The sequence below is a fragment of the Leopardus geoffroyi genome, chromosome B1 (assembly GCF_018350155.1).
Source record: "Leopardus geoffroyi isolate Oge1 chromosome B1, O.geoffroyi_Oge1_pat1.0, whole genome shotgun sequence".
Lineage (NCBI taxonomy): Eukaryota > Metazoa > Chordata > Mammalia > Carnivora > Felidae > Leopardus > Leopardus geoffroyi.
In genome coordinates, this window is record NC_059327.1 from 185,746,882 (window position 1) to 186,900,314 (window position 1,153,433).

General features: G+C 42.5%; 2 protein-coding genes and 3 long non-coding RNA genes across 9 annotated transcripts; 3 read left to right on the forward strand and 2 right to left on the reverse strand.

The window, feature by feature from the left end:
• Window positions 1-28,125: 28,125 nt before the first annotated feature.
• Window positions 28,126-28,957, reverse strand: LOC123583580. Its single transcript, XR_006704965.1, has 3 exons — window positions 28,745-28,957; window positions 28,506-28,623; window positions 28,126-28,391 (listed from the first exon to the last, which is right to left on the reverse strand). It is a non-coding gene; the product is annotated as an uncharacterized LOC123583580 (long non-coding RNA).
• A 16,738-nt stretch (window positions 28,958-45,695) lies between these two features.
• LOC123596114 lies at window positions 45,696-51,353 on the reverse strand. The gene is made up of 2 exons (XR_006711542.1): window positions 51,016-51,353; window positions 45,696-46,003 (listed from the first exon to the last, which is right to left on the reverse strand). It is a non-coding gene; the product is annotated as an uncharacterized LOC123596114 (long non-coding RNA).
• Window positions 51,354-155,162: 103,809 nt separating this feature from the next.
• DHX15 (DEAH-box helicase 15) lies at window positions 155,163-216,966 on the forward strand. Its single transcript, XM_045474378.1, has 14 exons — window positions 155,163-155,442; window positions 162,197-162,632; window positions 168,097-168,290; window positions 186,224-186,383; window positions 188,421-188,639; window positions 193,637-193,804; window positions 201,092-201,178; window positions 202,394-202,543; window positions 202,945-203,053; window positions 203,817-204,008; window positions 206,900-207,022; window positions 212,316-212,506; window positions 214,752-214,921; window positions 216,395-216,966. The coding sequence occupies exons 1-14, from the start codon at window positions 155,372-155,374 to the stop codon at window positions 216,510-216,512; spliced, it is 2,388 nt and encodes a 795-aa protein (XP_045330334.1). The 5' UTR covers window positions 155,163-155,371; the 3' UTR covers window positions 216,513-216,966.
• A 40,159-nt stretch (window positions 216,967-257,125) lies between these two features.
• PPARGC1A (PPARG coactivator 1 alpha) lies at window positions 257,126-912,921 on the forward strand. Of its 5 annotated transcripts, XM_045474383.1 has the most exons (14): window positions 257,126-257,235; window positions 448,384-448,448; window positions 817,183-817,362; window positions 869,074-869,268; window positions 871,322-871,444; window positions 872,305-872,509; window positions 876,793-876,838; window positions 876,948-877,021; window positions 891,006-891,921; window positions 892,513-892,617; window positions 892,776-892,896; window positions 902,148-902,269; window positions 902,603-902,754; window positions 908,844-912,921. In XM_045474383.1, the coding sequence occupies exons 2-14, from the start codon at window positions 448,431-448,433 to the stop codon at window positions 908,945-908,947; spliced, it is 2,361 nt and encodes a 786-aa protein (XP_045330339.1). In that variant the 5' UTR covers window positions 257,126-257,235; window positions 448,384-448,430; the 3' UTR covers window positions 908,948-912,921. The 5 variants fall into 5 exon arrangements, with proteins under 5 accessions (XP_045330339.1, XP_045330336.1, XP_045330338.1 ...); XM_045474380.1 differs by lacking the exons at window positions 257,126-257,235; window positions 448,384-448,448 and adding an exon at window positions 607,357-607,482; XM_045474382.1 differs by lacking the exons at window positions 257,126-257,235; window positions 448,384-448,448 and adding an exon at window positions 811,990-812,152.
• Window positions 912,922-978,246: 65,325 nt separating this feature from the next.
• Window positions 978,247-979,416, forward strand: LOC123583585. Its single transcript, XR_006704967.1, has 2 exons — window positions 978,247-979,266; window positions 979,371-979,416. It is a non-coding gene; the product is annotated as an uncharacterized LOC123583585 (long non-coding RNA).
• Window positions 979,417-1,153,433: the final 174,017 nt, after the last annotated feature.

Consider the following 1,153,433-nt stretch of genomic DNA (forward strand, 5'->3'; position numbering starts at 1 on the left):
TGATTTGTAGCAAAAGGATCCATTCAGCTGGTTAAGAATAGGATAGTTGAAGACTTTAGCCCAGTTCTTACTTAGATTTTTTGACCAACGGACATAGAAAAATGTTTTTCAACCATGATTGCACTTTTGAATCATCGGGGAGGCTTTTAAAACCTTGATGCCCAGGCTACAGCCCTTGCCAATCAAATCAGGCTCTGTGGTCGGGGGACACGGGCATCTGAGTCTCTCAAAGCTCCCTTGGTGATTCCACTGTTCAGCCACGACCGTGAAAAGACTAGAAGAAGGGAATCAAATTAGGGAAAGAGGAAAACACATTGGTATTAGTTAGGATTCCCCAGACAAGAACCAATGGGATATGTATACACATAGAAGGAAATTTATTTTAAGTAATTGGCTCATGTGATTACAGAGGTGACAAAATTTGTGGGATGGGACTGCAGGCTGGAGACCAGGGAAGAGCCAATGCTGTGGTCCAAGTCTAAATACCACCTGCTGATGAAGTCCCTCTTGCTTGGAGGGGTGTCTTTGGTGGATGAGGCCCACCTACTTTAGGGAAGGCGACCTGCTTTACTCAAGGTCCACTGGTTTCAATGTTAGTCCCATCCACAAACACTGTCCCAGAAACATCCAGAATAATGTTGGGACCACGTATTTGGCCAAGCTGACCCATATAATTAACCATCACAGTTTCACAGTTGTTTGGGGTTACTCAAAAACGTCATCTTGAGGATGAAGAGACAGGAGTTTAGTGTGCCTTTGAAGGTGTGTTTCTCTCGTATGGTTACAGAGTGTCACCGAAATTCCTTGGCTGCTGCCTCCAAGAGGAACTAACCATTTACTTGTCATTTGTAAGTCTTCCTCCCAGAGCCCGCAGATTTTATTAAAATTAAGAATTATGAGAAGATAAAGTATTTTGTTCCATCATCTTGCCATTGGATGTTTTTATTAGAAGATTATCAACCCTTTTTGTCAGCAGGAATGAGTGTCGTTAATTGTGCAAGGAGATTCACTAGAGTGGATGTAAAAAGGTTGATCTTAAGCCAGGAATATATTCCTTTAAGAAGATCTGATTCTTTCTGCTCTCTCAAAAGAACTCCAGCATCAAACCCCAGAATTAAAAGAGATCAGTGTTGAGAATTCTATCAGTCACCGCAGTAAGGAATCCGTGGTTTATTGGGAAAATCATGGACAACCTAATTATCCCTTCTCCCCTTTATGTAAAGCACGTTAGGGCCCTTCCACATCACCAGCAATAGAGTTTATGTTCTTCCAGAGTGACTGGGGATTTCATCTAGAATCCAGTTTTTCTAAATAGCTGACCATTAGGTTGCATGAAAATCCCAAGGTATTTGATTTCGCGTAACGGATGAGGAGTTGGGAGGCCTTTGGCTCAGCAGCAATCTCAGCCCTGTGCTTCCAGCTGGCCTGGCCCTTGCCACTCTTGTTCAAGCTCTCATTCCAGAGAGCACCCTGGAAATGCTCAACCTAGCAAGGAGGTCTAGGCCATGAGGACAGTGCAGGCAGTCCAAGGACTCCTTCTGAGTCTCTCGTAGTGGCCCTGTGTGATGTTCTGATTCCCAGGGACCTTGTGTTCTGCCTCGTGCCACTTGTAACCTGTGGAACCAGCTGACTGATAGGGCCAGGGCTGCTGTGAGTCAGCAGGAAACTGAGTCAGCCTTATTGATTGGGAGCAGGAGGGTGTGGGTTGGATTTGTCGGGACCTTGAGTGGGTTTCTCTGGTCATGGAAATAGTTTCATTTTGCCAGCTACGAATCAACTCGCATTCATGCAGGCCCAGAAGCAGAAGAGCTAAAGTTAAAAATAAGTCAACCTTTTATTTTTAGGCAAGGCAGAGTACAGCCCTAAAATGGGAATTGGGGCATGTGGACCTGCTTCTCTTTGGAAACTCAAGGGGAAGGGGCAGTAGCCCAGGGTCTCGCTCATGTAGCTTCCCTGCCTGTGGAGCAAGGTATGTCCCTCCCATGTCCGAGGATGGGAAGCGGCCTAAATTGAAGCATGGTTGCTCACCTATCCCATCCCCAGCTAAAGTCGGGGGGGGGGGGCAGAGCCTCAGCTTGCTATCTAAATGCTGTCACGAAATGACATCAGGGTGGGGACACGTCCGTTGTATATGGATTTCGTGTGTGTAAGACTGGTGTCATCAGTACCTAGCTGCCCTGGTTTTCAAAACTTTGGAGTATTTTCATGCTACTTGGTAAATAGACATTGACCTAAGTCCTCTGTTTTCCTCTTATTACCGGCAGCTACCCATTCCCTCCTCTGGGGCTTCACCGACTACCCTGGTGCCCTGCAACTAGAGGGTTAATTCCTGACACAGCAGGACATCCAGAAAATCTGATTCCCTCTTTCTCTAGAAAGACTGGCAGTATCAAAATTCAGAATTCAGAAGCATTGGTGTTGAAAATTCTACTGGCCTCAGGAATGAATCTGTGGTTTGTTGGGAAAATCATGGACAACCCAATTGCCCCCTTGTCTCTTTTGTAAAAGTGTTCTATAGCCTTTCCAAGTCACCGGCGACTTTCATCTACAGTTGGAAGCTTCAGCACCAGGGCCAGCTACATCCTTTTGAACTGGTCCTTGTCAATACAGTAGCACAGTGGTTAAATACAGTGACCATCACCACTGACTGGGTAGAGGTATGTGTGTATTCTATCAAAGGAAGGTGTTGGGCTGGTGACCCAAGGGACTATTTCCATGACCCCGCCTACTTAGTTGCAGAAAATACTCCTCCATTTCATCACAGCATTTTCCGCCTATTTCAGTCCTTGGGCTGCCTTCTCCCATGTGCTTGGGCACAGACTCTCGGATTTTACCATTCAGACCTCTTCATCATGCCACCATTCAGTGCCTTTACCCCCCCCCCCCCGTGACCCTCTGCTGGTGACACCACTGCCGCTGCCAGCTGACCTTAAGGAAGCGAGGGGTCCCCTTCTTGTGTCCACCAAATCCCCAAAGTAGGCAGCCACTTCCATTCGGTTTCCACAGGGGATCAGAAATCGGGATGTCACTTTTAATGAGGCCTAGTGTAGGTGAGGCAATAACGACAGGAAAGCAAAGTACAAACAAAAGTTTATAGCTCTGATGGGTCCCAGACCCATCTTGGAGTCCCAGCAGGTCAGTTTCCCGGACATGTACTCTTTTGGCTGCTTTGTGGCTTGGATGAGCTTCACTCAGCTGCCATTAGAAAGGCCCCAGATGTTACCACGTGTTAGAGTTTAGGCAAGGCTGACTCTGCCTAGCTCCACTACAAGGAAGAAAGGGTTTTCTCACCCAGCTCTAGGGCCTGCCAGAAGACTAATAGCTCAGTCAAGGTGAAACTTCACTGGATTCAGTCAGTCTCTCTGGAAGGGCCTGAGCATCCTGCAAAGGAATCTGACCCGGAGTCAGCCAGGTACAGACCCCACTTACCATGAGTGTGTTTGTTATACTGTCATTCCCATTTTACAGAAAAGAAACTGAGGTCCAGAAAAGTTTAGTAACTCAATGAAGCTCACATAGCCTGTAAAGCTTCTAAGGCCTTGTACGGGGACGATCACTCTAAAACCTGAGCTTTAGCCACTACACAAACACATTTCCTATGTGGATCTAAGAGTTCTTAAAAATTTCAATTATCAATAAGTTACAAAGGTGCAAAAGGCATATGGCACTCATGACTTAAACAGGACATTGAGCATGAAGACCTCTGGTGGGTTTCATATGGAATAAGTCAACAATGAGAAGCTTAGAAGAGGACACACTAGCAGAATCCTTGTGAAATTGTCCAGGTAATTTCTTCACTATCTTATGCTAATGTCAAGACAGCAGCTTCAGCCACGCATTCGTGGCTTAAGTTCTTGCCACGTGGCTTCAGGCATTCGTGTTCTTGAGTTCTTCAGTTGCCACGCTCCTGCGAACACTATAAGGTCAGCAAACATAGGTGGGATGATCACAAAAGCCAAGTGGTTTCACAAGACCTTGATCTGTCCTATTCTGTAGTTTCTTTTGTACCAGCCTTCTTTCAGCTGTGATGAATAAAGCTCCATGTGGGGTGATCTTTTCCGATCCGATTTCTCACTGCCGTGTCTTTCTGCTTTCTATCTTTTAAATCTGTGCATCACTTGGATTACTAAATGAGTCATCTGGTTTACTTGCCAATACCAGAATAATGTCCTTGTATATACTAGGTGATGTCTCTGGTTGCACATGGAGATGAGAATCTATCCCTAGATTATAAGTTCCTTGAGGACAGGAACTGTGTCTCAAGCATTTTCGTCTTCCCCTCAGCTCCCAGATCTCTGCCTTTTGTGGCAGACGCATTGGAACTGCTGGGAATTGGTTTATGTGTTCTAAGTTTTCCCTCAAAGGATAGTTTTCAGTTCATGCCTGGCTTGTTCCAATTGTGTAAGCCCTCCATTTCTCCTTACTACCCACCCAAGTCCATCCTGGACCATTTCCACTTACCTATCCTGTGCAGAGGGGCTAAGAACTGCACCACCCTTATCCTTGAAAGAGCTCCTCATTTTCTTCAGTTTCGGCTAAGTTCATTTTCAGTATTTCTCGCATCAGGAAAAATTACAAATGTGTGTGCTTCAAAATTGGTTCTTCGTTCTCCTGGAAAACAATTGTATATGGTGGCATACATATTGGGCTTATTGTCTTCAAGGTAAGATATTCATGGTTTGGAGAGTTAAGATATGGACACCTTTGGGATGGGTGGCATTATTCTGCCTCCCACAGGCACGGAGGACATTAGATGACCTAAAACATCACGTTGTACCAGAAAGTACTCAATTAATGATGGGGACATATCAAAAGGACTCCAGAAGCCAACTTGAAGGGCCTAGTATTCGTCTGCTCTGGCCGCCATAACAAAGCACTACAGACTGGGTGATCTAAACAACAGATATTTTATTGTCACATGGTTCTGGGGGCTGGAAAGTCCCAAGATCAAGGGGAAGGTTGGATTACTCCTGAGGCCCCTCTTCCTGGCTTGCAAATGGCCACCTTCCCTCTGTGTCTTCAAACGGCCTTCCCTCTGTGTGTGCGCTGAAAGAGTGAGCTGTCTTGTGTCTTCCCTTCTTATAAGGACATCAGTCCTGTGGGACTAGGGCCCCACCCTGATGACCTCATCGAACCTTAATTATTTCATTATAGGCCCTGTCTCTGAATACTGTCACACTGGGAGTTATGGCTTCAACATACAAATTTTTGGAGTACACAGTTCAGTTCACAATAGTTCTTCCACCTATACTGTGGTTTAGGCCCTGCTGTGTGAGCAAAAACAGATCAAGAAAGCTCTCTGGGGGCGCCTGGGTGGCGCAGTCGGTTAAGCGTCCGACTTCAGCCAGGTCACGATCTCGCGGTCCGTGAGTTCGAGCCCCGCGTCGGGCTCTGGGCTGATGGCTCAGAGCCTGGAGCCTGTTTCCGATTCTGTGTCTCCCTCTCTCTCTGACCCTCCCCCCTTCATGCTCTGTCTCTCTCTGTCTCAAAAATAAATAAACGTAAAAAAAAAAAAAAAAAAGAAAAAAAAGAAAGCTCTCTGGATATCAGAATGTGGGGAGCAAGATGTGCTGTGGTGTATAACATACAGGTGGCCTTTGTCTCTGCACTGGTTGGGTGACTGAAGGCAGGCACAGGTTTGTACCATTTTTCAGTTTCATTATTTGATTTATTTCTCCTGTTAGTTATTTCGTGAGGGAGACAGAATTTCATTGTAATGGAATGTATCAACCTACCTTGGGAGCTCTTGAGCCTGTATCCGAGAAGATAACAGCTGTGGGCGCACTCCTTCCTGGCCCTAAATTAGTCCTGGAAGTGTCATATAAAGGCAAGTCAACCACTGCTCAGTCAGTTCCCACCACAGTCAGTGCTGCCTCCCTGTCCAACCAGTCCCCCTGTCAGTGCCCCCTCTCACCCTCACTGTTCACGGTTACCCCAAGTGTAAACTATGAGAAAAATGGGAGAGGCTGGAAAGCAAAAATATAAACTCACTTAGAAATAGGTCGCATATGTTGTTTTCTTGTCTTTCCTTCTTACTATAAAATAAATGGAGAAAATCATCCTTGACAACAGAATAATTGGAATAATTTTTGCACCTATTTCCAGTGTTTTCCACGTGCCTATTCCTTGTGTCTCACTTCAATCGCAGTATCCACACAATCCTAGATTCTGCCTTTTGTATTTGATCTTAGAGAATTTAATGTGTTGTGTGACAGGTTTTGAAACATACCTGCAAATTCTTTGTCATTCCTCTGTTGAGAGGTGGCACTGTGTTTCCTCCCCTCGTATCTGGGGTAACTTAGCGACCTCCTTGTAGCCATGAAAGGGCAGCAGGAGTGATGCTGTAACATCCAGAACTGGCTCAGATGGGGCCATGGTTCTTTGGGGGAGGAGGGGGGTGCGGTCAGCTGTTGCCTGGTTCTTTGGGGATGTTGGTTCTAGGGGAAACTAGCACCACGTAAGAAGGCCAAGTATCCTGAGACAGCCATGCTGGAGAGGCCATGTGTACAAACTGGTTGATGACCCTGATGTGCTCGCAGCTGACACGAGTGTCAACTCCTCACCGTATGAATGAGCCATCTTGGACGTCCAGCCGAATCATCAGATGTTTGCAGCCCCAGCTGACCTCTTACTGCAACTGCATGAGTAACTCCAAGCAAGAACTGTTCAAATGTGCCCTTTTCAAGTTTCTGATGCACAAATTTTTGAGGAAAAGTTAAATGGTTCATTTAAACTGGTAAGTTTGGAGGCAATTTCCCATGCAGCCATATTAACCAAAATTAATTTTGGTACCTGGAGATGAGGGGTTGCTGTAACAAAAACCTAAAACGTGTGGTGCTGACTTTGACACTGGGCAAGAGGTAAGGGCTGGAAGGACCTTGAGAAGTACGTCAGTGAGAGCTTAAAGGAAAGTGAGGAAAATGTTACAAGAAGCTGAAGACCAGTGTTGTGTAATGGTGGAAGGTTCAGCAAAACTATCACCTGCAATAATTAGAAAATGCATTCAGTAAACTCTGCAGTTGAGCTAAGAAAACTTCCAGGCAGAATGCTTAAGATCCCACCCGCCTTTGTTGGACTGCTTATAATAAAATGAGAGCAAAGAGATGTAAACAGATAAGCTGAAGAACCAACCATTCAGTTTTCAGGGAGAATTTAGAAGAAATACAAAGGGCCCAAGAGAATATTTTGAGCCAGCAAAGGGTTCTTAAAGTAAGAAAGAGCCTTGGAAAAAGATTTTTAAGAAAATGTGATCATAGGGTAAAAATGACGTCAGAGGGGTCACTTTAAAACATGTTTGTAAAGACTTCAGAAGGATTTAAGGCGGCATCTCCTAGACATTGTCAACCAGAAAAAAAGTGTCTGAGGATCTTCAAGTCCTGCTTTGTAGATCATACCTCTTAAATAATAGAGCTTCTGGGCTTTTTGGGATATTACCCTTAGCAGCCTTACAGGCAGTCTAAGATAGAGAAGGGTCAGTCTCAAAGACCTTTTGTGGGTTTTGTCTAATGAAGAGAACTCTAATAAGATTCATAAAAACCAGACATTTTTCAAACGAATTTTATTGACCAGAGCAATGCCATCTTGACCGAAAGAGTCAGAAGCAGCACAAAATGAAAAAAAGGCCTCTGAATCTCCAACCTTCTGTAGGAAGGAAGCAGAATGAGAAAGGTACCCAGCTGCAAACACAGGCTGTTTATTACAGAAAAGAATGGACTATCCAAAGCCATCTACAAATTCAGTGCAATCCTTTTCAAAATTCCAATGGCATTTTTCACATAATACAAAAAAACCATCTTATAATTTGTGTGGAACCACAGAAGACTCCTAATAGCCATGAAGTCCTGAAAAAGAGGAGCAAAGCTGGAGGGATCACATATCCTGATCTTAAATTGTGCCACAAAGTTATATAATGATCAAAACATTATGGTACTGGCATAAAAATACACACATAGACCGATGGAACAGAATCACAAGCCCAGAAACTATCTGCAAAGATTGGGTCAACTAATATTTGACAAGGGAGCCAAGAATACTCAATGGGGAAAGGATGGTCTCTTCAAGAAATTGTGGTGGGAAAGCCAGATAACCTCATGCAGAAGAATGAAATTGGACCCCTAACACTACTCACAAAAATTAGCTCAAAAATGGATTAAAGATGTAAATATAAGACCCAAAAGCATAAAGCTCCTGGGTGAAAATACAGGGATAAAGCTCCTTGATACTGGTCTTGGCAATAGGTTTTTGGATATGATATCAAAAACACAAGCAACAAAAGCAAAAACTAACAAGTGGGACTGAATCTGACTAAAAAGAAAAGTGCACCGTTGGTGGGAATACAAATTGGTGCAGCCACTGTGGAAAACAGTATGGAGGTTCCTCAAAAAATTAAAAATAGAATTACGCTGTGATCCAACAATCCACTTCTGGGTATATATCCAAAGGAAGTGAAAACAGGATCTCAAAAAGATACCAGCATTCCCATGTTTATTGCAGCATTGTTCACAATAGCCCAAACACCTAAATGTTCATCAGTGGATGAATAGACAAAGAATGGATATAGAAAGTGGCATATATATGCAATGGAATATTATTCAGCTATGAAAAAGAAGGAGATCGTGCCATTTGCGATACTATGGATGGACTTGAAGGTATTACCCCAAGAGAAGTCAGAGAGAAAAACACTACATGATATCATTTATATGACCTAAAGATCTAAAAACAGCAAACTTACAGAAACAGAGAGTAAAATGGCAGTTACCAGGGTATGGGGGTTTGGGGGAGTTGGGGAGTTGTTGGTCAAAGGGTAGAAATTTGCAGTCAGAAAATAAATACATTCTGGAAATCTAAAGTACAGCAGTGTGATTATAGTTAACAATACTATAGTTACATACTGTATTATGTAATTGACAGTTACTAGAAGATTAGATCTTAAATGTTCTCATCACAAAAAGGAAATAACAATTATGTCACATGATGATGGTGTTAGCTAATGCTACTGTGGTAGTCATACTAAAATATACGTTTCAGATCGATACATTGTGTATCTTAAACTTACACAATGTTAGATGTCAGTTGCATCAATAAAAAAAAAAAGTTACTATAGCTGCTTCCTCTTTGTTTTCTCAAATATAGATAAAAATCGCTTTCCTCATTTTCCTTCTTTTGGATAATTTTTTAGAACACATTTTCAAGTGAAAGAGTATGAAAGTGAAGGAGCATGAGCATTTTTGTAACTTCTAATTCACACTGCCAAATTACTTTCCTAAAAGATAATACCAATTTGCCACCGAAAACTTATGGGTGCAGCAGCTTTATTGCAGCTTCTCCAGCTTTGGGTGTTGTAATTTTAGGCATATTTAAAAGCATCAGAAATTTAAAAGCTGTTCTTGCGTATGTACTGCAGAATTCCGCTAACCCTACTCCTAGAAAGGAAGGCTACTCAGTTGTAGCCACGGAGCTCTCTCCCATTCAGTCTAACTCAGTCCTTTATTATCTGGTTGGTATGTTTCTTTTTATCCCAACGAAATTACTCTATTGTATCCCCAGTCTCCTTCTGGAAAGTTGGCCAAGGAGAACCTTAGCAGCCTAGGCTATATCTAGCCCTCCACATTGCTTGCCTGTCTTTTAAAAATATCCCTGAACTATATTGGCTTTCTGGTCTACCTCTAGCCTGCTATTGTTACTATTGATGGAGACTTTACTATCTTTGCTGTGAGACCTACATATGTTATTTCATTCTTTCGCTCAACCACCTTATAAAGTAGACTTTGTTCCCCCTTTTCAGATAAGGATTAAGATCAGAGACCTTAAGTAACTTACCTAGGTCACATGATGCATAAGTGATGAGACAGGATTTGAACCCATGTTTTTGGCTACCACACTACCTCAGACTACCAATCTGCTGGGTGTTTCCTTCCTGTTCACCCAGACTTTGGGGGAGGAAGGTAGAAGGTGATGGAAAATTCTCATGTGCACCCTCCAAACGTTGTCCTGATCCATACCTTTGAACTATACCAATTGAAAAGTCAACGTCCAGGTTTTAACTATGTCTGTACCTCTACGCGACAGTAGCGTTAAGATGCATTTTCTTAGAAATTATTTGGAGAAAGCAAAAGTGAGTATGCATACATAAATATATGAACATCTTTTCTGAAAAAATTTATTCACAAGCCTGAGAAATTTTATACTTCTTAAATAAAATGGGAAGAAAAAAAGTATTTTAAGTTATTCTACTTTTCTGCAGTCCTTTATATTTCTTCTCCTTTCTCAGGATAAGCTGTGATATGAAATATTGAAGCCAGAAGAAGAATCCTCTGAGTTTTGGGGAATGAGCTGTAAATGTGACTTTGCTTCTCTGGAATGTGAACTCCATGAAAGCAAGCATTTTGGTCGTTCAATGCTGTGTTCCCAGCACCTTTCACAGAACCTGGTGCTCATCTCTTTGGAATGAATGAATGACCTGGCTCCCTGCCTGACACTCCTCTAGTCTCTACAGCTGAGATCATTTGTCACATGACTTCAGGCTCAGCATCTGCCTTGGAACCAGTCTGAGTCCCTTCCTACTCAAATCCTGGTCCCCGGGCCAGCACCTGGAAACTTGTCCAGGGAATACAGATTCTGAGGCCCCAATCCAGACCCACTGAATTGGATTCTGCATTTTAACAAGGTCTCCAAGTGATTTGTTCCCACATTAAAATTTGCAAATGACTGTCTAGGGCAATCTCAGAGTATGATCCCTGGATCAGCATCATCAGCATGACCTGGGAACTTGTTAGATCAAAAACTCTGGGGGTGTGGGGTCCGCAGTATGTGCTTGAAACCTCCAGGAGGCTCTGATGCACCCTCACATTTGAAAATCCCTGGCACAGCCCCACTGGCTTTGTCCTAATTCTACTCAGACTTGAGATCTTGGTTGTAGTAACTAGACTGCTTTCTTATTTCCGATGACCAAACTTTTGCTTGATCCCCTCTAATTGTGGGGAATCCACTTTCTTTTAAATCTTTACCTTTCAAGTTTGGATAGCTGTGAAAGTTCATCCTTACCAGTTGTATGTAATGTAACATACTCCATTCCATTCCAAACACAATGAATAACCTCATTCTTCTAACACAGCCCTTGAAGAGTTCAGATACAGAGCTCTGTATATGGGTTTCAGAGTATAGGTACAGATCATGTCAGGACTCTCCAGGTCTGTGGAATCAGCTATTCCTGCATGGAGAAGCTCAGTGGAAGGGGGATGAGAAGGGTAAAGTCTAGCCCACGTTCCACTCTATGAGTGATTCGCCTACAGAGCTGTATCTACCCAGCAGGAGAACTTTTTCTAATTCACCCAAAGGTGTTGGATGAGCTAGCTGTGGACCTGAGTCTTACTCCTGTGACTATGGATGATCATTTCGATTATTGTTACAGTAGGGTACCCCTGTCCAAGATCAGTGCACATGGCTGTAACATTTTCTAAGCTGTGTGCATCTGCCTTGATTACAGCTGACAGATTATTCTCTGCTCCTTCTGACAGTTGTCAGGCTGTTTCCTCTTCTGTTAATTCCTACACTTTTCCTCCAGGTTCACTGTTAGCCTTTCACTGTCAGCTATCTGATCTCTCCTCTCCTTTAAGGCTTTATTGATGTATCTTCTTCCATTTCTCAAAGCTCTTATACACGGTTCTGCAAATTGTTTTAAACTCTTAAACACCCTTAAGCAAATAAATGCTCAAAACACACATCGTTCTTGGGGCGCCTGGGTGGTGCAGTCGGTTAAGCGTCCGACTTCAGTCAGGTCACGATCTCGCGGTCCGTGAGTTTGAGCCCCGCGTCAGGCTCTGGGCTGATGGCTCAGAGCCTGGAGCCTGTTTCGGATTCTGTGTCTCCCTCTCTCTCTGCCCCTCCCCCGTTCATGCTCTGTCTCTCTCTGTCCCCAAAATAAATAAACGTTGAAAAAAAAAAATTAAAAAAAAAAACAACACACATCATTCTTTTATAGTGTTTGTACACTGTATTAATTTTAAAACAGGAAACAAACATTTGCTATTATAGGTTATAATGTGTAGTATAGTTGCTAAGCTAAATTTTTAAAAGACTAAGTAAATAACCTTACATATGTATGTGTACACACACACACACACACAATTCATATAGCCATAGCCTACCTGCCATGTATTATTGTCAGCTTTTATAAACTAATAGCTTTGGTTTCCATAGTAATACATTATTTGACTGGAATTATAAAGTGAAAACCCATTTTCAGGTGACATTTGGGAAAATATATTTAAGTATTTCACATAGAGGGGATATGGAATTAAAATGTGTCTATCTGTAGCTTCTGCCCATTGATCCTAGATCTGTCACTGGAGGCAGAGAGAACAAATTTTATCCTTCTTTCACCTGTCAGACCTGCAGGTTTTTAAAAATAGCTATCATACCTCCCATTCTCTATATCTACCCCCTTATTTTCTCCTCTATGAACTAAATGCTTTCTGTTCCTTCCATTGTTCATCACATGGTAATTTAAGTCAATTTGCCGTCTTGATTGTTCTCTTCTAGATGTGTTCTTATGAGTCTGTAGCACGCTAAATATATGATGGCAAAATGAAGACATAACTTTGAGTGCTCTGAGAAACTTGAAATAGAGAAGGACTATCATCTCCCTTGTTTAAGGTAATCTATCTCTATTAATGCTACTTAACATTACAGATTACTGAGGTGCCTGGGTGGCTCAGCTGGTTAAGCATCCAACTCTTGATTTGGGCTCAGGTCATGATCTCACAGTTCATGGGTTCAAGCCCCGCATCAGGCTCTGCGCTGAGCATGGGGTCTCCTTGCGATTCTGTCTCTCGTTCTCTCTGCCTCTGCCCCACTTGTACTTGCTCTCTCTCTCTCTCTCTCAAAATACCTAAAGAAGCTCTAAAAGAAATCACAGATTACTTAGCACCCACATCCTGATGCTGGCCCACACCAAACAAACCCTAAATATGCATACATGATGTTAGTAAGCAATCCGTGTCCATCCAATACTCCAGGCATAGTTTTTAGTATGACTTCTTTCTACCATAGCCTTCTGGGGTTTTCCTCCTAACCTCCTGCCCCTCCAGAAAAGACTACCAGCAGCCAAGTCCTTCTATGCCATGGTCCTAGACCCAGTCCCGATCCAGTCTCTCGACAGCCCAGGACAGCCTTTAAAACGATTGCTGGCTGCTTATTCACCGGCAGACTCGAAAACTTGATTTTTAACAAGAGCAACAAAAAAGAAGTGTTATCTATGAGGAAATCTGGTGACAATGATTTGTTATTATTACTGCTATTCCCAGCCCAGATGGTTCTCCAGATGAAATGGATAAAAATTGGATCCTCTTTGTGGATGGTGACAGGTGCAGATTTGGCCCCTCCAGTGGGATCTCATCAGACACACAGCACACTGCCGGCTCAGGAGCTTCCCACAGGCATGTGTGTGTTGCAGCAGTCCTGAAAACTGTCAAGCGAATAATTGGCCTCTTATCTGGAGTCTTTAGAAGATTCCCTTTTGCACATCCTTTGAAAAGCTGTATCAGTCAGGTTCTTTGTTTGCACGCAACAGAAACAGACTCTGGCTAACTTGAGCGGGAAGGGTATTTTTTGGATGGACATAGAGGTTCTTCCACAATTGATAAAAGGCCGGAGAACGAGGCTTTGTACGTGGTGGGAACCGGGGAGCTCTGGAAACGTAGGTAGCAGGAGATCATTGGGAATCTTGTCAGGGTGGGGCTAAAATGAATGGAGTATAACCTTTTTCTGTTTTTGCATCTCTCCTGTCAAAATTTAATATTTGAATCAGGGGAGTTTGATGGCTTAGCTGTGTCTTAGAGGTACCCCCTGGCAAGAAAAGGGCAGGGCCTCTAGTCAGCAGTCTCAGCAAAGCAGCGCACAATAGAAAGATAATGACCCAAAATTATACTGAGGAGGTGGGATTTCCAGATGGGCAGAGAGAAGCTCTGCAAATTCTTTCTCCCGCCAGACAACTGTAAAGCTGGACAAAATTGTCAAAAACAACTTTGAGACACTGGAGACTGACCAAAGACATGCAAAAAAATGAGAAGTGTTTATTCAAGTAAACCTACTGAAACTTGGCTAAGGATGGCTGGACCCTAGGGTGTTTTAGCCTGGGCCTGTTCCCATTATCCCCTCACTTCCATCAGTATAGTAGGCCTACCAGGGCAGGGCAAGCTGTGAAAAACAACAGATTTTTCTTCCAGAGGAGGCAGGCCTGATTTGGAATGGAGCATGGAAAAAAAATCCTACACCCTCAGAAATCATGGGAAACGGTAGGGATTGCATTATCAAACATCTGGGGAAGGCCAGTATCACAGGTATTCTGAGGCTGTGATATTGGTTGGGACAAACAATAGACTGGCAGCCCAGGCAGAAATTTGACAGGGACACATAGGGAACAAAACAGGCATAGTGGGCCTAGGAAAGCTCCAAGCTATTCCTAGAGGTCTGAGAGGCTGTAATCACGCTCAAGGCTGAGTACAAGCTCAATAGAGAGTGGAGAAGCCCCCAGCTAAGTACACATCCCCAGATGAATGTGACACTTTGTGGACATGCAGAGAAGGCACAAACAGGCTCAGTAGAGAGTAAAGACAGGAGCAGATTTATAAAAGGCCTGGCCTTTAAATATCTTCCCCAATCCATGAAGAGATCCATTAGCAGAGGGCAGAAGGCTTGGTGGCTCAATGTGTTGGTGCCCAACTTCAGACCAGTTAGTGAGCTGTGCTGAACTGAGGGTGAATGGTAGGAAGCCAAACTTCGAAATAAAAACAAGAACAAAAAAGATATCAGCTATCAATACTGAAGTAAGGAGATACTCTACAGAATAAGTCCAGGCAAGTCAATAAACAAAACAAAACAAAACAAAACAAAACAAAACAAAATAGCAATAACAGCAACTCCCAAGAGAGTGAGTGAGACTCCAGAGCTACTATAATGTATTATCTAAAAATGTCTAGCTTCCAAAAAAAAATTACAGAACATCCAAAGAAACAGGAAAATGGGAAAAGCAACCAATAGAAACTGTCTCTGAGAGGTCCTCTAAGACAGTGGAAACAATTTCAAAGCGACTGGTCAAAATATATTCAACACCTAAAAGAAATTGCACTTTAAAAATTAAGGTAAGGGGGCGCCTGGGTGGCGCAGTCGGTTAAGCGTCCGACTTCAGCCAGGTCACGATCTCGCGGTCCGTGAGTTCGAGCCCCGCGTCGGGCTCTGGGCTGATGGCTCGGAGCCTGGAGCCTGTTTCCGATTCTGTGTCTTCCTCTCTCTCTGCCCCTCCCCCGTTCATGCTCTGTCTCTCTCTGTCCCAAAAATAAAAATAAACGTTGAAAAAAAAAAATTAAGGTAAGGGGTGCCTGGATGGCTCAGTTGGTTAAGCGTCTGACCCTTGGTTTCAGCTTAGGTCATGATCTCACAGTTTGTGAGTTCAAGTCCTGCGTTGGACTCTGCACTGGGATTCTCTCTCTCTCTCTCTCTCTCTCTGCCCCTTCCACTTTCTCTCTCTTGCACATGTTCTCTCTCTCTCAAAATAAATAAATAAACTTAAAAAAAAATTAGGGCAAAATATGCCCAATGACTTATCAAATACAGAATATAGACATCCAGATAGAAATTATATTTTAAGGGGCACCTGGGTGGCACAGTCGGTTAAGTATCTGACTCTCGGTTTCAGCTCAGGTCATGATCTCACAGTTCATGAGTTTGAGTTCCACATCAGCCTCTGTGCTGATAGTGCAGAGTCTGCTTGGTATTCTCTCCCTCTCTCTCTCTCTCTCTCTCTGCCCCTCCCCTGCTCGCTCTCTCTCTTTCTCTCAAAATAAATAAACTTAAAAAAAATTAAGAAATTATATTTTAGAAGAACCAAATGGGAAACCTAGAATTGAAAAGTAAAGTAAGTGAAATGGATTTTTCACTAGAGGGGCTCAATGTCTTATTTGAGATAGCATAATAAAGAGTCCCTGACCTTGGATATAAATCAATAGAAATTATCCACTCTGAAGAACAGAGGAAGGAGAAGGAGGAGGGGGCAGAGAAACTTTAAAGAGCTCCATCAGGACTCCATCAGGCATACCAAAATACATGTATGTAATTGTAACCTCAGAGGGAGAGAAGTGAGAGAATGAACATAAAAATATTTGAAAAATAATGGCCAGAAAATCCCCAAATTTGATGAGAAAACATTAATCTACAGATTCTAGAAGATCTAAGAACTCTAAATAAAATTAATATAAATAGATCTACATCTAAATACAAATCCACACCTAAATCATATACAAACTGGTGAAAGTTAAAGACAAACTTGAATGTACCAAAGAGAGAAATGACTCATTACACATAAAGAGAATTAAGAATTAACTCTTTATTAAAACCAATGGAACTGAGAACAAACTGAGGGTTGATGGGGGGTGGGAGGGAGGGGAGGGTGGGTGATGGGTATTGAGGAGGGCACCTTTTGGGATGAGCACTGGGTGTTGTATGGAAACCAATTTGACAATAAACTTCATATATTGAAAAAATAAAAATAAAATAAATAAAAATATTAAAACCAATGGAGGCCAGAGGGCAGTGGAAGGACATATTGAAGGCGTTAGGGGGTAAAAAGTCCAATCACAAGGAAATAAATCAGAAATCAGCAATAGAAATAAAATTGAGAAATCCACAAATATTTGGAAATTAAATAACACACTACAAAATAGCCAATGAGTCAAAGAAAAAATTCACAAGCAAAGTTGGAAAATATTTTTAAATGAATGAAAATTAAAACGTATCAACAATTTGTGGGATGCAGCTAAAGCAGTGCTAACAGGAAAAAGTATAGCTTTAAATGCTTGTATTAAAAAAGAAGAAAGATATCAAATCAAAAATTTTCATTTCCATCTTAAGAAACAAGAAAAAGGAAACAAACTAACCCTAAATCAAACAGAAAAACGAAGAAAAATTATACTTGGACATCAACAAAACAAAAAATAAAGTAACACTGAAAAATCAATGAAACCAAAACTAGATTCTTTGGAAAGATAAACAAAATTGACAAAGGTTTAGTTAGATTGACCAAGAAAAAAAAGAAGACACAAATGGCAAAAATCCTTGGTGTGAAAGAGAGGCTATCACTACCTACCCTACAGAAATTAAAATAATTATAACAGATTAGTATAACAACATTATGGCAACAAATTAGACAACATAAGTGCAATTGACAAATTCCTGGAAGAACACAAATTATCAAAATGGACTCAGGAAGAAATTTTAAAATATGAATAGACCTATAACAAAAATAACAAAAAAGAAATTAAATTGCTAATTAAAAATTCTCTCCCCTCACACACAAAAACCTCCAGATCCAGATGCCTTCATTAGTGAATTTTATCAAATATTTAAATAATAAGTAATACCAATAATTCTGAAACCCACACAGAAAATACAGGGAATGGAAACACTTCCCAAATCATTGTGTGAAGGCACCATTACCCTGAAGCCAAAGTGAAAGATATCACAAGAAAATAAAGCTACAGAATAATGTCTTCATGAATATAGATGCAAAAATCTTCAACAAAATATTAAGAAAATGAATCTAGAAACATATAAAAAGAATTATACACCATGACCATGTAGGATTTCTCTCAGTAATTCAAGATTGGTTTAACATCTAAACATTAATTAATGTAAAGCACCACATTAATGGAATAAAGCACAAAAGCCACATGATTAACCCAGTAGATGCAGAAGAAGTATTTAGCAAATTCTAACACCCATTCTAGTAAAATATTGTCAAACAAACTAGGAATAGAAGGAAACTTCTTCAACCTGGTAAAGAGCATCTCTGAAAACCTTACAGCTAAATTTCATAGTTATTGGTGAAAAACTTAATGCACTTCCCTCAAGATCAGGAACAAAGCAAGGATGTCCTCTCTTGCCACTTCTTACTTAACATTAGGCTAGAGCTTTTAGCTAGTGTAGTAAGGCAAAAGTGTTTAATTAAAACCATTCAGATTAAAAGGAAGAAGTAAAAGGGTCTTTATTTACAGATTACATGATCTCATATGGAGAAAATCCTAAGGAATCCATATAATTTCATTTTTACTGTAATTAATATAGGAGTACAGCAAAGTCACCGAATATAGAATCAATACATAACCTACAACTATGTGGTCAACCAATCTTTGACAAAGCAGGAAAAAATATCCAATGGAAAAAAGACAGTCTCTTCCACAAATGACGTTGGGAAAACTGGACAGCGATGCAGAAGAATGAAACTGGACCACTTTACACAAAAATAAATTCAAAATGGATGAAAGATCTAAATGCGAGTCAGGAAGCCATCAAAGTCCTAGAGGAGAACACAGGCAGCAACCTCTCTGACATCGGCTGGAGCAACTTCTTATTAGACACATCACTAAAGGCAAGGGAGACAAAAGCAAACACGGACTATAGGGATTTCATGAAGATGAGAAGCTTCTGCACAGTGAAGGAAACAATCCACTAAACTAAAAGGCAGCCTACAGAATGGGAGAAGATATTTGCAAATGACATATTTGATAAAGGCTTAGTACCCAAATTTTATAAAGAACTTATCAAACTCAACACCCAAAAAACAAATAATCCAATTAAGAAATGAGCAGACGACATGAATAGATACTTTTCCAAAGAAGATATCCATGTGGCTAATAGGCACCTGAAAAGATGCTCAACATCACTATCAGGGAAATACAAATCAAAACCATGATAATATACCATCTCATACCAGTCAGAATGGCTAAAATTTACAACACAAGAAACGACAGGTGTTGGCAACGATGCGGAGAAACGGGAACCCTCTTGCACCATTAGTGGGAATGCAAACTAATGCAGCCACTCTGGAGAACAGTATGGAGGTTCCTCAAAAAACTGAAAATAGAACTACCCTATGATCCAGCAACTGCACTATTAGCTATTTACCCTAAGGGTGCAAAAATACAGATTCAAACGGGTACACGCACCCCAATGTTTATAGCAGCATTATCAACAATAACCAAACTATGGAGAGAGTGCAAATGTCCAATGACTGATGAATGGATAAAGATGTGATACACACACACACACACACACACACACACACACACACACACAGTGGAATATTACTCAGTCATCAAAAAGAATGAAACCTTGCCATTTGCAATGACGTGGATGGTGCTAGAAAATATTATGCTAAGCGAGATAAGCAGAGGAAGACAGTGTCAGACAGATGATTTAACTCATATGTGGAATTTAAGAAACAAAACAGATGAACATATGAGAAGAGGGGGAGAGGAGAGAGAAACAAAGCACAAGAGACTCTTAATGATACAGAACAAACTGAGGGTTGATGGAGGGAGGGAGGTGGGTGATGGGCTAGATGGGTGATGGATATCAAGAAGGGCACTTGTTGTGATGAGCACTGGGTATTGTATGTAGGTGATGAATCACTGAATTCTGTTCCTAAAACCAATATTGTACTGTATGTTGGCTAACTAAAATTTAAATTTAAAAAACTCAGTATGCAAAAATCAATTACTACATAGTAATTACCAATAATCCACCAAATGAAATGAAGAAAGCAATATCATTCATAATAGTATCAAAAAGGATAAAATATTTACGAATGGGACCAATACAGTGTAAGACTTGCGGACATGTGTACTGAAAATTATAAACCGTTATGGAGAGAAGTTAAAGAAAATCTGAATATATGAGAAACATTACACATTAGTGGATTGGAAAAAATTTTTAATCAGTTATCCCCGTAATTAATCTTTATTTTTTTCCTAGTTGCATGGTCTCAATTTATTAATTAGATTTTTTTTCTTCTTGGCGCAAAACGCTGTGGTTTTAACTTTGTTTATGCCACATTATCATTATTTGCCCATGCGGTGCATTTAATTATTAACAATGTTCTATGTAGCCCATATTAATCTTTAGCTTCAACATACTCTCTATTAAAATTCCAGAACTTGGGGCGCCTGGGCGACTCAGACACTTCAGCATCTGACTCTTGATTGTAGCTCAGGCCATGATCTCACAAGCTGTCAGCACAGAGCCTGCTTGGGATTCTCTCTCCCCCTTTCTCTGCCCCTCAATGGCTCGTGCTCTCTCTCTCTCTCTCTCTCTCTCTCTCTCTCTCTCTGTCTCAAAAGAAATAAATAAAATTTAAAATAAAATAAAATTCCAGAAAGTGACAAGACTGATCTTAAAAAGGCAAAAAGTCCCAGAATAGCCAAACCAATTTTGAAAAAGAATAAAAACTTTCACTTCAAAATTTACTATAAAGCTATAGTAATCAAGACAGTTTGACTTGACACTGGCATAAGGAGCTCAAATAAAAATAGTTACGGTCAATAGATTTTCAACAACGATTCCAAGACAGTCAATGGGGGAAGAATAATCTTTTCAACAAATGGTACTGGGACAATGTGCAGAAAGATGAATTTAGACCCTTACTTCACACCATACACATAAAATGAATTCAAAATGGATCATAGACATAGATTTAAAACTAAAATTATAAAACTTCTAGAAATTAAAAATTGGAATAAATCCCTGTGATGTGACCATGGATTAGACCAAGAGTTCTTTATATGCAACACCAAAAACATGATCGACAAAAGAAAACATTGAGAAATCAGGTTTCATCAAAATTAACAATTTTGTGCTTCAAAAGATATCATTAAGAAAATGAAACGAGGCATAAACCAGGAGAAAATATTTTCAAATTATATATCTGATAAAAGGCTTGTGTCCAGAATGAATAACAGAATAAATAAAGAAGACAACAGCTCAGTTTAAAAATGGGCAAAAGATTTGAATAGATGTGTCACCAAAGAAGATATATGAATCACTGATAAGCACATAAAAAATGTTCAACATCATTAGTTGTCAGGGAAATGCAAATTCAAACCACAATGAGACACTACTTTGCACGAACTAGAATGGCTATAATCAATAAGACAAGACAATAACAAATGTTGGCAAGAATGTGGGGAACCTAGAGCCCTCATACATGGCTGGCAATAATGTAAAATGTTTACAGCTGCCTTAGAAAAAGTTTGTTTCTTTTAAAGGTAAATATAAACTTTTTATATGACCTAGCTATGCCACTCCCAGGAATCACCCTAGAGAAATGAAAACATATCTCAAAAAAAAAAAAAAAAAAAAAAGACTTGTTTGTGAATGGTCATAACACCATTATTTATAATAGCAAATACTGGAAACATCTACATGGTCATCAACTGATGAATGGATAAACAAAATGTGGTGAATCATATAAGGGAATACTATTCCACAGAAAGAGAGAGAGAGAGAAAGAGAAAGAAAGAAAAGAAAGAAAGAAAGAAAGAAAGAAAGAAAGGGAAGGGAAAGGAAGGAGGGAGGGAGGAAGGAAGGAAGGAAGGAAAGAAGGAGGGAGGGAGGGTGGGAGGGAGGGAAGGAAGGAAGGAAGGAAGGAATTATATTCAATAGTTGATATTTGCTTGTTATGTAAATGAGCCAAATAAGGTCTCGGTGTATTGAGCTCTAAGTTGGTTATTCCTGCAGGCTGAGACCCATTAGCAAAAAAGCCTGATGAAACCAAAACTCTTATACATCCAATTATTCTAAAAATAGTCCAAACAAGCAGATTTTTAACCATTTAGAGCTTGCATGCTTTGCATTTCCCACTAAACGTCATCCTATTTCTGCTAGCAGTAGATAAGATACATCCTGGGTCAAAGAGACCCCAAGCTACTCCTGCGCTTCTCTCAGACCCAGAGACCACTGCTGCACTGATAAGTGACATCACTGAGACACAAAAGCCCCTTTCTGACCCAGCTTTCTGTCGGGAGTTCCTCGTTCTCTTCCCTTTCTGGATGGTGGTCCCAGAACCATAAGCCTCTGGATGGTCTCATCCCGAAAGGGATTTACCCTCTCATGCAATCCTGAGCACCGTATATATTGATTTTGACCACCCCCAAACCCTTTGAACCCTCTACAAAGCTGCCACATGGATAAACCTCAAAAACACGTGAAGTGAAAGAGGCCAAACACAAAAGACCGCATATTGCAAGCTTTCATTTGGGTGATGTGTTCAGAAAAGGTCAGTATGTGGAGACAGACTAATATTTGCTTGAGGTTGGGTGTGGGGGTGGGGAGTGACTTCAAATAGGCACCAGGTGATGGAAACGCTGAATTGGGGTGATGGTGGCACAACCCTGTGAATCTAAAAATCATTGAAATTTGTCACTGGTAAAATTTGTGGGACGTAAATTCGATCTCATTAGGTTGTTGAAAAACTATGTTCGAGCACCAGTTCCAAAGGGAGGAATTAATGGTGGGTCTCAAAGCACGACGAACACTCAGAGCTCCTTTCCTCAAACTGGCATTGACACGTGCTGTCTTTGTTTGGAGTTAGGTGTGTGGGGTCAGGCCGGACCACTGAGACCCCCCCCGGGGCTGATCACTTTTTGTTGCTCATCAATGTAACTTTCAGTCCTCTGCCTTCAGAGCACCTGGTGTGAGGGCACTTTCTGGGCCCCTGCAGTTGATAGAACCATAGAACTGGTTCTGGCCAATCAACGGTGAGTGGAAGTTATGTGGGTCATTTCTGGGCTGTTTGCCAGTGGAAGCAGCTCTAGACTATTCCTCTGTAGTCTCATGGTAAACAGCATTTCTAATGCTCCATAGGACTGAAACTCCAACAGCCCCCAGCCAACCTGTGACGACAAGAGTCCATTGCTATGTTATGCCCCCTGAAATTTAGGGGATATTTGTCACCACAGCATAAGTTAGGCGATCCTGACTGATCCATGGCAGCCACATTTGAACCCAGTTAATTTTTGGTCTGGATCTGATCAATATCAGTTACCACTAATGATCGCAGTACCATTTTTTTTTTAAGTTTATTTATTGGCGGGGAGGAGCAGAGAGAGGGGGAGAGAATCCCAAGAAGTCTCTGCGCCATCAGCATAGAGCCCAACATGGGCCTCGAACCCACGAACCATGAGATCATGACCTGAGCTGAAACCAAGAGTCGGACACTTAACTGACTGAGCCACCAGGGCGCCCTGATTATAGTACCATTTTATTAACCAACTACTTTGTGCCATATGCACTGCAAGGTACTTGACATATTGCTAATTCTCAAAGCATCATTTCCAAGTAGAAATTACTTTTCTCACTTTCCCTATGAGAGAACTGAACCTCAGCAAGTTGCAGTAACCTGAAGCCGGTGGTATAAATCCTATCAGTTGCTAATATGAAACTCATTTACTCACCTGTTCACTCAATATTTGCTGTTGCTGATTGCCTGCTGACCATATGCATTAGGCACCAGGAATATGATGGTGAGCAAGGCAATCACAGCCCCTCCTCGCTCAGGGTTTAGATGCTTGAGAATCACCCAGATGCTTCAGCCCTACCCCTGGAGATGGTCCAGTTGTCCGAGGAAGTGTTTTTGACATCAGTGTTTCTTAAAAGCTCCCAGGTGATTCTGTTGAGCATACGAGCTGTGAGCCACTGGTTCAGAGTCTGAAAGACACAGGCCTTCTGGACTCCAGACCCCTACTACCCGGTCCCAGCACACAGCCTCTCCCACGGCCTGGACTGGGTTTCACCGGGCCAGAGCAATCGGGGAGGTTGACGTTCTCCTCACCTCCTCTCATAGACATTGCCATGCTCGCCTCCTGTTTCCTCAACCTCTCCTCCTCTCCATCTGCTTCTGTTACAAAGGAAGCCGAACGAGACCTTAGTTAGAAAGATTCGTGCTTCTCGGGGCACCTGAGTGGCTCAGCTGGTTAAGCATCCAACTCTTGATTTCAACTCCGGTCACGATTTCATGGTTTGTGAGTCGGAGCCCCACAGCAGTTCCATGCTGACAGTGTGGAGCCTGCTTGGGATTCTCTCTCCTTTCCTGTCCTCCTCCCCCCACACACATGCACACACACTCTCGCAAAATAAATAAACTTTAAAAAACAAGAAACGAAAAACGAAAGATTTGTGGCTTTCTAACATGTTTAGGCTCTTAATGACTTTCTTTGTTTTTGAAGAAATTCTTATGAAACACAGTATATGATACAGAAGGTAGTAAGACTTGAATGGGATCTAGGAGTTGTTTTGCCCTTCTTTGGCCCCTTGTCTGGGCCATCCCTCTGGAACCCCCAGGTTCTGAAGGACATAGTTTGAAAATTACTGACATAGCCCTACTCCCTCACTTGATGATGCCAGGAACTTTCCCAAGGTCCCACAACCTCCTCAGTGGCAGACACGCAAGAACCTAGGTCTCCTCGCTCCCTATCAGCTGTGAGCCACTGGTTCAGAGTCACAGGTGCTTTTGCCACCACAACCCAGGGCCCTCTAGGCCATGTGAAGGATAAGGGTGGAATCCGTGTTGTTCTAGAATCTGAAAATATCCAACCAAAGCATGGCAGAGTATCAGAAAAGGCCTTTTCTGAGTGGCTTCTGAGTGGCTGAGCTGAAGCCTGAAGAATGAGTTAACACTGGGCAGGCCAAGAGAGGTGGGTAGCATTTCATCTTGAGGGAGCTGCATATGCAAAGGTCCTGAGGCAAGAGAGAGACAATGAAAATTTCAGCAGTTCGAAGTCTGACCAGAGGACAGGTAATAAGAGATGAGGCTGAAATAGCAACCGGAAGTCAAATCACGAATGACAACGAACACCAGGCTAAGAAGTTTGGCCTTGAACTTTGCTCTAAAGACAATGAGAATGACCTGAAAAAAGTACATATTACAGAACATCACTCTGTCTCAGTGAAGAGAATGGTTTAGGTCCATCATGATTTGACACAGAGAGTCCAGTTAAGCTACTATGATAACACAGAGGAGGGAGGATAGTACCAAGGAAGTGATGGCTGGCCAGACTGAAAGCCAGTAAGGAGGTCATTGTTAAAGCGTAATGAGTGAATAAGTTAGAGGGATGAGGGAAGAAGCAGGCACCAAGGATGACAACCGGGTTCCTCCTTTGGGCATCTGGTGATGGGTGATGATGGACAGATGGTGATGCCATCGACAAAAACAAGGAACTCGGAAGGGGGCTCTGTCTGAGCAGGGAAGATGTGAGATCAGTCCATTAGTCAGATGCACTTGTCTGCAAGTATCAGAAAGTTCAATCCCAAATGGTTGAAACAATAAGGATACGTACTATCCTTATTACAAAGAAATTTAGATGTGGGGCAGTTTCTGAGCTGGTTAATTCAGAGGCTCAACAAATTTATCAAAGACCCATGTTTTTCTGACTCTGCACCATAATCTTCAGTGTGTCTGTAAGCAGCCCCAGGCATGACATCATCATACACGTTTGTTCCTGAGGGCTATTGTAGAAAAGTGCCACAAACTGGTGGCTTAAGAGAAAACTTACTGTCCCATAGTTGTGGACACCAGAGTCAGAAAACAGGTGTGGGCACGGCTGGTTCCTTCTGAGAGCTTCAATGAGGGATCTCTTCCATGCCTTTCTCTTACCTTCTGGTATTGCAAAATCCTTGGCATTTCTTGGCTTGCAGCTGTATAACTCCAGTCTCTGCCTTTGTCATTACCTGGCCTTCTCTCCGTAGCTGTGTCCAAATTTCCCTCTTTTTATAAGGACACTAGTCATGTCGGAATAGGGCCCACCCTATTCCAATTTGACCTCATCTTAACTAATTACACCTGCAAGAACCCCGTTCCCAAATAAGTTCAGCTTCTAAAGTGCCAAGGGTTAGAACTTCAACATATCTTTTTGAGAGACACACTCAACTAATGATATATACCAAATCAGAAAGGGAATGTGATGGCCAGTTTTATGTGTCATTATGACAGGTTGCCCAGATATCTTATCAAACATTCTTCTGGGTATTTCTGTGAAGGTATATTTGGATGAGATTTAAATGAATATACTAAGTAAAGCAGATTGCCTTCCCTAATGTGGGTGAGCCACATCTAATCAGTTGAAGACCTGAATAGAACACAGAGACTGACCCTCCCTGCCAGGTAAGACAGAATTCTTCTGCCTGACTGCCTTCACATTGGGACATCAGTCTTTTTCCAGCCTTTAGATTCCAACTGAAACATTAGCTTTTATTAGATCTTGGGCCTGCTGGTCTTCAGATTAGAACTCCACCACTGGATCCTGGTTCTCTGAACTTCAGACTCAGACTGGAACTAAACCATAGGCTCTCCTAGGTTTCCAACTTACCAACTCACCACGCAGATCTGGGAACTTACCAGTCTCCATAATCATGTAAGCCAATTCCTTGTGGTAAATATGTATCTACATGTACACACACACACACACACACACACAGATCCTATTGGTTCTCTGGAGAATCCTAATAATATAAGGAACCAGTTCTTTGTGGTATCCCTTTATCCCTTTTTTTAAAGTTTGTTTATTTATTTTGATGGGGGGGGAGGGGCAGAGACTGAGATTCTGAAGCAGGCTCCATGCTGTCAGCACAGAGCCCATTGTGGGGCTCAATCCCACGAACACTGAAATCATGACCTGAGCTGAGATAAAGAGCTAGATGCTAAACTGACTGAGTCACCCAGGTGTCCCCCTTTCATCCCTTTTTTTAGAGTTAAGAAATCTTATTCAGGAGTTCAATTCTCACTGGCTACATTTGGGGAATAGAACTACCGTTGATTGGCTTAACCCAGTCTGAATTCCTCTAAATAACTTGGGAAGATATGCAGACTGGAAAAAGTAAGACTTGCCCAACATGGAAGGAGGGGAAAGACTTGCCAGTGTCACCTACAGGGTGTTCAAGGGCCGCAAGCCTTAGGTCGGGACCCAGACAGTCAGGTGCCAGCATCCAAGAGGCCATGAGGTACCAGAGACCCTGAGTTGAAGCTCTAGCCCAGCAAGCCATTTTCTCCTTTTGCGACTAGAACCTACCCTATCTTATGAGCCCGCTGGTGGCCCTCATAAGTGAGACTGGAAGAAGAATGTCTTTGTCTGGAAATGAGGAGGTGCTGAAGGCAAATCCTATGATCCAATCTTAACGGGAATCTGTTTCCTCAGCCATGGAAATGGAGAGATTTTCAGATACTGCCCACGTGTGTCGTTCCCAGAACTCATTCTTGCCCTTCAAATAAACCCAAAGATTCTTCTGCTCTCAGTGAGTCCTCTGAGAGGCAGTCACATTATCTGTCTTGAACAGATAGGCTGTGAGCATCTATTGCCACAGAAAATACCACGAAAAAAATCTCCATGTGCTGAATGCTATGAAGGATCAGAAGGTCACCCAGTCCAAGGAGCTAACGATCTATTCTGGACCCCAAAGTTTAGGCTGTAATTAATATTGCTCCTATTTGTAAGGAGTACTACTTCCTAAATTCCAGGCACTTAACAGAGGACTCAACATGCATCCAATCCTATACTTGCCGCGACAACATAATGAGATATATGCCGTTATTCCCATGTTACAGAAAAGGAAATGGGAGCTCAGAAACATCCGTGAACTTGTTCAAATTGAGATGAGTGGCCGAGTTGGAACTCACACCCAGCTCAGTTGCCCACCAAAGCCTGTGTTCCTGCCCCTAATACATGGGACAAATGATACCTCTTGGATTCTGAGAAAGAGAGAGATTTTTCTGGGTGGGATAGAGGTATAGAGCAAAGATCTCCGGAAAGGAGAGTAGTTTAAGGAAACTCACCTTGAACAATGAATAGAATTTATTATAAGCTTTCTTTTCTTGCTTGCCTTTTTTTTTTTTTTTTTTTTTTTTCCCAGAGTGAGACAGCGAGACACAGCAAGGGAAAATGAATCTTCCAAGGTCATGCCACAAGTCACCAGCCAAGCCTGGCCTGTCACTCAATGTTCTGAATTCCCAGCTCACTGAGTTCAGCAGTTGAAGCATGTGTGGTGGGACTATGTCAAATTAGCCTGGAAAGAAACACGTATCTGCAATGTTTCCCCTTCTCCTTTCTCCACAATGTCCCTTGCCCCCTCCACAAACAACCCTCTTATCATCCCCACCACCAATCCATAAACTGTCCCAGGAAATGCCAGGATCTGAATACCACATTGGCCATGAGGGACTCGGTCAACTTCTTTGCCTTCTGGCTGTTCTAAACAAACAAAGGGCAGTGCACAAGTTATTAGTAAATACCAAGGCTTAGTTTATTGTATAAAACTTCAATCCAACAAATAAATGAGCCATCAACTTTGAATTTATGTAGCATTCAGAACACATTAAAGCCATTTGACCATGACAAAGGCCTTTCCTGCTTTGAATGATGAAGCCAGCATTGCAAATACCCTTCGGATGAGGCATTTAAGCGAGGTCCTTTCAGTTTGTCTCTGGGGACTGTCAAGGTGGAAGGTAAAAGTTCTGGCACTTTTTCTAAAGAATTCTTTTGGGAAAATCCCATCTTGGCGAACATCTCCTTCCTCTAAAAAAAAAAAAAAAAAAAAAAAAAAAGGGTTTGTGAGCCCATAACGGTCAGAACAATTACAGTCAGTCAGCTAGGGGTCATCCAGCTGACTGCCACAAGGTCCTTACTTACCTTGAGATGCTCCCAGAGAGATATCAAGGAACACACGAGTTCTCATTAAAGGATACTGGCAGCTGATCACAGAAGGTTCCAGATGCTGTCGTGGCCTGTCGCAGAGCAGTTTCTCCATCTGCAAATTGGAAGACAAATGAACGAGATGATACAATAAAGAGCATTTTATCAATTCCCAAGCCCTGTTCAAACAATGATGTTATTGTTGATAATATGTAAGAGAAATAGTTTAGCCCCACCTTCACACTCCCGTCTCGTGTTTCTTGCTTTCACTGCAGTCAGTGGGAAGTTTCTCATATCAGCTGGTATTTCTGCTTTTGCAGGGAGCTCCTGGGGCCCACAGCTGTTATTGATGATTGGGGTTCCCTCGCTGGACGAGAGCTCCATCTGGCCAAGGACTGAGCCTCTCCATAAGCAGGCAGTTTTCAGGCAGGCATTGCCTAGACATGTAGAGACCCTAGGAGAAATTATATTTGTATGGTCTTCTTGTTGCACCCCCCAATTCCCACCCAGGTGAAGATCAAAGACAACCTTAAAAGTAGACCCTCCAAAAAGCACCCTAACAAGGTAAAGGTCCAATAATATGGGTGAGAGGGGTTGGAACGGAAGTATTGATTCAACAAATTGGTTGGACACCCACTGCGTGCGGGCACTGGATTGGCTGGTGACTTACAAAGATGGGTAAGATACTGGGCCTGCTTTCTGAGGGAGTCAGATATAAACAGACATGCCCAGTATTAGATAGGCTCTGGCTGGTGGTAGTGACCAACCAGCCAGCTGTGCCTTGCAAAGCCCAGTTGCACTCACTTAGTATCAGGACCTTTAAGGTTAGGACTGATTGGTATGTATAAGACTTCCAGATCATGTTAGCACCTCTTTCTTTCATTTCCACAAGGAAATGACTGGGTCATTGACTTCTTCAGTCTCCCTCTGGGGTCGTTGATCTCAGTGGAGGCCCCAGAAGGTACATCCCATCCAAATTCTCTACTACAAAGTTGGAAGGGGGGGGGGGGCACATCTGGGTGGCTCAGTCGGTTAAGCATCTGACTCTTGATCTCAGCTCAGGTCTCATCTCAGGATCGTGAGAACAAGCCCCATGTTGGACTCCACACTGAGCGTGAAGCCTACTTACATAGATAAATAAAAATAAAATAAAAAGACAAATTCTCTACCAGAAGGTGTACTGGGTGGGCAGGAGAGAGCAGAAAGCAAGCAAGGGTTCAAAGAGGATAAAGAAGACAAAGTGACTGAAGAGAATAAACACAGTCCTTGGTCTCTAGATGTCTGAACTGTTGTGGAAGGGCTAGAAATAATTACAGATATTTACTAAATTCCCATGCTGTGCTCTCAATCTTACTTAACTGTCACCACAACCACAGGAAACAATTATTCAGTAAAAATCCATGTCAATCCATAGCAAGCGAAGTCACGATTTGAACTCATGTCTAGTTGACTTCACTAGTCTGGACTCTGAGCTGTGGCCTGCACTACCCCTGCCTGCACCTTTTCCCTTTGACTCCCCTGTCAAGGCCCGATCTTTTGAAAAAATACACCTTGCAGATTCAAGTTCAGACGAGATGCTGGGTGTAAAGCACCCTGTGTAAAACCTGGAACCTACTAAGCATTGAATATATGACAGCTACTTTTCCTCTGTGTGTTCAGGGCAGGACCCAGGTCCGAAAGGAAAAGACAGAACCGGGTGAGTTCCTGAGGCTGCCTATGGAAAAGGAAGGTGGATCTTTGTGCTAAGCAACAAGCCTTGGAGCAGATGCGTCGATCTGTCCAACCATCCATCCACCCAACAGAATTTTTCTAAGCACGCCTCATGTGCCTGGCACTGAGTGGAAAAGAACGAACAAAACAGACAGCTCTGATCCCATGGAGCTCATAGGTGGGGGGGGGGGGGGGGGAGGAGATGGGAAGAGTAAACACGGAAATCAACCTGCCGTCGCAAATTGAGAAAAGCAACACAAATGGGATGTACAGGGTGCTATGCTCGAGGACAGCTCAGGAGAAAACCTGAGAATACCCAGGAAGACCTGTCTGAAGAGGTGAGGTGACATAAAACAGACTTGAAGGGTAAGGGGCCAGCCAGGAGAAGGAGGGATGAGCAGACTGAACAGAGACCTGCCCCTGCTCAGAGCTGCCCAGCAGGCCACCCGATAGCAAACCTTGTTGGCCCTCAACCCATGAGAGAGTGAAAGCTGGTGAAGGACTCTCCCTGAGACACCGGTTTGGAGACTGGAGGCCAGAGGGAACAGGGATGTCAAAAGCAAGGACACCCACCAGTAGGGACCGATGAGTTGCAGTCCCGATTCTCCCTGAAATTCCTCATGAGACATTTTGAATGGAGGGGTTGGGAGTGGGTCTGGAGAACCCGATGGGGACGGCCGCCCAGTGGACTCTAATCAGTCTGTTTTCCAAAGCCCCGGAAAGAACACGAGTGCTATTTACATTTCAATGTAAATCAAGCCGCCTTCAACAAGCCAGGCTGTGTAAACTTGTGTTTAATGTCAGGTTTATATTAATATTTGCATTAACAAGATTGATCGTTTACATAACAATGCATACGTAAAGTCTGGGCGAGGTTTGGGTTTACACACATTTGCATAATGTTTATAGATCGATTGATTAGACAAACTGCATAAATCCAAGTAAACTACTAGTTGTTTGTTTATTTTTTCTATCGGGGCTTGATAGCCTATATCTTAATAAGTGGGCTAAACTGAACCTGAGTCCTCTACTGTAACCTTCATACAAGACTTTATCGTTTTGAAAAGTAATGTGCACTCAACAGGCGTGAGATGACATCACTGGGGCTCTTTTGTCCTTTAATCTCCTGCCCTGAGTTGTCAGGAGGACCCCGGCTTTAAACTGTGCTCCAACAGAGAGAAAACCAGGCCATAGGCAGAAAAATCTGGATTCAAGACTCCTCCTGCCTTTGCTGAGGTAGGAGAGCTTCTTAGAGACGGTCAGGTTTGGCAGGCTACCCACGTGTCAGGAGACGCCAGGGAAGAGTGCAGCTTCCTTTTATACCTTGAGCACCTTCATCTGGCTGAAGAATAATCTGGATACTTGCCCCCAAGCCCAAGCAGAGCAAAGCCTGGAAGCAGGCAGTAGAAGAAATTTCAGAAAAGGAAGGTACCATGCAGAGAGAAATTTAAACCAACATTTTTAAAATGTCTTTGTTTTGGGGCACCTGGGTGGCTCAGTCAGTTGAGCATCCAACTCTTGATTTCGGCTCAGATCATTGATCTCATGGTTGTGGGATCGAGCCCCACGTTGGAGCTCAGTGTGGAGCCTGCTTAAGATTCTCTCTCTCTCTCTCTCTCTCTCTCTCTGCGTCTCTCCTCCCCAATAAATCAATAGTTTTTTAAAAGGAAGCTTTAAATAAATAAATTAAATAAATAAATAAATAAATAAATAAATAAAATGTCTTTGTTTATTTTTCACGGCCCTCTGAAAGTTCTGTCCATCCCTTCCTCACATTTGTGGCATGCAGTCTACAGGGGTCCATGCACAGCCCTGATCTCCATTCCAAGTCATTCCCACTGCACAAAGGGTACCACTCAAATGTGCCCGGCAGATCTTTGGAAATCACAGAGATAAACAAAGACCAACCAAATGAGAATAAGCAAAGGCTATGCATTCCGAGCTTGTTATTGGCAAAGGAGTCAGCCACGGTCACATGCATGTTGGCTGAGACTCAAAGGCAGGCGGAGGAGTGGGAAAGTTTCACAGGGAGAAGGGGGAGACTCCGTGTATGCCCTGATTAGAGGCTGTGGGCCGAAGCTGGAGGTGGCTAACCAGAAGCAAAGCATCCTGTGTGGCAAGTTTGGCTTTCTCCGATTGGCATCTTAAGTTGGAAGTGGGGACAAATATTAGGGAAGCTGTCGGTTATTAATCAAGTTCTGGCCATTTTGGATCAGAAGTTCTTGTTTAGCTTCTGGATTGTCTAGCAGTCTGATTCCTACAAGAATGACACAGCAAGCTGGCTTCTTGGGCTGATTAGCATAGATAAGGGTTTGGTCTCCTGGGGAGGTTGCTGCATATCCTGGGTCAGAGTTCTATCCAGCCATTGTCTGTTTGTATATTCAATCTCAAGATACAGGTACCTTACAAAATCAGTAGCGGGTTTTTTCCTGTGCGCATGCGTTTTTAATTTACTAAAGAGCATGTGCATAAATCTTTTGATGTTCGTACTCTTTCTTTTTTCACTCAACACTATCAGCCAAGGGTGTATCTGGGCTGTTGGATGTATATAGCACATTGTACCTGTGGCCATATATGTTCCATTGTATACATCCATTAGTATGCACCTCCCACTTTTACATCAAATTGCCTCGAGCATCCACCAGCGCTAACACTGAGATCAAGATCCTGATGTGTGTTCACTTAGGAAACAGCATGCCAGAATCCCCCGTTCATATACTCAGTGTAGGAGAGCTGAGTCATAGGACATGCACTCCTTAGTTTCAGTATCATTCTGATTGTTCTCAGAGTGGTTATAAAAGTTTATATCCTATCACCAGTGCATGAGGGTTCTCATTTTCCCACATCCTTGCCAACACTTGGTAGTTACAGGCTTTTTATTTATGGAAAATGGGAGGGTGCAAAGTAGTACCTATTGCACTGATGTTTTAATCTTCTGATTATTTATTACAAGTGAGGTTGAGCATCTCATTATGCACTAATTACACATTCAGGATTTTCCCTTCTGTGAACTGTCTGTTCTTGTGCTTCACCCACCTTCTGCTGTCTTTTCCTGTCTTTTTCTTATTGATTTGCAGAAGCTACTTGTATGTTCTAGATATTAATCCCTTCTTGGTTTTGGAGGTGGCAGTTTTCTCTGCCCGTGCCCTTCTTAAAGTCTAGTGAGCTTTATTGAACAAAACTGTTGAATTTTAATGCAGATAAATTCATCAATTTCTTGTGTGTTTGGGGGCCACTATAAGAAGTTCTTCCCTTACCGGAGTGCTGACGGATAGGGGCACATGTACCCCAATGCTTGTAGCTTTCAACAATAGCCAAATTATGGAAAGAGCCCAAATGTTGATCAACTGACGAATGGATAAAGAAGAGGTGGTTTATACATACAACGGAATACCACTTGGCGATGAGAAAGAATGAAGTCTGGCCATTTGTAGCAACGTGGATGGAACTGGAGGGTCTTATGCTGCGTGAAATAAGCCAGTCAGAGAAAGACAGATACCATATGTTTTCACTCATATGTGGATCTCGAGAAACTTAACAGAAGACCATGAGGGAGGGGAAGGGGAAAAAAACAGAGAGGGAGGGAGGCAAACCATAAGAGACTCTTAAATACAGAGAACAAACTGAGGGTTGATAGGGTGTGAGGGAGAGGGGAAAATGGGTGATGGGCATTGAGGAGGGCACTTGTTGGGATGAGCACTGGGTGTTGTATGGAAACCAATTTGACAATAAATTATATTAAAAAAAAAAAAAGAAGTTCTTCCCTAGCCTAACGAACATAATAATGTCCTCCACTTCTATCAGCTGTATGAAAGGGGGTCTTAACCTGGAGGGCATTAACCTAGAATCCTAGGTGTCAGTGAACTTGGAACAAACTAAGTATATCTTCACCTTCTATTACGGTTGTTATGGATATCTCAAAATTTTCTTCATGTTCATCACTCTTTCAAAATTGCATAGTCATTGGATTTACTACTAGAGCTTTACTTAATGCTTTCATAAAGAAGCATGTATTTTACCTCAGAATTTTTAAAATATCTGCATTTCTACTTAATTGGTTTCCCTGGTAACCCTATCTAGTTCATTTTAGATGTTTAAAAACATTATTCTGAAAAAGAGCCCATAGGTCTCCTCAGATTAACAAAAGGTTCTATGTTAAGAACCCTACTTTATAGTTTTACCTTTCACATTCAGGTCACAATTTGGATCAGATCCTTACCTCACACCATATGCCAACACAATATGCAGAGCAATCCTTTTCCTCCAAACTGATTTTTGGTGCCATCTTTATGAACATAAAGTTTCCATGCATACCTAGGTCTGCCCCCAGGTTTCTGTTCTATCAGCTTGGCTTGATCCATGCTAAAATTCTAAAATATACAGTGAGGGGCACCTGGGTGGCTCAGTCAGTTAAGCATCCAACCTTGGCTCAGATCATGATCTCACGGTCCTTCTGTGGGTTCAAGCCCCGCATCGGGCTCTGTGCTGATGGCTTGGAGCCTGGAGCCCGTTTTGGATTCTGTGTCTCCCTCTCTCTCTCTCTGCCCCTCCCCTGCTCACGCTCTGTCTCTCTCTCTCAAAAATAAATAAACGTTAGGAAAAAAAACTTTAAATGTTTATGGAAATCTTTCACAGTGTATGCAAATGTTTATGCTATAATGCAAACTTGAAAATAGGACAAAAATAACACATATAAGCTATAAACTATGTTTAAAGATGCATAGAGAAAAAACCTAAAAGAAAAAGTGTTAGTGACAGCATTGGAAGCATGAAATTACCAGTGATTTTTATTTTCTTCTGAGTATTGTCTGAGTTTTCCATAAGTTCTGTAGTGAAGCTGTATTATATTTAACACAAAAAAATCCATTTTCTAAGAAATTTTAATGGGTGGTATCCAAAAAACAGTCTGGAAAAATTCCCTTAATGTCAAAGAACACTGAGCAGATAGACAATGGAAAACCCTTTTTAGGAACAGCTCCATAATTCAGAATGTATCAATTCATGGTTTTTTGGTTTTTTTAATTTATTTTTGAGAGAGAGACTGAGCATGAGCAGGGGAGGGGCAGAGAGAGAGGGAGACACAGAATCCAAAGCAGGCTCCAGGCTCTGAGCTGTCAGCACAGAGCCTGATGCGGGGCTTGAACCCACAGAGTGTGAGATCATGACCTGAGCTGAAGTCGGCCACTCAACTGACTGAGCCACCCAGGCACCCCCAGAATGTATCAATTCAAACCAAAGCCAATTGTTACTTCTCCTTTGTGTTGAAAAAGCAAGCAATTAATAATGGACAAATATCTCAGAAAATATTGAACGTATTAATCTTGTGGGCTCTCATCAGAGCCACACTGGTTCGTTAAGAGTTTTCCAGGGATTGTCTCAACCTTTCCAACAGCCCTCCAAGGTAGGTTTTACTGCCATCGTTATCTTCCTGATCGTCTTTATTCCCATTTTAGACCTGAAGATACTGAGGCTTACCCCACTGAAATATTTTATCCAGGCTCTGAGTATCTAGCCAATAGGGGAGGTGGGATACGAATCCAGGGAGATCTAATGCCCAACCAAGCACTGGAGAAATCAAACTCTTTCCCAGCTCTTCAGAAATAACTATCAGGGGGCGCCTGGGTGGCGCAGTCGGTTAAGCGTCCGACTTCAGCCAGGTCACAATCTCGCGGTCCGTGAGTTCGAGCCCCGCGTCGGGCTCTGGGCTGATGGCTCAGAGCCTGGAGCCTGCTTCCAATTCTGTGTCTCCCTCTCTCTCTGCCCCTCCCCCGTTCATGCTCTGTCTCTCTCTGTCTCAAAAATGAATAAAATATTAAAAAGAAAAAAAAAAGAAATAACTATCAGAAGCTTGGCATTTCCATCAGTTGGGGGGCTGGTTTCAAGCAATTCTCAATTATTCACCAAAGCAATTTTCAGCAGGACCTCGATTTGCCCAAACTTGGTCCGGCTCTCTTTCTATTCTGATCTCTGGAAGGGCTTCATTTCTTTAAAAATACTCACCAGTCACACCTTTCACTGGTCCCGGCAGGAAAGCCTCCCCACTTCCTTCTGGCTCTCCCCTTTGTGACCCTTTGTGATGCAGAATCACAGAGCCTGTGCCTTCCCGTGATGTACTGCAGGGGATGCAATGGCAGGGCTTTGGCTTTGGACGGCTTCCTGGGGAAGGTACCTGCTGGTCCTTAAGCACTGTGCTCCCTCTCGCTTGTGTTTCCCCCACATTGATTTCTCTGGCTTTGCTCCAATAGCCCAGCTTGCTCCCTCCTAGGGTTATCTGCACGGAATGTTCCCTCAGCCCGGGATAGCTGTCCCCCAAATCTTCCAGGGGCTGGCCCCTCACCCTCAGGTGTCAGCATTAACATCATCACTCCAGGGGAGCATCCATGATACCCACATCTAATATATCCCCCTCTTTGCCCGGGACGAGCCATGCCATCTCACTCCTGTGGCTTAATTCTTTTCCTCAGAGCACTTTGCACTGTCGATAACCATCTCCTTAATTTTTATTTATTTTTTATTTTTTTAAAAAAAATTTTTTTTTCTCAACGTTTTTATTTATTTTTGGGACAGAGAGAGACAGAGCATGAACGGGGGAGGGGCAGAGAGAGAGGGAGACACAGAATCGGAAACAGGCTCCAGGCTCTGAGCCATCAGCCCAGAGCCCGATGTGGGGCTCGAACCCACGGACCGCGAGATCGTGACCTGGCTGAAGTCAGACGCTTAACCGACTGCGCCACCCAGGCGCCCCAATCTCCTTAATTTTTAAACGCGTGTTGTTCATGTCCTCCATCGGAGTCTGAGTTCTATGCGGACAGAAACCCTGGTTGGCTTCTGCATTGCTATGCTCCTTGTTCCTGGCACCTAGGAGATGCTCAGCAAAGATGTGTTGAGTAGATTATCTCACCTATTCTTCCCAGCAGCCCATAAGGCATGCCCTACACTACAGTTGAGGGAACTCAGGCTCAGAGTAGCTAAAGCAATTTGCCCACGCCACCCAGCTACACACTGGGGTAGCAGGGCCACAGAGGGGTTGTCCACTAGGGGACAGAGTGGACCACGGGGCCCGCGAGAGGCAGGCTCTGTAGTATCGAAAGGATGGTGTGTCCCCTGGTTCCAGTGGGAAGATATGATTGGCTTGTTTCAATAATTCTGTAGGCCAGCAAATAACTGAAAGCTGCTACTCAGGGATACACCTGGTCCTTTTGATAAGGAAGCTTGTTTGTCTCCGGGACCTCATCCGCAGGAGCAGAATGGGAAGGGGAGCTGGGGTCAGGCCATTCCAGGCCCTCCCGATTTCATCAGATGTCAAGGCAGCACGTGACACTGGAGCTTAATTTTAGACTTTTGATTACACCCATATTAAAAACTGTGTTGGGGGCGCCTGGGTGGCTCAGTCGGTTAAGCGTCCGACTTCAGCTCAGGTCACGATCTCGAGGTTCGTGAGTTCGAGCCCCGCATCGGGCTCTGTACTGACAGCTCGGAGCCTGGAGCCTGCTTCGGATTCTGTGTCTCCCTCTCTCTCTGCCCCTCCCCTGCTCATGCTTTGTTTCTCTCTGTCTCAAAAATAAATAAAACATTAAAAAATTAAAAAATAAAAACTGTGTTGGGGCGCCTGGGTGGCTCAGTCAGTTGAACATCAACTCTTGCTTGCGGCTCAGATCGTGATCTCGCAGTTCATGAGTTCGATCCCCACACCCAGCTCTGCGCTGAAAGCATGGAGCGTGCTTGGGATTCTCTCTCTTTTTCTCTGCCCCTCCTCCACACACGTTTTCTCTCTTTCAAATAAACAAATAAATAAACATTTTTTACAAATAAATAAAAACTGTGTTGATGGCCAGAGAGAAGAGGGGTTGACGGCAAGGAGGTGGAGCAGAAGTCACCACTGACTAAGCCCCAATTTAAAGACCATCAGCCGACATCCCCTCAGTGTGGTGCACGGTTGTCTCCAAAATGCTCTGCAGTCTCCAGAAGATTCTTTCTTATCTCAAGATATACTGAAACACCGGCAGGGCTGGTCTTTCTGGAAAGCACCTCAAGGGCAATATTTTAGGGCATTGGAGCTCATGAAGATGATGGACATTGGCAGACTCGTGTCCTGGAGCCCGTTCAACACCTACGTGTGATTTTAAACACCCATAAAAATCAAGCTTTATTGATGGGGAAAACATAATATCTTTTTGGAAGTGGGCCCTGTTTTGTGCGAAGACAGCATACACAATGTTCCGGCTATAGATAACCGACCCAGGAGTCCTTTGGGGCCATCACGGCCTCGAACATAAACTCGTTAAAGACAGCGTGATTGGCATCTAAGTCACGCCTCTCCTGCAGCACTTCAGATGCTCGGATGGGTCAAACGTCAAATACTTCTCAGTGTGTGGGCTGAAGAGGTATTTGCAGCTCTTTTTCCTTTTGCTTGTGCGCATGGGTATGTGTTGCTGTTGGTTGTTCCTTTTTCTCTTCCGTGTCTTTGGATTGAATTCTTTCCGCACCTTGACATCCCCACACAGGAAAGAGGAGGTAAGCATTGAGGTTGACAGTTCCCTGACTTGCTGGGCAAATACGTAACCTCCTCGAGTGCGTCACTTGAAGAAGTGCCTCGTGTACGCCCTTCCCTCCTACCCAACATGCATGTGAGTGCACACACAAACACACACGCTGACAGATGTGCATATATGCACGCACATGCACACGCATGCAAAGTTGTATACTCATGCCACAGACACCCTGGGTCTAGCCTACCTTTTGCCACTTGCCACCTTGCCCTTTCACTCCTGCCAGAGAGAATATTACCTCCCGACAGCCCTTTCTTTTGGAACACTGTCCCTGCCTCTTCTCCTCTCTTCGATGCCTCCCGCCCCCACCCTCTTTCCACCAGCCGACCCATGGCTCCCTTCGGATCTCACTTCCTCAGAGAGGTACATGGTTTTTTTTTTTAACATTTATTTATTTTTGAGAGGAGGGGGGTTAGGGGCAGAGAGAGAGAGACAGAGGTGCCCCATGCTGTGAGCGCAGAGCCCAATGCAGAGCTCGAACACACGGACCGCGAGATCATGACCCGAGCCGAAATCAAGAGTCAGCTGCTCGGCCGACTGAGCCACCCAGGTGCCCCAAGAGGTACATACTTTAATTAGAAGCCTGTATTTCCCCTTTTGTAATCCTCTGTGTCTGGGGTCTGCCCTGGGGGGGGTTCAGATGGCAGCCTCTTCAGCTGCAGCATGTGACCTGATCAGACTCAGCAGGGTCAAGACCACAGGAGCAGCCGGGGGGGATTGGGCCTGTCAAGTCCTCCCCCTGCGCTGCTCTCCCTCTTCAGGCCTGTCTCCTCCACCTTGGTTCAGACCAGCATTGACATCCCACGAACTATAATAGTAGCGCCTTAACTGGCCTGGCCTCCAGGCTCACCCCCGCCCAGTCTGGTCCAGCGACATGACTCCCTGCCCTCGGGCTCTCTTCTACACAGGGTCCAGCTCTGGCTCTCCTTTTTTTCTTTTTTTAAACGTTTATTTATTTTTGAGACAGAGAGACAGAGCACGAACAGGAGAGGGGCAGAGAGAGAGGGAGACACAGAATCGGAAACAGGCTCCAGGCTCTGAGCTGTCAGCACAGAGCCCGACGCGGGGCTCGAACTCACGGACCGTGAGATCATGACCTGAGCCGAAGTCGGACGCTTAACTGGCCAAGCCACCCAGGCGCCCCTGGCTCTCCTTTTGCTTCAGCCCTCCCCACACACAAAGGGTCTGCAGGCCAAAGGGATGTTCCCACTAAAGCCTGTGGCCCCTACGCCCTCCCATACCCTCCCCCCCCATCCCGCCCACCAACACAAATTCTAGACTTCCCTCCTCATATCCATTCTCCTGCACAGAGCCATGAGCTCTGCACACACCACCAGGCCTGAGGTATGGCCAAGGAGCGGCTTGTTGCCTGGGAGTAGGGTTTGCATGGACTAGTACACAGGCTGAGGAAAGCATATGTCTGCCAAGTGGGACAGACACTGGGGTGAAGAAAGGTGGGGAGTGGGTTGGGGGCCCTGTAAGTGTGAGGGGCAGGCTGAGGGCCTCCCTGTTTTGAGCCCTTGGGGACTCGTTCCTGCCCTCAGGAACATTCCAACACCTGAGAGTGTGATATAAGGCCCAGAAGGATCTTTCCCTGCTGTGCTTCTCCAGCTCTGGCCACTTTCCCAGCTTCCCTGTCAAATTTGCATTCCAGACCTACTAAACAATTTGGATACCCTGAGCAGACAATGTACCCTGTTTTATCATTATTTCTTTACTTTCTTTTTTTTTTTTTTTTAATTTTTTTTTTTTTAACGTTTATTTACTTTTTGAGACAGAGAGAGACAGAGCATGAACGGGGGAAGGTCAGAGAGAGAGAGGGAGACACAGAATCTGAAACAGGCTCCAGGCTCCGAGCTGTCAGCACAGAGCCCGATGCGGGGCTTGATCTCACGAGCCGTGAGATCATGACCTGAGCCGAAGTCGGACGCTTAACCGACTGAGCCACCCAGGCGCCCCTATTTCTTTACTTTCTAATGCTCTTCCTCCCCACTGTGCCTTAAGGATCAGCACAAAGACTTGTTGACCCCTGGCGTCTCCCCAGCTTCCAGGACTGGGCTGCACACACGGGAGGCTCTTGGGCAACATGTAGGGAAGGGAAGGAAGAAGGAAGAGGTCACCAGAGCCAGATTCTCTGCCTGCGGTGTCGACGGCCCCTCGTCTCTGAGCAGCCCCAGTCCATAGACTCCAGGAACCTCGGCTATGCTCCTGTAGGTTGGAGGTGGGAGTGGGGAAAAGAGGAATAAGTGGGATAAAGAGCATATAATAAGTAGCAAGAAATGTTTACATGGAGATAATGGAGATAATGGAGATAATGAGGAGACAAGCCCTCGTTAGAAGTTCCTCCAGAATGAGAAACTCCAGACCCCACACTGTCTCTGTCCTGAGCTTACGGGGTGGGCTAAACCAAGCCTAAACTTCTTCTCAGCTCTAGCTTGGCAACACAAAAGTGGCCACAGACAATGCACAGCTGAATGGACATGATCGCGTTCCAATAAAACTTTATTGACAAAAACAGACAGTGGGCCAAATTTGGTCCACTGGCCATAGTGTGCCAATGCCTGATCTCAGTGATCTCAAGCACTATCAAAACCTTATCTCCAAAGAAAAGAAAAGAAAAGAAAAAAGTTGGGGATATAATATCCACTTCATAACAGCTGAAGAGATGTTATATGAAATTATCTCGAAAACTGTTAGGAACTAAGACACGAGAGAAGTATACATCAGTCGCAGTAGCAGCAGTGACGTTGATACGTTAATATGTCCCATGAACAAAGCACATTTATTAAGCACCCACTCTGTACTAGATGCGTAGCGTTCGTTCTTTCCCTCAGTCCTCACAAAGATCTTGCAAAGAAAGAAACCGTTACCAGTTTGCTGATGGGGAGGCTGAGGCCCAAAAACTAGCTTAAACATCACAGAGTGTTGGAAGAGGGGCTGAATTCGAGTGAATGGCAGTTTCCAGATCCAAAACGGCGGTCTCAGAAAAAGAAATGGAAGTGTGTGAGCGATGTAAATCATAGACAAGTAGATGAATAAGTGACTGCAAACGGACTGTTGTGTTTAGACGGGAGGGCAGGACCAGGTAATGTGCCCCTGGCTCCCAAACAATCACCCTGTGCCTGCCCTGGCATCTGGGGCTGGACGCTCTTCCCTGGAGGAGAGAAGCTTTTCCTGGGCAGGGTCCCAGATTTAAATCCTGAACAAGGCAAGCTACGCACGGTGGACCCTGCCAGTGGCGGAGGGCTGGCCTTCTCTGCGAGGGATTTCCTGAGTCACAAGGCAGCCCTCCAGAACTTTCTGGGCCTGCCCAAAGCCAGGCCTGCCTCAGCCCTGAGGGGAGGTGCGAGCAGCCGGTGCCACTTGAACACCGAGTCCCCTGCACGGAGGAGGCCAGATTTAGCAATCTGTCACACACAGCCCGCCTCATCGTGACACGGGGCGCAGAGAGGCAGGCAGCACAGGCAGGCAGAAAAGCATCTGTCGGCATGCCACGCGGACAGGGATTAGAGAGGACGGGGGAGGATAATTATGGCATTTGCTTGCCTATAAAGTGCGCGTCAGGAGGAAAGGATTAAGCTAATTGAAGAAATCTCCAGCACTTACGTCAAAGGTGGCTGCAACGCGATTGCTTTATCTTGCGTCTCACCTGCTTCTGAGAGCCAGCTCGAGGAGGCCTACCCACATCCCCACTCGGTCCCCGGCAACTCTTTGCAGAAATAGTTTGAGTTGGCGTTAGCCATTCTGCAAAAGAGAGAGGAGCTAAAAATAAGCGCGCATGAAGGAGGATCTCTGCCTGTTGTTTTTTTTGTTTTGTTTTGTTTTGCTTTTTAACTTCCAAAGCTCCCATCGAGTTTCCCAGAGAAAGATGGAGAGCCAATTTTCCTGAGGTTTTGGATATTTGTGCACGTGTGACAGGTGAAATAAATGGCAGGGAGTGTGCGCACTAGGCAGAGACGGTGGCAGCCTCTCTCAAACTCGGTCTCCTTTCCGTCTCTCTGGAACATTAGCTCGCGCTCCCGAGGGCCACGTTGCCTGCAGAGAAAACGCAGCCTCCACCATCACTTATCATCGCTCTCCACTGGGTCCCACGCGCCACCTCGGGTCCCAAACCTCCAAACCCCGAACCCACTGGAAAGCGACAGGCTTTTGTCTTCTGTCACACAGACGGAACTTGGTCTTTGGAGGTGCCAGGTGACAGATTTCGGAGTCCTCTCCCCAGTGAATTTGGAAAAGCAGTAAATAGTCAGAAAGGTTTCCTCTTTCTTTTAGCTCAACGTATTATACTCTGTCGACCCGAGTAATCGTTGACAAATGGACTGCTATTTCCCGATGGGTAAAATATCACATCTGAAAAACACAGACAGTTGCCTGGTTTTCGCCATGATGCATTCTTAGACTGCCTTAAAAAAAAAAAAATGGATCGCCAGATGAATCCAGAAACATTTGTTTGAGTGCCTCGCACGGGAACCTGGCTCCGTTCTCGGTCACTGTCTAGCTCTCTGACCTTGGGTGAGATATTTCAAGTCACTTTGGCTTCTTCATTTGTAAAATGGGGGAGTAACGACTCACCGCACTGAGTCGTTGTGAAGGCTATAGGAGATGGCTCAAGGGGACAGGAGGCCCAAGGGGATGGGAGCTGTCCCCATTGTCATACCTGCCAACGAGGCATAACCGAAGTGTTGTGTTGGGTTCTCCAGAGAAACCAGACAATAAGATGTAAATAGGCATATACATAGTGTATGTAAACGTAAGTACGTAAGTGTGTGTGTATATGGGCGAGTAGAGAGAGGGTGGGGAGTGGACTTGAAGAAATTGGCTCATGCACACAGGGCACCTGGGGGGTTTAGTCGGTTAAACGTCCAACTCTTCATTTTGGCTCAGGTCATGACCTTGCGGTTCATGAGTTCGAGCCCCGTGTCAGCACTGTGATACTCTGACGGTGAAGAGCCTGCTTGGGACTTTCTCCCTCCCTCTCTCTGCCGCTTCTCCACTCACACGCTTTCTTTCTCTCTCTCTCAAAATAAATAAATAAACTTAAAAAACAAAAGAAAGAAAGAAATTGGCTCATGCAATTGTGGGGGCTGGCAAGCCCAAAATTTGCAGGGCTGACTGTCAGCCAGGAAGTTCCAGCAGAAATAAAAGTTCCTTGGGGCGCCTGGGTGGCGCAGTCGGTTAAGCGTCCGACTTCAGCCAGGTCACGATCTCGCGGTCCGGGAGTTCGAGCCCCGCGTCGGGCTCTGGGCTGATGGCTCAGAGCCTGGAGCCTGTTTCCGATTCTGTGTCTCCCTCTCTCTCTGCCCCTCCCCCGTTCATGCTCTGTCTCTCTCTGTCCCAAAAATAAATAAACGTTGAAAAAAAATATTAAAAAAAAAAAAAAAAAAAAGAAATAAAAGTTCCTTGAGTCTCAAAGGAGTTGGGAGGCAGAATTCCTTCAGCTTCAGGGACCTCGGCTGTTTCTCTCAAGGCCTTGAACTGATTGGCTGAGGTCCACCCAGGTCGTGGAGGGTAATCTGCTTTATGCAAAGTCTACCAATTTGAATGTTAATCCCATTATTTAAAAAAAAAAAAAAAAATGCTTTCACAGCAGCATGTGGATTGGCATTTGACCCAACAACTAGGTGCCACAGTCCAGCCAGGTCGACACGCAAACTAAACATCACAGGTAAGTCATCAGGGAAAACTGTACCTGACCAAGCAGTGAGAAAGGCATCAACCTCACATTAAAAATACACCATTAGGGGCACCTGGGTGGCTAAGTCGCCTGACTCTTGGTTTCAGCTCAGGTCCTGATCCCAGGGTGGTGGGATTGAGCCCCGAGTCGGGGCTCCGCACTGAGTGTAGAGCCTACTTAAGCTTCTCTCTCTTCCCCTCCCTCTGCCCCCCCTTCTCTAAATAAATAAATAAATAAATAAATAAATAATAAAAAGAAAGTTTTTAAAAAACAACACACCATTGGGGCGCCTGGGTGGCTCAGTCGGTTGAGCGGCCGACTTCGGCTCAGGTCGTGATCTCGCGGTCTGTGAGTTCGAGCCCCGCGTCGGGCTCTGGGCTGACGGCTCGGAGCCTGGAGCCTGTTTCCGATTCTGTGTCTCCCTCTCTCTCTGCCCCTCCCCCGTTCATGCTCTGTCTCTCCCTGTCTCAAAAGTAAATAAATGTTAAAAAAAAAACTTTTTTAATTTAAAAAACGACACACCATTGAAAAGCACGACAGCCACACGAAAGGTACAACAGCTGATGGCTGCGTGGTCCCCTCAAGCCTATCCAAGTCGCAAAGAAGGAAGATGCCCCGGTCTGATGGAAAGCGCTGCATGCCAGCGCCGGCATCCCGGGTTCCAGCTCCCTCTGCCCTGTGGTGAGTGGGTGGTTTTTAGGCAGGTCACTAGATGTCTAAGCCTCCTCCGCTCCCACGCATAATAAACACGTCTGCCAGGCCTGCTCTAGTGGACTGTCGTGAGAACAAAATGAGGCAACCATTGGCAAGGCTTTGCAAGGAAATTGCGAAGCATCCTCGTAGAAGCCATTATCCTACAAGGAACACGATGCTCTGGACAGATTGAGTCCAGCTATCTGTACTAAAGCAAATAAAAGGAAACTCTCCAGGGTCACAAGGGTGACCTTGCTCTAATATTTTAGCTGACATAATCATGAACGTTTCCAATTAAAACGCTCACCTTCTTGGGATTTCGAATGGCTTTTTGGATATGATTTCGATGACCAAGTTGTCTGAACACTAATCTTTTTTTCCCCCCTCTCAGTAAATTTTCACAGCATTTGAGCAGCGCTCAAAGCAGCAGGTCCGACAAATGTTTGCTATGGATAATTCATCCATTACAGAGATATTTCTGGAGCCCTCACCATGTGCCGGGCACTGCCCTGGGCCCTGGTCGGAGAGGACGGTGACTTTAAGTCAAGAGCCCAGCCTTGGCACAGGGTAAGTGCTTGATCAATGGCAGCTATTTACTATTTGTTCATATGTTATTATGCGACCATTTTTTAAAAAGAAGGACAGGATTAATGCTTTAAACTGAAGACAAGGTTGAGCCAACATGCCTCCCAACCTCTACAGTTTCTTCAAAGATGCCAGACCTAGAGCTCCGCGTCCGTTCAATATCACTCCGAAGTCAGAGCAGCAAAAGCCCAGAAAGAGTGAAGCAATCACTCTTTGGAAAACTTCGCCATCAGAGGAAATTGTCCTGTGTTGTCTCTTAGAACACTTCACACTTCATTGGGAAGCTATAAAAACAATTACCAGGTCATTAGCAAAGGTTATTTTTTTTTTTTTTTTAAGATCTAAAAGCCTCTCTCTCTCCCAAAATGACCTTAGCCAGTGGCATTTCAGTGAGAGACAGTTGCTGTAGTGGAAAGAGGGAGAGGTTTGGAGTGGAAACCGGGGGGACCCTGCACTGGGTGCTTAACCTTCTTGGAGCTTCAGTTTCCTCAATTCTGCGCTGAAGCTGGGAGTCCCTGACCAGCTCGTTAGGCTGAAGGACAGAAAGGGACACTAGCTCCATCAGGATAGGCTAGACCATCTGAAAACCTCAGCAGCTGAGGACCACCAAGTTCATTTCTCACTCGCACCTCATGCCCGTCATGGGTTGACAAAGGAGCCCTACTCATTGTGACCACTCAGAAACCTGACAGGTCCCTGACAGAAGCTCTGTCTGATTCCACGATTGCAAGATCACAGAGCGGGAAGCAAAGGGAGCAGGACGAATCATAGGCTGACTCTGAAAGTTTCTGCCTGGAGGTGATGCATATTAATTCCACTCACGTTTCATTGACTAAAGCAAGTCATGTGGCCACTCCTGAAATCAACAGGGTGGGATGGATTAAGCTACCGCAGCATAGGGCCTATAGAGGCATAGGAACAGACCAACATACAGGAACGTGGACCTAGCAAATGTCCATCTGTAATAAAAATTAGGTAGAAATCTAGCAAAAGTTGAGGCTTTGAATATAACCTCTTGTCCATAATCAACTCAAATTCTTTTTTACTTATTTAATTTTGAGACAGAGACACTGCGAGTGGGGGGAGGGACAGGGAGAGAGGGAGAGCATCCCAAGCAGGCTCCACGCGGTCAGCACAGAGCCCGATATGCGAGGCTCAGTCCTCAAACTGTGAGATCACAACCTGAGCCGAAATCAAAAATCAGACCCTTAACCCCTGAGCCACCCAGGCATTCCATGTTCAAAGTTTTGTTTGTTTGTTTTTTAAATCATGTTTCTTACTTTAATTTGATTATTCAAAAATGAAGGATGATTTCCAAGAAGAAAAAGTTCAGTGGCACAAAACTCAATCCTAAATCTGCTCGCAAGTACATTTCAATTAAAAAAACCCTAATGGTAGGAAACTAGAGCATAATAAAGAAGGAGCCGAGCGGCCCGCATGCGGTTGGAGTAGAAGAGGCAAGTGTCAAATCGTGAAGGGTCTTTGGGAAACTGACACTAAAACCAGAGCAGGTTTAGGTAGAAGAATGACAAAATCTAATTTGAATTTTTAAGGAATCACTGTAGCTGCAATGGCTAAAGTCGATTACATACAGTAGCACAAAACTTAGTCAACAGTAATAATTAGGAGGCTGCTACTATGGCCCAGGTGAAACAAGATGATAGCTGGTACCAAAGGTAAGTGTAGGGATGGGTGGGGAGGAGCCAGTGGATTTGAACTGTGTTGTGAAGCTAAACCCTGTGGACCTCCCCATGGAATGATATAAGGGTTGAGGGACAAGGAAACATATTGGATATGTACTGTGATTTCTGACCTGCACAATCATGCCGGTGGTACATGCATTGAGAATGACCTGGAGATGGGCATATTTAGGGGAAGTCGAAAGTTCTATTTGGGACATGTTAATTCTGAGATGTCTAGTATATATATGGGTAAAAATGTTGAGTAGGCAAGTGGACAAGTCAAAGTTGGAGACACAAATTTAAAGTCATCAGCGCATGTATTTAAAGCCGCGGGGTTGGGGCGCCTGGGTGGCGCAGTCGGTTGAGCGTCCGACTTCAGCCAGGTCACGATCTCACGGTCCGTGAGTTCGAGGCCCGCGTCAGGCTCTGGGCTGATGGCTCGGAGCCTGGAGCCTGTTTCCGATTCTGTGTCTCCCTCTCTCTCTGACCCTCCCCCGTTCATGCTCTGTCTCTCTCTGTCCCAAAAATAAATAAACGTTGAAAAAAAAAAAATTTAAAGCCGCAGGGTTGGAGAACATCTAGGGTCTAAGCTCTAGTCTGAGTCCTAAGGCGCTCACTCCAGCACTGGGTTCCTGCAGGGAGGTCTGGAAAGGTCAAAATGATTATGATTATAATACTAAGATGGGATTTTTCTTTTTCAATTCCATTCTTCTATGAGTACACAGTAGGCTTTTCCAAAGGCTGTATGAGCTGTGATAACATCATGGCTCCAATAGTTACTAGAATATGTTCCTATGCATCTGTATGTTTTCCAGAATTTTCTAAAGTAGTAGGTTTAAGTGACAAATTTTGTGTTTTCAGGGATTAATTCTTTCCTTGGGATTTATAGTCTGTTCTTACCAACTGTCAACAGTTACACCTGCTATGATCTCCGCAGTCTCATTGTCATTCAACATTTATTTTGAAATGCTAGCGTGTCCTTGAGCCCATGTGGAAACATAACTAGAACTAAGTCTACTTTGTTTCCTTGTTTCACAATACTGCTTTTTAAAGTTTTGAAATATTTTCTAAATTTTTAAATTTAACCTCAGGCTGTTATTACTTAGAATGATATTTCATTTTAAAATAAAATTTGTTTATTTTAAAAAATAAAATAAAATAAATAAAATAACATAAAATAAAATAAAATAAAATAAAATAAAATAAAATAAAATAATGGTGTTTGCCATTCAACTTTCAAATAAAAGTTGAAACTGTAATATACAGTTTGACATGGTCCGTGAGTGTTACCTTTGATATCTAATCAGTTTGACTTTACCTTTGGAAAATATTCAGTGCTAAGTCACAAAAGAATCAGTACCCCTGAAGCTTTTTGCCAAGGAGAAAAGACTTGTGCCAAGATGCAACAGCATTCTCAAGACAGGCTTAAATCACAGATCCTTTATGGAAGGCAAGTAACAAAATACCTAACTAAGGAGGTTTAAATCCCAAGAATGTGTTTTTGCCCAAGGAATCTAAAGATAGGGAGATCCAGTGTTAATTTAGCAATTCAACAATGGCACAATTCTGGGTCAGCTTCTCTGCAATTCTCTTGGCCTCCCCCTCGTGGTCACAAAACGGCTGCAGTGGCTCCAAACAACAAATCCTCATAGGACATCACATTAAGAGAAATGTCAACAATTCCAGAGCAGCGTTGCCATTTGACAGAGGTATTACTTCAATTTTCTTCATCTGCTCCAGGTCTCGAATAAACTAGATCAACTCCATGGAATAAGGACTTACCCAGATCACTCTAACTATATATGGCTTTCTTTACTTGAAGGGTGAATAAACAATTGTGTGCGATATTTAACAAAAGGATTTCGTGTCAAGACAGCAGAAGTTTAAAAGCCTTTTAAAAGCAAGCCTTCTCATGTAAAATGTTTGCATTGTCCAATGTATCATGAGGATAGACTGACATAATTTGGCCACATAAGAAACACGGGGGCTTTTGGGGGGAGGGGAGGGGGAAGGTCCTTTTCATGTGCATTGGTAAATGTCAAAGCACAAGGTATATATACATGTGTACATCATTTCTTCTCCTTGCATGTTGCAACCTAAGCTAGGACTAATGTAAACAAGGCAGGTGTGCACATTCACAACGATAGAGTACCGTCATCCACCCCCATCCACGGGAAGCTCCTCTTTTCAAAAGGAAGTCGGGGTAATCACTAGTGTGTCTATCACTAACCATGTACAACAACATCTTTGCCGTCCTACGTTTGTTTGCAGTAAAACCCCACACGGAAAATATTTTTACATTTAGAAGGAACATATTATTCCACAAAGATAATTTACAAAGTGACGCACACTGAGGAAAAATAAAAAAAAAAAAAAGCCTGAGAGAAGATACTTATCTTCCCAGCAGGAGATCATTCACGGAGCGCAGGTTAAGAAGCCCCGCTTGTAAACAATTCTCTTCTCTTCCCGGTAGGACAGAATGGTACTTTCCCGTGTGATCTGAGAGTTCTGCCGCTATGAGCACCACCTACGTGAGACGTGCTAAGAGACTGGGATGTCACTGGCTTTCAACCCTTCGCTTATCACAGATAAAACCGGTTAGAAAGAAAGGAGAGAGACGGGATCGTTTTGGATGCGCCTGGTAGAGACGGCGGGGGGGGGGGGGGGGGGGTCCGGGTTTAAATCCTAGCTTTCTCACTTTCTACCCGTGAGACTTTTATTGGGCCAGGGATTCCCTCCAAACTTCAATTTCCTTCCCTTAGCTGAAAACATGAGAGTAATCATTCCCCTCCGTGGGGCTGAGCATTTTTAAATTACTAAAAGTGATTCTGTGCTTTTGACTGGAAGTGACCGGAGGATGTTTTATTGTCTAAGCGTGGCCGGTGAATGAATTGGAGCAGCCTGAACGTGTACGTGCAGGCAGGGCAAGGGCCCTCCTCTTCCCCAGGGAGCATACTGAACGGGCGGGTGGGAGAGTGACACAGCTGGTGTCTATAATTCTGTCCCCCCTGCTTGTTCACGAGATTGGCTTCGAATCCATGGCAATCCACAGGAGACGGAAGTTGGGCCCACGCTGCCCTCAGAGCTACCCTTTCCCTCGTTAACGGCAGCAGGGCGAGGGGAGAGCAGTCAAAGCTCGCGTCAACCTCGCAAACCCACCGGGACGAGACGCTCTGCCAGCCTTTAGTCCACAGACCCTTGGACACGGCTGCGACAACAGATAACGTGGGCAAGGCGCCGTGGGAGGCAGTGACACGTGGCTCCTTTAGCTTTGATCAGGCCCGAGGGAGAAGCAACAGCCACGTGCAAGGCCCAGCTCGCCACCCCCTGTCTTGAGCAAGTGGCTCAACTTGCTCTCGTCTTCTCCCACCTTTTCCGCGCACTTTATCTGCATGTGGTTTTGCTTCCTATCACGTGGTTAGCATGAGGCGAGGGGTCCTCTGCCCAGGGTAACCAGGAGAGAAGCTGGCACCATCCATACTTAGCTGAGACCACTATCCTACGCAGCCAGGCCTCCGGCCGCCCCCCTCTCCGCCCCCGCCAGACTCACTTCCTTTGGGGGCTTGCCAGATTACGGTCCATCGTATTCTCACTGTATCTCTTGTAAGTCTTACCAGCCAAACACACTCCTCTAAGTCCACGTGTTGAATCTCCTCACTTCTACGCACATAAATGCACAGCTCTTCGTGTACAGGCGAGTACACGTAGTGTGGATGCCGTTGTCTATACGCCAAAGACGTTTTGGGTACTTGTTATTCAACCCAGTAACTGCCTTTCCTCCTGCGCCACAGATTAAGGTCTCGAACACTAGCCATCTGCATCCCTTGCAGCAAGGATTCCGATAAACGTTTACCGCCATTTAGAAGAAACCTATTTCTGGGATGTCTGGGCGGCTCAGTCGGTTAAGCAACCGACTTCAGCTCAGGTCGTGATCTCGCGGTTTGTGAATTCCAGCCCCGCCTCGGGTTCTGCGAGGAAAGTTCGGGACCTGCCGGCTTGGGATTCTCTCCCTCTCCCTCTCCCTCTCCCTCTGTCCCTCCCCCACTTGCTCTCTCTAAACAAACAAGCAAACACACTTTTAAACAACTTAAAAACATTTTATTTCTTTTTTTTTTAATTTCTTTTAATGTTTATTTATTTTTGAGACAGAGAGAGACAGAGCATGAACGGGGGAGGGGCAGAGAGAGAGGGAGACACAGAATCGGAAGCAGGCTCCAGGCTCTGAGCTGTCAACACAGAGCCCGACGCGGGGCTCGAAATCACGGACAGTGAGATCATGACCTGAGCCGAAGTCGGACGCTTAACCGACTGAGCCACCCAGGCGCCCCAACTTAAAAACATTTTAAAGCACCCCGATGGGTGGAATCTTCTGGTGGAGGGATATGGTTCCCAGACAGGAGTCAGAACCCAGCTTCACAGGCTTCTGCCTCCTTGACAGCCTCCTCCCCCTTCCTCCCCTCTCTGGCCTCCCTACCTCTTTCCTCCAGAATTGCCTCAGCTACTTTGAATTCTTCTTCTGTTACACAGCTTCTAGCAAGCTCCTTCTCTCAAACATGCACGCCCAGATCCGCAATGATGGCATTGCACGCAGATGGACAAACGTCGCAGAAGCCACTCTCCTTTAGACAATTTTAGAAGTTTGGGGCACCCGGGTGGCTCAATTGGTTAAGTGTCTGACTTCAGCTCGGGTCATGATCTCGTGGTTCAGGAGTTCCAGCCCTGCATCTGGCTCTGTGCAGACAGCTGGGAGCCTGAAGCCTGTTTCAGATTCTGTGTCTCCCTCTCTCTCTGCCCGTCCTCAGCTCACTCTCTGTCTCTCTGTCTCTGTCTCTCTCTTTCAAAAATAAATAAACATTAAAAAAAAAATTTTAAGTTCACCTTTGGTTAAATTCTCTCATTTCTCAGGTTTCTGAAAAGATGCCTCAGAGCTCAGTTTTACTAGAGTGTTATCCTCAGGGCACTGGCAAAGGCAAAAAAAAAAAAAAAAAAAAAAAAAAGAATACCCAGAATTATAAAGAGGAAGCATTTACGGTCACCCTTAAGAGTTGCCATGGAGAAAGGCTCCCGCCTGATTTTTCTATGCTACACAGTTTCCCTTCCCCTCGCTCTTCTCCTCAGCAGAATGGAGACGTTGGTTACTTCCCAGATATAATTGCTTATCGCTGCCTCCCTGAGAAGCCGAGGCAGAGAGATTTTCCAAAACTCTGGCCACTTTGATATCAACAGTGACTCGGGCCCAGCGGAGAATGTTCTTCTTATTGCCAGATTGCAAAAAACGCCCTCTTGAGTTTTCCCCAAATACCTCCTTGCTGGCAAGTTCTCTGCCTCTGAGAGGCAGGGCGATGGGTCAAATCAGCTAGCGAGTAGAAGGCAGCCGGCGTTAGTCACACGGGGGAGACGTTGCAGATAAATTTTAAGAGCCACTGCAAACTCAGGACCATATGGTGTCCGGAGGCATTTCTGTTTTAACAGATATATCTTGGGATCTTTGAAGGAATGGTTGCACTGCCAGCTCGTCAATTAATCAACCCTCCCAAGGTCGCCAGGGACGCCGTGGATTGGGCCCGGGCAACAGGGGCCTGGAGGAACCAGCTTTAATTAAAGGATTTGTGCAGTAATGGAATCCTCAAATCCTTTGAGCAACGTTGCATGAAGTGGGCCTTTCAATCCCTGTGTGCATTTCCATGGCTGCAAAGAAGCGACAAATATCCTGACCAAGCACTTCCGGGAGGGTGTGGTTAACCCACTGAGAAACCCCTCTGAAGGACACGCGGCTGGAAATCAGGCCCAAGCAAACGACAAGAAAGAAAACAGTTGCACTCCGCAGCAGTGGGAAGGATATCCAGCCTCCAAACTCTTGGGAGAAAGTCCTGATGAGGTCATTAGGTTGCAGGATTTTTTTTTTTTTTTTTTTTTTTTTTTACCTCCATACCTGGGATTCGTCATCTCGCCACTTCGAAGAAGAGGATGCAAAATAAAATAAGCAGCAGGCAAAAGTTTAGTAGAATATAAGATCGGAAGAGGAAACACAGGGGCGCCTGGGTGGCTCAGTCGGTTGGGCGTCTGACTTCGGCTCAGGTCATGATCTCGCGGTTTGTGAGTTCGAGCCCCGCGTGGGGCTCTGTGCGGACAGCTCGGAGCCTGGAGCCGGCTTCGGATTCTGTGCCTCCCTCTCTCTCTGCCCCTCCCCCACTTGGGCTCTGTCTCTTAAAAATGTAAAAAAGAAAAAAAAATTTTTTAAAGTAAGAATAGTAGGAAAGTTCTCTTTACAGAGGGGGGACATTCGAAAGGGAATGTCCGTGCACCACAGGCAAGGGTCCTTGTTTTATAAGGTTCTGGTCTACCCTCCCTCATCCCTTCCTCTTGGTTCCTCCTCAGGTTCTACCCTCATTGGCTGGATACCTCTAGACACCACACAGCTCAATCAGCTATCCTGATTGGCTCGTTTCCATAGTATGAGGGGGGGCCTCCGGCCATACTCAGGTCTTTTGTCAAATTCTTGAAGGAAACCTGAGGGTGAGCAGCTGGGATCTGTTACATTCTTAAGAGGAACCTGATGCCTGAGGGGGCTTCCTGTGGTCAGGCACTCCCAGCATCTTCCAAAATAGGTGTTCTTCCCCACCCAGGGACCCCAGGCCCTAATCTTTCCTTCTCTGCCTACAGAATCTTATCTTTTCCTATCATAGTTATTATTTTTTAATAAAGTATTGTTTTAAGGGTTTTTTTTTTTTTTTAATTTTATTTGACAGAGACAGAGACAATGAGATGGGAGGGTGCAGAGAGAGTGAGAGACAGAATCTCAAGCAGGTGCCACACAGCCAGGGGGGAGCCCGGTGCGGGGCTTGAACTCACAAAACCGTGAGATGGTAACCTGAGCCTAAACCAAGAGTCAGAGGCTTAACCGACAGAGCCCCCCCCCCCCCCCCCGCCCAAGGCGCCCCTAGGGTTGTCACTATTTTAAGGAAGAATTGCTTCGTGGACGTGTTTTGACATCAGCTGCATTTAGATGCTCACCAACGGTCTCCGTTTGAATTGCTGGCTATGATTTGAATGGGATCACTGATAAACGAGGGAAGCAGTCTTGAGGCTTGTGAGGCCCACGAGCTGGGAGTCCTCTGGATTACTTCTGCCCTTAGATCCTTTGTGGCAGCAGAATATTCTTGCAGGGAATCTATTGGCTTCTGAAAACATCGCTACCCTCTTCTGACCAAGTGTGGACCCACTGGGCTCATTCCACACACCTGTCCGGCTCTTGAAGGGTTTTCTCCTTCTGTGACCTTGATCAGACATTTGTCTGAATCTGTGTTCATCCTTTCTCTGTCGTTTGGCACGTGTGGACTCCTCTCACATACACACAGCATACTCTCACGAGAGTGTTCCAACTTGTGGGCTCCTGCACAGAAAATATGGACCAGAAATAATCCCACTCTTTTTTTTTTTAATTTTTTTTTCAACGTTTATTTATTTTTGAGACAGAGAGAGACAAAGCATGAACAGGGGAGGGTCAGAGAGAGGGAGACACAGAATCCGAAACAGGCTCCAGGCTCTGAGCTGTCACCCCAGAGCCCGACGCGGGGCTCGAACTCACGGACCGCGAGATCATGACCTGAGCTGAAGTCGGACGCTTAACCGACGGAGCCCCCCAGGCGCCCCAATAATGCCACTTTCTGGACGCTGATGGACACCACCTCACTGCTAACTGTGACACCAAGTCCCCCCACCGGGAAGCTCAGCGTCTGTATAATGTGACGGGGTCCCCACATCTCTTCAAAGAACCCTAATTTAACTTCCAAGCATCGGCTGTTTGTCAGGAACCATTTTAAGGTCATCTTTATGTGTTCTGACAAACTGCTACCAAATTTTCGCACATTGTTCAACGTGTCTTATCTGAGTGAGGGTGACTCTCGGAGCTCAGAACTGAGAGAGCAGTTTGCTTTCTTTCTTGATAACCAGACATGTGGAGCACACGTATCCGAGCTCGGGCCGCCATAGCAAAGCCCCGGAGGCTGGGTGGCATAAACAATTTATTTCTCACAGTCCTGGAGGCTGGAAGTGCGACATCATCAGGGTGCCTGCAGGGCTGAGTTCTGGCGAGGCCCCCTTCCTGCCGTGCAGCCTCTGTCTTCTCCCCGCGTCCTCACAGTGGCAGAGAGAGTGAGCTCTCTGGTGTGTGTTTTTTTTTTTTTTTATATAAGGAAACCAACCCAGTCAGTTCAGGGCCCTATGGTATGGCTTCATTTACCCTTAATCACTTTCTGGAAAGGTCCTATCCTCCAAATACAGTCACGTTGAGAGTTAAGGCTTCAACATGAATCTGGGGAGGGAGACCGAATTTAGTCCATAGCAACACAGGTACACAATCCGTTCAGAGAGAGAGGGAGACAGAGAATCCCAAGGCTCCACACGGTCAGCACAGAGCCTGACACGGGGCTTGATCCCATGAACCGTGAGATCGTGACCTGAACCAAAGCCAAGAGTCAGACGCTTAACTGACTGAGCACCCAGGCTCCCCTCCACTGCCATTTTTAATCTAGGTTTCCATTTACAATGTTTCCATAGCCGCCCTGCCCTCATTGCTCAGTATTTATTCTTTCGTCCTTGTAACGACGTGGAATTTTATCTTGTTATGTTGTTGTTTACTCCACGTATGTAGATATGTTTTCATGATAAATCTTCCAAATAAATTTTGAAAACTGATGGGACATGATAATGATAAACACAAGAAAAGATTTGTGTTGTGATGCCATGAGGCAAGATACCCTTCAGAGGCGTGTGTCTACTCATTTGTTTGGTCTTGGAGATCTGATGAGCTTGTTTCTGAAGGTCTTAGCTTGCAGCACCCATAAGACTAAAGCTGGGCTGTGGAAAGGCCCAGCAACAGTGGTGGGTAATGCTGAAAAAATAGATGAACTCTATTTTCTATACTTTTCTCCAGGAAAGTTACTCCCAACAACAGAGTATTAAGAATTGGTAATTGGATTCTTTATCAGCCACTCACACAATAACAGTCATCTTTTACTCTAAAAGCAAAGATATTTGATCAGTAACGAGATTCTTCCTTCTTATTCATGCTTTATACCCAATCTGCTATGAGCTTCAATGGATTCTACGTCCTTGCTATCTCTCGAATACATTCAAATACATTTTCTCCCTCCATCTCTTCTCCCCCCCCCCCTCCTCAGTTTGGGTCCTCACCTGCTTTTTCACGTACACTGCTGAAATAAACTCTGTAGTGGACGGTCATGTTTTGGGCCAACCGGAACCCTTTCTATATGTGGGAAATGTCCTCACCTCCATAACGGAGAAGTCCAGAACTGGTTTTCCCAGCATCCCTTGCCGCCAAGATGCAGACGTTGACTTGGCCTCTGATCGAACATTCCCACACAAGGCTTTGAGTCAGAAGAAGTGAGGGATGAAACAGGCACCATACTGAACTCACCCTGGCAGAGGTGATGGCAGAATCTTTCAGCTTCCAGAGCAACGGCTCCAGAAACATCAAGGCACGCAGACCAAAAGTTCCCAGAGAAGCCTGCTATCTTCACCAAAATGATCAGGACAGGAGACGCCAAGCAGGACAGAAATTTTTAGACAATAGGCACCTTACTCCAGCCAACACCACAGGAAAATGCTGCGACCCCAACCCAGCACCTGACAACAAAGGCCAAACCCCCACTCTTGGCAGGCTCTAGCAAGGTGCTCAGAACTCCCTTCTGGGTGGTGTTAGGAAAGGCCAAGTAGGGAGCCAGGACTTCATCCCCAAAGGCAGCGACAATATAAGGGAGGGAGGGAGGAAGCCACTGATTGTCCCCCGGCCCATCCCCTGCAAGATTTAGCTACACTCTTGCCCCTTGGGTTCTTTCCTATTCCCCCTTTTCACAAATCTCCCTGTTACTTTAAGCAATTTAAATAGGTATCAGAGTCTCACATCCAAATGTACTCTGGCTCAGACAGACAAAATTCAAGAGAACGTACCTACTAATTGTTCAAAAGATGCTGTTGGTGGAGAAGATTCCTCTTTTTTTTTTTTTTTAAATTATTACGTTTATTTATTTTGAGAAAGAGAGAGAGACAGAGTGTGAGCTGGGGAGGGGCAGAGAGAGAGAGACACTGAATCCGAAGCAGGCTCCAGGCTCCGAGCTGTCAACACAGATCCCGACGTAGGGCTGGAACTCACGAGCCGCGAGATCACGACCTGAGCTGAAGTTGGTCGCTCAGCCGACTGAGCCACCCAGGCGCCCCAAAGAAGATGCCTCTTAACATACATCCTAATCCCCTCCCCCAGCCTTCCTTTCTCAAATTAAACATCAGTTGCTCAGAGACGTTTAAACTTCTGCTCCTAGTTCTGGCTCTCCAGGAGTCTCAGGGTCCCCTGGGCAGTCCTAAACACATGTGTAATTGTACCTTCACCAGTGATGGTCTTCCACACCAGGCAAGCCTCCCTGCAAAGAGGAAGTGTGTTACTGTTAACTTTGCACACCCAGCAAGACACAAAGCACAGGCACACAGTAGGTGCTCAGTAAATAAGCGAGCCTCTGACACAGCCCCTATACTCATTCCCCTGTCTCATGATGACAGGGGAGGTGATGCAGGGCAAGGTGCTCAAATGTGGGAGGTCCACCTCTTAAAAATAATGTGTCCCCAACTTCCCACCTCCCTAAGCCTGCTCCCCCGACGGGGCAAACTTCCAAGAAGGAGGCACGGACTGTGACGTCCCCTCCATACTTAATCCATCCTGGGCAGAGAGGAGGGAGAGAAGGAAGAAGGCGGGGAGGCGGCAGCACAGACCCCTTTTCCCCAGAGAAGGGACCTGGCTGGCCTCTGGGGCTGCACCGGGAGGAGCCGGCAGCCCCTCGGATCCTGCCAGAACTCTAGAGAATGAACTCTCGATGACCTGAGCCACGAACTTCATGCCGATGTCGAAACAACCCCCTCCGTCTTCCGGAATTCAAAATATCAGTGTTTTTTGTCGACCTTCATCATTTTAAATTGGTCACACGAGGCGTGCGTTGCAGTGGCTGTTGTTTTCCAGTGGGTGGAAGATGCTTTTGTGCTGAGACCTCTCCTTGGCCTGTTGCTCCCCGGAACAAATGTTGCGATCAAATTACCATCCCCTGGAAATAGCAGTCTAAATGGGAGATGCTGACCACTTCTAACCTGAGCCGTGCAAATGGCCCCGATAGAATATCTAAAATAAATGAATACAGCAAAAAAAGGCAAAAGAAAACAGGAAAAAGAAAGAAAGAAAGAAAAAGCCTGAGGTATGGGTTTCCTTAACACAGCAGAACCATGTGGCTCTGAGCCTTCTGTGACTAGGACGGCCAGAGATGCCCCAGATCGATGGGAAATCCTTTGCTGACCTTTGCATAGTATTGTGTTCTGCCAGCATCGGTCTAAGTGGCGAAACTGGCTCTGTGATGAGGTCTGGTAATCAGGAGATGCCGGGGAGCGATCCAGCCCCCAGCTTTTCCCAGCCACAGCCATAGGACTGTGCCTCTCAGATCACAAGGCAGCGCGTGCGATCTTACATGCATGAGGTCTTGCATTCACGGAACTTTTCATCTTGTTCAGCGTTCTCTTTGAAAGAGGCACAACAGGCATTTAACACTCCATCTTCCCGGTAAGGAAGTCAGCGACAAGGACACAACTCCTCCAAGTCTAGAGCTCAGACTTTCCCCCTAAGCCAGGGTACATTCCACCAAAAACATGTTTGCAAATGTAAATAATAATAATGATCATAACCGTGACGATGGCTACCATTCTGTGAGCGCTTATCACGTGACAGGTACCGCAGTATTTCAGCGATCACCCGGTTTCTGCGAGCGAGGACTGTCATTATCTCCATTTTATGGGTGAAGAAACTAAAGCCCAGAGAGGTTAAGTAACTTCTCAAAGGTCACACAGCTAGCAAGAGGCGAAGCTCAGAGCCAAAATACTCAACCCCTAGACAGGAGGCCTTGCCACATTCAACCTCAAGACAAAGAGTTACACTGTTTCACTTAGGTACCTTCTTTTGTTTGTTCATTTTCTAGTTTTAAAAGCCGTTTACTTAGGTGGTTTAGAAACTTCCATGTTCAGTCCAAAGACTCTTCCAGCAAAATTTGGAAGATTAGTTAACAGCAAAGGAAAACATATCTGATAAACATTTACCTATAAAAGCAGGATACAAAATTATAAGCATACAAGAATTGCAACTATGGAAAATAAGCTTGGGAAAATAAAAACCTGTAAGGAAACACACCAAGATATTATCAGCAGTTGTGTTGCAGTGGTATGATTGTGTGAAATTTTCTTAATGTTCTCTCTTTCTAAATTTTCTGTGTTTTGTTTTGTTTTTTTTTTTTTAATTTAAGGAAATGTGAAACACATCCTCAAAACATAGCTTGACTTATTGCTTTGAATCTTTGGCATTTGGGGAACCGCAAAGGAAAAAAAAATGGTGTCATAAATAGCAAGAAAGTTGAGGGCAGCTTGCGTTTTTCATTTTTATTGTATCAAAACTTCAAGGAATTTGTCTCGATTATACTAGTAAAAATTTGTCCCTACTGCTTCCCCGAAGAAAGAAGGAGATGGAGAGGGGGAGAGAAGAAAGAAAAAGAGAAAGAAGGAAGGAAGGGAGGGAAGGAGGGAGGGGAAGAAAAGGGGGTGAGTTTTGTCGCACAGCAGACACATTAAATTTCATTGCTTTGTTTGGGAACTGCTTAACAAGACCACAAACACTAATCTGGCTGGGTAATTAAAACAGTGTAAATGTCACTATTCCAATCTTTGACATTTGGTTTGGGTCCTGACAGGGCAGCATGAATTATAGAGAAGGAATCTCCCTGTTGCGAGCACATGTGTTAATAATCCTGGCACAAGGCTTTAATATTCCTCCAGATATTTGGAAAACTCTGCGTAGCTAGATATATGCCATTCCTTCAACACTTCATCACACGCTGCCTCACGGCCCCTCTTCCATTGCTGCTTTGTATTGTGCTGTGGCTGTCTTGAATCATTTAAACTTCCACGTGCATTGAGTCTGGGTTTGCCATAGACATGGCATCTTTCCTGAGGGCACCGAGCGTGGGCTGCTTCTTAGTAACACAATGTCATGTACACCAGAGAAGGTCAACCACATTGGAATAATAAGAATAGCTCATCGCTTATTATGCACTGGGCTTCCTGCTTCCCACTTTCTGTCTCTCTTTTTTAATGTTGTTTTTTTTTTTTCTTTTATTGGAAGAAGGGGAGGGTCAGAGAGCGAGGGAGACAGAGGGGCCAAAGCACTGAGCCCGATGGGGGGCTCGAACCCACAAACCGCGAGATCATGACATGAGCCAAAGTCAGATGCTTTCATTGACTTGGCCACCCAGGCGCCCCTAAACCCTTTCTCTGTTAATGAGAGGCAGCAAGTGCAGTGGTTAGAGCAGCCAGCCAGCCAGCCTGAGTCCCACCTCTGTGACCTCTGACAAATGTTTCAGCCTCACCGTTCCTCGGGTTCAGCCTCTCCAAATTTTTATTTTTTAACATTCATCTATTATTGAGAGACAAAGAGAGACGGAACCCGAGCCTGGCAGGGGCAGAGAGAGGAGGAGACAGACAAAGAATCCAGAGCAGGCTCCAGGCTCTGAGCTGTCAGCACAGAGCCCAACGCGGGGGCTCGAACTCACAAACCACGAGACCATGACCTGACCCCGTGGGTTCAGCCTCTCTAAAACAAGGAAACGATGGTACCTTCCTACTTGAGGTTGTTGCAAAATTAAATGAGTTGGTATACGTGGAATGCTTGCGCATGGCAGGAAATCAGTAAGTATCAGCCTGCGTTGTATCCGTTTCATCACTATTATTGTTCATTCTTAGACCTCTCCCCCCTGGATTCTTCTCCAGACTCCGCGGTCTCAGTAGGTGGGCATCAGCTCCCTCCTCACTGCCCGTGTCCGCAACCCAGGCACCATCCCTGGTTCTCTCCTCGCCTCCTTCAAACCCAGCAAGTCCTGTCGGCTTCACTTCGAGGATATCCTGAGTCCTCCCACTGGATCCCCTCCAGGAAAACGGCATTCTGTGGTGGCCCTGCCTGGGTCAGGAGCCTGCTTCTTCCCCTTACTACGTATGGGAGGATGGAACTCTCACTGGGAAAGCAGTAGAACGTCCATCGTAGGGTTGTCGCGAGGACAGAATCAGACCATCCAAGTAAGGCACCTGACACCAGGCCTGAGCACAGAAACCACATAGGCAGTGTTATGGTTGCTGTTATACCCGCCACTTCTGAGCTGATCCAGGTTGCCATAAGCTCTCTCTTGGACCGAGGCTGCAGCTGCCTACAACCTCTTCAGTTCTTACCCTTCTAACCTTTTGCCACACAGCAGCCAACAGGATTTTGTGAATATGTACATAAAGCCGTATCTCACCGCTGCTAAGAATCTTCCAATGGCTCCCCATTGCCTGGATAAAAATCCAAACCCTTGGCTCTGGCCTACATGTCCCTGTTTAAGGTGACCCTGTCTACTCGGACTCGCTTTGGACGGTTATCCTTGCTTCGCGATAATCCAGGAGCACCAGCCTTTTTTTTTAGTTCCTTGAATGTGCCATGCTTCAGCCTGCCGCAGGGCCTTTGCACCTGCCGTTACTTCTGTCCCCAGAACATTCATTCTGGCCCCTTTCTATATTTGCAGCGCTCCAAGGCTCACATGTTTTTCTCTTCTGCCAGGATCTCCTTATCCTGTCTGGGGGTGCCACTCCCCATTCCCTGGCCACGGCACCCTGTCATCAGTTCCTTGTAGCCATGCTTGACAATATCTTGTTTATTTGTTCACTGGTGTATCTTCTGCCTGCCCAACTAACATATAGCTTATTCCAGTTACGAGGGTGGCATAAAAAAATCACCCCAAAATTTGTAGCATAAAAGAACCATTTATGCTCACAGATGATGAAGTTAAGAAAGTCTGACAAGGTGCAGCTGACCTTTTAGGACCTCAGATGGAAGAATCAAAGGCTGGAGGCAGGAACAACTGGGCCTCCTTTGGTGTATTTTTCTGTCTCTGTGTGGTTTCTCCATGTGAGCCCTTCAGCACAGCAGCAACAATGTAACTGGATTTCTTCTGTGTCAACTCTGGGATCATTAGGCTGTCTGGAGAGAGGGCCCAGAGAATGCTGTCTCACCTTCTGTGACCCAGCTTGAAGTGGGTCATGACCCACTGTGGGTGACCACAGCTATGCAGTGTCACCTCTACCCATCACAGGCCTGTCCCACCCAAGGCGAGGGAACATAGACCCCATCTCTTTATGGAGGATTGCCAGTGTCCTAATGTAAGAAGGGAACGGGAAATGTAGAATATACATACAATGAATATTATTCAACCCTAAAAAAGAAAAAAATCCTGCCATTGGGGACACCAGGGATAGATCTGGAGAATACTGTGCTCAGTGAGATAAGAAGGTGAACACAGAAAGACAAGTATTGTATGATCTCACTTACATGCGGAATCTCAGAAAGGCAAGCGCAGAAGCAGAGGGTAGAACGCTGGTTGCCAGGACTGAGGGGAGGAGGAAATAGGGAGTTATTGGTCGAAGGGTACATTTCTGTTACGCAGGATGAATAAATTCTGACGATCTGCCATACAATAGTGTCTATAGCTAATAACACCGTATTGTGTACTTAAAAATTTGCTAAGGTCTTATGTTAAATATTCTTCAAAAATTTTTTTCAGTTTATTTATTTATTTTGAGAGAGACAGAGACAGTGCAAGTGGCGGAGGGGCAGACAGAGAGGGAGACAGAGAATCCCAAGCAGGCTCCACACCGTCAGCACGGAGGAGCCCAACGTGGGGCTCGAACCCACAAAACTGTGAGATGATGACCTGAGCCAAAACCAAGAGTCAGATGTTTAACTGACTGAGCCACCCAGGCGCCCCTTATGTTAAATATTCTTACACACACACACACACACACACACACACACACACACACTTTGGAAAGAAAGAACAGGGGCCCCTGGGTGGCTCAGTCCATTAAGCGTCTGACTCTTGGTTTCAGCTCAGGTCATGATCTCATGGTTGGTGAGTTCAAGCCCTGCATCGGGCTCTAGGCTGACAGCGTGAAGCCTGCTTGGGATTCTCTCTCTCTCTCTCTCTCTCTCTCTCTCTCTCTCTCTGCCACTCCCCTGCTCACACACACTCTCTCTCAAAATAAATAAATACACTTAAAAAAATAGAATGACGACGATGATGATGATGATAAAGGGGGCAGGAAGAAACTTTGGGAGGTGATGGATATATTGATGGCCTTGATGGTGGTGATGGTTTCATGGGCACTTACTTACTCTCAAGTTCATGGAGTTGCAGACATTAACTATGGATAGCTGTTTACATGTCAATCATACCTCAAAAAAGCGGTTTAAAAAATAGACATTTATTCATGGCTTGTTTTCATTGTTTTTAAGGGTGTTTACCCTTAAAATTAACTTCAACAAATAAAGTTAAGTTAAAAAAAGAGAAGATGAAGACGAAGAGAACGTGGGATGGAATACGCTTGGCATAGCCATCCTTGAAAATACAACTGCCACAAATGACACAAACAGACACTTCTCCCAAGAAGACACACAGATGGCCAACAGACACAGGAAACGATGCTCAACACCACTCATCACCAGGGAAATGCCAATCAGAAGTACCATGAGATGTCACCTCACACCTGCCAGAATGGCTACAAGCAACAACACAAGAAATACCAAGTGTTGGTGAGGATGTGGACAAAAAAAGAACCCTTGTGCGCTGCTGGTGGGAACGCAAGCTGGGGCAGCCACCGCAGAAAACGGTTTTGAGATTCCTCAAGAAATTTAAAATAGGGTTACCTTGCGACCCAGTCATCCCACTACTTGTTACTTACCCAAAGGAAATGAAAACGCTAATTCAAAAAGATATATGCACCCCTATGTTTATTGCAGCATTGTTTACAATAGCCAAGGAATATTACTCAGCCACGAAAAGGAATGAAATCTTGCCATTTGCAAAAACGTGAGATGGATCTGGAAGGCGTGAGGCTAAGTAAAATGAGTCAGTCAGAGAAAGACAAACATCTGATGTCACTCGTCTGTGGATTGAAGCTACAAAACAACCCAAGAGAAAAGACACAAATGAAACAACAGACTCTTAACCTCTTAACTATAGAGAACAAACTGGTGGCTGCCAGAGGGGAGGTGGGTGGGGGGGAAATGAGCGCTAACACACAAAACTGTCGAATCATTACATAACTGAAACTAATATAACACCGTATATGAATTACACTTGAATTTAAAAAATGTCAATAAAAGGGACCAAGTTTAAATAAATAAATAAATAAATAAACTAAAAACAAACAACCCCCCCCCCAAAAAAAAAGAAAAGAAAATACAGCCTGCTGGAAAGCTCCATGAGCACAGGGACCTTGCCTTGTTCACACTCTACTCACAGCTCTGGAACACTGCCTGGCACATAACAGGTGCTCAGTAAATATTTATTGAGCCAAGAAATGAAATGTTCTCTGATGTAAATATATTATTTTCATTTTACAGATGAAAAAAAACTGAGACTCAGTGGATGGTTCGGGTAGAAACCCAAGTTTGCCTGACTCCAACAGCAGTTTCTTAACAAATTATACACTCCGTTCCCTCCCCCACGTTGAACACTGAATAAACGAATAAAAAAATAAAGAATTGAATTATTCTATTTTTTCCCCAGTGAAATTATTCCAGTATCACTGATTAACACTCAGATTCTATCAAGGCTTCCAATTTCCTTGCCAGATTTTTCTTTCCCGAATGTTTGAGTACTGATCCTTAACACTGATATGTACCAGGCATCTTTTTTCAATAGGGCTCATGTAACGTCTGGTCTTGGAAGACTTAAGACTACCCCTTCCATGGGCGCCTGGGTGGCTCAGTCCCTTAAGCATGGGACTCTTGATTTCCTCTCAAGTCATGACCTTACCGTTCATGAGTTCGAGCCCCGCATCCGCCCGGCGCTGACGGTGCGAAGCCTCCTTGGGATTCTCTCTTTCCCTCTCTCTCTGCCCTTCCCCCCGCCCCCCAATAAATAAATAAACTTAAAAAAAAATAATAAAAATAAAAAGACTACTGCTTCCAGGTAAAAGCCCCTGGGAATGGTTAAACACAGCTCTCGGTGGATCCCAGCCAAGGGACGTCTAAGCAAACTTCAAACTGAGAGCTTCCAACCTCCTCCTCCTCCGCCCCCGCCCCCCCTTTTATTGTCACTTTCAGAAGGCCCGGCCTTTCTGCACTCTAGTTTCTGGTCCTAGCTGGTGGTGGGCTGGCGCATCTGGGTCATGGTTCAGAGGAAGAGCGCCACCTACTGATTACCTGCTCCACCTTCAACACCACTGCCGTGGAGATGAGACCTTCTGTAGACGGGCCAACTGTGTGAACGGGCCTTCTGAGCAGAACAGTGGCATCTTGGTCTTGACTTCCAACGCTAGTGTTTGAAGTAACGGTGAGACCAACAGAATCATAGCACCTTGAATCTAAGGTCAATGTGGTTCTGTGAGCCAGGATAATAACTCAAGCGGGAAAATGTGCTTCCCAAAATACCCTTTGCAAGCCTCTCCAACTGAATGGTAATTTATTCAGGGGAATAATGCTACAGCATACTGAGTACCGTTCTAGCAAAGCATTAATTGCGTTATTATTTTCAGTAGTGGGGTGGTGTCTTCACTTCCATTTTCATATGTTTCTGAGAAATTCCGATGCATAACACAAGGCAAGAAAGATCAACCTCACATAGTTCTGGGTGCAGCTAGGAGATTGTCCCTACAAGTAACAGACGACCATGGAAACTTTACTAATGGTTCATACGGTATGCTTCCATTTATGTGAGGTTCTAGAATAGGCAAAACAAATATACAGTGACAGAAATTAGAACAGTGTCTGGGACAAGGGATGGGGAGAAGTCAACTGCAAAAAAGGACACAAAGGAAGTTCATGGTAATAATGAAAATGCCTGTATCTTGACGTGATCGGGGTTGCTCAGATGCACATATTAGTCAAAACTCACCGGATGGTATAAATAAGATTCGTGCACGTCACGTACATACATTTTTCCCGGAAAAGAAAAAAAAGATGTAAATAAATATTGAACTCTCGTTAACGACTTGCATGCTCCAGTGTTTAGGAATGAAGTTTACTGATGTCTGCAACTTACTTTGAAGTCTGCCTAACACTCAGATGAGCGGGACAGATGCACAGACAGATGGACTGATATGTGATCAAACAAATAGGGCAAAAGGTCGATCACTGTAGGATTCAGGTGTTACGGACACGGGCGCGGGGCATACAATTCCTTTGACTTTTTCTGAATGTTTGCACATTTCCAGAATGAGTAAAAAGAAAAATGAAAAAAAATAGAGAACAAGCCTAATGGAAAAAAACACACGTACCAATTTCAGGTTGAAATGACTTAAGAAAATACCACCTTTGGGTTTCTCTGGGCTGGAATTATCACAACTCACTTATCTTACTCAGAACAGATTGGGGAGTTTGGAGATCACCAATTACCTTTTCCAAATAAGAACGTTGTTTTTATTTTTTTTTTTTTACATTTATTATTTTTGAGAGTGTGCACTCACGAGTGTGTGCGCACAAGCTGGGGAGGGGCAGAGAAAGAGAGGGAGACACAGAATCTGACACAGGTTCCGGGCTCTGAGCGGTCCGCACAGAGCCCCACGCGGGGCTGGAACTCACGAACCGCGAGATCATGGCCTGAGCCGAAGTCGGATGCTTAACCGACTGCGCCACCCAGGCGCTCCTTAAATGAGAATTTTTTTTAATTTGAGATACTTCGGATCTTCTGGGCATATTCCTGTAGTAATGGTGAACTCCCAAATTAAGCTAATGAGGCCAAGGAAGAGGAGACTGCTTTACCAATTATGTGTATCTGTCTCTAACCTTTTGGCTAGCAAAATTGTTTTTAAAGAATGGCTGGGAGACTGCCCTTACCCATAGCCATCACATTCTTAGCTTTGTACTTAATTTTTTCAGCGAGAATCCCCCCCACCCTCCTCAGCATCCCACCTCTGGAAAGAAACTGCACACACACAAAAAAATCCCAATTTAAGAGAGCCAGAGAAGTATTTTAAGCCATCAAAGGAGTTAAGCGAAGATGAACCAGAAGTATATGAATTAAATTTCCCCTGAAGTCCTATAGAAATCCAATAAATAAATTAAATGCATGTGGATTTAAAAATTAAAGGCCGCGAAGGCTTGAGGCAAAGTGCATGTGACATTTGAAATAATAGAAATTTGAGAGGAGGCATGTAGCAAGATGTGCACGTACCTGGTGTAATAGGGGCCCTTGGTCACCGTTCTGCCTGCCTCTGTGTTTACCGAGCATAATGGCATTGCACGGAAATTCAATAAAACTCTCCGTTGCCAGGAGTGACTTGAGGGCCATCGTTCAGAAGACAGCAGGGGTGGACTCCAGCTCAGCCCTCCACCCAGAAAGGCTGTGACTGTCGCAGTTTGTAGTTTCTTCCGTTACCTTTCCTTTGGGAAGGGGGAGCATAGAGCTCCACAGCACGCTTGCAAAAGGGTCTGGCAGTGTTGCAAGGACCTAAAAGATGTTCTGTCGTGATGGCCCAGTAGTTCCACTCTGAGAAATTTTCTTTTTTTCTTTTCTTTTCTTTTCTTTTTTTTCTTTTCTTTCTTCTTTTCTTCTTTTCGTTTTTCTTTTGTTTTCGTTTTTCTTTTCTTTTCTTTTCTTTTCTTTTCTTTTCTTTTCTTTTCTTTTCTTAAGTTTATTTATTTTGAGAGAGACAGGGAGAGAGGGAGGGAGAGAGAGAAGGAGAATCCCCAAGCAGGAACCACGAGATCACGACCTGAGCTGATATCAAGAGTCAGACGGTTCACGAACTGAGCCACCCGAACGTCCCCCTGAGCAAGGAATTCTAAGACGTGACCACAGCTGTGTGTACAAGGATATTCATCGCTGTGTTATTCAACATAGTGAAAATGTTATAGTAATCGATATCCAACCATAGAAATCGGATAGATAACTGTTGCGGGTAGCTGTTTAATACAGTCGTTAGGGCAATAGGTGAGAGTTTGAGACCTGGCTTAGCCACTCACCAGCCTTGGCACTTTGGGCCAGTTCTATACGTGACCCGGCTGAACCTCTGCCTCTTCATCTAAAAAATGGGGATGATAGCACTACTTAATGGGCCAATTAGAAGGATAAAATAGGACAATGCGAATAAAGCCCCGTGTGGGGCTTGATCGCTGTAAGTGCTTAACTTACTGACATTATAATTTTGATAATATATATTTATAGTATGTACATGTATATACTGTTTTATATAGCTATTACAAATTATATTATTTCAAGAATATTTAATAGCATGGAAAATGCGTAGAGTATCTTATTAAATAAAAGAAACAGTACAAAACTGAACATAAAATATAACTCAATTTTATTATAATAGATGTAACTAAAAAAAGACTGGAGGAAAACATCAAAAAATGTTACTAATGACCATCGTATCTGGTAGGGTGAGTTTGGATGATTTAAATTCTGTTCTTAATGCTTTCCTCCATTTTCATAATTATTAACCTGAATCATATATTACTTTGTGTAAATGCCTTTCAAATAACATTAGATTACTTTATTTTTAAAAAAAATTTTTTTTCAACGTTTATTTATTTTTGGGACAGAGAGAGACAGAGCATGAACGGGGGAGGGGCAGAGACAGAGGGAGACACAGAATCGGAAACAGGCTCCAGGCTCTGAGCCATCAGCCCAGAGCCCGATGCGGGGCTCGAACTCACAGACCGCGAGATCGTGACCTGGCTGAAGTCGGACGCCCAACCGACTGCGCCACCCAGGCGCCCCGTAACATTAGATTACTTTAATAGAGATGAAGATAAAGAAAAAAGCAAGAAGAGACCTGTCATCTTATCACCCAGAAGAATCGGTTGGCTTTTTTTTTTTTAAAACAACGTATAGGGACACCTGGGTGGCTTAGTCAGTTAAGCGTTCCACTCCTGGTTTCAGCTCAGGTCATGATCTCACTGTTCGTGGGATCGAGCCTCGAGTCGGGCTCTGCATTGGCAGCACAGAGCGGAGCCTGCTTGGGATTCTGTCTCACCCTCTGTCTCTGCTCCTGTCCCACTCGCGTGTGCGTTCTCTCCCCCTTTTTCTCTCAAAATAAGCAAATAAACATTTAAAAAAAATAACATATACACATGGTTAGAAAGCTGAGAGCATGGAAGACAAACCTAAGAGAACTTCCCATCTGCTTACGCCCTCTGTCCATCTCCCGCAAAGGTAAGTCGTCAATAGCCTTCTTCACGGAGGAAAAAAAGAGAGAGAAACCAGTATCTATCGGTGTGAACAGAGCCATCTCATTCTTTTAATTTTTATCAAATCGTGTTTGCATTCTGTTCCTGGAAAACTGGTGCCTTTAAAGCCTCTTACCACCACCCCAGTCTGCACCACCACCCCTGTCTCCCCTTCCCATCGGCCACCGTGAGCGGTTCTGTTGGCGAGACTTTCCCATCACTTCCCATGCGTTTACTTACCCAAGAACGTCTTCATACACAACACATGGCATTGCTGTGGGGCAATGGGGAAATGGTATCATGCTGTACATGTAAGTTGAACCACGGCACAGTTTTCTACAACAGGGATATACCATAGGAACTTTGCATTTTCCCTGGGAGTGGGTATTTAATTTCCATTATTATTTTTATTAGCAGAATAAAATCATAATTATTTTATTTTATTTTTTTATTGTGTATTCATTTTTTGAGAGAGACAGACAGACAGACAGAGTGTGAGTGGGGAGGGGCAGAGAGACAAGGAGCCACAGAAAATATAAAGCAGGCTCCAGGCTCCAAGCTGTCAGCGCAGAGCCCAACGCAGGGCTCGAACTCATGAACCATGAGATCGTGACCTGAGCCAAAGTAGGACGCTCAAGCGACTGAGCCACCCAGGCACTCCAAATCGTAATTATGTTTAAGTGCCCTTTTCACTAACTATAAAATATATACACAAATTTTAAATGGGATGTTGGAAGCAGAGAGCTCAAAGTTCATACGGCTTACTCGAGTGGTTGCACGGTTTTTGTCCCAGGCTGGACCCTTTGGATGAACGTGGCCTGTGCAATCTCACTGCCACGGGACTTCAGAAATCAGCATTGCATCCCGAGAGCTGCTCCAGACTCTCTCCGGATATATTTCCACCACCTTGAGGTTTCTCTTCCCTGCACACATGCCTGCCTCTCGGACCTCCGTTGAACCCTAGGACCCCATTCTAGCCAGGAGGGAGCAAACCCAGCTCTGGACTTGCTATCCCAGCTCGTCACTGATAGTCAGGAAGAAAAGGCGGTCAGGAAAAATGACTTTTCGCCTGTCTTTACCCCTTCACAATAGAAAAAGTAACACCTTGGCGTGGGGTGCTATGATTACATACACCTAAAGCATGTGGCTCATTTAGTGGCTTGCTTTTCAAGCCATCACAGATTCTCTGTCACTATATGAGACTTTCCGATCTCCAATATCACCTTCTTTGCTTTCCACTGTCCAATTAGTGGTGAGTGACAAGTGCCAAGAAAATATTTTAGAAGCTATAAAGGTGAAAACCATGTTATGTAGTAGCAAAACATTTGGAAGCAAAGGAATGCATCAAGGGAAAACATTTTTGTTTATGAAAGAACTCCAGCCATGGTTACTGCTCATGGAAATGGCTGGAAGCATGCAGATCGGAAGCCTACTCCGATTTTGAGGGGCCGATATTGCCAAAGAAACGGTAAGCTGGGACTCTCTTCAAACCTTAAAACACTAGTTCTCAACTGGGGATGATTTTGCACCCCCATGGGACATTTGGCAATGCCTGGAGACAGTTATTGGTTGTCACAGCTGGGACAGAGATGCCTCTACTCACGGGCATCTAAGGGATAGAGGCCATGAATGTTGGTCAACATTCTACACTACACAGGCTAGCCAGCCCTCCACCCCCCCCACCCAACACACACACACAACAAAGAATTACCTGGTCCAAAATGTCAATAGATTAACAGACCACAGAGAACCATAGATGAAGGGGTTTTTCCCAAGGAATTTAATCTTGGTCTAATCAAGAAAGTTCCCCTGCTGCCCGACAGAGACTCCTGCTTGACAGGATTGTATAATCACACAATCTACGGACTACAACCCAGCGACTTCCCCGTGACTCCCATCCTGTGCTTTTCTGAATGAGAATGCTTATTGCCTTGTCTTGCCTCTGCTCCATCATGGCATATGGCATTTGTGGAGGGTGGTGGCAGTTAACCTGTCTTTTCAGTTTACAGGTCAATGAACATGAAATAGTGCATCTCGATTTTGAGGAGATCTAACATATTACTTGGATGCTCAGAACATCGAGCTAGACCCCACTTGATTAGGCTGTGGGTTGTCTTCCTTAAGGAGGGGGTCGGTGTATTCTATGCATGGGAAGAGGGGTGTGAAGGTTATCTGGTGATCAGAAGGGCATATTGCAGCAGAGATCCCTGATCCCCAAGCTGGGTGACATTTCTCATTCTCCCTTGTGGTTTGGTGTGGCTCTGGACCAACTGCTCACCCTAGGTCATACTCACCACTTCCTGGCCCGGCCCATAAAAACCTCCTACCAAACCCTCTCTCCCACTCCACCCTCCCTCCAGGGTGATGCAGAGGAGCACAGGGACCTTAGAAACCAAAGGTTGAAGGCACCAGAGCCACAGTACAGAAGGAACCCAGGTCCCAGAAACATCGGTTGGTAGAGAGCTGACCGCTACTCAGAAATGCCTGCTTACGGCTTTATCTGAGCAAGAAATAAACCTCTCTTCTGTTAGTCACGGATAATTTAGGTTTACCTGGGGCAGTGGCTAGCATTACCCTAACGAATATACCTATGAAAGAGAATCTAGTCCAACTGAAGCCTGGGACACAGCTCCGTTTTCCTAGTATAGCCAATCTCATTTTATTCCGCAAGTATCGTGGAATCAGCACTCGGGATAGCCTCAGTACACTTTTTTTTTTTTTTTAATTTTTTTTTCAACGTTTATTTATTTTTTTTTTGGGACAGAGAGAGACAGAGCATGAACGGGGGAGGGGCAGAGAGAGAGGGAGACACAGAATCGGAAACAGGCTCCAGGCTCCGAGCCATCAGCCCAGAGCCCGACGCGGGGCTTGAACTCACGGACCGCGAGATCGTGACCTGGCTGAAGTCGAACGCTTAACCGACTGCGCCACCCAGGCGCCCCTAACATTTATTCATTTTTGATAGAGAGAGACAGAGTGTGAGTGGGTGAGGGGCAGAGATGGAGGGAGACACAGAATCTGAAGCAGGCTCCAGGCTCTGAGCCATCAGCCCAGAGCCCGACGCGGGGCTCGAACTCCCGGACCGCGAGATCGTGACCTGCCTGAAGTCGGACGCTTAACCGACTGCGCCACCCAGGCGCCCCAAGCTTCAGTACACTTATAATTGCCTGTTCAATGTCTCCCTCCCCCAGTACCAAAAACTCCATCAGGAAATGTGTCTCTATTCAGTGTTGTATTCCTCATACCTAACAGAGCCCCTGGGACACTGCAGCCAGTCAATAAATGTATTTTGACTGACTGAATAAAGCATCTTCATATTCTTTTAAACACTGCCTGAGGAAGATTTTAAACCACTCATAACAATAGGTGGCATTAATTATATGCTTATGGAATTATGGATTATTTCACTTTGTTCAATATCCAACAAATGTTTGCTGAGTGCCCTTTAGTGTTGCAGGCTCTGGGGACTCACTGGGATACAGACAGGTGAAAATTCCTGTCCTCAAGGAGCTTACAATCTGGAGGCTTTCAAGACAGCTCTTGGGCGCCTGGGTGCCTCAGTCAGTTAAGCATCTGACTACAGCTCAGGTCATGATCTCGCGGTTTGTGGGTTCGAGCCCCGTGTCGGGCTCTGGGCTGACAGCTCAGAGCCTGGAGCCTGCTTCCGATTCTGTGTCTCCCTCTCTCACTGCTCCTCCCTTGCTCATGCTCTGTCTGTTGCTCTCTCAAAAATAAACACTTAAAAAATTTAAAAATAAATAAATAAATATTCACAGCTCTTCCTTTTTATACACGAAAAGCTATGTATCTTGTCTGAGGACTCACAGTGGAGAAATGGGCGAGGCATGTAACTCCACGGCCAAAGTATGAATAGGGAGAAGGGCCAGGAGGCAACACCGATGCCTTTTCTGGGGAGATTTGTAACAAGAAAACACGGGTGCCGTCTGGCTATTTCTGTGGCAATGAATCTTATGTCCTCACTTGAGCTTCTTCTGGGGACTATCAATCAACAGACCTCAAACTGCAAAAGATAATTCTAAAGAGGAGGGAGGTAGGGAGGTCTTTGCAGAAGCAATGAAAATACTGGGTGCTTTGCTCAGCTTGTGTGTGAAACTGCTCTTCAGGACCCACTCACCGACTCAAACCCAAAAATGAATTGCGAAGGCTCGCTATCCAACACACCTGGCCGTAAGGGAGGGTGCTGTGGACCGAGTGCTTGTGTCCCCCTGAAGTTGATATGTTGAAATCTTAACCCCCAAAGTGTCAGTACTAGGAGATGGGGACTTATGTAGCTGCTTAGGTCATGAGAGTAGAGTCTTCACGAATGGGGTTAGCGGTCTTCTAGAAGAGACCCCAAAAAGTTCTCTATCCCCTCTGCCATGAGAGGGCATTGTGAGAAGAACCAGGAAGAGCGCTATCAGCCGGCACCCGATCTGTCGGCACCTTGGCCTTGGACTTCTGGACTCCAGAACCATAAGAAATAAATATCTGCTATTTTTAAGACATTCCATCTGTGATCATTGGTTATAGCAGCTCAAGCAGACTGACAGAAGGGCAACTCCGAACTGGCTTCGTTGCACATATTTCCGGTGGGCAATCAATGCAGCCTCAGTCGTCAGAGGGTAACTCCAGAGTATGGACTCTAAGAAAAACATGGGGCTGCCTTGAAACGTCCCAGCCTGCTCCAGGGCACTCGGCTTTCATTCCTCCAGCTCAACACTCTCATGGCCAGTGACTTCACCACCGGTGCTTATCATTGCCTGACTTCTCAGGTACTTCTAGCTCTGGATGACTGATACTCCATGACAACCTGCTCCCCATGCGCACATTCACACTCACAGACGCACACACACGTCCCAACACTCACCTCCTACTCCTGCGTCCGCCTCTGAACGCTGTCACTCTATATTTGCCTCTAGGTAGACGTCAGAGAAAGCACAACCCAGAGCCCTCAGTGAGAGCTGCATCTTAACTCTCACAACCCCACCCCCTCGTTCCCACAGCCAAGAGTGTTCACAGGTCAGTTCTGTCAAACAAATGAGGCTGATGCCACCAGGACTGAATTTTACCTCTTTCGAATGGAAATGCATCACAGGCCAGCAGGTTGATTTGAATCCCAGAATGTTCGCTCAAGTTATCTCTGAACTAGGAGATGTCCCTGGAGATCATGTCTGCTTAGGGCCGGGAGGGAGTTGATCTGAGAGGCTTAGGGCTCCTTTGAGAAAGGAATAGAAATCTTCTTCAGGTCGGGGTGCTTCAGAAGGTCTGGAGAGTGAGGCTGAATCATTGAGACCTCCAACCCACGCGTGACCTGACCCACCTCAGACCTGGATGGACGACTCCAGGTGTCAGTCCCATTGGTCTGGGGTTCACTGACTTGACCCTGGCCCAGGCTGGGGAAAGATGGCGAGAGGAGGTGGCTGGCCTAATGACAAGATTATGTGATCTCCAGGGCGCCAGGGCGTGGCCAGGGCTGAGAGAATCCCCTCCTGTCCTCATAGAACATCCGATTTGGAAGAAAAACCATAGAGTACATCTAAGCCAACCTCACTGCAACTGTCTCTGTGATAGACAGATCTATAGATAGATAGATAGATAGATAGATAGATAGATAGATAGATAGATATAGATCTATATAGATCTATAGATAGATAGATCTATAGATAGATAGATAGATAGATAGATAGATAGATAGATAAATATAGATAGATCTATATAGATCTATAGATAGATAGATAGATAGATCTATAGATAGATAGATAGATAGATAGATAGATAGATATAGATATATCAGCAAAATTACTCTGTGCTTTTCCACAATTGTGAGTTCTTTGAGTATAGGGAGATACTTCTATCTCCCTAGGGAGATAATTCTACCCACTTCTGTATCCTCTAGGGACCAGCCACCTGCCTGTACACAGTCAGTGCTCAACATACCTGTTGAATTGATTCTGATTGTCCTAAGAAGAGGCTTAGCAGGATGGAGGTTTGGGAAGTAGGTGGCATGTAATAAGCAGATTTCTCGTTGTAAAGATCCCTCCCTCCGCTGCACGAAGAATGTGTTTCCAAATATGATAATAATGCGCCTCTTTTTTTTTTTTTTCCAATAAACTTCTCTATCTTTACTGCTTTTTTCTCGGTATGGCTGGAGCTTTGGACTTTGAAGACTTGCATCCTGCTCTTACCGTCTTGGGCGAGACACATACGCCTCCTGGGCCACACTTCCAACACTCATAAAAGGAGACAATAAAGATGCCCCATTTGGTTGCCTTACTGATACGTTGTCAGGTAACATTTGTTATCTAACAAATTGTTAGATATTGTTCCTAACGCTAATTGAGCATCATTTTGTGACAAAGGCTATCGCTCAGCACCTCACATTTGTCCTTCAGCTTGATGGAAAGCTCAGGTCACCTCCATTTCACAAGTAAGGAAAGCCAGGCATAGACGGGCTCAAGGACCCAGCAAGGACACCACAGCTAGGAAATGACAAAAACGCAAGGGTTGACATTAAAGCCTATTTGGTCCCAAAGCTGATGTTCTACCTTCTCATCCCTGCTTTTCTCCTTCCCCTTCTTTTCCTCTATTCTCCTTCTCCTTCTATTCCTTCCCCTTCCCAATCCTGAGGTAGCGTGGGGGGTGGGGAGAGAGACACAGCGGTCTTACTAACAGCCGTGTCCCCTGCTTCTCTTCCCTGAGCTGAGCACCCTGGTTTTGCTCAAGCATGGGGGTTCCCACAAGGCCTCTCTGGAGCTCCAGGGTGAATCTGGATTGTTCTAAACCAATCATGATCATTTCATTCTTTTGCTAATGAAATTAAGCATGAGCATGCTACTCACTTCTGGCCAACGTGACTTAAGAGGAAAATTTTTGTGGTTCATTAGGAAATAAAAGGTACACACACACAGGAGGAACATCGGAATCCAAAGACACCATGCCCAGAACCATGGCAGCCATTTTGTTACAATGAGAATTGACCCGAGGAGAACTCTCCATTTTATAGTGGAGAAATCAAGGGGACATGGGTCTATAACGACCTGAATAAGCGGATGAATAACTCTGGGCTTCTTTTCATATTAGTTAAAGCATCCCCTTATTGTTTAAGCCGGTTTGAGCCGCTTTTCTGTTATTTGTGAACAAAAGTTTAACTCACGTATCCTTCCCTCTTTTTTTCCTCCTTTTTGCACTGTTGGCTTTTCAAAGGTTGAAAAGTGCTGATCAGGGAACCTGATTACATGACTTTGACACTCTTCCCACTGTTGAAACTGTGCCAGAAGCAGAGAAAAAGGCAAGGGGGCCTCCGTTCCAGGCTTACGTGAGACCCAGAGACACCTCACGGTCCACCTTAGGTTCGCACCACACCTTACACCAGACTTCCCTTCCAGCTGCTCAGGGTGGTGTCCGGAGAGAGCAGAGGTTGTTTATACACCTAGATTTGAGGGTGAGAGGTTGCTGTCCATCGTCTGAAGCAGAAATAATGTTAAAAGAGAAAACAAGAATGATCACCATTACCTGCTTCCTAGGATAAATCCTGATTATTGTTAGTGCTGGAGGGGACCTAAGACACCCAAGTTCATTCTCATTGTTTTACAGATAAGGACGTGAGGCTCAGAGAGGGGAAACGATTGTCCAAGCTCCCACAGTTAATACCAAAGGAGGGAGGGTCTGCATCCCCAGCATTTAGGTTCCTAACTGAGGGCTTCTGCATGACTCAAATCTATCACAATCAGTTGAGATATCTGGTCCCAGATCGTTAAGCATTTCCCACATTCCTTCTGAATGAGTAAAGAAAATCTTTTTCATTTGGATAAAGTTCAGATTGAGAGGGAGGAAACGAAATTAGAGGTGGGGGAGGGGCCAGGAGTGTGTGTGTGTGTGTGTGTGTGTGTGTGTGTGTGTACCGTGCAGAGAGGAAGAGGTGCGTGTTCAGGAGAGCCACTGCTACCTGACTTGCCTCTTAGGCTCCTACCACTGGGCTTACCGGTCACACCAGCTGCACTCCCCAAAGCTCATCCCTTGCTGGACGGCCATCGACAAATTGCATTGATTTACAAAACAGACAGCTCTGCAATTGCCTGAGTACATTTAATCTTTTCAAATTAAGCCAACTTCACATTCGGCATACCATATGGAATTCTTCAGGGTGTTTATAAACACAGTTACACTTAAGCCCTCGTCCACTCTGCTTAAACTGTTGCAGAAATAGTACAGAGAGCCAAAAACATGCAGATTGAAGGGACAATCTACCACGAGGCCAAATCCTTTTAGCGATGGAAAAGACTTTAGACATCCTCTGGTCCAGAGGCTATACCCTCGAGGCCCAACGGCTGAATTCGGCACACAGATGTGTTGAGTTTGGCTCACTTTGTGTTTCTGAAAATGTTTGTGCCAACAGTTAAGAATTGGAAGATTTCACATGAAAATCCAGACTTCCTACATCTTTTTGAGAAAACTGGAAATGTGGCCATGCTGAGTCCTCACTCTCACACAACAATCAGCTGACGACGAATTAGCTTCTTTCTCTGCCAGGGGCACCCTGTCCCGTTGGCCGTAATTGTCATCACTCTTCGTTGTCTTACGTGAAATATCTGCGTCACTCATTCTCGATACTTGGCTCACCCTTGTAGGCATGTTCCATTTTTATCCAAATTGAGACGTTCATTTATAGAGAAGGGGACTGAGTCTCAAAAGCCAAACACGACCTGCCTAAAGTCACGTAACTGACAAGTGATCGAGTCGGGATCTGGTTCATGGCACACAGTGAAAATAGCTGGGCCAAGATGATGAGAGCACAAGGCTGTGCCTGAACCCAAGAATTCCCAGACATTCCAGGGAGAGCTTCAGACTTCCTCTGCCGGTGGGGTTGGGTGTGGGGAGGATGGAAGGAGACAAGCCAATTTCACCTGTATGTTGAGAGCCTGTGAGACCACAAGTGACTTCCGGTTAGATGAGGAGATGAGATATTCGATGGCCTTTGTTCACTGCAGATATTCATGCATTCACCCATGCAACAGGTGTTTTATTGCCTCTCCTGAACTACTTGGAGCTCTGGAGAGACAGAAATACTAAATCTTGACTCTGATCCTCAAGGAGCTTATCATCGAATAGAGAAATAGACAGGGAAGGAATCCCATGAATGGCCAACAGCCCACACTCCCCTCTTCTTTTTTTTTTTTAACGTTTTATTTATTTTTGAGACAGACAGAGACAGAGCATGAATGGGGGAGGGGCAGAGAGAGAGGGAGACACAGAATCCGAAGCAGGCTCCAGGCTCTGAGCCGTCAGCCCAGAGCCGGATGCGGGGCTCGAACTCACGGACCGCGAGATCGTGACCCGAGCTGAAGTCGGACGCTTAACCGACTGAGCCACCCAGGCGCCCCCACACTCCCCTCTTCTAGTCAGATCTGTAGGTGGTGGTGTGGTGCTTAAATGCGAGTTGATAGAATATATACCTCGGTCTCTACCCCCGGCTCCTGACACAGAGTTTTGAAGCTCTTGTGATTTCTAAATGATAAGAGCAGTAGGAGCATCTTTTGTTCTAACATTTGGTCTTCGATGGCGGTTCTGGATACAGAACTCCTGCAACCTCTGTAATTTCTTGGGTCATAGGAGTGCCCTTGTGATGATGAGGCGACTCTCGGGTGGGGGGGCGGGGCGGGCTGCTAGCTGGGAGCTGCTCATGGGAATGCCAAACCATGATTAGAAGCTTGGCATTTTTAGCCCACCTCTCATTCTCCTGAGAAGAAAGAAAAGATGAAAATAGAGTTAGTGATCTATCGTGCCTATGTGATGAAACCTCCATAAAACTCCAGTAGTCTGGGGCTCGGAGAGCATCTAGGTTGGTGAGTAGGTGGAAAAAGTGTGCCCGGGGAAGACACGGAAACTCCATCCCTCTTCCCAATGCCTCCCCCTCCATCTGCACGTTGTTTGTTTTAATGCATGAAGGTAACAGGCTGACTTGAAAACTCGGATTCAAATGTCCATCCTGTCCTTTCTTCGCTTGGACAAAATGCTTCCCAACAAAACCTCAGTGTTCACATCTGTGTGAAGTAATTCAACGCCTATGCATAGAGTTCTTGCGGGGAAACATTTGAAAAGTTCCTTGCATACAGTAAGCATTCGGTATGCTTCAAGAATTCTTTCTTCTAGAATTCTTCTAGAATTCTTTCAATTCTTCTGGAATTCTTTCATCCCTCCTCTGTTCCTCATTCTTCTTTTCTTCCCCCCTCCCTTCATTATTCCCGTTCTCTCTACTTTGTTCCAGAAATTCCTTTTTTAAAATTTTCAGATGTCCAAATACATTCCGGAATCACAAGTCACCAGGCGATGGGCAGGCCTTACAATGAAAAGTGCCAGCATGTATTAAAATACACCCACGTGGCCTTGACTCTCACAAGCAATGCATCGTTTGTGTTACTCCTTTGAAGGACAGAAAATTACTAAGGAGTGTATCCTTAATTATTTGGCCTGTTATTTGCATGGAGTATCTTGGGTGATGGTCCTGCTCAGGGGTTCTCACACAAAAAAATTCTTCCGGGCCTTGAGCATGCCAGATTCAAAAGTGAAACAAAGGACCAACAGCCAGAGCATCTTAGATTTTACTCCCAGGACAGATGCCGGTTCCCTCGCTGGCTATGGGCAAATTACCTCCCCCCATCGCTTTCCCCACCAGCAATGCAGAAATCAATTATTTCCTGGCCTCACTTGAGAGCTGAGAGACTTAATTAAGCCTTTGGAAGATGGTCGTTAGTTAACCTAATTCTCTCCGTGAGCTAACAATCCTCTGCTTGCCTAATCACACCTCCCAAACTTTTCATAAATTAGTCCTCTTTTCCTAAAGTCAGAATGTAGGATGACTCTTCTTTTACTCATTTGCTTCTATAAATGGTTTTTAATGATATCAGTATCACTTCCCCGTAAACAGGCCCAGGGTAGGAAAATTCTGATGGAGAGCAACCACCTCGGGGATGGCCACATCCACAGAGGCGCCGGGGAGAGTCCTACCCTCTCCCAAAGCAAAGAGTTATCTCTGTCCTTGAAAACAGAGAAAGGTCTTCGTTCCTCCGGTCCTCGCGGGCACTCTAACAACCCATGTGGATTAGATTAAACTTAACTTGTTTTGCAGTGACATGACCGGAGTCCCTCCTCGCATGAGCAGGGGTCCTTCACACATAGGTTCGAATCCTGGGTCCACCACCTCCTGGCTGAGTGACCTCGAGCACTTGCTAAACTTCTCAACCCCTTTACCTGTACAACGGCAAGAATAAAGTCTGCTTCACAGGCCCGTCATAAGGATGAAATGAAGCCATATGAGTCACCCTCTTCGTATTCCCTTTTAGAGCTACGTACATCTGTCCAATTTCCACAACTAGATTGTGATAAACCCCTTGACAACAGGGTTTGCTCAGGTATGTCCAGCCTTTCTCAACAGGGGTTCCGCAACAGAATTGGACTCCACGGAAAATTACGTGCGGCTCTTCTCTCAATTCTCCCAGGGATGATCTATAACCGGTACCATTTTCAGTGCAAAAGAGAGAAGTTAATTCATTACCTCCACTGGCTGCCTTGGGGTATTAGGGCTCAACTCTTTCCTGAGACCTGGTGAACAAGCACTGGTAACTCTAATCATCCTAACAGACAAACGCCAAACTTTCAGTGGTTTTATACAACAGAAGTTTAGGTCTAAAGGATGTTCCAAATTGGCAAGAATAAAACAATTCAGAGAGTCCAAGCTCTCCCTGCTCATCTGCATTCAAGGGAAAGGGCCGGGAGAAGAGAGTTTCCCATTGACATTTCCATCAGCCTGAGAGCAGGCCATTGGCCACTCCCAACCACAAGGGTATCTGGGAAGGGTAGTCTGACTGTAGAGCCAGGAAAAAGAAGAACATGCCAGCAGGTCTCTGCCATATACAGGTATAATCTCCCTGGTGTTTAGGCTACCATATAGTATCGTACAGTAAGTGACAGTGTTCAGTAAATGTTTGGGGGCACCTGGGTGGCTCAGTCGATTAAGCATCCGACTTTGGCTCAGGTCACGATCTCCCGGTTCACGGGTTCGAGCTCCGCGTCAGGCTCTGTGCTGACAGCTACAGCCTGGAACCTGCTTCGGATTCTGTGTCTCCCTCTCTCTCTCTGCCCCTCCCCTGCTTGTGCCCTGTCTGTCTCTCTCTCTCTCTCTCAAAAATAAATACACATTAACAGATTTTTTAAATAAATGTTCAATTTATGAATGAAAAGAATGATTAATTGAGTGATTAGTTAGGTACTCATTCATTCATGTAATCAATCCTCACAACCTGACTTCCTCCACTTACCCTATGTCCTACTTCCCCTGAAATCTTTCTTCCGGCCAGCCACCCCAGTAAGGCCCCGATAAATTGACCCATAGTGTTAAAGAGAGTGTTTAGAAGGAACTCTTGGCCTCAACTTCCAAAGCATTGAATCTGAGTCTCTGCTGGATTAATTACCGGCTGGGTGACTTAAGGACAGCCACTTTTTCCCTATCATTAAGGACAGGTGTTACATGTTCCTTTGTCTATAGTGGAAACAATGGTTTGTGGCCTATCTCATGGACTTGGGGAAGACCACGGGCTTAATATGAGTCAGGGTCCTTTGGGAAGTGCCATACAAACGTAAATGCTATTGATATCAATTTGTCAAGGCATTTTTCCTCAAAGAGTATCTATATTATAAGAGAAAACTCTGAACAGACGTCTAGTGGCGAGATATCGGTGCTGTCCTGCAAAGCCATGCTTTCAATGTGCCGATGTCCTGCTAACTATTAGCATGATAATAGTTTCCATAAAGGCTATCACAGGAGGGTCAGAGTACAGGGCTATTATTTCAACCTGTAGCCACCGTGGGCTCTAGGACAGGGAACAATATGCAACCTGAGCTGGTTATGTCAATGAGACTCAAAGCAATCTGGGGACAGGGGAGGAAGGAAAAGAAAGAAGGAAGGAAGGGGCAAACATGGCGTACCACCATTTTGTGTTGTCTCTGGCAACACAAGTGAGTATCAATGGACCCAACTGGATTATTTTCTCCAAAAGGAAGAGTTATAGAGAATCAGGGGGAAAGACGATGGCTGAAGGGGGCAATTCAAGGTTTGTAGATTCTTCCAGTGGGGCCAAAGAAAAAAAAGAGTTGTCATTTGCATGGGAAACAGTCTAGGTGAATTCGAAATTAAACTATTCATTCTTTGTGGAACAAGTGTGAGGGGCAGCAACCTAGTGTTACAACCTCACCCCATAGGACGAGAGAAGATGGGAGGCTGTAGAAAAGACACAGGTTATAGAGCCAAAGAGAACTGAGTTCAGATCTTTACTCTGCGTGATTTATTTCTAGCGCGATTTTGGGAAAACCTCTCTGAGTTTTGGGAGATGATAATTCCTGTGGCAAAGGCTTGTTGTAAAGCCTGGATACGGCAATATGCCTGTTAGCTCCCTGGCACATGGTAGACATTCAGTGCAAGTCATTGTCATGAAGATAGACCAAAGCATCCACCTGCTGTAACGATGTAGTGATCGACATACCCGTTTCTGGACAACAAACTTTGCAAAGATCAGATGGGCTTTAGATATCACTGCATCTGGTGGGAGGAGTTTGGGTGGTAACAAAGAGGTCTTTCCTGACCATCCTATGATGAGTAAACTCTCCTGGGGTTCACTTAATCATCGGGCATGTATTTGTATACTTGGGTTTCGTCTGTCTTTCCAACCAAAACGTAAGCTTCAAGAGGGCAGAGAGCCTGTCTGTCTTGTTCACGGCGGCTCAGCATGTGACACAGCCCGGAACACCAAGTGTTCGGTAAATGGCTGTTGGAGGCAAGAAGAGGGAAGGGAGCAGAGCTGCTGGAATGATCAGTAAACATTTTTTTTTTTTTTTCAACGTTTTTATTTATTTTTTTGGGACAGAGAGAGACAGAGCATGAACGGCGGAGGGGCAAAGAGAGAGGGAGACACAGAATCGGAAACAGGCTCCAGGCTCTGAGCCATCAGTCCAGAGCCTGACGCGGGGCTCGAACTCACAGACCGTGAGATCGTGACCTGGCTGAAGTCGGACGCTCAACCGACTGCGCCACCCAGGCGCCCCTGATCAGTAAACATTTTAACACTGACAACCTCGAATCCCACGGCGAGAGCTGCATCCTGAAACGCAGGTGCCCCTGGGAGAGGCAGCAGTTGACTGAAATGCGTTCTGACGCGTAAAAGCCTCCCAGGAGACTCCTGCCCAGGGAAAGAGTCCCCAGAGAAGGTGGGCTGGGCCAGGGGGCCAGGGAAGGAGCGAGTCTGCCTGTCACCTGGGCACGGGAATCCAGGTGTGCGTGGAGGTTGGCACGCACCTCCCCGGCCCTCCCCGGGGAGAAGCCCTCCCCGGCCCAACTTGCCCAACAGAATCCAATTTGCATGCATCACCCACGCCCTCGGCCTGGCATTCGTCTTCCTTTTCAGAGCTGGTTGTGGGGCAAGGGAGGAAAATACCTTTCAAGACCAGACATGAATCTTGCCGTAAACAAGCTTCACTCTGCCCTGTTGTGTGGGCTTTAACCTTTCATAATACCCAAAGGGCAGAATGAAATGCTGAAGTAATGCACAGTAAAGCTTCCATGCGAGGCTGGGGAAACTCTAGCCGCGAAAAACAAACAAATAAAAAAGGCAAGAAAAGCTGCCATGAGTCATGTAGACACAATTCTTGGTTTGCCAGACCTCCTTCTCTGTTCCCTTAACCCCCCTTTTCTCCTGTCCTCTCTGCCTCTCTACCCACGGAGGAGACTAGGTTTCACAGTAGGTGGGGACTGAGGAAGGACCGACATGTATAAAGCACCTACTGCGTGCCAGGCAGCGTGCATGTGTATTATCGTATTGTTTGATCGAACCATCCGAACAAGCCACATAGCGGGTCATTTTGCTCTCCACCATTCACCGAGTGTAACACTCAGCAGTCAGCTCATCTGACTGAGATCACAGAGCTAACTGATCAGATACCTGTCAGACGTCACCATCCAGACTCCCTAATTATTTTGAATTTCGGGACGCCTGGGTGGCTCAGTTGGTTAAGCGTCCGACTTCCGGCTCAGGTCACGATCCTGCGGTTTGTGAGTTCAGGTCATGATCTTGGGGTTTGGGAGTTCAGGTCATGATCTTGCGGTTTGGGAGTTCGAGCCCCGCGTCGGGCTCCACACTGACAGCCCAGAGCCTGGAGCCTGCCTCGGATTCTGTGTCTCCCTCTCTCTCTCTCTGCCCCTCCCGTGCTCATGCTCTGTCTCTGTCTCTCAAAAATAAAAAAAAATATTTAAAACAAATTTTTTTAATAAAAATCAAATAAAAAAGAAATTAAAAAAATGAATTTCAGTCACACTGAGGAATACTTTCTGATAAATGGCTATGCCATGCTCTTTCATCCAGTAGCAGAATTTCCTGGGGAAACAATGAAACACGTACACGAAGACAGAACGAGTCTGTTGATTACAGCTTTGGTTTTGATGGCAAAAAAAAAAAAAAGCAATTTAAATATCCACCAGGAGAGGTTGGTCAAATGAATTATGGAATAGTCATGTAGTGGGATACCTCACAGATACTGACGGTGATTGTTTCTCTAGCCCCGGAAACATGTCACTGATTTATTATTAAGGGGGAGGGGGGCAACCGTTTTCAAACAACATGTAAAACACCATTTTGGCAAAGAAAGACACGGGCAAATAGATGCGTATAAAAATTCAAGAAGAAACGTACAAAAATGAACAGATTATCTTTGAATCGTAGGATTATAGGTAATTTTTATCTTCTGTCGCTTCTCTGTACTTTTAACTGTTTTTCTACAAGAAGTTTGCATGTCTTGAGCAGTTTGTTTTAGTTTTCTCTTTTCAGGAGTAATTTTTAGAATGATTAGGAAGCTGCTTTCGAAAACATTTTGCTTGAGGGCCCAGAATTTGGAAACATCTCTATTCCTTTTTAGCCAATAGTGAAAGGAGAAATAAAAATCCTAGCCAAATACTGACATTTAGCCAATATTGTTCCCTTTTATAATTACATTGTCAATCGCTGATTAAAATGTAAGCGCCCGAAAACAGAAAACATGTCCTTTTTCCCTCTTTAATCCTTGTCCCTTTGTGGTGTTCCCAATGAATATTCATGGTTGTTTGATTTCTTCCTTTTACTGCTTTGGTTTTGGGTTTGCGGTCCTTTGTGTTTTTGTTTCTGTTTCCTATTTTACACCAGAAGCTTATTCATTTGGACCCTTTTAAATGCAGGTTTATGAAAATTAGGAAAATGTAGACAAGACTGAAATTTACTTTTTTTTCTTTGAATAAAATTAGTTTTTGTTGAGTGAAGTGTCCTTGTAAGCAAATGAGGTGGGAGGGGTGTATTTAACCTACTTGGGAAAATACTTTTGAACTCTTTACAACATCCCTTAGGGCCCAGTTAATTAATGGACTGATTACAAATGATTATAATTCATTGAGTTGATTTGGCAGAATTTCCTTCGGGCAGCAGTCTGTTTCCTGTTAGTTTGTGTTATGTGTCAGTGTGGAAAGTAACACATCTACTCTGCCTTACAAATAGCACAGATTTTCACTAATTCAGAACCTGTTCAATAATCAGAGTGGCTATTTCAATATTCTTTTTTTTTTAAGTACAACCTGAGATCAAGACCTGAGCTGAGATCAAGAGTTGGGACGCTTAACTGACTGAGCCAGCCAGGTGCCCCTCATATTTTTCTAATCTTCGATTTTATTATGTTTTGGAGCCTGGTATATCCCTCTTTCAAACAAAACCAGGCTTGGGGCACCTGGGTGGCTCAGTCGGTTGAGCGTCCGACTTCGGCTCAGGTCATGATCTCACAGTCTGTGAGTTCGAGCCCTGCATCGGGCTCTGTGCTGATGGCTCAGAGCCTGGAGCCTGCTTCCGATTCTGTGTCTCCCTCTCTCTCTGCCCCTTCCCTGCTCATGCTCTGTCTCTCTCTGTCTCAAAAATAAATAAAAACATTAAGAAAAAAAATTTTTACAAAAAAAAACAAAACCAGGCTGGGACACCTGGGTGGCTCGGTCGGTTAAGCGTACAACTTTGGCTCAGGTCATGAACTCACAGTCCGTGAGTTCGAGCCCCACGCCGGGCTCTGTGCTGACAGCTCGGAGCCTGGAGCCTGCTTCAGATCCTGTGTCTCCCTCTCTCTCTCTGCCCCTCCCCTGCTCACGCTGTGTCTCTCTCTCTCTGTCAAAACTAAATAAACATTAAAAAAGTTTTTTTAATAAAATAAAATAAAGCCAGGTTATTCACAATATAAAAGTTTTTCCTTCACGAAACTGTATAGCTATAGAATATAGGTATGAATGGAAATATTAATCATGCTCACTGAATAAAAAAATTCACATAAACAATACTGCAATGTGGAAAACTGTGTCTCTTTTCTCTGTGCACAGGCGCGGAGGAGTCCTGCCCCTGCCCCCCTTGTTTTGGTGGAGAACCACAGTCCGCTTCTGCTTTCGAAGGACAGTGTTCCAAGGGTCACACCCGCAGGCCAGGGGCTAGGATCCTTCCTCGTGCCGTGAATGGCACCCGAATGCTATTTTGACCCTCTAATAAGACAGCCTCAGAGCCATCGTGGCCACTTGGTAACCAAAATGCCAAATTTACAGAGCTGTCTGCCTTCCAGTTTTACGTCGTGTCTGTTTTTTGTTTGGCTGGTCATTTGATTTTGTTTGCCAAAAGCAAACTCTTTACTAGTCTTCCAAATGACAACATGCCTATCTGGTAATTATTTCCTTCACTAAGTGAAACAGGTATGGAATGAAGGTAAGAACTGATGTGACGAGCGCATGGGGTCTGAACCCGGCCCTCGAGAGGTGTACTGTTCCAGAAAGTAGCCAGTAACACGTATAAGTATTTCAATGTAAATAACTAAAAATAAACAAAATTTAAAGTCCAGTTCCTCGGTTGCACTAGCCGCATTTCCAGTACCACGTGACCACATATATGTAGCGGCTGCCATTTTGGAACACACAGATGGAGAATATGTCCATCGTTGTAGAAAGTTCTACTGGACAGAACTACTCTAGAGTCTAATAAGAGACAAGGAAAACAATACCATTAGTGAAACACCTCCCTCACAATACAGATAGATGTTTGGTCTGGGGCCTCACATATCTTCCACTTTGGGCAATAGCTATAGTTCAGAAAATCCAGCATAACTGGAAGAAGGACAAGAATGTATCCCAGGCACCTTCTATTTCTGGAGACTCTTGTGAACCAAGTCACCCCAGGACGTCGAGCCTTAAAGAAACAACAATCACTTCATTATCTCTCCCAGTTCTGGGACTGGAGCTCAGTGAGGCGGTGCTTGGGTCTGTGCAAGTGGCAGTCGGGGCTGGAATCGGCCTCTTCTTCCAGTGGCTGGGACCTCAGTGGGGGCCTGGGAAATGGCACCCGAGTCTTACGCAGAAGTCCTCGCCCTCCGCCATTCAAGAGGAGGGAACACGGTCGGCTACTCTACCAGGAGGGGGGTCATTGTCAGGTGTGGAGGGTGTGGACTGAGCGAGCTTGGGAACTACCGTCTGCCACACCTGCTCATGACAGGCCAAGTGTCCCTGTTCACGTCACTGCCCCCCTGGTCGCTGGCCCTGACTGCAGACAGGAGCCCCGCCTGGGGATCGAACACTCTAAAGGAAAACTAACTGCATAATTGCTTCAGTACTGTTTCCTGCCAAAGCGCAAATTCAGTATCTTTATCGTGCCATGGGTTTCTTTGGTGATATGGTAAGCCCTCAGAAAAATGTTTCCAAGTGCATAAAATGTGGTGTCCCCAGGTCGGATGAGGGGCCACCAAATGGGGGGCGGACCTATCCAGTGGAATACAAGCAGGTTGTACTGGAGGCGAAAGAATTCACCCCAGGGAGAATGAAGGAAAGAGTTTATTGACCACACAGCAAGGGAGCCGACGTGGGCGGGCAGGAGGCAAGGCAGAGACCGGTTGCCCTCAGCCCTGGGCAGTGGTGGAGGCTGTAGCTAAAGGGGGAAGGTGAGGAAGTATGAGAATGTATGGAATTTTCCGTTTTGGGTAACTGTGCCCTGGTGTAAGTAACCCATGAGTCAGCTAGGGCTTACAGATGTTGTGAGGTGGTCCCTTAATGAGCCTCTCTGTACCCAGCCAGGGGGTTACTGTGGTTTCTACCTTACTCAGGTTTCTGTGGTTCAAATTGGTTGCCTAAGAGCCGCCCCTACGTAGGGGCACCTGGGTGGCTCAGTCTGCTGAGTGTCAGACTTTGGCACAGGTCGACTTGGGCTTAGCTTAGGAGTTCAAGCCCTGCATGGGGTTCTGTGCTGACAGCTCAGAACCTGGATGGAACCTGCTTGGGATTCTGTGTCTCCCTCTCTCTTTGCCCCTCCCCCGCTCGTGCTTTGTCTCTGTCTCTGTCTCTCTCTCAAAAATAAATAAACATTGAAAAAAATTAAAAAGAAAAAAGAACCGCCTCTACATAAAATAAAAACATAAGAGTTCAAAAGAAACCAGTTATTTGGAAACACAGTTACCAGAATAGTTAAATAATAATATACTAAAATATCTAGCGAGCTTTAGCAGCAGACTTAATAAGTGTTGTCCTTTCCAAGTTCTGATGAACCTGATACTTCATGATATCTGTAACAATCGGATGTGATACGGAAATATTTGTGATTTCTATCGATGACAAATTCACAAATTCTGCAAAAGTTATTGTGGCTGTTGCCTGCATTCATATTTAGAGAAATGCAACATTTTTAGTTAAAGGGCTAGTGAAACTAAAGGTGTGATTTTTTTTTTTTTCCTCACCCAGGTTTGCCGAATCACTGAAAACTGTCTTGCTGAGGAATCCCTCAGCTGTGGAGGGTGCAGGTGGGGCAGGAGTTCTTAGTGCAACAGAGTAACAGGAAAGGCCTTGGGACCCACCCAGGCTGGGTGCCCCACAGGCAGTGGGTGCGGCAGCTGGATAAGCAAGCTGCTCAGAGCTAGAAAGTAAGAGGAATCCAGATGGGGAAAGGGAGAGTTCTGGAAGGACAGAAAGCTGGAGAGGATGGGCCAAGGTGGAGGTCTAAAGAAAAAAATTCCGTGTGAGGACATTCCCTCCGGCTAGGATGGCCACAGACACGTTTAGGCTCCCCATTGGGCCTTTGCCTTCCCACCCTCAGCCAATGACCTGAAATTACTTGTGGTGGTCACATCATGAACCACTTCCCTTTTTCTGCCAGTCTAGACTTGCTTCCAGCACAAAGAGAGTTTTTGCCACAGCGTCTTCCCTGAGCCAGTTGGTCTAGTCCCTTCTGTGGGGTGCAAGGCAACTAATTAATTGCACCGCTCTCCTCTGCGCCCACACGCTAAATCCAGGGAGAGCCAGCAATGAGGAGACAGACGTCAAAACATCGGCTTTCTTGCTACTAAGATCTGGATTAGAGGGTACAGCTTAAATGTGGGCTTCCTACTCCTGGTCTCGGCCACCACCCACACCCCTTCAAAAGCTGGGGACCTTCAGGGGAAAGGTTGAGTCCGTAGAAGGCACACTTATCCAGGATTGCGGCCTGGCCCTGGTCTGGGGAAGGATGGTTGACGGGGGAAGAGGAAGAGAAAGGCAAATACATACACACATTCACACATCGACACACGTACACGCCTTCAGTATTCTTGATGGACGCGTTCCTCCCCATCTAGAACCGTGGACCAATGGCTGTCACTCACCAACCAGGTGACTCACTCCATCTCTAAGAGGAGGAGTTTGGGGTGTGGCAAGCGGCCGGGAGCGCTGAGGGAAAACTCCTTGACCGGACTCTCAGAGACAGAGAAGCTCCCCCCTCCAGCATCCACGTTTGAAAGTATCCTACCCAGATATAAATAAACTTATTGTAAGTTCATTCTTACTATTTTTCATGAAAACAAGAGGAGAATCAAGGTGGCTCCCTACCTAGTGCTAGGTAAAACTTCAACGCGTGATCTCATTTAAACCCCACAACGACCCTCCGTTGTAGATGGCTGAACCGTCTAACATCTGAAATTGTTGAGTTTTACATCGCTCCTCATCAGGGAAATACAAATCAAAACCACTCTCAGATATCACCTCACGCCAGTCAGAGTGGCCAAAATGAACAAATCAGGAGACTATAGATGCTGGAGAGGATGTGGAGAAAGGGGAACCCTCTTGCACTGCTGGTGGGAATGCAAACTGGTGCAGCCGCTCTGGAAAACAGTGTGGAGGTTCCTCAAAAAATTAAAAATAGACCTACCCTATGACCCAGCAAGAGCACTGCTAGGAATTTACCCAAGGGATACAGGAGTGCTGATGCATAGGGGCACTTGTACCCCAATGTTTATAGCAACACTCTCAACAATAGCCAAATTGTGGAAAGAGCCTAAATGTCCATCAACTGATGAATGGATAAAGAAATTGTGGTTTATATACACAAGGAAATACTACGTGGCAATGAGAAAGAATGAAATATGGCCCTTTGTAGCAACGTGGATGGAACTGGAGAGTGTGATGCTAAGTGAAATAAGCCATACAGAGAAAGACAGATACCATATGTGTTCACTCTTATATGGATCCTGAGAAACTTAACAGAAACCCATGGGGGAGGGGAAGGAAGAAAAAAAGAGGTTAGAGTGGGAGAGAGCCAAAGCATAAGAGACTCTTAAAACCTGAGAACAAACTGAGGGTTGATGGGGGGTGGGAGGGAGGGGACGGTGGGTGGTGGGTATTGAGGAGGGCACCTTTTGGGATGAGCACTGGGTGTTGTATGGAAACCAATTTGACAATAAACTTCATATATTGAAAAAAAATGAAATGGTTGAGTTTTAACTTAAAAAAAAAAAACCAGGAAGTTTGTGTCCTTCATCCTAATGGTGCCCCGTTTTACAGGCGAGGTCACCGAGATTTCCAGAAATTAAGTGACTTGCCAAGGACCACGTGGCTAGAACGCGAGCCTAGGAATGAAGAGGTAGATTATATACAGGTTCTGCCTCAAATGGTGCCTTGCATAGAGTAGTTGCTCAATAAAGACATTTTTAAATTTTTTTTTTTTCAACGTTTATTTACTTTTGGGACAGAGAGAGACAGAGCATGAACGGGGGAGGGGCAGAGAGAGAGAGAGGGAGACACAGAATCGGAAACAGGCTCCAGGCTCTGAGCCATCAGCCCAGAGCCCGACGCGGGGCTCGAACCCACGGACCGCGAGATCGTGACCTGGCTGAAGTCGGTCGCTTAACCAACTGCGCCACCCAGGCGCCCCAATAAAGACATTTTTAACAGGCTAGTTACCGAGGTTTACCTTCTTATACACGGTGAGTGAGAATGGCCTGCTTGGCTTGGGAGAAGCCTAGGCCTTCCACCATCCAGCCGTTTCCTGTCGGCAGAGCTCCTTCGCACACGCACGCGTCCTTGGAGCTGGCGTGCTTCTTTGTTAAGCACCTGATTAAGGGCTGAAACGGATGACCTAGGCCGCTTCCGGAGAATCTCCCCTGCTCGGAATTAAGCGGGCTTACAGTAGAAATCAAGGCTGGAAGCAGCCTCGGGCCAATTCAGAGAAATGAATGCCAGTGATTCAGATGCAGGGCAATTTCAGATTCCTTTTCGCAATTTTTTTCCGAGTGTGAATCCACACTGGAGATCTCATTCTCCTTTCAAATCACTCTTGGGAAATAGGTCCTCAGGTACAATCTACGCACGAATCTTCAGCTTCATGCGGACTCTGGTGGCAGTAGGGCCCTGGGGCAGGGAGACTGCACCCCAGTCTGGGGAGGCAGTGTTAGTCACCTACCAGCCCCTCACGCCCAAGTCCCCAGTACTAGGGTTGGGCCGGGGACCACACTCTGCCCCCTGAACAACTTGGGGGCGTATCCACCCCTGCTGCTGTCTTGAGGCCAGATGGCAATAATCTCTTCCTTAGATTGTCGATTTGTTAAAAACAGAAATCCCACTGGGTCATCACATCACTTCAGAACCTTCCAAATGATTCCCCGCTTACCCTACAGCAACCTCCAGGCTGACTCACGCGGCACCCCCCTAACTCCATATTCCGTCTCCCTCCATCCCATCCCCTGCTCACACTTGGGGCTCCAGCCAGCTGGACTTCTTTTACTCCACAGGTATGTCATTCTTTTCTTTCCTTTTCTTTTTTTATTGTTTACTTATTTTTTTGAGAAAGAGAGACAGAGTGTGAGCGGGCAAGGGGCAGAGAGAGAGGGAGACACAGAATCCGAAGCAGGCTCCAGGCACTGAGCTGTCAGCTCACAGCCCACTTCAGGTTCTCTGTCCCCTTCTCTCTCTGCCCCTCCCCCGCCCCCTCCTCTACTCCCGCGTGTATGCTCTCTCTTAAAAATAAATAAACATTAAAAACGAATTCCAACATCCAGATTCTTTGGCACGAGCAACAGTTGCTTCTTGTCCCCTGGTCTCTACAGCGTGGGCGGCTCTGATCTCTGTGGTTTAGAGGTGACTGTGGCCTCTGCCCTTAGGGGATAGCAGTAATGATGTTGTTAAAGCAAAACTGACTTTGAAAAAGGCTGCTTTCCATCAGTGTTCATTCGGGCGGCCAGGAAATTGAGGTTTCTGTCCATTTCAAGTCTGGGAAAAACTTGGCTTTCATCACGTTTGAGACCAAGAACAAAAGCGAATCAGGGAGTCATAAGACATTTTTTGATGGGACTAAGCCAGATGAATGGATTAAATGTATTGAATGGATTAAAACTGTAGGATAAGGAGTGAGTCTTAGTTGACAACCACTGCCATATACGGGGCTTTGGGGGATCCACCCCTGACATACGGTGACCTCGTGGGTGCTGAGGCTTCCGTGAGGTCTTAGATCTGCCCTGATATCTGTGAGGCCTGCGTGCCTCTCTCCCAGACCAGAACCGCGGTTCTCTCAGATCCCTCACTGGCTACGTATTCTAAAGACTTTTCAATCCACTGCAGCACGGATTTTTAATTCATCATCTTTTATTTTCTCATTCATTCATTTATTCATTCAACAGGTATTTACTGAAGCTCTACCACGAGTCAGGCCCATCTAGGGAGAGACCAAGAACTGACGAAGAAAGTACAATGGAGGATGGTAAGTGTCAGGGTGACATTGGAGCCCAAAGCAGCCTCAGGGAAAGTATCAGAGAAGAGAACAGCTACAATGAGTGGAGAGGGGGAGAACGTTCCAGGCAGAGGAACCGTGTGCATGCAAGTCTAGCAAAAGACTCTCTCAAGAATGACATATTGGGGCGCCTGGGTGGCTCAGTCAGTTAAGTGGGCTTGAACCCACGAACCGTGAGATCATGACCTGAGCTGTAATCGGACACTTAACCAACTGAGTTACCCGGGCCCCGCTGGATGTTGGAATTTTAAAATCACTAAGCTATGGCTGAAAATATTTATTTGTACCTTAAGGACAGCAGTGCTTTTTAAAGCCTATATTTAATATGTAAACTAAATCCAGGAAATAAAGCTGCATGGCACAGAGGTTCATTCTCCTAAGGAAGACCTTTTCTACAGCCTGAAGATGCAATGTCTATAGCTTCGTTAAGCCAAAAGAGAGCATTTCGAAGGTGAAGACATCCCATTGAAGACCCCAGAATAATCCCGCTGATCTCATCCACTAGCCTTCGTGTCACAGAATGAGAGCCAACAAGACCGGGTCCCTAACCACTGAGTGTTGTGAGAAAATAATAAACATACGGTATGCACGTATTCATACTTGGCCTTGTTCCGCAAAGCGTAGCTACTGGAAACACACGAATTACAATAGTAAGACATAAATAAATGCTGAAACACAAGAATCAGAGAAACTACACAATAGAACGGGGTGTTCGGTTTAGGGGTGGGGGAAATAGAGCGCAGTTTTTAAAGCCAGAACGTTCCACGCATTATTATAGATAAGCTGCAAATTTAAATGTTTTAAAACATGTATTTATTTTTGAGAGACAAAGTGAGAGTGGGGGAGGGGCAGAGAGAGAGGGAGACACAGAATCCGAAGCAGGCTCCAGGCTCTGAGCTGTCAGCACAGAGCCCGATGTGGGGCTCGACCCATGAGATTGTGACCTGAGCCGAAGTCGAACGCTTAACCTACTGAGCTACCCGGAGGGCCCCGATTTGCTGCAAATTTAGCTCTGAGCTTTTTGGTACCCCAGATGAGAAGGGACTATAACTAGCATCTTACAACCGCATATCTTCGGGGTTGCCCTTGTACAGGAATGCCTCCATTCCTGGGAACATTGAGAAATTCCAGACGCTAGTGTGACAGGTATAATGGAGCTTCATTTTTACCTTGGTGAACTGATCTCTTCCCATGCCCCTAAATCATATCATAAAGGTGACAACACATTCTGTCCCTCTCACATCTATCCCCAGGCTCTGAATGGGTTCATCCATTCAGCATTTACTGATGGCTCACTCTGTGCCGGGCACTATGCTGGGCGCGATGGACAGTGATGTCCTGCCCAAGGTCCCTGCAGGCCGGAAGGACTCCCCTCTGTCTCTGAGTGTGCTGCAGGCATCCAGCCCCAGCTGTCAGCTCACCTCCAGAACCGCATGAGCGGAAGGCAGCCACCTCACCTGGGGTGGCTGACATCTAAGGTCTAATTAGTTGGGAGCAGGAAGATATGAAGGCCCACCCCCGTTCTCTCAGCTTGGGACAATTCTGGAGGGACACACCCCAGAGAGTTGTCTGGGGGCTCAATGGAGACTGAAGTCCTTCCTAGTAAACCTCAGAAACACCACCTGCCTCTCAGAGCAAACTTGAAGGAGGGGAAGAAGAGAAGTTATACCTGGTGAGTGGTTACATTCCTGCTTCCTCTCTAAGAAGCCACAGCAGGAGTCAGGAAGGAGGGGGGACCCTAGCGGTGGTCCCCAATTGCCACCATCCCTCACCCCTGTCCCCGTCTCCCTCGCTGCTGGGGGTCCGGGGTCCCAGGCTCCCTCCCTCCTTTCTCTCTCATTATCAGAAATCAATCTCGGGCTAAGTTTTCCTACACTTAAAACGAGGGAAATGGACTAAATGGCTTGTAAGCTCTATAATTATGACTCTTGGAACATTTTAAAACACGGTCGTGTTCTTTCAAATCTCAACCATTTATTTCAGAGAGTGGCAATTTATGCAAACGCCAACCAAAGGACATCACAATACGCGATTTATTTTTTCAATACGCTGTAGTTTAGTAAATACATTTACGTCACCATCATTGAAGAACATTCAATGGGCACCCGCCAGATGCATCGTATAGCGCTTGAAGAATCAGCAATTGTCGAGACGTTGACATGTTTAAATTCAGCTCGTATTACATGAAGCAAACGAGAGCGCATAACTGAGCTGGGGAGTGACATTCATGCTACATGGCTGTTGTTTCTTCTTCCTCTTCTTTTTCCTCTTCTTTCAGGCTGCCAGATGGTGTGGATCCAATTATTCTAGAATGCAGGGAGTCTGGATTTCTGCAGATGAGCATAACGGCAGCGCAGACTTTTGCTTCGGTCACTGCGACTCTCGGTGGTGTAATCTGCTCCCGCCAGGATGCCCTAGCCTTCCATGCTGCTCGGGCGTCGGGCCGGTTCCAGCAGCATTTTTAAGTGCCCTTTGAGAATTTCTGGAAGAAAACTTCTGTGTCATCTCTTGTACTTATTTTCTTAAAATCTTAGAAACACAAGTTTTACCTTTAGCTTAAAAAAATGAACGTATCACTAGACTGCATTAAAACACAGTGGTTAAAATTCCAGCTTGGAGACTCAGCCAGACGATAATGATATCCAAATTTTATTGAGAGTTTCCTATCAACTTATCTGATCCTCACAACAGTGTCTCCAAACTGAGGCACAGAGAGGAAGGGCAACTTGCCTAAGGTCACCTGCTAAAAAGAGAGAGAGCCAGGATTTTCACCCAGGCAGTTTGGGTTATAGAGACCCTGTTTGAACTGCCTGCCTCTGCTGATAGCTCCGTGACTCGGTATCCCCATTAAAATATAGGGATAAGGACACGGGGGACTTGGGTGGCTCAACCTGTTGAGCGTCTGACTTCGTCTTGGGTCACGATCTCACAGTTCCTGAGTTCGAGCCCCACATCGGGCTTACGACTGCCAGCCTGAGCTCACTTCAGATCCTTTGTCCCCTCTCTCTGCCCCTCCCCTGCTTGCACTCTCCCCCCCCCCATATATTTTAAATATATATATAGGGATAAGAACATCATCTTCAATATAGGATTGTGCAGTGGTAAGGGGACCCAAGGAAAGCATTTGGCTCTCTGCCAGGCATAGTAAGCTCTAGAATGCACTTGCCATTGTGAGAGTTCAAGGGGGCTCTGTCAAGGGGAAGGCACGCATCCCCTAATGTTTCACTATTACCTGTATGGATATGGATGCATTACATCACATACGTATGTGGTACGTTACAAATGTGTATTATGTATCTGTACATACAACCTTTGTATCTGTCTTAATTGGATGTTTCTGCAGAGTCAAACTGTGAGGAAAGGATACAAATGTGTGTCGCCATTTTCTATCCCAGGAAACTCCAGTAGGAGAGCGGAGAAGCAGGGCGAGGCAAGGCAAGATAGGTAAGGAAGGAAATGTAGTCAGCTAAGGGCAATTACCAAGAAAGTTGCCACTGACGACAGCCAGAGAGCAATGCTGCTGGGCAAGTCTGGAAAACAGCGTAGCTCTCACCCCGGAGTGATCTCACCCAAGGGGCCGGGAAGCTGAGGCATTTACCCACCAAAGGTCCATCTGCCTTTGGTTGTGGGCTCCTCCCAGGAGCAATCACTCCGGAGTCACTCCTGCTTGCTGCAAATGCTCCCAGGGCCAGAACCAAAGGCCCCAGGTGGGAAGACTCAGGGTGCACAGGTGTGCCAAGGTGAGGGGAGAGAGGACATCAGGAGGGGCACTAACAGACTCTGCTCAAATACATAGAGAGGCTGTCTGGAGATAGATACATAAGGAACTGGTTTCAATAGTGGGAAAAAGAGAGGGGAACTGGAAGGTTGGAGGGGATGGGTATTTTCACCAGGAACCCTACTATGCTTTCTGAATTTTGTGATGTGCAAATATCACCCATTCTCAAGGCGAACAAAATGGTATCTCAAAATGAAATTGATCCCTGCAGAGATGCATGGGAGGCCAACAAGTATGTCTCTAGAGCACCCGGGTACTGTTGACACTTGGAGCTGGATAATCCTGCCCTGTGCACTGCAGGATGTATGGCTCATCCCTGGGCTCTACTCATTAGACGCCAGTGGCAACCCCGTCCTCAAGCTGGGGTCATCAAAAATGTCTCCAGACATGGCCAGATGTCCCCAGGGGCCAAATCACCACCCTGGCCTCATTGAGAACCACTGTTCTGACGAACCTGGTCAGTCTGCATTCTCTTGCAGCTCTCTGGTGAGCCCAAGCGGTCTGAGGTGGCACATCCATAGGTCTGCGTGAAGCCTGACTGTGGGGAGGGACCCCAGACACCCAGTCTACACTATAAAAGGAATGAGTGGAGAGCCTTCTGCTTCTCCTTCCTGCCCTTCCCTCCGGCCGGCCTGTCCTCATTTCCCACCCTCCGCAATGGTCTCATTCACTTCATGTGTCTGTCTGTTATCTGTCAGCCCCTGCGAGAAGTAGGCTGTGCGGGAATGGGTATGATTCTGGTCCTCCCCTCACAGACAGTGCTTGGTACAAAAGACGTGGTCAGTGAGTGCCTGTTGCTTGAAGAATTGAATGACTGGATGACTGGATGTTCCAGAGCGTTGGAGAAGGGGGAAAGAAAACAGGAACGATGATGAGGGGGAAAGAGACAAGGCAGGAACCAGGGTGGGAGATGTCATGGAAGGCGGCAGGCACGGGTTCTGCTGCTCAGAACCGGGATGAAAGCTCCTCCCCGACAAAGGAGCTGGGATGCCTTCCCACCGGCTCCTCCCCGCCTCCTGTAGTTGCCTCCCAGAAGCTGGACCTGGGCCACAGTTGGCAGGGGGTAACATTGTCAGAGGGCGGTGACATCGCTGAAGTGAACTGATTTTAGATGCGTTTGGATCGCTTTGTGTCCCGTTTACCAGATCCAGGCGGCATCCGCCACTTTTGCAAACAGGCAATGGGGGAAGAAAGGAGGCTCTGTTTCCTCAAAATGAAGGCCAGCTTGTCCGGAGACTGTGCTGCAAGGTTGGCATTGTTTGGGTGACTGCCGGGCAAGATGCATTCTCCCTCCCCCGTGGGCCAAGTGCACGTCCCTGCTCCATAGATGTTGGGCTTGACTTCGTAACCTCTCTTGGTCAATGGACTGCCAGTCACAACACTCTGAGGCCTTAAGGGCACTCGCCCATATGGCTTAGTTCTTAACTCCGGTGTCCCCTGAAAGGAGCACGTAAGTGCGTGGCCGTTGCCCTTTCCCGTGGGCCCCAGAGTGAACACCCCTGGAGCTGACCTGAATCCGACTCCTAGCCCATCCCACAGAACCCACAGCCGGAAGCCCAGTCACCCACTGAGACCAGCGCAGCTCTCCCAAGCCACAGTCCCACCCACAGACCTCCAAGGCGGAGAATAAAGGCTGACTGTAAGCCACTGAGTCTGGGGTGGTTTGTTCAGCAGCATTATTGTGGTGATAGATGATTGACTCAATAGTAATCAGCAACGCCTGCCCCAAAGTCAGGCATGAGCCTTCCTAATGACTCTTCCCCTACTAGCTCGATAGCACTGGGCAAGTTAACCTTTCGGCCTCAGTTTCCTCATTTATAAAACGGAAGTAATAATAGCATTACTCTCAGCACCATTGGGAGGATTACATGAGATGATCGAAACAGAGCGCTTAACGTCGCACCTGTAAACATCGCCCGGAGTAAACGTTCTAGAACTCAGAGGTCACAAATTGGAAGCGTGTTCTCAGATAACTCAACGAATTGTCTCTATTGGGATCAATCCTCAACTGCCAGCTGGGAAATTTCATGTGGAAAAAGCAATCCAGACTTGCAGCTTCTCTGGGAAAGTCAGATCTGGCCAACACTGGGCCAGCCTTTCTACGTGGCAACAATGGATAGAGCTAGGGGGCAGTATATTACCATGTGAGTAACAGCAAATGTGACCTCTAGGGTTTAAACAATTGAGGGGTTCGGTTTTCGCAGGCAGCATGACATCCAGGAGTCAGAAGCCCAGGGCTGGCACCAAGGCCGAACGATGCCATCGGGAAGCTGGGCGCCTCTGTCTTGAAACCCTGCCATCTTTAGCACGTGGTGTTTGGGCCTCATAATCTCAAGATAGCTGCTGCACATCCAGCCGCGGTATCTATGTCTCAGGCCAAAAAAGAAAAAAAAAAAAAAGAGGATGGAGGAGGTAAAGGGGCAACGGACAACATCTCTCCTCGCAAGGCTTTGTCCTTTTATACTGGAAAGGGAGACTTTCCAGGAAGTTCCACTTACGTCTCAAAGGTCAGAAGTGAGTCGCCGTAGCCACACCTTGCTGCAAGTGTGCTGGGAAACGGAGCAAGCACTCTGTGATTGTCTCTGTAGCTGCGAAAGAAGGGAACTGGAAAGAACAGCTCTAGTCGCCCTGCTCAGTTTAGCACAGAACCTTCCTAGGCAGGGTATCATCTGCTTTGTTTGCAAACATATATGCATCTGTTTTGTTTGCGATTCCTGCCCTAGGTGGTGCCTGTCTGTGTGATCCTTGGCCACGTAAGGGCATCGATGGGGAGCGTGCTCTTGAGTTTCTCACCGCTGGCCAAGGTCTTTCTAAGATCACGGCAGAACTGAACTTCCAGCCCCCCCCCCCCCCCCCAGCTACTTTGCCCCATTCTTCGTCTTCATAAAGCTTCTCGTCTGGGGCAGAAGCCAACGTACAAGATGCTCAGCAAACAGTGGAAAGTTTCTCTTACAAGGAGCTCTGACCATACCAGCCACATTCTTGCCGCAGTCTTGGCTAACGCTGAGAAAATACTCTTTCCCTCCACTCTGCTTGTCTTCTTTTTTCTTTTGATGGACTGTGATAGTTTCATACCATTTTTCAAGGCAGGCTATTGACGTACCAGGAGGTGACCTCTATTTACTACAATAAAATTAGTGATTTATAGAAAGACGGAATTCCACAATCCCCTAAACTCTCCTTTTATCCCGAACTACTGTGTCAACAAAGCGCCCAGCATCCAGTGTGGTTCAAAGGTCTGAATTGTATAGCAAAACAAATCATTTTTAAAATCCCAACAGTAATGTATGGTGGGAGCATTCTTAACTTGAATTGAGTAAGGGGGAAGAGAACCGATGCAGCCAACCTTAGCTATAGTATATTACTCAAGTTGATGTGGGGCAGAGAAGATTGGATATTTAATGTCAATGATACCATGAGAGGGGGATGAAAAATTCCAAGTTCCACCAGAAAATAAGAAGGAAAAATTTAGGTCCCACAAGCCCTGGCCTATTTTTCCTTTCCTTCTCCTCTCCCACCCTCTGTTTTCTTACCTTCCTCCCTTCTCTCTCCCTTCCTGCCTGCTGAGGGTCTATTTCTGTGGCCACTGCAGAAAGCCCAACACATTTTTCAGTAGGGCCCTAGTTTAGGTTCAGGGTGGACATTCTAATATATGCAGGACCCTGGCCCCAGACTCGCTTGTTCAAACGCACTCGATGCCGTGCCTTACGTCACAATGTTCAAGCCTAAATCTCTGGAGTATGCGTGCGGACCTGCCTGGAGTCCGTGGAGAAACTGTTTCATTTGGGTCAGTTCAAGCAGGTGTCCACTCCAGGAGGCTCAGGAATCATGGAAAGAAAAGGTCTGACTGGTAGGTCATGGGACGGGCTGAGTGGGTCTGACCGATCAGTGACAGCAACTCACTTGAGTGCAACCAGTTTATCTTGAGCTCCGAGAGTCAGACGCAGTGCTAGGTCTGGGGATGCAAATACCCATACCATATACTCCTGCCTTCCAGAAGCCCACTACCTAGAGGAGGTGGCTCCAAATGAATTAGTTACCCCTCCAAGAAAACTCTAAATCCCCCCCTAGTATAGTGCTTCTCACACTTCAACACGCACACAGATCCCAAGATTCTTATGAAAAATATCAATTGGGACTCAGTAGCTCTGGAAGAGGCCTGAGATTCTGCCCATCCAACCAGGCCCCAGGTGCCGGCCACGCGGCTGGTCTGTGGCTGCACTTTGAGTAGCTGGGTCCCAGGGTTGAGTGACAGCTGTGAAGGTGCACAGAGGGCTGCTGGGTGAGGAACGCCCCAGGGAGCAACTAGAGGCTGCTTCTTCCTCGCTCCAGAAGCATGTGGCTCCACTCGGGATGTATAAACAGGCTTTGCCCGGCCCGCTAAGGTCACCTGTCATGGTGTTGCTCCAAGTCAAAGGAGCATCTTTCAGCAGGGGGCTGAGTGGTGGGGCAGTTTCAGGAGGCAAGTCTTTGAAAAAGGAAGCAGCAAACCATTGTTTAGGGTTGAAAGTGTTGGGAGAAAGTGCACTCTTGTTCTTCTTGGACAGACTTCATTTCTCTCTTTTAGATCTTCCTGGGGAAAAGGGGCATTTTTTGGTTCGCCGAAGATTCTGTAGCATTCCACGGAGACCTTTTTCTCCCACACCCCCTTCTCCACGTAAAGGTTACTGTACTTGTCAGAATTCTTATGGCACTGCATACACAGCAGGTGCTCAATAAATGCTTTAACAATCTTGAGAAGAAAACTCACGGGGATTATATTCCGCGTTTTGCTTTTTAAAGTCTGAAAGCAGACCCTAGGACCGATTCTGTACTTCTCAATTCCTACTTAGAAAACGTTTCTTTCTCCGTTCTTGTAAAAGATCGTGTCAGAGATGCACTATGTGCAAAACCATTAGGAGATCAATGAGTTTCTAGTCCGTGAGACTCCAAATGTGTGCTATTGTATTAGCCATCTACGGCCACGGCTAACGCTGTGTAACAAACAAGAAGCCCTCATAAGCAATATACTTATTGTTCATGCATCTGTTGGTTGGCGAGGAGGCTCTGCTCATCTGGGGTGGGCTCATTCACGTATCTGGTGGTCATCCAGTTGTGTTGACTGGACATTTGGGGTAACTGGCCTTTGTCCATGTGTTCTGTCTTCCAACAGGCTCCCCCAGGCATGTTTTTATGGCGACTGTGGAGGGTGCAAAAATGCAAGCAGAGACATTTTTTTCCCCCAAGCTTATGCCTGCATTATGTCTGCCAAAATTCTGTCTGCCAGAGAAAGTCACATGGCTGGGCTAGGGTCAGAGCAGGAGGGCACTGCAAGGTTACGTGGCCAAAAACACAGGGCTTTAATGCAGCCCATGAACACAGCCTGTACGTGTAACAAAGTAACTTCACAGTTCATAGTTAAGCTGATACAAGCAACATCTTTGCAAAGAGCAAACATCTAGCCTTCTCCCTGCTCCAAAAGACAGAACAGCTGCAGAAAAGTCCAGGGAAAACAAAGCCATCTGAGAGGAGGGAGAGCAAGTATTTACTGACAATGCTCAATTTGTAATCCACGTTTATTTCAAACTCAAAAGGACGTATTTACAATATGCCAGGTTTTCATGTCCCCACCCTTCAGTGGCATCTCTGCAGCAATAGAAATATCAAGCTTTCTGCCTCTTTCAAAAGCAAGGGCCTGTGTTTGCAAGGTAAACAAAGGGTAATGAAACAGCAAATGGCAGAGTGTCAAGTTTGTTGGAAGGTGTCTTCCCCGGGATGCCACCGGGACGCGGTTTCATTCTGGTCTCATTTAACATCTTCATTAATGATCTGGAAGAGGGAGTAAACAGCACATTAATTATAATCACAAGTGTTGCTAAATCGGGATTTGGTGCCTGCACCAAAGAAAGGGACTCTGAAAGGACCAGGCAGGAGGTGGATCCGGCTTGGAAAAGCTGAACGGCACCTAGGAAGAAAATCACAGCACATGGCAGGGGAGGAAACAAGGCACTTGGAAGCAGTGAGGCCAAAAGGCAAGGAAGCTGCCTGAAATTCCTTCTGGAACAACCTAAGGTATTCACAAATAAACCCAAGAGCGAAGTGTTTATGGCAAGGACGTAGCATCCAGGATTGAGATGTAAGCAAGCAGGAGCGGGAGATGGGGAGACAGCCCTGAACACACCAGGGACCAGGGGCACTTGAAACTTTTTCCCCTATAGCCTCCTTCTCCCTCCGGGATATTAGCTTCTGAGAACAGGGGTTTGTGTTGATTTGTTTTCTGCTATATCCCCAGCACCTGGAATAATGCTTGGGACACAAAAGTCACTCAATAAATACTTGTGAAACGCATACCTGAATGAATGGATGAGGGAGGGACGCTGGGTGGCTTCCGAAGGAGAGAGGCTTTCTCTCCAAGAGGTAGGAGCCAGCCAGAGATTGATTAAAAACTGAAACAAACAAAGCAACAAAGTAAAAATTGGGGAAGGGGAGGAAATGAACAAAGTGAAAATCAGGAAAACTCCTCAGAGAGCAGAGAGCCTGTTGGTGTTATTATACAAATAAACAATAGTGTAAAAGACTTAAGGGTAGTGCTTATGGGTGTCTGTCACTGTCTAGGTGGCTTTGTACACATTATCTCATGTAATCATCACAAGAAAACTACCGGGTGTGTTCTATCATTGCCCTTGTTTTAGGTCCGAGGCACAGAAAGATTAAGGAGCTTTCCAAGGTCACATCCAAGGTCCTCTCAGTGGTGAGATTCATTTCATTTATTCATTTTAAGTAGGATTCACACCCAGCAAGGGGCTGCACCCAGGACTTGAACTGATGACCCTGAGATCAAGACCTGAGCGGAGAGCAGAGGTCAGACGCTTAATTGACTGAGCCACCCGGGATTGAAACCTGTGTAACCCTATTTCCTGTTCTCCACCACCATTTTACATGGCCTGCCATATTGGTCTAAAGAGAAGGTTGGCAGTGGAAGAGACAGAGAGGGAGAGAAGGCTGAGGCGAGATGAGGAGAAGAAGAAGGCAGGGGAGGTGGGGGGGGGGGGGGGAGAAAACAGAAAGGAGAAGTAAACAAACACAGAATAGGGCAAGTGACTTTTCTCCACCTCCCACTCAGGGAACCACTCGCCAGCCAGCATGAGCGGGAGGTTCAACACAACACGGCTCTTCTCCCTGGAGGCGGCTCATGGTCTCTGCCCTAAATATCACGCTAGTATTTAAAGCCAGATGCTTTTTTGGTACAAAATGCCCCTTAATTCTAACCTGCATACTTTAGCCGGTGTTCAACTGAAGAAACCATCGGTAGTCTTTCTGCATTTTCTTCTTTATTCTTCTATTTCTTTTGTGCCTTTTATGTAAGAAATCTGGAATTTTGTATTTTGTGTTTTGCCTGTACGTTATTCATTATTTCCTGCACATTATTGCAGGCCTCTGTCATTTGTATATATCGAGCGTTCAGGACATAAAACCACATAGACTGTACTTTATAGGTGATTTAAGGACTTTCAAGGGTGATTTTTTACAGGAATTGTTTTTTGTCCCTCTCTTTGGCTTTAAAATAAAACCCCCACCATTCTGGGCTTCTCCTCCTTTGAAACCACTCTGTGCTGCTTAACATTTTTGCTCATGGCTCTAATTTTAAAACAATCGTCTTTGTTTTGTCTAGTATTTATTATGTGAATACTTGAAGGTCATGAATTTGACTTCTGTCACCAGCAACTAGAGGCAGCATGGTCTGTGGTGGGGCGTGTTGAAGCTAAGGCAGAAACAAGCTGTGATTGATGAGAGAATCCTGGAAACATCAAGAAACAGGGTCCAGCCCCCAAGGTACCCAACAGTGCTCTGGTTGCTGAAATTTGTCCTCTACTTACAAAAGTTTCTTCCTGAAATTACTTTTTTTCTTTTTCCTTGCCTGCTCAAATTGAGTTTCCGTCTCTTACAACCAAACAATTCCTTCACCATGCAATGAGCTCACAATCTGTCCAATTTTAAACAGTCCGTGCTTTGATTCTGGCATTCGAATGCTAACACTGATGGGGGGAAAGGGATCAAGTTAGCAGTGTTCTGGGGGATGATGGGAAACCATTGCTCTGAGTCTTTCTCATCCTGGGCTCATCTGGAAATCACTGTGAATCAACTCTAAGCTCCGTGCCTCAGTTGTGAAAATATGCCCCCAGAGGAGACTTCCTAAGACCGATTTAAGGTGGTATTAAAAAGCTGCTCCCCACAAATAAAGATGACAATAAAAAAAGCATTTCCCAAAGTGTGTTCCTGCTAGAATAGGGCAATCATATCATCTGCCCTCCATACTGGTACACTTTGGGGCGTGAAAGGGAATGCCTTTCACAATCGTGCAAGGACAGTGGGCATAACACAGGGTAATCACACCCTATGTACAATGTGCCTCAGCAAACAGAGTTCCTTGGCCCAAAAAGTTTGCTCACTTGAGTTCCCTTCTTGAGGGTCACAGTACCCGTTCTGTTAAAAGCTCTGAGTCCTTGGGGCACCTGGGTGGCTCAGTCGGTTGAGCTTCCGACTTTGGCTCAGGTCACGATCTCACTGTCCGTGAGTTCGAGGCCCGCGTCAGGCTCTGTGCTGACAGCTCAGAGCCTGGAGCCTGCTTCGGATTCTGTGCCTCCCTCTCTCTCTGACCCTCCCCCGCTCATGCTCTGTCTCTCTCTCTCTCAAAAATAAATAAACATTAAAAAAAAAACCAAAAAAGCTCTGAGTCCTATAATAAAGAAGTCCACTAAATTTTATCTAAGCCCAGTATTTCCCAATTTATCAGTTTATGAAGTCTTTCTTTTCTTCTCTTTTTTCCTTCCTCGCCCTTCTCCTCCTCCTTCATGAAATCTTCATTCTCAGTAACAGTACGACCCCCAAGGACTCAGTGTTCTGTAGAATATCCTTCAGAAACTGCTGACCTTGAGCATATCTTATTCAGATACAGAGTCACCTGCCACCTAAAGGAACAACCCAAAATCTAAGGCCTCCGAAACAAAAATATCTTCCCACCAAGATCCCATTTGCCTGAAATTTCTACCATTATTTTCTCCTTTAAGGACCTTTTAAAGGATATGCACGTTGTAATGGGGTTAGGCATTATGTCATCTGGAAGGAATAACTCATTAGCTAGCTAAACATTAGCAATAATTAGTTTATCTGAATAGCCACTTACCACCCATAGATTTGAGCGGGGAACGGGTCCCCCAGGACTTCTCTTCATGGGAGGAATGGGGAAAAGGGTCTGGCCGGTGCAGTACTTTAGTGGAGGGTAATATTAATACGGTTCCCAAACTTTACTCCACCGAAGATCACTTCTCTTCACTTACTCTCTCCTATCTCGTTTTAAAAGATGCTGTCTCTCAAATAAACTGAACTTACTCAATAGTAACATTTGTTTAACTTTGTATTATATTTTCTTCACCTGCTTTTCACCTTTTTTCTTCTGAGAATGCTTCTTCCCAATGTCAACGTTGAGGTTCTAAAAAGGGTATTCATGGGGCACCTGGGTGGCTCAGTCGGTTAAGCATCCAGCTTTGGCTCAGGTCATGATCTTCCGGTCTATGAGTTCGAGCCCCGCTTTGGGCTCTGTGTTGACAGCTCGGAGCCTGGAGCCAGCTTCAGATTCTGTGTCTCTCTCTCTGCACCTCCCCCGCTCACACACACTCTCTCTCTCTCTCTCTCTCTCTCTCTCAAAATAAATAAACATTAAAAAAATAAATAAAAATAAAACATAAATAAATAGGATATTCATGATCTAAACTCTTACCTTTCTGGACTTCTGGACTAGTCTAAGGGTGAAACCCCAGACCAAGCTGAGTCCGTCAGAGAACTTCCCTGGGATTTATTATTATTATCAATATTATTAATTATTATTTAAATATAGTTGACATAAAATATCCTATTAGTTGTAGTCACACATCATAGTGATTTGACATTTTCATCCATTACAAAATCATCCCCACGACAAGTCTAGTTACTACCTGCTACTATACAAAGCTATTACAGTATTATTGACTATATTCCCAATGCCGCACATGACATCCCCATGACTTACTTATTTTGTAACTGGAAGTTTGTACTTCTTAATCCCCCTCGCCTATTTTGCCCATCCCCCTACCCGGTCCCCACTCTGGTAGCCAACAGCTTGTTTCCTGTACCTGTGAGTCTGTTCACGTTTTGTTTGGTTTGTTCATTTGTTTTGTTTTTTAGATTCCACGTAAAGGTGAAATCATAAGGTTTCTCTTTTTTTTTCATTGATTTTTGACATTTGGATCAGAATGAGCAAGTCTCAGTCCCCCTGGGATCTTGGAGCAGGTTTCTCAACTCTTATGGACATTTGGGGTCAGATAACTTTTTGTTTTGGGGGCTGTTCCGTGCACCGTAGTATGTTTAGCAGCATCTGCGACCTCCACCCACTGGATGCCACCCTCCCCCCAGCTATCTCCAAGTGCGCCCTGCGGGGTAAAATCCCTCTCCATCCCTGGCAGAGAACCACTGGTCTCGAGAATGAAGCCCACACTCAGAGGACAACACAGGTAATAGAGCTAGAGAATGAGAGAATGTCCTGGTGACATTTGAGGCCCCCGTTCCAGCTGTCCCCAAGGCTCAGCATACCCGAGTTCTTCCTGTGGATTGATTTCATGAGCCAATAATTCCATTTTTCTCCCCCTAAGCCGGCTCAAGTCGGATTTCCCTAGTTGCACACAAGAGTATTGCGTTCATCTATAATTTCCATTTGGATTTTTGACAAACTGAAAATAGCTCACTTCCCGGCTCTCCTCCTTCTGTCTCCCCACCCCCACCGAGCCGGCCCACGATTACTTGTAAAGACCCTTATGAATCAGAGTTCCCTACGCCTGTACCAGACGGACAGGTCTGAGGCACGAATGAGGACGGAGGTAGGAAAAGTGAGCCAGATCTAAGGTGCACACAACAGAAGCAGTTCCTCTCCTTTCTCCAGCAAGCAGCAGAGGTGGGCTTGCCTAGAGATTTTTTTTTTTTTCCTTGAAAAGGGGGCTAGGGGTTGTGGAGAGGGGGGAAGGGAGTGTCCCCTCAATGGTGGAAATAAGCTAAGGAAAAGCTAGAAAGCACAGAGAGCGAATACCTCGATGGCAGAGGAGGCCTTTCTCCGGGACTGCTACAGGCTGCAGGGAGTTCCCAGGGTGCCGAAACCGGTGCCCATGCCTCCCGCAGCGAGCAGAGGCTGTGGCCTGACCTGCCAGACGTTCCCTTCTTGAGCCGCAAGGTCCCGAGCCTCTTGTGTAAAACCCCCAGCTCTGCTCTAGGACTGAGCTCCCTGGCCCACCCACCCCCAAGGGCATAGGCCCGCTGACAGCTGAAGTCTCTTAGGCTCACTTTCAGCACATCTTCCGAGCTTAGAGCAGGGTGCTTGGAGCGGGGCAGGGCACGCCGGGACAGCCAGAGGTTGTTAAAATATTGGAATGCTTCCACACTGGTGGATAATGCTATTCTGAGCCAACTGGGCATGCCTTGGCCCCCGTGGAACCCGACCCCCGGGAACGAAAGAGTTAATGGGGCACAACAGGTGGCTCCGGGGACCCTGCCTCCGAGCAAGGCTGTTTGCACCTTGCTGGTTGTAACTTATTTTGAATAGCCAATCTGAAAGGGAAAACGGAATTCTGGAGGAAAGGGGCGGGAAGGTGGCAAAGACCTCACGTTATCTTCCACTTCTGCTTCGGAATGGTCCCGCGATGTCACCTGTTCGTGGCGCTCAACGCCATTTTGCGCCTACACTCGGACATGAAGGAGACTTGGCTCCGGCTGCAGACGCTCCCCGGTGTGGCGGGCGCGGTGGAGAGCACAGGTGACGAAGAAGATGCTGCCCGGGGACTCAGCTGATGGACGGATGCCTGCATTCCCTCTAGAGGTCCCGCTGGGTTTCTGCGGTTTGCCCAGGGGTTGGGACCCACTGGCAGTGTGCACTTGCGCTCTCTTTTGGTGCTCCCTAATGGGCTCACCTGGGCAAGTCCACCTCATAGGAATTCAGCTTCCCTCCCACCGCAGGGGAAGCACACTCATCATCCTGGCCATGTCTGGGCTTTGCTGCGGTCCGCTGAGCCACGCGGGCCACCTGTGGCCCACGGGAAGGGTGCTATGAAATGGAGCTAAAATTAGACTGGAGGGGGATGCATTGTGGTAATTTCCTTGGATTACTTTTACCCTTTCTAATTTAGGCGTGGGGAAGCAGAGACACTCCAGCATCTCTCCTCAATTCAATTTGTGCTCAGGTCAAGGAGAAACAAAGCAACCATTTTCAAACTACTTGTCTCCCGAAGGCAAAGAGAGGGTTCTGGATAATGGGGAGCAGAGTTCCCTCTGGTCAAAATATAAGAAAGAGCCAAATAACCGCCCCTTCAATAAATACTCTGTCTCCTTCCTGAATCTGTGTGTCCCCCCCCCCCATCCCGCTGCCGATCTGACCCCATTAAAGCAGGATCCTATGCTCCTGCAACAGTCAACTATTAACTAATAAGGCTTAACAACTCCCAGTAGGTATTTGCATTTTAATAGAGAATTATTGAAGACCAAAAAGCTTTCAGGGTCTAAAAGAACAAAGCACAGAATCAGAGGCTATGAGGTGGATGTTTGGGGGAGCAGAAGATTGTCCAGGTTATTCTCAATTTTCATCGTGTTTACTTTGTCCTCTTCACAAGGGACACCCATCGTCTAACCCTCCCGTGGCGTTCTCCCCTCCCACCCCACTCCCGCCCCGTCCTGTACACACGTTGGCGGTCAGTGGCTAGTTTGGGGGCTGTCTGCTAAAATGGGGGACGTAAGGAGAGATGACAAAAAGGCAAGAAGGTAGAATATGGGGATAGATCATGATTTTATTTTTTTATTTTTTAAAGTTTATTTATTTTTGACAGAGATAGATAGAGTGTGAGCACGAGCAGGGGAGGGGCGGAGACAGAGGGAGACACAGAATCCGAAGAGGGAGACACAGCTCCAGGCTCCGAGCTGTCAGCACAGAACCCGACGCGGGGCTCGAACCCACGAACCGCGAGATCATGACCTGGGCCGAAGTCGGACGCCCAACCGACTGAGCCACCCAGGTGCCCCTAGATCATGGTTTTATACGGAAGACCAGCCAGTAAGAAGCTCATGGCCAACGGCCATCGAGAATAGGGATTTTAATGTTTAATTTTAAGTTGGGGTGTGTATGCATGTGTGTGCCTGTGCCGTACTGAGTTAAAAGCAACCCCCATACAATCAAAATATCGCCAGAAGCTTCCTATGCCTTGTGTCAAGAAGGACTTCGAGGGGAGTGTGTGTGTTTGAGTAAACAGTACTAGCTGTGGAAGCAGGGAAGCCTGAAACAGATCAACCTTAATCGATACATGCTTATCTCTCACTCTGGTCACAATCCAATGAGGATTGGGAAGCCACTTCGTGGCTATGCATTTGGAACACAATGGCCTCCCAGGTCAAAGACCGGTGCGATGTTAAGAACGAAAGCAATCAGGCGATGTGGAAAAGGAAAAGCATGCCCCCCTTTACCAAAGGATGTAGAATGGAGGTGGGGAATTATATGAAAGCAAGAAACTGAAACCAGAGGTGGCCAGGAGGAAATTAAAGCCACAGAGAAAAGTGTAAAAGATTTTGGGAAGGATGTTGATCTGGGACAAAAGTGAGATGGGAAAATTTGAGTGAACCTTCTTGAAATCTTAAAGGGCATCATGACCGCGGGCTGGGAGAACTGGGGGCTTCTAGATAGCTGACATTTAGTCACTGTGAGATAGAGTGTTTACCTGTCCTCCCACCATGCTCCTTCCAATATGTCCCTGTTTCAAATATTCCGGTCGTCTGTAGTGTGGATGTGGAAAGAATGAATGCCTTTTCCAGGGAAAATGGGAGCCCAGCTCCCATCATTTCCACTCCTGGATACAAGACCACAAAAGAGTACAGGCTAAAAAAAACCACTGGGCATGACATGACTGTGGCAGAGTGGTGACAGCGGGGTTGTCTTCAATCATGGGACACAGGACGTGCATGATGGGGATCTCCACGTTCAGACCAGGCCAGGTCCCAGATGAAGAGACTCTTTCCACCAAAGGGGGTTAAAACACCGCTCACATAGTTACAGATGGCATTTGGGAAATTATAACTGGACCAGAGAGACAGAGAGTGAGAGGTGCATGATTAACACGCCCAAAGACGCAGCCACAGTAGAAACTCTAAGGTGAACACTAGACAAGACTTCTGAGACAGCTCTGCCCCACCACAGAAGCCACAGCTGGTGGAGGTCAGCCTCCAGGCATAGCAGCCAACAGGGGGAGGACTTAGTGTAGGGAGACAGAGTCACGGACCCGAGAAATTAGACCAAAAATGTACCTTACGAGATATGCGAGAAGCCACGCCTCCCTAAAGATAACATGTTAAGGGGATTTTGAACATTGTGTATACAAAGCCAGGGACTATCTGCAAATCACAATAAAGAGAGGGGAGTGGGTGTCCTAAGATCCATTTCTCCACCTTTCCTCTCCTCTGGTCTGTATCCTGCAAAGTATGTGTGTTAAGAGGGTGAGAGATAGGGGCGCCCCGGGCGGGGGGGCGGGGTTCGGTGGGTTAAAGTGTCTGACTCTTGATCTGGGCTCAGGTCATGATCTGCCCCTCCCCTGCTCGATGTCTTTCTCTCCCTCTGTCTCAAAAATAAATAAACTTAAAAAAAAAAAAAAGAACTCTTAAAAAAAAAGAAAAAAAAGAGGGTGAGAGATAGGTTCACCCTGACCAGCTGCTTTTCCCAGGTTGCCCTGTTAGCTGGCTCGCCTTGGGTGCAGCCACTAGGAGGCAGTAGTGAGAGACCGGAACCCAAGGAAGGGAGAAACAGGGATTTCCCTCTGCCTCTGAACCGCCCCTCCTCCTCCAGCAGCAGCATTACCGCCTGGCGCAGACAGACAGACTTGCGGTGGTCCTTGCACCTGCCAGGTGAGCCCCGCCCAGCCCCTGGGCTCCAGCAGCACTGCCGTCTCCCTCTGTCCTTCCAAAGGGGTGGCAGTGACTTTCTGCCTCTGCAAATCTCTGGGCCACTTCACTCTCCCCTTTGTCTTCTCAACTTTTCCGTCACCCGACCAACCGATGCCGGCATTAAGCTCCCTGTTTAAAACAAAGTTTGTTTATTTATTTTGAGAGAGCGAGCGAGCAGGGGAGGGGCAGAGAGAGAGAGAGAGAGAGAGAGAGAGAATCCCTAGCATCTCTGCACTGTCAGCGAGGAGCCTGACACAAGGCTTGAACTCCCTAACCGTGAGATCATGACCTGAGCTGAAATCAAGAGCCAGATGCTTAACCGACTGAGCCAGCCGGGTGCCCCTCCCTGTTGTAAATACTCAGAAGGTTCCCACCGTCCTGGCTGGGGCCTGACGGTCAAAGCCCTGAAATTGAGAAGTACTACCACGTAGAACAGTGGAGGGAAGAGAGGTGGACAGACACACGAAGAAGTAAGGTGCCGACGGAGAACCTCCACCCCTTTGGTTGAGGATCCCCATCCTAGCCTAGAGAGGGTACTAGAAGGTGATACTAGAAGTGATTATGCTTAAGTACGTGTTTAGAAAAACGTTCAAGCAGCTTCCATTGCAGCATGGGGGTTCAGTTATTGTCCACTCCTTTTGTAATCCTAATGCATGCCAGCTCAATGAGGTCAGAGGTTGTTTGCGTAACTTTTTACTTGGAGATAATTTCAAACACGGAAAAGTGGCCAACATAAAGATAGTACAAAGAACAGCCTTTTCCCAGATTCACCCTTATAATATACTCCTTCCCTCTTATATAACCATGTTATTACTTCTAGTTACTTCCGTGTATATTTTCCAAGAACTGGGATATTCTCCTAAATAACCACAGTACAGGTATCAACTTTAGTACATTTAACTCTGCTAAAACACTTTAATCTACTTGCTATATCCCAATTGACAATTGACCCAATAATGTCAATCGGCCCAAAATGTCAATTGACCCAATTCTGTACTTTATAGCATTTCTCCCTCCCAGCCTTCCTTTGTATTTTATGACATCGACACTTTTGAAGACTAGGGGGCTTCTCTGTCTCTGTCTCTCTCTCAATAGAAGTTTCCTCATTTGGAGTTCATGTGCTGTGTCCTCATAGTTAGCTTCAGGATCTACATTCCCTGCCAGAATCTGCCATAGGCGATGTGTATCCTTCTCAATAAAGGACATCTGGAGCTATACAGCATGCACCTGCCCCTCCTGGGTGATGTCAGTTTTAATCATCTGGTCAAGGTGATGTCTGACTTCGGCACTATAATAATCACTGATGACCAATCTCTAGAGAGACACTTAAGCCCATACAAATCTCCTGGTGCTTATGAAAATTACCTCCTAGGTTTAGAACCATTGGCGATCCTTGCCTGAGCCTACCTTCGTTGTGGTGCTGGTAAGAGGTGATCTCTAACGTTAGCGCTCCGTGCACACTTCCCAGGGGGACTTGCCCTTTTACTAGAAGCAAGAGCCCTCCCTTCTCCCTTATCTGCCCATTGTTAAAACAGATTCATCTATTTCTATTTTTTAATGATTTATAATTCACTATTGTCTCTAATTATTTGGCACTTAAATGTCCCAGATTTTGCTGGCGGGAACCCTTTTGAGTGGGCTCTGTGTCCTTGAGGCATGCATTCAACCTTTTGGGGGTGCTTCCTTACTCTCTGAACATTAGCAGCTGTTCAAGGTTCATCTTGTAGTTACCCAGGTCAGGGATTTGTCTGTTTAGTTCATTGCTGTGTCTTCAGTACCTAGAATCATGCCTGAACATAATAGGTGCTCAATAAATCTATTTTGATTATACGAAAGACGTTCCTCTTCAGGTACTGAGGTGGATATCTATGCTGAGCAAAACCTAAATGTTAAAGTTAAGATGTTGGTGGCCAGAAGCTTGTGAATCCTGTAACCTACTAGTTCTATCTAGGAATCAATCTGAAAAGGAATGATCTGAGATTAATATATAATCTGTGATTGAACAAAGATGTAAATGCGGCCATGTTTGCACAAAGAAAACTTAGACTCAGTGTCCAGAAGTGGGGGAAATGAGTAAGTAAAACTATGTGATATTCACATAATATAAAACAGTCATGAGAAGTCCTATTTCTAAAGGTTCGTTAGTAGTGGAAAATGCTTTTGCTCTGATAGTAAGGGAAAAATGAGAAGACAGAATTGAATATGTAACGTCTATGAAATATACTAAAATATGCCTACCAGAAAAAACCAAAAGAAAATACAGAAGAAAACTTAGTAGAAATGGCCTGTGTGGGAGGAGTATGTGTTTTTCCTCTCTTTTTACTTAACTTTTGCACACCCAATTTTTCTACAGTCCACCTGAATTTCTTTTTTAACTAGTGAAGTTAATGTTTTAAAAAGGAAGGAGAGGGGCGCCTGGGTGGCTCAGTCGGTTGAGCGTCTGACTCCGGCTCAGGTCATGATCTCACAGCTCGTGAGTTCAAGCCCCGCATCGGGCTCTGTGCTGGCAGCTCGGAGCCTGGAGCCTGCTTCGGATTCTGTGCCTCCCTCTCTCTCTGCCCCTAACCCACTCGCATTCTGTCTCTGTCTCTCTCAAAAATAAATAAACATTAAAAAAAATTTAAAAAAAATAAAAAGGAAAGAGAAAATATAAACATGCATAATGAGTAACTAGGTAAGGGGTACCCGTCGTGTTTGCTAACACGTGTGCTGCTGTTACAGAATCAATCCTATGTTCTGGGGAGCACTTGTATATGCACAGAATAGACCAGCTTAGAGCAGCTTCAAGACCTTATTCAAGCAAGACCCTGTGCTTACACCCCTGCACCAGCCTCCCTCCATCTGTCAATATCGTACCCATCGAGGCGACTTGGTTTGATTTCTGACACAAGCAGAAACAAGGGCTGGGGTGTAGGTGGCTTCTTTGAAAGAGGAAGGCAAAAAGGTGTGTGCTAGTGAGCAGGTTACAATTTTCTGTGTGAGCTCAGGTACTTCTAAATGGCTCAGTCCCCTCATCTGTAAAAGGGGGATAATAGTCCCTGGGTAGGTTGCAAAGCTGGCTACAATTCTTCACCCCTCTGGTAGCCACACTCTTTACATGTAACTGTGCCGTGCCTCTCATCAAGAGGTGGAACCTGTTGCCCACTCCCTGAATCTGGGCAATGTACCCTTGTAGATTTGCTTTGGCCAAGTGCAAATGTAGCAGAATCGACCATCTGCCAGCTTCAAGTCTCGGCCTCCAGAGGTTTCTATGCTCCTTGGAATCCCAACACTGTCATGAGAATGCTGGAGGAGCAGAGACTGAGTAAAACAGAGGCAAAACATTTCATCTGAGACCTTCCCAAACGGGCCGGTCCCTGGCTGCCCAGAGGCAGGAGAGAACCCAGCCGAGGTGTCTCAGCCAACAGCCGGCTGCCCCAGAAGCGGAAGCTCCCAGCTGATACACAGACTTGTGAGCAAAAAGAAACGTTGTTGCGTGCCGCTGAGGTTTTATGGTCGTTACACAGCATTATTATGGCCATAGCTGACTGATACAGTGCCGATTTTACTAAGGATTAAAGAAGCATATAAACATGTGCAGGATTTAGCATAGTGCCGGGACCATGATACCCTTTCCTTAAATGTTTATTATTGTTAAAATAATATTGCACTATCACAGTGTGCCATATTTTCAGATCATGTGTGTGTGTGTGTGTGTGTGTGTGTGTGTGTGAGTTTCTCCTGCTAAACTAGGGGCTCCTGGATGATAGAAAACCAGAACCAATTCATCCTTGAGGACATATTTTCCTACACTCAGGAGCCCATAATTCAGAAGAGAGACAGATGTATACATAAAGTCTGTTGTGGGAACCGGAGATAGCAAGCATCCAAAAGTGCTGAACACAGAGCTTGGCACAAAGAAGATGCCCAATAACGATAAAATAAATAATAAAAAGCAAGCTTCCCCCACGTCAGAGCATTTCTGTGGAACGTGTGATTGATAAGGGCCAGGCTGGCCATCACCCTCCCCCTCTCAGAAGCTCAGCCAAGGGAATGATGGGCTTATTTGGTGGTTTTATACCCGTAGCTGCTGCTCAAACTTTCAAGCTCTCTCTTCCTCCAGAGACCAGCATCACATGATGAAAAAACTAATTAGAGCAAGCATGGTGCTCAGAATAAGCGGCCTATTAAAGAAATTTGAGTCGAATGCGGCAGGACTTATATTATAAATATATCCTTAACAAGTATTTATTTTGGGTTTTTTTTTTCTCCCCAACCTCCCTAGGGGAGTTCATTGTTCGAGAAAGGGCCAGGTAAAAATCAGAATATTTTTACAATAGGCTGCCTGCTCCCCATAGAGATGCTCCCCGGGGCCAGTAGGCTGAGAGGAACAAGCTCCTAGCAGGCAGCACGTGCTGAGCCTAGACAGCAGGTTAACAGAGAATCAGACAAATTCATCTTCATTTCATGTCTTCGACAGCCTCTCAACTTAGGTCAAGTCCAAGGTAAACCAGGTAATTTTATTAGAGGCAGGGAAGGGTGGTAGAGAGCACGAAGATTGGCTTGGATTATGTTCCCCGCTCCATGACCCGCCAGTCAGGAGACCTTGCCCTAGTTATTTAATTTCTCTGAGTCTCAATTCTCTCATCTGAAAAATAGGGATCATGAGAAGTCACCTTGCTGGGCCAGGATGAAGACCAAAGAGAGCCAAGTGCCTGGCTCATGATGGCAGGCCGATAGGGACAGGATAGCCCAGTGGCTAAGCCACTGGGCTCTCGAGCCAGATGGCCCGTGTTTGTAAGCGGCTTGTCCAGTTCCTACCTGTCCTTAACCTCTCTGGGCCTCGGATTCTGCAAAATCTGTAAAGGAGGGAAAGTTATTTCTGGCCCTTAAGGTTGTAATGATTAAGGGAATTCGTATATGTGAAGTCCCGAGGACAGCTTCTGCTACACGCAAGTGCTCAGTAAGTGTTAGCTATTATTGTTCTTCAAATAGGATTATTAATAAAAATCTCTGATGACCAGAGACCTCCTAATCATTTCACTTGGGTCCAGATATCAGCTGCAATGCATTAGCTCATACGCACAAATGGCAAGAGTGGATTTAAGCACATCATAATTCAGTGAGTCACGATTCCAGTTTATAAGCAGAGAAGCACAATTCAATTTTATAGGCAGCTGGGCTGCTAATTAAGAAGAAGCCCTTAATTACAGCACCTGACATAGGAGACTTGTCTCATGCTCACTCGCCTTATTCGTCCTCATTTCTCCTTCCTCCGTCTATTTCTCTGCTTATTATTTATTTTCCTGTCTCCATCGAGGGTATGTCAGTGGTCTGGAGACCTAAATACTGAAACTTCTCCCTGACTTTGGAACCCACTCGTCTCCGCTTGAAGCGGACACAGTACTCAACTCTCCAGGCACGGATTAAGGCAACAGATACAGGGGAACCATAGGAGTTGTGGGAAGCCAAGGAAATGGTCCATGGGTTTACCCAAGGGACATAAAGACCTATGTTCATATAAAAGTCTGTATGAAGGTATGTATAGTGGCTTGATTCATAATCACCCAAACCTGGAAACGACCCACATGTCCTTCAACTTGGTGAATGGATAAACACGCGGTGGTATGTACACACAGTGGAACACTGTTCGGCAATAACAAAGAACAAGCCACCGGTAAGTGCACCGTGGTGCATCTCAAATGCATTAGCTGGGTAAAAGAAGCCAGAGTTAAAAGGCGACATACTGGGGCGCCTGGGTGGCGCAGTCGGTTAAGGGTCCGACTTCAGCCAGGTCACGATCTCGCGGTCCGGGAGTTCGAGCCCCACGTCGGGCTCTGGGCTGATGGCTCAGAGCCTGGAGCCTGTTTCCGATTCTGTGTCTCCCTCTCTCTCTGCCCGTCCCCCATTCATGCTCTGTCTCTCTCTGTCCCAAAAATAAATAAACGTTGAAAAAAAAAAAAGAAAAAAAAAAAAGGCGACATACTGTATGATTCCATTAACATAACTTTCTGGAAAAGGTAAAACTGTGGGAACTGAAAACAGATGAGCGATTGCCTGGGCTTGAGATGGGAGAAGGGGGCCAGCTACCAGGGGCCTTAGGGAATTTGGGGGAGGAATGGAAATGTTCTATACCCGTACACATGTGTCAAAGGTCGTAGAACTGGACACTAAAATGGGTCAATTTTACCCCTTGTAAATTATGCTTCATTAACCTGACTTTAAAATGAAATTGACCATAGGATCCATGGAGCAGCAAAAAAAGGACCTTGGCATTTCCAAAAGTCTGACTGCTAACCTCTGTTTTTTCCTTTTATTTTGATTTTATATGTTTCTTGACATCCTTGTTAGCTATTAAAATATGCATTAAAGGGGCGCCTGGGTGGCTCAGTCGGTTAAGCGTCAGACTTCAGCTCAGGTCACGATCTCGCAGTCCGTGGGTTCGAGCCCCGCGTCGGGCTCTGGGCTGATGGCTCAGAGCCTGGAGCCTGCTTCCGATTCTGTGTCTCCCTGTCTCTCTGCCCCTCCCCCGTTCATGCTCTGTCTCTCTCTGTCTCAAAAATAAATAAACGTTAAAAAAAAATTAAAAAAATACGCATGAAACTTTTTTTAATGTTTACTTATTTTTGAGAGAAAGAAAGAAACAGAGCACGAGCAGGGGAGGGGCAGAGAGAGAGGAAGACACAGAATCCAAAGCAGCATCCAGGCTCCGAGCCGTCAGCACAGAGCCTGACACGGGGCTGGAACCCACGAACCGGGAGATCGTGACCTGAGCCTAAGTTGGATGCTTAACCGACTGAGCCACCCAGGCGCCCCTAAAATATGCATTTTTAAAAGTAGGGGGTGATTAATCTCATCAATATAGTAACACTAGCATAAGAAAATATTTCTTTTCCCAAGTAAAACTAGTCTTTTAGGAAGAATCAGATAGGAATTCCATTGGGCGAAAGCCGTTGTAAACATCAGATGATGCATAGAATAGGATGCGTGAGTTTCAGAGTCTGGGGTAGAGGGGAGAAGGGCTATTAACATATTCTGCCCAACTGACTCCTATCAGATCTCAATGCACAATGACCTCAACACACTGGGAAGTTGGTCCTGCAAAATTAGGACAAGGTCAAATGTAGACGCATGCTATGTAGGTACTCCCAGCAGAATAATAGCTTTGTCCAAGTCAAAGAATACCAGCATGGGTAACAATCCAAGAATTCGTATTCAGAATGCCTACACACTGCCCAGGGTCTAGCATTGCAGAAAGAGAACCAGTTTTGACAGTTCGCCACGGTATAAACGGGTGTGGATGGATGGCTGTGAGCTTTCTCCACCATTAAAATGATTTTTCTCAACTAGGAACACACGTCACTGATGAATCACTAGTGCCAGCTTTTCACACAACTCCAAAAAGTATCCGTGAATAAATGAATAACCCACGGCTGGGCGGGGCGGGGAACGGCAGGGGGCTGTGAGCCAATAAGCACGGAGTTATTTGCTGAGTACTGATCTGCACGGCCAGGTCTCACGCCACCACCGCCTACAAGAAAGATGGGGTTGTCACCACTTTACAGACAGGAGATGAGGGCTTAGAGAAGCAAAACCACTTGCCCTTAACCCTTTTATAACACCCCCCCCCTTTTTTTTTTTTAACGTTTTCAAGTACTCATGTTCTGCGACCCCACGGCAAGTGAGAATGGTGATTGCCGAGTTAAATTCAGACAGAGCTGGGGGGAGGCAAAGGGAGAGAGAATGAAATCATAACGAGGTGGGCAACGGTGTGCTGGTAAGTGTTTAACAACCTGTTCTGGGGCAGAGAGGGCTGGTTTATGGCGGCAGCACCATAGCCAAGTTGAGGCTATCCATGGGAAGCTAACGAGCTTGCAGATTTCCTGACAGTTCAGCAAGCAGCTATCCTGAGAATTGCTGCTGGGGAAATTTGGGGTGAAAAAGTTGGGTTTCGGGAAAGCCTCAAGAGAACCCTGGGGGAACTAGAAATCTAGGAACGGGAAAGTGATCGGAAGAGGAAAGAGACCAAAGATGGGGGAGGAAATAACAAAGGAAGACAGGATCCAGAAGACAGAGCTGAGACCCCCTGATGAAAATGGAGGAACTGTCGGCAGTTTAATGAAGCCAGGGAAGCCCTGAGTCTGTCCATGCCCCCCACTGTCCCAAAGCCCCCAGAGTTTAAGCAACGCGTGGACCAGGAAACTGAGCAGAAGCCTCTACCCTGGGTACCTGGGTGGCTCAATCAGTTAAGCAGCCGACTCTTGATTTAGGCTCAGGGCACGATATCACGGTTTGTGAGATCAAGCCCCAAGTCGGGCTCTGTGCTGATAGTGCAGAGCCTGCCTGGGATTCTTTCCTCTCTCTCTCTCTGCCCCTCTTCTGCTTGCTCACTATCTCTCTCAAAAATAAATAAACTTAAAAGAAGAAGAAGAAGAAGAAGAAGAAGAAGAAGAAGAAGAAGAAGCAGCCTGTACCCGAGGAAAGACCAGGAACACAGGGATCGCTGGTCAGGGTTTGGAGAAGGGATCTGTAGAACAGGAAAAGACTGAGTTGTTGAGAAGAGGAAATAGTGGTTTCCAGTGACCGCATTATCAGATTGACCTCGTTTTCATCTTTCCGCTTTGCAGCCTCATCACGCCCTGCGGGTTTGAAGGACACATAGTCTTCCCCCCCTATACATCTGGCTTCCTGTTGGATTCTCCCCACCTCCATGCTGTTTTGAAACAAACCTGCCAATCCTTTGATGCTCATTCCTTTGATGCGTGTCCCTTCCTTTCGAGTCCGGGCAGGCTTGGACCAATAGATCGTGACGGAGGTGCCTCGACACGCTTCTGAGATTGGCTCATAAACGATCGTGCAGTCCTGGGCTGCCAAGTAAGAACACAAATTACCCTGAGGCCACCATGACAGAGAAGCCACACGTAGGCACGCCAGTGGCCAGTCCCAGCTGAACTCCGTGTTTCGTCCAACTTGCCGAGCCACCAGACGTGTGAGTTAAGGCCAACTTGAGCTCCTCCGGCCAGCCTAGCCTTCAGTTGGGTACTGCTGAGTGATTTTAGGTGATGCCGCATGGAATACTTCTGCTGACCCCTGCCTAAATGTCTCAGGCCCTAAATTGTGAGATCTCCCAAAATGGTTGTTGGCTTAAGCCAATAAGCTCGGGATAGTTTGTCCCATAGCAATGGCTAACTAGAACACTGCACTCTCAGGCTTTTCATGCCTCCCTCTTTAAAGAGCCTCTGGGAAGACAGGAGAATAGCACCATGAAATACTGCTTTATTTAATTCTATCAGATCAGCCAATAACGACTTTACTAGCCTGTGTTCCGCACGTGTATGGATATGCAATAGAGAATCACAGCCTTCAGCACACCTTTCCTTGAAAAATCAATCTCTGGACATAAGAGCTATCAGATATTTCTAAAACGCCCTGTTACTATTTGTTTGCTATTTGTTTATTCACTTGCTTGTAAGCTGATCGCTATTAGAGAAATAGAAGCACATTTCAAAGATTAATAAACAGTTTAAGTGAGAAAGTTCTTTTTTTTTAATTTTTTAAATGTCTATTTATTTTTGAGGGAGGGAGAAAGAGAGAGAGCACGAGCAGGGAAGGTGAAGAGAGAGAGAGAGAGAGACAGAATCCCAAGCAGCCTCCAGGCTCTGAACGGTCACCACAGAACCCAACACAGGGCTTGAGCTCACGACCCGCGAGATCATGACCCGAGCCGAAGACGGACACTTAACCGACTGAGCCACCCAGGCGCCCCATTAAGTGAGAAAGTTCTATCCATTTATGTGAGCTTTTTACTCCTGAATTTGAGAAGAACTTCTTCAAATTGAGAAATAAAACATCGCCATCACAATCCACAGAACGAGGAAGAATAAATCAAGAACGACTCTTTCAAACCTATGTCAGTCCAACTAAATAACTGATAGATGAACATGTGCCGATAGTTACCTGACTAGCTTCTAGTTTGCATTTACCCACTTATTTCTACAGTATTTATTGAGCATGTAATACATACCAAGCACCCTACTGGACTTTAGCAACACAGAGATGAAATTGAAGAAATAGCAGAACTAAGGGGCATATAGTTTTGCAAAGGAAACAAAGGCATTGGCAACCATCTTAATTTTGTGATTATAAATGCAAAAGTGTTCATGTTCCATATTTCTGGAATTGGAGTGTGTCTTACAATTTACAATCAACGTCAATTCTCACTTTCCTACCAACTGCCAGGCAAAAGAGTCAGTTGTCACCATCTGGGATAATACAAGCGGGAAGGCCCAAGCATGGAACTATTTAGTGCCCTACAGTGAATCTATTTATCCTTTTCTCGGCTCTGCAAGTTATTTCCATTGGTGACAAAACTATAACTGAACTTTGGATTTTTAATTGTTGCTTCAAATGTCTTTCAGAAGATTATGTTGTGATGAAGCATTAAAACAAAATAATATCAGGGCGCCTGGCTGGCTCAGTGGGTACGGCATGCGACTCTTGATGTTGAGGTTGTAAGTTCAAGCCCCACATTGGATGTGGAGATTACTTAAAATAAAATCTTTTTAAAAATTAAAAAAAAAAACATTAATATTGGACACAAAGAAAAGAGCCTGTCTTCAACAGACAATGCGATCACAGGCAGTACAAACAGCCGAGTCTCTCAGGAATAGCTGATAGAACTTCCCAAACCTGGGAGAGATGGGTGTGACCAATTCACACACCATGAAGAATTGTCACTCAGGTTCTAGAAGTTTCTTTTTTCGAATCTTCCTGTCACTTAGAGAGAAGCCATTTAACTTTCAGTAATGGAGCAATCAAGACTCTGAATTTAACAAAATAAGAAACAAAGACAAAACTCTGATAATGTTTAATATACTTCAGTACTTAATGGTCTTACCTAAAGGTCCTAAAGAGGTCACCATCATCAGTTCAGATTACAGCCTGATCATGAACTAAACCACAATGGTAGGCAAACTGCAGGTGTTGAGATGTGATTCAGAAGGACCCTTAGATTTTCAGTATGTTGAAGACTTACACTCAAACTTTGTAATACTAAACAAAAAAGTAGAACGTGATGATCTGGAGAAGTTTGGTAGTTTAAAAAATTTGATGTAGTTTAACGGTTCTTTTAAAAAATCATTAGTAAATAAACGTGCCATCTTAAAACCAATAGTGTCTTCAAATCAAGGAACTATGGTAATTATATTTTACTGCCTAATGTGCTTATGGAGCGGATGACAGAGCATTTTAATATACTGTAATTATAATATATTGTCAGATGTGCTATGGAGTCTTGACTTAAAATATTTTATCCATTTTCCTCATTAGTATTATACTTATCAGAAAATATGGTATGCTTGTTGATCAGGAAGATCAATAAGGTCACGGATGATAGAGTAAAAGGACCATGGGACACAAAAAAAAGGAGTGATTCATTTTCCTTAAAATAGAAGAGTCAAGAAAGAAATTGGATGTCTGAAGTGGCGATTTCTTTTTCATTTTGTCTTTAAAGATAGATAAATTTTTGTCGCAGGAGTTAAATTAGGGGAAAATGGGGCAGCTGGGTGGCTCAGTCGGTTAAGCGTCTGACTCTTGATTTTGGCTCAGGTCATGATCTCATAGTTCGAGGGTTCGAGTCCCACCTTGGGCCCTGCAATGACAGTGCAGAGCCTGCTTGGGATTCTTTCTCCCTCTCTCTCTGCCCTTCCCCTATCCGTGCTCACTCATGCACTCTCTCCCTCAAAATAAATCAATAAACTTAAAAAAAAAAAAAAGAAAAAAGAAAAGAAAATTAAAGGAAAATAACATGAATGAAGCCAAAATATTTGGTTTATTCAGGAACCTCTGAGTAGTTCAGTGGCTAGATTTTAGGGCCTAGTTTAGGACAGTGACAGAAAAAGTACAATGGCTGAAGTGGCAGGACCATATATGAAGGGGCTTGTGTTTCATTTCATCCTCTGCACACAAAGAATTCACAAAAAGGTTTAAATAGGCAAGTCTCGTGATTAAATGTATGCGTTAAAAACAAAAAAAGCAATTGTGACAGATAGCTACAGAGAAAATGAAGGGGAAGAGAACAAGGCTGGAAGCAAGCAAGGAGGCCAGTGGAGGCTGTTAGAATACTCCAGGGAGAGATAATAAAAGCCAAGTAAGTGGCTATGCAAATGGGTGAAGGAGGCGACGCCTCTGGGTTTCATTCTATTGTATTCCCATATTCTTCACCATATTCTTTTTTTTTAATTTTTTTTTTCAACGTTTATTTATTTTTGGGACAGAGAGAGACAGAGCATGAACGGGGGAGGGGCAGAGAGAGAGGGAGACACAGAATCGGAAACAGGCTCCAGGCTCTGAGCCATCAGCCCAGAGCCCGACGCGGGGCTCGAACTCACGGACCGCGAGATCGTGACCTGGCTGAAGTCGGACGCTTAACCGACTGCGCCACCCAGGCGCCCCTTCACCATATTCTTAAATTCTGTGTGTGGGACCAGAGCACAGACAAAGGAAATGTATATTATTGGAGATAAAGAAGATAAAATACGAAAAGTATATGAATCCAGGGCTTTCAACGGTGGACAGAAAATTCCCTTTTTAAATTCGTTCTTATTTCTTATGAAAGCAATATTCATAAATCGATCAGTGTGATCCACCATACTAACTGGCTAAGGGAGAAAAATCACATGATCATTCCGCCTGAGGCAGAAGCAACATTCAGCATAATTTAGCACCCCTTGATAATAAAAAGTCTCAGAAAATTAGAACTATAGGAGAACTTCCACAATTTCATAAAGAACATCTACAAAACTACAGCTAACACCGAACTTCATTTGAAAGACTGAATGCTTTCCCCCTAAGATCAGGAAAACAATGTTGTCCACTCTTACCATTGCTATCAACATAGTACTGGATGTTCTGGCCAGAGTAATAAGGGAAGAAACGGAAATTTTTTTTTAAAGGATACAATTGGAAAGGAAGAAATAAAACAACCTGCTTGTAGAGGACATACGGATCTACCTTAGAAAATTACAAGAACTTTGTTAAAAAAAACAAAACTCCTAGAATGCTAAGCAACTTTAGCAAGGTTGCAGGATATAAGATCAACATACAAAATCAATTGTATATTGGTACACATATCAGTAATTGTATACATACTAGCAATGAATATGTGGAAGGCAAAATTAAAAATACAATACCACTTATATATATTGAAAGACTCAGCATATTAAAGATGTCAATTCTCAGAGGGCCTGGGGGGCTCAGTCAGTTAAGCATCCGACTCCGGCTCAGGTCATGATCTCGCAGTTCGTGAGTTCAAGCCCCATGTTGGGCTCTGTGCTGACAGCTCAGAGCCTGGAGCCTGCTTCGGATTCTGTGTGTGTGTGTGTGTGTGTGTGTGTGTGTGTGTGTGTGCGCGCGCGCGCGTGTGTCTGCCCCTCCCCCATTCGCACTCTGTCTCTGTCTCTCTCTCTCAAAAATAAATAAACATTAATAAAATAGCAATATTTTACATAAAGGCAGTATCCAAAGGGACCAGGATTCTAGTGAGGTAAGGCCACTCATGCAATTGTAAGGACTTCATTTAAATTTTTGACATTCCGTTCCCCGATAGATTTTTTTGCATTAACTTTGATCTTTTTTAAATGTTGCATTAGAATATCTCTTACCTCGGCTACTGAGTTTTTTTGCTATCCCCTTAAATTTTGCGCCCAAGACCAGTGCGTCCTTTGCCATATCCCAGTCCCAGCTCTGTGGCTCACCATGTGTTGCCAGACCGTTTGTCAGAGGGTTTTGCCGCTAATGACTGCTATGTAAAACCCGAGCATTATTTTGCAGTGTTTTTAAATTCGACTGCAAAAATACTGCATGCTCATAAAAAATAAGAGTGTAAAGTAAAATGTAAAAGTCTCTCATATCTTTCTCCTCTCAGTCCTGTCTCCAGAAGTAGGCATTGTTAATAAATTATGTATCCTCCCAGATAGCTTTGATATAAATGCATGCAAAGTATACGTGCTATCCATGAACTTTAAGAAACAAATGGGATAGTATTCTACCACTCTTCTGAATTTGCTTTTCTTTTCAATTAATGATATAACAGACACATTTCTGTATCCTCCTATTCTAGCACATTCTATCTGAGATGCATGGAAATCCGTGGCATAGCTAGGTCAGAATTTGGTTAATCAATTACTTATTGATAGACATTCAGGTTGTATCTGGCAGTATTGTTTCAAACAATGCTACGACAACAAAAATCCCTAAATATATTTTTGCCTGTTTTTTTTTAAGTTTATTTATTTACTTAAATAAAGAGAGAGAGAGAGAGAGAGAGAGAGAGAGAGCTGGGGAGGGGCAGAGAGAAGGGGGACAGAGGATCCAAAGCAGGCTCTGTGCTGACTGCAGAGAGCCTGATGTGGGGCTCGAACTCACGAACCATGAAATCGTGACCTGAGCCAAAATCTAGAGTCAGACACTTAACCGACTGAGCCACCCATGCACTCCAATGTTTGCTTGTTTGTTCTTATTTAAGTTTTATTATTAATATTGCCAAATTGCCCTTGCAAGTATATCGTGTATTTTTTCGTCCTTCGCGGATATTTTGGGAGCATCTATTTCCCCTCTCTGTTACCAACACTGTATGCCATCAATTTAAAAACATTTTTTTGCTAATCTGATAGGTAAGAAATGTAACATCATTGCTTTATTCTGATACTCCTTTTATTATCTTTTTATAGGTTTATTGGCCATTTACTTCTTTCCTGTGAATTTTATGTTCTTATCCTTTGCCCATCTTTCTATTGGATCATTAATTTTCTCCATACGGATTAGTATGAACTCTTTGCATATTAAAGAGGTTGGTCATTCATGTGTCATGTAGGATTCTTTATCTTTCTTGTTTGTTTCTTTATTTTATCTTTGGAAGGTTTTTTGTTGTTGACTTGTTTTTGTGGGCTTTTTCTTGCTGCGTGGAAATTTCAGGATTAAAAAAGTATTCAAATAATCAATCTTATCATTAATCGTTTCTTAATGTGTCACGCCTAGCATGGCCTTCCCCATCCACACTTATTTTTTTTAACTTACTCATGTTTTCTTCTAGGGTTTTTGTTGTTGTGGCATTTCGTTGAGAGTTTAAACGAATTTCCTTGTGAAAGAGATGATGTAGAGATCCAGATGACTTTTGTCAAAAGGCTTTCCACTTCTTGCAACATACTTTATTGGATAGGCCATCTTTCACCACTATTTTTGAGAGGCTAACTTTACCATGTAATAATGTTTATACATACTTCCAATCGTTTCTGAATGTCCAATTATTTCTGAATTTCCGATTCTGTTTACTTAATACAATCTTTTCCATATCAGTTGCATATCATGGAAACTGATATGTTTCCACATCAGTTCATAGCATGTTAATTACTGCAATTTAATGAAACATGTAAATATTTGATAGAGCTATTTCTTTTCTTTATTTCTTTTGATTTGCAGATTTTTTTTCTGGCTTTTCTCTTGTTTGTTTTTCTAGATGAACATCAGAATAATTGCATTATGTTTTTAAAAACTCTTGCGTTTTGACTGGCATCACACTAAATTTATAAATCCACTTCAGGATCTTACCTTTTAATGTCTTTTTACTAATCTTCATATCTTTTTAATTCCTAGGCAAAAAGAACACATGTCCATCAATGTATTAAAGTCTTCTTGGGCACCTGGGTGGCTCAGCTGGTTGAGCGTATACCGTCAGCTCAGGTCATGATCTAGTGGTTTGTGAGTTTGAGCCCCACATTGGGCTCACTACTGTCAGCGCAGAGGGATCCTCTGTCCCTCTGTCTGTGCTCCTCTACAGCTTGTATTCTCAAAAATAAATAAATAATGGGGCGCCTAGGTAGCTTGGTTGGTTAGGATTCCAACTTCACCTCAGGTCATGGTCTCACAGTTAGTGGGTTCAAGCCGCTCATCGAACTCTGTGCTGACAGCTCAGAGCCTAGAACCTGATTCAGACTCTGTCTCCCTCTCTCTCTGCACCTCTCCTGCTCGTGCTCTGTTCTGTCTCTCAAAAATAAATAAACTTGATAGATAGATAGATAGATAGATAGATAGATAGATAGATAGATAGATATTAGGGGTGCCCGAGTGGCTCAGTAGGTTAAGCATCTGACTTTGGCTCAGGTTATGATCTTACTGGTTGTGAGTTTGAGCCCCATGTCGGGCTCTTTGCTGACAGCTCAGAGGGGGAAGCTGTTTCAGATCTTGTGTCTCCCTCTCTCTCTGCCCCTTCCCCATTCAAGCTTTGTCTCTCTCTCTGTCTCTCAAAAATGAATACAAACATTTAAAAAATTAAAAATAAATAAATATTTTAAAAAATAAAGTCTTCTTGAACAAAATAATATCGAAGGGGCACCTAGGTGGCTCAGTAGGTGAAGCATCAGACTCTTGACTTCAGCTCAGGTCATGATGTCATCATTTGTGAGTTCGAGCCCCACTCAGCATAGTGACAGCATGGAGTCAGCTTGGGATTCTCTCTCTCCCTCTCTCTCTCTCTCTCTCTGCCCCTCCCCTGCTCATGCTCACACTCTCTGTCTCTCTCTCTCTCTCTCTCAAAATAAACAAACTTAAAAAATATTTTTGGGGGGTCCTGGTTGGCTCAGTTGGTTGGGCACCCGACTTTAGCTCAGGTCATGATCTCACAGATCGTGAGTTCAAGCCCCGCGTCGGGCTCTGTGCTGACAGCTCAGAGCCTGGAGCCTGCTTCGGATTCTGTGTCACCCTCTTTCTCTGCTCTTCCCATGCTTGTGCTCTGTCTCTCTCTCTCTGTCTCAAAAATGAATAAACATTTAAAAAAAATCTCAAAAAAAATATTTTTTAATATACATACATTTTTAAAAATAATGAAAATAGTGCATTATGTTGCATCTCTTTGATTAAGAGCTTGGGGAGGGAGATACTTTCTATAATTCTATAATTACTGCTTACATTTGTTTTAACAGGAACCTAATTCATTCAATAAACAATTATGAAGCACCTACTGCATGTACCACACACCGTGTTACATAATGAAAAGATAATGAGGCAGAGACACGGTCCCTGCCCTGACGACTTATCAGGTGGTCATTTCTAACACTGTTAATTATATGAGTAATTGCAGATTAATGCAGTGGTTGCTATAACAAGGGCAGTACAATGTGCTATAGAATATAGGATCGCAGAGTTTGAAGAGAAGCTTACTTTCTGTGGGAGTTTTTGGGGAGTTCCAAGACATGACATGTCAACTAGATACTGAGGAAAAGTGAGCATTGGCCAATGCCGTATTGTCCATTCGTGTATCTACTAGAGTCTTGGTGTTACTCAAAAAGACTGTTTTAGTTAAAAAGAACAAAATAAATGAGTAGAACTCATTAAAATCCAGTTCATTAAAAATTGGATCTTATATAGGAGCAGAATTTCATAAACATGAGTGAATTCTTTAGATCGTAGAGATGTGAATTTTTAACCATTCTGTGTGATGCAAATACTTTCCCCACCAGCTTTAATATTTTTTCATGGTAAGAAATCCAAAAATTGAAGACAGTTAAATCGGTCATTTCCTGTCTCATTTTTCCTATTGTTTCAGTCTTTCAAAAGCTACCATTTCTGCAGAGATCTTGTAAATGGGGTCCCATTGTGGCCACCACATTTTAATAATCACATGGAATTGCTGAATAGCATCCAAAAATGATGAGAAATGAAAAGTAGTTTTCTGTTTTTTCCCAAGTAAAAATTTAAATAGACCAAAAAGAGAACTTGTGCATTGTCTCCAAGAATAATACAGAGGATGTGAGCAATGATTTTCCATGTCCAATAATTTTGATTGAGAGAAAATGAGTTTACAGTGAAGTAGATACATTTTGGATGAACACAAGGCAAACTTTACCTACTAGAACAATGGAACAAAATCCCAAACAAGATGAGGACCTCCATTCTCATAGGTTTTCCCAAGAAAATGGAAATCATTTATACCAATGATTTACAAACAGGAGTTCTTATTCGGAGAATCTTGGGGAAAGTAAGGGAAAGGTGGGGGTTTAGCAGAAGGCCAAGGGCATGTGCCTATCAGTTTGTACATAAAGATCTGGAAAAACTGGTTTATCTAGTTGATAGATGGGATGTTGACAGGTGGGGTACTGACTCAGCTGACAGCTCAAAGTCTCTTCTCAGTATTGGCTGGTATTAGTAATTAAAGATCAAGTCACATTCTTAAAAAATAGTAATTTTGGTCACAGCTTTGTGATTTTGTGATCTGTATTAATTCATGTTTGGCTTTGGACAAATAGGCTCACAGTCCCCTCAAATCCAACATAGTCATGAAATTACATAAAAGCAAAGAATCACAAGCATTGAGAATATAATTTTTTTTTTTAGTGAAGGACCAAAAAGTATGTTTTTCTGTGGTTTAGAAATGCTATGCTGGTGGGAAAGTTAGATAAAAATAGTTTAGCACATTCCCAAACTCTCAAATTAACCAAAGTTCTTTTCGTAGGGCAGGCATATTCAGCACATAAATCAATGGCCAAAATCTGGTCTTTAGTGATTTTGAAAACAGACATAAAAATGCATATTTTACATTTTGAAAAGTCTTTAATTGACTCGTAGAGTCATGGCAAAAGGAGATTAGAAAGTTCTTCAGCTGCATAAGATTTTCAATGAGTTCCCTAAGGATGTGGGTGGGTATCTTTGATTTTAAGATTGAGCTGATTAGTAGGAAGGAAATGTGGTGTCAGGCATTAGAACCTCATTTTTATTATCTAGCATTTATGCAATTCATTTCCTCTCTGAATTAAAAAAAAAAAAAACACAAAAAACCAAAAAACCTTATAAGATGCGGTTAACGAGAACAGTGTTACATTTCAAGGGCCGGAGCAGCTGGTGGCCAAGCCGGGCGTCACAAGGCTACATTGTGTTGCCAGGGTCACCAGTAACTCCAGTCTATCACATTTACTCAGACTGGGAGAGAATGACTCACACTAACAAACTACCAATTCTCTGAGGTCAAGGATGGGGGAGGGAGCACACACATCTGCCTTTCCTTCCTCACCAAATTCTATGAAATCACTGTGGAGGCGCTTTTAAGAAGAATAAATCTATAACCATGTGGGGGAAATAACAGGAAGCTTCATTAATGAGCCAGACATTTGGAATTATTTCTAAAAGGAAAAAAGCAAAAGGAGTTATATTTTTAAAAAATTTTTTAAGAGTTGATTTATTTATTTTTGAGAGAGAGAGAGAGAGAGACAGTGCAAGTGGGGAAGGGGTGGGGGGGGGGAGGAGGGGAGAGAGAGAGAACCCCAAGCATGCTCTGTACCACCAGCACAGAGCCCGATGGGAGGCTCGAACCCACGAACCGCGAGATCATGACCTAAGCCAAAGTCAGATGCTTAACCACTGAGCCACCCAGGTGCCCCAAAAGGGGTTACATTTAACAGAGAAAAAAAAAAAAATCCCGCAGAACATCACAGTTCAAAACACATGCAAGATAGGAACTGCAGCATTAAGAGGACTGGTTTTGGGGAGTTTTATGCTCAGACCTAATGCAATTCACTAATTCATTCTTCTATTCACCAATTACAAGCTAAGCATCTGTCATGTGCCAAGCACTATTCTAGGCATTTGAGCCCATCAGTAAAAGAAAACAAGATGCCTGCCCTCTTGGAGCGTAGGTTCTAGTGAGATGACACAGACAATAAAAGATAAACCTAACAAACGTTTCAGCATGCCGGGAAAGGATGAGCGCCATGGAAACAAAAAGTAGATGGGGGCAAAGATATTGAATAAAGTGGTCACGGTAGGCCTCTTTGAGAAGCAGCAGAGAGTTAGCTAAGCAGCTACCTAGGGGAAGGGCATTCAAAGCAAAGGGAACAGTGAGTGTGAAGGACCCAGGATGGGAGTGGTGCACCTGTCAAGGTCTAAGGACTTCAAGGAAGCCTAATGGCTAGGGAGAGTAAGCGAGGAGGAGAGTAGAAGATCGAGTTGAGAGATCACAGGCAGCTGGGTTGTGCAGCCTTTGTACGGACCTTGGGTTTTAATCTCAATGAAATGGGAGCAGTGGCAGGGAGAACAGTGTAGGGGAGAGAGGGAATTCTGAATACACTTTTTTTTTTTTTTAAGTTTATTCATTTTGAGAGAGAGAGAGAGAGAGAGCGCTCAAGCACTGGAGTATGGAAGAGAAGTCTGGGCTGGAGCGATCTATGTGGGGGTTGTTGGCATGTGTACAGTGTTTAAAGCCAAGAGACTGAAAAAGATCACTACATGGGACAGTATAGATATGGAAGAGAAAAATGACATTAATTGATTGAAGGAGAAAAAACCTGATGATCTTCTCAACAGATGCCAAAAAAGATTTCATAAACTTTAAACCCTCGTTCCTGATTAAGAAAACAATGGTAACAACAAAAATGTCAGCGGGCTAAAAATATAAAGAAACTTTATTTAAGGGGAAAAAGAAGAGCTCAATATATATGGTGATGAATGAATGGTATAGTATTCTCTAGATGGAGGCCCCTATATATATATATATATATATATATATATATATATATATGTATATTATATATGTATATACATATATATATATATACACGTATATATGGCTGCTCTTTTTTTTTCTCTGCTTGATATTTCTCAAGTTACATACAAAGCAAGACAGCCAATTGTAACAAGTAAAATAGTACCGTGATATATAAAGAATAAGTGAATCACCGTTTCATCCCCATCTCAATCCCCTTTGAGGTAACAAATGTTAACAACCTGGCATTTATCCCTTTACATCTTTTTCATGGCTCATTCAGTATTACAAGCGTTTGTGCAGCCCACAGTTTTAAAGGTTTGCCTGCGAGCGCTTTGTTTTGACAAAACAGAACGGTACCACACACATTGCAAGCTTTTTAAAATTTAACATTTATGGACACCCTGCAAATATGTAGATATAGGTCCAACTTTAGTTTTTTCCCTTAATATATGTCGTATACACACACATACACACTATATATATGTGCGTATATATAACATATATTAATGTTATTAATATATTAATAATGTATATTAACGTATATTAATATATGTATATCAACATATATTAATGTTTGTGTATATATATCTAGATCTAGATATAATGCTAGTTATATCTAACCTGCTTGGGATTCTCTCTCCCCTCTCTGTCTGCCCCCGCCCCAGCCCTCGTGCGTGTGCCTATGCAAGCGTGTGTGCATGCACGCTCACTCTCTCTCTCTCTCTCTCTCAAAAATAAAAAAACAAACTTAAAAAAAAATTTAGATCAGCTTTTTTTTTCTTTTATCCTTCTTACATCTACCCAAATGTCATTCCCCTACCCTCAACCTGGCATAACCCCTGTTAACAACCCTATGTAGAACATTCCACATTTTCCCCTAGGCTCACAAAATCATCAACAGAGGAGTTTGTGTACAAATATACACATTTTACACACACACACACATTTATACATATATACTAGTCGTCACAGGGAGCCATACTGTACACAATTCTCAGCCTTTCTCAACATCTTTTAGAAATCCTTCTAATTCATAGGGAGTAGTTCTAATGCCTTCTTAGTAACTACATAGTATTTTGTGATGCAGATACACAGTTTATTCAACCATTTCCTTATGGGTGCGTATTCCCTTTGTTTTTAGGTTTTTGCCACTATAATTCTGCAGTGCACAACTTTACATATACCCTTCTGTACTGGTTCTTTTATTTCTACTGGCTACATTCACAGGAGTGCAATCCTTGGATCAAAAGGTATGTGGATTCTTTATTTTTATAGGTGCCGTGAGACAGTCTTTTTTCTCAAAAGGCAGTAACAATTCGCATTTTCACAAGCAATGCATGAGATTGCAGTAGATAATATCACTCTTTTTAACTTTTTGCCAGTCTGGTGGGTGTAGAGTGATGTCTCATTATTATTTTAATTGTCAGTTCCCGACTGCTGGTGAGTTTGGCTGTCTTTTCATATGTTTATTAGCCATTTGGATTTGCCATTCTGTAAATTGCCTGTTTATACCTTTTGCCCTTTTTAAAAATTGGAAGGGTTTATCTTTCTCTTATCACTTTGTAAGAATTTGTTGCATTTAACAAATATTAACCCTTTATCTGTTACCTGCATTGCACATATTGTTCTAAATACATATTTTGACTCTTAACTTTGTTTATGGTATCTTACACCATATAAGAGTGTTTTTAACTTCTATATAATTAAATGTTTCTCTTTCATACTTTCCATGTTTCTGAGTTTAGTTAAAAGGTGTTCTCTGTCCCCTAGATTTGCATGCAGTCACCTAAATGTTCTTGTAAGATTTATTGTTTACACTTAAGTTGTTAATCCACTTGAAATTTATTTTTGGACTTGTGAAATTGGGATACAAGTTCATTTTGTTCTAGATGAACAGCCAGTTACGCCAGCACTGTTTATTAAATAAACCATTCTTTCCCATAGAATTGAAATACTACCTTTGTCACATATTAAATTAAGATATATATTGAGATCTATTTTTGGATCCGCTCTTGTGTTCCGCTGATTTGTCTACTCTTATGCCAATACCGGGCTGGTTGTATTACAGTGATTTTTATTATAGCGGCTTTCAGTTGAAGACAATTCTCTCATTATTTATCTTCTTCATAGTTGTCTTTGCTATTCAGGCCTTTATATTTCCCTATGGGTTTTGATATAATCTTATCCAACTCCCTCCACCCCTCAAAAAGATATTGAGATAATAAATGGAATTGTGTTATGTCTATTGAGGGGGAGAATTGATACATTTATTTTTTTTAATTTTTTAAATGATTTTATTTATTTTTGAGAGAGAGAGAGAGAGAGAGAGAGCAAGCAGGGGAGGAGCAGAGAGAGAGGGAGACACAAAATCCGAAGCTGGCTCCAGGCTCTGAGCTGTCAGCACAGAACCTGACGCGGGGCTCGAACCCACAAACAGCAAGATCATGACCTGAGTGGAAGTTAGATGCTTAACCGACTGAGCCACCCAGGCACCCCGAGAATTGATATTTTTAAAATCTGTAACAGTTAAAGTATTTCTTTAAAAAAAAATAACAGGGCGCCTGGGTGGCTCAGTCAGATAAGCGTCTGACTTCGGCTCAGGTCATGATCCCACAGTTTGTGGGTTTGGGCCTCGCATCAGGCTCTGTGCTGACAGCTCAGAGCCTGGAGTCTGGTTTGGATTCTGTGTCTCCCTCTCTCTCTCTGCCCCTACCCCACTCATATTCTGTCTCTCTCTCTTTCTCTCAAAATACATAAATAATGATAAAGAAAGAAAGAAAGAAAATTACCACATTTTAAAAATTAAAAATTTCTCAATAGAGTTAAATGTCTAGTCACTGTTTAAATTTCTTCAATTATCTCATGATTATTCAGTTTGCTTGTTAGACCCAGGAGCACAATAAAGCCATAAATTGCAGTTGGGGGGTGATTGGCTTTTAATTTTTTTAAATCTGTGGACTCTCCCCCTGTCATATTTGTTCTTGCAATTTATTGAAGAAAATAGATTGTTTAGCAGCGTTTTCCTAGGCTGAATTTTGATAATTGCACCTCCTTGGTGTCATTTAACGTATTCCTCTGTCTCCTGTAGTTTCTGTGTATTGGTGGTTAGATTTTAGAAGTCTGATCAGACTCAGGTTCAATTTTCTGGCAAATCCTCTGCAGAGAGGGTGGCACAGGATATCTGATTGTCTCTCTTTGCTGCTCAGCACTTTTCTATCCATTGAGTTGTTAGGGGTCCCATAAGGGGATATTTTAATTCCATCATTCCTTCTTTATCATTAACTGGAGCAGCTTTAGAAGTTTCTTCTACAAAGATGCCGTGTCCTTTACAACCACCTGGGTACCTGGAGTACAGGTTATGCAGGAAAACAAGATAAAGGATTGATTCCAGAAGAGCTGGTTTCCTGGAATCCTCCAAGGGTGACCCCTGAGTTTTGTTCAGTGTGTTTGTTTTGTTAACAACTAATGGGCCTAAAATATTGATGTGTTTCAATTATAGTTATTAATTTTGTTTCAGCAGCCTCTGGGAGCCTCTTCAGGTTGCCTGGCGAGTTCTTTGCACACAGCCCTGGGAATCTTTGCGGTCATATCAGAGGAAAAGATGCTCAGGTGCTCAGAGCAGGGGGTCTAGACCTGTCCTGGCTGTAGTCCCAGGGACACTGCTGCCTTCTAGAGAAAATGGAATGAGACCACCATCTGGGCATTTGACGTTACCGGGCTTAGTCACTGTTTCTGGACTTTTTCAGTGGACAGAGTAGAAAATGGTGTTTATTTATCAGATTACACGTATCATGAGTTTATATTAATAGCTTTTGTTTTTTGAGAGAGAGAGGGCGCAAGTGGGCAAAGGCAGAGAGAGAGAGAGAGAGAGAGGGAAAGAGAAAGAGAATTCCACGAAGGGCAGAAAGAGAGGGAGGGAGGGGACACCTGGGAGGCTCAGTCAGTTAAGCGTCCAACTTGGTCTCAGGTCATGATCTCATAAGTTGTGGTTCAAGCCCTGTGTCAGGCTCTGTGCTGACAGCTAGCCTGAAACCTACTTTGGATTATGTCTCCTTCTCTGCCCCTGCCCAACTTGCTCTCTGTGTCTCTCTCTTTCTATCTCAAAAATAAATAAACATTAAACAATATTTGAGGGGGGCGGTGCCTGGGTGGCTCAGTTGGTTAAGCGTAGGCCTTCGGCTCAGGTCATGATCTCATGGTTTGTGAGTTCGAGCCCTGCATCAGGCTCTGTGCTAACAACTCAGAGCCTGGAGCCTGCTTTGGATTCTGTGCCTCCCTCTCTCTCTCTGCCCCTCCCCCCCTTGTGCTCTATCTCTGTCTCTCAAAAATAAATAAATGTTAAAAAAGTTAAAAAAAAATTTTTTTTTTAAAGATTGAGAGAGAGAAGCAGGGCTCACCCAAAGTGGGGCTCGAACTCACAAACCCTGAGATCATGACCTGAGCCGAAGTCAGATGCTTAACCGACTGAGCCACCCAGCCACCCTATTAACAGTTTCAATTCAAATTAAAGACTACAAGATTTTTACTTAACTAATTGATCTCCTTTTTTCCATACTGAAAAAATTTGGTTGTTAACAATCCCAGAAGATTGTTTATTTGAGGCCACTCTGCATACACTACAGTCTCAAAATAACCATCTCCATGCTACCTCTGAATTTTTTTTAATGTTTATTTATTTTTGAGGGACAGAGAGAGACAGAGCACAAGTTGGGGAGGGGCAGAGAGAGAAAGGGAGACACAGAATCTGAAGCAGGCTCCAGGCTCCGAACTGTCCGCACAGAGCCCGACCTGGGACTCGAACCCACGAACTGTGAGATCATGACCTGAGCCGAAGTCAGACGCTCAACAGACTGAGCCACCCGGGCGCCCCCACACTACCTCTAAAACACAAGATTTCTGAAAGCAGCTAAAGATAGTTTTTGCAATTCTTTTCTTGCCCTTAGGGCATATCTCACTAGGGACAGGCTATCAAATTACTGTGCTTTAAAAATCACTTTATGTAGGTTCTCTCTGTATAGTTGTGCCACCAGCCTGATTCCAGGTGGGTTGGGTTCATTTGGTTACTTTCAGTTTTCAGAGGTTGCTTGTTAAAAATCTAAATTGGATGTGTAACTATGTAAAAGATACATGGTTTTAAAGTCACATCTAAAAGCAAGACATATTCAGAAAAGTCCAGCTTCTGTGCCTGCTTATTCACTCTTTCCCCTAACAGGAAGTCATTTAAAACTGCTAAGACGGCTAATTAACTTTCCAATTTTAAATGTAAGTAGATTTATGCACCTGAGTACATATACTAGTATGTGTATATGTGTGTTGTGTCTCTCCCCTTTCTTCAGTGGTAGAGAATTGTATATACTGCTCTCTACCTTGTTTCATTTAACAAACTGTGTAGGGAGAGATCACGCTTTCTCCCTGATGTTGAGAATTTTAATATTTTCATCCAGTGGAGTTCCTATTCTTTCTAGCTTATCAGTCTTGAATTGGCCAGCATGCCCTCGATTGGGTTTTCAAATGCACCCTCCAGTCATATCATACATCCTCCCTTTCTAATCCATCGACAGCATCCAGCAGGTAAGATGTGTTATTTTGTGATATTACCTTTTCCCATCCAAGGGCAAAGTATATGTAAGTGTAAGGGTATCAGTTATGTCTCATATTAATATAGAAATTTAATTTTGGGAATGCAAGCTGGTGCAGCCACTCTGGAAAACAGTGTGGAGGTTCCTCAATAAAGCTAAAAATAGAACTACCCTACGACCCAGCAATTGCACTACTAGGCATTTATCCAAGGGATGCAGGTGTGCTGTTTCGAAGGGACACATGCACCCCCTTGTTTATAGCAGCACTATCAACAATAGCCAAAGTATGGAAAGAGCCCAAATGCCCATCAATGGATGAATGGATAAAGAAGATGTGGTATATATATTCAATGGAGTATTACTCGGCAATCAAAAAGAATGAAATCCTGCCATTTACAACTACATGGATGGAACTGGAGGGTATTATGCTAAGTGAAATTAGTTAGAGAAAGACAAAAATCATATGACTTCACTCATATGAGGACTTGAAGAGACAAAACAGATGAACATAAGGGAAGGGAAACAAAAATAATATAAAAATAGGGAGGGGGACAAAATAGAAGAGACTCATAAATATGGAGAACAAACTGAGGGTTGCTGGAGGAGTTATGGGAGGGCGGATGGGCTAAATGGGTAAGGGGCACTAAGGAATCTACTCCTGAAATCATTGTTGCACTATATGCTAACTAATTTGGATGTAGATTTTAAAAAATAAAAAATAAAATTAAAAAATATATATATAGGGGCGCCTGGGTGGCTCAGTCGGTTAAGCGTCCGACTTCAGCCAGGTCACGATCTCATGGTCCGTGAGTTCGAGCCCCGCGTCAGGCTATGGGCTGATGGCTCAGAGCCTGGAGCCTGTTTCCGATTCTGTGTCTCCCTCTCTCTCTGCCCCTCCCCCGTTCATGCTCTGTCTCTCTCTGTCCCAAAAATAAATAAACGTTGAAAAAAAAATTAAAAAAAAAAAAAAATATATATAAATTTAATTCAATCCCAATTCAAATCTTAACGTGACTTTTTTTTTCACTTTACATTTTTATTTTGGGGGGTGGGGCGAGTGAGCACAAGTGGGGGAGAGGCAGAGATAGAGGGCAAGAGAGAATCCCAAGCAGGCCTCATGCCCAGTGCAGAGCCCGATTCAGGGCTTGATCTCATGAGTAGTGAGATCATGACCTGAGATGAAATCAAGAGTTGGATGCTCAACTGACTGAGCCACCCAGGTGCCCCCCTAACAGGACTTTTTAAGGGAACTTAGTAAGCTAGTTATACAATTCATAGGAAAGACGAAGGGACCCAAATGGCCAAGAATTTTTTGAAAAGAAGAAAAATGAGAGAAGACTTTCCCTGCCAGATATTGGAGCATATGCTGAGAGGCTACAGTGCGGACATGGTCCACTAACATCTGCCCCTGGCCATAATGAAAAAACCAGCATCCAGATTTAACTTCCTCCCAACACAACGAAATTACTAGACAAAACATACAAAAGAACGGTTTCAGCCATTGGTCAACAGGCAGCACGGAGAAGGAAAACAAACAAGGTGAACCCTAAGATTGCCCAAGCCTACTGCCCACAGAGAATTTCTCAGCTGCAGTTTAGGGAGGAGCGTCCAACCAGAGTGACCTCTGACCTGAGCACAGAGTCAGTGTCTGAAGAGGTCAAGGCAGCTAGAATGTGTGGGGGCACACCAAAGAGGAAAGAGTCACATGGAGAGAGCTCTGAAGACCTACAGAGGGTTCCCTTTGAGTGTTTCAGCCTGGCACTCCTCAGCGCATGTGTATCTTACTGAAATCCAGCTGCTGTGACAAAATACCATAGGCTGGGTGGCTTAAACAATGAACATTTATTCTGCATAGTTCTGAAGGCTGGAAGTCCAACATCAGAGTACCTGGTCAAGTTCTTGGTGAGGGGGCCCTCTTCTTGGTCATACCCTTAGGTGGTCTTGCTTGGTGCTGCTTGTAGATAGGAAAACATCCTGTGTTTCCTCCTCTTTTTAGAAGGGTGTCAATCCCATCATGTGAGTCTCACCCTCATGACCTCATCTAGCCCTAATTACCTCCCAAAGACCTCACCTTCAAATGCCATCTTGTTGGGGTTAGGGTTTCCATGTATGGATTTGGCGGATTCAAACATTCAGGCCACAGCAATGTATATGAGAAGACCACATGTAAGTGAGAGACCACCAGAAAGGATCACGCAGAACAATCCCACAACTAGCTTTATCAGGGTAAAGACCCTTCAGGACCTAACTATCAAAGCATAATAAAAGCAAGCTTTGAAAGGATCAGATTCCTTCGCAATATCTTAACTGTGTCCTAAGACAAAGCCCGAAAATATTTAAAGGGACAAAAAAATACCCCGTGTTGAACAAGATAAAATTCATACTATTTGCATCTAATGAAAGTTTACCAGACGTGCAAAGAAGCAGAATAATATAACTCATGATGATGAGAAAAAGAATCAATAAAACAGACCCAGAAATAATACACATGATAAAACTAGTAGGCAATGGCATTAGAAGAATAATCCCGTTTAAGAAGGCGGAGAAAGGCATGAATGTGTTAAGAAGGAGCACAGAAGATATAGGAAAGACCCACATGAAATTTCTAGTGACTGAGGTTTTGAAGACTGAGCCATTCAGTGAATTGGCCTTTGGTGAATTTTGGCTTTTAGAAAATTGGCTTTTGGGGAACTGACCACTAACTGTAGCTCAGACCTGTGACTGACAGCGGGTTAATCTCTTCACTCTTGGAATGGAAGTAGCACAGCTGGGTAACTGTAGGCATTCCTCCTCTTGGTGGAGAAATGGGGGCAAGAGCAGTGTGGGTGTTCTTCTTGGCCATATACAGGAGGAGTAGAGGAAGGGAACAGACTCCACTGGTGGGCAGGCAGATCCAAGAGAACAAGAACCAAAATTCTGGGTCACACAGAGACTCATGAACCCCACCCAACTGAGAAACATGAACTAATGGAGATAAGGCTCTCGGTTGAGTGGGTGGAAATGGTGAAATCTTCCTCCTTGGTACTTCTCTATGAGGAAGATTGCCTAAAAAGTGTGGAAAGCTGGGAGTGGAAGAGAAACTGTCCCCATCACTAAGTTCTAAGCACCACCAGCTTGTGGTGATGTGGCTGCTGTTCTCGTTTCTCAGTCTGGTGGGCCTGATTCCTTATTGTCTTCTCCTTCCTGTTTTCTTTCTAGGCTTCCATTCATCTTACTTGCCTCTCAAATAATCCCGTACCTGTATGGGGCTGGTAACAAGGTGCTACCCTGAGCTTTCTGCTGCTGTGTTTATAAAGTTGACATGAGAGGGGGAGACTCTGGTACAAAATACTAGAGCCTAGAGCACGGTCTCCCTTAGACTCAGGGAACCAGGGCTCAAGCCCTGAATGGCCCAGATCTTATGATCGTTCTTATGACCCCCTGAGTCCTGGGCCACTCAGGGATCCACCGGGGGTCTTTTCGAGCCAGTATTCACCCACTTGGTCAGTTGTCTAGAGGGCCAAGGGAATGTGGCCATTTGGAGTCCCTATCCCTGGGAACCTGGACAGGAGGCATAACAGTGGGGCTGGGATGTCCATGAAAGGAAGGGAGAGAAGGGGTGCATACCACAGGCCAGGAACATTCATTTGTATCCTTGATCCAGATCCCTTAAATGTTGGCAGTAGGCCTGTTTGCCAGTCCTGACGTGGTCTGAGTTCTTGCTGGTGGAACTCAATATTATTTTTTACCAGCTTGAACACTTTCTCTGGGGTCTGGATGTTGTATCAAAACTCATGGCTTCACCTATCCCTCTGTGTCATATATTTTCATCTCTCATTCACTCAACCCCTTTGTCCGGGCTTTTATCGCCACCATTTTTCAGAAACAGCTCATATACAGGTCATCAATGGGCTCCATCGTTCCAAAGCCAGTGGTCAGATATCTGTGCCATCTTATTTCAATGTTCATTTTCTACTGTCACTGTAACACATTATTACACACTTAGCAGCTTAAAGCCACAGAATTTATCTTATAGTTCTATGTGACAGAAGTTTGACAGAGGACTCACCAGGCTAGAATAAAGGTGTCAGCAGGACTGCATTCCTTCCTGGAGGCCCTAGGGAAGAATCTGTTCCTCTGTTTATTCAGAATATTTGCAGAGTTCAGTTTCTTGTGGTCATAGAACTGTTTGGTTTGCAGGCTATCAGCTAAGGGTTGTTCTCAGTTTGTGGAGGTCACATTCATTCCTTTGCTCATTGCCCCCTTCCTCCATCTCCAAAGCCAGCAACAGAGGGTTGGCTCCCTCCCATGCTTTGAATCTCATCACATTCTTTCATCACATCAATCTGACTGACTGTTCTGCCTTCCTCTTCCATTTTTAAAGCCTTTTTGATTACCTTGGGATTGCCAGCATAATCCAGGATAATCTCCCTATCTTAAAGTCTGTGAGCTTAATTTCATCTGCAAAGTATCTTTTGCCACATGATGTAATAGATATAGGCGAAACATCCAGAGAATGAAAATCATAGAGCCAAAGTCCTGCCTAACTTACTGGGCTTCCTAGGAACATGGAATGTTTTCTTCTCGAGATGTTTACTATCCTTATTTTAAGGGGCCTGTTTTTGATGGCTGGGTCTCCTCCGTTGCCTTCTCTGGCAGATGAAAGGACACCAGGAGGATTCCAGGGCCTGGTTCTTACTCATGGAGGAATGATCTCACCTAGTTCCATGTTTTCAAATAACATCTCTATGCTGATGACGCCTAGGTTTATATCCCCAGCCCTAAGGTTTAGTTGTAGGCTTAGCTGCCTCCTTGATATCTCCACTTGGAAGTCTGATAAGCATCTCAAACTCAGCACAACCAAAATAGAACACTTTAAAAGTTTGTTAATGTTTATTTACTTATTTTTGAGAGGGAGAAGGAGTGTGAGTGGGCAAGGCAAAGAGAGAAGGGGACAGAGAATCCCAAGCAGGCTCCATGCTGTCAGCGCAGAGCCCAGCATGGGGCTTGAACCCATGAACAAAGAGATCATGACTTGCGCCGAAATCAAGAGCCAGACGCTCAACTGACTGAGCTACCCAGGTGCCCCTCAAAATAGAGCTCTTAATTCATTCCCTCCGACTCCCCATCACAATCCTACCCACCTTAATAAACAGTTCCAGCATAAACCCAGTTGATCAGATGTCCCATATTCTTCTTTCTTTCTCCTTTCTCAACCTTCTGTTGAGACAACCCATTAGCATGTCCTGTTGGCTCTGCCTCAAGAAGAGAACCCAAATCCAACTATATCTTGCCTGCTTTTGCCATCATCTGGGTCTAGTCACCATCACTTGTCACCTGGGCTACTTCAGCAGCTTTGGTACGAGTCTCCCTGCTCCCATTTTTGCCTTTTTCTCCATAGTTGATTCTCCAATGGTAAATGGTAGCTAAAGTGACTTATTAAAAAGTAGAACAGAAATAGGCTGGAATACATCCAAACTCCTCACCATGACCCATGGGCCCTACACAATCTGGCCCCTGCTTATCTCAGTGAGCTCATCTCAGCCCAGTCTCTCTTGTTCACCACCTCCATCGCACACTTCCTTCCTTACACTTCTTTGTCTGGAATATTCTTTTCAAGTTCCTAAAAAGGCTGAGTCCCTCTTGCTTTGGCAAGTGCAACTTCTAAGAGGAGTCTTTCCTAGCTACCTTCTCAATATACTCCCTTGTAGCATTTTCAGTCATTCTGTATCGTACTATCCTGTATTATTTTCCTCAAAATACTCATCAATGTCTGAAATTATCCTATCAATTTATTGCTTATTGTTTATTGTTCTCCACTGGAATATAAGTGTCTCAAAGGCAGGAATCTTTTCTATTTTGTTTATCACCATAGCCTTAGCATCTAGAACAGTTCTTGACATATAGTTGTCACTGAGGAAATGTATGTTGAATGAATGAAAGAATGAATGAAGGAATATATGAAACTTTCAAACTTTCTGACAAGTCATCTAGAATGTGTTTGGAGGTTGTTCATATTGAAAATAAGGAAACCAACTCTAATATCTTAAATTGGGTTTCCTGGGAAGCAGATACTGACATTGAGATGAGCACATAGGAAATGTATAAGAGAGTGCTCCAGGGATCAAAACAAATGGAAGGGAAGGGAAGAGAGTAGGATTGGACAGAGAGAAAAGTGTGGCTGTGAGAGTCCCCCAAAAGGCTGACGTCAATCCCAGTGGGAACTCCAAAGCTAGGACAGCTCTTCCAATTGGGTCCAGTTTACAGAGACTGACATTCCCATAATAGTAGGTCATTAGACATAGGCTACCCTGGTGAGGAGGGGTGCAGACACCAGCACTGCAATAGGTCTCAATGCTGCAACGAATCCTCATTGCCTCCTTCCTCTACTGCCCATCTACTTTACCCTCACTCTCAGGCAGCATCTTGGGTGCTCCTGATGGCTTACCTGGTAATAAAACCCAGGCCTTCAAATCTTAAGGGTCTGAGTCCCTGGTCATTATGCCATTCTCAGGCTATAGCTACTACATTTGTATATTTATTATCAAATTTTAGAAAACAGAGTATCTAGAGGCGCTCAAATGAATCACCTGAGTGGAAAACATATTCTTTTTTATGTAGCAGCAGCCTTATCTCCTTCTGGTGACCAAAGCCAATTACTTCTGCCAGGATGGTGATTCCTCTTCCTGCCTTCTGGTCCCTTGGCATGAAGAGCTTAGAGAGCCCAGTTGACGGTCATGGTAGGAGTATTCCTTTTTAGGAACCAGGACCCTTAATTATTCAGAATCCAGACTTTCAGGAATGGAAAGTACAAATTCTCAAAATGAATCATTAGAAGTGAAGGAAAGTGGGGATACTCTTTCTCCCAACTTCTGATTTCCAGATCTATGTATTCTACCTATTGGGGAAACAGCACCATATAAAAGTCATTTATTTAGTGCGGTTTTTGTTTGTTTGTTAGAGAGAGAGACAGAGACAGAACACAGAAAGACAGAGAGAGAGAGAAAGAGAGAGAGAGAGAGAGAGAGAGAGAGAGAGAGAATCCCAACCAGGCTCCACACTCAGCACTGAGCCAAAATTAAGAGTAGGATGTCCACGGGCTCCTGGGTGGCTCAGTTAAGCGTCTAACTTCGGCCCAGGTCATGTTCTCATGGGTTCTTGAGTTCAAGCCCTGCATCAGGCTCTGTGCTGACAGCTCAGAGCCTGGAGCCTGCTTCTGATTCTGTGTCTCCCTCTCCCTCTGCCCCTCCCCTACTCTCGTTCTCTCTCTCTGTCAAAAATAAATAAAATTAAGTTAAATTAAAAAAAAAAAAAAGAGTAGGATGCCCAACTGGCTGAGCCACGCAGACGCCCCCAAAGTCATTTATTTAGGATGTGCATCGCATTATGGTGGATGGCATTCCATCTTCATAAGATGTTGTCTCTGAGCCAGTTATCCCATCATACTCGTCACTTCTGGGTATTGCACCATGTGATAGGAACAGTGTACCTCCTGGTTATGTGTCTGTTCCAGCATTTCCTTTAATGTTAAGTAGATCCCTTTGTCTGACACAATAGTATGGGGAATCGCATACTGGGGGATTAAATATTCCATATGCTCATGGATAATGGTACTGGCTGAGGATCTGTGGATAGAGAAAGCAAACCCATACCTATTCTTGTCAAAATGTGTTTATTCTTCGCAAAAGGAATGGCTACCCCTTCCAGGGTATCCAAAGTAGTCAACCCGTTATCAAGCGGCTGCTCGGTCTCTTGGAGAAGTTGTATCATGCTGGGCATTCAGTGCTGGTTTCTGTTATGAAAAGGTTGGACATTCAGTCGTTGCAACAGTTAGATCAGCCTTGTTACGTGGGACCCAGGCTGTGGCATCCACATATAGCCCCCATCCCTGCTACCATGACAATTTCATTCATTTGCCCATCAAGCAAGCAGTGGAGTGGCTGATGACGGAGGGCCTGTCTATCACCGGATGATATGTGGTTTATCAGTGCCTCTTCTATGATGGATGTTCTCTGATATGCATTAGCGTATGAAATAAAGGTCTTCGCACTCTGTGCCCACTTCAACTGCGTGGGTTTACCCTAATCCTCACTGTCTACCATTGTCCCCCCAGTCTTCCAAGCTCTCTGCTTCCAGACCCCTGACCAGATGGTCAAGCTCTCCAGCATTGCCCACGAATCCCTGTGTTCTCATTTCTTCGCAGGCAAAGTGGCTGACTGAGTGCGGCGACATCTCCTTACCGCTAATCTTTCAGGACCATGCTGAGTGAGGCGGCAGTGCAGCCTCTGTTCATTTCCAGCTTTCACCAACAAACCCAATCGAGCCATCTGTGAATCCGTCTCAGGCTTTTCCCTCTTGCATCACCTGATCATTGAGAGGGGAGATGAGCGGCGGTGTCCCGGTAAATATGTAACAACCAGCTTACTGAAAAAAAGGAAAAAAAAAAAAATACGTGATTTGCAGCATCGGCTCACTTTCGTGGGAGAAATACTTCTACTGTGGTCGGTTTCCAACTATCCACGGGATGTCAGCGGGATGGCAACATTCCTGAAAATTTAACAATGAGCTCGCGGGAGCTGGTGCGAACTGGCTCCAGCATACCACTACAGCTGAGGGAGGGGTGGTTCAACTCTCTGTCGTAGTTGATCGGGTTTTGATCCAGAATCCTATGGATCCACATTGTGATTCTCCAATTGTAGTTATGTAAAATCCATGTGACATCTCTTTCCGTCAGTGATATCCCTAACGCCATAGGATCTGCTGAGTGGTGTGGCCCAGAAGGCTAGCTGTCTGCCCTCCAGCCTGGACCCGTGGCAGAGTCCTTTCCAGCTGTGTCACCCAGTGAGTTGGAGCAGTACTTCTGGGAACATATTGCTTCTTAAAAAAACTTTTTTTTAATGTTTATTTATTTTTGAGAGAGAAAGAGACAAAGCATGAGCTGGGGAGGGGCAGAGACACAGAATCTGACACAGGCTCCAGGCTCTGAGCTCTCAGCACAGAGCCCAACACGGGGCTTGAACTCGTAAACCACGAGATCATGACCCGAGCTAAAGTTGGATGCTTAACCGACTGAGCCACCCAGGTGCCCCGGAGTATATTGCTTTTAGAACTTGAAGAGACCAACCTGGCAGGCATTGTGCACGATGGCGAGGAGGGGGTGTCCCCGCATCGCGAAGATCACTAGACTCTAAAAAATTACTTATGGGGCAGGCTCCTGAATCTTTCAAGGTTTGCCTCCCTCAAGAGTGCATGTGAATTACCAAGGCCTCCAGACTCCCAGCCACTCATTTATTTGGTCTCGCTAGTATGATGTCACCAATTTCCCAGACCAGTGTGATATTCTGTGGGAGGTCCAGCTGGTCTCTGTTATAACAGAGGACGGCAGAGTGAACACAGCACTGGGGCAAGTCTATAAATGGAAACTGTTGCATACTCCAAAGGAATGTGAATTCTGATTCTTGTTTTGATAGGGATAGAAAAAGGGTGGATTTGCCAGATCACTGCCACATGTCACATACCTGAGTCCATGCTAATCTGCTCTGGCAGAAGTAACACACCTGACACAGCAGCTGCCATTGGGGACGCTATTAATTAGGTTTGCGATAGTCAATTGCCATTTCCCAGAATCTGGCTGGATTTTGCAGCGTCCAGACCAGTAAATTAAATGGAGGTATGATGCAGACTCCCACCCACCCATCTTTCAGATCTTTAAGGGAAGCAACAATTTTTACCTTCTTTCTCTCATTTCTTTTTAATGTGGCAAAATATATACAACATGATGGTTGCCATTTTAACCATTAAGTATATGGTTCGGTGGTATTGTGTTCACATTGTTGTGCGTATACTCATCTCTAGAAAGGTTTCGTGTTTCAAATGGAAACTCTGTACTCATTAAACAAGAAATCCCCATTTCTACCTCTCCCCAGCCCCTGACAATCACCATTTTACTTTCTGTCTCTATGAATTTGACCACTCTAGGCACCTCACATGAGTGGAATCATATAATACATGTCGTTTGGAGCAGGGAGGGGCAGGGGGAGAGGGAGAGAGAGAATCTTAAGCAGGCTCTATGCCTAGCACGGCGGGGGCCTGATGCGGGGCTTGACGCGGGGCTCCATCTCCCAGCCATGAGATCACGACCTGAGCTGAAATCAAGAGTCATTAACCAACTGAGCTACTCCATTTTACATTCTCAACAGCAGTGCACAAGGTTTCCAATTTCTTCACATCCTTGTCAATATTTGTTTTATTTGTTATAGTAGCCATCCTAATGGGTGTAAAAGTGGCTTCCCATTGTGTGTTTTTTTTTTCTTTTAACATTTTATTTATTTATTTTGAGAGAGACAGAGGCAGCATGAATAGGGGAGGGGCAGAGAGAGAGAGAGAGGGAGAGAGAGAACCCCAAGCAGGTTCCTAGCTGCCAGCACAGAGCCCAACGTGGGCCTTGAATTCACGAAACCACAAGATCATGACCTGAGCTGAAACCAAGAGTCGGACACTTGGTGTCCCTCCCAGGTGACCCTCCCATTGTGGTATGAATTTACATTGCCCTAATGACTAGTGATGTTGAGCATCTTTACATGTACTTATCGGTCATCTGTGTATCTACTTTGGAGAAATGTCTATTAAAATCCTTTCCCCATTTTCAAAAAAATGTTTATTTTTGAGAAAGGGAGGGGGAGGGGCAGAGGCTATGAAGTAGATTCCCTGCTAACAGGAATGAGCCCACCTCGGGGCTCAAACTCTCAAACTGTGACATCACGACTCAAGCCGAAGTCGGAAGCTCAACTGACTGAGTCACCCAGGTTCTCCTGAATCCTTTATTTATTTTTAAAGTAAGCTCAACGGACTGAGTCACCCAGGTTCTTCTGAATCCTTTACTTATTTTTAAAGTAAGTTGTTTTTCTTGTTTCCCTAGGTTGATTTTGTAACTGTTTTCTATTCCTTATAGTTTTTTTCTTTATTTCTTTTTTCACCTGTTCTTTTGCTTGCCTTCCGTGGTTTAAATTGAGCATTTTATATAATTCTATCATATCTCCTCTCTTTATTTAAAAAATTTAAAAAATGTTTATTATTTATTATTGAGAGACAGAGTGAGAGCGGGGGAGGGGAAGAGAGAGGGAGGGAGACACAGAATCTGAAGCAGGCTCCAGGCTGTCAGCCCAGAGCCCAATGCGGGGCTCAAACCCAGGAACCGTGAGATCATGACCCGGGCTGAAGTCGGACGCTTAGCCTACTGAGCCACCCAGGTGCCCCTATTGTATCTCCTGTCTTAACGTGTTCCTTACACTTAAATTTAGTTGTTGCCATGCACACCCTCTTGACTCCTGCAGGTACCTGTTAGCTAGGTCTTACAGCCTTTGTGGGACAGGGTCACTTTCCAATACTATCAACCCTAAGATGTCCCTGGAATATCATATGTTGTGACTTCGCTTTATTGCCTAGTAGTCAGCAGGGGAAGTGGGGGTATATCCTGAGAGAAGTGCATTATTATCCCGCAGACAGGAGGCCTGTCACTAATTCACAAGCAAGGACCACTAGCTTTTAATAGGGAGGAGTGGGGCATTTGGGCAGTCTCAGCAGGTTGAAGGGAATTTAGAAATTCAACATTGTTCGGGTGTATCAACCTAAGTGCCCCCATCCCATGTGTGACGGTTCCACTCTTTCCCTACCAGGGCCCTGCCTTTGACATGTCACGTCTGCCTAAGTTGAGAGTTTAATCTTTGCAAGTCTCCACTTGGCTTTCTGTACTGTCAGGTTTAAGTCCTGGGACTGGTCCTCAGTGTTCTCTGCCTTCCCACTGCAGGAGATGAGAACTTCTTTATATGCTCCCAGAAGGTCTTCTGGTGTTCACACTTCACTTTGAATTGCAGATCTACCACTCTAATCATTGATTATCTCTCCAAAGCATCAACTCCATTTAGCAGTAGCCATCACATCCTATATGTTTACAGTTACTATTTCCCTCATATTTTGATAGCAATGCATGTTCTTTCACTATGTACCACAGGCTCTTTCCTAGTACACCATGGGCAAAACTTTTAACAATTGCCCTGTTTTCTCGTGGTAGCTATGTTCTACCCATCAACACTGATTCATTGTGGGCCGGCGACCAGTGGCCAACTTCAAAATGCAACCACGGCGTCTGCTTTCTTGGACCGTTCCTGGCACCAAATCTTTTCGAGTGGGTTCCATGAAAAGTAAACTCTGGCGCCTGGGTGGCTCAGTCAGTTAAGCCTCCGACTTCAGCTGGGGTTGTGATCTCATGGTTTGTGGATTCGGGCCCCCCGTGAGGCTCTGTGCTGACAGCTCGGAGACTGGGGCCTGCTTTGGATTCTGTGACTCCCTCTCTCTCTGCCCTTCTCTCTCTCTAAAATAAATAAACATTAAATTTTTTTTTTTTTAAAAAGTAAACTCTGAAGCAAAGATCAATGTTAAGGAAGTTTATTAAGGAGTACACTTAGGACCAATACCGGTGGAAGGGAAGAGAGGACAGCAGGATCAGACAGTGAAAAAGATGGGCTGTGATGCTTTTGCATAATGCAGGATTCGACTGGCCTTTGTCCCTGGTTCCTGAGAGGTAACTTCTAAACCCTTGGAATTTCCCAAGTGATAGGACTGTTTTTGCCATTTATGGTGGGTCTTTGGACCACACTTGAGTTTGCTAATAAGATGGTTCAGGGTGAGGGCTGGTCATGCCAGAAAGACAAACCCTGCGATTAAAAGGTTGAGGTTTTGAGGGGCGCCTGGGTGGTTCAGTCGGTTATGTGGCCGACTTGGGCTCAGGTCGTGATCTCACCCGTTTGTGGGTTCGAGCCCTGCATCCAGTTCTTTGCTGCCAGCTTGGAGCCTGGAGCCTGCTTCAGATTTTGTGTCTCCCTCTCTCTCTGCCCTTCCCCTCCCTCCCCCCCCCCCCCCCCACTCTGTCTCTTTTAAAAATAAACATTAAAAAGAATTAAAAAAAAAAAAGTTTGAGGCTTTGAGCCTCTTGACATCAGCCCAACCTCCTGACCTTTAGGGAGGAGAAAAGAGGCTGGAGATTGAGTTCAATCATGGGGCTAATGATTCAATCAATTATGGCTACAAAATGAAACCCCAGTAAAAACTCTGGATACTGAAACTTGGTGGAGCTTCCTGGTTTGTGAATACATTCACGTGCTGGGAGTGTGAGGTGTCCTAATTCCACAGGCAGAGGGTACAGAAGCTCTGGGTTCAGGACCCTCCCAGACCTCATGCTATTTCTTCATCTGACTGGTCCTAATTCGTATCCTTCATAATAAACTTGTACTCATAATGATAGTGCTTTCCTGAGTTCTGTGAGTCATTGTAGCAAACTAGTGAACCTGAGGGAGTTGTGGGGGAACCTGAATTTGCAGCCAGTTAGTCAGAAGTGCAGGTGGCCTGGGCCCCCCGAACTTGTGGATGGCATCTGGAGCAAGGCCAGTCTTGTTGAGGACTATACACCTAACTGTGGGGTCTGAGCTAACTCTCTGGGTGGTTACCGACCGAACCGTATTGCGGTACAGAAGATGCCATTATAACAACAGCCCCAGGTGACCTCGCAGGGAGCTCTGAGACTCTGGAGCTCACAGTTGTCCCAAGTTAGGAAGAAGGACGAGGCGCATATACTTCCACACTGTATTCAAAATGCCATCGGGGACCTTCCCTTAGCCAATGAGCTTCCTGAAAGGAGCTGACAGCTAAAGGAGGTCTTCAGGTAGTCTTCTTGGGAACTGAGGGATGTCATTCACTCTTGGCAGGATTTCCATGGCCAATCGTAGTGCCGACTACACTCTGTAACCATTTCTATCCATTAAGTGGTGGAGAGAGGACAGGGTGATTAAAGGCAGTACTGAAGATTCTTGCAAATTAGTAGGCATTTTGCTGCTAAAGAGAATCCAAAGCGGGGGATTTGTGGCAACTGATCCTGGCAATTGCTCAAGGGTGATCATACTGTCTTCGCACTTAAAACTTTGTGATGCCCTCCTGTTGCTCTTGGGAAGGATAAAGGCTCCACGTCCTTAGCAAAACCCCTCAGGCTCTGCATGATGTGGTCCCTTCTTGGATCTGCGGGATCATGTCTTCCTCATCTCGTTGCAGTCGTTTGTTCGGTCTATGGATTGCATCTGACCTTTGAAAGTTTTGGGGCCTTTGCACAGGCTGTTTTCTGTTTGGAATGCTTCCCTCTTTTTGCCTGACCAATTTGTACCCGTTTTTTAGGTCTTTGTTTACATGTCTTTTTCTCAGGTCTCCCCTAACACTCATTCTGGTCAGAACCACTTGTTATATGTGTGCAGAGCACCTGTCCCCTTTAGATGGCCCTTTTGGCGCTTATCAGAGCTTTAACAAATGACAGGTATTTTCGTACATAGCTGTTTAATGCCTCTCTTCCTTTGATAAGTGTTACGAAGGCAGGAGCTGTGACTGTTTTGTTCTGTCTAGTCTCCCCAGGACTAAACTCAGTGCCTGACATGGGGGTTTAATAAACACTCATTGAGTAAGTGCATGAAGTAATTAAGATAGACCATAGTGATGCAGTGTAGTGGTTAATAGTGTGGCTCTGTAGTCAGGCTGGGTTCAAATCTTCCAAATCCTAACTTGTCTACCCAGAGCCCTGTAAATGAGTCCTCCCCTCGTACAATGTCGAAAATTCAGTTTATCAGTCCACATTGAGTTTGTCAGATTCGTGGAACTTGTCCTTAATAACCAAACTCTAGGAGAACAATGTGGGATAAGAATACCTACTTAGCAGCAGCACAGCATAGCACTTAAACACAGTCTGGGAATCCCAGAACTGTGATCTTGCCCACAGTGCTTAACCCTGTCTGTGCATGTTTCTTCATCTGTAAAGGAGTCTAGCTCATAGCACCTAGCTGAAAGTTGTCGTAAGGGCCAGATAGGTTAAAATATACAAGAAACGGGGGCGCCTGGGTGGCTCAGTCGGTTAAGCATCTGACTCTTGATTTCCATTCAGGTCATGATTTCCCAGTGGTGGGATCGAGCGCTGCATCAGGCTCCACGCTATCAGCCCAGAGCCTGCTTGAGAATTTCTCTCTCCCTTTCTCTGCCCCTCCCCGGCTCGCTCTCTCTCAAATAAATAAATGAACTTAAGAAAATATTTATATACGTGAAACAGTGTCTGGTACCCATTAAGTTCTTTATATGCATTTGCTATTTTCATTATCGTTAATTTAGGTTGGAAGACATCTCTGACTGGACATTTGGAGCTGGTTAGTTGCCTAAGACGTTCCCTCCAGGTGAATAAATTCATGCCACAGACAAATAATAGATCAAAGGTTTGTCTAGTAGATAAAGAGTTGGTGTAAAGGAAATATTTCCTGGCATTTCCAGGAAGCTCTAGGGACCTGGTGGGTGGCTCTTCTCTCTTCTAGGGCCAGTTGTATCTAAAAATCTAAGGTTGAACATCTAGGCACAGGACTCTGCCCCTCCTTCCAAGCAGTGTGAACGTTCTGGCAGATTTTGGCTTTTTGTTCCCCTTATTATAGATTCCAGAAAGGCCACTATCTTTTGGTAGGTATGGCTTTTCTTCATTCAGATTACAACACAATTGATTAGGGTATCCTTTTCTTTCAGTACAACCTAGGACCAAGGCAGAAGCATCACTGTCTCGATTTCACATCCTCCTTCACCAGGTCTCCTTGCACATTTAAGACAGGCTGATTCTCTTAGGGTGGATAGAATTCCAACTTTTCCATCATTATTTCTCCCAAATTTTAAAGTACTTAATGGTAGCCTTCAAACTGGGAAACACATATGCTCTGGGTGCAGAGACCCACAAAAGTCATAAAAGTCATTTCACCCCAACAATTTTCTATGGCTTTCGGATAGCTATTATGACCGTATGACTTATCTTCCCCAGGCTCAGTGTTCACATCTATTAACACCTACCTTGCAGTGTCACTGTAAAAATGAGGACAGAAGTAGGGTTAACACTGTGGAATCCCATAATAGGCACACAGGGGGTAAAAAAAGCAAATTACGCCTTTACTGCCAGTTTCCTCTATTCTGGGAAAAAACATACATACAAACAAAATATAGATTGAATACAGGCCGCCCGTGCTAGTTTAAAAAAAAAAAGGGGGGGGGGGCCAAAATGGATCACGGAGAGTTTTGACATTTTCTCACCTCAGTTTCCCTGACATAATTGAAAGGGGTCTGGTCAGTGGCTGCAAGTTCTTTTAGATTGGGAGTTATAAAATACTGGGTTCCAAATTTGGCTCTGCCCTGTTTTTGCTGTCATGATCTCGATTAGTTTCTTAACCTCTCATGGTGTCAGACTCCCCTAAAGCCAGGATAATGGAGACGGATAAAATTTCCTAAGCAGGACTAGACTGTCTCCTCTCTGAATTTCCCAAATCAGAAGGGCAGGAAGGCCACAGTACATACACCTCTGAGCAGCCGCACCGTTGGCGGACAGAGCTCTCAGGAGGGAGGAAGCCGCCGAGGCGGAAGGAGGGCGGGCCTGGGATTCCCGCCTACGATGCGTGCGCGCGCACCACGCACGCATGCACGCATAGCACGCACAGCACGCTGCGGAAGCGCGCGCGCAGGCCCAGCCCTCGCCGCCGCCGCCATTTTAGCTCCTGGTTCCGGCCGCACGGTGTAGGCTGTTGTAGCGGGAGGGGTGGGGGTCCTCCAGAGTTAAGTAGCTGCCCTCGACTGTACCAATACAGCCGCCAGCTTCTTTTTCTTCTTCCTTCAAATCCGCGCGCTTGCAGAGTCCGAAGATGTCCAAGCGGCACCGGTTGGACCTGGGGGAGGATTACCCCTCCGGCAAGAAGCGTGCGGGGACCGATGGGTAAGCCAGGCCGGGGGCGCGAGGCAGCGGCTCGGGCTTTGTTGGGGTCCCCGCGGAGAGCGGGCCAGGGCCGGCCTAGCCACGTCGGCCCTGGAGCCCGACCCTTTGTTTCCCTCTGGGCTTGGCTCACTAGCGGCGGGTCGGGGAAAGCGGCGCCACTCCCGGTGTTCGGCTGGGCAAGGGCGCGGGGAGATGTGTGGTGCGGCCGCCGCCCGGCCCAATCGGGAGGGTGGAGAGGCCTGCGTGGCCACGAGGGCGCCTCCTCCCCGGGCCGAGCCAAGCAAGAGTCACTTCGAGGGGAGCAGCCGGGAGGAACCGCGGACCTCGTGGCCTGGGTTCCCGGGTAAGGCCTGGAGAGGGTGGGGGAGGGCGCGGCGGGAGTATTCCCTTCCAAGGGCACCAGGTATTTCTCAGGCCGAGCGACCGCGGAGAGGACCTTGCTGGGGGCGGGGGGGCGGCTGGGTGCCCCGCAAGGAGAAACGCGGAGGCCAGAAAGTGAGGGAAGCGCGTGGATTCTTGTGTAGGTTGGGATGGGGGTGGCGGGAGTTGAGTGAGGCGTGCGGACGAGTTCTCGGGGGAAGGGAGAGTAGAGGGCCTGCGGGGGAAAGGAAAATGTGGAGTATACCTGATGGGCACGAGGGCTGGGGGTTTGGAGCCACTGCATTTGTAGTTTGGCGGGAGAGCTTGTGTCTCGGTCCATTCAAACACTTCAAAGTAGATACTAGGCAAACTTCCGCTCTCTGCGTACGCTCCCGCCATCTCCTTTATTTCCTGCTTTGGCTAAAACTGGTTGTTGGGCATCCCTGGGATGGGAATTAGAAGGCTTCCCCCCCCCCCCCCCCCCAAGAAGTTCTCGTTTTCTGCCCCTCTGCTAGTAGCTTTCGAAACAGGCAGACACCTTTCAAAACGTTTTTAGTATTTATGGCAAAATGTCGCCCGTGGGGAGGTTGTTGGGGAGTTGAAATAGACTCGTGATGTTTCCGATTGCTTTCCCTTCGCATTTTCTGAAAGCTACAGAGGAATTTAACAGTTGACTTTAGCAATTTCATCAAAATCGTTTCTTGTCCAGTGTGTGTTTTCATTCCTGAAGTTCAGAGATTTATTTGGATAATTCAGGCTAGAACACAAAAGTATCCAAACACTTTTCACAGTTTTATCCTTGCGTATGTGGAGAGAGCGTAAAGAATCACTGTGTCAAGCCATCTATATAACTTCTGTGAATTTTTGTCCTCCCAAAGTTCTTCATTTGGATTGGTTTCCAGGTGTCTGTTAAGTGTCTGGAGTATAAGCCAGGGTAGGGTGTACTTTTTGATACCTTCCCGTGTTGAATGTGGAAAGCAGAAGTATGTAACATTTTAATCTTGTGATTTTTTTAGTTTTACAATGTTAGACATTCGTTTTCTCTATTTTTAGGCTGTTTTCTTTTTAGGATCTCTCCTCCCCTGCCCCCAGCAAAACTTTAGCACATTTAGGTTATAGTGTTACAGACTCCTTAGAGCTGGAAGTGACTTTGAAGAGTATAATCAGCTCCACTCAAGGGATGAGAGATGGAGACTCCGTGAAGGTGGCTTGGGCTCTTAGTGTGTAGCTGGATCTGGAACCTTGATCTTTTCATTCTCACTCTTGGCCATTTTCTTTACAGCACAGACCATGGCTGTAGTTAAGTCAATGCAGCCTATCTTAATGACATTTGTAACGGGTTGTAAAGTAGGGAGCACTTGGTTCTTGGTTCCTGTGAAGTAAAAATAAATTGCATCATCTGGCTAAGATGCACCTGATGTCTCTCACACAAGTTCACGTTGGAACAAAATACACTGGGATGCAGTGAATTCATTTATTCATATTTGTGTGTATGTGCACCATTTAAATGCTTTTCTTGAGATGAGTGGTTCCATGGTACATATAGAGCTGCTCCCTTTCTCTTGCAAAACAGATATGCTCCGTAAAAATGTGGACATTTTCAGGTCTGCGATGGTGACCCTATGATTCTCTTGGATATCACATGACATCTACCTGTTGGTGAAGGAGAGTTCTTTGGAATAAAGCCCAAGTTCTGAGATATTCTGGAGAGAAGTTTCTGTACGCATTTCTGTATCACTTCTCACAGAACTAATTTTCTTTAACAGTGGGTTACAATGTTTGATAGTGCTTGGGTTCCCCCCACCGCCCCCAATTGGATAATTTTAAAAGTTAACTTGTGTTGACTGCCGTGCAGTCTTGAAGGGTTTTTTGTTTTTGGTCCTAATAGTTATTAGCAAGTGGTTTTATCTAAGGGAATAATAGGCTTGTCAGTCTTATGAACTCCACTGCTGAAAATGGCTGGCCCATTTCCCCAGAGAAGGAAGGTAATTTGGTGGAAGATTTCATTTAGATTCAAGTTCCCAAGCTGTATCTGGCATTATTTAGTCCTGCTGTATTTTATTTGGAAATCAAGTACAAAAGTTGAAGGTTTCTGTTACATAGTGACCTTATTACTGCTTTTTTCATCCCACGTTTTCTATAATAATATAAAATTATTACCAAAAAAGACAGCTGAAGTATGGAGAAAACTTCATGAACATAGGGACATTATCCATTTTGATGTTTGTTTCAGAGATTACTTCCTTAAAAAAACATTTTTTTTTAACGTTTATTTTGTGTGAGATGGCATGAGTGGAGGAGGGTCAGAGAGAGAGGGAGACAGAATCCCAAGCAGGCTCTGCACTGTCAGTGCAGAGCCGGATGTGGGGCATGAACTCACGAATTGTGAGATGATGACCAGAGCTGAAGTCAAGAGTCCGATGCTTAACCGACTGAGCCACCCAGGCACCCCAGAAATTACTTCCTAATTGTGGACAAGTGAAACAAATAAAACATGGGTAGAATACATGACTGTGCTCCCCAAAGGATTCTGGGTGCTTTGTATGTATAACCACATTTTCACTGCAGTCCTTTGATGAAAGTGAGGTTTTAAGTCACTTGTCCCAGGGAACCGAAGAAATGTCTGTACTTAAAGATACAAAGAAAAGGCAGAAACTTCTCTGAAATCTTCATCCTCCTGGTTAACCCCTTGATGAGCATTGTATTTAGTCTTTGCATGGTTATTCACAAATATAAGTTGTAATATTTATTACCAGTGGGATGTTTCAATATTGGTTGTTTTTGTGTTTTGGTTTTTATTTACTAAGAAATGTGTCAAACAATAGAATAGATATACATTATCCTTTTCACTGGCTCTGTAATATTCTATTTGTAAAGGGGTATCATGACTTGTCTGCCCTGTTTCCTGTTTGTTGGCGTTTAGGTAGTTTCCCAGTCTTTATTATTTTACAAGTGAAAAGATTATTGATGTGTATACATACATGTTTGTGCACTTCTATCCTTAGGAGAACTTCCAGAAGTGAGATTGCCAGATAAAAAACTTGCTTATTTAAAATATTGTGATTTTAATAATCCGTTGACATCTTATAAGCAGTTCTTGTTATTTCATGTGGAATTTTCACATGGTATTGTAAATTAAAAAACAAACTTTAATGATAAGCATATTTATTGGGCATTTACTGTGTTCAGGCACAATTTTAAGCACACTACGTATATTAACTTATTTAATTTTTGCAATACTGCACAAGACATATGAGTAACCACATTTTACAAAGAAGTAACTGTGGTCATACTGTTAGCTTAAGTGCTGAGCCAGGGCAGTGGCTCGGACATGTAAGAAACAAGTGCTTCACGACTGTGTCATACTGTGTCTACCTGCCAGTACCGTGGCTGTGTGATCAATAAGCACTGTTTTTTACTCAGGTTTTTAAACATTACTCTTATCTCAATGAGTAAATCTTTGTGACAACAAAACTCCTGTATAATAGAAGTGCTTGTTTAAAAAAAGAAGACATGCATGTACCTGGTAGTCTACACATTATTTATGAAGCAGTGGGTTTGAGAATCCTCCCTAGCTGACTTAATTTTTATCCTCCCTCCGCCATTGAAAGTAGGTAGTTCGAATCATAGGCAGCATTTCAAGATGATTGAATTTACCCTCTGCATCCTTCCTGTTGCTTTCTTTCTTTTTTAAATTACGTATAAACACACACACATGTATATATGTATATATATATTTAATTTAATTTGAGAGAGACAGAGAGCACGGTAGGGGAGGAGCAGAGAGAAGGAGAGACAGAATCCCAAACAGGCTCTGTCTGCTCTGTCAGCACAGAGCCTGATGCGGGGCTTGAACTCACAAACCTTGAGATCAGGACCTGAGCTGATATCAAGAGTTGGACGCTTAACCGACTGAGCGGCCCAGGCGCCCCTCTTTTTAAAATTTTTTAATGTTTGTTTATTTTTGAGAGAGGGACTGAGCACGAGTGGGGGAGGGGCAGAGAGAGAGGGGGAGACACAGAATCTGAAGCAGGCTGCAGGCTGTGAGCTGTCAGCACAGAGCCCAATGCGGGGCTCGAACCCACGGAGTGCGAGATCACTGCCTGAGCCCAAGTTGGCCACCCAACCGACAGCCATCCAGGTGTCCCACTTCCTGTTGCTTTCTTATTTTATTATTATTAATACTTCTCATTTTGCAGGTTAGTAAACTGAGGCTTATACCTTGCCAGTGGTGTCTTTACTTCCATTTCTTAGCAGTTAAATCTTGTGTCCTTAGAATGTATTTTATGCTTCCTATGCTATATTTATTTTTGGTAATGAAGTTTCTGATGAAATAGGCCCTCGAAAAACATTTTTGTATCGCTGTTAACAAGGTGATATGATTTGTCAATCACTTTCCATACCCCGTATTTTATAACTCTTGAAAGATTAGGTCCATATGTTAAGTGCCTGGTACTGTGCTAGGAGTATAGTGGAGTTCGATAAACTTCTATTTTTGTCCTGTGTCTCTTGTTGGTCAGGTAATGGTCTTCTGTCGCACCCTGCCCCCCACCTCTAGAGTACTAGAAACATGAATCCTTTGCATTTAGACCAGATTGTTCTTTAAAGGTTCTTTTATGTTCTGTGACCTTTTAAGATACCTGGTCTTTGAACCATTCATGGCTACGGTGCTTCTCATTTTGCTGGGCATATTACTGTGTCAAAGTTACAAACTTTCCCATTTACATTCGGGGCAATATGCTTATTTAATTAATGAGCACCTGAGACCAGAGGCAGAATGTGGAAAGCAAAGAAAGGATGGTTGATGGCATATTTCAAAGATAGGGTAGGGAGCTGAATTCTGAGACTTAATTTTGTATGTTTACTAGGTTATCCTTGGGGTTCTTTTTCCCTTTGATTTTCTTTTTCTTTGTGCCAAATGGGATGAAAGGCTTCAATCCTAGCTTGTTACCTCCTGTGATTCTGGAGGTGAACACTGGGATGGGAGAAGGGAGAATCGCTTTTCATATATATATTTTGTATGTATATGAAAAGTATAAATGGGTATATGAAAGTGTATATACACATGAAATGTGTGTATGTATGTTTGCACATAATAAAACTTTTCTGTCTATGTAAATTACTGTGCAATTCAATTATATTTTAGGGAGGACAACATAAAATATAATTGGTCTCCTTTCTGTAGTTGGGAAACCATCCTAACTCTTGCTGGGTCTAGCATTTTAGCTGTATACTACCAAGGGATTTCTCTTGTCCTGCTGATGTGCTAGAGAATGAATGGTCCTTCCTGCTTGGCTACTGATAATTGGGGTATGGGAAATTTGTATGTCTTTTGTATCTTATGGATAAGGGATAGTGATGTGTAAGTGGCTTGTCTTCTAGCTCTGTGTTGCTTCACTATTTCAAGTCTGGATCCAAACACCTTGTGGCCCGTTTGCTATAGGATTTGTTCTGAAGTAAACAGGATTAGTAGAATAAAGAAGCAGAGATTATTTAAAAAGTATTGTATTAGGAATCATGTCTAGTAAATAGAAGTAGATACTAGAATTGAGTGCTTAAAATTGACGTAGGTTTAATACAGTGGCCATCTGCAGAATTTTAACATTTTAAAAAAATTTACTGTTGTTCATTGGAGCTTGTTTTTATTGGCTATATTTCACTTGATGGGTGAAATATACATAGGCTTACAAAGTAATTTCAGTGTTTTGCAGTTGTTATAAAGGAGATCGTGTAGGAGTAAACAATGAAAACAAAATAATGAAAGTGTATTGATTTTAGTATTTCTTATAGAGCAAATATATGCTTATTAAACAATGTTGAGAACGTGCTAGAAAGTGTAACTTGGAAACAAACTCACCTACAGTCCTTTAATTTATATCCTGTTACATGAAAAGGAATTGTCTTTGAGTACAGAAATAGTTTTGAATTTTGAACATACTAGTCAATGCAGAAAATACCATTTCATGTAACATGAGGGAGAATCTGGGGAAGATTGTGGTATCACCCTCTTTTTGCTTTATTTACCTCTACCTTTTCCCCACCTTGCCCTCAGTTTTTAACTTCTCCTGTCCTATTTAAGAAGGGATTTTACCTTACTCGAGTCTGAGTTCTTGTGTTATCTCAGCTGGTGACTAAAAGGTTGTAGAAAGAGGCCGTCCCTTAACAAAATTTGAGGCCTCATCATGGAGGGAAAGATGTTTATGGGTGAGGCATGGAGAATTCTTGATTATAAGGACTTTTTATTACCATTATTTCTGATACTTAAGTAATTCATCGAGTTTTTTACATTGGTTTTATACATTTGGTTGGACATTTACTTTCTTTGTGACTGTAACATTGCCAAAAACATTTTACGTAAAATTTCAGAATCTGAATTCTAAATTTTTGTTTTTAGGAAGGATCGAGATCGTGACCGGGATCGTGAAGATCGGTCTAAAGATCGAGACCGAGAACGTGATAGAGGAGATAGAGAGCGGGAGAGGGAAAAAGAAAAGGAGAAGGAATTGCGAGCTTCGACTAATGCTATGCTTATCAGTGCTGGATTACCACCTTTAAAAGCTTCCCATTCAGCTCACTCAACCCACTCTGCTCATTCAACACATTCGACACATTCTGCTCATTCAACACACACCGGACATGCAGGACACACATCACTTCCACAGTGCATTAATCCATTTACCAACTTACCCCATACTCCTCGATACTATGATATTTTAAAGAAACGGCTTCAGCTCCCTGTTTGGGAATACAAGGATAGGTTTACAGATATTCTGGTTAGACATCAGTCCTTTGTACTGGTTGGTGAGACTGGGTCTGGTAAAACAACACAGGTGAGTTATCGTATACCATGGTATATACTGTATTGATGTTTACCTTTACTAAATGTTACTTATTTGATTCTGGTCGTCCTTCCCATTGTCTGTCTGGTAGAACATCCTGAAGAATAATAGCTGCTTTGATGGTTAGCACTTTTCAGTGACAGAGAGTGGGAATCCGATAGGGAACGCCTGTTTTCCTGAGTCTAGAGGAAAATAGCAGTGCTGTTTTGTTAATATTAAGTATGGCAGAATGATGCTTTCCCACCACTTTGATTCTGGGGTAGTGCAAATTTGGAGGTACAAGTTTTGTCCATTGCTTGAGTGTAGAGATTTGAACCATTGGGGCGGTTTTGTTTTTGCTATTCTCATTTGTTTCTTTGTTTTGTTTTGTAATTGTTTTGAACCATGTGAGGATTATCTATGCTTAAAAAAAAATGGAATGGCTAAATTAAAGTCTGTTTCCCCGTGCATGACCTCCATCCATCTAGTTACATCCTCCCCCCGTGTACATAGAAGTAAACACTAGTATCTTGTTAGTAATATGCCGAGGATATGTTTCAAAAATGGATGAGCCATTGTTTACTGGACCCACGTTATAGACCCCTGTGCTGCTTCTAATGGTTTTCATGAGCAAGTAGATCCATATCCAAATAGAGTATACTACTGAATGTGAAATTTTACAAATGTGATCGGTAAAAAATGGCATTTCAGTGTAATTTTTAAAAATAATTTAAAGTTTATTTTGAGAGACTGAGAGATGGTGAGCAGGGGAGGGGCAGAGAAAGAGAGAGAGAGAGAGAGAGAGAGAGAGAATCCCAAACAGGCTCTGCAGGGTCAGTGCAGAGCCTGATAACGGGGCTTAAACTCTTGAAACTGTGAGATCATGATCTGAGCCAAAATCAAGACTTGGATGCATAACCCACTGAGCCACCCAGGCACCCCTGAGTGTAATTTTTCATTTGCATTTTCTTGCTGTGAGTGAAGTGTTAATCATATTTTCATATGCTTGACTTAAAAGTTTTTAAGATACTACAAAAGTAGTAGTCCCTGGCCATTGTAGAAAATGTGGAAAATCCAGGGAGTACTGAAATGAATTTAATAAATTCATAAATTATTATGTTGTGTTTCCTGGTGGCTTGTTTTCCACATTTATATACCTGTGATACATGTATAGAATTGAACATACTGCATATGCGATTACCATTTATTTTTATTTTATTTCTATTTTTTTTAAGTTTACTTATTTTGAGAGAGACAGTGCGAGTGGGGAGGGGCAGAGAGAGAGAGGGAGAGGGAGAATCCCAAGCAGGCTCCACGCTGCCAGCACAGAGCCCAATGCAGGACTCAAACCCATGAAACTGAGAGATCATGACCTGAGCCGAAATCAAGAGTCCGGATGCTTAACTGACAAAGCCACCCAGGTGCACCTCCCCACCTCCCGCCCCGTTTTTTTATTCTACTTTTTTAAAGTTATATATGCTACAAACCTATCAATTTGGGTATATCATGGAGACATTTTGAAGGCTACAGTGGCAACCAGAATAGAAAGCTTTTAAAGACTGAGCCTTTAAGGGGCACCTGGGTGGCTCAGTTGGTTGGGGATCCGACTTCAGCTCAGGTCATGATCTCACAGCTTGTGGGTTCGAGCCCCATGTCGGGCTCTGCGCTGACAGCGCAGAGCCCAGAGCCTGCTTCGGATTCTGTGTCTCCCGCTCTCTCTGGCCTTCCCTGTTCATGCTCTCTGTGTCTCAAAAATAAGTAAACATTAAAAAAAAAAAAAAAAAGTTACGTACGCAACAAACCTATCGATTTGGGTATATCATGGAAACATTTTGAAGGCTACAATGGCAACTGGAATAGGAAGCTTTTAAAGACTGAGCCTCTAAAATGATTTTTCTTAATAAGTGAAAGAAAACTTCTTGTGTTGATATTAGGAATTGAAACTGATTTCAGTTTCACTATTACCTTGTGAAAATTTGAATAATGTGTGAAAAGATACAATAACTCTAAACTTCTTAGTATAGTATTTTGAAGAATTACTTCAACTGGTTTATCTAGTTTGCATAGTGTTAATTTATCTGTTTAGTTAACAGTTGGATAAAGCTAGGCACTGTGTCCTATGTATGTATTACCTCACTTAAGTGTTTCAACAACCCTACAAGGAAGTTAATCACCATTTTACAGATGAGCAAAATGAGCCTTAGACTCATAACAATCTTAGAGATATAGTGGGTTGCCCTAGGTTACGTAATAGATATTTAGGTGGGCTCAGTATTTAAAACTATTCCTTTGTTATAGCCAAAGTTATATTTATTTCATTCTGCTATTCTGTGGTCTTACGTGGTTAACCTTAATTCAGAGATGAGTTTATTTAGGAGCAATTAATGTAGAAGAACATCAGTTTGAAACAAAAGGTTTGTGATTATTTGGATTAATATTTATGGGTTTTTTTGTTTTTGTGTACTTACAATGGCAGGGCATTTGGGGGATTCAAAGGGAAGCTGAAAGCTTGAATAATGAGTTGCATCCAAATGCTTTTTTCACATAATCCTATTAAAAACTTTGACTCGAAACCACTAAGAGTAGTCAGCCATTTTTGGTTATCTTTTTGTGCCTGTCAGAAGATGCAATCCTCAAAGCAAAATCTAAACTATCGACTCTTGACTAAGACTCCTAATAAAGTCATTTTGCATTGCAACTTGCTATGTTCCTACTATATCCATATATAAGAGACTAAAGCTAGTTCTTTCAGTCCACGGGACCGCATGAACAAGGTCACAAGTTCAGAGAGGAGAAAGCTCTGTATACCCTGGCCAGCACATAGGGTGTGTGTGAAGAGGCAGGTGAGATGAACAGCAGGCTGAGAGCCTTAATGTATCATACTGTAGATGGGGGAGCCATCAGAGCATTTCACTGGAGGAGAATGATAAGAATTTTTACAACAATGTTCTGTCTTTGAGAATGTTGATGACAGATTCTGTAGGAGGTAATCACAAAAATTTGACTGGGTAAGGTGGTAGAACGGAGAATGACAGGTGGATTGGAGTTAGGATGTTAATACTGCTGAGGGGACATGGAAGGAATTAATAAGTATTTGGAGGAAGGGGAGAAATGGTTTTGGTTTTGAACTTATTGAATTTGTGATATCAATGGACTGCTTCTCAGGTGGAAATGACCACAAGGTTAGGTATGGGAACTGTCATTAGGATTGTTATTTGGTGTATTCTAGGTAATGTTAGAAGTCCGAGGAGAATGAGACCAATCAGGATAATGTGTAAAATAAGACTAGAGGGTTGAGGATCGGTTTTTAGGAAGGTAGCCTCAAATGGAAGGGCAGAAGCTGAAAAGAAGGGTTGGAGCCAGTTTGAATCCTGGTTTGAAGAAGCCTGTACCCTGCATATTTCCGTTCCTGCTTCCCTTCTTAATGCTGTTCTTAGAACTATGAATAGATGGCATTGACTGCGCCGTTTTCCAAATACTGTCTGGGAACCCTTGAAGGTCCTTGAAACTCTTTCTAAGGTCCTGGGAATTTCTGAGTTTACTTCCAGTGAAACAAAAATAATGGCAACACATCCAGAATTGAAGCCCATTAGAGAATAAAACTCTTCTAGTAAGCCAGACATTAGACATCTGCAAAAATGCAGGAACAATGTACTCTTGCTAATTTTTTCTTTTTTCTTTGGAAGATGTAATTATTTTTCATCGAAAATGTTTGTGTTAGTATAGAGTGGGCTTTTATTGTTAGGAATTAATAGTCTAACAATTTTTCAGTTTTAATTTCCTAATATAGTAAATCTATTAGTTTGGTATCCTTGGTTTTTTTAAGAGTATAAAGAGGTTCTGAGATCAGAAGTTCAGAAATTGCTATATTAGTCAAAACTTTATATTTTGTTTTTAAAGTGGGAGTAAGTTATCCATTTCACTGGAGTAAATTTAAAAATCTTTTGAACATTCTTGCCTTCAGAATTCAGAATTAGTTTTAAATAGCTTTAACTGAATGGCAAATGTTCCTTTGAATTTCATTTTGTTTGGTCTTATAAAGTACATGTTTTTGCCTATGTAAGAAGCTTGATGAAATGAGATAAATCTATAAAACTTTGCTAGAAAGCCACTTAAACTTTGGTTTGTGGGTTTACAGACGTAGAGAGGAGACCCTTCTGTTTTAGGGTAGTATTTATTTCTGTTCATTTCAAATCCTTTAAAGATACATATTGTTAAAAAATTCTTAGAGAGGTTGCAAAGTCACCCTTCCCCTGTCAGATATTTGTCGGTGAAAACGGTTATCCCCAAATTGCAGAAGTAATGTAACTAAAATACAGTAATGGTACAGCAACCTATATACAGGTGTCCTTGTACAGATCCTGTACCAAAAAAACCCGCACGTGGGTTTTCTCTAGCATCAGAGTTTGTTAGGCTTTTGGATGCTTTTATGGACACCCATCATGAACTTACAGCAGTAGATTCCCATTTCTCGTAGTGATCATTTAGATTTTTTCCATGGTTTTTACGCAGGTAAGTGAATGAAGAGCCATGAAATTCGAGGTTCTATTAGGTTCTATTGATAATGGAACAAGGAGGAAATGCACTGTCACCATGGCAGCCATCCAGCTTGCGCTTGATGTTTTTGGTGATTTTTCTGGCTTCTCCAGGTGCTGTTGAATTCGAGATTGACAATTACTGTAATTGACTTTTAAGATGGCACCTAAGGTGTTGGTATTGTGCCTCCTCTCCTGCAGGCAGAAGGATAGGAGTTAGATTCTGCTGGCTTACAAACCAAATTTGAATGGAGTTACAAGGCACATAGCTCTATAACTACAAGAGGATGTGATTTCTATTTTTACCTGCATTTTGTAATTCATTAAGAATTTAATTAATAGTTTCTTAGAATAATTTTGGAAACTCACATTTGTTACAAAGTAGAATTTTTCTGTATTTTTTTATTAAAAAAAATTTTTTTAATGTTATTTATTTTTGAGAGAGAGACAGAGTGCAAGCAGGGGAGGGGCAGAGAGAGAGAGAGGGAGACACAGAATCCAAAGCAGTCTCCAGGCTACAGAGCCCGACGTGGGGCTCGAACTCACGAACCGTGAGATCACGACCTGAGCTGAAGTCACACTCAACTGACTGAGCCACCCAGGCGCCCCTAAAGTAGAATGTTTCATGGGTTGAGTTTCTTTCCAGTGTATAGAGAAATGCTTAATGATGGAACAGTTGATGTTAGAGAGCGTACTCGCACAGCCTCGGGGGACCTAGCCCGTTCAGGAGTACAGTTATGTCATATCAGTGTTACGTAGGACTCCTCCTTGGCCTAGAGAGCTCACAAGAGCTCATGTTGTAAGTTTGAGTCTTAATAATTTGTGGTGTGCCTGACTGAATTTTGTTTTACGTGATCGGAATGCAATAAAATACGACATGTTAAGTATACCTAATATGCAGGCAGAGTAGAATTTAATTTAAATGTGAAATTATTTGATAGATTCCACAGTGGTGTGTGGAGTACATGCGATCATTACCAGGACCCAAGAGAGGAGTTGCCTGTACCCAACCCAGGAGAGTGGCTGCAATGAGTGTGGCTCAGAGAGTTGCTGATGAAATGGATGTGATGTTGGGCCAGGAAGTTGGTTACTCCATTCGATTTGAAGACTGCAGTAGTGCAAAAACCATTCTTAAGTAAGTACTATCTTTAAAAATGGCTACTTTGTTTCTCTCCTTTCAGTTTTCTGCCACTAGACAGGGGACTTGCTAGTGGAGTCTCAAGTCATCCAAGTTTAGACTAGTGCAGAGTAGACCTTCCTAGATTTACTAGGTGACTTTTTGATATGGATTCTCTTTCTTGCTGGTAATATATATAGCTCAGTAGACAATGAACTTCAAAGGTCAGATTTTAGTTATTTTGTGCTGTATCGTAGGTGAAATGTTCTATCACTTAAATGATAGAAAAGTTAAGTGATGCATCTTAGTAAAGGATAGTTACTTTAGAAAGAAAGATGTGTGGGATGAGATAGAAATTATTTGGGGAAAAGGGCTTTTAATGTTAATTATACAGCTATTACCATACATATATTATGAGCTAAAGAGAGGAATCTTTTGTTTTGTAATATACTCTGGGAGTCTCCTCAAATTCCTTTTCCTTTTCCTTTATAGCTGTGGTGCATTATTGACTACCGTATGGAGCTTTTTTCTAAAATTTTCTTTAACTCCTAATTTTTTTTTCGTCTTACACTTGTACTCTGCATAAGTCGTAATACATGTTGCCTGATGGTAATTCTTTTGAAAATCTTCCCCTTTTGTTGCTTCTGTTTTTTCTGTGTATATGTGACATTTAAATCATTTTTTAAAAGTGATTTGTCACAATGTAATCTCTTCCCTGAGGTTTTTAAAAGACATTTTTGGAACAGAATGTTACATGGGCAGTGAAATGAGTCATTGATGGCAGAAATATATGCGGTGTTGTAGGGTAAATTATGTATTATGGAAATTGTCAAATGTATGCAGAAGTTACAGTAGTATAACGAACTCCCATGTATTCGGCATCTTCAGCTGTGACAGTCTTGTTTCATCCAGATCCCAACCTTTTCCCTGTCCCATATAATTTGGAACGAATCTTAGACGTTACATATTTTCATCTCTAAATATTGCAGTGTATATAGCTCAAAGATAAAGTTTCTTAAAATACAGCTATGATATTCACAACTTAAAATTTTTCCCTAATCAAAACATCCAATCACTCTTTAAGTTTCATGTCAATTTTTTCTAGCTTCTTTGATAATATTTTATTGGAACTCCAGGTTAAAGAATTCAATATTGTTTTTTTTTAACGTTTATTTATTCTGAGAGAGTAAGCGAGCAGGGGAGGGGCAGAGAGAGGGAGAGAATCCCAAGCACACAGGGCTCTAACTCACCCTGTGAGTTCATGAGATCATGACCTGAGCTGAAATCAAGAGTTGGATGCTTAGCCTATTGAGCCTCCTAAGTGCCCCTCAGTATTGTTTTGTTTTTTTAATTTTTTTAATGTTTATTTATTTTTGAGAGAGAGAGAGAGAGAGAGAGCGCGCGCGCGCGCGCACACACACGCATGAGCGGGGGAGGGGCAGAGGGAGAGGGAGACGCAGAATCCAAAGCAGGCTCCAGGCTCTGAGCTGTCAGCACAGAGCCTGATGTGGGGCTTGAACCCATGAACTGAAGATCATGACCTGAGCTGAAGTCGGACGCTCAGCTGTCTGAGCCACCCAGGCGCCCCTCAATATTGTTTTTAATATAGTAGCTGGACAAGTATTTACTTAAGTTAGTTTGCCTTTTGACTTTAAGGCATTGTTTTGGTTTGTATCTTAAACTTCATTGGATATTGTTTACTTGTAATTATATAATTGATGAAAACTACATAAAATCATAAGATTTTATACTAATTTAAAACGTAGATAATGTCAAGGACTGGAGGAAAATAAAGGTAGATTCTACTCATTTTTAGAAGAAATAATATTATTTTGACATTCACTGTATTGAATGTTTCTTCTTTGGTAAGCTACAGTTGAGCAAGGAAAATGGGATTTGGAAACTGGGCGAGAAGAAAGTTATATGCAACACTGGGTCAGAGAGAGAGAGAGAGAGTGTGTGTGTGTGTGTGTGTGTGTGTGTGTGTGTGTGTGTGTGAGAGAGAGAGAGAGGAAGTGGCAGGCTTTCAAAAGATGTATGCTTGTGGTTCACTTAATAGGGAATGACAAGTAATGTAAATTGATTTGATAGATCAAAATGAATGTATTTTTGGCATTGTGATGTTTTCTTATGGAATGGTTCTCAGAGGCTATTACTAAACTTAAAAAAAAAAAAAAAAAAACCCAAAACTTAATTTTGGACAGGGTAAGCTTACTGAGATTTCTTCTAGAACTTGAAGAGCTAGAAACTAACCCAAGATTGTCTATAAGTGATAGTAAATCCCATTTAATAGTAAGGAGTTAGTGATAGTTTTGATGATAGGAATGCTTCATCATAAATCTCTAGATATATTTTGTATAGTCATCTATCAACTCATTTCTTGAATACCCCAGATCCCAGATGTTAAAAACAGCTAGAACCTTTTTTTTTTTTTTTTTAAATGTTGACTTACTACTTTTGAGAGAGACTGAAAGAGTGTGAGCCAGGGAAGGGGCGGAGTGAGAGTGGGAGAAAGAGAATCCCAAGCAGGCTTGATCCCATTAACTGTGAGATCGTGACTTGAGCCGAAACCAAGAGTTGGATGCTTAACCTACCAAGCCACCCAGGTGCCCCGAAAATAGCTAGCACCTTAACTTAAGGAAGATCAGTTATAGGTAATTGGGCAGGAAGAGTGAATACCTCAGGCAGCTCTCAGTGTCCTCTGTTAGCTTTTCTCATACACAGATGAACTTTGAGCCACATAGGGAGTAGGAGCAGCAGCCCCCCCCAAGTCAAATCTGTATATAACTTTTTTTTTTTTTTTTTTTTTTAAATTTTTTTTTCAACGTTTATTCATTTGTGGGACAGAGAGAGACAGAACATGAACGGGGGAGGGGCAGAGAGAGAGGGAGACACAGAATCGGAAACAGGCTCCATGCTCTGAACCATCAGCCCAGAGCCTGATGCGGGGCTCGAACTCACGGACCGCGAGATCGTGACCTGGCTGAAGTCGGACGCCTAACCGACTGCGCCACCCAGGCGCCCCTATATAACTTTTTTTTAATGTTTATTTTATTTTGAGAGAGAGAAAGTATGAGTGGGGGAGGGGCAGAGAGAGAGGAAGAGAGAATCCTAAGCAGGCTCCACACTATTAGCGCAGAGCCCGACTTGAGGCTCGATCCCACCCCTGTGAAATCATGACCTGTGAAATCATGACCTGAGCCAAAATCAAGAGTCAGACCCTCACCTGACTGAGCCAGCCAGGCACCCCTGCATATAACTGTATAACTTTTGACTTCCCCCAAACTTAACTTACCAGTAGCCTACTATTGGCTTCATCAGTAACCGTCAACACATATTTTGTATGTTATGTGTGTACTATCTACTGTATTCTTACAACAAAGTAAGCGAAAATACATTTACAGTACTGTACTGCATCTGTTGAAAAAAATCTGTGTTTAAGTGGACTTCTGCAGTTCAAACATGTGTTGCTCAGGGGTCAACTGTGGATATAAATGCCTGTATGTCCATTATTTAGCCAGGAAAAAAAAAAAAAACTTCTAATTTTGACCATAGAAGGATGGTTAAAGAGGACTAACTACTGAAAAATCTACCTGGGGGACTCAGACTGCAACCATACTCTTCCTGATTTCGTTGTTGAAACTAAACAAATACTTTTTTGCTAATTAAATAATTTTGTTTTTAGAGTACTTAAATTAGTGTATATTTAAGTCATCTCTAGGCACATTAAGGGTTTAAAAGTACTTTTTCCGGTGTTTCAGACATAGATACTTAAATTCTGGATTCTAGGTCTAATCCTGTGCTATTTTCAGAAGATTGAATCTAGTGTAAATTCGTATACTCTGTTAGACTAGCCTTAAAAAGCTGTCCTGTCCCAGCAGACAGATTAGTTTTCAAGCCGCCACAGCTAAATGGTTTTTATATTATGTTTGTTGTGATTTTTGCCTGCTCCCATCTCTTTTCTGAATTATTCCTTTTGCAATATGTTTATGTTCCATTTACCATTTTGGGATGGAAATTACGAAAAAAACCCTCGTGAGATAGCTAAAGAACAGCACCAGTCAGTGGACGATGTTGCCAGGTTTGTGACTCGTCAGTGAAAATTATTTTAATTCACAAAAATTGTGAGGAAGAAGAGGTGATATACTTCTGCAGTGGATTTTAAGAAGCACCTTGGAGTTGTGATAAATTGTAAGAAATAGGTTATTTTATTTTGAGAGAGCAGATGATTTTTTAGGGAATAAAACAAGTTGATAGTCTTGAACCTTCAGGCAAACATATTTGCAGTTGGTAATTTGGTAGCTAATTTAGTTATTTCCTTTTTGTTTTCTCCCCCAAAGCTGCAAAATTCTGAGATATTTTGCTATTGAGAGAACCTAGTCATTTATGTAAGTCAGTTAATTGAGTGCCTTCTGTGTGTTGGACAGTGCTAGATGGATAGTGCGAGATGTGCTAAAATGTAGATCTGGTTCTTGTCCCCATAAAGTAAATACTACAAATGGTGATTAGGTTTCTGAAAGAGAGTACTGGGGGTTATATGAGAGCATGATTTGAAAATTCAGCTTAGACTGGAAAAGAGAAGGTGGGATTTAAGTCAAGGCCTAAGTTGAAAGTAATAGTTCTCTAAGTGTAGGGATTGGGGTACAGGGAGCAGAGCATTCTTGGCAGATGGAACAGCATTTTTAAAAACTTTCTGAAAGGAAGAAAAAAGCACTTGAGAAGACATTGCAGTCTGTATATTCTTTAAGTGTCCAAATGATTTGTGTATGTCAGCATTTCCATGCCAAATCACTTTTGAGATGTTACAGGACTGGTTTATGGAAAGTATGGATAATTAAAGATTGGTTTCTTTCTTTTGCCTAGTTGGAGCATAAACTCTTTAGGAACAAACAGAGTTTGTGTCTATGTCTGTATACTTGTCTTATGCATGGAACTTAAAAAAAAATTCTGAGTTGGAAAAGGCAACAGAAGAGTGAAACTTGTCAATACAATGTAGACTGTGGGTGAATCTTAGACATAATTGTGAGACATGGGTAGCTTTTTCATGAAAAGACATTTTCCCCTATTTCTTGGTAGGATGTAGTGATAGTGTAATTTGGTGTATACAGTTTATAATTTGCCTCTTATTCTGAATCTTTTGCTTTTGGGTATCAGATTCCAAAATTGAAAGGAATCTGTCCCAGGCTAAGGAATTGATCTGGGGTAGTGTTAATGAAACAGAAAGTGTTATGGTTCTTTATTCAAGGACACGTGTTTGTTCTTTAAGACTGCACCATCCTGAGTTGTTATTTGTGTATATGTAGCTTCAGGACAAGCTGCTGGAGAAATCGAGAAAAGTTAAGGACAGATCATAGTTTAAATCTATAATTGTGAGTGATAAGGAGAAATGAACAGTCTTGGGTCTTAAGGTGTGGTAAACTCCTAGAGAGCTTGAGGGAGAAAAATTTTGAACAAATCAGCCAAAGAAGTGCTATTCTACACAGTATGGGTCGGAAATTTTTAGCATTGTTTAATCTCCAAAAGGCAATCTGGACAAGAAGATGAAAGAAAATCTAAAAATACTTATTAAATATGAGATTCCAGGACAAACATTGCTACAGTGTGGACCTGGCTGGTGCAGGACCTTTAAGGTTGACACTGGGGAAGGTTTACCAGGCATTGCCATAGCAGATCCCCATAGCAAATTGTTTGGGGCCTGTGGAAACAACAGTTTGAGGGGCCAGCTGCATAAAGACTACTTAAGCGATTCAGAGCGGGTTTTCAACAAGGCAACCTCGTTATTAAACTGATGAGAAGAGAATCAAGAGCAAATACATCCTAAACCACATCCTAAGATTATAGGGCCAGAATTGTGTCCTAGCTTTGCCACCTATTAGCTCTGATCTTGGCAATGTTAATTAACCTCCCTGTGCTTACTGCTTTTTCAGAAGATAGAGCTAATCATAACAACTACCTCATACGGTTGTTCTGAGATAAAATACATTAATTTGTGTACAGTCCTTAGAGTAATTCCTATCGCCCAGCAAGTGCTAAGTCAACATTTTTACTTTTGCTGCTGCCGATAGCAGGGGTAGATTTCCAGTTGGAGAAATTATTGGATCTTATTAACCGGTTAACCCAGTTAATTAAAAAGAAACATAAAAACAACTTAATGAAGTTCCTTTTAACACAGCAGTTGAATTACAATATAGGGGTTTTAACTTGAATTAAAACTTGACATTACTTATCATTATGAAATGGATGAATCCAAATCTTTTAGGGCTGGAGGTAAGCTGTGGAAACAGACCATTAATTACATAAACACATATAATGTTTATTATTTTTTTTTTTTTTTCAGTTTTTTTTTTTTTTTTTTTTTATTTTTGGGACAGAGAGAGACAGAGCATGAACGGGGGAGGGGCAGAGAGAGAGGGAGACACAGAATCGGAAACAGGCTCCAGGCTCTGAGCCATCAGCCCAGAGCCCGACGCGGGGCTCGAACTCACAGACCGCGAGATCGTGACCTGGCTGAAGTCGGACGCTTAACCGACTGCGCCACCCAGGCGCCCCAAATGTTTATTATTTATGTAATACATAGTTACATATGTTTATATAAACATAAAATATAAATTATTTTAATTATATAAACATCAATTATAAATTAATTTCTCAAACATCTATTTTAGTAGGCTTTGTTCTAATTCAAGTATAGCACTGGGATTAGATAAAGGTAATTTTGACTAAATCTTTAGAAAGGGGTGGTAATAAAGAGTAAGTGCAGTTATTTACCATTTACTTATTTCCTGTCAGACAAAAAACTCGTTATTGTCACCTAGAGTTAGAATTCTTGGGCTTTTGTTAATTCATGGAAAGCTAACATGATTTCCTAAAGGTATGCATGTATTATTACACTTGACCTTTGTGTTTGACTTAGGTAATTACAAGGGTTTAGTTACAGTAGGCTCTTTGTTTACCTTGCTAACATCTTACAAAATATTACATAGAACGTATGCATTTATACTAGCCCTCTGTGAATTGTGTTGTGAGGATGATAGAGCATTTCTTTCAAAATTTTTGAAAACTTGAGGAATGGGCAGTGTATTTCGAAACAGTGATTTAGTTGCCTTCTATTGTTGTTAATTTCTTAGGCATTTCTTTTGCTTGATTACATACGTAGCTGACTGAAACACACCAGTTGTATTTCAGCTGTTTGCCCAAATAAAACTATGTTTTGGATGCCGATGTTAAGCATTTCAGCTGAGAACTAGGAGGCTGTCTATACATGTGACAAGTGGGGTTTGACATTTTCTGTTTGCTTTCTTTTTGTCCATTTTTTGGCATTAGAAATATATTAAAACATTGTAGATTCCACATTCAAAATATTGTGTGGTACCTTTCCATGTGACTATTTACATCTAGTAGTTGTCATTGTACTCAATATCCTGCTATATATAGGCTGTTGTGATTGTAGTAAGAGGACTGTTGTTTCGATGTATCAAATTGAACTTGATCCTATATAAATGTTGACTTATCCCATTACAGATGAAGGCAACATTAAGTACATAAAGGAACTGTGCTAGTGTCACTGGTTTTTCTCTGACTTGGTTGGGGGGCTTAAGCTGTGAGGCAATTAAGAAGATAGTTTGACTCAGTCGCATGAATTGTGTAGATGATTTCACAGAGACCAGGTATTTCATCTCGTTGGAACTGAGAAGGGTGGGAAGGTTTAGGTAGGCAGATTAACTAGGTAGATGAGCTAGGTTTTAAGTAGAGTAGAAGTTCCCACGCTACCTTGGTTCACAGCATCAGTGCTTAATAATGTCTCACTAATTTTTCATGGTAGCCTAGGCCTGAAGAAATAACTAAGAAGTCCGTTTATTTAGTAGTTCGGTCCTAAAAACTTACTAATAATATTTATGTCCTAACAACTTAGTAGCCATTTAAACAAACACCACACATACGTCGGGAAAATACTTTTATTTCATTCTTAACTACTGTTGTCTATTAGTGTGATGTCTGCGCCAGTCGAACACTGCAGTTTCTTAAACTTTGGGGTCACATTGGATACGGCCACCTTTATTTATTATTCCACACTGATATTTGCCTTGTATTTGCTTTTTATTATAGCAACGATCAGAAATTGAGCTTTTCAAAGGTAATATCAAAAGGAATATAGCATAATGAACTACTTCTGCTAGTAGTTCCTGTGGCATCACATTTTGAGTGTATGGAAAACAATAATTAATATAAATTGTTTGGAATCATTAAGGTGAGAACATAGTCTTCTCTCTGGACGTAGGATATCATGGAGCAAATTGAATCAGTTTACTAATAGCAAGTTAAGTGACCTGTCTATACTCAAAGAAGGAAGTAGTTTTCTCCTGACTGGATGTATAAATAGATGTTAAAGTTACACAGTAATCTAAATTTGGACTGTGCTAGGGGATTATACATAAGCTGTCCTTCAGGAGATCTTAATATTGAACACCAGTGTATTTGATTTTTTTTTTTTTTTTTTTTTTTTTTTAATGCTTATTTTTGAGAGACTGAGAGAGCACAAACAGGGGAGGGGCAGAGAGAGAGGGAGACACAGAATCTGGAGCAGGCTCCAGGCTCTGAGCTGCCAGAACAGAGCCCGATGTGGGGCTCAAACCCATAAACCATGAGATCGTGACCTGAGCCAAAGTCGGATGCTTAACCGACTGAGCCACCCAGGTGCCCCTATTTTGATTTTTTAAAGTGCTGCGTTCACATGTATCAGGTTTGTAAAGTGTTGTTTTTTAACATCATAAAACTATATAAATTGAGAAATACAGTGCTAGCATTTTGGACACATACAGAAGACTTTAAGTTAGTGATGAATCCAGAAATAGCCAGATCACCTTAAAGAGGTGAGTAATTTCCTATTAAACTGATTTATATGTACTTAGAATAGATGGTCAGTTCTTTTATTTTTGTACCCACGACATATAGAAGTAAATGATATTGGAAGAAATTGTTGGAGGAAGGTAATTTGATGACTTTCAGTAGCTGCTGAATAAGTACAATAGCATTCACTGTGAACATGTTTAAAAATTGGTAGTTGACCATTTCATTATGTTGGTATTGTGAAAGATGGGTAGCGTGTGAGTGTTAGACTCACCATATTTATAGTAGTGAAAAGAACTGTATTTTATAAAGTCACTATACTATATATGCTTCTTTCTTCTAATATAGTTCCTGGCAAGCGCATGCTGTTTTTAGCTTTGTCATTTCTTCTGTTTCCTTTACTGCTGTTAGTTAAAACGTATTTTACTTATAGGGGCTTTAAACAAAAATAGGTTAGATGATATGAGGGGGAAAGAGAATAAATATTTTTTTTGGGTTATAGTCTTAGAAGTCTTGATTCATTATAAAGAATATTGCACACAAAGCTGTTTGTGTAGCCATTTTAATGTGGGTAGTTTTTATCTTGTTTGTTTATTTATTTTGAGAGAGGCCCGCATGCATACACCCAAACGAGGGAGGGGCAGAGAGAAGCCCAAGCAGGCTCCACACTCGGTGTGGAGCCCCATGCAGGGCTTGATCCCATGAACCTTGAGATACTACCTGAGCTGAAACCAAGAGTCAGATGCTTGACTGACTGAGCCACCCGGGCACCCCTAGTTTTTCTTTTTCTTTTTCTGTCCTTTTTTTTTTTTTTTTTTTAACATTTATTTATTTGAGAGACAGAGCAAGACAGAGCATGAGTGGGAAAGGGGCAAAGAGAGAGGGGGACACGGAATCCGAAGCAGGCTCCGGGCTCTGAGCTGTCAGCATGGAGCCTGATGCTGGGCTCGAACCCACAGACTGTGAGATCATGACCTGAGCTGAAGTCAGATGCTTAACCAATTGAGCCACCCAAGTGCCCCCTATTTTTTCTTTTAATAGAGCCACTCATATGACTAGATTGGATTGTAGTGGGTTAATCTAAAGATTTTAGTAAACAGTAGTAAAAATTTATACAAACCTTAAACAGGTTCTGAATTATAACTTAAAACTTGTACATTCACTCATCAGTCTGTTAATGTAGGACTGACACCTTTTCCTTGAATACGGACCCTTTGTTTGGAGTTGAATTATGTAGTAAAATGTCTAGATCTTACCGTGGTATTTATAAACTTCACACACTTACAAAATACACAAGCGTTATCTTTCTGGAAATCAAGAGAATTCACCCTTTGAAATTCTAGAATTCCAGACTGCTTTTGCTCTTATAGTTATGTCAAGCATTTGATAGTTGTGTGTGTGTGTGTGTGTGTGTGTGTGTAACAACTTTTTCAAGCTTTTCTGAGCACATAGGACATGCATATAAAACTCTTTTCTGTGCTAAGAGTTTACCATTTCATGTCAAGTATAATTATGTTGACCCAACTGGTAGGAACAGAGATGTGGCTATACCACTGTATGTTTTAAAGAGGGTATGATTATCTCGAGGATTTATTCATTAGATAAGAGGTAATTAAGAGTGTAGTGTGGACTTCTATATTGAGTATTTAACAGGTGTCAGACAATTGGTATACTAGGTTCTTTTAAATACATTGTTTTGTTTAATTTAAACAAAACGACCGTATTCTCATTTTACAAATAGAGCATGAGAGAAGTTGATCTTGTTCAAAGTCAGCTGCCAATAAGAAAGCAGGGACTTGAACCTAAGTTTGTCTTGCATCAAGGATATATTCTTAACCACTGTTACTCCTCAACCATCCTCATTCCTCATCTCCATGTAATTCTTTTATATGTAAGTATTTGGAAAGTGGTAATTGTAATTAGATTAAACAGTACCAGTCATTTATAATAGATAAACTTCAAAGTAGGTACCAAGAATTTCTTTGGGTCATGCTGTGTCAAGTTTTGGATTCTTAAGAAATGCAGTTTTATATTATCTGCATATTTAATTATGCCAGAATAAAGTCTATACTTTGAAAGGTAACCGAATCCTAACAGTATTGTAATGGCACTACATAACTAGGATTTTCAGAACTAAAGATTAACTTCTTCAGTGTTTATAGCAGGGCTGGTGTAAGACATGGCTGCTGATTTCACTTATATTGTTCTAGAACAGTAAAAATAAAGTTGCCCTATTTCTTTTAATGACTGTTTATAGTTTGTCAGATTCTATGGATGGATACTCAGATTTGTGGTCTTTGCTATTAAAAACACTTGCTGCCTTTAGTACCCTCTTAGAACCTTGTACACGCATTTTTTCACACATGCATAAATATATGTCTGAAATGAATTCCCTACAAATGAAATTGGTTGGGGCACAGGGTGTCTTTGAATTTTATTAGATTGCCAGATTGTCCTTCATGGATGTATCTACCCCAACCAGTAAATAATGAGCATGCAAGTGTCTATTCCTGTATTCCTTGCTGACACTGTGTTGTGGAACTTTTTTTTTTTTTAATTTTTTTTTTTTTATTTTATTTAAAAAAAAATTTTTTTTTCAACGTTTATTTATTTTTTGGGGGACAGAGAGAGACAGAGCATGAACGGGGGAGGGGCAGAGAGAGAGGGAGACACAGAATCGGAAACAGGCTCCAGGCTCCGAGCCATCAGCCCAGAGCCTGACGCGGGGCTCGAACTCACGGACCGCGAGATCGTGACCTGGCTGAAGTCGGACGCCTAACCGACTGCGCCACCTAGGCGCCCCTTTTTTTAATTTTTTATTAATGTTTATTTATTTTTGAGAGAGACAGAGACAGAAGGTGAGTGGGTTGGGGCAGAGAGAAAGGGAGACAACAGAATCTGAAGCAGGCTCCACGCTCCGAGCTGTCAGCCCAGAACCTGACCCGAGGCTCGAACTCACAAGCTGTGAGATCATGACCTGAGCTGAAGTCGGACGCTCAACTGACTGAGCCACCCAGGCACCCGTGGAACTTTTTATATTTGTCAGTATAATAAGTGAAAAATGAAATGTTATTGTGGTTTTAGTTTGCGATTCTTTTGTATGAAATTGAAATCTTTACATGTATTTATAGCCATTTGTGTTTCTTTTTGGATCTAAGACCAGTGCTTGTCTCAGCTTTCCAAAAGTATTGCTACCTGCTTGACTGACAGTCATTTGTAAGGTGGTATTTTAAAATGCATCCCAATCACAGAGAAGGTAAATTTGAAAAAAAAGTGTAGAGTACTATAGGATTAATAAAACTTGGTGTCTGTTCATATTCTTTGCCCATCTTTTTATGGTTAGCTGGCCTTTTTCTTTAAAAAAAATTTGTTTTAATGTTTATTTTTGCGAGAGAGAGAGAGCGAGCACGCGCAAGCGAGCAGGGGAGGGGCAGAGAGGGAGGGAGACACAGAATCTGAAGCAGGCTCCAGGCTCTGAGATGTCAGCACAGAACCTGATGTGGGGCTTGAACCCATGGACCAGACTGCGAAATCATGACCTGAGCTGAAGTCTAATGCTTAACCGACTGAGCCACCGGGGTGACCTGAGCTGGCCTTTTTCGTATGGATCGTAGGTGCTTTTAACAGAATAGCTTACTCGATAGAAGTTGCAATTTTCTTAACAAAATTGGCATTCTGTATTTAAGTTCTAATTTTTGCTCCTGTTTTTTTGCTTTGTTTATCACACTTCATACCATGTAGAAACTTGAATTTTATACAAGTGCTTTTAATGAATTGAATTATTTGCATCCATGTGTTCCACTATTTACTGTTTTAGTTTGTTTTATACATCTTTGAACAATCTGGATATATATATAATATATAAAATACATATATATTATATATATATATTTTAGTTTATTTTGAGTGAGAGAGAGGAGAAAGAATCTTATGCAGGCTCTGCACTGTCAGCACAGAGACCTACTTGGGGCTCGAACTCATGAACTGTGAGTTCATTACCTGAGCAGAAATCAAGAGTTGGATGCTTAGCTGACTGAGCCACCGAGGCACCTCAATCTGGAATTTTTTTTAGATGGATGTAAGGTTTGAGGTAGGGATTCAGGAAGGCGCACAGTCTCTATCTCAATATATTCCCTCATCAGAAAACATAACACTGAGTTATTAGGGGTTATTTTCCCATATTGACACATTTTCATTACTCATAATTTGAGCATTAGTCATTGAGATTCATTAAAGTTATAAATAATTTGATAGAGTTCATTACAAATTTAAAACTTTCTGGTGTACATTTTGGGAAACATTTTAACCTTTCTGTGGGATCTTTTTTATGATTCGTTCTTTGAACCAGACCACTTGAGAGATATTTCAAAAAACTCTTATGTATATGTAAACACAAAAGTAAACAAATAATGCCTTTGCAGTATCTCATGTTTTGCCATACTTGGTTCACGTCAGAATTGGTGATACTGGCTGGTGTGAGGTTTGGCACTAGTTGTTGTACTATGCCATTTGCGTGTGCCCGTTACAAAAAAGTACTCAAGTTAAGTTGATACTACTCAGCACGCTGAGGTTTTTTTTGGTTTATTTTCTTAATTAAACAGGGTTGGAAATATGAACTGCTTTTGACTTGCTTTCCAAGCATGTTTTTGCTGCTTTAGGCATCTATTTAACATGCCTCTTATTTGCCTTGACTTAGAGTACTGTTTCTCATACTTTAGCGAGCATCAGAGTCACATGAAAGCTGGTTAGAATAGATTGCTAAGCCTCATCCCCAAATTTGTGATTAAGTGTATCAGGGGGCAAGACCCAAGTTTTGTATTTCTAACCAGTTCTCAGGTAATACAGATGACTTTTTAAGCGAGTCTTTGTTTCAAGACCAGAAAACACTGGATAACAGGGTATCCAGTCAAATGTAGAATTTGACTCTCTTGTGCAATTTTCAAGTATTAGTCTGTCATTGAAACTTCAAAATTAGGTAATCACAGTTTTAATAGCGTGACACCCTATTTTTGTGACTGATGCCTTAGTCTGCATAAATACTCCATGATTATTATGAAAGGTGGTAAAACTTAAAAGGAAAATGGTTATAGTTTATAGGATCACTAGTACCTGGTTCTGCCTTTTTCTGTGCTCTGTGTTAGGTTATTTATTTATTTATACATACGTGGAGGGCCTCATCTATTTAGTAGTACAGCAGATCATCGGGTAGCTTTTCTTTTTTTCTCAAGGTTAATAAACGCCTTAATTTCTCTCTCTCTCTCTCTCTCTCTCTCTCTGTCACACACACACACACACACACACACCCCTCTGTGCATAATTTAACAAGGAAAGAAAAACAAGAATCCATAAATGATACGAGGGAGCAGTTCTGTTAAAACACAGATAAAGTGCTGTTCCATACAAAACAGCATAAAGAATAAGAATCAAGTCACTCTGAACACGAAGAAAATCATCTCCATAAATCATGTAGCCAAAGTTGCCAGTAAATCTGGTATTGGCTCAGTTAGGCAAACTGCTGGATCCTTCCGTCTTTTTTCCTCTCTGTAGCATAAGTAAACGACACTGACAGCAGGGCAGAGGGGTCTAGATGGAAGGAGGAGTACAGAGAGGGAGGAAACCTGAGGATGATGGGTCTGTGGTCTTGCTCCCTGCCTCCCCTCTGGTTTTGAAATAGGCCAGGTCAGTTGGTTGTGGTCTTCATTATTTCTGACATTTTTGACCTGTTGAACTTGGGTCTTGATCTAGACCCTCATCCCCTCTAGTTTGCCAGTGAATATGCCTATACTTTGAACCTCTTACTGTACTTTGAAAAGTCCGCAATGTTTGCAGAGTCAATGGCTTAAATTCATACTAGTATACTTTTTATTTAAAATTTCAAAACCTCAGACATATAGCACACATAGAAGAATTTACTGCGTATAAATATAATACAATGGTAACGACTGCCTCAAGCCTAGTAGTCAAAGCATGCCGTAAAGGAGTCTGTGATTGTGGTGACACACAACAGAAGGATTGTCACAAAACTCTCAAGGCCTAACACACCGGTTTTCCAATAAAATATACTTAAGTTTTTCAGATGTTAATAAGATTACTCCAGTAGAGACAGAATTAGAATTTTGAAGTGATACATGAGAAGGATGTTAGTTAGATCTAAGGCAGAAATCTGTCCAGTTTTGGCATACACTTAAAGAGGGCATTGCTCGGTTTTCAAGTCACATGGGGAGGGGGAAAAGGACATAGCTGTTTTTGGAGGACACTTTTATGTGACTTGCATCTGGTGCTGGGTTATTGATAGATCTAGTTCTGTTTCCCTGATTTAAAACAAAAGACCACCTAAGGGTTGGGATCAATTAAATCAGGGCCAAAAAAAAAAAAAAAAAAAAAAGTGTGGGTGACTAACAGCATCCACTGTAGACGAAGGACAGAGAAGAGTGATACTTTTGTTTGTTTTAATATAATCTCTGTTCAGTAGATCACAAACTTTTTTTCCCTATGTTTCCAACTCCCACCCCCACACTAGCTAACTTTTTGCTATTGTATTTATACGTACATTTTCTTGGGACTTTGAGGAGAGTGTGTTAATGTAGGAGAGGCCCAGGATTGGGAATCAGTACAGTGATAACTAGTCTTAATAAACTGCTTAATTGGCTTCAAGACCCTGGAAAGATTAACTACTAATATTGAATTTTGTTCATTGGAAAAGCAGCAGTATTGACTGTATTTTTAAGAGACCTTTCAACTTTAAAAATGTAGTTTTTGAAGTTCTCTATAGCACAAACAGTAAGTTTCTTATATTCCTGTGATAACAGGATAGCAGTAGATAACAGTAGCATCTCGTGGAATTGGATCATTGGGTGATGATCGAATATTGAGGTACTAGAGTAGTGTTGACAGTCTGTCTCTGGAGTCTGGAAGTCTGAGGGTTTGGTTGACCATTTAACTGAGTACATACGCTATGCCTAGTTTCTAATAAAACATGGCAAATAGTTCCGTTAATGTACAGTATTGGTGTTCTGCCATTTACACCAATTTGTTCTCAGCATTTGTTCTCAGAAAAATATAAGAGAATGAGTATTTGGGTTAACTGTGCTTTTGAATGCCTTTACTTTACGCTGTTGAAGCTTGAGGAGTCTGAGCAGAAAAAAGATCGAAATAAAGAGAGTGGCTTTTTATCTTAATGTGTTTCAAGGAGTTTTCAAGTTCAAGTCTGATCTGTTATCAGTTCTGTGACTTTCTCATATTTTTAGTATGTGAGATTGAAGGTACATTTTTACAGTCTGAGGGTCTTACAGACTGGTAGCTGTTTGGTGGGTATTGCCTGTGAATGCTTGAACTTGATCTAACTGTACCTATTTCACTTCACTTCAAGTAAGTAATGTGCTACTATTGGAACTATGTATTGAGGTAACTTGCTAATTAAAATGTCTTCAAAAAGATGACACTAGGATTCTATTTTGAAATGAGTAAACTTGGAAACTGAGCAGTATGGTGGTGTAAATTTGATAGTATTTAGACAAATATTTATTGTTTGACAAGTGACCAATTTGGTTTTTGGTTTTTTTTTTCTTGCCTTGCAAGGCAGCAGACAAGCGCTTTGTTGAGTCTGAGGAAGTTACTCGCAAAGTAGATGAAAACTGTATTACGTTTTGCTACTGAGATAATGTGGAAAAGGATTGCCTGTCTTATGTCAGTAATCACATCTGAAGGCAGGAGAAGGTCTAAATATCCTCAAATAGATCAAAGCTATTTCAAAGCAACTACAGGCTCTAGTGTAGCTGATTCATGCTCTGTGCTGCACTGTCATTAAGGCATTGAGTCATAGTTTAATTGGCACTGGTTTTTTTTTTCATGGTCTTAATATAAAATAATCTTGCAGGTAGTGCTGTGTCAACTCCAGAAACGTAGTTTGCTTTAAAAAATATGGCCAAAGAAGAAAGAAGCCTAAAATATATTGAGTAGGATGGGTTTGTTTGCCAAAAGTCTTATTAAATTTAGAATTAAGTTCAGGTGAATTAAAGAGAAGGATTCACTTCTGTTGTACATTGTCAATTTGGTGAATTTAAGTGCTCCAACAGATGGCATTAGCTAAAAATACCAAGTTGGTCCGTGAAAGATTAGGTTAGGCTATTTTGTGAAAAGTAGAGACCCAAAATAGCAAAGTCATAAATGATGACTTCAGATTTTTATACTGTTTTTCAATTTGTAAATAAACACATTAATTGAACTGTGACTTCAGCATTTGCAGGTGGACTTTATTTTGTCCACATGCCAAACAAAATATGGTTGTTTTGTGCTAGTGACGGTAGCAGGTGGAGTAGAAGGGATGGGAGATGGCTGCCCATACCGGTATTTGCAAACCACACTTCATCTGAGTGCTACATTAGCCAATTTGTCTTGAACCTTCTCTAAGCCTGGTTTCCCTCTCTAGTTCATTGATTTAGCAGATGTCCTTTGCCTTTCTCTTTCATACATATTTATCAACATTTCTGTAGCACTAGTGCTGCCCCTTATTATCCCATGAATGTATTCCTTTTTGTGCTTCTTTGCCGTCATTTCATTGAATTGGGTGGGGCTTGGGAAAAGAGATGGTAGACTTATACATGCTGTTTTAGCTCTTTTGAACCGAGTAGCCTGTTGTTAGCGTAAGTGGGGAATTACTGAGGCTTTAAACAAATGTAAATTTGCATGTGGTAACATTTTAGTGATGTTACAAAACCAGTGTCTTAGTTTTGTTTTGCAGGTTGAATATTTGTGTTTTAAATTTTGTACTTTAGACACTCATTTAAGTGATGACTTTTGCGTTGGTATTTGTGTGAAACCACGTGATCATTATATTCCATAATCAGATTTAAATTTGTTAACACGTTTTCACCATTACAGTCTCACTTGACAAGATTTTGTAGTGTATGACTTGTTTCATATATACTCTTTAGAAATTTTTCTTGATGGTTAATTTTGCAATTGATTATGAAACAATAGCACATTTGTTTTGGGAGAAGGTTTAATTTTGATTCACCTGATGTCTTTGCTTTATTTTTATGTCATGAAGTTCAGTTTTAAATGCCCTAAATGAACCTTGACCAACTTTTTTTTTGTGAATATAGGTATATGACTGATGGGATGTTACTTCGTGAAGCTATGAATGATCCCCTCCTGGAGCGTTATGGTGTAATAATTCTTGATGAGGCTCATGAAAGGACATTGGCTACAGATATTCTCATGGGTGTTCTGAAGGAAGTTGTAAGACAGAGATCAGATTTAAAGGTGAAGTAATTTTTTTACTCATTTATTTCATAAAAAAAAAAGGTACATATAAAAAACAAAACACATGCTGATTACTCTAATCAACTGTAAAAGAAGGAACCAGTAAGTACCTGCGTTGGCATTTTTCTTTGTTTCTAATATCCTTAGCTGTGTCTTCATTTTAGACTTTAGTATGATTCCACTTTTTAGTCGTGTATTTTGAAGCCAAATCTTTTCCATTTCTTTTTTTTTACTAAATTTTTTTTTAATAAACGTTTATTCATTTTTGAGAGACACAGACACAGTGTGAGTAGGGGAGGGGCAGAGAGAGGGAGGCACAGAATCTGAAGCAGGCTCCAGGCTCTGAGCTGTCAGCACAGAGCCTGACGCAGGGCTCGAACCCACGAACCATGAGATCATGACCTGAGCCAAAGTTGGATGCTTAACCGACTTAGCCACCCAGGCACCCCCACCCAACCCTTTATTAAATATAGAAACTTCTTCCTATTAAGGATCAAATCTTTGTTTTGTCCCAACATAAACACATCCGTTATAACTTGTCACGTTGGGAAGTAGGAACAACTGTACTCAGAACAAGCTGTTCCTCAGAAATGTGTTTACTTAACCTACTTGTCTCCACCAAGGCAGAAGGATTCTGGGTCTTAAAAATTGTTATTCTAGTTTGATTTTGCTTCTAGAAATTTACATTTTTAAAGATTGAAGTACTATGAGTAGTCATTGATTAAAACTTAGGAGCCGTTGAAGTTTGTGTTTTGTTTTAATTGAAGTATAGTTGACACACTGTGTTAGTTTCAGATGTGCAGCGTAGTGATTGGCAGTGACAGTTCTGGGTGCTGTGCTCAACTCGAGTGTAGCTACCAGCTGTCACCACAGTGCCATTACAGTACCATTGACTGTATTCCCTGTGCTGTACTGCTCATCCCTGTGACCTATTCATTTCCATAACAAGAAGCTTGTACCTCGCACTCCCCTGCACCTATTTTGCCCATCGCTCCGCTTCCCTCTTCTCTGGCAACCACCGGTTTGTTCTTTGTATTTATGGGCCTGTTTCTGCTTTTTGCTTTTAGATACCACATATAAGTGAAATCGTGTGAACTATTGAAGGTTTTAGGAAGGAAAGTCAAAAAGTAGAAATTAACACTCTAGTAGAATAGTTAATGGGAAAGCTTTTATTCAAGTAAATTTTCAATGGCTTCTATAATGTGTGATTTACATGGAGGGAGGGTGACTGCATAGTTTTATATCCTTGCACCTGAAGAGCCTTTTGTGCTGTGGCTTTTTTTTACAACAGTGTAGAAAATCCCTGTTTAATTTTAGGAATTTTTCTAAAGAAGTCATGCTTATTAAAGATGATTTAGAAGAGAGTAAATTTATATCTGCCACAGATTTTTTTTATTTTTGCATCCTATGTTTTCTGTGTACAAGGTTGTCATGTCCTGTTTTAATAAACATAGCAGTAGTCGTACTATTTATTAATGTTGCTTTTACCAATCCCTTTTATACATTGTTAACCTTACGTAAACATAAATATGTTATGTATTTAATAAACTTGGGTTTTTTTTTTTTAATGTTTATTTATTTATTTTGAGAGCAAGAGAGAGAGCATAAACGGGAGAGGGCAGAGGGAGGGAGGGAGACAATCCCAAGCAGCCTTCGTGCTGTCAGCGCTGTGCCCAGCGCAGGGCTCGATCTCATGACTGTGAGATCATGACCTGAGCTGACATCAAGAGTTGGGTGCTTAACCAACTGAGACACCCAGGTGTCCCTAAACTTTGGACTTTAAGGTATTGTTTCATGAAAATATAGTTTATTTATCGGATATCGGGTTTATTTCTTACTTTTTAAAATGTAAGTCTTTTACTGTAGCTCAGTGTTTCTGTATTTGATTTTTTAATTGGTTTATTTGTAGGAAGGCTTTTGTAGGCTTTTTTATAATTGATGTATATAGAACAGTAAACATAAACTTGTCTTTTTTTCCTGAAGACCATGTGAGAATCCTTGAAGACAACTTTAAATAATTGACTGTTTTCTTTGCAGGTTATAGTTATGAGCGCTACCCTGGATGCAGGGAAATTCCAGATTTACTTTGATAACTGTCCTCTCTTAACTATTCCTGGGCGTACACATCCTGTTGAAATCTTTTATACTCCTGAACCAGAGAGAGATTATCTTGAAGCAGCCATTCGAACAGTGATCCAAATTCATATGTGTGAAGAGGAGGAGGGAGATCTTTTACTTTTCTTAACTGGTCAAGAGGTATCGTCATTGTTTGCTTCATTATGTAGCCTTTAAACATATTAAATTATGCAACTTTTTAAGCCCAAGAACTTGGCATATATTAACCACATATTTCTTATCCCATGGTATAAAGTTTCTCTTCAGCCTGATTGCATTTATATATGAAATACATAACCCCTTTGTATACTCTGTGGATACCTCTGTGTCATTAGTGTTAATTACCCTGAGAATAAATTGTTTTAGAATTTCACGATTTAGCAGCTGTAGTCTCGACTTTGGAGAGACCTGGGTGCGGTAAGTAGTGGTGGGTGGTAATTTGCAGTTTTGCTGAGGTATGAATTTGATCCACACAACCCCTATGAAGTCGGGTTGTTAGCTTGTGAATGAACTTGAGTAACTTGGATGCCCATCCAACGTCAGAATGAATGTTTGTGTTTTGGTTTGGTCATCTGTATGTGCGCTGAGGATTGTAAGGAATCATTGAAATTTTTTAGTTAGAATTTACCCGTTTTAAGATACACGTTTTATTCTCAGGTGCTGCATGTTTTAAACTTCTTTCCCACGGTAGCTTTATAGGTGTGCTGTGACATTCTGGAGCTGAAGTTGAGGAAAAAGCTGTCTGGATAAATCCGTTTCAGAGAGCCTTTTGGTGGAGGCTGTTCTTAGAACTTGTCTTCTTTTTCAGTAGGCTTTAGGGGTTTTCTAGAATGTGCTTCTCAAACTGACATACGTGCAGATCACATAGAAAATTTGCAGATTCTGATTCAGTAGGTCGGGTGGAATCTGAGACTGTTGCTGACAAGCTTCCAGGTAATGCTGAAGCTCCCCAGGTTTGAGTCGCACAGGTTCTAGAGCGGCGTTGTTCTGTTAGACCTTTTTTCAGTGCCACACGTGTTCTATAACTGTGCTGTTCAGTGTAGTAGTCAGCGGCAGCGTATGGCTTGTGAGTGTTTGAATGTGGCTAGTGAGAGGAAGGACTAAATTTTAATTTTACAGCATTTGAATGAAGAGCTACCTGTGACCACCCTTTTCCTGTTTCAGTTTTTGTATGGCCCATTAGTTAAGATTTTTTTTTTCCATTTTAAGTTTATTTATTTATTTTGAGAGAGGAGAGAGTAAGAGTGCGGGGGAGGGGCAGGAGAGAGAATCCCAAGCAAGCTCCTAGTCGCCAGCATGGAGCCCACACACTGTGAGAGCGTGACCTGAGCTGAAACGAGAGTCGAACACTTAACCGACTGAGCCACCCAGGTGGCCCTGTTTTCACATTTCTGAAATGTTGTAAATAAGACCAAACAATGTGCAACAGACAGGCTGTGTGGATGCAAAGCCTGATGGTTTTGGCCCTTATGGTAAAAGCTCTGACCTCTGCCCCAGAACATTTCTCAAGTGTGGCCAGTGGACTGCCTGCCTGGGGAAGGAGAGTTTGTTAAAGCAAGTTCTTGGTCCTGTTCCAGACTTGCAGAAATAGGTGAAACCTGAGGCCACATATAGGAATCTGCATCTTTGATGAGGTCTACAGGCCACTTTTATATTTCCTTAGGTTTAAAGGTCACTGTCCCAGAGGGATGTTTAAGCCTGTATAATTCCTGTAGTACGTTAATGACACAACTCTGGACAGGGTTGTGGGGAATTGCCCTAGTTCTCCCAGATACCAAAATCCGAGGTCTTCTGTGTGATTGCCTGCCTCTATTGGAATGTGAATTATTTGATTTGTATTCAGTTTCTACGGGAATGCTTGGTATACATAATATTTGAGCAAATGCTATTGCTTTAAGAGCTAGAAATGTTGAGTAATTGTTTATCCCTGAATTTCTTCAGTATTCATGTAATTTACGATTTGTGCCCCATTGGCCGTGGTTCCTTTTCTATAGAGCAAGGGTTTTCAACCTCAGCGCTGTTTACCTAGTATTTCCATCAGTATTTTTGTTGTGGGGCGCCCTGTGCATTGTGGCATCTTTGGCCTTATCCGTTAGATGCAGTAACATTCCCTCCTCTGGTTGTAGCAACCAAAAATGTCTGCAGACATTGCCAGATGTCCCCTGGGTGGAAAATCATTCCCAGTGCAGTCATACTTTTTCTTTTGGGATATAAAACGTGTTGCAAATTCAGTTTTATGGTTACACCTCTGTTGGTACTAGTCTTCCTTTCTATGTGTTTTGAGTGGAAGAATTTTTATATATTTTGTAAACAAGAGTACCAAATGCTTTTTTGATGGCATATAAACAGTATTTATTCTCTAATGCAGTGTTTAGGTTGTCGAGGTCTTTTTGTCCTTTTGTATCTGGTCTCTAGTTTCTTCATCTAGAGTGCAGAGTGTATTTTCTTAAACGACTTCTTAAAATAGCCATTATATTCAGATAACTAAGCAAATTAGAATTTTATCAAATATCAGATGGTCTCATGAAAGGCTTTTCTATGATTTAACTACACATACTTGATATTTTGGCAGCCATCCCATATTTGGGAAAAGGGAGTAAGCCCCATGGTTTTCAAATGTGTGCTGGAGTGTGTGTTTTCCAGTGAAGTTATTAACTGTAATTGTGAACTAGTTTTGCATGTGCCCTGTTATATTTTTAAATACCCTTTAGGTGACTAGGCTTGAATTTTGAAGATCTTTAGGGAGAAAGTAGCAGAGTACCTAATGTATTTTGTTTCACTGATTGTGTTTAGTAGAGCTGACTCAAAGACATATAAAATACTATTTTTCCATGGCTGTGAATCTGTATTACTTTTACATGGTCAGTTAAATGGTAGATTCCTAGAATTCTCAGGACTCTTGTCTTCATAAATTTGAATAGCACCCATAAAATTTAGTTTTCTCATGAAATTTTAAAATGATTTTTTACGAGCATTTTACCATCTTGACCACTTAAACAGTAATGCTTGTGTGCTAATCTGAGTAAATTTGGGTAAAGGAGATCAATCTTAATTGGTGAAAGGTTGGGAAGAATTTGAATTTTAGAATTTTTTTGTGTTATTTTATGTTAATGCATAAAATCTGGACTTATGATTAAAATTAAAAGTCCTTAGGGAAGCTATACTTCTGAATTAGATAAGAGTGATTGTAACTGAAATATCAATTGTTTGTGATACGAAGATGTTGAAACCATTCTTAAAGCAGCACGTTCTTTTACCGTGAATTTTGATGAATAAAATGTCTTTTCCATATGCAGTGAGTTCAGCCTCCTCAAATTACTAGTCCAAATTTATTTATTAACCTATATTAATACTTTTGGAGCTGAAAGTTGTAAAAACTCCTGAGCTTCTGTCTCAACACTCAATCTTGCTCAAAACTAACAGATGGTTGCTTTATGCTGATGAATGTCAATGAGTTTTGTTCTTTTCTGAGCTTCCCATGTTGACTGTGGGAATTTGGTAAACTTAAGGAAAAATTTTGTTGCAGTTTTAAAAGTGTTTAGAACTTTGCTTATATAAAAAACATAAGTGGTGTTGGAATTTTTTCCTCTCAACTTTAGAGATATCTTTATATCCCATGCAGAAGTGCTTTTGTTTTAACTCTGTACACATTTGACAGATTGGATAGCCTAGTCCAAGTAAAACTGGAGTTACCTTGTTAAAATTCTGGAATCTGCAAATGTACGATTTTGGGTACTTGGTTTTCTGATATATGACATCTGGATGTTTGCTGGCGTTGGACCTTTTATTGTCTGGTCAAATACATGTTTAATTAAGTAAATTAAAAACATTCTGGATATTGGAATCAGTTTTTTCCTGTTTTCTTTTTCTTAATTTTAGAAAAAAACTAACTTGGGGCTTATATCCAAATCTTTTTGATTTGGAAGAGATATAATTTTGTATTTGCATACCAGCAGGGGGCATTCTAATCTAGATACAGCATTTAAAAGCTTTTTTTTTTCCCTAAAAATATTTGTTTTATTTGTTGTAGTTTTTCTTTCAATCAGTAGCAGTCTTTGATTTTCTTTTAAAACTTCAGATTTCAAAGGGAACTATTAACACCAAGTCCTTAATAGTTATTTTCTGTGTGATAATTTTCTAAGACCCTTATCTTTTTTTTAAGGAAATTACTGTATTTGAACAAGAGGGGAAAGTTTTTGTTCTTAAGTGCCCAGAAACTTTGTATTCTTTAGCATGGAAACAGAATTGCATTTTGATTTAAAATCATTTCAAGGAAAATCATTTTAGTTTGATGTAATAAAAATACAGACTACATTTACCCGACACATTTTCCCCCTTTTTGGTTTAATCATTCTGATTTTTAAATAAGAGATACTTTGTTGATAAAGATAGCTTCTGATTGGGTCGTCCATTGGATAGGCTTCCACATTATTTAACATACTTCTGAGTATAACCAAATTAAGGTTTCAGTAAAATTTAAATTTCTGGGTCCCCCCCCCCATTTTTAAGTCCCCTTGCCACTCCCTTAGAGCCTTCACCTACCTCTCATTTTCTGTCTCCCACACTCTGAGTAATCATTGTGTGTCTTCTCTTTAAAACCTGGATTTGAATGAAAATGCGTTGCGATTATATTCTGTGATGGGGAAGTTTTTGAAGATGCTATTTGGGTTAGCCTACTTCTTAAATATCTGTGTTGATACTGTAAAGGTGTTTGTTCTCATTAGGCACAATGAAGCAAATCTTCCATATAATTACATTAGCGATACGTGACACTAAAGCCTAATTGGCTTATTTAAAATATCTAGCACATCAATTTCTTTTAGATTGTGAAAATTGAAAAGGTTATGAGTGCAGTTAAATATTCCTGGGTGAGAAATTTCAATTTTAGTACAATTTGTTGAGAATTAATTAGGACATTTGACTAGAAGAAAAAGAGTGTGGAATGCCAATAAGATAGTTATCTATTTATTTGATTATAGAAATGAAAATTTCTTCAGTAGTTTTGGAAACCCAGTGAGGTTTACCTAGTTTGGATTTACCAAATTCGAAATAAGCTGTACAGAATTAAGATAATGGTAAATACTTAACATGTTTCAGTGTGTATTTGTTGTTTTTACACTCAGACTTTTATTTTGTAGGAAATTGATGAAGCCTGTAAGAGAATAAAGCGTGAGGTTGATGATTTGGGCCCTGAAGTTGGTGACATTAAAATCATTCCATTATACTCTACACTTCCACCTCAGCAGCAACAACGCATTTTTGAGCCTCCGCCTCCAAAAAAGCAGAATGGAGCGATTGGAAGAAAGGTTAGCATAGACATGTTCTCTGTAAACATTTCATTAATACAGAAAGTGTATTGAAGTATGAAAGTATGAAATATGAAAGTATATTGAATTATTAAGGACTAAGTGATGGGTGATAGTGATCTGGATTGCACACTACAAAATCTGTATTTCAAATGCAAATATTAAACCGTATATTTAGGTGGAATTTTGCGTAACTTTTGACTGTAAAGTAAGAGCAGGTACTGTTTCCCATTCCCTCCTTATTAAATGGGAGTTTGATTAGGATGGCCAAAGAAAAGAGGGAGATGGCCTAGTGTTGTCTTTCTCTCCATTAGTAAGTGGATTTCTTTAGGGCTGGAATGTAGATTCTCTTAGTATAGATGTCTGCCTGGCATAGGAAGGGAGCAAGGGTTTTCCAAACCTGTTTCTGGGCTCTTTGTTGGGATGGGAAGGGTATCTGAGTTCCAGTTTGAAACAGAACAGCTATCCTTAATTTTTTTTAAGAGCTGGGTGTTCTAGTAGATTCTTTGAAAATAAAATTACATTGCTTGAAAAGGTTTGAAAAACACTAGTGTAGTGGAGTCAGTCATTAGGTTAAATAGTAGCTGTATATGAAATTTGTGAAGATTCTTGATCTCTGGATTTAAAGTTTTCATTTTTTAAAAACAATTTTTTTTTTAACATTTATTTATTTTTGAGGCGGGGGGAGAGAGCGCATAGTAGTGGGGGAGGGGCAGAGAGAAAGGGAGACAGAATCTGAAGCAGACTCCAGGCTGTGAGCTGTCCGCACAGAGTCTGACACGGGGCTCAAACCCATGAACTGCAACGCAAGATCATGACCTGAGCCGAAGTCGGATACTTAAGCAACTGAGCCACCCAAGCGTCCCTTAAAGTTTTCCTTGTTTAAAGTAGGTATAATTTACCTTCATCACCTTGGGAGATTATTATCAAGGATTAAGCTTTGTGTATACAGGGTACTACTATATCTAGAAGAAACTAGTCCTTCATGGTAGCTGCCATAAATTCCTTGAATATATTCACATAGAAAAAAGTCTCAGTTGAAGTATTACTTATGATTTACTTATCAGTCAGATTTGGAATTTATTGCTCAGTTATTTCTATATTCAGGACTTAACAGAGTCTCACAACTTTTTCTGCTTTTTTTCAATCTTTTGCTAATGTTTATCATGATTATTGAAAAATTACACATTATCAAGGTACTTAAATATATCAGGGCTAATTATTTCTTTACATGGTTGTGTAAAGTTAAATGAACCAGATACATTTTTCAAATTAAAGGAACTTACTGAGAGGATATACAACACCAGCTTAGTGGAGTGTAAATTAACAAGAGATTGATAAGGAAGAAATCAGCCTTCTGAGTTTTTCAGATCAGCAAGAGTAGTTAATATGACTTAAAAAACTGTCTGATCAGAGCTTCATTATGTTGAACTTTTCCAGTTATTTTAGTCGTAGTGCTGTTTCTAGAACATGTTAAAATATTTTTCCCTGTTACTTTATGTGCATTCTGAACTTTGGGGAAAACTTGAAGTTTAAGTGATAGTTTTAGTATATAATTCTGAAGTTGATCTGTTGACTGAAAAGTACTTGTGGAATTCTGTATCAGTGGTTGTATATAAAGTAGCTGTTTTCTTATATATTTCAATAGTAAAGAGGAGTAGCCTGCAGGCAGATGATTAAATTTTTCTTGAAATCATGTACACTTTGCATATCTGCCATTTGTTTTAATTTGATGGGTTTTTTTTAACCACTGAGTAAAATTACGTATATAGCAAGATTTGCCAAATTTGTGTCTTTTCGTGTAGTTCTTTTTATTCCATTTTTAGGTTACTGTGAGAACTTAAAAGGGCCTGAGCTTACTGAAATATATTTCACATCTGAGCTCTTTTGCTCTGTTAATTATCAGTGTATTGGAAAGTTAAGTTCAGTCTGCTGCCAGTCCAGTAGATGATATGTTTTCTAGGATCTTCAGCTTAAGCTCGTGGAGTATAATTGAACTCTTGCTTTTTGTGTTCTTTTAAATCATAAGGATATTGAGGAGAGTTTTGTCTTCCTGAAAAGAATAACTCAGCAATAGTTGGATGTATGTGTGATGAAGGCCATAGATGATGAGGGGGCCACTGGAGTCCCCAGGGCTTGGGGAGTCCCATCCTGGGCTTTTAATTCAGAGTCAAACCAAGGGCCATAGTGCTGCTTCATCATCCATTGATGGTGTTTCATTCAGCTAAGGCTACAGGACCTCTTGCTGGGAAATCATGTTCTCTTCTTGGCATGAGTCAGCTTCATCTTCCAGCCTGAGAAGAGCATTATCACAGCCCTCCTGGATGGACCCAGGAGAGGGGGGGGAGGACTTCATTAGCGCTTGGTGTGTCATTGTCATGCGAAAAAAAGAGCTTTGAAGCCTGTCATGTTTAAGGAGAAGTAAACGTCTTTATGGAAGCCTAGTTACAGAGAAAGATTCACTCCTCCAGTCCTGTTTTTGGTGCCAGGTGGAGAAGTTGCCTGGAGGAAGGTAGGAGTGCCAGCTGAGACCCAGAGATAGCAGAAAAACACCCCGGCCAAGTGCCGTGACTGCACGTAAGACGAGCCGATGACCTAGCAGGTCGCAGGCGACCGTGACCCTTAGAGAGGTCAAAGGGATTAGTGGGACTTTGGGGGAAGGCAGAAGGGTATGACGGAAGATGCAGAGGTTCTGTGAAGGCAAGTGGCTGGGTACTGGAACAGGAAGAACTGGCATTCTGTTGCTGTTTTCCTGTTGCGCTATTTTAAACAAAAATGCCACAAGTTTGATAATGTCCTGTTTATATTATAAAATATAGGGCTAGAGGCCAAGGCTTGCTGCTTCTGTCATGAATTCATTATACTGCCAGTTACTAGAATGGAGCTTTCATTCATGAGTGTTAAACTGTCACTGATTGATATTCACAATTGATTTAAAAGTACAAAGGAACGTTTAGGGATTTATGTTCTGCTTCCAATTGTGTAAAACAAAATACAATTTGATTCTGTTTTTCGTTAAATTTGTTCTAATATAAGGATACTAGCTAGCATAAAGTAGAATGTAATAAGTTAGAACGTTTGGAACAAAGAGAATATTTAATACAGTTTTTAAAATTCCACCAAAATATTTAAGTATAATTCTATATTTATATTGGGGCACCTTTTGTAAGTAGGGCCTTGTTATCTTACTGAATGTATTAACTTATGCAAAATAGAGTTTATAATATGATTGCAGTAAAAGAAGCAAAACAGCTTTTTACTATTAAAGTTTTAAAATGTAGGCTCTCTTAAAGGTAAAGTTTTATGGGCATTGGGGACTTTAACTAGCATTCCTTTTGCAAATAGTTACTGAGTTTTTTTACATGGACTTCTAACACAGCACTACTGGTAAACAGCTTCAAAGTTTTAGTGATCAAGAAAGTTGAGAATGCATGTATTTATGTGAGGGTAGATCATGTTACCTGTTTTTGTTTATTTGTTTAATGTTTATTTTTGAGAGAGGGGGGAGTATGTGCAGGGGAGGGGCAGAGAGGGAAGGAGAGCGAGAATCCCAAGGAGGCTCTGCCAGCACAGAGCCATACATGGTGCTCAGACCCATGAACCTTGAGATCATGACCTGGGCCTAAATCAGGAGTCGGACGCTCAACCAACTGAGCCACCCAGGCACCCCCATTTTACCTGTTTTGATCATGCTTGACATTTATTCACGTATTTGACTTTCAGCTCAAGCTACAGTAGTTTTATAGAAGCATTAAAGTTTGCTCATCAATAAATTACTTGTATGCATCTTTTGACTAAGACTTACAATTGCTGTTTTATAGATTTGATGTTATTAAAATCCAGCAACTATTCTTTAATTTCACTTAGTTTTCATTAATTTTGTCCATACAAATAGCTGATTTTTCTGTAGCTTATCCTACAGTTTACTAATTAACATGGCTCAAAGCATACACTGCTCAATAAAAAAGAGAAATGGCCCTTGTGGAGATGGTTCTGTAGTTTTAAAGAGAGGCTTAATGATCCACTATCTGAAGATAACTTAGTGTGGTGCTGCTGGGACGTGTACAAATAAAGAAGTTAATGTCCTTACTGAAGTGGCGACCCCCGCAGAGTTCCCTGGGGACTAAAAATCCAGACTAGTTGAACCTAAGTGCATTATTGTGTCCAAGTAGAATTCAAGTAGAGCAACTCAACGAACTCTGAGTTCTACTTTCAAGTGGAATTATTGAAATAAGTCAAAGTGGATTTCTTTGGAAGGCGTGTTATTGAGGGGGAAGAGGATACATCTAGATGAAAGTTTAATCTTAACACTTCACATAAAAACATAAAATTGGCAGTGACATCAAACTTGTTTCCACAGAGTTTATTCTATATTTAGGGGTTATTTACCTGGAATAATTGCTTGGCCAATGAGGTTTGAACACTTTTTAAGGTTCTTTGAGTGCATATTGTCATGTTACAGTCTAGAAAGCTTATCCCATTTATATATATTCCCATTGTTCATATGTAGGTCCCTTGATAAATTCAGGATCATTTTGTGTTCTGGCCAGTTCCTAATTAGATCATATGCCACTTAACATCTAGAACATACTTAGGCTTGCATTAGTCCACCGCTAAGGTTTCAAGGGAGCTGGGTAACTTTTATCATCTCCTTTATTTGTTCTTAGGCGTTATGTATGTAGGTTTTCTTCCGGCTTAGCTAGTATTGCCTCTCCATCTCTAGTAGTAGAGTTATTATTAGAAGAAGCACCCTGAAAGTTGTACAGTTTGTTATGTGAGTTTTTTCCTCATTTTGTCCCCAAACCTACCTCCCATGGTTTCAGAACCCTGCCTTTTTTCTCATAGACACCTTAATAATTATTAAATCAGTGTGGTAGGCAAGTCCTGCTCAGATGTTTTTTAACCAATTTTTCTTTGGGGGGAAAAAACTTGAAAGTCCTATTTCTCTGTGTGGTCTTTTTTAACATTACTTTGACTTTTGGGTAGCAGTAAACTATTGATAATGACATGGGGTTTGCCAGGATGGCCTAATCCTGTGATTCTTAAGCACTTGGGGAATCACAAATCCACACCTCCTTGTAAGTATGCTATGGTTTGTAACATACACACCAAAAGGAGATGCATGCACATGAAATGAAATGATTTTATGGAGGAAAATTATTTTTAAGTAACTCTAAAGAATTGATGTCATCAAGAAATTTTTATCACACTAACTGTATTCTGTTGTAGAAGAAACCTGTGAAATGTAATTTTTTCATTTCCTCCATTGTTCTAAATATATATCCAGAACCATAGTAATTTCACCCCGGAATTCCAGAAAACTCTAAGAAATCACAAGCATGTATCTGGTTCTGTAACAAGTTTATAAGGAATTTTTACATTTTTTATGCAATTTTATTTGTTACAACTTTGTCTTATCTAGATTAATATGCAGGAGTAAAAAAAAAAAAAGATAATTGAAGTTTGGGAGTGTTAAAAACCTTTCCACTAGAACTCATCTTTGCGGGTTTGCTCCCCAGCTCTGCCACCCGACTCCTAAATTCATTGCCCCTTCCACCACAGGACGCTGACTTTGTAGAAGAATATTAAACTCAGGATAGTTATTCAAATTCACCTGTCAACCTTACATGCTTTGCTTATGTTTGCTTCAGTTCTAGCGATTGAGCCGTGTGCAGATCATCTAAATGTCTTGAAAATATTTCAGTAACCTCAAACCTCCATGTTTCTTCTCCGTTTGCTAGTTAGCAGTCTTTGCAGCTGCCCAGTGAAAAGAAGGATTTTGGTTTTAGATACGTGAATGATTCTAAAATATTACCCTGTTAGTGGCTCCCTAGTAAGTTTTAAGACCTCCATGAGGGCCTGGCGGTACGAGTCCTTTAATTTTTTAGTTGTGCTTATGGACATTTCTGCCCATGTGCTCTAGTTTGAGCTGAGTCTTCTACTACTAGTGTTCTTCCCGGCTCTCTTGCGGCAGATCCCACCCTAGCCTCGAGAACTCTCCTAAGTGCCATTTTCTCAGTAAGCTTCCTTTGTCTTCGCTGTGGAATTAAACCCTTTTTAAGTCCCGCAGGGAATCTTTGGCGTCATTTACACTTTCTGTCCATGTCTAATCTTCCTTCACAAAATGTAAAAGCTGTAAGAGCAGGCTCTATATCTGATTCATCTTCTGTGTCAACTGCTTGCATATATAGGCATCTTCCCTTAATGGCAGTTTTCTGTTCCTGAAAATCAAATGTTCTGGGAAAAAATACTAATGAGAATCCCATTTACTTACTGTTTAAGAAGAAAAATTGCGTGACATGTTACTCTCAAAGCCCAACCAGTTTCCTAAAATATATCTAGAATCCATCGTATATTTACATAAAAAAAACCTAGCTACCATATTAGTATGTAAATGATTTAAACATTATTCCCTGGCAATAAAAGGTTCAAATGATTCTTGACGGTTGGTATGCAGTGATGTTTTGTTTGAGACTGTACTCTTTTTAAAAAAATATCTACAGTTGATTCTTAAGATTTGCCAGATCTTGGAGTATAACTTGAGATTTGACCCCCCCCACCCGCCCCCTAGCCTTCATGTGCCATTTTGTTTAAAATGTTGAGTTTTGGTGATACAAAGTTTCCTTATAAATATTGTCAGAAAATATTGAAATATTGAAAGAAAATACTGAAATATTGTAGAGTTTGGATAATAACCAAATAGTGTTCTGTAAGGGAGGCATTTCTGTAAGGTAAGCTTGAGTTATTTCGTTATTTTTCTTTTGATGCTATCCTTAGGTTTAAGAAATCAAAACATAATGTGATTGAATGATAACCTGAAGTAATAGCTTTTGTTGAGAAAGAAATTTGCTGTAATGGACTAAATGAAATTTTGAATTGAGATCTTAAATGTTAATTTGTCTTGATATTGCATTGGCTGTTAAGGGTGAAACCTTATTTTTAGTTTATTTACTGGATTGAAATTCATTGTTCAGTAGAAGTTCGTGGCTATTTTTTTTAAGTTTATTTATTTATCTTGAGAGAGAGAGAGAGAGAGTGAGAGTGAGCGAGCACATGTGAGTGCAGGGGAGGGGCAGAGAGAGAATACCAAACAGGCTCTGCACTGTCAGCAAGGAGCCTCATGCAGGGCTGGAACTCAGGAACCATGAGATCATGATCTGAGCTGAAATCAAGCGTCAGACGCTTAATTGGCTGAGCCACCCAGGCACCCTGTCATAGCTATTTTTACTGTCATTTGAATTTTACCTGATTTGTAATACAATTTATGTACTATTTATTTCTTAACAGGTAGTTGTGTCAACTAACATCGCAGAAACATCTTTGACAATAGATGGTGTGGTATTTGTGATCGATCCTGGATTTGCAAAACAGAAGGTACATATGTTGGTACTTTAGTTGTATACTTTATTAAATTAGTGTTAGCTTCACAGTACTTACTATCTACTCATGTAATGACTGGAATTTACTTTTTAGAATTTTCTGTTGTGTTTTGTTTTCAAACGTCAGTGGTGATGAGCTCTTTCTGTTCTAGCTGGCTCTCATTTAGTAAGCCCAGGCATGATGTTTAGTCCTAGGCTGCTTTTCTTTTTCCTGTAAGATTGCTTTGGCCTTTTTGTTTTGTGTAGTAATAAGGGAACAGGATTGTCATCCCTGTAGATCAGTCACTTCCCCTTTGAAATTAGGGTTTCTGTTATTGCCAGGCATAGTATCTGAAAAGGTGTTAATTTCTAGTTTACGGTACTGAATACCAAGCACTTTGGCCAAATGGAGTGACTACTCAGTAAATAGTGTGTATGTTCTATTATTCACAGATCTTTGATTATATTTGATTACATTTTGTAGGTATAATTGGGAGAATTTGTTACACGTAGTGTTTGTGTCTCTGATGGAAATTTTTCTCTTTAAATTGGCAGTATGTAACTGATTTCTTGTGGATGAGGTTCAAAATATATTTCTTGAATGTTCACTGTGAACATCAGGTGAAATTGACAGGTTCTTTTCAGGCAAAAGCTTTCAACGCTGTTTGTCCACTATATTAAAGCAAGATAAAACTGGTAGAACTGAAATTATTTTATTTATTAATTTTTTTTAACTTATTTTTGAGAGGCAGAGACAGAGCATGAGTGGGGGAGGGGCAGAGAGAGAGAGAGAGAGAGAGAGAGAGACAGACATAGAATATGAAGCAGGCTCCAGCCTCTCAGCTGTCAGCACAGACCCTGACGTGGGGCTTGAACTCACGAACTGTGAGATCATGACCTGAGCTGAAGTCGGATGCTTAACTGACTGAGCTACCCAGGTGCCTGAACTGAAATTACTTTAAATTCGGAAGAAAAAGATGATGTAATCTCTGTGTATAAGAGCCTTTTCATCTTAGCTTGAGTCTTCAGAATGATAGAGTCAGAATATCTGAAAGAAAGTTAAGGCACAGGATGACTCATTCTCAGTTTCCATTTCAGTGTGATTTACAGCCTTCATTAATACTACTTTGTTTATTGTGGGTTTAGCTGTGGACTTTGTATACTTTATGTTAGATTACAGTTTTGTGTTTAACTGAAGAAAAAATTCTGAACGTTATTTCCATTCCAATAGGTGTACAATCCTCGTATCAGAGTTGAGTCCCTTTTGGTGACAGCCATTAGTAAAGCTTCAGCTCAACAGAGGGCTGGTCGAGCTGGGCGTACCAGACCTGGGAAATGCTTCAGACTTTATACCGAGAAAGCTTACAAAACAGAAATGCAGGTAAGGGGGTTTGCTGTATACTTACTATGTGTTTGGAAAGTTAAGTTGAACTTGTTACTAGAAGAAAATTGTTTTATTTACTTCATCCTGCCTTTTGGCACCCTTACCTCCTTACTTTTTCCCTGAGAGAGATTTATGGTGTAATCTACCAGTATAGCTCTCTGTTAACAGTTCTAAGTTGAAGTGAACAGCAGCAGAAACACTTTGAACCTTATAAAGCTAGTTTCACAGAATCTGATCCCTTTCGGGTATGTTCCACATGTATTTTTCTCCTGTGATCAGTGGTTTAGAAGTAATGCCAAAGTAAATAGCCAAAGAGGCAGAGAACAGATATGTTTTGTTTTCTGGAGCAAGAGGATTAAGGCATGTTTAACAGAATAAACATTTTTGTTTTTTGCTAGGATAACACCTATCCTGAGATTTTGCGTTCTAATTTAGGATCAGTAGTGTTACAGTTGAAGAAGCTTGGTATTGATGATTTGGTGCATTTTGACTTTATGGATCCGCCAGGTATGAATCCTCAAAGCGTATTTTAGCAAATGTTGTAACCAGAATTCACTAGTTCTGCATTGTATTCTTTACCCACATGCACACACGCACATAACACCCCCTTTTTTTCTTCTGTGTGCATCCAGAGAAGCCTTGTATATTAGGATTAAAACTAAGGAAGTGATAATTATATGAGAAAATTTTTCTTAATTTTTTTCTTTCCTTGGAATAACTAAATTATTCTTGGAATTATTGATTGCATAGGAAAATGAGAACTTTCCTTATTTTTTTTATTTGAGAGGAAGAGCAAGCATGCATGTGTGTGTGTGTGGCATGGGTCAGGGAGAGGGGCAGAGTGAGAGAGAGAGAGAGAGAGAGAGAGAGAGAGAGAGAGAAAGAGAAAGAATCCCAAGTAGGCTTTTCGCTCAGCACGGGGGCTGATGCAGGGCTTGATCCCACAACCCTGCGATCACGGCCTGAGCCGAATCAAGAGTCGGATGCTGAGCTGATTGAGCCACCCAGGCACCTCTGTTTCTGATTTTATTTTTGTGAACAATTATTTAATTTACTTAGGAAGATGACAGTTTTATCTCCTGTGCAGGGAAATTTTGCAAGTTTATATGATTCATAGTTTGCTAGATCTCTGTAACTGAATTTGATGACAGGTTGAGTTTTGAGCTTGGTCCACTGTAGAATGAAAAATGAGATTGCTTGTAATAGTTTGTACTTTATCACATTTTTGCTTATTAAGGCAGTTTGTTTAATAGATTGCCTTTTCCCCCAGCTCCTGAAACTCTGATGAGAGCCCTAGAACTTTTGAATTACCTGGCTGCTTTAAATGATGATGGAGATCTGACCGAATTGGGATCCATGATGGCAGAGTTTCCTCTAGACCCACAGCTCGCTAAAATGGTTATTGCAAGTTGTGACTACAACTGTTCTAATGAGGTCCTATCTATTACTGCTATGTTGTCAGGTAATAGAGGGAAAGGAACTAAACAAAGCCCAGCTCTTCACAGTTTGGGTGGACTTCACATTTGGTTTTGTTTTTTAATATTTAGCATGATAGCGGATTTTATAGATGGTTTTGAGGAACTCCTTTTGTTTCCTAAATATCTTGTAAATAGCTTTATAAAGACATAATATTTACAGAAGTAAATAATTCGTTGTGCACAAAATATAGTAAAAACATTGGCTCTCTTGAGTGCAGTAAAATTGCAGTAAGGGAAGAGTACGTCTGAACACAGTTGTAACTGACTTCTTTGATAGGTCCATCAGTTCTGCGGTTTATTACTGAAAGTACAAGAAGAACCTGTTCTAGTACTTGGCACTGTTAAGTGAGCCTGAGACAAACCCAGACAACTGTCCTTAAATTGAGCTTTTCTAGCGGCAGTCAAACAAAACATGAATTTTAAACTTAGTATCAAGTAAATAGAAGTAGTAATGTATAATTTTAGGCTTAGAATCTAATCTGATAATTCTTTTACAGTGGCAGAAAGCACTTGATAAAAGAAATATACCTAAAAGATAAAATGGCTAATTTTGGAAATTAGAGCATTAAGCTGAACAAATCATGCTGTTTTTAGTAGCAGTAAAACATAATCCACGAATGAACTACAACTTGGAAATTAGATTTTCCAAAAAGAAGAAATACGGCTCATTACTGTTCACTGATTCTCACAGCTAAAAATAGAAGACATCTTAACGTTTTTACTGATGGTCAAAGTATTCTATACTACTAGTTCCAGTACTGGGGAGAATGACTTCCAGTTTCAGAGTGGTTTATTAGTCTTAATTACAAACTTAATGCCTCAAATGATTCAAAATCTTACATGGAATTAAAGGATAAGTTTAAAAGATTTCTAAATATAGCAATTTTGGCTTAGTTTAGATGTATGGTATGTTTTAATGGTGTGACTTTTTTTATTTAAGAACTAGCTAAAATGTTTTTTTGCAGAGTTATGACTGATCAGACTCAGAGCAGATGGGCAGGGCAGTATCGAATCATTTTAATAAAATTGTAGTCTCACTTGCGGAGGTGGTGGTAGGTTGTTGTCTGCCTTTCTTACATGTTTTTGTTAGATGCTCCCAGTTGTACTTCCACAGGATTTTAGTTTGTAGAGAAAGTGTGGGGCAAGAGTTAACAGACTGTTTGTGTATTTATTTGTTATCTGCTCGGTTTTTATTCTTCCAGTTTCTCTATCAGGCATTCTATATAATTACCATCGAGTGAGTCTAGATTATTAGGCTTTTAAAAAAACTGGTCATTGTGACACAGTTGAAATCTTCCAACTGTATCTTTTACTTGTAATAAGGAGCTCTGCAAAACGTAGGGGTTTATTAGCATATCAAGAAAATGGACATTTATGTGTAGCAGTTATTAAGCATGACGCTTTTGGGGGGACAATGTTAAAGGGTGAGGAAGAAGTCATGGAACAAAAACAGTTTGCCCAGCTTATAATGCTTTGATTTTCATTTAAATAGTTTTTGAAGTTTTCAGGTCCTGATGTAAATAATGCAAATCAAGGGCCTTATAGGGTGCTACTTATTCCCACTGTTAACTCTGGGAGCTAGTTCTCATTAACTTTCACATCTTTGAGAGGTTTCTGTACTTTTACGCATTACCTTGCTTCAGTTACATTAAGCAAGACATTTAATTATTACTTATTGTGATCATGTGTCATTGTCTCTCTTGGCTTCTTTGGTATCTTTTTAAAGGGGAAACTGTATGGGAAAGTAAATTGATACTGTATTTGATCTTGTTGTTGGTTATTCCCATTATCTTCTATCTGAACTGATCATTTATACTTTTTTATATTGACAAGGTTTTAAGAGCTTCAAAAAAATGTGTTGACAAAAGTCCCAAGCTGTTAAGTATTTTTATTTTCATATTGCTTTTATGACTATGGAATTGCTAAAGTGAATTAAGGAAAGTTGTATTTTAAAAATGTAGTGCACGCTTTGTAACAACTTAAAAATTTATGTGAAATAACATCAAGGCTCTAAACAAATACTGTAGTTACATATTTTGATGACCCTTGAAATAATGACTGTTTCAGACTAATTGTCAACTTTTTAAATACTGGATTTTGCTTTTTATATTGAGGTTTTGATTCAAATAACAGTTTTTTTTTTTTTTTTAAACTTGGGACGTCATTCTCTAATCTTTTTATTAAAGTGCTGGAAAACTAGGCTGAATCTCCCCAGCCTTTTTGAATTTTCTTAATTCAAAGGCGGTTTAACCTTCCACCACTACTGCTATCCTCAAAACCCAAGATTTTCATGATACTTTTTATGTTTACACATGCTTCTGCTCACCGGTGCTAATAGTGATACCCACCAGTTGGTAACAGCCACAGCACTAGGGAAAAAATTACAGTAGAAACGTGCCAATAGATCGGTTAGAAAGTTGTTTTTAGCCCTGCAGTGGGCAAATAGAGCTTCGTAACTTCCCTAGCCACTCAGTGGATTCGACGGATGGCCTTTTGAAAAATTACATTTAGCTTAAAGGCTATTGACACCATAATTCTGGTTATTGGTAGAGCTATCGGCACTGGTTTTTGAACTAAGTTGAGCTTTCTATCTCTAGTATCTTGATGGCCTTCAGAATAGCTGTTTTGATGCCTACTTTTAGATCTAGTTAAAATAATCAGGTACTCTGTAGCTTTGAAACCCTCTTGTCTTACAGATGTGGTTAGGTGTTGATGTACCAAATCAAGGTAGTAAACAGTCCAAGATGCAGTTGGAGGCCATCCTGCCCTGCCCTATGCTCTGTGAACTGACCTAGCTAGGCCTTGTTCCTCTATCTGTGAATGCGTGACTCATCGATATGGGCGTTTGTGTTGGGCCCATACCAACCTTGTTTAGTCCCACAGTGTTTTGTTCGCCCCACGGAGGCCAAGAAAGCCGCAGATGAAGCCAAGATGAGATTTGCCCACATAGATGGAGATCATCTGACACTGCTGAACGTCTACCATGCTTTTAAACAAAGTAAGTGTAAATTGGATTGAAGGCACTCTTTTGTCTAAATGTCACTTGCAGCGCATAAGATGTTTCTTCATCTCACTTTCATTTATTATCCGTGACAACTTTACATTAGAAACCCAGAGGTACTTTAGGAAAAACTCCTGACTAGCATTTAAAATAGAAATTGTCTATCTTTTTCAAAGTTGTTTGCACTTGTAATCAGGGGAAAAGCACCGATTATAGAAAGCTGGAAAATACAGGACAGTAAAAACAAAATATCAGTATAAAATTTACTACTAACACAGACATTTTATATACTTCCTTTTACTGTTTATTTTCATACCGTTTGTATTTTTGTAATTTTGTATTATTTATAGAATCTTTACTGCTTAATAATTTTACTAATAAATAGCTCTTAAGTAAATATAAAACTGACAAAACAGAAGACTGGGCTGCAGATGTGAATGATCATTCTCAGTCAGGTACAAGTGGTCTATAAGCGGGAGGAAAAGTCAACTTTACTTGCAGTTCAAGAAGAGCCATTATTATTGAGAGGTACCATTTTCTCACCTATAAAATTGGTTACAGAAAGGAGGTTATAGAAAAATAGCTCTCAGGTGTGTAGGAGTGGGTTTAGTGGAACAGTCCTTCACTGGAGGTGGGAATAGAAGTTGATGTTGTCTTTATGAAAAGCAGATTTTATCTTATCAAGAACCTTAACAAGTTCATACCGTTTGACCCAGAAATAATCTATGCAATTACCTTTCAGTATCCTGTGGACACAGATATAGTTAATGACTTCACCTCAGAATTATTTATGATAGTAAAAAAAAAGGGGGGGGGACTACCTAAATTGCCCACGAGTAGAAAGATAGTTCAGTGATTTATGCTATAGCCACACGGTAAAGTGTTGTTCTAACTTTAAATCATGTTTTCAGATATTTAGTGACGTGAAAAACATTTTCCAGTTGTTTGAAAACAAGGAAATGCGGTAATCAAGTTACTGCCTGATACTGTTGTTGGAATCGACCATTTATAAAAATTAGAAAGTTAAAGAAAAAAAATGCAGAAAAAATTGAAACAGGTTGTGAAAATGTTTGACATTTATGTATCAGTTTACCTGTTGGGTGACATGCAATCAAAGAATGGTAGCTTTACATCATCACCCTTTACCAAAACTGGGGTTCACAATCACTGTTAAGTCTGTGTTTTCTGCTGTTAAGAAAATGGTTCCCTAATTTATAGCCTTGATAAATTTTTCACCTCTGGTTTTCCTTGCAACTCATTGTTATCTCATAAAAATCTCTGTATACGCCTAAAATAGTGTGTTGATTTTGGCACATCTCCTTTGGGGTGGGGGTGAATTTATTTATGTCAGAGTCTAAAAGTGCTGGAGAGCCTGTGAGTGGAGCAAAGAGCAGAGCTGCCAAAGTCCTGCACGTCTGTGCAGGTAGGAGTTGACTAGAATTGATAAATAATCTGTTTAAAAAAGGAAAAAAAAAGATGAAGGCCAGTATACAGTTTACTTCAGAACATTCATCCCTCTCATGTGCAAAGTATTGATAATGCATCATGTTTAAAGATTTTATTCCGGGGGTAGGTCAGTCCAAGAAATACTCTGTATTCCTTTGTGTGTCGAAGTGTACCGTGGTGGTTGACGCTGAGCGACCACCAGACACACAACCTGTGGACGGACGATGAGAAGAGGTGGAGGGGGGAGGGCCTTGGAAAGGAAGGCTCCTGTCCCGTCAGAAGGAGCAGATTCATATCCATCTTGCCTCTCAAAATCCTTTGGTATCATTAAGATACTGTTTTAAGTGGGATTTAAAAGATGTCTAAAGGAGCAGCACGGGTTTTTACCGTATGGTCTCACAAGACATTTGAATGTTCTTTGAAATTAGGAGATTGTGTTATTTTGTTCTTTAAGTTTTGATAATTGGCACAGCAGTCAGCGTATTTGGATTTCATAATTTGCTCTGAAAATAAAGTTTAGGGCGCCTGGGTGGCTCAGTTGGTTAAGCGTCCGACTTCAGCTCAGGTCATGATCTCGTGGTTCGTGAGTTCGAGTCCCACATCAGGGCTCTGTGCTGACAGCTCAGAGCCTGGAACCTCCTTTGGATTCTGTCACTCTCTCCCTCTGTCTCTGACCCTTCCCTTCCCTTCCCTTCTCTTCTCTCTCTCTCTCTCTCTCTCTCTAAAAAATAAACATTAAAAAAAATTAAAGTTTGGATTGATAATAGAACTATGCATTTGGATTTTAAATATGAATGTAATAATTTAGAAGTTTAATACTTCAAATGATAAAGTTACTAAATAATGCTTATCTTTACATGTTGGCAGTTGGGGGCTTTCTATGAAAATATTGTACAGTAGGTATCTATAAAAGTTTTATCCTTTTTTTTTTTTTTTTTTTTTAATTTTCCATTTCGAGAGAGAGTGAGCACTTGTGGGGGAGGGGCAGAGAGAGAGAATCCCAAGCAGGCTCTGGAGGGTCAACACAGAGCCCAACATGTGGGTGGAACTCAAGAACCATGACATCATGACCTGAGTAGAAATCAAGAGTGGAACCCTTAACTGACTGAGCCACTCAGGCTACCTGCCCCCCGCCCTCCCCCTCAGTACGATTAGTGGAGGGAGTATCGTGAGTGAGACTGGTAGCATCCACTTAACTACACACTTGATGCTTGTCTACTACGTGCTTCTCACTGCCATAGGGATGGTAAGCTGTTGGGTGGTTTTAGACCTTTTGTGGTATATGCTGGTCTTAATAAATAAGGTCAAAGGCAACAGAATGACTGAACACTTGGTAAGTGTCTCCAAAGGATTCAGCCTTTAATTACTGACCTATTTTCAAATAAGGAGAGCCATTAAAAAAATAGTGTCAGACTTTGAGATCTCCTTATAATACTTGGATATTTCATATCCATTTGTTGAGTTTGGAATATTTTCACTAATTTTTAAGTGATGCTATGTTTTAATTAAAACAAGTATGTTTGAAAAATAGCAACTGTGTTTCAGGTATTAGTCAAGAGGAACCCTTTCATTACAGACAACGGTTGATTATACAGTGCAGCTAAAATTCATCTTAATACTGTTGAAATAGAAACAAGGGGATTTAAGTTAATTTGCAACACCTTGATTTCTGTATGTGTATGTATGATTTCACTCTGAAATGATTGGATTTTAGATCTTAAAAGTAGCTTACTGGATTGGTAAGAAATTTGTAACTAGCATTATTTTAAGAATATGTTTCCATTTGTAGGTTTTATTTATCAAATTATTTCTCACAAATTTAGAAAATACAGATAGTATTTGTTTATTGACAACTTGAATTGCCATTTTGTTACCCTTTAGGGTATGAATTCTGAAATTTAGAACTCCAGAAAGCTATACTCGTGGTCAGAGTCTGCACATCAACTTCCCTTTTCAAAAGGCCCCCTTTTTTATTGTCTCAGTTTGGACATTACCATTGCTTTTCAGCTCAGTACATTACAGCAGCATAAGCAAGAATACCTCTAAAGCATACTTTCTTTGTCTTCTCTCTGGAAGATATTTGGTGCTTTGTTTAAATATCAGTAAGTTCAGATGGATACTGCTTCTCATTCTAGATGGGTGAATTAATGGTCTTGAACACATCAGTTCTTCAATTGAAAGATCGTTTACTACCCCACCTACCCACCCACCCTTTCTGAATTGTGGCTGCATTTTGTAATGGGCAAACATTTATTAATATATTGGTTGTTTTTTGAAAAGCAATTAAGAAAATATTGTATGTTATAATTGGTAGAATCCTAGAACTAAGGAGAAAAGAAAGTGCCAAAGATTAATGTACATTACAGAAATGGTAGGAAGGATCAACAGTTTTGATTTTTAAGGACCCCCCCCCCCCCCATTTCACAGTAACCCTCTTAGGTTTATTTATCAAAAGGCCTCTGAAGTAAATAATGAAGTTTTCCATTGTGACTCTCTGGGACATAAAAATGTCACTGTATAATATTTTCTATTATGCTGCAGTTTGAGCTCTTTGATTAGATGAGAAGACAGTGGATTGGTTGGAAGCTTGTCAAGGAGTCATCAGTGGAGAGATATCCCTTTGATAATAAATAAATACATGGATTGAAATTATTTGAAGTGTTCAGCTTTGTTTATTAATACTAATTAATAAGCCTTGTTTAGTAAACATGAGTGGAGATTCCAGACGTCCTTATAAACTATATCACTTGTATTTTAATTTTTTTTTACTTCTATAGTACAGCTCTTTATTTGATTGTAAGTTTTTATTTTAATTCCAGTTAGTTGACGTTGTTACATTAGTTCAGGTGTATAATGTAGTGAATAATTCCAACACACCCGTACATCATCCTGTGCTCATCACTATTCATAGGGATACACGCACCCCTATGTTTATAGCAACGTTACTTGACAGTAGCCAATATACAGAAGCAGCCCAAGTGTCTGTCAGTTGATAAATGGATGAAGAAGAGGTGGTATATATACACAGTGGAATATTATTCAACCTGAAAAATGAATGAAATCTTGTCGTCTGCAACAACATGGACAGAGCTAGAGAGTGTAATGCTAAGGGAAAGAAGTTGTAGAAAGACAAAATCGTTAATGCTTTCTTTCACTCATGCAATTGAAGAAACAAAACAAATAAGCAAAGGAGAAAAAATAAGGGAGGGGCAGATCAAGAAACAGACTCAGTTAATTGAACAAATTGATGATTACCAGAGGGGAGGTGAGGGGGAATGAGTTAACAAGTAGGTGGTGGGGATTAAGGAGTGCGTTTATCACTCGAACTTTAGGTCTTGTTTGGCCAACACCAAGAGGCACATGGGTTGCAGTGAAACTTCGAAACACTTCAGGTTTCACAGTAGTCACTTGAGTTCACTTTTATAACTTCTAAATTGTTTTTGGTAATCTTAATCTAAGGCTGTCTTTTCTTGGAAAATGAGAAAGACATGGATGGCATTTTATCAAATTCCCTCAACTCAGTCTGTTAGACTGTATTAGAAACAACCAGGTGGATGTTCGTGGATAAAATAACTTCATTAAAAATAGTGTATTCAAAATCCGTTTATTCAAAGTCACAAAATCCGCTAGCCAGAAACCTTAGTGCTGTTTCTGATTTTGCACTTCACTACAGATTTTTGGGAAAGTTGATAAAATTTTGATTTGTTTTTACCGCTGATGTGGGTAATTTTCCTTTTTGGATTACTTAGTTTACACTTAATAATGACTTGCCTTTTTAATTAGATAATATACCTATTTGGATGATTCATGTCCGCTTTCTTTCCCCCTCCCTCCAACTTTGTAGATCATGAATCGGTTCAGTGGTGTTATGACAACTTCATTAACTACAGGTCCCTGATGTCAGCAGATAATGTACGCCAGCAGCTGTCGAGAATTATGGACAGATTTAATTTGCCTCGTCGAAGTACTGACTTTACAAGCAGGGACTATTATATCAATATACGAAAAGCTTTGGTTACTGGGTATTTTATGCAGGTATGTGGATAATGCACGCATACATAATTAAATGTTTACATAATATTGTTTGCTTTAACAGCCCTTTGAATCTCCTTAAACACAAGGTAAAGAATGCCTCTGATTATTGATTTTAAATGTTATGTCCAGATTCTTGAATCAACTGATAATGCTAAGAAATTTTATGTGTCTAATGAGTAACATTAATTTGCTAAACAGCAAAGTCAGTAATCCAGTTACATAGAAATCAATTTGGAGTTAACTTTTTAATTACCCGTCTTTTTTTTTTTTTTTTTTTTTTTTTTAATACCAAGTGAGGTGCTAGCCATTTTCAGGTGGGATTAACGATTTCTTCAATGTAAATTTCAATTCTTGGCTTTTGATAAACATTTTGAAAAGGTTCTGTGACTAGATCTTAACTGGGGATGTATAAACAATGCTGAAGTGAGGCATTTGTCTGTGTGGATCCAGAAGTACAGTTCACTTTCCTCTCTGTAGAAACTAAAGACTCTAAAAGTCAAATACTCAGACAGCTGTATTTGATTCACAATGCTGTGGAATGATTATTGGTATTTACAACTTGGGTGCTGGGAAAAGACAAATATGTTATTTTAAGGGATAAGATGAAAAGTAATTTAAAACGTTTCATTTAGTGTGAAGTGTAATATATATAGTGGGGACTCTACTAACTGAAGTACAGCTTGTCAGGTAAACATAGCGGACGTTTATTTTAAGGGATTTAAAACAAATTATGTTTAAAAAAAACTATGGTTGTAAAATTGAAAACAAATCAATCCATTACTTGGGATTGGATTGATTTTAATTATGTCTTCTATCTCCTGGTTGTTTTCTCATTCTCTATTTTGGCTATGTCTACTAAGCAAGATGTGGCCTGCCTTAAGGCCAGATGAGCTGAATAAATAGAACGGACCCAAGTGCGCAAAATCAAAATAAGAATTGATTGGTGCATAGTCTGTAGTTGAAATCATAGTGACAGTAAGAACTTTTATTGTGACATCTCCCAAGATTGCGTGCTTATTAGAGTTAGGAAAATAATAGAGCTAGGTATGAAAATTCATTCTTCAGACTCTTTATTCTTCGTATTTAATAGGTACTAGTATACAGTGGCTTCTTTTTGACATATTCTTAGATTTGCTTCTAATTCAGAAAAGATTGGCAAAGCCATATTCAAGCATAATGGGTTTCTAATTCTCTCAGGATTAAACTTTGTTAGAAACAGGGCATGCAATATAGTACCTGACACCTAGCAGGTGCTTAGTAAATATTTAGTGAAGGAAATGGAGTTCATTTTCTGTTATTTATTCAAAGTTATTCACGTCAATTATTCACACACATTCTTCATATTACTGTAGGTCTAGAATTTTAAAGGGTGTATCGTCTTCTGTTTCAGTGTTTGTTAATTAGTTATTACATAAGTGCCACCAATCGATATGTTTGATTATAGAGAGAAGTACAGGAAGGAATTACGTGCACCTTCCCCCCTCCATTCTTTTTCTTTTCTTTCTCTTCTCTTCTCTTCTCTTCTCTTCTCTTCTCTTCTCTTCTCCTCCCCTCCCCTCCCCTCCCCTCCCCTCCCCTCCCCTCCCCTCCCCTCCCCTCCCCTCCCCTGTTTGTAGACTACCTTTTGCTTTTCACTCCTTTTTGCTTTCTTTGTCTCTTAATTGTGAATCTTCTAGTAATTGTTCATCTAATACATAGTTGTTACCTGGCACTAAAGAACCCTTTCTAGTCCTTCTAAAGCAGGGAGGACCAGGTAGTGTATATATGAGGCTCTGTGGGCCCGTGAGGTCACTGTTCACCTGCTCAGCTGTCTGCCCTTGCAGTGCAAAAGCAGCCATGGGCAAATGAGTGTCCTTGGGTTCCAACCAGACTGTACTTATGGACCCTGAAATTCAAATTACATAATTTTTACTTGTAATACAAGTACATAATTTACATAATGCAAATTACATAATTTTTACTTTTTAATTTTACATATCTCCTTACCCCACCCCCAATTATTTAAAGATGTATGAACCGTTTTTGGCCAATAGGCCTTACAGATGCAGGCGGTGAGTTGGATTTGGCCTGCGGTAGTTTGCTGTTCCCTGCTTTTATCAGGCAGTGATAAAATAAGTGTAGCCATTGAATTAAAAGCAAAAGATGAGGCCTGCTTGTTCTTAATCCTATAGGTAGCTTTTCACATGTTTGTTTTGTAACTGGCACATCAGAAACATTGTATTAACTTACTGGGTTTTGGTTTCAGGTGGCACATTTAGAACGAACAGGGCATTACTTAACTGTGAAGGATAACCAGGTGGTTCAGTTGCATCCCTCTACTGTTCTTGACCACAAGCCTGAATGGGTGCTTTACAATGAGTTTGTTCTTACAACAAAGAATTACATCCGGACGTGTACGGATATCAAGCCAGAATGGTAAGCGACACCCTTTGTCCTAACAGAGTTTGTTAGTATTTTGCTCAGAATGCAGTCTGACTTCGTTGGCAGCAGTCTTGTCCTTCCTTTGATTCCGAGGAACTTGATGGTCTCATCAGCTCAGGATGTGTGCTCCATGTTGAGGTATGGGGCTTTCACCGAATGGTATGGTTGATCTCTCTCTTGTGATTTTGCTTTCCTAAGATGACAGAGGGATTGTTGGTATGGGTGTGGGTGGGATTTGCATCCAAATACAAAATTACAGCTGACTAGCATCAAGGGTCTTTGGAGTCCTTCTCTTGCTGTTGTGATCGACTCAAGTCTCCTGGTACTGTCCTAGATATCAGTCAGTCTTTGTATTTTGTCTGTTCCATTATCATTAGCTCTGAATTATTGATGATTTATATGTTGATACTTTGGAAGGAGTTAAGCAAGCCTAAAAACCACACATCTCGTTGTATCTTAGCATATTTGATTTGCAATTTGTTATTGGAACTGATGGCCATCATTTTTTAAAGGTTTTTTTTTTTAATGTTTATTTATTTTTGAGAGACAGAGACGGACAGAGTGCAAGCAGGGGAGGAGCAGAGAGAGGGGGAGACACAGAATCCAAAGCAGGCTCCAGGCTCTGAGCTGTGAGCACGGAGCCCGATGCGGGGCTCGAACTCACAAACCGCGAAATCATGACCTGAGCCGAAGTTGGACACTTAACCGACTGAGCCACCCAGGCGCCCCTGATTGTCGTCATTTTAAGCAAAATTACCACCCTTCCCCTTTTGTGTGTTTGGCTTTTTGTTTTGGTTAGTTGGTTGGTCGGTTTGCCAGAATCCATTCTATAACTTAAGATAGGAGACGTCAGCTGGGAATGGTGGGACTAAAAACACTTCTTTTAGTTGATGACACTTGCTGTGAGCCTGCTTTCTTTCCTACACAGATTTATTATGACTTCTGACACTTGTGTAGGACATTACCATTTTATCTTAAAGGCTTTGTTGAGAAAAAATTGTGTGGCCAAACATTAAAAAAGATTCAGTCAAGGGAATTCTTTGGGGTATAGAGCTATATTTATAGTTATTAAACTTTGAGAAGATCCAATCATTTGAATACCAAGATATTTCTCCTACAGAGCCTGTGTTACTCTAACCTTGGAGAGGTTGGTCAAAACGGTGTTCTAAAGTGAAGAGATTAGTGGCCTAATTTTCATATCTTTGTATTAATGTAAAGAAAGGTTTTTAAAAGATTTTATCTCCAGGTTTTTTTTTTTTTTTTTTTAAGTCTATGGAAAGTCCAACATGCTAACTAAAATAAGGCATTTCTAAAAGTGGTGTTAGGCATTTGTAATTTTAATGTTGATTTGGGTTTGTAGATTTGCCTTTGTTCATCATTATATTAATGAGTAATTCCTATCCTCCTAGCAACTCCAGTACTTTAATTAAATGTTAATTTGGTAATTTTTCCCCCCCTTCCGGACAGGTTGGTGAAAATTGCCCCTCAATATTATGACATGAGCAATTTCCCACAGTGTGAAGCAAAGAGACAGTTGGACCGCATCATTGCCAAACTTCAATCCAAGGAATATTCACAGTACTGAATTCAGTGCTTAGAACTGAAGTTATTCAGAGGACAGCTTTAAAAGATGAATGAACTCAAAAGTTCAAGTTGTGCTCTTCACGTTGGTTCAATAATGGCCTTTATTTGAAAGCTTTTTAATTTTTCTTTACAGTAAATATTCCATTCTGATTTCATAAATTAAACATTTATGCCTCCCTTTTGTGTTGACACTGTAGCTCATACTGGAAAAGTCGATCAATGTTTTGCAGTTTATTGAAAGTAGTTCTATATATAACAATGTTATAAGCATTTCTTTAGAAATGGTTGAAAATGCTTCTAAAATGTGATTATCGACCATGGTATGCATGATCGTTGTAATTGTTGACATTCCTTTTAGAAGTTGTGAAATGTTACAACTTGTGCTTATGTAGACACAATCTTCTGTCTCAGTACAGAGGCACTGACTTCAATAAAGTCTATTTATACTAATTTCAGCCAAAGCACTTTGATATCTTTGTTCTAGTCTCTTTATGGCTTCTTCTCAAGCATGGGGCTATTTTTTTAAGTTGTAAGTATACCATGATTACATACTTAGCATCGTTCCACAACCTTTCGTACTTCCATAGATAAAGTAGTCATTAAAGCAGTATTTTCAAGAACATAGTGTGGCACTTTGTTAGGTTCATCAGGGTGTGATCTAATGGGATAAAAGTATATGGTTTTCATTCACAAGGCAGAGTAATGAATAGCTTTCTCTGGTCTTAAAGTTTATTTCATAAGGCTGATTTTGCACCACATTTTTAGTAGATCTTTTCTATACAAGAGAAACACCCTAGCTTCTGAAACCAACATGTATTTGTATTAAGTAGATAGTAGGGAGTGATGTTATATTACAGATCTTAGTCCATTTTACTAGAATCTCAGCGTTGGATAGTTTATGCAGTCTACAAAGTAATTAGTGTGTTAAAATGTGAATTTGACTTTCCATTTCCTGTGACAGGCAGTAGACAAGTTAAAAACACCTTTTTAACAGCAAATGAGGTGTTTGGTGTGACCCATCAAAGGGCCTGTAATAAATCACTTCCTTTCACTTAAAGATTAAATACTGTACTCATTAATGTCTGGACTCCCGTCTTCTCTTCCTCCCTCTCTTTTACAAATATTTAAATGTTAAAGGGAATTTATAGGTGTGTGTAGTTGGAATTTAAATGTACTTTGAAGCATACATCTTAACGCAGTTTAAGGGAGTTAATTGGGCAGATTAGAATTTTTCAGGCTGTATACTTTTTAGTGTATAGGTAGCTGTTCTTAAACGATGCTGGTGGCTTAGAAGAGTTCAGATGCTTCTGGAAATGCCTCATGTTCTTTTCATGGAATAACTTACATGCTGAGATGATATTTTAGGTTACCCTAAACAATTTATTCTGCTTTAAGTATTGGCAACATTATCTGCTAGAATTTATTTTTATTTTTATTTGTATTTTTTTTTTTTAGATTATGTTAAGAAAATCTAGGCACTTAGATTTGTTTCCCCTAAACCGGCACCTTTTGCCAAAGTATTATGTTGCATTTTTTTTCAGTTGCATCTTCTGATAATGTGACCATCTATCTAGTTTTAAATAGATGTCAGTGTCGCGTATGTATTGTTTAATCTTGTGCTTTTTAAAATCCTAAATGAGACCATTAAGTTTTCTTAACGAGAAACTTAAGTTGCCATGCTGATGTAAAGAATGCAGGTTGGCATTTGGCAGAGTTTCTAGGAACAGCCAGTGCTCTTTACATCTTGGTAAGTGATGAGTGTGCACTGGGAGTGGCTATGTGGAAACGGTAGCGAGAGCTGAGCTCTTTTTTATTCTGCCCTCATGCCGACCCCACTGTTCAGTTTTGCAAGCCCGGCCACATCTGACCAAAGCTGTGAGTCTTAAGCACTGATGTTACTCACAAAGGTGTGGCTCTTAAAATTGGTGTCCTTTAACCCATTTATTGTAGGCTTGCCAATTGGATACAGACATGGTTACAATTTCCCTTGTTTACCTAGGTGGTTACAACTATCAAATGAATCCCCTCAGTGGTGTGGAACAAGAAAATTAAATGTAAAACGTTGTCCCTAATACTCCGAAAATCTTTCTTGATGATCTTGTTTCCTTGAAGAAATCTTGCCTCAAAATAGTGGAGCTGCTTTTTGTTGTGAATGTAGCATAAGAAAGGAAGGCCATCAGCAAGTAGAAATTGGGCAACAAGTTGAGGAAATGAACTCAACGTGGGGGAATAGGACAAAATACACCCTTCCAGTCACACTACTTAGCCAGAACCCCACAAAACAGAAAGCATATGACTTAGTCCTAGGATTTGAGGCTTGTAGGGTAACACAAACACCTTCAGATTCTCTTGTGCATAATTTTGATGGCTATCTCCTGTGTTCAGATACTTTAAAGAAAACCATTACTTTGGAAGACATCTTAATAGTTTGCTAGAAATGCTGAGTTAAAATTTCTTTCTCTGTGACTAATTGTTTCTATTTCTTGCTTTTAGAGCAAAGTTAGTTAAATAAGGATGTTTGTTTTACTGCATGATGCTATTTAGATACTTAACTTTGTCTTCTTTCTTTACTCTGATTTAGGCTGAAGAGCCTGTTTTCCCCTCTTCGGTATGGTTGCTAGATAATCCTGAATATTCCTGATTCTGCTAGGTATTCTTTGGATTGTAGTCAGTACTGTGGTCTCGACTGGAACTTGTATTTCTCAGGGGACCAGACATGACATCATTTCTGTTAATGCAGCTGAGGATCACATTAACCGTTCAAACATCCGCAGCATACTTTTGGTTCCTATTAATCTTACTGTAAATTTAAGGTCTCTAATTTAAAAAAAAAAAATTTTTTTTTTCAACGTTTATTTATTTTTGGGACAGAGAGAGACAGAGCATGAACGGGGGAGGGGCAGAGAGAGAGGGAGACACAGAATCGGAAACAGGCTCCAGGCTCTGAGCCATCAGCCCAGAGCCCGACACGGGGCTCGAACTCACGGACCGCGAGATCGTGACCTGGCTGAAGTCGGACGCTTAACCGACTGCGCCACCCAGGCGCCCCAAGGTGTCTAATTTTTATGTGATAGTTTGGCATGTGGCTCAGGGCCAAGAAAAGACCCTCATAGACCGTGGGCATTGATAATCTTCAGAGACCTCACCATCTAGTGAACTTAGAAATAAAGTTGACAGATTTGGTATGTACCTATTTAAGCAATGATTTGAATTTTAAAACTTCTTTTTATCCTAGAGAAAGCGGGGCGGGGGGGTTGTGTTCTTAGGTATTTATAGTGATGCGCCAGCCCTGTACCAATGGGTAAGATGGCCCCGTAGAGAACCATTGTGCGGGTGGTCAAGTAGTTTATCTTGCATTGAGAACATGCTGCTGCAGTGACTTCTGATTCCTTGTCTTGGAGCACACTGGCTAGATTATGGACACTGGTTTGCCTGACCGAATTCTCTAGCTTGGACGGCGATTGCTCATTTCTAGAGTATTTGAACCAAAGTTAGCAAAAGCAGTTCTCTGTCACCCCCTCTGTTACCAGTTGCGTGCTAAATGTAGCCCAACCTGGGAGTTCTTAGGTTTGGCCAGTTTTCTTACATTTTTGATTTATATGTGGGCTTATTTTTATTCTCTCTTAAAAGATGCTGTTTTTTTGTAGGGCCTTCATTTGTAATTATAGTAGGTTGTAGTAAATGGAACGTGATGGAGAACTCAAGTCATAAACTTGGCAAAGCCACATTTAAATAACTTGGGGTGTTTTTGTTCTTATTTTTGTTCTTTCACATTCTCCCTGATATCAGCGATTTCATTTCATTAGTAGTATTCCTTCATAGGATTTCTCTAGAAATTACTTAGTGGTACTGATGGTTGTTCATTTTATTAAGCACCAGCTCTTAAAGGCATTGTGTGGGATTATAAAGAGTAGATTCATAATTCAGAGATCATCTCAAATTATGGTCTAGTTAAAAAATGTGCAAAGGTCTGAATATAAAGCATGGTATAATGACTGTGATAAGACGGATCAAAGAGCTATAGGTATCAGGAAGGATGGGTTATAATTAAGCAAGTGTTGTCACAAAATCCCTGATGGTATTTCAAACAAAACTGGAAATAACAAAATGATGGGTGAAATCTTCCTTTTAGAAATCTGTAAAATTTTTTTCTTAACACTTAAAGCTGGATTCTGGGCAGCCACTTGCAACTTCTGGGTTAAGGAATCGGGAAATTTTGTGGAGGAGTTTTAGTTGGACCTCACATATTATTAGGCTTTCAATCAGCACGGAGGATTTCTTAGATGATTAACAGGATTTCAGGCCAAGAGTCATAGTTCAGACCGCTTTACGGTCTAATTGACCGTAAATTGACGCTTTACGCTTTAATTGATGCATAGTTTACTCAAATGATCCCCCCCTTTTTAGGTCTTCAGTGTTAAGTGTGAACAGTTTATGCAGTTGTGTGATCATCACCACAGTCTACACAGCATTTTCATCAACCGAGAGGGCTTCCTTTCCCCTGTTCTTTGTAGCAGATCCTCTTGCCCCACTCCCCAGTGCTCTGCAACCACTTAACTTTGTCCTTCTGTTTTTGCCTTTTCCAGAATGTCAGAAATGGGATGGTACTTCCTGTATGCGGTTTTGTATCTGGTTTCTTTCATTACTTTTAAGATTCATCCATACTGCACATATCAGTGCATTCCTGTTGATTGCTGGATAATGGTCCATTATGTATGTACCATATTTGTTCATGCATTTATTAGTTGCTAGGAAGTTGGGTTATTTCCAGCTTTTGGCTGTTGTGAGTAAAACTGTTTGCATGCAGACCTTTGTATGGATATGGGTTTTTATTTCTCTTGGGTTGTAGGATACGTGCATGTTGGATTTTAGGAGAAGGTGCCAACTAAAAAAGTACTGTACCTTTTTGCTGTCCCACCAGCAATGTACAGGTGTTTTAGTTGCCCTGCAGCTCACCAGAATCTGGTGGTTACCCATTTTTATTTTCTGTTTGCCATTGTAGTAGGTATATCTTAGTTCTTCATTGTGGTTTCAGTTTACATTTCGCGAATGACTAATACTTAGCGGTGTCAAGCATCTTTTCTTGTGCCCGTTTGCCATTCATATCTCCACTTTGGTGAAGTGACTGGTCGCATCCTTCACTCTTTTTAAAATGAGTTTTATCGTGGAGTTTAAGAGTCCTGTGTATTCTGGATCTAAGTTCTTACTGAGATACACGTTTTGCAAATGTCCCCGTCTGCTGGCTTTCATTTTCTTAAGAGTCTTTGTAAAAACAGAACTTTTGAATACTGTGTAAGTCCAATTTATCCTTCCTTAATTCCTTTAATGGTTTGTACCTTTGGTGTTCAGGGCCAGTTTTGATGGTCTCTTAAAGGGACAGCAAGGAGCGTAGTTTGGCTGGAGCATGTTCTCTAAACTGTTAGAGAAACGGTTAAAGAAGACTATTTAGGTGATACAGAAAAACACTTCATAAGGTAGACCATCTCCTTTTAGAGAGCTGCAAAACAGGGCAGAAGGCAAGAAGCTTTTACAGGATAAAGAATAAAGAACAAGGGAAGACAAGTAGAAAATGTCTGATTGTCAGCCACGTAGACAACCTTGTTTGAGGTGAGAAGGCCCAGAGTTGCCTTGATGTTTGGCATTTCTGGTCAAACCAAAATTAACCTGACTTGGTTTGCTGATGTGGCACTCCGGCCAGGAGTGGCTCCGTTTGGGTCCTAAAATTTATTTCAACGATACAGAGTAAGGACAGATGAGGTTGTGAAGGTAGGTTGGGGTTGAGTCACGGAGGGCTTTGGATGCCAGGTTGGGAGTGGATCTGAGTTCAGCAGAGAGGATAGAGTGTAGGAGGTGGGCATTGGCCGCCTCTCGAAAAAATACTATAATCTAAGTAGTGAGATTAAACTGAACAGAAGAGTAAGAGTGAAAGAGCAAGAGATAAAGTAGTGATACAAAGAAAAAATAGTGATTAAAGATAGCTGGTTTAGCGTGTGAGTGAACGAATGAGTGGCGTGCCAGTTGTGAATCCAGACTTGAGAGCGTTATATGGAGATCCTAGCTGCCGCTAGAAGAAAAATGGCAGAAATTTACAGACAGAATCCTTCGTAAGGGAATGGGCGAGATGAAGGAGAGACCAAGAGAGAGAACAATTCTTGCAGCTTCGTGTTGCAGGAAGGTGGGATGGATGAGGGCTGTGCATGTTGAAGAAGGCCACCGGCTTTGGCAGTTTGGTCTTCAGCCACCTTACATAGGGATTAAGGTGGAGGCTGCAAGCAGGTAGCCAGGAGAGCTGGAGGCAGCCTGCCCATCTGTCTCACGTAGCCCTGATGGGGCATTTCAACCCAAAATATCCGTAGGTCTGGCCAGGACAGGCCTTCCTGATGTTTAAGCGTGGCATTTGAGGTAATCTGCTACTCTGGGGTTATGGCTGCCTCCTGTAGGTAGGTGCCTGTTCTGGTTTGCCAGACCCCCTTGCCTTCATTCACTCTGCCACCCCCCTGGCCTCTGTAGGTGATGTTGAGTGAGAGAGGGTTTTGAAGTGGAAAAAACTTGCAAAGGCTACTTTTTACAAGAAGTCGTATGGTTAGGATTGAGATCAAGAGGAGGGATCCTGTTTTAGGGGCGCCTGGGTGGCTCAGTTTATTGAGCATCTGACTGATTTCGCTTCACATCATGATCTTTGGGTTTGTGGGTTTGAGCCCCGCTTCAGGCTCCATGCTTCAGTGCATTGCCTGCTTGAGATTCTCTGTCCCTCTCTCTGCCTCTGCCCTGTTCATCCACCTTAACATGTTTTGGGGGGAAATTTCAAATTAATGTCTCAGGGGAGAGTGGGGTTGATGCCAAGCTTGGTTGCGTTCACCTTAGAAATGAGAAAATTTCCTTAGAAAGATTAGGATAAAGAAGGGACAGTTAAGGGACCTCAACTCAAATGGCCTCTTAGGGGGAGAGTGCAGGGAGCAAGTTCAGGCTTGAGGGAGGGGAGTAATGTGTGAAGTTGACAATGGATTTCTTCTTTGGTTCCTCTTCTGTGGTCTTAGCCTGGGAATGGAAAAATCGGGAGAAGGCTGCCCAGCTTGATAGGGGTGCCTAGGCGTGAAGAAATGTGGTAAAATCTTTAAGATCTTGCCATTAAAAAGAATCATTGATGGTAGCTGTCCCCATAAACTCATCTAGTATCTGTGAATTTTCCTCCTGCCTTGTGCTTCTGTGATGTTTGGTCAGTAGCATTGGTGAATACATTCAGTACACAGTAATGGTTGTGATGTCTTTGCTGAGAAGCCTCTTCATTTCAGCTCATAGATTCATTTTTTATATGAATCGTTGGGCAATTGAAATTTTGTCATAGCCAGATCTGAGGCCTGATGAGTGAAATGAGGCATGCTCTCAATTTTAGGGAGTGACTTACTTAACAACCCTTAATGAATGGAAATTTATTTTGATGCTTACAGAGGTGTGTGTTGTTTTACTTTAGATGTAGAATTGCTAAGGCTAGATTGTGGGGAATATTTCAGCCTTATTGCACTAGGTCTGTTTAGTGTCTTATCAAAGAACCTTGTATTTGATTCATAGGATTTACCTATCAGTGCTAACGTTGTTCTTTAAAAGGGAAACATTTTAATTTTTGAGGAATGATAAACTCGTCAGTAAATTGTAACAGAAATGATGAGAAATTTCATCTCTGAATGGTGATCGTGTATGTATGACATTACTTGAGTATATTTGCCCTTAATTGTACAATCTCAGTTCTCCTTAGTGTAAAAACATACAGTGCTATTTTGTAAAATACTTAAACATTGTTAAAGCTTTGTATTTGGTGGTTTTGTGTAATCATTACTTCCCCAGATTGATTAATGAAAGAAATTTCTTCGATTTAAGATCGTTAATGTTTTATTATTTACCTTTTTACATTTAAGAGGGGCTGTATTGATGATGTTGAAGATAGTTTTTAAGCTTTGAATGTCTGTCTGCACTTGCCCTCTGGAGACATTTAATCACCTTCAAGAAATACAGGACTTTGTACAGAAACTAATGACTGATTGCTTTAGAGTTGTCCCTTTAAAATAATGTAACGATTAGGATCTGCTCATGTCAACTCTGGTACAAGATATCTTGTTTGCAGGGTGAAACACATTTCCCCATTTTTGCTTTATTAGTGGAGAAGTATAATAATGGGTACCTTTTTTGTAGAGGACTGACACGAGTCGATTGCTTTTGCAGGTTGTGGTCATGTTTTCACTAAGAAATAGTAAGATAGACTGAAGGCAATGGAAATGATCAGGCATGGTGGAGGAAAAGAGAAAGCAATCAATAGCGACTTTTAAAATAGTTCATAGGAACTCTTCAGAGTCCTTTATGAGAACCAAACCTTATAACTCTGGGGTATATTACATTATTTCCATTTTTCTGGAGGGGGGGGTAATGAGTTCCAAGGTCCTGCGGCCACTTAACAGCACAACTGGCTATTCCTTACTCTGCCTAAGGGCCCCTGTACTACATGACTTTCCCCTGAGCTGTCTACCAGGGAGCTTGGATATATAAAGCCAGTTTGGAGTTTTTGATCTGCTGCGTGGTCCTAAGATTGTGATGCCCATAAGTTTAGAGCACTATCTGAATTGTGTATTAGGCATCTCTACGACCACAGTTTTCCATTCTGGTTTAATATTCACCAGAAAATGGAAAGGGGACTTTATTGTATCCCTGGTCCTCTTCTTAAGTGGGGCTGTAAGGGTCTGATAAGGATACCTTTTTTTAACTGGTAATTTGTTTATTATAGTGTGGGTTTTTTAGTGCAACCTTCTCCTGATTGTGTTTTCAGAATGGATCAGTGAACATAATCTGAAGGGAAGTCTGAGGCGAACATAATCCAAAAGTCATTTGTTCAGTTTTGGGATTAGAAATACTTCCAACCGGGGTGTCTGGGTGGCTCAGTCAGTTGAGTTGTACAATCCTTGATTTTGGCTCAGATCGTGATCTCATCATTCATGAGATCGAGCCCCCGCATCAGGCTCTGTGCTGAGCACACGGAGCCTGTTCGGGATTCTGTCTCTCTCTCTCTCTTCCTCCCACACTTGCATGTACTCTCTCTCACTTTGAAAATAAATAAACTTAAGAAATATACGAGTGAGAAATGTTTGCAAACCAAAGTGAAGCGTGTTTATTTCCTCCTGCTCATTCACACTAAACTGCTTTTCCCCATGACTTGGAGCCATCGTGATGATAGATTGTCTCTCTCATTTCTCTACTTTCAGTACAGAGTATTTGAGGCTGTTTTTCTCCACTAGGCTGGGCGTCCTAGAGCTGTGTTGCTTGTCTCTGTCCGTGGTACCTAACCCTAGGTCTGGTATGCAGTAACTCTTCAGCAGATATTTTACAAATACAACTTCTGTGGCTTTCTTGGGTTTGGTTTTTTATATCACTGTTCCCTTATTACTGGCAGTGATAGAACTTAAGACTTCCTACTCTTTTCACCCATTAGACTAAAAACCAGATTGTTCAAGGGTATGTAATGGAATGGGGCAAGAATATGATGTAATGCACTTTGGTAAACAGACCGGATTTTATGTTTTCCTTTTCCAATCAGGGTTTAAACCCCATCTCTGCCCTTACCCAGCAGTAAGATTGTGGATTTGACTTACCCTAACCTGATACCTCATTTGTATAAGGGGAGGCTTGATTATAGTACTTTACCCAAAGTGTTTGGTTCACTAAATGAAATAGCCCAGAACTTCTGGTCCAATGGATGCCCATAATTGACAGCTTTTCCTATTCCACTGTTAAAAATATGAATTAAGTAGGTATTTCGTGGGGGCCTTAATAAAGCTCCATTCTTTTTTTTTTTTTTTTTAATGTATTTGTTTTGAGAGAGGGGCAGGGGAGGAGTGAGAGAATCCCAAGCAGGCTCCCCACGGGCAGCACTAGCAGTGTGGAGCCTGACGTGGGGTTTGAACTCCTGTACCGTGAGATTGTGACCTGAGCTGAAACCAGGAGAATCAGCCACTTTATCAACTGAGCTATCCCGGCGACCCAAACCTCTGTTCTTTATATGGAACTTGAAACAATTATTGTGACCTCTTTCCAGAGATCGGTCTTGCTTTTTCCCTCTTTGGATTCTCGTGAAGTCCCTTGGAAAGAGATTCCCCTGTGTAAACATCGATACTGCTTGTGACCAAGACAAGCAGATCTGCGTCACCTGAATGCTTTCCCTTCTTGATTTCATGGTAGGGGATGCTTTCAGGGAAGTATCCGGAATGTATTGGATGTATTGAAAGGAATCACAAGCTTTTCACGGGTAATCCAGATTGTATTTATGAATTGACAGAGTGTAGTGTCTGTGACTGTACCTGTTGATACATCTTGTGCTCCAATCTGCTGAAGTCATCATCTGATTCAAAAATAAATGACCAAAGTATTGATGTACTGGGTGAACTCAGCATCATGCCCTCTTTAAACATCTAGTTTAAGTTTCCAGGGGAAGGTCTTACTTGTTTTTCTTTTTCTTTCTTTTTTTTACATTTATTTATTTTGATAGAGCATGTCACACGAGCGGGGGAGGGGCAGAGGGTGAGGGAGAGGATTCCAGACAGGTTCCGCACTGTCGGTGCAGAGCTCCACGTGGAGTTTTATCCCACAGACTGTTGAGCTCATGACCTGAGCCGAAATCGGAGTCGGACGCATAACCAACTGATCCACCCAGGTGCCCCAGGCCTTGCTTGTTTTGACCTTCCTTTTTAGTCTCACGACAAGGGTTTTGGCACAGTGAGGCAGGCAGGAGCAGGTGTTCAGACTTACAGAAGGGTTTTGGAACTGTTTGGCATAAATTATTATTTTTTCTCTGTAGCATTTCTTTTCGGGCTCAAAAGGGAAGGAAGAAAAAAAATAAAACTTAAACGGCATGAGCTTGTTATATTTCATATTAAAAAGTAATACCGAGAGCTTTTATTACTGATAGCTATTGTATGGGTATATCTAGAGAAGTACTTTTTCAAAATTCACTGACGTTACGAAAGGGAGTATCAGGTGTTACTTGCCCAACTTCTTCCGTTAGCAAATATATAAACACCATTGATCATATATTCATATTTATTAAATCATATCTGAAAAATACAAAGACTGATAGTGACCTAAGAGTTTTCCGTGGCCATTGGCTTTCCCACAGAATTCCTAGGCCTGCTTAGGTTTAATCTTTGTAAGTTAGTGTTCAAAGTTTTGCTCTTTATTAAAAAAAAATAGAAAGCTTAGAAAGAAAGTGGCAGTTCATCACTTCCCAGGGCCCATCCCTCTTTTTATTTCCAAGTCATTATCTAGGTTCTGAATACAGCGTTGCCACCCTGATTTTTTTTTTTTTTTTTTCTTCACTGTTCTGCACTAAAATATTTGAGATAAGTCCTTAGTGTTGAGGAAATCCTGAATCCTAGAGCCGGGGGGTTAAAAGAAATACAGTGACAGGCTATGAAATAGTGTTGTCATAACTTATCAGTGGCTTGTAAATAGGGTAGTTGCCTTGTGACACCATTTTGAGTGAAGGCAGTTTAATTGCGTTGGCTCTGTTTAGATAAGCATTTGGGATCCACAGTCAAATGTGTGAATGCTGTGGTTTAAAGTACTCCCTTATATAAGATTTGATTTCTTAAGTGATTTTTCTTTCTAAGTTCTATTTTATATCAAAAGTTATTTTGGACAATGTCTTTCACTATGTACCTGGAGAAAGAAACCTCACCTACAAATGTATGTAAATCCAGTGACTGTAAAAATTGGAAATTTGCAACATGAATGACAGTTGGTGATTTCCCCCCATGTGTCACCCCTCACCCCCCAGTCCTGTGGAAACAATTAAACAATTCTAAGAATTTGTAATTTTTTACTTGTGTTCTTTTTCCTTGAAGAAGACTTCTTCTCTGTTGAGTGAAGGTTCTAGAGTCTGGGCATATCACATTCACGCTTCCGGCCTCATTGCTTCCTGCAGCATAAACAATCAACACTTAAACCACTAAGCATTTGCCAGGATACTCGTAGAGGAAGGCTGCAGCTATTTGAGCTAATTTTTGCATGCTTTGTCAATTCAAATTTTCTACTAGGTTGAAAATCCACTTTGGTTTGCAGTGGTGATGGGTTTTATCCTCTGATGATTCAACCTTTTCGATTTTTGAAAGAGAGAAGCTTTAACCTTAGCAGTCATGTAGCACTTTAAAATTCAAAACAAGAATTTGACTCTTTGACTCTTAAAATGATACCGTGTGTTTTGTTTCTGTGGAATGGGAGGGCCAAATGGATAGTTAGTTTCTGTTGCAATTGCAACGGCTGTCATAAAATCAAAGAAAGTGCTGGAAGGGACCTCAGAAGTCCTTGATTTCAGACCCTCATTTTCAGAGAAAACCAAGGCCTTGAGATAACCAAATCCTCTTCAAGGTCATTCAGTTTATTTTGTCTCCTCATTCCGAGTCAGGGCTTTCCCCCCATATCCAGTTACATACATGGTGGCTTTTAGTTCCACCTAATTTTCTGCTTTCCCCAAATAAACAAAAATGGCTTTTGAACTGTACCGGTGGCATTAAAAGACCGTGGATGATAGTTACCAAAACTTGTATGTGTGCATTATTTCAGTTATTTCACCATGAAGGAAGTTTTAAACCTTTGCTAATTTTCTAATCACGTGATTAGGATGTGATATGGCTGTAAACTATTGACCCTTTAAAACTAATGATCTAGTTTATTTTTTTTTTTTTCAGGAAATTTTTGGATAATGCATACCATTTCCTGACTTTCTTAAGAAGGAAAAATCTGTTGAACTCTGGAAGAAAAGCACATTTCAAACACATCTTGATTTGCCCTACCATTTTTTGAACACTACTTTTATGTTACAGGTCTTGTGCTGATTAAGCACTTAACATGCACTGAATTTAATCCATTTTTCACAAAGGCCCAGCTAAGGAAAACTAGGCCCTGTGAGGTTATGTAACCTGCCAAAGGTCTAGGACTGGTGAGAGCTGCGTTTTAAACTTTGGTAGTGCAGGTGGAGGGTAGGGAGAGCAGACCCCAAAGCCCCATTAACTTCTCCCTCCAGCCATGTTCTCCCCAGTCCAAACCAGTGCGAAGCCGGCCTTCGTTGTCCTATCTCTGTGCCTCTTGGGACATGGTCTCTTGAAGGCCCAGGCTTTATGGAGAAATCAAAGTTTCACTCCACCCTTAATTTGCATCCCTCCTGCCTCGGTCTTGCCAAGTTTGGCAAATGTCAAAGTATATGCCCAGCTAGTCACATCATCATTTGAATTCTCAGGCCGTTCCTACCATTCCCATCCCAGGGATTTCCCGTTTCTTGGCATTCCCGGCTGTGCATTTTCAGAGATCTTGTTAGATTTTTTTTTCTTCTGCATTTCCAGGTGTTGTACGAAGCTCTCAGGTTATCTGGGTCTAGAATTGTTGGATGTAGAGGTTAATCACTCCTCCATCTTTAATTAGAAGAAACGAATGAGGCCCCATCACTGTGCTGCCTAATGAATTATTTGTACAGATGTCGAAAAGATAAATAGTAGTTGATGCAATCAGCTGGGTGAAAGTTTAGTAAACTCTCCCTGACATATTGACATACTTGGGCCAGCCGATTAGTCCTGTCCTTTTAGCAGATCTCACGAGTTCTATTGGCGCCGTTAAGTGGGGTTGATAAACCATGTCTATTTATTTTCTTTTTGCCCGAAGCCCGACACCCCGTGGTCAGGCTTTGAAACCAAAGCATTTCTTTGGGGGGTTAACTAGGAAAAATAGAGTTCGGTTCTTGGCCTCCTGCCTCCTGCTTTTAGCTCCACCGCGGAGGAAGTAGCTGAAATACTGAGCCAGGGGCCAGACCAGGAGAGCCACACGATTCTTGAGACTCCTCTACGTTATCCCTTCACAGGGACTTGCCTTGAGGAGATGGGGATTCTGAATCGCTTCTTTGCCCATTGTCCTTGTTACTCGAGAGCTGAGCCTCTGTTCCTTCCCTGATCTTTCAGAGAGGCATCAAGTGGGGTCTCATCATTCACTTGGATGGGGAGGGGGGGAGGGGGGTTAGACTCTAAAGTCATTTCTTAAGGCTAAAATCATTATATAGTTCAAATTAAATCTCCCCGTAGAGGGGAGATGTTAGAGATGCATGCTGGACTATTTCAAGAGGGGAAATGTGGCCATTTCCCCCTTCAATATTGGAAGACTACAATTTTTAAGCTAAGAATTGGTATAGTTGACCTTCATTCAGAGTCCATTTACAAGAGCCCCACTCTTTATGAAGACGCGCTTTAAGAGGCAGGCAAGCCTTGAGCTAAGCGGGTGGCAGATTCACACCTCCTCTTTTTCATAAGACTCAAGGCCGTCTCTCACTTGTATTTCCTCTTTGTTTTGGTCTTTGGTGGACAGCTTATAATTGAATTAATCGCATTTAACTAATTCATCGCTGTCTTGGGTTTTGTGAGAATTCAGTTGGGTAGTAGTCATGGTGACAAACGCTTTGGTGAACCGTAAGACCCCTCTGGTAGTCGTGAATGCAGTCCTCCAGATATTTTTGGTTCCAGGAGTACGGTGGGTTTTCGCATGCCCCCTGTGATTTGCTTGAGCCGATGGGACGGAGCAGAAGTGACAGGGGCACATCTGAGTGGAGGCTCTAAGAGCACAGGGTGCCCTTCCCAGGCTCCCTCTCCCTCGGCCCCGGCAACTTGCCAGTGGAGGGGACACAGCAGAGTTCCCAGATGACCTCAGGTGGAGATGAGCAAGAAATAAACTTGGGCTACAGAAGCCACTGACGTTTGAGGACTGTTTGTTCTTAAAATATAACCCTACCCTGCCTCATGTGCACAGAATGTACACGGGTCTTACTTGGTATTGTGCTGTCTTGACCTATAGGCCTAACCAATCAATTAAGCCTTAAGGTAAAGGCACAGCTGTGAGTTGTATCTACAGTGAAATCTTTTAGGGACACCTGGCTGGCTCGGTTGGTAGAGCATGGGACCCTTGATCTTGGGGTCGTGAGTTCAAGCCCCACATCGGGCATGGAACCTGTTTTTAAAAAAAAAAAAAGAGTCTAGGGCATCCTGGGTGGGTCAAGTCAGTTAAGCGTCTGACTCTTGATTTTGGCTCAGGGCATGATCTCATGGTGTGTGAGTTCAAGTCCTGGGTCTCACGGAGCCCTCTTGGGATTCTCTCTCTCTCTCTCTCTCTCTCTCTCTCTCTGTACCCCTCCCCCACAGTGTGAACACACGGTCTCTCAAAAGAAATAGCATCTTAAAAAAGAAGAGGCTAAAATGAAATCTTAAATCTTAAAACTCATCATAGATCCAAGATCCTCCGAGGGTATGTTTCTTTCATTCCTGATTTCCACTAACCTAACCCCATGGGCCCTTGTTGATAAGCCAGACTTGCCTTCCAGTCCTGGGTCCACTGAGGAAGTGACTTAACCTTGCCGTTTTGTCATCTAAAATGGGGAAAGTTATTGGGGTGCCCGGGTGGCTCAGTCGGTTGAGTGTCCGACTTCGGCTCAGGTCATGATCTCACAGCTCGTGGGTTTTAGCCCTGTGTCAGGCTCTGTGCTGACAGCTCGGAGCCTGGAGCCTGCTTCGGATTCTTTGCCTCCCTCCCTCTCTGCCCCTAACCCACTCGCATTCTGTCTCCGTCTCTCTCAAAAATAAATCAACATTTAAAACAATAAATAAAATGGGGAAAGTATTGGCATCTACTTCATACATATGTATTAGTATATATTAAGCATAAAAATGTGTAACATATTTAAAGAACGTAGTTCCTAGCCATGGAACAAGTACCCAATAGATTATTATTGTGGCTTATTTGTAAATGACTAGGAACTATGTATCAGGTGGAGCAGGAAAGAAAGTCCCCTTTGCAGTGAAGCCAACCCAACCTCTACAAAGTTTGAGAAGCAACTAGCCCAAGTTCTCACGTGTAGGCCTAGGATCCATTTTCCTCCTCCAGATCTAATTTTCTTCTCATTCCGTGCTGTCTCCTCTTTAAATTTCAGTTTTGTTACACCAGGTGTCATTCCCTTAAATTAGCCAACAGGAGTGAGTTGGGGGCCTTTGTGAGGCTAAGGTAAGCACTTGGGGAATGAAAACACGAGGCTACCCAGTCCCGCCCAACCCCCCTCCCCAGTTACGCCTCTGGAACTGCCTCCAGCTGTACCCAATCTGCTTCTCCCTTCTTAGAATTATTCTGTTGAGTGACATGGCTCAGGGCTTGGGGACGTTAAGGGTGGGACGTTTGGAGTGGTTCTTAAGGCCCTGGCTCCCAGCACTTGCACAGCTGTGGGACTTCACATCTGTGTGGTGCAACAGGTGCTTCTAGAAGCTCTAAGGGGAGGCAGGGAAACAGGTTCTCCTCTAGAGCTTACAGAAGAAATGCACATCTGTTGACAGCATGATTTCTAGCCTGTAAGACCCATCTTGAAACTCTGACCACCAAATTCCTGTTTTATGCCGCTAGATTTATGATACTTTGTTACAGCAGCAAGCGAAGCGAATATAACCTGTATCGCGTTTCCTGCAAAAGCTCTAAGCCAGTATGGTAATGCCTTCTGGTTCCCTCTTCCTAAAATCTCCCCCACAAACCCACATGGCTTCCTTCCTCACCTCCTTTACCTTCTTAAGTCCCTCTCTACTCGTGTGCCCCTTACTCACAGGGACCTATTTCAGATAACACACTTCCCTATCGCTATTTCCACTGCTTTCTTTCTTTTTCATAGCACTGATTACAGCCTGACTGTAAATGTATATAAATGTATGTTTTTATTCGTATATGAGAGTAGAGGCTTGGCTTTTTCTCACTTCTCTGGCAGAAAGTAGGGGCTCCATGAAGTATTTGCTGAAATGAGTGAAGGAAGGAGAGATCTTGTTTGTGATACGAACCCTCTAAGTTAAAGGCTTCCTAAATGACATTCCTGCTTCACCTGTATTCTTAGTGTAGTTTGTACATTTCATCCTCAGATCTTTCAGGAAAATGAGGGCACTCTGCTTAAATGACAGAATGCTTCAAACACACAGCACGTTGCCAGCAAGAAATCGGCATTAATTCTACATGGCAAATGGAGAAATGAGAAAAACAAAAGTGCCTGCTCCAAGACCAGGGGCTTTTTTAAACCAGAATTGTGGGGGTTTGGGCTGCTGTGCTGGGCAGAGGACAAAGGTGAGCCCAGTGGCTCGCAGGACTTCCCAGGAAGAGCAGATTTGTTTCCTCCTAATCGTTCTCAGAGATCAGCAGAGCTGGAGGGGAGCTGGGGAGATCATCTAGATTCACTCCCTGCCTTTGCTGTGTGGCTTTTGAAACATTGCCTGGGCTCTGGAGTTTCAGAAAATAGTACCCCTCTTCAGAACATTCCTTCTCCCAGGTTCCAACATCTGGCCCCAAACTTCCCAGCCTTCAGCGAGCCACTTGATAGGTTTTATGATACCGCTGGGGATAGAGAAATCCTGGCCGACCTGGCTCCATGCAAAGTCAGTCAGGCGGATTGGCGACTGTCGCAGGCCCCTGGGACTAAGCTCTTGTGCCTGGCTCCCCGAGGTGGTGGGACTAAGCTCTTGTGCCTGGCTCCCCGAGCTGCCAGCTGCGGGCAGGCTTGAAGAGGTAGTGGCCCCAGGAGCAGCCTTGAGCCAGACTGCGGTGGGGAAGGTTGTATATGAACACCTCTTCTCCCCTTCATTGGATGATTCTCAAGCACGTTCTGCACCGTCTCCCACGACCGAGCTCCAGATGCCCTGGCAATATGAACCTTGACCACGGCCCTTCTATTAGCTTCCTCCCCTGCCCCGTTTTCCTACCAGGACTTTGAGGGATCACATTCCCGCTTGCAAAATAGACACACTGCATTTCCGTCTCAGGGTCTGCTTTTGGGGAAACTCAGCCTGGAAATCATCCCTTAGGGCCACCTTCGCCAGCTGGCTCACCCCGTGGGTTCTTCCGTGCTCACATCTATCTGGGCGGCCGCTCAGGGCATTCATTCCCCATCTCGTCCCATCCTTACCTTCTCATTCCGCCCTAGCCCATTCCGTCCTCAGCCTGATAGCCCTCTTCGTACTTGGCGGATGTTCACTGCCTTGTGACGGCTCTGGTATTCAACTTTTGGTGGAGTCAGGGTGGACAGAGTGGGCGTATCACTCCCCGTGTGACCGCAAGTTCCTGGTGGGGAGGGACTGTCTTGTTAGACGTGTTCATCTTAGAAACCTTAGAGACTATAGTTTCTGCACGGGTGGTGCAGCCCGACATCACTCCTGTGGCCTCCGCGAGTAGAGGAGAAGAGGTTCTCGCTCTCTCAGACCCTGATCCAGACAGTAGGACTTTAGGCAGCTGAGCTCACAGTGCCTGTTTCCTTGTCTTTGAAAACGGGAATAATAATAGTATCCAGCAGAAAGCAGCGTTGTGAGAATTAATAGAGTTGCTACTTTTAGAGCATCGCCAGATCCATGGAAAGCACTCGGCAGATGCTCACTATTGTGTGAGCAAGCTAAATAAACATTTTTGATTCTGTGGAAGCACTCCTTTCCAGTAAGGTTGGAACCGATTGGCTGGTGCGTAAAAAGATGGCTCCTTAAAAATGTTGTATCCCTGGGGCACCTACTGTCACCAAGCGGTACATTAGATCCTGAGAACTCCTTGGAACTGAAAATCTGTGGCCTTTGACCAGTGGCGCATTTCCACTTCGCCTCATCCCCCACAACCACCCTTCTGCTCTCTGTTTCTATCTAATACGATTTTTTTTTTTTTTTAAGATTCCACATATAAGTGATATCACACAATACTTACCTTCATCTCTTTCTGGCTTATTTCACTTAGCATAATAGACTCATCCGTGTTGTGGGAAATGGCAGGAGTTCCTTTTTCATGGCTGAATAGTCTTCTTTTGTATCTCTGTCCCTGCCTCTTTTTCTTTACGCGGTCATTCGTGGAACGACACTTGGGTTATTGCCATCTCTTGGCTGTCGTGACTAAAACTGCTGTGCCCAGGGATGTGCAGATACTGCTCTGAGATCCTGATTTCATTTCCTTCTGATATATACCCGGGAGTGGGATTGCTGGATCATATGACAGTTCAATTTTTAATGTTTTGGGGAACCACCATTCTGTTTTCCATAATGGCTGCACCCTTTTACATCCCCTCCCAACAGTGTATAAGGGTGTGCTTTTCTTTGCTTCCTTGCCAACATTTGTGATCTCTTGTCTTTTTGACTATAGCCGTCCTAACAGGTGTGAGGTGATACTGGGGCTTTGATTTGCATTTCCCTGATGATTAGTGATATTAAGCACTTTTTTTTATGCACCTGTTGGCCATTTGTAGGTCTTTGGAATATATCTCAGATACATGGTTCGTGAACGTTTTCTCCCGTATCAGTGGAACAGAATAGAGACCAGACATAAACCCAGACAAATACAGTCAACTAATTTTTGAGAAGGGTGCCAAGAACACAATGGGGAAAGGATAGTCTCTCTTCAGTAGATGGCATTGGGAAAACTGGATATCCACATGAGAAAGAATGAAACTGGACCCTTATCTTACACCACTCACAAAAAGTAACTTGAAATGCATCAAAGACTTACATGTAAATCCTGACACCATAGAAGTAAAAACAAGAACGAAGACAAAACAGGCAAAAAACTCAAAACAGGGAGAATTGAAGAATGTTTAAAAGTTATAGTGGTAGTTTCCCCAAATACATTACAACAAGATTCTTTTCATGTGCTTCATCAGTGTTACTTCCACAGTGACGATTGGTAGATAATTGGTCCACCCAATGAGTAAAGACAGTTTCTAGACTCACTGGTCAGCCTAGAAGTCATGGGGATGAGGTGGCCTAGCACTTTGGTATAGACGCACATGGAAATAGAGGCATGTGGTAAAGCTCACAGGGACTGCAGCCATTGACCGACCAAACAGCTGATTGTATTTGTAGCCAATATAAACTGTGTAGTACCTTCTAGAAGAGTGGGAGACTATGATGGAATACCATGTGTTGCACTGTTCATGTTCTACAAAGTGGTACGAGTCGCTGGGTCAGGCTGTAGCCAAAATCAACCTTGTAGAACTTTCTAGAAGAGTGGGAGACTGTGATGGAATTCTGTCCCTTGAACCAACATTATCCTCACCAGACCAGGTCTAGCCTCTCAAAGGAGTTGGTCCTGGTAGTTTCCTTTCTGCCACCTCCCGTAGAGGGGCCCTCCCCACGCAGTCCTGTGGCGTTGTAGCACAAGCCCATGTTTTATTACCTTAGTGGAATTTTATTGAAGTTCTTCCCATCAGAGTACCCTCTTTATTTCTTCGTGACCAATCACCTAAGGATCTGTAGGCCTATTCCTTACATGGACCTGTTGAGCTTAATTTCCCTTCTTCAGGCCAAACCCCTTTTCTTGACTCTTCCTCAGAGAGGTTAAAAACAAAGCCAACCGACACCAAAACCATCTGTATGGAACTGTATGTAGGAAAAATTCAGAAGAGGCTGGGCAACCTGGAAACATGACAGATAAGTCCGCATTGCCCTGTTTCCAGTGGAGGGGCTGCTTCTCAGGGGCAGTGGTTGTGGGGGACGGGGTGATGGAACAGTCTGGCTCAGCCTTAATTCGGACACGAATGTTTCTGCTGAGCCCATATCCACGTCTCTAGAACTTCTACTCTCTGCTCATTTAGAACAGCCCACGAGATGGGTTTGGCTCAGCGTTACGGCCTCCTGTTTTGCAGTTGCACAAATCAGAAATCAAGGCCCGGCTCTCTTGTGAGACATGTTCCCCTGGGCGACTTGCTCTCTCAGTTCTGCTTTCTCATCTGTAAAATGGGGATAATACTGTGGTGGGCACCAGATGAGTTTGAGGCGGACACTGAATGGAATCACGCAGGTTGTAACCTAGCACAGGACTTGGCTCATTAATAGTGCCGTTACCATGGTACTGACCCTCGAGACCCTTCCTCGCAGGATGGCCTTTAGAAAACTGGCGGACTGCTGCCTGGGCGCCCCCTCGTGTCCGTCAGGAGGACTGCCCCTTCCCTCTCAACTCTCTTTCAGCCTTCCATGAGCTCCACTCGGGCACGGGGCTGTGGCCCAAGCACGCTGTCCCCAGAGTACCATCTCACTTCATGTCTGTCCTTGTTCAGTACCGGTCTCCTCCCTCCCCCCTGCCTTCCCCCTTCCCTCCTCCTCCAGCCCCCACCCTGCCCTCGCGATCAAATCCTGCCCACCCTCTCTCGCTCTAGAAACCTCCCCTTGCATCCCTGCCTGCTGCTGTCCGCACCAACACCTTAACACCCGATGTTGCTGGTGGCTTTGTTGTCTTTTCTCGTTTCTCCCTAAACAGGCTTTGGGCACCTTGAGGACCAGATAAATATTTTAAGTGCCTCTTTTTTCTTCTTTGGTGCCTGTGCTGGTGACTTGTCCTGTGCTGTCTGCTCCATTCTCACCTACCAGCTCTTCGCCCTCTGCACTGTCCTCCCCACCCTCCTCCTCCTAGCTTCTGCTCCGGAGAGCTACCAGTGGGTCAGCGTCCACGAGAAACGGGCATTAGCTCATTTAACGCCCAGTACCCATGGAAGCAAGTAAGAGTCTCCACCCAGAACGGTTAAGGGCCTGGCCCACAGTCACGTAGTCGGGAATGTCGCAAGGACCGGCTGATCCCAGGAGCCTTAACCACTCAACCACTTAACCTTACGTACAGCCCATCCAGCCGTCCGTCCGTCCGTCTGTCCTTCCCACCGGTGCCGCCTGCTGCTTCTGCCCCGAGCGCCGCACTCGGGCTGCTGGTGTGCGAGAGAGGCTTAGAGACCCGGGAGGGAGAGCTGTGCAGACCATTACCGTAAAAACTGTTAAATAAGAAAGCAAAGGGGATTAAGCAGACCGACGGGGAAGAGGCGGCAAGGAAGGGCCGCGTTTCTCAATCACGCAGGTAGCGCCTGATAAATATTAATTATTCGTCGATTGATTTGGCTCCGTTTGTTCCCTGGGAAAAGCATCTGCTCTCATGGCGAAATGAGCATGTGGGGAAATGCAGTCGGTAAACTCTGAAGCACTTACAGATGTAAGCACGCGTGCCTGTGGTTACCTGCCCGGTGAAACCCTGACACGTAGTAGGTGCTAAACCCACCGCGTCAGTCTTCTCTAAGGATGAGTGTCCAGAGTGCTTTCTTTGCTAATTTAAAGGCAAAAAACTTTTTTTTTTTAATGGCTCATTTATTTTTGAGAGGGAGACACACACACAGAGTTACGAGCGGGGCAGGGGCAGAGAGAGAGAGAGAGAGAGAGAGAGAGAGAGAGAGAGAGAGAGACAGAGTCCGAAGCAGGCTCCAGGCCCTGAGCTGTCGGCACAGAGCCCGACGCGGGGCTCGAACCCACGAGCCGTGAGATCATGACCTGAGCCGAAGTCGGACGCCCAACCGACTGGGCCACCCAGGCGCCCCCCCAAAACCCTTTAACATTGTGAAGCTCTTCCCTCCCTACTTTTTCGCGGTCAGCCCCGTAGCACATTTTGATGACAATTCTCCGTAGCCTACAACTTTTATTCTATTTTGGGCAGTGTCCGAGGTGCCTTCTCTTGCACCCACATAAACTCACCATTCACTTTACTTTTGCCCCACCTCTTTGACCCCTCGCATCTTGGGTGGGTTCTTCCCCTTAAGGGTTGCCTAGTCATTGAAGGTACTGGAGGCAGGTGAAATCGAGTTCTTGTGTTCCTTGGGGTGAGTTCCTTAATTTTCCCAGGGCCAAAGCCTTAATGCTCACGTTTTGCGGAGGCTTCCGTGAAGACGCCAGGAGGTGGCATTCCCCCTACCTCGGTGCCTGTCATAAAGTGGCTCAGTGAAATTGTGTTCCGGCTCTTGAACAAATGGCCTCGAATTCAGCGGCCCTGAATTTAGACGACAGGCGTCCTCTTACATTCCATGAGTGTAGGGTCAGGTTTTCCAGGATGGGCTTGGCGGGTCCACTTCCGAGATGGTTCGCTCCCACGGCTGGCAGGGTGGTGCTGGCCGTCGCCTGGAGCTCGGAGCTCACTCAGCCAGAGCGCCTTGCGGCCTCGTCGCCGGGCCGCGTGGCGGAGCCCAGCCGCTCCTCAAGCGTGTCCCGAGAGACCGCGACGCAAGCTGCAATGCTTCTCGTGATCCAGCCTCACGAGTCCCCGGATGTTACTGCGGCTGGATTTGCTTGAGCAAGTGACTCCCTAGGACCCGCTCAGATGCAAGGGGAGGGGAATCAGACCACACCTAGTAAAAGGAATTATCCAAGGATTTGCGCCCATAACGTAACTCTCGCCAGGAGCAGGGACCGTTGTTATTTGTCATCCCGAGGCATGAGGTCAGCGGCAGCTTCTGGGCGCCTGCGCTATAACCGAGGGTCTCCTCGGGGTCAGCCCTACAGCTGCTCCAGCTGTGCATGTAGCAGCTGGTTCCCTCCTTGCCTCCGCTGGCCTCTCTCTGAACCGGGAATGCAGGTTCCAGAGCTCCCATGTGTCTAACCATCTGTCCCCGTGGACTCCACTTTTTTCTCCTCTGTGTTGACAGCCTTCCTTCCTTCCTTCCTTCCTTCCTTCCTTCCTTCCTCTTTCTTTCTCTTTCTTGAATTTATTTTCCTGAGTAATCCTTTAAGTACTGTTTAAATTCTTTTTCTCCCCCCAGTTTTATTGAGATACAACTGACAAACAGCACTGTGTAAGTTTAAGGTATACAGCGTCATGATTTGACCTACGCATATTATGACATGATCATCACACGTGAAGGTGTTAACACCCACGACCTCGTATACTTACAAAACATTTCCCCTTCCTTGCGATGAGAACTTTCAGGATCTACTCTCTTAGCAATTTTCAACTATGCCATGTAGTAGCGTTAACCACAGTCCTTAGGTAGTCCATGAAGCCCCAGGTTTTACTTCTAGATGGGAGTTTATGCTCGTTGACCCCCGTCATCCAGTTCTGCCTGTCCCCACCTCCCGCCTGTGCTGACCACAGGTCTGATCTCTTTTTCTGTGTGTGTGTGTTTTGTTGTTGTTGTTTGTTTGTTTGATTGTTTGCTTTTAATTCCACATATAGATGAGATCGTACATATTTGTCTTTCTCTGACATATTTCACTTAGCATAAGGCCTTCAGGGTCCATCCATGTTGTCACAAATGGTAGGAATTTCTTCTTTTTAGGGGGCTGAATAGTATTCCATTGCATATATGTGTATACCGCATTTTCTTTATCCATTCATCTGTCTAGGGACACGTAAGGATGTTTCCCGAGTCTTGGCTGTTGTGGACTGTACTTTTCTAAGTCATTCAAATGTCGAGCCACAGGAAAACCTTGGGTCACGTTGCTGAACATAGCAGCCTCACAAATACACTCCCATTCTGGGGGTGCTGGGGTAGCTCAGTCAAGCGTCTACCTCTTGATTTCAGCTCAGGTCATGATCTCATACTTCGTGAGATCGAGTCCTGCATCAGGCTCTGCGCTGACAGTGCAGAGCCTGCTTGGGATTCCCTGTCTGCTTCTCTCTCTCTGTCTCTCTCTCGGAATAAATAAACTTAAAAAAACAAACAAACAAAAAACAACAACTCTCATTCTGTGCTTAAGGTCTTAGCTCTGAGCATGAACTCAACAAAATACAGATTCTGTACTCCGTGACGTGAAAGAACTTGGTTGTCTTTGATTCTGTCTTCTGGATTATATTTGGGAGTCATCCTGAGTGCCGAAGTGGTTTTTCATATCATGAGGACTTTAGGTTTCTTTGTGGTTCTGATTCTGTTTTTTCATAACTCAAACTTTCCGTTAAATATCTTGCTTGGGCACATTTTCCCCTGTCCTGGGACATCTGTGGCAACTCATTATTGAAGTGTGTAAGGTCTTATTTTTTTACTTTCATTATGTTCTTTATTTACCACAACCAGCGTTTCTCAAAGTGAACCCTGATAGAGATTATATGGACATAAAGGCCCGGATGTCAAATAGGTTGGGGAAATGCTGACTGGCTTAAACAAAGTCAAGCAAACAGGTTTCTTTACGGCAGGACTTCTCAGAACCTTTAATGTGCACTTTGTATTTCAGAGAGAATAGCGAAGGCCACATTTCGTGGACTTATGTGATTCTAGACTCTTTTTATTTTATTTTATTTATTTATTTATTTTTTTAATTTATTTTTTTTCAACGTTTATTTATTTTTGGGACAGAGAGAGACAGAGCATGAACGGGGGGAGGGGCAGAGAGAGAGGGAGACACAGAATCGGAAACAGGCTCCAGGCTCTGAGCCATCGGCCCAGAGCCCGACGCGGGGCTCGAACTCACGGACCGCGAGATCGTGACCTGGCTGAAGTCGGACGCTTAACCGACTGCGCCACCCAGGCGCCCCTCTAGACTCTTTTTAAAGGGCACTTCCCAGGACATACGTTCCGTGGGACACACTTCGGGAAAGGTAGGCCCAAACCTGTGCTCCTTTTTGGGGGAAGAAGCACACTGCCCACCATTTTGTCAGTGTCTGCATACCTTCCCTTCCTCCAGGCAAAGTTTAGTGCTGCCCTCTCCTGGGGTCCTGCGGGCAGCCTGGTAGAGGAGAGAAAACCGGGTTCCTTCAGTTTCTCCTCTTTGCTCGGTGATCCTGAGCAGGTTAGCCCCATCGGTCTCAGGTCTAATGTGGAGTTAATCCAGTTCCCCGAGCTGGGGCAGTGGAAGGATTATGAGTAGTAGTGCACACGGAGATGGGGCTGGAGCAGGTGCCCCGCCTAGGCTGCCTTTCTCTTCCCCGGTTTGGGGACTGATCCACCACCGGGAACAATGAATGAGCGCACTCGCCCCCTAGTGGGCATTTCTGACTCTGCCACGTGAGTTGACCATCCTCGGAGAAGACCAGACGGCTTCCGTTGGCTTGTCAGCAACTGTTCTGGTGTGTGGGCAATTCGTTTTAGACTAATGGGTCAAGACATTATTTAAATGAAGACGATAGATTTTAGAGCAGAGACGGTGGGTTCTTTTCTCGGTGAGAGATGAAGTACTATCCCCATTATACGGATGCTGTCCTTGAGGTCGCCCAGAAGGTGATCGGGTGGGGGCGCCTGGGTGGCTCAGTCGGTGAAACCGCCGCCTCTTGATGTCGGCTCAAGTCATGATCTCATGGTTGTTGAGTTCCAGCCCCATGTCGGGCTCTGTGCCGTCAGCACAGAGCCTCCTTGGGATTCTCTCTCTGCCCCTAACCTGCTTGTGCTTTCTCTCTCTCTCTCTCTCTCTCTCTCAACATAAATAAACATAAAAAAAAAAAAAGAAAAAAGGATGTGACCAGGTGACAGTGGGACTCCCAATGGGTCATTTTCACACAGCTGAATGTCTGCGTAGACAAACAAGATCTTATTACCTTTATCACGTGTGGTTCTTGATTTTGAGGGGAGGACGGGGTGGGGGGGGGATGATTCACCCGATTCTGTCTTTTTTTTTTTTTTTTTTCAACGTTTATTTATTTTTGGGACAGAGAGAGACAGAGCATGAACGGGGGAGGGGCAGAGAGAGAGGGAGACACAGAATCGGAAACAGGCTCCAGGCTCTGAGCCATCAGCCCAGAGCCCGACGCGGGGCTCGAACTCACGGACCGCGAGATCGTGACCTGGCTGAAGTCGGACGCTTAACCGACTGCGCCACCCAGGCGCCCCACCGATTCTGTCTTTGATTGAAGGTAATGTCGGTATCTCCAAGTCTTGCAAATAGGAGGCAGTCCATGACAACAAAAGTTATTGTTCATTGACAGCTTGGTCTGTCAGGAAGCGTCCTAAGTGTTTTACTTATTTAATGCTTGCAAGAAGCCTTGGAACGTGGCATATAATGGCTGTCCTTCCCATCTGAGAGTGGAGCAAGCGGACGCACCGAGCATCTGAGTCACCTGCCTCAGGTGGCACGGCTGACGTGGGTTGAATCCGGCATTCGCCACCCACGCGGTCTGACCTCCCACCTGTGTGCCTAACCAGCACGCCTCCCTGCCTCTCCCAACGGCCGGCTGCCCACCTTGGTGGCCACAAGTATGTATGGTGTCCCTGTTGTGTGCCCACCCCGGTGCCAGGAGCTGGGAAGGATACAGAAGATTCATGAGACTATTTGGTATCTATGATTGCTCCAAAATTGGTTTTGACTTCTTAATAAAGGGTAAAATCCCCGAGGAAAAAACTGAATGATGAAATTTAAAAGAGCAAGTTTTTCAAAGTAGGAAGAAGCTGGTTAATAGCAGGCTGAAGGGCAAACATGTTTAAAAAAAGAACCAACGCCGGGAAAACCAACACTGTATTAGTGACACATATGATTTGTATGCCTGTGAGCAGGAAAATGCAAAAGGGGGAGAGAGCTGTCTTCTCGAGTAAATGAAGCATGGAAGTTCATTAGGACTATAAAGAAGTGTTAAAAGAGGAAACCCTGCCTTCAGAGCATCAATGGATGGTAATATAAACCATGTCAGGTAGGTGCAAATTGGGAACTGGAGATGCAAAGGCCCGATCTGAGGAACACATTTACAAAAATATCAGCTAAATAATAAATTATTAAATATGTTAAAAGCTAAAAGGATCTTTGTGTCTGCAAGGCTCTGAAATTCAAGAGAAAACAGTGCTGGGTTGGTCTGGTCCGAGAGGGCGAGGGGAGGGGAATGGAGACAGTCTGGCTAGAATAGTCCTTCCTCCGAAGACGCACAGGAAAACACCCTGGGTAGAGCTTCCACAGGAAATCATTAGGCCCAGGCCACATGCAAGTCCCCAGGGGAAATAAAGGAACAAGTTAAAAACACCCGGGCATTGGAAAGATGGGAGGTCCCCCGCCCTCATTCCGCGCCCAGGAGCCTGAGGCCTGGCGGGAGATCCCTCTGCCCGGTGCAGGGAGGTCTGGCCACCAAGGCCCTTCTCTCCCCCTCCGAGTAGTGCCCTTCGACCCCCCCCACCCCCACCATCTTTGTTTCTGGCTGCTCAGGACCGCGGGGTGCGGTGACTCTGCAGGCCCAGTGCGCCTGCCTGGCGTCCAATGTTTCCTCTGCCCTCCGTGCCCCCTCTCCCACCGGGCCGTGGGTGTTGACCCCACGGATGGGAAGGAAAGACCCCACGGCCGGCGGAATGGCCAAGTGAGTATGAGCACAGGATTCGGGCCAGACCGAGCTCGGCCCCTTGACCTGCTGGGTGACCTTGAGCAAGCTCGTCAGCTGCCCGATTGTGAGAGGGCGGTGGTGATCCCGATCGTGCTGCACTGAGTTCTCCAGGCACCCGTGGTGCACCTCTTTGATGCTCTGCTGGACACGGTCCCGGCCTGGGCAGGGCTCAGCGGAAGGGGAGTCAGCCCTCGGGCCCCTCCCTGCAGGCTCGTGCCGTTGTCGCACCATCCCGTTGGGTCATTATCAGCAGGTCCGTCGTGTGACCGACACGGGAACCGGTGGAGCGAGGCTGGTGAACTTGCCGGAAGGCACTCGGCTGGAAAGAGGTGGCGCTCGCTCCAATCCCACGGACCCGATGCCTGAGCTGTGCCCTTAGCGCCTGCTTTTACACAGAAAGCCAATAATCGCGTGACAACTGTGCCGTTGGAGCGGTGACGGGCCGCACGAAAGAGAACACAGAGCATCTGGGCATTTCACTGAAGAAATGACATCACTGGAATCCGAAGACTAGGTCGGAGCGAACCAGGAGAAAACAAGGGGGGCGGGGGGTTGGTCCTCAAGGCAGAAAAGGATGGGGCGTAGGGATGTGGAGAGGGCAGGGCACAGAGCTAGCTGCCTGACTCCTGCGTGGCCTTGGCCAAGGTCCTGAACCTTGAGGGACTTCAGTGCCCTCATCTGTATAATGGAGAGAATGGGAGGTAGTCCTACCAGCACGCAGCAGGAGCCATCGTCAGTGTGACTTATGGTCACGGACAAAGATGTGTTCTTTGTTGTCATTGTCCCCCTAGGGGCCCCCCGCCCCAAGGTCTCTACCTCAACTCTGACACCACGTGAGAGTTGAGAGAAGTCAAGGGTGGTCAGGGGGGGCCCAGGAGGCTTCTCCCTCCGTCTACCAGAGTAAACGGAGTAGATGAGAAGCCGAAGTCACTAAGAATTTTCTCGGCTGCCCTGGCGCCGAGACTTACCAAATCGTGTGCAGAGTATTATCTGAAACTTTTTATTATAGTTTATTTATTTATTTTGAGAGACAGAAAGCACGAGCTGGGAAGGGGCAGAGAGAGAGAGGGAGAGAGAATCCCACGCGGGTTCCCCGGCAGCACAGAGCCCGATGCGGGGCTCGATCTCACAACTGTGGGATCGTGACCTGAGCGGAAATCAAGAGTCAGATGCTTAACTGGCTGAGCCTTCCAGGTGCCCCTCGTATTATCTGGATCTTGATCCCGATATGGGTGCAGGGCCCCACAGGCTCCCGAGCCCATGTGGTTTGTGAAGTCTCAGGAGTCCTGTTGCCCCACGGATTAATACAGATGTCACAGTAGCCTGGATTTGATCTTCAGCAGCCAGGCCAACTAAACACTTCACTGTCAACGCCACCAATAGCTCCGGCACTCAGTGTCCCCCCACAGGCAGGTCCCTTAGACCATTTCATGGTCCCAGCAGCCCTGCCCCACGCGAAGGGTCACAAGCCCAATTTGCAGACCAGGTGACTGAGCTGCATCTCAGGCCGCTCGGAGAACAGAGCCAGGATCAGCCCCTCCAGCCCCTGGCCCCGGAGCCTCGCCCTTCTGCCTCCCTGCCCTCTCACACCTGTTCTTCAAAAGAACTTCCTAAAGGTACCGCAGGGTATCATCCCTCGGGTTTCGTCTCGTTTTGTGTGAAGAGACTTGGAGAAACCGGCCTCGACTGCCGTGAGATTACCTCCTTGTCGCGGGAGTATCGCCTCCAATCCTACCTCTTCAAACGGCCTAAATTCTCACCGCCGCTTCCGTTCTTTAAACCAGAGGCTGGAACGGTTTTCCTGGCACCCCTCAAAGCCTCAAATCGTCTCGCTCACACGTCTGCGTACTTTTACTGCGCGGCTCAGCCTGCTGGACGGCGGGTCCCGGGGCAGTGGGAATCGTGTTGGTCTCCGTTGTCCCCTGGGACCGGCAGATACCTGCGTGAGGCAGGCGCTCCGTGTCGGTTTCTGAGGGCGCTTCGTGAACTCTCTGGGTCGTAATGCTTTTTCTTATTTCATTTGGTTCTTCCCTTCCTTCCTCTCGACCTCCCTTCCTCTCTGTCTTTAGGCAGACGTGTATCGTTTTGTGTAGTGAGACAACAGCACCGAGAAAAGTCATTTAATATTAAAAATCGGGAGATCATAAAATGGGCAAGGTACCCTTGCCAAGGAAGGGGGCGGGGGGACGGGCTCTGGTTTCCCTTCTGTCACTCTCATACCCTGTCCTCCAGGAGGCCTCCGAGCCAGCTAACAAGAAGTAACACTTAACCAAATGCTTTTCTGACTCCCCAGGCCTCACACCTAAACCCCCTTCATGAATTGCACAATTTAATCCTCTCGCCAGACCTCCCTGATAGGTGTTATCATTGCTGTTACACAGATAAGGAGTCCAAGGCCCAGAGAGGCCAAGCGACGTGTCCCAAGAGTGCCCAGCTTCCGAGGAGGCAGTCCTTCAGCCGGGCCTATCTAACTCGGAGCCTGAGACCTAAAGCCTCATCACTCGAATTGCGGGCCCCAGGCCAGCAGCATCAGTCTCACCCAGGGGCTTGCTAGAAAATGCAGAATCTCAGGCCCCAGCCCAGCTTCGCCAAGCGGGGAGCCGCGCTGTGACGAGATCCCCAGGTGGTCTGTGTGCATGGTCAAGCTTGGGAGGCCCTGGTCGAGCCGCTGTGCCGGGTGGCGTCTCCCCGACGTTCCCCACCGCCTGCCTCCCTCTCGCCTGGCCTGACGTGCCTTCCCACCGCTCGCTGGGATCTCACTGACTAGAAATCAGCAAGAGAAAATAGTAGCAGCCACCTCCCGACTACTCTTGTGGCGACTACTCAGCAGCTCTGAGATAAAGGTTTGAAGACAGAAGGTGTTTGAAACCACAGACCTGTCGTAGGGATAATCCACAGCCTGCCCATATCCATGTTACCCCTTTCCAAACAGTGGGCTGGGAATAGGATATTTTTGTTCTTTGAGGAAAAATAAAGACTGCAGGCTTCATAACCAGAGGCCTTTCTAATATGCTTAAAAGCAGTCCAGAAGGCCCTGACTGAAGGATCTCGTGATAGAACAGCAAAGGTAAATCATCCCGGCCTGTGGGTGTTTGTACATGATGATGGAATGCAAACAAGCATCGTTTGGCTCAGGACGCACGCGCATGCACCAACACAGGCTCTTTAGGGTGAGAAAACCAAACGATCAAAAGAGAGTCATCCGGTGTTTAATTCTGCCTGGGTAACAGATCGGAGCTGGGCATTTCTCCTGTCTGTGCGCGTATGTGGGTTGTACAACCTGATAAAGTCAAGGTGCTGGCCCATAGCTTCAGGTTTTGCCAGTTTCTTATGAAATATCAGGGCTTTTCCACTAGTGTGAGAGCCAAGGCAGAGAACTAGAAAGATAAATGATTTAATTCAGGCTGTCAGGTTCTGTTTGCTTGGAAGCAAGGATTCGCGAGGAGAAAGCACATTAATTGAAGTCTCAAGGTAGTAGTGGAACACATTTTCTTTATTACTGCTTTCTGTGCAGGGGATTGCTTTTTTTTTTTTTTTTTAAAGTTTATTCTGTCTTGTTCAGTCAACGTTTATCGAATAGGTCCTGCGCGAGGTGGGGAAAATCAAAGTAAGACCGGCTTGTGGGAAATGGGCCGTGGGAGTGGCTAGAAACAGGGAGAAGAGAGACACAGAGGTTCCTCGGGGGCTGGTACAAAGGGCTTTCTCCAAACAAGTGACTTCCGAGCTAGAGTTGGAGAAGGTCTTTGCCAGGCAGAAAGGATAGAAAGGGCATTCCAGGCACCTAGAACGAGAGGGGCAAAGTTAGACTCCTGTGGAAGGATCGAATGTCTGTGGGACTTCAGCGTGTGGGCCGAGAGACCCGTGACAAGGAGCAGAGAAAGTTACTTGAGATGAGAGTGGAGAGGGCAGGTGGTAGGAACTGCTCGTGAGGGGTCCTGTGGCCTTTTAGGCCACACGGGCTCATAGGGAAATACGTGCCTTTGGGTCAGGTGTGGGTGCCTAGAGTGGAGGCATGGGAGGGATTGTTTTAAGGGCTTTGATCCAGAGAACAATGGAAGCCGCTGAAGGGAAGCCATGATGAGATCTGTGCTTTGGAAAGATGATCCTGGGGCCCCTGGGTGGCACGGTCAGCATCCGACTCTTGATCTCGGCTCGCGTCATGATCTCAAAGGTCGTGAGATCGAGCCTCAAGTGTGGCCCGGCACGGACAGGGCGGAGCCTGCTTGGGATTCTTTCTCTCTCTCTGCCCCTCCCCCACGCACACTCACACACGTGCTCTCTCTCTCACGAGAGTAACCTTAAAAAAAAGTTTAAAAAATGTGGAAAAAATGGAAAGACCATCCCACTGGCAGGGTGAAGGAGGGCTGGTCGAGGGTAAGAATGGATGTAAAAAAGACCTGTCGGGAATCTACCGTAAGGTCCTGGCAAGAGAGGAAAGTGGCCTGGCCTAGGGTGGCAGAGCAGAAACGGAGAGACGTGGAAGTTTTTAAGGGGAGGAAATACCGCCTGCGGGTGTCGAAGGGAAGGGAGGGGCCAAAATTACTCTTCACGCAACATGGTCCCGACTTCCTCCTGATTGGCTCTTACGGACAAACACCACGTGCCGTCGGATCTTCAAAGGGACCTCCAGGAATGGTGGCCCCAGGTGGTCTGAGCGTCCGAGCTTCTGTAGACGTCTCACCCCCTGGCTATCTAGAGCCTCTCATTTTTCAGCAGGTGTAGCAGCCAAGTCAGATAAACCAGCGTGACAGGTGAGTCGATCTCAAGTCCAGCCTTTGGCTTCTCTCCCACTGAACTCCCGTCCTCCGCTCAATGGCTGATACTGTAAAGTCACTCACTCAGTATCCATTGCCACGCCTCCTACTTAACCCTTTGGTACTTAGAGGCCAGAAAGCTGAAAACTACATTTCCCAGATTTCTTTGCGGGAAAGGCCATGCATGTGACCAAGGTGCCCCCAAACAAGGTGCCTGCTCTAGACGGATAGGCAGCAGGGCGCAACGTATGGTGGCTGCTCGGGGCGGGAGATCAGTCTGGCAGAGTCTTGTTTTTCCAGGGCAGCGGGTAGTAGAGTGGCTGGTGTCCACGCCCTACGGGCATGCGGCTTCTTTATCTGGCTGTTTTGTTCCCATTTGTAGCATCTAAACCCGATTCGCTGGCCCATCCCGGTAATTACATAAGTTCCCTCAGACTTAGCTGCTTAAAGTATCGAAGTGGACGCTGTTGCTCTGCGAATAAGAATCTGCAATTCATTATTATCATATATTTTCTTTGTTGCTCTACGTCTAATGTCACTTTTCCCTGAACAAAGTATGAACTCTTTAGAGACGAGGAAGAGGTCAGGGGTCCTCTGTAATGTCAATCGGTTTGCCTGCCTGACAGCCGAATCATTGTTCTTCCAGAAATAGGAGGCTACCAGATTATGCCCTCGTTTTCCTCTGGGAAACCACATCTTCTCCACTCTCACAGTTTACGTGCTTTGGTAGCGTGGATTCCACCAACAGAGCCACGGATGGCCATGTGACTCAAGTCTGGTCGGTCAAGAGTATTGCTTCCCACTCGCTAGTGTAAAGATGCCTGGACCCAATCAGAGCCAGTGACTTGTAGTCTCAGGGTTTTGTCCGGGACTGTGGAGAGAGAGGGGCATCTGTCTACTCTCTTTCTGTTAGAACCACCGGTAAAAAGGAGGCGATGAGCCAGGTGCTTTACCGGAGGCTCTGTGAGAGACTGGGCATGAGGTCAACCCCAAGGCGAGCAACACCAAGAAACTGTTCATGCTGTTCGAGCCCTGTGTAGATCCAGCATTGCCTGAAGACAGCCCTATCCTTGGTCTCTTCAGTTAGATAAGCTAACAAAACACACACACTCTCTCTCTCTCTCTCTCTTTTGCTTTAGCCAGGGAAGTGGAGTTTTCATCACTTGTAACCATGAGTCTTGACTAAAGCAGGAGTTGTCCCTAAATATCTCCTGATTGGCTCATCCAAACAAAAAAGCACAAAACAAAACAAAACAAAACACCAACCACCAACAAAAACCTGAAGGCCTCGACTCCTTATTTCTTTTCTTTTCAAATTTTCTTTCACGTCTACTCCAGACTTTCTTCAAGGGACCAACATGCTGACATGGCTGCACTTTTAACGATTTGGTGGGACGATTCAAATAAAACCGAGAGGCACCCTGATCCCTTATCCTCTTCAACAAACTGGCAGCTGCTTCTGGAAGGAGAGAGGCTCCGAGTGAAGGCCAAGCAATGAGAAGGATGACGTGGCTCTGAGCTCTGTCCCGTGGTGGATGCTAAATTGCCTTTGTGGCGCATGATGGTTGAGGACATGTGCCATAGCGCCGTATGCAGTTAGGGTTACTTGGGTTTGAATATTACTTCCGCATTCATTAGATGTGTGATCTTGGCCAAGCTGCTTAACTTCTATGAATTCAACTCAAACTGGCTTATAATTAAAGAGGAGTTTATTGGCTTGTGAATTTGGAGAACCCAGGGAAGTGTCTAGCTGCAGGTTGGGCTGGGTCCAGTTGTTCAAAAGATGTATGTCAGGAACCCGGGGTGCTTCCTGTCAGGGCTGGATCTTCAGGCTGGCTTTCCTCTGGGCTGGCTTCATTCTCAAGCCCAGTTGGGTTCATTCTCGTGGGAGTAACACGGTCTGGAACAGCTCCAGGCTTACATCTTCCTGGCTTTGCTCTCCCAGCAGAAAGAGCATACCTCTTGCCCTCCAGCTCCTGTGAAAATCTGAGGGAGAGCTCTTACCAGGACGGCTTGGGTCACAGGCACATAATCTGGAGTGAGGCAGTTAGGTCAGATCACCGAGACGGGGGAGGGAATGTTTCTCAAAGGGAAAGCAGGGGGCTGTTACTGGAAGAGGGAACTGATGGTAACTGGGTAAAAACAACAGATGCCACTTCTTAACTCTCCTAGGCTGTGTTCTCTGGGGGAAAGTGGAAATGTAATAGTTCCCACTTCACAAGGTTTTTGTAACATGAAATGAGTTAATGTTTGGGTAGCAGATGCTCTTGGAGCCCCACCCATATCCCCACAGCCCCTACAATTTCCACGTACGTGGCCGCAGATTCTAACAGCCTGTGCATCCCTCTGCCTGAGGACTTTCTCTGGCGGCCAGACCCCACCTTATCCGTGCTTGCCCCAGGTCGTACGTACCGGGGAGTTAGCAACACCTGGGAGCAGCCTTTAGCTGAGGAGTTGGAGGGTCAGTACCCAGGTCCTGTCCCCCTCACCCCTACGATGGGTGAGTCTGATATGTGCACGCTCCACTACCTGCAAGGTTTTCTCAAGTAGTACTGGGTTCCAGTTGCCCAAGGTAGCAACCATCATGCGTCCTTCACTTCCTGTTCTCACTTCTTTTACTTCCCTACTGTGTTTCCTAGGGTCTCCTCCCAAATAAACAACCGGCACTAAAACTCTTGCCTCACAGTAAGAAAGACTGCCCTGCACTTAACATCACGCCTAACATACCGTAAGCATTCGGTACGTGTTTGTACTTATTATGGCCGTAGTTATTTTCTGCCGCAGTTTGTTGTTGCCTTAACTGCTGCATCCTTCCTTATGTCCTTGCCTTTCTGTGCTTTTCACTGTTATGCCGTTCCTCTGCCCTCCGCACTTTGCCTTGTCTCGCCACTTCCTCCTTTTCACCTTTCCCCAGGGTAGCTGCACTTTTGATGAGAGGCTGGAAATTTTTAAACAATTACAGAGAAAAATTGGCAACTACGATAATTGTTAGATCAAACAACATTTGTCAGGGACTATAAACTTCTTGAAGGCAGGAAAGATGCTGGTTTTCACTTTGCCTAGAAGTAACACATGAGTTTGTATTCCGAGGGCTTTTAAAAATAAGGCAAATTAGCAGACTTTGTTTTAATAAAGGAAGGAGACTAAATGGATTCTACTTCTTTTGTGCGTCACATCTGCTTCCCCTCTGCAGTTGTAGCCCAAACGATCATTTTTTATCCACATCCACGACAATCTGGCCTCTCCCATCTGCAGAGCAGAGCCACCATTCACTAAATGATACTCTAGTGGTAGAGACTGTAAATGCACCTCCTTTATAAAAAGGAAAACACCCCAGCATCATCGGGACTATTAACCAATTTCCACTATGAGATTCATGCAAAACTTACGTCTTGGGGGGGGAAAGTGTTTGTGAATAAAGATGGGTTTTCTCATTAATGGGATGATACCAGTTGGACAAATCACACATTTTTGCTGTGACAAATCATGACTTGGCAAGATGACAGGAATGTATGCAGAAGAAAGTTTGGTTTGTCTTGAGAAAACCAACTACAGCGGATTTAGAAATCAAAAGCTTTCTGTCTCGGGTTTCTATCTTCAGATCTCTGACTACTGTACAGCAAGAAGTTGGCAAGGTGGCCGGGGTGATCTTTCCTCAATGAGCTTGCTCTCTTCTCTCTGCTTCCCGAGGGGTTGTTGCATCTGTTCTGGGCCCCCGTGGGGGTAGGGAGGGAGGGGGTGGCTTGTTTTTATGTTGTTGGGAACTGGCAAACAAACCTCCATGTTACTGTGCTCATGCCAGGTGAGCAAATCTGCTGAGGAAGAATTCTTTCAGGGTGACAGGGCTGCCCTGGGAGGGTGGCAGGCTGGGCAGAGAGGGAGGCGTTCTGTCAGAAGTCTGTCCAGGTGGCCCTCCTCGGGCCTCCTCTGCTTAAAGAGAAAGAGGCAGAGATTTGAAGGGAGCCAAACATTGGTGGCTGGAGGCCAGACTTCATTTGTACAAATGTTTTCCTGCGTGTCACTCCGAGAAGATTCTTTCCACCTGTCCCTGCCTTTTGCCCCTGCAGGTCTCTGCAGTCCCGGGCCTTGCTCAGTGGACCCACGCACCTATTTTTCCTGTGTGTTTGGGGTCGGGCAAGACTAATATTCAGGGAAAGAGAAGTCACGAACCAGAAGTCTTTGGTTCAAGACCCAGCTCTGCCTTTTAACTAGCAGTGGGTTGGAGGGGGAATTGGGAGTCTGAGTCCGATTCCTCATCTATAAAACAAGAATAGTGAGAGCTTCCTAACAGGGTCTTCACGAAGAGTGGATGAGCTAGTGAATGCGCGATCATCGTTTAAGTGAACACGTCTCACAAATGTACATTTCGGCAGTTAGAGGGGGGAACCACTCTCTCTATTCCTGGGGGGGGGGTGCGGTATGTGAACGGGTCATAGGGCAGTACTATGATGGGCTCAGTTAGAGCTGGATGGGAGAGGTAGGCGGGTCTCAAAGTTTGGGTTCAGTTCCTACTGGGCAGCGGGGTGAACTTAGGCAGAGTTCTTTAGCATCTCTGAGCCTATTTCCCATCTGTGGAATGGAGATGAAGAGTCTGATTCTTCCAGGATCGTTGTGAGGAATAAATCCACTCATTCAACCAATACAAAAAGGGGATCACAGAGACAGAAGTAACTTCCTCTACTGGGGTGGGGGAAACCTTAGGGAAGCAATAAGTGGCTGCAGGCACAGAATGTAAATTTGAGCTAAACTATACAGTTGACCCTTTAACAGTATGGGTTTGAACCGCACGGGTCCGGGTATACATGGTTTTTTAAAATAAATACAGTACCGTACCGTGAATGTATTTTCTCTTCCTTATTTTTTTCTTGATCACATATTCTTTTCTCTAGCTTACTTTAAAAATTTTTTTAATGTTTATTTATTTTTTAGAGAGAGAGAGAGAGAGAGTGAGAGCCAGGGAGGGACAGAGAGAGAGGGGGAGACACAGAATCCGAAACAGGCTCCAGGCTCCGAGCTGTCAGCACAGAGCTCGATGCAGGGCTCGAACTCACGAGCTGTGAGATCATGACCTGAGCCAAAGTTGGACGCTTAACCGACTGAGCCACCCAGGAGCCCCTCTAGGTTACTTTGTTGTAAGAATATAGTATATGATACATATACAAAACATATGTCTATCAGCTATTTATGTTGTTGGTAAGGCTTCCAATCAACAGTAAGCTATTAGTAATTAAGTTTGGGGGGAGTCAAAGTCAGACCCAGATTTCGACTGTGTGGAGGTCTGCCCCAACCGCTGCATTGTTCAAAGGTCACCTGTAAATGAAAGCACTCTACAGACTAGGTTTCTATAGAAGCAATATTCTATATTTCCATAGTAGAAATATTATCTAAAGAATTTTATTTAGAGAGGAGAGCTAAGAAACCCCAGACATTGGTCCTAATCTTATATTTTCCAGTCCTTTTACATTTAGTATTTATAGGCTTACGACTGCAGGAGGATTAAAACAGCATGAAGAATGCTTCCATCTTTCCCCAGGAAACAATGGAAGGAATGACGGAGGTGAAGCCCCTCTATTCAATAATGGTGAGATCAGCACTAATTTTGATAACTGAATAGAATTTTGTGGGTCTAATACTTCTTAAAAACTATTGTGTTTTTGAAGCGAAGTCAGCATTATTTGGGTCTGAAGTTAGTACCTTAAATTTCATCTCTCCATGTTCTTCCTTTTCTTTCTTTCTTTCGGAAAAAAAATCCCTTTCCCCTTCATTAAAATCTGTAGTGGCCAGTGTGGTTAGGGACCACTGATTTGAAACGCCATTGTTCACAAACCCAGAAGAGGAAGGTGACCTATTTTTTTTTTTTTTAAGATCATTTGATGTAGCTTTGAAAAATAAGTCAGTCTCAGGAAGAAACAAACAACTCTCCCCCCAAAAACCCCAAAATACAAGTATTTATCCAGAAATCTAATATATTTTCTGAATCTCTACTTGCGAGCAATGCTATTTGCAAGAAACAGAAACTCTTTCTACAGAGATCCGTTCTCCTGCTTTATTTCCCCTCTGAAATCATGAGCCGATGTTTGTGACATCACTGGGTTGCTGTGGAAATGTTTATTTCACAGAGGATTTCGACCTCAAGTGGGTAATTTGTAGGAGGAAGTGTGAAGTCTTGGAAAAACACAATCGGTCTGAATAAAAATGGGCAGCATTTGAAAAAAGAATTCAGAAAGAAAACAATGTAAATTGTCTATAACAGGTTGTTTCAAGTTTTCCTGTGAGGATTCCAGTACTGGTAAGAGCATCTTACACTGATAGGCCCATTTTTATTTGAATTTTACTCACTGGAGAGATCTGTATAAAGTGTTGGGGGGAGCAGGTAAGGAATGGGTTTTTGCATTAGAAAAAACTTTTGGCTACTCAATTATTAAAACTGAAAAGGAGGTTTGGTCCTAAATACCATCTTGAGGTGTGTGTGTGTGTGGGGGGGGGGGATTATATCTGTTTATATTTTTAGAACATACAACAGACTTAAGAGAATTGCTCCATTTAAAGAATTGTGACTCAAGAGGCCTGAGTTTTAGTTGCAGAAGCTACAAAATCCCTTTTCGTCTTAAACTGTTAAATCAACAGAATGCCAAACTAGAGCCTTTCTTCCTGCTGGGGCAGTATTGTCCCCTAAATCCACTTTCCAGTTTTCTCAGCCTAGCCTAGTTTGATGTAGCATTGACTTAGCTTAACTACAGCAACCGGCAAAAGGAAGTGGCTTTGCATTTGGGATGGGAGGAGGCGGCCACGGGTGTGTGTGCGTGTGTGTGTGTGTGTGTGTGTGTGCCTGCGTGTGCGCACGCGGGGGACGAGGGGCCCGGGGAAAGAAAGAAAATCGAGACATAGCAACTGTGTGAAAATAATTTCCCGTGGCTGGAAGAGGGGTCTCTGCACGGGAAAGCAATTTTAGGAATTAAAAAAAAAAAAAAATCTTCAAAAGAGGGCGGGAGGAAGGCTCGCTAGGAGGGTGCGGGGCGTAGCGAGGGACATGTGCGTCTCCGCGGGCATCTTCCTCTCCCCCTCCCCGCGCGCCCACCTGCCCGCGGCCGCACCCGCGCCCCCTGCCGTCCCGGAGCGCGCGCGGCCGGCCGTGCGGGGAGCCGGGTGGAGGTGGGGGGGGGGGGGGCTGCAAAGGTCTGGCGGCGCGGGCTGATTTAGTGGCCGGGGCTGTAGTACAGGCTGTCCCCGGCAGCCGGCGGAGTCAGCGCGCCCACGTGACGGCCCCGGCTCTCCGGTGAGCTCCCCAAACAGACGCACACCCAGCCACACGCGCGCACACACACACGCACGCACCCCCGCGCGCACACGCCCGCCCGCCCGCTCTGCCTCTGCGCCCTCCATCCCGGCTCGCTCATTCTCTCGCCCTCTCGCTTCCCCTGCGGTCTCTCGCTCTGCGCGCACACACCACACACACGCACACGCACACACACGCGCGCACACACGCAGCCGGCACAGGCGGCGGCGGCGGCGGCGGCGGCGGCGGCGGCGGCTGCCCAAGTCAGGACGAACCTCTGTAGGTACCGTCTTGAGAAGGCGGCGGCGGCGGCGGCAGCCCGAGCATCCCTCCTCACCCGGAGAGCGAGCACCGCCGAGAGTTTGCGTTCCCTTTGCCGTTCCCTTCCCCCTCCTTTTCTTTATTTTCAAGAGAATTTGTTCTTCGCTTATTGGTTTAATTTGATTTTGAAAATTTTGGGTTGCTTTTGTGTGTGTGCTTTTTTTTTTTTTTTTTTCTTTCCTCATTTTATTTGCATCCAGAGCATGGCGGGCTGCGGGCTGTCGGAAGACACCTTCTTCTCTTCCTTCTTTTACAACTACGGCTCCTCCTGGGAAACCCCTTCCAACCAGGTAAGGGGTGACTCGGGGCCCGGCGGCGTCGCGCCCTGTGCCCCCTGCCGCGCGCTCACTTGGCACTCGGCGGGGAGGCAGAGGCTTGGGAGGGGGGTGGGGAGGCTGGGGGGCCAAGTGGGTCGCACTGTCTGGGTCAGTGCCAAGCGGCGAGAGGAGGTGCCCCTCTTCCCCAGCGCCAGCTCTTCAGTCTCCAGGGGCGGTCGCGTCCCTCCCATGCCCAATCTGCCTCCCTACCCCCCCCACCTCCCAGCCCAGCGGGAACCCGAGAAAGAGGCAGGAGCCGGCACGTTACCCCGAACAACTCCTGGCAAAACCGGGGAACTCGAGCGCAACCTTCCCCAAGTCGCCGCGGGCGCCGCGCCCCTGTGCGCCCGGCGCCTGCCCGCCCTCCAGTTGCGCCGAGGGGCTGCGGAGCTGTGAGTCCCCCGCGACGTGCTGTTCCCCTTCCACTCCCCCCCGGGCCCGGAGCTATCTCTTTCCCTAAAATGGCTGCAATCTCAAGTGGAGGCGTCCCCTGACCCCGCGGAGTCGGGGGTGGGGGGGCAGAGTGGATGCTCCGGCGCCCATGACCCCGCGCTTCCCATGGCGCGCACAGGCACCCCACAAACACACACACTTAACTTTGATGACTGTGCAATGCAGTCCGGCTGCATCGTGCCCTCGACGCTCCCCGCCGCCGGCCTCTAGGTGTGCATGTCGGTGTGACTCCGAGGTGGAGGGGCTGGGGAAGCTGGAGGTGGACGCCGGAAGGGGGGGGGGGGCGTGGAAGGAGATGGGTGTTAGCCGGCCACGGATAACCTGGAGAGACAGGACTGTGCTCAGGGTCTAGGGGTGCAAAAGCTATTCTGAGAGCCAGAGCGAGCAAGAGAGAGAGGAAAAATGCCTTTTAATTAAATAACTGTTGTAGTCTGCTGCCCCCACCGCTTGTTTGGTGAAAGTCTACAGGCATCTGTCATCTCCAAACTACACGGGGAAGTGGAGCTGGAGTCGAGGGAGGGGAGGTGTGTGTGTGTGTGTGTGTGTGTGTGTGTGTGAGTGTGCACGCGCGCGCGCGTGTGTGTGTGCGCGCGCGCGCGTACACGCGCATGTCCTGGCTGGGGAAAGTTGGGGCCGGAGGAGAGGTGAAGGAGCAATGGTGAAAGGCAGCAGCAACTCGGTGGGCGGTCGGGGCTCCGGGCGCTGGGGATTCCCGAGCCCGGCGGAGTGCGCGCCGCGGGGGGAGCCGGGCGGCGGGGTTGGGGGTGTCGAGGAAAAGAGCTCGGTTCGGCCCGGCTCACGGGGCCGCCGCGGCGTCTCTTCTCCCCAGCCTGCCCGCCAGCCTCGGCCGCTCGCGGGGCTGCCCGCCGCACTCGCCGGCTCTGGCGCGCTCCCTCCCGGGCCCGGGGCGCAGCGCGCTCCTGTGAGCTCCAGGCTGAAAAGCCAAACCCCCGAAGCAAAACAACCGAAAAATGCGCTCCGCCGCCCCCGCATCACCCCCAGTTTCGAAGAAACGGAAATCTCCAAACTAGTAGTTGCCGGGTGAAGCCCTGGCGTCTCCGGCGAGGGCTCCCCAGAACGCGCCGCGGCCATCCGAGTGAATAATACATAAGGGCGGTCCGGGAGCCTTGGAGAGGCTCCTGCCTCCGCGGCAGCAGCAGTGGGAGGCGGCGGCGAGCTCCGGCCAGACCGCCGGGCCGCCGCCGCGGGTGGGGGCGTCTGGGCGGCCCCCGGGAAGCGCGCCCGGCGCGGAGCTGCGGATGGGGCGAGAGGGCTGCCCAGGCGCGTGGAGTGGGGGTTCGGGGCGAGGCAGCCGGGAAAGGGGAGGCCCCGCTGTGAGTAGAAACTTGAAGAAACTGCCAGGGTGGTCGGGCTGGCGCTGGAGTTGGAGGACTCGAGGGGTGCCGTGGCTGCCCACGGCCGGTGCAGGAGGGGCTTTCTTCAGACCACCCCCCGGGTCCTGCGGGACCCCGTGCTCTGCGTGCTAACCCGCACCGGCTCCGGGTAGTCGAGGGCCAACGACCCAACTCCAGATCTCCAAGAGCGGGCATCCGCGCTCGTGTGTGTGTGTGTGTGTGTGTGTGTGTGTGTGTGATTGTCGATGAGTCAGAAACCAACCCCTGCTCGCCTTTAAGGACCGAGACGAGTAGGAATGGCTTGAAGCGCACAGCCCGCACGAGCCCGGCGGGGATTCGGGACTCGGGATTCCTCGGCAGCGCCGCGCCCCCCAATCCCGGAGTCAGATGCGTTAGGATAAGTTTCCAGGCGCGTACCTCCGACCTGTATCTCGAGGCCGCGAAACTCGGGCACTGCGTTCGCCTCTGAAAAGAGAGAAAAAGGATGGAAGGAAACTCGCAGTGAGACAGCTTTACAGCGATGCGAGCTTTGGCAACATCTTTAAGGAGATAGGGAACAAGTCGTTTGTGAGCGTTTAAAGAGCGTAGGGCCGTGGCCCGAATTTGCAAGACTGGCAGTCACGTGCAAACTCCTTGGAAACCGTAGGAGGTGGGCGAGAGGGAGGGGAGAGGGGGCAGGATCGGAGTAAAGGAAAGAGGGAGCCAGAGAAGCGGGGGGGTGGGGGGGGGGCGCGGCATTTATAAAGAGGAAACCTATCGGTTTCCTCGGGTAAAGTTAGTTTAACTTGATTTGGAAAAGCATTTTCCCAAAAGGCAAGATCTTTCTTCTAGAAAGGGAGACTCGTGTTGCTAAGAAAATCGGAAAGAATTTCTGATAAAGCAGCTGGCGCTGCTCTGTGGAGGATGATTAGCTCGCAGGCTGGATTGTATGGTGGGGAGAGGGAGATTATTTGCAATATTGATCTCTCTTCCAGTGGTGCGGTGTGAACTTGACGATAAAGTACAGAAACAAACGAGAGATGTACCTCATTAGAGAAGGGTGCCCTCAAGTGCTACCGAAGCCTTCATCTCTGGTGGTGAACGCGGCCAGGCAGTGCGTCTTGCCGGGGTTTGCGGTTTCCAGCGCGGCCGGATCACCATTTTCCAGGGATGCAGCTGTGTGCCTAAGAACCTAGGTCCTTAGCGCTCTCCAGTTCACATTTGCAGCGGTGGGGCATGGGCACATGACCGAGAAGCCTGCCCCTAACTGTTCTTCGTCGAAAAAGGAAAAACGAACAAACAAAACCAAAGGCAACACTAAATCTCATCTTGGACTCAGGCAGGGCTGCTATGGGGAGGCCTGGGCCAAATTTGAGAGAGTGAGACTTATTCATGATTTTTACCTGAATTCCTGCCAAAAAAGCTTACAAACCCTCCACTCCCTAAAAATAGCTTTGCTCTTCAAATATAATTTGTTTACTCTACCTCAATTAAAAATAAAACCATCTTCCTGGTGTTACAAAGTGCTCATGAACGTAAGGGTTGACTGTACTAAAAAAAAAAAAATCAAGCTTTTTATTTCTAGATCAATATGATGTGCTCTCGACATCTAATACCATGTAAAAGGAGCCTTTTTACAACATCAATAGCAGGCAGGCATGTCTCCCTAAGAAGCTCTTTTCCTGGAATCACAAGGCATTTTGATTACGTTCATTTTCACAAGAAACATGATTATGACACCTCTAGTTATAAACAAGCAAGTGAAAAAAAATAATGAGGATGGGGGCTCTTTATATAGAAATCTAGAAATTTGGAAACAACTGGGGCATTTATTCACTACCGAACCCCAGAACAAAAACAGAAACCCAACCACGAATGATTGTTGACTCGAAGGTGTTCAGGCTTCTCTGTGACATTTTAGCACTCAGGCTGGGGGAGGGGGGATCAGGGTGATATTTTGGGAGAGAGCCCAATGTGTATCAGAGCCGAAACTGCATCTGTTACCATTTAAAAACTGGGAAATTCCATCTTATATCTGAATAGACCATGTTGCAGATCGTTTGCACCCACTTGCCAATGTGCAAAACGTACCATAGTGCGAGTGTGTGTGTGTGTGTGTGTGTGTGTGTGTGGGAAGCATCTGCTTAGGTGGAATTTATTTCTTCGATTCAGATGAAAACCCCAATTAAAGTGTGTATGTGAAATGTCTCTGAGTTGGCTCAGTGCAGCAGACAGCAGACCATTCTTTAATTTACAGTTTCACGCCTAGGGATGGCAGTAGTGTGAGCTTTCCAAAACCCAGCATTATCTTTTTCTGTTGTGCTTTTCAACCTGCAAGGCTCTCCTGTGGTGGTTTGAGTCTCCATCATGATGCGGAAGGTAGAGTGGTCATTACTGCTTGCAGCGTGGGCCTAGGTCACCTTTATTTGGTTGTCACTGTGTGAGCCCAAATCAAGGCAGGCCGGGTCTGTATGATATTGAATCAATCAGTGGGAAGTGAAAAATGGAGCCAATCCACGAGGCCAGACATCTGACGTTACTCACCTGATTGCCCCGTTCTTCGGTTACTGGATAGCCTAACCTGAGTTTGTGAAGAGGCCTGCTACCACCAGACTCGACTCTGCTTCTTGGCTTTTCTTGCCCCCCCCCCGCCCCCCTCCCCCAGCCTCTGCCTCTCCCTCAGATTTTCCAGACTCGAAATATAAAATGGCATCCTTATATGGACACACACTAGCTTTCCAGAGTAGGCAGTGACTGTTTTGAATTTGGCCCTGGAGTTTTGTTAGCTAGCATCTGCAATTCTTTCTACTCTATCTTTTCAGGCAGGATAGAAGTTTCAATGCAGAATCATTAATGGATGTGGGTAAGTTGTTGAAAGCTTGTGCTGACTGCCTATTTTTTTTTTTTTTTTTTTTTTTTTTTTTTTTTTTTTTGGCTCGGCAGAACTTCCATGAATATGGATAGCCAAGCAGAAAGCAGCCCACTGAGGAACACTTCTTTCCAATCCAATCCAAGTACTATAAAGAATTCAATACTCTTTTCTTCTTTCCTGGTTATTTCATAATTCTCAAAGTAGTAACAATGTTTGGATCCACGGAGATGAGCCAAGACTTGGGAATGTCCTGCATGTACAAGGTTGTTGGAAAACCAGTATCTTAAAGTTCCAAAGATACAAACTGGGTTTCTAAAAAATTTTTTTTTTACATTTATTTATTTTTGATAGAGAGAGAGAGAGAGAGAGACGGAGCACAAGTGGGGGAGGGGCAGAGAGAAGGAGACACAGAATCCGAAGCAGGCTCCAGGCTGTGAGCTGTCGGCACAGAGCCCCACGCGGGGCTCGAACTCACAAACTGCGAGATCCTGACGTGAGCCGAAATCGGACGCTTAACCAGCTGAACCACCCAGGTGCCCCTAAACTGGGTTTCTATGCACTTTAAACATTTTTATTTTCCTGAAGATGTGCGGATGAACTGCAAAGTCATTTTTAGGTGTATTTCTATATATTGACTTTAAATACATTTTAGAAGTACATTTTCTAAATCTGGCTCACATGACCCCCGTTTGCCCAACGTTGGGTTTCTCCTCGGTGGATAGAAGAGCAAAAAAGACTTTTGTAATACTTTGGGTTTCTTGGGGGTCTTCCTGTATGGCTGGCTTCCTTAAGGCACCAGCTTGGAAATACTGTTTGCTTTTCCTTGTAAAATTCTGGTAACCTGAAACTTAGGAACCAAGCAGCAGTGATGAGAGCTGCTGTTTTTTAATGCTGTTCCAAACACTCTGCGAGTATTTGAATCCTTTAATCTCCAAGACAACATACGAATTAGGTACTTTTGTTATCGTTCCCATTTGATAGATGCAGAAAATAAGGCACAGAGTTAAATCCTTTGTCTCTCAGTGCTGGGTAGGGGCGAACCTGGGGTCTCCTCTAGCCAGTCTGGTTTCAGAGCTCAGAGTACCAACGAATTCTTTCTCTCCACACTACGTGCTCTGCAGTACAATGTAAGACATCACGTGGCTGCAGGTACATGTCTAGCAAGTTTGTGATGGTGTCCTTCATTGCCCAGCTTCATGAAATAGTGAAGATCGCCTGTGTTTGCCCAAGTGTGTCCATTTTTTGTCTGGTCATTTACATAACCGGGTAAGATTCTCTTTGGTAAATGAGATGAAGTCTTCTGTTTCAGCAAAATCAACCGTAACCACCTGATGCTTTTCTTTTTTCTTGGTGATGGACTAAATGTTTTCAGTTTGCCCCCCCCCCCTTTTTTTTTTTGGTTTGAATGGTTGATTCAGTTTGAGAGATAGGGTCTTTAGATTGCCAGCTCCCAACCTCAGATAATTATGACTTAGTGGAGGACCCATTACAAATATATGTGAGTATCAGTATAACACTCTACAGAACAAATATAATTTTAACATTCATGAATAGAATAGTTTTATAAATAATCACTCAGATGCATCGTGAAAATCCTATCATGTGTGTGTATTTGTGTGAGTTTATGTAGGATCTATGTGTCATGTATTATATGTACGCATATATATATATGTGTATATATATACATATATATATATATATATAGGCATAAACTTACTCTCATTATGTAAGCAAACCCATATCATGTTGAGTTGCCCTGTATACGGTTATATTTTCAATTTAGTCCCAAACTTATCTTTTTCAGCATGGTCATGTTATAACAGGTGTCTTTTGCATTGAATCATGCATCTAACGTTTCTGTCCATCGTGAACCTCAGGGCTTTTCGTGGTTCATCCCTTATATTGTGATTTTCCAAAATACAGTCGTGGGAAGGGGAGGGAAAACATTAAATGTCAGTAGTTACAGCAAGACAGTCTCTAGGAAGAGGGCAGTTTCTCGGTATTTTCACATTCCTGTGGCCCTAGCGGAAATGTAAAAGTGCACGGTTTGCATTGGAATGAGAATGGGGTCACCTACCCTTTGTAGTCATCATCAAGGAAGCAGAACTTCCTTCCAGAGAGACCATAGGAAATCAATGATCACACTTTGCCAGTGAAGAGGTAAATGTGGACAGCAGCCGACATTAAATAAAAGGGCAGCAGAAAAGTGATTTACTCTAGAAGGCAGTGTGACTTTTTGGTCCGTTCGAAGAATTCACGTTTTTGATATAATAATTACATTTAAATAGTTTTCTCTTGGAGAATGTTTGTGGAAAAAAGGAAAGGAGAAATGCCATTAGGTGATGCTACCCGCGTTTCCCTTGAACATAGCTATTTAAGGAAGGCAGAGTGTCTGGAATATGGTCACAGATACGCCCTCCCCTGATTTTTGTCTCAGTAAGAATTGACCTGATTCGTTAAAGTTACTGGATTTCCGTTTGATTGTTTTTAGATTTCGCATAGTCCCTGATGCAGAGGGGAAGCTCGCCGCGGGGGAAGGCTCCCCTCGACAGCAAAGTGTTGCAGAAGAATCGTCCTAGAGGAGAGGCATGGGGTGGGGGGTGGGGGCAGGAGAAAATGGGGAGAGTGATCGCTGACGTCAAGGGAAATGTAAGTTTGGAAGCTTAATGAGATGTGGAAGAGCAGGTGTGCGGTTCTGATATGCGTCCCCTCTTTGGCGTGCACCTCTGATTGCTTTGTGAGCATTACCTTCTTCCGGCAGATTTGAAATCTAGAACTTCAGGTGATATAGCCAAGAGGCAAAAGGGAGCCTTTGGCTCCTATCCGGGAGAATACAGAACATCCGTGTCATCTCTTGCCTGAAAGCGTATCAGAAAAAGTGTGTTGGTTGTGTAACGACAAAGCAAAACAAGAGGAGGCACAAAGAAAAAGAAAGAAAAGTCTCACCAGCAACCCCTACCACAGTTTGCTCCAATTTATTATTTCCAGTAGAAGTTTAGTCCCTAATGTTAACAATGAGTGATTATGATTCTGTAGTTTCGTTTACAGCATAAATTAGCATTTTGTTTTCTGTTACGGCTTTTGGATGAGGAATTATAATGTATAATTTGCTGAAAATAGATGTTATCATCTCTTAGGAGGAGAACAACCACATAAACTTGAACAAATGATAAAAATGGAATCAATTACATTTCAAATGGAAGCAGTTTACAAACCTCCAAATACAAAGTGGCAATAGTAGCTGGTTATTGTAACAAATAATTAGTTTTTTTAAACAACATTTATTGAATTCCATTGACAATTCGGTAATTGTTCACAGTCGACTGTAGCCCTCCCTCTTCCAAAATGAAATGTGGTGTGGAATGACTGCGTTTTATAAACTGCACTTTTCCTCATTATTTAGTGCTGCCCCCAGAATGCGTGTGTATTTGCATAGGCAACCCCTTCTCACTAATAGGAAAATGTTGACTTGAATAAAACGGTGTCACCAGACCTAGTTGACGGCTTAAGATAAACACCCAAGGGCTGATGATTGACAGTGTTTTCAGGTTCCAAAGAAAGAAAAGAAGCAAATAGTTTAAAAGGGTGTGTGCGTGTGTGAGTCTTTGTTGAAGGGGGAAACATTCAAAATGATTTATCAAATAGACGAATCGTATTTTTGCTTCAGCAGGAATTAATTTCTCTTTGCACTGCTTCTGCTCCTTCTCCTACCTTTTCTGTAGTGTCTTGTCTTGTCCTGGTTTATGTGCCGGCTCACCTCCCACACTACCTAGGAGCCTCCCTGGGGGAAGGCACCTCACCTGCCTTGGTTCTAGATCCTTCCTCGTGTCTAGCCTGGAGTAGACACACAGAACAGATGTGTTGGATAAGTGGCTGAAATTTCAGAAAAATATATGTGCCATTACATTACATACAATACTGTATGCCATTACACGTGTCACCTTATTTATTGTTCTTTGTTCCATCTCAGGATGATGAGGGCAATTCTGCAATGTCATTTTTGAAAACGGGAATTTGACTCGGAGAATAAATGAATCCTACCTTCATTTAAGCGTCTCCAGGGAAGAGCGTGATTGGTTTACCATAAGCTCACCAGACCTCTTAATTTTTAAAATGAGAAATTATGAAGTATATACTTAAATTAATAAATTCAGAAAGGATAAAGGGGGAAAAGTGGGAATCGGAGAGCTTTTAATTTTAATTTTAATTTTTTTTTGGTAACTGCTACAAGCTGAGTGGATCATTCATTTTTGATTATTCCTAAGATTAATCTATTTCTTTAAAGTTAATATGCAAAGAAATGTGTTCAACATCACTTTATTTTTAGATCCCACGATTGAGTCTGAAACAAATCAGTGGTGCATTATAAACACACAAGAATGTATCTAATGACAGGAGTCAGGCTGAACAGATGCTAAAATAGATGCTTCGTGTGAAGTCGAGGGAGCTGCAGGAGGGGATGGAAAAAAAAAAAAAAAAAACCCGAAACCTCTAAAAGTTGGAGGGCTTGTGAGGCGAACCCTATGGAGACTTTTTACCTGTGAGATAGGTGCTTGTGCAGTTCAGGGCAGAAGAGACTCCATTTGCTCCTGCGTCAAAGTAGGAATAACGATACCCATCTCCGAGAATACTTGTAAAGATGAAAAGATGCTATGGACTGAGTCAATGCTAGGTCTTCTCAGTCCGTCCTCAAATATTTATAGAGCCCCTGCGATGCGGCAGCCTAGTGGAGTGCCTGCCACGTGGTGGATTCTTAATAAATTATATTGAGTCAATAATAATAGAATCCATGTGTTGAACACTTACTACAACATTCCAGAAACCTCATAAAGTGCCTTATGTGGATTAACTCATTTAGGCATCAGAATAACCCTATGAGGTGGGCACTATTATTGGTATGACATATTACCTGTCACCAGTGAGGCAACTGAGGCACAGAGATCCCACAGCTCGTAAGTGGTACAGCTGGGATTTTTGCCTGTTGTGTCTGGCTTCCCAGCACCCGTTTTTTTTTTTTTTTTTTTTTTTTTTTAATTTTTTTTTTCAACGTTTATTTATTTTTGGGACAGAGAGAGACAGAGCATGAACGGGGGAGGGGCAGAGAGAGAGGGAGACACAGAATCGGAAACAGGCTCCAGGCTCTGAGCCGTCAGCCCAGAGCCCGACGTGGGGCTCGAACTCACGGACCGCGAGATCGTGACCTGGCTGAAGTCGGCCGCTTGACCGACTGCGCCACCCAGGCGCCCCATTCCCAGCACCCGTTTGAACCACCATGCTAGGCTGCCTTCAGGTGGATGAACCAGTGGATGACAGGAGAATCAAAGAGGGATCCAACATGTTTCCTTCGGCATGGTTCTGGAACACAAGCCGGGCATCACCTCTGTGCCGCAGAGAAGCTTAGAAAATGCTTGAAGGAAGGAGCAGAGAATAGTGCTATCTATGGTCATTAGGATGAGGGAGAGTTTACTCTTGCCTGGCAGAATCACAGAAGGTTTTAAGAAGGTAGTGACATTTCATTTGGACTTGGGAAAACGGAGAGAATTTGGGCAGCTGAGTATAATAAGGACGGGAGTGGGGCAGAGGGAGTATTTCTGGCAGAAAGAAAACATGGGAGGAATTTGTCAAGGAGTAGTTGTGAAGGGTTTTTTTTGGCGATTTGTTTTCATTGAAGATTTATTTTGTGCCTACAATGTGGTGTCCCTGCCCTCAAGGAGCTTTAATTTTTTTTTTCATGTTCATTTATTTTTGACAGAGAGAGAGAGAGAGAGAGAGAGAGAAAGCAAGCAGGGGATGGGCAGAGAGAGAGGGAGACACAGAATTGGAAGCAGGTCCAGGCTCTGAGCTGTCAGCACAGAGCCCCACAGGGGGCTTGAACCCATGAACCACGGGATCATGACCCGAGCAGAAGTCGGATGCGTCACTGACTGAGCCACCCAGGTGCCCCTCAAGGAGCTTTAATTTAGTAGGCAAGACGTCGATCATGTGACATATATGGTATGTGTGTAATTTATATCATAGAAGTCTTTTCGTATCTATATCCATACATACACACATGTCATGAATCTGTCATCTACCATTCGTTTATTTATCCATCCATCCATCCATCCTCATCCTACTTATTGATTTATTCATTTATTTTTGAGAGAGAGCACGTGCGAGCATGTGCACGAGCGGGGGAGGGGCAGAGAGAGGTGGGGACAGAGGATCCCAAGCAGGCTCTGCACCTGACAGCAGAGAGCCCGATGTGGAGCTTGAACTCAGGAACCGTGAGATCATGAACCTGAGCCCAAGGCGGTCACTCAACCGACCGAGCCACCCAGGTGCTCCTTTCCTCACTCCCTTTAAACTGCGAGGTGTCAAGAAAGAAAAAGAATGTCTACAGTAAGACCAGGTGAAGGGGGCGAGGTCTGTCCTGAAACTCATGTGTAACTTTGGAAATTTACAAGCGGGGCCTTCCCAGGGTGAATCTCCCTCCAGCGGCTCCCCTCCCTCTCTCTTACTCAGCAAAGGGAAGGAGCTGGCAGAGCTGGATCCTGTGAGTAATCCAGATCCAAGACTTGCTTTCCACCCTGTTCTGTCACAAGCAAGCTAGCTTTGAAACTTCGCTGGAAAGGGAGGGTCTATGCATCATTCAAAATCCACTCTGTTGACAACGTCAAGAGAACAGTTTAACTAGTAAGTCAAACGTAAGATTTTATTTTGGATCTTCTTGAACTTTTAATAGATTCCTAACCTTTTTCTGGGTTAAAATGAGTCACCCGACCTAGAGAGTAAGATAGCATCTGAAGTTGGGGCCACACTCTGGGCCTGTGCAGCTGTGCTAATGCAATCTTCTTTCTTTGTGTGATGTCAGACCGAAAGGCTTACATAGCTTTGTGAAAAGAGCCAAAGAATTGTAAAAGGGGATGGAATCATCTTTACAATGTTTACCAAAGGCTTGTTATTTTCAGGAAGTAGGACTCCATTGCTAGTGGATTTTTTGATCTGCTACACAATTGCATGAGAAATAATTGAAAAATTATTTCCCCCAATTAAACTAGTCCTAACGACCACGTTGCTAGAGAAGAGTGGGCTGATTCCTTGGGTACATGCGCGAAAGTGAACATGCTCGTTCATTCTTCCGAGATTTGGGCCGTATCCATTCTTTTACTGTACTAGGATAATCAAGTGTGATGATGTTTTTGGGGAGTGTTTGTAAACTGTAAAGTTCTTAGTCATTATCATTATGGTGGAAGGAGGGTATGCTTTCCGAAAAGGGAAACCATTTTTGTATTATAGTAGCACGGAAAACAGACCCAGAAATAAAGTAAATGTTAAATAAATAGACATTATTCTCACTTAAGTAGTTATTTTTAAAATGCTTGCTTACAACGATATTAAACGTTTGCTTTGTGGGGCCTCACTCCAGGAGCAAGGACTAAATCTGTACTAAATCTCTTTGCCTCCGCCGTAATGGATTCCATCAAGTGACCTCTCAAAGCATCCCAAACAAGCATTGACTGAGGTCATTTCAGGCTAATGAGTCTTCCCCAAGCATTCCTTAGTTGTTTAAATAAAGTAATTAGAGAATGTCCTATAATATGAGAGCCTTCGGAAATACTCGAATAGCCCTCCTTTCTGGAGAATTTTGGGAAAATGCCTCACAGATTTGGGCATATATAGTAAGTAAGCCTTTATTTTAATGTTTAGTTTTGAGAGAGAAAGAGTGGGGAGGGGCTGTGAGAGAGGGGAAGGGGCGGAGAGAGAGGGGGACAGAGGATCTGAAGCGGGCTTCGTGCTTGACTGCAAAGAGCCTGATGTGGGGCTCGAATTCACGAACAGTGAGATCACACCCTGAGCCGAGCCGACTGAGCCACCCAGGCTCCCCAGTGAAGAAGTCTTTCTAAACAGTAAGCACTGCTCAAATGCTAGTTGTTACTAGTGCTTTTATGCCTGCATTGTATGTAAATAGCTAGCTTTTTTCTTAGTTGATTTATAAGTGCTGTGTGTTTTTCTTTTTTTTATAACATTGTTTGCACCCCCCACAACATTAAACACACTGTTGAACATGAAATAGGTGCTAACTAAAATCTTTATCAATCATTTCAACAGAGAAATAAACCTGGGCTCGTTATGGGAATTTCAAGATATCAGCCCCTAATTCAAAAATGGTCAGACCATGGAGGGGCAGGAATGTTCTCCTTTAAGCACCAACCCCAAAGGCCCTTTCCTTCAAAATTAGGACTAATACCTCTGTTGTCCTGCATTTTCTTTTTTTTTATTTTTTATTTTTTATTTTTTTTCAACGTTTATTTATTTTTGGGACAGAGAGAGACAGAGCATGAACGGGGGAGGGGCAGAGAGAGAGGGAGACACAGAATCGGAAACAGGCTCCAGGCTCTGAGCCATCAGCCCAGAGCCTGACGCGGGGCTCGAACTCACGGACCGCGAGATCGTGACCTGGCTGAAGTCGGACGCTTAACCGACTGCGCCACCCAGGCGCCCCTGTCCTGCATTTTCAAGTGCAGGGAATACTTTCCTCTTTTATATTTTGCTACCTAATTAAAAAAATATGTGTGTAAACTTGTTTTCTAGGGCACTGTTTTTGAATATCATCTGCCAGGAAACTGATAAAAACATATCATTCATTTTTCTTATCGATAACATTTTTGTTTTGGAAAATTTTCCTAAGAAAGTAAAGAAAAGAGAGGAAAATCAAAACCGTACATAATGCAAATACCTAAAGATAGTCACAGGTGATATTTTAACATATACGCTTCTCTACTGTGTTCTTAGCCTTCAGATTTCATTTTTGAATTGGTATCCTATGTATTTTTGTAACCTGATTTTAGCCCAATAAATCATACCCAACTGCCGTGCAGTATTTCATATGCCTTTGTGTCCCTTTTAATGGCTCTGTAGTATTCCATTGTGCGATTATAGGACAATTTATTTTATTTTTTTATTAAAAAAAATTTTTTTTTAACATTTTATTTATTTTTGAGACAGAGAGAGACAGAGCATGAACGGGGGAGGGGCAGAGAGAGAGGGAGACACAGAATCGGAAGCAGGCTCCAGGCTCTGAGGCATCAGCACAGAGCCTGATGCGGGGCTCGAACTCACGGACCGCGAGATCGTGACCTGAGCTGAAGTCGGACGCTTAACCGACTGAGCCACCCAGGCGCCCCTAGGACAATGTATTTAACCATCCTCCTATATATTGGGTATTTAGCTTGTTGCCAATTATGACTGAACCTGGGGGCATATCTATGATTATTTCTTTAGGGTAATACTGAGTGGTAGGACTGCCAGGTCCAAGGGCATAAACATTTTAAGACTTTTGTGTTACTTGCTTCTCAGAAAAGAAGCACCAACTTAACACTCTGAGTAGCCATTTGTTAAGTTCCCAGGTGGAGGCTATTATATAACGAATCCTCATAGTACAGTATTTTCTTTGCCTGTTTGGAAACTTCAAAATAAACCTTTTTTTAATGACTATATCAGTCAAGAGGTTATACTCTTTTTTTTTTTTTTTTTCCTTTTTGAGAGAGAGAGGGAGCACGCATACTTGTGCACATGCATGAGTTGGGGAGGGGCAGAGGGAGAGGGAGACAGAATCCTAAGCAGGCGCCACGCCCAGCGAGGAGCCCAATGCAAGGTTCCATCTCATGACCCTGAGATCATGAAGAGTCAGGCGCTCAACCGACTGAGCCACCCAGATACCCCAAGACGTCATACTCACAACAATGATGACCTTTTGTCTTCAGCTTTTGCAAATCCTCTGGGCTACGAGAACAAAATGTGGGTTAGGTGACCCAAGCAAATAGTTTATGTCAAGAATTTAAGTCTGGTTATCAGATGAGCACATTTTTCTCTTTTTCCAGGGCCTATCTCTGCAAATATCTACCGCCTTATGTTCTGTTGAGATCTAAAGAGAGAAAAATCTTTCTTGTTCCTCTCACTGAATTACTTAAACTTCAGCACAAGGAATAAGCCTGGACTGTAAGCAGTATGTCTTGTCATTCCAGAGATAATTCCAAGGGAAGAGGGATGTTGACTACAATGCACTCATGCGTCGTTGTTGTTGGTCTGGTCTGGACGCCGACAAAACAAATCTTAGAGATATTCATGACAATAAAAACTCTTGTACAAAAGTCAGCACGATTAAGTTCTGTAATGAAGGCCATTCTCATTTCTCTCTGGCTTTCCCCACTTCCTTTCTCAGATGACCTCCTTGCGACTTTTCTCAGTAGGACTTTTTTAGGACGCTTGGTCCATCGGCAGTATAAACACCCTTTCCCCAAATCTTGCCTTGACTGAAATTTCATTCCTTTCTAAGAAGGTGCATTTTGGGGAGGGGGCAGCAGTCGTTCATTTGTTTACATCCCTTAGGCCCAGGGAGGCTGTGGCCATTGTTGCTTCCAGAACATTATACTATCTCACAAGACTGTATGATCCCTGCATAGCCTCCAGTGAAATTCCCATCAGACCTTTCATCCCGGCCATCTTATCATGTTCATGTCACTTCCCTGTGTCCTTCAGGGCCCAGGACCTGGCTCATGTCTCCTCTCTACCCCGAATGCCACCACCCAATGATCTTCAGCATCTGTGCATGGGGAATGTACCCAGTGGCTTAGCTTCCAAGTGGCAGCCCAGTCACGTCGCCCACACCCTGGCCTCGTCCTTTGGAATGGCTCTGCTTCTAGAAACTTAAACTCCAGTGTAATCATCTATGACTATAGCCTCGTAGCCTTCCTGCTCCCTCACCCATTTATCTGCAACATGTCTGTCCCTGTACTACTCTCCCTTTTCCCCAGGTCATCAACCATACTTTCCCCCCACTCCTTTAGCCAGCCCAGATCCTAGGATATGTCACTTTAACCATTCTCTTGAGAAAACCTCAAAGCCCTTCATCTCTTGCCCTTCTGCATCTGTCCGTTAAATCTCAGTCTTGGATCCGTCCAACCAACGGCCTTGGTTTGCTTCCACAGGCAAGCTTTTGACTTGCTATTGGAAAAACCCAGTCATGTTAAAGAATGCTGCTATAATTTTATTGTCCCCCACCTCAGTGCCATTCAAGAAGCCTTGTTTGGATCATCGGGCTCACTCACTGTCCATATCTGCAACTGCAGACACTTGCCCACCGTCAACAACTCCCCTGCCCACCCTGGCTCTCTTCCCAGGTGAAGATTTGCGATTACCCAATATAAGTTCCGTCAGCTTTTGGTCTCCTATCTGGAAATCTCCACCTTTCCAGCCCCAGTTTTCCTTGAACCTGTGGATATCATTCCCTCCCATTCTCTCCGGGATGTTGAGCCATTAGTTATGCCTTTGTGACTCCACTTAGGAATAAATGTACCAAGATCTCTCCCAGCTTGAAAAATTTCTCCATCAACATTTCACTTCCCTTTAGACGTTGTCTGTCACCTTTTGTTGAGTGGCATGAAAGACCCAGCTGTTGTTGGGGGCCATCCATTTTAATGACGTAAATCCACAGCTTCTTGGAGCACAGGGGCAGTTAGTGTTCCAGGGCAGGGAACCTGTTGCCAAGCTCAGCAAGAGACTTGTAGACACTCACTGTTTCCAAATCCTCCCCTCCCTTTCACTTTTTAGTGCCCTTTAATAATGGTTTGAGCCTCCACTACTTTGCTGAAGCTCTTCTGGCAATGACTTTATAATTCCCCATTGCTGGGGACTCATATTAGTTTACATATACGTTCTTTAGACATTTGTGTGACTTTGAGTCTGTTGAGAAATTCCTTTGGCTTCTGTGGCATCTTCCTGTCTTTCATCATGTTTCCTCCTCTCCCTCATTGACTCTCTTGCTTTGCCTGACCTTTGTCGTTCCTGGGGTCCCACCTGGACCTCATTTCACTCTGTGCTTGCTCTCCTGTGGCAATCTACCCACCCATGAAAATCAGTGACATGCATGCCTTTGTCTTTCAGATTTGTGTTTCCAGGCAAGATCTCTCTCCTGGGCTCCAGAACTGTTGAACCAACTGGATATTTGACAGTCCTATTGATATTTCAAGCACAACATGTCAAATATGTCCTCATCCAGATTATGTTGCTCTTGAATTCCTTATCTGGGTAAAAGGCAATAATACTCATTGTACCTCTCAGTTAACTCTTGCAGTATACCAAGCCACCCAAAACTTGGGGGGTTAAAACAACCATTTGTAAGTGCATAATTATACGGGTCAGGAATGTGGGCTGAGATCAGTTGGGTGGTTCTTCTACTGGATTTGGCTAGGTTCAATGATGCCTGTGGTCAGCTGGCAGTTGATGGTCTGACTCCTATCTGTCAGAGGGCTGGCTGTTGGCTGGGCCATGGGGGTGACTGAGCCATGTTTTCATGTATCCATCATCCGGCAGGCTAGCCCATGCTCATTCACATAGCAGTGATCACAAGGTTCTCAAGAAAAGTGAGAGAGAGGAAGACCAGAGGTTTCTTGAAGCCCCTTGCTTTCATTATAAAACATTACTTCTGTCTTATTCCGTTGGTCAGAGAAAGTCACAAGGCCATCCCAGATTCAGGGAGTGGAGGAACAGATTCTACTACTGGAAGGGAGGGGCTACATGGTCACGAGGACCACATATGTGTTTGGTGGCTGTGGGAGTGGGTGGGTGGGAAGGAATTAGATTGGCTTAAAGTGGTTCATGCAATGGTAGAGGCCTGGCAAATCCAAAATCGGCAGAGTAGATTGGCAGTCTGAAGACTCAGGGAAGAGTTGCTATTTGATTCTGAAGCCCATCTGCTGGCAGAATTCTTGCTGAAGAGAAGTCAGTCTTTCTTCTGATGGGGACTTCAACTGGATCGGATAAGCCCCACCCACATTATGGAGGGTAACCTGCTTTACTCAAAGTCACCAATTTAAGTATTAATCTCATCCAGGGAACATCTTTACGGAAACATCCAGAAGAATGTCTGGATGCAGGTAGCCTATGCAGGTACCACGGCCCAGCCAAGTTGACACATCAGATTAATCCTTGCATGGTCCAACTGTCTTGGTCCCTGAGGCACTTCGTGGTATAGAGCAAAACGACTGGAATTTAGGCAGAAGGAATAAACTAAAACAAATAGTCACTGACCTACAGACATACGTAGAGCAGAGTCTTGTTGAAAATGCTGTTGAGGTCTTGCCTAATTAAGATGTTAGCCAGCCTTTCCGAGAGATGTTCTGTAGTCTGAAAAGGAATTATCATGTGATTTTCTATAGCTAGAACAGAAAATAGGATAAGCCCGAGTGTTTAAGGAAAATTTGAAATCACTGTTCGATGGTGAACTTAATTCCAGTCGATAAGATACAACACAAATGCAGATACTTGTTCATTTTTATGCAAACACGAAATCAAAGTTTATGATATGTACTGGGAAGGGGTATTATAGATTAAACAAAATCATGAAAATCAAAGAATTGTTTGATTAGGAACCCAAGCCGAAGTGCTGATTATCGTAGCTCAGTTATCATCCTTTACTGTTACTCTTAGATCTGTTTGTGATTCTAATCAAATTCCCTGTCGTTTCTTGTCTTTGAGCAGACTCGGAAAAGTTATGACAAGAAATAATTCTTTCCTCAGAGAGTTTTTGGAACCCGAAAAAGTCTTTCATAACAGAAGAGATCTTTGTTAGGTGGTCATTTGAAGGGGTAGCAACAGGCACGGAGCCACATCTCCATTAAGCCTTAAAAACATTTTTAAGGGTGAGGAATTTGGAGCCAGCAAATTTTTTGTTTTTTTCTTCAAATGGCCAAATATTCAGATGATGACGTACTGTTTTCAAAGATGTCTGTAGGCATCCGGTCCAGACTTAATATGCAGGCTTTATGAAATCAAGGGAAGAGAGAAAGGTTACTTGTAATGATGAATTTAACACAGTGGTTATTAATACTGTCATTGTTTTTACTAGTGAGTATAATTCAGGCTTTCGATTCCTCTATTTGTGCTGGGAAGAAAAGAATCTCTGAAACACTGATGTCTTCTTCCCGGGAAGGTTTGCATAAGAAATCTGCCTTGCTTTCAAATTTTGACCTCTGCAAATTGAAAGCTATTCAAATAGAGGTTCTGAAAGGAAATTCGAGAATAGCGTCATGGTGAAAGGTACGGTATTTTACAACCAGCTCTGCAAGGTACTAACCTTCAGTTTTTTGATCTACAAGATGACACACGTGAAATGCTTAGGGCGATGTGTGGCATGTGGGAAGCGCACAGAAGCCACAGGAATGATGTTAGTCTAAAATTGGGCAAAGGGACACCAACGTGGTACCTGCGAACTGATGCTAACCAGATTTACAGGAGGCAGTTGTGGGGAAACCATGGTATCCATTTGACCTCATGTTTCTCTGTCCCTTTCTTGATTTGTTCCCACAGACCATGTTGGTGATGAGGTAAGTTTCAAGAAGATATTTTCTAGGAACAGACACGTTTATTCCTTTGTTGAGAAGCCCCACGGCCGGCTGCACACCAGTCAGGTCATTTCTAGAAGGTCTGTTGTCCGCTTCAGATTTTAATATTTCTTTTCCCCGATTTGCAAACAAAGTGGAAAAAATTGCCTATATACTTGCAGGGAATAAAAACATGTAATACCAAAGAAAATTAGAAGGCAAAACTCTCGAATAACATGATTCTTCAGAAAATACAATCCAATTATAGGAGACAGGTAATATCCAGTTTTTTTTGGGTTGACCTATAATAAATGCAGATTGCTTAGTTATTTAACATAGAGTGGTATTTCAACACCAAATGGTGACTATTATTTCCATTATCAGTGGGAAAAGTAATGTTAAGGTAGAAATGAGTACTTTGGGCTTATAAATGGGAAAAGGAATCTTTTGAGCAAAACTAGCTGAAATATTGTAACTCTTTGGATCTCAAGTTAGAGGAGTGTTCTTTCAACGAGTACTTCGGGAAGCTTTATCCTGTTCCAGGCACTGTTTTAGAACCTGGGTGGAGTGCAGTGAGTAAAGAAAGAAAGGTCCTGGCTTTGGTGGAATTTATAACCTGTCGGGGAGAGGCAGAATGAAAACACAAGTACATGCAGGCACCAGATAATCTGTGAAACGATCAGTGCTGAGAAGATTATGGAAAAGGACCCTGTGATGTGTCGACAGTGAGCCGGCTGGTGTGTGTACCGTGGGGGGGTGTTCAGGTTGGGGGCTGCTCAAGGGGAGTCCCTCACGGAAGCCTTGGTGGGGCTCGGGGAGGTGGCTGTTCCCGGCTGGCTGGCGTGGAAAGTGCTTCCCATGTGGCTGCAGCAGGGCAAGTGAGGGGATGTGGCTGAGATAAGGAGGGAGGTAGCAGACCAGATCCCAGGAGACTGCAGGAGTCACGAGAGGAGTTTAGAATTCATTGTCAGTGCTACGGGAATCCCCTGGAGATTTTGAAGCAAGAGAGGGACATGGCCTGCTTTGTGTTCTCAGAAGATCCCCCTGGCTGCTTTGAGGAGGCTGGGCGAGAACGAATAAGGGGAAGAGTGAACCATTGGGGCTCTTGCGTGATATGGATGAGAGAGGTGGGAGATGCAGGGACTCAAGGGGGAGAGTCGTTTCCCCAAAGAATATGGGCAGCTGCCTCCATTTCCCATCGTGGAGAAAGGCCACCTGAGTGTCTGGTGGGAAGATGCCAAGACAAAGCTGAAGGTGGAGCCTCAGACGCTGAGCAGCGGATGGACCGTTCGGGGCCAAGGCACGGCCCGCTCTTTCGTGAAGTGAGTGTTGGAAAGTGTGGAGCAACGGTATATCCATCCAGTTATATGGGAACATATCGTGGTGCGGGTCATGGAAAGAGTCAAGAAAATTTGGCATGTCCCAAGTTAAGTAGCGCGTTCAGAGCCGATGTCCGTGGTCTTTGGTAGCGAGTTGGCTTCTAGTGGAGGATGACAGGTGTCACTGTCGTCGACACGCTCTGCGGACCCTTGTAAGTCCTCTGGTGGGTTTTAAATGTCTAAATGAGCAGTGCCCGGCTGGCTCAGTCCGTAGAGCATGAAACTCTTGATCTCGGAGTTGTAAGTTCGAGCCCCACGTTGGGTGTAGAAATTACTTAAAAATCAAATCTTAAGAAAAATAACTAAGTGAGCAGACCGCTCTTGTGTCCGTTGCTGTAAAGAACAGTCGCCCCTGTTGGAAGAAGGGCTTGGTGCTGAAGTCTTCAGAAGGTCATTGCCTCGGTTGTTGTGTGGGAAAGGATGTCTTCTGGGGCTGTTTCGTGCCAATGTTTCCTCCTTTTGTTTGCAGGGAAGAAAACCCACTACACACACCCCCACGCCCCCACGCGCCGCCCGCACCCCCACCCCCCCCAGGGGTTGGGTGGCTAGCAGGTGTAGGTGAGGATTCAGACTCATTATGGGAATCTAAGGTCAGGAAGTGAAGCCACATGTCATGCGAAGTGGGACGGAGCGCTGTGCAGTCGAGGCAGAGGCTGCTCGCCCCTGCTGTCTTCGGAGCCCCTTTCTCCCTGACTCGTGTGGCTTAAAAGTCATCCCAAATGGTTGCCAGTCCAGATTCTATATCATCGCCTCTCAACTCCAGTGCCCCATCCCAACCGATGCTCCTTTCCCGCCTTTCTTTGCTCGCTTGCCCAGAGGACGATTGTGTTTGGTTCAGCTCCTGAAGTTACCCGCCCGGTCCTGCTTTGTGGTGATGGTCTGGAGCCCGTCAGCGTGGCCCCTCATGCATCCACTCAGTAGCGCCGGACAGAACAATGACAGATGGGTCTAGCGTCGCTGTTTCGTGGAGAAGCACCGTCTTTGGCTTCTGCACAGCCTTGGGACCACTTGGCAATGGAGGGAGGAGAGTGTTTCTGGTCATGTCATGGAGATGAGTGGGGGGGGGGGCATCGTTGTTGCAGGGCTGGGTGGCCTGCCCGAGAGCATTCGGGATGTGTCTAGGAGGGACAGGGGAAGGTTGCGGTGGCGTAGCAGCGAGTAGAGAAGAGACGCTCCGGGGTTGAAGTGACCAGCTCTGGAAGGGGGTGTTCCATATGTGGCGGATGAATTTTCACTTGTAAAATCAGGCAAAGACGTGAGACTGTTGTCTAGTAAATTCAGCGTTTCCCCCTGTCTTAGTGAGTTTGGGCTGCTGTAAAAAGGCACCGCACACTCAATGGCTTATAAACAACGTGTATTTGTCACAACTCTGGAAGTCCAAGGTCAGGGTGCCTGCGTGGTTGGATTCTGGTGAGGCCCTGTTTTGGGTTGTAGACAGCCAGCGTCTCATCGTATTCTCACAAGCCCGGAAGAGAGAGACCTTGGTCTTTTCCTTTGGTTGTGAGAACACTAATCTCAAGCATGGGGGCTGCTCCTTCGTGACCTGGCCTCCTCCCAATGACCCCACTTCCTAATGCCATCACCCTGGGGATTGGATTTCAGCATATGATTGGGGCGGGGCACACACATTCAGTCCATCACACCCCACAGGACTCTGAGAGAGTTCCATCTTTCATTCTGGCCTCTCCTTAGCACCCTTCTGTGTTGTTACTGTGTTAACGGTGTCTTTGTCTCCGCTCCCCCCTTGAGGAATTGAATATTGAGTTGCAAAGAAGTCCCGCAACTCAATAGCAAAAAACCAATAACTGAATTCTTGAAAAACGGGCTCAAGATTTGAATAGACAGTTGTCCAAAGAAGACATACAAATGGTCAACAGATTTATGAAAAGATGTACAACATCACCGATCTTCAGGGAAATGCAAGTCAGAACCGCAGTTAGATATCGCCTCACACCTGTCAGGATGGCTATTATCAGAAAACACAAGATGACATGTGTTGGTGTGGATGTGGAGGAATTCAACTGTCCCTTTCCTTCTCCTGGCTTTGGTGTACGCCAGGTGGCAGAACAAGACGTGCTGAGGAGACACTGCTTCCCCGCTGTCTTAGCCCGTTCGGGCTGCTGTAACAAAAACACCGCAGACTGGCCGACTCAAACAACAAACATTTTTTTCTCACAGTTCTGGAGGCTGGACGTCCAAGATCAAGGTGTGGGCAGATCAGTGTCTGGTGAGGGTCCGCTTCCGGCTTCCCAGATGGCACTTTTCTAGCTGTGGACTCATGTGGCAAAAAAAAAAAAAAAAAAAAAAAAAAACAGAAAAAAAAAAAAACCAAGAGAGTTCTCCGGGGTCTCTATTCTAAGGGCACTAATCCCATTCAAGGCAGCTCCCTCCCCATGACCTCATCACCTCCCACAGACCCCGCCTCATACCATCACGTGGGGAGTTAGCATCTCAGCATAGGAATTTGGGTGGGGACACAAGCATTCAGACCATAAACAATATGGACTGGATCATTTCAATGATACTGAGTGAATATCTTATTTTTAAGTTTATTTATTTATTTTGGGCGGAGGCGGGGGGACTATGAGCAGGGGAAGGGCAGAGAACGAGGGAGAGAGAGAGAATCCCAAGCAGTTCTACGCAGTCAGCCCGGAGCCTGATGCAGGCCTCAGTCTCACGAACCATGAGATCGTGAACTGAGCCGAAATCAAGAGCCAGACGCTTAACTGACTAGAACCACCCAGGTGCCCTGAGTGAGCATCTTTTAACCAGTAATGTTCTCTGGATTCTCAGAATGTATTTATTAGAGGTGGGCAGTCCCTGCCTGCTGAATTAACTCAGAAATGCATAATGGGTGAGATTTTTCGGATAGTTTTCATGTCTCCCTGCCCCCCCCTCCCCTCCCCCCCACCCCCCTTGAGGACTTCACAAGAGCCATGGATATACTTCTAACTTCTGCACTACTTTAAGTCGAGAGCGTAACACATACCAACAGGTTTCTTGAGAGGTTTGGAAGAACTGAATCCTCTGCGTGCCAATTATTACTATTTCATAATAATAAAACTCACCGCTGGTACGCTGCACAGGGTTTCTGTAAAACACGCTAATCCAAAACTGGCAATCTGGTTGCGTCATCAGAGACAAAAAGGAATTGTGGAGACATTGATTTTATATCAACCCGGGCCTACGGAGGCATGATTTAGGACACATTTAAATAAAAGAGCAGTCAGAGAAAGGGGATTATATGAATCTTCAAGACAGAGAGACCATCCGTCTTGAGGTCGTATTTCATGTTCACACGTGTGAATGCCACCGACTGCCTAGGGTGTGGTCCTAGGTGGTTAGGGTGAGTATCTTAACATTTGGGGGTGTTTTGTGTAGAGCTGGTCTTTGGTCGCGGGGGGGTTTCCGGGGGGGCGTCATCAGTGGAAGCCTGGCTGAGCCGACTGCTCCGTTTGAAGCGCTGCTCCATGCGGCCACCAAGAAGGTGTCCTTGTTTTCTGCCAAATTAACAGCCTCCGTTGCTCAGCAAACACTCACCTAGGCCACTGTCCCCTCAAGCACTGCTTCCCGGTTTGCCTGCTTTTCTCTGACTTTCCCGTGTTCACTGGTCTCCCTTTCCCCGGTGCCCGCGCAGTTAGCAGTTGATTCCGAACGACCTCGTGCTGTTGTCTGTTCTGTCGCCTTTGGATCACCTTCCAATCTAGACGGTAGCCTCCTTGGGGTAGAAACAACTCTCAAAATGGACCCATCATCTTGGCTACAACTCGAATTCACACATTCATCATTTCTGGTCTGGAGGGCAGTAGAGGTTTTTGTTGTTGTTTTATTTTATTTTTTTTTGAGAGAGAGAGAGAGAGAGAGAGAGAGACAGAGACAGAGCATGAGCAGGGGAGGGGCAGAGAGAGAGGGCGACACAGAATCTGAAACAGGCTCCAGGCTCTGAGCCGTCAGCACAGAGCCCTGTGTGGGGCTCGAACTCAGGAATGGCGAGATCATGACGTAGGCCGAAGTCGCTCGCTTAGCCAACTGAGCCACCCAGGCGCCCCTGCAGGGCAGTGGATTCTTAACTGAACCACCCGTAAACAAAGTTTCTACAGTGCAAGGCTGGCTGTGGTCATCCTCACTTAAAAACCCCTTAGGGGGTCCCCTGGCCTGGGCCTGCTTTCACCCTGGGTAGCAAGGTGCAGCTCTTCGTGACCTGGCTGGCTTGTCCCTACTTTGAGTCTCGCCTCCTACCGCTTACTGCCGTCCCTTCCCTCTGCCAGGGCTATTGCTTGGTGTTCAGGTGTGACGGGATCTCGAATCCCTCTGAGCGCCTGCCAGCCCCTTGCCCGGACCTTCCTTTCCAACTCATACGGTTCTGTAATTTTTAGCATGTTATAAAAAACACCGTACATTCTTTGGACTAAAATAGTGACATGAAAAGCGAAGGAAGAGAGGTACAGAATGTATGTAATAATGAACATGATTTGACCAACCAGACAAATATATAATTTGTGCAGGTTAAAAAAGCATATTAATAACTTCATGAGGTTAACCAATTTAGGACTCAATTAGAAATGTGATCCCAGGAACTACATACAAATTATTATAATTATGGTGACAGGAAATGGCACTCCTAGGAAATGGTAGGAGGCAGAAATTTAAAAGGGGAATATATTATTTAAAAGTCAGGCAGCTTGTCTTTGCGGCCCCTAAGAGTTGAATTGGGAAAATTAAAGATCTCAGATCATAAAACTACCAGCAGAATGAAGTACTAAGCTAATCCACTCAGCAGAAAGCAGTTCACCACCATAATTGGAAATACAGGCTTGTGGTTACTTAATAGAAGTGAGCATTTCATCATGTCAGGGCCACCGTGTGCCATAGATTTAACATACCATCTCTAACATATTTTGCAACTTGGACAATTAATTCCACACCTGTACTGTCCCACATCCAGCTTTATAAAACACGTCCTCCCCATAAAAATAAATGTATGTGGCAAATAGCCCTCTCTCTTGTTTGCCAAAAAACAGATTACTATCAGGAAGGCCGAATTATCACCTGCTGTCAACAAACAGATTACCCAAGTTAAGGTCATTACCATTGCTGTCATTATCTTACCTACTAAAGCAGTTATGGACGCATGTAGGAATGCAAGGGACGGCCTTGAATTTATCCGGGGGCTTCTCTGAGACCTTTTTGAACTTGATTTTGCATGCTTGTAAGATTATGAATTAAAACTATCCATGCAGCCCTACATTTTTTTTTTTTTTAAAGAGAAACTGCCTCTTTAAGCGAAGAATTTTTTCCCTTGCTGCTAAAGGTTTTAGATTAACTCAGCATCCCATGAACCTTTTCATGTTGTCATCTCCTGACATTTTTCTTTCTGGATTTTTAGAAATATAATACAAGATAAAAATACACTTGGAGGTGAAACAGCGAGAGGTGGAGAGAACAAGAATATTTATTTAGTTTACTCTTGCTTGTGGTTTTCCCTTATTATTGATGTGATGGATGTTTCTACTCTTTTTTTTTAACCTCCAAAGTCTGTCTCAGTTAACTTTGATTTCCGTGATTCGATTTTATTTAATTAGACTATTTGAAGACTTTTCCCCACCCCATGTAAATGAAACCTGACCGAGGAGAGAATGAATATAAACATCTTTGCATAACTGATAACGTTGAAAAATGCATGACCGCTTAAATGTCACAACGCGGTGAAGCATTTCTTTTTCATCCTAGTGCCGCTGGATCTTAAGGACAAGCTGAATTCTGCGTTGTGCAGCTTTGCTAAAATCAGGTAGCACCATACTCTTGAGCTAAGAACTACCTCCGTGATGAGTGTGTGGCTGAGATCTCAAAGAATTTCTCCCTCCGCTCTCCTCCTCTCCCTCCTTCCCTCCCTCCCCCTTCCTTCTTGCCTTTCTTCTTTTCTCTGGCCAAGAGCCAGGGCTGTGGGCATGACAGATGTAAGGCCAGCCTTGGGCTGAGCCTGGGAAGTCCACATTCAGGCCAGCTGTCCCACCTCCCACATCCTGGACCTCCAGGGCCTGTGAGTGAGCGTGGCTCGGGTTCCGCCAGGTCCAGCAAGCCTTGGGAATTAATTTTGTTCTGGGTGGTGTAGCTCTTCCTGACCAGACTGCTCATTTACTTGCTCTTCAGCAGGCAGGCTGCGGTAGCTGAGACTCCAAGAATGAGGTAAGGTCTGATTCAGATGTCCTACCAGCAGGATCCCACGGGCCGGAAGGGGCAGGGGAATACAAATCGGAAAGGGAAATAAAAGGACACAGAAACAATTAGGTTATTACGAGACGAAGTAGATCAGAGCACAAAGGCAGGGGAATTGGGTCGGTAACGACCATGTCCTGAGCACCTCCGAGGGCAAGACACGCGAGGACAGGAACCAGCGGGGGACGGACGGATGGACAGACAGACGGGGCGGTGACTGGGGTGTGACCTTGTCACCGTGTCACAGTCTCCATCATTCCAAAGTGTCTTTCTGGCCAACAAGTGCCGACTGTTTTTAATGAGCAGGGATTTTTATGTCGTGAACCAGAAAATCTATGCTTCTCGGGAGAAAAGCTACCCTTACCTCTCAGCTCCCGTCCATTGTCACCGAGGAATGTGTGCAGAGTGATGAGGTCCGAGTGTTCCACGGAAGCGAGCGTTCCAGGTTTGTGTGCGGGGTTTGCGTGGGGAATCTCCGGATCTGTCAATGTGGGCAACAGAACAAAAAAAAACTTCAGAAATTAATTAACACTCTCTTCGAGAGGAGGGTGTGGAGCTGGTGGCTTAGGACCTGCGTCCTGAGCTGTCTGTGGACTGGCCGGCTCACTCCTCGGCCCAGCCCCGCAAGGGGTGGGTATGCTCTCCCCTTTCTCAGGAATCAAAGGAATCAAAGACATGACGGCGTGCTTGGAAGAAAAACGGATTCAGCAGATAACGCCTGGGCACCTGCTATGTGCCAGATGCCATGTAGTTCCCTGGGGGAAGATGTGAGCACCTGCCCTGCAGACGCATCTGGTCTACCTCGCGATGCGGGAAAGATGCGTGAAAGCGAAGGCATCACCACACTCTTTAAATAACAGTTCTGGGGGCCCCTGGGTGGCTCAGTCGGTTGAGCGTCCGGCTTCGGCTCAGGTCACGATCTCACCGTCCGTGAGTTCGAGCCCCGCGTCGGGCTCTGGGCTGATGATGGCCCAGAGCCTGGAGCCTGCTTCCGATTCTGTGTCTCCCTCTCTCTCTGCCCCTCCCCCGTTCATGCTCTGTCTCTCTCTGTCTCAAAAATAAATAAACGTTAAAAAAAAAATTAAAAAAAAAATAACAGTTCTGAACCACACCAATACAAGGCCTTCCATCCTTGCTATGGGAGCTCCCAGGAGGGAGGGAGAGCTCTCTGTGGGCTTGGTGGAGGACAAGGAATTGGAACAGAGGTGAAAAGATTTGGCATATTCTCTCCGCAACAGGATGGATGAGAAGAGAAAAGAGTGAGAGACGGAGGCTTCTTTTTCTTCTTCTTCTTCTTCTTCTTCTTCTTCTTCTTCTTCTTTTTTAGAAGAAAGCCTTCTAGGGAAAAAAAAAATCTCGGAGGCGTGGGATTTGACCCAGGGGGTTGGGTCACTTGTGCTTGACTGGACAGGACATTCGTGGCAAATCCAGGCCCAGTACTTCGGGGGCTGTTTGCACGAATGGGTCATTTTGTTGGACTGTATCTTGGATCTTTAACAGGCAAAGGTCAGAACGGTTATAACTTACAGTGTGACCGCAGAGTGCTTGTGCCTGCTGGTGAGAAGCTATCTAATGCTGTTTTAACTTTTTCCTATTTTCTTCTGGAAATCTTTTTTTTTTTTTATTCGAAGCAACAGCAGTTCTGGTAGGACGGGGATGGCGGCCATATTGTTCCCAGGTAGGAGAGTCGGCCCAGTAGCAGTTGAACATTTATGCCTCATCCCTGGGAACTGCTTTAAAGGCTTCTAGCCTTGAACCTGGAAGAACTTAAGGAGGCAACAGGACAGATTACGGCAAGTGCAGAGAGAACATGGAAGGGAGCATACAGACCACTTCTGACTGGCCTGCATGAGGAGTCCTCGCTGCTCTGGAGAGTAGTGATTTTTTCCAACTTGATATTATTAACTACAAAGCCCTTTGCTCAACTGGCCTTCTCACACAAAAATCCCCAAATTTAAAACAGATGAAAATGGTCCTCCCAAGTCCTCCATCCAACCCTAAGCCTTCCCTTAGGGTGCTGTGTTTAGTCCTAGGGGTTGGAATCCATTATTGAGTCAGTTTTCTCAGAGCATGAGAAGGATGGACAAGAACCAGAGGTGGGGAAGGGCAAGTGGTCTAGGCCAGTTCTTTCCAAGCTACAGGCCATTGACCCAGAAGGTGTGCAAGGGCAACGGGGAGAGGGAAGAAGATCTTAGAACTTCTGTGTCTTTTTCTTTTGTATCTCATCCTTTTCAAGTTCTTCTTGGTTTATATGTTATCATGCATGGAATATATTAGTGCAGCAGGAGTTAAGTTACGATGAAGTCCTATCACATTATATTATAAATTAAAAAACAATTCTGGGGGCGCCTGCGTGGCTCAGTCGGTTAAGCGTCCAACTTCAGCTCAGGTCACGATCTCGCGGTCCGTGAGTTCGAGCCCCGCGTCGGGCTCTGGGCTGATGGCTCAGAGCCTGGAGCCTGCTTCCGATTCTGTGTCTCCCTCTCTCTCTGCCCCTTCCCCGTTCATGCTCTGTCTCTCTCTGTCTCAAAAATAAATAAACGTTAGAAAAATTAAAAAAAAATTCTAAAAAAAACCCAACAACACATTCTGGGGCTATGTGCTCAATTTTATTTTATTTATTTAATGCATTTTTTGAAATAAATGTTTTTATTTATTTTCGAGAGAGAGAGTGGGAGTTGGGGAGGGGCAGAGAGAGAGCGGGGACAGGGGATCTGAAGCGGGCTCTGTGCTGACAGCGGCGAGCCTGATACGGGGCTCGAACCCACGAACTGTGAGCTCATGACCTGAGCCCAAGTTGGACGTTCACCTGACTGAGCCACCCAGGCACCCCATGCTCAACTTTGTTTTTAATTATACTTGTGAGATGAGAATTGAAAATGTGAGGAGGCCACTGTTCTGGACTGTGACTTCCAACCTTTATATCGGAGTTCACTTCTCCAAAAGGACCCGGATCCCACCACGAGAGAAACAAGAAGTCCAGCTTGTCCAAGGAGAGAGTTTGCTCGCAGGCATTCTGTAATTTGTCACTAATGGCAAGTTTTAGGGACGTCAGCACTGCAGTGGTGTTTTTGAGAGGAAATTTTTATCACTGTAGCTCCAAAACACATCACAAACAGAAACAATAATTTCGTTAGTAGCTGAAAATTGTAATAATGTTGTTGAATATAAATTTCACTGCTGTGGTAATTCTGAAGCACAAGGATGATGAGTAAAAAATTGCAGCAGTATTATTGGGAAAAAGCTTTATTGCCACGAGCAAGACCCAGTGGGAGGATTGATTGAGACTAAAATTTGGGGTGATGGTTTTCAGCCAGTGGTATGGGTATTATCAGTAGGAATGTATTTTTTTTTTCTCCTCCACTCTCATACCCTCACCTCTGGTCAACTGTCCTTACTCCACAGGGCACGGAATAACTCTCACATCTGTTTCTTACTCAGTCTTTTATTACCGTAGTAATTCTATCCTGTTGCTTAAACCAAAACCCTAGGATTGTCCTCTCTTTTCTTGTTCCTCCACATCAAACCCGACCCCGGGTGCTATCGGTTCTGCCTGTGAGTAAGTGTGTTCCTCTCCATCGTCTCTGCCACCTCCCGGTCTGATCCTGGATGACACGGTACCTCCTACTGGATCTCCCTCCCTCCCTCCAAATAGCTTGTCACTCAGGACCAGAGTGAGCACAGCCATCCGGCCACTGGATCAGCTCCCTTCCAGCTAACGCTCTCCCGTGGCTCTTTCCCTGATGTACAGATTTAACCCACACACCTTGCTGTGGTCTTCCAAGCCCTGCAGGATGGCCAGCCTTACCCGCAGTTCTCTCCCTGGGTCTCCACCTGTAGCTGGATTGAATTGTGCCCCCTGAGGATTCACATCACCCCCAGGGCGATGGTATTTGGAGGTGGGGCCTTTGGGAGATAATTAGGTGTAGACGAGGTCATGAGGGTGGCGTCCTCATGGTGGAATTTGTGCCCTTGTAAGAAGAGACACCAGAGAGCTTGCTTATTTCCCTCTTTGTGAGAACACAGTAAGAAGACCGCCTTCTGAACACCAGGAAGAGGGCTCTCACCAGGAAACAAATCGAATCAGCCAGCACCTTGAGTTTGGACTTCTTAGCCTCCAGAGCTATGAGAAATAAATGCCTGTTATTCAAGTCACCATTCTGATGTTTTGGGATGGCAGCTTGTGCTTGCCAGCCCTGGGACACTCCTGTTCCCTTGTCTCTGAGCTGGCTCGTTTCCATCCTTCGGGGGCTATATGCCCCTCTCTTGGAAAGCTCCTCTCTGCCCACTGCCAGCTAAGACAGCTGTGCCGGGCCCCTGACCCTGTCCATCACAACAGAACTGCGGCCTCCACGCCTCCAGGGGGCACTGTTCACACAGATCGGAGGGGGGCCAGGTGGCCCCTGTAGCCATGCAATGCCTTGGTCCTTCCTCAACCTCTGTTTTTTTTTTTTTTTTTTTTTTTTTTTTACCTCCACGGACATTATCCCAATCTGACATTACCGTGCATGTTGGTTTATCACCTATTGCTCTGATAAACAAAAGCCTGGTCTTGAAAGAAAAGGAGGTCTGGCGACTTTCAGGTTTGTAGTGTGACCGGCGATGGCGAAGACAGACGCCAGGTACCTATTGGCAAACGAAACACCCACGTCTGCCATCTCTGCTCACCTGTGAGAATTGCATGGAGCAGTGTCTTGCCAAGCCACGGGGGGAGCGTGAGGCGGAGAGAACTCAGTACTCCCGTCCTGCCTTTACTTAAAACGTTGACATTTTGTTCCTCAGTGTCTTTCTGTCAGTTTTTTTGAACACATTGCATTAAAATGTTCTACTGATGGCTGAGATTTTGGTGTCTCTGCAATCGCCTCCCCTTACTGCCCTCGTCCTGGCCCTGGCTGGGAACCTCACCTCGATTGGAATGTATAAGGAGTACACAAGAAATCAAGGGACTTATTTTGGCTCAGTGGGGGGATTGATTAGGAATGTGGGCTGTGGGGAAATTTTGCACAGTTATCTTTGCTAGCCCCGCACTGATGGGAGGCTAGGAGCATAAGAAAATGGTGGGTAGCGCAGAGCTTGGGAGTCGTGTGGCCTTGGGTTCAAATCTTGCTTTTTAAAAAAAGTTTATTTATTCATTTGGAGAGAGAGAGAGAGAGCGCTCTTGAGCGGGGTAGAGGCGAAGAGAGGGGAGACCGAATCCCAAGCAGGCTCCACGCTGTCAGCGCAGAGCCCGATGGGGGGCTCCAACCCACCGACCGCGAGATCATGACCTGAGCCGAAACCAAGAGTCCGATGCTTAACCGACTCAGCCCCCTGGGCGCCCCTCGAATCGTGCCTTTGCCAACTTGTTAGCTGTGTGGTTTTGCGTGAGTGATTTGTCTTCCTGGAGCCTCAGCGTCCTTGCTAGCAAAATGGAGTTGCAGAAATGCCAGCTCTTTCGTTGAGTTGTTGTGAGCAGTAAATGAGGTGATTCATTTGTTCCGTCCGTGTCCCCCTAGGGCCTGCAGTGTGCTAGCTCTGTGCTCGGCGCGGGATTCAGAGGTGACCGACAGAGAGGAGGATGTTGTCTTGCCCCTCTCGGCGTTTGCTGGCTGGAGGGCGTGGACATTAATCCGAATCTCGTGTGTCAAGTGCCCATATCGGGACGGGGTGGTTGCCCTCATCAGAGACTGGGGAGGGGCACTGATGTCGGTAGAGTCGCAGGAAACACGGGAGTTTGGGAGGCAAAGCAGGTGGAGGTGGCTTCCAACTGGGAAGAACAGCTTGCCCAGAGAGCCAGTGTAGGGGCATGGCATGGCCTGTGTGCGGAGAGGTAGAAACGCCAGTGCATGGCATCAATTTATGTAATTTATGTTGCTGGTTTTCCCATCATCAGCCACTCTGCTGGGCCCTGGGAGATATGGAGAGAGTGGGATCCAGAAGCTTCATTGGCCTGCCTGTTCATGCCACCTGCAGGCAGGACAGTTCTGCCTTCCAAGGCAGGGAGCGAGTCTAGATACGAGGCTGTATTCCTAGAGAAGGTTCCAGTAAGAGGCAGGAGAAGCCCGACAGGATGAAGAAAGAGGGAAAAGAGTTAAAGCAGGAAGAGCCAGCCTTAGAATGGACAGTGAATAAACAAGAAGGGACATTTCTGTGTCACCTGCCATATTTCCTTGGAAATAAAAATTATTTTTCCAGAAATAACTTAAGTATTCAGCAAGAAAAGGTCCTGAAGGGTACAGCGGCTGGGCGGAGAAAATTCCCTGGTGTGTTAACATTTCCGAGCCAAATGTGCAGGCAGCTCTCGTGGGCCCCTGCCCATTTTCCCTACAAGGTAGTCGAGTTCTGGGAGACTCTTCAACATTGCAGCTGCTCACATGTTTCCACGGGCCTGTCCCCGGTGGACAAAAAAAATTAGGTGAGAGAGAGCCAAGCTTGAACTTTAATAAAAGTAATTTCAAAAACGCGTCGAGGGGAAATTTGCATTTATAAACGTTTCGATGTTGGCAAAGTGCATTTCCCCCCGGAGGTCACAGGACAGGTGGAAAAGAGCCACTAATTCTGTCGCTCAGTCTCATGCTGTCCGGAGCCCAGCGTGACCTCAGAGAGCGTGAGTTTCCAAGCTCTTCCTTGAGACCGCGTACAGTGAGTGCTTGTCATGAGAGCACCACTCGCGGCAGCTGATGTCGCCTGGACGCTTTCCCAGGGCCCAGCAGAAGAGCGCGCTTTTTATGGCCTTTTGCATTTGAACTAGTGACCCAGAGGTGAGAAACTCTATACTCCATTACTGGCTCCCTCAGCAATCCTGGGCGCCATGAGATGCAAGTCATGTGTGGCATGCCCGTCGGGTCACGGTGAAAAGCTACACTGGCCTGAAAGCGAATCCTCCACGCAAATCCCACGATGCCGGCGGGGGCGATTAACAGCTCTGGCTGTCCTGAGGGGGGCTGCCTGGAGCTCTGTCACTGCCAAAGTCTTCAAAATCCCAGAAGAGGGGTGCAATCTGTTGCATACGCCTCTTCTTAGGTCAGGTGCTTTCTTTCCTTTTTGGGGCAGGTGGAGGGCGGGGGGGGGGTGGGGGACAGTCCTCATCAGTGCCCCGCGACGGGTCAGCAGGACGCCGGTGAAGATTCAGGGCCCCTCAGATGTCGCGGCATGTTTTGACAGTGATGACAGGAATAGCAATCAACAGGTTGTCCTCCCCATCTAGGGTCTTCCGTGGGTGGGAAAAAGCAGTCATTACGGAGGCCAGTGCGGCTTGGTGTCATTTTGTTAATAAAGGCTTTATAAGAGCCAGGAGAACGCCATCTGGTCCTGGGGTTCTGCCAGGTTGAGGAGACTTTAATAGCTTCTTGAGTTTCAGCAGTAAAAATTGGGCTATCCGGGGAACAGAACATGTGCTCGGGAATGGTGAGGAGTGGAGCTTATTTAAAAAGCGAGGGGGGCCTAAGATAACCCTTTTCATTGGCACGGGAGAGAGATGGGCTGGGTGGACAGAGCAGCTGCTCCAGTGATGCAAGAAGGAAGAGTTTATGGCCGCAGCTCACCCTCCCAGGTGACCCCATTGTCTGGGATCTGTGCACCAACAAGATGGAGAGGCTTGTTATGTAAAAGGCTGGCCAGTAACCCTTTGGGCAGGAGACCTCATTCATAAACTCCGTGTCCAAAGAAAAGGAGCACTTGAGGTGAGGGTTCACACGTCCCTTCGGCAGATGATGGTAATTTGCCCTGGTCGAAGGAGATGTGGATTTTTCTAGTTTATGAAACGTGTAGGCCAAACTAAAACCCAGTGACCTGTTTCATGAAGTAAACTGTCGAAGAGTTGACAGTCACTCTCCAGAGAATCTCTTGTCCCCCTCAGAGCAAAGGAAGATGATATTTATTCATGGTATTAAAAAATTTAAATTAAGTCATCTGGTAGCAGTCTCCTGAGAAAGAAACAAAAACGTACAGGGACACTGGTTAGAAATGTTGCTATAGATTAAGACTATGGAGGCAATTAATATTGAGAAAAAGTCAATCTAGCAAGGTAAGAAACTGAAATATTTATATAAAAAGTTAAAAAAAATCCCATTAGCTATTACCCAGGTGGACATATCTCCATGTAATTATGGAGTCCGCTCACAAAAGCAAATTTCTTTCTCCTTGGTTCCATCTCTAAGGCATTAGGGTTGGCTGAAGTTCTTTTCACGAGGAAGTAATTTAAATAGATACTGAATGAGTTAAGGGTCTCCTCTGTAAATTGCTCTGACTCTGTGGGTCAAAAATGTGGCTCCCGTGGGGCAAAGAGCAGAGCTGGAGAGAAGGAAGCTACCTACCTAGTAGGTGTGCAATATGTCCTTGTTGAACCATATTATGAAAGATGGCAGAAGGCTGGTTTCGGGGGAATAGCAAGGCGCGAGGTCTGAACGGTACTCAGGAGTTTGCAAAATCACTCCAATAAGTTGTTCTGTTTGAGCCCCACCCACTCCAACGAGGTTAGAGTGATATTTTTTCTCTGTTTGTGCCCTGGGCTCTAAGCATTGCTCCATGGAATATTCCATGACTGTGTTGATAGATACCACCATGAAGTTATAGTTGGCCGTTTTGCTAGATTTTCAATGCTTCTCGAAATCTCTTTGCTTTCCCCTACTTGGCCACCTTTCCCATCCAAAATGAGCTATTCCTCACTGTATGCAGATTATGTAGACAATCTTTCCTCATCTTTCATAGAGAAAAAAAAAGAGTCTATCACTTGAGGATTCCCTCATTTTCCTTGCATATACCTGAATATTTACCCATGGCAATCCACATCTCCTCTCCTTTTCTGTAACAGAGAAAGCTTTCAAAGTCGACTTCCGCTACGTCTGAATATTGGCGTCCTTTCCAAAATCTCACCTTGAAGTCCTATCCCCTAATATGATGGTATTAGGAGGTGGGGCCTATGGGAAGCGATGAGGTCATGAGTGTGGAAACCTCCTGAGTGGGATGAATGCCTGTAGAGACGGTTTCAGAAGGCTTCCTTGTTCCTTTCACTAGAAGACATGGTTAGAAAATGCCACCCGTGAACCAGAGAGCGGACCCTCACCAGACACTGAACCTTCTAGAGCTTTGATCTTAAACTTCCCAGATTTCAGAGCTGTGAGCTATTTCTTTTGCCATTAGCCCGTGGTATTTTATCATGGCAACCTGAACGGATAGGACAACCCCTTCGCCTGTATGCTAGATGCCCCAACTTCATCCGTCTTCCCTTCTGCCTTATCCCATTGCCTCTCCCCCTTTTTTTAATCTTTGGTTTCTTTCTCCTGGTTTTTTTCATGTGAGTCCATACATGATAGCAGATGGCTTCCCTCCCTCCTCTCCAGAATGACCCTTCTTTTGACATTGCCTTCTGTCCCCTTGCTACTGGTGCCCTCACCCCCCTTCTCTTTGGGGCCATTACAGTTTAGTTCTTATCTCAACACTTTATTGAAATGACTCTTTCTAAGGGCACCAACCAGCCTAGTCTTTAAAACAAAGACCTGTTTTCAGTCTTCTTTCTTGAGTCTTTTAAGCAGTTAGTTGTCTATGTTGACAACCCCCAGAATTTGAGTACTTTCCTTCCTTGGATCGCATTCCTTTCTTTATTCAGTCACTCACTTAACAAGTATTTATTGAGTTATGGGGCGCCCGCGTGGCTCAGTCGGTTTAAGCGTCTGACTTCGGCTCAGGTCATGATCTCACGGTTCGTGGGTTCGAGCCCTGCATCGGGCTCTGCACTGACAGCTCAGAGCCTGGACCCTGCTTTGGATTCTCTCTGTCTCTGCTCCTCCCCCCACTTACGCTCTGTCTCTCTCAAAAATAAATAAACGTTAAAAAAACCCACAAATATTTATCGCGTTCTGCTATGTGCTAGGAGCACTATTGTAGGTGCTAGAGGTCCAGAAGTGTATCATATTCTAGTGGAAAAGACGAGAAAGAAATATGGAAATGAATATAAAGTATCATGCTGAATAATGATGAGGCCATGATGATGGCCAGCCTTCCAGAGAGGAGCCCACTGATCTCTCTTCCAGTGCCTTTGACACTCTCTCTAGTTCTTCTGTCTGGTTCTTCAATTTGGTCTTCCCAGGGCGACATGTCTATTCTCCTGTCAGTTTTTTCTATAGGGCTTTCCAGAAGATCTCATCGACCCCAAGACTTTAATGATCGTGTCCCTGCTAATTACATTGACATTCATGTTTCCATCTTCAGACATATCTTCTGTAATTTGGAAGCACCTATCCAGCTATTTGCTGGACATTTCCATAGTCACCTCATATTAACCAAGGCCAGCCTGCCAGCCTTCTGCCACTCAACCTGTTCTCTCTCTGTGTTCTGTCCCAGGTCGTGTTGCATTATCCCACCCATCTTTCAATCTACAAGCTTTCTCCTCGTTTCTGCTATAATAAGTCACCCAGAGTAGTTAATTCTGTGACTTAAAGGCTCCAGAACTTTGCCCTACTTTCCATCTTTGGGGTCATTGCCTTAGTTCAGACTCATATCTTGTTTTTAACAGACTCTTGCAGGCTTCCCTGATGCCGAGGTTCTCACCTCCAGTCTGCCTCTCACCTTGATGTCAAAGTTATTATGCAAATATACCTGGCTTTTTCAGTTCCCAACTAAAAACAAAAAACAGAACAAAACAAAACAAAACAAAACACAACTCTTTCCTCCCTGTGACCATTTGCAGGGCTAAAGAACTGTAGGATACAACTGATGGGCGACTCATGAAATCATCTGATGGGTTTGCAGCAGACATTCAAAAGTACAAAATAGAAAACATCAGAATGAATTTTGTGCAGAAAGGGTGAGTGTTGTTTCGGAAAACGTGTGTTTCCATCGCAAATACGTGCGCGTATGCGTGAGGTTGTGATGTAAAATGTCTGTCTTATGGGGCGGCACCTGAAAAATTAAAGTGCTGCCTTCTACAGTCTAATCTAAATTCCTTTGCTTGGCTGGTAAGGCCCTTCCCAGGCCTGCCTCAGTGTTCTCAGCAGGTGCTTCTGTGGTGCAAGAAAAGTCTCCTCTGGTCACGGCTAAGACGAACATGTCTCACTAGCGCTCAGCAGGTCTGGCTCGCTGTGAGTGCCGGGCCTTTGCCCATACAGCTTCGTGCACTCCTCCTCCTTCCCTCAGGAAAGCTGTCCCTTGTTGTCCCCATCTCTGCTTGAGCGTCGCCCTCCCCGGCCCTCCTCAGGCAGAACTATTGATTCTCTTCCGCCGCCGGGTGGTCCCCTAGCTTCCTGATCTTTCAGTGTGGCACTGGTCTCTTTGGAATGGGATTTACCTGTTGATGTGTCTCATTTCCCTTATGAGCCACGCGGGGGACGAACGTGAGGCCAATTCATCTTCGTATGTTTGGTACCCAGCACGGGGCTTGGTGCGGAAAAGAACTCAAGAAATACAGGAAAACGTGTGCGTGCACAGGATTAGATTTGTGGCAGTTCTAAATACGTGTACGGGTGTGCATGCAGGGCTTACTTTTGAGTTATTTGACTCCCTCGTATGTTGGCTCCCTTGGCTCAGTACTCCTGAGGCCAGACACTGATCACAGGGTGTGATCTGCCACTGTTCCTGGCTACGGCGGGGTCATCTGCAGTGAAATTATATGTGCATCTTGTCACATGCCACCAGTCATGTGACACTAGTCTCTGCCCTTGTGTTGGGACTCTCACCACTTACTGAGGTCAGCGTCTTATGGTACTGGGTCCAGTGTCAATTATGCTCTGTCCTCATAAAGGCTGAGATTACCCTGTGGCCCGAGGCTCGTGGGATAAGCCATGTGTGTAGCTAATGATGAGAGGGGTACAATTGCATTTTTCAGCCTCTGGATGGATTGGGCTTACGGTCACCTCGGGAAAGAGGGGAGATGCTGGCCTGAAGTGAAGTTTATTTCTTGTTATATTATTTTTACTCCTCAAATGCTGACGAATGTTTTTGAATTCGTTGTTGAGCAAGGTCAGTCACCCCCTTGCAGCGTGACCAAGTAACGTCCCAGGGAGTCCTTACTGGGAGAGAATAATTGGCCCTAGAGCTGGACACACATCGGTTTCACCTGTACAATTTAGTAACTTAGGTGACCTTTGGCAGATTGTTTATATTTTTGTGAGCTTCAGTTTCGCCCTGGGTAGAGTCGAGACATAATGCTTCCTTCGTAGGGTTGTTTTGAAGATAATGTCGGTTCCTAGGTTAACTATGAAGCACTCTCCAAATGTAGCCTTTGAAGGGCAAAGAGAAAGAATAGAGAGGGAGGGAGGGGAGGGAGGAAAGAGAGACATGGTAGAGAGGAACAGAAGAAAATGGAAGAAAATGGGGCATCGAGTGGAAATCGAGGAAAAGACTGGTCTCATCTCTTGACTCTCTGGCCATAGATTGCCTTTGGTGATTCCCCACCAGCTCTGATGGAAGGCCTTCTGCATGCTAGTCACCAGCATGGTGCTTGGGACTCATGTGTGATTCAGGGAGATTCTAAGCGAGGAATCTAGACCAGGGTTTCTCAGCCACTATGTATATTTGGGGCTCAATAATTCTTTGTTGTGGAGGAGCTTTCCTGTGCCTTTCCTGGCTTTACCCACTAGATGATAGTAATTGTCATGCCCTCCTCCCGCTCAGATTATAACAACCCCAAATGTCTCTAGACATGGACCAGTATCCCCCAGCAGGGCAGAAATCACCCCTTGTTGGGAATCATTGACCTAGACACATACTTGCCCACTTCCCTATGGCCCATCCAGTTGGGAGGCAGCTGATGCTGTTGGGGACGTCACCAATGGCATCGTAGACCCTGAGCTCTGCTCCTGGAAAAGCAAAGCGAATGAAGCTTTGAAGGAAAGTAACTTCCCGCTTCTTCAGTAAAGACCTTACCAAAAATCAGTGACATGAATTTTTTTTTTTTTTTTTTTTTTTTGCCTTCTAGGTAGGCTAGGAGAGAAGGAGAAAGCTAGTAGGAAGAGATCTAGAACAAAAAGGGCCCTATGTTTATTCAGTGAGCTGTTTCTCAGCTTTAGGCCATGAACTTGGATCGAGGGGTGAGCCCCTGGAGATAAATGTGACCCAAAGGAACTCAGGCCGACGTCCGCTCTGGACCCCCAGCTCCTCAGAGTGATCAAAGAAAAGGTGGATAGAGCTGGTGGCAAATGCTTTCCTCCTTTTGTGTTTCACACAACTGGAAAGAAAAATTCTTGCTGTAGCTGGTTTCATTTCATCTGTTTTCTAGGAAGCGTCCAACTTGTTGTACTTTCCCTGCTAGTGCTTGTTCAAGAAATAAGCAGTGAGCTGCTTTGGAGAGCTGGTGGTTTTCGAGAAAGCGGACGGACCCATTCCTCGGTTGTGGAATGGGATGTTTGAGAAGACCTTAGATCTGGGGTTGCTTCCAGAATGTGCTGTTGCCCTCAGCTTGGCCAGAGACGCATTTGCAAAGATTAGGTTGTGTCAAAAATTTTGCGGAGCAGAAAAATTCCAAAAGAGAAGGTCGATGCAACATTCCCTGTACATTGGAAGAAAAAATGAAAAAAAAAAAAAAAATGTGCAAAATCCCCCCAGTTAACAGGAGGCAAGAGCGAAATACAAACGATTTGCGATGAAGGCTTTGGAAAATTGTGAAAAATTGGCTTGAACGTAGGAGCCCGGGCCCACCCGACAAAGCAGCTGGTGCTCATTCTCAGTATCGTTCCCTTGCTTCCTCCCACCAGCCCATTTGGCTCACTTGCGCCTCACCGTTCTGACCTGCAAAATGGGAATACCGATATTACACCATTTCAGAGGGGTGACGAATATATTAACTACCATCCTTGAGGCTTTCCTGACAGCTGAGGCTTAAAAGGGTCAAAATGTTACTACCCACCCCCGAGCCTCTGTGTTCTAACAACATTCCTTCCCCTGCATCTCGGGAACCAGCTTTCGGTGTGTGTTTTTGATGACAGTGGCCTGGATATTTATCTTTGCAGTATAGCCCTATTACCCTCAGGTACGTGTTTTTCAGATCATTAGAAGATTCCTGGTGTGATAATGCCGGGGAGGGAAAAATCCCCGCACGCAGGCCAGCCTTGGAACGGTTTGAACATTTACGGCAAGACTGTTGCTGATTCCTCAGCTACACATCTGCGGCGAGCACCAGACCATACTTACACCATAATGTATGGTTTTAAGGTCACTGCCGGCTATTATCTGACCGGTAATGACCACAGAAGTATGCATTATTGCTATTAAGGAGCCATTTTTGTACTATTTTCAGTTTTCCTTTTTATTGAGTAGCCATTGACACCCCCAGAGTTTCAGATTTGGATGACATTAACCGAAACTCCCCGTCATCTTGCTAGGTTTTATTTGAGGGTGAAGCTGGTATATAACTGCTGTTTTTGTTTGTGTGTCGTCAAGGGGCTTGAAGTTTATTTGGAACATTCCTTTGATTTTGAAATGGCACTTGGGGCCTCCTGCCCCACCAAGCCGTATTTTCTCCTCCCTTAAAGTAGGGATTAAGGTTTGAGGAGGAGTTGGATTTGTTTATTTTCTTACTCTTCCTGAATAATTAGTTATTACGTCTCAGAAATAATCACAATGTCAATATTGTATATTCTGGGATCATAGAGCATTATATATGAGGGGCTTTACCTCTCAGAAGAAATAAGAATAGAGTCTAAAGTTAACTGATTGTGTTTCCCCAGAGTCGTAATTTTGAATCATATTTATGATTGCGTTGCTGATCTTACTGAGAAAATAGTAGGGCTGGAATTTGAACTAGTGAGATCTTTATTTTTCCAGCGCGTAAGCATTTCTTTCTGAAATATTTACTGTTAGGGAAAACACCACAGAGTGGTTTTTCTGCATGTAAAAGCTTGTTGTTTTGCGGTTAGCTTCAGTTAGCTTTCATTTTCTGTGGAGCTTCCAATAATTATTCAGAAAGTAATACAAGGGGAAGGAATTAGGAGTGCGGCACTGTGACAATTTGATCCCAGATGTGAATTCTGTCCCTGAAAGTGCACAAGCGATATGAGAGATTTTATTCAGCTGAACAGTTGGACATAAAGGTCTTAATAATGCAACCTCCTTTTGACAGCTTTTACTGTTGGACACCCGGCTTCGTTATATTTGCCACGTTGATTTATTATTTTTAACGTCTTTTACATATGTATGCACGCTACGTAGCAATTTCTTCGGTATCTTTTCCTTCCCATTGCTATGTGGCCTCGTGAAGGGATATATTAACATTTTTAATGGGGAGTTTTATGTAGGGACAAGAAACAACAAACTAACATTAATTATTATACTTGTCTAAAGTAGAGAAGAATCTCTACCATATATCTTTGTCTATTTATGTGACTGTCTAATGGCGGATAAATTATATCCTAGTTGCCGCAGTAAATTAAAAAAAAATAATAATCCAAACTAGAGAAGCAGTTTTGTAAATCTATGGTTCTACAGAAATATTTCAGGAGATGATGAAGCTTTCTCAAGACTTTGTTATTATGTCACGCACAAACCTTTGCTAATGGGTGTCATTGTGGTCCAGTTATTGAGACAATAATTATGGTCTGTGATATTTTAAGGTATCTTTATAATCTTACCAGCATAGTTTTTTTTTTTTTTTTCCGTAAGAGAAATCAGATGAGTGGAAAGTTTTGCTCCCTATGATTCTTTGCTGAACTAGAGCATTTTTGAGTGGATGATGACAGACGATCTCTTTTATACTCTTAAAGACATAATCCCAAGAAGGTTTAAATCAATGTGTTAATTGGTAAGTGATACTGTAATTATATGCATAATCAGGGAAAATTTGAATCCAGATTATTTACTCGCTCTTAGGAAATTAATCTGCAGAGGTCATATATTAGATTGCTTGTTTATTAAGTGGAACCCCTGTAGTTACAAAGTGCCGCCTGGCTCTGCCCTCCACAAAGCTTTCTTCTAGATGCTCCCAGCAGGTGTCAACGGCACAGAGCCTCGAGTGCTTATTGATCCAGATTCAAACAGTTCATTAATCTAAGCACACATTATATAGATTTTTCAATGTAATTTTGAAAGGGTTGAAAAACTATATTGAATGATGAGAGATAATACTCAAATTATGCTTTTTATAGCACATCCCCCTTGGGATTGTGGCATTCTAACTGGGATGGATCCTGGAGCGCAGGGTATGGTTTCCTCTGGATTTAATTTGTCTTCCTCTCCCCTATTCCTAGGTGGTTACTCAAACTGTTTGCCCGGCATTGTTCTTGCATATTCCCTCCCCCCCTTTCCTATTTGGCATAATCAGTGAGGCTCCCCCTCAAAATGCCGAAATAAAAAAGCCAACTCCAGAGATGTGAAAGCTGCAGGAAACAAACAAACAAATCACATTTTGGGGGATGCTTTTGTCTTTCTTATGAATATAGTCAAATTGTCCTTGAAATTTTCAATTATTCTCAGGATCTTTACTTTCATACATATACCAGCTAGTTTCAAATAATATATTATGTCCTAAAATAAACAGAGTGACTCTAAGATCTAGAAAGGATGCTATAAATAGTCATTGCACATATTTTAATCCCCACCATTCCTGCTGCCATCTTGTACATCTCTAGTTGAGCCAAAGTCACATTCCATCCAAACAGGTTTGACTTGTGGGCAGAGTTGGGTAATGTTTGACTTTTCCTTGGCCTGTTGCACATGTTGCCCGTTCCTTCGATTCGGGATAATGCCTTTACGGCCTCTCTTTGGATGGAGGCTGAGAGAGATAAGTAATCATCTTATTCATACGAACGTGGAAATGACTGATACTGGCTTCTTTCCTAAAAGAAAAAGGAGCAGTAATAGGCAGATAATAAGAATTTGACAGGAAGAGAAAGCATACAAAAAGGGAAATGCTAGAGGTCACTGAACTGCCCTTCCTTCCACGCGACTCTGTGTATCTTGACCCGATAGTCCTAACTTCTCAACTGAACTGGATTATGAACAGAATGTTTCTCCGATTGGTGCAGAAATGGTTACCCAGTTTTGTTCTATTCTGCTAGCTTAGGAGAAAACTGTGGTCATATTCTGCTTGGATCTCATTTAGCACAACTTGGGGGTTTCCTCCCTTCTTTTAATCAAGACCTATTGAGCCCTGTTGTATGTTAGGTGCTAGAGAAAGAGAGCCAGACATAGGTGTTGATTTAGAGGCGACTAGGTCGCAGACTTATCACCAGGTACACGATTCTGGCAAGTTCGTGAGTTCTGGGCTTTCAAGAACAACCACAGTGTATGGATGTTCAGGGAAGGGCAAAACATTTTATCTGGACCCGCATGGAAAGGTTTACCAATGGTGTTTCCAAGGCTGCGAAACTTTCTAGAAACGTTCGATGTCTGTTACGGCACAATAGGGACGGTATTTTAATTTTAGTTTAAGCCCAAGGTGTCTGTGTCTTCCCATCTTAGTGAATTGGGCTTGAGATGCTCCAATACTGCTGACCTGTTGGATTAAAATGCTATCATGCTTAAGGAGGCTTAACCAGTGGGTACAATTATGCTTACTCAGACATTTGCACTTGATTAAAGCTTTATTTCCAGAGCTTCTCCATTGTTTCAGAAGTAATTTGTGCATGATCATGGAAGTTACTGTTACCTATTTATGCTAACTTAAACAAATTCCATACTAAAATATTGAGTTGTTGAGTTATTAAAAAGGGTTTGCCTTATATGGCCATAGTTCTCGATAAGAAGAGATGCCGCTCCCCCCCTCCCCCTTTTTTTTTCATTTTTAAGGAGAGTGCAATAAAAGGCATGTTGGTGTATTTCACTTACCATAACCTAGTGCAGGGTGTAGGAGGGTCTGAGTTAATATGGGAAAGCTCACCGCAAGACACAGATATTATTCCAAACTGTAAGTATGAGAATGAAGGAGGGAAAGCTTCAGCAGATCCGGGCATGGGGAAGAGGTTAATAAAAAGAAATCTGAAATGGGGAATGGAAGACTGTGTCGGCTTTAGGCTTTATTGTGTCACGTAGTCACTCTCCCCAAACATATCTGCCATGGAGACTCTCAAAGTTCTGTCGTTTCCTTTGACTATTTTGTATGAGTGATACTTTAGGTAAAGAGTCTCCTTCTCCTTCTATAAGGGCCAGAGTAAATATTATAGGCCTCATAAGCCATATGGTCTCTTTTGCAAGTACTTAACCCTGCTGTTGTTGCACAAAACCAGCCGCTGGCAATACGTAAATGAGTAGTTGTGGCTGTCCCACAATAAAACTTTATCTACCGAAGCAGGTAGTGGGCCATGTGTGGCCCGTGGGCCAAAGTTTGCTAACCCCTGCTTTATGTCATTGTTTCCAAACTTCAGTCTTGATATCGCTTAATCTGAGTAGATTTGAGTAGCAAATTAGTTTTCTCCCTTGTATTGATTTAACTTTTCTTTAAAAAAATAACACGTTTATTTAAAAAAAATTTTTTTTAATGTTTTATATTTATTTTTGAGACAAAGAGAGACAGAGCATGAGCGGGGGAGGGGCAGAGAAAGGCCACACAGGATCCGAAGCAGGCTCCAGGCTCTGAGCTGTCAGCACGGAGCCCGACGCGGGGCTCGAACTCGTCAACTGAGAGCTCATGACCTGGGCCGAAGTCAGACATTCGACCGGATGAGCCGTCCAGGCGCCCCAAGAGCACGCTTATTTTATAAATTTTTTTTTTCAACCTTTATTTATTTTTGGGACAGAGAGAGACAGAGCATGAACGGGGGAGGGGCAGAGAGAGAGGGAGACACAGAATCGGAAACAGGCTCCAGGCTCTGAGCCATCAGCCCAGAGCCTGACGCGGGGCTCGAACTCACGGACCGCGAGATCGTGACCTGGCTGAAGTCGGACGCTTAACCGACCGCGCCACCCAGGCGCCCCAGAGCACGCTTATTTTAAAGGAACTTTATATAATTACCAGATATGGAAAAACAATATTATGTGTTATTAATAAGCCATCACCAAAAAATAAATACGACAGAAACAAAATGATAGCAAAACGATAGAGTCATGTGTGCATACCATGTTTTGGGAACCACTGACTGAGGCTATTGTCAGTCATAAACAAGACAGCTTAACATTAGTCTCTCCGATTTGATGACTTCTTGCTTAGATGTTTTACAAGAATGTTAATAGGTAGGTACCCTCACGGAGGCAGTGGCTGAAGAGCCAGTGGGAGCAGGGGCTGTGATAGAAGTCCAGGTCATTATGTGACATACCAAGAGGGCCCCTGGGCTGGGGCTGTCAGACCAAACACAGGATACCCATTGAACTTGAACTTTAATAAACAACAAATAATTTCTTGCTATAAGTATGCCTCATGCAATATTTAGGACACATTTATACTAAGACTTTATTTGTTGTTTATCTACAATTTAAATTTAACGGCCTACCTTGCCCCTCCCCCGCCCCTCTGCGCTGCCCCCCCCCCCCCGCCCCCGCCGGCTTTTTTTGGTGACTTTTGGCAACCTTACCTGGCCCAACAGCAAAGAGTCGATGCAAGGATATTCAACTGGGAAGAGGGGCAGGAAAGCCGCAACTTAGGCTACTGAAAATGTAGTCAATAGTAGGTTTCGGTAGGGGACAGTGAGTTGGCTTGATTGGGAGGTATGGGTCGGAGATTAAGTCAGCTTCTTGTGACTTAGAGTCCAAGGCAGGAGTTTGTACACAATCCATTTCTGCCCCAGAAAACCACTGGAGGCTTATAAAGAAGGGCATGTGTGATAGGGCAGAAAATAATCTTTCAAAGAACTTTACTGTTAGCCTATTTATGTAGCTGTATCATGCCTTCAATGCTCTGGAAAAATAATCAAAGGAGAATTTAGAGCTGTTCTCAGATTGTCAGTTTTTCATCTAAAAATGTTAATGAACATTAAACTTAATTATAAAAAGCATATCCCATCACAAACTATTTTTAATATGGAATATTTAGCAGTGGTGCACACATTCTGTTCTGAGCTCCACCAGGCTATTAACCAGAATAATCTGGATTTAAAAATGAACCGAATCAGTTTGTATACCCCTAGGTTAAGTCCCAAACAAATTACATTATTTAAACTGCCATCCTTAAAATGCAAAGGCATGTTTTTAGTTGCTCAGTGCAGGAAAAGTTGCAATTCGGTTGTGAGTTTTGGACTGCATCAGAAATGTCAGCCGTGGGGCGCCTGGGTGGCTCAGTCGGTTAAGCATTGGACTCTGGATACTGGTCATGATCTCAGTTTGTGGGATGGAGCCCCGCATCGGGCTCTGTGCTGACAGCACGGAGCCTGCTTCGGATTCTCTCGCTCCCTCTCTCTCTGGCCTCTCTCTCTCTCAAAATAAGTAAGTACACATTAAAAAAAAAAAAAAAAAAAAAAGAAATGTCAGCTGTCGACAGAGCTATTTGTGGAAAAGAGAAAAGAGGAATCTCGTGATAGGTCTTTAGATCCATTTTTCCTCTTTGCTTTTTGTTTTAAAATGATTTTGTGTCCATAATTGCAGGCCTTGAAGACTTGATGGGCCACGGAGTTGCCTCGATTTAAACTAAATATTTGTGCAAGTTTGCGAGTTTGTATGAGGATGCATTTGGACATGAAAACCTAATGCTGGCAGGAATCTTCTGTTCCCTTGTCCCTTCTTGGTGATGTGGATAGGATTATAATCAGGAAATCGTTTTAATGTGACAGAACTCTGGTGATTCCTAATTCTAGCCATCCTGTGCTGCAGCCGCTTCCGTTTCTCTTGGGAAAGGGCTGAAAGAGCTGGGCTGTTTCAGACGGAGAGGGAGCGCGTGCCTAGCTCACCTGGCCACTAGGTGGCGCTGCAGCCATAAGGAAGGGTGGTCGCAGTTACACAGTTTGGCTGTGGTTTAAGGGGGTTCTCCAAGGCTGGAATTGGGAGAGGCCAGCTTGCGTATGTCTGGCTGTCCGGGACTGTAGAGCGCTTTGGAGTCTATTGCCCGCTCTGTGTAGCTGAGATGCTGCTGGAAGGGGAGAGGATTATCTGACTGCGATGCGGTATTTTCTGCGTTTGTGTTATAACACATAGAGACGGACACCACACAAAGATTTGCTAGACATTGGTGTCGGCTGTGGCGTGGGAAGTGAAGGGAAATATCACATTTCCATAGTTTCTAAGCAGGATGGGCTGTTCCACTGGGCACCAGATAGTGTTCTGACCTATGGATCCTGAGTGAGAAGGAGTCCCCTTGGCTTTGGTGTTTGTGTGGTAGGGAGGCCGTGGGAAGTGTACTCTTAGTACAAACAACTGTCTGCATGATCGTAGGCCTCAGAGCATCTCTCTCGGAGGCTAGCCTCTTCTTTTAGCTGTTTTCTCTCTGTTTTTAACCACTGAGAAAAAAAACATCATCATCCAAAAGAACTTTTTTTTTCTTTTTTTTTTTGATTTGAACACAAGCCAAGTGTTTGAAACCTAAAACATCCCACTATTGTCCCAAAGAAGAAAAGAAACCAAGGAGGACTCTGTCAGCGTGAAGACGGGATAACAACAACCCAAGTTGCTCCCTAAATATAAGAGTTCCAGCAAAGAATGAGAAAACACTGTTTCCTAAATAGTGACAGATGTGGTATTGGACGGAACGTGAAGCGAGATTTGCTACCAATCACTTAAAGAAAAATGTGCCGAGGGTATGTTGGCAATTAAATCAGCAAACAATGGGATTCGTAATGAAGCCATCGCAGCTATGTTTACTGAGGTCCTTCTATGTGCCAGGTCCTCTGCCAGATGCTTTGATATAATCGCCTAATCTTTAGAATAGTATTTTTGAAATGGGTATGATCGTCCCCTTTGGAATACAAAGAAATGATAGTAGAGACAGGTCAAGTACTTGGGTTGAGTCCTAACACCTTGAAGAGCTCTACTTAGAATTAGGCTTGTTAGGGTCCGACACTGCGTCGTGGCATTTGGGGAGGGACTTGATAATGGAACGTAAGGTAGAGATAACATCTACGTCCCTTCTCATTGCGTATCCAGGACCCGCCTCAGTACCCAGCTCACACCAGGACGTCGGTATTCCTTTATTTGACTCATAGACAAATGCCAGAGGACTGAAAATATTCCATGGCGTTTCGTTAGACACCCCGGGTGAAATCTGAGCCTGGCTGCACACGTGGAGGGCAAGGAGAGCCTCAAGGGAGAGGCAGACCACCCCAGATCGGTAGATGGTAGGTTCAGCGAGCCGGGGAACTTACATGCAAGGCTTGTGTGGGGCCGTTGCAAGATGAGTAGACCTCTGCACCCACCCACCAGAATCTGGAGTGTTTATATAGAGGCCTTCACTCTCACATGCATGGTTCAGGTGGTCTCAACAACACCTTACTCTGTCAAGGCTACATCTTGGAGACAGCTCCTAGTGTGGGAACGGTGGATGGAATGTATATTTCAAGGGCAGGGGAGGGAGCGAGGAGCCCCTATTGCCCTGGGGCAGCTTGTGGGTCAAAGGGCAGTCACATCCTCTCGAGGCACTCCTCCAACAGACTGGCACATACTTCACTTCGTTCAACCAACCTCAGATCCTGAGTCCACTGGGGTGGAATGTATCATCGACTTTTACAAAATGGAGAAGCTGGAGCTCGGGGTTAAGGAACGTCCCCTAAATTCTCTAGTCTTTCTGACCACAGACTGGAGGATTTTTGCTGTAGCCTCACAACTTCATGGATGGCTACATACTTTTTTAAATAAATAAATATGATGCATAATGAATAACATCCTATTCTTTTTTATTATGGATATTTGATAAGCATTCCTGCAGTAAAGCCAAAATAGGTAGTCTGAGGGAGGGGGTAGGATTATCGCCATACAGAGGCCTTTTTTTTTTTTTTTAAACTTTTACCTATAATATATGTTTACTCTAGAAAACTGAGACACTATAGATAAGCAAAATGAAATATGATGAAAACCAGCCATTATTTCTCTACTTGAGAGATAGAGACATTTAAATCATCTATATACTTTTGTTTTTATCATTTATGCTTTTTTGTGCCCATATGTTTTTAACAAAGAGATCATGTTCTTATAATTTGCTTTTGAAATTCAATACATTATACACATCTTTATGTGTTAATCAATTATTTCTGTGTCCTAACTTGTAGTGGCTACAAAGTGATCTGCGATTCAAACATAGCATAACTTATTTAACCAATCCCTTCTTGTTGGAGCGTTGTTTTCAGATTTTTCCTACAATAAAGCAATGCTACAGTGAACATCCTTGCATATACCTTTGTGCATTTAATCTTGACCCATCGTTTTCTAGCTGAATCTTCACCCAGAGGGGTTATGAAATCTATCCGAGCGGCAGAACTTGAACCAGACTTGAGGGCTGTTAGCTTCCTGACTAGCTGTTTTCCTGTTACATCAGTGGAGACCACTGAACTTGTCTGGTGGCCATGCCTGCGCCCTCCTGTGGAAAGGGAGCGATTCATGGCCTGTGCAGGGAGTCATTTAGCAACAGAGCTAAGCCGGCCGTGGAAAAGAAAAGTCAAATGAAAAAAACACAAATACATCTTGTTTTGTTTTGTTTGTTTATTTTGCTTTAACGCTGTTAGTACAACTTCTTCTTTAAAGCCTTTCTTTCCTTTTTTCTGTAACATTATATTCCCTTGGTTTCCTTCCTGGGTCTCTGATATGTACTTACTTTTTCTCCTTTTCCTTCCTTCCTTCCTTCCTTCCTTCCTTCCTTCCATTTTCCTTCCTTCTTACCTTCCTTCTTTTGTTCTCCCTTCCCTTCCTCGTTCCTATTTTCTTCCTTCTTTCCTTCCTTTCTTCCCACTTTCCTCCCTTCCTTGCTTTTATCCTTCCTTCTTTCCTCCCTCCCTCCCTCCTCCCCTTTCTCCCTCCCTCCCTTCTTTGTCAATAGTACTTGAGTTTCTATCTTCAAATTTCTTCTCTCTCTACTCTTTCCCTACTTTATTATTTATTTATTTATGTTTATTTATTTCTGAGACAGAGAGAGACAGAGCATGAGTGGGGGAGGGGCAGAGAGAGAGGGAGACACAGAATCGGAAGCAGGCTCCAGGCTCTGAGCTGTCAGCACAGAGCCCGACGCGGGGCTCGAACTCACAGACCTCGAGATCATGACCTGAGCCGAAGTCGGTCGCTCAACCGACTGAGCTACCCAGGCGCCCCTCTTTCCCTACTTTAGTGGCTTCGCCTACCACTTCCAGACGAATGACTTCCACATCTGAAACTCCACTCTTGATCTCTCTCCCGTGGGCCGGTCTGTACTTCCTATTGGCTGTTAGAACTTTGCGTTCCTGGAACCAGCACGTGTAATGGAAGCCACTCATTCCCTCCGACAAGAACGCTGAGCTGTCCGGTCGCTCTCCTGCATCCACGGAACCTCCCACATCTTGCCAAGTCTAGTTAGTTCTGTTTCTGGCACTTAGCCTTTCTCTGCATTCCCACTACCGCTGCCCTAATTCTGACGTGCATTACCTTTTGCCTGGGCCGTTCCAGTGGCCTCTCACATGGTTTCACAGCCTCCCTTCTCTCTCTGGCCAATTCATCTTGCCTGGGCTTGGCAAATTAATCTTCTGAATAGAGTCCAAATCTGTTAGCCTGGCATGCCAGTTTCTTTGTAGTTTGACCCTAAACCACCTTCCTGGCTTCATCTACCCTCTTTTTCTAGTATAGACATTGAGCCACAGTCAGACTGAATTCCTTGATGCTCCTTTAACATACCCAGCTCTAACTGGCTGTGGGTCTTGATCAGGCCAGTTCCTAGGCCTGAAGTGCCTGGCCTTTTGCAATCTTGAAACATGAATGACATCCCTTTCGTGAAGCCTTCCTTGGTTCCTTAAAGCAAAGGTGATCTTGTGCTTTTCTGGTTAATCACAACTCTTTGTTGGTAGTACTAAGCACCCACTGGTGGTAGTACTAAGCACCCACTGTAGCTATGTGCGTGTGCGTGTTATGTCCCACTCAGATTTTAAACTCCTTGTGAGTAGGAACATGCATCTTTCCCAAACCCCTGCAACCCTGCTCCTCTCCCCTTAATAGAAGAGTCTCCCCCATCCTAGGTTCTCAGAAAGTATTTTTGAGGAAATAAATGAAAAGAATTCGGGATTTATAAAACTTTAGCTCAATTTATCAGAAATATAGCCACAGTAGAAAGCAAATTTGAAGGGCTTGCTGTTCCCAAAGCAAAACAAACTTTACATGTATTCGTAAAGCTATTACTTGTCCAATTGCCTTGCTCTGCGTTCTGGCAACGCGTGCGAATGAATGGGACTCAAAAACAGTTGGCCGGAAGGTCAGTAGAGTTGTCTGAAAAGATCTCTTTAAGTGAGAGCCCTTTCCTCTGTCCTGAAAATATACTCTGCCCCATTACCTCCAGTAGAAAGGTCGTAGGACTGGAGTCAGAACATTTGGCTTCTGAGACTTACACACCCTGCAACCTTGGGCAACTTGTGTCATTTGTAACACGGTGATGCCCACTGTATGCTTAGGTAAGAGTTGCATTCGGCTCTTGGCAATAGACATTTGATACGGTGGCTTAAAAAAAGAAAGACTTATTTTTCTTCCTCGTAAATCCATTCTATAGCTAGTTCACGGCCCCACGGCCATTGTGGCCCCAGCTCCTGCGCCCCGTTTCCCCTCTCGGCATATGGTTTTCATCTTCAGGCTGGCCTCGCCAAACAAGGTGGCTGCTTGGGCTCAGCCTCCATATCAACAGTCCCAGCAAAAACATTCCCAAGGCTACCTCCTGCCAGCTGAGTGAGCTTCCTTTAAGCACTGTAAAAGATTTTTATTTTTTTTCCTGTAAGTTCTAACCGTTTTGGCTTAGATATGGTGCAGTGCTTCTCAGGCCCGGCTGTCTATTTGAAACACGTGAAGGCTTAAAAAAGTACCTGGGCTTGGGCCACACAACACGTGGGTTAAATCAGAATCTCTACGGTTGGGGTTAGGACTCCGTATTTTTTTTTAAGTTTGCTTATTTATTTTGAGGGGCGGGGAAGGTGCAGAGAGAGAGGGAGAGAGAGAGAATCCCAAGCGGGCTCCGTGCTGTCAGCACAGAGCCTGATGTAAGGGCTTGATCTCATGAACTGTGAGCAGAAATCAAGAGTCAGATGCTTAACTGACTGAGGCACTCAGGTGCCCCAGGACTCTATTTTTTTTTTTTTTAATTTTTTTTTCAACGTTTATTTATTTTTGGGACAGAGAGAGACAGAGCATGAACGGGGGAGGGGCAGAGAGAGAGGGAGACACAGAATCGGAAACAGGCTCTAGGCTCTGAGCCATCAGCCCAGAGCCTGACGCAGGGCTCGAACTCACGGACCGCAAGATTGTGACCTGGCTGAAGTTGGACACTTAACCGACTGCGCCACCCAGGCGCCCCTAGGACTCTATTTTTAAATGACTCCAAGAGGAGTGCCTGGGTGGCTCAGTTGGTTAAGTGCCCAACTTCGGCTCAGGTTATGATCTCAACAGTTCGTGAGTCTGAGCCCCTGTGTTGGGCTCTGTGCTGACAGCTCAGAGCCTGGAACCTGCTTCGGATTCTGTGTCTCCCTCTCTCTCTGCCCCTCCCCAACTCAGGATCTCCCCCCCACCCCCCTCTTGAAAATTAATACAGGTTAAATGACTCCAAGAGATCCAGTTGCATAGCTGAGGTGGAGGGCCACTGAGCTAGGGTGACCATATACTTGGTCACCCACATGGGGATTCAAGAGTGAAAGAGCGACAGCACGCTTAAATGGGGCCTGTCTCTGGCAGAGCCAGAGGTACAGGGCCCCAGTGTGGTTCGTGCTTGGCCAGTACCTGTCAGGTGGCCAAGCGCATCGTTTTCTACTGCTCCGGAAGAAGGAAGAAGGGGAGAAAAGATACTGGTTAGGCGCTCAGGGTTCCCTTCCATTCCTTACGCAAGCTTCTGGGCAAGATTAAATGAGGTAAAGGTACATGAAACCAGTCTGTAAGCAGCAGTGTTTCAAAGATACGTTTAAAAATAAGATTATCGCAAGTTAGTACAGATAAGAGCCCTTGTTGGCCTGAAGGAGCCCCGTTTGGATTCAGTTAGTTAGCATCTGTTGGGTTACTTTAGGTCTTACGGTCATTTTCTTCACAATGCTCACTGGGAGATGGTGGTTCATGGTGCTTTCGGAGTGTAGACTTAGGAGGTTAATAAAGCCTCCGTGCGTTTGAATCCCCCTTGTCATTTGACTTCTGTGAGTCACTTCAAAGTCTCCTCGATATGACTTAGCTCAAAGGGTTGTTACCAAGGCGAAACAAGTTAATATGTGGAAAACATTCCATTTAGGGCCTGGCTTACGGTAAATGTTTAAAAATTGGCCACTCAAGGGGCGCCTGGTGGCTCCTTCAGTTAAGCGTCCGACTCATGATTTCAGCTCAGGTCATGGACTCACGGGTCATGGGTTCGAGCCCTGCATTGGGCTCAATGCCGACAGTGAGAAGCCTGCTTGGGATTCCCTCTCTGTCTGTCTGTCTGTCTCTCTGTTCCTCCCCTGCACGTGCGCTCTCTCTTTCAAAATAAATAAATAAACTTAAAAAAAAAATTGGCCACTCTTTATTATTCATAAGATTACTTTGGGGGCTACAGAAAAAGGACATATTTGGGGGGTGCTTGGGTGGCCCAGTTGGTTAAGCGTCTGACTTTTGATCTCAGCTCAGGTCTTGACCTCAGAGTTAGGAGTTCAAGCCCCCCTTTGGGTTCCATGCTGGGTGTGAAGCCTGCTAAAAAAACCAAAACCAAAACCAAAAACAAAAGGTCTTTTTTTCTGCCTCTCAAGAGTCTAACGTGTCAGGGGTGTTTTAAACTGACACTGGGAGCCCTTTCTCCCTGCCTTCTGATCTGAAGTGAGCAGTGGAAAAAGGAATTTCAGATTCCAAACGTCTTCCCATTCCCCGTGGCTCCCTGTCCTCACTGAGCCCCCAGCAAGGGTCTGGGTTGAAACACCAGTGGGGATCCCAGGTGGCTAAGGAAACTAATAGGTAGAATTAAATTCATTATTTCAGTGACTTGATCCACAAGTCGGGAGATCTGTGCTTTGAAATAACCTTTGCCTGTGGCGATTTTGTCTCCCATGATTCTTGCTTCTGGCCACAGTGTTCTGGTGTAATCTCCCTTTCCATCCCCTCGGTTGCTAACTTGTAAACTTTCTTCCCTGGGGCTTGCTTCTCTAATCTTGCCTTCTCGCGTTTTGCTGGAGTCTTGTCTTCCTTTATTCATTCTGCATTGCTTTTATCTCGTTACCTTTCCTCCCGCTGAGTGTAAACAGACCTTAAGGCAAAAAAAAAAAAAAAAAAAAAAAAAAAAAAAAGGAGAAGAAGAAGAAGAAGAAGCAGCCAGGATGCTGCCTAGCTCCCCGGAAGAGGAAAACAATCTAAATCTTAGAGAGGGGGCACTTTATGGTTGGCAATCAAAATTCACTACTTCCTACGTGTAGCGTCACTGACTATACAATGTGCGGATGTGTGGAAAAAGTAAGAAAGGGAGTTGTATGCAGGGAGAGCCACCTCAGGAAACTGGTTTTGAACTATTTTTTGAGTTTGTTGATAAAACAAAACAAAAACAAAAACAAAAACAAAAACATTACAAAGTCTAGAACTGTCTTCATAGAGATACTTCTGGTTAGGGTTGATCCTTTGGTGCGGAGGGTGACAGCCTTTTTCGGAAAAGGCCCAATACTAAATATTGCAGGCTTCCAGGCCATCCTTTTTCTCTGGCTACTCTGCCCGCACGGCACGAAAGCAGCCACGGCCAATGGCAATGGGTGAACGATGAACATGGCCGTGTGCCAATAAAACTTTATTTACAGACAGTGGGCTGTGAATTCCACAGAATTCACAGGTCATATTTATTCCTCTTTTGATCCCCGTTTGATCCCCGCCCCCCCCCCCCCAACCGCTTACCTATGTGCAAAGCTTGTAGAACAAGAGATGGTGGGCAGGACGCGGCCCCTGGTTTTCAGACTCCTGGTGTAGTGGACCAGAAAAAGCACGCTGATTCATTACAGTTAGAAGACCTTGGGGCGCCTGGGTGGCGCAGTCGGTTAAGCGTCCGACTTCAGCCAGGTCACGATCTCGCGGTCCGTGAGTTTGAGCCCCGCGTCAGGCTCTGGGCTGATGGCTCAGAGCCTGGAGACTGCTTCCGATTCTGTGTCTCCCTCTTTCCCTGCCCTTCCCCCGTTCATGCTCTGTCTCTCTCTGTCCCAAAAATAAATAAACGTTGAAAAAAAAAATTAAAAAAAAAAAGAAGACCTTGGTTCCAGCCACTTCATTTGAAGTCTAGACTCAATTTCCTCATCTGCAAGATGAGCTTAAATGATAACACTACAGGCTGGCCGGGATGTGGGCCACAGGCATTCTCGTTCATCGCTGGTGGCAATGCAAAATGGTGCAGCCAGTTAGGAGAACAGTTTGGCAGTTTCTTATAAAATTAAACCACATAGTTTAATATGGTTCTGCAAATCATGCTTCTTGGTTTTTTTCTCAGATGAGCTGAAAACTTAGGTTTATGCAAAAGCATTGATGTTCATAGCAGCTTCATTCGTGATTGCCCAAACTTGGAAGCAATCAAGATATCCTTCAGTAGGTAAGTGGATAAGGACACTGTGGTCCATCCAGACGATGGAATACTATTCAGCATGAAAAAGAAACGTGGCTACCAAGCCATGGAAAGACCTGGAGGAAACTTAAAAGCATATCACTATGTGAGAGAAGCCAATATGAAAAGGCTACATTGTGTATTAGGAATTATGTATAATTCCAACGATATGACATTTGAGGGGGAAAAAAAAAACTATGAGGACAGTATAAATATTGGTGGCTTCCAGGGAATAGAGAGGAGGGAGGACGAACAGGTGAACAGAGGATTTTTAAGGCAGAGAAATGGATACTGTAATGGTGGATACATGCCATTATACGTTTATCAAAACCCATAGAATGTATAACACCAAGAGGGAACGCTAAAGGAAACTGTGGGCCTTGGGTGATAATGGTATGTTGGTGTAGATTCATCAAATATAACCAAGTCAACACTCTGTTGTTGGGGGTTGTGTGGCGGGGGTGGGGGGGGGGGATTGTGCACATGTGTAAAGACAGGACTATAGTTTTGCTCAATTTTGCTATGAACCTAAAACTGTTCTAAAAAATAGTCTATTAAAAAATAAGGTTAGGGGCGCCTGGGTGGCTCAGTCAGTTGAATGTCCCAACTTCAGCCCAGGTTATGATCTCACGGTTTGTGAGTTCGAGCCCCGCGTTGGGCTCGCTACGGTCAACCCAGAGTCCGCTTGGGATCCTCTGTCCCCTTCTCTCTCTGTCCCTCCCCTGCTCACGCTCTCTCTTTCAAAAATGGATAAACATTTATTACAAAGAAGAAAGTAGGGGCACCTGGGTGGCTCAGTCTGTTAAGCATCGGGCTTCGGCTCAGGCCATGATATCATGGTGTGTAGGTTTGGGCCCCGTGTCAGGTTCCGCACTGATAGTGTGGAACCTGTTGGGGATTCTCTCTCTCTCGCCCTCTCTCTGCCCCTCCTCTACTTGTACTTTCTCTCTCTCTCTCTCTCAAAAATAAATATTAAAAATATTAAAATATTTTAAATATCAAAAAATGTAAAATATTAAAAATATTAAAATATTTTAAATATTTAAAAATTTTAAAATATTAAAAATATTAAAAAAAACGTTAAAAAATAAGCTTGGGGCACCTGGGTGGCTCAGTTAAGCATCCAACTCTTGTTTGTGTCTCAGGTCATGATCTCGCGGTTCATGGGATCAAGCCCCACATTGGGCGCTGTGCCAACAGCACACAGCCTGCTTGGGATTCTCTCTCTCTCTCTCTCTGTGTCCCTCAAAATAAATAAGTAAAACAAAATAATGGTGTTTGCTCGATCTAACTCATGGCGGTCCAGCAGATCTGATGAGTTAGTTGTAAAGGACTGAGTAAACAAGGAGTTGCTGCCCACATGTTAGTTACTGAGCAGAAGTCAGCTCTCCTTCCCTCTAAGATGTTCCAAGTAACGAGAGTCTGGAGAGATGTCTTCTGAACAGAAGCATTTCTGGATACCTCTTGGAGATTAGCAACGTGGGCATTAAATTCTGAGAAGGCTCGTAATTCAAAGCCACCACCACCAAGGGCAAGAACCTGGCGAAAGATTAGCCAAGCATTTCCCAAACACATGCCTGGCTTGAAAGACCATTAACAAATGCAACACCATTCAAAGTTGGCAGAGTGGGGTTCTGCTGATGCTCTTTGGGAAATGCTAGTCTCAGGCATTTCGGTTAATGCCATAGAAAAGATAACCATACCAGAAACTTACCTTCAAGAAGCTGCAAATCGAGTAGAGAGAAAAAGACAGGGGTCTGTCTTACACTGAAATTTGCCTTATTTGCTATTTGATGTTACCTAACATGTTACATTTTATTAGAAAATTACGAGCCATTGGCAAATGTATGGGTTTCAACTGCCTGTTGAAGTTACATTATTTCATTGATTTTTTTTCACAATTTATTTTAATAGTAACAGATCATTGAAATGGAGAGACAAGTTAATGGAGGACCTGCTTCCATTACAGACACTTGGTTTGCTCTGCACTCGCTGTGTAAAGAGAGATGTACGTAGAATTCTAGTTCTCCATATAGAAGCACACAGATTAGCGGATTAATTTAATTTATTAGCGAAGTTAATGGGTTGTTAGTCTCGTTGGTGTTGTTTGGGAGGAAAATCAACCAGCCTAAAATAGATGCATCTCTGAGTTGCTCACCCTGCAGGAGCCAGCTCGAGAGTTGCCCACGGCAGGAAGCAGTTTGGTTATGCTCTCCTTTGTAGCACACGTGGTTTTCTTGTCCCAACATAGCACCCTGCTCCTGATGCCCTGGTGATGAGCGCTGTCTCTTCAAGATGCACCCCACCCCCAAGATGAATCGTGCGTGCCCTGCATAGCTCTTCCTTTAACCAGGCCATCCCAAATGCATCCCCCAGCATAAATAAAGAGCTGTCGAGCTCTTGAATGTGATGTGATAAAAGAACAGAAATTTAATGTTATTTACACTGGTAGGCAGATGATGTGCAGGGATATAACATTGTCAGGGATATGAGAGTAGATGATTTCTTTTCCATTACAGCTTGCAACAATTGTATCCATACTTTTGTAGCACGTTATAGTGTATGCTGCCCCTTTAACTGTTTCAGAATTGGGCAGCCTCATCCGGAAAAAGTCCTTTGCACAGGAAGCAGTGAAGCCCAGAGCGGTTGAAGAACGTGCCCGAGGCTCCCAGCTAGAAGGAGCTGGAGCTGGGATTCGAATTCACTCTTGGCTCCAGCTTCCTTCCACTCTATTTGCTGCTTTCTCAGAGATGGATGTCCTGTGGTTGGATGGGTCATAGCGGGCTTATCAGTACTGCATATTTAGATGACATCTGTGATATCCACCTCATAGAATCACCTCATAGCTAATGATATTCTTTCCCCTGTAGTCCTGAAACTTTGTCTTGGTAAATTCAAAGCTCTTACAAAAGCTTTCATTAGAAAACGTTTCAAAAATATTCAAGAGTAGAGAGAAGAGTATAATGACTCTCTATGATCCAATTTCCTAGTTTTAACAAGTAGCAGCACATGGGCAGGCTTGTTTGTTTCAACTCTACCCCTCCCGGCCCAATTAGATTAATTTGAAAATCCCAGATATATAATTTCTTCTGTAAATACGTAAGGATCTGTCTCTAACAGAGGAAGCTTTATGTTTTTTTTTTTTTCTTCTTTCTTTCCTGTGTAACAAAGCACCTCCAAACTTAGGGGCTTAAAACAGTAGTTTACTGTGATCTCTCATGGTTCTGTGGGCTGAAGGGCTCAGCTGAGCAGTTTTCATTTGGGGTCTTTACTGTGATTTTCATCAGATTCCAGTCGGGGCTGTAATCGTCTGAAGATATGACTGGGCTGGATACGAAAGGTGGCTCGTTCATGTGACCGTCAGTGGGGGACTCACATGGGGCTGGTGACTCTGCATGTGGCTTGGGCTTCTCCCATGGACGCTGGGTTCCAAGAAGGAATGTCCCATGAACAAGAGTTCTAAGCCACTTGAGTAGAAGCTGCAAGGCTTCTTATGACCTAGACTCAGAGTTTATGACCATCCCTACCATCCCCTTCCACTGGAGAAGTGAGTCACTGTAGGAGTTCTACTCTATTTCCCAATGAGAGCAGCTAAAACATTAAATTTAATTAAAGTATTTAATTTTAAAGGGGCACCTGAGTGGCTCAGTCAGTTGAGCATCTAACTTTGGCTCAGGTCATGATCTCACTCACGGCTTGTGAGTTCAAGCCCCGAGTCCAGCTCTGTGCTGACAGCTCAGAGCCTGGAGCCTGCTTCAGATTCTGTCTCTGTCTCTGTCCCTCCCCCACTCATGCACTATTTCTCTCTCTCTCTCTCTCTCAAATATAAATAAACATTAAAAAATTAAAATGTAATTCGAAATTTTAATTTAGGGGCACCTGGGTGGCTCAGTTGATGAAGCATCGGCTCAGGTCATGATCTCGCGGTCCGTGAGTTCAAGCCCGCGTTGGGCCCTGTACTGACAGCTCAGAACCTGGAGCCTGCTTTGGATTCTGTGTCTCCCTCTCTGCCCTTCCCCCACTCACACTCTGTCTCTCTCTCTCTCTCTCACTCAAAAATAAACATTAACAAAAGTTAACTTTTTAATTTAGTTTAATTTAAAAATTAAATTCCTTAATATCACAATTATCCAGTCCGTGTTCCAATGGCCTCATTTGAACTCTCAGTGTCTTACATTTGGTTTGTTCAAAGCAGGCTCAAACTGAGGTCCACACATTCCACTGGGTGGGTATGACTTTCATGTTTCCTTTAATCTAAGATATCCTCCTCTTTGTTTATTCTTTGCTTAAAACTTATTGTGGAAGCCACAGATGATTTGTCCTGTTGAGTTTCCTACAAGGTGGATTTTGCTGCCTGTGTCCCTGGTGTTCCTCAATCCCTTTTATTTTTCTCCTGTAGACTCTTAGATCGTTGGTCGAGTTCAGGCCCACGATTTTGGTAAAAACATGTCACAGGTAATGATGTATCCTTCTTACCCCATCACACCAGGCGGTGCGAGATCTGTTCATCTCTCTTTGGTGATGTTAAAATCGACTTGTGGGTTCAGGTGTGGGAGCCAGAATTCCTTACTCCAACTGAGCCTTTTTGGAAAAAGCTTCTAAATAGTTGCTCCTCTTTCGCAGGCTCAGGAAATGGAATGAGTCTATATTTATATATCTGTGTCTGCATTTACTGTGTGCTAACCATGTGCCAGACATCACATCAGATACTCAGATGACTCAACCGATTTATTTTTCATAACAAACCGAATAAAAGAGGAATTAGGATCATCCTCATTTTACAGAGGAGGGAACTGAGGCACGCGTGGCCCGTGCCCGACATCCAGAGAGCGGATGCCTTCTCATTAGTTCTCACTGACAAAAGGCATTCATGTTCATTTTCAAAATTCCTGGGGGAAACCAACTTAGGCCCACGAGAAAGGGAACAAGGTCCATGGGAAGGCAAACCAAGGGAGCCACACACATTTAATTGCTTCCTCTTAAAATCCAGAGTCACTACCCTGCATCCAGAAGCTCGTGAGGCCCCTTCTGCCCCAGCTTCCCGGTGTAGGAGAATGATTTATTTAACAATAACATTTCCCTTCTCTGCAGTGTGTATTAGGGTCAGGAGGCGTGGCCTGCCGCCTCCGCAAAGGATGTGAGGGGGGCGCCCGGCGTTAACATGTGTGTTACTTTCTGTCCCCAGACCAGGGGCTCAGAACGACAATTTCATTTTAAAGAAAATATTTTCAAATGCAATTTGCAGTTTATACATGAAACGTAATGAGCAAAATGGATGCAGCTGTCTTTTAAATTAACCTGGCAGTGCCACCCGGGTTTGCTTTCCGGCCGAAGGGATAATGTGGGCGGCTTTTGTGCCTTTCTTCCAAACTTTGGAGCCTCTGAGCTTCAGAGGGAGTGGAGTGGGGCTGACAGGTGGGCAGGTGCCCGGGGTGCCTGGTATCGGGGGCCGCCGTAGCCGAAAAAGAGAAGACAGGAGAGGACCGAGCCCAGGAATGAGCAGCGAAGGCCGGGCTGGTGGAACCCTGAGGGCGCTGTCTGGCAGCAGGGACGCTCTCCTTGATCCGGGGAACATTTTTGCAGGACGTCACAGCATTTCTTGCATCTCTGCAAGAGCCGTTTGGAGCCGTCTCAGCGCTGGGGGTCCGGTCTCAGGGGGTCTAAAACGGAGTCTGTGCCCCGTCGGTTCCACGAGGTTGTTCTCTGACCTTCTTGTGCAAGCACGTCTGCAATGTTTGGGGCCTAATGGAGCCAGCTGGATCCCTCCCTGGAGGGCTCAGCGTTCTGGAGGCCCTGACCTTCCTCTGTGGCCTGGTGTGCACTCAGCTGTGGGCTCACGGGCACTGCACGTTGGCAAAGCCAATTTCTTAATAGCACTTGAAGGGGGGAAACGACTTCCAGTTGACAGCCCTAGCATTTGCTCTCAGTGGTTCTAAAGGACACTGAGTGGCTAACGTCAGGGTGAGTCCACACCTTGTTACAAGCACAGAGACATGCACACGCATGCACACACCCACACAGTTAACTGCTTGACATTAGGATATTCACCGACCCCCCTCTCTCCCCCCTCCCCCCGCCGGGCCAAGCAGGCCCAGTGATTGGTGCGTATGACTCAGGGAAAGAAGGAAGATGCCTCAGATATAGCACAGGGATACACATTCCCAAGAAGTTTCCACGGGCCAGTGAAGGAAATAGAATCCACTTGGAAGCGCATCACGGCTTTATTCGTCTGCTGTTTCCTTTCCTTTTGCGGGGTGAGGGCTGCCGCGTGGAGTCTCCAAGCTAACTTGACCGTGTTAGCCACTCACGGCCGGGACCTCTTTAATGACTGTGAAGGGCCACAGTGGTTGCTTATTTCGTAAAATACTTTTTCTGTGGCACGTCCCTTTCCCATGGACGAAGAGCCCTTGAGTAGCATTTGCTCGTCTGCTGTCTTGTGACTTAAAAATTGAGCCTTGTACTCTGTATGAGAACCGTGGGGAGGAAAGGCAAGGGAGGGAGGAAGGTAGAAAAGAAGAATGAATGAATGAATAAATGCAGGAAGGAAGGAAGAGGGGAGGGAAGGAAGGAAGGAAGGAAGAAAGGAAGGAAGAAGGGAGGGAAGGAGGAAGGAAGGAAGGGGAAAAAAAAAACAAAACCCCACCATGCTGAGGCTATATATTAACCCTAAGAGTGGGCAGTTCATTAAAGCTGAGTTGAATAAATCATTGTTGAAGATTTGTTTTTTTCCCTAAGCCAAGGGAATTGGCCACACTGGCTGGTTGGAGGCCGCCATTGGGTTGTCTCCATCTCAGGGCGGTGGTACAAAGTCTTAGGTGGGGCAGAATCCCCAGCCGTGATGTAATGAGAGTTTCTACCTCATGCTTGTATGTCATTCACACAAGTGGAGCATCATGGGAGCTGGACCAGATTGATGTCCCCTCCAAGAATAGCACTGATTATAGAACAGATTTTCCCATATACAGAGCCATTTTTAATTCTCTGCCTACCACAGCTGCCAGCCTGCGGAGATAATTCCTTCTAGCAGAATAGCTCTAGATTATTATAGGGAAATCAAATTTGCATAAAAGCACTCTCTCTTCCCTCTCTCTCCCTTTCTCTCTAAGTTACTAAACAGATACTGTCAATTTCTTTTGTTGGAAGAGCTTTTTTTTGGGGGGGGGAGGGAAAATACATTGTTTTTTGGAAAATCGCCGCATGAAAACTTTCTGCACAACTTTAAAAGATTCTGAGGACTAGCACTTACTGTGACACTTCACATTTGATGGAAGTTTCACTATTTTCAAAGCGTTTTTTCAGCTCAACAAACTTTTTAACGTGTATTTTGTTTTCTTGTGGAGGGGGCCCAGACCCTGGGGACGTGCAAAAATGAAGAGCCCTGGTTTTTGAAAAGCTTATTTTATTTGATTCATGGAAACTATACATGAAGTAAATAAGGCAGGCATCACTAGGCCCATTTTGAAGATGAGGAAACTGAGGCCCAGAGAAGTGTCAGTGACCTTTTGAAAGTGTGCATCACTGGTAAGTGAAGGAGTGAGAACTCGGGTTTTTGGAGTCTTGTTTGAGCTTATTGTGGGTACCTGACATCACTGAGGAAGGGGATGATTGCAGCTGCAAATTGGCAGCTTGTAGTTGCTTGGCCAAACCTTTTATTTATTTACTTAATTTTTTTTTTTAATTTTACTTATTTTTGAGAGAGAGAGAGAGAGACAGAGGCAGAGAAAGAATCCCAAGGACGCTCTGCACGGCCAGTGCAGAGCATGACGCAGGGCTCGAACTCATGAATCATGAGATCATGACCTGAGCCGAAACCAAGAGTCAGATGCTTAACCAACTGAGCCACCCAGGTGCCCTTGGCCAAACCTTTTAACTTGACTTAGAACACAAGAAGCTTTGACTTCAGTCCCAGTCCCACGCCCCCACACCCCCCACCCAAAAGAAAGGACTTCTGGGATTCTTTACAAAATGTTGTAAAATCTGTCAACACCAAGTCTGTATTCTACCAAGGAAGGACTGTTCCATCACACTGGGCACAGCCAGGGGCCACTACTCTCCATGTCCCTATCTTCACATCACTAAGTTAGCAGCTTTGGGCCCAGAAGGCTTGGAGGTGTCCCCTCTGCTGAATCTGGGAGAGCATAGTGATGTGGGTATCTTGTCCTGGGAGCAGCATTCTTGCAATGTTTCAAAAATAATCTTCGAGTTTTCCATTGCCTCGGTTTTTTAGCTTTTAAAAAAAGTTGGCAATTTTCAGCTGTTTTGTAAGAAAAAGATGGCCCCCCTGTGGGTTCCCAATCCTGATGATTCAGGACTTGGAGACTCATGAGAGGTTTTTACTTTACTAGACACTTGTAGGCTGATATTCTATTTGTGTTCTTAAAAAGGCTTTTGTGGCTATTATTTAATTGCATTCTATTTTCTAATCTGGTTTAAGCCATCTTCTGGGGGATGAAGGGTGTGAAGGTAGAAGTCTGTTTAGTTCTCACTTTTGCATTTGGGCTTCCATTTTCTGATTTTATTGGGCAGATTTCTATGCTGAGTGTAGGTTCTTAAGAAAATGAGGATTAGGTGACTGTAAGAAAGAAAGAGAGAGATGGTCATGGTGAAAACTCCTTAGATAGAAGGTGTTACTAAGTTCTAATTTACTGTGAAAGCTTAATTAAATCACTTGATTGAACCATGGAAGTTACAGGTTAGACAGATCACCCAGGAATCTAAAAACAGCACCAGAGCATAAGAAACCTTCTGAGAAAGGACTGTCTGAGCTGGCTGTATGTATGCAGTGGGTTCTGAACCCTCTCCCCCTTCTTGGTGTTACCCTGTCACTTCTTTGTTCCATCAGAGCTGAGGTGACAGTTCATTGAGGGTCCCGCTTTGGGGGGAAAGTTGTGTTCTGTGCTTTTTGCTTAACCTTGCAACCCTCCCTGCATTTCCAAATCTGGGGATTCCGTTCTCCCCCTCCCTCCTGAGAAAGTGGCTGTGAGCACACAGGATGATTTGATTTCATACTTAGCGACAGCCCTCTTGTCCCCATATATTCCCAGTTCTTCTTGGTGATTAAAATTCCACTTCATTTATGCTGTTTTGGCTTTAGGCTTTGATTCTGTATTAAAAATCAGTTATCAACCTTTCCAAGTGCAGAGTTTGTAAAACACATTCATACACCTTGTCTCATTTGATCTTCCCCATAGCTCTGGGAGGTAGAGAGTGGCACTGTGTGATTGGGGAACTAGAGATGCTAGGTTTGAGTACCAGCTGAAACTCATTAACTGTGTGACATTAAACAAGGGATACGACCTCTCTGAACTGAGTTTCTTTCCTATATAGAGATGATTAAAGCTTTACAGAGTGATTGTAAGAATTCGAGTATTTTTATTCATTCATCTGTCTGTCCATCCATCTATCCATCCATCCATTCATCTGTCTGTTCATCTATCCATCTGTCCTTCCGTCTGTCCATCCATCTGTCCTTCCATCCATCCATCCATCATCCATCATCTGTCCATCTGTCCATCCATCCATCCGTCCGTCCATCCATCCATCCGTCTGTCCATCCGTCCATCCATGCATCCATTATTATATTTCCCCAGTCCTCTGGGGAAAGGGAGCTCCTTGTTGTTGCAACCTGAGTCCTTTCACTGTGCTCATTCTGTCTGGTGAGCACAGTTGTAGGAGAGTGTCTTAGTCTGTATGGGCTGCGATAATGGAATATCATAGGCTGGGTGGTTTAAACAACAGACATTTATTTCTTATAATTCTAGAGGCTGGGAAGTCCAAGGTCAAGACACCAGCAGGTTGGGTGTTTGGTAACAGCCTGCTTCCTAGTCCGTAGACAGCTCTCCCGATTGTGTCCTCACAAGGCAGCTGGGGGGAGGGAGCTCTCTGGGATTTCTGTTATAATCTCATTCACAAGAGCTCCATGCTCATGACCTCCCAAACGCCTTACCCCTAATGCCATCAAGTTTCAGCACATGAATTCTGGGGGGACACAGATGTGAGTCCGTAGCACAGAGCGTACTTAGATGGGTTAGGACTTAGCTCCGGGCTGAGCCTGGCCCTGCTCTTTAATGACGTGCCCGTGGGCAGTTTACTCGTTCTCGCTAATCCTCAAGTTCCTCTTCTGAGGAGAGGGCACAGTGACAGCAGGTTGTCATGGGGATCAGATACAGCCTCAGCAGATACAGCCTCAGCAGGTTGTCGTGGGGATCAGATACAGATGTTCCTGTATAGCGCCCAGCACAGAGCCTGGCACGTGGCAGAGTGTTTGAAAGCGGTGGCCTTGTTGTTGGCTGGGCTCTCGCACAGCGTGAATGTCGGTGGGAAAGACGTATCAGAGCCCGCTTCTCACCAGCCGCCTTCTCTGTGGCCGGACAGACAGCACAGCAGCAGGGTCTGAGTCTGAGAGGCTGCGGCTTATCTCTCGTCACCTCTCAGCTGTTGGTCCACATCTTCCCTTTTGCAGGGATGCTGGGCCAAGGCAGGTCATGCGGTGGGGCGGGCCAGGAGGACACGCCTTGCCATGGCGTGTTCTGGGTCCCTCTCAACCAGACGGAGCTCCCGTTGGCAGTCCTGCCCTCGAACTTCTCCTCTGTGTCAGGCGTCTGAAGTCAGGCTGCCTGGGGTCGCGTCCGAGCTCTGCCTCTTACAAACCAAGGAGTCTGACTTCTTTCAATTCCAGTTGCTTCAGCTGAAAACGACGGGGTGGTAATAGCTGAGGCTTGTAGAGCAGTTACTGTGCTCTGGGCCCTTCCCTCGGACCAATTCATTCGTCCTCACGTTAGCTCTGGGCGTTGGTGAGTACTGTTGTGTCTGTTCATGGATTGTGAGATTGAGGCACAGACAGGTTGTCGAGCTCACTCGGGGTAAGTGACGATGCCGGGATTCAGGCCCAGGCGGACAGATTCCAGGGATCTGAGGTCTCCACCCCTCTTCATCGTCTTCCCTGATAGGCTGGGATAATACGCCTCACGCTTGGCACCTAGTATGTGCTTAGGAAACGTGTGTTTTTTTTCTCAAGTGAAAAATTTTCGTTTTGTTAATCAAGGATTTACTTCTTGCTTTATGATTTCTTCTTACCATCTATGTTGCAAACTCTTTTGGATTTCAACTGTATGCGCTCATTCTTTTCGGACTCTCTTCACCACGTGAGTTTTACATGTAATTACTTTAGTCACAAAAAGCACATGCTTTGGGGCCCCTGGGCGGCTCAGTCGGTTAAGCGTCCGACTTCAGCCCAGGTCACGATCTCACGGGTCATGGGTTCAAACCCGTGACGGGCTCTGTGCTGGCAGCTCGGAGCTTGCGGCCGGCTTTGGATTCTTGTCTCCCTCTCTCTCTCTGCTCCTCCCCTGCTTGCACTCTGTCTCTCTCTCTCTCTCGCTCTCAAAAATAAATAAACGTTGAAAAACAAAACAAAACAAAAGCATGTGCTTTTAAAATATTATTTGTTACTTTATTGTGGGAAGAACATTTAACACAAGATCTACCTTTAAAAAATTTTTAAATTTTTTTTTTCAACGTTTATTTATTTTTGGGACAGAGAGAGACAGAGCATGAACGGGGGAGGGGCAGAGAGAGAGGGAGACACAGAATCGGAAGCAGGCTCCAGGTTCTGAGCCGTCAGCCCAGAGCCTGACGCGGGGCTCGAACTCACGGGCCGCGAGATCGTGACCTGGCTGAAGTCGGACGCTTAACCGACTGCGCCACCCAGGCGCCCCTACCTTTAAAAAATTTTTAAAAATGTTTATTTATACTAGAGAGAGAGAGAGAGAGAGAGAGAGAGAGAATGAGTGGGGGAGACGCAGAGAGAGACAGGGAGACACAGAATCCGAAGCAGGCTCTAAGCTGTCAGCACGGAACTCAGTGCAGGGCTCGAACTCACTAACCATGAGATCATGACCTGAGCCGATGTCGGACGTTTAACCGACTGAGCCCCCCAGGTGCCCCATGCAAGATCTGCCTTTCAAACAAACTTTAAAGTGTAGAACATGTTGACAATAGGTATATAGTAGATGGACACCACATCTCCAGAGCTTATTCTTCTTACTGGACTAAAACTTTATTCCTGTTTAGTAACTCCCCAATGCCCCCTTCTTCAGCCTTTGGTAACAGTACATGCTCAGTAAATAACTGTCATTCTCAGGGGCGCCCGGGTGGCTCAGTCGGTTAAGCGGCCGACTTCGGCTCAGGTCATGATCTCACAGTCCGTGAGTTCGGGCCCCGCGTCGGGCTCTGTGCTGACAGCTCGGAGCCTGGAGCCTGCTTCGGGTTCTGTGTCTCCCTCTCTCTCAGCCGCTCCCTGCTCACGCTCTGACTCTCTCTGTCTCAAAAGTAAAAACATTAAAAAAAATTTTTAAATGAAAAAAAATAACTGTCATTCTCAGTCCTGATGAGTGGAGCTTTCTTTCTGGAGCCATAAGCAAGCAATAGGGCCTTAGAACACCAGTTGCGGGGTATGCCTTAGAGATCTCAGCCTCAGGGGTACACGTATCCCTCTTGACCTCATGCTGGAAGTTTGAAACCTAATGCTCATGATACCCTTGTGGCAATACTAATAGCTACTGTAAATATAAAACATTTATTAAGTACCTACGTAGATCTGGTGCATTTTCAGATGTTTCAGATACAAGTAAATAACCCTGAATCATGCCCCTCTGGACTTTCAAGTTCAAAACAAAGAATGCTCCGTTTGTCCTGCACTGGTTTTAGTTTTCATGGCCATAGTTTACATATGGCACATGTACCTCACATTTTACACAGATGCTTTTAAAAATCATCACCCTCACCCCCATCATCATTATCATCACCCTTCCCACCATCATCATAACAAGCTCTTACTATGTGCTAAGCGCTATCTGCTTTGCCTGAACCATCTCATTTAATCTTCACATCAGAGCATAAAATGAAGATTTCTGCCAATTAGTCACCTACAAATTAAAGCAAATGTTGTGTAAATATCATTGCCAGCAATAGTTACAACAGGGGGAAGGGGAGAGAAATGTATCTTAGCTCTTTGAATATTTAAGAATTGCTCCGTAGACTACTTGAAGAGATTCCTTTGGTGTAAATGCCCATATGCTTAGAATAATAAGATTTGATGAACAGAATATCAAAATATTGGCAAAACTTGGGGCGCCTGGGTGGCGCAGTCGGTTAAGCGTCCGACTTCAGCCAGGTCACGATCTCGCGGTCCGTGAGTTCGAGCCCCGCGTCGGGCTCTGGGTTGACGGCTCAGAGCCTGGAGCCTGTTTCCGATTCTGTGTCTCCCTCTCTCTCTGCCCCTCCCCCGTTCATGCTCTGTCTCTGTCCCAAAAATAAATAAACGTTGAAAAAAAAAATAAAAAAAAAAAATATTGGCAAAACTCAGGGCACCTGGATGTCTCAGTCGGTTGAGCATCTGACCCTTGATTTCGGCTCAGGGCACGATCTCACGGTTTGTGAGTTCAAGTCCTGCATGCAGGTCTGGGCTGATAGTGTGGAGCCTGCTTGGGATTCTCTCTCTCCCTCTCTCTCTGCTCCTCCCTTGCTCGTGCTCACACACACACACACACTCTCTCTCTCTCAAAATAAATAAATAAACTTAAAAAAAGTATTGAAAAAACTCAGCCAGTACTCATTTCCAAAATACTGCCTGGTGGACATGGGTATTTAAATGTTGATATAAACATTTAATGAGCCCCTACTATGTTCTGGCACTTTGCTCTTCTCCCACACCCCACTTTCTCACCTATGGAAGTTCTTGACTTTATATATCATGTCCTTTCACTCTGGTAATGAATTAACAGTTAATTTTAGTCTCAGTGAAATGCAGGGATTTTCCTGGAGCTGCCTCCAAGGTTGAATAATTTTTAGTGATGGAAAAAGCAACGTTTCAGGGAATTTTTGATAGGTGAACCTCTCCCCATATTGTAGGGATAGGTTCTTTTGTACTTAGAATTCTTCTGATTATAAAAGGAACATCAGCGCAAACTTCCAATTCTAGCCAAATGGTTGGAAACCACATACTCTCATGTATCTTCCTGCTCAAATAACCTAAGAACACTGGATAAAGTATAGCTAACATTTTTACGATACCTGCAAAAAAAGCATGTGCGGTTTCCATGGTCTAAAAATAAATAAGGCGATGGAAAATGGATATGAAATATAAGCTTGAGGTTCTGCCCTGAGGGTGTTTGCTGAGAGCAGAAACTTAGATTCTTACATTTTGACTACTGTGCTAGGAACCTGAAACCAGGATTTGGGCCCTTGCAGTGTGGGAGGTTGAAACTGAGACCTTAATCTAAAGCTAGAGCCCTTAGGGGGCTACGCCCTCAATGGAAAAGTGAGTTAGAAAAAAAAATCCCCCTGTTGGCCAAGAGATGTATCTTAGCCTCTGCTTTCATTTGGGAAAAATGCCTCTTTCCCTGAAATTTAACAACAGCCCTGCCCTCATTTGGCTTTGACGTTGAATTTATACTGTGTGAGTGATCTGGATCAGGTATTAACTTCAGAGGTCCTGGACTGATGCTATGCAGAGTGCTTAGAAGATGGAAATGCAAATACTGTCTGGAGAAGTGCACCTTTATCCCAGACTTGGTGGCACTCTGTAGTTTCAGATAAATCTCATGAGATCTTAAAATCCAGAATTATAAACCCGCAAAGAATTTAGCTGTTATGCAGTTAAGAGTCAAGGGAAACAACAAATAGCAGAATGAGACCCTCAAATACCTTGTATATTGGAGTTATGATGATACAGAAAAGGATACAGAAATAAGCTAAAAATGTTCGGTGAAGTAATAGAACTGAAACTTGACCAAATGAATAAACTAATCCCAAGTAATATGTGTATCAAAAGTCTATCAAAAAGCCTAGAGGGATTTGAAAAAGGCCCTGGTAGAACATCCAGAAACAAATGTAAAATTATTGAAATTAAAAGTAAAACATGCTCTTTGTAAGAAATTTGAAAAGAATAAGTTACCCATTTATTCTATCACTAAGGGGAAAGCAGTATGAATCATTTTAAATAAACCTTCAAGTCTTTTTTCTATGCGTTTTATGCATATAAGTTTTATGTTATCATTTTCTTTCTATACGAAAGGCATTTTTCATATCATTGTGCTGTATAATATATGTTAATGAAGACAGATCATAATGTAAATGTTTACCTATGAGGGGACTTACTTATTTATTTACTTTTTTATTAACTATGTGTTTATTTATTTGCAAATAACGTCTCAGCATCCCCCCCCCTTCCCTCACCTCTTGTTTAATTGCAGTACAGTTGATACATGGGTTCTCTTAATGCTTAGGCTAGGAACTGGCACAGTGTTGTTCTCCCTACATTCTACTGGTTTAGGTGAATCATATGGCAAACTCAGATTCAATGTGGGAAGAGACTGTGTGACAGTATGAATAATAAAAGGCATGGTTCATTACGGACCCAGCTATCACATACGTACTGTTTTGTTTTCCTTTTTTGTGCGATGGTGGCATATTATACACTGTTCTGCATCTTACTTTTTCAATAAAATATTTTTCAATATATTCAGTATTAACACTGAATACTGAATATTTTCTGGGATTAGGATGGGCTGCGAGTAAAACTACAAATTATAGTGACTTAAACAAAATAGAAGTTTGTCTTTTTTTTTTTTAAGATTTTTTTTTTTTTTTTTACGTAATCTCTACACTCCACATGGGGCTTGAACTCATAACCCTGAGATCAAGAGTCGCATGCTCTTCTGGCTTAGCCGGCCAGGTGCCCCAGAAATTTGTCTTCTGAATTTAAGAAGTCTGGAGTTGCTGGGTGGCTCAGTCAGTTGAGTGTCTGACTCTTGATTTTGGCTCAGGTCATGACCTCACGGTTGTGAGATCAAGCCCCACGTCAGACTCTGTGCTGGGCGGGGAGCCTGTTTGAGATTCTCTCTCTCTCTCTCTCTCTCTCTCTCTGTCTCCTTCTGCCCCTCCCCCATTTGCACTCATTCTCTCTCAAAAGCAAAACAAAACAAAACAAAACAAAACAAACCAGTTTGGAAGTGGTTGGTCCAACTCTTTCTATTTTGTTGCACCACTGTGTGTGACTTCTGTCCTCAAACCACCTCAGTACGTAAGATGGCTGCTGGAGTTCTAGCCATCCAGTTGCATTCCAGCCAGTAGCAAAGAAGGAGAAAGTGGGAGAAGAAAGTACATTTTTAAGCCTATTATCTGGAATTTGCACGGATCTTTCCCATTTACATGCCTTAGGCTAGAACATATTTTCAGGACCCTACCTGCCTGCAAAGGATGCTAGAGAATATAATCTTTACAAGGGACATGTGCTCAGCTAAAAAAAACCTGGGGATTCTTTTCCTAATGAGGAAGAGGAGAATGGCTATTGGAGGACCATGGTACGTTAAGAATTTCCTCATGCTTTGTACATGAGTTCGAACTATGACTTTAGATATATTCGTTATATTGCTTTCAGGAGGATTGTACCGGTGACAGCATACTGAAATGCCTGTCTTATGCCATCCGCGTTAGCATTGGATGTAATGAATTTCATAAACTTGGCAGTTAAGATTATGTCATGTTTTGATTTATTCTTCCTTGATTACTAGTGCGGATTGACATTTTATTCTATCGTTTATTAGCCATTTCTCTTTTATTTTGTGTGAACTTTTTGCTCATGTCCCATGTCCATGGAGTAATTGGGCCCATTTGTTTTTTTTTTAACTGTTTACTAATTGCTTTATTTCAAGGTTATTGACTTTTTATCATGCTAATTATAAAGCAGAAATACTGTTTCTTGCAATAGGGAATTTATGCGAGTTCCATTTTGTAACTGTGGTGAGTGGTGAAGAGCTCTCTTCATCATGCTATACGCGGATTAAGATTTGTACAGATTTGAGTTAATAGGCTTCCTCTGTAGTGTTTTAATTGAAGAAATTAGAGAATCTTTATATGAACGAGTCAGAAGACCCAGAAAGGGTGTGGAGAAAGGGGTAGCATGGAGAGAGTTACAAACATTGTGTTTGAAGCATGAGCTGTGGGGACCAATGAAGTGCTCTTTGGCCTCTAACGTGATTTCCAGGACATCATGAATTCTGCTTTGTCAAGCCCGAGAAGAAGAAAAAAATGAGACTCATGCCATGATACGAACTCTCTTGTGACTGAAAGGCAGAAGAGGTTGTAATGATACCACCTATCCAACAGAGGGCGCTCCACGGACAGCCATCTCTGTTAGTTAAGAGCTGTCTCATTTAATCTGCTCAGGCACTCCCCGCACAGCAAGAATGCTATCACAGCTCTTTAGCGCTAGACTATAAAGGGCATGAGTCAAGTCTTAAAGAGAGGACTAGTTAAATCCCTCGCCTAACAGGGGAAGCAACTCGCCTAACATTCCCCAGCTTGTTAGCTGCGGACGCAAATCTAGAACCTCTGCTTCGCACTCTTATATTAAACTACCACATTCTCCATGCCTAGCTGCATCCGGATCTTCACCATCGCCCTGCCCCTGCCCAGAGGGTCTGGACTGCACACTTGCTCTGGAGAAGCCCACCTTGCAGCACCTCCCAGAAATTCTAGGCACATCTGCATACTGTCAGCCTTCCCCCTTGTGGCTCTGGCTGAGAACAGCACTGTCCTGCATCCTTTTGACCAGGGTGTCAGGGTCTGCTCTCCCTCAGCCCCAGAAAGCGAGTCTCCCGGAAACTCAGAAAGAAACTTGTTGCACCTCAAGAACCCTGACAAGAAGTGGCAGAGAGCTTGAGGGCTAGTGTGAAAACTTGGAGAACCGATGAAGAACAAGTCGTGAACTGAAAATGTGGATAAAGAGCAAATTGGTATATTTAGGTTTTTTTTTTTTAATCTTTCTTTTTCTTTTTCTTTTTTTTTGTTAACGTTTTTATGTTATAAGTAGGGAGCGGGTGGGATGGGCATCACTTTTGGAGCCAGATTTGGTCTTCCTTCCAGGTTCCTTCCATTACATACAGTCGTGTGACCTTGGGCAAGTACGATGGTGACATCTTTGAATTGCATTTCTTCTTCCATAAGTTGGAACGACACCCGTCCTAACACCCAGGCTTGGTGTGTGTGCAGGTTGTGTTCCAGCTTGAAAGCACCTGGTACAGTAATGCACGCATGAAAAAGACGTTGCCTCATTCATAGGAGGGACAGCTTCTTATTCCCGGGAGGTGTATTGGGTAGACCATGCCACGTGTTATCCTCAGGACAATGCACACTTATAGACTTATTAATGTCCAGGAGGAGCCATGGAATAGAAAATCATAAGGAATTGGAATCTGGGGTTGTGAGTTGCACAACCCAAATGAACCCATCTGTATGGAACCCAACTCTGTGACTGACCAGTTGTCATGTACTAACCTATTTTAGTAACCATCAATAAAGCATGTGATGATCATCTAAAGCCAGTTGGCACCATGGTTCTTGGGTCTGATGAGTTAAAAAAGGGAAAAAAATTACTACCTATATTACCATAAATGATGATTAGCTTTCACTAAAAGTCATTTCTGACAAACCTGGGCAGAAAAATGCTCAGTGTTCTTATTTTAAGTTTTCCAGTGGGGGTTTGTGTTTAAATATTGAAAAGTACAAAGAACATTTTACAGATGAACCAATGGAAACTTCCAGAGTTTGTTACTCATCTCATGTGCCCCATCTAGTAAGAAACAGAAGGAGGATTTGAACCCAGGGTCTTTTCGTCTCTGCTTAAAATCACTGTTCTGTATTGTTTTCTCTAGAAAGGGTGACAGTTTACTGTTCTAGTTACATCAAGCAGGACATTGTGCCAGATACGCTTTTCATTGTTTTCTGAAAACCAATTAACTTCCAAGTTCTATATTATTTGTTTTTAAGCAATAGTGATTAATAATGTGTCTCATTGATTCTAAGACGAGCAATTTTTTTTTCTCCCACATGGTAACATCGTTGAAATTAGATGCCTCTTATAGGTGATGGTGTCTCATCATTTAATCGGTAGCATTTTTCTTTCTTAGTGGCATATAAAATAATGGTGCATCTCACAAGTGATAGTATCTTAAACTACATGCAGTGCAGCAGTAATGACTTGGTTCATATAAAGGATAGAGTAGCGTGGAGACACATACAGATAATCACAGGGTGTTTTAGGGCAGGGTACCATTGGGGAACAACATTACCTATTTCCATCCCTTCTCTAGTTAGGACCCCTAGCTCTCAAGTGACCTAATATCTCAGCGTTTCATCTCTTTTCTGCTTAGTTATCTATTGTACCACAATCAGAGTCTTCTTCTTAAGGAGCTACCTACCTGTAATGTTTTCCCAGCAACTCGTATGAAGGTCAAACGCTTGGCATGAACTTCAGGGTCCATGTGAGGCCCCAATCTACTTTCTGCCTTATCTCTCATTACTTTCTTCTCTCAGCCAGCCCCTGAGAGTGTTTGATCTATTCCAGTGTTTCCCAGAGTGTAGGACAATGATTCAAAATGACTGTGGGTGGTACACTAACGTGACATTGAATAACCTTGAAATACCTCGTTTAGAATTCTCTCTCAACCCCTGAGAGAACCTTGAGGAGAAAGTCTTCATTTGATGTGGGGAAGTCTTCAACATTTTGCTACATTAGCTTTCCTCTGTAACAAAGAGAGGGCAGGCTCAGACCATAGTATTTAGCTAGAATTTCACTGTCTTGTTTTCATTTATTGACTTTTATATTTGGGGCAAGAGACACTGGCTTTCTATTTGTAGTAGTGACATAAGATTTCCTTTTAAAAATAAATTTATTTTCGTAAACATGGAGTCAATTCAAAAAGGATAGGAAGCAAACATGAGTATAGATGATACGTAGATATGGCAAGAATTGCGAACGTGGTAGTCCCATGACAAAAATATGGGCAGTGCTTTATTTCTCTGTGCTGTTCCTTAATGCCAGATGCTCTTTTCCCTACTCCCTAAGAATGGAATTCCTTTCCTTCCACCTCCTTGAAGCTTCCCTGGTTTCTCCAGTCAGAATTAGTTGTGCATGATCATAGAACACTGCTTAAGTTTTGATTTAGTATTTTTGCTATCCTGACCTTATCATAGTTAGATATTCATATGCCCCTATCTGTTGGGATTGTAAGCCTTTTACTGGCAGGGACTACTTCTCAATTCATCTTCATGGCTTCATCGATGCCTTGTATGTGACCATCAGAAAGAAGGGACGGATGGATTTGTAGTTCACGTTAGCAACTGTTTTCTGCAATTTCCCCCCATTCTGCAGAGAACCCAGTCAGATTTTAGACAGCTCATTTGCTTGGCTTACATTTCAGTTTCAGTGTTAAGTTCCTGAGACATTTGTGGAACTGCATTGTTCTTCAGCATAAATATTTTGCAAAGAAGACCATAGAATCATCGGAAACACTCATAAGGAAGTTAACCCTAGGGTAAAGCCAAGGAAAGGCCAGAAGAAGGTGTAACTGTGTGTGTGTGTGTGTGTGTGTGTGTGTGTGTGTGTGTGTTGACAGAGCAGTAATCAATTGGGTTTAGAGCTGTACTTCTGGTTGACTTTGCTCTCCATTTGAAACCCAAAAGACAAAATTCAGTGACCAAAGATAATGGTAATCTAAGCAGAAAGAAAAAAGAGATAAATAAACTACTTGTAGTTTTTATACTTGAGCAGGCCTGTTATCCTTTACAGAGTCTTAGATAAGGAGCTTTGCTCAGCCTGCATGGGCTAAGGCAGTGGGAAGGTGTGCAGAATTACAAAGATAGGTGCTGTTTCTGGAAAGAAGTCCGATTCTGCTACCAATGTTGTCTTCTGGAAAAAGAAAGCAGAAAAAGGGGGTAGCACTGTATCATCAATTAAGTTGAATCGATGGTGTTCTAAGCAGCTCCTAATAAAGCCCGCTGTTAACGAAACTTATCTCTGCTAAAGAGGGCCGATGCCAGGGTGCACCGGAGGGCGGGGAGGTGATGAAAAATGGGAGTCAGATGGATGGGAACACAATCTTTTATCTCCTCATAAGACTTTCAAAGCTCACCCTGAGCACTGCTCAGTTCACAGTGTATTTGTAAAGAGTATGTTGGGAGAGGCAAGTGGCCTGGGGCCTCCTGTTAAGCCACCTGGTTTTTCTTTTCCTCCTTTTAGGATTCAACCGCATCGAGGTACCATCAACATGATAGTTTAATTGCACCCCAAGGATGCTGTAGTACAATCAAGACTGACACATGATGATCTATGGAGTGAGAATCTTTATTAGAAAAAAATCTCCGCCTGGTTGTCAGTCATTTACAAAAGAGAGTCCAGTTTTAATGATTGATGGCGATTGGACACATCTAACTGTCCTTCCCATGCTGACTTTTTCTTGGATTCTAGTTGGCAGCTTTGGAGAAAGGGATGACAATAAAAAAAAAAACCCTTACACTCTCAGGTTTTCCTAGGGCGTCCCTAGTACTTTGGCCAACTCAGTTGGGATTATAATTCATTCGACCAGTTTTACATTAAAAACTAACTTTTGCTTGTATCTTTTGCATCCTTTGTCAGGATGCAACCCTGTGGTCTGCTGATCTTTAAAAGAATATATAGTATATCTACTTCAGAGTCCATTGAAAGCAATTTACTGTATACATATTAAATATATGGGACAGTTGGTCTTGCTACAGCAATACGATTATTCTGGAAAAGAATTTTCAATGATGAAAATGAAAAAAAGTTAAAATAGTCATAATTTACTGCTTCAGAGTGCCAGGCAGCTGTTTTCTGCCCCGATCTGTATTCTAATAAGTCTTTTAAATGAAGAGATTTATGAGATTATTTTAATTTTGATGTCTTTTTAATGCTTCATGCATTTTAAATACAACCTTTTAATAGTTTTTGAGATTGAAGAATTTAATTTTGTTTTATACTGCAGAAATAAATGAATTCTCAGGAGACCACACCATTATTGTAGTTCGTTCTTTCTTTTTTAAAATCAGCATAGCTACTACATGCGGTTCAATTGCCGACCGGAACCGACAAAGTCTTTCTTTAGCTGGGGACCCAGCAAATTAGAAGGAAAGTGTTCATCACTGCATGACAATGTAGCTGGTGCTAATAGAATTTTTGTGGGTTTAGATGTGTATTTACCCCCAGTGGGGAAACGATTTCCTGATGAAAATGACTCAACTTTGTTTGGACGAGTAGGCAGAGAGATATATGCGAATTCAACGTATAACTGTGTTGTACGATGTGCATAACACATTGCTTGTGGATGAGGTATGGCCAAAGCAAACTCAAATCTCAGAGAGAGATTATTGGTGTGTTTGTAACTGTAAATTGGTTTCAAAAATTAACATGATGGACAATATTTGTCCAGAAACATATTTTAGAAAAGTGATAACAGTCTGGCGCCCATTAATTTTTTAAAGTCTTGGAGAAGTCATGGAGGTGGGTTGCGAATTAGTTCCTGCCTATAAAAGCCTTCCAGTCACAACAGCTATGGCCGTGTGATGTTCAGAATAAAATTTTACTTTTACTGTTATTTTTTGAGGCAGGGAATATTATAAAGCTAAGGAAAGCTGTTGTAGCCAGAAGACTTGGAGACTTGGACTCCAAAGACTTGGAGCCAGAAGTCTTGGAGTCCAAGTCAGGCTAAAGTCTGACTTGTAGCCAGAAGACTTGGAGAACTCAAAACAGGTCATTAAATGCAAATACAAGGGATTACCCCTGACTAGAAGCTTTTCTCTGATATTTTAAGGCAAAAATTAATTATGTTCCTAAATAGCTTAAACAACTTCACATGTGTTAATTGGAGTTATTAGGGGGTCATGACACCTAGGTTTCCATACATGTAAGAGAGGTTTGAAATGTAGACAATTCTTGAATATATGCACTATTTTAAAAAGATGAGATATCCAACTTAAAAAGTCCCTAAAAAATACCCTCCCAAACAATGTTCAATAACACAGGAAATGCGGGGTACCTGGGTGGCTCAGTTGGTTAAGCGTCCAACTTTGGCTCAGGTCATGATTTCATGTTTCGTGAGTTCGAGCCCGGCGTCGGGCTCTATGCTGACAGCTCGGGGCCTGGAGGCTGCTTCGGATTCTGTGTCTCCTTCTCTCTGCCCCTTCCCCACTCATGCTCTGTCTCTCTCTCTCTCTTTCAAAAATAAATAGAAACATTAAAAAACATAACATAGGAAATGCTTTTGATATAAACTGCTACATAGTCTCCCAGTGAAGAGGGAGAACAGTTTTTGCATGACATAAAAAAGTTTTAATATCAGCTGCAACAAATTAGCAAGTAAAATGTAAATGAATAGATGTATACCTATGCGTGTCAAGCGTATACAAGACATCACGCCATTAATAGTATTTATTTTAAAGTTGCGGAACTTAGCATGATTTTTCTTTCACTTTCTTTTTCACAATTTTCCACAATAAACCTATGGTTTTATATAGTACGAAAAACTAATAAAAATACATTTTATTTGGGTAAGGGGAACCAGAATTTATCATATAAATTGCTAAAAATCTAACCTTCCTGTTGTAAGCATAGGTGTTTTCAAACAGCAATCTTCTCTTAATTTGTATTTGAGGAACAAATTCACTACCTTCCTGACTTGTGACTCTGATCTCATTTTGAAGCTGGAAAGGTGGACTTGCCTGAAGAATAATCATATTCCATGAACTTTTAGGATATTGCTGCTAAAATACAGTCTTTACAGTGCTGGTTTTTTGCAGCCCTCTCTTTCAGTCATTTTTCTGAAAAAAAAAAATATAAGTTACTTACCATTCCTGCTCTGATTAATGATGACTCAAGTTTTACTGTAGCATTTAAAACCGCAAAGCCATCTAAATTGCTTCGTCAACAAAAGGCAGGCTATAAAACCTTAACTAGTGCCCTCCCGCCCCTTGGAAGGGTTGACACTTGTGTATACCCTCTCCTCTAACCTGCGGATTCAGAATACAACCTACCTCAGCTCTTAGAGAACGTGGTTATTTGTGGGCAGTCCTGTCAGATTGCATTCTTACCCTGGACCTCCGTTTCTTGAGCTGTATCATGGGCCCAAGACCTATCTTCATAAAGAAATAAAGAAAGAGTTAATGCACGGAAATGATGGCATGCGTGCAAAGGTCCGCTACCACTACCATTGTCGTTCTTTCTAGCACCGTGATTAATAGTAATAAAGGCAGGCTCCTTTCAGGCCAGAGCTCTGAGGTTTCTGTGTATCCTTCCAACATGTAATAATAATAACAATTAACATTATCTGTGTGCTCGTTGTGTTCCAGGCACATCACTGAGTACTCTACATACATTAATCTCAACATTCAGAAGACCTCATGAGCTATATTGTACAATCATCCTCATTTTGCAAATGAGGACACTGGGAGCAGGGAACGTGCCTGTAACTCACTGAGGATCTCCAGTTCAAAGCCTTCGGACTCTGGAGCCACTCTTCTATTATTATAGGCCTTTGAAATTGTAAGCCAAATACAGAATTCTTACAAGAAGCATGCTTATAGATGGTAAGAAGTTCAGTTCTCATGGAAATGTTGGGAAATAGCCTTTGTATTAACAAATCACCCAAAATTGAACAAGGCTTGTTAGCAACAGGCCGACCCAACTCTATCTTAGTGTTGTATCTGAACATACTCAAAATTGTACAGAAAATTTAAAAGAAAAAAATAAAATTAAGTTTATTGTAAAGAGTATTCAACTAGAATGCAAGGCGACTTGGTAACTTTAGCACTTCAGTCATCTTAGGCTGGAGCCATCTGCCTAAGATGGCTTTATTTCTTTGTTTTCAGTGCAGTGGGTCAAAATATGTATTTTTTTTAATATATATACACACTGTAGAGATAACAGAGTATCTGTCAGTGTCATTTAAATGAGTCATACTTGGAACTGGATGACTCCATTTAACTTTGTATCCGTGCTAGGCAGGGCTTTGGAGTCTATAAATGAGTCTTACAAATAGTTCACAAACATTTCAAGATAGATTTTAGAATGCTTTTTCCCCCTAACTTAGGACTCTCTTCTTGCCACTGGTGTTGATTTTCAGTTACTTTTCCCTCTTCTTCCATCCCTCCTTTTCTCCTTCTCTCCTTCTCTTTTATTTATTTTTTATTATTTTATTTTATTATCCTTATTAAATTTTTTTTTATTTTTAAGTTTTTAAGTTTATTTAAATCCAAGTTGGTTGACATATAATGTAATAATGATTTCAGGAGTAGAAGTCAGTGATTCATCACTTACATTAATACCCAGGGTTCATCCCAAGTGCCTTTCTTAATGCCCATCACCCATTGAGCCCATCCCCCCACCCAACACCCCTCCAGAACCCTCAGTTTGTTCTCTGTGTTTAAGAGTCTCTTATGGTTTGCCTCCCTCTATCTTTTTATCTTATTTTTTTTTCTCCTTCCCTTTTAAATTCTGAAAGTTCTTATAGGAATGTTCCAGGGAAATATGAAAAAAGAAACAAAAATCTTTCTTACTCTTACAACATGGCTTTAAAAATTTTTTTTGAGCTCGTGTGATTACATTACCTTTAAGGATTATTGGTTGGCACACATAATTTCTTTCCTTAAAAAAAGTTTATGTATGTATGTAGGTATATTTACATATTTTGAGAGAGAGAGAGAAGGAGAGAGAGAGGGAGAGAGAGAGCATGTGTACACACGAGTGAGTGAAGGAGGGACAGAGAGAGAGGGAGGGAGAGAGTCCCAGACAAACTCTACCCTGTCAGCACAGAGCCTGACTCAGGGCTTGAGACTGTGAGATCATGACCTGAGGCCAAATCAAGCGTTGGCCCCTTAACCGACTAAGCCACGCAGGCATCCCCTGCACACAGAATTTCTAATATATGATTGCTGTCAAAGTAAACAAATAATTTTATTCAGCTATGTTTCACACAATTAATGACTATATATTATTCCATTAAGCAGCTTTCCATGATTTATATAGTTTCCTCCCTGTTGTTAAATTTTTAGGTTGTTTTCATATTTTAGTTTTCCTAGATACTATTCTAGTGAACACAGAAAATCTGTGCGTATAACATTTTTCTTCTATCATATCATATGATAAATTCCTAAGAGCAAATTATTGAGTGAGAAATAATGAGTCTTTTTGTGGATCTTACCCACAGAATGAATTTGATATCTCTAGGTGAATCGAAGGAACGAATGGTACAGACTTTCACTTCATTATGGGTTTAAGTCCCTATTACTAAATTAAATGACCCAATGAAAACCTCAACAAAAAAAAAGTTTCTTAAATTTCTATTGAAACTTGTTCAAGTAGTTTATGTTACGCAAATGGACTTTTATCTAATCAACCTCAAATCTACTTAATGTTGAAAGAGTTATTCAGTTAATTTAGAACATCTTGGCCACTCAGTAGATAATTTAGCCAAAAATTAATTCATCCTGGGTTGCAAATAATTTATAAGTATCAATTGTATTCATTATATTAGCCAATTCTTTCAATTATCTGAGTAACGTAATCATTTAAGACTTTGGAAACGGGATCTCATCTCATGATTTTTTTCACACTGACAAAATATCTTGCAAACGTGAATTTTGGCTGAATAACGTTGCCATTTTAAGGGCAAACATTTGGACATGTGTTGTCTTATCTTTGCTTTGTGGCTGCATGGTTATAGTTTTATTAGGTGAAAAAAGGTGACTTCACTTCCCTGAGAATCATTACGGTGATTGTAGCTAATCGGTATTAATAAACCATCAGTACACTTCTCCCTTAGTCCTGTTGATCTCTAATTTGGGCACTCCCTTTCTTCTTCAGTGAATAGTGAAGTTTGTGGAAGGAGCTGCTAACATTTATTCTTTCCTTAAACTGAATTATTCTTTGATCTGTTGTCTGCTTCAGTCCATAGCAGCCACTGAAACTGCTCCAGCAATGGTCAAATGAGGATTTATTTTATTTTATTTTATTTTAATGTTTATTTATTTTGACAGAGAGACAGAAAGAGAGACAGAGCATGAGTGGGAGAGGGGCAGAGAGAGAGGGAGACACAGAATCTGAAACAGGATCCAGGCTCCGAGCTGTTAGCACGGAGCCTGATGCGGGGCTCGAACTCATGAGCTGCAAGATCATGACCTGAGCTGAAGTTGGACGCTTAACCGACTGGTCCACTCATGCGCCCCCAAGTGAGGATTTTTATTAGCAAACTTAAATGATGCATTTTGGCCTTTTCTTATTGACCTCCATAGCCTTCCCAATTTTGATCATTCCATTCTTGAAAATCTCTGCTCATTGGTTTCTATGACCTGATCTCTCTGACCGTGCCATATTGGTTGCTTTCGCTGGTTCTGCATGCCTGCCCCCGATATTGATGTTTACCCTATTTCCAGGGTCTTCACCTTGCCCAGCATTCTAGGGTGGTATTCCTAATTTTATAAGCATAGAGTTATTTGCTAAGTGCTCTCAAGTGTCATCCTTGATCCTTCATCTATGACTTGTGTACTAATCCATGAAGCCTACTGTGTGTTTTTGTTTTGTTTTTTAAATTAAAAAAAAATTTTTAAATTTATTTATTTATTTTTGAGAGAGAGAGAGACAGAGAGAATGAGCAAGGGAGGGGCAGAGAGAAAGGGAGAGAGAGAACCCCAAGCAGACTGTGCACTGCCAGCTCAGAGCCTGATGTGGGTCTCGAACTCATGAACTGCAAAATCATGACTGGAGCCGAAACCAAGAGTTGGATGCTCAACCAATTAAGCCATCCAGACACCCCCTCCCTTTTTTTTATTTATTTTTTTTATTTTTTTTTATTTTTAAATTTTTTTTTCAACATTTTTATTTATTTTTGGGACAGAGAGAGACAGAGCATGAACGGGGAGGGGCAGAGAGAGAGGGAGACACAGAATCGGAAACAGGCTCCAGGCTCTGAGCCATCAGCCCAGAGCCCGACGCGGGGCTCGAACTCACGGACCGCGAGATCGTGACCTGGCCGAAGTCCGACGCTTAACCGACTGCGCCACCCAGGCGCCCCCCCCCCCCCTTTTTTTTAAGTTGAAGTAGAGTTACCCTCCTATTTCTTCTTATCTGGATATCCAGAGTCACTTTTTTTTTTTTAAAGTTTTAAAAAATGTTTATTTATTTTTGACAGAGAGAGACAGAGCATGAGTGCGGGAGGGGCAGAGAGAGAGGGAGACACAGAATCTGAAACAGGATCCAGGCTCCGAGCTGTCAGCACAGAGCCTGATGTAGGGCTCGAACTCACGGACCGCGAGATCGTGACCTGAGTCGAAGTCAGATGCTTAACCAACTGGTTAAGTCAGATGCTTAACTTGTTGTTGTTGTTTTGTTTGTTTGTTTGTCTGTATCCACTTTGTTTAGGTGATAGTACCTCTGTCCACCGCTTATTTCATCTAGAAACCTGGGAATTACCTTAGACACTTTTTCTCATTCACCCACATTTAACCGGCCACTAAGCTATGTCTGTCTTTTTTCCTAACTACCTCTGGAACTCTTTCTTTTCTGCTTGTCTCCTTCCAAAGGTAAACTTATCAGACTCAGTTCCCTGGTGTCCCTGAGTCTTGTCTTGCCTTTCTCCAACCCTTTGCTTGCTGTACTAGTAATCTAAATAACTCATCTCTTACTATTTTCTTGGTCTAATACTTCTCAACGTCCCCCTCCCCAGCAGGTTCTACCCATCGTGTATAAGGACTGACGTTGGATCATTTTCCACAATTCTCAAGGTCTGTGAGCTGGTATGTGCCGTTCTCATCACCATCTTCCATGCATCCTGGCCATACACTTTGCCCCACTGAAGCTCATCATTTTTCCTGTTGTTTCCGTACATCTAGTTCTGTGCCTTTGCATAAGCTCTGTTTGGACTGCCCTCTTCATTATTACTAAATACCTGCTTACCTTGCAAGGTCTAATTCCAGGCTCTCTTCCTTCCATTCTGAGCTTGGGTTACTCCAGTGCTACTCTTGGGTTACTCCAAGTGCTACTCTTGAGTTCTCTATGCTGAAAGAGATTATCACGCTGACTGCTGTTTTCTGTCTCTGCAACAGAGTATGAGTTTTTAAAGTAAGGGTTATGGTTTTGTTTTCTTTTAGATAACATTGGTGTCCCATGATTAAAAAAAATATATGTTTTATTGCCAAGACTTTAAATAATAAAGAAAATCTAAGGGAAAAAAAATCACCATACTCCTATCACTCATATTTATTTCATCCACTTTGCTTATGTGCTTATATATAATTATTTCTTTTATAAAATTGACTTGATGGGATGTAGACAATCTCGTGACCTTTAAAAAACCAAATATCATAATGCAAAACTTCCCATGTTTTAAAATATTCTTTAAAAGCATATTTCTTCAGGCTACCTTATATTGGATAATATTCTATAGACATACCTTAGCTTACTTAACTATTCCTTATGATGCATGTTTAATGTTTTCCAATTTTATTATGATAAAGCTTTGTTCAACATCCGTTCTTATTGACATTTAAGAGACTTCCTGAAATAGAAGAAGGGGACAAAGTAGATGGGTCATAACACAAGTCTGATTTCCTCAAACTTTACAGGTTCAGTGAAAGGGAGATTTTTATGAATAGTAACACCTTCCTGGTACAATAAAAGCTCTGTTTACCCTTGGACAGTTTCATTAACAGTATTGATAATTAAGCATGTTTTCAAAAAACATACAACCTTTGTTGAAGATTAACCACTGCGAAGAGTGACTGTAGCTAAGAGACCCTCGGCTTTCCCATTTTCTGATTTTGCAGTAATATAGCTTTTTATGTAACTAGTTCATATTTGTGAAGCACTTTGAAGATGAAAGCTATTATGTAAGGGCAAAAATCACTTCATAAAAATGTTACATATAAAATACGAAAATCCATAGACAGACCTTAAGATTTTCAAAGTAACATCAACTCTTTCGTGTAATCACTTATAACCACCAGTGTTCGACTAGTAATCCAGGATTCATTTATTGATTATTCTTGGAGTGTTTTAGTGTTATCCATTATGGTGAAATTGTTTTTATAGTCAAAGGCAGTGGTTAGGAATGACGTTATTCTTTTTAACCATGGCTGTTGAAGCTGTAACACAATTTATAAATAGGTAAGGATAAATAAAAATGGGCCATAAATATAAATCATTCTTTCTGCCATCCAACGTTGCAACCACACAGATTGGTATTTTAAAAGAAATAGATTTCATTGTGTGTTGTTTAGGCTTTAAAGTTGTAGCAATCGTAAATTACAGACCATCTGATTTCTGTAGCATAAAGAGTATATAGACCGTGTGAGTAATGGACTTGGGGAGTTAGCCAGGTGTTAAAATAAGAATTTTCCCTGCGTGTGTCTCTAGACAGTATTCCATATGAACAATGTGTCATGCCTAAACTATAGGTGTCTTGATGTTAGCAGGTGACCCTTTTATTCATACAGGATTTTTATTTAAAAATATTTCCTTTAGGGGCGCCTGGATGGCTCAGTCGGTTAAGCGGCCGACTTCAGCTCAGGTCATGATCTCGCGGTCCGTGAGTTCGAGCCCCGCGTCGGGCTCTGTGCTGACAGCTCAGAGCCTGGAGCCTGTTTCAGATTCTGTGTCTCCCTCTCTCTGACTCTCCCCTGTTCATGCTGTGTCTCTCCCTGTCTCAAAAATAAATAAAACGTTAAAAAAAATTAAAAAAAAAAAAATATTTCCTTTAGGGGCATCTGGTGGCTCAGTCAGTTGAGAGTCCAACTCTTGAGTTTGGCTCAGGTCATGATCCCAGGGTTGTGGGATTGAGCCCCACATTGGGCTCCACACTAGTGTGGAGCCTGCTTAAGATTCTCTGTCTTTCTCTCTCTCAGCCTCTCTGTTTCTTTCTCTCTCTCAAAAAAAAATTCCTTTAAAATTTCTCTGGTTCTCCTCCACCCCTTCCTACATACATATTAAACAAAATATTCCTCTGTGTCCTGAGACAGAAGCTACATCCTTTCAATGATCGCTTCTTTTTTATTTATTTATTTATTTATTTATTTTTATTTTTATTTTTTTTTAATTTTTTTTTTCAACGTTTATTTATTTTTGGGACAGAGAGAGACAGAGCATGAACGGGGGAGGGGCAGAGAGAGAGGGAGACACAGAATCGGAAACAGGCTCCAGGCTCTGAGCCATCAGCCCAGAGCCCGACGCGGGGCTCGAACTCCCGGACCGCGAGATCGTGACCTGGCTGAAGTCGGACGCTTAACCGACTGCGCCACCCAGGTGCCCCTCAATGATCGCTTCTAATGATGGTAACAGCCTGCACACAGACACATCTACACCGACTCCAAGGGTCCACAAGACCATCTCGTGATACGTGATCTCTTTGTCCGGAAGTGAAATCCAAGTATGATGAAGTTAAGAACTGTTATCAGTGCAAGGAACCAAGAATCAAGCTAACTCTGAGTACAACTGGCATATAACATAGTTCAAGTCCAGTCATTGTGGTTTTGCTTTTACACCTTTTGACAGGTATTGATGCATATTTATGCAATACGACTTCAACTTTGGAAATTGAAAAGGAAGGAAATATTTTCTTTCTTTTTTTTTTTTATTCTTAGTTCTGCTTTTGTCTTATTCCAGGCTCCTCCTTGCCACCTTCCCCTGCATCCTCAACCCTGCCCCCGCGTGGGCCTGCTTGGTTTCTAGGGGTATTTAAGCCCAGACATACATGAAGTGTGAGAAAATTAATGTTGTTCTAGAAATCTTTTTTTTTTTTTTTTTTTTTTTTGGTTTCTGACCTTTTTGTGCACTTGAAATTGCATTTAATATTTCATTACTACAGGTCTTTCCATTTAATTTCCTGGATTTTTTTCTACTTGAAAAAAAATCTACAAATTTGGTTTTGCGGTACAGAATGATGGGGTCTAATAATTCTCCAGCCCATGACAGTTCAGTAACTGGTGCCCTCCAGCATTTTTATTGCACACAATTTTATTGCTAAAAGGTTAGGCCATTTGGCCATTTTTTTTTAAGACTTATCCATCAAACATTGTTCAGAGAGAACTAAAATCATGCACGATTTAAAATGTAACCAACATTTAGCCATTTCTTTGAAATGGGGGGTCCTTAGATTCATTATGAGAAGAATCCCCAGCATAGAAATACCACGGATGGGTTCATGAACATGGAAAGATGGGTAAGGGTGTAGCGTAGGTATGTCTAATACTTCATGCAACTAACCACGCAATTGTGAAGGCAATGAAAAAGTATTCCTCTAATAGTCTTCCCCTTTTAGTCACCCATAAATATTTCTAGGACAGTGACCTTTAGTCTGATGGTGAATTCTTTCATCTTGAGATGACAAGGAAAGATCAGCGAGCTAGTTAGGAAAACTCTGGCAATCCATTTTATTTTCCAAATGGCTTAAAAATGATCAAGAGAACTCTAAGCTTGGAATTGCCTAAAATTGACAACTTTTCTGGCCATTGGGAAACAGAAGCATGCCTTGTACCATCAGGCACATCCTACTGTCTCCCTGAGGATTGACCTCTACCCACAGAGCTGATTGGGTCCATCCTGAACGTGCAAGCTTTCATGGAGGACCGACTGCTTCTGCAATCCTTCCTCTTCACACCTCCCACCCACCCCAAGCGCTGAAATGCCCAAGTGCCATTTGCTTTATAGGACAGGCAGTAAATACCTGATTGCTTTTGGAGCAAACCGGTCTGATGGAAGGCTCTTTTACTGTCTATAATGGGAAGTTTATATGCTTCTGAGTGCCAAATGTATTAAACTATGTATCACACTTAACATTCCTTAGTGAGGTTGATGATAATATTTAATAATGATAATTTGCCGAAGGAAAGTAATATGTGTGAGCTGTCAGGTATTAGCTAAGGCGTGCCTGGAAAGCCCTTAAAAAGAAGAAAGGCAACACGTACGGTTTCCTTTTGGGCGTAACATCTCCTGTTTTGCAGGATTTACATAAATAATTTCTGACAGTGTACTCTTTTTTTTTTTTTTAAGTTTATTTATTTATTGGGGGGAGGGGTGCGGGGCAGAGAGAATCCCAAGCAGGCTCTGTGCTGTCAGTGCAGAGTGCGATGTGGGGCTCATTCTCATAGATCATGACCTGAGCCCAAATCAAGAGTTGGATGCTTAACCAACTGAGCCACCCAGACGCCCCTGGCAGTGTTATTCTTTTTTTTTTTTTTTTTCCAACGTTTATTTATTTTTGGGACAGAGAGAGACAGAGCATGAACGGGGGAGGGGCAGAGAGAGAGGGAGACACAGAATCCGAAACAGGCTCCAGGCTCTGAGCCATCAGCCCAGAGCCTGACGTGGGGCTCGAACTCACAGACCGCGAGATCGTGACCTGGCTGAAGTCGGACGCTTAACTGACTGCGCCACCCAGGTGCCCCTGGCAGTGTTATTCTTAATATCGCCAGTGACCACTTGGCTTTGCAAGTTGTGGTGGGCCTGCTCTACATTTCCTCCTCCCCTCTGGGCCCCTTATCTGTCCACGGCCATGACAGATCCCACCTAGGACCTCGGAGTTTGCTCCTTGTTTTGCATGGGACGTTTTTCCTTTGCTCTTGGTAGGACTGTTTCCAACCCATTCTTCCATCTCAACCTAAGTACCTCCCTTCAGAAAAGCTTTCCCCGCAACCCTGTGTAAAGTAAGCTTTCTCTATTTTTCTCTTTCTCAACACCCTTCTTAGTCCGTCATGGCTTTAATCTCTGTTTTTAATGATTTTATGTCATTATGGCCCCAACCCCCTGTCATCATACAAACCCTCCAAGGGCAAAGACTTTGCCTTGTGATGTGCGTATTTCTACTTTTCCTGCACCACCTGGCATAGGGTAGGTGCTGAATAAAATATTTGTTGAGTGAATGAATAAATACAGGGATGACCAACTTAAGCACAATTCCTGCTTTCACTAGCTGATATGACATTTTCTTCTTTAACTGTCTTTTCAGTCTATTCTACGTGCAACTCCCAAAGAAGCTGACCGATTCTGATAAAACTTGGTACGCTGCTCAGTGTACGTCCCATCTTGAATTGGATTTATAGCTCAGTCTGTCATCTTGAATCCAAATGGTGGCAGATAAAACTTGACAAATGGGACTTGGAGCGGATTTTAGTACAGTTTGGTACATGAGTCGATGTACCACTTAATTGAAATGCGTGGAGTCTGAATTTCGTGAACTCTTAATCCGAACCTTAACCTAGCCCAACTTTATTTTCCTTTTTAATGATACTGCTTTCTTCAAAACCTAACATATGTGGCTAGATTAAAAGTGTCTTGGGAGGTGAAAATCTGCAAGGAATTTTAATGGTGGATATTTCGTTGTTTTTTCTAAAAGCCCCGCATCCTCTAACCTGACAGGGTTGATGATGGACACAGGGTTCTTCATGACTTCTGACAGCCAGGCCATGTGCAAAGGCCTCTAAAGATAGAGTGACAGACGGGGTGGGGTTGTTGTCTGATTTTCTCTATACCAGCAGGCCAGGCATAGACACAGAGAGAAGGAAAGCAATTCTGTCTTTGGGTTTCCCACATGGAAACTCTGGCCCTCCCCAGGGGGGTGAAACATCAAGAGTTTTGCTACAGGAAACATTTTGAATGTTGTAGGAAAATTTTAACTCTGAGATCTGGGATCATCTTTTAGAAATCCGTGATACTCTGTATGAGTTTGCATGTATTTTTAGATTGGAAAATACCGACAAGTGGTGTTTTACAACATAGAAGCCCCTCCTTGGCTTTGTTTTGGTTTCTGTATGCCTGCGCTCAATGCTGGGTTCCTTTGCTCCAGAATTTGCCTTAGCGCGTTCCTCAGTGACTTATCTGTGTTTGCCATCCCATAGCGGTTCCCAGCTTCCAAAACACTCGAAAAACCAGTGTCAACACTGCAAGCAAAAAAGGTTACAATATGGACTGCAGACTTATTTGCTATTTGCAGTGGCAAATTCTGACCCAGTCTCCTAGAAAACATGGTCTCATGGATGGTTAACCCACCAGATTTTCACTTGGTCTCTTCTTAAAAACACGGCTCCTTTTTTTTTTTTTTTTTTTTTGATGTCTTAATCTTTGCATCCTCGCCCCCACCCCCACCACATGCCTCTTCACTTCATGTCCCTCTCCTTCATTTATACACTTGTGGGACATGCTTCATTTATTCCTTTCACTTTTTTTCCGTGATACTAAAAGACATTCGTATTCATTATAGATTTGTAATCTACAGACATGTGTGTTGAAGAGACTAGAAATGCGCCACAAGTCTACGACCTAGAGGCAAACCGTATTAACATTTTAGCATGCTTCCTGCTGGTGTTTTTCCTGTGTCTATGTAGGCGTGGATAGGGGACAGCTAATTTTTAAGAGCAACCTTACTTACAGCAGTGCTGAACGTTTCACTGGCTGCTTATTCTCAGTGGTCTGAGACATTCATTTCATGGCCCTGCCAAAGCTGGAAAGGGCAAATATCTTTTATTTTTCTCATCCTTTCCCTCTTCCATCTGTTGTAGACGGCTCTTTGCCTGAGTATCACTAGACTCCACTGTTTCCTCATTAGGTTCCTTTGACCGTTTGCCTGTCTCTTCCTGTGCTTTTGGCTGCAGGAGTCCAGGACTGGCCTACTTATCTCGTGGCCTGCAGTTCTGTTAGCTCCCACTTGTAGCTTCTGCCTTCCAGGGCACAGGACTGGATTGTATCTGTGCTTCTCTGCAGCCGATGGGCAGGGAGGTCGCTGCTGCTCATGGCGGGGAGGCAGAGCTTTGAAGCTCTGAGTGTCTCTCTGGCTGGCGTTGATGGGCTCAGCCCAAGACTGCTCTTGGGGTTCTCGAAATTCAGACTGGCCTTCCTCCAGCTCTTTCTTCTGTGAGCACAGAACCCCCTGGTAGCCTCCACATTGTAGAAAGGGAGTGGTAATTAACATGTATTCAGCATTTGCATACGGCCGCGTTCTTTACATATATTCACTCCTTTCACAGTGATCCGTGAAATAGGCGTTATCCCCATTTTGGACTTGGGAGGGCTGGGGCTTACAGGGTGAGTGGAATGAGCCTGGAGTTTGTATTAAAACTTGTATTAAACCTTGATCAAATCGGGGGCCCCTGGGTGGCATAGTCGGTTAAGCATTCAACTCTTGATTTCAGCTCAGGTCACTCTATCACAGTTCATGGGTTCAAGCCCCGCGCCAGGCTCTCTGCTGGCAATCTGGGGCCTGCCTAGGATCCTCTGTCTCTTCCCCTCCCCGCCTTCTCAAAAATAAATAACTAGACATTGCCAAAAAAAAAAAAAAAAAAAAAACAAAAAACAAAACTTGATCAAATCTGAAATGCACATCCTTCTCCCAAATTCCAAAGGCCAAGAGAGAGCTGTATCTATGTTAAGTGTCTGTTCCACAAGCAGCACCGGCCAGTTTCCGAAGAGAGGCAACCTTACAATAAAATGAACCCGCTTTCCCGACCTCCCATTGAGACCAGTTCTCTCCCCACCCCTGTCTTTTCCTTCTCCTCACAGGCTTTTAGAATTCCTTTTCCAGAGGTGTTCTGTCAGCTCTCCTTTGGAGCAGGCAGGGTGGAGGGTTAGGGATAGAACAGTCACCCCTCTAATCTGTCAGCAACTTGACTCTTCTGGAGAAAGTGTGCTAGAGACAGGAAGGGGTGTCAGTTTTGGAGGCAGGATGAAGTTGTTTCTGACAGATTCAAGGTGGTTTGTATAAAGGTGTCATATGTGGTCTAGCATAATTTACATAAGGGAGGTGAGAAAAGGCGAGAGGAAGGGGATGAGAGGGAGTGGAGTGGGGGTCCTGTGGTCTTGTTTTTGCGTAGTGAACTGGGGCCCGTGCTTCTCCCTGGTGACTGGCCCTGGGCCACAGTGAGGCCCACTCTGAACGAAGCCAGGATGCCCTTGACCGGATCAAGAGTCAGCTGATCAAAGAGGAAGGGTATCACTATTGAAGAATGAGTTTCCAGCTTGATACTACGACTGTCCTAATAACAAGGCTTCTCCGATGAAAGTCGCTCATCTACTATCATTTTGGGGGCATCATATCTAAATACGTCTCTATATAAACTGTATCAATGTGTTTTGTCATATCTATATACTATCGCTGTTGTTTACTACCCATCTATCATGCATCTATCCATCAGGCCAGATCACGAACATGGGAATTTCGGACTATTTTTGATCTAAGAAAAAATACCACCTGTGGTTTCATACAGTTCCATGTAATATATTTATCTCCCCCCCCCCCTTTTTTTAACATCCAGAGATTTATTCAGAGAAGACATTTTGTTATTTTAGGCATATCACTTGCTATAAATAGAAGGATATCTAAACAAAGTTAAAAGAAGTCCAAAAAGTTACTAGACGTGGCTAGAAACTGTTGCTGGCTTGAGGCTGTGAGCCTGAAACCTGTTTTTCTCTTGTTAAAGGAGCATTAACTAGTCCTGGTGGGCTAAGGGAGGTGGTAAAGGTTTATTATCTCCAAGCCATGGCTTTCTCGTTGATGGAATCACAGTGATGGAAAACAGGATTGGAGAGGAGGTATCCTGTTATTTAATGCTGAGTTTGCCTACCTAACATCATCCACTTTCTGCCGGGGGAGTCATCAGACACAATGAGTGACACGGAGCCAAAGGACGTGACGGGGTGCTTCGCTAAGTCCCTGCGGATTTTGTGGGGGAGTGGGCGGGGGAAGTTTTGGCCGCCTTTCTTCATTGTGATTGAGTTGAATGTGTTGACGGGGCACTTGTGCCTTCTTGAATAATTATGCAACAGCAAATATGCCAAAATTCTTCTGGCTGCATTTATAGCTACAGCTTTGCAGGGTGTTAAAAAAGCATGGCGCGCTACCAGTCAGGACGCTTTTAAAAAGTGAATGAGTTTGATGTGTCTTCTTTCTTCCTCTGTGTGACCCTGAGCCACTTTTCTGTCCCCTCGGAGCTTCTCAGGTGTGATTTGGGGATTGTACCTCTTCTCTTTCCCAACTTCATGGGATTATAGTAAGGACAAATGAGCTAGTGACGGGAAAGTGCGTTCGGGATGTAAGGTATTGCTGTTATTCTAATTCAAATTAATTTCTTTGTAGCTTCCGCGTCACTGAGAATATTCCTCCCCTTTCCCCACCCTTTTCAGTGAAAATGAACTGTGAGACGGAAAACGTTCCCTTCATCCCTGATCTCAGAGTTTGAACATGAGGCGGAAAGCTAGTAGGTTTTGGCTCAATTTTTAAAAAATAATTCCGATGGCTTTTTGGTCGGAGGGTAAAAATGATATGCATATTCAGTTACAACATTTACAAAACAGAAATATGCAAATAGAAGGAAATTGTGATCACCCGTGTTCTCACCGCATCCTTCCGGCCTTCTTTCTCTGTCAATGTTGGTTTCGCCTTACATAGATCTTTCAATTCAGTGGCTTTGGAAAGATGGAATCGGCTTGCCCAGACTCCAGGCCTCTTCTGAAATGGCGCTTGTCAGAGCCAGCTGGGGTGCCAGCGGGAGGCTGAGGATCCTGCAGGGGGAGGACCAGGGATAAAGCCTTGTCTCCATTCCCTTGTCAGGAGAGCTTGAGTGTCTTCTCATTTCAAAGGAGAGGATAAAACTGTTCCAGAGAAACCCTTCACAGGGGTAAGAACATGGACATCTTCTGACTGATCCCTCTCTATTTCCTGTGCATCTCCTGGCGGATATGCCCCCTTCGCCTTCATTTTCCAGGGCAAGTTCTGCCTTTCGAATTGTAGATTTCACCTACCTCCCTTTGGCGTAAATCTTGAGGAATTAATTAAAATACTGATCAGTTTCTTGTACAGCGTGTTGGGAACGGAACACTTAAAGGCCCTTTTTCACGTTTCGTGTGGTGTGAATTGTAGGATACAAATGTATAGAGTAACAGGGGCACCTGGGTGGCTCACTCGGCTAAGCGTCCGGCTTCGGCTTAGGTCATGATCTCACGGGTCCCGGTTCCGGAGTTCGAGCCCCGTGACGGGCTCTGTGCTGACAGCTCAGAGCCTGGAGCCTGTTTCGGATTCTGTGTCTCCCTCTCTCTCTGCTCCTCCTCCGCTCATGCTCTGTCTCTCTCTCTCTCTCTCTCAAAAATAAATAAACATTAAAAAATTTACAAATGCATAGACTACCATATTGGTATCTTAAAGCCCTTGATCAGAAGATTTGCCTTAAAATTACTAAGTTCCGTCTTGAAGAGAGAAAACCCCCAAATTAGGCTCCATTGTTGTTGGAATCTTAGTTACTCAGCTTTAGATAAGAATATTGAAAAAAGAAAACTAGAAGTTGGTACCAGGAGAAAGGGGAGAGAATTTTTTTTTTTTTTTTTTTTTTTAGTGTTCTAAATTTGCATGCAGGTTACCATGACTACAACATATCTTTATCACTTATTGATAGTATCTGTTAACCTTCTGCGGCTGTCCCGTCCGTGGCTGTATTTCAGGATTGCTACCCTAACATTGCACAGCACTTTAAAATTGCCCCTTTAACAGATGGCAGAGTCTGAGTTGGAGTCTTCCAATTTTTATGCAAATTCAGCTGAGAACTCCCTTCTTACTGCAGCCCTAGCTCACATTTGACCCAGCTGGTTAAGAGGATTCACATCTGACATCTTAACATACAGCAACGCGCTTCGGTTTCTGTGACTTGGGAATGAATTAGAAATATCTCAGTCATTTTGGCAAGTTGTGCAAAGGTATTTTTAGAAAACCTTCCTTATAGGATTTTGATGTCTTTTGCTTTCTCTCTTCTCCAGGGAGAGACCATAGGTGAGTGTTCGGAAGTGAGGCATTTTGGAGAGCAAAGATATTTGTGTCCCTTGAATAAAAGGGTTGAAATTCCTAGCCACACTCTTGGAAGGACTGGAATATGATTGCAGTGATTGTCCCTGGTTATTGGAGCGTTTTAGAGTTTCTGGTCATGCTGGGTTGTTCCAAAGCACCACCTACCTCTTCAAGCACAAAAGGAGCCTGAAAGTGGCTAGATTTGCTTTTTTTTTTTTTTTCTTCTTTTCCTATGGCAGCAAAGAAACGGCAATACCCTTATCAAGGCAGTATAGATGTTAATACATGTCTACTCAATAGGGATGTTTATAGAGATTAACTTCTATTTTGAAGCAAGCAAGAGAGGAGAAGACTTTTTTAGACATTTTAAGATGCCCCTGAAATCTCTCCACTGTGTGCTCTAAATTGCTTATTATTGCTTTAATCTGCAATTACTCTTTTCTTTCATAATCGAAACCCCTGGAGTTGTTTGGAGTTAGGCGTGGCTTCGCTGACCGGATTCCTGACATATTTGCCCACTGCAAGGCCCATTTCATTTAGAATTTCCTAGTATGTGAACCTGTTCTACTTAAGGTTTTCAATAAGTGCTTTTTTAGATAATTTTGAAAATGTTTTTATTTGAGAGAGAGAGAGAGAGAGAGAGAGAGAGAGAGAGACAGGGCATGAGTGGGGGAGGGGCAGAGAGAGGGAGAGGGAGAGGGAGCCACAGAATCTGAAGGAGGCTCCAGGCCCTGAGCTGTCAGCGCAGAGCCCGATGTGGGGCTCAAACTCGTGAACCGCAAGATCGTGACCTGAGCTGAAGTCTGATGCTTAACCGACTGAGCCACCCAGGCGCCCCTTCAATGAGTGCTTTTTAAGTTAAGATGGATGTTGAGGATCAAAACCTTTCTTTCTGTGTCTGTTCTTTCAACCTGATTCTGCACTAAACCATTTGATTCTTGTGACTAATTTGGCCCAGTTATGGCCAGTTGGTTTATGTTTCCCTGATGATGGAAATTTGGGGTTATCCTCTGTCCTGGTGATTTCCCTGAGGACCCCCCCCCCAGTTCTTCCTTGGGTACCCACTTTTCCTTCTACAAAGTGGTTATTGACCCTTGGGCTCCTACCATCGATTACCAACCATTAACCCAAATGCTTCTTCTTGACAGCCAATGCTTTCCAAGGGACTAAAGGCACATTTCGACCATTTTATCCATTATGACCTATTTTGAACATATACACCAGAAGAGAACAGGAGGCTGAAAACATACAGCCTTGTGGTTTCTCCAGAAGTGTGCACATCAAATAACGATCCCTCAGGCACTTATTTCTTCCCTCCTAAAATGTTCCTGGATGGGATCCCAGCCCAGTTGTCATCTTGTGAGCATGATCGGAGTTGGAAGGTAGCAGAACAGGAAGAAAATACTTATTTTTATTTCAGAGAACAAAACGTCCTACCCATGCCTGGTATCAGTGGAATTCTCCCACGAAGGCCCTCGAAGAGGGTGTACTAAGTTAGGTTTTGTTGGCTCTTAATTCATCACAATGGGGTGTTGACTGAAAATAGCGTTAGAATTTAGGTCTTGGGGAGGGCAGAGTAGACTGCCTTGGACCAGGGTCAGGTCTTCTGAGTAGCAGCTGTTTAGGTAGGCATGGCCTTTGCACTTCCAAAGCATTAAATGCTGCCGGTTTAATTGTTACGAGTTTCGTGTCACCCAGTTCTGAAACAGGAGGAAAATATTTGTTGCTGGTCGTGGTGTGAGGAGACTTAAAAATAGAAGATAAAGGCAAGAAAAACGCCAAACAAGCTCCCTGTTTCAGCTAGATCACCGGTAGTTGAGTCAGATATAGTTGAAAGTCATCAATCAATCCTTTCCAGAATGGAAAGGCTTCAGGTAAATATCAGCTCTCACATAAATTGTACAGAGTCAATAAAAATTGGCCTAATCGTTTCAATAAACATGACATGATTTCTTTTCTCATTAAAAATTTAAGGAGTAATGCTACATAAACGATAACTCTCTTCAATGAATGAAACTGAATAAAAGACGTGCAAAGACTATTTTGGCTGGCTCGAGGAAGGAGAGGCTGGTGTTTTGGTTTAAATACCAAAGAATCCTGTTTTCGACTTACTATTTTGATGGTGTGCATTTCAGTGCTTTGTTAGGTGATTTCTGACTGATGACTCTTTCAGGCTGGTTCAAGCCCAGAGGTTTTCATGAGGGAGATCAGAGAGTAAGGAAATGTTCAGATCCTTTCTCTCCCTATTTGCCTCTCCCTCCCAAGTTGATGATTATGAGAGAAGCCAAAATTGGAAAAGTGTAGCATACTGAGTGATCTGGCTGTTCTGAAATTTTCACTGTATATTCTCTAATTTTGAACCTGTCAAGTATTATCTGTCAATCATCTGTGTATAGCTTGTTAAGATTACAGAGTCGTGAATGTGCATAGGAGTCTGACTAAATCCTGTGATTAGCAACAAAATTTATAAGAAGAAATGTTGAAGCATACATTAAAAAAAATAAAAAAAAAACCCTATTGCTAATAAAATCCTCGATGTTTACTTATGAAAAATAGTAAGTGGTTGGGGGGAGGAAGGTATTTTGGAGCACGAAACACAACTGGCATTTATCTGATGTACATTTAATAATATAATAACAATGCTGGTGTACCCACGATTCCTAAGAACAAGAGGGATTATTAGATTTGTGCATGGAAGGCAAAATTACTGCAAAGAATTGCTTTGGGGAATATACAACATACAGGAAATGAAATGAAATAAAATAAATAGAAGGCAGATGACTGGTTTCTCTGCATTTCTGGGTATATTTAATTAATTGCTAATATAGCACTGAGCCATGAATTACTCAGTCATTGCCACTGTTTCAGTTTTGGAATTTTCCTCTGAAATACAGATTCATTAGGAGAGAAGAAAATGTCACTGGGCAGGGAATAAGTTTATGATTCTGAATGTTAACTTTTCATAGTCAGCCGTTGAATATGGAGAAATCTTATGAAGATACTTTTAAATAATTTGGAAGGTTTCCCCCCCTTTATTTTGGTGCGAGGCTTTATTGTCTTTACAAGTCCCATTGAAATCTGAAATAAATCAATGAACTCTTCAATTATTCAATGCCCTCTCTGCATTAGCCTGTTATTGTAGGTTTTTGAGAATCAGCAGGATGTGATGAAAAAGGCCAGGGTTTTCCACTCAAACAGATCTGGTTCAAATCCTAGATTTAGCGTTTGTTAGAAGTGTGACCCTGGAAAAGCTACATAATTTTTCTGGGCCTTAGTCTTCTGTTATGTACAGGCATATTTTGAGGATTCGTAATAATTCATTTACCTGCTGTTGTTGAATGCTGATGATATCACAAGCGCTGTGCCAAATGCTCTAGATGTAACCCAATGATCATAATTGTACCTAACATTGACTGAGAGCTTATTAGATATCAGATATTGCTGTAATCATTTCATGTACATTATGTAAGTCAGTCCTCATAGCAAACCTATCATGTATTTATAATGCATAGAAATCATGTAATACATATGTGACACATATATACATTGATAATACATATACCCTTTATTTACACACACACACACACACACACACACACACACACACAATTACATAATAGGAGTGGAATATTTTGCTTTCCAGAAAGACCAGTTTCCTTATCGGAAGCAAGTTTAAAATTCATCTTTGTTTTTTTTCTTTTTGTGTGATTCTTAGAAGAAAGTCTCAAACGTTACTAACCTGAACAATTAGAGAAAAACACGAATGTAAGAACATGGTGTCATGAGAGTGGAGGAGAAGCCCAAGATCTTTCCCTCTTGCAGAGTTGGGGGTTGGGAGGCTTGAGGCAACCTCCCTGGAAGGAACATGACCGGAATATATGGTTTAAGGGCTTGCAACTTTACACGTAGCACTTTGTGTCTGGACATCACTTCTGCTGAGGGTTCTGCCATTTGAAATGTCACGCAAACCAAAGTTTGCCATGTATTAATTCGTAGAGAAAAGGGACGGTGTAATTGCCCACAGGAAATCCCTCCATGAGTTTGAATGTCTCTGTTATAAATAAGCCTCAAGCACCTTAACTGGAAACACTTTACATTCATCGGAACGGCCTCCTTCTCTTTCTGTTCCTGAAAGCTAGGAATGATGGATCATACACTGTTGATATTTGCGAGCCGTTTATTTTGCAGCTGACACGGTTTCTTAAAAGAGGGGGACTTGTTCCGGCGATCTTGGGCCTCGAAAGCTTAATCTCCTAAGAAAATCTTTAGCCAAGTCAGGTTTTTAATCGCTGTGTTAGTCATCCTACTGATTACATAAGGAACACTGTAGGAGCATTTCAAATGCCATCAGCTCTTGGCAGAGGAATGACAATGAGGATGAAGTATTAAAAACGAGGTACCCATCAAGACAGACGTGGAGAGAGGGCCTCCAAGTCCCCGCTCCTGAATATGCCTCCACATTAATTCTGCTCCTTTATAAGAGAACTCACTGGAAGAAAAGCATAATTTGAATTAATTATTTGCACATATGGTGTGCTCCTGATGTCAGCAAATGCTACATTAAGGACAGACATGCTGGGCACCCATTAAATAATCAAGTAAATATTTGTATTGTTTATGATAAACTGATTCCTTCTGTGGGTATTTTCTGTGCCTTCGTAAACATTCGTTTAGGAGGCCGGCTCTGTTTGTCGGGGCTTCCTACCAGGCTTAAATCTGACAAAGAGCGTTGTTTAAATTCCAAATCCGACCAAGAAACCTCACACCCACTGTGTTTTTTGGAGCTAAGTGAATATTTAGTAACACTGTAATATAATAGCCGGATCATTATTTTATATTACTGAACTGAATGCCATGTTAATAACATTAATCACATGGACTCCTTCTTGTCCTAGCCTGAATGTTGTAAGTACTTCTATACGATTTCCACTAGAATTCAATGGTAATTAGTGATACAATTACTTCAAGCTGGCCCCAAATGTTTATATTGAACCAACATGAATGTTGGGTCTCAACATATACGCGAGCCCAGCCTCTGAATAAAAGGCTGGGGCCGAGGTAAGTCAACCCAGTTTTTCTTTGGCCCACTATGTTACATAACGGCAGCATAGCCAGGGTTTATAAATGCTCGGAGTACGCGAAGGAGACTGACTTTTCTCATTGTTCGCCGAAGGTCACAATGTCACAGGGAAACATGTAAAGGGACCCTCTCTGGGTACATTTTCCCGCAAAGAATCCGGTGTTTGAGAAACCTGGAAGGCGTCAGGTTGGAGAGGCACCTTGGGACCTGGACTTGGCAGTCGTCTGACTATAGATTCCTGATGCTTGTTGGGACCTTTCGGAGTAAGGTTCTTACAATGGTTCTTTTTCAGTGAACTCCTGGACATCTTGATTTTGTTTGTTTGTTTTTGCAGGCTTGATAATGCAAAGGGGCCTCTGTATGCGCTCTCAGATGCCTCTTTTTGTCTCATAAAAAGAGGGTCATTATACACGTGGCATCGTTCTACTTAAATCCAAGTGTGGAAGCCAGGGGCAGTGCTTTACCAGGTTCTGGGATCCCATGGTGCCTGACCACGTCAGCTCCTAGAGACTGGTGTACCTGGGTGAACAGACCTGCAAAAAAAAAAAAAAAACAAAAAAAAAAAAAACAAAAAACCCTCTAGACATTTCTTGGAAAGTTAGAAGGAGGGATCTCATCCCTTTTGCAAAAGTGAGGAGAACGGGCCCATATGTACTTTTATTTCCTTTAGGGCAATGTGGCTTATAATTGACTACTTCTTAGCTGTGGCCTTAAATTTGTGGAGGGAAAACCTAATCGTTTTGTCTCCCCCTGCACTCTGCTCTAAAAAACAAACCCTTTGAGTTAAGTTACTTCTATAATTTCACGGGCGGATCTCTGATGTCTCAAATAAATCTATTCATTCATTCATTCACTCATTCATTCACTTGTTCAACAGACTTTTACTGATCGCCCTCCAGGTCTGGGAATTGTACTTCATGCTGGAATCGGCACAGGAATCAGGAACCTCACTTTTGGGGGCACTGAAATGAGAGAGTGCGAGATATATACTCAAAAAGAAGAAGACGGTCACATGTCGTATCCGCAGTGGGTGAGCTTCGGAAAAGGCAGGCACTAGGGAGCGGGGACCCATGCCTGGAGTCGCTTCAGAATAGGACACCAGGGACAGGAAGGTGAAGCAGATCCTGGATAAATTGCAACACTGAAGGATTATAGGTTTTGCACAGGACTTGGTGTTGCTTTTCTTAAAGCTCTGTTATTTGTTATGACAGAACAACTCCCTCAGAATGTCAGGGTTGGGCTGAAGTCCAGTTTCTCTCTCTGTCTTTATTCCCCACATGGGAAGCCTTTCTGGACGGTGCATTTGTGTTTGAGGGGACTGCGTGGCCTCAGGAAAGGAACATGCTTTATGCTCTTCGTGCGGGAAGCCTGCCCCTTTCCCCTTGCTGCCTTCTGGACTTTCTAGATGCCAGAAAGCGATTTCTTTAGCTGATCTTGCAGTCTTCGCTTGCTCACCAGCAGGATGTGGACATTGTCGTGTTGTTCCTTTCTTTGTGCTGGGGTCCTGAGTATACATTTCTCTAGCCTTCACCCGGGTGCCTTGCTTTTAACAAATAACTCTAGATTTATCTCCTTGATATTTGTAAGCCAAAAAGCTAAAATAGAGGCATGCCAACAGTAGGTGTTCAAACTCAGGTTATTGCATATACAGCCTATCTATAGAAAAAGATATTGAGAGGGGGAGAGAGACAGAGACAGAAACAGACACACACACACACACACACACACACACACACAGAGAATGAATTAATCTCTTTTGGGGAAAGCTTGTGAAATTTTTGCTCCTACTGATTGTGAAAGGAAAAAAGTCTCCATTTCAGGCTGTACTGGCTATATTATTGCTGTAGGAACTTAGCATTTCAGCTCTCAGACGTGAACCAGGGAGTTTTAGGTTCTCAGTGAATTCCTGATGTATTGCACGTGTGCTCCGTTCCCGTTTGCCATTTAGATCAGATCCTATCTTTCCACCTCCTGGAAAGCCTTTTGGGATCTGACCTCTGCTATGTCTCTTGTCTGTCTTCGGCTGCCCCCTGACTCCTCTTCCTTGCCACTCTGCAGCTACCACATTTGTTTGTGTTCCAGCCACACCGACCACTGGCAAATGGTTGCCTGCGTGCCTCTCGTAAGTGCCCGCCTCATCCCCTGCTCCCATCTGCCTGTGGTTCCCGTTCTCCTCATCTGCCAAGAGCTAGTTCAAGGGACACCTCCTTTGTGAAGGCTTCGCATTTTTTTTCTGAATTCCTCTCGTGCATGAGACACTGCATACTAGACGCTCCTTGTCTGTATTTAAGCTCGATGTGGTGTATATGTATATATTCATCACTGACTTAAACTACATTATAGCCTCTGCTAGATATAAGCATTGCATTGTCCCAGGGGATAGATGCTATTATTATTCCCCTTTTAGAGATGAAAAGAAAAACTGAGCTGTAAGATAGAATTAGGGAGTGCCCCTGCAACACCACAGCTGCTCTGTCTATGCTCTCTCCAGCACCTCCGTGCTTCAACAGAGGTACCCAAGGTCTTTGACGACCTGGGTCCTGTTCTAGGACAGTTTGCCTTGCAAAGAGTGGTGCCGAAACGCCGTACCCTTGTTCTCGGGAAGCTCCTATTCTAGGGAGGGAGACAGACAATCTGTAAGCACATATATAATATGCTGGGTGGTGGTGGCAGTGAACTGCTAAGAGGACAGATAAACAAGATGAGGGACAGAGGTTGAGGGAGGGGGGTGCTGTTCGGACAGATGGATCAGATGGGAGGTCAGCATGGCTGGAGCAGAGTGAGGGGTGGACGGAGGTCAGGGATGAGTTCAGAGAAGAGGGTGGTCAGAGCCACACGGGAAGGGCTTCCGAGCTATGGCGCGGAGTTTGGATTTTATTCTGGCTCATAGGCTGGTTGCGTGAAGAGTGCAGTAATCCGATCTGTGTTTTGGAAAAGACATTCCAGCAGTTGTGTGGAGCATGGTCTGTGGCTGGCTAAGAGTGGCAGCGGGGAGACCGGTGAGGAGGGGTCTTGCTTCAATCCGGGGGAGAGTTGATGGTGGCTTTTGAAGGAAGGGTAGCTGCACAGGTGGCGAGAAGTTGTCACATTCAGGGTGTGTTTGAACGTGGAGCTGGTGACATTTCCTGATGGGTTAGATGTGAGCTGTATGAGTGAAAGAGTGCGGAATTGGTCCCATCAATGGGGAGCATAGAGTTGCCTTCCATTCAGATGGGAGGTGTGGGTTTTTTAGGGGTTGCGATCATTTCTTAGGGCTACGGTAACAAATGGCCACAAACTGAGGCGCCTAAAACAGCAGGAATGTATTGGTTCGTAGTTCTAGAGGCTTAAGGTTTAAAATTCAGGGGCGCCTGGGTGGCGCAGTCGGTTAAGCGTCCGACTTCAGCCAGGTCACGATCCGCGGTCTGTGAGTTCGAGCCCCGCGTCAGGCTCTGGGCTGATGGCTCAGAGCCTGGAGCCTGTTTCTGATTCTGTGTCTCCCTCTCTCCCTCTGCCCCTCCCCCGTTCATGCTCTGTCTCTCTCTGTCCCCCCCAAAAAAATAAACGTTGAAAAAAAAAATTAAAAAAAAAATAAAATTCAGGTGTCAGCAAAGCTATCGTTCTCTGAAGACTCTAGGGAGGGATCGCTCCTAGCTTCTTCGGCCTTCCAGTGGTTGCAATTCTTGGCTTAGAGACCTATCACTGCAGTCTCTGCTTTCTAGTCGTATGGCACTCTGTGTCTAATTTCCTCGTTCTTGTAAGGATGGAAGTCATTAGATGAGGGCCACCCTGATGGTCATGTGCACAGGGACTGGGAATTAGGACTTTAACCCATCATTTTGGAGGGCAAAATCCAACCCCTAACAGTGGATCAGGACTTTGGTTTTAGGTTAAATTTAAGATGCTATTTGATATCCAGGGAGAGATGGTATGTGAGCCGTCGGACGGGGGGCGGGCATTGAGTCAGGGCATATCTGGGCCGGAGGTGCAAAGTGGGGTGGCGTCTGTATAGACGTAGTAGTTCAAGCTGGGGGACCAGAAGGGCTCTCTGCAGAATGGTGGATGTTCCGAATAGATAAAGTACAGGCCTGAGTCTGGAACGCTCCAGTGTTTCGAGGTCAGGAGATGGTGAGGGTGGGGAGGATCTGGATTGTAGCTTGTTCGGTTGTGCCTGTCCTGCTTACAAGCTCGGCGCTCCCGGAGAGCGGCAACCATTGTTTCATTCCCAGCCCCCAGCACTGCCCTGACGCAGAGAGGCTCTCCATAAATGTTTGCTAAATAAATGGACGGTGACATTTCTGTTTGTTTTGTACTCTCCATACCCAACACGGAGCTCGACTCATGACCCCAAGATTAAGAGTCGCCTGCTCTCCCGACTGAGCCAGCCAGGTGCCCCAACACGTCTCTGTTTTGAAGCCACAAATAACCACCCAACATCGGTGGGAAGACAATACCAAGAGAAACGAGAGTGTTGGCCCCAGCATGTTTGCAGCTGTCCCTGCTCTTCTGTGCGGTCTGCCTGGTGTGGAAGAAGGACATATGTGTGAAAATGGGGGTGGTGGAACTGAGGACAGCATCTCCTCTTTGCTGAGCCTCTCCGTGGGACCCAGCTGCTAAAAAAGGCCCAGCCCTCAGGCGTCGCTAATCCAAGCCCTGCACTGGGGCGTGGGAAGCCAACTCCATATTGTGAGGGGCAGGGGTCCCACCACACCTGGAGGACCTCAGCTCTGAGAAGGACTCTCCCCTGGGGCGGAGAGTTTCCACAGGGCCTGGATGATTTGGCAAAGGATTTCCAAGAAAAGCGTTGTTAGAGAAGGGAGGCCACGGGAGAAAAGACAGGATCGCCGTCTTTGAACATTTCTAGTTTTATTAAGGGAAGGGAGAGGAGACTAGTTTTGCATTCTGGACGGCAAAACTGAGGACAATGGGCAGAAGTGACAGTGAGGACATTTAAATGGACCCTAAGAGTTTGTGTCAATACAGAGTATCATGCTTAAGAGGGTTAGCAACAAGCAGTGTTTGAAAACTAGAAGCCAGAGTGCCTGGGTTTGGATCTGGCCTCGGCCATTAACCGTGTGGCCTTGGCGAGTTACTTCACCTCTCTGTGCCTCAATGATCACATCTATAAATGAGGATAGCAACGGTACCTATTTTATAGGGTCATTTTAAAGATTAAGTGAATTAGTGTTGTAAGATTTTGGAACAGTACCTGGCACGTACATGTAAGCACTATTTGCTGCATGAAAAGAGCTTGGGTTCTGGGGTTAGAGAGTTGTACATTTTCATTCTGACTCTGCAGCATATTAATTGCATGACATTGAGGAGGTTGCTAGCCTCAGTTTACTCCTCTGTGAAATGGAGTTATTAACACCCGCTAAGGGATATTGTGAGGATTCCTGAGATGATACGTTTGCTACCCCTGGAACATTGCCTGGCATACCATTAATACTCACAAATGTCAGCTCTCTACTCACAGGAAGGACTCAACCATCTCTAGAGATAGCTCAAATGATAGGCAGGATGGCAGTATGTCAGAGATGAAGCAATGAAGTGGTTGCTTCATTGGAAGCAAGGAAGGTCAGAGTTCATGCCTTTTGTAGCCTCTAACCAGAGTATTTAAGCCAGTAGAGTTGTTGGAAGCAACATGGGCAGGAAAACATATAACAAAAGTGTGGAAAAGTCTAATTCTAATTCATTACTCGAACGCATTGATTAAACATGGCGCCAGATATGGGAAGGTGCATTTTTGGTAAAGACGTCAGGCGGCCATGGAAGGAAAGCAGTATAATCTAGGGGGTAAGAGTATGGACCATCAGCCAGCCTGGGTTTGCTCTCAGCTGTGCCATTTGTTGGTGATGCAGTCTGAGGCAAATGTCGTAGGTTGGCCTCTCCAGAAGCTGACTCCGAGTCTTAGACTTGAGCTGAAGTTATTTATGTGGGTGCAGATTTATTTGGATGCTCCTGGTAATCTTGAGGTAGAGGGTGAGGAAGTCAGTATAAGATGTGTTAGTAAGCAGGTGACTGCTGTGGGCAACTGGAACCCAGGTCTGCCGAGTCCTCCGGATGACCATGTAGACCTGCATTAGCCTCGTCCTCCTCAAGGGGAGAGGAAGCTCGAGTATTATCCATAATCACATCTGCCATTATTTGAGGGATGCTCCTGGGACAGGGGACCTCAGCATCTTGGCACTTCCATACTGCCCTCCTCAGTGGACCCAGGGGCATGGCGAGCAGAGAAAGCCCTCAGGCAAAGGGTCTGGGCTTGTATAAAGAATCTAAGTATGCTTATCAGTGGTCACAGAGGGTCTCTTAGCTTGGGCTGCTATACCAAAAGTATCATAGGCTAGTGGCTTATGAACAACAGATACTTTCTTCTCACAGTTCTGGAAGCTGGAAGTCTGTGATCGGGGGCCAGGACGGTCAGGCTCTGGTGAGGGTCGTCTTCCGGTTTCAAACTTCTCATATCCTGTCATGGCCGAAAGAGGCAGAGAGAGCTCTCTGGGGTCCCTTTTATAAAGATACTAATCCCGTTCATGTCGGCTCCAACCTCATGACCTAATCACCTCCAAAAGACCCCACCTGCTAATATCATCACCTTGGAGGTTAGGATTTCAACATATGCATTTTGGGGGAGATACAAATGTTCAGTTCATTGTCGAGGGGATATACTCATATATGGTCATTAACAGTACTTTCTAAACTTCGTTTCTTCCTCTATCAGATGGGCATAAAAGTAACATATACCTCCCAGGTCTTTTTGGGGAATAAGGTAGATAAGGACCATACAATGTTTAGCTTAGACTGCTTGGCCTATGGAAAGCCAGCAAGGGTAGCTATTACAACAGAGAAATGTAAGAACAAGGAGACTGTGCCTTTCAAAGAGTAATGCCCACAGACTCTACTGAGGAAATAAATTATTAGAGGGAGTTTGTGTCCATTTAATTTGCTTGGAGAAGTGCCCATAATAGAATCTTGTACACTTGGTCACTTTAAAGAATTATGTGTGGCTGACACATTGAAGTCACATTTATCCACTAGGACAGAAGGTTCATCTTGAGTATAGAGCCTGTAATTTACTTACAGGTGTATATGGTGGGATAACTCAGGTTAATGTCCGTGAACAGAGACCAACAATTAGCAAGTTAATTAGGGTCCTGATTTTAGTAGTGAAGGATAATCATTTATTAGCTTAGGTCACACCCTGGGCCTTCCCGTGAAGTGACTTTCTATGAAAATATTGACTGAGAGGGACTCCCTGTCGCTTCCTTAGTACAATTCACACAGGCTTGGGAAACTCATTATCTTACAGAGATAGTAGTGAGGATTACAATAAGTTTAGGAGGCCTGGCTTCAGCTGGCCTATTTTAAGTTGATGGCTGAAATATAAATAGGATTCTAACATAACAATAGGAGTGTCCCTCCTTCCCCACCCCACTTGAGCTCTTTGAATGGTCCTCTGCTAGTTTGTGACTGCTGTGCCCTGGCACTTCGCTTTCTTCCAGCCACTAAGCTCAGATAAATTAACATTATCATTTCATTTGAGGCTTTTGCTAAAAAAAAAAAAAATATATATATATATATATATATATATATACACACACATATATATATATACATACATATATATGTGTATATATATGTATACATATATATGTGTATATATATATGTATACATATATATACATACATATATATATATATATATATATATATATATATATATATATGGAAAGGGTACTATTGTGCCTTGGGGCTAAAAGGCATTAGAAAGTGGTAAGCTTTTCTTTTTTTCTTCTTTTTCACAGTGACAGCCATTGACCTGTACCTGGGATTCTGTATAAGGGGCTGGAGATTATAAATCCAATTTAGAGAAGGAGAGAGGGCACAGATTGAGGGGGCATCTTGCCATAGGTGAAGATACGAGTGGCAGGCACACCGCTTCTCTTTTTGGCAGTAGGAGGCAGGGGGTCCATTGTGCTGGATTTTTCTTCTCACTTGACTCTTCTTGCCTTGGGGCCTATTTAGCTTGGTTAGAGAGTTACTTAGAATGTTACTCGCCTAATAAGGCAGAGGCTTGGCCATGCCTCAGAAGCTATAGAAAGGATGATGGACAAGTCTTCTAAAATCTGTTTGGCTCCTGTTTCCTATGCCATCAGTCATGACTTGTAAGAGTGAGTTGTTTCTGTTTGTAAAATACGAGCAGAGAAGAGGTCGTGACAAGTGTAGCTTTGGTAAGTCGCTTCAGCTTTCTGATGGAAGCTGACTCTGGGAGATGAAAACATTCCCTGGCTTCTCTTTGCTGGGGACAGATTTCTCAACACTTTTTTCCCATCTTGGTTGAAATAGCCGAATTCAAGTCCAAGCCAACAACAGAGGGACAGTTTCAAATGATATGTCACCGTGGTTTTGTTTTCACACTACCTGGGTAAAAACTTCATTTTGGTTAATAAAAGATAACTAAATGGTGGAAGTCAACCCACGACTAATTTTCCATTGCCCAGGTCCCAGCGTCCTGGGTGTAAAATGGCGCCCATTTTAATGAATGGTTATTGTTCAACAAGTACTCTTGTGTGGTAGACAACATAATGCTTTCGTCGCCCCAGAATGTCTGCGTTCTGATCCCCCAGGGGCCATGATTGTTCCCTGACGTGGCGAAAGGAACTTTTCGGGTATGATTACAGTTACAGGTCTTGAGATGGAGAGAGTCTCTGGGATTATCCGAGTGTACTGATGTAATCACGAGTCTTGAAAATCAGAGGGCTTTTCCTGGCCATGGCATGAGAGAAATGGCAGCTTGAGGGGGAGTTGGTGCCCTGTTGCCGACTCTGGTTCCAGGGGCCGTGTGCAAGGAACTATGTGCCAACCGCCTTAAGGACTGGGGAAACGGTCCTCCTCTAGAGCCCCCAGAAAGCAAGTGAGCCCTGCCAGGGCCTTGATTTGGCCCTGTGAGACCCGTGTCAGAGTCCTGACTGACAGAACTGTGAGATATTAAATTGGCATTGCCTTCAACCACGGAGTCTGAGGAAATTTGTTGCATTAGCAAGAGGTAACAGATACATCTCAGCTTCTCCTGTCTAGAGTTTTTCTGATGACAAAGTGGTTTTTGAACCCAGCGTGCACCCTGCAATCAGGTAGGGCTGAATCGCTTCCCATCAAAATGGCTCCAGTGTTTCTAAGAATTCAATCTATGGTCCCGCAGTGTTAGAATGTCAGATGACTTGAGTGGGTCCTGAGGAAGCATCCCCACGTTCCAGGGATATTCATGATCTTACTTAACACTGTAACAACCTCAGGGGTAGATATCATCGTACCTCACACATGGGACACTGGTCCTGAGAGGCTCAGTGACTTTGCGGAGTTCACAGAAGTAGTAAGTGAACTTAGTAAGGCTCTGGACCTCTAAAGAATTTGTTCTTTCTATCTTCTGCCCCACTCTTGAAAATCCTTAGCAAGCCTTGGGAGTTAAGAAATCAAAAGGCCAAGCCTTCTGCCACAGAAAACAAGAACGTGGAATCACTTGCCATCTCTCCGTAATGTTTCTTCAGTTGATAAAATATTGATGAAAATGGAAGATACTGTCCCTGACTTTTTTTTTCCAAAACCCACGTTGGGGGCGGTGGGTAGGGGGAAGGACAGACGAATTGGCTCATCTCTCAGTCTGTGCTCAACTTCCCTTCTGTGTACTCGACTTCCCTGATTACTAATCAGCAGTGCTTTGTGGCTTGCGGAATAAGCACCTAGTTTGTTAGCAAAGGAATCAGGTTGGTATTTAAGACGAAGGAGGGTTTGAGGAAAATGATTGATTATTTTAAAGGGTCACTTGGGGCTGGCTTTGCAGATCTTACTGCATTAAACCAGATTTTGGTTCGATTGCTGGCAATGCCAGTTGGATTAGATGTGTGCTGCGTGCCGCTGAAATCCCGAATTCCTCTCCCAGCCCTTGAACAGTCCCACATGTTCTCCGGAGACACTGACTATCAGCTAAGGAACCCCAGCCTGCCTGGCAAGATGGGCTTCTTTAAATTCAGTGGTAATGCTGACCAAGGCCTCCAGACAGGATTTGTTTAATGGGTGGTTTTAAAGCACTCACTCCAGAGCATTAAGTTCCATGAGAGTGGGAAAGACGCATAAAAAGTGCTACCTGCTTCTGAGAAGCATCTGGTCTGGAGGGAGAGAGAAGGCTGCTTAAAAAGACAAACGGGTTTTTGTAAACAAATAATCCTGTGCTTCCCAGGTGGGGAAGAAACTCAGAGGTCCCCTGGGTACATGTCAAGGTTTGGGGCGGGCAGTCGGATGTTGGCTTGTCTGCTCTTGCCTTGGTCAGTCTAAAGCAGCCCCAGCACGTTCGGTGACTTGAGAATTAAGTCCTCAGACCTTGGTCAGGCCTTGATGCTGGATCTAGGTAGGTTGCTCAAGAGCTCTGGGTCTGGCGTGACCCCACCTCTGAGATCTTGAGGAGGGGGTGAACGGGGCTCCTTCTGAATACCCTCACCCACAGAATAGTGAATGCTAGCTAGGTCCATTAGTCCTTTCAAATTCCCTTCCCTAGAGCTGGACTGAGCTTCATGCTTCTAGAACCTTCTCTTCTGTCAACTGCTAGGGTACTGCCTACCTGTGTTGCCCATTTGTGGCCTAGCTGCCCCCTCACCTAGCTTCTGGCAGGGGCCAGTGCCTGATATCACTGTGTGTGCTGTTGGATTGATGTCTTTGTGCTGTCTACCTCAGCTTGCAACTTGCTTTTCAGATTCATCCCTGCCTCTGGGTCAGCTTCTATCTCCCATGTTCCTAATATCCCAGGCTTCTCCTGGCCTCTCGCCTCCCACTCTCTGGTGGCTCTGTATTGGTAATGTCCGGGCGTGCTGCATTTGGGAGTTGGAATAGCAACAGAATGGACCCAAAATTCAACCCTCTCGGGCCTCCTTGATTTACACCCATCAGGTTTATCACTCCCTTTCGAGTCTTTAGCTGCAACCCTAGGGCCCAACCAACATAGTACCCAGCTCTGCAACTTTTCATAGAAACTGCTGCACAGGATAGAATAAAATTCATGCTGAAATAAAAAAAAAAAAAAAGTGAAAACCTCTCTCTTCTTTGTTGACTACAGGAGGCCTTTTTTAAGAAGACCATATTTTTAAAAAAAACCTGTGATTTTTGGGTTAGAAAATAGTCTCACAGTACACTATGTCCCAAATCCAGATGCTGTATATTTTCTGTACCATGAAAGGTTTTCCCCCTTCAGCTGAACTTGTAAAATAAAATAATTTCAAATACTTAGGAGTAAATACTTCTTACGCTGGGTCGTGTCTTTTTGGAAAGGGTTTTGGGTTATACCTGGGTTTAATTTTGTGAACTATTTTTTAAAATATATTGAGTTCTTTAATGTCCACTGTCATTTTTATTTTTATTTAAAAAAAATTTTTTTTTTCAATGTTTATTTATTTTGGGGACAGAGAGAGACAGAGCATGAACGGGGGAGGGGCAGAGAGAGAGGGAGACACAGAATCGGAAACAGGCTCCGGGCTCTGAGCCATCAGCCCAGAGCCTGACGCGGGGCTCGAACTCACGGACCGCGAGATCGTGACCTGGCCGAAGTCAGACGCTTAACCGACTGCGCCACCCAGGCGCCCCTCCACTGTCATTTTAAAAAAAAATTTTTAATGTTTATTTATTTTTGAGAGACAGGGTACAAATGGGGGAGGGGCAGAGAGAGAGGGAGACAGAATCTGAAGCAGGCTCCAGGCCCTGAGCTGTCAGTGCAGAGCCTGATGTGGGGCTTGAGATCATGACCTGAGCCGAAGTCGGATGCTTAACCTATTGAGACACCCAGGCGCCCCCTAAAGGTTTTTTTTTGTTTTTTGTTTTTTGTTTTTTTTGTTTTTTAATAAATACCCCACATCAAGCAAAGCATCCATACCCAGAGTAATCTGCCTTAAACACTGCTTTCAATATATCACAACTGTTGTTTCCTAATCTCTTTTCCCCTAACCTAAATTTCAGCATCTGACTTTCCGGGTCTGTCAGCACCTGATCCCACCTGACCTTTTCTTTCCCTACATTAGTTTTTGTTGTCCTTTCTCCACATTCTGCTCGTAATGAATGCAAAGCCGTGTTCTAGTTAGTGACAAAGACCCTGAAGTTATGTATATTAGCTGTGTGACTTCGGCAAATTGCCTAACTTCCTTGCTTCGGTTTCCTCATCTGTAAAATGGGATAGTAATGTGACTTGTGTTGTAGGGTTGATATGAAGGTTAAATATGTTTTCTAGCATGCAGTAAATGTTCTATAGGTGTGGGCTATTGTTTTATATCCTCTCATGAAGGGATTGGTGATTTGGATAAGGGGGGGGGGTATTATGTCCCCTTTCCTCACTTCTTCTTTACACCTTGAGTGTAAGTATCCTTGCACTTGGTTTAACCTGACGTTGGTGTAACATTTGGCTCATTTAATTGTTTTTCTTTCTTGCTTTGTTTTTCAAATACAGGGCAGCTTTTCTCGCTCAAAATATATTAACTAAAGAATCTTCCTAAAAGTAACACACATACCAAATCCCTACACTCAGCCCTAACTATTAGGACAGGCCTATAAGGTATTACCTTGAGTCCATAAAGTAAATGGATTTCAGATTTGGATCACTTTTTTTTTTTTTTTTGTATTTACTGCCATATCATTGAGACTAGCTTGGGAAGTATGCATACAGGGTAATGCATCTGTAAGGGTTTGGCTTGAACCAAGAGAGTGTAGAAGCAGAATGCTTTAGTGGTGGTTTTTGCTATTTTGAAACGTTCTATTCTGGGTCTCCAGTCCCCTCCCTCCAAATAAATCCCACAAGACGACTGACCTTCAGAGCTAAGTTTGAAGCTCATTGAGCTCATCAGAAAATGAGAATGTCACAGTGGGTCGGATTTCTACTTTCGAGACCAGTTTCTGTCACCAATATGGGAGGGCTTGTTGGTTTTAGGAAAACGTCACAGATGTACCACAAAATTATCTTCAGGATGTCAGAGGCTTACCCTAGCACCAAAGCAGAGCATTCCAGTGGACCACACTGGCTTTGGATGCCCATGATGGAATCTGAAGACATCAAAGGCTCAAAGTCAGACTCAGTAAAGTTTTTGTATTTTCCCCAAGTGTAGTTTAATTAAAAGAAAGTAGTTTTGTTTTTGATTACTTTATCCATCTTCTTTAAAGCACAACACTCTTTAATTTTACTATACCCTAACGAAAGAGAACACATTTTCCAACATGAATTTAAGTCTTGGTAGGTATAATAGAGGAACGACTTACTTATATATCATATGGTAGCCATTATATGTATTTTTGTCTAAAAGAGGAATCAGTGGGGTTCTTACCTTTATAGTTTAGTCGAAAGAGGCAGCGTACTATAATAAAAGAATAGATACTAGGGGCAAAAGATTTGGTAATTGTTAGCAACAGGATCTTGGGCAGGTTCTCTGATCTCCATTAAGCCTTCATTTTCTCGTGTGTAACTGGAAATAAAAATCATGAAAATTGTGCTTTCTTTCTCTCACACACATGCGCACGCTCCCACGCACACACACATACACACCTACATTTATTGCAGATTTTTTTTTTTTTTTGAAACTTGAGTGAATCAATGCATACCAAGTGCTTAGAACACTACCTGGCCCATACTAAGGACTCGATAAATGGAAGTTCAGTCAATAAGTACTCAAGTGCCTTTTTATTCCTTGCATGTGAAAGGCACAGGGCCATAAAAATGAGAAAGAAATGGCCTCTGCCTTTGAGAATCTTACAACAAAGATACAAAGCATAGGAAGCCTGTGGGTTTAGTCAGTAAAAGAGGAAACAAGTTGGTGGTGGGTGTGTTGGGTGTTGTGGTGAGATACTAGAACCATCTTCAACATGGTGGCAGGGCCCTCCATGATATGACTTCTGCCTGTGTGAACAGATTCATTTTAGGCTGCTTTTCTTCTTCTTCTTCTTCACTAAACTCCAGCTACACCGGCCACATCTACTCACTCAACAATTTAACGCGTATTTAGTGAACGCCCTCTGTGAGCAAGACATTTCTGTGAGCAAGACACTATGAACAGGTGGTAAATGAAGCAGATCGGAACCCTGCTTGCTTGGAATGTACATACTGCCAGTGTCTCAACTGTGCTCAGCTCCTTCTCACCTCAGGGCCTTTAATTGTGTGTCCCCTCTGCTCAGAATGTGCTTTCTTTGACGCTTCTGCAGATTAACTTCCACACATCCCTCGTATCTTCAATTTTGTCTTCTCGGACAGCCCTTGCTGATCTTCTGTCCTAAATCCAATCTAAGATTTTTTTTTTTTTTTTTAACGTTTATTTATTTTGAGACAGAGAGAGACAGAGCATGAACGGGGGAGGGGCAGAGAGAGAGGGAGACACAGAATCCCAAGCAGGCTCCAGGCTCCGAGGCATCGGCACGGAGCCCGACGCGGGGCTCGAACTCACGGACCGGACCGCGAGATCGTGACCTGAGCCGAAGTCAGACGCTTAACCGACTGAGCCACCCAGGCGCCCCTGTCCTGAATCCAATCTAAATTTAATTCTGCGGTTAGCTTTCCTCAACATATCCTTAACTTTTCTTTCAAGACAATGATCACCGTTGATTTGTATTGTTGTTTGTTTATTGCCTCCTCCACTAGACTGTAAACTTCATGAAGTCACAGACTGTGTTGATTTTATTGTTTTCTCTACCACATCTAGGACTTAGCTAGTTCGCTATAGGTTCCTGTTTTGTTTTGTTTTGTTTTTAATTACGATTCCAGTATAGTTAACATATAGAGTCCTATGAGTTTCAGGTGTAGAACACGCAACAGGTACTTAAAATATATTTGCTGATCTAATAAAAGAATGGACTTAGTATTAAAAGATATTTTCATTTTACAAGCACTGATGGAAAATTTGTGCAGATTTTTAGTGATGATAATGCATTTAGATTGGTAGGTTTATTTTGGTTCTGCTAGCTGACTCTATGTGTATATGTATATATAATTTTTTTAATTGCTAAATTATAATCCCGGGGAGCTTTTCTTTATATTTGAAAAGCTTTCAAATAGTTTTCTTTTCCTCCCCACATGATTAGCTTTTAGAATGAATTTTTCCTGGGATTCTGTCATGTTCTTTCATCTTTATAATAGCATGGGTCACTCAGTATGAAAGTCCTTGGGTGTTTCGGAGGGTCATTCTTCAGATGGAAAATGTAAATCTGCTGCCTTGATCGTCTGTTCTGTCAGTATAAACTCAAATCTCTGGAGATAACGTTCAGAAGAAAATGAAGAAATGGATAATGTGCTTACCTCAAGAGGAGGTAGTGAGGGTGGTCATTGGGTTTAAGTGTCTACAGCTGGTGTTAGCTTGAAACATTGGTCAAACAGAAACTTCTAGCAAAGTGGACTCAGCCAGCCCCCTGTGTTCCCATTTTTTTTTGAAAAGTAGTAGTTCAAGTTTCAGTGCCGCTGTGAAAAAAAAAAAAAAAAAAAAAAAAAAAAAGAGAGAGAGAAATCTGCCATCATGGCAAATGGTGCTGTTGGATGTGGACAGAAATCCCATAAAATTGTATGGGTGATATTAATTTAGTCACCTAGGGCTTAATAGTCATTTTATGAACATTAAAGAAAAGTTTTGTAGCCATAATGTTTTATCTGTCTTTATGGTCTCTTATGCTGTGTTTAATCAGTGTAATTATGGGAGAAGATAATTAAATATAGTACTATACAGTTCTTAAGATTTTAATGCTGTTATTACTAATTTAACTACAAAAAAGATACATAAAATCCAAGCCATTGCAAATCTTAAAGAGAAATATCCAGTCAGAATTTTTAGTGAGCAGTTTAATTAATAGAGGTGTAGTTGTGTCTTTCTTTCTTTCTTTTTTTTTTTTTTTTGCCAGTGTGTTTATGCCACTTAATATACTTTTTATTTATAACTGAGACGGAAAATCAAGAGAATATGTGCCCTGCTCTTTGGACTAAAGTGATGTTTATCTTTAGTTCAGATGGTTCCATTAGAAATAGTCCACTGCCCCAAAACTATTCATTTTAAACTGAGATCACACACGCAATATACTTTATTGTATATGTGTACTCAGGACATATTAGCCATATTATTTTTTTCCCTGGGCAGAGATAAAAAAAAATGTTTCTATTTTTAAATTTTAATGAAAACAGGAATTGTCAAAGAATTGACACATGCGTTCTGAACTGTCTTGCTTTAGGGAAGACAGGACTTGAGTTTCCATTTGTTGGTATGGAAGCACACACTTTACAGGTGGTCTGACTGTAATTGAATGGTGTCCTGAACATAGAGGGTGCTTAAGGGATCTCTCTCTTTTTTTAAATGTTTACTTATTTATTTTGAGAGAGAGAGAAAGAGAGCATGAGTAGGAGAGGGGCAGAGAGAGAGGGAGAGAGAGAATCCCAAGCAGGCTCTGCACTGTCAGCACAGAGCCCAGTGGGGGGAGGGCTCCATCTCACGAACTCTGAGATCGTGACCTGAGCCAAAATCAAGGGTTGGACGCTTAACCTACTGAGCCACCTGGGTGCCCCAAGGGATCTCTTTTGATCTGTGCTCCCATGGATCTCTGTGGTAGAGTAGGCATGGAGTGGAGCTAAGAGAACAAGTAGGATTTAGGTGAGAGGAAGCAGGGTGGAGGGTGTGCTGGGTGGGATCAGGAACCGGCATGAGCAAAAGTGGAAAGGTTTGAAAATTCCTGGGGAATAGACAAGGAACTCCTGAATCATCTCTGCCCTGGGACCGGCAGAACTATGTAATACAAAATAAGTTAGGGAAAGAAAAATAGAAATCAGGCAAGGATTTGGAGGGTTAAAATGTCACGCAAAGAAGTACTGGCCTGAATACGAAGGAATATTATTTAGCCTTGAAAAGGAATGAAATTCTGATACCTGCATGACAGGGGTGAAACTTGAAGACATTAAGCTAAGTGAAAGAAGCCAGGCACAGAAGGACAAAGGTGGAATGGCTCCACTTACGGGAGGGACCTAGAATAATCAAATTCATAGACACAGGAAGTAGAATGGAAATTCCCAGGAGCTGGAGGGAGCCGGAGTGAGGAGTTACTTTTCAGTGAGTACAGTATACAGGTATATATAGACTATATACCAATATGAATGTACTAAATGCCACTGAACCGCACACGTCAGAGTGGTTAAATGGTAAATTTTATGTCGTATATGTGTGTATTTTACTACAATAAGGAAAACATGAAAAGTATTGGGCTGAATTCTGTGAACAATGAAAAGCATTGGAGATTCTTGTGGAGGGGCGGAAACGATCCAAGTGGTGTCTTTGGAGTTAAGCTGTTGACTTTTTTTTCGGCTAATAGCTTCGTCCTTTTGTTGACAGGCTGTGTTTGAAACCATCTTTGTGGCGACCACTTAGGAAGATGAGTTCTCAGTACCTGTAAGTTTCATGAGAAAACTAACAGGGTTGATGGATGGACGTTTCTAATGGAAAATGTATAGCTGAGAGTAGAACTGGGGCAGCAAAATATGACTTGAAACCGGAGTTGGTGTCCCACATTTGAAAGACTTCTTGGCAAAGCCAAAGACATTTTGATTTGCTTGTGTGCTTCTAGGAAGCGGGAGTTGGATGAAGCACCTAATGTTGAAAGTTGTCAGCCTGGAATTAATGAAAAATGTGAGACCAGACCCTTAGGTGTTAGAGTGGTTTTCCGCACTAAATTGATGTTGTGTTCTTTTTCATTTTCCAGCAAATATATTCTCGTCATGTGCTCTGAGGAAATGATTAAAAAACATCATTAAAATACTTCTTGGCCTTTCTTCTCCATCGAAAAAGGCCACGAGTGTCTGCTTTTTCAATTGGACACAAACCCTTGGTTTGCCATTCAGATGGCAGTGCTAAATGCGGATGGTTCAGTGGCTCGTGGGTGGGATTTTATGCCACGAGCCTTGCAAAGGGGCTTACTTACTGTCCTTTCTGATCTCCTTGCTTTGGAGACAGAGAGGCTGGGACACTGAGAGTCGTCACTGGCCCTTGTCTAATTCCATCAGTTTTCTGGCAATTTGGACCAATTTATACCTGAATGCCAAGGCTCTGGGAATGTCAAGTGCACCAAGCTCAAGAGAAAGGGAAGGCACGGGCTGGGTGACAAAGGAGCTCAGGGGTGAAGCCACCGCTTGAAGGTCAAAGCAAGGGAGGTTGCCTGGGAGGAGGTGGGTTCGAGGGGAAGGCACCCCTCTGTCCTCACAGCTAGAACTGGGGAGTCAGAGCTCAAGCCTTGGGGAGCCTGATTTGGGCTGATGGGTCCTCGTCGTGGGCCTGGGAGAAGCTTGATGTAGAGCTTTGAAGGTAGATCTGGCTTACATTTGGCTTTACCCTTTATTAGCTCTGTGATCCTGGACAAGTCATTTCTTTCTCTAAACCTCAGGTTTCTCACTTACGAAAGAGTAGTAGTATCTCCTGAATGGAGGTGTTCTGAGGATAAATAAAGCAGTGCTGGTAAGTGCAGAGCAAGTACTCAAAGGACTAACTATTTATTTAATTTTTATTTTTTAATTTTTTAAAGTCTATCTCTTTATTTTGAGAGAAAGAGAGAACACGAGCGGGGGAAGGACAGAGAGAGGGAGGGAGATAATCCCAAGCGCTGACAGCGTGGGGCCCGACGCAGGGCTTGAACTCATGAACTGGGAGATCACGACCCAAGTCGAAATGGAGAGTTGGACTCTTACCTGAGTGAGCCAGCCAGGTGCTCCAGAAAGAGTGACTATTATTATTTATTATTTGATCCTCAGGGGAAGGGTCAAGTATCATCCCCCCTGGGCGGTCTTTCTGGCTCCCCCTCTTTTCCCATCCTCTACAGATTCTCTTCTAGGAGCACCCGGAACGTGTGGAACACCAGCACTCCCTCCGTAGAGCTCTTGTCTCCTGGTGCTGTCATGTACTTACTTGCCTGCCCACAAAACCATTGTTCCTATTGGTTAGAGACAGTGTCCTGCTCAACTTTATATCCTCAGCACCCGACATACGGCCTGGCAAATAATTTCTCAGCAACTGTTCAACTGTGGGTTGGATGAATGAATAAGAAAATGGTGTTAGTGGACTTGTCTTGCAAAAAAGGGGCATAAAATCCAAGAGGGCATAAGCTCTTGACCCTCTGTGGGCGGCGTGGGGAGACAGGGTGGTGAGGATCAAAGAAGGACCTCGATTTTTCTGGCCTTTTCACAAATGACAAATCAGGAGGTGATTGTTTGCTTTGTAAAACTTTTTTTTTTTTTTTTTAATTTTTTTTTCAACGTTTATTTATTTTTGGGACAGAGAGAGACAGAGCACGAACGGGGGAGGGGCAGAGAGAGAGGGAGACACAGAATCGGAAACAGGCTCCAGGCTCTGAGCCATCAGCCCAGAGCCCGACGCGGGGCTCGAACTCACAGACAGCGAGATCGTGACCTGGCTGAAGTCGGACGCTTAACCGACTGAGCCACCCAGGCGCCCCTATAAAACTTTTTAATAAAACTTAAAAAAAAGTTCTTTGCTTGGTAAGGGATTTGGAGAGAGCACACGCTTTTTGGAATGCAATTTAGCAACATAAAGAACCTTAAAGTGCTTATAACCTTGATCCAACAGTTCTATTTTTGGAATAATTTTCTAAGGCAATTAGTTGAAAATTACAGAATGAACTTTTTGCACAAAGTTGTTCATGGTAGCATTATTTATAACGGCAAAAAATTGAAAAAGAAAAGCCAACTATTTACCAAAGGAGTATGATTCAGTGTATTTGGGTATAATCACACATTGGAATAAGATTCGGCCGTTAAACGTGATGTTGACGAGAACTGTAATAATATGGACAATGTGTGTACGTATGTAAAATTAGTGATATATACAAATTTATGATATACGTTAAAATATAGGCATACAACACATGTGGATTTAACAGCAATCACTTCCGCACTGCAAAATAATGGGTGATTACTTTCTTCTTTTATATTTTCCTATATCTTCCCTAAATATTTCCTAGTCTTGTGATCAGGAAAAAAAAAAAAAAAACCAGAAAAAAATCCCTTTTCCATAATCCATTTAAAAAGAGACACTGGGCACAATGTTTAGTAGGGATTTCTGGAGGAAATTACCGCCGCCTCCTCCCCCCACCCCCTCCTACCGAGGTCCACGGGTACTGGCATCATCTCTGTCTCCTCCCAGGAGCAGGGGACACTGATAGATCAGCGCCTCCGGAGTGACTCAGTGACACCAAGCTCTTGCCCACAAGGAGGTACGAGTTCTACCACTGTGGTGTCTCCTCTTGGAAGCAGACAGAAGATAATCAGGGAGGAGTTGCTCAGGAGATGAAGGACAAAAGAGTCCTTGAAGAGAGGGCCGAAAAGAGACGTCGAAAGGAAGGATGCGTAAAACAGAAAAAAATTAGGAGGAAAGAAGTGTGGAGACGTAGGAATGGGGGAAAAATAAGCAGTGGAAGAGAAAGACAACTGGTGTTTTGGGGGATGTAACGAAAGCCCTCAATTAGTTCCCTTTATTGCTCTGGGCCTCCGGTATATTCTGAAGAAATAATAAATCAAGATGCTTCACGTTTACTTATTCACTTATTTTTCTGTAGCAGTGGTATCATTAGGCGATAAACAAATGGGCATATCCACCTGACTTGTCTCCAGGAAGCATTTGTAATTCAAATGGGAAGCAAGACCATTTTTGCCTCCCATGTATCTCTGTCGTCTTGAGCAGCTGGTTCATACTGTGCTGGGAATCTCAGCCCTGGGTGATGGACTGTCCTGTGACTGTTGTCTACACACAAACACTTTGTTTTCCTACATAAAAGATCCTTTGAAATGTACCCTGGTGCTCACAGCTGAGGACTGAGGGATAGGAGTCAGAAACGCACTCCATATTTTATTCTGAGACCTTTCAGAGGTGGCTCTGGAGGATCACTCTTTCCTACCATGAACTGACCCATAAAATGGGAATACCTTGTCGACGTCTGTCCTCGGCTGGCATGTAAATGACTTCTGATATCTGTGAAAGGAACGTGATAGAGGAGGGGGAGGCAAACAGGAAAGAAGGAACGAAGCAAGGAAGGAAACAGCCGAGCGTAGTGAAAGAAAATTGCTTTTGGCATCAAGCACCTGTGGGCTGGCATCTTGACTCACCTACTTACTTAATGATCTGGTAAACATCACGGAACTTTTATGAGTGTCGGTTTCCTCATCCATAAATGAGGAGAGTCACACCTCATTCAGGGGTTATTATGAATGAAGACTAAATGGCATAATGTGTGCAAACACCTAACACTTACTAGGTGGTCATTTACCTGACTCCCCGGCCCATTTATTGACTGCCTACCTTATGCCAAGAATTATGCTGAGTGATTTCCAGGGCCCCTGCCTAGTAATTTAGACAGACAACTCCCATTATTTCCTCCGAATGCAATAAAGTTGTTTTGAGTATATCCTGATAAGTAATTGCTTCCCTTAATGATACTCTAGCGGAATACAATATGGAAACCTCTGAAGGTTCTTATTCTTGAAACTAATTTTTAAGTACAAGTGCTTACAATTAGTCTTGCCTCGGCGTGATTTGTAGCATACCAAAAAGCCCTGCGTTTCTAAATATAGAAATCAAAATGCCTTGAATCTTCCGGAAGCCAAATCAGAAAAGCTTGCACCAAAGGAGGATGCTCTTACGCTATTATCCCACATAACTATGTATAACAACACAGGGAACACTGTCTCTTCAGTTAATAAGTGTTTTAGAAAAGGGCGTGTTCAATTTGTTAATAACTAACCGCCTATGGGTAACTGCCCTCCCCACACCCATTGCGGCACATAAGAGAATTTCTTGGAAAAACAAACTCAGTAATTAAAAAACAAAACAAAACAAACAAACAAACAAACAACCCAAACAAGCAATAACAACCAAAACTTGTGGTTAGTCATGCTTGGATGGTAGAGTACTTTGCGAAGATAGCGGTTAGAAATTTTCCACGCAGGTAGAAAACTGACAGAAATAAGGGCATGTGCTGAGTGTGAATCCTGGAATTCTCCCTTAGTTTTTCTCCAGCGTGTTGAGTCCTGTGGTAGATAAGCTTTCAGGGGCTGCTTTTGTCTTTGCTAGGCATCTCTCAGACATTGCGTTCTTTGAATCCTCACTAGCTGTCTCACGATATTTTTTCGCTAATTGAAAACAATGGCCACAGGGGCGCCTGGGTGGCGCAGTCGGTTAAGCGGCCGACTTCGGCCAGGTCACGATCTCGCGGTCCGTGAGTTCGAGCCCCGCGTCGGGCTCTGGGCTGATGGCTCAGAGCCTGGAGCCTGTTTCTGATTCTGTGTCTCCCTCTCTCTCTGCCCCTCCCCCGTTCATGCTTTGTCTCTCTCTGTCCCAAAAAAAATAAAAATAAAACGTTAAAAAAAAAAAAATTTTAAAAAAATAAAAAAAAAAGAAAACAATGGCCACAGAGGGGTTAATTGACCTTCTGAAGGCTACAGGGATTTGGTTCATCAGCAAGCTAGAATTAGAGCAAGCTTATACTTTGGGTCTCAGTTTCCCAATATATAAAATGGGTATAATAATATTTGCTTTCACAGAGTTCTTGGTGTGGGGGCTGGAGAGTCCGAAGAATTCATACGTGAGAAGGTGGAGCTCTTGGCTCTCAGTGTGTGGTCCTTAGACCAGCAACATGAGTGTTACCTGGGCACCTGTTAGTAACGCAGAATCCTAGGCCGCGTCGCAGATCTCCTGAATCAGAAACTCTGCGGGTGAGGTGCGGCAGGCAGTCTGTGTTTTTTGAGCCTTCCAGGTGATTCTGATGCCTCCTTCCCCCACAAATTTGACGACCATTAGGCCAGTTTCTTTTGCGCTAACTTCTCTCCGGGTGACTATTTTGTGGGCCTGGTGGCTCTATAATATCCACAGATTACAGGCTCAAGAGTTTTGATCCTGGTTTTTCTCTTCTGACTCATCCTCTGCTTCTGGTAGGATTGAGAAGCTCTCCATACCATGGGATCCTTGGCTAAAAAATGGGGAGAACAGAAGCAAAATATTAGTGAAGAATTATAAAATGACTAGGAAAAATTTTGCAGGTGGAACATTTGGGACAAACGTGTAACAGCCATTTGAGACTTAAAGATTGTAAAAAATAGATCTAATTGATTTTTAAAATTTCAAATGTATTTTAGGTCTTTGGAAATGTCAAAAGGATGGGAGGATAGCAAATGCCCATTAGCTCATATTCCTGCCACACCTTTAAGCCTTTATAGTGTTTGTTCATCTATTAATTTATTTTAGACTCATTATGAGTATTTCTGGTTGGTAGATAGGCAAGAGATTGTCTTCAGTGTACAGATGAGGAAATTGAGGTTCAGTGAAACTGAGACAATTTCTGAAGTTTGCACTTGAGAAAATCAATTGATGTCACATCCACTAGCCTCCTCAGCCTACGGACTTCCCTTTATAGACTTCAGTGCTTGCACATTATGTATTTCGGGGAGCATAGATGTTCTTTTACATTTCAGTTTTGCCTTGTGCCGATTAGCATGAATGATTTTACAACTCTTTAGCCGCTATTTTTGGTAAGTTTCACATTCACAAAATGAGAGATGTGCTCTGGGTTCTTGTCCATATCGAAATAATAAGGGGCTAAGTGATAAGACAGGAGGTAGGTAAAGATGTTTCACTCATTCATTCCACAAATGTTTGCGGAGGGTTCTAGATACTGAGTTGAACCTCTGTGTTTACAGTAGTGAGCGAAACTGACCTCCACTGGATTTAATACTGTCATCTCATCACGTATAGCTACGTGGCCTTTATTAATGCATGAAGTGCCGTGAAGTAGGTCTGCTCAGCCTCCCTCTCTCCTTGGAATCATCCTAGAAACAGCTCAGAGAATCAGCTTTAAAGGCACCGACCTCCAGAGAAACGCAGTCATAAAGGAGGGTGATAAGCAGTGGTTTGGACCACAAACCAACATGTGAGCTACTGTCCAACAGCATTGACACGTGGCTAAATATGGAGTTTACCTGAAAACTCCGTGTAGGTGCTTTTCCACGAGAAATGGAAGGTTGTGTATTGTAGAGATGCAACTGACACGTTAGGGGAAAATGCTTTACATATACATTAAGAAGCCTGCTCCCTGGTGGAGCTTTATGAAATGAAGATTCAATAAACAAAGGATCCATTCATTTATTCAGTAGGTACTTTTCAAAAAGCTACTGTAGGCCAGAAGCTGCCTAGGGACTGGGATGACCAATGAGCAAGATGGGTAAGTTCACTATCCTTGTTGAACTGGCTTCCCGGATAAGGAAGTGAAGAGACAAGTCACTACATGACACAACGGAGGGCACAGAGATGGTGAATGGCTGTCTAGGAGTGCGGAGGGGTGGCTCTTTTAGACAGGGGAGGCCACTTGGAGGAGGGGAGAGATGAGCTGAGATTGGGATGCTGTGTGTGAAGGAGCAGCTCAGGCTGACAGCTAAGCAGGAACATTCCAGAGAGAGGGAACTGTGAATGCGGAGGCTCCAGGAAGGGAATGGGCTTGGCCAGTGTGGCCGAAGAAGGCGTTTACTGAAAGCACAGCCTTGTGCTGGGTGAGGTTCTGTTGAAAGGTAGACAAAAACAAAATAAAAGATTTGGTTTCAGCCTTCAACAAGAGAGTATGTGGCATGAGGAGTAATACCAGAATAATTAAAGGCAAGACTATATGCCTACCTTTAAATGCACTGAGGCATTTGGAGGAAGGGGGCGTCAGTGGAGAATTCAGAGAGGAGCTGACCGAGGTAAGGAATTAGATTGCGGTGGGGCAGATAGACAGGGAGAGGATCCCAAGCAGGCTCCGCGTCAGCCTGATGTGGCGCTCAAAGCCAGGAAACCGTGAGATCATGACCTGAGCGGAAACCAAGAGTCGGACGCTTGACTGACTGAGCCACCCAGGTGCCCCCCTGGTTTGTACACATTTGAAATGAAGATTCTGTTCCGTTGGTTTTGCTTTTCTAGGTTCTCTCCTAGACAGTCAATATCTCTTGTGTACCTACTTCATTCATTCATCCGACCTTGGCAGGCATTCCCATCTCAGGCACTCAGTACTTGGCATTGTACTGAGTGCTAGGTGAATAGAACACAGTCCCTGCCAGAGGGGGAGCAAAATTTTAAAGCAATAGTCACCAACAGTTAATTATTTGTGATTGTGTTAAGGACTGGGAAGAATGAATACTTAGGGCCCCAGGAGATCATAACGGGGGGCCTAGCCAAGTCTCTGCAGATGACATTCCACCTGGACCAAGAAAGATAAGGAGGGCTCACCAGCCAAAGTGCCCCAGGAGGAGGGCCCGACACAAGAAAAGGCTGCAGGTAGAGAGGAGCTCCGGGTACTCAGACTCTGAGTGGTGGCCCTTGTGGGTGAGAGTGGCAGATTGTGGCAGCAGCTGGGGCTGGTGAGGCAGGTGGGACCCCATCACCCAGGGCCTTGAAGGCTAGTTAAAGATTGCAGATTTTATCCCAAGGGTAATGGGGTTCACTGGAATGGTGGTATTTGAAGAGTTCCCAAAATGGCTAAGTCTTTTTGCTTGAAGAAGAAGAAGGAGAAAAAAAAAAAAAAAATTCTTAAAGAGATGGGAGATGGTGTTGAGGGATGAACTTGGCTGGTTTCACTTGAACAAATAAATCACCGGTTGCCATTTATCCCCAATCAGCAATAATCCTAGCATTCTCACCCTGGGTCAGTCTGGACAAAAGCTGCCCACTCCGCTCCTTTCCACATTTGTCAGCCTGTAATAGCATCCTTATCTTAGGAAATCTCTAGATTGCTCCCCAACGTAAACTGTTTGCTGGGCAGCCAGGGTCAGGCGTGTCTGCTAAGCTTGCAGACTGACCCAGGTGCCCTGTTTGAACTGCAGAGGGTTCAACGGAATTGGAGCGGCCAGTCCGAGATGGTGGTGTTTAGTGATACAGGTTTGGGTCTGGAACTGTAATTTCCTGGCGCCCCTGCAAACCACCTGCAGTAACCAGTTCACGGGCTGAATGGCCAAGCGATACATGTAGCCCAAGAGAACATTGCTTCCCCTACCCACCCCCCACCCTCCCGCCACCGCCGCCGTCCCCACACCGTCCTCAAAGAATCAGACCAGTTTGCAAACAAGGTCCATTCATGCGAGGAGCAGGATTTCTCGTAGATTTGGGGATGGGTGGCGCGTGGAAGAAACTCCCTCAAATTGCACAACACAACAAAACAAAACATGCACATGGCCGTCACTTTATTTGTGCCAACGACGAAACGAAAATAGCCTCCCAGAGGAGGAGGAGAGGTGAGTTCCGTGGGTAAACTGTGACTATCCGCCAGGTGGGGTTTAAATGCTCTAGATATTTCGGATGAGAAATGTGGGCTGAGAAAGGCCTCCTTGCCCAAAGGGGTTAAAAGTGTGAAACGTGTGTCCTGGTGTCTCTTTTCTTTTGTTAATGGGAACTGACATTCCCTACAATCAAATAGGACTGAGCCTAATCATATTCTCCATGACAGAAGAAATTAAGGTCTGCGGTAGAAGACATTATAATCCTGACAGAATTTTCATGCTCTCCCAAAGCCCAAATTACTCTGTTTACTAAAATCTCATGCTGGCAGATCTTTGTTTTAATGCTCTGATTGGGGGGCCTGCTAATTTCCATTTTGTGGGGAGGGGGTGGCCTTCAGTGTTGTCAGCAGCCTGCCATCATTTATCCTTAAGATGTGCTCGAGCAGATAAGTGGCTCCCTTCTACCATATCCTCTGGCTGAACAATCTCCCCCCATGCAGGATGACTTCAGGGTTTGGGCTGGCCAAAGGCAGCAGTGAGAACTGACTCATTTTGTTTTTCTCTGAGGCCCAGCATGGTTTCTTCCTTCCCAAATGATCTGTTCCGGGATCTACCAGCACTGGGGCTGTAGAATTTATTCAGCAGAGTACCTGAGATCCAACCACATGCTCAGACAAAAAAAAGAAAAAAAAAAAAAAATATATATTTGTGATGATGGATGGATGATAGATGGTACAATAGTATGTACTATCCAAAGATAAAGTACACCTTGCAACTACATTATTTGGATACATGTGTTTGAAGGTGATATTCAAGATGTTGCACGTGACCAGTCAAAGTGGACACTGCAGCCAATCAGGATGGATGTTTGTAAACAGCCGGTATAGCAGTAGCCAGTGGTAGATTGGTACATGTTTAACTCTCCCCCCCGCCCCCCCAAAAAAAGAAAATCGTAAGCCCTGGCTCATAGTGCGTGCTGATTTATGTGATGTAAATACTCCCGGCACGCTTAATTTCCAGCCACCAATGTGATGTCAATTGGCTTGCAAAATTCTTGCAAATTTAATAATCCACTCTTGCGAAGCCAGCGTAAGCCATTTTTGGCACACTCCTGTCTGTAGCAGGTACATACCCCTTTAATATTATTCTTGCACATACACACGCAGGCAGAGACACATGCATCCGAGACATACACTTCTCCCTGCAAAAAAAATGTGACGTTAAAAATGACATATAGGAACAACTCAGCTGGGAATAAAGTGTCTGAAGTGTTACCAGATGAGCCATCAGGGTTGTCAAGAGGACAGCTACAGTTTGATTATTTTCTGCTTCTCCATTGTAGCAAAGCTACGACTCAAGCTTCATTTTCCAAATGCATCTCTCACCAAATATATATATATATATATATATATATATATATATATATATTTTAAATATACTTCATCCGAGGGGAGGGAATAATTTTGTACCCTGGCCACCAGTGAAGCTCGCTCCAAAGTCACCAATTTAAAGCACCATTTTCAGATTTGGTGTGTGGACGAAATGAGCAGAGGCTATAATCGGGAAATTCTGCATGAGACCAGATGGATGTGAGCTGATTTTAAGTCGGTGGGTAATGAATTCTACAGCATTATAGTCGGAGTAACTCTTTTCAAGTCTTGTTGGGGCAGCTATGTTCTAAAAATGGTTGATTCTTCTATTAGGTCAGTGTTCTCCACTAATCCATGATCTATTTTAGAAGGAAAACAATCCCCAACAGCCGGTGAGGTTTCTGATTTGAGCACCTTGGTCAGAGGCCGATTATTTCTCTCTTACGGACAAGTCCAGAGTTGCTCCTTACAAGGGCAGTCCTTACAAAGAATTCTAATAGGCTTCCTGCTGGGTGTTGTCTGTTCTTAAGTCTCTTTTCATTTGAATTGGAGAGAAATAGCGGCCAGTTGAAATACTGGACTCTTTGGCAGCGGCCTTTGCAAAGCTGAACAATACGCACCAATGTCCGCGATCATGCATTATGGCTAAATCATTTCAGTCAGGTTGTGTAGCAGATAGATGGTGATTTTTGCATTGTGCGGCTTCTGACAAATATTGTCCTCTCCATCCATACACACCCCTATTGGTGCCTCTCTGGGTTCTGGAAAGGTGGTTCCAACAGGGTATTGCTGCGAAGAAATTAAAGTCAGAGAAGTACTCGCATCGTCCTTTTTGCCTTGATTTCTTTACATATTAAGATTAGTTTCTCATTTCCACTTGGGAGAAAATAATACAGTAGCTCCTAGTGGAAAACTTGTCTTCAGTTATATTTAGCAGGGAAATGAGTCAATCTATTGAGGGACTGCCAGCTTCATCATTATAGGATTATGCATTTTAATGGGACACAAGTTCAAAGGCCTTTGGACTTGATAGTTTTTTGTCATACACATTTTATTTTTCCAGGCATTCTGAGGCCTGGAATCTACCTAGTTTTTTAAAAGCCAGGTGTTGGGTGACCTCTGTTTCTTTTTGCTTCATTTTGATCACTTGATCCTCCTTACATGGTATCGTTTAGGATGAGGGAATCAACACCAGCGAATGTAATTTGAAGGGCACCTCTATTTTGGAAGCTTTACATGATGACTTAGCAGAGAAATGAATTTCCTCTTCTCTGAGCTTGCTTAGGTAATTCAGGCTTGCACAAAAGAGTCAGGCCCTACATTTGGCAACTCTTGGTTAATACAGCTGGGACTAGGTGAAAAAAATGAGGGCCTGGGTGTCTTCATGGCCTTGGGAGGCTGATTTCTGGCAACTACTGGAATAGTGTAATTTCAGAGGATATTAAGGCCGGCTTTGGGGGTCATTTTCTGGCTACCGATCTTGTTTGCACAAGTGCAGTTTTTGTCAAAATAACAAACCGGCGTGCTGAAGTTTATTACCTAGCTTCTGGGGTTGTCTATGTGTGTTTCTCTTGGCTGGAATCTGTAAATCTGGATGATCTCCATGATACGCTGAGAGGCTGTTCTTATGTAAAGCCTTTACACAGATTCTCAGGAGCTTCCCTGAGCTTTTTGCTAAGGAGACACCTGTTTACCGGTTTGGGCATCAAAGTGTTATCTCTCTGTTTTAATGCACGAGTGCCCGTGGCTTTCAAAGGACGTTCATTACCTGGCAAAATATTTTCAAGTTCCTAACGCTTAAGTGTATTTGGAAAATGTCAAAAAGAGTGAAAACCAAGTTTTCATTTTAAATGCATTGCTGTATGGCAAAAAACAGGGGAGGAAGGAATGTGTATATATCGTGAGTGATATTGAATGCTAAGTTTGTTCGCTTTCCTTTGGACTTGACTAAGTAAATGAAATCTAGCAGGATGGCATCTATGAGGCATATTACTAATGGTGCTGTATTTATTTTCTGTGAAGAAACGATATTATTTATCCTAGAGTAAAAAAAAAAAAAAAAAGATGCATCGTCTTCTTTCTGCCTTCCTTTTTATGATGCAGAAGATACAGGATAGAGGATAATTTTAGAAAACATCGCTTAAACCCGCAGGAAGCAAAGTGCCTCAAGAAGGTTTAAGAGAGATTGTGGCAGTAAAAGTTTTCTAAGGAAACCCACTGGTTAGAAATTTAAGTTTACCAAATGAAGGAAAAGAAATCCTCACTTGTGTTCCTCTGAATTGTGTCTCGGCGTTAGTCATCCTGTTGTCTTAATGTTGGTATTTTCTGGGCGTCTTGCTTTATATAACGTTAGACACACCCGTGCCCAGAATGGCTCTTACCGAGTAATTGTCTCGTTTTTTTGATGGGCCGGTTTTTGGACAACAGACATGAGGAAGTGACAACGACAACAAAATTACTATGCAATCAGAGATGTTTCTGTGGCTAGTACTTTAAGGAAAAGTAGCCTATCTTCTTTTGTGCATTCAACTCATGCTGGAACAATTTAACGGGAGGGAAAATATTCTTCTCCACCCCAAATGTCTGGCTTGAGTTATGAGTATCAATAACGTTAGCCATAACTGCGGATAGAACCGTTACTTGTATGAACATATAATTCTATTAAAATAAAGCTCACTAAGCTACTTGGGAAAATAGTATCTACGGCAGTGAATCCCAAAAGCTAATTGTGTTATGTTAAAAGCCCTTCCTCCACCCATTTATTTCTTCTCTCTCTTTAATTTCATGGAGTGTTTCCTCGGTCTTGCATTGTGGCACAAGGTAACTAAGAGTATCCATCTGGCAGATTCATGAATCCTCATTTATTAATTACTTCATTTGTACTTTTTACCTTTCTGGACACTACTCTCTTTTCACAATGAAGAAACTCTCATCTCGGGACAAACCAGGCCTGTTTGTAAACGAATGACTTCATTTCTGACCCCCCTTTTTTTTTCCACTTCTCTGCGCCCAATTGATTTTTTTTTTTTTTTTTTTTTTTTTTTTTTTTTTTTTTTGCATGTGGAATGATCTCCCGATTTCTCTCCATCCACAGAAATAGTATTTTTCTTGAATGCGATGCTTACATCCTATCTTGTCTGGGAAGTTCTGCAAGTGCCATTGGCCGGGTTATCAATGTGGCACAGCCAGTGATACTGAGTTCTCTCTCTTCTGTGTTTGTAAATTCACCAGTCAGATTGCAGAGTCTCCGGAGAAAGGATTCAGGGGCTCCCCAGGTGACACACCCTTGGCTTACTCAGTCTTTGTTGTCTGACTTAATAAAGGCCATTCGGATGATAGCAGAGACAAAGACATGAGGCTGGTTTAGGCCACAGCCTAATAATACTTGACTGTGTGTTTTTCAGTGCTTTTCAGAAAAGGCTGCCGACGGTTTATGGGCACTTTTGATGACGCCAGACTAAGAGTAGGGGTTCTCGTGACGCTGGCCATGGGGATGCCAATAGCTTGCTCCGAAGAAGTCATCGCTTGTTTGGAACCAATCAAGACTCACAAAAATAGCAGGGCAAAAATGTTTCCTTTGCCTTTTCTGGTGTTCTTCATTCTGGATGGTTGCATTTTACTCATTCTTTTTCTGCCTTCTGGTTCTAACGTCACTTCGAGTCAAGGCCCACTCTCCCAGAAGGTCTGAGACCCTTAGACTGTCTGGGGGACGGCCTCATCGTGTCGCAGCTAAAGAAAGGCAGGCACTGAGGAAGGTTCTCGCACGTTCAGGCCAGGCCAGGCTCCCTAAATCCCCACCAGCCCCGCGCTTTGTCTCCTCTACCACGCAGTCTCCTGTCATTAGCTACCTGCATTTTTCTATTTACTGTTCTTCATTTGACAAATCATCAAAAATAGATAGCACAACACTGGCCTCGGGACTAATCTTTGAGCGGCCCATTATTTTTAGCTTCCCATGTGGAGAATTGGCTCTTTATTCCCGTGCTTTGTTTCCTCTCAGTTAAGAAGCCTTTAATCACGACACAACTTTACCTTTCACCCTGTCGTTACCGACTTGTCTGCCTGGCCTTAATAGCCTCCTGTGAGAGAGACCTTCTCAACAGCCTTTAGAAAGTCTAAATAAATTATGCCCACAGATTCCTTTTTATCTGCTGTTTTTAGCACACAATTTTCCCAAACAAAAAACCAGGCCAGAGTGCATGTTCGTCTTGGTAGGTGCTCTGAAATGCCTTTCTGTGGAATTTATTCTTTTTTTGTGCTCGGTAAAGGCGGATGCTTGTCGGTGTCCAGAGCATGCCAGCCGGCTCTGAAGTGAAAAGTCCAAACAACCGGTTTCTCCAGGTTTGTGAGAGGCCGCGCGGCCAGTCCGACTGGGTAGGTTTGAGGGACAGTCGCTTGCTTCCCTTTTGGTGTTGGTTGTCTCCTCTTTTGCTTGCGTCCTCCTAAAACTGGACTCCTCCAAGTCACCTCTGCTATGAAGCCCTTTTGGGTCTCTGTCCTTTCATCCCTGTCCCTCTGTCAGTCCCCAAAGCCAGTAGGACCTCACCTACCTTGGGCTGCCCAGGTTTCCCCTCCAAACTTCTATCACAGAGCCACAGCATGTTGATTTTCCTTTAGTCACCTGTTGCATTCGGACCGCCGGCCTGGCCATCATGGCAGCTGAAGGCCAGTGCCTAGGGCGGCGTGACAAATAGCGCTCAGTCAGTGCCTGCTGGATGAACGACTACCGTATCCCCAGTGCCTAGCGTGGAGTTTGACTCTAGCTGGAATTCAGTAAATGTTTCTTAGTGAATGAATGAGTTGAACGAATGACTGAGTAGCCAAGGGGAAGGTGGACGCTCCCCAACCAGTTGAGTAACGATGGGTGTGCTACTTAGCTAACTTTTTTCTTTTTGCCCAGTTAGATGAAAGTGTAGTATTCAAAAGAATTGTGCAGACCTAAGGGATAAGAAGCAGATGAAAAGAATGCAGGCTCCTTTAGAGTCAGATGGAAAAATACACAGTTATATGCCTTATGGGTCAAATAAATGCAGAGTCAGGGAGGGCCCTGGCTGGGGGTGAATGGACCGGACTCTGCTTTAGAAAGTAGCACATGCCTATCGAAGGGAGTGATGTCCTCAGCAGCCTCCGTCTTTTTAAGAATTGAAAGAAAACTTTTTTGAGGCGTAGGTGACGCACAATGACTTCCTCACGTTCGCGACGTTAGCTCCAGGCGTACGACACGATGATAGGGACTCTGTAGGTTCTACGATGCTGCCCACAACGGTAGCTGCCGTCTGTCACCACATAGGGCTGCTACAGTACCATTTACTATATTTCCCCTGCTGTGCCTTCCACCCCCATGACTCATTTTACCTACCCTTTTGAGGCCTCATTTTCCTCATCTGTATAATGGGGAATATAAGACGGCCCGTGACCTAGGATGGCAGCTAGCATAAAGCCATAGGTGCTTGGCACCCTGACCAGTGGATGTCTTTATTTTTATTTGTTGTTTCTGAACCAAAACGGAGCAGTTTTCTTCTCCCTCCCACATGTTGCACACAGCGGAAATGAACGTGGGCTTTGCTGAAGGGTTGTGGGAACAGTAGGGATGTCTGCAGTCATAACTGTAGTTAATTAGCTCGAGACACGGTGGCTTAATGAATGCCTGCCCTTGCAGATGACTGTTAAAAATGAACTGCCGCTTTTGGAGTTCTTACAATGGGCCAGGTACGTTACGTCTGTGATCTCATTTACGTCTCAAGACCAGCCCATTAAGGGCAGGCGTTGTTATTTCCATTTCGCAGAGGATGGGGTGGAAGCGGAGGGAGGTCCAAGGCAGGACCTTGCGTGACTGCAATGACACAGCCCGGCGTGGACCGAGGGTCCTGCCGCTTCCCTGTGGGACTTACAGCCAGATCTGTCTGATGGGAAGACGCGGCCACAAAACAGACACACGGAGGGTTTAGAAAACACTTTCCGGGTCGCGTTTGAGGAACAAGTTCCCTTGCAGCTAAAACCCCTCATGAGTATAATCATGCCTTTTTAAAATTTGTGCTTCAAGAGGCCGATAGGACTTCAGGTTATGGAATTGCAGCCCATTAAATAAGCACTGAAAGGAAAACGTTTGGATTCGGTGCTAACTGGTTTAGAATCTTGAGGTGGCCCCTATGCTGACTCAGCAGCTAAAGAGATGTGGTCGCTTCATTTGACCTGGGGACCGGTCTCTCCTTAGCCCTGGTAGATCTGCCCATCCAAGATAGAATGTGCTGTGGCAGACACACTTTGGTTTTCACAGATGCAGCGTTACTTTGGCTGGCCCCTTAACACCGAGAGAAATTGTGATCTTCCTGCTAGACCAAGATAGATGAAAGCATTAATGACACAGAAACTCATTCTGGAAGCCAAGAGAAGAGACAAATTGAGCAGAGCTTCCAGACACAAAGTCAGAATGAGAAGTGCTGGGCTCAGAAGCTGCCCTCTTGGCCTGGCCTCTGTGGGCGCATGTCAGCCCGGGGCTCGTCATTTAGGCCGGAGCCCTTGGATGTGAAGTGTCCTTTCTGAAGAGTAGGTCTAGAACGGAACCTTGAGATCTGTCTCATGGGCTCCAAGTCTGACCTTCAATACCCAAGAAAGCCCTGGAAGCCTAACCTACAGGGAAGAGTTGCCCAGCTGTGGCACTATGGACATTTGGGGCTGGATAATTCCTTTGGGGGCTGTCCCGTGCATTGCATTATAAGATATGTATCAGAATCCCTGGCCTCTACCCACTGGATGCCAGGAGTATCTCCCTAGTTGTGACACCTGAAATGACCCCAGGCATTGCTCAATGTCCCATGGGAATGCAGCAAAACTGGTCCTGGTGGAGAACCAATGTTGCAGGGTCATTGGCATGCGAAGTCTTGGCCTGGGCAGAGCTAGTCAGTTGAGGACATGATTCATTGACGTATCTTATATTCCAGGTGTGCGTTTGAATGTTTAACAGCTAAGGCTGTCTGGTCCTCTTGGGTGGAATTCTTTAGATGTTTGGAGCTTAATACCATCAAACGCCAAGATTTGCAGTTTTTGCATATCAAAGAAGGTCATTTTCTTTAAGTGGTTAAACCTGGGGTCCAGCCCCACCCCACCCCAACCCCACCCCCACACTCCTGTGCTCCGACGTGCAAATCCCTCCCGACCCTCGTTCCTACCAACTTTAGCGGCTCCAGCTTCCTTTCAACTTAGGCTCCAGGAATCTATCACTGTTTAGGATTAGTAAGCAAGTTGTAACCCGTTTTGTCACCTCTGGGCTAGACCCTATGAAATCAATTAAAAGAGAACTGCCAGATATTTTTTTTTTTTTAAATTTTTTTTTTTCAACGTTTTTTTTATTTATTTTTTTGGGACAGAGAGAGACAGAGCATGAACGGGGGAGGGGCAGAGAGAGAGGGAGACACAGAATCAGAAACAGGCTCCAGGCTCTGAGCCATCAGCCCAGAGCCTGACTCGGGGCTTGAACTCACGGACCGCGAGATCATGACCTGGCTGAAGTCGGACGCTTAACCAACTGCGCCACCCAGGCGCCCCAGAACTGCCAAATATTAAGATAGCACCAGGAAGAGGGTCTGCTTGAAATAAGAGGGTCTGGACCTTTGATCTCAAATTTATCTTGATTTCTTTTCTTTTTTTTTTTTTAATTTTTTTTTTTTTTCAACGTTTATTTATTTTTGGGACAGAGAGAGACAGAGCATGAACGGGGGAGGGGCAGAGAGAGAGAGGGAGACACAGAATCGGAAACAGGCTCCAGGCTCTGAGCCATCAGCCCAGAGCCCGACGCGGGGCTCGAACTCACGGACCGCGAGATCGTGACCTGGCTGAAGTCGGACGCTTAACCGACTGCGCCACCCAGGCGCCCCTTGATTTCTTAACATCCAAGGTCTCAGTTGTTTGTTCTGTAAAATAGAATCAAACTTTTCTGGCTGAATGCCAGGAGAGCTATTCTTTTTTTTTCTTTTTTTTTTTTTTTTAAGTAGGCTCCACGCCCAACATGTGGCTTGAACTCAGGACCCTGAGGTCAAGAGTTGCATGCTCTACTGACTGAGCCAGCTGGGTGCCCCAGAGCTGTTATTCTTCGTGGATTCTTGGATGATGGAAAGCAGGCAGGCTTAGGGACTGAGGTCACGCTGTCTCTGGCATCATGATCTAAGCAGAAGACCCTATTTCTGCCACCGCTCTGGATTTCCAAGGCAAATTTTGAGTTTGGGTTAATAATAGCTCTCAGTACATTCAAGATAGTAATCGGTTTAATGAAGTTAAGCTTTGTCTCCAGGTGATGGAAAGAACATTTTTCTTTTTAAAACAAAAAACAAATAGGAAAATGACAGAAACTCTGTCACCACCACCCAGAATGGATAATTGCTACTATTTTGTCATATTTACCTCGAATCATTTTTTTTTTTTTAATTTTTTTTTTCAACGTTTATTTATTTTGGGGACAGAGAGAGACAGAGCATGAACGGGGGAGGGGCAGAGAGAGAGGGAGACACAGAATTGGAAACAGGCTCCAGGCTCTGAGCCATCAGCCCAGAGCCTGACTCGGGGCTCGAACTCACGGACCGTGAGATCGTGACCTGGCTGAAGTCAGACGCTCAACCGACTGCGCCACCCAGGCGCCCCAATCATTTTTTTTTTTTAATTGGAGAAATAGATCTTCACGGAAAAAGTGAAATATTTAATCCACCTCTAGTTCCAGCCCCCTCTCAGTCCTTCTGGAGGCATCCCCGTATTACGAATTTGTCTTACATCTTACTAGGATATTTTTTACTCGTTTATTTACCTACACGTGAATCTGTAAAACAAAAAAATGTATTCTGTGATTTTAGTTGTTTATTTAAAAAAAAAAATTTTTTTTTCACGTTTATTCATTTTTTTGAGACAGAGAGAGACAGAGCATGAATGGGGGAAGGTCAGAGAGAGAGGGAGACACAGAATCTGAAGCGGGTTCCAGGCTCTGAGCTGTCAGCACAAAGCTGGACACAGGGTTGGAACCTATGGAACATGAGATCATGACCTGAGCCAAAGTTGGATGCTCAGGCCCGACGCGGGGCTCGAACTCACGGACCGCGAGATCATGACCTGAGCCGAAGTCGGACGCCCAACCGACTGAGCCACCCAGGTGCCCCGATTTTAGTTGTTTAAAAAGTTGTACATAAGTTTTGTCATGTTGTTTGTATCTTTCTGTCGACTTGCTTTTTTTCACTCCATGTTATGATTTTGAAGCCTGTCGAAGTTGACACAGCTAGATCTACTTAATTAGGAGTAAAAAAGCTAGCCAGGTTTGTGGGGTACCTGGCTGGCTCAGTCCAAAGAGCGTGCAACTCTTAGCCTTCGGGTTGTAAATTTGAGCCCCACGTTGGGTGTAGAGATTTCTTAAAAATAAAGTCTTGAACAAAAAAAACTTTTTGTATTTCCTTGCGTGAACATATTTGGTATATCCATCCCTCTATTTGTGGACGTTTACGTCGTCACTGATTTTTCACCTCTTGCAGTGGACAATTTTGTACTTTCTCTTAGAGTTTCTTTCGTATACGTACATAGCAGGGAAACTGGTGGGTTCATTTGGCATACACGGTTTGTGCTTTACTAGGTACTACAAGCATTCTCTAGAGCTGGTGGTCCCAGTTTATTTTCCCACTAACAGTACATGAGAATTTCCATTTTCATACATTGCCAGATGGGCTGTGTCAAAGCTTCCTTCTCGGTGTTTGACTGTTGGTCAACCAGCCAGTTGGGTTATAATACACCGGCTGGGTATTTTGCAGTATGGAGATCATTCTAGCATAGAAACCCAGCACACTTTTCAACCATGGGGGAACGTAACTTGCTTTCCAGTTTACCACAGTAGGGAGCCTTTTAAATGGCAAATGATAAAGCTATGGGGAATCAGAGATTAGAGGCATCCTGAGCTTCTGGATTTTCTGGTGAATGCCTCCTGCTTTGGCTGAAACCTGGCGATCCTTCTTTTACTGTTTCATTGACTCATGGTTCCCTTTGATGTCTCAATCTGCGCGGGGCCTCTCTTGCACATAATAAGGTTTTCCCTCCCTTTTCTCCATTGCTTTATTCTCCAGTGTGAAAACTGATGCAAATACATTATGTAGTTTCCCTGCAATCTCCTTATCCTTTTGAATATCTCCTTTGTGGATTGCTTGTCTAGCCGATTCACTGATCCCTCTGCAGCGGTCTTATTTCTGATGTACTTAAAGAATTTAATATTATTTGTTGTTATCATTGGCTGTTTGTTTTCAAACACCATTTTTAATCCTCTCTAATCTGTGCTTTACATCTCACCTGCTAAAGTTTGTTCTTCCGTAAGCCTCACACTGGAATGGATTTCAATTTTTTGAAAGATCCTTTTTCTTTGGTCTCAATAAGCTTCTGAACCTTGCTGGTTTTCTGGGTGTTTTGTTTTGTTTTGTTTTTTTTGTTGTTGTTTGTTTGGCTTTGTTGCCACTGGTCTAATTTTTTTGTTCTGATTTTTTTTCCTTCTGATTATGGATTAAAATTTGGAATCTCTCTTTTTCAGGGGACTTCTCATAATAGAATTCCTGGAAAAATGTTATACATAGTTTCATCTTGGGATGAAGCTGTAAACAAAACAAAAAACTTCTAGGAGGGTGAATCACTTCTAGGAAGTGAGTTTAACAAACCCCTGCACCTCAGTACTGCTGGTTAGTTCCTAGTAACAGAGAAAAAAACAGAGGTGTTTGCTAATACCCACTGTTGTGGGTCAGTAAGCTGCAACTTTATTTTTTGTAGGAGACGAAAGTTCTGCACCTTCCCCCACCCCACCTTTTTTGCTGCCTGGATTTGCAGAAATTAGACAAAGAGAAAAACAAAACATCAGAGTTGATTTTCTGATGAAGAAAATTAAATGATTTCTTCTCCATCTTCTTTGTTGATTCTTCCTTCAATGGCCCTCTCTGAATATTGCAGTGCCCGGGGACACAGTCCTCCACCCCTCCTCTTCTCTGTCCACCGAGGTGATCTTATCTGACATTTCTAATTATATATAGGCTAGACTTTTTGATATTGTCCCACAGGTCACTGAAGCTCTGAACATTTTTTTTTCTCAATCTTTGTTCTGTGTTCATCAGATAGCGTAGTATCTATTGATCTATATTCAAACTCATGGAATCTTGCCTCTGTTATCTCTACTCTGCTGTTAAGCCCATCCAAAGATTACTGTTTTAAAAAGAATTTCAGATATTTTATTTTTCAGTTCTAGGAATTTCATTGGGTTCTTTTTTCTGGGGGGAGGTGGTATTTAATTTTCTTTGGGAAATATCCTGTCTTCTAATTCATTACAAGCATGTTTTCTTTTACTGCGCTGGTAAATTTTTAATAGCTGCTCTAAGATCATAGTCTGTTAATTCCAACATCTGGGTCATCTTGTAGTTGGCCTCCTTGTAGTTGTCTTTCTTTTAATACTGGGGCTTACTTGCCCAGATATTGTGTGTTGAGTAATCTTATATTGTATGCCAGACGTTGCAAATTTTATATCATGGAACTTTTGGATTCTGTGACAGTCCTCAAAGAGTGTTGAGATATAAATATATATTTCAGGAGGGGTCAAGGACTAGGTCAAGAAGAGGAGGGGTCAAGGACTATGTCCCCGGGCACTGCAATATTCAGAGAGATCCATTGAAGGAAATATCAACAAAGATGGAGAAGAAATCATTTTAGTTTCTTTACACACACACACACACACACACACACACATTTGTTTTAGTAGGCAGTTGGTTAATCTTAGGCAGAAAATTCTATTTCTTGGGTGTTAGCAGCTGAAGTCTCAGTTCAGGTATTTTATATTTCCCTAGGCTGCTTGCAGTTGGCCCTATGCAGTCGTGGTTCATGGCCACGGAGATTTGTTCTCCTCTAATTCTTCAGGTCAGAAAGACAGATTTTGTTCCTAAATAAGCTAAAAGCCATAAAAATGGGAAACTCGCCTATGACAATCTTTTTCCAGGTATCAGTCCCTCTCCAGAATCTTCTTGCTTTTATTTACTTTTCAGAGCCTTCATGGAGTTGGCTTTGGTATTTTGTCCAGAGTTTATAGTTGTCATCTGTGGCATGGTCCATCTGATAGAGCGTTTTCAGCCATACTGGAAGTGAAACTTCCCAGGTTCATGGTTTCAAATACCATCTCCGTGTTACAAATGGCACATTCTCCACTCTAGCCCTGAACACTCTTGAGCTCCAAGTGTGCATAATCAGTGGCTTACTCAGCATCTCCATTTGGATATCTAATAGCCATCCCAAACACAATATACCTAGAGTGATTTTTTTTTTGGTTTCTGTATGCAAAATATCCCTACCCCATTCTCAATAAATGGAATCCCATCCTCCTTGATGTTTAACTAGGAGTTATTCTTGACACACTTCCCCTCACTACTCTTCCCTGGTCATTTATCAGCAAATCCTATTGGCTTTACATGCAATATATCCTTTGGAATAGTCCACTTTTCTCCATCCCTGATATCATCACCTTTATCACCATTATCTTTTTCCTTGACTAATACAAAAGCCTGTCCATATTGGTCTTTATTGCATCTAACCTTATTCCTTACAAATTAGGCATCACATGCCAGCCAGAGTATGGTATTCCTCAAATATAAATCAGATCATGTGACTCTCTGGCTAAAAACATTCAGTGATTTAGATTCTTTGCTCTTAGAATAAAACCCAAGTTTCTTGCCATGGTCCGCATGGCCATGTGTGATCTGGTTCTTGTCCATAGTTCAACCTCATCTTGGCCACACTCTCTACCAGGTTCCAGCCATACGGTACTCTTTTTTTTTTTTTTTGTTTCTTGAATCGATCTCAATTTCTCTTGCTTCTGCGATGTTGTCCTCTGAGTTCTTTATATCCGTAATGCTCTGGCTATCCTTTTTGCATGACTGTCTCCTTCTCTTCCTTTTGCTTAAATTCAAAGACTACCGCTTTTAAGTGACCTTTCCCATCTGTAGAGTTATTTCCTATCTCATTACCTTGTTTATTTCCTTCATGGTGTGTATTACATGATCACATCTGTAATTGTTTTGCTTGTTCATTGGCTTGTGATTTTTTTTTTCTTCCACGTTGGAGTCTGAGCTGAGAGCAAAATCCTTTTCTATCATAATTGGTGTTCTTCCTCAGTGCTTGGCATAGCATCTGGTGTACAGACAGTACCTAATAATATTTGTTGAGTGGATGAATGAAACCATGAGTTCTGAGATTTTTCAAAGGCTGAAAAAAAAAAAAGCCACTGATATGACTGTGAGTTTTCTCTATTAGTATCAGTTTTCTTTGAGATTTCACCTTCATTCCATCACCAACTAACTGAATGATCTTGGGTAAGTCTTCTGTCTCCTTGGGGCCCAGGGTTTTCCATCTGAGAAAGGAGAAAGTAAAGTGAGAATCCGTGGTTTACAGGTTTTTCAAGCAGCAGAAAACCTACCCCTCTTTGATTTCCGGTGAAATCTCATGCAGAACCTCAAATAGCTCCACTCGAAGTGAGATGGGGGGGGGGGGAGCTACGGTTTCCTTTTATTCTTACACTTGACCCTGACGTGCCTCTGTAGAGCCTGAGGTCTTCAGAATGCAGCCTGGAAACCACTGTCCGTTGAGCTCAAGCAGCCTCCGACTCTATAACATGATCAATTTTTCTGAGATGAACTGTAGGTCAATAAATCCCTTACTGTCCACTGTGGTAAAGAGTATAATTAACCCCTCTGTACTACACACACCAAAAACAACATTTGCACTTGTTAAAAAATTAAGGCAAGAAAATCTGACCCCAAATCCAGCAAACTAAATGAAAGTTAACCTGATTTAAACGTACCTCAGAGAAGATAGGCTTTCGAAGATGCTGGTTTTTTTGTTTTTTGTTTTTGCACCCCCCCCCCCCCCCCCCCCCCCCGTCCTCCTGAGGGAATTAATACTTCCTGTTATTTGGGAAAGGCAGGGAATTTGTGCATCAGAGAGCTCTGGAGCAGGGGCTTGTGTCCCTGCCCCTTCTCTAAAGGATGAGGTGGAGAATATTGTTTGTTACAGTACTATCTTGGGTATTCATTAAAAAGGGTAGGGCAGGCCAGTGGAAAGAGCCAGGACCGACATGTGGGCATGTGGGTAGGCTTATGAGTCAGCTGGGACTCCAGTTACTGTTAATTACTGGTTCAAACAACTTGGTTTTCTGAACCAGCCCCTCTGCTGGGGCTATATTATATATATAGCATAAAAATATACTTATATATAATATATAATATATATATTTATCTCAGAGAGTTGCTGTTAGCAACTCACACTACCTTTTTTGTGTTTTACGTTGACTCCTCGCAGTGACTCTTAGTTTTCCTGATTCTTTTGAACCATGTCCAGTAACAGAACGCAATTGCCTCCCCTCGTTTGGGGACAAAGTATAAGCTTCTTGAGGCCAAAGAAGGCATTAGAACTCCCTCAAATTTACAAGAATGCGTAGCATAACACCAGGCATATAGCACATGCCTCTGATACTGTTCAGTTCAAACACGTGTAGAAAAGCGTATTTTTCTCCTTAGAAAAGCAATGTATATTTAATGTAGAGAATTTAATATAGGCAGAAAGAGAGAAGTGTATCCAAGTGTCAGCTGGGGAGAGCTGCTTCCAGTGTCTTCATAGGTTAGATGAAGCCCCAACATACAACTTGTGGGAACCTGACATTCTTTTTGTGATGCCTCTCCCCCCAGGCCATGAACATGGCCTCATGGGTGTATTCCTATTCTGGACTTCATTGACCTGGAAGTGAACCTCTTGTTCCTTGACTCAATTTTCTCTACCCTTTTCTTTCTTCCCTTTTTTTAATTAAAAAATTTGTTTGACATTTATTTATTTTGAAGGAGAGAGAGCATGAGCAGGGAGGGACAGAGAGAGAGGGAGACAGAGGATCCAAAGCAGGCTCCAGGGTCTGAGCTGTGAGCACAGAGCCTGACGCGGGGCTCGAACTCACAAGCTGTGAGATCATGACCTGAGCCGAAGTCGGATGCTCAACCGACTGAGCCACGCAGGTGCCCCTTCTCTACCCTCTTCAACAAACAAACAAACAAACAAACCCAGCTCCATGTATGTAAGACATTTGTATTTACAGCAAACTTTACTGAAGGTTTGGGAGATGGAAGAAATTGAAGTTAGAGCAAAACCACCTCAAACTGAATATTAGACATACCTATTCTTCAGAGCCATTGGACAGCCTTGAGATATTGCTTGGCTATTTTCTTTTTTCTTCTCTACCCAACCTCCCCGCCTAATCTCCACCTTTTCTTTCCTCCCCATGCCCAAATTCCTGTTTTTGCTTTTGTTTCTCAATACAGGGCATATTTAATGCAGGGGAGGGCATGACAGAGTAGAAAGTTTTCTTGAAACTTTTGCTTCAGGTGTGTGTGTGTGTGTGTGTGTGTGTGTGTGTGTGTGTGCATGTGTGTGCTTGTATATGTACTAGGTCACTGTACCTGTACCAGTCATGGTCCCAAGATGAAACAGAGGATGCACTTAAGTTAGAGTCAAATAGAGAGACTGTTTACAAAGGTGGGAAATAGGGAAACCACTGGTGTAGGTCCCAGGCTGGCAGGAGCAGAGCTATTATTAACCAGTTCTTTCGATTTTTTTGGGGTCTTGCTGGTACATCCTCTCTGTCTCCTCTCTGCCCTTAGACACTTATCTAGGAATAGTCCCAAATGAAAACAGCACCCTTTCTAAAGGGAATCTTGAAAATATTTTTTTCTACCTTGCTACAAAAGAAAATAAAAACCACACAGCATATCACCACTAGGATAACTGTTGTTAACATTTTGGCGTAAGCCTTTTTTGTTCTTCTACACTCCTTTTTTTTTTTTTTAAAGAAAAAACAACAAAAAAAACCCATTCAGTGTAAGTCACTGAAGTCTTTGTTTCACAGTACGGACAGGTGAGTAAGGCAGTGCTTGAAAGCAGCTTTGATGTGCATAACCGGGTAGAAATAATGACAGCATAAACCTGACAATCATTCAGTAGCTATTAGTTTCCTATTGCTGCCACACAAATTACCATAAACTCGATGGCTTAGAGCAACTCGAATTTATTGTCTCACAGTTGTGGAGGCCAGAGGTCTGAGAGGGGTCTCCCGGGGCTAAAATCAAGGTGTTGGCAGAACTGCTTTCCTTCTGGGGGCTCTGGCAAAGAATCTGTTCCCTCGCCTTTTCGAGCTCCTAGAAATTGTCTGCATTCCTTGGCTCGTGGCCTCTTTCATCTTCAAATCCAGCAACATGGAGCTGAGTCCTCATGCTGCCATTTTTTTGGTTCTCTCTTCCGACTCCTCCTTCCGCTATGATTCTTGAGTAAGCACACCCGGATGATCCAGGCTAATGTCCCTATTTTAAGGTTAGCTGATTAGCATCCTAATTCCATCTGTAACTCGATTTCTCTTTGCCAAGTAGCCTAACATATTCACAGGTTCTGGGGATTAGGAGGTAGGCCGCTTTGGGGGCCCATTTTTTCAGCCACCACAGCCACAGTCAGAGGTTTTGAACAAGACTCTAAGGGCTACCTCTTGGATGCTACAACAACCAGAAGGTACCATGTGCTATGACCAGTAAGCATCGGTTGGGGGAGGGGGTGGTTCTTAAAAGCAATAGAATTTGAACTCTGGGCCGACATCTTGATTTGCATGGGCATAACGATGAAAGAATAGACTTACTGCTTGGGGCAGGTAGTGTGCATAGAGGAAGCCAATCCTCGCTTCTATTTATCGTTGCCATCAAAGGCGATGGCCTTCAAATTGAAACTGGTTTATCAATGATGGCGAACTTGGGGTAGGCGGTGGATGTGACCCAGCCACTGAGCCACCCCACAATCCTGCAGGGACATGGCTACACGTTGCAAGACCACTGTGGGTGGTTCCAGGTGTATCCCATGGAAAGGGAGGCAGGCCAGAGGCCTGGACATGTATAGACGACTTAATTTTTTGAAAAGAAAAATCAAGTGGATTTTGGAAATCCTACAAAGCAGTGACTATCCCATCAATCTTCAGAAAACTCCTAGGAAAATTCTGGAGAATTAAGTAGTTGGTTATTGAACATCGAAAAAAAAGATCGCTGAAGTCAATGAAAAGGAAGCCACGCTAACCTCATCTCTTTTCTGGTGGACGGTTAGACTGATAAATCAGGACATGCTGTAGATAGTGTGAATATTGATTTCATCAGTGTGCTTGACCAAGACTCTTAAGGTTATTTTTCTTTCGGTTGGGAGGGAGTAGCTAAGGTGACGAACTGGAGGGCAATACCGAGAAGAATTTATTGCTGATCTACGGCTGTGTTACAGGTTTTGATGTGTCAGACCTAACTTAGCCCACTGGTTGTTATCTGCCACTCCTCAAGCCTCCTCTGGTTGATGTCGTCATTGTCCTTCTAGGTGCTAACACTTAGAATCACAGCAGCGTCATGAGGGTAAAGTCCCTTCCTATTGTCTATATTAAATCCTGTCAATTCTAATCCTGAAATGTTTGGACTCTGTAGTCTGTACTCACTGCCACTATCCTGGGTTAGGCTCCTGTTCCTTTTTACCTAGATTAGTGGTCTCCTTGTCTCCTGGGAGGCTTGCTTACCTCCTGTATTTTACCTGTGAGTATTCTCTCCTTAATACTGATCTGATCAGCTAAACACCCTTTCTTGAAAACATTTGCTAGTTTCCCACTCCCTATAGTCTGGCTCACATTCACCTTTCCATTCATTCAATGAGTTTTACTGAGCACTGGGTTAGGTGTTGGAGAGATAATGATGCCAGTAAGACATAGTTGTAGTTTTCAGACATGCTGCAGCCAGATATTAAGTTTATTGTCTTTGACTGCTTTTGTGCTATAATGACAGAGCTGAGTAGCTGCAACAGAGACTGTGTAGCTTGCAAAGACTAGGCTATTAACTATTAAGCCCTTTTCAGAAGAAGTTTGCCGTCATCTGGCCTGGATCATCACTCAGAATTTGCAGACAAGAGAGCTAACATCTGGATGTTCACTATGTTGATCATGGTCTTGGGGTAAATCTGCGACCCCGCCAAGAACCCAATGAGCATGGTGGCCTTGTTTCCTTCTTAGTCATCTGTTCCTGTGGACTCTTCCTCACCTTCTCTGTGTTTGGTGTCATTCAGATTTCTTCCATAGGATGAAGAGATAGCCCTGGTATCACCGTGCTTATCTCCTTCAGGTCACCTTTAAATGTTGTACAAATTCAGCCAGCTAACTATCCTTTAACTTTTATACACCTGTTGGGTTGTGAATCAACCCAGGGCATGAGGACCCAGACATCCCAATAATGATAACGGCCACCATGTTAAGCAATGACAAATGTTGTGCTAGCCATGTAGCGTATGTTATGTAGCTTTCTCACTATCACTTTGCAATGAAGATATTCACATTTTATAGGTGGAGAAGTGGAGACTCAGAGTGCTTAATTAATGTGCCAAAGTCACACAAATATTAGAATCACGGTCTATTTCACTCCCAGATTTGTATACTTTCCATCAAAATGCCCTTCTTCTTAGTGACAGTATGATGTCTATGTATTCCACTTTCGAGTGCTCTCAAACAACCATTCTTATGTATATTATCTCATTTAATTGGTTTTGAGCCTCACAACAACCTACTCGAATGAAATCTTCAGGAGGGCAAGGGCATGGTCTGACTTATTCTGAGCCATCATTTTAGCACCTGGCACAGTATTTGACATACAGCAGGTGTTGAATAATACTTTCTTGACTGAGTGGGTCTGCTCGCTATCCCTCTCTACCCTTTTTTAAAAGCCAATAACGCGTGACTTTTACTTAGGTTTTCCTTTCTCATTCAAACATTATAACATGTACATCTTTACAATTAAGGGGACCGTGTTTTCCTATTTGCCAAAGACAGTTCCAGTTTGCTTCTGATTTTCGGCACAGTTATGAACAGGATCCCCTCTCACTCTCAAAAGTATTCTGATTTAGTCAATGAATCAAATGGTCACCTACACATAACACTTAGCACTGCTGAGCCCAGGAGGGTTGAATTTGGAAGCCTGGTGGAGAACGGATTGTAAGGACGGACTCTAAAGCCAGGCCGCCCGGGTTTGAATACCAGCTCAACTATGTACTTGCTGTGCATGTTGAGGAAGTAACATAACTTCTCTGTGCCTCCATTCCCTTATGGAGATAAGACTAAGACCCGCCTCACGGGGTTGCTGGTAAGGATTAAAGAAAAACAATTGCACGGTGCTTACAGTAGTGCCTGGGTCATAGTTATTAGGAGTACTAAGTCCGGGAACAAGTTATAATAAGTTTGGGGGCTCATTGTTGGGAGTCTGTATCCTTCAGCATTGGCCAAAAGTCAAACGAGAGGTATAAGCTGTCTTCCAAAAGGCTGCCCCGTTGCTACAAGCGGGTCACCAGCAAGTATTTATTAGATCAAAATGCCTTGTACTGTGTGAGCAATTTACTTCAAGCTCTCCCAGTCATCATGGATTTGTCAGCTTGTTCTCTGGTTGACCGGATCTTCTAGAATGGAAACTTGTCTTTCCAGATTCTCCTTCCATTTCAAGGGAGTTAGGGTGGGAACTTGTGGAAGGGTGTTCCCCTTTCAAGGTCTACCACTAAATTGGATTCGTATTCCTATACACATTTCTTATTGGGACGAACTCCATGGCAGGAAGGATTCCCCTTGTGTATTTTCCCCCCTTTCTGGCATTAGCTTTTCAAAGTGAAAGCATCTGAGCACTGCAGAGTTCAGTTAAGTCGGACATGAAGAGTATCCAGTTTAAAAGGCACCAGCAATGAACAGCACCCAATTTTTGCTTTTCCCCCCTTTTTCTGTACAACACTGTTTATTAGACCAGATGATGTACTCGACTCCAAAACATTCATAAGGAAAAAAAAAAAAATTGAAGAATTGTGATTAAAATTGATTTTTTCCCTTTGGGAAGTTGGAATCAAAAATGGTTACCTGCTCATTTATGAAACAGATTTATTCTGTTGACATGAAGGCTTGTTTGAAATGTAATTGAATTTCTGTTACCTAATGGAAAGTGACAGTTAACAGTATTTATTTTCCATTTGTGTCTCAGCAGATAACATAACACAATTTTGATTTGTAGTTAGCTTCGGAATCTGAGATTGTTCTATCTCTGTAATTGAAAAGATGAGAGTGTGATGGCCCCAATACAATCCTTTTTTGTTTTTATACAACCAATAAAGGTAGCTTTAATACGGTAAACAGCCTCTCTTCCATGCTGCTAATGGTTATATTCAGAGGTAGTGCGTGCAGCATGACTTTCTTATTAGGCTTTAACACATCTTTCTATGTTGATAATCTTTCCATTTAGAGTCATATTTTTTTTTCTCTCTGCAACTAATTTCTGTAAATAACCTCTCCTCTGTCTTCTCCCCCTCCCTGTTGGGCAAAAATAACTTCTATCTTAGAAATAAAGTGAATATTCTCCACGCAGATTTCAACTGTTCCCGTCTAGCTGACATTTCTGGGTGACTTGTGTACGGGAGATGGATGTCGTGGGGAAGGGTGACTTTTGAATGTGGCAGTTGTTCAACACAGGGGGCCGGGGCTTTCGTGTCGGCGAAAGGAATGCTTCCTTTGACCTGATGTTACATTTCTTCCTTATCTGAGTCTAGACTGAGAGGCACAAGAATACAATGACTTTTAAAATAGACTGAAAATGGGAAAGAATGTTCATTAAGATGGTTTTCTTCTTCATTTAGAGAAGTTGGAATCAAATCTCGAGGCTGCCTCCTCAACAGAGATTCATTTGTCTTCCCATAACTGTATTCCTCAGACCCCTGCTTTCCCAGAAACCTCTTTGGATGGATAATTCCTGACTGCCATTTGAGAAACACTGAATGTGCATGACAAATGGCAGAAAAGGAGGTTTCACGGCCATTGGACTTGATTATGGAATGCCCTGCCTGGCCCTTGACTCGCTAAGTGACCATGGGAAGTTCACTTCATCCACCTGCTGTAAACGAGGGCCTCGAAGGCCTTCAACGGTGGTCGGATGAAAGGTCTTCAGCAGAGCTATAGCATTTTGATTCAATAAAACCAGCCTTTTGCCTCAGGGCCACCTCCATCAAACACCCTGTCAAAGTGCCCAAGTTTAAGACAAGTAGCCAAGATGGCCTGGAGGGCAGGGGCAAAGAAGAGATGACCAGATGCTGACCATTCATAACAACAGCCTGCAAGGGGAGAACAGACATTTTGGCTTTTGCTAATTTAAAAGTTGCCCATCAGTCTCCGCGGGCAGTGCAGCTCTCTTCTGGAAATAGAGTATTCTAGCAAGGACATTCATTACTCAGGACATTTTTTTTTTTTTTTTTATGTGGTGTTTTGTAAACAGTTATGCAGCCATGAAATCAAACCTTTTATACAACATCAGATATCGTAACCATCAATTATTATTCTATCATCAAACCATTTCCTTGTTCATGCTGAAAAATGAATCAGGCGGGAAGATGGATTTTCAGAGGTGGCTTGAATCTAGAGTGGCAAAAGTCTCATGAGCATGCGAAGCGTCTGCCTCGAGAGGGACAACTTTGGGGGCATAATAGAGAGAATGGGAATCAGCTGCTCCCAGTGCGGGAATAATCGTGTTGCTTCAAAGCGAATGTTGAGTTTCGGCAGCAGCGTGGCCCACACGATGGTTCTAGAAAATGGCTCTTCATTTAGCAAACACGTGCCCCATGCTGTGCTGGATTAATGGGCGAACGGCAAAAACAAACTTCGGACAGGATCTTTGCATTTGAGGGGCTCACTGGTTCTAAGAACCAAGAAGCCTAGGCTGCTTGCTTCAAAACACGTGCACCCCCCCCCTTTTTTTTTGATGATGATGGGGGTGAGGAGGGTGCGTCGTAAACTTTCCATTAAACGCTGACCCTTAAAGAATCCTCGTTGATGGCCTTAGAAACTCACAGCAATCTCCACTGATGTTGTTATTCACTAAATAGACCCCAGGCTATTTAATGACTTGATGACTCAGTTTCTCTGTCGATAAAATTATGTCAGTAATTTTGTCCACCCCACGGGGCTATTTGCGATTTGCTACAAATTTTAGAGATGGAAGGCTCTAAATCACTACTGGTGTTATTATTTACTTAACAGCTAGGGTTCACTTCTCATCAACACGAACCTCATTAACCCCGGACTTGGATGGTTTTGCCAGATAAGGGTCTGAAAGATACTGTGCTTCTTGTTATGATAAATATAGAAGGCAAATAAACTTTTGTTAACACAAAATCAGACTTGTATTCATTGCTTCGCTATTAGTGAGCTCATCAATGATTATTTTGACTTTTAATGCTGTGTCCTTTATGCATACTAAATTAGGTAGTGGATAAGCAAATTAGGGGTTGTTTTTTCTCTAAGACAGGCCCCCTCAAAATGGGTATGGTATGCCCAAAATGGTATGGTAGCCGTTCCCCCCCCCCCCAACTTTATTAGGGACCCAAGTCTTTTCTGTCTTTCTGTTCTTTCATTTGTAGTGAATGGGCTTTCATCTCCAAGATGAAAGACAGTCCGTGAATCTCCAGCCATTATTTCCATGTTTCAGACAGGAAGAAGAGGGGCACGGGGCAAGCAGAGGTGAGTTCCAGTCCTCCATCACTGTTTCAGGGGTTCTCGGACATCCTCCAGTCAATGGCCTCTGCTTTCATGTCAGTGGCCAGAGCTCACTGACCTCTCCTCACATAGCTGCAAGGGAAGCTATGGCATATAGAATCAACTAGGCACATTGGTACTTCCAATGAAATTGGGGCTTTATAATTAAGGAGGAGAGGAGAATGAGTATTCAATAGGCAGCCTACCAAATAGACGTGAGGCGGACATTCGTGGTGGTATCCACGTTCCAGGTTATAAGCCGATGGGTCAATTTAATAACAAGTTTATTGCAATGTCAGCTTACTGCCAGATGCCAAAGGCAAATAAATTTATCTAGCTGGAAACTACATTATGCATTTGTAGGAGCGTGTGTGTGTGTGCGTGCGTGTGCGTGTGTGTATACATACTTATTTTTACACAGCCATGTATTTCGCTATGTGCTTTTGCAGCACTTTACCACACAAGTTGGATATGACATATGCCAAGATGACTATATTATGTTTGTTTTTAATACTACAGTTTGGGAAGATACTGTTGCTTAAAGGAAAAAAAAAAAAGCCCGTAGTAAAGTGGTTTTGCCCGATTTCTAGATAGTGAGGTCCTATATATCAAAATGTGGCAAATCGAACGATGTTACCAAAAGATGAGGAAGATACAAATAATGGAGGCAAACTGCTCCGTAAAGGAAGCTGAGGGTAGAGACTGAAGTCAGGAAAGCCAGAATCCTCGTATTTATTTCACGCTGCTCCCACCTAATCAGACCTGACCTTTAGAAGGCCTCGATGCGAGGGACCCTCATCAGGTGGGAAATGATGAATTAAGTAAAAGCTTAAATTGCAAATATGGAAATGTTTAATTTGCACATCACAAATAAAAAGCCACATGATTTTTGATGCAGACTATAATTGCAACAGACGCTGCTTTTATAGATGAGGTTGACTAATACACAATTAACATACAAAAATTTTATATTTCTTAAAAAGGTGCTTTCTTGCCTAAAATTTCCGGTTTGGATCTTGACTCTAGTGACGCTATTCATAATTCAGTGCAAGGTGGGCCTTCCTACAGGATCCAAACAGCCTAATTAAATGTTCTTCTTGTGACAGTCCCTAAGGCGGAAGTTATGTTTCTTAGTTAGTTGGGATGCCCTTAGTTTGTCATGTTCTGTGCCGTCGAGATTGGACTGGATACCGATCCCTGTCTACATGGTCCTTTAAACAAGAGACATGTTTTGGCTTACTCGGAGAAGAGCTAACTTGAAATAGCCCATGTATTCCCGACTCCAAACAGGAAGCTAGGTCTTCAACCCCACCAGATCTGAGCAAGGTGACTAAACATTTCAGCCCCCAGAAGAGGCCTGATTTTGTACATTACTGCTAAAGAGCACTCTGCAACCTTAAAAGGCCTGTATACTCACTTGTGTGTGCAATCGTACGCCCCAGAGGAAACTCAGTCCCTATGTCACAACTGCTTAGGCAACAATGCTGATGCACAAGACGTAGACCTTTCACGTTGCAATGCCAATATATTTTTTATTGCACTGGAAACTAGGGCTTTCGTGAATAATTTTTAATAGCAAAAGTCCCATTCATCAGCTAGGATCCACGGTCGGCTGTGGCGATCCAGGCTGACAAATGAGGAAATCAGTGACTGAATTTAAAACCGCGTCCTTAGAGGAGTTGTGTAATAAAGAGCATAAAATTTTCACCGCAGCTGTGTTCTTTGTGTTCAATCTGTGTATTTGGCTGTGACTTTTGGCAGCATTTGTGCGTTGGTTTTGGTATAGAATATTTTATCCCCTTCTTGGTAATGAGACCTATGGATTTAGTTGACTCTATCCTGTACTTCTCTTTACTGCTCCGTCCACCAGTGGCCTATTAGCTGTTATATGACTGTAGTGAGAGGAGTTGTTTAGATTCTTATCATTAAACATTTAGGAAGCACATTTATTAAACACATATGTAGTATAAATGCTGTTTCACAGAGGGGAGGCGTAGGTGCTTCTAGATGTTTATATTTTGACAAGAGTAAATTCGTACGACAGACAACCAGTAAACCCCAAGAACTTTATAGGGACGATGCCTCTTGGACGTCTGTTTCTAGGTTTTGTCTTTGGTGTGGCACTGAGCATCGTAAAAGCCATGTTTTATAGAGACACTATAAATTTTCTACCACATTTTAAGCCCAGGCAATGCCTTTTTTCTATGACTGTTCAATGCCTAACTCAGAATCGGGTACCTGTAGGTGATTCTTGATGTGTTGGTTGAAATGAACTAAACCGCTTTGAAGGTCAAATACCATATCCGTCAGGATAGGGGAAGTTATGCTGCATTAACAAACAATCCGCACATCATGGTGGAAAAGGGAGATCGTATGTAGCAGTAAGAATGACGACCAACATTTCTTGAGTACAGTTACAACGTCGTAGACACTATCGTAGATAGTTCACATGGATTCATTCTTTTAATCCTCACAACTGATCTGTGTGCTACTATTATTTCTGTTTTGCAAACGAGGATGCAGAGGTACAGAGTAGTTAAGATGACTTATCCAAGGTTACACACTGAATCTCAGAGCCAGTATCTTACCCTTGGAAATCTGGTTTCAGAATCTAAGCCTGTAACCACCCTGTGATATTTTTGTAACCATTTAATGCTTTTGTCTGCTGCAACATCTATCCTCCAACTACCCCCTGCTCTCTCTTCTCTCTCTCTCTCTCTCTCTCTCTGTCTCTCTCTCTCTCTCTTCAGTGGTAGAGCCTGAATTTTGCTGGCTTTGTAACTGAGATTAGACCAATCAGAATTTCTCTCCCAGGAATTGGAATAATGACCTATAATTGGAGCTAAAATATGTCTCCATGGAGGTGGCTGGTAAAAAGGTCTATTAATTCCTGTTATCTAGATCCTCTGTTATTGAAGTCCCTGTTCTTTGTGAAGCCTGGCTGTACAGTCTTTCTCTGGTACTACAGGTTAGCACATGTCTGCCCATTTTCTCTTTGTAAAAATTATTTGGCCTCATAGTAGCCAAAGACCGTTTTTGTTGCTTACAACCAAAGAACCCTGATTGACCCAGAGCATAGCTGACAGGAGAGGTGTTGCATCTTAGTGACCCGTTTCTCTTTGGTCTCCTTTCTGGGCATGGAATAGTAGAGGGTTTGGACAGAGGCAAACTGGCCTGTTACAGCTACTTTGGTCTGTGTACAAATGGGATGCTCATTCGATGGTGATTGAATTGACTCAGAATGTGAGGGGGGATCTCACTTCCACTTTCCTCAAAGCTCATGATGAGCTCCAAGTGTTAGTTATTTTCTCACTCCGGGGATGGAAACAAATAGGTGAGGTTGTTTTTTTTTGACCTTATGGTAATGAATCCTTTCTCTTTTTCTTTTTTTTTTTTTTTTTTTTTTTTTTTTTGCAGCGACCCTTTTTGTCTAGATATAAAGATTACACATGGATGAATGAAATCCGTTCTTAGGCTTTGTTGGAGTATTATACACCCCCTTGGTGGCCCAAGCAGGCAAATTTTGCATTTGTATTTTGAGGTGAATTGAAGGCTGCGAGAAGTTCATGGGCATAAAGGGGATGCTTTTAAAAGTACATTTCTGAGAAGAACAGATATCCAAGCATCACAACCTATTGGTTTAGAGTGTGGGATTTGGGGAAGAGGGATCATGGGGATGTGGGCTCAATTCTCCGAGCTCTATCACTTGGCGTCTCTGGGAAAGCGAGTTAGCCTCTGTGTCATTACCCCATTGTACTAGGAAGGTTGTCATGCTTACTGTGTGCCTGGTATATAGTAGGTGTTTATTAAATGATGCTCGATATTAATGACATTGATTCGATGTCCAGAACCCTTTCTAGTTTCAAGTGAGAGTAACTTTGACACTTCTTTGCTATCTTTTATTTATTTATTTCAATGCATTTGTCTTGTCTCCTCAACAAGACACGAATCCCTTGTCTTTTGTCTTTTTCCACCATCAACCTGGATCCGTCCTCAGTATCCAGCAACCCTTTCGCACATCAGACGTTTATGATTGGAAAGAAAAATGCTGTGTTGATTTGAATGGTGAGATTGGAGGACATATGCTTGAGGGCAGGACGGACATTGATATGTATCCTGGCACCTCCATCTACCAATTGTGTGACCCTGGACAGGTTTCGGCAACTTGTCAAGTGGTAGGTAATACCAGCTTCACACAGAGACCCAAGGGTTAAGTGGGCCAGAGTTAGAAGAGCCTGGCACCGAGGCTGGGTGCAAAAATAGAGACCTTCTCGATGATAAGATTATTTTCCGTTTAAAATGTGATGGTTCACCACTGTAAAGGATATACTACAGGTATACACAGCCAGAATTGCTGAAATAGTAAGATTTACAAAGGTGATGGCCACTGACCCTGTTGTCGTGAAGGCTATGTCCTGAACTTGTGTATGATTCAAGCAAACTCTCTGCCAGCCTAATTGATTTAGATGAAGAGGCTGACCTTTGAGTGAGCTCACCAACAGGACTTAACTCCTTGTCTTCTTAGGATCAACTTAAATTCTTTGGGGATGGGGCTACTAGGTAAACTACAGGGCAACCAGTTAATTTAAGTTCCAGATAAACAATGAGTAATTTTTAGTGTATGACTTACTTACGCTACATAATATTTGGGACATACTGATACTAAGAAATTGTTATTTATTTGTCATTGAAATTCAACGGGACATCCCATATTTGTATTTTCTAAATCTGGCAACCTTGTGCGGGGGCCATATGGCAACTACTTCTCTTATCTTGGCACTGAAGTCAAGAATAGGCCTTTTGGGATAAAACTAGGTTTCTCTGTCTACTGTCTGCTGCCCTGGGTCCTAGCACAAGGCTTACTCTGATGCTTTTCCCACAAACTCCAGGAGAACCCTGTTTTACCTCAATTTTGTGTTCATCTATTTTAATTCATTTCATCATATGAATAGCATTAACTCATCCTATTTATATATAATCTATTTGTAAGCACTGCACAAGAGAGGGTGTATTTGGCAGGAAAAATAACTCCGATTTAGCAATTGGCAAACGTCAAGAGAGGTTTGGCTTCGATAAACATCTCCAAAAGTTGTGATGGAGGGAAGGAGATTATTACCATCCTCTTCCTTTTTGGGTAAACCTAAAAAATGAAAACAAACACATGAAAACATCTCGTGATAAGGAATGGAAAAAGCTTTTGCTTTTATCCTTACAGAATATTCTTTGAGGCAGCTTCTCGGTCCCAACTCTCAAGGCGCTAACTAAACAGCTTTGCATTAATTGGAGAGGCAGCTGGGTTGAGAGCTACGCCTGACGCCTCTGATTGACCACCGCGTGGCTAGTCGCCCATGAAACTGCTTCTCACAAGCCTTCCCATGGGCTTGCTGGCTCAGGGGGCGCCGGGGGACGGCGCAGGGAGGGCAAGGGGCCCAGGGTTGTGCTGTGTCCCTGGGCCGATATTGTCCTAAGAGCCGCCACCCCCAAAAAGCCTAATGGGCATCATCCTAGAGTTACTGGTATGATCGGTGCCAAAGAACTGGGAGCTCCTTCTTGTCTCGTCCTTGCATTTTCAGACGATCATAGTGAAAAAAAAAAAAAAAAAAAAGTAAGAGGAAAGCCTTTGCCCGGTTTCTTACCTTTCAAAGGGAGAGATTAAAACGTGACTGCGCAGTGATCTGGTATCCACGGATGAGGAGATCCACATGAACGCCAACTCTTGTGGGAAGTCTCCAGAGGCCAGAGAGTGTCCCCTCCCAGAACGTTTGTTCTGGGGGAGGGGTGGGGTTTAGAGCTTACTAGGCTTTTTTTGGTGGCAACTCAGCTGGGTTATGCTCAGTTTCACTTTTTTTTTTTAATGCGTGACCTAACTATACTTCTGAATTGCTTCCTATTTATTTTAGAAGAGAGAGAATTTATAGCAATAGATACAGACTGTTTATTCCCAGGGACTTTAGATATGAAAGCTCATAAAAATCAAGACTTCTGGAGAAGCTATAATATGCATTTTAGGGGCATTACCTACGTATTAAGGGGCATTGAAGCCGCATTCAAGTCCTGTTTTCTGAGCATCAGCTATGACCCAGGCAAGGCAACAACCGGCACGTATATAGTTTGCCTACCTGCCCGATTTGAGTCTAAAAAATTGTCTGCATTTATATATCTATCTGCGTTTATAGATTTATAGATAAAAGTTTTCTGCATCTACGTCTACTCACTCACACCATGAAAATAGCCTCCCTCAGCTTTGGCCCAGGCCTGCTCTAAGAAAATGTAGTAGAGGAGAAAGAGAACAAGTATAACGTCTATATGCAAAGGCCTGGATTTAAGTTCGAAAGAGAAGGGAAGGCATCTGTGCCTGCAACAATGAAAAAGCAACTGAGTGTGACTCGTCATCCCGGCGTTCCTGGCAAGGAGAAGGGAGTTGTGGAATCAGATCATCTGAGAAGGCACTGAGGAACACTGTAATCTTCAGAGTCAGGCCTTGAAGGAAGGTGGGGGTCTGATGGGAGAGCAAGGATAGGAGGACATAGCACATGGGGGTGGCGGGTGGAAGGGTGTGCCCTGGGAAGGAAGCAAGACAGGCGTGATGGGGTGACACTTCTGAAGCTTCTCTGGGCGAGGGTGTATCTAGCAGTTGGTACATCGGGTCTCGCCACTTATTTGTAACTGACATTTTCCATAGAATAGTGGGCAGCTCTCCTGATCTCTCATCTCTCTGCAGTCCTTCCTTCCTTTCTTTTTTTAATGTTTATTATTATTATTTTTATTTTGAGAGAGAGAGAGAGAGCACACATGAGAGCACCAGCAGGGGAGGGGCAGGGAGAAGAGAGAGACAGAGAGAGAGAGAGAGAGAGGGAGACAGAGAATCCCAGGCAGGCTCCACGCTGTCAGCACAGAGCCCCACAAGGGATTCACGAACTGTGAAATCATGACCTGAGTTGAAATCAGGAGTTGGCTGCTTAACCGACTGAGCCACCCGCGTAGTCCTTCCTTTCTTGAAGGCAGCCAGCATCAACATCATTAGGCCACTCAACGCAACTCCTAACAGTCCCCTCGTCCGGCGCGGGAAGTGTTTGTGGAGCGGCTGTTTTGTGCCTGGAGCCTTATGTGTTCTCCGGGGGATCCTCTGTATGCAGGGGTGAGATTAGGGGCTCAGTCCGTAGGACGGTCCTCATGCAGGAGGGAAGTCTTAGAGAAGGCCACGTGCTGACGTGTCTGCCTCATCACCCCAGCCCCGTGTCCTCCTTTTGGCCTGTCTCTGTCTGCCTTCCTCCTCCTCTTCTTCCCCCACTTCTGTCTCTGAGGAAACACAGCCCCTCTCATCAGATTTCTGCATGCTACTGCTGCGGGACCTCCCGAGTGATAACCCTTTTTGTTCTGCTTCCCCAGGAGACCTGGCTGTTTTCTTCGAGCCGCTGTAGCCATTTGCTGCTCAGACTCACTTCTGTCTTCATTTCTCATATTCTCCAATGAATTCTCTCTCCAGCTTCTTCACTCCTCGCTGATTTCCTACCAGATGTTTCTCTCTGACTTACTGCTTTCTTCCTGTTCCTTTTCTCTTTTAGTTAATTTATTTATTCCTCATGTCTGCTGGTCTCCACCCCAGGCACTCTGGCCCCTGAGCTCAGCAGAAACATTCAGTCTGGTCAAATGCACAGGCTTTGGGATCAGCTGGTCTTGGGATAGAAGCCAGTCCTACTGCTTCAGTGGCTGTGTGTTTGGGGATGAGTTGTTTTGCCCTCTGAGCCTCAGGATTCTCATACTTGGGGACAAAACTCCCTAGCTTTTGGGAAGGGGGGGTGTTGTGAGGATTAAATGTGATGCTGCGGGATTTCATCATCATGCCTGGCAGAAAGCAAGAGCCCAAAGAATGGCAGTCACAGCTGTTATTTATCATTTAATGCCATCCCAGCTCGAGTTCAAGGAATGCTTTTTAACAGTTATCTTGTACATGCATTGACATAGAATGGCTGCATATGACCTCTTGTTGACTACAAAACCAGGACGGGGCAGATGATGGGAAGGAGTTAATTTACTATGTCACTTAGAGGGATTGAGAGAGAGAGAGAGAGAATTTGAAATAGGCAGTTTTGTCAGGCTTAGAGGTTTGGACTTGTTATAAAAAGCAAAGGGAACAAACTTCTTAAACAAGGGAGTGATGCTGGGCACCCATTTCCAGGGGATTCATTTGGCAATTGGGTGGAATGCTTTAGGGAGATGGGAGACAGAGAAACCACAGTGATGATTTGAGAGGCAGAAAATGGGATAAAGACCCAGAAGTAAGTGACAGCTAGAGGGAGGATGAATGGGGTACACGAGAGAGTAAGAGAGAGTAAAATGCCAACCAGGATTTTGTCCATAAGATACTGTAAAAATGATTGTTTCAAATTAATAAAAATGAGAACTTTGCAAAGAGGAATCAGTAGGGAAAGAAACACTGAATTCAGTTTCAGGCGGACTGTAGCTCTAATGTCATTTCAAACGGATGTCAACATCAGAATCAAATCGAGTCTGAAATAAGGGGACTTTGATTTTGGAATCACTCATGGAACCATTAATTGAAATGTTTTTTTTTGATGTCATTAGTTCAACACACAGTTAAGTTCAACATTAAGTACCTAGTAGGTGCAAGCATGATTCTATGAGCTGGAAATATAAGGGGGAACAAAACACAGTCCCGGCCCTCCTGCCACTTACGTTCCAGTGTTGGGACTGAAGAGGACGCTCAAGGAAGTCATCATAAATCACATGAACTTGCAGATGACACCATGCTTAGCCCTTTACTTGGACTATTTATGTTATTTATTTCTCAAGACAATGAGATAGATACTCCTGTGATCTTACTTTATAGATGAGGAAATAGAGGTGAAGGGAGGCTAATGCAGGAGGGAAAGCAGAAGGTTCAAGACCATGCTTTGTAGGCTGTTGACCAATGAAGCTCAGAGGGAAGAAGGAGAAGTGAGGAAGAAGATAAAGAAAGGGTGAGAAAAATGGGAGAGAAACCAGAAGTGGCCGGTAGCGGTGACCCACGTCAAGTGCCCTGGTAAGTTAAGCGGATGAAGAGATGAGAACAGATCTCAGGATTTAGCTGGAAAGATACTACCGACTCCCCAGGGGCCACTTTCCCCAGGCAGTACAAACAGAGCCGGATATCAGATTTCTTCCCAGACTGAGGAATGTCTCGTGAGAAGGTGAGCATAGACCACTCATCCCAGGAGTTAGAGAAAAAAGCAACATAAGATAGCAGTTAACAGCCGCGACCACAGCAAGTAATTTTCTACACGGAGACAGCTTCCTCAGAGGGTAGGTGCGGAAGAGTGAATAAGATATTGGTGAAGTAAAGAAAAAAAAGTGGCCCCAGGTGGCTGGAGGAGATGGAATTGAGAGAGATGGTGGACGAGCCAGCCTTTGATGTGAGGGCTCAGCTCTTGAAGAGCGCAGGAAGGATAAGAGAGGCATGGGTTTATGGCAATGGAGCCGTGTAAGGATAGGTGGGACTCTTGCTTCCAACTTTTTCTTCCAACAGAAGATTCCATGTTATTAGGCACAAGTCTTGGTCAGCAGAAAGGACCGGGGACTAAAACGAGGGAGGAATATTTTTAGCAGTCCCTCGGGGAAACTCATCAAATGGGACTAACTATTCAAGCTGGTTGTATTGTTTTTAATTTTTTTTTTTCAACGTTTATTTATTTTTGGGACAGAGAGAGACAGAGCATGAACGGGGGAGGGGCAGAGAGAGAGGGAGACACAGAATCGGAAACGGGCTCCAGGCTCTGAGCCATCAGCCCAGAGCCCGACGCGGGGCTCGAACTCACGGACCGCGAGATCGTGACCTGGCTGAAGTCGGACGCTTAACCGACTGCGCCACCCAGGCGCCCCAAAGCTGGTTGTATTGTTGATGTCTACTGCTGTTTTATTATTTATTTTGGATTTTTAAAATAGCTGTTCCTCTTATCCTGTTGGCGCATGTCTTGTTCTTGTAGAAAAATACTGGCGATATTAAAAGGAAATTTGTATTTGCACTTTCGCTAGTCTTTCACATCCTCTTCCTGTCAACTTTATTAGTGTGAAATGCCATTAATCATTACAGTGTCATAAAACACATTTTACAATAATGTTATTTCCCCCCAAGGTTTATGTCTACCATTCTAAGAGATATTTGTGTTGGAAATAGCTTTCGTTTTGAGCCTTTCATCTTGAACTCCATAGTTATTCCTGGGACTACTGGCCCTTAGTTGATAATTGGTTTTGGATGCCTGTTACAGACTTTGTAATCTCCCAAGGGGACTCTGTAAAGGGATGGGTTAGTCCAGTAAAAGACCCCTTAGTTTTTAAACAAAAATCACCGTATGGTCTTTTCCTGGGATCATGTGTTCAAAACCTGGGAGGTTGAGAAGCCCAGCCAGGGTCATCATAAAGTAGAAAGGAGCTTTTGGGCCCTGGGACACTGAAGAGTGGCCAGATCCTGAAGGATCTGAAGAGGGAAAAACAGAGTTGTTGGTAAGGGGAATGGGTTCATATAGTTCAAATTTGCGTAGAGCAGTAAGGTTAGCCAGAGAAGTGGAATGAGTTGAATTTCTAGGTCCTTAAAGATATTTCCGTTGGAGGCCACCCAGAAACTGTGGGTGTATGTGTGTGGTGAATGGACACAAATGTGAGAAAAGGCGTGACAGGATCCCCTGATTGGCATTCTCCTTTGCTATTCACTCAACTCCTCAGTCTTCCCCATTTCAACTTCAAGTCCAGGTAGACCGGGAACAGTCTTTCCCTGAGCATGTGGCATTTCCTAAGGGCTTAGAGAATCCCAGTTGGTATAATACGGTCACTCCTTTTTGGAAGTGGTAACATTTTATTTGTATTGCTAGCTTTTACATTCTGACTTTTGTATCTCTCCATCCAGTGAAAATGCACAAGAAGGGGGCAGTTGATGTCTTTCCTTTAGAAAGTTGTGTGTGCATGTGTGTGTGTGTGTGTGTGTGTGTGTGTGTGGTGGTGGTAGTGGTGTTTTATTGCTCTGAAATGGACGATACTGGTTCTTTCCCAGGACACTAGTGTTGAATCATTTCACCGGGAAGTATATGCTTTGCTTGACTTTTTACTTAACACTCTCAAAAGATGGGAAAAATAACAGTTGTATTAATGAGTGAATTAAGTGGCTAGTCTTTTTGTATTACTTGGGGAGATCTTGGCTTCAAATAACCAAAGGACAACTTTAAATGACTTAGTCTTAAAGAAGTTGGTTATCTTATAAAGCAAGATCAGGTAGGCAGGCTCAAAGATGAGTCCCGATGATACTGCTTCTTGGCATTCATGCCTTGGTATAATCCTCCCCCTTGGTGTGGGCTAGTTTTGTGACTTACTATAAATCAGTGGTTCTCAACTGGGAGCAATTGTTACCCAGAGGACACTTGACAATGTCTGGTGACTTCTTCCTTTGTTACAACTGGGAGTGTTGGTGGTAATGTTGGCATCTAGTGGGCAGAGGCCAGGAATGCTACTAAACATTCTATAATACACAGAACAGCCCTCACAGCGAGGAATTATCCAACCCCCAAATGTCAATGGTGTCAAGGCTGAGACCCTCTGCATTAAAAGAATGCAATATAAGGGAGTAATAGGATGTCGTTTCCAGTATTAGGTTATGGAAAAGACTGTGGCTTCCTTGATGTGTACTCTCCCTCACACTCCCTCGATTACTTATTATGGAAGAAGCCAGCTGCCATGTTGTAAGGCAGCCTAGGGGAATAGCCTCTATGAGTGAGCTTGGAAGTCGATCTTCTGAGGCCTGCCAACTGCCACGTGAGTGAGTTTGGAAGCAGATCCTTCCCTGGTTGAGTCCTGAGGTGGCTGAAACCCTGACCGGCACCCTGAGTGTAACCTTCTGGAAGAACCCCCAAGACACAATCTCTTACTGGCACCACTCTTAGATTCCTCATCCACTGAGGTTGTGAGATAATGTTTGCTATTTTAAGCCACTAAACTTTGGGGGGTAATTTGTTACCCAGCAATAGGTAACTGATACACAAGAGGTCTGGAGGCAAAGTGTTTCTGGGATTGGATCAGAGATTCAGTGACATCATTCAGACGCAGCTTCTCTCTGTGCCTGCATTCAGCCATCTTCTCTGTATTGGCTGCTCCTTGGGCTTTTCCTTTAGCTTTGTAAGATGGTGTTCTAGGCACCACACACGTTCAAATCCAAAGGCAAGAAGGAAAGTCACTTCTAGGGCTTCTCTTTTTATTAAGGATGAAGGCTTTTCTCAGGAGCCACCTGTAGGATTTTCCCCTCAGATCCCTGCGGTTATGATTAAGATGTATACTGATGTCCTAGTTGTAAGGCAGGCTGGGAAAATACGTATTCAGCATTTGCAGCTTCGAAGATGGGAAGTGGTCTGTATCAGCAACAAAAAAAAAGAAGAGCGAGCCTGCGGAAGAGACGATTCCATACCTTTCCCTCTGGGAGTAGAAGCCTGTAGCTTTAGGCCACTTGCCTGTGGTGGCGATAGCCATATCGTCAGTCCAGGACTCTATTTAGGGCTCTGGGCACTGACTACTTAGGCAATTATATGTCCCATTCATCCCTTCCCTTTTTGTAGTCGATCTCTTCCCACTGAGATATGCTTGCATGCAGGGAATTGGTAAGGAGGGAGAGAAGGCATGGATTGGCTCAGGTATTTTACTCTTGGCGCTGGTTGAATCTCAGGGGACCGCTGCTGTAATAGGAAGCATTGTTTCCTTTCAAAGTTCGGGCAGAGTTATTGAAGAGGGATGGACTGTGGTTTAATAGTTTTGCTTTTCCTTAAGCTTTAGTGCCACCCCTGCTGCTTTTGACTATGACCATAGCCTCCTAGAAGAGAAATTATGGAGAGAAACAAAATCACATATTTTATCCTCATGACTGCATTGGAAGCGGTGGGGAGAGGAAGAATACAGATGAGGGGGAAAAGTTTGTAAACATGAGGCCCTGCTGGGGAGGGGGTGAGCACGAATTCTGGTTTAGAAGCAGACTCACGGCCCCATCTGAGTTGCAAGAGCAGGGAGTGTAATACAGAGAGGCAGAGGGTATGGGGGTGACAGGTTTGGAGGCACACATATTCACATCTCAGTTCTGCCCGTTGTGTGATCTCGGACAAGTCGCTTAACCTCTCTGAGGCTCAGTGCCAGAATCTGTAGTACATGAAAGCGTCCGAAATTGTACACACCATACTTCTCTTGTTTTGTTTCCTCTCCCAGCCTCTCATTCAGAGCCCCTTCCTCATCCCTCCCTGAGGACATCGATGTGCTTATGGTGTCTCACCATGTGGCCAATGGCCCCAGGGGATACTAGCACCTTTGGGGGCAAGAACCGAATTTTTTTTTACCCATTGTAGGCATATTTGCTGGATGCCTATGGGCTGGATGAATATGGGCTACGTGTGAGAACTCATATGGATGCCAGAGCATCAGTGGGTAAACATTTTGGGGGGAGGCTGTGTCTTTCTATGGCATCTTCAATGCCCCCATTTAGGCGACAGCCTCCCCCCACCCAAGACTGACATTACAAGTGCGAGGTTCCCGATGGAAGAAGAGGGCTGCCCCCAACACTGGATCACCCCCAATTCGCTTCAATGGGTGATTTGTGTCTCCTTCTTTTCTTTCTAAGAGGGTTTGACGATTCCATCCCATCCTGCTTCAAGGCAGGAAGACTTGGAGAGTTTGTTCATTCTTTGTAAAGGGTCAGAGGAGACGGAGCAGAGCGTCGCTGTTTCGGGAGCACTTCGGGGCAACACCGTGTCTGCTGGCTGTTTGAGACACCAGGAATCACACCCCCCATTCTTGTCATGGCTTTGGGCGGCCCTTGTGGGGTCATTCCCCCTTCAAAATGCTCATCTTTGGTTCACAAGGCTAAGAAAGGCTATGGGACCGGAAACTCACCGCTGAGAACTGATGCCAGGAAGAAGCTAATCGAGTGGTTAAGGACTTGGGCTTTGAAATTAGACTCCCTGGTTCAAATCCCCACACGTCCAATCTGTAGTCATCACCTTGAGCATGTCATTTATTATTTTTTTAATGTTTTATTTATTTTTAAGAGAGAGAGAGAGAGAGACAGAGTATGAGCGGGGGAGGGGCAGAAAGAGAGGAAGACACAGAATCCCAAGCAGGCTCCAGACTCTGAGCCGGCAGCACAGAGCCCGACGTGGGGCTCGAACTCTGACCTGAGCTGAAGGTGGATGCTTAACTGACTGAGCCACCCAGGCACCCCAAGCATGTCATTTAATAAACCTCCTTAAGCCTCATTTTCCTTCTCTATGGAACTGGATTAATATAATAATAATATACGGTGCTTCCCGGAGCATGTTTCCTGTGCCCAGACCTATTCCAGCACTATGCATTGTCTCATTTAATCCTTACAGCAATCTTAAAAGCTGAGCGTCATTATCCCCCATTCTGTGTGTATGGAGCTGAGCCAAGTAAGCTTAAATGACTTGCCCAAGGTCACACAGCCAGTCAGTGAAGAAATGAGTAGTATGGGTCCAGAGCCCCTGCTCCTGGCCACCGCACTGCCTTGATTTCATAGGAAACCTTTGAGGACTCATTGAGATGATGTAGGCAAAGTGGTACAATGGCTTCTAGGTTGTTGTTGCTGTTGTTGTCATTTTCTGTTTACTGGGTTACTTTGCAGAGAAAATCTAAAGTGTGGATGATACACTCTAGTTCCATTGCATATATATATATACCACATCTTCTTTATCCATTAGTCAGCCGATGGACGTGTAGGCTCTTCCCATAATTTGGCTACTGTCGACAGTGCTGCTATAAACATTGGGGCGCACGTGCCCTTTTGAATCAGCATTTTTGTATCCTTTGGATAAATACCTAGTAGTGCAATCGCTGGGTCAAAGAGTCGGTCCATTTTTAATTTTTTGAGGAACCTCCGTACTGTTTTCCAGAGTGGCCGCACCAGTTTGCATTCCCACCAGCAGTGCAAAAGGATTCCTCTTTCTCCGCCTCCTCACCAATGTCTGTCGTCGCCTGAGTTGTTAATGTGAGCCATTCTGACAGGTGTGAGGTGGGATCTCATTGTGCTTTCGATTTGTATTTCCCTGATGGTGAGTGATGTTGAGCGTCTTTTCATGTGTCTGTTCGCCATCTGGATGTCTTCTCTGGAAAAGATTCTATTCATGTCTTCTGCCCATTTCTTCACTGGATTGTTTTGGTATTTTGGGGTGTTGAGTTTGAAAAGTTCTTTATAGATTTTGGATACTAACCCTTTATCTGAGCTGTCATTTGCAAATATCTTCTCTCATTCTGTCTGTTGCCTTTTTACTTTGGTTGATTGTTTCCTTTGCTGTGTAGAAGCTTTTTATCTTGATGGGGTCCCAATGGTTCATCTTTGCTTTTATTTCCCTCGCCTCTAGAGACATGTCCAGTAAGAAGTTGCTGTGGCCCAGATCAAAGAGGTTGCTGCCTGTTTTCTCCTGTAGGATTTTGATGGTTTCCTGTCTCACATTTAGGTCTTTCATCCATTTTGAATTTATTTTTGTGTTGGTGTAAGAAAGTGGTCTAGTTTCATTCTTCTGCGTGTTGCTGTCCAGTTCTCCCAGTACCATTTGCTGAAGAGACTGTCTTTTTTTCCATTAGATACTCTTTCCTGCTTTGTCAAAGATTAGTTGGAATGGGTTAAGTGGGTGATAGGCATTAAGGAGGGCACTTGGGATGAGCACCGGGTGATATGTAAGTGACGAATCACCAGGTTCTACTCCTGAAACCAGTATTATACTGTATGTTAATTAACTTGAATTTAAACAAATAAATGAATAAGTAAAATAAAGTGTGGGTGGATGAGATTAAAGAATTATCTATTATTATTATTATTTAAAATGTTTTCTTGATTTTTTGAGAGAGAGAGAGAGTGGGGAGGGGCAGAGGGAGAAGAGGGCAGAGAATCTGAAGTGGGCAGTGTGCTGACAGACAACAGTGAGCCCAACGCGGGGCCTGAACTCATGAACGACTATGAGGTCATGAGCTGAGCCGAAGTCAGATGCTAAGCCCACTGAGCCACCCAGGTGCCCCAAGAACGATCTATTATTGATCCTTAGAAATTGCCAGAAAAAAGACTTAACGAAGTCCTTTTTCTTCTTTTGTTTCCTCTTTCAAGTTCCAATCCTACCAGTTAAAAGGAGAACTTTAATGTTTTAAATATCAGAAAGGTTGGCAGGTAGGTAGGCTTTATGACCTCCATTTTGAACACGAGAAAAGAGGAAGCAGTGACAGATCGCATGACAAGTTAGTGGTGCAGCGAGGACTGCCATCCAGGTAGCCTCTGGCTGGGCCCCGGTGGGGGGCTGACTGGGATCTGGTGGGAAAGTAACCAACAGGGAACCTCAGTGGTTGAGAACAGTCATGTCTGATGTCAGATCACGATCGTTTTGGATCCAATACCTGCACCGTGACTTTGTCACTGCGTAACGTGTCACAAAAGGGTGGCTCGCGGTGGAGTCGGCCATATGTCTTGGCCTTAAAACTGTTGCAAAGGAGAAGTGAAGGCCGATGACCAAGTTGGTTTGTTAGGACCATGGGAAGTAGCGGCCGTATTATTGAGGCTGACCTTCTGCTTAAACCTGTAGCCATTTCATCAATCACCCACTGGTTGGGTCTCCTGAAGGTCAGTCAAATGGTTCTGTTAATCACCCGCTCATTCTCAGGTTCTCGCTTCAGGAGTAATACATTTTTAAAACTTTTTAAAAAATGGAAAGTTGGGTGACAGGTGTGCATGGAAGAAAAATAATCGGATTCAAGAGTAGCCATTTAGGAGCAAGCGGTCAGAGCAGATGCTGGAAAAAGGTAAAAGTTTTCCCCAGCTGGGAAAGACCTCGCTGACTCCCCCAACCGTGCCTGGAGGGAAGAGAGATCCTTGGTTTAGCCAAAGAGTGTCACCAGTTGCCAGTGCGCTGCGTATTGCTTGGTATTGAGTGTTTCCGTCAGAGGCCAGGGTGGGGACTGGTCCTTGTCAAATTCCCCACACAGAGAAGGTCCTCGCCAGTGGCAAGCTCCGAGGCGCAGGCTCACTTGAAATCAAAGAGCTTCCTGGTCCCCCGCTCACTTGTCGTCTGAAACATCAGCCTTTCTTTTGTGATGCGGTTTCCCGGGGAAAACAAACAAAGAACACACAGACCCAGGAAGAGAACAATCTGCTTTGTTGTCAACAAGTTTCTTTGTGTGCAAAAAAGATGCGATCGGAAACAAATGGGGAAAACGGAACCTGTGACTGGAAGCACTGAGCAGGGGAGTTGCTTGGCCATGTGGTTTAAAATACTCCCGGTGTTTCAAGATCACGGGCCTCCATGTCGAGAAGACCTGAGTAGAGGCCTCGTCCTGTACAATTAGCTGTGTGACTTTAGGCAGGTTACTTACCCCGTCTGAGTCTCAATTTCCTCCTTTGCAGGCAAGGGTAGTCATCTTTATCCCCTGAAGTTCCCTTAATGCTTATATGAGCCCTTCATTCCAAAAATGTTGATTGATGCAATAAACAGCCTGCAATAGCGTAGATCCTGGAAGGAGCACACCTGTGTTTGAATTCTGGTTTCACCACTTCCTTGGACAAACGACTTACAGCCTCCGAGACTCAGTTTTTGCATCTATACAAAATGGGGATAACGAGATCCTTTGATTAGAGTATCTGCCTCATAGAGTTATTGTGAGGACTTGGTGGTGGATTTTGATACACGCTCCTCGTAGAGCTGTGTCTGGTGGTTAGTGCTGTGTCAGTGTCAGTCATTATGCGGTGGGGACAGTGGTGAAGAAAAAGGAAAACGGAAGAAAAAAAACGACGGAGGTAAGTGAGACCTCTGCCCTTCGTGGGGTATCCTTTGAGATTGGCAAGGAAATGGGGGTGGCCGCCTGATAGCCCGCTCATAAAATGTGTTTTTACCCGTGATGAGAAATGGTGGGCTTCTCCATCTTTCGTTGGTTGATGCAGTTGTGCATTACCTGCGCTGGAGAGAACACAGATTGCAACATGCCAGAGTATCTTGAGTGATTAACTCCATAATCCTTCAGCAAGGAGTTGCTGTTGAGAAACATGACCCATGAGGCCAAAGGACCAGGAGCAATAAAAAGGCCCGACCAGCGATGTCTTCATAGAGGCAATGGATACATGCCTGCGAAGTGGAGGGTCAGGTGCAGTGAAACCTGTTTTTCTCATGAATTCGTTGCATGATTGGAGATTCAGTCCATTGAAAAAAACAGACTCCAAAATCTCTAATTTCCATAGAAATGTGTGCTATAAGAAATAACAAGGCTGGGTATTGTCTTCCTAGCCAACGTTTTCTGTTCATTAATTGGGGGACAAATAATAGGAAAGGCTTTTCTGTTTCCCTGTCCCTCTCCCATTCATTTCTTTTTTCCTTCCTCTCTCCCTCCCTCCCTCCCTCCCTCCCTTCTTCCTTCCTTCCTTCCTTCCTTCCTTCCCTCTCTTCCTCCCTACCCCCTTTCCTTCCTTCCCTCCTTCCTTCCTCCTCCCCCACCAGAGGTAAAAGAGCATTCAAGACACAAGAGAACAGAGAGACACCTAAGCCGCCAGGATGCGATGCTGAAGCAGGTCACAGCATATTTCTGAGAACGAAAACTGTGATCTCCTGCCCTTTCTGCTTCCTGGGAAGTTGGGTTCTTTATTTGGCATTTGTTTAGCATTTATTTACAAAGTTTAGGCAGCAGCTGTGACTTCAGCAGGTACACAGAGAGACGAGTTAGCAGGTTGCCAAACTCCACGAGGACAAATCAAATGTACTGCCACGTTCTGTGAGTTCTTGGTATTATGTGAAATTAAACTTGGGACTCTCAAGTTGCTGTGTGAGAAGGGACGCTTCCACTGATCTCTGCAAGCCAGTGGTCAGCATTAAAGATGAGATGTGCGTCTGGCTGGGATGCATCAGGGCAGTCCTGCTTGAAAGGGGGCGGGATGTGTGGGGCATTGTTGCAGGGGGAGAGCCGATGGGCTAGATATTGGCTTTCTGGCTGAATTGGGCTGGGTCTCTCTAATAATAGCTCTCGGAGGGAAAGGCCAATTTGCTCTCCTGCTGTTTTCTAGAATGCTTAAATTCCTTTTTCTCAGTGGCCCAGTTATGTACCTTAAGCATATGGGGACTCCAGCAACTATCTGCCCCAAATCACACATCCGGAGCACATTTCTAACAGTGTGCCGTTTTGATGGCGGGGGGAGAGAAGGGGAAGGGGAGACAGAGACCCCCCCTCCGCCCCCCCCCCCGTGGCAGCTGAGAGCAGGAGCAGCCGGCCACCCTCGCAGAGGGACGGCGGGGGACGTTTCAGGGCCTCAGGGCGCTGCGTGTGGCAGTGGAGCTTTGCCACCATCTGTGGCAGGAGTGAGGAGTGAGGAGACCATGTGTGAATCAAGGCGGGAGAGTCTGCCCGGTTCTGGCTGGTGAATTCTTTGTTTGTTTGATTTTACTTTTTTTTGATTTGAAGAGCTAGACACAACGATAACAAATGCTTGGACTGACTAAACAGGATGGAGCATGTTTTTCCTCTCCCCTCTCGCCGTCCCTCCATTACCTTCTCCGCCATCTTGAACACGTCCTCTTTCTCACCTGCAAACTTACCCCCCCCGCCCCCGACCCCGTGACCCAAGAATGGGATTACAAGGACCACTCAGTAGCGTCATACCTGTGTTTCTCGAGATGCCTGTGAAATCACTAAACCTTACTTTTGCTCTTTGCACAATATTTGGTCAACTTCAGGCTTCTTGGTCCTCTACACCATGTATTTATAGGGAGAAAAGCAAACCCAACAGACTATTGGCTCAGTCAAGCCAAAGCCCATTTTATTGTTGCAGCATATTGGAAGGGAGCAGAATGTGGTCTTTTGCCACATGGTCAGATCATGGAAGTGGAGGGTTGGAAGGCGGAAAGGATCGGATGGGGAAAAGCCATGGCAAATTTTGCCGGCCGGTTGAAGTCAGAATGCTAACGCCAACATTTTTCTCAGCCCTGTAAGGTTTCTCCTTGTTCTAGGAACAAACAGTTTCTTTTGTCTTGGTTGCTGTGGGAAAGATGTATCTGGAGCTCAGCTGCTTAAGCTCAAGAACTGACTTTCTGATCATCAGGAGCGGCCTCGGGGAGGATGTTTGGTCACCAGGAGTGGCCTAGGGGAGGTGAGGCTTTCTGTTCTGGAAGCGGAGGCTCAGAGGTATGGTTTGACTGCTACATGCAGAACTTTTCTGATGAGGGAAGGAAGTAAAAACAAAACAAAACAAAACAAACAAGACCCCAAACACTAACAGGACTTTGTCGCTTTCCTGATAAAGCTCACAGTGTAGGGATTTGTTACCTTGTTAAATCAAGATTGCAACACAGTGTGGAAAATTAGAGACTGCCCCTCAGTGGGGAGCTAAGAGAACCCAGGGGAGGAGCTGGCCGGAAGTCTCTGAAGGCTTTGGAGGGGATGGACACACTTCTTCAAGATTTGTTAATGGCATAGAGGACTGGGCCCTTACGCAGTGTTGGGATTTTTGCAAAAAAAAAAAAAAAAAAAAAAAAAAGATTTTTCCCATTACCTGTTTTTTTCTTGTGTATCATCTTAAATATTGGTATTACACCCTTTTAAAAAAAAATTTTTTTTTTCAACGTTTATTTATTTTTGGGACAGAGAGAGACAGAGCATGAACGGGGGAGGGGCAGAGAGAGAGGGAGACACAGAATCGGAAACAGGCTCCAGGCTCTGAGCCATCAGCCCAGAGCCTGATGCGGGGCTCGAACTCACGGACCACGAGATCGTGACCTGGCGGAAGTCGGACGCTTAACCGACTGCGCCACCGAGGTGCCCCAAGTATTACACCCTTTTAAAGTTAGAGGTCGAGTCTGGACGATTCCCAGAACCAAGGACAAAGCCCAACACATGGTTGGTGCTCAACTGAATGAAGGAAGAGATCTTAACGGGCTCTCTCTTGGACTGGTGGGGAGCAAGGATAGCCTTGGGTGGGAGGGGTGGCTAATTCTTTTGTTTCCCTTTTTGTATGAAAAAGAATTTTAAATGAAGACAGGGGTTGCGTGCAATAGCTACCATTTCGAACTCCTAACGCATGCGTGGTACCTTCTCGTTCATCCAATTTGTTGTCATAGCTCCTGTGCAAGGGATTTCCTTATACGTATTTTAGAGATGACAAAACTGAGGCTCAGAGGGGATACGTCGCTTGCTGGTGACACATAACAAGGGAGTGTTGCCGGGAGCGTTTGCTGTCCTGGCTGTCTGACCCCTGACCTGTGCTCTGTCCCTGTTGCTTCTGTCATCTCATGTTAAAGTTCATAACTGATTGGAAAGTCAGTCTTTAAACGAGGGAATAAATGAAATGGGGGAATTTTATTTCCCATCAGATTTCATCTCTCTTAGAGAGATTTACGTCCCTGGATTGTATTTCATGGAACCTTTTTACGTGTCGCTAGATTTATAGGTAATAATCAATAGAGTGCTGAGCTGGGTTTCTGTTGCATATGTATACCTTCCACAAAGAGCAGGTAAAATGGCTCAGGGAGGGGAGAGCCTTCCCACTTCCCAGGCATCCGAACGGAGCGGACACTAGTGGAGTGAGGGAGGGAGACTGAATCGACACGAGGAGGGACGCTGGGGAAGTAATGGGGCTCCAGCTCTACATCCGGAGAAGGCTGACCCTCAGAGGAAGCCCCTCTGTCAGGAGAGGGCACACCCTCACGCCAAAGGCTTCATGTGTATGCTTCTGCAAGTGGATACCGTGAAGTAATGCCCGTTGGGAGCTGAATACATCCTGGAATACATGAGGATCTGAGTGTGAACTCCTTTGGAGGTCAGGCTGTGCTCAGCAGAACTGGACGAAGCCGGGATGCCGACCCCTGTTACCCGTGCGTTTCTCGGAGGTGACATGTGATCACATAACCCCAGTGTGTTTGTTTATATGTACAGGAGCGAGTCTATTCCCGTGTCTTCGATCCCTTCCTTTTATGGGTCACATTCTTGCCCTTTTGGGGAAGCTTTGTTTAATTCCTGCAGGGCTTTAGTATCTAACCTGTCATCAGCCAGTAAGAGGACTTCAGCTGTTTCTTCTCGTAGGTGTATTTGAGTTCAATTTCAGTACCCTGGGAGACCAGGAAACCTTTAAAAGGCAAAAGAATGAATCACTAATTATGAGATTCCTGGATACTGAGAGAGCAGCGTTACAATAATTTCCGGGGCAAAAGGCTCTTCCCTGATGTCTTCCAAAAAGGATCACAGAGGCCACTGGTTCCTAAACGTTGACGTGCCTCAGAATAACCTGGGCACCTTATTGAACATACAGGAGGCCTAGAGTAAGGCTCGTAATGCAGACATGCGGGTTTGGAATAGGACTCGAGGCCTTCAGTATTTGAGACTCTGCAGTGTAGACGGCTGGCTGCTTCTTCTGCTTTTTTTGGTGAGGATTGGAAGTCACCCCTGTGAGGGTGGCCACGCGTGTGTTTGTGTGGGCGTGCGCCCGGGGTGCACGTGTCCTTGAAGGCCGAGGCCAGGGGGACTCTGAGCTGCTACCTAAGCTCTACACGTGGCTTCTATCTCAGGAAAAAGCAAGCAGCAGGCGTTTCTCTTACTTACTGCACAGATGCAGGTGCTGCTGCCCTTTTTCTGAGTCTTGAGAACTTTCCTGGATATGCACGGTTGAGCCTCACTAAACTTTGTCAAGCCATCCCCTGGTTTCTGGATGGCCAGGAGCGTCCAGGGGTAGGATGCAGTTATGGCCTGGCGGTATTTTTATATTTATGCTTTCTACAGTTTTGCTTCTTCAGATGTTGTAGCATCTTCATTCGCTCCTTTCCTTCTAGCCTTCTTCCCTCTCTTCTCTTTCTTCCTCCCTCCCTCCTTCTCTCCCTCCCTTCTTTCTGTCCTCACCTCTCCTTTCTTTCCCTCCCTTCCTTCCTCCCTTCCTTCCTTCCTTCCTTCCTTCCATCCTTCCTTCCTTCCATTTTAAGATCGGGAAATCAGCATGAGACTTAGTATTCTGAGAAGCATCTCCATAGTTCTTTCCATTAGCCTGTGTGTATTATATACATGCCCATCACTTGTGCATTTGTATTGGCAGTGCGTGCTTATAAATGCTGTCATAAACTCCGTTCTTCCATCCAGGATGGGAATGGAGTTGTTAAAGACAGTTGATGAGGTGGCATCTGTTGGCCAACGGTTTTATGCTGCAGTAGCTCTGAGCAGATAACATTAATAGGAATCACATTTTAAAGTTGTAAATTTGATGTAAAATACTAAATTTGACAATAATTGCATTATAAAGCAAAAATTCTATTTCTTAAAGGGCTCCCATCTCTCCTTCGTGTGAAGGGCTCTGAAATTGTTGCTCATACCTGCCCCTAGCAATTATCATGCCTTCTCTAAAATTCTGTTTTATTTTTCCATTTTCCTAACAACTACATTATGATGTGACATATTTTTTTCCAGATATTTTGCTTGAATAAATAAATAGGATATTAAATTCAACTGGGGTATTAGATTATAAATTAGTTCTGTAATAGGCGTCATAATGTTATTTAGATTTTCAGTTTACACAGACCTTGTAGCAACTCCCCAGAGCTATGCTACAGAATTAGAAGTAGATAGAAGTTGATGTGAGAAAATTGGTTTTTGTAATATGCTGATGCCAGTGGAGTTGTGTTGTGTGGAAAGGTATTTACATGGAGAGTTCCTCCTTCCTTCCTCGTACAGACAAAAGATTGATAACGATTCCCGTGACTGCTTTGTTGGTGCTGATATTGACCCCACGTGAAACTAAAAGATTTCTTTCCAAAATTAAAGCACTATTTACACACAAAGGCTAAAAATCCATTAGCAGACCTCATATCAACTGTCCCAGGGACAGATGTTTCTTCATCCGATGGGTGTAATAATGACATCATCTCACAACTGCTTCTTGGTGGCCAATTAGTACGTTCAGTTATATTTCACATCAAGGAAGATACCACACCCAGGAACATCATATGATTATTGAAGTTTCCAACCTTATTGAACTAACCTGTTTTTGCACACCAATGGAAAAGCATGCACGTTTAATAGAAAAATGTGGATTCTCCAGGTGAGTGCCAATAGCGAGTTAGAAAGAGAGCAGCTGAGTAGGAAAAAGGGTTTGTCTCTGTAGTGAGCCATACCCCTAAACCAAGGGTTGGCAAATCAAGGCAGGAGTGAGACTGATCTGGCCCATTGCCTGCTCTCATGAGCTGAGAGCAGTTTTTGCATTTTTAAATAGTTGAATAAAGGGGCGCTTCGGTGGCTTAGTCAGTCAAGCATCCGACTCTTGATTTTGGCTCAGGTCGTGATCTCATGGTTCGTGGGCTCGAGCCCTGCGTCCGGCTTTGCGCTGACAGCGCGGAGCCTGCTTGGGATTCTCTCTCTGTCCCTCTCCCTCTGCCCCTCCCTGGCTCATGCTCTCTCTCTCTCTTTCTCTCTTTCAAAATAAGTAAATAAACATTAAAAAAAAAATAAATGGTTGAATAAAAATCAAAAGAAGAATAATGCTTCACGACACATGAACGCTATATGAAATTCAGTTTCAACGTAGATAAATAAAGTTTTGTCAGAATGTGGCCATACTCATTTGTCTATATTATGTTCATGGCTGTTTTTGCGATACAGTGGTAGAATTGAGTAGTTCAGAGACCACATGGCCTGCAAAGCCTAAAATAGTCAGTATCCAGCCCTTTACAGAAAAAGCATGCTGACTCCTGCCTTAAACGAAAACCAGGGTAGACTGCTGGGTTGTCATCACCTCAGAAAGCCCCAAATTTGGGTGGGGGGCAGGGGAACGGAGTAGAATGTGGCTGTCTTCTGCTTGGGACCTCCGATGACAAGTGAACATTGGTGCTTTACTTAAAAGGGAGAAAATGAGTTAACAAATGAGAAGGAATGTGCTCTTGGGTCCTGGCTCAAAAAAAAAAAAAAAAAAAACAAAAAACCAAATGTAAAATCAATCCAACTAACTTCTGTGGCATGACTAAAAATACCCTACTGGGACGAGCCCACTTACAAGTTTTATGGAACTTTTACCTGAATACCAGTAGGTTGGTGCCTCAGGGGACTTACGAAAGTGCCCCCACAGGACAAAGTCTATTTTAGAGCCTTGTCAACGGGACGGCACCGGTTGACAACCGGGACGTGGTTGTCTCTGCCCTCACCAGCCAAGACACTCTGGGAAAATGTTCTCCCTCAGACCTCAGTCTCCTCCTCTGTGAGCTGAAGTGGCTGGTCGCCATGACGGCTAAAGCCCCATTTGGTTCTGAGGTGACACAGCGGTGTCTCTGACGATGAGAACAGTCACTGTCACAGGAAGGCCTCAGTCCCAGGAAAGGAGCCTCTTCTCTCTGGCATCTTTTTAGCTTCCTCTTGCCTCTAAAATGCTGCATTTCATTAAGGGTTCACAAGTCTTGACATGTTTGTAAAGAAAGACACGGCAGGAATTCATATGCCGTGCCTTATAACAAACATGTTGTGAATAACCTATATTTGGAATACAATTTGTCATAGGGATGCAGGCAGGGTTTTAAATTTGAGCAGCTTCTGAGACACATGTTTTATTCTTCTCAAGCAGGTCCCTGTGGTCTTCCACTATATACCTTGAAGGGAGCCTTTATTGGAGAAGCTGGTCTCCGTTTCCGAAGAATGGGAACATCCGCATTAAACAATGCAAGAGACGCCATTGTAATTTCATGAGAATTACCCTTTCCAATGAATGTTAGATTAAGAACCAAGTGGAATCCCTTGAAAGTGGCTGGAAGATAAATTAGAGCTGAGCCGCAGTTAGGTAGAACTAAATTTGATTCCTTCCCTTTAAAATGGTTTTTAATTGGTTTGGCATACTTTTTAAGTTAATAATGAATACTGTACCTGGGCCTGCATGATCACTCCTGTGAATTAGATCTATTGCGCTTGAAACAGCTTTCCCTTACAGAGGACAGTGATTTTAATGAAGAGTCTTTTCTTATTGCACCGATGGAAATGTGGTTCATGGCGGTTTCAGACAGTTCTCTAATTAGCAGTCCGGTCTGTTCCCCTGAATGTTTTACCTGAAACAGTATGGAAACGGGGACAGTGAAGGTGCTTTATCATAGTGCCCGGAGTTCTTCCCCACCTTGCCGGAGACCGTGTAATGCACGGAGATCTTGGAGCCGGGAGAGTCCTGCAAAGATGTTGCAAGGCTCAGAGGTCTTTGAAAGGATGGGCATAGGCAACTCTGGTTGAACAAATGTTTTTTTTTTATGTCAGAATAATGAATTTTACTTTTTTTGGTGGAGGGGCACAGAGGAGGGGGAGGAGGAACATTAAATTCCTAAATTAGGGGCTGGCGATCAGATTTCAGGTATGTCAGGGAGTCACGTGAGTGGAGTTGCAACAAGTTCATGGCTCTTACATGCCGTTGTCGGGGAGTGGAGTTTCTTGGTGTCTCTCTTTTCATTCACAGAGCATAGGGTATATGCTGGAGCCATGTATAGGGGCCGTGGTTAAAGCCAACGCAGAGATAGGGGCCAAGAAAGAATGAGCCAAAGTCAGAGCTCCCCGAGGGGTGAGATTATAAAGGACAGGGTCTTCCCAGTGACTCACAACATGGAGTGAGTGAAAGAGGGAAGAGAAGTGGAAAAAACATGGAAGGAAAGAAGCAAGGAGAATGATAAAATTCTGAAGCATAGAGTGTCAGGAGGGATAGATCCAGCACATTTCTACTTTATTTTTTATTTTTTAAAAAATCATTTTGTTTTTTTAAATTTATACCCAAATTAGTTAGCATCTAGTGCAACAATGATTTCAGGAGTAGATTCCTTAATGCCCCTCCCCCCTCCCACAACCCCTCCAGCCACCCTCTATTTGTTCTCCATATTTAAGTCTCTTCTGTTTTGTCTTCCTCCCTGTTTTTATATTATTTTTGCTTCCCTTCCCTTATGTTCACCTGTTTTGTCTCTTCAAGTCCTCATATGAGTGAAGTCATAGGATATTTGTCTTTCTCTGACTAATTTCACTTAGCATAATATCCTCCAGTTCCATACACGTAGCTGCAAATGGCAAGATTTCGTTCTTTTTGATTGCCGAATAATACTCCATTGTACATATATACCACATCTTCTTTATCCATTCATCCATCGATGGACATTTGGGCTCTTTCCATATTTTGGCTATTGTTGATAGTGCTGCTATAAACATGAGGGTGCATGTGTCCCTTCGAAACAGCATCCCTGTATCCCTTGCATAAATAACTAGTAGTGAAATTACTGGGCCATAGAGTAGTTCTATTTTTAATTTTTTGAGGAACCTCCATACTGGTTTCCAGAGTGGCTGCATCAGCTGGCATTCCCACCAGCAATGCAAAAGAGATCCTCTTTCTCTGCATCCTCGCCAACATCTGTTGTGGCCTGAGCTGTTAATGTTAGCCCATTCTGACAGGTGTGAGGTGGTATCTCATTGTGGTTTTGATTTGTATTTCCCAGATGATGAGTGATGTTGAGCATTTTTTCACGTGTCGGTTGGCCGTCTTTGGAGAAGATATCTTCTTTGGAGAAGTGTCTGTTCATGTCTTTTGCCCATTTCTTCACTGGATTGTTTGGTTTTTGGGTGTTGAGTTTGATAAGTTCTTTCTAGATTTTGGATACTATTCCTTTATCTGATATGTCATTTGCAAATATCTTCTCCCATTCTGTTGGCTGCCTTTTAGTTTTGCTGATTGTTTCCTTCACTGTGCCAAAGGTTTTTATTTTGATGAGGTCCCAGGAGTTCACTTTTGCTTTTGTTTCCCTTGCCTCCGGAGACGTGCCGAGTAAGAAGTTGCTGCGGGCAAGATCAAAAAGGTTTTTGCCTGCTTTCTCCTCGAGGATTTTGATGGCTTCCTATTTTACATTGAGGTCTTTCATCCATTTTGAGTTTATTTTTGTGTCTGGTGTAAGAAAGTGGTCCAGGTTCATTCTTCTGCATGTCGGTGTCCAGTTTTCCCAGCACCACTTGCTGAAGAGACTGTCTTTATTCCATTGGATGTTCTTTCCTGCTTTGTCAAAGATTCGCTGGCCATATGTTTGTGGGTCCATTTCTGGGTTCTCTATTCTGTTCCATTGATCTGAGTGTCTGTTTTTGTGCCAATATTTCTACTTTAAATAAGACATTTGGTCATTCCTATTGAGACCATGGTCTGAAAGATTTAGGAGAATGATTGACCTGATTATTAATATTAAATGCTAATTACAAACAGTAGTATGTACGAAGACTGACTATCTTCGAGGTGCTAGATTGAGCACTACAGACAAAATAATCTAGTTTAGCTGCTATTATCACTCTTTGAGGTAGTACTCCTATGTTTTCCATTGTATGTATATATATGTGTGTATGTATGTTTATTTATTGATTTATTTACTTACTATTTATTTATTTATTTAAAGTAATGTCTACACTTAACGTGGGGCTGAAACTCACAACCCCAGACCAAGAGTCACACACTCTTCTGACGGAGCCAGTCAGGTGCCCCTGTTTTCCATTTTAAAGATGAAAAACCTGAGGCACTGAGAAGTTACCCTTAGCCAAGTTCGTATGGCCAGAGAGTGATAGGATTAGGATCTCAACCCTGGAAGAAGGACTCCAAACCTCATGCTAATGCTGCCTCTGCAGAGGGAACTGAGCTCCCTGTTTAAAGGTGGAGAAGGAAATGTGCATTTTCTGAACTCCAGCCACAGGAGTCAGATTTAGGGCTGAACTGAAAAGCTGCCGGCCCCTGTGGTGCTCTTAGAGCTGTGGTCTGCCGCGTGCCGTCTTGTTACCCAACTGTAATTAAAATTATCATACAGTATAATGATTTCTAATACATTTCAGAACAAATCACCATCTTATATCTGACATGTTGTTAATGTTTACTACCATAATTACTAATTTGAAATATAAGGCGGCAATTTTTATTAGTGTTTGGTTATGTATAATTATGTCAAATACAAGACTACAATTTAGGTTGAACTGTATTAGCAGTGATCATACAAAATGACTATACTGTATATTTGACACCCTGCATTTTTATGTTTCTATAGATTTGTTTTTCTTCCAAACCATAAAGAGTTATTTAAAGACCATCCAAAGGTTATTTATGATGCTTTGTGTTTGAAGAGTTTTAGAGTGTGGGAATATGCACACTGAAAATGGAATATAGTGAATCATTGTTTAACAGAGAGGAATGGAAACCACCGTATGCCTGATGTGCCAGACCCTTTCCTGGGCGCGTTGCACGTCTAATTTCCAATCCTCACAATGACTACGCTATTTTCCTCACCGAAAGCAGAGCCCAGAAAATTTAAGATGTTATCTATCTAGTGGATCGTGGAGCTGGAATTCAAGTTCATGGTCTTCCTGGGAGTTTTTATCCTGGGTGGGTACAGAAGAGATCTTTTTCTGGTAGGCTATGGTCAGAATCTGTATTTAATGAGGTGATGTATGTGTCGGTCCTTCCTTATATATCGTCTCATTAAATAAGTTCGATTAGGTCCACTTTAGAGAAAACTGAAAATCAGAAATTTAAATGTTCTATCCGAGTTTATACAAGTTAGCACAAGACAAGCTAGGACTTTAAAGGAGGGTTTCTGAATTAAACACTAGTGTTTTCTCAGGAGAGATTGTGACCAGCTTTCTTTGTGGTTACTGCCAGGATACTCTAAAGCTGCTTTTCATTACAACAGACCTTGAAGTTCTTTTTGTGATGATGATGATGATGGTGGAATGTGATGAGGAAGGCAGCTGACAGTAACGCAGGATTACATGCAAGCTATTCACGTTTATTACATTCATTTAATTATTGCTATGTGGCTAGTTCCCTTTATGGATAACAAAAGATGTGGAGAGGTTCTCAATACACGGTGATAGAGCCAGGACTTGAATATAGAACCTGACCAATTCCAGAGTTCCCCTTTTGCATGTTTAGCTCCCCACAGAGATAATAATCATATCACTTTTGCGGGTGAATGACCTTCATTGTTATCCTCTCACAAGAAGACCCATTTGCTACCCCTGAATATATTTTTTGTTGTGTTTCTATGAATACTCTCCATTTTATTAACATATTGCAAAAATTTGATGATCAAAATTTCTTCGAATGTCAACATTTCAAGGATCAACAAACAAACAACAAATACAAAAGCCAAAATCTACTGGCTCAATCAGTTGATCATCTAACTCTTGATTTTGGCTCAGGTCATGATCTCAGGGTCATGGGATGGAGCCCTGCATCAGGCTCCATGATGAGTGTGGAGACTGCTTAAGGATTCTCTCTCTCTGTCTCCCTCTGCCTCTCCTCTGCTGTCTCTCTCTGTCTCTCTCAAAACAAAACAAAACAAAGCAAAAAAAAAAAAAAAAAAAAAGAGAGCCAAAATCCAGAAAGATCATTTTCTGGTTTATAATATATTATCAAATTATTTCAAGCCAATAAATGTCTTAGATTTTAAAAAACAATAAAGCTATATTAGAGAGAGAGGAAAATGGAATAGTTATATATCTTAGTTCATCACTAATATGGTTTGGTGATTTTCCACCCACCTGCTCATTCACACACATACTTTTTTTTTTTTTTTTTTTTTTTTTTTTTTTTTTAGAGACTATAAGCTCCATGAAGGCAGGGACTAAATCTGTTTTGTTCACCATGCCTGATACATATAGTACTTAATATGGCACTCAAACTGAACTAAACAAACTAAAGAGCCAATCCATGAAGTATAAATATTCGTTTGTTTTCTGTTTTTTTTTTTTTTGTTGGTTAGTACATCATATACATTTTAATCATAATATTTTTAAATCTCGCTTAAAATTAAATTTACAAAGTAATTGACTATGAGTGGACAAATTTGCATCCTGGAGCGAGATTTTTGTCTTTGACTCTCTTGACTGCATCTTGCTTCTTTGGATTGACACAAAGCTGAAGTAATATAACTTGTAAAACCAACGACTGTTCTCTCTAGGGTTCTATTTGGTATTCTTAGAAACTCTTTAAACAAATCTCTCCCTGCATGTTTTGTCACTCATCAGTGAAGTCTGCACCCAACAGAAGGGCATCTATTATGAGTTTTTTTCCACCAGTGGTGAGAATATTGCTGGCTGAGTCCTACTGGCAGGATTAACCATCACTGGGCCAGAGACTTTGCACTTGCAAAGCTGCATTAAAAACTGGACAGGGCAGGGTTTGACCACGTGTCCTGAATGAGTGAGCGGACTGGATCCTGATTAAACTCCTAGCAGTGACCTTGGCTAATCCGGGGTTCTGTCTGACCCATAGGGCATCAAATCAGATCACTCTGAAAATTAACCTACCCTTTCAGCCAAAATGGAATAAAGTATTTTGTCTATGATCGTTTTACTGGACTTGACAGTAAGAGACTCATCTTGCTTGATTAAACAATGTACATGTCCAGACCTGGGACCTTACGTTTCAATAAATAAAAATTACGTTTTGTTGTTGTTTTTGGTTTCACGTGTTTCCAACATCACAGAGATGTATGAATAAGTTCATCGTAAAAGGTTCACCCTGGAAAAGAGACCTATAAATCCTTTAACCCAATTCCGAAATTGATCCCCTAAGAAAAGTTAAATATCACCGTTGTTTGTAGATTGCTAGATCACCACAAAGATAATTCTTTTATAAATACAGATGGTGCCCTTCTGGAAATTTCATGACAGTAAGTAGATGCCAATAGAAAAAAAATGACACATTGATTAGCTAATAAAATGGTGTTCAGTGAAATTACGCTTCTTTGTCTAATTTATGGCTTATTTGAACTTGTGACGCCCTGTTTTCATTTTGGCTTTTAATAAGTGTTCCATTAAAAACTTTTAAAATGTAAAGTGATATGAATTTGATTGTCTTGAGCATAAGATGTTAATCATCGATTAGTAGGGCATCATGGCTATAAAGCTCCCACCTCCTCCCCCTTTCTCACCCCAAGCCATTCATCAATTGCCAGCAGGCTGAAAACACAGCACTAGAGTGACAGTTATAAAAAATGAGCCAATGAATAGGTTATTGGCAAATTATTGATATAAGAATCAATACTCAGGGTTTGGGCAGGCAAGGGGGAGGGGCCGGGGAAAGGCACCTACATTTACTGAGTGCCTAGACCGCCGAAACCATCTCATCTTTACCCCCTCCCGGCACTTTCTCCTTTCATTGTTTCTGAGCTGCATGGTCCCCACGCCTCTCCTCTAACATCAGTTAGAAAAGAGAGCAGAGGAATTTTATGGCGGAATTGGGACGCGGAGGGCATTTGAATATTAGCATGACGTTCGCCACTTTCGCTGCTCTGTTTGTTGGTGGGTGCGGTGTTGAGAAACGTTGCCCAACCTCTTGGAACCGGCACGTGAACAGTCCCGTAATCAGTGTAATGTATTCTGTTAAGGGAGTAATCAAGCCATTCAGCTTTGAAGTAAGATCCAATTTTTAAAAAGTGGCTGATGAATGCAGTTTCAGGTATCTAGAAGAGGCTGATGGACCCGGACTACTTGGGTCTTCTGGTTGAACTGGGGAAAAAAAATACCTGAGGAAACTGAAGTGGACCGTTCTAAAAATATCTAGGTTGCAGGATGTATTTTTCCTAGCGGGCATAGTATGCAATTTAAGGTTTTGAAATTAACCATGTCTGTGTGCTTTTGAATTTAGTGTGGCTGAAAGCTGAGTTGGTTGGAGGTGAGGCCCGATGACGGCTCAAGCTAGGTCTGAGGGGACTAGCTGCTCCCTTCTTTTACACTGTTCTCGCCTCTGATCTTGCAGGATGGGAGTCCTCCTTGCTATTTAAGCCTCAGCTTAAACTTTCCTTCTTCAGAGATGCCTTCCCTGAGCACATGTTCCCTCGCCGCCCCCTGCCCACAATCCCCCTCTCTCCCTCTTTTCTTTTCGCTTTTCTTCCCAGCTCTTAACAACCAACCAAAATTCTTACTTAATTGCTGGCTTCCCCTCCTTGGGAAGAATGCAAGCTCCTTGAGAGCAGGGGCTTGGTGTTATTCATCGCAGTGGCTCTAAGACCTGGGCCAGTTCCGGACACTTTGGAGGCACTAATGAAGGATCAATGGACAGAATGAATGCTTGATTCTACAACGGTGGCTCCAAGATTCCTTGGTTCAGAGGGTCTCCCTCCATCCACACCGTTTGCATTACTAAGTGATTCAACAGCACGGCTCCTTCTCCCTGCTCCAGTGGCCCCGGCTCTTCAGGGGGCACGCTCAAGGGTTAAAGCCACCTGCTGGGTTCTGTCCTGGGTGGGAGGCTGCTGCTCATTGGGCAGCTGCAGTTTGTTGCCAGCCAGGTTCCCAGCCAGGCCTCAAGCTGGCACCAGCCATGCAAAGTGCTGTGAGTGTCCCTGCTAGTTAAGCTTCCTATTACTTAAGACATCCATTTCAGAAAGAACTCCGGCATCTCTGGTTATGTTCTGTACTTGGTTCGCGGGGCTTTAGCAGTCCAAATCCCATTAATGCCAGAGCCCTTGCACAAAGCCTTTTGTATTGACTTGGGTCAACTTAATCTCTGGGCTTGTGTTCCCCTCCCCCACCTTACGCTTCTCAACAATTCTCTTGCTTACCCACTCTTTTGCTTTCTCTCTCTTATTCGTTCTCTTTCCCCTCTTCCTTCCTTCCTCCCTTCCTCCCTTCCTCCCTCCCTTCCTCCCTTCCTTCCTCCTTGCCTCCTCCTTCCTTTCCTTCCTTCCTCCTTTCCTTCCTTCCTGCCTCCTCCTTCCCTTCCTTCCTCCCACCTCCCTCCATTCCTTCCTCCCTTCTCCCTCCCTTCCTTCCTTTTTTCTTTCTTTCTTTCTTTCTTTCTTTCTTTCTTTCTTTCTTTTCTCCCTTTTTCTTATCTCTCGCCCCTCCCTCCTTCTCCCTCCCTTCCTTCCCTATAACATTCTCTCTCTTTCTCTCTTCTTTTGCCTCAGAGAAGGCGGGTGAATCCCATGGCTTCTCTCTTTCTGCTGTTGAATTGGAAGCCGGTGAGGAATAACCTTGGCCCTACTGGCCTCTTTGTCTCCTTGCACTTCAGATTTATCTGGTGTTCTGACGTTAAGTGAGATCTTCATGAAAAGCCTCATCTATAAAAATCTTCATGTACAAGTAGGCGATTTTTGGACTAAGCATGGTGTCTCAACACATCCCTATAGAATATCTTCCTTCCCCTCCCCACCCCCCCACCATTGATTTTCTGTTTATGAAAGTGATGCACGCTCACAGTGAGGCACTCAGATGACATAGAAAACCCAGGGTGACTGTAAGCAGTGGGTTTCCCCAGTGTAGCCGGAAGAGGTTTTGGCTTTGAAGAGAATAATTAACAAAAGTCGTTTTAAGAGCCCATTTATTGCGGAAAATAGGGGAATTACCTGTCCAAGGGAATGAGAAGTGTTCAGATGTTGCCTCCTGTGCACCGTGGCCCCAGAATAATGGCTTCTTTTATAGGAAGGGAGAAGTTGCTGCGGTCCAATGGCTAGGAAATGCTGCTGCCAGGCTCTTGGTTTGTGGAAAATCCGCCCAAGTCTGCCTCTTCGAAGACAGCCAGCGGACCACACCGAAACCAAATACAGTCTATATTCCTTATCTTTGGATTCATTTGTTCTTATCACGAAGCCACGTTTCCCGAAGTCTGTTCCGTGGAACAACTGTCACGTGCGATTTACCGCGTCCAAGGGTTCCGTCGTCCGATAAGGTGGGAAACACACATCCCATGGTTCCTGTTTCCTGGAGAGAAGTGATGCACATCAGCGTATTCTTTAGAATAGGAGGGTAGGGAGTATAAAGAGACCTGTGTTGGTTCATTTGATTTGTTGTTGTGTCTGAAACTTATTTGATTGAGACCTTTTTTTTTTTTTTTTTTTTTTAAGTAACATCTGCTTATATTCCCCAGAACCCTTGGGCCACAAAAACAGAAAAGAACTAAGCAGAAGCGGTTATTGTATCCTTACTCTAGACACATAGTCTGTTCGGAGCTGTTGCCTTTGTGATGTCCTTTTTCCTTCTGGATGAGACGAGTGAAGCAATTAATTCAGCTGTCCGATTAGTGTCAGACACTGTGCTGGGCACTTTCCTTACATTACTGCCTTTGCACCCCACGGTAGCCTGTGGGCCTCATTTTGCAAGGGTAAAGAGGGGATGTAACTTGCCTCTGGCCACTCGGCGAGGTGAGCACTGGAGCTGAGCCAGGCCCGTGGTTGGCCAAGCCAGGCCGCGATGCTTCCTGCTTCCAACATTCCTGCCGTTCAACAAATCAGACGCGGATTCCACCACACCCTGCCCATTTTGGGGGCCCCTTAGGGCATTCGTTAGTGGCCCTTTCAAAGAAACTGCTGTTGGCAGTGTGGCACCGCACGCAGACCCCCTCCCCCCACCCCTTGGTGAAAATTTCACAGCCTTCAGGTGCAAATGACTGGAACCCAGTGTGTGGTATTGGTGCATCAACATCCGCACCCATCTCTCTCTATCCATCTAGATGCCCGTGTCTCCAGAATCCATTCCAGGGCCTGAAGCGCCGCAGAAGCTTGGTGACAAATGTTTATTGACATGACATGGGGCAATAAATGCCGCGTGCAGTGTGGGTTCGTGTCTCTACCCTCCCTGGCCTCCCGTGCTCTATTTTTCTCCATAGCATTTATCACCGCTGGACATATATATTTACTTGTTTATTTGCTTACAGGGTGTCTCCCCGCGTTTGGATGTGAACTCCACGGGGGCGGGGAGGGAGAGGGAATGTTCTTGAGGTCATTGATTTACTACTGTAAACCTCCATAGGTGCCCAGTAAATATTTGGTGAAGAGCAAATGGTCAGATACAAATTTTCCCCATTGCTTCCGCTCTCCCCAAACTCTTGCGATTGCTTTCTTTATTCATCTCCTTCTCTCTCAGGAGTAGTTAAAACCTACTTAGGGCTGTAAATAAAGGAAGTCTGCATTCTTAACTATTCCAGTGCAGCAGACATTGAAGGCGTCCGGGTTAATGGGCGCGGGGCTGTTTACAAGACAGAAACGGCCCCAGAGTCTAGTGTCCAGGAAGGCGTAGAGTCACAGGGACGGGATGAGAAGACGCCGCTCTGTGCCCCTTGCTGTCGCAGCACAAAGCTCTTTGGTGATAAGGGTAGCGGAGGCCCGGCCAGGATGGAGAGCGCCACTGGGGGGCGTTGTGCCAAAAAGTTTTCCTAGGGACCAAAGGTAGAGATCGCAGCTGGTTGGACGACCACAGCCCAGAAGCACTTTAATCTCCACGGCTGCCCCTTGTGGTGGGGAGGGAGCCCCGGGGCCAGGGACGCAATGATTAAGATGTGTGTGTGCAGGAGAGGCTCTTGGGGGCTCGTGTCTCCCAGCTTCGGGGCTAGTGCTGGAAATGCAGAGATGAAGTTAGGGATTCTGAAGTATGGGTCTGTTGATAGCTTCCCTTTAATGTGGATTCTGTTGCATAAAATCTTTGTCAAACAGGCATTTGACACACACAGCCGGGTGGTGGCAGGTTGGGCATCAGTGGCCCGTTGTACTCGGGGAATAAACCAAAGCTTTAAATAGGGCCATGCTTTCATGATGGATATGTGCTGAGGGCGGGGGGAAAAAGAAACCCAACCTGGATTGGTAAGGAAAAAGGGACCCTTTAATAGCCCAAAATGGCAGAGTGGAAGGAGAAAGGGACAGAATAGAGCATGAATGAAATAGAATAGCCAGAAAAATAGTATCAATATGAATGGTGTTTATCCAATTAAATGCACGTAACTAACGTTAAAGTACTTGAAAAAAGACTTGCCTTGGAACAAATTTATTTTCTTAAGCCCCACAGAATAAAGCAAATTATAGTAAGCTGTGATTAATTATATCCTAAGGGAAAAAAAAAAAAAAGAAGAAGGGAATAAACCAGGTGTTCTGTCTGTGTGGGTCCCAGTGTCCACAGGTAAGGGAAGGTGTCCTGAGAGAGACCACATGACCCAGGAGAAGGACTGGGAGGGGACAGGGAGGGGAGGATCCAGAGGAGTGCATAGATCTGAGGAGGTCAAGGCTCTGAAGGTGGAGTCATCTGCATTTGAGGCTGAGGGAGAAGGAGAGCCAGGGCCAGGAAGTAGGAACGTGGTCCAAGGGGAGGTAAAGATAGATTCGCTTAGCATTGGCATTTTAGACGCATTTGGTGACCAGAGATGAAGGCAGGAAAACGGAAGGCAGGAAGAGTAACAGTGGAAATATTCTCTATTACTCGGAGACTTCCTCAGTGGGGCGGAAAAGAAAAGGGGAGGGGTGCTGATTTCTGGGGTGATATCAGAAACGTTGGAAAAACGGACAAGGAGGTAAGCCTAGAGCTCGTCGGGGTGGGAATGTCCGTATCTTTCCGTGTACAAGGGATGTATGAACCTGTGTGCGCCCAAGGAAGGGCAAAAGTTATTGGGGAGGCGTCAAGGTGGAAATTCATAGCTCTTATTTTTGTGGCCTCTAGCTACAAGAGCTAACAGGTGAAGATAGTCTGGAGACCCAAAGTGGGAAAAAATGACATTTTAACATTTTTGTCAGGTAGGCAATTTAAAAATAAACTTGAATTCAATATATACCATTAATGCTAGGGGTTGTGTCATAACGATGCAAAAATGCCTTCTTTTCGATAGCGGTTAAAAGAAAAAAAGTGTGTTGTTGGGTGCTAGGAACCATATATAGAAGAGGCATACGTGGCTGTGCCAGCAACCTCACAAAGCTACTGAACACGTACCATGAGTCTGCCCTCCAGAATTAACACCATAACCTGTGTCAGGGACTCACTATTATCCTAATATCTGCTTTTGGATTCTGTCCAGTCCCATTAGCGGTTCCCATGTTGATTGCTCTGTTACTCGTGAATGTTAATTGCTTCTAAATCTCTTTGGATGTTCAGATGCTTGGGGAAAAAAAAATTCTGACTGGCGAAGGGGCGAGTTTTATTAATGTGCGAGTAAACAAGAAATCTGTTTAGAGACCTCAGTGAAGTGTCTGTGACTCAAGATGTCATAAACAGCTGAGGTGGCATCTTTGTTTGCATGTCTGTCATATATTGGTGGTGTGATAGTGGGGGAGGGAGGCGGGGAAACAGGTTTTCAGTGATATCTGTGGTGTTTGTCCCAAATCAGCATGCTCATAGATACAGTTAGATAATAACATCCTTCCCTCCGGGATTCCTGCTTACTTAGTATGAAATGGCCTTGCTACCTTTCAGATAAGCTTATACGTAGAAAGTGCTAGTAAATCGGAAGATGTAAAAACGTGAATATGATTTGGTCTATCACCTATGTGTTGATCTCCATCGTTTCTGAACCAGAAGGAAGCTTGGAAATGAGCTTCCGAAGCTTCCTTATTTTACTGCTGGGCAAGCAAGGCCCAGGGGGATGAAGAGGTCAGGGCCCCAGAGCAGCTCACAGGGGCACTGGCCAGAGAGCGAGGTTACCCGACCCTTGGCCCGGTGCTTGAGCAATCAAGAGAAGGGAAAATGATAAAAACTGGTGGTTATTATATTTCTCAGAAACATCTCACTGAATGTTGGCGGAGTTTTGCTTTGTTTTGTTTTTTTTTTCCTTTGGGTGAAAAAAAAAAAATCTATTATGATCCAGTATCGAAATTCATCGATCAGTAATTATTTCAGTATCTCAGTGAAAGAAGATACAAGAGAAGGGCACAGCCCACGGCTGAGCCTTGCCAGTCACTTGTTCCACCAATATTTACGGAGTGCCTTGACCCTGGAATTTAGTAGTGAACAAAACAGCCCTGCTGTTATGGAGTTTCTATGCTGGTTGGGGTTGGGGTGGGGCCTCGAAAGACAAATAAAGAGATGAAACATTTACTGTAAGGTGGTGACAAGCCTCACCAAGAAAGAGAGAATGGTAAGGGGTTGGAGTTACACGAGTTGCAGGTATGTTAGACAGGTGCAGGAGCAGAGATCATGGATGTATCTGCCGCAGGATGGTCCCAGGTGAAGAGAATAATTGTCAGGGCAGAGGTCCTGTGGTGGGGACATGCTTGGGTATTTGAGGACGAACGAAGAGGTCAGCGTGGCTGAAGGGGTGAAGATCGTGAGACATCATGACCCTCAAATCATGGGCTTTGGGAAGATTCTGGGTCAAACATTTGAAGATACATCTTTTAGCATTTCTGTCATCCCAAATAGTAGGGCTCATAAAAAGAACCCAGACTCATCTTTTTTGAGAATATTCCCCGAAGGAGCCATCCTTCTGGGATTGGTGTCTATGACTCACCAAGAGTGTCCAGAAACCGTCAGATCTTTCTGGAGACTTTTAGAACAGAGGGATTGTCACTGTACTAACATCATTACACCACAAAATTGTAAGTTTCTTGATGGTAGGACCTATGTCGTACACATTTTTGTGTCCTCCAAGAAACCACATGCAGTGCTAAACTTGTACATAGTAAGAACGCTGTAAATATTGATTATTTGTTCAGTGGAATAAATGGCCGGAGAGTGGTAGAAAGGATGGGCTGTCCTAGAAAGGGTTGTTAAAAATACACCCTTCTAAAAATGCCGTTAGCAAGATTACTTCTGAAGCATTCTGACTTCCTTGGAATCATTTTTAAAGACAAGTCCATATGCTGACATGTGAACATAAGTATATAACAAACTGAACAGTAGTAACATTATTTTCAGGCCAAATTTTAGTTGGATGCTTGTATTTTGTCAATCTAAAATTTTAAACTCTGTTTTAAACGATGGGAAGTTTTTCTAACCTTTTCTGTGGTATTAAAGGGATCTTGGTGTCTGGGCTCATAAGACCAAGGGGTTACATTCAGCACTGTTTTCTGTGGGCAAAATGCGTTTAATACATTGATATTATGGTGGAAATTATGTGGGAAAGACCAGTCCCCAAGGGAAAGATGGGCGGTAAAGTTGCACTGGGATGGGGAAGGAGAAAATCATAATTCTTGCCCGGTGTTACTGAATTCTGTCATTATAATGGACCAATAATTTATTCGCCTATTGCATTTCAATATCCCCATCTTCATAGTGGGGGGTAACACAAACTTACCCTCTGCCTTTCAGGTTTTTTGCGAAAATCAGTGAACTAATATTGGTAAAATTGGAGCCCCATGGATGAAGGGTACTTTGTAAGTATAACACATTATTGTCATGTTATGTTCTATTACTCCAAAGTGCAAATACCAGATGTCTGCTCTTGCCGTATTAGGAAATTAGCAACACCAAGTTTCACAACCCAAAGATTGATAATCTGACTTCCTTTGAGGAACTTAATGTTTCTGAACTCTCTAATGTTTTGTCAATATGTTGGATATAGAAAAGCCTGACTCGCCTCCCCAAACTATGGGGAGAATATTCCAGACACTTTGGAAGAATACATGTCTGCAAACGATGTGAACATGTTGATATAAACCCTGGATATGAATGCAAGGTGTCTTTGTTTCTCTTTCCCTACCTCTCTCCTTTTTTTCTCTTCTCTTCTCTTCTCTTCTCTTCTCTTCTCTTCTCTTCTCTTCTCTTCTCTTCTTTCTCTTCTCTTCTTTTTTCTTTTCTTTTCTCTTCTCTTTCTTCTTCTTCTTCTTAATTTTTTTGATTTGTATTTAACTCTGAGTTTTGAGCAGTGTGTGTATCAAAGAAATGATTGGTTTCGGGGAAAGATCGAATGTTTCAATGGGGTGAGCAATGTTTTGTTAATGATGAAACTTAAGTTAGACATCCCTTAGGCACGTTGCTAAGTATTGTGTTTCCAGAATTGAGATAAAGGAAGGAGGTCAACTAGCAAGGTGAGTTAAGTGTGAATCACCTCTTCTGGACCACGTTACAGCCCAGGTGACTTGGGAGTGGCCTCCTATCGTGGAATGGCCGAGGGTTGCAAGCTACAAAGCCAAAGAGCAGGCAGAAAGGGTACTAGACGGAAGCAACTGCTTCATCTGATTTTCCCCACTGAATGGTACATCTTATTTTGCTAGGTCAGTCAATGCCCTGGTGTTGTGTGAGTGAGTAGACTGGTCAGTGACACGCCCAGTGCTTAACCCATGGTGTGTGTGTGTGTGTGTGTGTGTGTGTGTGTGTATATATATATATATATATATATATATATATATATATATAGGGAATAGCTGTCACCCCTTAAAAACTCCTAGCATAAAAAGTTTAAAAAGGGTTGTGACTGCTTATCGAAGCCTGTTTTATTGAGATTCATGGGGTCGTAAGATCTTATGTCTGGATGGGTCCCTACACATCTCATCTAGTGCCTTTTCCTGGCCAGGTCTAAGGATTCCATCTGGTGGGTGCCCCAGAACCTCTAGGGACAGATTTACTACCTCAAGAGGCAACTCTTTTCAGTTACGGGATTCTTTCTTGAGTTGAACTCAAACCTACCTTCATGTATCTTCCACCCTTGGGTCCTAATTTTACTATGACTATCCACAAAGAATGACTTTCTCCTCCAAAGTGATACCCTTTCAAGTATTTAGTGGCACTCTCGGGTCCCCCTGAACGTGGCCTCTTTGTCAGTTGCCGTTCCCTCAACAACTGGACCTTCTGTGTTATAACTTCCAAATCTTCTACCCCTCTGGAAAGACTCTCATTTGTCTATATGTTTCTTAACAAGCAGCACTGAGAATCTACCTTCTTCAGGCCCCATTCTGCATCCCAGAGTCAAGAGATCTAATCAAAGGTCCAGAAGAGAATGACCTCGAGGAAATCGTCTGGAATCACGTGCGCCCATGGATTGGTTTGAGTAATGAGACAGCCAAGCCCACATCCCTCTGTGAGGTGCAGATGATTGACAGGGAGAAAGTTGCTTTGGTTAATAATACAATCTACTTGCCTCCTGGAGACACAGCAATAGCCTACTAATTCGTTGGAAGTGAATTAAGGTTGTTTACCGATGTTTTAAAGTAACTGTCAGAGTGAAAAAAAAAAGTTCGTACTAGATGAGCCCACTCACCTACTTCAGAGTTGCTGTTTATTTTAAGCTGAGTGCATAAATAATATATTGAGATACGAAGGGTGATTTCAAGCATTAGAACAGGAAGCATCCTGTTTACTAACTGTCATTGGGCTGAAGAGAATTTAAACAGCTCTGAACCTTTTTGTCTGTGAATGCAAGGCATGAAATTAACTTACATTTCGTAGTTAGCACAAATCGTGATTAAGGCAGTCTTGTTGATGTGTCTTCTGCCGATCTGGGTCTTTTTTTGTGTGCAAAATAAGCCTTGGCAACAGAATGCTTCCCGTATCTTGTTTGAGAGAATACCCCCTTCCCTGTGCACATCCCCCCTCCCCTGAAATAAGTCTGGGTCACTGAATCAGTTTGTTCTGGATATAAAGACAAATAGTGGGAGAATACTAGACTGGGTCCCAGGGGTTCTAGTCCTGACCTCCAGCAGCCCTGTCTGAATCTCGCTTTCTTCACCGTAGAATGGGGATAGTAACATCTGCTCCCACTACTTCATAGGAAGACGGAGACCTTAATGAGGTCATTGTTGTCAAATGGCTTTGAAAGGGATCAGGTGTATGTGGGTGAGACAAAACGATAGTAGTTACTGCTTTTGGTGACTTCCATGTATTAACTCATTTCATCCCCTCAATAACCCTATGGGGTAGGTCCTATTATTATCCCAGTTTTACCGCTACAAAGACTGACGCCCCGGGAAATGAAGGGATTCCCTCCATCATCTCACAGCTGAAAAGTAGCAAATTGGGATTCCAACACCAGGCTAGAATCTATGGGTCTAGAGTTCGTGTTCTAAACTATCACTTATTTGGAGAATAGGTTTTCCTACCTATGACTGTGCCTCGTGGTCGTGCTCAAGTAAATGAAACATCATTCCTAACAGCCTGGACCACATTTAGCCTGAGCAAATGCAGGTATGATGCTTTCAGAAACAAGAAATTTGATTCACTTTTTGCTCCTATAAACTTGAAAGTGTGATAGCCTATTCTGGAGTATAGGGAGGGTGTTAGAAAATGAATAGAAAATGTATGGAATGTTTAATTTTTGCATGATTACATTTCACATTTGCCGAGGTGACTGTGGCAGAGAGAAGTGCGCGAGAATCTCACAGCATACCTATTTTAGATGTTTGGATGAAAATCCTCTGACTTTTGCAGTCTGATACATGAATCCTTTGGGACAAGTCCCTATTAAGCAGATGAACAAGGCTGTATTTGTGCTCGTATGTGTGATTTGTATAAGTGCTTTTTTATTTGTATTTACATTATATTTATTTGAATTTCAAAAGAGGAAAGCACCTGAAGTGACTAATGAGAACAAAAGGGGATGTGAATCTGTAGACATTTTCCCCCGAAATATGCTCGGTCGGTAGTGGGGTCCTGCTTCAAAGTTGGAATGGCAAAGGTGGGGTGTGATTTGCGTTGGGTTTCTGAACGAAGCGGTTCAGAAATAGGACCATTTCCATAATCCCAGAAAAAATGGACAGACTCATGAGAAGTAATCAGCCAGGGGGAAGAATAAATTCTGCACTTTTCAGCTGCAGAAATCTCGGCAACTGCTGCTATGCCCTAGCACTTGTTACTACAATAAGATAATTGCATAATTAAATACACTATGGAATTTCAATAATTGGAAACTTTGTTTTCTCATCAATGTGCAAGTTGCTGATGTTGGAAAGCATCGCAGTGTTTTAGGGAGGCCGAGATCATTCTTTCCCATCACGTCCCCTGCAGCCTTCTGCTGCTTCTCCGCGGTTCTGAGACACTTCCCTTTTGGGTTATTTTTAGTTGGTTATATTTAGACAAGGTGAAATTAAGCAGGAAGTCCCCCAAAGTCTGACTTGCCTGCCCAGGTGGTGGGAGTCGAGGCTCATTTCGCTGAAAGTGTCCCTGGTGTCCTCTAGATCTTTCTAGGTAATAATGGGTGAAGAGCAGTCTGAGTGCCCTTTGGAGCTGGGGAGCAGCTCTTTGGGTCATAATTTCTAGATAGCTTAGTGGAATTGCTGAGAGGGGAGACTCCAGAGCTGGGCTCCTGGATCAGACCCTGGCATGGCCTCTTGCAAGCTGTGTGACCCCAGGAAAGATACTTAATCTCTCCCGTTTGCTTATCTGCAAAAGGAGAATCAGCCTTGGTGCAGGGCTTTACTGAGCTAGCATCTAGGGGAGCCTAGAAAATGGCAGGTTGTAAGCAGCCAGTGAATGGTAGCTGGCTGAGAAAACAAAGCTGGATTAATACCCATTCCCCGTCCTAGAAAAGTAGGGGAATAGACAGGTCAATGCCGCAGCTGCTGCTGATAAAAATAATAGTATTAAGGCCATGTCTGGCAGACAGTAAGATAGTTTAGCAGGGACTGGTCTGGCATCAGAGAGTCCGTGGCACCTAACGCGCACAGATGAATACATGAATGACACAAATTTGGTTGAAGACGATTTCGTGAGAGTCAGAAGGGTTGCTGGCCGCAGTGTGGGTTCCCAGCTGAGTCGTCCCTTAGCATCCGGCTGGGACTCAGTACGTGTTTGGAGGAAAAATGAGCGAATGCAGGCGTGGATAAAATTGACTGTAACTTTTGCACTGTAGGACTGCTACCATCAGTTTGAGAAAGCAGGTGAAAATATTGGACACCCACACAGGGTGAAACAAGGAAGACACGGAGGGTGTGGAATTTAAGGAGCCGCTTGCTCTCAGAGTGATGCCAGAGCCGAGGGGGGGGCTCACTCTCGGGGTACTTCCTTTAGCCTTGCACCTCAGAGGCCCTACTGTCCTTACTCTAGTCCAGGCCTATTGAATGTGTTGGTTTTTTGTGTATGACTGTGCTTTATTTGTGCGGGCTTTTTTTTTTTTTTTTTTCATTTTTGTTGTGTATTTATTTACTTATTAAATAGAATTTATTGTCAAATTGGTTTCCATACAATACTCCGTGCTCATCCCAGCAGGTGCCCTCCTCAATGCCCATCACCCATTTCCGCCCTCCCCCCGCCATCAATCCTCAGTTTTTTCTCAGGATTTAAGAGTCTCTTATAGTTTGCCTCCCTCCCTCTCTGTAACTTTTCCCCCCTCCCCTTATTTGTGCATGCTTTTGAACATTCTCCCTCAATTTTATTTTGAAAACTTCTCAGAGCTGCAAAATTGTGACGAGATTACTATAAGGAATACTCTGCACACTTTTTTTTTTTTAGTTATCATTAATTAATTAATTATCATGTGTTCAGTCACATTGATTATCTTTCTCTATAGACATGACTTTGAACTTTGTCCTAAGTTACCAGAGAAATCACATGCCCTCTCTCCCACCTCTAGTGCACATTATGTTAAATTTACTTCCTAAATTCTGCATCTCGAAATTACAAGTATCGGAGGAAAAAGCCAAACAGAGCAGCAAGAGGACTTGGCTTAAGTTTTCTTTTTCAGGTTTAAAAACTAGTGCTTGAAATTTATTTTTAGACTATTAATATACCAACATATTTGGAACATGGCCAAAAGAAGATACCTAAAATTTTAAAGGTTAGAAAGTTTTTCTGGATGCTCTGACATTCTCTTTCACAGGAGAGATCTTTTTTGAAAAAGGAAAATTCCCTCGACCATTATTTTTCCGAGAGCCTTCCAAAAGTAGATGGTAGTCCGATGACTAATACAACGAGGCCATCCTTTTCCATGTTAAGCATATTCACTCTAAAGGATGACTTCGCAAATATAATATAGGAATCATTTATAAATCCGGTGATATCCTCTCAAATAAAACGGAATACACACTTGGCTTTGGACAACACTGACAGATTCTCATGAAAAAAAAAAATGCTTGTCTGAAAATCTTGAATATTTATAAGAGATAAGGTATCTGTCTCTGAAATTGTGGCTAGGTCTACCAGAAGGTTGCCTGATGTCAGTGGTTTTGGAAATGCTTTCTGTGAAGCCTAGGGAATCTGGAGAGGGGCCTTAGGGCCACCATTGGTGGTGGTGATGATGGGTGGTGGTGAGAAGGGAGAACTGGGTCTGGAATCCAGGCCACTCGCTCATGTTCCATTGGGATAGCTCTGAGAGTATGTACTGTTTATCGGCATCTGCCTAAACATCAGTTTTCAGGAAAGCGTTCTGAAGCTGAAAAGAAACCATATGGCTTGGAAACCATACGATGGGTGGCTAAAAGATAAAACGGGCAAAATTCATGCAGTAATGTTGGTTGACAGTGATAAATGATAGCTGTCAACGTGCAGGGTGGGAGAGGTCAGGAAAACCGTGAAATGCAGACACAAGAACTTAAAACACAGTCAGTGTCTAGAAGTTTTAAGCAGGGTCAAATGCCCAACCGTTGCCTAAGGCGGTCATTCTGAAACTTGAGTGAGTCCTGGTCCTTAACCCAGAGAATCTGATGCAGTAGCTCCAGAGAGGGGCTCAGGCGTCTGATTTGTTAACAGTCATCCCATACCACGCAGAGAAAAATTGCCCTAAAGTTACGTTTATGTCAAAGAATGTTATAATATTCGGCGTTGATAAAGTTGACTGGAATTGCAGAGAAAATGTTAAACTCGGCTCGGTGTAACGTAACCCTTTTTCAAATTTAGGGAAGTTTTAGAATGACTTCCTCCCCCAATGCTTAAAATAGAAAAGATAACTCTGAATCATAGAGGAGGAAAGACAAAACGGGTAAGTCATTATATTATAAAGTGGTTACTAAGTCCAGTGGGGGAGGTCCCTCAGTGGGAGAGGAAAGAAAGCCCGTGTCCGGCTGGATGCTGAGACGGGCGCCTGGGAGAGTGACTGTGGTGGCGGGGCCCCGTGGCTCAGGGGGATACGCACAGGCTGGGATTCTACCTACTGGTTGTAGGATCTCAGGAGAATTACCTAATCTCTCCAAGTCTGGGTCTTCCTCAGAGAGCAGGTATACAAGGTTAAATTAGACAATTGTACTCAGAGTATTGAGCACAGGGCCTGCAGAATAATAGATACTAAAGAAGTGCTTGTAATTGCTAGTATATCCATTTAAGGTGGACCTTCAGACAGGTCGGCTTTCGCGAGGGCAGGAATGTCTATTGGTTTTGATTGCGGTTGTAGGATGGGGCCAGGAGGGGAGAAATAGAGCCTTCCAGAGAAGGGGAACCGTATAAACCCACCTTGAGGTAACAGAGGGTGTATGCTTTCGTGCCTTCAGTGTTCCCCAGAGAGTTGTTTGTGTAGAAGGTTCTAGATGGCACAGATATTTTCCCAGTAGTAACTAATTTAATCGTCACGTTGACTCTATGAAGCAGGTGCTGTCGTTTAACAGGCCATGAACCTGGCGCACAGAGAGGTTCAGTAACTTGTCCAAGAACATACAGCTGTCAGTGGCAGAGCCTGGGTTTAAACACAGGCAGCATGATGATTTACGTTCGTGTGTATTAGGAAGGTACAAGTAGCACCATAAAAGCCATGCTGTTATAGATATTTTTGCCTGGAACAATAGTAAACTTTTGAACAAAAGTACCTTGATTTGGAGGAGTCACATAGAAGGCATAATAGTAGGGTCAGCATCGAACATGATGACAGTCCTGTAGGTGGTCTCCGGGTGATTTTGGCCTGGGAAATTCTGGGGCAAGGAGAGATGGAGCCACCGTGGGGGACTCTTGTGTCCCCATCATTGCTATGTAAAACCCTTAAGCTCTAGGGAAGAAACAGGTAGGCTTTCCTCAGGGTGGGGAGCCACGGGAAGGGAAGGCTTTGTAGCCTGCCAAGTTCACTCCCATCTCCTGCAGTTCCTTTGGGGAGGGGAAAACGGCAACCACCACCCTCCCCACCCCCGCCCTTGCTGCTGAATGTCTAGGGAGGGGCCAGACTGAGCTCTTGGCTAATTTGGAATCTTTCAGTTTCTCTTCCCTTCCCCTGTCTTCTGTCCTTCCTCTGCCTTCTTTTCTTCTTCTCTCCTCTGCCACCTCTTCCCCTTCTCCTTCCTCTTCTTTTTTTTTTTTTTTTTTAATGTTTATTTATTTTTGAGACAGAGAGAGACAGAGCATGAACGGGGGAGGGTCAGAGAGAGGGAGACACAGAATCTGAAGCAGGCTCCAGGCTCCGAGCTGTCAGCCCAGAGCCTGACGCGGGGCTCGAACTCAAGGAATGTGAGATCATGACCTGAGCCGAGGTCGGATGCTCAACCCACTGAGCCACCCAGGCGCCCTGCCCTTCTCCTTCTTTTTATGGTGAATGAAGACAGATTCCAAAGAGGCCATGCCCCAAGGATGCAAATGCCCAATGCAATTCAATAGGAGAGAGTTTAATACTCTACCTGGCCTTTTAATTTATCTTCAGCTTTCCAGAATGGCAGTTATATCTGCCCCTGTATCTCTCCTTTGGATGTGGTTGGAAAAATCTAAAAGCCCAGATAATCCTAAACCAATCCATGCTTAGGCTTTTATGTGTGCAGCAGATTTACCTTTCTAACAACCTGTTTGAGGCTCATATTAAAGTGAGTTTGCATTCCCTGGGCAAGCAAAGAGTTAGTCTGTAAGTTGCAGGAAGCCAGATTGTAACCAGCCACCTCTGGGCAAGAAATTTCGGATAATTCCACAGTCCCCCAACCCTAGGTGTGGATGCCTGCCCCTCGGACCCCAGATCTGGGTCTCCTGTCTAGAATGACTGGTTTCCTAATCCATTACTGTGCGTTTCCTCTTATTCTGAGGACAAGTGTCATGACCTCTCTATTCCCACCATTTAGCGCTTGGCCGATGGTGTGCATTCATAACTACACTTTGCCCGTTGGTTAATGAGTGATATCAGTAATTCAGCATGTCTTGTTTGAGATTATGTTTCAGTAAATATTTATTGAGCACTTGCTATGTCATAGGTGTCGTGCCAGGGGCTTTCATGCTATTGGTTCCCACAAAAGCCAGCTTCACCTGCTGACAGTGGGGAAATCAAGGCTCAGGGAGGTGAAGTGATTTATCTAAGACTGCACACTCTTTGCTCTGCCTGACTCGGGTCCAGATACCCCAGTGTTCAAGCTCAGGTTTCTCTCTTCTTTATGCTTCTCTCCTGGGCCTTGCAAGCATTGGGTGGGTTTCCCCACCTCCCGTCAAACTAGAATTTCGTCTTAGTGGGTTCCCTAGGATCTCAGCTGTAAGTGGAAGGAAGGTTTCTCTGTCTCTGACTGTAGATAAAGAACCTGTCTTCATGCCACGAGACCCCGAGTGTCATCAAATGCCACTGTCCACAGTGAGTCCAGGAACAGAAGCCGCTGTCAGAGTTTCCAGCAGGGGCTGCCCGTGAGAGCGCCATGGGATTAGGCCTGTAAACGTGCCCCAGACGCTGTTTCACAGATGAAAATAGTTGTCACAGTGACTAGAAAATTGAATTGGTTAAACCTTCTGGCTTTAGATTGTTTTTTGGAGAGTGAGTAACTCTATGATTTTTACTTGTCACAGGCTAAAAGGAAAAAAAAAAAGTAAGAGTGGAACTTCATAGCTATTTTTCTTCCCTGTATGTTCATAGTGGTTATTTATATCTGGGAAGTTTCCATTGGGATTTAGTTCAGGATATAGACTTGGCAGGGTGGCTTCAGCACTCTGTGGTGACATTTGACAGACTGCAGGCAAAGCAGGATGGATTTCTAATATCTGGATGGATGGATTTGGGGGTGAAGTGTTGGGATTGTGCTGTATTATGAGATGGATTTATTGATCTGAATCTAAAAGTGGCTCGTTGCCTGTCAATATCAGGTCTGTATCAATATGTGTGATAAATTAGGGTTCCCGACCCTTTGCTTTGTTCGCTTTATTAACTCCTCTTGGCAATAACAATAAAAGACTCCAGGTCTATAATTCTCTCCATCAGAAATGGCTTTTTGCACTTGTCATGTGTGCTACTGACCTTCAGGCCCACTTTTGCAATACTGCATATGTCGTAACCACCCAGAAGCGCATTGCTGTGCCTGACTTCCTCCCCTGGAGTAGACATTTCCCCCCACAATGTTGCATTTCAACACCGGCCTCGTGCATTAATCTTGAAACACTGTGCCCATGCTGTAGGTAGCATCGTCATTTTCCAGATGAAGAGATCAAGACACTGCGAGGTTGAATACGTTGCCTGAGGCCACACGGTAAATCTCTAATACGGCTGGGTCCCAGGCAGAAGTGTCATGGTTCCTGGGTGACGATGGGACACTTCCCTTGTTTGTAGTTACAAAGTAAAGGGATCTGAGTTTGCAAAGAGTTTGCTGATAATTCACTTTCTCTCCAGGGATGATGAGGCTGCCACCTTATTTCTCAGTTTTTTTGGACAAGAAATTCATGTGGTTGTGTAGGAAGCAGAGGGTTCAAAATGTGTGTGTGTGTGTGTGTGTGTGTGTGTGTGTGTGTGTTTGTCTTTGTAGTCATAGACCAAGGCTGGGTCTGACCCTCATGATGGTTCTTGTCATGCCACGTGTATTTTTCAGGGGGCAGCTATATCCCCAACCAGATGCTAGGTAAAACGGGGGGACGTAGAAATAGGAGCCACTGTTTGCCCTCCTTAAGTGCTTACATTTTAGTTGGCGGGGGTGGTTGAATCCTTGCCTGTATCTCCAGATCCCTTCCTCTGTGGGCTGGTAGAAATCTTTGGTAGGTTAAACAGACCCCGTGATTCCATTCACACGACCGTAGCCGCAAACATAGTAGTAATGAATGAGAGCACTGTGCTAACACGTTGCATACACCTACCCAGCCAATCCTGGCAACTACGCGGAATTAAGGTTAACAGAGGGGTTTGGAATTGGTAGTCCCTGTGGGCGCCACGTGGGGTTCGGGTATAATTCTGAATGGATAGCTGATCTCTTTGGTGTAAATGATGTCACCATTTTACTTTTGAGCCTTATCTGGAACTTTGAATTAAAGTCCCTTTACTCTGTCATCACAGTGATGATGAGCAGGAATAGAAAACCAAAGAGATAATGAATTCTTTGGCAAAACCATTAAGAACCAGAATATTCGGTAGGTAAGTGGAGTTTTAGCTGGGAAAACTTTTTTTTTTAAACCTTTTTGGTTGAAAATTCATTCTGAAGTATATGGCAGAAACATGCTTCTGTCTCTGTTTTCATGCCTTAGTATACATGATATCACTACATTTTTCTTTTTGTAGAGCTTCAGGGTAGTCATTGTGAGGACAAGAATTTATTTTGTAGGTTGAGAGGATATAGGGCATTAGCCAACTAATGATCTGTGGCGTGAAATTTTTGACGTTGGTTTACTTCAAACGCAGTGAGTTAACGAGCACATTTTCTATAATTTCATTTGCATCTCTTGTCCCAGGAAATATTGTTTTGATAGTATGCCTTTGCTTTCTCTCTTCTACCCTCCCAATCCATATTCCTTAAGTTTCAGAAAACCACTTCTCACCTGAAGGTATTGTTTGATGTGCAGCTTCCTCCCAAGATTCAGATCTAATCGGTTTGGAATAGCAGCTAGGAATCTCCATTTCCAACCAGCACCTTGACAAGCTTATTAGGATCCTTATTTCTAACAAGCAAGTGTTCTGAGGCCCACACTTTGAGAAACAGGGTAGAGGCAGAGGAATGGGCTTCTGAGGGGTCACAGGTGGAACAGGAGAGAAGATACGTATTCTAGGAAAGTGTCCCTTATTCCAGACGATGGTTTCATGGGTGATTTGGTTGTGGCTTTTAATCAATGACCAACTAGTTACACAGTCCTGTAGGAAATTCAGACCATGTGTCTTATCCCAAATTCGAGTTGACAAACATTTATTGAAGACATTCCTTTGGGATCCCAGGATCCGGATGAGAAACAGTAAAATACCGATCACTGGACAATATATTTATTAGGGGAGCTGTTTTTTGTTTTGTGTTGTTTTGTAGTAAGGAGAATTTATTTCATGCAAAGAATATATTATTTGATTGATATGATCAGATTATAGGAAGTCTGTGCGAAAAGGAACAATAACACCAGCAAATTATCACATTAGAGTTATTCATCCAGCCATTTGTATACCATATAAGTGCTCTTCGAAATCTTTCATTATTCTGTCAAACAAATTATTCACAGAAACCATTTTCATGACTTTCAAAGCAACAACACTAGTATGACTGAGCCTCAGTGTGTGTGTGTGTGTGTGTGTGTGTGTGTGCATGCATGCGCTCACATGCCTTGTTGAATGGATATCAGCAAACAAACCATGAACTAATAATAACAAATTAGCAACAATTTAATGAAGCATGATTTATGTTAAAGTACCTGAATAGGGATATGATTACATAACGAGACGGTAAACTTCGAGGGAAAGAATAGACATTTTTACGTCTTGCATTCAACTTCATATTCCGACGTGGTCCAGCAGCTGTTTTTTGAGCTGCGAAACGGGGTCACAACTTGGGCCCGACTTCCTCCGAGGGAAGGGTCTATGCGGGCTGGCGGGCTGTCAGGCTGTGTGTGGTCCTTGTACCAGCAAATGAGTAGACTGGAGTTATAATGTGCCTCAAATTAACTTCTGCACAGTAGAGAATGCGCTTGGCATGATTTAAAGTCCAGCTCACTGACAGCCTTCTCTCGCAGCGGCTGAATCAAGGAGATGATGGAAAATTAAGGCACGGTGGGCCAGGGAGCTTCCACAAGGCGTGAGCTCAGTGTCCTGCTCTCCAAATGTCACATTCCAAGAGGTCCTGGAATTAGCAGGCTCCGTGTCAGCGCGCTGTGGGCTAGTTCACATGACGCAAGCCTTTGCTTATCTGACCAGGACTAAAATAAGACGCTCCGATGCTTTATTTATGAGCTCTGGGCCACCCAGGCCCGGGATGTAAGTAACCTTGGGGTACACAGCATTTGATCACTTCAATTCTCATTAACTACCTGTTTCTAAATGGGGAAAAGCATTTACCCAGCACATTGCGTTATTCATGAAGACACAAAGGCAGCCTGTTGTGCTGTCACTGGGGCTGATTTCCATGTAACGTGATCCAGCTGTTGAATGCCGCGGTGGAGGTTTCTAACGTTAGTTTTCTCCTTCTCTTTCCTCGTTTTCGTTTTTTTTCCCTTTTGCCCTCCTCCTCCTTTCCTTTTCACTCATAAAAAGGATTGGCCGATTTCAGACGTTAGTACGCATTTAACCGTACATCAGGAAGTTACAAGCTGTTCCCCCCCCCTTTTTTTTTTTTAAATTTTTTTTTTAAAGTTTATTTATTTTGGGGACAGAGAGAGACAGAGCATGAACGGGGGAGGGGCAGAGAGAGAGGGAGACACAGAATCGGAAACAGGCTCCAGGCTCTGAGCCATCCGCCCAGAGCCCGACGCGGGGCTCGAACTCCCGGACCGCGAGATCGTGACCTGGCTGAAGTCGGATGCTCAACCGACTGCGCCACCCAGGCGCCCCTGTTCCCCCTTTTTAAGACAGAAGGCAGGGGGGCACATTGTATGTAACACGTGGTGGCAGAGAGCCCATTGTACCTAATAATGGGGGCATCTAGTCAGAGTTTCTCGCCTTTGACACTATTAACATTCCAGACATGATCATTTTTTTGCTGTTGGGGCTGTCCTGTGATTATAGGAGGTTTGGACCATCCCTGGCCTCTATTCACTAGATGCCGGTAGCACCGACCCATTGTGACAACCCGAGACGTCACCAGACGTTCCCAAATGTCCCCTTAGGAGCAAAATTGTGCCTGGTTGATCTAGTGTGACAGCTTGCTGGGTCTTTGTTGATGAACAATCTCAGTGACTCTGCGGTTGTGTAGATGCATTTGTCAGCTCTGGATATGGAGGCAGGAAGGCTGGGTTGGAATGTCGGCTCCAGCCTGAACTGGTGCTAATTGGTGTACTTTGGGCAAGGTATTTAGCTTCTCTAAGTTTTAAGTTCCTTACCTATTAGGTAAGGATACGAATACTTAACTTATAAGGCGATGGAAAATCAGGGAAACTAGCATGTGTAAAGAATATGGCATATGATACATGCTTGGAAATTGATGATCGGACTATGTAAACAGATCAGTGGAAATATTATGGTGGTCGACTTAGACGTGCACTGAAATAAAAGGCCGTCCCGGGAACCCCCTTTTGCCGTGTGTCGCTCGGTTCTGGGTTTGCCCTCTTCCTCTCTCCTTCCACCCCCTAGCTGCTCTTATATTCCAGAAAGTGACTAATTATGGATGAAGATGTGAAACCGGGAGAACGGAGAGACGTGTCGCGGGGGTGGACGAGAACAGTTTCCCGGTGGGATCATTCTATTAGGAAACCCCATGAAGAGGCGTGGGCAACTCATTTAGCCTCTTGAATGTGAAAAAACAGAAAGACTGTAAAAACGAAGAAGCCCTCAATGTGCCATTAATCCGAACCCCACTCTGCACTCAACGAATGCCAAACCCTCCTTGTGGTTTTCGCTTGAGGAGAGAGTGAAATCGCCTTCCTTATTCAGGAACGGGGGTGACATGTGTTAAATCTGTTTTCTTGGGGAACAGCTGAGAAAACAGTCAATGCTTCCACGTGACTAGCACAGTTTTCTGCCTGGGTCTTCAAAGTCGGAGTCCCTTTTGAGTTGTATCTGAATTGATAAAGAAGGGCCAGGCTAAGAAGGAAGAAGACGTCAGAGAGGGAGTTAAGACTGTAACCTTTGACATCTCTCCTCCAGCCATCACGCACATTTTTATTGTCTGCTACCTGCCAGCAATTTTGGAAGACTTGGCAAGAACCTCCTTTTCCCGTTTGTCCTGAAATTCTCCTTTCTGGGTTGGGGGTGGGGGTGGTGGGGAAATGTTACAGTTCCACCTGTGTTTCGAAACTCTCTCTCTCTAGTCCTTTCTAGTTGCACCATAGAGCATGAGGGTGGGAAAGGATGTGCGAGCTCATCAAGTCCATTGGTTGAATTGCTTCTAGACCGTTCCTGACAGGTTCCATCTGTGCTCTCCTTGAATGATTCCAGAGACGGGGAGCTCGCTGTTAGGAGGTTGCTGAAATGCCGAACCACTCTTGTTAGAGGCACAAAAATCTGCATCTGGAGGATTCCCTGTGTGCCAGGACCCAAATATGAATAAAACCTAGCTTCTGCCACTAAGGACCAAGTTGTGGTCATAGTGATACGTTGCATGGATATAAATCATTCATTGATTTAGTCAGCAAACATTTATGGGCAGTTGCGATGAACCGAGTACCTTGCTAGGAGCTGGAGGTACACTGGGGCAAGAACACCATCCCTGCTATCAATGGAGCTTGCAGTCTAGTAGAAGAGAAAGACATAAATCAAAAGTCCACGTTAGTCAATATACAGTAAGGTCGCACTAACTTAAGTGCAGTGAGGGAAGAGGGCTTGGTTCTATGCGTGTGACCACGAAAGCTACTCAAATTGGGTGGAAAGAAGGGATTGGGGAATGTTTCTCTACCAAGCAAACTGTTTTGTTTGGGCTGTGAAGGAGGAGTGTGCATTGGCAAGGTCTTGAGGTTGGAAGGGGAGGAGAGGGATTAGGACCCCGATCAGGGGTCTCACAAGGGCCGCAACGTGAGGCAAGCATGGCGACCCAGGGGGTGATGGAAGCTGGCAGGCCTGGAGTCCAGACAGCAGAGTTGGATAGAGTCAGTAGGGCTTTGGGGCCTAGAGATTTTGGCCTTTTTCCTTAAGATCAAGGCTATTGAGGGGATTATGAGAGCTATTTAGCGGGTAAAATGGACATATTTGGTTTGAGTTGGATATGGGCCAGATGAGATCCACGGACGGAGAGGACACACTGAGATAAAGGCCATTAAGAGCACTGAAGATAGAGCCACTGAACCTGCTGGGGGGCCCCTAAGTAGGCTTCACGGAGACGGTGACATCTGAGTTCTCGTGAGGTAAGAGTGGGCATCTTCCAAGCTGATGTCCCAGATAGGGAGAGTGCAACTACACAGACAGGTGGGAATGTGCCAGAACACAGCACGTTATCGTTCCTAGGCTGGAGCCCAGGGCTAGCATGAAGAGGGAGCATTAGGCCATGAGGTAAGTTGGGTGTGGCCAGCTGGCCAAGAGCCCCGGAGACTCGGTCATGACGCTGGGCGTCGCTCTGAAGACGAGGCAGTGGAACAACTTTGAGAGGGAGGTCGAGATTCTCAGCTGGCGGTTGAGGAGGGTCACGGGGCTGCTACGTGCAGGTGTAGAGCTGAAGCCGGAACTTCTCATACAAAGGCTGTGTAGCGGTCAGGATGAGGAATAAAGAAATCTTTCACCAGGGCATCAGGGGTGGGCTGGAGCTGTTAAGGAGAGAGAATCAAGAAAACTCGGTGTCAGGGGTCTACCATGCCACAGAGGGCCTGACTATTGCTTCCCTAGTAGCTGAAGAAATGCTGGTGAATGTCAAAGTTAGTCTGTACCAACGTGGCTTGGATAAAACTTTCCAGCGGAGCAAAGTGACAGGAATGAAATATTCCCACACGTACAGAAGCACCAGTGAGTATTTCCCATTTTCTCTGCTCTTTTGGATTCTTCACGCACCTGTTCATTTTCTTTGTCAAAGGCACAGCATTATTTATAAAATGTAGTCCCGCCCCCCCCCCCCCCCCGCCGCCCGCCAAACATCTGGATGTTGGGAGTCGCATAGATAAAACATCTGTATTTAGGCCTGAAGTTTTGCCTCTTCTTCCAGATGTTTGGTGCCCCATTGACAAAGCCCGTGAGTCTTTGTGAAGAGCCATCTCATAAAACTAGGTGCTAAACAAGGCTTGAGCCTGTAGATGAATTTTAAGGGGTGTAAAGAATGAATAAACTCCACGTAAAGGGGCAATAAAAAGAACCAAACTAACTACGGGTCCAAGGCCATCGAGAATTTTTCTGGTTAACCAAAAGGCATATCAAATAGTGTATTTAAGCTTTGTAGGAATATAGTTTCAGGTGGTTATTTGCTTTGAGCAGTTGGGAGTGGGGAGGCCGGGGGAGGTTAAAATGCTGTGCATATGGAGGGGTTCTCCAGCTGAATTAAAGTCTGTCATTTCACTTGGCTGGCAGACAAAGGGCCAAAAGGACTGGAAGTTTGAGTTCATTCTTTCCTAAATAGCACTTTTTGTGACAGAAGTATTTTCTAGGCTTTTTGGTTAACCCCTTGGGTTCTTTTTTAAAACAATTTTTTAAAGTTTATTTATTTTTGAGAGGGGAGGGAGGGGCAGAGAGAGAGGGAGACACAGAATCCAAAGCAGGCTCCAGGCTCTGAGCTGTCAGCACAGAACCCGATGTAGGGCTCGAACTCACGGACCGTGAGATCATGACCTGAGCTGAAGTCGGATGCTTAACCGATTGAGCCAGCCACCCAGGATACGCCCCCCCCACCCCACCCCCGCCCCTTGTGATCCATGAAGGGTTTGGGTAATTAAATATAGGAATTATACACAGACTTTAGAAAAGTGCATCTTCACCATAACATCAGGGGCAGAATCATCGAGCGAGAGGATATGCAAACATGTTCATCCATTGGGAGGAAACTGTCTTAGCCATTCCAGGAACAGGGGGCAAGTTAGTTCATTTTGTACACCATCCCCCCTCCCCTCTGCATCCTGGTTTCTCTTGTGTCTTCAGATGTTTGTGTGTTTGGATGGGCAGGGGATGTGGTGTGACGGGTCATGCCAAGGCCGGGTTGAGAGTTCGAGGAGGCGGCTCCTGAGGGCTAGGACAGGCCCCTTTCTCTTTCACCTGCCTCCTGGGAGAAGGGTGGGAAACTGGTGCTGGGAAACCACTTACCCTTTCCAGATAGAGGGGAACTGCCTTAGAGCCGAGGGTGTATCTGACTAGCTACATTCCTCGGCTAGAACCGCCTCCGTTTGAACTACTGTCAAGGTAAAATTGCTTTATTTTCTAATTTTGATGATATTAGCAAATACATGTAATGGGAAATAAAATTAATCAGTTTGTGCTTGTGAAATTGCCTCCTGTTTACCTCAGCCTTGTAGCGATTTTCCCCCTCCTACAGGGGTTATTTTAATTAACAGCGTGAATTTTTGGTAGTTTAATTTATTTTATGATTGTGTAAAAATACTCCTTTGTAAGGGTTTATATATAACTAGCCAGCTAATTAGCAGTAATATTTTAACAACAGCTGTAGAAGCAGGGAGTCCCATGAAACATGGCTTCTCCCTTCAGACCGCCAAGATATTTATTGGTGTCTTTCCTTATCAGCTCTAGCTGAAGGCAACAAAGGAGGGTAGTGTGAGCATCAGATAATTAAAAGAGAAGTAAGCATTCAAATCCTCTCACCTGACACACAGAACTTCCTAAGGATTTCTGTGTCTCCGAGCCTCTGATTTAAGACTCCGTCCCCTTGGCTTCTAGTTCTCCCTAAGTCTATTATATATTCCCGTGGGCTTCAGCATAAGACATACCTTTCTGGAAAATTATGGGGAGTCTTTTAATGGCCTTAACTTGAACTGCTATTAACAGTCACTGGCACTTGTACTACTCTTCCCATTGATGAGAAGCATTTTAACACAGAGTGAGTTCCAACTTCCGTTCATTTAGCTTATTGTAATTCAAGTGTTGGGAGAGGGTGGGGCTGTGGGGGTGGGAGGGGGGAGGTGGGGCAGGTGATGGGGAGACATGCAGATAGGGAGAGTCAGAGGGAGAGAAAGCAAGACAGAGACCGCCTCTCCCTCCACAGCTATGGCAGACCCCACAGTCTGCTCCCTTCCCCTCCTCTGTTGCCACCAGGCACCTGTTTTGCTGCTTTGGGTTTGGGTTCGAGGACAGGCTCAGGCTCTGTGAGAACGGTAGGCAACTCTTTCCCCTTACGTGTGCAGATTTTAGATTCTGACTCCTGCAGAAGTGTTTGGTCCTCATAACCGTGTGAGGGTGCGTCTCCTTAGCGTTATTTTCTATCCCGAACCCTACTTTAAAGATGGGACCGTAGGGGCTAGAAGAGTCACGTGATGTGCCCAAGCTCACACAGGAAGTTGGTGGTACACAGGCAGCTGGAACGAAGCAAGCTCTTACCTGTCTGGGGGCTGTTTTCTGAAAGAACACTGGGAGAATCTCACCCTGTTTTCTAAGAGGGAGCACACTACCTCTTCTCTGGGTCCCCACAGCCCTTCACCTGGTCTTCCCATGATGGCCCATTGGCACCTTTGTTCCCCTCACCGGACTACGAGCTCTGTGGGAGCACGGTCTCTTTGTGCCCAGCAAGGTGCCTGGTCCATGGTGGTGCTCGAGAAATAATTATCAGGCGGGTGAAAAAATCATGGTGAGTTGAATCTGGCTTTCCAATGCAAACTTCTTTAGAGTAAGGAGTCTAAGCTTCTGATTAAGTACTTGATATTCAACTCCTTTTACTAATAGCTGTGTCTAAAAATACTGTATGTATCATGGTGGTACAGTGCCTGGAACATGGTGAGAGCTCAAGGGTTAATTCTCATTATTTTCTCAACTTTAGTGAATTAGAAAGTCTTTACAGAAAGTACAGTGTAAAAATTTCCGAAGCGTCTAAGTCAATAGAATATGAAGAATCAATGATCATGTACACACAGACACCAACCCCCCACCCACACACACACACACCTTGGCTTGATCAGATTCACTTAAGAGATCTTTGGACTGGGAAAATGCCCAGTGGAGGGATAGGTAAAAGACTCCTAAGAAAGGGAAACCTTCTTCTACTATATAATCACTCCGATGACCAATATAATGACTGCTATTTTGTCTCTTTATATTTTACCTACAAGCAGAAAAACAGACATGGGGAGGCAGAAAAAGCAAGACAGACAGAGACAACCTCTCCCTCCATGGGCGATGCCTACCCATAGTCTGCTCCGGTCCCCTCCTCCTATTTTGCTGCTTTGGGTTTGGGTTCAAGGGTAGGGCTCAGGCACAGTGATGTGGCATAGCCAGTACTTTAACAGCGCCTGACACATAGTAGGAGCTCAGTGTATATTTGATGAAAGGCTGAATGAACTTATTTGGCTTTCATTATAACCTTTTTGAGGTGGGTATTGTTTTCTCTCTCTCTTCGGCCAATGAAGTAGTCTCAGAGAGTTTAACAATCGTGTTGAAAGCTCCCTAGCTAATTGGTGAAGGAACCAAGAGGCAAACCCATGCCTCTTCACTCCAAAGTCTATATTTTATGTATTGTAAACTAGCACTACTAATGACGTTTGCATTCATGGGGATATGTAATAACTCTGTATAAAGGTACCTCATGGTGGTCTTGCAAAGGTAGTTCTGTGTAGTGTTTAGGTAAGGCTCTGGAATCATACAAGCAGGTTGAGTCTCCATTCTGCCACTTAGTATCTGTGTGTCTTTGGGCAAGTTGTGTAACCTCCCCAGGCATCGGTGTCTCCATCTCTAAAATGGAAGAAGGAATCGTACCTACCTCGTGTCTCGAGGATTGTGGGAGATGTTGCCACTGGCTCGGTATCAGGCACAGAGTCCGGGCTTACTGGTAGCTGCTTGAGAAGTAGCTGACAGGTCCTGACTTCGGTCCCTATCTGGAAAATGACAGGCTGGCTGACATGATCTATGAGGCCCCTTCCAACTCTAAAATCAGGGATCGGAGCCTACTTTTGTGGGGTCTCCCATCTAACGTGATTCCCCTCAGTATTTCGAAAACGTTTTTCATTCTCTGGTCAAGAGAGAAAATAATAACTTGGAGGGGAAAGAGAGAGGAGAAAAGAGGAATTGCTGGTAAGGGATGGGTGAAGGAGTGGGTATCATATGGCAAGTAGCGAAATTGACCATTACGGGTATTGAACTCCATTTGGTGTGTAATAGTAGGTGAGCACTTGGCCGCATGAAACTCGTATCTATAGATCAACTTTCTCCAAACACCATCTCAATTAATGAGCACTGAAGGAGGAATGGCGATTTGCCTGGGCAGAGATAAGGGTAGGAAATATGAGAAATATAAGGATGATACTGTAATTAAAGGAAAACTGATGTGACTTATGGCCCCATCTCAATTCCTTTTTCTTTTCCTTTTAGCAGCATAAAGTAGGAGCTGTTATGGAAAATAGAGGAAGCGACATTTCTTTAAAAATCTAAAAAAAAAAAAAAAAAAAGAAAAGAAAAAAAAAATCCAAACTTGGGATTTCTTTTGATGGGGGAACAATAAAGTGTTAGGTAATTCTGAAGTTCTCACTGCAAGAAAACAATAATTGTATTTTGTATTTTATTATAATAATAGGTTCCCGGATAAATGCACAAATCTAATAAAACCATAATACCAAGCTACAATGGGCTTCATGAATTGGAAATGGAGCGAATTTAAATGTTTTTGGCATCTGCCACCTAGTTCCCCAATAATAAAATCTATAATTTCCTGATAAGGGCGGGCACAACTCTTGTGAATTCAGCTCCATAGAAGGGCCAAAGGCTGTTTTCAATGTTCATGTTAATTTCTTATTGGCCTTGCCAGACCCACTCCTCCATGGCTAACCCCTTTGCCATTCAAAAGCACTGAGAGTACTGAGGTAGGTCTTGTGACTTTTGAAGGGATTTCTGAGCATATAATTAGCTGTACGGGACCAGAAAATGATGAGTCATCTTGGGCTTATTTAAGAGTGTTTCAAAAGCACTGGGTGTCACTTATACGTGTTTAAAGAATGCTGTGTGTGTGCACAAATGGAGCAGGAAATGTTAATATGCGTTGGTAAGGCTCAGGGCATAGTGGATGAAAGTTGTGCGTCTTTGATCTGAGCATCTGCTGTGAAAGTTCAGTGCAGTTTTCCCTAGTGCAGGTTGCAGACATAACCACAGGTTGGGTGGGCATGGGGAGATTTCATTTTTTTGATGAGGCTCTTGGTACCTGATGAGGCCTCTAGGCTAAAAGCAGATGCTGAGTGGGCTCTCCCAGCATTTCTATGTTCAACTCAGGGTACCGCACAGAAATCCTTGGAAATCCCTTTTTTTTCTAATAAAGGGGTGTCATCGTTGGTGGGGCAGACTTCAAGTTGGATCCCATTTTATGACTACCCTAATGTCAAGTCCGGAAGACATACATGAAGAAGCCACGGGGAGTATGTTTTGCCTTTAGAGAAGTCTTGCCCACCCCTTCCAGACTCACAGGACATCAAACACTGATGGTATGAACCGAGCTGGGAAGCGTAGTCTCTTTATAAAGTCTCCAGGTGCGTGGCCAAAGTTTAAAAAATGTTGGCTCATCACTAGATACCGGTGGGAGGGATACCTCACCAGATCCCTTTTCCTTCTGCATTTAGCTGCAATGCCATCCCACAGTCAGGGTTTTGTTCCTTTGGGCTCAGGCTGAACCTTTGGATGTTCGTGGCGACTTGATCGTTAGTGGTGAGAATTGCAGATATTTGATGCATACAGTCCCAGGATGAAGGAAAACTTACCTCTGAAAAACCTGAGGCTTCCCCCTGTGCCCTCCCCCTCTCCCTGTGATACTCTTTGCTCTCCCTTCCAGCTTGGAAAATGCAGTTCAGTTGAGCTGAGTCACCTGCCTCTGATCACTTCCTTATCGGCTGCGGATGAGTCTACCTTGACTTTGCCCCCAGTCTCATTTAATTAGATATAAGCCTACCTCAAAGTCAATTCATTCTGTTTCTTAACATTGACCGCAGTTTCTCTTTTGGCTAACTCCTTGCCTTTCCCTGTGATTGAAGCAGTGGAGGTTGATAATTCATTTTGCTCCGCCATTATTGATTTGGTGGCTCTGGTCCAAAATTTGAAAATTTCTCTCCAGGTTGTTCTTGCCCTTGGTTTTTACAAAGACACTGCATAAAATGAAGGGTGTAGGTCAGAAATAGAAGCATCAGTGGCTACTTTAGGGTATGAGGGTCCACTTTCAATTGTGAAAGAGGCTTATTGTTAATTACAGAGATTTCCAAGGGCATCACACACTTCTCATGCGGTGGCTGGGAAAAAATCCTCCTTACAAATGCTTTCTGAACTGAGAATGGATTTGAAAGACCATTGTCTGCCCTAGCTCAGAAATTATTCCCTCATAAAGGACTTGTGTAAAGGTTTTCAAGATACCTTTATGTGAAAGATAAACTATATTAAGGGCCCAAGAGTTTCTGCTCACCACATTTTTACTGAAGGTTTCCTTCCTTGATTCTTATAAATGTCAGTTTCACCGAAGAGTTTCTTAAAGTCACCGCCTCCCTTGGATCGAGGATTCTGAACCCGAAAGTGGATGCTTTTCTGACATCCTTTCTTTTGATTCTTGGCACCTTGGTGGGTGTCAAGTGGCCAGTGGAATCTTTCTTCGTGGATCGTAATGAGATTATTGGTAGGCTCTTATATTGCCTTAAAAGATCTTCTCTAAATGAGCATTGCAGAAACCCTGGGAACCAGGAATCTGTGTTGTGGGGTTCTTCTTGCTGAGGTTTACATTTGTCCATTATTCATCTAGCATGTGATGTTTTATTTTTATATTGCAAACAGTTCAAATAAAGGCCAATCCTCAAGAAAAAAGAAAAGAAAGGGGGAAAACCCCCATCTTTCTTTGTTTCATTGTTTCCAATTAGTATGGCAAGCCGAGTCAGTGACCCCTGACTGTGTGTGTTGCATTGTATGAAAGAGCAGTGGAAATGAACAAAATGCACTGTTTTCCTCGGGTGACTTCACTTCCATATGAAGATGGGTCCTTTGAAGTAGCTCACAACCTCAGGAGTTTGTAAATGTCGTCTTTCCTCCTCTGGTTTTTCTAAAGGCAAAGACAGAACTCATGACATTGTCTTACATCTTTAGAAAACTGGTGGTAGATGGCTGCTCGAGACACTTCTTCTAAATAAAGCTCAATTCTTGCCTCTCCGTCTTGCCATCTAATTTTATATCATGGGTCTCTATAAATAAAACATGCCTGTAATGCCAGCTTATCATTGGCTTAGAGATCATGCCTATAATGAACTCAGCCTTGACCTCATGCCTATAATGAACTCCGTTTCCTATGATCTGATAGTGAAATCACAACCAAAAAATGGGTTTTCCTGAAACGAGATAGAAAGCCCAAAGCTGGAACCACCATCTAAGGACTTTTCAGATGTTCCCCTTCTGTCAGTCACGACCGTTATAAATCAGGTAGTGCAAATAAGCCTCGCCGGCTGTCAGCTACCGACGTACCCAGCCAAAATTGGGGGGAAACTCTCACTGCGTTAAGTATTCTGGCTCCGTGCAGCCAAATCCAAATCTGCCCGTGTGCTTTCATTTCAATAGGCCCTCTAGATTCTTAATTACCACATGGGCTAATTATGCAGTCAAAGTTCTGAACGGCACTGGCTTCGCACTGCACGTCTTTCCTTCTCTCCTCTCTCTGGCATTATTGTATTGGTTTTCCCGACCCTGTCAGACTGAGATTTAAATCCTGAACCTGACATTCATTGTGTTCTGTGTATCAGCCTTTCCTGCCTTTCTGAATTACGTGCCCAATAAAGTTCTCATTTCTGTCATAGGTCAGGACTTGGTCTTTTACAAATTCTTAGGCTGGGACCATTTAAATTCTGTTTTTGATTTTATCCTGCCTCTTCAAATTATTTGCCTTGTAAGCGCTTTAGCTTTTTGGTCTTTAGCCCCAGCTTCTTAGGCTATTAATTTTTTTTTTTTTTTTTTTAACCTGTGTGACCATCGAAGCAAATTTATAGAAAATCTCATTGACAATGAGGTAGCTTCATTCTGGAAAGAAAAGAGAAATGTTTGGAAGGTCTTCAAATGGGAGTATTTGCCAAACCTGGTGTGTGTGTGTGTGTGTGTGTGTGTGTGTGTGTGTGTCGTCAGTGTAGGTCACCCCTGGAATCTCCAGCTATTAGAGCCTCTCGAGTTTGGCACGGATGGGATATTCTCCATCCTTGCGTTTCCTCCAGCCACTCCTTTGGGTGTGTGCCTGCAGTCTCATTGGGACAATGTCTTCGTTTCCTCTGAATCCAACTGAGAGAAAGATAGAGGGAGAGGGGGAGGGGCCAGGGGCCAGGGGGACCGACACCGAGAGACTGCTCTTTAGTGTAAAGTGTGTGGTGAAAGGCTTTTGATGCATATACAGGCCAATACATCATATTGCAATTGCTTTTTTATTGGGTGACTTCTCAGAATATTTTTGTTTCTTTGTTTTGAGTTGGGGAGGAAACTCTCCAGTCTCATTTTATTTGCATTTGCCTCCAAGTGAGACTTTTTGCGCTGTGCTTACAAATTCCAATGATACGTTGGAGACACATTGTTTCCAGGCTTTCCTCAAGAAGAGAGTGGACCCAGGGCAATATGACACATTGTTTCCAGGCTTTCCTCAAGAAGAAAGTGGACCCAGGGCAATATGAAAACCGGGTAATGCCGTGTCTCTCGGCCCCAGGGCCCTGATACAGCCTTGGGGCACCTTTGGTGGGTATTCTAGCTACCACTGGACATTCTTGGTCAACTTCTGCCTGCCTTGGATTCCCCCTCTGTTTATCTTCTCATCACACTTACCTGTTTCTGACCCCTGTCCTTGGGGACTTTTTCTTTCTGCCAGCTAAATCAATAAACATATCCATGCAAATATGTTAGAAACTACTAATTCCTCAGTATGTTATCACTTCTAGATGAAATATTTGCATTTTAACAGTATCCTTCTAGAGACAATGCCTTAAGTTCAAAAGATGGTACTTGTGGAAGGAATTTCATTTGATCCTGTGAGTATTCCCCAGTCAGGCCAGGCTGAAAGCCAGCTTCTCTGTATTAGAACGAAAAGGAAACCAATTCTTAGCAGTAGCAAATTTTTGTGAATTTTTTAAAAAAGCATATTAATGTATTATATATGTATTATGTGTGTATGTATATATATATATATATATCTATCCACACACATGCATATATATATGTATGTGTATATATATGTATATATGTGTGTGTGTGTGTGTGTGTGTATATACACACACACACACACACACACACACACACACACATATATATATCATTTTTCATGGGTGGACAGTTTATTGATCCCAGGAGCTACACATATATATATGTATATACACACACACACACACACACACACACACACACACACACATATATATATCATTTTTCATGGGTGGACAGTTTATTGATCCCAGGAGCTGTTGAATTTTTATATGCCATTTATGATTGTTCCTGCGACATAGTGAAATATTCAAGGCAGATTTGATCTGTGTTTCTTAAAAAGGTCAAGTACTTCTATATAACTTTAGTCTGGAGACATTCCAACATGTCCCTTGCCAGTCCAAAGGGAGTTGGACGGGTATCTGTAACTAATGGAGTCCCAAATTGGAGACTGGCAAAGCGGTGACACAGGAGTTTAAGCAAACGTGGTTCCACATCAATAGTTCTACTGACCTGAAATCTCTCCGAGAAGGGGACTGTGCGAGTCCGCTGGGTTGCTTCACTTGTACGAATAATCAGGTGTGGTTCTGTGCCGGGATTTTCGCAGTGATTTTTTTCCCCCTTCCCTTTCAGGAAGTAAAGGATAGAGGATGATAATGATAGCAGTTGGTTAGCTAAACCAAATTCTGTCATGTCACATGCTGAACTGTCTGGTAATTTCACTGTCACACTGAAAGGCAGATGGAGGCATATTTCAGTAAAGTGTTTCATGGTGACCTGAAAGGTTATGTATTTGAAGATGGCCACAGAAAAGCAGACAGTGTCTACCATTTTGTGTGAATTTGAAAAGTTTTTCTCTTAAATTGAGGGGGAAGTGGGTGGGGCGGGGGGAGGGTTGGGGTATGGCCAAATGCAGGGCTATTTCCTTTGCTAGAATAGTTGTTACTTTTTTCCTCTGGAAAATAAATAGGTTACTCTCTAGGCCTTTGTGTTTCTCTTCCTCAACTGGACTGGATTTTGAGTCGGCAGAAATAAAAAATATAAAAACACAGGCCCCAAATCCCCAAATGATGTTTAGTGGCACCCTCATTCTTTGTGTTCCTTTATGGAAGTATAATTTTTTTCCTGAGTGGAAGTTTCTGGAAATAGGTATTTGACTTCCCTTCCAGACTGCTGCTTGACGGCTGATTTGGAGTGTGTGTGTGGGACGGTGGACTACTGTACCCTTTCCAGAGGTTTCTGTAGCCTGGCTATTGCCCCCCAATGCAAACTCCATCTCCTAAGATTTAAGGTATTGAGAGCCCTTTGGGATGGACCACTGTAGGGATGACGGCAGACCCTTTGTACTGGGAACCCTGAGGAGAAAGACCAGATCAGACTGGAGAATGCCTTACATCTGTTTGACATGTTGCATACCAGGGCTCTCTGAACGGTCTGGCACTTTTAGTGGAACTCCTAGGTCAAGATCTGGGCAGATCTGACGTGCAGGGCGGGGAAGTAGACACCCTGGTGTCACAAAATGGATGAATGGTAGAACCAGGTTTTTCACCTCTGTGGCTTTTGCGGCCAACCACCCAATCCTTCTGCTTCATTTTAGCCATACAGTCTGTAAGTGTGGAGAGGCTTGGGGTTGTGGAGGGTCTGAAGAGGAAACTAAGGAGATAGGCAGGGGCTGTGTCATAAAAAGACTTGGGTTTTAGGCTGTGGTCCTTGGACTTCCTTTGGAAAGCACGCAGAGCCCCTGTGCCCAGTAACTGCTTACCTACATCTTGCTTTGGATCATTTGCTATCTGTTTGTTCTGCTTTCGTATCTGATGAGAGTTTTCTGATTATAAAGTTCAGGTGACATCATCGCTTATAAACAGTAAAACCTTCCCTTCTTTTCTATACATTTGATGGTCTGTATGGTTCCATAGCCCTTCCTATGCCTCTCACTTGATCCGTACTCCTCCCCCAAATTTCTAGATCATATTTTGAAATTCATATCAAGCCAATTTATTTGACATGTGCACTTGGCAGTTATCTCTGTCAAGCCTAACCACATTTGTCTCAAGATAACAAGATGCAAATAGCCTTCTTTGTTTCCTTCCACTTTTAGATCTTTTCCCAGATTCTACCTCCAGTGTCCTTTTTCTGCTCACACTGCCCAACATCATCCTACTCTGGAATACAGTCTGTGGGTCCCAGACCTCCTTCCTTCTCTTGAGGTACTCATCGTTCAAGGTGGAGACCAAATCTTGTGACAAAAGAAGGCACAGTATAGCATGGATCCAGATGGGGATTAAGAGTGTGGCCTGCTCACTGCTCTGCCGGTAACCAGTTGGTGATGTTAGGCAAATTAATTTATATCTCTAGCCTTCGCACCTCATCTGTAAAATGGAGCAGTCCCTATGAAATGGGAACCGATTTCTATTAAACCGGGTCTCACAGCCTTGTCTTACCCATGCCCTCTCCCCAGAAGGAAAATCTAGACGACCAAAAGATTTCTTGGAGGGATTGGATTTAACTGTTGTCGACTCATTTCACAGGCAAGTTAGACATCTGACGATGATCCTTCTCACCCCCAACATGTGTGTTAAACACCAGGGCTTGTTTCTACACACGTAGTCGTGCAAGAAGGAATACGGATGATGACATTGGAGTGTGTTGTTAACAGCAGCACTGCAGTCAACAGGCTTGGAATGGTAGCAACATCAACAGTCTAGTTCAAGGCATGCAAATTGTACTCCCTTTGAAAGTGAGTTCAAGCCACAGTGGAAGACGGTGGGAAGGGGAGCTGGGCTGCCTTAGGGTAATGAGCTTTGGTGCTGGTCTACTGACTTTGGGGATTCTAGTCTGCATTTTCAAAAAATGCCTTCAGCTACCATGTTGTCCCCTGCAGAGACAGTGAACAGAAAGCTTTTCCTGCCATCAACAACAAGTGCTGAAAGGTCATCCTTGTGGGTCTTGCCCAGGCAGCACGTTAGAATCACCTAGAGCGCTTTTAAAGGCCCACGTAGTCAGGCTTCATCTCTAACCAATGGAATCCGAATTTCTGGGAGTGGGGAAGCAGGAATCAGTATTTTCAAAAAGCTTTTCAGGGCATTCCAATGTGCAGCCAAGGTTGAGAACCACTAGCTATAGACCTTGCTTCCCAAAGTATGGGAATTCATTGAGGTACTTATAAAAGACCCAGTTACTGACTCAGAATCCCATGGGCTGGAGCTAGGACATCTGCATTTTCAACCAATTCTCCAGGTGACCCTGACCACCACAAGAATTGGGAGATAAATCCACTGGTAAACAAAGAGATGAACTTTGGTGATACGTATCTACTTTTTTTCTTAAGTTTATTTATTTTGAGAGAGAGGGAGAGAGGGAGTGGGGTGGGGGAGGCAGAGAGAGAAGGAGAGAGAGAATACCAAGCAGGCTCCACATTGTCAGCACAGAGCCTGATGTGGGATTTGAACTCATAAACTGCGAGATCAGGACCTGGGCCAAAATCAAGAGTCAGACGCTTAGTTGATTGAGCCACCCAGGTGCCCCAAGACATATCTAATAGTCTTCATTGTTTAGTGGTAATTCTTTTTTTTAATTAATTTTTTAATGTTTATTTATTTTTGAGAGAGAGAGAGAGAGACAGAGACAGAGCGTGAGTGTGGGAGGGGCAGAGAGAGAAGGAGACACAGAATCTGAAGTAGGTTCCAGGCTCTGAGCTGTCATGGGGCTCGAACCTATGAACCGCGAGATCATGACCCGAGCTGAAATTGGATGCTCAACCGACTGAGCCACCCAGGCACCCCCTCCCACCCATATTTTGTTCTCCCAAGTCCAGAGGATCCTGGAGTGCTATAATCAGGCTGGGGTTTGGTCGTCTGGAGCCTGAGCTGAGCCTGGGGCTGAGAGAAGCTGGATGCTCTTTTCATCACTGGAATAACAAACCCTCTGTATTAAATCTCCAGCATTTAAGTAGCTGGAGAGAGATCTCTGTTTTTGTGAGTGGACCATGACTGATAGAGTGAATATTTTCCATTTATCATCTTATCTAGTCTGCCCAGCCACCCAGATATCTTTGTCTTATTCTCTGTCCATTTTACAGATGAGTCTGTGGAGACATAAACAGGTTAAATGATTGGCTCAATTATTTCTAGAAGCGTTGGAACCCGGAATTCAAACCCAGTTCTGGCTGAATGCGAAGTGTGTGGTTTTCCTGATGTTCCACTACTCTGCACAGAATAGGGAGCCAAGATAGGGGTTTTCTCTTTTTGTTAAAGATCTCCTAAGAAGTTCCTCTCTGAGAAGGTGCAGGAGGTGACCGCGCACATCTGTTCCCTGCACACATCTCTAAACTCCTGCCCTTGTACATTTCACTGTCTATAAACATCACACAGTCATAGACCTTAGATCTGGGAGGGTCTGAGCCAGATCATCTGGCCTGGCATGCTGCCTTCTGGCAGGCGACCGCTAATTATCTTTATTTTTCCAAATGAGACTGCTGAGCGCTGAGAAGTTGTGTGACTCACCCAAGAGGACACAGCGAGTAAGCGATAGTTCAGGCTCGGGCCCTGGGACTTCGACTTCAGCAATCTCCAAAAAAAAACAAAAAACAAAAAACAAAAGCCAAAGAAGTCACCAAAAGAAAAGGCTGTGAGATAGTGGTTCTGGGATCATTCCAGAGGAATTAATTCACTTCTCTTTCGTCAGCTTTCCCACCTCACTCCGGAGGCAAGTGCGGGGAGAGCTGCTGACTGGGGGGGTTTCAGCCTCGTCCACCCTCCTTCTGCCCATGTCTTCCTAGTTCTCTGTAGTATTGGTGAACAGCCTTTCCCAACCTGCCAAAGCCGGGAGTGCGGGGGGAAGGACCTCGGAACAATTCCTGTTCCACAGCAAACAGGTATTAAGGAGACAGACCCAAGCTGAGTTGACAGGCCGTGATGCAGAAGGCTGGGTGCCCGTGCCCCGCACCAGCTTTCCAATTTCCAACCATCCCGCAGCCCGGCCGGGAGGAGCACATTTTAGACCAACGTGTGGAAAATCATCTTGTCACTGGTATTTGCGGTGTCAGACGGGGGCAGATTCAGACACATGCTCTTAGTTTAGCAGGAGAGGTAGAAGTGGGGTGGGGAGGAAGTTCAGACCACCCCTGACGGCCGGGGGTGGGGGGTGGGTTACAGACCCCCGGGCACACGGGCGCCAGCCTTCAGCTGTCCTCACCCTTTCTCTTCCCTGTTTTCTAGGCTGTTTCCTCCTCTTCGACTCCCTCTCTTGTATTTTATCGTTAGTATGATGTTATTGAACCTTTCTCTCTCCTTTCTTTTTGTCCTATTCTCAGTTTTCGTTTTTTTTTTTATTTTTCTGTTCTTTGACCATTTGTTTAGCTATTGGCTGAACCTAAACTCCAGTCCCCTGGACGACTGTGCTGGAATGCCTAGTAGTTTCACAAACTTACTGTGTCCCCAAAGTTGACTCTTGTTGTGCTCTATCCGAACCTACCTCTCCTGTGGCCTTTCGTGTCTCAGCACACGGAAGCCCTGGTTTTCATTTGTTCAGACCAAAAAGCCGGGGGTCACCCTTGACCTCTCCCTTTCTATCACATAGCATGTCCAATCCACTTGCAAATTCCGGGGGATCCATTTTCAAAACATCCCCAGAATCCAATCCCTTTTCAATACATTTCAATGATTGCCTTGGCCCAAGTCTCTCAGCTGGATTATTAAAACAGGCTTCAAACTGGCTTCCCTGCTTCTCTCCTTTCCCCTGTGGACTGTTCTCATCGCAGCAGCAGACCCTGCTAAAATTGGTCAGATCATGAAACCCTTCTCGAGACCCTGCTGGCTCCCCATTTCAACTCATAAGAAAAGCTTTGGTCTTAACGATGGTCTCTGAGTCCCCAGCCTCTCCACTCTGTCTCTGAGATCGTCGCTCTGGTCCATCCACACTGGCCTCCCGGCTCATCTTTCAACATGCACTGGATACTTCCACCCCGGGACCTTTGCACATGCTATTTCCGCTTCCTTCCTCCGATATATACATGGATCACTCTTGTGGTCTTTTAAGTCTCTTCTCAGACGTCACCTTCTCAGTGAAGTCTTCCCTGAGCACTCCATTTATGTTTATTTATTTATTTACTTACTTATTGTTTCAATGTTTATTTAGTTTTGAGAGTGAGAGAGAGACAGAGTGTGAGAGGCGGAGGGGCAGAGAGAGAGGGAGACACAGAGCCCGAAGCAGGCTCCAGCCTCCGAGCTGTCAGCACAGAGCCCGACGCGGGGCTCGACCTCACGAACCGTGAGATCGTGACCTGAGCCGAAGCCGGACGCTCAACCGACTGAGCCCCCCGGGCGCCCCCCTGAGCCCTCCATTTAAAGTGGCAAATCTCTTTCTCATTCTCCATCACTCGCATCCCCTGGGCTCTTACATTTCCTCCACCACACACACCACAGTGCAAGGTTCTGTATGCTTTACTTACTCGTTCATTATAGTCCCTCATCTCTACCACTCTTCCTGCGTGCCCTATCCCCACCACCATATAAGCTCCGTGAGGGCATGGATTTTCGTCTGTTTTGTTCAATACTTCATCTCCCTTGTTTAGACAATTGCCTGCCATATAACAGACGCTTAGCACCTAGTAGTCGGACGAATGAATGCACGTGCGATGGAACGCGTTATTGAGCATCTACTCCGAGCGAGGCATGGTGTTAGCATTCAGGCAGAGCTCAGTCCTTTCTTACTTGTTCCCTTAACAGATATTCACGGAAGACCTGTAAGATGTGTCTTTGACAGTGTTCCAGCACATACCCTCTTCTCGTGAACTTACTTCTTCTTCCACGGCTCTGTTTTTTTCCCACCTCCACATCACCCTCCTGATATCTTCCGCATTTTCAAATACCTGCCCCTCCTACTGCATTATCTTCATTCTCCTCTTTCTGTGGAGCGTGACTCTTTGGTGGGATGTGGGAGTAGCTACACAGTCTGAGCAGGTCCTATAATCCACCGTAGGGGTTGGCTTTGGTTCTCGGTATTCTCCCAACCCACTGCTTTCAGGGGTAGATGCACTCAGTGATCACACCGCTGTTGTCCCCGCATCTCTGTCCTCCCAACACAACCCCTGCTGGAATGTAAGGAGAAGATGAGGATCCAAAACTCTTAAGTTTCTGGTTCTATAGCGAACAGGGGCATTTAGGTGGCTTTCATTCCTGTATTGTTTATGTTTCTGCCCAGGATGGCATGGGAAATGAATCTCAGAGAAGACATTTCTTTGTAAAAAAAAAAAAAAAAAAAAAAAAAAAAAATGTTAACACATGCAAAATATCATAGGAACCTTAATGGATCTCTAAGCGAAAGGAAGAAAATATTACTTGTAAATCAAACCGCATTTGTCTACATTTTCTACATTTCCATTTGTATGCTCTAGCCCCCGATCATACAAAATTTAGTGTGGTGGTATTCTCTATTCTCATGTTTTTATATAACCTCTATAGTTACTATTTTTAATGACTGCATACTACTGCATTTTCTTGATCATAAGATGCTACTGATTTTAAAATGCACCATTGCTCTCATAACAGCTTTTCCAAGAAGACAGTAAATGCTACATTCAATGCAAGATGCAGTCTAATTCCAGAAATGTGGAAAATTTGCCAAAAAAAGTGATCTTAAAATTGAGAAAGATAAAATAGTTCATAGTATTTATATTTATTTTACATTTGCATTTACTTTACATTTATATTTTCATAATTCACGTACAAATAACCCTGCTGTGAAAGTCTTTGCGCCTGTAGCGTTTATCTTTGAATTATTTCCTTAGTATAAATTTATGGGGATGCAAACAAACATTTTTAATGGTGTTGAAGCTTATGGCCATGATGTTTTTCAAAAGGGTTAAAACATTTCAGCCAGTTACCCCAAATGTATGCCCGAGTGTCTACGCTTAATTGCAACTCTGCCAGCATTAGGTTTTATCACTTTTTTTGTTTGGTTTAATTTTGTGCTAATTTCATATACAGATGATTTATCCATGCATTGTTTTGATTATTTGGGAGATGGTATAAATACATTAATAGCAAATTTAGTGCTGTGTCTACACTGCTAGTAAAATGTGTTGTTATTGACAAAGTGGTGTAAGATGATCTTATTTAGGTGATAGACACTCGAATTTGTTCTTCAAAGTCCTGGCCTTTGGCTGGGGTGGAGGAGAAGATTCAATTAATAGAATTGTTGAAAAAAAGAAAATCAATTTTTGTTTCTGAGAACAAATCTAATTAGACTCTCACCATTTCCCAAGGACCTTTAAAGGCAGGTACGACTGTCTAACCTTGGAATTTTCAAAAATTTCTGTTGTGAACTTTGATGCTGCTTTTTTCTGTTAGAGAATAGTTAAGGAGGGATTTAGTTTAATCGCTTTGAACACATGATAATAACAGCAATAAACATTTCCATAAAGCATTTACCATTTGCCGGACAAAGTTCCAATCACTATCTATAGTCGTCGAATTCTCACAATGGCCCCGTGAGACAGATATTATTATTATTTCCATTGATGAATGAGGAAATTCAGACACAGAGAAGTTGATGTATATAGTAAGGCAAAACACTGGGAAGCAAAGCCAAGCGGTCTGGCTTTGAGCCTATTTTGTTAACCACCTCAAGATACTGCCTTCTATGGGCATAACACACGGTACGATAGACAGGAGGCTGGAGGGGTTGATAGACGTGCTAAATCCTCCAGAGCTAACAAGTCACTTTCCATGTCTGGGGTGGGAGGATGAGATTTATTCTCTTGCCAACCAAAAGCATATTTTCCTTTTTTTTTTTTTTTTAATTTTTTTTATGTTTATTCATTTTTGAAAGACAGAGAGAGACAGAGGACAAGCAGGGGTGGGGTGGAGAGAGAGGGGGACACAGAATCGGAAGCAGGCTCCAGGCTCCGAGCCGTCAGCACAGAGCCCCGCGTGGGGCTCGAACCCACGAACCGTGAGATCATGACCTGAGCCGAAGTCGGACGCTCAACCGACTGAGCCACCCGGGCGCCCCCAAAAGTATATTTTCTAAATGCCTCTGCTTTTTGACTTCAGTCCAGAGCCAAACACCCTGATGGTCCCTGCATTATACCCTTCTCTGATACCCCTTACCTTCCCTCCTGTGTTATCAATGGGTGTCTTTCAATGAGGCAGATATTCGAAACATGGGGACTTGCTAAAATTAATGCAAACATTCCGAATGCTGCAGCAGCCGGGATGTTTCTAGAACATTTTATTCCTCTACTGGACAGAATGGTGAACTTTGAGCAAGGAAAGGTCTTTTGTTATTGGAACAAATAAATAATTTCAACTTGGTAATTTAATTACAACTATTCCATTTTTTCCCCAAAGCTTATCATTTTATGCATTTCCTCTGTGCTTTGATATCGTATGCAAATATCTCCTCTGTGCTTGGTTGTCAAGAATTAGTAATACGTCTTATTGATATGAAATTTTATTCTTTTTTTTTTTTCAATTTTTTTTTTCAACGTTTATTTATTTTGGGACAGAGAGAGACAGAGCATGAACGGGGGAGGGGCAGAGAGAGAGGGAGACACAGAATCGGAAACAGGCTCCAGGCTCCGAGCCATCAGCCCAGAGCCCGACGCGGGGCTCGAACTCACGGACCGCGAGATCGTGACCTGGCTGAAGTCGGACGCTTAACCGACTGCGCCACCCAGGCGCCCCTGAAATTTTATTCTCGTTTGGAAAATCATTTAGCCCAATGATTAAGAGCACAAGTTTCAGAGTCAGAAAGACCGGGATAAAAATCCCAGCTCTGCCCTCTCTCATTCTGTGATCTTAGACAAGTTGTCCGATTTCCTCAAGGGGGAAACCAGGACAATACCACCCTACCTCGTAGATGTGCTGTAAAGGTTAACTAAAATTAATGAGCCAATGCTTATAGAATGCATGGGTACCTACCATGTTCAATAAGTTAACTATAATAATGTATATGTAATAACCTTCTAATAAAATGCAATAAACATTTAGGTAGAGTCCAAAGTCAAACACTCCTTTGGGAAGTGTTTCATTATTTTCCTGTTTCTCTTTCTCTCAATGAATAACTCCCAGCCTCTTTTATTGTCTAATTGTGTGACCTCTCCCCCTCTAAAAATTTTCTCTAGAAAATAAGATAAGATTTATTTTATTTTATTTGTATTTTGAATAATGCCACAGGTTTTGTGTGTGTGTGTGTGTGTGAGCATTAGAGATGTCCTCATTTACCAGCACGCCCCCCCCCCCCCCACTCTGGAGGTAGGATATGCTATTTCCTCTAATGGCCTTATTTCCAAGAAGTGAAATTTTCAAACAGGAGAAGTGGGTAGTGGAGATGTGAGCCCCAGAGTGTGGCAATGGCCTTTGTGTGGGTTATGTTAATGGCCTCCACTACTGGGTCCCAGGCACCACTTACAGAGCCTCAAACACCCAAACATCATCCCTACCCTCGCATCTTTCTTTAACCAGTCTCAAGGGCATCCATATTTGGGGGAAGGGAGATGAGCCTCTGGAGACCAGCCAATGGCTCCAGGTGCGTAGTGAAAATAGATAAGTTAAGGGAATAATGGAAGCAACTTCATCGACTGTTAACTAAGCGGGACCCTTCCTTTGAGGCTTTATCTCGATGGCGATTCTCCTGGGGTAGAGGCAGTCGTGCAGGTGGCGACAGAAAAATGACTCCATCGCTGAACAACTCAGGGGAAGCCCAGTACGATGGAACAGATAGCCTGGTTGCAGTTGTTGATGAGATTCTGCCTGGGATCCCAGCCTGCAGGCATTGGTCTGGCAGCTGCCGTCAGGGTTAGTGAGAGATTCTGGACGGCCTCTGCCAGATAACGAGAGTTCAGAGCACGCTGGCCCAGGTGTGACTGCCCCTGTGGTGTGCTGGCATTTGCAGAAAAGCATCGTGCTTTCCCTGGCTCCATTTCCAGGGGTCGTGGGGCTGTGAAACATCTCCAGGTCATTTGGCCTGGTACCACTCACCCTGCGTGCTCACTTTGCTGCCATCCCTACTTCTGAATCAGCTGAAAAGTTGAGCTCCAAAGGAAAACAAGTTAGCCCTCTCCTACTCCACCTAAACAACAGTACGGTTGTTTTAACTGGAAGAGGATCGTGTGTTCCCCATCTTGGACTTGGTGATTGTGCCAGAAAAGGACGGACCTTATGCGTACGCATCTCAGACAAAGTGGGGTCGGGGGTGGGCAGCAGGGCGGGTCACTGGGGCACCAGCCTTGAAGGGACATGAGAATAGCACTGAGAGGGAAAGGAGGACAGTGTCGCATTTATCAGAACCCCACCCAGGGTGGAGACAGAACTGTAACGGAGGGAACGCCATGATCGTGCTGCACGGTGGGGGCGGCTGTCGTCTCAGGAGGCATGCTGAGCAGTGATGGATACGTCCCGAGCTGCCTTCTAAGGAGGACAGAAGCTGCTGACCGGCTTACTGGGTAGGGTGAGGACGTTTGGGCCAGGCCCAGGTTGCTGGGGACCCCACAGAAAAGATGGAATACTGCTACATGAACATTGAACCGACATGTTAATGCCTTTTGGAAAAGATGGCAAATTGTAAGTCTGCTTGAGGCACCCGCATGACTTGGTCCAGACTTTAACCTGGCTGTTGTAGGTGACAGGAAACACCCCCTTTCCTTCCTGGCTGCCTCCTTGAGTCACTGCTCATCACCTGCCAGCTTCTGGCCCCTCTGAAGTCTGAAAAACTTGTGTGCATGGTTTTACCCAGGATTTTCCAAACTCTATGGAATCTTTTTCTCCTGTGACAACCGGTACTCTTTAGCCTTTCGTGTACCAGGCTTTTTTTTTTTTATTTTTAGGTTTATTTTTATTTCGAGAGAGCGGGCACATAAGCAGGAGAGGGACGAGGGTGGGGATGGGGTGGGAAGAGACAATGGCCCGGTATTGGAGGCCACTAACATAAGGAACACAAAGGCCATTGCCACGCTCTGGGGCTCACATCTCCACTACCCATTTCTCCTGTTGAAAGGCCCCTTGGAGGGGCTCTTCCTGATGATAACGCCCAAACAAGCTCCATCCTGCCCGACATGGGGCTGGAACTCACAAACCGTGAGATCATGACCTGAGCCGAAAGCAAGAGTTGGACGCTTAACCAACTGAGCCACCCAGGTGCCCCCTGTGTACCAGGCTTTGTAAAGAGTCTGGTCTAGCTGTCCTATCTGGCGTCCCTTCGTTCTCAGAGCCGACGGTCTCTACCATTATTTTCTTATCCTGACAAGCATTTATTGAACACTTGCTATATGTCAGTTGCTGCCGAATGCCTTACCAACATTTCAGATTCCACAGGACTCTGGATACATCCATCACCGCTCTCTAACCCGTCCTCTGGAAAACTTGCTTTTCTTGATTTTCTACGTTTGTGTGAATGGCACAACCAGCATTCCGTCCCGGGCACCCAAGATTGAGGCCTTCGCACTAATGCCTTCCTTTCTTTTCTTTTTTTTTTTTTAAAATTTTTTTTTTTCAACGTTTATTTATTTTTGGGACAGGGAGAGACAGAGCATGAACGGGGGAGGGGCAGAGAGAGAGGGAGACACAGAATCGGAAACAGGCTCCAGGCTCTGAGCCATCAGCCCAGAGCCTGATGCGGGGCTCGAACTCACGGACCGCAAGATCGTGACCTGGCTGAAGTCGGACGCTTAACCGACTGCGCCATCCAGGCGCCCCTAATGCCTTCCTTTCTTGACGAGGTCACTTCACCGTCTTGAAAATGAGCGTGAGGGGGGGAGGGGTAGAGGGAGACACCGAATCCGAAAAACTTTTGTTATTTTTATAGTCATGTTGTACATGTGTTATAGGAATATTAGAACGCACGTTAGCTAAAAGTGGAAACAAAATTACTTGCCATTTCCAAACAGCAGCCTTTCTATAGTCTCTTGTATCAGGTGTCTTCTCTTACCTCCACGGCCACCGTCCAGCACCCCTCCACGTGCATCACTTTTCACACCTGAATGATGGCAAACGTCTAACCAGATGCCTCCGGCTTTCCACATTCTAGTGTTCGCGGGACCCGTTTCTGTGCAGGTGTGGCACGGTTCCTGGAAGACCCTATGGTCAGGAATAAAAGTTACCTTCTTTCGTCTCCTTAACAGACTCTTAACACCTCCTTTGGACGGCTGGTAGTTGAAGCCAGGTTACGGCTCTTTAATCGGTTTAAGGAGCCACTGTTTCTCAGGGATGCGAATGTGCTCCAAACCACTTGGGAGTTTTGCGGAGATCTCTGGGAGAAAACACCCACGGGACGGAAATCTCTTCATTCCCGTGGGCCTGTAATTGACGTTGCCCCCTGCTTCACCAGGTTGCACGCACGGATGCACGCGTTGCCTCCATTTCACACTCATGGGTCTCACTAGGCATCGGCCGCTTTGTATATGTTTTCCCTTCTGTGGTCCTCACAGTACTAGTGGTTGTGTGTTTTATTCGTTCTGTTTTAAGATAAGGAATATACAACGAGCTTAAACAATGCACTCAAGATTATAGTTTCAACATTTATTAAATTTTTGGGGGGGAGAGAGAGAGAGAGAGAGAGAGAGAGAGAGAGACAGAGCGTGAGTGGGGGCAGGGTAGAGGGAGATGCCGAATGTGATGTTGATCCAGAGCCCCGTTTTTTTTTTTAATTTAATATTTAATTTGAGAAAGAAAGAGAGCGTGAGCAGGGGAGGGGCAGAGAGAGGTGGAGACACAGAATTGGAAGCAGGCCCCAGGCTCTGAGCTGTCAGCACAGAGCCCGACGCGGGGCTCCGACTCACAAACTTGGAGAGCATGATCTGAGCTGAAGTCGGATGCTTAACTGACTGAGCCACTCAGGTGCCCCCCCCCCCCCCCCCCCCCCCCCGAAGACTACAGTTTCCAGATCAGGTCTTGATCCATAAGCTGTCCCTTCTCAGGAAGGGTCTTGGATGATCAGAAAATCCAAGGGGTAAGATTTTTTTTCTATCCTTTTTCTGGTAGTAAGGTTTGTCTGTGGTTCTGGAAATTGTCCCTTTAAATGCACTCAAATATTTAAATAAAGAAGAAGTTTGGGCTCCTGAACTTTTTGTTTTAAAGCTGTGTTTCATGGAAGAAATAATTTGGACCAGGAATAAAAAAAAAAAAAAACCCAAAAGGTGAAAAAATTCCCAGTGGATCTTTTCAACTATTGAAGAACCTCATTATCTCTTCCTAAAGAAAAGCTGCTTTTGAGTAAGTGAGTTCCATGATGTCCCATCTTATAAGGAGTTAGCTGCAGAATAGAGGAGCCTGTGCTGTGAGGTCATTCCATAGAGGAGGGAAGTCTGGTCAGACTGGATAACTACCCACCTCAAGTATACCTGGTGAAAATATGTGCCTCCGAGGTTTACACACAAATTTTTACAGGAGCTGGGAAAAAGCCGATTGAGTTGCCCTGTGTCTAGTACCCATCCCCATGCCGAGGATATTTGCTTATCTCACTTTTTCTAGCCTGAGACAAGCTACAAGGGAAAATAAGGGACATACGCCTCGCCCTTTTCGTAGAAAGCACATTCTCACACACATATCCCAGTGTATAATAATCAATCTGCTTAGTACAGTAAGTCCTCAATAAATGTTCCTTCTTTTAAATTTTTTTAATGTTTTATTTTGAGAGAGAGAGAGAGAGAGAGGGAAAGTATGAGCAGAGGAGGACAGAGAGGGGGAGAGAGAGAATCCTAAGCAGGCTTCACGTGTCAGCGCAGAGCCTGATGTGGGACCCGAACTCACAAACAGCGAGATTAATGACCTGAGCTGAAATCAAGAGTCAGACGCTTAACTGAGTGAGCCACCCAGGCACCCCTCAATAAATGTATCTTATGTTAATTCAATATGGATATTTCCCCACTATATTCCCTCTGTACCTGCAGTGGGGAGGAGAACCATGGGCCTTCACATGGTATTATTTCAACCCCGCCCCAACCTCTTCCCTACCAAACCTGCTTGTTTGAAAACTTCTTTATTTATGTCTCCATTTTGAAAGTTGCATGTAACCCCCTTTAAGAAGATATCAAAGCCCCGTTGATAAAAACGTTAAGCCAAGTACAGTGAGATTAAGTGACCGATCATTCGCAAAGGCAAGATTCACTACTAGGACTGTCTGATTCCAAACAATTTGTTTTTCCTCTCTGGAAAATTCTTCTAAAAATCATTTAACGAGGCCAACCAATCATTACTTCTGTCAGTGAAATTCAGCTTGGGTCTTCCTAAACTGATCAGGTACTAGCATTCTCCACGTCCCCAGCAAGTGTGCAGGAACCATTCTCTCTGTGTGGGCTTCTCTGGATCTCTGTTGACGCATGACATATAAGCTGACAAGATGCTGGTGGGTCTGAAGGCATCTGTGTATTTATAGCCTGGACATATCCTGGGGAGACTGACCCCCTTTCTTCCCAGACTCGAGCCAGTGCGTCTGGGGAGGAGAGCCAGATTTGCTGCAAATCTGGAAGGTGCATCTAGAGCTCTCTGTAATGCGACTGGGTTCTTTTTCAGCACTGGATCTTTGGTTTGAAACCACAGACTTGACGGCCCATGATCCAGAACCTTCGAGCAAGCTGCCCACAAAGAGCGAGGGGCCGCGTACCTGGTGTGTACATAAATACCGTGCACCCTGACTTTCCGGTGTGACTTCCGTCGTTTCGATAGTTTGCCTTTTTCCCCTCTTTGCTCTCAGGGAATGCTTTGCTTTTCTGTTTTCGGAACTTTGCCTTCTTGGGAGTGAGCATTTCAATTATGGCAGGAGAATCAAGGATCATTTTTCTCTTGCCGACGCTCTCTCCCCTTAGCACTCTTGCTTCCCGTTCTGCGGCAGACAGAAAGGGCCTGGGCACACACCACAGGCAGCTTAGAAGGTTTGGAGGGCAGGATTGAGGAGGCAGCCCGCCCTGGTCAAGGGAGCCATTGCGGAGGAGCCCGGGGATCTTTGTCTTCACCGTCGTGTACCTGTCAGCTGCAATCCACCCCTCCCGTCTCTCACGTGCTAATACTACCCACCTCTTAGGTTGTTACGTTCTCCTCCTCCTTGCTGTTGCTAGAATCCTCCAGAGGCCTTTTGGAAGACCCTCCTCTGTAATCCTCCCCACTCACCTTCTCTACACAGGGCAAGGTTTTAAAGGCGAGCGTGAACCCCCTCCGCCCGCTCTGGCTTCCCTCAATCCTTAGAAAAATAATGTGAAATAGTGCTGTTGTTTTCGGGGGCGCATGTCATTTGTTTTACCGGTCTGTAGTTGATTAATTTGCAAATGATATTCCCAATAAAGTGCTTAGAAGTAGATAATTACAACTATATTAACAGTTCCCGGGGAAGCAGATGGTGTTCTGAGAAGCTGCCATGTCGCCTCAGTGCTGATGCTCCGCTGTAATGTGCCGTCTACCCCAGAAAACCACAGACAGCAAGCGCAAATCCTGCTGATATTCCAGATTGGGAGGGAATTGTGCTTTTGCCTCGCATTCCATTCTTATCGGAATTTTTATGCGTGTTTTCTTGATCGCCACAGTGCTCAGTGAACTGGTGCATTTTATGTTGAGTCCCATAACTCTCCAACTGTAATTCTGAATTAGCCCCATAGTAAGCCTGCACGAAGCAAGTTTTTCAACTCTTCATCACTGTTCCTCCTATCCACGCCAGATATTTTTTTAAGAGTAGATTATCTCCGTACAAACGTATAATTTCAATTTCCGAAATTACCTGAGCCAACACGCCGTGTTGGATAATCCATTAAGAATTTTTGGACGCCGAGGGATCTCTTCTACGCTCTTTCCCGTTCTGAGACAGACACAGGTTCGTTCATGCACGCACACGCGTAGGCAAGCATGCACGCGCACGCGGGTGCACGCTCACCCCCTCTTGTCAAGTTACCGTCGGGTTTTGTGAAGCTACCGGACAAAGAGGGATCATTCTCCAGCTTGTGGCTCTCAGGAGAAAAGTGATGATGTCACACAGTCCCATCGGTATATCTACAAGTCAGGAGTTGTCCCTCTCAAGTGAGCTGACGTTATATGTGTCCATACCCAACGGGGCATGGGAGTCAGTCAAATATTCATGTGTGCCCTGGGCAGCTGAAAACTGTGGGTCACCAAGACCGTTATGTAAGTATGACCTGGAGCCTCTTTGGTGACCACCGCTGGATATTTGCTCTAGGCCAGGCTAGCAGTAGACCACCAACAGGCACTAGCCTTGTCATATCAGGGGTCCACTTTCAGTTGCCATTATCTCTGAGTCACTGCTGGCCTGGGGAAGCTGTGCACAGGCCATTGCAGTAGACCTGGAAGGACCACTCTTTTACTCACCCAAGTTCATAGTCGTTTCTGCTACAAGAGTAGGAAAGGGTGGTGACCATCGTTTTCTCCGCTTTGCTTGGGTGAGAAAGGGCTGGGAGGAGATGTGAGGGTTGTTGCGTGCTTTGTGCCTATTTAAAGCTGTCTCAGAGCATATGCTCACTGGCTTTTCTAGAGCAGGCCTTGTGGTTCTTGCTGGGGGCTTACACATTAGGGGGCTTAGTGGGATACGCAAGTAGGCTCCAGGACTCCCCACAAGTCACCCAATTATCACCATAAGCCTTTTTACTGTTGATGTACTCTAGAAGCTTTTAGTTTCAGCTGCCATTTTTTTTTTCTTTTTTTTTTGCGGGGGGTGGAGGGAGCACCAGGCATTGTGAGAAGTACTTTGAATATATCATCCCATTTAACTCTCACAATACGCTATAAAACGGACAATAGCCGAATTTCTCCAAAGAAGAAATGCAGTTTCAGAGAGGTTATGAAACTTGCCCGAGGTCACAGAACGACGAAGTGTCAGGGTTGAGGTTGCAACTCGAATCTGCCCGTTTCCGAGGCCCAGGCTTTTAACTGTGACATTATTCAGGATTCGGTTATTTTATGAAATTAATTACATTAACTTAAAAAAATCACCTAGAATGTTTTTATAGTTCTGTGCAGGTGCAGGGATAGGCGAACAATGCACGTCCTTGATTTTATGTAGGTTTTGCTCAAAGATCAAGGAGGTAGAACATGGACAGAGGTGGGGGTGTGGCTTGAATGGAGGTTGCGGCTGGACGGGGAAAGTACTTGATAGTCACATGATACGGTTTGGGCGGCATCCTGCGGGGGGTGGAGAAGCTGTGGGTGTTTAGGCGAGGGAGTCATGATTAGATGAGGATTTTCTAAAGGGTTTAGAAAGAGGATACTTGGAGAAAAGGTGGGGCAGTAGGCAGGCTATCTGATTTGAGGAATGCAACGGTACTGGCCGGGATGGGTGATGAAATACTGGAGAATTGCACCATGGAGGCAGAATGTGCCAGTGTAAGAATAATGATAGCTAATATTTGTTATCCTATGACCACGTGCCTCTCGTTGCCTTAGGCTATTAACAAAAAACGTAGAAACTCATTTAATCCTCATGACATCCCTATGAAGTAAGCTGAATTATTTCCCCCACTTTACGGAGGAGGAGAGGGAGAGAGAAAGGTCTAGGTGACATCACTTGTAAGCGGCTGACCTGGATTCCACGTTCGCCCCTCTCACCCCAGATCTCGAGACTGGCCAGCGTGGCATCAGACCCCACACTGAGGCGGCACAGGGCCCAACACATCTTTTCCTAGATGCACAGCCATAGGGACTCCTAGAGCTGTCCGCCTAGGACAAAACGCACAGAGAGCACAGAGGAAGGGAATTGGCATTAGCAGGTATGACCATATCTGTTTGTGCCCTTTTCGGGAGCCTGCCAGCTGCTTCAAGGCTGTACTCAGGGGAGCAGCATTCAGCTTTCTTTCTCATCTCACTTAGGAAGGAATTACCTCCTCTGTTGTTGTCTTTGGTGAAATTAAGATCAGACGCTTGGGTCCAGGACTGTCTCTGTAACTTGCAAAAGCACGTTTTAGGGCACGTGACTTAAGGTCTCTGATTTTCAGGCTTCTTAGCACCCAGTAGGAGCCGTGCACAGGCTAGGGAGGCACCAGGGGTAACAAAATGTGAAAAAGTCACAGCATGCATTCTGAAGGAGTTCAGAATCTTACTTCTGATACAAGTACGTAAATAAGCAATTGCAATTCAAGGAGATCATATTCATTACAGCTTTTACCAATCTGAAGTGCTTTCAAATGCTGTGCTATTATTATTATTATTAACTCTGTTAGGGAGAAGGAGAGGATAAAGGCAGAAAATGCCAGAAAAATCTGGGTTGGGGTTGGGCTCCCTGCATCTCCAAGGCTCCCACCGGGAGAGGTTCCAAGAGTGCAGACCCCTCCAGTGAGGGCTCCGTGGCTCCCGCCTGCTTTTGACCTTTGTGGAGAGTGCTTTCATGAACACACTTCGTTTTCAAAAGTTTAAAAATACGCACTTGGAATTGGAGATGATCAGGCATGAATCCCAGGCCATAAGCGTGTGGGAGAATTGTGCTGATCTGGGGGGGATGCAGGGCCACGTGCCCCTGTGGTCTGACGTCAGCACCGTCCTGGAGACGCACAGCGTCTGTGCCCCTCTGCGTGGTCAGTCTGTGATGCAATGTGTTTTCACAGCCTGTGAATCAGTTCCCTCTAGGAAAAGGAAAAAAAAAAAAAAAACCCAAAAAAAGCCAACACACCCTGCCGATTAGCTGGATATACCACTGTTGAAATGCCTGATTTTGCAATATTTAAGCACTTTCTCAGCTAAGATGGGAAAAAGGGTAAGCAGAAAATAAAAAGCCATGTATTTATTAGAATCAAGCCCTTTCCATTTTGAATGTTGACCTTTAAGTTTCCAAATTGGGCAAGGGAGTAATTATCAGGAATACCTCGATAAAAGGTTGTATGATTGCAGTTTAGGAAAACAACTTTATAAATCTTTTGTATTTTTGGTAGCACTTTCATATCAATTATCTAACTTAATCCTTTATCCCAGCTCTGTAAAGTACATGGAACATTCATAATCAGATTATAGGTGAAGAGACTCAGGACAGAGAACCTTTGACCTGTCCAAGTCTCTTACACCTGAGACAAAGGGGAGCGGGAAGAGGGTAAAGGAAAGGATTAAGGAATACCTATTGAACACCTACTGTGTGCCAGTACTTGATATGCAATTAAATTTGATTTTTCACACAATCCTGGCAGGGAGGTGGTGAGTATTCTCACTGCCATTTTACAGATGGTTAACCCAAGGTGTTACACATTTAATAAATGAGAGGCTGAGCTGAGGATTGGTGCCCAGATATCCTTGATTCCAAATCTGTAGTTCTTTCTCTACATTTCCAACAGTCTCTTACAAGTGAACTTTTCTGAGCATTTACCTCCAATAAATGTGTATTTGTTTACATACAAGTTCTTTGCATGTACTGCTGTAGTGCTCCTTTACGAACATGTTAAAACATACACAGGGAATAAAAGCATAAAGATGGATGTCTATGAGCAGAAGGCTTACTCTTTTCTTTCTGCACCCAATATTGACGACTGCCATCAGGGCTATGCTTCTTTTTTGGCAAGAGCACAGGGTTCAATCCTAATGTTCATTTTCTTAGAAAAATCCACAAGGCAGTATAGGGATACTTTAAGGAAAGATTTCTCAATAATGGCACCATTGGTGTTTTGGACCAGATCATTTGTTGTGGGTGTGAGGGGCTGTACGTTGTAGGATGTTTAGTGGCATCCCTGGCCTTCATCTGCTAGATTCTGATAGCAACCCCTCCCCTGCGTGACAACCTAAAACGTCTTCGGACCTTGCCAAATGTTCCCTGCTGGGAGCGGGGTACCAAAATCACCCCGGGGTTGACAACTACTGTTTTAGGGCGATAAATAGGAATGTTTTCGTCCTTGCTAATGCCCAAGGAAGAAGGCATCAGACAGCATCAGCTTGGAAGATGTTTTTTTACGCCCGTTGAAATTCATCCGGAGTACCCTTGGGCTTGTTTCCAACCTATCGGGCAGCTCCTGAGGTCGGCCAGCTAAAACAGAGGTCCAGCTGTTCAGTGATGATATCGGCCTTTGGATGGCTCCTGTCCCTTGCTTATCACATCTAATTTTAACATCTTGCGCTTCACCGCCAACGGACTTTGACAAAGTGCAGCGTGGAAGACCATGGTGGCCCAGCGTGGAAGACCATGGTGGCCCAGCGTGGTTTACGGTGTTGCATGGCGGTTAAGAGCATGGGCTCTAGAATCAGGCAGACCTGTATTCAAATCTCTGTTCTGCCATTACCATCTGTGACTTTGAGCCATTCCTTCACCTTCCCTAGGCTGGTCTTTCATTGTCATGATAAGACACGGAAGGGAGGAGAACACTTGTGACATAGGGTTGCAGTGTTTAGTTAGCACAATGACCATGACTGGCTCTTAAACAGTAATAGCTATTACTGCGATTATGATGATGCTGATAGAAAACACCGAGACTTTTGCCTTGCACATAGTGAGCTCTCGATGACTGATACATCTTATCATAATGTGTAATGTGAACCTAGATTTCTGAGTTTTGTGTATTTGGTTACAGATTCCATGAAATGGAAAGCAGACCTATCTTCTTCATCCCTTGACCCCCACTGCCTAGTTCAGCTGGTCTGTACTAAATCATCCGTAATTATTGGTTGTGAGTCCATGAATGCGTTTTTTCTTCCCTGTAAGCCAGTGGAAATTGCGATCACTATCTCTTTTGGTCTGCTTTCATATCACACAAAATGGCCCTGGCTGATGCTCCCTGAAGTCCTGCCCGCTTCACCCTGTGGAACTTCATGTGAATAAATATATTTGGCTCTACGTGGAGGGAAGGCAATTCAAACTTTTCTTTCTTCCGACTGGAAGCTCAAGGAGAGTGAATTCTTCATGATTTTGTCCAGTCAATGGAAATGCAGAAACTTAATCATCAGGATCGTCTAATTGTTCCTTTGAATTTGACCGAGGTGCTTGCTGTCATGGTATTTTCTTGAACCCCATTTCATACCGCAAGTTTGCTTATCAGGTTTCAGGTTTTTGATTTATTCTTTGTTTCTTCTGGCTGGTTTTAGAAAAATTAGAACTCTTTGTGGTTTAAGGGAAAAAAAAGGTAACTTATAAGGTTGAGGACAATTTTTTTATTATTGGCAATACATCAGAAATCATCAATAAATCAGGCATAACAATGCTTGATAAATTTAGGAGAAAATTGATGGCAACAGCAGGAGCTGATTTAAACTAATGCCTGCTTGCGTCATTACTCAAACACAGGAGCTACGTCAGTTTTAATTTCTGTCTCGCTTAAAAATGAGCAAGTTTCTTTTCAGCAAATGACTGTTGATGATCTGTATCTTTGCATTAAAAAGGGAGAAATTTTTCCACCATTTCCTGACTCGTTGATGTGGCGTGTTCTTCAGATTTTCGGCACCTCAAGCCTATAATTTTCAGAGTATGGTTTGTAAAAGCGGAATTAGCCGTATGGGCTTGTTTTTGTGTTGGTCTGGGTATTGGGAGTGAGTTAGAGAAGTGTGTACATAAGTTTGCATGTGGTTTTTGTTGTTTAACCTAAGTGAGATATGTAATTGGAATGTTCCTTTTGTTCAAAAAGCATGTATTCAAGAAAAACATATTGCCTCTGAACTTCATTGAGTAACCTCTCTTTAGGTATTAATGGAATGAGTGAATAGAAGTTTCCATTTTGCCTTGTCTATTATCACTCAAAGGCTGATTTTATGTTAAATTATATGTAATTGCCCAGCCTTGTCAAAATATTAAAAAAAAAATTTTTTTTGAGAGCAAGAGGAACCAGCCCCATTATTCCCACTGCGTCTAGGAAAGGACTTGAGAGTCAAAGGAAGTAGACGACTGAGAGACTGGGGAGGGGGTTCAATTACGAAAGTACGTGAAAAATGCGGAAACATTTTTTTTAAAAGTCAAAAGAAAATACTTACCAGGTATATAAAGTTCTGCCATCTAATTGCACCCACTGTTAGCATTTTTTACTGTGGTTCAAATAAAACAGTGAGATAAGGGCCCATACATTTCTGTATCCCGATTTCCCCCCCTTATGTAACTTACAGTCATGTTTTTGTGTTACTAAAAATTTATAGCAGTGTAATATCTTCGTCGGTGAGTAAGCCGTAATTAACTGCTCCTCTATTATTAGCTATTTAGGTTGTTTCCATTATTTTTGCTGCACAAAATGGCAGACTTCTTAATTAGGTGAGTGCTGTGGCCCAGATATTTATTTCCTTTCTCATACTTTTGTGATTTGCTTACACCTCCTTCTGTGGCGTCTTACCTTGGCTTTTTCCCTAAGCCAAATGGCTCTGTCCATTTGGCCCTCTGTCTCTTTAATAAAATTTCCACATCTTGACTGGGGGCTGGTCTCAGGCATAAAGGTGATTTACTGCAGTTGATGTCTTGACCCTGGTGTGGAAACATTATTGCCCTGAGGCCGAAGAATGGAGCTATTGCTGCCTCCGGCCAAGAGAGGAACTTGGCTGCACTTGGTCTTGCCTTTTAAAGCTAAGCCTTAATAATTCATAGTTGCTTCCCCCAAAACGTACTTTATATCTTGAATTGTCCGAAGCGTCTTATATTTTGCCACGTGTTGGTCTGACTGAACACGGGTTACTTTATGCGGAAAACATATGGCTTATTAACCACAGTGATAGACTTGCCATTACGAACCTGCAGTAGGATGGTTCCCAGACCTTCCGACTCTGACTTCAGTGGTTTCTACACGGGTCTTAGATTTTGAGCAAAAGCTGTACCATACACTGAGTATGTTTCTGGGAAGAGAACCCTTGGTTTCTCTGATCCAGGTTGGGCGCGTAGCATCATCTGTGCGTGTCCGTCTATCGTTTGGAGGGGCCAGGCATGAGCATTTTGAACATCTGCTTCTTTAGGTCACATCTTTTCCTAATTTCATGTTATAATTTCCACGACAGGTATCGTTTGCTCACTGTGTGTGATTCTAAATCTATACCTGCATACCTAAAGTCTCTCCTTTTGATTGGCGGTTCAGCTTCTCGGCTAATGGTCTCACGGGCTATGTCTTCCTTCTGGTCTTGTTGGCTCTCTTGATCACACTGGCGATCACCACTGGCGGTCTGGTATGAAAGGCAGTTTTCATTCATTGAAAAGTTATGTAGTGAGCTCTTGCTGTGCTCCCAGGGACGGCAGCTCCGAGGGAAATAATTCAGTGTGGGATATGAGGGACTACATGATGCCTTTAAGGTGCTTTGGAGGGGCGCCTGGGTGACTCAGTCGGTTAAGCGTTCAACTTCGGCTCAAGCCATGATCTCACGGTTTCTGAGTTCGAGCCCCGCGTCGGGCTCGGTGCTGACAGCTCAGAGCCTGGGGCCTGCTTCCATTTCTGCGTCTCCGCCTCTCTCTGCGCCTCCCCTGCTCACGCTCTCTTTCTTTCTCAAATTAAATAAACATTAAATTAAAAAAAAAAAAAGGTGCTCTGGATCAACATCACTAGGTGGACGCATGGCCCACTCCATCAAAAAATAAGAGGAAAGCATGATGTCTGTTGCGTGGGATTTTCTGCCGTTAACACTCTGCTCTGAACTTGCTAGGCCCCTCTCTATGTCTCTGTCAGGCCCTGTTTCTCAACGGGCAGCATGGAGTAAACAAACTCATAAACAACTAATAAGGTACAGAGTAGTGGTAAGTGCTACAGGGGCGTTGTGCACAAAATGTTAGGGCATTGTGAAGGACGGGGATAAATTTGGTGTTCGCGTCCTGACATTCACAGCTCTCCTGCCAGCCCTTGTTCTCTGCGTCCATCTTTCAGGATGTTGTGGGGTGTGTGGGAAGGAATCATTTCTAGCAAAATTATCCTAAGAAAACTGTTCACTGAGGAATGCAGATTCCTCTCTCTTCTTTTCCTCAAGCTCTTCCTTCCTTCCTTCCTTCCTTCCTTCCTTCCTCTCATTTATGATTTCATTTATTCAACAAATACTTACTCAGCTACTGTTTACCGGGATGGAGCGACAGCAGGGACAAGTACAGACAAGTGTTTTGCCCTCAAAGCTGATATTCCAGTGGATGGGCCTCCTGGTGCTGATCAAAGGATCAACGCAGTGGCAGTGCTCCGTGGGCAAATGTTTCCACTGCAAACCAGGCTGTCGTAGCAGGACAGCTCCTTTCGGCCCTTCAAGTCCTTTAACTCTTTGTTGGCCCAGCGTGAGTTTTATTAACATCACGCTGCGTTCGTGGCAGGCCTTCGTTAAGTACTGGTTGATCAGCGCTTGGCTGACTCTGCAACTTTCCTAATAGATATTCTAGTTTTCCTTAAAATTTACTTTTCTGCATCTTTGACTTCTGTCACTTCCAGGCAGAGTCTCTGCAGGAGTTGACTCAACGATGGTCTCAGTTCTACATCTATAATAAGCAAATCCCTTAAACATTTATTTTTAGAGGTTCGCTCTGCTCTCGCAACTTAATTTCACAGTAACAACGAACAATACGTTTTCCAACGAGCACCTCACAGCACCCATAGGCATAGAGTGAAGTTCGCCGCATTCAAGTAATCCAGAATCTAAACCACGCTGAGTGAGTTATTTGGCACACTCTCTTTCTTTCAGAGAGCTCAGAGCAACTTGCCTGCTTTATCTCCTTGATCCTCCTGTTATCCATCAGACGTTCACGATGGGGGTTTCCTCATTGCCTTACCCTCTGTGAGTCCGCGGGCAAAAGGATAGATTTTTATATTCAAAGACGTCTTATGCTTTTGTACTTTAAAGCCAAACTCACAAATACTTCTTTATTCTTTCTCTGTTTTCTCTTTCTCTTCCTTGCTCTTGACTATCTTTCTCTTCGGCTTCTTCTTGTTTCACTCTCCTTGAATAGTTTATTATTTCTCTGTTGGAAGGACGGGACTCAAGTAGTGCCCATTCTTAGGAAACACCGGCCACAGGAGGGATTTCTGTGCCCCTGCTGGCTGGCGATTTGTCCTTCCCTTCGATCATGGCGTCTTCCTGTGTGTGGACCACAGGTTGGATTTTAAAAGCCGTGCCCTGTTAAATTGATAATGGTTCATTTTCAGAGCTGCCTCTGTGGTTATGGATCCCCGGTCTCTTTTGTAAGCCCTTTCCGGGGCCATAAACCTTTCTGGAGAGAGAACCTCTTCCTGGAGAGGGGCAGGTACCTCCTCGGCCTCCTCCCTGCTGATTTGATGACTTGGCCTCTCAAAAGGTTGTGCACACCGTGGGTTCTTTAAAGCTTGTTTATCTGGGAAAGGGCTTTAGAAGGGAGATTGAATCCCTGCTGTCAATGACTCTTCTGAAACAGGGCCAGGGAGATAAGGGGAGTTCATGTTGCCAGGTAATGACCTTGCCTGCACCCACTCGAGCATCTTGTTTGGAGGGGCCTGGCAGAGTGAGCGACGGGCTCTCTGCCTGGTGGGGAGAGGGCTGTGTCCTTTCTGCCCCTGAAGGCCAAGGAAGAAGAGAATCGATTCACATGGAGAGTTTTCCAACTTTCTGGCACAATGCCTTAGTTTATTTGAGTTGTTGGGGTCATTTAATATTTATTAAAGTGTCTCCTGTGAACGAGATGCCAGTTGTCAGCTTTTACCCCAGTACGTTTCGCTCATCAGAGGAGCAGAGGCAGTGGGAACGCTAAGGTCCCAAATGTCCTCAATTCGTGAGCATCTCTTGAGTACGTTGCATGGGCCTGGCTCTGCTTTAGGTTCAGTGGAACCACAGTTAAAACACACATGACGCTGTCACTTCCTCCTGAGGGTTTGAATCATACTGGGGCCCGCGGCAGAGATGGAACAGCTAGAAAATGGTGCCTGGCTTGGTTGAATTGAGCTTCACAAGGAAATTGATTGCAACATTATTTAAAATCACAAAGAAGTTAGAAACACCCTTGATGTCCATCGGTAGGGGAATGCTTAAAAATGATGCTCTAACCATACTGCAATATTCTGCACTTGTAAAAAGAATGCTATAAATAGAACTGTAAGTAATGACGTTGAAAGATTGCCAAGACTACAGTGCATTAAGTGACAAAAACTTTTTAACTTTCACTATAAGCCATGTATATTAAGAATGCATATATATATGTGTATGAATGTAGAAAAACACACTGAAGAGAGATTTCCCTAGTATTTACATGTGGACTTTTGTTTTTCTGTTTCATAAGGATAATGTATTTATGTATTACATAACTGAAAAAGTTAATACAGAAGTAAAGCCTAGATTATGCAAGATCAGAAGAGACGAGGGACAGAGTGAGTATTCTCTCCTTCTTGACTGTGGGTATTGAGCCACTGTCCTATTTGAGCAGAAGGCCGGGGTCTGGCCGGAGTTTTTTCTTCTCAGTTTTTTCTTCTCAGTCCTGGGGGGGTAGCTGTAGTAATCAATAGGACTTTATCTGTTCCCATTCAGTAGGTAGCCTTTTCATTTTGTTAATGATTTCCTTCACTGTGCATTATAGATTTTATATATATATATATATATATATATATATATATATATATTTATATATATATATTTATATACTATATTATATAAATATTGAATTGGAATATATGTATGGGAATTATATATATTGGAGTATATGATGATATATATTTATATACATATAAATATATATTTCCTTCACTGTGCATGATAAGTATATAATGGAATACTACTTGCCCATAAAAAAGAACAAAATCTTGCCATTTGTGAGAACATGGATGGACCTTGAGGGTATTGTGCTATGTAAAATAAGTCAGACAGAGAAAGGCAAATGTTCTGTGATTCCATTTATATGTGAAATCTAAAAAACAAAAAAAAAATGAACAAACAAAATAAAACTCAAAGATCCGGAGAACAGATTGGTGGTTGGCAGAGGAGAGGGGGTAGGGAGTGGGCTAAATGGGTGAAGGAGATGAGGAGATACAAACTTGCAGTTACAAAATAAATAGCTCATGGGGATGTAATGTACACATGGTCACTAGAGTCAATAATATTGCATATTTGAACGTTGCTAAGGAAGTAGATCTGGAAAGGTCTCACCATGAGAAAAAAATTTTTTGTAACTCAGTATGGTGACAGATGGTAACTAGACTTATTGTGGTGATAATTTTGCATGTATACAAATATTGGATCATTATGTTGGACACCTGAAACTAATCTAATGTTATAGGTCAATTACACTTTAATAAAAAATGGCTGACTCTGCTTGTGAACAGCACCCAGGGGAGGGGATCCACCGTTTGTCTTTATTTTCTCCTTTCATCCCACATGTGTGTTAATGGGAGTGAGGGTTGGCAACATGACTTCTGGCTCCTTGTCCTCAAGAAAGTAAGAACCTGGGGGCGCCTGGGAGGGTTAGTCTGTTAAGCTCTTGATTTCAGCTCAGGTTATGATCTCGTGGTTTGTGGGATCAAGCCCTGCATCAGACTCTGTGATGACAGCACGGAGCCTGCTTAGGATTCTCTCTCTCTCTGCACCCCTCCCCTCATGCTTGCAAGCTCTCTCTTTCTCAAAATAAATAAATGAACGTTAAAAAAAAAGAAAGAAAGTCAGAACCTCAGGTATAGAGTCCTTTTCTGCCATTACTTTTTTAGATCTCGACAACTGCTGAGATACGAGAGAGCTGATAGTGTGTTTATGGCTCCAAATTTATTTTACACTGACACCAGCCACATGCTAATAAGAAGTAAGGTACATCAAGGTGATGTAGTTTTGTGGCATGTAATCTCTACATATTAGAGATTGGATGTGTATGTCCTTTGTCTCTTGACAAATTATATCCTCATTGAAACTGAGGCTTTTATCTTTTGAGCTTACAGATACCCTCTATGGTTGTGTAGAAAAGTAGCTTTTTACATAACGGACACATAATAAATGTTTGTTGATTGAGTAAAAGCTTGGATGAATGGATGGAGTAGTCTCTGAGTTTTTGTTCTAATACAGAAAACAGAGTCAACTCATTAAAATTAAAGCCATGGAATGAAAACAATAAAATAGGTCTTATCGTTCAAGTGAAATTTATTTGACCACTAAAAATGAAATATTTTTAGAAAGTATGAAAAACAGACTAATAGAACAAATGCCTAAGGAACACCCACGTGTCCAACCTCCATATTTAACAAAGGCTCACACTTTGTCACGTTTGCTTCTGATTTTTTTTTTTTTTTACTTAAGAAATAACACATTTTAGATACGGTAAAGCTCCATTTGTCCCCTTTCCAATCTCATTTGCTGCTCTCATCTCTGAGATAACCACTGTTGCACAGGAAGCTGTTCCTATTTTCATACCTTTACTTTTTATGTACAAGTATCCTCTGCAGTCTCGACTTTTGTGAGCTTCAGAATTTACACAATAGTGTCATGATGCAGGTATTCTCTTGTGACTTGCTTTTTAAAAAAAAATATTATAACAGATTTCTCCATGTTGATTATGTAAATCAAGTTCATTCAACTCCCTTCTAAATAGCATTTTATTTATTTTTGAGACAGGGAGAGATAGAGCATGAACGGGGGAGGGTCAGAGAACTCCCTTCTAAATAAATTCCATGATTTATTTACTGCCCGTAGACACGCATTCCCCTATTGATGGAGAACTAGATTTGTCCCAATTTTTCACGGTTATCAATTGTGCTGTTAATTACATCCTCGTAGATGTCCCCTTTGGCTTGTAAGAGCATTCCTCCTAGGTGTCTACCAGAAGTGAAATGGCTCAACTGTGGGGCAATCGTATTTCCAACTTTCCTTGACACCAATCAGTTGTCCTCCTAAAAGGTTGCACTAATTGCCATCCCCACCCACGGTGTTAGAGGATGTCTCTTTCTGTACGTTTTCACTAACACTGGGTATCAGAGTCTTTCACATTTGACTTTTTTTTTTTTTTAATTTTTTTTTTTTTCAACGTTTATTTATTTTTGGGACAGAGAGAGACAGAGCATGAACGGGGGAGGGGCAGAGAGAGAGGGAGACACAGAATCGGAAACAGGCTCCAGGCTCTGAGCCATCAGCCCAGAGCCCGACGCGGGGCTCGAACTCACGGACCGCGAGATCGTGACCTGGCTGAAGTCGGACGCTCAACCGACTGCGCCACCCAGGCGCCCCTCACATTTGACTTTTTAAAGGAATTTCTATCTGGCTGATGAAGGCTGTGTTACAGTGTTCGATCCCTGCCAACGTGTTTCATGTTCCAGATTTGTGTAATGTCACACGGCTATCCGAACATCCCCCAAGCCACCCCTTTTCCCAGGAGTGCACGTAGGGCCTTCCAGCGGCAAACTCTTAACTCATTCTTCGAGACCCAGTTAATATGTTCCTGCCTCTGTGCACTTTTTTTTTTTTTTCTGATTTCTCCAGACCCACGTGGTTCCCACTCCTTACTCACGTAGCTCTCTGTAGAGATCTCAGTTGTTGCATTTCCGCTGTTACATTATTATTGCTTTCTATGGCTATTTTTATCACTGGACTGTAGATTCTCCAGGGCAGGGATTATAGACATGGACCTCGATGCGAGAGAATTTCTTGAGTATCTTGCGTGGGCCTGGATCTGTGTTAGGTTCCGGGGAACCCAGCAGCAACAAAACGCAATTACACGACATAGTCTCTCCCTCCTGAGTAGTTTGTTTTTTTTTCTTCTTAGGAGCTAATAAAGCAGCATCTATCCCTCCCGAGTAGTTTTTGACTTGTACTGGGGGGCCCAGGGCAGAGACTTATGAAGCATCTAGAAAACAGAACTCGGCTGTGCAGAATGGAGCCTCTGTCACTTCTGACACCCTACGTACAGCTCCGTCGATGTTTGCTACGTAAATACACGAACAAATTAATAAATAAGTTAATTCATCCAACACGATCTGCCAAGCACTTTTCTAGGCGTCAGGATGTAGTGGGAATCTGTGTTCCCACTGAGCGTACATGTATGTGTTTGTTGGGCTGGGAGCGGGAAGGGAAAAGGGATATACGGTAAATAAATGGACAAATCACCGACACTGCGTCGGGGGATGGGAGCTTCAGGAAAAGAAATCCAAGCCAGGTGATAGAGAGGTAGGTAACACAGGCTGGTGCTACCCTGCACCTCGTCCCTCCTCCAGGCCATCTCAGAGTCAGCCGCAGCTGACGAAGAGGTCCCTTGCCTGTGAGAGTTTCCCATCTCGGTCACTTCCTCCAAAGCTCTCCTGGGACAGCAGCCCTCCCTCAGCCCGGATCAGCTGCACCGCTTTTCTCTCCTGCCCCGTTGCACCTCCCCACCCGTTCACTCTGGCTCCCCAGAATCACCTCTACTAATGACACTGTGCTTGTAAGTCGTCGCCTCAGAATAGAGGAGCCTGAACGAAGACAGAGAATGCAGCGGGGCTGCTAATTACTGGAGGGGAGCTACGGAAGGACTCATTGAGTGGGGACCTGAAGGCAGGGAGAGTAAGCCGTGGACACGTGGAGGCAAGATGTCTTAGAAGGAAGAGCAAGTCTAACCCCAGCCCCAACTCCGAGATGGGCGTGTGCATGGGCTGTTTGGTAGAAGAGGCAGCTGGAGCAGAGGTGAGCCAGAGAGAGAGAGAGAGAGCGAGCAGGACACGATATCAGAGTGGGAGCAGGGACCCTGCAAGCCAAGGTAAGGGGTTTGCATTTCTTTCCGGATGGAATGAATGAATTGGATGCCTTTGATCGCAGGCGAGGCAGGATCCAAGTGAGTTTTGAAGTGAACGAATGCCCGCACGCATGTGCACGGATGACTTAGCAAAACATTTGATTATTCAGAGATTCCAGCTGATGCCGACCTGAAGGGCAATTGTACTGCATGGGACCCTATGGGATCGCAAGCAACTATTGTAGTCAGGGACGGACTGGATTCCGAGCTCAGGTGTCCCGGAAGTTGGCTGCTGTCAGAAGTTGCTTTGCTTTGGTAGGTCTGTGAAGGAGGTGGAAACACGAAGGGTGGCGGTGGGGGGAGAGGACCCTGCAATTTGAGGACGGTTGGAATTTCCCTGGGTGCCGAGGATTTGGGAAATCATGTTTGAAGCTGCAACAAGGTCACGGGCGACTTGTTGCTTTGTGATGAGTGGGTTTACGTCAGCACACCTGCCGCTTAGCAGGGCCCTCCTGCAGGTGGGCCTCGAGGAAAGGTAGGCTTCCTTCACAGACCCAAACTCCACAGCTAAAAGGAAGGTCAGGTTTATAAGAAACTGCTAATTGGCAGCTCGATTACCTTTGCATTCCCCATGGCGAAGCCCTGCAGGTTTGTTGGGTTCCAATAGCAATTCCTCCTTTTCGAGGTGCTACCTTCCTGCTTCATTGCTGGGATTTCTGTAAGAGGTGTTTATGGTGTTTATTCACTGCTTTGTTGGAAAATGAGCACCTGCATTGAATCACAGAATGAAATGAGAGAAATGATTTCCCTTCCTCCTTTTTAAAAAAGAGTTTGTTTTCAGAGAGAGAGAGAGAGAGAGAGAGGGAGGGAGAGAGCAAGGGGGGGAGGGGCAGAGAGAGAGAATCCCACACCAGCTCTGTGCTGTCAGTGCAGACCCTCCCTCCACCCCCCCCCCCCCCCCCCCCCACTGCAGGGCTTGACCTTGATCTCACAAGCCATGAGATCATGACTTGAGTGGAAATCAAGAGTCAGATGCTTAACCCACTGAGCCACCCAGGCGCCCTGATTTTCCCTCCTCCTTAAGGCTTAGGAGCGAAAGGGCCTAGAAGTGCAGGAAAAATCAGAAAGCCTGTAGAATTACTCAGGCCAAGTGGTCAAGGTGTGGGCATCAAGCTACCCACCCAGAGGAAGGAATGTGATGAAGATTCTAAGGAGAGAAATGCCCCTTTCCCTTGTAGAAACTCAGGAATGAATAATCCCACACTAATCTGACTTTCTCCGGGCCTCCTGTTCATTTGCTCTGTGTGCATTAAATTTATCATCACTGGCATAGCTGGAAAATGGAGGTCAAATTTCAGTTTGGCCTGCAATGTGATAAAAATGACCTGCAAAAGGTAGATGATAGGTTGTTATTTTATGCCCTGGAAAATAGCAAAGATCAGATACTGCTTCCCCTGTGTCCTCCTTTTTTTCTTTTTTTTTTTTTTTCTTCTTGGATGGCTGATACTAACTTTCCTTAGTAATGCATCATAAATGCACACCCTGATTTGTTAGAAGGGTGGTCAAGGTTTAAAACAAGAACGATCTATTTCTAACTGGCAATTTCAATCAGTACAGGTTGACTAGGCACCTTTTGCTGTGTGAGTTCTTTATGGAACCACTGACAAGTCATAAAAATATCCAGAGCACAAACGTGACATTCAAACACACTGTCTCTTCTGCTTATAGTTCATTGACTCCCAGAAGTCATCTATTTATAGCAATTAATGATTTCTAAGCAATTAGATCCCCCCTGTTTCAACAACTATCATGTTGTAGGATAAATCCTTCGCCGCAGAAATGCATGTGGCAGGCAGTTTCAGATATGGGAATCGAGGCCAAAGTTGGGACACAAGAGGCTGGGGGAGAAATCTCTTCCTCCAGCACTTGAGGTGGGTAGGAGTCCCATCAAATAAGGACTATCGGGGATAGTCTCCACATCAGCAACGTTTTAAACTTCGATAAGATTTTTTTTTTTTTAACGTTTATTTATTTTTGAGACAGAGAGAGACAGAGCATGAACGGGGGAGGGGCAGAGAGAGAGGGAGACACAGAATCGGAAACAGGCTCCAGGCTCTGAGCCATCAGCCCAGAGCCCGACGCGGGGCTCGAACTCACGGACCGCGAGATCGTGACCTGAGCTGAAGTCGGACGCTTAACCGACTGCGCCACCCAGGCGCCCCAAGAATTTTTTAACCTCCACCTAGTCTTGCCTCCAGAGGTGAGATTGATAACACCTGCCTGCCCCTTTTCCAAGGGACAGTCCGACTACAGCACCGCATCCTTCTCCACTGGGGGTCCTTCATGAGTCAGTACGACTTTAGCTTTGCTTTGCTTTGCTTTGCAAAGATCACTGCAAGGGCTTATCTTGGGTAATTGTTATTACTACCATCTGCATTACGGTATAATTACCTTTCCAAAATGCTAGATCTCTTTAGCTGATGTTTAAAGATAAGTAATAGCCAAATAATTGCAAAGCCTTTGGATACAGAGCAGGAGTTCTACAATTAAAGGTGGGCCTTGTTTATAGCATGTGTTTCTCTCTCCTGTTTTTACTTTTTCTCCTTTCCCGGGGAGTGCTAGAAGAGTGACTGATTTCCCTCCCCAGCTCTCCCTTTATTTTTAGGCGGTCCGATGACTAAGTCAATGTTGTAGAGTTTCTCCTGATCCCAATCTGATACCCATCCTACACAACCGGCGGGATGTGGACTGTGGCATTTAATAAAGTTAACTTTCGTTAATCAGAAGTCACGACGGGTGAATCCTCTCACTGTTCCCGGGGACGGAGTGTGGGGAAGCAGAGACGGATCTCAGAAAGGCCCCACGGCCTCATTCAGGTCCGGCGGGGAGATTTGCTGTCGCCTCTTCCCGACTCCTTAACTTTTCCATAAGCTGTTAATTGGAACTTCTTTGTAGCCTGTAATGCTCTGAGGTTCAGGCCACAGTTTGGTGATTAAGCCTTGAGCGTATTTTCTTTATTAGCGTGATCAATCAGAAGAACCATAGCTACACGTGAACCTGAGGCTCTTGCTCTAAATCCCACAGTATCGAAGACACAAAACTATGGAAGGTGAGGCATAACGATGAAGAGGATGGGGAAAATGAAGAAAATGGGGAGGAAAATATGGACTGATTGGCAATACGGCGGGGGGGGGGGGGAAGGATGGCAATATCATCATGGTTTGCATAAGAAACAGTCTTGAATTTATGGTTTTAAAATTGCCACTTTAGATTCCGCTTGCTGTTTGACATTCTTGTTTTTCTGGAAATTCACTTGAATTAGCATATCTGGCCCAAATATTTACCTCCCTGAGTTCTTAAACAAGTAAGGCAGATGAATTACTTTGAGCCATGTGGACTCAAGGAGTAGGTACCATATGCTCACAAAATTTGGGGTAAGTACTAGCTTGTAAAATGCCATCAGTCCCCAAACTCCTCTTTGCAGAGAAAACTTATGGCAGACGTAACAACTATTATTATGAGGATACTTCAGAGTTGCAACCAGTGGAGAGTGACTTTGTGCTCCCACGCATACGAGGCTTTTTATTAGCATTATCTCATTTAATTACACAACAGCCCTATGAGGAAATTTATTATCCTTTCAATTTTACGGATGAGGAAACTAAACCTTAGAGAGTTTAACCAACTTGTCTAAACTCATATTAGTTAGCGGAGCTGGTCTAAGAGTCTGTGCTGTTAATTGCTTGCACATGGCATATATACGCTATTCACCTAGCAGACTAGATGAGATACCTACGTCTGTATCCACAACTATGTTGATAGCTATACAGTTATAGATGTATATATGCCAGGATTTATATTGGGCAAACTGGGAAAGAAGCTAGTCTTTTTCTTTTCTTTTTTAAAAATCTCAACAACTAAGCGGATTCTCTGTGGAGAAAATGCACTGAAAACCATTTTGGTGGGTTAGTATTTTTTTTTTTTTTTTTTTTTGCAAGGCTGAAGAATGCCCTCTCACCAGCTGGAAATAGCATCACTTCTCTTGCTTCTTCCCACCACCAATTAAACAATTTAAAAGCATTTCAGATAGCCCCATTTTGAGAAATATCTGCACCCATCAGAGTTGACATTTAAACAGGCAGACCGTGTAGTTTCCTAATTGTGCTTGTGTGTACATGTGCACATGCGTGTGTGTGTGTGTGTGTGTGTGTGTGTGTGTGTGTTAAGGAAGACTGAAAACGGGCTTTCCTCCCTAAAATACATGCCTGGCCTACCAATGTCTGAAATTCTTCTGTTAGGTCTTCCTTCTTTTGGCATAACGTTTTATTCCGTGTTCAAGGACAAAACTCCGGGAAGGGGTGCTTTAGTAAACCCAGCCTCTCATTGTAGGCAGTCTTATCAGATGTTTTCCAGAGAAGCAGACTTGGATAAGCCAGGTGCAGAGAGCATGAGGCGAGTGGAGAGCTCGTGGGTGTTGGTGGGAGCCGGGGGTTGGCGAATAGAAGAGGGGTGGCAAGAGATATAGAGGCAAACGTCATCTACTTCCCCATCTTTCATTAAACCAACTCTAACTCTGATTATTCATTGGATTAACCAAAGAAAGGGTTGACTCAGTGCCGGCTGCTTTAACAGAAGTGCGCATAGTTAGGGCTAAGAAAATACATTCTTCCTAGTAGAGACTTGCCAGGTCTATGGTCTTTCTTCTTCCTTTGTCTCGATCGATTGTGCATGATCTACTGATTGGCGTATGCTTTGCAGGAGTCACTGTGCAATGCTGAAGCACCGAGAACAGGTACCCTGCCTGCCTTCATGGAGCCCCTAATCTGGGTGGACACACTAAGCATCAAAATGCCCTGGGCTTCATAAAACTCAGGCAGGGACTGACTCAGCCTGGAGTAGTTGGGATTGCTTTTAGAAAAGATGCTGTTGAACTCTGGGTCCTGATATATGAATGTGGAAAGGAAGAAGGGTGTGGACACATCTTCGGGAAGAATCATTCCGGAGTCAGAATTTTCAGGTCCTGATGAAGCCTCATATAGCTTGCAATTAGCAAGGGTAAAAGAGATCAGTTTCCGGGGGTCTCCGTGCAGGACATTCCCAGCCAGAATGCACTTCTCTGGAAGGCAGGGGAGAGGTGAGTGGCTGCTGATCTGAGTCCTGTGTCCCTTTGCCTGGCATTCCTCTGGCATCTTTGGAATTCATGCCAACTACATTTCAAATCAAAGGTACCACTCCTCTGTTACTGTGCTGAATATCCCAGTCACTGAAAACTGGCATCACCTTATACATTCCCAGCTTTGGCTCCGGCTGTTTGTTTGTGAGTTGCAGCTAGGGTATAGCTCAGAGAAAGGCAAATGCATGCCAAACAGATAGCTTTATGCATTTTAAGCAGAGAAAACCAGGAAGGCCTTTAAAAAATTGAAAAAACCAAATAGTTTGAGAATTTTGAGAAAAGTTACTAACCACTCCTAAATTTGCATTACAACTTAAACACGCTAAAGCTTTTGCATTTATAGACTCAGTAATTGATCTAGATATCTCTTCTTTCTTTCTCTTTGCTAATGTTCTGGTGCTCAGAAAAACAGCATTTCTAATTTACATGTCCAAATTAGCTTCAACTTACTTATATTGAATGATAATAGATTTCTTTTTCTTATAATTAATGTTGTCTGAAAACATAATACAGATTTAACTTATCATTGTAAAGATCTTAAGATTTTAATATTTTTGCAGAGGCATAAATACAGTGTAGCTATAATTATTTCATTATGTATGTATAAAAATAGGATACGGCAAAAAGTACATGCTTTCCCTCACTGATTACTCTTAATGTCTCCCAAATTTCCTGATTTACAATATTCTCTAAGGATGTAGATTTTTCTAATTGAAGTACAGTAATTTGCATATTTTTAGACCTTGTTGACACAGTTAATTGATATGTCATTACTTATATCATGCTGAATATAATTTACACTCCTTATTCACGGCAGACTTACAATGCTGTCCTTTTGGGGAAGAATTCACAAAGTAGTGTTCTTTGTCTTGCTTTTCTCTTTGGCTTAGCCAGCCTTTGCCTAAGGAAAACCAGAAGGAATAATGGCCAGTTGGCAGGGTTTTCTGTTTAGCACAATATTAACCGTTAACATAATAATCTAATAAATTTTAGCACTGGCGGTAAAATGTCTATTTTCCTAGCAGTTTGCTAGAAAAGCCCTTTTCAAACGGTTTTCACATATGATCATTTCGGTTAGTCCTCCTGGAACACTTGAGGCAGGGATCGTTACATTTCTTTTACCAAGGGGCAAATGGAGGCTAAGGGAGGCACGGAGACTGGTCCAAGGTCACATAGCTAGAAGATTGAAGAGCTGGGATGGGACATCGTTCTTTTGTGTCTCCAGGACAGGTTTTTTTCCACTGCAGGGCACATTCTACCAGAGAGGTAAGGAAACAGGACTAGAGATATGTGAGAGAAAGAACAGGAAAGTAAGGGAGAAATACTAGGGAACTGTGAACCAAACACATAAGCTTAGAAACAGGAATGAACTTGTCCATGTAGGTGTCCATAAGGTCACGTTAGCGGTGTTTGAAAAATCTAGTACTCCTTGGTGTGGTTGTCCAGTTCTGTCTCTCTCTGAGAACTCTGAACGGGAACGTGGGGTATTCCCCGTGGGCTGGGCTAAGCTTTTTGCCTCTTTGCCACTCCCACAGTGCCTTGCTATGTTCAAATGAGGCGCTCAAAAATAATCGTTGAATGAATGAATGTCATTCTTCAGAAGTTGGCGTTATAGCCTCATTGTTCCCATGATGGGCTGTGATTATATCTGTGCCAGCTTCGGCCACCAACACCCTCCAAATCACACAGGCCTCCTCTGCGAGGGAGAATTACTTTTTGCCTTTCTCCTTTTTCTTTTTTTCTAAGTCCCATTACTCAGGCTGGAGGGTTCTCTTGTTAAAAAGATGGTTGGAATTTGGCCTAGCGTTTACGTGAATTGCTAAAGATGTAGTATCTGCTTTTGGTGGATTTCCAAGTGTGCAATCCATCCAGGCAGCTGAAAATCACAACAAATAGAGTTCAGAAAGCATGCAAAGGCGAGACATTATCGTATAATGGAAAAAGCATCAGCCTGGGAGTGAGATAGACCTGGGCATGGGTCCAAAATCTGCCACTTGCTAGCCCTGTAAACCTTTGCAAGTCACCTCCCTGAGCCTCAGTTTACTTTTCTGCACAGTGGGACTGTCGTTAATACTTCCCTCTGAAGGTGGGTCGGAGATAAGACATGTAAAATGCCTCGCTCAGCACCTGGTGTCTACTGGGTTTTATTTTCCTTGCCCTCATTCATGTTCAGGCCAAGGTTGACCCCATTTAGATGAGGTGTAACTTCTGCTCAAAGAACTCATATAGTTAGGTTCTTCATGACGCAGAATCATGTGACTTGCATGCCTTGTCAGTGTCATGGCTTTGCGCCGAGAACTGTGGAGCCTTGCCCGTTATCCACCATGAACACAAGTGTGGGGCTATTGCTGTCTTCACCTAGCAGCTGGGGGCTGCGGTCATCTCAAGGAATCTGGGGATCCTTGTCCTGCTCCGTTTGACAGAAGGGGGAAGTGTTTGGGAACCATGTGGGATCCTTTTGCTCTCTTTATTTGGAAACTCTTTCTCTGATGAAAGTCAGACTGATCTCTCTCTTGAGGGTGTCGCAGCTCTTGATGACTCTCTACCAGCGGTGGGAAATATGCTGAGCTTGAAGAGAGTGAGGGCTGACCACTGGCTGTCAGATTCCTTTGTTTCTAGAGAGATTAGGTGGTAGAGGAGCAACAGCCCAAGCTGTGGAGACTTGCTCCTGAGTCCTGCCTCTGGCTTTCACCTGCATAACACGCGGAAGTCACTCCACCTCTTTGAGTCTCTTTTCCCCTCTGTAACGCGAGGCTAATAAGACCTAATTTACAGAACTTGGAGAGGATTAGCACCTGGGAGTCAGCAGGGGTTCAAAAAATAATGGAGGTAGTTATTTTTATTATTTTCATGAGATTCCTTACAGGTCAGGTGTATCCGTGAGTGGAGTTGGTAGCCACCCAATATGATTTTAACCAAAGATGGTCCTGCAGCAGAGGACTACTGGCCAGGGGTTCAGAACTCTTCTAAGTCCTTTGTAACTCTGGACATTCTGATGGGCTTATGGTATGAAGCTACTTGGGAGGGAACCTCCTTACCTAGGTACCACGTTAGCAAGGCTTTGTTTATTGGACCAACCAATTCGCATCCTTTGTAACCTAGCAGGAAGTAGCAGGTCGGGCAGAGACGGGATACAGAACAGGCGTGTTTGGGAAGAGGCTGCTGGGAAATGGTTGAAGACAGAGTGCTGCTGGGTGACATCCTTTGCTGAGGAGCCCAGGGCAGTGTGGTTGGGACACTGTGGAGCATACTAGGCAGTGAAAGAGAGTCAGGGCTGCCCATGATTAAATCCATGAAATGTAACGTATGCAAAGTGAGGGTCTTTTGTGCCAGCTACGATGTCAGGTGCCAGCAAGGAGACCCTTGACTAAGTCAGCCTCTGTTCTCAGGCCTCTGAGAACAGCCTCTGTTCTTACCACCAGTGAACAAATGGTAAGTGCAAGTGAGAATAAGATAACCATCTATGCAGGTATGATACAAGAACTACAGCTAGTCAGATGAGTGAGTTCCCATGTAGAGCAAGCGTGATTAGAGAAGACTTTCTGGAAGATGTGACGTTAGAAGGACCTGGAAGTCTGAAAAAGACAATTGCCAAAGGCTTCAAATTTCATAGTCTTACCAGAGGATGGGCTAAAGCACTTAGCTGGGGCTTTCTCAGGGGGTGCGTCAGAACGTCTTGATGGGTTTAGAGTTCTGTCTACATTTGTGAAGTGAAATGGAGAATCCCAGAAGCTATTGGAACCATTCAGGTCAGTTTTGAAGCATTATTGGAGACTTTACTTGAATTATCCAGGTAGCCATTTTCCCCAGGACTGTCCCTGTTGGTGAAAAGAATGATGCAGATAAATGTTGTTAAAGCACTAATGGGGCTTGGGGCTTTCTTAAGAGTTGGTACCTTTTCCTTATCCCTATTGTTTCCTTGGGGAAAGCTTGATTTCCTTTGAGATGGGGAGAGGAAAGGATTCTTTACTATGATGATTAGTAGAATTCTCTGGTAGCCTGAGGATACAGGACACGGATGGGCACAGACACTAGTGATCTGGTTCTTGCCTGCCTCATGGCTTCTGTCTGGTACCACTTTTTCCCCAACTCATTGTGTCCTAGCTACATTGCCTTTTCTCAGTTCCCAGAATATTCCCTATTCTTCACCTCAGCCCTTTGCATGTGTTTCTCTCTCAGCCTGGAATAGCTTTCCTGCACACTTTAACTAACCAACTCCTACCTATCCTACAGTCCTTATTTTAAATATCATATCCTCAAAAAATCCCCTGGCTTAGATTGGGTCATTTATGTCTTTCTCTTTCATGGACCCTGGTACTTGTCCTTTAGGGCATATATACATATTTGTGATTATGTATTTACTTGTGTGCTTAACATTATCTCCTCTCTAGACTGTGAGCTCCAGAAAGGCAGGAAACGCATCTATTTGTTTTTCACCCCTGTTGGATAAGGACCCATACGGTGTCTACAACATAGTAGATGCTTAATCCGCAATTACTAGTTACTAGATGAATGAGTGAATCATACAATTGTTGATCTGGACGAGACCTTAGCGGACAACTGATGTGAAAGCTTCTCCTTCTTAGGGGAGGACATTAAAACTAAAGGTGTGAAGCAACTTAAACCAGGTATGGTTACACGGACCAAAATCTAGTTGGGTAGAACCAGGACCCACAACTGGATTTCCTGAATTCCAAACCAATGATTTTTCTACTAGACCGTTTTAGGGGTAACCTGTTATGATGTCGTAGCGGAGATTCTGGAGTCACTAGCTGTGTGACTATGGGCAAAGTACCTACCTTATCAGCACCTCGGTTTCCTCATCTGTATAAATGGGCATAAGAAAGGTAACCCATCTCCTAGAGAGGTTGTGAGGAATGAGAAAATCTGGGTAAAGCACTTAGACAAGTGCCAGCTCAGGGAGAGTGCTCAGTAAATGCGAACCATCATCATCATCAGCGTCATTGTCATCATTGGGTCAACGAGGCCATTTGCAGAGGGCAAGTGACATCATCTTAAGATGCATAGGCAAAGAAAACCTGGTATTCACGGCATTTTATTGCTCTAAAACCCAAAAGTCTCTAGAGATGTAGTGGGAGCTGCGGTTGATGGTCCTGTCTTTGGGGGTGCCATGTTTGGCAATGAATAAACAGGTGTATTTAAAGAAAAGGCACATTGAGTTTTTTTTGCAAATGGATACTCATCTGGAAAATACCTCTGGCTGCACACACAGGAGCAGCCTCGGTGGTCATAACAAGTACCCCTATTTTTTTGTTTGTCTGGTTTTTTGCTGGTAGTTAGCTGCTATCCTTCCTTGGTGGTCCCACCATGGTTCTGGTGACCAGTGGCACTGACGACCACTACTGGTGACCAATAGAACAATCACGATGCCCCCATGCAAAGAAGCACATGCTTGATGTGGCTCCAATGGGATATCAACCTCTTTGCAACCTTCCTTCAGAGACTGTCATGTGATAATTAGGTCTAGCAGGAGTGGATGTGTATTGAGTCTTTCCTTACCATGGGCCAGTCCCTGTTCTAAACCCTTTCCCTGCATTCGGTCATTCTGACAACCCCATGAGGTGGGCTTCATTGATAGAGATTGAGGGCACAGAGATGCGGAGAGTGTGATTAAACTGCTCAGGTCATATGTAGCATGAGTGTGTGGCAAATTATGGATCTGAATGTGGGTGGTTTGATCCAGAAGCACCCACACTCTTAATAACTGGGGGGATCCTGCCTCCGGAGCCACAGCTGTGGTTGGCGACAGGTGGCATCACTTGAAGCCCGCATACTTACTCAGAGGTGGCTCGACTAACTGAATGGTTTCATAGAAGGGTCCTCTTTGTATCCTGGGGCATTTGGCAATGTGTGTGCTTCTGTCTCGTTGCCTCTATTAACGTGTCTCTCTCATCCGTCTCTTGCTCTCCCTCACCAGCCCTCCCTCTCCCCCTCCATCCCCGACCCTCCTTCCACCTCATATGGGGCTAAAGTCTGCAATCTGTGCACCGGCTGATAATTGACAAGTTCGCCAGAGGTATCAACCTGCCACGAATTCATGAACATTCAAATTGAACTTGCTGTACATGAGTAACTGAAGATTAGTTTAAGAATTTTTTTCCTTTTTTTCCCCTTCCTCCCCCAAATATCTGTAAACAGAATCTGGTCCAGGGAGATTCCTCCTACATATAATGGTTTTGCTGCTTTAAAGGAGAGGAGAAAGGTACAAATCTTGAAGCCCGGAAAGAAAGCAATATTCTCAACTAAAAAAAAAAAAAAAAAATTCTGTTTTCCCCAGCTATAAACATGCAATAAATCACCCATACAAAGAGCCTAATCTTTAAACCGAAAGTTGGCAGCTGTTCTAACTCACTTGTTGGTCTGGTGAGGGGAGAAGTACAATGCCAGTGTCACCACCTTTGAGAGGGATCGGGGGCTACGTGTTGATCGTGTGGATACAAAATACCACAATTTCATAGAGGGGCATTTCTAAGGTTCTGGAGACGTGCTCATCTTCGCTCTTGTGGAGAATCCCAAGGTTTGCTTGTAAATATCAACCTGATTTAGTCTTCAGTTTTAAGACAAGACAATCATCTACCTCTCGGTGTCTCTTGATTTCTCAGGTATATGACTTAAGAATTTTAATGATTTTGGAATTACATTGTGACAGGCTGAGGTTTTTTTTTTTTTTTTTTGTGGAGGGTGGTGAAGGACATAATTAGCCAAGTTTTAGGAAATATCTGGTATTTCATGAGGGAAAATGTCAACATTTGGTACATCTGATGATTTCATTTTATATGTGTGAAAACAGAGGCAAATGTCTGTATTTGAGGAGAGTAATTGTATAGATCAGTGTCTGTACTTTTCTCGAACACACTGTTAAAATAATAATTAAGCCTCCACACCTGTTAGACTGTGAACAAAATCCCCTTCTCAGAGAACAGTGCCTTTCAAGAAGCTCACTCTGTCACCGGGTTGAGGCTAAGACTATCTCCTGTCTCTGATTCTCTGTTTCCTATTCCTGTCTCCTTTTCTCCGTTTTGATTTTTCGTCTTCTGCCTTTGTTTTCAGCACCCTCACCTCGTCCCTTTGTTTTTCTCTTCTGGGAAAAGCTATTTCTTGACCCTAGAAAATGATTTTAGCTGGGCTACCTCTGAATAGCATGAGGATTCAGCACCCCCTCCGATGTTTCTTGAGCCCAGTAGAATTTCACGTAGGCTCTGGAGGACAAAAAAGAGGTGACGAAAAGAAGATGAAAAGAAAAGAGCATCACCAAGACCAAGAACAGAATCTTCACCTTCACGTGCTCCAGGCTGAGGCTGGGCACAGAGGAGGAAACTAATCAATTGGCAGGTATTTATTGAACATCTACTATGTGCAAGCCACTCAGCTTGGTCCTAGGGAGGCACCATTTTTGTCCTTGGTGACATGATTGGATTGCTTGTTGCAAAACAAAGGTACCTCCCACAATACCAGGTATGGATTAAGCACCTGCTAAGGGTTGGTTGATTAATTTCTCAGACACCTCCTCAGTGTTAGTTTCTGAGTGCTTTAAGACACATGGAGGTAGGAAGGAAAAATGTAGCTCAGTGCTTGCCATTGGACCATCTGTTGTCTCACCAGAAAATAGAATATTCTTTTTTTTCCTCCAGTAACTTTACGTACTCCCCTTAAGAAGTCAGCCTTCTAATTTCCAAACTGAGATAATAAAAGTATGGAACTCTGGGTGAAACACTTAGAACAGTGCCAAACACATTATTATGTTCAATAATTGTTAGCTACTATTACTGTTGTTGTTGTTATAGTTCAATGGTGTCCTAGAATTTTTGTATCACCAATTCCAGGTAGCTCCGCAATACCTTTCCAGCATCACACTGCATCTGATGACGTTGGAGGGCAGAAGCGCGAATAAGAAAGTTGGACGTGAGATCCCAAGGAAGTGCGTTTTTTGTTTTTTTTAGGAATGCAGCAAAGGAAGATTCAGCAAGTGTTGTTGTTTTGTTTTTGTTTTTGTGTGTGTAAGCGAGGGTTTTTCACACCAGGCCTTATGTACGTGGAGTTTTGCATCTTTCCTTCAACTTGGAAACTGATTATTTCCCAGAAAACTAGACTCCGGTTGCATTTTATTAAAGAAAACATCTCTGGCGGGCAAAGCACTAGGTCGCATCTTGCATTTTTTTTCTTTTATCACAAGCAGATTCTTTTCAAGATCGAATGTTCCTGATACAGGTAACAAGGTCACTGAAGGGAGAAGGAAAGGGCAGAGTGAGGAGCGAAAACCATGCCCACCATAGGATTATTTTATATCACAGGAACGCTGCCTCATTTGCTGCAAGCCCGCTCTGAATATAAACCTGTGGCTCTCACCACAATCTCGTGCCTAGCAGGGGGCTGAAAACGTGCCAAGTGTCCAGGGACCATGTGTTGATTGATATTCTTTGAAGGCACTTCCTAACTTTGTTTTATTTCTGTCTTCTGGTCTACCTCGGAGCGTAGACGCTCCCTTTTGATGAGATGCTCCTTCAGTATTTGGAAGGCATGATAGCCGAGAGTCTAGGCTTTGGAGCCAGGCTGCCTGATCTAGAGCTTGGATCTCAACCACTAGCTGGTCACTCTCATGATCACAGGCACTTACTAAACACCCGGTGCCTTAGTGTCATCCTCTGCAAAATGGGGTAGAAAGAATTCCTACCTGACAGAGGACTTAATATATGCAAAGTGCCTACAGCAGAGTCTGGCACCTCAGTAAGTGCTGTAGAAATATTTGCTCGTGGTGGTGTTACTGCCACCAGCTACTGAGTCTTTTACCGTGTGCCAGGCACTTTGATAAATGCTTTACAGCTAGCATATCATGTTATCCTTATTTCCATCTGGTATTCTTCCTATCTTTCCATTTGGAGTCATGTCCTCAGAAAGGCATTGCATAAACTGTTTTATCTTCCTTGGAGCACTTCTGAGGGCCTGAGGCCACGGATGCTCTTTGTTTGATTACATGTGTATTGTGTGACTATCCTCACTGGGGTGTGAGTTACTGAGGGCAGAGCCACTGTCTGTCTTGTCCGCCATGTGACGCCTGGTGCCCAGGACAGCCCGGCACAGATTAGGTGCTCCTAGGTGTCAGTTGATCAGTTTGGTTCTCTTGCCCAGCGGGGATATTCCTAAGACAGTTGGCCATGTCTTAGGTGACTTGGTTCTGATACTTTCTGCAGCCTCCCATTCATATTATTTCTCTTAAAACGTGGTACCAAGAGCTGAGCACCGTATATTAGATGTGATCTTGTCAGCCCCGAGGGCTGGGGAAATGTTCCTTCCCTGGAAAATGGGTCTCCGGGTTGTATTCTCGGGGTGAGATTTCCATGGCGTTTTCATTTCTGTTTCGGTCGTGTAGAGCACGTTAGCTACTGGCCAACTGGACTTCATGAAGTAAGGTTTTCTGTACATGGTTGTAGTTGACCATGGAGGACTTTGCTCTTATCCTTTTTTTTTTTTTTGACAGAGAGAAAGTGAAAGAGGAAGTGTAGGAGCAGGGGAGGAGAGGCAGAGAGCAAGAAGGAGACAGAGAATTCCGAGCAGGCTCTGCTCCCAGCGCAGAGCCTGGTGTGGGGCTCGGTCTCACAATCCTGAGATGATGACCTGAGCTGAAATCAAGTATCAGACGCTTAACCAACAGAGCTACCCAGACACCCCACTTTTATCCTTGTTCAATTGAGTTTTCTTGTCTGTGTGCCTCATGTTCTGCTTGTCAAGGTATCTTGGAACTTTCATTCTGACATCTATTGTGTGAGCTCTTTCTATCTTCATATACCCTCACATAGTTAATCAGCATGATTTATACACATTCCTTCCAGGGCCTGGCAAACATGTGGAGCCGGATAAAGCCCGTGGCACCCAAAGTCGAACATCCTGTATTGACATAAAAGAGAAACGATCAGCCTTACCGACAATAGTAATAGCCAGTGTTAATTAAGTACTTAGCGCATGTGAGGGGATTTGAACCTGTGGTTTTCACTCTAACAAATACCCTATGATCACTCTTGTAGAAACTAATCCATTAGTCCATACTTCTTGGTTATAGTGACTTTTGGCTATTGGTAATTCACTTAAGTCTACCACCCTATTTTCAAAGAAACCATGGAGCATTTTATCCCATGTTTTGATTAAGTTAAGATTTATTGCCTTTATGGCATTTCCTTGATATTGTTTGTCAGCAGCGATCCAAGGGGCAAAAATAGGTTCCCAAGGGTGGAAGCTGACTTATTGTGGACCAGAAGCTATCTACTTGGATGAGGCACAGGCATCTCCTTTGTCCCAGAGAGGTCTTTTTTTGAGTCTTGATTTTTTTTTTTTTTTAAAATTTTTTTTTTTTAACGTTTATTTATTTTTGAGACAGAGAGAGACAGAGCATGAACGGGGGAGGGTCAGAGAAAGAGGGAGACACAGAATCTGAAACAGGCTCCAGGCTCCAAGATGTCAGCACAGAGCCTGATGCGGGGCTCGAACCCACAGACCGCGAGATCATGATCTGAGCCGAAGTCGGATGCCCAACCGACAGAGCCACCCAGGCGCCCCGAGTCTTGATTTTTGTGAATGACACAGAAACGGTAGCTTTTATTTTTTTTTTTTAAAGTTTATTTATTTATGTTGAGAGAGAGAGAGCACAAGCAGGTGAAGGGCAGAGAGCAAGGGGAACAGAGGATCCAAAGTGGGTTCTGCACTGACAGCAGTGAGCTCCATGTGGGGCTCGAGCTCTCAAACCGTCAGATCATGACCTGAGCTGAAGTCAGATGCTCAACTGACTGAGCCACTCAGGCGCCCCAGAAATGGTGGCTTTAAATGCTTTTACTTAAGAGCTTCTGTTGAGGATCAAATGTATCAAGAAAGGGTGTGGAGCATTGGGAACAATCCAACAGCTTCTGCATTTCCTCTTCTAGTTCCCACGGATGAACGTGAACGGTTCCACGGTCTCAGAGCCACCTGAGGACCTGGTGATATTTACCTTGTCCTACCTCACATTGCCTGTCCAGATCATGAGTGCCGAAAAGAGCCAGAAGCTCAGTTGGGATCATGGAAATAGGGTCTGCTTGTTGGGCCAAGGGCTAGAATACTTGTGTATGTTGTTCAGATAGCAGGGTGTTGCTCAAGTAAGTCACCCATGGAATTGTCATCTCCATCAGAGTTCCCTTTGGCCTATGAAAGCCTTGTAAGTTATTTTTCTCTTATAGCTGGTATTCGAAGGTAAAGACTTGAAGTTAATTAAATATGGGTAATGTAACGTTTCTCAGAATATAGCAAGCAAGGTGGTTTTAGGTGGTACACAGCTGAATATATGCATTTTTATTTTAACAGTCAGGTAGAAAAATATATAATTAGTTTATAAAACGTCATCTCACGCGTATTATCGCTTAAGATTAGGCAAAGTAAAAAATGTGAGTCAATTTGAATTGCATTTAAAGAAAAATATGCAGCAAATAGCAATACAGGTAGTTTGCAGATTAGCAAAGATTGTGAAAGTGATATGTAAATGAATAAGGTTTGGAGAGTATTGGGCTAATGCAATGTTAATTAAAAACAAAATGTTGTGTATGTAAATGCCACTAAAAGTTTTTCATGCTCGTTATATTTTCAGAGCTCAAATTGGGCATGTAGTCACAGTGGATGCAATCATTCAAGTAAGTAAGTAAGGCAATAATGATGGTAAATTGTAGACAGAGATTGTTTCTTGGTAGAATGGTGGGTAGGATCTGGTAACGAATCACACACACACACACACACACACACACACACACACACACACAGGAATAATTGACCCTACTCATTGTTTAAAGCAATTAATTCCATGTTTTCATCTTTTAGTGTTACTTGAACACTTTCATCCCCCACATTTAGTTTTTAATTACAAAGTAATCTAGCTTTTCGATAACTAACAGAAGAACATACCTGTTGAAATAGCAGTGGCTCCTGGAACTCTTTTCAGCAATGTCACTGTGTCAGTCAGCTCTTGCCGTGTAACAAATTGCTCCAAGATTTAGTGGTTAAAATAACCACTTATTCATTCATTCATTCATTCATTCATTCATTCATTTATGTAGCTCACAATTCTGTGGTTCTGTAGTTTGGGCTTGTGTCATCTGGGTTCGTACATATATTTACAGTGAGCTGATGGTTGGAGGTAGCTTTGATTTGGGGCTTGCAGGCTGTCACCTGGGCCCATGAGAGTGACCGGGCCACATGTCTCTTAGCATCCATTAGGCTAACATGGGCTTGTTCTCTTGGCAGAAAGAACACAGAGAGTGCAAGATCTTTTGAGCCAGAGAACTAGTACGTTACTGCTTCTAACACACTGGATTGGTCAAAGCATGTCCCGAGGCTGGTTCAGATTCAGGGGGCAAGAACCCCTACCTCTTGATGAGGGGGACCACAGAGTTACATTGCAGAGGGGAGTGGTTACAGGGAAGGGAAGCACTGTGGCCAGTTTTTTTTTTGCTTGTTCGTTTTTGCTATTTTTGCAGTCTGTTACAACCATTTGGCAAACATATCACCTTGGACAAGTCACTTCAGTTCTGTAGGTCATGGTATCCTTGTGTCTAAAAAAGAGATAATGTACTAACCTCTCAGACTTGCAGCCAGGCCACACAAATCAGACCAACTATGTCAAAACACTTTGCAAGCTACAAAGTCCCTTGAAAAAGATGTGATTTTGTGCTTACGTTGCACAAATTCCTCTGTAGCACAGGACGTCAAAATAGAACTTGCCTCATAAAGAGACGTGAAGAGTCAGGATGATGAAAACCGCAAGCTGCTTAGCCCAGTCCTGGCACAAAGAAGGATTCCATAAATGGCAGTGGCTCTTTTTATTATTAATAAAAAAATTGAAGATAAGCTATAGGTGGAGAATACCGAGTAGGTTGTGATTAGAAAAGAAACAGAAACAAAAGGCAAAACAAACACATTGTAGTGACTGTGGGCTTACTCAAAAGATCTCCAACTGCTCTACTATAAAATGTATTTGTTCATCACCGGTTGATGGCTTTTGAAATCATTTATTTTTATTGTCTAACAAAGGGCACTTTGTTGAGTGCTTCATTATCTGTAGAAATGCTTTAGCATTTGCACCAAAACCCTGTGCTCAAATGCTGGCTCTGACAATACCTCTTAGTGATCATTTTCGAGTTAAGTATTATGCATCAGGTAAATGGTTGTGCATATAAATGGTCATTTTAGATTGTGCATTAGCAGGTAGAAATGGACAATCTTTTCCAAGAAATATTCAACTTTTTTTCCTCCCACAGTTAACTGCTTCAAGTAAAATGGTCGAGCATGCTGTGATGTTGTAAAGAGTCAGATTAAAAAGAATAATAATAAAGATCTTAAAACCGTTAGCCGTTAGTCTAACGTTAACCGTTAGCTCTTCTACGAGACGACTTGGTACATTTACTGGTTCCTTTTTTCTGCTGCACAGCCTCACACATGTTTATGATGTTATTTGAGTGATGCTAATAGAATGCGATATGCTAATAGCAGCGTGTGATTTAGAACTTGTGGCTCTTTACTCATTATGGGCGTTGTTTTAAAATGTAGACACCTCGGTATATACACCTGGGTGGTGAAAGGGCGTCTTTGCTTCCTGTTTCTGGCACTAGATTATATGGCTCTGGAAGGCACGGGTTGAATTTTTACTAAAATCTCAGTGAGTCGCAAATAGGTAGCATGAAAACCAATGTATGTTACAGTGACTCTCAGGTGCTTTATGAGGCTATTTTCTCACACTTCTCCGACCCTTTGATGCCGTCCTGCTTAGACTTCCAACGAGAGAACCTAGTGAATGACAGGTGCATTTCAGTTAAAAATAAATGAATGAATGAATGATGGTGGTTTATGGAGAACAGTCCTACCTCACACACGAAATACTCTCAAAGGCCGTTTTGTAACCAAAATAGCATATGGTTGATGAAAGAGACAAGACTACATCCTGCTAAGGGTGTTTCCGGTTCTGCCGTTGTACTCCATGCTGTGTGCAGGAGTATGCTTCTCTAAGATGATCTGTATACGACATACAGAGAAGTCAGTCCTCTTACAAGGTAACCGTCAGAATTATAGATGATTTCCTGGAAGCGGAATCTGTATTGTCGCATATAAGTGACAGTTCACCCATTACATACTTCTCTCCTGAGACATCCCATCACAGATATTTAAGTGGCCTGTTTGCCTGTGGGTCCCCTTCTTTAGATGGCCAACCCCTGGAGGATGAGTGACTGTGTTTTGTGTGCTTGGTGGCTCTCAGCGTGCCTGGTGTCTACGAGGCACAAGGAAGGCTACGAGTTCTTCAGGCTTGGAGACACTGCCCAAACCACACCCTATAGGGGCTTTGCATCTGATGCTGAGGCAGCAGGGAGTCCTCGAAGTTGAGCGTTAAGACCCATTTCCAAAGACCATGAATCCTGTGAAGAATGTGTGAAATGGAGCAAATTAGCCTCACACCAGGGATGTGAGGTATGTGGCTTACTGTTCTCTGCTCTGGAACTTTCTTCCTTGGCTCTGCCTTCCTATCCCCAGGTCTATCTCTTCTGTGTGGTTCTTTGCCTTGGCATTATTCTTATTGTTCATTATCATTATTGTTTTCCTGGTCTGGGGTCATGCTTCTCTGAGGAAGTGGGCAACCAGGAGTGTTATGGGTCCTTGGTTAAGAAGTAACAGCTCTTCTCCCTGTCTCACGGGGGTTGTGTCTAGCACAGGGATTTGCACACTCCACATATTCAGGAAATACATTTTTAAGTGGCTAAATAGATTCCATCTTCTGTTTTTGGCTATTCCCCAGCTCCTCATGATCTTTTCCTGTTATAATTTTCTGGGGCCTCTTCTGCCTTTGAGCAGCATCTCATTGCCTTCCTTTGCCATTCTCTCTACTCAAGGACGATTCTCGCGCTGAGCTCCCACTCCCCTCCCCTTGTTACACTTCTTCCGTTGTCTGCCGGGGCCATGGAAGATGATGGAGGCTCAAGAAGTAAAGGCCATGTGACCAAGCCATTGAGTCATGTTGCAAGAGGAAGAAAAAAACAAAACAAAACAAAACACCCACGGGCTCAAAAGATAATTTGGTTCTGTGTCAGCACTGTTGTAGGTACGGGGACAAAGCAGTGGCTAGTGGTGGCTGAGTTCTAGGATGTTAGAGCTGGAAGAAGGGCACTTTGACACGACGCATGCTTATCGCGTGTCCTCACGGTACCAGGAGCTGTGGTAGGTCCTGGGGCTACAGGAATACTCCAGCCCAAGGTGCTGAAGAGTGACTTTCTGGGGAGGAGGCAGAGGCCCAGCCCGGCGATCCTCAAGACTTGGGATAGCTAGAGTGAAAGGGTAAGTCCTTGTTATTCACCGTGTTTCCGGTTGGAATCCCCAGAGCGGTTGCATTTGAGGAGGGGTCAGTTGACTCGGTGCCCATGGCTTCTAAGCTTCGAAAGGCCCCGTGAGATGAGAGGATGCCATATGCTGCCTGTTTAAATGGTCATTACCGTAGTCGTGAAACAAATGAGATTTCGGAGGATTTCGCGCTCCCTTCTGCTAAATAAAGCTCTGAATGGGATTACAATGAATTTTTTAGATATTTCATTATTTACGGTTGGCTTGGAGCCACTCGCTATATATAAAATAAAAGAAAAGCAACAAAAAGATTTTTAAAAAGTCCCAGAAATCACAGTAATCTCAATCGTTGTTATCACAAAATGGGATCATCTCTTTATCACGGAGCGCGGGGATGGACCTTCATTTCTCCCAGGGCAGCGTTCCATTTTCTCCAGTAAATAATACAGGGTTTCCCCCATAATTACCTGATAGACTCGAATAGCTCCTTGGGATCCATTTCAGTCTATTGGGAAAATGATACGTTTTCTAATGGCATTTTTACCCAACGGTGAAGCTTGTGAGCTAATGACATATATAGTGAGGCCTCTGTAGGGAACCGTGTGGAGGCAGTAGGTGCTTTTATAAACTTATACATAGGCCCCAAGCTCCCAGATTCCAGGGAGACGACGTGTGTAGTTAGTATTACCAGAGAAAATAAACACCGTGCGAGCGCATTCTTAGGGCATTTTCACAGGATGTCTGAAGAGGCCGTGAATTGGGCAGGGTGCCATTTGCGGCCAGTGACATCCCATTGGGAATGCAGCTTCTGTTTGCTTCTATGAAAGACATGTCAGAATTAGTCTGGGAAGATCCCATGACTAGTCCCGTCCGGCTGCCTGGATCATCGGTCTTACAGTTGTTGATAGAGGAGTGATTTAAATTACTGCGGCAACCGTGAGCTCATGGAAAAAGGCTCTGGTGGCAGTCATAAGACCGCGTTGGAATCCCCGCTTTAACACTTACGGAGCCGCTCACTTACCACACTGAGCTTCAGGTCTGTCTGTTACCCCCTTTAGGACGTCACACCGAAATTGGGAGGATGGACAGGCGTGACTCACGGGCATCATTATAAGAAGGTTCTGGCATATCCCAGGCCCCCAGTGAGTGTCTATTAAGAAATCAAACCGGGACACCCGGGTGGCTCAGTCAGTTAGGCATCCGACTTCAGCTCAGGTCATGATCTGACGGTTCGTGAGTTCGAGTCCCTCATCGGGCTCTGTGCTGTCAGCTCAGAGCCTGCTTCAGATCCTCTGTCCCACCCCGCCTCCCTCCCCCTCTCCCCCTCTCCCCCTCTCCAAAATAAATAAATGTTAAAAAAAAAAAAAAAAAAAAAAAAAGAAACCAAACCAATGATAAATGGTTTGGTCCTAAGACAAGTATTCTCCAAAGTTGCCTGCTCCCTGAATCTCCTGGGATGCTTGTTCAAATCCAGATTCCCAGGCCTCCCTACTGACCCGTTAACTGAGACTCTCCGGAAGAGTGGCCTGGAAACCTGCATTGAATAAGCACGCCCGCGGATTCTTTTGGTCAGACTCGGTTGGAAAATGGTAGTGAAGACAGAGAAGCTGTGAAGGATTCATTGGATGGTTTTCCTGTCATTTGCAGGGCTGAATCAGGCACATGATTTGGTTATCTGTCCCATTCACGCGGCCCTTGATTTCTGCAAGTAGCAACGTAACCGACGATTATGGTCCGCTGTGTCTCAATTCAGGTGCGCTTGCAGATGTGGCCTGTGACTCTGTCATGACCGTCTCAAGTGGCTTGGCTGCCTTTCTTTGACAGAACGAATTTTTTCCGTTTGCATCATTTCAAGTTGCAAGGCACACAGATATATTCTGAACTTAAAATGAATATCAACCCAAGAAACAAGATTCCCCAAAGAGACAGAAGAAATCAGAGTGACGTGGGTGCACAGCCCTCTCCGAGCTGACCTAGCCCACTGCAGGCAGTTCTAATGCACGTGGTCTGCTGGGGTAGAGCTGCCATTAAGACGCTCTCCCCATAAGCCGTAGTGAATCTTCTGAGGAATCTGCTCAGCCAGGCATCTTCACAATGTGTCTAACAGGTGCCCCATGGATTAGATCCACGGTCAGCCAGCCTGGCATTTTGTCTGGGGCCACGCTCGTCTAGCACAATCCGTGGGGCATTTGGCAGTTTCTTTCCGTGCTGATGATCTAGAAGATTAAACACTTGAATGGCATTAAGAATTAATAATAATGAGCCCCAAGATACGGGAGGCTCCGTATGCACTAGGGACTTCCCAGCTTTTCGGATTTATCCCATTTAATCTTTATGACAACTCTTTGATTTAGTCCCATTTTACAGATGAGGAAACTGATGTTTGGGAAGAGGTCATGTCACTTGCACGAGGCTGTTAAGCCGGCATCGTCCGTGGCAGAGGTGGATCTGGAACACGGTTCCGACCTCAAACTTTCAACTCGCCTGCTGTGGCTATTCTCACAGTTTATCCCGATGTTTTGGACTTCTTAAGTTGCTTTGTACAGCTCTGGCCCCATTGTTAATAACGCAGCCAGGCTCCACTTCCTTGACTTCAGTCTGGCCTGTGACAATCGGCCTCTCTCCAGAATTTCTGCGGGGCGGGGCCTTATTTGTCCAGTCCAATACTGAGCGCTACTATTTTGCTTCTGTGATATGGATCTATCACCTCCATTTGTAATAAAAGAATCTCATAGTTAGATGGGGATTTAATGGTCATTTAGGCCAACCCTTGAGCCATGTTTGTGATACATCATGAACTCTGTCTGAATTCCTCCAGGGATGGGGAACCTGTTCCCTCTGTCCTAGGCTGTGTGAGATACCCCTGAGCTGACAGCACAATCTGCTCACGTTCACTTCCATGTACAGTCTTCCGTTGGGCTGACGGGGTGGATGGAAGCTACTAAAATGCAGTCTGCGGTAAGTAGTGGTTGACTGAATTCAGAGCACAGGATTCCTGGGTTTGGGGATAGGTTGCCTTCCGTGGGTAAACGACAAAGCGACTTCACATCAGAGCTGAGGAAAATGGTTAGATGGTGAAAACTGAAGAGGCTTTTAAGTCACGAAGGGAGTGATGTAAAGGAAACACTGCGGTGTTTTCAGGATTGGAGGGAGAGAGTCTAAACCGGCAAGGGCAAAGTGCCATGTTTTCATTTTATTGATTTCCTACCTATTGATTTCAACGGATGAACTGTCTGCCTGAGAGAAAGAGACTGACAGTGAAGCAGAAACCCAGACGGCCCTTCAAGGGAGGGAGGGAATTACATATAAAACACCCCGGGCGCTCACTTCTTTCAGGGTCGGCCCCACGAGCACACCCCAGGGCTTTAATCCTTCTCTTGGAATCCTGGAGGGAGATAGATTTGTGGACTGGCCTGAGCCTCCTCCACTATCATCCCAGGAACCTCAGCTGTCAGGAGAAAGACGAAGGGTTCTCATCTGGATCTTACTGAATGAGTTTCGGGTGCCAGTATCAGAGCTATTCTGGACTTCGTTGTGTCTGATGCATCTGAAGTGTCACCAACACCTAGCAGATGATCGCATTATAGGTTGAGCACAAGGAGGTGCTCAATAAATGATTTGAAATAGGAATGAATGAACACTGGATGAATTGTTCTCCTTCTTTGGAAGATCACCATGAAAATGTTCTTAAGTGGGGAGTTTATCTGAACATCTCAGTCCTTCCAGTTGGGAAACACCCAGAGGAGCAGAGTCCACCCTTAAACTTTATTTTCAGTGCTCTGTTGCGATGACGTAATATATCTTGGGGAGTCTTGGGTTCAGTATCAGCCTTTTCTCCTTTTGATCCAATAAGTGGTAGTTTTTGCCCGGTAGAGGGTGGCTCTTGGAGGCTGTTCTCCCTCTGCTTCTGTCCTCTCTACTGACTCAGAACACCGTGGTAAGAGAGCTTCTAGATGGCTCCTCAACACTTTTTTTCCCCTCATTTTTGAATATCTTTATTGAAGTATACTTAACATTCAATAAAATTAATCTGTTTTAAGTGTGCAATTCAGTGAATCTTAGTCAATTATATAATTGTACAACCATTGCCACAATTCAAATCTAGAATATTTTTTATCCTGCCAGAAAGATTCCTCATGGCCACTGGTAGTTATTGCCCATCCCTTTCTTCAGCTGCAGGCAAATACTCGTTTATATCATGTCTCTATAGATTTGCTTTTTTTGGTATTTTTTATGTAAGGTAATCATATACTTTGTGACTTTTGCCTCTTTGTGATAGCGTATGTTTTGAAGGTTCATCCACATTGCAGTACATGTCAGCAGATCATTTGTTCTTATTGCTGATTGGTTTTCCATTGTATAGACACACCGCAGGTTGATTTTCCATTTACTAGCTGATGGACATTAGCATTTATCCTACATTTGGATTTCTATGCTGCTTTGAAAATTCACGCATAAGTCTTTGGATGGACATAAATGGACAACCGTGTGCTGGGCTTTGTATAGCGGAGAGGAAGACAAAGATGAATGAGGAATGAATCTCACTTGAATCTTGAGTTTCCCACCCAGTACCTAATAATAAACAAAAGAAACCTGTGTCATTATCATCACTTTTAATATGTAAGGTGATAGTATTTTCTACACCAAAAGCCAGTCTTAAAAAAGACAGGTTAATGAAAAGTTTATAAGGTTGTAAAAGTGGAATGCCATATGAACACATATCATGAATTAACTTTTTTAGAGGAGTGGTATATAAGGTTCTTATAAATATGACTTGCTTATTAAATGGAAAGTTTGAAAGTTAGGAATTTAGTTGTTCATGAATTTATATGAATTGAGTGATACATGACAGCCGCAGTTCTGAGTGCTGGGAGTACATCAGTGAATAAAGAACCCTGACTTCATGGAGCCTATACCCTAGAGGGGAAAATAAGACAATAAAAAAATAAATGATGGTCGTAAATGCTATAGAGAAAAATTAAGCAGCAAAGGAGGGCAGAGTACTTTAGATGGATGTGTTAGTGGGACAATTCAAAATGGTCCGGGAAAGCTTCACAGAGAAGGCAACATTTGGGCAAAGACATGAAGAAGGTGAGGGAGCGAGTCATGTGAGTATATGGTAAAAGTACATTCCACATAGGAGAAAGCAAGTGCAAAGGCCCTGAGGCAGGAGTTTGCCTAGAAGGTACAGGCAACAGTGAGAAGGTCAGATGGCTTGGGTATGTGGAGTTCGAGTCGGAGATGATGTCAGAGAAATGGGATCCAGCAGGGGCAAGGATACCCTCGGAACATGCCTTGAAAGGTAATGAGGCCCTCGTCCCAAGGAGAGGCTGAAGGAGCCCTTGGCAGGGATCCTATGATGATAGACCAGGTGTCAAATAGTCCTCTGGATGCAATCGCTTTTCAGATCCCTTGCAAAACTGAGATGGCACCATAATTCTTGGAGATAGAAAATGGCTCTTCTGTGCTAAACAGGCAGGATGTCTGAGTGGATGAAATTCAAGCCAGAGAGCCTCCGTTCTGTCGATGAGCTGATGGTATATCGCCCTGGCATTTGTTGCAGGTGGGGCTTGTGAAGCAGCCTCTGAGGACCTCAGCACAACACCTCATTTCACCCGCCAGAGTCTAACTTGGGCTCCCTCCCTGCCATGGCATTGCCACTTAGCTCAATTTAACAATCAAGAGTTCTTTTTTTCTCCCCCTCAGTAGATTATACTCTCTTGGTGGATAGGCAGGAGGGAAAATAATTTAGTTTGTGAGGCTCCAACAGGTACTTTAGAGTACATTAATGTCCACTTAGCTGCCACATGGATTGCTCTGTCAATACCCAAGGCATTTAAAGTTGCAATTTTAGGATCTCTTTCACACCGGGTACAGACGCACTTAAGCTGAAGCTTTTGCCTCTTACTCCCCCAATTGTGAGTGACTGACTGATTTCTCACCCTTCACCACCACTCAGTAGAGGATTGTTGGGACCAGAATCAGATAGCCCAGGTGCTACCACATGCCACACTTTTCTTCTGCTTCTTCTCCTTCTTCTCCTTCTTCTCCTTCTTCTCCTTCTTCTCCTTCTCCTCCTTCTCCTTCTCCTTCTCCTTCTTTTCAATCTTCCCTTGTTTCTTTTGCAGCTGTTGCTTCTGATCTGTTGCTAGTCTGCTCCATGGTGAGGAAGGATAGCCCATAGATTATAGATGATCTTATGATTTTTTAATATTCATTGTCCAACATTTAGGTGGCTGAAACATTTGGGCTGCCATGGGGGCCGATGCATAGAAATCATAGTTACGTTTCCTTGTTTACTCTGAATTAAGGTCCATCCTTTGGTTTATGTGTCATGTATATGATTTTGGTGCAGAGAGGTTAATCTTTTTTATTCAATAAATGCTTGAGTTTAGAATAGTTTTAGATTTACAGAAAAACTGCAAAGATAGAGTTTTCATGTACATTGCACCTGTTTTCCCTATTATTAACATCTTATATTAGTGCGGTATCTCAGTTACAATCAATGAACCAATATCGATACTTTACTGTTACCTAAAGTCTATACTTTATTTAGATTTCTTTCATTTTTTACCCGATATCCTTATTCCGTCCCACGAGCCTACTCAGGATACCACAGTCCATTTAGTTTTCATGTGCCCATAGGTCCCTCTTGCTGAGACAATTTCTCAGACTTTCCTTGGTTTTGATGACCTTGACAGTTTTGAGGTGGACTGGTCAGGGCATTTTGTCGAATGTCCCATCATTGGGATTTTCTGATGTTTTTCTCAGGATTATATTAGGCTTATGGGTTTGGGGGAGGAAGACGACAGAGGTTAATTACATTATATGAGAGTGCATACTGTCAGAATGACTTACTACTGTTGGTGTTGAGCTTGTTCCTCTGAGGAGTGTATACCAGGCGTCTCCACTGTAAAGTTCTTCTCCCCCTTTTCCATACTGTGCTCTTTGGGAGAAAATCACAATGCATAGGCCACGCTTAAAAAGTTGGAATTATACTTCACCTCTTAGAGGGAGGCATGTGTACAGAAAATGTTTGGATTTGTCTCCTCCCTCTCATTACTTATTTATTCAAATCATTTACTTACATCATATGGACTCATGGATATTTATTTTATACTGCAAGTTATAATCCAGTGATCTGTTATTTATCTTGTTCAGCTCTGGCAATTGGGTCCTTTTGACTCTCTTCCATCATTGTGTGCGTGTGTGTGTGTGCATGTGTGTATGCACGCTTAATTACTTTCTGGCGCTGCAGGATGCCCCAGGGTTACTTTGTATCTTTCTTGTCCCAGTCCAAGATTCAGCCACTTCTGCAAGGAGCCCCGGTCTCTCTTGTTGGAGAATGGGAGTAGAAACCAAAACCAACGTGCTAGGAGTACTCATTATTACTGAGATGTTATTGCTTCTCTATCCAGAGAAATGTTATCTTCAACACTTTTTTGAAGGAACAAACTTGTGGTATGGGAAAAGGGGCTCTGAATTTGAAGCTACTCTTGGGGCACTAGCATGCACTAGGAAGTGTAAGCGTGTGTGTGTGAATGCAAGCAAGCCATTTTGTCTGTGAGCCTCAGTTTTGTCTGTGATGTAGAAACTGGAGACACTGCTAGCTTGCCCACTTCTTTTGTAGCGTTGCAGCAAAGATCCAGGGAGTTCATATATTTGAAAATGTTTTGCAAATTAAATGTTCTATGTAAAGATTTGCTTTATTTTTATTATCCTAAAACTTCTGTGTATATTGTGCTTACCATTGTAATTTTGGTTTGACCAAATTACATACATTTAGTACAGCATCCTAAATGCCAGCATTCAGGGTTTTTTTAAATGTTTATTTATTTTTGAGAGAGAGAGAGAGAGAGAGAGAGAGAGAGACAGAAGCAGAGAAAGAGGGAGACACGGAATCCTAAGCAGGCTCCAGGTTCTGGGCTGTCGGCACAAAGCCCGACATGGGGCTCAAACTCACAAACTGTGAGATCCTGACCTGAGCCAGAGTAGGACGTTTAACCAACTGAGCCATCCAGGTGCCCCTAAGTTATTACTTTAATGAAAAATAAATCATCATTTTTAACTGTAGAATTTATTGCATCATTTATCATTAGAAATTTGTGTTATGAAAAAAAGTTTCTAATATTTTCCTTAAAATATTTCCTTTTCCTCAAATGCCTTCATGTTTCAAGAGGTTTCAAAAGGAGTCAAGCAAGTCAGGCACCAACCAAGAGATAACTGTAATCACTCCCAGTAGTTGTGTTAGAGTAGCTTGAAAGGACTTCAAGCCTTTCCCCTCAGTGAGCTCCCCTCCCACACCCAATGGATGGGCTAAGTTGAAACAGTGCACTTGCCATAAACAGTGTCACCCTGAGATGGGTCCTCCGTTCCAACCTGCTTGCCCATCCTCCTCCTCCTCCTTATAGAAATTCTGGGTCTGCCAATGCGTGTAGCCAGGTTTATTTACTCTCCAATCTGTGCACTAGGAGCAAAGCAAAGACTAAATCATGCTTTCCCCGTGCACTGCGAGCTCTGAAGGCCGTACATTGTATGTAATGTGGTAGAACTCTCAGTAATTTTAAAACAGATTTCTCCGAGGCAACTAATTTGAAAGGGTACAACGAAATCAAATCAACCTCTTTCTGTTTGATGTCCCTTGTGTAAACCAACTAGATGGCGCGCACACACACACACGCACACACACGCACACATGGTGCCATGGAGATACAGTCAGAATTTGAGGACGGGAGGCTCTGCTCAAAGCTGTCAGTGTCTGGGTATTGCTCCCTGGCCTGGCGACCCTGTGGAATAACCCCCAGCTGTGGGCTATAAATGATGTAGAAGAGGCAGTGAACCATCTCAGCAGGAAGGGAGACACATTTTGCTGGTGCTGCTGTGTTTGTGCTGCTTATTGGAATTTTAAAGCACGGTCTTATCCAGAGGAAGGCTCGCCTAGGCTGTCCCCACAACCAACCATACTGAGATTTTGCTCCTGCACTGGGTGCCGGCTTGACCCTGCTTACCACTGCCTGGCTCAACTTTGTTTTCCCGGGCATGGAGCTCAGCTTGCTCCTACCGCCTGTTTAAATCAGTTTATTTGTCTTTCTGTTTTCATTAAGAGCTAATGGCAGAGAGGAGAGACAGAAACACGCAAAGAAGATAGTTGCCTCTTGTACTACGGGCACGGTAACAGAGATGCCCATTTTGAAAATGAGAATTATTTGGTTCAAACAGGATTTTCATTTTGCTGGAAACAAACCAGTCTGAGGTGAAATGACCAAGGAAAGGGAGGGCAGGACAATGGAAATCCAGACTGCTTGAGCATGTGTTTATTTAAATGAATAGTCATGGTATTTCAAGCCTGACGTGGGTAGGAGGCTCTCTCGTTGGTTTGGGAATAGCTCCCAATGGGCTGTTCGTCTCAAACACAGCCTCACAGAATGCTACTTAATGAGAGTGATGCGGATCTCAGATTCAATTTTGTTTCTAACTGGCTAAACCCCGTATTTAACTTTGATCTGTAAGTAGGAATCAGGAGCATGATTGGCTAATGTTTGACTTCCAGTTGGCCTAATGAGGTTTTATGAATATCAATATTGCTACAGCATCATAATGTATTTGCTGGCTTTTGTGGCAGTGAAAAAATATTTCTGTCTGTTAGTCGAATAACTCGGTTTCATAACACCACATTAATGATTCTGATTTCCCTTTGGTGAGTGGGTGACAACTGCTTCTTAATTTTGGGCGGGGGGGGGGGGGGAGGTGGGAAGCCAGCATATTTTTTTAATTGATGCTTAGTTTGACTACATCTAATGTCAGTCAACTGTTGTTAATAGGCTCAATTATCACACAGAAGTGCTGATATTTTAGATGTAGTTGGTGAACCCCAACAGGGCTGTGAATTCAGGACTGCTCTACAAGGTAGTATTAGTCATTCTGTAGTGGTACCGAATTTATGTTGTTAAATTCATTTCAGCCATTGAAACTTGACAACTAATTTTGGATAAGAATGATTAGAATTGATAAACTCTTATTTTTGGAAGTGGCTGTTTTTCAAAGCAAATCTTTTATCTAGTATGGCACATAATTTAGTGGAAACATACACAAATCAGCATTGCTGTTGATCATGGGGCGGGGGAAGCATTCAAATCATTAGATCTTTTATTTTTCAGGAGGAAATCAAGAATATTGTATAAGAGCCATGATGCTCATCCAAAACAATACACATAGGGGAAATAGTTTGTAAACGATTATTTTTTAGAAAGAGAGATGGAAAAAAAATACATTTAGTGTCTGTTTTCCACAAATCATCTATTATTACTTTTAGAGGAAGCACAACTCAGACATTTCTGGCGTGGCAGAAAACCCCAGGAAGAAGGAAATTCAGAAAGTCTATTGCCTAAGTTCCTTCTCCTATAGCAAAGGCTCTTTACATATGTATCCTACTTAATCTTTACAAGAACTCTGTGAGGTAGCTAATATTAACCTCATTTTATAGCTAAGGAAATAGCTTTGGTGAGGTTGAATCACTTGCCCAAGACCAATTGCTAAAATATGGCTGAGCTGGAATTTACTCCCAGATGGGCCTGGCTCCAAAGCCCATTCCTTTTCATTAAATGGGAAGCTTCATGAGTGAATGGGTCCTATCATTTTGGTTCACCTCTGCGTCTCCCAGGGCCCTATGCGGTGGCTGGCACTCAGTGACACGATAGCTCCCTGCCAATCCCTTCTCTGACCTCTGAATTTACCATCTGACCCTCTGCAAACCCATAGCTACTCCTTCATATTTTATCCAACTAAATCAAACTGCCACCCCCCTCAGGGTGCTGATTTACAATTTGCTACCTGTCTGGCCTCCATTTCCCTTTCTAACAACCCCGTTGTGGTACCTCCCTACGACCCTGTGAATCAGTGAGATGGATCCTGTTGGCTTCGTTTTGGAGGTGAGAAAACTGGCTCCGGCGAGTTCAGTGGCTTCCCAAGGGCACACGTCTCCTACGGGACGGAAGATTCCAAATGTGCCTTGCTCCAAAGGCTGGGCTCCTTTTGCGTGGAATCCGCGCTGGATCCTGAAGGTGGGGCTGGCATGGTGTTGAGTTGGACCTTCTAGGTGGGAGCAGGCTAGAATGCAAATGCAGGAGTGTGAGTGAAGCTCAGATGCGTGAGAGCCGGTGGCCAGTCCCGAGAAGAGCGACCCTGAAGAAAGTCATTTGGATTCTGGTGTTTTAGATTTGCCCGCCGAGAGACGACCTGGGTCATTTAACAGTGCTCCGTTCCTGCCTGACCATTGCAGTCCTGAATTATTCTCTTCCTTCTGTAGGACCAGCCAACATAGCTCTAGAATGGACAGATTGCTCTTCCTACAGCCGCCCCCCCTTGTGTTTGAGGGTCCACACCCACACCTTTCCCGTCATGGCCTTCTCCGAGGCAGGTAGGACGATTTGGCTCAGTTCCCACATTGAGTCTTCCCTCTAAGGCACAGCCCGGTGTCCTGGTTAAAACATCCTTGCCGCCTCCTGCCACGTCTTCCACGGCTCCTCCTCCCCGTGAACACCTGGTTTTGGCATTAGGAGGGAGAACAATTGACAGAGCCAGAGATCCTCAAAAGCCCATTTCTGATGAAACAGTTTTGCTTTTTCTTCCCTCATGCTGTTGTGAAGTTTCAGGTTTCTGTCTAGGGAGCCCCTTGAAGTTAAGAAATTAGACCACAAACAGTGTCGCCACTGAGCTCCCGTGACAAAGTGGTATAATATGAAAGCCCGGCGATATCAAACTTGTCAAATGTTTATTTTAGATCATGCAACAAAGAAAATCCTTTGCTGTTCAGGTCTTGCATTGCTAAGCCAAGGGAAGCAGGGGAGCCCAGATTTTCTAAATGTTCTCGTAGAACAAAGGCTTCTCGTGTTGGCCATTTGGTCCATGATGAAAGTTACCTACTTTCCTCCCTCTGTCCCACTTCTTCCCCATTGTCACGAGAATCAGGGGTGTTGACTGTTGTTCTCGACAAACAATCTGTGGTCTGCTCAGGTCTCAGGAATGAAGAAATAAGTCTGGCCCTGAGCACAGTTTTAGCTCTGCCTCCTGTCATCCAAGGCCTCCACCCCCAGTGTCTTGAAAGTCAATGCAAGGCACATCTTAGCTGTCCAGTGCCTTTCCTCCTCTTTTTCACACAATTAGTGTCTGTTGTGTACTAGCTCTGGTCTAGACCTGGGCGCACAGTGACAATCGAGATCGAGAAAGCCCTTGCCTTTCATAGCCTCTCCCTTGCCTCTCCCAAGGGGCTTCTGCCAGTGCAGCACTCACAGAACCACTCCTTTGCTATTCTTCCAAGCATCAGGTAGCATTGTGAACCCTTTCCGCCCCTTTATTCAATCAGCTCAACATTTTATGAACCTGAAGAGTCTGTTTGGCTCAGCAGAGCTGGAGAATTGCATGCATGCTTCTATTTAGATCATTTATAAAACTATCGAAGAAGCCCAATATTGGTGTAGCCACTGGGGCTCCCTCTTGTTGCACTCTGTCGGATCTTTATGGCAGCTCACCTGACTCAGGTTAGGGATATAGTACGCGTTCAATAGATTTCTTGTTGGTTCATTGATCCCCTTTTGTTGTCAGGCTAGTTTCCACAGTCCCAGCGTGACTCAGTGTCTTAATGGCTGTGGATTTGAAATATTGTCAGAAGTCTTTTTTGAGGCTAAATAAACCATATGGATTCATTTCTCCTGATTCCGATGCTTGCCTTCTCAGAGGAGTTCCCTGCTCAAGCAGACCTGGATTCATTGCATCTTACCTCAGTTCTACTCCTATTCTCCCACTGGTTTTGTGGTCTGCGGTGTTCAGTGATCTGAAACCTTTGATTCCAAGGTTTGCAGGTCTCAGAGTAAATGGAGTGATTTGTCCTTCCAGAAGCTGGGACCCAGCCTCTGTAGGCGTTGCCAACCATGCATCACGTTGGCCACGGGTAGCAAAAGTTTGGGTGTTTGGTTCATGGGGTCCCCAACTTAACCCTTGGGTTTAACATGTTTATTCATTGTAGCTGATAGCACTGATGTTCGGTCATGCAAATTTTAAGTGCCAGGACCTAGTCTAGATACAAAGAGCAGGGGGTCCCTATGCTCTGGGAGCTTACGTTCTCATGGAGGATGGCACCATGAATAAGGAAACAAGCAAACACATTTAAAAAGCAGAAATATCAGACCGTGGTGAGGGCTAACCAAGGTGGGGTGATAGAGACCTGGGACCAGGCAGAAGGGGTTGGCTTAGATAGCGTCTCCTCTTTGAGGGGTGACATGGGACTGAATGTGGCATGATAAAGAGGCAGACATGTGATGATCTTGACAAAGAAAGTCCTTGGCAGAGGAGACCCAAGCGTCAGGGCCCCAAGGTTTAACCGTTTGGTGCTTTATGAAGAATTTGTGGGCAATTTTTGGCTGGACGCCTGTTCCAGTCATAGTATCCAGCTTCATAGCGATGTGAAGCTTTTCACTTAATTGCTTTAATAATGACTCTTATTTATGAATCACCAAGCGATATGCTAGGCACTCTACATCTGCTAAAATGTAAGCCAAACGAGGGCAGGGATGTTTCCTTGTTCATCTCAGTGGTGCAGACCAATCAATGCACATGGAAAGTGCTCAGTGAGTATTTATGAGCTAAACACATCATTTCTACAAGCCTGCAGAGGAATAGCACCTCCTTTAATTTAGAGATTACTTCCTTTAATTTAGAGATTCGAAAACTAAGGTCCGAAGATGTTAAGGAGAGCTGGGGTTTGAGCCCAAGATTGTCAAGTTCAAAAACCAATGCATTTCCCACTGTGCTCTACCTCCCTTGCTCTTTCTAGAACAATCGACCCATCTGCTTCCAAAGTCTAATCTCATTAGTGTCCTCTGAGTCAAGACTGAGGCAGGGAGTTGATTTGGCTGTTCGTCTCTCCCCTGTTCATCAGGGAGGGGTCTCTCGGCAGCCCGATCATTATGTGGTCCCACTGATTTCCGAGCTAACTTGCTGCCTTTGATATAGGCTCTGATCTTTTCAAAAAGCCAGACCTCAAACTCTGACTGCCAAAGCTTGCCCTCTAAGAGGTTTTACATAAATCCCGGAATCAGAGCACGGTTCATGCTCTCACATTCGGGCAAATGTAAAGGAGTAGAGAGGAAGGGAACTCACATGAACGGAACACCTGCTATACGACTCATTTGTGATGGGCATTTTGTCTATCATGTACAGGACCCAATTTAATTTAACAATTGATAATTATTATAGCAGAATGGTGACAAATTTGTTTGGAGGTCAGGTAGCTCTGGATTAAATTCTGGGATCAAACACTTAGAGTCTCTCTGAGTTTAGAAAAGTTATTTATATCTCCCTGTTCCTTAGTTTCTTATTTATAAAACAGGCCTGATGTCACCTATCCTGATAGGCTGTTGGGAGGATTAATATGATAACATTTGTAAATGCTTCCCCAAAGCCAGCGTTCGATGAGTGTAAATTATAAAAAATTACTGTATTTTATTGAGTCTGAGATGCCACATATTAAGTATCATTATTTTATGTCACTAAGAAAAGATGCTGCTAATGTAACTATCATGCACTAAGATACATTCTGATAATCAGTGATGGAAGGTGGAAAAATGTGCATCTTAGAACGGGTGAAATGTCGTGTATGTTATGGGTTATGTAACCCATTTGTAACGACAATAAATTAACAAATTACTGAGCATCTAAGGCAAAGCATTGGGTATTGTTTGTCAAGTGCTTTAGGAATCAAGTGCTGGCACCTTTCTTGGCAACCTCTCTCCATTATCCACGACCCTTAAAATTCAAAAGATTTTTCTTACATCAAGTCAAGCTGTCCCACGATTTCAGCCAGCTTCTGCTCATTTATTCCACTCTGCAGACGACAAGTGGTCAGCATCCTCGGAACACTCATTCATCTGCTTGTTAACTTACAACTTAAATGCCTTTCTCTCAGACTAATTACAGTGTAATTATCTAGGCCCACAAAATGTCTCGCCAAGGTAATGTGGATCAGTTCAGGGAATTAAGCGATTTTAAACATTTGTTATTCATTCTTTCATTCAACAAATATTTATGAACAGTATAACATTTGCCTGGTCTTTTTTAAATATTGAAAGTAAGACGATGAACCAGACAAAGTGCCTGTTGATATGAAATTTGGGGGAAGGTGGATAATAAATGGTTAACAAAGAAATAATATTGCAGATAGCCATGAAGTCTATCACAAAAATAAATCAGGATAATGAGCTAGAAAGTGACTGACGCTGAGGCTATTGTAGGCAGAACAGTAGGGAAGTTTCTCTGGGGAGGCTACTACTGAGCAGAGACCTGAATGATGGGAGGGGAGAGAGAACATTCTGGTCAGAGGCAACAGCGATTGCAAAGACCCTAAGGTAAAAATGAGCTTGGACTATTCACAAAGCAGAAAGAATCAGGGAGTGTTGGAAACGTAGGGAAGAGTATGGGATGGGAAGCAGAGAAGCAGGCAGGGGCTAGGTCACCGTGGACAAGGCCAGGAAGAGGGGAAAAGAGTTTATTTAACATGTAAAAGGAAACCAGTGGAGGAGGGTGGGTCATTAAACTGGTGAGTGATTAGACCTAACACACTTTTTGTTTTTTTCTGATTTCTCTGGCCTCAGAGTAGAGAGAAGATTTGGGGGGTAAGGGACAGGAATGGAATCGGGGGAGGGCACTTAGAAGGCTGCCCCAGAGATCCCGACTAGATCTACAATGGCACGGATAAAAATGGAGAGACGTGGCCAGATCAGGGAAGATTTTGGAGGTGGAGGCCTCGGGGTATGGATTTGGGAGGATGAAAAGAGAAAAATGAAGGCTGACTCTGAGGCAGAATGGGAGTCTGTACAGAGGGACGTACACAGTCAGGTGTCCAAGTGGCGGGGGACAGATGGCACCTATGGGAGTCAGGGGTTCACAGGAAAAGTCCCTGTTAAAGGTATAAATTTGGGATACGCTTTCAAGCTCGGGTGAAATTTTCTAGGAGAGAATGGAGGTAAAGCTGAGATGTTTAGGGAAAGGGGACAAGAAGCCCGCAGAGGGGATTCAGAAGGAGCCCCCACAGGGGGTAATGCCATGAGAAGATGGTAAGCTTTGCAGATGCCTTGAAAGGAGGAAAAGGAACAAAGGACTAAAGACAGTGAGGGCTGGATCATAACTGCCAAGTGACAGACCCATTTGGGGCTGGGAGTCTAGTAGAGAGAGACTTTTCCTGGAACCAATATTGATGATGGTCCAAGGAGCAGCTACCTTTCATTTTATAGAAACTGAAGCACAGAGGTCAAGTGACTTGCCAAGGTGACAGAAGTGACAGAGCTGGGCTCAGGGATCTTGGCTCCAGCATCTGTGTTCTTAATCCCAGGACTATCTTGCCTCTGTGTGGGATCCTAGAGGATGTTTAAATTAAATGGAGAGGGTAAAAAAAAACAAAACAAAACCCAAAACCAAACCAAAACCAAAACCAATGTTCTGTGTCAAAGGAGCAGCAGGATGGGGACCGTGGATTGGCTTAGCGAAAAGGTATTTAGGGTTGGCTTCGCCATTTGGGGAACAGCGCCATTTTGAAAGAAGCCAGGAACGGTCATAATGAAAATAAATGCTGCTTGGAACAGAGGGAGCAGGCAGAAGTTCATTTTCTTGCCTTTCCCTTTCAGGTAGTTTTGAGCAATAAAGGCCACCAACTACTATTCGCATCCGATTAAACAAAAGCTACAAAACAAAAACAAAACAAAATAACAGCAGGGAAAAGACTGCCAGAGCAAGTGGCAAGCTTCATCTTTGGTATTTAGAATGATGAAGAGAAGCAATATGTGAAATCCACTTAAAATATGATTTCATGTTCTAATATACATTTTGAATTTATGGGGAACTGACTTCTGCCATTTATTCAGAGAGCAAAAAAATGCATAAGCTGTGCAGCCGAACTTATCATACCATAATGGGACACCTAGCATTTTTCACAAGTGATTGATCTTCCCCACCCCTTAACAGTCCCTTCCTAACTGTTACAAAAAAAATGGAATACATTTCAAGCTCCTCTTGAGTTGAATTGAGCAGAAAACCCAAGAAGCCACTAACATTTGCCAGCTTTAGTAAGAGAAGGGGGAAAAAAAAAAACCAAAAAAAAAAAAAAGAGGTAGGGGGCGGGGAGAGTATCTCCTTCACATTACAAAAAAAGGAAGAAAATTTCAACTGGGAGAAACACCCCGGGGGTGGATATGTTAATTGGAATATTCCCCACGAAGGTTAAATAGAACTTAAACACTGTTTGAAGCCTATGTTATATATCCCAAAATACATACTGAACCAGGAGGTAAAGAAACTGGGTTTTATTTCCAGCTGTGTCGTTGATTTGAACAAGTTGTTTAGCCTGTCTGTGGAGCTCAGTTTATCCATCTTCAAAATGAGAAAAACAGCGTTTGCTTATCCCCGACAGAACCTGAATGCCAGGTTTCATATTCAAAGCTCAGGGTCCTATTTAAATTTGAGTTTTAAGGTGAGTGGATCTTCTTTCGGGGAAAAAACCAAACACACACACACACACACACACACCCCACCACACACACACACCAAACTGTTCACCCTGAGAATACAAAGAAAGAAAGAGCTGGATACAGAGGTCTAAAATTTCCTTGCTTTGCACAGACCCTCCTCCAGTTATCCAGATCCTAGTGCTAGCCCCTTACACGGAGCTCTCTCTGCTGAAACTTGTAACTTACACGTCTCCCAGAGGGGGACCAGCTCCTGGGAACTTGTTCCGTCTGGGTGAAACCTGGATGATTGCACACCCTGATTTCCACTGAGTCCTGTGCTGCACTTGCCTTGGTGTTTGGGTCCTTGCAAAGGGACCACAAGCTTCATGAGGCCTCGGGAAGCGAAATACTACGATTTGTTCATATTCTCCTTGTATGTTTGGTAGTGAGTGTTGGGTTCATAGTATGTCCCTCGTGCAAATACTTCACTGATGTATTTCCCAAATGAACCCTAAGATCTTCAGCCCCTGCCTTTTGCAAAATATTCTGCCAGGCAACTTCAAACACATGATCACAATTAATAGAAGAGTCCGTTGAAGTTAGCCCTGACCTTCCTCTCTGTAGAAAAACTGGGGTTCGAAGAAGAGATGGCCAATTCACATAAGGCCATCCATTTTAAAGTGTCTGACCCCAGACTAAACCACAAATCTGAGCAAAGTCTAGACTCTTACTACATCATACTGGTTCTTGCTTTTTTTCGCCACTCACTTGATGGGTGGGTATCTGGTACGTTTCCTAAGGTGTAGCTCAAGACTTAGCAACTACTATAAAGGCTTTCCCCAGTGCCCTGGCCTGTTAAATCTGTCTTTGATTTGTGTCAACAGCATTCTGTTTCTTTTTTTTAAAATTTTTTTAATGTTTATTTATTTTTGAGAGAGACAGAGACAGAATGCGAGTGGGTTGGAGCAGAGACAGAGGGAGGCACAGAATCCGAAGCAGGCTCCAGGCTCCGAGCTGTCAGCACAGAGCCCGACGCGGGGCTCGAACTCATGAGCTGCGAGATCATGACCTGAGCTAAAGTCGGACGCTCAACCAACAGAGCCACTCAGGCGCCCCAGCATTCTGTTTTTCTTTAAGCCTTAATCTCACCCTGCCTTTTATAAGATTGTTATTCATCTCTGTGTCTTGCTTTCTGTTTCCTGGGTGACTGTGGGCTTCATGAGGGCAGAGACAAGAGCTTCACTCCTTTTGGGTTCCCACCTTCCAGCGCCTGCTTATTCATTCGCTCGGGGTTGGATGACTTGATTGTCATCGTGATTGTGACCAGCAAGGGGCATGCACTTCACCTGGCTTGAAGTCAAGGGGAAAGTTTGATGCTAGAAGGCAGAGAAGAAGCCTTTCATCAGGTTGGCTGGCCATCTATTTTGAGTGGTGCCAGACCACCACGACTTGTAGAAGACTGTTCCTATAGCATTTGCTCCAGGTTTTCTTGCATTTTTTTAAGTTCTGCCAGTCAGACAATAAAAATGTTCAGATTCTGTGAATATGAGAAGAAAGCCATTGGCTTGGTTAATTTATTTGACAGCCCTTTTTTTTTTTTTTTTTTTTTTTTGAGCATCTGCTGTGTGGGAATGTCATGTCCGGGTCCTGTAGGGAATTTGAAGAGTGAGAAGCCCAGCTCTTGCCTTCTAGAAGCTCCTGGTCTGGCTGGAGAGACAGACACATTAATCACAGTGGTGCAGTGCAGCTTATGAGTTCGCAGGATGAGGGGAGATACATCTCACGGGCGGTGATAATGGGCAGCTTCCCGGAGAAGATGGAACTCAAATTGGGCCTTGAGGTTTGAAGAAAATTAAAAATAACAGCAACTATCACTTTCAGTTGCCTTAATGCGAAAGGTGACTCCTGAATTTGGGTTTGTGGGTTCCTTTTCTTTGCCTCATGATGCTCTTTCTTTGTGAGAAAATCTGGCTTTTCTGAGATCATTTGTTCTCCACTGACTTCACCTTTTCCCCCTTTCATGTATGTTCTCTACCGTCATGTCCCCGGTCATCTGGAGAAATCTGCTTTTGTTTGGCAAGCTCCGTATTCCTCTCGGGGGCCGCTGGTCTAGTTTGGTTTCGGTTTGATCTTGTTTCCAGGACTGTAGTGATAGAAATGCTACAGTCCAGCCCATGGAAATCAGATCGTACGACTTTTATTCATCGGCAGAGTCACCATCAACCCCTATTAACATGGCACAAATAGGGGCGCCTGGGTGGCTCAGTCGGTTGGGCGTCCAACTTCGGCTCAGGTCACGATCTCGCGGTCCATGAGTTCGAGCCCCGCGTCAGGCTCTGTGCTGACAGCTCGGAGCCTGGAGCCTGTTTCAGATTCTGTGTCTCCCTCTCTCTGACCCACCCCCATTCATGCTCTTTCTCTCTCTGTCTCAAAGATAAATAAACGTTAAAAAAAAAAAATGGCACAAATAATAATAGCACTAGGTTTTCATGTGAATGAAGAACATGGGAAAATGTGTGTCGTATTTTATGACATTTCTATGGACTAAGCAGTGATTGACATGTTAATAAACAGCAGAGAGAATTTTTGGTGAGCTTTCTGGTTGTCCTCAATATTTCCTATTGGAAATCCATTGCCAACTGTGGTCTTTTATGCCCAGTGTACGGGTCTGTTGATAATTGCTATTTATACTTCGTTTATAAAGAAATCTTGGGGGAACACTGGAACAGGAATCTGTAGGATCTAGTTTCATTTTTATGCAGATCAAATCTTCTGGTTACTGAAAGAAGGGGAGGGTGCTAAAAGGCTTGGTATTTTTTTCAAAGCATGCCAGTTTTTTTTTTTTTGGTTTTTTTTTTTTTGAGATCTTATCTACTTGATTTTTATTTCTGAGAGCTGGGGGCCCGGCAGAGAGAATTGAATTCTTAGTGTTGGGTACAAATTCTAGCATCTGTCCGCTAGGTTCCGTTCGGCTTACCAGTATTTCTGTTTCTCTTCCATGTGGCCACATAAACAGAACGACCCCACGGTCGGTGTTTTCAAACCCTCCGCGTAACTCTTTGGAACCTTCTTCACGTCAGCGCTCATTTCGTCTCCTGTATCCAAAGGGTCTTCCTGAAAACCGAGTCTGTGCTGTTATTCCTGTTGCTAACAATAGCTCGTGTCCACAGCAGGGAAGAACAGTGAACAAATTCATGAACTGTGTTTGTTTTCATGTCGGAGCTCAAGGCTAATTATTTAATTAATGTCTTCTGTCTTCAACGGAAGTGTTGGCACATGAAAGCGTTGCCGAGTGGCAAGCAAGGTGAGATTTGAGAAATCCACCTTATTTGTGATATGTAAATAGACATTTCTTCATCGAAGACCCAGAGTTAGGGTAGGAGCGTGTTAGTCTCCACAGTTCACTGTCAGAGAGCTCAGTGAAGAGTTCATGAATGACGTTAGCTCCCGTCGTCATTGGCAGGTACTTCAACAGCCGTGACTGGCAATGGTTAAATAATAACAAATGGCAAACGAGTCGCGTATTTAACAGAGGCTCTGTTGCGTTTCGTGTTGTAGCCCTTAGACGCATGTAGCTGCCAACAGTTCTGAACCTCAGCGCCCCAACTCAATCCCTGATTTTTCTGTGTGCCCCCATAACTCCTTATGTGTGTTTTTCACACGGTGCTAGGCTTTGCGTTGCGTAAACCACTACCTTCCCTCTCTGCGCGTGTGAACTTAACCTTGCTGTCCCACGGTAGCTCGCGGTGTTTCACACCTTTCGGGCGCTCCATAAATGTTTGCCTGAACGGAAGGCCGATGTTCGGAGTTTAATTGATTTCAATACCAGCCAAGGAAATAGTTTGCCCCCAGTGCTGCGTATTTTTAAAGATGTAAGTACAGATAGAAAGGCAAGACAGTTACGAGGCCTTTGTAGTTAATGAAAAGCTTCTTTTAGAATTTATCTTTATGTTTTGGGTGGAAATGGCTTGAAAAGAAGAAAGAAAAACCTTCCAGCATCCAGCAGCCCCCTCGGTTGAGGAGCGATGCTTTTCTTCTTCGGTTTCCTCGACAAAAGACCAGCTCAGGAGCCAGGCCGTGCATTTCCCCTGTCTGTGCCTCATTGTTTGAACGAACGGACCGGATGCTCCCAGCCACCGCAGACTCTGAGTTGGCTTGAATTTGATGATTCCAACTCCTCTGCCATCATTTATTTGTTTCTGCCTGTGGCTGAGGCATTTTGCTGGGTGCCTTTTTATTTTACCTATTTTATTCTTTGATGATTTTTTAAAAAAGTTTATCTATTTTGAGAGCGAGAGAACGAGTGGGGGAGGGGCAGCGAGAGAGAGGGAGAGAGAGAGACAATCCCAAGCAGGCTCTGCACCGTCAGTGGAGAGCCCGACGCGGGGCCCAAACCCACGAACCGTGAGACCGTGACTTGAGCCCAAGTTGGACGCCTGACCGACTGCGTCACCCAGGTGCCCCCGAGCCGGGCGCTTTTGTAGAGGACGCCGTGGCATCGAAGTTGAGAGAGTAACCTCTTGACAAATAGGGCCTGTGCTCATTCAATAGCACCGTGACGTTATGCTGCATTACTAACCACTCTGTGCCTTCACATCCCCATCTGTAGGATAGGGATAGTAATAGTAATAGTTAATAGCCCTATTCCTAGGATTGCTGTAAATTAATACGTCTAATCAATACAAAAAGCTTGACACAAAAATGTGTGCACTCAATAGGTATTAACTAGGTGCTATGGACTGATGTTCGTCCAAAATTCATACAGTGAAGGCCTAATCTCCAATGTGAGGTGTTTGGAGGTGAGGTCTTTGGTAGGTGATCAGGCTCAGATGAGGTTCTGAGGGTAGAGCCCTCCTGATGGGATTAGTGTCCTTATAAGAGAGGAGGAGGCCGGAGCCCTCTCTCTCTCCACCATGTGAGGTCACAGCAAGAAGGCAACCGTCTGTCAATCAGGAAGAGGGCCCTCACCAAGAACAGAATCTACCAGCACCTTGATCTTGGACTTTCAGCCTCCAGACCTGGGAAAAAAGAAATTCCTGTTGTTAAGCCACCTAGTCTATGGCCTTAGCCCAAGAGGACTAAGACACTAGGCAAACAGTTCCTGCCCTCAGGCAACATACAGTTTGTGGTGGTGGTGGTGGGGGGAAGCGACAAAGTAGAGAAATGTGGAAAAGTAACAGACATTAGATGCAGTGGAAATGTTTTGTTGGAAGCAGCAAGTGACAACAGGTGGGGAGACAAGGCTACAGTACGACCTTGAAGATAAAGAGTGGAAGGGATTCCATGGGGCGCCTGGGTGACTCAGTCGGTTGAGCTTCTGGCTTCGGCTCAGGTCATGATCTCATGGTCCGTGGGTTTGAGCCCCGCGTCGGGCTCTGTGCTGACAGCTCGGAGCCTGGAGCCTGCTTCGGATTCTGTGTCCCCCCTCTCTCTCTGCCCTTCCCCCGCTCGTGCTCTGTCTCAGAAATAAATAAACGTCAAAAATATATTTTTTTTAAAAACGAGGGGAGGGGATCCCAGAACACGTGGACAGCTGTAAGTGGCAGAGCACAAGCCATGTTTGGGACAATAAGGAGATACGTGAGAAGAGAGAGGAGAGGGTATATGGGGAGGCATTGGAAATGAGGATGGGCCAACTGTGGCTGGTAGTCCCCAGCCACAGTGTAATGCATCGGGTAATGGGCTTTGGAGTCAGACTGGCGACGTGAGTCGCAACCTTGCCTCTTTCAGTTGTATGACCGCGGGCATGTCGCTGTACCTTCCTGAGTGTCAGAATCTTCATCTATAAAATGAGCATCACTTACATAAGTCCTAATGCTTTAGACGCTCGAAAGATGGCTATAATTAGCATATCTCCTGTGTACTGTGCACTTTAGAGTTTTTGTAATTGAGGAATTACCTTCCAAAAACGATCTTTTAGAGTTAACTGGCACAAGAAAAGAAAGGAGCCCTTGGTAAAATTTCAAAGGCGTTGGGCTAATTGGGGTGGGTTAAGCCCTCTGGTTTAACTGTGAAGGGTTTAGTCGACGTTGATAGGTTTTCTTCTGAACATCATTTAATCAAAAGCTAAAGCAAGAGGTGTCTCATTCTTGCTCCCGCGAGATGAACAGGGGCTTCAAAGCCACCACAGTCCTTGCTGAAGGAAGTTTGTAGAAGGATAATACGTTAATTGACATTTGTGTCGAGTGCCCTTTTATGTTCCACCCACCTGTCCTTTCTGCATTGCAAATCCCACAGCCCGTTGGTCTCCACTGACCTTCTCACTCAATAGTTCCCAAGCATCCCATCCTGGGAGCAATTTTTAACCATGAAACACAGCCCAGTGTATCTTTTCAGTTCGTGACGGAGGATGAAATAAGACTGTCTCATCTTGTTTGCACTGCTGATTTGTTAGCTCTTTATCGATTAAAGATTGCAATGCGCAATTTGTTTTTCATCTTAAGTAAGGATATTCTGTATCTGTCATACTGTCTATGAGTTATTGATTTACCATGATCTGTAAAAACTCTTTTTTTCCCCCCAAAGTTGGGGCCATTCTACCTTCCTGAAGGGTTTGGGAAGGACAGTCATTCATCCTATTCCAAATCAATGAAGTTCAGCTTCTCCCATGAGGTTTGCTGTAAGTTAAGGAAAAATTACATTTAGATTTAGGTGAAAACAGTCAAGTCCAGGAAGGCCCCTCTTAATTTCTATTATTTCATAACTGGCTTTTTGAGGGAGGATCCATAAATATATATAACCGCTGAACAAAGCTCCCACACCGCTCAGTATTTTTTCCTGTTTATTGAGTGGTAGGCATCATGGCATTTCTGTTCTACTTGCAAATACATTCCAAGAACATGTGCAACTATTGGACCATCAGAGGACAGCTTGTCTGGGTTCTTATGAGCTATAGCTCATTCACATCAGGAAATGTGTGTAAATTGTAAAATGTGTGAAATCCAAGCCTTTAATGGCAGTAAATTGATTCCTTAAATGAACAGAGCAAATTAGTAATAAAAATGGTAACCCAATAGTCCTTGTGGCTTGAACTCCAGCCTGATTCCGTAGATACAGGTCTGTCTTTTCACTGCCAACTTACTTTTTTTATTAGCAGAGTGTTATAAAAGATGCTAGATATTGAAATCTTTTTAAAACTTCTAAATCCAGCAACTCATGAAGACTACGTACCTTGGTTTTGTCTTTTAGAAATATTGGCTTTAGGAGCAAATAGTGAATTATGGGAATATATACAGGTGACATATCTTCATTATTCTTGATTTACCATGCAAGACAGATAGAGCTAATAACGACTGTGCTCATATAGAAAAGTCTTGATTGGAACTGTTTGATCCTTTATTTCCCTGTAGTTGTGAGCATTCTCTTTGTATTTTATCAATTTTACTTTGACATTCATTCGAGCGTGCTTCCTCACCCCCCATTTAAAGATAAGTGTAGTAATAATTTTTAATGGGGATGGTGAAAGGGAAAAGCAGCCAGAGATTAATATTTGGACACAGCATGATTTGAAAGTCGTCTTTGATGCTACTGAGCATGTTAACGGTTTTGACTGATATATCAAGCACATGTGTTTATATTACATTTAGAGAGGCATTTAGTCTATGTCATTAATGGGTTGTCTCAGCTACTGTTTGTGAATGGCCTCACTTATGAAGAGGAAATATTTTTCATCATGTCCATGTCGACATGACAGAAGCATTTCCAAGAACATTTTTTTTTCTGTCTTGTCCATATACCTATCACTTTGATATGGCGAGCAAATAATTTTGTCCCCTGATGTCACCTGTTTGAACTTCAGATTTATTATAGACACAGAAGTACCAGTTCTGACCCCGAACCTATACAGGAGACCTCAAGGCTTCCTGCCCATTTGTCGCTCCATTTAGTTCTTGGCACTTTGTACTAATTTCTTGATATCTTGCTCGTTGTTCCTCGAGGTCAGAGACCATGTGTCCCTGGTCACCAGAGACGAGAACCGGACAGAGCTCAAGGCAGATTCTCAATACGTAGGAGAAGGAACTTCAGCAGATGCCATAGGGAGTGCGAGTTCATGGCTAATTTTGTAAGCGGGGGGGGGGGGGTGCTGATCATTTTACTGGGGCTCAAAGAAGACTTTAGAGGGCAGTTAGGATTTGAGCAGGGCCATGCAGGAAGGGTGGAAAACAGAATTTATGTAGAGAACCACGGGAACTCAGATAAAGAAGGAACCAGTGCCACTCACGAATGCCAGTGCATCTTAGACCCAAAGCAGGTGTTCCAGCCAGGAGTATGTTTGGTTGTGACGTAAGAAACACCGCACGGGCTAGTGAACTAAAGAAGGTATTTGAGGGGGCATCGGGGGCAGACTCACGAATATAGGAATGAAAACTGCTCAGATGTTGGGTGAGTTGGAGTCTGGCATCTGTTTAGGACTGAGAGCGTCTCTCCAGCCTCAAAGAGGGTGGGGCCTGGTTTCTCAAGCGTCTTAACCACTGAAGCCACACAGTATCTCTTTCCTTCTTCTCTCCAGGTGACTGCACTTTGATTGGCTTCCTTTTGCTCCTTTAGGGGCCAATATGGCTGCACACCCTGACTTGTTAAGGCCTCATAGGTCTACAGCCCGTGACCAAGGGACGGTGGTCTCTGTGACTCTTAGATATTCTCTCGGGAGAATGTGAGCTGATTGGCCACTGGTCACTCAGAGCGTTGGCTAGCTGTAATCTTGTGGACAAGATTGAGGGGCAGGTGACCCTACCAGGGTGTTTGAATTATTCAGTTTCTTCAGAAGGGGCTGTGGGCAGGGCAGGGAATAAAATATGTCCAGTGCAAGAAAAGTCGCAAGGAGGGGTCCTCTCAAGTGTGCAAAGGCTTTGACATGCCTCTTGTGCCCAGAAGGCTGGTTCACATGCTTGGCATTGTCTACTCTGGTGCCAGAAGCTGAGAAATACTTCCTGTGAAGTCTTCCTTGAAGAACCTGACCTTCTGGTTAGCATATGAGCTCACGGACACAGGTGATGTCTACCTCAGCACCAGAACTCTACCTTCTTCCCCTAGACCTCCTGTTTTCTTTTTTCCTCTTCCTCTGGTTTTCTTGACTCCTCCCCCTGGCTAGGTGGGAGCTGATAGGAGTGTAAGGAGGAGTGACAGTTGTGTCAAGGTAGCACAGGAAATTAAACCCAGGTCTATTCCTGCCCTCAAGACAGGGTACCTGTTACGGGAATCAAAGTTTCCACAAAGCAGAACATTCATTCAGTGTTCAGTGAGTATTGATCGAGTGGTTTCTCTGTGGCAGGCGTTGTTCCAGGTGTGTGGGTGTTGGGGGGGGGGCGGGTATGGGGATGAATGTGATGGATTTGTTCCCGGGCTCATGGAACTTACATTCTAGTCGGGGGGAGGTGGGCCATAAAAAAGAAAAATAAGAAGATCGTATTAGGCAATACGTACCACAGAAAGCCATGACGGGGAAATGGGCTGAAGAAGCACAAGGTCGCTTTTTCAGACAAGGGGGTCAGGGGAAGGCCTTTCTGGTGACAGGACACCGTCAGAAAGTGCTGAGGTCTGTTGTGTAAGAATGCTTCTCTGCCACACTCCAGCCGGCTCCGTTCTGAGCTCTGCTCAGGTCCGGTGTCGGCCATTGTACCGATTTTCTTTTTCAGGCCTGATTTAGGCCGCGTGTAGCTTGTCTCCTGATAACACGGTTCGACATTGAGAAAAATTCTGATGCTGGTTGGAGTTTTTAATATGTCCCTCCTTTGAGGCTCTACTGATGCTGGGTTTCCCTTGGCAAAGTGGGCAAAGGTTCCTGTGGTCCCAAGTGTAGGGATACTTGAGGTTCCGCAGAACTTCTGGCCCACATTGGCAGAGGGGAAACACCCATGCGGTGTTTTGAGGCTCTTTGTGAAACCTTTGATTCTGATTCTGTTGAGCGCTTCTCAATTAGGACTTCACATGTGCAGAAATGTGCTTTCTCAGTAGCATGTAAACTCTCGGAAATACCTAAACCCTCGGATAGACAACTTTGCTCGGCTCGTGGATACAATGGCTGGTGATGAACCAATGTATGTTCTGTGTGCACTTTATTTATTTATTTATTTATTTATTTTAATGCTTTATTTATTTTAGAGAGACAGAGTGGGAGTGGGGGGCGGGGCAGAGACAGAGGGAGACACAGAATCCGAAGCAGGCTCCAGGCTCTGAGCTGTCAGCACAGAGCCCGACTCAGGGCCCGAACCCAGGAACCGTGAGATCACGACCTGAGCTGAAGTCGGACCTTTATCCAACTGAGCCACCCAGGCGCCCCTCTGTTTGTACTTTATTATGATTCAGATATTGGGTAATGCTACAGTTGTTGTTGTTGTTTTTGGTTCAACATTCACTACGCTAGTGTTTTAATGGACTAATAACTAGTGAGGTCCTCTTTTGAAGAAACTTTCTTTGGTCAGTGTTCGGAAAATCTGACGTAGTGCGTCCCATCTTGGAGATTCAGGGGACGCACTAACACCTTACAGGATGTTAGAGATTTTGAGGTAAAACAGGTCCATTTAACCCTCTTTAACTCACATTCTCAAACTTGTTGGGCCTCTAGCCTCTTCTCCGGGGCATAATACCAAACAGTTGTTCTGGGCATACAGACAGGAATACTCACTGGACCTGTATCTCTAGACTTTGCGATGTAAGGCTTGGAGAAAGCTCACGTCCTTATGAAAGTTTCAAGCGCATTATCACTCACTTACAGGCACTAATGACTCCGATAATGTAGTGAAGTTTAGCATAAATAGGCTCATCATTAAAGTTGATGGCAGAAATATAAACAAGGCCCACACTATTAAATTTGCTATTTGTTCGTTATGCATCCGGGACTCTCCTCCTATCTCTCGCTGTCTCGTACTGGGTGTTTATAAACCTAAGAAGAGTGCGGTATTATTCTGTTTTTCTGTGAGTGACTTTAGTTTTTCACATCTCCTCTCTGACAAAAGGGATTTCCAAAGCTGGGAAAGACAGACTGTGGCTTTCCCAAGGTAGCCTCTGTCGCTCTGGTCGTAAATCCTTTCCGAACGCCGGGATTTTTTAGACAAATCTGGGCAGTAGATTCAGGGAAATGGGTTAGGATCTGAGGGCGCGACTGTGCCAAGAAAAGCTTCGACTTGCCGGATCTTTGTGCCGTTATGTGTTGGTGGAAGTGGTGAAAGCCGACTCATCTACCATGAGTGGCGGCCCAAAGGGCACCGTGTTGTCACAAGGAGGGATAGATTTGGAGCCAGGCTGGCTGGTTGTGGCTGCTGGTACCGGATGAGGGACTTGGGGCTAGGCATTCCGTTGCCTCCTTCCTGTGTACCCAGGAGATGATAACAGAGAAGCCGTGAGGAAGGGTGTGAGACTTCAGTGAGAAGATGAAGTGCATAACTACTCATAAAGTGCCTAGTCCCGTGCCTGGCACGCGCGAATACTTGAACACGTATGCATCCAGCAAACACTGGCTTTTACACAAAACGGACGTACTCGAAAGGGTGGAGAAGCGTGGAGTCACTCAAGTCACTACTTGAGTGACTACTCCGGGCCCTCAAGGAGGGCAGAACCGAGAGCGAAAAGAAGCCTTGAAACATGCCTATTGCCCTCACAGAGCTTGCAAATGAAAACACTCGCGGAGATGCGAGATAACACCTCGGTTGTTTTGCCAAATGTCCACTTCAGACGAGGGCCAGACGTTTATTTGAATGGCGCGTCTATTTTGTGGGGATGCTGGGTCTGTTCTTCTACTGTCTGGATGAGGTGACATAAAGGTTCAAAGGAGGACAGAGACAAAGGGAAGAATGGGCCGCCATTTTTAAAACTATCAAGCAGACCTTTCCCTGTTTCTTTCTTTCTTTTTTTTTTTTTAATGTTTATTTATTTATTTTGAGAGGAAGAGAGAGAGGGCGGGCAGGGGAGACCCAGAGAGAGATGGGGAGAGAATCCTAAGCAGGCTTCATGCTGTCAGTGCAGAGCCCAACATAGGGCTTGATCTCACAAACCATGAAAATCGTGACCTGAGCTGAAAACAATAGTTGGCACTTAACTGTCCCAGCTGCCCTTCCTTGTTTCTTTTTTTTTTTTTAACTTTTTTTTTTTTTAATTTATTTTTGAGACAGAGAGAGACAGAGCATGAATGGGGGAGGGTCAGAGAGAGGGAGACACAGAATCGGAAACAGGCTCCAGGCTCTGAGTTGTCAGCCCAGAGTCCGACGCGGGGCTCGAACTCACGGACCGTGAGATCATGACCTGAGCTGAAGTCGGCTGCTTAACCGACTGAGCCACCCAGGCGCCCCTGCCCTTCCTTGTTTCTTAATCACAGACCTCTGTATACCTCCCATCAGACTGTCGGCAGGCCACCGAACATTCTAGTAATAATATATACCTTTGTAAATGTAGCATCGTGTATCATACGTGCTCGTGCTGGTGAAGGCTTTTGGACATTTGTGACTTTGAGGTAATCGAAGCCATTAACATCTGTCCACCCTATTTGCTAAAATACGCGTTAATCATCACAAGGCTGAACGTGCAGACTCTTTCATGGGATGCTCTGTGTACTGTAAATGTTTACCGGCCATCTCATCAGATCGGTTGAGATGCTCCTTCTCAGGATCATCTGCTGGCTCCTTCAAAGGATACCTCTCTTCCACCGCTGTAACTTTCCCTCTTAGCATGGTGTCAGCATAGCGACGTCACGTGGTCAATAGGGCTGGATGAATGTGAGTATGAATGTGAACGAGATGAAGGCACGTATATATACTCGTTCAGTCAAAAGTGTGCTAAAGAGAACCAGTTTCGCTGCTATTTGTGCTTGAAGTTTGTGGCATACTTGGAATTAGACTGCCAGGTTCCTTAAATTCGTCCCTGGCTCTTCCCCAATTTGCCGTCATGCCAAGTGGGAGTTCTGAGATCCTGGCTTTGCCTCTGGTTTGACTTAAGTCTTCCTGAGAGCAGAGACCATCTCTGTGTTATTTACAGCCTTATTCCTAGCACAGTTACTGGCATATAATAGATGTTCAATAAACACTTATTGAATGAATAAGTGATCAAAATACTGGGGTGCCTGGGTGGCTCAGTCCGGGACGTCTTTGACTCTTGATTTCCGCTCAGGTCATGATCTCACAGTTTGGGAGCTTGGGCCTCATGTTGGTAGGGGATTCTCCCTGCTTGGGATTCTCTCTTTCTCCCTTGCTCTGCCCCTCCCTCCCCATCTCTCTCTCAAAATCAATAAACCTAAAAAAAAAAAAAAAAGACAACTTGGCAGTCATATAACCACGTAAGACTAAACACACAGGTTTTCCCCACTATCTGAAAACAGAGCATTCCTTTGAAACCTTTTTGTCAGCCAAAATGGCATAAAGTGAAGAAGCCGTTAGCATAAATTTATACAGAGAAATTTTGAGCATTCCCAAGCCCCCCCCCCCCCCCCCCCCCCCCCCCGCAGAATAACTTCTCTTAGGCTTTTCTGATACCTTAGGTATCATCAGGTATCCGTCTTGCTGATGGATGCACAAAATAAATGGAGACGAAGCACAGATGCTCACAGACCCAGTTCAGAGCCATGGTGACTTGATGATGAGATGGTGTGAGTGCAGTGCCTGGGGTAGGAGCTTGGTGGGGCCACGCTCACTGCTTGGGCTGGGGGCTGCCTCTGTAGTGCCTAGGCTGGCTGTGGAACCAAGGCTGAGAGCGAGTTTTGTGTTTCTGTTTTTTGCATTGTTTCACAAAAGCAAGAAGCTTCTTTGGATTTCTTTCAGTTAGCGAAAGCGGGTCTTTTGTACAAACAAAGTGGTGAGGAACCCAGCTCAGTCGGTAGTGCCTACGACCCTTGATCGCGGGGTTGTGCGTTTGAGCTCCACGCTGGGTACAGAGATTACTTTAAAAAAAAAAAAAAAGAATATGTAAAAAAAAAAAGCGTATTTTGAATCTATAAAAAGATGAAGCGGCATGTTGTGAGCTTTCAGAAAGTAGAAGATATGTTTGTACATATACGTTACATGTATATACATACGCATTATAATATATATATTTTGTAAATATATATATATATAAGTTATTCGTATTCACGCCATCTCATGCTATTTAATTTACATTTCCTCATTTACTATAACTTTATTTTGGTTCCTCAAACGGGCCTCTTTCCTGCCTTAGGGCTTCTACAGGTCCCAGTCCCTCATTTAGAAAGCACTTCTAACTACACTTGCCGCATCACCTCTTTTTGATCCGTTTGGGCTCAGCTTAAGTCACCACCTCACTGGGACCTTCCCTCACTGCTTTCTTCCAAACGTGTTATTCTCTATCTTAGCTGTTTGATTCTTCTCAGCACGTGTCACAACTTGCAATCGCCGTTGTTGTTGTTTTTGCAAAAAGATTTCTTGCTGTGTATACTTTCCCTCTGTCCTATTAGAATATCAGCTCAGGAGGGAAGAAAGGCCTCTGTGGGTTCATCCATCATTACACGTCCCATGTCTGGCATGCAGCACACTCTCCATAAACATTCACTTTTGAAAGAATCCAAAAAGAAGAGAACAGAGCCCACGCCTGATCTTCGAAATTCTTTCCCCACCAAAAGCCACTGTACATTTTTGGTGTATTTTCTCCTATTTTAAAAGATACGTACTATGCAGCGATTTTTAAATAAACATGGTCACCCTATGCTGACAATTTTCTTACTGGCCTTTTCCCCTCCCATAATACTTATTCCATTTTGCTCTCTCTCTGTTGCTATTTCTTTTCTTAAATTTTTTTTTAATGTTTATTAATTTTTGAGAAGGAGAGAGAGAGAGAGACAGAGTGTGAGCAGGGGAGGGGCAGAGAGAGAGGGGGACACAGAATTAGAGGCAGGCTTCAGGCTCCAAGCTGTCAGCACAGAGCCCGATGCAGGGCTTGAACTCACGAATCGTGAGATTATGACCTGAGCTGAAGTTGGACGCTCCACCGACTGAGCCACCCAGGTGCCCCCCGCCCCCGCCATGTTGCTGTTTCTAAGCACACTAATGCTTTTTTACAGTCACAGTGGTCTCTTTGCATGCTCCAGCCTCAGGGCCTTTGCACATCCTACTTCATCTGTCTAGAAAGTTCTTCCTTTGGATAGCCACATGACCAATGGCCTCATTCTCTTTAGGTTTGTCCGTGTGACTTTCCCTGACCACCCGCTTCCCCCTTTTAAATTGCATCCCTAGCACTCTTCTGTCTCTCTTCCCTGCTTTGTTTTTCTCCACAGTGCTGATCGCTGTCTGATATAATGTACATTTTTCTTACTAATTAGTGCTCCATTTTCACCTTTCCTGAAATGTAAGCTCCGCGAGAGCGGGGGAGTTTGTCTGTTTTCTTCTTTGCTTCCTCCCCAGGACCTATAACGGTGCCTGGAATACTTCATTGATGTTGGTCATAGTAAATCTTTGCTGAATGAATTATTCCTCAGTGCCATCATTTTAGGTAGTGGGACTGTGTGGGCCACGATGATTTTATTTGTTGAGTGCATGTCATACTACGTGCCGACTCTCTTACATTAGGATAATGTGAACACAAAAGCGTTCTTTGAGCACTTCCGGCAAGGGTCCTAATGTAGTTTTATGGATGACCGTTTTCAGCATGATGCCCTGGTTGTTGAGCCACTGTTTGGTAATAGATTTTGCGCCCTGATTAGAAGCATGGTCCCTTTTCCTGGTAGCTGTTCTTAGAACCTGTTGACCCGCACGTGGTGTCTTATTTTCACCAAAGGAAACTGAATGTGTCTTTCTTTGCCTCAGACGGGCGCATCTTTAGATCCCGAAGCAGGGGATGCAAACCATTCTCTCAGGAGTCCAAATGCAGCAACAGATTTTGTCTCCGAGCGAGTCAGATATGCCATAAAAACAAGCACCTTTCCTTCCCCAGCCTGTTTCTCACTTGAATTTTCGATGCCTTGGTGGTTATTTCGAGATGAAAGCTAGTAGTCAGAAAGTCTTCACTGGAAGGGGGAAACGTGGCCCATTTTCCCCAGGGCCTCCTGCTCTTGCTTGATAAAGTAATTCTTTGGATTCCCCATTCTCTACCTCTAGCCACTTTGCTTGGAATTGCTGCTGGTTCCTCTGAGAAATGCACAATTTGGTGTAGCTGGTCAGCAAGCCCCAGATCTGGGGTCAAACTCTACCAGCCCAGCAGCTCTTGAGCCCGGGGTCAACACTGGAGGTGTTGGAGGGACCTCACAGCTGCCCATGACATCTGTGTATGTGCCTCTAGTAACTCATTCCCTGAGAGGTGGGCACGCTCAGGATAGGCAGGGGACTGAATATGGGGACTCTGAGGCCACTTGGCTGTTGTCTTGCCCTTTATGGCCCTTCACATGTGCCCGCCGTCTTGTGAATTAGGGAAGGCAATTTGCCAGAGTTGTAGAGTTGTCTAGTGGTTCTTCTGGAGTGAGGGATTTTACCTGTTCCTTGTTTCCCTATTTCTCTCCCTCACTCACTGCTTGGAGCATCCTGGCCCAGCGTCTTCTGGTGCCTCTAATGGCTGCGAAGCCTGCAGTTAGTCATTAGCCCTTCCTAGAGTTCTCCCACCTCCTATTAGTTCTTTTGGTGTCTGGAGAATTATTCAAGATGATTCAGAGGAGGAAAAACAGGTAAGTCTGTGTTGCCAAGATCACCCTCCATCACTTTTGGATGGGACTCTATCTTTGCTTTCTTTTGGGGGGGGGTTCTGGGTGGGATGGGGACAATGTCTCCCACTTGTCTGAAAGGGCTGATGTCTCTTGGTGGTTTTGAGGTGTCTCTTGGTGGTACATTCATCAGGAACTGGGGTTTTGGAAGAATCCCTCTAAGTCATGCTTTTCTCAGATATGTGAGCACAAAGAAAGAGATTCACCTTTCTTTGTCTCCCTTTTTGTCAGCAGAATCCTATTTTTAGGCCATTGGCATATAATCCAGTTTCCCTTACAACGGGGCCCTGGCATTCATTTTAGAAATTTCTAGAGCCATTAATGGTATGTGACCAAGTTGAGGGCAGAATATATTGTCTCAGTCCTCTTCTGGCAATACATACGTTTGAGGAGCGTGCTATTTTCAGAAAGTTTCCAATGGAGCATTGTCTGAGGATCAGGCCACAAAATCCCAGATCCTTGGCATTGTGGTGAACAAAAGAAATCTCTTGCTCCTGTTTCAAGGCAATGTGATTACAGGGCCCGTGATCAGATAGGTGACCCAAGATGGATGCCTTCCCGAATGCGAGTCGGGTTTATCTCTACCTGTCCCCACCCTTATCTCTCAGCGTGTCCTTTGCATCTGAAGACGACATCCCTATGTCTACCCTCGGTGCCACGCTGAGGGCGAAGCGTTCTCTCACCCGTGCCTTTGTGGGCGAGTGTCTCACACAACCAGATGGCAGGCAGGAATCGCGGGCAGTTTTTGGCTCCTGACTGAGTGACACTCTCCCCATGACCTCTGGAGTGGCAGGGCAGAAGATGGGCCTCCCTCTGCTTATTATCTGGAGACACCCCAGCTCTCCTCCATCCTCCATGCGGATGGAGCAAGGCTGTTTTTGTTTGTCTGTTTGGTTTGTGGAGGAGCTTCCAGTTGAGTTTTCAGATGCACTTGTTTCGGAGATTTTGCCTTTAAGGTTTAATCCTGTGGATAATTGAGCTGTAATGGACCAGTTTTACAGACCTCCTTTTTGGTGCGCTCGGTTCCAGTATTTAAGCTCACAAATGAGCACTTCCCTTGTGAGTTATTGAGTGTGCAGTTCGCCTGATGCTTGCGCTCAAATGCTTATCAATACGTGGGAAGGCAGAAAGTGTACCCTCTCGTGGGGGCACTCGCGGGGTCCTATCAGACACTGTCGAGAATCCTCAGGTATCCCTGGGCCCCAAGAAACAAGTCCGGGTGACAGCAGTGACCTTCATGTTGGGGGATTTTGCTTGTTTCTCACTAAAGGAGATCATTTAGATAGTATTCCATCAATTAATAGCAAAAGTCTGTTTTTCTCTTCACTTATACTCTGTAAAAAAGAAAGTGATGTTTACTTAAGCAATCTGTGTATTTCACACTTGGAGTCATTAATGTCAGTTGATTTTTTTTTTAAATACCGTTTAGCAAAAATTCACCAGTAAACATATGTAATTAAAAGTTTCTGATGGTGGAGAAAAACAACTTAGTGACTTGCTTCTTTTGAAATAGCTTAACCCACTTTGCATCCACCATCGATTCAAAGGAAGAAAAACTGCACGGGAGAACCCCACGGAGTTTACAAGGAGACATTACTAATGGAAACAAGCTTCCCTCAGTAGATCACAATATATGGCCCAAAACACAGAAGTTAAAAGAGGTGCCAGATAGAGGCCACAGAGTGTCTTGTAGGTTAAAGGAGCAAGTCTGTAAATCAATACTCTTGCTTAATAGACAGTCCCTGCTGTGTTTTCAGGCAGGGTGAAATGTATTCATATGCACACACTAGGACCTTTGCATTCAGGTGGATTTCTCCTGACGTTTCCAGTTGAATTGAGTTGGCAGTCTAAAGGGAGAGCGGACCGTTTTCGTGGCCGGAGGCCTCTGCCTTTGTGAGAAGGGGCACAATTCTGCCCTTTTGCTTCTTAACAAGAACCAGCAGGAACTGAATCCTGGTAGGCCTGGTAAGACTAAAGTAATTTGCAAAAGAGAATGAATTTCATGTGACTGAGCTGGTTATTCCCAGGCACACACTTTGGGATTTCACCAGGAACATCTAGAGGCCCCAAAACAAACAGCCCTAAAGGATTTGTGAACAGGAAGTGTTCCTTCCCTTGTTGACCTTGACTTATACGTTGAGTAAACAAGTCCCTGTTCTGTATACCCCGGTGTAGCTAAGGCAGCTTCTAATTTCACTGCAATTGAACTGCATCCAATTGTCTCTTTGGTAGTGCTTCTTAGAACTGCCAAGATTTGGAGGTTGAGAGACCTGACTGAACTAGAGAAACCAAATGGGATCAGGGTGTGGGTTGGGTGTGCACGTTTCTCAGGTGGTGGGTGAATTACCTGATCTTCAGTGGGGATTAAGAGGGGGCACACATGACTTGGTGGCCCTGTCTGACTGCAGTGTAACTATAAACCTGGCAGTGCGTTTGTTGTTCTAACTTTTAGATGCCTCATAGCTGGTTTAATCTGGTGAGCACTCAGCCCAGGAGCGTGGGCAGTTATATACTCAAGAGTCTTGACTTGCACATGATCCCTGGCCTCCTGGTGCCCTGGTTTTCTCTTTGGCACGAAGCTCTTCAGATGCTTTCTTGGCCACCTATGAATATGACTGAGAAAGCCTTCACAGTGGATGGCATTTTGGGGAGGGTGGTGGTTAGAATTAGGTTAGTTTTCATCACAAAACTGTCAGGTAGTCTTGTCTGTCGGTGGGGGTGAGGATGGGCTAGCCATTGCTTGATTGTTGGGATAGTGCTTCGGAGAACAGATTTTGCAAAAGCTCTTTGCCTACGCAGTCATCTCCCACCGAACCCTTGTTTGTGGCTTAGAAATACTGAAGTTACCTTGAGATGTGAATCATGCCTTGACCAGAAGCCAAAAATGTCATGTAGGCCCTTTGTTTGATGTGATTCCCATGTCCGCTGGGCTCCCATTTCTTGTTGGGGGAGGCAGTGTGGTCCAGTAGACCCAGCATGCACTAGGAGTCTGGGTCTCTGCAATTTGGAAGGTGACTTCCTCCTTCCTCACTTATTATATCACCTTCAGGCAACTCATCTTAATGGGTCTGTTTCTGTTTGTGCATCTGTAGAATGGGGTTGGGGAGAGTGGAATGGCAACTAATGTTCTCCGAAGGTCTGTGCTTTGCTGAGCCCCTGTTGTATCTGATGACACCAGAGGCTCAGAACAGTCTATATCAATTTACCAAGTCTGACAAACTACAGACTGGCTGGCTTCCATACCAGAAATTTACTTTCTCACAGGAGGCTAGAAGTCCGAGATCAAGGTGTCTGCTGTGTTGATTTCACCCTGAGGCCTCTCTCCTTGGCTTGTGGATGGCCATCTTCTCCCTGTGTCTTCACCTGGTCTTTCCTCTACGTGGACCCAATTCTCCTTTTTGTAAAAGGACACCAGTCATATTGCATTAGAGCCCCCCTGCTCCACATGTCCTCATTATACCTGAATTACCTCTTTAAAGGTGATTATCTCCGAATAGAGTCACAATCTGCAGTCCTAACAGGACTTCAACATATGAATTTTGGGGATGACACAATTCATCCCATAACATGACCTCTCTGAGGTGGGTCTAATATTATAATTTTTAGGTGAGAAAACAGGCTGGAAAAGGCTGTTTAACCTTATCCAGAGCAACAGGGCCAAGACTGGAGTCTCCCTCTGATTCTACGCTTTGTGTTCTCTCTCTCTCTTTTTTTTTTCCCCTCTGCTTCTGTTGAAGCAGACCTCCCTCCTGGGGATAGTTGGTACAATGAGTTCACAAGTGCAGCGTTTCCATAGCACTGTTCTCACGGTTCTTCACCTCTGCTTCTGACTTTCCAGAGCTGACTTAAGAGTCTGCTTATCTTCACTCAAATCAGGAGATCTTATGACGCCCGTCCACACGCTTAGTGAGATGCTCTAACTCATAGTCCTCCTGCGCTCCGTTAGAAACCCAACTACAGGAACATAGACTCTAGAATTTAAAAGATCACTCTTTGGGAAAATGGCGACTGGACTTGTTATCACCTTTGAACCACCTCTTTGTAGCCTGAGTTCACAGAATGGACACTCATGGACCCGGTTGACTCTCCCCTTCCTGATCTTGAAACTGTTCGGTTAAGTGCCCGTACAGTGGCTCCGTAAGTTGGGTGGATGCAAGGCGCCGATATTTCGACGTTGCTTTCTCATTAAGATGATCAGGGCATAAGCCTGGAAGATTCTAGCGTGTGCCTCACCTGGGACCTCCCCAAGGGAAACCCGCCTGCCAAGCAAGCCAGAAATAGTGTCAGAAAGGAAGTACACCCCCTCTGCTGGCTCCCCTCCTGGATGGAGTCATTAATGAGCACTTTTTACCCCTGGCAGGGCCAGGTAAGTCTGAGGAGTGTACCTCCTGTGGTGGTTAAACGCATTCCAGTTACTCCCATGATAGCGATGCATGAAGAATCAACATATTGACCCCCCCAGAGTATATATTAAATTCTGAAGGATTAATCAAAACTGCACCATGTTGTGTGCAATTAAACCCTTGAAAGGCAAAATAAATTTGCTGGAGCAGTAGCAGCTCTCATACCACTTCTAGCCGGAATGAGGCATTTTTCAGTTCTATTACTAACAGATGAGTTTTTGCTCAGGCACATTTTTCAAGAGGTGGGATGGGCCAGAAAGAGGTATCCGCAAAACACTTTACAGATGGGAGGAGAACAGGGAGTCGGGCTCTTCTAGTGTTACCCTCAGAACCGGGTAAATACCGAGTAAAATCCTTCCATCGGGATTTTCAGAAGGAGCCCTGGATTGTGCCATTTTTCTTAATAGAGAAGAAAATGCCAAAAGAGTTGTCTTGGGAATAATGGAGGGAGTAGCACCTCGGCTGTCTGCCAGGGCCGTCCGTGGTGATGGGTGTGGCCTGTAAGAGGACCATTGGGAAGGATTACTCTGCTCGCTTGGTCATGCTCCTACATTAATGAGGATGATGATTTGGGGTGTGTGTGTGCGCGCGTGTGTGTGTGTGTGTGTGTGTGTGCATTTCCAAATCAGGTGGACAGAATCTTCCGGAAGAGAGTCCTGGAGAAAACAGAGGTACCTCTGCACTCCCAATTAAATGTTACAGTGGTGCCATATTGCACATTGTGTAGTCATTTTGGTTTATTGTATTTTTTAAAGAGTCAATTAGAGTCTGTTGCAAAGAGTGGGGAAGCTGTATATTCAGCTCACCAAGGACTGAAAGAGGAAAAGGTTGGTGTTGGGAACACAGGATGGCCAAGGTGTCACAGAAACTGTACTTTCAAGCTAGCTGTGTGTGCTAAGGGAGAATCAGAGCAATGTGAGGTCTGCAGGGAGAGAGTTAAGAAGTTAAAAGTCTTAATGAAGGAGACCAGAATTCCATTTTCCTTTGTTCACTTTTGACAATGTATTTCCTGTGTTAGCCAGAGTGCCAGGGCTCCAGACAGACTCATAAGGATGAAGAGTATAGCACACCGTTAATAGCACAAATTTGTCTCCGTGTCTCCTGTTTCGCTGGAAAAAAAAATAGCAAATCAAGATGCCTAAGTTGCTCCCATAAATAACCCAAAACTGTATTCGTTGCGAGAAAAAATATTATGTAGAATGGTGTGAAATCCTTGAATTAATAAATCCAGAGACCCTCTCTGTGTTAAATGTAGCAATTAGAAAAATAAGGATAATATGCTCAATTTATACAAAGTACATTTGTGTGTTTTTTTTCAAAGTTCGGAAATAAATTTTATTGGGAGATGCATTGAAAACTCTCATGACATCTGGAATATGGAGATCTAATTGCTGATTCAATGGCATTGCGAACACGCAAACATATTTCCTTGGTGAAATGTCAAAAAGGCAGCAATCAAAATGAAGCGTTTAAGCATTAAAATGAAGAAATGATGACTGGGTTGATTTGTAAACATTTATCTCTAAGCTTACTTTATGAAAAAGAAGGAATAAGTTTAGGAACATGATGGCAAATTTGCACATTCTAAGTCCTCCGTATTGTGAGGGCACGGAAGTCTCAAGATGCATGGTGGGTTCAATTAAAATTTGTATTTCCCGAAATTCTGATAATCCCACTGGTTTTTTTTTTTTTTATGTGGGGTTTATTGCACTTTAATGAACAGCAAGAGGTTGCAAGGGAATTAGGGAAGGAATGGGCTTATTTTTCACCTTTAGCTTAGTTATTCTAAGATGGAACAATTCTCTATCTTCGAAATCATCACTTTTTAATGTGTTTTGGAGTCATTACTTGTCCTGGTGGTGTTGGTTGCTGACAGTACTTGTTTTCACTTGTGTTACTGAGTGAGTTAGGTTACCGGCCTCTGGTCCTGGCGTCATTAAGCCTTGGCCTGACCTTGCACCTCCAACCACTCTGTAGAGCTAATTGTTCTGAAGGCCAGTGGCCGTGCACTCCAGTTACGTTCTTGGAGGCAGATCATGATTTCAGCCTACACGTCAAGTTTTCTTCTTCTTCTAGTACAAGAAGCACCTAACAACTGTTAACCAGGGCCTTCACTATCAAACCACAATGTGTGAAGCCACCTCACAGGGAAGGCAAATCAACTTGTTGCCGAAGCAATGTTCCTCTGTGCTTGCTTGTACAAATCTCTACCTTCTAGAAAAGCAGTCCAGAAAGAAGTTTACAGTGAAAGGGGGAAATTGTTAAATCAATGAAATCCCCCATCTAGGGAGGGACTCACAATTGTCTTGACCACTAAATGAATAATCTCCCCCGGGTGAATGTATTTCCACCATCCCAAATTATGCCAACCGCATACAATGACACTCGCTTCCTCGAAGACCTGATAAAGAAAGAAAATCTGCTTGAGAAGCCAAGTTGCCTTCCCCAGAGCAAGCATTTGTAAGGTCTCCACTGTATTGTGCTTGCAAATAACATTTATTTCTGTAGTGTAAATATGCAAGAGTTCATTTTAATAAAAAGTGAGTCCTAAAATAAGATAAAACCCATGACTAGACTTGCATTTGAAGATTTAGAGTGTATTCATCTGCTGGTTTTCAGTATAAATATTCATTGGTTTTGAGCTCTCAGGTGTTGAAACTTTTAATCTGCATTCAGATGGAGGTACTTTAATCAGAGAGTTCATAAAAGTCTGCAACTTTCCCCCCACCCAAGAAAAAAAAAAACCAGACTAACAGAATAGAGGGTGTTAGGGCTTCAAAATAACCCACAAAGCTGAACTGTATTTCTGGTGGGGGTGGGGTGGGAAGAAAACACCAAACGCCATTTGTACCATAATATCAATATTCTATTAAAAATAAATCTCTTGCCGTTAGAGCGAAAAGTCTCAAAAACCTGTCACTTGACTGCAGTCTTCAGAGATGACTGATAATGGGTAAAAAAATCCCATAGCATCTGTTTACCATGTAGTTGCACAAACTGTTAGGAATGTTTTTAAATGTCAGCAGTAATGTATGCGTGTGTATGAGCTATCACAGAGCAATGTCGCCACCAAGATGGCACTGGGGACTGCTCTAAATTAGGTAGGTCAAGTGAAGAAGGTACCAGAGGAACCCTTGGAGAGGATGTTGTTTGTCTGGAAAAAAAAATCCGAACAGCAAACGTTACTATGTGACTACGTGGGAAACCCCCTACCAGATTTTGAATCGAGCTTGAAATCACAGGAAGGTTTGCCAAGACCCCATGGCCAAGGTCAGTTTTGAGAGAGCAGAGGGTGGAAGCAAAACATTTTGCATCAGATGTGTCTTGCATTAACAGGCTCTCAAGCTTTCTCTTGGTAACCTAAGCACATATCAAGAGAAGAGAGTCATTGTAGGTACAAATGCTGACTAGACAACGTAAAGTGTAACGGGGAAGGTGACGGTGTTTTTAGCAGCTGCTGATTACTTGAGAGTTCTGTGCTATGTAACTACTTACAGGGGGACGCCTCCTAGTGTCCCAGGAAGTCCTCAGAATGAGCTTTACAGCAGTTGGCTGCTGACTTCAAAACGAAAGCCAAGCCAAACTAAACCAAACCAACAACAAACCGAAGCTGGTTTGGTAATTGATTTTGATGATGGCTTTAGCTTTTTCCGATCTGGTCTAGTTCCATGAGGGTAATATGGCATATGGATTACCGGAGGGTGTAGGAGTCAGAAAGAACGGAGCATGAAGTTTGGTTGTACCACTTGCAAGAGCACAACGTTGGATGTGTTTAATGCATCTGCCTCAGTTTCTTCTTTTGCAAAACGGGGACCATAACAATAGCATAGCCTTGCAGGGTTGTTGGAAGGATTTAACGATGCGCGCAAAATGTCTTCCCCAGCGCTCAGTAAATGCTCCAGACAGAGGCAGAGGAAGACCAACATGAACTAGCGAAAAACCTAAACTATGCCATGTTTTAACATAAATGTGGGTTCATTATTCTCAAGCGTGCACGAGAATTACGCTACTATCTGGAGAGTCTTGCCTTAATGATTCAGGGGCCTGATTCGTAATTCACATATCAGAGCCGCTGGCCTCTGCTTATATCATGAGAGCTGTGTTTACGTACAAAATGGGTCCTGCTCAGGTGCTTGCAAGAGTCGACTTCCTTTCTGATCTTGTTTTCAACATGAATTGGCTTCTGAAACCCCTTTGGAAAGTGTAGAACCAAAGTCACCTTTGGAGTACCTCACATTCTGGTTTATATTTTCGGTTGTGGTGTTTTAACTAAAGTGGTTTTATTTTGTTTAGTAATCCTACACCTTGTGGAGGGACGACGGAGAGAATCAAAGTAAGCGGTTTCTTTCCATTTGTCCATTAAAATTAGTTGGGGGGATATTCAGAGGGCTGCTTAACCTTCTCTTCCGTTTTGTGGCCCAGTATAATTTCTCACACCGTGTGTCTTACGGCAGTATGATTACTGACGTGTGCTACGTACCCGTCTCCCCAGCTAGCATAGGATTTCTCCCAGGGCAGGGACCGTGCCTTACTTCCTGGTGCATTACATGGCGTCTGGGCAATGCTTGGCACTTCAGACACTCATTTATCTTTTGTTGACTGGTTATAGTTGTAATGGTAGGGTGGTGACAGAATTAGTGAAATCGGTTCTTAATTCGTGTAGAGCAACCAAGGGATTATGTTTTGGATGCTAGATACGACCCCGGTGCTCAGATTAAAGCCATTGTCAACACTTCTGCAGCCTACAAGTTCTTCCTCTGTTCATTCAGCATTTATTCACCAAGCCCTGTGTGCCTGGCCCTGTGCTAGTTACTAATGAGAGATGTGGCCCCTGGGTGCAGCCGAGGGAGGTCGATGGATCAGTAAAGAAATGCAGGAAAGTGGAAGGGGTGCGGTGACAGAGGGTAGGGAGAGGCTGGAGACGAGGAGGTGTCCAGGTGTATCTGAAAGGCACAGGAAGCAGGTGAGAAAACCTTAGCAGGTTTTGCCGGGCAAAGAGAGCATTTGGCTGCGTGAGCGTGTTCTGGGACGAGGGACCCACGTGCAGATCATGGGCATGGCCTGGATGTAGGAACAGGGTGGGTGCTCAAGAGATGAGTCGGGAGAGAGAAGCAGGGCCAGTGGCCTGTTCTTGGGAGGTCGGACTCTACTTCCTAGGTAGCGAGTGGCTGCTGATGGGTCTCGAGTAGGTTGTGGCATCGGTTCATTTTCATTGATGGAAGCATCGAATGTTAGAGCTGGAGGTGGCTTTAGAATAAAGGTTACCTATTTTACAGATGAGGAAATGCAGGCCTGGAGGCATGAAGGAATAAGTTGGAGGCAATGATGTGTGACAGGAAGATTGGCGGGGGGGTTTCTAGCGGGCTGTTTGGTGGTCCGAATTGGGTTTGGCCGTCTTGTTAAGTTTCCTATCATCAAACAAGTCAGTCTCTCTGAGCTCTCAGTGTCTCCATCTTTAAAATGGCGATAGTGGGGCGCCTGGGTGGCGCAGTCGGTTAAGCGTCCGACTTCAGCCAGGTCACGATCTCACGGTCCGTGAGTTCGAGCCCCGCGTCGGGCTCTGGGCTGATGGCTCAGAGCCTGGAGCCTGTTTCTGATTCTGTGTCTCCCTCTCTCTCTGCCCCTCCCCCGTTCATGCTCTGTCTCTCTCTGTCCCAAAAATAAATAAACGTTGAAAAAAAAAAATTTAAAATGGCGATAGTAATTTCAGCTGCCTTACCAGTGAGTAGGCTGGTATTGCCATGGGTACTAGTACCCTGAGCATTAGGTGATTATGTGTGTAACCCAGTCCCCTGCACACTGCAGGCTCTTCATAAACGCTGTCCGTTAATTAATTTATTATTTTAATTAGTATTAGTGTAGCATTCTTTCCATTATGCACTGCTGCCCCAAGATAGCTTTAAAGCCACAGAGATCTTGGACTTGACCAAAATACCACAGAGATCTTGGACTTGACCAAATGTATTCTTCTGGACATTGTAATGCTGAGCCATTTGCTGGGTGATGGCATGGAGACTTTGGCTCTTCAGTCCTAATCCCACGGAACTTCGGGCACCATCTGTAGATCTCCACCAAGCAGTTTGTGGAAGCCTTTGGCTGTAAACTTACTGTCATCACCTGTGTGCTCTTAAGGAATTGCAGTCTTCCACTTGTCACCCCGGGTACCATTCCTTTACATGCAGCCTTGTCATTTATATCCCCATGCTTCAAATGATTAGAACATCCAATAAGTTCGTTTTAACCTTAGCGCAAAACATCGGGTCCTTACAATATGGAGTCATATTTAAAATTGTTGTCATACTCACGTGATACATTTCTGTCATTTGCTGTCCTGTGACTCCTTATTGAAGTATTCTCCTCTTCCTGGTGAAGTATTCTGGGTTGCCCACCTTCTTGGAAGGTGAAGAGCGTTTGGTCACTTTCTGTCATTTGCTGGGTGAGGTGTCATTGGTTGTTAGGGGAGATGCTAGTTCATTTTACCCCAGACTTCAGACTCTTTTCTCAAATTATGGGTGAGGAGTAGAATCCTATTTGGGGCATGGAGAAATCATCTAGCTTCTCACCTAGGCAGATAGAAGTGTTTTAAGAGAGGGCGGGGAAGACAATCGTTTTGTGTTTCTAATTGCTATACATCTAACAGTGAGACTAAAGAAAAAATGGAAAATAAAGGTAGAAACCACCTATAACCCCATACTCACACATATATTGGCTTTGGCTTTGTTTATTTCCTTCCTTTTATTGGGTACACGCACACACACACGTGCGCACACGCAAACACATTAATATACTGTGACAAGCTTGGATTGTGGTTTGGGGAGCTGAGATCGGCATCTTTCTGTTACTGATATGTAACTTCTCAGGATCCATGATTTACTCATGCAACCAAGTAATGAGAATAATAATAATAGCAATAGTAATAATAATAAGTGGCATTTATTTAGCATTTAGTGCTTAGGAAGCACCGTTTCAAGGACTTCATACATGTATCAATTCATTTAATTTTCACAACTCCCCTTACGAGATCTGTCCTCTTATTATCATCTCCATCATAAAGAAGGGAAAACTGAGTCACAGTGAAGCTGAATAACTGACCCAGAGCTGTTGAGTTGTAAAGGTAGAATTTGGACAAGATTCTCAAGCACCACACCAGACTGGCAGGTGACAGGGGATCTGACCATGCCTTACAGAAAAGGCTCTGTTGGAGGACGGCAATCTGGACTTTCTATCATCTGTCCCTTCTCTCTACAGATATGTATGGAGAAGGCTAAGGGAGCTCATTCTAATGAGATATGGACACACAATAACTTAGGTGAGAGGAAGTTCAAGAACAGTGTGCAGAATTTGTGTTTGGTCTAAACATTAGTAACAGAACTATTATTATAGGGCATGGAAAATAACTTGGAAACTAGTCTTTGTCTGCCTAGTTCTTTTTTGTGTAATTCATTTGGTCTATATGACTTCTTATTGTTCCTTTATGGCTGTATTTTTACATATTTCCTTCCTTCCTTCCTTCCTTCCTTCCTTCCTTCCTTCCTTCCTTCCTCCCTCCCTCCCTCCCTCCCTCCTTCCATCTCTCCTTTCATAATGACATCCTTATTGATGTACTGATATATTAGGCATATTTGCACACATACCAATTTTTTGTGTCCCACTTAGCATCCTTGATTATGGAAATTTTCTCCAGGAAGAAATGGAAAATTATCATAGAACTTAAGTTTTTATTAAGTTGAGTATCTTCATCTGTATTTATTATATAATATTATGTATATATCCACATACATGCACACCTGTGTGTATATATATGCATAATATATATTTTATGTCCTATATCATATCTCATATGATTCTTGAGAATTGTACTGAAATTCTAATAACCAAAGGGTGATCCCCATCTCCATCCTTTTTCCCATTAGATAAAAATGTTTCTAAACAAAGATCTTGATGTAATAGAAACTCATCAAATATGGAAGAAAACTAGTGCTTTGGTTTATGATGTAAAAAGGCCCTCCGTCCCCACCTGTTTTTATTGACTGAATTTTCTAAGCACGGGGTGCATTTGAAACTTTTCAAATACTCTGGCAATGACAGCTAATGGTGGATGGTGCCACAGTTAGGAAGTTTCTCAAGGCTAATCTCTTTTCAAAGGGGGAAAAATAAAAACAAAAAACCCTAGTAGATTGATAAAAAGGGCACGGTGTTCTTGATGAGGCAGGCAAAATCTCGAGGCATGGCTCATCCCCTCTTTTAATTATCCAGTTCATTTAGTCAGCTGTGATCCAGGACTTCGGGAGGTCACCTGCAGTGCGAAAGGAAGGCATGGAAGCTACTGACCCACGGTTGGGTTCAAGGATGGAAAATGGCCACCCAGGCTGACTTGTCCTTTTACAAATGGAACCCGGTGAGAAGGGCTCTGGGTATGATGTGTTGTGCCGAGAAGTCCTCCTGATGCCCTGAGCTTTCCTGAACCTCATCATAAAAACGTAATTGTATCTGAGAAATTGGCTGGTCAGCCAGCTTTTGTGATGGCTCATTCACTTGAGCAGAGAGAGCTCGAGAATTGAAAGTTACAGGTAATGTGACTGGAATGCTGCCCTCAGGAAGCCATAATTAACATCAATGCTGTTGTCTGACCCCCTACCTTTTCCACACCTCTGCTGATTATTTGATATATAGGGGGCAACCTTTTGGGGATTCCTACCATCATGGCTAGACAGCTTCTGAGACGTTATCATCAGGCTGGGGAAAGGTCCAGAAAAACTCACCTAGTTCCCGCCTCACTATCTCTGAGACTCACTTGTCCTTGGATGACAAGGCAAGTACCTGTCTCATCCTGCTGCCAGGCTTCTGCTCAGTCCTCTTGAGGTCACACATCCCAGTTAAGCCACCCACCATCTTGTAGCCCATTTGAGGTATGTTTCCTCCAAGGAACCAGAGAAATGATTTTGTCCCTTGTGTAACTTTAGACTGCAAAGGTCCTAGAAGACCTTTTCGGGTCAGTTTACCCATGTAACAAATGACTGTGTCTGTGTGTGGTGAGAAGCCAGGCCCAGGCGATGATTTAAATTACTATGTCAACACTCACGGAAGTGGGAGAAATTAGTCATTGTCAGGCGATGCACTGCTGGCATCTACCCTGGGTTGCGGGGCCAGCAAGATCCAGATCAGAGTCTGGCTCTGTCACTTACAATGGGCAGGCACTCCCCCTAGGCACCTCACTTAACCCTGCTGACCCTCCATTTTCTTTCCCTTACCTGTAAAGTGGGGGTAATGATGACTACCTCACAAGTCATTGTGAAGGGTCGAGAGCAGCCTTCACTTCATAGCCAGCCAAGGTTTTAAAACAATGACACCTTTGAGCTCATCCTTCTCTTGGTTTGCTTTCAATCTCGTAGAGGCAAGGGGAGGTATTAGCTGATTTATTCAAGGATCCCTCGGGAGAGGTGGGTGGGTCAGGCAGATATATGAGCCACAACCCCCCTCACCTCAAGGAACCATGGGGCTGGTTGTGCTACTGAAGAAATATGGCACCCTTAGTAAATTTGGGGTATGAACACACATATGCACTCTCTCTCTCTCTCTCTCTCTCTCTTCTTATATGAGCCTTTAATATTCCATAAAACTTTTCAGCAACTTTGCAGATTCGATGCCACTATTTGGAAATTGCTGGTCTTTCCTATGGAGATAATTATAAAGAAGGGGGATTAGGGAGTAGGGAAGGAGAAAGGAGGGGGCAGCAGTGGAGTCTTCCATTGAACCAGAACCACTTCTGCAAGAAGAGAAGGTAGCCCGGCCAGGTAGCCTTGAAACTAATGACAGATGCCTTGGAGGGGGGGGGGTGTGGGGGCTTCTCTGGAGAAGCAGAGGCCAGGAATCCCTAGCTCCACATCATTTAATCAGTAACGCAGAGGATATTTGCCTGGAGACCACCACGTAGAAGGGGTTGGTGAGGGAGACTCTCAGCGTGCTTGCTGTCTGCAACAAAAATGGATTTATAGTCATGTTGTTGGCACTGTAGTGGAGGGAGGGCCTGGCAAGTTTCTTGAGAGCCCAGAATGATAATGCTAAGTGGGAGTTAATTATGTGATCCCCATCATGATTAATTTAAGATGTGTAAAATACCATTGTTGGACTCTATGTAGCAGGGGATCATTATTCTTCATGCAGCCTGGGTTGGTCATAAAACATATTTTGAGATCTTTTCACTGTGCTGCCCTAACTTCAGGCTGTCTAATCCAATATCTTCTAGGAAGCCTTGAGTTCTTGCGAATTTCAGGAGCTTTCTGGACTCTTATCCCATGTTGTCTTTCATTCAAAGAGGGAGTGTAAAGCATTCACTCTGAGAAATTGCAAGACCCAGGGAGGTTTTCTGAAATTCTTCTGCTCTCCTGTGTTTACCATAAATCTGAGACAGTGATACGATCAGCAAGCTTATTTATGTCTGAATACAGAACACGAATACAATTTAAACAGAGCAAGTCCCCCTTTCTAGTATCTCCCATCATGGGCTGAATATGATTCTTACAACTGCAGTGGACAGTCTGTTCTACTGTCAGATATTGATTAGGAATTTAGTTTGCAGTAAATCGTTCTCTGTACTAACATTTGCATCTCCATCCCCAAAAAGGTCTTTCTACCTTCAGCTCCCTCCCCAATGTCATTTGAAGACTGTATCTGGCCCACAAGCGAGGGCTCCCTCCTCTCTGGCTTTCTAGCGAACAAGTCCCTTCCAGGGCAGGCACGCAGCTCAGGGCTTCAAAGCCGCTCTGAAGTGGTACCCCAATGGGGGTCATGCCATCGACTGTCAACGTAAGGGGTCTCTTGGCGTCAATAGCATGACTCTTGAGGAAGCGATAACTTTAAAAATGTATGATGAGTACCACTGAATTAAGACAGATGGGCTGATTTGTGTTATTCCTAAAATAACTGGCAAGTAGGTGTTTATCTCCTTTTACAACAGGACAAAATTGCTTTTGGAGTGATTCATTTGTGATCCCAGCTAAGCTGTACTATTAATTTACTTTGCTTCTGGCTGGGAAGTTTGCCTCAGTATTTATTGTCCTTCGCATCAGTATTGTCAGCCCGTGGTGCTGCCATGATGCCCCGACATTTGCATTTAGATGGTGGGGTTACGGGCTAGCCCTGTAAAGTAGCGTACCCGGCTACAGGGTGGCTGCTGAAGGTGCGTTCACAGCTATTTCCGGCGCCCTTCCTTGGGTTCTGTGTGTGGAACCTGGATGTTATCGTCATCCCCTATCGCGTTCTCCTTCCTCCGATCTCTCCCCATTCCTGTCACCCATTCTGGACACTGGTGCTTGAGTGAGGGTTTTAACATGTAAATCGGATGCTGCCACAGCTCTCTCTCTCTTTTTTTTTTTTTAAAGCAAACCCAGATTCCTACAGGTATCAGGCTTACCTAAGGCAGGGACCCAATTAGATGCTTGGGAGCGTGTGGGGACTACGAGCACTGTCCATTCCAAAAGAGCAAAGCTATTCCAGCTCATGGGAAAGTCAGCCCAACTTCTTAAGGCAAGTCAGAGATCCAAGTTGAGGCAGAACGCCTTGATTTTGAAAACCTTGCATAGGCCAAGCAAATTGCATCTGGGCACGGCTTTTACTTTGAATCCCTGGCTTCTAGTCATCACTGGTCCCCCCATTGGACCTCAAGATGATGTCCAAACTCTTTAGCACGGAATATGCAAGTCTTAACAATCAGGCTTTGTTTCTATGCTTATCTTCTGCATTGCACTCCATTCCCACTAGTCTCTATGCCATTCACACTGAACCAACTATAGTAAAACCTTCTATAATGCAATGAGTGGGTTCCAGAAAAGTCAACTGCGTAGGATGAGGAGGCGGGGGCACTGGCTGTGAAGTGGATGAAATGACTGAGGAGAAGTTATGCAGCGAGGCAGCCGGGCTTCAGAGATCCTGCTGCAAGATCCAAATCCATCCCAGTCCCATCTGTAGTTTGGTACCACGTGGTGGCAAACGTCTACTCTGGCTTAGTTATTGATAGGAACCATTCCGGTTGGCTGGGACCCTCAGGATGGCAGCAGTCATCCCAGGAATCTCTAGCTAGTTGTCGTCTGTTTTGTTGGCCCGCTCCGGAGCCATTGGGAGGAGTGAATACTGGGTATGTGGGACCCCACGTTAACCTCCCTTTGTGTATGAGGACACCATGTGCACGTGCACACACACAGGTACACCGATAGGCACGCATGCGCACACACACAGCAAGAATTTAGGCTGCTCCCATTTGAGAATTGGGGCCGGAGAGAGGAGCCAATTCTTAGTGATGTCCAAATTCACATTATCGCATGACACGTGATCCGGGGTTTTTTCTGTGCCTGTAGTTGCTGAAATGCTATCACTAAGCTGTGTTTAGCTTCTGACCCTTTGTAAGGACTGTTCTCTCTGGTGGCGTGACTCTGGTTAACTCTTCTTTAATCCTTAGGATACAATTTCTGTTTAACCACCTCCTTGAAGAGGTTAAGCCCCCTCTTTGCACCCCTAGGTGGAATCAGGTACCTCTTCAGAATTCTTGGTACATCTGAACAACTTACTACGTCTCTGAAATGGGTTCATTTCACTTTGGGTCCCAGACTAGGACTCAGTTTTTCGGGCACGGGGACCATATTCTCGCTCCCTATTTCTTTTCCCAGTACCTTGTGGCAACGAGCAAGTGCTCATTAAATGACTGGGAGAATGGAAAGAAAATGTAGGCAAATGGCTGCAGAAAAGTTTGCCAAGTAAGAATGAAGCCATTTTTTGGAAAAAATTTATAATATATCAATATGCTATACATAATAGATAACAATGAAATATACAATAATACACAACAAATTAATATATTTATATAGTTGCCTCTTTATAATGTGTTCTGGCTCCTACAGAGAAGCTAAGAAGTTAGCATACCTTCCTCGCCACCCCCTCCACCAGCAACATTATTCTGCATTTTAGTTTTGCTCTCAACTTCCTGGCCGAGAAGGAAGGTCTCTGTGAGTGAGGCCTTTCTTGCTGCTTCCTGGCTTGGCCTGAAGTCAGATGCAGCAGAAAAGGAACTTCACAAATAGGTCCGCTCTTGCCAGGGCGCTGGCCAAATTGAGAAGTCTTGATATGCTCGTTGAAGTTCTAAGCACACGGTCACAGCGAAGCCAGACTCGCTGCCTTTCTCTTCCCCTGCTCCCCCGTCGCGAGTGTGAAGGTTCTGCAGCTCGTTTTCTACCCCCTCAACTTTTCCACTCCCTTTGAGTCAGCGTCAGTGACGTCCTCTCCCCAGTCACTTCGAGTCTTGAGTCTTGCTAAAATGAGGTTCTCAGGAACAAAGGGAACTCAAGTTCAGGGTTAAGATGCTAAAATCAGATTGTTCTCCTCTGGCAGTAAATTGGTATGCCACTCTCACCACTGCCGCAGATAAAATTAACCATGCGTTGAAATCATTGCAATAGGCAGTGTCATCAAAGCTTATTTGTAATGAAAATATGATGTTTCAAACCTAAACTCAGGAGTATAATGAATGTAGGACCATATGTTCCCCTCCCACATAGGGCTGCAGAGAGGAGATGCTATTTAAAATATATAGCTGTGGATGGGGCTTGTGGTTTTCTCTGCATTGCTCACCCCTGGTCGCTGGTGGGTTGTCCAGGAAGAGCAGGGAAGCAGATCACAGGTGCCCTGGCCTGGCAGGGGCGGCTCCTGGGTCTGAGGTGGTGCCGGCAGGTGTCTTGGTCCTTAGCGATCTTTCTCCGGTTGCTAGCAGTTGTGCTTAGACAGCTATGGCAAGAAGGAGGAGAAGCAGGGAAGGACTGGAGGGCATCTGCAGTGAGCGTGACCCCCGGGATCCTTGATGAGGCGCAGGGTTCCTGAGGGCCGAGTTAGTTGCCGTTCCAACCTGTCTGAAACTCCGGCACAGAGGACGAAAGCACACCTGTGTTCTCCCTCGCTAGCTTTCTCGTGGCCAGAGCTGGCTCTCGGTGGGGGCTGAGAACCATGAGCTTTGGCCACCTCGGTGCTTGGGCTTCTGATACAGCTGGACTAGAGGCGCCCTGCGGGTAACCCCAAAACATGGCAGTAAACCCGACTGGCAGTTATTACTAGTTCTGGTTTTCAGGTGAGGAAACCGGGGACCAGGGTGGTTAGGTAGCTTGCTGCAATGACGACCAGCAGGCTGAGTTATTTCATTCTTGCTGCTGCACGGGAGAAAGAGGAAAGCAGAGGAGTCCGAGTACCCGGTTGGAATCCTCGCTTTGCCATTGACCAGCTGTAAGATCTTGAGCAAGTTACTCGTTCTTGGTCTTGATTTTCTCATCTTTAAAATAAGAAACATGACGGGGGGCCTGGGAGGCTCGGTTGGTCGAGTGTCCGACTCTTGATTTCGGCTCAGATCAGGATCTCACGGTTCGTGGGCGCAAGCCCCGCGTCGGGCTCGGCGCTGGCAGCGTGGAGCCTGCTTGGGATTCTCTCTCTGTCCCTCGCTCTCTGCCCCTCCCCTGCTCATGCTCTCTTTCTCGCAAAATCAAGAAATAAGCCTTTAAAAATAAATAAAATAAGAACCGTGATGATCTCCATAGTCTTTATGGGGATCAAATGGGAGAGTGCACGTAATAGGCGGGAATCAGCACATAGTAAGCGCTCATTCAGTCTCGGTTATGAGCATCCTGCTGTGGCCTCTGCCAGCGTCCGTGGAGTAACTCTGCTGTCTCTGAACCAACCCTCCCCACATTCCTGCTTGGCGAGCCTGGCTGGGGTGGGACCAGATGGTGGTGTTAAATGTCTACTTTAAAAGACTTTTTTTTTGCAAAGATTCAAGGAGACAATATATGTAATGTTCCTGGTACATAGCAGGCATTCCATACTGGTGAGGTTTTTATTCCTCTCCCACCCTCAGCTGCCTTCCCCTGGTACCGACATCGCTTTCGGGCCCCCTACCGCGGTGTTCGTCCCGGGTGTTTCTGTAACCTGAGAAGAGGACTTGTGTTCAAGACTCCAGAAATATGTTTCCAACGAGGAGGCGCATTCGAGCCCCTTTTACAAGGATGAGACGATGATTTGGGATGTGTTTCAGAGACAGGGATGAGCAGACAGGGTTTGGGGGAGGTTTCAGGGCCCGGGATCGCACATGTTGACATTCACGTCTCTCCAGCTCATCCCAGATGAATAAAAATGGATGAAAGCCTCCATTTCTTCTCCCTCTCCCCGTTAAAATATGCACCGTATTATCCAAATTCCAATCCTCCAACAAGTTGTTATTTGTAATTTTTTTTTTTTTTTTTTGGCCATATGTGTGTACTATATCACTGTAACGTTGGCCAGGCCTACGGCTTTCGTCAGGCCTGGTCAAATAATGAGGTGCAAACGGATGATGACCTTCCTGGGCAGCTCCCCGGAGAAGCCCCTGTATCTCTCCCCCCCGCCCCCCGTCACTTTCTACGACTGAACATTTGGCACATTCCTGTCTTGGAAACCAGGACTTTCGGGTCTAGGGAGACCGTTGATTTGGGGACAATGTTCTGAGAGCTTCTTTCTGATGGAGGGGTCCTGCCTCAGACCTGACTCTCGGCTCTCAGATCGACAGGCTTTGTTATCTGGTAGTGGGGGCAGCGCCTGGAGGTGGGAGGAGGAACAGGTCTGGGTCTCATCTTCTTGGTTTTGATCAAGCGTCTTTTAAAAAGGTTTCCTGACAAAAGAGCCTCCCTCATGCCGTCAGGGAAAGCAGGCTTGGCATTCCATTTTATGTTGAGACAATGCAAAACAAAATCCCTCCCCAATGACTGCCTGATAAAGGAATAAATTGACTGTACAAGGTGAGGCGTTTGATAGGTCATTCTCGCCGATGCACTGGAAACACCTTCTATTAAGAACAAAATGAGGACAAATTTGTTATGCACCTTTTGTTATTTTTAGATTGCATTGACATTTTTTTTTCAGGTTGGAGCCTATTATCCTGAACTTCCTAATAAACAGGAGTGACTTAGAAAACCTTTCATTGTGTTGACCTTTACTTAATTTTCTATGCAAGTGAAAAAAAATCTATTACGGAGGACCAATCAGCACTTTAAATATCTTATGTGTGTATGTTATGCTTATAAATAGATAGGAGTATGGGCTTTTGGGTATATTTTTATCAGCTTGCATAAGGGTAAAGGGCTTATTTAAAAAAAATATATATGTCTCTATATTTATCTGTTTCTGAGAATGGGGTAAAATTGTTCATTTAGGACCATTGTGGTTCTAGAGATCACATGACTGCTAAAATGTTAAAACCGGGTAGTGTTCTAAAAATAATATTATTCCACTGTGGCTCGCCTTTGGTGAAAGCTCTGTGTAGGGCAATTAGACAAACATGATATTCTGGTGCTGATTTCCTCTTTTGCAGAAGGCAGTGGCCGGCAGTGAAGCTAAAAGGGTTTGCAGGGCCCGAGAAACACAGCAAGGAGAAGAGCAGCACCTTTTAACATTTGGGAATCTTTCTCTTAATTTTCTTCCAATGTTCCAACTGTAGGAGGGTGGGTAATGCAGCTGTTCTTTGTAGCTTCTCTTCTGGCAGGCCGACAAGAAAATCAGAGGGCTGCTGGAGTCCCTGACTTGGCCCATAAATAGCGGCCAAGTGCTCGGTTTTGAAATGCCTGCGTAGCTCATTGACCGTGCGCGATGGCTGGGATGCTAATGGTTTATGTGGCCTGCAGGTGACAGGAAGATTTCTGCAGGCAGGGCTTTGTTGTAAATTCAGTCTGCCGCGCTGCCTCCTCCCATCAGAGGTGGTTTCCAAGTGATCACCGGCTTTTTGAGTTATGGCGAGGGGCGCCAACATGAATGATGGGTTGGCCTAACACAGCTGTTGTGCCCGTCTCGTGGAAGAGATTGTGCTTTGGAGAAGTGGAAATTAGAAATGAGGCTCCACGTGGGTAACAAAGCGGGGACTCTGGTGAGACACCGCACGAATTGCTTAGAACTTGCCGGTGACTGGTCCAGAACTGCGGTGGATGTGAGGATAGTTCACGTGACGCGTATTGATCTTCCTGATTATTGCTATTTATTATTAATAGCAATTGTGTCTTGGTCCTGCAAAGGACTTCAGTGCCACGGTGCCCTCGTATCTGTCATCTCATTTTATCCTCATACCAAGTGGCAGATATTTATAGAGGGGGCGGCATTCTTTCCCGGGGAGCCACTGGACTCCTTTTGAAGTGTGCCAGGCGCTGTTGAAAGTTAATTAAAAAGACACATTCTCTGCCCACTAGGCACTTATAGGCAAGAGAGATGAGAAAGCAGCAAATGTTAGACATGCACTAGCTGTCCTCCAAAAGGGTGTGTGTGTGTGTGTGTGTGTGTGTGTACGCGTGCTTTGGTCTGATTTTTTGTTTTGGGGGACCTGCTGCTGGAGAAATAACATCGATAAACAACACCTTCCAAGGACGTGAGTATGCACTTGGCCCTGTCCTAGCTGGCACCTCGTGTGGATGCCCTCGTTCAATGCCCTCAGCCACCGGACAGCGTTAGTGTATTAGTTCTGTTTTACCAAAGAGGAAACCGCAGCACAGAATGAGCCCAAGGCCACGCAGCTGCTAAAGGCACCAGCTGAACTTGAATTCGGACCATGTGGTCTTCTTGGAAAAGTACGAAGCACTCTGTTGATGGGGATATTATTACTTGATGGTTCTGAAAGCCTTCTGGGAAAATCCCCCCTGCTCAAGACAGATGTAACCCTTTCAGGTGAATCTAAAACATTCTTCCCAAGGTTCCTTTACCAACTTCACTGCATTGGCCTCAACTTGGTTTGCTGAACTTCGTGAGGCCCGAGAACCCGTGGGGAAGGCCGCATAATCCTGAGGGTGAGCTCCTCGAGGGCCGCTCGGAACTCTGTACAAAGGATGAGACAAGAGTCTTTTATCCTAAGTAGAGCAGGGCTGTGGTGCGGGGGAGAAGCGGGCTTAGGAGCCTGCAGGTCTGAGTTTGAGACTCCAGTGAGTTTTCACACAGTCTTGCCTGGGCTTCAGTTTCATCACTGTAAAATCAGGACCTTTCTATGAGCCTTGCTTGTTCCCTCGTTGTTCTTTGGATCGGCCAAGCTTGTTCTCCCCTCCTACCCTTTGCACGTGCTGCTCCTTCCACCAGGAGTGCCCTTCCCAGATGTGTGCGTTGGCTGCTTATCTCCCATCGTGTTCACAAACCAGCTTCCAGAAAAGGCTTTCTCGACCACGTTCCTGAAGTATCGGCCCTCTACGCTCGAGCTTCTATTGCATTGTTTTATTTCATATTTTGATTATGCTTGTTACATTTTTAGTATGCTTATTGCTTTGAGAAATGATCTTTTAATTTGCTTGTTTGATCACCTGTGACCCCAAATGCACTAGAGTGTCGGCTCCTGAAAGCAGGGATGGTCTTGTTAAGTACATAAGTCCGGTGTCTGGGGTCATGCCTGGGGCAGAGAGGGGGCTCGATAAATTTTGTTGAAAGAATGAATGGGAAAATGACTGAGTGGTCTAGTTGGAGCGTTATTCAAGACAAAGTACATGAAAATCATATATACATGTTCCTGTAAATATCAAGCACAAATACAATGAAAACAAGGGGGCAGATCTGCTCAGGATATTTATTTTTCTTAAACAGATTTTTTTAATGTTTATTTACTTTTGAGAGACACAGAGCGTGAGTGGGGGAGGGGCAGAGAGAGAGGGAGACACAGAATCTGAAGCAGGCTCCGGGCTCCGAGCTGTTAGCACAGTGCCCGACGCGGGGCTCGAACCCACGAGCCATGAGATCATGACCTGAGCCGAAGTCAGACACCCAACCGACTGAGCCACCCAGGCACCCCGGCTCAGGATATTTAGACCGATTAGGTGGCCGCATAAGGACTTTTCGCTCATCTGCTTGTGCCTGTTCCAAAAACTGGGATGCAAGGTAATAGCTAATTTAAAATTAAAAAGCCTCTTTCCCCGGTTCTCCTTATCATAATGTTGGAACCGAGTAAGTAAATTTCTTGGATGTGTTCTTGATTAGAATTGAATACAAATCAATGCAAAGTGAAACCCAAATCCTTTCTTCAGATCTTCCTTCAGACAAAGTTTCAGGTCTCTGATCTTATCAGGGAGGACAATCAAAGGGAGGATGTGTTGGGTCAGTGTTTGGATGAAAGGGAAGTCAAGAATAGCCATTAATGATTTTCTAACGCTTGGTCAGCATTAAAACGCCACCTGCTTGGTGTATGAAAACGATCGCGTTTCTGGTAGGCACACAGGGTTCTCATCTCACCGGGAGCTGGTTAGAGAATCTCTTATGCCCACTGCCATTTTGCATCCCATTTTAATTGGAATCATGTGAATCCTGGTCGGTAATGTTCAGAATCAGAAAACCCTCCACCTGTGGAAAACACTTTCAATGGAGATTGAAACGGAGGTGTTTGTCTCTGCATATCACGTGTGCGGAATGATGTATGCCAAAACACTCAATTTTTTTGCAAGCCACAGGATTTTCCTAAGCATGTATGACCGCTTTTGCTACCTACCCTTACCGGAAAAATGTTTATTTAAATATTGCACCATCCACACAAGCACTTTTATTATTTACCGATTTAAAAAAATGACATCATTACTTTTCTTCTGAATTTTTTACAGCGACAATTGTGCAATTAAATTACTGAATTCATTTATATTTAATTGTGCTTTTGGTTTAATGTGCTATTGGACGACATTTCTTTCTGAGGCTGTTAGTTTTCCATGCAACGCGGAGAATCTAAGGCTATATCAAGGAAATATATTACATGGGCAAGACAAAGTCTCATTAGTGTTATTTATAGCATGCTGAAACCTCATTAGGGGAAGGTATGCTGGATTCAAAAATGCATTACCGGGAACGCTTTATTTTTTGTACTGGAGAAATTGCTTTTATTGTGTTTCTTTGTCACAAGCATAGTGGCTACTGGACATTTTGGTTTCTTAAAGTCTGAAATAAATTAAGTTAGAAGAAAAGAGTAATTAATCCACTTTGCAAGTATAGCCTCATCATATTAGCAGAATGGCTTCCACATGGTTCTCAGGGATTTCTGTTTACCCACACACCTTACCCTCGACCAATCATTAATTTATAACTTGTTTCACCTCAGGTAAAAAGCACTATTTTTCAGGGCAGTAGTTTGCATCTTAAACAGTAATAATGTGCTTTTAGTGCACTTCAAATCAGGGATGAGTGAAACCTGAGGTGCAGAGTCACAAATTGCCCAATTTGGGAAGTTCTATTTGTTCTAATGTGAGCCGTGTATTCGACCCTGCACAAATCCTGTCCGGGAGGCCTGCCGGAGGCCTGTGATTTGAGGCAAATGGGGACAAAAGAACGAGTTTCTTAATTGTCAGTCTTAGCAATGGCACTCATTTGGAGTGTGTGGTTGCCTGATGAGACGGGGCAAAGAGATGCTGGAGTATTACCGTTAAATTTCTGCTTTCTCCCCCAGGACTTCGCTTTGCTGCAGGGTTGGGTAGTAGAAATCGTTCAGACCTGGCCACTAATTTCCAGGCTCTGGCATCATCCTGCCTGTGGGTGGTTATTGACATCTGTCCTTGGGTGGAAGGCCATATCAGTAAGGAACGATTTCTGCTGAAAGATTCAAGAAACTAACTGTTGTTTACGATATAAGTACATTAATTATTTACCTAGCGGGACAGATAGGTGATCCCAGGGTTTATTCGCTCAGCTCTCTCATTAAGAATCCAGGCTCTTTCCATCCTCTTCTCTATCACTCTCAGCCTTTTCTCTTCATGCTTATTGCCACATGGTTTCAAGATAGCTGCCGCAGCTCCAAGTATCGCATCTTTACACTAAGTGTTGCAAGCGGAAAGGGAAGGACAGGGGGAAAGTCTTGTACTCTTGTATGTTTGTTTTCTATAGAAAAGAAGCTCCTCCCTGAAACTATGCAGCCTTCTCCTGAAGTTTCATTGGCCAGGGCTAGTCCATTTGATCCACTCTTCCCCCAACAAATTACTAAAGAACAGTAAGATTATTAGAATTGCACTAGGGCATGGAGGGGGGATCCCTGTTCTCTAAGATCAAGGGTTTTCTCTGCAAGAAGAAGGTGGGGTTATGGCTGTTGGGTAATGAATAGCCAATATTTGTTGCCTGCCACAAAACAAGCACGAGTCTTTTGCACAGCCGATGTTTCTTCTAGTCCATACTTGTGATCATGCTTCCTGGGCCTAGCCAGAGAGGAGTTTTCTCATCTATCCTTTCTCTTTCCTTCCACTCATCCACCCATCCATCCATCCATCCATCCACCCGCCCACCCGACACTCATCCAGCCACCTGCCTACTACCCACCTACCAAATACTTGAGGAAAAGTTGCCATTTACTAGGGATAGATTAATTGCTTTGTGGGATGCAGAGATAAACCAGACGGAGATTCTGCTCTGAAAGCAACCTTGATATATTTTGGAAATTAGATGCATTTTGGAAATTACATGCCCAAGTAACTGTGGTTCATGCGAGAAAGTCTGAGTTGAACTGGGAGTTCACAGATGGGAGAACCACAGAATCTTTCTGGAATAAGATGAGATGTGAACAGTTTGTACGTAATAGCCCTTATTAAACACAATAGCCCTTTCTGCAGCTTTGTCATTGGAAAGCATTTCCATGATCCTCTCAGGAGTTATTTTTGACAGTTTCTCTTGCCCCAGCTTCCTGTGGCTGCCAGTGACACATGTCGGGATGGAGCGGTCTCTGGTTAGGAAGGGAGGGTTGATAGGGCAAGAGATGGGTCTTGATGTCCTTTTGCCTCACTTGATAATGAGTGCATTTGAATTTGTGGGTGAATTGGGTGGCTGGTTTTGATGAGATTGCTATTGGAATTATGTCACCAATGACTCCAAGTAATGCATCGAGGGCAAGATCACTACAGCAAAAACCAGGAGAAGAAATAGAAATCATCAGCCGCATTAACAGTGATGAATGATCATGGCATTGATGTGGTCTCTCTCTCTCTTTTTTTTTTTCCCTTTTGGAAGCAGACAGCCCTATACCTGGCTACATTTCCAAGACATAATGACATAAATAGCTCCTAGGTGTACATCTACAAACGGCCTTCTTGCCATCTTAGACTTGAAGTCAGAAACCATTTAGGGCAGATGGGCAAACTTGAAGCTTGTAGGTCAAATACAGCCTGCAGTCGTATTTTGTTGCATGTACCTGGGGTGTTTTAGAATCATGAAATTTTAAAAAATAAAAATTCAGATTTGGAGCCTCTCTTTAAAAAAATGGGAATCTGCCCCTCCCCCGTTCGTGCTCTGTCTCTCTCTGTCCCAAAAATAAATAAACGCTGAAAAAAAAAAAAAAAAAAAAAAGGGGGGGCGCCTGGGGGGTGGCGCAGTCGGTTAAGCGTCCGACTTCAGCCAGGTCACGATCTCGCGGTCCGTGAGTTCGAGCCCCGCGTCGGGCTCTGGGCTGATGGCTCAGAGCCTGGAGCCTGTTTCCGATTCTGTGTCTCCCTCTCTCTCTGCCCCTCCCCCGTTCATGCTCTGTCTCTCTCTGTCCCAAAAATAAATAAACGCTGAAAAAAAAATTAAAAAAAATGGGAAGATGTAGGAGTGCCTGGGTGACTCAGTCAGTTAAGCATCCAACTTTAGCTCTGGTCGTGATCTTGCGGTTCATGGGTTCGAGCCCCGCGTCAGACTCTGTGCTGACAGCTCAGAGCCTGGAGCCTGCTTCGGATTTTGTCTTTCTCTCTCTCTCTCTCTGCTCCTTCCCTGTTTCCCCACCCCCCCCCCCCAAAAAAAAATAAATAAACATCAAAAATTTTTTGAAAATGGAAAGATGTCAGGGTGACTGGATGGTTGAGTAGGTTAAGCGTCTGACTCTTGACTTTGACTTCAGCTCAGGTCATGATCTCACAGTCATGGGACTGAGCCCCACGTCAGGCTCTGTGCTGAGTGTGGAGGCTGCTTGGGATTCTCTCTCCCTCTCTTGCTACCTCTTTCCCTCTCTCTCTCTCTCTCTCTCTCTCTCCAAGCAAATAAATTAAAAAAAGGCAAACTCTCAGATTCATCCAAATCTATAAAAAAAATGGAAATATGCAGACATCCTGGGGCCATGTCCCACACAGCAACACTTGCTTAGAACTTGGAAGCTTCAACTGCTTTGAACAGGGTGTGGCCTCTTCAGTTTGCCGCAATACCTACCATTCCCTGTTGCCTCACATGGGATCTACTGAATCATTTGTTTTTTCCTGGTGGAGACTGGAAACTTTGGGATTTGGCATCCCTGACTTAGAGGTTTTAGTTCAGATTTACGCAACACAGCACAGATATATATACTCTACCGACTTAGAAATCATTCGACTTTTCTCATTTTTCAAAGTCCTAGGAGAAAGCTTACCACTCTCTTCTAAAGGTTTTATTGTTTTGTTTGGTTTGTCTAAAGTCATGAATAACGTCATATTTGAATTGCTAATAGCCCTCTTTATAATGTGTTGACATTTCAGTTAGTTTTAAATGGAGTAAAACTATTTGGGCAGAGTTAATCTAGCTAAGTGTAAATTAATATGTTTCTTTAGAGCTATGCTGTATATGTATATGAACTCTTTCCACGGGGAGACATTTTGGAAGGCAATTAACTCTTTCAAAAAACTGTCATTCAGCGATCCCAAGCGGCTTGAAAGAGTTAACCCACCTCCCAAGTATGCAATTAACTTCATTGGGGCACAGCAAATTACAATCTTGGAAAATTTGGCTGAGTTATTGTGGTTGTTACTATTGCTTTAAATAGTAGTAATAATGGATTTATGTAGTACCTTGACACCGCAGAGCTGAAAACAATTACATTTAAATATCAATTTAATTTAATGTGAAACCATGTTTTGTCTAATCATCGTAGCTAATTGCCATCCTTTAGAAGCGGTTTCCACAACATTTTTATTAATGGTGTGATAGCAAGTTAGCTGCCTGGAAGTTTCTCGCACGAAGCGTCATGTGGTGTGAATTTATGTGTGTCAACCATATCTTTTTGAGTGTATCGACTAGATGATGTGTACATAATGTCTGACCTACTGAAGATTAGAAATGCCAGTGGAGGGGCGCCTGGGTGGCGCAGTCGGTTAAGCGTCCGACTTCAGCCAGGTCACGATCTCGCGGTCCGTGAGTTCGAGCCCCGCGTCGGGCTCTGGGCTGATGGCTCAGAGCCTGGAGCCTGTTTCCGATTCTGTGTCTCCCTCTCTCTCTGCCCCTCCCCCGTTCATGCTCTGTCTCTCTCTGTCCCAAAAATGAATAAACTTTGAAAAAAAAAAAAAAAAGACCAAGGCTGCTTGGTATTCTTAAAGAAATGCCAGTGGAGTGAACATGTCTTTGAATCACATGTCCGGAGAATGTCCATAAGGATAAGATGGACGCCTCAAATAATGAAGTCGATGCACAAAACAATGCAAGAACAAAGTTGGCCTTTCTACTCCTTCTGTCAGCTAGGGATCCCTATTAACAATCAATAAGTGTTCAATGAATACCCAGAGATCAAGTAGTGTTGTAATAAATAATGTTTGCAATAATCTCCCTGGGGTCATGCAAGACGTGTGATGTCAAGAGTAACACTGAAGGAACATTAAAGACCTTAAATGCTTTCTCCCTTAAGCCCCTAAAACAAGAAGAGATCGAATATTCGGTGGGAAATAAAAAAAAAAAAGAAAACATGTAACTTTTTTGTATGTGATGACCAGACAGACTGATGGGCTGAGAAGTTAGGAGACCTACTTTTTAGACCCGATTCTTCCACTTTTTAACTGCGGGACCTTAAGCAAGTTACTAGACATTTAGGAGCCTTTTTCAGTTTCCCCCTTTTAATGAAGATGGATATTACATATATCTCATAGGGTAATTGAGAAGTTTAAGTCACGTGATTTCTATGTAGAGCTTGCATAGCGCGGGGCACATTGGAGATGCTCGATGTGCTTCTCAAGTCTTAGTTCCCCTTTACTGTTACGTGAAGAAAAGCTCTTTTGCACCTTGAGTGTTAGGAATTTTCCGAAAACAGCCAATATTATTGTACCGAGTTGATGAAAATGATTTTCTTGTTCCTACCTGCGTTTCTTGCCTTGTCCGAGAATGCCTATCTGGCTACCAACACCTGGACCTTCTTCCCTGCTTATTTTCGTGATGATTTGGTCATTCCTGCTGCTGAGCTGGGGAAGGAGGTGGTAGGTTTGGAGCTGAGACTTTAAGTCTCATAGCGCTAAAGTAGGTGTTTAGACAGGTGTTTGTTTAGTATGTGTGGTTTAGGCAATGTAACTGTCTGTGTCCACTTGATTTCATGCTCAGGCAGCCTCTTCCTAAAAGGCACAGGGTTGAGGTATTTGTAAGTGAAGTGGGACGTACCAGCTCTCAGGTTAAAATCGGGGTTTGTCTTCATTTTTGTTTTTACCACTCTTGGCCCATACGCAATGTGGCCCATTGGTCTTCCCACGTGAGGCTAAGTCCTGTGGTCCAGAGGGGTAGGGTAGATAAGATGGCGAGGCGAGGGCACTGGCATTCAGGCCTGGTGGCTCAGGCTTGCGGTGGCGGGCTGCAGATCGTCAGGCAAGCGGCAAAGGGGTGGGAAAGGGAATGCAGTCTGGTTGCCACCTGTAAAAAGGGTGGAGAGCTCAGAGGGCAAATTGGAGACTGCTGCTGGGAGATGATTGCTGGGAGTCCCTCCTCCTCTCACGCCTCACCTCCTCTCTGGGCTCCTGGGGCTTCTACCTTCTCCTCCTTCTCCGTGGGTATGCTGAGCTCATCTGCAGCAGCTGGAGGGGAGGATCTCTGGCTCAGTGCCCCACTTCTAAGGAGGTAAGGGTAGGCCAGGGAATGGAGTTCCAACAACAGGGGCTCTCTGTGCCTCACCTCCCCATCCCTCCCCTCTTCTCCCACCCACCCCATGGCTACATCTGTTGTGGAAGTCTAGGACGGAAAAGAGATGTGAGCTACCCCACTTTTCAGCATCTATTTTCAAGGTTGATTGTGGGGGGAATAATTGAACAGTGTGTTTTAGATACACGGTGCCATGTAAATGCTAAATAGACTTGTAATTGATGGGCACACTTATATTTCAGATACCATAAGGTGCGATGGGAATGGATGGATATACAGGCTCATTCCATAAATAGCATGACACAGTAACACATTCATCGGTTCAACAAATATTTATTGAGTGCCTGAGTGGCTCCTAGGAGCCAGACATTATGGTAGGTGCTAGAGCGACAGAGCAAGCAACCACAGAAACAGCAAGAAACCTACTCTCCACCCCCGCCCAAGGAACGTACGTCCTGGTGGAGGGAGAGAGGCAGTAAGCAAAGGAATAAACACGATCTCTAGTTTTAGAAAATGGTGTTAAATGCAATGGAGAAACAAAGCCAAGAGGGGATAAAGACGTGGGGAGAGGTGCAATTTTAAAGGGGGTGGGCTAGCTATTATGTTTTAATAATTAATTCTTCCAAAGAAGTTTAGATTTTCAAAATTAAAATCTATTCCAACATAGCATCAAAAATGCCTTTTATGTTACATAGACAGCCTTTCTAGACATGGCATTTATGATTGTGTGTGTGTGTGTGTGTGTGTGTGTGTGTGTGTGATTTTTTATAGCTCCAGAGTCAGGGTTTCTGTTTTCACCAATTCTTCCAGGCTCCACTAATTTACGAATCCTTTTTACAGATTCTTTCTAGTTCTTTCAGTCTTTCTCTTGCTATGTCTTTCTCTCAACATATTTCTTCTGTTCCCTAAGTTTAGTGGCATCTTCTAGCCAAAAACATATCTGAATGTATTCCTAGAAATGCAAATTCAAACTTAGAGACCTCGAGACTCATGGAGGAACCACAGGCTCCACTGGGTGGGCAAGACTGAGTGTACCGCTGTGCCATGGTGGTCAAGAACCCAGGCTCTGGGATCCACACTGAGGTCTTGGGCAAGGTATTTGATCTCTCTGGGCCTCTGTTCCCTCACCTGCAGAATGAAGATAATTCCTCCTTCAGAGAGCTGTGGTGCGAATTTAAATGAGAGACCCTAAAGAAAGGGTATAGCACATTGCCCAACCTATAATATGCTCAGGAGGTGAGCACCTCCTGATTTTTTTCTCATTAGAAGTTTTGGAAGATAATTAGTCTAGTATTTTACCATGGCAATCGTCCGGCTTAATAGTTTTCAAATTGTTATTGTTTTTTTTTAAATCAATACAAGGAACGCTATATTTTCCAAATAAAATCTAGCATGGACGCTTGGTATATAAGGAAGAAAAATGGGATTAAGCGTGTTGAAATGAAAACAGGAAGTCTGAACCTTGCCCACTCAGCCTGTGCCCCTTGAGTCCTCAATGTTCTCTTCTTTCCCAATAACAGCCTGTAAGACATTTCTGAGAAACACCAGGGTTTCCTGGGTCTTTTAGACCAATGAAAACAATTTATCAGAGGGAGGCTGACTCGAATCTTCCCTCAAATGATCTGCATCCTTAAATTCTCTTTGTGAACAATAGTCAACCTTACCTCCTCCCTAGAAAAACTTGGGGCGGGAACGGGTAGTTTGGGTTTCTCACCTACCTCCTCCATTTCCTTCTCCTTTGTAGTCCATTGAACTTTTCCTTTACAAGGTCACCAGAGGCTACCTAGTTGGCAAACTCAATTTTTCATCCTGTTTTACCTCTATGTAGCATATGCAATTGACCATCTCATCTTTTCTGAAACTCCATCACCCTGGGGCTTCCACAGTCCTGCCGTAAGGGCCTGAGACCTCTCAATAATGACAGCTTTGATTAGGTCACTCCCTTTCTCAGAAGCCTTCCATGGCTCTCTGTTTTCTGTGGAATCAAGTACACACTCAGCAATCAATATTCAAGACCTTTCATGATCCATCTGATCTAAAGCTTCTTTTTTTAGCCTTGAATTTTATGACCTTCCTGGATTATTGCCTCGGCCTGCTCTAGACCTCCCATACGGTGTTTTTAAAGTTGAGGGAGTTTACTTATGTTTCGGCAAGAAAAATAAGGCTGAGATTAGGGAAGATGTAAAATAAAGGACCCTTCATCTGGGTCTGGTAAGCCGAGTAAGATTTAAAATGGTAGAGACCGTAGTAAGGGCATGACATGTTCTCTGCCATGCATGAAAAGTGAGTATGTGCCCTTGTCGACTCTAGGAGATGGAAGTTATTTGAGATCAGGGACCATTGTGTTATTCATATTTGAAGCCCCCACCATATCCAGCTCACAACTCTGTTCATCATAATCCTCAATAAATGAACGCTCAAAAGAAGGAATGGCTAACAGAATTTGAAGTCTAGCAAACTTAAAAAATTTGCTCAAGTGAATATAGTCAATTACCGAATAGATTAAACCCTTTGAAAATTGCAAACTAATATAGAAATGTGTTTTTATTATCTAATTCCCTAATGTGTTTTTTGTCTTATAAATGATGCAATTATGTTATTACAGTGTATCTGCGTTCATTAATAATTTTGTCAGAGGAAAGCCGGTGTCCTGTTGGAATTATTTGTATACCTGGACTTTTTATCACGGCTTCTCCAAAGGAAGCTGTATCAGTTATTTATGTATGTATTTATTTAGCCAAATAATGCTGCATCACAAAGCATTCCAAAACTTAGCAGCCTGAAGTAACCACTGTTTTTTACTTGTCATGAATCTAAGGGTCATCTCTGTAATTGTGCTGGTATAAGCAAAGCTCGGATGATCTGAGCCGGGCTCACTCTTGTATCTGGGCCAGCTAGTGGGTCAGCGAGAGGCTGGCAGGTTGGAGGATAACCTTGGCTCTGCTCTAAGTAGTCTCAGGCGGGCCCAGGCTTGTTCTCTTGGTGAAGGAAGAGGAAAAAGAGAGTGGGGAAGAGAGTACAAAGCCAGTAGGCTCATAATGCTCGTGCGCGCGTGTGCGTGCACACACGCACACACACACACACACACACACACACACACACACACAGCCACTTCTTCAGGAACAGAGAACTGGAACATCCAGCTTTCAGTCAGTCTGCCACAGAAGATCTACGTGTACCATCGTTTGTTGTTGTTGTTGTTGTTGTTGTTTTTAATATTAAGAAAGGGACCAGGGAAGATGCACATTACTCTAGCTTGAGAGACCAGGAGCTTGCTTTTGCCTCATTGATACTCACGCTGCTACTTGAAGGTGCTCAGGGTATTACCATTCAATCTGCCCCTGAAGCTGATTTAATTCTTTAAAGGCTAATTCTATATTCTGTCCTTTCCATGCCCTCTTAGTCTCTTATCTTCTAACACGGGAAATGATAGATCAGTTGATTTGTTGCCTTTGTATCTATAATGACTAGAGAAAATGAAAGACATTGGGAAGTTCATAGGAAGCAGATAGGTGGACAAATGAAAAGAGAGCCTCTTTCCTGGCTTGTTTTCGAAAGGCAAAATCTCAAAGAAAGTAGAGTGAAGTCTTGGGGGATGTTTTTTGGTTTGGAAAGGATCTAACTAGGTGTGTGAAGGCATCTGTAGGGGGGAAGTGAATGGAAGTGCTGATCTGAAGTATTGGAAGGCATAAGAAAGAAGGGACTGATCAATAGCTATTTTTCAAGTGCGGAGCATAATTTGTGTCAGGCTGCTGAAATGAGTTAGTGCTTCATAGTTAATGGCTGCGAGCACATTCCTGATCGCAGCACTCTCCAGAATGTTTGCCATCGACAATTCTAAAAGGCTGTGAGTGACTCACAGCCTACGTGAATAACCCACTGGAACTTTGTGATCTGGGGCTTCTTCTTATTAAAAAAAACTTCCTCTTGGACACTGAGCATCTGTACTTATGTCTCTGGCCTGGCTGCCCCTCAAACCATCCAGTACCCTTGCCATCTTGTTTGGGTTGCCCTTCTTCCATCTGAGGCTCTCATGGTTCCCCCACTCAGCTCTTTCTTAAGCTCTAACGAAATACCGTTCTCTTCCTATTCAGAGTGTGGTCCGTGGGCCAATGACCTAGATGTCACTTGGGAATTCATGAGTTTCAGGCCCGCTCCAGACCAACCAGTCAGCCTTCATTTGAATAAGATCCCCAGTGGGTTTGTGTGCTGACAAAAGTTTAAGAAACACCACATTATTCCACAAACATTGATATTCACCCTGGCTATTTCTCTTCCCTCACTGTGAACCTCCAAGGCCCCATTTGTCTCTTACCTTACGTTAGAAAATGCTCGTCAACTTTTCATTAACCTCTATATGAGTGACTCCAAAGTGTCATGAGCTACACTAGCATAGAGTGAAATAAAGTCCCGTTAAGAGATATTATTTTTCAAGGTTCTATATTTGCTTTGGTAATTGGAAACTGGAAGTGGCTGTGGGGCCTTCTTCCTTTGTCGAGGGGCATCAGCCAAAAAAGTAGTCTGAAAATTAGACATTGACGAAAACCAAGGCCACACCATTTGACCCTTGCCGTACCCCAACGTCAATCAAGACTTTCTGCCAGCAGCGTGGAGGCTGCTTGTGACTGGAGTGATATCAGAAACATGATCTCATGAAGTAGCTACCATTTGAGTGAGTTATATCCATTCACTGAGTGTTTTCCATGAACTGTATGCCACGCACTGACCCAAATATGTAGTCAGGATATGATATAATCAGCACATCAGCTGTATGGAGCATGGCCCCCATTTTACAGATGATGAAAGTGAGGCTCAGGGAAGGGAAGGAAATTGCCTAAGTTCTACAGCTGGGGAACTGCAAGATTTGAAAGAGGCTGCATTCTTAAATCTTTGTGATTTCTCCAACTGGAAATCCCTTCCTTTGGTTCTAAAAGGCTTTTTCCCCTGGGTTTACCAACCATACGTTTTTGAGAAGAGGCATTACACTAAGCTGATCCCTGACCTTCTTTCACACCTGGGCTCGGGTATTTTGAGTTCTCCATCCCCATCCTTGTCTTCGTTGTCTGTTTCAAATGCCACGTCCGGCATGATGTCCATTCTGATACCTTCCAACAAGATGTCACCTCTCTCTTTGAATGGTGCTGCCTGTGGTCCTCTGGAAGCTTTACTTAATTGTGGAATTACCTGGCACCTTCTCTAACAAGGACGTTCCATCCTTTGCTCCCCTTTGCATCCTTTGCCCTGCCTGGCACCGTGCCTGGCACATCACAAATAACACGTATTTGTTCAGTGAATTGAATCTAAGCTGACTTCGCTCTGACAGGGACCTTGGGAGTGTCAGAAGGCCGGGTGGAGGAAAGGTTGTTAACAGAGGAGAATTTCTCTCCACAGACTATCTCACACTTTTTGCCAAGGGCCAGCCCAGATTTCTCTTAAAATCCAGACCACAAAGAATGGAGGCTGAGGTGATGATGAGAGGAGACAGAGCATGTTTTAAAACCCCAGGAGCCACCTGGCCCGGCTTCCTAAGAAGGGGAGTCCACTCAATTGCTTTTGTTCCTGAAAAATCTCAACTAGAAAGAAAGCAAACATTTAAAACTTTCTCTTGGAAAGCTATTCTGCCTTTGATTTTTCAGAATGTCTTCAAGTGATTTGGGTCTATTTTTAATACCCGTGAGACAGGATGTTGTAAGGAGAGCTAAATATAGGGGCCACATCCCCCTTTCTTTTATTCATTGGCCTTAATCTTCCTAGGAGGAAAAGAAATCGCACATGATATTTTACCACGGAGTTGTGACGTTTGCCCTGATGGGCCCTGTTGAAAGAAAATTCATAAATACTGTGTCGGAAATAAAGATAATGAATGGATTCTTTTTGAAGAAAATGTTAAGTGGGAGTTTCTTTATGTTAAACCTCCCCTGTCTGCTGAAGACTAGGAGATAGTTCCTCTTGTCTTCTTCAGGGTCCTTTGGGGACAGCAGTCAGCCTGTGTTACTGGAGCAAGCTTCAGCACCCTACCATCGGATTCCAGAAGAGTAGGACACTCAGCCAAAAATAACACACAGCATCAGAGCAGCAGCTATAATTCCGGTTCATTATATACTTACGAGGCTTCTTCTTCCTCCTCCTTCCCTCCTCCTGCCCTCCTCCTCCTTTAAAGAAAGCACTAAACTCTCGTTAAAAGCAAACAACTGTGTGAGTGCCCATTGAACCAGAAGGAGGGACTAGGGCTTCTTGAAGTAGTGTAAGCTCAAGGATCTCTGCTAGAGGGCTCTGCTCTCTGTCTTGTATATTCTTTCATGCCTTTGCATTTCCCACATACTTCAGGACCCATCGTTTCCATTTGTTGTGGGTGGATCTGGGAGATGGCTTGGAAAACTCCCCCAGTGAGGCTTTAGTCTGATGGCTGGTGCCATCACAGCCTTTCGTTGTTGTAAAGGCTGATTAGGAAGGAACAGTGGGTGTGGGGATGGCTATCAGAATGGGCTCTGGGATCACCACTTAGTCCAGGTTCTACCCCTTAAAGGCTGTGAGAACTTTGGAAAGTTTTCGAACTTTGTTTTCCATGCTTCCTTCCCCTCATCTCTGTAGAGGAGATGATAATGCCTTACAGAACTGTATCAAAGACTAAAGCGCATGGCATGCCTTTAGCCTGTACGTCTGCCATTGTAACAAAGGGTGATTCCAGGGATTCTTCTAGAGCAATGACATGATCCAGGCCCCTGGTTTGGTATATTTACTATGTCTTCACCATCTGCAGGATGGTCTTGGCTTAATTTGGTTTCCAAATTTGTTCACGGTCTCCATTCCCGGTGCTGTTTTAGGTAGGGCGGCAGACTCAGCTTGAGATGCGAAGTTGCATCTACAAGTGTTAGATCTATGCTCTATGTGGGCTGCCTTTTGGAGGAAAGGTGTCCCAGCCTCTGCTTCCTCTGCTGTTCCCACAACCCCTTCCTGAGAGATGGAACTGCTAGAAACATCGCACAGTTTCTTCCAATGAGGTGGAATTAGAAAGGTCCCAGAGAGCCCTCTTTCTTCCCAATCCAAGCCTCCACCCACTCACTAATTCTTCTCAAAGAGGCTCCACTGTTGAATCTCTTTGTCGTGTGCACTCCTGTCCCTCTGTCTTTAAGGATGGCAGCTTTCCAAAGGAACATGCCTTTGTTAAATGCCATTCAAAAGACCATCTCTGCTGATCTTGGGCGGGTCTACATCTGAAGGAGACCTTTGAGGAAACAGGGCCTATGGGCTGTTAGGTCAGAAGGACCCTTGTCCCCAAGTTTCTCTGTTTTTACACACCGTTAACTGGAATCTATCAGAGGAGAGTTCATTTGTCTGTGTGGACATCAGTGTCTTGCAGGCATGCGTGGATGTTTGGCTTTGGAAATGAATCTGAAACGAAAACGTAATCCACAGGTCAGAGTACCGTCGAGTCCTGGTGCTGTGGTTTACATTGCTGTGGAACTATTTCAGAAACTATTTTATTGAAAAACACTACCTCCCAAACCCTTAAACCTAGATTTTACATCAAGGGTTGGGGCAGGGTCTCCATGCTGCTCTTCTTAAAAAGGACGCTGCCATATGGATGGGACTTCTAGAGTCGAACTATGTTGGGGTAGGGGGGTGGGATAGTATGGCTCCCTGGGGTAGTTAGTGCAAACACGTTTCTCTCTCCATAGCTCAGATATTATTCGTGGCTGAAATGATTTGCTTACCTAGCTTTCTGCCCAGAGGACGGTGAAGACACGTGCGTATCCTCTCCTTCTCTTAATCACCAGTAACCAGCACCATTCTTAGTGCACAGTAGGTGTCTAATTCATGCTTTGAGTATCCATGTGTAACAAAATGATATGAAGACACTACTTTGCCTCTGTTTACTTATCAAGAAAGACACCTGTCTTGGTTTCTGTTACAGGACTGGATTTATCTCTGATGCCAGCTTAGTACTCAGAAAAACATTGAAGTTGAATTTCCACATTTGGTCTGTCTATAAATTTCTGGTTTATTTAATAGCTCTAATAGGCACATTTAAAATATAAAATAAAGTGAACTAAATACGTTGTAGAGTTTGTCCCCCTACCTCTACTCTCTAAATGCTGAAAGTGCTGAACAAATGTATGCTTAGTTTCCTGGTTGCTAGGTTAATACACGGTCTGCATCTGCAAATTGGTTTCTTTGTTGTAGAACCTTTAAAAATTATGGCTGTTCAGACAGAAGCTAGAAAGTATGAATTCAGCTCTCATTTTGTAGTTCCTGTCGTAATGCTTTTCTGGAAAAAGAATGAACAGCCATGTTTGTAGCAAGTGGCCTTACCTCTAAATTGTAGACACAATTTATGATGGTTTGCTTTAGGATTTTTTGACTTTCTGATGGGGTAAAAGTGATACACATTCAGTAGAACCTGTATTTTGGGTTTTGAATTTGGAATTTGGATCTTTTCATGGGCTGGTGATATGCATAGGATACCCTCGTGGTGCTGGGCAGTGGCAGTGAGCAGGAGCTCTCACTCAGCCACGTGATCACAAGGGTAAACCACTGACACATGACCATTCTGTACCCAGACAACCATTCTGGTTTTTTTCACTTTGAGTACAGTCTTCAATAAATTACATAAGATAGCTAACACTATATTATAAAATAGTCTTTCTGATCTTGCCCAACTGTAGGCTAATGTAAGTGTTCTGAGCACACATTACGGTGTATTATTAAGTGCAATTTTGACTTATGCTATTTTCGACTTACTATAGGTTTATCAGGATGTAACCCCATCGTAAGTCAAGGAGGATCTATATACTATTTGTGTGTGTGTGTGTGTGTGTGTGTGTGTGTGTGTGTGTGTGGTTTTTAGTCAAATCCTTGATGTTACTTTGACTTGGTTTTCATGGCTTAATTTATTTTAGTTGGTAAAGATTATTCATCTCTCATTTAATTCCAGGGTTATCTATTGATTCTTTTCTCCTCATTTGGTATTTTCTGACATTTTGTGGCACTCAAAATTGATTTATACAAAATCAGTCATCTAAATGTCCAGAGGAGGTGTCTTTCACTTGTCATCAGCTGTTTTTCGGAACTACTAAGAGGAATAGTCATGTATGTTGAGATGGTTGAGTGATTGAAGGGTGGGAGTCCTGCCCTTCACACCAATTGTATCATACTTATAAAAATTCTTATGTAATTTTGAAAGTGAGATCACTGAGAAGGTTCTCCAGAGGGAGCACCAAGCAGTTTCTTGGCTGGGGACTAATCTCTTCCCTATAACATTTATCAGTCATTCTGTTTCTAAGCTGCTTTAAATCTATACTCATAATAATTAATAATAATAATAATAATAATAATAATAATAATAATAAGCTTGCTATGCAAGTAGGCCTTCAAGGAAAGTCTCCCTAGCCAATTGTTTCTTACACTTAATGAATTAGCCTTGTTAAAATGCAAATGAACTTCTGTAGATGTGGAGTGGGGCCCGAGATTTGACATTTCTAACAAGCTCCTAGGTGATGCTGGTCTGTAGTGACAAGTCCTTAGCCTACCTTGCAACCAAATTCACATCCTAATTCACTCCTATTTTGAAAATTCGCAAATGCTATCTGAGCTTTCCCTTGTGTTAAGATATTACTATTAAGAGTAAATGAAGAGGAGGGGCACCTGGCTGGTTCAGTTGGGCTCTACCTGAGATTCTCTGTCTCCCTTTCTTTCTCTGCCACTGCCCCAGACACATGCATTCTCTCTCTTTCAAAAATAAATAAATAAAAATAAAAAAAGAAAAGAGTAAGTGAAGAGGGAAGAAATGCCCAACACCCCCTCCCACCCTTCCACCCATGTCAACTTGTGTTTCATAACAGCAATGAGAACCTAAGTATGTGTATAAGTATGTAAAGCAAGTGGGTTGTTTTTAATAATCTTTAATCAAAAGAACTTGGTGGTTGATCAAGTCAATTTTCATGAGTCTTTAAATTCTTATTTCAGAAATTTATTTGTGCCTCAGGGACTTTGGCCATCCTTAACCTTCTCTGCTCCAAGCCTTTCTCGTCTTCTGAAGTTCCCAATATCCCTATCATCGTTCCTTGCCTGGTTGCAAAGTCTTACTCTTCAAGCCAAACTGGAAAATAACTTGTGACAAGGTGTTAGGAGATAAGGCTTTAGGCTACCCCTCCTAGGAGTATGTGCAGTTTCATAGTGATAGGAAAGTTTTTAAAACCAAAGATATGACTGATAGAATTTTCAGCTCCATGATGGACTACTGGAGGACTTTTCTTGGTGGGGGCAGGGGGGAGGAGAGAAAGAAGAGGGAAAGACATTTCCAGTCTACCGGATAGCCTATTTCTCATTCATCTTACTCATGAGATCTACCTTTCCACTCTACTCGTTAGTCTGTTTGAGGGCTTATGACTTCAGATGGTCTCTCAAGTAAACTTTAGGAAAATATTCCGTAATTCATCTCTGCTTTGTTTAACATTTGCTGAGACAATACTCTGTATCTCTGTGCTCTCTCTGTGTCCAGGGTACCACAAAGTCAGGAACAGTATATGAACATACTAGAAAGGGAAATATTTTTATATTGAATCGGGAAGGATAATGTATGGAACATCTTCACCTGGTTGGACTTAGATTTGATTCTTCTCAAATCAGTGACAGATTCATATGTAGAGAAAAATTGAGGTTCTCATCTGTATGTTGTTTTTTATTACATTATTTTGCTGCAGGCTCAAACATATCAAAGCAATTCAGACATTGTGGATGAAATCATCTGATTTCCATCAATAAATGTCTACTAAACCCTTCCGATGATAGGCAGTTGGTATTATTACATAGCTATAGGAAGACACGGTAATACCATGCAGTAATTAATTGGAGTCTACGTGGTTCAGATTTACACAACATTTAATGTTCATGAATATAGCTAAGCTGCTTCTCACTTAAGTGATATAAGTAGACTTGGGTATTGAAATGGATTCTGTTTCTTGGTTTGCATATTTGAGCCTATTACTTTCGATCTCTGTTCATTATACGTAGGTTAAGAAAAAGTCCTTCCTAGTTTACCATTTTCTTTTTTATCATAGAAGACTTTTTCTTCCATACGATTGAAAATGGTTGTTGACCGATCATATAAGTCGATTAAGTTGGGGAATCATAAATCATATACATACATAAAACATTTGACTTTTGCTCAGAATTCATAAATGTACATGTATTCACCATTATTTTGCTGTGGAGCCAAGGACTTTGCTGTAAGTTGGGGGTGGGGGATCTTTTTTTGGATAAGCTATATCCCTAAAAGAACCTCTACAAATTCCAGGTTCAGTTTCGTTAAAGTGAATTAAGAATATAAAGACTGACTAGCAACCCAAGTAGAGTTCGTATAGATTTTTATGGTCCTTTTCCCTGCAACAGCAAATTTTAAAGCCTTTTTTATTTATTGGGTCTTTTCAAAACATTTGACTAGTTTCAGGAAAGCAACAAATCCCTTTCCATTGCAACTCATATTTTATGGAAATATTATTTAATTAAATTATGTAATTACATTAACATGCACAACTGGCATAAACAGGGTTGGGAACAAACACAAGTGAATCTTGGTAAGCGTACAACCCAAAGTACATGGGTATATGAGAGAGTATTTTATAGGCCACATTATTCTATTGTGGGTATCACTGTAGTTCAGTTTAGATATTTTATGCAGGGAAATGATAAACATTAATTATTCTAGTGAAACAATGAACTTAAGACCAATACTCTGTTTTTTTCTCTTTTTCAATATACAACTATAGGACCAGAGCTCATCTATTTTAGGTTTATCATTCTTATGACAGCGGTTCCTGTTTGCTTATTTGCTTTTGTATTATTTTGTTAGAGTTAATATTCAGGCACCTCTGATACATTATTATAGTTTTTTGTGTGAAGCAAATTTCTGAAGATGCCCACCTTACTCTTAGCTTCCAATAAAAAAAAGGCATAAGCAAACCAAAAAGCAAAAACAGAAGTAAACATTTACAAGGAAATGTCTCAGAAAATTTTGAGAGAATGGGTGTGAAGGGAAAATGTACAATAAAATGGGTGGTAAGAACTCATAAAACTTCTAGCCCAGCTGTCAAGTGAAAGTTTGTACAAAATCCTATCTGTTGGTAAAAGACCATCCATTTCTTCTATGCCTGGAGACTCCTTGGCTCCCTCCTAACTTTCATCACTGTGTCCCTGCTCCCCTGACCCCAGACTTCCTTTCATTTTCTCCTTTAGACAGAATATCTGCATCTATTACAACAGGTTTATTTTTTAAATGTTTGATTTATTTTTGACAGAGCGCAAGCGGGGGAGAGGCAGAGAGAGGGGGACAGAGGATCTGAAGTGGACTCCATGCTGACAGCAGTGATCCCAGATGGGGGCTCAGAGCTCGGGGCTCGAACTCACGAACCTCGAGATTGTGATCTGAAACAAAGTCAGGCACCCAACCAACTGAGCCACCTAGGTGCCCCACTAGAACAGGTTTATGGCCATATTGTGTCCTCATTGGGTACTGTGTAATGCGTGGTTTAACTCACGTGGAGAACTCTTTATTTTCTAGACTTTTGATTCTTAACATAAAGTATTAACCCATTTTTAGTGTGTAATGTAAAAGAAGTTGCCTTAAAATCAAGGGAGGATTGACTGACAATGCATTTTGTATGGATTTTTCCTTTTTTTAAAAAAAATTGTTTTTTTTTCCAACGTTTATTTATTTTTGGGACAGAGAGAGACAGAGCATGAACGGGGGAGGGGCAGAGAGAGAGGGAGACACAGAATCGGAAACAGGCTCCAGGCTCTGAGCCATCAGCCCAGAGCCTGACGTGGGGCTCGAACTCACGGACCGCGAGATCGTGACCTGGCTGAAGTCGGACGCTTAACCGACTGCGCCACCCAGGCGCCCCAGATTTTTCCTTTTTTTAATTTTTATATCTAACCTTTTCCTAAGGAAAATGTGATAAATTCTAAAACTCTTTCTATTTCTTATTAGTCAGCATATTCTTAATAAGCTGCTTATCTTGAGGGAAAAATAGTGATCAATCCTTGGTGTTGCTTGGCTTGTAGATGTATCGCCCTATCTCTGCCTTCATTTTCACATGGCTTGTCCATGTGTGTCTGTCTTTGTCCACATTTCAACCTTTTTATAAAGACACTGGTCATATTGGATCAAGACTCATCCTAATGACTTTGTTTTAGCTTGATTACCTTTGTAAAAACCCTGTGTCCAAATAAGGTCACATTTTGAGGTACCAAGCGTTGGGACTCCAACGTATCTCTTTGGGAGGACACGATACAATGCATATAACATAGGTCATGGTTATTAGCACTTGCATTTGAACACCATTTTAAAAAAGGACTCTCAGGGCACATGGGTGGCTCAGTCAGTTAAGCATCCAACTCTTGATTTTGGCTCAGGTCATGATCTCACAGTTCTTGGGATTGAACCCTGTGTCAGGCTCTGTGCTGACGGTGTGGAGCCTGCTTGAAATTCTCTCTGTCTCCTCTCTCTCTCCCCTATCCTGCCTGGGTGCTCTCTCTCTCTCTCTCTCTCAATGTAAATAAACATTAGGAAAAAAAAAGACTCTCTCAGTGGTGTCCTAGAGTAGGTTAGAATTTGTGTCTTAAAATGACAGTGCTGTGATCTGGCCAGTGTGTTATCTGTACTTTCCTTATACTTTATTTTCTTGTCAAAACTTCCTTTAATGAAAACATTTAACGAAGACAGAAACAAAACGAATTCTTTTTTTGGTTGCTTGATTTAAGAATAGTGAATAAAAGCTATGTTATTTAATAAGCTCCTTTATTCATGTATGTTCTCATTATGTTTACATTTTGGCGACGTGTACTTTATTCTATCAGTAGTGAATTTATATTGACCTACATTTATTATTTGATGCTTCATTTTGCTTTCATTAAATTCCTTGCTAAATGCTAAGTAGCATTAGAGTCATGCTATTCTGAGTTTGCATTCTGAGACAGAGTGACACTGCATTATTGAACACTTTTCCCCCTTTCGTTTTAAAATTCATATTTCTACATCATCTGTAGAAATTGCCACGCTTAATGCTAGTAACTTATAATCAGCTGTAAAAGAAAGGGGAATAGTGGAGTATGAGGGACATATGTAGAACAGACTGCCCTTGTAATGGGATCTATTTAAAATAATATTGCAGACTTACTCAGTGCTTGTGGTAAATGCTCTAGTTGGATAACGTCGTGTTCTTCCTACAACGACTCCAAATAGCAAGAGTGGTGTATTGGCCAGGGTGGGCTAGGTTATGCTGAGGAAACAACCAACCCTGGAAGTGTTTGTTGGTCCAGGTTACTCACCAAGGCAGCCGTTCTCCATGAGTTGGCTCAGCAGTCTAGTGTGCTTTTGTGTTAAGGCACATCTTATCAACAAATGCCTCGTAATCACTGCCTTACGGGGAAAGGGTAGGCTGACAGTCAGTTACCTCCCTTTCGGAAGTGATACCCATCATTTTTCTTATATTTCATTGGCAAAAATGTGCCGTGTGCTTATGGTTAATTTTAAAGAGTTTAATGCAATGCGGTCTCGCTGTTTGACTGGCATAGGAGAAAACCAGATGTTGATGAACAATCATATGCCTAACTGAGATGATAATACTTCCCTTTTACTAGGTTCAGAGAGGTTGGGTGTGTAAAGTGGGGTTCGGAGAGGTTGGGTGACCTGCCCAGGGATCTGGAGCTACATCACAATGGGGCTGCTAAACAAACCTAGGTCTGTTTGACGTCAGAGTCTATAGTCAACCGTTTTGTGTCCTGCCTTCTGTGAGAGTTGACTGAGCTGCTTTTCAGATGGTTTGATTCAAATGATGAAACAGATTGCTCCAGCTTGCCTTATGGAGTCCTGTTGATCAGTGTTTATAGGAGACGGGGAAGAACTGATGATTGGTGAGGCTGCCACTGAGTCTAGTGTCTGGGAAAATGTTCCGGACCCTTGTCCCTCTGGCCTTTCTCTTTTTACACCTTAGGACAATCCCTGAAGCGCCATCTGAATATTCTCAACAAAAGAGAGAAGCCAAGCAAGTGCAGGAAGGTTTTCATGTATCTGCTTTGCTAGAGGTGAGGTGAAAGGTATAGTCTTGTAGGTATTAAGAGGATAATAATGGCAGGTTAGGCTTGTGTGGAAATTCCTAGTCTACAAAACATGTTCATCGATCATCTGAAAGTGTGAGCAAACCTATGTGCGCTCATTGACAGTGACACTGTTATCAGTGACGTGTGATTGTTAACACAGGCAATGGGGTCCAAGACTCCACAGGGGAAGGGGCATGGGCTGGCATGAAGTAGGGATCTACGGCATCGGAGTCACATCTGGATTAACTCTTGGCCATCACCTGAGCAGATGTCTGTGTTTTGTGAATTCTCCATCTATAAATCAGGAGTGTGATGATGGCTTCATAGAATCTTGGTGAAGAATAAACAAGGTAGGGCTAATAGAGCGCTTAAAACAGCGCTGGATACCTAGGTCCAGGCCCAGGAAATGCTGGCTGCTCTCCTTATTATTATGGTGGTTGTTGTCGGGAGGATTTTAGGTGATAATTGGGCTCTGTGTGTAATGGTAGATCATAGCAGAAATACGACACTGACTTCTAGAATATTACGATCACTATCACTAGAGATAGTGGAATATATTTTGAGGCCAGTAACTAGGATGGAGAAATTACCCGAAACCCTCTCACCTGGTTTGCTGAAGGAACCAGGGAGATCTCACCTGGAAAAGACACACGTCAGCAGAGACTTGAGGCATGGATCACTATTGTCTTTGGATCTTTGAAGGGCTGTCCTACAGAATAGGCTTTAGACTTACTCCTTATGGAATAAAAAAAAAAAAAAAAAAAAAACAGTACAGTTATGGAAGTTACAGGGGGAAGGATATCAATTCAATTGAGGACAAAGCTTTCAACCATGAAACCAGACTGTCTCAGGAGGTGGTGAGTTGACCGTCTCTGGGGGTCTAAGCACAGTTTGGATGGGGATCGGTAGCATCCTGGGGATTCAGGCATCAGAAGAGTGATCAGATTCGAGAAACCTCAAATGATACTCAAAACTGAGTTTTGTGATTTTAATCCTGGGTTCTCAAGGGGATGAAGGCTTGGTGGCAATATTTTGTAGAGCTTCCCAGTTGATTCTGTTGCACAGCTGAGTTTGAGGACCACTGTTCTCACTGAAAAGAAGTAGGAGCTTTTGACGATAGTGCCAGCTACAGGTCTTAAAACTATAGGTAATGAGTTCTTAAGAGCAGGAGAGGGTCATTCTGTGTGAGAAACCATTGAAGCAGGACAGAGTTTGGTTGGAGCTGGCTTGGTTTAGCCTCACATTTTGAGCAATCTGTCCAAACTGAAGCCTCTGCTCATTTCGGATAATCATTTGCAAAAAGGGTTGAGGTCCATGGTCAGGGTTGAGTGCGTGCAGTACAACGTTCTGTGGGGGTGAAAGCAGGGACTGTGGGTCCTCAGGATTCAACTATAGGGATCAGTCTATTTTTTACCCAAGGGAGCTTGCTGTTATTCATGTTTACTGGCTGCTGAGTGATTCATATGGTGCTGGGGGAGATGTGTTCAAATGAAATGTGTTGCCTCTATGTAAAATAGCTTATTACTTCCAGGATATTCCAACCTATTGATGCAATCCTGCAGAACAATGCAAATTCTGGTGTGTGTGTGTGTGTGTGTGTGTGTGTGTGTGTGTGTGTGTGTGTGTTTGTGTGTGTGTGATGTTGGGGTGAGGAGAAGATAGGAGCACACACACAAGTGCGCATTTCTAGGGCATAGAGCATGCCTTCACATTTCCCTCCTCTGACCTTTATGCCAGAAACATAAGAATAACCCATTGTCTGCTGGCCCTGGAGCTTAGTTGTTCCTAATCTCTGGACGCTCAATGGCTGAGCTGGCCTCCCGCCTGGCCAGTTGGCAGCTGTCAGGGTAGCCCCATGTATCCCAAATTTACTCCCATGTGGCTTCTTCCTGCCCGATCCCTCATCCTCTGGCCTGGCATTTTCTCCATGACAGTCTGCCCCTGAACTGCCCTCGCTGCCGCTTTGGTAAAGGCTTGCAACGAAAGGGAGTTACAGCCACTGGCGGATCCAGTTTGCGCAAGCAGCATCAGCAATGGATGAGACCTCCCCCAGGCTGGAAGAAGACTGGAAAAAAGGCCTTCAGCGAGAAGTGAGCTGGCAGGTAAGTGACGTCCTCAGCTCCAGACGGACCCAGATCTCTCTCTCAACTTTTTAGCCCAAGTGTAGGTAATTCACATCAGTCTGTTTGCAGAACTGCGTTATCTGCGGGCACATCCATTTGGGAAAAGTCCTTGTTAATTTCCATTTCTTTGTAAACCATGCAAAGAAGACTCCAGATGAATTTACTCGATATTCGCCAGCAAGCTAATAGAGTTTTACAAATCTATAGATGTTGCTAAATTTATACTTTCTTAATAAAGGCCACGAATTAACAAGTTGCAGGTGTATATCAAAGGAAACATGCAGATTTGGTTTGTGTGAGTACAAGTTCATTGTAATATAAAAATTTAATACAACACCTGTCATCAGACTTACTTTATGTTGTGATAGTAGGTTGGAAAAAGGGGCTTGGTTTTAACCTATTTTAATGAGGTGACCATTCTTTTAATGCCGCTTGCGTGCCTTTCTTATTTATGCTGAACTCATACGAGGTAGAAGCTCTGTGGTATGCAGAGAGTTCAAGCTAAAGAAATCATTTTGGTGTAGAGGTAGTTTTCATTAAAATATGCAAAGCAGTAATGTTTATACGTTACAATACCTATTTCAAATTAGCAAAATTATATGCTCCTGTCTCGTAAGCTGCCAACTGAAATCCCTTCCTAAATCCTGGTGAATGGCTTTGATTACTCTTCTTCACATTACACATTACACACCTCTAATGCATATTTTTACGCATCCACTCCATTGCCATTTAATTAGACAACACTATTGAAGAGCGATGCAGAGCTTTTTTTTTTCCCCCCTTAAATGCTGCTGCCTTATGGAAAAAGAACACTTCCATGCATGAAGCGTTTCTTTTGGGTGGTGTCGGATAAAGTGAAACTATGATTTTCCATTTTGTCTATAGAAGGAAGTTTCACGGAAAAATGGTGACTCAGGAATTTGTTGATTTTCAACACCAATTATAAAAAATAATTCTCTCTTTTTGTAAAGAGAGGGAAACTTTTCTTAAAATTTCTCCTCTGCGGGAGAAATCTTGGGGAAATGTGGTACTGATATCGACAGGTATGTTCTGTTCTAAGCAATGTGGTGTTAAGTAAGGAGCTTCCAAAATAAACATCCTTCAGCCTGCCATGAAATTGGCATCCTTCCCCGTTGAGTGGGAGCATTATTTAGGAAGTAGGAAGGGATACAGAATGAATCTCTGCGTGCTACTTTGAGAATGTCATGTGGTGGGTCTCCAGGGGGTCTAAGCAAATATTCAGATATCTTATGGTAGGTGGATGTGACTGTAGGATTTTTGTCTTTTGTTTATGTGTTTTCCTTTAGAAAGTTAGCATTTTATATATAGTCTTTGCCTCAAGGGAGGATTAAAGGAAGAAGGATGTGAGCAGGTGACTCAGAGATCTCTGTAGACAAAATATTTAAATTTGAAACATGAAATCCAAATGTTTATGTAAAAAAGCATGTGTCCTATAATGTTAGCATCCCGTGACCTTTTAGCTTAGTAATTTCCCAAAGGCAAATAATGAACATGTTCTCTTTGCTACTTGCTTCCAAAGATGTGATCCTGGTATAGCTGGTCAACCCCTTCATTTCCATTTGATAACCTAAGCTCTCCCTCTAGGTAGTGGAAGCAGTGGCTATGAAAAGAACATCCTAATTAATCTCCGATTTGGTCTCCCTGACTCCTGGTAATGCGGGGCGTTGGATGGAAAAGACGTCCAGTGTGTCAGGTCCAGACTCACCTGCTTCACCCTATTAAGGGTTGCTTGGTTGTCACCACCCTCCGGTCGTCAGGATCGTCCCACCAGGTCCTCACATGCATGAAGTCACCCCACTTCTGCTGATACTGCAGTTGTCCCCAAGGGAGGAAATTAAATCTAATAGATGACACAAGATGTAAGAGTTTTATTGTTTGAATGATTTCTTTTAGCCATCCATGGTAGTGACGGAGTTGGGTTTTTTTAAACAAATTGTGGGGGCACCTGGGTGGCTCAGTCAGGTAAGCGTCTGACTCTTGATTTTGGCTCAGGTCATGATCTCAAGGTTCGTGGGATCGAGCCTCACACCGCGAGCCTCTGCGCGGACAGCGTGGAGCCTGCTTGGGATTCTCTCTCTCTCCCTCTCTCTCTGTCCCTCCCCTGCTTGCGCGGTCTCTTTCTCTCTCTCAAAATAAGTAAATAAACTTAAACAATAATAATAAAACAAATTGTGGGTGATGCTGAAGCTTTAGTTTAGCCAAGGACTACATTTCTTACTGAAAATGATCCAGTACTTTCCTAGCTACCTACTCTTCATCAGTCACAGTGCTAGGGATTTTGTGTATGTGTGAGTGTGCATGTGCATGTGTGTGTGTGTGTGTGGTTGTTCACATCTTCATAAGAAGCCTGGAAGGATGCTATGATTGCCTCCATGTTACAGATGAAGGAAATGAAGACGAGAGAAGGTTACCTGACTTGGGGAAAGCCATGCAGGGCTCAAGTTCAGGCCTGTTGGACTCCAATACCAATTCCACTGGGGTCTGAATTGAATTTTATCTCATTTTTTATCTTACGGAATGCTAGTTTATGAACAGCTGTGACGTGGGCAGGCAGGGAGCAAAAGGAGAAAAGGGAGAGAGCATGCCGATCTTCTAAGGGAATAATCAATCTCTGAATCATTAAGACTTTAATGAAATGTTTTTTAAGAGTTTTATTTTTTAACCCTTGCTCTATACCAGGCACAAAGTTGCATTTCTAATTCTTACAAGTACTCTGACGGACAAATATTATGTGATCCTATTATACAGCTGGGGAGACTGAGACTCAGCGGTATGAGGGAACACGCCCAGGGTCACACAGCTGATAAGATGCTGCAAAGAGATGTGGACCCACTGAGATTGGCCCCGAGGCCTCCAGCCTTATACAAGACTGCCTCTTGGAGTGTATTTTCAAATGATATTTTGATCATGCATATTTTAACTGTCTCATCTCACAATAATGTGATGGGATTTGGTCTTTGAGAAGTCCCTCTGATAGTTTTTTGGTTTTTTGTTTTTCTTTTAAATTAAGAGTTGGGCAAAAATGGCTTGCTCACTTATTTCTCCAGAATGTGTTTTAATCGGACGCTGTTTGCCTTAAATGAACCAGCTTACCCATGGAGTTGGAAATAAAGTAGATGCAATTTTTGGAATTGACTGCAAATCTGAAAATTCAGTTAAGCATATACCCCATACTGGAAAACCGAATAGCAGCTGTGTCCAAGTTAATGCTCCCACCTCTCATAGCTCGACTATGCGAGGGCCTCTAGAGCCTCGGAAACAGAGGTGGGAGTGGCTTATGCCACCAGGGAGTCATCTGACCACTGACAAACTGACTTAAGGCAGTGACTGCTTCTTTAGTTGTAAATCGAGGGGACTGTGCTTGAGGGAGGCATTGGAGGGAAGGAGGAGTCATGGTGCTACTTTCTCGTTCTGGGCCACTGTCAGTTGAAGGACCTTACGGAGGAGCGAACGACTCATTTCTGGAGAACATTTTATTTGGGGGCGGTTCCCTTTAAACTAACCGAAGTAATGGCACTGTGGCCATTTCGAACCCAGCTGTCGATATTGTCTGTCTGCGCCTGTCTCCCCCACAAAAAGATAAATTCCTCAGGGCAGGGATGCATCTTGTTTGTCTCTGTGTCTCTGCACTTATCACGGAGCCTGGCACACACTCAACCCTGATGAAGGTTGCCGAACTAAGGGGACTGCAGACTTGAGCTGGAAGAAAGCAGAGACGTGATCTGGCCCTGATCTGCACTTGAAGAAATAAGGCCCAAGGAGGCCAAGTGACTGCCCCGAGTTCCACGGCTGCATAGTGAGGGGCAGGGATCACCAGCCTCAGCCTTGGCTGTCTTTTCTCTGGACCACTTCTCCATGAACTTCCTATGCCTCCACTCTCTCATCTGTGAAGTTGGAGCTAAACCATGCTGTCTATGTCTGTTTAGGTATCTTAACTGATCATGGTACCACTGTCTAGACAGGTACGACAGCATAAATGTCAAGTGTTTAGTTAGAACCCCGATCATCCAGAGCCAGTCATAGGGCTTCTAAACTTGGTGTCATCCGTTTCTAACTATGTAACATTGGTAAAGTTTTTAACTTCTCTGTGCTTCAGTTTCATCCTCCATTCACTTGGAAAATGGAGATAATTATCCTAGCTACCGTATAGGGTTGTCGGGGAGTCAATGTGTTAATTTGTGGAAAGTGCTTAGAAGAGCACTAACGTAAGAACTATTAAGTGACCCGCAACATCTGCTAAGTGTATCAGCTACTATTTACCTATTGTCTATGTAATGAGATCAGGCATTCAGTGCTTCTTTGGATACCTACTATGTGCAGAGCACATCCACACTTAAGCGGATGAGAAATTGGCTAGAGGCAATGCCCTTGAGCTTGAGGTCATGGTGGGACAAGTGCGGCAGGTCATTATAATTATAGAATAGCCAGAAAATGCTCCGTATCATGGAAACACTGAGGAGGAGTAGCCTCTGGTCTAAAGCATTGCCTGGAGGAGGTGATATGGATGCTGATTAAACAGTGGGAGCGCTTTAAGCCGGACAAAGAACTGGGAAGAGCGCTCAAGCCAAGAGAGAGAAGAGGTCAGAGACAGGAAGGGCAGAGACTCTAAGGTATGTGTTGAGCAGCGAGTTGTCCTGTGGTTTTAGCCTTTCAGGATGAGGTAAGAGTGGTACAAGATGAGTCTAAAGAGAGAGGGAGGAAACGGGTCCTGTGTGGCCCGACCAAACAGCCTCAAACGGCGGTGGGGAGGCATGGGGAGCTTTTAAGTAGGGGCATGACGGAGGAATCAAATTTCTTTTTGAAGAAAGGTCATTCCGAGTTCCGTGTGGATGATAAACTGGGGTGCGTAAGAGTCGAGGCCAGAAATCCAGTGAAGAAGCCGCTTCACTATTTTAAGCGAGGACTGGCCGGGGTGTGGCAGCAAGATGGAGACGGAGGGGTGGATTCAGAAATATCTAGAAGATACCAGCCTCAAGATGTGGTGATTGACTGATGTAGAGTATGATGATAAGGGAAGAGTCAAGTGACCCCCAGGTTTTTCTTTAGGATGTCTAGGTGACTATGTGTGCCGTGATCTGAAAAAATTACCAGAGAGGAGATGGTCTCTGGGCTCATGATACGGTCGGTAGGTAATAACTAACAAAATAGTTGAGGAGAGTTATAATAAATACGAGCGATCTAGCATTTTATACTAGGAGGACAAACAAAACCCTGTGAGGTCTCAAAAATCTCAGAGAAGGTACTAATACCAGGAATACATTGATGAACAGCTTACTTTGTGCCAAGAGCTGTTTGAAAGCACTTTCCATGTGTTAACTCATAGAATTCTTACCATTGTGGCATTAGGGAGATATGAGTAATATCTTCATTTTGTAGATAAGGAAGTTTGAGAGAGGTCAGGAGCACGTAACTGGTACCTGGGCCTGGGCCAAGGCAGACTGGATCCAGAACTTGTAAGAACCCTAGGGTTATGTCTGTCCACGCGGAACTAGGGGGCCAGATGATTTCACAGAATAGATGGCATTAGACCCAGGTGTTTCAGGAGGAACATAATTTGGGGGCAGTGAAGGCCTGACTTAGAATCCAGGATCTCCTGCTTCACTGATGGTGGATATCTCTATCTGAGGCACATCGAACAGCCTGTTGTACACGTCTCTGAGTTGAGGAGGTCTCCTAATATTGTTGGACTGGTCCGGTTTCTCAGGGTGGTGCAGGCCAACTCCACAGGCCCCAAAAAGGTTGCACATGGTGAAGGACGATCCAGCAAGGCTCAAAGAGTAACCCACAGGTCCGTACCCAGCAGGCCATGATGTATGGGAAATGGTGGTCCTGAAAGCTGGAGGGCTAATTTAGGAAGACCTGCTGGTCCTAGATGTGTGGTCTCAGGCAAGTCCCTCATCTCTGAACTGTTTCCTCCTCTGTATGATGGGGGGAAATATATCCACCCCCCCCCCCTGAACCCTGCCCCAGGCAAAAATTCAGTGGTGTCATGTGTGTTTGAAAGAACCTTGTCTGGGGTGCCTGACTGGCTCAGTCAGTGGAGTGTCCGACTCTTGATTTCAGTTCAGGTCATGATCTTATGGTTCATGAGTTCAAGCCCCACATCAGGCTTTGCGCTGACAGTGTAGAGCCTGCTTGGGATTCTCTCTTTCCCTCTCTCCCTCTGCCCCTCCCCCGCTCATACGCTCTCTCAAAAATAAATAAACGTAAAGCATTAAGAAAAAAAGAAAGAATCTTGTCTGCTGGGAAGCATCACACAAGTGTAAGATATTATTTCTATTAACGGAAAATGAAGCAGGATTGTGTCATTGAAATAATGCCAAGCACAGAAACAATTTGGTGTACTCTCTCCCTCTTCCAATTCCCTTCCAATTCCATTACCATTTGTGTTTTGGTTTCCATGTAGGAAGGAAAATAAGTAGGTTTGGTGGTGTTTTCTGCTCTCAGGAAAGGATTCTTTTTTTTTTTTTTTTTTTTAATGTTTGAAGCACTTCACATTGGGATCAATGGGATAGTGACTCATATTTTGAGTTTACTTTGTTTAGAGAAATCTGCTTCAAGATACCAAATTAAATGGTGATTAAATGGTGGGGAGGGATCAGGTCAAAGTTGGCACCTGAGGATGTAGACCAACCAGTTCTAACTTTGTGTCCGAGGTAGGATGGACCTAGCAAGACATGTTTGGAACGTAGAACATGTAAGAGTTTAGGTTAGTTAGAACATACGTTCTAATTTTTCTCCATCGTTACGTTTCTGACACAATGGTATGTTTAAGAAGACTCCTTTCCTTACTGATTGTAATTTTTTGTTGTTGCCTTTTAAATTATGTGGGGCTCATTCACTTATTCATTCATTCATTTGGTCAAGAAAACTAAAGTGTTTGGTGTATTTCTTAGATTCAAATATCATAGCTTCATAAAGTTAGAAGAGACCTTGGGGTGACAAGTCATTGTTTGTTTTCACCCTGCATGCTCCTCACTCTGAGCAGAAGGAAGTCCAAAGGTTGAAGACACCTTAGGTCTAACAAACAATTCTTAGGTTAAGGAAATTCTTCTTTGTGGTGGATTTAAATGGCACCCTATGCAGCTTTAGAACCAGTTTCACATCTCCATCCTCCCTGAAGGTGGAAAGGAACAGCTCAGTCACTGTCCTCAGGAATCAGCCTTCCTGGCCTTGAAGAGAATTATGAAAGCAGCCCTCAGCTTTTGCTTCTCAAGGCTAAGCAACCTAAATCCTTAGGTATAATTCTTCATTTCCATCTTCCTGAGTTTCTCTGAACCTTCTCTAAGTCTGTTCATTACCCTTAACTTCTATAGCCTAGAACTTTCCAAGAGATCCAGCTAGGACTAACCAGTAGTGATCATCTGCTCAGTCATTCAGTCAGCTAAGACACATTTATGGGACTCCACATTTTAAATACTAGACCTCTGGGCAAAGCACTGAGGGTAGAAAGATAAGTAAAAACAGCATAATGTAGCACTTAAGAGCCAGGTTCATATCATGGATCACTGCTTACCAGCTATATGACCTTGAGCATATTGTTTAAGCTCTGTATCTCAGTTCCCTCATGGGAAAAATGAGATAATGATAGTATCTATCTCATAGGGTTTTTGCGAGGATTAAGTAGATAAATACACGTAATACACTTGGAATCATGGTTGGCACATAGTTATGGCCATGAAACCATTACATAAAATAAAAATTAAATAAGATGTAGACCCTGCCCTCGAGCGGTACCCACTCTACTCGGAAGGAGAAAGCAATAAATATGCATCGAATGGCAACTCGGTACATTCAATACTCTACCAGCACGTGAGGTGGAAGTTCGGAGGACCAAGAGGAATTATGCCTCAGGGCATCAGGAATAGCTTCATAGTTCAAGGAAGGTAAACTGTTTGATATACTTCTTAAATTCGCAAGTCCTTGTTTATCGGGTGGGAGAGACCTTGGAATGACAGGTCATTGCTCATTTTCACCTTGCAGATCACTGAGTTGGATCTTAGGCGAAGAGTAAGGAAGCTCTTAGGGGAAGACAGAACCTTCTGAGCAAAGAGCTGAAAGAGTAGATGTTGGCGCATGGTTGAAAACCAGTGAGTGGCTAGTTGTGACATGGGCATGGCGGGCTGTGAGCCTGGCAAGAGGGTCTTCTGATGCCTGGCATCAGATAATGAATGGAGTTTGGAAGCTCTGCTGTCTTATCCTTAACCTAATCCATACTCGTGAAGCTTTATTTAAAAAAGCTATAGACCAGTTAGGGAGGCTGCCAAAGCCTTTCATGTTTCTCTTCTAGTAGTTTTCTTACTCTGTCTTGGGTCAGAGTTATGTGTCAATCCTTGGAGGCCAGAGTCTGAATCTTACTTATTTCCTTTTTTTTCTCTCAGGCCCTAGCAGAGTCCCAGGCACAGAGCAGGCTTAAGTCATGTGTGTTGAAATAACGTTTGCTGTGTATAACCAGTGCCCTCATCTGCCTGTTCTAGGACAGCCGATTGTGCTTATGCATGAGTGAACAAATGCAAATAAATGAATCCCGGGATTTTACAGTTTTCAAATTTGACTCAATTTCGAGCACCTCTTGGGAAGGGAATGGTTTTGTGTAAAACCCCCAAGACCGATACGAGAAACAAATTCTCCCTGTGGTGTCTTTGCCTTTTATATTCAGCTTTCTGTACTCCTGTATGTCACGTTCCTGGCTGATTATTCTGATGGGGGCCCGATGAACCTAGGGTGAATTTAAGAGTTCTATTTTTCCCTTCTCAGACTCCATCTTGAGCAATGACTTACATAGGTCACGACCCATGCTGACAACGGCTAAAGAATATTCACAGTGTGGAGTACAGATTTTAAAAGAAGGTTGAGGGGGGGAAAGGCAGCTCTCGAGCATCTAAAAAGACAAATGTGTTTCACATCAAGTTCCCCTGTTGAAAAAATGTCAAAAGAAGTGAGAAATACTCAAGTTGTAGCAGCTGGTTGAATGCAGCGATTCTCTCACTTAGGGCGCAAAAGCCACGATTTTCTATCTAATTCACTACTCAATCATTCCATGGCCCCTGTCTCAAGCTCAGTTGAAGCTCAGTTCCCAGTACACAGAGCCCCTGTACGGTATATAAAGAAATGACTGGCTGCAGGGACTGAGGGAAGAAGGAGCCAGGTGGCGGCCCAGAGCTTGAGTTACCAAGTGGTCCTGGGATCACGTGGCATCGGTCCTGGGATCACGTGGCATCTCTCTCCAAAGCCTCTCGGAAAGTCCATGTAAAATAGGTCATTTCTCCTTTAAATTGTGATGATCACCGCCTGATAGGATAAGATGATCAGGCACAGCCTGATGCTGCTGTTCAAGGGCTCACCACATATATTGGGGAAACAGATAAATTTACTGGAGACTCAGGGGTAGTGCCTGGATTGAAAGTTTGCTGCCTCGAGGGCTTTGAATTGAAATGGAAACGGGCCGGCTCTGCAGAGCTCCATTACTGTTGATGACTATTTGTCTTTTTCAGGGGAGTTTGGGTGAGCAATAAGTATGACTGCTCTTTAGGGAGAGTGTCCTAGAAACTGTTGGATCTTTCCTTACACATGTCAATTGCGTTTCAGTTTTCAAAGGCACTTTTCCATTTATACTCCTTTTTCAATCTCCTAGAAGCCCTATGAAGGCAATGGCAGCAATGTTATTATTACCAACTGTCTAATGAATACGCCGAGGGCTGATAGGTCCTGCCCGGCAGGACCGGGACTGGAATCTGGGTCTGAAGTACAATCCTGGGCTTGTCCACTCAGATTGAGCTGCCTCTCTGTTCACTGGTCAAGGGTACACTTTCCTAAAGCTTGTCAAAAATTGAATTCTGAAATTAACACCTAATTAGCTCCAATCAATTGTGCCCTTCCCCGAAAAGTATGACATTTAAAGCTGAAAACTTTTATGTAACTGTTTCTGGGGCAAAGCATCTCTCCCTAACACCAACAATGAAATTGTCTGGTGAAAAAGCAAGATGTTCATGTTTTTCCACGCTGATCATAATGCTTCAGGCATGGGCTTCGTGCAGTGGTGGGAGTCCAGCAGGGCTATTACACAGTCAGTAACCTGGGGTATGCTGCAGAAATACATAATTTTGCGTAACACTCTCAGAGACTTTATTTTCAGCATTGCTGAATTTCTTTTTGTCACACTGGAAAAGGAGGCACGCTGTCTCCCACAACTCAGCTCCTTGCCAAGATGTGACTTAAATAGCATGAATCACCTCCACCCCACCTTTTGGCTGAATCAGAGTGTCAGTGAATCAAAGATCTGCATTAATGAGACCCAAATATTTTCTTGAGAAATTTCTGGAAACTGAAATGACCAAGAGATCGCATGATACCACTTTGTTATTTGTGTGGGAATAATAATAAACTCTTAGATGCATTGGTCTTTGAAATATGTTCTTTTTCTTTAGTAAGTTGATCTTGATGTTCACACACAGCTTGAGACACTATGGAGAAGCATCTTATGCTGCACTTTTCTTGCGTCATTAATATACTCTTTGTGTCTGTTTCATCTGCGTGGATTCAGGCTCCTCTCTCCCATCTCCTTTCTCAGCCAAAAAATAATTAAAAAATTTTTTTGAATGCTCATCATCAAATCACATTTACATAAAGTTCTAGAATATAATATTAGTTATATTACTTATAAGCTTGAGCTCTGAAGTTAAACCAATGTGAGGTTGAATCCTGCTTTGCTATTGACTAGTTGGATAACCTTGGATATATTTCTGTTATAGAGTCTCCATTTCATTACCTTTAGAGTGGGATTATAATAGTAACTTTTTTCTATGATAATCATGCAGATTAAAGGAAATAACATAGTTAAATCCCTTGGCAAAGTGGCTACCATGTTGAAAGCACTCAGTAAAAATGAGCAATTATTATTCTCATTACAAAGGTGTTTCCATTAAGACCAAAATTGTGACAGTGCTGTTTACAATCCCATTCATACTAACCTACTGAGAACTAAATATAGAAAGAAAAGATCAAAAGCTATGTTATCGGATAAAATTCTTGTTTCCATAGGAAAGCAATGATATTTAGCAAAGGCCGAACAACTATCAGAGAAAATGAGAGTTGAGTTAGTTGATTCAAAATCAAATAAATACACAAAAATTAACAACTTTTTGGCCTAGTAGTGATAAGCAATTAGAAAATGCGAAGATAAAAATAATTCAATGTAGCACTAAAAATAAACTATCTAAGAATAAACTTATTGAATAATAATGCACATTCTGTATGAAGAAAACAATAAAATTAACAGGAGACATAAAAGAAAACTTGGATGTATGGAAAAAGTGTCAACTTCCTAGAAAGGAGAAATGAATACTGTCCACACTTTAATTCTCAAATGGATGTATGTATTTCATGTAATTTTAATCAAAATTGTGTTGCTGCTGTTTCCTGGAAATTTTATTAAGTATTCTAAAGTTCATTGTGAATGATAAATAGAATGAAAGAGTTAAAAACTATTTAGGAAGAAAAGTAGCAAAGCAAGGTTTTCTCTAGAAGATACTGCTATATACTATAAAATTATGGTAATTAAAACAGGATGTTCTATAGGCAGAATCAACAGAGAAATGAAGTTAAAATAAACCAAAAACAGACTCTGGAAAAGTAGAGTTTAGGACGTGGATGTGGTCAAGGTTACATTACATATCAGTTGAGGACCTAACAGTAACGTAATAAACGGTGTTGACTCACCTGATTGACTGGGACGAAATGCTACAAATTAAATTCCAGAGAGAAAGAGTAAAATGTCAAAAAAATCCCAAAACATATAAGTGAAAGATGAAAATATAGGGTAATATTTATCTTATCTGGGAATGGGAAGTTTTTCTAAGCCTAAAAGAGAAGGGCGATAATTTTGATGATGTAAACATTTAAAAATTCTCTGTGTCAGAAATGTAAAGTAAAAACATATTTTTGAAAAATCTGGTCTAAAGTCTTAATATCTTAACAAATTAAGAGTTCATACAAATAAGAAATCATTTAGTATGCCACTGGAAAAAATGAATTTGGTCCGTGAGCTATTACTAGGAGATCTATGTTATCAATAAATACATGAAAAAAATGGAGTTTTGTCAGCATAGAAATCCAAATTAAAACAATAATGAGACACAGGGGGTAAAGATTTTGAATAGCAGTCATGATGGTGATGATGTTGGTGATGATAAGATGAATCCTATGTAGCTATGGCCTCTGTCTCTTGGGGTGAAGGTGTAAATTGTTACCACCTTTCTGGAACTGAGCTAGGTAATATGTGTCGTTAGCTTAAAAGTTTTAAAATTTTGATTTAATATGGTTTTAGAAATAGATTAGGAGGAAGTTATCAGAGACAAATATAAAACTTCTTGGAAAAAGATGTTTATTTTGATGTTGCTTATGAAAAAAAATGACTCATCCTAAAGTTTCCAATTATAGTTTAATGGTTAAACATGCTACGAAATAGGCATAAAAATGGTGTTTTTAATATTTTATGTAGGGTATTTAACTTTTGGTATAATATTAAGTGAAAATAGTGGAAAATATACTTTAGATTAAATGGGGTACTTGAAAACCAACAAAAGACAGTTAAGACATCAAAAATGTTTAAAACTCAAAGGACAAAAAGAATGAAAGAGGAGACAATATCAGTGAAGAAATGTCAACTACACTATGAAGGCTCAAAAGAGAATAGACAAATGGTAACTGTCTTGGCACAGCATTCACATAAGAGTGAAATGTAACCTTGTAAGGGTAGGAGTCAACAAAAAGCAGGTTGTTTTGCACTGCAAGATTCTGGAAATGCTCAGGAATTTGATGTGCCAGGTATCTTAGCAGGTGAGGGTGTGGGATGGAATGGAGAATAAGTGAACAGGTTGAAAGTAGACAGAAAAAAAGCAGAGAGGCCAGGTCCCTTCTCCCACTGGACCAAGGCAAAAAACAATTCATATCTAACAAAGTGGAGCCAAAAAAGATCTGGCTTTGGGGACAATCAAGCACCATGGAGGAACTTGTAGTAAACAATAATGAAAATAAAGAGGTTTCAAGTGAAAATTTTTGACTGAACAGTGAGACCCCAGTTCTCCAATCTCCAAAGTGTTGGCAACTTGTCATATTCTTTGCCAGAGAAGAGAGCAGAGGAATCCTTTCTGGGGAACAAAAAAGCTCCAGGGACCAGCCCAACAGAAAAAGCCTCCAATGAAAAGGTCAGTTTTTGTCCATATCACACTGCAGTAAAGCCCACCACTTGTAACTCTCTCTCTGGAACTTTCAATCAGCCTTGGGTGGTTTCTCTTAAATGGAGCAGATGACCAGTCTTACTGGAAGACTTCTAATATGAAAGAGAGAGACTGAAACAGAAACAAAACATAATTGAAGCAAACTACGGCAATGCAGAGCAGAAAAAAAAAAAACATTAAAAAAACTCTAATTTATTTTGAGAAGTAAGACAATATATGGCATTCATGATACAACAATAGACCACTGTGGGAAGAAACCTTCAGAAAACCAGAATGGGCTCTTGGAAATTAAAAATATGAAAGCAAGAATTAAACTTACAAGTTGGAAGGCACATTTGAGAAAAATCCCTGAGAAATTAGGTTAAAAAGACAAAGAGATATCAAATAGGAAAGAAAAAAAAAACAAGAAAATTTAAGGAGCAGCCTAGGAAGTCCAACATCCAAATAATAGGAATTTCAAAAAGAAATACCAGATAACATGAAAGACTTAAGTTTACAGATAGAAGGGTCTTCTCACTTAATGTCAGTACAATGAGTGAAACACACACACATACACACATACACACCCCTTCATACATCACTGAAGAATTTCGGAACATCTGTAATAAAGAAAACCTAAATAATTCCGGGGCGGAGGGGGGGGGGGGAACGGCCACGAGCAAAAGAGTGAGAATCAAATTGGAAAACACCACTTGAACCTCGTGAAGATTGGGTATCACATTCCAAATGTTAACAGACTCTCAACCTAGTAGTCAATATCCTGCCACTGCCTCTCATTCACATGGGAATACAAACAGTAGGCATCTCGTAGGATTAATCAGGATGATGAATGTAAAGTTGATCAAATTTTGGAGTAGAGTAACATAGTCTCGGATTGCAAGGTCTTTACAAATTCCCAGAAAGTTACTAAAGGATGTACTCCAGAAAAACAAGAGAGTAAACCAAGAAAGAAAATATGGGTTCTGGGAAATAAGAGGCCCAAACGCAAAGAGAGGCGACAGATATTGCTGGGATGATGGCAAAAGAGAGCTCTAGAATGTCAGCTATGCTGAATGCCTGAGGAGAAGCAAGTTTAAATCACAAGAGGATTAAGTACCCCCAGAGGGATGCCTCTTGGAAAAAAAGGTTCACACAGTTGTCTGATGTGAACCTATCGAACGTATTTGAGAGGTATTTTTCAGCTCTGACATAGAGTTTGTCATTGAGTCCAAGAAAAAAAAAAAAAAAGGAAATGAAATATTAAGACACCCTTTTAAAACTCCAGGAAAAAACAAAAAAGTCTCGAAGAAAGAAAATTTAAAGTTTAATCATGAGAACTACATAGTTCAGCAGTGAACAAAGCTTAAATAATTATAATAGAAACAATTTAACAAAAAGCTATGAAATTATTTGGAAGAATGAAGGGAGAGAATGTTTATGTGAGAGAGTAGGGGTGGTCTAAGAGCTCATCCTCCCCTTCCATACCCGCAAGTCTGTAGGTAAGGTCTGATATAACAATCTGGTTAGATGGGCTATTATAATTTTCAGGAAAGGAAATGAATCCAGGTGTTGGATGCTTTGTTCGAGGTTTCACAGCAAGCTCATAGTAGAGGCAAGAGCTAGAACCTAGTTGTCTGATCCCCCAGGTTTGATGTTGAACTGTGACAGAAAGGTCTGTCAAAAAAATATCCTTTGCCTTTTCTTGGCTTTTCCTACACCTCTAAGTTGGATGACTCAATAGAATTTTCTCTCTCCATAAACTCGTATTGAATTAAGATCGGTAACCAGTGATTTTTATCATGTGTTCTACGTGCGTTCCATTCTAAGAGGCAGGAATCGTGCTGCTGAGGAAACTATTTTGTAGGAAGAGGCAGAATTTATATAGGAATTGCGATTTGAGTGGGCTGGCTTAGTTGTTACTCTGGGTCTGGGTTTGGGAATTGACTCATCCACTGATGAGTTGTCTGGTCTTGGGCCAGCTGCTTCATCTGTCCAAGCTTAGGTCTTCTTATCTGCAAAATGGGAATAAAAATAGACATCTCAGAGGATTAAATCAGATGATGAATGCAAAGGGGTCAACACGGTGCTTTCCTTGAGGAAAGGCTTAAGGCGTGTTAATGGTTGTGGTGGCAGTGGAAGCGTGGTTGTGGGTAGAGAGCAGGGGGAGGCAGGAGGAACAGCTGAACCCCAAAACCCACTACAAATATTGTACCTTCTGAATATGTTTGTAATGTTAACATTACATGACATGGCTGTTGGGACCTATGACATAAAAATGCAAGAGGAAAGTGGAGATAGGTAGAGAAATAGTCAAGATGGTATGGTGACAATTTTAGGTCTGATGCCTTAGCAACTACTAGCGTGGATTAAACCTAGCCTTGCTTCTGGTAGTGGTATTTAACAACTGGATCAGAACTCATAGTTCTGCTAGTGGTTGTAGTAGTCATATCTTACAAGGTTTGTTGTTTTTCCCAATTATCCACAGAATATTTCATGGGACATCTCAGGATATAAAAGTAGGTCCAGGAATGATTGAAACATTCCATGGGTGGCAGTTCTGAGAAGTGGTTAAGCAAAAGTGGGATGCTTGGCCTTAATCCCTGCCTTGAGAGGTGGCCCTGATGGACACTACCATTAATCACACATTTTCACAAGGGAGCAGATAGGTTGCTTGGTCTACAACGGGAAGCCCACTTAGCAAATTTCCTTGTTTTTCAGAGATACGCCGGTCGTGGTACAGGGTGTTTTCAAAACATAATGTATTGTTCAATGACAAGCTGTGTTCTCTGATATATGGGGTAGAGATGGGCTCCTGTAAACCTGAAGGTTTCTGCAGCGTGGGGAGTATTTGTCATCCCCTCTTTGGAAACGCTGCATTTTTCTCTAACCTGGGACTGCAACTTGGCTTCTGGGACTTGAAGACAGGGCATGCCTGGGTATCTCCGGAGCAAAAAGCTGGAATCTGTGAGGGGGACCACGAGGATCTCACCTCCTTTTGCTTTCAGGGAAAATACTCCCTGACATTTAGGGAAGGCAAGAGCTTCCCATTCGTAGTAGTATGTTCGTGCTTATGGTTCAAAAACCCCAGACATCTCTCTGTGCAGCGTTAGGGGTGTGGGAAACACTTGGTCAGGCAGATGCTTAAGGGCAAAAGCATCCAGTTATTTGCATCTCACTGCACTAGGCAAATATCTTCAGTCAGTGGGAGTTACCCCAGGGAGAACACTTCATCCACATTTCGGAGAATTCTGTGGAGGAATGAAATGGCGAGGCTGATCTCACAGTAGAAAGATTAGGGCACGTGAGGAAGGAAAAGGGTCATGTGGAAGAAATGACATCCGTGGAGAAAGGTGGTAAAAAGAAGGAAACAGTAGGGAGAAGGCAGCTTAGGTAATACACTGCCCGTGTGGTAGCTTGCATTGAATTCTCATGGCCGACCTGCAGCTATCATTCTGTAATTATTGCCGTTCACAGATGAGGAAACAGAAGGGTGGAGAGGTTGGTTCTCGGTAGGGTGTCTAAGCTCACATAAGTCGCAGCAGGCAGTGTCCTCTCAGGTCTCTCTGGCTCCAAAGGCTGTCGTCTTCCTTCCTTCCCGTGAGGGGAAAGTAAATTCCTTCCTCTTCCAGATATTTCCCCGTTACTAGAAATCCTCCTTGCTGGCGTCCCCCTGACGGTGGTTGCTGGGCCGCTTTTCCTTCCAGAACCCTCTACAGAGGCTAGGAGGAGGATCTGGGCAGCCTCCACGTCTCTCTCTTTGGTTGTGGTGCCGGATGCCCACGGGAGCCACCGCAGGATCTGAAGACATCGTAGCTGTCCCCTGCACCACAGCCACCGTCTTCAAACCGAGACACACGGTTGGCCAGCAATTCTTCGTGATTGCCTGTAGAGAGAGGCCAGTCTAATGCCAATCAGCACACCGAAGGGTCCCAGTCCTGGCTCTCCCTTTTAGAAGCTGTGAGAACTTGACAATCGATGAACCTCTTTGTGCTGCCCTCTGTGTAAAATGAAGATAATAATAGTAGCTGCCCCAAAGGGCTGTTGTGTTGAACAAGAAACTCATAGCATCACTTTCAGCAGCACCAACGTCATCATCATCATAGCACTGCCACGCCCAAAGAGTCTGCACAGGGCATGTTGGCACTTTTTTTCTTTCTTTCTTTCTTTCTTTCTTTCTTTCTTTCTTTCTTTCTTTCTTTCTTTCTTTCTTTCTTTCTTTCTTTCTTTCTTTCTTTCTTCCTTCCTTCCTTCCTTCCTTCCTTCCTTCCTTCCTTCCTTCCTTCTCTTTCTTTCTTCCTTCCTTCCTTCCTTCCTTCCTTCCTTCCTTCCTTCCTTCCTTCCTTCCTTCTCTTTCTTTCTTTCTTTCTTTCTTTCTTCCTTCCTTCCTTCCTTCTCTTTCTTCCTTCCTTCCTTCCTTCCTTCTCTTTCTTTCTTTCTTTCTTTCTTTCTTTCTTTCTTTCTTTTTCTTTCTTCCTTCCTTCCTTCTCTTTCTTCCTTCCTTCCTTCCTTCCTTCCTTCCTTCCTTCCTTCCTTCTCTTTCTTTCTTTCTTTCTTTCTTTCTTTCTTTCTTTCTTTCTATCTTTCTTTCTTTCTCTTTCTTTCTTCCTTCCTTCCTTCTCTTCCTTCCTTCTTTCTTTCTTTCTTTCTTTCTTTCTTTCTTTCTTTTTCTTCCTTCCTTCCTTCCTTCCTTCCTTCCTTCCTTCCTTCCTTCCTTCTCTTTCTTTCTTTCTTTCTTTCTTTCTTTCTTTTTCTTCCTTCCTTCCTTCTCTTTCTTTCTTTCTTTCTTTCTTTCTTTCTTTTTCTTTCTTCCTTCCTTCCTTCTCTTTCTTTCTTCCTTCCTTCCTTCCTTCCTTCCTTCTCTTTCTTTCTTTCTTTTTCTTTCTTTCTTTCTTCCTTCCTTCTCTTCCTTCCTTCCTTCCTTCCTTCCTTCCTTCCTTCTTTTCTTTCTTTCTTTCTTTCTTTCTTTCTTTCTTTCTTCTTTCTTTTTTTCTTTCTTTTTCTTTCTTTCTTCCTTCCTTTTCTTTCTTTCTTTCTTTCTTTCTTTCTTTCTTTCTTTCTTTCTTTCTTTCTTTCTTTCTTTCTTTCCTTCTTTCTTCTTTTTTACCTGAGATTGGTTTCAGCTACTGGCAGTTTGGATTTGCCAGAATAGGGGTGATTGAAGGGAAGGGTCAGAGAGAAGGAAAAACAGGAATAAGAATAATGCTTGGGAACATAAGCTCCTTCCATGCATGATGTTTCTCTTGACTCCTCTGAGCATTCCACCCACCTCCCTTACACGTAAACGCACACACATACACACACACACACACACACAGGCTTCTCTCCATTTTTATTATGGATAAAGCCCACCATTCACCAGAATACTCTGACACGTGTTTCTCAGAAAAACTGAAAGCTTTCCTGGATTGCCTTTCTGGATTGAATGAAAGAAGACACCAGGAAGCATTTTAAAAGACGCCTCGGCGTCCGTGCTGTCCTCGGAGGTTTTTTTCTTACGTCTCTTTCGTGCAGCTCTAGCTGGACTTAATGTGTGACTTGGGGCAAGTCCGTCATTGTGACTGCGTGGTTTCAGGCGACTCCACCTGGTGCCTTTCCTTTACCAAGTCCCCCTTGGCCTGCAGCTCCCAGTGCAGCTGTGAGGTGCCAGTGTTTCCACTTGGTTTTGTCCCCCCTGCTACCAAGGGGCCCTTCCAGGAGTCACTGAATTGTTCCAGCTTCTCTGAGCAAGGCTGAGCCACACTCGGGCTGTTAAAGTACCGGGGTCTTTCGAACAGTCATGGTGCCAGACGTTCAGGCTGCTTGAGGTTGCCTGGAGAAGTCTGTATGTGCATTTTAGGAAGAGTTATTTAGAAATCTTTGATCATGAGCGCACAGGGCCTGTAGTCACCACTGAAGGGATGTCAGTGTCCTGGGGAAAATGACTAAGCCACTAAGAATCAAGTTTCTCTTCTGTGTGTGTGTGTGTGTGTGTGTGTGTGTGTGTGTTTGAATTCCTAATTTTCAGATTTATAAGAGCAAGTAATTATATCACCAATTAAATTAGTGAAAAAAAATCTATGAAACTGAAGAAACATTATTGTCGTTGAATAATATATGTACATAAAACTGGAGTAATTCGCAAATGCAGAATTCTAATGTTCTATTAGATGGTTGGAATTGCAAACCCTGCATTCCTATTTCCGTGACAGCTCTGTTTCCTTTCAGTTTGAGGACATGTTTCCCTTAACAAAAGACTTGAATGCTTTATTTTAGCCTAGAGGGATAAATCTCATACCAGATCTGTTTTAAATGATTTTCTGAGGTTTTCGAGAAATAAAAAGATTTTTATTTTAATCTCATTTTTTTTTTTTTTCTGGGAGGACTCAAACATAAATGAACTTTGAAAGTTGAAACCTTCCACCTGCCTGGTTCCCAGTGAGGAAATTGCTCATGAGCTGAGAATTGTTCATAGAGAAAATGAAAGAATAGAGAAGAGACAGAGGTCCAGAATCTGGCATTGGTTAAGGCTTTAGGGTCATTTAGCCCCCCGTGGCCCCTTCAGTGACCCTTGGGAAATGCATGTCAAACAAATGAGTTGTCTAAAATTCAATAATATATCTAGCCCCATCAATCAAGATATGAATTGGAAGTAATCTAAAGCCCCCTCTAGCTTCAATTAAAAATTTAAAAAATCAAAATGATATGAGCTTATGATAGTTCCTTTAAAAATCAAATGGTTCCAGAGGAATTCTAATGAAAGCCAATTGGCCCACTTTTCCCCATTTTGAGTCTTATGCCTTAATGGGCAAATACCGTTATCCCTTCCTGATTCCCAGGCCAGAACAAAACAAAACAAAAATTTAAATACTCGGACCAAATACCACCATTTAATTTTTCCAATTGCCATACGATGCCAACTATGTAATTAGAATCGATGAGTGAGTTATCTTCGGAGAATTCGGGTATGTGAGAGTGAGAAAGCTCTTCGTGGTCCAGACTAGCTCAATATAATTGTAAGTGAAGAAAACTAAGAAAGGTGCTGTGACTTGTCCAAGGTCAAACAGTTGATTTATGACACTGTACAAAATAAAACTTGGGTCTGAGGTCTTTTCCCCACCACCATCCTGCTTCTCAGAATGTGTTTTGACACTATTCAGGCACATCCTGAATAGGGCTCTGATAAACTAGGTTCTCTTCTTTGGACAGATAGATGATTTTAAAATGCTATTTAATGTGATTGCAGTGGGAATGACTCATTTGTCATTTAGAGACTCCTGGAGATTATAACACACCTGTAAACAATTACAAGGTACCTGTAAAACTGGTCCAGTTGGGCAGGAAAAAAAAGAAACAGGCACATTGGAACAGGAAAAATAAAGTCGTATGCATAGAGAGAACTATGGAATATTAGAAAGTAGAGTTGGTAGGAGCTTTCCAGTGTTAGTATTGAGTTCTGGTAACGTCTTTACCTACTTGGTGGTTCCTTTAGTTTGTCATTAAGTGCGGAAATGGAGTGTTGATAGTTAAGGAATTATGGAAGACAGTGTAATAGCAAGGCAGAGGAATTCTGAGAGTATCAAGATAGAGGAAATAAAAAGCAGAATTTGGAGTGTGTGTATGGGGAGAGCTGGGTATGTACCTGGAGGCGGAGGTGGTAAATCAGAGGCAAGAGTGAAGAGTGTTCTGGAATTCTAGGAACCATCTTTAACAGAGGCTGACACATTTGCATTATAGTGTTAAGGTCAGAAAGAGTTTAACAAGGAGCAGCTAGGCCAGCTAGGTCAGTTTTGCAAACTGAAAGAAAACATAATTGGCCTAGACGTGAGGAGTTGGCAAAATTATTCTGTAAAGGACCAGGGAGTAAATATTTTGGGCTCTGCCAACCATAAAGCCTGTTGCAATTACTCAACTCTGCTATGGTAGCTCGTAAGTGACCACAGAAAACATGGAAACAAACGCTCATAGCTGTGGTCTAAGGAAACTTTATTTATGGTCACCAAAACTTGAATTTTATATCATTTTCATATGTCACAGAATATTATTCTTCTTTTAATTTTTTAAATGTTTTTTAAATTTTAGAGAGGGGGAAGGGAAGAAGGGGAGAGAGAGAGATTCTTAAGTAAGCTCGACACCTAGCACGGAGCCTGATGTGGAGCTTGATCCCATGACCCTGGGATCAAGACCTGAGCTGAAATCAAGAATCAGATGCTCCACTGACTGAGCCACCCAGGCACCCCTATTCTTCTTCTTTTAATATTGTTGCCAGCCACTTAAGAATAGGAAAATCATTCTTCGCTCATGGGATATACAGAAACAGAGGGGTGGCTGGATTTGGTCCACGGGTCGTGGTTTTCTCACCACTGGGCTATCAAACAAAGGATTAGGATGTATCACTTAAGAAATGGATCTGCCGTCCCAGCAAACACGTAGAAGGCAACTGCCACTTTCTCCCTAATTTTGTGGTTTCTGGAATCTAAGTACTCTTTGTTTTGCTTTGTTTTCCATAGACCAGCGGTCTTGACAGAAGACAGAGTCAGGTCTGTGTGTGATCTTTTCACTCTATAGCCCATTTCCTGATCCACAAAGCACTCCAGTGGATAAAACAAAGAGGGTTCTTTACTGCATTGTACGGACCATTTGCTGAACAGGTTTGCCATCATGCCAAAGGTACAGCACTTCTAAAGATTTTTGCTGTTCTGAAGTGCCTTCTGCATTCTGATAGTCCTGTGTAGAGTGCTCACTGGTGGGCAAACCTTGCCTCACGTACTTTGGGTTCTGGCTTCCTCCCATCTGTCAGAGGGGCTCTACTCTGCTAACAAACCCCAGGAGTGCACTCAGTGAAGGGTGTTGGCTACATCCCTCACTGGTTACTGATGTCCCTCATTTGTTCGTAGTCTAATTCACATTTCTAATCCCTACACTCTGGGTTGACTCCTGGCCCTCTTATGACAGTAGTACCCTATACTAATAGCATGTCCTTAAGGGAACAAGTTTCCTCCTTACAAAAACTCTGGTACAGAAGGCAGACTGAACTCGGGGAAGTCACGCAGGTAGAAAGTGGTGGAACTATAGCTCAAAGAAATCCTGGACTCCAAATGCATTGCTCCTTCTGCTCAGCCACACAGCTTGCCTCTAGTTTAGAGTTTACAGGGCTTGGGATCTAAAGCCACATGTAAACTTTGATTTGATGAGGTCAATTATACTTAAAATTTATTGCCAGTGGAGAGTGTTTATGCATTTTATTAATGTGTTTGCTTCCTCCTAAGCAAAAGTCATTGACTTGAGTGTAGGAGGGCATCTCATGCCTTCGAGAGTGAAAAATGAATACCCACATTCAAATTTGTTGAGCAATTAGCTCCTTTCCTTCTGTTGACTTGAGGATCTTTGCCTTTGGACATTGAAGAAAATAGATACCTAGGGAAACACGAGAATTTAAATAAAAGATTAGAACATAACTTGAAATTTAAGTTTCTCAGAATTTATAGGATGGATAGAGATATGTACAAATTCCTTCTCTCTGAACTAATTTATAAATTACTTGGTTTCCTTCCAAATGTGTATTTATTCCCCATGTGGATGCTGATAGTATTTCCTTATTCGTTATTTTGCCAACTTGTTTGGAAAACCCGTGCCCTTAGAAATGTCCTGGCTTCTGGGAAAGTTACTAGGGGAAGACAAGATCTGATTACTGGTCCAAGAAACATGCACATTATTGGAAAGACCAAGAAAGTTTTAAATAATCCAATTATAACACAGAAGTATATGACCAATGCCAACAATATTACCAATGAAAGGTAAATATGTTAAATTGGAAGGGATTTCAAAGAAGGATCATGTCAATGTGGACACCATCTCTGGAAGAGACTTCATGAAAAAGCACAGATTTGACATAGGCCCCGGGAATGGGTAGGATTGGAATAGATGGGGGAAATCCCTATTTCTTGAGTGTGTACTGTGCTGGGCACTGAAGTTAGTCATTTAAGCTTTACCGAACATCAGTATTACTATATCCACTCTGAAATCGAGGAAACCAAGAGAAGAGAAGTAGGATAGCTCAGTAGTTAAAACTTCCTGGGGTTGGCTTTAAGCATGACCATTAACTGGCCATGTGACTACATTTAAGACACTGAACCTTGCTTTTCCTTAGTTTCCTTCTTTGAAAAATAGTGATCATTGAATGTGTAGATTGCTTTGGGTAGTATTGACATGTTAACAATATTTGGAAACAATCAACAAAACTAAAAGGCAACCGATGGAATGGGAAAAGATATTTGCAAATGACATATCAGACAAAGGGCTAGTATCCAAAATCTATAAAGAACTCACCAACCTCCACACCCAAAAAAACAAATAATCCAGTGAAGAAATGGGCAGAAAACATGAATAGACACTTCTCTAAAGAAGACATCCAGATGGCCAACAGGCACATGAAAAGATACTCAATGTCACTCCTCATCAGGGAAATACAAATCAAAACCACACTGAGATACCACCTCATGCCAGTCAGAGTGGCTAAAATGAACAGGTCAGGGGACTATAGATGCTGGAGAGGATGTGGAGAAACGGGAACCCTCTTGTACTGTTGGTGGGAATGCAAACGGGTGCAGCCGCTCTGGAAAACAGTGTGGAGGTTCCTCAAAAAATGAAAAATAGATATACCCTATGACCCAGCAATGGCACTGCTAGGAATTTACCCAAGGGATACAGGAGTGCTGATGCATAGGGGCACTTGTACCCCAGTGTTTACAGCAGCAATTTCAATAACAGCCAAACTATGGAAAGAGCCTAAATGTCCATCAACTGATGAATGGATAAAGAAATTGTGGTTTATATACACAATGGGATACTACTTGGCAATGAGAAAGAATGAAATATGGCCTTTTGTAGCAACGTGGATGGAACTGGAGAGTGTTATGCTAAGTGAAATAAGTCATACAGAGAAAGACAGATACCATATGTTTTCACTCTTATGTGGATCCTGAGAAACTTAACAGAAGACCATGGGGGAGGGGAAGGAAAAAAAAAAGTTAGAGAGGGAGGGAGCCAAACCATAAGAGACTCTTGAAAACTGAGAATAATCTGAGGGTTGATGGGGGGCGGGAGGGAGGGGGGTGGGTGATGGGCATTGAGGAAGGCACCTGTTGGGATGAGCACTGGGTGTTGTATGGAAACCAATATGACAATAAATTTCATATTAAAAAAAATAAATAAACAATTAACTAGAGTTTCCTAAAAAAATAAAAAAAATAAAAAATAGTGATCACAGGAGGTGAGGGTGATCCGGCTGCAACATTTATCACGTCATTGATCGCCAGGGTTGATTCTGCCGATCTGGTTGGCTAGGCGGGTGTCCCCTTCCTCCCTCACCGGTTCGTATGTGTTCCTCCCAAAGCCGTGTACTCGACTGAAGACCAACGCCAACAGAGGAGGACCAGTCTTAGGTCAGGGGTACATGAGTAGCTGCCCTTCCTTGCTAGACCCTCCAGACAAGCTCTCCAGGTGATTTTGCAGAAGAAGGTAGGGAAGCCAAGCTTTCAAGACTCCAAACACGTCCAAGTGAAGCACTACGGGTGGCAGTCTGCCTTCTTTAGGGAAACGAAAAGAAGAAAAAAGGTCACAGCCCTACTTCCTTGTCGCGCTATTGCGAAGTTTGAATGAGTTAATCCATGCCGAGTGTCACGTAGGTAGCACATATTAAGCGCCAGGTATGGTTGTTACTATCATTGCCAAGGCTGAGATTGGAATGCAGGTCTGACCCTAACTCTGCACTCGTTTCACGACTGCCTCTTGGCAGAAGGGGTCGTGGTGGATCCAGCAACAGCAGAAGGCTGGGGTGCAGAATGGGGTACCATAAGGGCGCCATGAGGGTCCGAGGGAGAGTGCTGTGATGAGGTCGAAGATTTGGGGTGATGAGTGGCATGAGAGAAAGTTGGGTGTGTAGGGGGACGTACTGGTGTTGCCCTTCAGAACAGGACACACGGCTCACTTAGGAAGTTTGGCCAGGCTATGAGTCGGTGCTACCCCATACCTTTTCCTTTGATTTCAGCGCAGGCCGGGGCTGTGTGTCCTGTTCTGATGTCATATCCTCCCACACTGTACAAACATGGGCACCCATCTATACACGCGATGGCGCGACGCGTAAAGTCCAAATCCTCAACGTGACAGAGGCGAAGGCCTGCATACTTCTGTAGCCGTGGCTCTTGTCCCTCCTGCTGTGCTGTGGTCGTCCGGAATTAAGTTGCGACTCCCCAAAGCCCACTGGGATGTAGGCCCTGGGAAGGCAGGACCAGGGCCGTCCCACCCCACTGTAAACCCTACCGCCTGGGGTGGTGCCTAGTATATAGTAGGTGCTCAGTGAAGGGTAGAAAGAAGGGATGAGTGTGCGAAGGTTCTTTCACACCTCTGGACTTTTCCATACACTCTTCCCTCCGACTACAAAAGCTTTCCCCCTTTCTGTTTACTTCATCAGCTTCATCAGTTTCATCAGCTTCATCAGTTACCGCTTCCAGAAGGCATGGCCTCCTTCTTTCCCCCGGGTATGTATCCCATTGTATTGCAATTCCCTCTGTTTTTTTTTTTTTTTTTTTTTTTAAGTTCATTTTATTTTTGGGATAGAGAGAGAGAGAGAGAGCAAGCGGGGGGAAGGGAAGAGAGAGAGGGAGACACAGAATCTGAAGCAGGAGCTGTCAGCACAGAGCCCGACAGGGGGCTCGAACTCCCAAACCGAGAGATCACGACCGGAGCCGAAGTCGGATGCTTAACCCACTGAGCCACCCAGGCGCCCCTGCAATGCCGTCTTTATCAGTCCGTCCGGGCCATTGAGCTCTGCCCGGCACCTCCCGCGGGAGCCCCACGGGAGGCCCCAGGACCTGGCTGTGAACACGAGTGAGCGTGCACACCACGCGCACACACGTCCTCTCGGGAGCCGTTCCGCTCTGGCCCCTCCGGGAGAGTGAGTCACCGAGGTAAGTACCAGGTGACTCAGGACAGTGGCAGATGTCTCTCTCCTCCTTTTCTGGCAGCGGGGGAAGCTCGGCTCAGCCTCCACAGTTACTCTGGCAGTCAGAATTCAGAGAGAGGAGCAGCTGACAGCAGACGCCCAGCGCCTGCGCCTGGAGTCCGTGATCAGCCTTGGGACTTTTAATGAGTGTTCTCCGGAGCAGAGTCTCTAACAAACCATCCTGGACTCCCTTGATCAGTTTAATTGGAGGACAGACGGTCTTAAACATTTTAAAAAGCTGACAGAAGGATCTAATTCCCCAGGCTTTCCCTCCAGCTAGGCGTGTGCTTCCCAAGCTCCGTTTCTTGGACACGTGCGAGGCTTGCGTGTTGACCTTTAGTGGATTCTAGATCAGTACGTTCCCAGTTCTGTTTCTGAGCGTGATCTTTTGTCCTTTGGAGCGCACACGGGCGGATACCAAATTCTCCATTAGTTCTGATGTCTGGCTAGTGGACACACATTTGAGAGAGGGATCACTCGGGGGGGGGGGCATTTTGATGCTGGTGGATGCCACAGGATCCCGCTTCTCTGTTATTATAAAGCATGTTCAAAGCGAACTGTCTTTCCGCTCCCGGACGATTTAGGCAGCGCTGTAGAATTTCCTAGCAATCGACATGTTTCTTTGCATTAAATCGGTTTTTGTTTTTTCTTAGCAAATTAAAATACTTGGAAAATTGAATTTTTGTATGAATAGTATGTATCACAGAAGCTGATAAATGTGAGATTAATGGCCGAAAAGAGACATTTCAGATGGATAATTTAGATTTTTATCATTTATTAATCATGGAAAATAAACCTGCTGTATAAGTAATTTTAGTTTTATCAAGAAGATAAATCGTTCTGGCTAATGAACGTATAGATATTCTATGCCAAAGGCATTTGGAGTAATCTGTTAATCATTTAACTGTGTCAGGGCATATGCTATGTCTATATAAAGCAATTAAAACACATAACTTTCCCCGCCGAAATGTGTGTTGGCCTTCACTGCCTAAAGCAAATTAAAATGCATTTGTCTTAGCCTGGGTTTCAGTGGCACGGTATCTAGAGGCAGAAAACATGAGAGGCTGTGGGTGTCGTGGCAAAGAAAGACTAACTCCATCTCTCACTCTCGGGGTGAGGTTGCAAATCACTCGCAGAGTGGGGCTGTGCTAATGAGGACAGACTTTCTGGCTCCCAAGTACCTATCGCAGGGGATGGGTTCTCGGGCGGCAAGTCCCAGGGGACCTTTTCCTCTCCCCGTGCCTGGGGATTTACATCTGTAGCTCCCATTAGCACTAATGGGTGTTCCCCGCATACAAACAGTCCCCTCACTGATGGAGGAACAGACCCCTGAATAATATTCTTGCTCCATTTATCTGGTGTTCGGAGTTGGACAGAGGGCTGCATTAACGGGGCTTTGATGGCGTTGCGGTGCCATTATGCTAATCGAGATTTGTGTCAGCTCCGTTTTAGAGGGTCGTAATTCTCCTTTGAGAACTCCCTGTCGACGGAAACAAATTCTAAAATATTAATATTCTTTGCTTCCCCTGCAAACGAACCATCGCCCCCTCCCACCACCACCCGAAAAATAAATGGCTATTTTACTCACTCGGCGCTGGTTTGTGGAAGGCGATTTTCACTCCGCTTGCTTTCCAGGCATCCTTCCACCTGACCGGCCTGGAGCTCGGGGCTCGGCCTCGATCGGCCTCCCCTGCGCGACTCTGGCAGGGGTGAGTCTTAGAGGACCCCCGCGAGGGAGGCGCACAGCGGAGAGCGTCCGGGAGCACCCGAGGAGAGCAACGGCAAAGAGGGGAGTAGCTTGACGTTCGTGTGCAGCCTGGAGGCTGAAGCCCACTCACCCTGGGAATCAGCTCTCTGATTCCCGGGATTGGTAGGAATCTAGCATCCCGCGGGCAGGTTCCCCCCCCAGAGCTTGTGAGAAGGAGCGAGGGCATCCTCATTTCTACCTAGGCGTCCAAGGTGTGGCAGCAGCAGCGAAGTGAGGCGACAGGTGTAGGCACGGACACGTGAGCTCGACGTTGGCTTTCGTCCTTGTCTCTTACCGGCTCCATAAGCTCTTGAGGTCTCAGCTTCCTCACCTGGAACCCAGGGGAGGCAGTTTGCCTGACCTCGTGGGGTCTTCCGGAGGGGTCAAGGAGTTAAGTCACATGAAGGTTTTAGCTCTAGAGTAAGGACTCAGTAGATGTTTCCTTAGACTGAAGGCCGGTCCCAACCGGGACAGACGAGCACAAAACTGGCCTACTGGCAGTCCAACAGAAGCAAAGCACAGATTCTATTAAGCGCACCTCTTTTCTTAGGCACACTGAGGTCACGGCAACAGCAGAACCAGCTGGGCTACGTGGGGTTTTGGGCGATCGCTTCGCCTGTGTTAGGTAGACATGAGAGGCAATCAGCTAAAGATCAGAATATTGGGCGCCTGGGGGGCTCAGTTGGTTAAGCATCTGGCTTTGGCTCAGGTCGTGATCTCATGGTTGGTGAGTTTGAATCCTGCATCGGGTGAGCTCAAGCCCCACTTTGGGTGAGCCCTGCTTCTCTCCCTCTCTCTCTCTCTCCCTGCCCCTTGTGGGATTCTTTCTCTCCCTCCACCCTCACTCACTTGTGCCCTCCCTTAAACAAACACACAAAAGATCAGGGGCACCTGGCTGGTTCAGTCGGTTGAGTGTCCAACTTTGGCTCAGGTCATGATCTCATACTTCGTGGGTTTTAGCCCTGCATTGGGCTCTGCGCTGACAGCTTGGAGCCTGGAGCCTGCTTCAGATGCTCTCTCTCTCTCTCTCTCTCTCTGCCCGTCCCCCACTTGTGCTGTCTTTCTCTCTCAAAAATAAATAAACATTAAGAAAAAAAATTAAAAAGAAGATGAGAATATCAATGCTATTAGTGGTAAAATCTTGAACGAAGAACATGCCATGGCTCTGCGGGGTCTTTCTTAGAATGAAACTGACTAACCCTGATAGTGGCAGAGCAGGACTCCGGCTTGGGGGAGCAGACACAGGTAGGCAAGTCCTAATGAGAGAGCCCAGAAGCTATCCGAGTCGGGTTTCTTCTTCCAAAGTGTCCATCAAATACGTCCCTTCTCCCAGCATGGAGAAGAGAGAGGCATGGAGTGAGGGAAGCCAATAGTGTTGCCCTCAATGATATCTTCCACCATAGAAACAAGGCAAGTGGGGAAGAAATGTTCCTCCTAAACAGGTTGCAAGGTGTTGAATGAATTTGTTCTCTAAAGAGTTTGAGGCACAACTTTCTCCGTGCTGTGCTAGGGCAGCGTCCCCGGAACCCCTATGTTGTAGAGTGATAATCTTTATTTTTCCCCATTGTTTTGACCCCCAACATCCACTAATCTGTACTGTACCGAGGCCCGTGAGGAAAAGGCAGGCTGGGAAGTCATTTTCTAACGAGCAAGGTGGACGTGTCGGCACTGTAAAAGTCCAGAAAAGACAGTCTTTTACGTAGATGACGTCTGAGAAAAAGGAAGGTGCTGAGGGCACTTTGAAGGAGAAGAGGTGTTTAGAAAAGACGAGGGGCGGTGGTGGTGGGTGGGCACGTGAGAGAGGACAGCTGCCCAGTGTGTACCTCTGTGAGCATCTTGAGTGGTCTTGGTGTCACGTTTTCTGGTAGAGAGCTTCCCCTGAATCTTTTCCAAACCCCGGCTGCTGCCCTCTGTTCTCTGACAGCTCTAACCATGTCTGATTGTCGTGGTTTGCTGACCCTCGGAATGGCTCTGACTCCCGGGCCCGGAGAATGAGGGGGAGAGTCACTCCCCTCCCCTCCCCTCCTTGCCTCTTTCCCTCTGGCCCCCGGTCCCCAACCCTGGCACTGGGACGACCGCAACCAGCAGTGGACTCATCGCCCCTCGGTCCCTCACTGCCACAGGTCCGCGCCGGTCCCCTCTCCTCAACCCTTCACCAAAGGCCTTCCAGGCATGCCGAGAATGAATGGTCACTGACTTGTTATAGAGCCAGGGCATCGCACTGTAACCACCTCCGCCCCTCCTGTCTTATTTCCATTGAATTATCTTCTTGGTTCTTTGTTCTTATTGGATTCCTTTTCTAAGTTTTTATCCCCAAATAAAATCAGTTTCTTTTCTGGTCACGGAGGTCTGTGCACAGCAGTCTTCGCTACTTTTTGGTGCCTGGGCGCCTGGAAAGCCTCTCCAGGGAGGGAAAGGAGGGAGGGGGGGCGGTTGCTGCTTGGGCAGTTCGGATGTGGGCGTCTGGCCAGCTCCGGAAGGCTGGCCCACTCCAGAGTCTCGAACACAGATTCCCTGCTGAGTAGCATGTTGGTGCCAGCAGACTGCCAGGCGGGCCCCCTGATGTTTGTAATACACAGATCCATATCAGCGTTATGAAGTTCCATATTAATATGATGCTAAATAGGGATTCCGATGCTTGCGAGAGGGGGATGGGGAGGCACGGAACGAGGTCACCAGTAAAAATGAAAGCCCTGGGACTGGAATAGCAGCAGACTTGCAGGTGACTGTCGAGATGCATTAGCACTAGGGGGAAGCTCGAACAGCATCTGCCTGCATTATTCTTGGTTCCAGCCCAGTGCCCCCTCTCTCCTCTTTCTCATTGAATTTGATGCTTTATGGAAGCTGCAACGTCATAAAAATAACACTCTGCTGCATCCTTCACCCCGGGATCTCAAAGCCCTCCACGGACATTAATATTTATCGCTAGGAACCTGGGATGTCGGTTGAGAAATATTATCCCAATTTTACAGATGAGGAACTTGAGATTGGGTGGTTAAGTGACTTGGCAGAAGTCACTCCCTACCTACTGAGTGGTGGGGCCATGCCCTGGGCCAGATCCCAGAAAAGTAGGCTGAGCCCTTGGCAGAATGGGAGAATGCCCTTTGTTTAAATGGAAGAAGACAGAGTATGCCCTGAACACGCCAGAGGAAGGCAGGACAAGCGGTCTCGTCTCCTCTCTCTGACTTTGGTTCCCCCCTTGTCAGGCTTGAAGGAGTTGGCTCTTATGGCCTGTTCAGGTTTTTACTTTTCTGCTAACCTGGCCGATTAAATCTGCCAGCTCAGAGTCCATGGCTGGGGCGTAGTGGACAGTTTCAGTTATGGAACCTTCCGAAAGTACGGAAGGGTCCACTTGCCAGCGGGACGTCTCAAATGGTCAAGAAGAAGGGAGACCTTGCCCTAGAAAGGCACCTTGCTATGGCCCCTTGCCATAGAAATTCTCTCAGCCTGGAAAGATGAAGGCTGGGAGGAGAATACCATCTAATTTGATGGAGTCTTGAGAATTTGGGGGAAGGGTAGACCATTGGTTTAGGATTCTAGAACCATGGGCATGTTTTTTTCCCTTACTTTGTAGTTGTTCAGGAGGTATAAGAGGCCGTTCTGCACTTGCCTGTGTAAATGTGGGCGCGTCTGTCTCTGGGCAAATGCATAGCTTTAAAAAAGTGGGTTAGAGACATTTCTGGATGAAGCATCCATTTTGAAGCACGTATCTGACTATTTGGGTTGATACCAGGAGACAATGCCGCAGTTTTAGCTTCCGGCACTTAGTGTCTGGCTGCAGAAGAAAACTGGGAGAGCGGGTAGCATGGTGCTTTGCTAAGCGTTTGTAAAGCTCTGACAATGGGCCGTAGACTCTGTGGCACCGAGAACGCGTAGCTGCATCGAACAGAGCTTCTGCCTGGCCGGTGGGGGCCCCCCAGGCTAGTTGGGGCGCGGCACACATGCAGATGAATAATTCTGGGGTTGTGTGAGCTGAGCTGCCGGGGAGACTGGTACACCGTGCTGTGGGAGCACGGAGGAAGAGGTGATTCATGTCAGAGAAATTCTCCTTGCAGATTATGCTCTCCCCAAACTGGCTTTGATGAGGCTGGCACATTTTACCTATTAGGAATTGGATGGTGACCACCTGGTTCATTTTATGGGTAAACAAAAGCTGTTCTGAAACACTTGATCTAGTTGAGTGCTATAGTCACGTCCTATGGAATTTTACGAGGTGTCAAGAGCCTCCTGCAGGCATGAGAAGGACGTCATTGTCACCTGTAGCACATCTTGAGTACCATTACAGGGGAAGACATCAACGTTGCTCTGTTAGGGCCAAGTCATGCTATTTCCTTGCTTCTCAAATTTTTATCAGTAGTGTTAGAACAAAATCCCAGGACTGAGTTTGCAAAGGGCTTGGTTTATTGCTTGGAGTATAAATAGGTTGTGGGCTACGTTTTGGGATGTGGTGTATTATTTGGTTGGGTTCCGGTTCCTGTGTGCCAGAGCCTTGACCAGACCTGCTGTAGCCATGATGGCTTCTTCTCATGAAGGGCCTGAGGAAGATTATATAGATGGCAAAGGAAAATAAGCCATATTGAATGAATAATCGAGACAGTGACCAACCCCCCTGCCCGAACTCTGCAGAAGCCAAGCTCTGGTCAGCTGGCTAGGCTGAGAGCAGGTGGTTGAGGACACCTGTACTCACACTGGGGAGACCTCAATGGCCTCCTTTCTCTTGGTTTCTATTTCAGCTCTACGCCTGGCCTAGATGCCACATGTGAGCATGAATTTAGAGCGATGGTCCTGAGAAGAAAGCCAGAGAGACCAGGATGCACAAGAGCTTGGATCCAAAGGGACCACAGCAAGCTGACTCAACAGCTTGAAGCCTCCTCCCTCCATCCTACCGTCCCATAGTGCCATAGCTTAGCATATGCCTTTTTTCTCCTGGTCTTGACTCCTGTGCAAAATGACTTATCATCTCGAAGACAGGTCTTGGTGGTTGCAGGGATAGAGGGTCTGCATCTTCCTCTTGTGGTCGTGTGAGCCCCAAGGAAGTAGAAATGGAGTGGTGGTTGCCATAAATTGCATACAGTTTCTAAGACACTTGTCTGGCATTCCCTTTGGCCAGAGTTGCTCACATCAGTGCACGCAGCCTCTCCCAAGTTGCCTGCGTGAATGGAGTCCAGTCATCGGGCCAAACCTGGATCCCAGCCAAAGTGCCTGTGTTTTAGCACCGTGAACCCAACCGCCTTCGACCATTGTAGTCTGGAACAGTGAAAATTGGGTTGGTTTGTTGAGAAAGTTTATCAGCCATGTTAGTTAGCATGGAAGTTAAGAGTGTGGATTCTAGAAGGAGGTGGCTCTGGGTTGAATCCCTGTGTGATGTTTGACGTATCCTGTAACTCTTTAATTCTCTTTTCCTTCAGTTTTTAGAAAAAATAAAGATGTTTATTTTTTTTTTTATTTTTTTTTTCAACGTTTTATTTATTTTTGGGACAGAGAGAGACAGAGCATGAACGGGGGAGGGGCAGAGAGAGAGGGAGACACAGAATCGGAAACAGGCTCCAGGCTCTGAGCCATCAGCCCAGAGCCTGACGCGGGGCTCGAACTCACGGACCGCGAGATCGTGACCTGGTTGAAGTCGGACGCTTAACCGACTGCGCCACCCAGGCGCCCCAAAAGATGTTTATTTTTAAATAAAGATATTTATTATCGTCCATGAGGACGATAATGAGAGTTGCCAAGATTAAAGTAATAATGTATGTAGACTATTTAACACTGTGCCTCGTATATAGTAGGTGAGGCTTCGTGTCCTCATTTTTAAAATGGGGTTAAATGTTATATAGACCTCACAGGATTTTTGTTAGGATTAAATGGATTAATTCATGTAAAATGCTGGCAAGTAGCGATCACTCATTAAATGTGTGTGTGTGTGTGTGTGTGTGTTTTACTAATATGTGCTCATTGCTATTCTGTTTAGACATTTATATAAACATTTCCAAGGAAGACCTCACAAAATACTGCCCTTACCCCTATCACTTGGCCAAAAAAAAAAAAAAAAAAAAGACTTGATTTGAAAAGTCTAAGTGGCCAGGACATTGTAATCAACAGACAATCTGAAAGCATTTCCTTAAAATCCCTTTTGAAAGAAAAAATAGCTTCGTTCCCCAACCTTAGAAAGGCTTAAACGTTAAAAGGCAATGCTTGGATGCGTTTGTTTTTATAGTGGTTTTTTGTTTGTTTGTTTTTGTGGTTCCACAAAAGTACTTTTAAAAATAGCACAACCCAGTATTAGACAAATGTTTATCCGATTATATAGGCACATCAACCAAGAGAACATAATAAGGTAGAGTTACTAGAAATTCTAAACGTGAAAAACAGGCATATTAAAATGAATGAAAAATTATAGGTATTACTGCCGTAAGCTGCTTGTAATATTCTTTAACGGCATATATTTCCTGAAATTGTGCTCTGTAGCGGTTTGCTTGCAAAATGCACGAAAGCTGGTTTCCAAGGTCGGCCCGTGTGGCTGTATGCATAACCAGCGCGTATCTCCAACTTTTGTGTTTCTTTACTGTGACATTTTCCCGGCTTGCTCGTTTTTGAACTTCCTGGGCTTTAGCCATGTGAAGTTCTCTCATTCTTTTTTTTTTTTTTTTTTTTTAATTTTTTTTTTTTTTCAACGTTTATTTATTTTTGGGACAGAGAGAGACAGAGCATGAACGGGGGAGGGGCAGAGAGAGAGGGAGACACAGAATCGGAAACAGGCTCCAGGCTCTGAGCCATCAGCCCAGAGCCTGACGCGGGGCTCGAACTCACGGACCGCGAGATCGTGACCTGGCTGAAGTCGGACGCTTAACCGACTGCGCCACCCAGGCGCCCCAAGTTCTCTCATTCTTGAGTTGGATCTTCAGAGCTTAGAGCCGTGTGCTACCGGTCGGCTCAAGAGTCTGCAACAATAGCTTTGTGGGGAACCTTTCTGGAAGGCGGGTGCTGTGTGCTTGCCGTAGGTGTGGGGGAGGTGTGGGGAGGCCACTCCCAAAGGGACTCCTTCTTGAGTAGCGTCCTGAGAGATGGGGACCCAAGTGGCTTTGGGATTTGAAGGAAATGATTGTTTTGGGCCATGTTGCCCTAGATTTTGGTGGCCGCTGGGAATAACACGGAGAAAAGGGATCCATGTTATATGGGTTGACGAAAGCTGGGGACCCCAGGAGGGGACGGGTAGACAATCCTCACCTGGGGCGCCAGACCCAGAATGTGAGTACGTTTGGGAAACTGATGGCATTTGGCGGTTCGGCTGTAGTGGGGCTTGTCTTGAAGATGCTATTCTATTTTTCAGAGAGGGGACCCCTGTCAAGAGTGCGTGACAGCCACAGCTGTGCCCAGGACAGGGGACTGGGGACTGGGAAGTGATGAGCATGGGCACAGAGTCAAAGGGGAAGTGAACGTGGCTTTTCTTCCTTTTCTCTTTCCCACACCAAAGAGCATGAGAGGCTCAGGGTGCTTGTCCGTGAGATGAATTGCTAAGTATGAAGTTTACCGGCTTTTTGGAGTAAGCGATGTCTGACGGCCATTTGCTCGGCCTTGTCACGGGGACGGGACACTCCGAGGTACACTTGGGTGGGCCTTAAGCCTCCAGCGTTGCAATTCCCACCTAAATAAATGATACTTTGGGTGGACTTGCATCGATACGTTGGACAAATTCGGAGGAAAGTAATCCATGAGTCTGTTGAGGCCAGCCGCTGCTCCCCTTGAAAAGGTCAGCAGAGCATTGCGTTAAAAAGCACATTTTTAGGTTTTGCTCCTGGAAACTCATGGATTTTGTTCAGATTTCACACCCTCCCCCCCAACAGCCACAATATTGGCATGTTCTCTCTTTGGTTTAAGGTGGTACAGCTTGACTGAAATAAACACGAAGAGAGCGTAGGAAGACATCTTTTGATGGGTTTTATTGGTAAATCACAATAAAAAAGCACTTCCAACACCACTGCTGCCACTGCAGACACATATACGGTTATTTTTCCTTTTTTTCTCTGGGCAACTGTATCCTGGAGATTCCCAGTCCTTAGCACACACTCTCATCTGCACTTCTATCTCTGTCCGCTCAGCCGTGCTTTTCACTGCCTGCCCTGAACTCATCCCTTCTGTTGCCTTTTCCAGATTCATTGTTGATCTTATAAACGGGAGGAGGGGGCTACAACATCAGTGTCCGCCTGGGTATGAGACAGGAAAAGGAGCCCCTGAATTCGGGCTTGCTTGTCAGGAAGTGGGCAGCAGAAGTAAATTCGCTTGCGTATTTCAGGAGAGCCTGTTACCAGTGCCCTCTGCCAGGGATCGTGCAGAGTGCCAGTTACAATTGATTTCTCAATAAAATTGTGTTCAACCTTCCCCAACGTAGCCCGAGACAGAAACGATGGAGAACTGTCTCACTTTAAAACTTTTATTCGTTTCAGTCAATTTTGTTCCTGGGGGTTCATTATTGTTATTAGCCCTGGCCCATGAGATGCTTACCTCACTAGCCTTCCTAGAAGATACAAAACAGGCAGAGTCAGCCGAGGAAGTGTGGCAGCAATGGGCCACCCCCCTTCCCCCCCGCCCCAAGCCATCCCTCTAGGGCAAGGCTCTGCATCGGGTGCCACGGATGATATCACTGGCTCCCAGGATCCCAAAGTGCAGGAGTTCACTGTCTGTTTTGTATCACCTGCTCAGAGCCTAATGGGCTGTTTACAGCAGATCGTTTCTCTTCCTTCCAATCAATCACTCCCTTCACCAACCCCCCCCCCCCCCCCCGCCCCCTGCATGTGCCTACTCAAGCACATACATGCTCACCCTTGCCTTCCCCTCAGAGCCCATTGCTTTGGGAATCACCAACCAACCAACCTAATTAAAACACATTTTTCCAATTTCTGGAGCAATTCCCCAAATGCTATGCCTTGCCACACCAGGCTGGGCCTCTCCGTGTGCTACGTGTATTCAGCTGCCATAGAGGCTCATCTTGTATAAAAGAAGTCGACCCATTCAGTGTTGCTTTGCATTCTGAGATCTAAAGCACGCATCTTTCTCTCCAGAAGCCAACCTCTTCTAAAGAAGAGAGACGTAACACATGCCACGTTCATATCACGTTACTACCTCTCCCGTCTCGGCTGCAACCTCACAACCACCACCTTCCGCCATCTTTACCAACAGTTTAACATGCAATAGGTCAGCACTGTACTCAGTACTTTTTTTCTTTTCATTTCAAGTATTTTGATTATGTCACTGTTCTCCCTCCCCCAAGTTGGCTGTTCCCATGACTTTCTTTTTTAAGCTATCTTAACTATTTTTTAAGTGTATTTTCAGTGGAATTAAGTACATTCGCAGTGTTGGGTACCCATCACTACTATCCGTCTCCATCACTCCTTCATCTTACAAGACTGAAGCTCTGTATCAATTAACCAATAATTCTCCACTCTCCCCTTCCTCCAGCCTCTGACAACCACCATTCTTCTTTCTGTCTCTATGAATATGACTCCTATAGGTATCTTGTGTAAGTGGCATCACCTCGTATATATCTTTTATTACTGGCGTATTTCATTTAGCATAATGTCCTCAAGGTTCATGGATATTGTAACATATGTGAGAATTTCCTTCCTTTTTATGGCCAGGTGATATCCCATTGTATATGTATACCACATTTTGCTTATCCTTCCGTCCATCGATGGACACTCGAGTTGTTTCCACCTTCAGGCTGTTGTGAATAATGCTGCTATGAACACGGGTATAAAATACCCCTTAAGGTTCTGCTTTCAATTCTTTTGGGTATATACTTAGAAGTGGAATTATGGGATTACACAGTAATTCTGTTTACTTTTTTCAGGAATCACCATTCTGTACTCCATAGTAGTGGCACCATTTTTGCATTCCACCAATAGATCATAAGGGTTCTGATTTCTCTACACCCTGACCAATACTTGTTATTTTCTGCTTTTTTCATAGTAGCCATCCCAGTGGGTGCAACGTGGCATCCTAAGTACTTTATATGCCTCACAACCACCCTATGCTGTAGTAGGTCTTATTTTCCTCATTTCAAAAGTCAGGAAATTGAACTTAAGTGTTCTCTTTTTAAAATTTTTTTTTTCAACGTTTTTATTTATTTTTGGGACAGAGAGAGACAGAGCATGAACGGGGGAGGGGCAGAGAGAGAGGGAGACACAGAATCGGAAACAGGCTCCAGGCTCTGAGCCATCAGCCCAGAGCCCGACGCGGGGCTCGAACTCACGGACCGCGAGATCGTGACCTGGCTGAAGTCGGACGCTTAACCGACTGCGCCACCCAGGCGCCCCAAGTGTCCTCTTAAAAGAAAACAAAAAAAAGGTAAATATGTGAGGTGATGGATGTGTTAATTAACTCAGTGGGGGGAGTCCGTTCGCAATGTAAACGCGAGTCATCATGTTGTACGCTTTAAATATCCTACAATTTTATTTGTCAGTTATACCTCAGTGAAGCTGGAAAAGAAAGATCAGGGAATTGAAGCTTGGGGATATGAGATAAGTTGTTCAAGGCTACACAGCTGGTTATACTCACATTCAGCTGGCTCTAGAGCCCTTCTAGAAAAATAAGTTTCCGGTTCTGAAAGGCCTCCTGTGCTGGCCATATTGACAGCATCTCAACAAAGAATTGGAAGCCCTTCTTTTCCCATTTAATGGCTAACACTGCCATATACCTTCTCAGGGAAACAGAGCTCTGCACATTGCGTATGAGCGTGGAAAAGATATTATTCCTTTGTTGTTCTAAGAAGAGCAAAGGAAAAATAAGCCAAACCACAATAGGGCAGGTCATTCTCGGTGCCATAATAGTTTTCCTAATTGGGCAGGCAAGACCAACCTAGTGACGACTCCTAGGGCTGGAAGGAGGACGACTATTTTCTGTCAGCCTGAGCAGACCACGCTCAGACCATGCCTTTGTAAAGATTTCCTAGTACAGAAGGTATTATCTTCGATTCAAGGTGAAAGGAATAGACATGTAAATGTATGCATTTCACTGACACTGGTGAAATTTTTGTTCACCAGTCCTATAGCTGAGCCCTCAATCTGTCACTTACTAGCTCATAACATTAGGTTAATTTATTTGAACCTCAGTTTTTTCATCTATGGAACGGGTGTAAAAATATCTAGCTCATAACATCTGGCCTCTTTTCCCCAAAGGAAGAATGGGAACAAACAAAACCTCTTAGGTACGTTGGACAGTCAAACTTGGTACCCACCCCTGCTCCCTTAAGTTCAGCTGACAAAGGGTAGCCCTGATTCTGACTGATGACTTCATCACTAATCAATCCTGGGGGTAGAATGTCTTAGCTGAGATGTGATCTGCGCCAGGCACCGGGGGGAAGCAGGAAGGCGCAGCGAAGACGCCTTCTCTGGAGTTGGAAGCACACACGGAGACTGGGCAGAGGGAAATCCAGGGGGCTGGTCCAGTGTTGGTTTCAGCATTAACACAGGGTGTGACTTGGGGCATGCGACTGCCGCTCTCCTAACCGAGTCTCTAATAATTCTGCCTTTTGATCACACTGTGGCTCTGTTTCTGAACTCTGTGCTCCTCTTACATATAAGGTCCTGAGTACTTTTCTTGGCACTTAGTAGGTGTTGATTAAACTCTTTCTCTTCTCTCTCCCTCCTTTCTTCTGTCTCTCCTACTTATACTCCAAAAATGAGCAAAGTTCTCAAGTAAGGCCTATAGAACCACTTCCCTGATGCACATTCATTTTTTTTTTTCTTTTTTTCCATCACTGCCCAGACCTAACTCATAGCTACTTTTTGGACGAGGAAGGTAGGTCATATATTCTGAGCTCATGGGATCGGTCCCTCGGCATAACATTTGCCCAAAAGCCACGGGAGCCTCTTGAAAATGAACTGTGGTCTCATAATCAGGGGCTGCGCGCTGGAAACACACAGTTGTGGGCTAGAATTCAAGCCCACCTTCCTCGTAGTTGTGCAAGTGTTGTGTGTTCTAGAGAAGTATTAAATGAATCTTGGGTTCTCCTGTCTTTCTGGGGTAAATTCCAGCTCTGCCATTTAGCAGCTGCACGATCTGGGGCAATGCTTAACCCCCTTGTTGTGTCGCAACTTACTCATCTGTAAAAAGGGATAATAAAGAACTGAATTCAAAGTGTTGGGAGGATTAAGTGTGGTAACACCAAGGACACATTTAGAACAATGCCTGGGGAAACTTCGTCACATTAAGACTATTTCTCCCGCCACTCCTCCTCCTCCTATTAGTATTATACGTCTTTTAAAAAAATTTTTTTTAACGTTTATTTATTTTTGAGACAGAGAGAGACAGAGCATGAATGAGGGAGGGTCAGAGAGAGAGAGAGAGGGAGACACAGAATCTGAAACAGGCTCCAGGCTCTGAGCTGTCAGCACAGAGCCCGACACGGGGCTCGAACTCACGGACCGTGAGATCATGACCTAAGCCGAAGTCGGAGGCTTAACTGACTGAGCCACCCAGGCACCCCAGGATTATACTTCTATAGTCACTACTGCTGCTATGATGCAGTCATCTGCCTGATTTAAAACATTCCTCGCTTCATGACCATTTCTGGGATTCAGATAGGTCTCGGGAAATAAGCCTTAAAGCACAATTGCTAGGTGTTAAATGTTCTGACTTCAAGTTCTAAAGGGATTACATTCCTTTATTTAAATAGGATTCCTCCTATTATTAATAAAGTATGTTAATAGTGACTTCTTTGCCAGTTGAGTGAGATTATGTTTTTACCCTGAGAGTTAAATATGTATGTAAAATGTAAATTATGTAAAAATTTTACTCAATTGACAAGGTATCTTCAAGCACCTACCGTACTACAGAGTAACTTTCTCCCGAGTACAAATATGATTAGTGACAGAGAGAAGAGAGTAGTATTTGAAAACTCTAAATACGCATATGCAAAACATAAAGTTGAAAATGCGAGTGGAATAAACATCTCCAAAAAACTCTCCTTTCTCCCAAGACATCAGTAATTGGCTGTGATCTCAGATGGGTTATTTCCTCCAACCAACCCGTGTTCCAAGTGCCCATGTAGTGTGTGTGTGTATGTGTGTGTGTGTGTGTGTGTGTGTGTGTTTAAGAGACTATAAAGAGGGAGTGTGTTTCATTCCCTCCCAGACACCACCTGTCCTCAGTAACCAATAAGACTATACATATAGAAATGAGCATTTTTTTTTTCCTCCTTGGGCTCTCTCTCCTTAAAATCGCACTCAGATTCTTATCATTTCAATACCTCCGACAGCTGGTTGTGTCCTCTAATCCTTTCTCCATTAGACAATTCAACCCGACTTTGAGCAACACTGGGGAGCTGATGACCCAAATCTCCTTAATCCAGAGCAGCCGCAGTGCTAGACCAGTAACTAGCGTATGTCTTTCTAATTTACTCCACACATTTTCTCGTTCCCTTCGTGTCCTCGTGGTGTTCTGACGATTGAAGCAGCTTTATGTGCAGGCGTTTGTTGGCTGAGGCAGGTGGGGAGTGCAGGGTCAAGGCAGCGAGGCTTAGATTTCCTTCGACTCACCTCGGTACTTAGCACAGTCTGAGACCATTTTAAATAATAGCTACAGTTTATTGAGCCATCTACTGTGCACCAGCCAGATGCTAAGAGTTTAGGCACATTATCTCATTTAATCCTCACAACTAACCGGAGGCTTTATCTCCATATTACAAATGAGGAGACTGAGGAAGAGAAAAGCAAAGCCTCTTGCCACCATGTCACTCAGTGAATGGCAAGGGTGGCTGAGACTCAAACCCAGATCCGTCTGACTTCGGAACCTTCATTCGTATTCGCCACACAGCATTTGGGTGGATGGATGGATCCATCAACAAATTCCATTTTTCATGGTCTCAGAGATTTAGGATTGATGAACTTTGACTCACTTCTTTGTTTTCTCATTGCTCACTCAACTTTCGTCTTTCTCACTCCTGGGGCACGAGTGGTGGTGGTAGTCAAAGCTGATACCTAGACGTCTGTGAGTACGACTTCTCACCCATATTACTCTACTGGCTCTTCTGTTTTCCTTTTTCATACGTGCCTTATATCCAGTGCAGAACATCAGAATAATTCCTTAGGTTATTTGGGTAACCCTTTGGATCCTCTGATTTGACTTGTATTCTGAAAGAGAGTTAAAAAAAGTCACCTCGTATTAACTGGATAGAGGTATAGCTTGTGTCTTCTTGTTATCGGAGAAATCCTACTGGATTCAAAAAAAAATCTGGCTTCACAACAGGATATATATATATATATATATATATATATATATATATTTTTTTTTTTTTTTTTTGGAATTACTTCTATAAGTCTGAATGTTTATTTACGACATTTTCTGAAATAACTCAGAAAAGGAATTTTAAAATGAATATGGAGAAAAGGAAGAACGATCAGTCTGCTTGGCTACCACAGGGGCAAATTAAAAATAAATGAAAGAGGGGCGCCTGGGTGGCGCAGTCGGTTAAGCGTCCGACTTCAGCCAGGTCACGATCTCGCGGTCTGTGAGTTCGAGCCCTGCGTCAGGCTCTGGGCTGATGGCTTAGAGCCTGGAGCCTGTTTCCGATTCTGTGTCTCCCTCTCTTTCTGCCCCTCCCCCGTTCATGCTCTGTCTCTCTCTGTCCCAAAAAAATAAATAAACGTTGCAAAAAAAAAATTAAAAAAAAAAAAAAGAACATCTGAAAGTCTACTAGGTACCAACTGTTTTGTCAAGCTCAAACTAACGCCTTTGTCGGATTTACATGATTTTCAAATAATGGCAGTCATAGCCGTCTGCTCCAGAGCCTTAGAATCATTGTTTATACCTTCCCACAAAGTCTAATATCCAAATCTTGCCCACTCTTTTTTTGTGATGCCTCTTCTCTTAATTCATGGTTGCCCCACCCATAGACTATTGCTATTTCCTTCTGCTTGGTCTCAAGGCCTCCGATGTTTGGTTCCCTGTGCCATCACTGCTGAGAATCGTCGTCCCCGGGTGACACACTCACCAAGTTTGTTCCCTGCTCAGAAGCTTTCAGTGCCTTCCCCCTCCCGGGCAGGTGTTAGTGTTCGCTCCACAGTCTGGCTTCCCAGAAGAGGCCAAGGCCACGCCTTTGGCCTGCATATCCACTCCTTGCTCCCATTGCTTCCTGATTCAAACTTGTTTCAGTGCACTGGTGTCTCCCCAGACCCTCTTCTCACTGATGATTAACCAAACGCTGTTACGAGGGACACAATGGTGGCATGAGTGCCAGACACACTCATGCTGGCTGTGCATTTTAGAACTCGAAAATGCAGACAGTAGAGACGAGAATTTTAGCTCTGCCACCGGTAAGCTCTATGATTTGGGTTAGTGCCTTAATTTCCTTAAGCCTCTGTTCTCTTACCTGTAAGATGGGGATAACGACAGCACTTAACGCATAGGTCTGTGGTGGGTATCAAGAGAGAATGAGCCTAAAGCCTTTAGCGTAGAGAGAGCCCGCAGAGCATAAGTGTACAATAAATGGCTGCCATTATTATTGACATCGCGTATGATAGAATATAGTCTTTTTCGAAAAATGTGTTCCGTTTTTCTCAAATATGAAGATATTTCTCTTGAAACCCCTTCCTGGAAGGCAGGAAGCATATCTTTCATCATACGCCCTGCTCTTTAGTATACTACCTGGCATTCAATAAAATATTGGAATGAATGGATAGAGTTCTATGAATAGACTAGATTCTAAATAAAATGTTCATTGGATTTGGTAGCAAGGCTGATAAAATTGCTTTTGAAATAAGCTGGTTGTCACTGACTATTTAAGAGTCAACTGGCCCCGGACAGTTTGCATTTTGTCGAAATACATTCCACTCTGACAAAAACAACCACAACCCAAGTATTTCATGTAAACGATGGAATTAGAAAGGGAAGGAGGACACGTGGCCAGACAGGTCACTTCATGTGGAGAGGGAAGCCAGACTCCCAGAGAACGGTGATGTGAGGAAATTAATGAGCGATTACTCGGCCTACCTCTGTAACTAAATTATAGAGACGAGAAACTTAGAGGAGCCAAGGCTGAGGAGATTTTTGATGGGAGAGTCAGAAAGATACATAAGTGGCTTTGGTACTTGCTACCAAAGCATACGATACAAATCAGCAAGACTATGTCATCTATTTCAAGGGTTCTTAAAGAGCTAACAAGGGAGTAATTCATGAAGAAAAATCTTCAGAATGAACATTAGAAACCATGGAAATATGTGATTCACCACACAGTCCTTGATTAAGTACACTAATGGAGAAGAATTCAGATAAATCACATTTGTGGATAATCCTCAAACTATTGGTTTGGGTTTGAAGTGCTTCAGTACTTGTCTTCTTCACAGTAGGATGATGCGCTTTCTAAAAGCATTTGCTAATGTCGTTCTGAAATCCCTTGGGGGACAGTGACTATGGCTGGGAGCCAGTTGTTGAAAAGGGCAAAGGTGGAAGTGGACCATTCTGGATTTGGGGAGATGCAAACAACCACGACTTTGGATAATGCAAAAGTGAACAGTCTGCATGAAACCCTCACAAAGCCAAAACCTCTTATAGAACAGTCTTGGCAAGGATCAAGTCAAAGGAAAATAATCATTGCCATTGATTTAAGTTTTCATTGTTATTTCTCAGACAGATGCTGAGAAAGTAGAACGTGGAAAAGACCCACGATATTTTCCTTCTGTTCCTATTTTGTTTTCACACAGACCATAGTCACTCTTTTTTCTATTCTCCAGATTTTGTCCCAAATCCACTCCAGGAGGCTACTGATATACCCCTACCCCATTCCTGAACCTATTATTTTTACCTTTTTCAGAATCAATCCTGTCTTTGGACCTTCTCAGGTTTTCCCCTTCCTGATTATCCTTGATTATCCTGGGCTGTCATATATATATATGATATATATATATATATATATATATATATATATATATATATGGGAGTCTACTATGTACCAACTATTTCGTCAAGCTCAAACTAATGCCTTTATTTTATATATATATATATATATATATATAATGTATAATATATAATAATATATAATATATAATATATATATAATGCTCCAGGAGCTCATAGGAGGAGAACATAGCAATACTAGAATTATTTTGTTAGGGAGAAGAGTGAAGGGAAGAGGCTGTGAAAATTAATGTGTTGTTACTGCAATAAGCATATGGATAATTGAGAATTCCTTACATAAAGAAATGCATAAAGCAGAATTTTATCTCCATTTTACACATAAAGAAACTGAGATTCAGAGATGCTATCATTTGACTAAAGATAGGAAAATTTTTCCTTAATGTCCATTAGTTAGAATTAGTTTATCAAATTAACTGACTGATAGCTTGGAAGAGATTGGTGTCGAAGATCAGAGTGTGAGCAGCGGACGATCGGGAGGGAAATAAGATCTATGGACAGTTTAGGGGCAATTATAAAAAGGCATGAGAATAGCAAAGCAGAATTATTTCTTTGTCATAAATTCTCTAGGCTCAGTTGGTATAGACAGCATTCTCACAGGCACCATTTGGATGCTACACTTCATCGATATTGGAAAGACTGGATTGAACCCTGTCTGAACCCTGATTTTTCACAGGGTGCTGCAAGGGTCCATTTATAGTTGCTTATGTCCATCACTCTTTGGAATTCTTGAGTTTAAAAAAAATTCGACTGTAAGATGCGTTTACTTATGTATATTATAGCGTATCAAAGAGCCAGTTGTGACTACTGAGGATAATCGGGCAACAATGAGAGAGACAGATCTAGGCCAAGAAGGAAGGTGTTGACCAAGGAGCAGAGCTGGGGAAGAGGCAAGCCAAAAATTATGTCAGCTGTTGTCAAGAGAGAATTAGGATGGAAGGACTGGTTTTGGAGTGCCTGAGACTGTGGAGTGTGTGTCTCTATATGTGTGTGTTTATATTAGAGCACCATTTTGCTTTTAAAGAAAGATGAAAAGGAAATACTGCAAGCAAGGATGACGAGGATGATAAATGGATTAGAGGGCATGACTTACTGTACGAAGAAAGATGGAAGTAATATAGCATAGATAGCCTAGAGAGAAAAATAGCAAAGGAAAAGGGAAATTGCTAATACTTCTAAGCACCTGAGAGGTTGTAACATGAGTGACATTCATTTTGAAACTTGAGCACATCAAAAGACATGCTTAGTATGGTCTGGAGATATATATTTGCCCATTTACCCACTAAGTTCAATGGCACTGAACCCGAAAAAGCAGAGGAAGTGAAGTATAAAGTGTGAAGAGTTGGAAAGAAAACATTTTAAGTGTTTATGTTACCTTCAAGGAATGATATTATTAACTTTCTTCTCTGTAAGATTAAGAGTGACATTAAGAATGGGGAATTGTATAGCTTGTCTGTGTGTGTTCGTAAATAGTATCTTTGGATGGTGTCTGAGCTTTCAAAGTGGTCTGGGGCAGGTCTGGTGATGGCTCCACCCTGAGCTCTTTTCTGCTGTTGGTTGAAAAGGACTAATTACAAACCATTTATTGATTCATGAACTAGAGGTTAAGTGCAAGGGTTTTGTATCTATCTGCCTAGGTTCAAGTCCTGACTCTGTTACACACTAGTTGGCAACCTGGCAAGGAACTTAACCTCTCAAAGACTTAGGTTTCCTAATATGTAAAGTGAGGATAAGGAATAGTCTATCTCATAGCATTCTTATGAGGACTAAAAGAGATATGTCTTAGCACATGCCAGGCACACTGTAAACACTTGAAATTACCAGTTGTTATTTATTCATTTTTTTCAGGACATATTTAAGGTTCTACTTCAGACCCTGCTAACCAAGGTGCTGGGCAGATAAACATGAAGTAATTAAAGTTCATATTCAGGGGCTTAATTTCTAGTGGGAAAGAGAGAATAAAGAAATATATACACAATATGTCAAGCTGTGACAAGTGTGATAAAGACAAGTAAGTCAGGCAAAGAGATGGGGCAGTGAACTATCCTAAGTAGAGAGAGTGTTAACTCTAATGGAATCAAAGTCAAGATGGAAACAATGAGTTTGGAGACCACAGTAGTCCACTGAGGCAGAAAGATGGCATGAGGTAGAAAGGAATAATGAATGGATGATGAGATGGGAGAGGTAGGTAGAGGCCAGAACAACGAGAGCCTCCAATGGTGCAATGGTAAGAGTAAGCTCACTGCTCAAATAAACAACCACCACAACTCAGTGACTTAATACAGTAGACATGAATATCTCACTCTTGTAGTGGGTAGCTTTCAATATTAATCCAGGAACCCAGATTTCTTTTGTCTTGTGTCTCTACCATTTCCTAGGGCCCCAGAGCCCTGTAGCAGACCTGCATCTAGTGGAAAACTGGAGGAAAAAGAGCATCGGGGATGGCTTGGGAGATTTTTAGGGACCAGGCTGGGTATAGCACCTGTCATTTTCTTTCATGTTCCATTGGCCAGGAACATACTCACCTGGTCACATTTAACTACAAGGAAGGCTAGACCTTGAATTCCAGCTGTGTGCCCAGGAGAAGAGGAAATGAATTTTGATGAACACTAGCCAGCAGTGTCTACCACATATGGCACGTTAAGAATCTTGGATTTAATCCTGAAGGAAGGACCGTTGCCGAGGTAATTTAAACCAATGAATGATCAAGTTGGCAAAATACGAAGAAGAGTCTGGTAGTAGTAGAAAAATCGGTGGGGCCAAAAATTCACATTGGCAAAGGGAGTAATCGGAGATGCAACAAGTCCTCAACCAAGAGATGGTGTGGGGATGGAGAAGAGGAGGCTGATAGAGGCATGTGGAAGGGTTTGAGTGTACGGGGTTAAGTGGATGGGAGGGAAAAGGATAACGATGACAAAAATTGATGGAGAAGGGTCAAGAACTCCCAACTGTCACTTACTGAAAGAAGAAACAGGAGGAGAAGAGATTTGTGAGGGGCAATGAAGAGTTTGAAGAACAAAACTCCCCATTTCTGACTCCTGTGTTTTAGTAAGCCTTTTTTCCAAACCAGCATTAGGATGAATGTTCTGATGTGCACACGTGAAATGGTGGGGCCAGCATAGTTACAATCGGAATTATCTTGGAATATCCAGGGGGTGCTATTACTCTATGTCTACTGTTATCCATAGTCCATATGTTCATCCATTCATAGGACTTGTTCATCTGACATTTACTGAGATCTTAATATGTGTCGAGAATAGTGCTTGGCACCTACAGCTGAGCCATGGCTCTGATTGCCCTGTGAATCAGCCAGAAACAAATAATTTGCAACGCTTCGTGGTTGATGCTGAAGAATACAAGTCTTTTGGTTGGTTGGGCTATGTGATACAGCCAATATGTTGGTAGTTGTATTGTTTTTAGCCTGTGAGGTCAGGGGATGCCTAATGTGCTTTTTCAGGATTGGACTGTGTCTTCCAGAAGATACGATGAAGTTTTAGTCCTCAGAGCCTGTGAATGTGACTTTATTTGGAAATAGAATCTTTGCATATTTCATCAAGATAAGATGAGGTCATACTGGATCAAGATGGGCCCTAATTCAATTACTGGTGTCCTTATAAGAAGAGGGAAGTCTGAACACGGATGCACAGGGAAGAATGCCATATGAAGACTGAGTCGGAGATTAGATAGAGGCATCTACAAGCTGAGGAATACCAAGGTCTGCTAGTAACCCGTTAGAAACTAGAAAAGACAAGAAATGTATGAAAGGTTTCTCCAGAGAAACAGGACCAATAGAAGATATATGCATGTATAATATAGTATATATACAAATATATAACACATGTATAAATAATAAACCTATAAATATTATGTGTGTGTGTGTTTACAAAGAGACTTATTATAAGGAATTGACTCTTGTAATTGTAGAAGCTGAGAAGTCCTACAATGTGTCCTCTGTCAGCTGCAGACCCAGGAAATCTGGTCTTATAGTTCTAATCTGTGCCCAAAGGCCTGGGAACCAGGGGAACCACTTGTGCAAATTCTAGTTGAAACTTGGGCGCCTGGGTGGCGCAGTCGGTTAAGCGTCCGACTTCAGCCAGGTCACGATCTCGCGGTCCGTGAGTTCGAACCCCGCGTCAGGCTCTGGGCTGATGGCTCAGAGCCTGGAGCCTGTTTCCGATTCTGTGTCTCCCTCTCTCTCTGCGCCTCCCCTGTTCATGCTCTGTCTCTCTCTGTCCCAAAAATAAATAAAATGTTGGAAAAAAGAAACTTGAAGGCCTGGAGACCAGGAGAGCTTACGGTCTAAGTCCCAATCCTAGGGCAGGAGAAGACTGACACCCGCATTCAACCCGTCAAATTCTCTCTCTCTCTCTCTCTCTTTTTTTTTTTTTTTTTTTTTAACTTTTCTAACCAGGTCCTCAATGGATTTGGATGATACCAACTCACAATTGGAGGGCAATCTGCTTTATTCAGTCCACCAATTCAAATACTAATCTCATCCAGAAATCTCTCACAGACACACCCAGAAAGAATGTTTAATCAAATATCTGGATACTTTGTGGCCCTGCCATGTTGTCTCATAAAATTAACCATCACAGAATTCTTCTCCTAGAGCCTAAAGAGAAGGCATGGCCCTGCTGACACCCTGATTTTGGACTTCCAGCCTCCATAACTGTGGTAGAGTGAATTTCTATTGTTCTAAGCCCTCAGTTTGTGACATTTTGTTATGACAGTCCCAGGGAACTAATGCACAGTGTGGTATCTAACGGCACCAAATAGAAAGAGGCATTTTGACAGAGAAGGATGGTATATCCTTGTTCAGCATCTAAACTGACATTAATTTACAAATATTTTCATATTGCCAAATTATAAGACTGTTTTTATACATAGTCTCATTCTCATATAACACAATTTCGACTGTAGAGAAGAAGAAACTAAGGCTTAGTGAGTAAGGGAACTTGCCCCAGTTCACATGGTTAGTGAATGCATTGAGGTCCTCTGGCTTTAATAGTCGTTCCTGGAACTAGGGTGATCCATTCTGTGCAAGAATTAGGATGCAGGCTCTTGCTGAGTCATCAGGTACCACCTGGGGAAATTAGGAAGCAGTGACCCTGTAGGCTGTGGGTAGTTCCCCGGAGAACCTCTGTGCTCAGTAGGGCTTAAAATACTTGGCTGTGCAGAAAGACCTACCTCTCCCGCTCCATGAGCACTGCCTGGGAAGTGCCGAAGACAAGTGCAAATAAGGAGTTGTTCTTGGTTGTCACGTGAGCTGTATGCAGGGAGTTTGGCAATTCTTGTACACTCCAAACATTTCTTTGGGTGTTGCCCAAGTGGCCTTCCAGCTGCCGGAGAGTGACGTGTGCTTTCTGGTGACCAGCCTTGCCAATTAACTGGGTGCCCTGTGCTCTGGGGGAACTCGATGTCACCGTATGTCATTTTGAGATGGACCCAGTTGCTCCCTTGGCTCAGAGGTTCTGCCGACTGAGTGTATGTGATGGCTAAACTGTCTCAGAGCAGTTGATTGTGCCTCAGCTCAGATCTTTCATTCCAAGCTCTGCGTGAAGAAAACAGTCTTTTGATAGAATAAAATCTGTTCATGCTTGGTAGATGGTTGTGAGGCGTGTGTATTCCTTACTGAAAACAAAATGGCTGCTCTGGTCCTATGTGAGATTTCTGTGAAGTGACCATGATTTTGACTAATGAGTTGTGTTTCCTAATACTTTCCGCTGTGCTGGCAGGCATCAGAGTGGTTCTTTTAAGAGACTCATCACAGTACAACTCAGATTAGAGTCTGACCCTCAAGGTCTTTTAAAAGAGGAAGGCTTCGTGAGAAACCGCAGACCATCATGACAAAGTGGCACCTCGTTTGCTCTCTATGTAAGTGCGCACTCGGGAAAGCTGGAGAGGAGGAAATGGGCCCCTACTCAAAGACTCGGTTCCTCTGGTAAAAGCAGCAGGGATCCTTGTTACCCTCAGCTGCCATCTTGCTCAAAAGAGCTTCGGCCTAGGCGTTATGGTTGACATCTCTTAGAATTCAATTAGTGATAGTGCAGTGACCCAATTTAACACTCTTTGTTAAGTGAAAGCCAGTGTTCACATATGGCATTTCCAGGCCAAATTGATCTGCATAGATGATGTACTCAGAATGTGAAAACGTTGGTTCTTTCTTTGCCCCAGAATTGCGGGCATGGAGTTTCTTTCATATGTCCTTCCTCTGTCCCTTCGTAAGTTATTTGTACTGGGGTAGTGGCAGTGGAAGGTACAAAAAGAAACAAAATCCCACTCAATGTTCAAGTCCCTTACGCTATAGTAACTGATTTGGGATACAAGCAATAACCACAACAAAACACAAAGATTGTATCTGTGCTTTAAGTATTTCACATATTTAATCCTCATAATTACTTATCATTAACTCCATTTTACCAATGGGCAAACTAGATATAGTTAAGTTTACAAATAGGTAAACTACTACCAGATAAATCACTAGGGTTTGGGCTGGAGGGCCTGAAGATGTCAGAACATTTTTTAGATGAGGTAACATTTGAACTGGCCTAGAAAAGGCATTCTGTATTGATAGATGGGAAAGATGAGCAAAGTCCTGGTCATAAAGAACATGGCACCTCCAGTGAATGGTGATGTAATCCATCTGGAACCCCCAGTAACACCAAACAGGAAAGTGGAAATCAGAGTAAGGCCAGTACCAGATTATTGAGGGCTCTGAATCCCAGGCTGTAGAGTTAAAACAATTTCTCCTTTCATAGAACAAGAAGAACTCTTGAAGGGTTTTGATGTGTTGGGGGAGGGACCAACTATCAGGGCTTGCTTTTGGAAAGGTTAATCTGGCAGCAGGGTGTTGGATGGAGTCAGGGGTAGGATCCCTATGTGAGCTGAAGACGGCAAGGAGAGAGCTTAGACTTCTGAATATGTTTGCATGTTTATTCTTTTAAGCTTAAACAGAAATCATCTCCCGATTCAGTAGGAGAGAGTCGGAGTGGGGAAAGGATGCAGGGAAGACATACATCACAGTTTGCTGACCCCAGATAGCTGCCTACAAGATTAGCAGATTAGGAAATCATGAGGGACGGAAATAACATTTTAGGATAGACCACTCTTGCAGGACTGCTGATGATTGATGTTAAAAATAGTCACCAAAGATCGTTAAAGATAGGAGATCTTTGTTAATAAAGAAAATAATGTAGGATAATAAAGAGAGGCACTCCACTGCTAATAAACTAGGTGAACTATGGAGTTTATATATTCATGCATTCTTTAAAATTATGAACACCAAAGCTATCTTTTATGTTCATCTTATTTTTTGTGGCTAAAAAAGAATAATTTATATACCCATCGGGCACATACAAGTTTATATATACTATATCATGGTCTTTAAACAAGCTTATAAAAAAGGTGACTGTTAAATACAGGGTCATTAAGATGACTGACAAAAGCAAAACAGCTAGGTTTTTTTTTTTTTTTTTTTTTCCATATGCTCCTTGGTTGACATTTATATGGTCTCACATCTATTGCATTGGTTCTTTTGTCCTCCTGTGAACCACACAGAATAACTTAAGCTGCTGGTAGCTTAAGGAATATGGCATAAGTAGCATGTGTTTTCTACAGTTAAGTATTATGCAGTGCACTTTAAATTTTAATAGCCACTGATAGAGACCTTAAGAGATTCGAGCACACTGGAGGGTTGGACTTGAGCCTTCTTTTTTTTTTTTTTTTTTTCTTCTTCTTCTTCTTCTTTTTTTTTTTTTTTTTTTTTTTTTTGTCGTCTTCCATAAAGGGATGCTCCTCTGGACCATGGAGGCAGAGAGGGTGGCTATTTGAAGTGGAATTTATTTTTCATCACAATTCATGCATGTTTTCTATTGGGGTAACTTGGTGTATACATTTTTAATATTATGAAGCCACCAGTGTTCATAAAAAAACAGCTGAATACATACCAGCATCCTTAGAGATCAGGCTTTGGAATGCTGAGTGGGTCTGATAGATAAAAGTTTAAGAAATCTCTTTCGGAGGTTTTTAAAGACATTTACTTATCAGTAGTCCTGATGGCACTCGGAATGATGAATAATAAACTTTACAAGTAAGTAAAACACTGGCTGATGGAAAGACATTCTAAGGGTATAAGTGGTAAATACTTACATGATATGAAAAATAAGGAAAGAGGTGAAATGAAATATGTAACATAAAATAATGTATTTTCTATTTATCCTTTTTTTGGAGATTTTTTTTAGGAGTGGGTGCTTTTTCATAACTTCATACTCTACAATCTTATATTCAGAGTAGGACTCTTTAAAGAACAACATGGTACCCACATAATTTACATCTGAAAATAAAAGTGTTTTCTTAAAAATCATCTTGCCATACATGGTAGGAGTGTATACTTTGGGATCGTTGGATGTGCTTCAGGGTATCTGTCAGTTCTTTCAAATTGTATCAGAAAATTCTCATGCATGTGACTATGTGCATTTTGGTAGAGAGAGCTCTCTCTCACTCTCTCTCTGTTTTTTTTTTTTTTTTTTAATATAGGTTCTTTTTTTTTTTTTTTTTTTTTTAAATTTTTTTTTTTTCAACGTTTATTTATTTTTGGGACAGAGAGAGACAGAGCATGAACGGGGGAGGGGCAGAGAGAGAGGGAGACACAGAATCGGAAACAGGCTCCAGGCTCTGAGCCATCAGCCCAGAGCCCGACGCAGGGCTCGAACTCACGGACCGCGAGATCGTGACCTGGCTGAAGTCGGACGCTTAACCGACTGCGCCACCCAGGCGCCCCTAATATAGGTTCTTAAAGGGGTGTGTAACTCCCAACAGGTAGAGGACCACTCGGTTAATGGAAGGTAGTCATATCAGTCAGGATTCTGGCAGTTAAGAGATGGCAAACTCATATGGGATTAGAGTTTAATAAAAAGGCTATTTTTAAAAGTGTGGGAAGGGTTAAAGGAAACCAACAAGTGACGAATCCCCGGGGCTAGCAGCAGTATGAGGCCAGGATCACCTCTGACCTGAAGCTGCTGGGGGACGGAAATTGTTAGAGAACCCAGACAGCTATAGCTATAGCTGGTGGATAGGGTACATCTCAGGAATGCAGCCTTCAGTGGTGGAGTGCGGTCCCTTTCAACCTGTGGCCAGCAGGACGGAGCTGCAGGGAAAGAACCCCCCTCATATTCCCCCTGGCCTCAGTGCCTCTCAGCATCTTAGTCTAATCAGGAGTGGAAGGCAGGGAAGCCCGTGGACGCAGTGTCTAAATGTCAGCTTCAGGGGCACGGGTAGAGAGGAGGATGAAGTATAGATCCGGAGGAACAAATGGAAAACAGCGCAGTGAAACTTAGCTAGCATGCTTTATTATAATCCCGATGTCTGTTTTCCTACTGCCAACGTGAACTGAATCCAAGTTCTGCATTTATAACTTTCTCGGTTTAGAAATAGTCACAATCTAGACCAATGCAACTTTATGTTTGGTATGTTTTTGATGGTTTCTAATTGAGCTGTTTGAATCCTAGAGGATCAGCAGCTTAAAATTAATTTTATGTTAAGATAAGTGTTATGGATGTTGGGAAAAGTTTAAGGCAGGTAGATATCATGTGAGCATATTTTGCTAGAATGCTAGGGAAGCAAGAGGACCATAGTCATTTATTCGCTGCTAGTGAAGCAAAACTATCTACAATATTCAACAGAATTTGTACTTTGTTTTTATTTCAGTGAGAGACTCAGATCTGTAAGCTCCAGTATTGCATTAACTCATTGTACGGAGTTCATTATTGTAATTAGACTGCTTTTTAAGATTATTAGCGGACTCACTAATGTACTCTTAAAAAGCTTTATTTGGAAGGAAGTCAATATCCAAAGCCAATAGAACCGACGAGCTTGTGCCACACGCTCTGTTGCCGAAAATCATGTTATCAATTTTCATGTGACTGTTAATCAATTAGAGTAACAGAGAGATGATTTGAAGTCAATTTCCTGTTTATTGCTAAATTAGCATTTGATCACATGTGCGTATTTTGGGTTTCAAAGAAGCCGTGGTTTTCTTGGTCAAGAGACAGAGTGGAGGTCCACGATGGGAATAATCATTTGTGATCTTAAAAATATTCGCATACGAAGAATAAGTTGCAGCGTCTACAGCTGTTAGTTACAGAGCTCAAATGGCAGATCTGTGTGCGTTTGAGTCGGGACAGCTGACACAGGAAGACTAAGCTGGTGAGGTGTTGTGCCTGGGGCACACAGACCTAGTCGGCATAGAACCCAGGAAGGGACTCCAGCATTAGATGTCTAGTGGTCGGCTAGTATATTCTCAGAGGAATAGGGATCCGGTTTTGCAAACTGGAGACGGGTGCTGTGAGATGTGCCATCTTTGGGATAGGATGTCACGCTCTTTTGGCCACTGTGGAATAGTCATCATGCTCTATTGTGGTCAAATCGTTGGTTGGATGTTGAGAATGTCAAGATGATTGAAATAAAAGACTGTGAAAGGCTACAGTGACCAGCACTGGACATGTGGCGGTGGTAGTGGTGGCAGCAACTGATTTTTTATTGAGTAAAACTTGGTATGCCTACCATTGTAAGCCTGGCACAACGCTAAGTGTTTTAGAAAATACACTCTGTCGGCAGCTCTAGGCGTTGCTCTCTGTTGCTAGTTGCTTTCGGGGTTATCATCTCTATTTAGCAGAGGAAGAAGCAAAGACATCTGTATTTAAGCAGATAATAGTCTTTAGTTGTTCTAGGAGTTACCGTCTTTCAGAAGAAAGGCATAGAAAAGTTAAGTGGCTTGTAGATCGTCAAGATTGAATTTTGTCCAACTCCAGAGATGTGAATTTGACCACGATGCTAAACTTTCTGAATTGGAGTCAGACAGCCTCTTTTTGAGGGTTCCTTTTGCAATGTATAAGCTGACTGGTCTGTGAGCTTTATATACCTCGTGTATAAAACAAAGGGTTAAGCAAGATGAGCTCTAAGGGCCTTTGTAGCCCTAAATATTCAGATTCTAGAACTATCCAAAAGGGAGCAATTCCTCTCAAATGTAGAATATTACGCCAATATTCCAATTATAAATCAAATACTAGGGAATCTGGAATGCAGACATTATATTTCTCATAAGAACCTCAACTCCTTGTAATTGCGTATTTTCAATTACTCAGTGGTGTAATTGAATCACTAAAGTATGGCTCCTTAATTTATGTTGGATAGCAGGTGGACAAGTTTACTATCAGAAGTGTTGCACATTCTGACTTTTCTTCCTTTAAGATATGCTTCCAGTTGGAAAACAGAATAAATTACTGAGGATTTGTCGATGATTCACAGTTATGGAGGGAACATTAAAGCTTTGGGATGACAGAATGTATTTTGTCCATATATTTGGACAAGTGAAGTTGAGTTTAAATTACTTATGATAATATTTAATGGTGGGCCAGTAAATGCACTGTTGTCTATTTCGTGGATGTAATTAAATTGTGTAAGACAAGGCCTCACCATGGCTCTTAGCTATTAAATCTCTGTGGCGACGTGAGGTGAGCCTGTCTGTTCTATGGGGAATTACCAAGCTGAGGAGTTAAGAGGGAGGATTTGCTCGCCTCTGTCATATATCACTTGCTCTATTTGGATTCTGGAATGCCCATCTCAGTGCAGTGTCTGGGGTGCACTTACAAGGTTTAAATAGAAATTAAACTGGGGATAGGTCCAGTACTGAATGTAGCCGTTTGCTTTCATAAACACAACTAGAGGCGGAGAAAAAAAAAGAAAAAGAAAAAGAAAAAAAGAGCCAAAAGGAAAAACCCAAGCCAGTAGCCCATGCAGAAAGACTTTCTTACACTGAGGATCCCAGAGGGCATATTCCCCTCAGGGAGAGTAGTTGGAATGATTTCAGGGCCTGAGTTTGGAATTCTCTTACTAGGGACTCACTGGGGGAGAGAGTTAGAAGAACAGGCTGGACCCAAACAACTTTAGATGATCAGAATCCGGAGAGGCAATTACTCCAGTATCTGGTCCTTAAATTATTGGTATCAGCGATAGACTCTTAGTTCAACCTTGTGTTAATTGCATTGGCTCGGCAGGTATGGAAGTTATGGAGACTGGGTATTACTGACTTTCCTGTTGAAGGGAAGTTTGGGCAGGCACAACTGTACCCCGGTTGACCCCCATAGTCGTTGGGAACCCTTTTAGTTACAGTTGTCTCCTCTCGAAGTGACAAAGACATCCAGATTAGGTTCACAGAGGGGACTGTTAGTAATCCCGAGCTAGAGAGTGATGCGTGGTGAAGCCATTGGCATTCTGTGTTGTTTTGCTCTACAAGGTCATAATGTTCTCTTGGTCTTCCACTTATGTTGGAGCAGGTTGTATACTACATAGGGGACTTGGTTTGAGAGGGCAAGGGGGGGCTGAAATCCAGTCCATTCTCAGCTTGCTAGGCTCTGTGTCCTGGTGAGTGGCTGCTTGTGTTGGGAGAAAGGGGTACCTTTGATTTTTAAAAAGCTGCCATTCAGGCTAGCGGCAGCTTGGATCATTCTGGATATTTAGGTCAACACAAAATTGTTGAGTACCTACTTTGTACAAGGCACCATGCTAAGCTCTGGTGGGTATGAGATGAGCAAGCCATAGCTTCTGCTCTTTAGCAGCTTTGTGGTCTGGCGGGGATGGCAGCCAGGTAAAGGGATAAAGGGGCTATCAGGCAACATATGCAGCGATCAAAGTCCATGCCTGCCACGGGTCGTCAATACAAGGAGAAAGGAAGCTTAGGCAATTTCGCGAGGTTGAGAAAGGTACGTGCACCAATACTGGTGAGGATCACACTCGGGTGTGGAAGAAGCCTCTGTGGTTTTCTGTTGTTTTCGGTTTCGTTTTCATTTTTGTTTTTAGGTCATTGGAAAATCTGCCCGTAATCAAGAGACACACGCAAATATACAGCTAGGGATGCCCTGCTTTCTCTGCTGGTAAGAGGGATAATACTTAAAAACAAAATCATAATTGACTGCCATATTGACAGGTTTTCACAAGCACGTCTGTAAATAAATTGGAGCTGATACTCCCATGTGATCTGGAAAGATCACCTGGCCTTTCTTGGATGATGTCTACATAAACATTCTGAAGTGACTCAGACAAAGGTGAACCTGGGAGCATAGCTAACTCAATTGTAATTAATGCCTCTAAAATATTTACCTTTGGCCCTGATCAGTTTTCTCTGAAAAATAAAATTAAATCAACCCGGGAATGGTAATAGTAGCTAAATTTTTGTAAGCATCTCAAAACATCTCATGAAGCAACTTCTATTATCAGCTGTGTTTTAAAGATAAAGACACTGAGAATCCCGGATGTTGAGTAACATTACCAAGGCTTGTAAGGGCAGAACCAGCAGATTTTTCTGACTTTGGAGGCTAACTGCTTAACGGCCAAGGCATGGTGATGCTTCCAGACTAGTGACTGGAACTGGTTAACAAGTCTCCTCAAATAATTTATCCCCGTGTTCGGATGGGGACTGTATTTGATAACCTTTGTACCATCATGGCACATTTGGGCTCCCAAGAAATGCTTGTCAACTCTTTGCAATGGATAGAGAACTAGAAGATAAAAGTAAATACTAATAGCAAACACTTCGAGAGTACTTGTTATGTACTTGGCATTGTTCTACATACTTTTTCCTTAAAAGTATTTTTGATCAATATATAAAGAATACAGTAAAGTGTGTACAGTGCTTTAATCTTAAATGTACAGCTCAATGGATCTTTATATGTGTGTACAATATTTCCAACACTCCAGAAGCATCCCTAGTGCCTTTTTCAAGTCAATTCCCTACCCAAGAGGTTACTGCTCCCAGAGGTTACGTCTATCACGATCAATTAGTTATGTCTGTTCTTGAACTTCATATAAATGGAATCATACATTATTTATTCTTTCCTGTCTATCTTCTTTTGCTCAACAAAATGTCTGTAAGATTTACCCATGTTGTTACACATAGTATTAATTCTCTATTTTTATTGCCGTGTACTATTTCATTTTATTAATTTACCACAATTTATTTAGTCCTTCTGCTGATGGACATTATGAGTTGGTTCCAGTTTGGGGCTAATATAATGTAAGTGCTAGAAACATTTTTCTACAAGACTTTTGGGGACATATGTACTCAGTCTTCTTGGATATAAACCTAGGAGCAGAGTGTCCAGGCCCTAGACTGGGCACGTATTTGACTTTAGTAGATATGGCCAAATAGTTTTCCAAGCGGTTGAACCAATTTACAGTCTTGCCAGCAATATATAAGAATTCTAGTCACTCCACATTTGTGCTAACGCTCGATATTGTTAATCTTTTATTTATTTTATTTCTTTTTAATTTATTTATTTAAATTCAAGTTAGTTAACATACAGTAGTTAACATGTAGTATTGATTTTGGGAGTAGAACTCAGTGACTCATCACTTACATATAATACCCAGTGCTCATCCCAACAAGTGTCTTCCTTAGTACCCATCAACCATCTAGCCCATCCCCCCATCCTCCTCCCCTCCAGCAACCTTCAGTTGGTTCTCTGTATTGTCAGTCTTTTAAATTTTAGCCATTCTGGTGGATTATTTGGTAGTATCTCATTTTTTTCCCCTTCTAAATGCCTTATTGTTAATCCACAAATAACCCCTGGAGATAGGCATTATCATTATCCCCATTTCACAGATGAGGAGCCTGGGGCACAGAGAGGTTAAGTAACTTTCCCAAGGTCACACAGGCCAGTTCGTGGCAAAGCCAGTATTTGAACACAGGCAGTCTTGTTCCAGAGTCCACATTCTAAAACACTTCACTACCCACTGGGATATTCTAAAGGGTCCACAGGTAGCTAGCTGTTCTCTGGGCTTCTTCCATTTAAATTATACCATAAACAGTTTTCCCACAGCTCTTTATACCAAGAGTACAAATATTTACCAATTTTATTTAAAATACAAACCATTGTGGCCTCTTCCCAGACTATTGTATCTATATAAACACCAATTACTTTCATCTTAGTAAATATTAAAAGTAAATATGTGATTCCTAAAGAAGAGTTGTCTGTGAACCATATAAAATCACTCTGCATACACACCATTGTGGTACTCATACTTTGGGAAACAGTGATTGAAGCCATGTGATGACGTGCCTGCCCAAATCACCCATTTCTCAGTTTTCAAAAATTTTGTCGCTATCTATAATGATGAACAAATGAGTATTAAATAGAGATATAAACACTCCCTCAATAGCGTCAACAACTAACTGTTTCCTACACATTTATTGGGTCCCAGATGTTATGTCTGGCTCTTTAGAAGGCAGAGTGATCAACAAGACTCAGTCTTGGTCATGGAGATTATACTCTAATGGAGGAAAAGGGGGAAGGATTAGGTATGGCCGCAGGTTGCAATAGTGTAAGCCAGAATACGTCACATGCTACAGGGCTGTCCAGAGTTCTCCATTGTCTGGAAGCTCTGCCAGATCATCCAGTGCCTTCGCCACATACCGGTGACACAGTAGCTAATGATTTGTGCCACTTTTAGATGGGACAGAGAAAAAGCCATCCTGTCTTCATCCTCAGTCACTTCCTTTTAAAATACTTTTTCTTGCTCCTTTGAAAATGAATCTCCTTCACCTTTTGTCATCAAACATAGCAAAAAAAGCCAGTAGTAAACAGTACTTACTAATGTTGCAAAATAGTATAATAAACCACTATCCGTCTGTTACCAGCTTCAATAGTTAGCGATTCATGGCCAATCTTGTTTTTTTTAATACCTGTATCTACTTCCTACTACCAAATTACTTTGAAGCAAATCCAAGGTATGATTTCTCCTGTAAATATTTTATTATGTGTGTTTGAAGAAAGGCAATCACAATCCCATCAGCCCATCAAAAAGTTTAATGATAATACTCATTACCAAATATACAGTCAGTGTTAAAACTCCCAATTATTTTATAAATGTCATGTTTTCACAATTTGTTTGAGTAAGGACCTAAAAACGATCCATGTGTTGCTGTTGGTTGATATGTCTCTTAAGCTTCATTTACTCGAGTAATATGGACGCTCCCCATCTCTTTTGTTTTACTATGTAATTTATTCCCCGAAGGCAGATCACTTCCAACTTTTGAGTTCAGAGTAACAAAATGGAAAATGGATGTGGGAATTTCTTTTCTCCCCGTCTTAAATATTTTGTGAGGAGAAGACGTTAGGACTGACTTCTGAGTTCGTCATTGAGTGAATAATGAGGCTTCTTTATTTGTTTAGAAAAATGTATTTCTGCACGTCCAGCAGATATCTGCATAATTATTTATTTATGATGCTATGGCACCAGTAACCTGTCTACGACCCTGCTCACCCACATGGTTAGGAAGAAGGCAAAATGAATCACTCGGCATCCTCAGGCGTCAGAGCCAGAACCTTGCCATTTTGATATGAATGGTATTTTTGAGAGAAAATCGACTTGAAAGTAGCTTAAATGTAGCAGTAAATGAATATGAGTTGGAGTTAAGTATCCCATCAACTGGCTCCACACAGTCCCCCTCTCTTCCAGCCATCTGAACCATTTCTGAACCATTTCTACAGAGCTCTGCCCCGTCAGTTTCACACAGGGTAGCAGCATGACACAGGAATAACTGCTTTTGTATGTCTGTGCATGTGCCTTTCCCCTCTGTCATCCACTCCAAGGCATTTTGGAATAGCGTTTCTTCCTTCCTTCCTTCCTTCCTTCCTTCCTTCCTTCCTTCCTTCCTTCCTCTTTCTTTCTTTCTTTCTTTCTTTCTTTCTTTCTTTCTTTCTTTCTTTCTCTTCTTTTGTCCTTCCTCTTTCTTTCTTTCTTTCTTTCTTTCTTTCTTTCTTTCTTCTTTCCTTCTTTCGTCCTTCCTCTTTCTTTCTTTCTTTCTTTCTTTCTTTCTTTCTTTCTTCTTCTTTCCTTCTTTCGTCCTTCCTCTTTCTCTTTCTTTCTTCTTTCTTTCTTTCTTTCTTTCTTTCTTTCTTTCTTTCTTTCTTCTTTCCTTCTTTTGTCCTTCCTCTTTCTTTCCTTCTTTCGTCCTTCCTCTTTCTTTCTTTCTTTCTTTCTTTCTTTCTTTCTTTCTTTCTTTCTTTCTTCTTTTTCTTAAACAACATATAAGGTTAAATTGAATTGAATGTTAGTAAAAAAGGATGTGTTCTTCAACTCTACATGGAGTGGCAAGGTGTTATTTCCTGTGGGGCAGGAAAAGATTATTTCCCCCTGTGACACTTCACTGTACCACTCTTTATTCACTCTTAGACTGTTTTCTAATTGGAGAGAGAGAGAGAGAGAGAACATCTATTTATTCCTTCTCTCTCCTTTACTATGAAAATACTAAGCGCTATACAAGTGGTGGCTATTATGTGTCAAGCAATGTTTAAAGTACTTTTTGCATATTGGGTCATTTGTTCCTCTTTGAGGTAGGTATTCTAATTACCGCCATTGTTCAGATGAGGAAACTGAGGCAAAGAGAAGTTACTGGTCCTAGGTCACATAGTAAGTAGTGGACCAGTGTTGCCGACCCAGAAAGTCTGTCTCCTGAACCTGTATTTAACTATCATTCTGTTCAGCCTCTTTGGAATATATATATATATTCACTTTGGATCATGTGCTATTCCTTCTGAGCTATTATGGGGGCAATTCTACATACCAGCTGTGTGACTTTAAACAAATTGCTTCAAGATCCCTGCTCCTAGGGGGGCGCCTGGGTGGCGCAGTCGGTTAGGCGTCCGACTTCAGCCAGGTCACGATCTCGCGGTCCGTGAGTTCGAGCCCCGCATCAGGCTCTGGGCTGATGGCTCAGAGCCTGGAGCCTGTTTCCGATTCTGTGTCTCCCTCTCTCTCTGCCCCTCCCCCGTTCATGCTCTGTCTCTCTCTGTCCCAAAAATGAGTAAACGTTGAAAAAAAAATTAAAAAAAAAAAAAAAAGATCCCTGCTCCTAGGTTTTTCTTTTTTGGGACTGGGGGGACTTTTTTTTTACATTTTATTTTATTTTTATTTAATTTATTTTTTAAATTTGCATCCAAGTTCATCAGCATCTAGTGCAACAATGGTTTCAGGAGTAGATTCCTTAAAGCCCCTTAATTCCATTTAGCCCCTCCCCCCTCCCACAACCCCTCCAGTAACCCTCTGTTCTCCGTATTGAAGAGTCTTTTATGTGTTGTCCCCCTCCCTGCTTTTATATTACTTTTGCTTCCCTTCCCTTACGTTCATCTGTTTTGTCTCTCAAAGTCCCTGTATGAGCGAAGTCATGATATTTGTCTTTCTCTGATTGGCTAATTTCGCTTTCTGCTCCTAGGTTTTTATCACTAAATTTGAGATCTACCTCATGGAAGGTGACAAGGATACGTTTCTGTGTTTTTAAATGGAACTGCGTGAGGCCAGTTCCAGTCAGGACAGGTAGGACCGTGGTCAGCTTGGAGCTGCCCCCACCGGGAGCAGGGGGAGCTCTGCAGACACATGACGGTGTGGAAAGACAAGAGGTGTCTTAAGCTGGGGCCTCCGTGTGAGCCCTGCTCTGCTACTGGCCTGCTCTGGGACCATGGACAAGGTTTTTAGCCTTTAAAGTGTTTCTAGCCTTTAGCCCCTGTCCCTCGTCAATAAAAACGGAGCCAGTGATATGTACCTTGCAGGATTTCTGTGGCTGCCACATCGAAAGGTTGGGAGAAAATGCAAAAAGGTTGTTAGGAGCATATCTGGTGCATTGCGGTTGTTTAGTGCATGTTAGTTTTTGTTCGTATTATTATTTCTTCTTCTTCTTATAACTTCGTTATTGTAAGAAACCCCCTATATTGATGCCGTATCAATATTAGCTTCCTTTCTTTTTGGACTTCTCAAAAAGAGTGTCCTACAGAATCATGGTGTGGTGGAGAGGCTCCTGTGTTTTTATTTATTTATTTTTTTAATTAATTAGAGAAAAGAGAGTGAGAGTGCGCACACGTGAGGCAAAAGGAGGGTGCAGAGAGAGAGAGAGAGAGAGAGAGAGAGAGAGAATCTCAAGCAGGCTCCACACTCAGCATGTAGTCCAACATGGGGCTCAATCCCACAACCCTGGGATCATGACCTGAACCAAAATTAAGAGTTGGATGATCAACCGACTGAACCACCCAGATTCCACAAGACTGTTGTTTGGCGGACAAGAAAGATTGTTGTCTGGTGGCTTATTCTACCGCCATTGGCTAGGTGATTTTTGAACAGCCATTTTCTCTCGATGACCTTTCATTTCCTTACAGGCCAGACCTGAGTGAGTTGGGCTGGTTGAGCCCCCACAACATTTTTAATACTGGCATTCTGAGATGGCCTTCTGAGATTGGACATCTAACCAATGGAGACCCTCAGGAGGGGAGGTTTGCAAGGAACATATTACCTATAGTGGTTCCCATTTGGGGGTGATTTTGCCTGCCCCCTCCCCAGGGAGATTTGGCCATGTCTGAAGACATTTTTATTTGTCATAACTGGGGAGTGTTACTGGCATCTAGTGGGTAGAGGCCAGGGATTTTGCTAGGCATCTAACCATCTGTAGGACAGACCTCTACAACAAAGAATGATCTGGCCCAAGTGTCAGCAGCACTGAGGTTGAGAAATCCTTGCTCAGTGCTTATCTTGTGTTTTCAGAACGTGGAGGTGAGCCGCCATTGCATATGCATGGACATCTCTATCCATAGTTCTTTTACTAGGCGTCTTGGTTATTTGAAAGGGGCCGCATACAAATTGTGTTATTTAGGAGCCTTTTCTTCCTATTCTCTTCGTCTTTTCATGATAGGCAGTTGGAAACAAAGATGAGGTGGCATACGACGTAAGAAATGGAATCGGGAACACCTTAGAGTGAAGAGCATAAAGCAGCTTCTGTGTAAAGGGGCCACAAAAGGAATAGAAACGGATCGCTGTCTAGCTTGCTAAGACACTGATGGGCAATGAGTGATTGGATTCTCCTGGGAATCCCTTTGTGCCATTAATCCATTCACTCACTCTGCATGAAATACCTGTTGCCTGTGAGGTTCGGTGCTATTGCTGGGGGTAGAGAAAAACAGAGAGCAGCACAGAGTTAGTCCCTTTAAAATGAGATTGCCTGCCTCCTTTTCATCTGCCAGGCAAGTCCTATTATTCCTTCCAGACCCAGCTCATAGAAGCTTCCTTTCTGTTTCTCCTGGTGAGCGAGGTACCCTCCTCTCTCTTCCCACTGGGCCCTGCGTTTGCCTTCTTGGGTCATCTGTTTATCTGTCTGCTTCCCTGCAGGGGTCAGGTGTTACTCTTCTCTGTATCCTGAGCATCTAGCCTCGTGCCTGGCACTGAGCAGGCACTCAACAGTGCTGTGGCAAGAATGAGTGAGAGAGCGAATGAATGAATGAATGAATGAATGAATGGGACAAGGCTTCAAAGGCCAGTCTTCATGCAGTTTTTAAGACTTCGTCTTCCTTTCACCCCTCCCTTCCAGTGTGAGTAGTGTAGATTGGACAGAAAGGAGGAGGACATCTTTCTGGATGAGGTATCGTGAGGGCACATCGAGGGGACGGTCGCTTGGAGAAAGGAAGGCTAGTGGTATTTTAACACAAGCGGGACTCGTGCATGAGCTGGTGTCTTGGGTCAGGAGCATGAAGGTGATCAAGGGAAATAATGGGACCGGTAACTGCTCTATTATGGGGAAATATTGATGATCTCCATAAAGATGGTATACGGCACAAAAGGTATTATTTTTAGTGGATGTCTTCGAGTTGTATGAATTAATAAGGAGCAGCTTGGGTAGTGGAGCTCATTAACTTCTCTAATCTAACTTATTTACACCGAATGTAAACCTTTCTCAGATTCGTGGCATCAACCATTTATAAATGATGTTTCCCAGTGTGAACTGTATTTTCTGGCAGAGACTGTATTTTTGTCTTTGAGGATGGGACTGGGGAGGGAGTTCTCAGATACACCAGATCCCTTTTCAGGGGTGGCTTTCTCTTCTGGTACCTGCGGTCGCCACTGAAACCGGAAGTTCTGACCCAGCAAAAGCATTGGCAACCAATCAAATAGTGACTGTGCTTGTTAAACACTATCGGGTAGCAGTTAATTCAGTTCTTTTAGGATCACGTAAGTTGGTCAATGATCTGCTGTGCTTGTCAAGAGGTTATTAGGGTTAATTTATTGTCCACTCCCTTTCTTTCACTTCCTGGGCAGAGGTACTACGTCTGCATGGTGGGTGGCTGACTGTTGCATGGGGGTGGGATCTCCCTGACGTTGGTTTTTCTGTAAATCCCTTTTCAGGCCAACCCACCTCCTTCATACGGTGAGTCCTTGGCAGCTTCCCCCCCCCCCCCCCCCAGCAATTATTTAACATAGGGTGTTTCTCTCAGGTTTTCAGCTGAACAATCTTATTCTCTGAGAATTTTTTTTTTTGGCAGTGGTATTAAAATGTTATCTTTCCTATTATTATTATTATTTTTCTTGTAGTCTAGCGGACATTTTGGAGTCTTGGCTCTAAATAAATGATAAGAGTAAAATGACTCTGTTGCGTTAGTTCTCAGACCTTATCACTTCCGTCTCCCCACCCACCTCTACTGACTGCAATGTCACCTGCTTTACACAGAATAGAGAAGGGGGGTTAAATCTGTTGAGTGTTTCTAATATGGCATTCCCTTTGACCCCTTGCTCTAAGGTAGGCATTACCGTCCTAGTTATTCAGATGGGAGAATCAAAGTTCTGAGACAATAGGTAATGTGCCTAAGAGCACAGAGCCTGTCAATGGAGAAATGGGATTTACAGTCCAGATATATCTTTGCTCCAAACTTCTGGTAAATCCCATCAAACACTCTCTATAAAGGGAAGGAGAGGACCAGGGAAAGGCTAAGGCAAAGAACTTTAGAACTGGGAAATGGGAGAATACTGGACACGGAATGCAGGGAAAAAGTTGAGGGATTCAATTATTTTTCACCGTTTCTACCAAAGGGGATCTTGGAAGTCCACTGATCTGATCCAGCAAAACTCTGAGCTTGCTCAGAGTTTCTCTCCATGGATCATGAACCAGGGCTTGAAAAGAGTCAAGCTCTGGTCAGTAAACAGCATCCTATGTCTTGGAATGTATCTTCTTGATGCTGCTTGAATTTTTGGCTCCCTTTGTAGGAATTGGAGGGACAGAGCAGCAAATAATTCGTATTAATAACTAACACTTATTGAGAACTTTATATGGAACAGGTAAGCATCTAATCTAATGCTTCTCAGACCACCTGTGGGGAAGGCCTCCCCCACCCCCCCACCCGCCACCTCCTTTTTCTTCCTTAAAACGTTCCAATCTGTCATGGACCGTTGTCCAATAAAATATGACAAAATTAATTAATAGAAAAATGAAATTTTAAAATGGCATAGAAAATACACGCCCCTCTGTTTTATTGTTATTGGGGTCAATGGACATAAACGTTACTTTCTCTGAGATGGTCGATTTCAGTACTTATCCGATCATGGGCTGGTGACATACACAAGGCAGACTGGCATTGTCCACAGATCACTCTTTGAGCAACCTTTCTCTAAACAACTCACATGCAGTAATTCTTGGTAGGGTTATTTTCCCCATGTTGCAGGAGAATGGACAGAGGCGTGAGGAGTAACTTCCCAAGGCCACAAAGCTAGTGAAATGAGGAACCAACGTTGGAAGGCAGGCAGCTGTTTCCAGGACCTTCCCTGTTCACCGTGTCACATTCTGCTTTGACTCATGGGGCACAGGGTTTGGGCATAGAGTGGGATAGACTCCAGGCAAGTCCTGACTAGGTCATTTAGCACCTGTATGGCATTAGGATTCAGTGACATCTCAAAGGCTCATAGATGGCCCCTGGCATGGCGTGAGTGCCCAGCAAATAGAAGCCATTCATTTTGACAAGGACAAAATTCCAAGTGGCACTTTGATAATGATTTAGGGTGGATTATTAGATTTAGGGCAGTTAATATTCCACTTGCCAATGCATCTCAACGGTCATGTTTGTCAAAAAACACTTTGTCAATGGCTTTTTTATTCCATGAAAGAAATTAAGTTTAACTCTATCATTTTAATATCCCTGCCCATTTATTTCTAAACCCTGTGGCAGAAATGGCCAGCTATAAAACTCATCAGGAGAACAGATTCTGTTTCCTTGGGGAGACAGGAAAACAACTGTGAGACCTGATGCCTATTTTTTTTTTTCCCAATTATTAGCCGTATATCTTTGACCAAGCTTATTTTCCCAAGCCTCAGTCTTTTCATCTATAAAAGGGGGCTGATAATAACATGACCTGATGTCATATCGTGTGGCTGTGGAGACTCAGAGAATCAATACCTGGAATGCACTTGGCATAGTGCCTTGTAGATAACACGCACTTGCCAAATATTAATCATTGTTGGTGCTGATGTGTCTGGAAAGGCGAGATTCCAAGATATCACCCGCTCTTTGTACATGGCCTTTAACTGGTGGTTGGCAAAAATTAATAATATTAATGGTTAATTTTTTCTTTAGCGCCTGTACATGCGGGACCTAGTGCCAGTCAGTCCCGTACACATTATTTGTGGAATTCTCTTGGCCTCTTACTGACCGGTGATTAAATCTCAGGGTGCTCAACTTACTTGCTCAGTGTCCCAGTATGTTGGCATAGAGGCCCCCCCAAATTGAACCAAGATTGAGCTGGCTCCACCCCTCACTGTTTTCCAGTTAATTTCACTCAGGAGCAAAATAAATAATGAGTTAGCACTTACTTTGTTCTACGTGTTGGGCGCTCTAGCTCGTCCTTTGCCTGAATCATTGTGTTTTCTGCTCACACAATCCTACGAGATGAATACCACATTATCCTTTTTTTTTAATAGGTGAGAAAACACAGTCAAGGGAAATAGGAGACTCAGGTAGTGAGGACGGGCCCAAGCTCTGAACACAGAGAGGCTGGTTCTGTAGCCCACGCTAGGCTCTAAATGGGGAAGAAATAAACACACGTGCCTGGGGCAGGTGTGCATTATCCTGTTTCTTCAGTTGAATGTTTTCCCTTCTCTGTAAAATGAGAGGGTTGCATTAGGGCCTCTTTAAAATCTTTAAGCCTAAGACCGCAAGTAGGAGGCCAAAATACAGCTTCCCTTGGGTGTCTCCAGCACGTTACTGCCCTGGTAGAAAATGGCCAGCACGTGAATGGCTTAATGTATACTTAGGCCCAATTTGTACAATTTTGGGGAAAGAAGTCAGGACGGAGGCCCCACAGAGCAACTGAAAACACGTTATCAGCTTCTTATTCGGGGTTCAGGCCTAGAGTACTGATTCTCTTCCGAAACACACATGGCCGCATTGTGGACCGAGAGATTTCTCAGGCTGGATTTCTTATCCCGCTGTTCGCCTTTACACTCGGCTCCTTCGAACGGCTGCAGGTGATTGTCTGTTGTGCAAAGTGGGCGCTCCATGACTCGGAGCGGAGGGTGGATGATTATTTGGTGGAAGCGCGTATCGAAAGATTTGCCAATTTTCTCCATGGTGTCTTTGAATGTGCCATAGGTAGTGGCTTGTTTCTTGGTCTGCAAAATAAAAAAATTAAAAAAAATTCTTTTGTTTTCTTTTGTTTTGAAACTCTGAGCTTTCCACACTTATCTGGAGCAACTTATTTGACAAGAGGCTTTGTCTCTCACTTAAACGCAATAGGAGTTTGGGAGAAAGGGTTGATGCCCATGCCATACTCTTTATTTACAGACAGGAAGTTCTGAAGGTCAGAGAGGAGACTGGCTGAGCTCAAGAAGCTCTGGATAGTGGGCAACCTTTACCGAAGATTCCGTCCACCTCCGAACCTTTGCAGTGAATTTTGTGTGTACAAACATTTCTCGGAAGAGAAGGCTTAGGGGAGGAATCAGACACTCATGGGCCCACAGATCATGCAAATGAATGACTCAGGCAGGGGGAGGGAAGTTGGGACATGGTGGGGAGTGTGGCCAATTGGACACCACACACCCCATCGTAAGGAAAAGTTGCTACTCAGAATCAGCCAGTTGTTGCCACAGGGGAATGCTGGCCCACTACTGTTTGACCTCTGAACTTTTCAAGAGAAGCACATTTTTTTTCTGGGCTTTATGTGAAATATTTCAATCTTACAGGGTCAGCTCACTTCAAGGTTTTTGCGGTAATGCAGGCCGAGCACCACATGACGTCAGGTTAGACATCAGCCACGGGGCCACGCATGTGCAAACGCGGACTTGTAACTCTCATCTGATTCTTGAAGGAGACTGTGGTCCGGAAAACGGGGGAAAGGCTTGGCTTCACTAATGACAGTTACAGCATCAGAACACAAGTTTTTCCTGCTTCTTTCCCAACTGAATTATATGAGGATTAAAAAAAAAAAATCGCCTAAACCTAGAATTATGTCATTTGAGAGCAGCTCCTCCTTTCGTGAACTTAAGTTTATCTATGGCAACGTCACTTATTCCGTTTCTCTCTGTGTGCTGTGCTTGAAGCCTCGCAGACTCCTGGACCACCTGTATTAATATCCATACGTCCTTTCCTAGTGGCAAATACCCATCTGCGAGGGTGAGGCATTGGACAGAGGTGACCGGCAGCTCCAAATAAGTATTAGAGGCATGTCAAACTCAGTTAAATAAGAAAGATTAGAAGGGGAGCCTGGGGAGAGGGAGCAGATCTGCGATTCCTGGGGAGGGGAGGAGAGACTATGCCTTCAAGAAAGATGGGAGAAATGAATGTGAATTGAGAGAAACTGGAGATTTTATCACTGCAGATAAATCTCGGCTGCACTCTCCAAATCCGGGCCTTAGCTATGACATAAAGATGATGGTGTATAGTCAAGTGCATTGAAACTCCCACACGTGTTTATTTGAAGTTCAGTGTTAATAAAATACACAGATGCATCTCCCTATTCCTTTTTTCCTCATGCTCCCCCTCTGCGTGTGTTAATATATCCCAGGTAGCACCTAAGAAATTCCACATTACTCTGGGTGTAGCACATTTAAGAGTGACCCGGCGTGATCAGTGTTATGGGACTAGGGATCGTTTTCTTTCGTCTTGAGGGAAGGAGAGCCTGGGTTTAGGGACAGGGCCATTTTATACTGCAACTTTGTTAACAGGGTCGGTTCTCCACTCGCTTGTCAAAAGTACTTTATTTATCAGTCTTAAAAGTACTAAGTAACTTGTCATTATTTCTAAAACAGTGGGAGATAATTAAATCCTACATGCTTTAAGGAATCAAGCCAGGGTCAGAGCTGTTTTGCATATAGCATGCGCAGATTAGGCGAAAGTAGCCTGTTTAAACTGTCACTTGATATTATATTAGCTGTTAGATAAATGGCACAGAACTGTGAGCACAGCAGATATTTGGCAGTGTCTCTCTATCCTTGCATTGTGCTGTGGCAATGATCTAGCACTTGCTTATTTGGGGATAACTAGATACACTCCGACCACGAGAGAGCTTGACCACTGGCTGGTCTGTTTAAATCGCCACTGAACACCGTGATGCTTGATACTTTTCATTTCCAGAGAACCCTCGAAGTCCATCTCTGAGAAGAAACTGGGCCGGGTGAATTGGATCTAAGCTGCTGCCCAGCAGAATTTAGGGACTGTCACGCTGGGTTGTGGGCAGCATTGTGACAAGGCTGTTGAGAAGAGGCAAAACCCGAAACTGAGTGAAGTAGGAGGGTGTGGGTGGACAGGGAAGGTGGAGGCAGGTGCTCCTTCTTGTGAACTAAGCCAGGGAACAGCTGACCGTTGATGTGGGGGGAAGATCACAGTCTATGGAATCAGACACACATGGATTGGGAAGCTGGTTTCATCATTCACCCGCTGTACGACTTGATTTAGCCTCCCAGCCACAGCTCTCACAGTCTGTAGAGTGGGCTTATGCAAGGCACCTGGGTCCAGGCTTGACGGGTAGAGCATGCTTTGTACACGCTGGTCCGGGCGGGATCAGAGGTCTGACCCTGAACACAGGAAGGTGCCCATTAGTGAGTGAGGCTTGAATACGGATCCAAACACAGAGAGGACCTTGGTCATTTCTTATTCTAGTCTGCTTAGTAGGTGTGGTTGGCCCGTGGCCCCCAGATGTTGATTACACTCAGAGAGAAGGCAGAAGAGATAAGTGAATTATGCCACTGTTTGCAACAGGGACATCCTAGGGTAGCATTTTAGCTCTAAACTGCCACTTAAGTTGGCTACACTTCGGAATGCACTCAGAGAAGCTTAGTTTCCACCTGCTTTGAAGGTTTGTAACGAAACCACCTCAGCCATCTACCGTCAGAGAGGCTGCCTACTCTGATCTCCCTGCGCACTTTATTTTTACTTTTCTTACGCCACTTCATATTCTCCCTTGCGTTACCGTGTGTGGAGAGTTTTTAATCTCTTCTAGACCAAATCTCCATGTGATCTAGATTTGATGCATTCAGAGGATCCAGTACAATCCCCAGCTGTAATAGGAACCCAACAAATGTTTGTTGAATGAATAAACCGTTTGCTAAAAGGTTGGAGGATGATTTTATCGATCTTCGTTTCTCTTGGCCAGTGATGATATCACCTCTACTTTAAATGTCCAAGGGAAAAAAGACTTAAGTCAGTGGACTTAAGTCAGTATATATTTCCAGTGATATCAGCTCCCGTATTCTTGAGGTATCATGGTAGAAAATTCTGGACTCCAGAGACAAGTGGCTGAATACCGTAAATAGCCCTATGTGCAATACCAAAGGGCACTGGTCTCCATATTTCCCTACTTGTCAGTGGTCTTAATTGAGCTTACCTGTTCATTCCTAAACCTATTTCTTCTTTGATAATTTAGATTTCAGAAGCTAAAAAGAAGGGACACCTGGCCAAAGCCCAGCGGAATGGAGTGACTAATTGGGCTGTGATCCAGTTGGGCCTCTGCTTCCTGGGGCCCCAGAGACTCTGTCTACTTTCCAATCTGAGGCAATGGATGACGCCATATTGGAATTAGATGTCGAGGTCCTACTCAGGGAAGCTTCCCCTGCTCCCTCTCCTCCAGAGTCAGTCGCTAACCCTCACCACCATAACGACAGATGCCAGATTTACCACAGAGCACCTACCACATGCCAAGCATATTTCTAGGTGCTTGGAATATGCCCGTGAGCAAACAGGTGGCAAATCTCAGCTCCGTGGTACTTATACTCCAATGGGCAGGGGAGGGGACCAACAAGATGAAACAGTAAGTAACTAAGAGATGTGTTGGGAGGCAGAGACAGCAGGGTGAGGGGGAGACACCAAGGGAGGGACAGACAGAGAGACAGTTGGAGATAGAGGGGCCGGGGGAGATACTCACATGGACACTGAGAGACAGATGACTAGAGACCAGACAGAAAGAGGAAAGAAAAGCTGTGAGGGACGGCGAGGAGCCAGATGGAAAGAGTGAGACACAGAGGGGTGGACGGAACGATAGACAGCAGACAGGGGTCCGCTCAGGCCTGGGGCAGCTGCCCCTCCCCTGCTCTCTCCAACCCCCTGCTCCTCAGCCCCCCACAGCCCTGCCCTCTCCTCCAGACCTTTCTCACACGGCTGCTGCTGAAGCCAGTTCTGCATGGGCCACGACCCTGCCTGGAAGTCCCCGGTCCCTCCCTGGTGCCCTGAGGCTACGACCGCCACGAGCACTGGCCACCTCTACCTCCCCGGTCTCAGCTCTTGCCGTCCCCCAGCTGGGGCCACATTGCACTCAGCTGTCTCTCTTAAAAACGGAACTCCTGCGTCAACCCTGGAAAGGCTTTTCTGACCGCCCCGTCCCAGTCTGGGATGGGGCTCACTCGAATGGGTTCCCACCAACTTGTCTCAATTCCTAGTGAACGGAAGCACGGAACGCTAATGCTGAAGTCAGCTAACATGGGACCTTAGTGAAGACCAGGCTCTTCCTGGGCGCTCTCCTGTCTGAGCTCCTTGAATTCTCCGACAGCCCCTCATCGTAGGTACTCTTATTACCTTCACTCTAGAGATGATGAAATTGTGATTCAGAGAACTTTAGAAACTTGCCCGAGGTAACCCAGCCGACAGATAGCACAGCAACCCAGATTTATCACTGTTTTTGTGATGTTTCCATGCCTGCCCTTCTCTTCCCTCCCTCCCAGGCCCCAGGTAATATACACTCCGGGGTGTGAGCTACTCGAAGGCAGGATAGACGGGTTTAGAGCACAGCCTGGCACCTGGCAGAGTCGGCCCCGAATACGTGACTGAGCAAGGAAAGGAGGTATCCCTGTTAGGACATCCACCTAACCCCCATCTCGTGGGGGATGTCTGTGCTTCTGAGCCATGGCTTTGGAAAACCTGAGTGCCGTCGTGCATCGTCGGCCTGTCTGCGGACAGATTGCTGGAGGAGGGATGTTCCTGCCCAGCCAGCAGACTCTCAGTTGCTCGTGTGTCTGAAAGGGGAAAGGGGGACAGATGAGGACCAAGAAGCCTGGGGAGTTGACTGGAACTTTGAGATCAATCGCGGGAGGCAGGAATAGTGACCAGGCCGCGCTGGCCTGAGCAGAGTCACAGAGGCCGCATTCTAGCTTTTGTTGGCATCTTTGGTGGTGTTTTCCTAGGGCTTCTTGAAAGAATAGAGAGTTTCTGAAAGATGTGAGAGAGAGAACACAGACTATAATTACACTGAGTATTGATGTTTCCCCAGGAAGAAAAATGCCTGTTTGGTGGGGTGCCTGCTCCATGGAAGTTTCCCAGAGATAAGGGGTGTACGGAATTGTGCGCCGGGGTGCGGGAGAAGAAAAAGGGGTGTTGGTGCACCTGTTATGTCTACCTTTCCCTTTCCTGTCTCTGCTCTCAGAGACCCCCTAGGACAGGACATCTGTGAAATCCCAGCATTTCCCATATACATCCTGATCCAGAAAGACAGAAAGCCCACCTCCTTACAAGCTTGGGATGCCTTTCTTTAGTAGCCACTTGCCTTAAACCTGTGAAGTATTGTCTTGGGGGGTAGAGGACATTGAATGCAGGAGGAAAAGATAAAATAAATAAGAGCTTCTAAGACAGTCTGTATTGATATTATACTTATAAAACCTAAAAGCCCCTGCTGACTGTGGAAAATTAATGATAGGTACAGTCAATATTAATTGTCCCTCCAAAAAGCAGAGGGGAAAAAGCCTCCAAAATGAGGATCAATATAATCCCCCTGCCAGCACCGTATTGAGCCTTTCTTCCAAAAATAAATATATTTTTTAAACCATTGACAGGATTATTTAGGAAAGCATTTACTTAGTCTTGCTAATGGAAAACCATGACAATGATCTTTGAACAATAGGTTTTAGAAACATCAGCTCTTGGGTGGGAGACTGGCCTCCCACCCAGTCAATGCGGCAGCTTTTCTTTGAAAGGGGAGAAGCCCGGGCTCAGGGGTGGAAGGAGTTTGGATACCTGATCGCCCCGGTAGAGTTATGTGTTTTTGCGCATCTCCCATGAATTATTAAGGGCACATCCAGCAATGCAAGGGAGAAAAAGGCAGATGATTTCCCTTTGAGTTTGCTGATCAGCCAATTGCTTGGTTCCGGAGGACTCCACGTGTTTCTAGTTTCTGTATACCTCCACAGAAATGGAGCATGATCCTTACGGCATCTCAAGTGAATGATTTTTCAATTAGCCTGTAGTTCCTTTGTGATATTCCCTTTACGGTCCTATGTGGGTGATGTAGAGCAAAGGTTTAAGAGGTTTTGGACAATTTATGTGGTTTAGAGAGGCTGTTTGTCAAGAAACAATATCTACAACAACTTTTATGTTCAATTTGAGTCCCAGGTCTTTTGCTTATTTTTATAGCCCCGTTTTCTGAGGTGTTAAAGCAAACTTAAAGGCAGTGTTTCAATGGTGTCGGTGGTGTTGGTAATGTGTTCCTGGAGGGGTCTGGGCGAGCCGAGAACACCACTCCCCTGAACACAGAGACAGTGGACATTGGCATAACTGGAGGGCCATTTGTTGAGTTTCATCAAATATCTTGAAACATGAACGCTGTTTTAGCTGAAAACTTCATCTCCAGTGTGGTAAAATAGTGCAGGTGGGAGCCAGATCTGGGAGGTGTGGAAATACTGCTTAGAGGGTGCGTTACTTGTCCTCATCGTATCTCAGTGTTCTAACCTGGTAAACTGGGATTGGTACAGGGATTAAATGGAATAACGTATGTAAAGTGCTTAGGCACAGCCTGGCACAAAGTAAGTCCTCAGTAAATATTATCTCTACGGTTGTTGCTGCTGCTGTTGGTAGGGATCTACCTTAAGACATGTACAAAGGTACCTGTACGAAGTTATGGACATATACAAAGATTTTTTTTTTTAATTTTTTTTTTTCAACGTTTATTTATTTTTGGGACAGAGAGAGACAGAGCATGAACGGGGGAGGGGCAGAGAGAGAGGGAGACACAGAATCGGAAACAGGCTCCAGGCTCCGAGCCATCAGCCCAGAGCCCGACGCGGGGCTCGAACTCACGGACCGCGAGATCGTGACCTGGCTGAAGTCGGATGCTTAACCGACTGCACCACCCAGGCGCCCCTGACATATACAAGGATTTAATTGGAAAGATGTTCTTCCCAGTGTTTACAACCTTGAACAGTCGGATTGACTAAGTATATTATGGAAAATAAATACAATGGTTATTGTCTGATTTGGCTGACAGGAACCAGGTAATAGTTGATTGATGGAACAGTATTCACAATAATTTAAGTGCAACATTAAGCATCATCTAATTATTATCAATAGGATAGTATCATCCTATTGTGTGTCCAAACAGTAAAAGTGTAACGATATACCCATGCACCAAAAATGCATATCTAGATATCCATGGCTGATGGCATAGACATTTTTGTAATGTTTTAATTTCATTTTTTGCTTGTCTGTATTGTTTACAATGTCATGTGCCTTTCTTGATTAGAATTTCTTTGATTGGACAAAAGAAAACCTAAGCATGGGTTGATGGTCCCAGTTGGGGAATATCCTCCAATGGTAAAAAACCAAAAAACCATAGTATAGGTATGGCTTTCTCAGACATTTTGAGATGTGAAGCGGGACGTGCTAAAGGTTGTGTCACTCCATCAGAAAACATAAGCAAGGAATGAGAGATCAGGAACATTGGAAAATGAGATCGTGAAGAATGAGAACCATACGGTCGCTTGGCCCATAGATTTTTTTGTTTTTGTTTTTTAATGGAAGACTTACTGACATTTGAAAAATGGAGACCTATGCCACGGAGGTTGATTGGCATTTATGGGCGGTATACGGCGCGATTTGCCCCCCTCCCACCTCCCTCACCCCACGTCCAAACCCTCACCCATCCACCCTCCGGATTCAATTGGATAAGCTATAAAACTCTCTAAAATTGCTATGTGCAGAAAGACTAGTTGTCGTTTTCAAAATATGACTTATCTGGATAGAAATTTGAAAAAGTAACTTGTGACATTTTAAACACTTTTTACTGACTCTTGTTAAAAAAAGAAAAAAAAAATAATAAAGAAAAAGGAAACTTGTACCTGTTCAGAGAAGAAAAAAAAAAAAGAGAAGAACCGAGAATCGTTTTATATCGAGTCTTTATTGAAATAGTTGGGTCTAAATCCCAATGGATTTTGCCAAAATTGAAATAATGTTTGAAAGGAGCACATGATTGCTATAAATATCTATTTATATTCATACCTCAGGAGTGGGCTAGTCCCTTAATTTTCTTCATAAATGGAAAATTATTTTCACGAATGGTAGTTTATCATTTTTATAATGCTACAACTTGACCCCTAGGGTTCTGGAATTTTCAGGGCTGCCAGCTGAATATGTATTTCAGAGATGGGGTGCCTATGTGTTCACATATAAGATTGCACCCCGAATGGTTATGAACTCTCTTTTTTTTTTCCTCTGAAGGATTAACACACGTTTGTGTACATTTTATCCTTTTAACTCCAAGTGTTTCTCAATGGAAAAGTAATATTTGTCTCAATACCATCATACTCTCAGATATGTCCACAGACATATTTCCTATCTGTTAAATACTTAATCCCAGGAGTAACCAGTTTTCTTCTGGGGCCCCATTCATCTCTAACACAACTCAGAAGTTCAGCCTCGGGGCGCCTGGGTGGCGCAGTCGGTTAGGCGTCCGACTTCAGCCAGGTCACGATCTCGCGGTCTGTGAGTTCGAGCCCCGCGTCGGGCTCTGGGCTGATGGCTCAGAGCCTGGAGCCTGTTTCCGATTCTGTGTCTCCCTCTCTCTCTGCCCCTCCCCCGTTCATGCTCTGTCTCTCTCTGTCCCCCCAAAAATAAATAAACGTTGAAAAAAAATTAAAAAAAAAGAAGTTCAGCCTCATAAAGTATTTGAATTGGGGCACCTGGGTTGCTCAGTTGGTTGTATCCGACTGTGGATTTTGGCTCAGGTCATGATCTCACAGTTTGTGAGATCGAGCTCTGTGTCAGGCTCTGTGCTGACAGCGTGGAACCTGCTTGGGATTCTCTCTCTCTCTCTCTCTCTCTCTCTCTCTGTCTCCCTCTCTCTCTGCCCCTGCTCATGCTCTCTCTCTCTTTCTCAAAATAAATTGAGTGCCATTACAAATGATGACCTTATTGTCAGTAAAAGTTTCTAAAAGCTATTTTACTAGATTCTTCTAAGTGAAACCTTCGAGAAATTATATTTACTTCCCTGAAATGCCCATTTCTGCCTTCGTTCTTTCTTTGTTTCTGTGCATGCTCTCTCTCCCTCTGCTTCCCTCCACTCCTCTCCCTCTTTCTCTGTATGTTCTTGTCTCTCTCTATCTCTGCTTATTTGTATCATCTTCCTTTTGTTCTCTCTGGTGTGCACCATCTTTCTGTGCGAGACCCTCTTTGCTCCCCTTTAATTCCCTCTTGTGCCGTGGAGGTCCCAGCTTTCCCAGTAAGATTCATTCTCACCATCCATTTCCATAGAGCCCTTTCAGTTACCAAGAATTATATTATTATGTTATTATACTTTCATGTATCCTGTTAGGAGATAGAAATGTCTTAACATTTCATGGTCTACTTACTGTAGAGCTCACAACTGGCTACCTGGTTGTTTTCTTTGATACAGATGCTGTTTACAAATGTTAAATTGTTTGCCAGGGCTTTACGATTTTACACGGAAATTCGGATTTTCTTTGAAAAAGGTAAAGACGATTTCTGTACCCTGGGCACCTTCCCAGGTCCACAGTGAGCTGAAGCGGAGCGGTAGCTCCCCAAAAATGTCCAATATGTCGCAGTCCTTCCGTCACTCTTTGGGGTCTTCATTCCTCCATGTTGCTGCCCTGATGTCTGCAGTCATTGGACTTTGCCGCGTCTGTGCTCTTGCTTTCTGCTCCCACAGCTTCCTCACCTGGAACCCCCGGGTTCCCCTCCACCCCTTCCCCTCCACCAGAAGGAGAACAATGGGATTTCCTGTCACAATGGCTGGACCAATAAGAGGGGGTGCCTCCAGTTATCCTTTAGATGCCTCTTCAGCTTATATGTAAGGCTGGCCCCAAGACAAAGAATGTTGACAAAAACAAACAAACAAACAAACAAACAAACCCTCTGTGGATGTCGTTCAAAGTCCCTGACATCTAAGTCTACCGACCATTTAGTGATATTGGTATCAATCATTCTCTGGGGTGGTTGCAGTGTATTATTCTTTCTTTGTTTTGTTTTGGTTTTTTGTTTGTTTGTTTGTGTTTGTTTTTGAGCTTCAGTATATTTCGCCACAATTTGAACACGTAGCCAAAGTTGAAAGAACTCAAAAATTCTGTTGGTGCCTGTCTAGTTTCCAATAATACACTCATATTCGTGGGTCTTCTGATTTCAGAGGGGGTCTTTCGTGAGGTCCTGAGTTTTCCTTGCCCCACACAAATGTTTGATGACTTTTCCCCGGTGTTGCCCCTTCGGGCTGTGCTGATCTCTCTGAATACACTGAGAGTAAGCAGGCCAGTACCTGGCCTCCGCTTTGCATCCAGTACGTGTTTGTTAAATGAATGAACATTTGTGAAACTGAGGCCGAGAGAGGAGAAGTAACTTGCCTTTGGTCACACAGGACGTCACTGAGACAACTGAGGTTACATGTGGCTGTTTTGTTCAAACATTTGTTTAAGGGAGAAAATTCTGCCTTTTCCTCATCTCTTCCCACTTCCCCTCACACTACAACTGCAACCCAACTTTTCAGTCAATGTTCAATTTTCACTTAACGTGGGCCCTCGAAATGCTCATAAGTATTGGTGGTTCTGACTCTAATTCCTGCTTCCAACAGATTTGGACTCAAATAACGGCTTCCAGTTTTCAGAACACTTACAGACTGTTTCCTTACTTTAACAATTGGTGGAATTCTGACATTTTAGGCTCATAATTTCCTCTTCATACTGCAGACGCCGAGGTCTGTTGGCAGAGGTTTTATCAACCCAAAGTACACACGATCGCATATTTGTGCGTGTCTTATCAACCTGCAAACAACTCATGCATTTGAAATGTTCCAGGGCTTGTCCATGGAGCTCCATCTCACCTCTTTTCGTGACTGTTGGCAATGAAACCCGCATGTGCACTCCAAGTTCACATGTGATGTCTTCTGGAAGTTTTCCCACTTTACAAAATAAACATTAATTTAGTTCAGTTGTGCTTTATTTTTCTGCTCCGGGAGAGGCTTTCTCTGGGTAGCTTTGTATGAATTGCATGAATTGTCTGTTAGACTTGACTTAATTCATTCTCGTCAGAAGTGACAAGTACTTGGGAGGCATTTCCTTCCAGAGTCTCCCAAGTGCACGTACGTACGAGCACAACACCCTCGCACACATACAGACACGCATATGCCACCATGAACTGAGAATAGCTCCGAGCCACTGAAGTCGTGAGGAAAGCCTGATCTCGAATGAGTTTCATCCTGTTCCTCCCTTCCTTGGGACTCCATTGTTGCTGCAGATAGGACGGTGGAGATGAGAAAGAGGACCTATTAGAATGGAGAACAAATCATAACTGTCTTACCCCTAAAGCCGCTGAAATCTCAGCTCAAATACACATAATATGCACCAGACTGAAAAGAGTACTTGTGGGCAGAGTGCTGTGACAGAGTGCTTTGGAAGATGTCACTTTATGAAAAAGACTGATTCCATGTCTATCTGTACCTATCCCATCTGGGCCTATCCCTAGATCTGATCGATCGATCTATCTATCTATGATCACATACATATAGAGAAACACACACATGCATATATATCTTCTGCTCATTGCATATTGTCTATTTCTGTTGGCCAAAAAAAACACCCAATGAAATATTATTGATTTCATAGGGTTTGGCCCAGTAACCCTGACCACCGAGTGGGTTTTTTTGCCTACTTTCCCCACCCCTTTTGCCCTATTTCCTTGTACACTACAGAAATAAGCTGTAAATGCCAAAAGAGAATTGCAGCATTGCATCAGACAGAATTTTGCAAGGGCTCCCAAGACTTCTACTCCCTGGTGTATGTGCCCTGTATAATCCCATCCCCTTGACTGTGGTCAAGGCTTGTGCATATGATGCTATGCCACTTCTATAATTAGGTTGCATTAAAAGGAAAAGGAGAAGGGATTTGATGGATGTAATTAAGGTCCCAAGTCAGCTAATTCTGAATTAATTAAAAGAGAGATCATACTGGGTGGGTCTGGCTTAATCAGGTGAGAGCACTTAAAAGCGTCCTTCCAAGGAGACAGACGCTCTCCTTCTGGCTGTGATGAAACAGCCAGCCGCGTTGTGACCTGGCTGTGGCCCCTGGGAGCCGAGAGTCTCAGTCTTGCAGTCTCAAGAAACTGAGAACTGCCAACGATCTGATTGAGTCTGGAAGAGGACCTTAAGCTCCAGATGAGGGCACAGGCTGGCCAGCACCTTGACGAAAGCCTTGTGAGACCCTCAGCAGAGGATCCAGCTGAGATGTGCCCAACTGCTGACTTTCAGAAACTGAGATAATAAATGTGTGCTGTGTAAGACACCAAAGTTTCGGTAATTAGGTATGTAACAATAGAGAATGAATGCACACAGCCAAAGATCTGCACGTTCAGAGAGTGGCTCTGATGGCTCCTGTGCCTGCCGCAACCTGCCTCTTCAGCATCTTGCTTCATCTGCCTCCATCCATAAGTGACCCAGAGAAAGGTCCTAGGTGAGAGCCCTAGGTACAGAGAGAGCCTCGTGTTCATGCTGGCTTCAGTGGGCGTTTTTGCACCCGTATCTGTGAGCTCAGCTTTATTCTTATTTACTTTGTTCTGTTCCTGCAGTAAGGAGAAACTCTCTTTCCAGGAAAAAAAAAATATTTAATTTTCTCTTGGTTTAGAAACATCAGACACTTGATACTAGGAATGGGGTCTTGGACCATTCCCTGCAGGCACATCATCCTACAGCATTGCGTGAAGAAGAAGGCGTGTGGCTGCTATAATATACTTCTTTTATTTCCCTACTTTCTTTTTTAATGTTCTTTCCTATTCAGGCTTCGGGCTTTTTCTTCCTCTTTCCCTTTGTGTGGTGGCATCTGCCTTGAATGTTGATGAGGGAAAGTTGGTCTCTCCCCAAGAACTTATTTGGGGGTAATTAATTCTTGGCATCATAACAGTGCTTCACAACTGTGACTTTCTTAGGTATGAATTGACTGACTAAATGTCCAGGCATGGGATACGCACAATTGCATTTCCTTTTGCCAACAATTAATTGTTTATTGAATTTGCTCTCGCAGGAATAGTAATGGCGATGGCTTGCGTGGACAAGGGGGGGAAGGGTATTCCCATGAGGACTGTGAGGGAATCCGTGAACGCTTGGACTCCGGTCTCAAGTCATTCTTTGCTATTTTATGCCCTACAGCTCTGCGAGGGGACCGTTCTAGAAAGCCGGACCATGTCTCAGGGAGATTACAGTCCATTCGGGTAGCAGTCATGCAAAGATGACGATCTGTGAACTCTTGCTAGATTGTGAGCCACAAGTACAAAGGGATAATGGACAGGAGGGTAGGGCGACGAAACCATACCGGGGTGGGAGAGAGAGGGGAGGCATCGGGGAAGAAGTGTTGAGACTGGAGTTGGATAGGGGAATTTAGCCAGAAGAAGAGTTTGTGGTGATGATAAATGCATTGATTTTTCAGCTGATACTGAACTTGGACTTGAAACTACAATTTTAGGGAAAAGTTTGTACTACCCAACACATGGCAAAATGAAAATTAATCAGCTAATACTCTGCTAACTGAGAATTTGTGAGAATTTGGAATGTCAACTCCACCAGGGGGCAAGAGACATGCCCCATCCTCTTGTCTCTTGCTTCCGCAATGCCTACCAGAGAGTTTTGCATGGCAGTGGATGCTCAGACAGAACTGGGACCAAACGAATGAATCTTACCCACTGAGCAACCCATTAAAATTCTTTCTTCATAAGATTAATTATGTGATTGCATTTGTAGAAACAAAAAAAGTGGGAAGAATGAACTGTTTACGTGGCAATGATTGCTCAATCGCGAAACGTTGTTTCCCGGTCATTAAAGCAGGGCTCCAAAGGAAGGCTGCAAATGAATTCATTGATAGCCCAGTGGGACCCACTGTATATTTTGAATGTATAAAAAATATATATACGTGTATTGTTTTCAAAAATAGTATCTGATTAGTCTTTCCTGTCTCACCTTCGGAATGATTAAAGATTTCACGAAGTTTGGGTAGGTTCTCCTTTTTGATATTTTACCAGGTTTAGGGACACTAATGGGCTATGGTGGCTAATAAGTCAGCCAGGCTTGAGGACAGGACAAGTGATCCACATCTGGAAACTGCTGTGAAGCATAGCTTCAGAGCCGAAGAGCAGCTCAGTACCAGGGTGGCCATCAGGGAGCTGGGGCAGAGGAGAGTCCCATCGAGATGGGCCGGCAATGGCCGGAGAATATTTCACAGGTAGGAGCACAGGTAGGTGCTGACGTGGGAGGGAGGTAAAGAGTGAACAGCAGAAATCATTTGTTCAGTCTGAGTAATGGGTCAAGAGCCTAAGACTGTCGGGTCAACTGGCGAGAGCTGAGCTGTATTTCTTGACAATAGGCTCTCCTAGTATCACCCCTCGCACCTAGAAATTACCAACTTGCTTGAATGAGGTCGGCCGGTCTGCAACATACTTTTGCTCACCTCTGTGTACGCAAGTGTTTTAGCTTTACCCACACTTGACACTCCTCATGAAAATATTTCCTGCTTTCTAAGACCCGTTGGATACATGAAGGTAGCCCCATTTTGTTGACGAGTCGCTCTCTCACTGTTTTCTCGGTGCTCCTGTGAGGGGGCCCGGAGTATGAGAGGCGTAATAGAAACCCAGATTTCTATTTTAGGGAGCAGAGAGGTTACGTGCACAAACGGCCTTTTGCCGGATTGCATGTGAGATACCTCGTTAACTTAAAAACAGAATTTGAATGTAAATTAAAATGCTTGTTCCCACTCATAACTGCCGTTCAGATGCTAAGTTGGCAGTTTTCCCATACCTTCATCAGCCAGCAACCTCCAGAATAGATTATATATGGCACCTAACGCCAACTGTCCTTAAAGAGGCGACCCTTGTTCACAAACGGTCCAAGCTTGCCACAGATTCCACCTACGGCTGCTGCCACCAACTTGTGGTGATTCATCCTCTTTCTGCCATTCTGCCATTTCCCTATAGGCCCTGAGTTGACTGAAATCAGGGTTTGAGCGTGACAGAACTCGAGTTCTGTGAGTCAGTTTAGTGACTGTCAGTCAGAGGACTTCAGGGAGAAAGTCCAATACCTCGTGGACACAAGACAGCAGTCTCTGCACAGCCTTCCAGTGGTCCCAGATGACTCTCCCTCGAGTCCACAGGCTAGAAAGCCAAGGGACTCTGGCACATTCCTGCTTGGGCTCAAACTGCCTTATTTACTCTGCTCGCGCGGGGATGAAAAGCTGTGTTGAAGGCCTTGAATGAGAGTCTCCAGTATATGTTTGCATGTGTGCATGTGTGTGTGTGCCTGAGTCCATGAGTGTATAATTGGTGCCCTTTTGTTTTCATCAAGACTTTAACATGTATGGGAAGCAAATGTCCTGATGGCAGCTGGTAAAGTCCCTACATGGATGCATTGGCCCAAGAGCTCCAGAGAGAAGGGAAAGGAAGTTTTGACCTTTTTTTTTTTTTTTTTTTAAAGGAGACAATCCTAATCAAAGTCTATCATTATTGAGTGGACTCATTTTGTAGTCACAGGAGAAAGAAAGGGTGGCAGCCGGGACTTTTACAGGTAGCCGACAGGATAGATGGTGGGTCGCCTCCATTTGTTCTGAAAACGGTAAGGTCCTGCTTCTGCTACTGGCTCTTTGTATATCCTGGCACATTCCCCCAAGAAACCCCCTGCCCCTCATTATCATAGGCGAACAGATGGCTCTGAGCGGTTCTCTGGAATTCCGTACGATGCCAAGTCAAAATTAACACTCCTGGGACCTCCGTGTTATTCTAAAACCAAGATCTTACTTCAGTGTTTGGAGGAGACCCTGCCCCAACCTGGAATGTGTCTGGAGTCACAATTTGCAGCATTGTTGTACCTCTTCGGCAAGTGTCATGGGCTGCAGCCTGCTCGAGGAGGCTTTGTGGGCGGTTCTCATTTCATGGCTCTTTTGACTTCTTGATATTTTAGGTGTATGTTTATCAAAACTTCTTTATCCTGTGATGAGAAAAATATATATATATATAAGGTCAGTGATTTGTAGAACGTAATCAAACAAATATACATGAAATGGATGAATGATTTTTATGCATCATTACTTTATGACGTTGCAGATTTCTTGGTGTGTGTGTATGTGTGTGTGTGTGTTACCGGTCTTCTGCACTAGAATATGTCTATGAGGGCAGGGACCTTGTTTTAGTCAATGCATATTCTCGGAGCAGGGATACGGTCGGCATTTGATGATGTTAAATGAATGGATCGCCTGAGAGGTCTGAGTGAGTGAAAAAATGGGGGTGGTAATGTTAAATTCTTCTTTTGAAGGTGGTTCTGAATTGCTGGGGCAATTTTAAATACCCGAGACTGCACAACGCCGCCTTGAAAGTTAATATTTATCGAGGGGTCTGTTGTGTTCTGGGTACTGAGATAAGTAGGTTGTTGACACATGCATGAGTCTTTCACTTACAGTTCTGCGAGGTGTATGTTATGAATATACCCATTTTGTAAGTGAGGCAACTCACGTTGACAGAGGTTAAAGACTTGGCCAGGAATACAGACTGATAAGGTGAGTGGCCGCTATTTGACTCCAAGTCTGGTTAATTCCAGAGCCACCCCTTGAATCACGAGAGCCTTCCAATGTCCTTCTTTGATTGGTTCGCTCAGCCAACCAGTGAACTAACCTACTTTTATTGATGGCTTTTATGTCAGCCACCATGTTGGGTTCCTGGTGGCATGGCCTTCCCATTTTTGACATGCTAAGGAGGGGCCAGGGATTGGGGGAGGAGGTGTATATATGCCCCAGTGAGATAAATTGACCAGTTTCAACCATTGTGTTTTTTTTTTTGAGATACATAGAACAAGAGTAGGAGAGAGGAGGAGGAGGAGGAGGAGGAGGAGGAGGAGGAGGAGGAGGAGAGAGTGAGAATCTTAAGCAGGCTCCACACTCAGTACGGAGCCCAATGCAGGGCTTGATCTCATGACCATGAGATCATGACCTGAGCCGAAATCAAGAGTCAGACACTCAACAGACTGAGCCACCCAGGCGCCCCAGCCAGTTTCTACCAATTTACTTCACAGATGCTCCTGATGGAGTGGGTAATGCACAGTGAAATGCTCCAAAGCCAGACCGAAGTGACAGTCTGTTTGCAAAGAGGTCACCACTGCTTCCCAAACAGACTTGGTGTTGTGTTCTGCAACAGAGATCTTGTCCGTGTTCCCCCGTTAAGTTAAATCCACAGCTGTCCCTTAAAATATTGACCCGGTCTGTGTCTTACCCACTTCACTTCTTCTCAGAATGGAAGTTTACAGAGAGTTGTTTGTAGTCACAAGGAGAGGGAGAAGAAGGAAGCTAGAATCCACTGTCAGCCCAGAAATGTGCAGCATCTCACCGCCTGTCATCCTAACGGGCTGATTGACTCTTCAGAACTGCTTATCAGTTTTTTTAGGGCTGTATTATTTTAATGTCACTCACATTGCTTCCTAATCCCCTTCCATTGCCAGAAGACACCTAGCAAGAACAGAATCAGACCTCGTTCTCGGAACGAAGCCTGTATAAGAACCTTGACCGCCTTTCTTTCTTGCTTCCTTTACTCGGGGGCACAGCTGGAAAAGGTTTAGATTAGCTTCTTAGTGCGAGGCTGTGTAGGAGAGGCACTGTGCTTTACCGTCGAACTCTCGATTAATTATGTAAAGTTGCTTTACAGTAGTGAATAATCATCAGAAGTGTTTTGCCTTCCATTTTTTCCCTTCGCTGTATTTTTGTTTAATAGGCTGCGGGACACATTGCAGCAAATATTTCACATGGGAGTCTGTGCCACCACAATAATTAATGCCAGAAAGTTATGTGAAGGTCTTCCTGTATTAAGTAAACTAGCCCTTGCTGAGAATGGAAAGATAAATGGTGGGAGAGTCCAGAAGAAAGCTGCTGTAAAAATGACCTAAGATTTAAGATATATAAACTGCGGGAAAAGAACCCACATATTTTTATCTTTGCCAAGAAAGGTTACTATTTTTCTAAGACAGTAACAGAATAATAACATCTTCAGTTAGCAAATAATTGCACAAGTGTGTGATCAGATGCGTACGGATGCTGCAAGGGTAAAAAAAAAAATTAGCAGGGTACTGTGTTTTGCCCAGCTTTTGTTTGCTGCCCTTCTAGTGATTAGATTCTGTCAATCAGAGACTGTTTTTATATCAAAAGCCATTAGGAGTTAGATCTTCAGTGCTTCTGAAGGGCAACCAAACTCGAATGCAGCTAGAGATAGCAGTTACTCTACGGCTAACATTATCATGGGGGAGAATTATAGGTATTGGCGTTTGGCTTTGTAAACTGTGCTTACCTGGGGATTTTAATAAAACATGGATTGAAGTTTTATGTTTTCCCTTCCTAAGAACATATAGCGTTTTTACACTGAGACTTTATTAGTTGTTCATGTGGCTTCATCAAATTGCAATTCATAGGGCAGGTGTACAAGAGCTGGAAATAGATACATTCCAACCCGTGGAGTAAGATCGGTTTGTAAGTCAATATCTGCCAAGGAAAAAAAAAAAAAAAAGAAAAAAGCTCCTTAAGGACCCTTTGTGTTCCCTTTAGATAAAGAGCACTTTTCGTTCGGGCTTCAAATCAACTTTTATCTTCCACAAGTTGGGTGTGAGGTCCCCAGGACCTCTGAAGAGGACCGAGCGAGAGGTACTTTCGCAGCGTTGGAACGTTCAGAGGAAGGGCCAGACTGGGCACATAACTTTCCCCCCCGGGCCAGACCCGGCTGACCATACGGGCCGTGCCTTCTCCTCTCCTGGTGCATGCCCCGTGCCCTTCTCTGTCCTGCTTTGCTCCCGGCTGTCTCCCTTCTGCAGCGGGAACCTTTATTGAATACGTTCTGACCTCCTTCTCTGGGTGTTGCTCCCGGGCTGTCACTGCAGGTCTGTGTCCAGGCTATGGAAAGTGCTATACTGCAGAGCTGAGGTCTGTGGCTGAGCCAGGAAGACGAGCGGCCCCGAGTCTGTATTTCTCTATCGCTTCCCATCTGGACCACTAGAATGCTGTTTTTGATCGAAGCATCTTCCCTCTCCCACCCCGTCCCCTTGGTTTGACCTCTTCAATGCCTTCAAATTTTCATAAGATAAAGACAGAGTCCTGCCATCGTCTGACTCCTGACCCAACTCGCCCCACCTCTGCATCACCTCCCCTCGTTTTCTGGGCTCCAGCAGCATGACTTCCGCAAAGCTTTACTTCCAACTACCAAAGGACCTTTCGATACGTCATTCCCTCCGAACAAAAAGGCTCTGCCTTCAGCCTTTGCCTTTACTTCTTCTCAAGCATGGTATCTCGGCTCCTTTTTCGCCTCCTCGGGGAAGTCTTCCCGCCTAGGTCGTTACTCTGTTCTGGACTCCTTTGTAGCTCCATAAAGCTCTCCTGGCAAGCACTTTGCTATACCCGTGGCTTTATGTGTGTTTTTGTCCTACTTAGTCAATACCTGTACAGAGACGTAGTAGTTGATCAGCTTCAAGTGGACAGGGACCACTTCTGTTTTGGCTCATCGTTACGTCTCCCGTGCTTAGCATAGTGCTTGTCGCAGAGCAGGCATCGGATACTTGTTAGGTAAGCTAAGAAAAGGATGAGAGAATGAGAGTGAAAGTTACACTTGTGTACACGAGGGAGGAAGGGAGGGCGAGAAGGAGAGAGAGAGAATCCTGTAGTTTAGGGAAGATAAGTGATGAAATAGTTGTCTGTTTCCACTTTGCATACTGCATTCCATGAAGTCTAAGATACCATAATTATATGACACACAATACTTTATATATCACAAAACACTTCCAATTAACATACGAAATACCATTGATTGTCAAATGCCCCCACACCAATTTTAGACATTTAGATATGACATAAAATGTCAGATGACAGAATGTGGAGAGATGTGCATCTTGGAATAAATGCACATTAGCATTGGATGATATCGAGCCTGGGGAAAAATGGGCTAAAATGACAGTCAAATGAATGTAGAGTTTGTGCTACTAAACACAAATTTTTGGCTATGAGGATGCCACTGCTGACCTCAACGGTGTTTTTCTTTTTCTTTTCTGGTAATATAGCATGGATTGGGGCACATCTGGTCACATAGGTGCACCTTGACCATTGGGTGAGAAGTAGCATTCGATTTTCAGGTGGTTGAGGTTATGAGGAACAGTCTACTCTGTAGCAAGAGGAAGATATCATGGCCTTCAATGGCACGCACTGACCAATGGACTAACAGGCTACAAACGGTACGGCACATAGTCCAAAGAGGTCCTCAAGCATATCTTCTCACTCCGATCCTGTAGAGTAGCATATTTATACATCTCTCTGAGATTATTTCAGCACCATGTTATTCTGAAGACGAGTTATGGATTAACCATGGTTCGAACCAATGTTTAGGGACAAATCTATGGATTGCAAAGCCATTACTCATGCTCCCGAGGAGTGGACATTTTCAGCGACCCTTCCTTGCATGGGCACCGCAGCTTTCTCTCTAGGAACCAATCTGTAGAATCCCCAGCAAAAGGAGCTCTTCAGGTCAATAGCCAAGGATCTTGGTTCTGATCCTAGGCCTATGATGAATTGAATGACCTTGACAGGTAATGTTACCCCTGTGAAACTCAATGGGAATCTCCTGTCTCCAGGACTCTTCCAGTCCCCGCTCTTAATCTGAACTCCCCTCCCCCTATGACAATGAATCATAAGATTCCTGAGTTTTGTGTAGGTATGCCCTCTGTGCCCTACACTCCTCCACAGATTCTTCTCCATCTTTCTTCTTAACCAAGAGACTCATTGTCAGTGCCAGTTACTATGCCATAGAGAAAGTCCTCCCCTTTCCCCTTTCTGTTGTATTTTTCCCCCTCACTCCTGGTATTTATTCTTTCATAGGTTCACTCTGTGTTCTCCCCTCTAGCTTAGATGTAGCACCTCAACTCCAGAAACCTCCAGTTGTGTCTAGAAATGAAAATGTGACTCATATGGCACTTACTACTGCTCTCTCAGTCTTGTGAACTTTGGGCCACAGAAGCATAAAAAATGCTGGATCTTACAGGATCTGTTGGGATTATCTTACCTAATTCAGTCATTTAACAGATGAGCAGACTCTCAAGGGGATGGGGCAATGACTTACCAAAGGTTACCCAGGTGATAGTGGTAGACTTAAGACAGAACTCTCTGGGCTGCCATCTTGTGTTCTCTCCAACATATCAAACTGACTTCGTTCTTAACAATTTTCAGGACAATAGATTCCGGTACCCTATTTTAAGTGTGTATTTACTTTGCCTTCTGAGTTTTGCAAACCTATTTTGGAGAGGAATCGTATCTTTTTTTTTCCCCTAAAAGCTTTTCTTTTAGTTTGCATTTTAAAAATACAAATAGGAATTTCCTTACAAATTTAGTGCTGTAATTTTCTTTAAGTCCTCAACGTCCAGACGCTTTGTTGCCACTTTTTAAACGTAAATCCTCTTTCTTAGGAATAACCTAGGGTCCCAGAACATTTCTTCAGGATCTTGTCTTAAGGATTCTCATTCTCTTAAAGACCTTATCTCTGTAACCAGATTGTCTTAGCTCGGGACATTGTAACAAAAATACCATAGACTGGGTGTTTATTTCTGATGGTGTTGGAAGCCGGGAAGTCCAATATCAAGGTGCTGGCCGATTCAGTGTCCCGTGAAGGCCTGCTTCCTGGTTCTTGGTGGAAGGGGCAAGAGAACTATCTGGGGTCTCGTTGGGGATTAGGCTTCATAGGCCCCACCTCCAAATAGCATCACATTGGGGATTAGGCTTCATAGGCCCCACCTCCAAATAGCATCACATTGGGGATTAGGCTTCATAGACCCCACCTCCAAATAGCATCACACTGGGGATTAGGCTTCATAGACCCCACCTCCAAATAGCATCACACTGGGGATTAGGCTTCATAGGCCCCACCTCCAAATAGCATCACATTGGGGATTAGGCTTCATAGGCCCCACCTCCAAATAGCATCACACTGGGGATTAGGCTTCATAGGCCCCACCTCCAAATAGCATCACATTGGGGATTAGGCTTCATAGGCCCCACCTCCAAATAGCATCACATTGGGGATTAGGCTTCATAGGCCCCACCTCCAAATAGCATCACATTGGGGATTAGGCTTCATAGGCCCCACCTCCAAATAGCATCACACTGGGGATTAGGCTTCATAGGCCCCACCTCCAAATAGCATCACACTGGGGATTAGGCTTCATAGACCCCACCTCCAAATAGCATCACACTGGGGATTAGGCTTCATAGGCCCCACCTCCAAATAGCATCACATTGGGGATTAGGCTTCATAGGCCCCACCTCCAAATAGCATCACACTGGGGATTAGGCTTCATAGACCCCACCTCCAAATAGCATCACACTGGGGATTAGGCTTCATAGGCCCCACCTCCAAATAGCATCACACTGGGGATTAGGCTTCATAGGCCCCACCTCCAAATAGCATCACACTGGGGATTAGGCTTCATAGACCCCACCTCCAAATAGCATCACACTGGGGATTAGGCTTCATAGGCCCCACCTCCAAATAGCATCACATTGGGGATGGAGGGAACACAGTCTATAGCACGGGTAGAGTCTGAGTCATGAATACTGTTGGAAAACCCTCAGGGGTGAAAGGTGTGAACAAGTTGGCACGGGTGGAGTGTATCTTGTGTACCTACTGTGTGCTTTACTAACATGGTCTTATTTTAACCCTTTCAACATTCGGCGTCAATACGACTTTCATTTTATAGATAAACTGAGGCATGAAGATGTCAAAAATAATGTATCAGCAAGTCCCTCGAGTAGCAAGGGGTGGAACCAGGATTCAAACCCAAGTCTGTCTCTTTATGAAGCATGGTGTTCTTGTAGTTTGCCCTTTCAGATCCAAGAACTTGACTTTTTCATAACGTGTGGCCAGCGAGGTTCTTGAGCTGTTGATTTAATTATTTATCTTTTACCGAAGACCAGTAACACAATCAGTAATTTCCCTAAAGAGATTCATAAACTGTCTCTTTCTGTTTCTGTCTTATCTGAACATCCCTGGACATTTATCATCGAGAGGCAGCCATTTAGAGGTGGATTCTGCCATGGGTTAGCAGTGCATAGTCACTACTGAAACTGAACGGAGAGTGCCAGAATGACATGAACGGGCTTGAATTCAGCGCAGTGCAGGACTCTCCTACCCCTTCAGCCCAGGAAGTCGCCAGTTGTGTTTTAATCATTCCAAGGGATCTGGACTTTGATCCCTCAAGTCATGGAGCGTTGCCTGTTCTCAATGCAGAGACTTCATTTCTGTCCTTCAGATCACTTGTGCCACCTCTTTAAAAAATTTTTTTTGATGTTTATTTACTTTTGAGAGAGAGAGAAGAGAGAGAGACAGAGTGCCAGTGGGGGAGGGGCAGAGAGGGAGATGCAGAATCCGGAGCAGGGTCCAGGCTCTGGGCTGTCAGCACGGAGCCCCACGTGGGGCTTGAACTCGTGGACCGCAAGATCATGACCTGAGCTGAAGTCGGCTTAACCCAGGCTCCCCCTGTGCCACCTCTTTTTAAAGCAAGAGGACTGTTGGGCCCTTCTTTGAGGAAAAGAAAAAAGATATATATATTATATATATAATATATATTTTATATAATATTTTATATATTATATACTTTATATTATAATATATATTTATAATATTATATATTATATATATATATATATATATATATAGTTTCCCTCAATTCCCTCAATAATATTATATGTTATATATATATAGTTTCCCTCAATTCAACTAGGACAGCTTAGGAGACAAAACTCCGAAGTGGTCACAGCTTTAAGCAGCAGACACTTGCCTGTGTTAGAGTTCGGGTTTTCTTAATCGTCACTAGCAGCACAGACGGCTTGAATTCTAGTGACGACACCACCCAATGATGCCCAGCGTCACTCTCCTCTTGCCTCTGTTTCCAAGTTCTATCTAGTCAGTGTTTCAGAACGTGGACAGACCACATGCTTCTGGCCAGCGCCAAAGTTTAAGACCTGCTGTGAGAAATATCACCGTATTGTTATCGTTTGAGATTGTGATGCTGTTTCTGTAATGACAGCCACTGCTTCCGTTTAGATTTTACCCGAGCATTTTTTTTTCAAAAGGACTTTCATGTATGTTATCTCAGTCCTAGAATCCTTTCTTCGTACTGCAGTCGAAGGGATCTTTAAAAAAAAAAAAAAAAATCAATCTGATCATATCGTATCCTTGCTTAAAACCCTGCATCCACTTCCTGTTGCCATCCATACAGATGCCAAATTCCTTCCCGTGGTTTCAAAGTCCCTACAGGTGCTGACCCCCGCCTACCTCTCTATTCTACCTCCTGCTTACTCAATTGTAGCCACTTTGGTCTTTTCCCTATTTCTGGGGTTCATTTCTGCTTCAAGGTCTTTGTACTTGCTGTTCTCTGGGCCGAAATGCTTCTTGTGAAGATGTCTGTGTAGCTGGCTCCTTGACACCTGAAATTGGTGTCAGCTGAATTAATCTTCGTGGCCTGGGTAATACTCCCGGATGAGTCCAAATCCTCACCCTCTTCGTCCCTCAAAGCTCCTTCGACTGCACATTTTCCTACAGCTAGCTCTGTTCTTTCATCTACTGGACGTCTGTTTTAGGTGTTATGTACTGTTGAAAGTATATTCAACTAAGTTCCCAGAGGCTGGAGGAACACGTCTTTGATTTCTTTGTGAATTTCCTTTCATTGCTGTTCACTTGGAGAGTAAGAAGAAATGGGGTTTAGCAGACAGAGTGGAAAGAATATTGGACTCTGAGTCAGGGAGTCTGTGCTCTGGATTAGCCCACTTGCTAACCAGTTGTACGGGTGTAGGTAACACTCCCATCTCTCGGGGTCCTATAGCTTCCTTTTCAGAAAATCAGATGCTTTTGACTCAATCTCTTATTCCCGGACAGAGGTTTTTTTGTTTTTAATTTTTTTAACATTTATTCATTTTTGAAAGGCAGAGAGAGACAGAGCGCGAACGGGGGAAGGGGCAGAGAGAGAGGGAGACACAGAATAGGAAGCAGGCTCCAGGCTCCGAGCTGGCAGCACAGAGCCCGACGCGGGGTTCGAACCCACGGACCGCGAGACCACGACCTGAGCCGAAGTCGGCCGCTTAACCGACTGAGCCACCCAGGCGCCCCAGCCTGGGCAGAGTTTTCAAACATGGCAATGATTCCTTATGCAATCATAAAAATGGATTTCTCTGTGGTGATCAAGAGAGGATCAGACTAAGGAAATCCAACAAGATTGACACGAACATGGCTTTCCATTTCAAGTTCTTTCTGGTTTGGAAAAGATTCAAGATGCTGTGAGGTTGGCCCAGTCCCCTTTGTGAGGGTCTATTTCCCCCTGTAACTGTTTTTTTAGCCTGAGTGATTAGAAAAAAATCACAGCAACAGTAAGTGGGACATTCGTGGCTATGTGTGGCAGGCCAGGTAGCTGGATCCAAACTCTGAGGTGGTCCGTAGAATGAAGGACACTACGAGGTGTGTTTTCTAGTCCCTTAGCGTAAGGTTTCTATTGGAGAACTAGCCAGTTCAATATTGTGTCTCATTCTTTTTGTTTGTGTTTTAGTGGAAAACAAAGCCAGGGAAATATTGTCGTGATTATTGAAAAAAAAAAAAAAAAAAAAAAAAAAACAAGCAGTATGCACTTGCGAGAACCATAATTAATGCTGGGATTATGCCAGGACCTCTTGCTTGATTTTTGTAGAACCCTTTCCACTCTCTCGATGGCAGATGGCAAGGAGATCAGTGACTTCTGCTTTCCGGAAATGACCAATCAGGTCAAACTAAATTTCTAAAGCCTCGCAGAATGTTCCAAATTTCCAAACACTCCTGGAAATGTTTGTCTTCCAGTTTTCTTTTTTTATCATCCGATTGGTGTGAAACAGAACAACAGAATAACAAACCACGTTGAATGACTCTCTTCCTGACGGTCATGACATTAAGCTGACTGCACAGCCCCCTCTTTCTCTTCTTGGTATGTTTCATGATAGACGTATGATTTGGCTGATTATCTCTCTTACTTCTTGAGCTAAGAGATCCCGTATATCTCTTTGGATACTCGAGGAGTGTCTGTTTCGGTGCCACACTCTAATTACAGGCTGGTACCCAGCTGTAGGAGTTTACAGTTTTGTAACAGCTTTCCTTGTGTTGTCACACGGAGTTAGCTCTCTGAAGACAGGCTGACTTTGCAGCAGTCAACGCTCTTGAAGGACATTACCGCAATTACCAGTGATCAATGTGTAACGCCTCTCCACCCAACCCCACCTTTGCCCCTTTACAAGACAGGATGTAAAAGAAAAAGAAAAAGAAAGAGAAAGCGAAAAACAATCAGCAATAGCAGCTTTATAGTGAGCTTGATTTAGTTTACAAGAAAACTGATTGTGGTCTGGCTTTTGAAATATACTTAGGCTCAACAATGCACCGTTTCTGAGCATTCTCGGCAATGTCAGTTGCTAGATTGTTCCTCTATTTTTCTACAATGGATCCGTTTCCTTTTGAAGATGTACTATGTTCTCACTTAAAAAAAAAATTACAGGGCGAAAAAAATCATTTGATTTCTCCCTCTCCCTTTCTTACAAGGGCAATCTATATAGTTCAGTACGAGGGCTTGTGATTGGGATGAGTGTTAGCAAAGAGCTGAGGAACTGCAAAGATTCAACACCAAAAACTAAAGGTGCATCTCAGAGAGATGACTTATCCCCCACCCCCCCCCATGCCCACTAATTAATAGCATATTGTAACAAAGGAAATCATTAAAACGTGAAGGTTTGTTTGTTTCAAGTCATATTTATCAAACATGGTAAAGTAGTCCTGAGCTCTATTATTTCCCGTGGATTTTAACATGATATATGGATTTTCCTTTTCTATTGTTCAAATGTGAAAATGTTTTAAAAAGAAAAACATGCTTTTATTGCCATTTTTTTAAAAATATTGAAGGGGATAAAAAGGAAAGTGTAATAAGAGCAGTATATTTTTATGTCAAAAGTAACCTTTCTGTGGTACTCTTTAGATAAAACCGAATATTGGGAAAGAAAGAGAAAGATAAGTAGTTCCCTTATTCATCTTAGTCCAAAATCCATTTTACTCACTGCTGGTTGTTGGCATTGTGTGATGATGTGACATAGTACCCGAAGATCAGATTATCAGGAAAGAAGGAGATTCCCAATTTAATAGTTACTCACCGAAAATTTTCCCTTATCTCTACATCGCAGAAAAATAAGTAGTTGTTAAATTTCAAATCCTGCAGTCTTTCTGATTTATCATCAAATTGTGGATGCACTTAGCTGCCTAGCGTCAGGGAATCCAATAAGTCCTGTCACATAAGAAGAAAAGAAAAAATCCCATTGGATAATGGGTTACATTCTCCCCCACGGTGATTTATTTCTGTCACAAGACTTAATTTTATCACGAGGCAGATGCTCTGTCTGTATCAGTGTATTCATTTCTGCATTTATCTGCTTCATTAAAAAAAAAAGCACCTTCTGCATTTTGGGGGGGTAGGAGGGGGATGTTTTTGCCTTCTTTGTTACGTGTGCCCTGATGACCTGAGTAGAGGCTCTTTAATCACACCTTTAATTTCTACTTCTTTGTGATTTGAAAAATTCCGTCTGTATTTTATGAAGTGAGTCTGATGTGAAGGGGTGCTACGGCAAAGGCAATTGCACGGGGTAACCGTTGCAGCGACAGAAGGTGTTAACATCTGAGCTCTCTGGTACCAAGTCTCTGAGATTCATGTCAGAGGGTATTAGCAGAGCTTCCCGGGGTTATCGGGCGATACCTGGGATGAAACGGCGACAGCCTCTGTTATGAATTAATTTTGTTGGCCTGGGTGGGGAAGACACGGTTGCCTTTCATACGACCTGCCAGGTAGACTTAAAATATATAGAGACGTATAAAAGGAAAAAAAAAAAAAAAAAAAAAAAAAAAAAAGATGGGGCAAAGAAGGGAGAAGAGAAAGAAAAAGATGGGGCAAAGAAGGGAGAAGAGAAAGAAAAAGAATAAAGGAAGGAAGAAGGAAGAAAACCAGGAAGAGACTTTAAAAAAATGCCACCATTTTTATTTGGTCTGAGTCACTACACCTCACAGTAGAACATTTTAATGACGCGCTTGTGTCTCATCAACCCGACCCTCCCTCCAATCTGCCACTTAATACAGATTCTGCTCCTATGAATAATCATCCCTGTTCTTGGGGCAGCTGAGGTCTACAGGTTGGAATCCTTTGCCAACTGTCATCGTTCCAGAGCAGCCACCACATCTGCCTCTCCGCACCGCTCCTCGCCTTAGTCTCTCCATGCTGGTGCCTTCTCCCCTCCGGTGCAAGGAGGTCCCAGCGAGAGGCTGTCAGATAGCTGAACTGTTCAATAAACTCAGGATCTCTGCGGGTCCCGTTCTGACATTCAGCCCAAAGGACTGTCCTGTTGTCAGCTGCCAATGACAAGTGACAAGACGAACTGGAACTTCTAGACAGTTTCCCAAATCCCTTGTTTACCCTCTTATGGTTTCTCTTCTTTCCATTCCTGCTCCCTTCTCGGATTTCCCTTAAAAAAACAAACACAAAATCAGCCCAGACCATTCCTTTTTTTTTTTTTTTTTTTTTTTTTTTTGTGCATCAAAGAGGGCACAGAGGTGAAGGTAAATCGTGATGCTGAGTTTCCCAGATTTGCATTTTAGTGGGAGCGCTGCAAGAAAGCTAATAGACGGGAAAGGAGACCAAGTTAATGACAATTCTCTAAACAGCTGTTGTACGATTCAGCTTCACTACTTCAGTTAATTAATCAGCACCTTGCTGGCAACTCTGGGGGAGAGACTCGTTAGATACTGGTAGCAAACAGACAATGCTTTCATATCAAATATGTTCAACAACGTCTAATACAGCAATAACTTCCACAGAAGAGGGTAGGGAATACCGTGGCTTCTAAAGGCGCTCAGGAAGAGGCCCTTGGCATTCTTGTAGATATCCACTTGCCGGAAGTGCTACATAGGCTGGTTTCTTTGTTGCCTGCCACCAGCCCAAATAAAACATGGGCGCAAGAATCTCCAGGGTCCCCTGTTATCACAGATGCCTCTTTTTATTGTAATAAATAAATATGCATGCATCGGTTGATCGCAATGCTCACGATACATAATAAATCAAGCGTCTTCGTTTCTGAGTTTAGTCACAGTATCCCATTTGGAATTTTAATCATTGAAATCGTCCTCAAACTTGACAACAACTAAGGGAGATCAAAACATTCAGATATAGGCCACTCACCAAGCTACCACGGCATTTAGGATGAGAGCTATCGACTCTTAAGCTTCTCCTGACTTTTTATATTCTAAAGGGAAGCAACCTCTCCTTCTCCCTGGGAAGTCAATAAAGCCATACATATTTTATGAATGATAATGCACAGAAATCTTAAACAGACAAAATTATATCTATATCTGGCCAATGTACTCTGCCTTTTCTTACTCTTCCAAAATTGTTGTCAGAAAAATCAGTTCTGAGTTTAGGGTAAAAGTTGTGTTATTCTATGATTCCTGTTATCACATGGCCTTCTCATTGATTAATTAAAAAGTGACCATTTTGCATAGTGCTTACTTTAGTCTCTTTGTTACTCTGTGTCTTTACCCTGACATTTCACAGAGATGATGTGGAAGCATGGTAGGAAAAAAAAAAAAAGAAAAGACAAGAAAAGAAAAGAAAAGAAAAGAAAAGAAAGGATTTGCCTTCAAATGGTAATACTTCTTCAGCTCAATTTAAATTTCCCATTATTGATATAACAAGAAAGATGATATAGAACACAATAAACAGTAGAAATAATTATTACATACATCTTAAAAATATGCATGTATGTGTTTTATAGATGTATATCGTTTTACCTATGTTATCATTTTCCATTTGGGGAAATAAAACTGTGAAGCAGAAATTGTCTTATGTTTGTAAAGATTATGATGCTTTGGTAATTCTCTTTGAATTCCCTTCTCTGATATTCTCACAAGTAAAATCCAGCCTTGGGTTTTCTGCCCACCTGCCAGGGGTCAGGTGGAGAACTTTATACCAAAGACTTCAGGTTGCATTAGCCAATTCATTTGGCCGATTTATCCAGTCGGCCCGTATGTACTGATGTAGACAATTATAGCTTCTCTTCTTTAATGAATCCTACATTATGGCGGAAGAATATCATCGAGTCTATAATACTCCAGGGAACTATAAAGAGAAATGTCCCTTTTAAATTAGCTTTATGGTGCTGAAGCTTTATGTATTTACTTGCAAGTTCAATATTAACTCAAAGTACAATTCTTGAACTGTCCCTCTCGTCGACGACAACGTTGCTTGCAGAAAGGGCTTTCTTGGCAGTTATTAATGGTGAGTCTGTTTTAAAAAGGAAAAACAATTCCCACCTGCTACAGTTGCTTTTGCCACAGAGAGAGCAGGATGCTTTCTTAATCCTAGGTGATCTGACGTACAAAACTTAGATAAAAAAGGACTTTTGCCTTATCCAACTTCTCCAAGTGTGATTTACTTTTAGATTTGATCTATAGATGGACATTTTTACTGTCTTCTTTTCCCACATCATAAGTTCCTGATTTGTGACCCATTTAGAACAGAAGGGAGGTGAAATTTACTGGGGAAAGAGGTGGTGGCCGAGTGGCAACTGGACCGTTGCTTAGTTTTGGTGAGTCTTGGACTTTTTGAAAACTATTCATTGTTTGGTAGCTTCTTTGTAACTCATTTGTACACTCAAAGCTTAGCCAAAAATGGCTAAGCTGGCACATGCACCTCCATGATCCTTCTGACCCCTAAAGCGGACATCACTAGTTGATCATGCCATCTATCCTACTGAGCCCGTAGATACGGCCTTACAATCTTTCGCCAGACTCCAGGAAGCTGACTACTACTCCTTATTCAAAGCTGGCATGTGAAATAAAACGTATTTGTTACCCTTGACCTAGACCAGGGGGTTGGCAAACCGTAACTCGTGGACCAAATATGGCTGGCTACCTGTTTTGGAAAATAAAGTTTTATGGGAATACAGCCATGTTCACTCATTAATGTCTGCTTTCATGCTACAATGGCAGAGTCGAATAGTTATGGCAGAGACCGTATGACTCTCAACGCCTGAAAGTACTTACTCTTTGGCCCTTTACAGACAAATTGTGTTGACCCCTGGCTCAGATCTTTATAGGTTTCCTTTGTCTAGGCTTTCCTCGTTTTGCAGAAACAGAAAGTGTTAGGAAGCTTTCTCAGGGGAAACGGGGTAGGAGGGAGGATGAGAGGGGGAAACCTGCTTCCTAACCACGCTCCAGGGGCTGATCTTTTAGGTGTTGCCCAGGTCTAAGCGGTAATGGGAATGAGAAGCAATGAACTAGCTTCATGGGGAACCCTATTCTGCCATTCTGGCTGGGAAATCCCTTTTGATGGAGACAGGAAGGAATGAATGGGAGGATTTTTTCTCATCTGCAGAAGCTGCCGTATGGTGTGAGGAGCTTAGGTTTCCACAACGTGTGCTACGCACTTTCTGTGCGACTTTGGGTTTTGCGTGATAAACGGAGATGATGCATACCTGTTCAGGTTGCTAAGGGATACAACACATGAAAAGTGCTGGTAGGAGGTAAGAGTTGAATCATCATTGGTCTCCATCACCCCATTTCATCAGGGCAGAGAACGCTGTCCCAGCTCTGAAAGTGCTTGTAAACAGCACGCTCTGGATGAACGAGAAGGGTCTTCTTGCTTGTGTCAGGCAGACATCAGTCCTGCTAGAGATAAGAAGAGCACGCTTTCTCCGGAGCCTCATTTTTTTTCTTGCCTGTGAGGATTGTCTGGATTGGCCTCAGAGTCAGTCTCCCTTGAGAAGGCTGGCTAGAATTTGCCTCACCTTCTGAAGCATTCTATATTGCTAAAAATGATTCCTCGTTGTTTCATTTAGCTAATCAATGAACAGATAAAACTGAATATGACTCATTTCCTCCCCACAGTCTACCAGAGGAGTAAGCAAGTAAATGACAATTCGGACAAAGGGGGGACGGGGGGTGGGGGCTTTTGGCGATGCCCCAGGAGGGTCTGCTCCTTCCCTGGGAAGTTACTGTCTCACGGAAGGGACTCTGCAGCTGAAAGTTGAGAGCTGCATAGAACACAGAGAATGAGAAGGGGCAGGGTGGGGATTCCAGGCCTGTGTCCAGCTAAGGAGGTGACAAAAGTAAAAAAATCCAAGTGAGGAGGTGAATGTATTTGGGTACCACTGGAGAGTGGTAGGAGGCACTCAGGGAATCACAAATACCTTTATGTGCAAACCTAGGGGATTTGGATTCTCTCTGCCATACCACTGAGGACCCTGAGGGACCACTGAGGACCCTGAGGGATATTAAGCAGGACGGTGACATAAAATGGTGAACGGGTCCTTAAAAGGGTATTTGGGAGGTCAGAAAGGAACTTTAAACCGAAACATGACACTTAGAAGGAGAATAAGCCCATGGCAAGATGGAAAAGCCCGTGTGTGTGTGTGTGTGTGTGTGTGTGTGTGTGTGTGTGTTTCTCAGTCAATCTACATGACTTTCCTGCATTACTTTCTACCATGGAGCACAGTGTGTTCAGAGGACCAATAGGAATCTTCTAGTCATCATTTGGGAACTCTACTTCTCTGCAGACTTCACGTAGCCCTGAGAAATGTTGATACAATCAATGCCATTGGGGGTTTTTAACCGGAGCTTGTCACAAAAAGAGGTTGATTACGTAACAATGATTTAGACTCACACTAAATCATATCAAACTCCTCATTTAGGCAGGACATGATCAATCTCAAATATACTATCGGAAACATGAGTTTGGGCCCACAGTCCTTCATGGAAGGAGCTGGTAAACATGTTAAGTCTAGGACAGTCTCATTCCTGTTCCGCTGATCGTTGCTTCTATCGGTGTATGTTGCAGTGACCAAATCCATTCCTTGGCAGTGCGTGGTCATCGTCATTTCCGAAAGGACTCCACTTGTGGTCGCCTTTCTTGCACAGCCTATCCTATCATAGGCTTCTTTCCTTATTATGATATTTTGTGCATTTTATTTTTTTATTTTTTTTCAATATATGAAATTTATCGTCAAATTGGTTTCCATACATTTGTGCATTTTTAAATGCATACTCCTCCCTCTTGAAACCTTGTGGGTTGCTATTTGCTGCTGTATCACTAGTCTTGAGACAGTGGAACATGCTAGAAGCCATGTGGACTCTGAAATGTCACAAGCTTGAGGGGGAAATCTGAAACGTGTCACTTAGGATCTTTGTGACCTCGGAACAAGTTTGCTCAAATTCTTTCATTTCTTTTTCCTTCTCTGTCTGTAAAAGATGAAATTGCTGATACCTACCCTGCAGATCATTGTCAGGTTTAGATTGGACACGAGGACTGTGCCTAGTGCTGTGTCTGCTGCAATTCACATGCCTAGAAAATGATGGCTGAAGGGCCCTATTAGTAAAAGCGTTTTCTGTGTTCCCCTTCCCTGTCCGATCTGGGCAAGTGTTTATGTCTATCAGAGAATGAGGACCGGCTTCCGTACAGATCACTTCCCTCCTCAACCCCCCGGAAGATTTTCGCCCCAGGAAACAAAACAGCCCTTTTCTCTAGTACTTTCTGACTGGTATACTTTAAAGCTTCTCTGCTGAATCTTCCAGACAGGATCAAAAGAACTCTGGGCTCCTGGAGCTTCAGAACGTTTTAAATCTGTTCGGGAGCCTTTAACTGGTTACTGCCTACATACAGGGATTACATGGACAGGGGCGGGATGGGTTTAAGCTGAGGCAGAAGGAAAGTGGCCAGAATAGTAGTACAAAGAGGGTTTTCCTGAAAATGAGGTGACCAAGGTTCTAATCCTCAGCTTATTAGTAGCTCATGGCATGGGCATCTGAGCAGACTGGGATTTTTTTTTTTTTTTTTACCTCCAATTCACATTATCTGGAAAGTTCTACTTGGTTTTTTTTTCCCCCACTTTTGACCTCAGGAGAGATTGTCAAACACAAATGATAACTTTTTAATTCTAAAGTTCCTTTAGAAAGGAAAAAGTGCCCAGTGGATTGTTTCAAGCCCCTAGGATACCACTGAGAAAATTACTCTGGAGGGTACTGAGTATAATCCCAGTCACTCAAGAAATTATTATGCCTTTGCTGTGCTGTTTAGAAAAAAAAAAAATCATTTCCTTCCTTCTATCGTCTGTATGACATGCTGACCCGAAGACAACAGGTAGGTAATAAACTGTCATGAGAGCCTTTTCAGCTTAGTGGCCGAGAGCTTGGACTTGGGAATTTGGTCCAGACCCTGTCTCTAAGCCCTGATGATCTATGTGTCCATGAGCAAATTACTTACCCATTTCAAGCCTCAGTTTCAACATCTGTAAAATGGGGGTGATGGAAATAGTCCCTGGCTCATAAAGGTGAACTGTGAACAAAATACATCAAGCAGCTAAGACAGGCAGAGCACAGTTACTTTCAAATACGCTACTGCAAATATGAATTTACTTTTTGACTATTACTGCTTCTTCATGGAGGAAATTGGCAAACATTTCTGACTGGGGATCATTAGATGTCAGTGTTTCATTCTTGCTGTGTTGGTCCAGTGAACTTTCTCGTCTGTCCTCATTCATTGTCCTCTCTGTACGTTGCGGGGGTTAAATTTATTCCCTTTGTGGTGAGTTTGTGTCTGATGCGATTCAGTGTTGAAGAAAGAAATAATCTAAGTAAGACAGTTAACGTGTTACCTGGCACATAGAATATACTCAATGATTGTTAAATACCATCGTTATTCCTATTAGCTTCTATAATACAGTAACACAGAATATTGCTTTTCTTTAACCGTTTTTTATTACTATGGACACAGAGTCTGACCTTTTGTTTTGCTCTGTTTGTTTATGTGTTCATTTTTGTGGCCCTCGTTTTCTGAGGGAGGAAAGACTAAGACCTATTCCCTTCGGATTCCCGAATTAGGGGGATGAGGGTAATTTGTCATCTAAAGGGGACACAATTAAACTTAAGCAATAATTTAGGTACCAAGAGAATCTGATTAAAAGCACCTAAGGCTCTTTGAATTTTTCAGAAAGGAAGTGCTGTGTGAATTAAATATTGTTTAATTGAAAGTCGAGAAGGTGCTTTCATTGGCTCTTCCAATGTTGGAAGATGAGGCCAGAAGGAGCCTCCTGACTCTCTCTTCTGACGCGTGCACACGAATGGCAGGAGCAGCAGAGGGAACGGCAGAGTCTGAAATGGAAGCAGAAAAGCTGCAAAGGGAATTGAAGAGATTTTGATACAAGTGGGTTTAAAATTAATGGGCTCTATCGAGTCTTTCAGTCACTCTCTGAAAACGGGAACAGGTAGCTCGTCAAAAGGTACGAGGAACAGTCACAAAACCGGCCCCCTCCATTCAGCTGCGGTTTAGAGGATGGGTCTCCCGTGTCGAGCGGACTTGAATTCAAATCCAAACTCTGCCGTTTTCTGGGTGCTAACGTGGTGGGCAAGTTAGGTGACCTCTCAGGCTCCCAGTTCCCTGGTTTTTTTTAAAGGTGGAGACACACAATACCTATTTGCTGGGGTTGTAAAGTGGTTACAACGCAATAATGTATGCAGGGCTTACCGTAATGCCTGGCACACAATAGGAATGGGACGTAACAGTAATGCAATCACCTGATGGTCATCATAATATTACTAGTAATATAATCGGGTCTGTTCCTGCTCTCTGTACTAGCCCTGTGGCATAAATAGACCTGCTAAGATAGTTCTTGTTTCCATGTGACAGACACAGGGAAATATGATTGAAACTTCCCTTTCCGAGCACTTGAAAGGAGGGGAAAAATCACCAACCAGTAGCTGATGCGAGGATCATTTATTATATTGTTCAACGCATGTTATAAAAAGACTCTCACAGTAAATTCCTTCCGAAATGCAGTGCCTGCAAACCCGTTTTATTCCATTGAACTGAGATCTTGCCTTGTATGAGATAAAGAAAACTTGCTTGATTTAAGGAGGTTTTTCGCCAATGGTTTTTTGCTCCTGTGTTGCAGTATTCCTCAGCTGAGATTTCTTGCTATGTTTTTTTTTTTTTTTTTTTTCTTTTTTTCCATTCCTCTTTCTCCGTTGACCTTGATCACATGTTGATTTTTCAGTCCACTTGTTGAACCGTCTGGGCTGTCCGGGACAGAATGTGACATGCGTTTCAGAAGCTTGCACTCACGTTTCTGTTCTGACTTTTGCTCGTGGAAAGTTTTGAGCAACTGATTTAAGCTGCCCCGGTACCTAAATTATCGCTTAAATGTAATTGTGTCCCCTTTAGATGACAAATTAGCCTGATCCCCTTATCCTCTGTTTTCTCTTTGGTCAAATGAAGCTTATAAAAGTGGTTTTGCAGTAGGGTTGTTTGGGAATAAATCCAGACAATGCAGGGCAGGCCTCCAGAGCAGGATTGACCCAATAAAGGCTTGTGTATGGTCCCCATGTGAACGCTTTCACATTCTCCAGGAGGCTCTTTCCAGAAGGAAGGGCATACTCCCAACATGGGATCAGAGTGGAAGAACCCCCCAGCCCTGATGGGAAAGCAGCAGAGACCGTGTTTGCTTGAGCTCAGGGTCAAATGTTTCTCTTACCTGGTTAATTTGTGTTAATTCTAGATGAATCAATTCTTCGATTTGTTCAACAAATGTTTATTGAGCAGCATTGTACTTGGCACTGGGGGCTTATAAGAATGGAGGAGACTTAGTTCCTCATTCTGTAAAACTTTCCTTGTTGTCTTACATCCCTACACAAAACAAAAAAAGCCATCTGCCTGCCCATGTCTCTTAATTGGCCGTGTCTCTGGAGTGACCATCATTTCCAGAAAGTGGAGTGGCCCTGTCATTTGTGACTGGCCTTTGGGGATCGGGCTTGGAAAAGGCTGTCCCTCCAGGTCAACAATATGATTCTGAAGAGCTCTTTATTTCTGATCTTAAGTGGACAGGGGAAAACTCAATTCAAACAAGTCTCCTATTTACCAGGATGTTCTGATTGCAGCTGCCACGTTCTTACAGGGTGAGACGTTTAGGTGCTTTGGTCTCATTTTAGCATGTTGGGGAGCACGTTTGGCAACAGATGCCAAATTCTGTATCCGATGAGGATGCTTCTTTCTCCGTCCTACTCGATTTTTACTTGGTCAGGCAGTCAGGCTTCATCCCCTACCTCCTCCCCTCTTACAGGAATTGATTGAAAATTGCGCCTCGGCCACTGGTGCTCTTGACTTTCTGTCGATCCTCTGCGAGGCAGTGATGACTGCAAAAGCCGAACACGTCAGTGTCGTGAGTCTACCTCTGAGCTGGACCTGAGCGCAGCGCCTCGGTTCTCCAGCGATCAGGAAATGGCCAGTGTGTTTCTCAGCAAGAATGTACTCTTCCAAGAGGCCAGCAGAGTTTTGACTGCGACGCAAACAGGAGAAGGATGTTTTTCCTTATGTTTCTTGAAAGCACGCGGCAGTTTTCTTATGGATAATGTAGTATCATGGTAATTACTGTAGGAAAATGGTCTATCCTAACGTGCATTGGTTTTTCTTGCTACAAACTAGGGTACGTCACTGGTGTGGTCAGGCCAGGCTGTATAATTGCTGCATTAACGCATGTGTGGTACATAGTATAGTGAATGCGATACCAACAAAGAGGCTCAAGATCCTATTATTTATTCCTCATGAAATGTATATAGTTTGAAATATACGAAATATATATATAATTTTTATAACATATATTTTTACAATATATGAAATATATATATTTTTAAATATATATATTTGAAGTGAGCACTAATGGTAGAGACAAATTATTTAAGAAAACCGATTTAAAAAAATCTTCAGTAAGTGTTGCCTTTTAGGGTGGGGATTAACTAATTGTCTGCTTTGAATATGCATAACTCTGTTTCCTTTAAGCCGTTTTTAATCTTGTTAAGGAATAGGCTTAGAACAAAATATTTCATCCATCAGGGAGTTCATGAGACTGAGAGTCAGGAGATTAGAGGTGAGGTCCTATTTCCGCAGAAAATTTCAGTTTGCATTTATTCCTTCATTCATTCATCATTTAATTTAGTCAATACTTACCCAGCCACCGCCATGCTAGAGGAAAAGCAAGCAGTGGGGGAAAAAAACAGATAATGTCTTCATTCTCACGGAGTTTATGTTCTTAGGTAATTTACACAACTTTTCTTTCTTTGGGTTTCTGCACTTCTAGAAACACATAGGGCAGTATCTTCCGCTGTTCTGGTTCATTCCTCTTCCTTCCATTCCAATTGCCTTGCAGGCTTGTTGTGCCTGTCAAATGGGATAATATGTAAGAACAGTTTGGAGCACAAGTTAAAAATGCACTCCTGCCACACTTCCCTACTCCCTTATCCGCTTGCACTTACTTATGAGGACAAAGCATACATTTAAAAAAATCTGTCAAGGAAATGATGCAGTGTCGAACTGCTGCAGAAACCATTAATTATTGACATGACCTCTTGTTAACCGAGGATTGAAATGTGCATTATTAAAAGAAAACTCCACCCCGAGTTCCGAAGCCATTAATCTGAAAGTTTAGAAGGTATTCGATCTCGTAGTGATGGGGACATTAGAAACACTTGATAAATATATACTTGCTGGTAAGCTTTCCAACCTTGTGTTTCTGTGTAACAGTGTCTGCATTAGGAAAAGTTCAAATGTCAGATGTGTTCCCTAGAGGCCAAGGGATTAGTACAGCATACTCTTTTATACACACATACACATGCACACTCATGTGAACACAAAAACTTCGGGTGCAAATTATTTTTATGGCTAGAACTCTTTTTATGTGTTATAGATAATATCTATTATGCATAAATATATAGAGAATAGGTATGTATATAAATATGAATATAGACCTACTGTATATAATTTTCTCTATAAAGAGCAGTAAACCCATACATACTACTGGGATGATTTCTATTAATTCTATTAATTATAGAATCAATATATTCTAAATACGTATTTAGAATACTTATTATTCCATGAATATATTCTAAATACTTAAGAGAGCCAGAAAAGTTATTAACCTTCAGTACACTAAGCTTTGTATGAAGTCTTCTCTCAAAGGTTTGTTTATTTGAGGATAGTTTTTGCATTTGGTTTTTCCCAACAATATTGAATACCAGGGCCGTTCCTTCTCGTTCATTTAACAAGTATTCATAGGTAACCTACAATGTGATAGCATTGAGCTGGTAGCTATGGATACCACTGCAAACAAACTAAGGTTCTACTCTTGTGGGTCATATGCTGAGCAGGGTAACCAAAGAACAGGTGGTTATATCTTAGAAGTGTATGTGCAAGACATGGAGGTGATGAGATGCTCCAGGAGGGAGCACCTCTCATGGGCGTGGCAGGCAGGGTGGGGGCCAGCGGAGGCCCCCGTGAACACTGACGCCTAAAGGAAAAGAGTCAGGTGGGTGGTGGAGGGTGAGCATAGGATTGTCTGGGCTGAATGAACAGCATCTGCTAAGGCTCAGAGGCAAGCATAGCACGATGGGCTTAGGGAACCAAAAGTAGGCCTGGATACCTCGGGGTTTACTTTTATGATGAGTTCCAGGTTCTTCTTCATGGTAGAATTACCACTGGAATACTTTTTAACCACCCGTAGTGGGCCAAATTATATTGGAGAATTTGAAAATGAGAAGGAGACATTGATGTACTCGATACTTGATAAACCTTCTGTGCATTTCTTTGTGATTCCCTCTGAACATGTCATTTATTTAATATGGAGACTCAATAATGCCTCACTGTTTATGAATATACCCCGGAGAGGTGACACTAGAAGACGGACAGAACTGGTACACCTGAGTTTGAATTTTGTTTTTGCCGGATACTGGGCTGTGTGACCCAGGGCAGATGTGACTTTCCTCAGCCTCAGTCTCATTATCTGTAAACTGTAGACGAGACCACCCATAGTTACTGTGGGTGGAAACACTGAAATGAGGTCATATGATCCAAAACCTAATGCAGTCTACGTTTCCGTGGCCTTTTCCTATGAGGGAGCGGCCCGGACTCCCGAAGGGAAGGGAGCTCACTTGCTCCGAGCTTGCTGAGAATCTGTACAGAGCTGTGTTCACTTGATAAATACCAGCCCATTAGCCTTGCAAGCAGAGCCTTATTAACTATTACTTTTAACTGAATGTTACCTGGGGTCATATACAAATCATTTTAATTTGAGAACCTGAGTCAAAATGTCATTACACTTAAGTTTAATTGATGAAGAATGCCGTGAACCAAAGTAAGGTAAAATCTTCCTTCTATTTTCCCCTAGCTAATCTCTATTAAGTGTATGTAAATATTTTAGCCTTTTTACTCTGCCTTAAGGCATTTCAATTAATACTGAGATGCATCCCAGTGAACACTTTACTTTCCAAATACTTTCTAGAAATTCTCTAATTTTGAGATTGACGTGAAGGAGGCCTTCAGTACATAGCTTACCTTCAATGCCTCTTTGGAGCTTGAAAATCAGAGAGCCAGGTTGTTGTAGAAGCAGAAAGAGCCTTGGGCAGTGCCAGAGGAAGTCTTCTCATTTTCTAGACCAGGCAACAGGTGTGGAGAGAGGAAGGGCCATTGCCCAAGGTCGCGTGGCTAAGATACTTTGGCATTTACTTGGGGTTCGGTCTCAGAATTGAGGGTTAGGTCTTCTGATTTCTTGAGCACCAGTGGTTTGCCATTTTCTATTATCATTTCCTCATTAAAAAGTTGGTTGAGGTGTGATACAGAACATCCTTTAGGTGTGATTGGCCGTCATGAGAAATAGTCCCAATAAAAACCATTCTATTTTATCGTTGTTGATTAGCTTGAAGATAAAGTAGGCACATCTGAATTTCCTCGTGATCTTTCTGCAGTTCCTTGAGACTTGTACTTTGTGTGTGATTTGTGTTCAGTTGTTGTGTGTGTGTGTGTGTTTTTTTTAGCTTCCTTTTCAAATTGGAAAACGCCACCTGCGTAGATGAGTCATCGGTCAAAATCACCATCCTTCCTAGATGTGCATTTACTTCTGCTTCCTACTTGTCCGTGTAGCCAAAATATTTGCTTTAAACAAACAAACAAACAAACAGAAAAACCTAAGCATCAATGTTGGCAGTTCAGGAACGGTCAGCAGGAAAAAGTGTGGGGATGTATCTAATTTTCCTGGCCTTTTCTGCTCTGTACGTAACAGCCACCTCTGAACACCGGACGGTGCTGGTTCCCTTAGCTTTGCATCAGAATGGACCCTGTTAGGTGAGCCCTCTCCTGCTCACCATCAGGGGACAGGACGTCCCTGTGGAGTAACTCTGCAGTCTAACAACCGTCCTGTTCTATGAGCGCTGTGTCTATGTCACAAATGGGGAGTGTGTCCTCATGTAATTTAAAGCCGTTTCCCATTCTTTGGTAGTCTTTGGAACTGCAGAGCAGCTGGCTAGCCTCCTCCCATGTAATACCACTGATGGACGGCAGGCTGTTAGGAACCCATCCCTCAGTTTCTGTCCTCCAAACTTTTCACTGTAGCCCTGTAATCTTTCTCACTTTTAATTCCCAGGGCTTTAAGTATCTCCATGCCTGTCTTCTGGCCCCTCTGAAATGTTTGTCAGTGTTGCGTGGCAATGCATATAGTGGCTTCTTCTGACAGCTCTAATTCCTGTCTTCCTGAGGGCGGCAGGAATGTCCCTGCCCGGACTTGTGCACCATGTCCTGCCTCCCCCTGGCCACGCGGTGGGCGGTAGACAGACGGTCGGAGCTCTTGTCCTGCACCATCTAGCTGTGTGGCTTTCGGAAACTCACTCTAACTCTCCGAGTTTCGGTTCTCTCATCTGTACAATGGGCACAAAAACCCCTGCCCTCATCTACTTGAAGAGGTGTTGGGAAAATCTGATACGATCACGGAGGGAAAAGGCTTTTGAAAAATAAAGATGCCCTTGGAAAGTGGTCTGCAACGACTCACCTGGCTTTATCTTATCAGACACCATCTTGAGAAGCCATTACCTATTTCTAAAGCTGGCCTTTCTAAGGCTTTTTTGAGCTTCCATTTCTTTTCTAGAATCGGCGCACGCATTTGTTTAATCAATATTGAGGAAGAGCCACAATGTGTCATCTCACAAATGATGAGGACACCCTGGTAAATAAAACAGTTGCCATCTCCACTCTCACGAGGAGGGCATGATAGATATTTGAATAGATATTTGAATGGGCCATAGGGTGGGGCTGGCAGGGAGACAGGGAGACATTAACTGAATGATTACAAAGGAGCCTGTAGTTTAAAAGGTGGTAAGTACCGGTAAGAAGTGACAAGTAATAAGAGTAAAGAAGAATGGTACCCTCTGGGTGTGAAAGGTCCTCCGAAAAAGTGACCCTTGAGCTAAGACCTGGAATAGAATGAGTGACGGGCAGAGGCGGGGAGAGATGCAGGTGTGCGTGTCCAGGGGGTATGGGAAAATATTAAAAATTTGCTTCGTAATAACTTCTTAGGTGGCCTTTTAAGTTTCTATTTTTGGCATTTTTGGAGACGAATGTATGTATACAATTTGTAATCATTTGTAAATGACTCAATGTTCATGCATTCTTGTAAAGGTAGGAGGAATATGAGCAATTTCAAGAAGCTTCACTAAGGGCAGTATGGTCAAGGGGCAGGAAATGAGCGGGGCTGGTGGCAGGTGACGTGCTCTAAAGGAAGATAGGATAGGCAGTTAGGAATTTTCTCAGTTTGGGAACACTGGAGAGCCTTTAGAGGCTCCCTTCCTCCTTTCTTTGCCTTTAACACATATTTTCTATGGGCCAGGCATTGTTCTATCTTTTTCTCTATTCTGTAGTTCTGGAAATTCTTGGCTTAGATTTTGCATCTTCTCATTCAAAGCTTTATATATCTTGGCCCCATTTAGATAAGAACTTACCCTTTATGTGTACGTGGATGCTTTGTTCCTATTTGCACATCAGCGTGCACACAGCTCTCCCTGGCATAACATGAGGTGTCACAGCATTGGCTGGTTGTACCAACGTGTTAAAGGCCCTGCGTCTGCATTTAATATGTGAGCACATCAAGGGGCGCCTGGGTTGCTCAGTTGGTTAGCGCGTTGGGCTCTGTGCCGACAGCTCGGAGCCTGGAGCCTGCTTCAGATTCTGTGTCTCCTCTCTCTCTGTCCCTCCCCCGCTTCACTTTCTCTCTCTCTCTCTCAAAAATAATTTAAAATTTAAAATTAAATTAATAATTAAAATTAAATTAAATTAATTTATTTAATTAAAATTAAATTAAATTAATTTATTTAATTTATTTAATTTAAATTATTAATTTAAATTTATTAAATTAAATAAACTTAAATTAAAATTTAAAATTTAAATTTGAAAAATTTAAAAAATATATGTGAGCACATCAAAGTGAAAGATTTGATTTTGTCTCATGACATCATCTTGCACACATTCAGCAGTGTTTTTTTTAGGACCAGTGTTGACCATACATCAAGGAACATAAAACAAGTCTAAAGGTTATAGAGCGTTTACTATGTGATTGCTGCTGTGGTGCTTTATGTAACTTATTTCTTTTATTTTTTACAATCACTGCTATGAAGCAGGTATCATGATTTATTTGTAACAGAACATATGCGACTCGGCAAAAACAAGATCTGTTCGACTCTATACATCCGCGCTTGGCAAACTTTTTTCCTAAAAGGACCGGAGGGTAAAATTTTAAGTTTTGCAGGCCATACGGTTTCTGTCTTAGCTGCCCAACTGGGCCATTGTAGTGTGAAAGCAGCCATCAACAATATGTAAACCAATGGGCATGGCTGTGCTCCAACAAAACTTTATTTACAAAAACAGAGGGTGGGCCGGATTTGGCTTCGGGTTGTGGTTTGCCAACCCCTGTTAAGAATAATAACAATAAGGGGAGGTTGGGTGGCTCAGTCGGTTAAGCGTCCGACTTCAGCTCAGGTCATGATCTCTCGGTTCGTGAATTCAAGTTCCGCATCGGGCTCTGTGTTGACAGCTCGGAGCCTGGAGCCTGCTTCCGATTCTGTGTCTCCCTCTCTTTCTGTCCCTCTCCTGCTTATGCTCTGTCTCTCTGTCTCTCTCTCTCGAAAATAAATAAACATTAAACAAAATGTATGCACTACTGTTATTTTGAGGATCTTTGTTATAGCAGCGAATCTGTTACTCATATAAAACCCCATATTGGAGAGAGCGCACTCTGGGTAGGTCCTCGGGACTATCTTTCGCTTGTGTGGGAATGGGTGCGCCTTCAGGCTTGAGGAGAAATGAGATGAAGGTGTCCCTTTCTTGATGTCAGGCGTCTTGCTCTTGGCCTGGCTCATTCGGGGCCTCCATCTTGGTCTTACATTTTCTTCCTTGCCTCAGGGTCCATTTGTCCTCCAACCTCTTCTGCTTGCCTCTGCTTTCATTCAGTTATCCTCCTCCCATCCCATCCCTGGGCTTCCTGTCCCCGCTGAGCCTGGCTTCTCCTTAGCTTTCCCAGCTCGTTGTGGCCTCAGAGAAAAGCACCACTGCCATTCGCTCTGTGATCAAACCAAAGCAAAACAAAACCACACAGGACAAAGAAAAACCAAACGCCAACAGGGAACGATGGTAATCGTTTTTAAAAAACATACGCGTGTGGAGAAATGACAAAGCTTATACGCTTATGGCATCCTGGCCTTTAGCTCCTTTGTTTCTGTGTGTTGACTTCCCTTTCAAGAGTTTGGACCTGTCCTTTCTCTATCTACACTGCGAAACTCCCTTCCTTCACCTGACCCCTTCCCTTCGTCAGATGATGCCAATCCCTTTTTCCAGAAATGCTCCTTTTCCACCCCACACCTAACTTCTCTCAAGGTGCCCGATTGTGTCAAGTGGCCATCAGAGATGTGGGCGGGGGGGGGGGGTGACAATTTCCACAGCAATGATATCCTTGACCCATTTCCTCCTCCTCTTCCTTGGAAACGCAGAGTTTCATGGTTCGTGTGCTGTTTAACTCTGTCCTAAAAGTTCAAAAGTTCAAAAGGAGAGAGACACAAGCAACATTGTTTACGGCCAGCAGTTGGAGAGAATAGCCGGCCAAGGAAATCCTGGTTCCTGACTTCTGCCTTCATGGTGTGTTTACCGAGGGTGATGCACAGTGTGTTTTAAGTAGGAAGCTGGACAGTTCCTCCACTGCCTCATCTATAAAAGGAGACCACTGGGGAAACACAACTGACAGAGTGTCGGGAAGATCAAAAGAGAGGATATGTGTGGAAACGCTTTGCAAATCATAATGTAGTTTAAATGTGTTTAATTAAGCTGAACATTTGAGATGCAGATAATAAGTTGAAAGGAGTTCAGAGACAAGCGAGGATGTTCCCTACCAGAAAACTTGGAGGAGGCCTTGGGGGGAGGGTGGGACCGTGAGGGCTCAAGTTCACTGTCGCCCGACACCCTGTGCATTTGTGCCTCCCTGAGGGCAGAAGACAGAAGCTTTTTCCCAAGGTCCTTCCTAAGGTGCAGGAATGTGATCTTCGTTCTGTGTCCATGTGATTTGGGTTTGGAAATGACTTACGGGGAGGAGCAGACTCTGTGTGAACTGGCTATCAGAGGTAGCAGGGGGAGAGAATCTGGGCAGGCTCCCGTGGCAGCCTCTTTCCTGGGAAGTCTATGGCCTGTCTCAAATGCCTTGGAGACCTACTGAACAGTAGGCCTGGGATTTAAGCATCGCTTTTGGTTTCTTAGTCTCTGGCCTGATGCTCTGGGAGTGCCTGGGAAGTGCTTTTTATGTCCTTTGATCGTGTTTCTTTTTTAAGTCAGCTTCAACGGGCGGAAATAGGATCTGTTGTTTCCAACTAAGAATCGCTGCTGATAAAGATTGGGAGATTTCTCACTTGGGATGACCAAAAGAATATGCAGACGCTCAGAGTAGAGAATTAAGCAAGGGAAAGTGAAGTCACTCAAGCAGTGGATTCCTTGTAGTGAAAAAACAAAACAAAAAACAGCCCCAAGAAACAAAAAAACACAGGAGTTAAGTTTGGATAGATAGATGGAACCAGTTGGCAAGAGCCTCGAATGCCTTGCAGAAGAATGAGGATTTTCAACTATAGAAAAGGGAGCTTCTGAAGACATTTGGGCAGATAAATGACATCACTGGGTGAGAGTTTGGAGGAAAGTAAAGACCAAGATGCTTATCTCCCGTTTTCTGCTGGCTGGTAGTTTGAATTTGAGCCACAGAAAGTAATGTTGGCTAAGTTAATTAAAACAGAAAAGAAAGGCTATGGATAGCTTACTGAAGCAGGAGAAGACCTGGGAACCAGGTTTCAGCAAAGTAGGGCCAGAGCATTCTTGAGGCCCTGGAAGCTAGGAATTATAAAGCAGCCTTCAATGGGTTGGAGCCTACGCTTACCCTGATTGGCTAGGAGACATCCATATACTCAGATTAACAGTTCCAATAAAACCACCCAGAGAGAGAGACAGACAGAGACAGAGACAGAGACAGAGAGAGACAGAGGTGGTTCTCCAAAGAGATCAGGGGCTCATGAGAGGACGAAAGAGGAGATGTCCACTCTACCTGTCCTCAGCGATAGCCCCAAAGACATTGGGCCTGGAGTGAAGAATACATCTGAAATGAAGAGCGCAAGATACATCAGAGTCTATCTGAGCAAAGGTGAAACAAAACCATTGGAATGGTTATTTTCCCCTTCTGTACAGCAAGGACCCATGGCAGCATCCCTCAATAGGTTTACGGCAGCTTCTTATCCCCCCTGCAGAGTTGTGAATTGGGATCATTAAGTTTTAAGTTGTTCTGCTGCTTCCGTGTAAGTGATCATGTAAATATCAGGATGCTGGATGGGGGAAGCAAGTAATGGCTTGACTCTCAAGATCCTGGATTGCTGCTTATTAACGTACATCCAGAAAAACCTTAAGAATAGCACCCCATCCCCCAAATCATAAGCCGAGCATACTTTATGAGCACTGAGTTAGAAAGGCAAAGCTAATAATTGTAACCATGTAGATGCAGAAACCATTAATGTTTCTCATGCCCTGTGGTAGGAAGAAATATATTAAAAATTGATTTTTGGTTTCTGCCTTTGTCTGTGTAACATTTATAATAAGGGATACGGGAGAAAGTATCCTTTAAAATTGATATTTCAAAGCATTTTGGGCTTGTTGGTGTTAAAATAAATTTTTATTAATGGTTTTCTATTGCGTGGTAAAAGGTCAGCATCTGAATATGACAATTTTATCTTCTTAAAGAAAAAAAGACGGTGGTAGCTCTCTTCAATAATTACATATAAACCAGAATTTTTGCTAAATTATTGGGTTAAGCCATTTTTAGACCTGAAGTTATTGTTTGACTGTAACATGGGCCAAGTGTACTAAAATGGGCAGCCTTAATTTCTTCCTCTCTTTTCTGTCCTTTTTTTTTTTCTCTTTCCCTGTCTCTTTCTCTGTGCGGTAAGGTGTAACTCGCTTCCACACTGTATATACGGTAAGCGGTAAGCTATGTGTTCATATTATTTCTTTGTCTCTGGGATCCTATTATCAGTTTACTCTTTCATAATTGAAGAAGCTTTCGTTCATCTGCGAAAAACACATTTCATTTTATTTTGTTCCTGTTTCAGCTTCTTGGACATGATGTGGTGAACACACAATTCTGCGGGTGTTCCCCCCCACCCCCAGTCACTTTAAATAAAATATACGTTCTAAAAATCCTGCCCCATTTGTTCTGAATGTTTTAGAACGTATCTTAGCTGTAATTCCCCAGAAATGAAATGACACGGCGTACTTTCTGATGGGTTTTCATTAATCTGGTATAGTTTTGCTGCTGATTGGAGTTTATCAAATAGGGTTATAACCTGATAGAAATAACGCTGTCAAATGCTTGGATTTATCATATGTTTTGTGATTCCACGGATGACAGAAAACAGCCGTGTTTTCTGTCCACATCAGAAAACAGCCTTTGATTCAGAAGAGACGCAGAGGCTTGGCGTGTTAATTGCCAAACCACCTAAAGTGGATAAAGAATGACATTTTATGCTACCTCCTTCATCATATTTTTAGAAAGACGATGTGATGGATTAATAAAACATAGCAAATCTTCTATGCAAACCAAATGTTTATAATAAATGGAGCATAATCTAACTGTTCTGCTATAAAATGAATTAAAGTAGTCTCTAGCCAGTAAATTCAAACAGAATAGAGTAGGATGGTTAGGTGACCTTAACAGGCAAGCGTTTTACTGTTGAATACATAATTTCCTTTCAAATGGTCCTCCCCTGTCAGACTGGAGTGGGTTCAAAGTAACACTGGAGTGTTTTCTTCAGCTGGGAAGTAAGCAAAACCGGATGCAGATGGGGAGCTTAGAGGCCTCGGGGGTGGGGGCGGCTGCCAGAGATGGCTGCCGCTATCTGACTGGAGTCCTGTAAATGCCAGCCAAAAACACTGTCACCGTCACGTGATTCTCTGCCCCGTTGTACAGTGTGGTAGTGGTCTCTTAACCTTGACTTTGGCTGCCACGGTATGTGAAAGAGAAGGCAAGCAAATACACATTTAGTATAAATTGTGATGAAAATACATCAGGAGGCTGATAGTCATGTCTCAAATACTTTTTACCTTTATTCTTGGCCCACGGGTACCATGTTAACCTTCAGAGTCGGAGGGGAAGGGGTGATGATGAGAGAAGTGGAGAGAAAGTGACAAATGCTTTCCTTTTTCATATTTGTATTCATCTCCAAGCCATCCATTTCTTTGATACTTTAATTTTTCACTCACTGCAGCCATATATATGGGAGACAGCTTCCCTGAGGTTTTGCTGCTTTTCTTTTTTTCTTTTCTTTTCAGTCTTTCCTTTATCGTTTAAACAATGAGAGGTTTCACAGATAGCTACACTTCCTATTCTGTTCTTCTCTTTAGAGTAGAGGTGATTTTATTAAAATATCATTTTGCTTGGGGCTCAATGTCAGCGAGGGCAATGGGCAGAAGAGCTACCAGATGACACATCCTTGTGGTTTTGGTGCTCGGGCAGAAGACGGAATGGACGTGGCACCACGCATGGGACTGAGCACCGTGAGAGGCGACCTCGGTCCTCCGCAGAGGGTCATGGGAAGATTTTTCAGCAGTGATGGTTTTATACTGTGATCCAGAGCGGATGCCGGGGCGCACTGTTCTCCTCTCCACCTCCTGGACCTCTTCTTCCTCCTCCCTCTCTTCCTTCCCCTCCCACAATGCAATGCCTGCTACCTTTCCTCCTGCTTCTTCTTCAACAGTCAAGCAGAGGAACTCTCTAAGCCTGAAAGTTCTCAGGGCTACTGTCCAGGTATGTGTTGGCTGCCATTACCAGATACCAAGGATCGGGCGGCTTAAACCACAGAAATTGATTTCCCCACAGTTCTGGATGCTGGAAGTCCAAGGCCAAAATGCCGACAGGATGGATTTGGTCTGAAGCTTCTCCTTGGATTGCAGGTGGCCACCTTCTCCTCCCTGTGTCCTCACGTGGTCTTTCCTGTTTGTGTGCATGCACTTCTGGTGTTTCTTCTCTTACAAAGACCTCAGTACTGTAGGATTAGGGCCCCTGCTCTTATGATCACGTTTAACCTTAATGACTTTCTTAAAGGCCCTGTCTCCCAATGCATTTACCTCGGGAGTTAGGGCTTCACCATACAAAATTTGGGACACATTTTGGTCCACAACAAATACTATAAATGCTGTCTGGATAAGTGGTCCATTTAAGGCATTGTACGAAAAGATACCTTAGACCTATTTTGGGGGCTAAGCGTTGTAATCCCACATCCAAGAGAGATCTGTCTCTAAAGGAGCCCAAACCGCCACCTTTTCCAGAGAATCTGTCCCCTCACGGACCAAATATCTTCCTCTTCAAGGTCCCGAGCCTGCAGTTGGGGTGTTGGCAGCAGAACCACTAGATCTTAGGAATGTTCTTTATTTAACGACTGAATAAAGTCTTCTTCGTTTCTCTTTTCCTGCTTCACGTCAGAACTCGAATGCCCGCATGCACGTTCGTTCCAAATTCTGCCCTTCATTTTTCTGAAGTTTCATATCCGCTAAACCAAAGCTGACTTACTAGTATGGTGAGCATTTCAAACCCCAGTAGCTGGCTGATAAAAAACCACCATCATCTTCGTCACCGTTTCCTTTATCATCACTGCTGATATTAACTGGGCAGACCTTGATTTAAGTGTGTTAACTCACTTTGTCCCTCCAACAACCGTATCCAGTGATAATGACTACTATTCATGCATTCCAGATGTGGAAACTGAGACCATCAGGTCATTATTTGCATGTTAGAAATTAGAAATAAGGGTCCTTAAGAGGTTAAGTGACTTGCTCAAGATCTCACAGCTGGTGAGCGGCTGAGCAAGGATTAGCCGAGAGAGAATTTGAATTCGGAATGCCTGCTTCTGGCACCTGCACTCCTAACTGTGATGCTGCTAGGACTCTGTAGCATAGTTTAAATCTGGAAGCACCGATAGTTTAAATCTATCAACCCACCCTAATTCAACTCAGTTATTCAGACTGAGGAAGAACCCAAGATCCAACCTGGTTCTTATTCTCGCATGGTCGTATGATGGGGTGCCACCCAACAAACCCCAGGCGGCAGGGGTTGCTGTCCTATGACACATAACAAAAACAAAATTTACAGTTTTAAATACTTCAATACCACTTTGTCGACATAATCTCAGATTTTCATAATTGACTAACCTGGATTTCAATTCCCCCATTTTACAGATAAAGATACTGAGACCAAGGAAGAGGTTAAGTTGGTTACAATGAGCCCCAAACTCAGAGTAGATGGCTCTCTGTGTCTCTTTTCCCTCCCTTGCCTTTCCACTGCGGCCACGGCTTTACATCCTGACCCCCCACCACTTGCAAACTTTGTAAGCCTTGTCCCTGTCCTACCTTAAGCAGCATCGTCTAAATAAAGCACAGATGTGGACAGTCCTTGGGCGCAAGCCGGCCCTTGCAAACTTCTACCTGTGTGGGATTCCTAACCTCTTTGAGGTTCTCTCATGTGTAAGAGAGGAAATATAACGGTAACCGCATCGAGGCAATGTTTCTTAATCCATACATGTTTATTTACTGCCTTCAATGTGACTGTGAACACTAGAGACGGGGTGCGACCTCAGAGAATGACATCATACATGCAGAGTGCTTGGCACAGTTGCCTGCCACATGATAAGCCTTCATCGTATGATTATTGCTACTGTTATTACATTGTTTTGGGTCCCATAGCTGGTACCTGCCCCGTTTGCATATAGCATTGTCACAGATGTTCTGTGGGAAAACACACACACACACACACACACACACACACGCACACACACACCTACATTCTTTTATTTTTTTATTTTTTTTATGTTTATTTTATTTTTGAAGGACACAGAGACAGAGTGTGAGTGGGGGAGGGGCAGAGAGAGAGGGAGACACAGAATCCGAAGCAGGCTCCAGGCTCTGAGCTGTCAGCACAGAGCCCGACTCGGGGCTGGAACTCACAAACCGCGAGATCATGACCCGAGCCAAAGACGGAGGCCTCACCGACTGAGCCACTCAGGCGCCCCCACACCCCTACCTTCTTAAGCAGAGAACAGTTTTTTCTCATGTGATCATTATCGGATCCCCTGTAGTGAGCTTCGTGTAACTAATTCTTACCTCTCCATCTATCTAATACTTGGGGCTGCTCTCCTGGGCTTTGTCGTTATTCTTCTATCTTGCTAGCCATGAGATGTCCCTCTCTTTGATCTCCAGTAGCTTTTAAAAGAGCTGGAGAAATCTTTTTTACACCCTGAGCCACTCTTTCCTTCTCCCGGCTGCCTGGTCTGTGACTCGGTGACGATGGGGCCACCCATCCCTGCACCAACAGACTGGTTTTGTTTAATGGATATTTGTGTCCTCTACCAATGATGTTCTGTGCTGTTCCCTGAGCTTTGGATTTCATTTCAGAAGTAGACCCCATATATTCAATTAGGAACACTTAAAAAACTTCTTTCTACTGGTTTATAGTCCCATCTGGAGGACAGGAGTTACTCTGCAGAATAAATTGAGTGTGAAATTTGGCTATGCAATAAGAATTCACTTCCGTTAAGGCAAAGAGAAGAGATGCATAAAATTCAAATCATGCATAGAATAAATGCTTTATCTTTAAGAAACATATAAATAGACATCAAACACCATAGAAACAGAGAGGGTTTCCTCTCTCTCTCTCTCTCTCTCTCTCTCTCTCTCTCATCTCTGTCTCTGTCTCTGTCTCTTTTTAGAAACAAATTTGTGTGCAATTTCATAGCAAAAACTTTGCAAGGGAAGATTATGCATGTCCAATGCTGATAAGACTGCCCAAATATAAATTTTATGATGCATTTCCTTTAGAATTGCATCTTTCTCCCCGCACAATCAAAGAATGGAAAATAAAGTTTGAAAGCCTTTGGAGTGCCAAGTGCAGGCACCTGAGGAAATCAGGAAAGAATTGAGAACCTGATATTGTAGCTAATTTGTAACATTTTTTGCTAAGGCTGCTCTCCTTAAAAGAAGGCACTTGCTCTAAATTTTCTTTCCTTCTTCATCCACAGGACTGCACTTTCTACAAACACTTGCCAGTGATAAAAATGCAGGGTAGGAAGTGAGGGGGTGAAGCAATTAGGGAAGCTTGCGAGCCAGCATCCTGAGCCCAGGAAGACCACAGTGGAAGGGCTTATCTGATCCTGCAGGGAACTGACAGTGGGTGCAATCTTACAGTTGAATAATAATGCAGTTAATCTTTGCTTAACCAGCAACTGAAGGACCCTCAAGCCAACATCACTGGTACGATAGACGTCACAAGTAGAAGCCCGAGAGGGTCCTTTTGAGGACCCTCAGTGTCAGACACCTGAAGATCCGCACAGAAACTTCATGTTTCAGAACTCTACCGGTAGCATGATGATAATATCTTATATTTTTCTAATGTAATATTCTCCAAATTATGGCAAAATAAAGTGGTTTCTGTGTTGAGGTAAATTTGGGAAATGACGATTAAAGAAAGAAAGACAAAAGTAATGTGGCAGTACTTGTCAGAGCCTTTAATGGCTTCCTGGGCCTTGTGAACATCTGAGAAACACAGTGGGAAATACTAGTTGGAGTTTTCCCTAAGGATCTCACAAGTCTTTGATTCTTTGGATACAAAGGTAAACTGGTTTAGTGCTTCACAAAGCATTTCCATAACAGAAAAGTGAGCCTATGTATATTCCACCAAGGATGTGTTAAATTATGGTCTGTCAGTTTAATAAAATCTCAGTTACCCGAGGGGCTGCAATCACTCATCTGTAATCCCACAGAGTCACAAAAAGTCATACTTTGACCACCACTACCAACGATCCTCTGAAACTTTCTGGCTTGCACAGCTGTGCTTTCTATTTTTAGAAACTGCTGTTTATTTGCAGGAAATATTGAATTCGTCTTCCTAGACTAGGTTTACTCTACTGGCAAGAGATTTCAGATTTTCATTTTTATCATTATCTCTTTAAACCTGATTGTGTTTAACTTCTTACAGTTTCATTATTCCTAAGCACCACCTCTGACGTTTCACATTTCACATTTTACTTTATTTCTTTAAATGTCTGTGCCTTTATTCCAGTGTCATTTGGGGAGGATGAATGTCCTCATTTCCATCCTGCTTGGTCAACGTCATGAAGATAAGCAACTCGGCAGCCATAGAGTGCTGTTTCTAAGTATGTACGATGGTCCAGATGACAGATATTGTAATTTGCTAGAAAAGTCCTGTTTTCTGCTAAGAATGTGCATTCGAGAAAGGCTGGCCACAAAAGTCAAATACCTGAGAAACAGGTCCAGGGTGCTATCTCCATTGTTTGGGGAGAGGGCCTTTGCCTTGGGTGGATTCCCTGCAGAAGTGGACTAATTTTTCGTAAATGGCGAATTAGGTAATTCTGTCTACACTCTACCCTAACCATATCGATTATATGAGTAATTACTATCATATTTCCTGAAAGTTCCAGGGAGCCTTCCATAAATCTCTGCTATTCTTGTATTTATTATCCCATCTACCTAGGAAGATAATTTGGAAAACATAACCCTAGGTACAACTTGGGCAATCACCAATTAGAACGGACCGAGGTCCGGGCTGGAGCGGGATTGTGGACGCCCCCTCTCCCCCTGCTGTGCTATGCTCCCCTCTTAGTTGTTGGATCCTCGAGAAATTGGACAGAGAGCGGGGGGAGGACTGAAGTACCCGCATATACCAGCCTGGAAGTGTAATCTTTTAACAGCCGATGCCACGGCACTTTGCTGAATATCACACGGGTGTATATCATGAGAAGCATACTGGGAAATAGAAGTGGGCACCGTTTTCCTGGTTTTAGAAAAAGTCGGGGGTACAAAGACCTTTTGACCTTTAATCAAAATCATAGCCACTGACACTACTCAGAATAGATAGCAACCTGGTATTCCTTCCACTGGGGTAGGGAGAAGGGATATAAACGAGCGGCCTAGGGTCCCTCAGCGGCAGGGAACACATTTTGTACGGATTGGCAAACGCCCCCCAGAGAATAAATGCATCGAGGCAGAGAGCGTAGTGTGACTATGAATTGTATCCACCCTTCCCCGAGGGTCAAATTCAGAGCTTGTTAATTGTGCTAAACCTCCAGGTACTGTTTCCCCATGGTTACCTACCCCCTGCTATAACCGCATATTGCATAAGCAGCCAAGCATATAAATCATGATTTGAAAAATTGGAGGGGACTAGGCGGGGACATGTGGCTAACAGCTTGTTTTCTGCTAAGTTGCAAAATAGCAGGGCTGCCCTCAAGGAGTTGCAGGGTGCGTCTGACTACACAGCTTACCGTTAACTCGTTCAGCCTCAGTCTCGCCTGAGTCATTTGCTTTCCTCTCTTGTCCAGCGGCTGACACTCTGGTGAGTTGGAAGTTTTTGTTTCCAACGCTTTTCTCCGGTCCCCTGCAGATTGAGATGGGAATTGTTCAACCCAGAGGTCAAAGGTATCTAGTAAGAAGTCTGTCTAAATCCACATTACTTTTGGTAAATGAGAAGTGGGGTAGTCGGTCATACACGGAAGGATCCCGTAGAATGTTCAAGGTCACGCGCACGCAACTGTATCTTGTGTCACTCTCTCGCTGTCTTCTGTTTGCTTTTGGAGTGTTGAGGAGAGTTGTTGACTCATCTCTGTGGGAAAGGAGAAAGAGAACAGAAGAAAGTCTTCCCTTGGCCCAGCAGAAAAGATTAAGGGACATGATGGGGTCTTTTGAGCAAATAGCATTGAAGTTGCCTTCTGCTGAGCGAGTGTAATTCATGCTCAACCCCTGCCCTTTGAGGCAGGCACACGTCTGGGAGTCCCCGTGCGGATAGGCCCCATGGGTGACCCGATGGCAGACAGAAATAATATGACAGAATGTCCATGGGTTTAGGGTTGAGACTGAATATAAAACAACGTTAGAAAGAGTTGATGTGGGGCACCTGGGTGGCTCAGTCGGTTAAGCGTCCGACTTTGGTTCAGGTCATGATCTCGCGGTCCGTGAGTTCGCGCCCTGCGTCGGGCTCTGTGCTGATGGCTCAGAGCCTGGAGCCTGCTTCGGATTCTGTGTCTCCCTCTCTCTCTGCCCCTCCCTGCTTGTACTCTGTCTCTCTCTCACAAAAATAAAAACGTAAAAAAAAATAAAAAATAAAAGAGTTGATTCATGGACAGCCATCGTCCTTATGGGAACTTTGGAAGAAAATAATCAAAGCCTTCTAACATTCCAAGATACTTATTCCCCCAATAGTACAGTAAGCTGTTAAAAATATTAATAAATAAATATTCGTTGAGCCTCTCCAATATTCAGCGTATTCTTCCCAGCACTGGAGGATTCCTAGCAAGTATCAGAGAAGTGAAGAGAGGCAGGATGCGGAGTGGTTGTGGATATGGGCCAACGAGTTGGCCAAAGTGTAGGTTACACCTACAGCTCTGTCGTGACTAGTTTAATGACCCCAGGCAAGCTGTTTAACATCTCCGTGACTCAGTCTCCTTGTCCGTAACAAAGCACAAACTGGTAGTCACTCCTTCACAGAGTGCTTGTGAGGTCCGTGTACTTTACACATGTAATGTTTTCAGAACAGCACACCCAATAAGCGCTCAATAGATGTTAGCCATTTTGTCAACACCCTCACCGACATTTAGTACCGTGGCTCTGAGATTCTAGCCTCAGCTCAACTGTGAAACAGCTGTGTGGCCTCAGACAAGTTCACTCAGCTTCTGTGCTTCTCTGAGGCACAGTAGAATGAGGATTGTAACTCTTGTCCTCCGGGCCGAGGGGGTTGTTCCACAGATCTTCGTCACAGTCCCTCTGGTGAAAGCCCTTGGCGAGCCACAAAGTTCTGGGCAGGTGCAAAGTCTCAGCAGTTCTTATTTTAATGAGGCATTTATTACGGGTAAGTTGTTACGAACTCGTTGTAGGAATAAGGCATGCAGAAGAAAAGTGATGGAGTACATAAGGCAGTCTGAGTGGGAAGTGAATACAAGTGTGAAGATGGTGTCTCCAGAGTGGTCTGAGAAGCTTGCTGGGTGCGGTGGGGTCGGCACTCCCGGAAGGAAGAGAAGGCAGCAGACGGGCTGATGGCGGATTAGAGGCCAGTGACCAGCTCTGTGCGCTGAGGATCAGGGTGCTGATGACGAAGCGGCCACCGCTGGTCTTTTAGGCAGCCCATGTGGGTGCTGTGATACCTGCTCTCCCCACTGTGCCCTTCTCTAAATCTCATGAGAATACTCTCGTGATTCCCATTTTGCAGATGTGGACCATAAGACTTGGAAGGGTTAAGTCACTTGCTGGTTAACAAGCGGCGCTTATGGAATCGGGGGCTGTTCTGCCTTCTGTCGGATTTGGGGAGGCTTGCGGATCACTTCCACCTGAGAGGGACAGACCGAGGACCATCTGCCCTTGTGAAGGATCGTGCCCAGGGCTTTCGGACTCCTGGCTTTTCTCGTCTGTTGCACCCACGGCCTGAAGTATCCTCTGCCTTCACCCATGTGACTCTCTCCTGCTCCTTCTTTAATTTTCTTTTTTTCTGGGAAGGCTTCTCTGATCCTCTTCCTCCCTCTCTCTGGGCCAGGGATCCCTCTGCACCTCCGTGCATACCTCTTGTCACATTGTTGTGTCACACGCCGTCTGTGTCTTGAGCCTTCATCTGGGATGTGAGCTCTGTGAGTGCAGAGGCAGGGTCTGTCTTACTCATTATGGTATTCCCAGTGCAAAACAGGAGAGAGGAGGGACGGAAGGGAGGGAGGAAGGAAGGGAGGAAGGAAAAAAGGGAAAAACAGAGGAGGATGGGTATTAAAAGATAAACCTAGTAAACGGCTTTGGAAGTTCAGATTGTAGAATAATTTTCAGAAGCCTTCTTAGTGCAAAATTCTTGTATCCCTCCCACTCCCCATGCACACATCTGGGAGATATATTATTCTTTCCCTTGAACCTGAAGCTCCCAGGAGCCCCTAAGGAGCCCAGTTCCCAGGCAGACCGACTCTTCCCATCAGAACAGGAGCCTCTGCTGTCTGCTCACATCTGCTTTACCTGCCCCTCTGACATGTGGGCCCCATTGCTCAGAGCCACGGCGGCCAATTTGGTCGATAATCTGCAAATTAAAAATTCAATAAGTAGTTCCCAGAATCATTTTCAAAAGCTGGGACATAGAAATTAACATGTTAATAATCGGTGCACGGTGGGGTGGGTTTCTGCTGTGGATTCTCACTGCTTTCTTTTGGCATTACGAAAAGTTCACGGGATGTGTTCCTTTAATTTCGCCGCACGGAGCGTAGGCTTTTAGGGGTGTTTGGTGAATATCGGTGTGCGTAATGATGTCGCACATGGATTTTGTGGCAACTTAGGCCGGAAATAAATAGGGTTCGGTGGGATTCATCAGAATTTCCTTTAATAACCAAGCCTCACATCCATGTAGCACTTTTACTCTTTAGCACATCCTCAGAGGGATCTTGTGTATGTTCCCGACAGGCCTGGAGGCAGGCAGCGGCCGGCATTTCTTCCTGTCCACACATATGAGGAAATATGTCTGGAAGTACATAGACTCACGCCAGCAGCTAGCGGGTAGTAACGCGTGATGAGAATCTAGCTCTGTCCATTCCTAGGTGGAGAGCTTTGCTGACCTAAATGTCGAGCCCCACGGTGCTAACGAATTCACAGAAAGGTTGCCCTAGTGATTCAAGTATAATAACCTCGAGCCAGCATGCCTGGTCTAAGTACTACTCTGAGAGCAGCAAAGCTTTGACAGACAGACCTACGTTCGAGTCTTTGTTCTACCACGTGGTAGTCCAAAGACTTCAGACTTGTCACTTGAACTCTCTCAACTTCATGTGCCTCATTTAAATGATGGAGATAATAACGCCTGCTCCAGAGGGTCACCATTAGGATGAAAGCAGAGGATGCGTGAGAAAGTGCTTAGGGGATGCGCAGCGTGATTCCTGGCACTTGAGACTGAAGGTGGGTGAGACAAGGTATCTGTAGCGGAACATGTATCGAGCACAGCCTTTCCTGTGCTGTCCCTAAGGTAGCCACTAGCCCCACGTGGCTACTCACGTTTCAGTTGATAGCACTTCAAATAAAATTGAAAAGCTAGTTCCTCCGTCTCGCTACCCACTCGTCAAGCGTCCGGTAGCCATATGGGGCCAGTGGCCGCCATATTGATCAGCACAGATGCAGAGCCTTTCCATCATGGCAGCGACTTCAGTTGGACCTCGCTGCCTTAGGAGAAATGACCTCTCCAAAGAAACGGGCCGGTGGGAGTGGGAGTGTCGTGCGAAGTCTAGACTCCACGTTACCACAAGAGGAGGCCAGCGCGAAGACGTGGACGGGTGGGTGCCCACTTCCTGGTTTCAACGGTGTTGTTTACACAGGGGCTATGCAAACCGTGGGTGAGGAATACAGTGCAGTGCGTTGAATAGGCCCACTCCAGAACATCCTGCTGATAATTGTGTGGAGCGCTGCAAATGGTGGGTAATTTCCTCTCAGGTGCCTGTTCTACACGCTTGTTTGGCATGCTTTATTGCCGGGTGGATTTACACTCTGCATTTGCCATAAAAACTGTTTCCAAAAGAAACAAGAAGCGTGGCAAGATAAAAAGCGATATAAAAAGCGTATTTTGTGATTTATTTATGTCAAATTTATGGAAGATGACAGGAGGCATTACAGTTCCAAAATTAGTTGTCGCAGTCAGGCTGTAAATCTTGCAGGACAGGAGTTAAAGCGGTGGGTTGGGGACCAGGACCCCTGGGTCTATGAGGGGCCTCAGTCCAAACCAGGTAAGGGATTTCTAAAATCCCTTCACCGTAGGGCTCGGCCAGCCCTCGAGCTGGGAAGCCGGCACTTAATAGCTAATGAGTATTGGATGCTTGCTGTTTTAAGTGTATAATCTCACTTAATTCCCGCCAGCCCTGTTTTCCTCAGTTTACAGATGTGGGGGCTCCGTACTACCAAGGGGTCACGGCAAGTAGGGTTGAGTCCAAAGAAAGGCGGAGGTCGACTCGAACGTAGCTGCTATGCTTTCAGTAGTGATTTAGATTCATTTGTGGGACACAGGCATTTATGAGGCACCCCCTGTGGGTCAGACATGGCATCCGGAGTTAGTGGTACAGGACTGATAATGTGACATTGCCCCTGCCATCAGTGACTTTTTAGTCTGGCAAGTGATATGCAAATGGCTGTGGTATGAATCAGACTGCAAAAAAAAAAAAAAAAAAAAAAAGATGTGGTATAGATATACATGGAACTCTCTAGGACCACAAGGGACCATGGCTTTCTTTCCAACTAGAGGACCTGGCAGAGCATCATGGAGGAGGTAGTCTTTGAGATAAGAATGGCTGGATCTGACTAGACATGGGGAGAAGGACGGCCCGCCGACCACCCCTTAGCTCGTGATGCGAGTTCCCCAATTTTCCCGGGAGATGAGTGGGTATGACACTGATCCATCCAGCCTGTCTTTTAAATCCCTTGCACTTAATTGTGGAGTGGCGTCCTAGAAAGGTAAGCGGAAGAAGACAAAATATTTTTCCCAGTTAAAAAAATACAGTGTTAAACCAGAAGACCGTTAAAACCTCTTCTCGTTGGGCATCTATCAAGCGTTCTCCTTCTTGCTCCCCTTTAAGGGTTCTTGTGTATTCAGCCCTGATATGTTGGTGTCCCCCCACTTTCCCCCACAGGGGTCTCCTTTAGCCTTCTTCCTTTCTCCTTCCACACACTATGTGACCCCATCTGTCATATGACTCCAGTTCCCAGGTGTTTAATCTGTCACATCTGCCCTAACTTCTTTCTTGAGTTCCAGATCCATATATCCACCAGTGGATTATTAACCATTGTGCCTGAATATTCTACAGATACATGAGACTTGCTCAACACGTCCCATGCACGCCTCTCTTTCTGCATTCCCTACCTCCATGAGCCCATGCCCTGGACCATTACGTAAGTCAAAACACCAGGAGCCAGTCGCGGATATCCCTTCTCTCATCATTCATACATCCTGCCAGGCACTCATTCTTCAATATACCTTAAATCTGCCTTCCTTCCTGATCTACGGCCTTAGTAGTTAATACTGGTTGCCATTATTAGAGAAGTGATATGGAGCACAGATTCTGGAGATAGTGCGTGGGTTTGGATTCTGGTTCCACGACTTAAATGACTAATTCCCTCTGTACCTTAGTTTGCTCATCTGTGAAATGGAAGCAACATGGAATACATACTTCCTGAGTTGTTGGACATTTATTGTATTGAAGACAATACAGCTGGACATTTGTTGTGCTGGACAGTGTGCTGAGTGATTTACATTTGTCTTCTAGAATCTCCACAATGCTGTGGGGTTTTTGTTAGTTCCATCTTACAGGTGAGCAAACGGAGTCTTGAAGAAGGGAAATCAATTGCCCATGCATGTAGGGAGTATACTAAAGTCAGCATTCTAACTCATGGCTGACTGACCAAAACTCGTGCCCCTTCACCACTACACTTCCTGGATTCACCCTAAAAAGACATCCAACCTGGCCGTCGGGCCTCCAGCTTTGGCTTCTTCCAATGCCTCCTCCGCACGGCTGCCTGACCATGTTATAAAGAACACTTTGCTTTAAGAAGATTAAGACATCAAAAACTACAATATTTCCTCCCTGGCTGGCCTCACTCTAGCTCTGCTCCCACACCCTCATTTTCCATCCCTTTGGCCAACTTTCCAAGAGCACCCAGGAGTGAATGCACGACTGCCAGGGTTCGTAAGTGCAATTATGTAGTTAGTAGGAATTTAATATTATGGCCACACATTTATGAACAGTTAAGCTGCCTGGAGGGGGTTGGGAAATGTATTGAGCTCCCTCTAGGGCTTGAGTCATGCATGACTCTGCCTCCATGGGGACCTGCAATCCTCTGGGACTTTCTCCTCCTCTCCGAAGGTAAGATACCTCTTATTTCAAATGGACTGTGAGGCTTAACTAATGATCATGAGGGACTTACAGGTGCTAGAAGACAAAGGACTGCTTAAATGCGCATGTAATATAAATCATACGTGGATAAAAAGAGACAAGTAAATTAGATCAACCAAAGGTCACTCATTTACTCAGCTGGGCACTCTAAAAGTTCATCCAGGATTGTTTCTTGCCAGGAGTGAATGGATTTGAAAGTAAAGATTTTCTATGGTATTTTGCTCACAAAAGGTTCCTGCAGTGGGTAAAGAATGATATTGCTCATGGTAATAGCAATGAGAGAGGCTAGTGAGGGAGAATAATTTGAAAAATGAATGTCTCTTGCTATTTTCCTTTGACGAACAATCATCAAAGATCTTCCAGATTTAATGCTAGGTCCCAGTTTCTGGAGCCTGTGTTTTAGAAACGGATTGATTGTGGTTTTTCACTGGGTCTCCACTACGTCCGCATCACAAAATGTCACTTTGCAGTTAGATGGCCCCCATCTGAAAGGCACCGAGAGATGCCCATTGCAATTCAAAAATCTCAATTTTCAAATATACCTTACAGCTTATTCCTGGTGAGAAACACTTTCCCCCCCTCATGGGCATGGTAAGTGTTGTGCTGAGAAAAAAGGTGGAGAGTGTTCTTTTGAATGAAAGGAAATTTGCAGCTAGGAGCTCAAGTCCCTGGAGCTTAAGAGGCCTCCCTGCTTTTCGTGTTTCTTGCTGTGCAGCTTTCCCGTGGGCTCAGGTAAGAGCCGGAGACAATTGAAATGGGAGAGGTAAAAGGCTCAGACTAATGGCAGCTACGCTGATCACCTCCTCTGCTTGGGCTTCAGTCAAGGTTATATATAACCTATACGTGCGGGTACCTCGCAGGCCCTCTGCTCTCAGTGGGCCAAGTTCGTGCAGTAAGCGTTTGGCAAACAGGATTCTTGTATTGACATTCGGGATTGCTCAGACTCAGACCGATATCTTCCTGGCTAGGAAGAACCAACCCCAAGTTCAAACACCCGGTTTGGAGTTGAGAGTTAGGGGGCACCGATTCCTTTGCACTCTCAGAGTGCCTCAGGCAGCTTGAACACAGAGATGGTAGGCTCCAGAGAGGGTTCTCAGCGGTGGATCTGAAAATGGAACAGAGAGGGGAGGCCACGTGGTGAAGCGGCAAGTTTTGCTTCCTCGTGCTCTTACTTGAGAATTGTTTGAGCAAGACATTCACCCTGTCTGCGCATCGGCTTCCTCCTCTTTAAAATGAAGGTGTTGGGCCAGTGTCCTCGCGGCCCTAACATGCTCTTGTGTGACCAACCTAGGTTTGGTCCCTTGTAGCGATGCATTGCCTTCCGCCAAGATGTACAACAGAATGTGACAATTATTGCTGAATGAATATTCAGACTTTTCTACCCCGCTATATTTTATCTAAAAGAAAATCTGGCCGCCCCTCTTGTTACCTCTGCTTTTCTTTTCTTTTTTCTTTTCTTTTCTTTTCTTTTCTTTTATTTTCTTTTCTTTTCTTTCTTTCTCTCTTTCTTTTTCTTTCTTTCTTTCTTTCTTTCTTTCTTTCTTTCTTTCTTTCTTTCTTTCTTTTCTTTCTGTGTGTTGTTAAAAAAAAATGAGAAGAGAGGTTGTAGAAGTTGGACCCATTTGGCCTTCTCAGCAGATTTTGCCGTTTGATTTTTTTCCCCTCACCCTTTTCTTACTGGCCAGAAGGGTTTGATTTAGTTGGAAATGGCACCTAACAGTGCAAATGCTCATTATCTTTATTGGTCATGATCTTCACATCCATTTCTCTATCCAAAGTCCTCAAAACAGCCTATTAGTTAAAGTACTCACTTGGACACCTTTAGGGCTGGTGTCACCGTGCAGGGAGAAGGGTGATTTCAGGAGAGTCCTCTGCGATGAGCATCTCATCACCGCATAACAAGCACAGGGGGGCTTGTGATAGGCAGAGGATGTGACCACTTAACGCCTGTCCCAAATGCCACAGTGAAAATGGCCAGTTGTCGCACCGTGTATTTATAATGCAATAACAGGTGACACAGGAGGGTGGGGGTTCCTGTGTTTCTGTCAGCCTCGTTGTCCTGCGTTGCTCTGGAAATTGGATTCATGCTGAAATTACCCACAAGTGCCCTAACCTTTTAGAGGAAGGGTAATATGGGAGTCAACAAGGGAAATGGCCAGTCTCCCCAGTAGTTTCTGAAGATACAGTTGAGCAGGTTGGGAACTTCCGGGTAACATATGGTTTCTATAGAAAGGATAAATCAGGTCATATACTTTCGCTGCCTCCCTTAAATCCCCCACAAGTGGGGCTGGACCTTGCGTTAGGAGAGTCTGACCTTCTTTTCAAGTTTGATGAAATTTTGATCAGAGGGAAATTAAATCTAAATGACTATTCTGTCATCAGAACTCCTACGGCGGCAGATCTTTCGTGGAGAGATAGTATTGTTACGAGATGAAAATAGTAAAATGGCATACTGCCTCTTTCCTGGCATTATTGTCTGTCCAGTCATGGGATTATTTTTAAGAGAACTATCTAGGAAAAGTATACCTACACACACATGCACATGCTTTTAGCCATCTTTCTGCTTTTTCTGCCAATGTGTACGCTTAACTAAATGAAAGTGCAGAAATGTAATTAATGCAACTATTCGTAGATTATTTCCTTGATAACTCTAAATGAGAGTACGCGTTGATCAGAGGGATTAATCTAACCACCATTATTTTGCCATGTACGTGTAAGTCCATTAGTCCGTCAGATTCCCAGTGAAATTGGGAAGGCTTTAGTGATGCCTAATTTTGTTATGAATTTGGGCAGATTAAGGAGGGTTTGAAGCCTCAAGCTCTGTAACAACGTGATGACTTTCACCCTAGGTGGAGGTGATGCAGCTAATTGAGCATGCTCATTAAATCTTACCCACCTGCAGGACACATCTCACAATTCAAGATGATGAGGCTCTGTGCCAGAAATAATGATGGTTTTCCTCCTTTTTCGTTTTAGTCATTTTCATAGGACAAATGTATTGTGCTCGGTAGGACTCCATACAGGATTTACTTGGCCAACACATGCCCAGGGGAACTCAAGGAGACTTGCAGGTTCTGCTCATTCCTGCCTCGTAAATTAGGAGCCACGGGTTTCCAGCTCACTCTTTTTGGTCAAATTAGCCCTCCTTTGCTTAATATGTATGCTCTAGAGAAGGGTTTCTTTTTTTTTTTTTTTAAGTTTGTTTACTTATTTTGAGAGAGAGAGAGTGGGGGAGGAGCAGAGAGAGAGGGAGAGAGAGAGAGAGAGAGAGAGAGAGAATCCCAAGCAGGCTCCATACTGACAGTGCTGAGCCCGATGGGGGGCTTGATCCCACAAACCATGAGATCGTGACCTGAGCCAAAATCAAGAGTTGGATGCCTAACTGACTGAGTCACCCAGGAGCCCCTAGAGGGGTTTCTTGATAATACTTTAGTACTATTGGTATTTTGGTCCAGATCATTCTTTGTGGGGGTGGAGGGACTGTCCTGTATACTGTAGGGTGTTTAACAGCATCTCTGACTTCCATCTACTGGTGTGAGTAGCATCCCTGTCCCCTATGTAGTCACAACTAAAAATGTCTCCTGACATTGCCAACTGTCCCCTGGGGGACAAAATCACTACTGCCCTGGAGATATTTCTGACACAAAAGGATGAGAATTTAGGCCTTCATATCTAAAATAGAGGCTGAATCTATGTGGCCACCTTATTGGGAGATTTCAAATCAGTTTTTAAAGGTTAGCCTAGATTGCTACCTGATTCAACTCAGCAGGAGAAATCATACCAGGTTGCGTGTGAAGTGACTATAATTTATTAGCTCATTAGTCTGGCCTTGAAATCGCCATTTTGAGCATTTGCCCAGGCTGACCAAGCTGAAGGCTGAGTTGCTTTTTTACAGACTCAAGGTTTCCCCTCTGCTCTTGGGCACTCATTACAGAAGCTCGCTGAGTTTACCATGGCCTGGTGCACTTCCTGATAAACAGCCTTTACTTGTGCACCCAACGAGTCAAGATCTCCCGCTGCCATCACCTTCTCAGCTGATATGGAAGTTCTGCTCTATCAATGAGGAGGACAAAAAGTGCTGATCAGAGAGCTAAGAAGGAGAAAGACCGAGCTGTCACATTTACCCTTCTCCTTCTACCCTTATAAGAGAGTCCAAGACTTCACAGCCTCTTGAAGGTTTAAAAGGGCAGCAAGAATCTCTACAGGGCTTCCTGGTGGCCTCTTGCCAACTGGCCAAGATGAGGGGTGCCTGGGTACTCAGTTGCTTGAGTGTCTGACTCTTGATTTCAGTTCAGGTCATGATCTCATGATTCGTGGGATCAAGCCGCCCGTGGGGCTCTGCGCTATTGGGATTCTCTGTCTCCCTCTCTCTCTGCCCCTCCCCTGCTCGCCCTCTCTCTCTTCTAAAAATCAATAAATGAACTTTAGAAAACAAAAACAAACGAAACAAATGGCCAAGATGAAGCGAGGGCAAGTGATTTTCCCCAAAGCCACACCGCGCTGGCATGCCCCCCGTGAAGAAACAGGGAGGATGCACAATTTCTAATCTCTTTCTCTGGTCACCGTATCTTACCATCCCCTTGTGTAGAGTCCAGAAGCACACCAGCCAATTGAGGAGGTTTTTGCATTCAGGGGTATGTCGTACAACATTCTAACACCACAGTAATTACTGAAATATGCAAGAGGGGCACATTTCATTTTACCTTGGACTTGATGCCTGTGAATAATTTGGAGACTGGGCAGCCAGTTCAAATATCCTGATGGATTTTTATCTGACCAGGTGTTCACTTTGTTTCCCGCTTAGTTCTCTGTCAGCAAAGAGCCCCTCCTCATGTTGAGTCCATTGAGGAGGGCCATATGGTAGGCAATACCACCCCTCAATCAATGCAGTCACATTTGCATTCACGCTCTGATGAGACAAGAGACGGGACACTCCTCTCCCATGCAGAGAACCTTGTGTTTGGAGCAGGACTGAATGTGGGGGATGAGGGTTGGAAGCTTTTTTTTTTGTAAAAACATCAAGGGTACTAGCTAAAGTCATTTAATTGCATACTGAAGTTCTAGGATGTGTTCCAAATTCCCCTCCTTCTGTCAATATGAATACACCATAAACCCTTTGGGGATAAATCACACTAATAAACATACTCTTTAAGAAATTAAGAGAACTAGGCTTCAATTTGGGTATATCCTCACTAACGGTTTTTAGGCTTCCTTGTAGGAAGGGCAAATTAATCTATTTTTATGCTATGCCGTAGTCTATGCTAAAGACAATTCTGTTTCATTAGTACATTGAAGTACTTTCTAGAAGTAATTTTACTATAAACACTGTAAGTATAAAAGCATTATTTTCTATTAGCTATTTTTCCATAGGCTACACTTTATTTCTATGAACTATTTTCCATTAGCCATGATGTCTATAAGAAAACACATTTGTACAAGAAGACATATTTCATATTTCTGTATTTCGATTTTTTTTTATAGAAAGTACAATGACTTACATTCACAAACAGATATCCACATAAGACCATTGATTTGAAAATTACCCCGTGCTTGAACAAAACTGATATCGTTAAGGTTAAATGAATTGTCAAAGTAGATTACAGGTGATACAGATACAGTTAATTAAAGTGAAGCAGAATTTTAAACAAGGTAAAGAAAGTTCTGGTTATAAGCCTGGAAAGTATGTTTAGGCCCCTGGATTTATATCTACTTTTGCTATGAAATTGTGGTTGGCCTAAGTCACGTTATCTGCTGCCTTTAATCTCAATGTACCAATTTACAAGTTTGTCTTACTGGGGTTTTTGTGAAAATTTTGTAAGGATTTCAGGTTATATTTATTTCTATGGGCATGCTTATATTTTTATTGTAACTGCAATTCTACCTAGAGTAAAAATGACCCATAAGTACAATGAAAAGGAAAACAATGATTATCGTTAAACTCATCCAATACTTGGAACTTAATTCAAACTTGAATGAAGTCATTTGTGCTTGTAGCCTACAACTGAACAAGTTATCAGTGTCCTTTCCTCTGAAAGATCACTTTCTCAAATTATGGGAAGGTGGTGTTTCTCATCCCTCTACTTTTTGTATTTGCAGTGTCCTTATTTAAATGGGCCCATTTATACCCAGAAATGGGCTGCTTAGCCACTGATTTTAGCAACTGCAAAACAACTACAATTTCAAGGCCCCAAAGGACTGTATCATCAACCTAAACTCAAGTAGCCCTCTCTGCTTTTGCCAACATTCCAGATTCCCACCATATTGATAGTACGTATCTTTTCCCACCATATTGGCAGTACATTTTTCAAGACCAAGGGAACCGATTCTTCATGCCATGTACAGCTAGAAATGAAGGGCTGTATTGAAGTGTCTTAATGAAATGCCATACCTCGATGGAAAAGGACATATAACAAAACCCCGGTTGTATTAAAAAACCAGGGTGCCAGGCAGGCAGTGACACTGATGCCACCAAAACTCAGTCAAGACCAAATGCCCAAAAGATCTTGAAAATCGAGTTAAACCTGTGAAGAATCAAATCGTTACATAACATTTACCCACAAAAAGGAAAATTAAAACAATCAAATCTATATAAATACATGACTCATGCTAACAAGATGACAGGACTGATTTTCATTTCAGTATTTTTAACAGACGGAGGTGAAACACACACACACAAAAACGATGTTCAGAAATGTACGTCTCAGCCAATTCCAGTAGGTTTGGCCCCTGGGAATGGCTGATGTGGCAGGAGGTGTGATGCAGTGCAGCCATACGAGTTGGTTAATAAAATTATAAATATCACCTATAAATAGCTCTCTCTCTTTTTTTTTTAAGTCTCTTTATTTATTTGGAGGGAGGGAGGGGGAAAGAGAGAGAGCATGCATGTGAGCTGGGGAGGGGCGGAGAGAGAGAGGGAGAGAGAGAATCCCAAGCAAGCTCTGTGCTTTCAGTGCTTGATCCCCCGAACCACTAGCTGGTGACCAGAGCCGAAATCAGGAGTCAGATGCTTCGCTGACTGAGCCACCCAGGTGCCCCAGTAGCTCTCTGTTTTTCTGTGTATGTGGAGATCTCTTTAAAGGAGTGCCGCTTTTGTTCCCTCTATGGATTTATCACTGACCCAGCCTTCACTCCCCGACCAGACTGTAAAAGGCACAAAGGCAGAGCTTTTGCTTTCCTTGCTGTTGGGTGCTGAAGACCTGGAATCATACCTGACTTGTTGTAGAAATGTAATAAATACGGGAGTGACTGAATGAATGAATGAATGAAGGAAGACACGTTGATGGGAACAACTTAGAACTTACCCGATTCAATCCCTTTTTTAAATAGATGTGGCAATGAGGCTAAGGATGACCTCTACATCGATCGCTCTTCCATTCATTTGTTACTCAATCCTCTCGTTCATCCGTCAGAGATTTTCTGAACACCTCCTACGTACAAAGCTTAGTACTAACTGATGACTGCACCAGAAACAAAGTTAAACAGAGACGCTGCCTTAAGGGAGGTCGGCGTGAGTGGGGGAATCAGGCACAGGAAAACATTAATGGCTCTGGGTGCGTCTGTATTCCTTGGGGATAGAAGCTGAATATTTAGAGAGGAGAAAAACACAGGAGATGATGGTGATAGGAGGTCGTGGACAGAGGACAAATGGCTGCAAGGGCCTGCGGCCGGAAATGACGTGGCCCGTGTCAGGGACCCTTCAGTGATTAAGCATGATGGGCACGTGAACTAACTTTGGGAGGGAATGCGCCTTAGTCGTGCCCTAGAGTCGGATCCTCGCTCTTTGGTTTATGAACTCTATTGTTGTCTAAGCTCCTTCTGCCTTAGCTTCCTTATCTGTAAAAGGGAAAAAAATAACAGGACTTAACCTCATACAGTTGTCTGGAGCAAAGATGAAAAGAAATACAGTTGTGCCTTATACATAGTAAGAGCTTGACAAAAGTTTGGGGCTGTGGTTATTATTATAATTAGAAAACGTGCAAAACAGGGGCGCCTGGGTGGCTCAGTCGGTTAAGCCTCCGACTTCAGCTCAGGTCATGATCTCACGGTTCGTGAGTTTGAGCCCTGCATGGAGCCTGTGCTGACACCTCAGAGCCTGGAGCCTGTTTCAGATTCTGTCTCCTTCTCTCTCTCTCTCTCTCTTTCTCTCTCTCTGTGCCTCCCCTGCTCACACTCTGTCTCTCTCTCTCTTTCAAAAATAAAATAAACATTAAAAATTTAAAAAGAAAGAAAGAGAGAGAAAGAAAATGTTCAAGACCGGGGCACCTGGGTGGCTCAGTCGGTTAAGCGTCCACCTTCGGCTCAGGTCGTGATCTCACAGTTCGTGAGTTCGAGCCCCACATCAGGCTTGCTGCTGTCAGCGCAGAGCCCTCCTTGGATCCTCTGTCCTCCTCTCTCTCTGCCCCTCCCCTGCTCTCTCTCTCTCTCTCTCTCTCAAAAATAAATACACATTAAAGAAAAGAAAATATGCAAGACAAACTTGGCACAATGGGTTAGGTGAGATTGTGAAGAAATTAGCACTTGAATTTTATTTTGTATGCATTAGTCCCTCACTGACATGAGTATGAGTCAGGGAGGGAAATGTTTGGATTTTATTTTGGAGAGAAAGAATTTTCTCGTATTTTCAAATAGAGGAAACATTTCCAAGAAGACTGAAAATGAGAGACCCATTTGGAGGATGTGACTGGGCAGCGGCATTGGAGATTGGAGATGAAAAGGAGGCAGAGACCCTAGAAAGAGCATTCAGAGGTGGGACAATAATGATAGGGAGAGGGGGCTCCAAGGTTCCCAGCTTGGAGAGCTTAAGAGAGATCATTAACCCAAACTCTGGACATAGGAAAATTAGCATCTTTAGAGATTTCGTAGGATAGCACTGTAGTATACAGCTTCGTTCCTCAGGGTGGTCCGTGGACCAGTGCCATCAACGTCACCTGGAAGTTTGTGAGATTTTCAGAATTTCCAGACCCCACCCAAGACCTCCTGAATCAAAATCCGCATTTGAGCCTAATCCCCAGGTGATGCACATGTACATCAAAGTTAGAAACGCATCATTCTAGGGCAAATTTTGCAAACAGCCCCCTGATCAAATCTAGCCCTCAATCTGTTTTTGTTGTTAGTCGGTGTGCCGAGAATGTTTTTTACATTTTTAAGTGGTTGGAGAAAGCTAAAGGAAGGATGATATCCTGTGGCACATTGAAAATTATGTGAAATTCAAATTTCAGTATCCTTCAGTAAAATTTTACTAGAACACAGCCACACTCTTGCCTTGACACACTGTCAACGGTCGTTTTTGCTCTCCGGTGGCAGAGTGGTTGTTACAGAGAATGTATGACTCACGAAGCCAAAAGTATTTACCATCTGGCTCTTGACAGAAAGTTTCTTGGCCTCTGGTCTAGAGAAAGGACTTGGAAGTTAAGCGGCCCTAGGATCTAGCTCTGCTTCTATTTTCCAATATTTCGTTAGTTACTTCAAGTCTCTATGCCTTGGTTTTTCCCATTTATAAACCGAAGATGAAATTTCTATCCCACGGGATCATAAGAATATACAGGAATAATGCATCTATGGTAGTTATCCCAAAGACTGGCGTCTATGGAGTGCTCAGTACATCTTGGCTTTTATTACTCAATAAAAATATTAATAAATGACCAGGGCACATCCCAGGTCTTTTGCCTTGATCATGCATGTTTCTCACTGGTGCCGATTTCCTTTCGGGCACATCTAACACCACTGTCCCTCTGGACATTCACTCTAGCTTACCTTGATTTCTGCCCTTGTGCAACTAACCAGTTTTAGAGGAAAGCCTAGTAATAAAGAAAATTGCCCCTTTACATCCGTAGTTAGGCCTGTCATGAATAATGATATTAATAACTAATAACCTACAATGTGGTATAGATACTAGGGAGTAATTTATTTTGATATTTTTATGCCATCATAATGAATTTGTTTGTTATTCATTGTAATTCTACATTCAAGGCATAAATCAATGTTGTTTTATATTCTGGGCAGATGCTGTGTGTATTTCCAGAGGTTTTCTAGGGTAAAGAATTCACATTTATTAATAGTAACACAAGCACGGGGTATTCTGAATGCATTTTAAAAGCTTCAGTAAAGAAATCACCACCATGGAGGTTTTTCCCAATTTGAGGAAATGCTGCAAAAAAACCGTGCTGGTATTTAGTACTTGGACCTTGATTTGAACTTAAATTGAGTACAGATAAACATTTTGGTTATCTTGTCAATTGAAGTATAACTTTTCCTCAAAAGAAAGATACTGTTTCAAGAAAAATGGAATGTCCCTGCCTTTTTGCCTGTGCCTTTTCTTATTAGTTACAGTCTGATATCTCTTCTAGCAAATACTGATATCCAGGGACATTTAGTGCAAAGAGCAGCAAAGCTGAGAATTTACGGGCTGCTATTTCCTGGTTGTGCATAGAATATTTGGGCTGTGGTGTTAACAAGTGGATAATTTCCTTAGATCTTCAATTATTGGAAATATCTTTTCTTGGTACAGACTTTTAAGAGTTAGGAAATAGAGAAACCCGATTCACATTTGTAATAAGTTATAAACATGACACATGGCAAAGCATGGGACGTTGCTTCAGTATGAAACAACCTATCTCTTCACAGCTTTGTAGGGACAAATACATATGCCTTCTATTTATATTCTTTTTCTCCATCTTATTCTGCTTTATTAATAGACATTGTATTTCCGATTGGCTTCTGCTATCGTTATGCTAAAGTTGTGTTATATAATTATTGAGACTATTTCAAAGTTTCAGTTAAACTTTTTCGTGTTAAACAGCTAAATGTGAACTCTTCCCACAAGCCTTTAGTTGTAAAACAGTGTGAAAGAATTCTCCAGAGCCTTTTTAAATATAAAAGAATATATATTACATGGAGGTTACAAATCATGCAAAATTGTCCAAAAAGCCTTTAAAATGACCATTGCTTAAAATAAATATTTATCTGACTACTAACATATGCCTGGGACCAACCTGCTAGAAAATGAGCAGTATGTGAAAACTGGTTACCACCACAGTTAGCATTGCTTAACTGCTACAGCAGGAGAACAGAGCGTGTTTATTTTTTGTAGCACATTTGGTATGGTTGAGCTTACTATGAAGATCTCATTCTCCCTTGCCTTTCCATCCTAGAAACACTAACGTAGTAATACAAAGTTCAACTTGGTTGGGAAAGGTAGCCAGCATCTATAAGTAGTTTAAAATCCAAAGTGGTAACTATGTTATGAACAGGTTATGTTCATAACACAACTATGTTATGAACAGGTTGCTATGAACAGGATAAGAAAAAAAAAAAGAAAGAAAAGAAAAGAAAAGAAAAGAAAAGAAAAGAAAAGAAAAGAAAAGAAAAGAAAGAAGGATATGACTGATCGTAGGGTGTTGGTGGATAAGTGATGACATGGGGGAAGGAATAAAGCCACATTTCATAGGAAATTTCACTGAATGTTTCTTACTGGACAGCATAGTCCTATAAACAATCTTGGTTACAATGAACGTGCTGTTCTAATTTGAAGCACTTTTATCGAGTGAAGTGCCTGGAATCCCCTTGTGTATTTCCAGGTGTGACAATGTGGCCTTGTATTTTCTTCTTGGCACTTAGCTCTTCGGGTTTCTAACTTTGGAAGGTGAAGTTGTTTGACGACTTGAATCAATCATAAAATGGTCACAATTCCTTTTGTTACTGAGTATTTGTGGACGTGAGTAATGACATGGTTCTGAAAATTGCGAAGAAACAACGGCTCATGCAGGCGTAACCTGAGTGAGCTTTAAATTCTCCGGAAAACGAAGCCCAGGCTGCCTCACCGGGGATATTGTTCTATAATCTAATGATTGCATAATCTCTAATGGATACCTTGGATGTTACCGTAAATGCAAGGGGCTGATCGTTCAAACATCTGCACCAAATACCTGCAGAAGCGTGTACTCTGTGTGGTTAGAGCTGAACCAACATGGTTCTATCATAAATTTCTTCTGTAACATAATAATACGTTGTCCTGGGTGGCCACTGAGAGGTTGACTGAAAAGGAGCAACAGGGGGTGATTTAGAAATGCCAGATAGCGCATTGCAATTACAGTTGCTAAAAATAGAAGTTGACTGACTGTGTCTTCGGAAAGATACCCTAATATTTCTTTGATGCATTCAATGAACATAGACCCAATACGTTCAACTTGTAACCTGCTTGGAAAAGCTCACAAGAGAGTCAAGTGTTTCCTTCTAGCCCTGTCTAGTTTTTGGTTTTTTTCATTGTTGGGTTTTTTTTTTTTTTTTTTTTGACTTCTGCTTTTGGAAAGGAAGCGGAGACTCAAAAGTTAGACCAAGTTGTAGCAAACTTTAATGTCTCCCAAGCAGGCAGGCAATAGGGGAAGAAAACAAGGTTGCCTGTCACAGCTTCGCATAATACGTTAGAATAGGCTTATGGGAAAAGATTTCTGAGGGACACAGACTCTGCACTGATGGTTTAAATGAAGAGGGGCTAGTTACAGAGGTGTGGTAAAATCGACTTTGTGACCTATTTTCTAATTCAGAGGACTTGAATGTATCATTTTGTGCTCTGAACCCTTTTAGAGGCGTCTGCGAACCTGTGAACTGGGGAGGGAGATTTCTAATGGCCGATTCAGAGAAGAATAAACCACAAGATAGCGTTAAGATTTTACAGGAGACTGGTTTGTCCAACAGCCTCTGTCAGGACAAGTAACAGAACACTTGGAGAACCGTGGACCGGAGTGTCCCGCGTGGTAAACGGTGATGGGGAAGTGGAAGGAAATGACCGTGAGTTATAAACAAAATGATTCAACCTACAGACACGTTCCAGATGAACCAGCATCCTTCAGTCTGAGCTTTCATTAATAACTGTTCCAATATTTACACGAATCCCTGATGATGGATATGAATGGTGGCTCCTGAAGCATTGTCTTGGGGAGGAAGGTAATGGCTTTGCTGGTAGGGCAGAGGGCGACCAATTTACTTCGCACGAATGGGTTCTAGACCGAGAGACCGATAACTACTCGAGTCAGTACACTGAAGAGGTTAGAGCAGAATGGTTAAGCTCTCGGTTTTTCCTTCTCAACTCCGAGGTAGTTTTGGGCTGTGAATGTTGGGCAGAGGGAGTCAGCTTTTCAGCTTCCCTTGGACCACCACCCCCCTCCTCGTATGTATCCCTCTCTGCTCCTTATTTGGGTAACGGATGTTTTCTTCAGAATCTCTGGTAAACCCGGGCTTTACGCACTGGAATGCGGTTTGTTTGCATGTTTTGGTCTTTTGTGAAGAAAAGCTGTGTGAGATATCAAGACTAAAGTCAAGAATCCTTTGATGATGCATGACACCCGTCTCCTATCATTAGGTTATCTGTTTAATCATACTCCCTAGCTTCATGTTCCAGACCTTCCTCTGTTCTGTTTTCTAGGAAAAAAAGGCCCAGCATTTAGCTCCCTGTAAAGTTTCCACGCAAGGTCTCGTGTGTGCTCTTCCCCTTGCCTGGCATAACCCTTCCCGCTCCTGGCCACCCATCTAACACTTATCCATCTTGACTCCGACCTGGCATCCCTTCTCGGGAATCATCCTTCAGTCTCTGTGTACCTCTGTCTCATCGCTCCCGTGTCATATGTCACATCGACGCCGAGTGTTGGACTCTGCTTCCTGGACCACTGGCCTTTCAGACTCAGGGAAAGGGTCTCATTTCTCTTACTACCCAGAGCCTACAAGAGCTGGCATGAAGCGGGTCATAAATAAGTATTTGTTGAACCGAACAATTGTATGATTACAACATTTGCGTTTTCCCCAAAGCGGGAAACACTACGTAATCCTCAAGGTAGCTCTAGTGTCCTAGTTAAAACTTAGTCCGATGTGTAAAATTTAATTATCTCTCTCTGATTAATTGGCTCCTGAGATGACTTTTGGATTTTCCCTGTGCTTAGGGTAAAATTAGACCAGTAAGCGTCTGCTTTGTCACACGAAGCTACCTGGACGAGTGAAGTTGTACTTCTTGTTAAGACTAAATTGCAGATTCGGTAATATCTTTTATGTGCAGTAATAGAGCAGGGAACTAACCCTAATTATCACTAGCGTGCCAAGTCCACAGTGGCTAGGATGGCAATGACAATGGCCATTTTCACCCTGGATCTTCAGCCCCACTCTGACACGTGCAGAGAATAGGGATCTGATTGTCATGTTCCAGCTAGGAGAGATCGAGTCATTTTGCCAAGGTCGCCATTCTGGAGGAAACAGGATTTGAACCTTACGTCTTCCCGAGTCGGGTCCAGTGCTTTCTATCCATTATTCCAAGATGCCTTTCAGCCCTGACAGAAGGCTCCATTGCTATTTGGGATTATTTTCACCTTCACCTGACCAATACTCACTGTGTTGTATACAGCCTTGTTCTGGCTTTGGTCCTTCCTTAAAGGCCATCTTGGGAATTGGAGAAATGAAGTACATTTTTGTCACCCTCCTAAAAATTGGCTTTGGAGCGAATGTTGGAGAAGAAGGGAGTCTAGAAGAGAGTAGCTAAAGAGATACTAGAGACTGATGATGTATTGAATGTGTCACTTTTCTTAGGGCAAGAAAACAGACTCTTCTGAAGATAAGTTTCTCAGGGAAGATTTATATCAGTATTCTTAAAAATGTGTGGAATATATACCTTTCTAGGAAGTGGATCAGAAATCTACTTTGGGTCTATGCCTATGATGAGTCAATTTGCCAATAAGGTGTTTTGGGGTTGGGACTATTTGCTATCTACTTTTCTAAGTACCCGAGTGTTTTATACCTTGCCTGCCATCATCCATTTCAGAGGAGAGCACTTTTAAAATGGGTTTCTGTCTAAACTCAGTCACATTTTTAGTGCATGGTGAAATTCATTTGAATAATGGGCTTTATTTTCTATGTGCTTTCAGCAGAATTGTGAGCATGGAAAGAAAACAAGGGAGATTTGTAGGGTAGCTGCAAAGTGAAAAATATGCATTTGAGTGAGTGATGGCATGTGATTGTTTTTTTTTGTTTTCCCCCATCTCTTGTGGGTACTTCCCCAGGGTGTCATGGATGGAGGGCAAGGGTGGCTCTTGTCCTTGAATTCACATCAGGACACTGTGACACTTCACAATATAGATTCTAGGGGGAAGAAAAATATCTCAAGGTTTGTAAAGTCTAAAGAGGTCTGCCAAAATGGAATCCATTTGCTTAAAATGGTAGGGAGGTTATTTACTGGATTAAGTGTGAAGTATGTTGATAACAGATGGAACGAGTGATCACATGACATATTTAAATAGTCTAAGGATAACCTCGATGTCCTGGTCAATGTTCCTTCTCTCGATTAATGCCAGTGCTAATTAACTGGCACGAGTGTTCCTAGCCATATGGGGGATGTTGCTAAAAGCCGGCTGGCAGCCTATATCCAGCCCCTACCTGTACGTAATTTAGTGCTTTGCTTGGTGCTTTGGGACTTCCATTATGGAACAGCCCAGCATAGAGAGAGTCAATGATTGCAAAGCGTCATGATGTTTTCTTTGTTTCTTTTGTGCACCTCATTCCAAGTGTGGTTGACAGAGTCGAAATTGCATTGGCTTTTTGTGGCATAAGTGAAGCTGTACCTGGTCCATGATCTGTATGAGGGCTCTTCGAGTTTCTGAGTGGCCTGTTAATTGATCTTTATTCGGATTGCCTAACAACGGGCAGCTAATTCAGAAATGATCTTCACTGAACCAGTGCTGTGCCATTCAGCTATCTGTTTGTCTCCCGACTAGAGATATGAGGTAAGAACTAGTTTAGGCCAAGAGAAAGTAATGCCATCTGGGAATTAGGTTATAAGTTCACGTCCAGCTACGATTCTCCTAGGGAGCGGGTGTGTTGGGGAAAAGAACTCCGGATTTGGAGCGTGTTCACTTGGGGAAGAAGCACACTTGTGTTGGTCACCAGTGTTTTGGCTCTGGGTGCTCCCGCGGGCCGGCTTGGGAAACAGAATCTTCAGGCTCACCAATGGCTACCAATCTTCTCCAAGCCAACTCAAAATAAGAGTAGAACAGAATTAAAACTGGGGTGATCATGTAAGTTATTATGAAAGTAGAACACTTACAAGTGGAAACAGGAGTTTGTCATAATTTTTTCAGGGACCACAGGCACGAAGAGGGACCATGCTGGGCATGCTGGGACGTGTGGTGTTCGTAAGTCAGGGCAATGGGCTCGCTCTGCAAATGCAGCTTCAGTACAAGCCCCAGGGATCCCCCTCGTCCAGCTGCTTTCAACCCCACCGAGCCTCCCAGACAGAACCTTTGAAACCTCCATTGTCTTGGAAAAGGTGTTGCTGAACCTGTCTGAACCCCGGTTAGCCGTAGAATGGGGGTTACAGTCCTTGCGTCTCAGAACCGTAGAAGGGATTCAATGAGATGTGTGTGAGGCATCTGAAACGGGGATTGTCACACAGGATTTGTTCCTTAGTGTCTTCTGGTCTTCCTGCCTCTTTCTTCCCCCTCCTCCCTTCCCCACGTGGGCTACTCTACTATAGCGAAGAAAATTACCACACGTTTTTACAGGTAGGAACCGTAGTTTTGTTTTCCCTACTAAATGCTGGACCCGCTGAAGTTAGCAAGTGTCCTATTAATCGTGTATCCTGACCACATGGTACCTGGCACAGAGTGGTACTCAGCAAACATTTGTTGGAGAGATGAATGAATTAAAAGCATAAAAGAATAGTAGAGGCTTTTCAGACCGAGAGGAGGGCGGCTGCATTCTTGGCTGATAAGAGTTCAGGAAGCACGAGAACACAGAGTGGCCATTCCCAAAAGGAAACTGCAGCTGAGTGGCAAAATCAGAAGGCTCTTCGCAAGGGTTTGTGATACCCGAGGAAAAACCAGGCCCTCCTGTCTCCACTTGGCTCCCTAGTTCCTGCTGTACGTCTGAAAGGGAAAGGAAGCAAAGAGGAGCCCAGCACAGCAGGGAGGGAGAAACACATGTAATTTCCCTGGTGCCCACTCTTCTGCCTCCCACACCGGCAGTTATGTAGCTCTTCTTTTCTAGGCTGCTCCAACAGGCGGCCACATGCCCAGTATGCATTGGACAGACCCAGGAGCCTGAGAGTGCCAGCAATTCTGTTGGACCCGAGAGGAGATAGATCTCCACGTGTGATGTGTGTGAACTCTGATGGGCCACGTCTGGACCCTGTGGCTTTTATTTCCTGTGTGTACTAAGGGGTAGTAAGCAAGCTTTGGGGAGTGGGGCATGAGCAGCTGTTCTTGACAAGGCTACGGATCTGGGTAGTGGACTAGCATGCACTGTGCACGTTCAAATCCCATCTCTCCTAATTAACACTAGTGTGACCTTGGGCAGGCCGATCGAGTGTTCCTTAAGCCTCCGGGTCCCCCTCCATTAAAGGGTGATGGTAATTTAACAGGATTATTTTGCAGGGCAAATAAGATACTCTACGGAAACATTTAGTACGGTGGTTGGCACACAGTAGGCACACCATAATTATTAGCTGCCATAGTTCATATTAGTGCTCGTCAGATCATCACCATCAGCCTCCTTATTAACGGGTTCCGAACCTGACCCTTCGTTATACCTAATTCTCTCAATGAGGTGATCGCTCCCAGTTAGCTGGCACTAGGGAACCTCCAGGGGGGAACAGTAGATATTGCAAGACAGGGAATTGTCACATCAAGTATATTACATGCTTCAACAGCCAGGGGCTGATTAGTACAAATCGAATTTCGCACTAACCTGCCAGAGGCAGAGAGTGCACAATTGGGCTCTGTGAGTTCAGTCTGATTGTTGTAAGGAGATATTGACACCAGGGGTGTCACATGAATATTCAAAAATGCTATCTCTGTAGCCGTTAATAAGAGAGCAAAATACCTGCACACATAATATACGTAGATATTAATTCTTTTTAACCTCCCCACCAGGAAAGGAATACATACACCTGAAAACTACCCCCAGCCTTGATGCTTGGAGGCCAGGATCTGCCTTGGGGGGAAAACCTAAAAAGGATCAAAAAAAGAACCAATCCCCTCGACTTTCGGAGCAGGCTTTATTCAGGGCCCTTTTTCTCGTTCCCGTCCGTCTGAGTTGCACTCGTACCCGCTGCTCTTCCTACTAATATTATTCCACTGTCAAGTTCCTGGCACACGGCGGGGGAAAGATTTTTTTTTCTTTCTTTTTTTTTTTTCCCGTACTTTGAGCTTGAGCTGGGCAACGGGAGATCCTCCTGTTCGGGATTTGTAGCCGCCCGATGCCATTCTTCAAGCTGAAGCCGCTGCGCGCCCGCGCGCGAGGTATTTTGGCAACTGTTCGAGCCAGTCCCGCTTTGGCTCCGCCTGATGGAGACGAGCAGCGAGTTTCTCCTTGGTGCTTCCGTTCACGGCTCGCTCGCGGTGAAAATAGACCCTGCTTTCATCTTGCGGCGCCTGACGACGAGATGTCTCCCAGACTGCAAGTCAGCATTTGCCCGCACAATCGTTTGGCAAAATCTATTTTTAAAAAGGCCATCGGGTCTCCTGGTGGGCAAAGTGGGTACTGTTTTCTGGGGGGAACGGGAGGGAGCGCGTCCCCCGCGACGTGTTGTCAGGCAGCGAGGCCCAATTCGTTCCCTGCTTCCCCCACTCTGTCTGGGAGCACGGCGTCCTAAAGATATCCGTGCCAAGTTATGATAGGGAGAGAGAGAGAGTCTGTTTGGTCCCCGGGAGGAGGGAGGGTCGGGCCTGTCATTCTGCGACCGCCTCCAGCTGTGCGGGATCCTGCCACTTGGGCATCTCCGGCCGTTTGTGACTCACATCTGCAGGTCACATGAGGCTGACCATCGTGACATGTGCGTCACTGGCATTGGAAATACAAACTCAGAAATCAGGTTGGGCTTCTTTCGGTCGTTTGTTCCTCTTTCTATGTAACGGGAGCGGATCAGAAAGGCTTGATGAGGGTTTCGTGAGTCAGGAGTTTTTTTGGAAAACAAACATGGGGACTTGGGGACAGTTAAAGGACCCAGACTGATGTGGCTATAAAAGGCAAGCCTTGTGCCTCGCACACTACTAGGCCCTGAGCTTCGCCAACCCTGTGCTTTGACGCCCCCCCCCCCCCCCCCGCCCCTCCTGCTGGGCCCACCCTCCCCGCCTACTCATTCCCAGTGTCTGCTCCCTGCGGCACCCTTTCCTCTCGCCCAGGCACCGTCCTCTCGATCATTGCTGCTGCCTCAGTTGCTTCTCATCGGAGAGCATTTGCTTTCCTGATCTGTTATATTGCTTCACTGACTGGTTCTTCAACTTTTGGGTGGCTCTCTTTGTCCCTTGTCTCTTCAGCTAGATTATACATTGTGCGCGGGACAGAACCACATCCTAGGTGTCTTTGTTATGTGTCACTGGTCCCGGTGCATGCATGTTTCTATCTTTTTCTTAATAGCTTATCAATATTAAGAAGCGTAATACCTTTACGTCATTAAAAATTGTGAGCAGAGAGAAACAATCACTTTAAAATAATTGAAGAAAACGGCCAACGTTGTTCAGTCTGGGTTGTAGCTTCTCATACAGACACAGTTTTTAATCACTCCATCTGGGTGAGAGATTAAGTGGATCTCCCCACAAAGAGAGGAGGTGGGAGAGAGAACACGTGTCTCATACGTGTTAACCCACGAATCCTCAGGACCAGCCTATGGGGATGTGTGCAACTTACCATCTTTGTTCTGGAGATTAAGACCCCGGGGCTCAGAGCTGTGAACTGACTCGTGCAAGGTCGTATCATTCCCATGTGACAGAGGATCGGATGCTCTACCTAGTGTTCTGTAAGCTACTTTTGAAATTTTTTTTATTTTTGTTCTCGCTTGACAACACAGTAACCCATTCATTTCTTTCTTTTTTTTTTTTTTAATTTTTTTTTTCAACGTTTATTTATTTTTGGGACAGAGAGAGACAGAGCATGAACGGGGGAGGGGCAGAGAGAGAGGGAGACACAGAATCGGAAACAGGCTCCGGGCTCTGAGCCATCAGCCCAGAGCCCGACGCGGGGCTCGAACTCACGGACCGCGAGATCGTGACCTGGCTGAAGTCGGACGCTTAACCGACTGCGCCACCCAGGCGCCCCCCCATTCATTTCTCTAGCAGGTATTTCTGAAGTACCTGGTAAGCGCCACCGCGCAGTGTTAGGAGAATTTTGCGCAGAACAGAATTACTCTCTGCCCTCATGAAGTGGGGAGGAGGCTGTCGAGACACCACGTGCGTGTGATGTGTGCTCGAGGGTAAGAGCAGCTCAGGGTACCGTGGGGGCACGTGGTAACGTGTAACCTAATCTGGAAGAGGTGCACGTATCTATTTACCATGAGCGTTCACGACTGCGTGATTTCAAATAGGCTTTTTATTTTAGAATAAAATTTATGGAAGTTATGGAAAAGTTGTAAAGAGAATTTGGAGAATTCCCACACACTTTGTACCCCGTTTCACCTAATTTAGTATCTTCTATTACTCCGGCGTGCTTGTCACAACTAATGAACCAATATTGATACATGACTATTAACTAAACTCAGTTCTTTAATCGGATTTCATTAGTTTTTCCCTAATGTCCTTTTTCTGTTCCAGGATCCCATCCAGGATCCCACATTCCATTTAGTTGTCATGTCTCCTTAGGCTTCTCTGGGCTGTGACAGTTTCTCAGACTCTCCTTGATTTTTGATGATCTTGACAGTTTTGAAGAATACTCGTCAGATGTGTTATAGGATGAGCCTCAACTGGGATTTGTCTGCTGCTTTTCTCGTGATTAGACTGTGGTTACGGGTTTGGGGGAGGAAGTCCACAGAGGTAAAGTGCTGTCCTCAACATATCATGTCAAGAATACATGCTTTCAACATGAATTATGATGTTAATCTTGATCACCTGGCTCAGGTCTGCGTGTCAGATTTCTCTGCTGTAAAGTTACTTTCTACCCCACGTTTTATATTGTACTCTTTAGAAACAAGTCACTAAGTATAGCCCACACTTAAGGGGTGGGAGTTATGTTCCACTTCCTTGAGCAGGGAGCATGATTGCATTTTTACAGTGCAAAGATGTTCCACAACTGATTTCCTCAACCCCCTCTTGATGGACATTGAGGTTTTCCTATATGTACGAACCGCTAAAGGGATGCCAAATGACTACCCTTTACAAATATCCTCGAACCCTTCAAATTCTTTTCCTTAGAATAAACTCCTCTACATACATTTGGGCCAACACACAGGCATTTTGAAAAAAATATTTAAATTTATATTGACAAATTACTTTCTAGAAGGGCAATACCTCTTTTAGCCGCTGGGTGCTAGCTAGCTTCACCAAGCCATAGCAACGCTGTGTGTTATTCATTTTATCGTTGATGATTTGATAAGCAGATAACTTAAGCATGTAAGAGGCTATACAACTAAAAGAAGGATACAGAATCAAAGGCTTATTTTGACTGAGAAATCATAATCACTTTCTTATTTTAAAATGGAATAAACTGAAGTTGACCAAAAAGTTTATGCCGTGGGTATTTGCTAGACCATATTCTGGATAGGTAAATAGTCCCCAGTCCCAAGGATACTTCTGTCTAGAGAGGGAGACTATATATCTATATCTATATCTATATCTATATCTATATCTATCTATCTATCTATCTATCTATCTATAGATAGATAAATAGATACACACATACACACATATTTATTTATATATAACTCAAAAATTTCCTGTAATCGGAATAATACTTACAATTCAAATTGTTCTTGCATTTACTCCATTAAGAATTCACAAAATACCTCTCGAGATGGTCTACATGACTTTTCATGCTGAAAAATAGTGAAGATTTTTTGAAGTATCTCAGTAGTGCTAAAATTTATTTAACACGAAATTTAGAGACCTACATAGATGGAGTAGTCATTGGTGCATGAAGGAACCTGCACTCCAAACAGAAATTGTTTATGTAAATATTGGACTCGGAACAGATCTTCACTGAGGAAACCTGCCTTTGTGAGTTCACAGATGCCAAATGGGAGGTGATTATGAAAGAATTATGAATTCCAAGATGTAGTGTTACGTGCGCCTTAGTTTAGATTCCCAAAGGGACCAATTTACTAATACTAAGTGTATGAGCACTAAATGGGATCTGGTGAAAACAGAGCTACACAGCTTCAGCGAGTATGGAAGTGAATTTTAAACAAATAACCGCAATGTGGCTGTTTCCACAGACTGAGATTTTTGTCCTAAACCCTATAAAGTTTGTGATGATCTTAATGTACTATGTCTAGATGCTTTACCAGAGAAACACAGAAAAATTCTGAGAGCATGTAGAATTGATAAGAAATTGGGAATCATTTGGATACAATCAAAGGCTAAATATTGATACCAGTTCTTTTCCCCAGAGGGACATTTTCAACTGTTTTGAATTGAATTGAATTGAAGTGAAGTGAAGTGAAGTGAAGTGAATTCAACTACTTACTCCTCTTGCTGCTCATTGGCTCCTTGTTTCTTCCAAGGAGACCTGTGCTGTTGACGGTGTTGTTTTAGAACATATTTGGATCAGCATGGCAAGAGGTGAAATTTGAAAATTATTTCAATAAGGTCGAAAATTCATGGCATTGTACTCTTTCTTTTTATCCTTCTTCACCTTCCTCCTCTTCCTCTTCTCCTCCTTCTCCCTCTCCTTCTTGTTTTTCCTTTGCTTTCTGGAAATACATTGCCCTATGTAATAGAAAGACTGTATCTCCTGACATGTGTGGTACTCTTAGATTGTTGATTTTAGGAGCTAAAGCCTTTGCCCAGCTTGAAGTAAGGAGGACAAAGAGGTTCTGGCCATTCTCTGAAATAACGGTGGTTTTTTTTTAGTCACCAAACCCAATTAAAATCATTCTTAGTAGTCTAGGTAAGCAGGAGAAGGAAAGCTATTATACTCATTCTTTACAATGTAATTGTAGTGCTGGTCAGTGTTGTGACTTGGGTTCATGCAGTGAGGTTTTTTTAGTGATGATGCCCAACATGTGTCCAGGGAAATAATACCTGAAAGGATCGATGGATATGAAGCCCACTTAGTAGTGATACTGTGCCCTAGGACCTCACATGGCCCCCATAAAGCTAGAACAGTCTTGCATCAGAATTCCTGCTACAAAAAGCAACACTAGGTGCCCTCTGACATGGAAATCCATCACCAGAGCCATTCTCCTTTCTAAAATGAGTATGTGTGAAGTGGAATATATACTCTATCTGTGGAGTTTATAAGTCCCTTCAGGGACGAGGTTAAAGGTGGGTCATTATTTCCATTTTAGAAGGTAATGCTGAAATTCTTTGTTGATATCGGTGGCCCGTCTGATGCAGTCTGCGACGTATCACACTCTAATCTATGGGTTGGACTTTTACTTTCTCTCTTACAAAGCAACGGGGATTGGTTCATTCATTTTAGACAGAAGGCACTGAAAAAAATCTATTTTCAGTGATTCAGCGTTCTGGTTTTGCCCAGGTCTCTCTTTAACAAACATTAATTTTATAAGACGTTTTTGCGGAAGCTAATGGTTTGGGGACACTCCATTTAGGGCTTTAAAGTTCATCTATTTCATACTGAGCTAAGTTGTGTTCTAGGGTCTTCAGGGGAATAATCTTATGCTGAAGCTTTTAAGTAGCAAGTCACCAAGAAGGAGCCAAGCAAATTAGAATTGGATTTTGTCGGCTGACTCTGTGAGGCCTGGGTCTAGTTTGTCAGAAAGCCCATAAAACAAGATAATTCCATGAACTAACCACAAAATATAAACAGAAGCAAAAACAACATGCGCGCACACACACACACACACACACACACACACACGCACTGGAATGTATGAGATAAAAACATCTCGTGGATTAATTTTGCTGATGTCATCTGGTTTCATAATGTCGCTTCTACTGACTATACCATTACTATTCATTTGATATTATCATAAGCATGTAGAGTCAGTGAAAATTAGACGTTTCTTCTTTGTGCATTTGTTTTCTTTTTAATTTTTTTTAATGTTTATTTATTTTTGAAGGAGAGAGAGACAGTGTGAGTGGAGAAGGGGCAGAGAGAGAGGGAGGCACAGAATCTGAAGCAGGCTCCAGGCTCCGAGCTGTCAGCACAGAGCCCGAAGCGGGGCTCAAACTCACGGACCGCGAGATCATGACCTGAGCCGAAGTCGGATACTTAACCAACTGGGCCACCTAGGTGCCCCTGTGTATTTGTTTTTAACATGAGAGTAGGAACCATAGAATATTTTCAAATGGAAATCTAGAATATGCTTCCACCTGTCCTTCCTCCTTTGACACCTGCCTGTTGAGGTCACCCGAGAAGGCTCAACTCATCTTTTAAGATTTAAATGAAATATCACCTCCCTCTGGAAGTTTCCTTGAAGCTGATGGAAGAGTTGGCACTTTCTGTAACATGTTGTATGTAGTACCTTCCATAGTTCTCTGTTCTGAGATGGGACTGTTACATTGCTTCCACTATTTATTAAATGTCCCTTGAATTCCTCAAGTCAAGAATGGTATTCTCTAATCCCTGTAGATAAATGGGAGTGCATGGCAAAAGAAAGCACTTAATATACACTTGGCAAATTAATTGCTGAAGAGAGACTCACACAATTTTCCTAGGTTTTAGTAAATCAAAAATTACATTTTAAAAATTTTATTTGAGAGAGAGAGAGAGAGAGAGAGAGAGAGAGCACAAGCAGGGGAGAAGAGCAGAGGGAGTTAGAGAATCCCAAGCAGGATCCACATCTGGCATGGAGCCCAACATGGGGCTCAGTCCCATGTCCCTGGGATCACGACCTGAGCCAAAATCAAGAGTTGGATACTCAGACTGAGCCACCCAGGCACCCCAATCACTGATCACATTTTAGAAATTTGGGCCAGTAAGGGGAGGCTTGAGAATGTGGAGTTCTGGGAAAGATTTTAGGGATGTCAAAGGATTAAAAATCTTCTTTTTAAATCCGTGCATTTATTATATGCATTGACCACTTCCAAGGGAGGGAAAATGAAAAGAAATACCTTACATTAATGAGGGGATTGTTTTTCCCTGTTAATTGGTAGTATGCAATTTTTTTAAGATCATTTTTTGAAGGTACTTCTTATATTCTCTCTCAGAAGTTATGGGTTCTGGAGCCTCATGTTCTCATAGGTAAAACTAGGGTAATATCAAATTCTAGAGTCGTTGTGAGAGTTACATTATGACGTTGCATGTAAAGTTCCCAGCATTCCTCTTTGCGCATAGTTGGTTGAATGCTAGCCATTATTAGTGTTGAAGCGAAACTCTCTCTAACTCCCAGGTTTGTGTCATTTGTTAGTGAGCCACTCTCTAATCTTTTCCCTGTCTCTGATTTTCAAATGGGGTAGAAATTCATTTCCCAGGGAATGTTGATGTGTAGGGCAAAGACAGCAAAATCTCTGACAGTTCCTACCACCATAGAATAATATGACCACGATAATCCTTGAGACGTGCTTTGAATTTTTTAGGAGAGTGTGTAGAAATTAAAAAACAAAAAAAACAGTTATTATTTTTTAAATGTTCTTTGACCTAGAGAGCAGTAAGGTGAGGCACACATTTCTGAAGTTGCTCATTGTATTTATACATTATTTTTGCCCATCTGTCAATGAATTAGTCTTTAATTTGGGCTGAGCCATTTTGGTATTGCCAAACAAACAAACGTATTTTGAAGCAGCACAGAAAAATGTCATTATGGATTTTAATATGTTTACTATGCTTTATTTTGGGGGATTTTGATATGCAAAATTCCTATTGAAATGCAGAGGACATCGCCACCATTGATTTGAGTGCTAAAAATAAGATGTAGTCATGTTCTCCCCACCCCCCCTTTTTTTCCTTATTTGAGTAATTGCATGGTACAGAGCTAAATGACAAGGAAAACAGAATGCGAAAAAGTAATACTGAGTGAGCTGCCCTGGTCAGGCAATTTTCACCATGGACCCCATCCGGCCCAAAATAGCCTTGATGAGCTTCTGAACAAGAGCAGCTGTGGAGGCTTCTCCCTGACTCCAAGGGGCACCTGCCCGGGCAGCCACAGGATGCCTCCTAGCCACCAAAGGCTGACCTTCGCTGGGCAGCAGACCCACTAGCTCCTCGTAGCTTTTACTTCTCCTGTGTGGAAGTAATGTCCTAAAAGGCTGGGAGGAATATTCGCTTCCCTGACACTGTCTCTCACCAGGTCTCTGGCCTTTGTTTCTAACCTTCTTGTTCAAACATTCCCTTCCCTTCCCTTCCCTTCCCTTCCCTTCCCTTCCCTTCCCCTCCTTCCCTTCCCTTCCCTTCCCTTCCCTTCCCTTCCCTTCCCTTCCCTTCCCTTCCCTTCCCCTCCTTCCCTTCCCTTCCCTTCCCTTCCCTTCCCTTCCCCTCCCCTCCCCTCCCCTCCCCTCCGCTCCCTTTCCCCCTCCCCTCCCTTTCCCCCTCCCCTCCCTTCCCCTCCCCTCCCTTCCCCTTCTTTCCCTTCCCTTTCCTTCCCTTCCCTTCCCTTCCCTTCCCTTCCCTCCCCTCCCCTCCCTCCCCTCCCTTTCCCCCTCCCCTCCCTTCCCCCCCTTCCTTTCCCCCTCCCCTCCCTTCCCCTTCTTTCCCTTCCCCTCCCCTCCCTTTCCTCTCCCCTCTCCTCCCTTTCCCCTCCCCTCCTTTCCCTTCCCCTCCACTCCCCTCCCTGTTCTTTCTGTGATTCCTGCCTAACAAAAGGGGTCATGGTATTACCACTTCCTAAGTGGCCTTCTCTTACTTGTTTACCTCTTGTACTTGCATTCATTGTTCATGGTGCTTTACACATCACATCTTCAAGAAGAGCCTTCCTTGTCATCTTTAGAGTTAATCATTTTCTCCTCTCTGCTCCCTTAGCCATACTTCTTAATCAGTCTTTTAGAATCTGTCTCTCCAACACTACTGCAAAATTCTTGAAGGCACGTCTTCTTTGTCATTACATCCTCTAGTGATTACCTAGTATGACATATGACATGTACGAAGTTTGCAAAAATTTAATGAAAGGATGAATAAATGAATGACCTAGAGAGTTGTTGGACCAGGAAAAGATGTGTTTCTTTTTAAATGAAGAAGGATCACTTGGTGCCTCTACCTCCCAAGGAGGGACTTTTCATGGTGCCTCAGACTTTCCCTGTAATAGTTCTTACTCAAGATACTCAAAGGTGCTGAAATTAAACCCACAGCAAGAACCAGAAGTTGTAGTCAGCAGAAACCTTTTTTTTCTCCCCCCCTGATTTTCCCATCTCTGTACAACTCCTCTATTTCTTCAGGTCACTTATTTTTGTAACCTCTCTGGAGCCTTGACTCTGGATCTCATAAGACCCATTTTGGCCACTCTCAGCCTCCCACGGGTCACAACATTAGATAGTTTCTTTTGGACCTAACTCCAAGCCCAATTGTGCTTATGCATATTACTCTGACTTTGCAAAGTTCTCCTAAGATGAATGGGAGGTTTGTCAAGGCACTTCCCTTTGGGACGTGGTGAAAAGGGACTAATCCTAAATAACAAGAAGTTGTATAATTGAATGGACTGTGATGATGAGGCAGAAAATATTACCACACAACAGCTCTGCTCTTCCTCCTGCGGAGCGAGAAACACAGAGATCATTTCTGTCTCTGGTAGAGATTTGTTAACTCTTCTGGACATACAAGGTATAGAATGGGATAATGATTGCCCCACAAGTGAATTTATGCTCAACAACTGGACGCTTGGTGGTACCTACCCACCTTTCTGGAGAGGATAGACAGACCTTTGAGGACAGGCAGAAATTTAGATTATTTAAAGAGAAAAACGTGTAGAAGAGAGTCAATAGAGGTTATATCTGGGTTAACTTTTTTTTTTTCCAGTGAGAAAAATAGGGAGGTTGTAGACTGGGAATTGGGACTCTTGGGTATGACCCACAATTCTATCTCTCGTTCAGTGCCAAGTTTTACTTTAGGCAGAAACCGTAGAACATTCTGACCCAATTTCCTGGTTCGGAATGGGATCAGCAGGGCTTTTGAATGCATCATCATACATTGCATGAGCACACTATGTTGGTGGGGAAAAGGCATGAAGAAAACAAAGGATGGATTTCTCTTGTAAAGCTACATAGAGGCAACAAACGTAGGATCAATCAGTAGAAGTGACATACGGACCTTGGTTGGGGATGTTGTGATTTTATGGTATCCCCTGTCTTCGCTTCCTCTCTTTTCTATGTAGAAAAGATGTGCATCATTCTGTAGATCATGAAGTCTGTTCCTTGTCACTGGGGCAACTGCCCTTCCTGGTATCACTTCTGGTCTCTGTTCTTTGTAGTGATTTTGCACAGAGTGTGCCTCTTCCTTCCTGGGCATTACTGAAAAGTCTATGCTTTTGATATCGAGTCCCTGCAGGAGCTAGTATTTTACCCTGTTCCGGGAGCCTGTTTCTTTCTTGTTTTTATATGATTACCCTTCTGGACTCCTTCTGCTCTTTTCTGTGTCCTATTGATCTGGCTCTTTGAGTCAGTAGAATAGAACCCAGAGCCAGACTGCCTGCTTCATATTCTGGCTCCTGAACGTATCTGTGTTAAGTGGGACTAATTATAGTACCTACATTGTAAGGGTGTTTTGTAGATGAGACGTATTATGGAAATGATTTAAAACTGTACATAACACATAGTAGATACTCAATACGCACTAGCTTTTGTTATCAGCTCTTGAAATCATCTTGGCGGGTCAGTTGTATTTGGGGACTTTGTGATGATATTGGCTTATCATTTAAAATTAAATGAAATCAAACTTGTCCTGGATGTGGGCACAAATTAATACGTACCAATGTCAATACTTAATATTCACTAAACTGAACAGATGTACTAAAAAGGTCTTCTATAGTAAGAGGACAAGAAAGCTTAATCCATTTGCCTTTTTATCTTGCTGAAAAAAGAGAATTTAAGGTCCGCTTATATATATAGGGTCTGAGCAACTTTGCAACTCTCTTTCGAAGGTTTGTGTCTAACTGTTATATTAGGGCATCAGTTATGATAGTGAGATAGTTAACACGAGCTTTGGACTCAGATAATACTGAATCCTGCTGCTACAACTTACTAGTTGTGTTACCACAGGCAAATCATTTAAACTCTCAGTACCCATTGGTTTCCTTATTTGCATAACAGAGATACCTACCGCATGGCCTGTCATTATGATAAAGTGAGATACTGCATTTAAACCCTTTTGATGCCTGGCAGAAGACAACAGAATTCAGTAGAAACAGCCTTATTGCACACCTCTGGGGGGCACTGCTCACGTTGTGTTCTATGTAAGTGGCATCCCTTTGAGTCGTGCAGTAGGTGGCCCTGAAACGAAAATTGCATCTACTGACATTATCATTATGATGACACAGCTAGGAAAAGTACCTGTGAGCCAGAATTACATGCTCTTCTGCTCTTCCTCTGCCAAATGTATAAGCAGGAATAAGTGGCCAAAATTGGTACATTAGATGCTGCTGGATGTTGTCTCTCTTTAATCTCACCACTTCGTCTCTGAGAGATTTCCTGAATGTGGGCTGTATTCATCAATGATCACGTCTCTGGCTCTTATGAAACTGACTGGGGAAAAGAGTGGGCATCAACTTTGCTTGCTAGATATTCTGTTGCCAGTGTTCCCTCCTCCCTGCCTCCTCCCCACCTCCCAGACAGGCAGGTATTGTAGACAGCTTCTTTGGGGAGGTGGTACCAGGACACCGGTAGTATTTTGCAAGAAGGATCCTTGGGTTTGCCCGTGGAGCAGGGAATGTGATCCCTAGCTGAGAGCCAAACCACAAGCATGTGAGCAGAACCTCGAGCTTGGTTTCTGCCCAAGTCCATGTAGGGGAGTGGAAAAGACAGGGGACCTTTGTGAAAACGATACTGCCTCACATGCAGAGACAAATCCACAGTGTTCGGTGGGATATTCCACCTTGGTCCCAATGGAGAGCAATTTCTGGTTTACCTAGAATCGTCTCTATCCGAAAGGGAACAGGCTTATCCACTTCCTGGGTCTTGAGTCTTAGGCTAACTACTTAAGCTAAACTACTCAGTTTCTTCATCTCTAAATTGGGGCTGATAAGAATCTCTCTGCCTGTCTCATGGTGTCTGGCCCAGAGTTCTTGCTCAGCCAGCATGATTGGCTTCACCAGAATGGGCCACGCAGTCACGTTTCTTATTATTGTTATTAATCAACAGAGTGTCTCAGTTGCTATTGTTGCAAGAAGTTGAAATTGCCCTCCTAAAGCTTCTTTATCCTCTCACAGATCACAATCCTAATTGTTCCAAATAACTAGGGGCTTATTTAGTCTAGAGGATTCAGCCTGTGTTTTCTAAACACGAGGCTAGTGGGACAAGTGAATACCATGCGTTTTTTGTTTTTTTCTAAATAGCACCGCCACTTTCGTTGCTACCGCATGGTGTCCTTGTTGAATGGCGAGCCTGCATAGCACAGTAGGGGCTAGTCCACTGCCCAGCAGGGGCTTTGTTGCCACAGATCCCTGTACAGACCCGATGGCATCTCCTAGCTTGGGCTCCGGTTTGCCACTTGCTTTCATCACCCCCACATGCTAAGTCAATGCTCCTCATGGCATCATACCAAGACAGGGTGGTAGGCTCTGGGTGGATTTCCATCTCAGCCGAGTCTATCCTTCCCCTTGCTGCCCAGTTAGCCTCCCTATCCTTCTTACGGGTCCTCTTTGGGACCTTAGTTGAGACTGCCTCATTGTAATGGAAAGATTCCAGGAACACTCAATATCAAGTGAGACCCTCCAAACTTTCTTTCCGAGAGTCTCGTTATTCTCTCTGACAACTTGTTCACCTCTCTGCAGTGGACAGTTCTGCACGGCAGGGAATATTGGGAGACATCTTTGTTGGGCCGCACAGGATATGGTAGCTCTTTCCCGGAAGGAACTGGTGTCGTGAACCTCATCTTTACATAACTGCAGAAAGACTTGCCCTGCCCACCCCTGGCAGATGAGTGGCTAGCACCTGCCAGGACCCGGTGTCCCAGGAATGATTAAGTAATGTGGTGAAACTGCCTTCTAAACTAAAGCACTCTCTATAAAAGCAAGCCATTATGGCTATTATTAAATAGGCAGGAATGATTTATGCACTTCGTATAGGCGAGGCTGGTGCTCATGAACTGCAGGTGATAGCCAGAAAGCTGTCTGAAATAAAATGCTTTCGAGAGCCTCAGAGTATGCTGGGCCAGTGGCTCTTTCCCAGTGTATGGAATCGTGTTTCTTCCTTTCTTTTCCCATTCTTTATTTTCCTCTGTCATCCATTTTTATATTAGTTGCTCTTGCCTAAGCTTCACGAGCCTCCACCCAGTATGAGGTGAGCAGGTCCAGTCAACTGCTCAAACTTGTACGTGGTGGGGAAGAGGAAGCTGCAAACGCGTGCTTCTAGAAGCAAAGGGAGAATAATAGTATTAATAACTCACAATGTGCCAGGCACGCCTCTACCAGCTATCTCATTTAATCCTCAGAACAATGCAGAGGACTTTCTTTTGATAGCTGAGGAAAACGAGAAGGCAGTGGTGAGCTTTAGGGACAGGCCCGAGCCACAGAGCTCTTTAGCGGCACGAGGGCAGCTGACTTCATCATCTGTGTGGTTTTCTGTTCTAGCACATCGCCTGGCTTCTGCAAAGGGAATGGCCCCACTTGAAAAAAAGAAAAAAAATCACAGAGGTTTCAGAAATTTTGGCACTAGAATAATTGGGAAGAGACTCCAAGCAATGGCTCCAATTCCTTCCTGAGTTTCACCTTCACTTTGGGATCTTCCAACTTTTATCCCACTGGAGCCGCCACTCTAGGGAGTAGTGTGCCCACCTGCCCCATGCAAATGTTCTTTCTTCTCCTAATTCTCTCTTCTTCTGATTAGGCACTAATGTTAACAGCCTAGAACCAGCGAGACTTGGATTCCTAGACCCTCTGTGTTGGTGGCTTTCCCGTCTGCAGAGCGAGTTGCCTCGGATCTTTGTCAGGAAATCTTAGAACATGTGGTGCCCTGAATAATCAGACTAGCAGGAAAGGTCTAGCTTTTCTCTCCCCCCCCCCGGAATTCTTCTACGTAGCTCTATGAATTTCTGGCTTCTGTGATGTGTCTTCAGTAAGATATCTTTCTACTAAATACCATTTTTACTTCTCATTTAAAAAGTTTTATTGTGTCAAAATACTGTTTGTGCTACTTAAAAATACCTATGATTTTTTTTTTTTTCTATTTCCTTCGGCGTAAACAGGAATTTTCATCTGATACCATTTATTGCCATTCCTTTAGCTGTTGATGTTTCCCTACTTACACGGAATTTTTGTCATATTTTTCTTATCCACGGATCTTTTCTAAAAGAGAAGAGTGGGGTGTGGGCCCCCTATGCTATCCCCTATGCTAACTGCGTAATCTTAGAAAAGTCACTACGTGTCTCCGAGCGTCAGTCTGTGAAGTGGGAAGAACACCATATTGCCTTCCTGAAAGCCACAAGGTGGGCTGGGTCATTTCCATCGACAGGAAGAAGGATGAGTCCTGCCCAGGACATTCTGTGGTGTTCTCTGTCTTCTCAGGTATTTGTGTCCTTTTAGAACCTTTCTACCATTATTGATCATCCCCTTTGATTTGTAGTTATCTCTTCCCGAAACCTTTGTACAGTCATTACCTTTACCTGGGCTTCTTGTAATTTCCGTCTGCTAACTACATCAACGGACTTGCTGTTTTCTAAATACCTACCTACCTGTCTATCTATCTGTCTATCTATCTATCTGTCTATCTATATATCTGTCTACTGCCACCGCCACCACCATTACAACCACTGTGCCTGTTGGCTGAGCACCCACTCAGGCCTGACTTTGTGCTAAGTGTTCAACGTCACCTCCCCAATTCTTTCCAACCACCCTGACAGTTGGGTATCGTTATTCCCGTTTTATAGATAAGGGGACTGAGGCCCACCAAGGTGAAATAACTTGCTTGAGGGCACACACTGGTAAGTGGTGGAGCCAGAATTTGGGCCTGGGTATCTCTGACTCCAGACAACATCACAGCTTCTGTGGTTTCCCAGCAGCTGCTGTCTATCCTGCACCTGCCATGTGTTGGCCGGGCAGCCTACCTCACCTCCTTTCATCCTCACGGCTGTGAAGTAAGTATTATTATTCCATTGTACTGCTGAGAATAATAAAGCATACAGAGAGATGTCAGGTAAGTTCACCAGAGGCACACAGCCAATAAATGTTCTCAATCCCCACGTCAGATGACCCTCCCGCCCCCTCTTCCTTTCTGCTGTCTGCTTTGTGAATGAATCAGTGAGTGGATGGGTCACCTTCCTTTCTCCCTCTTTTCCACTATACTTTGCTTCCTTTATTCTCCTTCTTGAAAAAAAAAGAAGAAGAAGAAGAAGAAGAAATGACTTTACTTTTCAAATTAACAATCTAAAACGTGCTGGAGGAAAAGGGAATGGGGGTGGGCAGCAGAAAAGCACAAATCAAACAGAGCCAGGCCCTAATAACCTTCCACCCAGAGGTGGCCGCTTTCCTGCCTTTTTTTTTTTTTTTTAATTTTTTTTTTTTCCCTTCCGCTCCTGCCCTTGCTTTTGCGTCCTCTGAGCCAAGAGTCACATTCCTTCTCTACCTCTCCCAGCACAAATTCCCTTTGGGGGTCCGAGTTTCCCCGCTGCAGCGCTTGGCATAACGTGCCACACGCACATTTGCAAAACTAATCAAGTGTGGAAGGGACAGGGAGTCCCAGCACAGCTCAGAAAGGCGGCGGCTGCCACAGCCGCGGATCCCCTTCCTCGGGCCCCAGAGCTGGGGGTGAGCTGGCGACCGCCTGTAACGGAGCCCCAGCTGCCTGTCCCCGGGACCGTGAAGCCACAGAGGCCTTAGTAACGGAAAATGCCACCGGACGCTCCGGGCTGCGGCATGTGCAGGGCTGCCTCTGGGAGTCTTTCGTTCTAAGCCAAAGTTCAGCTGAAGGGCAGTCGTCAAGCCAGAAAGTCATGTGGCTCTCATGTTGGTTAGTGTGTCACTTTGAACAGCTCTTATCTGATATTACTATGACTAACCCAGTGCTGACAGCATGGGACAGATTATAGGGGCCATGTGACACTTATTTAAGGCACCACTGAGGGCACTGTGCTGCTTCTGTTAACCCATTCCTTCCAGGATCGCTTTCCTACACACGAGTGTATTCCCCCCGAGAGGGAGGGAAAGGAAACAAAAAAGTCTGTTGGACCTCAGAGGGTCCTGTGGGCTCCCGTTTGGATGGTCTCTCGGCAACGATGTATTTTTTGTCCCCGTAGCTTGAGTGGTAATATGCTCTTTGGGCTTCAAAAGAAAATCAATGATGAGGGTTGTTCATATTTCAAAACCTTTCTTTTCGTACACCTTGTACTGATAAAATCCTATGCCTTTGTTGTTGTTGTTCGAAGGTTGATCTTTAAGGTATTAGAGGACTGCACTGAAGTCCTAGCTAGAGAAATAGTCCTTCAGCGTTGTACCTAAATGTCAGCAGTGAGAAGGCGTTACTCCCCACGATATGATTGGCGTCTCGGATGGTGCAAAGCAAATATAAGAAATGCTATTATTTATTATTTATGTGCCGCCCTGGGTGTACATGGCATGGCACGATGCTAGGCAGCTGCACGAGAGCCTGCCACGACAGAGATCAAATTCAGAGCCTCTCACGTGGTGGAGAGGGATTTTGTCCCGCTTGAAGCCATGTGAAACAGTGCAAAGGATCTCTGTGTTTGAGTGAAAAGGAATTTCAAATTCTATTTGGGGACGCGAAGGTACGTAAAACGGAGTGTTTAGATCAAAAATTCAGATGACGTCATGGAAAAGACGTCCCCGGGGCTAACATATAAATATGTTTAGTGGGGGACCCTGGAGGGGTCTGTAGACCTCTAGGAGGTGTTGGACAGCAGCCACGTATTGAGGACTTCCTTCCTTGGTGAGCTCGTGCCCTGTTCACATTCGGCTGTAAGACAGAGTAATAATAGTAGCTTCCTCATAGTGTTGTTAAAGAGATTTAATGAGAAGAGGCTTAGAAAGGCTGAGCCTGGGGCGTGAGTGCTCGGTGAAAGGTAGCAGGTGCTATTCTAGTTATTACTATTGTTTGCATCATCAGCAGCAGAAGGCAGAGCACTTTGAACACAGACTTGAAATGTTGACATCCGGGATGATTTCAAACATCGGGCCACTTCAACCCTTTCCCCTGCTGAGGGAGTGGAGCCACTCCCAAACACCCCTGCCCCAATTTCCCACCCCCCACGATGAGCGCCACACTTCTCGCCCCTCAGAGACGTGTCTGCTGTTGCTTTCCTCACTGTTCCCACTTAGCGACTGCGGAGAGACTGGAGCCGCTTCCAGAAAAATGATAAAGGGAGCGAGGTGACCCCCGGAAGCAACGCCAGCCTCACCCCTAATGCCTGAGCAATTCAGCTCTGCCCCCAAACTCCCAGGTGCCACTCAAGCATTCACAAGGCCTGTGGGTCTCTGGGCCTACATCCTTAGCTGGTGGCTTAAGGCACATTTATTATGGTATGAGCACATCTTTGGGGGTTTCGCTCTTCCATCACAAGCGTATTACCAGTTTTCCTTCTACCCCGTAGAACACCCTGTCTCATTTTATCTACAACAGTTCACTGGCCCTTTATAGATGGGTGCGCTGTGTACCTCCCCAGCTGACCTAACATTTAGTCCAGTTTTGGTGAGCTGCTTATTTGTTTACTTAACAATACGTATTGAGTGCCTGTTTTGTACTAGGTGTACTGCTAGGGCCTGGCGATGCAGGAGAAGAAGAGTCTAGAAGCCCAGAATAATTTTACGGCCTCTTCTTCCACCAGAAAGTGTGAATTTTCCTTCTAAGGGAGATTCTACTCAATGGCGTCCTTTGCCAGGATGATGACCCTCGGGAGAGTAAAATATCAAACCCTGAGAATGGGCCAGACCCTTTTCCCTGATACCCTCACTCTGATGGATCGGGTCAGAGTTGATATGCTGTTGATATTATGGCAATATCAGGTGTCAAAATAAGTATTGAAATGCTCGTGGGCAAATAGGTGCTGCTGGAGGCCCCTGTGTGCCCACCCCCCTGGCTTCTGCTCCTCGAACCCCTTGGCTGCCTCATGATCCCAGCACCAAAGCATTACTTGTTACAGCAGGGGCTTCGAGGACGCATTCTGATTGGTGGGTACCCATTTGCACATTGGCTGTCATGGCTACAAATGCTTTGGAGTCCTAGCACAGTTCTGTCCCATGGTGTGGAAGTCCATCATTGTGAGCTGCATTTTGATGGAGGGCGGTAGAGTATGCGATTGAAAAACCTGGGCTGCATCGAGGTTCCATCCCTTCTGATTCATGTGGCTTTAGATGAATTATTCCAAAGGCTTTCGTTTCCCTTTCGTGTAGATGGGAAGAATAGTAATACCTAGACCCCAGCCTGCCTAGGGCTACTGCAAGGATAAGTTAATTCAGACACCCAAAGCACCCAGAGCAATGTTTCAACCTGGTGAGGGCTCAGCAAGGATTGTTATTTATTGTTGTTGTTATTAGGAATATTGGCAAAACACATGCTCGAATTTGATTCGTTTTAAGAGAAGGTATAACAGCTCCAATCGCCCTCTCCCCTAACTGCACAACAAAACCAAACTGAGGAAGAAGCCATAAAACTTTTCTCGATGATGTGAAATAAGTGTCTGTGAAGTTGTTATTTTACTGGCACAATAAAATGATAGTATCTTTAAGACGTCTCCGCATAGAATATATGTGCGTATGTGTTTTCGTAAGAGAGATCCTGTATTCGGTAATTGTTTATTGTTGTGTGTATGGTGGATACAGAGATGAATCCCGGAGAGCCCCAGTCATCAAGGAGCTCACTGTCCATTGGGGAAACAGGTGTATAGGCCAATGATTAAAAGGCAGCAGTAGACAAGCACACCAAGCCCTTGAATCCTGAGCGGAAGGACCTAACTCATCCTCAAGGGGTCAGCAAAACCTCCTTGAAGAGCCGACACCTTAGCTGATTCTTAAAAGATGAAGAGATGTCAGATAAGGAAAGGAGGCCCAGAAAGACAATTCAGGTCGAGCTTGAGGAAGAGCGTGAGAAAGCTGGAAGCAGGGCGCGATAAGAAGCCAAGCAGGGCGTGTGGGCAGGGGCCGGTCAGAGAAGGCCTCGCTGCCATGTTGCGGATCTCCCCTGAGGTCAGTGTCGAGGCGCCGAAATGAGGCACACCAAGGTGGAGTGTGGCCAGACTTGTACTTTGGAGAGATCACTAGGGTGAAGTTGTATAGGACCTGGAGTAGGGCACTGGGAGTGGAATGGAAAGGAAAAAACAAACAAACAAACAAACAAACAAAAGAAAGATTTAAGGGTCATAAGGAATGAGAAGCGATGGTTCCCTATTTTTGGCTGAGTGAAACTTGTTGCTACTTCCCAAGCGATACAGAAAGCGTAGACCCAGGAGCATCTGGACTGGGTGAGGATGGTGAGTAAGGTTCATTTTGTGAACTTTGACTTTCTCTAGACGTGCGGGCCATTGGTGGTCAGCCATCAGCGGCTGCAGAGATGGAGAGGGGCCACTCGGGCAGGAGACACGGAGATAGGAATCATGGCTCCAGGGAAGGTGGTGAACGCCTTGAGAGGTAGTGACATCATCCAGGGAAGAGTGAGAAGCAGAAGCAGTGTGAGCGGAGAACAGAGTCAGAAGGGATGGAACACAGACACAGCATTTAGGGAGGCAGGAAAGCCAGAGAATGCAGTGGAAGACTAAGAAAAAAAGTAGGAGGGTTGGCAGACATACAAGCATGGACAACGAATGCTGCTTTCTGATCATACGTCTCTCGTGCTGTGCTGTGGTAACATTTTAGCTTTGCAATTTTATTGGAACTGTCCTGATTGCCTTGACTGGAGGTATATTGGATTTTGTTGGTTTGTTGGTTTGGTTTTATTGTTTGTTTTCTAGTTGCGTTTGTTTTGTTTTGTTCTAGTATTTTCCTTAAGTGTTATTTTTCATTCCAGGTAACCATTAAGCTCTAAACTGAAATTTTTTTCTTCTTTTTGCCTGTAGTCTAAAACCAAAGTATAAAGTGGGGCATAAAAACGATCCTCCTATGTCCCCTCCTGTCTCACCTCTTCCAATGACAATGACCTCATAAAAACCTTTCGTTTGAGTCCTGGACTGAGTTTAGGTCAATTCTTCTTTTTAACGGAATCTATTCCATTTTCTCTCCTCATCCTCAGAATATGTTCCCTTCACTGCTTTTCACGTCCTTTTATGAAATGTTTGTCCTAAATCTCTTTTATTTTGAGTGGCACTTATAAACTAGACTCTAGCACGGAGCAGATGTATTCATTTAATAGTTCGCTTTGATGGCTCCTTTAAGAGGCTTTATAATCTTTATATTTTACCATTGGGTTTGGAATTTTATGCTCCTTTAACAGGTGTATTACCTTCATCAGATGTTTTCATTTTAAGCTGTTGACTTATAAACACATGGCCTGCGGGGATTGATGTGCAGAAAATTTATTCACTTACAGATTTATTCTCCTATTCATTTTTGTATTTAGTGCAGGGATATGCAGAGAACCTTAGATTGACTGATAATGACAGTCTATTGGTAACAAATGACTTTTCCAATGACCAAAATAATGGTTTCCTCTAGGTGACAGTGGGTCAGTGAAAGATCACTCATATTGAGAGGATTTTTAGAAAAGTTAATTAGAAACAGAACGCTTGTGGGCTCATGTTTTGTTGTCCAGGTTTGCGTTTTGGGAGAAAATTGTGCTTAAGCATCTCTTCTGAGGACACTTGCAGGTCTGTCTTTTAAACAATTTAATTGTTCAAGTAGGTGATACTTTCCAAGACAAAATGTATTTTGCTGGCAACTGATGTGTTGTGTTCTGGTCTTATGACCATGAACCCATCATGCTTCTGTACAGGAAAGGAAAGGGGAGAAAACCGTATTTCTGTCCATTGTAGGAAAGAGGGGGCAAGAACTGTGTGTTACCCAAGGGCTAAGACAGACGGCCACACCCCTTACGCCTTCTGATGATGTGGAAGGGGGAGGGGTTCAATGGGAAACACTGTGAAGAAGCCGGCCCTGCCTGTGCTTGGTGTTCTCCGGAAGTCTGTGCATGTGAAAGGTCAGCTGTCCCAGGGCCTTATTGGAGGCCTGTTCAAGGCAAGAAATGGAGTAAAAACTCTGTCTTTACTTTTTTGCCTTAATACCTTGGACATCTATTGTGGACATTAATTGAGCAGCCCTTTCTCCAAAGAGCACTAATAGTCCTTGCAAGTAGCGTAGGGAATCTCAGAGGAGGGTTAGGGCAAACCGTTTGTCTACACAGGCGGAGGCTCAGAAGTTTAAGACTGGTGCGTTTGGTGTCCAGCCTGTTTTGCAGGATTATAAAAGGAAGTTGATGGTCACCATCTATGTCCTGTGACTGATTATCTTCATCATAAAACCACTCTCAGTGATTCAACCTAGTTTGGTATCATTTCTGCCTGTGCCCAGGAGAGGCCAGGACTGAGCCAGCATGGAAATGGAGTTAGTCTTGCTTCCCAGACTCAGGAATGACATCCTTCCTTAGTAGAGAACGAGAGTGTAGGCCAGCCCCACTTGTGGTCCTCTCAAAGAAAACCATGAAACCATGTGGCTTCGACAAGAGCTAAAAGAGCGAGAGCATAAAGAAGGTGTTGAGGGCGGTGTAGAGTTAAGACAAACCAAGTGGGCCAATTATTTTGAGAGTGAACTTGTCTGGATATATCTTATTTCAGAGGAGAGGTGGGGGAGGGTATAATGCCTTTTTTTTTTTTTTTTTTTTTTGTCTCAGAAGGGCAAGATAAAATTTTGCTTCAGTACAATTGGAGTATTTGGGGAATCTCTTTCTAAATATGGGTAGATCAGGTTATATTCCCTTCCTTTTTATTCTGACAGTTCTTTGATAGGAGGACTCTGGTAGTCATTGCTCTTTCTTTCTTTCTTTCTCTCTTTTCTTTTTCCTTTTTTTTGCACCAAAGTATTTGTCGGCACGTATTTTTCCTGCTGGACTGTGAATTCCTTAAGAGGAGCATCCGCGTCTTACGTTTCGTTTCTGTCTCTACCATCCTATCATTGCACAATAATCTTTCCCATTTGTTGAATGTGAATGAACAAGTGAATACGTGAATGAATGAGTGAGCAAGTGAAGAAGTTATGACAGGAACAGATACTAGAATAGGATTGTTTTTAGGTGGGTGACTCCAGTGCTCTGTTGACCTGTATATAATTTGAGGCGTTTGGCTTAATTCCATGCCTTAGTCTGCCCATCTCCCCAATCTCCAGAAATACTTCTTAATACTTGAAACCTTCTGCCAACAAAACGCCACTGTACTGGCGACTCTATTACTTTCAAAAGAAAAAAACCTAGAGTGGTCCAGCACCAGAGGAGTTAACAAGCAGCCAACAAAATGAAAACCAAAAGCTCCTGGGGAAAAGTCAAGAGCAAGAAAACGCAATAGTTAGCTGATAAAATGTCTGCTTCAGTTTCGGCCAACTTCCTTGAACCTTGCCCCATTGCAGTGGCCCCCAGTTGAAGTGGCAAGGAGGTGTCAGTGATAAATCACCCTGCCATGAAACAGCACAAACTTTAGTAAATTACGTGTGGAAACAGAGTGGGTACAATAATGGCGTAGCATGGGCGAGCCAGCAGGCCTTCAGTGGGGTTGAATATTTATCCCTCCTTTAGCCATGGGATGCCTTCTGTTCATTCATAGATGGAAAATGAGTTGGGCGGTTTTCATTGAAGCATTCCATTGTATCTGTCAGGAGTAAGCCAGACAAACACAGAGAGAGCTAACATGCCAGCAGAAGCTTCCATCTCAGACCCAGAGAATTCGTGCCTTACCATGAACTACTGAAGTAAACTGCTCTTACTCTTGGTTTGTTTTCGACATTAAAAAGAAAACAAAGGAAAAGTGAACCAACTGAACTAATAAAGCTAATCCTCTTAAAACATGACAGAGTTAAAAGAAAGAAAAAAAAGAAGCTTCCCTATTGTGTGAACGCGTCTACTCCCCCACTGCTACTGGAGGGAAAAGAGGGAGAAAAAACCCTCGGCACCTATAGAGATTCAGACCACACATGGCTGTGTACCTTCATATCTTGGCAAGAAAGTGAAGTTGTCTTAGAGATGCTCCTTTCTCGATGTGATGGGATGTTGAGGACTCCCCGTCTTCTGTTGGATAGCAGAGCTAGGCAATATACTTTGCATTTGGCTGGAATCAATTTCTTTTTGAGTGCCAGGCACCCAGTCCATTAGAGCCCATTTTTGAACATGCCTAGCATTTTCCCCTGGCCCTGAAGGATCTCTGCTGTTTGTGTATCATTTCCCCTATCAGACTGCAAATTCCTTAAGGGGCAAAATCCAGTTATGATTATCTGGGTGTCCTTCCTAGCTCTGCCCAGCTCCTAGCATGGCTGGAACACTTCACCATCATTGTGGATACTCTATTTGTGGCATGAATGGATGATATTACTTCTTGCTGATGCGTAATGAGGAAGGCTCAAACACGTAGGAAGTGTTCTCTAACGTTACTGGCAGTACATTATAATTTGGGGACCAGCAGAGGCATTCCATTTAGGTGAATGCATGTTTTCCTTGAAGCCACAGACATATTATTATTTTCCCTTTCAGGCTGAGCTTCCTTTGAAAGCAGAGTCCAAATAACTTTTCCTCCCAACTAATCCACAAAATTTGCACCGGTAAAATTTCGCTTGCATTCAGTAGGCTCTCTGTGCCTTTTACAAAAGAATTCCAGAAGAGCCCCACACAAAGTGTGCTTATCTTGTTAACCCCTCCCCAGCCACCTGCCTGTGCTTGATGGAATCTGAGTGCTTTCAGAAGGTTCTGTTGTCGCCAGTGAAATGTCAAGCAAAATGGTGTTCAGCGTGCCCGGGGGCTTTACAAGAGGAGCTGCCTGGCACCCCAGAGTCTGCCATGTAGTGTAGTGCATTTGTTAACCATAAGGGCAACCAAATCAAATCCCACGCCTGGCCTGGCTCAGGCTGAAAGCTGGAGAAGCCGGGGGAAACATAGTTTTAAATTACAAGGTGTTTCACTCACATGTGCTTCTCTTTGTGGTGACTTTCTCAGAAATTAAAGAATCCCTTCTCATTCCATTCAATTCCTTCCACTCTGTGCTGCCCCAACACACACACACACGCACACGCACACACACGCACACGCACACACACACACACACACACACACACACACAGTTGGTTATCTGAGGACAAGAGTTGGGTTGTTTACTCTTTTCCCAGAGTACAAAGTCTTGAAGAGTTTAATTGTGAATGTAATCTGAAGAATCAAAGTCAGCCCCATTCCTCAGAAGAATGTGACAGTGGGAGAGAGAGGAATTGTCCCTTTGCCCGGTGCTCAAAGTGGTGTAACCCACTCCTTTCCCTTTGAGACGGGTGGTAGGAAGGGGGTGGGTGGGTGCTGTGGGGAACTCAATGGTCCCTTTTCTAGAAGAACCTCCTAGTTTCCTGGGCTGTGCCCTCCTGGCTCCTTGCTGTTTACTTGGTGGGCAAGCCCAGGCTGGGTGCTGTGGCTGGGATAGAGTTCTGGCTCTGGCCGGGGCAGGCTCCCCAGAGCTGGGACTGGTTTGAGGAGTTGGAGGAACCTCTTTGTTTTTTCCCCAAACAGAAACCTGAGTCTGGCCTGGCTCTGGTCATTTCAATAGCAGGACAAACAGGAAGTGGGGGTTCTAGGAGCTGAATGATGACATCATAGGATAGGGGAGAGCACATAAGAGAAGTCCAGCAGAACTTTCCCCAAATTTCCCTTCCCAGGGGCCAGTGAGGGTTGGGATTGGACAGTTGGGAGGAGGAAAGTTGGTGTGGGAAGAGGAAAAGACAAGAAGAGTAATTTCAACATCTGGCCTTGACAAGCTTACGATTTCAGGGCAGATGAAGCTTTGGTTTATCCACGGGTTACTGAAGCCAAAGGGTTGTGACATTTACACGGGAGTCGAGTTACCCAGGGGCAGGAGGCATTGCTTGCGCCCCTCGTGGGTTCCATGTCCCTCAACGCATTGCCAAGCTGCTGGCCACGAAGTGATTTCTGCACTCCAGTTTAGTGCTCGGGGATGGCAAACTGAAAGCTTGACCATACTACATAAACAAATCACCGTTATGACGACGAATAACAGACACTAACCTTGGCTCCACCTTTTTTTTTTTTTTTTCTTCCAACTTTAGATAGATCAAGTTCTAGTAGCCAGAGGCTCCTCTCTAGGTAAAAGGGCCGGTAGGTCACCGAGTTCATCACCTGCCGCAGCAGAATACGGCCCCACCGATAGAAGCTTGTCTGCACTTGATGTTAACCCATACCATTATATTTATGATGCTCCTCTGAACATTTTATGTTTTATCTGTTAAAATCAATAGATGGTTTTTCACAGATTGTGATGGGGTTTCTTTATGCATATCACTCTTCTGGCTGAGTTAAAAATTAGAGTCTCTAAAATGATTTCATTTACATTTGATCTTCTGTGGAACTCGGGGGTCACACAGGGCAAGTCAGACGTTTGGAATCTCACTCTCTTCTCAACCTCTCACCCACCACTGGTGATTCTTGCTTTTGTCTTCTCATTGTCTTGCTGAATATGTTGCTGGCTTCCGTTTTATCCTCTTAGCAGGGTCTCTTATGAGCAAGAACCTGGCAGTGCTGCCTTGATTCTTCCAATCAGACCCACGTTCCAGGGGCTTTTTCTTTGTCCTCCGTTTAGTCTCTATCCATGTGTGCTGCAAAGCCACTTATTCAGCGCATGAAAAGGGAGAACGTTCTGTCAATAACAATATTTTATCTAGGGCCCCTGACCAATTAGCGGGAGGGCCATCACTCAAATCCTATTTTCTGTTAGTAAGAGGGTGGACTTTTTAAAGGGCTGAAGCAGGAGGAGAGAATCACCATTCATTTATTGGGAACTTAGAATGAGAGAGTGCAGGAAAGCTCAACAGTCTCTCAAGAGGATTCACAATTCACTTTTTTTTTTTTGAAGAAAAAAAAAAAAACAACAACTCTTATTCCACTGGATGAAATGAGACATTCCAAACTGCAGAGGCTCCCTTCGAAGTACAGTATCTTCTAAGATACGTAGGATCATCCAATGCTAGGTTGATGCGGGACCTTCGGGATTTTCTCTTGCCATCTCTCTATTTTCAAGATGGGGGAACTGAGGCCCAAAAGAGTGACATAAATTAAGACAAAGTTGTGTATGTAGGTAAGTGAACACAAACATTTGTTCATGTTTATGAAGCCATGCTTTCAGAGCTCTGAGGCCGATTCTTTCCCCGTGCGATGATACAAAAAGTATTTGTAGAACACTTGTGATACAGCTAGCATTGTGCTTAGTGTCATAGGGTGAGGATAAAGGGTTACTGCCCTCAAGGAGCTTTATGGTTTTGCTTTTGAAAACAAGGCATATCATGGGGCGCCTGGGTGGCCCAGTCTGTTGAGCATTCAACTTCGGATCAGGTCGTGATCCCGTGAGTTCGAGCCCCACGTCAGGCTCTGGGCTGACAGCTCAGAGCCTGGAGACTGCTTTGGATTCTGTGTCTCCCTCTCTCTCTACTCCTCCCCACCTCATGCTCTGTCTTTCTCTCTCTCTCTCTCTGTCTCTCTCAAAAATAAACATTAAAATAAAAGTTTAAAAAAAATTTTTTTTAAAGGTTTATTTATTTTTGAGACAGAGGGAGAGAGAGCACGAGTGGGGGAGGGGCAGAGAGAGAGGGAGGCACAGAATCTGAAACAGGATGCAGGCTCTGAGCTGTCAGCACAGAGCCCGATGCAGGGCTCGAACCCACGAACCGTGAGATCATGACCCGAGCCGAAGCCGGACGCTTAACCGACTGAGCCACCCAGGCGCCCCTAAAATAAAACAGTTTTAAAAGCAAGACCTATCTAAATGAAGGAATCGGAGAAGGGTGAAGCCAGACATACAGTCAAGTGCTAGATGGTGCAGTGGGGATGGGACAACACTCATTATTGCCTTTGCTCATGGTTTATAAAATAGATGGGTCTTCAGATAACTCGCAAAGAACCAGTAGAAGAGAGTTATTCAGAAAGAACAGCGCAGGACAGAGGAGCAAGGTCAGTAGGAGATATATGGAAAAGGAATGGCAGATACTTGACATGCGGGCCACTTGCCCCCTTCTCTGTTCGTGGCAGACATTAGTCATCGATTGCAGAACTTTTTTTTTTTTTTTTTTTTTTTTTTTTCCCAGAACCCAGACATAGCTGAATATTTTTTAAACAATGAAATCCTGGCAGCTATTTTGGAGTAGTTGGACCCAGCAGGGCAAATGATGAAATATGTTTGCTAACCTCCATGTTTGGATGAACAGATATTTCTGGTAGTGCGATGAGTTACTATTTTAATATCGGAAGATAAAAATGTATAAGCTTTACCGTTGATAATCACGAGGAATGTTGGCCAGGATGAGCCATCGTTAAGAGACCCACAAAGTTTGCGTATAATCTATTTGAATTTAAGTTATTTTTTGGCATGTCGGCTCTCTCTAAGTCTAGTGCTTTTTGCAGTGCCTGGTACATTTTGGGCGTGCAGTAAATATTTGTTGAATGAATGAAACTCACAGAGAAGTTAATTGTAGCCTTGAAGAGGTGAGAGGCCAGAGTTTTATAAGCTGAATCCATCCAACTCATGCTGGGACCTGAGCCAGGAACTAGTATATCTGTAATATATCTCAATGCACAAACCACCTTCTTCTGTAAAATTGGTTATCAGCAGGGCCCTCTGTTTCCTGCCATGCACATTTGCTCTAAGTCACAACATTAATTAATAGAGAAAAATTTATTGTAAAAAAAAAAAAAAAAGAGTAGCAACTCAAAATTACTTGTCTTCCTGCATTTGGATGTCCTACCCAACTACATCCCATGAGAAATAACATGGCAGGTTTTATTTTCAGAGACTCCATTGGCACTTGTATTTTAATTTCTGTTGTTAACCAACAAGATTATAAAATTCACAAGAGCAAGAACTTCAGATATTTTTTAAACGGCTTGCCCATACGTGAACACTTATTAAGCATCCACTCTTACGTGGCATTTTACTAGAGAAAAGAGGCCACGAAGAAGGGTTGGATTTACAAGACGTGTACCTTACGTGGTAACTACTCCGTAAGTTCTCAGTAAGCAGGTATCACTGTTTTCATTCCTTATATCCTCCACATGGGGTTAGCAGATACATTTCATCTCTCCTGCCTGTTCTGACTGTTTCATAATGGTTGCTTGGGAGTCCATTGTCAAAAAAGATTCCGAGGTCATGAGCAGATTCTGAAAGGGGTGGCCATCAGTGAGTGATATCAGTCTATGAGCAAAGGAGAAGGAGCCCGGTGGCCTTTGCCCGGAAAAGATACACAGTCTTTGCACTGAGAATGAGGCCCTTGGGAATGTTCCCCAACACCTTCCTCCAGTTCTGATTCAGTAGTTCATGTTTTTCCTGTTCAGATGTGGCATCCCTAAACATCATGCTTGTTGAATGATGGTGTGAATACAATTAGATCGAAGCATCATTTCCAGGGGGTTAAAGAAACAGTGAAGGAAGACCTTTCAGGAGTTTAATGGAGATGTCTAGATATTTATTTTAAAAATAATGGTGATGATAGCTAACATTTGTATATTACTTCGTAGTTTACAGAGCACTTTCACAAATTGGAAACAACCTAACTGTCTGTGAATGGAGTATTGGCTAAATAAATCAAGGCACTTGCATACAGTGGAATACTAGGCAGCTATTATATGGAATAATGTAGATCTTTATTTGCTGATATCAGATAACACCCATGGTAAGTTGTTTTTTAAAGCAGGTTTCAGAGCAATATATTAAATGTATCAGGCTCTGTTTAAAAATTGTATTTTCACAAACACACATATATCCACGTGTAGATATGGCCTAGAAAGACATCTGGAAGTTTACACAAGCAAAGGCTAATTGTGGTTGGCAGTGTTTACCGGGATATAGGGGATTTTTATATCTCTTTTCCATCTTTCGGCATTTTCTGAAAAACTTATGACGAACATATGCTACTTTCATGAAAATAAAAAATAAATCATCCACTAAGAAACATTAGCACATTAGCATATGTTAAGACCACTTAATCCTTATGGCTACACCAAAGGTAGTTGTAAGCCTTGTTTTACAACACAAGTTCAAATTAACTGCCACTACTTAGTTTTACTCTGTGCCAGGCTATGTTCTGATTGATTTACACATATAAACTCATTGAATTCGCACAGTAATCCCTTAAGGTAAGTTCTATCATTGTCTACATCTTGCAGATGAAGAAACTGTAGGCACAGAGAGGTTAAGTAAGTTGTCAAAGGTCACACAGCTTATAAGCATGTAGAGCCAGGTTTTAAAACCAGGTTGGCTGGCTCCAGGATCTTTGTGCTTCACAATTATGCCATGCCACTTGATAGGAGGCACAGGGTGGGAGGACGTGGCCTTGTTAGCTGAATTTAGCTCTTCTGGTTTCAAATTTTGTTCCCTTGTCACTGCACGTTTGCATGTGCCTTTTATTTAATGCTCATTATGGATTGTTAGGCCATTATCTCCCCACCCCAACATAGCCTTATAGCCTGGTGTAATTTGTTTAGGGCTCTTCCTGGTAAATGTCTACTGGAATTCGGTATTGAAAATAAAATCATTCTTGATTGCATTTATATAGCTCAGAGAACAGACACCTAACCTTTTCTGGAAGGGATCCGTTCATTCATTCATGCATTCATTTCTCCAGTGAATCTTTATTAAGGTGAGCTCTGTGGCAAGCCCAGATGAAATAGTGAACAACAACAAAAAAAAAACGAGGAGTCCTTTCCTCGCGAGCCTTACATCTTTTTTTTTGTTTTCTCTTGCCTTTTTATTTAGTTGAAGTATAGTTGATGCACAATGTCACATTAGTTTCAGGGGTACAACATAATAACTTGACACCTCTAGACATTGTGCTATGCTTGCCACAAGGGTGGCTGTCATCTGTCACCATATAGCACTATGACAATACCATGGACTGTATTCCCTGTGTTGTGCTTTTTATTCCCATGACCTTCGTTCCATGACCAGAAGCCTGGATCTTCCACTCCCCTTCCCCCCTTGTGCCCATCCCCCACCTCCTCCCCTGTGAAAGCCATTAGTTTGTTCTCTGTATTTATAGGGCTGCTTATGAGCCTTACATTCCAGTGGAAGGGGACAGAAAATAAGCAAAAGATACAGAATTTAGAAAATTGACACATACTATGGAGAAAAATACAGGCAGAATACGGATACTGATGGATGGGCCCCGGGAATAGAGGTGGGGTTACAGTGGGACTAGAGAGGTCAGGGAAGTCCTGTTTCCTTTTGTTAACTAATGAATATTTATTTAACCCAACACATTTTGAGTTTTGTCAAAACAGCCAGGAAACTCAGATCTAAATTCAGAACTCAGTTACAAAAAAAGTAAGGCATTCCAACTATATGTGAGCATTTGCTTCCTTGCTCTTTTTAACCTGATTTGATCTGGTTTTCATTCTTATTGTCTTGTTTTTTTTTTTTTTTTTTTTTTTAATTTTTTTTTTTCAACGTTTATTTTTGGGACAGAGAGAGACAGAGCATGCACGGGGGAGGGGCAGAGAGAGAGGGAGACACAGAATCGGAAACAGGCTCCAGGCTCTGAGCCATCAGCCCAGAGCCTGACGCGGGGCTCAAACTCACGGACCGCGAGATCGTGACCTGAGCTGAAGTCGGACGCTTAACCGACTGCGCCACCCAGGCGCCCCTTATTGTCTTGTTTTAATGTGTCTAACTTTGTATGGAATCCAGAATCTCATTTTTGGAAATAGATAAGATACACATTTTAAACATCAAAAAAAAAAAAAAAAAAAAAAGAATGGATTCAGTGAGGAGTACAAAAGAGAGTAAACAGCCCATTTTCCTTTAACCCAAAGGAGTATCTCCTTGTTTTTACCCATATTGACTGTTGGATAATCTCATCTTTGATTTGATTGGAAACTGTTTCCTTTCCTTTATTGGTTTCTCCCCCATGTGCATCGCATGCACACACACGTGCACATTCTCCCCCTCTCTCTTTCTCTCTCTCTCTCTTGCCTAATTTTCACTTTCAAGAAAGTCCAGATTTGTGATTCCTGGATAGAATTGGCCTTTTTTTTTTTCTTTTTTCTAAGGTGCAGAAATCTTTCCTCTTTCATTGCTGTAAACATTTTCAGTGACTGTAGAACTTCTAGGACCATGGTGGTCCTCAGCAGGAGCCGTGAATGTTGATGGATGTTGTAGTTTTCTCAAGTAATTAAAACTACAGTTATTTATAAGGTTCCACTTAGAATCATTGCAACCTATAGTTGCTGTTAATTGATGACAAATTCATGCTATTTATCAATAATGCATGATATTTATATCAGCATCTTCTGTTGCCGTGCTCACAGTTTCAAGCATTGACGTCTTGAGGACAATGCATTATGCTAGTGGTAGTGCCTGCGAGGTAATAGAAAACACTCGCGTTGGCTGATAACCTAGGTATCTGTGTGAGCCACGCACAGGCCATGCTGACCTGTAGTCATCTATTCCTTGGTCACACGCACACAGAAAGAGCTTAGTTCTCCAGTATAATTTGGAAGCTCTATCTTGCCTGTTAACAGTATTTCCTTTTGGTTATTTTCCTTGTAAGAGTACGGGAGACTCTCAACACATTTCTATTGGTTATGTTGAAAATCACATTTTCAAGTTTTCGGGAAGTTTTGGAGATGGCAGGCCTATGCTATGACAGGGCGTCGGCGAGGCTGTGGGAGTCATACGGTCTGAAATTGTGGTTGTTAATATGTCTGTCTCTTTCAGTGGATTTAAGGGCAGAGGTAACGTGTTGTTCAAATTTGTGCCCAACAGTGTGCCTTTCAGATGGTGGGTGATCAGTCATTCTTTGAGGAGTAAATATGAGAATTTGTGCCTGTATGATTGTCTTATAGAAGAGGATATGGAAAATGCATACCCTTTTCTCCACTGGTACAAAGAGAAGCAGTAAACAAATGCAAAGGGTTTAGACCAGTGCCTGAAACATAGTAAGCACTCAATAAAATCTGGCCATTATTGGGGCTCCCGGGTGGCTCAGTTGTTTGAGCATCTGACTTTTGGTTTCGGCTCAGGTCACGATCTCACGGCTTCGTGGGTCCGAGCCCTGCGTTGAGCTTTGCGCTGTCAGCGCAAAGCCTGCTTGGGATTCTCTCTCTCTCCCTCTCTGTGCTCCTCCCTGACGCGTGCTGTCTCTGTCTCTCTCAAAATAAATAAATAAACTTAAAAAAAATCTAAGATTTATTAATATTATTCATTATGCTTTCTGATTATGGCCAGGGTAAATAAAGCACCGCGCTGGCATAGAGTTCGCCTCCATAAAGATTCATTTTGGAAATGAATGCCTGCATGGGTGAATGAATGAATCCCTTCCAGAAGAAGTTAGGTGTCCATTCTCCGAGGTCCCTTAACACCTCTTGCATTATTACTCCAGTATATTCTACTAATATAATTGTGCTTGTTTATTCATCTGCTCACTTACTAGGTTGCGGTGCTCCAAAGACAAGAATTCTGTTTTCTTTGTCTTCACAGTCCAAAGCCTGGCACAGCCTGTAGAAAGCAGTAGTACGTGTGTTGTGGACGGGTGGGTGGAGAGATGGATGGAAATACTTGCCTTCTACATGATGCTTTATTAGCTCTGAGGAAAAATCATTTGGGTTGATACTAAGTTAACAGGAAAGACTTTGCTGCCTTTCTCTACACAGCTATAGAATTCTAGCATTCGCTCACTGCCAGCACATCTTCAGTGGTCCAGTCACCATTTTAGACCAATGAACAGAATTGTGAACAAATCAATTTCCCTGTCCTCGTGGAGATTATGTTCTAAAACATCTTGAAGCCTCATTTTATTTGCATTTCCTCTCTTTGAAGAGTCCTAAATTTATTTTTAAAAAAAGTCCTGGGGTTACAACTACTAAAATGAAGGGCTACATTTTATGTTTATTTATTACATGGGGATGTGGGAGAGAGGGAGAGAGAGAGAGAGAGAGAGAGAGAGACAGAGAGAGAGAGAGAAACTTTGAGAAATTGGCTCATGCAATTTTGAGGGCTGGCAAGACTGAAATCTATATATCTATAGGGCAGGCTAGCTGGCCGGAAACTCAGGCAAGATTTCTAGTTATAGTCTTGAGGCAGAATCTCTTCTTAGGGCATCCTCTGTTTTCAGTTGTATGATCTTCAACTGATTGGATGAGGCCCACCCACATTATGGAAGATCATCTGCTTTACTTAAAGTCAACTGATTGTATGTATTAATTACATTTACAAAAAAGACCTTTACAACAACTGTAAATTAGTGTTTGAACAAACAATAGGCACCATAGCCCAGCCAAGTTGACACATAAACAATCATGTGTATTATCTTTTATTATGCTTATAGAATCCTAATAGGATCTAAGAAATGGGCACAGTGAGCCCTATTTTACAGATAAGGAAACTAAGGCAAAGAGAGCCTCCATACCTTTCTTTGGGCCATGTGGCTATGAGCCAACATCATCGTCAGAGTAGAGGGTATAAGGCTCTGCCCTGTACCTTGCTGCCTTTCCACTTAGCCTAGTAAACCAAGAATACACTTCTGAAAACACCATCTCTTCACCTGGAATTCTCTCTCTCTCTGTAAATACCCTTTCTTGGACATTTTCCTACTTAAAAAACTAGTTTCTCCAACTGGGTATCTTTTCAATCTAATCCTAATGACCTCCATATGGTTTAATCTTCCATTTTGTGATTTGTCATTTTGTAATTGGTTATGTTTGGGACCATGAAGTTCCTGAACAGCCTGTATGATTCCATTTCTTTAAAAATAGGTGCTTTTTAGAAGCTATCAAAATACATTTTAGTATATATTTCTTGACGAAATAATTGCTCTTCGTGTATCATAATTTCTCCAATCCGTGGTAAGCACTGTCAATTTTTTGTCCAGTTGGAAAGTTATTAACTAATTATACTTTAAGATGTGTTTCTGGTTAAGTTCATGGTCATTGATCTCAGTTTATCTACAGTTAATAGCAGATACTGTCAGACCAGTAGTCCACTAAGAAGATCATCAGGTAACTCTCGAAGTTGGTTTGATTACATCAGGATTCTTTTGATTGATTGATTGATTGAGAGCGAGGGAGAGAGAGAGAGAGAGAAAGAGAGGGAGAGAGAGAAAGCAGAGGAAGAGCAGAGAGAGAGGTGAGAGAGAATCCCAATAGACATAGGGCTCAATCCCATGAATATGAGATCATGATCTGAGCCAAAATCAAGAGTCTGATGCTTAACTGACTGAGCCACCCAGGCGCCCCTACATCAGGATTCTTCTTGTTTACCATGGCTCCCATCTGGAGATTTCAGGTCATCACTGTGGACCATGTGAACTCGTACCAGAATCTTTTGAATCCATCCATGTCTCTGTGCCCACAAGATCGTAAACTCCTTGGGAGGATATATTGTATTTTATTAATATCCCTGAGTAAGATCAGTAGAAAACATCATTATCTCAAGAATCCAAAGATGACAAAGGCAATTATTTCCACTGAGTGGTTCCCTACGCCCTGCTGGGCACACACAGAATGATTTCAAAGAATGGAAGAAAGGAGAAGGGCTCTGTTCTCATAGCGCCTCCTTCTCCTCTCCCATGCTCTTCCAGGCAGCTTGGGGTTCTCTGTGTTTTACTCACTGGGTCCTATGGTTGGTTCTGTTGCTTCAGACTCATAAGTTGCAGAATCGCTATTAAACGGTGGGCTCTGTGAGAGACCAGGAGCCAAATCTAATTCAACTATGTTGTTGTAATGTTTCACTCGACTTTAGTTAGTAAAGATTCAGAACTGCATGAGATGGTGGTGGGAAGCAGCTTAGTGGAGGGGTTAAGGGCATGTACTCCAAAACCAGGCACCCTGGGTTCAAGTCCACACCTTACCCCTTATTATATGTGTAGCCTTGGGTATGTTACTTAACTCTCCGTGCCTGTTTCTGCATCTGAAAACAAGAAAGCAGAAGACAACAATGATCCCATTTCATGAGACACTTGGAATAGTGGTGGATACATGGTGGGCAACATACATTGGACTGTACTTTAAAAAAAAAATCACCTTCTGCCATTTTAAACTACCTTTGATTTTGTATCTCTGGTCTTGTGATGACCTCCTGGAATCTGCTGAGTTAAAGACTGATCTTCAATAATACCACATAAGCGGCTGCATCCCACCACCTAGTTGAGAGCCAAATCTCGGCTCTCGCTACCGTTCATAGTTCTTTGTATTTCCCTCAGCAGCTAACGCTGGACCTTGTATGATTCATCATTTCGCACCAGGGCTTTTTGTTTTCTAGTCCCCTTAGTATTGAGGAAAACCAGCATTTACCAAATATCTACCAGGTGCCAAGCTAAGCATCAGATCCTTACATTCTCCGTGAGGATGGTTGTGTCATCTCCATTTGCCCAAGGTCCATATTGACCCGTTTTAACAGGTCAGGAAGTCTCAGGACCTGGTTCTACCCCCAAGTAGGTCTTAAAGACAGTACTGTCTTTCCCTCATTACCCTTCCTCCTTCTGCCTCTTCTCCTTTTAGGGGCCTAGCAGTCACCCCCAAAAGCTAGAAAGACCCACATGGTCTTTTCCAGTCAAGTATGTTTCTCGCAATCCTTTGGACCCCAGAATTTTTATTGGAAGGTCCAAGAATGGATGGGCAAGGTCCTGGCAAAACACATCTTTGGTTTTCTTTCTTGGTATGTTGGTACCTACAGAGGACTGCCCAATATTACACTAAACTAGTGAGGAGAGCCTCCAGCAAAGCAGGGCACCCATCAGGGGCACCAAAATTTTTCCTTTGAAAGACTATTATATTTGATCATTTAATGTAATTATTGAAGCAGCTCTTAGGACAAAGATTAGAACTCTTCTGGGCTTCCCTATCTGTACATAATTGGGTAATGAGTCTAGTTTTTACACTGGACTACGTATGTGGTGGGGGCCTTTCAAAGCCTTCATAGGGCATGACTAAGCTCATTCTAGGCTGTTTTTAAGGTTCATGAGATCTGTTTCAAACCTCAAACAATTCCCATCTTTTCTCCCTCAACACACGTGCTATTGTTCTGTTCACATGTGGGCAGGTTGGTTGTGAATCTGGCCTCCACTTACTCTTAGAATGCAAGCATTTTCAGGGCAGGAAGATATAAAAATCTTGCAGAGGTTCAGCAACTGGCATCCTGCTGGACCATCTTTTGGAGCATAATAGATTCTTCTTGATTTACAGACTAGTAGCAGCTGGCTGCGTGTCCTCTTATCATGCGTTCTGCACATTCACAGGTGTGTGTTTTCCCATACCCATGGAGAGGGGTAGAGAGAGGTGTGAGGCATGTCTTTCTCTTTGCCATGGCCTCGTGGAGCTAAAGTAGTTCTTTGACCCCAATGGAGACTTTTAGCCAAGATTTTTAATTTTAATTTTTAGGGCCAGCTTTATTTACCTTTACAAGTTAGGAAGACGGTGAACGGTTAGTATGAGCTAAGCAGAATCCATGCAGACAAGAAGGAAGTACATTCCACACCTTTGGACAAGTCTAAGGTTACTGTCTGAGACTATAAATAACAACAGTAGACATGAATTAGAGAGATAGATTCTTTGTGGATAATTGCCCAAGCAGTATGGTATTTTCTTTCAAGTGGTGTTGCTTTCAGACAATAGTTAGAAAAACAATATATAGATTTTGAGAATACATTTTTTTCTCCTGTGTCACCAGTTGAATTTATATTAGTTTTTTAAAATAGTAGGCATTTCTAGAGTATTTTATGAGGCGGATATTCAAAGAAAGCTTCCGTGCATATGAATAGGCTAATTTTAAGGTTTTCCTTGTTTTTGTTTTGTATTGTTTTGTTTTTCCTAAGTAGGAAATTACTGTATTTCAGGTATTTTTGAGTTTTCCAAATTTGGATTTTTCATACTTAGTCCTTGATAGTTTTGTCTTTAAATACCGAAAGAGACGCTTGAGTTGGAAAGTGCAGACATTGTCTGTCACTGGTTCTTTTAAAGAAAGTTCCATGGGGACACCTGGGTGGTTCAGTCAGTTAAGCATCAGACTTCTGCTCAGGTCATGATCTCACAGCTCCCCCGTTGGGTTCTGTGTTGACAGCTCAGAGCCTGGAGCCTGCTTCAAATTCTGTGTCTCCCTCTCTCTCTGCCTCTACCCCACTCGTGCTCTGTCTCTGTCTCTGTCTCTGTCTCTGTCTCTCTTTCTCTCAAAAATAAATAAACATTAAAAAAAATTAAAATGAAAATCCATGTAGTGGCAATTTGCACTGTATCTTTACTCATATATTTCCCCAAACTTGCAGTAACTAACCATTGGCAGTAAGTCCAAATGTCAACGTTTTTCCCATTGCAAAGTTTTTCAAGATTTTTCTTTCACATGAATCTTTGATCTTTAAAAATGCCTTGTTACAGGCGTCTGGGTGGCTCAGTCGGTTGAGCATCTGACTTCGGCTCAGGTCATGATCTCACGGTCCGTGAGTTCCAGCCCTGTGTCGGGCTCTGTGCTGACAGCTTGGAGCCTGGATCCTGCTTCAGATTCTGTGTCTCCCTCTCTCTGACCCTCCCCCGTTCATGCTGTGTCTCTCTCTGTCTCAAAAATAAACATTAAAAAATTAAAAAAAAAATAAAAATGCCTCGTTAAATATTTCATTGAGGCTGACTTTATGCTCCAAGCAGAGCTGGTGTTTCTTCTCCCCTCTATACGTGGGCAAGGCACCAGCAGAAGGGGAGGGATGGGCCCTGTTTCCCACACATGTTTGTGTATTTGTAAGTCACAATGTCCACTCCATGGAATGAAAGGTTCAGAAGTCTTTTTTTTTTTTTTTTTTTGGTAATGTGTGTTTATTTTAGAGAGAGAGAGAGAGAGACGGAGACAGAGAGAGAGCGTGAGTGGGGGAAGGGCAGAGAGAGAGGGAAACACAGAATTCGAAGCAAACTCCAAGCTCTGAGCTGTCAGCACAGAGCCGGATGGAGAGCTTGAACCCATGAACTGTGAGATCGTGACCTGAGCCGAAGTCGGCACTTAACCGACTGAGTCAAAGGTGCAGAAGTCTTATTGTATATATTTTATTAAACAAACAAACAAACAAACTCTTGGAAGAGAAGGAGAGTCTGGGAGGGCAGATAAATAGTTGGAGCTGAGCACCGTGAACAACGCAGGAAAGGGACATTTGTGTAGCACCCCTGCAGATAAGGCATTCTCCACAAGGCCCACCCTCATATCCCTTCAGCTCTTCCTGTTGAGTCCGCATGATAAGCCAGTGAGGTGGGTGTTCTCCCCATTTTCTAAGTGGGAAAACAGACTCACGGACATTAAGTGGCTCAACTGGTGATATTGACGTGGTAGATGTTCGTTGAGGTAGAGTGTATTCGGAGTTATGTTCATGTTCCTCGTTCGTGTTCACCACGTGCATAGCCTCCACAGCCAGTGTATTTATTCCGTGTCCATCAGAGTTCTGATTCTGCTTCGAAGGTTTGTTCTTAGCAGCATAATTTGCATACCTAGAAAAGGATCATGAATGTGGACTTGGCTTAATGCTCTTTTGGAAAGTGAGTTTCTTCTTTTAATGTTCTAACCTCTGGACCAGACCTCAGAATTCACATCCTCAAAGGCATGTAACTTCCATTCCTACTCAATAACCATCAGTGTGGTTTTGATTCTTTTAGGTGTGGTGATGTTGGTCACAATGGGGATGTCAGAATTAATAATGGCATGCCTACCCCGCCAGATGGCCATAGGCCATTCCTGTTTGCCTTTGTTCTTCTAGGTTCCAAAAGGTGGGAGGGTATCAGAGAAGGCGGCTTATTCTGGCTTTGTATTCTGGGCCATTCACTTTGGAACCTGCCCTATTGAATGATGGCCCTTTAGCCTGCCAGAGGACCCAGGTACTTTGGACCTTAGTTATAACTGTTTCAAGACCAGAACCACAAGGTTCTCAAAGCCTACGTTTTTTTTTTTTTTTTTTTGAAACATGTTCATTGGAGTTTATTTCTATTCCCGAAATCAGAGGAGGTTAGAAAATCACATATTTCAGCCCCGCTTTCCAAAAACTTGTACCATAGTGAGTTTTGAATGGCTCTAACTCACGTGACCTTTCATATTTGACCATACTTCCAACCAAAAGCTACAAAGTAATATATATTAGAAGTTGATTCAGTTATTAATACTAAGAGTCAAGGTTAAAGTCTGTTTGTTGAGTTCTCGTCTAGAGTCAGATAAACCTAATATATGTACTCCATGGGATAGACTTGCATGGAAATACATTTGTAGCATGGGAAACATTTTTGTAATATGTTTTGCCATGTGGGCTTCAGATATGTTTTAATCTGGCCTTTGTTTGCAATTGCCATCTTCAAAAGGAATCTCAATTTCATTTAGGGGGAGATGTGGCATTATGTAAAGGCTTCTTTTCCTCTGAGAGTGCTCTTAGGTGATCTGAATCAGACACCCCAATTTTAACGTTTTTTTTTACCTTTAGAGATTGGTCTACAAAGAAAGGTGGATTCTTTTATTTTAAAAAAATTACTAATGTTTGTTCATCTTTTGAGAGAGAGAAAGAGACAGAGCATGAGTGGGAGAGGGGCAGAGAGAGGGAGACACAGAATCTGAAGCAGGCTCCAGGCTCCGAGCTGTCAGCACAGAACCTGATACGGGGCTCCAACCCACCAACTGAGCATTCGGGACCTGAGCTGAAGTCGGATGCTTAACCAACTGTGCCACCCAGGCGCCCCTAAAGAAAGGTGCATTCTCTTAAATGATATGACAGGTGACATTCAAAGACCCCTGTAGTACAGCCTCTTTTGACCAGAGCAACCATGTATTGGCTGTTCCTGTTTGAGTCATGATTTCCTTAGTTTCCCTGGTTGTTTTGGCTACATGCGTGTGGTGTTTTTACTTTCCATTGGAATCAGAGGCTGTGGTTCCCCTTCTGATTTGTAGGGAGACTCCTAGATGTTGAAGTCATGTGATTATTGGGCACAAACAAAAACTTTGGAAATCAGACGAGACTAACTTCAGGTCCCATGTCTCCCACAAACCAGCTTTTTGTCTTGGGAAAAGTCACTTAATCTCTCTAGGCTTCAGCAGACTTACCCTAGAGTCGGCGTAATAGAAGTCCTTGCTCCTACTGGTGGCGTAAGAAGTCAAGGAGATATTCTACCTAACTACTCGGCACAGTGGCTGGCACATATTCACCGAATGTTGGATATCATTGCTTTATTGCTATTATTTTTACTCCAGCTCAAGTAGCTAAGACCCATGATGCTTAGAGCATTAGAGAAGACCCTATTCTTTGAAGTTGAAGGAGGACGGGGGAAACAGGAGTACCTTGCTTGGTTTCTCATTCTTCAGACTTGTTTATTACAGTGGTAGGTTACCATGGAAACTTTAGGGATTAAGATGGCATTATTGAGTTAAGCATGCAATGAACACCTCGGGAAAAGAAAGCTATAACATGTATGTGTGCCGTTGAGCAGTTTCCAGGCAAAAGGGTTATTTGGGGGTAAGGAGGGGATGGCCGTTGCCGACTTGCTTGTCTCACAGTTTCCTGAATTCTCGAAGAGAATTGTGATCAAGGGTTGAAACTGTGACCATCGGCCTGTGTTTGCCCCTTTGCAGACCATTCCATAAGTCGACAGCAGTTATAGCCAGAATTTCAAAATGGGAAGCCGCTCTTTACGTAGCAGGGAGTGTGGCTTTTTCAAAATAGATTCTGAAGTCGAAAAGAACTCCGAGTGTTTTTTGAGAAGGGTTGACCTCCTTTCATGCCACTTACTGTGAATTAAAGCTGTGAGGGAGAACGAGTTTGGGCATGTGGTACAGCACTGAGGGCTGCTGCTGCCAGGGAACAAGATTTGTGTTTCTAAGGAGATACAACAAAAAGGAGAATGCTTTAAGAGCCAGCGGCTGTCAGAGTGTAAAAGTATCTACGTTCAGAAAGGGAAATAGAAGTTGAATTAAGTAATTTTACACACACGTTACAGGGTGCCCTTCTGCTAGTAATTCCTAAATGCAAAAGCAAATAGTTGTGGCCACAGAGGGCTTAGTACGTCTCAGCTGATTTTAGTTCTCAGACCCAAACTGGATACAGTTGGTATTGACCTGCTCTCTGCATGTGATTTTAAGACGATCTGACTTTTGTCTGTCATTTTGTTCGGTCGTATTAGTACCAGGGGACAAAGGGTGACATATCCCCGCAGAGGGGTTGGGCAGCCACTTGACAATCTATTTTGAATAAATGAGAGGAGGAAAACCTTCGTCGGACCAACGGGGGCAGCAAACAGAATCCTTGCTCGGTAGCTTCAATGCCAGCTTCAGCCAGTTTGCAAATGTGCGGTCCGTTATTAGTATCGAAGAATGTCCTGGATGGGTTCATTGGATAAAGTATCATCACAGGACAGAAATCACAGGGAGAGCGCCCCAAGGAAAGATTACAGTACAGCTATATTTACTTAGTGCCTCTGCACTAGGGTTTTATTTTCCACAGTTGGAAAGGGAACCACCTGTCTCAACTGCTGATGTCAGAGAGCTCCCTCGAGACACAGGGCTGTTGGAAAGCACATGATACTGTATATGTTTGCTCTTACGTCCATATCTGCCTAAGATTGGGTTTCAGATTTGTGCCCTATTGTGGAGTTCATTGAACAGTGACTCTGAGGTGCCCTCCCACGTCACCATGCCCTTGTGAATTAAAAGTAGCCTGCGGAGGCCCCTGTCGTGAGTGTTCCCTCAGCTTGCAATACAAGTATTTGCACTGCAGTAAAATGAATGACATACGTCTTGGGGTTATCATCTATGGATTCAGTTTTGACAGTGAGTATCCAGAGGCATTATCTCTGCACCAGAAGCCAGTATGCTGCTGGTGTTTGGGCTTTTGTTTTATTTCTAATGATCAGGATTTTAAAAATTATATGGGGATCAGATTTGGAGGTTTTATGTGTAGATTTCTAAAGAGGCAAAAAAAAAAGAGAGAGAGAGAGAGAGAGAGAAAACAGAATAGTATGTGCTTTTTTTTTCTCCCTTGATGGTAGAATGTCAATATGGAGAAATTGTTGAATGAATGAAATGCTTACTGCCTAATTTGGGAAAACTAAATATTATGACCATGCATTTCAAGGGACCTATTGCATTATTATTATTTAATTTTTTTTTTTTTTCAAAAAGTTGGATAGTCACCATTCCAGCTTTTTGTGCCTGGCAGGGGGCGGGGGGAGGAATTAGGCCTTTTAAATGTTGTTCTCTAAGGAAATGTGAGGGCCACTGCACTGCACAACTCCAGGGGGCTCCGTTTATGTCACAGTGAGGACTCACGCTTGCACTATCCCGCTGACTATATGTCCAATCCCAGAAAATATGATGCTATCAGCATTACTCAAACATTACATAAAACTAGAATTGTTAACAACAATTGCAGAAGGCTCTCTATTAGTGAAGTTGTTCATTATTTTAATAGTGCCATGCATCTCAATTTGAATATCTTTACCAACTTGCAAATTATATGGCTATTACACAAAATAGGTGGAAAACGGAGTCTCTGAGAGTGTGAATTACATTCTTGGGCCACATCAAATCAATGTCCTATTAGGGATCAGAACCCGGGTTCTTAAGTCCCGGCTTTCCCATGATGCACACCTTCACTTAAATTAATATTTGAAATGATGCTTGGTATCTTTTTCTCAAATCCTAAAAATAGAGTAAATAAGATGGGCTCAGACCCCTCGGTTCATCTAATCTTTCCCCCAGTGTAGGGTTTTCCTCTGAACCATTAAAAGTGTTATAATATATGATTGATATTAATTAGTTTTCTGTAAAGCACTGCACTCCTTAACATGAACTGAACTAGAAATAAATATATTACCATGAATTAAGATTTTATTAGTTGCGAAGAAGAATTGGATGAAGGCACCTATGTGAAATCCTAAGTACAGGCGTCAAATTGAATTAATGCCAGCACTGCCTTGAGATTAATTTGAGTGCTGAATAAGAAATAGTATACCATAACATAACTGTGTTTACTGAATCATTTTTGGCATCAGAAACTAAAGCTACATTACAGATGCAACAACAGGCTTTTCTCCCTTGGAAGAGAGAGGCGGGTGCATTTTGTAATTAACGTGGATGCTACCCTCTGAAAAATGCCTCTAGTCTCCAGGAAGAAAACTGTCTTCTTGAGAACGCCGCATCCCAGTGTATATCGGGGACTGCATACTTTGTATTGCTCTGGCTATCTTCTGTATCCTATTAGAATTGTATAATATGATCAGCTCTATTTTCCATCCTCCCAGTCTGGAGTACTGGGGTAGACCTCACTTTATACATTTGCATCTCATTATTTTGTATATGTTTTGGCAAAGTGTGTGAAGTGTTGAAGATGTATGCGGTTGCCCCAGGGATGTTCTGGAAGGGATTCCTGATTATGTAGGGACGATGGATTATACAGCATATAATACAGAGCTGTGCACACAGAATACTGTAAGCTCCAGTGATCACTCTTCACAGCCTGGGATGCGAGTGGTGCCCCCTAGGGGAGTGCATTGCTGTGGCCCTCCTCTCCTACCCCGTATTCATTCTGCAATTCCCCGATGCCGTAATTCACTAATTTAACTTGCATGTACCATATCACTTGCTTGAGTGGGGAGCGCAAAACGGGAGACGGGGACTGTCAAATAGGAAGGTTCCGCACACCACATACGTGATTTTGAATTTTCTAGGTGCCACGTTGAGAAAACGTAAATTTAATTTTAAGAAAATCTCTCGTTTTCCCCAATACATCCGCCGTAACATGTTAACATGTAGCCAATATAAATTATTAATGAGATAGTTTCCATTTGATTTTTCACGCTAACGTTTTGAAATACCATGTGTATTTACATTTACAGCACATCTTAATTTTGACTAGACCTATTTCAAGTGCTCAGCAGCCATATGTGGGCGGTGGCTGCTGTATTGGACAGTACAGTTTTTAATTTATATGCCAGCTTTTCAGCATTTCATTACACAGAAAAATGACTTACAAGAAAAAAAAAAACAACCTTAAATATCTAAGACAAGTATAACATAGCCTTTATGTCATTTTACCCATCTAAAAAGTGATTGTATGATCACAAGTTTTTGGGAAGAGTATGGACTCTAGGATGATTCAGTTGATAGGCCACTGGTGGCAAAATTGACTTGATATTGAAAAGTGTTTTGCTCCTGTGGCTTTGTTTTTCATGCTTCCCCCACGACACCATCATTTTAAAACACGGTTTGATACTTTGTGGTTCTTCTTACATTTGCAAGCTCTTGGTATCTTGTCAGTTTCCACACAAGGTATGGAATGTCTCGTTTCTTAACAGAGAAAGTCTTTGCAGACTTTTGGCTTAAGTGACTTTTGTGGCCAGCACAATGGAAACAAAAACTGTTTTCGGCACTTGGTGCTTCTGGTCTCTTTGGAGGTAGAGCCAGGTCAGGACCAGTATAAGGCTGGTTTTACTTTTCTTCAGGTAAACAGTGAAACCAACAGACACGTGGCGTCCCTTCATCTTAGAGGATGATTCTGTGTGTGCTCTCATAGAAAGTCGGCTTAATGTTAAGACTTCAAAAGAAAGTGCTCTGCTTTGTTTCTAGATTTTTTTTTTTTTTTTTTTTAGATGAGGAAGCCAGGCAAAGTGCAAACTTACGCATCTACTATAATGTTGTTTGATGTTAAATTGAGTGTGAAGTATTTGTATGTGAATATGAAGTATCATCATTGAGTACTTTATATGTGAAGCACTGGGCTCATATACACCTCATTCAACCTTAACAGCAGCCATCAAAAATGGGCATTTACACTGCCATTTTCATTGTTTAGAACGTGAGGTCAGATAGTTTAGCTACCTCACTTGGGGTCACACAGATAGATAGATTCTAAGTGACAGATCTGCACTGACTGACCCCCAAGGTCATGTTCTCAGAGAATGGGACCACGTTTCCAAACCAAATCAGTGACAACATTCAATAATGAAGTTTGAGCCATTGGCAAAATACTACAGATTTAGAGTTGGAAGTTTCCTTCACTCAATTTATTTAAGAAATACGTTCAGAGGGGCACCTGGGTGGCTCGGTCAGTTTAGCGTCTGACTTCAGCTCAGGTCATGATCTCATGGCTAGTGAGTTCGAGCCCCGTGTTGGGCTTGGCACTGGCAGCTCAGAGCCTGGATCCTGCTTCGGATTTTGTGTCTCCCTCTTTGTTTCTCTCTGTCCCTCCCCTGCTTGTGTGTGCACTCTCTCTAAAATAAATAAACAACAACAACAAAAAAAAACAACTAAAAAAAGAAACGAAATATATTCAGAGAATACCTAATCCTATCCTATCTTTTGATAGAAAATATACCTAGGAAGTTGAAGGCGCTTTGTCCACGGGCAAACAAACACACTTAGACATCAGGTTGCTCCACAGGTACTCGCCAGTGGTTTGTCTGCGTGGTTAATGGTTCTTTTGAGAAGATAAGTTAAACATGCAGGATTTTTTTTTAACAGAAGTGTAGTAATCTTTGAAACGTTGTAATATTATAGGAAGATTCTTTTCTCTTTCTCCTCTATGCATTTTAGACTTTTTTATTTAAGTATAATACGAATACTGAAAAGTGCGTACATCGTAGGTGTTCAGCTCTACAAATTTTCGCTAACTGAACATACCCACATAAACAGCACTGACAGCAAGAAATAAACCACGGCCAGCTTTCTGGAGCCCCTCCCCACAGCCCACGTCCCCAGCTCCCAACCACTGCCAAAGGCAACCTCTATCCAGACTTCCAAGTGCGTAAATTAGGCTTATCTCTTTCTGTACTTATTTCTATAAAGAATAGAATAAGGTATGTGCTTTTTTGATGTGTCCAACCCCTTTTGCTTCACGTGATGTTTCTGGGATTTATGTACATTTTGATGTGTCACAGAAGTTCATTCTTTTTCATTGATGTGCGTGACTATACTCTTGAAGCGTAAGAGTCCCAACAACCTTAATATTATAAGTGGAATTAAGAAGTTTATGGAACATTAATATCATTTCAATGGCTTTTCCCCCCCAGGACATTATCATCCCTCGTTCCATTTGGTTCACTCTAAAACACAGGAACAATACAATCTAAATACATCAACAGACAAAGGGAAAGTAGTAAATAAATCTAAATAATAAACCTAAGACACAATGACAGAGCGGTCACCTTAGCGGTTGTGATGCAAGGTACATCCCAGCAACCCACTCTCGTCCTGCGTTTTTATGCGATAGTCAACCTCAGGTAATATAATAGAGAGGACAAAGAACACAGTCTGAAAATACCCACAGGAGAGCACCGAGTTGTAGTTCCCACTTAGTAGCTTTGTATAGCTGTGCAAAAGGTTAGACGTGGCCTATTTTTAGGTGCCCTACGTGGAAGTGGATCCACGAAGATGGATGGTGGAAAGTTAACACCTTAGGAGCTGTCAGAGATTTTTGCTTTGAAAAGAGGTAGCAAAAGAATCCTTTCTGATCATCTGCTCGGGGCAAAGGACAACCCAGTCTCCTTAAAGCGCAATGAAGCTTTTGGCTTGTTTAAAAGGCAAACTCTTGCAAACTGCCTTTTGGAGATTAATCCATAGGCACGCAAATGAAGCTTTCTTATGTTTGCTTTCTTATTGTTTCTTTGCTCTTGGTGCAGGAAAATGGGACCGTTAAGTATGTCCTGCTAGTGAATACTCTTTGGACATCCAGCATTGTATGAAAATAGCTGGTGGTTTATCAAGGCTTTGTCCTCACCGAGGTTTATCATTTACCTGGTCTTACTTTGCTTACTCCATTGTCACTAGGGCTCTCTCTCCGAATTTCCTATTAGGGAATTTAGTGTGCCTGGGGATGCTCACTCAGCCCTAAAGGAGGATCGCTGGCTGGGTGGCATTAGATGACTCTGAAGCATAGATCTTCCTCCTCCTGTTAAACTGGGTTGTACGTACAAAGAAAACAGCTGACTGGGAGACATTATTAACTCCCAAGGATACATCACCCAACCTGTGATACAGCCTTGGTTTAGTACATTTGCTAATAATGCCATAATAAAACATTTTAGGCGCACGGCCTCTTCTCCTTCCATACCCTGCCGTAATATCTCAGGTAATTTCCCTCAAATTAAAAAGGGGTAAGGTCTCCTTTGACCAAATATAATGAATCCTTCATTTAAGCTGGGCAAGGGGGAGTGCAGTGGTGGGGGAGCATTCCAGGATTAGGAGGCAAGAGGGTTACTCTAAGTTTTTATTTCCCTAGATGCTGTAGACCTTATTCCTCTTTACAAAACCCTAAGTTCGGGATCCTTCCTCTTTTCCAAATCCTCTCTCTCCTGGTAATATCTTTTAATCCCTGTTGTAAAACCAAATTGCATGTTAGTATGTCAAATGGCATCCCTATGCAGGCATAGTCAAGAGTCACTATCACGCGAGGTGTGTGGTTTTCATTTTTATTGTGCGAGTAGGAACTTGGTCTCACACATGACTTATGCCACTTAATAGCATTAATGACAAACAAGATGAAAACTTGCTGTTTCTCTGGGGCAACTGCTGGGCTCTGTAAGAAACTCAGGTCTGTAGAAGCCAGATTTCGCATAGTCAGTATGTGTGAAAGTAGTATATTCCTTTTCTAGAATGGTTAGGAAGTTAAATACCTATATTGCAAGGGAAGTGATGAAGCTGTGCGCTTTCAACAAAGTTGAAAACCAGCTTCCTACCCTTCTTTGCACACGCTTTCCGAATTCTTGCCTTTGTGCAGTGAAACACTTGGATTTACTCTGTGCGAAGAGGTCTTTCCAAGTTGCCTGTCTCTGCCTCTGTCAAGGCAGGCATATCCTTGCGTCTGAGAGGTGGCAGGGATCTGAGATGTGTTTGAATCTGGCCATCTCCTTTGACCGAGGCTCAGAGACATTAAGTGAACTGCCCAAGGCTGAACTGTGGGCTAGGGACACGGCTGAGTGAGGACCCATGTTCTTCCACCATCCCTTTCCTTCCATCTTGGACTGAATCGAGATCCACAAAGTTCTTCTACCTCTACTTCTTGGATAGACTTGAGCCAAATGTAATCCCTTTTTAAAAAAAAAAAAAAATATATATATATACAAGATCCACAAAGTTCCTCTACCTCTACTTCTCGGATAGACTTGAGCCAAATGTAATCCCTTTTAAAAAAAAAAAAAAATATATATATATATATATGTATATATATATATATATTTTTTTTTAATTTGAGTATAGTGGACACACAATGTTACATTAGTTTCACGTGTGCAACACAGTGATTCGACAAGTTTAAATATTCTGCTATGCTCATCACAAGCATAGCTACCATCTGTCACCATCCAAGGCTACTATAATACCATCGACTATATTCCTTTTGCTGTGCCTTTTATTCCCGTGACTACAAATCTCATGAACTTGGCCTTGGTTCCAGCCTCATTACCCCTTTTCCCACGAAAATTCTTAATAGTCAAAATAATGATCACCCAAGTGTGGGAAGAGTGATTTGCAGGAAAGGCCCATGAAACTGTGAGAACACTAACTCCAAGGGGCTAATAGTAAGAGCCTTCATTCCTGTGAGGATAGTGAGCCTTCCTGGGGAAAGAGAATGGGTCAACCTCTCCTCCGGGATACTTGGAGGGTCCAGAAGGAGCTTCCTGCCCAAGAAAAGCGCTGCACCACATGAGAGCCTGCACAGTGGCTACACATTTGGGAACAGATGGCGTCCCAGAAGTTCACTTGCAAGTCACTGGTTTGAAACTTGGACGGCATTTTCCTCATCCTGTCCACTTCAGTTGTCTTGGGAAGAAGTCACGTCTACATCAACTCTTCCCAAACCTGCCAGGACGGCCCCTTCCTGTTCCCAGGTGCTAAAATCTCTTCCTGAGAAATCTTCTTAATAGTTTATAGTCACACCATTCTGAAGACATTTACTAGTCTTTTTCTTGGTATGCGCTCCTGAACTCTGTTAGATGCTAGAAAGGAAGGAAAAATATGGCTAACAAATAGATGCTTTTGTATAAATAACTGAAATCTCCTTTACCCTACCAAGGATAATTACAGTTTTGAACGAAGAGTTTGTTAAACTGAACTGATGAAATTTCAAATCGAGAAACAAAGTGAAAATGCCAGGGGGATCTTGGGGCCAGGGGTTTGGGCCCACCTCTGAGGCAAGCTACTAAGACTTGATAGCTTTCCTCAACCTATAGCTCAGGGCTCAGAGGGTTTCTCAGAATGCTGAGGAGTAACTGCTCCCAGTTACTCAGGAGGCTTTCTTCTGAGTGGAGTGTGGGCTACACTCGGTACGATAGACAGAAATGGCTTCCTTGTAAACATGTGATGAATATTTGAGACTTCCGTTAGATGCCAGGGGCCATTTCTGTTTGCTACATTCCCTATACGTTAAGAGGGCACAGCTATACGCCTGAACCTCTAGATTTCCTTGAAAAAGGAATACTTTCTATTTTGAATATAAAAGTTATACATGTTCATCACAGAAAATTTAAAAATTACAGAAAAACATACACACACGGAAAGAAAATTAAAAAGGACTTATAATGTCATCAGCCACTATTAACACCTTGCCATATGTTCTCCCAGTCCTCTTTCTTCTTTTCTTTGAGTAGATACATTGGCATGTAAATTTGTTTTGACTATAGTTTTTTCAAACGTAATTTTAAACCTTAGTGTATTTTGAACATTTTCTTCTTTGCCATTAAATGTATTTTGCAATAGATTTTAATGTTAGCGTTGAATATACATATATAATGAATATATAAACATATGAATATATATGAATATATATATGTATATACACAGACACACACACACACACACACACACACACACATATAAAATGCTTTGTAATTTATTTAACTAGACTATTACTATCGCTCATTTACCTGGCTTTCAAGTTGTCAAGTATTTTATTTGTATATATTTATATACAAATAATATAGTATTGGGTCTTCTCACACCAAAAATCTTTGCACACATCCCCTTGTTGTGCCCTTAAGATGAATTCCTTAAGATGAATTTCCAGAAGTAGAATTTCTGGGTTTATGGGGAGGCCTATTTTTAACACTTTTGATACGTATTGCCTACTTGTCCTCTAGAAACACTTGTACCCATTTGTAATCCTACCAGTAGTATTTGACATCTGTTTTTGATTGAGCTGCTAAATGCGGAGGTCAATCTTAGTGAAGTGTTCTTCTTGGTTAAGAAAGTTTTCTCAAAAATCCTGTGTCTGTTGGGGCTAGCAAATATAAGGTAAGATTTTATTTAAGTCATCATAAAATTCAGCTTAGACCTGAAGCTAATTGCTTCTTAAGATAGGAATTTATTCCCTTTCTGCCTCCCCACATTTTCAGAATAGATATTAGCTCTGCTGGAATTAAATTCAAATATCAAAGCACTGGAAAAATCTACAACAGAAGCAAAAGCAAAATCACCAAACCTTTCTGAGACTTGTCTGATGGGAGTTAAAGAAAGAGAGAGAGAAAAAGAAAGAAAGAAAGAAAGAAAGAAAGGTAGATAGAAAGAAAGAAAGAAAGAAAGAAAGAAAGGAAGGAAGAAAAATAAAGGAGGGAGGGAGGAAAGAGAAAGAAGGAAAGAAAGAAGGAAAGAAAGAAAGAAAGAAAGAAGAAAACTCTTCACCTATTTCATGCTTCCATTTTGAGACTAATTGAAAAATACAATTTACTTTACTAAAGTCAAGAAAAGTTAAGCTCATTAGGACCCAAGCTCTAGAAAAAAGTACCAGGCAGAACTATTCAACTAACAGTTTTTTTTTTCAATTTAGTAATTTGTGTACCTCAGTTTTCTCAGGCCCTTCACTAAGTTCCTTAGGGAATAAAAATATCTTCTTCAGTGAACTATTACATTACTGAGGTTTAGTGGCTCTTTATATTTTTCAATAGTGCCAAATTTAATAAAATACAATGTGCTTTATTTTCAATTTCAGTAAAAAAAAAATATTGCTAAATAATCCTATGGAGCATTTCTTATTTATATAACCAATAACTCCCTGCATTATAGATGCATTAACTTGAAATAATTAAGGTAAATGAAAATGTCTGTAGATGCACAAATACGGCAGAATTAAATATCAGACAAAAGCAGATTTTAACCATCCTTTTATTATTTCTTATCTTCACACCTAATAAGCATACTTTTTACTTTATGTTTAGCTTAGTCCAACTGACTGACTGCAGCCCAAATTAATTTTCACTTTTTTTTTTTTTTTTTTTGGCTTTAATGTGAAAAACGGCAGGAGCAGATTCTGAGGTCTGTGTTAAAATACAGGCTGACTCAGTTGCACAGAACTGTTCTGCAGAAGGTTTTATTGGGGATAAAAGTTGTGTTGCCAAGGTTGTCTATTGCCTTCAGTTTATTTTAAAAAAATAAACAGATGAATTCAAGGAAGCATTAAAGCCGTGCAGTGACTTTTCTTCTGTTTGTTTCCCCCAAGGTGCTTTGTTCACACTGACATCATCATGGCAGAACAAAGTAAGATTTGATTTGAGAGTGTTTGTAGGCTACAGGTGTTTGATATACCCTGCTCTGCCACCAACTTTGGTGCCCTGCATGGCCCCAGCTTCAAACATGTCCCAGAGGCTCAGAGCATGTGCTCAGAAACTGACATGGGGTATCAGAATCAATCAGCCCCTCTAGGAATTAAAAGCAAGCAATTGAAAGCCTGTTAGCAATGATTAACTTTAAAAACATTAGCAATTCTGGGCAGATCCCTTTCCTTTTCTGGAAGAATGCTCTAGGCAGGCAGCATTCCCAGGAATGTTAGTTTCCAGCTATGTAGACACTCTCTCGGATATAAAGTTACCTCCGGGGTCTTTGCTGGTGCTTTTGACTTGGGAATGAATATTATTCTTATGTATGAAACTTCAGTCCTTCCTGGAAGGGTTTTCAGAGATCTATATGCCATTTTCAGCTGCTCTCTAAACCCTTGCTTTTTTTCTTTTTATATTTTTTCTCAGTTATAAAATGAGTACAAGATAATCTTTATTGAGTAGCTTTGAGGACCAAAATTGATTGAAATATGCTATATAAAATGCTGATCTTAATGTCAAGCTCATGTCAGCCCTGCTATATATATTTTCTTTTCCAGGTTTCTTTTTAAGTTTCAGCCTTTAATTTGTCCTTACATCTCTTTTTAAGTTTATAAAAAAACAATGGGACAAAGATATTTTATACTAGTAGCTCTTTACTTCTGAGTTCTCACCTATTTGCAATAATGATGTTAAAACAAATTGTCTTTGCTGCTGTCTACTTGGGTATTTGAGTTTGATTGTGTTTATTTAGTTTTTAAGTGATAATTGTCTGAAGCAGAGAGGGTGGGAAAAGCCTATAGTTTGGGGCAGTGGTGGGGAAATGTTACATGCTTTGTGTAATATTTTTGTTACGGAATGGAATTATCTCGAAGGCTTATTTTCTCTCTTGTTATCAACTGAGGCTAGATCTCTTGCCTTCACTAATGTTGGAGTCTTGGGAAACGTTAACAGAGCTAGTGAGGGGAGAAATTCCACTGGAGTGGAATCTAGGTTCTGTGAAGATATGGAACATTATGGGCTCTCGACAGATGTTAATAAATACCTCTTTCTATTGTTGGGACAAAGTGGGGTTGATTTGGGTGTGAATTGTAATGGTTAGTGGAAGGACCTTGTACCTAAAAAGGGTGTGTTTTGAGGAGAAGAGGAATCCTGGTATTGAGCAAAGTTGCATTGGTTTTTTTTTTTTTTATATATAACAAATTATTTTTCATTTTTAAGGGCTGTCATCCCCCTAAAATCGTCAGCTCCCTTGTGTCCATGTCCTATGCCTTCTTGGTAGTCCTTACAATACGTTGCTGTGGACACAGTCAGATTTCAATAGATCCTTGCTGATTGAAAACAAACATTTGGAAATCTTAGAGGCAGAGCTGATGGAGAGGTATGAGGAGGGCCGCAGGGAGAGAGGAAGAGAAAAACAGTCAAGACAAAGAAAGAATTAAATATAGAAACTGCCTGGGAAGCCAGAAAAGAGCTAAGTTGGTGAGGAACTAACAGTTTATGAGAAAAGAAAAAACTGGACAGAAGAGAATTTTTAAAATCTGAAGAGCTAATTAACCAAATTATAAGACCTCTCAAATATCCCTCTCGTTAGAGTTGTAACTTTGAGATTAAAAAAATAATAATAATAATAGTGAAAGTGACTCTAATTTGTCCGAAGAATCAGTTTAAGTTTGAAATTGTCCCGTCATAGAAACTTGAGGGGAAATATGCCCTGTGCTGTAGCTTGTAAATCATGTCAGTGTTTTGACTCTTAACTCCCCCTCATTGTGATGGTGAAGGGAGAAGAAAATGTATATAAAACCACTGTAGTTTTAGTGAGTGTGCTGATTGGATTAAGAAAAAGTGGAATTAGGTGGTAAGAAAACAAGTAAGAAAACCCCAACACCACGATGTGGGCAGGTTACAATATCAAAAACAATCATACAAAATGTTCCAGTGCAAAGAACTTCTTTAAAATGTGTGAACAGAATTTTAAAAAATATATGTGTATACATTTATAGGCTTATAAATATATGCATAATGGATGCCTAATCTTTGATAAAGACAGTTAAGAGTATCAGAAAAAATCACCACGGGGATCACCTGATAATAATTAATAAACATCAACTCTTATTGGTCAACTGACCACTCTTATTTCACAGTTGGCTGTGTTGAGGGTAGAGCCAATGACCTTTGCCCTGAATTTTAATAATTTACTGCAGTTTTACATTAAATCAGAATATAATTGGGAAGAAAATTAGTGTTTCTTTGTGGGGAGTGCAGAGTAATGCCACTAATTGCATGTATAAAAGCCTTCCCGAGGTTGTATTTTCCTGTTCTTTCTTGATTTAGGAAATTAAAACTACAGTAATTTTCCGCTATTTGTAAGAGGGAAAATGTGCCGGTGAAATGTACTCAGCTAACTTAAAATGTCAAAGCTCTGGGCCATCTTTTTATGTCCAGTAATGACAAACTGTCAATTTCATCACATTTTTCAGGAATTTACTGGCAACTTGTTGCAGATATCAGAGTAGAAAAATACCTTATAACATGTGTGGTCTGAAAGAAGAAACAGTTTGATTTTTGTTTGTTTGATTTGTCTTCCTTTCACCTTTAATATCGGCGCAACTTTACAGTTAAAATGTGTCAGAGAGAATCACCATTTTTTTTTCTTTAGAAAGAGATAGACAAGAGAGAACCCATTAAATTAACCTTAGTGGAACAGGAGATTAAATTAATAGTGCTTTAAAATTATTTTTAGATACCTGGGGGATTTTTTTTTTCCAGAGAAGTTATTATCAAGTAAAAGAATTGAACTGATTTTAAAGTATATTGGGTTGAAAATTTTATTAAAAACATATGTATTCACAAATTTATATACACATGTACATTTCCCTGGAACTTGGAAGGGTTAAATCAGACCACTGTAGTGTTATGGGAAGTGTTTCTCGGCGATCCCCAGTGCCTTGAGTTTGTTATGTATTCAATATGTATGTCATCATAAAACAGTGCACCTGCATTAGCCTTCATTGTCTCAGGGTAGAGGCTGGAAAAAAAAAAAATTAAAAAGCTCAAGAAATGAATATTTCTGCTAATAGCGTGTCAGTATTTTTCCCTTACTCCACGGACATTCTTGGTCTCAAATGCAAACTGCACAGCTCAGGCACTTGGGTTGGAATCCAGTGTTTATTCAAAAAGGCACCCTAAGGCGGCTGGGGTGGAAATGGTACACGTATGAAAAAAAAGGCAGCCGGGAAACTCAGCTGATCTGAGCACAGCGGCAGCAACTGTATTTACTAACACTTGTTTTCTGGGAGCCTATGAGAGAAATGGAAATAATTAGAAAGGACCTGAAAGGGTGGTATTTTGTTCGTTGTTCTCCTTATAAGGAGCAAAGCAAATTGCAGTAACACTTTGGGAGCTGGTGTTCCCTACTGCCACGGGGACAGCAGATTCCTGGGTAGAGGAGTTTGTTTATACCTTAACAAATACAGACTATTTTGTTGATTAAACAAGCAAAAAAAAAAAAAAAAAAAAAATGCCTGCCCCATTCTCTGCTTTCAAACACTTCCCCCAATTAGAAAATGTCTCATAAAAATGCATCATGTGATAAGCTCTTGCTTTAGTCCCAAACCGAGCTGGAGTCCACTGGAGGTCTTAGTATTTGAATCCTTGGGGAGTGCACATTTTAGCTAAGAGTATAGTTACTCTGTGATGAAACAGGGAGCTTTGCCACTTGCTTGTTTTGGAAGGAAAATAAATTAAAAAAAGATTGCAGGGGATTTTAGTTATTACATGGCCAGGACTCCGTTTAGAGTCTGTGGCATTCAAAGCTGGCTTTAATCACAGCATGATGCTTGAAGCCTCCAAAAGTCCAAGTGTTTCCTTTCTTTCTTTCTTCTTTCCGTTTTTTTTTTTTTTTTTTTTTAAGCGTTACTTCACTGAGGCAGAAGGCTGCCTTTGAGTGACGTCACGAGTTTGAGCAGCAAGCTGCACAGGAGAAGGGAGGCTGGGTGAGTGACAGCCCAGCCTACTTTTTAATAGCTTTGTCATGTGACTGGGGACTGTAGTAAGACAGGTGCCTTCAGTTCACTCTCAGTAAGGGGCTGGTTGCCTGCATGAGTGTGTGCTCTGTGTCACTGTGGATTGGAGTTGAAAAGGCTTGACTGGCGTCATTCAGGAGCTGGATGGCGTGGGACATGTGCAACCAGGACTCTGTATGGAGTGACATCGAGGTGAGCTGGGGCTGGGCTCGGCACTGCAGCCAGGACTGAAGCTTCCCTCCCGATGCAATTATTCCTGTAATGGGGGGGGGGGGAGGGCTTGGACAAGGAGAGGAGGCAGGAAAGTATCCCGGGCAGGAGCTTTTGGAAGGGAATCTCAATCTTATCTTAACTCCAATAACTTTGCTATTTTAAGGTGGCTCTGAGATGCCTTGAGCAAATCAAAGCTTAGCTGCTGTCACCCATATCTGTTGCAGTTGGAAACTCTTTCCATGTGCCTTTGGCTCTGTTTCTACTCATATGCAATATTTATGCTCTAAGATATTGATATGAATCAGAAGCTGAAGTCTTTCCAGTGGTGTTTAGTGGCCCGGTTGGAAAAATGCCATTTCTATTTATAATAAGATGAAGATAAAAATATTAAAATGGATGTGCTCAAATATAGTCAGTTTTGACTCTAGTCCGGATTTTTTTTTTTTCTCTTTTTCCCCTCTCTCTCTGTTCATCAGACAGAGAACTCACAAAATCCTAAATAATCCTGCTAGGCTATTTTAGATTGCTTTCCCCACAGCACCACAAAACAAGGGAGCTGATCCCTTTAAAACAGCTATATGTGGTTGAAAGATCTGGTCAGCAAATAAAAAACTATGTACATACGCCTTACGATGCAAGGTTTTGCATTAGCGTCGGTGGCAGGGAAGCCAATGGTTAAATCTCTCTGTACCACGGAGAGCTGCCTGAAGCCGGAGAGAGGAGTTTATGCAGGGCTGTGTGTGGGGCTGCTCGCTGCTTGTGTAAAAATAGACGGCAATACATCAATTCCACAGTCTCTCCTGGCCACAATTCATACAGGGGGAGAAAAGCAAGCCGTTTCCTCATAATCTCTGGAGCCTACAGTGACTAGCGGGGGGAAGGAGGGCCGCGGCGTGTTTGCATTCAACACAATGGAATGTTCTCGGAAAGTTTGGGCAACTTGGGAAAGAAGCGAAACTTTCTGCGGACTGCAGCGAGATGTAGCCCAATTGCATTGCACGGGGGACCGGAGCAGCTAACAATGACTCCGGCAGAGGACTGCTAGGGCTCCCTCTGGGCAGCCGAGGGCACGTAGGGTGAGGGGGAGGATCGAGAGCCACACGTGATTTGATTAAATAAGATGTCCATGTGGTGTGGCGATACACATCTAAAGTGAAAATAATTTGGCCGGGCCGTCCGCGAATGCATTTCTCCTATCTAGCGAGGCATGCCCTGGCTGCTTAACTCTTTACCGGGTTTGCACATGTTGGCTCCGGTTGCCCTCTCCTGCCTTGGCAGCTGGTACTCGCGGATCCTGTCTGTCCTTATCTTGTTGTGATTTCTCGGTAAGGTGGACTGGATAGGGCTAATTCATACGTGCTGTCGCTATTAGGAGTCAGGGTTCTAAGTGGCTTCAAAGTCCCAAGTGTCTTGGAGCAGCCGGAGCGTCCTGTGGCTGGCTGGCTGGCTGGCTGGCTGGCTGGCAGTGTGGGTCTCTCAGCTGCTGTAGTTTCATTTTTCCATCACGCATTATTCTGGATGCTGTTGGGAGTTGATCTGGAAATATGGAGGATTTCTTTTCATCCCTGGAATTCCTGGAGTCGTTTTCAAGTCAGCGTCCGGACCGTTTAGAACAGTGGCCCTTTTATGTTCTTCTGAAGGAGGTGAGTTCCCGGGCTCAGCGTCCAGCCGTGGATTGAGTTGTCGGCGGAGACTGGCCAGTCGCCTCTCTGTTGCACTGGAGGCAGCGAGCTGCGAGAAGCCGTGCCTTGGCGGCCGCAGCTCTGGGAACCACCTCGGCCAGCCTAACATGTTACAAGCAGCAGGTAGCATAGGCAGTTTTCATTTTTGGAATCATTAATGTTTGCTGTCATCCTAAAACGTATTATGCCCTTTTGCACATAATGACAGGACAGCACAGTGGTTCATAAAGGCCTATCTCGCTGTAGCTACTCAGAGTCCCCAGTGTTTTACAGTTTAATGAAGGTGATGTACAATAAGGTTACCAAGATTGATAGAGATAGTTCACATGACATACCCTCCACTAAGACTGTCATTCTTTACTGCCTGCCCTCCCCCCCCCCCGCCCTACTCCCTTTTCCCTGTCCTCACTAATTTTTTTCTAAGAAGTAAGAATTCTTTTTTCCTTAATATAATTAATGTGGCCAAGTCCACTCTTTCTTCTCTCTCTCTTTAAAATTTACCATCAATGGCACAAAAACCTCCAAAAGGTTAATGGAGAATTATACTTAATTATGATGATTCATTATCATCAGTGCAGTTAAGCTAATTTATTGTCTGCTCCTTAACTAAGGGAAAAGTCTGTTGGGGTGAAAAAACGTACAATAATTAGCCTTTTGTGTTTAGTGACTGCTTTATCCTCTTAAATCTTATTATAAAATTAAGGCTACGGTTGTGAAATAGCTGTCATAGTTGCAAAGAGGCAGGAGAATGTGTCTCTGTAACTGCAAGAAAGACACCTGTTACAGATGTATAGGGAAGCAGTAAATATCAGCATGTCAGATGAGGACAGTTACAGGGCTCGGACTGTTAAGTCTGGCATCATCCAAAGGCCAAATACAAATTAATAACAGGGACACCTGCTATGACTAATGTGTTTTAGATTATCGGGATAATGCCACATTCAGAAACACTGATTTTACTAGCATGTCCACATTGGCCAGAGCACACGCACATTTCCAACCACAACATAAGAGCAAAAATGGGACGGAAAGAGAAAAGGGAGGAAAGGAATGCGTGAATGACAGCGTAGTAAAATGCCAGAAACTGATCTGGTCTTTTTAATGGTTTTTCAGAAGTCACTTAAAAATGCGCGTACCTGCAAGGGTGAAGGGTGTTGAACAAGCCATGCTTAGAGAAGGCAGTTGAGGGGAGAGTCAGCAAGAAGTTGTTCGCCAGTCGATGGGACACGCCGGCATTCCGAAGCTTGGCTTCTAAGTTATGTTCTCCACGACAGGAACCTAAGCCAGATGGACACCTCCTGTGTTTTCCACCTTCATTTTATTTTTTGTTGCTGTTTCTGTTGTTCATGCTGCTTCTTTCTTGTTTAAGGACTGTCCCTCAATGAAGCCCTGGTGGGTTTTGCACCATTGAAAAAGTTACCCTTGTCTCTGAATCGATCATGTTGGGGAAGAGTTAACACTGTGTGTTTGTACCTGGAGGATAAGCAGCGTGGGCCAGTATGGAGACTGGGAAGTGTTACGCCCATAACAGAACGCGAACATTGTACCAGAACAAAATCTCCGTGGCCCAGCCTCCGCCTACTTATAAACCTAGTCAAGTATACCGATCTGCAACTTTGGGCTAACTCGGATAATAAAAAATGGAACGACCGATAAAATGATAAGGAAAGAGTTCAGGTGGAGAGGATTGCCCTTTCTTTTCGCGTTACCATCGTGCCTGCAGTCTGGGATCTGACTGGGGCCTGGTGGTCTTAGGGAAGAATCACAGTCATCTTCAGGCTGCCCCCGGCCTCCCCTTACCAACTGCTGACTCCATTACCTAGTACCTTCTTCTCAGCGTGGTGCTTACGATCGTGCTGCTGCATATGACCCGTGTAATGTAGCCTGCCAGGGATGACAGGGGTGCTCGAGGAAAAAAAAAAAAAAATCTGCATAAAACTTCTTTTATTCAAAACCTAAATGTCAGGCAGAATCTTGAGCTTCAGGCCCAACCGCTGCCTGGATGTGAACAACTCCACGGCATCTCTCCTGACCTTGGAAGGCAGGGCCGTGAGGGTGCCACTTCAGCCGGCGCACCTGCTCTGATTTAGACACCTTGGCTTGCAGGTGGATAAAGTCCTTCTGGCTCTGGTATCACCGGAGCCCTGCAGTAGGAAACTTCTGCAGGGTTCTGCACAGTATGCCGTGAGGAAATCAGCAGTCAGATTGCCGATTGGAGGTGAGAAGACCACCTCTCTGATAACGGGGGGCCACTTCCTTCAAAAAGCCACAGTGTGGGACAATGAAAAGACCACCTACTCCGTGCAAGGAAGTGAATGACTCTTCCAGTCTGACATAGCCTTGCTGACAAGCAGCCCAGCCACCGTATGGGCTATTTTCAACCTCTCGCTGTGTTGAAGTCGTTGAAAAACTCCGAAGGAAAATAGTTTTTTTTGAATTCACTCAGAGCGTAGGTGAGGAATACATAAATGATGAGAAAAAATACGGTTGTGGGGCGCTATAGGGGTTTTTCCTTCGTAGATGTCAAGCGATCCCACTCACATGCACTCCCTCCACACTTGACTTGCAAGTTAAACGTTGTAAAAGATGTAAAGATCATACAGAAAAACTATGACTTTTGTCCTTATCTCAAGGAACTTGCTTTTGACCTGCTCAAGATGAAGTGCTGTGGCTCATGAAGAGTCAAGTTGCGAGATTTAAATAATAATTCAAGAGAACCATAGACAAGTTAGAGGACTTGCATCATTAGTTGCTAAATGAATTATGTGGATTATAATGGTCAAAAGGAACGTGAATGGAGAAAGTTTTCCTAGTAGAGCTCTTATGCTGCTAGTTTTCATTCAACAATTGTTTCTTTTGTTTTTATTACGTGTGATGGCGATTCCAAGGTAAAATCAAATTTGTATCCTTCCCTCAAAGAGATTATACTCTCAGGGTAGAGCAGACTTTTGCATAGAGGTAACTCTATGCAACTGAAAAAGTTGAAACTCGTTCAGTGCTAACCATCAAAAAAGTCCAAATCCAGTTGATTTCTTTTCTTTTTTAAGTTGATTTCTAACTGGAAGAATCAGAGAGGGCTTCACGGAAACATGGCATTTACCATGAATTTGGAGGTAGAATCTTGGATGGAATGGATCAGGCAAAGTATCCATTGAGAGCAAAGTCAGTAAAAGCATTTAGGATGTTTTTTCCCTGGTGGCTAAAACCCTGGAAACCAGCTTTGGTGGTGTGGTTGAATTAACCAGGCTTAATTCCTATCACATGCTATTGCAGTTTAATAAATTCCTGCAGTTAATGAAAGCTTTTTTTCCCCCCTGCCTCCTGCAGTGTGCTGCTCTGGTTGGTGAAGACCAGCCTCTTTGCCCAGATCTTCCTGAACTTGACCTTTCTGAACTAGACGTGAACGACTTGGATACAGACAGCTTTCTGGGTGGACTCAAGTGGTGCAGTGACCAATCAGAAATAATATCCAATCAGTACAACAATGAGCCTTCAAACATATTTGAGGTAAGGGCATCATCCCTTGGCGAAAATTAATTTCTCATTGAACGTGGCTTGGGCCATCATATCATTATTGGCCTGAAAGCATATCGGCTTCTCACTTTGCTGTCATCAAAAGACTTCTTATCACAGGTAGGCCCTTCCCCTTTCGTGGAAGAACAGTGTTTGGCAAATGAGTGGACTCGTTGTTGTTGTTTTGAGATCCGGGGGGGCTAAGGGCCCCTAACAGAGCGCATTACTCTGTGTCGAAATACTAAGGGGTTGTGAAAGCTTTACGGACAAAGAAGAACAAGAGTCTAAACCTGTTTGTTCCTGTCTATTTCCCACAGAAAAGTGCCTAATGTAAATTAATGCGAAATGTAAAAGAATGCGTTTTTTTTTTTTTTTTATCCAGGAGATTAGACGTCTACCTTTATTTGTCTCACAAAGTTAGTGGGTAGTTACTATTATTGTCATTTTTTTGATCAGACCTCTGATTTCTCTACAGTATAGAAATGTGTAAGCCCAGCTATTCTAATATTTACTTACAAATTAGTAAAAATTCGCTTACCTTTCAATAGGGAAAATTACCTCCTAGGCTCCAGACTCTTATTATAAGCCTACCCTATAATAAGGAATGTTAATCTACTCCTATTAAAGTGTTACTTTGAAAAAAGAAGTTCTTTCTTACAAGATCAGCACTCATTTACTTAAGAAGAAATGGTTTCTTAGAGGGACAAACATTGAGCAGTCTGGCAAATGAACTGAATAAAGATTGTTGAGTCAACTAGTTTTCTTTTTTTTTTTTTTTTTTCAACGTTTATTTATTTTTGGGACAGAGAGAGACAGAGCATGAACGGGGGAGGGGCAGAGAGAGAGGGAGACACAGAATCGGAAACAGGCTCCAGGCTCTGAGCCATCAGCCCAGAGCCTGACGCGGGGCTCGAACTCACGGACCGCGAGATCGTGACCTGGCTGAAGTCGGACGCTTAACCGACTGCACCACCCAGGTGCCCCAAGTCAACTAGTTTTCAATATCACCACTACCAGCGCCCCCATCATTGTCTAACATCTTCTCCCTGATATGTGCCAGGCCCCATGCGAAGCACTTTAAATGTCTTTTGTATCCCACCAGCAGAACCATTCCTTAAACTTCAGTGTATTTGGTTGAGATCTCAAGTCATTAAGAAAGCCAATTTTACAATATTTATTGAGTTTTTCCAGCACCCAGCACATAAAAAGCACTGAATAAATGTTTATTGAGTCATTAAGAAAACCAATTTTACAATATTTACTGAGGTTTTTTTTTCAGCACCCCAGCACACAGAAGGTGTTGAATAAATGTGGGTTGACTGATAAGCGACTGGTGACTATAGTAATGTTAATAACAGTAATAGCGATAACAGCAATGGCCAAGCTTTTGAGACACCTGTGCTATGTATGTGTCATCTCACATATCCCTAAAACAACGTATTTTTTAGGTACCATGAGTACCGTTCCCATTTTCCGTCGAGTCTCAGAGAGGTGAAGTGAGTCTCAGACTCCGAGTCTCAGAGAGGTGAAGTGATTTTCCCCAAATCACACAGTTGACAAATAAAGACCAGGGATCTGAACCCCAAATTGATCTGATGTCCAAGGCCATATCACTGATAAAAATAGAGTACCAGTGAGGTGGGGTGACAACCATCCTTCACAAAGACATATCAAGCTGCTGCTTTGCTGAATGTATTTAAAAATAGAACAGACTCGTTCCTTTCAGTGTTGGTTGACACGGGAGCAGGAATAGTTGGGGAGCCAAGGTGGCTGTAGGTTCCGTCCATGGCTAAGAGTTTCTAATATGTCTGAACAGAGTCTTGGATGAGGACTTAAGATGGGGGAGTCCGGGCTGGGGAGAAGAGGCACTGAAGGTCTGCGGTTAGTTCTATTTCCCAGGCTTCTCAGCCGGGTCTTTGAAAGTTCATGTGAGGACTTGGCTAGTTAGAACTGGTAAATTGAACATTCCTCATTCAGTACACTTGTCAGGCGACAGGCCCGTTTTAAGTCATGCTGCATTAAATAAACAGTACTTTAAAAAATGTCCATCTCTATAGACCTCTTATCTAAAAATCGGTATTCCATTTTGGGTGATTGCCATGCATTTTGTAGGTGATGGCCAGGGAATAACTAAAAGGTGGGGGTGGGGGGCATGGCGTGGGAGTCAGTGCCTCCCCGGTGAGCTAGTTTCAAAAAAAAATCCCTTCCCCATGACCTTGTGTCCCCATATTTCATGTTGTGGCACCTGCACGAGGCATTTCTCATCGCGCAACGCGCACGAGGCACTCCTCATCTTGAGGAGACTTGGTTCAGCAACTGGTTATATATAGGTGCTTTAATCTACACGAAGACACCTCTTTTGGTTCTGTGTATAACTTTCTACCACTGATAGAATTGTTTTCAATGCTCTAAAACACAGGGTTCATTTAATTTAATTTCTCATTAGCTCATTTTAAACCAGTGACTCTCAACCGAAAGCAATTTTGCCCCCCAAGGGACGTTTAGCAGTGTCTGGAGATGTGTTTGATTTTTTTTTTTTTTTAGGACCGAAGGCAGGAGGACGCTCCTGGCGTTTCGTGGGTAGAGACCACACACAGGACAGCTTCCCACAACAAGGAGCTGTTTGGCCCCAGAGGATAATAGTGCTGAGGTTGAGAAACCCTAAAAAAAAAAAAAAAAAAGTCACTGAAATTCCCTTTTGTAAAACACTAAAGATGAACTGGTCAGGTTTCAGAGAGACTACATAGTTAAGACACAGGATATGAAGGATCAGAAGCTGGGGCGCCAGGGTGGCTCAGTCCGTTAAGTGTCCAACTTCAGCTCAGGTCACCACCTCACGGTTTATGGGTTCGAGCCCTGCGTCGGGCTCTGTGCTGACAGTGCAGGGCCTGGAGCTTGCTTCAGATTTTGGGTCTCCCTCTCCCTCTCTGCACCTCCCCCATGCGTGCTCTCTCTCTCTCTGTCTTTCTGAAAACTAAAATAAACATTCAAAAAAACTATGTAAAAACAATCAGAAGCCATATAAAATTGTGGAGATGCCCAGGGCCTCGGGACTGAGATGTCAGGAATTCTGTCAGTGACAGCAGAAGTGACCATTTAGATAACTGTAACCGTTTTCTCTGATGTCACAAAACTCATTCTTCTCTGTCTGTGCAAAGGGTAAGGCCGTATGTGGCAATACTATGACCCAGGGCCGCGGCTTCCTGAGCATTTGCATACAGCCAGCATGCCTCTACTCTTTGCCCTCTAGCGTTAAACTCAGACATCTTTTCTATAACAGGGGGGGAAAAAAAAGTGTGTGCGGAGCACAGGTGGAATTCAAAAATTGTGTCTTCCCCTGGGCGGTTGGTCCACGCACAACACGGTAACCCTTGAACGGCCACGGCTTTGTGTAGCTTCCTGCGGCTCCCCGAAGCCCTTCCCGGAGCCTGTGCCTTTAAGCCTCTCCCCGCGGACTTTACCCCGGGCTCACTTTCTTCCAGTTCTCAAAGCCCTGCCTCATCACATTTGTGAAGTCCTTGTACTTGAGCAAGCCAGACAGTCACGGTTTCCGCCACCTCTGATGTACCAATACGAAGCATTATCTACCTCAGATTCCCAGAATAAAATAAGGCACCAGGAGTGAAACACTTTCCCTGGCTCAGGCAGCACGTGGAAACTGACCACAGGGCTTCTGAATTCTAATCAAAGCAGAAAGCAAGGGGTGTTTGGCGATACGGATGGGATCCGGGTGGCTTGCAGATCGTGTAGCAGAATGTTAAAACCCCACGAGTGCGTAGAAATTCCTTCCTTTGGCCTCTTCCGTGCGTTCGGATCTAAGTTTAATTTTTATCGGACTTTAGAAGAAAAGAAGAATGGCATTGAATGTCACGGTTTGGGGAGGAGTGAATTCCTCCGTGAGAGCCGGCGCGGGGGGGGGGGGGGGCAACGCGCAGTTGTCCATGTCGATTGAGAAATTGGACACACAAACAGCCGTCTCTGCTTGCACAACCTCTGTCGGAGGTGTAAATGCAGGTGACCAGGTATTATCCAGAGGCCACTTAGAAGAAAACAGGACACAGGCTTTTGTAGGTGCGGCCTCCTGTGAATCTAATCCATGTGTCAGGAAAACAGGATGCTGTCTCTGGACCGGTTGGTAGCAAGATTTATGTTTCAGAACGTTGCAACATAACTTCCTTCCCTCTCTTGCCTTTGTGCATTGTTTGAAGGAGGCGAATAAAGGAGTACTTTTACCGCATGGCATGGTGGAAGGATGGGTGGCACGGGATTAGTTTAAACAGCGCATCGGCCCTTCTGGGTCACCGTGGGCCACCTTGTCCCTACTTTATTTGAATATCTGCTTTCAGTGCCTCCTTGATACAACTGAATGAGCATCTTTCATTCATTAGTCTCTTACTTCTGAATGCAGCTACTTGGAGTCCTTTACAACACGGCAAGGGAGAATGTAGTTGTCTCTAGGTCATTACTCATAATATGTTCTGAGGCCTGCCTTTGCAAATGTGCAGAGAAGGGCTCACAGCTGCACCCAGCATTCATGTCAGGTGATTACGGGGACTCCGCGTAAGGTCTGACACTGTGAACTTTTGTGGGAGTCAAACTGGGGGGTAGTTTCCTGCTATCTGTTCCTAAGGTATCCTATCATGCTAACAAGGGAATTATGATTGGAGGCTTTTGAGGATGCTTAATTATTCTGGTGAGGACGTAAATGATTTTATGTTTCTTCTTGTGACTTTCAATTGTATTCTTATTTTTTTTCTCTAAAATGGGCATATACTATGTACTTACCAAAGAGTTAAAAAAAAAAAAAAAAAGCAATCAAAACTTGTCTCTTCAAGTGATCGTGAGCATTTTAGAAGCAGGGGACTTGCTTGTCTTGTTCCCTGAAGTTTTTCTAGATGTTTTGTTAGAAAACATCAGAAAGTAAGTACTGAAAATATTTACAACATAATGAACGAACGGACCATCATACATTTATTGATGGCGTGAACTGCCTTAGGTCATGTGAAGATTACATACAAAGCAGAAAGGATCTGTTTCCTAAAGGACCTCAAGCCTGATTTGGGATGTCAAGTGAAGAAATGCAGAGCAATTAGCAAACAATGAAAGACTGCATACACATATGTATCTATATATGTATATGTTTATAGTTTAGCAATTAAATAACATAAGACTGTATATTCATGTATATGTGTACATGTATATTTAAATACATGGGGTTACATATTAATATTACATATTCTATATATGTGTGTGTGCATATATACGTGTGTGTGTGTGTGTGTGTGTATCCTAGCTGGGGAGGGAAGCAGGAAGAATAACTTCACCATGGCTAATAAGAGAAGAAGAGTGAAGTGTTTTCGTACAGGGGGTATGACAGTGAGGAGTTTGATACCCCCAAAGTAAAATATATACTGATAGGAACGTAGGAGTAGGAGGAGTAGGTTTGGATTTAGGGTGGGTACAAAATTATGGCCGTCCATGGGACCCCGGTTGGGAATGTTTAGAGTTTACGTAGTAGGGATTGGGGTGCCAGTGAAGATTTCTAGCAGGAGAGCCCTATAATGGAGATGGGATTTAAGGGTGCTCATTCTGATAATCGTAAGAGCTGTGGACGAGCAGAAATTAGAAGAAGTTGGACAGCAGGACTTGCTGCATTTCCAACACCATGCAGTGCAGGTGCAGCGAAGGGACAAGGTGACAGCAGAGGGGATGGTGTCCAGGGAACAAAGACTTGAAGCACCTTGAAGGAAAATTCCATCAGCCCTGATGAATATGAGTTAGGTTAGAGAGGGAAGTGGCAGAGAATGCTAACTCAAAAATACTCCAAAGGGAACCAGAACTCCACGGAGAGCTTCCTGGTTACGTTTCTACTCACCTTTAGGAGCCGAAGTACCTTCTTCGGACTTGTGAGTCATTTTACAAAGGGGTTCCCCATCTCTCTGCTGCCTCAGGGGCAGAACATATTTAACCCAATCCACAAATTTATGTGGTGTCTGCTTTTTTTCACTTGTCTCCTTGGAGGAAATTCTGCAGCCTTCCATGGTAATGAATTCCTGCTCCTGACTGTGCCTGTGGTCAGACAGACTTTTCTATGAATGGCAAACCTCTTGGAATTTTAACACAACGACAGAGAAAAAATATGAAAAAAATATGCGTCAGAGCACCCTCACCTTAATTTAATCATCAGGAGAATAAATTTCCCTCTGTTATTTGGAGACGCTGAATTAGTTTACAATAATCACTTCTTTGAGATTTCTGGGATTTCCCATTTGCAATCAATAAATGTTTGTCATTTGAATGAAATTTACAGCCCCCAACCAGATTTTTGCCACACTTGGCAATGACACTTAACGGAGAACATCAACTTCAAGGAAGAAAATAATAGCCGTTTAAGTGGGGAGATAATTGGCTGTAACATAAGAACATTGAAAAATGTTGAAACTCATGGAGACTTATGGAGTATTTTAAAAATTTATGTTGTACTTATCTTTGCCTTTGTAATCTACCACAAAATTCCAAATTCTGGGTATAAATCAGTTAGATGTTCATCTTGGAGAGTCACAAATCAGGAAGCAACAATCTGACCCAGCCTGTGTGCTGCTTTGTTTTCAACCTCTACTGTCGGCTTATCTTGAGGGAGACTAAAAAGTGTTGTTGTTGTGTGTGTGTGTGTGTGTGTGTGTGGTCATCTACCCACCTCAGTTAGAGACTATTTTAGACTTCTTGCCTTGATAACATCTGCCTTATCTTGGGAACATCTGGTTTATCACCGTATTTCCTCCCTGCCATTATGCTGACCGCTGGAAAAATAGGGCTCAGGAGTCCTGACCCACACGGTGATGTCTAACTGGCATCACCCCCCACTAATAAATAGCAAGTCGCTTGCAGGTGCTGGTTACATGACCATCTTTCACCATCGCTAACTCTCCTGGTGCCTGCTTTTGCTAATGTAAGTTGTGGTTACAGGAGACGAGGTCGGCGGCTGTTTTTCATGGAAGTCGATCCAGTCCTTAGCCATTTGCAACTTGGAAAGTGAGAATCTATATGTTTAATTAGGCACAATGATTGCAGAATGTACCATTTTGTGTTTTTTTTTTGAGTAGAGACCAATTATTTCATGCCGGATACTCTAGGTGTTCTCAGATGTGGGTGAGCCATTTTATGGGCATAGCTTAGGTTTCCCCCATCTTCTGGATTCATTTAAGTGGATAATTTAACTAAAAATGACTCTGCCCAGATTTCTTTGGGGCCAGAAAAGTGGAGACCCACATTCACAAGGAGGTAAACCTAGAGAGGAATCAGGAAAAAGTGGCTCATGGCCTCTTAGATTTACTTGAAGGATATTAGTGTTGGTTAAAGTAATCAAGATTCGGGGTGCTGGATTGGACAAACTGGCTATTTGTGTAGCCACAGTGTGTGCTTGTATAGTAACCTTACACATATGTTGTGTCTATTTGTCCATGTCCCCGTCTGTATGTGATATCGTGGAGACACAGCCCAGCAGATGGCTCACCTCTGAATGAGATCAACACACAAAGCAGATAAAAAGATGAACTTTAAAGCTCATGTTGTTAAACAGAGAGCCAAATTGTTCTTCTACTGTTCCCTACCCTAGACTTCACGTTTTTTAACAAGGTTAATTTGTCCCTATGATTACGTGCCTATTCTTTTAGCAATGAAAACTTTTATTGTGGGTTTTATAAAATGAATTACCTGTAATGTAAAACAATTTTGTAAGGACCATTTTTTTCTTTCCCTTTCTTTCTTTCTTTCTTTCTTTCTTTCTTTCTTTCTTTCTTTCTCTATTTCTTTCTTTCTTTCTCTCTCTCTTTCTTTTTCTTTGCTTTTTTCTTTCTTTCTTTCTTTCTTTCTTTCTTTCTTTCTTTCTTTCTCTTCTCTTTTCTTTCTCTTTCTTTCTTTCTTTCTTTCTTTCTTTCTTTCTTTCTTTCTCTCTTTCTCTCTCTCTCTTCCCACCTGTGAGGCTACTTTCAAGATTGTGTGCTCTGAAGTATAGTTTTGAAAGCAGAGCAGGATACCAAATTTTCCTGTAGCCTGCCACAGATGCTGACTTACAAGTAGCTAGGATGAGAGCTAGGGAAGGGGGAAGAGAGATACACAATGAAATACACGCTCTTATTCTTGGCAAGGGCAAAATTTTATGAAGATAAATGGCTTCTTATCCGTTAGGCCGTTTGTCCCAAAACAATGATGGGAGATACTTTTGTGCCTTTTCTGTTCCAAAGTGATAGAATAATTTGCATAGTCTGAGATTCTAAACACCATTACCGTGTAGACCTGCCCATCTCTATTACTACTGCGAGTTATTCATTCAGGGTTTGCAGCCAAATGGGTTAATGAATTACCAGATCTTGCGTAAAATGACTTGGCCTGACTTTGAAGCAACTACTTTTTACTTTTTTTTTTTTTTTTTTTGGCCAGTCTTGTGATTGGTGTTAATTCGCTCTAGAGACCAAGCCTCCTATAGAATCTTTTTTGTCCCCCCCCACCCCCCAGAAGTATCTTCCTTAAATACTCTCCCTGTAACCATTTTCATTCTTTCCCAAACTTGTGCTTGAAGGCAGTCAGTGCAAGGAGCTGCAAGCAGGCTGATAGGGCAGGGAGGAGGGAGGAAACTCGGTAGCCAAATCCTTGGTGGCTGATGCCTTTCCTTGTGCCAAATCAGCACCATTTCTCGGAGCCCTGTCTGCAGCACAACTAAGTTTAGAGTGAGTTCCTTGGTGTTCCTCACGCAAAATGCAGAGCTGGAGCTCTGAACTTTGAAGGAAAGCCTCAGAGCTATTTGCAAAGTGCTGGTGCTTAGTGAATACTAAATTACATTTAGGAAATCGTCTGCTGCTACCCGTTATACTTCATTTTTATTCTTGACACAGACACCTAAATCAGAGAACAGTAACATTTCAGAGATTATGGAAGCAGTTTGGGTATGTTCCAACACTATAATAGGATCAGAATTTTAAGGCCTTTTGTATTATTACCAATAGTCACTTAGTTTCTGCTGCAGTGTACTTTGTGGGGAATTACAGCTTTTACTAAAAAGATTAAAATGCTATTATGCAAATGATTGCAGTATGTTATTATGTTTACAAATTAACATCCATGGCTCAACACACAAATTAACTAACTATTCTATCTATGTTATTAAGGATTTAATAAAGTAACTGTTAATAAAAATGGGTAGCTTGGAACACTTAATAGGAAACAATCGTGATTTAACACAGAACTCGAGCGTGGTGTTTAATGTTCTAGGTGATATAATGGTAAAATAAAGTTGAGCAAAGCACAGAAGAACCAGGACCGTGTGAAACGCAGAGCTCCTTGTCTGAGATGCTGACGACCATGAACTAAGTAGCTGCAGGCTACAACGTACAGTGGGCAGCATATCAATAAATCTAAGCAAAGCACACAAGGCATCTTCTATTAATAAATAGTTCATTGAAATGATAATTGCCCTCCATTACATGTGTGATATGTTCCGTACACGCAGAGAATACTTACATTATTCTAAGATGGAGTTCAGAGCAAATTTTGATGTGGCAAATGGGATTTCGCTGCAGAATATCACCGTGTGATAAAAGAGGAGAAGGCCAGGTTCAGACTAAGATGGCTTTACAAACAGGCTGCAAATTGCTATTCCTGGCTGTTCATAAGAGATCATAAAAGCAAGGAGATAAGAACCGCCAAGGTCCCTGAGAAATGAACGTATGTGATTATGTTATCTTGTGGGTTGGCTTTCCTAGACAGACCGACACCACCACTTTCGTCCAACGGGAAAAGGAGAGAGAGAGAGAGATGCCGATTCTGGATGGCAAACTTTGTTAGATTGGGGAAGTTCCAAAGCACTGTAATTAAAATGTTTCCGAAGAGACCCAGGATTCCCATCACCGAATCCTTTGCTGGATCTCAAAACAAGAGCGAGAAGTGTTACCCAATACTAAGCAAACAAACAAACAAGGACACAGAAGAATCACTAGACAATCCTGGAACAACTTGGTTTCGATCTCAAATGTTGGGGACTTACTTTTCTTAGCAGCGAGATAAAAATGTTGAAGACTCCTACGTAAACAGCAGCCTTTTTAGGCCAACCTGAAAATATATAATTATGTAACAAATCAACAATTACCTTTCCAGGTCTACCTACCGAGGGCAACTAACCTGAGCTTCTGAGCGGGAATATCTGGGTATACTTAAGAAACACGAGCAGGGAAAGCAACCACAAACTTGGTCAAGGTTTGGTGTCCTTGCGTACAATACAAGCAATTTGTTTTGTTCTGAGTCCCACCTCTGTTGGAAAAACTACTTATGCAAATGTGTGATATCTAGCTCCAGCAAGGCGCCTGGTTCCTTCATTTCCTTCCACATTCGGATAAATTGTGTTGTTCTTCACTCTTCCAAATTTGTCCTTGTGGAAGCAAACGCTTGCAAATTGGTTGAAGCTCGCTGAGGGGAAAGAGAGGGAGGGAGGGGAGCGGGAGGAAGAGGGAAAAACCTGACCCCAAACAGTTGCCGGGGACAGCTTCTGGTTTGATGGTTTGTGGCCTTGTCCGGTTCCCAGGCACCTGATCGGGAAAGTGGTACAGTCCTGTAATGCAGGCATTCTGGAACGCCTGCCAACATTCACCTGACATGACCAAGGTTTAAAGTACTTGCTGTAACTTGAGGGAGCGCAGTGGAAACGTGTGCCTGTGTATGTGCATACACATTTACATTTCTTTCCTTTTCTTTTTTAGAGGAAAACACAAAGCGATAACTCGCCATAGAAGGGTGGTAAAATAATTAGTCCAGCAGACAAATGCCTTGGCCCGTGTTTAAACAGAGCTTTAAGGACACAGTGTTCTCAACAGTCACATATCTAAATACAAACCAGTGTCAGCTGCCATGCAGACCAGAATGTAATAGCCCGTTCTCACATAGGTCATCGCCAATCCATTTTGGTCGCAGTCACACTACACATCTGTTTCTGCATGCTGCAGCTTCTTAAGGCGGCATTTAGACTTCGTAAGGACACAAACAACCAAGCTATAAATTCCCACTGCTGGAGTTATTTTGAATAAGTGTATACTGTTTCATATTTATAATGGTGAGGCTTCCTAATATTCACAGTGAATATATAACACCGATCAGTTCAACAAGCATGAAATTGTATGTTGTCAACTTGTCACATAAATAGAGTCCTATTCAGGCTTGCGATAATGTTGAACTAACATTTTTTTCCCCCGCGATCGTCGAGAGGGTCACAAAAAAGTAGGGAGGTAGCACTTCCTTTGGGTAGATAAACAGTCGGGGCCATTGTAAAGTTGATATTCACGACGATGGGTCCCTTTTCTTCCCTCCCTCCGAAGCACTTGTTTTTCTTGGGTGAATGCTAATTGGCTAATCTGGTGTGTTTCTTCTGCCATCCAATGGGATCATTTGCAGCCAGTGCTAGAAAGCTTTTTTTGGGTTGTGTATGTGTGAGTAGCTTTTTTTGTGCTCCTTTAAAACAATTTTTTTTTTTTTCCTATTCTTGGAGCGCAAATCAGCGCTAATTGTCATGAAATTCTCTAGCTCTACTCTGGCAAGCTTTCTTGTTGTCTCTGCACCTCTGTTAACTCTTAATTCAGTACCAGATCCCTGGTGAAAGCTGGGCATTTGGGGTGAAGTCTCCTGGTCTGGAGGATTTAGAGAGATGGAGAAAAGAAATTACTGAATCCAAATTGCAACTTACTGGAAGGAGAGGAGAAGGCAGATGAAGTGTCCTCACCAGGAGCTAGGGAGAAATGGCAGGTGCCACTTTCCACAGCGACTGGTATTTCTGCACCAGAGGCGAGAGTAGAAACTGACGTCGAGTACTTTCTCACTTTTGAGAAATTCTTTGGCGTGTTCCGCCCTCCTCGTCTTCCTCAAACGGCCTGCAGACGGCAAGTGTCACAGTGTGTCTCTGCAGGTGTGGTGGTTTGTCCCATCAATTGCTAACTCAGCACCTCAGGGCAGTGCATGAGAAGACAGCTGTGAGGGAGGACTGTTATCCCCACCGGTCTTTTCATCCCGTATCGCCTGTGATACAGGTGGTCACGTTTTCTCAGATGGTTTCCAGCTTTTGCGTATTGTCGCATTGCTTCGTGCTTCTCGATTTTAAAAGTTCTTCTATTACTTGTTTACCCATCCGTATCCAAAAATAATCATCGTCGCCCACCATCATCGCCAATTTCTGGAAAGGCAGTGGTTTAGAGTCAACGCAGTCCATGGCCTCAGGAAGCTCACGGTTAGTGATAAAGACAAGTTGTTCAAATCAAGTGAGATAAGCTGTGTGATAGAGACAGCAAAGCAGGAACTTTCTCCGCCTGCTTATGACCCTGGTCACCGCTAATACATCAGTTCTACCCTTCTCTGAATTGGCACACTTACCATTTTCAGAAAGGCCTTCACCTTGAAGCGGGATTTTTCTGGAGAGCAGCTCTCCCAGTCACTGGGGCCGTCCATTCCAAACCGAGAGCCCGGGCATAGGGTCCAACAAGTGCCGGGCAGTGGAACAGAATATTTGAAAATGGGAGACCTGAGCTTTCCGGTTTTCTACACATAGCGTATTAAGGAAAACGGCAGTTTGCTCCTTGGAATTGCTGAGGGAGGACAAGAGGAAGCCAACCTCAGGGAGGAACGCAGAGCTGTCAGCAGAAAGTTCTTTAACCCAAGTGCAAGGCTGACGTGATTAGAATGTTGTGCCCCTGGCCAAGTATATGGGGCTCCTTTGGAGGAAAACCATTTTGCACCATTTTAGGCCTAGTGACCTTTCTCTCTGAGAATGATATTTCTGTCCAGCCAGAAGGGCTGGCACGCTTTTGCCTATATGTGACACCCTGCATATGTGACTTTTCTGTCTCTTGGAGCCCTCTTCTCCTTGACTCATGGGATAATCCTACACGGGGACTGTCTTGTTGCACACGAAGAATGTAGACCTACCCTCTTCTTCTTCTCTGTTGAGGTACCAAGCATTGCACCTCTACTGAGCTATGCTCAATATTTCCTGTAATACCTCAGTTTAAATCTCTTCTCCCCAGTCTTTCCTCAGAGGCTTATTTCTGCTTTGGAATAGTGCTTACGTAGGGAGAATTAGGTGCCTCTATTATAGGAACGCCCTTGGTTTTTCCACAGGCTCTTGGCCTAAGGACGTTAGCTTCCCTGGGTGCCATTTCATTTGTTCAGATGTGAAGTCGGAGTGTCTCATTTCCAGCCACCGTTCTCCTGGCTGCCCAGGGATTCTGGCCAACTCAGATTCTGTCCAGAAATGTTCTCATGTCAGGATCCTCTCGTGTCTTGCCAACACATGCTTAGCGGGGACACCCTGCTCTCCTCTGAGCCGCATCTATCAGCATTTTTTTTTGTTTGTTTTTTGTTTTGGTTTTTGTTTTGTGTTTTTCGGGCAGTGCTGCCTGATGGGCGGGCTCACCTCCTGTTTCTGCCGGAGAGAGGAGTCTAGGCGAATGCCTGAGCATTTGAGTGCAGTGATGCTGCATGGGATGAGTGACTTCTCTCTCCTGCTGGTCCCCAATTCCAGGGCTCTGCGTGCAGCAGATTTGAGAGTTACATGAGGTCACAGTGCCACTTTCTAGCTCCTTTAATCCTGTCACCCGGCAATCCCACCGACGTGGCCGAGGTGGCTGTCCCTGTCCTAAAGGAATGTATGTCAGTTTCTCCTGGGACAAATCTAGTCTGGCTGCTTTGCAATATTTGTTCCAACAAATATTTTGACAAAGTTTTGTCCGAGTTTGTCAAAGTTTTGACAATGTTTTGACAAAGACATTCTGTCTGCACAGAACCAAAGAATTCTCTGTGTTTAGATGCATTTGGAGGTAACTGTTCTTGGCAGATAACTGAGTCTGGTCACCCACATCGCGTGGTCCATGTCCGATCTAATTTGTCTTCGAATGGCAAACGGTTTCTTCTCTGAGTCAGCCAAAGGCATGATACCCTCCGACAGTCCTGGGTGACCTCCCTGCTGCTTTTGTGACAAAACAAAACAAAACAAAACAAAACAAAACACTGATCCCACTTTTTCCCTCTCATTGCTGGTTCATTTTTATTTCCAGCTCCATGTTTTATAGCTGGAAGGGAAGATATATGCTCCACAGATAGGATGCATTTTTACTTAATCATGGTGGTTATTTTTATAATTCATATTAGGAGACCTCATTTCTTCGGCCGTTATTAACTTAGTATTATTAATTGTCCGAAACATAGCTGAGAAGCACACCATTTGTAAAACTGTCTCGGAGAAGCCAAACTGGAGGCAGAAAAATCATACCCTCACACTGAATGCATTTTCTTCCCAGATAAGCTTCTCCAGCCCTCCCTTACCACTTGCTTCCTTTTGTTTTACTTACAATTTAAACCAATCTGGTTATCTGTTTTCCAAGCACATGGGAGATTAGAAGAAATGATTTAGAAGGTTAATGAGCTGGTAGAGGCAAGGAGATCATAGCAGGAAGTGGGCCCTGACCAAAAGAGATGAGACAAAGAATTACCAAAAAAGGAGGCACGCACTCAAAATAGGACTGGGTTTGGGGGCACGTAGCCCCGTTTTTCTCGGGGCTGTATTTCCAAATAGCTCCCTGTGGACCTTTAGCAGTATCACCCAATGCTACAAAAATCAAATCTCGCAATTTTTAAGATGGGAGAAGTCCGAAAATGATTTTGAGCTCTTTCCGTTCAATGCTTTAATAACAAGTTGGGTGCTTAAGTAAGTCAGCCTCTCGTTTCATCTGCACAAGTGTCTGTGTGGATTAATGCCTGACGAGGAGGATAAATGAGGCGTATATGCAAACACACATGCACATTTTTGGATCTGAAAGATTTTCATGGAGTTTTGACGTCATTCTGTAAGACTTTCCCATGTAACAGCACTAAATGAGACAATGCTCCATGAAATGCTGAACTTCGTTGTATGATCTGTCAGATCACTTGCTCCCTTAAAAAATACAGCTGTTAAAATTTCCTCTGATAAAGAGGCTGCTGACTTTTTTTCTTCTCTTGTCAATACTAAAGCTCTTTGGCTACGGGGCCATTAGTCAAGACAAATACAGCTCAGCAGAGTTATTCTTAAATCAGTAATTCCCCACCTTACTTTAGAATGAAATTACCTATACTTTTCCCCTTTCTTGCTCTCTTCCCCAGTCCCCAAATAAACCAGCGCCACAATAATGCATAATTCACGCGCATATATTCATTTGGGGCACACTAAATTGTAATATCAGTGCTCTAAGTCATTCCCCCTTCTTTCTTATTTTGTCTGGAGACCCTTATAAATAAACCACCAACCTCAGGGCTTACAGAATAATCACTAAAATGTGCTATTTGGTTTTGGAGAAAGGATTTCAGCTAAGGTTCAGGACTGAGTTCCCTAGATCTAATTTCTGTCTAGAAACCCAAGGAATGCTCTAACCGTGACTTCTTTATCCAAACTCTCTGGCCCAGAGAGGGCCACCTCTCACCTGAAGGGAGAGAATGGACAGCTTGGATTTCTCCATATGGGCCCTGAGCTTTGGTTAGGCCGCGACCCCTCATTACTATTCAAACTTTGGCAATTTCAAAGGCTGCTGTCCCCCCTGACTTCTGTAAGCAGCCGGGCTCCCCTGGTACTTTCTCATGCCTTATCCTTTATACGAAGGCATTTGTGTCTCCCTTCATGTCCCTTTCAGGAGTAATTCTTCCCGTGTTCAATTTTTCCCTTTCTCTTTATGGCTGTCATAATAGCCCCTGATACAGTCAGGCAGCAATGACCCTGTCCATCATTCACCTGCAAGCTATTCTTGAACTAGCGGATGGTCCCTGAGTGACCAGATTACTTGTGCCAGTGGTGGGTCTTTCCACCCGACCTTTCATCCGGTGGCATAAAAGCCGGTTCCAGGCCGTGCGCAAGGCTGGCCGCCCCGCCATCCCAGTACCCTCCGTGGAGGGAGCGGTGGGAAGGAGAGCGTCAATGCAAATTCATCGCGGAGGCAGGGATAGAGCAAGGTGTGTAGCTGGGGTTACCAGAAATGACATCTGTCCTCCTCGGAGTGACAGTGGAAATACGTCTCAAGGAGTGAGCGTCCAAAGGAGATTTTCCATAGACACAATTGGCATAAGCTGCCTTAGAACAAAGCACCGTTCAAAAGGCTGTGTGTTTGCCTTGGTCTGTGTTCAGCCGGAGCCTTTACCGGGCAAAGGATAAACTATTAAGTCCCTACATTTAGGAAGGGGATTCGTGGCCCTTCTTGGGCACCGAGTGAGTTTTCACTGCCACACGTGCAAAGGCGCGTCTTTTCCTTTCGTGCGGGCCTTTGAATGTTGTGGCTGCGGCCGCTTAGACGTCAGCTTCCTGGCGGCGTCCCTCAAGCTCTATGATGCACTTCATGAGGGAAAGGATGTGCCTCAAGTCGGCGCCTCGTCGCCTTGCCAGGGCCCGGCACCAAGCCAGGCACGTAAGGGACTCGATCTCCGATGTCTGTTGATGGTTGGATTTACAGCGGCTCTACCCAAATCAGGGAGCGAGGGAGAGAATAAAACGACCTTCCCAGCCATTCAGAGCAGTCATGCTAAAAATAAGACGTGCCAAAGATCTGAGAGCGTGTTCTCTAAGAGGTGGTTTATAAGCAGAGCCAACAGCGACAACAGTATGTTGCGTGCCTGCCAGAGAGGCTGCGAACTTACCTTCTAATTCGCTTGCTGCCCCGATGAAGACATCTGGGTGGTTTTCATGGCAGTCGGGGAGACACGTGGCTGCCTTAAGCCGGTGCGCGTTGGCACATGAAGGCGCCCTTACACGTTTTACGATCGGTGTTGAGTGTTCACTCCTCTCACCTACAGGACAGGGAGTATTTCTCATACTCCATGAAGAGCTACAGAACTGGTACCTTTTCAAGGTTCCAGAGCATCGGGGTAATTCTGCTACCCTACAAGGACCCGAATGTTACCTGGGAGCTCCCTTAAGTACGCGGCAGTGGGTTCCCAGCACGCTGTTCCCATCACTGTGCCCCTATTTCCTGGTCTGTTCTAACTCTCTTCACAGATCCGGGCATCAGATTTCCGCAAATATTTTGTTGTTGCTGTAGTGTCCTTGTCAAAAATCACAACGGAAGGAAGGCACCTCTCTCGGAAAAGTGATTGCGTGATTGTACAGGTTGATCGTGCCGTATCTGTCTGGCAGTTACCTGACTTCTTGGAAGAATCACACACAAAGGCTAGAAAGAAATGGCGGGATGGGGAAGGATGACCGATTGCCGCAGGCTTTTGGGCTTTTCAGAAGGCGTGAATGTTTTTGGCCTTGCTTTCGCTTCTGGGCTGGGATCATTGAAGCCAGGGTGCAAAAATAGCAAAGAGGAACCGCTAACCTGAATTTCTTAGTGGATTTTGTAGAGCAGTTGAATTCGTGGTCATTTTTGCTATTTTAGCAAAGACCTTGGCGAGTTGTCTTTGTTCGAAGGGGATGGTTTGATCAGTCCAGGACTTTAGGCTGATTCATGTGTTATAATTCAGTATGCTATTATACAGGACACTCCAATCCAGGGAATGATTTTATTCGTTCTTAAATTGATCCATTTATCAACTATTTAAAGAGCACCAACGATGTGCCAGATTTGCAGTCAGGTACTCAAAATGCAAAGACGTATGTACCATGTACATAATACTTCAGATGTAGGAGTTGGTGGAACGGTGAAAAAGACAGACTTAACTAATTAGAAGATAACGGGGTGAATTCTGTGGTCAAGTTGTGGCAATGAAGTGCCACAAATACACAAAGAGAGCGTAAAAATGTCTGCTAAAACAGAGAGGAGAATTGGTAAGAGTTGGTAGATTATAGGGTCGTGAGACTTGATTACATCAGACGTTAAACATTCCTGTTGATTTATAAAATGTAGTAAATTGCATTTCTCCTCAGGGGGAAAACAGAACGGTCAGGAAAAAGGAGGCGCACAGTAGGCTTTTCCTCACATTTCCAGTAAGGCCAGTCTACATTGTGCTTGGCAGTCCGACAGCTCGTTAGATTTTAACAAAAGCAACAGAACTAAGTAAGAATTCCTCAGTCAAGCACCCCGGGTACTATCTCTGAGAGCAAATGTGACATAGAGAATGAGAAATGAATTAAATAGTCAGCTACAGCAAGCCAAACTTAAAAAAAGCCCTGAAATGACCAAAAATGGAAACATATTACAGTTATCTGCATTCACAGTACAGAACAAGTTTGGTCGTATTTAAGATAATTCTCTAGTGCCTGCTATTTTTAGCCCAAGGGTAAGCTCCTCTAAGAGTCTTTCAGAATTGCATCCCTTTAACCTGGCCTAACAAACTAAGCCAATAAGCTGTCTGATTTTCCTCGTCCATCCGGGAGGAAGAGAGATAGCTAAAACAAACCATTTGCGGGGAAAATGTTCGGCCTATCTTGTATTAAGAGCTTTTTTTCATATAGATTTTTAAAACATCCCAATATTAAGTGTTGCCTGTCAGAGACCAAAATGTCAAGCTTTGCTGTTTTGAAATTGTAGGCTCATGGTTATAAAAAGAGGATTTTATAGGCCTAGTCTAATGGAAATAAACATTACTCCATTACCTTCGGTAAAACCAAATCTTTACAGTTCAAGCTATCATTATTAGTGTCTGCGAGAAGAAAGAAACGTTTCCAGGGGGTTTATTTATTTTTTTTTAGGCAAAGGAAGACCGGCGAGCTGTACCATAGCAAATGAAAGTTTTCTTAAAGCTTTCCCCTCAGTGACTTTGCAGTGTGTAATTTAAAAGCAGAGAGCAAAGAAAATGCAGTTTTAAAACACTAGGCTGGCTATTCCTGGCATCTTTCTTTCCTACATATTAACAGCCCTTTGTAAAACCATTGCTCTTGTCTGTTCTTGTCCGTCTGTCTCTATACAGTATACGTAAACGGCTTTATCAGCTCTTGATTGTGCACGCTTTCTCCTTAGTGCGTGCTTCTGCGTGTGTGTGTGTGTGTGTGTGTGTGTGTGTGTGTGTGTGAGCTGTCCCTGTTTCAATCGTATGACCCTATTAGGTGGACGCTTGAAATGTCTTCTTTTCTACTTGGTTCACCAGAAACAATGCTGCTCGTCCTCAAAGTTTACAATTGTTCCAAGGTTAACCAGTTTCCTGAAATTCAGAAGACTGAATCTGTCAGTTCAGTATGGAGTAGATTTTAGCCACAGACGCTCCCTGTCAAGCAGTCAATTGCCAGATATTTATTGAGCTCATATATTATGCAAGGTGTTACGCCAGGTATGAGGGGGAATAGAAAGGGCTTTAGAGCAGGACCTCAGTCCTCAAGGAGACTTATCACCAACTTGTAGAAATAAGATAGCCATGCCCACAGAGTGGCAGTCAGAAAAGTTTAGGACATTTAGAGATATCCTACCGTGTCTCAGACACATGCCTAGGCTCCTCTCTGACGCATGATTCTACCTCCCTTACCAGCCTGTTGGTTAGCATTTCATTGGGCCCCCGGTAAGTTCCCCAATGACTACCTTTGGTTATGCCTGGATTCTGTCTTCCTGCAGATTAGGAATTTAGGAGTTAGTATTTAACCAGAACTCAGATTTCCTGGTTCCCATCATATCTTTTGGGGGGGGGGAAGCGTCAGGAGGATGGAATTGCTCTCTTCTGTGAGCGAGCCTCGGAAACACTGGCCACTTGCACGGCCATCTCCCAGAATATATGTGTTTTATCAAAATGCCCTATTGACTGTTAAATGATCAGAGGGTGCCCATTTCTGCAGAGGAGCGGGTGGGATATGGGCATCCATCGCCCCACAGCGGAGTCTGCTGCCAGTGAGGTGTTTTGTGCTTTGCAAGCTTGTTCCTGATCTTTACTCCCCTTTAAGACCGGCTGTTAATCTTTAGCACAGGCTGACTCTGCAACACGGTGCACACCAGGTTGCTTAACTTCTTGTTTGTGTGCTCCCAGGGATCAGAAACCAGTCTGCTGTTTTCTCCCCCAGACCACATAGGGTCACTGCCTCTGTCTCTCTGTCCTTTGTTCTCCATGTTTGGTCGGTTGCTGAAGACTTCCTCCTGGGTCTTAGGTGAATGTTCACCATCTTCCTCCATCAATTCTTTTTATCTTTCACTAACTCATACTTAAGCGAGCACAGCCTCCTTTCCTGCCTCCCTCTTCCCTCGGTCGTCCTGAACAGATCATATTCCACACACACCACACTTAATTGTGAAAGCGACCATTATTTTTCAGCCTCGGCTGTGTGCCTAGGCTTTGCCAAAAACTATCGTACTTGTAAAAGGGGTTTGGGGAGCATCGTTGGGGATGCACGACTTTATGAGGAGATAAAGCCCACGCATGTGACACAATCAGACAGTGGGTGAAAGGTGGATTGTCACTCAACAAATCTCTATTCCAGGCACCGTGTGGCACAGAAGAGTCAGCGATTTTGCTCCTGCCTTCAGTTTCCATTAAAAAGTAACTGTCCCATAAGGAGATGTGATCATTGGCATGATATTAGCAAACTACACTAAGAGTTTTAGAGGTGGGAAGAGATCCATAAGACCAGTGGGGCAAGTGGGAAGTCGGGCTGGTGGAAAAATAGATCTTCAAGATGGAGAGAGATTTCTGTCGGCAAAGAGGAAAGGAAAAGACAGTTGACCCTGAGCAACATGGGTTTGAGCTGCATGGATCCACTTACACGTGGATTTTTTCAATAAATGTATACATAATACTGTAAACATATTTTCTCTTCTTTATGATTTTCTTAATAACATTTTCTTTAGTTTACCTTATTGTAAGAGTACAGTGACTACATTTTACATACAAAATATGTGCCCATCGACCATTTATGTTATCGGTAAGGCTTCTGGTCAGCAGGAAGGAATTAGTAGTTAAGTTTGGAGCAGGGCAAAAGTTATACCCAGGGTTTGATGGCGGGGGGCATCATTGCCCCTAACTCCACATTGTTCAAGGGTCGAAGGTCATCTCATTACTTACATAATACTTATTCAGCACCTGCTACGGACCAGGATTCATGTTAGGTGTTGACATAACTGGATAGGATAGAGACGATGTTATGAGCAAAGTCAGTAGTGAGAAGAACCCCAAGGCTGATCGGGAAATAAGGACCCATCTAACTGGGCAGAAGAGAAAGTGATGCAAGTGAATAGAATCTTAGAATTATACTCAATGAACATGAGACAGTTTTAGTCTAGCCCTAGGGACACTGAGGCCCAGGCATGTTAAGTAGGCTGCATAACGGATCACAGCCTGACGTCAGGACAAGCAGGGAGAAGACAGACTATAGGGTTTGTTGTCACGGAAGAAGGGTTATCTTGGACGGAGATTGCAGGCAGGAGCCCAGTGAGCAGGCTGTTGTGGTTTTCGAGCTTGAAGCAATAGGACTGAATTAGGGGGTGACGGTGGGGTGAGCGGAAGGGCTGGATGTGGGCGACGTTGTGAAGAAGAATCGATACAGATCTTTATCACATGAAGTGATAGGTTCAATGTTGCGGTGAGAGAAAAGGAAGTGAAAATGACTGGTTTCAAGCCTGTGTGATTTAGAGGATGTGGGGTCAGTTAAGGAAAATAAGAGAATCAGAGGAGGATCCGGTTGAGGGAAGGAGCTAAGAGGAAAGATCTAGAATGCGATGTGCGTAGATTGTAAATGGGGTAGCTGCTGTTGGGGGCCTATGAACGAAATATAGTGACTGAGCTGGAGAGCAGTCACGGAAGTCCTTCAGAGGAGAGCTGTCTTGAAGAAAACGTTCATTTGGCAGACACAGTGGATGGGGGAGTTGAGGGTTCCCCTCTGTCGGATGTATTATGCATTTTGCACTTTCACTCTGAGGTCGATAATTTGCCAGACTTCTTGCCAATAGTAATAGTAACTTTGGGTGTCTTTATGTGCCAGGCCCTGGGACTAAACATTTTTCCACGGCGTTTTAATGTGAAAAACCTTAGTTTTCTAAAGTTTAATGTAATAAATTAAAAATAAATGATCTCACCTGATTTTCTTAATCACCATGATGGGTTGGAGGGTGTATCTCATTTTACGGGTCCGAAAGTAAGGCTCAGATAAGTAACTTGCCTAGGGCCACGTTACAAAAAGGAACCAGGAGAACTGAGATTGCCCAACTCCAAAACTTAAAATTTTAACCACTCGCTTACACTGCCTCTGACTTAATACCTCTATCGCCAGGCACTAAGCTTCTCATCCCCTCCCACTCCCAAGCCTTTTTCAAATTTTCCAAATGCCTGGAATTATTTCTGTCCTCTTGTTTTCAATCCTGCTGAATTTTAAAATCGCAGGAACCTCTCAAATTCAGGAAGTGTTCCCTGATTAATTCCACCTCTACCTAAACAGCTAACAGAGCCCAGACCTGATCTTGCTGGAGCAGATTTCATGTTATTTAGCCGAGAGATCAGCGTGAAGCCATGCTGCCACAGACTGGTCAGCAGATCGGAGTTCATGCCCTGTTGCCCATGGATCCGTAGATGTTTCCATTTGCAGAGAATTGCTCTTGAAAGCATATATTAAAATCGTAAGGCCAGTAACTATCTGTGATGTTCTTTGCTCCCAGCGTGCATGCTTTTGATACTTGTTGACTGATTAACCATGATTTTTTTGGCATTTGATTGAGAAGGAAGGCAATTCTGAAGTATTGATAATACATCCTAACCTTGGCTTTAAAGTCCTTTATTGAACTCTTGGGCATGTCTTCGTAAAGTAGATTTGGTAGAATATACCTGCAAGATAAGTCTCCCGAAAGACAAGTTTAGTGGAGAATATAACTCTTTTAAAATGCAATTGAAACTAGGCATATTCCCCCAAATAAACCATTTCTTACAAATTGCACTTAGCTCTGATCATTCTCCTTCCCTTAGCAGGCACCAAATCATCTTGCAATTGTGGCTGTGTAGTTTTTTTTCTTAACATTTTGGCTTTCTGTTGCTCTTGGCTTAAGGTGTGAAACCACACCTTATTCATCTTTTTCTTAAATGCAACATACATAATAGAAACCAACAAATACATGCCGTGGGGTTACGTGTTATTACTGAGGTACGTATTATTACCTCAGTTAAGTTATAAGTAGGGATGATGATTTTTTAATTCCTTTTGGTTCCTGTGTTCTTCTAGCCATTCTTTAGTACCTAGTTCAAAATTCTGGACACAAAGTGTACTCCATATCGAATGAATGAATGAATGAATGAGTGGCATTTAACTCGTGATCTCCTAAACCATCCTGGAAATGTTTTTAGGAGACTGGGAAAATTACCTGCGTAATAAGATCCTCTAAGCAGTTGCCGGGCTGGGTCTGGTGAGTGTATCAAAATTTTGGTTAGGCCAACGAGTCCATTTCAGCTTGTTTTATTCACTGTTTCGAATAAGGCAAGTTTTTGTGCATTGATGTTTAAGATAAAGTGGTGCCCATTGTGCATTTCTGGTTATGTTTACAAAACAGTGTTTTATTGCCATCTAAACAGGAGAGGGCCTGCAACCAGCCCCATTGCAGCACCCTGAGGAAACACTGTTACATGTACTTGCCCTTCATTTGAAATATGTTGTATTTGAAGGTCATAGTGTTCTGGGCTGGTGGCAAGTTATTGATTGGGGTATCATGGTAACAGCTCTACTGCTGTTGGATGGAGATAAATCTCCAAGAGCGCAACTGGTTTTACCAGTCTCATTATCGTTTTTCCCGGGAGCCTGGTCATCCCGTGGAGGCGAAGAATGGTCATCAGGTGAGTATTACCAGGCAGAGTACAAACCAGTGGTACCCAGTGCCCTCCAAGCATCACCGTTCGTGTTCTACCTCTTCTCTTGTCCTGCATCAATCTTTTTTTTTTTTTACCCCTTTTTAAGAATTCCTTAGCTTTTTAGAATTTTTCTATTGCTCTGCTCACTTTTTTTTCTTCTTCTTCTTTTTTTTTTTTTTTTTTTTTTAATTATTTTTGGGACAGAGAGAGACAGAGCATGAACGGGGGAGGGGCAGAGAGAGAGGGAGACACAGAATCCGAAACAGGCTCCAGGCTCTGAGCCATCAGCCCAGAGCCTGACTCGGGGCTCGAACTCACGGACCGTGAGATTGTGACCTGGCTGAAGTCGGACGCTTAACCGACTGTGCCACCCAGGCGCCCCTTTTTTCTTCTTAAAGTCATACTCTCACCTACTTTCGGAAGGAGTATGAGGACACAATACCATTCCATCGAATCCCCCCTCCATCTTGAGTTTAATGGTGCTTCCTCTGATACTATCCAAAGATTCTTAATTGTCTAATATAAAGCCTTTTTTCAGGTTCCCATTCTTCTGGAATTTTCTGTGCTATTTGAATACCCCCCATTGACCAGGATGTAGTGAAGCTCTTTGCTCCCCTTGGTATTTTATTTTAGATGATTTAAATGTTTTAAATATTTTAAGTGTTTTAGTTCTTGTTAATGTTCCCCTTTGCAGTCTTTTAATGTTCTTCCTCATTTTCTGAACACATCTTTTCTCTTTCCTTTGTTGGAGGATCTTAAGGGTACCTCTTGCTTACACTTTCGGAATGCCAGCAGACTAGAGCTAACTGGACAAGCCAAAGATCACATCTGAAATAGCCCACCAGTGACTCCGTGTTGATTGTGTTGGCATCATCTCTGCCCCGAATGTTGTCTTGGTCTGACTTTGGGACGGGCATTTGAAGCAATATCACTCTTCCCTAATTAAGAGGCAACCCAAGGAAGAATGGTTTATGGAATGATGCTTGAGCAGGCTCCTAATATAACTTTATTCCCTGGGAAGTCTAGGAATCCAGGAGAGTGGATAATTCATGAATACTTGGAGTGGGCTGGCATTAAAAGTCGTTACGGTCATACTTTAATTTATATTTATAACTATGTTTATTTATATCATATAAATCTACACTTTTATGTTACCTTAATTTATATTTATAATTATCTTATGAAACATAGGTATACATTTATATGTTAAGTTTATATATAATTTATGTTTATATAATTATTTATTTAAATGCCTTAACTTAATGTTTATAATTCAACTCACAGAGTCAGCCCATGTGCAAGCAGTTATTCTCCCTGCCTTTCACAAAGACTACAAGGCAGGTGTTTTGAGGTGTGGCACTCACTCTCAGGATTAAGAGGTTTGACAGCCCACAAGCTAGCAATGGCCAAGGTGAGAGTTGACTCTTCTGGCCTCTTTTGATTTTAACATATTATCACTCCATGGCATTCTCCATGTGTGCAAAAAGAGTGCCACGAACTTACAAAAGCCAAATGAGAGTCGTATCCCCACTTCACAGTGAAGAGACAAGAAATCAGAGGGCCTTGCCTAAGTTCCTGGACATAGGCAATCCAAGAGAACATAAAGGCACAGCAAGATGTTTTAAGAGGTGGAGGGGTACCTGGGTGGCTTAGCCGGTTAAGCGTCCAACTTCAGCTCCCGTCATGATCTCGCAGTTCATGAGTTCGAGCCCCACGTCGGGCTTTGTGCCGGATTCTTCAGATTCTGGAGCTCCAGATTCTCCAGCTCCTCCAGATTCTGTGTCTCCCTCTCCCTCTGCACCTCCCCCTTCTCTCTCAGGAATGAATAAACATTTTTAAAAGGTCTTTAAAAACAGATGTTTAGGAGGCGGAGCCCTGGAGTTAGACAGGCCTGGGTTTTATATTTAGCTTCACCGCTTACTTGCAGTGGGACCATGGAAATGTTTACTCGACTTCTCTCAGTTTCTTCTTTCACATAACAGTGTCTGCCTCATAGGGTTATTCATTCATTTAGCAAAGATTTACTGATCACTTACATGTGAAAAATCTGATAGACACTGGGGATTCGGTAGTGAATGAAGGGGTAAAAGAAATCCTGCCTTCCTAGAAATCCTGCTAGTGGGTTGTTGTTAGCACTAAATGAGATAATACATTGAAAGTGATTTGCACGGTGCCTGGAACATGGTGGGTATGCAATAAATGTTTTTTTGGAAATGAGAATAAAAGGTGTATAAACAGCTGTAGATGATGATACTTGCCTTTATCCATAAGTATATCTATAAAGATAAAAAATGTAATATTAATAAGACCTTTTCTTTTCTAAGAATCAGTCTATTCCCAGGGAAACCATTCTAAACAATATATTTAACTATAGTAGTTGGGATTTATAATTTAAAGTGCTTTGGTTGCAAACAACAGAATTCAAACCAAACAAACAAACAAACAATAAAAAGGAATCAAGTCTGTTTTCCTTAAACAGAAAAGCAGAAGAATATCCATGGAGGCCAAGCGAGGGTATTGAACTAGGAGCAGCACTACAAGAAGGTTCCAGTCACAATTCAGATTTCAGTAGGTTTCTCCTGGGTTCTGTGCCAGCCCCTGGGTAGTGAGCAGAGAGTGGGGCTTTTGCTTTCTGGCTCTTTTAAGTTGGTTTTGTGTGTTTGTTTGTTTATCTTATCTACTTATGCATTTATTTAGAGGAGGAGGGGCAGAGAAAGAGGGAGAGAGAATCCCAAGCAGGTTCCACGGTGTCCTCCTGGAGCCTGACAGGAGGGCTTGAACCCATGAACCGTGAGATCATAATCATAGCCGAAACCAAGTGGCTTAACCGACTGAGCCACCCAGGTGTATCCCCCCTCCCCGCTTTTTTTTTTTTTTTTTTTTTTTTAAGTTTGCTTTCTGGCTCTTGGCTTGTACCTAACGGTAGAGGGATGATGTATAAAGGAAATGTTCGTGCTGTTACAAGCAGTCAAGAAACAACACATGAAAGCCATAGGGTCTTCATAGTAGTTAGAGGATCTTATCATCAGCATGTTTTTGACATTTAGAAAACAAATGGGGCTCTTGTTCCCCAATAAGCAGTGGGAGTTCTACCACCCTTGGTGTCCTCTGGGATTCCAGTAATTGAAAATAATGCTGATCTGTTCATTATTAGTGCCTTTAAAATTTAAATGTAGATAAACACACACTAAATCGCTTTTATGAAACCTTACCTCTGACATTATTTACCAAAGGTGAGCTCTCCCTCTTATGGTCTGTGCACCGCGTTGACATTTGGAACCGTGCGCTCATTGCCTTTCCTGGTGATTGAACAATTCTAGAAACAGGTATGGAGCATCACTGATCAGCATCTTCTGTGAGTCCAGCGGTATGCTGGCTCTGGGAACGTGGGAGGATGTGTTACACTGCGCTTTGTAATTGCATATATTTGCTATCCCTGAGAATTCACTTGTATGTCTCTGCCAAGAAACGTTAGTCTTTCCATTAAAAAAAATTCCAAATAATATATGTAGAAATAATGTAAGGGAAGGGCATAGTTCAACGCTTCTACGTAATCGGTAGTCAATAAATGGCAATTTGTAGGAGCATTCAATACCCCAGACTTCCTGGATAGCTCTGTAAAACCAAAAGTGTCCTTGGGCGCAAAACTGTAAGAGAATTCTAGGCAAGATTCAAATTTCGGGAGGGTGTGTCCAACAGCATTCCCCTGGGCTCCGTGCCAGCCCCTCGGCGATGTAGGGCAAGTGGGGCTTCTGAAGTGGCTTCTTCGTGTGTGTCCAGTGGGTACCTTTAATCCAGTGTAAAGGCCGTGAGGGAGGGGCCATGTTACTTCTTATTCACCATGGTACCCTTCACTGAGCATGGTTCCTAGCACATGGTATGCACCTAAGAAATATTTGTTGAAGAAATGACCAAATTGGGAAGCTCTAGACAGAGGCCAAAGGGAAATGAGTAAGCTCCTTGCTTGAGTGGCTATCATTAGTGCATAATTTTCAAAAGCCATCCTAGAACGGGCAAGATGTTTAATCTCTGTCATGAAATGTAACCTTTGGAGGGAAGACAAGCATCCACACAGTGTGACTCCTCAGAGGGCCCTGCCGCTTTGAGCACGGCCCGGACCTCTCTCTCATGTGGCTGATGAGAGCCAACACGCAAAGGCATTTTGTATGTTAAAGTGAACCACATTTAGTCAATGATGTTTGCGATGACTAATGAGTCCTGGCTAAGCAGAAGCCGGGAAGCAGAGGCCTACACTACAGAAAATATCAACACAGAGGATCCTTGCTCAGAATACCGGTTGCAAAAGTTCAGCACGTGGCATTTTCAACAAACTGCTCTGTGATTTTCTTTACAGTTGTCATGGCGAATTCTAGAAAGGCGGTAAGCTTTATTATGCATTGTCTGAGCCATTTGGGCGGAGGGGAGGAGGGGTTAGGGGCTATACATTTTTGTTGTTTTGTATTATAACTCTGGCAACAAGTTTGCATATATTATGTTTTATTTTGGTGCAGGGCGGGAGAACCTGGTGTTAGTTATGTATGAGATGGTTTCCCTGACATAACGCTGGGGTAATCCCTGCTTATGACTGTTGAATATCTGCTACAATATGTCAGGTCTGGAGACACTTTGGACTTTTCTATGTGCAAGTTATATTGTTTTGTTTTGATGCAACACATCTCCTTATCCACCTCTTTGCTTGCCTAATCCCATATTATCATCTGAGTGTTCCCTTCTCTATCACTTCGCTTAGAATCTCTCTCTCTGGGGCGCCTGGGTGGCGCAGTCGGTTAAGCGTCCGACTTCAGCCAGGTCACGATCTCGCGGTCTGTGAGTTCGAGCCCCGCGTCGGGCTCTGGGCTGATGGCTCAGAGCCTGGAGCCTGTGTCCGATTCTGTGTCTCCCTCTCTCTCTGCCCCTCCCCTGTTCATGCTCTGTCTCTCTCTGTCCTAAAAATAAATAAACGTTGAAAAAAAAAAATTAAAAAAAAAAAAAAAAAAAAAGAATCTCTCTCTCTCTGGTGTCCTGAGGGATCTAGGTGTCTACACTAAGTGCCCTGTAGCAACTGTATTTTCCCCACCGATTTCTCAATCTACCTGTTTCTAATCTATTCTGCCTCTCCCTCTGGACAGGAATCTCGTTGACGGTCTGGGCTGTGACTTCCACTAACACAGTCCCATTATTTAGTGCAGTGTCTGATATACAGTAAATCCTTAGTAAGTATATGTTGAATGAATAAGGAGTTAAATAAATCTGAAGTTATTTTTGGAGTACATTATACCAAGGTATAATGCTAGGTATTTGGCGAACCATCAAGCATAAGTAGGTCCTTGCCTGTCCTAAAGGAGCTTCCAGTGAATTCAACCAATCTTGTATATTGGACAAATGCTCTTTGAATGCCTCCTATTTTCCAGGTCAGCATCTATGTGAAAGTAAAGATGGGTATTTTAAAGGGTAACTAACATTGAGTGTTCTCTGTCTTGAGTGCTGAGTGGCAGGTTCAAATAAGACGATGATAAGTGAAGTGTGGCATACGGAAGGAGATTATAAAGCTGGTAAAATATTTGAACTTATTTTATTCTGAAATAAGGCCTTTCTTTCTCTTCCTTCCCTGTTTTTCATCATAGCCATTCATTCATTCATTCATTCATTCATTCATTCATCTGGGACTTACTCAGTGTATGCTGTGTTAGATACTCAGAATATAAAAATAAATGGCACATCTGTCCCCAGGAAACACACACAGTTAAACGTTTTTTGAAGATGAGCCCTGCCTTTGAACCAAACATTTTAGTACAGTGCATCTTAATAGTATTAAGACACGTCTTTATTACTGACATTCAGAAAATGAACTAAAACGTATAAATGATAGCAAACGTGTATTGCCATTTTTATACTGATGGTAAATGCCAATATGTGAGGCTTTCTATATGGCATTGATAAACTTCTATTATATAGCTACCATCAAAGAAATCATGCTTCCCCCCCCCCATTGTAGCTTCCTATTTTAATTTTAGATCATTCCTAACTTGTAAATAAAATAAAACTCCTGCATTTGAATTAAAGATAAGTAGGCTGATAAAAATAACTGAATACAAATAAGCTCATCTTTGTGGGACAAGGGCATCTTGGTTTGAGTTTTTATTTCTTCTTTCAAGTTATGTTTCTATGCTAAGCCTGTGGGATTATTTGACTCTAAGACCTCTCTGTCAGGCCGGGTGAGCTGAGAGGCCTTCAGAAATGTGTTTGTGCTGCCAGTAATTGGATAGGTCCATAATCAGTTTTTGTGTGAAGTCTAGATGTGCCCGTGATACGCCTTCATTGTCCAGGTCAGAGGGGAAAGCCTGGATGTGTTCATACGCCAGAATGTTAGGAGAGGTCTGTTTTATAATGGTCGTCGAAGGGATTTCCATGACCAAAATAATGTATGCTGTGGTAACCTTTTGCTAAAAATTCTGTGCCTTGATAAGCAATCCCTTGCCTAGATTCCTGGCGACATGAGTTAAAACTCAAAATGATTCTCCCTTCTCAGAACTAACCCCGAGTATCCAAATGGCTTATCTGACACTTCTCATACATACAAGCCTTGGGAGATAGTGCTATTTTCATTGTCCTATCTCACTTCCTCGACTAGATTATAAACTCACGGAGGAGGGCAAAAATAACATTTAACAATAATTAGTATCTATCAGAAGCCTCAATGGGCCAGGTAGCATTCTGTGTGCTTTACATGTTTTAATCCATTTAATCTTTTTTTTTTTTTTTTCAACGTTTATTTATTTTTGGGACAGAGAGAGACAGAGCATGAACGGGGGAGGGGCAGAGAGAGAGGGAGACACAGAATCGGAAACAGGCTCCAGGCTCCGAGCCATCAGCCCAGAGCCCGACGCGGGGCTCGAACTCACGGACCGCGAGATCGTGACCTGGCTGAAGTCGGACGCTTAACCGACTTCGCCACCCAGGCGCCCCTAATCCATTTAATCTTGACACCAACCTCGGGGCAGGTGTTTTATAATTGTCTTCATTACCCATGGGGAACTGAGTCCCAGTGTTCAGTAGCTTGCCACGGACCCTCAACCCTAGCGAGTGGCAGGGCCAGGATCCCCATCCACGCAGAGTGATCCTGGACCCTCGTCCGCTTCACTGCACGGCTTTGAGAGATGTCTCTTGCCTTACTGAATGATGACTCAGGTATGGAAGGGGCTCCACAAATATGAAATGATCGATTTACCAAATAGTTTCCCAAATGTTTTCATTATTCTAACAATCCTGTGACCCCTTGTGAGAGAGCACATCAAATATCACTACCCTAGTGTAAATCTTGCTTTTGTGCAGAATCTTCTGCGCCACCTCTGTTTCTTACGTGTCTCCCACTTACGTGTCTCCCACTCGAAGAGATGTTTCAGACAGTGCCTTCCACTAAACTTCTGGACTTAACATTTAATCAACCTGTCAAGTTTTCAGTAGTTAGAAGTTTTGATGATGGCTTTGCTTTCTATGGCCAAAACGTTCTTCTAATGTAGAAAACCAATACCCTACGTGCTGAATGCTTAAACGAAAAGTTCTTTTCTCTGAATTTTTTTAAAATTTATTTATTTTGAGAGAGAGAGAGAGAAAGAGAGAGAGTGCCCAAGAGGGGGAGGGGCAGAGGGAAAGGCAGAGAGAGAGAGAGAGAGAGAGGGAGAGAGAAAGATTCCCAAGCAGGCTCCAATGCGGGGCTCGAACTGGCAAACCAGGAGATCATGATCTGAGTTGAGGTCAGATGCTTAACTGACTGAGCCACCCAGGCAGCCCTCCCCCCCAAAAACTTCTTCACAGAGAGGTGCCTTGTACAAAAAGGAAAACCTGTGAAAACAGGTCTATCATAGCTCCATCATGCAATCAGAAATAACTTTTCCTGTAATGACTTCATGGAGATCATCCTGTTAACCTGCAAACACCGCAACGCACTGTAAATTCCCCGAGGACAGTGACAATGTAGTTGAAAGTTGAAGTAATTGGTCTACAAACGGCTCACGGGCGATGCGTACACACTTGCATATCTCCGTCATAGATCTTGTACGTCTCCACTTCATCAGATAAAGGCCGACGAAAATGTGCTTATGAAAAGATGAAAACTGGGCTTTATATGATAAGCATAAAATGTGGTATGATGTGCTAAGACACTTTAAAAGAGTTAATTTAGTGTGCTTACAGAATATTTAACGGGACAGGAAAAGTCAAACAGGATCTTAAGCCCCACTTAGGATTTTTTTGAGGAAACGAAATGGGAAAAGCATTTTATATCAGAGATAACTTAATGAGGAGGTGCAAAAATGGAGGAAAAACCAATCAGAGGAGAGAGTGAATCCAATGCCAACGGGAAATACTGTAAGGATGACCGCGGGAAGTCAAAGTCAGGGCTGTAAGGAGAGCGGGAAGGGGTACTGATCACATCTCCTCATCTTCTGGGTTCCTTCGAAAAGACAGAAACTTTAGACGAAATCTCCAGTATAGTAAATCTTGTTAACTAACATAATAATGTTTAAAATCTTTTAGAGGCAAGTGCCATGCTATTTAAACAAAACCTATGTCTGGACTAGTTCTGGCCTGAGGACCTTCAGTTTGCAACCTGAGCTAGAAGGAGTGGAATGTAGAAGGATGTAAGTCTTAATTCAAAAGATGGCATGCCTTTCCAGTGGGGATTAGTTGTCATTAAACAGATCTTCCCCCCTGCCCCGTACATGATGAGGGCCAGTAATTAAGAAAATGTGCTGAGTTGAAGAAAATTGGAGTCTTGGTACTCAAACTGTGGTCGTGGACCAGCGGCGTGAACATCATCTGGGAGGTTGTTAGACACTGAGAGTCTCAGGCTCTGTGAATCAGACTCTGCATTTTACCGACATCTTCCGGTGATTCGTATGCACATTATTGTCTGAGAAGCACCAGGTATAGGACTTAGTGTTCTTGTTTTCAAGTAGCTCCTGTAAGACAGATCATACCCCAAGAGTCTGAGCAGAGAGCCAAATTTCCCAGAACCTTTAGAGTTACTAGTGGAACATGGAACCAAAAAAGTTCACTCTTACTAAAGCTTGAATGGAGCAGTGAATATGGTAATGCTGACATATTTAGCAATGCTTTCAAAGCGTTAAGTTCCGTACGAGAATTTGGCGAGCCAATACAGGGCTAGACACAGGTAATGCATTTATTTGGTAATCAGTAAATTACCTTCCATCGTCCGTAAATGTTGAATCTTGGACAGCTGACAGGACCCTTTGCTTTCACGTGTGTTTTCAATATTGTGCTCGGCTTCAAGTATGAATTGAATAGAGTGACCTTTTGATACTGTATGAAATTGACTGCATTTCCTAAGATTCTGTGGTTTCAATCACCATGAATTTTTTATATCGGGCCGTTGCATGGGCCCCAGCTTAACGACCTCTCGTTATTGGTTCTGATAATGCAGTCGGCACCTGTACAGCCCGTTGTTACTAGTCTGTGTGAGAGCACGTGTGCGTGTGCGTTCCCAGTCAGAACTTCATGTCAAGCGTAGGGACAATATGTGGTTTTCCCAGATCAAATCTAATCACTCCGTGGACTGCAAAATGTGAACGATTTTGGGTCCGGGGATGGAAATTGTGTTCTAGGGTGCTAGCTGGGTCCTGAATTTGCGAGATGGATAAGTCAATTAGTGGTTCCTCAGTTTATTAGCAACTTAATTGTCAGAATGTAATGGAAACTTCTGAACTGCAACAACTCATTAGAGGCAGTGAAACATGTGACTTTCTTTTTCTAGAAGAATATTCAGTGAAGTGTGTTTTTTTCCCCAAAGAGATCTTGAAAATAAAATTAACAATTAAGTTTAAATGTACACCTGTGAAGGTATGAAGAGTTTTGAATTCTGCTACTGGAAAAACGCTCTGGAAAAGTTATGGGTACTGAAGAGAGGGAAATCGGGCTTCATATTTCCAGTCTGTTTGGTATAGAATCTTAGGTGAGTTTCTTTTCTTTCTTTAAAAATTTTTTTTTTCCCCAAATTTTTATTTATTTATTTATTTTTTTTTTTTTTAATTTTTTTTTTCAACGTTTATTTATTTTTGGGACAGAGAGAGACAGAGCATGAATGGGGGAGGGGCAGAGAGAGAGGGAGACACAGAATCGGAAACAGGCTCCAGGCTCCGAGCCATCAGCCCAGAGCCCGACGCGGGGCTCGAACTCACGGACCGCGAGATCGTGACCTGGCTGAAGTCGGATGCTTAACCGACTGCGCCACCCAGGCGCCCCATCCCCAAATTTTTATTTAAATTCTAGTTTTAGGTGAGTTTCTTAACTCCCTTAATCCTCAGCCTCTCTATCTGCATAAAGGTGACATTGTAGATATTTCAAAGGATTGTAATGCAGATAAAAGGAAGGAGCACGTGCAAAGTGTTTAAAAACACCCTAGCCCACAGCAAGAACTCAAAGACGACTATTTTTTTGTCAACCTAAATATTTTTCTTCACTTGCCCTTTATCCCCAAATCAGTTGGATTTTAGAGCAGCCTTCTTCTTTCAAGATTAAAGATGTAATCATTAAAAAGTACATAGCCATTGTATAATCTATCAGAAAGAAAGCTGTATCTCCCTGTCATGCTTAATAACTTGAGAGAAATTGACAGTTTCTGCCAAAAAAAAGAGTTTACTTTTTAGTTCCCTGGTAGATTATGGTTTGATTTTATTTGGCCTTTATGGCAATAATACTCTGATGATCAGTGTCACAGAAGCTCAAAGAAAAATCTTGCTTCTCCTCTAATGTCTCATTATAGCTGTAGCCCCCAACGATCTTGGCAACGTTTAAGAATAAAGAGGAATTGAAGAGTTGTGTGTGGTGATAAAAATGTTAGTTCACATTACAAAGAGAGTAATTATTTTCTGGAGCCCGCAGCCCCAATGAGGAATAGAACATGAGAAGAGTATTTTATTTGTAACTATAAGTGATGATGCAATTATGGATTATTCCACTGTTTTTCTAATTCCCTTTTCTTTGGTGTTCATGCTTCTTTTCCATCTGTATTTTTATTTTTTAGTCTATTTTTCCTTCATTCAGCATTGAAATAATTATGTTGTGTTATCTACCAGTGACTGCTGGGCAGCTAGGATGCTGTAGGCATCATGAGGACAGGGACTGTGTCAGTTAGAACCACTTTGTGTTCCTGAAACACCTGATAGCCAAAAACATATCTTGGAAATCTACAAATGAATAAAAGAAGAAAAGAATGAATAAAGCCAAATAAAACATGGCCATTGACTTGAAACAGCTTAAATATGTATTGAGGCCTTCTTTCCTGTTTTTTTTTTTAAGATATTATAAAGAATTTAAGTAATATGTCTGCTGCATTTACTGAGGACTCTATTTTGCCTAATCATATTTTTAAGTAAAATGAATTGTTCTTCTGCCTTGTCATCTCCAAACAGATAAACTGTGCTTTTTCATATATATCTTCTGTTGATATTTCCTATGACTCAGTGGCATTTGTTTTTGTTTGTTTGTTTCTTGTTTTGTTTTGTCTTGTTTTAACGATATTTTTGTCCTAGGTCAGCTCTTCCGACTGAAGGCAATACCTGTAGGGTTTTATAAGTTCTAAACCCAATTTGTTAGGTAAGGAGGAAGGCTATTTAATCAGGAGTAAACATTATAAATGGCTTATCTTAGGTAATAAATTCTTATTATATAAGGTTTCTTTGGATTTCCTTGTTGGTTTTGCTCTTTTATTCAGGATAGCATTTTGAAAATGATTCTTGAGAAGGAACATCATTGGGGAGTCTGGGTGGCTCAGTTGGTTAAGCATCCAAATCTTGATTTTGGCTCGGGTCGTGATCTCACTAACCATGATATCAAGCTCTGCATCGGGCTCTGCACTGACAGCACAGAGTCCGCTTGGGATTCTCTCTCTCCCTCTGTTTCTACCCCTCCCTTGATCGTGTGCACGCGCGCTCTCTCTCTCTCAAAATAAATAAATAAATAAATAAAAGGAAAATCGTTAGAAAAATAGCAGGAAATACTTATGTAATATTTCATGGTGCCCATCACGCCCAGTACGTTACTTCTTACCACACTGTTGTAGGGCAGCTATCTTTGCTGTCCGGTTGATGGCACTGGGGACCCAAAGCCCAAATGCCTCTCCAAGAATATAGGTTAGTAAGGGGCAGGTTTAGAACGTGAATCTGGTCTTGGGAGACCACAGCTCTTAAGATTTTGACTACTACTTTGGAAACTGTCACAGGGGACATGCCATCAATAGCAACAGCAGCAACTTGAGAGGCCTTGGATTCATGTTTCAGAAATATTGAACTACCGAATGCTCTTTCAGGGGCAGACTGAACAGCAATGAATGCTATAATGGCACAGAACTATTTCTCTGTCAGTTGCTAAAGCCTGGTATTTTCCTCTTCTGCCTGGAGGTGAAAGGATCTACTTCAGGGCCGCCCTTAGCTGCTACCATCAGATCTTTCACCTCCGAACAGATTGCGGTTGGCTGACTTCATCCCGACAAACAGACCTGGAAAGTTTGTTTACAACCATTGATGTCACCTGGGGCAGAGAGGACTCCCCGAGGGGAGCATCCCTGTGGTTCCTCCTTTCCTTCCACACGTTGCTGTGGAGTCTCAGGCAAACTGTCATCGTTCTTATATAGGATGTTATTGTCTGTTTGATCTTGTGGGGTGATTTGAGGGAGAAATACATCCAAGTGAAGGATTCAACCATAAAAGGGTAGTACAAATTCAGTAAATATTGTTTGATTGACTTAATCTGAGGTGCATGTATCTTTAGCATTACATTTTTATCTAATGCTTCCTCAAAGCACATAGGTATTATGCTACGTTCACTTCTGGTAACCTTAGGGGATAGATAGCCATGGCAGATTTCACAGCTGCCAATTTACAGATGAGGACATTAAGGCCTAATAAAGCCAGATTCTAAGCCAGGGCCCCAAAGTTGAGTAGACCTGGACTGACTTTGGTTAATTACATAGTCACACGTGAGCTTCCTCTCTTGTCCCTTTTATCACACACCATACACGTTTTTACAGTTTTATATTTGTATGTTACAAATACAAAAATGCTCATTGTAAAAAGATTAGGAAAAAATTCCATTAAGGTCATCTCAAGTTACAGTTCCTTATAATACTTTGGAGTTTATTCTTTCAAATGGCTTCTGGTATGCATGCCTAGGTCATGGGCTTAACAAGTGCTCCTGGCTAACTTTCTTGATTGATTTAATGCTATTTAATGGGTATGTTTCACTTTAATGACATACATCTATGCCATCATTTTCATGGATGTAGAGTGTCATGGTGTGGCTTCTACTGGACGTCTTCTTCCTTTAAGCTCAAGCTTTCGTAGCCTGACCAGCCTATGGTCATAGTAGGTAGGGTCTTGGTTGGTAGGTGTCCCTGCCATCTGCCAAAGAGATCTGTTTGAGGGACTTATAAGTACTAAGGAAGCATTGGAGAAACATACTGATAGGCACAAATGAAGGGGTTCAAAGGTCGAAGCTCCCAGCTACAAGAGGGTAATCGAGGCAAGAATTGGGGCCCAGGAAAGAAAGCCTTCATAGTAAAGAGGACTGCCTTGATATGTACCAGCTGAAGATGGAACATACAGATTCTAACATTTTATGATAGAAGACATGGGTTTCAGGTGTCGCAATGTGAGACAGCTGGTCTACCCTGATGGGAAAGCCGTCTCAGCTTTAGCCCATAAGATAGATTGTGGCAAATATAGTCACCTTCCCTCAAAGACTGTACCATTCACTCTTTTATAGGAGTAATTCTCAGTCCTGGTTCCCATTAGAGTCCTACCAGGGGAGCTTCTAAAAATACTAACTCCGTCCTCCAAAGAGACTGATTTAATTGCTCTGGGCTAGGGGTAGGAGTGGAGGGCAAGCATAAATAATTTTTTGAATGCTCAAAGTTTAATATGTAGCCAAAACTGAGACTCGTGGCTTTATAGGCATCTTCCGCTTGGTATAAAAGATGGTCAGCAGGAAACTTTTCTTTGCGTGAAGTTTTTGTACTAAGAAACTATATTTTCAACAATTTAGGGATTTAAGTGTTTCTAAGTTATTCCACCCCTTTTCTAAGAAAAATATCTATGCTCTGCTTCCCTAAATAAATCAGATTTTTAAAAACTATTTGACTTTCCATAAATAAATGTGGACTTTGTATTGTTTTATCCGTTTATTTCTTCCTCACAGTTGTTTATTTTGTTTACAGTAATTTATTTTGTCAATCATCTGCCTTTCCTGTTAGAATAAAGCTCTGTGAGGGCAGGAAGTTTTAGCTGTTTTGTTCATTGCTAGATCAGTGTCATGAATGCCTAGTGCACAGTAGGTACTCAACAAATATTTAATGTTTTTTGATGACAGTTTGATGTGCAAATCATGATTCCTTTTTTTTTTTAAGTTTATTTATTTTGAGAGAGAAATGGATCACACAAGCTGGGGAGGGGCAGAGAGAGAGGGAGAGAGAGAGAATCCCAAGCAGGCTCCGTGCTGTCAGTGCAGAGCCTGATGTGGGGCTTCAACTCATGAACTGTAAGATCATGACCTGAGCCGAAGTCAAGAGCCACACGCTTAACTGACTGAGCCACCCAGGTGCCCCTCATGATTCCTATTTTCAAGAAGGTTATGCACAAACACACAAGAAGGTTAGGCACAAATGCACATGATTCCTATTTTCAAGAACGTTACACACAAACATGGAACTTTGTTACAGTCCAGGATTTCTAGAGAGGTCTGCACTGGGAACTTCCCATGTGCAATATTCTAAACAGTGTAGAGGCCTACAGAAGAAAAATGTCAAATGTAAGAGAAAGATTCTTTGCTAGTATTTCCTTTTATTCCCCAGGGAAGCAACGTGGCATAGTAGAAAGACGAGGGAGCCCATAGGCCCCAAACAAATGCAGATTTAGATCAGTTCCGAACTGACCTTGAGAAAGTCTGTTTAACACTTTATTTATCTGTCTTCTCATCTCCAAAAATCATACAGTTGGATGAGTTGACTTTTTGGCTCTCCCTCTTCAGTATTTCAGTGACTACATCCTATCATTATGTGAGCCTATTGTTAAATGACTTTTTTCTCCTTTTATTGTCCTGTAACTCTTGAATTTTTATCCAGTTTGGTTTGTACTTCCTTTGTCATTTTCCGCGTTGTTACAGGCACCTGTGCCTCCTTAATCCAGTGATCAAGGTCACTTTAATAAATGTCCCCTTGTGTGTTATTAGCCACTTAGTCTAACTGGGTGTCATATGCTACCCTACTGTGTGTGTTCACCACATATGCATGCAAATCGCTGAGAATCATGAGTGATTCTGCATCAAGAACTGACTCAGTATAAAGTATTTAAAGATTCCTCACGAAGGGTATACTCATTCTGGTATTAAGAGAAGCTCAGTTTCTAAATCCTAGGAGATTGCAGCCTTACTCAGATGCTTTGGAAACCTAGACCCGTGTGGAATACTTAGATACAAGGTCATTGAGACTGCTCGTATTGTATTCGTTTGGCAAGTATTTACTGACAACCCACTATTCTGTTCAGAACACTTTAGTAGGAAATGGAAGTTGCTCAAGGAGTCGAAGACCCAATCCCGGGCTCCAAATGGCTCCTATTCTCTTGGCGGAAGGGCCCTGCACGGCCCAGAGGATTACCAGGAAGCACACTGATTTCCTTCACCCTAGATGTCCCCACAGAGAGGACAGCCTTGCCTCTGAATAGCTCCTAACCACCTTGAGACAATTTTCTCTCATTTTAATGCCATTGCCAGATTATTGCAAGTAATCAGATCATTTGATGTCGCCTGAATCTTGGCGTCCCCAACCTTAATATACCATGTACGTCCAGGTGCCAGGGATCTGCAGCTGCGTGGTTGGCACCCATCTTGGGGTCCTAAGCCTTCATGAGCCAATAGCATTGGCCTCTGTAATAATACCTTCTAAGCACTTCTCTGGGACAGGAAATACACTATCGTATAGAGAATTTATTGGTTGTAATGGGAAATCCTTACAAAATGTCTTACAGAGTCAGCCTAAAAAACATGCTTATGCCCAGGGTTAATATAATCTGCTAATTTGCCACAATAAAATTTTATGTGTCGTTTATAGGATAGGCCTTCTTCTGACATCCTGGTGCCGCTGTTCTGATTGATCAGTGCTCATGTGTAATGTTTGTTAAATATTTTCAAGATCACTTCCCTCCCACGTATACCAATATGTGAACTCTGAAAATGTTAATGTCTTCCTCACTGCAAGTTCTCAGCTCAGGACTTTTATACTTTTCCTTTCTCTGCCTAGAACATTCTATCACGGCTTGCTGCTTCAAATGCTATCATCTTGTCTGTCTCTCTGTGTATATATCAGTATATATACATAAACATTATTGGATGTATATATTTTGCTATCAAGTACGCATACACACATATTCTATTCTTATGTTATGTTTTGTGTATATATATGCAAAACGTATTATTATGTTATATAATAACATAATAATTGTATGAAATTATATATTATTATATGTACTCTACATGTTATAGAGTACATATATTATATACCCTCTATGTTATAGAGTACATATATTATATACTCTATATTATCTCTCTCTATATGTGTATGTATACATTGCCTATCTATTTATCTATCTTTGGAAAGGGCTCATTTGTTTATTATCTGCCTTCCTGCCTCCACCAAAGTAAAACGTAGGTTCCTAGAAAACAGATTATAGCATATAGTAGGCACTCAATAAATAGGTATAAGTAATCAAAATATATGTACATAAATATAGTATAGGTCTGCATGTGTGTACGTGAATGGCGAATGCATCAAATGCGGATATCATGGTTCAGCTTGGTATGGATTTCAGGTGATCAGTCCATGTGATAAACATGCAAACAGCCAGTGATTATGTCAAACTGCATCTGTTAACTCCAACATATCAGCCTTAACAAGTAACTGGTAGACAGTGACCTTTACACCAGTTGTAAGGATTTTTGAGCATTCTGAGCATTTTGAGGCCACACTTAAAATCTCTATATTGTGTAGGCTTATTGTGTAGAATGGTCTTCCCTTTTCCCTTCATTTGTTCATATCCTGTGCCAACTCAGTCTACTTTCAATGTTCTCTCCCTTATAGTATTTTCCCAGTAAATCCATTTTTGTGTGTCACTTATTTTGAACGAAACCTAGTGTATAAGGACTATAATAATGACAATGATAGTCCTTGCTATCTCCCAGGCACTGTGCTACATGATTTTCATGGATTTGTTCAAAATAAGCCCTCAACTGACGTCTTATTATTATAACGCCCTTCTCAGACATGAAATCTGAGACACAGAGACGTTAAGTAACTTACTGAAGGTTACGCACCTTGTAAGTGATGAACTCAGGATCCAAACATAAGCGGTCTAACTTCAGAGTCTATATTTTGCCTCACCGCCTCTGTCATAATAACATAAAACTTGTATAAGGCTTTTATGCACTTCTTGAGCTTTAAAAAATCTGAAGAAGTCTAGAAGTGTTTAAGAACCCTGTGAAACTATATAGAAGAAAACCCTCAAGAACCAGTTAGCATGTAGTCTATGTAATCAAAGAGACTACAAAACCAAAATGAACTTTATGATAATGATGATGGTAAGAATATGTTGAAGAAAGAGGAGAATGATTGGCAATAAAAAGAGTGAAATGCCATCGGACTAATCAAAAAGAAATTCCGGGAGTAAATAACCAGTAAGTTATAATCAACAAGGAAGCATTGACTATAAAACATCTGGGCACATAATGTAAGATATTGGAGATCAGAATTCACAGAGAGTAAATAAAACTATGTTATTAATGACTATTAAGAGCTGCTAGAGTTGCCTGTGTTAGTAGGGATAAGTCTAGCGCACATGGAGTCATAAATTCCAGTCATAAATTGATCTATACACTACTCAATGGCCACAAAACAGAAAATTACCCAGACCTGCATGATTCGGAAACTCTTGGGGTGCTTATCAAAACTGCAGAATCCTGGACTGTTCCTCCGGGATAACATTCTCAACTGGGGGCAGTTTTGCCTCCCAGCAAATGTTTGACAATATCTGGAGACGGTTTTGATTATTTTGATAATTAGAGAGATGCTACTGGCATCTAATAGGTAGAGGACAGGGCTGCGGCGAAACATCCTGAAATGCACAGGACAGCCCGTAACAATAAATCATCTGGCTCATAATGTCAAGAGTGTCAACGTCGAGAAACCCTGATCTAGAGGTTTTGATGTAGTGGTTTGTGATGAGACCTAGGAATCTGTATGTCTATTCGGGGATCTGTGTTATTCTTACAAAGGCTTTAGGAGCTTGAAGATAGATAGGCTTTGAGGTAGGGATAGGATATGAAGAAATGAAGGGAAATGGAAAGAACATTTTAATAGAAGGATGGATCCCACCCAGTAGGACTGAAGATAAGCTCCGTGGAACACTGGGCCAGCAATAAATACTGAGAAGCAATCTCAAAGCAATATCCTCTTTCTACATGGAAGGCCGTCAGGGGATGTAATTGCGGTTCCCCACCTTAGTTCTTATCTGTTGATAATTAACTCATTTTGTATCCTCTAATATGAATGTAGATTAGACTAGCGCATGCCCACTCTCATTTTTGTTCCATCAATTCGGTCATAAAATTCCAACATATAAAGAAAGGGAGTGAGAACAAGGTTTTATCAGATATACCTAGTTTGACAGCCAACCCTACCTCTTATCAGCTGCATGAATTTAGGAGCACCAATAGGGTCAATGGGGGGTTTAAATGAAATAGTATGTACGGGGAAATTAACTCCGCACTGGGCACATAGGAAGCACTCAGTAAAAGTCAGTTGCCACTTCATAGTATTTTTTTTTATTAAAATAAAATGTACTGGTAGTAGTATTTATGAAACTATTTAAATGAACAGAAAAAAATGTGAAGTTGAGGCTTAAGATGATGATCGGTATCTTATATCAATCTTAGCAACTGATTATTTTGTACTCTGTTTTGATCTAAGAGGATTGAGAAAATCCTGCTTCATAGAAACTAGTATTTGTAAATGGCTCCAGGTTTTAAGCTGCTCACCCTCACTTCTCAAGGTATTTTTTTTTAAATCCTGAGACCAACATAAAGTGATTCAGCATGGCAAGTTAATGCAGTGGTGGTCTCCACTGTGTTTATGATAGGAGAAATAACACATTTGGGTGTGCATGTTGCTTTCTAAAAACTCATTATATTGCTATATGAGCTCAATTATATAAATACATAAATATAGCGTATACTACAGCGTTTATTATCAGTCCTTATAGCACTTGCACTAACATCCACAGCTCCACGGACTACAGTTCGAAAAAGCCTCTGGCTACTATACATTCCCACTTTGTTGATGAGTGTGTTATACAGTAAGGAATAAAGAAGCTATCTCTAGTCCAGATAGATTCCATCCATTGTTTTCTCTTGATTAGTGAGCCTGGTGCTTCTGCATGGACAGATAGTAAGTTGGTCTGGCATGATTTTCTCTTCACAAACCATCTTGGCTCTTTGGAAATTTTGCAAATTAATTCCTTGATGATGCGTTGCAGGATCCTCCCAAACACCAGAGTTGGGGTGAATTAATCTCTCTGTTTACAAGACCTATCCCCACCTCTTCCTTTACAAAAAGTGTACATTATGTTGACGCCTACAATTTCAGGACTTTGGGGCTTAATTCAGAATCCGCCCCTCTGTAGTTCTGTTCAAATTTCCTTATCTCCCACTAAGAAAATATTGGCTGTTTGGCCTATCAGCTGATGTATGAGAATGAATGCAAGCTAATTTTAAATTATAGCCAAAGATGAACACCGTTTAATTAGATGGGGGTGGGAAAAGGTGGGAATTATGAACAACAATGACAACAACAACAAGAAAATGAAAAGGCACGTTATATTTTTAGGATTGGTTCAACATTTTCTTTGTGATGCTTATTCATTTTAAATAAGCATCTACTATATGCCAAGTGCCTTACTAGTGATCAGACAGGTCTCACGGTGCTTCTATTTTAGATAGACTAGGAACACGGTAAGTCAGTAAAATATATTGAGTTATAGAAGAAAGTGTCAAAAGGAAAAATAAAGTAAGGTAATGGATAGAACGTGCTTGGAGTAGTTGGAAAGGTCCATCTGAGAAAGTGACTTTTGGGTAAATGAAGGGATGAAGGGGCAAGTCTGCGGCCATCTGGTAGAAGAGCCTTCTAGTAAGAGGCAATGGCAGGGGCAGAGGCCTTGGAGCAGGAGAATGCCTGGCATTTCTGTAGAGTAGTACTAAGATCAGAGTCGTTGGAGAGGATTGGGACAGATAAATGGGGGCATTGACAGGGTCAGATGATGTAGGTCTAATATAGGGCAATCAACCATACATCTCAGACTCTGATAGTCTGGGTTAATACCCCAGTGATTGAGTATTTACATGCTCAAGAGTGTTCTGGCTTGGGTGCTCAATTACGTGGTGGTCCTAGGCTACTAGGTCACTCTTAGGATTTTAACTTTTAGAGACAAAGAGAAGACTTGGAAGGCCACATCAAAAGGGGGGCAGGCATGATTTAGATTTTATCAGGATCACTTCATCTTCTGGGGCTCCAGGGTGGCTCAGTTAAGCAGTGACTCTTGATTTCAGCTCAGGTCATGATCTCATGACTGGTGAGATCAAGCATCGTGTCAGGCTCCGTGCTGTCAGTGAATTGGGAAACTCTCTCTCTCTTTCTCTCTCTGCCCCTCCCCCTCTTGCACATTCACAGGTGCACAGGCTCTCTCTCTCCCCCTCTCTCTCAAAATAAGCAAATCAATATTTTTTTAGAAAAGGGATCCCTTTGTCTTCTGTGCTGATAATGGGCAATTGGGAGGGGGAGGCAAGAGGCAAGGGTGAAAACAGCGGAGCCAGTTGGGAACCTACCAGATTATTGTTTGGGCATGTGCACCGCAGCCAGAATTGAGTCATTTCTCTTGAGGCTGTGTAACTAGTTAGTGGTGCAGAAGGGACTTGGGTCAATTGTCTTGACTTTCACTCCCGTGTCCTTTACACAGAGCCCTGTTTCTTCAACCTGAGAACAAATTGCGTGCCGGACTAGATCTTTACAGGCCCATTAAGCCTCCTGTGTGGTAGTCCCACGTGGTTGCTTCCTCTTCATGTGGTGAGAAATGGACATGAAACATCTCCCTTCCCCCCTTCCAAATGATAGCTCATTTTGAAGCCTCAACCAAGATTTTCTTAAGCCTTTCTCTTGAACATCTGTATTTCCACCTTGGGCTCATGTAACGTCTTCAGAATAATGAATTCCACATGTTGGGGGCATGCTTATGAACTCATGGATGTGTGCTATAAGCTGATAGGTTGGATGGAGCCTAATACCGATGTGAACACACGTTATTTGGCTGCTTAAATAGGATCATAAATGTTAACAAAAACGAACTAGACTCCCACAGGTGTAAACATATCTATGGAGGGAAATCTTCAGTTTTGCTTATATTTCTTTTCATTTGGTTCTCGTTTTATTTTTACAGGAACTGTCTTCAGTTTTTGATCATTGCTTCCCTCAGTTATAGCGGATAACCGGGAGGAAGAGTACACGTGCTGATTACACACATATGTAGTCAACTGCGATGGAATATAGGAGAATACACTTAAGAGATTGAAATGCACATCTACATGAATTCTGTTTTAAATATGTGTACTTGAGATGCAAACTTTTGTGTGTTTGTGTTGGGGGCATGGTATCTATAGGCACATTTACATACATGGTATTCTTTTTTAAATTATTTTCTTAATGTTTATTTTTGGGAGACAAAGACCGAGTACAAGCAGGGGAGGGGCAGAGAGAGAGGGAGACACAGAATCCGAAGCAGGCTCCAGGCTCGGAGCTGTCAGCACAGAGCCTGATGCGGGGCTCGAACCCACGAAGTGCATGATCAATGACCTGGGCCGAAGTCGGACACTTTACCAACTGAGCCACCCAGGCGCCGCTACATACATGATATTTTAAGTAGCCTATATGTCCATGGAGAGTTACCCAAACAGTGAAATTAAAATTTGTGTTCTTTCTATTAACCATTGTATCAGTACAACTTTAAATTCCAGCAACTTTGGCATCCAACAGAGCAAATACAGTGTCACATAATGTGCTTGTCTTATCTCTTATGGGAATAAAATAGGGGAATAAGCAAATTCTCAGGGATATGTTAGAAATGAATAGATACAAAAGTATAAAAGAGAAAGAGAGTTGTTTGAGAGTGAGTATTCAAAATATTAACCTCTCCAGCAGAGGCTCAGACCCCTCAGAGCGGATGCATACAACAAACCATCAGTGACGTGGGATCTGTCCTGATTAAAATGCTTTAAAGAAAAAAAAAAAAAGCCAATAACCTCAAAGTCTAATTCAGTAGTCTAAGTCTGAATTGTTATTTTTTATTTCATTTCAAAAAAGAAGAAAGTATTATTTTTTAAATTTTAGTTCAGCTTTTTGCAAATCTTGAATCAAACTTTATACATTTAAACCAAAAATTATACATGTAAAAGTTTTTTTTTTTTTTTTTGTCTTTTTGTGCCTGAAACAGAAGTACAGAACATTATGTATGAAGATCCAGGAAAGGGACTCCTATGATCAATTGTATGTCTTATTTGAACCCCTGAATCTATCCTAAAAGTCACTTTTTCATTTATTTACTTCAACTCCCAGTTGGGGTCTAGTGGGACAAATAATCCAAAATAGTGGATAATCCAAAAATGTCATTTATATTTGGCCTCAGAATGCATTACCAGATGTTACTCTAGCAGATTTCCCTTCCTAATTAGGCCTCACTTAAAGGAGGAGTTAATTTTGTCTTCATTAGCTGCTTCCAAATCAGCGGGATGGGGCAAGGAGGAAGCTCAAGGCTTGCTGGGTATTTGGGAGGAAGCTGGCCCAGTGCTGAAAGTCGGTGGTAGATCGTGCTCAAAGAATGAAATTCAAATATGGGCAATCAAGATGATGGGCATATACACTGGAGATGTTTGTTGAGCACCTTCTTGGGGAATTCTCAGGCTTTTATCAATTCTTTTTGTCTCCCTATTAACCATGAGTGCAGAAAAAATTCTGTAATAGGAATTAGGCAGATAATGACCTAAAATTTTATATAGAAAAAAAAAAAATAGAGGCTCAGAGAGGTTAAGTGACCCCTCACATAGATTGATCTCGGAGTAAACAGTACCTAAGATACTGAAACTGATTAATGAATGATAAGGAGACCCCACTGTTTCCTTCTTATTGATGATTTGAATAATGAGGAAGCAAGAATTCTCCTGGCCTAATTCGCATTAAGAGAGCTAAGATAATGAAGCTGTGATTAAATGGCTATTAAACTATTTTTATCAAACAGAGATCAAGCGAGTGTGAGAATCTGGGGACGCAGAGTGTAATTGCAATTCTACAAGATGTGGAAAAAATTACTATCATAAGCAGGGCATGGTCCTTCCATAATAGCCTGCATTTAAAAATCTTTGGGATACCACATGCAGTTTTCGCTTCGCAGTTCTCCCTTCAGGTGTCGGTGAGCATCTCAGAGTCCCTCATTTCCTCCTTCATTTAGTAGATTTAGTCACTCTCTACGCACCTGGGCAAGCTGAATGCATGTCTGCCCCACCATGTGTAATCAGTTGGAAGATCCTTTTGCCAACTGCTCACAAGGGAAGCAGGCCCAGATATGACGTACTGGATCCCAAACTGCAGTCTCGAGGTGACTTTGAGCACTTGAAAGGAGCAGGATCGACCTTCCTTTAACTGTACCCTTTGAATGAGTTCACACTTAGTGCGGGTCAGATAGGGACCCAGCAGTCCCAACCAGCGATCGTAATGAAACTTCTGGTTTGTTGGAGGGTTTTGTTGTTGGTGACGAACGCTTCGGAATTGTTGAACTTTCTAAATGTTGGGTTGTTAGTATACATGTACGCCTGTCATCTGTCCCTGGAAATTCTTTACAACTTGAGTGAGTTTTTGTTGATGAGGCGTCTTTACTCCTGGAGCTCCCTTAGAGAGTGAGTGTCACAGTCACACAGACCTTTGTTCAGGCCGGAAGAATAGCACCAGACTTGCGTAAGGAGAGCCCAAGGTTGACACCCACCATGGGAAGAGCTGCCTGATAGGTACAGAGCTCCCCTGCGGAAATGCCCATCGGCCTGGGCTCTTTCCTTCCTTTCTCTACCTCTCTGCTTCCACCTGCAAGACTGAGCTCAGCTGTGTAGTTGTCGATCGCTACGGAACTGGTGACCCACTCTCTGCTTTTCTTTTCTTAACTTATATGGAGCTCATAAGTGTATTTTTGTAGGAATGGTAATTTCAAACGATTAGAAAGCAGTATCAGAGCAGAGTCTTTGAAGGGATATCTTGTAAAGTCACTTTACAACCTGATGTATTTCCATGCCCCGTCACCTGTGAACAGGCATGTGTTAGGAGGCCAGTGTGCTTCATCTGCAATGACTTTGATTTATTTGCTCTGTAAATTGGGACCGAAGCGATAATGGGAAGTGACATTAATTGTTTACCAGAATCCTTTTTGTCACATCCATTGCCTTCTCTGGAGTGTGTGACTGTTGAAACTCATGCTAAACTAATTGATATTGCCACAGTGAGGAGCAATGTCCACTCACCTTTATATACAGGAGTATGTGTTGAGCTTCAAGACGAAAATGTCATCAATAAATATTTTAATTTTCCCCCTGGTCTTCTATGATTAGACAAAACATGGAGAATTTGAAATAATAACACTTTCTTCTTCCATAATTCAAGAACAACTTGATTAAATGGTCTCCGAGCACCTGTCTGAGTCATCCGCATTCAGGGATGGTAATAAAGAGGTTTAATAATCATTTCTGATGAACACGGATTAAATAACGATTACAGTCCATACTGGTTGACTACCAGCCTGCCCTAGCTACCTACCCCAACACACACACACACACACGCGCACACTGCCAATCTTCCGTCCCACAACCCTCCCTCCCGTTGTGGTTCCAGTAGAGAGAATTTAAATGGCTGTAGTTTAATCAGATCTTGTAAATTAATTATGACATTATCAGGCTCCACTATTTCTGCCATTGTTTTTGATGTACATTCACCCGGGCTTTATTAAAGAAATTGGAGAAAACTAGTTAATTTAAGTGTTCTTTGTCATTCTGACTTGATTGGAATTATTGTAGTTTGTTTACACGAGGGATGGAACTAAGGCGCTATTGTATTATGTGATTGAAAGCAAATAGAGGCTTGTAGTGTTGCTGGAAAGCCAAACACAAAATTTAAATCGGGGTAAACAAAATTACTCATTTATTGGTAAACATTCTTAACTGTTTTTCTTGAGCTATTTTTGAACGCCATTGAAATAAGCCTTTCGGAAAATTGGGATACCTGGAAAAGAAGCCCAGTCCACTGAGTTGTGTGTGTGTGTGCGTGCTTGAGATATCTTCAAAGATTGTTTTTATTAGATAATATGCATACATTTACATTAATGTAAGTCTCGTGATTTTAGATGATTTAAAATAATATATATTTCATTTAAATATGACTTCTATTTAGGACAGATTAATAACCCGAATTTGGTTTTTTGTATGTGGGGGAATCTAAATTAAAAGAGGAGAGATTGGAATCTTTGGACACTAGGTTATGACCCTGGACAGAAACTGAGTGACAATCATTTCAGTATCTTTATTATTCAGATTACATGGACAGATCCAGAAGAATGGAGGCTGGGGATATGCTCACTAATGTTTTGTTATTAAATCAAGCAATTTGTTTTTGAAGAATTGGTCAGTTTTGGAAGAAGTGGTGCCATTTTGGAGTTAACATTTTACCCCTCTGATTAGGATTTACCTCCTGCGTTGGAGTCTTCAAACTCAGAGACTTGTCATTCTACCCCGTGTGCCCCAAACCACTTGACTCATAGCGTTAAGTCCAGGAGCATTAGAGAGATACATTATGCAAATGTAAGAAATGCTAGTGAAATCCACCGTGAGGACAAATGGCTCTTTTTGGGCCCTTGAATCCAAAAGAGAAAGAAGGCTGTAGTTTTATTCCTGGATGGGGGACTCCTCAGTAATGAAGGAAAACAATTTTTATGTGAAAATAGAATGTATACGTGATAAAGGCCTGCCTAATTTCTCTAGTAATACAATTTGATTTTCTGATTAGCTGTCTTATTCTGTGATTCTTGTAATTTTGTCAGGTCAATTAACTGGAGTTGAGTGCTAGAGAGAAAGGACGTGTGGGCACTGCTGGCTTCATTAGATGTCAGTAGCTTAGGTGCCTTTTGTAATAGAATCTGTGTGGGATAATTTAGCCGATATTGTTAATGTCATAGCATACAGAACTTAAAAAAAAAAAAGATTTATGAAGCAGGTCAAATTGGACAAACAATGTGAAGTGCTATCAGAAGGGGGGAAAAGTGATCTACACAACATACATTCTAGGTACTAAATGCAGATCAAGGAATTATTCAGCAAGGAAGCCATGATGATACCGTGTGCCAGCACTGGCCCTGGTTGCCCAGGTGCATGGGGTATAACACATTTTCCTCTAAACAAGGCGTATAAGCCCCAACTTGGGAGATCTTGAAAGTTTTTGTGCAGAGTCCTGAAATAAATAATCATCTTTTATAATACGTTATTTACACATTCTTCCCTTGCACTGGAAGGTTTATGAGGGCGAAGGTTGGTCTTTCTCTTTTTATCTCTAACACCAGGCATGGCCCTGGTGTTGTAGGTGTGCAGATGTTTATGGAATGAATACCTGAAGCTTAACTCTCCAAGGGTGTGTCGATGGGCATGATTGTGGCAGTTGGAGAAACGAGTTAGGATATGTTTTCAGGAGCCCCCATTCAGAGTAATGTTGCACTAGACTAGTACCCCAGCCGCAAGAAATGAATGCATTTGAGAGACGTTACAAAGCAAGACTCTACTTAATGACTGACCAGATAAAGAAGACCCGGGGTAGTTCTAGAGTTTGAGTCTGCAGAACTGTTACCCAAACTCAGGAAGTCAAGGGAAACAGCAGTTTGGTTGTGAAGGGGCCTGAGTTTGGGTTTTGAAGGATGAGGGAGCCATTATCAGGTAGAAATGTCCAGCGGGGGGCGCCTGGGTGGCGCAGTCGGTTAAGCGTCCGACTTCAGCCAGGTCACGATCTCGCGGTCCGTGAGTTCGAGCCCCGCGTCAGGCTGTGGGCTGATGGCTCAGAGCCTGGAGCCTGTTTCTGATTCTGTGTCTCCCTCTCTCTCTGCCCCTCCCCCGTTCATGCTCTGTCTCTCTCTGTCCCAAAAAAAAAATAAATAAACGTTGAAAAAAAAAATTAAAAAAAAAAAAAAAAAAGAAATGTCCAGCGGGCAGTGGTAGACTTATGACTAAAGTTGGGAGAGACGTCAGGGAGGGAAATAAATGGCTGTGGCGTGTTCAGTGATGAGATTATAATTGAAACCACGAAAGTGTATAGTTCCTCTTGGTATCATTTCAGTTTCTGGTGCTGTTCAAACTGAGGGTTATCTAAACATTTTGCCTGTACAGGAGATTGAAACACTGCATCCGCAGATGAAACAGATGATGGTTAAAATGCTCTCAAGTTCTAGAGATTCTCTAGACCTTCTCCTTTGGTTAGGGAAACAAGACATAAACATGGGGAAAGTGCGAGCAAGACGGAGTCATACCCAGTCGTGATAAGCACTGATGCCATAAATTGCTAAATTGGACAGCTCAACAATCAAAGACCGGTACCGAGAGGTATCAGTTAATTGTCGGATTCAGACCCAAAGTGAATTTGGAGTTTGAGGAAGACAGGATCTTTTGTATTCCGGCACGAGCCTTCAAAATTTCACGAATAGTTTCCTCATTTGGATAAACATGATCCACCTATGCTGATTGATAGCGTTACCTATCGCCCAACGTCAGCTCATCACGACGTCTGTTTTTCCGTTTTTGCAGAAGATAGATGAAGAGAACGAGGCGAACTTGCTAGCAGTCCTCACAGAGACACTGGACAGTCTCCCTGTGGATGAAGACGGATTGCCCTCATTTGATGCGCTGACAGATGGAGATGTGACCACTGAGAATGAGGCTAGTCCTTCCTCCATGCCTGACGGCACCCCTCCGCCTCAGGAGGCAGAAGAGACGTCTCTAGTAAGAACCCTTCCTAGTGTTTAACGGGAATCGGAGTTGCCTCTGGCTACCCGCTGCATGGGTATGATGTAGTACCAATAAGGTTTGGGTTTTTAATTTAGACTGATGCCAAAATAATTCTCGAGCACACTCGGAGCTGCAAATTCTTGTGATTTTGTGTTTAAGAATGTTGGTCGTTAACAGTCTTCACGTAGGCTTACGGAAGTTTGTTTTTAACTGTCTATGGCTGTGGATGTGTGTGTATCGTTATTTCTCAGCATTATTTATGTTCGTGGTAGAAAGTTAGAAGATGTAGACGATCCGAAATGAATGCACCAAAAATTCACCTGTGATTTCAAATAATCTCTAATATAAAAAAGATTGAAATCTCCTCTTGTTTTAAGATCTGTCATCATATTTATGAATTTTAGATACGCATAACTGTTAGTGTTATACATGACTTTACTGTTTGGAGATGCTCTAACTCATTAAGAGATTTCTTATGGTTGGATATTTGGTCTTTGTCCTGTTTTTTCACCATCATAAATTATGTAATAATCGACATATATCTGTAGTTTTATTCTTATACCCGTGATTCTAGAAATAAAAGGTAGAAAAAGGGATATGCAATATTTTAAGGTTTTAGATCCATAATTCTTATGAAGATTGAAAAATAATAGCACATTTGCAACCTAAGTTCCCTAAATTTATGGTAGGCAATGAAGAGTGAATTTGTTGGCAATGAAGAGTAAATTTTCTTTTCGATGCAGTGCTTGACCAGAATTTTATTAGTTCTAAGACACAGTTTACCTTCTCATCTATGGTAGCCATTTGTCATTTGCCATAAATCTGATGTAAGACCACACTATGTAAATTATGGAATGCTGTTCTCCAAACTTTAATAATGTTCCTTGGCATGCCATTTAGAGGTTGTTTCTCTCCCATCTCTAAGTTTTTTAAATGTGGAAAGCACTCCATGTAAACATATGGAGACTCTATTCATATGCCTGTGCATTTTGAGTTTTCTGGTTTAGAAGAAACTGTCTCATAAGTAATTGTTACCTGGCCCCCAACACACACACACACACACACACACACACCCCGTTTCTCCATTTCTCTGATTTCTTTACATTGATACCAGATGATTTGCATCCGCATAACTGATTCGACTAGGAGGAGTTGTTGATTCAGAGTCATCCTGCCTGTCCAAGCAGGGAGGTCCCAGCAAGCCAGCAAGTCAAATGAAGAAACAGGGGTCAAGAAAGAGTAAATGACAGGGCGACTGGGTGGCTCAGTCGGTTTAAGCATCTGACTCCATTTCAGCTCAGGTCATGGTCTCATGGCTTCGTGAGATCGAGCCCTGTGTTGGGCTCTGCGCTGACAATGCAGAGCCTGCTTGAGATTCTCTCTCTTCCTCTCTCTCTGTCCCTCCCCTGCTGATGTACACGTGTGCACACACAATCTCTCTAACAATGAATAAATAAACTTCAGAAAAAAAGAGAGAGTAAATGCTTTGCGTGAACCAGAATCACATCTCCCGACTCTATCTACTTACAAATCTTTTTCAGTGATAGCCACACTTTCATCACAAATATTTGAATCAGTAAAGTTAAAATGGATTGTGAAACATCCTTCAAAGTGTTGCGGAATATTGTATATATTTTCACTTGATGCATTTGGGTTATTGAGGGGACAGAATACATAGATTCTGTCCCCAGTCCCCAGTTCCTCATTTAGCAAGGCAGCATTTCTCATCTAGTAGGTATTTAGAAACCCTTTCAGGAAGATCCTTTTGCCTTATTTTATCTTTAAAAAAAATCAAAGTAGACAACACTTAGTCTCAAATGTAGGGAAAGGACATACTTTCACAGTTGGTAGTGTAATGCCAAATTTTTCTTTTTCGAAATATGTTTCCTTTAGCACTATTGTGCCGAGGTGTGAATATAATTAGAGAGTGATGGAATTAATGTTTATAATTATAATTAATTAATTTTAAGTTTAAAATTTCAATAGCTTATTCGGATGCTTAAAAGATGCATAACTTCTCTTGCTTTTCCCCCTGATATGTTTCTAGCTTAAGAAGCTCTTACTGGCACCAGCCAATACTCAGCTAAGTTATAATGAATGCAGTGGTCTCAGTACTCAGAACCATGCAAACCATAATCACAGGATCAGAACAAACCCTGCAGTCGTTAAGGTACGATGCGAACTTTGTAATATAGGAGGGAAACTAACAAAGGATTTTGCTCGAAGCTGTAAAACAAAGGATAGGTTTATTTCTACGTATTCAGTTGGGATCCCGCAGTTGCTTTCTAACTGTGAAACTATATGAAATGGGTTTCCAAAAGCAGCGCTCCAGCTACTTTAAACTAGAAAGAGTTCATTTATGCTTTGTCTTCGGATGATTGGAATGGAAGTTCCACCGTCTGTTACTCCTTGCCCACTTTATTAATACGTGCGGCAATGTGGGTTACAATAAAATTTGCTGATAGGCTGGTATTATCTAGGAGTGACTTTAAGATGCAGGACTGCCATTTTGCCAGCTGTCTAACCTGAGAAAGACTGTTCTGGAATCACCGCAAAAGATCTGTCTCTGCCATTAATTGGATAGAATGCTGGCAATGACATAATTCGGTTAGCGGGCTGTATTAAACAATGTTTGTCTTGCCATTCACTGTGAGTGAAAACGGAGCGTTAAGGGGTACTTAAGAGAATTGTGAATACGGGGCTCCAGCAATCAGTGGCAAATTAAGGTTTAAACCAGCTTATTTTTTTTTATTCACAGTAAAGGCGCTATAGGGTCTTGTTAGTTACATGTTGCTGAGTAGGAACATTGAAATGTAGGAGAAATGAAATAAAAAGCTGCCTAAATGTCATTTAGGAATTTTAAATGTAATTTTCTTTCCTTGTTCTGCAAACAATTATTCACAGCTCATAGATCTAGTACACTTAGACTGAACACTTCATTGAAAATCTCATCTCTTCAGAAAACCTATATCCATTCTGATAAGGTTCAGTTCACTAATTTTAGCTTTTTCTTTATGCCTCGTTTTTAAGACCGAGAATTCATGGAGCAATAAAGCGAGGAGCATTTGTCAACAGCAAAAGCCTCAAAGACGTCCCTGCTCGGAGCTGCTCAAGTATCTGACCACAAATGATGACCCACCTCATATCAAACCCACAGAGAACAGGAACAGTAGCAGAGACAAATGCACCTCCAAAAAGAAGTCCCACACACAGTCGCAGTCTCAACATTTACAAGGTAGGCTGGGGACCCAAACACAGGCTGCCGGGGAGGGAGCCGAAGGCAAACCCAGCCTGCACCGGGCTGCGATGCCCCCACTTTGGGCTTTCGCTCCGCGACCGTCTCTCTGGAAAGAGGATTCAGCACTTGGGTAGAGATTAAGGAAAATAAAAAAAATCTTCCCTTGGACACAGGTTGAACATGTCCTCTTTGGCTGATAACGCGGCCGAATTCATAATCACCAAAAGGCACCTGAAATGTGAACTGGACAGGGAGGGGGGGGCGCGTGTAAAGGGAATAGCTACCTCGGACAAGGTTTATGTGAAATCTGAATTGCTGAGATAATTGAAATTCTGAGCAAGCTGGGCTAGCCAATATTAAAAAGATTTTATTTTTTCCCTCTTCTAGTAATGGCAAAAATGAGGCATTGTTGATTTGCTGTATATACCTTAAGAAATAGTACATAATAATGTATGCAGCCTCTCCCGATTATTAAGTGTATTCTTTCCTTTCTTTCTTTTCTTTTTTTTTTTAAGACCACATGTTACACTCATAGATTTTATGTTGTAAATAATGATTTGGAAATTCCTGGAATTTATTTTCATTTGCTTTCTATTAAAAAATATGGCCGAGAGCAAACTAAGCATCTGGGGTGATTTTTATTATTCCCATACATTGCTGGAAGGCCGATGCTTCTGAGGCAGATCAGGGTGATTTGGGGAAAACCTGCCTTGGCCGAGATATAATTTTCTTTCTTTTTGGCTCTTCCCTCACAAAAGTCCTGTCTGAGAAGCTTATGAAAGTTGCTGTTGCTTTAAAATATCCCAGCTTCCACATTTGCCCTACCTTTAACCTTATAGTGGAAGCAGGCATATTGTAAAATAGCCATTACAAACACCCACTTCTTTTTTTCCCCTTTTGTTTCCTCAACTTCCCCTTCCAGCTGCAGAGTGGTAGTCCCTGATCCCTGTTTTGAACCATGATTATTTCATACAGGTATGCCGTTGCTGCTGCTTTTAATAAGTATTTTCTTTCCAGTGTTTTGAATTTCCCTCTCTCATCCCTACGTCCCCATAAACCTTCTGGAACCTTCTTTCAGAGTTTGAAATTGGCTTTCAATGAGGTTTTCCCTGGTGGTTATCTCAAAATCACTTGGCCATCCTTTTCTGTCGGTTCAGGGAAAGAGATTTCTTGAAATGGGCCAAGCTGTTTTGCAGCTCACCTTGCCCTGATTGGCCCCTCACACGCATGCGCGGGAACAGCTTCGCTTGGAGCAGAACCCGCGGTGCTTTGGGACGCAGTGGTGTGGAGAGAGCCTCAGGGGAAGGGGGCGCAGCTGGGCTTGCTCTAGTGAGGGGATGAAAAATTAACTGGGCTGCTCTCCCCCTGGTCCTAGTGTGTCCTAGTCATGAGTTCAGCGTTTTTGGAGCTGAATTTGGAGTCCTAAGCCGGCTGAAACCCTGTAATGCGTGAAGCCAGACAAGCAGCACATGTTCTAAACATGTTTTCTTTTTTTTGTTTTTTGTTTTTTGGTTTTTTTTTAGTTCGTTAATTTATTTTGAGAGAAAGAGACAGCGCCAGTGCAGGAGGGACAGAGAGAGAGAGAGGGAGAGGGAGAATCCCAAGCAGGCTCTGCACTGTCAGCACAGAGCCCCGGCGGGGCTTGAACCACCAAACATGAGCCTGACCTGAGCTGAAACCAAGAGTTCAGTGCTTAACCGACTGAGCCACCCAGGCATCCCTAAACATCTTTTTAATTTTTACATTCTTAAGACTTTATTTGGCCCTTTTGGAATTTGAGAGTTTGGGGGGTTCTTGGTTTGTTTGTTTTTTAAATCCATTTACCACTAATATTACTGTAACCTCTTAAAAAACCATGACAGTGAGGCGTTAACTTGGCCTGTGGAGGATATATTCCTTAGAGACCTGCTTTGTATGGGTTTTTATTTATTTATTTTTATTTATTTATTTATTTATTTAAAAAAATTTTTTTTAAACATTTATTTATTTTTGAGACAGAGAGAGACAAAGCATGAATGGGGGAGGGTCAGAGAAAGAGGGAGACACAGAATCTGAAACAGGCTCCAGGCTCTGAGCTGTCAGCACAGAGCCTGACGCGGGGCTCGAACTCACAGACCGTGAAATCATGACCTGAGCCGAAGTCGGCCGCTTAACCGACTGAGCCACCCAGGTGCCCCTGTATGGGTTTTTAAAAAAGATATTTTGTCTGTGGCAAAGCATAAAAAGTTTATCCCAGAACAAAGCCTGTTAACAAAACACCAAAAACAAAAACGAGTGACCAAAAAAACCCACAAAATTCCTGAAGTTATCAAAGGCCTAAAACAAAAAACAAAATGGTTGGCTGTGGATAACCAACAGGAAATAAATGCTCAGCTTCAGGACTTACTTAAATTATTATTCAAACCGAAAAAAAAATATATTCACAATTAGAGACAATAACCAAGGGTCTACGTGGTCCAAAATACCATGATCTGAAGGAAAAAGGTGCATTCTTGCCCTCAAGGATCTTAGAGGCCCTGGTCTATCAGTCATTGGAATGGTGTGGATTAAACTCCCAGGAAACCATATCAATACTCCCCTAGTGATAGTTTTTGTGACCGTGGGCATATTCAGGAATCATGGTATCATGATCACCTATACCCAACTATCAGAATGTTAGGAATCTTCCTTTGAGCATTTCAGGTAGCCTACATACACCTTGAAAACTGGAATTTCAAAGACCGATTTTCAATGTCTATTTATTGTGTGACCTATAGCACACAGTTCCTATCTGGTGACATTTTCCATGGAACCTGTATGCGTGATCCTAATTATTAGTTGAACACTGAAAAAGTTGGTAAATTTCTTGCACGAGTGTGCTCTTTTGGAAAGGCTCATTATATCAGACATACTAAAACAATTAATGTAAAACCCAGTTCATTTATCTGTATATATAAAAGCCGATCAATCAATGTACCTAATTTGTAGAAGACAGCATGAACTTCATATTTCTGGATGCACACTGCATAGATGATAAACCATTCAATTGTTTAAAAACCAAATCTAAATCGACAAATTAAATATGTAAATACTATTTATCCAAGTAAAGTATGTAATTTCAGCCTAATTTGGACATAAATAATATTTTCACATTTCAAAGGACCTTAATTACTGGGGTTGATTAATTTACTTTAATATCTATCGAATGCAATTCCTTTCGGTAATAGGAAAAAGGAAACATATTCTGGGCTGACTCTGCCAAGAACTAGTTTTATGGCCCTTCGAAATATCATTTCATATCATTAGACCTCAGGTTTTTCATCTCTAAAATAAGAGTTTGTTCTAGAGACCTTTGTATTTTCAAGTCTAGGATTTTCATTACGTAAATGACTACCTCTTGACCTTTTGAAAGTAGTTATGTTAATGAGAAGAAATTGACATAAACTTACTTACATATAAATATATCTTTATAGATAAGCACACATATGCATAATATGTGGATGTATATCCCAAGTGCGTTTCTCATCATGTTTTCCCCTCCTTCTGTTCAAAATACAAGACTGCCAAGGAGAAGCAATTGAAATTTTGGAGTGAGAATATTCTTACTCCACCCCTCCTAATTAGGAAATGCCACCTGTAGGAGGTAAGATTTAGGAAGCATAAAAGGAAGTAAATGAGCTCTCTCTTTGCAAGTCTGTTGATCTCTCCACTGATAAATGCAGTATTTTACTTCCGTAGTCTGTAAGATTTGGGGATCTAAACCTCTTTTAAACCATCTGGGTCAATGTCCACAATTTGTCATAATCTCTCAATTAATTTTCAGTAAATGGAATGGTTATTGCTTGAGCTTTGGCCTCATAGATATAACCTATTCTCAGGGCTAGATATAAAATTATACATTTTAGGAGAAAAATCAACTGAATATTCATAACGTTCTGTTGTCTGATAGTTATTCTGCTGTTTTCTTGTCTAAACAAACCGTGTACTGTATTCCAAATTAAAATAGAAAACATTATTTCTCTCCGATGGTATGATGCAAAATTTGTATCCTTAACCGAGATGCTACATTTTGGGGAAAATCCTGGTTTTTGTATGTGGTTTTGAATGATAGTTTACTGATGCAAATGTTGTTTGGAATTTGTTTTAGCATAATGGACTGTTGTCTGACTTTGATCCAATATTCAGGGATTTCCGTACTTTAGTTTTCCAGTTTCCAGTTTCCAACCTGATTGTAGTAAAAAAAAAAAAATCTAAAAAAACCCCTCAATATTTCATAATTAGTTTCCTTTTCTTTCCTTTAGCCAAACCAACAACTTTATCTCTTCCTCTGACCCCAGAGTCACCAAAGTAAGTATTAAGAAATGTAACCATTTTCAGAAAGGGAAGGGGGTTCTAATACATTTGGCTACAGCAACTCCATTTCAGTTTGTTTTTATAAATGTGCCATATCTTCCAGTGACCCCAAGGGTTCCCCATTTGAGAACAAGACTATTGAACGAACCTTAAGTGTGGAACTCTCTGGAACTGCAGGTAAGCCTCATATATCACTTGGAACCGTGTGTAGTTATGTGTGTGTGTGTGTGTGTGTGTGTGTGTGTGTGTGTGTGTGTGTGAAATATGTGTTAAATGATAGCATGTATTCTCTATGTGATTAATGAAATTAACAAATAGTACAGACAACATTGGATAAGAAGTTACCTATAAATATTTTAATTTCTTCTTCTTTTTTTTAAAGAAGACATTTTGTGTGTGTGTCAGACTGGGGCCAGATCCTCTGATGTGTATTATTGCTTTGGATCCTTGAATAACCCTATTTCAGATTGAGACCCCAAAACTTGAACAGGAGGAATTAAAAAAAAAATTAATGTTTTATTTATTTTTGAGAAAGAGAGAGAGAGAGAGAGTGTGTGTGAGGGGGGGAGGGGCAGAGAGAGGGATACACAAAATGGGAAGAAGGCTCCAGGCTCTGAGCTCAGTACAGAGCCCGACGCAGGGCTCGAACTCGGAACCGCAAGATCGTGACCTGAGCCGAAGTCCAACACTTAACCGACTGAACCACCCAGGTGCCCCAAACATGAGGAATTTTTGACTGGTTTCACAACAACCTCATGAAGATAGTGGTAGTTTTCCCATCTTTAAGATGAGGAAATAAGGTTCAGAAATGTTAAGTAACTTGCCCAAGATCACAGAGCTAGAAAACAGGGAGCAAAGTTCTGAACCCAAGGAGCAAAGTGATTACATCGATGTTTTAATTGAAATATTTTCTCACTCACCATTGTACTTAACAATATGATCTCTCCTATATATGTTACCATTTTTATATCTTTTCAGCAAAGGAGAAAAATAAAAATCTGCCCATTCACCAAAACGGAATGTATTCCCATATCCTCAAACAAGAGTGATTTTCTTTACCATTTGGACTTCTGGACTCATTTAGTGAGTCTTACTTTATATACTGAAGAGGAAGGAGCCTTAAAAACTTGGAGTAACCCCTAAGTACCTTAATCATCCAGGGACTTCTAGGAAGACTTCTAAGTTGGTTACAAAAAGTGCCTTTGCACTGAGTGCTTTATGTGGAGGTACTTAAACTACACCAGAGAGTGAATCTTAGGCTTGTCTGAGTAAGAAGTTCCTTGGCTCTGGCCATTGCTGATAAGGGTAAAGGAACAGTCACTTAAACAAGATTCCTTTAACCAGGCACTATAGTTAGTGCCTATATGCACCATGGTCATTGTTGCTAAGTTTAATTTCGCACTTTGAGTTTGCTAAATTACCTCCTTATGAAAAAGGTCTTTCGCATGATCGCATGATTTGGTCAAGCAGTAGATTAGTTGAATTCATGGTATTTATATATATTTTATGTGTGTGTGTATGTGTATACAGACATATACATATGCAAATGTAAACATATCTTTATATGCCTACATACATATACGCGCACATAGATTCGCTTAAAAGCATATGCTTTACATCATTTCTTAAATAAATTATAATTACTCCTATAAGTTGCTTTTATGTGTGTGTATCATACGCAGCAGAGACCTTCTTATCTGACCATTTGGAATGAGTATTTGGTGGGTCTGTTGAAAAAGTTGATTAAAGGGGCGCCTGGGTGGCGCAGTCAGTTGAGTCCGACTTCAGCCAGGTCACGATCTCGCGGTCCGTGAGTTCGAGCCCCGCATCGGGCTCTGGGCTGATGGCTCAGAGCCTGGAGCCTGTTTCCGATTCTGTGTCTCCCTCTCTCTCTGCCCCTCCCCTGTTCATGCTCTGTCTCTCTCTGTCCCAAAAATAAATAAACGTTGAAAAAAAAAATTTAAAAAAAAAAAAAAAAAAAAAGAAAAAGTTGATTAAAGTATACAGCTTTGTCATTTTACTTTTGCCTAAATCATATAAAGAAACATTCAAGTATCAAATTTTCTGTGTAAGAAACAGAGACCTTTGCTTTCAACTTTAATGTCCTGTCAATCCATTCATCTTTCTGGCACAAACTGCACTAATAATGTATCATAGATGGCATCCGCTGTTCATTTCTTGATTTTTTTTTTCGACGTTTATTTATTTTTGGGACAGAGAGAGACAGAGCATGAACGGGGGAGGGGCAGAGAGAGAGGGAGACACAGGATCGGAAACAGGCTCCAGGCTCTGAGCCATCAGCACAGAGCCTGACACGGGGCTCGAACTCATGGACCGCGAGATCGTGACCTGGCTGAAGTCGGACGCTTAACCGACTGCGCCACCCAGGCGCCCCCATTTCTTGATTTTTAAAGGAAAAGAATTAAAGATATTTGTGTTGTAGCCTGAGAGCAAAATCATCCTAGATTTTTATGATTTTCACATAATTAAAGAATAATAATCATTTCCCATGTTTTCCCAGTATTTTCAATACCACCTGTCTACAACTTATTTGACAACTCTTCTTTTAGTGGCATACCTTTATTGGGTCTTCTGATGGAAACTATTTTTCGTATATGTCATTCAATTTCATAATATTTTATTATCTTACATAATTCCAGTTACCACTATAATAGACATCACCTTGTTTGGGAAATACTACTGTGGATCAGGATAAGAACTCAGTGGAATCTATTAAATATGAGTGTGCAGAATGTTGTAAAAGGCAGTTACTTTGTTCCAAAGAGGATTCAGAAAGCTTCCACCGTGTATACCCACACCCAGGTTTCTGTTAAAACATTTTTATTATTGTATTATGTATTATATTATGAATAACTTAATCTTCTTGTAAAAATGTCAAAAATATAAACTAGTAGAAAAGTTATTTGTCATTCTAAGATGTACAGTCATCCATAGTATTTTTTCCCTATGGATAATTTTATACATTATATTTATACCACAGTCATTTTGTATATATAATTTTGCATCCTGACTTTTCAGTTAGCATTGTAATAGGAAATTTTCATATCTTCACCGGCCTTTTACTATGAGGCTTTTAATGTGTCGTATGACATTAGTTTTAGTAAGTACGTCAAAATTTGTTTCATCATACTCCTATTATAAATTTTGGTTGTTTTAAAGTGTTACTGTTTTGAAATAGCACTGCATTAGAAATGTTTGCTCCGAATTTATTTTTTTTTTTTACTGAAGTATAGTTGACATGTAATGTTATACTAGTTTCAGGTATATAACATAGTAATTCAACACTTCTATATATTATGCAGTGCTCACTGGGATAAGTGTAGTTACTGTTTGTGAACCTATAAGTTTATTGCAATATTATTGATTAATTCCCTATGCTGTACTTTTCATCTCCATGACATATTTATAACTGGAAGTTTGTACCTCTTAATCCCCTTCACCTATTTTGCCCATCCCCGCAACCCCCCCTTCCCTCCCCTCTGGTAACCACCAGTTTGTTCTCTGTATTTGTGAATCTGTTTCTGGCTTTTGTTTGTTCGTTTTTTGTCTTGTTTTGTTTTTTAGATCCCACATATAAGTGAAATCATACGGGATTTGTCTTTCTCTGTCTGACTTATTTCGCTTAGCATAAGACACTCTAGATCCACCCATGCTTTCAGAAATGGCAACATTGTATTCCTTTTTATAGCTGAGTAATCTTCCATTTTATATGTATACTATATCTTCTTTATTCATCTGTTGCTTTTATATCTTGCTACTATAAATAATGCTGTAATAAATGTAGGGATGCATATATCTTTTCGAATTAGTGTTTTCATTTTTGTTGAGTAAATACCCAACAGTGGAATTACTGGGTTAGATGGTATTTCTATTTTTAATTTTTTGAGAAACCTCCCTATCATTTTCTATAGTGGCTGCACCAACTTACATTCCCACCAGAAGTTACGAGGGTTCCTTTCTTTCAGCATTCTTACCAACTCTTTTTATTTCTTGTCTTTTGATACGAGTCGTTCTGACAGGTATAAGGTGATATCTCACCATGGTTTTAATGTTCATTTTCCTGATGATTTAGTGATGTTACGCGTCTTTTCATGTGTCCATTGGCCATCTGTATGTCTTCTTTGGTAAAATGTCTGTTTAGGTCTTCTGCCCATTTTAATTGGATTATTTGTGGGTTTTGTTGGTTCTGTTCATAAATTTAATCTTATTGTCTCAAAACAAATTCTTAGTAGTTTTTAATAATGAATATAAAGATATAATATCTTAGGGCCTTCTTGTTTAGATTGCCACACTGCTTTCCAAAAGAAGTACTTTCATTTATCGCCCTATGGATATCCTTCCATGGATATACTTGCTTTATTACATCCTTCCTGGCATTGGGTATCTTTTTTTTTTTTTTTAATTTTTTAGATGTTTATTTATTTTTGAGACAGAGAGAGACAGAGCATGAACAGGGGAGGGTCAGAGAGAGAGGGAGACACAGAATCCGAAGCAGGCTCCAGGCTCTGAGCTGTCAGCGCAGAGCCCGAGGCGGGGCTCGAACTCATGGACTGTGAGATCATGACCTGAGCTGAAGTCGGAGGCTTAACCGACTGAGCCACCCAGGTGCCCCTAGGTATCTTTGTCTTTGATGTGTTTTGCTCGCATGTATATATGAGAATATCACTTTAATTGCCTTCCTTCTGTTAGTGAGATTATGGTGTTACAAAAAAAAAAGCACTTCTTTTTTCTTCTTGCAAAAGTTTTAGCATTTTTCTTCTTGAGAGGAACCTAACTTTAAATAATTTAATTATCATTTTGAAAGTTTAGTAGCCCACGCTATTGAGAGAAAAGTAGCGATTTATAGAAGATACATTTTTTTTTTTTTACATATTTAGAATCCTTAAAAATATACACAGTGGATTTATTTCTGTCAGTGAATCAGAATTTGTCTGACTGGTTTAAATCCTTTCTTCTTGGTGCTTTGAAAGATTATTGGGTACAATGAAAATCAGTTTACCAACATTTTTAATACCTGCTCTGTGCTTGCAATATGATAGGTCTTAGTGGATGTACAGAAAATATAAAGCCTAGAGACTGATCCATACAAAGCATGAAGCATTGTACTTGGCCTGCTCAATAGTCTTTTTTTTTTTTTTCAACGTTTATTTATTTTTGGGACAGAGAGAGACAGAGCATGAACGGGGGAGGGGCAGAGAGAGAGGGAGACACAGAATCGAAAACAGGCTCCAGGCTCTGAGCCATCAGCCCAGAGCCCGACGCGGGGCTCGAACTCCCGGACCGCGAGATCGTGACCTGGCTGAAGTCGGACGCTCAACCGACTGCGCCACCCAGGCGCCCCAATAGTCTTGTGTTTAAGATGTGAGCTTATCCTTGGGATTCTGTGTCTCCCTCTCTGTCTGCCCCTCCCCCGCTCATGCTCTGTCTCTGTGTCTCAAAAATAAATAAACATTAAAAAAAAAGATATGGGCTTATAGTCTGTTGGGGAAATAACACACATGGGACAAGTAGCATGAAGGCGAAATATTTATTATCTCTCATGTTTTGTTATCTTCTAAGAAAGGTGGGCCCAGAGGGTGGTTTTTAGTTTCTTGAGCATGGTAGTTTTAAGTGTAAAGATGCAAATTAGAGAGAGTGAGGTGGGGTCAAATTGCTTTACATAGTAGAAAGAATTTACAGCTCCAGGAAAACAAGGGACTGAGGAGAAACTTGCAGCAGGCAGAAGGAGGTTAGGAAGAGACGTTTGGAACTTGACTGGAGAAGGATGTAAGGAAGTTTTTTTTTTTTTTGGATAGAGATATTGTGGGTTTGAAACGCTCTGCCGTATGTGATGGTTATGATCTCCATCTCCTGAAACAATCTCTAGTAAAACTTCTTGCATAGTAGTGTTTGGAGGATGTGACACACACTGATTGCAGCTCAGGAGAATCACCAAAGGGAGAAAAGAAGTTATCAAGTCACTTTGCTTCAAGTTAAATACAATGACTGCGCAGAAGATTGAAAAGAATTACAAAGACGGTTCAAGGACCAAAGGAAGCATGGAGGTGATATCATTAGCGAAGGACCCAGGCGATCCATGGAAAGGAGTGTGGAAGGAACCCTGCTCTCTGTAGGCAAAACTGACTGGGGGAGCCTTAGGGAGAGGAATATTTGTATCAGACTTGAACTGCCCAGGGGACCAAGGGGAGAAGATATTGATGGAGCAGAAGCAAGAAGGCAGGAAATCAAGGAGATGTTTTAGTAACACTGAACTTGGCATGGGCAGTGACATCAGTAAGGAACTGCAAGACGGGCCATGCGCTTTTCCCCCTTCGTCTTTTAATTGCGAAAACGCTTTTCTCTCTCCTTAATCTTTTCTGGGTCTTAGTTTCCTTAATGTTAAAATCATACTTATAATCCCCCAATCGAATTACTGTCTGACTTAAAGGACTAAAATATAGGTTGGAAAAATAAAATTGCCAGCATTCAACCATTTTTGACATCCTAAAATGGCAATTTTGTGTGCGTTCAACCAGAATTTTAAAACTTTATAAGCAGCAAAGCTCCAAATAAAAGTAGTCTACTATGATTTTCTGAAAGCAGGCAACATAGCTTAGTGAAGTTATGCAAAACCTTGGCCCTGACATTGGATAAACCCAAGTTCAAATTCTGGATCTACCATCTAGCAATATGGCCTTTGGTCATTTTAATTAACTTCTGTAAGGCTCAGGATCCTAATGCACCAAAGGAAGATAATAACAGCACCAGTATCTCATTGGGTCTCTCTGAGGATTGAGATAAAATGTGAAAAAAGGTTTACTCCAGTGCCAGCATATATAAGTATTCAATAAATATAAGGCATTTAATTACTGATTCTGCCTTAATTTTATCTGCCGAGGTGTCTGTACCCTGCCGCTCATCTTTTCAACTTGTGATATCTTTACCTGTTCCCTTTCATTGGCCTTCATGTTGTTTTCTCCTTGGCACACTCATACGAAGTTACATATTCTCTTTGTGGCAAAATCCCTCTAATTCTCTAATATGAAATTCAGCATATACCATTTTTGGTATGGGTATGGATTTACCAAGTCAAGGAAGAACAATCTCCTCCCTGATACTCTGTCAATAATAGCTACTTCTATTATTCCTACACATTCTGGAGATTAGCCACTCCCTAGTAAGCATGCGATATATACTATCTTTTTGATTCTTTGGCCATTTCATGGTTGAGGAAAAACCTATATGTTGACACTGGCTTCGTGGTGGACCCTGGGTTCAAAGCATGTCTGTCCAACTAGAGATGATGTCTCCTTCCTGAAGCGTGAATTTTAAAGATAGTAGTCAACACGTGTTATGTTAAATAGGTTTCATTTCACTTGCCAAGTGTCATTGATTGGTATTGGCTGCCAGGAGCATTGTGTTGAGGAGGATTCCAAGGCCAAGTCTGTATTCAGTGAAAATGTCATGACCAATTAGTGATGTCTGCCGTTGGTGCAGCAAGGGGGTGGACAGGGTGGAAACATTCATGTTGTTGATTTGTTGATCCTTGGTCTACAGGCTTAATCCATTTCGTTATGGCCAAGGAAATGGATCAAGCTGTTGCCCAGGACCTTCTGGTGTTTCCTTTTTCTTTACTTTCACAAATTTTAGGGACATGTTCCAAACATTTACGTGCAGATGTAAAGAGTCAACAAAATTCTGAGACCTCCAGAAAAATCCCTCTGCCCCATCTGCAGAGTCTTTGGGAAACAGGAGGGATGAGACAGGAAGTTTGCTTTATTAGGTATTGCCAGCTGGTCTGACTTTGTGATTGTCCTAAACTAGCTCATTTTGGCTGATAAAAAAAAAAAAAAACGCTTCTTTTTTACAGGTGTAAAAACTAATTTGATTTCAAAATAGCTGTTAGTAAAACAAGATGAGAGGAGAGAATGCTCTTTTGGCAGAAGGCATTTAAATCTATTGCATATGGAGATTTTCAGAGTGCTAGACTTTTTGTTTCTGAAATGGAAATGGCAAGGCAATGTCAGCTCAACTGGATGATGGTTTCAGCCAGAAGACATAAAAGGAATTTGGTTAGGGACCAAAGTGGCTGACCCCCAAGTTTCACATGTATGTATGTGTACATGTACACATGAACTGGTTTTAAAATTATTTCTGTAGAAGTAATAAAAAGCAAGATGGCTATTTTATAACTAATTAGGGGGAAGGGGAAGAACAAAATAATCAGCAGTTTCATCACCCTAACACACTAGGTCTTAACAATATTTTCCTCCATTGGTATTGCAGTTTCCTCGTGGTTTTGATGATAGAGGACAAGTGTTTGGTGTCATTTGTTTTTCACTGTATGTTTTCCCTTGGCTTAAATTGGCCAACATTCAAACTGAACTTTGGTGGACTTGTTCTTAAAAGAACCCACTCATTAACCCATCAGTTTGTCATTTCTTATTCTTTTATGTAGAGTTTTATTTTTTTAACATTTTTATTTATTTTTTGAGAACAGAGAGAGACAGAGTGTGAGTGGGGGAGGGGCAGAGAGAGAGAGGGGGACACAGGATCCGAAGCAGGCTCCAGGCTCCGAGCTGTCAGCACAGAGCCCGATGTGGGGCTTGAACTCACGAACCGTGAGATCATGGCCTGAGCCGAAGTCGGAGGCTTAACGGACTGAGCCACCCAGGTGCTCCTAGGTAGAGTTTTATATTGCCATTTTTGGACTCCCCATTTAAAAATCTGTTTTGCTGGACAGAATATTGACAGAGAGCATAGATTTGCTGTACGCTTTTGGTATATACTTCTTTTGTATGTGACTTATCTTTGGGGAGATGAACCAAAGCCAAATATGAGCAGTAGTTGGTAGTTTTCAAAGGAAAACCATAGCATGAGAGAACTGGAAAGTGATTTTGACAGGTCATATAATCCTTTACTGAGCCTGAAGACTCCAAGAAAGAGAGACCCCACAAATTCTCTTTACAGCCCATTCCAGTGTTTGGCACCTCTTACTGTCAGGGTTTCCTCCATATTTCAACTCCATTCTTCGTTTTCTTTTTTTGATCTCATTCTTCTTGACCCAACATCTGGAATGATCATTCCTTTGTTATCTTTTCAGGAAATAATACTATCCAAATTTCTTTTAAGCCAAGAATAACACAGTGATTTCCTCTCCCACATCGGCTTGTGGGGGGAGTTGGTGATCGACGTTCCCAGAAACGTCACCCCCTCACCCCCACCCTCATCCCTACTCCTGCCCCAGCTCTGTGGGAAAGTGCAAGGGGAACCAATTCGTATCTTCATCTTCCATGAGCAAGAGTTGGGGAATTAGGCACATGTCCTAGGAATGTTCTGAAGGCTTTCCGTGAGGCCGATTTGTTCTCTGGGAATCAGGGGTGATGTAGGAAATACTGAAAAAGCAGTAAAGGCAGGAGCACTGGCCCTCAGACCAGCCGGGGTTGATGGCAGCCAGAGTACTGGGCAGGGGGTGGGATGTTCCCCTGTGCAAGCATTAACACTTCCTTGGCTGGCTCCTCTGGGGCTCCGGTGAGTTCCGGGGAAGTTGGGGGTGGGTGAGACCACAGGAGCAACTCCTTTAACAAAATATTCTCACTGGCAGAGCAGTCACAGTTCATACTGAGTGTCAGCCCTTCCTACAGTCTCCAGGTTCTTGAGGCATAGATTGTATGGGTAGGAGGAGCCACACGCCTCTCTGCCCAGTCCTTCTTTTTTTCTGGGAAGGCTTGAAGCAAATGAGAACCTCATCTTCCCACTGTTTGTCCTTAAGAAATATCTGAATCGACATGTGACCTAAGGGAAATCCCACCGTCAAAGAAACTCCGAGGCAAGGCACGGATACAGCGTTAGGTTCTGCAAAATACTGTAAACTATTCAAAAACAAAAAACAACAAGCAAAACCCTGCTGAAGTCACTGCGTAGACAGTGGAACACGCAAAACACAGAGGAGTCACCGTTTATCAGAGTCATGCAATTAAACAAACAAACCCAAGAGAGAACTCCTCAAAGAAAATCGTTTTATAGCCCATAATGAAAAACGAAACAAAACTTGTCTCTGACTTTTTTTTTTTTTTTTTTAAATAAAAGGGCTGTTTAAAAAGATGACTGTGGAGTGTGCACTACTTTTCCCAGACTTGCTTTGCAGAAGTGCCTAAGTGTGAGTGATGCAGAGGTACTTGTTTATTATAGAACACATTTCAATGCAGTAATCATAAATATTGCTAAGGTTGTGCTCTGTTGAAATATGACCTACATACTCTTGATTGTTTGTGTTACGTGATTTGTCTGACACCCATTACATTCCGGGTAATAGCAGCCATTTGTTGCTCTGCACAGCAGGCTCTTTTGACAAAAGAAAATAGGCAGTAATAAAAAAGCTATAGTCTGAATTACATTCTGCACAGTGCTGCACTGCTGAGAGTTTGTGCAAGTGTGTTAGCAATGCTCTGAACTGCCTCTTGTCAGCCTTCAGCCTGTAATGGCCATCTGTCCTCACATAAATCTGTCAAAACCTGCTAAGTTCAAGAGAGAGCATGGAATATACCTTGTACTGTCAACACCAAAATGTACACATTCCCCGGAAAATCAACACACAGGAAATAATCCGGAGGTTATGGGAGGCATTAGCCCTGTTGATTTAAGCTTGTGGGGTGAAATTGAGAGTCTGGCCATTAGAGGGAAGATGAGCAAAGGTAGTGGCATTAAGGAATTGAGTATTGACTGCCCTCCTCCCGCAGGGGACAGAGTTCTGGGTGGGGAAATGGGAGAAATCAATTAGTTCAGGTGCGGCAAGGGGTCTCTGTCCTATCAGCGGCTCTTGAAAGTTTGACACTATTTTATATATATAAGTATATACAGCGCTTCTCACGCTTCTGTTTTGCTTTGTTTTGCTTTAGGTCTCAACTATATCTGGAAATAGATTTTCACTTAGGCACTGGTGGTTGCATCCTTGAGATTTCCCAGTCTTGCTTGGAGGTATTCTCTGAATAAAGATATTTCAGTAAACAGTACAAAAGTTTAGGGAATTATCTGAGTTGTTTTCCCTTACCCACCTACTCACTAATCCTGAAATAACTTCCATCCATGAAGCAGGTATTACTTTTTTTTTTTTTTTTAACAAGCAGTGCCAACAGAAATTTCCACCCCTCGTATTCTCCCTCGTGGGGTCTATTTGGTTATCTCGGAGTGTTTCCGGAAATCTTACGCACATATGCAAGAACATACGCTTACTTCAAGTTTTAGGGAATTGCCCGTTTATTAAAACGAACCATGAAGTCCCTAAAATGCCAGCATCCTGGTGTCTTACCCAGCACAGAGTACAAGCCCAGTGAATGTCTGCTCCATCCCCATAGGCCCTCCAAAATGTGAAGAAGGGAAAAGGCTTTGTTTTTAACTCAAAAAACAAACAAAAACAAAAACAAAAAAAACTCAAGCAAACAAACCACCATCAGGGTGTCGCCACTCCCCAGAGCAACTTGAGAATCAGTTATTTAAGTGATAATGAGCTTAGGTACTAGGACAAGGGTTTCGAATGTTCAAGACTAAAAAGAATTTCTATATTTAAAATCCCTAGATAGCTGAGCTATTTTTAGAACTAGTCTCTCTTTAATAGTGGCCTAATTTGGTGTTTCTGAAGTTTAGGGTTTCTTTTTATAAGTCTAGAATGTCAGTCAAAATACATACACCTGAGAACAAGGCAATGTGCTACTTAGACATGACAGGACAGAGGCTCTCCATATGCGGCCCATGAACCACCTCATTAAAAATGTTTGACCAGCTTCCCAAGGTATTCTTGAGCCACTGAAATATAAGACCCGCTACTAAAGGAGAATCTAGAAAAATTAAAAAAAAAAAAAAAGTACAAGAATTTTTGCACCAATAAGCCCAAGCAACATTCTACTAAGAGCGTATAATCTATTTGGAAAGACAAGATAAACTATACATTCAAAAAAGAGACAAGCAAGAATATAGAGCATTATCTGATAAGTATCAAACGAGTGATCCTGGCAATAAATTATTAGGAATGTAACAACTACTCTAATTTGGGAACCACGAGAAGATTTATGGAATTGGATTTTAGGATGTCGAATGTCATTTCCCCTATTCAAAGGCTATGTCATTTGCAATATTTGACTTTTATTGGCTGAGCAAAGAGAGATTATTCATCATTATTTCTTTGGGCATCTTAGCCTCCTGTGAGAAGTATCTGAGAATTTATCGTTTCTTTGGAGGAGCATTAGTATCTTTAAATTTGTTGTAATGGTAACTGAAGATAGCATGTGGTAGAAATGAGTGTTAGAAACGGGGCAGTGCGAAAGGTAAAGGAAACAAGGGGAAAAAAGAGAGAGAAAGATTGAATACATAAGAATCTCCTAGAGCGAGTAAAAGGCATACCTGTCCATGAAAGAGGGGACAAAAGGAGAGTGTGCCTCAGTGACATGGAGGTTTCATTGTATAATATGTCACCTCCCTATTATCTTCAAATGAAGAGTACGGAAGGCATGTGGGGGTGCCTGCTAATCAAGGGAGCTTTTCTGGGACTCTGCTGGGTCCCTTCTCTGTGTTTGTATTCCCCTGTCTTTCTGAATTTTTCTGGGATCGATTTCCAAAGTCACATTACTTTGCATTTTTGTAGCCTTTCTCCCCTCATTTAGAAAGCTTTAGCCGGACAGAATAAAAATTGCCAAATAGTGGTGTCAAACATTTTATTATACAGGAAATATTAATTTCTTCCATATTTTTATTGCAAAGTAGGAAAAAAGAGGCAGTATCTTCCTGTTCATACCGAAATTGCATGTGGCTTTCTGTGACCTACTTGGTCGTGTGTGTGTGTGTGTGTGTGTGTGTATTTTTTTTCCCTTTTCTCCAGCAAAGTCAGATTTTTCTGCCATTTCCTTGAAATGTGCAGTTGCCTTAAGTCTAACCCCAGACTTGTTAGCAGACTTGAACTCTGCTGAACAGCGTTCACCCATCCTCCCGAATAGAAGATGGATTGTAAACTCAAATGTTCCCTTGTAAGCGTAAAGTCATTTGAACCCTAGCGTGCCCTTCTTCAAAGTTCCTTGGACTCTGGAGCCATTTCCCAATTATCCTTCCTCGGTGTGAAGGGATGAGTAGAACTTTCTCAGGGGTGAAACATAGTGGAGGCAACTACAGCTCACAGACTCTCCCACCATGGCCATCTGATGGCATTTTCTGCTCTTCTGTAGAAAAGGACGAAAGACACCAACCAATGGGGTGTCTCTCGTCTCCCTTTATTTTATTATTATTTTTTTAATTAGTTGGTTGCCAGAGTTTGGGTCCGTTTCAGTCCTTCAGCCTCCTAACCCGCCCCGGTGTTGTGCTCTAAATAAAATGGTCCACTAGCACTGCAATATTTAGTGTTCCTGTTCATTTAGGTTTCTGTTGCAGAACCATATTTTAGACAGAATGTATTAGTTATGCTTACAAGAAAGTATTATACCTACATTAGCCATGGTTTACTAAGTTAATGAACTGTGGAGACAAAAGAATCATTGCCGTCAAGTTGCACAGTTGTCTGGTTCCCTGCTTTCGTCTGTCGTGTTTTACTGGACTTCCTTTGAAGTTGTCTGTGTCCTTCCCACCCTGCCCCACATTTGCTGTCATCCCATCTTTTTTTTTTTTTTTTTTTTTAAGTTGCCGAGTTCTGGGGCTCTTTGGGTAGTGATCCTCGATTGGGGAAATTTTTCTGAGCCACTGGTGTGCTCCTCAGAATTCCTTGCAGACAAAGGCTACCAAAGCTATTCTGTGATCCCCCTGGGCCGTGCTGTGTTAATGTTCCATAAGGCAGACGCACGGTGCCCTTGGAAATGCGAGCTTGGGTAATGCCTGGTGCCCGTGGAGGCCGGTAGGGAGGCGTTCGAGTTTTCTGGGAAGCCAGGTCTGTTAGCGTTGGCATTTAAAACACAAAATATCACAGATTTCACTGCCGCCTGCCAGTAGTGAAATCTGTCTTTTCTTGGTGACAGGGGCTTACAGGGAGAGAGGTACTTTTTCAGGTCTTGCATGAATTTCGTGTACCTTCTTTCTCGCCATTGTCTGAAGCCCTGGAGAAGTTAGGAACACTTGTCCTGGCATTTAACCACATGATCTCCATCTCTTTTCTCTCTCCCCACCCCCCTCCTTCTTTTTCCCATAGGCCTAACTCCGCCCACTACTCCTCCTCACAAAGCCAACCAAGATAACCCTTTCAGGACTTCTCCAAAGCTGAAGTCCTCTTGCAAGACTGTGGGACCTCCTCCATCAAAGAAGCCCAGGTACAGTGAGCCTCCTGGCACCCAAGGCAATAACTCCACCAAGAAGGGGCCCGAGCAGTCTGAGTTGTACGCACAACTCAGCAAGACCTCCGTGCTCACCAGTGGACACGAGGAAAGGAAGGCCAAGCGGCCCAGCCTACGGCTGTTTGGTGACCATGACTATTGTCAGTCGATTAATTCCAAAACGGAAATACTCATTAATATATCACAGGAGCTCCAAGACTCTAGACAACTAGAATATAAAGATGCCCCCTCCGATTGGCAGGGGCAGATTTGTTCTTCCACAGATTCAGACCAGTGCTACCTGAGAGAGACTCCGGGGGCGGGCAAGCAGGTCTCTCCTTGCAGCACCAGAAAACAGCTCCAAGACCAGGAAATCCGAGCCGAGCTGAACAAGCACTTCGGTCATCCCAGTCAAGCTGTTTTTGACGACGAAGCAGACAAGACCAGTGAACTGAGGGACAGTGATTTCAGTAATGAACAATTCTCCAAACTACCTATGTTTATAAATTCAGGACTAGCCATGGATGGCCTGTTTGATGACAGTGAAGATGAAAGTGATAAACTGAACTACCCTTGGGATGGCACACAATCCTATTCGTTGTTCGATGTGTCGCCTTCTTGTTCCTCTTTTAACTCTCCGTGTAGAGATTCCGTGTCACCACCCAAATCCTTATTTTCTCAAAGACCCCAAAGGATGCGCTCTCGTTCAAGGTCCTTTTCTCGACACAGGTCGTGTTCCCGATCACCATATTCCAGGTCAAGATCAAGGTCCCCAGGCAGTAGATCCTCTTCAAGGTAACCTTGTCATCACCCACCCCAGAGCGTCAGGTCCAAAAAACAGACAAACCAACCAGCCAACCAAAAAAAAAAAAAAAAAAAAAAAACAAACCAAAACACGCACTCGCAACCCACAGGCAGCCGGGCCCCTCAACACCGCATCCCCAGTGCCTCTGGAACTAACGAGGATGTTGTCACACAGACAGTCCTCCTCATCTTAAATCTGTCAGCCTTGAGCACAGTGGCTTGAGCCAGTCGGATCACAGAGAGCAATTTGTAAGAAACCTACTTGCCCCCCTAACTTTTTCCATTACCTGGAGGGTTGCCCTGTGCCAGTACAGTTGAGATCCACGCGAGAGAAAGCTGACATTGTACCAGACTGGCGCTCGGCGTTAGCATCAATAAGAGAGGCTGGGAAAGCACACATCACTCCCCAGACCTCTAAGCTGACTACACCATCACAAACCGCCACCGGGAAATCTCACCAGTAGCTAGGAAGAAAAAGCCGCTCTCTGTCATACGGTGTTCCGGGGGCTATTCTGTCGTGCCAGTAAACCGGGGTGAAGCGGCGGTTGCAAATGCCCTCTCTGTTTTTCCTCTCGCTCCCAGATCTTGCTACTACTATGAGTCGAGCCACTGCAGACACCGCGCGCACCGAAATTCTCCTCTGTGCGCAAGATCACGTTCCGGGTCGCCCTACAGCCGGAGGCCCAGGTGAGGGCGCCTGTCATTTTCCTTCTGCTCCTCTCAACCCCCCTCTAGATGACGCGGTGTTAGCTCGAACCCTGCCCCCTCCCCCGATCATGATTCGTTTTGCTTGGGTAAATGGAGGTGGTTGACGGTTGACTTAATGATGAAGTTATGTTTCTCAGGTATGACAGCTACGAGGAATATCAGCACGAAAGGCTGAAGAGGGAAGAATACCGCAAAGAGTATGAGAAGCGGGAGTCTGAAAGGGCCAAACAAAGGGAGAGGCAGAGGCAGAAGGCAATTGTAAGCAGCTGGGAGCTCGCTTTCATTTTAAGGGAGGGTTTCTCTTCCCTTCCCTTCCCTTCCCTTCCCTTCCCTTCCCTTCCCTTCCTTCCCTTCCCTTCCACCTGTTTTTTTTTTTTTTTTTTTTTTTTTTTTTTTTGTAGACTAGAAAATAAACTAAAGCGAAGGCTTTGTTAGAATATGCAACATTCAGCCTGTTGACTTTGAAACAGCGGTGGGTCCCCCATCCAATCCCTCTTGACGCAGATTATTGGGAAGCAACATGGTAAATGAGCGTAGGTTCCTATTTGGACTTCACGTTCCTCATTCATCTTGAAGCTCGTTGCTGTTCTCTACTTTGGTTTTCCAAAATGGAGGGAGCAGGGATTTATTCAGTCAAAGACTGGTTCCATCGGGTCAGAAGATGGGTTTTTCTTACCGTCCTCTGCGGCTTTTGTGAGTGGAAGATGAGGCGGTGCCCGTGTTTGGTTTTTTAGTTTTTGTCTTTTCTGCAGACGTTAGAATTGGATCGGGCGGGAAGGGAGCGGGTTCAAGTTAGATTTAAAGGAGGCGGTAGATGAAGATTTGCTAAAAAGTCATCATTTCTTACTTGCGCTGGGTCAGCATCTAACCGGGTAGTTGACACATCCACATTTCTTAAGAGCTACTTTGCAGTAACCCATTATGTATTTCGTCACCACGTACTGCAAGGCATCGCATCTCCTTGACATACAGACATCACTGACACTTTGATGTAATGATCCAGTCTATGTTGAACTTGTTGGTTCTCTGCGGGTCACTACTTCTCAGCACCTGCTCGCAAGTAGGTAGATTTTACCCCAGCTCCCTCCTATTGCTTTTCAACCCAGAACTTAGAAGGCGAAAGCCAGTGACCCCAGTTGTCAGTCTTGCCCATGGCAGACATTCCTAATCAATTATGGAACTCTTCCCACTGAGCCCGCGGGGTCTCTCCCAACTTTGGGTCTCTCCCAACTCAGGGCTTCAGGGAGCCTTGAGGAATCAATCAGAAGTGGCATTGCTTTTGTCCGCCGTGGCTGCCTGTCTGTGCTCGTTGTTCCTGAGAGTCATTTCAGTTAGATCAGCTGTTCCCAGGTCTTGCATATAAGGGAACCAAGGTTTAGGGAAATGACTTTCAACTGTAAAGGTGAGATTTATATTTACCTTTAAGAAAACCTACAACCATCAACAAAATCTTGAAAAAACTGCATAAAAGAACTGACGAATGGGGTCAAAATCAAGCACTGGCCAACAGTTATCAACCAGAGGGAAAAGGTTAACTGAGAGGCTTGTTAATAGCAGGCACTCGAGGAAAAAGAAGGGAGAAGTAATTGAATACTCAGGCTAAAGGTCTAGAGTGTTTGCTGTCATTTAACGTCGAAGCTACCTAAGACTGAATCAAAAGTCTTGTGCAAATTACAACACCTTTGCTCATTTTTCTCAACTTTCAAATGAGCTGTGATATTAAGAGCTGCCAGAGTGTCATTCGTTAACACTTAAAGAAGACTAATGAAAATTAAAAATTCAATTTTTCTAATTTTGCTGTATTTAATTAATAGCCTGTTCAATAATTATAATAACTCACATTTATATAATGCCATAGAGTTTACAAAGCCTTTTGGTATGGCACATTACAGTTAATCTTTACAAAAGAGAATCATGTTGAGCAAGCATGTAGGAAAAGAGTTATTTCAGTGTTTGCAAATCCATATTTTGTAAAATCCTTCATGTTTCTTCCCAAAAGTATCACAGCGAAGAGAACGATTAACGGTTTCATCATGTGTTTGTGCAAAATACACCACTATGACCAAAGCTGTGCGGATAAATGTAGCTAAATGGCATGTGTTTCTTTTTTTCCTTCCGAAGATAATTTAGTGCCAGATACTTAATGAGAGTGCATAAAGGAGAGAGGGGTCTTTTCATTAGTTTGGCTCTTTCCAAAATGTCAATTGGTGTGGCTGGTCTACATTCCATAGTTACGCCTGTGCCAGAAGCAACCTTGAGGTCACTAGCCCCAGACTGAAAGCAGATACCCTCTGCCTTCTCTTTGTGTCACCAATGTTGACCAGTTCTTTAGTTAATTCTTTGAGTAAGACAGTCTTTATCAGTTATCTCTGAAAGATGGCTTATATAGTAAAAATATCAAGTTGGCTTACACTGAGTCATTATAAATTAACTAGACATCTGGCTTTGAGATTTTTTTGTTTTTGTTTTGGAAGAGGAGATTGAAAAAAAAAACTAGGACATAGGGATTATTTACTCTGTAATCAGCGAACTATAGATAATAAGAGCTGAATATAAAGATTTGGGACTAACTCGTAAATTCACCCCCTCTTGGACAATGACATGCTGTTTCTGCTTCACATAAGCGAGAACTCGTGATCCTTTATGTGATAAACATTTGCTAGTTGCTTAGGATATAGAATCAGGTAAGACCTGGTCCACACATCCAGAGAGCTTCAAGTCTCCCGGCAGATAAAGATATGCAAACGAGCAGTAAGGTATGTTAAGTGCTATGGCAGAAGGTAACCTAAGGTACTGGGGGCAAATGGGTGGACACCTAGACCTGAGAATGAGGGAGGGCATTCCTGGTGAGGGTGAGATTGATCTGAAATCGAAAGAGAAGGAAGGCAAAGGTTTTCTACACCTGTGCTTTCCAATATGGCAGCCACTCGCCACACAGAAAATTCAGCTAGGTCTGAATTAAGATGCACTATAAATGTGATTGGCTGTTGAAAATTTAGTTTAAAAGAAGAGGGTAAAATGCCTGATTAATAATTTTCATATCAATGGCAAATTGAAATGATAATGTTTTGGACATATTGAGCTAAACAAAATACATTATTAAAATTAAATTTTCTGTTTCTTTTTGCTTTTTTAACATGTGCCTCCTAGAAAATTTAAGCTTGCATAGGCTGCATTATGTTTTTAGTGGGCACTGCTGTTCTAGGCAGAAGCTATAGGTCACAGTAAGTCCCCAGACAAGAGCAAGGTATGCTGAGAAACTGCTAGTCATTTAACCAGAACACTGGGGAACGGAATCGGTACTGGAGGGCTCGATGGAAGCGAGATCCTTAAAGTGTCCTGTAAGACATGACAAAGATTGTGAAGGCTATCTTGAAGGCATAGTGGAATTTCTTAATGAGTTTACCATAGGAAGATTTTCCTTCATCAAGATGATTTACTTTCTTGTGCCACAGCGCATTTGCAAAATGTATTTTAATGGACTTGGGCACAGAGATCCATGTGATGAGCTTTGACTCATTTGGCTGGATCAGCTTGAGAGGTCATTCGTGAAACAGCTAAAGGAACTAGGGCAGTCCTCTTAACTTGGTTGGGTAGGTGATTTCCATTCATATTTTTGAGAAACCCCTGACGTAAGGAATAAGTAGTAAATTTTGTTTAGAATATCTAGGGCGCAATGCTGGGTTATCTATTAATTCAGATCACTCATATAATTAGAGGACTAGCAAAGCAGAGGCCCAAAAAGGAAATGAAAAAAAATGTGAAATCATCGAATAACTGATATTTTACAAAATTAAAGCGGTCTTTGCCGCCTTTGGCTTGCAGTCTATATTGCTTTTATTTTGAGTTCCGTAAGGAGACGGTTTAGGAGGTCTGTATAAACTTGTCATTGCTTATGCGTCTAAAAGTCTTTATCCAGACCAACCTGGATGCAGCAAATCAGAGAGTTAAGAGAGGTCTAATAGTCAGCAGTTACTAACACAGAATCTTATATTGGGGTTGACCATTGCCACCGTTCTGATTGTTCCTTTCCTCCGCTTTCCACCTAAATTCTTTCTCAAGAACCACGTCACCCTGTCTTTCTCAGCCTTGCAGTAATTTAGGTTAATCGGAACTTTGCAAGCCAGAGTTTGGCACTTAATGTCTAAACTGTCACTGCCCTAATTTCTCATAGAGTTCTAAGTCCCACTCATTTGCAGTTGGTAAAATTTTCTGCCAGAAAACATGATAATGGGATGTTCATTTAAAGGGTAAATGTACACATTATGATACAGCTCAGTGCTTGAAACCCAAACCAGATGTGCCTGGGCAATGACTAAGCCATTTCATTTCTCCCTTCCATTCGTCAGTATGCAGCCCAGGAGTCAGGAACAGTGCTTCATCACGGATAATTATCAGCTTCTTCCAAATGGGAAAAAAAAAAAATTGTGTGTGTGTGTAATTTCTCATAGTTAGAATTTTTGGAGAAAATAGTTTTCTATCCAAGCCTTTTTCAAGAGATACTTCATGTAGGTTAGAATACATGTTCTATTGTGAGTTGAACCTCACTATTTAGAAATTATCAGTTTTACTGGAAGCTGTCCTACATCCTCTCAGTTTCCATGCTGTCTGCCTTATCCGTGTGTTTACTTGCATACTGGCTCTTACGTAGACTATCCTGGATTTATTCACCCTGATCCAAACTTAGGCTTAGAAGAATATTCCTGAGTAGTACTTAGCTGCAAGTAACTTTGGAACACTGAGTACTGTAGTTTTGTTTCTTCTCTAAGAGTATTACTATAATCAATATGAAGGGAAAGAGAGGGAAAAAACACAATTTGACTTTTGTCAAGGCTTGGCATTTCTTTCTGTCCATATGTGCCTTTTCACAGCCATCCACCCCCTCACCTTGTCTTTTAGATGGAGGACCTCACTGTACCGTTCAGCCTAGAGGGCATAGATTTTATCCATACACCTCACATACAGTATTTGTAATATCTTTGAAATTTCTGAGGAAGTCAGGTTGGTAGCTAATCTGGAAATGAACATGAGTCTTTCGTGGCTGAAGTTGACATGCAGCTTCCTTAACATAGGAAAAAGAATTTTTACATTATCCCGACTTGGAAATGTAGGCTAAGAGTTCTGAGAATCAAAATCTAAATTCTATCAGGCTGTTCCTTGTTGTTACCTGGCGTTGCAAAGCATTTTAGGGAGATAACCCATAAAGAAGCATCAAGCACAGTGCTTGGCATACATTAGAATTCAATAAATGTTAACCTCCCTGCTAAATTCCCTTTCTCTTAGTCAAACCCCTTTTACCAAAACTAGCTTATTATTTGACTGCAGCCATTGTATGTTTCCCCAGCTACCCGAGAGGCTCTATTCTCTTTTTGATAAAGATTTTGATCATGCAAAGTCAGTTAATTTCAGTCAGTTTTTTTCCCTGTATTTCCCCCCCCCTGCATTTTGATATAATGATGATTTACTATACCTGTTAATGCAATATAAATCTTCAATTTTGTTATCCACACCATCAGCAAACTAGCTTTTGTGAAAATTGAAGCTAAAAGATATTTGATAAATGTTCCATCCTCCTCAATAGTGAAAACTGGTCCGAAAATCATTTTTCAAGGAGCTTTTTCCAAAGGTTTAGAGTTCCTCCAAGCCTTTAAGAAGTTGAAAATGTTATTAAGCATTTTGATTTCTTTTCCTTTCATCTCCTGTTTAGAAATTAATGTCTTGAAAAATTGGCTGCAAATGTTAAGGTTTTTTAAAGATATGGAATCTATTCATCTGCCTAATAAAACTGCAACATGTTAAAAATAATCGGTTCTTTGCTAGACATTTTGGCCAATCTTGGAAAGATTTTTGTCTTTGCTTTTAGACCTTCAGATGCCTTTTGGTTTCATTTTTAGCACTAGGAAAACCAAGCACTCTAATCATTTTCTAAAATGAGAATTTCAGCATGTATTCAATCTCTGATCTTTGTAAGGAAGCAAGACGTGGTTCCATTCCTGTGTTTCATAAAAGGAGATGATAGACAAATAGGTAATTTAAGTGATTGTGCACCAGCCCTTTGGGTTTCTGTTTTTTCCCATCTAGATTGTGTCTTCTTTTTACTGCAGAATGTATCAGTATCCAAAAAGGTCCTCTGGTTTATCTTCTTTGTGGGATCGTTGTTGCATACAGTTTTGTATAAAGAAGCAATTCAGAGACTGTCCCAATATGTTTGCATATGGACGTGCATATGGTCGATTTTAGCTTTAACTTCAAATTTCCTTGAATACGTAGGCTGTGTGTATTCCCATAATGGTAGTTGAGCAATTTCTTTGTGATGGTTCAATTTCTTTCTCTCTCTTCTGCCTTTGCCCCTCCTTTTTCTTTATACAGTAGTAACCTTCCTAAAAAAGGCCTATTAAAAAAAAAAAAAAAGTAACACCCATGCAAGCAGGCGCCAGAAAGTTTAGATAACAGTCCCATCACATTTGGCTGTTTGGCTAGAGCTGGCTGTAAATAGAATGGAATGTGGTGGTATGAGTCCCTTACTCCAATGTACAACACTGCCCCAGGATGAGTCTCACCATCCATTTATATTTATTGATTTCCAGGATGTGCTGGGTGGTCTGGAACAACACAATTACAGCCTTCAGTTGAGACATACAATCTACATGGAAGTGAATCAAGCAGTCCATTCTGTTTGTGGGACTTCACCCGGTCAATCATTTAGGCCTGATAGCTGTTGTCAAGGGAATTGTGTTTTACTGAGTGTTTCAGTGGAGGCCCACCTCGGATTTTCAGAAGTGATTTTTAGGAGTGAGAGCTCTGCAAACATGTAGTTACTCCACACTTCTTCCACTTAAACCTGTAAAAACAAATCATGGAAACCTTTGTCAATTCACTCAGCTTAACTACCTTGGCAAGGTCTTTCCTATGACTAGGCATCAAACCTAGCTTTCATTCTCCATTTTCTTAGAGAGTCTCAGGGAGTAAGGATTACCCTTCAGCCTCTTTGGTGCAATGAAGGGTGTAAGGGTAAGTGTTGAAATTGATTAACTGACTGGTGATTGATTGATTTTTCAACAAATATTCATTTAGACTCTGTTAGGTTTCAAGTACCCTTAACATACAGTTGTCAGTCGGACAGATGCAGATTGTAGGGGGAAACAGACATGAAACAACGAGTTAATTATTAATTATTTAATTACAATTGGTCATCAAACTCTGAAAGAGAAATCGTGTACTATAAGAACAAATGATAGGAAACCTGACCTCATCTCAAGTCTCAGAAAGGAAATGATTGTTGAGTTCGGTGTAATTTTAGACAGTGTGTGTATATCGGAGAAGAGGAGGAGGAGACAGTGTGGGGAGGCTACTATAAGGAGCAAGGGAACAGCTTGTGCAAAGGCCTTGGGGAAGGAAAGGAGCACAGTATATACTAGGGACCAAGTAGCTCAAGGTGGCTGGAAAATAAAGGGATGAGTGGGAAGTAGGAGGGAAAACCCATGAGGGAGACAAGTCTAGACCACGCAAGGCCTCATGGGTCCTGTTAATGATTTAGGTCTTTCCTTAAAAGTTATGTGAGGCCATTGAAATGTTTTAGACAGTAATTGACATGATCAGATTCCTGTTCCCTTAGCAAAGATTATTCCGATTGAAGTGAAAGAATAGATTGGAGGAGAATAAATATAGACCCAGGATCCAAGTTAAGAGACTGTTATGCTAGTCCACAAAGAGATGCTGGCACCTCGGTTTAGAGGAGATCGAGTAAGAGAGACAGACCAGACAGGTATTTAGGAGGTAAAATCAACAGAGCCAATGAATGATTGGATGTATAGAGGGGACTAAAAGGGAAGAATCGAGGAAGGTGCTCAGGTTTTTGTCCTGAATCTTGGCTAGATGACATTAACTTCACTGACATTAAGACCATTGGAGAGAGACCTACTGGGGAGAGGGTGGAACTGGAGCGCTGGGTTTGGGTAATGGTCCAGTTTGAAGTGCTCAGGGGACATCCAGCTCGAGATGTCAAATAGACAGTTGGCTATTTGCATCTGAGTCTCCGAGGAACTTCTCTTATCAAAACAGAAATATGAGTGCTGCCTGTGGTAAAAGAAGATGATGAACGGATGATCGGATCACCTAGGAGACTCTAGTCTGTAAATTGCTCAGTTACGTTTCACAAGTGCTTACTGAGTTTTCACTCTTTGCCAGGCCCTTTGCTAAATACGGGGCATATGAAAAGGAAAGACATGCAGGGAATAACATAGAGTATCTCTTTGCCATAAGCCCAGATTACTTTGTACCTCATCCGAGACAGGATACCCTCAGTACATCTGGAGGAAACTCTTCGGCAAGCTGAATCCATGCCTTAGTCCTGTGTGTTTCCTAATCTTGGCTCCCATCTAACTTAAAGCTTGCAACCTATAAGTTCACTTCATTCTTGTTTGTTCTCAGTAGGCATATAGACGAGTTGGTAAGCACATTCTTTCCATTGACGCCCTATGTTCTCGAAAAACCTTGCCTTGGTTTTGAGGGACATCATCACCTTTGGCCTTGTCTTCTTGGAACAACAAATACAGGATTGCTTCTTACACTGAGAAGTGTTTTTTACTGTTTCCTGAAAAAGGAGTCCATCCCTGGGCTGTAAGATATTATTCCCATATTTTGTAGGCTATAAATTGCTGATGACTTTCAGATTATGATGATATTGACTCCACTTCTGAAAATTAGGCCACACCCTTCTAGTCTGTTCCTAAAATAAGATTCATTGCTAAAGTGAAATTTATAGCTTCTTTTATAGCTCTTATTCTGCGGAGACCCATGGCTTAAAATAGCCTACATTTTAAGACTGTATTTTCATATTATTGTCTTTGGACCACCTGCATCAGAATCACTGGGGTGTGCTTATTAAAAATGAAGATTGTTGGATCGTATTTTCTAATTTTTTTAATATAGCCAGGATAAACCCCAATAATTTGCATTTTTAATAAGCACCCCAGGTAATTTTTATTTATACTGGAGTTTAAGAATCGTTGTTTCGAGGGATGTCTAAATTTGTACATCTCATTATTCGAATCCTGAGTTAAATGAGAAATTAAACAGTTTTGCAAGCCAGGTCAGTTTCTTACCAATTTGGAAGATGAATAATCAAGTCACCGGTGTTAAAAAATATTTAACCGGTATCTTCCAGCTGTCCAGAGATAAAAAGATTGCATCGCCCATATTTCTTTTGTAATACATAGACGCTCACTTGAGAGAAGAACAGAGCTGGAGAGCAAAAGCAGAAGAGTGAGATCCAGGGTAGGGTGTGCGGGAGAAAGAGCAGTACTGGAGAAATGGACACGAAAACTGGGGTCACGTGTTGTCGCTCATTCAGTTTTAGTGTATGTTTTGCTTTCACTGGCATGCTCCGTGGGTTCTTGGTGCGCATGAGCATACATGTATGAATGTTTCTAGAGATGTAACTTCCTTCCTATCTCCAGAACTGGCAAAAGTCTCTCCTTACTCCCCCCCCCCCGCCACCCCTTCCCCAGGAAGAACGCCGTGTGATTTACGTTGGTAAAATCAGACCTGACACAACACGGACGGAACTGAGGGACCGTTTTGAAGTTTTTGGTGAAATTGAGGAGTGCACAGTAAATCTGCGGGATGATGGGTAAGAATCTTCAAGATTATTTCTTGTTTAGAGGCTGACATATGTAAAAAATTATGGCCATAAGATTACTAGGATGGGAATGCTTTGACAGATGACATGTTGAGTTCAGAACCTTATTTATTTTCTTTTATCCCTATTTATTAATCTTTCTAGTTGAGATTTCCTGTCCCAGAAATAAGTATTTAGCTGCTTGACAGGACAATCACACTGATAAATGGATGCAGCGGTTGAGGCGTTGGCACCAGCGAAGTCTCCCGAAGTAAGGAAGGGTTACAGGCATATATGTTAATCCTTCCTCACCAGCTTTGATCCTCTCTTCTTTGTCTGTTCCAGAGACAGCTATGGTTTCATTACCTACCGTTATACCTGTGATGCTTTTGCTGCTCTTGAAAACGGATACACTTTGCGCAGGTCGAATGAAACTGACTTCGAGCTGTACTTTTGTGGACGCAAGCAATTTTTCAAGTCTAACTATGCAGACCTAGGTATGGATTTTATTGTACATGGAATGAGGAATCCATAATGTAAGGCTCAAAAATGGAAGCAGATGTAAACCATAGGCATATTGGGTTGGGCCATCATTTTATTTTGCTAGGGGGAATATTTGAATACATATTTTATCTTATTTCTAATTTTTTATCATCTGGGCCATTCTCAGAAGCAAGGGGCTTAGGTTTTGGAAACAAAGGACAGAAGTGAGTTCTTTGTAGTATCTTCTCAAATGCTGAAAGTCTGGGCTATTTGCGTATGTGTATGTTAGCAAGCGTTTATGTTGTGTGTGTGTGTGTGTGTGTGTGTGTGTGTGTGTGTGTGTGTGTGTCTTTATTGTGTAGGTTTGCAGTGCGACTCCTTTTGTATAAACCTTAGCATTATCATCATTGGCTCATGGAACAGAATATGCAAAAGTCTGGTTCTTTTTTCCTTATTGTCCTACAAACTCTTAAAAATGTTAAGACATATTCTACAAATTACACCTTGAGAAGAGAAAATATAATTTCATATGCTAAATCACACTATACTTTCTTTAAAACAAAAGGAGAGGGAAAAAAAACCAACAACCCTGTTCTGTTTTTAGTGTTTCCAGATGCTAGGCACTGTGCCCGGGGCTCTGCAAGCATTTTCTTATTTAATTACTACAGAACAATCTTAGAAGGTGGCTATTGTTACTGTCATCTCCCTTTGACAGATAAGGAAACTGAAGCATTTCTAAGTATTCATTTTTCCTGTTATAAAAGTTATACAGACTCAAGGGGTAACATTTGGGAAATATAAAAAAGTACTAAGAAAAATAGTCCTATCACCTATCAGCACATCACCTAAAGGTCTGCTGTGTGATTTGCAGTCCAGTGTTTTGTCTCAGAATGTCTAATTTCTTACAGTTGAGGTCACATCATATAGATTTATAAAGCTTTAAATTCTACTTTTCTCAGTTAATATTATAGAAGTTCATTTTCCACTGTGATTCATGGGATTCAAAATAATTTATCAACTTATTTGAATGGTTGCACTGTATTGTGTTAGGTGAGTACCATTATATTTAATCATTCCATTACAGCTAAACATTTATTTAATTGTCAATTTTTTGGCATTATAAATAATGCCAAAATGGACATCTTAATTTTCTTCTCCATTTTAATTTGGTGCCTTTGCATGTCAGTCCCTATTTAATGTGTGTATTGTAAGCCTTTAAATTCTTAGATGAAGGAATGAAGGAAGGAAAATGGCAAATGTCTTGTGCATATGACATAATTATTTAAATCAATTTGTAACAATAATCATAAAATTAACATAGAAATCTCTTCCGAAGCATTACTCTGTATCTGTCTGCACTTGCTTTGGCTTGGTATAAAGAAAGAAATGAATACCAAATACGGGGATTTTTTTTCTCCCTTCCACCGAAGTGATGTCTTCCTAAAGTAATTGATATAGGTGGTGTGCATTGTTCGGGGGGGAATATGCTATAATTCACTTCACAGGCTAAATAGATAGTATGAAGCAGGGGAGAGGCAGCTGACTGTCAGAGAGATAGAGGCCTAGGGATGAAAATATAAAAGGTGGCAAGTCATTTGTTCAAATGTTGGCTGATAAAAACAGTCAAGACGGATTGAAGTCTTAAGTTGATTTGACTTATTTTCTTCAGTGATGAAGGCCAGGGTGCTTCCAGTCTTTCAAAACATCTAGAGTTTAAAATAAGCTACCTAGAGGGGCCTTTAAATCACGATTCATCACTGGTAGAGGGAGGATTGGATGGTATTTCCAAATTGAACCGGAGCCTCCCTGAAATATTTCTAAGAAGAATGTTTCCCCTCTTGTTATCTCTCTGTCTAGCCAGCAGCAATAGAAACTTTGCCGTCGCTAAGCTGGCTCTGTATTCTGTGAAAAGTAGGTTTGATGTGTATTGTAGCAGCATGGCTTTTTCCAATGCCCTCAAGCCCTACAATTTCACGAAGGGTGGTCGATTGGAGCGTAGTTGCTCTGTAGTGGAAAGACCCCTGGCTTTGGAATCTTACAGACCTGGTTTTGAAACCTGACTTAAATTCTGACCTTGAACAAACAATTACACTTCCTCTGCTTCCAGTCCTTCATTTGTAAACCACTCCATAATGTTGTTGCAGAGATTAAATAAATGTTTGTGAAGCTGTTAGCACAGTGTCTGTGTGAAGCTGTTAGCACGGTGTCTGGCAGAAAGTAGGTGCTCAATAAATAGAAGCTATGATTATGATTATAAATGATGGTAATGAGAAGTTAGAAATACCAGTTATTTTATTTTTTTAATGTTTATTTTTGAAAGAGAGAGAGACAGAGACAGAGTGTGAGTGGGGGAGGGGCATAGAGGGAGACACAGAATCTGAACCAGGCTCCAGGCTGCAAGCTGTCAACGCAGAGCCTGACTCGGGGCTCAAACCCACTGACCCCGAGATCATGACCTGAGCTGAAGTCGGTCGTTTAGCCGACTGAGCCACCCAGGCGCCTCTGAAATTTCAAGTTATTTTAAAATGAAAGCGTCAGCGTCAGGGGTCAGCTTTGGAACTGAATGACATTCATATGTGTCTTGTTTTTGTCCCCTGAAGATGTTCGGTGCAATGCTTCAGGGAACGTCTGGTGAATTTGGTGAACATGAGACCAGACTGGACACTTGGAGGGATCGGGAGCTCATATGTGTGTCCAGAGTTAGTGAAAATGATGTGATATAGATTAATTTTACCAGGAGTAAAGTGACCTATCATTTTAGATAGATTTAACCAGTTTTTTTTCTGTTTTTATTTGCTCCCCAAGCCACGTTAGCTCACACATCCTATCCCTCTGCTATGGAGGCCACCTAGTGATTACCACAATGCTATTAGTCCACAGTGTAATGATTCCAAGTTAATATCATGAGCCACTTTTATAAGTGAGACTCAGAGTTTAAAGGGACAACCAAGGTTACCGAGGTCAAGCCAGGATTTAGGCCTGGTTTCCATGAATCTGTAATCTGTGGGTCTGTCTGTTTACTGTCTTGTAAACAGATGGATCTTTCTGAAAGACCTCAATGAAAAATCTTGAAGAGGAAAGATAGAAATTAAATTAGGACTGTAGGACCAGAAGAGAAGGATGGGTCAGTATTAAGAATATAATAATTTGGGGTGCCCGGGTGGCTCAGTTGGTTGAGCACCTGACTACGGCTCAGGTCCCTATCTCCCTGTTTGTGAGTTCGAGCTCTGCATCGGGCTCTGTGTTGACAGCTCGGAGCCTGCTTCAGATTCTGTGTCTCCCTCTCTTTCTGCCCCTGCCCTGCTCGCACTCTGTCTCTGTCTCTCTCAAAAATAAACATTAAAAAAAGGTATAAAAAGGAATATGATAATTTGCTCATCAGGAATTAGTTATCGCATAAAACTTATACTAAGAAAAATAAAATAAATAACATATCCATCACAAATTATTAACTCAAAAAATGTATTACATTATCAGCATCTTGAATATATCCATAACTTTATATATACCCTTGGCATTAATTGGTAAATCATCCCAAGATCCCAACACAAATATTTTCAACTTTTTTTTTTTTTTAGTATGCTGGCATTCGAGATTAATACATTCATTCAAAAAATATTCATTTTAGTACCTCCTTTGTGCCAAAAGTTTTCTAGGCGGTAGGAATACCGTTGTAACATGATGTGTTTCTATTTATACGGTATCATTATTTGTAACAACTTATTTGTTTTTAATAACTAGAGTGGCTTTGGGGTTATTCCCGTAAAACTTCTATTATGTCTTGCTTGTGTTGCGACATCCTTCTTTAGTGGCAAGAAAGAGGTGTGGTCGATGTTATTTTCTCAGGAATTGTACGTAACCACATTCTGTATTCATGCGACGACAAAGAGTTTGTGGATGCCCGTAGTGTGACATAGTATGTCCGTATAAGTGATTCCACCTATGTGAATACCAGCCAGCACGTTTCATAGTGAAGAAACTCTTGAGAGCCACGGTTTTGAAGCATCTTTTGCTAACGAAAATGTGGAAACCCCGAAACTCTGGGTTTGATGTAGAGTGACCCAAAGTTAAGATATTTTAAGTCTTCTCAGAATTTCCTTCAGGAAAGATATGTATGTGTGCTCTTGATGTTTCAGTGATGACCTTAATGCCACAGAGTCCGGCCAGCAGGGAGCTCTTCTAACTTTATTTGTAATGCAAGTGGAATTCTGATTTCAAGTTAATGTCAAGCCACGAGCAGAACTTCGTGTGTGTGTGTGTGTGTGTGTGTGTGTGTGTGTGTGTGTGTTTCTACAAGAAAGACTTTGATTGGAACAACCGCTGGTCGTGAGGCTTTAGTGATACGAGCCAACTGCTCATCAGGCTATGAAGAGAAGGGTGGGAGCCAGTGTGATTTAAGAATTGACTCCTGGAGATTTTAGTGAGGAGCGATTGGCCGTTTTTTCCCCCTTTCTTTTATGTCCGAGGCCGACTGCAATTGCTGTTCTTCCCTGGAAAAACTGGATTGACAAAACGTCAGTAAATACAAGGGATGGTAAGAGTGAAAGGAAAAACAAAAGTGAAGGAATTTCCTTGCCTTTAAGTCTGAGATGGTTAAAGGAGCTCGAAGCGAGGAGGGGAAATCAGCCTGCTACTGGAGAGCTTGAGGGATTGCAACCTTTTCAGCAGAACAGCTTGTGAGGTCAATGAGTATGCCTCCACATTATCTACTCTTACACTCTCTGTCACTTCGGACATTTCTATTTTGTAACTTATTCTGGATGAAACATACAAGGGTTCATATTTTAGTAGGATTGTTAATGTTTCCCAGAGAGGTCTTGTTTTCCCTGCAAATAAGTGCTTTCCAATGAATGAGTTTATTTGCAAGAGGCTTCCTATTCTGTCTCCAAGATACCTTTTCCTCGTTTGCAAGACCGGCAAGAAATATCTGACTTTTTTATAAATGTCAGTGGAGGAAAATCAGAAATATTTAGAATCAGAATTTCATTTCACACCCATTGCTGCTGGAACATGACAGTTTTGTTAAGGGCTATGTGAAGTATGTGGAACTCTTCACAAAAGCTGACTTGGACTGGTGTAGGAATTCAAAGAAGACCGTGGTTTTATTCTTACCTGTGCATTTTTCCTCTCGTATTCTTGGGTAAAGAGGTTGACTTTACCTTCTCTGGACCTGACGTGTTTCCCTGAACCTTCTCATGTGGGCATAATTTGTGCCACTATTGCTGGGGTTTCCCCAAGGTACTGGAATAGATCAATGGATCATATGTCCCTCCTGCCTCAAAGGGGAGCAGTCAGGTGGCGAATGGGTGAAATTCTAATGATTCTCCCTCCTGCCCACTCTCCTGGCTTTTATGCTCTGTGAAATCCATCCTATTGGATAGGGAAATTAATTCCAGCTTCTACTCTTAGCTGTCCACCTAAGTTGTCGAGGAACCTTGGGTAAGTCATTTAACATGCCAGAAAGGGGGCAGGCCGTGGTTTTTTTTTTAAAGTATATTGATTGAATATGTTGCTATTGAATAGACATACTAAGTTTGTTCTGGTTATCTCCTAGGATTGTTTAAGACTAAAATGAGTCAATAAATGAGTGTTTTGAATGCTTCCCACCCCTTACCCTCTGCAAATATATGTGTATTTTAAATACTTATTTTTATGTATTATATATAAGTATATATATATACATTCATAAGTATACTGATATATTATTCATAAATTATTATGTGAATTATATATATGTATCAATAGCATGCCAATAAAGTATAAGTATACTGATATATTATTCATAAATTATTATGTAAATTATATATATGTATCAATAGTATACCAATAAAATATTGGGTGTATATACCTTCTGCAAATCTGTACTTATATAAATTTATATCAATATTGATGTTGATGTCAATTATATTTATATCAATTAATATCAATATCGATATTTAAAGCAATATATCTATCTAGATCTAGATCTAGATCTACCGACAAAAGTTGGGTATATATTTTTTAACTGGACAAGTTGTGTTTGAATCAGGTAATCTTGAATTGGATGATTGAGTTAATGACACTTGGCAAAGGGTGTCTCTAACCTAGCTTGGGTTTCTTGCAGATTCAAACTCAGATGACTTTGACCCTGCTTCCACCAAGAGCAAGTATGACTCTCTGGATTTTGATAGTTTACTGAAAGAAGCTCAGAGAAGCTTGCGCAGGTAACATGTTCCCTGGCTGAAGATGACAGAGGGACGGTGAATACCTCACGGGACAGCGCGTCCTTCCCTAACTGACTATTGCAAGTCATACTTAGGAATTTCTCCTACTTTACACTCTCTGTATAAAAACAAAACAAAACAACAACAATACAACAAGAACAACAACAACAATGGTTTACATGAACACAGCTGCTGAAGAGGCAAGAGACAGGAAGGATATCCAGTAAGCACGTTTATTCATGGGTGTCAGCTTTGCTTTCCCTGGAGTCTCTTGGTGACGGAGTGTGTGTGTGTGTGTGTGTGTGTGTGTGTGTGTGTGTGTTTGCGCGCGCGGGTGTGTGCGCGGGTGCGGGTGTATGGGCGTGGGTGTGCGCGCATGCGCACGGCTGGTGTGGGGGAAGTCTGTGTGTACAGGTGGGGACTGGGGGCACGTGACCAGAGTGTGCCCGGGCGAATCGCTTCAAATGGCAGCAGTTCCATGAAGACGCACGTAAAACCTAGAACTTCAAAATGTTCATACTCTATTCAAAAAGAAAAAAAAAAATGCATAAATTCAAAAGGAAAGCAAACTAACCAACCGACCACAAACCACCCTAAAATGACAGCCACCGATGTCTGGGCATCAACCTCCGTACTCTGTTTTTTAAGAAAGTGCAAAATCAACTTGAAGCAAGCTTTCTCTCGTAATGTAATGGTTATCTGACAATCCCGAAGAAACCACAGTTTCGGTAGAACTAATATCCTTTCTCTCTCTCTCTCTCTCTCTCCCCCCTCTCTCCCCGTCCCCCCCCCCCCCCCCCGCCTGTCTCTCCTCTCTCCCTCTCTCCCTCCTCCTTTCTCCCTCTCTTTCTTTTTCTTCTCTTTTTCCTTTTGCCATGGAGTCTGGGTGGGAGAGGATACTGCGGGCGCCAGAATGCTAAACTTTCCTAACATTTTGAAGTTTCTGTAGTTCATCCTCTATCCTGACACCCATGTAAATGTCCCACATGTTGATCTTCCACTGCAAATTTCAAAAGCCTTGTAAATGGTCGAGCGCGCGGCTTATTCAGTGGTTCTTTCTGAGGAGCGGGCACGGTGTTACATTACTGATGAGAGTTGGGTAGAACTCTCTGGTATGTGTTCAGATAGTGTCATTGCTACATTCTCTGATGTAGTGAAGTATTTACAGATGTTAAATGGAGTATTTTTATTTTGTGTGCATACTATACAACGATGTTCTTTTTTGTTACAGCTATGCACTGTAAATGCAGCCTTCTTTTCAAAACTGCTAAATTTTTCTTAATCAAGAATATTCAAATGTAATTATGAGGTGATACAATTATTGTACACTAACATATTTAGAAGCTGAACTTACTGCTTATATATATTTGATTGTAAAAAACAAAAAAGACAGTGTGTGTGTCAGTCAAGTGCAACAACAAAATGATGCTTTACTCACATCCATCCCTTCTTACGTGAGCGTCAATCTGAGCATCTTGTCAAGAAATACCCCAGCCCCCCCCCCAAAGGTATTAACCACTTACGCGATATTTTTCCACATTTTCTTGTTGCTTGTTTTCCTTTGAAGTTTTATACACTGGATTTGTTAGGGGAATGAAATTTTCTCATCTAAAATTTTTCTAGGAGATATCATGATTTTATGTAAAGTCTCTCAATGGGTAACCATTAAGAAATGTTTTTATTTTCTCTATCAACAGTAGTTTTGAAACTAGAGGTCAGAAATCTTTTTAAAATGCTGTTTCGTTTTAATTTTTGTGATTTTAATTTGATACAAAATGCTGAGGTAATAATTACAGTATGATTTTTACAATAATTAATGTGTGTCTGAAGACTATTCTTGAAGCCAGTATCTCTTTCCCTTGGCAGAGTATGATGATGGTATTTATCTGTATTTTTTACAGTTACGCATCCTGTATAAATACTGATGTTTCATTCCTTTGTTTACTAAAGAGACATATTTATCAGTTGCAGATAGCCTATTTATTATAAATTATGAGGGGATGAAAATAATAAAGCCAGTGGAAATTTTCTACCTAGGATGCATGGCGACTGTCAGGTTGCAGTTGAAATGTTTCATTTGGAAAATTCAGCTTTTGCAGAAGCGGTGTTTCTACATGCACTAGCTTGGCCTCTCACGTGACCATGATGTTGTTCTTGATGACATTGCTTCTGCTAAATTCAATAAAAACTTCAGAAAAACCTCCATTTTGAGCATCAGGATTTCATCTGAGTGCGGAGCCCCTGGAAAGGAAGTCAGGAAAGTTTGGAGTGTGTATTCAAGTTTCTAAATTGAGATTCGATTACAGTTTGGCCGACATGACTTTTCTGGAAGATGTGATACACCTACTACTTAATCGTTCTTTTCCTTTCTCTCGCCCAACACAATCTTAGAGAACGGATTTCACCCCCAGGCCAATGCAGCTAATTTTGATAGCTGTATTCATTTATCACCAGCATATTGTGTTCTGAGTGAATCCACTGTCTGTCCTGTCGGATGCTTGCTTGATTTTTTGGCTTCTTATTTCTAAGTAGATAGAAAGCAATAAAAAAAAAAAATATGAAATCAAAGAACTTGTTCACAGGTTCTGCGTTACGGCAGTAACACATCTTTAATCCGCCTAATTCTTGTTGTTCTGTAGGTTAAATGCAGATATTTTAACTCTGTGTGAACGCCAAACTAAAGTTTACAGTCTTTCTTTCGGAATTTTGAGTATCTTCTGTTGTAGAATAATAATAATAAAAAAAAGACTATTAAGAGCAATAAATTATTTTTAAGAAATCAATATTTAGTAAATCATATTATGTGTTCAAGGACCAGATGCGTTCTCTATTTTGCCTTTAAATTTTTGTGATCCAATTTTAAATACATTCTCCTTTTTGCCCTGGATTGTTGACATGAGTCAAATACTTGGTTTCTTTTCTTACTTTTCAAAAAGACAACACTACAGATTTCACGTTGAGGCTTAATTTATCCCCACTCTGGCCTGACAAATATTGTTACCATGAAGATAGTTTTCCTCCACGGACTTCAAATTGCATCTAAAATTAGTGCAAAAAAGAGAATCACTAAACCGTCCGAGTAGAGCTTTTTGTATCTTATGCAGACCCTGTGGGTAGGCCATCAAAACGTAAACTGTGTTCCTCTTACTTTTATTTGTAATTTTTTTTTGGAGAGAATCTTTCCAATGAACACATGCACACCATCATCACTGGAGGCAAATTTCAGCATAGATCTGTAGGATTTTTAGATGACCGCGGGCCATTGCCTTCTTGCTGTGGTAAGTACCACATCTACAGTTTTGGGAACCGAACCGGTGCTTTAGAGATGTGGGCTTTTTTTTTCTTCCTTTTTTTTTTTTTTTAAAGAGATGTAGCAGAATAATTCTTCCAGTGCAACCAAATCAATTTTTGCTAAACGACTCCGAGAACAACGCGGTTGGGCTGTCAACATTCAAAGCAGCAGAGAGGGAACTTTGCACTATTGGGGTGTGTGGTTGGGTCAGTTGAAAAAAGGAAACCTTTTCATGCCTTTAGATGTGAGCTTACAGTAGGTAATGATTATGTGTCCTTTTTCGATGGCTGTAACGAGAACTTCAATCACTGTAGTCTAAGACCTGATCTATAGATGACCTAGAATAGCCATGTAATATAATGTGATGATTCTAAATTTGTACCTATGTGACAGACATTTTCAATAATGTGAACTGCTGATTTGATGGAGCTACTTTAAGATTTGTAGGTGAAAGTGTAACACTGTTGGTTGAACTATGCTGAAGAGGGTAAGTGAGCGATTAGTTCAGCCCTTGCCGGGCTTTTTTTTTCTTTTTCTTTTTCTTTTTTTTCTTTTTTCCACCTGCCGATTCTACATGTATTGTTGTGGTTTTATTCATTGTATGAAAATTCCTGTGATTTTTTTTAAATGTGCAGTACACATCAGCCTCACTGAGCTAATAAAGGGAAACGAATGTTTCAAATCTACTTCTGCTTTTCTTATTTATTGTAACCAAACTCCTGGCATGTTTCTCAGATCAGTACCCATTACTCGCTTATTATTATTCTATTTCCTCTCTGGATCTCCCTCCCTTTCTCCCCGCTTTTCCATATTCATGGATGGATTTCAGCTGTAAGGTAACGTAGACCTTCTGTGTTTTACCTTCTCTTCTTTCAAATGGCAGAGGCAGAAGTGCTTTCTATCACGAGAAGTGACGTGAGACTTTATGAAATGGATTGCCTCTGTTTTTGTACAGAAATTGTGTCTTCCTGAGTACAAGCCATTGCCCCTAGTGAGAAACCTGCTGAATATTCAGCTTAGGAAGCAATTCCGTGGACGGACTGAACATGTTTCGAAGACTTGTTAACAGGACGCAGCCCCCATCATATGTAAGTCATCAGGTTAAATATGGGACGAGCCGATAGCCGCTGACACAGCTTGCCGTCAGGATGTCTGTCCGCTGTGCCTCGCAGGTGACTGGTGGTCCTGATGACAGAGATGACAGAGGGCACACGTATTAGGGCTCTGTCCTCTCCTGATTTCAGATGATCGTCCCCGGTCCCAGCCACCTGCATTGCAAGACCCACCCTAAACATTGGGGCACTGGGGGGAAGGTGGCTAAATATATCCCAGCCCTCACCCCCCTCCGTCTCCTAGAGCAAAAAAGTGTGTGCAATTCTTGGAAACAGTACATTGGAACCTGCCAAATAACACAAGAAGCGCTGCCCATTATTTCTATTTTATGCCACTCTAAGATTTGCCAGTCACGTTAGCAAAATAGAAAATAAAAATTGCCATTATCTAACCCAAATATCATCCTCATCGACAACCGTGGGCATGAAGCACTCCTGGAGATTCGGTAGATCACCCTCAGATTCTGACCCGTCTCGGTTGATGCTTAAATTGTATACGACATTTTCAATCTTCTGGCTGGACCCAGCAAGGACATTAGAATAATGCAAGTATTTTTCTTAAAGGGTTTAAAGGTTAACTTTTTACCCTTCAAAACCTTTGGAGAGTAAAGAGGGAATTTGCAGAAGCAGCAGTAGTAGCCGCTGGTCTGATACGAGGATGTTCTGCTTCAAAACAAAAGATTTCTTTTTCGTGTCCTCGAAACATTAAATCACTCCCATCCTTGATGACACGAATGGCAAAAACAATTATTGGGACCAAAATTAGGCTGAGAAAAAGAAATGAGCACTGAATATGAATGGTTTACTTGAGGGGAGCTTGTCTCAATGCAGAAGTCCTCTAAACGAAATCTGCCTAAACTGTACAATGTGATATTCAAAATTCTTTTTCAGCGTTGCCGGTTTTCTCTCCGTTGTAGGATTATTTAGCTAATCATTGGATATAATTTACAGCCCCAACATTAGTATACTCATTTGACACTAGTGTTACGAGCTACACAGTTGTAACTCAGCATTAATTATAGAATATTTTAACCAAAGCATCCTTTTCGCAATATTTACTTTGTATTAATCTCGTATTTTGCAATTCCTGTTGCCATTCCTTGTTTTCAAACACATTATACGCCATTATAAATCAATCTTCGTACTTTATCAAACAGCAGAGAGTAATAAAGAAGGTCACAACTCATAGAGGAGTTCCTTGGAGGTTTGTAACATCATGATTTAAATCTCAGAAAGATTTAATCAAAAGCTGAATTAATCCCTGGGGGAAAAGATGCTATATAGATTCTATTGATGGGCACAAAGCAGCCTATTTCTTTTCATTGGTCTCTGTTAACACGTTGGGGAGAAGAGACACAGTTTTTCGGTGAGAACGGAAACAAGATGTCTTGATGGGGGAAGGATAGTATGAGATGGCCTTTATGCCACGTTTCTTCCCTTTCAGAATGGTCTGTTTCATTCTACTTACAGAGGCATTATCTGTTCTAATGCACGGTTAAGTTCAATGTCCTCCACCTCCTCGTTCCCTTCAATATATCCCACGTGATTCTAGTAATTCTGCAAAGTCCCCAAAGCTCCACTCCAGTCAAGCATGTGGAATGTGAGGGTCACATGAGCTGACTCTTCTGTTGTAATCAGGGGACTGCCCCTGGGCAAATTCTCAGTATTTGGGGGACACTGGAAACTTACGGGAAGAAATGATCATAAAATACGAGTATTTCTAGGATCAGGTTCCACTGAAAAGCTTATCATCATTCCATGACTGGGATGTATGCTAAAGAGGCCATCACCTTCCCATATGCCTCTTTTCTACCCTAGAAATGTGGCCATCTTCCTGTTAGCTCAAAAACCATTACTTACCATCAGCTGACTTCTAGAAGGGGCAAAGTGGAATTAATTAATTGAAAAAAGTGAGAGAACTTTTAGAGGAGAAAACCAAATGATCCTATAATATTTTCATGATTAAATTAAATGAGCATAATTATACATGCACATATGCACACCAAGGCATTATTATAATCAAGGAACCTTAGAATATTATATTGTTCCAAATTTATGCATATAGCACTTACTGAAGACAAGTAGCTGGTGTGATATTTGAATCTGCATATTGACCATTTTCATATATTTTCATATATTAATTTCTAGTAGGAAGACGCTGAATTATTAGGAAAAATCCTGGGGTGGTTTAGAAAAAATATTGTGCTTCCGCTCGTTTTTGAACATCAGGGGCACTTAGCAACATTATCTTTTCTCCCCACATAGTTTTCTGTGATGGATTTTCAACAAGATGACATCCAAGTGAAAGCCGAAATTAAATGGGAAGGAAAGAATGTTAAGTGGTAAAATCCTAAATAGCTTATTAGACTACTTAATTGGAGGGAATTTATTTTTGCTGCTGTTAGGAACTCCATAGTCAAGCTTCTCTCTAACAATACTAATTGATGGGGGGAAAAAAGTAGCTATAGTAATATAGTTACCGCACAATACCCTCCAGCAGGTCATTTAAGGGAATTCACCGGTACTTTCCTTTGATTGACTTCTGTGTTGTTGAAAATCACGTCCTGTCTTCATTCATACCATTGCTCTCTCACTTCACTTCCAACTAGGCCTCTTGCCTATTCCTACTGAGATTCTCAGTGCGCTGAAAGACTTGAAGGACAGTGAGACCATGCTTGTTCCTGGTTTAACCATTTAGACCATTTTCAGCTTGATTGCTATATCCTTTAATAAAGTGATTAGTGTTTCATAATGCATAGAGGTATTGCCCCGCCCATGAGCATTTTGCTATTTGTTGGCAGGAGTATGTGTACCCTATCAGGGAATAAGGATCACTTACTTCCTAGAGCAGTTTAAGTTAGTAAACTGGCCACACAGTATGTGATGTCACCATATTACTTTCATGTCACGTAACTTAATGATCAAGTTCAACGCGTGGCCTAATTTTCCTCCAGTTATCTGGCTACATGGGAAAAACATCCTGATCCCTATTCAATAAGGTACCTTTCCCAGGGTCAGCAATCCAAACTGCAGTTCAGACCGTCCAACAGGAAAATAACTGGAGGAAACGTAAAAACTGGCGGTCACTGCCCACTGTTTGCCTCAGTGTCTGAAGATTAGAAGTACCTGTGTATTGGAAAATGACATTTTCCAATTTTTAATGGCAGGTTTGGTGGCCATACAAAGGAGCGCCAGTGAATGCACCTGATGAATGAAACAATTCATAGAGAGCCCATAAGAGTTTCTTTGTCACATGGTACGAGAGTCTCACTGAGCCACCTTCTGCCATGGCAAAGACGAAGACTAGAAAGGTCAGCTGGTGAAAAGACAAGAAATAAATAGAAGGTTAACCAAACACATTGGAACTTTGGGTACAAAACAAGGTTTGGGCAAAGATTCCTCATGGTTTCTTATTTGCTTTTCATGCCAACTCATTCCATGGGATTCTATAAACAAAAGAGGCAATTGTACAGCTGAGGCAGTAGAGTCGTGAAGAAGATAATGGACCTGACAATGCTTGTTCCATGTGTGTGCATGGCTGTGTGTCAGCTACACAGCAGGTGGCCTTCACTGACCTGATGTTGTTCTGAGGAGTTGATTGAAATCCTGCCTATTGCCTCAGCTACTGGATTGGTGGAAGGCTTTTAGGGATTTCCATAGCCAGGTTTTTGGATGGAAATTTTCACCTTTAATTTTGTGGAAGGATAAAAAGATGCCCCTGAGTGCATGCAGTAAACAATGCTTTTCACATCCCAATAATTCATTGAGGAAGATCCCCTTTTTTCTTCTGATTTATTCAGTTTTACCCTCCCATAGCCATCTGAGACAAGGAACCTTCTCAGACTTTCAGCATTTTGAAGGTGAAAGTTGAACCCTTTCAAAAAGTCTTATCTGTTAGACACTGTGGAGACATTTAAACTCTGGCATTGGGGTGATTTACAAATATTATTTCATTTTTTTCACGCTCTCAAAAACTTAGCCTCATCAACTCCATTTGGAAACTGGATCAACCTGGAGACTTCCTTAGAATCGGCTCTCAGCAACGCATCTGCTTTCCTTGTTTCACAGTAATTCCACTTCGGCTGTGATGGTGGTACTTAATCTGGCCAGTTTCCCCTAACATCTTCATTTTAAATTAGACAAATCTTCCTGTTGCAATGAGAAGACCAATAGGAAAAGCCATCCTCCATTTGAAAGTCCAGTAGACTCAGGGGTGATTAAAGCACGAAGATGATGATGACCATAATATGATCAGCTAACATTTATTATAAGATTACTATCTCCTCGTCACTTTGCTTAGCTCTTTATGTGAATTTTCTTAATTGGTCCTCCAAACTAAAGAATGAAGTAGATATACAACTGTTCCCATCGCATACATGAGGAAAGGGCGATGTAAAGAAGTTAAGGTACTGCCAAGATCTGAGCGAAGTCCAGTTCACCCCAAAACTTACTTCATTGACCATCTTACTACATACAATGCCTCGACAAATAAAATCTAAATGCCCAGAAGAAAATATTTTGCATTGGAGGTCATTGAAAAGTTGGGGTAGGGTTGTTGTTACCATCTGGTTGAAGCCAAATTTAGCACATATTGCATCCATTCATCAAACTCTTTGAATTGGCCAGAATCCACATGAAGTTCTAAGAGCAAAAGGAGAATTAGATAGGGACCCTACCCTACATTCTAGCTGGAAATAGAGTAAAAGAAAAATAAAATGTGTGTTTACTAACAGCAACAGCAGGACCCTCTTGCCAGGACCCTTTGTGTGTGTGTGTGGGTGTGTGTGTGTGCGTGTGTGTGTCTGTGTGTGTGTGTGTTTTCTGGAATATCTATTACTGTGTAACAAATTTCTGTGAAGGTTAAGGTCAGAGATCCTCATACTTAATGGATAAAACTAACACAGGGCTGTAACACCATAGTACACAACCTGATTTAAAAGGACTGGTAGCCAACTTAAAAGGAAAAAAGTAGACTTCCTCCCTACATTAAAATGGATTTGGAGGTTTAAGTTGGCACACTATTACCACTTAGGCATTCAATAACAAAACCAATTATTTTAGAGCTCTTTATGATTTTACAAACACTATTTAAAAGTTTCTGGTTTAGGCTGGGATGTATAAGAAACAATAGGCATATTGACAAGTTACCCTTTAACCGGATGCTTCCTCATTCCTGTGGTCATGGTCATTGTTATCTTGACTATCAGCTGTTCGTGGCAGAGGGCCTCCTCAAAATTTCTCAGATATATTCATCTGGATTTGTCTCTACAGAGCTAACCTTTCTACAGTTGGGTCTGAGGATTACCATGGAAATCAATCACTAGACACTCACAGTCCCAGTTTATGGGTGGTCTTTTTGGGGTAGTGTTCTCGTTGCATCTAGCACCAAGAGTAGAGAAGAGGGCTCGGTTTCCAATACGGCCATATCTGGGCTCCATCTCCAACTCAGTTGTCAAGCTCAACGAGGTCAGTTAAGATCATGTAATGGGAAAGAGGGTGGTTGATCAGTCTTTGGAATTCTATGAACCCTGAATAGTCCAGGGTTTGTGGTCTCCATGGTGAGATACAAATGTTCGTGAAATGACTAACAATGGCTACAAAACAGGTGTTGTCAGTGACTCTTGTAAAAAATGGCTTTAATTATAAAATATTTCAAACAAGCATCAGGTCATAAAATAATGAAATAGAGCCCTGTATATCCACTTCCTTGATTTATAAATCTTAACATGTTGCCTTGTATGCTTAAAATCTCTCTTCAAACAAATCACATACCCATCTCCTTCCCCTCTCAGTAGTGACCCATCTCCTGTGGTTGGTGTGTGTCATTCCCCATCCATTTCTTTCTCTTTTAACTGCATTTCCATATATCCAAAATTAAGATGCAGTATTATTGTGTGTCTTTTGAAAATTTACATAATGTTTTTCTACTGTACTGTATGTATCCTTTTTGCAATTTGCCAGTGGTGCCTTTTAATGCAAATGCAATTAGAACAATTCAGCCCTGGTGTAAGCCAGAAGGAAATCCTTCTTTCCAGGTGTTTGGAGTTGCCTTAGCAGCTGCTCCAACTGTCCCAGCTAATCATTCTTCACAGTGTTTCTGACATTCATCTTGGTTTCCTATTTATCACTTTGGCTCATGGTTAAGTGCATTTATGCAATATCTTTAAAAATCTTCGACCCTTGGTCCATACCCTCATCTTGCTTATTGAGTGGTTATAAACTTATTCCAGAGAAACAGGAGGTCATAAAATCACAGCAGAAGATGAAAACCCATACCTAGGTTTTTGTTCTGTTTTGTTTTTTATAGGAGAATGGATTCTTTGATTTTTTTTTTTTCTTCTCTGCTAAGTCAGAGATTTTTGCCAGACTCCTAACCTTCCCATTCCCACATACCTGTGAATGGCCATGCCCTCTCAGAGAGGACATCGGGGAGCCCCGGCACTGAAAAAATTATTTCTTGTAATAGTAACCGATTAAACTAGTTACCAGCTGGGGAGCATGTTTTAGCACTTAAGTTAATTGAACTGTTGCAAACTAAATATGATTCTAAATTGTTTCAGTATTCCAGAGTACTTCAGGCGTGCAGATAAAAATGAAAAAAAAAAAAAAAAAAAACAAATCGGTTTGAAATGTGCAAATCAGGCATACAGTGCTGACATTTAGATCTATGACCTGATAACTCTGCAGTAGGTACCTTGAAAAATTTTGTGGGCTTTTTTTTTGTCTCCTTTTGCTGAGCTCTCCTTTGAAACCCCTGACCCACTACTTGATGTAATATTCAATAAGGGGAAGTCAGACTGCAATCAGAAAGGGAACTGTCTGCATTAGGGTTTTCCTACCATTTTGCCAAGAAAATAATCTCTTTGTGATTCATTTCATAAGCCAAGTAAGAAAGGAATTGTTGAAAAGAGGCTGTGATTTATAGAAGAAATGCAGAATTTTATTCTGGAAGAATCTGTCTAGGACTTGGTTCTAGACTCTGGAGGGCATGTTTCTCCCTGAGGTGACCTTTCTGTATTTAGGACTGCTATATACAACCAATGGATGTTTAAATTCAAAAAGGAGGTAGTTCTGAAGTAAGTCTGGATGCAGAAGACACTACTCCCTGATCTGATCTCTCCCTGCTCCTTCATGTCTCTCCCATCACCCAACAAATATATGGATGACATTCCAATTCCAGAGTTTTCTGTTGCTTTGCATTTTCCAACCCTCTGCATAGATCAAACCAATAGTTGGGATTGAATAGGTTGTTTTATAGGCATAGTTAGGCTGTGAACCTCTTGGCAGCTTAACAAATCATTGTTAATAGGTTATACAAGATCCGTGGCAATTTTTCCATCCTTCCAAGGTCACCCTTCTCCCTTCTAAAGGAAACCTACTTGTTAGAGTGAAATGCCATCCCTGTTGTCTTCACGGATTCTCACTGAGAAGATAAATAAAACTCAAAGGATTCTAGAACTAGCATCACGATGAGGATCTTCAAGGACACATACGAAGATGCTTGGGGTCACAGAAGCTAAGTTCCTGGCTTCAGGTCATGCAACGGTAGAGCCTGAGTTAGAACAGGCTGCAGTTACATCACTTATGCTACAAGTTGCTGAGCGCCATGCAATATCAGAACATGAACCAGCAATACAGTGACAATAACAAACTCTTACAGAAGAAATTGAGTCCATTAGGACAACAGGGATATTGACTGACCAGTCAGGTGTGGCCAGAACAGGAGGCAGAATCAGTCTCATTAAAGATCAGGCAGCTGCACCCATAGTGGGAGTTGTGAGGTCCGTGTACAGGTTTCTTTCCCACAAAATATCTCTTCCAGGGGTGACTTACACATAATTCTTACAAATAATCAACATTTGGTGATTCACATATTTTAAAAATTTAAAATAAAACTGAAAAAATAAAATGATAATAAATAACGAAAATGATGTAAGCCAATGAACCAGAGACATTACCAGTTCTAGCCCACTGTTGCTCAGATAATTTCAAGGTGTGTTAGAGCAAAAGTGAAACAAATCTGGGTACCCAAGCCCTCACTGACTGGAGAAAGGCAGGAAAGACAATGACACTGGGCGATCAGAAAAAGGACATATAGTGGGTGTGTCATTGACTTCACTATCACATTGAAGTTTGAGTGGGCTCCAAGAAGATGTAGTATCTATATTCTCAGTACCTAAGAACTTTCTTTTTCACTTATTTTTTCATTCATTAAAGTTACTGAAAATCTACTTTGAGTGTTGTACTAGACCTAAAAGGGATGAATCATATAGTTCCTATCTTTCAGAAATTCTTAATCAAGTGTGGAGACATGTACTGTATTGACAAATGCCAGCAAAATACCTGCTCTGTCCCAGACACTGTTTCAGTCACCAAAGTGGAAAAAAATGAGTTAATGAGAGACTGTCTTTGAGCAATTTGTAGTCCAGTGGATTCATTACAATGTCATGAGCATATAACTAGGAAATGTCCCAAGATCTATGGAAACAAATCCACTAAGAAAAGGGGGCTGGACAGTGAAGTCTCTATGGGATCTTTACTTCCTGAGTTGACCTTGATATGTCGAACTGGGCAATGGCAGAAGTAGAAGTAGTACAACAATCTTTTCCCCAGGTCTCTCTAGAATTGAAAGCATTCTAGAGTTCCCCACTCTGTCTGCCTATGAGCTCTTGCCGTATTTCCTTGACTCAGTTCAAGTGTTGCCTTCTCGACAAAAACCCTTCTGACCTATCCCCACCTCCTACCCCAGATTTGTAGAACTGGCTCGTTTTTGTCTTCTACATCCACATCTATCACAGCCATGACAATATCATATTTTAATTTATTAATTTACCTTTGTTTTGCCCTTTGGGTTTATGAGGATACTGACTGACTGGATGGAGGGATGGGTGTGAATTTTCATGTTTAGCTAAACTAATCCCCAAATTCTGTGGCTATGGAAGCATTTCTGGAGTATCATTCTTCTGAGGCTCCTGTAAAAATGGCAATTTATGATTCTCGAGATGGGAAAATGATCCCTCAAGCCTTCTGTAGCAAATTGGGTGTAAGGAATACTCATATGGTGGCATTTGCCCTCTCATGGCTCAGAGAACCACCTCCTGACACAATGGTTTTGCTAGGACAAAGATGTGATATCTTCATTTGAGGGTAGTTGGGATGAACTTGTTCCACTTGGTCCACGCAAAACAACTGTCTTTTCTCAGCACTTTAGGACATCTCCTCCCACGGGGTAGCTCTGGGGAAGCTGTCTGCTGCTTCTTGCTTCTAAACATCATTTGCTCTTCTTTTCTAGCTGCTTGGTTCTGATACTGGATTCCTTACATTACATACTATGGAGGCCAGGCTTTTGGGTTCTTTACCCAAGAGCGAACTTGGGTCAGGCAAGGGGGCTGCTAATGAAAGGAATACAGGGCCAGTTTTCCTTTTTTTTTTGTTAATTAATTAATTTTTTTTAATATGAAATTTATTGTCAAATTGGTTTCCATGCAACACCCAGTGCTCCTTCCAACAAGTGCCCTCCTTAGTCCCCAGAGCCAGTTCCAAGTATTTGGTCATTAACAGTCTGGTTACAATTTTAGGGCAACCTCGCTGGGGGCCTAGAAATTTCTGCTGAATATGAGGACTTCGGGAAGCTCGAAACTTAGTGCAAAAGCCTCACCTGAACTGAAGGTGGATGAAGCCGAAAGAGATTTCCTCATGCCTTCCAAGTACCTGTCCCAAAAGCCTCATTTCTCCTATTTCCATGGCCAAATGAATTGTCACATTCATGTGCATCCCTTCCCCAGCAATCTGTTTATCAAGAAAGAGAAGCCTGTTGTCTCCCAATTTCTGCTTTCCAGGTGACTGATATTAATTAGGTTGCAGCAGGCACAATTTATCTCTAGTAGAAACCAAAGCAGATGAAAATGCTGCCGTGCAGTAAGATTTCTTTTTCTTGAAAGGATGAATGGGATGAAGATACTTATCTGCGAGAACAGGTTTCAGGTGGAGCTTCCATCAGCAGTGCTTTGAAATGCATTGTTAGAGTATGGCTGATCCGGGTAAGAAATAAAAATAGCATGTCATATTTTGACTACATTAACTCATTTCCAACAGAAGAGGCTGAGGCCTCTGCACATTGATAGACTTGCTCTGAAGGAGCAAAACACCAACTAATAACTCTGAAGTTGGTTCTCAGTTATTGGCATTTCTTGAAAGATATTGCTAATTTCCCCAAAGCTATGGCTCCACTGTAGAATTCATCTCAGTCCCCCAGTACAGAGAACAACAGTTTTAAATCAACCTAGCCTCCCCCTTTTATTATTATTGTGTGCCCCTCTAAAATTGTCCCTTCTGTCGAGTTTGAATATGGAGTCAGCTCTGATCAAGAAGTTGGCAAGTAATGAGAACAGTGGGACAGTGAAATAACTGTCTTCTTTCCCCACGTGATCCCAGGAAATTTATTTCTTTACATCTCTTAGCTTCAGTTTCCTCAATAAAAAGTGGGAAAATTAAGTCCATTTTGTGGGGTTGATATGATATTTCCTGATCTGTGTCAAAGAACCTGGCAGACAATGAGCACATTCACATCCCTTCTCAGTGACAATTGAGATGCTTTTCAAAACATGGAAATTTGTAATGAAATCTGAGTTCCAAAGAATACTTTTTCAATCAACATTTTTTAGTCCTCCTACACTATTCCAGATAGACTAAGGGAAACAAAAACAAAAACAAAGAAACCAAAACCCTGGCATCAGTTGGACTAGAATCTCTGGGTGTTAGTTCTGGCTTTAGTATTAGTCAGCTATATGCACCTTGCCAATACCCTTTATCTCTCCCAGCCCCACTGACCACATCTCAAAGCAAAGGGGGTAGATAGCTTCCAATTCTAAAATGGTATGCAGGGAGAAAAATATGCTCTCATCCTTCTCTTCTGGCTATCCTATCATATTCTCCTTTGTTAGTTTCTTTTCCTCAACTTAACTCTTTCATGTTGATATTCCCCTGGCTTTTTTCTTGAATCATCTTTCTGTTCTTGATGTGTGTCACTGTATCCTTGAGATGCATCACTGACTCCAATAACACTGACTTCCCAAAGGCCCTGGGAGATGACTTCTATATCAATTTCACCAACCCAACCACTGCTCAGACTCATTGACCTACTGGACATGTCTTTTTGAGTTTCCCCTAACAATAAGATGATATGTTCCCAAGCTGAACATATCATCTTATTCCCTAAAAATCTACTTACATTCCTCTTTTCAGAGATTGTCATCACCTCAACCTGCCCTGTCCAAAAACCTAGGAGTCACTATAAATCCTTCCTCCTTTTCCTCACCACATCTAATTTCACCAAATCGAAGATCATCGCATTTTCTTTACTTCTTTCAAAGCTCTCAAATTGATCGTTTCTCATCGTCATTATTTCATATATAACCAATTCCACCATTTCTTCCATTTAGTTCAAAATACTGTTTCTGGAACCCCAATTTTATCCTACCCTGCCCTTACTTAGAGTCCACTGGTGTGCTCTTTAAAAAAGACTCCCTGGAACCAAATGCCAAGTCCTTGGCATTGAGTGTGAACTCATCTATGAACGGTCTCTCCCCTCACACAAACATTATTTTTCCTCATGTTCCCAGCGCTATTGCCCCCGGCACGACAGCTCCACTCTTACTGCATCCTTTACAGCTTCCAGAATACAGTATGCTCTATTCTATCATGTTTCCGAAGCTTTGCAAGAGCCATCCCCTCTACTTGGAATGCCCTCCTTCACCTGCTCTATGACAGAGCCCATCGGCCTTTTCCCCATGGTGATTAAGAGCCCATGCTTTGGGGTAAGACATACTGGATATCAAATCCCAGATCTAGTACTTGTAAGCAGGCTGTTACTGCTCTCTAAATTCCAGTTATATCACCTTTAAACGGAAATAGCAATATCTGCTATATGATGTCATTCTAAAGATTAAATATGATGTATCTAGTATGGCATCTGGCACATAGGAACATTCAGTAGTTGTTAACTAACACGTGGCCTTTACAACGAGAATCTAAGCGTCTCCCGTCCCCAACTCCATCTCTCTATGCCCTGAGCTGGAATTTAAGCTCCATGATGTCAGGACAGAGTCTATTTTGTTAATGTATATCTAGCACTTGTCACTCTGAGTCACAACAGGCCAACCATAAACAGTTTTTCATTTCCATTGAGATTTGACTCCAACACTGTTCCTTCTGGAAAGCTCTTATTAAATCCCTAATCTTCACTCAGCATTGGTTAAATACTCCTCTTAAGTAACAGGCTCTGCTTATATGCTATCGAAATGCTTTCACTTTCTCTTCTAGACTCTTGAGGTTCTGGAGGACAAAGGCCTCAGCCATGTGTCTCCTTGACTCCCCATCACCTTTCCCAGATCCATATAGTAGCACTCAGAAGAAGTTTTTTGAATTAATAGGTGAATGAATGGATTCTTTTACTCGTGTCGCCTTCTCTCTTTGATTTCCTCTCGCCAGGCTCCACTTACGTTCTGCTTGTAAGAGTCAAGCACGGAATGTGGAAACCAATGGATATCAGGCAGGTGAGACCACTCCTTCACCCTAGAGTAGACATCATAGCCTCGTGGCAATCTGCTAAAATAATCATATTGACAGTGACACCTGGGTGGGAAAGTTTCTTCCATCATAGGAGCTTTAGACAAGCTTTCCCTTGAGCAAGGGCATGAGAACAGAACAGACAAGCTGCTGGAGCCTGTGCAGACTTCCCTGAAGGAAGTCTGACAAGCTGGAGTGTAGGTAAGAGTCCACTGCGTGACTCTGCCTGTAGGGGTTTAAATAAGAACCTGGGAGGACTGTGCATTTCTAAATGGTTGGGTGAGAGCAGCTGAGAGATGGTTTGAAAAGGAAGAGGAACACTTCTCTAGCTGTTCTCTGGGCCATGGCCTCCAAACCACCTTGTAGGTAAGGCAGAAAGCCGGGCTGACCCTGATATGCATCGAAATGAAAGGGTTTGTGTGCAAATCAGGGAAAAATTCTTTCAGCACCTACAGGACTGATGCCAGGGAGTTAACATTTGGAAACCTCAGCTCGGTGCCAGGTCGTTGTTTGAAAAGCAGCAGATCTCGGAGCAAATGCCAGTGAGGTACAGAGGGGAAGGAGTGAGGACAAGGACTCCAGGAATTAGCTATTCAAGAATGTTCAAGAAACCTGATAGCTCTTTTCCTTGTCAAAAGAAAAAAGAGAGAGAGAGAGAAAAAAAAAGAGAAAAGGACATTCAAAGGAGCGTTCATCGAAGCAGGCTGCTCAGGGTTTTCAGGGAATTGGGAGGGCAGATGCTACAAGGTTATTGGAGTCAGTGTCAAATACGCGAACAAAGTGGCAGTGACATGAGCTAAGAAATGACTAAGCACTCGCGGCCCGGAGTGGCTAATAGATGGATCCAAATGCCAAGTGAAGCAGTTGTCTCAGCTCATTTGAATACTTCTGAAGAGGTGATGAACAAATAGCAGGAGGGATGCAAACTCTTCTCTTCCAGAATTTCCCAAGATTATAAGCTCATACTGCCTGACTCTGTGACTCCGTGATTCTGATCGCTCAGCCGTCCTTCTTGGTCCCTTCCCCTGGAATGTTTGAACCAGTGCACACCAGGTTTCCATTTGCTACAGGGCTTGTGTTCTTAAGGGATCGCTTCCTTTTATTTTTAATGTTAATTTATTGTGGGAGAGAGAGAGAGAGAGAGTGAGCAGGGGAGGGGCAAAGAGAGAGAAGGGGAGAGAGAATCCCCAGCAGTCTCCGTGCTGCAGCACAGAGCCCAATGCAGGACTCGATCTCACCAACCAGGAAATCATGACTTGAGCGGAAATCAAGAGTTGGATGCTTAACCGACTGAGCCGCCCAGGTGCCCCTAAGGGATCACTTCTTATTGGCAGTGTGGGAATCTCCCTCTCCCCTATGAGGCTACTCAGAGTTTTGAGATAACTCAGAAAGTGTCCGGGTCTGACACTCCAGCAATTAAGCTTTCGGTTTATACAGAATTTTCTTCTTCTTCCTCCCACTCACGTTTCTCCTTTTCCATCAGTGTTTCTGTATTTTTGGGAGCCCGAAGAGTTGGGGTCTGTGGGATATGGTGATGTGAGGGGGGAGACAGAGAAGGCTAGATTCATATGACACATTTTGTTTTTCCTCAGGGTGTGTTCTTATGTGAAGGCACCTCGTAGATGCTTGATAAATATTCCTGTCCCTGCTCTTCCCTTTCCATGTTTAGTTACCTCTTTCCCTTGACCCTCTTCATTTTTGCTTTAGTAACAAGGCTAAAGATTGCTTCGAAAAGAAGTATTGATAATTACTGAGGGTGATAAAACTACCATTTACTGTGCATCTCTTCTGCACTGGACTCAATCTTAGGCATTTTCATGATCTCAATTATGCCTTATTGCGCCACCGAATAGGACGGGCAACTATACCCATTTTACAGGTGAGGAAACTGAGTAAACACAAAGTAAGTCATAGGCCTGATAGCTAAAAAGGGATGAAGATGGAACTCTAATTTAGGTTTTTCGGACCCCCAAACCTATTATTATTATTATTATTCATGATGCTGCATTTCTCTCGTGGACAATGCAAACATGGCTTTCTTGCAGCAAACCCATGCCATTCATTTGGTGTCAGGGCCAAGCTAGTTATGTTGGTGAATTGGGTTTAGGTGGCCCTCCCTTTAGCATGCTCTCTTCAACTTCCTCTGCTCAAACAGCAACCAATCATGCCACCCTTTTGGTTGAGCACTTTTGATGACCTCCTGGAACTGGGACTCACCCACCCCATATCTTTGTCCTTCCAGGGCCCAAGGTCTTTATTAGCTAGTTAAATAAACTTATCTGGGCTAACAGCTCTGAATTCCAAAGTTAGTGCCCTTCCTTAGGGAAGGGATGGGAAATTCAGTTAGTAGAAGGTTGCCAGAAGAGAGAGAGAGAGAAGAGAAATGTTTGAAGTAGACAAAAGTTCATTGCCTCCAGGTCCTCCACTCTACCTGCATGTTGGTAGTTTGTTTCTCACAAAAGCTCCACTGAAGAACTACTGAGTGTTGAGATTCTAGCCTCTAATTTTATGAATAATAAGCTCCAGTTAGGAATGACTTTTCCTGATTTGTTCCATATTTCTTGAGCACCTACTATGTGCTAAACTCTTTGGTAGCTGGGCGATTCAGTGGGAGAATAAGTGACGTCTCTGGGGAGGTCCTATGCTCCTGGACATTTTCTCGCCATCTTTGTCTGCCATGGACATCTTTATGGCCTGTTGAATGCTTAGGAAGACACCCTTGAAAAGACCAAGTGTCAAGTAGCTAGGGAGAAAAAAGATAAAAAAAAAAAGAGGGATATTAGTTTTAAACTGCTCATTTAGAATTACTAGTTTCAATCAATGACAATTTTAAGATATTAAATCCATTCTGGAGTAACTTGTCAAAAAAAAAAAAAAAAAGCAAGCAAGCAAGCAAGAAAAGGTGCCATTACTGATATTCTCCAAGGTTTTTCTAATAAGATCGGGATCAGTGATGGGAAATAATCTGGAAGATGAATAAGATGTCAGAACGCAATTGAGTTCCAAGGAGTTAACGGCACTTCCCGGTAAATGCAGCTGGAGCAACTTTGTTCTGAGATGGAGGTGTTTGGCGAAGTCCCAAGGACCAGCTGCTGATTTCTTACCACATACACGGTGTTGGACCTTCCTTGTCTTTAACCCATTAAGAAGCATTTTTTTGGCCTTCTCCTCTGAGACAAGGAGAGAAAATGGCAGCCATGTGAGTCTCTCTTCTCCTCTGATTCTATACCCATTTCTATTTTGTCCAGAAGCCTCGATGGATTCTTCACGTACACCCAGTGGAACCAAAACCTGGCTCCATCAATTGTTAGGTGTGTGACTTTGGGCAAGCCTGGAACTCTTGTAAGCCTCAGCCCCTTTATCTATAAAATGGGACTAATATTACCAGTGACTAATAATAACAGCAAATATTGATTATTTCTCTGTTCCAACATGGCAGGAGATTCATCCCCTCCCTGGGTGCTCACAGTCCCCAGGAGTTAAGTGTGATTACACCAGCCAACAGCTATTATGATCAAGAAGTTTGGTCAGTTCAGGAATCCCTAGAGGTGACATATAAAAATATTCATGGTTACCTTTTTTAAAATTGCAAATGACTGCAACACCTGTGATAACCATGTCTGCCAGGGAAGAGTTTTCGTTACTTAATAAATGGCATACTTCGGAAGAGTTTCTGCAACTCAAGTACCTGGTGCTCCCTGCATGCTCTGTAACCCCAGTTCAGTAGGATAGTAAGACATCTGAGTGACTGAAAATATATACTAGCTAGTAAACAAGCATGGGCAGGGCTTATGTGCAACAGGGATTCCTTGTCAAGTGCGGAAAGAGATGGAGAGAGAAGAAAGGAAAATGGGTGTGTGTGTGTGTGTGTGTGTGTGTGTGTTTACATGCATGAATCAGTGCCCTTGAAAGTGAAGCAGGAAATCAATGTCCTCTCCTGTGATCCTCATTCTGCGACCTGCTCTGCGATTTGGTCTGGAAATTCCCAACCTTGAAGAGCTCAGGAGATGCATGGATTTCATTTGCAGCGGGGCCCTGGCCCGGGCCTGAGCCTGGCAGAGAACACATCCTTCTTCTTCAGGAAAGAAGGGAAGAATCCCTTCAGCTCTGCCAGCTCTTCTCTCCACCCCTGCTGGCTTCTTGTCTTTTCTCTGTTCTACTCTTGTTATGAGATTTGTGAGAAAAGAAAAATCAATTCTCTAGTTAAGGTCAGCCAGTAGAATTTGCTCATAGGTCCCCTAACCACAGCCTGATGGATCCAGCCACATTTCTCCCGAGTTACGATTCAATAGAGCCTCCTAACAGCCTTTATCATGACTTCCCTTCACACCGGTCCCTCAGCAGCTACCTTACATGATCACTCTTAAACCTCCTTGTAGGGAGATGATTTTGTCTTTTAGTTTTTCTGGATCATTTGGAGAGGTGAACTGGGATGAGAGGGTTCGGTGAGGGTGAGGGTGAGGGCTCAGAAAACAAAGCCCTGGGTTTTTAGCTACATCTAGTCCTAGTCAGTGCTCACCGCTAGTAAAGTAAGAAAGGGTAGCTTCAGAAAGTGCTCACTGGCAAAGGCTTAAGATATCTTTTTCCTGGCTTCACCTGGTTCTTGAATCACCACGTGACACCTCTTCAATCATTCGCTCATTTATGGTTGGCCACGGGTGAGAAACATCTTATGGGCTGCTACCATATGGGAGGTAAAGATGCTACGGAGAAGAAAGAGTGCTGGTTGTTGCTCATATTCTAAGAGAGGGGAGACAGAGAAGCAAACCAGTAACTCATAGAGGTTTTCATTGCTTTCCAATAGCAAGAGAAGCACCTGTTCTCCCCACAGGAGCAGAGGGCATCAGAGGAAACCTTTCTGAACATGGCTGCAATGCATTGAGTACTGAGAGTCAAAGATGAGTTAATTAGGGGGAAAAAGCACAGGAAGATAGTGTGCGTGGACACCAAAAAGACCTACGCTAAAGTTGTATGTCCACCGCATACTATCAGTGTTACCTTAAGCAAATTATCTATCCTCTCAAAATGTAGGTTCCTGAACTCTAAAAAGATATATAGCCTGCTTTGCAGGGGTTGGGTGAAAATTAGTAAAATAGAAGCATAAGACTTATGTCTGGCACTGAGTAGATATTCAATACACGGAGACTCTATTTTTGTTATTATTATGTATAATAATTAGTTGTTTTATATTATGAATCCATCGAGGGTCAATTCAATAATTAATTAGAACTAGAGCATGATTCATCGAGGCAATGAGAGAATTTCAGTTTGGCAATAATATGGAGGAGAGGAGCAGAAAGCCTGAGCAGATGGCATGTGTGACTAGTGAGGCAGGAGCCAGTTAATTAAGGGCCTATAGCCTGCATTAAGGATTGGAGATTATTTTCTTGAAGGGAATGGGAGCCATTGAAGGTTAACTACTTTTTGAGAGAGGTTGTGTGGAAGCAACTAGACATCCCGCTGATGTGGCCCTTCTTGTCGTCAGCTGTCTGATCCCAACTCACAAAGCCTTGGTTCATTTACCAGCTAGCCATGGAAAATGAAAACTCAGGCACCACTTTGCCTCTGAAGAATTCTCAGCAATTTTTCAGAGTAAAACATTGCCTGTGAAATTCTTGAAGATTTCTCCCCCTCACTCTGAAATGCCCTGAATTTCAAGCAGCTATAATGTTGCTGACTCACTTCTAGTTTCATAAGGATCTGGGTTGAGTTGTCATATGTTATAAATCTCTAGTTTACGGAATCTCTCCTACTGCTCTTAGGTAGACCTAGAAGTGTGTCAAAGGAATTCAAGGTGGGCTAAACAGAAGCTTCAAAAGTGCCCCGTGATTTTGCTCATTTTTCCCCAGTAAAAGGAGACCTTTAATGTTTTTACAGAGAGTCATTATTTAATTTTTGTCTTAAGGAAGAAATGTCAAGGAGTGGACTTCCAAGATATATGTCTATATAAGAGTGATTGTGTTCAACATAAATCTCTCAGGGATTGCTTTAATGCTTTATAGAATCTATCTACATCATTCATACAAAAGTATGTCAGATCTCTGACAGCAGGCAAATTTCTCTTTGTAGGATTTTGGCTTGACTTTGTCTATCACAAACAGGGCTATCCAGCAACTTTGGGAAATTGGATACCAAAGCCCATGTGTTAAAAAAGAATTTAAAAAATGTAACAATGCACAGGACGAGAAGAAGAGACTGGGCTGAAGACAAATATGGCTGGTGTCACAAGTGCCACCCCCCTCCCCCACATGAATCAACTCTACTGACAAAGCCTACAACATAAACTCCACGGGATTTGAATATGATTTTGCAAGTCAACTTGTATCAGGGCACCTCTTTCCTAGTGAGGATAAAGTTGCCTGTGCCTCTGCATAGCTCCCTGCTCCTCCTAGAATACATGGGTGGATGGATGGATAGATGGACAGATGGATGGATGGATGGGTGGGTGGATGGATGGATGACCTAGAATAGCAGCCCCTGCCTGAGAACATACTTCTTAACCTATCCTTATACTAACTTTTTTACCTTTAAAGAAGATGTTATCTCTTAGTGCTTTGGCCTTGAGTATTTTTACTAATTTCTTTGAGATTTTTCTAGTGCTAAACATTGCTTGATTACTCCCTTCTTTTGAAGGTTTAACCCTCCTTAACCGAAAGAGCAAGGTCAGGGGGAACAGCATATAAGACTGCCTAGTCCACTTTACATCTCCTGATCAGGAAATTGAGCTTCTAGCAAAGCATGGGTTCTTATAGGAAGGGATGCTGACTCATAAATAGGCAAGGCAATATGTATATGCAAATACATAATTTCTCTCTTACACTGACTTCATTAGACCATAGGTCAGTGGAATCTGAAAAGTTGTCAATACTTAGGCTTAATTTTACACGATTATATAATACAGAAGGGATATGATCTCTACAATTCCTTAGAGTGTATCACGTCTTTCCCTTGCTAGAAATGAGGGCAGGTATTTTGAGGCTTTTGCTAACTGACATACACTCATCACCCAGCACAGTGCCTAGCATTAGTAGAGATTCACTAAATATTTGAATAATTGAATGACTGAATACAAAGTCAAAATGCCCTTCTTCATTTGTTTACTGTCTTTGCCTCATGTGGTTTTTGTTTCCTCCCTTGGGGGAGGGCTCACAGCATCACCTACAATGAGAGAACTTACAGTTATTTTTCCAGATCATGCCATTTTGTCATGGGGAGCTGGAATTTCCATGCCCATTCTTTCTTACTGACACCAGCGGATTTTATGTCAAACTTTCTCTATTTTTCAGATTTCTTATACTTCTAGGGTTGCTTTTAGCAGAAGTCCAATTTTCTTAGACCATTTTTTCATATATATATATATATATATACCCATACATATATATGTATGTATACACACACACACACATATATGTATACACTCATTTCTAAAATGTTACTCAACTTAATTTTATGCTTTATTTTGTTCCCCGTGACCTATATTTTCTTTTCCTTGTATTTTATCCTTTGCTTTTCTCATATGTAATTCTTTCCTTTCAGGTCACCAAACAGCAATTGCCTGAGTTTCCCGATAGCATCTCTTTCTATTTTGGTATCTTCTGTAGTATCTTTTAGCACTCTTTCAATACAGCCCAGATCAAAGAAGGACATTCCATGTACCTGGCAGGAAAGTGTTAAGCATTAACTCCTAATAGTTCTACTCCTTTGTATCTATCCTTTAAGTTGCCAGATAGATTTGAAGTAGAAAATGAAAAGTCTCTCAAGCCAGGATGTCTTTTCCTGTATAGGAGAGAGGCTGTCTTTCAAAAAGTCATATCTAGAAACAAATGTGTGTGCCCATTTGTCCAAAAGGGCAGATACACAATCTTTTGTAAAGAGGTAATAGAAAATTCTTTTTATATGTAACAGTAAGACTAGTTTTGACCAAGTTTCAAATGTTCAGATGCAACGACAAAGGGATCGAGATATAATCAATCAATGATTAATACAAAGGGCATAGACTGTTTACTAGCTATAGTGATGGGCACAAGGTCATAATAATGGTGCTTTTCAGAACTCTATGTGATTTTATATGTCTTCTTGACTAGGTAATCATGAAGATGACAAGGTCAACTAGGACTTAAGAGAAATAAGAAGGGATACAAAATGAAATTGAAACACTTAGTTGGTACCCTCCAAACTCCCTCCCCCAAAAAGATATTATCGATTTCTAGTGAACATGGATTTTTGTTCGGATTGTGACTATATATATAGCGTGACTATGCAGTTATTAGGAGATACAGTTAGGTTTCACATTATGTGCCAGCTCCAATTACTGGATAATGGTTGCCTAGAACCATTATGAAGTATTCTCAGGTATGAAGTGGTATCTCTGAAAAAAGATACTGTAATCATCAGCAATATCTATCATAGCACTTGGAAGTACTAGCTTGAATTCTATGATTTTTTTTTATTGTTGATTCATGCCTAATTGCTACTTCAATTATGTTTAGTTTTCTGATAATTTTGGGGGGTTCTAAATGTTTTATTATAAAATTTGCTTCTGGAAGGATTGATGTGTCATAATAGCCATCTGGCCCTTGTATTGTTTGCCCAGTTGGGGTTGCTACAAAATTGTACCCTGACAGATTTCGTAGCAGAGAACAGACATCCCACATGGACTGTAAGGAAACAGAGATGTTGATCTAAGAAAATATAAAAAATGTGCAGTGCAAAATTCACCGTTGTTTTCACTTGGGTAATGATGTTAGAGACTTTAATTGCATCACAAAGGACTCTGTTAGTAAGGATGTTTTCCGCGGCAAACACCAGCAAACTCAATCAGCAGTGGTGTAAAATAATATGAGTAACTGTTTTGCACTCAAGAATCAGGAGGTTGATTATTGCTGACATGTGTTCACTAGCATAGTAGCGTCAGGGCTTGCACCTCTTTAAATCTCTCGGTTGGTTTGTTCGTTTGTTGTTCATGGTTATCAGATGGATACCACATCACCAAATCTCATGTCTACTTGAAGTTAGGAAAAATGGGGTAAGGTAAATTATCAGTGATGTCTGTTCATTTCATCAGTAAAGTAAAAGCTTTCACACCTTACCTCTGACCTTCACATCTTTTTTGTTTAGAAGTATGTCATGTGGCTCACCCTGGTTGTAAGGGGAGCTGGGAAAACATATATGTAGCTTCTCTGGCCTCTGCGGTGGATGGGGCACAGGAGAAGGAGGTTAGAGGTAAGTACTGAATTCAACAATGAACAGTCTCTGACATTCCTTAGACTAGTGGGCATCCGTGCATACCATTCTTCATATACACATTTTAATAGAGTCTACTTAGCCCTTTTCTAGAGGAAGTAACCCCAAAGATCATTTATTTTAGGATCTAGCTTCAAGTGTATCATCTCTGAGTAATGTCCACTCCTTGCTATCAGATCCAGATGTGAATTTTCTAGTCTAGTGACTATTAGGAAAGATAAGTTGTCTATTCCCTTCATCCAGTATCCAGGGGTGGTGAAGGAACAGGGTAACTACAACAGAATCTTTATCTTAGAAAAAGGAAGAATGGGAATTACATACAAATTACTGGTCTATAACATATGTCAAATAGCAAGGACTTTTCCTGGCCCTGGAGTCTACCTTTTTTTATTAGACAATCTACCTATCTTTTCCTATGAGGATCCCTAGTATTCATCATGACTATATTTGAAGTTGACTTTGGAGAAGATACTTTTCCTGAGGAATGTACAAACTTCTAGTTTATTTCTTGTTCACAAAGTTTCAAGGGCTTAGAGGGGTAAAAATAATAAATTTGAGGTTTCTTGAATAACATCATCCCCTCAAAAACCTAGTAATTTGGGGGATGATTTTGCTTCTAGCAATTTTCATATGGACAACTAAAGCCAATATATGTGCATATGACATTTTTGTGAGCAATCCTGTCAATTAGTGCCTAAGTTTAGGGATTAGTCTAATGGGCAACGCATTATGGAGCATGAAAAAATAGGCTTGTATTAGAAAACACCAACCTAGATAAAATCTTGAGGTATACTCTAGTGGTTGCTAAAAATTAGACTGCTTGGTAAGCAGCTGTTTCCCCACATCCCCAGTCTGTAACCTTAGATACAGCTACTAACGAATCAGTGCTCGACATAGTATGGAGAACTTCCAGGATCCACCTCCAGTCCTCTTGCCATCATTCATTTCGATTCCTCATTGCCTCTGTTTTATCAGATATTAAATATTTTGCATATCACCTCTGGCTTATACCCACTTAGGGCAGTACAGAAGTATGCCCATTGGTAAGGGGGATCCTGGGACCAAGCCAAACATTTTCCAAGGAAATGTCACATTACAAGAATGCTAATCAAAGCCTTAAAAAGGAACAACATCAGGTTGAAAGGGCAACTTGTAAGGAAGTAATAAAAATAAAAAGAAGGTCAAAACTAGGTTGGTCTGAGACAAAGTATGAATTGGTTGAAAGTAGATTCAGGAGATAATTATGCTAATGCGGACCAACCACTGTGGCATTCCTCTCCTGCGTGTCTTGGCACAGTGCACTGCCCAGGGGCATGTCCTTAAAGCCATTGACCCACCCTGGACACAAGCCAAACAAGAAAGGGTCAGGAGCAGAGCCCAATTAATCAGGTACCACCAATATAGACAGGCAAGGGACCAAAGACCAGAAGGTCAGGTAAGAGAGCAGGGAGCAAGAAGATGTCATAGATCTCAGAACACAGGCAGCATCCAGAGCCTAGGGGTGGGAATTTGACAAAAACAATTCTAGTAATAAGGGTTGAACTTGGATCCTAGGGCAGAAAATGTTTCATTGTACTCTATTATTGTATTGCTTGCTGAATGTGGGTAAGTCGTGACCACAGATGTTGGGCATTATCAGGAAATCTCAAATGTTTTTTTGTAATTAAGGGCTAGACAGAGAGGCTGGAGAGAATGTATCTAGATTTTACTACTGAATAATCTTTTTAAACCCATTCATTTATTTGTCATATTTCTTGAGAATATACCATATTAATATTAATATTAATAATAGCTGACTTTTTTTAGAGGAGTGCTTATAACATGGCAGACACAGTCTCAAATACTTTACATATAATAAATACCTCATTTAATATTTATAGCCATGATATGAGGTTAGTATTTTTATTATCTCCTCTTTATAGAGGAGATACAAGCCTCCATCCGCTTTCTTTATCAAGCTCTCTACAAGCTCATCCTTATCCATCCATCCATCCATCCATCCATCTATCCATCCAACAAATTGATATGAATGCTGCACTAGGTGCTAGGAATACAGTGATGAAGAAGATAAAAAATGATCACGTCTTTGCAAGTTTACAGTATGGCAGGAGAATAGGCAGTTAAATCATTACCTGTGATAAAATGTGATAAATACAACAATAAGATGTAAGATTTAATATGAGCTCATAAAAGGGGCATTTGATGTTGTTTACCAAAGGGTAGAAAAGCTTTGATGATGATATCTAAAAAGAAAAAAATGGCCATGAAGAGTTCAGTAGGTAAGAGTAAAATTATGCTCAAGAACTGGAAAAGTACACATTTCTTGATTTGAACCTAAGGTAGGAAGGACAAGAGGGTGAGATTAGGCAAGAAAGGCAGGATGCCAGGCCACAAAGGGCATTCTAAAGGGCTTGGACTTTATTGTAATAGCACTGGGAAACACTTGATGAGTGTTAAGTAAGGAAGCGACATGATTCATTCATTTTGCATTCTAGAAGTATCACTCCAGCTGCAGTGTGGAGGATGGATTGGATGGGGCAAGACTGTAGGCAGAGTCATTTGGGATGGATTCAATTATAGCCTCTGAGTGAGAGATAGTAGTGGCTTGAACTATGTCAGTGGCCACTGGGATTGAGGAAAGTGAATGGGATGAAGAGATAATCTAAAAAGTTGAGCTAGGCAGAACTTGCCATAGTCCTTCGACATGGAATATGTAATATGATACATATTCTGGTATCCATCTGGAGTAAATATGACTTCAGATTTTGTGCCATATTTTTAACATCTGATTGAGTGACTGGGAGCTTATGAGAAACCTATGCCCGCAAAATGTACACTTTTATAGTTGGTAATACAGGGGAGGAGAACCTCTCATTTTCGTGAAACAGGCCCAATGTTTATGGCAAAGGATGGGTGGTATTAGAGCATCAAGATGCTTTGTGTACACTTGAATTCTTTCCTGTAGTCATGAAGCCAAGTGGAAACTCCGCTGTGAGGTATTAATATATGGGCTCACTGGGGAAATCTGGGGGAGTTCTTCTTGACAGTAGCTGTTTATTTGCGATAGGAGTATGGTAGAAAACATTTGGCCTCGCAGGCAGAGGTTCTACTGTCCCTTTCCAGGTGCCTTTTCCTTAAATGAAGAAGGACTTGAAGGCAGATTCTAAGAAAACAAAATGACTACAGCGATTTGGAAGAATCTGAACCCAGCATGGATGCCCATCCTCGGCTCTGACATAAAACCAGAGAAGCCTCATTTTTTATACATTTCATAACCAAGAAGTACCTCAACAGAAGCCCCTTTATGATTTTATATTGCCTCCCTATTGAATTGAACTTCTGTCCAATTGAAAAGACTCCTATTTTACGGGCCAGCTATCTCAATGGTTATTCAGCTGCCCATCAAGATCTTCTCTTGCCCATGGAACATACTTTCACTGTTGCTGTTTACTGCAGTATTCTGTGGCCTCCTATTCCTTCTGGGGTGTGGCTGGCCAGGGCCTAACCATCAGCCTGTCACCATTTCTGAGCTTCAGCCCCTCACACCATGTTTTGTTCAGGTTTGCATCATACATTTAAACTGGCAGCATTATCAACAGTAGCCAAATTATGGAAGCAGCCCAAGTTGCTTCATCGAGTGATGAATGAAGAAAGACGAAGGGGTACATATATACAATGGAATATTAGTCAGCCACCACAAAGGAGGAAATCTTGCCATTTGCAACCATGGAGATGAGACGAGAGAGTATTAAGCCAAGTGAAGTAAGTCAGAGAAAGACAAATACCATATGATTTCACTCGTGGGGAATTTAAGAAACAAAACAAACGAACAAAAGGGAGAAAAAGAGAGAGAGAGAGAGACAAACCAAGAAACAAGACTCTTAACTATGGAGAACAGACTGATGGTGACAGAGGGGAGGTGGGTGGGGAGATGGGTTAAATAGGTGATGGGGATTAAGGAGGGCACTTGTCGTGATGAACACTGGGTGTTGTATAGAAGTGTTGAATCACTATATTGTACACGTGAGATTACTATTACACCGTATGTCAACTGGAATTTAAATAAAAACTTTAAATAAATGAATGGATAAATAAATAAATAAGCATCCAAATGAAATCAGATATAAGGGCTCCCCTTGCCTTCACTCTATAGCTTTCCTCTCATTTCCCAGTGAGGGAGGCAGGATGTTAGAGCTCCTTCAATGCACAGCAGCTTTCCTCAGTCCATGGTCACAGGGGCCAGTCTTAAAAAAGTGTTGGAGGTGACAGAGTTCCTATACACTACCACCACCATCTCCTACTTACATGATTGCATGTAAGTCTTTATTCCTGCCTTCCTCCAAGCCAGCCTCCATTCTGCAGCCAGTGTGATCTTCTTAAACATAGCATGATATTTTCTGTCCCTTTTTTTAAATCCTGGGAGATATCAAAACCCTTCACAATCTCACCTCCCACCAACTCTTTCTGAATTACTGTGATCCATTCAGACCGATCTTTAAATTCTGTGGCTAGGGTGTGCTTTTCTTCCCACTCAGGACATTCACATGAAATTCCCACTGCCTGGAATAGCTGTCCCCTCCTCCTACCTATTCTCCAGGTCCCAGCTTAACTGTCATTTGCTCTGGAAATTTAATGATCCAGAAGTAGGTTTGATTCCTCTGGCCCCGATTTCTCATAGTTTTCTTTATTTCCCTTATCATATCACTTAATTCTCTTGTGTAGTTGCCTATTTTCATGTATGTCTTCCCCCATAGAATATAAGCCCTACTGAGAGTAGGGACTATATTTTTTTCCTTTAAACTAAAAGTGCTTGGCACAGTGACTATCATAGAGTCAGAGCTTGGCAAATATTTGTTGATTCTTTAAGGTTGTAGGAAAGAAATATTCTCCATTTCACAAAGGAAATCTCCCTTATTAATCAATGGAAGTGCCTAATATTAATTAATTAATTAATTAATGCTTACACAATAAATATTTTCAGCACCTATGAATATGCCAGCAACTATGTTGAGCACTGAGGATATGGAGATGAATAATACATTTTTTCTTTCCCCCAAGACATTCCAAGTCTGATTGGGGAAATAGACAAGTAAACAGGTATAATATAATGTGACATATGCTATAATGAATATATGCATATGTTGCTGTGGACCATAGAGAACGTAGTGCTTAATCTACCTGAGCATTTGAAGATATGCCACCTAAATGAGTCTTGATGAAGTACACTCACTCGTAAGTGAGTATCTGTCACACAAGAAGAAAGAAGAAAATCTTAGGAGGAATCAACATATACATATGCAAAGGATCAAAAGTACAGAGTACATTGTCACAGTCAGTAAACTGACTGGTTAGTAGAGTGTCCAATGATAGTAACTCATTAAACCTGCAGGGTAGTGAGAAGCTAAATCATATGTCAGGATGCAATTTGAAAATTGGGGGTTATTGATTTATTTGGTTTGATTTTTTTTATTTTATTTAGTTTTTTAATTTACATCCAAGTTAGTCAGCATATAGTGTAACAATGATTTCAGGAGTAGATTCCTTAATGCCCCTTACCCATTTAGCCCCTCCCCCCTCCCACAACCCCTCCTGTAACCCTCTGTTTGTTCTCCATATTTAAGAGTCTTTTATGTTTTTGTCTCCCTCCCTGTTTTTATATTATTTTTGCTTCCCTTCCCTTATGTTCATCTGTTTTGTATCTTAAAGTCCTCATATGAGTGAAGTCATATGATATTTGTCTTTCTCTGACTGACTAATTTCACTTAGCAGAATACCTTCCAGTTCCATCCATGTAGTTGCGAATGGCAAGATTTCACTCTTTTTGATTGCCAATACTCCATTGTATATATATACCACATCTTCTTTCTCCATTCATCCATCAATAGACATTTGGGCTTTTTCCATACTTTGGCTATTGTTGAGAGTGCTGCTATAAACATGGGGGTGCATGTGTCCCTTTGAAACAGCACACCTGTATCCCTTGGATAAATACCTAGTAGTGCAATTGCTGGGTCATAGAGTAGTTCTATTTTTAGTTTTTTGAGAGACCGCTATACTGTTTTCCAGAGTGGCTACACCAGTTTGCATTCCCACCAGAAGTGCAAAAGAGATCCTCTTTCTCTGCATCCTCACCAACATCTGTTGTTGCCTGAGTTGTTTATGCTAGCCATTCTGACAGGTGTGAGGTGATATCTCATTGTGGTTTTGATTTGTATTTCCCTGATGATGTGTGATGTTGAGCATATTTTCATGTGTCGTTTGGCCATCTGGATGTCTTCTTTGGAGAAGTGTCTATTCATGTCTTTTGCCCATTTCTTCACTGGATTGTTTTGTTTTTTCGGTGTTGAGTCTGATAAGTTCTTTATAGATTTTGGATATTAAACCTTTATCTGATATGTCATTTGAAAATATCTTCTCCCATTCCATCAGTTGCCTTTTAGTGTTGCTGATTGTTTCCTTCACTGTGCAGAAGCTTTTTATTTTGATGAGATCCCAGTAGTTCATTTTTCTTTTGTTTCCCTTGCCTCTGGAGACGTGTTGAGTAAGAAGTTGCTGTGGCCAAGGTCAAAGAGGTTTTTGCCTGCTTTGTCCTTGAGGATTTTGATGGCTTTCTGTGTAACACTTAGGTCTTTCATCCATCTTGAGTTTATTTTTGTGTATGGTGTAAGAAAGTGGTCCAGGGGTGCCTGGGTGGCTCAGTCAGTTAAGCATCCAACTTTGGCTCAGGTCATGATCTCACAGTTCGTGGGTTCGAGACCCGCATTGGGCTCTGTGCTGACAGCTCAGAGCCTGGAGCCTGTTTCAGATTCTGTGTCTCCCTCTCTCTCTCTGCCCCTCCCCTACTCGCGCTCTGTCTCCCTCTGTCTCAAAAATAAACATTAAAAAAAAAAAAAAAAAAAGTGGTCCAGGTTCATTTTTCTGCATGTCACTGTCCAGTTTTCCCACCACCACTTGCTGAAGAGACTGTCTTTATTCCATTGGATATTCTTTCTTGCTTTGTCAAAGATTCATTGGCCATACGTTTGTGGGTCCATTTCTGGGTTCTCTATTCTGTTCCATTGATCTGAGTGTTTGCTCTTGCGACAGTACCATACTGTCTTGATGATTACAGCTTTGGAATACAGCTTGAAGTCCATTTAAGTACTAGAGAGTTATGCTCAGAGAGGCACTTTAGAAAGATCTGTCCAGTAGCCATGTGGAAGATGGATTGGATGAAGGTAACACTAGCAGCCAATGAGAGCTAATGAAAAGGCCTTTTTAATTTTATTGGTGAAAAATATGGTGGCTGGCTGTATGTAAGCTTCTAGCAGTGTATCTGGAGAGAAAGCCAAAGGGCTATCAATGATTTAGGAAGCAGAACCACTTTGTCAAACCTTGCAATAGGCTGCTCCTTCTTGGATTATTGTTCTCTTCTTTCCTTAGCTAATTACCATTGATCCTTTATCATTCAATGTAAGGATTGCCTCTGGCAAGTTCTCTTTGACACCTCCACCTCAGTCTGATTCAGAGAGCCCTTCCTTTAAACTCTCATTGAATATAGCTGTAGCCTCTGCAACATTACAATGTAAGCAGTTTGAGAGCAAAGATAAGGTCTAATTCAACCTGGCAAAGGGTTAGCAGAAAGGGTTAGCTGAGTGGCTGGCACATAGTATATACACTCCATAATTATTTATTGCACATATAAGTGTATGATTGACTAGTCACTATTCAGAAATGAAATGAGTAATTTAGTGTGATTCTCAGGTTTTTGCTTGGGCAACAAGGGAAATGGTGGAGATAATCACTGAGATAGAAAAAAGAGAGGGGGATAAATTTGGAGAATAGTTTCGGGAGGGTAACAATGATGACATTTACTTGGGACTGGTTGTGTTCAAACAACTTAGGAGAAGACTGCTTCATTTTTTCTTTCTTTTTTTTTGGAGAATTCCTAAAAGTGATCAAGAGTTTTGGTTCATTGATCTATAGGTAGGTAGGCAATAGTCGAAAATATCATGCAGTTTGGTCATTCAGCAATTGAGTGAGAGTAAAAAAAAAAAAAAGGATCACCCGAGGATCACTATCACAGTGGTACTTGTTAGAACAAGAGGTCAGAGACCCACAACATAGACACATAACAGAGAAGTTTGGAGAGAGTATTGCTATAGAAGACAAGAGAGAAATGAGTTTCAGGAAATAGTCAACAATAACAAATATTTCCCAGAGGAAAGGTATAATAATTGAAAATAACCAACTCGTTTTTTTTCTTTGTAATTAGACCATTTGGAAAATTATTTATTGCTTGTAAAAAGCAATTTTAATGGAGTGTTGGGGATGCTAGAGAGTTTGTAGTGATGTGAGAAATGGAACCATTAGAGACAGCGAGTGTAAAGTATTTGTCTCTGCTTGGCTGTGAAACAAAGGAAATGCATGGGGTAGAGTATGGGGAGGGGTGAGAAGTGGGCTCCACAGTTGAGGGAGCTTTTTTCTCTTTTCCAATGGGAAAAAAAATGTTGAAATCTTGAGAATGAATAGCAATTTAAGGGGGAGACCTGAATAATACAGGTAAAGGAGCTGTTTGCAAAAGTGGGGTCTAGGATAGAGTAGTACCAGGAGCCCAAAAGGAAGGAATAACATTGGCTGCAAGAAAGTCACATCTCTTTCAGAGATTCAAAGGAAGAATGGAGGTGCATTCTTTAAATTAAGTTTAAATTAAGTTTAGATAAAGTTTAAATTAAGTGGGGATACTTATTTATACCCGATTTCTTCTATTTTTCAGTGGAGTACGTAGCAGGCTGAAAGAGTGAAGGGGATACAGGTGATAAAGAACATTTGTCAACTGGCTTCTGTGGGCGTTAAAAATAGAACTAAAGAGACTAATAAAAAAAATATTGTGTAGCTGCACAGACCCTGCAAAAAAGGATGAAAGTATATCTTTAGTGCATTAATTTGCACAGTTGCATGCCTTATCCTGCATCATTCAATAGCTTAAGTTCACCTAAGATAAAGAAGGAAGATAATTATACTGATCCAAGTTGACATTAACAGACTGCACACACAAGTTTCTAGCCCGGGGTCCTGCATTGTGGTCCACGCGCAACTTCAGGAGCAGGTATCTTATGGACTCCAAAAAGGATATGCAAAAATTTGTATATATGTAGATTTTTACAGGAGACAGAGTGAGTAGTTAGTTTTCATACAACTTTTAAAGCAACGCATGATCAACATTTTAAGATGAAAAGATTGAGGAAGTGAAAGGGCGGGCCTACGCCGGCCGACTCCATCTTGTTCTGTGTCCTTCACCTAGACCACGCCTCCTCCCCTTGAGTAACCTCCTGCTCACCCGTTCAAACTTCCTGATCAAAACACGCCCAGCGACCTGCGTAACAGGACTCCGACCCTTCCCCAGCCAATCGGCTGAGGCCACAGCCATTACCTCACCAATTGCCCCTAGGCCCCAATAAAACCTTTGCGCTTTTGAAACTCGCTCTCTCTCCCTGGTATCTCACCGCTGTGTCCGTGCAGGTAGGGGATTGAGCTCGAGCTAGCTCGAATAAAGGCTCTTTTGCTTTTGCATCAGACTTGGCTCCCTGGTGGTCTTTGGGGATCATGAATTCTGAGCATAACAGAAGAAGTATAATTGTTTGAAATGAATGATCCTCAGAAGGTGATAAAAGAGTTAGGAGGTGATTCTTTCCTTGGGGTTGCAACCTTATGTAAAGGAATTATATGTGTGTGTGTGTGTGTGTGTGTACACATTTAATGTATATATTAAATGTATATATATAATAAATATATATATTTTTAAAGGCAATAATTTGTAAAGAGTAGTAATCATACTATATAAAGAACTCTCAAAACTCAATAATAAGGAAAGAAACAACCCAATAAAAAATAAGCAAAATAGTTGAACTTACAGTTCATTTGAGAAGATACACAGATGACAAATACATGAAAAAATGTTTAACGGCGTTCACTATTAGAGAAACGTTAAACTGGAACCGGTACACAATTACTGGGGCACCTGGGTGGCTCAGCTGGTTGAGCATCTGACTTCGGCTCAGGTTATGATCCCACAGTTTGTGGGTTTGAGGCCCACGTTGCGCTCTACACTCATAGCACCAAGCCTGCTTTGGATTCTCTGTCTCCCTCTGTCCCTGCCCCTCCCCACTCAGGCTCTCTCTCAAAAATAAATAAAAACATTAAAAAACTAACAACCAGAACACAATTATTAAAATAAAAAATGGCAATAACCAATGTCAGTAATGATGTGGAGAAACTAGAACTCTAACGTCACTTCAAAATGATGTAGCTTTTTATAAAGCAGTCTGGAAGTTTCTTATGAAGTTAAGCACATACTTACCATACAACCCATTAATACATTCTCTGATATTCACCAAAGAGAAATGAAGATACATGTCTACACAAAACGTATATGTGAATGTATACAGTGGATTTATTCATAATTGTCAACAACTTGAAACAACTCAATTATCCACCAAATTGTAGGTATAATTCAGATACATATTGTAGCGTATGATACAATAAAATGCTCTACTAAGTGTTTTATTCAGCAATAAAAAAGAAATGAGTACTCAAACCTGGAACAGAATGGATAATTCTCAAAAAACATTATGCTAAATGAAAAAAGCAGACTCAAAAGGCCACAATACTGTACAATCCCCCTCACATACCATTCTAAAAACGGCAAAGATAGAAGGACATACATGAGATCACAGGCTGTCAGGGACTAAAATTGAGGAAAGGGGATTTTGTCCAAAGGGACACAAAGGAATATTTGGGGGTGACGGAAATATTCTACAATTTGGTTTTTGTGTGGTAACATGACTATGTCAGTTTGTCAGAATGTGTAAAGCTGTGCACCTAAAATTATGTGTAAATTGTATACCTCAATACAGGTAGGGAAAAAATTGACCACCAAGTTCTACCAAAAAAAACATGTTTTTCAGAAGCATGGTGTCACAGTTGTGTAAATGGGTTTGGACTATTTTCTCCTCAACAGCACCTTTCACAAAGTGTTTATTGTCTGGTCCAGCTACTTCCTCCGTTACAGATGTCAAGCACAGAATCCTCCAATGTTTTTACCAGGAAGAGCTCTGGAAGGGAAATCCCCATGTGGTAACAGTGGGAGAAAGGATCCTAGTGCAAAAACAAAAATCAGTGGAAAACATCTGGACTACTCCCTACCCGGAGTCTTTTTACCAATTCATATTCTACTAAAACTTTGAATTGAATCGAGAATAGACTCCATTGTCTTATAGCATTATACTCAAAGGCAAAGTTTTGTCCCAGGAAGAGGTAATCAGGTTAGTCCTTACTGTTCTCATTTAGTTAGTCCCACTGTTCTCGTTTCATCTGAGAGAACCATAGTGAAGAAGATGCCAACAGGAACCCAGAGAGATGAGAATTTATTCATGTAACATTTATAAGTCATCCTCCTGAGGCAAGAGGCAGGGTGAGGAAGAGTAGTGAGTAGATCTAAAGACACAAGGGAATTATAATTAGCACAGTCAATCCCTTTGGTATCTTGACAACTAGTCTTATCCTTTGTCCCTTTCAAAACTTATGGCCCAAACACAGGAGACAAAGTCACTACTGTATTATTATGGGGAGTAACGTGGATTCCTTCATCCTTCTACCTGAAACTTAAAACATTTGTTCCTGGTCATCATATAAAATATGTAGCAGAGGAAAGAGAAAAAGTAAAAAATCATCATATTTAATCAGGCTTTGGAAGCTGGTCATGCTGCTATCAATATCATCATCATCACTATCCCTTCCTACCATACATTTCCAGTTCCTCGTAGCTTGTGGCAGCACCTCAGCGGGAAAAGTGGTGACCTGAGCCTTCATTCCCATAATTTTGCTTCCCTAGGGGTCTTTTAGGAAGAATGTGTGTGTGTGTGTGTGTGTGTGTGTGTGTGTGTGTGTAGGTGTGTGTGTCTGTGTTTGGGAAGGGGGTTGATCCAGTTTTCCAATCATTAGTACTTTGAGGCAAGGGAGCATTTAGAGGCGTCCAGGAGACATCCTATGTTCCATATACAGCCCTTCTTGTACTCTTTGATAGCAACAATCCAGTGACCCAGGATCAATCATGGCTGCAGGTACAGTGACCTTTCTCTGCCTATTGGTGCAGCTACATAAGGAGCCTGAAGTGGCAAAGGGGAAGAATCAGCTTCTATTTAAAGAGAATCAAGGTTAGTAAGTACTTTGTTTCAGGTGTTCCTCCTTTGGCATTAGGATCTCCAAATCTATTAAGCTTTCGTGTGGCCAAACTAGTAAATATTACAAGGATAAGCCCATTGTTGAGTTGTTCTTGCCTTAAAAACTGTCATCTGGTGGAGGCTGTGTTCTGAAGGGCACTATACTAGCTTTTTGGAGCTGTTGGAACAAAGTACCACAAACAGAGTACTTGAAACAAACAGAAATTTATTTTCGGAGGCCAACCGTTCAACGGTAAGGTGTTAGCAAGGCCATACTCCTTGCGAAGGCTCTAGGGTAGGATCTGTTCTAGGCCTCTTCTAGCTCGGGTAGTTCATCGGCTTGTGACATATAGCTCCAATCTTCACACGACATTTTTGCTGTGTGTGTATTTCTGTCTCTGTCCACAGTTCCCCCTTTTTTAAATAAAGACACCAGTCATATTGCATCGAAGGCCCATCCTACTTCACTGTGACCTCATTTAACTTAACTCATTGGATATGCAATGACCCTGTTTCCAAATCAGGTCACATTGCGAGGTAGCAGGAGGGTTCGGACTTCAACATATGAATTTTGAGGAGACACAATGCAACCCATAACAGGAGCCATGCAAATCAACACGGCTCTTTCCCCTGCCACACAGTGCAGACAGCAGAATGTACCATCTGAAGTTGTACCCGCTGGAAGAACTATTGTCTGCCAGGGAAATGGAAGGTGTCCATGACTGTTCCTATTCCATGAGGCTAGGATGATTTAAATCATCACCTTTATTATTTTTATTAGGTCTTGGATTAAAGAATCCTGTCAGATACCCATTATCCATGAACACCATGACTGAGCTGGCCACCAGAGTAGGTAAGTAGCTTCCTATTGAAGATTGCCTTGAGAAGTCTTCTGTCTGTCTCAGTGTGTCCTGTATAACACATGTTTCCAACGAAAGTTGAAAATCTTGCTGAAACAGGTCTTCATGGATGAAGATAGACTCAAGTAAAAGGAGATCTTTGCTTTTGATTAGATCCAGTCTTTCTGCATTAGCACCGGCATTTTTTTTCCCCCACCACTGGGGATACTTCTACATATAGGTCTTTATCCTTTATTATTGTACTATGGGTTCTGTAATCATGTTTGGCTTCCAATATTTTTCCTAAGACCAACACACACACACACACACACCCGCACACGCATGCAAACAGTCATTTGCAAGATACAGGTTTGAGTGTCAATAAAAGATCCCTTCCTTGACTCAGAGTCAACCTCCCTTTAGCCCACTTTGAGTTCCAGAATTGTCACTGTGTAACAGGTACAAATCCTTCCTATTATAGTATTATATTTAGAAGTCCTTTGTTCTAATAAAATTTTTCTTTGGAATAAGATGGTCTTGTGCAACAAAATAATGATGGGCTCAGGGATGGGGAAATATAGACAATACCTCCAGTCCCACTGCCAATTGTCCATGTAGACGTGACAATCCAGATCTATTTAGTCCTCTGTGACCTCACATGAATGATAAAGATATTGAATAAAATCAGAGTTTCTAAAATGTTACTGATCAAAATGATCCCATGAAGAGCTTGCTGAATGACAGTCTTCCAGACCTCATTCCAGACAAATCATATGTTGAACTCTCTGGAGGAGGGACCAGTGAATTTTTTTATACCTCTCTCACCCCTACACTCTACTGACAAGTTAGGAAAATGACAGATCAGATTATTTCTAAAGGTCATTCCTGTTCCAATTATCCGTTGACACCAAATAAAAGCCACTGTACCAATTAACCCATTAACTCACTTTGTTCCTTACGTTTCTCTATTTATCATCAAGTAGCATAGGGTCTTGAGGAGTAAGGCCTAGGATGGGTAACTTCTGATGAGCAGACAGTTTGGGGCAGCAGGAGGCCCAGATGTCAGGTGTGACTGGGCTTGAGGGTAGAAGGAGGGCCTCATGGATAAATTTGGGACTAAGAAAAAAACTGTGAATGTGTATATTATCTATGAATATATATATATGTATATATATATACACACACATATATATATATATACATAGATATGAATCAAGAAGAAACAGACTAAGTGTGCAAATTATGGATACATTTATAGAGACTGCTAAAAATGGTAGTGTAGATCTATATTTATTGAAATGAAAAATGCACAAGATGGATTTCTAAGTGAAAAATAGATATGTCTCATAGGTTTCATTTAAAAACCATTCTCTTAGAATTTGAAGACTCTACACTTGCAGTATGGGTGAATTTCTCGGAGCGGTGAGAGCGTAGCTAATTTTTATGCCCTCTTACTTCCCTTTTTATATAAACTGATTTGTTTTTTTTTTTTTACAATGAGAATTCAGCATTTTACATCATAAACAGCAAGAAAGCAATTTCCATCCGGACAATAAAAGAGAGCACAGGTGCCCAGGGAAGGTGAGGATGGTGTTTGTTGCTGGACACACGCGAGGCCCGCACAGGGCAGGCGAGAGGAAGAATCGGATAGAAAGCAAGGAACCAGCCCAGGGCTGTAGAGGCAAAGGGAAACCAGAGAGGCCAGAATGGCTGAGCCAGGTGAAGTCTGCACTCTCCTAGTTTCCGATCACTCCCCTTGGCTCCTTGGCTAGGGTAGCAGGGCTGCACTTCCTGGGGCTAGTGAGGAACCCATGGGTCAGTGCAGGAGGGATAATTGCCATGCTGGATTGTTTAAGATTTAACTCCTGTGCTGCCAGTTGCCAGCCTGCAAGCTTGCCTGGGGCCTCTGGCTCCACAGACCAATGTGTTTATTTCTGATGTGCAACCCCCGATTGCAGGGTTGACTAGTAGCATGAAGGGAAGGCAAGGGAATGGAGGCTATTTATAGCAGGAGGCAACAAAGGTTTCCTTTCTTTCTTTTACCACGAGTTGTATTTCTCTGAAACTCTTCCCATATTGTGCAGAAATCAAAAGGGCAAGAGAACAAGTTCTTCGGAGCTGGTTGGAAAGTTCCAGGGTTCTGTTTTTAGAGCAAATCTGCCAGCTTCGGAGGAGGTTGCAACCACCCTCGGATTCTAAATCAGCTTGATGGCAGTGCAAATAGATGCAAATGAGGGTCAAATCAATTTCCATAATGAACAGCACAAGCAGAGCGGACTCCTCTCCACCTGACTGAAAATTACTAGGAAATCCAATGAGGGGGTGAAAAGAAACAAAGAAAGAAAGGGAACGCCAACATCTTAGTAACTTGAAGACCGTGGCCCTTTGGATCCTGGCAATGAAAACTATGAAGTCGGAGAATGATTCTGGATGATATTGTGGAAGCCTGTCCAGGAGCGGAGAGGTCCAGTATAGCTCTTCTAAGGATTTTGGTCGCGATCAGGCCTTTTGGTCTTTTTTGGTCATGGCTCATCCTTTCCCATTCCTAGACTTCACTTAATACCACACCCTGGTTGGCCTTTTTTTCTTCCCCTTTAATAACAGCTTCATCAAAATATAATTCACCTGCCATAAAATTTCACCCTTTAAAGCTTACAACTCAGTGGTTTTGAGTGCATTCATGGATTTTCACAATAATCACCACAACGTAAATTTGGAACACTTCCGTTACACCTGCTCATCAATAGTTACTCCCCAAGCCCTGGCAAACACTCATCCATTTTTTTGTCTCTACGGATTTGCCTGTGTTGGAGCTTTCATACAAATGGGATCATACAATGCATGGCCTTTTGTGACTGGCTTCTTTCACGGGACATGATGTTTCAAGGTTCATCTATGTTATAGCATGTATCTGTACTCCATTCCTTTTTGTGGTAGGTTGGCCTTTTTAAGCCCAACCAACATGAGGGCTATAAACTCGGTATCTCACAGGACTGCAGTGAGCTCCACTTATTTCACAGAAAACCACAGGAATTTGCAGATAAGAGTAACATGACCTAACCTTATTACTTTTCCATTAAGTCTTTACCCACTGTGTTTAGTTCTCGAGCTCCCTGCGTTTCAGAAATTAGCTTCATGTCATTCAGCTGATACTGGGCTGAGTTGGCTTCCATTTATAATTAACAGGTATTTTTTATGAGCCACAATGCAGAGGCATTTATTTCTAAAGACTATTTTGGTACTTCTGGCACAGCCTATGTCACTGCATATGGTTGAGAGTTGCTGGAACTATAATACATATGGGCCATTGACTGAACCATCTGAGGAATTTTTAATTGGTATGAATATGGAATGCAATAATTTCTATGGATCCATTACTTTTATATGCTTAAGTACATGGAGGGAACTCATCGAATGAGTTTTATTTTCCGGAAGGCCCCGGATATCTGTGGATAACCCAAAGTTTCTTTGTATAAGGCTATACTGCCATGAGAGTCATTGCCTTTAAGACACATTTGTCAAATGTTTCCCTGGGCATGTCCACGCTTCGAAGAAATGTGGTTGCCATCAGTAGTCATGCACAGCAAACCTTCTGCTTTTGACTACTCAGCCAACAAAACCTCACATTTCACTGGCAAATGCACAGGCAGATGACAGGATAAAAACGAAGGTTCTTGATGATGTCTCTGAGGCATGGCTGGGATCTGTTGGGGGATAGAAGAGGCAAATTTAATTGTAAGTTGTGTTTATGGCTGGGTTTTGGCCACGTCAGGGCATGTTGGACAAATGAGTAGGAAGAATATGCCAGAAATCTATTTCTACCAAGTTCTACCAAAGGAGGAGTCTCCTGAGAGAGAACTCATTTATTCCAAGGCTGATCTGGGATCGTGACATGGGATATAAGTCCTCTTGAGTTTGGTGAGGTATTCCAGGGGGTACCCAAAAGTCATGAAATGGACTAAAAAATCCAGAGGAATAATGCCATTATTTTATATTAACATAATACTATGGAGAGGATGCCAAATTCATATGTTTTTTTCCCCCTAAGATAAAAGATGAAACACCAAATAGATTTAGCTTTCATGTCAGGCCATTTTTGGCCCTCTTCCCAGGCACACAGAGTTTGCGTTCACTATGCATAGAACTTGGGTGGGAATGTTTGGGGATGCCAACTAGAGTGACTTTCTCTCTAAGGGAAGAACAAAACAAACAAATTGACTATGTCTAGTGATCTGACTCTGTTATCGGAAAAAAGGAAAGAGTGGTTCTTAAAAAAAAAAAAAAAAAAAAAAAAGGAGTGGTTCTAATAGAAGAACGCTTTCAGTCATTCAGATATTTCCCCAACCTACAACCTTAACCTCTACTTCCCAGACAGTAAAAACCCTATAAAATGTTGGGCCACAGGGCCAAACCATTTTTGTGTCTATGTCACAAATGTAATGTAACAGATGGTGGCAAAACATTCTCTTCATTTTGGCACAGAATTCAGTGTTCCTTTGGCACATCAAGAACAGTTGTACATTGGAAATACCCAGGACTCAAGTGGCAGGAAGATATGGGGTAGCCGTGGCTCAGGGTGGCCGTGTGCACTGGGGCCATGCTCAGAGGATGGAAGGGTGGTAGAGTGTTGGAGGAGGGGATTACTGCTTTTCTGGCACTGGCAGGATTGATAAAGAGGAGTCACACAGCTTCCTGCATGGATCTATTGTGCAGGAGTAGATCTTCACCAAGAGTGCCTATTCTTCCCTCCTATGCTCCCTATGCTCAGAATAGGTAGGTGAGATTATCAGAGGCCTGGAAGTCTGCAATAGCAAGTTTGGGTGAGAGCCAGAGAAATAATAATAATGATTGGAGCCATAAAAATAACAGCTATTGAGTGTCCTATGTGAGAGGCTCTGTGCCAAGTGCGTTCCATTCAGTATCTCTCTCAGTCCTTACAACTCTTCAAGTTAAACATGTTTATTAAGTCCATGATACAGTCGAGGAAACCGAAGCCTCATTACGTTAGATTTTCCTGTAATGTATATTGTCAGAAATTTGAATACAGGTTTATTTCTTACTCCCTAGCTCAAGCTCTTAATATTACATTACCTCTCAGATTATTACTGTAAGATATTATTTTTAGCCATTCACATATATGTGTGACTATATGAGTATTTAGCAGAACAATGATTTCTTGGGTATGCCTTTTAAAACTATGGCTTATATACATAAAGACACAACTATACATATATGCGTTAATAGGTTATGTTCACATAGATAAATAAGTCCAAAAGTAAGTGTATGAACTTTATAAAAGAGTAAAGATGTGAATAAAGATTAGTGTTGTACAAGAGGCATTTTTATTAGTATTCAAAGTGGAGCCAATGAAGAAAATCAGGAAGGAAGAAATGTTTACTGAGCATTCTGGAATGTGGCAAGTGTTAGGGTAACACTGGAGCCTCTTATCAACCTTATAAGGTTGGTATTGCTGTATTAACTCTAAAAGTGAGGGAAAGGAGGCTCTAAGATAGGAAGTAACTCACCTAAAATCATGTCAAAAGTGAGATTCAAAATCATATATGACTTCAGCCTATCCTCTGCAGCACTGAGGGCAACTTCTAGCAAGGTGTTAGAGAATACAAGGAATCATCATTTCCTTAGTTCTCAAACATTGGTGAACATGAAAGATCTATTTATTTAATTCCGCCAACAAACACACCTATCATGTTCCAAGCACTATGCTAAACGCGGGTTGTAGTTAAGTCTTGGCATTGACATTAGGGGGAAATGTCATTCTTCAACGGGAGATATGAAATTTAGGCGGATCATTAGTTAATATGCAAGAATTATAAGGTTCTGTGGGAGAAAAAGGGAAGAAGAAGGTTCATATACTTGGTAGACCAGGAAGCACTTTATGGAGGAGGTAGCATTGAGGTAGGATATGGAGTAGGTGTATTTCAGGCAAAGAACAAGAAGAAGGAAAGAGCAAAGAGCATCTTCAAAGTGTAGACAAGCTCAATCTGGTAAAGAGATCATTCTTTGCTGTGCGTTCGGGTCTGGTTTGGAGATAGACAGTGGAGAAAGAGAAACCTGGTGCCTTGTTTTTAGGGACTGGTCTTGGAGGATTTTTCACGCTGAGGTAATGAATCTGGACTTTTTCCTATGGCAGATAAGAAATCATTAAAGCTTGCCCAGAAAGTGTGACCAAATTTTTATGTTAGAGAGGTAACGATGTAAGATTTGAGATGATATGTTCAAGTATAGAGAAAAGAGCATTAGTGAGAACTTTAAAATGCTAATCATGCTGAAGACATCCTTAACTTCTCCTGTAACACTCCACATGACTAGTCACCCGTTCCTAAAAATTTCTTTCAAATCAGATGCCTGTTCTCTGTCACTGCCATTTTCACGGTCCTGCAGTTCATTCTCTCTTATCTGGGAAGTTGCCCTAGTCCATAGTTCTTTCTTCCAAACCCCTGGTCTCCTGCAGCTGTGAGTCCCAGGCCTAGAGGGTCCTCTAGCGTATATGACATCACACGCCTTCAGGTTCTGTCATAGTTTCGTATCTTTTTCCAAGCAGAGAGTGGTTGGTCTTGGCAGGAAGTCGAGTTTTGTAGAAATGTTGGATGCTTCCTCATTAGTTTGATCCCACTAGATCACAGCGGACAGAGATTCCAGTGTCTCCATTCTTTGAAATAAGTACACAGGGCCTGCAATGGCTAGGACTTGAAGTTGGTCACCTGGACCATAGACATCACCATCCATTTACACTCATTATGTGTACACCATGCCATTTTATGTGTACTCCATGATGTGGAAATATAATTGAGAAGAATTGAAAAGGCAAAATTGCTCTTGGGGGATAAGACTGTAGAAAAGAACAGTGTGGAATTAGAGCACCGTACTTCATTTAACATTTCCCACACTAGACTGCAAACATTTCCAGAGATCTGAATTCTGTTCTTGGCTCTCCTTATGGCTTGTTTTACGACCTTGGCCATGTCAATTAACCTTTCCATTCCACAGGTTGACCTAAGTAAACTTAGAATAACATATCCCTGCCTCTCTGGCTCCTAGGTATGTGAGGTTGAAAGGGTTAATGGTAGAAAGTTTAGAAAGTATCCAGAGCACTGTTTATCAGAAAGTCTACAGTCTGTTGTGATAGGCAATCTACAAGTGAGTGTGCTAGATAGTGGAGGGTTATGAAACCTTGGTACAAAAGATTATTGAGCAGAGTTATCTCTTTTCCTTAGAAGCCCTCAACTTACAGGTGAGTGAGCACCTATGCACAGGGTGATATTCAAGGTTAGAGGAAACACATGCCTTACTACTGTATTGTAGCACATCGGTTAATTACAGGGCAACCTGTTCTTAACAGTCCCTGAAGGCACTGCCTGACCTTGTACCAGGGCTGTGAAAAGACATCTTCCTAACACGGAAATAACCAGACTTTCAAGGGGGCGGGGGGCCTCTCTCCCTATTCAAGTATTTACAAGGGTAGCCAAATGCTGCAGTTGCCATTTCCTTTCAAAGTCACCACACCTCTTCTCTGTCTGTGATTTCTCAACTTTCCCCAGAAAGGACAGTAGCAAATAACAAGTGAAAGTCAGCTTGGGCATTGCAAAGACTAGACAGGGAGAGGCCAGTGATGCAACAAGTACCATCTCATCACTGGTGTATAGGTGAGGTTGAGTACCAGCATGGCCTGTGGATAGATTGGGAAAACAGAAGAGGGCCTGTTGTCAATGTCACATTGAAATCACATTGGCATCGCATTTTAAAGAGCGGAGTAAAGAAATAACAATTGGCACGGGCTGATCAGTACATATGGCGTAGAGACGTATTTGTCAGTATCTGTTAAGATTAAACTTTCATGTACTCCATGACCCAGAAATTTCACCTCATAGCTTTATATAAACAATCACATGTGTATAAGAGCCATGAATGTGAACAAATATTCTAGCACACTTTGGAATTTAAAAAAAGGAGAGAAGGATGCCTTAAATATAAGGAATGGCTAAATAAGCAATGGAGTATTCATAGTGTGGAATATAATGGGACAATTTTTTAAAACATGGGAGATGTATGTCCAATCCACCAGCAAATCCCATTAGTTCTTCCCCTGCAATGTATCCTGAATCTTGACCATTTCTGACCAATCCCACCATAGGCCTCATCTAAGTCACCACCCATGACGGTTCCTCCTTCATGAACTCCAGCAATAGCCTCCTTAATGACCCCCAGATTCTTCTACTGCCTCCTTCAGTCTATTTTCCACTCAGCGACAAGAGTGCTTCATTCAAAATGCAAATGTCGTCGTTTCTCTCCAAGGGCTTCTCATCACACTTAGAAAAACACCCAAGGTTCTCTTAGAACAATACCTGCGAAGCCATATGGGATCTGAGCCCTGGCTACCTCTCCAAATTAATTTTTTACCAGTATTTGTTCCCATGCCTACACCATGCCACATAGTGGGTGATCAAGGACACACTGCTAAATCAGTGAAAGATGGGCTCTATATGCACCAGAATGGAGGGAGCAGCAAGGCACACAGGCCGCAGTATAGATAAACAGATTGGCCATCAATTTAAATGCCTGTGCTCAAATCTCAACTTCATAGCGGTTTTTCGCTGCATGGCCTTCTGCAGGTTAGTAAATTTGATGCATCTTAAATTTCTTTGACAAATGGGATGAATGATACTCTCTATCTCATAGAATTATTGTGGGGACTTAATGATCAATTTCATGCAAAGCTCTTAGAGCCATGCCTTATTCACAGTAAGTCTCCACATCAGTTTACAACTATTTAGAGGATCTATGGCTCTTTGTTTTGCCTCTTAATATCGTCAGCACATCAGGTGTCATGGGTGCTATGTAATTAGTGTGGTCAACAGGGCCTATGGGTAAGATGGTTTTAGGAGAAATCTGAAGGCAGTGAGGCTGAAGACCATGTGGTTTTCAGAATCAAATACTATTTTGGTAGAGGGAGTCGTTGGAGGAAATGCTCAGAGGTGGAGGCATCCCTGATAGTACCCATGATACACTATGTGTTAAAAATATAAAGAAGGAGCAAAAGCAAGACATAGGAGCTCCAAATAATAGTGATGCAATATTAATTAAAACTTACAATGAGTTAGATGCAGCTCAAAATGCTGTGTATGTGTTAACCATTGAATCTTTTTTTAAGTTTATTTATCTATTTTGAGAGAGAGAGGAAAAGAGCAAATGGGGAGAGAGAGAGAGAGAGAGAGAGAGAGAGAGAGAGAATCCCAAGCAAGCTCCACACCATCAGCATGGAGCCCAATGTGGGACTCAGACTCACGAACTGCGAGATCACGACCTGAGCTGAAACCAAGAGTCAGACGCTCAACCAACTGAACCACCCAGGTGCCCCAACCATTTCATCTTTATGATAGTTCCACAAAGTGGGAGCATTTTTGAATGTTCCAGATAGAGCAGGAGGGCCAGAGGCAAGCAAATGGAGAAGAAGGGGTAGGAGGAGAGTTAGAGATGTGCCAAAGTGGGGCGGGAGGTAGCAGAGTGCAGACCTTTGGGAGCCATGGTAAGGACATTGGGTTATACTGTGAGTCAGCTAGGAAGCTGCTGGAGGCCTTACACTAGAAGATTAACGTGCTAAAAGCTGCACCAGGTGAAAGCAAGGCTATATCTGTTAAGATGGCATAGTAATCTGAGTAAGAGACAGCGGTGGTTTCCACAGGAGTAGAGTGCATACATTGCAGTGGGCTTTGCTAAAGAATTTGAAGTGGTATGGGAGAGAAAGACAGAAGTCAAGATGGCATTGAGACTTCCGTTTGAGGAATGATAGATTGAGCTGCTGTGTACCGCATTTACTGAATGATTGTGGGGGAAACAGTTTGATAACCTAGCAGCAGCAAATTCGATCAAAAATTTGGTTTTGATATCCAATTGGAGATATAAGATAGGCAGATAGATATAAGAGTTTCAAATTCTGGGAGAAGGTTAGGTCGATTGAAAACTCAACATTTGAATCTCTAGAACTCAACCTTGTGCAAAATCTATGTTGTTGTTGTCACTGGGATGTGTATGTTGAGGTGTGTGTATGTGTGTGAGGGGGGTTTCTTGTTTTTTTTCTTCTCTAAGATTCAGTTCCAAGATTTTTCTGTTTGATCTGATTCTTCCCATCCATTGAGGATCTGAAGGAAAGAAAAGAGATAAACAAGGTGTTTTTTTTTGTTATTGTTGCTTTTCAGTTTCCATTTAAAATGGTGCTGCTTGGGGGCACCTAGGTGGCTGAGTCTGCTAAGCGTCTGCTTGGGCTCAGGTAATGATCTCACTGTTCGTGGGTTCGAGCCCCACATCAGGCTCTGAGCTGTCAGCACATCCGGAGCCTGTTCGGATTCTGTGTCTCCCTCTCTCTGCCCCTCCCCTGCTCGTGCTCTGTCTCTGTGTCTCTCTGTCTCTCTGTCTCTCTCTCTCTAAAAAATAAACATTAAAAAAAAACACTTTTTTTTAATGGTGCTGCTTTTGGAGGGAAACAGGATGCGGATTGGGTGACCACTGAGACAGAGATTTTCTAAAGAGAACTGACACGTGATCAGAAATATTTGATCTGAGAAGGGAACAGGTTAATACTGTGTTATAATGTAAGCCCCCAGTAAGATGTGCTTCACACATTTCTTGAATAGTGCATACAGATGCAAAAATATATTAGCTAAAATAATATAAAAGGTATTAGTTCTAATATTTCAAAGATACATTAGCTATAATAGTAATATTCTTCTTAGCCATTGTTCTCAAGAATTCATCTTGTTAACCTCCATTGTTTCTGCCTACAATATAGCATGTTGGGTGCTTCTCTTGGTGTGTAACATTCACTACTTTATTTGATCCTTACACTTTGCTGCAACATTATTGGTATCTCTGTTATTCAAATGAGGAAATCAACAACTGGTAGTTGCTTTAATGTGGATAGTCCTGGGCCACAATTTCCCAGTTATTTCACAGAATATTAAGTACTATGAAAAGAATGGCAGCCCTGGAAGACTGGGGTAGTGTTAGATTAAACAAATGCAATCATGCTTTTAAACAGGTCTTTTTATGTTACTAATATGCTCTTATGATATTATAACTATCCAAAAGGGGCTATAGCATGTAGCATTTCGCAGTTACTTGAGCACAGAACTGATTTTTTTCTTGGAGCTTCTCACAGTTTAATACCAGAAAGAACGTATTTTGGGATATGTGTCTTTAGGTCAACTCAACCCTGAGGAATGATGTATGTCCATAACTCCATTTTCCTGTGGTATTTTTCTCCAAATTGTCTTTCTTGGGCCTTCTATGTCATATTGCTACAGGCATTTGATGCTATCTTGTACTTCAGATTTCTTACTACATCCTGGACTCAAATGTATATTTTGATTGATGCACTGTCATTGGCCATGCAAACACGATTTCACTTTGAACATGATTGCATTTTGATGGACACCCAGAGTGTTTGTTGTATGAATTGGGCCTGGCCACACAGGATTTTCTTTTGTTCAGCTTCAGCTATAGACTCTCACCCCAATGCCATGGCTATCCCTTAGGCACTGAATGCTTTGTGCTAGTCTTGGTCTCTGTCAGCCTGCCTCTGCTCACCTCAGCTCCTCCCAGTTTGGTCCGTAGCTGTCCTTTCGTAGATTCAGCCATGCCCCAGTTGACTTTGCACCTACGGACAGAGTTCTTAGTACTCTAAAACCTCTTTGTCTGCTGGGGCTTCATATAAACCGCTTGCCCTAGACATGGGAACTTACACTCCTTGCTAAGAGTGAGGTCTCCTTACCTGGCCATGGAGTTACGGCCTTTGTTTCTACTGGGCTGTGTCTTTATGTGGCCACATAATACTTCTTCTCTGGTCCCATTATTAAGTTCCCACATCATTGTCTGTTCAAAACCCTCAGTTTTGCTTAAGAGACCCCATTTGGCTTTTGTCAAATGTTTCTAGCAATTAAGAGTTTAACTGTTAACCTTAGTCCATGGTCTAGATATCAGCTATCCATAGACAGATGCCTCAGATAATGATTCACTTAGACTTCTAGGCATCTCTTAACCAGGAGACTCTTTAGTTGTGCTTTGTCTGCTGTTGTTACACTGACACACTGATGGCAACAGCAGAAGCTCCCATTTTATGAGTGCTGACTCCATGCCAGGCTCATGCGTAGGTCTTTATAAACATTATTTTATATAAAAGCCTCATAAGATGAAGGTAATTATCCCCATTTTTCAGACAAGGAAATCAACTCACCAAAAGTGATATCCCTTCCCTTGGGTAAGGATGAGCTTCAAATCCAGGCTTTCATCCTTAACTTGTGCTCCCAAGACAGCACTACCACCCCACATACATTTAGGACATTCGATTGCTATGCTTTACCTGAATTTGTCTATGTTTTCCTTAATATAAATTTAAATAGTACCTACTATAACAAAGTTACTTTGCATCAGACTTCATTCATTCATTCACACGTTTATTTGCTAATTAATCAAACATTTACTGAGGGCTACCTGAGTGTTGGACCCTGTGCTGGGTGAAGACAATGAAAAAATGTTTTACAAGGCATAATCTCTGATTTCTAGGGGCTCCTGGTTTTAAGGAGACAAATATAAACAAATATGTAGAGAGTATAATATCTACTGTTATAAGCAGTTACATGTTTAGCATTTATAATCTTTCAAATCAGTACAGTAAAAAGTAGGACACTGCAAGCACCATTTCCTTGTCTCTATATGCAATATATCTTTAAAAAAAGTAATGCACATGCTTATTGAAAGTATGTTTTTGTAACTGGTGGTCGAGTGAAATACTACTTCTCTAGGTATGTAGGTGATGGTGCGTCCTTTGGTGAATCGTTTGGAATTCTCGAGATGTGTGCAAAACTGTGGATAATCCAGAAGTGGAAGAATCAGGTTGCTCGAGGGGATCGCAGGAAGAACACCTCCTTGCAAATTATGTGTGCACCGGGCTAGACCCTCCACCAGGAAACAGGAGCTGAGTGGGAAGGCCTTAGGTGTCTACAAGGTTTGAACTAGCAAATGTTGTCATTTAATGCATTGATATTCATCCTTAGAAGGATATAATAAATAAGCAGTTCTATATGTGGGTGATAGAGAGGCAAGATGGTGTCCTCAGGCAACATGGCTTATAGCCAGCTGAGAAGGAAGAACCACAGTGACAGCTGTGCCAACGCTTTCAAGAATGTCATTATGTCAGGAATAGGGAATTTGGGGTGTGAATGCTCTTCACTGCATTTTCTAGGATGTATAGAATCAGAAACATGCACTTGTTAAGATGAACTCTGTAATGAACTCTATAATCTGCATTGGATCTGGCTATTTTCCCGTAAAGTATCCGGCCAAAATGTCAGCACGTTTCAGTTATTCTAAGGAGAAATAAGGAGAGGGATTTCTATCCAGGTTTGGACCAGACAGAAAAAGAAGAGCTTCCCTGTTGAGATAGAAATGGGTAAAAGGGAGGAAAAACTCAATGGGAGAAATACAAACTCATCATGTCAGAGGCAAACAGGAGAACAGGGAATACTGTCAGTGATACCAGAACATTCATCTACTCAAAAATCAAGGATTTCGGTAAGAGATATTAGGTCCCTAGAATCCTCTGGTAGACAAAAAGCTGGAAAACCATCCCTGTTTTGCTTGTATTACATCAATCAATCTTATCACTGCGTCTAGGATCCAAAGGTCCCTGGAAGAAGAGACATCGTTAGCACAGACAACAGTTAAGGGTGATAATTTGTTTGCTATCTGCCTCATCAAGCAACATTGCACTGGCCTTTCAGAAATCTTAGGATTCTCTTCAATTCACCCTGTCCTTCTCTCCCCCTATTCTGACAGGTCATTACTGACATCCTAGAAGAGACTGTTTAGCTTTCTAAATCCTGACATTATAGGACTGTTGGAATTTGGCAAGGGAATAATACTAAGTTTTAGCCAGAAGATAAATTGGTCTGTTTGTCAAAGAACCTTGTATCATTCTTATTATTTGCTAGAAGAGAAAGGTAAATGTGTTTGTTCATTTATTCATTCAAAACTCCTTATTGAGAACAAACTGTAGACAAGCAAGATAAGCAAGAAAATAATTTTAATACAGGAGTTCCTATGTTTTGATAAGTTTAAGTCCAAGAAGCTCTAGAAACAGAATAGTGACAACTTACCCAATACTGGTAGTCAAGGGTGGCTTCTTAGAAAAGATGGCATTGATGTAGAGGCCTACAGATATGATTTGATTCACATATCAAGCACAGACCATGAGCTAGCACTGAACTCGCAAGATCTGGAGGAAACAGAGAAGAGTCTCTGCTCTAAAGTGTCTTCTCTCTCTTTAGAGGTACAAGCAACTCTAGGGGCGCCTGGGTGGCTCAATTGGTTTGGTGTCGAACTTCAGCTTAGGTCATGATCTCATGGTTTGTGAGTTCGAGCCCTGCATCGGGCTCTGTGCTGACAGCTCAGAGCCTGGAGCCTGCTTTGGATCCCGTGTCTCATTTTCTCTCTGCTCCTCCCCCACTAGTGTTTTTTCTCTCTCTCTCTCTCTCAAAAATAAATAACTGTAATTTTTTTAAATAAAGATACAAGTGGGGCGCCTGGGTGGCGCAGTCGGTTAAGCGTCCGACTTCAGCCAGGTCACGATCTCGCGGTCCGTGAGTTCGAGCCCTGCGTCGGGCTCTGGGCTGATGGCTCAGAGCCTGGAGCCTGTTTCCGATTCTGTGTCTCCCTCTCTCTCTGCCCCTCCCCCGTTCATGCTCTGTCTCTCTCTGTCCCAAAAATAAATAAACGTTGAAAAAAAAAATTTTAAATAAAGATACAAGTGTGAAGGTTCCTCAAAAAATTAAAAATAGAACTACCTTATGACCCAACAAAAGCACTGCGAGGAACTTACCCAAGGGATCTAAGAGTGCTGATGCATAGGGGCACATGTACCCCAATGTTTATAGTAGCACTTTCAACAATAGCCAAATTGTAGAAAGAGCCTAAATGTCCATCAACTGATGAATGGATAAAGAAGATGTGGTTTATACATACAATGGAATACTACTTGGCAGTGAGAAAAAATGAAATCTGGCCATTTGCAGCAATGTGGATGGAACCAGAAGATATTATGCTAAGTGAAATAAGTCAGTCAGAGAAAGACAGATACCATACGTTTTCACTCCTATGTGGATCTTGAGAAATTTAACAGAAGACCATGGTGGGGGGCAGTGGGGGGGAAGCGAAAAGAAAAAGTTACAGAGAGGGAGGGAGGCAAACCATAAGAGACTCTTGGATAGTGAGAACAAACTGAGGGTTGATGGGGGTGGGGGAGAGGGGAAAGTGGGTGATGGGTATTGAGGAGGGCACTTGTTGGGATGAGCAGTGGGTGTTGTATGGAAACCAATATGTCAATAAATTACGTTAAAAAAATTTTTTTAAAGACACAAGCAACTCTAGAAATTAGCATAAATATGAGACAGTAAATTATTATTAGCTCTAATGTGTGGTAGAGATAAGTATATATGCGGTCAGAGGAGGGAAAAGATCTCTATGGTTATTAGTGTGGCCAATTTATAAATGACTTAATGCGTATACCGACTCTGATACTTTGCCATCTGCTTTAAAAGAATTTCCTTCCATTATGTAAAACACCTGATCATGGGGTGGTGCCTGTATGAATGGATGCTTTTTCTTTCAGGGAAGCCTCGTGTGTTCTATCTCAAGTTGAGTTCCAAAGTCAGATTACATTAGTTGTTCATGCTGTTTGCCACTTGGCAATTCTAATCTATCAACAGCTGTCTGGGTAGAGCACTTTTGTGCATAGGGCCTTTGGAAGAAGTCGGAGCTAAGGAAACTCACCAGCTCCTTTAGAGACAAAACTCACAAGGCACACACCTAACGGTCTAATCTTTATGGCTGAGCAGTAGACCCACAGTATAATTTCAGACGTTTTCTTGGTATGTGGAATGTTACTCCTGAAACTTCAAAATGTACGTATTTTCCCCAAATGAGATGTAATTCTGTTGAGTTAATTATCATACAATTATAGCAATGGAAAAGAAAACCCTAATCAAACCTGAACAGCTTGTCTAACTATTAACCAGGCCATGGTGAACCATTACTTAGCTCTGACTTGCACGATCCATCATAGACTTTTGGCCCTCTGTGAACAAATGCTTAAATGAGTCCACGGTCATTTAAAACTGAGAGGCCGGGCCGCCTGGGATCCTGTGATTGTCTTTAAATTGTTTAGTCATTATATTTTACTGGCGTGAAGTTATGGCAACCTTCCTCCTTCTTTCCATCTTCTCTGTGTGATGGGAGTGGGCAGGATATGACATGAGAGGCACAGCTTCCCAGGACTCTGACCTACAAGAGTGGTGATTTGTTTTAAAATGTTTCTACTTATAGTCTCTTAAACTACTAACATATTAGAAGTCACATGCTAAAGGATAACTTCCCTTTCTAGAAAGATCCAGATTTCAAAGCATCAAATTCGAGGTATCTTTTAATATTAATCCAGCTTGATCTACCTTTAGGCCACCTCCACTATTGCCAATACTGCAGCAGTCAAATACACAAAGACTCAGATATGAAACTTTTGGTTCCACAGTCTCAAATACAAGAGGTCAATTCATATTGATACAGGGGTAGGGAAGTAGAGTTTGCTCTGGTTGAAAAGGGCTACTTTGTTAGAACAGGAAAGGAAAAACAGGGAGGATGAAGCCAATTAGATGGTCTGATACCACCTTCAGGGTTAGGTAATGAGACTGTGGGTTCAGGGGTTCAGTTTCTCCCCAGGCACACTAGAAACTAGGCACGGTACCTAGTGACAGCCAACTATTTATTCATTCTGACCCCTATCACGCTGGACTTGCCCTGGTATCAGCCACAGGGACCTCCAAGCTATCAGCTGCTCCAGAAAGGCAGGAATTGGCATTTCCTTTGGGATTATATGGTGTCAGGTACACAGTCAACATAAAGGCTGATTGAATGTGGAGCAGATTCATTTGTCTTGGGCTTTGACAGAGTGGGACATTTAGAAATGGAGGCAAGTAGCTGACTTTAATTCTGCAAACACAGGCTTAACTACAGCAAGTCAGCTCTTCTATTGACAAAGAGGTCTACATAACGTTTTAGTTTTCTATTGTGTCCTGGTAGCTAGGGACTGAAGAAAGGTGGGAGGAAGGAGGTGTGGGGAAAAGACAAGGTGGTGGTAAATCTCTGCTGATGGTGTTGTTGAAGCTGCCACAGCAACCAGCAATGGAAACCACCCCCAGGGCCCTCACTGTAAACAAACAGTCTGTTCCCATGAAAATATCAGTCTCATAAGACCAAGATCAGCAATCATATTGTGTCTTCGTTTTCTCCACTCCAGCATTCTGCTAACAAGAAGAGAAAGGCAAACATCTTGGGAATGAGACCCAGTTGAGGTGAATATTCCAGGATGCTTTGAATGTCAAGGCTTGCCTTCCAAGCTTACCTTACTTCTTGTAAGAGTTTTGAAAAGTTGAAAATTAGCTTTGGAAGAGATACCAAGTAGAAGTTTGCATGGAGAGAAAACACCAGTGAGAATGAAGCATATGAAAAAGGCCCAGCCCAATGCTAGAAAGTCAAACTAATACGAAGGCACAGAAAAGGAAACGTACTAACAATTTGTGGAGGCATGTGGCACCTACAGCATAGGGAAGGGAGAGGGAGAAAAAGGAAAGGGAAGAAAAGCAAAGATCCCCAGAAGAGGGTAAGAAAGTACTGGCTAAGGGGAACAGTCTCAGCCTGGGTTGGAATAAGAGTGCTTAAGCATTCCAGGGTTGTGTGTCAAGGTCATTGTATAGAAACTCTTTGGCATCAGAACTCAGGGTGTTCTCTCTCATGTTTATATTAGGTGAAATCTACCGAAGGTGATACATCAATTTCCTGCATGTACCTCGTGAAAGCATTTCCCCTGGGAAGATGGGGGATACAGATGTCTTCAAAGAAAAATAGGTTGGCTTGGTCATGGTCCACATAGCTATCTTCTGCTTAGGAAGTGAAATGACAGTAATGTATGGGGAGTTAATAGTCAAAGGGGACACGTGATCGTTTCATCTTTAACGTGAAATTGGGCTGGAATGGATGCAGGCTTGTCAGGGCTACCTCTCAGTGTTCTGGAGTTACATCACTACCTTGTTTCCATCACTGTGACCCAGAGGTTTCTTGCCTCTGATAAAAAAAAAAAAGAGCCAAATTTAGCTTATTTGGATTATGTACCCTAAAGATTTTGGAATAGCGTGGATTATAGGAGTTTTAGCATTTTTGTGGCCGTTAATGACAATTTCTCCCCTGACAAAATCATTGATCAGAATGAAGGAAACTATCCTGGATGAACTGATTCTTTAAAAAGCGTGTGATGCCCCTAGGCCAGCAGTGAAACAAGAAATTTAAAGAATAAAAACACTGGATGCTGGGAGACAATAGTAAAATTCTTAGGATAATCCATACCTCCAAAGTAGTTTTGGGTAGCTGCTGCTCATTAGATTTCCCCAATCAATGTTAATTGTCACATGTTTTAGTAAAGTTTTGCCCTCTGATATTAAACCAAACAAACAAAACAAAACAAAACAAAACAAACCCAGAAGATTCTGTTAACACAGGCAGGTAAAAATCTGGACTCTTGCCATCAGTTTGCTGTATGGCTCTCAGACTTACCATGGGAGAGTACTTGTAATATTCTTGTTTTCCAGAATGTCTGCATAACTGTGTAGGAGGTATAATGCTGACTGGGTTGAATCATTCATTCATCCTGAATAAGCAATGTTTGTCCACTCTTCGTCTCTTCTTTAAGAACAAGTGATTTTGCCACCTATTTGCTTACCTGCTTCATTTAGATTATGTTAATTTGTGAGATAGTTTTGTATTAAGAGAGGGTTAAAAAAGAAAAAAAAAAGGCCAAATTGGAGTAATTTTTCCCCACATCCCCCACAAGGACAGCAAATCAAGATTTAAGATTTAATTACAGTTTCAACCTATCCCAGGAATGTGACCTTTTAAAAGTCAATCCGAAATTTCCTAATCAGTGCCAGTGAGGTCATCTGAATGATAAAAACCATACTGGTTCCTTTCCCACCAAAAAGAAGAGGTCATGGCCTGAAACAATCCTTTCCTGTCTTTTGGAATAACTTCCATGCCATGCCCTCCTTCCTATAAAAACCTTCCATTTTGTACAACTCCTCAGAACATCTCTCTGCTTGCTAGCAGGGGTGCTGCCTGGTTCATGAGTCATTTAATACAGCCAAAGAGAGTTTCCAATGTACTCGGTTGGATTTTGTTTTTTAACAAGAGTAATAACAACCGCTACCATGTATTGAGTCCACATTATGTCAGGCAATGGACTTTGCTTTTATATGTCATCTTGTTTAATCTTCATGGAAACTGTGCAATGTAGTTATTTTTGGATTCATTTTACAGATGAGGAAACCTGGGAATTAAGCACATTTCTTTAAATTGACACAGCTAGTAAGTAGCAAAGCAGAAATCCATCTACCAAGAGAATCTGACTCTAAAACCCACAGGCATAACTATTAAGGTATATAGCTTCCCTAAGGCAGTTGATAAAAGACTGTAATGATAGTCACTAAATAAATGTTTAAAGAATTGCATTGAATTCAAAACTGAATGGAAAGCCATCCCTCTCCAGCCCTTGTCCTCAACGTAATATGTTTCTGACACTTTATGTTATCTGTCTTTTTAGTCTTATAGCCAACCTGAGGTGTGGAATCTAAAGCTGGACAGAGCTATGTGTGCACCCCAATACCCCCCACGTCTAGCTGTGTGCCCTTAGATTCAACCTTTCTGAATCTCAGTTCACTCATTAAAAAAACCTTTTTTTTAAAGAAGTTTTTAAAATGTTTTTATTTATTTTTCAGACAGGGAGAGACAGAGAGCGAGTGAGGGAGGGGCAGAGAGAGAGGGAGACACAGAATCTGAAACAGGCTTCAGGCTCTGAGCTGGCAGCACAGAACCCGATGCAGGGTTGAACCCAAGAACCATGAGATCATGACCTGACCCGAAGTTGGAGGCTCAAACGACTGAACAACCCAGGCGCCCCTAAAAAAACCTTTTTTTAACATCTATTTATTTTTGAGAGACAGAGAGAGACACAGCATAAGTGGGGGAGGAGCAGAGAGAGAGGGAGACAGAGAATCCAAAGCTGAGCTGACAGCACAGAGCCTGACACGGGGCTTGAACCTATGGACGATGGGATCATGACCTGAATTGAAGTTGGATGCTTAACTGACTGAGCCATCCATGAGCCCCTCAGTTCACTAATTTCAAAACTCGAGATAGTATTTTCTTTATAGAGTCATAAAAAGGGTTTTGTGACTTGAACAATGACTGCTCTATAAATTGGCATAGATTAAATGTCTGAAATACCTCCCCTCTGTAACGCTCATGTACACTACCCATTTCTTTAACCAGTCTGAAAACTTCCATTCCTGGAGAATAATATTAAAAATGTCACTCTTTCGTGCTTAAATTCATTTTTTTTCCTTTTAATAACACAGAACCATATTGTACTTATGTAATAGTTTTACCTTGTTACGTGACATCTCATAAACGTTGGTGGAGTCACCTAATTTTCTCTTTATTATATCTTGATTCACGACTAGGAACTATCAACATCTCAATAAGTAACCACAATCTTCTGCAAGTGACAGAAGGTTTTTTGGAAATTAACACTATCTATTGAGTGCTGATGCCTCTTTTCTGTCAATAAACTTGCGGTACTGATCAAGGCCAGTAGTGCCAGTTGTGGGGCCATTACAAATGAGTCTGGATTTCCTTGAAATCTGTAGAACAGGGCTAATGGGATACACTGTCATCCCATAGACAGCACAAGATCGGCTGTGCTTTGCTTAATTTGAAGGGACATTTCATAATTCTGGCTAAATTGGAATCACAAATCAGATGAAATTTAGAAGCAAATTACAGTGATCTTTCTCTCTAGAGTTTTGAAAGAGTAAGTCCTTGCCACAGTGGTAATTGTTGTTGACGAAGTTCCTTTAGCTCAAGAAGAAAAGCTACTATTTCAGGAGTTGAGGGTTTGGGGGGTCTAATGACACAAATGATCAATTCTTCAGAAACTAAGAAGTCTTATGTTTTAAAAGGATGAGAAATATTAGTGTCCAATGAAGCAGTGCAAAATTGAAATATTTTTAGAACTATTTTAGGAAGGCATGATGAGAATGTAGGAAAATGGCTGCACCCACTGGTAGAGTTCTAAGATCAAGTTAGAAGAAAAAGTATTAAATGCAGATATTGGTTAATTATTCTGTGCCAAGAACTGTGTTAGTTATACATTATATGTTATGTTATATAAATTCTTATAACAACTTTGAGGATAATATCTACATTTTAAATCCATAGTTCAGAAAGGTTAAATAACTGGCCTTTGTACAAATACCTAGTACACTGCATAACTTGGACTTGAACCCAGAGTTAGTCAAGAAAGTGTGTTTCCTTTCTATTATGTACGTTTCATCACTGTCCTCTTGGCTTGTAATCTTTCAGTATCCCTCTACTGTGTGGTGGCCTCCCTCTGGCAGGACTGGATCTTCTGTTCATTTGTCCAAGGTATAAATTAGTCTACTTTTAGTATTAGGAGTCAGTATTACCCAAGAAATGGCCAAAGGTGGAATCTGAGATCAGTAGCACATCATTGGGACAGATATTTGGGAAGCATATTTGAATTGGAGATAATCCATAGGCCTCCTTTGGGTTCACATGGGAACCGTGCTCTGCACTATGGTTTATTCAGGCATCATCATGTAGAGAAAAGGGAGATACCCATGCTGAGTATAAGTTAAGACATGATCTCAACAGTCATAAGGCAATAACTGTGTATTTATCAAGCAGCTACTCTCTGTCAGGTGCTGTACTAAATGTTTTAGTGCTGATCCACTTAATCAGTACAATTATTTTTAAAGGCTTATTTATTTATTTTGAGAGAGAGAGAGAGAGGCAGAGACAGAGGAGAGAGAATCTCAAGCAGGCTCTGCACTGTCAGCACAGAGCCCATCTCAGAGCTTGATCTCACAAACCATGAGATCATGACCTGAGCCAAAATCAAGAACTGGATGCTTAACCAACTGAGGTACCCAGACACTCCCCACAGTTTCTGTTTTTAAGATAAGATGTGCCAAGTTTTGAAAGCCAGCACTTAGTGAGATCCAGTCGGTTGTGTAGAATCACATACCTAGGAAATGAAAGATCTGAGATGTAGTCGGTCCACTTCCAAATGTTAACATTTGTTCTACTTTAATCTACTCATTGGTTAATTACCACAATTAACCAACCGTGTGCTAGGCCCTGTGCTAGGTACAGGGAATCACATATCCTGCCCTTAGGGTTTTATGTTTTTCATGTTTTAGTCAATTCTCTTCTATTACAAAGAAAACTTCATTGCTCCTTGAACAGGACTGAGTCTTCTGTTTCGTCCTCCTGGGATTTGCTCTGCACTGTATTAGGTAAGAAGTAAGCATTCAACAATAATACATAATTGGTTTATTTATCCCAAGACCTTGCTCATCCCCCCATCTCCCACTTACAGAGGTGAATCAAGGCCATTCTCTCCTGAAACATGATCTCTCAATGCTTTGGAGAATTCCAACTTTGTAATTCCCTTGCATTGACACAATTAGCGGAATTCTCTTCTATTAACAGAAATGGAAATAAGAGTGGTTAATGCCTCTCTGATATCATGCCAACTGAGCATGGAAAGAAGCTGGAAGCGTCAGCAGGAAACAATGTGTCATAATCTCATAGGTCTTTTCCCTCTTGGATTTCAGTACTTTTCTCCTACTGCCAATTTCTTCTGTGCTTTTGCCCAGATCAGTAGAGGAAACCAAAAGAAAACACCTATGAATGGAAGTTTCAGGTGATGTAATCTTATTTAGCTTCTCTCCATTCTCTGGTCTAGAGGATGGAGTGGGACTTCACAGGCAACCAGCTTCCTCACCTGGGCTGTCAGAGATCTCCACCTCTCAACCTTTGTCATAAGAACACGCAGAGTTCCCCAGAGATGCCACAAGCCTGAAAAGATGTGCCTCACAGAAAAAGGTGAAATTTGTCCAATTCTGCCTTTTCTTTTAGAGCTTGGAAAAGCACATAGTATGTGCACACACTCTTTTTCTTTCTCTCCTCCCATCCCCCTTTCTCTTGGTCTCCCTCTCTCTCTCTCTCTCTCTCTCTCTCTCTCATATTGTGTGGATATCAGCATGATTTTGAAAAGTGAGTAAATTTTGGTAAAGGGCTCTGCTCACTGACAACCAAGAGTCCAAAAGACTATAGTTTTTACTAAATTGAACAATCACTTTGATATGGATACGAATAGACTAATAATACTGATCCATTTATTTATCTATTCAGCAAGTAGTAATTAATTAATTAAGAGACAGAGAGAGAAGTAGGGGAGAGGCAGAGAGAGAGTGAGAGGGAGAGAGGGAGAATCCCAAACAGGCGCCCTGTGGTCAGTTCCCAGAGCGCGAGCAAGTCCTGAACCCATGAAACTGAAACCGTGAGATCATAACCTGGGCTGAAATCAAGAGTCAGAAGCTTAACCGACTGAGCCACCCAAGCACCCCTAGCAAGTAGTAATTTAGAGTGGTTTCTCTGTAAAAGTCATGGCTCTAGACCAAGAAAACACAGTGGTAGATTAGTAGACACAATCTCAACCCTAAAAGACTTGATAATCTGGCGAAAGAAATAGTTTAAAATACGAGAATAGATACATGTCTGTGCCATGTTATTGTAGATTAAATTACAGAAGGAAATAGCTAAGCTTTTGATCTCAAAGTAATAAAGAATATTTGTCTCCATGTAAGTCTTTGAGTTTTTGATCTCTTTTTTTAATGTTTAAATATTCTCCAATTTCTTTTGTTGTACTCCCCACATACCCAGCACATTGTCCTACACTTAGTAGGTACAACAGATAAGTATATACTGCCAAAGGACAAGTGTTTGTTGAGTACTTGCTATGTGTCAGTCACTATAAAGTTTCCCCATCTGTGCATCACATTGTGCTATGAGCTTAATAAGAGCTAACATTTATTGGGTACTTTTTATGAGTCAGTAGTTTTCACGTAATATTAATTCACTTTGTCTTCACCACATCAATGTGTTAATCAGGGTTCTCTAGAGAAAGGAATCAATAGGAGAGATATAGATATAGATATCTATATGAGAAGTCCCATGATCTGCCATCGGCAAGCTGGAAAACCTGGAAAGCCAGTGGCATAATTCAGTCCACGTTCAAAAGCCTGAGCATTGGAAGGGCTGATAGTCCCCTTAAGTTCTGCTGTGAGTCTGAAGGTCTGAGATCCAGGAGCCCCATGTCCTCAAGCAGAAAAGTAGATGTAAGGGTTCAAGCAGAGACGGTGAATTTGCCTTTCCTCTACCTTTTGCTCTATTTAAACCCTTCATAGCTTGGACGACGCATATCCACAATGTTGAATGTGATCTTTTTACTTGGTCTACATATTTAAATGCTAATGTCTTGTGGAGACACCCTCACACTCACAGAACACCCAGAAATAATGTTTTATCAGCTATCTGGGCATCCCTGAGCTCAATGAAGTTGACAGATAAAACTAACCATGATAATTTCTCTGAGGTATGACCAGTAATATAGGTTAAGTAATTTTTCTAAGTTCACACAATTGGCAAATGTCTGGACTCAGACATGATCCCAGCTGGCCTTACTCTACGATGTGTACCCGCAGCCACAATGCTAATGAGTTCACAACAATATAGTCTAAAATTACATTTGAACATATAAGAACGCATAAACGAAAATGTTACTTGAGGAATTTTTTTCGGTTATAAATATACATACATAATAAATATCATTGTACAGAGTCACAATATAAGATTTATTTCGCATATGAATCATGCTCAAAAAAGTCTCAAAACTACTGCTATTAAACCATAAGAACCCCGAACACATAAGTGGACAGGAATCTACTTTATCCCAGAAATGTCTGCTACTTATAATGGGCTTTGGGGAAAAGGCAATGCAACTTTAAAAGTGGATACATTGGGCCTGGGAAGTGAGGAGGGTAGAGAAAGGTTGGTAAAGGGTATAAACTTCCAGGTATAAAATGGATAAGGTCTGAGAATCTAACGTATCACATAATGACTATTTAGTTGCTAACACTGGATTGTATAATTGAAATTTGTTAAGACCATAGATATTCACATACATAAAAAAGGGTTAATATGTGAATTGATGGATATGTTAATTAACTCAGTGTGAGGGATCCTTTCACAATGTGTACGTGTATATCAAATCATCATGTTGTACTCTTTAAATGTCTTATAATTATATTTGTCAACTATACCTCAATAAAGCTGGAAAACAAAGTAGATGTATTTTCTGTGGTTCACTGGGGTTTGGAGTCAAAGAAAGCTGAGTTCACCTCCCAAAGCTATAGCCAAGAATGTGGAGATTCTTGACAAATCCTATGTTTCCCCACTGAAAATGGGGAATCAACAGATTTTCTTTGCACGATTACTATAAAGAGAATATGAGATCAGATTTAAATTGCTTAACATACCACTGGTGCTCAGCAAATATCCTGAGTGCCTTCTCTTTCCCCAACACCCTTGCAATTCATCATCTATGGACCTTGAACCCTGCTCAAAGAAATTCCTAAAGATCCCATGAGTTGCCTGTGTGACCCCCCAGCTGTTTGGCATACTTGTCATTTGCAACCATTTGGATAGGCTCTGATGACTGCGAAAACACAGACCATCTATTCTTTTAGGGAATAAGTAATGGGGCTACCATTCACAGTAGCCAGCAGCCAAGATCTACAAATATACACACCCAGGTCTTACTCAAGGAATAAAGCAATGAATAGGAAATGTCTTGGGCAAAAGTGAACTGGGCTTCTCTAGGTCTCTTCATACCAGTAATGTTTTAGAAGGTGAAACTGTTACGTCAGTTCACACGTTGGAAGGATTCCTGAAGATTCATTAGGCTTAGGGCTCTTTAACAATGGAAGACTGTAGAAACTTCCTCCTATGCTACAGGCTACAACCCCCTGAGAACTCTGGAACCTGTGTTTTCCAGTTCTGCAAGGACTCTTGCTCTGAAATGAAAAAAACAGATGCTCCTTGCAGCTGGTTTCACCTATTAGCTCTTTAATCTATCCTAGAAGAGAGCTCTGCTTCCGTAATAGCAATGTATTCCATCTGGGTAGTGTGCAAGATGCCGGCCTGACAGCATTAAATTGCAGGGGAAATACCAGATACTAATTCTCTTTTTTACTTCAGTGAATTTTCTCATCTCCTTGCCCCTGCTCCAAGCTCCTACCACTTGGCCTCACCCCACCTGCTTCCCCATCACCGCCTTTGTAGTTAAGACATGGATGAAGATGTGTTTCCAACTACGTAGTTGCAATCAATCCCCAGCTTTCTTTAAATATTGAAAGACTCTTTTTATGTTGTTTTCTTTAGCAACATTTGCTTTTATTTGACTCACTGTTCCAATAATTGGGAAATGGAATCTTTGCCAAGAAGGTGTAAGTGAATAGAACCTAACAGTTTCAATTCAGCTAGAGCTATAGGAAATGTATGGGGGTTACAACCCTTGTCAGAGTGAGACACTTGCTTTTATGAAGAGCATATATTTCAACAATTGCAACTAAATACAGTCGTCCTAACCCCTGTGCCCATAAACAATGACTATAAATGGTAACCTTTAAAAGAAAAAAAATAAAAGATTCTTCCATGTAGAGTTGACTAGGTTGAATTGCATTTTTGTACCGGTTTTTCAGATTTTGTGTGTGTGTGTGTAAAAAACTATATCTATCTATTTATCTACCTATCTATTTATCTATTTATCAACTATCTGTATCTATCTATATACACATAGACAGATATAAGATTTATAAAATAAGATATATCCATATCTATCTAACTATGTAGATATCTTATTTTTTTGAAAACTTTCTTCCTAGTTTACCATGACTAACCTTTAATCTTAACTCATTTCTTTTACTTCACATCTGCTTCCTGATGCCCAGGTTAAGAAAACAAATATTCACCTTTGAGCCATAGGCATCTACAGAAGCAAATACCAATTGAAACATGACCAAAAGTCAATTGAAGGAGAAACACAACAGATTGGAATTCCTTGTGGCCCCCCTCCTGGTTTCTTTCAGGCCCCGGGCAAGTGAGCATGTGCTAATTTGCATGGTTGACTAAATGGCATGCTCAGACCCCAAATTTGCATCTCTGCTTGGGTTCAAAAGTGGGTCCCTGAGCCAGTTTCCCTTAGCTCCTCTGTTATTTCCCACTCATAACTTAACCCCCTTTGGGAGCGCTGCTCACCAGGGTACATCTTAGTACAGAGAAGCAATAATTGGCTGGGCCCCATTCTTCCTCTAATGTGGGGCACAGCCAGCTGGTACTGATGTGATGTAGGGGAGAAGAAGGGATTGAGGGAAGAGAAGATCATTTCCAAAGCGATCATACACAGGATATGGAATGATTTGCCCCACTCTGCTCCCTTTCCAAGGAAAGAAACTCACTACAGTTCAAGGTCATCCAGCTTTTCCTTCTTCTTCCACTCCCCACCCCCAGTCCTGAATGGGGAAGAGAGGGGTTAAAAACAAGCTGAACAGCTTTACGTAAGCCATACATTTCTCTGTACCTCAATTTCCTTACCTCTGAAATGGGAATTAGACACTTGTTGGGTCTAATACAGTGAGTTGTCAGAAAAGCTTTAATGGTGTTTTCAGGTTATTTAAGGTTCAGGAGTGAAAAGCAAATTTCATCTTGGGTTCTGTGTGGAGAAATCTTCTGAAGCAGAATAGAGGGTCCTTAGGAAGAATGCTAGGATCCATACATAGTAGCTACCACAGGGTGTGTGTCTCCCTTAGTCCCTCTGACCTTGGCCATCATTCCATTGATGAGAAACCTAAAACCCAGGCAGCCGAAGCAACTTGTTACGTCAGGCTGTCAAAATGAAGTGTTCTGCACAGGTAAGGCTGCTATACATTTATGCAAGTAATGAGAGTTTTATTGGGGGTGCTATTTCAGTCTTTGCTTGGAAGAAAATTGAGCTAAGTAAATAACACTTTGGTGAGTGTATTAGTTGGGTTGCAAGTGTCAGAAACCTAACCCTAGCAAGCCATGGGCAAGAAGGTCATTTATCAACTTGTACAATCGCGACGCAGTTGAACAACCCAAGGGCAAGGGGAAAAAATCCAGCTGAGCCTCAGGAACCACCAGAATCAGGGTGTGAGTGCTGTCCATCTTCCCTCCAAGTCTCACGGTTCTCTTTGTGTATTTCAACTTTATTATGATGATGATAATTTTCACCACACATTACCTTTCTGGGGAAGTGGAAAAACAAGATTCACAGTTTCTGCTTTGGCCACAAGAGGGAGACTGTATCACCCTCCCTGTGTTGGGAGATTTAAAGTATCTCAGGAAAGTGCAGGGATTGGTCTAGATTGGGAAAGAGGGTGAGGCTAAATAAAAGCATGGCAGCTCCAGTCAGGAGCTCACGGATAGAGTGGGGAGCAAGCTGGTTCCAGGAGATGAGTTTCCTGGGCAGAAAACTAATGTGATGAGGTCGGTTAAAATGCATACCTAATCCCATAAAATACAGCCGTGGATCCAGTAGATGATGCAGAGTCCTCTCTTATGTCATAGGTTAAGAGAGATGACTGTGATGTGGGACCATCAGTCCCAACCTCCACACTGTGCTGAGATACATATTTTGCATATAATGTGTCTTCTCAATCCCAGCACAAGCTTCTTTTTCTGGTGCCCAACTGAAGAGTAGAGACAGTGCTGGAGAAAGGAGAGGCTTGCTTTGGACCCACCGTAGCGAAGATAGTCTCCGAGTCTCTCCCACGCTGCCTTCACCTTTTTCAAGAGTCATTTGACTTGACACGTCATCATTTGGTGCTCTGACTTGAATCTCCAAGTGACGTGGGCCACCGCTGGGGACCGTGCTGACCACAGCAAACCTTGCAAAGCTGGCTGCAAGTTCCAAGGGAGACCCCTGCACCTTCTCTTTTATTCCTGGGGGCCACTTGAAAGTGTGGTAGCTTCTCCTGGGACTGACCACCTTACAAGACACTTGTATTCTTCAGCACTCCCAGGAATGAAACACACCAACTAACCCAGCGCTAAATGGAAATATAAAAACCATCCAAGGCTCCTGGGTAGCTACAAGGGCAGTTGAGGTAACACAAACAGAAAGGCCCAGAGCACCTCTGAAGGCGGTTTTGATGTTCTAGCTAGGTGTTACTGAGATTAAAAATGCAAGGTAGTATCACAATTCCAAGAAAAGCATTTTGACCGCCTCTAAAGTGTAGCACTTTATAAATCATAAGTCATTGTTATGTTCCCAGAGAAAGGAGGCTTTCCAAATAAAATAAAATATCTCAGAACTTAATTGTATTTTTCTTCTAGTAAATAACCTTTTTTGTTGTTGTTGCCTACAGATATGGCTGAATGCAAATGAGGGTGATGTTTTCATATTCATTATAGATTTCAGGTTTAACTATAGCCTAGATTTAACCAGGCCAAGGACTATAGAAGGGGGATAGTATTTACTATAAATTTTTACCAAAGATCTTGTTTCCTTTTCTTCCTGAAGTGAAGCTGTGCACCCATAACATGGAAAGAAAACAAAACATTCTAGTTGCATGAGAAAGAGAAGGCTTTTCTACAAGGAGAGGAAAAGAAACAGTACGTTGTACAAAGATTGCTCATTGAGAAGTTAACATTTAGATGGCACCCTGCTTGTACCAGACAAGATATTTACAGGATATTTAAAGAATTCTCTCTGCTAGATTTTTTTTTTAATTTTTTTTTAACGTTTTTATTTATTTTTGAGACAGAGAGAGACAGAGCATGAACGGGGGAGGGGCAGAGAGAGAGGGAGACACAGAATCGGAAGCAGGCTCCAGGCTCTGAACCATCAGCCCAGAGCCCGACACGGGGCTCGAACTCACGGACCGCGAGATAGTGACCTGAGCTGAAGTCGGACGCTTAACCGACTGCGCCACCCAGGCGCCCCTCTGCTAGATTTTATATACACATTAGGGATGTGAAAACTGAGTTTGCATGACATTATTTAACGTTCAAGGTCATGCAGACAAGAACCAGAGCGGCCTGGATCTGTCTGACTGTTCATACCTTCGCATTCCTCAGTGTATGTCCTCTAACCTCTATTTTGTTTTGGTAATGCTGATTCAGGAATGAATGAAATATGTTCAGCCCTACTGGATCCTATCATGTCTTCAAGCTTCCAAGAGAGATTATTATAGTTGGGATTTAAAAAAAAATCCCCTTTCAAGTTCACATATTTATGAATGTGTCAATGAACACTTTAAGAATGTATCTATCAATATCAAATGTGGTTTTTAGCAGAAACCTTGAAAAAATTGCAGAATTATCCTCTGAAATATTGCCGCTATTATTTTTTAAAATTGCAAGAAAATGTTCTGCCATTTCAGACCATTTATCTCTGTTAACAAGACACTTTTTTAGTTGGATAGATAATGTACACCCATCTGGTCTGCCGTTTCTTCATTTACTGTGGTAATAATAACTAAAGGCATTTCTCCATTGCTTTGGCAATGCCCAGGCCAATCTTTCCCCTTTCCTGCTGTTGATGTGGGATGCAGAAAACAAAACCAAAAATGTGACCTGGTTATACTACACAGACGTGCCATTTAGGATGTCATTTCAGTGTTTATGAGGGAACAGTGTCTAAGTGTTAATGAAAGCAGAAGCTTATTGAAAACATCCCTCGCTACTCGGGAAAGACACGGGCAAATGTCCGAAAATATTTCTGTGCTCTTAGCAGACACTACCCCATTCTTACAGCTTCTCTTTCACAGAGCTCTCCGGTACGAGGTCTACACCTTTGCAGAAAAATGTGTGTCATTCAGATTTTTTGCCTGAGTTGGGCAGTCACATAAGAGAATTACAAAGAGCTGGACCCACCCTGCACTTGGCTTTAGCGCTGTTTACAACACAACGAGAAGTGAAGCGTTGAGAGACAATTTTCTGAATAATTCAAGGTAAAGAAAAAGAATTTGCTTTACTTTCTTTGATGCTCAGTGGAGACTGTTTTCAGCATCCACGTAGCTGCCTCACTTCCCTATTTTCTCTTCTGTATTCTCAGAGTTGCACGTTGGCATACATTTTGTCTGGGAATTCTAGAAGGGATTTTAAAAAAAAAAGAAATTAAAGGGTAAGAAAGCATACCTTTTGATCCTGAAACCGCAAGCTACAATTTCCCCCTTCCTCTTTTGTTTTCCTCTTCTTCTTGTGCTTGCTCTCCATCCCATAGACTTCTCTTCTCCTCATTATTCCCAAAGCCACCCTGACCCTCTGTTAATTGGTTTCATTGAATGTAGCCTATCAAAATACAGTGGCGTTCAGAGAAAATTATGTTTGGTCTCAGTTTGACTGAATTGTTTTCTCCTTAGCGAGTTGCCTTTGCTTTGCGGCAATACAGCTAAGCAGTGCAGTTATTCCAGGCCTTTCTTGGCAGGTAAACAGACCTACCTTCTTCCACTCGTTGGCTCCTAACAGAGTCGCTGCACCCAGGCTCCTACCCGGCTGGGGGACTGGCAGAGGGAGAACAAACAAGTGGTTATTTTGAAAACGATGCATGACTATCCGCTGAATTGAAGAGGTGGTTTAGAAAAAACAGGTCAACAGAATTCAACTAGTAGGAGCGTTGGCTCAAGGCATTTTCTTTGTGTAGACAAGGCTAGTCAGTGCAGCAGGAGTGGCTGCTAAGGGACACATTTTCTTACTTATCTAATCAACAGTTTAAAATAATACCCACGTAAAAATATGTCTTTCTTGTTTTTCCCTCCAAAATGCTGCTAATTTAATTCTTTTTAGATAATGAGCTGAAGTGTCATTCTTTTTTTTTTTTAATCAGAGCTTTATTAAGGTATAGTTAACATACAACAGGCAGAACACGTTTAAAGTGTGCAATTTTATATGTTTTGACATATGTATACAGTGTCAGTCCTGAAATTCCAAAAAATTCTGGATCATCCTTGCTTTAAATTGGCTATGCTTATTATAATGAGGCAGGGCTCTGTTTATTTTTACAAACTGAATTTTATGGTAGAGCCTAGAACTGGGAATGAGCAGATTAGAGAAGATAGAATAGGGCACATTCATTTTATAGATGAGGAAACTGAGAATAAAGTTCTTCAATCAATCTTCTTCAAGGTTGAAGATGATTTGAGATACAGTCCAGCCAGGTTTCCTGATTTTTAGTTCTGTGGTAGTTATGTCTACCCATCTGTCACTTTCACTCAGTAGGAAAAAAAAAAGTATATATATATATATATATATATATATATATATATATATGAAAGGAAGACAAAACTTTTCTCAGTTTTGTGTTAAAGGCTGATTGGAATGCAATTTTCTTCTTTTTTACTAAATTTGCCAGGAAGTAAACTAGAGAAAAGCCCTTACATCCCCCTTTAATTTGTGCATGTGCACGTGTGTGTATTTAGAAGCGTGCATCCCAAGAAACAAGGTCATGGGGTAGTCATACCGATATTGGCAGAATCATACAGAAAGATTTATCAGGTAGAACTTCATGTTGTTGTTGTTGTTTTGCTATTTAATAATCTCACGCCGATCGAATTACAAATACAATATTCTCCGTGAAGCAAACCAGAGAAGCACTGCATGCAGATCCAGTGTCCCTCCCTCTCTCTTTCGTTCTTGCTCTGAATCTGTTACTGGATTATTTGGTAGGCTTTGCTGTTGGCCTTTCCTCTTGGGACAGGGAACCTGGGCTTGGGAGGTCATCTGAGATTTTCAAAAATCACAATTGGGAAGCGGTGCAAAAAAAAATTTTTTTTCTGTCTTTTCTTTACCTTTTAGCTTAAATCTTTATAATAATTCCTTACAGGTAACATTGATCCAGTGTCAAAGCCATACATATGCATGGCGCCGTTGTGAATGCTCAGATGTATTAATGCTAGAAAATAGGATTCACAGCAGTTTGAGAAAGTATTTGAGGTAAGAAAAACATATCCAGTCAACTATATGAAGTATATTTTATAATGCCACTGGAGTATGGCATCCCACACTTCTCTGTTCCTGATGTATCATTTTGTGACATTCCTGAGTGTGGGGATCTTGTCTTTCCTCTTTACTGTTATGTCTGCAGCATCTAGAACTTTGCCTGAGTTGGGTCCTCAATTCCTTTACTTAAATGAATGAACAGTCAGATTAAATACTTTCTAATCCACTCTGAACCCAATGGTGACTTAATTGGAATACTAATCTCTAGGGACAATAACACATTAATCCAGTTTGGCTTGTGTTCTGTCTTCCCACTAGCTTATCTCACAAATATTAACTGAATACTTTCCATGGCCATGGAATAGTCTAGATAATGGGGTACAGCCATGGACAAGACAAGCAAGATCCCTGCTCACTTAGAGCCAGCATCTACTGATGAAAGATGATAAATGAATTCACAAATAATTCGAGACAGTACGATGTACAAATTAAAATAGCATAGTAAGATGGAGAAATGGGTACCAGGGTGGGTCAGGAGGATGAGCCCGGATAGTCTGCCTCAGTATGTCCCGTTTGAGGTGACAACAAGAAGGCAGCCATGTGAGGCTCTTTGAGGATTGCGCCCCAGGGTGAGGGAATAGTTGAGGTAGGAACAAGGTGGAAATAATCAAGAAACAGAGAAGGGGTGCCTGGGTGGCTCAGTTGGTTAAGCATCCGACTCTTCATTTTGGCTCAGGTCATGATCTCATGGTTCATGGGATTGAGCCCACACCAGGGCTGTCAGTGCAGAGCCTGCTTGGGATCTCTCTTTTCCTCTCTGTCTCTCTAAAAATAAATAAATACACATTAAAAAAAAAAAAGAAAAGGAAAGAAAAGAAAAGAAAAACAAAGGAAAGGTCCGTGTAGCTGGACTAAAGTTAGGAGTAGAGGAGTCATAGGAGGTGAGGCTGAAGGGGAAATCAAAGGGCCAGACCATGGTGGGTCTTGGGAGTCTGCTGCCTTATTTCCTTTTCTAGCTTTAAGCAAGGACTTCTTCCATTAAATACCAGAGCTCCTGATATTTTCTTTAAAGTCTATTTATAAAGACAGGATTTGAAGTAAGATACAAACAAAGCTAGTATTTTCAATGCTTCTCGAGGAATTATGAAATTGTGAGATGGATCAAAGAAATGTGTTACTGTCATGTCCATCTAACCAGGTGGGGGTTAGCCTATTCCCTCAATGAGAAAGTATTTGGTTTATAACAAGGGCAGCAACATTTTTAGAGTCAGATGTCACATATTTTAGAATTTGAGGGTCAAGAGACAGCATTCTGGATATTATGTAGGTTCCTACGTAGCTTGTGTGTATGTCTTAATAACAAATAACATGAAGTTTATTGTTTTAACCATTTTGGGGTGTACGATTCCTTCCATAACTATTCATAATGTAGCCATCTAAAAGTATGAAAACCTTCTTAGCTCATGGGCCATGCAGAAACAGGCAGTGGGTCACAGTTAGCAGTGGGCCATCATTTGCCAACACCTGGGTTACAAAACATAAGAAAGGCCCTTTCAGCAAGATAATTGACATCGGCAAAAAGAAGTGCGATGTGTTTCAAATCCAAGTAACTTTTGGTTTAAGCCATAATATGAAAAAGTTAGATGATCCTTTTTTATTGAACAGACCCTATTGAGTTTTGTATACGCGAGTTTAATAAATACTGTTTGATGAAGTTCACAGCATTAAGTAGTGACAAATAGAGTTGATGCCTGGGATGGTTACATTTTATGTGTCACCTTGACTAGACTACAGCGGTCAGTTGTCTGGTCAAACACTCATTTAAGGTTGCTGTGGAGATGTTTTGCAGATGTGAGTAACATCTACAACAGAGGGAAACGCCATAATATGAGTGGGCCACATCCAGTCCATCGAAGGCAAGAGAGCAAAAACAAGTTTCTCAGACAAGAAGGAATTCTACTTCAAATCCCACCTGCGTTTCTAGCCTGCCAGCCTGCCCTACCAATTTCAGACTTGCCACCCAATTATGTGAGCCAATTTCTTAAAATAAATTGTATAGATATATGATTTATATATCACGTATATGATTATATATATGAATAAATCATGTATTTATTGTATAGAATAAATCATGTATATTTTTTATAATAATACACAATATATAGATTGGTCCTGTTTGTTTCTCTCGAGAATCCTGGCCGATACAATGCCCTTAGAGCTTTTTGAGTCAGAGAGGTTTAAAAGTTGCTGTGCATTTTGGAATAATTTTCTTCTATTTAGTTTGTAGTTTTGAAATTTCAGCTTTCCCATCCAAGATAACATACGCTTGGTTTGGAGGTTATAAAAGTCTCTGGTACTGAATTTAGAAAGGGGCCAAAAATTTGGAGGGTGACAGCCCTAAGGTTTTTGTTTTTTTTCTCCCCCCCAACTCTTACACATTACGTGTCTGCTAAAAGCCCTCAGTCTACAAACAGAATGTACGAGTGTTTGGCAATTGGATTCACTCTACATGTACGTCTCTATTTGCATGTTTTTTTTTTCCCTTGGCCTTGTAAATAATCCAAATAAATCCTCCAAGTATAGTTTATGGGAGTTCCTACTCTCAATTAGTAACAGAATGCCATAAAGTGGAGGTATCTGTTACGGAGAGAACTATTCTCTCCTCATTAACTCATCGCTTCAGAGAACTCAGTGCCTAGGGGAACCCTCTCCTTGTATCAGGGTTTCAGGCTGTGTGATTTTTTTTTTTCCCCAAGAATTGAATGATTGTGCTATTGGGGAAATAGCATCATCTGTGACAGATAACTTCTTCATCGGGGAAGATGAGTAACTGTGATTGCAGCACTGATATCATACTTACAAACCTAAGGGGGTAGAAAGGTGAGAGTGGGTATCACCCAACACCTGTCCATAAAGCTGATGATTCATCACACCCAGATAATTTTGTGGGAATAATACATTCATTGTGTCATGGCCGCCGAATCTTCTCAAGTTTAATAGCTGCTGCAGACCCATGGTGCAGTAGAAGCCTCTGAATTAAGATGATTCAGTAGGTTCCAATTCATCCTAAATAAGTGGCTGTCTAGATAAATGAAGTTCATCAAATTGCAATGAATACCATATAACAACCTTGCTGGGATTGCATGCCCCTGGGACACGGACCGTGTCTAACTGTGCTCTGCAGCAACTCCTGGGCTGGCGCTTTGCAGTCCGTGTTCAATAATAACAATATGACAGTGTGTTTGCCCTGAGTCATTTTATTTTTTATCAGCAGAGTTAATGCTTTAACTACATCAATTAAGTCACTTAAATTCAACCAGTTAATGAAATGCCCTTATGGAATGCAGCCTTGGAATCATTTTTTTTTTTTTTAAGTGGCAACAGAATGAAACAAAAAAATCAGTATAAATTATATCTTATTTAGTTTATTTAAAAAAAAAAAAAACAACTCCGATTCAGGTCTTATTTTAATTAACAAACTATATTGATGAAGTTGCCTCAGCCATGCAAGGTTCTTTTTGCTTAGTAACTTTTTCTCTAACACACTAGGGGACACCAGGGCAGTGACACAGTGTGGTAGAGGATCTGAGCCATTGGAAAGTGACTCCGGGTGCTCATTCTGGAATGTTTGGACACTGAGCTGGTGGGGCCAGCAACCCTTTCCTTGATGTTTTCCCCAGGGGGAGGGACTGCACTCAGGTTGACTTTTCATAGGCTGGGGTCTCCTTCCTTCTAGAAAGGGACATGGGGGTGCCTTGGTGGCTCAGTTGGTTGAGCGTCTGACTTTAGCTCAGGTCGTGATCTCGTGGTCATGAGTTCTAGCCCCGCCTCAGGCTCTGTGCTAACAGCCCAGAGCCTACTTTCGATTCTGTGCTTACCTCTCTCTCTGCCTCTCCCCCACTCATTCTCTCTCTCTGTCTATCTCAAGAATAAATAAAGACTAAAAAAATTTAGAAAGGACCTGAACATTCTCATGGTGCTAGAGACTCCAGGGATGGACAATGCTTAAAACTGCTGGTAACCCCATCAGATCATCTGGTGGCAAGATGACTGTGCATTCTCTATAGATAAGACTCCTTTCTCATACTTGCCATAAAAACAGTGAATGAGGAGTGGGGCATGGTCCCTTCCTTGGAATGCAGATTTGCCCCACATGCACAGGCACGTCCTGGTTCTGAGCTAACTCTCTGTGGGATGATGGGAGGATCAGGTAGACTCTTGCCTCCCCCATCTAGCAGACGCTTGGCTGATGTAACATTTCCCCATTCTCCAAACATGCCTGCTCCTTAACCTCTATAGTATGACTTTATGGAATCGTTTGTGACTTTCATTGGCAAGATGGCGTTTATCCAGTTGGATTCACCTTGAACAACACACAGCCTACACTGGCCTTTTAAGTCCCCATTTCTAGGAATTGCTTCAGTTCTCATAGTCCAGCAATTTCATGTCTTCGAGATGAAGTGTGCCCTTGGTGCCATCTGGGGTCACTTCCTTAGTATAATGGTTTCCTATAGAACATCGTGTTGCTTTGGCACTTAGAGTTGGGGTTGAAAATAACCACTCCCAAGCATTCCTTCCAAAGCCCTTCCTCACTTTGTTTTACTACCTACATGGAGCATGGCTCTTTCTCCATTGGGTTTCCCTGCAGTGACAAGCTGTGTAGCCTCCTTTTCTTTTGCTGCCATGGGGTTACTCATGGGCCCCAAGACATAGGACCAAGACTGTGTTTTCTGTCTTGGTATATCCAACAGGAAAATGGAATTTGAAAAAGGGAATGTATTCCCCTCAGAACTCAGATCACAGCATTAAAATATATTTACATTTTATAAATACTTTTGTGGTGTGAGGGGAAAAAAACCAATGGATTTGGAATCTAAATACGAGATGTGAATCCCCTCTACTAGTTGGTAAATCCACCTTTCTGCCTTAAAGTTTTCAGATGCCTGTAGAGTGTAGCAAGAAGTTGAGAGGGTGGGGACTGACCGTTGATCAACTTCTCCTGGAGGAGTTTGCATAAGCAGCAAGTAAGTTGTTATACTGAGAGTACCTTATAAAATTGAGTTGGGTTACAGAGGTCTTTCTTAGTAGATTGTCTCTTAGGTAGCAGGGAGAAAGGGTATCATCCCTATTAAAGATACAGTAACTAAGGCATGGAAAGATGAAGTGTCTTGACTAAAGTCATATGACTAGTGAGTGACGGCTGGAACTAGAACCCAGAATTTCCATTTTGGTTTCCATTGTTTCCCCAATACACTTCCTTTTCAATTCACTCAGGAAGACTGAGAACATGGTATGACTCATGATTAGAAGAAAAAACAAAACCTGGAACTACTGAGATCCTCAGGTTCTGAGAATTACTCATTGGTTGATCGGATCCCACCGCGGCCAGCAACCAGAGGAGTTCAGTTGTCTTCACTTAATCCTTTTATTTTGAACAAAACAAATTCTTTCCTATCTCAGTTTTTTTGTTTTTTTTTTTTTAATGCTCCTTACCACTTAAACTTGCTACCCCTTGCCACCAAAAAGATTCGTTTATTCATTTATGTAACAGACACTTCTTTAAAAAAATTTTTTTTAAACGTTTATTTATTTTTGAGACAGAGAGAGACGGAGCATGAACGGGGGAGGGTCAGAGAGAGGGAGACACAGAATCTGAAACAGGCTCGGAGCTGTCAGCACAGAGCCCGATGCAGGGCTTGAACTCACAGACTGCGAGATTGCGACCTGAGCCAAAGTCGGCCGCTCAACCGACTGAGCCACCCAGGCGCCCCTATGTAACAGACACTTCTTGAGTGCCTTCTCTGTGCCAAACATTGTTCTGGATGCTAGGGAATGTATCTGTGTACAAGATGAAACAAGAATGCTTTCCTTCTTAAAGCTTACATTCTAGTTAGGAGATATATATTAAATGGTGATAAAGACTTCATCCAGGGAAGAGGATGGGAAGGATTAGAGTTGGAGTTACACGTTGAATGAGATGGTCCAGGACAGATGACTAGTTCTCTGTGTTCCCTGGTATCTGAGAAGACTTTCCAGCCCCTTGCACTTACATTGGCCCACATTACTGATTTGGACCAATGCAAAAGTGATGTGGTAATTTCCACTAAGAGCATTTCAGAGAGGCTGTGAAATGGCTCTATGACCATTCTTCTTCTGCCACTGAGGCCATGGGAGGCTTCATGTTCCAGATAATTCCGATAAAAGATGGCAGAGTTTTCATCAACCTGGCTCCATTAGTGATTGTGTGGGGTACAGACCACCTGACTAACCAACTTTGCACACATAATATGAAAAACAAATATATGTTTGTTTTGGTAAGCCAATAATATGGTGTTAGTTTATTAACCACCATATTACCTATCTTATCTTCATTAATACATTCTGTTACACAAGAACTCTCTGAAAAGATGATTTTTGAGTTACTAGCTAAATGAGGTAAGGAAGTAAGAAGATTGTTCACCCTCAGATTTCGGTTCTAAAATGATCCTGCATCACTGTTTGCTTAATGCTACAGGTTCTTAAAACTCCATAAGTACAGGGCTGCATTTTCAAAATGACTTTCCAACATTGTTGAAATTCAATACGTCTTTGAAGACTAAATAAATGAATGACCAAATAGGTAAAGGACTGAATGAACGGCACAAAAATTGTTAGAACATACAAAAGTAACTATTACTATTGTATTTAACATTTAATCTCCTTTTTTGTCCTTGTATATCTTGTTCTTCAAACAAAACTGATAATAGATATTTATTTAATTAGGCTCTTGTGATTGACAGTGATGTTAATTATAAGATGCATTTGGACATAAGGGAGACAAGAGTTATACTGGAGCTGAGGGGCTGCTTACATGTCAGTTTTATGACTACTGAGGCATAGTTGATGAAAGCTAATAATGTCTAATATTTATTTATTGAAAAATGACTCTGCACCAGTAATGTACTAAGCCTTCACGTGTATTTAACCCTCATAATGGCTCTAATGGTAGGTCCCATGTTTCCTTGTGTTATAGAAGAAACCGAGGTAGTGTAGAGGTTGAAAAACTTTCCCAAATTCCCACAGCTAGTTAGTGACAGAGCTAGGACTTGAACCCAGCTGCTCTGATTTCAGAGTTATATCATCAACAGTTCTACTATATAGCCTCCTCCTAGACCATCCTGCCTGTAGATGATCTATTGGGGGTTGCAAGGTCCTTAGCAAAAATGTTCATTTCTCAAATGTCTCAAAGGTCTCAATTGTATGCTTTGCCACTCATGTAATTCAGCTACTCTGAATACATTTGTTTCTCTCTGGATTTATCTACTTCTCTCACCATAAACCCATTGATTCTTTCTGTCTATAAATCTTTCTGAATTTTGCCACTTGACATGTGGTCTCCTTTCTCATAACCTCTGTGACTCTTCATGGCTTAGTCTTATAACACGGCTTCTCTGTATAAATCCTTTCAGTCTCAATCTTTGTTACTAACCCCCTGATTCTTTCAGAACTCAAGCAAGAGTCCATTAAGCTCTTGGAAGCAGGTCATATTCAAGCACCATGCCAGGTTGTAATTTCTCGGTCACCTCATGGGTCAGCTATATTGGGTCTGGCTACCAATGGTATGCTCATCTGTGGCCAAAGAAACCAAGCTTTGTGGTAGAAACAAGGTTGTCTAAGGATTTTCAGAGTTAAGGGTTTGATTATAGCTGTTTACTTAGAAAAGTTTATGGGCATTGCAGGAAATCCCAATTAATATATGTGCCATGATTGGTCTACAATGAGCCAGGCATCACACAAGACACTTAGACACATGAGATAATATAATTATGGTGCTTGTGGGTGCCTGGGTGGCTCAGTCTGTTAAGCATTTGGTTCTTTATCTCAGCTCAGGTCTTGATCTAAGGGTCGTGAGGTTGAGCCCTGAGTTGGGCCCCGCACAGGGCGTGGAGCCTACTTAAAAATGTATGATGCTTAAAGGTAGGCAGTATCATCATTTCCATTCCACGGTGACAGGCTGAGTCTCTAACTTTGACCAGTGGTCCATGGCAAGAAAAGAGCAGAGCCAGTATTCAAACCTCCTTGATATTTTTACTATACCAAGCTAGAAGGTTCCTTTGCATGTGTTTATCTTATTTAGAGAATCTCTGCGCCCTTTCTACCTGAAATAAATAGAACACTTGAAAGTCACCACTCCTGTCAATATTAGAGACATGTCAAATGCTGTCACTTAGCCAGAAAGCCCCTTTGGAGTAACTATGTAATATCATACAACATGACAAGCTCTTATCCATGGTGGCAACATTAAAGCCAGGCGCATTTGGCTTGTGCAAAACCCCAAAGCCATTAGTTGAAATCCCAGGACCAGACGGCCGAAGAACTCACAACTGAACCCAATACAGTCTCAGCCCTGGAGAGCAGAGGCCACTCTGCACGGGTAGGTTATTTTCATTCAAGGCGAAATGTGTGCCAACATTCAGCTTTCTGTTCTGGAGCTAGCTGGGCACGTTATCTTCTCAGTGTGGATTGGATGAGGGAAGTGAGAAGCAAACAGCAAATTCTTGGCAGCCAAAGACAGGCAGGCTGGGAGAGAGGAAGGGAGAAAAGCTGTCAGGGGACTGTGGAGGAGTCATTTGACTCTTGTGATGTTTTTGCCATTTTTCTTCAGTCATCAGCCTGCGGTGTGCAGGCTTCACGTTTTCTTAATAAACAAGAAGTGAGGTGGAATCATGAGAATGAAGAAACTGGAAGAGGTCATCTAATTTTCTACCTTTATGCAGACTGTCACTGCTGCAACCAGGTTTTTAGCAGTTAAGATGCTTCCAGGAACAGGAATGTCCAAGTGAGGGGGAAAAAAACACACAACACCTTGAAATAACATAGCTGATTACAAATAATTCATAATTCTGCATAACTCTAAGACCCAAAGTTAGTGTAGACTTAAAGTAAGGTTTGCCGCATTGACTTCTCTATGTTTTCTTTCTGTAGTGCTGGCTTAATCTAACAGTTGATTTTCTTTCTGTTTATAATATGGCGGCCAATATTGTCCAGACTACATGTGCCCTGGTTCCAGAATAGAGAATATTACTTCCAGTGGTTCTCCCAGAAGAGCAAGGGAGATTCTTTTCCAAAAGCCCCAGTCCAGATATTCTCTGGTCTCATTTGCTGACCTTGAGTCACATGTCTAGTCTCAATTTAATTACTATGGTCAAGTGAGTGAATTTAGTGATTAGCTTAAGTTAATTGAGAATCACCCTTGAAGCTGAGAATGAAGTCATTTCATTCAAACTACAGGCTAAAATTGGGGGAAAGGTACTTTTCCAGAAATCCTATATACCACTAGGGGCGGAACTATGCTCAGGGTAGCCATAAGAGATCCCAGGGGGCCCTTGTCAAATCTCAAGTAGACCCTTGCAAGTCTTCTCATTGAGCTTCTTGCCCCCGTCTTGTCCCTTTGGTCCCTCTTTGGTACTGCTCCTGATGACAACCAAATAAAACATAAGCAGCTCACAAGGCATAACAGGTCTTTTATAATTATTTCCTACCTACCTGCTGGGTTCTTTTCTATTCACTCCACACAGTGAACTGGGTGAAGTTTCCTAAACATTTTTCCAACCTTCTCCAGCTAAGTAAATATGATTCTTGACAGTTCAGCTCAACCATTTCCTACTAGGGGCCTTTTCTGACCCTACTCTTGGGCTCGCTTCTCCTACTCTGGGCTTTCAAGGAAATCTGAGTTTACCCTACATCACAGAAACATCCTACTGTATTTATTTGCTTATTTTTTCTTTCCTTCTCAAGAATGTGCGCTCCCTAAAGGAAAGATCCACAGCTCTGTGTCCTTAGATCCTGGTGCAGTGTAAGCACTGCCCCTTAATGCATGTTTACTGAGTGATTATTATTTGCTTATAAATTCTACTAGGTGTTGTAGGCACAGTATGAGCAGGAAACCAATTCAATCCTAGTTCATACCGCCTTACATTCATTAAAAGAATAAATAACAGAAATGTGAGGAGTACGAGGCATCTTTCAGCATCCAGGAGGTATATTGAAGAAAGCATGAAACTCATCTCCCTCTATGGGACCTCATTCTCTCTCTCTCTCTCTCTCTCTCTTTCTCTTGGAACTGTATTTTCATCACCTATGAAATAAGGAGCTTTTGGGGGCACCTGGCTGGCTTAGCCTGTAGAGCATGTGGGTCTTGATCTTGGGGCCGTGAGTTCAAGCCCCACGTTGGGTATAGAGATTACTTAAATAAACCTTAAAAAATAAATAAAATAAGGAGGTCTCCAATGCTTAACATTTTTCTTAAACTTAATTGTATTTTTCATTACATTCTACCCAATCTTTCTTCCTTTGTTTTCCTAAAAAAATGGAGGGGGGAGGGAACTGTTTGCACCCTAAGGTATTTGTGGGGCTACCTGGAGAAGCAGCAACTATGCCAACACCTATGAACATCTAGTTGCCATTACTTTAGGCAGGTAAATGTTCAACAGTGGACAGCCCTCCTTTGGAATACTGGTCGATTTTCTTGGCTGATAACTGAGAATCATATTTAATACCAAGTACTGATGGCAAGGCTAAAAAAAAAAAGAATATTACATTAAGTGGAAAGTTAGTGAATTTAGTACCAATCTAAATCTCTCCTTGTTCTTTTGCCAATGCTTTATTTCAACTCGCTGCCAAATAAACTTGTACCTGATTTTTAACTAATATTTAATGTCGGAAAACTCGGGGGACATAATTTGCACTAATAGCAATGATATATTCACCTAATTAATTAAAAACTAGCTTATAACTAAGAAAACAAGTGAACAAAGGACATTTTGGTGATGCAGTGGTCTCAATTTATTGTCATTCCTCCCCCCACCCTCCTTTTTTTTTTTGTTGTTCACTTGCTAATTCTCAGAATTCAATAATCTGCACTGGGTATCCCACTCATTAGTATGAATTAGCAACACTCCATCGTAATTCACTGAAATTCACCAGAGACAGAGTTTTGATAAATGGAGAAAGATTTTCACAGAGATCAGTGTGGGGAAGCCAATTTACAGGAAAACTAGGTCCCTTTGGTAACTAGGTCTTTTTCCTTTTTCCTATCCTGCATTCCCTACCATCTTATAAAATAAAAATATAAAATGAGTGAAATCTCTAAAAACATCACTACATCTGAAACTGGGTTATAATAAACTTAACATTAACAAAGAGTTTGCATGATTAGAGTAAGGACTTCTAATCAATCCAGACAGATAAGATCACAGTCATAATTGCATTGGCTGTTATTATTTCCTTTTCATTTACTTGTACCAAATGGAAAATAAAGTCTTGAGATGTCTACAAATGGAAATGAAAATAATGGTTTTCAGTGATAATTTGATAGGAAGTAATTGGCCACCTGAAGTGAAAAACCCTCATCATGGAAATAATTACAAATAATTGGTGACTACAAGATTGGACTATATTTGATACAATCAGTACAATAAATACTCTTAACTTAAGGTGCCAACATGGAGGTTTGGGGGGTGTTAGCGACCATGTAAATTGGAGACAATAAAAGTTAATAGACTGATCTCTATTCAGCTTTGGCCCATGGATATGATTTATTTGGTCTACAAAATTATTTTTTTGAATTATATTTTAATTAGCTATCAAAACTTAAAAATGGAGATTTTTACCCCCCCCATCACGATTTATAGATTTTCTTTTGAAGAAAAAATTGAAATGTCAGACAACATTGGGCTTTTATTACCACAATGGCAGAAATCACCCACAGGCCCAACGGATCCACCTTACACAGAGCCAGGCCCACCTAGTCCTTGAAGATGCTTTGAGGTTGTGACTCCAGCTGTCAATAGCACCCTGTATTTATAGAAAGTTTCTGAGTTTTATAGCATGTTCACTTTTCTTGATCCATACAATAACTTACAGAACAAATACAGTTTATAGGGAAATAAACTGAGGCTTTGTGGAAGTGGTCCACCCAAGGACACAGTCAGAAGCTGAATAAGCCAGGACCTGAACACAAGTTTTTTTGGCTCTTCTGACATTTCTACTGAGCCTTGCTCACTCTTGCCCAAGATTGGTTATGAGGTAATAAATGTACTCGGGTGAAGTAAACATCCTCTCTTTGGAGCCTAAAGTGCTAACCATTGATATCTTAGATGAAACAATGCGTTTTATGTTAGAAATACTAAATGGCCAAGAAACCAGACACAGTTTAGAATTGAACATTTAAAAACTAGCTGAATATTACTGTTTCTTGGTAAATTCAATACATGTCATTTAAATGGCACAGTCCTGTATTATGTTGATTCAAAAGGAGCAGGAATTATTCAAATGCAAGCTTCTATCACACCTTGCTTGGACCACTGTGGTAGATTCCTAATTGGTTGTATCATTGTGAGGAGGGAGCATAAGGCAATGCGACAGGCTGCAAACACCGCCCCCCCCCCCCCGCCCCCCAGCCAAGATGGGATTTGTATGGTATTCTTCAGGCACTCCTGGCTGCCCAAGAACAAAGAAAAGGGGAAAAACAAATGGTTAACTGATAGAGATCATAGTCCTGCAGGATCTAAGTCTCCATCGCCCCTCCATAGTGATGTGGGGAACAAAGGCAGAAGGAAATGGCAGAACTAAATTTCCTTATAACCTGCAGCCCATTGACAAACACTTGAGGCTGGCAGAGTTCTCCAGGAACTCCCCACTGTCTTCATGCTAATGCTTTGCTAGAGGGAAAAACAACCTTAGTCTGACAATAGCTAGGCATCCAGAATCCTGTGAGTCGTCTTTAGCATATGAAAATCTCACTGGAAACTTCCCCTGGACTTTACCTCCCCCAACTCCATAGTATTTAATCGGCATCTCTTCATGGCCCACGGGAAGCTCTTCCTGCCCACTGGTCCTGTCCCCATACTTAAATAAAATCACCTTTTTGCACCAAAGACATCTTCAAGAATTTTCTTGGCCGTCGACTCTGGACCCCACAAACCCCACTATCACCCCAAAACCTCATCAGTTCCACAGCTTAACACTCTTCAATGGCTTTCCAGTGCATTCAAAATAAAATTCAAATTGTTTACATGACTATATTAGACAAGGTCCCTTGTCTGACTCTTTCATTTTCCCTCACACCACCTTCCTTCCCTCCAATCATAATCACGTTGTTTCTCCAACAAACTAAATAGCTTTCTGCCTTAGAGACATTGTACCTGCTGTTCCTCTCTGGAATGTTTTCCCCTTTCCTCTCTGTACCCCAGGCTCTTTGCATGAATGGCTCTTTTTCACTTTCCACATCTCAGCTCAATGGTTACTTCCTGAATAAGGAGTAGTCATCTTCTGACAAAAACCCTCTGTGGAATCAACCTGTCTTACAGTCTTTAGAGATCTTTTCACTACATCAGTTTTTGTTTTGTTTTGTTTTGTTTTTGTGCTTAGCTATTGTTTCATAGCTATTTCATACTGATTATTTCCATATTACTGGTTTCTTTCCCTCAAAGTGTAAGCAGAGACCTGCTTGGTTTATTCACTATTACACTCCCAAGCAAAAGAAAGGTGCTTTGTATGTTGAAGTGTTGGGAAAATGAATAAAGTTTTACACCATTTGATGGCTGATGGGACTAAAACAAGGTCTGGTCTCTAGCTTAGAGACCCCCTCTTCCGGGTTCTTCTTGCCCTGTTTGCTGCAAAAAGCCACCACAGATATGGAAGGTGACAACTATAAATTACCCTTCCCCCCTTCATTCAGGGCTCAGATCTTTGGAGGAAAGGTCTCCTCTGAGTCCGCTGGTGTTCAATAAATCTCCAATCCACCAAGATCTCCGAGTGCTGCTTCATTTTTCCGCCCGCGTTCCAGCCTGGTTCTGTAACAGAAGGTGCTTAACAAAGACAAGAAAAGTTTCCTCTGGGAGTAGGAGGCTTACTGTGAAGTGACACACCCATATCCTTGGAAAGAGCTGGAACTGAAGGATGGCTCCAGATCCAAGATGGGGACCTCAAGAGCTGAACCTGGGGACATCTGCCCTTTGCCCAGGAGGCAGAGTTATCTTCTCAACTCTTGTTTATATTGTCATCTATTTTTCATGCAGCTTTATGAAGCTTGGGTTCCTGATCCTGTACTACTTCTGTATATTTTCCTTCCTTTAGAATTTCTGCTGACTCATTTCTTATAATTTTGGTTTGCATAGAATTCCTCACTGTCAGAGATTGCTATAAAGCAAAATGGCCATAGCAACACTTTGCTGCTTATTTCATGTAATTTTAAAATACCTGCATTAACATCACTATTAATTCCAATATTTTAATAAAAATGAAAATAAGATTGCTGTCAACTTCTACACCAGTGCAACCCCACCTAAATATAAGGGAAGCCACATATATAATTTTAAATTTTCTAGTAGCCACATTAAAAAAAAAAATAAAAGGAAAGATTGAAATTAATAGCAATACTATATTTTATTTAAGCAAATATTCCAAAGTGCTTTTTTTCAGCAGGTAATCAATGTAAAGATGATAAGATACCTTTTATTCTTTTATTGGTAATAAGTTTTTGAAATCCAGTGTGTACTTTACACTTATAGCAGACCCTTGCTTTGGATTAACCACATTTCAAGTGTTCAATGTCCATATATGGTTGGAGGCTACTGTATTGAGCAATGATACTTCTATCTTGTATCAGATTCTGTTCCATCTGAGAGAAGAGGAAGTTATTCTGGCCTCATGGCCAGAGTATCCCCAGGGCAGTTGGTTGGGAAATATGGCCCTCCTTAAGATAAATAATAGTGTTCATAGTGTTGGAGGAATAGCAGTGACGAGATCCTAAGAAATATATTTGGTCTTATGAAGATAAAGGAGGAAAAAAAAAAAAGAGGAAACCAAGCACTGGGAGAAGGGAGATGGTTAGGCTTTAGGGAAATAGCTAGGAAGTGGGCCTGGGAGAGGTTTTCCACCTTTTCCCTGTCTTCTTTTCTCCTGCCCTTACCTCACGATCTTACTATGTTCCTTATTAAGGCACCTGCTACCACTCTAAGCCAAACCTATCAGGGCCTCTGGAATTTACCATGGACCCAAATCGGTCCTGGTGCGTACCAAGATGATTAATAAACATGAAAAAGAAAGGTGTTCACCTTGGAAAGAAGAATCTAAAACATTGAAAAAATGCCTGGGAAGAATTTTAAACAACGGAGATACAGTTAAAGCACACTCAGAGGACCACTTCGTTCCGTGAGCCTCTTTGTGTATCTCTCAAGTTCTAAACGATTCAGATTTCAGATTTTTTTTTTTAATGGTGAAACAATGATATTGTAGAAGAAAAAGACAAGTGTTTTGGTCCTTAAAAGTACCCATGATGCATTCAAATGTGGGCTAACAAAACTGATTTTACCACAGCTACTCTCCGCTAGCCTCTTGTCTCAGCTGTTAATGCCATTGCTTATGGACAAATTCTGTCTGTACTTCTTCATTCAAATTCCTTAATGAGAAAAACTTACTGTCCCACTTTTTGCATTTGGCCAAATTATCACTTCCTGGCCTATTTATGGATGGACAATCCTGGAGTCAGGCCTTTAGTAGTGCAACCAGTTGTGGTCAAGAAAGACAACGTAATGCCAAAAGAGCTGTGGACAAATAGGCACAGAAAATGATATATTTTTTAGCATACTTGTGCACTGGGCGAGGTGGGTGGTCAACTGCTTGGCTTTCTTCAAGACAATACAGATTAGTAGATGACAACATGGGCTGGGCAGGGGCATGGTGGGGGGTGGGTCAGATCTCCTGGCCCCAAATATTGATGCCACAGAGAACCAGCTGAATGCCCTTAGACAGCTTAATTGACCTCTCTGCAAATATCTCATCTATATTGTAGGGATACTAATAGTGTCTATCTCTTGGTTGTTACGAGGACTGAGAAAATACATGAAAGTTACTCGAATAGAACCTGGCATGTAGTTAATACTGTATAGTATTACTTTTCCTTCTCTCTCTTTTTTTTTTTTTAACGTTTTTTATTTTTATTTTTGAGACAGAGAGAGACAGAGCATGAACGGGGGAGGAGCAGAGAGAGAGGGAGACACAGAATCGGAAGCAGGCTCCAGGCTCTGAGCTGTCAGCACAGAGCCTCACGCGGGGCTCGAACTCACGGACCGTGAAATCATGACCTGAGCCGAAGTCGGCCGCTTAACCGACTGAGCCACCCAGGCGCCCCTCCTTTTCTCTTTTGTGCAGAGGTAACCATATACCTCTGGTACATTGGGCTCTTGTCAATCTTCCCAATGACTATGAACAATGGTCTTGTGATCACCGTACCACCTGAGAGGCAAGCAGGGCTAAAGAAGGTTAAGCAACCTGCTTAAACCACGTAATTAGTAAGTGGCAGGGGGTGGGAACTGAAATGAAGGCTGACTAATTTAAAAAGCCAATTCCTCTGTATTACTACAACTATTTCTCTCCCAAGAGAGCATATATAGTAAAAGAGCTCAACGTCAGGGGTCACCATACTTTGGGGAATTTTATTTCAATGATGTGCGGTTGATTATTCCAGAATACGCCCTCAGGATCTCATTTGGTTTCCAGGAGGCCCTGATCCTAGTTCCATGTTCTATTCATTTATATGCTCACGCTGCCAAAATGTAAGACCTGTCGCCAACGCTCGGTACAGTTGGGTCCCCCTGCCACCAAGTCATCACCGGTGTGTTGAAAAGGTGTGTTCAGTTTCCTTTGCAGAGAAAGAACTGATGCCTCTTTGGGCTGAGACCAGACACACTGCTCAAATAACAGGGCTGTGGAACCCAATCAAAAGGACCAAGCTTTTGCCCCAGGGACTAGAATGAGCCGACCACATTCTCACCATTCTCTGCCTGCATTGTAGCCTTGAAGTGGTTTGCATGACGGTGCAGCTTGACCAGAAGCCTCCTGGCTTTGCAAAACATTGTCTGTCATGCTTTGGCGTTTTCAAAAGAGGTCCAAGCTTTGAACTATTCCCCCAAAGATAGACTTTGCCTTTGGAGCCTTGAGAAATAAAATACACACCTGTGTCGAAAAGTGTGAAAGTATCACATTTAAGGGTAGAGCCGTTATAAATGTTGGTGCTGTTAAATTCTGAAAATCAGGACTTGGAAGGGAATGCCTCCTCTGCTGATTGCACTGTAACTGGTGCAGCTATAATAGGCTCCAGACACTACTAGAATAGCAGATATCTGTGTGTGACTACAGAGGAATATATAAGAAAGAAAAAGACAGATGGTGTACTTAGGTGCACTTAAGTCTGATTGCATGAGTTGATAATGAATGTTTAAATATGGCACTCCCATAAAATCAGATACCTGTAGACAATACTGGAATAACTACAGACTTGCTAGGGGAAAAAAATGAAGCCGTGGATTCTAATTTTTGTTTTTGTCATTATTATGATTGCCTATTTACTTGTATGGGAATTTTCATGACTTTCTCTGAGCCTAATCGTAAAACAAAAAACACAATCAGTAGCATCGAAAACAGATTCTTAGAAAATAAGAGGAAACTTAAAAGATGATTTCCGAGCCGTGGAAGCTCATGGCCAGACAGGTCAGGTGGCGAAGGTCAAACAACTCAGTGACAGATAGAGGATTAAAAGCCATGTCCTCTATGTTGCTGCCCATTCATTGTTCCCCCACCAAACACCACGTTTTCTTTCTGGGAAGATTATACTAAAACATTATAAACCACGCAAGAATCGTAAACAAACCACAACCAACATTGTTCAAAAGGGGATAGTCTTTTACCCCATGAACTACTTTGGTTTTCATACTTTATTGGCTCCAAACCAGATTAAGTAGGATTGTTGAAAGCCTTAATAAAAGTTGGATTTTATAGTTTGCAAACATGCACTCAATTTTCCTAAGGGGCTCCGATTTGAACACTATTCCTGCATATGCTGTCCAAACATCTCTTCAGTTAGCTTATTAGAATTACAAAGACAAGAAGGCCAAGATTTGGTTTAGGACTGACACCAAAAGATGACTCTGGCACCAAGAGGTCCTAGAGAAGGGTGCCCACTTCACGTGGGCACGGGGATGACGAGGGCACGGAGGCAGCTGATCTGGATCGGCAATGCATGCTCCACGCAGAAAGTAGACATCAATCAGAAGCTGTAAATAAATTGGACCTGGCACCTTAAGTGCCTTAAATGTTTGAAGTTAAACCTTAAATGGCATCCTTATTCTTAAAGGAAGCGGGTGAGCCTCCCATCAAAGAGACTGGTGGCATAATCAAGATGAGTAATGCCGCGGAATTCTGAAAGGACTTCACGATCTGAGTAGGAAAGACAGTCCCCGGTGCTGGGAGCACTAAAAGTCCACATGTCACTTATCATGAATGGGAATCTGGGTGCTGAAAGATGCACATACTTTAAAATCAGACAGTGCTGACATGTATTGGAAACTCTTTGCATGGTGGTGGAAATGCTTTCCGACCACACCCTCAAAACCGGTCTACACTGGGTTGTTGAAAATTTTGAAAACGGTTCAACAAAAAGCGAGAAAAAGGACAGCTGCACATACAACGTAAAATTACTTTATAATTCTTAATTTATATATTATATAGTTGTATACACAGAACTATAAAATTACTTATAATTTCCACATGAATAGTGACATTCAGTAAACAAATATTATACAAATGTCAGCTCTCTAGCCTCTAAAGGTTTTCTGTTTTCAACCCATCAAAATGGCAAGATGACCATTAATTACAATTTGTGAGGTCGAGGTGAATACTATAATACTTGTGCACATTCAGAGTAGACTGCAGGCGGGGAAGAGATACCATTTTGAAAAACTCCGGCAATCAGAGCGCATGTGGAATCAGATTGACATAGACGTTAGAACAGAGAAGTCCTGACTCTGAAGGTAAAAGCAGTTCTTGCCAATGTGGACCAGGAAAAAGTTCAGCTCAGGATTAAGGTGCAGAGAGAGTGAGTAGTCGGTGGGGCAATTATGTCAGTGGGTCGCGTGAAGGCTTGACTGTGGAGGAGTTGGTCCAACTGTGTTCTTCCGACAATATAAAACAATGGTGGCCCCTTGCAGCATATGACTCACCTAAAAATAAGAGGTGCTCCTGATGAGGGTTTCTAGCTGTGTGTCAGGCAGAGTGGTGAAGCCAATCAGAGTATGTTATGATTTCAGACTTCATAATGGATGATGATGATGATAATAATGATAACAAGAACAGAAAGAAGAAATGTAGCTGCACCCAATGCTGAAAGTGTGAAAGGCATTGACACAGTTCTTAAGCAGAGTGAAGACACTCTTTCTGGCAGTTAGTGGGGTGGGAGCAGATCAATCGACTAACTAAAAGGGAAGTCAGCTTGCTCACAAATCTGGCCTGTTCAGTATAGCAGCCAGCCAGGCCTGAGAAGAAATGAGGGAAACCACAAACTCACTTTAAATGAGAAAGTACACATCCGCTACAGAGAAAAAAATACATTAAAAATATATAATTTTAAAAGTGAGTTGAAAAGAATGATTTTTCTAGAAAATACAGATGACCAAATTGATTTTAAGAAAAGGAAAATAATCTTAATAGACTGAGAATTATTTAAAAAAATTGAAAAGAGTCAAGAGCTCATTCTAACTCCCCACCAAAGGCAATAAGGCAAGACAGATTTACAGGTGAGAATCATCAATATGTTATGAGCAAATAAACCCTTTATCTACGTAAAAAACAATCTCAGATCTTAAGATAAAATGCAGAGCTTTTCAACTCCTTCTATAAAGCTAAGATAATCCTTATACCAACATTGGAAAAGATAGATTTTTTTAAAAAGATAAAAGAAAACTACTGTCTAATCACACCTATAAATATATAGACAGAAATTGCAAATTAAAATTTAGCAACCTGGATTTGATAACTTATTAAAAGACTATTTCATGATTCAGAATGATATGACCAAAATTATTTAAATAAAGGATATGTCCATTATATGTTAAGTTACAACCAGTCATTCCTCGTGAGCTGTATAAATATTATATTATTTTCTACATTTGCCATGAGGTAAAGAAGTTTGAGATACCCTAGTTTAACCCCAAATGCTTATTACATAGTCATATGTAGAGCGCAATTTCATTTATGTTAAAAAATGTATATTTGGCGTGTGTGTGTGTGTGTGTGTGTGTTTAAAAATAGATAAGAAAATATCTGGAAAGATAAACACGGGTATAATAACAATGGTTACTCAGGGAGAATCTTTCTATTTTTGCTAAATGTTGGGTCTCCTGCGCAGTCATTATCACATAGAAGTTTCCTCTTTGTTAAACAAATAAATTAAATAAATTAAGTTGAAGTGAACTACTTTTACTTTTTCTTGTATTTATATTGTTTGAATATGTTTTTAAAATTTTTAAATGTTTTTATTCATTTTTGAGAGACAGAGAAAGACAGAGCGCAAGTGGGGGAAGGGCAGAGAGAGAGGGAGACACACAGAATCCGAAGCAGGGTCCAGACTCCAAGCTGTCAACACAGAGCCTGATGTGAGTCTTGAACCCACGAGCCGTGAGATCGTGACCTGAGCCAAAGTCGGACACTTAAATGACTGAGCCACCCAGGAGCCCGTATTGTTTGAATATTTGTAAATATTTAATTGTGTTAAAGTGACATACTGTCACTATAAATGTACATACACATACACACATACGTGCAAGTGTAGAGCTATTATTTCCCAATGGTCATTCATTAACAAATATTTGTTGAGAAAGCATTATGTGTTAGGCATTGTTGTAGATGCTCAGTATCACTCAGTGAACAAAACCAACAAAGTAGATTTCAAATATATCTATTTATTTATTATGGATAATTATGATTATTTAATCATTTATTAATCAATCAAACTGATCACTTAATCTATTTCACACACTTTGTTAAGGAAAATGTATTGTATCTTATAAAAACAGAAGTTCTCCTACTTATATTTTTCTGTATGTATATAAGGGAAATTCACAAAAATCAGCTAGGAAAGTGAGTATTCATTGTTCTTCATAACTGAGCAGAATTCACTGGCATGAATTCAGACTTTTTGTTAAAAAACAACATAAGTCAATTCTAAAAAAGGGTGATACACTTTTCAGTATTTATATAAACAAGAAAAGTGCAAAACTTTCTAACAAAGGGGAAATATATCGAGGAACACTAAGTTTGAAATCAGATTGACCTGATTGCAAATGCTGTACTGTATGTGAGCATACTTCTGGAGTAGAGGATTTAATGCACTGAAAAGGGTACAGGAAGCTGTGCAACATGCCACTATGAAGGCTCGTAGAAGCTTGGAGAATGTTATGATGCACATTAAATAAAGTGACTATAACTTTCAGGGCGTATCATGGGAGAAGAGCTCAAGAAACTTTAAGAAGCGGGCATGTTAGAGCAGAGGTGAGCCTGAAAAACCCACTGGGTGATTATCTGCCATGGTACAGCCTGGAAACACTTTGTTTAACAAATTGGTAGAGGGTCTACTGTTGAAAAAATATCAGCATCACTGAGAACCTCAGTGCCGGTTTTCCTCTGAGGACGAGTCTTGATATTGGAAGATATTACTACACAATTGGCTTCTTGTAGCATTGACAATGATAGGGTGTCAAATAAAAGAAGCCAGATGGCAGTGCTTAATTCTCAGAAGCCAAGGGGGTGTAATTATCATAATGAACAGCAGGGTTGGTGTGGCAGCCAGGAGGACCTGACCTATAGAGAGCTATGAATATTGTAAATCGGACAATAGCCAAAAGCATACTCCATGATCTTTACTAAAAAAAGAAATGAAGACTGGATGATGAGGAGATTGAGAGTAGCCACCCAATAAAAGTCATGAATTTCTTGTACAACTTCATCTTTGGAATCTAGTGACTAAAGAAGAGACCAGATCTTCAGGAGAAAACAATCTAGAAAAGTATGGCAAGTATAAAGTTTCTCCAATACCTCTCCAAGGGGCCTTCACCCACTTACAAGAGGGGGTGGGGGATCGCTAAATATTTCAAGAATAGAGGACCCAAGTTAACATTCAAACCTGGTTTTACAACTTCCCTGGTGAAGTTGAAGCATAAGGCAGCCAAAGAATAAATGGTGTTTTGGCCCCGGGATAGCTCACCCTGGCCCCTGAATGTTTAATTGGAATAGACATACTCAATTATTCCATTCCATATTGGCTCCTTTGCTTGGAGAATAAAAGCTATTGTACTGAAGATGGCCAAGTAAACGTTCTGAAACTGAACCTTTCTTTCACTCTCTTGCCAAAATAGCTACTGAAAAAAAAAATTAGAAAAATGGCACAGATTGGTGCCACCCAAAACCTAGAGAACACAGAGTAGTGGATATTATCATCTCTCCATTAATTTACCTTATGAAAGTCAGATGAATTCTGTAACATAATAGTAGGATGCTACCAATTTAATTGAGCAACAGTACCAGATGTGTTATATTTACTAGAACAGATTAAAATAGTCTCAAGTCCATGGTATTCAGCCATCGATCTGGTGAATGATTTTTATCTTTTTTTCCCTCATCCCCATCAAAAGGATGGATCAAAAATAGTTTACATTCACATGCAGGAGATTAACGGTATACATTTATAGTCTTTCCCCAGAGCGACATGAAAACCCTCTTGTGTTCTGTCAAAATATAGACTGAAGAAAAGTGGACTGTCTCAACACGCCTTAGAATATCACACTTGTCCATTCGATGATGACATCATGACATCACGCTAACCGGGATGAATGAACGAGAAGTTCGCGCGTAGTAGAGGCCCTTGGAGAGATAGGAGATAATATGAGGAAGAATCAGGGGACCAATATATCAATGAACATTTTAGGATTCCACTGGTCTGGGACATGGTGCAACATGACTTCCAAACTAAAAGACAGTTGATTCTATTTCTTATCTGTAAGAAAGGAGGCATAATCTCCTAGGTATCTTTAGGTTCTGGAGACAGGCAATACCGCCCTTGCTGACATCGCTCGAATGCGTATCCTGGATGACCCAATAGGCAGACATATTTGAGTGGGGCCTAGAGCAGAAAAGGGCTCTGTAAACAGTTCAGGCTCCATGCAAGGGGTCCTGTCGCTTGGATCATATGATCTGGCTGACTCTATAGCATAAAAGGTATTAGTGCTGGTAAAAAACACTGTGTGGAGTTTATAGTAAGATTTGGGGATGAGAATTTGGCCCATGCCACCCAGTAAAACATCTAGAGAAATCAAAGTTGCTACCCCAAATAGAGAAAAATTTAGAATGGATAGCATAGGAAAGAAATTAGGATGCACTTCAGCAAGAAATAAATGATGATGTACTTCAGGGTCACTTAAAACAACAACAACAACAACATTATTTTGAGTACGTTAGAAACTTTCAGAATTTTAGTTTACTTACCTGGAAAATTGTATTAATTTTGCAACACAGTAGTAGTAGAAAGAGCACAATTTAGAGTTCTAAAGTCTATAAATTCTATAAACAGAATCCTGCATCCGTGAGGATTCAAGTCAACTACTGTATTGTGCTGTGTATCACCACTATATATCACAAACTATCACATTGTTTCATTGAAGCCTCTGTAAATACTGGGCACAGATATGATGATCCCAAACGAGCAAATGTGGAATCTCGTTTCAGGGGCGCCTGGGGGGCTCAGTCCATTTAGCATCCTAAGTCTGCTCAGGTCCTGATCTTGCGGTTCATGAATTCAAGTCCCATGTCGGGCTCTGTGCTGACAGCTCAGAGCCTGGAGCTTGCTTCGGATTCCGTGTCTCCCTCTCCCTGTACCCCTCCCCAACTCACTCTCTGTCTCTCTCTTTTTTCAAAAAAAAATGAATAAACATGAAAAAAATTAAAATTTCAGGAAGTTAAGTAACTAGACAAAGTCACAGAGTTGATACCATTTGAATGGCCGGTTCTTCTGTTCATACAGTTGTTCAACTTCCTTTCCTGCTGAGAATCCATTCTTGATGATTAGAGAAGAAATTCTAGCCATCAATTCTCCATGCATATGTTTGACTTTGTATATTTCAAGCTCTACTGAATGCTTTCAAAACCACAGAAAATGAGTGCTTTATATTCATCTCTTTATTAAACAGTACACACAGGCTCTGCTTCCTGATTGTTTGGTTCTTGGTAATTATGTCAGAGGGGGTTACTCTCAACAATAATGATAGTAGCAACAACAGTAATAATAAAACTAAAAGTGTTGAATGCATTTTGTGTGCAAGCCCCTGTTCTAAGGAATTTTCATGTATAATTCACTTATTCAAAATAGTTATCAGAAGTACGTATAAATATCATACCTATTTAATATTTGGAAAAATTGAAAATAGAGTTTCAAAAACCTTATTTGAATCCATACATTTAGAAAGTGGTAGAAATGGGTTTTGAACTACTATCCAGCTGCTTTGACCATACTCACAAACACATGCTACACAGCAGAAATGACTGCCAGACAGGTACAACCTCACTCTACAGATCCCCAAATAAACTCTGAGTTCTCTTTAAGTGTTTGTATTAAGGTGGTTTGTATGAAGGAAGACAAGGATTTTGAGTGTTGTACATGGTGATTGCGAAAAGGCTTTCTATTTGACAATCAAACTAGAGTTTACTTTGTCTGCTCTTCAAATGGTACTGCTAACTTAGACAGATGGGATCAGCATTATGTAGACAAAAGGTCAAGAAATCTGTGCCTTATTCCTAGTTTTGCCGTCAATGGTTATGGAACAATAAGCAAGTCATTTAATCTTATGTGAGCAAATTTTCTCCTGTGTAAGCAGCTGTCAATATTACTACCTCTAAGGACTGTTTTAAGGATTAAATGGGCGGATGTTTGTAAAGCACCTATACAGTATCCCCATCCCTTACAAGAAACAAGCAAAAAGCAAGCAAATAAAAAACATGAGTGATTTCTATGGTTGTTGGAGTAACTGACCCTATGTCCACTGGAGGATAAAAAGCTAACTTTAAATAATCAGGCATCTGGGCACCTGGGTGGCTCAGTCGGTTAAGTGTCTGACTCTTGGCTTTGGCTCAAGTCATGATCTCACAGTTTGTGAGATTGAGCCCCTGGTCGGGCTCTGTGCTAACAGCACAGATCTTGCTTGGGATTTTCTCTCTCCCTTTCCCTCTACCACTCCCCAGTTTACATGCTCTTTCTCTCTCACAGAAAATAAACATTAAAAAAGACAAAAAGAAAAACAAATAGACATTTATTGAGATTTTGGTCCTTAATGACATTTTGAACATCTCTGGGGCAGTTGTAGTAGTCAAAAATATGCCTAAGGATTTAGATGTGGAAAGGGATTACGACTGTCTGCTTTTTATAGCCTTGTAGGGTTTCCCAGAATACCTCTTTTCCTTTTAAGTCCATGGTGAACTAAACACCAGACTTTTTTTTTTCCATTCATTTCTTCTTCTAATATTAGCACCGTGATTTTTCTTTGGAGAAACACCAATCAGCTCCTCTTAGCACATGCAATTTTTAGGAGGGAGGGCTAACTTTGCTCTTAGCTCCAAGGGTGGCAATTTGAGTGGGGCATTAGAGGTGACCCATGTCTGACCAGTGAGAGAATCACATGTCTTTGCCCATGAGGATTGGTCCAGAGATGGACATATGTACTAAGCCAGGCCATTCTGAGCCAATGAGACTCATTCTGGACTTCTTTTCAAACTACTGAGCACGAAACCTACTTTTTCTACTGAGGTTGCTGACCGAAAAGGATATTAATATAGCCTTGGAGCTTCTGGCAGCTATCTTGCTGTCATGAGTGAAGACTGACGGTAGAACCAATACAGAGGAAAGCATAATGAAGAGATGGCCAAAGATTGAGTCCTAAGGATACCACTGATTTCCTGTGGAGCCATCTGTCTCTGAAGCCAGAATATGACCAAAATTTTCAGTTACCAGGGCCAACAAATTATCATTTTTTCTCTAAACTAGTAACATTGGTACTATATCACTCGCCACTAAACAATACAAAGATAGTTATTCTCTTGAATTCCAAGGGTTGAATCTGCCAAATGCATTTAAAATGCTCAGCACCGTTGGCAGCAAATATTCCAAGCTTTTAAGACTGCTCAGCTATACTCTCCATGCCTGTCTCAGCTGAGCGCTTGCTCTCAAGAGCTAACCAGTGAGCAGCTTTGCCCAACTTCTGGTCTCGCCTCTCTGTCTTTTCCTTAAGGATCTGAATACAGCATTCGAGCTCTTTGTAACAGAATGGCAAGACTGTTTTGCATAAACACACATGGCTTCCTCCAACTCATTCCCAAATGAGTCCTCTCCATCAGTGCATGGAGATGCCCATGGCATATGGCTCCAACTACACGATTACATTCATTCCCTACAGAGAATCTCTGGGTCAGCTCCGGGAGACAGTAATTACTCCTTGCATGGAAGTGGCTGTTTATCACTCAGGGGCTTTTGTAATTGATGTTTCTTACACCAGTGTTTCTTTCTTTTTAGAGATGCCTCAGAGAGCTACAGACTAACTTCTTCAGGTAACGTTTGCTTTTTTTGTTGTTTATTTAGTTTTTTTAAGGCAAATATCATCTTATGAGGAATTTGGTCCATTATTACAAAGACCCTGAATTCATATCGGACTCATTGCCTTGATAATGATAGATAACCTCTTGAAAAGAGCCACTGAGTATTTTGAAAAGGAACCATATTTAATTATTCACAATTATAACATTATCTCCTGAAATTGCAAGTAGCTCTTTAACATGAATATCAAACGATTCATATTATAGGCAAAGAACTTACTTTCTTTGGCTTTGAGTACTCACTTTTTCATTTTTTTTAGCCAAAATGCCACGTTGCCTCAAAATATTAACACAAGGAAATATCATTTGTTCCACTGCTTTAGAATACTGCCTTTAACATTCCACAGACTTGAGGCTCATAATAACCGTGCAAGCTGAAATTACCAGGGCAGCTTCTTAGTTGGCCTAATGTGGGTGTAGAAGAGGAAGTTTTAAGCATGTGCCCATCTGATAGAGGACCTTATTTGAAGAACATTATAGCTAAATTGGAGAGAGCATAGGGCAACAGAAATGATAAATGGAATGGAAGGGATTACTGAACATATGAGAAGAGATTAAGAAAAATGGGGTTGTTTAGTCTTAAAAGAAGATGAGTCTGAGGTGAATTGATTGAGGAATTTCAGCTAGCTAAGGGCCACAATGCAATTAAGTTTGATCCATGGAAGGTGTACCTTTAAGCAGAAATGTATGAAAGGCGAATTAAAGGGCTCTTATTTTACAGAAAGTGTGGTGATAAGCAAAGAAAGGACTTGTAAGTACTAAGCTAAAATAAAATTGTTTTATCATACTTAAGAAAATATTTGTACTGGCTAATTGAAGACTTAAATAAGCAAAAAAGAAAGACAATGGGAATAAGCATAAAAAGACACGGAATGTTTTTTTTTAGACGCAGAAAGACTTCTATTTATTATTTTCTATTCATATTATAACAGAGTTAAGATATGTGGGTTGAATTCTTATTTATTCACATGTCATCTAATTGACTCTGTGCCTTGGTTTCCTCATTTATTAGAGAGGCAGCAAAGTTAATATTTACAGTTTTATTAGATATTAAATAACTAAATAAAAGTTGTAACTCTACTAATTAAAGTACGAAATATTTATTATATATGTAAATGTTATATTTACCAAGTCTTTCGGTAAATGTGACCAAATACAGCTTTGAGAAACAAATACATGTTGTAGAAAGCACTTTGTAAAGAATTTAAATAATTTACTACTCCTCTCTATCCAGTTCCAAAACATGAGATAGCAACCAAAAGTACATAAGATAAGATAATTCAAAGTAGGTGTGATGGGGACCAAAAGTCAGGAAAATAAAATATATTGAGGAAAAAGGTTAATTCATGCGAACTTAATATGGATAGACTTCAAACTTTTCTCTAAACTTTCTCTAACCAAATGAAGAAAACAAAACCAAGCCCTGAGAGTTATACAACATAGTAAATTTGGAATAAAAACAGGCCAACCAATATGGCAAACAAAAATTATTCTTGACATTATGGTCAAATAACTATGTTTTCTGTGTGCTGGTCTAGGGAGAGTACCACTGTCATAATGAACAACTTCCTTGACAATATGCCTAACAATGTACACGCAATACTTTTCATGAGACTACTTTAATGCTCATCAATGTAAATATTTGGCATAAAATCAAAACACAATTCAATAAATGCAGTTCTAATGACTATCGTTTAAACTGGTCAAAATATCCAATTATTTTTTGAACTCATAAATAATACACTCTATTCATTCATTTAATCAGTCATTCTACCAATTCACATTAAGTGTCTACTATGTTCCAAAATTTCATTAAGTCTTTAATACATAAAGAAATAAAGTATAATCCTAGTCCCTTAGTCACTTTTACTTCCAAATTTAATGGGATATCTGGTATTGGACTCGATTTCTTGCCAGACCAACTACAAAATCAGAACAAAATACACAGGAAAAAAGTTATTTGAAGATAATAGAGAACAATCAAGGCAATCAGGATTTGAAAGGCAATATTGTAGGGAGATATTTCTATGAGTCCGAAAAGCTAATCAAAATTAAGCAGTTTTGTAGTGCTTGGGAGACAAAAATGCAATTCAGGGCTATAAAGGAAGAGAAGCCTAGGTAAACACTCCAAGTTTTCTTGAAAGCCTGGAAGAGCCATACCCTGGGAACAAAGGTAAATGCTAATAAACTGTCCTGGATGAAGTTGACATGATCATATTCAAGCTACTATCCAGAAGAAAAATAAATTGTTCATCATCAAAATCTTTAAAATTGTTCATATGCAATATTTAGCATTCAATTAAATAAATGCTATAAAACAGTCAAATGACCAAAAACAGAAGAAGAAACACAGACCATAGAAAAGAGACTTTGGTTAAAACAGTTATTAGAGCTATCCAACAGAAACTTCAAGGTAACTAAGATTAATGTGTGAAAAACAAAAAGATAAAAAATATTTAAATTGAAATATATGAGAAGAAATCAAATGGAAATTTTGTACTAAATAGGAAATTAGCAGATATTAAGAGATTAATAGATTTTTTTAATGGAAAATTAAACACAATAGAAGATAAGATTAGAGAATGGGAAAATAGAACAGTAGGAAATATCCAGTTTCAGGCACAGAGGAAAAAAAATACAAAATACAAAAAAAAGGCATAACAAACTCCTAAAATACAATAAAGATGTTTCACATACTTGTATCTTGAGACCCAGACCGGGAAAAGGAAGAGAGAAAATGGGGAAAAAATATTTTTGAGCAGATATTGACATCTTTGAAAACAAACATGATAAATTAAGCCACAGATTTGAAGAACTTCGGGAAACCATAACAGGGTAATTATAAAGAAAGCTATATTTAGGCATATAATAGTGCAAGTATTAAAAACAAAAACAAAACATAAGGACAAATATAAAACTTATAAGCCAAAGAACAAAAGACACATTATTTTTAAAGGAAGCGGTATAGAGATAAAAAATATAGTTGAATTCTAAAGAGAAATGACAGGGATGCCTGGGTGGCTCAGTCGGTGACTTCAGCTCAGGTCATGATTTCCTGGTTCTTTGGTTCAGGCCCTGCATTGGGCTCTCTGCTGACAGCTTGGAGCCTGGAGCCTGCTTTTGATTCTCTGTGTGTGTGTGTCTCTCTCTCTGCCCCTCCCCCACTCAACTTCTGTCTCTCAAAAATAAATAAATGTTAAAAAAAATTTTTTTTAAAAATAAAGAGAAATGATGAAGCCAGAAGATACCGGAGCGACTTTTAAATGGCTAAAAGAAAATAATTGCCAAAAATGCCACCAAAAAATGCCTCAAATAAAGTAAATGCATTTTAAACTGTATTAATATTCTCTTGTGGCCAGAACAAATTGCTACATATTTGGTGGCATAAAGAAATAAATTTATAATCATCTTACAGTTGTATAGATTGGGAGTCTAACACCAGTCTCAGTGGACTAAAATGAAAACGGCAGGGCCAAAATTTTTTCTGAAGACGCTAGAAAAGAATCCAATTCCTTGCCTTTTTAGGATTCTAGAGGCTGCCTACATTTCTTGGCTCTGAGCCCTCTTACTCCATCTTCAAAACCAGCAACAGTGGGCCAAGTCTTTCTCACATTGCCATCACTTTGGTTCCCTGAAGTTGGGAAAAGTTCTCCACTTCTTTTTTTTTTTTTTTTTTTTAGTTTATTTATTCATTTGAAGAGAGAAACAGCAGAGCAGGGGGAGGGGCAAAGAGAGAGGGAGCGAAAATCCCAAGCAGGCTCCACACTGTCAGCACAGAGTCTGACACAGGGCAGGAACTCACGAAACCATAAAATCATGACCTGAGCCGAAACCAAGTCAGATGCTTAACCAATCAAGCCACATAGGCACCCTCCACTTCTAAAGATGCATATGATTAGATTGGTCCCTCTGGATAATCTAGGATAATCTTCCCATTTTAAGGTATATAACTTTAGTCACATTTGCAAAGTCCCTTTCGTCATGAAACATAACATATTGTAACATATTCACAGGTTCTGAGGAGTAGGGTGTGAACACATTTGAGAGCCATTATTCTATTTACCACACAAAGAAAAACTTTAAAAATCTGTTGCCAGGAGACCTTCACTAAATTAAACACTAAAGGAATTTCTTTAGGAAGAAGGAAAATGATTCTAATAATAACCATGATAATGCAGGAAGAGCAAAAAGTCATCATAAAGGGTAAATGTATGGATAAGCTAACTGTTGAAAATGATAATATCTTGTGATGCCTAGGTGGCTCAGTCAGTTAAGCATCCAATGGCTTGTATCACGATCTCAAGGTTTGTGAGTTTGAGCCTCATGCCCGGCTCTGTGCTGACAGCTTGGAACCTGGAGCCTGCCTCGGATTCTGTGTCTCCGTCTCTCTCTGCCTCTCCTGTGCTTGCACTCCATCTCTCTTTTTCTCTCAAAAATAAATAATAAACCTTAAAAAAGTAAATAAAATGATAATATCTCGAGGAGTTGAAATACATATAGAGCCCAGTGATGTGTTGGAGGCACCTAACACTGGCATGTAAGAACTTAGTGATAAATTTTTAATAATTTCGAAAGTTGGCTGTTAAACCCATTATTTTAACAATTATTAAAATTTAAGTTATATAACATTACAAACAGAAATTATGGGGGCGCCTGGGTGGCGCAGTCGGTTAGGCGTCCGACTTCAGCCAGGTCACGATCTCGCGGTCCGTGAGTTCGAGCCCCGCATCAGGCTCTGGGCTGATGGCTCAGAGCCTGGAGCCTGTTTCCGATTCTGTGTCTCCCTCTCTCTCTGCCCCTCCCCCGTTCATGCTCTGTCTCTCTCTGTCCCAAAAATGAATAAACGTTGAAAAAAAAAATTAAAAAAAAAAAAAAGAAATTATGAATAATCTAACAGAAATGAATAATCAAACTCAACACCTCCTAATTATTTTACATTTTATCTATGCTGCTAGGATTATTTATGTCTATTATATATGCATGATGAAAATAATATATATAATGGTGCACAAATGTGCATCTTTTTGCAACATACATTCCGTGATGCCAGTTTATTACTTTGAGCTTGCTTTCATGAGAGTATTTATACCATGAAAATTGGCAAATACTACAAATCAGGGTTTGATTTCTTGTTTTTGTTGATTGTCTAGAAAGCAACCAAGCAATATTAATTATGCAGATTAACTATTATCCAATTTAGTAAAGAAGTTGCTTATGTCAATATGTCAAGCACTGACATTTTTCTTCATTATCTTCACTTCATCATGCATGTTAATATAACAAGATATAAGCCCATTTATACTTATATATACTTATATACCCAAGTACACTTACTCATCAAATTCAACCATACTCTGAGTAAGGATATGAGTTTTAAAAAATCTAGTGTAAGCATTCTGTGACAATCAGTTGACTATTCAAAATTTATAATAGAAAGAAATGTGTATTTTATTTATTTATTTTTTTAAAAAAATGTTTATTGATTTATTTTAAGAGACAGACAGACAGTGTGAGCAGGGGAGGGTCAGAGGAGAGAGAGAGAGAGAGCGTGAGTGAGAGAGAGAATCCCAAGCAGGCTCTGTACTGTCAGTGTGGAGCCCAATGAGGGGCTTGATTCCATGAACTGTGAAATCATGACCGGGGCTGAAATCAAGACTTGGTTGCTTAACCAACTGAGCCACCCAGGTGACCCATGTATATTTATTTATGTTGTTAGTTTATCTATCTATCTATCTATCTATTTGAGGGGAGAAGGGGGGGGCAAAGAGGGAGTGAGAGAGAGAATCCCAAGCAGGCTCCATGCTGTCAGTGCAGAGTCCAGTGTGGGGCTTGATCCCCCAAACTGTGAGATCATGACTTGAGCTGAAATCAAGAGTCAGACGCCTAACGACTGAGCCGCCCAGGTGCTCCAGTGTATATTTTATTTTTATTTGCAGACTTAGCGCTATAATTTTTTATCAGTAAGAAGTATAATAAACTCATATATGCGCATATGCATACATTTTCTTCAAATAGCTGCTAACCGTTTACTGGAATATACTGAAGTAGGCTCAAAAGGTGAAATTAAGGTGCTATTACTTACAATCTTTGAGAGGCAGTAAAATTTATTAATCTAAAGTAAAAAATGTAAATTTTAATTTCTAGGGCAGCAACTTAAAGAATAATAAATAACAACTTAATAAAACGGGAGAAGAAAACCAAATAGATACTACTATCCAGAAAGAATAAGATCGTTCATCTATTTCTATATAATGAAATTACTGATATATTTGGAATTAAAAGGATTATCTCATTATTTGCTTTTTCTAACTCAGTTCATCTGATTTTATCCTTTATTCAACATTTTTTATTTTCTCTGTGTGTCTGGTTAGATTCTTAACAAAATTGTTAACATTTCTATATGTAGATTTGTAGCCTGACTTTTCACTACATGTTATATGGCATGCCATTAAATATTCTTTGAAACATCATTTTTAATGGCTACATAAAAATCTCATTATATGTACTATTATTTATCCTCTTTCTTATTGGTTGATATTTTCTTTTTTATGAGCTATTATGGGTAATGCTATGAGGAACATCCTTTTCCACACATTTCTTTGGCAATCCTCTGATTATTCCCATAGGATAGATTTTTAGGAATGGGATAAAAAGGTATGAATTGTTTTAAGCACTTCATACATATTGCTAATTGACTTTCAGAAAGGTTGTGCTAATTTATACTCCCTGTAGTAGTTAAAGGATGTTCCTTTCTCACTATGATTTCTTCAACATTGAATATTATTACTGAAAAATATCTTTGTCAATTTTTAAAATTAAAAATATAGGTCTCATTGTCATTTGATTAGAATTTCTTAGATTACGATTCAAACTAAATAGTTTTGTGAGTTTATTAGCCATTTATATATCTTCTGCGAATTGTACATTCATGTGACTTGACTAAATTTTTCAAATACCTTTTTTCTTTTTAAGAATGTTCCCATATTTTCATGATGAGAACTTGATCTGTAGAACTGCATATGCCAATGTTAATCAGTTCATTAAATGTTTACTAAGAATTCCTAACTTTTAGAATTGTGAGAAACACAAAAAAATATAACACCCAAAGAAGCTGATAAGGTTAGTGGGGAGCTGTTGATTCATCTGATAACCTAACCCAGTTCATCATAGAATGTATGACTAAGAGTGAAATGCATCGTATGGGCAATGAAATCGTACAGCCCAAGAAATGTTAGTAATTGGCAAGCCTTTTTGATGGAGTTGGTGTTTGCTTTGAGCCTTGAAGGAAGAATAGTGTGTACATTGAAGGGAACAAGCTGAAAACAAATGAAATGAAGACAGAATATATGTGTGTGGGTGAGTAGAAACAGTGGGATGTGGTGTGATGTTTTTAGCAGATGGGTTCATGCCAACATTAACTGAGATAATTGGTGGCATTAGACATGTGACTTGATTTAGCATCTAGTAGCTTGTGCTCCCTTTCCAATCAAAATTTACTCTAAGATCCTCTACTGGGGTGAAAGACAACAATAATGAAAAAGACAACGATGAGCACAAGAGAAGAAGACAGTGTGCCCACCAGAGGGGGTGCCATCTGCAAGTTATTTTAGTGTCAGCACTAAATATGGAAGATTGAGGGAGGCTCCCTGAAATAGATACCACACACAATAAAACACTCTAGAAATGTATAAATCAAGAAAGTGATTGGATATATATCTTCCCACTATAGAAAGAGAGGATTTTTACCAACTTCTCTTGGGATCATGGGTGTTTTTTTTAGATTGCCTGAGCAATTTAACCATTACCCGCCCCCAACAATTCCTATTCTCTTTAAGACAGACAGCAAAATAATTATAAGCATTCAGATTATAAAGGGAATAATTTTCAAGAGAAAATCATTTGGGGGCTTCCTCTTAATTGATACTGAACTTTCCCTCCTGCTGTAAAAAACAAGGGAACTGGTCAAAATGGGAGAAGCCTTGGGAAACAGGCAGTCTAAGACAGAGGGAGGAAACAAATGATGTGAACTCTGTAATTGTCTGAGCTCTCCCCGTGAAAGTGCTTTTCTACACTGTAGTGCAGTGAAGGGTACTTACCACCCAACTAGCAGCACACTGTAGTCTCATTGAGTGGAGAAGAAAACATCAGAGGGCTTGTTAAAATGCTAAGTCAAAGTTTATAACTTCTCCTTACCAGACACCCACTAGGCTTCCCACCTTATGAAAAAAAAGATCTGTTGGGCGCTAAATATTTCAATCTCTACCATTACCTCTTCCTAGTTCCTTTCTCCTGGTTCACTCATCTCAAAGCACCTGAACTTCTAAATCTCTGAGTTTTTGCTCAAATGAGCCAGGCTCTTTTCCTTACTTTTCTTTTTCCTTTTCCCGAAATTCCCTTCCTAAGGCCCTCTACTTCCTTTCCACCAGGATTTTTTTTTCTTAACTTCATTCCAGTCCTCTGTTCAATTCTTACCTGTGCAGATAGACTCTCTGTGGCCATGATTTATAACATACCTTTCCTCTAACTCACCATTTTCTGCCATGCTCCTTACCTCATACTATCTTTCTCTTCATAACATTTATCATCTCAGAACATACTATTCCTTTGTTTACTTTTTGAGTATCTCTTTTTAAGAACATTTAAGCTTCATGAGTTCAGAAATTTGTCTATTTTCCTCAAGGCCTGGTGCATGGTAGGGGCTCAAAAAAACATGTATTGAATGAATGAATGATTGAAGAGAATTCCAGGTAAGGGCAGCAGTAAATGTAGGCTTTCTAGAGGGCTAAAGAGAAAGGGTTTTATTTAGATGAAAATGAAATGCCCAGAAATACCAGCATACACAATGGTGTGGAGTGAGGCACAAGGAAACAAACTCAGTTCAGTCTGGCTGCAGCATGGGGATCTGAAGGGCAGCATGAGAAGACAAGCCAAATCAAGTGAAGGAGATCATTGAATACTAACTGAGGTTGTATGTTTGCTTGATTTTTTTTAATATTTCTGGAAAGCTACAAGATTAACTGGCTCTGAGGGCCTTTAAGAGAGGAGCAATTTGTTTAAGGTAGTATTTCCAGAGGACAACTGGGCATCAGGGAGAAGGAAGCTACCTGAAAGCAAGGTACTCTGAGAGTTGTGTGGATGGGACGTGGTGAGCACTGGCTCCCAGTCACAATAATACTGAGCTTTGGTGATGAAAAGGAAAATCACTAAAATAGGACACTTTTTATCTTGGCTATTGCTTGCCAAGCATCCTCTGTGAATTATCAAAGGGCTACATAAAAAGAAGTTTGAAATATATTATTACCCTTGCAGGACACCTATTATCGTGAACGATTGATTTCTCTTCTCCAACCCTCGGGGACATTGTGAGTTCAGTGCAGGGACCTAATAGAAATTTCTGCAAAATTGCTCCAAATCCTTTTGGCTGAGTCTTTCAAAAGAGAACAACGTAAGCTAGTGTTTTTAGAATTAACAGCCCTTAACATGCAGATTATCCCTTATTTCCAGCTTCAATTGATCGCTTTCATTAATTAGTGTTTTTTTTTTTTTAATTTTTCTAAGAGGTAGGCCCCATTTTACAGATGGAGAAAGTGAGGTCCGGAAAAATTAAGATATTTCCTTGAAGCTTGAAATATGGGATTGGCGGAACCTGGGACATAGCAGTTTTTTATTTTCTTAATCTAGAAAGTCATGTTGGCTGAGTTTTTCTATTAGCTTAGAAACTGCTATGCATGCATTTGTACTAGAATACAAGAGGGACATCAACATTTGGTGACATCTAGTTATCAATAATCAGAATTTATATCATTTAGGACAATAACAGGCTGATAAATATAACCATTAATAATAAAAGTCAACTATTTGATGCTTTTAACTTTCTAGACTTCCACATCAATGTCTTTCTTATGATATTTACTATATCCTTATAAGTTCAGAAAAGATATCCTTCCTTTTCCTACTTTATAAGCAGGCTAAAAAGACACCATTTTGTCTGACTACTTCGCAAATGTTTAGAAGGCCATGCACAAAACCTCCTTCATTCATTCAAAAAGACATCTATTTTTTACTTACTTACTTAGGAAATATTTGTATTACCTCTGTGTCAAACATCTGATAGGCTCTACATATACTTTGATGAATACAATAGACAATCTCAGGCCTTGTAGATCTCACATTTCATTAGACAAGACAGGTAATAAACAAGTAAACAAATACATATTTGCACCTTGAATGAGGTGATAGGAGGGAATTAGATATAATACTTTTTAAATGTCAGCAAAGGCCCTTCCCTTCTTAGTTAATCAAGTCAGGGAAGGCCTCTCTGAAAAGATCATATTTAAGGTTTAGACAAACGTGGAGAAGAAAACAACCTTGCAAAGCACAGGTGAAGGTATTTCTAGGCAGAGGTGGTTATGTATGAACATCCTGGAGACAGAAACACTTAACATGTCTCTGGAATAGAAGACTGTTAGCACAGGGAAGGCTGCAGGAGTGAGCAGGGGCCATGCCATTCAGATTTAGGTTATGATGAAGAGTTGACTTCATTCTCAGTAGCATAGGAAACCACTGGAGGTTTTAGGCAGGAGAGTGACCAGAACCATGGGTTAAGCAAGAGCATGTTGGCTGTAGTATTGAGGATAGATTGAGGGGTAGGGGGTTAGAAAGGAAAAGAGTGAAAGCACAGAGACACTAAGAGGGAAGTGGTCTAGGTCAAGAGTGATGGTGGTGCTGATAGTAGAGATGAGCCAGAGTCAAAATGTATTTTTGGAAGTAGAACCAATAAGATTTTAGGTCAATTTGATATTGGACAGGGAAACAGAGGCAATCATGGATGACTTCCAGTCTCTGGAATCAGCCAATGATAGATGGCAGAGCCCTTTATGGCAATGAAAGTGGTGAAATCTAGGATATAGGAGGGAACAAGTGTTCAGGTTTGAGTAGACAATTTTGGGGGTTCTTGGAAGACATCCAAATAGAGAAAACGAGTATATAGTTGGATATCCAGGTCTAGGGCTAGGAGGGGATGCTACACTTATTAATAATTGAGAGTCATCTGTGTAAAGATAGAATTCAGTGTCATTTACTGACAGAGTATAAGAATGAAAAAACAGGGTTGAAAATAAGTCCTGGAAAAATTTCAGAAGTAGCAAGTGAGTACAAGAGGAAAATCCTGCTAGGAAAAATCATAAGAAAGAGGCAGAAGGCAACCAGGAGCGTGTGTTTTCATGGAAGTTGGGAGAAGAGTATTTCATTTACTAATCCTTCTTACCCCTCTGGCCCTCCATTCGAAATTCAGCTCTTGGTGTGGGTATCATCTTTTCTTGAATATCTTTCTCCATAATCCCCTTTGACTACCATGCACCGTGCAATTGGCTTTTGATTGTGTTACAAGAGCAACTATTAATGTTTGCCATTTATTAAACACTTAAAATGTACTAACAGTTACACCATACATTTTACTGCATTTATTACCTCTTATGCCATAATCATGTGCTCATTAAATAAAATTGATTATTCTTTTTTCCCCTCTACTTTAGTTGCAGTAGAAAATAAGATCTACCTTGGGGCACTGTTCAGAAAAGAGAAATAAAGAGTCATGCTTGGTATAGTATCTCCTTTATAGAATTTACAAACTAAATTCTTCTTTATATTCTTTACATTCATAATTTACAATTATACATTTACGATGTAGGGATTTGCCTCCCCTACAAACTATGAGCTCTTTAAGGCAGGCCTTGTTTTTCATTCATCTTGAATCCATAGTGCCACAAACAATGCTAAGTATGTTTTTTTTTTTTTTTTTTTAGTGTTTATTTATTTTTGAGAGAGAAAGAGAGACAGAGCATGAGTGGGGGAGGGGCAGAGAGAGAAGGAGACAGAATCTGAAGCAGGCTCCAGGCTCCAAGCTGTCAGCACAAACAAACCCACGAACCGTGAGATTGTGACCTAAGCCAAAGTCGGACGCTTAACTGACTGAGCCACCCAGGCGCCCCACTAAGTATGTTTTTTGTGCCCAGAGTTTCATGCAGGTATTAGTGTCTTTCCTATTTCAAAGGTAGTTCTCATTCTAGATGTGTGTTAAGTGGAAATGGGTAATATTACTGGTTTTTAAACTTGTTTACAATTCAGCATTAAAAATCATTCTAACTTCAAACTGGATTACCTCGTTTTAATAATTACATTTTTAATTATTGTATTTTGGAGAGGTGGAAAGGAAGGAAAGCAGTCAATATCTGGTGTCTTGTATTACAGATAACTTTCTTCCAACTTGGTAAGTTTGTATGGAATCCTTGAGCCAAATTATACCCTATTTGAACTTTCTATTCCATTTTGAGACACCATGAACAAATTCCACTTATGTAAAAGGAATTCCTCTTCTTTATGAGAGAATGAAAATTTTGAATTACTATTAGATCAATTTATAAAGGAGCATTTTAATAGAGCAGTATCTTAAGTAACAAACATGTGGCATTATCCCGCTACACCTAGGCTTCTATCAGTGTTGCATTTACATTTTAAATGTACATCTTCAAATCAATGTCATTTTCATCTTATTGTTTGATTCCAGAAAAAATAATTTTCCTAAGGTAAAAGTTTAAATAACCCACGGGCACGGAAAAGCAGAAGTCCACAGGAGAATTTTGAAGTTAAAAGATTTTTAAAATCACATCTGAAACATTTTGCCATGCAACAAACATACATACATAAATGTGGGAAGGATTAAACTCATGAACACAGGAAGAAGACAGCTTCCGGGAGAGGCCATAGTGACTGACACAGTCATAACTGAGCAGCAAGAGTGACAGGGCAGTTCCGTGGTTATACCATCAGAGGAGGCTGTTTTCAGCAGAAGAAATGCTTGGCTTGGCACCTGCCTTGAGCTCATTGAATCTCACTTGGATATTCTTTGTACTAAAAGAGAAAACTGACAAAGCTAACCAAAAGTTTTAACAGTTTCTTAGCCATTTCTGTTAGAGACGGGCCATTTAATTCAGCCATTTTGGTGGAAGTTGGGGATGGTTTGAGAGCCTTGATGGGGTAAGGTTTGGGCTCAGACAAAGTCCTGGGTTGTATCACAGGCATGGAGTGGAGCTCAGGTGTGGGGTGAGGTTATCTGTTGTGCATACCGCTTAGTAATAATAACTATGATAAAGCATAAAGTTTAATAATTGTAGCTTACAGAGTATCCTTGAAATGTATTTATTTGTGCATCCCTAAAATAATTTAGTGAAAGTATGCACATTCTTGTACACTTTTCAGCTGGCAGCTGAAATTTTTGTTGTATATTTAAATGTTAAAAGATGTCATTTCCTATATAGCAGAAACATTAACATTTTAAAATAAATTTGTTAAATAATACTTTAATTTTTTCCAAAAAATGTAAATATCATAATGATAAATACCTGTGACCATTCATTTAAAAGACATGAACAGCTTTAAATAAAACATCTTTTTTGCTCTTCAAGCTAGTATTTTTTATTCAACTCTCTCCAAAATTTTTATCCTAATTTCATGTATTTTATGCTTAAAAGGGCCTTATTAATCTCCTTATCATATATCTCTACAATAAATGATGTATATAAATTAAGATTTAACTTTGAAAATGTTTCCTGTAACCATAAGACTATTAAGTGTTAAAATGATCTTCCATATTAATTTATTGTAATTGCCGTAAGTACACCATTGATCAAAACAACATATTATATTTCAAATTTTATTAATAATTACTAAGTATAAAAGTAATATTTTATTGGAAATTCATCTCAATGAGATAAATGTCTTTTTATTCTTTCATTAGCTCATATATCTGTGGGTGGATATCGCTTATTGCTAAGATCACATAGCTACTGTATGATTCTGTTCCTATTTTTGGTTTTTATAGATGTGAGAGCTGAGAAGTCATATTCACATAAATAAGTGGATGGGAATGGAAGGAGCAATGTCACTCAATTCTTTGATCTTCTTCAGAGATATATGCCAGAATTCACATAGTCATCTAGGATCATAAATTATTTTTAATCTATTAGCTGACAACTTCATTAGGTCCTCTTCAATTTTGCTGAAAGTAAAGGACCGGAAACCACCTGACTTTCAGAAAAGATTTGTCCCCTAGTTATTAGAGTCATTCAGTTTTTCAGCTTTTCCACCAGCGTGTGTGTCTTTGTTTGGTGTCATAGAGGTTTATACATCCCAGGGCTTTTCACCAGGAGTAAACTCTGGGATTAGTGAGAGCTATGCCTTTCTCTCCTAAAGTAGAAGAAAAGGTTTATGTTAGAGGAGAGGGAAATAAAAAAATCTGCATGATGCCATCAACATTCCCAAGGAGACTGATTTTAGGAAAGAGTACATAAGGAACTTGGGAACTCAGAAACTCTTGGAAAGTCTTCATTTACCACTGGTGGTACATGAAACAGAAAGCCCACACTGACGCCATTAGTATATAGCCCCTTACCATTAGCCTCGCGTCGTAACAGTCTGATTAGGTCATCTTTCACTGATTACTACCCACTTTACATGTTCATATATCTGATGGGTATTAGTTAATTAGGAGATATAAATACATGCAGCACATTGTAAGTGTACATAGTAATAAGTATCTATATTGGGTAGACATAAAGTGGTAAGTATGCCAAAATAGACCAGCATGCTAAAATGTGTTAGTAGGGAGAGATTGTATTAGACAGTAGAAAAAAGGGTAAAGAAAATCTATAAGAGCGAAAACGGATACGTTTGATACAGTTCTACATCTGTGTATCTACTTTAATAAAAATATGTTAACTAAGAATAATTTATCTTTGCAAAACAAATATTTATTTAGAGTATTATTTACAATGGTAAGAAACTGAAATCAACCTAAATGCTAGCTCATGATATATTGGTTTAATAAATATGGCACAATTCTTCAAGAAACATTTTCCAGGCATTACAATTATGCTTATGGAGATTATGGAATAATCACAACAAATGTTTGTTATGATGCTTAATTTATACAAATTACTATGTTTAAACAAAATTCCGTCAAGTACAATATAAACAATGTGAAAACTAGGCATATGAGGAAAGACTGGAGGAAAACACATTAGGGTAATAATTATCTTGGGTTGATATTTATGTGCTTTTTCTTTTGACCTCTAAATAGAGGAAATGTGATTATATTGAACATGTGATTATACATTTCCTCTTTTAAGGTATATGTATATATGTTACATACACCCAGTTATTAATATAAATATAAAAGGTTAACATATATTTATATAATTTACTGTATGTAACATTATATATAACAAGTATGCATTTTATTAATTTTCTAAAAAGTAATACATGCACATAGTAAAATAGTCAAATAGAAAACTTACAAAGTAGAAATATATATTTTTTTAAATTCAGCCTTCCAGGATGTAACCACTGTTGACTGCTACTTAATGTATACCTCTAGACACTTTCTATGCATATACATGCATATCAATGCATATATATATATAAGTATATATATATATATGCATAAATGAGCACCTGGTGATCACATATTTTTACTAAATAAGAACATATTAATCATATTTTCTTTTACTGTTCACTTGCCACCTCCTTCTAAAATCAACATTTCTCTTGATTGTGTTTGTACATCAATTGGCTGTGTTTGTATATTTTCTTCCAGGTCATTTAGCAGTTGTGTAGGCTCTTTCTAAAGCATGTCTTTAAATTTTTATGTATTGCATTTGAATGTCATATATATATATATATATATATCACCTTTAGATACCACTTTTGATTTTTTATCAAAAAGATAAGGTAGCTTGTAAATTTCCAGTTTCCATTTCCCCTGTCTCCTTCCCACACTTAACTTCAGGTTTGGTTTGATTCTACTTTTTTTTTTTTTTTTTTTTTTTTTTTTGGTTACCACCTACTGTTAACATTTGTAAACTTTTATTAATTGATTTATAAATTGAATTAATTACCAATTATTTAAAAATGGGCGAAACCGCACACTTAAAATTCCTCCAACCTAATTCCTCCTTTCACCTTGGAATTTGTTATATTATAATTTTATATTGCCAGGATTAATAGCATTTATATTGTAATCCCTAATTTCCTCAGTTCCTTGTTCTTAATTGTCCATTTAAGTGGATTTGTGACCCATTTCTATTTCAATGTTTAAAGTTCTTCAGCTAAGTGGTTTATAAAAGAGTCCACACCAACTTCGTCTTCATTTTCACCACCCCCTCCCCACAAGAAGATCTCACAAAGGCTGTATTTCCAGAGTTCTTAAAAGTTGCATAAAACTTTTGGGTCACATTTTTCTAACTCTACTATGTAGACATTGCTGTTTACACATATCACAATCAGTTTTAAACCTCCTAAAAGTTTAAAGCCAACCTAGGGGTGCCTGGGTGGCTCAGTCAGTTAAGCGTCCAACTTCGGCTCAGGTCATGATCTCGTGGTCTGTGAGTTTGAACCCTACACCGGGCTCTGTGCTGACAGCTCAGGGCCTGGAGCCTGTTTCAGATTCTGTGTCTCCCTCTCTCTGACCCTCCCCCATTCATGCTCTGTCTCTCTCTGTCTCAAAAATAAATAAACATTAAAAAAAAAAAGTTTAAAGCCAACCTGAGTTTCCGCTCTTTTGTATAAATTGAACATTTTGCCTGGATAATCTGTTTATTGTGAACTCCTCATTATTTATTCTTTGTTACTTATGTATAAAACTTTTCCAAACAGAGTGTTTCTCTTTCATTCTCCAGAATCAAGTGTTCTTTTATTTTTGGAAATTTTTCTTTTATTACATCTTTTAATACTTTTCCTGTTCCATTTTTACTCTTTACTAATTATGTATATATTATAAGTCTGACTGTCTCTCAGAACTATCATTTTCTCTGTACTTCCTTTAAAACTATGTTTTCCATTTTATTTCCTTGAACTTTCTGAAGCCTATCTCTTTGTCAATGACTGTATTTTTGGTAATGTCCACCCTTGGGTTTATTGCTTCAAATGTAATTTGAATAATTGACATTGCTTAAATTTTCTAGTTCATTTCTTTCTAATGTTGTGATCTTTTCATCTTATCATTTTTTTTCTTCTTTATCACATGCATCTATCCTTTGAGGTCTTATTTGAGGATGGCACTAATTTTTTAATTACTCTGGTTTTATTTTAAAAAGGATCTCATTTGTAGTTATTTTTTTGTCACAATTGTTCTGTGAGTATGTAATAAATTCCTTTGATTCTTTTTCTCCCTGGCTATGTCCTTGTGTATTTTAAGGTTAGCTACTTTCATATCATTTAAAAAAGTCTGGACCATTCTTCCTGAGCAAGTTAGCTTGTTACAGAGTAGCAGTGTGCGGAGATAGACTAGGGAAGATATTAAACAGCAAGCAGCTTGGATTTAGATCTACCGGCACATAGCGCTACGCCCAGGAACACGCTTCTACTCTGCTCAACAGAAAGTCTGCCAATCCCACAGAAAAACCTCATTTATCATAACTTTTGTTTTAGTGGGCTCATGGTTTCTGTTTCATTAACTGCCAAGATCAGCAGATTCAGATTCTTGATTGCCAACTCTGCTTTTTCATCCACTTTGCCACAGGAGCAGCCAGCTTCTTGCAAAATTAGCAAGCACGTGCTTTCCTTCATTCATCCTTTTCTCTTCTGTGGCTGTGGTTTCATAAAACGCTCATCGACACTCTAACAGTGCCACCACGCACTTTGCTGGAAGTCCATAAACTTACCCCTCAGAATCAGCCATCCAACCATGGAAGAGCTCTGCTAACTCTCCAAGTTCGGCAGAAGTATTTTATCTGTTCTCAAAGTCTCCCCTCAATCTGGTCATATTTCACAATATTTGGCAAGGATTATTTACATTTTGTGAATTGACAGGGTAACTTCATAACTGGAAGCCCTTATATTACCTTTAAAAGTGAGAAAGTATATATTCGATTATCAAAATAAGGTAAGGATTGGGTTGATACTCAAAGAATAGGTGGAATTTATCATCGAACATGAGGCTACAGTTAGTCTAGATAATAAAGTTATACCTGCAGAATTGCCTAGGGCGTGTTTCAGGAGAAAGAATGTTGTTTGGCCGGAGTAAGTTTTCTACAGACTAGTGGGAGGTAGGTTTTGAAAGACAGGTTAGAAGATCACTGATAATATAGAATATGGAGGTTTTTTGTTTTGCTATTTTTTTTTAATCTTATTTTCGAGAGCGAGAGAGACAGAGCACGAGCAGGGGAGGGCAGAAAGAGAGGGAGGCACAGAATCTGAAGCAGGCTCCAGGCTCTGAACTTGTCTGCACAGAGCCCAGCGTGGGGCTGGAACCCATGAACTGCAAAATCATGACCTGAACTGAAGTCCGACCCTTAACCGACTGAACCACCCAGGTGCCCCTGTTTTTTTTTTTTTTTATTCTACAGAAAATTGGGAACTATTGAAGTTCCCCGAGCAGAAAATAGGACAATCATAGTTCTTCTTTAGAAAGATTAATTTAGATGTGATATAACAGATAAATGATAAATTGTACCTAGGGAATTCACTTACAGGGTTACTATAAAAGCCTGTGTATTAGTTTTCTATTTTTGCATAACAAATGATGTAATTTACAACAGCTTCTGTAGGTCAGGAGTCTGAGCACAGATTAGCTTGGTCCTTTGTTCAGGGTGCTACAAAGTTGCCATCAAGGTGTTACTGTGGCTGTGGCCTCATCTGAGGTTTGGGCTTCTCTTCCAAACTCAGTTTTCTGGTAGAACTCATTTTCTTAGAACTGTAGAACTCATGGCAACTTGCTCCCCAAAGCCAGTAAAATAGTCTTTACTTTAAAAAAAAAAAAAAAAAAAAAAAAAAAGCCTTAAAGGATTTTCTGCTGATTAAGTCAAGGCTGTCTAGGAAAATCTTCCTTTTGATTAAATTCAATTGATTTGGGGCTTTAATTTCATCTGCAAAATTTCCCTACCTTTGCCTCATAATGCAACCTATTCAAGTGGGTAAGATCCATTACGTTTGCCATATAATGTGATTTATTCACAAGCATAGCACCAGGGGCTGGGATCATGGGGGCCATCTTGGGTGGATTCTGCTTACCATAGTATTTATAGAAGATACTGGGCAGGATCAACATAGTGTCTGGAAAGAGACACATGCAAGGGATCCACGGTGTTCTAATTCAAGCTGGGGTAGAAATAAACACATAAACACATAATTAAATATAGGACAGTAAGCGAAAATATAGAAGCATATATAAGGTACCATGGTAATTCAGAAGGAGTCTCCAGTTCTTTCTGGAAAGGTGAACATCAGAGAGAGCTTCCTAGAAGAGGTGGTTCTTGAAGGATAAGTCAGTTTACTAAGATTACCAAATAGAGAACAGATATGTAAAGTGAGAGGAACAGTCATCAGCAGATAACTAATGTCTTCAACACTTAGAATAATATAAATATATTTACACTCTTTTGACATTTTATTCATTATGGACTTTTGTATTTATTTTGAGATTTTAAAATATCGCATTACATCATTACATATCTCGATTACTAATTTTTTTTTTGGATGCTCTTAAGTTTCACACTGGAGGAAATACTTCCCCCTCCTTACCCTCATCCTGGCCCTGAGTATCAAGTAGCAGCACTATCCTGCAAACTGTGATTATTTAGGTATTGCAAAAGTCTAAGGTGGGAGTGGAAGAATTACAGGGGATGAAGCCAGAAGAGCTGGCGAGATAAGATCATGAAAAGTCTTGTTCCCTGAGAAAACATCCAAAGACTTGACTCAGGATCACAAGGAAGAGTCATGGTTTTAAAAGGGAGAGTGACCAGATGAGACTGCCATTTAGAAAGATGACACTGGGGAAAAAAAAAAGGTGGAAGCTAGTTTGGAGGGATTTGCTGTTAAAGGAGAACAATTAGGAGGCTATTGTAGTGGTCACTCGAGGTAAGTAATTATACTTATGTTCCCCATAGAATCTGGCTCACTGAAAAGTGTTTTAATTTGGGATTCACCGGCAGAAACTGAACGTTTCTTGTTGGGGAACATGTTAGATGGCTTTTTTGACTCTCAAAATGGTAGACCTTTTGCTTAATGTGATTTTTTTTTTATGGCAATCACATTTATGGCTGAAGCATTTCTGTAACTATATACAGCTTATTTCACCCGAGAAATGTTTTTGATAACATACAATGTTCTGATATGCGATTGCCAGGACTGAGTCGGAGCCTATAGTTTTTATTGCATTTATATGCAGTGATGTTAGGTTAGGAGTAAGGCAAATGAATTCTCACCATACAAAATTGAACAACCCAGCTTTATAATTGCTTCAGGATAGCCGATTGCCTATTTTGTCTCTGTTCAAAGTACCCAAAGGAAATCTTCCTGGGGCCATTGAAAATATCAGAGTCTGCAGATGGAGATCATAACTATATAGTGTTGGCTGTATATTTAATATACAACTAGTGAAAACTGATTTAAGGGAGGGAGCCAGGATTGCAATTGGATGCTTGATTGGAAGGGCTGATAGAACCATGAGGCCAATCTATAAAGGACTATTTTACATAGTAAAGAAGTGGCATATTAAAAAAGTATTTACTGCCTTGAAAAATTCTAAATATGTACAACATAAATGCTGATAGAATCATACAACCCTTTATATGTCAATGTTATTTCATATCTCTGATTCCAGCGCCCCCCCCCACCAAGGTCCATCTTTTGGGATTTTCTTTCATGCAACTTATGGAATGACACCAGCCCCAGATTGTTTTCTTGGTTGATAGAGCTTGATCACTCCATGAAGCTTCATTTCTTTATTGGAGTTTGCATTTTTCAAATAGAACAAAACTTAAAATGTTTAGAGTTTCTTGTCATATAGAATGGCCATCAGTTAACTGGGAAAATCTCATGATTGAGTCTTGAAGTTAGGGACAGAGTTCTTAATTTCTTCTTTAAGTTTCTTTTATAAGTTTATTTATTTATTTTGAGTAAGAGACAGAGACAGAGAAAGCACAAGTGGCTGAGGGGTGGAGAGAGAGAGAGAGAGAGAGAGAGACAAACAGACAGACAGAGAGAAAATCCCAAGTGGGCTCCACGCTGTTAGCATAGAGCCCAACGTGGGGCTCAAACTCAAGAACCTAGAGATCATGACCTGAGCTGAAATCAAGTGTGAGACACTTAAGTGACTGAGCCACCCAGGTACCCCAATTTTAGGTTTAATTGGAAACTTTTGGAAACAAAAGTGAACCCCAAAAATCAACCCAAAACTTGTTATGCTTCCTTGGCGCTTCTGGTATACACTGATGAGCTAATTTGCTGTGAATTAGTTTCATGAATGCTCTGAGTGTGCAAGCAAAGTAGTAAGATTCTAGAGGAAATCGCTCAAAGACTCAACCCAAGAGCAAGCAGAAGATGCTTCCATTGTTGGCATCATTTCAGCAACTCCAAAAATACCTTCCAGACTCCAGAATATACTCCATGCTTAAAATCCTCCTACACATGATGGCCTTTTATGACCCAATAGGATTTGAAAAACAATGTTTAACACATAAACCTTGTTAGCAGAGTTTACATTTTAACTAGATTCCTATGAAAGTAAAAATTAGTGATGGCTGAGACTCCTGTGATAACAATCCTGATATCCTAAATTCAAGGATGCCTTTTGGAGGGAAGGAAGGGACTAGAAAAAAGAGACGCATTGGCTACTGTCCCATTTTGCTTTCTCCCACTTAACAACCACACAATCTAAATTCTAACTGGCAAGGAAATAAGTTAAAATAAGCTGGAAACATCAAACAGTACAAAAGTGCATAACGTTCAACGTTTACCCGTCTACTGTGGATTTCCAGTTCCCTAGACTTCTCCCAGAGGCAACCATCGTTAGGAAATGTTTAAATATATTTTCCCAGAAATATTCTCTCGATATAAAAATATTATGTGTGTACATGTATATATGTGGTGTGTGCGTGTGTGTGTGTGTTGCTTCTTCTCAGTTACACAAAGAGGAATCATGGCACTTTACTTCTCCCAATAAAATGTCTTCAAGATCACTCCTTGCCAGTACATGCAGAACTCACTCATTCTTTTAAGGACCTGCAGAGCCAGGGTTTCTCAGTCTTGGCACTCCAGATAATTCTTGTCTTGGATGGCAGCCATGTGCATTGCAAGATGTTGAGCAGCATCTCTGGCCTATACCCACTAGACAGTAGCATCTCCCCAGTTAGGAAAACCAAAAATACCTCCAGAAATTTCCAAATGTTCCCTGGGGTGCAAAACTACCTTTGGTTGAGAAATGCTTCTTTCGAGTATACCATTGTATAAATATGTATTCCCTTTTGATATATACTCCGTTTTTGAAATCACACACAGTACAAAAGACTGCACCAAGCATTCCAAATCCATGCGTCCCTGAGTAAATGCATCTCCTATCCGTAGGAGAAATTCCTGGATGAATTCTTACCTCAAAGAGGATGTGAACTTTACATTTGCATAGTTATTGCCAAATTACCTTTCTTTTATGCCATTTTGTCTTGGAACCACTCTGTCCGAGTGGGAAGAAAACACTCAATAAGTGTTTAAATCATATATTAACAAGCCCTAAAGCCGGTGAGAGGAGCAGTTGTCGATTGCACTGACCCGGGCTATCCTGGAGGAGAAGACATGTCAAATTTTAGATTTCAAGGCAAGAGGAAAGCAGGAGAGGAAGGAAGGTGGCAAAGTAGGAGGCGAGGGGGTGAGAAGGCAAACATTTATTGCATATCTTCTATGCCCAGGTGCTGTGATACGTCCATTACATATGTTACCCGCAGTGTGTTAGGATTTATCATTATGGCCCCTGCAGGGATTGGCTTGAGTCTCTGGGCATGAACCCAAACCAGGTGAGCAGGCTTAAGGACTAAACACTGCCAACATCAGTGCAGGTGCTGTGTCCCTGGTGCAAAGGTAAGAGCCACCACCTAAACAGCCTGAAGCTATCTGACAGTCAGTTTCATAGATGATGTATTTCATTGAAATATCCCATTCTTCCAGACCATCCAACGGTCCAGTAATCAATGCTTATGTCACATCTCAGTCCCAAAGTCACAAACCAGTGGCTAGAAGGTAGCACTGGCTCACAGACATGGTTTGTTTGGCCCCTACAATGTTACCAAAAATTGAGCCAACATGTAAAAACAAGGGGTGTTATACAAAATCTCGAGTTCTGCTTTCTCTTTGGGGAGGAGGAAGATCTCTAACAGTGGCAGGCATTCCCCCTGGCAACGACTGGCATGAGCTGAGTGAGTGACAGATGCCCCTTAAGACAGGGCATATGCTCTCCAATTTATCCTAGGCTCTGCCACTCCATATTGATCCTTGATATAAAGGTGTGGGCTCCGTTTCTATTGACATAGTAGCCCTGATGTTTATCTTCCAGTTGAGAAGCTTCTTGCTGTAAACATTCTTTAAGTCGCAGGGAAAAGATAGAAGGGAGAATATAAACAGGAATATAAGAGAGAAAACAAGCCATTGATTCTCAAATCTGTCTGCATATTAGAATCACCTGAAAAGTCTTTCTAAAATGATGAATGTCTGGATCTTTCTTCCTCACCTTCACTGGTTTGAGAGGATCCTAGGCATCAGTAGTTTTTCAATGTCCCCAGGTGATACCAATAGAGAGAAAAAATTGACACATGTAAGTCCTAATCTCAGTCACTGTTTGTATAATCTGGTGCCTGTAAGTATTCCAGCTTTGGATTCCCCACCCTAAGCCAGCTACTTCAGTCATATAGCTTATGTAATTGCCACTTAGGCCTAGTTTAGCCCAGTAAAGTTTGTGTTCGAAGCAAAGCACACTGCAGGACATGATAAACACTAAATAAACTGTGTAGTTTCTTGCCTTGAGTCCAGGTAATGACCTAGACTCAAGCTCTGGACCATGCTTCTCTTTCCCCCCATTTTATCTGACCAACTCAGTCCAGCTTATCTTAGCGTTCTGTATCTATTCTTCTTTGCCCATTTCTTCTCCTCATGAACAATTCTTTATCTTCAGATAAAGAAAATGGATCTCAGAGAGTGCAATCAACTTAGTAAAGACCATCCTTCTGGTAGGAAGTAGACCTGAGACTCAACCCAAATCTTTGTGACTCTAAAAATCCATGCTCTTTCCACCATACCGATGTGGTCCACAGAAGTCTTGCTTCTCCTCTTATTTTTGAATGCCCTTCGACTGGAAATAAAACTTTTATTTCTCAGTGAGAAAGAGAGCTTAGGGGAAAATGCCTCCAGAGGGGGTAAAGTAATCAAATAAAACCACATTGATACATAAATGACTAATTACAGATTAGATTGGATTAATTCATTAATTACAATACATTGGATTAAAAACATTTTTTTAACATTTATTTATTTTTTAGAGACAGAGAGAGGCAGAGTATGAGCAGGGGAGAGGCAGAGAGAGAGGGAGGCACAGAATTCGAAGCAGGCTGCAGGCTCTGAGGTGTCAGCACAGAGCTCGACACAGGGCTCGAACTCACGAACTAAGAGATCATGACCTGAGCCGAAGCCGGATGCTCAACGGACTGAGCCACCCAGGTGCCCCAATAGTGAATTGGATTTAAATATCACAACACTACTTTTAGCTGGTTATAAGAATTTTACATGCTCATTGGAATAAATTTGGAAAGTAGGTAAAAAATAAGGGGAAGACATTTAGCAGAGAATTATGATTCTTGAAAACCACTCTTAATATTTTCATGTGGTTTCTTCTATTTTTTTCTTATACGTTTATCTCAAAATTGAGATCATATGATTTTCTTTCCCAATTCGCTACTCAGCATTACTATTTCACTGATTCACTGAAAATTCTTTGAAAGATTTCTAATGGCTGCAAAATATCTTGTTATGAAGAAATCGCTATAATTTATTTAACCAGTTTTAGTAGAGGATGCTGGAGATAAATTTTGAAAGATGTGGGGGTATTTTATAAACGGACAAGGGAACAGAAGGGCTCTCACGCCAGCTCTCTATCAATATTCACTGACCTGGTTTGCTTTCCAAGAACCACAGCTGTAGCTGCTCTTTGCTCATGGTTGACTATTTGATTTGGATCTGAACTGAATCTTTGGAGAGTCTAGATTATGCCAGTCTTTCAAGGGAGGAAGATCAAACCTAGAATAGAGGGGGGGGGGGGGAAAGGAGGAAATGGAGTCAAAGGGTATTATTTTATTAAATTGGAAATGCATAGGTGCTTTTCCTTACCTTTGGAAACAGCTACAAGAGCATGGTCAGTGCTTTATAAAGGAGCACACTTTGAGAGAGAGGATATGAATCTGGCATTTTAATGCCCCACTTCCTGAACTAGCACTATCCCTAATGAATTAGGAGATTTTAAATTATAGTATTTAAATGTTATTCATTAAATATATATACTGTGTCAAATGCTAGACATTAAGGATAATAATGATGGACAAGGCAAACACGTGAGTCACCATCTGGTTAATTTGTAAGATAAAATAGTATTTGTGATTCTATGTTCTCACTTATGAAATAAGAGAATCTCTAGAGCCCTTTTCAGTGATAAAGTAGTGTTTTTCTCACTCCATTCACTAATTTAAGAAACATCTAGGGGCACCTGGGCGGCTCAGTTGGCTAAGCATCCGACTCTGAATTTCGACTCAGGTCGTGATCTCATGGTCATGGGATCAAGCCTCACATCCCCAAGCTTGGGATTCTGTATTTCTCCCTCTGACTCTATACCTGCCCCCTCTCAAAATAAATTAGTAAAAATTTTCAAAAATAATTATTGTATTGTGAGCACTTTGCTAGTGTTTGCTGACACAAAGTGACTTGCTTTTACGAAACTCGCTCTACAGTGAGAGTAGGTAATAGAAACATAATTTAGAAAGAAGTACAATTCCTTGCCATTATAGAAGTGTGCACTGGGTGATTAGGGTATACAGAGGAGGCATCTATTTTTCTGAGAGGAAATGGGAAGTCTGGGACAGTGTAGAAGAGAAGACGGTGAGTTGTCACAACATTGGAGCAAAAGCTTTCCGTGCAGAGACTCTGAGAAGGGGCATGTTGCATACACAGCAGCACAGGAGTGTGAGAGAACATTCTCTGTTCAGGAAATGATTGTGTTATTTTTGTTAATTCATCCATTCCACAAACATTTATTGCACACCTGTCGTGCTAGGCATCACACTAAGCTCTGGGAATGAAACGGAGATCAACAGAAATATGGGCCCTGGCTTCAGAGGACTTTAAGTGGGTTGGTGGAGACACGCGGTAGACACATAATCACACAGGCCAATATATGATTACACGTAGTCACAAGGGCTATGAAGAAAAATTCCGAGTCACCTCAGTAAGTTTAAGAAGTTTAAGAATTGGGGTGCCCTGGTGGCTCAGTGGGTGAAGTGTCCAACTTTGGCTCGGGTCATGATCTCGTGATTTGTGGGTTCGAGCCCGCATGGGGCTCTGTGCTGACCATGCAGAACCTGCTTGGGATTCTCTGTCCCTCTCCTTCTCTCTCTGCCCCTCCCCCCATTCGCTCTCTCCCTCAAAATAAATAAATAAGCTTAAGAAGAAAGTTAAAGAAGTCTAAGAACCATCTGGGGAGATGTGGTGGGTGCAAGACATTCAGTAGTAGATATTACATATTCAAAACGGCTCACAAAGAAGGTTGGAGGTGGTGATTTGGTGGAATCTGTAATGCCATACGGCAGAAGCATGCAGGGCAAAAGGGATCGGCACAGGGGAAGTCTGACACAGGGACTAAGCCAAGTCAAACAAGCCCAAGGGTACCTGGGGCCATGATAGGTGCTCACTGAGGTCTTTGAGGACACTCAGCATTTACTAATGTGGTTTGTGAGTCCTATGTTACCTGCCCCGTACCTAGTTCCCAGGTTTCATCTTGTACTGTGTTTCTCCTCCTAAGTGGATCTCTAAGATTTTCTACCAGTTACTTCTTTTTTAGGAGTTGTTCTTCCCCCATTTCCATGATGACTGTGGTACTCCCAGCCTCATCACACATGCCAGTTCCCGGCGATGGGTTTTAGGGAGTCACATAATCCAAGGTAAGCCAATCAGACTACCCCTTGCTTTGGACCACAGTATATGGGTCAAGGAGTCCTTCCAACACATTTCATCTTGGATCATTTTTGTTTATTTACAGTTGCAAAGGAAACATGGTAACCCACACCATGAGTGACACAAAGTGCTAGCAATATTAATTTTTTTTTTTTTTTTTTTTTTTTTTACCAACAGCTTGAGTAGAGAGAGAATACGGGTTCTCCCGAGCCTTCATAGTTGTGCCTGGAAAGTGCGTGGCTGTATCCGGAACAACCGGTTGCATGCGCATGAGACAAAAATGTCCAGGAGAAAGACCCCACCCACCTTCACATTGCATAGTTACAGATTAGCCTAAAGGAGAGTAGAAAAAAAAATCTCCTATCTGTAAGTAACAAAGAATCTAGCAGGAGATCTCTGAACCCAGGAGCTGAGGAGGATGTATGACAATCATGGGTCAGGTCTGCACTCTGACATCCCTGGGAATAACCTTGAGGAGCCTTCTTTACTCCAGGATTACCAGTACCGAAGGCCTTGACATTTCTCTATAAACTAGCTAAGTCCAATTTGCTGCTGAACCCCCAGAAAAAAAAAAAAAAAAGAGACAGAAAATGCATTTCTCTTCACTTACTTAACCAGAAGAGGCACTGGCCCATCCTAGGACTCCAAAGCCAAACAAGGCATAAACGACTCCAGAATTTTGGTAACTCAAACAACAGTAATTTGCATAGCACATACAAAATCCCATTGATGGAGATGCTCTTCCCTGGGGCTTTGGGAGTTCACTAGATGGAGTGGAAGTTCTAGAAGCAAACAGAGCTTGTTATAGACCCTGCTGATAGAAAGTTTCTCCAGTATCTAAGAAGGGTGTTCCTTCCATGTGTGAGGAGACCATGGGTGACCATGTGTGTAGACAACCCACTCCTGGCTATCCTAAATACAGTCAGAGGGGGGACAGATGTCAGAGCCAGACCACCTTCACACTCCCTAAGAAGTGGGATGTTCATCTACAATGCCGTCTTAAACTTTCTGCTTCTAAAAGGAGGTTTTGAATTGTGATTCCATGAATGAATGAGATGCTGATTTGGAGGCGATGCTGAAGAGAGATGCTTACAAGCATAGTGCAGAAAAAGCTCAACGTTGAGTGTATTGTTAATTAGGTGTAGGAAACACGTGTTAAACATGGGCAGGACTTCTCAGAGCCTTGAATGACTAAGTTTATGTTGTGAATTTCCAAAAAGATAAAACTACAATCGTGATTTCTAAAACTTACTTATTTAGGAAACCTTTTATGTTTCTACCCAAATTCTTGAAGGAACAATTCTCATAATAATGCAACTAATACTAATTCAGCATTTAATATACGCCAGGAACTATAGTACTTGTTTTATACGAATTATTTAATACTCATGGCAGGTCTAAGACATAGAATTTATTCCTCCTCTCATCCTACAGAGGGGAAAACTGAGGCTCTTTGTATTTAGCATCTTTCCCAAAACACGCCGCTTGGGTCTGGAAATATTTTGAATTGGACCAACGCGGTCTTTGGAAATTTTGTTGTAGACCACCTGATATTACCACCCATAGTTCCTTAGAAAAGCATGGAAAAAAACCTGGCATAGAATAGAGAACTCTAACAATATTTGCTTTCTATATGAATTGGTCTTTTATTACCCGGAGTTATGTTGTTGTTTTGGAACACGTGACTTCTTTAGAAACACACTGCTTTAATAGAACTGGTGACAATGAATCATGTTTTAGATGGATTCACCAATATTTCTTCAAGGGAACTTATCCAACACTATTTTCAAAAGACAACATCATAGAAAATCTTACCAGTGCTTTTCTGTTGTCCCTCACCTTGAAGTGGGTAGGTCTGTAATTAATTTCCTTAGAAAATGTATCTTTGGGGGGCATACACACCCACACTACAACACAAAATTAAGAATACACTTGGGATTTTTCCTAGGCTCTCCATCCTTTTTAGATCACTCTCTAGTCAGTACAAGCTTTATCCTGAAGTTCAGGAATTTTAGCTGTTATCAGAATTAAAATACACTAGAACTCTAAAATAATAATAATAAAAAAGCCTATCATTGGCATTTTGCTGATTCTATATTGAAAACCCTGGCTTAGGGGCGCCTGGGTGGCTCAATTGGTTAAGTGTCCAACTCTTGATCTCAGCTCAGGTCAGAAGCTCATGGTTTGTGAGTTCAAGCCCCGCAACGGACTTCCCACTGAGAGTGCAAAGCCTGCTTGGGATTCTCTTTCTCCCTCTCTCTCTGCCCCTCCCCGCTTGCCCTCTCTCCCTCTCTCAAAATAAATAGATAAACTTAAAAAAAAAAATCCCTGGTCTGTTGATAGGTACAAGCTTCCCGACTTATTGGTCACCTAGTTCTGGGAAACCAAGGTTTCCTTAGTTGATCACTAGTAGGGGTCACTTGGTTTGTGTAACTACCCCTTGTGATGTTTTTGATTGTATGGCACAATAACCACTGGTATAACTCATCCTGAGTTCTGAGGAAAGTTGTGGGGAAAATTTTAGGAGACAGGATCTTCTTTCTAATATCCCTGCTGCATAACATGCTGAGGGGGATATAATGGGTTGAGGTTAGGATTTCTCTTCATTCTTTTGCTATATTGCAGTATAATTTTGATATTGGTAAAATCCTGAGAAGTAGGTGTGATTCTCTTCAATCTATAAGAAAGAGGTTAATTCGCCACGGCATTGACAGCTGAGGAAAGAGGGTATAATTTCAGTGAGGTACTTTCTGCCGACAGCAATTCTAGATTCGACGCACATAAACACAGCGGGGACTTCTGTACTCTATGTTGTGGTGCTAGACTTGAGTGCAAGTAGGCATATGCTTCGATGAGCTTATTCTGGACACCCTGTATCCAAACCTCCAAGATATATTGACACTTAACAAAACTCTTTGCTTTATATATAGCTTTATATTTTACAAAGCAACTTTACGTAGGATGACTTAAGTCAATCTTCACAACACCGTGATGGTCAGTTCTCTGTTTTGTGAATGAGGAAAGAGGCCGGGAGAGGTTAAAGGACTTGCCCCAACCTACACTGTTAATAAACAGACAAGATGGATGTCAGGTCCCTTCTGACACTCTTTTTACTATACCTTCCATTAACCCTGCAAAGCTCACCAATGTCCAGAGAAGTATAAAACAAGGAAGCATAACTGAAACCAATAGAGATTCCACATGGACTATTGAATGATCAGATGTATTTTTTAAATTATAATACTCAAATCTGAAGATAATGAGATTTGCTATTCTGACACCTGCCTGGTGGATTAGAAATCAAATAAGGTTCGCATGCGGCAGACTTTGAAATGTTTTAGATCTTTTTATCTAATAATTCTACTACAAGTAACTCATATGTAAGTTAAAATGGAAAAAAAGAAGCTTTATGTACCAAGTTGTTTGTTGACATTTATTTTGAAGGATGATTAAAAAAAAATAAACATTTCCCAAAGAGTATAGTGACTTAATGGAATATTATGCAGCCCTTAATATAATGGTACAAGACGCTTTTAATGACATGGAAAATTCTTGTTATGAAGATAAGAAGAAAAGAAGAATATATTTAGATATTTTGGAAATGTACATGCAAACAAAACAAAGATAACTGGAATCATGTCAGTAATTGGAATGATGGAGTTGTAAGCAGTAATTGGAAGGGTGGAATTGTAAGTGACAATATATTCTTTTTTCTGCTTCTATGCATTTACCATATCATCCTCTATAATTTAAAACAAATTTTTTTTTTAAAGAGTAAAAATAAAATGCACTTTTTAAAACCAGATTAAAGCATTTGGGGCACTAATGTGATGTTTTGGCTAGTGCATTTTCCCGAAGTCAGGGAACTTGACTGTGTTCAATATGTCGGTTTTGCTAGCTCATCTCTAAAGGTCCTTTCTGCATCCACCTCCTATGACTATTGGAAGAGGACAACAATTTACCATCTTTTGGCTGACCACACTCCATTCTTCCTTACTGAGGGCACCCTGTTGTGCTTGGGGGGCAGTTTCTCGTTGTGTATATTCTGGGTGTGAGAAATGGCTGCCTTTCCATTTCTTCTCCTCCCCTATGTTACCCATACCCTGAGGCGTTGGATCTTGACCTAGTGTCTCTAGGACATAGTGTTAGGTGGAGACCATTTAATTTCCATCTGGCCAGAAATTTCCTGCCATGAAAAGACTGCCATCTTTCCTTCTAATACTTTGGAGCTCTTTTGATGCCTGTTCCTTTGTAAGCCTAGTTCTCCAGCCTCTCATCAGTTCTGTGACTTCCCTCTTATCTTTCCAGTAAATTCCCTTCGGAATTGATTCAGAATCAGTTTGTATTGCTTTCAATCCAGAATGCTGGATGATATACACACTGACAACCATTCTGCATCATGACTATTGGCAAATCCTTTCCTTCGGGTCCATAAATGTTAGCAAGGAAGCATTTTCAGTATCCAAATAAAATTAAAAGTAAAGGCTAACTGCTATAACATAACACTTCACCCAGAAGGATCTCATAAAAACACCAAAGGCCATGCTATATCAATTCAAAGCTTTAACAGTGTTTTCATGTCATAAAAACACACTGTAGGCTCCAATATGATCTGAGAATTAATGTTCATAGTAGCCACAAATGAGTGGACTCAGAGAGATCAAATAGTATTTTCCAATTTGAAGTAGAAGACTGCAGTGCATTGCAGGATCTTAGATTATCTCCTGCTCCTGAATTTCCACAGCATCTTAGACACAGTTTTTTTGTTTGGTTGGTTTGGTTTTTTTTCTTCTTTTGTTTTGTTTTTTGGTTGGTTGTTACTCTAGCTGTTCTTTAAAGCCTTTTGATGAGAACGACATAGACTTTGGCCAGTTTAAGCTACTCTCAGTGTTCTGGAGATAACCTGCTAATGCTCTAGTTTCTTCATAATTAAAGTCTTTCTGAAGGGGTGCATGGGATTTGTAAGAAGCCTCTTATGACAGCAGAGCCAAGCAGAAGACCCAAGTCATCAGCTTGTTTCCTACAGTCTTTTACGTAATAACATTCCCACCATAGACCCTGAGATTCTTAAAGCAGCTTTAACTCAACGAAGCAAGCCTTCTCCTATGGGTCCAGAAACCAAAGCAGCTTTTAAAACAGGATCTGACAACTGGCTTTGAGTTCTGTCCTAAGGAGATATTTTGTCAGCTTTGGCTCTATTTATTTAGCTAGTGGGTTAACCAGGGTAACAAGTTTGACTTGAAAATATATTTCTTCAAAAGAATGCAAACAAAGCCACCATCCCTTCAAAAACCGGCAGTGGGGCTAGAGGCTCCTGGTTGTGTGCCTGTACAGAGAGGTTACATTTGCTTTTTCCCCGTATTGACTGTTAGCTCATCTCTCCCTCCCCTTCCCCCCTCCCCGCTCCCCTCCCAGTTTACCTGGGTTGCTAACAGCAGGAGCTGCTGTCAGGGCTCCTGAAAAGGTTGTAGATGGAGGATGACACGGCAGTTTCAAGGCTCCCCCAAGCCAGGAGCCTCTGCATCCATTTTAGAGCACAGGGAACGCCCCTCCTCTTGCCACTAATAATTTTGTCTAGTCCCAGGGATTAAAAAAAAAAAAAAAATCTCCTTCGTGTCCTCCCAGCCGTGCCAGTTCTCTCCTCCAAAGCATGGACAGTGTCTTCTCACCCTCTGATTTCTGCTGAAGATTTTATTACTGAGCTTCAGTGGTCATTCTAGGAGTTCGACCTGTCTCTCTCCACCTTCCGGTAGACAATTCTCTTCCCTGTCCTGGTTCCCCTGGGTTCTTCTTCAGAGACACCTCTTGACTTGGGAGGTCCCTCTGGTTCTACTCACCGCTAAAGTTACTCCTCCCTCACGCTCCCTGGTGTTCCTGAGTTTTCACAGTATCTTAGACACAATCCTCTCTTTTTAAGGTACCATTTTGCACCAATTCTTTATTTTTCCTGTCCTTACTATGGACCAGGTATTATAAGCACTGGAATATAGCAGTGATAAAGTCACACGTGTTCCGCATTCTCGGAGCTTACCACCCGGTACAGGAACAGAAAATTAATATGATAAAAGGTGGGGGGGAGGGCATGGGTGCTCTGGGGATAATGGCAGGGCCCCTAACCTACATTGCTGGGATGGGTGATAGACTTCCCCTTGATAAAGCAAGAGCTAAATGAGCAGGGAGATTAAGTAGGAGTTGGCTAGGTGAAGTAGGTGAGTTTAGAAACCAAGGCAACAGAATTTCTTATTATTTTTTTTATCAATTGTATAGTTAATTTATTCACATTGTAAACTTTTTGGAAAAATAGAAAATGGTAAAGAAGAAAAAATCAATTACCTTAAATAATTTGCTATCCAAATATCACTGACCATTATTAACATCATGACACGTTTTCCTCCCACCTTGGGAATTTGTGGTAGGGGATGAGACGGTTACATAGAGATGAGCTAGATTTTGTATTTCTCAAATTGTTTATTGAATGTACAATTTTGAACACTGCTTTTTTTCACTTAAAATTGTACTACAAGCTTTGCTTCACTCCATTAAAGCTTTCAAAAACATCATTTCAATGGCTCATTTAGTCTTTCTACATGAGTCCTTCCTGGCTCTTCTCGTTCCTGTGGTCATACCAGTAATCTCTCTTGTTCACACGTCCAAATTAGACTTACCTTTCTAGCACTCCTTTGGAATTGATAATATGGTCACGTGTGTAATCTCCATCATTTGCATGAATGTAGAGTGGCCCGGTGCCCCCAGAGAGTTAGATCAAATGTGCCTAAATAAGGGACATTCCAGGCATCATCTTTCACTACCTTTGAGACTCCCTTCTGTGTGTGGTCAGTAAATGTTCCCGACTAATCTATCAATTGATGTTCCTTTAAAGCATAAACAAGGATCAAAAGCTAACAAACCTTGGTTGAATCTACTCTGAACCTTATTTGACTCCTTTCATTGGGCAACATCTAAATACCTCACACTGTGAGCTATTGATTTTGCAAGTTATCGTGTGTTCTGGAACTTTTTCTTTCGTCAGGGTTGGGGTAAGGGTTAGGACATCTTGTGCCAGGAATTGATAACGCTTTCCTGTCTGCTAAAATAGTTAATTTATTGGCAGCTGCCTTGCAAATCTATGCGTAGAAATTACCATCATCATATCTATATTCTCTGATATAATTACTATTATCACCATTGTCAACATCATTATTGTTATTGATCACATCACAGCCTCCTATATGTCAGTCATGTGCTTAGTGTGTTACTCATATTATCTTACTGAAATTTCAAAATAGCCATCTGAGGTAAGTGTAATTTGCGTTTCTACTTCCAAGAAATTAAGTAAAAAAAAAAAATGGCTGAGTCAATGATTGAACCAGATTTGTTTGACTCCAGATTGTGTGATGGTAGGAGATAAGGAAGGTGAGAGAGAGAGAGAGAGAGAGCTTGAGAGAGAGAGAAGGGAGACGGGAGGACATCAGAGAAGATTAGAGGATATCTTCACTTTAGGGAGATTTGAGGTAACACATTACACTTTATATTTCTTATTTTAAAAAGGACATCGGGTAAAAGAACAATGTGTGTGCTGGGGCTGAGAACCCAAAGGCATCTATGGAAAAGAAAGATGTTGCTCATTTGCAGTCATGAATTCTATTTCACCACAAATATTACTATCATACTGGTTGCTTTCTTTTCTGTACTAAAGGCAAGTCTTTCTGGTCTTTTTCCTTCCAGCCTCATTTAGTCCTGGAGTCAAACAGAAGTCCAAGATGCTGTTTTTTTAGGCTTAGATAAATGATAATTTGGCCTATTTGTGAGTGGGCTTCTTGAGGGTATAATTACATACTTTTATTTCTGTTTACTTTTCTGTTTCTCTTAAAGAAGATTTTATCTTTCTCTAACTTCTATCCTGGCAATAAATATAGCACAGAAAACATTCACATATTTTATGTTAACCATATTTTTAATTTTCCATACAATATCATGTTTTGACATCTTAAAATGCCTTTCTGGCTGGGAAGAAACTGCCCCTCCTTGGGCTAGCCAATTCTTAGAGACCGCAAAGTACCCAGGTTGGAGACTGTCTTTGACACGGAAACTAACCAGCTTAGAGTTGTGCTTTCTCCATCAACCCATACACCCCAGAAGGCAATATTCCTCTGCCTGAATCATCCCAATGTGTTGGTTCAAACACTCTTCAGGAGCTTCACTGGTGTACTGTGAAATTGGCCCCCCACAAGCAAAAGGCAAGGAGAGACAGAAGAAAGAGGCAGGCTACTCCAGATTGGCAGGTGGCAGGTATAAAAAGCAAGGCAGGTTTAATTTACTCATGAGGCTTATGTTGGGTGGCCTGAGATGAGTCCCTCTCCTTACTCACACAGCCAAATCTTCAAAGTTTATATAGAGCCTTAACTGGGGTAAATCACTTATACTAATCCAGAGGGTCTCAACACTACATCACTATCTCAAGGCTATGTCCCTGGGGCAGCCTGTGGGAGCAAGGAAGGCAAACTGAATGCAAATGCCAAGGACAGGGGAGGTGGTGAGGAGTCTCCGATTGCCAGGGTCCAGCTGGGGGGTCAACTGGCAGTCAGGTCTTCTCTATGACCTCCCCCAGCACAGGACAAATATCAGGTAACTAGAGATCTTCCCTATAACCCCCAAACAGCTGAACTTATTTAAACTAGCCATCCTAAAGAGTTTACCCTGTCCTGACTTGTCTTTCTCGTGGAAACCCCAATAAAGTCTCTGGTCTAAACCCGTCTCTTGCTCCTGTTTCTGCTTCCTGCTAAATCTGGTGTTCCTCCTGTGACCCTGTGTGGTGAGCCATGGCTCTTGTTTCTAGGGGAATTGTGGGTAACATTAAACCTTTCTTTCAATGCATTGACCTCTACATGTTGTCACTCAGTCACCTTTAAAAATGAAGACCTAGGCACAGAACCCATTTCAGGAAAGGAATTTGTGGCAGACAGATTCTAAAGGTGCTCCCCTGCACTCTGCGTTCCTTGCCTCCTGGTGAGCATGTCTTTGTAGAACCTCCTCCCTTTGAATGTGAGCAGGACATATGACTTACTGCTACCCAGCAGAATATGGCAAAGATGACAGATGCCACTTTTCTAATTATATTCCATTATATAGGATTCTGTTTGGCTAGGAGACTCATTCTTGAGACTTCTCTTGCTGATTTGATGAAGTAAGTGGCTATGTTGGGGAAGCCTTCATAGCAAGAAACTACAGGCAACCTCTAGGAGTTGAGAGAGGCCTCCAACCTCCAGTCTCCAGGCAGCAGTCTAGGGCCCTCAGTCTTACAACTTCAAAGAAACAAATTCGGGGAACAACCTGAGTGAACGTGCAAATGAATTCCTTCCCTTTGAGTCTCCAGAAAAGAATGCAGCCCACTTGACATGCCTTGATTGTAGTCTTGTGAGACCCTAAGTATAAGACTCAGCTAAACTGTTCCCAAACTCCCAGAGAAACTATGACATAACATATGGGTGGTTTTGAGCTGCTAAATTTGTGATAATTTGTTATGTAGTAATAGATAACTAATACAGCATTTGACTGTAATCTAGTTTCTTTTTCTTTCCTACCACTCATTCATTATAGAAGTCACCTTGACCCCTGCATCACCAGAATCATGGGTCCTTTATAGGTCCTCTCAGTGACTTTACCACCCATACCGTTTGAAACTCTCTACTTCAGTGTTGAACTAGAAGCACAAATCAGAATCAATACAAAACTTATTCAAACTATACATGTCCAGAAGCCTTCTAAGAGATGCTGAGTCAGATCTGAGAGGAGAGTAGTAGGACCTGAACATGTGAGTTTTTAGAAAGTAACATGGGGCACCTGGGTCAGTCAGTTAAGCACCCGACTCTTGATTTTGGCTCAGGTCATGATCTCACAGTTCATGGGATCGAGCCCTGCATCAGGCTCTGTGCTGACCTCATGGAGCCTGAGTGAGATTTTCTCTCCCTCTCTGTTCTGCCCTCCCTCCCAAAATAAATAAATAAACATAAAGAGAGAGAGAGAGAAGGTAACAAAAGCGATTCTATGGGGCATTTTCAAAAGGGAGTACTGTCCTGATCCCACCCCTGCTGGGATCCTACACTTTCCTCAAAGGATAGTGTTCTTCAAGGTTCCATTTCTGACTCACGACCTTCCTTTCTTCTACATCCTTCTATTGGTCAATATTATCTAATTTTGTAGTTTTATGACTATCCAATTGTTGATCACTGTTAAATCTCCATATCACCCTCAGCTTGTACTTTGAGAAATATATGCCCGACAGCTCACTGAAAATACTCAGTTGAGTGTTCCACAGCCCCATCCAATTCAGCACATTGAGAGCTGAACACACCATGCCATCCTTGTTCCTCAGTCTATTCTCCCACTGTGCTGTGTTCTCTTGACCAGTGAATGGTATACCCCTTATTTCAGACCCTCAAGTCAGAAATCTGTGGAATCATTTTAAGCTTTAAGTCCTTTAAGCGACTCCCTATCATCTACAGAATGATTCTAAATTCCTTAGTCTCCCAAGGCTTCCCTGAATCATCTTCAACCCACTGCTATAGCTTTGATTCTTGCCCTTATGGTCTTAACCTTGATATGCATACCCTGCTTAACTACTTGATGTTAACCATATTTACCATTCTGTTGCATATTTAATTCATTTTACCTCCCTGCAAAAAGTTTCCTGTGTCTATTCCCCTAACTCTCATCTGATCTGTATGTCATTTCCTCTCCTTTCCTGAAATTTTAGATATATCCAACAGTTCCTTTGGAGTTACTAACATACGTTATGCGTACATCTTATCACATCGATTCACATATCTATATGGCTTCCTTTCTCTATTGGATGATAAGTGCTTTGAGGGCAGAGATTTCATTTTTGTACCCAGGGGCATGAGGCGTACTTGGCACTCAACTGGACTGAACTGTTGTTAAAAATGACTAACAGCAGGTGTAAATGCAGTAGTATTGGAGGCATGCTTAGCTCCAGTGAAACCTTGAAATTTAGGATATGGCATGAAGAATTGGGAGAGATGGAGTTAAGGAGGCAGCATACTACATGAATTGCTCTTAGCTCCTCCAGTTAGTGGATAACTTTTCTGGAACCATCATGGGTATTCTAGAGACTGCCTCTGAGGGCTTGGTCAAAGCAATTAACCACTTTTTAAATTCTCTGTTTTATGTTCAAGCCACAACATCATTCAAATGTCTTTAGTTATTGCAGCTAGGTTTTTAGAGAGTCCTGCTACTGTTTTCAAATAAATCAGCTTAATGGGAATGGGGCAGTGTGGGGCAGGGAGAGGTGTGTGTGAGGGAGACCGAAGGGGAGAACAATCAGATAAAGACAGACGGACGCAGGCACGCATTATGAAAACACAGTAAATTCCTATGAATACACAGCTTGCTTGCTCTGACGTTCTTTCTCTAAACCATGCACTGGAGTGAAATTTCTACGAAAAGTGAGTGATGGCAAGTGTGATTGGGGTTAGCTTAGGCACCGCAAAAGTCCCTTAATGGTTGTCAACTGGAACAAATCAAGGCCTAGATTTGTCTTTTCCTTTATCTTTTAAATTCACAGATAATTAGAGGGTATCTTGTTTATTTTCTTTTCATGCGTTCCTACCTTGTGGAAGAAAGCCAGGAACGATAATACTGCACATTCACTTTCTTTGCTTTCCTTCAGTCCTGAAACACAGCTAAGGCTCAGCCTCTGGGAACTTCAGAGCTAAATCCTGGTGTCGGCTCTGGAATGAAAGTTACTCCCAGTGAATTCTGGGAAAGGGGGAACCACACCTTCCAGGCCACCATTCATGGGATAAAAATTAAGCCAGAGGGTTATAACGCAAACAAAACAAAAGCAAAATATGGTCGAGCAGAAACAGATTCCATATCTTATTTCCGAAACATTTTCAAGTTCGGGCTTCATGGAAATGTGTGTTTGTGGAAAAATGCTACGTATAATTGATTCAGATAGTTAGCAGGCAGATGTAGTGAAGGATGGCAGATGTGTTTGATGAAGCCAGATGTATAAAAGCAGTCAGATGCGCATGTATTCCTAGCCGAGGACTTGATGAAGTGAAAGGTGAAAGTAAATGTACATATAAATGTGGCTGGTGACAAAGAGGACACCAATATTTAGACATGGGGTAATTCAGTTATCCTCTGAGCATGAAACCATAGAATCCATAAGCAGTGGACAAACAAGAAAGGAAGAAGACCACTTAATGAGACTAGTTCTTGGGCCTAACAATATTGGAATGCTGTCATTAATGGCACTAACTACTGGCTTTTTATTATCATTTTGCTTAATGTTTATTTTTGAGAGAGAGAGAGAGAGAGAGAAAGAGCAGTAGTGGGGGAGAGGCAGAGACAGAGGGAGACACAGAACCTGAAGCAGGCTCTAGGCTCTGAGTTGACAGCCCAGAGCCCAACCCGAGGCTCGAACCCACGGACCGCAAGATCGTGACCTGAGCAGAAGTCAGATGTTTAACCGACTGAGCCACCCAGGCGCCCCTTCCTTTTTCTGTTTTTACTGTACAATCTCAGATTCCTCTTCCATGCCTTTCTTCTAATCTTAGTCGTGGTTTCGGAATTCTTTGTTAAGCTTCACTTTTATTTTAAGAAAGAACATTTCGTAATTCCAAAATTAAAAATTTAATTTGCAAACGTGGTACTTCTATATCCTCATATTGAATCAGGAGTCATTAATGACAAGAATAACAAGGGGAAAAAAAACTGGTTGGACCACGTTTTCATGCTAGCCTGGGTTCTTGTTCTCTCTTTGCTGAAGGGTAAAGCTGTAAGGTTTTCACACACCGTGAGCAGAGCATGGGGAAGAGGAGAAGACACAAGCCAATGAATGAGTCATAGTCAATGGCTCCTGATACTTCGAAGCCCCACTTTTAGCACTGGGAATTTGAGGGAAGGGACAGTGTAGAAAATTGGCCATTTAGAACCATAGAAACCCGGGAATAGCACTTCACAAACTGATACATACCAAACCCACTTCCTATGCCCTCTCTTGCCTGTTTCCCCAGTGATGACAGCCAGGATGCAGGCTGCCCTTTGAGTAGACCCAGGAGAAGCTGGAGGGAGTTACTCTCTAACTTAAGGGAATGTCTGCCGGAAATAAAATTCCTTTTCTTATATGGGATGACATAAAAGTGTGTATAAATAAAGGTATATTTTATTTGAATTGAACATTGCGATTCATCAACGTGCAGCACGAGTGCTGTTATACTGGTAGCACTTGCCTGTTAAAATAGAAAGTTCACGTTATCGTTTTAGCTTTTTTAAGTCGTTGAAATAAAAGTCCCAGAACAACATAATTTGGCTTTCAGAGGTCGTGTAGAGGGGCTCGGCAGGAGGAATAGAGGGTATAGATCAGCGATTTTCAAGTGTGGCTTTATGTTAGATGAATCTGTGGAGCCATCTACAAGTGTAGGGAGGCTTGAGTCCTACCCCCACAGACACACCGGGGTGGGGCTCCAGTAACGGCATTGTTTCAGAGCTTCTTAGATAATTCGAGTGTGCACCAGGTTGGACAGACCTTGGAAGAGACCAACCAAGCAGGCAGAGACACAAGGTAGTGCCAATATTGCCTAATGAAGTAGTTTCTCGTGGCGAGATGGTCTTAACAAGATACATGAGTTTCAATACATCAGCTATTCAAATCGGCCGACTTACACATCCTTGCTCTCTCTGGTTTGGGGCCGGCTGGGCACACTTTGGTTATAATATGGTTTCTCCTGTTGGTCTGACTACCGGACTTGGGCTGACGACGTTAAGGCTGGCATTATGGTTTATGAGACACTTCTATGTCTTACTACATATGAGTCAATTCACTGACTGCCTACATTAATTAGATTATAGCCTCTTCTAAGACTGGTTGCTGCAATTAGTTTTCCAAAACCTGCTTATTTCTGCAGCCCTGAAAACTTGGGGTTTTAAGGCTGTGGGCCAGAGAAAACCACAAGAAATCAACTGAAGCATTGCACCATTGACTGAGGGCTTTTGTCTTCCCTTTGGAGATATCCCTTTGGAAACACTTGTCATTAATCCTAAATGCTATCTTGGTAGATACAACAATATTGGGAAAGTCTTTTTAGAATTTGACTAATTTTTGTTAACCCGTTGAAAAGAACTACTGGGCCCTAAATGATTTCAAACAAACTCTAGAGGAAGTTTTTGGGTTTAGGTCACCGCGAGCTTGTGTTACCATTCAGGACGAAACGCAACGGTCACAACTGCAAGCAAGTTTCATGCCATGTGATTTTACACATGTCATTTATTCTTTTCGGGTATAGTTTTCCTCCATGCAAAGCAAGAGGGTAAGGTTATATGGAAATATCTCTAGATTTTCTCGAATCCTAAAATAACATTCCCCTCTGTGACTACGGTCCTTTTGAAGATGAAATTTCCATTTTGCAACAGGTTTAGTTTTATAGAAAAGTTGGGATAATAGTACAAAAAGTTCACATATTGTTGGCATCATACATGAAACTGCTACATTGGCTATAGTTAGTGAACAAATATTTATACATTATAATTAACTACAGTCGGTAGTTTATCTCTATTTACGTAGGCTTTACCTCATGTTCCTTTCCTGTTTCAGGATTAGTTGCATTCAGGATACCTGCCACATCATGTTCAGGAGTCATGTCTTCTTAGGTTTCTCTTGGCTTTGACCCTTAGATTTTCCCAGTTTTTGATGACTCTGATTGTTTGGAGGAGTACCAGTCGGGTATTTCAAGTATGTGTCTCAATTTTGCCTAGTACTTTTCTCATGATTAGACTGACCTAATGAATTTCGAGTGACGATTATAGGGTCAAAGAGGCATTTTCAATGGATCCTATCACAGTATACCAACATGGCTGATAAGTGATAAATGTTGCTGTTGACCGTGGTCACCTGGCTAATGTAATGTTTGTCATGTTTCTCCCCTGCCCCTTTCTATCCTCGTTCAAGGCAAGTCTATCCTCCTACACTTAAGGAGAATGGAGTTTTGCCTCACCGCCCAGAGAGTAGATAACCGTATACATTGTTTGGAATTCTGGTGCAAGGGAGATTTGTCTCTTCTCTCCCACTTAAGTTATCATTTATTTATAACAGTTTGGAATCATGGAGATTTATTTTCTACTTTAAGTTATAAATCAATATTACTTTCTTTTGTTGCTGAAATTGTTCCATCTCTGTCTACTGGAAGTTCTTTCAGTGGGATCCTGGGTCCCTTTCGCATGTCTCTATTATCGATCATTTGGGTGTATGTGTGTGTGTGTGTGCGTGTGTGTGTGTAATTTCTGTCACTACCATATGTGCCAGACCCATCTTGTATATTTCCTGTCCTAATTTTAGAATCAAAATTTCTCCAAGGAATTCTGGTTCTGGTTATTGGAACATAACATTAAAAACCAAGATCTGGGTTCTAGGGGTGCCTGAGCGGCTCAGTGGGTTAAGTGTCCACCTCTTGATTTCCGGCTCAGGTCATGATCTCTTGGTTGGTGGGTTTGAGCCCTGCATTGGGCTCTGCACTGACAGCATGGAGCTGGCTTGGGACTCTCTCTCTCTCTCTCTCTTTGCCCCTTCTCTGCTCTCTCTCTTTCTCTCTTTCAAAATAAATAAACTTTTTAAAAAGTCTTTAAAAGAAAAAAGATCTGGATTCTAGATGTTCTCTTTGCTACTGGGATGCTACTGCTTCTAGGCATGTTCAGCTGACAGAATAGGAAACGTATGTTTGTATATATCAGCCTGTGTATATACCCATATCTGTAAATGTTTCTATGTGTAACCATCTGTATCTATATTAAGCTAAACGTAAATTTATCCTGGTGTCTTCCATCTAACAAAGATCGTTGTAGTCTTTTCTACTTGCTTACCTACAATCTCACCACCAGCGAGAAACCTGGCTCCCATCATCACCCACCCATTTATTTAATTGTTCAATCGCAGTATAATTATGTAGCACTGTCAGAGCTGTGGCCCCCATGGGAACAGTGTTAGTGTATAGTGATTATGTATAGCGCTTTTGCCTTTGCATGTGTAGACTCCATCCATTTCCAAAGTTACTTAGATTAGCAACTTTTCCCCTCACCCTTTCAGTGAGTTTGTTTCATATATTTGTAATACAATGAGACGATTCGATTGTTTTGTCAGGTCCAGCATGCCACCCTACAATCTTTCAGCCTCCTAAATGGTGTTTTAAAAGTTTGTACACATTAAGATTTACTCTTTGTGGTATGTAGACGGTGGCATAGTTTGATTTCTGTTTTTGCGAACATTACTTGTACTTCAGCGATTCACCAGTAAATGAAATCAGGTACACAGACACTTTTGATACATGGTCTGGTGATTTTCCAGAGAGTAGAACTTTCTAGAAATATAGTCTGGGGTGCCTGGATAGCTCAGTCAGTTAAGCATCTAACTCTTGATTTCAGCTCAGATCACGATCTCATGGTTTGTGAGATCGAGCCTCTGTGCGTTGACAGCACAGAGCCGGCTTGGGATTTTCTCTCTTTCCCTTTCTCTCTACCCTTCCCCTGGTCTCTCTCTCTCAAAATAAATAAATAAACATTAGAAATACAATCTGGAAAATTATACACACACACACACACACACACACACATATATATATTTCTTTCTCCTACTATAAAATATATATATTTCTTTCTCCTATTTTGAAAAGCTCAATTCATAGTAATATTAATAAATAACTTACTTGCATTTTTCTACAATGTAAATAATTCAAAAATAATTGCTACAAAAATTAGATTAAGGGTGTACTTTAAGACTTCTTTTCTGTTTAAAAAAATTTTTTTTAATGTTTATTTTTGAGAGACAGAAAGAGACAGAAGGCAAACGGGGGAGGGACAGAGAGAGAGGGAGACACAGAATCAGAAGCAGTCTCCAGGCTCTGAGCTGTTAGCACAGAGCCCAACATGGGGCTTGAACCCACTAACTGTGAGATCATGACTTGAGCTGAAGTTGGACTCTCAACCGACTGAGCCACTCAGGCACCCCTCAGTTTTTATTGTCATTTGAATGTTGGCTACTGAGGATGAGTAGTCAAAATATTGTGTTTAGCAGTGCCTGGGTGACTCAGTCGGTTGAGCATACTACTCTTGATTTCGGCTCAGATCATGATCCCAGGGTCCTGTGTACTGAGCCCCAACTTGGGCTCCATGCTGAGCATGGAGACTGTTTAAGATTCTCTCTCTCCCCACCTCTGCCCCTCTCCAATGCTTGTACTCTATTGTATTTTAAAATCACTTTAATTCACATCTCTATGATTATGTCATCAAGTTGATACATAGGTAAATTTATTTCAGTTTGTTTATATACCTTAGCGATTGCTTTTTAAATGTAATTGCATTTTTGAGTATGAAAACACAAGTATAGAAGAAATTGAGACTATATTTAGATAAATGTAACTTCTCTTCCAAAAATACCTGACTTTTGGGGCGCACGGGTGGTTCAGGTGGTTAAGCTTTCAACATCAGCTCAGGTCACTATCTCACGGTTTGTGAGTTTCAGCCCCGCATCAAGCTCTGTGCTGACAGCTCAGAGCCTGAAGCCTGCTTCCAATTCTGTGTCTCCCTCTCTTTCTGCCCCTCCCTTGCTCATGCTCTCCCTCTCTCTCAAAAATAAATAAACATTAAAAAAAATAGCAAACAAAAATATCTGACTCCACCATGTTTTTTTACCTCCCCTATGATAACCTTTTTATTAATGTTGGCGTTATCTTTACTATTTTTCTCTTTGCTTAAAACAGCAAATTCATATTTCTTCCCATTTATTACACAGAAGAATCACAGTATGCGTCACGTCCTAGACCTTATTTATTTCACTGAACAAATGTCACGGAGATCACTTCAAATCATTGTATAGAGATCTTTACCATTCTCCTTTCTTCTTCTTCTTCTTCTTTTTTTTTTTTTTAATGGCTATTAGTGCTCCTACTTGTGAATATATCATGGTTTGTTCCAGCAATCCCTGTTGATAGAAATCTACCATTATAAATAATATCACAATGTGTAACCTTATGCCTAAGTCATTTTGTGCATAAGTCACTTTTTATTTTTGAGTTACAGTTTGGAAATGATTTCTCTAGGTCAAGGGGTAAATGTGCATATATTATCCTAATTACGGCCAAATCCCTCCATAGAGGTGGAATCATCACATTTCAAGAAGCAATGTGGGGAAGCACCTCTTTTCCCACAGTATTGCCAGTGAAGTATGCTGTGAAACTTTTGGATTTTGCCAGACAGATAAGGGAGAAATATTATTTCAGTGTAGTTTTAATATCCAGTTGTATAAGTGAAGTTGATCTTCTCTTCATATGTGTAAAATAGACTTTCTGTATTTTGCTTATTCTCATCCTATTGGGGAGGTGTTTTTCCCCTCAAATTTCAAGACCTTACTTTTATGGAAATGCTATTCTGTTTTTGATAGAATTTGAAAATATTTCTTGTAGTGTGTCCTTTTTGTTTCACTTTCATTTTAGTGGGGGAATTTTTGCCAATCAAATTGTTTTTAAAATTATTTTTCTAAGGTTAGATGTGTCACTAATGTGTTTCATTATTTTGGATTTTGACTTCCAGTTAGGAAAGTGTGTCAGTTATTAAAGATATTCACTTGTGTTTCTTACTAGAGCTGTTATGAGTTCAATTTTTACCTTTAAATCTCTGATTTATTTAGATTTTATCTGCGTATACGATGTGAAGTAGGGGTGTGATCTGGTCATTTTCTTTTTTCCTTTTTTTTAATTTTAGTTTTTTAATGTTTATTTTTGAGACAGAGAGAGACAGAGCATGAGTGGGGGAGGGGCAGAGGGAGAAGGAGACACAGAATCTGAAGCAGGCTCCAGTCTCCAAGCTGTCAGCACAGAGCTCCATGTGGAGCACGAACTCACCAACCGTGAGATCTTGACCTGAGCTGAAATCGGACGCTTAATGGACTGACCCACCCAGGTGCCCCTGCTCATTTTCTTAATAGATATTTCCCACAGCATATATTTTTCCTGTTATGAGTTCAATTGTGTCCTCTTAGAAGGAGATGTTGAAGTCATAACCCTCAAGACTTCAGAATGTGACCAAATTGACACAACGTGACTGGTGTCTTTAGAAAAGGGAAATCTGGGGATGTCCAACTTCTGCTCAGGTCATGATCTCACAGTTCTTGGGTTCCAGCCCCATGTAGGGCTCTTTGCTGACATTGCAGGGCCTGGAGCCTGCTATGAGTTCTATATCTCTCCCTCCCCCTTTCCCTCTGCCACTCATGTTCTGTCTCATTCTCTCAAAAATAAACAAACATTAAAAAAAAAAAAAAAACAAAAACAAAATCTGGACACAGAAATGGGTGCACAGAGAGAAGATGATGTGAAGAGACACAAAGAGAAATGGCATCTAAGTGCTGGGAATGCCTGAGGCTCCCAGAAACTAAGAATAAGGCCTAGCAGAGACCCTTTCCTGGAGCCTTCAAAGGAAGCAAGTCCTTGCCCACACCTTGACTTTGAACTTTCGGTATCCAGAGCTGTGAGACAACACATTTCTTTCGTTCTGAGTCACACAGTTCGTGGTAGATTTTTCACAGCTGCCCTAGGAAGCTAAAATACCTACTGATTTGAGATACCCTATGTTTTTACAGCAACTTGGGTGTGATTGCAGACTTACTATTCTGCCCCATTTGGATTATCTGTCTACTCATGTATCAATACCACAGTATTTTATTTTATTTTTTTTTAATTTTTTTTCAACGTTTATTTATTTTTGGGACAGAGAGAGACAGAGCATGAACAGGGGAGGGTCAGAGAGAGAGGGAGACACAGAATCGGAAGCAGGCTCCAGGCTCTGAGCCATCAGCCCAGAGCCCGACGCGGGGCTCGAACTCCCGGACCGCGAGATCGTGACCTGGCTGAAGTCGGACGCTTAACCGACTGCGCCACCCAGGCGCCCCAATACCACAGTATTTTAGTTAAAGGTGGTCTACACTACGTTTTAATATCTGGTAGAGGTACCCTCCCTTGTTTGTTGTCTTTTTTTCTTTTTTGCAGTTTTACTCCATACTCCCTCTTGTTTATTTTTCCATATGGAAGTTATCAAAACAACCAATTAAGCAAACTAAACTCTAGAAAAAAGCAGTTGGTATTTTTATCAGGATTGTAACATTTTTCATTTCAAGCCTCATTCAAACCCATGTCTTCAACCTGCATCCCCGGACTCTATCTCCACGTTGGTGCCTCCCTGCTCAGTTCTGTGGTTGCCCACACTTTCGAAATGGTTCCACATGTCACTGGAGTGCTCAAAATCCTTGGATGCAAGTGCTCACTGAAGCTTTCCCCGCCCTCAGGAGCACTTCTGGATACATGCTTTGTTTCCATAAGTATGGATTGAATGGAATCACATTGCATAAACATAAATTTGAAGTTGTAAAGTCAGATTTGTTATAAGTGGCCTGTAATTCAGACTTCCAACTGGCTTGGGATGTAATTTAGGTAATACAGTGCAGCGAACTGAGTACTGGATGTGCAATCTTAAAATCTACATTCTGCTATCCTATTCTCTATAGTATTATAGTATTACAATATATATAATTATAGTATACTATATATTGTATAGTATATTATTATATAGTATATGGTATATATATTGTATAGTATATATATTGTATACTATATATTGTATACATATACTATACTATATATAGTATATAATAATACTATATAATATATATAATTATATAATATAATTATATAATTATATAAATTATATAAATATAAATATAATTATATAATATAATATATATATAATAATATACTATACAATATATAGTATACTATAATTATATGCATTGTAACTATGTATATATATGTATATATATATATACATATAAATGTGTAACTATATATAGTATAGTATATATACATATAAATGTGTAACTATATATAGTATAGTATATGTGTAGTATACTATATATAGTATAATTATAGAATAGTATACATATAATTATAGTATACTATAAATAGCAAAATTATAGTATAATATATATAATTATAAATTATATTATATACAGTTATATGCTATATAATATAATTACATATACTATAATACTATATTTATACTAATTATATAATATAAAGATATATAAAGTATATATAATTTAAAGTATATACTTTATATATTATATTATATATATAATACTTTATATATATTATAATTATACATATAAGGTATATATAATTTAAAGTATATATGTATATATAGACACACTTTACATAGAAAATTATGATATTTGTAAAATCTTACACACTATACTATATTTTTATTTTATATATACTGCATTATTCAAAGTTCTGTATACTAAAACAATAACCTTGGGAGCAGTTTCCTAGCCTGTCACATTTTCGAATCCAAGATCAAAAGCCTCGTTCACCAGATTATGGGGAGAATGATGTAATCCGCAGTTCCTGTTGGGATTTCTAGCTCTCCGCCTGCCTCTTTCCTCCCTGTCTCACTCAGCTCCAACCCACACAGGTTTTCTTTGCTCTTCTTTAAACAGGTCAGTCTCATTCTTAAGGCCTGATCATCTGCTCTTGTCATAGGTCTTTGAAATTCTACTTAAATTACTCTGTGAGCTCCTTAAATTGTAAGCTCCAATGCACACCATCGCATGGCCTTCCCTGATTGCTTCCGCGTATGGTAGCTCGTCTTCTTAGTCACTCTTTAATTCTTACCTGTTTTATTCTTCTTCATGGTGCTTATTTATATCTGAAGTTCCATTGCCTGTTTATTATTTTATCTGCTCTCTCTTTCGCTGAGATATAAGCCTTCCAAGGAGAAAGATGTTATCTTCTTCACTTTGATAACCCCTGGTTTATGACAATGTATTAGATGCTTAATAAATATTTGTTGAATGAACAAATCAAATGACATAATGTACGTAAAATGTTTGTCACATAATAGTTGTATAATGGGCAGTATCTCATTTTATTATTTATTATACAGCAGTGGACTCTTGTTGTAGTAACACTTAAAACACGTATAAAACATACTCGACTCTTTCCCCAAAGTCTAGATCCTTGACGTTTGGCTAATAAAGACTTAAGTAATATGATTTCATTGGCTGAAGAGCAAATGTTGGGTGTCGTTTTTCTCTAGCTTAGGCCTTTTTGCACTTGACAAGAGGTCGTAGCATTTTTAAATGTCCCTTCCCTATCATTAGTCATGCTGATTTCTTGGGTTCTGGGTATGGTCATGTGTCCAATTACATCTGGGATGTTTGCTTTCCAGATGCCAGCAGAAACCGCACCTCTGCATTTGCTTTTCACAATTGGATATCCAGCCTGTAACACTGTCTCACTTGGTGGTTATCATTTCGACAGTCAGTAGGTAACGGAACTCTGAGCTAAAATGGAAGATATTCAGGCTGGTTTGACTTCCCCATTCTTTAAATGGAAAGGTCCTGACATCACTGACTTTCTTTAAGATTTTGCAGAGTAATAGTCTAAGATTGAGGTTGAGAATGGCCTGTCCTACGGAAAGTTTAGAAAAGTGTGCAATTTGGGAAAGTTTCTGACCAAACTTGACATTTTCCTGAATTGTTAAGGCTCTGGTACTCAGGACCAGGGAGAGACATGGAATTTGGCCTCTGTGGTCATAGCCCTTTTGACAGACATAATGACAGGGTCTAATCACCAAGGGCGGTGCATTTAAAATGCCAACGAACAGAGTAAGGGCCAAAAGACTGAGAAAGGAACTAACATTCCCCAGGCATATACTGGGTGTACATGGCACAGTGCTGGGAGCTAGGTCAGGGGCACTTAAGTAGCCCTTAAGCACTTAAGAAGCACTTATTGCTTTAGAGCCATAAATGCTTGGCAGTTCTGACAATGCTATTTTAGGAATATTCTACCAGTTTAACTCTTAAGCTGTGCTATGGTCTCGATGTTTGTGCTCCCACCAAGTTCATACACTGAAATCTAATCCTTCAGGTGATGGTATTAAAAGGTGGGGACCTTTGGGCAATGATTAGGTCAGGAGGGCAGAATCCTCATGAATGGCATTAGTAACCTCATAGAAGCAGCTGAGAAAGCTCCCTCATGGGGTTATATTGGGAAGAGAGCTGCCAATGAGGAGGCAGGCCCTCATGGGCCGCCAGCACTGTGATCTTGGATTTTCCAGCCTCCAGAAGTGTGGGAAATAAATGTTTGTTGTTTATAAGCCAACCCAGTTTTAGGTACTTCTGGTACAGCAGTCCAGATGGACTAAGACAAGCCCTCCTTCTTGACTTGGTCAGGTGCAGTGGGTCCCAAACTTTAGACATTCAGGTATTATCTTTACTACTATGGTCACACTTGAGTATCACCTGTACTGTTATTTATGTATTTTTTTAAATCAACTGACTTTAACTTTTTAATCAATTTATTGTAAAAAAAAAATATTATATTAGTCATATAAAGTCACTATTAATAAAAATTCTTGTATCACCTAAAATTACATCATATGTCACCAGTGAACCTGAGTTCCTGCCACACTATGAGAAAGGCTGGAATCCCTGACATCAGCTCCAGACTATTTGAATGACAGATTTGGGCTTTCATTTCTTGTTTGACTTTATTGTGATGTTGGGTCATCCAGTTGGTGTGAGCCCTAAATTATCTCTGTCTCCTTCTATCGCCTTCTATCGGCGATTGCAAGAGCAAAGCCCTAGGGGTTCCATTTTCCTCTCCTCTTTCTTGAGGACTGACTTTTCCAACCAAAGCTAGGCATCCTGGGCGAGTCTCTAGGAAAACCTAGGCATCTCTAGGTTTTCCACCTGGCATGCGGAAGCTATAAAGGAAAAAAAGAAGACACCAAATCATTTCTAAATGGCCACCATGAGCCAAATACAGTTGCAGATGCTCTATCAACCCAAAGCCATTCAATACTTTCAAGCCATTTGTTGTTATACCCAGAAGGTACTACAGAGAGTGTAGGGAATTAGCAAAGGTAACACATGGGTAAAGCTGAGATGCAAACCAAGTTACATCTGACAATAAAGTGTGTGCTTCTTTCAGTAAAAATCCTGAAGAAGAGAGTCCATTGGCATTTCAAAGATACGATATGCAGAGCTGATAATCTCTCTTAAACTGACAAAAACTCAATCATTTTTGTGATTCAGATAGCTACAAAATATATGTGTTTTTGATTCAAGTTGCACTTAAGGTATAAAAAGGCTGTTTCAAAGAGCCATTTAATGCTCAAGAGCCTTTTAAATAGGATCAGGTGACTCAAGGTGGCTAACTGAGAAGATCTATTTCTTGTTTCAGTCTTAAATGTGCTGAAATGATATCCAATTCATAATGCTACTATTGATATGCCCAGAGGGTAGAATCCTGTGACTACTTAATCTCATGTTCCCTCAGAGCAGAGGACTGCATAATCTTTCATTGTGTGAGGGCACCATAATTCATTTAAGCATTTCTCTTTCTTTGGATAGTTAGGTTGATTTTATTTCTTGGCTTATATGAATAATCGTGTTATTATTAGTTTTAAAGTCCAATTTGAGATCTAAAGATGTTCCATTTTTAAATGGATTTCTTTTATAGTTTATGAGTAAAGGTGAGTATGTGTATTAGACATTAATTTCCTTTTTGTGGAAATTTTTAGCATATGCACTTTATGCATCTCTATTTGTATGGTTGCCTTTTCTTCATCGACTTGCAATCTCCATGAAGACAGGGACCTTGTTTGTGCCATTTAGTGTTGGATTCCCAGGTTCTAGAAGAGTACCAGGCACAAAAATGGTGAGATTAAATAAAAAGTGTCCCTACGTTTTACCTAGAAATTATGCCGATGATGTTAATAAGAACTACCCATAGAATAAAAAAGTGACACAAGCTAGCACAAAATTTTAATATCAGGGGTATTTTTCCTGGTTGGGCAGATCATCCTGAGTTCAGGCTACATGATTTCTAGTTATCATGTAGGCCTTACTTAGCAGATATGGGTCTGAATGTCTACTTTCTTGTTGTAAACTTACAACTAATCTGTGTTCCACATGCCCCCTTTGGGCCTTTGAGTTTTGAATAACAAAACTCTCTAGAGAAATGGGGAATGAGCAAGTGAACTAAATATTTACTTAAAAGTAAGGAAAGGCCGAATTGCAAAGAATTTATGAGTTGTGAAGGAGAGACAATTTCATAATGAGAAATTGTTATATAGGTCAACCTTGTACCAAAACAAAACAAAACAAAACAAAAACAAAAACAAAAACAAAAAAAAACAAAAAAAAGGGAAAAAACATATAAATGTTTGCATTGTGATGGAATTTTGCTAAACTTTTCAAGTTTGAAACATTTACCACATAACGCAAATAAAATTCTTCTTTTATTTAATTTTTTTAAATGTTTATTTATTTTTGAGAGAGAGAAAGAGACAGAATGTGAGCCGGGGAGGGGCACAGAGAGAGGGAGACACAGAGTGTGAAACAGGGGTCAGGCTCTGAGCTGTCAGCACAGAGCCCAACGCGGGGCTCGAACTCATGAACCGTGAGATCGTGACCTGAGCTGAAGTCAGAAGCTTAACCAACTGAGCCGCCCAGGCGCTCCAACTCAATTAAAATTCTTAGAACACAGGCATGTACTCTTACCTACCCACACCATCTACATATACAATAGGTCACGAAACTGTGGTTTACACTCAGAGAGAAAACTGTTAGTCATGACAGGCCTCTCTTGCAGCTCTTACTGTGGGCCAACCACCATGCTCAACATTTAATATTTAGCAGCTGAGTTAATTCTCTGGGATAGTTATTCTTATCCCACTTGACAGATGTGAAAACTGAGACACAGAAAAGTTAAATCACCTGCTTGAAGACAGAAAGCTCCTAAGTCTGAAGCAGGATTTCAACCCAGACTCAGTCTGAATCTTTGACCAGTAAACATAATTCCACAAACTAAGTATTCTACTCTGACATGTATTTTCCCCTCTTTGAAAGAGCAGTTTATAAATTTCAGTGTTGACTATGTCCCGGGCACCAATCTAAGTGACTTGTTACACATACTAACTCATTTAGACTTCAAAGCAACCTTGAAAGGGACAGTATTATTATTGTTTCCATTTTGCAAATGAGAAACTAAGACAAGCTGAGGTCAAATAACTTGATCTAAGTTACATGTTTGTAAGAGGTAAATCCAGACTTTCACCAAGACACAAATGGACCGAAATGGGCCCCTATTTTTGTATCCTCTATTTTTTCTCCTCTTCCTTCTATTCTTTTCCTCCTCTCCTCTCCATATCTCCCATCTCTTCCTCCTTAATGAAAAGATTCTACCCGTAAAATGTCGTCCAACCTTTTGCTTTTGAGTTTGCAATGCATTTTCAGTTGAAATGCTAATCAGGCACCCACCATCCCCACTTATCTTTCGCTTGTTTTTAAAGCACAATACATAATTCTTATCTGATACAAGTTTTTACCTAAAGTAGGGGATGGAATGGTGCTCATTAACATCCAGTTCCCCTCTCCTCCCTAGGCATGGAATTCTCTACTTTCCAGTCCTCCTGAGAATTAGCTGGGATCATGTGACCAGTTCTGGCCAATAGATTGTGAACAAAAGTAACACCCGTTGGTTTCAAGCTGGGCCGTAAAAAGGCCCCACATTTGAAAGGCAGAGCAGCAACATCAAAGTAGAGTGGTCACTGAGGCCCTATGTGGAGGACAACTACAATAGGGAAAGGTTGAGAGCTGTAATATTTCCCACTTCTTATTTATTTGCATGAGAAAGAAATAAAATGCTGTATTCATTTCTTTACAAGTATTTATTTACTTTGAGAGAGAGAGAAAGAGAGAGATGGGGTTGCGGGGGGGAGGGTCAGGGAGAGAGGGAGAGAGAGAATCCCAAGCAGGCTTGGCACTGTGAGAGCAGAGCCTGATGTGGGGCTTGAATTCCGGAATCATGAGATCATGACTTGAGCCAAAGTAGGACACTTAACCAACTGAGTCACTTAGGTACCTAAAATGCTGTATTTAAAAAATTGAGACTTGAAAACTTGTTTGTTGTTTGTTTTTTGTTTTTTACAATTTAGCCTCATCTATCCTGATCAACACTATAGCCAGAACTTCGAAATAATTTAATAAGGCTTGTATAGTTTCTATTACAAATTTGATTAAGGACAATATAAGAAAAGGAAGTAATAAGCTCCCTTCACTTATGAATGCAGATTTAAAAGTCGGATATATATAAAATTATATACTATGTTATATATAAGTAAATTCAATAAGTTTTATAAAGTATATTATGATCCCTAAGTTAACTTTGTCCCTGGAAACAAGGTTGGCTTCACATCGGAAAGCCTCCCGATGTGATAATATACCGCATTAACATAGTAGGAAAATCAAATGCTTATCTGAATACATGAAGGAAAATATTTCATAGATTTAGCCTGTATTCATAGTTTAAAAATTCTTATTACACTTAAAATTTAAGAGATCTTCTCCTCTTAGTGTTACTTGTGGGAACCAGGCTCTGAGACAGACACCTTCATGTAGAACGTTTATTGAGGACTGCTCCCGTGGACAGTCCTGGGGTTTGGGGAGAGCGAAGGAAGCACCAGTGGACGAGAGAAAGTCCACTGTTACGAAATTGTAACCCTAGGCCTCACCTACTCATGCAAGGCACATGCCAGCCTGCATAGCCGCTCAGAGTGGAGCTCATTTGAAACAAGAAGGCTTTAATTTTATACAACTAAATCCCTGGGGAAGGGCCAGGACCCTGTGCAAGGAGGGTCACTGCAGCCAAGGTCAAGCATTGGAGGGACTTGGACGAGAGATATTGAGCAGCTGCCCGCTGAGAAAATGGCAGCTTCAGGAGAGGATCTGGCCAGGGCACCGTAATATTCACTACCTTTGGCAAACATACAAAACAGAGAAATTTAAATGCATTCTCTGTAAGGTAAAAAAGCCCACCTATTGAGGTTTTTAAAAACACAGTACAGGGGCACCTGAGTGGCTCAGTCGGTTAAGTGTCCGACTGTGACTTAGGTCGTGATCTCACAGTTCGTGAGTTCCAGCCCCTTGTCGGGTTCTGTGCTGACAGCTCAGAGCCTGGAGCTTGCTTCAAATTCTGTGTCGCCCTCTCTCTCTGACCCTCCCCTGCTTGCACTCTGTTTCTCCCTTAAAAGTAAATAAACTTGAAAAACATAGTACAAAAAGACCTGGGAAAAGCCCTTAGAAAAGAGAAGGAAATAACAGGTTTAGGGATTGAAAGGGAAGATCTAAGGCTATCAGTATTTGTAGAAGATATGATCACCTACCTAAAAGAAATAACAAGAGTAGCAAACAGCTATATCAAATGAGAAAATTAAACCAACTTATATGTAAGATGAACTTGAAGTAATCTAAACATCAACTTTCAGTAAAGTAATAAATTAAATGCAATTACATATCAACAGAAACTATTCTGAATCTGGGAAGTAAAGAATTCACAAGACTACGGTGGAGATTGTATTACACCAGGGAGATGATGTAATGTTATAAATTCCCCACAAATTACATCATAATCATACATATTAAATACTCAGTAAGGGGGTGGCTGGGTGCCTCAGTGAATTAAGTGGCTGACTTTGGCTCCGGTCATGATCTTGCAATTCATGAGTTTGAGCCCCGTGTCTGACTCTGTGCACTGACAGTGCAGAACCTGCTTGGGATCCCCTCCCTCTCCCTCCCCTCAAATATAAGTAAATAGATTAAAAATAATACTCAGTAAGTGTGCTCTCAAAGTTACACGAAAAAAGAAAAAGAAAAAAGAAACTGAAACAGAAGACTATGTATCTAACTACATCTTGACTATGTGCTACATTTTAATCATAAAGAAAAATTTCTGGGGTGCCTGGATGGTTCCATCACTTCAGCTTCCAACTTTGGCTCAGGTCATGATCTCATGATTCAAGCCCTTATCAGATTCTGTGCCGACAGCTCAGAGCCTGGGGCCTGATTGGATTCTGTGTCTCCCTCTCTTCTGCCCCCTCCCCAGCTCCCGCTCTCTCTCTCTAAGAAATAAACAAATAAACTTATTTTTAAAAAGTGGGGGGCAGGGGAAGGAAAAAATGTCTTAAGTCATTCACATAGAAAAACCAAGTCTGCTTTCTAGGATAAAAACTTCATAGGAGTCTCAGATTCTAGGAAAACTATACAAAAGTCAACAAAATCCTAACGTTGTCATATCAAGCAAGATGTGCTCAAGCTCATAGGAGGAGAGAAATGCAGGACAAAAAAACAAAAACAAAAACAAAAACGAAACAAAACAAAAAACTTGAAAAAAGAGAACATAGAATCCATAAGCTATCCTTAGAAAGAAAAAATCTAAAAGCCAACTAAGAGGTATATTACAATAAAGACCCCCCCAAATGGGACAAGTATTCATAAAATCATTAAATCTATTTAAATGTAGAAATAAAACAGGGAGAATTACACAGCATAATACAAATGCCAGAAAATTTGAAACAAAGTATGTGCATCGAAAGGTAATTAAGGGAGGAATAAAGTGTTAGGAAAGGTGTGAATCTATTTCATGTTTGATAGCAAGGAATCACTCAACGTTGTCTACATTGAACATGTATTTAAATTTATCCTGCTGCAGCTTCTTAACATTTTCAATATTTCTTTCCTTAAACCCAGAGGAATTTGAAGGATTCAATATCTCATAATTTAAAAACCAAATAAAAAAACTTTTAAGTAAAACACATTCATTCTTTTAGATTGACTACATTTTCTTTAATAATCTTTATATTCAAGTAAAATTAAATTAACTCCTTTTAAATTGAACACTAGTATATTAGCATATCTCAATTTGTATGTGTCTATCTACTTCTACTATGTCTGGCTAAATAGATTAAAAATATGAGTTCTTGGATGCATAAAGAGACCTCACCAGATATTGATTATTTCTGGCAAGGAAGTTTATTTGAGGTGATCTGTTGTTTTATTCTTTATGCTTTTATTAATAATGTGCAGATATATTAGTAAAATAATAAAAAGATTATGCTTAAGGAGATAAGTAAATATAATCAAATGGAAAACTATAAGAAATTAGGCAATTTTATTACAAAACTAAGAGACTGGTTACAAAATTAAATATAAATTCAACAAATTATTTACATAACAAATAGTAGCCAACTAGAAAACATAATGAAGAAAAATTACGTTTTCAAGAATAGCAAAAATCATAAAGACTCTGAAACAAATGTAACAATATATGCTAAATTTCTATGAAGAAACCCAAAAACTCTACCAAAGGGCCATAAAAGATGATTTCAATAAATACAGTGGCATGTTATTCTTGGGTAGGATGGATTAATATTGTAAGGATGTCATTTTTTTCTAAATTGATTAATACATCCAAAGCAATGTCAGCTGAAATTTTAAGAGCCCATTAAAACAAAATTGGGAATCTACATGCCAACTTAAATACATGCTGAATTTTAGTATATGATTTAAATGACATTTTATATCAGTGGGGAAAATAAGAATTAATTAAAATTTTCATAGGAAAAAACTAAGCATCTAAAATATTGGATTTGTAAGTAATTCTTTATGAAAGAATACATTCTGGACAAATCAAATATTTAAATAAAAAAGATAAAATATTGAGAGGAAAACATGGGTGATTTCCTTTATCATCTTGGAGCATTCATGACATCTCTAAACATGACATGAAACCTAAAAGACATAAAAAAGCAGATGACAAATTTGAATCCATAATATTCTAAAAATTTTGGTGCGTCAAAGCAAAACTGAACAAAACAAAACACCCAGGGCTGATAAAGCTGTGAGGAAATGGATATCCTTATGCATTTTGGAGAAGAGCTTAAATTGGTACCTATCTTAGGAGGCGAGTTTGCCAAGATTTTAAATGTTCATTCTCCACTTAGTTCATTCAAGCAATGTTTATTGAAGATCGAATTTGTACCTGGCACTCTGTAGTTTCTGTCAAAAATAAGTGAACCCAACAAATATGGTCCCTGTTTTCTTGGACAAAATGTTTTCTTAAGGAATGAGGCACATCTCTTTCAAGATGGCGACAAAGAGTAAGCCTTAGAATCCCTCACTTGCATGACTCCTTTCCAAGGCCTTAGGTATTTTTACGCTTAAATTTTATTTCTTAAAAATGGCATTTTTAGCACCCCCCCCCAAACCTGATTCTGCCTGCTGAGAATAAAATCAAACTAACTCATAAAAATATACACATAAATGGGGCGCCTGGGTGGCGCAGTCGGTTGAGCGTCCGACTTCAGCCAGGTCACGATCTCGCGGTCCGTGAGTTCGAGCCCCGCGTCGGGCTCTGGGCTGATGGCTCAGAGCCTGGAGCCTGTTTCCGATTCTGTGTCTCCCTCTCTCTCTGCCCCTCCCCCGTTCATGCTCTGTCTCTCTCTGTCCCAAAAATAAATAAACGTTGAAAAAAAAATTTTTTTTAAAAATATATACACATAAAGATTTTTCCTCATTATAGTGATATTTGTGGCTGAAAAAGAAAGTATGGTCTAAATATAATATTAATAAAAGTATCAAAGAGTTCCCACCATGTGCTCAGCACTTTTCTAAGCTTTGGACACTTATTAACCCACTTATTATCTCTAAAGTGATCTGAGACGAGTATTAGTCATTCCCATTATTCAGAAGAGAAAACTAAGCCACAGACAGGTTAAAACCTAATCTAAGTGCTCGTCCATAGGTGATGCATTAAATGAATGATGGCAAAGCCACACAAGATAATTTGATGGCGTCAACGTGATAAAATAGAATCTGTTAATTGACACAGAAATATGTCCAGTGTATTGCTAAGTAAGAAAAGTAACTATCAATGTAGCATTGATTTTATGATTCATTTATATAAAATATTTTCTATTTTGATCTCTACATTTCTTTCTAAATATTTACTATGGTCGGATCCATAGCCAATCTATTTTTAGTGGTTCCCATTTGCCTAGAGATAGATGCTTGAAAGGGAGTGATGACAGTTTCTTTCTGGATCAGTGAAATTTGGGGTGATTTAATTTTTTTCTTATTTATAATATAATGCATTCCTTGATTTTTTAACTATGAGTGTATTTTACCCATTGAAAAAAATATGTTGTTTTTGAATAGAAAATACATAGCACAGATATGGAATAAAGATATATTACAAAGCATCATGTATGTTTTGTATGTTCATATGATCTAATTACTGTTCGTGTATGGTCTGCAATAATGAAAGCATAGAGTTAGTAGCATTTATGCAATAGAGTTATAGGCAGCTTTAAAAATATTTTCTGGCTTATCTGCATTTTTTGATTTTTCCTGAATATGCATATAATACTTATATAATAAGCAGTAACATTGAGCTAAAAATGCATTAAAAACAAAATGTCTCATAGTATGTAATCACTCTTGATCTGTAAACTCCTTCAACATATATGTTTCTTCAACTGTAGCTTTAGTAATTGTCTCTGTTGTTTGTGCTTCTAAGAAACAAGTATCCCCACCTCTGACCTGCCTGTCTGGTCTTCATCCTCATCACCAGTGTCTGCGTCTTTGATTTTTTTCTTCTTCATTCTGCATTTCTTCTGCAGATTCTAGAGTTCAAACTCATCATCACTAATTCTATAGTGTTAATTCTGCTTTTTATTGCTTTCAATTCAGATTTCTATTCTATTATTGCATTTTTAATCTCCTTATAATCTTTCTTTATCATGTCAAACTCCTGTTTTTATTTCTACCTGCCTCTCAGCCAACTCCCTTCTTATCTCAACTTATTTTAATATAATCTCATTTTTCATCTCTTTATTCAAAGGCTGTAGTTTTCATTTCTATTAAGATTACAAAGCAGACAATTTCTGCAATTTCTGTTTCCTTTAGTGGCTTTTTAAACTGTTCCTTTTCTGCATCTTGATTGCTCTTTCCTTCTTTTAATGTGCACAATATTTTCACTGGAACCATTTATTTTTTTTCTGTTTTTGGTGTCATCATCTTTAAACGATAGGGTATCCACCGGTGGTTGATGGAGAACCCTGTCATGCCCTTCAACTCAGCCCTAGCTTGCTGTTAAAATCCTCTGCTCAGATCTTAAGTAAACAGGTTGGTTGCTATTCATGTCTCGATGCCACATTTTGGCATCTAGCAGCTGTGATCTTGGTCTTAGGGGGGTGTCCTTATTCTTAAGGTACTGTTGAGTTACTGAGAGAAGGCAGGATACTGCAGTAATGAGGATATCAGCTATCTACAGTTAAACAGTGCATTCAAATTTTGGGTCTACCAATTATTAGAAAAGTACCGTGACCCCTTTAAGACCTACTTTACTCTGTGAAATGGACACTATAAGAAATTGAGGCAGCAACGTGTTAAATAAATCTGCCCAAGGTCGCAGAGCTTGTAAGACGTAGAACTGGGATTAGAATGTAGGCAATCATGTTTCCAGTGAGTGCTTTGTATTTAGCATCTGATAAATATTTGCTATTATTATTATGAGGAATTACATTTATTTATGGATGATCAAAAGTAGCGAATTCTTCTTCCCTTTCCTGAAACAATACAGGCAAAAGAGTGTTCCTCTCGTACTTTTTTAAACTCTTCCTATGGTATTCTAAGATGAAAATTTGCCATAGGTTAACTCCTCTGCCTCAGAATGTGTAGAATTCCTGAAAATTGCAATTCTTGAAAATATTTAGGAGTTCAGATTGGGGGATCTGGGCTGGAATGTGTGTGTGCGTGTGATTCTTTTCATCTGCTATATACATACGTGTATGCATACACCCACACATATACATCCCACATGCACAACTACTTTAGAATTCATGGTCTGTGTTCTGTTCGGTCGAGCCATGGCCATATGATCTATATGGTTGGTGGTTATCACAGAGTCTGCTTTCCTGAGCCAAGGCACAGGCAACTATATTGAGGTGTTGCTGCGTCGTCCTTCACATTGGCAGTTTTGATCTCCTGCAAGTGATGAGGTATGTGTTAATGTCACCTGACAATTGTGTTTCCCTTTTCCACTCCATGAATATTATAATTAGAGGAAATTCCTCTAAGATTTTGGCAGTAGATTAGTTGTCAATCTCAGTTTCTTGGTTTATTATGCACCCTCATCTTTTTCTGTGTTTCCTAGATATTTGGTGATGAAAATCACAAAGTCTGAGATGCGGAATGCTCCTCTATCACTTTCTTAAGCTGCTCTCGCCTCAATTCCACCCGTTTTTCCATGCACGCACACACACACTCATGCACAGTTGGAGACCTGGACCGAATATTCATGCTAGAGGTAATTTAACAACAAAGAGAGTAATGCTAGCATTATATGAGAGAAAACAAGATTCATTTCCTTGAGAATGCGTTCTCTGTGCCCCTTACTCTGTGATGGCGGTAGGGTCTAAATCAATGCAGATAGATTTGTGAATTGGAGGGCTCAGCAAAGTCTCCTTACTTGCCAAAACTGTCAGCAAAGAAGTAGGATATGAAGCCATTTACAGAGAATGACAGAGGTAAAATTGGGCATGAACTGTTAGAGACCTGGCAAAAGTTTGCAAAAGCTACTGTTTGAAACTATGAAGAGCCAATTTTTCATTAGGATAATGATCTGTCCAGTGTGGTGTAACAAAGACAAAAATGACAGTGGCCTAAACAAGGAAGAAGTTTATATCCTCTTCATGGAACATTCTTAGTATAAGCTACATAGCTTTATTTAGTGGCCCCATAGTCTTGAACCACCTTCTTTCTGTTTCGTTGCTCTGTGTTTTGCCCTCACCTACATCGTCCATGATCACTTCTCACTATGTCTGCATTTCAGGTAAGCGGTGGAAGGATGAAAGACAGAAGGAGAGTTCATCCGCTGACTATACCATCACTCATGGAATTTGAGCACATGACTTCCACTCATATTCTATTCTAGAAAGCTCAGTTTGGCCACACCCAGCTACAAGGGAAGCTGGGACCTGTAGCCTTCAGCTGGGAAGCACCATGCACAGTGAAAATTTAGTGGTGCCCTTATAAAGTAGGAAGACAAGAGTGGAAATTGGAGGGCACAACATTCTATGCCATAGTCACCTATGGCATGTAGGGGCCATAGCCTAGGGGCTATGTATTTTGGAAGTCTTCTTTGTTCCCTTTGCCTTTACTTCCAGTGTTTTCATGATTTTCTCCAAACTCGTAGTAGCTTTTCCTGCCATGTGAGGCAAGGAAACTCATATCTACCTTGGCTCCCAATTTATATTATACTTTCAGGTGGTCAACTGACATCTGCTTGGATATTTCCAGAGTAAGAACTTAGGACTTCAGTTTTTTGAATTTTGACAGTTCTAATCTTTAGAATTTTATTTTCTCAATTAATTTGATGATGTTGTTATAAATAAATATATGGCAAAGTCCATTGCAGTCGTTCTTTCTTTTTTCCTGCTAACAAATTCCAAGTTGTTCAGGTTGTATGCGAGGACCCTTTGATTGCATGGATTTTAGACTCTTACTCCAGAATGCATCATGATTGATGTAATTCAGTCATCATAATATTATTCCTCTTGGCCAGTCAAGTTGCTTAGTTTTCTATAACCAGAAAAGAGGACAAACCATGGAAATGGTGACTGGAGACTTTCCTTCCACAAACAAACAAACAAACAAACAAACAAACAAACAAACAATTATACTGGCAATATTGGTTAAAGAAATATAGACTTCTTTGAAAATTATGAAGAAAGCAGGCAAAATCAGCTGACTTAGATTGGTTGGAATCTATACGTACACATTGATGCCATTAGCAATTCAATTGACTGTAGTAGTTAGACTTGGAACTTGGAACTCAGCTAGAAACTGAGACTATGTGGGGATAGGAAACACTAACCTATCTGCACTGAAGAGAGTGATGCTGGACCTAGGACCATGGTGGTCCTGGAGAAAGTAGAGAGGGTTAAGAGGTCCAGGCAGTTAATGCAGACACGACATGAATAATACAGGTAGGGGAATAAGGGTACACCGAGCAGAGACTCAGGCAGTAGCAGGTAGGCAAGCTATGATGGCCAAAAGGCTTAAGTCACCAGGTTTGTGAAATTCAAAAGTGGGATTCTAGCCTTCAGGAGTCCTTATTTGGCCCATAAACAAATACATACAGCAAGAGCAGCCAATGAAGCTGAGGGAGCAAATATACTGGATAAAACCTAAGGGAAGAATTTGGATACAGAACTATTCAGGGACATGGTTTTTAGAGTTCAAGAGCTAAGAAAGATCATGTATTTGATCTAGGGTTACAAAGGCAGAACTTTTTGAGATCTACTTTTCTATTTGGGAAATACTGGTGTTGAAGCATCCTTTCCTGACACTTCCTTACTTTTCACCTCCCTCTCCCCACCCCCATCTCCTCCTGTGCCACTCATCTCCTGATCTTTGACTTCATGTCTTTGTTGTGCCTTTGTCGCTGCTCTTCCAGGTTCAAAGCTGCCCCGTGACTCTCCGCACATCCTAAACACGTTGCTTCTGATATCCTTTAGCTCGTTGTACTTTTTTTCTTTGTTTTTGTTTGTTTGTTTGTTAGTGCCCTGAAATTTAATCCCCAGCCTGGACATGGTTGTGTGCAGGTGATGCCTTTTCCTGGCTTGTGTCAGTCCCAGTGGGAGTGGGGTTTGGTAACAGGTCAGGCAGATTGTTGTTATCAAGTGTTGCTGTCCAAGCTTTGTCACTTTTCCCAGGCTGGTGATAGTATATAAGGAATTAGTTTCAGAAATAGGGAAGACATCATATTGAAAGAGTGAGGCTCTTTGCTTGAGTGATGGAAAATAGTCAGGCAAAAACCAGTTGCTAACCAGTATTAGAATAAGTGGCTTTCTGGGGCACCTGGGTGGCTTAGTCAGTTGAGCGTCCAACTTCGGCTCAGGTCATGATCTCACGGTCTGTCAGTTAGAGCCCCACATCAGGCTTTGTGCTGACAGCTCAGAGCCTGTAGCCTGCTTTGGATTCTGTGTCTCCCTCTCTCTCTGCCCCTCCCCTGCTCATGCTCTGTCTCTCTCTCTGTCAAAAATAAATAAACATTAAAAAAATTAAAAAAAAAAAGAAGAATAAGTGGCCTTCTAAGGACCCTGGTGACGTGCTGGAGGGTAGCGGTCGCTTTGTTGAGGTTCCTACCCTTGGTTGGGCATTTTTAACAATAGAGGCAGTGGAATGTTTTCTTTCCCTGATTATATTAGTTGAGACAATACCAGAGGCCTGATATTTCACTTGGCATCCAGTCATATCATCCTGTCTTGTTCTACTTGTCAAACAAGTTTGAAACTGTCACCAGCATCCTGACCAATTCACCCTGCCTTGTATTTTTTGGCCCCAGACATCTGGAGAGTTGAGGCTCTGCCATCAGATCTCCAATTTTCATTCCCTCTAAGTCCCAGCAATGCATGTCCCCGGTTGAAAGGAAAAGATATTGGATATATGATCATCCCATCTCTGAACTCGCAATTCTCAGTCACATTTCATTTTCTCCTTCAAAACTGATTAGGTGCTCTGCTAGAGATGGCCTTTGTGCTCTGACCTGAACTTTTTACTATGTTATCTGGTTAACTCCCTTATACTTTCTTGTGTCACCTTTGACATCAATAAGTTATTCCTGTTCTCTCCCCTAGTATCCTCAACTGCTATTTTATTCTTTCTATCTCATCCTCTGTCCCTCCTTTGTATGCACTTCCATGCTCTAAACTCCTTATATATCCTATATGGCAATTTTTCCCCAGTGATGTCAGGAGAGAGACAGATAAGCTATTGCAAGCTTTCTTTCCAAGATTCATAATTACCTTTCAACAACAAAAATTATTGATTGCTAAGCACTCTCCCAGGTCCTGGTGATAAAGTGATCAAAGAGACAATTCCTGACACCAGAGGGGTTCATGGTCCTATGCAAAAACCAGAAAGACACATGAACAAATAATTATAATACAGTGGGGTAAGTATTATAAGAGAGATGTGCATAAAAACCTATAAGAATATTAATGATGGGGCATTATATGCTGTCTGTAGAGTAAGAAAATGCTATAGATTAAATCCAACAATTAAATGCCTTTTTCCATATATATATATATATATATATATATATATTCAAGGAACTTATTAAAAATTATAGAATGCTAGAGATAAGTATTCCTTGTTCTATCTCTGAGAAAATAGACCTTGAGAGGCTGAATGGCTTGTCCCAAATCACTGAGCATGTTTTGGCAATGCTGGGATCTTATATATTATTAGTCAGGAAAATTAACTCTAGCTGCTACAATAGAAAAAGCCTCACAATCTCTGTGGCTGGATACAATAAAAGGGTGTCCCTCTTCCTTCGTTCAAACCTAAGGTGGGCTAGGTGGTCTTCGTCCAACCTGTGAGAATGACACTTGCAGCAGGTGGCCTCCAAAATTGTTCCAGCAAGGGAAGTGAAAAGGAAAGACATACTGGCACTTAATTGCCTTGCCCTTGAGGTCATACGTGTCACTTTTTTTCACAGTTCATTGGCAGACATAAGCCTTATTGCCCCCATACGACAAATGGGTTAAAAATGTATGAAACGTATTGTGTCCAAACTATCTTTGTCACACCCGACTGCCCTTAGGAATCCTGCTTCTACTGTCAATGGGGGATCTTCATTGTATCCTGGTGGTGGCGGTAGGGCACAAAGTATATGTTGAAGAGAGATGGGTGGGCGGATGGATGGATGGATGGATCACTTCTACATCTGTGATGATGGTTATTCCAGCTTATCTTCTTAGCTAGGCTGGTGTTTATTTTCTACCCTATTTTTCTTGCGAGTTGACCCTCATGTTCTTCAGGTGAAGGGCATGACCACCCTTTTACTCTACAGAATTCAGGAGAATTTTGATAGTGCAGCATGGGATGTTATTGTGTTAATCATTTTGTGATGAGTACTGCAGAATAAAATGCCCAGCATAGTAAATAATAGCATTAGAGCTGTCTTTGAAAGAAAAGGTCAATATTATACCTTGTTGCTGATAGGAGAGATTAATATACTCTAGCTATTATTAATAATAGTAATTAGACTATATTGCTTTAGCTGATCCTTAGGTCCCATTTATAGGAACAGCCTAATGTTCTTCCTGAGCATGACTTGGCATATTTTAGCACGTCATTGCAAGCATTGAAAATCGGTGCCAGGATCTTATCATTTTATTAGCTTTTTGGCGCTTGGATTTTGTATTTGTATTGGACTTGCTTTTCCACCACTGAAACAGTTAGCAGGGATTTTTTATATGAAAAACAGAAGACCTTTTCTTAATAGCATTTCCTATTGGGGGGCATAACTATAGATCTCCATATATTTTGCACCATTTAGCACAGCCACTGTTGCAAATTAAGAGGACAGGCATCCTTGTCAGGACAATTAACACTTGCAGCGGAAAATTCTTCATAGCCGTGGGGGAAAAATAAAACTTTAAATTGAGGTTGTCATACGGGGAAACCTTTTCGGGACTGGGAGCAGAGACGGGGGAGGGAAAAATGGAACCCTGTGTGTTTGTTGACCGGATCATCGACCTCTTCTCTGTTAAAATTTCTCCATCAAGATCAAGATCTTTGAGTACTGTGCAAAGGGTCTGCAGAGATATAAAAATGTGCCAGAATGAATGATCCTTGTTTAAAGGCTAAACACATAGAGGGTAATTTTAGCAGTTCCCTCATTCCGGTAAATCCCCCTTCATGTTCTTTCTCTGCCATCAGTTTTCACTAATAACTCCAATTTTTGATTAAGGCACTAGAGGCCTCTATTAAAATGAGCCAGTGTTACCTAGTAGGTGTAAACCATTTACTCTTTATCATTAATGTCTTACTGTGAATAATTAAAGTGAGGTTTCTTCCGTCAGCTAAGCCTTAAGAAATAATAGTGGTAATGTTTAAAAACTTAAAATTTACAGCATGCTAAGGTTTACAATGCCAACTGAGTTATTCACCCATTTATTTCTTAAAATAATCATGTGAGATAAAATAGGTGGGGACAGGGTGGGGGTATTTTCTTTTAACTGACGAAGAGCTTGAGATGAATCAATTGCCTGTTCGAGGGCATGCTCAAGGACTGAATTATAGAGTTAGTAAGTAAGGAGGAAGTGGGGGCAGCATGTGGGAGGACCAGTTCTTACTGGACCAGTAGGGAGCACACACGGAGTTGCTCAGCTATGTGTGAGGGTTTGGAGGTCTTGAGAGGCTTTAGGTTTGAAAGGGAGACTACTAACCATAGTTGCATTAGCGACCTTTTCCTGGGTGTCTATTACCAGCTAAGAGCGAACTAGACTCTTCTATACACTGTATCGTTTCTCCTCTCTATAATTGTTCGAGGTGCATTATATTCCATATTTACAGATGAAGAAATAGGGGTTTGGAAAAATTAAAAAATTGTTCAAGGTTACTCAAGTGAAAGTGGCAAAACATTTTCCTCTCCCCAAGCCCCACATTCCTTCACAGCCACACGCTACTGTGCAAGAAAGCAAACAAAGAAAAGGTCATGGCAGGGACTTGAAAACAAATTTCCCTTTCTTCACATCTGTCTCAGGCTTGGCTTCTCTGCCCTTCACCTTTCCATTAACTCTCTAATCCTGCAAAGAACAGAAATTGGATCACACCCTGACCAAAAGGGAGGGTTTAAAAATGTCTACCTGGATACTCTTTCAGTTTTCAAAGTTTGTCATTCGCCCTTCAGATTCATTATGTGGAACGTTTCATGTTTACTTTCAGTAGCTTTTCTATTGTTGTTGAGATAATGAGTTTTTTTTTTTCGTTTTTGTTTTTTTGATCAAGACACTTTTTTTTCTCCCTTATTGAACAAGATGGTGGCCATGTGTTTCCCTCCTATGTCAAAACTTACCCTCAATTACTTTCAGGTGCAATAAAACCTGTCAAAAGTTTCTGACCAGATTTTTTTTCCCAAGGGAGAAGTCAGTAAGGGCAAAGAGTGACTGAAACAATGGAAAGCAGGCAACTAAACTTTTCTTTAGTATTTGCAGCCACAATTGCTATAAACTAAAATTACTCTCTCCTTGATTGAGAGGTGACCACCTTAATAGTGTATATTAGTAAAATATGATTGTCTAAGAAGAAGCCAGTCATGACGTGTTGATGCATTTAATTGACAAGATAGAGAAAGAGTTAGAGGGTATTTTTTGAGTTTTTATCTCCCTATTGAGCAACCTTGGATGGGCTGCTTAATTTCTCCATTGCTCAGTCTCCTCATCTGTAAAATGGGGGCGATGACACTTACCTAGCTCGCAGAGGCATTGTCAGAATTAATTAACTTAAGAGAAGTCCTCTGAGATCTCTGGATGACTGGCGCCATGCAATTGCAAATGATTAGTATCCTCATTATTCTGACACTTGCCCATAAGGCCCATCGATCAAGTATGGTCCTAGCTGAACTGGGCAGAGCGATGGATCCTGCGACTGCATTCAATGGCAGTTTGCCCTGAAGATAAAGTCTGTCACACACAATGTCTCCCTAGAGCAAGCTTAAGCTGGTAGCAGTATTGATGTAGGTGATCTGCCTGCCAGGATGCACAGAGGCAGTTTAACTAGAGCTAATTATGGCCAGCAATAATGCCAGAGCCAAGAACTCACCGCTGATTATGATGGGATGCTCAAAGAAACTATTTCTGAACCGGATACTCAGACAGGATTTTCTGCACTGTGGGTATGGGTCGTATTGTGAAGGATGTCAGGGCACCTCAAATTTCAGAGGAAGGAGACTTGTAATACTTTTCTAGAAAGGAAGAGAAGCAGAGGGAATTGTTATCCTTGCAAATTGCCCATTGTGATGTTCATAACTTATTTATCTTGGCCATTTCTTTTTATTGTTGCACAAATTTATGTTTGCTCTTAGAGTAGGGATGAAGGGATGGGCAGAATTGGCAAGCAGGCCAGGGGAGATGGAACTCCCAATCTCGCAGGAGCTTTTAATCTAAGAGAGCAAGGCAGACGTGTGCAAACAATGTACAGAGAGTAGAGGAAGTAGAACTTTGAGGAAGCTTCAAGCCAATACTGACTGTAGGTGCTTTGATGTGGTGTGGTTGATGTTATTAATCAGAACATCATAAGCTACCAAACTGTATAAAGTGCCAGTGAAAATATTCTCATTTCCAAGATTACTGCCTTAGTGCAAATTATTATAATTTCTCTACTGGGATTACTTTGATAACTTTTGGCCGGTGTCCCCTATTTCAACCTTTGTCCTCGAGGTCTATTCAACACAAACCTGATCACTCAGAGCAACCCATTCTTCTGTTTAAATATTTTAAGACTTCTTTCCCCATTGTACTTAGAATCAGATTCAGACTACCACTGCTGCTTCTTAAGGCTCTGTATCATTTTTTATTCTCTGTTTCTAAGCTAATCTTATTACAAAATCCAGCTGTTGTCTAAGCTGTATCCATGCCAGTTTCCTCTCAGCACCCTGAAAGTCAGATTTGTGTGTGTGTGTGTGTGTGTGCCCCAGGGCCTTTGCATGTACCTTCTTGCCTGGAATGTTCTTCCTAGGTGACTTCCACTGGGCTACACCCCAATACTCAAAACATTTCATTTACATGTGACATATTCCAAGGCTCTATCTAAACCATCATCTTTCCCTCCCTTGCCCAAATCCTGTGTATTGTTGTTCCCCTTCCTGGTATTTATTAAAATCTATAATTATTCACTCATTCACTCAAACATTCATTCACTCTTTCATTTATTTCTTCATTAGTCTGTCCCCTACAGAAGATGGGCGCTCAGGAGAAAGAACTTGCCCTTACCCCTTATTAACCAGTAGCCAGGACAAACATAAGATTTCTAAATGCTGAATAATAACTACATGCTACACGCTACATAACTACAATAATAATAACATGCTATTAAGCACTTATAGCATGTCAGGCATTATGCTATACACTTGAAATACAAATCTCATTTTTCCATCAAACAACTTTGAGAGGTTGGTGTCACTGAACTGCAGTCAATACAATTAAATTGAGGTTTAGGAACACTGACACTTGTGATAGACCACAGCTTGGATTTAGGGAACACTGGATTCAAACACAAGGCTCCTTGGCTCCAAAGTCAAGGTTGGTCCCACTGTTTCCTGATTCGGAGGCTGGATGAGGGGTCCAAATGAAGGGGTCAGTGATACATCCTATCTCAGTGGCACTGAACACGTATTGACTTGAAAGGCATTTTTGGGAAATTGAATTTAAGAGACAGCCCTGAATTGTTAAGTACCTTTGTTAAGTACTAAAAACTTGGTGATGACTTTCCAGAGGAGAATGAGAAAAAACCTTGAAAAGAATAAGCCAAAACAATTTTTTCCTGTCCTTTTTAGGAAATCTTCCCATTTATTTTCCAACCGCTTCTTACCTGAAGGCATCTCAATCTTTGGCTTCTGATTACTGCTTCCTGGAGGGAAGTTTAGGGAGTGTGAAAATTATTTCACTTTAAGTTCACTCCAATTCACTAAAGAATTTTGTACATTTGAGAATCTAAATAAATGAACAAATAGCAAAAACCTATTGGACTAAAGGGTAAAAACGCTGTGGTTTTCTTTCTCAAATTTTGACATTTAACATGTGATATTTTGTTTGTGGGTTGGAGCGCTCTCAGAACTAATACAAATAAACAGGTTCGCTTTTAAAAATGAGACAAACATTCAAACAGAAGTGTGGTTCTTTCTTTGCCAAAATTAAAAACAAGCCATTTATGCATATGTGGATGGATTTTGTAGAATGGTATGAGGACTTTTTCAGAAAGGTAGTTTTGTGTGTGTGTGTTTTGCTTGTTTGTTTTCAGGATTCTTTTGCTGACAGGTTTCCAGTTGCCTGTGATGATAGTAAAAAATGTTAAAATAAAGATATGCATGCATTTAAGTCATCAAATCTCAACCAGAGCAATCAAAACAACCACAAAGACACATGAAGATGAAATTTCAAATATTGTGACACAGCTGTGGACTGCTAGGCAACAAACAACTAAACTCAAATCAGAAGTGTACGTTAAAATCAAATAATATGTCTGTGTTCCAGAGACTAGGATATGTACCAGGAGCATAGAAGAGAACACAAGTTGCTTTTGACTGGTAGGACTACTGGTGATGACAGGGGAAGTAATCGATACATCCATCCTTTTATTTATTTATTTATTTATTTATTTTTAAAAGTTTTTTTAATGTTTTATTTATTTTTCAGAGAGAAAGAGAGACAGAGTATGAGCTGGGAAGGCGCAGAGAGAGGGAGGGAGACAGAATCCACAAAGCAGACTCCAGGCTCTGAGCTGTCAGCACAGAGCCCAATGTGGGGCTCGAACCCGTGAACCATGAGATCATGACCTGAGCCGAAGTCAGACGCCCAACTGACTGAGCCACCCAGGCACCCCAATACATCCATCATTTTAAAGTGGTCAGTGTTGGGATAGATGTAGTCACAGGGCTGTACGAGAAGATGGGAGGTAGAGCCCCAAATCCAGCATAGCAGAATCATGACAGACTTCCTGGAGGAGGTGACACCTAGATGGAATAAAGAAACACTTTAAATATCAAGAGCATAGCAGAGCACAGGAGTACCTGAAACTTGCTTTTCCTTGTCAGTTCATTCCCTTCTGTTGTAACTAGCCTTCTCCTCAGGCAGAGAACATTACCACTATGCCCAGTTTCCAGATGCGTTATTTCTCTAGACAGGAAAGGATTTTTCTCTTTCCAGCAACCATTTGAAAAATCCAAGTGGACGATTCTGATTTTCTTTGGTTGAATTTCTTTTTTTTTTTTTTAATTTTTTAACGTTTATTTATTATTAAGAGACAGAGCGTGAACAGGGGAGGGGCCGAGAAAGAGGGAGACACAGAATCAAAGCAGGCTTCAGCCTGCAAGCTGTCAGCACAGAGCCTGACGTGGGGCTCGAACTCACACACTGCAATATCATGACCTGAGCCGAAGTCGGATGCTTAAATGACTGAGCCACCCAGGCGCCCCTGGTTGAATTTCTTTTTTAATTGTTAGTCTAATCCCTTTGGCCAAAGAAGTGCTGTTCTCTGATTGATCTAGCTTTGACTCATCCCATGTACCAGGCATATTACTAGCTATTTAAGATGACAGCTTCCATTTAAAACCTATGACTGAATATGCCAAGAAAGGCCTTAAAAAAGAATAAAGAAGCATTTACCAGATGTTAAAAAACAAAATTCAACTGAGTCCATTTTAAAGATCTTATGGGCTTTATTCAACAATTCGTGAATGGAGTAGTATCTCATCAGGGAAAAAGAAAGGGGATCTGAAAAGTTGTACAAAATGAAAGACTTTTATAGGAGAATGAGATGGGACAAGAAAGTTACTAGCAAAGAGTCGATTGTAGGCTGCAAAGTCACCTTCCTTTGGAGGATGGTTAGGATCTATCAGGCAGATTAGCTCACTAAAGCTGACCAGGTAATTCCAGATGAACTGGTTTAAGATTCTACTCTTAGGAGAGGTTGGAACTGTAATTAATTAGGTATGAAGTCTCTATTTGGTGACCTGGGTTTAGCGCAAGTGACTCCATTTTGGGCCTCTTGTCTCTTTATTTATTGACACAAATGAAGCATAAAGGATTGTTGACCCAATGAAATAGTTGATATTCTAGGGACTCTATTCCAGTCTACCAGTGGCTAAAGTAATTAAGGCACTTGGATACATTTTAGGTTTGCCTACTGAGAGACTGACAGGGAAGGAAGAAACAAACATTTGCTAAGTTATTTTCTGTGCTAACCCTTTTCTATGTGTTTTATTTTTCCCATCTCATAAAAATTCTGACTACAATCTTCAAAGATAAGTATTCATCTACGTATAGGAACAGAGAGGTTAAATAACTCTTAGAAGATCACGTGGATTAAGAAGTCACAGAGATTTAATTTGTTTTTAATTAGCAATTCCATATTCCCTCTACTACACCATGTGGGCTCTTTGGAAAACAATATTTGTAGCATAATGTATAATCTTCCAAATGGCCAGAGGTGTGCAAATAGGAGCACTGTTTTGTTTTCTTTTTTTGCTGACTTTATGATAAGATGGTCTTTTTTCTTCTGATTTTAATGTGCTGGGTCAGGAGAAAATATATAATGAGGGTTCTGGATTTTCTGTCTTTTGAGCTGATTCTGTAAGATGTGTCACATGTCTCTTCCTTAGAGAGAGTAATTAATGGAGTGTATTGTTATTTCCATATGATGTCGTCTCTGGAAGAATTTCTCTTTGGGCACACAGTGTGGGGGTGGAGGGGAGGAGGGACATTTGTAAATTTCTGCATTCATATTGAGCATTATCCCAAGACGATGGCACAAAAAAACATCAATAATTAAATAGAAAAAAACCTCTTCATCTTTATAGACAGATCTTCATATTAAGCTTGGGTGCCAATTCCTTTGGAAAGGTCACTATCACTGGCTCTCCCAGTTGTGGCAGAATATGGGGCAGGGGTGATGACCCAGCAAAGACAATGCTTGGGTCATTCTGCGTGGAAACCAATAACTGCTCCCAAGTTTGGCTCAGTGCTCATTTCATTATATCTGCACAAGTTTCCCTGGGATTTTTTTTTCCTCTGTCAGGTAAACATTAGGCTTAGTTACAGAGGCGAAAGAGATGTATAAATGGGGGGTGGGGAAAGGAGGTATATCTCATTTTATTACTCTTTTGTGTAATAGTAGTAAAAGTTTTGTAGGGAGTATTGTATACAGTAAAACAATCATTTGTCAAAGGGTAAACTTACTGAACACCAATGCTCTGTTTTTAAAAGATCCCGTGTGCGTCATGAACTACACAGTGTTCATAAAAAGTTGCACTCCAGGGTTAGATATTCTTGCTTCCTCAATTACTAGACTTTTCTGAAGTCTCTCAAGGAAGAGGATTAAACATTTATTGTCAGGAAGCGCCAGGTTGCACTCTGTCCCATGCTTTGACACATTCATTAGCCCAGACTCTAAATTTTCAATTACCGAATCCATAAAATACTACCACAAAAAAAAAAAAAAAAAGTTAAAAGCAGTGAAAAAGAGAAAAAAGAAAGCAACAGCCAGAAACTATGCACTGCAGTTTTGAAGATTCTACTCTTGCCCTGTCATTTTAGTTTGGTCATTATAGGCAGTGTTTGCCCTTAAGGAATGAAACCTGAAGTTATATATGAGTCATATTCCACTCCGATGAGTTATTTACTATTTGAGACCATGAGAAAATAAGAAATGTGCTATCTTTTATCTTTAGTCCTTTGTGGAGAGTTGACACGACTCATGGAGTAGATGAGGAACATGACAGAAATTAGCAAAAATTCCTCAGGGTCAATCGGCAGACACAGAACATTTTTAGATAATGATGTACACATAAAGAAGATAACTGAAGAGAAAGGTAAAAGACAATATCTATGACATGATCATTCAGAAACTCTAACTTGAAAGACGAGCATAAATTACATGTGCAAAATTAAAAGAGGGTTTTAAAAATATAGAGTGCTGGCTTCGGTTCTGACATTTCAAATGATTGAAAGTTGTCACCCTCAACCTTGCAACGATAAAAAATCTGGACAATGTGAAAATCCATGATTCTGTTCTTGGACCAGTCAGAGAATTGGAGTCTGAGGGAAAATCACCACCCCGAAATCTCCAGAGGTAGGTGCCTCTAGAGAGATACAGTCTGGATCTGCTTACCTGAAACAGAAGTCTTAGAGTCATAAACTGGCAATAACATTAAGTGTTAATTTTGGTGAATTGCTTGAGGCTGAGGGCAAACTAGCATGAGATTTAGTAATATCCGGTGGCCACGGTCTTCGGGCATGGGGCACAATTCTCTGGGTTTACCTCCAGGAACTCGACCAGGTTCTTGTAGTAAAGATACAGGAAAGATACCCTCATATCCCTGGCCAAGGGGAAGGGAAGAATAATCACTGTGAAATTCCCCCAGAACCTTCTCCATACCAAAGACAGACTCTTTCCCTGTGGAAAGGGAAAGACTTCCCTGTGGAAAGGGACTCTTTCCCTGTGGAAAGAGCTTTGCCAGAGCCTCATCCCAGTTGTCAGAATGGCATTCCTCCCACTCTGGCCCCTTCAGCCTTCTTGTCTTACCTTCATGGGAATCAGTGGGGCTCAGTGCTTCAAGGAATTAGATGGGGAATACTAAAGCAATAGAAGAGAGTAAGGACTGAAATCTAATCAGAAGATTATAGAACACTCTGCCTCGCCCTGACTTTACCACTACACAAACAGGGCTCTGGGATAGTAACAGTGGCTATAAGCAGAAAAGCTTTACATGCAGACCCTCTGCAGAACAACACATAAAAAGGACTAATTCAGGGACACTAGGGGAACTTGAAGCCTCGAACATCCACAGCAAGAGAAAACACCAAACACAGTCCTCCAGCTCCTAGCCAGATTAATTTAATTCTACACACTAAAGGAAAATCCTTCAATCCTTATTAGTTGAGCAGCATGTCTGGCTTTCAAGAAAGAAAGATGACAAGGCATGCCAAGAGGCAAGAACAAATAACCAAACAGCGAAAACTGTCTAAAGAGACAAAGTAGGCATGAGTACCAGATTCACATATGATACAGATTTGGGGATTATTGCAAAAGGAATCTATAATGATTATAATTAACATGATAAGGGGTCTAATGAAACAAAATCGAAAACATGAAAGAACAGATGGGTAATGTAAGTAGAAAGATAGAAGCCTACAAAAGAATAAAAAACAGTGTAACACAAACGAAGAATGGTTTTTTGTAAGTTTATCAGCAGACCTGATATGGCCAAAAAGAATCTTTGAATTTGAGAATCAGTCAATAGCAACTTCCCAAGCTGAAATAACAGAGATGGCACAGAGAAAATAATTTTAAAACAGAACAGACATTCAAGGACTATCAAAAAATGTAACGTATACAACTTTGGAATAGGAAAAGAAAAGAGAATTGAGTAGAATAAATATTTGCAGTAATGAAAGCTGAGAACTCTTTTAAATTAATGAAATACAGCAAACCACAATTCCAAGAAGATTAAAGAACACAAAACAGGATGAATACCAAAAAATACTATATTTAGGCATATTATATTAAAACTGCAGAAAAAATAAAAATGAAAATCTTGAGAGAAATCAGAGGAGAGAGAAAAAAGCACCTTACCTACATAAGGAAGAAATAAAAATAACTGGTCTTCTCATTAAAAACAGTGCAAGCAGAAGAGAGTGGAGGGAAACTTTTAAAACAACCTTAGCTCCACTGCCTGCCCCCCCCCCCGACCAATCTAGAATTCTATATTCAGCAAAATTATCCTTCAAAAGTAAACAAGAAATACTTTTTTAGACTAATAAAACTGAGGAGATTAATCTCCAACAGACGTGCCCTGTAAGAAATGTTAACAAAAAAAGTTCTTCAGGCAGAAAGAAAATGAGATGTTGTGGACTAAATGCTTGTGTCCCCTCCAAAATTCATATGTTCAAACTTATCCCCTTAGTGTGGCTGTATTTGGATATAGGATCTTTACGGAAGTAATTAACGTTAAATTAAAGTTAAGTAATTAAAGTTAAATATCACAAGGGTGATATCATGGTTGTATTAGGGTTTTATGAGACCTCCACCAGGGCATGGGTGTGCTGTTCTCTCTCTCTCTCTCTCTCTTTCTTTCTCTCTGCCCCCCCCCCTCATTCACACACACACACACACACACACACACACACACACACACACACACAATGATTTAGGACTGTAGGAGAAAATGTACAGTGAGTCTGAGTTTCTTATAGTGCCAGAAAGTAAGAAAGTTCTCAAGAAAAGAAAAAACGCCCCATAAGTGATGGGTATCATGTCAAAGGGTCATGGGACCCCAGTAAAAGAGCTCCCTGTGGCCATAGCTGGAAAAGTTTTAGCGACAAAATAATTCAGGTAGTGTGATGGTCAATATTGTGTGTCAACCTGGCTAGGCCATAGTGCCCACGTGTTTGGTCAAAACGTATGTTTCTGTTAAAGATATTTTTCAGATTAGATTAACACTTAAAGCATTAGATTTTAGGGGCTCCTGAGTGGCTCAGTCAGTTGAGCATCCAACTCTTGATTTCAGCTCAGGTCATGATCCCAGGGTCATGGCATTAAGCCCTGACTTGGGGTCCCTGCTGAGCATGGAGCCTGTTGAGATTCTCTCTCTCTCTCTCCCTCTGCCCCTCTCCCCTGCTTGTGTTCTCTCTCTCTAAAAGAAATTAAATGAAAAATTTAAAAAATCACTAGACTTGCTTAAAACAGATTGCTCTCCATGATCCATGCGCATGGTTTCTCATCCAATTGGTTGAAGGCCTTAATAGAAAAGGTTGACTTCCCCAGAGAAAAGAGGAATTCTTCCGGCAGATTGCTGTTGGACACCAGCTACAAATCTTCCTCTGTCTCCAGCCTGCTAGCCTACCCTGCAGATTTTGGACTTGCCAGCTTCCACAATCACATGAGCCAATTCCTTACAATATATCTATATCTACATCCCTGTCTATGTCGATAATCTATCTTGTTTTCATCCATTTATTCTGTTTCTTTGCAGAACCCTGACTAATACATGTAGTAAGTGTTGGATTATAGTCTCACATATAAAGATTTCTCACACAAACGAATTCCAAATAATTGAGGTAGGCGACACCTTCTCAAGGAGACTTTCACCCTCACCCCCACCCCTTTAGTGCAGGCTGTCCTCGGTGAGTTGATTCTAAAGATTAGTGTATGGGAAAAAGAGAGCAATATAATTTTACAGAGGAAAACCCTGACGAACACTAGCTTGCTCCTGCAACCAAAATTAACCCCAACATAAGTCATGTTGATAACATGCACTGCTAATATGATTTGATGAGAATGGCATTATACTTCTGCAGTCTTCGTTTCAAAACCTGTAACTCCAGTCTACCCATGGGAAAACATAACACAAACACAAACCGAAGGACCTTTTTACAAAACACCTGACCAGTACTCCTCAAAACTGTCAAGGTTACTAGAAGCAAGGAAAGCATGAGAAATCGCTACAACCAAGAGGAGTTTAAGGAGACACGATTACTCAATGTAATATGGGATCTTGGATGGGGACCCTGGAATAGAAATACATCATTTAACTAAAATCTAAGAAAATCTGTAGAGAATAAATAAAATGTAACGATATTGATTCATGAATTCTGAGGAATGTGTCCTACCAATGTAAGATGTCAATGATAGAAGAAAATGGTTGTGGGCTCTATGGGGAGCCTCTTTACTATCTTCACAACTTCTCTGTAAATCTAAATTTATTATAAAATATAAAGTTTATTAGAAATATATATACACAAAGGAGAAATAATATTTTAAGTAAATAACATTACTGTACTGGCAAAACATCAATCGCTTCTTTCTTTTGAGGAAAGAACTGAACCTAACAGGAATTTTAGTAGAAGCAGCATCTCTCATGTAAAGGACCCAAATCTTCAGGATGGAATAGCTCTGATTGTCTGCCTTGGCAACTAGTATTGACTTGTGAAATTCAGACTGAAACTAACTACGTGGTTTTTTGCTGTACTTTTCAGACATAAAGACTGCTAAAAGCATTTGATTGTCATTTCTCCAAATGCATCCTGAATACCTCACTAGAACACTGTCCATGCTTTGTGTCAATGGAAAATCCGTCTTTACCCATAAAGCAATTGATTTTCATAAACATCTTTGTCGTATACTACTGATTTGTATTTGGCCAAGCCCACTATTACAGGACAGTTTGCTGGAGTTGACCTGCTCTCTGCTCGGGCTCTCTGGGTCGTTCAAGTTACCAAAGCACAGAAATAGCTGCGGTTTTGGCAGTCTCCATTCTCTTTTTCCATAGGGAATACTCACCATTTAGCAGTGAGCATTTTCAAATGCAAATGACCCTCCAAATGAGGGCAGTCCTCCTTCTTAGAGCCACTACTAAGCCACCACCTGCATGCGTGCCTATTCAAAGCTGGTCTACTCAGCCCATATGCATCTCCTCCAGTGTTTTATTTGACAATCTGTTTCAGCTTCGCAAGGGAGCTAGCAAATTATGTATTGCTCATTTTGTCAAAGTCATCATTGATGACAATTCCGGCATCAAGAGGCTCATTTTATTCTGCAGATGTTTTTATCAAATAGAAGATAAATCATGGTTCCCCATCTTGTTTTGTGTTGTACTTCTGGGAGTAACGGAGGGCACAAATAAAAACCCTTTCATTAATAAAGAAAGAAAGGAATAGACTCAAGAGGATCACCAGGCATGATTTTCAGATAGGCAGAGCCCACACTGGAAAAAGATTATATTTAGCACCAACGTAACAGGCTTGGAATAGGGGGAAGTGGTGTTGCGGGAGGGAATCTTAATTTTTAAGGATTCATTTCCTCTCATTCCTTTGGGAAGAGTGGGACCAATTTCATTTAGAATTCCAATCCAGAGCAATGTTCACCATAGCATCTTCTAGAAAGGGGCACTATAAAATATTTCTGAACAAATAAATGATTAATCTCACCAGTAAATCATTGTGAGGAATTGTCTTGATCGTCTCAAGAAATGTGGCTATGGTCTCAGTGATTTTTGATATAACACCAAGAGGTCGGCAGATCTCCCGATTTGGCCTGCTGAGGTCTCTACTCAGATTTAGAATTGGCAGGGTTTGGGGGGTACGGGCATGTGAATGTGTCCTTACTTTCCGGTGTAAGGAATAGAGAGCTAAGGAAAGTAGAGCGAGACTCTGAAATACAAAGAAATCTTGAAAATAAGCACACTACATGCAAGGCACTGGTATTCTGTTAAGGTTCTGCATGTGTGATTGAAATGGCCAGACGTGCTTCACTGTGGTCCCTACAGTTTCCAGCACAATATGGAGTGTGATGGGATTGAAGTCAGGGACCCGTGTGGTACTAATCAGAGGAGAATGAGCAAATGTTAAGTGACACATGACCCTCCAGGATGCAGATGACAGCATTGTGAGAGGCAGCCAAGGGTAGACAGTGTTTTGGAAATTCTCTGGAGGATTATCAGGAAGAAGAGAAAATGTTAGAGAAGTAGCTGACAATAGAAAGGAGAGTGGTTAATAGAAGTCTACCTTTGCTCCTATTGCCATCACTTCCAGAAACGTGGACTATGTGCCAGGCACAGTAGTATGCACTTGCTACGTATTACTACTCATTGTGTTCACAACTACACGTGGAGACATTCTCTCTTTCGGTTTCAGTATGAAAAATGGCGGTTCACAAAGGTTATGCCCAAGACTACGCGGCTAGTACTTTCTGAATCATTTTGGACAGTGGCTAAGAGCACAGAATCTGCATTCAAAAAGTCTTTGGTGGGGATCTGGGCAATCCAACGTTTCTGACCATTAGAACCTCTTTCAATCAGTATTACTCTTAACTGGGTAAGTTTGTACTTTCTTGGCATCATCACTGTATTTCTTCGTATGTTCCTTTCCCACCCGTTTATCGATGATCTCCTATCCAGTAAGCACGATGCTAGGCTCTGGCCAACAGGGATAAAATATATTATCATCTCTCCCAAAATAAGGAGAAAGGAATTAGTGTAGTAGCCTCTTGTTCTGCCTGGAGTACCCATGGACAGTTACTTCTTTTCTACATCAGTGCCCTTTTCAGACTCTAACAAGCCTCTCCAGGAAATCCTTAGATGCTCTGTATCAGCATTGCAATTTACTATTTAAGGGGGAGATTCCTTCTGATTGTCCAAATGTTCACCCATCAAGTCTGAATAAAACATAAACTGATCAATATATAAAGTAGCCATAAAATTAGGCCACTGCAGTGGCTATTTGTGTTGTTGTTGTTGTTGTTTTTTCTCCCTTTTACCTTACTTCCACATGATTTAACATTAAAGTTAAGGCAAGAACAACAACAACAAAAGAACAGGAAAAGCAAATAAGACTTTAACAAGCTTTCAATAGACTGACAAAAGAAGATGAGAAACCAGAAACATGAAAATAATAAGCAGTAACTCTGCCAAGAAATACAGCCTCTAAATGGATCCTGAATGAGAAATTTACTTATTTATTTGCATCTTTCGGTTCAGTTTTGCGTTAACTATTTTTTTCCCTCTTGTTCTGAAAATGATTTGGATTTATTGCATCTCCTGGTGGTTTTTTTTTTCTTTTGCATTTTCTGTTTGTTTCTCAACACCCAATCTCCTTATTTTAACATCTCTTTATGTTCAGATTTTTCAGACACCATTTACTCTTTTTTTTTCCCCTACAAATAGAAATCATGGAATGAACAGAGTTATTGTTAGTGCACAAATAGCTTAAGACAGATCGTAAAGTCCCTAGTGATCAAGGAACTATATAATGCTGACTAGCTCTAGCAGCGACAGCAAAAATTTTCATAAGCCAGATGCTTAGCTTTTAGCTCAACCCCATCAACTTATCCTCACCATGTGAGAATCCCCCATTACTTTTCCAAAAAGACTATTGTCTTTCTGACACTTGGAGAAATTCTGCAGTTTCTGAGGTGTTTCCCAGCTTCATTCTTTCTACAACTGTATATAACTAAACACAGCAAAAGAGAAGCATGCACTATTATTATTATTATTATTATTTTACCAACCATAGCAAATTCAGATGCAGAATTTTAAAACAGGGTATAGTAGATTCCTTTTGGATAAGATTCCACCTCTTGTAGTGTGAAAGTTTAGACATTTCTTGTAAGCATAGATGGTGAATAGGCAGTTTTCCTTTTCTAAAGAGCAAAATTAGATTGGCTGTATCATGATTCAAGTTATAATGACTTAGGGTATCTGCACATGACAAAATATTAATTTTTTTTTTAATTTACTGATTTTAACCCATAAAAACTCTCTTAAGAGTTAGTGTTTAACACATTAGGCAAGCTGTTAACTTTTTTTAACCTTGCCCATAGAACTTCAAAATCTATTATATGGGAGAAGTGCATTTCTTGGAACTTTTCTCTCAAAGACACAAGGAAATTAAATCCCAGAAAGATTTTGTGTTGAGGACATCATCTGTGTAAATATATGATGGAAACTGAACTACCCAGCCAGAGGGTAATAAACGATATCATCCAACCCGTGGTTTTAGATATTTAACTCAATGTGAGTCAGCTATATGAGGCAGATTCCTGTACCCTGGAGTGAACATGAACCATGGCTGTGTGAAGAGAATTAGTTGATCTAGGATACAGGAGATGATGGTTCTGAACTTCTGAGAGCCAGTCAGGCCCCACTAATACACACAGGTATATTAGTTTTCTAGGCTGTCATCACAAACCACTACAACCTGGGTAGCTTGAAACAACAGAAACTTATCATCTCATAGGTCCAGAAGCTAGAAGTCTGGAATCAAGGTGACAAGGGGGCCACATACTTTCTCTGAAAGGTCTAGGGGCAGATCCTTCTTTTCCTCTTCTAGCCTCTGTTGTCTGCCGTGAATCACTGGCAGTTCTCCGTTTATAAATACAATTCTTCAGCCTCTGCCTTTGTCTTCACATAACCTTCTCTCCTATGGGTTGGAGCCTTTGTGTGTGTTCAGATTTCCCTCTTCTTAAAAGTGTGCTAGACATACTGCATTTAAGGCCCACCCTAATAGAGTATGACTTTATTTAAATTGTATTGTATCTGCAAAGACCCTATTTCCCAATAAGGTCACATTTGAAGGTTCCAGGGCGACATGAAATTTGGGGAGGAGACACTATCCAGCCCCTCACACTAAGATTCCAAGCTCCATGTCAGGTGACCTATCTCTAAGAGGCCTCTCCAACGTAACATGTTCAAATCTCCTGTCCCCACATACCAGTTCCATCCAGTGCCTTTCTCATCTCAGTTCGACATCACCTGAGTCCTTCCAGTTGTTCAGGCCTAGAAACTAAGAATTATCCCTTTTAAGTGTCCTCCTTTCACAGCCAACACCCAATACCTCAAAAAATTCTCTCAGTGACAGCTGCAAATTGTGTGTAGAATCTGGCCAATTCGCACTCCTTTTACTGTGAATAGTCCTGTATGAGCTGCCACCAACCCTCCCCTGTATCATTTCAACAGTCTTCCAACTGGTTTCCCCATTTCCACCTTTCTTCACCTACAGCCTAATTTCAACACACCAGATGGAGTGATCCCTTTGGAACATAGGTCAGATTCTGTCACTCCTTTGCTAAAAATCCCTCCAGTGACTCCCCATCTCATTCAGAGTAAAAGCCAAAACCTTAAAAAGGCCCAACGTAAGCCTGCGTCCCAACCTATCTGACCCCACATTCCCATCTCTGTCTCTCTGTTCCATTTACACTGCCCCTAGCAATGTGTCACATACACCAGTTAGCTCCCACCTTGGGGCCTTTGCACAGCTATTCCCTCTATCCAAGGACAACTTTGAAGTCACTCGTCTCTACATCATTGGAGGAATCAAGGTAAGTTGGACAAAATCTTGTTCAAAACGATGTAAAATGAATTCATGTGTCATTCCTAGTTCTCTGAATTAGAGCAAAGAAAACTCCTATGTTTACACTAAAGAAATACCTCCTTTTAATCATTTGATTGCTTATAATAACAATAACAGTATAGTACTTTCTTTTTTTATGTTTACTTATTTTTAAGAGAAAGAGAAAGAAAGAGAGACAGAGAGAGACAGAATGTGAGTGAGGGAGGGGCAGAGAGAGAGGGAGACACAGAATCTGAAACAGGCTCCAGGCTCTGAGTTGTCAGCACAGAGCCCAATGCGGGGTTTGAACTCACAGACCGCAAGAGCATTACCTGAGCTGAAATCAGATGCTTAACTGACTGAGCCACCCAGGCACCCTGCAATATAGTACTTTCAAAATACTTTTTATGCATGTACTAGACACTGTTAAGTGACTTTTATACTGTAATGTGGTCTATAAACTCTTAGTGAGCCCTAGCTCCATTAGGATATGGAAAAGATAAACTTCAAGCTATGGCAAGGGAGAAAACAGTGCATAATTCTATGATGGATAGAAAAACTCCCTTCCTTGTCCTTCTCCAATATAAGCACATCACTCTGAGTGCCTAATCCTGGTCTTCTGGTCCCCTGGGCCCATTGGTAGCTTCTGGAAAAGAGTGGATATATAGAAAGTACCAAGCCTCTTCCCAACTTTTTTTCAACCAACACCCCTGGATCTGTCATCTGGATTTATTTCCTAACAAAACATAATTTAATAAGAAAAGATTTTTCATAGACTAACAGAATTGTCCAAGAAAACACTAGACAGCTTCAGACAACCAGTTAGCTTTAAACCCAAAAGGATAACAGACATTGTTTATCTATTAAAACAAAGAATAAAATAAGGTGACAATGAAACAAAAGACATAAGGATTTACAGAAGAAAGTATTAAACAAAAGCCAGAGATGAAAGCCAAGCAGGCAGAGCTCAGGAAGGATATGGAAGAGAACAAAGAAAACAGAACAGAGAGCAAAGGCAAAGAAGAAATAATAACAAGACATAACTTTAGCAGAAAATACTGTCAGGAATATGGCAAATGGGTTTGAGGAAATTGCACAAAATGGATCAGAATAAAATAATATTTAAAATCGATTATAGAAAATATATACTTAGTGTGGAAGACAGCAAAAGAAAATTGAATACATGTAAAAATGATGTTGTGAAGAGGAGAATAGAACACGTGGGACATAAAAAAATATTAAAACACACATTGAAAATCAAACTGTCTTGATAGTTAGGAAAAAAAGCTTGTTTTCTCAGTAAAAATAAAATAAAAAGTATAACTTTTCCTATGAGATTAATACCAACACATACTGATAAAAGGAATTGAACTTCAAGAATAGAGGGGGAAATGGGCTCCTGTTTCAGTGGTTTGGACCAATACTCTGGCTAAAAACAACAAAAATTGCTAGGTAATATATAAAAAATTTCTTCAAAGTATTAGATACCTGAAAAGAGAGGTAGGAGCTACTAAGTGAAAAATGCGTGGAAATGTAGGACCGCAGAGGTATAAGTGGTGCCCTGCACTGGAATAAAGGAACATTTGTTCTGAGGGCATTTGTTGCTCCTGGCAAACTTAGACCTTTGTTTTGGCAAGCAGGGCCGATCCAACATCGAACAGAAGACATCTCCACCTTCAGCTGAAAGATAAAGGTGAACAAGAAGTAACTCTGAACTCAGAAGACACAGGGATAGTTGTTGTAATGTTGAACAGATAAAGGGTGGAAAAAGGAAGAGAATTAAGACAACTCTGAAGAGTTGTGGTCTTTGTATTGCTGTTGCATTGCTGTTGCTCACATTGGTAGCTCAGATTCACGTCACATGAGGATTTCAAGTAAAATACAAGCTCTGATTTGGGGTGGTCATGAATCTATAGCCCCTGATAGAAAGCAACTTATCCTAGGTCATAGAGAATCTGTGCTTCAAAATAATTTTTCAAAACAATGAGCAACACACACTCAAAAACATCAAAACACAAAAGAAAATCATAAAAGAACCAACAAAAGTAACAACTGAAACTAACTCATTAAAACTTTAGGCATTGAAGCTATCTTACAAGTACACTGTACTTACCGTCTAGTTTCCAAGAAGCAGGGGCTCCAACCCAGGAAACAGTGAAGGGAATCTCCTTGACAGCAGAAAATGTGATATGAAATAAAAGGCATTTGGAGTCTTTCAAAAAGAGCAAGAGTTATATAGAGGAGGAATTGTTACTTTGAATCAGCAAACAATGATGTTATTTTCAGCTTTTGGAATCAAATTTTGTTCAAAACTAAATCAAGCTCCAAAAATTAGTGAAAACGGCATAAACATAAGTAACGGAGAAAAGATAATTTGATCTAGACTTATGAAATACTCTTTTAAGTGGTATAGCTCAATGTTTCTTATAGATTCATTTACACTACCTAGTTAAAAGCTAAACGCTATTAATTTCCAGCTGTTAAAACCAAACTTTGGGGATGCGTGGGTGGCTCAGTTGGTTAAGCATCTGACTTCGGCTCAGGTCATGATCTCGTGGTTCATGAGTTTGAGCCCTGGGCAGGCTTGGTGCTGACAGCTTAGAGCCTGGAGCCTGCTTCGGATTCTGTGTCTCCCTCTCTCTCTGCCCTCCCCAATTTGTGCTGTTTCTCTCTCTCTCAAGAATAAATAAACATTAAAAAATTAAAAATAAATAAAAATAAAACCAAACTTCAGGCAAAGCTGGACAGTATAACTATGGCTGCTGAATTCAGTGAAAGTGTCACAAACTTGGGTAATGTAAAAGGAATAGTTTTGCTGATAGAATTTCCTTGAACAAAGAAGTGAGGGTGGTATGATTGAAAAATACGTTATCATTCAAACTTAAAATCAAAGATAATTATTCAAAGTTGATAAACACATGTTTGTGTATTTAGTGGTCCCCATTGAACTGGAATGAATGGTTTACAGTAATTATTTGATGAAAGTGGAAATGGGAATAAGTTATGAGACTGAGAGAAATTCCTGTTTTATATCTTCTGTATTTTAAAATTATTTTTCTATCATTTGCATGCGTCACTCCTATAGCAACTCTAAATATAACACTAGTTAGTGGGAATGTGTAAGCATCAGTTTCCTCATACACTTGGTCTAGGGGCTTTGGTTGGAAGAAGGTCGAACCTCAAAGCATCCTCTATCCACTTCAATATTGGTGACGTCAGGAATAAATGCATCAATCCTGGAATCAGGCATACATTTCAAATTTAACATTTATTACTTATACTTTCCTACTTTGTAAAATTCAGCTCAGTATTGCTGTGGGAGTTACATGAGAATATATTTGTTTATAGCACTTATCACAATGACAGGCACTGAATATGAACTCCAGTATAGTAATGGCAGCAAGGCACTGGCCACTTTGAGAGCCCATTCTTAGAGGCAAACTTATGTGTTCATGTGCACTTGCGTAGTTGTGTTTTGAGGTTCTTTATTAGGTTACTTATGAAGAGTATCAAAGTTGAGTTTCCCTCTACACACACTTTCTAACCTATAAAAATACCAACGTAATGAAAACAATATGGAAGTTTTAGAATTTTACTATGAGAAGCTATGATCTGTAAAAATAATCTTACAGTTAAGCTATTTTCTTTAAAGTCACAAATGACTTACCAAAATTTAAATTTCCCTTTAAGTCCTACAATACTATCCCTCTACCCTTTCTTCATTCCAGCTTCTTGCCAGTGAAATTTCTGGGCCCAAAGGACGGAGCATGAAAACAATTAGTTTGGTGGAACAGCCTTGTATGAGAATTAGGAGACTACGTTTGGAGATCCAGCCATGCCAGTAAAGAGCTGTGGAGCTTATGGTAAGTGTCCTGCTCTCCCGAGGCTTAGTGTCTTCATGTAGCAAGTGGACTCAGTGAACCCTAGTTTCCAAAGCACCATCATATCAGTGCACTGAAACTTTATAATACAAGGCAAGAAATGTACAAATGTATCCGGTGTCATTTCCATTTCCTGGGTAAAAACACCTAGGCCTTTTTTATGACTTACTTCTTCCGTGCTGACAAAATTTAGTATTTTCTGAATTATCTCTTCTTTGTGCATGGATACTTTCTGTTAATATCAGTAAACACTATAAAATGACAGGTTTTCTCCCCACTAGTATTGAGCATACAGTAGTATAATAAAATGATGTTGATCAATTACTTAATAAAGGCAGAACTTGAGTTGATGGAGGAAGAGAAACTATAATCTAAGCTATTTATTCTTTTCTAGAAATAAGAAAGAAAAAACAACAACAAACCTTATAGGAAAATTTGGTTCATAAAAAAAGAATCTTCAGTTCACTGGCAAGTTCGGACAAGGTTCACTGTGTAGGTATAGGAAAGAAAACCTGAAGGAAGCTGTCTTTTGGGAGAACCTGCTAAAAGTTAAAAAAATTCAAAGTCTGCTTTTATGATTTGGCCATTGTCTCCAGCTGATCATCTCCTGCAACTTCCTACTTTAGGAATATGTAACATCTTTGATGACTCCTTGTCTTTGTGTTTGATGTAGACTCTCCCAATTCAAATGTGCTTATTTTTATCCAAAAATGTCTATTTATCTATCAAAACTCAGCTCAGCAATCACCTTACCCAAGGATCTTTCCTTCACACTTTTGACTACACTCTCCCCCCTTCTGTAACCTTCTGATTTCAGATCCTGAAACCCTGTCTTCTATGCTGCACTCATTCCCTTTCAGCATATGGGCACTGGCATTTTTGCACACCTGTCTTTCCTCCTACATTGAAGACAAGGGGTTAAGGATTGATTTGCTTTCATCAGTATAATACCAACATTGAGCCAAATGTTTGATAAACAATACAATTTGATGAACTTGTGATTGAATGAGTGGGCCCCAATTCTAATCATTTTGAGGGCTTTATTAGTATGAATTTACTCATTAACCCAGTATTTTTGTTTGTCTTTTAGCAGCTTTACTGAGATCTCATTTATATACCATAACATTCACGCATTTGAACGGAATGATTCAATGATTTTTAGCATCTCTTTTTAGATTTGCACCTCCCAAAATTTTGGCAGAAAACAGTTCTCCTGAAAATCTTGATGGGCCAAATAAGAAATGGTAATTTAGGGATAAATAATGAATGAAGAGAGACAAGAAGGAGGAGGAAGAGAATGCAATATAATTATTTCAATGCCTTCAACAACAATACTGGTTAAAGTGAAACAAATACATGCTATTAATCACTAGTTAAGGAGAGATGCACTTTTAAATCAGATTTATGATATATCTTATCTAGGAACTGTTAAGTTAAAGCTCTTTAAACTTCATTTTTTACTACATTCATTATAGCCCTTTTCACACACAGCCTGATATTTTGTGTTTTATGTCTATATGGAAAAGCAAGAATTATGAAATGCATTTCTATATTTGTCTTCAGGATTTGTTGTACTATTTTGCACATAGTAGGAGCCAAATAAACATGCAATGCATCAAACTGAGAAAGAAAAGAGGAAAATAGAAGAAATGATGTATCATCACACCGAGATGTATGACGGGAATCATAAGATCACAACTCCATTTTGTCTTTAAAAATCTGAACATTTAGGGGCGCCTGGGTGGCGCAGTCGGTTAAGCGTCCGACTTCAGCCAGGTCACGATCTTGCGGTCCGGGAGTTCGAGCCCCGCGTCGGGCTCTGGGCTGATGGCTCAGAGCCTGGAGCCTATTTCCGATTCTGTGTCTCCCTCTCTCTCTGCCCCTCCCCCGTTCATGCTCTGTCTCTCTCTGTCCCAAAAATAAATAAACGTTGAAAAAAAAATTAAAAAATAAAAAAAATAAAAATCTGAACATTTTAGGAGCTCAATCGGTTAAGCATCCAACTTCAGCTCAAGTCATGATCTTGTGGTTCCTGAGTTTGAGCCCCAAGTTGGGCTCTGTGCTGACAGCTCAGAGACTGGAGCCTCTGCATCTGCTCTTGTGTCTCCCTCTCTCTCTGCCCCTCCTCGCTGCTTGCACTCTGTTTCTCTCTCTCTCTCTCTCTCTCAAAAATAAATAAGCATTTAAAAAATCTGAACACTTCAGGTAATAGTTTGCAAGTCTTACTAATTTCATTTCTCTGTTTCAAATTCCTGGACCAGATTTGTCTTTAGCTGCTTATCTCTCTGGAGGAATGACGGGTGTCAGAATGAGTCCACCCGAAACATGCCATTTTGGCTTGTGGATTACTTTGAGTTGAATTCACTCAAGACCCAAAAGACTCAGGAAGAGCTTGTACCTGCCCCTTAACTGCCTAAACGAATTTGGATAGAGGGCCTGGTCCAGGAAGATAACTATCACCAGAGATAACTGCAGAGAATATGGACAGGTTTTATAAGCTGGCGGTAAGCTCCACAGGACCTGCTGATCGAGTTCCTCTCTGTGTCCCATTGCCTCCGCATAACAAGACAAACATTTGTTTACCAAACATCTGTTCTTCCTATCTTCTTGTATATTGTCTTTCTTCCCTTTGAAGTGTCAGATACCTACCCCATTCTCCTTAGCACAGGATGGCATATAAACCTCAATTGTCTGACTACCTTTGGGTCCTGTATTCTTATGAGGCTCCTGTATGTGTGTAATTAAATTTGTTTTTCTTCTGTTAATCTTTTATATTAATTCGCCACCCACAGAACCTAGAAGAGTAGAGAAGAAATTTTCTTCCTCTCCAATAGGAACAGGTGTGCGAATGTAGCCCTCTATTGATAAAATCAATTCACCTACTCTTAGCATTTCTTGATGAGAGGCTGACAAGCCTTAAATAGTTTCAGGCAACCTCCAATTACATTTTACAGTAGGAACCTAAAGAGAAAAAACTGAGGATATTTTAAGAAATAATTGTCCAAGTGGTGTTACTAAGTCTGAACCAGGAAAGCAAGCCCACCCTCAATCTGCTTCACAGCTCTCCCACCTTCTCCAAGGGAAAACACTGAATAAGAAAGCTACCTCATCAGTCTAATTATCTGAATCTTGTAAAACTACTTCCACACCCTTGGAGTTTGGAGGTCAGTCTAATTTCTTGATTAGCTGAAGGTATATTAAATTGGATCTCTTTGAATTTTGGGAGTTGTCCATCAATAACTAACAGCTTGTTCATTGTAAATTTCTATGGCCCTTAACCTGACAACAGTTTATTTCTCATTCCTTTCATTTAGTGTTTGCCCATCCATATTCTACATTTCTTGACACGTTTTTTATTAAGTGCACATTTATGATTATTCAGGTATTCACTCCTATGTCAAAAGCATCTTGATTTTCTTTTAATGCATCGCTAACTGCATATCCATCTGTATTATACATTTCTTGCCACCATTGCCAGATATATTCTACTGATTGCAAGACTATTTCCCCTACAATTGCCTTGCAAAGATCCTTTGTGAAAGTCTTGTTTTACAGCAAAGTCATTCCCCCTGCAAAACAGCAAATAAGCAGGGTGCTGCATTCTGTCCCCTTTAAGCAATAATTGGTTGCTTTGCAACTCTTTGGCCTGATGCTTCCTAATTTGTAATGCACAAGGCCCTGTTAAAAAAAAAAATAACATATTCCATTTCTGTTTACAGAACTAATGCTTGATGCAAAAAGAGATAGAAAATAAGATTGGTCCTTTATTGGTGATAATTATACCAACAATACTGAGCAAGATATGGAAGGGTTAGATAAAAGCAAATGAACTTACTTTTTAAATTGAGTTTACCAGATATAATCATATAACGAAGTACAAATCTTTTAGCTGTTCAATTAAAACTACCTTTTTTCCCAATAATTTAGGGGTCCATTTTTATATTATTTTGCATAAGTATTTCAACCAATTTCCATAAATTTGCATTTTTGTTCAAAAAGCCCTCATGCCAATTATGTAAAAGACATGTAATTAATTGGTGCATTCTGCAGCAACTGCATTCAAGCCTAGTTTGCAATCAGACCCTTCGATGGCTGAGGATGGGGAGCCGTGGGCTGGCAAACCTACAAAAGTCTACCCCACAGCCCCCAAAGAAAACTGAAAAGTGAGGTTGGGGAATGTTTCCCGGAGAGGTTAATATATATCAGATAAGGGGTGCCCAAGAAGCTGTGTATCTGTAAGCCTAATTCAATGCCGAAAGGTAAAGAGTGAAAGACCCATTTGTGCCAACATCTTCATCTTCACGTATCCATCACTTTGGTGTCTAATCCTTAGGCTTACTTGGCCAAGTTCACCTGTAAGCATAATTCTGCTCTTTCCAGCACATCCCTCTGCCATAGGAGGCTAGAAGAAGAGGACTTAACACTGTAATAGGAAACGTTGTTTTCCAATTCAGAGTTAATTCAAGAAGCAATAGAAAAACATGTTATTGTCCTTTTTTTTTTTTTAATTTTTTTTTTCAACGTTTATTCATTTTTGGGACAGAGAGAGACAGAGCATGAACGGGGGAGGGGCAGAGAGAGAGGGAGACACAGAATCGGAAACAGGCTCCAGGCTCTGAGCCATCAGCCCAGAGCCCGACGCGGGGCTCGAACTCCCGGACCGCGAGATCATGACCTGGCTGAAGTCGGACGCTTAACCAACTGCGCCACCCAGGCGCCCTAGTTATTGTCCTTTTAAACACAGTTAAGAACACGTGCCTGTAGTTTTCCGTGTTGTGCGTTTATGCTTTCCCAGTGAATCCATGCCGCCCAGCAAAGAAAACCTGTAGTGACAACATTAACTCTAGTTTAAAAACCATTTGCTGCTTGTAAAGCTTGGGAGTGACCATCTCCATATTTTAATAATCAGAATCTCTTATCAAACTAGAAAGCTATAATAATTGGCTGAACTGAATATGCCCATTGGGCTGCTTCAAGTTCAAGTCTATATATTTAGAAATTTTAATGCAGTGGGGATTGGGAAGGAAGTGGACGACTGGCCTTCTCATCTAACTTTGAGTTGCATGTGAGGCATGTCTTAGTTATATCTTAAATTGATCCTTGCCTGAATGCTCCCTTAGGGCTTAAAAATATTTTCATATTTTATAACTTAATACATATTCAGAGGGCAGGCTGTCCCTCCTTTGAAAACTTGGGAGGTTCTAAATTGTTTGAACTTCAATTTACAAGGCTAGAGCCACCTTTTTGTCTTAGGTTTTCATTCAGTTAGTGTTAGTAATACCCACGGGGATCTGGTGGCTCTGGGGAGGTAGTTCACAGAGTAGAGAGAAAGCATCCAGGCCTGTTTTCACATGATTCCCTAGTATCCTGCACTCATAGCCTTGTTTGGACAGAAGATAGGTGTCTACACAGCCACAAGAATTAAATATACAGAAAGCAGGGTTGTGTTATGTGTTACACAGACCTGCTATGTGGGGCAAGGTTGAGCCTGTCAGGCTGGGGCAGAATAATTGAGAAAAATATGCTGACCTATTTAGAATCGCCTTCTGGTAAGCTCGATTAGGGTTAATTTCAACGAAAGCTTCTTGTCTTATTCCCCATATTGGGGCCAGAAGTTACCATAATCATTATTTCTTATAAAGTGACTGGTCCTCAGAATTTTTCTCTTAGAGATTTCTAAATACCTCACTTTTTACTTTCTTATGTCAGTGCAGATACAAGGGATGTTGTGTATATTTCCAAAAAATATATATACATATTAACACTCCATTAAGCCCACTTTGGATGAAATTGATTGCTCAAAGGCGATCAGTAATATACATACCCCACGACAAGGTGATGTAATGAACTGTGACCAAAGCCTGTGTGTCCATTAGCTGCGGAAGCTCTTATTGCCTGCCACCAAATCTAGTGGCAGGGGAAGCACAAATCTTTTGTTCCATACTTAATTTTTAATAGGATCTGACATCACTCAGAAGTTTAGAAACTTCTAAGAGTGAAAGAGAAGAACTGTTGTGTCAGAGATGACCTAACACTGTAAATGTAGTGGATTTCCAACTAGATTTTAAGTATTTCTTATGCTGAAGTTTGATTGGTTCTTGAGAAAGTCAAAACTTCTGGGTGGAGGGTGAGTTTACAGAAAGAATATAAACATGCCCATTCATTACAATTAAACCCTCAAGCAAGCAGGTATTCTGAAATGAAAGGTAGAGGTGTGTGTGTGTGTGTGTGTGTGTGTGTGTGTGTGTGTGTGTTTGGGGAAAGTGTTTGTTGTAATGGAGTATTTTCAGTATTTAATGTGTTTGCTTCTCTGGCCCTGACCTCACTCATCCTTCTAGACTCAGTTCTACTGAATACACAGGGAAAGATGACTATGGGTAGGAGTGTTCGATTAAAGCGAAGTATATGTCAAGTCAACACTTTCGAATGAGAATATCAGGTTATTCAGCAGTGCTATGAAAATGCCAAACTTCATGAAGCTAAGAGTGTTGTTTTAGAACTTTTGATGATGACAACATAGATGCCTTCCTTGTCATTTACTTACCTTCACTTGGGTTTCTTCTATGTAATAATCTGTGTAATGATAACTGAAAGTGATCTTGTCGAACTACCACCTAGATGACATTTTATTTTTCATATATCTCTAATATGGAGCATTCTACAAAGCACATAACTTATCTTTACAACAGACTTTAAAGGAAAGAGGTCTGAGTTGGGTTGGCAAAAATCAAACTTAGATAGCAGGTATGACTTGTATAGACCATGTCGACTGGCAGATTTTAGGTACAGATTGAGAACCCAATCAGATATCATCATCTTTACCAAAAACCTTCATTTGCTCTCCATTATTTTCTGCTACGGATAGTGGATCCTGTTACTACAAGATCCTTGGTTAGTTGAGAAGGGTGATGGGTGGGTTAAAGCAAATCTAGAGAAGTGATAATTTTTCAGGCACAAAAAAAAGTTGTGAGTGAGAGAAAGGGAAGTGTCAAGGAATACATTTGCTGGCAAGATGGGAAAAGGACAAAACATTGCCCAAGGAAAAGTTAAAAAGGAGGTTCAAGAAAGGAGACAACTAGAAAATGCAGAAGTGAGGATAATGTTTGGAGTATGGAATATACAATCCTCCATATTCCTCTCTAACATGTCTTTGAGAACATTTGTATTGGTAACAGACACATCGGTGTGATTAGATTTTGTCCGCATAATGAGATATACTAGGTCAAAGTTGACATGGAGTGGAACAGTGGTTCCTACTGGAGTACCCCACAGCTGGATTACAGTAGTATTTTTAAATCATCTTTTGAGGGTGGATTATACACTGCTCACAAGTACTTTCTCCATTGTTTTATCTCTCATATCTATTTTCATATGAAATGTGACATACAGTAGGTTCTTACTACTTTTTGTTTGAAACTCTTACTGCGTGAAGCTACATGCTATTTGAAACTGTATTTCCAGCTATTCCACAAGGAATGTCCAGAATTAGTAACAGCCCTCGCACCTGAAGAAATGTATTATGCCCTAAGCTTATTTTTATACTTAATTATTATATTTATGTACATCTTACCTTGTCCCAGAAAGGGCTCATGATGTATATTTCCTTTAGGCGTTTTTTGTTGTTGTTGTTGTTTTGATTGGTTTCTTTGCTTGTTTTTTGTTGCAAATAATAAAAATCTAAAACAGGTGATTTCAGCAGAAATAAATTTACTAGAAAGATATTGGGTAGCTTGCTAAATCCGTATAAAAGACCAGAAAACTAGACCACACACACAGTTTCCAGCAGAACAAGAATAATCAGGGCAGGAGAAACCATTCAGCCTGTATATCGGGGTACCAGAGTTAGGATAAATGACCACCAATCAGGTTTTCAGATCTTGAATCTCGCTTGAGGAGAGAAGTTCCGGGAGAAAGAATCTGATGGGTTGAGCCTAAGTCTTATGCCAACCTATCCATTGGTTATACTTAGTTGAAGGGAAAAGATGTGGTCAGAGGAGCCTATGAGGTCTCCAAGCATTCCTTCGGCTCCTATAGCAGAGGATGAATTATTTAGAGTCCCAACAAGACTGTAATCAATGGAGAGTTAATTCCATGAAAGGAAATATGAGGGTTTTTGGAAAGCACTCATGGATGCTAGGCAGCCAGAACAGTAAATATCCACAGCACTTAGGCACCTTTTTCAGTGGTTCTTTCCCTCTTTAGGGAACAAAAACTGTGAAAGCTGCCCAAACTGCTAACCTTTGTAGTTAACAACTGTGAGTAAGAGGAAAAATGAGAAGTCAAACACACACACACACACACACACACACACACACACACATGCACGCATATGCACACACACATACACACAAATGCCAAAGCCACCAGGTTTTGTTGAGGAAGTTCTGCAGAGAGGTAAACACTACCATTTCAGCAAAAGAGGGCATTTCGGATACGAAACAAAGGAAGATGATTCTGGATTGGTTCTTGTTTTCCTCTGTGTTTGAATTGTTTTCCCCAGATGCCTTGAAGCTAAGCTTTCTTTCATTCATCAAAGAAATTGTAGTTTTCACCAAACCGCAATATCCTCTCCCAGTTTCCAACAGCTGTCCATCTTAAAGGGGTTATCTAGAGATTTAAGAGTATCTAAAAGACCGTTGAATCTTGATTATGAATGGCTAAGAAGAAACCAATACTGAGGAATTGTGAAGACAGGGTTAGTTCAGGAGCCCATCACTTCTATCTGTCACTGACAACTCACCAGGCCACTGTAATTCAAAATCATTAGTTATGTCTTCTTGAAGCACAGCGGCAAAGCAATAGAAAAACAGCAGGCACTGGAGTGTTTCAGGAGGATAGATTCTTTTTTCTATGCACTGGTCATATTCTGAGGACCCTACAAAAAAAAAAGACACATGCCAGCAATACCACACTAGATTCATGCAACCTATTTTCAATATGCAGCAAAGCAGCAAATGTTGCTGATTCAGGATTCTACAGTCGGAAAAGGAATTCTGATAATCTTGTTTTGAGAATATTCTTCAAAAGATTACCAAGAAAGATGGCATTTGTTACCCTTTTGTAGGAAAGACTGGAAGGTGACTAAAGAAAGTTTCCTGAATCTTGAAGAGATAAAAATATAATATGCCAAAGTATCAAACTGAAGCAAAACTGAATTTGTTAAATACACGTTTTGCAAAGCCAAGCCATTGCCTGTTATACCATCTTACACAAATTGCCTGCAAACAGCTCTTAAAATGGGCAGAGCATTTAACAGATCACTGAAAACCTAAACACCAAAGAGTCCACTGAGGTGAGATATATTTAGCTATCTACTGTGTCCATGCCTGCATTCACCATTTTTGGCTGCTGCTATGTCAAGGACTTTTAATGCAGCATTTTAAGAAATATTCTTTTTGCAGGTAAAAAAAAAATCTTGATGCAAATCTGCATTGGAAGATGCAAACCTTTCTCCTAAAAATGTGCATTATGCCTGGGGGTTAACCTTAGGCTCTGTCAAGAATACATCCTAAATGAGGAAGAAGTCGTTTGTAGGACTGGAGGACTTTGGAACAGTGCCTCATGAAAAATTCTCTCTCCTCCCTCAACCCATTAAATTATATAATTTTGCCTTAAAATGCACAACTGCCTATTAAAAAACTTATTTCACAAATGAGCCTCATTTGAATATGAGCATAAATGTGTCTAAGGAGGACAGCAAAAGCAACTCCCAGAAGGGTGACCTTGGAACATTCCAGAAACATGATAGTTCTTACACTGGTCCTGGTCCAGATGTCATTGAGAAACAGGATTGGGGAAACAGGTCTTTGGCAAGATTCCACTTACTCTGTTATCAAATATCTCTGTTCCCTCCAACTAGATGTAGTTTCACCACACCAGTCATATTTCAATATTGGGTAGACAGATGAACTTGTCCCATTCAATCACTAATATTGATTCCCTCTCGCAAAAATGAAACTTTGAGTTGCCTTGGCACTGAATGTGCTATCCATATGCAAAATTAAAGACAGAATTAACAGGTGCTCCAATCAAACGTTTCTAGAATAGATTCAATAATGGACTATGTTCCATTATTTTTCTCCTCTAAATGCTATGGAATAACTTCTGTTTGAGTACAAATATTGTCTCCAAGTTAATGATTTCTGTTCCCAGTAGATGGAGTAGGGGATATTACCTAAATATTATATGTCTATAGTTCAACTTTGTTAAGTGAAAACTTTGTGCTGATCCAAAGAATGTAAAAAAATATTTTTAGAGTACCCTGTCAATTTTCCAAATGGCGCTGTGAATGTAATGTCAAATAGATATGAGGTACCGTAACATATGTAGCCATATTTCTTGTTAAAATCCACTAATAATTATAACACGGAACATGGCACATCAGACTTGCTTATTCATTTGGAAAGTTAGCATCATAATGCTTAGAGATACATATTTTTAATAGGAATACATTAGAATGCAAGATGCTTTTGAAAAAGTTTTGAATAATGGGCATTTTATACGGAGCTATTTAATAAGTCCTTTTATGTCAGAAAGGTATACCAATGGATATGGTAATGTTCTCTGAACTATAAGGTACTTGTTTTTGTGGAAATGTTCAAGATGATCCTAGATGAAACAGAAAGGAAAGAGAATGGGGTGATGGAGGACAAGCTTGCTGAACCCCAAGCTTTTTCCACTCTTATATGATAGTTATGTTCATTATAGAGAGCGATGACTATCAGTAATCAAAAATGTCTTTCCCCACTGTGTTGGTCCATGTGCATTGGCATTACATACATGGCCTGAAACCACTTTAGACCTGTATGACATGTAGACTCTTACTGGTATAAAACAGGTCAACAAGTTTGAGAAGGGTCAGGGCTAACTAATCCTCTATACGAATGCTACTTGGTTATAATAAAAGTTAAGTATCAAATGAATATCTCTCACATAAACTATTTGGTTTGTTTGTTTGTTTGTTTGTTTATTTGTTAAGCATTTACCTGAAAGCGGGCTTTGAAAGTCCACATGATTGGTTCTGTAAATCTGATAATATTCCTGTTCTCTGTTTTATTAGATACTCTGACCATCACCTTGCATGAAAAATTCACTTAAGGTAAATGTAACAACAGACCAGAGGTAGGGCTTAGTGGCCTTTATGGTCTGTATCAGGCAACCAGAAATCCTATCAACCAACGGCCTGACAGAGGAACTTCAGGAATTTACCCTAAAGTGTAGCCTGGATTTGTACACACTGTTAATGCAAGTATCAGAGTTTTTCTAAATATTTTTGCTTATCCATATATTTTTAATATTTTTACCCATGAGAACTCATTCCTAATACTAATCATGGTATTTAATAGGATACTAATTTGGCAACTTTCTTTTCCTTTTCTGACAATCACCAACCTACTTAGTAAAGCATTATTATTAATCTAGATATGGGTAAGAGAAGCCCATTCTGGAGTGTTTTGTTTTTTTTTTAATTAGAATGCTAGATCGATACCCCTGAAGTGTGAATTCCTGATTAGAGCAGCCATCTGCATGTGGGTTATAGCTTAACCAATTAACAAACCCATAACAGCATAACATAGAGGACTATACTGAAATATTCTGAAGTAAATCCATTCATCTCACTGACAGCACGCAGCTCTTGCCACTCTGGCTCCATGCATAATGGAAGGCCAGTAACATTTTTGCACTCTTGGCTCCATAGATTGCCTCGGGTCTAGCTATTATAGTAATTCATGATCTTTCCCAATTTCTTAATCCCTATAAACAATTCAAGGGCTAACTGCACAAGACAATGCTTAAGAGCAAAGCTGGATCCAAACATGGATTAAAATCTTCCTTCTTCAAACTGTTGAAGTTAAAGAGAGATATAACTTTCATTTCATTGTATGCATGTACTACTAATAATTCCTGACACCGGTGAGGCCTTTGAGGTTGCGTATCATTGTGTCATTTCTCTCTGACTGAACAAAGGATAATGTCTCCCCCCATTGGCATGTACAATTTTATAGAGTACTATGTTCCAAGTACATAATCAATAGATACTTGTTTAAGGAGGCTAAACCATGATGGTAACTCAATGCCTCGCTTCTTAGAGTTGCATAGACATTCTTGTTGCTTACAATTAAATAGAGACAAAGTCTGAGTATTACTACTAAATAGCTGTGTGCCCTGGGCAGCACTCTTACTCTATGAACCTCCAATTTCTCATATGTAAATAAGGAATGAGAGCCTCATAGTTACTGTAAAATTTAAGACATAAGACATATAACATTCCTATGACATGCTTCAGTCATAGAATTCACTCAAAACTGTAAGCAAAATGAATTATCTAGCAAGTGAAAAATTGTTTTACACTTTTTTCTTCCCTGGCAATACAGTATAATAAACATCATTGAAATGCTGCATTGGAGTACAGAATTGACTCATGAATATAAACTGATTACATTATATCAGTCTTGCAGACATGTAGGTTTTAAGGGCATTATCTTGCCCCACAGAACATCAAAGTAACTGTAATTATTATTTATTTTTAATAAGATTTTAACACACTTTATTTAGATTAATTTTATAAATTTTATGTGCTCAAAAACATTATCTTGTGTCCTTACCATTAGTAAACAATTATTAAAATGAGTCACTATCGGGGCGCCTAGGTGGCGCAGTCGGTTAAGCGTCCGACTTCAGCCAGGTCACGATCTCGCGGTCCGTGAGTTCGAGCCCCGCGTCGGGCTCTGGGCTGATGGCTCAGAGCCTGGAGCCTGTTTCCGATTCTGTGTCTCCCTCTCTCTCTGCCCTTCCCCCGTTCATGCTCTGTCTCTCTCTGTCCCAAAAATAAATAAACGTTGAAAAAAAAAATTTTTAAATGAGTCACTATCTTCACTAAATTAATGGGGTTTTTGCTTTGAACCCATGTAAGTTGGACTGAATTCTACTGAGATAATATGGAATCCCTGGTCTTCTACGGTTATAAATTGAAAAAAAAAATTAAGATATTTTTGGGTATCTAATGTGTTTTAAATATTAGAAATCTGTTATATCATTTAATCCTCATATTAGCCCTTTAAGGAAGGTATTAGTATATTCATTGTATAGATGAAAAAGTCAACATCATAGAATTTGTATCCTTATTTCACACATTGCAGCTTATTGTAATCAGACTTCTACTGTCATCTATCTACTGAAAGTTCACCAGCAAATGTCACCAGTGACTTCCTTACTTATAAATGCAATGAGCATTTTGAGTTCTAATCTTACTTGACCTTGCAAAATTTTTATACTGTGATCATTTTCTTTGGGAAATTCTCTCCAATTTTTTTCCCTAACATCTTTCATCCCTGGATCCCCTTCTACATCATTGGTCATTGTTTCACAATTTACTTTATGTATTCTTCTCTATCTTTTATGTATTAGAATTCCATAGGGACAGGGGTCTATCTTCATTCCTCTTTTTTTTCTTTCTCTACATATTGGTACTAAATATTTCACAGTTAAATAACACTTCAAGTTAAATATCTCCAATTGAATTCTTCCTTCTTCATAAAGCAGTATCTCACCCCTAACTTTTAACATCACTTTCTCTTTCTCTCTCTCTCTCTCTCTCACTCTCTCTTTCTCTGTCTGTCTCCTTTACTCTAAAGTCTATCCTCTTCCTCTAGGTCCTATTTCAGTAAAATGCACCACTATCCATCTGGTTTTCCCCAACAGAAGTTTCAGCCCATAAATATAAGCATTGGCCAAAGTCCAACTCCATTTTCTCAACTAATATCATACAAATCATTGCCTCCTCTCCATCTTGACTGCTACATTCAGCTACCAGAAAATCCTCCCCAAAATTGCTTCCCTGCTTAAACTCCTTCACTGCTTTCCCCAAATCTTCAGGATAAAATTGTTAGTAACAAATGTATTCATGTTCCCTGAACTTGCTTAATTACATGAAGCAAATATGTTCCTGTTAAATGTCCAGGCACCTAAGAGTTGCATGCACCTGGAGAAGTTGCACCAGTAGGTCTGGGAGAGGAGTGGGTTGCTGTGAATCTATAATTTTTAACAAGTCCCTTGAATTCTATTGACTGACAAATTTGAGAAATAATAGTATATAAATCCTTTTATAATCTGGTAGTTGCCCAATATTTACTTAAACACTACCAATATTTAGCAATATTAATATCTAGCATCATGTCTTGCATTTTTCTGGATTAGTTAATGAATAAACTTGTCGGATGAGATTTAAACACAGAATCCAGGTTCTGACTCCAAAGGGCATGATTTTTATCACACATTAATCATAGTAATAGACAGCTAAAAGGAAAAATACATCTGAGAGGGATCACTTACAGCTATGTCCTTGGAAGCTGATCCTGGGGTCATATAGACCAACCACTCACTTTATTCTCATGGTGTAAGTTCACGATTCATCCATACATGCAGAAAATGTGTTGACCTTCCACTATTTCATAAGCACCAGAAGGAGAATGCTGACCAAAACAGACACATTCCCTGTCTTTACGGAGTTCCTATTCTGTTAAGGAAGATAAGAAATAAAATTATCATCACACACTGTGGCAGGTACTCTGAAAGAAAGAAGTTGCTGTATGAGATGCATACTTCAAATAGCCAGAGAAAGTCTGAATATGGAGGTGATATTTAAACGGAATGATGAAAATATACCACCATGTGAAGAGCTGTTTGGAAAACATTGGACGTAGAGGGAATGTCGAGGTCAGGATCTGGAAGCTAAGAGAACTACATGTGTTCAAGGAATTAGAGAGAACCAGTATGTCTGGAGCTTCCTGAGCAAGGCAGGAGATAATCTGACATCAGGATAGAAGAAAAAGAAAGGTCCAGATACCATCCACATCACACTAGGTACAGAGGAAAAATGATAAAATAAAAGACTTTAGGCACTTTTTGGCTATTTCATTTACTTACTGAGTCATCCATTTAGGGCAAAGATTTTTGTGTCAGTATTTCAGTACTGGGATAGCTCACACTCCATCAACTATTAAGAAATTATACATAAAGAATTGCTTTTATATTTGCATTAGGAAAAGGAATATTTGTTTAATGCTTATTATTCTATAATTTTATTTCTTTGTGTTTTTTTGTTGTGGTGTGCATAGCATTTGTTATATAATACTCAATTTGTCATTCTGATAAAAAAAGATATACCAATAATGGGATTTGCGTAGTATAATAAGGCGTTAGTAGTCCATGTGTTACTGGAAATATCTTATATGAGATAATGTTATTAAAATAGGGTTATTACTTCGTGAAAATATCCAATGTAGAAAATCATTGAATGCCAAGATCAATAAGTTACTCGAAGAGCAATAATGAAGTAAAATGCAAGATATTCCTTGAAAATAAAGATTTCCAAATTACAGTGAAATAATCTTCCAACACATGGTTAAGAATCTACCAAAAGAGAAATTCTCTTCACAGTAAGGAGGTTTGACAAAGATATCGGTGCTTATATTTCATCAGAATTGGAGATGAAGCCTCATCATGAGTGGTTATAATTTTTGCAGTGATAAGAAGGCCCTGAGCTTTTGTGAGAGTGCCTTTATAGTCTGTGTAAGGAAGAGAACAGTTTCATGGTCACAGGCAGAGACAGATAGGAGAGCAAGATATTGTATTAAAGTAAAAATTTATCCAGAAATCACACTTTGAAATAAAAAAACTATTTGTAACAAATATATTTTAAAATATAATATACAGTATCTATCTCGGGAGGTTAAATTTTCAAAGGTAAGTTTTATACCAAGAGTACTGAGCAATTCTTTTAGTATTCACAAATGTTCTACTATAACACAATTTATTTAAGACTATGACACATCAATGTAATTTGTAAATGTTGACTGTCCAGCTTTCAAACAACTTGATGAGAAAAAAAAATCATCCATTACAGAGACACTTATTTTTAGATCTGTAACATTCTATTAAATATGGGAACCACCTGAAAAGAATAAAAAAGTTAAAAAATATTTTAAAAATCCTCTTTTTGTTTAGTTAGGAAAACCCAGGGGATCCTATATGTTAAATGCTTTTAGAGTCAATTTGTCATCGGACCTACAATGTTGGAGGAGAATTACTTAATTCATCAGAAGGAAAAAAAAAAGAATCAATCAACAGGGATTTTTATAGTATTTATGGAGTCCTCGGCATTGGGCTGGATATCATGGAAAAAAAGGAGGGTATATAAGATTGAATCACTGCCTTCAAGGAAGTTAGTTTAATTGGGGAATTGCATTAGCTCACTGGAAATAATTTTGAAATCATGCATTGGGGAGTGCAGATGATTGAAAAAGTTTCATAAAGCAACTAAGAAAAGTTAGGTCTTGACAAGTAGTATTTTGAAAGGCTTGAGAATATAAGGAAAAGAAGATTAATATTTCTTGAGTTCTACTAGGTGTTAGATACAGTGCTAATTGTATATTACACATTTCTTTTTATTTTTAATTCTTATAGTAGCCCTGTGAGATAAGTACAGTTATTTTTATTTTTTTATGTTGTTATTTAAAAAATTGTTTTAATGTTTATTCATCTTTGAGAGAGAGAGAGAGAGACAGAGTGAGAGCAGGGGAGAGGGAGAGAGAGAGGAAGACACAGAATCCGAAGCAGGCTCCAGGCTCTGAGCTGTCAGCACAGAGCCTGATGTGGGGCTTGAACTCACGAACTGTGAGATCATGACCTGAGCCAAAGTTGGACGCTCAGCCCACAGAGCCACCCAGGCACCCCATTCTCATTTTAAAATAGAGAAATTAAAGCTTAAAGAAGTGAGTTAATTTGCCCATAGTCCACAGCCTGTACATGGCAGACATTGTGTTTAAATACCTCGGGTTTAAGGCCTCTCTTGCTCTAAAGCCTATGATGCTCTCCCACTTACAACATTCCAGATGTGAGAAATATTAGTATGGGAAACAGAGGCAAGGAAGGGCATTCATGGCAGAGGAAAAGGAATAAACATCAGTGGGTCTCTACACAGATGTGACATTTTCCCCTCAAGAGTTCTTGATTTCACATGTTTTCTTGGATCTGTTTTATCTCTTTAGTGAAATAATTTCCATAGATCAGTATCTTCTAACTCATTAAACAGCTCTGGTCTGCATCCAGTGCTCAAGTAATTGTTAATTTCTTTTGTACTTTCACTCTTCTACCAACCTATTAACAGATTCTGTTATGTTCATCTCAAATGTATCCATAACTGTGTTTGTGTCTCTATCTAAATTCGTATCTACTTTAATATTGATATCTATATCTAAATATATCTCTATATATTTCTCTATATCTTATCTTTAAATCTGTATCAATTTGTATATGCAAAACTCTATCTAAATCTGTATTTCTACATTGATTTCTATATGTACATGTATACCTAAATTTTATCTGTATTTAAATATGTACCTATATAGGTTTACCTCCGAATCTGTCTCTATGGCTATATCTCCATCTGTACCTATACCCACACCCATCCCTAAACCTATATCTATACCTATATGTAGATTCAACTCAAATCCATAGCCACTGAAATCAACCTAGCCTAAGCCATTCATCATCTCATACTTGGATTACTGTGATAGTCTCCTAAGTGTTCTTCCAACTGCTATTTTTGAACTTCTATAATCCTTTAAATATGTAAATCACTTCATGCTAATTTCAAAAGCTCCAAAGCCTTCCCTCACACTAAGAATAGTATCCAAATTCCTGCCCATGGCCTGTTGACTCCTATCTCTTCTCCTTAAAGTCTCTCTCCATCTTCAAACTCCGGCCACACAAGCCCTCAATCTTTCCTCGAATACGTCAATCGTTTATGCTGCAGGGCTTTGTACTTGATCTTCCCTCTGCCTAGTATTCTCTGCTTGTAGACAATTAGCAGGTTGGCTCAGTTGGTTGAGCGTCTGCCCTACTCTTGATTTTGGCTCAGGTTATGATCCCAGAGTTGTGGGATTAAGCTCCGTATCTCATCAGGCTGAGTGTGTAACCTGCTTAGGAGTCTCTCTCTCTCTCTCTCTCTCTCTCTCTCTCTGTCTCTCTCCTTTTCCCCTGCTTGCGTGTACCCCCTCTCTCTCAAATAAAAAAAATAATAAAGAAGCTAACATTTTAGTTCCTTCTTGTTTTTCAGGACTCAGTTCAAATGTTGTCTCCTGAAGAAAGCCATCCTCCATAATTCAACATTATGCCTGAAGATGTGGTGTGTTACAGATGGCCACATATGGATTGGCAATTCTCCCGCTGCAAGGGGGGTCCATGTAGCATCCCCCTGAGTCGGGATGGGCTCAGTGACTGCTCACAGTCATTCTGAGGATATGGCAGAAGTGATGCTCTGGACTCTGGCTTGAAGAAACTTGCAGTTTTCACTCACACATAGAAGTGAGTTGTCATGTACTTAGTGCGATTCCCCTTTCAGCATCTTACTCTAAGGAGTCCAAGCCACATGGGAAGACCTTGGAGGATCAAAGTGTAGGGGCAGAGAGAAAAGAGAGAGGGGTAGTTCTGAGGTACTAGATATGGGAATCAAGAAGCCCTGTTGAGAAGTGAATTTTCCTGCCCTGGCTGCACTATGTGGATCACAGACAAACATTCAGCTGAATCCTTCTAGAATTCTCAGCTCACAAAAATTATCAACAGAATATAATGTTGTTTTAAGCCCCTAAATTTTTGAGCAGCATGTAACATAGCAATAGTTAATCAGACACATACCAAGTATGGTTTATCACATTACCTTTTAATTTCCCTACTAGTTATCACTGCCTGAAAGGTCCTTCTTTCTTCCTTTCTCCTTCTCTACCCTTTTCCTTACTTTTTCTTGTCTGTTTTCCTACCTTGCTTTCTTTTTACTCTTTTTTTCTTTGTTACCTGGTTACTGTCTCAAAACTCTTTTGATTATGAATACCACATAAACAAGAACTTGTATGTTTCTTTTCCCACTAATTTCTATATCCACTAATTTCTGTAGAGATATGCCCAGCGATAGTTAGGATCAGTAAACAGTTATTAAATGAGTCTATGCACTTGATGAGTCTACCTACACAGGGTTGGTAGTTACTTCAGCAAAATTATAACACTCATCCTTTATACAAACACACAAACAAACAAACAAAACCCTGCCAGAACACTTCTGAATATAAGTGGGGAAGAAATACATGATATACGGTATTTTATAGTTGTTCAGTGAGGTGGGTTTCAGCAGAGTAGGAGCTTGAATTGGCTGGAAAATTACACCTCTCTACTGCTCTTTGGTATTAGACTTCAGTAGGATTACTAATGGTTAGCTCAGTGCCGTAATGAGCTTCAAAGGAGGAAAAAACATCCACAGATTTCAAAGTAGCTTAAAACACATCCTTTGGCTCCTCTGTACTAGATCTTGTAGCTGGCAGAGCTCCAACCCCCTTTTCATCAGCTACATGACGACCTGGACCAAGCCATGTGCATCCTGGCTGCCCAGCTGCCTCTGATCCAAGGAGCTGACACAGAAATAACTTCCATTGCTCCTAGATAACTCTTCACAAGGGCAGAGTGAGTACTGCTCTCCAAATACCAACTCAGGGCCATTTGAAAACTCCTGCTGTGGAGAAGATGAGGTTTTCAAGATATAAGAAGAGCACCTTTCACATCTTCACCCTTTGTGCTTAATACAAAGACAGAAAAAGGGGGCAGAGCCTTAGAGAGAGGTTCCTGTCACCCATAAAGTAACTAAACTGAGCTAGCCACTTTCTAGACGCTTCCTAGGGTGCCCATCCAGCCTGTACCTTATGTTCCACCTCTAAGAAATTCTCTCCTACCTTTACAGTCTCAAGGGTGAGTTGCTGCCCTACCTAGATTCCAGTTACTTCTGTCTTCCAGCTTCTTCAGCATCTGGTGTAACTTGTAGGCTCAGGGCTTCTGCACAGGCTATTTGCTATGACTAGAACTTTCTTAACTCTTATCCTCCTCACCTCACTCAGAATCAAGGCTTCAGTTTAAATGTCACTTCCTCTGGGAAGGCTTTTCTATTCCCCTAGGCAAGGTTATACATCTCTGTTATACACTTCTATTACATCCTTTATAGCAAGGGACACCTCTGTATTTAAACAGTCAGTCCACTGCTGCATTAGTCAATCAATCCATTGTGTTAAGTGTTCTGTGTTGTTAGACAGTAAGCCCAATAAAGGCAGAAATCAGCCCTGTTTTTTTTTTCCCTTTCAGTATAGGGAGGACTTAGCATGACTTCAGGCATAGATCAGACATTCAATAATTAGTTGTTCAATGAACGAATGGATGAATGAATGAATGGTTGATAGATGGATAGATGGATTGCAGGGATGTTGTCTTTTCTTGATTTTTCCTCTTGTATTTGGAACACTGTGTGTGTCCCTAGTGAAGGTGAAAGGCTTCATGTCTAAATTCTTTATTTCTGATCCTCATAGATCACTGGTCTATTTCAATTGCACACTGTGTTCTAGACCAATCCTGACTTGAAGCAGGAAATACATAAGCATTCCAATTACCTTATTCATGATTTTTTTTTTACAAAGTTTTCCTTCCTAACAATGACTCTAAAATCTTTGGTGAATGTGGGATCCCAAGTATGTACTTTCAGAGTGTTTCATTGTGATAAACAGTCCTAGCACGTATTTCAAGCCTAAACTTCTGCTGCATGCGACAATTATTGAAACTTGTTTCAGTATCCAGTTAAACTTTTGGCATATGTCAGGCACCCAATAACTGGTAGCCATTATTGTCAATGTGATTATTGATTAAGAGTCAATGTTCCAATCACCTAAGCAGTCCTTCCCTCTCCCTGTGAGTTACGTGTTCACTCCTCACATTTTCAACAAGTCCCTTAAAATGGGTCTGTAAATCTTCACCTTGACCCTAATCCATGAACTCAGGTTTTCCTCTCACTGACTATATTTCTAGTGCTACTAGTTTGCTTCTCTTCCAGCAACTACAGAGCATTTGTGCTGGAATTCAGCTTACTGAGGCTCAGCCCATCTAGTGAAAACTCCCAGCTACTTTTTGAATCACTATCTTAGCACATCATTTCAACTGAAATAAAATATTATTGTGAACCTTAGGTATGCGCCCTGGTCTGGAACATTAATTTTAGCTACTTTATCTGAGTATGTCACAACTCTAATAGTTAAGAGCCTAGATGCTAGAGTCAGGCATACAAGTTTTGAAGAATGTATCCTCCAGTGATTAGCTGTATAAACTTGGGAAAACTATTTAGTTCCTAAGCCACTCTTTCTTTTTTTCTAAAATGGAAATCAGTAATAGGGCTATTGTCAGGAGGATGAAGTGAGATGTCATACCAGTAAAAGACTATAGGCAAGTTTTGTTTCCTCCCTGGTCTGTCTGCCTACCTGTGATACAATTTCTTGCTTGGTCTTAACATCTGCCCCAAGGTTTTACTGGGTGTGTCTTGTCCAAATATTGCCCCTGTGTATAACCTGGAGGCACACATACATTATTGGTCTTCTGACTTTTTGGGAGATAGAAATTGCATGCATACCAATATTCTAAGTACTATTAGAATCTGTTCTCTAGTATAGCCTGACCAAGTAGCAAATATTATCTTATGATTCTGCCCCTTATGAGGCAGTCTTTAAAAGGAACTGGACTTTGGACTTTTCATTTAAAAACTAAATTAAATTGTTATTTTTAAAAGTTTTGCTAATAACACTTCTGCTTCTGACAGATAGAGTAAACATACTTCTGTCATCAACACGATAAGTACAGCTAAGAACACTAGATATTATATATAAAATATAAGGAGATTGAAATATAGATAGTAGAAGTCAGTTTGGCAAGAAAATTTAGGACCCAAGGAATGACATGCCAGTTAGTTACCTGGGTTTTCTTTTTGCCTTATATATTCCAACTCAGCTGATGAGGTCAGCAATCTGAAAACACCAGCCAGCACAGACAAAAATAGCCCCGACAAAAGCTTGCTCTCTCTAGCCAAAGGCCCAGGAAAAGAGACAGCCTAGCAATAAGAAAACTTTAGATTGTAACTGCTCTATTCTAGTTAAATAGTACAGAAAAAAAAAATCTGGGCCCACCCTACCCATGCCAGCAAAAGCTAAGTGGGGACCCACTTAAAGATGTCACAAGGAACTCTTACATTCCCAGGGAGCAGGGGGTGGGGGGGGGTTGGAGTTGGAGAGGGTTAGGATGGGAGCTGCATTTTATTCCTTGCTGGCCAGTATTAAGCCTTCCACCCACAGTGTCAGTGCAGACCACAAGGGATTCTGGATTTCTACTCATACTTGGCTGTAATGGTCCCATTCCCATTCAACTCAGGTGGCCCCAGAGGAGGTCTGGTGGAGAGTGGTATTTGTCATCATCACCCAGTGGTAACAAGACCATTCCCACTGGTGTCAGTAAAGACCACATGGAGAGTCAGAACTCCCACCTCTGCTTAAAAGTTATGAGGATCATGCCCAGATTGGATGCCAAATGAGGCTGAGTGGCAAACCTGGAATTTTATTTCCATGTAGCAATAAAGAGATGGTACTCTTCCTTCCAGCCAACAGAGACATGTTCAAAAAAGCTAGCTAATAGAGAAGTTTAATACTATCAAGAATTAACTAACATAATACAAACATTAGGTTTCAATAAAAAATCACTTGTCGTATCAAGAATTGGGAAGATCTCAAACTGAATGAAAAATACAATTAAGAGATGCCAATACTGACATGACAGAAATGTTAAAATTATCTGACAAAGTTTTAAAGCAGCTATTGTAAAAATTCTTTAATGAGCAATTACAAACATGTTTGTAAATAAACAAAATAGAAAGCCTCAGTGAAGAAATAGAAAGTCCCAACAAGAAAATAGGAGATATAAAGAAGAACCAAACAGGGGCATTTGAGTGGCTCAGTCAGTTAAGCGTCCAACTTCAATGCAGGTCATGGTCTCACTGTTTGTGAGTTTGATCCCTGCATTGGGGTCTGGGCTCACAGCTTCAGGTTCTGTGTCTCCCTCTCTCTCTGCTCCTTCCCCACTTGCACTCTGTGTGTCTCTCTCTCTCTTTCTCTTTCTTTCAAAAATAAATAAGCATTAAAAAAAGAACCAAACAAATTTTAGAAGTGAAAAATACAATTACTGAAAAAAAATAATAAAGCCTTAGAGATATGTGGAACTATAATGAAAGACTTAATATTTTTGTCATTGGAGTTCAAGAAAAAGAGGAGAAAGATGGCAGAGCTCAAATAGTTACACATAGAAATAATGAGAAAAAACTTCCCCAAGTTGTCAAAAGACATAAACTTCCAGATTCAAGAAGGTGAGTAAACCCCAAATTGAATGAGCCCAAAGAAATCCATGTAAAGACACATTATAATTAAATTTTTGAAAACTAAAGATGAAGAAAAAGTCTTGACACTGACCAGAGAAAAAGGACACCTTACATGTAGAGGAAAAACAAAATGATTGCTGATTTCTCATTAGAAATGATGGAGGCCAGAATGAAGTGGCACAATATTTTTCAGGAGTTGAAAGAAAAGCACTGTTAATCTGGAAACCTATACACAGCAAAAATAACCTTCAGAAATGAAAGGGAAATGAAAATATCCTTAGATGAAGAATAACTAAGATAATCTATCACCTCAGACCTATTATAAAAGAAGTTCTCTAAATAGAAAGCAAACTATAAACTAAGGAGCCTTGAAACATTGGGGAAGAGAAAAGAGAGGATAAGAAAAATACAGGAAGTACAGTAAGATTTCCTTTTTCTCTTGAGTTTTCTAATTTTTATGATTAAAGCAAAAAACTTTAATATTGTGTGATATGGCTCTAAATGTATGCTGAGGAAATATTTAAAGCAATTATATTATAAACAAGGGGGCACAAAGGACTGTAAATGGAGGACAGATTTTAACATTTAATTTGTACTTGTAATATAATGATACCAGTAGACTGTGGATATATCTACACACACATAGACACCTCACACTCACTATCACATGTATAATGTATTACCTAGAATAACCACTTAAAATCTACACAAAGAGATATATTAAAAAAAACTTTATAGATTAATAAAAATGGATTCTTCAAGTAACCCACAGAGAGACAGGAAAATAAAAATAAAGATTTGAAAAACTAAGAGAACAAACAGAAAATGAAAATTAAATGACAGGCTTACCTTAACTACATTAAATGTAAATGGCATAAATACATAAGTTAAAATACAGAAATTGGCAAAGTGTATTATAAAACATGACCCACGTATAAAATATATACAAAATATATGTGTGCATGCATGTGTGTTTACACACACACACACACACACACACACACACACACATATAATGTAAATATTAATCAAAGAAAAGCAGGAGTGGATATATTAATATTAGATAAAGTAGACTTCAGAGCAAAAAAAAAAAATGACCTGAAAGAGTGACATTATATAATGATAAAAGGGCAAAGCCACAAATAGACACAGAAATCCTAGATAACAAAGCTGCAAAATATTGTGTGAGGCACTGACTGATAGAACTTAAACAGAAGACATACATCCACTATCATACTTGGGTACTGCAACATTCCTCTCACAACAATTTATAGAAAAATTGAATAGAAAATCATCAAGGATGTAGAAGTCAACAATACCATTAGCAAACAGTATCTACTCAGTATTTTTAGGGCACCCAACAACAGCAGAACACATTAAGTGCCCATGAATCATATCCTAAGGTAGAGAGCTATAAAGCAGACCTCAAAAATTTAAACTAACTGAAATTATACAAGTGTGTACTCTGACCACAATGGAATCAAACTAGAAATCAATAAAAGAATAATTACAGAAAATTTTCCAAACATTTGAAAACTAAGCAGCACATTTATAAATAATCTATGGGCCTAAAAGTTAGTTTCAAGAAAAATTAAAAAAAATACATTTAACTGAATGAAAATAAAAACACAAATTATCAAAATTTGTGGGACACAGCTAAAGTAGTGCTAAAAAGGAAATTTATAGAACTAAATTTATATATTAAAATATCTGAAATCAATAATTTAAATAAAGAAAAATGAAAGAAAAAGAAAACAGAAGGAAGAGAATAATATACATAAGGGCAGAAATCAATAATCTTGGAAACAGAAACACAATCTAGAAAATCAATGAAACCAAGAGCCGATTATTCAAAAAGATCAATAAGGTTGACAAACAACTAGCAAGCTGAGAAAGGAGAAGTGTTTGAAAATACAAAAATTACCAATATTAGAAATGAAGCAGGGGATACCACTACAGACCCTGCAGACATACCAAAAGATAATATGGAAATATGAACAACATTTCCCATATGACTTTGACAACATATACGAAATGGACCACTTTCTTAAAAAACACAAAGTACCCCTACTCATCCAATATGAAACAGAATATGAGATAAATGACTGCAAAAACCTTATAACTCTTAAGAAATTTGAATTCAGCTATTAAAGAATTGAGTTCAAAGTCCTTATAATAAAGTTCAAAGTCCTTATATAAAAGTTAATAATGTTCATTTCATCATATAGATTCGAGCTAATCATACCAAGTATCAGTTTATGTTCTTTAGAAATCAGACATTATATTTCATGTTTTCCTTCTAAAAATTTCATAGTTTTAAATTTACATTTAAATCTATAGTGCATTTTTGGTTAATTTTTGCATAAGTGTGAGGCTTATAACCTGTTTTGACCAGTGATTCAAGTGTGTATTACTACCAGTTAACAACAACAACAACAAAGACAAAACAAAAAAAAACAAAAAAACAAAAAACAACTAAATATCCAATACCAGATAAGAGTTGGTTTTCAGTTCAATACAACTTGAGATTCAGTTTTATCATTTTAACTACATCATGGCCATAACCTGCAAAACAAGAGCCCAGTAAAATATATCATGCTGGCTGCTGTGATTTGGTGAAAAGAGCTCAGGATAGAGATTCCTCCTCTAATTTTGGTATGTTTATATCCAATTATCTGTTTTTACCTTGGGCATCACTTAAATGCCTTGAGTTAGTAATTGGAAAAAGTTACATGAGATTATTTTATGTCTTGTTTTCCTTTTACTTATAACATTCTTTGCTTCAAATCCAGAATCTCTCATCAGAACTATATTAAGGAGCAGGTTGACCAAGGTATCTTTGGCAAATTGGATTTTCCAAAGATGTTCACACCAATATTAATCCCACCCTACAAATTCTTCTTATAACGTGATACTGGAATTCTTCTTATAACGTGATACTGAGAGATGGGGTTTCTGGTGCGTCTCCTCAAATCTGGGTATACCTTTGTAACTGCTTCAACTATGAATATGGCAAAATTGACACTTGCCTGAATTCTGAGGCTAGGTTGTAAAAGGCAGTATAGCTTCACCTGGAACACACGCACTCTCTCTCTTTCTCTCTCTCTCTCTCTCTCACTCTCAGAACGTGTGCCTTTGCAGATCTGATCTACCATGTAAGTGCTTCTGAAGCTGCCATGCTGGAGGTCACATAAGACACCACACAGAGTTACAGAAAGATACACAAGGAGCCCCTGCAGTTCCCAGATGTCCAAGTCTTCCCACCTGGAGTTCCAGACAGAGTGAGGAAGCCTTCATGACACTAGTCTTAGCTTACATTAAACTGAAGCTTCTTGAAAGACACTAAACCAGAACCACAGAGCTGAGTTGTTCTTAAATTTCTGACTCATATATATTATGAGAGATAATAAATATTGTTGTTTTAAGTCACTAAGTTTTGAGTTGGTTTGTTACATAGCCACTGTTACTAGAACAATGTCCGCATAAAGGACTGCTAAAACATCACTGGAAATGTAGCCAGATCAAAAAAGTTGTATTTATGAGAACATTTTGGAGTACTTGACTGTATGAATGCATCTAGTAAATCTAGGTCTCACTGAAATCTACCAAATCTTAGCAGTATCAGCATTTGAGGGGTACATATTCATATTTTTAAAACCTAAGGTAGCAGAGTTAAATATTTTCTAATCACATCCAAGATCAACACAGTAGGGTTAGTCCATTTTCATATAGCCTACTCAGCAAGACTGTAAAAAGCAATGACCTTGGGCGAGTTTACCATACAAAAGGAACTCTTTGCCCTACAGAATGCAAGAACCCAGAGCTCTTAGAGCTCAAGGACACGTGTTCCCACTACAGGGGTGCATTGTCTTTCTCTGTGCTAAATTCTGAAGATAAATTCTCTCCTTAGAGACTCTAGAACTCCAGTGAAACCCTGGGTACCAGATCCAAGCCATGGTAGGCTTGGATAAACAACAGTCAGGTAAAGAGAGTAATATAATCTGGTAATATAATCTGACACGATAGATTTTCAGGTTGTATTATTGTTCAAAATAATTTACTCCCATCAGTGTAAGGAGGTTGTATATCCTTGTCTTTGTTGTGTAACTTGCAGTGCCACTGTATAAGTGACATACATTTTCCTGTCCCATTGATAAACTTGTTCATTTTAATTTGGGTAATGTGTATGCCATCTTGGAGCAGAAGTTTTAAATATGATCGCACGGTTCAGCTTAGTCTCTTGCGTCTGCTTTCTGCTTTGAGAATGGCACATTCCAGACAAAGGTACTCCTTTAGCCTGCAAGTCTAATCGAGAAGGCAGATGGAGTAGAGCCATTGCTGGAACGGACACTACTGGCCTAAAGTTTACATGTAATGTGAGCAAGACTTATATAAGCCTTTGTGTTACATGACACTGAGATGTTGGAGTTTGTTATTATACCAAAGATTCCAAGTACACATGCCTGTGAGGACACTAATAGATGTGCACCTATCTGTGGCCTCTTAAAAGAATTAAAAGAATATATGAGTATATGGGTAGGTGTACATATATTCATGGGGGCGTTTTTCTAGATAAATTAAATAATTTTACTTTGGATAATTTGTTAGTGATGTTGAATACTCCCATAATAGATCTAAGTAATTTGGAAAAGCTATCTTTGGTTGGTTTGTACTTATACGAAAGCCAGTGGAGTGAATCTAACGTACTAGTTTAGATTTGACAATGCCTTTCAAAGACAGCACTATAAACAACTGGAGGAAATATTTTTCTCTGAGTTGATAAGGGACTGTATTATTAAACCTTGATTTCAAGGGACAGAAACTCAAATTACACTAGCTTAAGCAAAATACAATAACAGTCATAATCATAATCATCATGACTATAAATCAATGAAATGTTTCTGTATGTGCATGGTGTGTGTGTGTGTGTGTGTGTGTGTGTGTGTGTGTGTGCTAGAGGAGGCAGATCCATTGGCTTATATAGCTGAATATACAATTTAGGGTATGGTTGGATTCAAGATCCCAAACAATGTCATCAGTGTTTTCTGTCTCTTTCTTCTTCCTTTTCTTTTATCTTTCCCCTCTCCTTTCCTTATGTTTATATTGCTCTGATCCATCTCTGTCTGTCTCTAAAGTATACCTCCCTTTGTTTTGACTCTGTTCTTAGAGCAGAGGGAGGGAGTCCCATCAGAAGACACAGACTGAAAATGTGATGAGATGAGGTTGTATAAAGGAAAATTATGGTGCTATTGTCAGAAGAGGGAATAGATGCTAGGCAGGCAAATTTTTTTCCCCAAAAAGCTATTATAGAGGTAGTAGAGTACGCTCAAGATAGTGCAGATGTTTGCTAAATTGCTCTTTAGGAAGAACGGAAAGAGTTAAATGCAGGTAGGTCACTTGTTTTGCCATGTGGACTATGCCAGTTGGGAGCCAGAGCTGAATTGTTCAGGACCACAAAGGAGAAAAAACAAAGCCACCTTGTCCTAAGCTCAGCAAACAGTTCTCTGCTAAAGGAATGCCGAACAATTATTTAAAAATATCAGTTTGAGAAGAGGCCAGTGCAAACTTAGGAGCTTGGAAAGAGAATTCGGAACGTGCCTCAGCACTCTCTCTAGAACCTTGGGTTCTAAACTCAGCATTACAGGGCCTTGTATGCAAGATCAAAGGAAGAAAAATTAGGGAACTCTGTATCAGAAAATGGTATCAGTAGGTCACAAAACTTTTCCCACTAAATCTTTTGGTAGTATTTTGTGTGCATGATTCGGTGCCTTTGTCTTTATTAAAAGAATCAAATTTGTAAAAAGCTCTTAAATACAGTCTCCCAGGTGTCTGAGGCAGCCTCAAGCCCCTTTTCTTTCTTCTATTGTTCTCTTAATTGTTACTTCACAACAATTAGTTGTGTATTCATATGCAAATATTTGCAAATGAAAAAGGGGCTCAGTCTATGAGATTTTTACAACTAGTTAATTTCTACTTTTGAGTCTACTGATAAGATCTTCAAAACTGATGTTTTTGTACCCTCTTTTTGTACCTACCTTGGGGCATAAAGGGGGAAGGGTAGCATGAAAGCCACCTAGATATCTCAAAAGCTCTGCCATTGTTAAGACTCATCTTCAGCTTGGAAAGTGTTTTTTAATTGTTTTTTTTTTTTTTCCCCTTGTCTGCCTTGCTTTCTCTCACAGAGAATGTGTGTTGAAGTTTAAATTATTTGCTACTGACTAGTTATGCATAATCCAGAATGACATTTAGAGTATTGTAATCAGTATGGGAATGGGCTGGGAAAAGAAACGGATAATTATCAGAAAAATAAATGGAATTTGATGATTGAAACCATTTTTTCAAGATATCATAAAATATATATATTTTTAATTTTTAACGTTTATTTATTTTTGAGACAGAGAGAGACAGAACATGAACGGGGGAGGGTCAGAGGGAGAGAGGGGGACACAGAATCTGAAATAGGCTCCAGGCTCTGAGCTGTCAGCACAGAGCCCGATGAGGGGCTCGAACTCACAGACCGCGAGATCATGACCTGAGCTGAAGTCGGACGCCCAACCGACTGAGCCACCCAGGCGCCCCCATAAAATATTTTTTAAATATCATGAGTGGAGGAATATCTGAGTAACAAATTAAAAATATTTTTAAGATTTTGGAAAAGATCAGATAATTTGTGTGTTGGAGGGGGCTAAAACCTAACCATTATGATTTTCCTTAATGTAACAGATTAAAGATGTCTGCAAAGTCTTTGTGGTTCTACCCTTAAGAGAGGGGGGAGTCTGTTTTCTATCCCCTTGAATCTGAGCTTGCCTTAAGTGATTTGCCTGACCAATGAATACAGTGAAAGTGGTATTCTGGGATTTCTGAAGCTAGGCCAAAAGGTACCTTGCCGTTTTTAAGGGACTGAAAGAACATTCACTCTATGAACTCAGCTGCTCTGCTAAAGAGCAGTCCATGTAGCCGATGGATAGGCGCTTCTGGATCACAACCAAGTTACCCTACCAAAGACTAGACTAAACTCAGCCAACACCAGCACCAGCTTGCTAGCCATGTGAATGAGCCATCTTGAAAGTGGAATGTTTAGCACCTGTCAAGCCACTGGAGTTAACATCCCATGGAGCAGAGATGGGAAACTCAGCTAAGCACTTCCAAGATTCCTCATCTGCAAAATCACGTTTTGAACAGATTGTTTTAGGCCACTAAGTTTTGGGATAGTTTGCGAGGCATCAACAGGTAACAGGAACACTAGATATAGATTACAAAGAGCGAATAAACAAAACAACAGCTTGATTTGTGAAAACAGTCATACCACAGGTACAATTACCTTTGAGAGGCTAAACAGGCGATCTATTCACAGAGGGTCTAAAAACAGGAAGCAATTAAATCCAGTTTACAAATGCTAAAAAGAACTTTTAATTGGTCAGGTTTCCTTCCCCACATTTAACCTTGGTGCTTTCCGTCTCTGTTCACCAATGGAAGCCTAGAGGAGAGGGAGGAGCACGCTGGAGAGGATAAATGTGCTGGCCAAGACTCCAATGTCCTCTGTACAACCTACAGATGCCTCAGTGACTAATCTTCATCTGCAGATAATTCAGAAACAGGGCAGATCCCTTGGATTTGAAAATGGGAACTAAAACTCATCCATCTTCTGCTGATGGCTAAACAGGCTATTATTAGCAGACCAGATGATTTAATAGGCTGGGGATGGAAAGGCACATGTTGATAATTAAACACTCCAGCGTTCCATTCCAAAGCAAGTGTCCTTTAATAACATGACTAAGGTTTGTTTGCTTTTCAAACCCTTCTCCTCCACTTCCAAGACTGGGGAATGTGTTCGGGCACCAGTGATGACTAGAAATGATGTGTCAAACCAATTCTCAGTTGTTTGGGTGATCGGTTACATGTGACATGGAGTTAGTTACCTGTACTTAATCAGCTTTGTATATTCATCCATATATAAATTCTAGACAGAAACTGAACCACTCCTTCAGTAAATATGAACTCAGGTCTAATAGATTGTAGGAGCGTGATACAAGAGCTCTGTTTTTTGTTTTTTTTTTTTTAATTTTTTTTTTAACGTTTTATTTTATTTTTGAGACAGAGAGAGACAGAGCATGAACAGGGGAGGGGCAGAGAGAGAGGGAGACCCAGAATCTGAAATAGGCTCGAGGCTCTGAGCTGTCAGCACAGAGCCCGATGCGGGGCTCGAACTCACGGACCGTGAGATCATGACCTGAGCCGAAGTCAGATGCTTAACCGACCGAGCCACCCAGGCGCCCCCAAGAGCTGTGTTTTAATTCAGGCTCTGTCTAGTAGCTGTTTGACCTTGAACAGGTTAAAGTATCTTTGGTGCCTTTGTCTGATCACCTGAAAGGGAAGACTACTTGGTTCAAAGGTTGCATCAAACACTAAAGTTTGCTCATTCTATGGATTTCACTGTCAAACCAAATCCTTCTTTCAGTTAAAATATGGCTTACATGATGGTTGAGTTAGTAGGAAATAGGTTGAGTTAAAAGAAAACAGATTTTTTTGTTGCTTTAAGCATATGCATCTATTTTCTCAGCCCTTTTTCTTTACCCTATTACCTGACATTCTTTTTGTTTTAATTTTTTTTTTACCTGGTATACTTTTTGAAAATATTCTTTTTATAACAGTAAATAATTATGTTGCTCATAAATATGTGCCAAGCACTGTGCTAAAAGCTTCAAAAAACATAGCCTGATCCACTTCTTTATGACAACTCATTGAGGTAAGATATAATTAGTCTATACTTTATAGATGAGATGTTTGTGTTTCAGTGAAACATAAGAACGATGGAGTCAGAACTCACATCCAGGTCTGTGTGATTCCAGGGCCCATACTCTAATGAATTTGTCCCACGACTGTTACTTTAATGCCTGTAGTCAGCTTAAAGATGAGCAGAGGCTTTTTAAACAAACAATTTTTTTTAATTGTTTAACGTTTATTTATTTTTGAGACAGAGAGAGACAGAGCATGAACGGGGGAGGGGCAGAGAGAGAGGGAGACACAGAATCGGAAACAGGCTCCAGGCTCGGAGCCATCAGCCCAGAGCCCGACGCGGGGCTGGCTCTCACGGACCGCGAGATCGTGACCTGAGCTGAAGTCGGAGGCTTAACCGACTGAGCCACCCAGGCGCCCCTGAAACAAACAAAATTTAAATAAGTACACACACACACACACACACACACACGCACAGGCACACACACACATACAAGTCAGCAAGTTCAGTGAGAAGGGCTCTTTCGCAGGGGGTGATGTTTGCATTGATCTCTTAGATGATTCTTTTCCATCCTCAGCTCAGAATAAGCTTCCAGGAGGACTTGCACTATCGTGCAGGGAAAGAAAATAAAACACTTTTCCAGAAAAATATACTTCCTCCTTTTTGAAGCCAGGCTGCTTAATGTAATTTTCAGTGCATTGCAGTACTTCCAGGGAAGGGACTCTCTTTTTTAAGCTGGAGAACTGCCATCTGGACGTAGCTGTCTGTTTTCTGTTTCTGGAATTGTCAACGCAGATTGTTCCTTGATAATAGACTTCCATTGTTCCGAGAAAGTCACCACTATGAACTTTTAGTTAAACAAATGTAGAACAAATCCATATCTATTCTTCAGAAAGATGTGCATCTGAACCATGTCTCGTTGATTGAATTAGGGCCTAAACTCAGGCTGAGTGAGCCTTTGGTGTTCCTCCATGCACACAGTTATAAGGAGCGGAGAGAACAGGAATATTTGCATAAATAAACAATTCTCTTGGGACAGTTTAGGTGTTTGCAAACATTTAGAACACATCTGATGGGTTGAAGTATCTTGATTGACGCCAGCTATCAGGAAAGTCCAGAAGCAGACAAGGAAAGACTGACTACAGCAGATATTATTGTTCACACTTCAACCAGATCCACTTGGCTCCTTTATGGACTGAATGCTTATGTTCCCCCAAATTTGTATGTTCAAGTCCTAATGCCTGATTTAACGGTGTTTGGAGATACGGTCTTTGGGAACTAATGGGAATAGTTCATGAGGCTTAGTGCCCTTAGAAGAGAAAGAAGAGAGAAGAGATTCTCTCTCTCTCTCTCTCTCTCTCTCTCTCTCTCTCTCTCTCCCACACACACACCCTCTCTCCCCATGTGCCCGTGCACTGAGGAAAAATTATGTTTAATTATAGCAAGAAGTTAGTCGTCCGCAACAGAAGAGAGACCACCAGGAATTGAATTAGCTGTCACCTTGATCTTGCACTTCTCAGCATCCAGAACTAAGAGAAAATGAGTTTCTGTTGTTTAAGCCACCCACTTATTTTATTATGGCAGCCTAAGCAAACTAAGGCAGCTCCCCTTTACCATTTCTTTCCACTCCTCCCCTAATTCCCCTAATTTTGGCCTCCACTGACTATCAGGCAGCTCCCTCTTGGAGGACAACACTTGGGAGTTCTCCTGACACTACTTAGATCAAGACACCCCTAAGATGTCATTTACACACCCCAGTTTCCCCCCAGCATCAGGATCAGCATAGCACCCTATTTAGGCTTCTACTTCTTGACAGGTTGCCCAATGCGTACTTCCTTAATAAATTGCTTGCACAGAAACCCTTGTCTCAAGGCCTGCTTCTGTAGAAACTTACCTAAGATGCTTGCTATGAAAAAAATAGTGCTATGTCTGCACTGTTGACTTGGGCACCAAAAGGACTCAAGAGATGGCATGAAGTTCATGAGGAAAGCCATCTAATATCTTTATCTTTGTGCATAGTCCAAAAATGAAGACGTTTACAGAGAGTTAAAGGTTTCTTTTACCTGTGAAACATCCAAACTGAGTTAACTCTTCAACAGATACCTCCTAGGGTGCCTACCCAGACTGTAATCTGTAGTCCTGTCTTAGAAGTGCTTTCCCCGCCTCTAAGGTTACAGAGGCAAGCTGCCACCCTTCCCGTATTCCACTTTCGGTTTCAATTTTTTTAATGTTTATTTATTTTTGAGAGGGGGGAGGGGCAGAGCGGGTGAGGGGCGGGAGATGCAGAATCAGCACAGACCCCGACATGGGGCTCAAACTCCTCAACTTCGAGATCATGACCTGAGCCAAAGTGGAAAGCTCAATCAACTGAGCCCCCTTCTTTCAATTTGAATGTGTGCTATATTTTTCAGTTGCAGGACTTTGTGCATGTGATTCATTCTTTCACGTTGGCTGAAATTTTCTTATTGATTTATCCTTCTAACCCCACCTCTAGTCATCTAGTTATTCCAGAATTGTATGTTTGGGAAAACATGGCCAATTGTATAAAAAATACCTGCACTGCTAAATCCGTGATACTCCTAAAGATTTATTTCTTCCCTCTTTTAGAAAACCTTTAATCCGGCTGCCTTGTTTCCCATGGTTTTGGTACCAACCCTGTATACCTCAGTGGCCACAGCTTCTGTGTTTATTCCTTAATTCTTTCCTCTGCCAACAGTTCCACCTCTCATCTCCTGTTTGTTATTAAAAGAGCTCTTTTGTTAGCCAATTTTCTTCTCTGTCCCCAAACTAGCATCATTAGCATCACCTAATAGCTTATTAGAAATGCAAATTCTCAGGCCTCTCTCCCCATTTCTATTGATTCAGAAACACTGAGGCTGAGCCCAGAAATCTGTTTTAGCAAACACTGCATGCCATTTTGGTGCACGCTAAATTTTGAAAAAAACTGGCCCAAGTATTACAGGATTTTGAATCTTGATATACAAGAACACGTTCGAAATTAAAAAAAGAAAACGATATAAGTCATGTTGGTTCAAGGCCTACCCTAATGACCTCATCTTATCTTCATTCACTCTGTAAAGACTGTATTTCCAAAGGAGGTCACCTCTTTTTCTTTTCTTTTCTTTTTTTTTTTGGTGGTACACAATTCAATCCGCAACATGATTGTCTCTTTATTTCCTGGGTTCTGTCCACTCTTCCACAGATGCAGTAGACTACAGCTGAGTGGTTGAAGGGCAATAAAAACAATGGGGAAGAAATATTAAAAGAATAGTAATTACTATCCCACAAAAAAATTTCAAATAGAAGTGGAAAGACCAGGAACTCAGTTCATTGCAAATTCCAAGGTTCGTTGTTTTGGTCTGCTCAGGCTGCCATAACAGAAGGCCGAGGACTGAGTTCTTTCCCCACTGTCCTGAAGGAGAAGCCTAGGATCCACCTGCTGCCACGGTCAGGTTCTGATGAGAACTCTCCTTTTGGGTTGCGGACGTCCATCTTCTTGCTGAGCCCACATGACCTCTTCCTACGGGAACATGAAGTATAAGAGGAAGCGCTCTGGTGTCTCTTCTTACAAGGACACTATCCGCATCATGGGGACCCCACGCTCATGCCCTCATCGGACCCTAGTTAACCTCCAAAGGCTCCACCTCCAAATACCATCACATGGGGAGTTAGGGCTTCGATATATGCATTTTGAAGGGACACAGATATTCAGTCCATAACACGTACCCAGAGAGATTCTGATTTATTTCACCCAGAGGAGAGCAGTCCATCTAAATTTTTAGAACCTTCACAGGTAATTGTGATGCACAGCTAGTCGTTCGAACCTTTGTCCTAGCTCTTTATTTCTATGGCAAAGCCCAGTAGTTTTGCAGTGCTAATTATCATCAAATAAGACATGACACTAGTAAAGCTCTAACATCTTACTCCACCATTTTCATTGTTTTGTGTCTGTCTTGTCAGTCGACGTCTTCAGTAAGCACCTGAAGAAAGTCACCCCATTTCTACTTGTGAAGTTCTTAACAAATACAAGCCGGTTGGTCAAATAAAATCTTGGGTTCTTTACTTCAACCTCTTTGCTTCAACAACTATACAAATAAAAAATCAATACACGCAGATAATTAATTCTCTTCTGTGATAGAGAAATGTAAGCAACATATGTAGCACATTTTCCTGTGTCTAACCTCAGAGTCTAGGGTCTGAGCCCAGTAATAGAGACACTGAAAGGCGAACACAGCCCGTAAGCCTCTACTTAGTAATTAGTTTCTCTGTTCCCGATGTCTCTTTTACACTCTGGCTGGTTAGTAACACAACTCTAATGCAAAGGGCCAAAGCTTATTCGAGTGTTGCTGTGAAACGTATTAGGATTGCATAAAGGATCTGAAGAGATTTCTTTTCTGCACAGCTAAGTTATAGATGGAAAGTTGGGGAAGGCATTCTCAAACCCCTGTCCCTCGCCTCCATTTTCAGCCTTTGTGCAAAAAAGGAAAAAACAAAAAAGGATTTGGGATGTCAGGATCTCAGAAATGTATTATGAAAATAATGATCTGAAAGTCATAGTCTCCTCTCCCCAAGCCCCTGCCACCAAATCAGAGTAAAACCACTGACATGCGCTATGTTCTGGAAAATAACAGTTTCCTATCTGTCCACCTATTATAGGATTTTTCTATTAAGCCCCAAACACCCTGATTTGTTTGGAGAGATAAATTCCACCCCCAGCATTTCTTTAATAATCCTTTTATACTTTCTTCTTATCTCTCTTCTTGCTGCTTTGTTTGATAGTGCCACTTAAACAGGTCTTTCCACAAGGTTACTCAAATTAAACATTAGCCAGCTCAATAAGCAGCTACAGAAAACTACTGACCGTATCTAGCAAGATAAACATCCACACACCAAACTTTTGAGAATTCTTTATTTCTACCTTGATTGTCTCAAGGGAATGTTCCTTAAAGACCCACCTGACTTGCTTGCTGTTGTATTTTCAGATATTAAGCTTTCTAACACCAAATGGACAATGTGGCATTGATAATTGGCTAGATTTCACTTTATTTTGATAGGAAATCTGCTATTAATGTGGTCTGTGTTGGGGTTCAAGAGACTGAAGCTCTACATTTAGAGATTCATTTCTTTGGCTTAAACACTAGCAAATATTAAAGCATCAATTTATCCTTTATCTGTGGTTCTCTAGGTAAGGCAAACACACAAACAAATCCAAAGAACAAACAAACAACAACAAAGAACTTTGTGACTGATACCTAAGTGAGAATTAGTTCAGCACAGAAGGTCTTCTTGTTGAAAACTCAGATAAACTAAGAGCACTGGACACTTATGTGGTGGAGGACTGAGTGGTTCAAAGGAAGATAAGGTCTAGAAAAGGAACATTACAGGTGAGAGGTATCACAGGTAACCTTTCACGGCTTCCTACATGATCTGGGGCAGGAATCCTCTCTCCTTGCGGAATAGGAACGCTCTTGGGGAATAGTGGACTGAGGGCAAACTTGAAGTTCAGACATGTTTCTGAGGCCATCTGCTCTCCCCATTACTGTGTTTGTAATCAAGATAGTACTGAACCTCATTAAGCTCAGTCTCATCGTCTGTACAAGAGTCATAGTAACGTATATCTATTTGTGTTGTTAGGAAGGTAGAATGAAATAATGTTTATTAAGTATCTGGCCTGTACAGAGATCAGTCATATGACCCTGCGTCCAGCACACCAGTCCCCTCGGCCTCACCTACTATTTGGACTCTGCCTTTTCTTTTGCTCCAGCAATGCAGGGATGAAAGGATGTATCGTTTTGGCAACATGTAACGAAAAACTGTGTGAGAGTCACCTGAGAGCTGGGCTGAACTGTTGACTCTGCTTGTTTTCTCTCTCTCTCTCTCTCTCTCTCTCTCTCTCTGTTCTGTCCATTCCCCTCAAAGAATGTAAACACTTGGATGGGGCTTTGAATATACTAGACTAGAAATTTTAACAGAAACACTTTGAACAGCGAAAGAACTATTGGGGATTCCACACCTTAGCTTTCTCTAATGTACATATGTTGATACCCAAAGGACTTCTAGAAAACTTGTCAGAGGTAAGCAGGTACTCTTAGATGTTATTGTATTATAGAGGATAGTGCAATAATATATCATTAAAAAGAAAGCCACAGACCCAAAATGGCATCTCTTAGGCCCAAGTCACCAAACCTGGGATTAATGTCCAAACAAACAGCAGTTTCCACCTCCCCCCACTAAAATGCAGTCTTGTGTGGGCAGTGAGGAATTTTCTGATAAGCACCAATGAGATTATCCATCACATGGGCCTCTCCATCCCCCAAAGGAAGATGAAGTCCTCTGCATGATAAGACCCCCTCTTTTCCCTATAAAGGGAAATGACCTTGCCTGAAACTACCCTTTCTTTTATTTTGTAAATAATTTCCTTGTCCTGCATAATAAACCTTCCATTTTGTAGAGTTCCTCTAAGTTTCCTTCTCCTTGCTACAAGGGATGCTGCCTTACTCATGAATTTCTTAATAAACCCTATTAGATCTTCTAATGTACTCAGTGGAATTTTGTTCTTTACCAGTATTATTGGTATAGTGGAAGATATCATGGTAATTTATTACCGTATAGTATTATGTGTTAATACTTATTTAATATTTTATTATTATATAGAAAATATACATATCCATCTATGCTTACTATAGATTCCTCTGGAATACATGGCAAAATACTACTCTTCACAATGGGTGGCAGAAAATGTGGGGAAAAATGCTAGAGCAGTAGCAACATCCCATCACAGGTAACCAGTTTTCAATGTGGAATTCAGGGAGAAAAAAAGATATGTTCCTGGATTGGTATACGGTGAGTGTGTGTGTGTGTGTGTGTGTGTGTGTGTGTGTGTGTAAAATAAGGCCAAGTGGAAGAAAGAAGAGAGCAAATTCTGAAGGCTTCCAGTTGCTAAGAATCAATCTACGTGCCTCCTGCAACCCTCCAGGGTGACCGCCTAGGTGAGAGCAGAGAATATTTTCTTTTTATCTTTTGATCACTGCCTTTGTAGGTATAAAATAAGAATATCGATTACCGGAAGGCGATAATGGTTGCTCAGTCAAAATGTTATTTGTTGTTGGAATTCATTTCCCCGTCTCTTGATTTTTATGTCGCTGTCTCCAGGACTTCAATCTTCTTCAGATGTGGTCAATGTAGTGGCAGGTCCCAGGAAGACATGATGTTTGGACACTTTTGGAAAAGACCCAGCTTCGCCAGGGGGATATCCTTCCGGGATTCCCAGCTTCCTCCTGCTTTCTCCTCTTGATATAAAAGAATAACCTTGCTTTTTAGTTCCTGACATTATCATGAATTAGTATAGTATGTTTTCCTCCCTCGAAGCTCACTGTGGTGATAACCATCTATAAGAGAGAGAAGCATTCAAATACACAAAAGCAAAAGTAACTTTAAAAATGTGAACAACCTTGGGGAGATGGAAAGCAGTTTTAACTGATGGAAGGAGCAAATGGCAGACCAGGGTGGGGGAAACCCCAGCATCTTCCTTATGCAGGGAATACAAATATCGATTAAAAGTAGAAATTCAACATAAAAGATAAATGGCAAAACATATCCAGCCAAAAGGGACTGCTGATTTAGAATATAGTTTTGTGATGTTACCAGAAGACAACAGAGAGGAATAGAGAGATGAAAAAAAAAAAAAAAGAGAGAGAGTTGGAAGATATGGAACACAGAATTAGCAGTTTTAACTTTTTTATATGATTCTTTAAAAATGAGGAAGGTCATAAATGGAGGAAAATACATATTTTAGGAAGCAAGGGCTAACAATTTACAAGAGTTAGAGAATAATTAAAGGCCTCAACTGGAAAGAGATTACAGAATGCCAAAAAATTAGATAAGAGAAACCCACATGTAGACAATTCATGGTGAATGCTAACAATGTTTTTAAAAATGGTAAAAATAATATGCTAAAACTTCCTACACACACACAAAAAGTGAATCATTGAACATTTATCTTCTCAACAGCAGTATAAGGAAAAAATAATGGGGTAATGTTTTCAAAGTGTTGAAAAAAACCTCATCAAAGTTAATTTCTTAATAAACTAAGAGATTATTTTAATATACATAAACAAATAAAGCTATTTTATGCCCCCATAAGGTTTACCCCACATATCTCTCTTTAAGAATATTTTTGGAGGAAATACTCAGATAAGGAAATAAATCTTAGAGGAGATTTCATACATATACATACATGACATTAAGGATGAGTAAATAGTTCAGTCAAGTTTATTGTCTAAAGAAACAAGGAGCCTGTAGGGGAGAAGATATAGTTATTAATAAATGTAAAATGATGTATTAGTGGATATTTATAAGCTAGTCACAGTTAAAATAGAATAGACTAACAATAGAATATATATAAAGAAGAAATCATAAAAAAAATGAAACATACCATGCTTATCACTGAATGACAATGTAAATGCATTTCTAAGAGGGAAAGTAATATGTATCCAAAGTTAAACTTTGAAAAAACAAAGGAAGAAAGCCAATGAAGCAAGAGGATAGTCTGTTATAATCTTAGCTGGGTCTAGACAATAAATAGCATGGGCATGTAGCTTCCATGCAGAAAAGGGATTTATTCTGCGTTATTTACTATTATGTCAGAGTGCCTATAATGATGCCTAGAATATTATAGGTACTCAATAAATATTTAATAAATTAAAAAATAAGTAATGCAGAGAAAATATTACCAAAATACTCAAAAAAATAAAAATACAAAAATTGTGTGTGTGTGTGTGTGTGTGTGTGTTTAAGGATCTGCATGATAAAGATGTCTCTGGCAAGAATGATCTAGGAAAAATATACAAACCCACAAAATACAGAATTAAAAAGATGTAATAAATAAATATATATACACAAGAACATTAAAAATAATAAAAATTTATTATAACAGCTATACACAAATACATTTGAAAACCCAGAGAAAAGAGAGAAATTTGTACCAAAGTGTAAAAAGCCAGAATAGAAACAAGAATAAAAACCTGAATAGACCAATAACCATTAGAGAAATTGAAATGGTAATTTTAGGCTTTTCTCCAAAGATGCCTCAGGTCCAAATAGCTTCATACCTGAGTTCTCCCATAGTTTTGAGGGATAGATGCTTCCTATCTTATAAAAGACTTCTCAGAAAACTGAAAAAGAGAGAGAAAGATACCCATGTTTTTATGAAGCTAGTATAATATTGATTTCTAAATCGGATAAGTAGAATACAAAATAAGGCATTTATAGATCCATTTTTATCTTTCACCACATAAAGAACTAATCATACAACTGTTTTAATAGGTACCAAAAACTCATTTACTGAATTCAATGTCTATTTTTGACATGGACCCAGAAAACCACTGCTAGAACGAAACTTCCCCAACTTAATAAAAGCCATATAGTTAAAGCCTACAACTTCTTATTTAATGGAAAAACTTGAGCCACATTCCTTCAGGTTTATGAATAAGATAAAGATGTCTTTTATAACCACTCTTGTTTAACATGGTACTGGATTTCCTAATTCATGAGAAAAAAAGAAGAAATAAGAAATGTAAAGATTAGAACACTACAAATACAAGTTAGGATTCAGGTAGGATAGTGATCTGTATAGAAAATTAAACATACTCCTAACGTAAAATCCTAGACTTACCTGAGTGGTCTGCTAGTTTCTTGGCACATGATCAGTTTATAAAAATCCATTGTCTTCCCTCTTAACTAACAATATTTATCTGGAAAATATATAAAATATATAGCATTCAAGTAACAGTAAAGACCATATATAAAGTATTCAGGAAATCATCTGACAATATGCAAAATATGTTTATAAAGAAAGCCTTAAATTCTGCTAATGGACCTGAAAGAAAATCTAAAACTAATAGAAAGATCGCAGTATGCTCCAAATAATGGACTTTAATTTATAAAGAGGCAAATAGTTTCCAAATTTCATCAATTGATCTGATATAATACTAAAAAAAAGGAGACTTAATATTTTGACAACATTGAAACATCTGTTCCAAAATTAAAAAAAAAAAGAGTGCTACAGTTCAGTGTTTTTAATTTTTTTTTTTTAAGTTTTTATTTTTATTTTTGAGACAGAGAGACACAGAGCATGAACGGGAGAGGGTCAGAGAGAGGGAGACACAAAATCGGAAACAGGCTCCAGGCTCCGAGCTGTCAGCCCAGAGCCCCACGCGGGGGTCGAACCCAGAGACCGGAGATCGTGACCTGAGCCGAAGTCGGACGCCTAACTGACTGAGCCACCCAGGCGCCCCCAGTGTTTTTAAAAAGAAGAGCAATAAATGAGAACTTCTTCAGGAAAGATATATAACAAAGCCATAGGTAAAAAAATAGAAAAGAAAAAAAAAGATATGAACAACTTGATGCAAATATAAGAAGAAACAAATAGCTAAAATACAGAAAAAAGAACTTAAAATAAGTTCCATTTATACACTATACTTTGATTTGAAACATGGAGGATTTAAAACCTCCTTCCATTTAGGGAAGGGAAGGAAGAAACTTCAATTTTTTTTTTTTGACATTTATTTATTTTTGAGAGACAGGGAGACAGAGCACAAGTGAGAGAGGAGCACAGAGAGAGAGGGAGACACAGAGTCAGAAGCAGGCTTCAAGCTCTGAGCTGTGAGCACAGAGCCTGATGCCGGGCTTGAACCCACAAACTGTGAGATCATGAGCCAAAGTCAGAAGCCTAACCGACTGAGCCACCCAGGAGCCCGAAGAAACTTTGATCTTTTTCTTACACCATATAAAGAGAGCCCCTTTCCCGTCCTACAGAGAGGTTAGCACTTAAATGTGAAAGATAAATTTATAAAGCTTTTAGACCAAAAATAGAAGAAATCTTTGATGCTGGGGGTGATGAAGAATTTCTTAAACAAGATGGCAAAAGCAAAACATGAGACAAATTGGTAATTACGACTGCTTAAAAATTATGGGATTTCTGCTTAATGAAGGAAACCACTGATAAAGTTGATGACAGATAATGAACTAGGAAAGATGATCTGTAACATCAAAAGTCAGTATGAGATTAATATTGAAAAGAAAGGAACCTGTATAAGTCAAGGAGAAAAGATAGGGGGCAGTCACTGATTTAAAAAATAGTTAAAAGATGTGAACAAGGAATTAACAGGAATGAAAATCAATAAATCACTATTAGTAGCAGTATTATTAAAAGCCTTACTATTATTTTTAAGATTGCTGGCCTAGAGGCGCAGTCAGGCAGTTGAGCATCTGACTTCGGCTCAGGCCATGATCTCGTGGTCTGTAGTTCAAGCCCTGTGTCGGGCTCTGTGCTGACAGCTCAGAGCCTGGAGCCTGCTTCAGATTCTGTGTCTCCCTCTCTCTCTGCCCCTTCCCCGCTCATGCTCTGCCTCTCTCTCTGTCAAAAATAAATAAACATTAAAAAAAAAAAAAGGAAAAAGATTGCTGCCTAGAGAAGCAGAAGACCTAAGTGGGATGTAGTTAGTATAGCAACTTTGAGAATAAGGATAAGAGTTATCAAAGAGCAACTTTGAGAATAAGGATAAGGATTGCAGGGGTACAATTGTCCCCAGAAAGCTGTGCAGACTTTTCTCACTGGTGTGTATGAGCCTCAGATACCTCTGCTAAGAACTAGAATTGGATAAGAAAATGACAGATGACAATGAGTAGCCAACAAGACAGCCCTTATGGCCATCTGTGAGACATTTTCTGGGACTTTTCAGAAAAGCTCAGTGAAGAATTGAGAAGGGGTCTTAAGAAAAAGTTTAGAGGCTTTGCAATAACCTGCAGGGGAAACAACTAAATAAATGTCACTTGGGCCTGTTGTAAACCAATCTTTTTACACATCAGATTGAGTCTGGACAATCTGAGGTCCACTAGTGCTAGATGTGAGATGCTAATTCTATAGAGGAAAGTGGAGCATCATCACTGCCCTCTCAGAACTGGAAAACTTTCTTGTTGCTCTAGTAGAAATAAAACTTAGCCAGAATCAAAATAGCGAGTCAACAACTGTATCATCAATAGCTATTAGTGTTTGAGAGTGATAACAATAATTAACCACAGGCAAGTAAGAAGATGGCTCTGCAGCTTGGTGCTAGCAAAGGAGTAAAGGAAATTGCTACCTTAAAAACTTAATTAATTTAATTTATTATTATCCTTTGCCACTTGTGTTAGTAGATATTTTATTCTCATTTAACATGGCTGATTTTTAGAACCCTGGCACCCTAGAATTGACGAGGACCTTAAATCCCCCCAACCTTCACCCATTAATGATGCTTTTAGGTATTTAAGCTGGTTATATTTTATAACATGAAATATAACTCATCCAATCTCCAGCTGTTAATGTTTACATAAGTTTATAAGCTGATCTTAAAATTTATGTGGAAATGCAAGGGACCTAGAAGAACCAAAACAATCTTGAAAAAGAACAAAGTTGAAGGATTCATACCTCTCAATTTCAAAACCCATTACAAAGCTATAATAATCAAAACAGTGCAGCACTGGCATACAGATAGATCTAAAGCCATATGCATTTGGTCAATTGAGTTTTGAAAAAGGAACCAAGCCATGTCTTGGGCAAAGAACAGTATCTTCAGCAAACGGTATGGAACAAGTAGATATTCACACACAAAACAACATAGCTGAACACCTACCTCACAGCATACATAAAAATTAAATCAAAATGGATCGTAGACCTAAATGTAAGAGCTAAGACTATAAAACTCATAGAAGAAAACATAAGTGTAAATCTCTATAACCCTGGGTTAGACAATGGTTTCTTAAACAAGGCACCAAGAACACAAGTGACAAGAGAAAAAAATAGAAAAAATGGTAAATTTAAAAATATTTGTGCTCCAATGATATCACCAAGAAAGTGAGGATACATCTCACAGGATAGATAAAAAATATTTACAAATCACATTTCCAATAAGGGACTTTTATTAAGAATATATAAAATATTCTTACAGTTCAATAGTAAAAGGGCAGACCAACTTAAAAATGGGTGTAAGAATTGAATAGATATTTCTCCAAAAAAGATATACAAATGGCCAATAAGCATATGAGAAGACATACAACATCATTTGTCTTTAGGGAAATGCGAATAAAACCCATAATAGCTTACCACTTTATACATTGATGCATGGCTCCAATCAAAATATGGGCAATAACACGTGTTAGCAAAGATGTGGAGAAATCGGACCTCTTATACGTTGTTGGTGGGAATGCAAAATGGTGCAACCACTTTGGAAAAGTTTGATAGTTTTTCATGAAGTTGAATACAAAGTCACCATATGAATCCACAGTTTCACTTAAAGTATACACTGAAGAAAAAAGAAAACATATCCACAAAAAAACTTGTATGTGAATGTTCACAGCAGCATTATTTATAACCGTCAGAACATGAAACAACCCAAATGTCCAACAACTGATGAATGACTATATAAAATGTGATATATTAATAAGATGGAATATTATTCTGCAACAGGAAGGCGTGAAGTATAAATATATGCCACAAGATAGATGAGAACAATATGTTAAGTGAAAAAGGCCAGTCAAAAATAATACGTATGGGGGCACCTGGGTGGCTCAGTCAGTGAAGTGTCCAACTCCATTTCAGCTCAGGTTATGATATCATGGCTTTGTGGGTTCGAGCCCCACACTGGGCTCTGTCCGGACAGTGTGGAGCCTGCCTGGGATTCTCTCTCTCCCTCTTTCTCTGCCCATCCCCCATTCACACTGTCTCTGTCTCAAAAGAAATAAATAAACTTTAAAATATAATGACTGAAAATGATTTCATTTGTAGGAGATGCCCAGGAAAAAGCATATCTATAAAGCCAGGTAGTAAATTAGTGATTGCTTACAGTTGAAGAGGGGAGTGGGGAATGGAAGAGATTGCTAATGAGTATGAAGTCTTGTTTTGGAGTGACGGAATCATTCTAAAATTAGATTTTGGTGATGGTTTCACAAGTCTGTGATTACGCTAAAAACCTATGAATTGTATGCTTTAAATGGGTGAATTTTATGGTCTGCGAATTGTATCTCAATAAAGCTGTTAAAAATATAGTATCCTTTTAGCCCACTTATATCTTTTTGGGACACGATCTGTTCACTCAACATACTTTCTGTCCTTCCCAGTTAGTGCCAGTTGCAAATGTGATACGTATGCCATCCACATTTCATCCCAGTCATTGACAAATATTGTAAACCAGAACAGAGACATTGGTAATCTTCCTCCAGGCTGGTATTAATTACTGCTCCTTTCCCATGTTCACTCCATAAAATAAACCATTGATTTACTTATTTGTGAGCAGCTATTATTAGGCAGGCACTATACTGGATGAGGAATATAGATGGGTGCTCCGTGTCTTTAAGAAAAGATAGCCTATAGTATGAACCAGATAAATAAGTCCTAGAAAAATTGTATCTGTTACAAATTTTTTTGTAATCAATAGAAATCAAATCTAGCTAATTTAGTTCAAAAGAAACTTATTTGAGGCGTGTCTGAATGGCTTAGTCGGTTAGGGGGCCGTCTTCCGACATGACTCAGGTCATGATCTCGCAGTCTGTGAGTTCAAGTCGGGCTCTGTGCTGACAGCTCAGAGCCTGGAACCTGCTTAGGTTCTGTGTCTCCCTCACTCTCTGCCCCTTCTGCTCACGCTCTGTCTCTCTCTTTCAAAAATAAATAAACTTTAAAAAATTAAAAAAAGAAAGAGACTTATTTGAAGGCTATGGAGTTGGTCATATTTCTGAAGGGAAATATGAGTAACTAAAGCTTCCACGTAAGTGGTCAGGAGCAGAAGGGCTCCGTGATAAAAGACAGAGACCAATCGGTGGTTTTGTCAGGCTGCCAGGGCTGGTGATGATCAGCACTAACCATTCTCCATCCCGTGTCCCTCCACTCAAGGTCTTAGTTTCCAAGTAAGCTCAACTGGCTTACCTTCATCTCCACTCAACAGTTGGATAGGGGATAGCAGGGCACTCTGGAGGGCAAACCCCTTAAGAATGCACATCCCAGGGGAAAGAAAATCAGAAAAAGAGGGCACGGATCCTGAGCAGATAAAAAACAGACATTTCACTAAAATAACTCTATGCCAGGAGAACATAGATATCCATAGTGTTAGCACTGGAATAACCCTGAGGGAATTAGGAAGTCTTCCTGTTGGAAGTGATGTTTTAACTGAAATATGAAACCAAATTATCCACGTGAAGTTTGGAGTGGGAAGGGGGGATGAAAACCAAGAGGCATTTGCAGCACAGGAAGTAATGTAAGTCACGGCATACGGGTTTGAGAAACCACGACTCATTCAAGGAATGGAAAATTATTTAGTCACAACAAAAAGAGAGAGACAGAGAGAGAGAGACTTTTGGATAGGGGATATGAATACGATTTTAAAGAGTGGACACTAGTAAGACTCTGAAAATCTTTCATATCTTACTGCAGTGGAGTCCAAAGTTTATTTTGGAATTCAGCAGAATCAACCAGGGATCCTCAGGCAAGTGAGTGATATGATTAAATCTGCAATTTCGAAATTCCGGCTGTTGTGTGTGAAGTGATTTGAGAGATGGAAAAGGCGTGCAGACTGTTGAGGAGGTGACTTCAAAGGTCCAGTTGATACTCAAAAAGAAGATGGATCAGGGAGTGGAAGAGAACACAAAGAGGGGCTATCTATCACAGAAGAGAGAAGCTGAGGGCTGGATGCATAATTGGCCATGGATTCGAGAGGGAGGAGGAAGTCAGAATGGAAAGAAAGGAAGCAGTCAGATTGTCACCTTGATTTCTGGTCTGGGAGAGTTCTTGAATTTCTCAGGAAGACTTTTCACCGTATGTTTCCTGGAGGAGCTCTTTGGGGATCCCCAGTTTGTGTCTTTGTCTTTCGGATGACAGTATGGAGACCGCAAGCCCCTCACGTTTCTCTCCAAGCATTTATGTTCTAGGAATCCCTATTCTGATTTTATCATGTCTGTTTCAGAGCCTCTGTAGTCCTTGGAGGCTGGCGCTCAGATAGCCTTGTTTTCTCTGGCACTGCAATGCTCTGTTGTAGGAGCTTTGCCACCTTCATACCTGAGGTAAATCTAAAAGATGCTGCAGTTTGGTCGTTCACGCAGCCCTGAAACATTTTTTCCCCCAAAGGTAAGATAGAACACTCTCAGTGCAATGCCAACAAGGCTTATTACTTTAGATAGTGCAGTATGTCCTGGCTGCACTGGCAGTGTGGTGTAACTTTGGGTCACTGCCAACTGGATGAAATTCAAACTGGTCACTCAGAATTGAAAGGTTCTCTCCTGCAGGATGAATTCAGTGATCCAGGGGTGCAATTTTAGCTTTCTAATCAATTCAACCAGATGATCTTTTATCAAATGGAATCACCAGATTAGAAGGTGACGCTGGGGGGGGGGGGCATTTAGTTTCACCAATCTGCATCCGGGCAGGACTTCACATCAAGCCATGGAAGAAGGTAAATGTTTAGATTGTTCATAAAACATCCATTGGAGCAGTCCCCAAAGGTGCCAGCGTGTGCATTTTGGATAGCCAGGAAGGCTTTCTAAGGAAAGCGTACAGTTCTCCCCTCTGTCTCAAGTCACTTTTGTCTTGTTCTGGACTCATTAGAAGTAAGAGAATCTGCTTCTTGTCACTCACACACTTCTTCATATACTTGAGAACTATTATTAATCCCTTATTCAGCCTTCCTTTCTCCAGGCTAAATAAACTCTGTCCTTTTAGCCTTTCCTCAGAGGGAATATTAGTCAAACCTTTAATCATTTCAGTTGTTGTCTTCTGGACTGCCTCCAAATTCTCCACAGTGCCCTTTATCTGGAAGAGCTGAAATGGAATGCAATAGTGTAAAAATCACATTAATTCAGGCTCTGCCAATATGAAATTTGTGATAATCCAGACAGGGATTTGCTTAACCGACGCTTCCTTCATTGACTGTGCGAGTTCAAGGCAAAGGAGATCTGGAGGAGGAGAGGCCATAGAAAATATTCCAAATTCTCGTGCGAGCTAATCCTTTTCCAAGGGCATCAGTGGTGCACTTTCCCACAGAGCCACTTGTAGGGCACGTGTTGCCTGGACACTTCAGCAAGCTCCCTGAAGACCTACCCTAAGCTTCAGGGCAAGACTAGATTGAGTTGTCGTTATTATGACCACCATCTATTCTCTCTCCTATGAGTGTGCTTAGTGGGCCAGAGGCCTTAAATTTATCAGTCTGATGCTGTTCCAAAACTCTAGGCTGTAAATCACTATAATTTCTGTATGTATTCTAAAATCACACAATTATATTTCAATTTGATGTTGAGCTTCTAACCAACACAGAGCAGCTATTTTTTTTTTTTTTTCATGAATCTCTATGACAATTTTTTTTTCCTGGGCACAAAGATTGCACTAACCCACATTTAATTTCAAATGTTCACCTTGCAAGTCTAAGTTATTTATCCATTTATCCATTGAATGAACATCTATCACGTGGCTCCTTTGTGCCCAGCCATAACTGCTAGTTGTTTTCAATGAAGATAAGTGGCTCCTGTCCTCTAGGTCTCTTGGCCTGGGGGTGAATATTAAAATAAAGGTGTCAGTAAGGGTCATGGTCCCTGGAGTGACTAGGGAAAGCTTCATGGCACAGGGGACCTCTGGAGAGGTGACCTTATTTCAAAGGGGAAGCAGGACTTTTCCAAATGGACAAAGCAGAGGAAAGAGCTTGTACATTATCACAGAAATCTGGGTTCCTCACTATAGGGTAACAGTTTAATCAGATTTCACTTGTGGCTGTTACGGTGACGGAATAGTTTTGCAATGAAAATTCTGAAAAGGTAGTCTTGCTCCCATTGGTGTATATACCTTAATGGTTTGGGGAAGGAAAAAGAATCCCTGCTTGATTCCAAAACATATGGAGACACTGACTATCTGAGATGAAGAAATATAAACCAAATTATCTGTGTTAATTGGCAGTGATGGGGGGATTGAAGGATATGGCTATATACAGACATATAGAAACAGCAGGTCTCCTAAGATTACAGAATTTAACCCTCTGTGCGAAGTAGAGCTAAAAACCACAGACCTCACAAAATAGAGGCAGATCCTTTTCTCTGCATTTATTTTTTAAGTGTTTATTTATTTTTGATAGAGAGACCACAAGATGGGGAGGGACAGAGAAAGAAGGGGACAGAGGATCTGAAGCAGGCTCTGTGCTGACAGAGGCAAGCCTGATACGAGGCTCGAACCCATGAACTGTGAGATCATGACCTGAGCTGAAGATAGACGCTCAACCGACTGAGCCACCCAGGTGCCCCTCTACATTTATTTGAAAGAAACCAGATTTCTCTATAACAGGGATATCCCAAGAGAGCCTAGGAATAGCTGCTCCATATTGGGCCCAGCTCTTTTCCACAGACTTACCCATTTGGGAACTTGGGGGACCCAAGAAGCCAGACTGATTCTCTAGTGAAAGTCCTTTAAAAGAAACTGTGAGCTGGGAATAAAGTTCCCATTTAAATTCATAACCTGCCTCATTTTCCATAAGTCTGGCTGTGGGTTCTATAGAACCAACACAACTCCTGAGTCTAATCGAGTGCATCATCGCTTTGCTCCTTGGAGAATCAGGGGAAAGAGCCTTGGGAATATAGAATCAGAAGCCGAATTGGTGAAATTTGGATCCTAAATCTGTCCCTTATTAACTGAATGTTCTTGTACAATTGACTCAACCTCTTGTAACATGCGAATAATAACAATACTTACTTCATAGGGTGTTTCGAGGCTTCAGTGAATCAGCGTATGTAACATGTTTTAATCAGCGTTGGCACCTTGTGGGTTCTAGACAAGTACTTACTCCTATTAGGTGCATTTCTGCCTAGTCCCTAAAGGCCGAATGAGTTACCGCAGGTTGTATTCATTCTTTCATCCATTCAAGGTTAAGAAGCAACACATCCTATGTACTATGTGCAAGAGATTGAACTGCTGCTTCTCACAGCTTTATGTGCACATTGGTCACCTGGGGATTTTGTTGAAAAGCAGATCCCATTCGATGTGTCTGGGGTGGAACTCCAAGATTCTTTCGTTCTTGAAGTTCCAGATGTTGCCAGCATTGCTGACGGGTGAGCCATATTTCGTGTAGAATGGGCAGAGACACTTGTACCATGGATCCATAAATCCACTGGGTGTGTCTAAAGAAACAGGTGTAAGTGCTGCTTCTAGGTACAGACATCTGGGTTTGGCTACAATGGCATATTTCTTCATCTAAGTGCTTTCTCAGTTACAACCTGTGTAATGCATTTGTGTCCCACTGCTTGTGATTTACAACTAATAGTCTTCTCATCACTTACTCTCCTAATTCTTACCCTAACTCCTTAATTAAGATAGAGCTAAAAAAAAAAAAAAAAAAAAAAGAAGAAGAAAACAAAACCAAAAAAAAACAGCCTTTGATCAATTTACAGCCGTGACAAAAACCTAGTGCTTGGAACAGGTTAAATCAATAAAGATTTCCTTCTAGCATTAGTTTTCAAACTTTAGCATGCATTGAATCACCTGGAAAGCTTCTTTAAAATTTTTTTTTTTTCTTAGAGCAGGGGAGATGGACAGAGGGGGGAAATAGAAAATCTTAAGCAGGCTCCACACCCAGTGCAGAGCCCAATGCAGGGCTTGATCCCACGACCCCGGGATCATGACCTGAGCCAAAATCAAGAGTTGAACCCTCAACCGACTGAGCCATCCAGGCACCTCTCACTTGGGAAACTTCTTTAATCACAAATTGCAGGACTGACCCCAGGAAGTTCTGACTCAGTGGGTCTGGATTGAGAGTAAAGAACGCTTTCAAGAAGGGCCCAGGCCACAGTAGCGTTGCTGGTTTAAGAACCACACATCGAGAACCATTGCCTCGTACCAACGAGCTCTCAGTGACTAGGAAGAGGAACTACCCGTATTTGAACAAGAGCGGCCAATCCTATGTGATACTAGAAAGTTCAGGAATAGTACAAATGCAATACACATGTAATCAAAGATTAAGGAAGTATAGAGGAGCATAAATTATATTCCATCAAAACCCACAGCAGCTAATACCAGCTCGTAGCAGCCAAAGCCTTTATATCTATCAAAAGAGAGGCCTGCATAATCATGTGTAAAGGCCAAGCCTGGTCACCCTGTATTTCAAAACCATGTATTAATGGAGGCGTAGGAAATTTGCAAAATTTTCACTGGAAAGTGCCACAAAAGGATCCTAGATTGGGTATTGTTATGTGTCAAATAGCGACATCATCCCCATCTCCTCCTGGAAGCTTTTTCTGACAGTTTGGTGCAAAGGTCAACATTTCCTCCACTGTGTTTTTGTTGTTTCCATACTTCTTTGGTAGTATTTCTTTTCTTGTCTTTTCTTGTCCTTTCTTCTCTTCTCTTTTCTTTTCTTCTTTAAGTTTTTTTTTAATGTTTATCTTTATTTTTGAGACAGAGAGAGACAGAGCATGAGTGGGGGAGAGGCAGACAGAGAGCGAGACACAGAATCGGAAGCAGGCTCCAGGCTCTGAGCTGTCAGCACAGAGCCCGACTTGGGGCTCAAACTCGTCAACTGTGAGATCATGACCTGAGCCGTAGTCAGAAGCTCAACTGACTGAGCCACCCGGGCACCCCTTCTTTGGTAGTATTTTGAATTTTATGTTACCTGCTAATGTTGTTTCTGGACTTGGAACTCAGGGAGGACAGCGATCGTCCTCTTTGTGTTTTTAGGGTCCATCACCGTGCACACATGTACTTTTAGCATCTAATACACATTTGTCTTCAACACTTATGATAAAATTTCTCTGAATACAATGAACCTCTATTTCTGTTATAAAGTCAAGTATAATATAATACGGGATTAGATTGCTAGTTGATAGAAGTTGGCATCATGTCATTATAACTGTAGGATATTATATTTATTATTTTTTAATTTATTTTTTAATGTTTATTTATTTTTGATAGAAAGACAGAGTGTGAGTGGGGGAGGGGCAGAGAGAGAGAGGGAGACACAGAATCTGAAACAGGCTCCAGGCTCTGAGCTGTCAGCACGGAGCCCAACACAGGGCTTGAACTCATGGACCGTGAGATCATGACCTGAGCTGAAGTCAGACACTTAACTGACAGCCACCCATATTATATTTATATGAAAATAGCATTTTCCCCTACACAATCACTTCAGTAGTATGATCAACTTGTGAATGATAAAAAATTAAAATTTATTTAAAAAAACTTCCAAGTAATATATCAAATATTCATTAATGGAAGAGTAATTTTAAAAGTGGGGCATAGGGGAGCCTGGTTGGCTCAGTTGGTTGAGCGTCTGACTGTTGATTTTGGCTTAGGTCATGATCATAGGGTCATGGTATGGAGCTCTGAGTTGGGCTCTGTGCTGAGCGTGGAGCCTACTCAAGATTCTCTCTCTCTCTCTCTCTCTCTCTCTCTCTCTCTCTTTCTCTCTCTCTTTCCCCTCTACCCTTCTCCCCCATTTGCTCTCTCCTTCTCTCTCTCTCTCATTTAAAAAGGGGGTATATTTACACAATGGAATCTTATACAGCAGTAAAAATGAATGAAATAGTACTATAGCCAATCCTCTGATTAACTGGTTGCAAATTCCCTACTCACTAAAATTTATTTATAGCTCCAAAAGTAGTACTCATAGTACTTTTGTGGTCATTTATGGATATAGGCAGAATAGAGAAACATTTATTGCCCCAATACATAGATATTCTGCCTTCTTGTTCCAGCTATTACACTGCAAACAAGTACCCTCCTTTTCACAGACTGTTTAGTGCTACCCTTCTCTCATTTTTCTGTATTTTGTTGATGATTTTGCTATTTAAAATGACGGCCAAGCGCAGTGTTAAAGTGCTGGCTAGTGTTCATAAGTGCAAAAAAACCTGTGATATGCCTTGTAGAGAAAATATGTATGCGTTTTAGACAGGCTTCAACCAGGCATGAGCTATAGTGTTGTTGGCTGTGAGGTCAATATTAGTGAATAATAACATACGTTAAATAAGGTGTATTTAAACAGAAACACCTACAAAACAAAGTCAACAAAAATGTTGCGACCAGAGACTCACGGGAACTTAACTCTGTATTTCTTATAAGAAAAATAGTTCAAAATTAGCTAATTCAGTATTTTATTCAGAGCAACTTTATAGAATGTGAGTAGTGCAAATAATAGAATGAACCGTACAGGCAGCTAAATAAATAAATATCGGTAGCCTAATTCCAAATGAAAAAAAAAAAAAAAAACACTTTCTGGGAGATGACACAGCACCTTCTTAAAAAGTGCAAAAACAACTAAAACTAGACAGTCTCTTGTTGAAACAAAGTATTTAAATAAAGCAAGGAAATACAGAGTTTCAGTAGTCATTACCGTGTGGGGCACAGGGAATGGGATTGTGTAGAGGCAAGTTGGTAGATGTAAGGAATTGGGTGATAGGTTCATGAATGTTATTTCTCTTTGTAATAGCTGGCTAAAATTATTAAATAAATAAATAAATAAATGGAGAGTGTCGCACATGAAAGACGACACCGTGTCATGAGCCAAGGATTATCACTAAGTACATCCTTTGCGCTGTCCATTCAAACACATCTGTACATTTTTCACATCCCCAAATACATGTGGTGAATGAATGAATACGTATGTACATCTTGCTCCACACAGGTAAGTAGTTCTCCCCCTAAATCCAGGCTTTCTGCATGAGATTCTGAGACAGGGATCCCCATGAAGAGTTGGAGGGCATCCTGGCAGGGAACTTTGAGAATAGCACCTGGATGTCTTATGCCATTCTTGGCGGTTTAGACACTTACCATGTGGACGTGTCACTCATGGAAGAGTGTTCCATAGACCACAGCAGCAGCCAGATTCCACTGTGGAAATTCAGAGACATCCCTGCCTCTAGTAGTCAGAACTGAAAACTGCGAAAAAGTACAGCATTCCAAATGAAATGGCAAGTGGATGAGAAAAGGCTAGTGCAGTTTTAAGCTATAGTTTAGAATTAAGGACAGCTCGGGGTGCCTGGGTGGCTCAGTCGGTTAGGCATCTGACTTCCCCTCTGGTCATGATCTTGCGGTTCATGGGTTGGAGCCCCGTGTCGGGCTCTGTGCTGACAGCTCAGAGCCTGGAGCCTGCTTCAGATTCTGTGTCTCCCTCTCTCTCTGTCCCTCCCCCACTCTGATTCTCTGTCTCCCCAAATAAATGGACATTAAAAAAAAATTATAGAATTAAGGACAGCCCCTAAACCCTGAATCCCGTAGAAGTGGGTAATATGGAAGTGAAATAAGTCAGTCAGAGAAAGACAGATATCACATGTTTTTATTCATATGTGGAACTTGAGAAACTTAACAGAAGACCTCGAGGGAAGGGAAAGGGGGGAAGAATTACCGAGAGGGAGGGAGGCAAACCATAAGAGACTTAAATACAGGGAACAAACTGAGGGTTGGTGGGGGTGGGGGTAGGAGGTGGGGGTAGGGGTGGGAGGTGGGGGTGGGGAAAATGGATGACGGACATTGAGGAGGGCACTTGTTGGGATGAGCACTGGGTGTTGTATGTAAGTGATGAATCATGGGACTCCACGCCCAAAATCAAGAGCACCCTGTATACACTGTATGTTAGCCAACTTGACAATAAATTATATTAAAAAGAAAAAGAAAGAAAGACCTAAAATTAAAAAAAAAAAGTGTTTGGGGGTATGGAGAAAGATGCAGAAAATATAGAGATTTTAAATAAAAGGTTACTGCCTGTTTGCCATGGTGGTTAAGCCTCGCAACACCTGAAGGGAAGCTAAGCCACGACTGGATTTGGGGAGAGGTAAGTGTTGTAAGGTAATATACCTTCCTAAATGAGAAATCAAGGTGTGTCCTGTCTGGAGTTTGCCTTTGATATATGAACATTTATATTCCAGCGACCGGTTTGCTCGCCGCGGTTGATAATTTAGGGTGTTTTATAGAATGCATCTTGCCATAACATGCAAATGACATGACCCCTTCCTCTGGCTGGGCTGCAGCAGAGTCAGGCTGGGGGGGTGGAAACAAATGCCTGGTATTCAAGCGGCATTAATCACACGTTTGGTTTGATTTACTAATGCTATTGTCTTTCCATTTTCTGTTAAGAAATTAGTAGCAGGACGTAAGTCGGCCCGAACGCCACAATATGTTGGATCAATTTAAGAGACAATATAGATCACTGGGATTCCTTTTGTCAAATGGAACCATTAGACTCGCATATTAAAAAAAGTATATATTTCTGTTTCGGATGTGTAAGTGATCCATCGTTTACCATTATGCAAAAGAAGGCAAAGGCAAGATGCAAATGAATGGCAGGGAAAGGATGGTAAATGCATTGTTGTCCATGCAGCTCATCTTCAACCATAGGTATCTTGGTTTGTGCATTTTGCTCTGTTCCCTAGAAGGTAGCTTACCTTCCTTCTCAAGGAACTCAGAGACAGTCCGATTTCTAGTCTTCACATAAACACACTATTACTAAAACACATTCCAACTATGTCTGAACACTCATATGACCACTTTTCAGGCTAGGCTTTTATTGAACACTGTTTGAAAGTCAAACTCAAGACACATTTTCTCTCTCTCCCTTTTTTTTTTTTTTTCATCGTAAGATGCATTTTCCTCCAATGCCTGTTTTTCTGTGTCACATCAGGTCTGTTTTTCGGTGTCCCACTGTCTTTTGCTATACAGTGCATGGACGGAACAGCTGAGTAATTATGTCAGTGTGACTGCAATTTTACCTTTGGGGCCCTCTCGCTACGCCCGCACACAGGTGACTAAACCAGGAACGGTGACATTCCTTGCCTGTGAGGGATTGGCCATGTGACTTTGTCAACTGGCAGTACAGCAGGCAGCTGAGTCACACTGCTTAACCTTACAGCTTGGCAGTGTGAGTCTGAGAAAGGCAGGTGAAACGGGACCCTAGGCACTCTGTCCCCAAAGAGTTTGGCTTCAGATCATGACTGGATAAACAAGATCTAAAGAGACAGTGTGGGCCAGGGAACGAAAGCGTTCTCTGGACTCTCATTCTAGCTCTCTCTAACCTTGGACCCGGCTTAAGGCTTTGGAGCATCCATTTTCTTAGGTTTAAAATGATGAGCTTTTTTCCCCCCGTCTCTTGTATTATGTATTACCAAGACCAGTAATAATAATAGTAGCAATTACTATCATTTAATGACTTAATGAGTGGCTTTTATATGCCCTTGGTATAGAGCCAAAAAAAAAAAAGGCACAAAAACACTGAGGCTGAATGCACTTAGAACAAAAGCAATTTATACTGAAGCAAGTTGGAAAACAGCACAACAACATCAAGCTGATCCGAAGTTACATATTTTCTGTCACTCTTTTTTCCCAATGCTGGCAATGTGGGCACATAGTACAAAGTAGATTCCTAAGCTTTTATGTGCTTTTAAGTATTTTTCCACGATACAGATTTTGTTGTTGTTTTCTTATGTTTTATTGTCTTCACATTTCTAATTTACTTCCAGCTGAGTTTTTCTTCCCTTTGCTATTAGTAGCCATGGAAAGATGCTCATTTCGTTTGCTTTCAAGCAATCCCTATTGTTGGACATTTTGTTTGTTCTGTTGAATCTGTTTTTATTGTCATTTAGGCTGCTCTAATTTGTATGCTTACTTAAAACCTAGAATGCCTACTTTGGTTCAGTGAACCAGGACTGGTCACAATAAGAAAGAAAATTATAATGGAGATTAAGATAGCCCTTGTTCTTAATGCAGTTGTAGATATACTAAACATCTACTATGTGTCAACATTCAACTGGGCACTGAAGCCGTGGTAGGCACCCTGACAGGATCCCTGCCTTCAGGTAACCTACAATTTAGTGGCAAGAGGTAGACCAGAAGCAAATAAACACATAAACAAGATAAAGGTATGCATCCACAAAGGAAGTCAAGCAACATCGTATGTTAGGTACTAACTCACGGTGTGACAATCCAACTGTGGATGGAAGAAGAAGAATGCGCTAGCCATGATCAGATCTAGGGGTAAAGTATTCCAGGGACATTAACAACGGTTCATCTGAAACTAGCTTTTTATAGGAAGGAATATGAAATAAGATGGGAAAGATAGTTTAGGAGAAATTCTTTGAGAGTTGTGAATGTCACAGTGAGGTAGTGTCATGGGTTGAATTGCGTCCCCTCAAAAGGTGTTAAAATCCTAACCTCCAGTACCTCTGAATGTGACTATATTTGGAAATCACCTTTGCAGATGATGAGGCGAAGATGAGGTCCTTAGGGTGGGCCTTCATCCTGTATGACTGTGTCTATAAAAAAAGAGGAAATTTGGACACAGATAGGGAGAGCACCGCGTGATGATGAGGACAGAGATCAGGGTGACGCATCCGGAATACCAGAGATTTCCA

Excerpts from the sequence above, each read along its gene's own strand:
- DHX15 (XM_045474378.1), top strand. The coding sequence starts at position 155,372 with ATGTCCAAGCGGCACCGGTTGGACCTGGGGGAGGATTACCCCTCCGGC. Across the intron at positions 193,805-201,091 it reads ATGGAGCGATTGGAAGAAAG|GTAGTTGTGTCAACTAACAT; the intron begins GTTAGCATAGAC and ends ATTTCTTAACAG. Across the intron at positions 201,179-202,393 it reads CTGGATTTGCAAAACAGAAG|GTGTACAATCCTCGTATCAG; the intron begins GTACATATGTTG and ends CCATTCCAATAG.
- PPARGC1A (XM_045474379.1), top strand. The coding sequence starts at position 813,718 with ATGGAGGATTTCTTTTCATCCCTGGAATTCCTGGAGTCGTTTTCAAGT. Across the intron at positions 813,817-817,182 it reads TTTATGTTCTTCTGAAGGAG|TGTGCTGCTCTGGTTGGTGA; the intron begins GTGAGTTCCCGG and ends TGCCTCCTGCAG. Across the intron at positions 869,269-871,321 it reads AGGCAGAAGAGACGTCTCTA|CTTAAGAAGCTCTTACTGGC; the intron begins GTAAGAACCCTT and ends ATATGTTTCTAG.